At 41.7% G+C, this 1,097,308-nt stretch overlaps 9 protein-coding genes, 3 long non-coding RNA genes, 1 other non-coding gene and 3 pseudogenes across 26 annotated transcripts; 11 read left to right on the top strand and 5 right to left on the bottom strand.

Annotated features, from left to right (window-relative positions):
- Positions 1-18,144: 18,144 nt before the first annotated feature.
- Positions 18,145-18,797, top strand: LOC783641 (large ribosomal subunit protein uL11-like). The gene has a single exon (XM_059878416.1). The coding sequence runs from the start codon at positions 18,235-18,237 to the stop codon at positions 18,730-18,732; it is 498 nt and encodes a 165-aa protein (XP_059734399.1). The 5' UTR covers positions 18,145-18,234; the 3' UTR covers positions 18,733-18,797.
- An 8,912-nt stretch (positions 18,798-27,709) lies between these two features.
- Positions 27,710-38,929, top strand: CHCT1 (CHD1 helical C-terminal domain containing 1). The gene is made up of 6 exons (NM_001075929.2): positions 27,710-27,760; positions 29,890-29,991; positions 30,237-30,412; positions 32,048-32,147; positions 35,175-35,370; positions 38,673-38,929. Exons 1-6 carry the CDS (start codon positions 27,710-27,712, stop codon positions 38,750-38,752), a joined length of 705 nt encoding a protein of 234 aa, NP_001069397.2. The 3' UTR covers positions 38,753-38,929.
- Positions 38,930-51,635: 12,706 nt separating this feature from the next.
- On the bottom strand, positions 51,636-112,090 carry APPBP2 (amyloid beta precursor protein binding protein 2). The gene is made up of 13 exons (XM_002695642.7): positions 111,696-112,090; positions 92,818-92,906; positions 90,457-90,608; positions 86,320-86,443; positions 73,377-73,545; positions 69,351-69,440; positions 66,944-67,011; positions 66,758-66,863; positions 65,765-65,889; positions 62,648-62,733; positions 60,841-61,031; positions 59,377-59,542; positions 51,636-56,600 (listed from the first exon to the last, which is right to left on the bottom strand). The coding sequence occupies exons 1-13, from the start codon at positions 111,831-111,833 to the stop codon at positions 56,347-56,349; spliced, it is 1,758 nt and encodes a 585-aa protein (XP_002695688.2). The 5' UTR covers positions 111,834-112,090; the 3' UTR covers positions 51,636-56,346.
- Positions 112,091-156,878: 44,788 nt separating this feature from the next.
- On the top strand, positions 156,879-170,462 carry LOC132343007 (uncharacterized). Its single transcript, XR_009491640.1, has 2 exons — positions 156,879-157,714; positions 170,098-170,462. It is a non-coding gene; the product is annotated as an uncharacterized lncRNA (long non-coding RNA).
- On the top strand, positions 157,721-170,076 carry LOC132343006 (peroxiredoxin-2-like; annotated as a pseudogene).
- Positions 170,463-200,617: 30,155 nt separating the features above from the next.
- On the top strand, positions 200,618-261,749 carry PPM1D (protein phosphatase, Mg2+/Mn2+ dependent 1D). 2 transcript variants are annotated; one of them, NM_001191444.2, is made up of 6 exons: positions 200,618-201,321; positions 219,866-220,094; positions 228,696-228,820; positions 247,497-247,687; positions 255,418-255,660; positions 259,996-261,472. In NM_001191444.2, the coding sequence occupies exons 1-6, from the start codon at positions 200,850-200,852 to the stop codon at positions 260,551-260,553; spliced, it is 1,818 nt and encodes a 605-aa protein (NP_001178373.1). In that variant the 5' UTR covers positions 200,618-200,849; the 3' UTR covers positions 260,554-261,472. The 2 variants fall into 2 exon arrangements, with proteins under 2 accessions (NP_001178373.1, XP_005220059.1); XM_005220002.5 differs by having other exon boundaries at positions 200,762-201,321; positions 219,869-220,094; positions 259,996-261,749.
- On the top strand, positions 239,430-240,541 carry LOC100295130 (lysosomal-associated transmembrane protein 4B-like; annotated as a pseudogene).
- Positions 261,750-271,528: 9,779 nt separating the features above from the next.
- LOC112442770 (U6 spliceosomal RNA) lies at positions 271,529-271,633 on the top strand. The gene has a single exon (XR_003031065.1). It is a non-coding gene; the product is annotated as a U6 spliceosomal RNA (small nuclear RNA).
- A 2,660-nt stretch (positions 271,634-274,293) lies between these two features.
- BCAS3 (BCAS3 microtubule associated cell migration factor) lies at positions 274,294-860,885 on the top strand. 10 transcript variants are annotated; one of them, XM_024980622.2, is made up of 27 exons: positions 274,723-274,780; positions 276,174-276,261; positions 280,709-280,763; positions 288,985-289,060; positions 302,790-302,896; positions 330,436-330,517; positions 366,268-366,340; positions 409,894-410,001; positions 410,718-410,794; positions 424,643-424,719; positions 428,116-428,199; positions 435,253-435,423; positions 446,575-446,668; positions 473,519-473,652; positions 490,045-490,309; positions 516,843-516,993; positions 528,789-528,833; positions 538,277-538,401; positions 540,415-540,580; positions 543,395-543,495; positions 569,527-569,627; positions 572,037-572,233; positions 578,183-578,280; positions 837,125-837,292; positions 848,453-848,518; positions 856,839-856,927; positions 860,084-860,170. In XM_024980622.2, exons 2-26 carry the CDS (start codon positions 276,191-276,193, stop codon positions 856,898-856,900), a joined length of 2,754 nt encoding a protein of 917 aa, XP_024836390.1. In that variant the 5' UTR covers positions 274,723-274,780; positions 276,174-276,190; the 3' UTR covers positions 856,901-856,927; positions 860,084-860,170. The 10 variants fall into 10 exon arrangements, with proteins under 10 accessions (XP_059734394.1, XP_024836390.1, XP_059734392.1 ...); XM_059878411.1 differs by lacking the exons at positions 274,723-274,780; positions 856,839-856,927 and adding an exon at positions 274,294-274,386 and having other exon boundaries at positions 860,084-860,885; XM_059878409.1 differs by lacking the exon at positions 856,839-856,927 and having other exon boundaries at positions 860,084-860,885.
- LOC112442603 (uncharacterized) lies at positions 562,894-565,560 on the bottom strand. The gene is made up of 2 exons (XR_003030769.2): positions 565,250-565,560; positions 562,894-563,340 (listed from the first exon to the last, which is right to left on the bottom strand). It is a non-coding gene; the product is annotated as an uncharacterized lncRNA (long non-coding RNA).
- Positions 589,208-589,587, bottom strand: LOC107131494 (small nuclear ribonucleoprotein G). The gene has a single exon (XM_015458530.3). It carries the CDS (start codon positions 589,556-589,558, stop codon positions 589,328-589,330), a length of 231 nt encoding a protein of 76 aa, XP_015314016.1. The 5' UTR covers positions 589,559-589,587; the 3' UTR covers positions 589,208-589,327.
- Positions 714,270-728,031, bottom strand: LOC104968994 (uncharacterized). The gene is made up of 3 exons (XR_813100.4): positions 727,663-728,031; positions 727,455-727,561; positions 714,270-717,106 (listed from the first exon to the last, which is right to left on the bottom strand). It is a non-coding gene; the product is annotated as an uncharacterized lncRNA (long non-coding RNA).
- On the bottom strand, positions 846,794-868,365 carry LOC132343005 (uncharacterized). Its single transcript, XM_059878415.1, has 2 exons — positions 868,279-868,365; positions 846,794-856,827 (listed from the first exon to the last, which is right to left on the bottom strand). Exon 2 carries the CDS (start codon positions 851,105-851,107, stop codon positions 850,031-850,033), a length of 1,077 nt encoding a protein of 358 aa, XP_059734398.1. The 5' UTR covers positions 851,108-856,827; positions 868,279-868,365; the 3' UTR covers positions 846,794-850,030.
- Positions 867,962-903,216, top strand: TBX2 (T-box transcription factor 2). 4 transcript variants are annotated; one of them, XR_009491552.1, is made up of 9 exons: positions 867,962-868,634; positions 869,754-870,021; positions 870,995-871,141; positions 872,341-872,417; positions 872,522-872,685; positions 873,113-873,750; positions 876,010-876,408; positions 882,384-882,598; positions 903,141-903,216. XR_009491552.1 is itself a non-coding variant. In XM_059878158.1 (8 exons), the coding sequence occupies exons 1-8, from the start codon at positions 868,240-868,242 to the stop codon at positions 882,504-882,506; spliced, it is 2,211 nt and encodes a 736-aa protein (XP_059734141.1). In that variant the 5' UTR covers positions 867,962-868,239; the 3' UTR covers positions 882,507-883,151.
- Positions 889,465-893,830, top strand: LOC112442589 (gamma-interferon-inducible lysosomal thiol reductase-like; annotated as a pseudogene).
- A 23,522-nt stretch (positions 903,217-926,738) lies between the features above and the next one.
- On the top strand, positions 926,739-953,150 carry TBX4 (T-box transcription factor 4). Its single transcript, NM_001192193.1, has 8 exons — positions 926,739-926,948; positions 927,720-927,814; positions 936,141-936,260; positions 937,811-937,958; positions 948,809-948,961; positions 949,909-949,997; positions 950,124-950,359; positions 952,531-953,150. Exons 1-8 carry the CDS (start codon positions 926,739-926,741, stop codon positions 953,148-953,150), a joined length of 1,671 nt encoding a protein of 556 aa, NP_001179122.1.
- Positions 953,151-1,097,308: the final 144,158 nt, after the last annotated feature.

Raw genomic sequence — 1,097,308 nt, 5'->3', positions numbered from 1 at the left:
ATTGATGCTTTTGAATTGTGGTGCTAGAGAAGACTCTTGAGAATCCCTCGGACTGCAAGGAGATCAAACCAGTCAATCCTAAAGGAAAACATCCCTGAATATTCATTGGAAGGACTGATGCTGAAGCTCCAATACTTCGGCCACCTGATGGGAAGAGCTGACTCACTGGAAGAGACCCTGATGCTGGGAGAGATTTAAGGCAAAAAGAGAAGGGGATGACAGAGGATGAGATAGTTAGATAGCGTCACTGATTCAACAGACATGAATTTGAACAAAATCTGGGAAATAGTGAAGAACAGGGGATCCCAGAGTGCTGCAGTCCATGGGGTTGCAAAGTTGGACACGACTTAGTGACTGAACAACAACAAACAAAAACCTACATCTGAAATCTTGCGCATAATCTACAGTTACACTATGGATTATAAAATAAGATAAAGTATGAAGTTAAGCATGTTGCTACTTTGTGAGTTATTTTTTGTGATAACATTGGTGAGCTTTGCCCGCACATATGCTGAACAATTTGTTCTTTGATAAATTAGCCTTATTTCTCATGGTGAGTATGCTTAGATAACATCTTTCTGTTAGACTCATAGACCAAGGACTTAGTCAATTCATAGGATAGAGCAAGTAAGTCTGGCCATTCTTTTGGGTTCTAGAAAGACTACGGTTAAGTGTAATTATCTTCATTTAGTAATTCATTTATTTAACAAACATTTGTCAAATAACCATTTTGTATAAGAAATCAGGGGTGTGCGATGACACCACCTCAGATTCGTTGTCTGCCCATGAAAGGCTTCCCAGGTTGACACTAGTCTTAGTGCAGTCACCTCAGTTGAGGAACTTCTAAGTTTACAAACTCCATTTTATCATGTTGATCAGTCTCTCACAGACTGGCTTATGTTAATAAAATGACCATGAAACAGAAGACCTTTGTTTCTGACCATGATGGCATAAAAGGGACTGGATTTACCCTTCTGCCATAAACAATTAGGAAACTAAACAAAATATAGAAAACAATTATTTTTAGGCATTGGACAATAGACGGTCCAGAACTGACATCATTGAGAGAAGATGAACAAATGCAGTGAGTTCTACAGTTGCCCTGGCTTTATGCCTAAGGGCACATTCTGGATCATAAATTCTGAACGTGGCAGAACACAGCAATCTCACTGAGTTGAGGAGACAGAGATTGGTGTTCATGGTCCCTGTGGTAGCTGAATGTTGCTAGACAAAATAGCAAAATGAAAGAAGGACTGTATTAAAAGAACTCCAAAAGTCTGCACAGGGCTTTGATTCTTTGCTGGATACGAATGTGGTCCAGAATGATAGAGTTAAATTCCAGGAGAATGAGCATGGAATAATCAAAGAGAGATAACTGAACAATTCCCAGGGCTCATACCCAGCTAGGAAATGTTCTGACCAGTGAGAAAAGAAAGACCTCATTGACTACTCAAGACAGTCAGGAGAGACCTCAGAAATGTCAAACATTACCAATTGATCTGTATTAACTCTATAGTGGGAGGCTTCCCTGGTGGCTCAGAGGTTAAAGCATCTGCCTGCAATGCGGGAGACCTGGGTTAAGCTATACTCTAGACTTGCTATAACAAAACTTTAAAACAAGCTTTCAAAAACATCAAACTAATTTAAAAGTAACCCTAACCCATCTGGTAAAACAGATGCCTGTGGTCTTCAAGGGAAGACTACAAAATTCAGGCACTCAAGAATGTAACATCCTAGCATCTGATAAAAAATGACCGTATGTACCAAGAAGCAGTAAAAATAATAGCCGAACCAGGAGAAAACTCAGTCAACAGAAACTATGATAATTATATTGGGATATTTAAAGGAAAACAGACATAATGAGAAAAGAAATGGAAGATATAAGGATCAAATAAAACTACTAAAGGTGAAAAATATAATATGTGAAAGGAAAAATTCAACATGGCAGCTAGCTTCCCCCAAAGCAAGTGATCAGAGAGAAAAAAAATGGCAGCAAAAAGAAGGCACATGATTTTTATGACCTAGTATATTCCTTTCCTATTTGCAGTAATATGATGTGTTGGTTTAGTCGCTCAGTCGTGTCCGACTCTGCAATCCCATGAACTATAGTCTGCCAGGCTCCTCTGTCCATGGGATTCTCCAGACAAGAATATTGGAATGGGTTGCCATTTCTTCTTCCATGGGATCTTCCCAACCCAGGGCTCAAACCTGCATCTCTTATGTCTCCTGCATTAGCAGGAGGGTTGTTTATTGACTCAGCCACCAGGGAGGTAATAAATTAACACAAAGTTGGTGGCTTAAAACAACACAAAACTTATTCCTATACAGTTCTGTAGTCCAGAGGTCTGACATGACTGTCATCTTGAGGAGACCCAAAAAGCCTTATGCAGAGGTCCAGATAGTGAGAGACTGAAGCCTCCTGCTAGCAACCAGACTAAGTTGCCAAGCATACAAGTGAATCACCTTGGAAGTGAATCCTCCAGCCCCAGTCAAGTCTTCAGACGACACAGCCCTGGCTGATATCTTGACTGCAACTTCATTAGAAACATTAAGCCAGACTCACCAAGCTAACCCTCTAGATTCTCCCCCCACAGAAATTGCGTGAGATAATAAGGATTGTTTTAAGCTATTAAAATTTAAGACAATGTGTTTTCCAGCAGTAGATAATGCAAGAATCTCTTCAACAAATATTACTGGGACAACTGAATAGCCATATGGAAAACAAATAAAACTCTCCCTAAACTGATATAGTCATACAATAGGATACAACTCAGCAATAAAAAGAAATGGACTCTTGATCCATGTGATAATATGAAAGAATCTCAAAAATATTCTGCTGAGCAAAAGAAGCCAGGCATGGAAAGTACATCCTGTATGATTTATTCATGTGAAACTGCAGTAAAGAAAATTGATGATGCTGGAAAGCAGACCAATAGTTGCCTGGGGCTGGGGGTGAGGGCTGAAGGAGGAGGGGGAGTGAAGGTTGGCTGGGAAAGACGAAAGGCAATTTTGGTGTGATGGGAAAGTTCTAAACCTGGGTTGTAGCTCTATAGGTTATAAGTGTGTGTTTGTTGATACTCACTGAACTCTACACTTGAAATGAGTTCACATTATATAAATTGCAGTTATGTAATTATAATTTATATAAAATTTACTTCAATAAAGTTGAATTTTAAACTGAAAAAAAAAAAATCCCATGAAGAATATATATATACCTAAATGGTTAGTGCCTTTATATAGGATAAATTTCTTCCAGGATATATGATAATATTAGTCTCTATTAAGAATTTCCCGGGAAGAGGGACTTCCCTGGTGGTCCAGTGGCTAAGACTCTACCCTTCCGAAGCAGGGGGCCCAGGGTTTAATCTGTGGTCAGGGAACTAGTTCCCATATCCCCAACTAAGAGTTTGCGTGCCGTTAACTAAAACATCTTGCACACCATAATAAAGATCCAAGATCCCACATGCTGCAACTAAGACCCGGCACAGCCAAATAATTAATTAATTTAAAAAAATTTCCTGAGGGACTTCCCTGGCGGTCCAGTGGTTAAGACTTGGTGCTTTCACTGCCAAGGGCCCAGGTTCAGTCTGCTGGTTGGGGAACTAAGATCCCACAAGCCATGTGGTGTGGCCAAAAAGAAAATTTCCCCTTCCAGCATCAAGGAACCTGGGAAACCAAATTAATAATCTGAAGTTTTTTTTCATCAGCAGGTCCCCTTGTTCTTCGTCTCATTATTACTACAACTACACCTTTCTGGGAGTACTTAACTGACGTCTTTCTCTCCCCTTAGACAGTAAAGCTCCCCAGGGGTGGAGACTGGGTCTGTTTAATTCACTTCTGCATTCCCAGAGTCTAGCATAGTGGCTGGCACAGTGTAAGTACTCAATGTGTATCTGATAAATTAACTCCCTACTTCATTCAAGGTACATGCGCTAATCCTATAAACAGCGTCTTGTTTTCTTTCACCCTTTTATCCAACAGGTAGAGAAATTATGCACTCAGATACCTCTGCCAAGGCCTTTATGAGTGTTTCCTCTCCTTTCCCTTTCTCTTCCCACTCCCCTTCCCTATCTCATCTCTCTTCTTCTTCTTTTTTTTTTATTTCAGTTTTTCAGCTGTGCCACACAACATATAGGATCTTAGTTCCTAGAGCAGGGATCGAACCTGTGCCTCCTTCTTGGGAAGCACAGAGTCTTCACTGCTGGACCACCAGAGAAGTCCCCCATCTCTCTTCTACAACTTGCTCACTTCTCTACTTGTAGATGGTACTGGAGTTGCTGCCCTTGGTTTGGGTGGCTGTCCTCCTTAACATTCTTGTTTCTTCTCTCTAATCTGGCTTATCCACTCCAGTCACGCACAATTCTTCCTTTCTCACCATCTTCATAACTTTGCCCACGCTATTCCTTCTGCTGAGAAATCCCAATCCCACTTTGCCAGTCCATCAGATTTGGCCTATAAATTATTTATTTCAGGAAATTATTCCCACCTAACACTTCTCAATCTCTGTGCTCTGCTTCTCACCAGCCCTTTGGATTCAGCCTGAAATACGGGGACTTGTTGCACTTATGGGAATGTCACCCGCTTGTACTATGATGATGGATTTCTATGAAGTTATGATACTTTCCACTAACTATAAATGCCTTCCAAATGGCATGTGCTTGCTTCTTTCCCTTGTATCTGTTTTCCTTTTGAAAAAAAAATAATTTTAGTTATTTATGTATTTACTTTTGGCTGTGCTGGGTCTTCGTTGCTGTGCATGCTTTTCTCTAGTTGCGGCGAGTGGGGACAGCTCTCTAGTTGTGGCGAGTGGGCTTCTCATTGCAGTGACTTCTCTCGTCTTTGCTCCCGGGCCCTAGAGCATGGGCTCAGTTGTTGTGGCACATGGGCTTAGTTGCTCCACCCACGTGGGATCTTCCTGGATCAGAGCAGGAACCCACGTCTCCTCCATTGGCAGATGGATTATTTACCACCGAGCCACCAGGAAAGCTCCTCCGTTTTTTTTTTTTTTCCTCCAATATTTTAATTTTACTTAAAAAAAACTGTTACTGTTTTGAGAATCTTTTTTAAGACCACCAGGGAAGTCCCTGTTTTCCTTTCTTATGCAACTACTCAGGACAGAGTTCTGCACAGAGTTGCAGAATCAATATATTCAGAGTTGCATCTCAATATATTACAGTTGAGCAAATGAAACACCCATCCGTGGGTAATTCATCCCAAGTGCAGGCATGGAAAGGAAGCCAGGTTTGATCCAACTGAAACAGCTTAAGTGAGAATGTCTTTTCTGAGTTTGGGTTCCCAAATGCATCTCTTTTCTGTGGCCTAGGAGAATCCCATTTTTTGTCAATGGGGATAAATAAAGATTCCTTGAAACATACTCTGGTAGGTAGCACAAATAAACCATATAATTTTATTTCCTTAAATAGAAAAACTCTGAACTTAAGGATATAAGATTCCCTGGGTCAGACCAAGGCTATGTAATTCAGATTTTTTATGCTCTTTAAAATGGGGAACTGGTCACTTAAATCCCTTCCTTATTTTATTTTTTAAATATTTATTTATTTATTTAGTAGGCTGAGCCAGGTCTTAGTTGTGGCATGTGGGATCTAGTTCCCTTACCAGGGACCAAACACCAACCTCTTTTATTGCGAGCACAATCTTGGCCCCTGAACCACCAGGGAAGTACTATTTTTATGTATTTATTTTTGGCCTTGCCACACAACTTATGGGATCTTAGTTCCCTGACCAGGGGATGATTCTTTGCCATTCTTACTCCCTTCATTGGAAGTACAGAGTCTTAACCATTGGACTGCCAGAGAGGTCTCGGATTTTTTAAAAATAAACTTTCAACAACAAGAGCCTACTGTATAGCACTGGGAACTATATTCGGTATCCTATTATAAACCATAATGGAAAAGAATATAAAAAATGAATGTATATATATATATATATATATATGCATCACTTCACTGTCCAGCAGAAATTAACACATTGTAAATCAACAATACTTCAATAAATTTTTAAAAATAATTTTTATTTGGAAATACTTTAAGATTTACAGAGAAGTTGCAAAGGTTTTATAAGGAGTAGCTTTATATGCTGCTGCTGCTAAATCGCTTCATTCGTGTCCGACTCTGTGCAACCCATAGATGGCAGCCCACTAGGTTCCTCTATACACTCCTTACTCAAAATCCACCATTGTTAATATCTTATATTATCATGATACATTTGTGAAAGCTAGGAAACAGACATTGTTATATAATTATCTAAACTCAAGGCATTATTTGGATTTCACCAGTTTTTCCATTAAAGCTCAATTTTTGTTTTAGGATCTAACTCAAGAGTACCACGTTATGGTTAGTTATCATGTCTCCTGGTTCTTTCTTTTTTTTAATTTATTTATTTTTGGCTGTGCTGGGTCTTCATTGCTGGGTAGCCCTTCTCTGGTTTTGGAGAGTGGGAGCTACTCTCTAGTTACAGCTTGCAGGCTTCTCGTTGCAGTGGCTTCTCTTGTTGCAGAGTGCAGGCTGTTGGCCACACTGGCTTCGGCAGGCACAGCACATGGGCTCCTGGGTCATAGCACAGGCTCAGTCGCTGCAGCACAAGGGCTTAGTTGCTCTGCAGCACATGACATCTTCCCAGATCAGGATTCAAATCTGTGTCCCCTGCGTTGGCAGGAGGATTCTTTACCACAGAGCCACCAGGGAAGCCCTTCCCTGGTTCTTTCTAACCTGTGACAGTTTCTTGGTCTTTTCTTGATTTTCACAGCCTTGACAGTCTTGAGGAAGACTGGCCAGATACCTTGTAGAATGTCTCCCGATCTTGTTTCGTCTGATGTTTTTCTCATGCTTAGACTGGGATTGTGGGTTTTTTGAAAAATACTGCCGAGTTGAAGTGCCCTTCTCATCATACATCACACCTGGGATATGATGCCACACAGGACGTCACTGAGAGCTTCCCTGATGGCTCAAGTGGTAAAGAATCTGCCTGCAATGCAGAAGATGCAGGAGACTCGGGTTTGATCCCTGGGTTGAAAAGATCCTCTTGAGGAGGAAATGGCAACCCACTCCAGTATTCTTGCCTGGAAAATCCCATGGACAAAGGAGTCTGGTGGGCTACAGTCCATAGTCACAAAGAGTCTGACTCGACTGATCAACCAGGCACATGACATCATTGGCAATACTAACTCTCATCACTGGGTTGATTTAGTGCTGCCAGTCATTTCCTGGTAAGTTACTAACATTCCCTGTTCCTACTTTACTCTTTGGATAGCTTGGATCTTGATGGGTATCAAAATCCATTTTGTGTAAAGAGCAGGGTTATTTAACACTATAATAACCTTACGTTTTATGGATTTACTGAAAATATTCCTAATCCCAGGACTCCAAATCAAAGTCTAACCCTTTGAACTATAGAAAAAAATCAAAATGTATTAATGTCCACTTGTCAAGCAATGAAATATAACACAACTAAATTTTTTAACAAAATTGAATGCAATCTAGTGATAGCTGAGATCTTCCAGCTCCTTAAAATCTAGAGGAAACTGATCTTCAATCTGTAGAGAATAGAAGTCCAAAGTACTTCTCAAAGTTTCTCCAAATTCCCAGGAATTTATGTCACTATGGTGGTACTTCTGATTGATTTATTTCCTTTGAGCCTTATCTTGGTCGTTGCTTTCAGTTGCTAAGTCATGTCTGACTCTTTGCAGCCCCAAGGACTGCAGCATGCCGGGCTCTTTTGTCCTCCACTATCTCTAGCAGTTTGCTCAAATTCATATCCATTGAGTCACTGATGTTATCTAACCACCTCATCTTCTCCCTTCTCCTTTTGCCTGTAATCTCTACCAGCATCAGAGTCTTTTCCAGTGAGTCGGCTCTTCCCATCAGATGGCTAGAGTATTGGAGCTTCAGCTTCAACATCAGTCCTTCCAAAGAATATTCAGGGTTGATTTCCTTTAGGATTGACTGGTTTGATCTCCTTGCTGTCCAAGAACTCTCAACAGTTTCATCCAGCACCACAGTTTGAAAGCATCAATTCTTCAGCACTCAGCCTTCTTTATGGTCCAGCCCTCACATCTGTCGAAGAAGGCAATGGCACCCCACTCCAGTACTCTTGCCTGGAAAATCTTATGGGTGGAGGAGCCTGGTAGGCTGCAGTCCATGGGGTCGATAAGAGTCGGATACGACTGAGCGACTTCCCTTTCACTTTTCACTTTCATGCATTGGAGAAGGAAATGGCAACCCACTCCAGTATTCTTGCCTGGAGAACCCCAGGGACGGGGGAGACTGGTGGGCTGCCGTCTATGGGGTCACACAGAGTCAGACATGACTGAAGCGACTTAGCAGCAGCAGCAGCCTCACATCTGTACATGACTACTGGAAAAACCATAGCTTTGACTATACAGAGCTTTGTGGGCAAAGTGATGTCTCTGTTTTTCAAAATGCTGTCTAGGTTTGTGATATTTTTCCTTCCAAGTAGCAAGCGTCTTTTAATTTCATGGCTGCAGTCACCATCTGCAGTGATTTGGGAGCCAAAGAAAAGAAAATCTGTCACTGCTTCCACTTTTCCTCCTTCTATTTGCCATGAAGTGATGGGACCGGATGCCATGATCTTAGTGTTTTGAATGTTGAGTTTCAAGTCAGCTTTTTCACTCTCAAGAGGCTCTGTAGTTCCTCTTCACTTTCTACCATTACAGTGGTATCATCTGCATATTTGAAGTTGTTGATTTCAGCTTGTTATTCATCCAGCCAGGCATTTGGCATGTTGTACTCTACATAGAAGTAAAATAAACAGGATGACAATATACAGCCTAGTCATACTCCTTTCCCAATTTTGAACAAGTCAATGGATACACATAGGGTTCTAACTGTGGCTTCTTGACCCACATACAAGTTTCTCAGGAGACAGGTAAGGTAGTCTGGTACTCCCATCTCTTTAAGAATTTTCCAGTTTATCACAATCCACACAGTTAGAGACTTTTGCATAGTCAATGAAGCACAAGTACATTTTTTTTTTGCAACTCCTTTGCTTTCTCTATGATCCAACGAATGTTGGCAATTTGATCTCTGGTTCCTCCGCCTCTTCTTGCCTTATCTTGGAGCTATCCCTTTATCTCTCACTGTCAGCAGGGCCCAAAATAAGGAGCTTAGGGACTTCCCTGGAGCTCCAGTGGTTAACACTGCACCATGCCAATGCAGGAGTCATAGGATTGTCCCTGGTCAGGGAACTAAGATCTCACATGCTATGCAGCAAGGCCAAAAGAAACAAATAAATACAAATAAGACAGCCTAGCTTCTTTTTGATTCCTTCATTCAAAGAAACATCTGAGGCTGTTGAGTAGTGTAGATATGAAGGGTTTTAGTGAAGGGTTGCAGCTCATAACTTACAGCTGATGAATACAATCCATATCAATCCTTTTGGCCACCCTTTCCCACTGGAAGTGTAATCTCCATTCATCCCCAGCTTCCAAATCACCCCACATGGACCCAGCTTCTCATCATCTGTTTTGCTGGCTTCTCTCTCTGCAGTGTCCCTTGTTTTCTTCCTCTCCCTTCTGGCATTCTTTTATTTTATTCTATTTATTCATCAATTTATTTTTGGCCACACCATGAGGCTTTTGGGATCTTAGTTTCCTGACCAGGGATTGAACACCAGCAGTGGAAGTGTAGAGTCTTAACCACTGGACTGCCAGGAAATTCCCCAGGTATTCTTTTCTAGAAATTAGATTGATTATATTCTTTGCAGCTGAAGATGGAGAAACTCTATACAGTCAGCAAAAATAAGACCAGGAGCTGACTGTGGCTCAGATCATGAACTCATTGCAAAATTCAGACCTAAGTTGAAGAAAGTAGGGAAAACCATTCAGGTATGACCTATATCAAGTCCCTTGTGATTATACAGTAGACGTGACAGATAGATTCAAGGGATTAGATCTGATAGAGTGCCTGAAGAACTATGGACGGAGGTTCATAACGTTGTACAGGAGGAGGTGATCAAAACCATCCCCAAGAAACAGAAATGCAAAAAGACAAAACGGTTGTCTGAGGAGGCCTTAAAAATAGCTGAGAAAAGAAGAGAAGCTAAAGGCAAAGGAGAAAAGGAAAGAAATACCCATCTAAATGAAGAGTTTCAAAGAATAGCAAGGAAAGATTAAGAAAGCCTTCCTCAGTGATCAATGCAATGAAATAGAGGAAAACAATAGAATGGGAAAGACTAGAGATTTCTTCAAGAAAATTAGAGATACCAAGGGAACATTTCATGCAAAGATGGCACAATAAAGGACAGAAATGGTATGGACCTAACAGAAGCAGAAGATATTAAGAAGAGGTGGCAAGAATACATGGAAGAACTATACAAAAAAGTTACATTACGACCCAGATAACCACGACGGTATGACCACTCACCTAGAGCCAGAGATCCTAGATTGTGAAGTCAAGGAAGCATCACTACGAACAAAGCTAATGGAGGTGATGGAATTCCAGTTGAGCTATTTAAAATCCAACCAGTCCATCGTAATGGAAATCAATCCTGAATATTCATTGGAAAGACTGATGCTGGAGTTGAAGCTCCAACACTCTGGCCACCTGATGGGAAGAGCTGACTCATTTGAAAAGACCCTGATGCTTGAAGAGATTGAAGGCAAAAGAAGAGGGCAGCAGAGCATGAGTTGGTTGGATGGCGTCATCGACTCAATGGACATGAATCTGAGCAAACTCCAGGAGACAGTGAAGGACAGGGGAGCCTGGCATGCTGCAGTTCATGGGGTTGCAAAGAGTCAGATACAACTTAGCAACTGAACCACAACAAGAACCAAATAGAAACAACCAGACATAAAAACCTCCGGGGTAAAGATCATTGTAAAATGTAGGAAAGATAATCAAGAAGTGTGGACTGAGGAAACCAGAAGGGAAAGAGACACGTGTACCCCAATGTTCATCACAGCACTGTTTATAATAGCCAGGACATGGAAGCAACCTAGATGTCCATCAGCAGATGAATGGATAAGAAAGCTGTGGTACATATACACAATGGAGTATTACTCAGCCATTAAAAAGAATACATTTGAATCAGTTCTAATGAGGTGGATGAAACTGGAGCCTATTATACAGAGTGAAGTAAGCCAGAAGGAAAAACACCAATACAGTATACTAACGCATATATATGGAATTTAGAAAGATGGTAACGATAACCCTGTATACGAGACAGCAAAAGAGACACTGATGTATAGAACAGTCTTATGGACTCTGTGGGAGAGGGAGAGGGTGGGAAGATTTGGGAGAATGGCATTGAAACATGTGAAATGTCATGTATGAAACGAGATGCCAGTCCAGGTTCAATGCACGATGCTGGATGCTTGGGGCTGGTGCACTGGGACGACCCAGAGGGATGGTATGGGGAGGGAGGAGGGAGGAGGGTTCAGGATGGGGAACACATGTATACCTGTGGTGGATTCATTTTGATATTTGGCAAAACTAATACAATTATGTAAGGTTTAAAAATAAAATAAAATTAATTAAAAAAAAAAACAACCACACACACACACACACACACACACACACAAAAGAAGTGTGGAGTTTTGAGTATTATTGTTTCCAATATAATTTATTTAATTGTAAGTTAATACTTCTATGTTTACAGAATTAACTTTTTTATTGTGGTAAGACATATATTACACAAAACTTACCACTTTAACCATTTCAAGTATACAATTCAGTGGCATTAAGTATATTCACAATGTTGTATAGCTATCACCATCTATTGCCTGCAATAAACTTTCCCATCAGCCCAAACAGAAATTCTAAATATTCCTTCTTTCTCTCAGATGCTGGTAACTTTTATTTTACTTTCTGTTTTTTTTTTTAATATAAGTAGAATCATACAATATTTGTTGTTTTGTGTCTGACATTTCATTTAGCATAATGCTTTCAAGATTCACACTGTAGCAAGTATAAGAATTTTATTCCTTATAAAATAATGGCATTTGCAGGAACATGGATGGACTTAGAGATTATCATACTAAGCAAAGTAAGGCAGAAAGACAAATACCATACGATATTATTTGAATGTGGAATCTAAACTATGACACAGATGAACTGAGCTATGAGACAAACGAGCACAGATAAAGAACAAATCTGTGCTTGCCAGGGAAGGAAGGATTGGGAGTTTGGAATTAGCAGATGCAAACCATTATACATCAGTTCAGTTCAGTTCAGTTCAATTCTGTCGTGTCCAATTCTTTGTGACCCCATGAACCGTAGCATGCCAGGCCTCCTTGTCCATCACCAACTCCCGGAGTTTATTCAAACCCATGTCCATCGAGTCGGTGATGCCATCCAGCCATCTCATCCTCTGTTGTCCCCTTCTCCTTCTGCCCTCAATCTTTCCCAGCATCAGAGTCTTTACCAATGAGTCAGCTCTTCGCATCAGGTGGCCAAAGTATTGGAGTTTCAACTTCAACATCAGTCCCTCCAATGAACACCCAGGACTGATCTCCTTTAGGATGGACTGGTTCTTCTCCAACATCACAGTTCAAAAGCATCAATTCTTTGGCGCTCAGCTTTCTTCACAATCCAACTTTCACATCCATACATAACCACTGGAAAAACCATAGCCTTGACTAGACGGACCTTTGTTGGCAAAGTAATGTCTCTGCTTTTCAATATGCTATCTAGGTTGGTCATAACTTTCCTTCCAAGGAGTAAGCATCTTTTAATTTCATGGTTGCAATCACAATCTGCAGTGATTTTGGACCCCCCAAAATAAAGTCAGCCACTGTTTCCACTGTTTCCCCATCTATTTGCCATGAAGTGATGGGACCAGATGCATTGATCTTAGTTTTCTGAATGTTGAGCTTTAAGCCAACTTTTTCACTCTCCTCTTTCACTTTCATCAAGAGGCTCTTTAGTTCTTCTTGGCTTTCTGCCATAAGGGCGGTGTCATCTGCATATCTGAGGTTATTGATATTTCTCCTGGCAATCTTGATTCTAGCTTGTGCTTCCTCCAGCTCAGTGTTTCTCATGATATACTCTGCATGTAAGTTAAATAAGCAGGGTGACAATATACAGCCTTGACGTACTCCTTTTCCTATTTGGAACCAGTCTGTTGTTCCATGTCCAGTTCTGACTGTTGCTACCTGACCTGCATATAGGTTTCTCAAGAGGCAGGTCAGGTGGTCTGGTATTCCCATCTCTTTCAGAATTTTCCACAGTTTATTGTGATCCACATAGTCAAAGGCTTTGGCATAGTCAATAAAGCAGAAATAGATGTTTTTCTGGAACTCTCTTGCTTTTTCCATGATCCAGCAGATGTTGGCAATTTGATCTTTGGTTCCTCTGTCTTTTCTAAAACCAGCTTGAACATCTGGAAGTTCACGGTTCACGTATAGCTGAAGCCTGGCTTGGAGAATTTTAAGCATTACTTTACTACCATGAGAGATGAGTGCAATTGTGCGGAAGTTTGAGCACTCTTTGGCATTGCCTTTCTTTGGAACTGGAATGAAAACTGACCTTTTCTAGTCCTGTGGCCACTGCTGAGTTTTCCAGATTTGCTGGCATATTGAGTGCAGCACTTTCACAGCATCATCTTTTAAGATTTGAAATAGCTCAACTGGAATTCCATCACCTCCACTAGCTTTGTTCGTAGTGATGCTTTCTAAGGCCCACTTGACTTCACATTCCAGGATGTCTGGCTCTAGGTGAGTGATCACACCATTGTGATTATCTGGGTCATGAAGATCTTTTTTGTAGTTCTTTGTGTATTCTTGCCACCTCTTCTTAATATACATATACATAGACCATTATACATAGGATGGATAAAACACAAATTCCCACTGTATAGCACAGGGAACTATATTCACTCTCCTGGGATAAACCATAATGGAAAAGAATATGAAAAAAGAATGTGTAGGCCTCAGAGCAACTGAGCCCTTGCACCACAACTGCTGAGCTTGTGTTCTAGAGCCCCAGAAGTCTTCCCCGATGGCTCAGCAGGAAAGACTCCTCCTGAAAAGTTCCATAGAGAAGGCTGGTGGACTATAGTCCAAAGTGTTTTAAAGAGTCATACACAACGGAGCAAGGAAGCTAGGGTCCGGGAACCACAGCTACTAAGCCCATGAGCCCTAGAGCCCATGCTCCACAGGAGAAGCCACTGCAGTGAGAAGCCCACACACTCAAACTACAGAGTTCCCTTCTTTGCCACAACTAGAGAAAAGCTTGTTCAGCAATGAGCACCCAGAGTAGCGAAAAAGAAAAATGAAAAATAAAAAAAAGGATGTATAGATATGTATAATTAAGTACAGCAGAGATTGGGACAATACTGTAAATCAACTATACTTCAATTTAAAAAATAAATGTAAGAAATAATATATATATGTATAACTAAATCACTTTGCTGTAAGCAGAAATTAATGCAACATTGTAAATCAACTATATGTCAATACATTTTAAAACATCCATTCCTATTTATGGCTGAATAAAATTCTATTGTATCTGTCTACCACATTTTCTTTGTCCATTCATCTGTTGATGGACACTTGAGTGTTTCCACCTTGTGGCTATTGATAATAATGCTGCTTTGAGTACAAGTATGTATTTGAGTCCCTGCTATCAATTTCATTTAATGTCTGTGTTGAACAAACGGCTGGCAAAATTCCTGGAAATTTACCGATCGGCTCTGGTGAACCTGTTAAGAGTCTGTCAGAGCTGGTTCTAGAATAATGCTGGAGAGTCCATTATTTAACAAATTGGACCCAGCAAGGGTCAATCTGGGATTCAACTCCAGCATCTTTTGAATGTGCCTGATGATCAGAATAACCTGGGACATCTATTAAAATATTGATTCCCATTCCCTCACGGGAGATTCTGATTCTTAAGCTCCGAGGTAAAGTGTCGTACTCATCAGAATTTGTCTCAGTCTGGAAAACCTGATATGAACCTCTAGTACGATCAAATCTAGTCCTGAAACCAAGCGGTACAAATACAGTACTCTAAAAAAGAGGAGGTAAGAGTAAGTCGTTTGGGGGGAACTTGCTGGAAATTTGGGGGTGTCATTTTTTTCTTTCCAAAAATCCTTCCCAACTCTAATATTCACTGACCACACAATTCTCTCCTGGTCATCTCCCTGAATCCCAACTTAGGAAAGAACAGCTTCCAGAGACAGCCACGTGGAAGTCATCAGGCCCAGCAATTTATTTTCCTTTCTATAAATTTTTAAAAATTAATATTTAAATTTTTGGCTGTGCTGGGTCTTTTTGCTACGCAGGCTCTTCTCTAGCTACAGTGAGCAGGGGCTACTCCAGGTGCGGTGCTCGGCCTTCTCCTTGCGGTGGCTTCTCCTGTTGTTGAGCACGGGCTCCAGAACATGGGCTTCGGTAGTTTCAGCTCTTGGGCTCAATAGTTGTGCCTCAGGGGTTTGGTTGCTTCACGGCATGTGGAATCTTCCTGGAACAGAGATCAAACCATGTGCTGGCAGGCGGATTCTTATCCACTGGGCCCCCAGGGAAGTCCAGGCCCAGGAATTTGACATGACCACAGAAGCCTACATATCATTCAACTGTTTAGAAAATGCTCTGAAGTTCTCAGGGTGCCGCTCTGCAGTGTTATTTTGATGCCCTGATAAGATATTCTTAGAGTACATAAAACCCAAATTAAAACATTGCTACCAAAAAAAAAAAAAAGTGAAATTAATCTAGGGCTCCATTAAATGGAAATCTATAGTAAATATTAGATCAGGGAGCGAAGAAAAAAAATGTACCAAACATTTTTGAGATCTGTTTTTCTGAAAAGAGAGGAGATGGCGAGATGCAGTGATGTGTCTGGGTCTTCCCAGGGATGGAAGGCTTTACACAGGCAGTCTTGTACTGACTGGCTGTCATCCTTATATTACTGTGACAGGCGCTTCCTCCCCACTGCTAAAGTCTGGATGTAGGCCCCTGGCAGGGGACACAGAGTTTCAGCTTTACTGGACTTGGTCAAGCCTTCTGTTTCATCCCTGGCTTCTTGGGTTGGGTCTGGAATTGATTAGTTAGGCCTAAAATGGACTTCCCTGGTGGCTCAGTGGTAAAGAATCTGCCTGAAGTTCAGGAGATGCATGTTCGATCCGTGGGTCAGGAAGATCCCCTGGAGAAGGGAATGGCTACCCATTCCAGTATTCTTGCCTGGAGAATCCCATGGACAGAGGAGCCTGGAGGGCTACAGTCCATGGGATCGCAGAGTCAGACACAACTGAGCAACTAATACTTTCCTTTTTTTTTTAGTCCTAAAAATCCCTTGACTTCTTCCTCCATGCTGTTTCTCTCCAGACCGTGTTTCTAGGATTTCTCAGTATCTATTTGAGTGCTTCCATGAGCTCAGATTTAAAGACCCATCTGAAAAACTACTGCTGAGAAATAGGTCCATACGCTTAGGATAGACCTCTTAGATCACTGGTTCCTAACTTTCTGGGGGCTATAGACTTCTCTGCTTGATGAAGGCTGTGGAGCCTCACATATATTTTACTAGCTAGAATTTCTTTCTTTCTTTTTATATTTATTTATTTGACTGTGCTGGGTCTTAGGTGTGGCTTGCAGGATTTTAGTTGCAGCATGTGAACTCTTAGTTGTAGAATGTGGGCTCTAGTTCCCTGACCAGGGATTAACCCCAGGCCTCCTGCATTGGGAGCATGGAGTCTTAGCCACTGGACCACCAGGGAAGTCCTTCATGAGAGTTTCTAAGGATTTGTTAACTCTTTCTTTGTTAACTCAGTGAATCCATGTCAAGATATTCTTTCGGGGGACTTCCCTGGTAATCTAGAGGCTAAAACCATGGGCTCCCATCAGGGATATCCTACATGCAGCAAGCAAAGAGTTCGCATGCCACAACTAAGATCTGGCACAGCCAAACAAATAAATAAATAAATTTTTTAAGATACTCTTTTGGGCATTAAAATATGCACACTACTATCTATAAAATAGATAACCAACAAGGACCGACTGTATAGCACAGGGAACTATACTCAGTATCTTGTAATATCCTATAATGGAGGAGAATGTAAAAAAAGAATGGATATATGTATATACATATATATGATTAACTGAATCACTCTGCTGTACACATGAAACACACAATATTGTAAACCAACTATATTCCAATAAAATCTAAAAAAGACTGTGTCTTTGGTGGTGACTCAGACCCTGGTAGCCTTGGAGTTCGGATGCTGTGGTCCTCAGCTGGGAACTGTCTCAAGCCTTGCAGACTCAGCACCCAGCTATGACAGGAATTTGAGTGGCCCTCTTTTTCTTGAAGTCTTGATAGAATTCTAATCGGATAATTGGTTATTCAGAGCAAGATCAAGAGGCTTCTTCTGGCAATGCTCAGATGCTCTTGGGCTCTTATCAAAGAGAGGAATAGAGCAGAGTTCTTTGGGGGGAAAAGAAGGCTCTGAGTCACTGTTTAATGCACAGAGATGGGAAAATCTTCAAGTCTTTGAGAGGAAGTGTAGGCAGTAGACGCTCAAGTCATTTTCCATGTCTACTGAATTCACAGCGTAGAGTTTTGTGACCTCTAGCATGTGCTCCTGGGGTGAAGGGGTGGGGGTGGAAAAAGCAGATAGGGTAGGGGGGTCCCTGGAGAAAAAGAACCAGTCATGATTTTCTTGACATAAAAGAAACCAGTTAGGCTTAAGGTATTTTGTCATCTAAGCCTGGCTGCGCTTGCCCTTGATCAGGTCTCAGCAATTAATGATCTTAAAACAGGAGAGGGAAAGCAAGGATAAAGGAAAAGCAGTTAGAAAGATGGTAACAATAACCCTGTGTACGAGACAGCAAAAGAGACACTGATGTATAGAACAGTCTTATGGACTCTGTGGGAGAGGGAGAGGGTGGGAAGATTTGGGAGAATGACATTGTAACATGTAAAATATCATGTAAGAAACGAGTTGCCAGTCCAGGTTCGATGCACGATACTGGATGCTTGGGGCTAGTGCACTGGGATGACCCAGAGGGATGGTATGGGGAGGGAGGAGGGAGGAGGGTTCAGGATGGGGAACACATGTATACCTGTGGTGGATTCATTTTGATGTTTGGCAAAACTAATACAATTATGTAAAGTTTAAAAATAAAATAAAATTAAAAAAAAAATAAAAAAAAAAAAAAAAAAAAAGAAACAATAGCTTGGCTTTCGGCTTTTGGCTCGGGGGAGGCAGAGGTGCAACTTTCTTCGGTCGTCCCGAATCCGGGTTCATCCGACACCAGCCGCCTCCACCATGCCGCCTAAGTTCGACCCCAACGAGATAAAAGTCGTGTACCTGAGGTGCACCGGTGGGGAAGTTGGTGCCACGTCTGCCCTGGCCCCCAAGATCGGCGCTCTGGGTCTGTCTCCAAAAAAGGTTGGTGATGACATCGCCAAGGCAACTGGTGATTGGAAGGGTCTGAGGATTACAGTGAAACTGACCATTCAGAACAGACAAGCCCAGATTGAGGTGGTACCTTCTGCTTCTGCCCTGATCATCAAAGCCCTCAAGGAACCACCAAGGGACAGAAAGAAGCAGAGAAACATTAAGCACAGTGGAAACATTACTTTTGATGAGATCGTCAACATTGCCCGGCAGATGTGGCACCGGTCTCTAGCTAGAGAACTTTCTGGAACCATTAAAGAGATCCTGGGGACCGCCCAGTCTGTGGGCTGCAATGTTGATGGCCGCCACCCTCATGACATCATAGATGATATCAACAGTGGCGCAGTGGAGTGCCCTGCTAGTTAAGAACTGCAAAGGAAAAAGGAAAATAAAGGATCATTTGACAACCAAAAAAAAAAAAAAAGAAACAATAGCTTGGCCTTCCCTGGTGGTCCAGGGGGCTAAGAATCTGCCTGCCAATGCACAGGATACGAGTTCAATTCCTGGTCCAGGAAGATTCCACATGCCTCGGGGCAACTAAGCCCGTGCACCACGACTGAGGCCACATGCCCAGAGCCTGTGCTCTGCAAGAGAAGACCACACATTGCAAAGAAAAGCAGCCCCCTCTCTCTGCAACTGGAGAAAGCCTGTGTGCAGCAACGAAGACCCAGGGCAGCGATAAAGCAGAGTCCTGGTTCCCCCTCAAGGGAACCACAGAACAAGCTGATAATTACCTCTGAGTTCCACAGAATCTAAGGCCCCTACCCAAGTAGAAGTTAGAATGATGATGTTGACCTTAATGATGCTCATGTTGCTGTTGTTTAGTTGCTCAGTCGTGTCCAACTCTTTGAGACCCTATGGACTGCAGCACACCAGGCTTCCCTATCCATCACCATCTCCCAGGGCTTGCTCAAACTCATGTCCATCAAGTCAGAGATGCCATCCAATCATCTCATCCTCTGTTGTCCCCTTCTCCTCCTGTCTTCAATCTTTCCTAGCATCAGGGTCTTTTCCAATGAGTTGGCTCTTCCCATCAGGTGGCGAAAGTATTGGAGCTTCAGTTTCAGCATCAGTCCTTCCAGTGAGTATTCAAGACTGATTTCCTTTAGGATTGACTGGTTTGATCTCCTTGCAGTCCAAGGGCTTCTCAAGAGTCTTTTTCAACACCACAGTTCAAAAACATTGATTCTTCGGTGCTCAGCCTTCTTTATGGTCCAACTGTCACATCCATGCATGACTACTGGAAAAACCATAGCTTTGACTAGATGGACATTTGTCAGCAAAGTAATGTCTCTGCTTTTTAATACACTGCCTAGGTTTGTCATAGCTTTCCTTCCAAGGAGCAAGCATCTTTTAATTTCATGGCTGCAGTCACCAGCTGCAGTGATTTTGGAGTCCAAGAAGTAAAGTCTGCCACTGTTTCCATTGTTTTCCCTTCTATTTGCCATGAAGTGATGGGATCAGATGCCATGATCTTAGTTTTTTGAATGTTAAGTTTTAAGCCAACTTTTTCACTCTCCTCTTTCACTTTCATCAAGAGGATCTTTAGTTCCTCTTCATTTTCTGCCATAAGGGTGGTGTCATCTGCATATCTGAGGTTATTGATATTTCACCCAGTAATCTTGATTCCAGCTTGTGTTTCATCCAGCCCAGCGTTTCTCATGATGTACTCTGCATGTAAGTTAAATAAGCAGGGTGACAATATACAGCCTTGACATACTCTTTTCCCAATGTTGAACCAGTCCATCGTTCCATGTCTGGTTCTAACTGTTAGCTCTTGACCTGCATTCAGGTTTCTCAAGAGGCAGGTAAGGTGGTCTGGTATTCCCACCTCTTTAAGAATTTTCCACAGTTTGCTGTGATCCACACAGTCAAAGGCTTTAGCCTAGTCAATGAAGCAGAAGTAGATGTTTTTTTGGAACTCTCTTGCTTTTCCTATGATCCAGAGGATATTGGCAATTTGATCTCTGGTTCCTCTGCCTTTTCTAAATTCAGCTTGAACATTTGGAAGTTCTCAGTTCCCATACTATTGAAGCCTAACTTGGAGAATTTTGAGCATTACTTTGCTAGTATGTGAAATGAGTGCAATTGTGAGGTAGTTCGAACATTCTTAGGGTTCCCTAGTGGCTCAGTTGGTAAAGAATCTGTGCAATGCAGACCTGGGTCGGGACTGGAGAAGGAAACGACAACCCACTCCAGCATTCTTGCCTGGAGAATTCCATGGACAGAGGAGCCGGAGCTACAGTCCACGGGATCGCAAAGAGCTGGACATGACTGTGTGGCTAACTTTTTTGAACATTTTTGGCATTACCCTTCTTTGGGATTGGAATGAAAACTGCCCTTTTCCAGTCCTGATGTTGCAGGAAGGGGGACCCCTTCCAGGGCCCAAAAGTGGGCTCTTGTCTAACACTTGGAAATGAACTGTCTGAGAAGACACATCTGCTGACAAAGCAAGAGACTTTATTGGGAAGGGGCGCTGGGTGGAAAGCAGGAGGGGAAGGGAACCCAGGAGAACTGCTCTGCCACGTGGCTCGCAGTCTCGGGTTTTATGGTGATGGGATTAGTTTCCGGGTTGTCTTTAGCCAATCATTCTGACTCAGGGTCCTTCCTGGTGGTGCACGCCTTGTTCAGCCAAGATGCATGCCGGAGAGAAGGATTCTGGGAGGTGGTCAGACATGCGGTGTTTCCTTTTGACCTTTCCTGAACTCTTCCAGTTGGTGGCAGCTTATTAGTTCTGTGTTCCTTACCAGGACCTCCTGTCGTAAAACCATAGTAACCATGCAAGTGGTTACTATGGTGCCTGGCCAGGGTGGGCGGTTTCAGTCAGTGTGCTTGCCCTAACACTGTGGCCACTGCTGAGTTTTCCAAATTTGCTGGCATATTGAGTGCAGCACTTTCACAGCATCATCTTTTAGGATTTGAAGTAGCTCAGCTGGAATTCCATCACCTCCACTAGCTTTGTTCGTAGGGATGCTTCCTAAGGCCCACTTGACTTCACACTCCAAGATGTCTGGCTCTAGGTGAGTGGTCACACCATCGTGGTTATCTGGGTCATTAAGATCTTTTTTGTATAGTTGTGTGTATTCTTGCCACCCCTTCTTAATCTCTTCTGCTTCTGTTAAGTCCATACCATTTCTGTTCTTTATTGTGCCCATCTTTGCATAAAATGTTCCCTTGGTATCTCTAATTTTCTTGAAGAGATCTCTAGTTTTTCCCATTCTATTTTTTCATTATGACCCTCCACAACGTCAATCAAGGGAAACACGGACTCTGTCGACCTTTGCCCCAATTCTATGCTGAATTCCTCTCTAACCCCTGATCCATATCATCAAGGAACATGCCAGCCTGCAGAAAGTAAAAGGTGGACAAATTAACATGCTCACTTCTACCCTTCTCCACACCCAGCCCCTCCTGCTTAAAGTATGTGGCACTAAGGATTTTTTAAAATTAAATATTGGAGGAATGACTCTATTGAAAGAGTTGTCCTGCTCCTCATTTTATGCTGACCAATTGGATTTTAAAGAGTGTCTCCCAAAGGCAATGGAGTTTTGCTTTGTCTTAGTTAATGCTGAGCATTGAGCATTCGTGGCTGCTGTTAGATTTAATTGTCTCTTCAGGCTACTTCCTACGGTTTATAATAAAACCATTATGAAAATAGGGCAGTCATCCAGAGTATAGGATTTGCTGGCGGCTGTGGGAGGGAAGAGGAGGGGTAGGGAGCAGGCAGAGACAAACAAGCTTTGGGGTTCTGATACTTACCTCCCCCTTCTGAATTTTAGATATTGTTTGGGGCTGGTGGAGGAATAAATGTACAGATATTCTTTGTTTCTTTGTGTGTGCGTGTTTTCTACCAGTCGTGGTCCATATTCACAACCACTTACCTAAGTTTGAGTTATAATGTGACAATCTTTTGTGTACTTTTTTTTTTGGCCACGCTGTGTAGCACATGAGATTTCATAGTTACCCAACCAGGAATCAAACCTACATCCCCTGCATTGGAAGCACAGAGTCTTAACCAGCAGACTACCAGTGAAGTTCCCACGTTCTATTTTTAAACTTGGCGTTATATTACATTTTTAATGATGTTACTTATTCCTCATGCTGTGCTGTGTGCTGTGTACTCAGTCATGTCCTACTCTTTGCCACTCCATGGACTGTAGTCTGTCTGGCTCCTCCGTCCATGGGATTTTCCAGCCAAGCATACTGGAGCAGGTTGCCATTTCCTCTTCCAGGGGATCATCCCAACCCAGGGATTGAACCTGCACCTCCTACGTCTCCTGCATTGCAGGCAGGTTCTTTACCACGGAACCACTAAGGAAGTTTCCTTATTCCTTATGAGTAGTTTTTAAAAACAAACACAGCTTTCCTTTCTCTCTGACTGCAATTGTAAAGTATATTCATCATTCTTAAAAATGCAGACAATATGCAAAGAAAGTGAAAAATTCCCCTCGATATTTTGAAGTGTATCCTTCAAAACTTTTTTCTATATATACAAATACATACAAAAATGGGATCATACCACCCTGCCAAATTACCCATGACATTTTTCACAGAACCAGAACAAATAATCCTAAAATTTATATGGAATCATAAAAGATCCAAATTGCCAAAGCAATAATGAGGAAAAAGAAGAAAGTAGGAGGCTTAACCCTCCCAGACTTAAGACGATACTACAAAGCTACAGTATCAGAATAGCATGGCATTGGCACAAAAACTGACATGTGGATCAATAGAATAGAATAGAGAAATAAAGCCACACACCTACAGCCAATTAGTCTTCAACAAAGGAGGTAAGAATATACAAATGAAAAAAAAAAAAATTAGTCTTTCTCCAAGTGGTGCTGGGAAAGCTGGAGAGCCACAAGCAAACCAATGAAGTTAGAACACACTCGCACACTGTACACAAAAATAAACTCACACTGGCTTAAAGACTGAAATACAAGACATGACACTGTAAAACCTCTAGAAGAGAATATAAGCAAAACATGCTCTGACATAAATCGTACCAATGTTTTCTTAGATCTGTCTCCCAAGGCAATAGAAATAAAAGCAAAAATAAACAAATGGAACCTAATCAAACTTAGAAGCTTTTGCACAGCAAAGGAAACCATAAAGAAAATGAAAAGACAACCACGAACTGGGAGAAAATATTTGCAAATACTGTGACCAACAAGGGCTTAATGTCCAAAATAAACAAACAGCTCATACAACTCGATAAGAAAACAACAAACAATCAAAAAATGGGCAGACCACCTAAATAGACATTTCTCCAAAGAAGACATACAGATGGCCAACGGGCACATGAAAAGATACTCACATCACTAATTATTATAGAAATGCAAACCAAAATCACAATCAGCTACCACCTCACACTGGTCAGAACGGTCATTATTATTATTTTTTTTAATCTACAAATAAAAAGTGCTGGGGAGGATGTGGAGAAAAGGGAACCCTCCTACACTGTTAGTGGAAATGTAAATCGGTGGAAATGGAAAACAGTATGGAGGTTCCTCAAAAACGAAAAATAGAGTTGCCACATGATTCAGCAATCCAAATCCTGGGCATATATCCAGACAAAAACCATAATTCAAAAAGATACATGCAGCCCTACGTTTGTAGCAGTAGTATTCAGAAAGCCAAGACATGGAAGAACCCAAATGTCAATTGACAGGTGAGTGGTTAAAGAAGATATGCCACACATATATATACAATGGAATACTACTCAGCCATAAAAAGGAAAGAATGCCATTTGGAGCAATATGGATGGACCTAGAAATTATCATACTAAGTGAAGTAAGTCAGAAAAAGTAAGACAAATGCCATATAATATTGCTTATAAGTGGAATCTAAAATATGGCATAGGGGCTTCCCTGGTGGCTCAAGGAAAGAATCCGCCTGCCAATGCAGGAGACATGGGTTCAGTCCCTGATCTGGGAAGATCCCACATGCCACGGAGCCATTAAGCCCATGTGTCACAACTATTGAGCCTGTGCTCTAGAGCCTGAGAGCTGGAAATACTGAGCTCACGTGCTGCAACTCTTGAAGCCTGAGCACCCTAGAGCCCATGCTCCAAAACAAGAAAAGCCACCAAAATGAGAAGCCCGTGTACCACAACTAGAGAGTGGGCCCACTCTCCGCAACTAGAGAAAAGCCTGTGTGCAATAACAAAGATTCAGCAAGCCAAAAAAAAAGAAAAAACTAAGCTAAAAATAGATACAATAAAAAATTTTAAATTTTTAATAATAAATAATACATTTAAATTTTAAATAATAAATAAATTATAAATAATAAAATATGACACAAAGGAACTTATCTACGAAACAGGAATAGACTCACAGACAGAACAGACTTGTTGCCGTCAGAAAGGGGTGGTGGGGGAAGGGTGGCTTAGGGGTTTGGGATTAATAGATGCAAACTATTACACAGAGCATGGTAAATAGGGAGCTATATTCCATATCCTGTGATAAACCATAATGGAAAAGAATGAGAGAAAGAATGTTTATCTATGTATAACTGATCACTTTGCTGTACAGTAAAAATCAGCACAACATTGTAAATCAACTATACATATACCAATAAAATACATTTTAAAATAAATGGGATCATACCATACGTGGTATTTTAGTTTGTTTTCCACATCATTAAATATAGAGTAGTAATCTAAAATTTTAAAAATTTAATTCATATTTAATCTAAATTATTCATATAAATTTAATTTGTATAGTGAAAATCAGTCATATCTTAATAACTGGGCTTCTTCCTCCATGGCTCACATGGCCAAGAATCTGCCAGCAATGCAGGAGACTCGCACTGGATCCCTGAGTGGGGAAGATCCCCAGGAGAAGATCCAGTATTTTTGCCTGGAGAATTCCATGGACAGAGGAGGCTGGCGGGCTATAGTCCATGGAGTCACAGAATCAGACATGTATTTTAATAATCAGTACTATTTTAGTAGTGAAGTATTTTTTAATTGATTTTAACTTTAATATTAGTATAGTATTTTTTAAAGTATTGATGTGCCACAGTTTATTTACCCTTTCCTATCCATGACAGCTGTTTCCAAACTGTTACCACCGTAACTTTCCTCATTTACATCTTCTCTGCTGCTGCTGCTGCTGCTAAGTTGCTCCAGGAGTGTCCGACTCTGTGCGACCCTGTGGACAGCAGCTCCTCTGTCCACAGGATTCTCCAGGCAAGAATACTGGAGTGGGTTGCCATTTCCTTCTCCTATATCTTCTCTCCATAGGGCTAATTCCTCTAAGTAGAATTGGGAAAGAATCTGCCTGCAATTCGGGAGACACAGGCTTGACCCCTGGGTTGGGAAGATCTCCTGGAGAAGGAAATGACAATCCACTCCAGTATTCTTGCCTGGAGAGAATTCCATGGACAGAGGAGCCTGGCAGGTTACAGTCCATGGAGTCTCAAAGAGTCAGACATGACCGAGTGCCTACACTTGCAGAATTTATGGGTCAAAGCAAACGCCTATTTAACATTTTGTAATACATTTTTTTAAACTAATTACCACTCCCAGTAGAAGTGTGCCAAAGAGGTCCTCTCCCCTCACTCTTGCCAATATAATTACCCTTCTTAAAACAGTCGAAAAATAGTCTTGAATTAATGTTCAGAGAACACACCTTCCAGTCTGGAAACAAACCCACCTTGTCCTCTAGGAAAGTCAAAGTGCAGTCGCTCAGTTGCGTCCAACTCTTTGCAACGCCATGGACTGTGGCCCACCAGGCTCCTCTGTCCATGGGATGCTCCAGGCAAAGAATATTGGAGTGGGGTGTCATTTCCTTCTCCAGAGGATCTTCCCGACCCAGGGATCGAGCCTGGGACTCCCTCATTGCAGGCAGATTCTTGACCATCTGAGCCACCCGGAAAGCTTACAACCTCTAGTTAAATATTCCTGTCACTCGCAGGTACCGCCGCCAGATGACGAGAGAGAGGCCTGGGAAGACCGTGCGGCAGCAAGTCAGCAGACGGCGCGCTGACCCCTGCCGTCGAAGGCGGGGGAGAGAGAGGACCAAACCGAGTGGAGAAAACGGGACCTGGGCCCAGAAAACAGGAAGGGACCGGCCAGGAGAGGGTGTCCAGCGATCCAAAGAAGATGCTGGTTAGGTGAGGGGACCGGGGCCGCAAGGTCTTACCACCTCCCTGACCCGCACGGCGAGCTGATGGGGGATGCAAGGGGCCGCGTAAGAGACGAGGGGGCGGCGTAGCCCCGCGCCCTGGAGCGCCTCCAGGACAAGCCGGCTGGAGAGACGCGCGGACCCCACCAGCCCCTTCTACGCCTGCGGCCTGGCTTCCCCCGAGGGCGACGCAGGAGGGAAAAGCCAGGCCAGACGGACTCCTACCCGAACCTCGGCGCTGCCCCTCGTGGCGGCGGACCCAAGGCAAATGACGGGAATTCTGTGCTTCTCGGCTGGTGTTTCAGGAAATGGGATCACGACTGAGATCTGGGGCTTCCCAGTTGTGATCCCGGGGCTTCCCTCGTGGCACTGTCGGTAAAGAATACAGCTGCAATGCAGGAGACGTAAGAGACCTGGGTTCGATCCCTGGGTCAGGAAGATCCCTTGCAGAAGGAAATGGCAACCCACTCCAGTATTCTTGCCTGGAGAATCCCATGGACAAGGAACCTGGCAGACAACAGTCCGTGGGGTCACAAGTATCGGACACGACTGAGAGACTAAACCACCACCACCCCTGGGACCTACCCCGGGGAAGAGGTATGAGGGTTAATTGAGGTAGTACTTGGTGGCTAGTATTTTTGTATACTCCCTAAAAACACCACCACCATCCACTCACCACCCAACACAGTGGGCTTCCTCCCTCCTGGAGGCTACGAATGATGGAAGAGAAGATGCATCCCGGGAGAGCTTGACGATGCTACGTTCTCCCTACATCCTCTACCACATTGTCCCCTGTCCTAAAAGGACGGCTAGGAAACCTCTTCTCGCTCTCCTTTAGGGGGAAGCCCACAGGGTAGCCCACTCTGTAAACGAGGGGGCTTGAATGGTAGGCAGGCAGGAGAATTATTCCTAAAACCTTACCCACGTTCAAAATCGAGAGCACCCGACAGTTCTCTTGGGAGAAGGGGTGCCCGCCCCTCTTGGGCAGCTGTGTGCCCCGACAAAATCCGGGGTGTGCCTGGCCCAAGCTGCTGGCTTGCAGGGCGGGCTCCAGGGCACCCCGAGGAACCCGGGCCGCGTGGGGGAGGGGCGCTGGGCTCTGTGTTGGCCGTTGCCATGGTTTTGCCCGGAGTTCCGAGTGCCACTCCCTGAGTCACCGGGGGCGAGGGGACCCGGGGAGTGCCGCTATGAAGCCCATCAGCGCTCCTGTTGAGATGGAAGCCTCTGATGGGCAGGCGGACGAAAGGGAGGAGCCACTAGAGCAGGTGAAGTGGGGCTGGGGGTGTGAGGGGGGAAGGAAAGGAGGGCCCTGCAGGGGCTGGCTTGGGAAGGCAGAGAAGATAAGTGTCAAGGAAGAAGAGGGGGGGCGGAAATGGTGAGGTTCACCAGTTCGTAAGAGACTGAAAGAACAAGAGAAGGTTAACTCATCCAGACAGATGTTTATCCAGGACATAGATACCTGGCAAGATAATGGGGGTGGGGATTCCTGGCAAGATGATTGTCAGTTATGAAGACTCACAGGCTTGTGTGTGTGTGTGTATGAACATGTGTCATGGTCTGTGTGGTTTGTATGGAGTGTTTGTCCAGTTGACTAGTCAGGGTTCCCTCTGGAGTCTGGAGGAGCCTGTCCTGGAACTTCCTGTGCCCCCTGAACACAGGCAGGACTTTAATGCTCACTTGTGTTTTGACTCCCCCATGAGGCATGCAGAATCTTAGTTCCTTGACCAAGGATTGAACCTGTGTCCCCTGCAGTGGAAACTTGGAGTCTTAACCACTACGCCACCAGGGAAGTCCCTACGCTCCCTTTTCTGGGAGGCTTTTTAAAGGGCAGGTGTAAACCTCATGTCAATCTAATCCTGTGCTCTGACTTCAAGTGTTATTCTGAAGTCACCTCACTGTGATTCATTTTCAACTTCTTTTGCCCCAGCTTGCTGCCAGAAAGTTCCTTCTCATCATCACCATTACTGTCAGCCACTTTCCTGAGTGCCTGTTAGCCTGGCAAGAAGCTAAAGATTAGGGATACAAAGAAGTGGGCCTGGGACTTAGGAACTCAATAAGTGTTTGCTGAATGAGCGAGTAAATAAATGATGATCATTCCCCCAAGGAGTTACTTAAGCGTCTCAGGTACCCTCTGCTCATCTGTAACCAAAAATAAAGAGTTCTAGCCTTACAGAATCTGTGGGAGAATAAAATGAGTTAATGTTGGTACTTCCTTGATGGTCCAGTGGTTAAGAATCCTCCTTGCAAATCAGGGGACATAGGTTCCATCCTCGGTCCAGAAATATCCCACATGCCTCAGAGCAACTAAGCCCCTGAGCCTATGAAGCCTGCAAGCCCTAGAGCCATGCTCCACAGGGGAAGCCATTGCAAGGAGAAGGCTTCATACCACAACAAAGAATGACTCCTGCTTGCCACAACTAAACAAAGCCTACATGCAGCAATGAAGACCCACTATGGTCAAAAAAGTAAATAAATAAAAATTTTTTTTAAAAAAAGAATCCACCCTCCAATGCAGAGGACCCAGGTTCCATCCCTGGTTGGGGAACTAAGATCGCATATGCTGTGAAGTAACTAAGCATGCTCACTGCAACTAGAGAGCCCAAGCTCTGCAACTAGAGAGAAAGCCCACAAGCCACAGTGAAGACCTAGTGCAGTCCTCCCCTCAAAAAAAAAAAGAAGTTAACCATACACAGAAAGAGTTCAGTTCAGTCGCTCAGTTGTGTCCAACTCTTTGCAACCCCATGCACTGCAGCACACCAGGCTTCCCTGTCCATCACCAACTGCCGGAGTCTACCCAAACCCATGTCCATTGAGTCGGTGATGCCATCCAACCATCTCATCCTCTGTCATCCCCTTCTCCTCCTGCCTTCAATCTTTCCCAGCATCAGAGTCTTTACCAATGAGTCAGTTCTTCCCATCAGGTGGCCAAAAAGTTATTGGAGCTTCAGCTTCAGCATGAGTCCTTTTAATAAATATTCAGGACTGATCTCCTTTAGGATGGACTGGTTGGATATCCTTGCAGTCCAAGAGACTCTCTCAAGAGTCTTCTCCATCACCACAGTTCTAAAGCAGCCATTCTTTGGCTCTCAGCTTTCTTTATGATCCAAAACAAAAAGAGTTAGTGTTTGTCAAGTGCTTTGCAAAGTTAGTTAGTATACAGAGCTATAATATTATAAAAGAAATGGATTAGGTGTTCTTGGTTTTCTAAGCAGGAATTCTCAGAGATGGGTTTCCTTTTCCCAGGGCTCACTGGCCCGAGAGCTGGGTCAAAGAGGAGTCACTGGGAAAACGGAGAAGGGCTTTGGCTGGCATCTGGATCAGTGATTGCCCAGCACTGCCTCTCAGGAGCAGTAGCTCTAGGCCCCCAGCTGACTGCTGCCCCTGCCTCCTCCAGGGGACGAATGCACGCAGCTTAGAGAGGCGCTCCAGTACCACCCCAGCCAAAGACTCCCTTGTGCGCCATGCCAAGGGCCTTGACCGGGACACCTTCAAAATTGTGAGTAAGGGGCCAGCCTGGGACCCGTACCCTATTCCCTACAGGTCAGGAGACCTGGGTCAGAAGCTGGCAGGCCTCGGATCCACAGTTCATGGCCCCACTGGACACCCTCTTGGGAAGGAAGTGGCCTTCTCACATAACACTGGGTCGGAAGGGCTGCAGCTGGGCCACCTGCGGGCTATGTGGGGTGTCCAACTTTCTCTTCTTTCTCCTATGGCCCCTCACTTCCCCTGTTGCCTCCTCAGTGTAAAGAATATCTAAGGCCACTGAAGAAGTTCCTGCGTAAGCTGCACCTGCCAAAGGACCTTCCCCAGAAGAAAAAACTGAAGTACATGAAGCAGAGCCTGGTGGTCCTAGGGGACCACATCAACACCTTTCTGCAGCACTACTGCCGAGCCTGGGAAATCAAGCACTGGAAGAAGTAGGACAGCCTCCCTACCCTGACCATGACCCTCTTTCCTAGGCCACTCCCTCCAGAATCGAGGTCGCTCCTTAGTGAAAATCTCCTAGTCCTTCATCTTAGTGTGGAAGGGTCAGGATCCTGGAGTGAGTGTGGTGAAGAGGGGTGGAGAGAACAGCACCCTCTAGTGACTCAGGGCAGCACTGAATGGATAAAGGACTCTCCTCACCCGGGGATAGGAGTTCAGTTCAGTTCGGTTGCTCAGTGGTCTCTTGTCGACCCATGGACAGCAGCACGCCAGGCCTCCCTGTCCATCACCAACTCCTGGAATTTACTCAGACTCATGTACATTGAGTCACTGATGCCATCCAACCATCTCATCCTCTGTCATCCCCTTCTCCTCCCACCTTCAATCTTTCCCAGCATCAGGGTCTTTTCAAAAGAGCCAACTCTTTGCATGAGGTGGCCAAAGTATTGGAGTTTCAGCTTCAGCATCAGTCCTTCCAATAAATATTCAGGACTGATGTCCTTTAGGATGGACTGGTTGGATCTCCTTGCAGTCCAAGGGACTCTCAAGAGTCTTCTCCAACACCATAGTTCAAAAGCATCAATTCTTCAGCTCTCAGCTTTCTTTATGGTCCAACTGTCACATCCATACATGACCACTGGAAAAATCATAGCCTTGACTAGACGGACCTTTGTTGGCAAAGTAATGTCTCTGCTTTTGAATATGCTGTCTAGGTTGGTCATAACTTTCCTTCCAAGGAGAAAGCATCTTTTAATTTCATGGCTGCAGTCACCGTCCACAGTGATTTTGAAGGTGTTAGTTGCTCAGTCATGTCTGACTCTATGTGACCCATTGGCTGTAGCCTTCCAGGCTCCTCTGTCCATGGGATTTTCCAGCCAAGAATACTGGAGTGGATTGCCATTCCCTCCTCCAGGGGATCTTCCAACCCAGGGATCGAACCCAGGTCTCCTGCATTGCAGGCAGATTTTTTACTATCTGAGCCACCAGGGAAGCCCAAACAGTGATTTTGGAGCCCCCAAAAATAAAGTCTGACACTGTTCCCACTGTTTCCCCATCTATTTGCCATGAAGGGATGGGACTGGATGCCAAGATCTTAGTTTTCTGAATGTTGAGCTTTAAGCCAAGTTTTTCACTCTCCTCTTTCACTTTCATCAAAAGGCTCTTTAGTTCTTGGCTTTCTGCCATAAGGGTGGTGTCATCTGCATATCTGAGGTTATTGGTATTTCTCCCGGCAATCTTGATTCCAGCTTGTGCTTCCTCCAGCCCAGCGTTCCTAATGCTGTACTCTGAATAGAAGTTAAATAAGCAGGGTGACAATATACAGGCTTGACATACTCCTTTCCCTGTTTTGAATCGGGGTGGGAGGAGTGGGGGAAAGAACTCTGATAGAATAACTGCTGCGTGCTGTGGGGGCTCATCACCAAATACAGGGGATTCAAGGCCTGGAGAATCCTGCCCTCCAAGCGCCCAACCAAAAATTCAGGGGGCAGGGGTGGTCCAGGACGGGTGGTCCTGGCCGTAAGGCAGGTGTGGCGGGGAGAGGGGCTGGGCTCCTCCCCGCTCAGCCTCGGTCCCGCCTCCTTCGGCCTCGGCCCCGCCCCCTCAGCCTCGGTTCCCCTCCCTTGCAGGATGCTCTGGCGGTTTGTCTCCCTCTTCTCAGAGTTGGAGGCGAAGCAGCTTCGCAAACTCTACAAGTATACCAAGAACAACCAGACCACCAAGTTCCTGGTGAGGCTCCTCCCTGGCCGGCAGAGGGCTGGGTGGCGTGTTCTTGAATTATAGGGGGAGATCTGAGCCTGAAGGGCTGTGTTTTGTTTTTTTTTTTTGGCCACAGCATGTGGCATGAGGGATCTTAGTTAGCTGACCAGGGATGGAATCTGGGCCCCCAGGAGTGAAAGTGCAGAATCCTCAACACTGGACTGGCGGGAAATTTCCTGAAGAGCCCTGTGATAGAACAAGTACTCTTTAGTCCTTCCCATGCTCATTGCCTGAGGAAAACTCCACTGGCTTCGGGGTGGGCACAGAGTGGGCTCAGGAGGCCAGAGACTCAGCTTCACCCTCCACCGCCACACCCTGAGCAGGAGCAGGGACCTTTCTGAGGAGCCGTGGGTGGGGACGACCCAGGCCAGGCAGAGAGGCATAGCCAGCTTGGGGGAGGCTATGGAGACCATTGCAAAAGCCAGAGGATAAATATCCCGGGTAGGCTTTGTCCCAAAACAGTGATTCTCAAACATCTTAGTCTCAGATCACTTCTCCCCTCTTAATTTTTATGGTGCTTAGTTGCTAAGTTGCATCTGACTCTTTGCAACCCCATGGACTGTAGCCTCACAGACTCCTTGGTCCATGGGATTTCCCAGGAAGGAATGCTGGAGTGGGTTGCCATTGCCTTCTCCAGGGGATCTTCCCGATCCATGAATCAAACCTGTGACATTGCTTTCTATTTTTGCAGATCTCTTTAGTGTCTGGCTTAATAGAAGACACTTGGCTTCTCATATCTGCTTTTGCTCAGTCTCTTACGATATAATGATTTGGTACATAAGAAAATCCAGCCTCCTACTGATATATATATATATAATTATTAATAGAAAGGAGAGGAGTATTTTATTAGCATTTTCAGATAAAGGTGAATATTTTTTGACACCAAAACTCAGCAAGTGGCAGTTACTTAACTGCAATGTTGAATCTGAAACCGTATCAACAGATGTTTGTTTATTAGGCTGTTTGTTTTCATTTTATACCACATCACACAGCAGGATCTTAGTTCCCTGACCAGGACTGAACCCATGCTTCCTGCAGAGCAAGTGCAGAGTCCTAACCACTGGACCATCAGGGAATTCCTTCAATGAATGTTTTAAAATAGACTTTTTTTAAAAAAGCAGTTTTAGGTTTATAGAATAATTGGGGGTAAAGCACAGAGTTCCCGTATTTACCCTTTCCTGTTTTCCTTATTGGGGCTTCCCTGGTGCACTGGAGAGGTACATTCGTATCTTTGATGAGCCAATATGGATACACTGTTAATGTCCATGGTTTACATTAAGGTGCATTCCTTGTTTTGTACATTCTGTAGGTTTTGACAAATATACAGTAACATGTATCCACCATTACAGTGGACAAAGGAAGTTTCATTGCCCTAAAGATCCCCAGTGCTCTGCCCATTCATCCCCCCCTTCTCCTCTCAAGGCCCTTGGCAACCACTGATCTTTTTACTGTCTCCATAGTTTTTCCTTTTCTGGACTGTATAATTGGAAGGTATAGTTGGAATCATACAGTATGTAGCCTTTTCAGATTTGTTATCAATGAACTTTTCACACTAGGTTACATTAGAATCCATTGATTTCTCTCCTGCACTCTGAGTGGATCCCACTTTTCAGGCGGTCTGTGAGGTTAGAATATTTCACAGAGCACCCTTTGAGAAGCACTGTCCAAAAGAATAATTACAGGGAACAGTGTTTATGTACTAGGAAACTTTATGTTCCTTCATGTCATTCTTCAAAAGTAACCCTAGGTGGTAATTAGAATTGTTATCCACAGTGTATAGATGAGGGTGCCAGATCTAGGGAGGTGAAGGAACTTGATCCAGACCACGCAGCAAATGGGAAGGACAGAGCTGGGTTCAAACATAATCTCATTCAAAGGAGAGCCCTGCTCTGACCTTATCCTGCCCATTGCTCCAGCTGGGCAGCTATAATGGCATCCTCAGTTGGTAAAGAATCCTCCTGCAGTGGAGGAGACCCCAGTTCAATTCCTGGGTCAGGAAGATCCCCTGGAGAAGGGATAGGCTACCCAATCCAGTATTCTTGGGCTTCCCTTGTGGCTCAGCTGGGAAAGAACTGCCTACAATGCAGGAGACCTGGGTTCAATCTCTGGGTTGGGAAGATCCCCTGGAGAAGAGAAAGGCTACTCACACCAGTATTCTGGCCTGGAGAATTCCATGGACTGTATGGTCTATGGGGTCACAAAGAGTTGGATGTGACTTTCACTTTCTCTGTGGGTCTTTGTTTCATTCTCTGAACATGAATATGGGGATAGATTCAGTGATTCCTTCTAAGAATTTGAGGAGCTGCCATTTTAGTCATTCCTAGATTTCAGCAGCCAAGGAACTTTCAAAAGATGTTTCCAGGCTCTCGATTTTAATTTTGCAAAGGACTTTAAAAAATAAGCACCAGGATTTCCCTGGGGGTCCAGTGGCTAAGACTCTGCCCAGTGCAGAGGAGCCGGGTTCAATCCCTGGTCAGGGAATTACATCCCACATGCAGCAACTAAGAGTTCTCATGCCACAGCTAAAGATCCCACATGCTACAGCTAAAACCCAGCACAGCCACGCATGCCTAGTTGCTTCAGTCGTTTGTGTCTGATTCTTTGCGACCCCATGGACTGCAGTCCGCCAGGCTCCTCCATCCATGGGGTTCTCCAGGCAAGAACACTGGAGTGGGTTGCCATGCCCTCCCCCACCTAGCACAGCCAGATAAATATTTTTTTTAAGTCCCATTGTTTCATTACAAACACATAATATGCTCAAAAACCAGAGGGAGGAGATACTGCAAAGGAAAGAACCACCCAAGAAGACAGAGTTGGCAGCCTGACCTCAAGATCCCCATGATCCCCCCTCTGCCCCCCAACATCTGTGGTCCTCACTCCATCCTGGCTGCCCAAGCGTGAGGTGCAGCCTGGCCGCAGCAGCTTCCTAACACGGGCAGGGCTCGGGCTCTGGCAGGCGGCCCCTCTCTCCTCCTCAACACTCTGGTCCCCTTGCAGATGGCCTTCTGCCCCTTGGACGCCCCGGAGAGCTCCTTGCTGGCTGACCAGGAGGACAGTCTGCCCAAGCTCTGCACTGCCTGGGGGCTCCGCAGCCACCTCAATGGCATGAAGGAGAGGCTGTCCAAGCTGCAGGCCCCAGGCCACCCAGCCCGCCTGCTGAAGGAGCTGAGAGCCAGGGGCCCCCGCAGGAGAGGTATGCCCGGAGGAGTGGCCCATCTGCCCCCCGGGAGCGCCTGACCTGGTCCTCTTCCAGCCATCCCATCTTCTCTTCTGCCCTGCATTTCTCTTTGTCCATTTTCCTTCCCCTTCTCCACTTTTTCTTTTCTCTTTTTTTCCTCCTCTCTTAGGTCATCTCACTGTAGGAAATTTGAAATGTTTGTGCATGCACGCTCAGTCGTGTCTGACCCCATAGACTGTCGCCTGCCAGGCGCCTCTCTCCCTGGGATTTGCCAGATAGGATAAAACAGAAAAGTCACCCATGACCCACAGGCAGGACTAATAATCATATTTAGGTGTGTTTCCTTCCTGTTCCATCTCAGTTTCCCCCTAGAGGTCTCGGGAAATGTGCCTTTTCCAGCTAACAGGTAAACAAAGGCATGCTCCCATACGATCAGAAGCAGAGCCATTTCTAGTGGCCAAGAGCAGAGACTCCCGGGAAGTGGCCGAGCAGCAGGCTGTGCCCTCTTGGTGTTGGGTGGGCCGTGGGTGGAAGGAAGGGGTCACTCCCCCAGGAAGGAGGCCGTCCAGCCAGATGGCCTGGGAACGGCCTTCCCAGTGACCATGGCCCTTGGACGGAGGCTGTGGGCTTAAAGGACAGAGTCTTCAGTGGGGGGTGCCCAGCAAGGCTGGAGTCTGTGAAGGCCCGTTCCGGGCACTAAGGATCAGAGAGAAGTTAGACCTCCTACCTCTCACCCTTCTGGAACTGGCTTCTGAGGCCACGTGTAGCTGTTCTTGCTTATCTCCTGTGGGAGAAAATGAAGGCGCACAGGGAAACCTAGGACCCCAGGGCGTGGTCCTAAACTGGACCCAGGGTGTGTCTCTGAAGGCTGGGCCTTCACACGCTCAGGGCCTTTTCAGCGGCTACAGCTGGCAGAGGGAGCAGGGAAGTGAGGATGGGTCGGTGAAGAGGGCCCATGGCCCTGAGCCCAGATTCGTGCCTGAGCTCTGTGGGGCCCGTGGCCCTGGCGCCTACTGCTTAGATTGAGGAAGTGAAACATACCATGGAATGAAGGGCAGTAGGTATTAAGATGATTTGGATCAGGCAGTCCATGAATCAGATGAGGAAAGTGTGGTTCAGGCTTCGGAGCCAGCATCTCCGTTACCAGGTGCATCGTGTCTCTTAATTTCACCCACCCCTGCAGCACCCAGAAGAGCTGGGCATGACCATCCGCCTTTCACTAATGATCAATCTCAGGTCATAGGGCAAAGGGTAGGTCCGGAGGTTTGGAAGGAGGTAGGTTTGGGACAGGCTTTAGAAAAAGGAAAAAGGAGAGAGACGAGGGAGACAAAGAGGTGGAATGGAGGTCTGTGTGGAGGTGAGACAGTGAGCACACAGGCTGGGCTTAGAGGTGAAGGATGGAGGGAGAGGGATAGAGTGGCAGGGAACAGGGAAAAGCTGCAGATGGCGTGTTAAGTTGGGCTTGAAATTGTGCTTCTTTTTTTAAAGTGTTTTTTATTATTTATTTATTTATTTTATTTATTTATTTTATTTATTTATTTTTTTTAGAGCGGGGTAAAGTGTTTTTTAAAAAACTGCTTCTTTATTTGGGTCTTGGTTTCGGCACTCGGGACCCTCAGTCTTTGTTGCAGCATGCGGGACCTTTAGTTACAGCATGCGAACTCTGTAGAGGCATGTGAGCTGCAAGTGGAATCTAGTTCCCTGACCGGGGATGGAACCCTGGCCTCCGCCACTGGGAGTGCACAGTCCTAGCCACTGGGCCACCAGGGATGCCCCTGAATTATAATTCTTAAAATAACATTTGATTACAAACACAAGCATACCCTAGAAAATTAGATAATACAGATTAACAAAAAATAAGAAAATATAAACATCACATTGTCCACCACTTTCCAGATGCTTTTCATGTATATAAACACCTGTATTAAACCAAAATGAGACCATGCTGAATGCGTGGTTTTGACTTGAACTTGCTTTTTTCAGATAATTATAGAAACCTTCCATGTCAACATCTTCATTGAATTAAATACTCCATTTTCAAATTTTCCCAATAGTCAGATCCCTTTTGCACTTAATTTCCCAAACCATGCATTTCACCTGGTTATGTCTCTTAGGTGAGGTGAAGTCACTCAGTCATGTCCGACTCTTTGCGACCCCACGGACGGTAGCCTACCAGGCTCTTCCATCCATGGGATTTTCCAGGCAAGAATACTGGAGTGGGTTGCCATTTCCTTCTCCAGAGGATCTTCCCGACCCAGGGATCAAACCGAGGTCTCCCGCATTGTAGACAGACGCTTTACCGTCTGAGCCACCAGGGAAAAGTCTCTCTTAACCTGAGTCTCCCTTTTCTTCCACCCCAACATGTTGAAGAGATCAGGCTACTGTTCTGCAGACTGTTCCACCTCCTGCTCTTTTCTTGTTGCTTCCATTTGGCATCTTTGAAGCTTGTTTCTCTCGGAGCAGGATTGTAGGTCAAGGGTCCCATGGATTCGTGTTAAAAACATTTCTGACAGGCATACATTTCAGACGAGGTGCTATTCTTCCTACTGTGTTACATGAGAAAACGCATACTACCAGGTGGGGCCACCAGGACCAGGTGAATCACTGTGTCTATCATGAAATTAAAAGTGACCTGTGCGGGGACTCCCCTGACAGTCCAGTGGTTAAGAATCCACCTTCCAACGCAGGGGCTGCAAGTTAGATCCCTGGTTGGGGAACTAAGATTTCACATGCCTCCAGGCAACTAAACTGTCACACCCATAGAGGGCAACCAAGATCCCACAAACTGCAACGAAGCGACACAGCCAAAAATAAATAAATATTTCTTTTTTAAAAAAGAAAAGATCAGTGAAATCAACACCATCCCCCCAAATAGGACCTTCGTGGTGTTCCTTGGGCACTGTGTTCATGAATCAGTTCTTTACTTTTTTCATGAGTCAGTTCTTAAGTAAAAAGATGGCAATGGTGTTTGCAAACAACCCAGCAGCAAAGTACTGGAAACTGAGGAGTGAATGGAGACAGGAGTGGAGAGGAATCACAGAAGCCGGAGGTCTGTCCTGACTGTACCCCTGGCTTAGACTTTGAGCAGCCCATTTCCTTACTCTGCGCCTGCAGATCCTCAGCTGTAATCCCTCAGCTGTAAACTGGGGTGATTCCATCTCCCTACCCCACAGGGTTTCTGTGAGAAAAGGGTAAGGGACTTAGGTTGAAAGCAAGGTAAGCTTTTGCTGCTCTTCCCACCACAGCCGGCAAATGTTACAGGCTGAGATTCTCTTACTATTTGTGATGTCACTGTCTCCGACCTTCCTCTTTTTCAGGTTCTAAGCTTCCTCAAGAGCCGAAACTCAAGAGAAGGAGGATTAAGGAAGCCCCAGACACTCCAGAGACCTGTCTATAGAAGATCCAGCTGGGGCTGAGGGCCAGCTTGCCCTGGATCCTAGAGCACTTGCACTTGAGGGGAGGGGGATATGAGGGACCAGTTAGGGGGAAGAAGAAGCTGTCTTTATCAAAAGGATGCTCAGTCTTAACTGTGTATAAATGGGACAAGAAAATAAACATCCTTTAGACAGTTCAACTTGGCTAATCATCGTCGTTCATTTTTTAAAAGTCATTTATTTGGTTGCACTGGGGCTTCACTGCTCTCTGCGGGCTCTCTCTAGTTGCAGAGAGCAGGGGAGGTCTCATTCTTTTTTTTTTTTTTATTAAAAATAAATATTTGCCAGCCACCTTCTGAACAGCAAATGGCCTCCATATACACAGGTGAGTAAGAGGCAGTTTCTGTGTCAAGGACCGTCACAGTCTGGGGGAAACACACACACATGTAGACGTTATAACAGGGTAATGCCGGTGTCTGGGGAGGGCCTTAAGGGAGGTGACAGAGGCCTGATATGTGTCTGCCAGGAGAGAGCACAGGTGGGAGGGGAGTGGGCCAGGAGTCAGTCGGAGGGTGACCAGTCTGGTCCCTTCTTAAATCGTCTGCCCTTGATCCTGTGGGAACTTAGAGGGGACAGTGACAAGGGAGATGCCAGGCAGGGGAAGGAGTTGATGTGACGTGGGTATCAGCAAAGTACGAGGAAGTGAGAGAGGGTAGAGTCAGGAGACCAAAGAAGGAACTATATTAATCGTCCCAAGGGACTTACCTGGCTGTCCAGTGGCTAAGATTCCATGCTCCCAATGCAGGGGGCCCAGGTTGGACCCTTGGTTGGGGAACAAGATCCCACGTGCCATAACTAAGAGCTCACATGCTGCCACTAAAGATGCTGCATGCCACATCCAAGACCTGGCTCAGCCACAAAACAATTTTTTTTTTAAAGGCAGCTGCATTTCTCCGGAGAAGGCAATGGCGCCCCACTCTAGTACTCTTGCCTGGAAAATCCCATGGACAGAGGAGCCTGGTGGGCTGCAGTCCATGGGGTCGCTAGGAGTCGGACTCGACTGAGCGACTTCACTTTCACTTTTCACTTTCCTGCATTGGAGAAGGAAATGGCAACCCGCTCCAGTGTTCTTGCCTGGAGAATCCCAGGGACGGGGGAGCCTGGTGGGCTGCCGTCTATGTGGTCGCACAGAGTCGGACACGACTGACTCGACTTAGCAGCAGCAGCAGCAGCACTTCTCTAGGGCATTTTGAATGACTAAAGTAGAACTTCTTTTAAAAAGTCAATAGTCAATATTAACTCGGTACATTTCACATTAGAAATAACAACAGTTTGAAAAAACTGGCCACGCTCCAGGCAGAGCATCTGGCGCCCATGAAGGGTGGAGGGTGGGGTGGGGGTGGGGAACCAGAATAAATGTGTGTGACCCTTTTTCCTCTCCTCCTTCGATTTGTATTCAGGAGTAAATATTATCCAAGGTTTTAAATGGTAAAATGAACATCAGTCTAGACCTGAAGGCCAAGGACAGGAACGCACGAGTGGGGAGGGAGGCAGCCACCCCATCTCTCTGGTCCTCCCACCCCCACCCACTACCTCCCAGAGGTGAGATGAGAGACGTTAAGGCAGGGGCCGGGGGTCAGCCTCATTGGGTGGTCCCCACCAGTCCTGACAAAGCAGGGAGGGTTTGTGAGAGAAGAGCAGCAGGTCGGAGGGTGTCTCAGACAACTGGGGGCTCTCCACTTTGCTCCCAAGCGATGTCACTGACAAGGTCGCAGGGGAAAAGCTGGGTGTTTAGGGAAGAGACCAAAATAAGGAAGTGACCTCTGTGTGTGAGGCAACACTGCCCCCTACAGGAATTCTGGAACCCTACAGCCTTCTCCTGTGCAAAGAGCCGGAGACCAGGAGCCAGTGTGGGAGATGCCTACCAGCCTCGAGGACAATCGGGAAGCCTGCAGGTAAAATGTGCAAGAGGTGAGCTTGGATTTGGAGGCTTTTTTTTTTTTTTTTTTTGCTGCATCAGGTCTTAGTTGTGGCAGGTGGGCTTAATTGCCTTGAGGCGTGTGGGACCTTAGTTGCCTGACCAGGGATTGAACCCACATACGCTGCATTGGAAGGTGGAGTCTTAACCACTGGACCACCAGGGAAGTCCCTTTTTTGGGAGGGGAGGGGAGGCCTCCTAACTCTTTCCTTAAATTCAGTAGGTCTCAGAATTCTAAAAAGACAGATCACAAGACATTGCTCTGCTCAAAATACGCCAATAGCACAGAGGATTTTTAGAGCAGTGAACATACCCTGTGTGATACCAGAGTGCTGGATACATGCCGTCATACATTGGCCCAGACCCATAGGATGTGTGACACCAAGAGCAACCCTAATGTAAACTGTGGACTCTGGGTGATAATTCTCTATCGATGTAAGTCCATCAGTCGTAATCAATAACCGCTCTGGTGGAGGGTGTGGGTGACGGGGGAGGCCGTGCATGTGGAGGAGAGCAGTATGCAGGAAATCTCTGCACCATCTGCTCAGTTTTTCTGTGAACCTAAAACTGCTCTAAAAGTAACAAACAAACATATACAAACCCTCCAACAAACAAACAAAACCCTCCAACAGCTCTTCATCTCCTGCAGATTAAAAGCCAAATTTTTTGCAAGAGCTTGCTGCTGCTGCTGCTGCTGCTAAGTCACTTCAGTCGTGTCCGATTCTGTGCGACCCCATAGACGGCAGCCCACCAGGCTCCCCCGTCCCTGGGATTCTCCAGGCAAGAACACTGGAGCGGGTTGCCATTTCCTTCTCCAATGCAGGAAAGTGAAAAGTGAAAGTGAAGTCGCTCAGTCGTGTCCGACTCTTAGCGACCCCACGGACTGCACCCCACCAGGCTCCTCCATCCATGGGATTTTCCAGGCAAGAGTACTGGCAAAGCCCTACATGATCTATCCCTGTCCATTCTGGGACCTCTTTGCCCTCACCCTTGCTTTCTCATACCAGTCAAGCATACTGCTGGGGACTTCTCTGGTGGTCCAGTGGCTAAGACTTCATGATTCCAGCACAGGGGGCCCACCTCTGGTTTGATCTCTGGTCAGGGAACTGGATCCCAGATGCTGCAACCAAAAATCTCGTGTGCTCCAACTAAGGCCCGGCATAGCCAAATAAAAATAAGATAAAATAATTTAAAGTATACTCCTGCCTCAGCCAAATAAATAAAAAAGATTTAAAGTATACTCCTGTTTCAGGTCCTTTTCACTGGCTATTTCCTCTGTCTGGAACACTCCTTTATTAAAAAATAGCCACTTATTTATTTATTCCACATGCCGCACCTTTAGGCATGTGGATATCTTGGTTCCCAGATCAGACAGGGGATGGAACCCATGCCCCTGGCACTGGGAGCATAAAGTCTCAACCACTGGACCGCCAGGGAAGGCCCCTGTCTGGAATGTTCTTTACCAAAATATCCACTTGGTCATTTCTTCTTTCCCTTGAAATCTTTGTTCAAGTATCACCTCCTGAGGGTAGCCTACCGTAATCCCCTAAAGTCCAACAACCTCTGCACCCCAAATACCCTTTACTGTTTTTATTTTCCTAAAGTACTAATACCTCTCAAATATTACATAATTTAGTTAATGATTATATTTCTTGTTTATTGATGTTCTCCTCCCATTAAAATAGAAGTTCCACAAAGACAGAGCTTTTTGTCTGTTTTGCTCACTGCTGTATCCCAGGACAACAGGCCCGGCACACAGGAGGCACTTAACACACATTTGGGGTTTTTGTCTTTAATTTTTGCTGTATCCAGTGGCATCGGGACCTTAGTTTCTCAGCCAGGGATCAAACCGCTTCCCCTGCATTGGAAGGCAGAGTCTTAACCATTGGACTGCTGGGAAAATCCCTCAACATATTTGTAGAATGAATGATTGGATTCCATGACTCGGGAGATGGCAAAGTGCTTTCTTTGTATCCATCCTCCTTGGATCTTCATGTCAAACTCGTCAGGGAGATTCTGTCGCGTTACGGAGAAGAAAACAGAGGCTTAGGGGCTGCCACAGCTGAGTTGAGAGACAGACTTCCAGGTCTCCTGGCTCCACATCCAATGCTCCTTAGTTTTGACTTTATGATTTTTCCTTCGTGCATGCAGACATTTTTCGTTTTTATAAAGTAAAATTATCAATCTTTCTTAAGTGGTTTCTTTATGACTTTGAAAGATCTTCCTCACTCAGAGAACATTTAAAATTCTATCTTTCGGGCTTTCCTGGTGGTCCAATGTTCTTAACCAATGTTAAAAATTCACCTTGCAATGCAGGAGTCACCGGGTCTACCCCTGGTCTGGGAAGGTACCCCATGCCACAGAGCAACTAAGCCCATGCACCACAATTACTGAGCCTGTGCTCTAGAGCCTATGAGCCGCCACTACCGAAGCCGGAACACCCTAGAGCCTGCTCTCCACAGCAAGAGAAGCCACTGCAATGAGAAGCCTGCTGCCACAGCCAGAGAGTAGCCCCATTTGCCGCATCTAGAGAATAGGCTGAAGGTAGCAACGAAGATCTAATGCAACCAAAAATAAATTTTAAAAATTCTATCTTTCCTTCTTCTAGCACCAAGATTTCAGTTTTTACATTTAAATCTTTGATCTATCTGGAATTTAAAGTTGTGTAATTGGATTCCAATATTTTTTTTTCAGATAGCTAAATGGTTATCCTTGCACAAGTGGGAGTGTATTGATAATATACAATATACAATAAGGATATAATATATAGGGGGAAATACAATAAGGATATAATATATAGGGGAAAAAAACCATTTTCTACACAGTTTTGAAATGTCATCCTTATTATATATTAAGTTCCTGATTTACTTGGGTCTATTTCTGAACTTTTTTTTCTGGGCTATTGATCTGCCTGCTTATGTAGAGTTGGGTTTTACTGAAAAAGGAGAAAAAGACACTACAATAACGAAACTGGATATGATAGGAAAAGAGTATTCAGTTTCTAAAAAGAACCAAATTAAATTTCAAAAATAAAAAATAATCATTGATATTGAAACTCTAATGGTCAAGTTAAACAGGAGACAACATCTGAATTCACAGATCAATCTTAATATCATAAAGCAAAATAACCAGACATTTATGGGCCTCCAGCCTAAGCAGTATGTTGGCAAAAAATTCAAACCTGAATCTGATCAATTTTCTAGATCTAATTACCAGCTCATAAGAAATACAAGGGACTGGGGAGCATATTAAATGATACCATGGGGACAGAATCAGCAAACTTCTTTCAAAAACTTTTTATTATTTATTTGTTTTTGCCTGCGCTGGGTCTTGGTTTCTTTGCTCAGGCTTCCTCTGGTTGCGGGCTTCTCGCTGTGGTGGCTCCTCCTGTTGTGGAGTATAGGTTCTGGACACTCGGGCTCAGTGGTTGTGGCCCTGGGCTTAGCTGCCCTGCGACATGTGGGATCTTCCCGGACCAGGGATCAAACCTGTGTACCCTGAATTGGCCAGGGAAGCCCTCAGCAAACTCTTGACTATGTGAAGATCCACAGAGTAAACAAACCAGTTACTTTAATAAATAAACTTCAAAGGGGGAAAAAAAGAGGGAGAAGAAATCTAAAAATTAAGAGATTGAAGAGATATGACCAAAGGACATAGGAGGACTGTGTTTGCACCTCAATTAGAACAAACCAGTTCTACAAAAACGTTTATGAAACATTCAGGGAAATTGAACGTGGACTGATGATTTGATGATGTAAAGAAATGTTAGTAGTTCTTGAGTTTAGTAATAGTATTTTGGATTTATATATATACATATATATGTGTGTATATATATATATATATATATATAAGTCTTTATGTTTTAGAGATAAACAGTAGAATATTTGTGGATAAAACTATGATTCTGGGATCTGATTTAAAATATCCAGTGGAGTGGTGATCATTTGGTAATGTATAGAAACATCGAATCGCTGCATTGTGTAATAGGAACTAACACAGTGTTGTAGCCCAACTATACTTCAAAACCCAAATAAACTTGTAGAAAAAGAGATCAGACTTGTGGTTATCAGAGGCGGGGCTAGGAGGAAAGAGGAACCAGAGAAAGGTGGTCAAAAGACACAAACTTCCAGTTATCAGATAAACTAAGTATTTGGACTATAACATTCAACATAATTAGTATAATTAACACTGCTGTATATTCCGTATGAAAGTGAAGAGAGTAAATCCTAAGTGTTCTCATTGTAAGGAAAAATTTCTCTTTTTCTTTTACATGAGATAATGGATGTTTACTCATTGTGGCAATCATTTCATGATGTATGTAGGTCAAATATGATTGCTGTTCATCTTAAACTTACACAGTGCGTATTATTTTATCAGTTAATCTCAATAAAACTGAAATAAAATAATTGGGTCACAAGGGCAGAGTGCCTGGTGGCTGAGAGAACAATCATAATGAGACGTATTTATAAACTGGATGAAAGCTGTAAGGGAGTTCCTTATACTAGTCTCTCTACTTTTGCATACTTACAAGTTTCCAAAACAGAAAGTTTCAAAAGATTAGCCAAACCAGTGCCTCTTTCCTAGTTCCAAAAGAGCCATAATTCTTTCGGCTTAAAACAGGATAGTCTTGGGATTTCCCTGGTGGTCCCATGGCTAAGACTCCACGCTCTCAATGTAGGGGGCCTGGGCTTGATCCCTGATCAGGGAATTAGACCCTATATGCCATAACTTAAGGAGAAGGCAATGGCGACCCACTCTAGTACTCTTGCCTGGAAAATCCCATGGGTGGAGGAGCCTGGTAGGCTGCAGTCCGTGGGGTCGCTGAGTCAGACACGAATGAGCCACTTCATTGTCACTTTTCACTTTAATGCATTGAAGAAGGAAATGGCAACCCACTCCAGTGTTCTTGCCTGGAGAATCCCAGGGACGGGGGAGCCTGGTGGGCTGCCGTCTATGGGGTCACGCCGAGTCGGACACGACTGAAGCGACTCAGCAGCAGCAGCAGCAGCCATAACTTAAAAATCCTGCATGCTGCACCTAAGACCCAGTGAAGCCAAATAAATTTATTTTTTAAAAGATATAGAATTAAAACAAGCAAGGTAGTCTTCAGCCTTGATATTTGGTCTAGAAGCTTATTCTACCCAGACCTCTTCCCCAGGATTCACTTTCTGCAAGGAGATGGGATGAAGGTCCAGACTGGAGTTCAAATCAAGTCTTGATTTCTGATAGCTGGTAAGTTTCCAGAGAAGAGAGACAGGAGGCTCAGAGCCTTAGGAGATGGTCCGTAGTAAGAAATGTTCTTCATGCAGACAGAACTGAGTTAGGGACGCTCCTTACCAGCAGGAAGATCCTGACAGTTAAGACCCGAAAAGTCAACCAGTCACAGACCCCCAAATGCATAGCCTTATTACTAATCCAAGAAATGCAAATGAAAAGAATAATTCTGTCTTTGTATCATATTAGTAATAAAAAAAATCATAAAGGCCCCCTGTGGACCTGAATGTGGAAGAAGAAGCATTCTGATACATTACAACCTGAATGGAAACTGATACAACCCAGCAGCACGTGTCAAAATCTGACCCAGCAACTCCACAACTAGGGATTTATCTCTAAGACAAGAATCTAAGATGTGCTCAAAGCTTCATTGTCAAGGATAATATCAGGGAGGAAATTTACAATGGGGAGAAACTGGAAGCAATTTAAATATCCAGTGTGGAGGTTTGAAAATACATCCACAAATACTTGGACTTCCCTGGTGGTCCAGTGGTAAAGAATCTGCCTGGTAATTCAGGGACACAGGTTTGATCCCTGGTCCGGGAAGATCCCACATGCCTCAGTGAGCCACAGATACTGAGCTCGAGAGCCTATGCTCTGCAACTAGAAGTCACTGCAATGAGTAGCCGCTGCTCACCACAAAAAGAGAAAGCCCCCACGCAGTCAACAAAGACCCAAAGCAGCCATAAGTAAACAAACAAAAATACATATACTCACAAATTCTGATATTGCTTCTTTCAGGACAAGGGTTTTAATTCCCCTTCCCTTGTGAGCTGTTCTCGGGGAGGACCAACTTCTAATGAATAGAGTATGGTGAAAATGAGGAGTTATGACTTCCTGGGGTAGGTAGGTCATAAAAGATACTGTGGCTCTTTCTGTTGGAATGATTTGTCCTGGGGTAAGTCAGTGGCCGTGTCAAAAAGACTCACAGCCCCATCAAGTGGCCCACATGAGGACGAACTGAGACCTCTTGCCAACAGCCGTGTATGTGAGCCAGCTTGGAAGCAGATTCTCCAGCAGCACCCAAGTCTAAGGTTGCCATAATTACAGTCTTATGAGGTCCGCTGAGCTAGAACAACTCAGTGAAGCCACTCCTGAACTCCAGTTCCACAAGAGCTGTTAATTAATATTTTTGGTTTATGCCAATTAAGATTTGGTATAACGTGGCACTGTTAACCAAACTTTTAGAAACAAGGGACCGGACTGAAATAAAAAGGTGTGTATTTGGGATTTGTTAGGACTGCAGCCTCAGAGACACAGATTCAAGAAGCACTTGAAATGTCTTCCAATGGCCTACAAAACGGGGGTGGCTTATAAAGGCGAAAACTGCAAGGTTAGTTACATGGGTTGTTTATCATGAATTTTTTATTATATGTATTAATTATATTGGAAAATACTATAAAGTACTTTTTTAATACCTGCCACTCTACTAATAAAGAGGTAACCACATTTAACATATTGGCATATTTGCTCTTTTTTCTGTTTCATTCATGTTTTGTATTGATTTATGTTTTGACCTCCAGCTTTATTTCTGTCATGACCTTTTCCCCATACTATTATATATGGTAAGTGTAGTTTTTAATGACTATGTACGCCACTGGGTGGATGGGCCATAATTTAATGCATCCTCTATTGCTGGAATTATTATCTATTGCTGTATAATGATGACAAACTGAAATTATAATGGAGCAATAGCAGTTCATGTGTGTGTACTAAGTCACTCAGTCGTGTCTGACTCTTTGCGACCCTATGGACTGTAGTCTACCAGGCTTTTCTGTCCATGGGAGTCTCCAAGCAAGAATACTGGCGTGGGTTGCCATGCCCTCTTCCGGGGGATCTTCCTGACTCAGGGATCGAACCCCTGTCTGTTACATCTCCTGCATTGGTAGGCATGTTCTTTACCACTAGCGCCACCTGGGAAGCCCCACTTACAGTTCATGTGTGGAAGTCGCTCAGTTGTGTCCGACTCTTTGCGACCCCATGGACTATACAGTCCATGGAATTCTCCAGGCCAGAATACTGGAGTGGGTAGCCTTTCCCTTCTCCAGGGGATCTTCCCAACTCAGGGATCCAACCCAGGCCTCCCACATTGCAAGCAGATTCCTTACCAGCTGAGCCACAAGGGAAGCCCAAGAATAACTGGAGTGGGTACCCACTCACAGTTCAGGCACACAGAAATGGAGTGGGTGACCACTGAGGATTTGGTCTCAGCCACATCCCTGCATCACTGAAAACCTTGAACTTCCTTTGAACTGTACCAGACCCCAGGTCATTGCCAGCACCTGCTGCTGTAACCCTATGATCTCACGGTCTCCCCTTGTAAATACGCAGCCATTTTGGATCCCAACCGCTTCTAAACAAGCACTCTTACTTCTGTCCAGCTCCACTTCTAATTCTTCATTTTTATCATAAGCACCTTGGCTCCCTGGAACTCTCACCTTCTGATAAGATTTATCTAAAGCAGCTTTTAGTTCTAAAAAGTTAAAGATTTGATTTGTCTGATCAAATACATACTAGGTAAACTTCCTCCTGGTCAAAAAGTGCCGAGGGTGGTTTTTTAAATAACTAGTCTTTTTTTTTTTTTTCCTTTTTCATCTTGTATAGAGATATGTGATGACTCTAATACCAACACAACAGTTGTAGAATGTGGACTGGCAATGGGTCACAGCCACTAACAGAACAGAATAATACTCAAAACTATTTAAGTAGCAGCATGAGTGAAAATAAAGCAGAAATAGATGTTTTCTGGAACTCTCTTGCTTTTTCGATGATCCAGCAGATGTTGGCAATTTGATCTCTGGTTCCTGTGCCTTTTCTAAAACCAACTTGAACATCTGGAAGTTCACGGTTTACATATTGCTGAAGCCTGGCTTGGAGAATTTTGAGCATTACTTTACTAGTGTGTGAGATGAGTGCAATTGTGCGGTAGTTTGAGCATTCTTTGGCATTGCCTTTCTTTGGGATTGGAATAAAGACTGACATTTTCCAGTCCTGTGGCCACTGCTGAGTTTTCCAAATGACTGTGTGGATCACAATAAACTGGAAAATTCTGAGAGAGATGGGAATACCAGACCACCTGACCTGCCTCTTGAGAAACCTATATGCAGGTCAGGAAGCAACAGTTAGAACTGGACATGGAACAATAGACTGGTTCCAAATAGGAAAAGGAGTACGTCAAGGCTGTATATTGTCACCCTGCTTATTTAACTTACATGCAGAGTACATCATGAGAAACGCTGGGCTGGAAGAAACACAAGCTGGAATCAAGATTGCCAGGAGAAATATCAATAACCTCAGATATGCAGATGATACCATCCTTATGGCAGAAAGTGAAGAGGAACTAAAAAGCCTCTTGATGAAAGTGAGAGTAAAAAAGTTGGCTTAAAGCTCAACATTCAGAAAACAAAGATCATGGCATCTGGTCCCATCCCTTCATGGGAAATAGATGGGGAAACAGTGCAAACAGTATCAGGCTATTTTTTGGGGGCTCCAAAATCACTGCAGATGGTGACTGTAGCCATGAAATTAAAAGACGCTTACTCCTTGGAAAAGTTATGACCAACCTAGATAACATATTGAAAAGCAGAGACATTACTTTGCCAACAAAGGTCCGTCTAGTCAAGGCTATGGTTTTTCCTGTGGTCATGTATGGATGTGAGAGTTGGACTGTGAAGAAAGCTGAGTGCCGAAGAATTGATGCTTTTGAACTGTGGTGTTGGAGAAGACTCTTGAGAGTCCCTTGGACTGCAAGGAGATCCAACCAGTCCATTCTAAAGGAGATCAGCCCTGGGTGTTCTTTGGAAGGAATGATGCTAAAGCTGAAAACTCTGGTACTTTGGGCACCTCATGTGAAGAGTTGACTCACTGGAAAAGACTCTGATGCTGGGAGGGATTGGGGGCAGGAGAAGGGACGACAGAGGATGAGATGGCTGGATGGCATTGCTGACAGGATGGATGTTGAGTTTGAGTGAACTCCAGGAGTGGCATCACCAACTGATGGACTTGAGTTTGAGTGAACTCCGGGAGTCGGTGATGGCCAGGGAGGCCTGGCATGCTGCGATTCATGGGGTCGCAAAGAGTCGGATATGACTGAGCGAGTGAATTGAACTGATGAGTGAAAAACCACCTGATTCTGTGCTGAGCAGCAAGTTAAATGCCAATCAATTTTGACATGTTACATCAATGTTCTAATTCACAAATGTATCTCACAAGGCTTATCAATATACTGTCTGGAAGTGTATACTCACACTCTTTTCAAACTTCATATATCATGCCTGACTTAACTGCTTTATGCAGTTATCCAGAAACTTTAAAAAATTATAGTAACTCATAAAATTTACCATTTTAACTATTTGTAAGTGTGGTGTTAATTATGCAACTGATCTCCCGAACACTCTTATCTTGCAAAACTGAAACTCTACACCCATGAAGCAGCCACTCCCCATTTTCCTCCTCCCCAGCCTGACAACTATCATGCAATTTTCTGAGCGTGACTAGCCTAGATACCTCATGTGAATAGAATCATAAACACCATTTACTTGCTTTCCCCTTTGTGACTGGCGTATACAAACACAATGCCCTCAAAGTTCATCCAAATTGTAGCATGAGTCAGAATTTCCTTCCTGTTTAAGGCAGAAGAACATTATGCTGTGTGTATGGACTACCTTTTGTTGCTTTCACCTTTTGGTTATGGTGAGTCATGCTGCTGTGAACACGGGTGTACATACGATCATACAACGGCTTTAACAAAACTTCAAATAAAATGCTGCATAACTAAGCACCAAGTGGCAACTCAAGCTTCCCTTGTCCTTTCAGCCTGATGAGAGTTTATGCAAGAAATGGCATTTCAAACAATAGAAGAGCATGTTCAGTCACGGAGATGGAAAAGGAAATAAATTTAAATTCAGGAACACCAGGGAATTCCCTGGTGGTCCAGTTGTTAGGACTCTGCGCTTTCACTGCTGAAGATGCAGGTTCAATCCCAGGTCAGGGAATTAAGATCTCGAAGCTACATGGCTCGGCCAAAAAAAACCACAAAAACTGGTGATATATGTATCACCAAAGGTGGCAGGTGATGGAAGTCAATGCTGACCATGCCAAATGAAGGTGGGGCTTTGCCTAACATTCATCAGTTTTCTTCATAATCTGGTTTCATTTCCTGTCATTGTTTTCAGTGCTTTAGATTCATGCTGTTTCATGGTGGATTTTTAAAAAGACCTAAGCTGACCCCACCTTTCATACGAGGAAATGAACACAAAGAGGCTTATAATGACACATCTCAAATTCCTACCGTTAAGAGGCAGGGCTAGAACCATAACCCACACCCAGGGTTTTTGCCGCTGACAGACACCCAGCAGAGCTTTTCATCACCCTTCCTCAGCCTTTGTGTGAGCTGAGGGAAAAGAAGGGTGTGATTACTTTTGTAAAGTCCCCAAAGCCCTCTGCATTCATGCAGTGCTTGTGTTTCCAAAGTACTTTCATAAGCACTGTCTTAGGTGCTGTTACCAAGCGTCTCCTCTGCCACACGTCTCACCAGAAAGAGGGCACCGCTGCTCCAGTTCTGGCAGTTTCTCTCTGGAGTCTGTGATGTTTAAACAGTCCCAAGTCCCAACCAAAAGTAAGCACAACTAAACTGGAAACAGATACACTATGAGTGCAGGAACACTGTATTTATTAAGTCAATAATTCATTTTTAGCAATACAAGTACAGAATATATCACAATGCTGGTTACAAACATACTTAGTATGGTATTAATGGTTACAAATAATGGTGGGCACTACAAGTCTGTGGTAAGGGTGATATGAAAGGTTATTCTGACACAATGAAGAATTGTCTTTAAAAAACTCATCAATGACCTTAGATATTTCTATAGAAATTACTGTGGCATTATTAGTGGGGATTTTCATGTAAAGAATGGATAGTGATTTGCTTTTGTTTCCGTAAGAGCTTTTTGAGTCTATTAAACTAAAATCCCCGGTTGCTTAATAAAGTATAAAAATAGTACTGACCTGGTAATATTTAATAAAACATAGCATTCATTCACATCATAAAAGTAGAACTGAAGTGAAAAGTTTTTAGTTACCATGGCAACAGATCTTCCCATCAAAGGAATCTACAGAAATGAGTAATGTTATACAAACGGTACCTGCAGAGTTATTTAGGGATCCAACGCTTGTGCACCACAAACCAAGTTTTCTAGATATCTATATAGAGCATATATTTTTAATCTTAAATTTTACTTTTGAAAGAAAAATGTGCACTTCAACAAACTCACTAAGGCCACTCATGCTATAGATGCCTAGGATTGCAATTAAAGAACAGCAATTATTTTAACAAATCCTCAAGCACACTCCTTCAGGTCACCAACAGGGTAAAACCAGTTTTCTGCCTAAAACATTCCTGAGAGTTGCGGACAACTACTAATGTTCAAGCTGGAGATGAATTAAAATGTCGGATTAAAAAAAAGAAAAAAGGAATTTTCTAGCAAGAACTGAGGTCCTCCAAGAGGTGAAATATATATGCTAATTCTTAGAGCAAAAATAAGTCTTAGAGACGCTTTTACTTATAAATATTTTTCCAGTAGTAACTTTGCCATCCAGAAAAAGAACAGTTTGGAAGTAGCCAGGCTACAGATTCAGGGGGAAAAAAACAGAGTGACAGTTTAGTACAGGTATCCTCCTCTTTCTCAAAGTTCACTTTATCCTACTTTGCTTTTATCAAAGACCTGCATTAGCGCCTGTTTTTACTAACCGAAAACAGATCCAAAACCATCACTTTCACGAAAAAAGGTGAACAGCAAAAATGGCGTTCCACGTGTGTCTGCACACGCGTGGCTGTTGAGGAGGCAGCAGCAGCGAGCAGTGGGAGGGCACCGCCACGCTCCTCTCCTGGAACTGCGTTCGGCACCTCAGCTTCAAGCCGCCACAGCTTTACCTGTGTGAGCTTCTGAGCTTTATCTCAGTGTATTTTGTGCATCGATTGGCAAGATGTGCCCTAAGCTAACTGCCACTCTGCTGTTCACCTGTTTTGGCTTACAGAGGTTTCATGGCAACACTACTTTTGGATAGCGGGGAAAGCCTGCTGTCCCTCCTCCTACGTAGCAAACCATTCTTTGCATCTGTAAAGTATGGCCCAAAGTTTCAGTCATGTTCTAGGCATTGTCTACTGCTCAGCATCCTGTCTGCACTGTCAGGAGCAGCCAAATGGCATGCTATTTATAAGACTGCAGCTGCCTGATCTGGTTTTCTCAAAATTATGAACTCTAACAGGCTAAGAGTGTTACAAAGGTCTTGCCTAATCTTTCATTTTCACAAAACAAAGCACACCTGCAAGGAGGCTATTCCAAAGCAACAGCCAGCTGTTTCTGCTGAACAGAGACAGAGCTTTGATAATGTAAGGGTCCTAATGCTTTGGGCAAAGTCAGCTTTGGCGACCCATAAAAATTATGGTCTAAAAAACCCTCAACTGGCTCTCTGAAACTGAACAAAGGAGTGACTGGCCACCTGTGTGGTACAGGAGTGTTATGGGCTCCCTGATGCACCCAACTTGAGCAGCACCAAACTTTAGGGGAAAAAACCCGAGTACAAGAGAGAACAAAGCCAGGAAAGGACGAGACCAAAGGCCTCTTACTTAATATTACTTAGTTGAACCGCCAGAAAAATCTTTTAAGTTGATCTATGCTTTCTTATACACAACCCCACCATATACAAAAAATTTGTTCAAGCAATTGGTTATTGTGAAGTAAATTTTACTTTCTTTGAGACTGTTTTCCCCTACCCCCATATATCATGATGATATTCACCTCCCTAACTTATCCTAAGCATTCCAACTAAAAGGATAAAACCCACACTTAAAATTATTAGGGTATTATTCTTCATTAGAACCAGAAATAATAGCATATTAAGTTATATCACTATCAGAAACTGGCAATCTCTTTTCTCAATCTAGAGTGTCTGCATTAAGCATATGGATTTACAGAAAACTACATTAAAGCAATGGCAATATGGCAAACTATCAACAATTTTTTTTTTTTTTTTTAAGAAAAACTGGCTGTCATTTAACATCACCCTGTGATCCCTAGGCTTCTAAATATCATGTTGCTTTATCACTGAGTGTGATCTGAGTTCAAACTGAATTAGAGAAGATGAGGCCTTAAGTCATTTGCTGGATTTTATCCTAGGAAACGCTGTATATGCACAAAACCAAAAATACAGATTAAAAAAAAAAAAAAACTTCATATGAAAACATAAGTTTCAAAATATTTATTGAAAAACAATTTACCATGACATTCCTATACCACAAACATACCACAGGACTCTAAATAATCAACAAAAGTATACAAAGCCTATCCTTAAAATCTTTGGAGGTATTAAATATATAGGCCCATGAGGATAGAGCTGAGTAACTTAAAAATGTTAGTCCTTGGTCACACAGACTATTTGGTAATTAATAAAGAGGTGCCTCGGCATTAGATTGCAATTAACCTGGAGGGGGAGGCGCAGGTGTGCCAATGCGCTCTTTTCAATTCAAAATAATTCAGTATGAGGATTAAACCCAGCGTTCGAAATCACACAGCTATCATCTTAAAGACATCTGGGCTTGTTTCATTTCTTCCACCTCCCCTAGAGAATCCCCTCCTGGGAACTTAAAAACGGTGGGATCATAACTAACAAGATGGCAAATAACAGCTTTAAACAAGGTTATATTTGGGAAGGCCAAAAAAGTGTTTAAAACTGAATTGATCTGAAATTTCCAATTACTTCTTCTGCACTCCACGTGGTGGGCAGTCTAGATTTTCCCCCCTCCATCCCAACACGCCTGTTAGACAGAAAACCTAAATTCAGCACACATCCACCCACCCACAGACCACTCCAAGCATTAGCCAGGAGCAACAACTCTTAACAGCCAAGTCATGAACCCCTGAAAATAGGGGGGAAAACCCTGATTCTTAACTATAGAGGCACCAAACAGGCCACTATAATAAGAACTGAGGTAATGGCAACAGACCTTTTTTGTTTCTTGAATTGCTACATGTTACAACTTCTCAAATTTGAATATTACCTCAACATTAAACAACTTGACTGGCTTAAATGAAAAATCAAAACCCAATAAACAGAAAGAGGAGTTAGTGAAATAGATATATCATTAGGGGAAATCTTTACATTTGACTCTTGAATTTCATATAAAATGATCTATTGCTTGCAATTTTTTTTTTATCATAAACATGAAGGATTTCTAAGAATTGCTTATTAGGCGGCATTTGTTTTTCCATTAATCCCCATAAACCAAACACTGACCTAAAATTCCCATCTGGACATGAGCTATTCCATGACTCAGCCAATATACTTGCGAACTGCGTTATTAGGGTAGCATATAAAATGAGAGGGATGGCTGCAGCAGGTATTTACAGACTTGCTTAGGGCATTGCCATCTGTGTGCCTTGACTGAAGATATGCCACTGAAACTGCCAAATTTCCCTCATCTCGTGTCTATTACATGAATACAATTTTTGTATTATCAGTTTTCATAATACATCTAAATGAAATCATTCTATGATAAAAGTAAAGGCAGGGGCTAAAATAATCATCTAAAACCTCTGGTCCAAATAACCCCTTTCTACATTAGGCTGGTCCTTTTCAGATCCTCCTGGTCCTGTTAGCAAAAGCTATCAGAGCATCTTGCCTTTTTGTACCCCAAAAAACACAACAAAACCAAAACAACCAAAGAGTTAAAACTGCTGGTTTATCAGCTTTTCTATTACTTACAGGTCAACACTGGTCCAGTTCAGATGAATCTGACAGTCCTTCCCCCTGGTCATGCAGCCCTGGAGCGGCTGCACCCATTTCTCTAGGTAAGGATGCCCCTCTGCTCTTAGTAGTTGTGTTACCTTTTCTATACTGTGTATAAAGATTTTCCCCATAAAATTTCTTTACAGTACAGTATTGAATACCTCCTCAAGGAAGAATTATATGTTAAAAAGTTGTTAAAATCATCCTTACATAATAAGAATGCAACTCTTTTAAACTCTTAAATAGTTTTATTTAGGGGTTCTTTTTTTCTTTCAGGCTTTCTGCAAAATGAATTACTTTTTTTTTAAAAAAAGAAAACAAAAAATTCCTGTTGTTTGTTCTACGAGGTTGAAAATACGGGCCAGACTACTTATACATGCGGTACATGCTGAATATAACTGAATATATGCTTATTCCTACGGACACTCTGCAAGAAAGGGATCACCCAAATAGGGTCAAAGGACTGGACCAGTGTTTCAATGCAAATTCCAGCCCCCTAAAAAACACGGTTTTGATTTCACAGTATGAATTCCCTGGAATCTGGGAAAAGGTAAGTTAGTGAACTGAGGTCTTCCCTCAGCAGCTCGGTCCCTCGACATTCTGCGCAGTCAGGAAGGACTGCACCACTTCTTCAGTGGACTGAGGGCTGGTGTTGACGTCCTCAAGAGCATCGGTCACGGAATACTGCCGATCTCGTAACCGGTTCCAGTTAGACAGAACATTGTGATACTCAAACACTTTCTCATAATTTCCAATGGAGTTGTAAAGTTTAATGAGACCTCGGTAATCGTATTCCAGTCCACTGTAGCCTTCACCAAAAAGTTTCTTCCCTGAAAGTAAACAGAAAAAAAAGGAAGCTCAAATAATGAAATAACAAGTAGTTTCTACAATACAAGCTTAGTTCTTTAAAATAGGGTGTCTTTGTTTTATTCATTTTAAAAGGAATAGATTCAATTAAAAAAATTTTATTGGAATACCTTTGCTGTACAACATTGTGTTAGTTTCTTGCTATACAGCAAAGTGCATCAGTCATACATACATGCTATGCTACGCTAAGTCACTTCAGTCGTGTCTGACTCTGTGCGACCCCAGAGACGGCAGCTCATCAGGCTCCCCCGTCCCTGGGATTCTCCAGGCAAGAACACTGGAGTGGGTTGCCATGTCCTTCTCCAATGCATGAAAGTGAAAAGGGAAAGTGAAGTCGCTCAGTTGTGTCTGATTCCTAGCAACCCCATGGACTGCAGCCTACCAGGCTCCTCCACCCATGGGATTTTCCAGGCAAGATTACTGGAGTGGGGTGCCATTGCCTTCTCCGATATATATATGTCTCCACCATTTTTTACATTTCCTTCCCATGTAGGTCACCACAGAACATCGATGTGTGTTCTCACTAGTTATCTGTTTTATACTCAGCAGTGTGTTTATATCAGTCCCAAACTCCCAATCATTCCACCCTCCAGTTGAAACAGATTCAATTCTTTTATCAGGGTTTACTGACACAGTCTTACTCATAGCCTACTTCTAAGACTTAAAAAAAAAAAATTCTCTTGTCTAAGGTCATTGGTCTCTCTAGAATAAAATTATAAAATTTCAGTTTGAAGGGAGTTCATGAAGATCTCACAGCTCATTTACAGGGCATACTGTTTCTAAAAAAACAAAGTATCTGGAGTATGCCACCTTTTATGTAAAGTAAAATATTTATGTCTCTGAACACTTATGCCAGAAATATACAGAAGAACGACACTGGTAATCCAGTGGTTAAGAATCCACCTGCCAATGCAGGGAAAACAGGTTCGCTCTCTGGTCTGGGAGGATCCCACATGCCTTGGGGCAACTAAGCCAGTGAGCCACAACCATTCTGCCGAGTCCAAGCTCTAGCGCTGAGAGACGCGACTACCGAGCCCATGTGCCACAACTCCCAAAGCCTGCATGCCGAGAGCCCGTGCTCGGCGACGAGGAGCCCATACACAGCAACAAGACCCAGCACGGTCAAAAGTAAAAAACAAAAACAAAAAACCCAGAAAAAATAGATGAGAAACTAACAAGACCAGTTACTCACAGGAATGACTGGCGAGGAGAAATTAAGGGCAGTCACACATCTGTGAGAAGACCTTTCTGTATAGTTGACTATTTTTTTTTTGGTTATGCCATGTGGCTTGTGGGATCTTAGTTCCCTGACTACGGATCAAACCCAGGCCCTCAGCAGTGACAGTGAGGAGTTTTAACCACTGGACTGCCAGGGAACTCCACAGTTCTAACTTTTCAGAGTATTAATATTTCACAGTCAAATAATTTAGCAGACTAAATAAAAACGGGGGAATGTTACACAAACATAAGCAAATGAACCTAGTTCTCTCGTAAATGAGTAACTTAACTGATAGCAGGTGGCAGGGAGATAAGCAACCTAAGTAAATTCTGAATACAGTATTCTGATTATATACCTTCAGGTTAAGGACAAGATAAAATGTAAATGAATTATTAGGCTCTAAGCAGTAACACTGGTGTTCATAGTACTACGGGTTAACAATTCTAAAACTACTTTACGTGTATTGTAGGGTTAAGCAAGATAATCTATTATGGATAACGAGGAACCTTCACATACACGGATATATGATTTGAGGCAAAGGTAGCACAGCAGAGGGGAAAGACAGTGTTTTGAAAAAATGGTCCTGGTCAACCTGTATATCCATACAGAAGGGAAAAAGGAAGAGGGGAAGAAATTTGATCACTACCTCACAAATTTCCAGAAGATAATCTCCCAAAAGAGTATCTTTTGACTTTGGGGTAGAAAAATATTTCCAAAACACAATTTAAAAAGTGCCAACCATAAAATAAAAGAGCAATAATTACAAATATGTAATTAATATTACATTAAACTTTAAGAATGTTTGTTCTTTGAAAGGCACCATTAAGAAACAAGCAGTAGAGGGACAGTTATCTGCAACACGTTTAACTAACAAAGGGCTTGTTACATCTAAAGTATATAAGGAACTTCCATAAACCAAGAAGAAAGTGACAGACAAATTCAATAAAAACATGGGAAGAGTTTTAACAGGCACAACATTAGATGATGACCACAGTACTTTATTTTGTGATCGGTCTGAACTGAAAACAATTCAAATATCAACTAATAGTAGAATGGATAAATAATGATATACTAATTCAATACAATATTACAAGGCACTGGAAATTAACAAGCAACAGGGATATGAACAACACTGATGTATTTTACAATTGATGTTCACCAAAAGAAACAAAGCATATAAAAAGATACATTGTATTTCATTTATATCAAGTTCTAAAACAGCTCAACTTTGTCTAATTTAAAATCAGGAGAAGGGTGAGGATGGGCTAGAGGTAGTGTTTATACAAATTTTTAAAATAACTATTTTTGCCTTTACTTGACACACTACTGTCATATTTCTTATTACTGGCTTCAATTATCGATAAATAATCTTTAGCAAAATGTTTTAGAAGACTTCTGAGTAGCTCCTGGAGATCCTGAGCAGCTCTAAACTCATTTAAGTCTTAATAATAACACTTCCCTATACAACATGTAAGACATGTTGATCTCTTATCAATTAAAACAATTTTAAAGTAACATACCAATTGCTATAGATCGCAAATAAAGTTTCTCAGCATTTTCATACTGATTCATGTCATAATTATATAAAGAAGCCAGATGTCCCACCGAAAGGGCTACTTCATAATCTTCTTGACCAAGAAGTTGTTCTTTAATCTGAATTGCTTTGATGTGCATTTCTTCAGCTTCCTGAAAAATAATCAAGCTGTATTAACCATTAGATTATACTTTTTACTATGTCAACAACTCTTATCCAATTAGTAACATTCTTCTAAATGCCAAAAACAGTTTATGGATGGCTAAGGTAATCTGATCAGAGAAGACACTACATTGTTCTAAAAGCTGCCTAACAGGAAGCATCACTGGCTTCGGGAAGCTATGCACATAAGCTGACGAAACACTGAAATACACCAAAATGACAAGAGAAAACGTGTCCATGTAATAAAAAGCTATTAGAAGAAATTAATGTCAAAATATTCTAAAATGAAAACTTATTTCAATTTAACACACTTCAAAATTTAATTGAACTGTGTTAAGAAACTCTTTATTAATTTTTACATAGAAGTATATTTTATTATTTCGTTTTTTGGAGTTTTGACAATTTTTATCTCAATAAACAGGTTAACTGAGGAATGTGTAAACTGATTTTCAGATAAAAATGAATGTCTTAGATAGCAACTCTCTTTCCTTTCTTACTGTGACTCTATAAGAATTGATGCTTTTGAACTGTGGTGTTGCAGAAGACTCTTGAGAGTCCCTTGGACTGCAAGGAGATCCAACCAGTCCATCCGAAAGGAGATCAGTCCTGGGTGTTCACTAGAAGGACTGATGCTGAAGCTGAAACTCCAATACTTTGGCCACCTCATGCGAAGAGATGACTCACTGGAAAAGACCCTGATGCTGGGAGGGATTGGGGGCAGGAGGAGAAGGGGCCAACAGAGGATGAGATGGCTGGATGGCATCACCGACTCGATGGACATGAGTTTGAGTGAACTCTGGGAGTTGGTGATGGACAGGGAGGCCTGGCATGCTGCGATTCATGGGGTCACAAAGAGTCGGACATGACTGAGCGACTGAACGGAATCAACAGTAATAAGAATTTATAACCCAAAGTTCTAAAAGGAAACTAAATTCAGTATATTTTTACCACTACAATTATACAATACTTGCATTATCTTACATTTCTTGCACATCTAACTATGTGTCAGGCATTCTAAGTGTTCAATTTAAACTATTAGCTAAGAGCTATGTTTTAAGTCTGATATATATATTTTTCTATGGTTTGTATTTTTGAATTTTATTTATATTTTGACTGTTTTATACTAGCTATTTTCTCAATTCTTATGTGAAATAATGTGGAAGTATAATAAATGTATACTTTATAATTTAAGATTACTGAAGAAGCATTACTTAAGATTTATTATTCACATTGTACTTTATTACCTAAGATTACTTAGACAGAAAAATACAGTAAAATGTGCTCCTACCTTAAATTTTCTCATTGACTGATAAAGTCTTCCAAGGTTTCCATAGTGTTTTGCAGTCTGTACATTAAATTCTCCAAAAGCTTTTTTAGCTAGTTGGAGTGAAGACAGGTGCAAATCATGAGCTTCTTGAAGCAGCCTCTGTTCAGTTTCTTTATTATGACAGTCAATAGCAATCTCCTCTAAAATAAGTGCTGAATAAGAAGGCAAAAAAATCAGTGCACTTTCAAACCATGTATCAAAGCTCATCAGAACATAAACTTTAGAATTGAATTTTATAAATGTTACTTGTATACACTTCTATATGTTTATCGTTTAGAACCATAAACCATATAACATACCAAAGAACTGGTAAAGATGAGCGTATTCCATTTTAATGAAAAAACAAAACAAAACACTTTTGGGGTCATTCTATTTTGCATAGTATAATGGATTTCAAATGTAAGAAAAACAACAGTATACAACAAATTATTTTGCAGAATTACTCTCTATTTTACCAGATCGGTTTGCTTTGCTGACGTAAATTGTTTTTTAAGCAAACAGAAGAAAGACAAGAATGAAAAGGCAAATTTTTTTAAATTGTGAAACTGTGTCAAGGACTACCTAACCACTGTTGAAAACTGTGAAACCACATTTGCAAACTATATAACCTTTAACCAAATAGAAGTAAAAGAACTGGTTTCCTCCTAACTCACTTGACCAGTCAAATCAGATAAGAAGATAATTTAACTTCAAAGTTCTATTTGAGACCCTCAAACTCCATTTAAAGTCTTACAAATATATATTCTTTAACCGGGCAATTTTATTGCTAGGAAAATTGTTCATATGCACAAAAAGTAAGAGATTTAGCTCACTGTAGCATTTTTAAAGAACAAAAGGTTAAAAAAAATGTAGAGGTCCAATAAGACAGGTGCAGTTAAAAACATTAGAAAACTAGAAAAAACATCAGAAAAAAGGATATATACCTACACGTATTGAAATGAGAAAATGTTTGTACTACATCGAGTGAACAAAGCAGATTACAGAACTAAAAAAAAATTATTCACTCATTTCAGTCTTCAAAGAAAGAAAAGCCTAAAAAAAATATTTGCCCACATGTTGATTCTGGATTGATGAGTTTCAAGTAACTTAATTTTTTCTCTTTTAATTCTTGACATCATGTATTACTTGCATGACTTCAAAAATGCAAACCTAAAGGAGAGGTAAAGCCTAGTTCCAGAATTAAGGTAAAAGTTCTTCATCATGCAAGGAATTACCACATGGGTGACCCAATCGTCAGCAAAATCAAAGGCCCTTGGTAAGTGACTGCAGAAGAGTTAAAAAGTAAAGAAGAAAGTGGTATGTGGTGCGAGCCTTGCAACACTAAAGGTAACCTGATATGAAACAGTTTCAGAGTCTTGCACAATAAAGGTGAAGGCGTGTGAAAACCCATCTGCAATGTCACGGTGATTCTTCAATCCTCCCCTCAAAAGAAAGGCATGAATGAATGAAAGGAAAGAGAAAAAGGAGGGAAGAGGCAAGTGGAAGGAAGGAAGAAAGAAGGGTACTCTAGCCTACTAACAATGTTGTATGAGAGAAGCAAACAACTTTTCATTATGAACCACTGGAAATTCTTAGAGACGTGGGCAAATATGTTAAATCAGTGATTGTCTGTTTTAGTAATATACAGTCTAATTCTGAGGAAATCAACAAATATTCCTATTTTAATCAATTTTAAAATGTCAGATAGTAGGCATCTATTATAATTGACAGCTAAAGAAGTCTTAAAATACATCTATCTATCTATAGGAGACTAGATTACAAAGGGTACCTTTCACCCTCTTTGAAGAAGCCAAAAGAAGATGATCTTCAGGTAGGATGTGGGTAATGATACCAATAGCTCTTTCTGCATGAAACCTGCAATACAGAAGATAAATTCTGGCATTTCTTTTATGTTACAAATAATTTAGGCATTAAAACCCCCATAATTTACAACATAATACTGGTAGAATCCCTAAAACTAGCTGTGGTAAAGGACAAGTTTCGCTGTAACATTCCAATCTTTTGTACACTGAGTTTTTTCCCTCCCTTAATTTATTTTTATTTGAAGGATAATTAAATGAACTTTTAAACACCCAGTGGATTCCCATCTATCTCCCTCATAACCAACTGTGAAATTACTATCACAGCCTACAAGGCTTAATACAATATGATCTTTCACTGGGCTACCTCTCTGACCACATCTCCTACCATTATCAGAAGTAATTCCCTCTTTCCCTTCTAGCCACATAGGAATGGCAATTTTCTGAACATGTAAAGCAGTTCTAGCCCAGGATTCTTGCATTTGTTTTATTGTCTCTCTGGAATGGTTGTTCCCTGAATATCCACATGGTTTACCCTCAATGAAGTCTTTCCAGATCAGCCTATACAGAAGACCCTAAAAAAATCTACCATCACTCTCTAAACTCTTAGTTTATTTTATTCTTCTTCACAGCATATATTCTCATCTGACATGTTTGGTTATTGTTTCATGGCTCATCCTGTCAAACAGAAGGCAAGTTATTTGTCTATTTTATCTACCAATTCCTTTCAAACAACTCTACACCTTCTATTCCCATCTTTCTTGGACTGCAAGGAGATCAAACCAGTCAATCCTCAAGGACATCAGTCCTGAATATCACTGGAAGGCCTGATGCTGAAGCTGAAACTCCAATACTGTGGCCACCTGATGTGGAGAACTGACTCATTGGAAAAGACCCCGATGCTGGGAAAGATTGAAGGCAGGAGGAGAAGGGGACGACAGAGGATAAGATGGTTGGATGACATCACCAACTCGATGGACAGGAGTTTGAGTAAACTCCAGGAGTTGGTGATGGACAGGGAGGCCTGGCATGCTGCAGTCCATGGGGTCGCAAAGAGTCGGACATGACTGAGCTACTGAACTGAAGCAATCATCAATTTTCTCAGATCTATCTTCCAATCTGCTGTCTCTTTAGTTGTATCTAATGCTATTTAATTTGTCTACTGAGTTTTAATGTCAATGACTATTTTCTAATTCTAGCTATTATAATTTGTTTTCATAATAAGTGTTTATTAACATAATTCATACCACAATTTAAAGTGTACAACAGAAGGTTTTTAGCATATTTCAGAGTTATGCACCTATCACTATTAATTTCAGAATATTTTCATCCCCCCCAAAAGAAACTTTGTGCCCATTAGCAGTCATTTCATTTTCCTCCAACTCCCCCAACTCTAGGCAACCACCAATTTACTTTCTGTTTCTACAGGCTTGCCTAGTCTAGACATTTCATGCAATGAAATTATATAATATGCGGTCCTCTGTGGCTGGCTTCTTTCACCTGCACAGTGTTTTAAAGATTCGTTCAAGCTGCAGCATGTATCGGTCATTTTATGTTACTGTGTATTTTTGGCTGCTCCAAGCGGCATGTAGGATATTAGTTCCCCAACCAGAAATAACTCATGCTCCCTGTGGTGCAAGTGTAGAGTCTTAACCACTGAACCGCCAGGGAAGTCTCATTTATTTGTATTATTGAAGTATACTTGATTTACTGTGTTGTGTAAGCTTTAGGTATATTGCAAAGTGACTCAGATATACATATAGTTCCCTCAGTTTATTTTTATATCTGCCTTTTTCCCTTAAGTTTCCCTCTAAAGCATTATTGATTCCTTCTTTTATATCAGTGTCAGCAATTTTTTTTTCCTGTACAGGGCCATACAGTAAACATCTCAAGATTATGTGGTACACACTCTGTCCCAACTATTCAACTCTGCTGTTGAAGCATAAAAGCAACCACACACAAAACAGGAGTGCATGAACACTGCCAGGTTCCAATTAACCTTTATTTTGCCTTCAGGCCATAGTTTGCCAACCCATTTATACCCTTAGTCATTTAAGAATCCTTACTTTATAGCATCAACCAAAACATTCTGTTAACTGATATTTTTAGTGTTCTAATCTTGTTCATCATGCCTTCTGACTCACTCACAGAGAAAACGTTCCCTTATTTAAAAACATTTTTTATGGTGAGTTCATCTTAGGTAGAGTTAGGTCTAAGGGAAGTCTGTATGGCTTGGACTGAAGGTTAATTATTACCAAGAGCTTTGTATTTTCTCCTTAAAAGCATCCTAAAAGAAATCAGCAGTCTCAAAGTACTTCTTAATGTTTTCCTCGGTTTGGGGTTTCCTGTATGCATGATGCCCAAATACAAGGGAGAAGTCTATAGCCTATAAATTCCCCCATGAGGCTCGTGTTGTTCAACTGAGAGCTCAGCCTAAGATGGACAATCTTCCACGTCACTCCTCTTGCCAGTGGGCAGTTTTTCCCTGGTCTACCCTTTCCCTGAGGGTGTAGCTTTGATCTTGGCTTCAGTTTTAAGTCACAGCCTCCTGTGGCCTAATGCCTTATCTCTTAAAACCAGGACTGGTATTCAACCAAGGTTACAGAAACTTCTAAGGCCTTCTAAGCCTTACCACCCCAGAACAGTTACACCATGGTTCATGCCTACCCTTTTGGGTTTTAGTCCATTATTGGCCATTGGGGATTTCCTCTCTCTCTTACAAGCTCAGTTATGCATTAAAAAAGATGACTGTCATTCAGTATTTCTGCATGTTATGATCAAGTTTGTACACCACTGTATTAGTCAAGGAAAAATTACTGAAAGAGATACTTAAAAAAAAGACATTTTATATGATGATATAAAAGTCTCAATGTCAAACCACATACGCTCTAAATGAATGGCTTATAAATTGGGATGACTTTAAATGACTTAAAGAACATTTTAGGGATCTTGTTAAAGTTCCAGGAGGACAACTTTAATCCATTAATTTATACATGAAATAGTACTGTGTTAGGGAAAAAGCAAAGCAAAACAAAACAAAATAGCAATAGCATTTAATTCCTCATGAAAAGGAAAGTAGAACTTACAGTGCATTGTCAAATTTCCCAGAGCTATACTGGTGAACATAAGAGGAATACGCCAAGTCTTCATGAGCTGTTGCTACGTGAATATTTTTGCCACCAAACACTGACTGCCGAATGTCAAGGGCTGCCTGAAAGAGTCAAGAAAATAACTGATAATACTGTGAATGCTTAGAAAACACTACCTAGTTAAATTAAGCAGTCTAGTGACCTAAATATATATTTTATATACTCAACCCCATCAGTTTTGGAAAAAAGTTCTGCTGTAGTTAGAGCACATGTATGCTTAGTGGCTTCAGCCGTGTCCGACTCTCTGCGACCCCATGGACCATGGCCTGCTAGGCTCCTCTGTCCATGGGATTCTCCAGGCAAGAATATTGGAGTGGGTTGCCATTTCCTTCTCCAAATTTAGGTCACAACAGGACATAAAAGTCACTCACGGCTTGATTTTCTGAAGAGTAAGTCTGAATTAAAAGGCAATGGCTTACTAATAAAAGTCATTCACATGTCTTAGGAATTACATTAGTGTTTTTTCTCTATATCCTTTTCAGAAATAAACTATAAAATCAGGGATACCTTGTCCAGAGTGATGGCATAACAAATCATGTACCTAAGATTGACTAAGGCCTAAAATAACTGTTATCTACCCTTCTTGCTACTACAAAGGCACTATAATGATTTGTGCTAAAGTAACAACAAAGACATCATCTGGGTAAATTAAAAAATTGAAAACTACTAAATACTGACCCACAACTCCAAACTTTTTCCCTAGATGAGCCTCTTTAATTCCTAAAACAGTAAGTCTTAAGAAGTTTTACTTCTTTAATTCCTAAAGAAGTTAAGTTTTACTTCTGTTATTATTTAGTAAAATAATGGTGTGCCATATATGAGAAGGGGCTCCGAAAAAGTTATTTTTTGAGAGTAGTTTATACACCATAAACAAATTATAGGTCAGCAAGTCAATTTAGGTTGAAAGAAAAAGTGTAACTATTAACATACCTGATAAATTGCAACAGACTGACAGATATTATCTACATTGAGTAAGTAGAACCCATAATCTAGCAGTGTATCAGAATATTTTGGGTGTTTGGATCCAAAATGATCCCTATAAAAAGATACAAAACTATTAGGATATAAAGTAGAGAGAGACAATTTTAAATGGTATTTTTAATAACAATCACGTACCGTGCCAAATACACTGCATGTTTAATTAACTGCTCTGCTTTCTTAAATTCACGTTTTACAACACAAGCCTAAAGATGAAATGAAAAATTGTTAAATAACTCACAAACAGTTAATGAATGTGTTAAAACAAATACGATTTATATATTCAAACTACAATGGTTAAAAAGAAAAAAACATCTTCAAACATAAATAGAATGGATCTATTTGTAATTTCTTTCCTTCCAAGTATTTGAAAATTCCATTATAAACAGATGTGTATATATCCTGAGTAATTATAAAACTTAAAATTTTCAGTCATGCCCAGAACTAAACTGTTATAACAAAGGTATCTTAAAAAGCTCATATATTCCCATTCTTACATGTTATTAAAATAGTGGGGGGGGGAGGGGGTTTGCCTGTATATTTTTGAGATTAATTCTTTGTCAGTTGCTTCATTTGCTATTATTTTCTCCCATTCTGAAGGCTGTATTTTCACCTTGCTTATAGTTTCCTTTGTTGTACAAAAGCTTTTAAGTTTAATTAAGTCCCATTTGTTTATTTTTGGTTTTATTTCCATTACTCTGGGAGGTGGGTCATAGAGGATCCTGCTATGATTTACATCAGAGAGTGTTTTGCCTATGTTTTCCTCTAGGAGCTCTATACTTTCTGTTCTTACATTTAGATCTTTAATCCACTTTGAGTTTATTTTTGTGTGTGGTATTAGGACGTGTTCTAGTTTCATTCTTTTACAAGTGGTCGACCAGTTTTCCCAGGACCACTTGTTAAAGAGATTGTCTTTTCTCCATTGTATATTCTTGCCTCGTTTGTCAAAGATAAGGTGTCCATAGGCGTGTGGATTTATCTCTGGGCTTTCTATTTTGTTCCACTGATCTATATTTCTGTCTTTGTGCCAGTACCATACTGTCTTGATGACTAGCTCTGTAGTCTAGGGGAAAAAAAAAAAAAAAAACTAAATGAAATACATTGCTTAGCTCTACTAAGCAATGTCCTGGGTGTTTTACATGCTCTGCTTCATTTAATGAAAGGAAAACTCTACAAGTAAGGTCTCTTCAAAATTCCCATTTTAAAGAGAATGAAACTGAGGCACAGAGACATTAATGAAGTTAATAGTATTTCAAAGAGGTGCTTTTTGGTGAGCGTATTTATCTATACGTAGAAAACTTCATGGGAAAGGGCATTTTCCATCTAGATTGTTGGGGAACAAACCTGCTTTCAATTCTATCTATTAAAAAATTAAATATGTTATTTACATCTAAAAATAAATAAATAAAATAAAATAGTGGGGGGTGGGGTGGGGGGAGAGGGTTCACCATTATTTCCTAAAGTACTTATTTATATCCCAGTAGCTTAAAACTATCTGGAAGTTTTCCATCTAATAATCTTTAAATGTACAGAATTCCAAGTATTCCTATTACTTCTTAAAATGTTCTGATTCATGGGAAAGTCAGTAGACTTTAAGTATCATTTAAATACAGAAATATAAATCTTGCACATAAATTAAGCTGTTTTTATACTAAATGCATATTCAATGTTTTAAATTAAAAAACATATTACTGTCTCTTCTAGCTCTAATGATTACCTGAATATTTATGCTATTTACTTGCTCTAAAATGACTTAATAAATTTTACAGAAATCTTAAGACTCTTCTAAATCTGTCATTTTAGAAAAATTCCTCTAACTGAAATTTCCGTAAGTAAAACCAGCCAAAGTGGAATATTCAAAATGGAAAAGCTCTGGGAAATACTATATCTGAAAATTATATCAATGCTTTAAAGCTTCAGTTTACTAAAGCAGCAATTTAAAAATATTACTAAATGATTTCAAAGACTTAATTCATTCTGTTTTTTTTACCCAGTAAGAAGAAACACCATGTAAGTATTGCCTATCAGGTCAAGAACAGAAAGCTAGCACACTGTGAGACTGCAATACTGTGACTGAAAGGTTTAATACTAGGATATCCTTTAGCAGAAAAGTGACCGAAGCCCATACAATCATGGCATAAGGAATTCAGGTTGCTGTAAAGGTTTAAGAAGAAGCCAGATTCCTGAAACTGAGCAGAAAAATTTAGAAAATAGATGTTGGTATCCATGAGTATGCAACACTTAATTTTTTAAATAGCAGGTGGTGGCTGTTGCTGTTCAGTCACTCAGTTGTGTCTGATTCTTTGCGACCCCATGGACTACAGCCCACCAGGCTCGTCTGTCCCTGGGATTCTCCAGGCAAGAATACTGGAGTGAGCTGCCATTTCTTTCTTCAAAAGATCTTCCCAGATCAGGGATTAAATCTGTGTCTCCTGCACTGGCAGGCAGAGCCACCAGGGAAGCCCCCAAACAGTAGGTTAATTAACACAAATTTGAAGCTTATTAAACTCTATAATCCATTTAATAATTTTAACATTATATTTACCTTAGAAGCTTGTCTTAAAACATCCACCACGACTTTGACTGGTAAGCTTGTTGTGATTTCTTTCATTGCCTCAATGCACCATTTGTATGCCTAAAAAAATTTACAGAAGAGCAAACCCTGTGATGTATCAAATTGACAGTATTCAATGAAATGCTTAAGAATTTTTCCCGCAAGCTTTCAAGTACCTGAATAAGGAAGACACACAAAATATGTACACTTAAAATTTCCTCTCAGAGGCTGAGTTTTCTTTAAAGTATGCTTGTTACATTTTTCTTTGGATATGTGACACATATTCAGGACATCAGAAGCATGTTCTTTCTGTCCCAGAGCCTCTGCACATACCATTTCCTCTGCCTTACGATACATCCCCCTCCTTCCTCCAACCCCCTAAACCACCTAAGCTGTCCTTCAGGTTTCAGCTCCGGACAAGGTTTCCTGTACTTTCCTCCCCCTACTGTAACACTTCTTTGTGATATTGTTCTACTACAATCGCTTGTGTAGTTGGGTGCTCACTTTGTGCTAGCTATTGTTCTAAGCATTTTATGTGCAGTGATACAGTTAACCAACACAACACCTCTTTGAGACAGTGTCACACAATGTGCTAGGGCCTAGGTATCTAGTAGGGGACAAAAATAGAATGTCGTTCATCCCCTAGTGCTTAGTAGGGTGGAGGGTGGGGAAGCAAAATGAATTATTCTGGATAGTAAGAACTGCTTCAAGGAAACAAAAAGTATTACAAAAGGATCATAAAAATGTGGGGAAAACCACCTGAAAATTAGAAAGTAAACATTTGTTTTCTTCTATAAGCTTCCATCTCTTTCATTCCACCTAAAAGATGTTAACTCTTCAGAAGCAATTTTGATGCAAAAACAAAACAGGAAAAAATAAGCAAAAATGATTTGGGTTAAAAAAACACCTGGTTTGTAAGATACTAAATAAGCTGATTTTGCCCCAGTAAGAATGTAAAATCTGTGGTAAATTGTAATACTGCTTTTAAAATATTTACTGCCCCTCTTTGAGGAAAGATACGGAGAAGGCAGTGGCACCCCACTCCAGTACTCTTGCCTGGAAAATCCCATGGACGGAGGAGCCTGGTAGGCTGCAGTCCATGGGGTCGCTAAGAGTCGGACACAACTGAGCGCCTTCACTTTCACTTTTCACTTTCATGCATTGGAGAAGGAAATGGCAACCCACTCCAGTGTTCTTGCCTGGAGAGTCCCAGGGACCGGGGAGCCTGGTGGGCTGCCATCTATGGGGTCGCATGGAGTAGGGCATGACTGGAGCGACTTGGCAGCAGCAGCAGCAGCAGCTTGAGGAAAGATAAACTTCCCTTTCACATTAAGATTTCCTTTGGCCAAAATATTAATTAAAATATAAGCAGAGTTCATGTGAAATGTGCCATTTCTAGGAGAAAGCTTCAAGAACCAGTAATTCCTTCCCCATACTGTTTTTGCCTTTGCTCCAATGCTGGTAAAGTTCTAGACAGAGGCCGCTCCACAACATGTGGGTTTTGATCAACGTGTAGATATGATGTGAAGCAGAGCCACAGACAGACCAAGACATGAAGCAACATGAGCAAGGAATCAACTGGTGTTATTCCAAGTCAGTGCTGTTTGGAGGTTGGTATTATCTTGGTATATCCTAGACTATATGGACTCAGAGCAGAATATGGTGATAATGCATCAAACTATATCCTCAAGATTTGTGTACTTTTCTGTAGGTATCAATGACAAATTTATAAACTATCAAAATTACACGAGAAACATCTCTAGACTTAAATGTTCCTCATGAATGTGCAGCGAATTCCAAAGATCATGAATAAAATATAGTATGTTGCTGTTGGTTGCTAAGTCGTGAATGATTCTTTTGCAGCCGCATGGATTGTAGCCCATTACGTTCCTCTGTTTATGGTGTTTTCCAGGCAAGAATACTGGGGTAGGTTGCCATTTCCTTCTCCAGTATAACACCCCCCAATTCAAATGTTCAGAAAGAAAAAAACTGTCACTTAAACAGTAACTGCTGGTAAATAAAGTGGAAACTGGTGAATAAAAGATATTTCTGTTCCACTGAATACACTGTTGAGTCTGGACAGAAGAAGATGGGCCTGGAGCTGAGTACAGGAGTAAAAAATGGCAAGACATGATTTACTTTACAGAACAGAAAGAAGGATGCAGGGGAGTATGAGAAACAGAGATGAAAAGAAACAATGAAAGAGCAATCAGAGACGGCCAAGATGAGGGGGGCATATGTGGAGAGATAAAGGATGGTCATGGTGGGGCACCTAAAGAACTTTTTTTTTTTAGCCATGCCTCATGGCTTGCAGGATCTTAGTTCCCTCACCAGGGACTGAACTTGGGTCCTCTGCAGTGGAAATGCCAAAGTTCTAACCACCAGATGCCAGGGAATTCCCAGAAGAACTTTTCAGGCAGGCAAATACCATTGCTGTTTACTTCATTCTCATTTCCATAAAGGCTGTCCACACAAAGGCCTTTTGTGAATGGGGTTCTTTGTTTTTGGTGTGTAAAACAACAGAAAAGGGCCAAATTCTATATCTAGACTGACACGCTTGGGTACAGTTACTGCATAAAAGGGGCAGCAAAACAATTCATCAACAGAACTAATTCAGCAGACACAAGAATTCAGCATCAAAAAGAACCAGAAAAAATATATAAACCTCCTGAGAAAATGCAGACATGCTGATTAGGATTTTAGATTTTAACAAATAAGCTTGATGACTAAAAAAAGTTTCCCCCCAACTTTACTGAAGTATAATTGACAAAAATTGTATATATTTAAATTGTACAAGATTTGATATACATACATACTGTGAAATGAGTATCACAATCAATCTAATTAACACATGCATCACCTCAGTGTTCTCTTTTTTTATGTGTGATGAGCACATTTAAGAGCTATTCTTAGGAAACTTCAAATATACATATAGTATTAACTACAGTCAGCATGCTATAATTAGATCCTCAGCACTTACTCATCTTAGAATGAAATATTAAGCTTTGAAAAATAGTTAATGTAAACGATGAGGCATGCCTCTTAGAACAGCCAAAATCTACAACACTAACATCAAATGCTGGCAAGGGTATGGAGTAACAGGAGTTCTCACTTCTTCCTGGTGGGAACGTATGCTGGTAGAGACAATCTGGCAGTTTCTTAAAAAACTTAACAAACTCTCACCATACACTTCAACAAGTTCAACACTTCCAACATTCTTTGATAATGCCTTCTTTGATAAATATTAAAAGCGGGATGATCCTAGCTTTGGGGTTGTAAACATCACTTTACAGTTATTCTAGAATTCTCTAATTTCACTTCTAATGGTAACTTTCCTTTAAATGTGGAATATATATATATATATATATATATATATATATATATATATATATATATTTACATTGCAGGGCAAAAATTGACATTAGGGCAATTTTAAAATATTAAAGCTAAATGACAGCTATCTGACAGTGCAAAATAATTATGATATTCTTCCATAAATAAAGTAACCTTGTAAAAGAGTTAAGCCCACACAGTTCACTTTTCAACTATGTATTCATTAGCACCAAAGCCTTAATTTAACAGTATAAAGCCAAAATGGAGGCTACTACTTTCTGATAACTCAGAGATAGAAGCAAAACAATGCAATTAAAGTGTAAATAAAATCTAGGTTCCCAATGAAATGAATGCCTTCAATTTATGAGAGTTCACCCAGAGCTACACAACCAATAATAAAGCACCCACTAAAGGTTCATTTAACAGAGCACGCTGTCAAAATAATTTAGGCAGAAGTACATTTAGTCAAATTAAAAACAAACGTAAAATTGTACGTGTGTATGTTTAAAATCCATCTCACAGAATACTCCTTTGCCTATTTAAAGTATTCCATTACAAATGTATATTGCTTTAAGTAAACCCATTATTTGAAAATGAGATTAAGACAGATATGAGGTTATATGATTTATTTTCAGCTTAACAGATACTTACTGGTTATAATGAAATATACTTCAAAACACTCACCTCATCATAGTGACTTTTTGCAAACAGGAGTGCACACAGTTCTCCATAGAGTGCAGCTTTGTTTGCTTGCTGGCCATGTTTTGAGAGTTTATCCATATATGTCTGAGCTAACTTAAACGTTTCTTCACCCAAATGGTATTTGCAGTTTCCATTTCGCACATGAAGCAATCTGCAATTGCACAAATAATATGAGCCTATTTCTGATAGCTATTTTCTGTATGGTAGACTTGGTAACCTCTTACAGATGGCTACATAGCACCCAAATGAGTTAAGGTCACCAGACAGAAGAAACGAGGCACTACTGGAAAACAACTGTCTGGCCCAAGCTGGGACTGACTACACACAGAAAGAAGTGTATGTTCATCCCAGAAAGCTACCGGTGATTAATCTGATCCAATGTTGATTCCTTATCCTCTCTAAATATTGTGTATACTTTGTGCACTTGTCATGTACTACATGTATTACTTAAAACTCTCTTTGTTTCAAATCCCAAAGTAATACAGTTTTATTATAAGAGATCTGGAAAATAATGAAGACAATAAAGATCAACATGAAATCCTATTACCTATCATTACTTTCCATTCTTTTTTCTAGTATATTCTGCAACCCTTTTGTTGCTTTATAAAAATGCTTAATTCAATTATCTTTCTAGTAAGACAAGTTCACTGAAAACTGTGGTACTGCCAGTTCTTTCTTTCATAACCTTTATCCTCTATGATGGAAAAATACAGAATTTTTTACACACAAGTATCTGCAAAACCATGCTGATTATCTAGTGATATGTAAGAGTAGTAAAATGCTTTAGGTCAGACTGAGGTCAAGATAGCAACAGGCTATACATCTGTACGAACCACATATGAGACAGAACACTGTGAGGACCTGACATATATTTAAGAATCTATTATGATGTTGGCTAAAACATTATGTCCATATATCATGCCAATATAATTTTATGAAAATGCTCAGCTCTGAGAGGGAACAAGGTATAAACATCATTTAAAAGAAAACCAAGTGGAAAATAAATAAATGAATGAAAACCAAGTTAAAAAAAAGAGAGAAAGAAAACCAAGTATGGAGAGGTTAGGAAGCATTCTTCAGGAGTATTAAATGAAACCCAGATACTTAATATCTAACTTTTATATCTATTCCAAAAATACTAACATATCAATGACCCAAGATGAGAGAGATGGTAACAATCTTCTGATCTCTAGCTTTCTGTTGTATAGTCAGGAAAAAAGAGAGTAATTTTACTATTGTTTTTTAAAAAGTGAAGTATAGTTGATTTACTATATTGTATTAACATAATTCCCTATGCTATACAGTAAGACCTGTTGTTTATCCATTCTATATACACCAGTTTGCATCTGCCAATCCCAAACTCCCAATTCATCCTTCTCCCTCCCCCAGGCAATCACCAAGCTATTCTAAAAGAGAGTACTTTGGGGGACTTTCCTGGTGGTCCAGTGGTTAAGACTGTGTGTGCTCCCAAGGCAGGGGGCCCAGGTTTGATGCCTGGCCAGGGAACTAGATCCCATATGCTGCAAAGAAAGATCCGACATGCCACAAGTAAGACCCAGAGCAGGCAAAAATAAAAAGAGTAATTCTGAATCATCAGGATTATTCAATAAGGTGGAACATTACACAATGTGCATCCTTCCAACACTCACCGTACAATTAACTGCTTTTAGAAAAGACTAAAACCCTCATATAAAACAACACAGTATATCACTCTAATGGCAGAAAACAAAGAGGAACTAAACAGCCTCTTGATGAAGGTTAAAGAGGAAATAGAAAAAGATGGCTTTAAAACTCAACATTCAAAAAACTAAACCATGGCATTCAGTCCCATCACTTCATGGCAAATAGATGGGGGACAAGTTGAAACAGTGATAGATTTTCTTGTGCTCCAAAATCACTGTGACTATATATAGCCACAAAATTAAAAGATGCTTGCTCCTTGGAAGAAAAGCTATGATAAACCTAGACAGTGTATCAAAAAGCAGAGACGTCACTTTGCTGACAAAGGTCTATATGTATAGTCAAAGCTATGGTTTCCCAGTGGTTGTGTATAGACCGGGGACTTGGACCATAAGGAAAGCTGAGTGCCAAAGAACTGATGCTTTTGAACTGTGATGGTGGAGAAGACTCTTGAGAGTCCCTTAGACTGCAAGGAGATCAAACGAGTCAATCCTAAAGGAAATCAACCCTGAATACTCACTGTTAGGACTGATGCTAAAGCTGAAGCTCCATTACTTTGGCCACCTGATACCAAGAGTCAAATAAGACCCTGATATGGAGAAAGACTGAGAGAAAGAGGAGAAAGGGGTGGCAGAGGATGAGACGGTTAGAAAGCATCAATGACCCAATGGATATGAGTCTGAGCAAACTCTGGGAGATAGTGAAGGACAGGGAGGCCTGACCTGCTGCAGTTCATGGGGTCGCAAAGAGTGATGACTAAACAACTGAACAACAGCAACAAGGTTAATCCAACATTCTGAATGAAGTACCTTCCATGATACCAAATTTCTTTTTTTCCCCCATTTATTTATCTTAGTATTTATTTGGCTGAACAGGTCTGAGTTGCAGTATGTGGGATGTTTACTTGTGGCATGCAGGATTTTTTTTTTCTCTCTTAGCTGTGGTGTGCAGGATCCAGTACCCTGACCAGGGACTGAACCTGGGCCTCCTGTACTGGCAGCATGGAGTCTTACCCACTGATCACCAGGGAAACCCCAAAATTTCAACTTGAAGAAAAAATATATGTAATTATCAGATGAGTTGATTGGATTTATATTTTAAACCAGAAATATAAAAGTAGAAAAAAATATGTTTTGGTATACAGACTTTTCATGCTAAAGTAATACAAAATTAAGAGACACTGTCACTTGACAAATTGCTCATTTAATAACCCAGAGTTTGCAATGATCCCTGCCACAATGAAAAAAAAGTGAAATCTAGTAAAGAGAGAAAGAATTTATGACCATCAGGAGCTTCATTCTAACTATGCAGGCAATATATAATGGGGAAGACAGCCTTTGCAATAAATGGTGTTGAGACAATTAGACAGTAACCCACAAAATAATCAAACTGGACTACCTGCTCACACTATACACAAAACTAAATTCAAAACAGATTAAAGGCCTAAGTGTAAGACCTCAAACCATAAAACTTCTAGAAGAAAACATAGGTAGTAAGCTCTCTAACATCAATCTTAGTAATTTTTTTTTGTCTCCTCAGGCAAGGGAAACAAGAGCAGAAGTAAATACATGGGAACACATAAAACTAAAAAGCTTTTGCACAGCAAGGAAATTATCAAAAACCAGTTCAGATCACCTATGGAATTGGAGAAGATACTTGCAAACAATGTATCTGATAAGGGGTTAATATCCAAAATATACAAAGAATCCACACATCACCAAAACAAAGAACCTGATTAAAAAATGGACAGAAGTTCCTGGGTATTCATCCAAACAAAAACATTAATTAGAAAAGAGGTATGCACCCCTATGCTCACTGCAGCATTATTTACAATAGCCAAAATATAGGCGCTACCGAAGCGCCCATCAATAGATGAATGGATAAAGAAGATGTGGTATATATACACAATAGGGTATTAGTCATAAAAAGGAATGAAACCTTGCCATCTACAATAACATGGATGGACCTAGAGGGTATTATGTTAAGTGAAATGAATCAGAGTGAAAGACAAATACTGAATGACTTCACTTATACTTGCAATCTAAAAAACAAATGAACATTACAAACAGAAACAGAGTTACAGACAGAGAATGAGCAGGTGGTTGCCAGAGGGGAATGGGGTACAGAAAGAAACACGTGAAGAAGGTTGAGAGGTTCAAACTTCTCGCTGCAGGAGTCACAGGTATGTCATTTACAATATGGAGAATATTGTCAATAAGTTTGTAAAATCTCTGTATGGTCACACAATGTAACTATAGACTTATCTGGTGATCATTTTGAGTTATATAGAAATATTGAATCACTATGTTGTGTAACAGGAACTAACAAGAGTATTGTGGATCAATTATACGTTAAAAACAAACCCATGGAAAAAGAGATCAGATTTGCGATTAGCAAAGGGGGGAGGTAGGGGGAGAGGAAGTGGACGAAGGCACACAAAAGTTACTATTTCCAGTCATAAGTATGAGGGATGTTAATTTAATGATAAAAGAACATTACTGTATGTTAAACATATAAAAGTTGTTAAGTGTCAATCCCAAGAATTTTCATCACAAGGAAAAAATTTTTTGTATTTCTTTAATACTGAACCTACATGAGGTAACAGATGCTCCTTAAACTTGTGATAATCACTTCACAATGTATCTAAGTCAAACCACTGTGTTGCACACCATCTTGAATGTATACAGTACTGTATATCAGTTACATCTCAGGACAACTGGAAGGGAAAGAACTTCATTCTAGTGGGGAATGGTGTATTAAGGTAGGCAGACAGACATCAATAAGTAAGACGATAAATGCTATGAAGACGATAAAAAATAGGGTTATATGATCAAAACCTTCTTAAAGGAGGGGCTTAGGGCAGACAGAAGAATTCTCCTCTGTCTGTAGATATAACATCTGAGCTGACACTTAAATTTAAGAGGTAATCATGTGCAGATCTTGGGAAACATGTTCCAAACGAGTGCAAAGGCCCTGAGAAAGGGAAAATAATTCTATCATAAACAAAGAATAGTAAGAAAGCCAACATGCCTGGAATATCATGAATAATGGATTATGTGAAGAGAGATAAAAGTAGAGAAAAGTGAAAGTGAAAGTTGCTCAGTCCTGTCTGATTCTTTGCGACCCCATGGACAATATGGTCCATGGAATTCTCCAGGCCAGAATACTGGAGTGGGTAAGCCTTTCCCTTCTCCAGGGGATATTCCCAACCCAGGGATTGAACCCAGGTCACCCACATTGCAGGCGGATTCTTTACGAGCTGAGCCACAAGGGAAGCCCGAGACTACTGGAATGGGTAGCCTATCCCTTCTCCAGCAGATCTTCCTGATCCAGGAATCGAACCAGGGCCTCCTGCATTGCATACCAACTGAGCTATCAGGGAAGTCCAAAGTAGAGAAAACAAAGATTTTTATAGGGTCTAATTTGACATAGTAAGGCACTCTGGCTGCAAAAGTGAGTGAGATTATTTATGCCGTAGGACAACACAGTCTAATAAAACCAACTGAAATGTTCCATATCTGCTCTACTCAATTTAGTAGCCACACGTGGCTAATGAGTATCTGAAATATGCCCAGTGTGACTTAGGACTGACTTTTAATTCTTAATGTTAAATAGTCACATGTGGTTAATGGTTACCATATTAAATAGTAAAATTTTAGAAAGACAGCTGTGGTTATAGCGTGCAGAATGGATTACAGTAAAGCCAAGACTGGAGGTAAGGCAACCCACAACAGAAGATATTACAACAGTCCAAGAAAAAAAAAAAAAAACCTTGAGAAAAAAGGACTGCTATAAGAAAATACAGATTTGATAGTTATCCAAATAGCTGAACGAGGAAAAAAAATTAAATTTAGAGAATGAAACATGCTCACCAGTCATTTCTACAATACTAGTAACTGCATTTCCAGCAAACTTCACTGTAGGTAGTCTCCCTAAAAGTAAGTTTCTGAAAATTAGTAATTGGAATATGATGGGGGTAGCAAACTAAGTATTTCATGCTAGAAAAAGCACAGCTTGATATTTTCTCCAGTCTCTGCTGATTATCTATTGAAACAAAAGGGCAAACTCAACATATGTAGACTCTTCAGGGTCTGTGTGTTCATCTGGGCTTACAATGAGCAGGATGCAGGATCCAAGAAACTTCTGGTGCAACCAAGGATCTAATTCTATCGCAGTGTTCAGTCTAAGGAAAAGGCAGGCTCTCAAGGTTCTCCAAACGTGGCATAACCATTAAGCACAGTCTTTATTTTAATATTTTTTAAAGATAGATTTTATTTTTTAGAGCCGTTTTAGATTCACAGCAAAACTGAGAAGATAAACAGACTTCCCGTATACCCACAGTCCCACGATATTTTATTTTTATGACAACATAAAATCATAGCTACTTGATTAATAGCTATTATCAAAAGCAACCATTTAATTAATTAAGTTACTCATTGTTTGAAGTGGAAAATATACAAATCTAAAAGCCACACTACTTCCCTGATAGCTCAGTTGGTAAAGAATCTGCTTGCAATGCAGAAGACCCCAGTTCGATCCCTACATCAGGAAGATTCCCCTGGAGAAGGGAAAGGCTACCCACTCCAGTAGTCTAGCCTGGAGAATTCCATGGACAGTATATGGGGTCGCAGAGTCAGACACGACTGAGCGACTTTCACTTCACAACCCCTGGTCAAAGGCCACTAGTTTATAAATATATTTACTATAAGATTGAGCAAGATAACTAGTTTTAGACAGACATGACCAAAGTATGTTAAAAGTAAACGTGAAGGGGGAAAAAAAATTCTCTCCCGCTCATCCAAGTGTATTTTTTAATGAATCATCTTGCATTTCCATAACATTTTCATCACCCCAGACACTCTATAATATACAATAGCTTCCCATTCTCTCTGTATATCCCCCAGCTGCTGGTAACCTCAATCTACCTGTTTCTATAAATTTATCTATTCTAGATATTTAAGTAAAATCATACAGTATTTGTGGTTTTGTATCTGTCATATTTCACTTAGAATATTACTTTCAAAACTCACCTATATTGTAGCATATATCAAAATTGGTTGAATATTATTTTGCTGTATATCCACAACTGACTCTTGAACAATTTGGAGGTTGGGGCACTGACCCTTTAGGGCAGTAAAGAAAAAAAAAAATTCTCATATAAGTTTACAGTCAGGCCTTTGTATCCATGGATTCAACCAACAGTAGACCATGTAGTACTGTATTATGTATGTACTGAAAAATAATCTGTGTATTAAGTGGACACTCAACAGTTCAAACCCACGTTGCTCAAGGGTTCTTTTGTCAGCAGATACTTGAGTCATTTCTACGTTCTGACCAGTGTGAAACATTGTGCAATGATCACTAGCATACAGATATCTGTTTGCATCCCAGTTTTCAATTCTTTGGGATATATATACCTAGGGCTGAAACTGCTGGGTAATATGGTAATTTTTGTGTTCATCTTTTTAAAAAACCACCAAACTATTCCATAGCAGCTGCTCCGTTTTACATTCTCATTAGCAATGCATGAGGATTCTAGTTTTGCCACATTTTTTAAAAAATTATTTTTAAAATTTTCCTTCTGGTCCTGGACTTTTCTGATTTCTGATTCAATCAATTTGCTCTAGATTTCATTAAGAATTTCTATTTTTTTCTTGGGTCAGTTTAGGTAACTCTGTATTTCTAATAAATACCTATCTGGTGTGGTTTTAATTTTAAATGGGGGAGCAAAGCACTGTGAGAGGAGACAGATACTGCTGGTTCCCTAACCAAGGCATTTTCCTCATCTCATGCTTATTGGTAGAACCCTGATTTTGTGAGGCACTGACTCCTTTCTTGTAGGACTCATGAGTAAATCATTAGTTTAAGCCGATCGTTTAAGCCAATCCTAACATAGCGATCCTATTCAGATTGCCAGTGACTGATTCAGAGGTAAACAAATGATCTAGCTCTGCCTAATGAGACACAAGAGGTCAGCTTGGTGGTTTCCAAGAAAGGCTCTTTTGTCATCAGAGATAAAATACAGTCTTTCTTCTGCTGGACAATGCGGAATCTGCATGGGATACCTCAAACCACAGGAGCATTCTTACAACCACTGGAGATTAGAGGAGTGAAAAGATGGGGAAAACCTAGTACCCTGATAACCTCTATGAATTCTGAATTAACCTACTTTGGAGATACTTGACTTTTACATATATTTTTAAAATCAAATTCTTTGTATTTTTACAGTGTACTGCTTACGTGCCTATGCGTGTGCATGCTCAGTCAGGTCTGACTCTCTGTGACCCCATGGACAGTAGCCCGCCAAACTCCTCTGTCCAAGCCATAGAGGGCTGATACCTGGGTTTGTGACCTTTTTGTTTGTGGATTGTACGTTTTATTATCAACATCCTTTTTAATTAACTAATGGGTTTTTTATACTGAATTCTGCTTTTATTGTTGATATTACTGTTTGAGGCTATTTTCTTTAAACAGTATATAGCCGGGTTTCATTTTTTCACCTTCTTGGCAGTCACTGTCTAGAGAGGGGAATTGAGCCCGTTTACATGTACTGTAATGCCACTTGTATTTGATTTTATTTCACATTTTTCATTTATCATACTTAGTTATGTCCTCTATTCTCTTTGCTTGTATCTTGCTTGGACAAGTCTTCAATCGTTCTTACCACTCTACTCTCACTATTCTAATTTGGAATGTCTATCATGTTTTTCCATTAATCAATTTATTAAATACCCCTCCCTAAGCACTGACAATGTTTGAACATTAAATAATGATAGCCATTCATATTCCCTGCACCAAGATGAGACTTTTATAATACTTCCTTATAGTACTACATTTTTCCAAATACATACTTTTAAAATAGGCTATCATATATGCCCAGTATAAAGCAACCTGAACATAATAACATCAGCCTCCACCTTCCATCCAAAAAGGTTTTCTGCCAACTTGAACATACTAAGTTTTAGGGATATATATGATAAAATTTTGAAATCTCTAATATTTAAATCATCTTTATGTTATAAATATTTTAAACCTAAATTAAAATTTTAAAACTTTTCTTCCTTGCAATTTATGAAATGTTACTAAACTGTTCACATGCATCTTAAAACATTTATTTTCATCATCAAACTACTTTTTGAATCACCTAACAGTTTTTCAGAGTAAAACATTTTCACTTGTTTGCAAATCAGCACTTTTGAGCCTGGTATAATGTCACTAGAAATTTTATCCAAAGGCACCATCAACCATTTGCAAAGAATTAAGACCACTGGGCTTTTTCCTTCTGCCTAAGACAAGTGGACATCCATAATTTCTGCAACCAAGTCACTTAATCCATTACATTTCAAAGAAATATTCAAGAAGCCAGTTAATAAAGATACCTAACACAACTATAAGGCTATGATTTCCAGAGTAATTCTTAACGTATTAAATTCCAATACTTTCTTTCTTTCTTTTTGGCTGCATGGGGTCTTCCTTGTTGCTTGCAGGCTTTCTCTAGCTGCGGTGCGCAGGCATCTCACTGCAGTAGCTTCTCTCATTGTGGAGCACGGGCTCCAGAGCACGCAGGCTTCAGGAGTTACAGCACATGGTTTCAGGAGTTCTGACACTTGGGCTTCAGTAGTTGCCTCACATGAACTATAGAGCACAGGCTCTGTAGTTGTGGAGCATGGGCTTAGCTGCCCCAGGGCATGTGGAATCTTCCCAGACTAGGGATCGAACCCATTTCCCCTGCATTGGCAGGCAGATTCTTAACCACCGGACCACCAGGGAAGTTCTTCATTACTTTCTTAAAAAGAAAATTCGGGCAGGTTATCTCTGTGAGTTTCCTGATGCTGGCACAGGCTAAGTTTTCAGGTTAACATTTCTTTCCCAAATAGTATTTTGTTGTTTAAAACAACAGACTTGAAAGAACATCACATAATAAGAGGGGCTTTGTAAGGCAACTCTTCAATTTTCAGGTGGAAAAAGAAAATCATCTTACATTTAGGTGGTAACTGAGAATTTATTTCCTTATTTTAAAAAACACTTATTTCTTTGGCTATCCCAGGTCTTGGCTGAGGCACTCAGATCTTTGATCTTCCTTGTGGTACGCTGGATCTTTCAGTTGCAGCATGTGGGATCTATTTCCCAACCAGGGACTGAACCCACACCTCCTGCACTGGGAGCTTGGAGTCTTAGCCACTGAACCACTAGGGAAATCCCTGTTTTTTCATTTCTATAATTTCCTTTTCATTTCCAGTTTGAAAAAAAAAAATCCTTATATAAGACATATTACAAATTCACAATTTGTTCTTCATGCTCTTTCTACTCCATTATGTCTAGTATATATTACAATGCTCACTATTTATCACGTTTCTACACTATCTTCCCCTACCTTGAGATTTGCTATTACTGAACTTTTGTCTGGTTAGAGAAATTTCTTGACTGTTTTCCTTAGGAAAAAGACATGGAGGTATATTTGGTCTCTATACACTTAAAAATCTGAATTTTATCCTAAATGTTGTATAGTATTTTCAGAGTAATTGAGATACTGCTATTGTCTCCTAGCTTCTAATTTCTACTTATTCTTAGATTTCAAGAAATTCATCTTCCTAGGGCTCAGGGTTCTTTCTTCAATCTAGATTCAAGTCTTTTCCTCTCGGTTTGGCAAGTTCAATTTTTCACTTAAAATCCCCAAAATATACCAAAATAATAACTGTGGTTATTTCTGGGCAGCAGGGTTACAGATCATATTTATTTTCTTCTTCATAGATTTCTGAATGTTTTCGATTTGTTTGGTAATTGACACAGGCATACGCAGAACAAAATTATTAAATAGAAAAATTAAAGTAAAAGAAACTAAGTCGTGTCTTCAAGGAAAAAAACAAAGACTGAGAAATGGTACCAGGTTTGACAAGATGATTCTCCAACATCTGCTCTATACTGCTTTCATTCCACCCCAATTAGAAACTGATTTTGTGCTATTAAATTTAAAAACACACTCTTAGATTAGGCTCAAAACTCCTGGGGCTGGCTAAAGGATTTCATTAGCATCTGTTCTCCAAAACAGAGTTTTCCCAACTCTAAAGCTAAGAATAATTTAATCTTTTTTTCAAACAATACTACTATAATACTAAAAATTTTATGTATGCCTATCATGACCAAGAATTTATCAAGTATAGCTGTGCAGGAGCCAATTTTATTCTGAAATTTCAAATTCTTAAGAACAAGATGTCTAGGTATACAGGCAGTAAGCTAGTGTTATAAACAGTTCTGTTTCTTGGCACAGGCTTTTTTCTACTCATATGTGTTTGTTCTAAAGACAGCCAAAACAGTAACTGAATTAAAGTAACCTATCCAATATTTTCCCCTCTCCTCCTTCCTTAATGTAGACCCATGAGTTCATTTGGAGCAGTAAAATGCACAATTAAAAACGTTCTGCTCCCTAGACGTTATACCGGTTGGAGGATATGCAGAGTCTGTCCCAGCTTTCTAGTTTCGAAGAGAGGTAAGCAAGGAAGACAGGCCTAGGCTTCTAGGAAAACTATTTTTTCTGTCTGAAAAAAAGAACTCAGCTGGCATGAGCCTTTTACCCTTCTCCTTGCCTGTAACATTTACAAACATAATGAGCTACATGCTAAAGTTAATAAAAAACAGGAAAGAGAAGAGGAGCCCTAGTCCTGGGAGAAAACAAAATCTTTTGGTTATATTGATGTAAAATTTATATAAGAGCCTTAAAATCAGACAGACAAGAGAAATGTTAGATATCCAAAAGAAATAAATCTGACTTCATGAGTAAAAAGCAAGCATATATAAGAAAATGTTATACCTGTAGGTCAAAAGACTGCCTGCTATGAAAGAGGAATCTACAATGACATCATACAAAATGGATTTTTAAAATTCTAAGTTAACTAGTTCATACACAAAGAAACATTTAGCTAGCCCCTAAAATCCCATGATATATAGTCAAGTCTCCTATTCCTAGGCAGAAGTGGAGAGGAAAGATGACACAGATTATTTTTTATCAGTACTACAAAGTATAGGCCCAATAACCAATCCCTTTATAGCTTCTGCACACAATTATTATTATTATTATTGGAGCTTCCCTGGTGGCTCAGATGGTAAAGAATCTGCCTGCAATGCTGGAGACTAGAGTTCGATCCCTGGGTCAGGAAGATTCCACTGAAGAAGGGAATGGCTACCCACTCTAGTATTCTTGCCTGGAGAACTCCATGGACAGAAGAACTTGGTGGGCTACAATTATTGGGGTTGCAATTATTACTATAATTTATCATAAAATATCTCTGGGCAATTGTCCTAAGCTTCTAAAATATTATTTATAACTAAGTTTCCACATTATACTTCAGGAAGTTCTGTCTAACACAAGTGAGCCCTGTATAAAACAGTATAATAACCTCAAAAGACTGAACAGAGAGCATTAGTAAATGTTAACATAAATCAACAATGGTTTTATGTAAAAGAACCTATATTCCAGCTCTCAAGAGGTTCAGATTTAATTAACTCATTTCTAAGATACATAAGAAATATCATCACTTATTCAGTAAAAATATAATAAATTCAGTAAATTGACCAGACTCTGGTTAACTTATGATAGAATTTTCATTATTTTTTTAACTTTATTTCAACTTTCCTTTAGTTTTATATATTAAAAAAATTCTTTTAAAGAAATGTCAAATCAAATTGGGGGAGGGGGGCAAGAGAAAACCTACATGAAAACAGCTAAAACTAAATGCTACATGTACAAAAAAAATAAAGATCATAAAAGCACAGAGTCCTTCTGAATTTGCTTGCCTTTAAGTATATCTGTTAAAAAATGAATTTTCAAGAAGTTATTTATAAATAAAATATTAATCAGGTTATGTATGATTCCAGAAATGTAAACAAACATTTGTTTGTTACAAGCAAACAAAAAAACACCGAAGAAAAAAGTATATTTCTTCTCCAAGCATCCAGTGCCTAGTACAGCATTCTATAAATATTTGTTGAATGAATGAACAAACGAGGTCTATGACAAAGAAAAGAGATATATATAACACACAGTCTGGTTCATAATACTTCAATCTAAGCTGTCTGTAGCAAGATAACTCTGTTTTGGAGATGAGAGACAGGAGGCCAGACTAGTGAAACTGACACATGAATGTCATCTCAGAAGGTTGATCAAATGTTGGAGTTCGCTTAGATGAGCTAGAACTAGAAAAGCCACTAACACCATTACAGCATGTAACACAGGACCGCTCCAACTTACCTCACACAACATTCTACTGCACGAAACCAATGAGGCATCTCATCGTGTAGAGTACACAACTGAAGGCAAGACAGAAAAACCTTCTCGGCATCACTGTACCAGCCTGCATCTGAAAGAAAGCCACCTGAGGACAAGAGAAACCAAAATCTTCAGATAATTTAACAATCACCTGAAAGCATGCTTACCATGAACGTTATCTAAAATGGAAAAAACCTGTGTTTTCTAGTCCAAAACAAAGACACCAACTATGAAATTTTAAAGAAACTTTCAAACAAACTAGCGGCATTAGATCCAAGTTGACACCCTGAATAAGGAATCAAGAGTTTTAACCCTCTAAAAATATTCCACTGACATTTTCCAGTTAATTAGCCACTATATTTAGTGATTTTTCTAACATTTTCATCATGCAGGGTTAATGTTAACTTTTCAATCAAATAAACTTCATCTTCTTACAATAAACCACATTACAGAGGACACACAGATAAAAAGAAACAGTAGTGCTAGATCATGTCAATTTTTTTTTTTTTTTTTTTTAGCAAAAAATCAAATTGCTGTCCTTCAACAGTCCTAATGCACTGAGCATCTGGGCATCACTTCCTTGGAATACTGTTCATCTTTTTTGAGGCTCATGACCCCCTCCTAGTGGTTTAATACATTTTTTGATCGTGCCAACTAGTCTTAATAGTGTCAATAGGAGCTGGGTTGAAGAAAAAATATTTTGCTCAGTCTGGTGTTTTATGTTTAATTGTGTGTAATGAAACAAATATTTTAAATGGGGAGAAGTGTGCTTTAGAATATTTCTTCTCCTAAATATGATTATTATTTTAGGGTGCTCACTAAATGACTGGATTAATGAGATTATAATATTCATATTAAGCAATCTCCTACTCATCCTCTCAACATACTGGGCATTGTGCTGGTTATTAGGTTATCATGTTTTTCAGCTTCAAACCAACCCTTCTAGGCTGTCTGATGATACACGGCTAGGACTCTATTATCACATTTCTCCTTTGCCAGTTGGTTCCCTGGTAGTCTCTACCAAAGAAGGCATTAGAGAGAAGGCTGTAAGCCTGCAGGAGTAAGAGACACTCCCCAGTACCTTCCGGTTTCTGTCAGAATGGGCTCTGCTGACAGTGCCCAAAGGTTATGCTTCTTTACTCTGGCAGTGCGATTCATCTCTGTAAGTCAATTCCAGTTGCAGATTTCCAACACTTACAGATCTAGATTCACAGTATCCCATCAAACAACTAGTCACTGAGGTGCCCCTCCTAGAGGTCAAGACTCTAGACCCACGAGCCCTCTTCTCAGAACTCTGAGGCACCCGTACCACTGCAGCAGGATCCCAGCTTTGCGATGACCGGGCGGCTTGTGGGATCTTAAGTTTAAAAACCTTTGAACTGTATACTTTGACTGGGTAAACTGCATGCCCCATGAAGCACATCTCAATAAAGCTGCAATTTTAAAAAAAAGTATACATCACATAGACTTCTGGTATGAAGTTTTTTCACTGTTTCAGTAATTTTAGGATCAAGACTGATAATACAGTTGTTCAATCTGGCTTCTTACAGAGGGCAGATTGGTATGAGTGTAAAGACAACAGAAGAGCTCAGTGAATATTAGCCTTCCTGCCTTTCATCTTCCTTGATACTAAAAATCTCCCACACAGATTTTTACATGACCATCTAGGACTAAATGGATGTCAATATTAACATTCATTAAGATCACAAACAATCTACTGTTAACAGACATTCTTAAGTCATAATTCTGTGTTGCAATTTATAGTCCATGGGACTATCAAAGGATAAATGCTGAAAATTCTTTTCGGAAAAGAATGTTGAATTCCTCCAGCAAACTGTCTATGACCACTACAAAAATTTTGCTCTAATATTGAAGGAAATGATCATGAAAACTTGTTGGTGAAGAATATATGTGGACATGCGAGAGAGAAAGAGACATACACGTTAATGTGAGAAGTTAAAAATGAATGGTAGACATATGTAAAATAGACGACCAGGGCAAGTTTGATGCATGAAGCATTGCATCCAAAGTTGGTGCTCTGCGACAACCCAGAGGGACAGGGTGGGGAGGGAGGTGGGAGGGAGGTTCAGGATGGGGGGGATGACACATGTATACCTGTGGCAGATTCATGTTGATGTATGGCAAAAACCATCACAATATTGTAAAGCAATTATCTTCCAATTAAAATAAATAAATAATTTTTTTAAAAAAGAATGGTAGAATGTGATGATGGGAGAGTCCTGTATCCTGATGGTAATGGTGGTTATATAAATACTTACATGGAATCAACTGCATAGAAAAAGCACACACGACAACTCAAAAATCAAACACTCCAGTTAAAAATGGACAGAGAACCTGAACAGACATTTTTCCAAAAAAGACTTACAGATGACCAACAGACACATGAAAAGATGCTTCTCATCACTAAATATCAGGGAAATGCATATCAAAACCACAATGAGATATCACCCCCTACCTGTCAGGATGGCTATTACCACAGAACAATTAACAAGTATTCACGAGGAGGACCCTCCTGCACTGTTTGTAGGATTGTAAACTGGCACAGCTACTATGGAAAACAGGATGAAGCTTGCTCAAAAAATAACAAATAGAACTGCTATATGATCCAGCAGTCTCACTTCTTAGTATTTACCCAAAAAAAGGCAAAAACACTAATTTAAAAAGATACATGCACCCCAATGTTCACTGCAGCATTATTTATAACAGCCAAGATATGGAAGCAACCTAAATATCCATCAATAGATGAATGGATAAAAATGGTATGAGATACATTTATACACACATAAAGTACTACCCAATCACAATTTTTTTGAAAAGGAGAAATCTTGCAACAACACATAAATCTAAAGGGTATCACGCTAAATGAATTAAGTCAGAGAAAGAAAAATATCATATTATCTCACTTATATGTAGAATCTAAAACCAAAACAAAACGAAAATAGAGTCATAAATACACCCACCAAACAGCTGGTTGCCAGGGAAAGGAGGTGGGGATGGGGTGAAATAGGTGAAGGGGATTAAGAGGTATGAACCTCCAGTGAGAAAATAAATAAGCCACAGGAATGTAACATACAGCCTAAGAAACATGGTCAATATTACTGTAATAACTTTGTATGGGGACGATACTTGTCATGCAATCATTTCATAATGTACACAAATTCCAAATCATTGTGCAGTATGCCTGAAACCAACATAATATTATAGGTCAACTACATTTAAATTAAACACACACACAAATGAGTATATATAAAAACCAATGAATGTTAAATATTGGATTGGTCAGAAAGTTCCTTTGAGTATTTCTGTAAGATGTTACGGAAAAACTCGAACAGACGTTTTGGTTGACCTAATAGGTCTGTAGTCTAGGTAAAACTATTAAACCAGTGTCAATTTCCTGGTTTTGATAGTGTCAGTGAATCCACAATCATTTCAAAATAAATATTTGACAAAAAAGGGTAGCAATAACTTCAATAATAATTGCCTGAAACATATTTACCTATGTAAATAATTTATAAAAGGCATATTAAAATGTTACGCAAAAGTTAAACAATAGTTTTCTGTATGTGTAGCATAAAAATCTTTTTAGAATCCTTTTCCATTTATGTTTTCAATATTCTTGAATATGCCCATGAGGAATGCAGATTTACCCTCATTTTAGAGATGGGAAAACTCAGGTCCCAAAAGAACTTTGCCCCATGTCACAGCTATGAAAGAGGTTGGTAGCAGTTTGACACAGTGGGAAGGTAAGTGGTTGGAATCACAAACCCACAGGGCTCTAAACTTAGCTCCATTACTATGTGACTTGAGCAAGTTACTCAACTTTTCTGAGTCTATTTCCTCATTTGTAAAATGCTATTAATACCATCACATCACTGGAATTTCATGAGGATTTTTTTTGAAACACAGTATTTAAATGCATAGTATAGCCCATAGCACAAAGTTAATGTTCAATGTATCACACCTAGTTCTTCTGATGTTTTTCTCATAACCTCCTTATGTTGACTTTGGGAATGTACTGGGAGAATCCTTTAATGCCAGCAGGTTTAATTCTGAGTCATGTCACAGGACAAAACACTCGTCTATTTCACCATTACCTACCTAAGACAAAGCCGACCTGAATGGCTTTCTCCTTTACTGCAGCATCTGATTCTGCTATGTAAGAGCACCGTCTACTGAATGAGTAGGCTAAGACTGAAGCAACTTTCACACCATGATCCATCAAAGCCTGGAAACAATGATGAAGCAAATGTCTGAAAGAGAAGGAAAAGGTCATTATTGTTATTACAAAGGTAACATATTTTGTCCTTTTTGAAAACACGTGCCTTTTTGAAGTAATAATACCATTATTTTCAAAGATGGGATAAGATAAAACACAGCTTTTTGCCTATGATGCCATAATAATTCTCAGTTAGCCTAATATTTTTTACTCAGTGGATCCAGTGATTCTGTATGTGTACACTGATGACTGGGAAGGATAAAATGAACTTCTAACATCAATTTTAAAAACCAAATTATCTTGTAGTTCAACAATGACCCAATTTAAAAATGGGCACTAGATTTTAATAGAGATTTCCAATGGCCAATAACCACAAGAAAAGATACTCAATATCATTAGTCATTAGGGAAATGCAAATCAACTCACAAATGAGATACCACTTCACACCATCTAAGATGGCTATAATACTACTTAAAAAAAAGTGATGGCAAGGATATGGAAAAATTTGAACCTTCATACATGGGTGTGTGTATGAGTGCTAAGTCATACTAGTTGTATCCGACTCTTGTGACCCTATGGGCTGTAGCCCACCAGGCTCCTCTGTCCATGGGGATTCTCCAGGCAAGAATACTGGAGTGGGTTGCCATGCCCTCCTCCAGGGGATCTTCCCCACCCAGGGATCAAACTTGGTCCTCTTGCATTGGCAGGTGGGTTCTTTACCACTAGCGCCACCGGGGAAGCCCTCATACATGGTAGCAGGGACATAAAATGGTGCAGCCGCCATGGAAAACAATTTAGGGCTTACTCAACCTAGTTACATATGCACACAAGACAACGCTACGTCCACACAAAGGCTTGTCCGTGAGCGCTCACAGCAGCATTATCCGTAACAGCCAAAAAGTAGAACCAACCCACATGTTTACCAACAGATGACTAAATAATCAAAACACAGTACATCCACATGACGGAAAATTATTCATAAAAAGGAATGAAGTACTGAAACAACCACGAATGAATCTTAAAAACATTGTAAGTAAAATTCAGTCACAGAAGAGCATATATTATATGATTCCATTTATACGAAATGTCTAGAATACATACATCCAGAGACAGAAAGTAGATTACGGGTCGGCCAGGGACTAGGGGTAAGGGGAAACAGAGAGTGACTGTTAATGGGTACCACGTTTCTTTTTGGGATGATGAAAATGTTCCAGAATTAGACAGTGGTGATAGTTGCAAAAACTTGTGAAAATACTAAAATCCACTGAATTGTACAATTCAAAATGGTGAGTTTATGGTATGTGACTCATCTCAATAAAAAAAACTGTTTTAAACAAAACTGTAAATAACCAAGTCACTGCTCTGGATAAAGGGGAGGAAAAGTCAAACTACATGCTTTTAGTTTCACAAATACATTAAACACTTACCAAGGGATTTGGACTTGGTGAAAGATAATCTGAGAGATGAAAGAGAGGTAGTCCACTAAATCTTTACAATGGCCATCTTTAGAACTGCACAGAGAAATTCAATTCCAGAAAACTAACCTTTTCTTAAGGGATTTTTTAGGAAAGTTTTCCTATAGCCTTCTTGTCCCAAAATGAAGTTCTCATCTGTTATTTTTCTATAGACTAATTTTAATTAATCAACTAACCAAGAAATTTCTCTTAGGCTAAGTACACAGGCCTCATTCCCAAGGCATCCCTAAACAGTGAAATCATGTGATTTACTTGTTGATTACTGTATTATCCCTTTCTAAAATACAAACTCCATGAGGAAGAGACCTTGAAGAACTTTCTCACTGCTGTAACCAACATCTAAAACAGTATCTGACACATACAGGGATTCTAACAAGTATTTACTTAATTTTTTGAACAAATGAAACAACTTGCCAATGGTCATACTACAGATTATAGAGTATTTTGTCAAACTATATTCTTATTTTCCTAGAAATGTAGGTTAGGAAAAAGAAATGCCACTTAAATTTAGGGAAGAATAAAAGCAAGAACAATCAAAGGCCATGTCACCTACACCTACATATGACTCCTACTACATAACAGCTAGAACATGGAAGATGAATTCATTTTTTGTTTTTTGAACACAGAAAGCAAGGGTGGTATTGATGGTTTCAAAACAAAATGAATGTAGTTAAGGCTACTGAATTGTAAACTTAAAAAATGATCACAATGGTAAAATTCAGAATATGTATAGTATAGTTTACCACAATTGTTACAAAATGAATTTACCTTTTATCCAAAGCTCTCAATACTTTACCAAAAACTTCCAATTCACAAAATTCACTGCCCAATTGACACAAGCGTCCCTGTTGGTATAGCTGAAATTAAAAACAAACAAAAAATAGATCACTGAATAAAATTTAATGCCAATTTCTACTTTAATAATACTTATGAATATAATTTCATGGACTTAATATTTCATGAATTATGAATACTGCTCAAAGTTACAATTACACAGTAATATCAGAAAAGATGCTTATGCTAAGAGAAATGTAATGCCAAACTAACAAATCTGTGTAATTCACATAATAGCTAGATATTAATATTTATAAAAGAGTATCTGGTAAATACTAAGTAACAAAAAGTCCTATATATTGTAATTATCTATTAAACATTAAAACAGTTATAGCCAAGAAACAACTTTTTTCCTTAAAACTGGATAAAGTAAAATTATCAAAATAATAGCAAAGATAATGTTCAGAAGCCAGAACTAGGCACTATGCCCCATTAAAGGCTCTTCAGAACACAAGAATCTCAGATCAGTACTGGGCATGAAACTTCACAAGCAGACTAACAGTACATCATGTCTAAAGCAATCCAGTCTGGCACAATTTCTAATCATGTCACTCATTTATTCCTTTTGCCTGACTTTCTAAAACTTCCATTTAAAACAGTATTTAAATAAATGTATTAAATGTTTATCCCAAATAATATATACACACAGTTAAAAAAAATACTATTGTCCCTCTTTCCCATGCCTCAACTTCACCATATGTTACTCAATTTGTATTTGCTATACAGCGCCTTATGGAAGGCAGAGATTTTGCTCCATCAATTCACTTTTTACATCATAAGCACTTAACACTTAACTCATTTGACAAAAACATGGGTTTCAGAAAGAGGACATACTCCTGAATTCATTTGCCAAATAGACTAGTTAACTTGGCGCAGGGAAAACATACTACAAACTCAGCCAGCAAACTCGGGGATAAATCACTAGTCATGATGGTGGTGGAGAGTGTGTGTGTGTTGGTGGGGGGATGTATGAGGGGGTGTGTGTGTTAGTCGCTCAGTCGTGTCTGACTCTTTGCAACTCCATAGATTGGGGCCCGCCCGGCTCCCCCATCCATGGGAATTTCCAGGCAAGAATACTAGAGTGGGTTGCCATTCCCTTCTCCAGGGGATCTTTCCAACCCAGGGATCAAACCCTGGCCTCCTGCCTTGCAGGCAGACTCTTACTGTCTGAGCCACTAGGGAAGACTGCCTATTAGGTAGATACAGGACTACCATGCAACAATGACCACTTTGCAGGGACTTCCCTGGTGTTCCAGTGGTTGGAATCCTCCTTCCAATGCTGGGGATGAGGTTCGAACCCTGGTCAGGGAACCAAGATCCCACATGCCACAGGGCGACTAAGCCCGCACCACAACTACTGAGCCTGCATGCTCCAGAGCCCATGCTTCCCAGGAGAAGGCCACGTAAAACCACCAAGACTCATCACAGCACACACGTCCCTCCCCCACTGCCCCGAAGACGTCTGTGAACCATCCGTGATGACTGCTGGGGGGGAGAGAGGGTAAGAACTACCTCCCACATGCTCAGGAAGGGGAGGCAGAAATGTTACCTTCACACAGTGGTTGGGTACTCATATTAACCATAAACCTTCATAAGAAAAACTTGCTATTTTTGGACATGATTATGTTTTCTGTGGTAAAAATAAATAATAAAAGAGCTTCTGGGAATGCATATGATAAAATTCACTACCATCACATACATCTTCACGATTAACCAACAAAGGAAAAACTCAGGAAAAATAAAGCTGAGAATCTATAATCAAACCTCTATTTTGGGACTTACCAGTATGATAAATTTCTGATTTGGGACAGAAAAATGCAGTTAACAAAATACATACATATACATACTTCAAAAAGAGTTTAGGACAAAAAAACCTTAGTCTCTTATCAAAATAACCCATTAGTAAACTTAATGCTTAGAATTTCTTTTGTAAAATATAAGAAATTAAAGTTATACCACTTTTTTGCCTTTCACTAGTCAAATAAAACAATTAAACTGTATGTTCTATAAACTATATGTTCTATAACTCATAATATCCCTTTAATTCTGAAAATTTCCTAACAAAAGGTGTTCGAAGGAAAGCCATAAGCTTAGTTACTATTTTAAATATATTAAAAGTATGCCTATTGATAAACACAAGCTTTTTTTTTTTTTTTTAAATCTCTCAGCAGTTCACTTTTTCTAGCTACAAATGGGTCCACATTTAAATTGGGGGTAAAGAATAGTGATTTAACTGTTTCAAATCATCCAATCATCTTTTCATGCACAGCAGCCATACTTCAGTTAAAAAAAAACCAAAACACCTTATCAGGCTTCTCCCCCCAAATGCAAATTTATACATTATATGAACAGGACTTTTGAATACCAATCCAAAATAAACAGCATTTACTGTGCCAGGTACTGTTCTAAGCACTTTTCCTAAGCAACTCATTCTGTCCTTCCACAGATAAGGAAACTGAGGCATATAAAGTTAAATAACTTGCTCAAAATCATACAATTAAGAAGAAGCAGGGTGACAATCTGGCTCCAGGCAGTCTGTCTTTACATCCATGTTCTTCATAACTTACACTATAATACTTTTCAAAGGTATTATATCAGGAAGTAAGAAAGAGTATAAAACAAGCAATTTAAAACATTTTTATAGAAATAATAGAAGACAAATCCCTTCATAGATTCATGTATCTTATAGAGTAGAGCTAAGAAGAAAACTGAGGCTCTAGGTTCTTTGATAATGATTCTTACATCAGATTTTTAAAAATTTGACTTATTTTAGTTCATTACTACATAATGTATTTTAGTATTAAATTCTCTACCCACTGAGTAAGGAGGTTATAGACTAGCAACTACTTTCAGCTATTGATACCTTAAAGAAAATAAGAAAGAACAAATTTATTTTTTAGAAGTATGTAAACTATCTCCCAACAGATATGAAAACAGACAATAAAAATACAACTAAAACAATATTGTACAAGTATGAAGATAGACCAATCAATGGAACAAAATGCAGAGTTCAAAAGCAGATCTTAGTATACATAAAAACTTATGTATACTACTTACTTACTTAACATTTGATAAAGGGAGCATTTTAAAATCATTAAAAGAAAAAAATAGTTAATAAAGAACGCATAAAAATGCAGAAACAAAGTAAGGTACCTCCTGATAGAACAAAAATAAATCCCAGTCTTATCAAAGTTCTAAATATTAATATTAAACAATTAAGTAACATCCATGTTAAAAGTTACCTTGTAACACTGCCCTTCTAAAAGCATTATATACTACAGGTAAAATCATAAAGGAAGAAGAGATATGTGATTTCATAAACACCGAAAATGTCCATGAGTATAAAATACTGTAAACAAAAATTAAAAATATAACAAAAGTAAAATATTAGGAACACACTTATGTAGGATTTAATATCTTGAATACATAAAGAGGTGAAACTCCTGGTGATGTTTCAGAAGCAAGGGCTTTCAGACACTAAACATTTTTTCTATAAAAACTGAGGGCAGCTATTGCAAGGGTAATGCAAGACAGCCTCAAACCCAGAGAACTCTTTGGAAGATAAAGATGGAGATGAAAGCCTTCCTTAGCCTAAGACATTCTGAACTGACATACCTGCTTTCTCAGCCAATCCAAAATTACCAGGCTGAGTGAACAGTTTAGCGTTAATATCAAATAAGCAAACAAAATAATCTAGGCTAATTCCCAACAACAAAAACCTCAGAAAAGTTTAGAAAAAGACATAAAAGAAACAGTCCAAAACTGTGGTCTAAGAATAACTATGAAGTCACAAACACACTCACCCACACATACTCTACGAAACTCATGCATCTCACTCATGTTTGGAACAGTTACCCCTCTCTTTCAGTCACTGAAGAACTGCTGATATTGCGCTTATGGTAGAAGCACCAAGCAGAAGGAAAAAAGAGAGAAGGCAGGATGCAACAGTCCAATAATCCCTGAGCATCTATGGTACAGGATTTGTATTTCACATCTTTTACCGGATTACTGCAAATGTTTCATAAAACTAGTCTTTCCATCAGTCAATCCTAAAGGAAATCAGTCCTGAATATTCATTGGAAGGGCTGATGCTGAAGCTCCAATACTTTGGCCACCTGATGCGAAGACCTGACTCACTGGAAAAGACCCTGATGCTGGGAAAGACTGAAGGCAGGAGAAGGGGACGACAGAGGATGAGACGGTTGGATGGCATCACCAACTCAATGGACACGAGTTTGAGCAAGCTCCGGGATTAGTGGACTGGAGCCCACGGGGTTGCAAAGAGTCAGACATGACTGAGCGACTGAACTGAACTGAGTCTTTCCATTACTGTTCTTGTTCTCCTCTAATCAATGTCCACATAGCAGGCAGAATGAACTTCTGAAAAAGTGAATCATTTCATGCCATTACTGTTTAAAAGCATGCACCTTCAATGCATACGTAATCCAAAATTGTTAATGTGGTCTACGAGTCTTTAAAAGTCATCTAAGCCCTACTAGCTTTCAAACCTCATCTTTCACCATTCTTTCTCCCTGATCCCCTACACATTTCTGCCATACTAACTTTCTTTTATTCCACCTCCTGACTTTTTGTACACAAACCTGCTGCCTGCACACGGAAAACTGATGCCATGATTCTTGATTTGGTTAATTTGTAACCATCCTATTGGTCTCAGCTAACACTTCACTTTTTCCAAGACCTTCCCTTGACTCCCCAAACTAAGTTCTGTTCCCTGTTATATTTGCTCATAACACGTATTTTTCTTCCACAGGTGCACCAAGGCAGGCATACACACATTCACTTAAGTGATAATTTGTTAAACATGTCATTCCATTACATTCTACACTCTGACCACTTTCACCACTATATTCTCAATACCCAACACAATGCCTAGGAACAGACACATATTCAGTATTATCTGAATGCAAAATCCAAACTGGTAGCAATCTGCTCTGGGTAGAACTCAGAATCTTAGAGGAAAAAAACAAACAAAAAATTAAAAACATACTCTCTATCTCTGGAGCTTATCATTTAGAGTATAAAGTATTCAATACTGCTATTCTATAATTTTTTATTGAAATTGCCCAAATTCATCTGATGAACCTGACATTAAGGGAAAAACCCTGATTTGACAGTTATTTACTGTCTCCTCAATCAGACTGTAAGCATCTTAAAGAGACATCTGCTAGGCTCCCGTCCTGTCCTCTACTGTACTGACACACCGTGCCCATACAATAAACTCTGAGAACAAATCTGAATGCAAACTTAATAAACTACAGTGCAGAACATAAGGTGCTAGTATCTGAATGTAAAAATCAAGAACAAATTGTAATAGCTCCTTAAATTTATAGACAAAAATAGGTGTTCCCTAATTTGACATCTGATCTTTTACCAAGTACCTGGTGCATTCATTGTATTAAACTCTCAGCTTACTGAACCTGTTTAACCTTTGTAATTTTCATATCAAAATCAAGATTATTATAGCTAGGAACATTCTACTTACTTTTTAAAATTAACTTCATAAATATCACGAACATTTGTGTAAGGCCGATTGTCCTAGGTTTGGAGAATATAGTGGTGACTATGGTCACCACTGGAATACAAAGACAGTGAGAAGTGTTTTGTGATTTCAGGGACTTCCCTGGTGGTCCAATGATTAAGACTCTACACTTCCACTGCAGGGGGTGCGGGAAGCGTGGGCTCGATCCCTAGCTGGGGAGCTAAGATCCCACGTGTCTTAGTTCCCACATCCCACGCGTCATGTAGTGTGGCCAAAATTAAAAAAAAAAAAAAAAGAACTGTGATTTCAAAAAATTCAGAGGCTGTCAGGTAGGAAAATAAATGATGTTCAGATTATACAACCCAGACAGGCAGTGTTTTAGGAACACAAATAAAATACCCAGACCAATGAAGAAAGCACTTTGGCAGAGGTTTGAAAAGGAATGGGAGTCAAACTTCTGGCAATATGGCAGATAGCACCGACAAACAGAAACTTTGCAGCCTCTTTCCAAACAGAGCAATGCTGGATAAAATATTACAAAACAACTTGGGGATAAGTAGCCGAGTTTGAAATTAAGAGCAGAAACTTCACAGCTGCCCCAAATTAAGGAGACATGAACTCAAGAACAGCTGAAAAGAAAAACAGAATAGTTTTACAGCTCCAAGTGGTTGTGGACCAGAGTGCAATGACCAGATAGATAGGAAGGATTAAGGGCAGCAGATCCTTTTAAGCAAAGGAATCTGGCACTGAACTGACTCACTAAACCCAGGAATAAAAGTCTAGAACATCTCCCACAGCCTTAGCAAAGTCTGCTGTGAAAAACTAAAACCAGCCTAGGACATTTGTAAGTATGCAGTCCAAATTCATACTACCTAGATAATCTACAGCCCCCCAATCCTGAATTTGGCTTTAAAAACTGGTCTGAAACCAGTGAAACCTATGAAGTATTCACAAGCAAAAAGGCTGAAACACCTACAAGGGATGATGAAAATGTTTTAGAGGTCTATCACTGGAATCTCACAACCAAAGGAAACTCTGTAGAGTCTATAGGAAAACGGATCCTGTTTCCTCAAGAAATAAGTTGCAAAGATAAGAAAACAGATGGATAGGGAATCTACAGACCAACAGAGCCTTAAGAGATCTATCAGCCAACACCCAAGGCACAGATCTTACCTGGATTCTGATCCAAACAAACTGTAAAACTATATACATATTTGACACTTAAAAACCAAAAATTTGAATGACTGGCAATTTAATAAAGAATTACTATTAATTTTTCTTTGGTGTTATAATAGTATGATGACAACTAAGATATTTACAGATGAAATTAAATGATGTGCTTCCAAATACTATATGAAAGGGGATTGGAGAAAATAGATTCAGCAGTAAAACTGGCCAAGAATTGGTAACTGTTGAAGCTCAGCGATGGACACATGGAGATCCATTATTCTATTCCAGCTACTTTTGTGTTTAATTTTTCCATAATAAAACGTTTTCTAAAAATAATGCATCCATTACCGCTAAACAAGTAACATCCTTTACCTCTAAGATAAATAAAAGTAGCAATATTTTGTTTTGTTTAACACATGTAAGATACATTTATTCTTGTTCTCTAATCTCAAAGTTCATTTGAAATTTAGCTCTAAATAAATTCACTTTGGAATATAAATTTCCTTATTCTATTTTCACATTACACTGTATATTACATGTAATGTCCTTTACCTGTTGCTTGAGTGCACTGTGATCTCAGATTATACATTCATGGATTAAAGCAAGTACTATAGAAGTATCTTAATATAATGCACATTTAATTAAAAAAGAAATGCTTTCTTCTGGAGGTAAACCAACATTTAAATTTCTTACTTCTTATGGGATTTCCCTGGTGGTCCAGGGGTTAAGAATCCACCTTACAATACAGATGAGGTGGGTTCGATTCCCAGTCAGGGAACTAAGATCCCATGTGCCTCAGAGCAACTAAGTCCATGAGCTACAGCCATTGAGTCCGTGAAGCTCAACGAAAGAGTCCACAGGATACAAAGAAAATCCCACGTGCTGCCACTAAGACCTGATGCAGCCAAGTAAACAAATTTATTATTGCTTTTTATAACATTTTCTCAGCTGCTCCACACTCATTGGTTCCATTATACTTAAAAAAATATATATACAACTGACCAACATATGATTATTTGCATCTTGCAGGGCAAAGTGCTCTGTTTACTGATAAGTGAGCTAAGTAGACATATTCACATTATTTAAAGTACAAGGAATAGTTAACTCTCAAATGGGAACGTAACCCTTTCCTAACTTTAAATATACTGTCCACATATATGATACTAGATTCACCATCCATTAAAAGAGAAATTAAAAGAGTTTTTCCCCCAATCATTCTAAGAATGAACTTACGTCTAGAACCCATATTCTCTAATTCTCTCATTTGGTGGGTCAATGGAACATTTTCAAGATAACATGATTGTGTTAATGGTGGAAGATGCTATCATGATACAAATGGAAAGTCAAAACAAAAGTCTGAAACTGAAAGTGAAGGTCGCTCAGTCGTGTCCAACTCTTTGGGACCCCATGGAATATACAGACCATGGAATCTCCAGGCCAGAATACTGGAGTAGCCTTTCCCTTCTCCAGTGGATCTTCCCAACCCATGGATTGAACCCAGGTCTCCTGCATTGCAGGCGGATTCTTTACCAGCTGAGCCACAAGAGAAGTCCAAGAATCCTGGAGTAGGTAGTCTATCCCTTCTCCAGTGGATCTCTCCAACCCAGGAATCCAACCAGGGTCTCCTGCACTGCAGGCAGATTCTCTACCAACTGAGCAATGAGGGAAGCCCCAAAAGTCTAGTTAGATGAAAAATCTAGCCAACAATGATAACCAGTCATATATAACCAAATAGGTATCAGGGATCTCTGTATGTAGGTTAAGAAGTTTCTTGACTTCTCTTCTTAAAGCATCACTACCAACCTTGGTGAAAATCAGGAGTGTATCCATGAGGCAGTAGAAAGAAGACAGTATGGTTTTAAGAGGGGCTTCCCTGGTAGTTCAGATGGTAAGGAATCTGCCTGCAATGTGGGAGACCCAGGTTCAATCCCTGGGTCGGGAAGATCCACAAATGGCAACCCACTTCAGTATTCTTGCCTGGAGAATCCCATGGACAGAGCAGCCTGGCAGGCTACAGTCCATGGCTATAAGAAAACATTCTGTCTCTATATGAGATGTCATGCCCTGCACTTGAAACACTGTAAATTAACTACACTGCAATTTTTTAAAAATTAGGGGAAAAAAACCCTAAAAACAAAAAACCTCATTCTGTATTCTAGATAGCCAACTTTAAAACATTTGTTTTGGGGACTTCTGTGGTGATTCAGTGGTTAAGACTCCTTCCTTTCACTGCAGGGCAAGGGTTTAATCCCTGATCAGGGAACTAAGGGAACTGAGATCCCATATGCCATGTAGCCAAAAAATAGAAACAAATATTGTTTCCTTTGATTCCAATTCTTGAGTGCTAACATGTTGTATAAAAACAAAGGAATATGCTCTTTTGGAGGAAATTTTTCCTTTCTTAGAATGTGGTTGTAGTCATCCTATTTCAGTTATTAAAAGTTTTGTTTTTTTTTTTAAACAAGATGCAGCTTAAATTTCCCTTTGCATCAAGGTGTGTAAAAAACATTGATGCAGTGCATCACAAAATGAACGTTTGTATTTAATGAGGAAATGCTTTACACTGTACTTTTTGGTGTTTTTTGGAAAAGTTACCTTTAGATCTGAAGCTGTTCATTTTTTTTTTTTTCCCACCTCAGATCAGTCGTTTCCATGCAGAACCTACCAAACCATACACGGTGAACAGAACAGAACCAAACAGAAACAGGCTCAGACATACTACAAAGGAACACACGGGGGGGGGGGGGGGGGGGGGGGCGGCTGGCCAGAGGAGGGAGGGGAGGGGGAGGGGGAACTGTGCAGGGGGGGGGGGGGGCGGGGGTGAGGAGAGAATGAGTGAGTGTCCCTGGCGAGGGAGACATGAAGCTGTTCATTTTTAACAAATAAAATATTACAGGTCTCTCATGATTTATTCTTAGCTAAAAAAAAAAAATATTGTTTCCTTTGATTCCAGCAGAGATGCTTTTTTTTTTTTTTTAAATTAGAAAACATAGAAAGGAACTTATAAAAGAGAAAACCAGGGCTTCCCTGGTGGCTCGGTGGTAAAGAACCTGCATGCCAATACAAGAGATGCAAGATACTCTGGTTCGATCTCTGGGTCGGAAAGATCCCTCAGAGGAAGGCATGGCAACCCATTCCAGTATTCTTGCCTGGAGAATTTCATGGACAGAGGAGCCTGACAGACTCCAGTTCATAGGTCACACCGAGTCAGGCACAACTGAAGCAACTTTGCTCATACGCAGACATAAGCATCCTAGAGCCAGTGCTCTGCAACAAGAGAAGCCACCACAGTAAGAAGCTCTTTGACCTCTTTGATGGCAACTGAGGAGGAACCCCCACTCCCTGCAACTAGAGAAGTCCTACAATCAGCAATGAAGACTCAGTACAGACAAAAATAAATCTTTAAAAAAGTATCAATAGTATCAACTATTCTTTGACTATACCCAAGATAGTTTAATAATGTGGGAGTTTTGTCTGCTGTGGAGGCACGTGGACAAAGGGGAAAATATAATTTAACTTCTTTTATGGTTTTAGTCTATCAACTTCTCTTTGGTTATTTGTACTTTCTTAGTCAGAAAGATCCTCTGTAAGAGGAAATGGCAACCCACTCCAGCATTCTTGCCTGGAGAATCCAATGGACAGAGGACCCTGGTGGGCTACAGTCCACGGGGTTGTACAGAATCAGACACAACTGAAGCAACTCAGCATGCATGCATATAAGCTATGCTACATCTAAAGCGAATGATGCTACAACTTAAAAGACTATCTTCCCCCTTTCCATTGTATCCATGGTTATTTTTACTTTCTCATTCCTAGTTTTGAGAATGTGAGCTTTCTCTCACATTTCTTGATGTGGCTAACTAGTGAATTAATGTGGCCAATTAACTACTTAATTAGTTGACTTATTTTTCTTTTAAACCAATCACCTTGACCTACTTCTTATGTGAAAGTAAAAGTGTTTAGTCGTTCAGTCGAGTCCGACTCTTTGCGAACCCATGGACTACAGCCCACTAGGCTCCTCTGTCCATGGAATTCTCAAGGCAAGAATAGTGGAGTGGGTTGCCATTCCCCTCTCCAGGGGATCTTCCTGACCCAGGGCTTGAACCTGGGTCTCCCACATTGCAGGCAGATTCTTTACCACCTGAGCCATCAGGGAAACCCCTGAAAACAGAAGACCCAAGGATCAAACCCAGGTCTCCTGCATTGCAGGCAGATTCTTTGCTGTGCCATGTGACTTCTTGGTCACACTAATATTTTAGAGTATCGGCTTTTAGGCTATTCCCCTCTTAGTACAACTTCATGTGACAGATAGGTTATTCTTAAAAATTCAATTTTACTTCTTTTATACAATAAAATAAATCATAAAAATTCTAGTATAAAAATATACAGAGAATATATGTACAAAGTTAAAAACAACTACAATTCTTTCCCTTGAATAAATATTACTGAAATTTTGTGTTCCTCTAGGTTTTTTTTCAACATGTACTCAAATGTACACATATATTCGCTCATTTAAAAACAACAAACATGATTGTTATTCATACTACTTTGTGACAAGCTTTTATTCTCCCCGTGTACTCTTTACACCAATATATCCAGCATTCTCATTCTTTCTAAATGATGTACAATCTTCCATTCCTGATTGATGAGCAAACAGTTGTTTTCAATTTTTGCCACCATGAACAATACTGTACTTAACTTTCCTGAACAGAATTTCCTGTACAGTCAACAAGCATTCCTATAGGAAAATTTCATGGTATTGTAGATTAAAGGATAAGAGTTTTTTGAATCATTAAACCATGCTATCTGGCAAGTGAAGAGGAATGGTAATTTTTAAACCTTTTTACTGTATGACATATACACAGATGAGTGCACAACTTATATTTAAAATGTAAAGCTCTAAGAAGTACAAACTATTACGTATAAAATAAGCTACAGGAACATATTGTACAACACAGGGAACACAGCCAATATTTTACAATAATATAAATGGAGTATAACCTTTGAAAATTGTGAATCACTATATTGTATATCTGTAACATATATAATATTGTACATCAATTATACTTCAATAAAAAATACATAATTTTAAAAAGAAAAATAAAAGAATGCAAAGTTCAATAAATTTTCACAAAGTGAACATGCCCAGATACCAACATGCAGATGACATTAACGAAACCGAGCACCATCAGAATCCCAGATATCTCCCTTCGCGCCCTGCACTGTCACTACCCGCCAAGGGCAACCTCTCCAAACTTAAAACACTTTTCATTTTTTAAGCCTGTTTTTGAACCTTATGTAAATGGAACCACACATTATAGATCCACATTTTCCAAGCTGCACCAAAATGCCCTGGGGCACTGCAAGATATTTTAAACTTGAAAGGTACAATATTCAACATTTATATAAAACCATGCCAAATACTAGACTGCTATATTTCTTTCAATGACATCTTATCTTTGTGAAGCAGCATTTTTGGTGGTTGTCATGATAAAAGGAACGTGCAAAACTCATGTAACAGAAAATAAGAATGGTAGTTTCCAATTCAATTTCAAGATCTGAGAAGTTGTACAGTGTCTGACACATACACACATTTCAGTAGTAAGTAATCATGCTTATTTAAGAATGGAGTAAAATACTCTTTCAATTTCTGTTTATTCATTTTTTTTAATGGTTCTTGTGTTTTTAGGACTTAAGTATTATTCAGTTTTTTATATCTAACTACTTAATTAACAGAGCTGTCAGGTATTTCTTTTGACCTAAAGGTGCTGTGAAGGGAGAAAGTTTGGGAGCCTCTGGTATATACTCCTTTGCTGATTTCTTTCACTTAATGTCACCTGTGAGATATATCCATATGGTTTCACAACTGCAATTCATTCATTTTACTGTAAAATATTCCTCTACATGACTATTTCACAATTTATAATTCTCCTACTGATGGCTATTGGGATAGTTTCCATTTTTTTGGTTATTATGAATAGTGTTGCTATGAACCTTACTGTTATAATCGTGAGGAGGAATTACTGGGGTATACGGTGTGTGTATACACGCACACGCACACTTTATAGTAGACAATGTGAGTTTTCCAAAATGGTATATCAATTAACACTTCCACTAACAGTTTATGAGAGTTCTGATTGCTCCATATCCTTACCAACACTTCTTTTTCATTTAGTCATTCTGAAGAGAGTATAGTAGAACAGCAATTTCCCTGAAGACAAAATGAGGTTGAGCATCTTTCCAAAATGTTTCACTGGACCTTTGAATGTCCTCTTTTTGGATGTCTATTGAAATTATTTTCTCATTTAAAAGAATTAGCTATTTCTTGTTTATTTCTAGTCTTTTAGATGCAAGATGAATCTTTTATGAGATAATATGTGCTGCAAATATTTCCTCCCACTCTGTGGCTTCGCTTTTCACTCTTTTAATGGTATCTTTTAATAAACAGATGTTCTTAATCTTAAAATAGGCCAATATACCAAATTACCTTTTACATTTAGCTCATTTTTTGTATCCTATTTAATATATTTTTGCTGACACAGTGAAAACTTTTTCCTAAAACACTGTTTTCCACATTTAGATCAGCAATCCACCAAAAATGGTAATTGTGTATAAGATCATGATCTTTCTCCCTCTACATGGATATCCAACGAACCAACACTATTTATTTGATCTTCCTTTCCCCATTGTACCACTATGTCACCTTTGTCATAAACCAGGTGACAGTACATGTGTCAGTCTGTTACTGGACTGAACTCTTCCACTGGGCTATTTGTCTATTTATATGGCAATCCCATATTATCCTATCTGTTACAGCTCCATATTTGATGGTGTAAGTTCTCCAGATTTCTTCTTCATGATTGACTTGGCTTGACATTGCACTTTAATTTGCATTTCATTTGTTGTTTATTAGCCATTCATATTTTCGTGTTCTGTGAGCTAGCTCTTCAGGTCTTCTGGAAATCAGCTGGTTGTACTTTATATACTGGTGAACATCACATCTTTCTGTATTAGGAAATTCATACCTGACAAATGTCATTTGCATCAATTCAGTTCAGTTCAGTTCCTCAATGTCTGACTCTTTGCGACCCCATGGACTGCAACACGCCAGGCCTCCCTGTCCATGACCAACTACTGGAGCTTGCTCAAACTCATGTCCTTTGAGTCGGTGATGCCATCCAACCATCTCATCCTCTGTCGTCCCCTTCTCCTCCCGCCTTCAATCTTTCCCGGCATCAGGGTCTTTTCAAATGAGTCAGCTCTCCGCATCAGGTGGCCGAAGTATTGCAGTTTCAGCTTCAACATCAGTCCTTCCAATAAACATTCAGGACTGATCTCCTTTAAGATGAACTGGTTGGATCTTCTTGCAGTCCAAGGGACTCTCAAGAGTCTTCTCCAACACCACAGTTCAAAAGCATCAATTCTTCGGCGCTCAGCCTTCTTTATAGTCCAACTCTTACATCTAAACACAACTACTTGAAAACCCATAGCTTTGACTCTAGGACTTTTGTTGGCAAAGTAATGTCTCTGCTTTTTAATATGCTGTCTCTATGCTCATTTGCATAGTCTTTTAAAAAAATGTGCTTTCAATTTCCCCCCTAATTTTTAATGTATTCAACAAAATCCATTTCTTTTTTTCATCCTGGGTTTTGGTTTCATGCTTAGAGAAGCCTTCGCTAAGCCAGGACAGTATTACAGTGTTGGCAAGATGAATAACAGAGGACTTCACATTCTACATTACTCATTTTTGTAACATTTGACACTTTTTAAATTTGTAAATTACTTTAAAAATAATTTCTTTAAAGAAGAATTTCAGTCATTCCCACTGTAAGATACTGACCCAGTAATTTATTTTGGTGCTTTTAAGATATCATTTGCCATATTTAAATCTTTAATTTGCTTGGAATTCATTTTGGTGTAAAGTGTTAAGTAGAGGTCCAACACTCCTCCCAGATAACCAGCTTCCTCCCAACTGTTTAAATACAGCATTGCCCTGTAACTTTAGTACATAAACAAATTCTTATATATGCTTTAGCTTCCATGTAGACTGTCTACTATGTCCTAGAAATCAATTTCCTTCTTTGCTCTTCTTTTTCCAATACTGTATTGTTTTAAAATAAATATGGTCTTCTATCAAGACAGAAATTTGTATCACCTTTGTACAGCTTTACATTAATAAACAGCAACCAAATAAAATGAAAAAAAAATAAAATAAATAAAATAAATATGGTCTTCTAATATACTTGACTATCCTGAATGTTGTACATTTAACATTTTCCTTGGCTCATTTATTCTCAGGTAATTAATTCCTCCATGTAAGCATCATATTTAATAAGTTTCCTATACCTAGTAAAATCCTGAGATTCTGATTCAACTTGCAATAAATTCAAAGCTTAAACTGACATGAGCTGACAAATTTATAACACCTTACCTTTCCATCCATATACAGGGTGTGGCTGCCGATTTATGTTCTTTTATGCCCCACTCCCACTAAAGTTTTTGCTATTTTTTTATTTATCTTTGGCCACACCATAGGGCTTGGAGATTCCCCAACCAGGGATCAAACCTTGGTCCTTGACTGTGAAAGTGCAGAATCCCAACTAATGGATCACCAGAGAATTTCCTGTTCTCAATTTGTTAATCCTAAGAGCTTTCTAATGTGAAAAAACATTAACTCTTTGGTTGTCAAATATGTTGCAAGAAATTTTTTTGCAATTTGTTACCAGCCAATTTAAAAAGATTATGAGAATATTAGTTGAGAGTGAAGATAACTAAGAATAGAAATAAACACAAAAAATGAAGAAAAAATACAATTCTAATACTAAATCAGGAATTCATTCATATGTTTTTTAGCAGAAGACTTAAAATAATAATTTTTAACCCCCAAATTACTAAGTTAAAGACTGAAAACAAAAAATAAAACACATTACTGAGACACTTCACCTGGTCAAAAGTTAACTCTATGGCAAATTCTGTCACTGGAACAGGATACAAAACAGACCATTCAGCAGTTACAATAAAAAGATCACAAACTGCATCTTTGAGGAACCCAGACCTTCACTCTATTTGCTTTTACTTGGTATATAATTTCACAATTCTTTCTATTCGCTTTATCTACTTCTGTTCCCAAATCGTTGAGTGCCCTTAGCAAAACATCGATCTGAGTCAGAGACATTATTCAGTACTGTTTTATTGAACCATCTATATCTTCTGTCAATTTTTTAAAAAACATATACACCTTAGCAGCCATTCCAACTTCTGTTTAGCCTTTCTACATAAAAGCCGCCACTCCTGTCCCTTACTGCCAGCAAGCGATCTTATCCTAATTCCTTACAACCATTCTTCGCAATCTTACTTATGTTATACTTCATGTCTTTACCTCTTTCCATCTGATCTTAGAGGAAGAAGTAGTCTTCCCCAACTCCAATGTAAGACTGGTACCTTAATTTATGGATGGTGAAAGAAGGGGCAAAGCTCATTCAATTAATGTCTCTATTCAGGGTCTCTGCTCCATAACTTATTTTCTGCCTCACTTGTATATTCAACCTCTCACTCTGTTTTGGTGTCTGTCATTCAGACGAGAAGTATATTTTAACATCTTCCATCCTTAAACTTTAACAACTTTCACATTTTACCCTTCTACAGATCATCCCTCTCTCTCCCTTCCCTTCTTAGGAGCAGTCAGCACACCTGCTTCTTCATCTCCTGTTTATTCCATAACCCCATTTTCTAAAGCTGCACCTGAAGCTACCGACAAAAACTAACCGAGTGACAGTGAACTACAGTGAATCAGGATGGGGGAATTTTTGATGCACAAACACTATAATTTTGTCTGTGACTATGCCTATTGATGGAAGTTGGGGCAACTGGAGGGATCTGATTATGGGTTCTCCTTGGAAACTATAAACTGGAGAAAACTGGAAACACTCAACAGTAAGCAAGAAAGCAAGGTAAAGAGAATACTGGGTATGCTGCTGCTGCTAAGTCGCTTCAGTCGTGTCCGACTCTGTGCGACCCCATAGACGGCAGCCCACCAGGCTCCCCCATCCCTGGGATTCTCCAGGCAAAAACACTGGAGTGGGATGCCATTTCCTCCTCCAATGCATGAAAGTGAAAAGTGAAAGTGAAGTTGCTCAGCTGTGTCTGACTCCTAGCAACCCCATGGACTGCAGCCCACCAGGCTCCTCCGTCCATGGGATTTTCCAGGCAAGAGTACTGGAGTGGGGTGCCACTGCTTTCTCCATACTGGATATGAGACCCTGACTAAATTACTTCACTTTCTCACTTATAAAACAAGTTAATACCCTAATTTAGTTTAATTGTGAGGCTTAAAATAACTGTGTAAGAGCACTTACAGTTTCAGGCATATGTTAAATACCTTCCTTTCCACATTCCCAACAGGCAGACAACTAGTAAGGAATAATAAGTGTACCCAAAAGACGCCATATTAAAACTCTGTGGGCTATATGAAACACAAAATGTGGCCAAAAGCACCATCTGTTCATTCACTATTAATAATGCTCAAATGAAAAGCTTCAATTAGAAATGAAAGTTACTAGAAAGATATCCAAGTACTTTGAAGAAATTCAACCAATGAATGTACTTTGATTAAATTTCCAATGATTTTCTCTAAAAAGTGTAAAAGGTTACAACATAGGATTTAATAAAATGGATACAGTTAGCATACACACAAAGTTGCAGTTTCCCAGGCTGGGAAAGAACTCTTAACTCATCCTTCCTGCGAGGAATACATTTTAAATACACAAAACTTCCTTAGACACACACAAAAGCAAATCAATGTATCAAAGGGATCTGGAATAAAGGGAGACTTTTCCTTAACCACCCCCCCCCCCCAAATAATAATATAAATGACCAAAATGAATATTCTCCAAATATCTAGGGGGTAAAAATTGTTAAACTGGTGTAAAGCAGCTGGATTTAGTAGATAGAATGTAGCAAGTCAGCAGCTTTCTGAAAAAATATTCTGGGGTGGAGAAAGCGGGCAATCTTCCCAGTGAAACAACTGCCATAAAACACCATATATATGTAAGAACATACACATCTGTTAAATCTTAGTTTACAATGTTCCAGCCAACTTACAAATCAAGAGGAAGTGTTTAGATCTAAAAAATAAATCATACTTTTACTTCTGGTCAAATTCTGCGTGGGTGGCTACTGGAGACGAGGAGATATCCACGCCGATTCAAGGCAAAGAGGACTGAATAATAAGGCCACTGTTCACATTCAAATGTGGGGGGAGAGGAAAAGGGAGGCTCCGAGTCCATAAAGTTCTCCTCCCTCTCTAAACACTGCAAGACTGTCCACGTCTAAAGACACTTACCCTTGAACCTCCTTGGAGACTGAACTTGGAGGCTTTTTGTTCAGATTTTTGAGGGGGAGCGATTTAGGAATGCTGCAAGATTACAACTTTCAACTACAGGAACATGATTTAAATTCTCAAGTGTTTTTTGTTTTTTTAAAAAGAAAGACTTTCTTCCTTTCAGGTAGTTTATCACCATTCTCGTATTAATAAAACCGCCTATTCAACCGCAAGGGTCAATATAAACAAAAACCACAGCTTCAAAGGATACGCGAATAAGGCACACCATTACTTCCAATAATTCCCCAACTTCCTCCCAATGACCGACGAGAAAGGTGACACGAAGCAAGAAAAGAAAAATACTTGCAAAGGAGGGAGGCGAGAGGAGAAGGCAGAAAGGAGGGGGAAAGAGCAAAACAAAAGTCCAGCTGATGCTGACACTTAATTGGGGAAGAGAGGACAGAAAATATTCCCGAAGTCACAGGCTGGAAGCCAAGGGCTGAGTGGGACAAGGGCGCAATAGAGGAAGTCCAAGCAAAAGAGGCCTACCCCAAAGGGGCCCCGAGGTACGAGGGAACACCAAAAGCCGAGGGGGGAAAGTCTCACTGCGAAGAGGCATCCCATCCATCAAGGCACGAGAGTTTGAGACACAGAAGATAGCAGATGGAGCGTTTCTACACCGGACAGCCCGGCACCGCCCCAGAGGTCTCGGGGCGCCGATCCCACTACGAGGAGTGAGGGGTTAAACGCGGGGGTTCGCGGACGTGGAAGGGGGTGCGGCCCCAGGGGCTGCGGCGGGAAGAGCGGGTCCACGGCCCGTACCTTGTAGTACACGTCGAACTGGATGTTCTCCGGCAAGGAGCGGATGTCGCGGCGAGAGCGGATGTAGTTATCCACCACAGCGGAGATGGCGGTGTTATAGAGAGTCTCTGGGATCCACTCGAGCTCCACGGCCGCCATCTTCCTTCTCTCCGCCTCCTCCGCCTCCTCCGCCTCCTCCTCCCGAAGGCCCCCGCCTCCCTCCGTAGCGAACTCCTCAGCGGCCCCGGAGGATTCCGAGGGGCGGCGGCGGCGGCGGCCACGCGGGCACACGGCAGAAGGGCGCGGCCGCCCTGACTCCTCCCGGCTGAGCTGCGGGCGGCGGGCGCAGACCCTGCGGGGAGAGCTCGCCAGAGAAACGGGGCCAGCCGCGCCGAGGCCTCACATTCCGGGTCTGCGAGCACCCCGGGCTCCGTCCCAGCACCGAGCTCTGCAGGGGCGGGACTGCGCGCGCGCGGCGTCATGACGTCAGCGCACGCCGACACGCCGGAGGGCAGGAATGCGGCAGGCGACTCGGGAAGGAAAAATCCCGCCCACGGGGAACAGAGTTTTTCCATGGGGACCGGGGCTGGGTGGTTGAGGGGGGACTTTTTTTCGCTGGGACGAGTCATGACAGGTTTTTACCAGCTGCTGCCGAGTCTCCAGCTTCATCTCTCCTTTCAGCCAGTCCTTCTTCGGGAGTTCTAGGACCTTTTCGAGGTGCAGGCAAAAGTTTGGATGATAATTATCAGTCCACTGAAGATCGCACGTTCAGAGAATTCACATTGCTCTGGAAATATTCCCTTCGGCTCCGGTTCCTAAATCGAGTTAGGAACCTTCGGCCTAGAACTAGGGATCAGGATGAAAGGGAGACTTGCGTTGTGTAACCATTTGCACTGTTTGAACTTTACTGTTTCTTTTTCCTGATGAAATTTACCGGGAAAAAAAAAAAAAAAAAAAACACACAGAAAACAAAAAGAACCACTTTAGAAAAATCTGGTGGGGCGGTTAGCCTGATTATGGAATTACAAATAGTGGTGAGAGAAAAAGGCTAAGTGGTGGCCGTGATATGACTTACTGGTAAAACAGAAAGGAAGATTTCAACTTTCTCCCGTAGGTCTAGTCCCAGCCTCGGGAGAAATAATTGAGAGTTGTTGTTACAGCGCTCTTCCATCCTCAGCCTGAACATCTGCTAACTTATGTAACTTAATATCCCGTGTCTTAGATTTCAAGAACTTCATGCAACATCTTTCTGCTCTAGTTTAAGGAAATTGTCGTAATTAGTGACACTGTCGGTCTCATAGTCATGCTATAGCAATGTAAAACCTGAAAACAACGATGATAATAATGTGCTGACACTTAAGAGCTAAAAGAATTGGAAGTGGCTCTTCCAGTTCACCTCGGTATGTCAATGTTAAAAGGTTAAATAGTTTGGTAAGAAAGAAGGAAACAAACACACTTAGTCCTCTTCTCAGTCTACACCAGTATTTACTCTGTAATCAATGAACCGAGGAAAGCTGTGGTTGGCCTTAAATAGGGTTACCAGAAGTGGCAAGTAAAAGAATGCAAATACCCAGTTATTTTAATTTCATATCAACAATCAATTCTTACCTTAAGGTGCTAATTCCAGAATTGGAATCCATTTGCAGGCCCTTGTGAACTGGCTGAACAGAGGAGAAAGTGGTAAAACTAGGCCATTTTTGTTGCAGTCTGCCCTCAATTGAAGGAAGAAAGCCTTTCGGTTGTACTCTAGAAAATTAATGAGTCCCAGCAGAGCTGGTATTTGAACTCAATAATTATATAAATGCTGCCTTTCATATTTTGGATGATAGCATAGCATCTGAGTTTTCAATGGTCAAGGTCAGATCATGAAGGTGCTAAAGTGATGCTGATGACCTTGGACTTTATCTTAGAGATGATAGGGAATCCCTAAAAGATTGTAAGGTAGTAAAAGAATCAGATTTGTGTGTCAGCAAGAAGACAGTAATCATCTATGACCAGCAGAGCCAGAAGAAGATCTTGAATCATGCACTCCTGGCTACAGAAGGATAGAATACAGAGGAGGCCTGCTAAGCTGTCATGGCCACCTATACATTTGGGTGGACGAGGTCCTTTGTATCACAAGGTTATCCCCACAGTCCACCAAATCTCCTTTAAGCCTTGACTACTGGTAGCCTCAAATTTGGCAGAAAGCCTTCCACTCTACAGAGCTATATGAAACAGGAACTTGGTCCAAAAATCCTGAGAATTCTAAGAGGCAATACACATTGTAACTTTTTTTTTCTTCTTTGGCTGAGCCCTGCAGGATGTGGACTCTTAATTCCCCAGCCAGGGGTTGAACCCATGCCCTCTGTGTTGGAAGCCCAAAATCTTAACCACTGTACAGCTAGAGAAGACTCTGTAACCCTTTTTAACTTGCAGTATCTCCCTTCATTGAGATGTTGGAGGGGGCGTCCAAGTACCTTGCTTTTGAATCTGATTGGCTTATATCTGCTTCAATAAATGGAGTACAGCAGAAATGATGCTAAGCCAGAAAAGGCCACATAGAGTCTACCTTCTTCTCTGGAATACTCCTGGATTCCTGAGCCAGCTTGTAAAAAGATGAACTACTCTGAGGCAACTGTGCTCTGAGTAAGCCCAAGCCACATGGAGAGGCTACATGTAAGCACTCCTGGTCAACAGTCCCAGCTGAATGCAGCCTTTGAGTCATCCCTGCTCAGGTATCAGTTGTTTCCGTGAAGAAACCTCCACATGATTTGTCAATCCTAAGACGTGAGTTGGGCTTCCCTCATAGCTCAGCTGATAAAGAATCTGCCTGCAATGGAGGAGACCTGGACTCGATTGCTGGCTCAGGAAGATCCCCTGGAGATGGAAATGGCAACCCACTTGAGTATTCTTGCATGGAGATTCCCAGGGACAGAAGAGCCTGGTCGGCTACAGTCCACGGGGTTGCAAGAGTTGGACATAGCTGAGCAACTAAACCACCACCACCAAGACATTTGTGTTACCCTCTGCCTTTCCTGTGGAGAAGGCAATGGCACCCCACTCCAGTACTCTTGCCTGGAAAATCCCATGGACGGAGGAGCCTGGTAGGCTGCAGTCCATGAGGTCGCTAAGAGTCAGACACAACTGAAGCGACTTAGCAGCTGCAGCAGCAGCAGCCTTTCCTGTGGAAAATTCTGAAAGATGTGGGAATACCAGACCACCTGAACTGCCTCTTGAGAAACCTATATGCAGGTTAGGAAGCAACAGTTAGAACTGGACATGGAACAACAGACTGGTTCCAAATAGGAAAAGGAGTACGTCAAGGCTGTATATTGTCACCCTGCTTATTTAACTTATATGCAGAGTACATCATGAGAAACGCTGGGCTGGAAGAAGCACAAGCTGGAGTCAAGATTGCCGGGAGAAATAAAAGTAACCTCAGATATGCAGATGACACCACCCTTATGGCAGAACTAAAGAGCCTCTTGATGAAAGTGAAAGAGGAGAGTGAAAAGTTGGCTTAAAGCTCAACATTCAGAAAACTAAGATCATGGCATCCAGTCCCATCACTTCATGGCAAATAGATGGGGAAACAGTGGAAATAGTGGCTGACTTATTTTTCTGGGCTCCAAAATCACTGCAGATGGTGACTGCAGCCATGAAATTAAAAGATGCTTGCTCCTTGGAAGGAAAGTTATTACCAACCTAGACAGCATATTGAAAAGCAGAGACATTACTTTGCCAACAAAGGTCCGTTTAGTCAAGGATATGGTTTTTCCAGTGGTCATGTATGGATGTGACAGTTGGACTATAAAGAAAGCTGAGTGCCGAAGAATTGATGCTTTTGAACTGTGGTGTTGGAGAAGATTCTTGAGAGTCCCTTGGACTGCAAGGAGATCCAACCAGTCCATCCTAAAGGAGATCAGTCCTGAATGTTTATAGGAAGGACTGATGTTGAAGCTGAAACTGCAATACTTTGGCCACCTGATGCAGAGAGCTGACTCATTTGAAAAGACCCTGATGCTGGGAAAGATTGAAGGCGGGAGGAGAAGGGGACGACAGAGGATGAGATGGTTGGATGGCATCACCGACACAATGGACATGGGTTTGGGTGGACTCCGGGAGTTGGTGATGGACAGGGAGGCCTGGCGTGCTGTGGTTCATGGGGTCTCAAAGAGTCGGACACGACTGAGCGACTGAACTGAACACCCTTTCCAGTCTTTCCAGATGAGGGTCCAAGCATCAGTAAGCTAAGTGAGACAAGTGTCCTTGCTCTGCTCTGAAATCCTGACCCACAGAAACATAATAAGATGGTTCTTCATTTATATCACTAAGGTTGTAGTGGTTATGCCACAGCAGGTCACTGGAACACCCCATTCCAATCCCCTATAGTTCCCAGGAACCCATCACTTAATAGACTTCATAATCAACCTATTCCCTCCCAGAACTATACATTACTAAACATATGAATTCATTCATGAGAATGAGACAATTCATATCCTGTGTTGGACAATTTTCTTAATTTTCTGACAATGGCTATGCTGCTGCTGCTGCTGCTAAGTTGCTTCAGTCATGTCCGACTCCATGCAACCCCATAGACAGCAGCCCACCAGGCTCCCCCATCCCTGGGATTCTCCAGGCAAGAACACTGGAGTGGGTTGCCATTTCCTTCTCCAGTGCAGGAAAGTGAAAAGTGAAAGTGAAGTCACTTAGTCGTGCCCCACTCTTAGCGACCCCATGGACTGGAGCCTACCAGGCTCCTCCGTCCATGGGATTTTCCAGGCAAGAGTACTGGAGTGGGGTGCCATTGCCTTCTCCGATGGCTATGCTACACTGCCTATAAGAGTGAACCACCTAACCGTAGGTATCAGAATGGAGAGAAGGAATTTTTCCTTTTTTTTTTTTAGATTATTTATTTTTGGGTGCGCTGGGTCTTCGTTGCTGCATGCAGGCTTTCTCTGGTTACGGCCAGCAGGGGCAGTCTCCAGTTGCGGTGTGTGGGCTTCTTGTTGCCTTGGCTTAGCATTGCGGAGCACTGCTCTAGGTTCGCAAGTCCAGTAGTTGTGGCTCGTGGGCTCTAGAGCACTGGCTCAGTAGTTGTGGCACATGGGCTTTGTTGCTCCGTGGCGTGTGGTATCTTCCCGGACCAGGCATTGCACCTGTGTCCTCTGCATTGGCAGGTGAATTCTTAAGCACTCAACCACCAGGGAAGCCTGAGATAATGACTCTTGTGCTAAATTTGTAGAGGCTTTTTCAGAGACCTTCAAGTCTTAATTCCACATAGTCAACACCCATCAACCACAGACCAACAATCACATGGCCCTCATAAATAGTCATCAAGACACACCTATGGCATCACACATTACCGAGGCAAAATGACTGGATCCTATAACTTGCAACCACCAAAGAACAGAGCAAGGCTTTCCAACAAGTTATCATCACTTGGGGACACAATGCAGGTAGGAAATTCTGCCCCGTTCTCATCTTTTAGTACCATTACCCGTATCTGCAGAAAACTCAAAAGCTTTTTTCTGTACATGTTCATGGTTACAATCCATCTTGTCTGGACTTCTTTAAATTCATCCTGCTTGCTACATGTGGCTTCTTGTCTCCAAAATTAATCCAAACTGCTACTTGCTAGGATGCTCCCCCAATCTTGTTCTCTACTGTCTTCATTAATATTGACCCTAAGACCAATAGCAAATATAATCTATCATTTGCCAGTCCTTATTTTGAGGAAGCTCCCTTAAAACCTACCCTGCACAAAGTCTACCTACTTACCCTGACAATCAGAAGTAGAGAATCACATGTTGATGTTTGGCAGAAACCTACCCAATATTGTAAAGCAATTATTTTTCAATTAAAAATGAATCAATTTAATTATTAAAAAAATTAAATGTAAAAAGAAAGGAAGTATAGAGTCAGCATAGATGGTCTGAGTGGTTTTGTATTTTGCTGCTAATGCTGGTCCAATACAGAATAAATGTTTAAGGGTCATTCTTGAAAAGACAGGCATATAATCCATAATCACAATACAATGTGAGAAACACTGTGATAGGGTTTCCTTGGGATGTTATAAGAGTAGTAAGGAGATAATGAGTTGATTTTGGATGTAATATCTACATAAAAGTTCTAAAACAGGTCAATTAAAGCATTTTCAGTTGCAGTGAAGTTCATAGGATAATAACAAACAGATTTACTTGAGCAATTATAGGTGAGTTCATTTCACCTTGACACTATACCTCCAATTTCTAGGAAATTTTCTAATTATCAGAATGTTTAACATACATGCAAAAATTTGAAACAGAGTTATGGTTCTTTATCTGAAACAGTAAAAAGTTTAACTTTTTCAATAAGATAGAAAATAGGAACAAAGTAAACTATATGCAAAGTGATATAGTCATGTAACCACCTCATGTAGCCATCTGATATGGGTATTAGCCTACCTAAGTGCATTCCAACCACATCCAACTCCTCACCAAACTGTTTAGTCCAAATATACAAATGATACAGATTTTTAACTTAAGAAGACAAAATATGTGGTGAGATCATCTACTGAGCTTAACAACATACTGAGAGATTGGGTCCAGTTTTGAATTTTTTAAGGATGAGGTTTCTATATTATACACAGGCAGACTTGGGATAGGTTTCAAGACTGGGGGAAAAACCTGATAATTTTTGAAGATAGTCAAGTATGAGAGAGTAAAAAGAGTATATCAAAAGAGAAGAAGAATGTATAATTCAAGAGAAAAGGAAAATTGAAAGATCACAATTATAAACTGCCATGTAATATCCTTTATAATGATATGTTACAATTTAATTATATCATGTGTGGATGCCATCTCCCCAGCAGGCCTGTAAGCTTCTTGAGGACTAGACAATATCGTGTGTTTCAGATACCAAGTCTACTGAAGACAGAGGGTGAGCATTCAGTAATTATATTAATAAATGAATAGGTCTTCCTACTTCTCTTTTGGAGGGAAAAAACACAGAGTTCACTGCTTCCAAAAATTTACTTCCTTTAAACTCATTCTTTGAAAAGCACACACTTTAAAATAGTTAATTTTTCCTTTAAAAAAATGTTGTGAAATATACAAAACATTAAACTTAACTATTTTAACCATTTTAATGTACAATGTCTTGGCAATAAGTACACTAAGATTATTTTGCAACCATCAACATTGTCCATCCAGGACTTTTTTATCCTCTCAAAAACTCTGTACCAATTAAACAATAATCCCCCAATTTCCTCCTCTTCTCAGCCCCTGGTAACTTCTAATCTGCTTTCTGTCTCTATGAGTTCACATATTCTAGATACCTCATATAGGTAGAATCATACAATTTTTGTCCTTTTGTGTCTGGCTTATTTCATTTAGCATGTTTTCAAGGTTCATCCATGTTGTAGCTTGTATCAGAATTCATTTCCTTTTTAAGGTTAAATAACACTCAATTGTATGTATATACCACATTTGTTTATCCATTCATTAGTTCATAGACATCTGGGTTGTTTTCACACTTTGGCAATTATGAATAATGCTATGAACAGAGTATACAAACATCTGTTTGAGTCATTGTTTTCAATTCTTTTGGGTGTATACCTAGGAGTAGAATTGCTGGATCATATGGTAATTCTCCCCTTCATGGATCACTGCCTTGTCGTGGCCCTTGCATAACTCAGTGACGCTATGAGCCATGCTGTACAGAGCCATCCAAGACGGACGGGTCATGGCGGAGAGTTCTGACCAGATGTGGTCCACTGGAGGAGGGAATGGCAAACCACTCCAGGATTCTTGCCACAGAACCCCATGAACAGTATAAAAAGGCAAAAAGATATGACGCCAAAAGATGAGCCCCCCAGGATGGAAGGTGTCCAATAGGCTACTGGGGAGGAGTGGAGGGCGATTAATAGCTCCAGAATGAATGAGGCAGCTGGGCCAAAGCGGAAACGACACTCAGTTGTGGATGTGTCTGGTGGTGAAAGTAAAATCCCATGCTCTAAAGAACAATATTTCATAGGAACCTGGAATGTTAAGTCCACGAATCAAGGTAAATTGGTCGTGGTCAAGCAGGAGATGGCAAGTGTAAACATCGACATTTTAGGAATCAGTGAACTAAAATGGACAGCAATGGGTGAATTTAATTCAGATGACCGTTATATCTACTACTGTGGGCAAGAATCCCTTAGAAGAAATGAGTAGCCCTCATAATCAAGTCCAAAATGCAGTACTTGGGTGCAACCTCAAAAACAACAGAATGATCTCAGTAATATCAAAGGTACATTTCAGCAAGAAGGGGAAGATTAAAGGATGGAAACGGCAAGGACCTAACAGAAGCAGAAGAGATTAAGACATGGTAAGAAAACACAGAAGAACTGTACAAAAAAGATCTTGATGACCTGAAAACCATGATGGTGTGATCACTCACCTAGAGTCAGACATCCTGGAATGTAAAGTCAAATGGGCCTTAGGAAGCATTACTACCAACAAAACTAGTGGAGGTGATGGAATTCCAGCTGAACTACTTAAATCCTAAAAGATGATGCTGTTAAAGTGCTGCACTCAATGTGTCAGCAAATTTGGAAAACCCAGCAGTGGCCATAGGACTGGAAAACGCCAGTTTTCATCCCAATTCCAAAGAAGAGGAGTTCAAAAGAATGTTCAAACTACCGGGCACTTGTGCTCACTTCCCATGCTATTAAGGTTATGCTCAAAATCCTTCAAGCTAGGCTTCAGCAGTACTTGAATTGACAACTTGCAGATGTACAAGCTGGGTTTAGAAAAGGCAGAGGAATCAGAGATCAAATTACCAATATTTGTTAGATCATAGAGAAAGCAAGGGAATTCCAGAAAAACATCTACTTCTGTTCCATTGACTACACAAAAGCCTTTGACTGTGTGTTTCACAACAAACTGTGGACAATTTTTAGAGATGGGAATACCAGACCATCTTACCTGTTTCCTGAGAAACCTACATGCTGGTCAAGAAGCAACAGTTATAACCTTACATGGAACTACTGACTGGTTCCAAATTGGGAAAGGAGTACAAAAAGGCGGTATATTGTCACCCTGCTTATTTAATTTATATGCTAAATGCCAGGCTGGATGAGTTACAGGCTGGAATCAAGATTGATGGGAGAATATCAACAACCTCAGCTATACAGATAAAACCACTCTACTGGCAGAAAGCAAAGAACTAAAGAGCCTCTTGATGAGGGTAAAAGAGGAGAGTGAAAAAGCTGGCTTAAAACTCAACGTTCAAAAAACTAAGATCCTACATCCAGTCCCATCACTTTATGGCAAATATGAGGGGGAAAAGTGGAAGCAGTGACAGATTTTCTCTTCCTGGAGAGATCCCAGAAGCATTGCAGCCATGAAATTAGAAGTTGCTTGCTTCTTGAAAGGAAAGTGATGACAAACCTAGGCAGTGTATTAAAAAGCAGAGGCATTATGTTGCCAGCAAAAGTCCATATAGTCAAAGCTATGGTTTTTCCAGTAGTCATGTATGGATGTGAGAGTTGGACCATAAAGAAAGCTGAGTGCTGAAGAATTGATGCTTTCGAATTGTGATGCTGGAGAAGACTCTTGAGAGTCCCTTGGACAGCAAGGAGATCAAACCAGTCAATTCTAGAGGAAATCAATTCTGCATATTCATTGAAAGGATTGATGCTGAAGCTGAAGCTCCAATATTTTGGCCACCTACCAATGGCACCCCTCTCCAGTACTCTTGCCTGGAAAATCCCATGGATGGAGGAGCCTGGTAGGCTGCTGTCCATGGGGTCGCTAAGGGTCGGACACGACTGAGTGACTTCACTTTCACTTTTCACTTTCATGCATTGGAGAAGGAAATGGCAGCCCACTCCAGTGTTCTTGCCTGGAGAATCCCAGGGACGGGGGAGCCTGGTGGGCTGCCGTCTATGGGGTCGCACAGAGTCGGATACGACTGAAGTGACTTAGCAGCAGCAGCAATGTGAATAGCCCACTCATTGGAAAAGACACTCATGCTGGGAAAGATTGAAGGCAAATGGAGAAGAGGGCAGCAGAGGATGAGATGGTTGGATAGCATCACAGAGTCAATGGACACGAACTTGGGCAAACTCCAGGAGACAGTGAGGGACGCCTGGCATGCTGCAGTCCAAGGGGTCGCAAAGAGTCGAACATGACTTAGCGACTAAACAACAACAACGTGGTAATTCTATTTTAAACAAATATTTATTTATTTGGCTGCTTTTAAGTCTTATTAATAGTGTGTCATGCGCGATCTTTCATTGCAGCGCACAGACTCTCTAGTTGTGGTGCTTGAACTTAGGTGCTCTGCAGCATGTAGGAGCTTAGTTCCCTGATCAGGGATCAAACCTGGATCCCCTGCATTGCTAGGTGAATTCCTAAGCCTGGACCTGCACAAGGGTTCCAATTTCCCCACATCTTCACTCTTGTTATTTTCCACTTTTGATAGTCATCCTAATGAGTGTAGGAACATCTTTATACATATATCTATTTAAATAGGTGAGGAAACATCTATAAATTAAGGTGCAATTTGTAATTTTTTAAGGCTCTAGATATGTATTGCCTAAACACTTTTTCCAACATAACTTTATTGTCTTCAGCTGTATATTTAATACACTGTCTTCTTGAATTGGGCTAGCTGATCACTGTGTTGTGAATTTTTGTGAAATACAAAAATGTTTTAATACCAGTTCACACTCATTGAATATTAAATAGGTAGCTGAAAACTTTCACCACCAAACCCCTGCATGGATCCCAGAGTAAAAATGAAATATTTAAGGGGGCTTCAGTACAGAGGGTCTCCTTTTCTTTTTATTTATTCTTTATTTTTGGCCATGTTGCTCGGCTTGTGGAATCTTCCCTATCAGAGGTCAAACCCAGGCCCTCGGCAGTGGGAGCACAGAACCCTAACTACTGGGTGAGTGCGTGCTCAGTCGCCTTAGTCGTGTCTGACTCTTTGCGACCCCATGGAGTGCAGCCCGCCAGGCTCCTCTGTCCGTGGGATTTTCCAGGCAAGAATACTGGAGCATGTTGCCATGCCCTTCTCCAGGGGATCTTCCCAACCCAGGGATTGAATCCGTGTCTCCTGTGTCTCTTGTACTACAGGCAGATTCTTTACTGTTGAGCCACACCAGGAAAGCCCCCCTAACCACTGGACCACCAGGAAATTTCCCAGAGGGTCTGCATTCATAAGTTGCATCCAGAAAGGGAGTAAGAACACAGAGTAGGAACTGCGGTTTGATAGACCCAGGGAGATGGGTCTTAGAGAACATCACAGGGCACCCCAGCCTGACATGGGAGCAGCATGTTGTCATGCAGTCCCTCAGTCGTGTCCAACTCTTTGTGACCTCTGGGCAACCCAAGAGTTGCTCAGAACAACAGAATGATTCTTTGTACCCAAGAGCCTGGAACAGCCTCCCAGAACTGGCCACTGGCAGCCTGTGACACAAAGGGGTAGACAATTCCACTGTAGCAGAGAGGGCCCATGAAGGAAGAGAGAGAGAAGTCTGAGACCCAAAAGTAGTGATGGGCATGGACTATCTTGCAAAGGCTGATCACTAGCAGGATAAAACAGCTCCAACTGTTTTTTGGTCCTTGGATCACATGACTCAATATTAAAATGCCAAGGGCAGAAAGTCATACTGGCTAACTTGGGTCACGTGTCCAACTTCGGTCAGAGGGGGACAAAGCAATACATATGACTGTTCATCAAGATTACGTCAAGTAGGAAACCAGTAATTATGTGAGAAAGTAGTATCAGATGAAAATACCAAAAGATGAGGTCAGAGATATCTGGCAAGCAAAAACTACAGAAACCAAGTAGATTTACCCTTCAAAGATATAATAAGCTTTGGAAAATGGCAACTTTATTAAGGCATAATTTGTATACAATAGAAGTGAAATATCTTAAGTTGATGACTTTTGACAAAGGTACACATGTATGTAACCACCACTCCCAAAAAGTGTACATTTTCATCTCCCCAGAAGTTCCTTGATGCCCCATTTGCAGTCAGTCCCTCCAACTGTTCCACTCCTGGAACCCATTGATATGATCTTCTCGTACTATTGATTAGTTCTGTTTTAGAATTTCTTATAAATGGAATAATAATCTAATATTTAAAATTTTTCATTTTATTTCTTACTAGCTTAACTATAAGCTTTTTTAAATTACTTTTTTAGTGTTTCCTCTAAGGCTAATATTATTATTTTTTTAAAGATTGATTTATTTATTTGGTGGTGCCAGGTCTTAGTTGCAGCACGCAGGATCTTTCAGCTGTGGCATGTGGGATCTAGTTCCTTGACCAGGGATTGAACCTGGGCCCTCTGCCTTGGGAGTGCAGAGTCTTAGGCCCTGGACCACCAAGGAAGTGCCTAATAATATATATTCTTAACTTATCAATCTATTTAGAGTCAATACTATAGTTCTCCACACTTCCCACTTTGAACTTTCTATTCAGTCCTTATCCCTACTTATCTGACGCTTCCTACTTCACAATGAAGCAACTTTACGATAAAAATTTACCAATAAATTCACCTGCTCTTTTATACTGAATCTGATGTCATATTCTTACCTGGGACACTTATTATAGGCCCATCCTTACATTTATTTTGTTTTGTTTGTAACAGTTATTGTCTTTTAAGCAAATTAAAAAAAAGAAAACAGTCTTTTATATTTTCCTGCTTACTTACAACTCCTGACACTCTTATCTTCCTTCCTGTAGATTTGACTATCTGGAAAGTATTTAATACTCTATTAATTTACGTTCCTGCCAGTAGTAGCAGTGACTTTCCTGTATACAAACTATAGCAAGTTAGGAAATAAAATGGAAAGAAAGATTATAAAACCACAGAAAACATAAACTACTGAATAAAGATTAAGAATAAAGAATAAGAACAGGACTTCCCTGGTGGTACAGTGGTTAAGAATCCATCTGCCAGTGCAGGGGACGTGGGTTCCACCCCTGGTCTGGGAGGATTCCCTGTGTCTGGGAGCAACTAAGTCCATGTGCCACAACTACTAAGCCTATGCTCTTGAGCCTAGGAGGCACAGCTACTGAAGCCTGCAAGCCCGAGCCTGCACTCCGCAGCCAGAGAAGCCACCGCAATTGGGAAACCTGTGCACAGCAGCCAGAGTGTAGCACTCCACTCGCCGCAACTAGAGAAACCCAAGCAAAGCAACGCAGACCCAGCATAACTAAAAAGTAAATTAATAGATTGGTTAATTAGTTTTAAAAAATAATATATTCTTTATTCATTAAAATGTATAACTTACATAACTGTAAAGTTAATAAGAAATATTAATGGCCTATGTCAGAAAAGCCGCAAAACAATAAAGATGCAAAAGAGGCTTTTAATGAAAGGAAGGACATGTTTTATTCCCAGAGAGAAAGATGGTCATGTAGAGATGTGATTTCTACTTTGTTCTCAACAATTCTATGTCATTTTTGTGGTCAATATAACATATATACTGGAATTTACCTTTAAAAAGAATTCATGTATTAATTACTGGTATATCTGATTTTGCTCCAGCAATCAAGTTTTACATTTTCCTTCATATATTCTTATTTTCTTTCTTTTCTCTGTGACTTTGGCTATATAGGTTTTTAAAAAATGTACTGTTATTTTTCCAGCACTGCATTCTATTTCCATACTTCCAGTGGCAAACTTTGTCTTTTATAAAAAAAAAAAAAACAGTTTTTATTTTCTGATTATAAAAGTAAGACATACCCGTGAAAGAAAACTTGGAATAAATAGGAAACTAGGAAAAATTTTACTGTAATTCTACCATGCAGAGATAACCACTGTTAATATCTTTAAACTTGTTTTGTCTTGAAATTACTTTTTTCCCTAAAAGCAAAGCACACTTCCTGTAACAATTTCAAGTAACACAGAGGCACCATAGTTGACATCTTTTATTTTGTCTTGTCCAGTATCTATTCCTTCTTCTTCTGATAACAATACCCTGATTTTGGGGAGGGGACCTATATCTCCCCCACTTTCAGTTCATGTGTTTCAGATGGTACTGACCCAGCCCCTCAGCTCTAAGGGCTGGTACAAGACCCAGGTTTGATCAGAGTGATAATGACCCAGGCAAGCTGACACAAAATAATCCTGCAGCTTTGGTTGAAATTGCATATCGGGAAAAAGAGTTTCTTTTCTACTGTGCCTCACATCTAACAAGCAGAATATGATGACAGAGATGCTATGTGACTTCAAGGGACACAGTTTCTACTCTGCCCTCTCCCTCTTGAGTCAGCCATTCAGGGGGAAGCCAGTCACCGTGTTGTGTGGATACCCAAGCAGCCTTGTGGAAAGGACCCTGAAGAAAGGAACTGAGGCATCAGCCATGTGAGTGAGTCACCTTGGGAAGGAATGCTCCCGCCTCAGTTGAGCTTTCAGAGGACTGTCCCTGCACCTCACCGCTTGGCTGAATCTTCATGTGAGATCCTGAGCTCCCAGCACAGCTCAACTAAGCTGCTCCTGACCCACAGAAACCTTGAGAGATCATAAATATTTATTGTTCTTTTAAGCCATGAAGTTTAAGGGTAATTTGTTATGTGGCAATAGATAACTAATACAAGATTGGTTTAGGAATATAGAGCTAAGCCAGTCAGAATGTGGCATTCCCAGTAAGCTTTATTGATTTAGGAATAGGCAATTTACTAAACTGTCTGAATTAAACCAAAGGGATGGGCTTCCTTTTTTAAAAAACAAAGAAAGAAAAAAGAAAAACAAAACAGCTGGGTAAGCCACTCTCTTCCACTGACCATAGACATGAAAATCCATATTCAGATTGTAGTTGGCAGCCATCTTGTTGTCATAAAAGCCAACTTTAGGATAAATACAATATTTCATGCAAAGATGGGCTCAATAAAGGACAGAAATGGTATGGACCTAACAGAAGCAGAAGATATTAAGAAGAGATGGCAAGAATACACAGAAGAACTGTACAAAAAAAATCTTCACGACCCAGATAATCACGATGGTGTGATCACTCACCTAGAGCCAGACATCTGGAATGTGAAGTCAAGTGGGCCTTAGAAAGCATCACTACGAACAAAGCTAGTGGAGGTGATGGAATTCCAGTTGAGCTATTCCAAATCCTGAAAGATGATGCTGTGAAAGTGCTGCACTCAATATGCCAGCAAATTTGGAAAACTCAGCAGTGGCCACAGGACTGGAAAAGGTCAGTTTTCATTGCAATCCCAAAGAAAGGCAATGCCAAAGAATGCTCAAACTACCGCACAATTGCGCTCATCTCACACACTAGTAAAGTAATGCTCAAAATTCTCCAAGCCAGGCTTCAGCAATATGAACCGTGAACTTCCTGATGTTCAAGCTGGTTTTAGAAAAGGCAGAGGAACCAGAGATCAAATTGCCAACATCCGCTGGATCATGGAAAAAGCAAGAGAGTTCCAGAAAAGCATCTGTTTCTGCTTTATAGACTACGCCAAAGCCTTTGACTGTGTGGTTCACAATAAACTGTGGAAAATTCTGTAAGAGATGGGAATACCAGACCACCTGATCTACCTCTTGAGAAATTTGTATGCAGGTCAGGAAGCAATAGTTAGAACTAGACATGGAACAACAGACTGGTTCCAAATAGGAAAAGGAGTTCGTCAAGGCTGTATATTGTCACCCTGTTTATTTAACTTATATGCAGAGAACATCATGAGAAACGCTGGACTGGAAGAAACATAAGCTGGAATCAAGATTGCTGGGAGAAATAGCAATAACCTCAGATATGCAGATGACACCACCCTTATGGCAGAAAGTGAAGAGGAACTAAAAAGCCTCTTGATGAAAGTGAAAGTGGAGAGTGAAAAAGTTGGCTTAAAGCTCAACATTCAGAAAACGAAGATCATGGCATCTGGTCCCATCACTTCATGGAAAATAGATGGGGAAACAGTGGAAACAGTGTCAGACTTTATTTTTCTGAGCTTCAAAATCACTACAGATGATGACTGCAGCCATGAAATTAAAAGACGCTTACTCCTTGGAAGGAAAGTTATGACCAACCTAGATAGCATATTGAAAAGCAGAGACATTACTTTGCCAACAAAGGTTCGTCTAGTCAAGGCTATGGTTTTTCCTGTGGTCATGTATGGATGTGAGAGTTGGACTGTGAAGAAGGCTGAGCGCCGAAGAATTGATGCTTTTGAAGTGTGGTGTTGGAGAAGACTCTTGAGAGTCCCTTGGACTGCAAAGAGATCCAACCAGTCCATTCTGAAGGAGATCAGCCCTGGGGTTTCTTTGGAAGGAATGATACTAAAGCTGAAACTCCAGTACTTTGGCCACCTCATGCGAAGAGTTGATTCATTGGAAAAGACTCTGATGCTGGGAGGGATTGGGGGCAGGAGGAGAAGGGGACGACAGAGGATGAGATGGCTGGATGGCATCACTGACTCGATGGACGTGAGTCTGAGTGAACTCCGGGAGTTGGTGATGGACAGGGAGGCCTGGTGTGCTGTGATTCATGGGGTCGCAAGGAGTCGGAAATGACTGAGCGACTGATCTGATCTGATCTGATCTGTGGATGGCAAATCAGATAGACCATATAATTTGGGTCTTTGATAAAATTATTGAGCTACAGAAACAAATAACCATAAACTCCACCTTAACTTGATTTCTTTATTTTTAAAATATTTATTTATTTATTTGGTTGCACCGCATCTTAGCCTCGGCAGGCAGGATCTTTGAGCTTCAGTTGCATCATGTGGGCTCTTAGCTGCTGCATGTTAGGATCTAGTGCCCTGACCAGGGATCAAACCTGGGCTCCCTGCATTGGGAGTGCACAGTCTTAGACACTGGGCTATCAAGGAAGTCCCTCCCCCTTAAATTTAGTCTTCCAGTTATATGAGCCCATGCATTTCCTTATCATTTTAGTCATAAAAGCCATCCTTTGGTTAGCACATGCTTTGAAATGAACATCTCCCTTTACTTTCAAGGTTTCTTAGTCATCTTGTTTGAGGTGCCTCCTTAGGTGGTGTTTTTTCTTTTCTCAACCTGTCTTTGCCTTTGGAAGAATTTATTATGTTTGTTTTTATAGTGATTAGTTACATATTTGTTTCTTATTCTGACTCGTGCATTCTATGTATTTTCTTTTATTCTTGAGTAATTTTGAAGTCCTATATCAGAGGTTGCAAATGATATAGCTTTATATCCAACCCACAGATGTGGTTGGGATGTTTGTCTCACAGGGTATTTAACTTTTTTTGAATCTGGAAAATCTGGATTTTTTTATTCAGAAATTGAAATATTTTTCTAGCCACACTTGAACAATCAGGTCTGTAACATGGGGTCCCTAGCCTTATGTGGCAACAATCGTCTGGAACTGAATGGCGGCTGGACCCCCTAGAGGAGGTGTGTCCCCTCTGGTCCGCTAGAGTCCTTATGTTGTGTTCTTTTTCCAAACTGGTGAGCGAATTGCATTTTATATTTATAATCTTTGCTTTTACTATTGTTTTCTTGTGGTAGAATATGCTCCTGTTTGCATGGTGCTGTCAGTTTTATTGAAGACCTAAGGACTGTTGTTATGGACTGAATTGTTTCCCTATCCCCAAAATTCATCTGATGGAGTCTTAACCGCCGCCTCCCCCCACCTCTGAAATGATGGTATTTGGAGATGATGCCTTTGGAGATAATCAGGTTTAGATGAAGTCATGAGATTGGGGCTTTCTTGACGGGATTAGTGTCCTTATAAGAAAAGAAGAAAAAAAAAAGATAGGGACTTCACTGGTGGTCCAGTGGTTAAGACTACATGCTCCTAATGCAGGGGGCCTGGGTTCAATCCCTGGCCAGGGAACTAGGTCCCACACGCCAGAACTAAAGATCCTGCATGCCACAACAAAGACCTGGCACAGCCAAATAAAGTAATTTTTTTAAAAAAGGAGAGATACCCCAGAGCCCTCCCACCTGACTGCAATCCCTGCCTTCTTCACAATATGAGGATACATCAAGAAGACAGCTGTCTACAAGTCAGGAAGACTGCTCTCACAGAACCTGATGATGCTGGCACCCTGATCTCAGACTTCCAGCCTCTAGAACCATAAGGAAATTCATTTCTGTTGTTTAAGCCAACCAGTCTATGGCATTTCGTCATGTCAGCTCAAGCTAACTATAGTATACTGTTTTCAAACAAAAAGAAGTAAGAATGTCTACTTCTATATTACCTCTCTGGCCCCTGTGGACATTTGGGTTTGCAATTTCTGTTTAAATCCTTTTCTGTTTTACTTGTGGTTGCCCACAATCTGTTAAGAATTATGATCTGATCCAATATTTTTATGACCATCAAGATCCGTTATCTATAATTTTGCTGCCCTACCCAGGATAGTTGGAACAAGATTTCATTCCCCACTACCTTATGCCTCCACTTTTATTGTGATTTAGTTCAAGATTGTTATTACTTTGTCTTATTTTGTCTCTTCAGTTTTAAGATCTCTTCTGAAGAATTGGATTAAATTTCAAAATCACTTTATCAATGATGATTTATACTTAACTGTCAGCTTCATTGGTTTTTTGGCTTATCATGGTTTCTAATAAATCATGCTTCCCTTTTATGATGTTTTTATCGTGATTTGTGTTTTATTTTGCTGCAATCCTTCCTCAAGGGAGAAAGAAATCTCTATTGATAGATGGTCTGCACTCCCTCAAAACACGTGTCAGTCACTCTTTCCACCAAGGAAGGCCTCCTGCTCCAAGGCTACATCATCCTGTTGCAGGCTTTACCCTGGGAGGAGAGCCCTGGGCATGGAGCAGGCCCACAAGTGAACACCCTCCCACAGCAAGAAAGTAAGGGAAGTGCCGGAGTCTTGAGGAATTTCACTGATGTGATTTGATTGAGCCCTTTTTTTTTTTTGAAAAATTTTTTCTTTCTCTGTTTGTTGTAGTTGACAAAAATTAGTCGAATTTCAGGCAGTTAATCTGACTGCCAAAGTAAATTGCCATGTCAGAGGGAGCCAGGTATAGCAGTCTAGAATCATGATCCTCTTCCCTTACAATAGCCAATGCTGGACTTCCCTGGTGGTCCAGTGGTTAAAAATCCACCTGCCAATGCAGGAGACACCGGTTCGACCCCTGGTCCCAGAAGATCCCACATGCCGTGGGATCTAAGCCCGTGTGCCACAAATACTGAGCCTGCGTGCCACGGCTCCTGAATGAAGCTCGAGGGGTCCTTAACAAGAGAAGCCACCACAATGAGAGGCCCGTGCACCACAAGTAGAGAAAGCCCCTGCACAACAATGAAGACCCAGGCAGCCAAAAATAAATAAAACAAAAACCAGCTAATGTGCTCCATTGGCACTCTGCATCTACTGTTGAAGATGAGAAAGCATGGAAAGTTATGAGTTTCTTTTACCTTTGGAATACAGAAGAGTCACCAGGATTCACTTGGCATCATCTTTAATTCCTTTCTTTCTCACACCCCACATCCTACCCACTGAGAAATCTCATTGGTCCTGCCTTTAAAATAATTAAAATCTGATCACCTTTTACCATGTCTATTGCAACCACCCCAGTTTAAGCCTCTATCATCTCTCATCTGGATAACTGAGATAGTCTCCTAAAACAATCATACTGCATTCACTCAAAGTAAAAACAAAATTCCTCACATTGGCCACCGTGACTCCATATGATCTGAAGCTCCCTCCACCCCATCTCACCACCATGACCTGATTTCCTACTGTTTTCCTCCTCATTCTATTCCAGCCACAGTGGTCACCTTGCTCTACTGTTCTCTCTTCCTGGAACACTCTTCCCACAAATAATTTCAGTATTAACTCTCTTGCCTTCTTTAAGTCTTCGCTCGAATGATGCCTTTCAAATGAGACTTTCCCTAATCACCCTAAATAATGTTGTAAGTAGCCCTCCAATCCATTTGCTTCTGATCATCTCCATTATCTGCTTAGCACTTAACCATCTTCCAACATACTAGTAATTATTATGTTGATTACCTCTCCTCCTGCTGGAATGTAAGTTATACAAGTGTGGAGATTTTGCCTGTTTTGTTCACGGTTTTATCTCCAATGTCTAGAAGAGTACTCAACACACACAATTAGGTGCTCAATGAATATTTGTTGAATATAATGAGTCATATACATTTAAAAAAATTTATTATTTGTTTTAATCTTTGGCGTACCGAGTGGCATGTGGATCTTATTTCCCAGATCAGGGATCAAACCCAGGCCTTCCGCATTGGAAGTGCAGACTCTTAACCACTGGACCACCAGGGAAGTCCCTATACTTTTTTAGATTAAAATTTTTTTCATGGAACTCTGCTCAATGTTATGTGGCAGCCTGGAGGGGAGGGGAGTTTGGGGGAGATCTGATACATGTATATGCATGGCTGAGTCCCTTCACCATTTACCTGAAACTATCACAACATTAATCAGCTATCCCCCAGTGCAAAATAAAAAGTTTTAAAAATAAATAAAATAAGAATTTTATCATGTGATTTAAAAAAACAGAAAACAAAAACATAATAAATTGCCACTTATACATTATCCAGCTACAATTATTATTGACATTTTGCAATATTGTTGAGTACACTATATTTAGATGTGGCTTATCTTTCAGTAACCTAAAATAAAGACGATATCAGCTAACATTTTTCCCCAAATTAATCTGTGGGAAAGCCTTATTTTTCATTCTAAAATGAGATAATCCTAAACTCTAAAAAATTACTTATATAAGAAATTGCCTCTTCTAATTCATGTTGATGTTTGGCAGAAACCAACACAATACTGAAAACAATTATCCTTCACTTAAAAATAAATGCATTTATTTAAAAAAAAAGTTGCCTCTTTCCAAACCTATCGTGTAACTCAGCTCCAATGGGAATTATTTGAAGAAGAAGATATAAAAGGAGTTCCTCTTTAGTTTCCAGACACAAGCTAAAATTTTTCCTTTTCACAAATCTTGAATCATTTTATCAAGAAGTTGGAGAGATAGGAAGTAGAATATGTGTGATTCATTGACTATCTTAGCCAATTCAGTATCTGCTTTATACTAATTTTTAAACAGTATTTAAAATATTCCTGACTTCTAGTTAAAAAGGTAGCTTGAACAAAAAAAAGGTAGCTTGAAGAACTGTGGTGGGTTGGGTTTTTTTTTTGGTTAAAATGTTCCCCCTTGCCAACACTCCATTACAGCAACAGTAAACTTTTAAAAAAATATATATTTATTTGGTCACCTTGGGTCTTAGTTGCAACGTGTGGGATCTAGTTCCCTGACCAGGGATTGGACCCACATCCCCTGCATTGCAAGGTGCATTCTCAATCACTGGACCACCAGGAAAGTCCCTAAACTTTTTGTTTTTTTTAAGAAGCATAGACTGATAAGAATAAAGAAAACAAGAATGGAGGCAACAGCAACAATGTTTTGGCAACTGGAATGTAGATGAGATGGATGGGTATTATCTGACTTAGTAGATCTAAGAAAGCACAATCTTCAATCAGCAATGGAGAAAATAGAGAATTAATCTGATTTGTGTCAGAGAACTCACAAAAGACTCAGGAATTGTTGGCACCAGATGCCTCTGGAACTGGGGGGAAAGGAGTGGATAAAAACAGGAAGATTGACTGAAAATCTGACTAGGAAATGTTAGGCTCCTATGTGCTCACTTCCACACGTGCTGACAAACAGCTCTGCTGCTTCTTAGAAGCAGAGAATTGAATCTTATTCTTTCCAGAGGGTAAAACACAGGGTGTCTGGTCTAGGGGATACCAGATTCAGTTGAAGGTAGGAGTTTCATGCTAAAAACAGGTTCGATGAGTGAAAAACATTTTATTATAAATGTTCAGATGCTTCTACTACCCACTAGCCTTCTTCTGGTTTCCCAGAATGCTGACAGCCAGGTCTGTACCCTTCATGCAGGAGAAGGGGCTTCTCTAGGGAGTCTGCTTAGCCCAGAAGAACTATAGAGAGCAACATCAATGGAGTTCCCTGGTGGTTCAGTGGCTGAGACTCCACATTCTCAATGCAAGGGACCTGGGTTCGATCCCTGGTCAGGGAACTAGATCCCACATGCTGCAATTACGAGTTTGCATGCTGCCACTAAAGAACCTGTGTGCTGCAACTAAGCCTTGGTGCAGCCAAATAAATACATATTTTTAAAAAGAAAGTGACATCAGGGTTCCTCAGCAAAGGTCAGTAAAGGCCCACAGTGAACAAGTCCCACCTGCAGACAGAGCCTGGTGGCATCTCAATTAAATATGAGCATGCAACCATGCATCTAATATAAAACACAGTAACCAGAGCAAACAGAAAAAGCAACTTGGAGGAAACCTATATATTGAGGGAGGAGAAAACATGCAAAAACTATGTCTCATATCTTCAGATATACTTTATCTGTAAAACAAGAATAAGATGCAGTTTTAAAAGGGACTTTAAATTCTAAACTTTAGAGAGCAATAAGTATAGGCAGCATATTAAAAAGCAGAGACATCACTTTGCTGAAAAAGGTCCGTGTAGTCAAAGCTACGGTTTTTCCAGTAGTCAGATATGGATGTGAGAGTTGGACCATAAAGCAGACTGGATACAGAAGAATTAATGCTTTTGAAAAATGTGGTGTTGGAGAAAACTCTTGAGAGTCCCTTGGACTGCAAGGAGATCAAACCAGCTAATCCTAAAGGAAATCAACACTGACTATTCATTAGAAGGACTGATACGGACGCTGAAGCTCCAATACCCTGGCCACCTAGTAAAGCTGACTCACTGGAAAAGACCCTGATGCTGGGAGAGATTGAAGGCAAAAGGGGAAGGGGGTGGCAGAGGATGAGATGGTTAGATAACATCACTGACTCAATAAACATGAATTTGATCAAACTCTGGGAGATAATGAGGGACAGGGAGGCCTGCTGTGTTGCAATCCATGGGGTCACAAAGAGTTGAACACGACTTGGTGACAGAACATCAACAAACATCTTGGAAATTAAACAGATGATCCCAGAAGTTAAAATCGCAATAGTAGTTTTGGAAGTGAAAATTGAGGAAATCTCCCAGGAAGCTGAAAAAAACTCATAGGAAATAGAAAAGAAAAAAATAGGGAATCAGGCTGAGAGGAATGACATTTTCAAATATTAGGAAGTAGAAAAAAGAGAAGAAAATATAGAGAAAAATAGAGGGGAGAAAATAATCCAGATATAATTTAGGATTGTTTTTCCAAACTATAGGACAGAGTTTCTAGACAAAAAGGGCCTACCAACGGCCTAGAAAAAATGAATGAAAATGAACATCCACCAAGGCTCATCACCATGATATTTTAGAACATCAAGGACAAAGAATAAATCTTTCCAGGAAGATTTTGAAAAACAATCAAAGTGACATCAAACTTATCAACAGCTATACCATTGTGAATATTTTTATTAGTGTATGGTGTCAGAAAATTCCTTTGAGGGAAAATTATTTCCAACATAGAATTCAGTATATCAATTAAGTGTAAAAGTAAAGCAAAAATATTTTCAGACATAGAACATCTCAAAAAAAATTGTTCCTCACTTACCTGTCCTCATAAAACAGCTAAAGAATGGACTCCACCAAAATGAAGGAATAAACCAAGAAAGAGAAAAGAATAGGAAACAGAACTGAAAAATTGAGGAACCAACCAAAACAGAGCTAAAGTAAAGCCTTAGAATGATAGTAATAGTAAAGGCAGAAACCAATGGAACAGTGGCAGAGCCCTAGAGAGGAACCGGTATAGACTAGAGCCCATCAGAAGACTCTGGAAAAGGGACTTCCCTGAGGTTCAGTGGCTGAGACTCCGAGCTCCCAATGCAGGGGGTCCGGGTTCGATCTTCTCAGTCAGGAAACTAGATCCTGCCTACCACTAGATTCCACACACTGCAACTCAAACAGTCCTGCATGCAGCAACTAAGAACCAATGCAGTCAAATACATAAATATTAAAAAAACTTTCCCTCTAGAAAAGATGTCTAAAATAAGGTTAAATTGGAAGAATATTATTGCTAGAATACTACTATTTTTATATGTTTCAAGAGCAGATTTACATAACCAGAGGAAGTTTGGGATTTAATTAATAAATAAGTAGAAAGTTAAATAAACTAAAATCAACAGTATAACCCCACAAAAGGCAAAACATGTAAGAAAAAAAGAGAAATCACAGTGTAATACTAAACTTGAAAAAAATAGCATTTACATGTTGATCTATTGAAATTATAAACTAACTATATGGGAAGGATAAGGAAATGGGAAGGGTACCTAAAGTGAAGTCGCTCAGTCGTGTCCGACTCTTTGCGACCCCATGGACTGTAGCCTACCAGGCTCCTCTGTCCATGGGATTTTCCAGGCAATAGTACTGGAGTGGATTGCCATTTCCTTCCCCAGGGGATCTTCCCAAACCAGGGATTGAACCCGGGTCTGCCACATTGTACACAGACAGCTTACCGTCTGAGCCACCAGGGAAGTCCGGTAGAGATGGTAGACGAGTTAAATCCTGGGACTTACCTGGTGGTCCAGTGGCTAAGACACTGCACTCCCAATGCTGGAGGGCTGGGTTTGATCCCTGGTCAGGGAATTAGATCCCACATGCTGCAACTAAAGATCCTGTGTGCCACAAATGAGGTCTGGTGCAGCCAAATATATAATTTAAAAAAAATATTTGCTGATTTAAAAAAAAGAGTTAAATCCTCATCTTCCATGAAAGGAAGACAATAGATAATGCCTGAATTTGAAAATAAGAAGCACCAGTGTAGGTTATTTTAGAGATAAGGAGATGAATTCCAAAAAGAAAATCATTTCAGAAGGTGAAAATTGGTGGCCAATTGGGAAAATATTTCATAGAAGAGTAGACGGATAACAAGAGCATCAAATTTCCCAATAGGAACACTGTTGTTGGCGAAGTCTTAATTAGTGTATAGACTCGGTACATGACCTAGAGGGAAAAAGTAATTTCCAATCTTAAACAATCTGAGAACAGAAAACTGAAAGGAGGATTGCTGTTTTACATAATAAAACTATAATATAACTATTTGACTCTTAAGAGAATGCATAACTTTAAAAAAACTAATTACAAAACACACAATTCTATTAGGGGTACTAAGTTAAAAATTAAGTAACTCATATGGCTAAATTAGTTGGTGTATTATTATTCTTAAAGGGAAATTAAAAGCCAATCTTTCTCCTTGATAAAGTAACTAACAAATTATTAAGTTAAAACATGAAAATGTTGGCGTTCCCTGGTGGTCCAGTGGTGAAGAATCTGCCTGCCAATGCAGGGAACAGGGGTTTGAACCCTGGTCAGGGAAGATCCCATATGCCATGCTGCAGTTAAACCTGTGAACCACAACGACTGAGCCCATGCATCGCCACTACTGAGCCTGCGTGCCTAGAGCCTGGCTCTGCGACAAGGGAAGCCCAAGCTCTGCAAGGAAAAGACACTCCTGCTCACTGCAACTAGAGAAAGCCTGCATGCAGCAACAAAGACCCAGCACAATCAAAAATAAATCAAGTAATCTAAAAAATAAAATGTTTACTGCTGAATGAATTCAGTGAACTTCTTTGACCCAGTTAATATAACGTTCGTGAAGTAATAACTGAAAAACCTTCAAAAGAGCTGTTGTGTAGTTCCACATTAATTTAGCTTTTCTTTTTTAATATGCCTTCATTACAAGAAAAAACATCTGTCAAGCCTGAGAAAAAGGAATGAACTCTTTGGTCTTCAGGCAATCCCTGCCCCCCTTCTCCTGCCCCCCATGTGCTGAGGCCATGTAAGTGGTTGGAGTTTAGTGGAAGCTGGGAAGGGTTGATAATGTCTGCCTAACCAAAGGTATCTTTTCTACCTGGCTGTCAAGATGTCAGAAAAAAGTAATAAGCATCTTCATGCTTATTACTCTTTTATATGTGGACATGTGGGCCTCCTGTTAAAATGAAAATAGTTTAACTGGGAGTGAATCTACGAAGTCATCATCACCTATTAACAATTTAGTTTCTCTCTTAGCATACTCCTTGCGTTAAAGAACACAGAAATAGGGACTTCCCTGGTGGTCCAGTGGTTAAGACTCCACACTTCTAATGCAGAAGGTTAGAAGTGTGGAGTCATATAATCCCATATGCCTGCCACAGAGCGAGGTACCCCAAAAAAGGATATAGAAATAGTAAGCATCGAACAGGAGAGAAGAATGATCTCAATCAGCACTGTCCGATAGAAACATAGTACCATCGACATATGTTATTATGAAATTTTCCAGTAACAAATAAAAAGAAACAAACCAACAAAGACCTACAGTATAACCCAGGGAACTACACTCAATCTCTTGTAATAATCTATAATGGAAAAAAAATCTAAAAAAGATTTTATGTTTTAGTATTTTGCTGTACACCTAGAACTAACACATTATAAAGCAAATGTATTTCAAGGAAAAAAATTTAAAAAGTAAAAAGAAGTGAGTGAAATTATTTTTAATGTATTTTCTTTAACCCAATACATATATAAATGTTATCATTTCAACATAGAATCAATTAAAAAATTACTAAGGAGATATTTTACATTCTTTATTTTTCTACATCTTTAAAATCCAATGTGTGTTTTACACTTACAGCACATCTCAGTTTGTATTAGACACATCTGAAGTGCTTAAGATGCACCTGTGGCTAATGGCTCTCCTATTAGACCAAGAAGGTTTAAATCAGTGGTTTTCAAAGTGTGGTCCCTGGACCAGCAATATCACCATCACCCTAAAACTTGTTAGAAATAAAAATTCTCAGTCCTTGCCCCAGATCTACTGTATGGGGGCTTCCCTTGTAGCTCAGTGGTAGAGAATCTGCCTGCCAGTGCAGAGACACAGTTTCAATACCTGATTCTGGAGGATCCCATATGCCCTGGAGCAACTAAGCCCCTGCACCAGGACTACCGAGCCTGTGCTCTGGGAGCCGCAACTACGGAACCCCACACACCCTACAGCCTGTGCCACGTAACAGGAGAAGCCTCTGCAATGAGAAACCCTTGCAGCTCACATGACTAGAGAGCAGCCTGAGCAGCAGTGAAGACCCAGCACAGCCAAAATTAAAAATAAATAAATAAATTTTAAAAAGAAAGAAAGAAATGTATAATAGGCTTCAGATTCTTCCACCTCATTAGAACTGATTCAAATGCATTCTTCTTAATAGCTGAGTAATACTCCATTGTGTATACGTACCACAGCTTTCTTATCCATTCGTCTACAATGGACATCTAGGTTGCTTCCATGTCCTGGCTATTGTAAACAGTGCTGTGATGAACACTGGGGTACACAAGTCTCTTTCAGTTGTGGTTTCCTCAGTGTGTATGCCCAGCAGTGGGATTGCTGGGTCGTATGGCAGTTCTGTGTCCACTTTTGTAAGGAATCTCCACACTGTTCTCCATAGTGGCTGTACTGTTTGAATTCCCCCCAACAGTGTAAGAGGGTTCCCTTTTCTCCACACCCTCTCCAACATTTATTGTTTGTAGACTTTTTGATAGCAGCCATTCTGACCGGCATGAGATAGTACCTCATTGTGGTTTTGATTTGCATTTCTCTGATAATGAGTGATGTTGAGCATCTTTTCATGTGTTTGTTAGCCATTTATATGTTTTCTTTGGAGAAATGTCTGTTTAGTTCTTTGGCCCATTTTTTGATTGGGTCATTTATTTTTCTGGTACTGAGCTGCATGAGCTGCTTGTATATTTTTGAGATTAATTCTTTGTCAGTTACTTTGTTTGCTATTATTTCTCTCACTCTGAAGGCTGTCTTTTCACCTTACTTATAGTTTCCTTCATTGTGCCAAAGCTTTTAAGTTTAATTAGGTCCCATTTGTTTATTTTTGCTTTTATTTCCATTACTCCTCTGGGGATCATAGAGGATCTTGCTGTGGTTTATGTCAGTGTGTTTTGCCTATGTTTTCCTCTAGGAGGTTTATAGTTACTGGTTTTACATTTAGATCTTTAATCTATTTTGAGTTTATTTTTGTGTATGGTGTTAGAAAGTGTTCTAGTTTCATTCTTTTACAGATGGATGAAACTGGAGCCTATTGACAGAGTGAAGTAAGTCAGAAAGAAAAACACCAATACAGTATATTAACACACACATATGGAATTTAGAAAGCTGGTAATGACAACCCTATATGTGAGACACCAAAAGAGACACAGAGATAAAGAACAGACTTTTGGACTCTGTGGGAGAAGGCGAGGGTGGGATGATTTGAGAGAATAGCGTTGAAACATGTATATTACCATATGTGAAATAGATCACCAGTCCAAGTTCGATGCATGAAACAGGGCACTCAAAGCCAGTGCACGGGGACAACCCAGAGGGATGGGATGGAGAGGGAGGTGGGGGGTGAGTTCGGGATGGGGGACATGTGTACACCTGTGGCTGATTCATGTCAGTGTATGGCAGAAACCACCACAATATTGTAAAGTAATTAGCCTCCAATTAAAATAAATTAATTTTAAAAAGTAAAAATAACAAGATTTAGCAACAAATGTATAATTTTTCTAAAGTAGTCATCACAGTTGATAAACTCTGGGTACATGTTTAGTTTATTCACATATTTTGCATTCATTGTATATTCATTTTGGTTTAAAATATACTCAATGAAGTTCTTGAGAAGTGAATAATTAAGTCAATAAACAGATATACTCCTATTTATAGAACTAAATAATAAGTGAAACTGTTTTAAATGCTTTCCCTTATTTTTACAAACCAGGTTCTTATTGAAATGCTTATTCAATGATTTATGTACTGAGTTAAATACCACACTAGTCTATTTTATTTTGTAATTAGTTCTTTCAAAATATAGCCTAACCAGAGAGTCATGGATATTTGTTCATTTACCAAAAATCTTATCCTATAATAAATACTACTTATTTTGGCCAAAAAAAAAAAAAAAATGTATGATGGTGTGGGCCCACAATCTGTTTTAACAAGACTTTCAGATGATTCTGAAACATGCTAAATTTGAGAGCTAGCAGTCTAAATCATGGGGAGCTGATAGGAGAATTTTTTCCCTTAACTCTGTTAAATACATAATATGTTCAATGTGGGTCAAATTTTTTAAAGTACAAAAGCATATACAGGGAGAAGCCTCCTTTGCTGCTCCAGCCCAAACCAGCTCTAGAAACAATCAAGATGGTCTGTTTGTAAATAGCCTCCAAAATGACCCTCAGGGATCCCTGCATCCTAGTAGTTACTCCTCTGACATTGTGATATAAGTCTATATTTGGGTTTTCATCCCTAGCCCTTTGGTCAGAGCAATTTTTTGTTTGTTTGTTTTTTTGGAAGTTGCTTTACACTGCCGCATCACTTTCTGCTGTACAGCAAAGTAAGTCAACTATACATATACATACATCCCCCTTTTTTTGGATTTCCTTCCCATTTATGTCACCAGAGAACGCCAAGTAGAGTTCCCCGTGCTATACTGTGGGTTCTCACTATTTGATACATAGTCGTGTATATAACATCAATCCCAGTCTCCCAACCCATCCCACCCACCCCCCTTCCCCTTTGGTATCCATATGTTTGTTCTCTATGTCTGTGTCTTTATTTCCACTTTGCAAATAAGATCATCTTTATCATTTTTCTAGATTCCACATGTATGCATTAATATACAATATTTGTTTTTCTCTTTCTGACTTACTTCACTCTGTGTGACAGTCTCTATGTCCATTCATGTTTCTGCAAATGACACAATTCTGTTCCTTTTTATGGTTGAATAATATTCCATGTATAAATGTACCATATCTTCTTTATCCATTACTCTGTTGGTGGACATTTAGGTTGCTTCCATGTCTTGGCTATTGTAAATAGTGTTGCAATAAACACTGGGGTGCCTGTATCTTTTTGAATTTTCTCAGGGTATATGCCCAGTAGTGGGATTGCTGGGTCATGCGGTGAAAGTGAAAAGTGAAAGTGAAGTTGCTCAGTCCTGTCTGACTCTTTGCGACCCCATGGGCTGTAGCCCACCAGGCTCCTCCAGGCAAGAGTACTGGAGTGGGTTGCCATTTCCTTCTCCAGGAGATCTTCCCAACCCAGGGATCGAACCCAGGTCTCCCTCATTGCAGGCAGACGCTTTAACCTCTGAGCCACCAGGGAAGCCCATCATGGGTGACGTGGTAGTTCTATTTTTAGTTTTTAAGGAACCTCCTTCCTCTTCTTCATAGTGGATGTACCAATATACATTCCCACCAACAGTGTAAGAGGGTTCCTGGACAGAGCTATTAAAACCTTTGTAATTTTCTAAGTGGTAAAGGTGCTAGGAACACCTTTTCTTTTAAAACTTGGTCTTTGACCCTGATTCTTGACACAGAGCTCCTCAATCCCCGAAGGTTGGATGGCAGGAGCATCTTTTGCTCTAACGAGGTGACTCTTGGTCGGATTCAGATGGGAGCTGGTCCCCTTACAGGCTAAGCCATCATTAGAAGCTTGGAACTTCAGACTTTACCTCCTACCTGAGAAGGGGAGATGGACTGGAGATTGAGTTACTAACCAATCATGCCTGTGTGATGAAGCCTCTATAAAAATCATACAACTACAGGGTTCAAGGAGCTTCTGGGGTGGTGAACACACACACGTGCTGGGAAGGAGGCACATCCCAACTCCACAGGGGAGAAACTCCTGCACTCCAGGACCCTTCCAGACCTTCGCCTGTGCACCCCTTCCTCTAGCTGTTCATCTGGGTCCTTTATCATATCCTTTGCGCGTATGCATGCGCTCAGTCATGTCTGATTCTTTGAGACCCCATGGACTGTAGCCCACCAGGCCCCTCTGTCAATGGAATTTTCCAGGCAAGAATACTGGAGCAGGTTGCCACTTCCTGTTCCAGGGGATCTTCCTGACCGAGGGATTGAAGCTGCAACGCCTGAATTGGTAGGTAGATTCTTTACCACTGAGCCTCCAGGGAAGCCCATCATATCCTTTATTATATAATAGCTGGTAAACATAAATAAGTGTCTCCTGCGTTCTGTGAGTTATTCTAGCAAACTGTTAAGCTTGAGGAGAGGGTGATGGGAACCCCAATTTATAACTCGTCAGTCACAAGAAGTGCAGGTGACAGCCTGGGACATGAGATTGGTATGTGGAGTGAGGGCAGTCTTGTGGCATTAAGCCTAACTTATGGTATCTGATATCATCTCTAGGTAGTATTAGAACTGAACTGAATTATCGGACACACAGCTGGTGTTGGCATATTGGTCAATGGGGGAAAACCCCACATACTTGGTGACCAGTTAGAGCGTGAGAGTAAGGGAAAACAGTTCATTTTCCTAAACAACTCCCTTGTATAATCCTCTCTCACATTGGCTCAGGGTTGGTCACACAGACCATAGACTGCTGTAGTAGTGATGGTGTGTCCATTCTGAGGCTAGGGTATAGTAAGAGATGGCAATTGCCTGCTGTCTCTGGTATCAGTCACTGCAAAGGCGGGTGGGAGGGCGGCTACCATGCTGTGAAGACACTCAAGCATTATAGAGAGGTCCACGTCGTCGGGAACCGAGGCCCTCAGCCAAGAGCCTGTAAGAAACTGAGGCCTCCGCTAATAACTGTGTGTGTGAACCACCTTGGCAATGGATTCTCCAACCCCAACAAGTCTTAAAATGACTGCAGCCCCAGCTGACATCTGAATTTCAATATCATGACAGATCCTAAGTCAGAACCACCGAGCGAAGCAGCTTCTGAATTCTTAACCAACACACGCTGTGAAATTACAAATATTTGCTATTTTAAGCCATCAAATTTTGGTATATCTTGCACTGCAGTAATAAATAACTAATCTACCATGTTGTTTAGAAGAATTTTGAGAGTTACTTGAGGTCGGTACAAACAGTAAAACGGCCTAAAGAATCTAAACTGCTGCCTTAAGAATATATTCTTTACGTTAGCTTTTGTATAAACAAAACCAAAAAAACCACAATTATTTCTTAAAGATTTTAAGATTATAAACATAATGAGCCTTTCTTATTACACACACACACACACACACACACAGAGTACAGAATTATGTAAAGTAAATAGGACAACTCCCCCACTTCTATTTCCTTCTTTTTCATGAAATACAGTTTATTTTGAGTATATTCTCATTTTCCCTCCAAACCACCCAAAATCTGTTTCTTTTGCTTGCAATCAGAAGAATTGTAATAGAGTATAAAATATATATACCATAATTTAAGCTGTCTTGTCCTTGGACATTTAAATTACTTCCAGTTTTTATTATTAATAATATTGCAATCAAACATTCCCTACATATCTTTGCCTACCTGTGTATTATCTTTAAGATAAATTCTTAGGGACTTTCCTGGCCATCCAGTGGTTAAGACTCTGTGCTTCTAATGCAGGGGAAGTGAGTTCCATATCTGGCTGGGGAACTAAGATCTCACATGCTTTGCAGTGTGGCAAAAAAAAAAAAATAATAATAATAATAAAAAGTTCTTAGAAATGAAATTGCTGACTGAAAAAGGTATGTTCATATAAATACTTGATGTGCTGTGTGCTCAGACTCTCAGTTGTGTCTGACTCTTTGTAACCCCATGGACTGTAGCCCGCCAGGCTCCTCTGTCCATGGAATTTTCCAAGCAAAAGTACTGGAGTGGATTGCCATTTCCTACTGAAGGGGATCTTCCCGACCCAGGGATCAAACCGGTGTCTCTTGTGTCTCCTACATTGGCAGGTGGAAAAACTTGATAAATACTGCCAAATTTCCTTCAATAAACATCATACCAATGTAAACCTTCATGAATAGTGTTGCTGGGGGCTTTGGATGCTCCTTTCCCACCTCCAACTCCAACTCTGATTAATGAAGAACATACACCAAAAAAAAAAAAAAAAAAAAAAGGCCAAAAGGGAATAGAAGTACAATTGCATAAATGTGGACAAGATCCCAGTGCTCCAATGCTAAGCTGTAATTTTGCTGAGGTCTGAGGCCAAAGTAAAGACTTTTATTGCCAACCTGAATCCAGCCCTTGTGACCCACACACTCTGGCTTTCTTGCAGAGAAAACAGTCAAAAAGTGAAATTCCCTTCCTCTTATAAATTAAAGTTCCAAAAATCTATCCTTCCCAATTTTCACTGGTCCTGATGAATTTGATTTCCAATAGCAGGACCCCTTTCCCACCCAAAAAAGTGAAGTCCCTTTGAAATATCTTTAAAGTGAGAATTATTCCTCGCAGTAATAGTTGAAAGAGATATCCTATTTGATTCATTATGAGGAAATACTTACTAAGAAGTGGTCCTGAAGGGTTTTTTTGTTGTTGTTGAGGAAGAGAATGGAGGTCTTTCTCTCAGAGTTGGTTTGTAAAATAATTGACTGAGGATTGGAAGGGCTCATCTCTGGTTTACTGTTGGTCTGTTAGCTCATTGGATAGATGGGGAAGCAGACACCTGATTTCTGTGCCAGTGGTTATATTAAGCTGTATTTCTTCAGGGAAATAACTAGCAAGATAGGGTGTTAACTGTTAACATGGTTACTGATTATATTTATAAAGTACAAATCTATGGTTTTCAGTTCAGTTGGTCAGTCGTGTCCAACTCTTTGCAACCCCATGGACTATAACACGCCAGGCCTCCCTGTCCATCACCAATTCCCGGAGCTTACTCAAACTCATATCCATCGTGTAGGTGATGCCATCCAACCATCTCATCCTTTGTCGTTCCCTTCTCTTCCTGCCTTCAATCTTTCCCTGATTAAAAACTTCTGATGATTCATCATTGCCCAAATCATAAAGTCTATGCTTCCTAATTTGGCTTTTTAAAGCCCTTCACAGTCCAATCCAGGAGTTTCCCTGATGGCTCAGTCGGTAAAGAATCTCCCTGCAATGCAGGAGACCCGGGTTCAAGTCAGAAAGATCCCCAGGAGAGGGAAATAGCACCCTACTCTAGCATTCTTGCTAGGGAAATCCCGTGGACAGAGGAGCCTGGTGGACTACAGTCCATGGGGTTGCAGACAGGACTTAGTGACTAAACCACCACACCCACGATCTAGTCCAAACCTCCATTTTCATCTCTTTCACTGTTCCTACCTGATCTCCTACCCTGCTCCTCTATTTCTTGAAATCTGGTCTTCAATCATGCCAAAAAATCGGCCACTGCCCAATCAGTCAACGCACAATGAGTCATGCTCCCCATGATTTTTTAAAAATAATTTTCTTTATTCATTAATTATTTTTGGCTGTGCTGGGTCTTCGTTGCTGTGCAGGCTCTTCTGTAGTTGCAGTGAGTGGGGGCCACTCTTCGTTGCAGTGCTCGGACTTCTCACTGTGATCACTTCTCTTGTCGCCGAGCAGAGGTTCTAGGTGAGCGAGTGGGCTTAGCAGTTGTACAGGGTTAGCTGCCTCGATCTTCCTGGATTAGGGATCGAACTCGTGTCTTCTGCGTTGACAGGTGGATTCTTTACCACCGAGCCACCAAGGAAGTCCCTCCTCACGTTCTTCACATGATTTATCAATATTGAGACCAGTTATTTACCCTGAATTAGAATAGATCCTGCCTAGGCTATCAGACAGCTCCAAGTTAAATTTGATGCCAACTCACTGAACTCCCATTAGCCTAATTGTCTTTTCCAATTCTTTGGACCAGATCTCTGTCCTTATATATAAGACTTTACTTTATAATTTTCATTTATTTATTATTTTTGGCCACACCATGCAACATTTGAGACTTTAATTCCCTGAGTAGGGATCAAACTCATGTTTCCTCCAATGGAAGTGTGGAGTCTTAACCATTGGACTACCAGGGAAGGCCCCAGATGTTACATTTTTAAATTACAAAATCAATGGAATATAGAGAAGAAATACAGATTTAGTTTGTTAAAAAGAAATAATGCTGTTATTAAAAAAACAAGTACTTAAATGTATAAACTATACAATTCTCCGTCTTCCCTAATCCCACTCCCTTGATATAGCTGTTGTTAAGCATAATAAATATAACCTTGACTTTTAAAATATTTTATTTGGGTGCCCTGGATCTTAGTTGTGGCATGGGGGATCTAGTTCCCTGACTAGGGATTGAACCCGGGCCCCCTACATAGGGAGCACAGAGTCTTAGCCACTGGACCATCGGGGATTTTTTAATATAAACAACTGATACTCTCATACATTGCTGGTGGGAATATAAATTGGCACAACCATTTTGGAAAACTATTTGGCAGTATCTATCAAAACAATGTACACATAAAAATACAAGAGTTTACTCCTAGGTGTATACCCAACAAAAATGTAGGCTTACATGAAAATATATAAAAGGAACTTGCATAGAACATTATTCATAATAACTCAAAACTAGAGACAACCAAGTTGTAGAACAGATAAATAAATTTTGGTATATCTAGTAAAAATATCATGTAGCAACAGAAATTCGGAGAAGGCAATGGCAACCCACTCCAGTACTCTTGCTTGGAGAATCCCAGGGACAGGGGAGCCTGGTTGGCTGCCCTCTATGGGGTCACACAGAGTCGGATACGACTGAAGTGACTTAGCAGCTTAGCAGCAACAGAAATTAACCAGCTATAGCAACATTCAATATGAATCTTTCTCATAACGATGACCAAAGAAGCCAGACACAAAAGAAAATATGCTATGGTTACACTTACACGAAGTTCAAAACGGGCAAAACTAATGTTCAGCGATAAAAACCAGGATGAAGTTACCTCTAGAGAAGATGCTCGTGACTACAGGGGTGCACGAATGGGCATCTGGGCTGTTAACAGGTGTAACTGCTTTGTAATAATTTATTGAGCCAAACATTGATGCAGTTAAAATATATGTTTTTAATGGCTCCAGAGTCTTCCACTGAGTGGATGTTTACTAATTAACTAGTTTTCTCTATTAATTGGACATTTACGTTGAACTTCAGGTTTTTATTCCTATTATAATGTGGCAATGAACGAGCTTGTGCATGTACTTTTTTCCATTTGTTTAAGTATGTCTGTAAGATACGTTTCTAGTAGAACAAATGATGCTTTAAAAGGAATTCGTTAGGAATTCCCTGATGGTCCAGTGGTTAGGATTCATCTCTTTCCTTGGTCCAGGAGCCCCAAGACACAGCCAAAAAAAAAAGAAGGAATCGTGAAGGTTGATGGGCATTGTTTTATAACTCTGCAATAAAGCTCTACCAATTTGCATTTGTACCAACAGGACGTGATGTCTTAATTTTCATAACCTGGAAATTCACTGGGTAGAATTGGACTTTCAGTTGCTGCTTCTCTAGCATGTGAAAACATTTCTTTCTTTTGTAGAATTTTATTTTTATTCATTTTTTTTACTTTGGCTGCGCTGGGTCTTCCTTGCGGTGTTCGGGCTCAGTATTGCAGAGTTGCCCTGACGCGTGTGGGATCCCTGTTCCCTGACCAGGAACTGAACCTGCATCTCCTGTGTTGGAAGGCGGATTCTTAACCATCTTAACCACTTGGACCATCAGGGAAGTCCCCAAACATTTCTTAATTGTTGTGCTCATTTGTACTTTTATTTTATTTAACTTTTTGGGGGAGGTCAAGCCATTTTATTGAGGGGCTTCCGGGGGAGTTGAAGGGATGGGAGGACCGTGAGCTCTGATGTCCTTCTCCTGGCCAGGATTCCCCAGATTCATAGTCACTGAAAAGCCATTTTCAGTTCTTTTAAATTATTGGTGAAATTGAAAACTTTTCCACGTTAACCATTTGTTAGTCTGTTTGTTTTTCAGCCACACGGTGAGGAATATGGGATCTTAGTTCCCCGACCCGGGATGGAGTCCATGCCTCCTACCGTGGAAGGGAGGAGTCTTAACCACTGGACTGACTGCCAGAGAAGTCCCTGTTTATTATTTTTTATGAGCGGCTTATTTACGTTTTTCTCCTTCTTTTTCCCTTAGGGAGTGCTTTACTTCTAATATATGTGTTCAGAATACTAACCCTTTATCAAGTGGTGGAAATTATTTTTCCTGGTTTGTCATTTGGAGTATGTTTTCATTTATGGAGATTTTTGGCCTTAGGAAAAGTATTTTAAATTTTAATGTGTCCTGTTTTATGTTCTTAATGTTTTCTAGTATCTTGTCAGACTTGAAGTCTAGCAGGCGAGTTTTTCAGAATATGTCTTGTGTTGACCATTGTATATCAGTTTTTCCTGGAACACAGCGTACTCTGGGATGTTCTAGGGGAGGAGATCAAGGTAATAGACAAATTCTGCCCACACATCCTGGGCCAGCCTCCCAGACACTGGTCTGGAGTAAATAAGACAGGCAGTCTAGCTCCTCAAGGCCTTCGTGAATGCCTCTTTGATCCTGGCCTCTGAAGCCTTTGAAATGGATCAAGGCACAACATTCACTTTTTAGTACAACAGCCACATTATATACTACATGAGATGTCTCACCATATTTCCTGCTCAGTCGTATTTTCAAATTTAGTTTATTGACTGACATCACCCAAATAACACCATAAATCATCTATTTTTAAAAACCGCCACATTTGGAATTTAACATAGTGATCCTTCTCTCTTATATTTTAAGAGAAATTGATGTACCCAAAGAAGCACTAAAATCCCCAAATTTCCCCTTTTCCAGTTCTCCTTATTCAAGGCTTTAGTAGGAGAGGTCTCATTCTCAGTCAAGCGCCAGCTTATTGTCAGAATTCTTTCTTGGACAACTGCAGCTCTATCCATCTCTCACTGGACGGCAGTGGTTCAACCCACCTCTATACTTTTCCTGAGTTCTAGAAGAACACGTGAAAATATTTCAGCACAATCCCCTTGTCCACAAAACTTCACCTCCTTATGCAATAGTGATTTTCCATAATCTAATAGCAATCTAAGTCTATAGGCTGGGAGCCAACCATTGGCTGTAGCAGAATTTTTTTTGTTGGGATAAGAGAGTGGAGGCAATAAGAAAGGGGTTCCCTGTTTCAGATTTGTCATGAATCTTATTAGTCCATTCCAAATGTTTAGAGCACACCATCTGTGAAAATAAAACTCAACTGGGAGAAGATCCACAATAAGGAGTCACGACCCTGGGACTTCCCCGGTGGTCCAGTGGTTGAGACTGTGCTTCACTGCAGGGGCAGGGGTTCATTCCTTGGTTGCAGAAACTAAGATCCCGCATGCCCTGGGGTGCAGCAAAAAAAAAAAAAAAAGTCAAGACACTAACCTTCCGATAGCCTGAAAAGAAAAATTTACCTCGCCTGTAAACTTCCAATTCCCAAACAACAGCATTTGAATTACTTTTGTGTCCTTGCAAAAGAAAAAAAAAAAGGAAGGAAGCTTGTCATGGTTATTCCAAAGACTCACATTAGTGGACTAACCTCTTCCAGAGTGAAAGAAACTACGTCACCTCCCACTACAGAAACCAAAGAGGCCAATTCTCCCTGCCCTCTTCCCCTTGCCAGCACTCAGACAAATAAATGCTCCTGCCCTGGAATTTGAGTCTTGTGTATAGTTATGAAAAAACGACGTCAGAATTCACTCACAAGAGGGGTTACGCTGGCAATGCCTTGCCGTGGCAGGGTCAGTAAACACTTCTTGATAAAAGACAGCTGTGGTGACTTCTGCTTCTTAGGCCAGAGTCACCACAGACAACTCAGTTGTCTTGGCCTCTGCTGGTTTTCTGAGCCTGATTCTCCAGAATTGCATTGATTCTGGGAGCCAATCACAAGACTATCTGAAGGAAGTCAAGGATGGAAGGACTTTGTTGGGGGTCCAGTGGCTAAGACTCTGCACTATCCAGTTTATGGGGCCCAGGTCAGGGAAATAAATCCTGCATGCCGCAATGAATACTTGGCACAGCCAAATCAGAAAAAAATTTTTAAAAGAAGGAGGATTGATGCTGAATTGTTAAAAATAGTGACAGAAGGTTTACTGCATCTTCTTTTTGGTTCCTTTGTGTTTATCTCATACATAAAACCTATGAAGTTCCATTTCATCTTTGGGTCCTATATTCCTGGCACAATGCCAAAGAGAGTCTTACGATAAGTCCTCAACTCTCCTTTAGGGATATGATTCCATGTTTTAATAAAAGGCACATCTCTGGGACTTCCCTGGTGGTCTAGTGGTTAAGAATCCACCTGCCAATGCAGGGAACATGGGTTCGATCCCTGTACTGGGAAGATTTCCCCTGCCACAGAGCAACTAAGCCCAAGCAACACAACTCCTGAGCCCGTGCTATAGAGCCCATGAGCCACAACTATTGAAGCCTGAGAGCCCTAGAGCCTGTGCTCCACAACAAGAGAAGTCACCCCAATGAGAAGCCCTCAGTTCGTTTCAGTCGCTCAGTCATGTCTGACTCTTTGTGACCCCATGGACTACAGCACGCCAGGCCTCCCTGTCCAACACCAACTCCCGGAGTTTATTCAAACTCATGTTCATCAAGTCGTTGATGCCATCCAGCCATCTCATCCTCTGTCGTCCCCTTCTCCTCCTGCCTTCAATCTTTCCCAGCATGAGGGTCTTTTCAAATGAGTCAACTCTTCGAATCAGGTGGCCAAAGTATTGCAGTTTCAGCTTCAGCATCAGTCCCTCCAATGAATATTCAGGATTTCCTTTAGGATAGACTGGTTGGATCTCCTTGCAGTCCAAGGGACTCTCAAGAGTCTTCTCCAACACCACAGTTCAAAAGCATCAATTTTTTGGTGCTCAGCTTTCTTTATGGTCCAACTCTCACATCTATACATGACTCCTGGAAAAACCATAGCTTTGACTAGAGGGACCTTTGTCAGCAAAGTAATGTTTCTGCTTTTTAATATGCTATCTAGGTTGGTCATAGCTTTTCTTCCAAGAAGCAGGCGTCTTTTAATTTGGTGACTGCAACCATGAAATTAAAAGACGCTTGCTTCTTGGAAGAACGGTGCTTAGCACTTAATAATTGTTCAATTACAAGCCAGACACCAAAAGCTACATACTGCATGCTTGCCTTTATATATAACTATAGGAAAGGCTTTCCTGGCAGCTCAGATGGTAAAGAGTACCTAAAATGCTGGAGACCTGGATTCAATGCCTGGGTTGGGAAGATCCCCTGGAAAAGGGAATGACAACCCACTTCAGTATTCTTGCTGGAGAATCCCATGGTCAGAGGATCCTGGCGGGCTACAGTCAATGGGGTCTCAAAGAGTTAGACACGACTGAGAGCTTACGCTTTTATATGAGTGAGTGAGTGAAGTCGCTCAGTCGTGTCCGACTCTTTGCAACCCCATGAACTGTAGCCTACCAGGCTCCTCCATCCATGGGATTTTCCAGGCAAGAATACTGGAGTGGGTTGCCATTTAAGGCAAATGTTAAGATATGGTAACAGAAAACAGATCAGTGGGTTTCTGGAGCTGCAGACAGGAGGATTTGCTACACAGGAAGATAAGGGAGCTATTTTGGAGTAGTTAATGGTAATGGTTCCATGGGTATATGCGTGTGTGCCTACTTAGTCAGTCAGCTCTTTCATGACCCCATAGACTGTAGCCCCCAGGCTCCTCTGTCCATGGAATCCTCCAGGCAAGTAGATTGGAGTGGGTAGCCGTTCTCTTCTCTAGGGGACCTTCCCAACCCAGGGATTGAACCCAGGTTCTCCTGCATTGCAGGCAGATTCTTTACTGTCTGAGCCACCAAGGAAACCCTCCATGGGTGTATACATTTGTTTAAAAGCACAGAACTGTGTAGTTAAAATGGGTGTATTTTGGGACTTCTCTGGCAGTCCAGTGTTTTAAGATTCCATGCCTCCAATGCAAGGGGCATGAGTTTGATCCCTGGTCCGAAAACTAAGATCCACATGCTGTGTGGCTAAAATATAAAAATAAAATAAAATGGGTGAACTTTATAGTATATAAATTATACCTTAATAAAGCTGATTTTTTTAAACATTCTAGCACTGAACCTATACTTTTTTCTCTACTTTCAGGCATTAATAAGGTTGAATTGTGTCCTCCCCCCAAAAAATTTGTTGAAGTTCTCTTCAGGATGTGGCCTTACTTGGAAACAAGGTCTTTGTGTTTGTAATCAAATCAAGATAAGGTCATACTGGATTAAAGGGGCTCTAATCCATGGCTGTTATCATAGAAACAAGAAAAGGAAATTTGAACAGAGACATAGACAGGGAAAACATATTCAATAATGGAGGCCAACATTGAGGTTGTGTGTCAAAAAACCCAGAAATGTCAAGGACTGCCACCAACGACCTACTAGGAAGAGGCACGGAAGAAGCCTCCTAGAGCCTTCAAGGAGATGATGGCCCTGTTGATGCCTTGACTACTTCGAGAGAACAAATTTCTCTTGTTTAAAGATATCCAGTTTGGGCTTCCCTGGAGTTTCAGTGGTTAAGAATCAGCCTACCAATGCAGGGGGCACAGGGTTGATCCCTGGTCCTGGAAGCTCTCACATGTGACAGAACAACTAAAGCCCACACACCGCAACTGCTGAGCTCCACGAGCCTAGAGCCTGTTCTTCTCAACATGAGAAGCCACTGCACTGAGAAGCCCGAGCACCGAGAACCACAAGGGAAAGTAGCCCCCACTGGCCACAACTAGAGAAAGCCCTTGCACAGCAGTGAAGACCCAGCACAGCCAAAAGGAAATATGTAATATAAATAATATATAAATAACTTTCAAATAATAAAGATATCCAGTTTGTGGTAATTTGCTACCGTATCCCTAGGAAGCTATTACAGGAACATAGAATTATTTTCATAATTCTGTCTCCTGCCTTGAGGGGCTCTTCTAAGAGGAAGCTGTGAGTCAGTGAGCTTGAGGTCTGAAAACTTCCTCCCGACCTCGCACAGACTCGGTCAGCCTGCTCTCAGCCCAGCGTCCCTCCCGGTCTCACACGCGACCTTCTGTGGGGCTGTCATGTGTGGAGCTGTCTGGCTCCTATTTCATGGGTTTCAACACTTGTGGTTTCCCTCCGCTTCGCATCCTAAGCCCAGCTTCATATACAGCCCAAGCACGCTACTTGTAACACACGCCATCGTATGTGTGATGGGCTATAATACTCCAAACGTTAATGTGTATTTCCTTACCCTCCAGATCATCTTTTTTTTTCTTCTTCTTCCAGAAGAGACTTTTCACAACCTACAATTAGCTCTAAATTTCCCCTGGCTTTCGGGAAATGAGGGTGGAGGATGAGGATATCACTGTGCAAGGTCAGAAACAAAAATCAATACATTTTTTTTGTTTGTTTTTGTTTTTGACTGCGCGGTGTGGCATGCAGGATCTTAGTTCCCTGACCAGGGATTGAACCTGTACCCACTGCAGTGGAGGTGTGGAGCTCTAACCAATGGACCACCAGGAAGTGCCAATACAGGTTTATTCATAAGCTCAAAAGCTACTTCTGTATTGCAAAGCAAAAGAATATTGAGAAAGGTGACGCAAAGTAGAGGACCAGACAGGTGTGTGTTCTAAGTTGCTTCAGCCGTATCCGACTCTTTGCAAGCAGACAGGTGGAGACTGAGAATTTGACACTCTCTCTTCACTCCCACCCCCATGCACAAGACTCTAAACTCCAAACGGGAGAAGGACCAAGTAGCAACAAATCTAAACACACTGTATTTTCAACAGGCATTGAGATCTAATCGGATTTGATTGTTTGCTTCAAAAATTGGCAAGGATGGAGACTTGAGATCAGAAATTGCGATTGAATAGTACTTCTATTTTATACACACCATATGCTTGTATGGAGAAGGCAATGGCAAGCCACTCCAGTACTCTTGCCTAGAAAATCCCATGGACGGAGGAGCCTGATAGGCTGCAGTCCATGGGGCCTCAAAGAGTCGGACACGACTGAGCGACTTCACTTTCACTTTTCACTTTCACACATTGGAGAAGGAAATGGCAACCCACTCCAGTGTTCTGGCCTGGAGAATCCCAGGGACGGGGGAGCCTGGTGGGCTGCGGTCTATGGGGTTGCACAGAGTCGGACACGACTGAAGCGACTTAGCAGCAGTAGCAGCAGCAGCATATGCCTGTAGGGGGCTTCCCAGGGGGCACTAGTGGTAAAGAATCCACCTGGTAATGCAGGAGATCTATGGGTTGGGAAGATCCCCTGGAGGAGAAAATGGCAACGCACTCCAGTATTTTTGCTGGGAGAATCCCATGGACGGAGGAGCTTGGCAGGCTACAGTCCATGGGGCCGAAAAGAGTTGAACACGACTGAGTGTCTGAGCATGACATCTGTAGGTCCCTGGGACTGAGAACCTTTTTTTACTTAGTTAAATTATTTATCATGGGATCACAGTTTCCTGGCTAGGGGTGGAACCCACACCCCCTGCATTGGGAGCACGGGGTCTTAACCACTGGACCACCAGGGAAGTCCCCATGATCACGTTTTTAACTGCTCACTGTCTCACTTACCTAACTCAAGTACCAGCCCTGTTCTTTGTTTGTTGCTTTTATTGATACCTTTCAATGATTTCCTGAACTTTGGGTTTTTCTCTGGGGGAGGATTCAGCTACTTGTGGAATTACTACTTGACCACTCCTCTGCTAAATCTTCTGAGGTCCCAAACATCTCTGGGGTCCCTGAAATAGTAACAGTTGATAGACTGCCTGTTTTCTGAACTATTATATCTGAGTAAGAGGTTCTTCGTATTTCCCTTTCACTGTAAGAGCACAGCCTTTCTTTCTGATAAGCGCCTCTGCTCCCTCTCCTGCTGATGACCTATAGTCTACTCTGCCTACTGCCGATTCTGTACAAAAACCACTTGTTTCTTTGTTTCAAGTTTCCTGTAAGTGACTCTGCCCTCTGCCAGAGGTCCTTCTTCCACCTCTCTCAACCAAATTCATAAAGCTGAGGATTTCAAATGCAGACTTGCTTCCTCTTTTTAAAAATTGTATTTATTTTTGGCTATGCTGGATCTTCGTTGCTGCAGGGGCTACTCTCTAGTTGCGGCCCGCCAGCTTCTCATTGCGATGGCTTCTCTTGTTATGGAGCACGGGCTCTAGCATGCTTGGACTTCAGTAGTTGCGGCACATGGGCTCAATAGATGCAGCTCTCAGACTCTAGGGCACAGGCTCAGGAGCTGTGGCACACGGGCTTAGTTGCGCCTTGACATGTGGGATCTTCCTGGACCAGGGATTGAACCCCTGTCTCCTGCATTGGCACGTGGATTTTTCACCACTGAGCCACCAGGGAAGCCCTTCTCCCACCTTTTTTCAAGAAGCTAAACACACAGTTCCCATGGATTCTTCCTATCCGTTGTGGTTGAACTAACACTGTAGACTTTTAAAATCCACAAATTCAAGGGCTTTTCTAATGACCACTCAGGATTCCTAACCAGCAAAGTATGGGAGGTTGATAGTGCTGTATCAGTCAAATTCCTTTGAATTTATAAACACAGAAAAAGGACTGCTACATGCTCCGGGGAGGAAAGAAAAAAGGAAAGGAACTTGATAAAGTAGCTCAGAAATTGTGGAAATAATAGTAGTCTTTTTTTGTTATTGCCATTTCGACCATTTTCAAGTGTACCTCTCAGTGGCACTTAATTAGTGCCAAATCACAATATTGCCCAATTGTTACCACTATTTCCAAAACTTTTTCATCATCCCAGACAGAAACTCTGAACTCATTGAGCAATTGTTCCCCATTCTCCCAGCCCCTGGTAAACTCTACTCTACTTCCTGTTTTCTACAAATTTGATTAGTCCAGGTACCTCACATAGGTGGAATCATACAATATGTTTTCTTTTGTGGCTGGCTTATTTCACATAGCTTTCAAGGTTCATCCATGCTGTAGTATATATCAGAACTTCATTCCTTTTTAGCTGAATAATATCCCGCAGTTTACATACACCACATTTGTTTATCCATTCATCTTTGGATGCACAATTGGGCTGCTAGATTTTTGGCATTGTGAATAATGCTGCGGTGAACATGGATGTACAAATATCTAAGTCCCTGCTTTCAGCTCTTGTGGTATATACCCAGGATTTGTTGATCATATGTCAATTCTGTGTTTAATTTTTTTGAGAAACCACCATACTGTTCTCCATAAATTCATTTTTAAGTAACATTTCTTTCTTTCTTTTTTAATACTGATTCTTTATGTGATTTAGAAAGTCTTTCTCAAATGTGAGCATATCAGAACACTTAGAATGGATAAAATAATCTTGCCCTTCTCCATTTCTGCAAAAAAATTGGGATTTTGCTAGAGATTGCATTGAATCTGTAGATCCCTTTGAGTAGTACCAACATCTTAAACAATAGTAAGTCTTCCAATCCATTTAACAGGATATCTTTCCTCTGAGTTAGGTCTTTAATTTCATCCAGCTTTGTATATAGTTCTCAGTTTACCAAGTTTTGTACCTCTTTGGTTAAATCTATCTTGAAGTATTTTATTCTTGTCGAGGAGCTATTGTTCTGTGGACTTTTAAGGTTTATTTTCTTAGCAACTTTCAAATATGCAATACAGTATTGATAGGAACAAAGTGGGTGATTAAATGGTTAATCCCAGGACTTGTCTGGTGGTCCAGTGGTTAAGAACCCATCTGCTAATGCAGAGGACATGGGTTCCATCCCTGGTCTGAGAAGATATCACATGCCTCGGGGCAACTAAGCCCATGCACCACGGCTGCTAAAGCCCAAGTGCTCTAGAGCCCCTGCTCTGCAACAAGAGAAGCCACTGCAATGAGAACCTCATCACAACTAGAGTCATCCTGCTTGCTGCAACTGGAGAAAGCCCATGCACAGCAATGAAGACCCAGTGCAGCCAAAAACAAGTAAAAAAAAAAAAAAAAATTAAAGGGGAGAAAGTGTTTGAAAAAATAGTTAATAGAAGAAAAAGTAGAAAAAAATATGGGAGACCCCTGTGAAGTAATGATTACTCAAGAGAGCAGGTTTGCTTAACTACAAAACCAAGCAGGATTGCTTAGCAACAAAACCATGCAACAGAAACACGAGATATGCCCCCAAACAATGAAACAATGGTGGCATGAGACACATATCCTGCCCAGTGAGCTCAGTAAGTTAATAATCCCTAGGACATGCTCTCTGCACACATAAAAAAAACGATAATTTATGGACTTAGTTTGACCGCACAGGGACAAGAAAACTCCCCTGCCCAACCTGGAGAAGGAGCTGATGATGGAAGCACGGTGTCTACTCAAGAAAGACAAAAGAAGTTCTTCTCTCCCTCCCCACTTTTCCTTTGATTATAAAACGGGAGTTCGGTAAGTTCTTGGAGCATGGCATCCCCTCACCCACCTGCTTATAAACCTCACAAGTGTCCTATTCTAATCAGTGATTTTTATAATCATCATTTGCCTCTCGCTGAATTCTTTCTGCACTGAGACATAAAGGACTGAGGTACCAGAGCTCTCTGGGGCCCCCAAAATAACACCAAATGGTTTCACAAATTCTTGACTATAGTCACCATGCTGTGCATCACATCCCCATGACTTCTTTGGAATTGTTTTCTTAATTTCCTTTTCATATTTTTTATAATTGGTATACAGAAATACAACTGATTTTTGTGTGTTTACTTCGTATCTTGCAATTTTACTCAAATTACTTATTAGCTCTAACAGTTTTTTAATGTATTTTTTTAGCATGTTCTACATAGAAGATCATATCATCTGCAAATAGAGGTCATTTTATTTCTTCTTTTCCAATTTGGATACCTTTTATTTCCTTTTCATGCCTACTTGCTCTCCCTATATCGGAAAGAATTGACATTAGAAGAGTCCAGTCACCTCACAGAACTTCTCTTTAGGATACTGCCATAAGGCATCTCTATCCCAAACTATTTTTATGTGTCTGCATTCAAGGTTGCAAATCCTGGGAGACAGAATTGGTACCCACTCCAGTGTTCCTGCCTGGAGAATCCCAGGGACAGGGGAGTCTGGTGGGCTGCCGTCTCTGGGGTCGCACAGAGTCAGACACGACTGAAGCGACTTAGCAGCACCAGCATGACTTTTGGGCCAATGGCCTCATCCTTGCAGGTGAGATGTTGTAAGATTAGCCTTGCTTGGGCCATAGACCTTCTCTCTGCCTAGAGAGTAAGTCTGACACCAGAAGAAAGCAATGGAAGAGATGCCCAGAGGATAAAACCGATAAGTACTTCGGTACTTGAGAGTCCACAAACAAATCACCAATCTGATCTGCAAAGGTTAATCTCTAAGTGTCTGCTTTCTTATCGATTTGCTGGAGATAAGTAAGAAGTCTGATGTTGGTACTTTCCTGTCCATTCAAAGTGGAAGACGATTTCTGTGAGGCAATAAGCAAATTGTCTGTTTTGGATCAAAGCATTATGTGAAATGTCCAAGAGAGAAGGGGGAGCTCTGGTGCCCCGAACCATACAGAACCTGTCTATGATCCTAAGAAAAATCAGGGTCAGCAAATACTTCCTGTACTGAGACCTGGAACCCAGATGCCACTTGAGCTTCTGTAGCTCACCATGGACTGGCAACAGAAATCTCTCTTACTTCCTGACCTTAAGTAATATCTTTCTTGTCTACTTAAAGTATCCTCTAAGGACCTGGTTTCTTAGAAGTGGCATACCCTCTTTGAAACTAGATGTCTTCTTTGTAACTTTGGATCATTCCCCATTTAGGCAAGAGTGAATCTTGCAACATAATTTTATACATATATATGCTATTTTGCAAATGTCCCCTGATGGACAGAACTAGTAAAACAGTTCAGTTCAGTCGCTCAGTCGCTCAGTCGTGTCCAACTCTTTGCAACCCCATGGACTGCAGCACGCCAGGCCTCCCTGTCCATTACCAACTCCCACAGTTTACTCAAACTCATGTCCATTGAGTCGGTGATGCCATCCAGCCATCTCATCCTCTGTTGTCCCCTTCTCCTCCCGCCTTCAATCTTTCCCAACATCAGGGTCTTTTCCAATGAGTCAGTTCTTCGCATCAGATGGCCAAAGTATTGGAGCTTCAGCTTCAGCATCAGTCCCTCCAATGAATATTCAGGACCGATTTCCTTTAGGAAATTAGGATTGACTGGTTGGATCTCCTTGCAGACCAAGGGACTCTCAAGAGTCTTCTCCAACACCACAGTTCAAAAGCATCAATTCTTTGGCACTCAGCTTTCTTTATAGTCCAACTCTCACATCCATACATGACTACTGGAAAATCCATAGCCTTGATTAGACGGACCTTTGTTGGCAAAGTAATGTCTCTGACCAAAACGTCACTTGAGGATAATAGAAAGGACCTGGGGATGAACAAACTCTCCACTTGGGTCTACTCACAAACACAAATCAGCCCTAAAGAGCTTCAGATGACTCCACCATCTTTTCTCTTTGTCTCTTCCGCTCCCCTCCAAGTTAATCACAATACAATCATTAAAAGGAAAGTATTTGTTTTTGCAATTCATCTTGTCCAAGTTCTTGCTTATTGTGATAAGCAAGATATTTGGGGAAAATATATGGAGTAAAGGTTCAGGTGCTGAGCAATGTTGTTGTTGTTTAGTCACTAAGTCGTATCTGACTCTTTTGAGACCCCATGGACTATAGATCACCAGGCTCCTCTGTTCATGGGATTTTCCAAGCATGAATACTGGAGTGGGTTGCCATTTCCTTCATCTCTTCCTGACCCAGAGATGGAACCCGCATCTCCCGCATCGCGGGCAGATTCTTTTACCACTGAGCCAACTGAGAAGCCCCAGGCAACGATGGGAAGTTAGTAGTGGATAAGTTCACTCTCCAGCAGTATAGAACACTCATATCCAACAGGAAAATCAGTAAACCAAAAATCCCATGTATCATGTGAGAATTCAATAGATGCCTTATTATTTACAAAATAATGTAAGTCATCACTTTTTCTCCCCATCCATAATAGTAGTAACTAAAACCTCTGAAAACTTTTTAAACAAAGGTAAGAAGCATTCCATGACCTCTGACATAGAACACTTCTAGACAAGATCCTTCAAATCTTCTCTTGAGAAATATCACAGTAACACTGAAGTCCAGTTTCTGGACTTAGGCGGAAAAATTATCTGAAACTTACGCAAGTACTTGAAACTCCAAATTATATATAATTTGACCTTTACTGAGCCTTATGGCAGAAAGTGAAGAGGAACTAAAAAGCCTCTTGATGAAAGTGAAAGTGGAGAGTGAAAAAGTTGGCTTAAAGCTCAACATTCAGAAAACGAAGATCATGGCATCTGGTCCCATCACTTCATGGGAAATAGATGGGGAAACAGTGGAAACCATGTCAGACTTTATTTTTGCGGGCTCCAAAATCACTGCAGATGGTGGCTGCAGCCATGAAATTAAAAGACGCTTACTCCTTGGAAGGAAAGTTATGACCTACCTAGACAGCATATTCAAAAGCAAAGACATTACTTTGCCAACAAAGGTCCGTCTAGTCAAGGCTATGGTTTTTCCAGTGGTCATGTATGGATGTGAGAGTTAGACTGTGAAGAAAGCTGAGCACCGAAGAATTGATGCTTTTGAACTGTGGTGTTGGAGAAGACTCTTGAGAGTCCCTTGGACTGCAAGGAGATCCAACCAGTCCTTTCTGAAGGAGATCAGCCCTGGGATTTCTTTGGAAGGAATGATGCTAAAGCTGAAACTTCAGTACTTTGGCCACCTCATGCGAAGAGTTGACTCATTGGAAAAGACTCTGATGCTGTGAGGGATTGGGGGCAGGAGGAGAAGGGGACGATAGAGAATGAGATGGCTGGATGGCATCACTGACTTGATGGACGTGAGTCTGAGTGAACTCTGGGAGTTGGTGATGGACAGGGAGACCTGGCGTGCTGCGATTCATGGGGTCGCAAAGAGTCGATGCGACTGAGCAACTGAAATGAACTGAACTGAACTGAGCCATGACAGGACTTCTCCAGTGGCTCAGCCATAATGAATCCACCGGCAATGCAGGAGATGCAGGACACTCGGGTTCAGTCCCTGGGTTGGGAAGATCCCCTGGAAAAGGGCATGGCAACCCACTCCAGTATTCTTGCCTGGAGAATCCTATGGACAGAGGAGCCTGGTGGGCTACAGTCCATGGGGCCACAAAGAGTCGGACACGACTGAAGACACTGAGCACACACGCACAAGCCATTACAGCCCTTTTCTGTTTCTTTCCCCTGTTGCTCTATCCTAGATTTAGGGAAATTGTACATTTTCTCCCTCTCTGCCAGCCAGAAATTTCACATTTGAATTTCAACTAGAGGAAGTGACACAAATAAACACCCATCTCAAGTTGTGTCATCTATAATGGTTTCTTAATTTTTAAGAAATTTTTTAAAAAATTATTCTTTTTGGCCACACCACATGGCATGCAGGATCTTAAGTTTCCTGACCAGGGATCAAACCTGCACTCCTGCAGTGGAAGCACAAGTCTTAATTAACCACTGGACTGATGGGAAAGTCCCAACAATGGTTTCTGATGAAAATTTTAAAAAAATTAGAGGAGGGGACTGTATTTATGCATACATGAACATATTATTGTACATAATTCTCAAATTACTAACTACAACATTAAACTTAAAACTGTAACCAAAAAAAAAAAAAGAGAGAGAGAGAGAAGGAGACTTGCCTGGTGGTCTGGTGGTTAAGAATCTGGCTGCCAATGTAAGGGACATGGGTTCGATCCCTGAACTAGAAGATCCCACATGCCAGGAGGCAACCGAGTCCATGCACTACAACTGCTGAAGCCCAGAGTGCTAGGGCCCTTGTTCCACAAGAGAAGCCCCTCAAGGAGAAGCCAGAGCACCGCAACTAGAGAGTAGCCCCCACCAGCCACAACTGGAGAAATGAAGTAGCAACAAAGACGATGCTCAGCCAAAAATCAAAACGAAGTCAGAGGAGGGGACCTGGCAGACCCTCTGGGTTCTTACAGTGAGTCCCGTGGACCCGTCTCTGCTTTCAGAAGCAGCTGTAGTGGTTAGTTCCGCGTGAGCTCAGGTGTACCTAGCACTGACTGATGAGACAGCCCATGACTCCATATTCTGCCCCAGGACCTTTCCCCATGCCGCAGGAACCTGCCAGACCCATAGACAAAGTGTAGTCTGGAGCAAATTCATCCAAAGGGGAATGCGGGTGGATGCTGATCCAGCCTTCCAGCCTTCAGATGCCCCATTCTGGGAGGCATGCTATAGTTTCTCGGGAGTAGTTTCTCTGGCTAACTGGAGCCCCTGATGCCCACAGCAACCATCTAGATAATGGCTCTTACGTGGCCTCTTCCTTCTCTGTTTCATTCTCCTCAGGCCCTCCTGGGATCATCTTCCAAATAAACTACCTTCACTCAATTCTTTGTCTCAGGCTCTGCTTTCAGATGAACTCAGGAGTCATTATTGGTATTCTCGGTACAGGGACTTAGATATCTTGGCACCTGGTCTCTCTAAGGAACTATGGCTGGGGATGGTTGTGAGTAGGAGAGAAGACCACAGAGAACAGAGACAGATAAAGCAGAGGACTTCCCTGGTGGTCCCCTGGCTGAGACTCCATGTTCCCAACGCAGGGGTCTCCAGTTCGATACCTGGTCAGAGAACTAGATCCCACATGCTGCGACTACGAATTCGCAAGCCACAGTGAAGACTCAGCCACAGTCAAATAAATAAACAAATATTAAAGAAAAAAAGGATGAAGGGGGAGAGAAAAGAATCCATAAGTGGACAAGGCAGAAGAGGGAAGGCTTTGGTGGAATGGGGAAGAGGGTGAATGGAGATCCTGGACCATCCAAAAAGAAGCACCGACCTTCACTCCAGGGAGGAGCCCAAGACGGTGCTGAGGCTATGGTGACATATGGTCTGCCTCCCTGTTGCCCTCCTAATTCTTATTCTGATAGCTCTAATGATTCTGTGAGTCCCCGACAGAGGCAAAAGCATGTAGTCATGGCTATTGCCTCCACTCCAGAGATTATACATGACAAACACGAAAATTCTAAGGACAGAAGGGCGTGCATGGTCCAGGCCCTATGCCCAAGGATCCCTAGTTCATTCCTACTCTTTCCTTAGCCCCTTGTTTCCTTGCTTTTCTTGATACTCCCAGCTGCCCATGGGGCTTGCCCAGTAGCTCAGCGGTAAAGAATTCACCTGCAGTGCAGGAGACCTGGGTTCAGAAGATCCTCTGGAGAAGGGAATGGCTACCCACTCCAGTATTCTTACCAGGAAAATCCCAAGGACAGAGGAGCCCGAAGGGCTACTGTCCATGGGATTGCAAAGAGTTAGACAGGACTAAGCCTCACTTTCATCCTCTAATTTCTCCAGAGGAATAATTCCCCTCTTCTCACACTCCTTAAGAATGAGGTTCTAGATCTTGTTATTCATGCCCTAAGCTTATGAAGAAAAATTAAAGTTCATTAGGTGAACTTTCCTTGCAGTCCAGGGATTAAGCCTCCAAGCTCCCAATGCAGGGGCCAGATTTGATCCCTGGTCAGGGAACTAGATTCCACTTGCTGCAACTAAGAGTTTGCATGCTGAAAAAAAAAAAAAAAAAAGATCCTGTTTGCCACAACTAAGACCTGGTGCGGTCCAATAAAAATTTTTTAAAGTTACTTAGGAACAGGAGGTACCCTTTACCGTGGATATCCTTATGGCTTTCACCCTTTACCAAGGGACTCTTGTGAGAAGGCATGCCTTCAAACTATAGGCAGTTTACCGGGTATCCTTAGCTTTCACTTTTGTTTTGCAAAGAGCCTGAAAGTCAGAAATCAGTGAATAAGACCTTCTCCATTTCCACGTCTCTCCTGTGCAAACCTTGTGCATTCACACAGCCTTTCAGAATCCCTGGAATATGTTAGAGATTTCCAGAGTGCCCCATGATTATCCAGTTCTCCAAGGTATACTCAGATTCCCAGCCTGCCTTTCGCTAACCTCCCCTGAAAGCAGAGCCTCAGGGAGCTGCTATGTTGCCAGTGGAGGGCTATTGTTTTGATAATGCCCTGGGAGCAGGGTTATTTTGTTCTGTTGCACTGAACTCTGAGTCAAATCAAACAGCCACGACTACCTAAGAATAGAGATTTTCCAGGGCGCTCCAAGTTCAGACAAAATATTGACTGTGCTCTGGGGGTGTTGCTTTTCAATGAGCTCCACAAGAGGTCAGTCCTCTCCATCCACTGTGAGACTGCTGGCTTTTTGTGGCTACCACCCACCTGAGCTGGGGAGGGAGGGGATGGAAAGAGTAGCCCATTCACAAATTAAAATACCACTGATCCCATTTTCTAAGCACAGTCCTGTTGTTTCTCTCGGATAGATGATTTTCAGTTTGTTCTGTGGCTTCGGTTAGTTTCTCAATATCTAAAAAGGTTGATGTTAGTTGTTTTGCTGGTATTTTCACTGTTTTTTTTTTGTGGGAGAGTTTGTTCACTGAGGTCCTCTCTGTCATTCTGGAAGCTGATCTCCAGGCAAGCTCATTCCTAAACATGGTTCGTTCTCATGTATCCTCCACCTCTCAGCAGAGTCTTTACTTAGAGTTTGTCCTGCTTCCATCAAACTCAGAGTCAGTTGTGATTTAAACTTATTCTGGTGTGGACTATTCCAGTTATCCTTCAGGTGTACAGTTCTCTTAAATGGAACTTCCAGAAGTCATTGTGTTAGGGGAAGCACACTGATTGAAACCCGCCCACCCTGGCCAGGCACCACGGTAACCATTTGCATGAGTTGTTTTACGACAGGAGATCCTGGTAGGGAACATGGAACTAATAAGCCACCGCCAACCAGAAGAGTTCAGGAAAGGTCAAAAGGAGACACCACATGTCCGACCACCTCCCGGAATCCTCTCTGGCATCCATCTTGGCTGAAAAGGCGTGTACCACCAGGAAGGACTCTGAGTCAGAATGATTGGCTCAAGACAACCCGTAAACTAATCCCATCAACATAAAATCTGAGACTCCAAGCCATGTAGCAGAGCTGTTCTCCTGGGTTCCCTTACTCTGCTGCTCTCCACCTCGATGCTCTTTCCCTATAAAATCTCTTGCTTTGTCAGCACATGCGTCTCCTCAGACAGTTCATTTCTGAGTGTTAGAGAAGAGCCCGGTTTCGGGCCCTGGAAGGGGTCCACTTCCTGTAACAATTGGAACGTATTCATCAGATCATCCAACTTCCCTGGCGATCCAGTGGTTAAGAATCTACCTGTCCAAAAAGAAAAAAAGAATCTGCCTTGCCAATGCAGGAGACACAAGTTTGACCCCTGGTCTGGGAAGATCCCACATGCGAGAAGCAACGAGGCCGGTGTGCTCCAACTACTGAAGCCCAAGTGCCCTAGAGCCCGCACTCAGCAAGAGAGAAGCTACCAGAATGAGAAGCCCGTGTGCTTCAACAAAGAGTAGCCCCTGCCACTAGAGAAAGCCCACGTGCAGCAACAGAGAGGCAGTGAAGCATGCCCCTCCCCCCTTGCTCCCCCGCAATAAAATAAAATAAAATAAACCATCCCACTAGCCTGCTGCGCAGCAGAAGACTGCTTACTGAAACAGCACCCTGGGCAGAAGGTGATAACTTGAGAACTGTTAAGTTCCCTGTACAAGTGTCCTGGCTGGAACAAATCCCAGTAGCTTCTTCCTGTTCTCGTTTTTTACCTGGCTTGTCATCCAGGGTGTGTTCTTGATCCACCATTGCTAACTATGGGGAAGGAAATGCATGGTGGGCTATTTGGGAGGAGGCGCTAATCTCTCCTACTTGGCTCTGGACCTTTCGCCTGGCATTAGTGCAGCCAATCAATAGTATCTTATCTCCAGACGTCTCAGTCCTTCCCCTAAGAATCAGTTCAGATTGTTTCCATGCCATTCATGAGTTTACTACTGGGACATGAACTGTGCCTTTTCAGGATCCCAGTTGATAATCTGACAAAAGTTTTTTGTCTTTAATGAGTTTTTGTTAACCTCCAATGATTGAGTGTGAGTGAAAGAAATATACACCAACTCCTCTATCTCCATGTAATTGATTTAAATAAAGGAATATTAACATCAATGATGAAAATACACGTCATTGATGAAACAAGGGAAGAGAGACATGGATATATACCACAATCATTTCTGCTGGATGATTGTCACCTGGGACTCAATTTAAGACTAAAACCTACACCTTTCATTTCCAAGAGATTAGTGTTGTGTCATGAAAACTGAATAGAGGAAATCCTAGCAGATCCTCACTAATACCCACTAAACAGAGAAATACAGTCTCCTAGAAAAAGCAGTTTGTGTGTATGTGTGTGTTTTTGACAGATGGGGCCATTTCCTACTTGGAATTTCTTTTAATGCTATAGATTAATAGTACCTGTGTATAGTTGAGGAACGAAAAGGAGGCCAGGAAAACAGAAAAACCTGTGGAGAGGTCGTTCCCTGACTGTACATCCCATTAAAGCAAGAAGCTCATCTCAGGGCTGAGAGAAGTTCCCTTATATTTAGGGGCAACTGACCCCATGAGGAAATTCAACTTACAAAACAGCCAGGAAGGAAGCCATACACATGAACATGAAGCAGAAGCAGAACCAAACGAGAGAATAGACACCAAAAACTATTACCTGGAACAGAAATTTGAACAAACAAAAGATAAATGTCTACCCGGAGGAACTTCTAGACAAGACAACCCATGACTCTAACTTCCTCTCAATTCTGTGCAGGAAACTGACATTCCGAACTTAATATTTTAAACCCACATAATGAAGGACTCCAAGAGCAGCCAGGTAAATAGTGAGAGACCCAAGGAAAATAAATGTAGAATATTTATAGTCAATTATCAAATCTTTCTAAATCAGAGATTGGCAAAGTTTTTCTTATAGGGCCAGATGGATAAACATTTTAGGCTTTGTGGGCCAAGAGACACAGTGAGAGCTCTTATTATTTAAAAATATAATCATTAAAATGTAAAAACTATTTTTAACCTGTGGGCCGTTAAAAACAAAATTAGCCACTGGCCAGATATGGCCCATGGGCTGTAGTTTGCTGGTCTAGACTTGTTGATATTGTTTAGTCGCTAAGTTGCATCCGATTCTTTTGTGATCCTATGGACTGCCGCCCACCAGGCTCCTCCGTCTGTGGGATTTTCCCAGGCAAGAATACTGGAGTGGGGGCCCTGCCAAAAGGAGTCTGCCCATCACAGAGTCCATGCACCCACCCTTGCCCACGCAGCTTTAGTCATGGCATCCAGCAACGCGCATATCGGAAAACCCGCCCTGCAATTCCAGGTTCCCCCAGTGGTGGATGGCGCCTTCAAGAAGGTGAAGCTTTCTGAGTATAAAGGAAACTACAGGGCCCGCTTTTTCTCCCATCTGCAATTTACCTTTGTGTGCCCCACGGAGACCATGGCTTTCAGCAACGTGCTGTGGAGTTGCACAAGCTGAACTGAGCGTCTCCGTGGACTCTTAGTTCACTCACCTGGCTTGGATCAACACCCCCCAGAAGAAGGGAGGCTTGGGCCCTGGAACATCCCCCTGCTGGCCCATGTAACCAGAAACTTCTCCCATGATTATGGTCCCAAGGAAGATGAAGGTATTGCCTACAGGGGCCTCTTTATCATTAATGGCAAGGGTGATCCCTAGATCACCCTCAGTGATTTGTCTGTGGGGTGCTCAGTGGATGAGGCTCTGTGGTTGGTCCAGGTCTTACAATTCACAGAGGAGCATGAGGAAGTCTGTCCTGCTGGCTGGATGCCGGCAGTCACACAGTCAAGCCCAGTGTGAACCACAACAAGGGAATCCTTCTCTAAACACAACCAGGCTGGCAGATGGGTGGCAAGCTGGGGCTCTTGGCCACCATCTGTGCCCCTACCTGTGTGTGCCCCTTACTGACCCAGGAAAGGCCAGACCTGCCTCTTTAGACTCGACGGTCCAAGATGGAAGAGGGGCTAAGCCAAAGCCTTCTTAACCTCCTAGCTGAGAGCTAGGTGAATGGTGATCCCCTCTTTGGAGCCCACATAACTGGGAACAGGCCTAGAGGTGATTAATAAAGTATTAGTGCATGCATGTGTGCTAAGTTGCTTCAGTTGTGTCTGACCCTTTGCAACACTATGGACTGTAGCCCACCAGGCTCCTCTGTCCATAGGATTCTCCAGGCAAGAGTACTAGACTGGGCCATTTCCTATTCCTGGGGATTTTCCAACTCATGTCTCCTGCACTGGGAGGCTAATTCTTTACCACTGAACCACTAGGGAAGCCCGATCTAGACTTATCCTCACTCAAATATGAATAATGAGGAAAATCACTGGATCTGTGACTGTTATGAAACACAGCAGAAAAAGATAGACACAGCATATATAGAGAGACAGATATTAGCAAAGATACTTTAGGTCATGTCAGAAATCCAATTTAAACTATCTTCAGGGAAAAAGGATTATTAGCTCAAATAACTGAGCAGCGCTGGTGGGTCAAAAGGGGGAGCAAAGTGATCTTTTTCTTCCATCTCTTTTGTCAGCTTTTCTCTATGATTCAGTCACTTTCAATCTGCAGATGTAAAAGAAATATGTTGGAAATCTGGATTAAGCGAAAGATTCGGGAAAAATAAAAATAAGTAAAACTGACCAATAAATATCTGTATAGATGCATAACATGAAAGTGACTTAAAAACTGACGAAGAGAGAATTCCTAGTGGTCCAGTGGGTAGGACTCCGAGTTTCCACAGCAGGGGGCTTAGTTCCTGGTGGGAGAACTAAGATCCTGCATGCCCCGTGGCACCTCTAAATAAAAGCAAAGAAAAAATAAGTGCCAACATCGAATAGTTAAGGTTGGGGCTGGAATGTTCTGGACTTGTCAGCCAGGCCGCGCCAGCTGCCTGTGTCAAAAAAGCAAAAAAGAAGTTTAAAAACTAGTTTAAAAAAAAAAAAAAGCTAATGAGTAAGCTCTGGGTTTGAGAGGTGGATTTGAGAGGGCTTGAGGTTCGTGGGGGAAGCTTGGAAAGGGAGAGAGAATGGAAGAGGAGGAGAATTGACTAAGGACAAGGAAGGAGGTTCTTGAGTATTGTTCTGGGTGCACAGATCCAGAAATTTGAGGCAGTACTTATTCTTGTAGCATTCCTCATCATTCTCGGTACAGGAGCGGAGAAGACAGCACCGAATTTGTTCTCAAGATGGTGTTGGATGTCAATTCATAGCTGAGTTGGTAAAGAATGTGCCTGCAATGCAGGAGACCCCGGTTCGATTCCTGGGTCGGGAAGATCCCCTGGCAAAGGGATAGGCTACCCACTCCAGTACTCTTGGGCTTCCCTTGTGGCTCAGCTGGTAAAGAATCCACTTGCAATTTGGGAGACCTGGGTTTGATCCCTGGTTTGGAAGATTCCCCTGGAGAAGGGAAAGGCTACCCACTCCAGTATTCTGGCCTGGAGAATTCCATGGACTACAGTCCATGGGGTCTCAAAGAGTCGGACTCGACAGAGCAACTTTCACTTTCACTTTCTGATAGTAAAACAGAGCAGGACCATATGGTCCTTGCTCACCCGATCCCCCCACTGCCACCCACAGTATCTTCTGCCTGACTTTTGCCTGTGAAAAACTTCACAGGTTTAATAAGTTTAATCAGAGAAGTGAGACATACTGAAACAAAGGAAAACAGTCCAAGGAGACTAAATAATAATAATGCAGTCATTAAGCATAATCAAGGACCTTTAATATTTTCTCAAGGGCTATAGATAATATTCTGAGCCATACCCTGTGACTTGTCTTATAGCTGTCTTATAGATACCAAAACACCAGGTGGAGAAGTTAACTACATGATGACCAGACTGTGCCCAGGACTTGAGCTGCCACAATTCTGAGAACTGACTGCAAAGAAATGGAAACAAGTGCACCCCACTGAAGATTAACTGTACCTACAACCACCAAGATGATGCTGATCAGACCACTGATGACCAATTTGAAGATGACTGTTAGAGATGACTGTACTCTTTCTGCCTGTAATCCCCCCCACTCTGTCTATAAAAACCTTCACCCCCTGATTGTCCGGCTGAGGGGGAGTCGGCCTTTGGACAGGGTCAGCCACTCTCCCTCCCAGTTGCCGGCATCTGAAATAAAGTAAACTTTCCTTTCCAGCGACCCGGCCTGTTTACCGGCTTTTGAGTGGCAAGCAGACCTGTATACCCCTCCCCACACCTTTCAGTAACAACAGAAGAAGGAAGGGATGCGGGAAGTGAGAGTGCTCCTCAAGGACTAGTTGAGGTGATAACCAGGGAGGTCAGACTACAGAGCAAGGGAAGTTTGGCAGTAATGGAGCTGATGTGTTGAGAAAAGAAAGATCAAGAACCTACATGTCTCTAGAAATTTACACAACATTGTATATCAACTATATTTCAACAAAATAAAAGAACCCCTATGCCTTTTTTGGGTCGGTCAAACCTCAAAGCTGGCAAAAAAAAAAAGAACCTACAGGACTCTGTATGATCTCAAAACAGTAATAAAAGCTAGGGTTTGGAAGAGGTAGAAATAGAGAATGGTAGGTACACTGAAGTCAAAGATCTCCATTTTGTTTTATTATTATTTTTACTTAACATTTGGCCACACCTTGCAGCTTGCAGGATCTTAGTTCCCCGACCACAGGGTTGAACCAGGGCCCCTAGAAATACAGACTCCTAACCACTGGACTGCCAGCTGCTGCTGCTGCTAAGTTGCTTCAGTCGTGTCCGACTCTGGCGACCCCATGGATTGCAGCCTACCAGGCTTCTCCGTCAATGGGATTCTTCAGGCAAGAACACTGGAGTGGGTTGCCATTTCCTTCTCCAATGCATGAAAAGTGAAAAGTGAAGGTGAAGTCGCTCAGTCGTGTCTGACTCTTAGCGACCCCATGGACTGCAGCCTACCAGGCTCCTCCGTCCATGGGATTTTCCAGGCAACAGTACTGGAGTGGGGTGCCATTGCCTTCTCCCACTGGACTGCCAGGGGATCGCCCAAAGATTTCTAACGGGGAGCAGTTTCTTGCATGGTCATGGGTGAGTCCACTTTCCCTGGAGTGAAACTATATGTCACTTGAGTTGCATAAGTCACTGAAGTGTGGCTCATAACCATGAGATTTCATGTTTCTTTCAAGGGAAGATGAAGTTATCAGGGTGCTGGCAAGGACGGGGGTTAGCAGTAGACAGGAGCCAGGGGCTACAAGCTCTTATAAATGCAGTCTAGAACCATAAACCGGTGGATGAGAAAGAAAAGTGGTGGAGGAATTTTTACCCATCTGAGAGGAGTACTGGTTTGGTAATAATGGAAATGAAAAAAAAAAAAAGCAGAACTCCCTCCAGCCCCTACAATGTATGGATTGTGGGAGATCTTGAGCCACCTAACTTCAAAAGAGTAGTCCCAGAAGTAGGATTTTCAAGATAAAACAAGAAGGGAGGGAGGGAAGATTATAGAGGAGAAAAGAATGTGGAGGAGTTTGTTTATAATGGGAGTAAATATCCAGAAGGCACAGCAGAAAAATATTTTGGGGAAGGGAGCGTGGGAGGATGAGTCAGGAAAGAGAGAATAAAGTGGCATTGGCCCGAAAGTACAGGAGAGGAAAAGAGAAGTATGGGGACCCCCCTGGCAGTCCAGTGGTTAAGTCTTCATCTTCCAGTGCAAGAGGTGTGAGTTCCATCCCTGGCCAGGGAGCTAACATTCCACATGCCTCAGGGCCCAAAAAAGAACCCCCAATATATTACAAAAACAGAAGCAATATTGTAATAAATTCAATAAAGATACTTTTTAAATGGCCCACATCAAAAAAAAAAAAAAAAAGGAAAGAGAGGGAGATACAGAAGTTAAAAGATGAGCTGCCCATATTTGGGATAAAACCCAAGAATGATAAGTGAGTTCAGTTGGCTTATACATGAAACTCTAGTGCCCTGTTCAGGTTCCTCTGATATTCTGAGTATAGCTAATTTCAGATAAGGTCTCAGTGGATTCTGTATCATGACATGCAGGCTGGGGAGCTGGGTAATCGTGTTGGAGCAGGTCTAGTTTGGCTCTATCGCTCAGTAACCTCCAAGCCATTGTGGACAGTACGTGTTCAACGTGTGTTCATTTCTTGTCCAATGAAAGAGGGACTCGGTGTGACCAAAGAAAGTAGATGAAGTCGCCAAAGGACTGAAAAGCCTAGAAGATCTCAGCTATTCTTCCTTCCCTTCCCATTTCAAGAGTCAGAAAACTGGGGGATGGGGTGGGGCTGAGATTCTCCTGCCTCAGAGAACAGGAGGGGCTGAGTGACTATCCTTTCTTTCATCTTGAATTGGATAGGAAGTTATGTCTGTTGAAAGGGAGGTGGGGGAGGAACTTCCCTGGTGGTCCAGTGGCTAGGACCCCATCCTCCCAATGCAGGGACCCCAGGTTCCATCCCTGGTCAGGGAACTAGATCCCCCACATGCCCCAACAAAGATTCTGCATACTGCAACTAAGGATCCTTCATGCCTCATCTAAGACCTGGCACCGCCAAATAAATAAGCAAGTGTTTTAAAAAAGAAAAGGAGGGGGGGAGGAGAGGAAGAATTCTTCATCCTCCGTCCCATGGAACATGTCCCAAAAAAGTCACTCACTGAAATGTCTGTATGAGATTCAAGCTTCTGAAATGAAGGTGGGGAAATCAGTCCACTGACAGATGAGGTGGAGGAAAATGTCTTTCTTTTAAACAGAGACTCTCCCTGGTCTCCCTCACTTCCTACCGTCATCTTCATCAAATTACCCAACAGTTCTGACATATCCTCATTTCACTCCATCTTCTGAATATTTTCTCAGGTCTAATCTCCATGACATGGTCACTGGTCCTTGGGGATTTTATGTTTTTGTACTATATTTGTGAGTTTGTTTCCTCCTGTCTCTTTACTGTTCTTCCCTACTATGTCTTCCCTTGTGGCTCAGCTGGTAAAGAATCTGCCTGCAATACAGGGGACCTGGGTTCAATCCCTGGGTTGGGAAAGATCCCCTGGAGGAGGGAAAGGCTACCCACCCCAGTATTCTGGCCTGAAGAATTCCATGGATTGTACAGTTCATGGGATCCTAAAGAGTCAGACAGGACTGAGCAACGTTCACTTTCACTTTCTTTTTACTATGCTGCAGTAGAAAAAGTGCTGAATAGGATTACCCTTAACTACTCAGAACTGGATGTTAAATAACACCTCAAAAACTGAAGGTACAGCCCTGTTAGGGAGATTGATAGATCCCAAAGTTGGGAAGTGTGTGCGTGTGTTAGTCGTTCACTCAAGGTTCAGTGTATAATACTTTGTTTAGAAATAATATCTTTCCATCTAAAATTTGGGAAATAGGGAAACTTTGTTGACCTCAAGCAAAAAAAAAAAAAAAAAAAATTTTGTTTCCTTTTTTTGGCTCAGATGGTAAAGTGTCTGGCAGGTTCGATCCCTGGTTTGGGAAGATCTCCTGGAGAAGGAAACGGCAACCCACTCCAGTACTCTTGCCTGGAGAATCCCACCGACGGAGGAGCCTGGTAGGCTACAGTCCATGGGGTCACAAAGAGTCGGACACGACTGAGCGACTTCACTTTCACTTTCAGTGGCTTGTAGGATCTTAGTTCCTCAGCCAGAGATGGAACCCAGGCCCTGGCAGTGAAAGTGCCAAGTCCTAAGCACTGGTTCGCTAGGGAATTCCTCACTTCAAACAAAATTTTAACTTCAGATTTTTGTCTGTTAAAGGATGTATTACTATTTACCTTTGCAGAGCTATTATATTAACCCTATAGTATACTAGGGATCTAGCATGAAACAGGCCTTCAACAAATAGTAACCATTATTATGGGCTTCCCAGGTGGCTCAGTGGTTAAGAATCTGCCTGCAGGCTTGGCCCTTTCCAAAGCAGATGCTTCTAGTTACCAGCCACAGGAAAATCTTAGTAAAATCTTAATCTTTCTTCCACTGCACCACATAACTTTCTGGTCAGCTTGTCTGGATGAAGTAATTGAAAAATGTTCCTTTAATCAGTAACAAAATAAATTGACTTTTTGGGTTACGAGAAGGGCTAATTAGAAAGTCATAAGCCTGCACCTAATATTTACAGCTCCTTATCCCATCAAGCTCTCCCTTGCTCTCAGCTGATTTCACTTCTATTTCACTGAGAAGGTATAGGCCAATGGGCAGTAAATTCCTCAGCCTCCTGTGCTGTGCTGTGCCTGGTTGCTCAGGTCATGTCCGACTTTTTACGATCCCATGGACTGTAGCCCACCAGGCTCCTCTGTCCGTGGGGATTCTCCAGGCAAGAATACTGGAGTGGGTTGCCATGCCCTCCTCCAGAGGATCTTCCCAACCCAAGGATTGAACCCAGGTCTCCCTCATGGCAGGCAGATTCTTTACCAGCTGAGCCACCAGGGAATCCCAAGAGTACTTAAGTGGGAGGCCTATCCCTTCTCCAGTGGATCTTTCTAACCTAGGAATTGAACCATGGTCTCTGGCATTGCCAGCAGATTCTTTAGCAGCTGAGCTACCAGGGAAGTGCCCCTCAGCCTCCTACCGCCCCCCAAACCTACAAACTTGTCTGCATTTTCCTTATCTCCTCAATGGTGAAGCTGTCTTGCTTCTGAGGTGATTCTCTTCACTTCCATGCTGAATCGATGGCTCTCAGATATGATCCCTGGACTGGGAGCATCAGCAGCACCTTGGAGTTTATTAGAAATGCAAACTCTTGTGCCCCATTCCAGAAGTACTGAAGCAGAAACTCTGGGAGTGGGTCCCAGAAACCTGTTTCAGCAAGCCCACGAGGTGCTTCTGATGCACCCTTCAGTTTGAGAACCACTGCTCTAAATTCTTCAGAGAAGGCAGTGGCACCCCACTCCAGTACTCTTGCCTGGAAAATCCCATGGACGGAGGAGCCTGGTGGGCTGCAGTCCATGGGGTCGCTAAGAGTTGGGCACGACTGAGCAACTTCACTTTCACTTTTCACTTTCATGCATTGGAGAAGGAAATGGCAACCCACTCCAGTGTTCTTGCCTGGAGAATCCCAGGGACAGGGGAGCCTGGTGGGCTGCCGTCTCTGGGGTCGCACAGAGTTGGACACGACTGAAGCGACTTAGCAGCAGCAGCAGCTCTAAATTCTTGCTATTCAAAGTGGAGCCCATGACGCATCATTGGCATCACCTGGGAGCTTGTTAGACCTGTTGGCTCAATCCCACCGTTGAGTCCAAGATCCCCAGGTGAATAATAAAGTTTGAGAAACACTACTGTAGATAGCATTCTCTTCTCAGCGACCATCCACACTCCCCCTCTCTCTATCACTTTTTACCCTCTTTTGGGTATCTCCTGTCAGCATTTAAAAAAAAATTATTTATATTTATTTATTTATTCTTGGCTGTGTTAGGTCTTCATTGCTGTATGAAGACTTCCTCTAGTCGAAGTGAGTGGGGGCTCCTCTCTAGTTTTGGTACATGTGCTTTTTTTTAAAAAAAAAAAAAACACACTTTTTTTTTTTTTTTGTATTGTGGGTAGAGCTGATTAACAATGTTGGAACAGTTTCGGGTGAATAGTGAAGGAACTCAGCCATATATATACATGTGTCCATTCTCCCCCAGCACCTACCGTTTGGATTACCACAACTGTGGAAAATTCTGAAAGAGATGGGAATACCAGACCCCTGACCTGCCTCTTGAGAAATCTTATGCAGGTCAGGAAGCAACAGTTAGAACTGGACATGTAATAACAGAGTGGTTCCGAATAGGAAAAAGAGTATGTCAAGGCTGTATATTGTCACCCTGCTTATTTAACTTATATGCAGAGTACATCATGTGAAATGCAGGGCTATATGAAGCACAAGCTGGAGTCAAAATTGCCAGGAGAAATAAAAGTAACCTCAGATATGCAGATGACACCACACTTATGGTAGAAAGTCAAGAAAACTAAAGAGCCTCTTGATGAAAGTGAAAGAGGAGAGTGAAAAAGTTGGCTTAAAGCTCAACATTCAGAAAACTAAGATCATGGCATCTGGTCCCATCACTTCATGGCAAATAGATGGGGAAACAGTGGAAACAGTGTCAGACTTTATCTTTTGGGGCTCCAAAATCACTGCAGATGGTGACTGCAGCCAGGAAATTAAAAGATGCTTACTCCTTGGAAGAAAAGCTATGATCAACCTAGACAGTATATTAAAAAGCAGACATTATTTTGCTAACAAACGTCCTATAGTCAAGGCTATGGTTTTTCCAGTAGTTATGTATGGATGTGAGAGTTGGACTATATAGAAAGCTGAGCGCCAAAGAATTGATGCTTTTGAGCTGTGGTGTTGGAGAAGACTCTTGAGAGTCCCTTGGACTGCAAGGAGATCCAACCAGTTCATCCTAAAGGAGATCAATCCTGAATATTCATTGGAAGGACTGATACTGAAACTGAAATGGCAATACTTTGACCACCTGATGCCAAGAACTGACTCATTGGAAAAGACCCTAATGCTGGGGAAGATTGAAGGCAGGAAGAGAAGGGGACGACAGAGGATGAGATGGCTGGATGGCATCACTGACTCGATGGACATGAGTGAGTCTGAGTGAACTCCGGGAGTTGGTGATGGACAGGCAGGCCTGGCGTGCTGCAGTCCATGGAGTCCCAAAGAGTCAGACACGACAGAGCAACGGAAATGAACTGATTCTCCCCAAACTGCTTCTCACTGTGGTGGCTTCTCTTGTTGTGGAGCATGGGCTCTAGGTGCTCAGGCTTCAGTAGTTGCAGCACTCAGGCTCAGTAGTTGTGGCTCTTGGGCTCTAGATTGTAGGTGGTCTCAGTAGTAGTGGCACATGGGCTTAGTTGCCTCGAGGCATGTAGGATCTCCCTGGACCAGGGATTGAACCCTCAACCCCTATACTGGCAGATGGATTCTTATCCACTGTACCATCAGGGAAGTCCCATATTTGTCTTAACATCCTCCTCCTTTGGCAGTGGTAAAGAATCCGCCCATCAGTGCAAGAGATGCAAGAGACTTGGTTTCCATCCCTGGGTCGGGAAGATCCCCTGGAAAAGGAAATGGCAAGCCACTACAGTATTCTTGCCTGGAAAACCCCATGGACAGAGGAGCCTGATGGGCTACAGTCCATGGGGTTGCAAAGAGTTGGACATGACTGACCATAAGAGCATACGGAACACCTGTTTCTCTGACCACTCATTACCAGCCCTCCCATACCCAGGCTGGGTACTTCAGAGATGTGAGTCTACTTGGTCTAAAACAGGGTTCCCAGTCTCAACACTCTTGACACTTTGTTTTTATATTTTTGGCTGTGCCTTGGGGCTTGCGGGATCTCAGTTCCCTGACCAGGGACTGAATCCATGTCACTGGCAGTGGAAGTGCAGAGTCCTAACCACTGGGCCACCATGGAATTCCCCGACACTCTTGACATTTTGGACAGGATAATTCTTTGTTCTGGAGCTTCAGTAGGGGGAGGGGGTGTCCTGTGCATTGCAAGATATTTAGTAGCATCCCTGATCTCTACCCAACTAGCATTAGATGCCAATAGCACCCCTTTATTCCACCTGTGACAACCAGAAATGTCTCGAGACACTGCCCAAAGTCTCCTCAGAGAAAACGGCCTTGTGGTTAAGAACCGCTAATCTAAAAGTAATCTCAGACTTCCTCGGTGTTCTAGTGGTTAAGAATCCACCTGCCAATGCAGAGGACACGGGTTCAGTCAATGGTGCAGGATGAGTCCACATACCCAAGGACAACAAAGATGATAGGCCACAGTTACTGAAACCCATATGACCTAGAACTCTGCAACAGTAGAAGCAACCACAGTGAGAAGCTGAGCACTGCAGCCAGAGAGTAGCCCTTGCTCACCGACACTAGAGAAAGCCCTTGCTCAGCAACGAAGACCTAGTGCAGCCAGAAATAAATAAAAAAATTTTTAATATTTATTTATTTTTTAGGCTACATCAGGTCTTTTGTGGCATGTGAACTCTTAGTTGCGGCCTGTGGTAATCTAGTTCCCTGACCAGGGATCAAACCCGAGCCTCCTGAGTTGGGAACACAGAGTCTTATCCACTGGACCACGAGGGAAGTCCCCAAATATTTTTTAAATGAAAATTTCTAAAAATAAAAGTTAATCTCCTGTAAGCTACTTCATGGAGAAGGAAATGGCACCCCACTCCAGTACTCTTACTTGGAAAATCCCATGGACAGAGGAGCCTGGTAGGCTGCAGTCCATGGGGTCGATAAGAGTCAGACATGACTGAGCGACTTCACTTTCACTTTTCACTTTCATGCATCCGAGAAGGAAATGGCAACCCACTCCAGTGTTCTTGCCTGGAGAATCCCAGGGACAGCGGAGCCTGGTGGGCTGCTGTCTGTGGGGTCGTGAAGAGTTGGACACGACTGAGAGACTTCACTTTCACTTTCACTTTCTTCACTTGAGAAAAAGTTGTGGAAAGTCATTCTTCTTCTCTCACCACACTGGGGAAGCATGCAACGTGGACTTCCTTATAACTCGAAATGAAGAAAGCGAAGGGTCCCACCACATCACTGAATCACCGGATCAACCAGGCCTTATGTCTGTCCTTCCTCTGGATTTAATTTTGAATAATAAACCTTCTAAATGCACTTACTCATCTTGTTGACTCTTGTTTGTCTCCTTCCTTTGTATCTGTTTGTTTTTTTTTGTGTCTCAGTCTGTTCCCTTTAGCGTGACATTCTGTTTGCACTGTTGGTTTGGTTTTCTACTTGTTTCCCAGCAGATACTAACTTTAACTCTTTCTCCACTTTTTTTTTTTAAATGTATTTATTTATTTGGCTATGCTGGATCTTAGTTGCTAAACTCAGAATCTTTGATTTTCATTGTGGCATGCAGGATCATTCGTTGTGGCATGTGAGATCTAGCTCTCTTGCCCAGGGATCAAACCCAGGCCCCCTGCGTTGGGAGCACAGAGTCTTAGCCACTGGACCACAGGAAAGTCCCTCTCCATGTTTTTCAGGAAGGCTAGTTATCTCACCATGGTCACCTGGTTGGGACCAGGCTCCCAACTTCAGGCCTTAACCTGAAACCTCACAGACGACTCTCTGCACACCTGAGGGGCACCTGGAACACAGCAGTCAGAACAGAGGTCTGACTGGGCTCCAGAACGCTTTCACGGCTCCTCAGGCTCACTGGTGCCCTCTGCTGATACTAGGTCAGGAGTCTGCACCGCTCCAACCTAAAACCAATTTTCTCTGGAGTTGTAAGACCTTCACTCGAACCTGTAGAAGTGGGATTGAGAAATAGAAACAGGAAGTCCAAAAATTTTGGGCTCTTGGAATCAAAAGAACGTGTCAGTTCGAAAGGCTTAGACGAACATTTTGGGGATATGTGTTCTTCTCTAGCCACAGTGCCTTGAACAGCCTTAGTCCAAGGTAAGAATTCAATACATATTTGCTGAGTGACTGTGTGCTGATGAGCAAATGAAGGGCTGGTCTGCGGAGAAAGGCATAGTTGACACACTTTATGCTCCTAGAAAGATAAAAAGAACAATTGTCTTGGTTCCTGACAAGTCCCTATTCAAGGTCCTGCCTTCAGATTCCATGAGACACTCCTGTATTTGTATAACAAATCTGTAACTGGGCAAGACCCTAGGGGGTCTTCCCAGGACAGATCCACCACATACCCTCTGCCTGCCTCTTGTCTGTAGAAAACGTCAGCCTTCTAGGTTTTCTCTGAGTTTCAAAGCTTTAATTTAATCAGAGAATTGAGGACTTTCCCAGTGGTGCAGTGGTTAAGAATCTGCCAACCAATGGAGGGGACATCGGTTTGATCCCTGGTCCAGGAAGATTCCACGTGCTGCGGAGCAAATAAGCCTGTGCACCACAATTATTGAAGCCTGCCCACAGCCTGTGCTCTGCAACAAGAAAAACAACCGAAATGAGAAGCCCAGACACCGCCCCCACTCACCAAAACTAGAGAAAGCCCACGCACAGCACCAAAGACCCTGTGCAGCCAGAAATAAATAAATAAAAATAATTTTAAAAAATCAGGGAAGTGAGAAAATGCAGAAAGGAAGGAAAACAAGCAAGGCAAAATAATAGTACTTTAGCCATTAAATGAGTCAAGGACTTTTAGTTCCTCCTCAAGGACTATGGATAATATTCTGAGTCATGTCCTTTGAAGTGTTTTGCAGAGACTGGAACCCCACCCAGTGCAAAAAGTTAACTGTATGCTGCCTACAGGGCTTCCCTGGTAGCTCAGCTGGGAAAGAATCTGCCTCAATTCAGGAGACCCCAGTTCGATTCTTGGCTGGGGAAGATCCCCTGGAAAAGGGATAGGGTTACCTGCTCCAGTATTTATGGGCTTCCCTGCTGGCTCAGACGGTAAAGAATTCCCCCTGCAATGTGGAAGACCTGAGTTCAATCCCTGGGTTGGGAAGATCCTCTGGAGGAGGGCATGGTAACTCACTCCAGTATTCTTGCCTGGAGAATCTCCATGGACAGAGCAGTCTGACGGGCTGCAGCCCATGGGATTCCAAAGAGCTGGACTCGCCTAAGTGACCAAGCACAAGCACATGCTGCCCACAAACATGTAGACCCAAGACAGGTTAGAATCAAGTTGCTCTTTAATATGCTGTCTAGGTTTGTCATAGCTTTTCTTCTAAGGAGCAAGCGTCTTTTAATTTCCTGGCTGCAGTCACTGTCTGAAGTGATTTTAGAGCCTAAGAAAATCTGTCACTGTTTCCACTTTTTCCCCACCTATTTGCCATGATGTGATGGGACTCAATGCCGTGATCTTCGTTTTTTGAATGTTGAGTTTTAAGCCAGCTTAGAGGGTAAGGTTTAGAGGCTTGTGATTACCTTCCCAAGGAAATGAGGCACATCCCCTACTGCATCCGATCCTCAAACAATCTGGAGGAATTCGATTGACTTTCCACAGGCTTAGCTTTGCAAAGAGGATGAGGCACAAAATGAAAGGGCCTCTTGGACACACCCAGTATCTAAGCTCTGAAGTTTCTCCATTAGTTGTTCTCCTCATGTAGCCTGTAGAATCATTCACTTTGTCTCTTTGAGAAATGTTTTTAAATACAGAAAAATATAGAGAGTAATAAAATGAACACCTTGTCCTTACTACCAAGGATTGAAGATTGTTACCATTTTTGTTATACTTTTTTTGTTCTGTTTCAAAGAAGAAAAATATCACAGATGAATTTGATGTCCCTTTACCTCTCATTAGGCATTCCAGAGTGTTATGACCTGTCTCCTCTCCTCCAAAAATATCACTGCCTTGATGTGTTTGTACTTTTTCCGTGCACTTTTTAGATTTTAGACTTTAAATTACCTTATATTTTCTGTATATTACCCAAATTATATTACTTTAGCAATATAAAGTATTGCCTTACATGTGTTCAAATTTGTATAACAATGTGCTATGACCATATCAATTTGTTTTCATTTAACATTATTCATTTTATATCTTGTAACATTAGTTTTGGTCTTCCCAGGTGATGCAATGGTAAAATCTGCCTGCCAATGCAGGAGACACAGAAGACTCCTGGGTTGGGATGATCCCCTGGCATGTGTGTGTGTGTGTGTGATCACTTGTGTCCAGCTCTTTGTGACCCCATGGACTGTAGCCTGTTAAGCTTCTAGGGTAGGAAATGGCAACCCATTCCAATATGGTTGCCTGGAAAATTCCATGGACAGAGGAGCCCCTTGGCAGGCTACAGTTCAGGGGGTTGCAGAGTCAGACGTGACAGAGTGACTGAGCACACACGTGACCTTACTTTTGAGATATATCCATATTGTTACAGTGTACTAGTTAGTGATGCTTTTGGCTGAGAATAGTGTAAAATCCAACCAAGAGTTACTTCCCTGAAGTAACTAGCTCACTTGGTAAAGAATATGCCTGTAATGCAGGAGACCCCAGTTCGATTCCTGGGTCAGGAAGATCCCTTGGAAAAGGGATAGGCTACCCACTCCAGTATTCTTGGGCTTCCCTTGTGGCTCAGCTGGTAAAGAATTCACCTTCAATGCGGGAGACCTGGGTTTGATCCCTGGGTTGGGAAGATCCCCTGGAAAAGGGAAAGGCTACCTACTCCAGTATTCTGGCCTGGAGAATTCCATGGACTGTATAGTCCATGGGGTCCCAAAGAATTGGACACAACTGAGCGACTTTCACTTTAAAAAAAGAGTTACTTAAACAAGGATTTTTTTCCCCCACATAGCAAATACTCTAGAGGTAAAGGGATGTTGGCATTTTTTCCATGGCTCAGTAATGTTAGGACCAGAATCTCTGTATTTCTTTTGGCATTTCCTTTCCTTTCTGATTGTATGCTGGGGGGAAAGGCAGCGCCAACTACATTTGTCTTGAAAATCCCCCAACAAATTTCCATTTATATTTCATTGATCTTTTAAAAAATATTTATTTATTCATCTGACTGTGCCAGGTCTTAGTTGGGGCACGTGGGATCAAGTTCCCTGGCCAGGGGTTGAACCTAGGCCCCCTGCATTGGGAGCATAGAGCCTTAGCTACTGGATCACCAGGGAAGTCCCTGTATTTTCTTAATCTTTATTATCCAAAGATCCAGGTGCAATGGAGTTTGGGAAGGGAGTGTTGAGCTTTTATATCTTCTACAGAGGAGATGGCAAATGGAGACAGGAGTTAGGAATGTTAATAAGTCAGTCAAATAATGTCTGACATACTGTTCCTGAAAGAACATACCTTCCAACTGCTATCACAGTCATATGAGTACACCACATACTCTTATCTATTCCATTTTTGATAAATGTTTTTTATTTTCGCTATTGCAAACAATTGTATAATGAATATTCTTGCATTTGTCTTCTAATTTTGTAAAATCTTTATCACCTTCATCAAACACAAAAGTTGTTTTAATTGCTAAATCATGTCCAACTCTCTGTGACTGCATGGACTGTAGCCCTCCAGGCTCCCCTGTCCATGGGATTTCCTAGGCAAGAATACTGGAGGGGGTTGCCATTTCTTTGTTCAGGGGATCTTTCCGACCCAGGGATCGAACCCATATCTCTTGCACTGGCAAATGGTTTCTTTACTACAAGGCCACCAGGGAAGCACCCCGCCCTACCCCGCCATGAAAACTGGCTCTAATGAATAATATATTTTTGCTTAGCAAGGATTTTGAAACAAAAAGTTCAATATTTAACGTTTTTCCTCCTCTAGCATCACTTTCCTGGGGTATAAACTTGAAGTGAATTTATGAGTTTCTCCTTGGTCTAATAGGAGTTTCTGGGAGTAGAAAGCCAGTAAACATATGAACAATTTCCTGCTACACATAAATCAATAAAGTCTAAGTGTATAAAGACCATAATTTGAATTCGTTCATAAGCAAAGACTAGGATATATCAAAAAGAAACAAAACGAATCAGAAATCTCGGAACAGAACACACGGAATGAAAGCAGCACTGCAACACAGAAGAGCACAGGGCGGTTCAGAGCCCAGCCAACAAGACCAACCACACTGGTTCCGGGCCGTCCCCAGTTCCTTTCAGGAGAGGAACAGGAGATTTCTACTTTTGTCAATGGAGATTCTTCACATTGCAAGTGAAGAAAAATTCAAGAGAAACTGATTTCATTAAAAAGGGAAACTGAAAAGACCATTGGTGGGTCCAGGGATAATCATAATATTATTCAAAGCTCGATGCCACAACTAATACTCAACACAGCCAAAAATAAATAAATATATTTTTTAAAAACCCACAGAGCTCAAATACTGTCGCCAGACCTAGCTCTCAGATCTTCCTCTTAGTGTTAAGCTTCATTTTCAGACTGGTTCCCGTTCAATCCCTGGGAACTAAGATCCCACTTGTCAAGAAGCAATTAAGCCTGGGCGTCGCAACTAGAGAGTCTGTGTGCCACAACAAAAGCTCTCGCAAAGACGGAATAAAGATCCCGAGTTCGGCAACTAAGACCTGACACAGCCAAATAAATAAATATTTAAAAAAGAGTATTGGAAGATATTTCATTTTTATTGTTTACAATAGTTTATTGCAGTAAGTAAGCAGAGTAAGCTATGTTATTCTCATTACAAAGCCAGTCTCAGTCATTTTTTATGAATTCTTTAACTTTGCCACCTCATTTTTCATGAAAGTTCTTTCAAGAATAATTAGACAATAGAAGCTCTTTCCACCACTTAGCACCACTTACCCGATTAATCAGTGCTCTCCTCTGCCTCCAGAGAGGACACGGATGTCCAGACGCCCACTGCACACTGAATCTTTGGGTTAGACTTTGATTCTGCTAGACATTTCTGCTCCCGGGTGTTGAGTCAACGCTGGTTCACAAACCTGTTTGTTCCAGTTGTTCTAGTTTAATTAAATGTTGCATAACATGATGAAGTATGAGTGGAAGAAAAATAAAGTTCTCTCTATTAAAAATTAAATGGAAAGCTTTATTAATAACAAAGGCAAATCAGTTTTTAAAAACTGTTGTAAATTAGGTGTGGGTGAGAGAGACAACTGGAAAAGGTGGATGGTGAGTTGGATAAGTTATAAAACCCAGCAGAATTCTGCATCAAGAGCACTCTGTACCAGTTTTGAAGGTCTTGTTCACTTTAAGGAAGTAAAAACTGAAAGTCATAGGTGATACACTATTGATGTGGTTTATGGCAGAAGGAGGCGTGCTAAACCCCAAACAGTAGACTCATATTCAAAGTAAAGGTCTTGGCCCTACATCAAAAGACTGGCAAGTGAATATATGGGAGTGTAAGTTAAAATGTTTAAAGTACATATGTATTCATGTGGCGAAAGCTACAAATCAAGCAGAGAGGTCAATGAGCAAGAGAAATGGAATTGAATTAGTAAGCAGAATTACTTCTTGTTAGCAGGTAAGAAGTAGATGTTTCAGGAAAGTAAAGAGGATGGAGCTCAGATTATAGGAAAGTAAGGTGAAAAAATAAAACCACTGAGAAAATTTAATCAAGAAGCTTGATAGAAATAAATCACTACTAATGATCATAAGAACTAACATTTATTGAGTGCTTATTGTACACAGGTACTATCCTACCATTTTCTATGCACTATATATATATATAAATTTTTTTTACAGTTCATGAGATAGTACTAAGTAACTTGTGCCAGATTAAACCGCAAGAAAGTGAAACTGATTTTTCTGATAAAGCACATGCTGGAGGGGAAAAGCTCAGGATTTTTCTGATGAGAGAATATTCCAGAAATAAAAATAAAAGGATTAAATCAAAAGCAAATTATAAGTATTAAGTGTTCTTGCTAGTTGACCAATATTCACTAAAAGATACAAGCTTCCTGGACTTGCCTGGTGGCGCAGTGCATAGGAATCCACCTGCCAACATAGGGGACGTGAGTTCCACCCCTGTGCTGGGAAGATTCCACATGCCGTGCAGCAGCTAAGACTGTGCACCACGACTGCTGAGCCCAAGCTCTGGAAGTCGAGAGCTGCAGCTACTGAGCCCACACACCGCAACTACTGAAGCCTGTGTGTCTAGAGCCTGTGCTCCACAACGAGGCGAAGCCACCAAAAGAGAAGCCCGTGCACTGCAGTCAAGAGTAGCCCCTGCTCATGCAACTAGAGAATGCCTGGGTGCAGCAACAAAGACCCAGTGCAACCAGAAATAAAAAAAATAATAAAATAAAAAAAGAAAGGATAGACAAGAAGGTCCTGGTGCATAGCACAGGGAACTATATTCAATATCCTATGATAAGCCATAATGGAAAAGAATATGTGAAGAATATATATATGTGTTACTGAATCACTTTCCTGTAGAGTAGAAATTAACACAACACTGTAAATTAACCATACTTCAATGAAATAATTGTTAAAAATAGCTTACCTTTAAAAATCAACTCTGAACTCCTTTCTAAGTTCACTCAAGTCCCACAGACTGGACAGAAAAAGAAAATCTGGGGGAAAAATTATGATATACCTTACAAGTTCTGCTCAACACAGAGAAGGCAGTGAGTATTCTAAAATGCTCTGTTCCTGCCATAGCTCAGAAACCAACATTATGATATTAGCACCTCTAAATAAATCAATTGCTTAATTTTGCTAGTTTCTATCTTAAAGTGGTCTTCTCTGATTTTGTCTCTAATTATGAAGGGCGCACTATTTGGAGGTTGGAACTTCCAACAGAAGCATAGTAAGCAGTTGTTGTTCAGTCACTCAGTCATGTCTGACTCTTTTCGAGACCGTGGACTGCAGCATGCCTAGCTTCTCTGTCCTTCACCATCTCCCGTAGCTTGCTCAAACTCATGTCCATCGAGTCGGTGATGACATCCAACCATCTCATCCTCTGCTGTCCCCTTCTCCTCCTGCCCTCAGTCTTTCCCAGCATCAGGGTCTTTTCCAATGAGTCAGTTCTTCACATCAGGTGGCCAAAGTATTGGAGTTTCAGCTTCAGCATCAGTCCTTCCAGTGAATATTCAGGGTTGATTTCCTTTAGGATGGACTGTTAACTAAAACTAATAGCACAGTACTTCAAGGGTAAAATAAAATGCATTCCTCAAAGTATTAAATGACTTTTGTTTAACTTTTCAGAAACTGATAAAATGGAAATTTTCATCAAGGAAAAGCAATAATCAATCCAAGAGTAGGCTACATCTCTTTAGAAGAAAAGCCTAAGTGGGTAAGTAAAGCTATCTAAAGTGAAAAGGTATGAATATTCTTTCCACACTAATGACAGCAAAACCAGTTAAGTGCAGAAAACACGACAGATTGAATTTCCATGGCTAATTAAGAACACATACAGGTTTGACACCTTTGGGACTCTGGCAGCCGTGATTCTAATTTCGTGTCTCCTACCAATTTACATTTGCACATGATGAATGAAACAGTGGTAGCCAGATTAGACTGCTTGTTTTGTTAAATGCTGAGTTGCAAAAACAACAGGGTCAGAGTAAAAGCAAGTTTAAGAATTTAACCTCTTGAGACACAGTATCTCATAACTCTAATTACGAAGGGTGACTCTAATAGGTGAGCAATGGGCTATTAGCCACAGGAAGAGACAATAGCAAATTAATTAGTGTTTTATTTTTCTTCTAAGATTAATTCTTACAGTATATGTTTGAAGATTTTGAACTCAGTCATTAAAAGCAAGATATGACTCCCAAGTCAACAAATTAGTAAGAATAGGGAATACCGAAATAGATCCAAGTATATGAAAAACTTGCTGTTTTAATAATGGGAATATCACCAACTGATATATCAAAAAATAAGGTCATTGCACAAAAGACATTGGGAAACATACCTAGTTGAAAGAAATTCAAATCTAATTCATGCCAAAATAATTTCAAATAAATGTGAATGTAAAAACACATTTTAAAACATAAAAATGCTAGAAGAAAGCATGAAATTTTAATCCCATTTAACTGATCTCAAAAGTGAAAAGGACATTTGAAGCACAAACCCACTGGAAATATAAAAAAGAAAAGCTCAAGGTGTTTTAGTATTTTCTATCCCATCTTTTATTCTAGCATTAAAAAAATATTTATTCCTTTACTGTTATGAGCAATGCTTCTGCGAAAATCTTCATATATGTACCTCTTGCAAAGATACTGTATGATGAATTACTAGCAGTGGGACTTCTAGGTCAAAGCATGCTGCTGCTAAATTGCTTCAGTCGTGTCCGACTCTGTGCGATCCCATAGACGGCAGCCCACCAGGCTCCCCCATCCCTGGGATTCTCCAGGCAAGAACACTGGAGAGGGTTGCCATTTCCTTCTCCAAGGCATGAAAGTGAAAAGTGAAAGTGAAGTCGCTCAGTCGTGTCCGACTCTAGCGATCCCATGGACTGCAGCCCACCAGGCTCCTCCGTCCATGAGATTTTCCAGGCAAGAGTACTGGAGTGGGGCGCCATTGCCTTAAATTTCATTTGATATGGACTGAAGCTAGAAATAAACTAAAGGTTTATGAGAGTCTCCACATCTTTCCCACTTCTGATTATCAATCTTAAAAGGATTTTGCCTGTCTGATAGGTAAAAATTTCATTGTTTCTTCTTGCACTTTTACATTGTTTTCCCCTTAACTTAGCTCTTTCATCCACCTGCCATTTTATTTTAGAGTTGGTCTCAGTTAAGGGCTTCACCTTTTCTCCTCTTCAGAGATGGTGAGTTGTCCCAACAAATGGATAGCCAGGTGTCCTAATGTCAGTTCATGAATCATTAGGCCTTTATTCAACTGTTTGAAATGCCACAACCATCATATATTCTCTTCACATATATATATTGATCCTTTTCTGGACTCTCTCTGTGCTATTTTCTCCTGGTCCATTTGCCCTTTCTCTGCCTCTCCCAACTTTATAGAATATTCAGGTACCTTCAGGACAACGAATCATCTTAAGAGTCTTCATTTCCGATAACATGTTGGCTATTCTTATCCATTTTCTCTTTTTGATACATTTTATGTTTATTTTTTAAAACATATTTATTTATTTATGGCTGCACTGGATCTTTGTGGCTGTACTCAGGCTTTCTCTAGTTGCAGCGAGCGAGGGCTACTCTCCAGTTGCAATGCTTGGACTTCTCCTTGTGCTGGCTTCTCTGGTTGCAGAGCACGGACTCTAGAGGGCTTCAGTAGTTGTGGCACATGGGCCTAGCTGCCCTGAGGCAGGTAGAATCTTCCCACACCAGGGACTGAACCCATGTGCCCTGCATTGGCAGGGGGTTCTCAATCGCTGGACCACAAGGAAGTCGCTGGATAAGTTTTAGAATCAACTTGTCAAGTGAAAAAAAATCCAGTTAGAATTTTGATGAAAATTTATAACAAATGTGTAGAATGAATTATAACAAATTAAGTGTCTCATCTAGGAATGTGACATGTTTTTCCACTTATTCAGGGAATTATTTTTTCCTTTGGTAAAGTTTCATTGTTTCCTTCACATAAATTTTACACATTTCTGGCTAAAAGGATGAATTAACCAACTTATATAATGACTTTTTGTTCTAGACTCAGGGGATATAGAAATGAACAAGACAAGTTCTCTGTTCTTCTGGAGCCTGTATTTTAATTGAGAGACATGGTCAACAGACAAACGAATAAAAAAGATGACAAAGAATTTCTCTGCAGAGAATTAGAGTTATATAACAGAGATATAGGGAGGCTAGGGGCTTCCCAGGTGGCACTAGTGGTAAAGAATCCACCTGCCAGTGCAGGAGAAATAAGAGATGCAGATTTGATCCTTGGGTTGGGAAGATCCCCTGGAGGAGGGCATGGCACCCACTCCAGTATTCTTGCCTGGAGAATCCCATGGACAGAGGAGCCTGGTGGGTACAGTCCATAGTGTTGCAGAGAGTCTAACACGACTGAGCAACTTAGCATGCACGCATAGGGAGTCTATTTTAGATAGGATTAGTAAATTGAGATCTGAATAGCAAAAAGAAGCCATCCTTTTGAAGATAGTAGAGGTGGGGGTAGCATTCTAAGGAGATGGAATGCTGCTGCTGCTGCTAAGTCGCTTCAGTCATGTCTGACTCTGTACGATCCCCATAGATGGCAGCTCACCAGGCTCCAGTCATGTCTGATTCTGTACGATCCCCATAGACGGCAGCTCACCAGGCTCCGCTGTCCCTGGGATTCTCCAGGCAAGAACACTGGAGTGGGTTGCCATTTCCTTCTCCAATGCATGAAAGGGAAAAGTGAAAGTGAAGTCACTCAGTCATGTCCAACTCTCCGGGACCCCATGGACTGCAGGCTACCAGGCTCCTCCGTCCATGGGATTTTCCAGGCAAGAGTACTGGAATGGGCTGCCATTGCCTAAGGAGATGGAATAGCTAATGCAAAAAGTCTTAAGGCCCTTAAAAACTTGGCTGTTTCAAGGAACAGAAAGGTCACTGAGGCTGTGAGGGTAGTGGGGAAGGGGGAATTAAATGTTATTAAATGCTCCAAACATTTAGGGACAAAGAAGATCATGTAGACCTTCATAAGGAGTTTGTATTTTATTTTAAATGTGATGGGAAGTCACTGAGTGCAGTGAGTAGGGGAATGACTTGATCTGATTTATGGTTTTGAAAGATCATGATAGTAGCTAGTGGAAAAGGGATTGCAGAGGTGGTTGTGGTTTAGGTGCTAAGTTGTGTCTGACTCTTGAGACTCATGCACTGTAGCCCGCCAGAGTCCTCTGTCCATGGGATTTCTCAGGCAAGAATACTGGAGTGGATTGCCATTTCCTTCTCCAGGGGAACGTTCCTGACCCAGGGATCAAACCCACGTCTCCTGTGTTGCAGGTGGTCTCCTGTGTTGCTGGCGGAGTCTTTATAGCTGAGCCACGTGGGAGGCACTTACAGAGGTCCAAGAGTGAAAGAAATTAGACTTGTGAGAAGAGTGATTCAGGGGCCTAAGTGAGAGGTAATAGTGGCTTAGAATGGAAAGGTAGTGGTAGGCGAAGTGAAAAGTTGTGGGTTTGGTATTGATTTTGAAGATTTAGTCAAATGGATTTGCTGATAAATTAGATAGGAAAGAAGGCTGAATGCTGAAGAACTGATGGTTTTAAATTGTGGTGCTGGACTCTTGAGAGTCCCTCGGACTTCAAGGAGATCAAACCAGGCAACCCTAAAGGAAATCAACCCTAAATAGTCATTGGAAGGACTGATGCTGAAGCTGAAGCTCCAATACTTTGGCCACCTGATGCAAAAATTCGACTCACTGGTAAAGACCCTGATACTGGGAAAGACTGAGGGCAAGAGGAGAAGGGGGCGATAGAGGATGAGATAGATAGTATCACTGACTCAGCGGACGTGAATTTGAGCAAACTCTGGGAGATAGTGAAGGACAAGGGAGCCTGGTGTGCTGCAGTCCACGGGGTTTCAAAGGGTCGAACACAACTTAGCAACTGAACCACAACGAAAAGGACAGAAAATGGAGGAAAGAGAGGAATAAAAAACTCCAGTGTTTTTTGACTTGAACAGCCTGGTGGATGATGATGCTTTTTGATATTGGCAAGACGAGGAGAAGGAGATATGGGGAAGAAATCAAGAGTTTGTTATTGCCATGTTAAAATGAAATGCCCATTAGACACTCATGTGGAACTCTCAAGTGTGCAGATGCATTCAGAATCTGGGATTCAGGGTAAAGTTCAGACTGGAGATACACATTTGGGAGTCATCAGTGAATGGTTTGTAGAACATTGGTCCTGAATGCTGTTGCCTGGGAAGTGTGTACAGGAAAAGAAAAGAGCCTATGACAAAGCCCTGAGTGCTCCCAACAACCAGAAGACTAGCTGGTGTTAAATAAGCAAAGGAAAATGAAAAGGGGGTCCCTTAATGAGGAAGGAAGAAACCTAGTGTGGTCTCTCACAAGCTAAGAGAACCAAGTTTCCAGAAGGAAGCATATTAAGTTTCAAGAAGGAAATAGTGGCTGCACTTGCTGCTTCAGCTGGAACAGAAGTCAGTAAGTTCAGAACAGGCATCATAAGTTTTGGAAACAGAGAAGTCTGGTTATGACATAAAAACAGTCTTAGCATTAGGGGGATGGTTGCTTAACTGGATTGGGTTAAGGAGGAATTATGAGGTAGGAATTGAAAGTAGACTCTAGAAAGAGACAAATCTTTAAAATTTTTTTTAAGAGAGGGAGCAGAAAAATTGGGTAGAATGAGTCAAGGTAGCTTTTGTCATTGTTATTTTTGTTAAAATACAAACCAGAACATATTTGTACAAAGATGGAAATAATTCGGTAAAAAAGGGAAACCAATGAGGTAGTAATCTCGGAGAGACAGCAGTGACTGGTCCTGAAGAGTGATCTCAGCTCCTTGTCCAGGGATTGAACCTGGGTAGCCTGTATAAAGGAGAAGGCACTGGCACCCCACTCCAGTACTCTTGCCTGGAGAATCCCATGGACGGAGGAACCTGGTAGGCTGCAGTCCATGGGGTCACTAAGAGTCCGACAGGACTGAGCGACTTCACTTTCACTTTCCACGTATTGGAGAAGGAATTGGAAACCCACTCCAGTGTTCTTGCTTGGAGAATCCCAGGGAGGGGGGAGCCTGGTGGGCTGCCGTCTATGGGGTCGCACAGAGTCGGACACGACTGATGTGACTTAGCAGCAGCAGCAACCTGTATAAAAACCAGGAATCCTAGCCACCATTCCACCAAGAGCTAGAGGTTAGAGGCAAAGTAGCCCTGGCCCTTTCCCACATTTAAAAGCAAGAATGTTTCAAGGAGGCAAAAACTGTAAAAACAGGAAACTTTATTATTAGAGACACAGCACAGTGTGTGGGAGAGCATACAGAGAAACAGTTTATGTCAGAAACTAGGCAGAAATACACACCCACAGAGAAGTCTAGGCATCTCGAATGAGGAGCCCAGGAAAAAGGTGACTTAAATCACTTACATAATACACTCTTTCTGGGTCTTTGTTTGCACTGGCTAATTATCTTGTTTCTTTCTTCACATGCGACCAGTCCTAGGATCCTCCTCAAGATGAGTGCACAACATTTTTTAAGATGGATCCCATTGCAGAGGCCTATGGGTGCATGTCCACACTTATTGTGGGGTGGAGTCCTCTCCCTTTTCAACCCCCAAGAAAGCCTCCTTGCTCATGTACAGACTAGGAAGTCTTCCTTGACCTCAGGAGTGGGAACCTTATCACGTTAGTAGAGCTCAGCTTTTGTCACTAGCTTTGTCCTTGGAATGTCTGGGTGAGAACAAAGCTTGAATTTTACTCCACTTGACAAACACCAACTGTCCAGCCCAGTTCAGTTCAGTTTAGTCGCTCAGTCCAACTCTTCAGTGTCCAACTCTTTGTGACCCCATGGACTGCAGCATGCCAGGCTTCCCTGTCTATCACCAACTCCCAGGGATTGCTCAAACTCATGTCCATTGGTCGGTGATGACATCCAACCATCTCATCCTTTGCTGTCCCCTTCTCCTCCTGCCCTCAGTCTTTCCCAGCATCAGGGTCTTTTCCAATGAGTCAGTTCTTCACATCAGGTGGCCACAGTATTGGAGTTTCAGCTTCAGCATCAGTCCTTCCAGTGAATATTCAGGACTGATTTCCTTTAGGATGGACTGGTTGGATCTCCTTGCAGTCCAAGGGACTCTCAAGAGTCTTCTCCAACACCACAGTTCAAAAGCATCAGTTCTTCGGTGCTCAGCTTTCTTTACAGTCCAACTCTCACGTCCAAGCATGACTCCTGGAAAAACCAAACCTTTGACTAGATGGACCTTTGTTGGCAAAGTAATATCTCTGCTTTTTAATATGTTGTCTAGTTTTGTCATAGCTTTTCTTCCAAGGAGCAAGCATCTTTTAATTTTGTGGCTGCAGTCACCATCTGCAGTGATTTTGGAGTCCAAGAAAATAAAATCTTTCACTGTTTCTATTGTTTCCCCACCTATTTGTCATGATTTCCCCATCTATTTGCCATCTATTTGTCCAGGCCAGGGGCCCACCTATCTCCTACCTTAGTAAGAGCAAGAAAGGATAATTGGTGGAGCAGAGCTCTTGAGAGGACAGCAAACAGGGACTAGAATACAAATTGAGGTGATGCTTTTAACAGTAACAAGGCCTGTAATGGTAACAAGGAGGATGAGGTATGGAGAAGCCAGGGTGTGGATGGAAAATTTGATGAATATTTTGAAACATAAAGTGGCTGAGAAGTGATAAGGATAATGGAAGAAGGGAAGACAGTGATCCACGAACAAATGAAGGGGGAGTTAACAGGGATAAGCTGGTGACAACATCTTGGTGCAGTGGCAGCTGGCATTACCTTTAAAAGAGTTTGTGTAGTGTTGAGTTAAAAAAATAGTCACAACCCAAAAGTTGACAATTATGTTTTATTTGGTGGGAATTTTTAGGACTTCAAGCCTGGGAGATAGAATTTCAAGTGACCCTGAGAGAACTGCGTTGGGCAGGGGGAGGAGTCAGGTTATATAGAAGTTTGCAACAAAGGGTAGGTAGTCTGAACATCAGAAGTATTTTCATGAATTAAAGAAAACCAGATATCTCAAGTTTGGGAACTTAGCACTTTTCTATGCATGGCAAGATGCAAGAGTCTGGGCTCACTTTTCATATTCATCTCCACTATCTGGGGCCAGTATCATGTTTCTCTTCGGTGCTCACCGTAGGGAGTGGCTGCAGCCTGAAAGCGGCTGGATGGTAGGTGTTGTTCTCCTTCCTGGTTGCCCTGGAAGCCTGGAATTGCTGATGATTTTGACACCCTTGTTTATTGATACAGGAGGAAATACTCCATTTCTCAGTTGAGACTTCCCTCGTGTTCTAGAGGTTAAGAATTCACCTGCCAATGCAGGGGACGGGGGTTCGATTCCGGATCCAGGAAGATCCCACATGCCACGGGGCAACTAAGCCCATGTAACACAACTACTGAGCTGGAGTGCCCCAACTACTTAGCCTATGCTGCAAATACCAAAGCCCACATGCTTAGACTGACTGCAATGAAAAGTGGCTTGGGGGTTTCAAGGAGAAAGGAAGAGAAATGATGAAATGATTTGGGGCAACATGAGAACCTGGTTCAAATATAAGAATACCTATGAGAGGAATAATATTCTCTTGTACTTGAAATGCTGTAAGGGAGGTAGAAATGTTGTAAGGGAGGTGAGAAAAGAGAATTTAAAGACAAAGGAGAAAGGGAAAGATATAAGCATCTGAATGCAGAGTTCCAAAGAAGAGTAAGGAGAGATAAGAAAGCCTTCCTCAGTGATCAGTGCAAAGAAATAGAGGAAAACAATAGAATGGGAAAGACTAGAGATCTCTTCAAGAAATTAGAGATAACAACAGCACATTTCATGCAAAGATGGGCACAGTAAAGGACAGAAACGGTATGGACCTAACAAAAGCAGCAGATACTAAGAAAAGGTGGCAAGAATACACAGAAGAACTATACAAAAAAGATCATCTTGTTGTCATAAAAGCCAACTTTAGGATAAATACAATATTTCATGCAAAGATGGGCTCGATAAAGGACAGAAATGGTATGGACCTAACAGAAGCAGAAGATATTAAGAAGAGGTGGCAAGAATACACAGAAGAACTGTACAAAAAAGATCCTCATGACCAAGATAATCACAATGGTGTGATCACTCACCTAGAACCAGACATCCTGGAATGTGAAGTCAAGTGGGCCTTAGGAAGCATCACTACAAACAAAGCTAGTGGAGAAAAATATGATGCTGTTTAAGTAATGCACTCAATATGCCAGCAAATTTGGAAAACTCAGCAGTGGCCACAGGACTGGAAAAGGTCAGTTTTCATTCCAACCCCAAAGAAAGGCAATGCCGAAGAATATTCAAGCTACTGCACAATTGCACTCATCTCACATGCTAGCAAAGTAATACTCAGAATTCTCCAAGTGAGGCTTCAATAGTACATGAACTGAGAACTTCCAGATGTTCAAGCTGGATTTACAAAAGGCAGAGGAATCAGAGATCAAACTGCCAACATCTGTTGGATCATCAAAAAAGCAAGAGAGTTCCAGAAAAAATCTACTTCTGCTTTATTGACTATGCCAAAGTCTTTCACTGTGTGAATCACAACAAACTGTGGAAAATTCTTAAGGAGATGGGAATACCAGACCACCTGACCTGCCTCTTGAGAAACCTATATGCAGGTCAGGAAGTAACAGTTAGAACTGGACATGGAACAGCAGACTGGTTCCAAATAGGAAAAGGAGTATGTCAAGGCTGTATATTGTCATCCTGCTTATTTAACTTATATGCAGAGTACATACTGCTAAATGCCAGGCTGGATGAAGCACAAGCTGGAATCAAGATTGCTGGGAGAAATATCAATAACCTCAGATATGCAGATAACACCACCCTTATGGCAGAAAGTGAGGAGGAACTGAAGAGCCTCTTGATGAAAGTGAATGAGAAGAGTGAAAAAGTTGGCTTAAAACTTAACATTCAGAAAACTAAGATCATGGCATCTGGTCCCATCACTTCATGGGAAATAGATGGGGAAACAATGGAAACAGTGACAGGCTTTAGTTTTTTGGGCCCCCAAATCACTGCAGATGGTGACTGCAGCCATGAAATTAAAATATGTTTGCCCTTTGAAAGAAAAGCTATGACCAACCTAGACAGCATATTAAAAAGCAGAGACATTACCAACAAACGTCCTATAGTCAAAGGTATGGTTTTTCCAGGAGTCATGTATGGATGTGAGAGTTGGACTGTAAAGAAAGCTGAGCGCTGGAGAATTGATGCTTTTGAACTGGGGTGTTGGAGAAGACTCTTGAGAGTCCCTTGGACTGCAAGGAGATCCAACTAGTCCATCCTAAAGGAAATCAGTCCTGAATATTCATTGGAGGAACTGATGCTGAAGATCCAATACTCTGGCCACCTGATTTGAAGAACTGACTTGTTGGAAAAGACCTTGATGTAGGGAAAGATTGAAGGCGGGAGGAGAAGGGGACAGCAGAGGATGAGATGGTTGGATGGCACCACCAACTAACTCAGTGGACATGAGTCTGGGCAAGCTCGGGGAATTGGTGATGGACAGGGAAGCCTGGCATGCTGCCGTCCACAGGGTCACAAAGAGTCAGACATAACTGAGCAATTGAACTGAACTGAAGGGAGGTTTCTCATGATGTACTCTACATATAAGTTAAATAAGCAGGATGACAATATACAGCCTTGACGTACTCCTTTTCCTATTTGGAACCAGTCTGCTGTTCCATGTCCAGTTCTAACTGTTGCTTCCTGACCTGCATATAGGTTTCTCAAGAGGCAGGTCAGGTGGTCTGGTATTCCCATCTCTTTCAGAATTTTCCACAGTTTATTGTGATCCACACAGTCAAAGGCTTTGGCGTAGTCAATAAAGCTGAAATAGATGTTTTTCTGGAACTCTCTTGCTTTTTCCATGATCCAGCGGATGTTGGCAACTTGATCTCTGGTTCCTCTGCCTTTTCTAAAATCAGCTTGAACATCAGGAAGTTCACGGTTCATGTATTTCTGAAGCCTGGCTTGGAGAATTTTGAGCATTACTTTACTAGCGTGTGAGATGAGTGCAATTGTGCGGTAGTTTGAGCATTCTTTGGCATTGCCTTTCTTTGGGAATGGAATGAAAACTGACCTTTTCCAGTCCTGTGGCCACTGCTGGTTTTCCAAATTTGCTGGCATATTGAGTACAGCACTTTCACAGCATCATCTTTCAGGATTTGAAATAGCTCAACTGGAATTCCATCACCTCCACTAGCTTTGTTTGTAGTGATGCTTCCTAAGGCCCACTTGACTTCACATTCCAGGATGTCTGGTTCTAGGTGAGTGATCACACCATCGTGATTATCTTGGTCGTGAGGATCTTTTTTGTACAGTTCTTCTGTGTATTCTTGCCACCTCTTCTTAATATCTTCTGCTTCTGTTAGGTCCATACCATTTCTGTCCTTTATCGAGCCCATCTTTGCATGAAATGTTCCTTTGGTATCTCTAATTTTCTTGAAGAGACCTCTAGTCTTTCCCATTCTGTTGTTTTCCTCTATTTCTTTGCATTGATCGCTGAGGAAGGCTTTCTTATCTCTTCTTGCTATTCTTTGGAACTCTGCATTCAGATGCTTATATCTTTTCTTTTCTCCTTTGCCATGAGAAACGCTGGGCTGGAAGAAGCACAAGCTGGAATCAAGATTGCTGGGAGAAATATCAATAACCTCAGATATGCAGATAACACCACCCTTATGGCAGAAAGTGAAGAAGAACTAAAGAGTCTCTTGATGAAAGTGAAAGAGGAGAGTGAAAAAGTTGGCTTAAAGCTCAACGTTGAGAAAATGAAGATCATGGCATCCAGTCCCATCACTTCATGGCAAATAGAAGGGGAAACAGTAGAAACAGTGTCAGACTTTATGTTTTTGGGCTCCAAAATCACTGCAGATGGTGACTGCAGCCATGAAATTAAAAGACGCTTACTCCTTGGAAGGAAAGTTATGACCAACCTAGACAGCATATTCAAAAGCAGAGACATTACTTTGCCAACAAAGGTCCGTCTAGTCAAGGCCATGGTTTTTCCAGTGGTCATGTATGGATGTGAGAGTTGGACTATGAAGAAAGCTGAGTGCCGAAGAATTGATGCTTTTGAACTGTGGTGTTGGAGAAGACTCTTGAGAGTCCCTGGACTGCAAGGAGATCCAACCAGTCCATTTTGAAGATCAGCCCTGGGATTTCTTTGGAAGGAATGATGCTAAAGCTGAAACTTCAGTACTTTGGCCACCTCATGTGAAGAGTTGACTCATTGGAAAAGACTCTGATGCTGGGAGGGATTGGGGGCAGGAGGACAAGGGGACGACAGAGGATGAGATGGCTGGATGGCATCGCTGACTCGATGGATGTGAGTCTGAGTGAACTCCGGGAGTTGGTGATGGACAGGGAGACCCGGCGTGCTGCGATTCATGGGTTCGCAAAGAGTCGGACACGACTGGGCGACTGAACTGAACTGAACTGACTGAAGGGAGGTAGTTCTGCTAGGCTATAAACCAGTCTTCCCAGGTGGCTTAGTGGTAAAGAATCTGACTGTTAATGCAGGTGATATAGGTTCAATCTTTGGGTCAGGCAGATCCCCTGGAGTAGGAAATGGCAACTCATTCCAGTGTTCTTGCCTGGAAAATCCCATGGACAGAGGAGCCTGCTGGGTTACAGTCCATTGGGTTGCAAAGAGCTGCACACTACTGAACACACACACACAAACCAGCTTTCTGTTAGAACAGGAAGTTGATGGGAAAATTTAGAGAAGAGGTGAAGTATAGAGGAAATGGGTGATAACAGATGTTGAAATCTAAAGGGTGGAGTGAAATGGTTTAGGATGGTTGGTAAAGAGCAGGTTACTGAATCAGATGAAAAGAAATAGAGAGTAGCATCGAGATGTTAATCAGGGTAATGATAGATGACCCTGAGGCTACCCGGTTGTGACTGAGTAAAAAGGACTGTAGAACAGGAGGGATTATCTTTTTTGTAATCTCTTGGAATGGAAAGGAAGGTGGGTAAGCTGTTTAAGAAGAGTAGTACAGAGCTATACAAGGTGTTCTCAGGTGATGTTACTGAGGATACCGGTCTAGAATAGTTAATATTTCACTCGGGTTTTTTTCATTTATTAATAGCTATGAAATACAGGCTATCATTTCCTTCCAGTGTTATAATTGTCAGGTTTTGATGACAGGATTATGATCATCTTTCAGAACATGCTGGGATTTTTTTCCCGAGTCTTTTTACACTCTGGAACCACCTGGCCTAGTGCATTTTGATGCAGGGTATTATCTTTGAGTACATTTTCAATTTAATTTATCTCGTCGGAGTTGCTACATTTTGAAATGATTTTTATTTATATTTTATTGGTAGGAGGGTTTTTCCTATTTTATGTCTGTGTCACATGTCAAAAAATAAACATTTTCCCCATTCCTAGGATCATTCCACTTGAAAAATCTCCAAGGCTCTACTGGAAAGAACACACAGGAGAGCTGATGGTGAAGCGGTCAAAAACTGACAAAGTGAACTTTAAATTGATTCCCAAGAACGTTTGCTGCTGACAACAGCCAACCTGCCCACTCCAAGGCTTGCTTTATTGCTGTTGAAATCCGTGCAAAGGTTTTAGCTCACAGATTGTAACTTGCTGGGAGAAGACGCGGGAAGGTAACCGAACTGTTGGAGCTCTGTAGCACTGGGCAGTTTTTGTAACCTGTTTTCAAGTGATCCCACCAAAGGAGTAAAATGCTTGCACCCAGGGCTCGTGGGAAAAACTATTTTCAACAAAAGGTGAAAAGATGTTTAAAAAAAAAGTTAAAATGTAAGTCTTTTCAGTCTCCGACGTACGTTAAACGCAACTGGGTAGCCGACCAGATGGAAATCACAAGTTCTTAACACGGGTTAGATTTGCGCTGTCAACTCCCGGTCGGATCCATCCCACCCAAATCCAGCTCGGCGGTGGCAAGCTTTTTTTCCCCCAGCCTGTTCGCAAACCACCTTCCGAAGTGAGGTTTCCCGCCATTTCAGCTCAAGAAATGAAAGATCTCTTCCCGGCAGATTCTCCGGACCCGCCGGAGACCCGAGCCCACACGCCTTTCCCCGCAAGGCAAGCAGCGGCACGCCCTGGGCGGCCGCATGCATCGTGATCCCGGGGACTGAACCAAAAGGTGCCAGCAGACTAACAGAGCGTTTTAGCACCCGCCGAAAAAGCCGGACGGCGAAAACCGCCAGCTGTGGCGAGGCGTAAGCCGGGCGGATCAGGCGCGCCCCCAGCGCCAGCGCGGGTTGGGACGGAGGAGCGCGGCCGTTGCAGGGAGGGGCGAGGCTTGGGGGCGGAGGGCGGGCGCGCGCGCCAACTCGACTCCGGATTGGTCGGCTCCGCAGAGCCGAGTGACGTCAGCCGGCGAGAACGTCGGATTTGTATGGTGGGCACGGGCGGGCGGGGGGAGGCCTACTGCGCAGGCGCAGCGGCTGGTCTCTGTCCGCCCCCGGCTTTCGGGCCCAGCTCTCGCGGACAAGTCCCGACATCGCGCGCGCCCCCCCTACCTCCACCCTCCGGGACCGCCCCCTCCTCCGGCTCGGCCTCGTCGGAGATAAACAATAGTTGGCTGGCGAGCGCCGAGGGTGCCTCCCGCCGCGGGGACTCGGCGGGCCGCGCGGGACCGGCGGGATCGCGGCCAGCCGGCCATGGCGGGGCTGTACTCGCTGGGAGTGAGCGTCTTCTCCGACCAGGGCGGGAGGAAGTACATGGAGGACGTTACTCAGATCGTTGTGGAGCCCGAGCCGGCGGCCGAGGAAGAGCTCTCGTCGCGGCGATCGCCCTCGCGCCCGCCGCCTCCGCCGCGGTCACCGCCGCCCCCGGCCGGCGGCGAAGTGGCGGGGAGAGGCGCCGCGGGGGCCGCCCGGGAGGCTCGCGCCGCGCCGCCCGACGCCGGGGCCTCGCCGGCTCCCGGCCGCTGCTGCCGCCGCCGCTCCTCGGTGGCCTTCTTCGCCGTGTGCGACGGGCACGGCGGGCGGGAGGCGGCGCAGTTCGCCCGCGAGCACCTGTGGGGTTTCATTAAGAAGCAGAGGGGCTTCACGTCGTCCGAGCCGGCGAAGGTGTGCGCCGCCATCCGCAAAGGCTTCCTCGCCTGTCATCTCGCCATGTGGAAGAAGCTGGGTGAGTTCCCCGGCTTGCCGCGGCCTCCCCCCTCCTCTTCTCCGGGCAGTTCGGGGCTTTCTGTCGCGCCGGCCCCGCGAGCCCCCCAACCCGCGGCCACCGAGGGCGCTCGGTGTGTCCATCGACGGGAGGGCAGACTCCAGGGTCTCTCAGCGCACTTTCCAGGATGGGGGGCTCCGGGCAAAGGAAAGTGGCTTTTCGGAAGGAGAGGGTTGTGGTCTCCTTTCAGACATCCCTCGCTTTATTTCCACCCCCCGACCCCGGCCGGGATCGGTGGGGAGGCGTCCCCTCGTCCCTTCGCTACTCCACTCTGATGGCAGCCAGCGGGTAAGCGTGTTTGAAACCTGGCGCCAGATTTTGGCCTAAAGATGCACTGAAGACGTGTTGCTACCCAGGACGCGCGAAGGAAGCGGGAGATGGCGAAAAAAAAAAAAAAGAGTATCTCCTTCGAATCTGTCATAATTTTGCTCTTGAAGGACTTGTTCCTATCGGTGGCCTCCTACCGGCGGTGTCAGGCCTCCAAAATTGACCCCGGGTGGCTGGTAGTTGGAGTAAGCTGTTGGCTATAGTAGAGAGGCTAAAAAGTTATCATCCAGCGACTTAGTCTTGGGAAAGAATTCGGTATGGTGATCATGAAATGTTTCTAGGATCTTTATGCTTGTACGGCTTATGAAAAATAAAAGCGTGGAATGGGTTCTTACCACTTAAACTGGCCCCGTTAGCGGGATGTGTTAAATTCAGTTTAGGGCTTTTCAAAAGCGCACTTTTATTTTTTTTTAGCCCTGTGGTACTTGCCTTAGCTAATTGATGTCAGAGAGTTCTCAACAGTTCCCACGTAAAAGTGCTTGTAAATTGTAGATACCCGTCAAAGTAGGAAGAGATAAGGAATTACTGATGTGCCAAAAGGAATTGGAGACCCTAATTTCTAAAAATTCGATGTAGTTGTAGTTTCATCGAAGCTTTGAATGTGTTCTAAAGCAGCCGATGTTTCTGTACCCAACCTGTGTTATCATACAGAGTTGTAGGTGCTTAGGCATTGCTGTGAATGAATGGCATGAATCTTTTTTAGAGAAAACACAATACCACTTCTGTTACTTAAGAAAGTCCTCTTGTTTAAGGTAGCATAATGTTGCTTTATTTTCAGTAGAGGAACAGAGACATAGAGAAGAGTGTAAAGGTTAATCAAATACAGAACATTTTTAAAAGGTATTGTCATAGAGTTGTGGACTAGCTTCTTTCAAAGTCTGTTTTCTGTTTGCCTGGATTTCTGCCAAGAATTGTTTGATTGACTCATAGAACCTCCAGTCCGCCTGTGGGAGGCTGTTTCATCCAATCCCAGAGGCCCCTATTATGGATTTGTTTTGTTTTTGTGTAGGCAGAGCACAGCTGAAAGCACCAGCAGCATATTCCAGAAATTTGTCATTTCATTGCTTGTAGGGCAAGTGGGAGTGGACAGCAAGACAAGATAGAGGAAAATTAGACACAGAGAACATTTAGAGTCCTGTGTATTTTGGAGCACACTTGGAGCAACATAAATTTGCCATGTGTTTTCACTGAAAGGATAAAATATAAACCCTGTTACTTGAGCATTTTTTAATAAAGCAGAAATCCTGCTGTTAAATGTGAATGTGTATGTCTTTTGACATGTATGTACTTTTTGAACGAAGATTTATACACCAAATGTTAAAGCTTACTTTGTTCCCACAGTTAGCCTTATACTCCACCATCAAAACTTGCAAAAAAAAAAGAGTAGGCTACATAAATGGAAGTCTTGACAGTCTTCCTGTGTGTCAGGCTACAGTAGTGGTTCTCAAACTTTTTGCTCTCAGAACCCTTTGTACTCAAATGATTCAGGGTTCTAAGCAACTTTTGTTTATGTGAGCTACATCAACCATATTTTACTGTATGAGAAGTTAAAACTGAGAAATTTAGGGGCTTCCCTGGTGTTCCAGTGGTTAAGAATCTGCACTGTAGTGCAAGGGACGCCAGTTCCATCCCTGGTCTGGGGAGATCCCCCTTAGTTGCCATGGAACAGCTAAGCCTGGGAGCCATAACTACCTGAGCCCCTGTGCTGCAGCTACTGGAGCCTGGATGCCTAGAGCCCAGGCTCTGCTGCAATGAGAAACCCAAGAACTGCAATGAAGAATAGCTCCCTGTCTCTGCAACTAGAGAAAGCCCACATGCAGCAACAGAGACCCACCGCAGCCAAAAATCAAACAAATACATCTTTAAAAAAAAAAGAGAGAAATTAATGAAATTTAACCTATTAAAAATAAGCTTATTGTGTGTTGACATTTTAAAGTGAAAAATCACTTTTCCCCCTAAAATAAATATTGAAATAAATATTCTAATCTTTTGCCCATTTTTTGTTTCTTTGAGTTTTGAGAGATCTTAATACATTCTGAATACAAGACATTAATTAGATATACAATGCAAAAACATTTTCTCCCAGTCTGCACCTTGTCTTTTCATTATTTTAGCATTGTTTTTTAAAGAGAAAATTTTAATTTCAATTAAATCAAATTTATCAAGTTGCTATATATGGCAGTCTCACACACATATGTAGTAGAAAAAGGGAGGAATAGTTTGTCTTTTCAGATAATTGTGGATATTCCACCCCAAAGTGGTAGTTTCTTAAGATTAGTCAAAGTGGAATCTGAAACATCATCAATAAACTTTTCTATTTTAACAGTAAGAGCCATTGGTTTCTCTTGCACTTTGAATCAGCCTTTTACCCACATGTGTTCTTGTGGCATGTACATGAGTCATTTGGAAAATAATGGTTCACTGAATTATGTAGATCTTCCAAGTATTGATGCATTTCATTATAGAATACCCACATTTGTTACTATCACTGATCACATTGGAGAAGTCTTAAGATTGGGAAGTTACCAAGTTTATTGTCATCACTACCAGGTAGTGGACACATATATTCTAAAATAGGAGATTTGGGGACATCCCTGCTGGTCCAGTGGTTGTGAATCTGCCTTACAATGCAGGGGACTCAAGTTCCATCCCTGGTAGGGGAACTAAGATCCCACTTGCTTCAGAGCAACTAAGCCCACGGGCCTGTAAGTACCAAGCCTGCATGCCACAACTAGAGAGGACATGCCCCGTGAGGAAAGATCCCACGTGACGCAACAAAGATCCCGAGTGTTGCAACTAACGCCCAATGCAGCCAAATAAATACGAGGTTTTAAGCAGCAGTTCTAAGTTTATCACTGGCAACAAATACTGTCAGCTTTTCTTGAAAAACTTCATTTTGAAAAAAATGTATGCCAGATGCCCAAGTCTTTCTTTTTTTTTGGCCGTGCCTTGTGGCTTGCAGCATCTCAGTGTCCTGACCAGGGACACAGCAGTGAAAGGTCACAGACCTGGGACTTCCCTAGTGGTCCAGTGGCTAAGTGCCTTCCCAGTGCACGGGGCCCAGGTTTGATCCCTGATTGGGGAACTAGATTGCACATGCCAAAAACTATGTTCTGGAGACTAAAAAAGATTCCGTATGCTACACTGAAGAGTAAAAATCCCACGTGCTTCTACTAAGACTTGGAGTGAAAGTGTGAAAGTTGCTCAGTGTCCGACTCTTTGCGACCCCATGGACTGTATAGTCCATGAAATTCTCCAGGCCAGGATACTGGAGTGGGTAGCCTTTCCCTTCTCCAGGGGATCTTCCTAACCCAGGGATCGAACCCAGGTCTCCCATATTCCAGGCAGATTCTTTACCAGCTGAACCACAAGGGAAGCCCAAGAATACTTATCAGTCTTTCAAGTAAAAATGATGGTCTGTGAAAATTGTAGCTACTTCTTTCCATCATTCACTCAATCACAAGTGCTTTCCCTCTTCATAGCCATACTATGCAACAGAAGCCTTTTATGCACCTCCCCTCTTATTTTACAGAAGGTTGAAGACATGTATTCGTGGGTGGAGGTTTAATAAAATTAATTTTTATTGCATCATCAAGGACATTCATAAGTTAAACTGGTTTCCCCCCCTTTTTTTTTTTTGCCAACTGAGCCACAAGGGAAGTCTTCCCTTTTCTTTTTTTAAACTGGAAGTGAGTGGTTATGTTTTGCTGACTTTGAGGCACGTGGGGTCTTTAGTTTCCCAATCAGAGATCAAATCCGACCCCCTGCACTGGAAGTGCAGAGTCAACCACTGGACTGCCAGGGAAGTCCCTGGTTATAGTGCATATAGGACCACTAGTCGAAGAAGGCAATGGCACCCCACTCCAGTACTCTTGCCTGGAAAATCACATGGACGGAGGAGCCTGGTGGGCTGCAGTCCATGGGGTCGCAAAGAGTCGGACACGACTGAGCGACTTCACTTTCACTTTCATGCATTGGAGAAGGAAATGGCAACCCACTCCAGTGTTCTTGCCTGGAGAATCCCAGGGACGGGGGAGCCTGGTGGGCTGCTGTCTATGGGGTCGCACAGAGTCGGACACGACTGAAGTGACTTAGCAGCAGCAGCAGGATCCACTAGTTCACTTTGGTACCACTGCCTTGCTTCCTGCTAAGGCAACAGCAGTTTTACTAGCCACTGCTTTTCAACCATCAGTACAGATATCAACACAGTGAAAAGGGCGAATAAACTTAGAAGTATTATGAAAATGGTTTTGATCTGGTGGAATCCCTGTAAAGATGATTCGCAGCATTGTGAGATAACTGCTGTGTTTTGTCTGTTTCTCGGCTAAACCTTGGGGTCTTCGGGAGCAGAGATACTGCCTTACACATCTTATAGTTAATCTTTTAGGGCTGACCATGCAATTCCTTGCCCAAAGTGACTGCTAGTTTAGTTGAATTTCTTTGGGTGTGGTGGTTAAATTGGTGTTTTTACCTTTTTTTTAATTAAAAAATTTCCCCCTTTAAAAATGATAATGTGTTTGCATACGATTTACCATTTTAGCCAGGTTTAGGTGTGTAATTCAGTGGCATTAAGTATATTCATAGGATTGTGCAACAATCACTACTCTACATTTTCAGAACTCATCCATTATCCAAACGGAAATTCAGTACTCATTAAACAGTAATTTCCCATTATCCTCTTCTCCAGCCCTGGTAAGCCTCTATTTTACTTTCAGTTGCTGTTCATCTCTTCTAGCTACCTCATATAAGCAGAACCATACCACATTTGCCCTTTTTGAATTTTATTTCATTTAGCATGATGTCTTTAAGGTTTGTCCAAATTGTAGCATGTGTCAGAATTTTCTTCCTTTTTAAGGCTGAATGATACTCCACTGTATATACACACCACAGTTTATCCATTCATCTGTTGATATTTGGGTTGTTTCCATCTTTTAATGCTGCTATGAACTTGAGTGTAGAAGTGCCTGTTAGATTCTCTGTTTTCAGTTCTTTGGGGTCTAAACCTGGAAGTGGACTGGCTGGGTCATTTGGTAATTCTGTGTTTAACTTTCTGAGGAATCACCAAACTGTCTTCACAGCAGTCGTACTGTTTGACATTGCCACTAGCAGTTCTCCAAGGGTCCTGATATCTCCCTATTCTCGCCACCATTTGATATTTTTCTTTTCTTAAAAAATAATAGCCATACCAGTGGGTGGAGAGGGCTTTCTTATATTTTTAAAGAATGCCTTCTTTGTCTTCCTGCACCACACCCTCTTATATTTTTTGGCCACTTCTGACCTACAACGTCTTGGTTTCTCAATCTGGGATGGATCTCACACCCCCTTCAGCAGAGGGTGGAGTCTTAACCACTGGACCGCCTGTGAAGTCCCCTAAGGCCTTCTTCATTTATTTAATTACCATTAAGGTTGACCTCTCTAGCATTGTTCAAGTGCTTATATACCCTTGCCAAATTTACAAAGGAAAACTTGAATTATCTAAAAATTTTTATATGACTTACTTTTGTCTTGAGGCAGAGGGACTTGATAAATATAGCATAGAGTGAGAGAGAATGTGAATATATCCTTTTTGTTTTCTTTTGGCCATGCCATGTGGCTTGTGGGGTCTTAGTTCTTCAACCAGGGATTGAACCTGGGCCCCCAGCAGTGGGAACCTTGGAGTCCTAATCACTGGACTGCTAGAGAATTCCCAACATATCCTCTTTTTGAAATGTATTTATTTTGGCTGTGCTGGGTCTTGTTGGGGCTCATGGCCTCTGGAGCACACAGACTGAGTAGCACAGGCCTAGTTGCAGTGTGTGGGACTTTAATTCCCCCACCAGGGATTGAACCCAGGCCCCCAGCATTGGGAGCATGGAGTCTTATCCATTGGACTACCAGGGAAGTCCCAACATATTCTTTAAAATTTTTTTTTTCATTTTATTATTACTTCTTGATCTTAAGTTACAGTATATGTCTAATTTATTTATGTTCCTATGTGTGGATTTACTGTTTCTGTGTTATGCTTATGTTCTAAGAAATAATGTTTCAAAGTTTATATGTACTTTTTTGTAGGTTTATTCATTTGAAATAATGTTCTTATTATCCTTTCTAATGCCACTGCAAATGACCTTCAAGAGAATATCACAAAATTAAATGATGGGATGGCTTTTATGATTCAATACTCTCAGAAACTTTTTAAAGCGATGGCACCCCACTCCAGTACTCTTGCCTGGAAAATCCCATGGACAGAGGAGCCTGGTGGGCTGCAGTCCATGGGGTTGCAAAGAGTCAGACACGACTGAGCGACTTCACTTTCACTTTCCACTTTCATGCATTGGAGAAGGAAATGGCAACCCACTCCAGTGTTCTTGCCTGGAGAAACCCAGGGACGGGGGAGCCTGGTGGGCTGCCGTCTATGGGGTCGCACAGAGTTGGACACGACTGAAGCGACTTAGGAGTAGCACTTTGATAGTTCAGAGAAGTTAGTGAACAACATGCAGCTTTTATTCCTTTGAATCATAGTTCATTGACTTACGTTATCAAGAGAACCATTAGAAAGGTAACAACATACACTTGAAATGAATGAAGTGTGATCTCTGATGTGATTACAGGAAATTTGCCACAGTATTTGTAAAGGACGATGAAATATGGGAAGTTTTTTTTTAAATTTGTTCAACTGAAAATCAGAGCATTTACTTAAAAGAATATGGCCAAAGGAATGAATTATGAAGAAACTGGTCTTAACCTAAATTGTTGATTCTGTGTTTGGCAGATAGTTTTCATTATCTTAAATTCAAAGACAGAAACAGAGATGGACAAATGCAGAAGAGGGGCAGAAGGGGTAAAGGGAAACAAGAGAAAGCCAGATAGAACTGGAAAGTGTTTATCGCTCTGTTGTGTCCTACTCTTTTTGACCACATGGACTGTAGCCCACCAGGCTCCTCTGACCATGGCATTCTCCAGGCAAGAATGCTGGAGTGGGTTGCCATTCCCTTCTCTAGGGCATCTTCCAGACCCAGGGATTGAGCCTGGGTCTCCTGTATTGCAGGCAGATTCTTTACCATCTGAGCCACCAGAATCTTCCCCAAATTTGAAGAAAACTTTTTTAAATCATGGAATTTAAGCTTGTTATCATTAGTTTCATATTTTTCAGTTTTTAGTATCAAGGACCTTCGTTGTCTCGCTCATCACATGTGCTGAATGAATTTGCCGTATTTATCAAGTACTGATTTTTTCTATTTTTGTTAATCATTCATTACTTTCCATCAGTATTAGATAATCTCTGCTGCCGCATGTTGTTGCATGTAGTTCATTCCTTTTTTTCCTTCTTGCTGAGTGGTATTCTATTGTCTAGATATACCACAGTTTGTTTATCCATTCACCCATTGATAGGCATTTGGATTGTCCATAGCTTTTACCTCTTATGAATAAAGCTGATGTAAAGCCTTTCTTTACAAGAATGAATGTAGAAAGAAGGATGGAACTAGAAAATTTCATTTGGTAACCATCATAATTGTTGATTCAGCCAAGAAACATCAATAAATACTAAAACTAGTAGGTAAAACTTGGAGGAACAGAATTGCTGTAATGAGTTCCCTAGGGGGCGGTTAGCACACATTGGATGTCTTAAAAACAACATAAATTTATTCTCTCGTGGTTCTGGAGGCCAGAAGTCTGAAATCCAGGTGTCAGTAGGGTTGATCCCCTTTTGGAGGCTCTGAGGGTGAATCTGTTCCATCCTCTCCTCTAGGTTCTGGTGTCTGGCAGCAATTTTTGGCATTTCTTGGCTTGTTCAGTGTCCACTGTCTTGATATCGCCTGTATCTTCTCCCCTTCTGTCTTAAGGACACTTGTCTTTGGGTTTAGGACCCACTCTAATCTGACTGATCGCTTCTTAAGATCTTTAACCTAATTACATTTGCAAAGATCCTTTTCCCAAATTAGGTCACATTCACAGCTTCTGGGTGGGCATATCTTTTATTGGTGTTGGGTGGGGGCACCATTCAATTCACTCCAAAGGATATTTATGTTGTCTCAGATAATCTCCCTGTGAAACATATTAATTACAAAAAGAAAAAGATTATAGGGAGAAACCTGGCAGACACCACCTTAATTGAGTGATTCAAGAGTAGCATCACTTTACATGGGACAAATTGAAATTGTATACTGCCTGCAGGGAGATGATCATATTTCTGTGATCTTCCTGCCAAAAATGCATAATCTGGTTACAAACATGAGGAAACATGAAACAAACCCAAACTGAGAGACATTCTTGAAATGACTGGCCAAGTGTTCCTAAAAAGCATCGAGGAAACACTGAGGTTCCAAGTTGGAAGTGACTAAAGATACATGCTAAGCAAATATAACAAGGGGGTCCTGAATTTTACCTTTTATTATAAAGCATATTGTTAGGCTAGTTGATGAAAATGAGTGAGATCTATGATTAAGTGGTAGTATGCTATCAATGTTAATTTCCTGATTCTGATGGTATAGGAATTAGGGCTTTCCCGGTGCTTATATTGCCATTCTGTTCCTCAAATTTCACCCTCCAGGCAAGGAATCCTCCTGTAATGCAGGAAACGCAGAGACTCGGGTTCGATCCCTGGGTCTGGAAGAATCCTGGAAAAGGAAATGGCAAAACCATTCCAGTATTGTTGCCTGGGAAATTCCATGGACAGAGGAGCCTGGCAGGCTACAGTCCATGGGGTCGCTGAGTTGGACATGACTGATAGACAGGAATTAGATACTATAATAGTATTTGGGAGTGATGGTATATTTTGTTGGTGGTTGACTTTCTACTGGTTCAAGAAAAAAGTTCTTTGGATTTTTCCTGAGGGGGCGGGGAAGTAAACCTGAAGAAGCAGGTGTCCGATCGGAAGAGGATCTAGGTAGCTGTTTCATCAGAGCCCTGCAGTTGGATGCATACCAGATAACCAAGGCTGTGTTTATTTGTTTCAGTAAAGAGGATAAATCAAAACTGCAGCAACATTTGGCATCATCATTTGATTATAATCCCCTGTCATTTTCTAAGAGCTGTCAGACTTTTGCTGTAGTCAAACTATATCAGATCATCCCCTCTGCTCATGCTTTAATGGTGACACAAATCTTTGTGGTTCTTTGGGAGATGTGATAATGCTTTTAACTTGCTGTTTTGGAAGAGAGTGCTATTGGTGGTCTTGCACTTGACCTTTTCAACCATTAATAGACTTTCTGACCAATTACTAAAGAACCATGAGAGGAAGCTGTTAGTTTCTGAGGTTATTTGGGGACCAAAAGCTGTGGGATAGGTTTGGGATTCCAGTGGGTCTCAGGTAGACTGGATTGAAAGTCTTTTTAGAACCTGACCTCCATGGGCCTTAGCTCTTATTTATCAGTGGACTGAGGCTGTATTCTGTAGCTCCAGAATTTTTAACTTAGAGCTGTTGTTCAGTAGTTACTCAATGTTGTGGGCATCTCCTTTACCTCCGTGTTTAGCTGCGTGTGAGAATGGCCACATACTACTTTGAAGATGGTTAACAGTTCTTTAAACTTGGAAGGTTGTTTTGTTTCTTATTTTTTGTTGAAAGACCATTCTGGAGATCCAGTTTTGCTTCTCTCCTGTTGTCAGTGAAGTAACCATACCAGATTTTCTTTGGGTAATTAACTGGTCTCATCTGATCTCCATCATCTCAGGATTTTCCCACCCACAGAAATCAGGAGACCCATTTTCATGGCAGCCTCTTCCCTTAGTATTTCTTGCTCAGAGAGAAAAGTCAGTAAAATGTGTTTAAAAGATTTTGGTGTACCATATATAAAATAGATTAACAGTAAGCATATCTGTATAGCACAGTGAATGCATTCAATGTCTTGTAATAACCAATAGTGTAAAAGAATAAAAAGAATATATAGGAACTTCTTTGGTAGTCCAGTGTCAAAGACTCCAAGCTCCCAGTGCAAGAGGCCTGGTTCGATTCCTGGTCAGGGAAGTAAGACCCTACATGCCACACAGTGTATCCAAAAAGAAAGAAAGAAAAAAAATATAAAAAGAGGTATAACCGAATAATCACTTTGCTGAATACCTGAAACTAATACAATATTGTAAATCAGCTATACTTCAATTAAAAAAAGGTTTTGGTGTTTACTTAATTACTTCTTTAAGTATTGAAGTTGAAGAGAGTCTTTTCAGGTTTTCTTGGGGTGGATAAGTGGGATGCATATTCATACAATAGATTTAGTCTAAGGTCCCTATTTCCCTAAATCTTTGAATTGTTTCCTTTATGTCATTGTGTTTGTTTTCTGGAACTTCCATAATAAAGTACCAAAAATTGGTCGACTTAACAGAAGTCTCTTGTCTTAGAGGTCTGGAGGCCCAAGTGCAAAATCAGGGTTCTGGCTGGGCCGTGCTGTTTCTGTCTTCTGACAGCTCTCAGAGGAAATCCCTTACCTCTTCTAGCTTCATGTTTACCAGGAATTCTTGGCACTCCCTGGCTTGTAGAAGCATCCCTCTAGTCAAACGACTCTTTCCCTTATGTGTTCAACATCTTTTCTCTGTGTGTTTGTCTGTCTCTATGTTCGTATTTCCCCTTTCTGTAAGAACGCTGGATTAGAGCCCGCCCTCACGACACTTTTAACTTGACGGTCTCTGTAAAGACCCTCTTTCCGAGTAAGAGCATGTTCTGAGGTACTGAGTATTAGGATTTCAGCATATCTTTTTTGGAAGGACACAGTCCAGCTCCTTAAGAGTCATGTCAAATTGTTTGTTGTTTCTCAGTCATGGAATCTTAGGCCAGAGTTGGATCTGTGTTTGCAGTTTTATTACCGTAATTCTAAGCTAGTATGCTCACTGTAGACTTTGCACTTACTGTTTATTGATACATTCAGCCCTGTCTCACCACTGGTTACTACCTGGAATATGAACAGGAGACTCAATGTCTTCTACCCCTTATTGGTTCCGTAACTAATTGACATTTTTCTGAGACTTAGTTGCCTGCAGCCTACTCTGTGGTACTGGTTTTGTGTTACTATTCTTTGAAAACAACACAGTGACTCAGTCTACGATGAGGAGGGAAAAGAGCATGGGAGTTTATTAGAACGATGTTAGGCAGCTCACAGAATCAGACTAAAGGCTAAACCAGGTTTCACAGTGGACAGAAGCCGGGATCTCTGGGGCTCTAGGTGATGGGAACTAGTGGATATTCATTGAAAAGTTTTAGTTTCTGGGGTGAATCAGCTCCAAAAGTTGGCTCTATGCCTTTCTATCTAAAGATGCAAATATATGAAACAGTGACACAGGTCATTTGCCTACACCTAGGCCAGGAGCAAGCAGGTTTTCAGTTCCATTCCTAAAGCCTGCATGCAGTGGAGGCTGTGAACTCCAGAACAAAACTGGGATGCTAGTATTAGAAGCGGGAATGTGTGTTAGACACGTGTACTGTATTTTAATACTGTCAGTAAAGGCTAAAGTAAAAGCAACATCAGGGCTTCCCTGGTGCCTCAGTGGTAAAGTGTTTGCCTACCAATGCAGGAGATGTGGGTTTGATCCCTGGTCTGGGAAGATCCCCTGGAGAAGGAAATGGCAACTCACTTCAGTATTTTTGCCCAGGAAATCCCATGGACAGAGGAGCCTGGTGGGCTACAGACCATGGGCTCGCAGAAGTTGGACACGACTTAGTGACTAAACAACGACAAAAGCAACGTAGCCTTTTCCTCCATTCGGATATTTCCTCAGGAAAAAAAAATTCCGAAAGCTGAATTATTTGGTTGAAGAATATGTTTTATCTTTTGATGACTCTTGATACATGTTTTTCAAATTGCTTCCTGAAGGCTTTTACTGTTCTGTACTACTTTGACATTAGAATGCTGTAAAAATTCTTAGTGCAGTGATTAGGACTCTGTTGAATTGCCTGGGTTTAAATCCCAGTTTCTCCATTTACTGCCTGTGTGACCTGAGTATCCTCATCTTTAAAATAGAATCAAGATAGTACCCACCTCGGACTTCCCTGGTGGCACAGTGGATAAAGAATCCGCCTGCCAGTGCGGATCCCTTACTGCCATAAGGGTGGTGGTGTCTGCATATCTGAGGTTATTGATATTTCTCCTGGCAATCTTGATTCCAGCTTGTGCTTCTTCCAGCCCAGCGTTTCTCATGATGTACTTTGCATATAAGTTAAATAAACAGGGTGACAATATACAGCCTTGACATACTCCTTTTCCTATTTGGAACCAGTCTGTTGTTCCATGTCCAGTTCTAACTGTTGCTTCCTGACCTGCATACAGATTTCTCAAGAGGCAGGTCAGGTGGTCTGGTATTCCCATCTCTTTCAGAATTTTCCACAGTTTATTCTGATCCACACAGTCAAAGGCTTTGGCATATGAGTCTCAGGATATATTAATAGATATTAATACATGATAAGTATATAAGTACCCCCAAATTTAAACTTATTATAAAGAACATATACTTTCTATACATGTTTATAATAGCTTTACTTCATCCATAAATTTTACATTTTTGTGTTATAAAATTTATTAGTCTTTGTTTTAATGACTTACGCACATATTCTCAAGGATGCTTAAATCAGAATTCATATACTATCTGATACTGTTTTTAATATCTCCTAGTTTTAAGTCATTTTTGTTTTTTGATTAAAATGTAAAGTAGAAAACAAGAAAGGCTAAGGAAGACATTATAATAGAGGTAGGTTCCTTAATGCATAAAGTCATTGCAGTTTGAATCAGAACCTCCACAGGTTGGAGGTTACTTCTGAAGTTCATGTGGAAAAATACTTCAGAGAATATTGAGAAAGAAAAATAATTGGAGGACACTTAAACTCCCAATTATTAAAAAGCACCATAAATAGATTAGTAGGATGAGTCTAGAAATAGATCTGAGGCAAGATGTAACATATGATAAAAGGTGACATTTCAAATGAAGAGGGAGAGCAGGAATTATTCAGTATTTTTAGATCATTGCAGAATATCTTTCATAATATATTAGTGCTTTTGACAAAAAACGTGATTTAAACATTAACATTTCTTTGATTACCCTTTTTATTTTTAGCTTTTTTCCTCCCTTTTCATCTCATTTTAGGTGCTTTTTGCCAACAGCTGAATTACTTGTATACTGTAGGTAAATTTTGTTTTTCTTAATGTGCTTAAGAACTCTTTTTTCTGGGAGTTCACTTTGTTCTCATTATATTTAGCTGCAGAAAACAATCTTTTCCAGTTTCTTTAAAAAAAAAAAAAAAAAAGGAAAGGTTTTACCTAGAGCCATAAAATAAAGGTCTAAAGAAACATACCATACTCTAGGCTGAGCTTCTAAGGAATGATGTCTGTAACCGAACTGCAAAACTGCATGGTCTATAGAGCTGTCTGCTGGGATCTGTGTTTGCAGAATTGATGCCTTTTTCCTGCTGCTTTTTTTTTCTTTTAACTTAAAAAAACCCCCTGAAATATAGCATGCATACATAAAAGGCCGTAACACATAAATGTACATAATAAATAATCATAAAATGAACACCATCCACTTAAGAAAGAGAACATTGCCTGAACCCCAGTAGGCCCTTCTCATCTCATATTCCTCGCTTCCCCCAAGGGGCAATCAGGATCTTGACTTAGGTGATTATAGTTCTGTAGTGATTTACTTACTTTTCTTAATAGTTTGCCTGTTGCCTGTAAACATGAGAGAGAGAGAGAGAGAGAGAGAGAGAGAGATATATATATATTTTTTTTTTTCCCCCTGAAGAAAAGCATGCTGTATGTATTCTTTTATCTCATACTTCTTGTGAGATTCTGAAGGACATTTGAGTTGCTCATTTTAAGCCCAGATGAAAGTGCTGCTCTGAGCATTCATAGGTATTGTGTGCACATGTGCATTAATTTATAGTGTATACCCAAGGGTAATGAACAGAGTATGCGTATCTTCACCTTTACCATATAATGCCTAGATGTTTTCTAAAGTAGTTGTACCAGTTCATACTCCTACCAGTAGTTGATGATAGAACATGTTATTCCACATTCTTAACTTACTATTGTCAAATTTTATGCAGTCTGATAATTATGTGTGGTATCTTGTTGTGGCTTTTAATTTGTATTTCTCTGATGATTAAAGAAGCCAAACATCTCCGCATGCTTCTTGGCTGTCTGCATGTCCTTGTTTGTCAAAGCCTGTTGAGGCTCTTTATCTGTTTTTCTGTTGAGTAGTCTTATTGATTTGATTTGTGGAGCCTTTTATGTATTCTGGATACTATTCCTTTGACCCATATATGTTACAAATGTATCTTCTTCCATTCTGTGAGTTGTCTTTCACTCTAGTATTTTTTAATGAATAGAAAGTCTTGATGGTAGTACAAGTTCACAATCATTGTATTTCATATGGCTAATCCATTTTTTGTCTTTAGGAAATCCTTCTTTACCTTGAGATCATGAATGTACCTTTTTGTGCATTTTCTGAGCATTTTAACTTTGCATTTCACGTTAGGTCTTTTTTAAAAAATGAGTTTATTTTGGCTTTGCTGGGCCTTCCTTGCCGCACGCAGGCTTTCCCCAGTTGCGGTGAGCAGAGCTGCTCTCTAGTTGCTGTGTGCACGTTCTCACTGCGGTGGCTTCTCTTGTTGCGGAGCACGGGCTCTAGGGCCCGCAGGCTCCGTCGTTGCGGTGCATGGGATTAGTTGCCCTACTCAGTTCCAGGAGCAGGAATTGAACTCGTGTCCCCCGCATTGTTCCACCTGGATGAACCTGGTGCCACTGCGCCACCAGAGAAGTCCCTCATGTTAGGTCTTTAATGTATCTGAATTGATTTTTTGTGTTTGGCATCAGGAACTTAGAGTTACTATTTTTTAAATTTTGTCCCAGTTCCATTTATTGCATGTCTGTCTTTTCTCCACTGTTCATATATCAAGTGTCTAAATATGCATGGATCTGTGCTGACTGTTTTATTTGTTCACGGGTTTTCTACTTTTCCATGAATGTCTTATTAGAGATTTGTTAGCATTGTTCCCAGATATTTCATACCTTTTGCTGTTACTGTGGATGGGATCTTGTTTTTAAAGTTACATTTTGTAATTTTTTCTATTTTACAGAAATAGAATTGATATTTTATATAAGTATTTATATCCATTGACCTTATTGAACTTTATCAATGCCAGTAATCTAGCCACAACTGTTTTCTTTGGGGCTTTTTTTTTTTTTTTTTGCAACTCCACTTGGTGTCTCTCAGGCTGTTTGCTGTTTTCTTAAATACATAATGGTAATAACAACAACTAGTGTTTTTAAAATTTATTTATTTATTTTATTTTTGGCTCTGCTGGGTCTTTGTAGCTGTGCACTTTTTCTCTAGGTGGTGAGTGAGGGCTGCTCATTGCAGTGGTTTCTCTTGTGGCTGAACACAGGCTCTCGGGCTTCAGTAGCTGTGGCTTTGAGTCTTCAGAGCACAGGTTCTGTGGCTTAGTTGCTCTGTGGCCTGTGGGGTCTTCCTGGACCAGGAATTGAACCCGTGTTCTTGCATTAGCAGACAGATTCTTAACTACAGAGCCACCAGAGAAGCCCGCAAACCAATGTTTATTGACTACTCACTGTGTGTCTGGTACTGCTGCAGATGGTTTTACGTGTGTACGTGGCATATGCGCATGAATTTCTAGCTTCGTCAGTATTGGCAGCGGTTCTGGTTTCCCTCAGCAGTTGTTTCCTGTGCTGCAAGAAGTCCTCTGTTGTGAGTGACAGGTCACTCTGGAGGATGGATTCCTGTATCATGTGATGGGCCGGGGAGATGCACTGTAGGGTTCAAGAGATGGCTTTTCGGCATATATAATTTTGGAAAAGAAAAGAACTAGTCAGTCTAGTTATATTAGAGGAGGCTCATGGCTATAAAAGTTGAGTGGCACCTCATCTACTTGGCGGGGGCGGAATTTATCTCTTCTCCCACATCCCCTTTGAGATCCTGTTGTTCCCATCGGCAGACGCACCACTTTCCTTAAAAGAGAGCAGAATTGAAAGAGACACACGTACCCCAGTATTCATGGCAGCACTATTTACAATAGCTGGGACATGGAAGCAACCTAGATGTCCGTTGCCAGATGAATGGATAAGGAAGTTGTGGTACATATACACAATGGAATAGTACTCAGCTGTAAAAAGGAACACATTTGAGTCAGTTCTAATGAGATGGATGAACCTGGAGCCTGTTACACAGAGTGAAGTAAGTCAGAAAAAGGCAAATACTGTATATTAATGCATATATATGGAATTTAGAAAGATGGTACCCATGATCCTACATGCAGGGCAGCAAAGGAGACACAGACACAAAGAACAGACTTTTAGACTCAGTGGGAGAAGGCGAGGGTGGGATAATTTGAGAGAATAGCTCTGAAACATGCACATTACCACATGTAAAATAGATGACCAGTGCAAGTTTGATGCATGAAGCAGGGCACCCAAAGTCAGTGCTCTGGGACAAGCTAGGAGGATAGGGTAGGGTGGGGAGAGAGGTGGGAGGGGAGGTCAGGATGGGGAGGACACATGTATACCTGTGGTTGATTCATGTTGATGCATGGCAGAACCATCACAATATTGTATTTATCCTCCAATTAAAATAAATTAATTAAAAAGAAGAGAAGTATTATAGTTAGTACTGAGGGCTCCCAGGTGGTGCTATTGGTAAAGAATCCACCTGCCAATGCAGGAGACATAAGAGATGGAGGTTCGACGCCTGGATTGGGAAAATCCCCTGGAGGAGGGCACATCAGCTTACTCCAACATTCTTGCCTGGAGAATCCCTGGACAGAGGAGTATGGCAGGCTACAGTCCATAGGGTCAGAAAGAGTTGGACATGGCTGAAGCGACTGGCATGCACGCACTGTAGTTAGTACTGGCATCTTAAGCACTTAAATGTTTCACCTTTTACCATGTGGGGAGTTTAGGCACTCAGTTTAAAACTCCCACAGTTTTAAATGAATCTGCCAAGCTTCCAGCATCCATTCCTTACTTCAGCCTTTGTCACTGCCTCTTTCAACTTTCCTGGAACTCTGTTAACAAGGAATACTGATGTACTGCCTTCTTTACTGACTGCTTTTTCCTCATGTTGAATTAAAAATTTTGCATTCTGATTTTTTTCCCCTCAATACAGTTCCATGTGTTTAAAATTTCAGGAATTCCTCAGATTTCTTATGACCCTTTTCTGTGTTTCATGACTGTGTTTCAGGACTTTTTATTATTTGTAATCTGTCCTTTCAATAGGATTTTGTGGGGAGAATATGTCAGTGTTCAGACTTTGTTTGCTATCTTGAACTGTAATTTGTTCAATGTTATAGAATATTTTATTCTTGTAGCTCAGTCGGTAAAAAAATCTAGCCTGTAGTGCAGGAGACCTGGGTTCAATCCCTGGGTTGGGATGATCCCCTGGAGAAGGAAATGGCAACCCACTCCAGTATCCTTGCTTGGAAAATCCCATGGACAGATGAGTGGTGGGCTGCAGTCCATGGGGTTGCAAAGAGTCAGGCATGACTGAATGACTACACTTCATTTCATAGAATATTTCAGAAGTTTTAAATGATAGTAAGTATAATCAGTATAGGTTTTGGAATTAGATACATGGGATCTTTGCTGCTTAAAATATTTGAGTTATTTTGAGCAACTTTCTTAACCAAAGTTTTGGTTTCTTCATCTGCAAAATTAAAATAATGGAACTGATCTTAGCTTATTGTTAGTGTTATGAGATAATACAGGTAAAGCTCTTAGCACAGGTAAAGCGCTTAGGAAGTGGTATCCAGTAGGTGCTTGGTAAATGTTATTTATTAGGTTATGAATATTCAGCAGAGTTACTTTAAAAACAAATCAAGTGGCTTTTTCTGAAAATCTTTTTGGAGAAAAATTAATATAAACAGATGATAAGCTGCTGCCAGTATCAAACTTTTAACATATCCTTGCTACTAAATGTAGTTAAGACTAAGACTTATGTGGAATTACTAAACCTATGACGTAACATTTTTCTCCTAAGATTGCCTTGATGGTCACAATATAATTGCATTATCTATAAAATTAATTTATTAATGTAAGAATGAAGGGATTAACATAAGTCCTTCTTTAATAGCTTTCAAAATATGTTTCTTAAATATTTTTGTGTGCTAATTCAGATTTTAATATGCTAACTCAACGTAAGTTGCAGTTTTTATTCTGCCACAGTAGTTATGTATACACCTGAAAGTAAAATTTTTTCTTTTCTATTACAGCAGAATGGCCAAAGACTATGACAGGTCTTCCCAGCACGTCAGGGACAACTGCCAGCGTGGTCATCATCCGAGGCTTGAAGATGTATGTTGCTCACGTGGGCGACTCAGGGGTGGTTCTTGGAATTCAGGATGACCCCAAGGATGATTTTATCCGAGCTGTGGAGGTGACACAGGACCATAAGCCAGAACTTCCCAAGGAAAGAGAACGAATTGAAGGACTTGGTGGGAGGTAATGATTGTCCTCTGTCTTTCCTCTCTCGGTTCTATTTAGTCCTTTTCTGCTTTACTTACCAGGTGGACCTACTTCTCCCTTTCAATGAAGTTACAGATTTTTAGCTTGCCTGGTGAAGTATCCATGTATATTTATAATTATTTTATTATTTTGAATTGACTGATTTATTTCTGATAAATGGCTCCAAAAGGAAATAATATCTTAATGGCACTCAAGTAACAAAACATACAGGGATTTATTTAAAGCCTTTTGTATAAACACTAATCAGCATGCCCTTCAGAATCTGGACAAAGCAGCCCTCAGAGTTTCAGAATAGAACAATTTGAATCTATTTTGGGGAATAGAATTTTGTTAGAATTAGCCTTCAGTTTTCCTCTTTGATTTGTAAGTTTCGTACGCGGCAAACCTCTGTGTTATGTTCTCAGTGTGTTTTGAGACAGTTTGTAAACTATGAAGTGAATTTGACTTAAGCATAGTATTTTTATGATACAAACTAAAATGCAAGGTTATTCTAAAAGCAGAGGAAGGAATAACGTAAGAAAATTTAAAAATCATTCCAATACTAATTTTTAAAAAATCAAGGATCTGAGGCAAGTTAACAGAATCCAATGTTTTCTAAGTAATCATTTAACTCAAGTCTAACCATAATATTGTTACTTTTTTCTCCTTTCTTGTTTTTATTAAATAATTTTTTTTTCAGAGAAATAATAAGCTGAAGGAAAGAATTAACATCCTTAAATTACCAAGAGTTCAAAAGATCAGTAAGAGAAGCAGTAAAACCCTGCCAGATTCAGATGGCATAAAGGAGAAGTTTGAAAGACAGAAAAAATTAAAAACAGTAGGAACATTTGAAAAATATTTAACATTGAAGTGAAGTTCTATTTTTTGTTATTGAGTTAGCAATATTTTAATTGTAATGGGTATCCTGTTGCTAGGATTATATATTGGTATGACCTATACAAAATACAACATACCACTAACTTTAAATTTATATAGGCTGAGTAATTTCAGGAATCTCCTCTAAAGAAGGAATATGAAAAAAAAAAGAAGGAATATGAAATGTGGACCAAAATGTCTAAATAGAGTTATTGATTGCAGCAGTGTTTATTGACTGTTAATTCAGCTGAAAATAACTTGAAGGCCCAAAATCTGGAAAATGGTTAATTACATTTAATTATATTCATAACAGTGGATATGATGTGAACAAAATTTTTAAAAATCATGTTATTATGAAAATTTTCAAACATTAAAGTAAAGGTCAGGGAATTCCCTGGTGGTTCAGTAGTTAAGACTCTGCACTTTCACTGCTGAGGGCCTAGGTTCAGTCCCTCCTCAGGGAACTAAGATCCTGCAAATTGCGTGGCATGGCCAGAACAAACAGACAAAAAAGTAGAGGGAGACTAGTATAATGACCTCCAATACATATGAGGAATTTTAAAAAAAATACCATTTTTTTGCCTGTTGCGCTGAGAGATAATTGACGTTATTGTGTAGATTTAAGACGTACTACATGATAGTTTGGTTTAATTATATTGTGAAATATTACCACAGTAGGTTCAACTAATCTCCGTCTTCTCATATAGATACAATTTTTAAAAAGAGAGAAAAAATAAAGGGAAAAAAGTCTTGTGATGAGAACCCTTAGGATTTATTGTCGTAACAACTTTCCTGTGTATTGTATAGCAGTGTTCACTACACTCATCATGTGGTACATTACATCCATAGTACTTACTTATCTTATAACTGGAAATTTGTACCTTTGACCAGTTCCCCCTTTCCCCTGCCAGGAATTTTTAATAATATAGGAGAATGCTTGTTGGTCACAATAAGCAGGATATAAAATTACATTGGTAACTATTTGTCTCCATGGAGATTGTACCAGTTTATACTTCTATCAGCAATATATGTGAATGACCCTGACAACATAATTATAGAACTTGTTGATCATCACCAGTTGTAGGTTAAAAAAAAAGTCATCTTGGTGATGCTTTCATTTGAATTTATCTTGAGAAAAGTTGAATTATTTTTTATTTGTTGAAAAGCCGTATAGACTTCATTTTCTGTGTGTTTTTGTGTATCATCTTTGTTTATTTATGGGGGAGAGTAGTCAGCCTTCTTTTTGTATTAATGTATAGGAGCCATATACATTAGAGAAATTAGACTTATGTATGTGATGAATTTCAGATGTTGTTTTCACAGTTTGTCTTTTGATTCTGCTCCTGGAATTTTTTTTCCATGTGGAAGTTTATTTTAATGTAGTTAAATTTATCAGTGTCTACCATTATGACTTTTGGTTTTTGTGCCATATATATAATTCCTTCACTCTGAGATTGTTATAAAGTCTTCTATATTTTCTTCTTATACAACAGTTATGAATACTTTGGTCTTAGGAACACTTTACATTCTTAAAAATTGAGGCCCTCAAAGAATTTTTTTGTTTATGGGTCAGATGTATTGACAACCATATTAGGAATTAAAATGAAGATGTTTCAAATATTTGTTAATTTATTGAAAAATAACAATATTAAGCTCATTATGTGTTAACAGAAAGAACTTTTTTCTATGAAAAAATAGCTGTTTCCCCAAAACAAACATTTGAGAGGATTGGCACCGTTTTACAATTTTGTAAGTCTCTTTCTTGTCTGGCTTAGTAGGTGACAACTAGATTCTTATATTAGCTTCTGCATTCAAATTGTTGTGATAAGGTATTCTGGTTGCAGTATCTAAAGTAAAATCATATTTTACTTTATATAGGTGGAAAAGATATATAGGTGGAAAAGAGAGACTGTTTTCAAAGCTTTTTCATATTTTGTGGGCATTTTTCTTTGATACTGTTCTAAAATTCACGAAGAGGGAATTTCTTAAAGATTGATAATGTGATGTTTGAAATCTTACCAGTAACTTTTTCATATTCTTTCATTGAGAGCCATTGGTGTATCAGTTAAGAGCCATTGGTTAAATAATATCTTTATCCGTGCATGATCTTTTTAATAGACTTTTATTTTTTGAGCAGTTTTAGATTCATAGCAAAATTGAGCAGAAAGTACAGAAGTCCCTGCCTCCTCTATGTGAATAGTCTCTTCCACTGTCAGCTCTCTTCCCCAGAGTGGGTCATTTGTTATGATTGATGACCCTACATTAACACATCGTTATCACTCAAAGTCAATAGATTACATTTGGGTTGCTTTTGGTGTTGTACATTCTAGGGTTTGACAGATGTGTAATGACAGGTGTCTACCGTTACAGTTTCATACAGAACAGTTTCACTGTCCTGGGAATCCTCTGTGCTCTGCCTCCTTTCCCCTTCCCCTCTTTCTATTCCTGGCAGCCACTGGTCTTTTTATTATCTCCTTAGTTTTACCTTTTCCAGAGTGCCACATAGTTGGAATCATAAAGTATATAGCCCCTGTGCATGATTTTGAAACCTAAGTATTGGTCACTTGTAAAACATTGGTTAGCTGGGTTATGCAGATCATCCAAATATTGACATCTTTTATCATACAATATATCAAGTTCTGTAGCTGTTTAAAAACTCTACTGTATGCACATGGTCTTAGTATTATTAGGAAAATAATTTTTTGACCTTGCAGATCCCCTGAAATTGTCTGGGGGACTTCCAGGGGGGTCCCTGAACCATGTTTCAAGAGCCACTTTTCTAGTATTTGTATGGTTTTGTCATTTACATTTTAATCTTATAGCTCTGGAACTTTAAAGTTGTGTAGTAGGGATTCAAGTTAATATTTTTTTCTAACTGGCTATCAGTAGCCACTTGAACAATTCCACAGCCATTCCTTGCTGATTTGAAGGCTTACCAGGCATAAAACCCTTCTATTAGTGGGAAGATGACCTGGAGTTTATCCTCTTCTAGCAGTCTTTCCCTGGTTAAGATAAGTGTGGAATGTTGACTCTGTTACAAGGCAACATTGCTCGTTGTAGAAGGATCCTTGAATGGAACTGCAGGTGGATAGGAAAGATTGCTATGGACCACAGATTTCCCTTGGAAAGCAGGGACCTTGGCTGCCCTGTGTGCATGCAGCTGGACTTGTGTGGGGATCGGGAAGTCAGGGGCTCTTGAGACACAGATTCCTGTGGCCTACGAAGCTCACTTGTGGTGGCTGGAAGTTGGCTCCTGGATTTCTGTAAGGATCATTGCTGAAGGCGGCACTACTGGAGCTGCAGTTCTGCAGACTGTGTTTCCTGTCCTGTATCCCGCAAAGTCAAGTGAACCTGGTTTCGTGCTATGGTTTATTAGGTCCTGTAAGTGTGAAGTGAAGGTCAGTGTGTATCTGAGACCACTGCTGGTAGTTACGTAAAGTGAGCTTTGCAATCATATTTATTGGGCTGGCCAAAAAAAGTTCCTTCAGGTTTTCCCATACGATGATATGGCAGAACCTGAACAAACTTTGTGGCCCACCCAAATTTGGGCCTTTTCTGGGTATCCTTAAATACCAATACCATACTTTTTTTAAAATCGAGGCTTTAATTATAATTTTTAATATTGGTAGGCCTGATTCCTTTCATTAGTCTTGTAAAAAATCTTTTTCTTTACCATTCTTTATTTTTCTCTATGAATTTTTAATATGTATTTGTATTTAACTTTATTTTTTGAGTTTATGGTTTTTGTGCTGTTACTTAAAATACCATCTGGACAGCTGGACGAACTCTTTGCCATTTGAGAGCAGGTGTCTTTTTGCACAAATTGAGCTATTTTGTTATAAGTTATTTCCTCCTTTCCTTCTGTCCTCACCCTAGGCAACTGGCCAGTGCTCTGTTTTCCCAGCCTTCTGTTGCTTCTCTGTCAGCCCCTGCGTGTCAGGCTGATCCTTTTGTATGCCTTTTAATCACACAGGACAATGGCAGGAAGTGCAAGAGAAACAGCATCTTTTACAGCATTGCTTTGGGTTTTTGCTACTGGGTGTAAAACTTTTAGCCAGTGCTCTTTTTTTGTCATTTGTTCCTCTGTTGGTGTTTATGCTCAGAGACCATAACAACTTTGAATATTACGTGTCAAGAGAGCTCCCAGGAGTGTTATATTGAAAGCAATGTGGGTAGCTACTGTAATTACTTAATGTTAAGCCTGACTTTGGGGCTTCCCTGGTGGCTCAGTGGTAAAGAACGTGCCTACAATGCAGGAGCCACAGGTTTGATCCCTGGGTCTGGAAGATCCCCTGGAGGGAGGGCATGGCAACCTACTCCAGTATTCTTGCCTGGAGAATCCCATGGTCAGAGGAGCCTGGCGGGCTGCAGTCCATAGGGTTGCAGAGTTGGACACGACTGAAGTGACTGAGCATGGCACACATGCAAGCCTTACTTTTTAGGGAGCAGGTTTAGGAAAGAGCTACAGGGCATAAGGTGTGAGGAAGGCAGAATGCTGGTGTCTCTTTTCCCGGAACTCTTGTGTTTCATAGTTTCTTGTGAATGGTATTTTGGTTGGATATTAGCAAAGATTTGGACAGCAACAAACACTTTTTGTCTCTTTTTTTTTTTGGTCACACCACACAGCCTGGGGGATCTTAGATCCTGACCAGGGATAGAACCCAGCCTCCCTGCATTGGAAAAGCAGAGTCTGAACCACTGGACTGCCAGGGGAAGTCCGTGAATGGTAGATGTAGTCTTTACTGTTTGCTTTTTGAGGGTCAGCTTTGAAGAAAGCATAAAATAAAAAGTAACCACCCCCCAACTCGGCCCTCCATCTCCCTAGGGGCTTCCCTCTGGGCGAGGTTCCCTCAGCCCCAGCCCGACCTGCCTGGGCAGGGGATGGAGCCCCTAGCAGCAGGGCCATAGGGATCAGCGCTTCTGTGTCTTTAGGACCAACCTGCTTGCTTTGCGGGGGCGGCAGCGAGTCCCTAGTCTCCTGGGCTGCTCAGGAAGCCCCTTCCCCACGGGAGGCCGAGGTCCTCAAGCAGACCCAGCTGGCCCAGGCCAGGCCCCCAGACCCCAGGCCTCTGGCTTCAGCCCTCCAGCCTCAGCTCCCTAGTAAGTGCCCACTGTGTCCCTGTTCGCACCCCAGGCAGGCCCCAAGGACGCAGACCTGGGGCGGGAGATAGACCCTTCTGGTGAAAGGCTCGCCATTACCCAGCGCTCAGGCGTGCCAGCCAGGTACGGCGGGGCTCCCGTAGGCTTCTGCCCCCCGAGGCCTGCGGGACACCCCTCCCCCGGTGCTGCCTGCCTGCCTCTCCCAGGGAGCCTCAGCCCTGCCCGGGATGCTGCCACGCTGCCTGGGCGGTCCAGCCGGTGCCGCCAGCTCCTGCTCTCTGCCCGGGGCCCTGGCGGCTCCGCCCCCGCCTCCGCCCTCGGACTGAGCGTCGCCTGTTGCCCTCGCCAGGGGAGGTGGCGCGTGGAGGCGCCCAGTTTTGCTGCGGAACACTCACCTGGAACACTCACCTGACCACAGCGGGCCTGCCGCGCTCGCCCCAATAAAAGCAGTTCCAACCTCAAAAAAAAGATAACCGCCTTTGCTGACTCTTATATGACCTGGAACAGTGTTTCTTTCAGTACTACAAAGTAATTCTCAAAAGGGAGAGTAAATGAGCAACTCTCTTGATATTTATCTTCTATGTTAACATTGGCCAAATTTTCTACCATGTTCTTTACTTGTTTCATTCCCCTCCTGTTCTGTCTGGTTATTGTAGCCCCATGTGGCTGTTTGAACTTAAATATAAATAAATTAAAGTTAAATTAAAAATTCAGTTTCTCATTTGCCCTAGCCACATTGACAGAGCTCAGTAGCTGGGCATGGCTGGTGGCTGCTACATGTTCAAATGTGCGGAGTGAATGTTTCCAGCACTGCTGCAAGTCTGTTGGGACAGCGCTGCTCAAGGCGCCTGGCCTGCCCTTGTCTCATGAGGTTTGTTTTATACTTTCGAAAGATGGTTGCAGTTGTTCTCCTTCTGCTATATTCATGTTTTTCTGGACTCAGGGAGATTTTTTTCTCATTTGTATATATTTATGCTTTTGTTCGGAGAAGGCAATGGCACCCCACTCCAGTACTCTTGCCTGCAAAATCCCATGGATGGAGGAGCCTGGTAGGCTGCAGTCCATGGGGTTGCTAAGAGTCAGACACGACTGAGCGACTTCACCTTCACTTTTCACTTTTCATGCATTGGGGAAGGAAATGGCAACCCATTCCAGTGTTCTTGCCTGCAGAATCCCAGGGACGGGGGAGCCTGGTGGGCTGCCACCTATGGGGTCGCACAGAGTCGGACACGACTGAAGCGACTTAGCAGCAGCAGCAGAGCATGCCTTTGTTTCTCTTAGAGCTTTTATTCCATTTGTTATCTCTTCTCTGGTATCTTCATTCCTTTGAAGTTAGAGCAGTAGTAGAAAAGCCATAGATGGAGGGGAACTGGCTGGCTGCTGCTAATGTCCACAGCATTTCTTAGCGACATTCCTGTGGAGATGGTCACCATTGTCTGTCCCATATTCTGTTTAGTTTCTGAGTTCATCACGTTTAGGGGGACAGAGTCATGCTACTCACAGTCAACATAGTAAACTATTGAGACTCAGGTATACATCAGGATGGCATAGTGCTCATTAATAAGGAGAAGAGTAACTGACGAGAAGACCACAGATGATTGTCAGCTGACCTGCCGTACACTAAATGAAATTTCAGACTATAATCAGAGGGTTTCAGTGTACACGTGGGACCTGAGTGTGAAGACTTAATTTGATGACCTTAATGTCATCTATCGTTGAGAGTCAGGAATCCGGTCTTGGGCATGTATCTATCTGTCAGGTAAACCTGTTATCAGACAGGCTAATATTTGTTTCTTGGAAATGCTCTTTCCCCTCTTCCCCTCAACTTTTTTAAACCTTCCAGGGAAACATTTTTTTTCTTTTATTTATTTTTTTAATTCCAGGCAGATTATGGTTAAATTGATTTAAGGGCCAGTTTCCCATTTCGGTCATTCGGGCATAGGTTGAGAGACCATCTCTACTGTGTTTTTAGTATTACTTTTTTGCTGAAATATTTGACCATATTTCAATATGTTGGGCACCCTGGAGTGTACTAACTACTCTGTGTATTAATTACAGATTTCTCTTGCTCCTACACCAAATTTCTAGGAGGGTTTTCTTGTTCTCAAACTCCCAGATCGCTCTCTCTACAGCTGATCTGTTTCCAGGGTCTAATCTCACATTTCTAAATACAGAAATATCTAAATACATAGGTATTTCTAGTGAAGCATTTCTTATTAATTCCTCAGATCAAAAATACTAAAGCGAAAGTTCTGTTTTCAATACCCTTAAATCCTTCAAAAACTATACAACCTTTTTGACTTCTTTTATGTATTTTTCCCTCTTCTTTTATAACCACTTCTTCCTCCCCTCAGTTTTCTAAGTTATCAAATTATCTTGCTTTTATATACATGCTATCTACTCATTTCTATTTCTCTGTGCTCCCTAAATAATCTCCAAATTCTCATCTTAATCTACCCTATTTTGTCTTTGCCTTATGAACAGGAACTTTGATTTATGCATCTTTGTGTCTAAAGCAGATGATAATACAATCTGATTGTAATAGTTATTTAACATGTGAAACTACTTGAGTTGATATAGTGTGATCACTTAGTGTATTTCTGTGAACCTCTTGTCTTTCAGTGTGATGAACAAGTCTGGGGTGAACCGTGTGGTTTGGAAACGGCCTCGGCTCACTCACAATGGACCTGTGAGGAGGAGCACAGTCATTGACCAGATTCCCTTTCTGGCAGTAGCCAGAGCACTTGGTAAGTAGGACTTCGGTTTGGTGAAACCATCTCGGATGTTCTGCAGCATATGGTGGTAAAATAAAAGACAAGACTGAGAATTAAACCCTCATTTGGCACATTCTGAGTGTGTAAATAGATACTGTAGTAAATGATTGAAAACCTAATTGAGAGGAAGGTTAAAGTATGGATTTCAGTGCCATTTGCTCTTTGATCCTGAGTTGTGTTCAATGTTCTGATAGTTTCCATTTCTTTCTAAAGAAGTAAATGTATGCCTAGGTTTGATGTTAGCCTTAAAACTATTTCTAAATGTCCTTTCCTACTTTAGCCCCTCAAATTTCTCTTCAGAGCCTTCAAAGCTCTTTTTTCTTTTCCATTAGCTAGCAGAGTAAATTGTGACAAAATTAACACTTATTTTCTGTTCCATCTTGTTTTGGAAGGAAGGCTAGAGGATTGTAACTATAGAAATATCTTACTTTGGATGTACTAGTTAAGTTTTCTTCTAAAGAGAATTTCTCTTAGAAAACACCATTTTTTTCCTTCTCTCCTTCTTCCTCTAAAGACACTTGAGCACTAACTTGGTTCCGGGTACTGTATTAGGGTTTGGAGTGATGATACAGATACACTCTGCCCTCAGGGAGCAAGAATAAATAGTTGGAGAGATGGGTGATAAAGAAGTAAATCTGTTCTGAACCTAGTATAATATTGCAGGTCAATTATATTTCAGTTTTTTTTAAAGGTAAGCATGTACATTGTAAAAGGTAAGTGTGTACATTGTAAAAGGTAGCTTGTACATTGTAAAAGGTAAGCTTGTACACTGTACTGTAAACAGTGAGAGACTTATTTTTTTGGGCTCCAAAATCACTGCAGATGAAAAATTAAAATATAAAGTTAATAATAATGCCATAAAATTAAAACACGCTTGCTCCATGGAAGAAAAGCTATGACCAACCTGGACAGCATATTAAAAAGCAGAGACATTACTTTGCCAACAAAGGTCTGTCTAGTCAAAGCTATGGTTTTTCCAGTACTCATGTATGGATGTGAGAGTTGGACTGTAAAGAAAGCTGAATGCCAAAGAATTGATGCTCTTGAACTGTGGTGTTGGAGAAGACTCTTGAGAGTCCCTTGGACTGCAAGGAGTTCAAACCAGGCAACCCTAAAGGAAATCAGGCCTGAATATTCATTGGAAGGACTGATGCTGAAGCTGCAAATGCAATACTTTGGCTACCTAACGCGAAGAACTGGCTCATTGGAAAAGACACTGATGCTGGGAAAGACTGAAGGCAGAAGGAGAAGGGAACGACAGAGGATGAGATGGTTGGATGGCATCACCAGCTTGACGGGTATAAGTTTGAATAAACTCTGGGATTTGGTGATGGACAGGGAAGCCTAGCGTGCCGCAGTCCATGGGGTTGCAAAGAGTTGGACGTGACTGAGCGACTGAACTGAACTGATTTGTACATGAAGTAATTACAGATTAGGAAATATGAAAGACAGAAATCACAGGGGTCCTGTGATAAAGAATAATTTAGAAGGGAAAATCTATCTTAGGTAGTGTGATGGAAGTGCTCCTTTTAGGAAGTGTTATTTTAGCTGAGATGTAATGGCTAAGAATCAGATTTTGTGAAGAGCCTGTTGAAGAATATCCTAAGCATGGATCCTGAATTGGGAAAGAGCTTGGCATGTTCTAGGAATTATCAAAAGTTGGGAGTTAATTGAGGCAAATGTAAACATCAGATATTTTTGTTCTAGACTAAGGTTACTGGGAAACATTGAAGGATATTAAGCTAAAGAGTAATATTATCTCATTTGCATTTTTTAAAAGATCATGCTGCTGTTGCTTGTTCATCTTTGGTATTTGATCAAATACATGTAGTCCCAACCTTCATGGACCCTATAATCTAATGGGGAAAATTGATAATGAGCAAACAAATGAGAAAATTCTTTTCAAAAGCATCAAAAAGGAATTAAGCAATATGATATGCCAGTAGTTGGTGGGAGGGATAGGTGGTGGCCAGGAGAAGAGGATGATTAAGGAAGATTCTTTTAAAAAGTGGTGTTTGAATAAGACCTGAAGGAGGAAAAGGGGCTAAGTCAAAGCAAAGGCATAACACTTGCAGAGGCCATTAGGCAATTGGTGGACATTTGATTTGGGAGGAATGGTGGTGGGGGTTGTTCAGCACATATTCTTTTTTCCTACTAAATAATGTCCTGACTCCCTTTTGGGAAACTCTATCTTCCCTACTCTGTGCGGTCTTAGTTTAGACATTCCTGTTCAGGGTCCTTTAGTAAAATATAAATGGTCAGGCATATGACCCCAGCTGGATCAGTTAGAGTCCCTGTTCCATGATTTTGAATTGTGAATCCAGTAAGGATCAAAATTAAAAACCAAGAAACCTGGTTGGTATGAATACGTCCAGGTGATAATTGACCTCCTTTGGCAGTGCTCATTGACGTGATTGGGTTTTCCTGCCTAATTGTTTGGAAGTACCCTAAGTTAACCTGAACTGGAAATTGTCATTTGTTTGCAAAGAACCCTAACGCTGGAAGGAAAGGACTCCTTGTCTTTAGTGAGAGAGAGAAGGTAGGGATTTAAAATGACGGTGGAGATGAGGATGCTTGCCTGATTGAGAAGGGTGGTACAGACTAAGGAAGGAAGTGTGATGAAGACATTATGGGTGGTAGGCAAGGACTAAATTCTGCAAGGCTTTTTAGAGCATGATAAGGAATTTTATTTTAAATGATTTTGGGAAGGGATTGAAGAGTAGGAGAGGAAATAAACCCCAGTGGTTAAGAGGTAGACTGTGGAGCCACAGTTCCTAGGTTTCTAATCCCAGTGTTGTCATTTACTGTACAGACTTGGGAAAATTACTTAATATATTGTGACAGTTTTTTCAGCTGTGAAGTGGGGCCTGCTTCATACTGTTGTGGGTATTGGGTAACTTAACACATGCAAAGTACTTAAAATAGTGCCTGGCACATAGTAAATGCTCTGTAAATGTTAGTTGTTGTTATTATTGTTGTTTACTAAAGTAGGGCAGTGACATGATCGAGTTTGTTTTTAAAGGATCATAATGGCTAAAATTATAGGGTAATAACATTGGAGGCCAGGGTGCCATTTAGGGGGCTTGTAGCAGTTTCTAAGCACTTCACCTATTTTATAGATTTTTGTCTTAGTTACCCAGGCCATTCACTCATAGTATATATGTGATATAATTGACCCAAGGAAAAAACGGGGGAAAGTGATAGTCAGCTTCTCTTTACTCTTCAGGTAGATGGCAGATTTCAAGTTGACTGTTGCCATTTGTAGCATTAGTGAGCTCCCGAGGGCCCGGGAGGCAAGGAATTAATATTACTGAAGAATAGAGAGGGGTTTCATGGGGAACTCAACGTGGACTGAGGGTAAGGTCTTACTGCAGGTTCAAAACTAAGGTGAACTTCGGTTTAGAAAAGCAGATGCTAGTTTATCTGGTGTACGTGAAGTGTGTGTGCCTTGCTTTTCACGTAAGCCTTGAAACCTTACGTGACTACAGAGAGGAGGACAAGGAGCAGGTGAAGGAGCAGCAAAAAGAGCAGAAAAACCAACTGGTGTTCCTGTTTCTAACATTCCTGCTCTGTTCAGGTACAGTGCTGCAGTAATTCAGGTAAGTAGTTCAGCACACACGAATATCTTCCGTAATCTTTATGTTTTTAAGGACAAATTGTTGCATTATTAGACAGTCCATGAGTTAAAATCTGTCTCCATGAAGCTTTCAGACAGGGCAGTGTCTTTACCTTTTCTTTTTGCATAATGACAGTCATTTACCTATTCAGAATTGGCTAGCGTGTTTCTCTAGGCTAATTTCAGACCTTCCATTAGTCTTGTCCTATCCCTCTGGATGTTTCCCTCAATAAACGTGATTCCAGAATTGAGAACACTGTAAGATGTGGTCTGATCAGTTTGAAGTACAGTGGAAATACGTAGTTCCTGCTCCCTGAGCATTGTACTTGTAGTAATGGAGTTTTAGAATTATGACTGCCATTAGCTTTTAGTAATCTTTTCACATTAGTTGGCTTATTAAGCTCAGATCTCTAGATATTTCTCTTATGAACTGCTACTAAGTCAAGTTTCTCCATTACATACTCTGTTGGTTTTTATTGGGATGGTGTAAGGGTGGGGAAATGGCAGAAAGTGAAGAGGAACTAAAGAGCCTCTTGAGGGTGAAGGAGGGGAGTGAAAAAGCTGGCTTAAAATTAAATATTAAAAAAACTAAGATCGTGGCACTCCCCACTCTTTCTTGGGCTCTAAGATCACTGCGGATGGTGACTGCAGCCGTGAAATCAGATGATTGCTTCTTGGCAGGAAAGCTATGACAAAGCTAGACAGTGTGTTGAAAAGCAGAGACATCACTTTGCAGAGAAAGGTTCATATGGTCAACACTGTGGTCTTCCCAGTGGTCACATATGGTTGTGAGAGCTGGACCTTAAAGAAGGAAGAATGCCAAAGAGTTGATGCCTTCAAACTGTGGTGCTCGAGGACTCCTGAAAGTCCCTTGGACAGTAAGGAGATCAAATCAGTCAACTGATTTGATCCTGGGTATTTAGGATCAAATAAATTCAAGGAAATTAATCCTGAATATTCGTTGGGGGGACTGATGCTAAAGCTGAAGCTCCAGTATTTTGGTTATCTGATGTGAATAGCCGACTCACTGGAAAAGTCCCTGATGCTGGGAAAGATTGAGGACTAAGGAAAAGGGGGTGTCAGAGGATGAGATTGCTGGATGGCATCACCGATGCAATGGACACGAAATTGGGCAAACTTCGGGAGATGGTGAGGGACAAAGCAGCCTGGCTTTCTGCAGTGCATCGGGTCACAAAGAGTCGGACATGACTGGGCAGCTGAACAACAGCAAGGGTGCGAGGTGGAGGCTGAACAATACCATTAGATGGTTTTTTTGCAGGATATATTAATCAGTACAAAATTAGTAGATTAGTGTGTAGTTGAAGAGATCTTGAGTGATGTGATTTTTTCCCCCTTAGCTTAGTTTCAACATTTGTTAACTATCTAGAGAAAGAAAGAATGTGTGTAGTTCTCAATTTTGTGTATTATGCATATTCAGAAGTATGTAAGCAACAGAATATTATTAGCATTGTTTAAATACTTTTAGTTGCCAGAGAGAAAAAATAGTAATTAGAGAGTAGAGAAATCAGGCAACACATTGAATGATGAAAATTCCCGTCACTAATAAGGACGTTGTATGCCTCCAGACATGTGATACACACATCCCCTAGGTAGTACCCTGGTCAAGAGTGCATAGCTACAATCTAGATGAAGGAGGCTAAAGAAATGTTCTAAGCAAGTGCTATTCTGGCTTCTCAGCTGCCTATAAAGGATATTATTAGGCCATCTAACAATTCAGAATATGAATGGTAGGTGGTATATTAGGTACATATTATATTAATATAAATTTATGAAGCTGGTAACTGCAGTGTCCTTATTCTTAGAAAATACACTTTGAAGTACTTAGGGATAAAAGACCATTATTTAAAACACCTTTGTTGCAAGGTTACATGCACAGAATCCTTATACATATGTAGATTGAAAACAAGCAAATGGGGCAAAATGTCAGCAGTAATGAATCTAAGATGGGGGTTCTTTGTTATGTTTTTATTTTTATCACTTTATACATTTGAAATGATCTCCAGATGAGATTAAAAAAAATAGACTGGCAGTAATAATATGAAATTCAATAAAAGTAAATAAAAAGTGCTAGGTTTAAGTTCATAATATGCTTTGGGTGATTATCTGCTTTCATAGCATTTCATTTAAGAGACAACTAGGGTTTTTTGTTTTGCTTTCTTTTTCGTTGATTGCTAATGAGCATAAGATAATTCTACAGTGATAAGTGCATGCATACTCAGTCGCTTGGTCATGTACAGTTCTTTGCAACTCCATAGACTGTAGCCTGCCAGGCTTCTCTGTCCATGGGATTTTCCAGGCAGGAAACTGGAGTAGGTTTTCTTTTACTGCCATTTCCTTCCCCAAGGTATCTTCCTGACCCAGGGATCGAACTCATGTTTCCTGCATTGGCAGGAGGATTCTTTACCACTGAGCTACCTGGGAAACCCCTAGGTATAGTTTAGCCATAAAAAATTAGTATAGTCTTAGAATGCTGTAATACAGTAGACTGTCCTACTTAATCAGTTAAGAAACTGCCTTTCCAGATTAGTCAGTCGATCAAGTCTATGTAGGGATTTTGCGTACAGCTTTGTTCAACTTACAAGTGTAAGTTTGGACCTTCCCTGGTGGTCCTGTGATTGAGAATCTGCCTTTCAGTGCAGGGGATGCAGGTTCAATCCCTGGTCAGGGAACTAATCCCTCATGCTGTAGGGCAACTAAGCCTGCGAGTGTGAATAAGACCTGACGCAGCCATAAATATTTTCCCCACTCTTTCCACTGGAATCTGCTGCCACTCTCCTAAACTTAAACAGGATAATTGGGCAGAATACAGCCTGGAATCAAAATACTGAGGACACTTATAGCTGGGTTAGTATTTGTGAAGTTTTGTCATCTAGAAGAGAAATTAACCTGATTTTAAAAAGGTGTTGCGAGTTCCCTGGTGGCCTAGCGGTTAGGATTCTGGGCTTTCACTGCCATGGCCTGGGTTCAGTCCCTGGTTGGGGAACTGACATCCCACAAGCTGTGTGGCTCAGCTAAGGTGGGTAGGGGGTGGGGAGCTTCCATGTACTGAATGTTTCAAAAAACTGAGCATGCAAAAATGAGAGCAACAGGTGAAAATTCTCAAAAAGAAAAAATGTGTGATGAACTATAAAAGAGAGAACCAAATTTTAGCTCAGTAAAACAGAATTACTACAGATGATAAAAAGTAATAAACAGCATTATTTTGTGAACTGTAGTGAGCCTTTCCTTCACTTGAAGTGCTTGGGTGGTTGACATAGATGTCTACATTGGCTCGGAAGCTGGAGAATATAAAACTGGGTTTCTTATAGTTCTGAGAGTGCATGGTAATGTTAAAATAGTTGATCCTTGGTTAGTTTTCCATTGTATTCAAAACAGCTTTTCCAACCAGCTGTTTTTTCACTGTGCATTGTTTTTCGATTTATCCATGTTTATGTGATTCTAGTTCATGCGTTAACTGCTGTACATTCAGTTCCAACATGAAACTATATTTTTTCCCTCTGTGCCCTGATTGGTGGACATTTAGGTTATATGCACACATTTCCTATTATCAAAAATGCTGCAATAAATACCTCCTTGTGTACATCTATGAGATTTATTTAAGGCACATAACTAGAAATGGAATTGTTGGGTTACATTACATTACTCACCAACTTTTAAAATACCATGGCACACAAATAATAAGATAATATCTTAGAATAAACAGGGAAGGCTGCTCAAGGCTGTGGGCAGCTGACCTAGAGGTTCTAGCCACTCAGGACCTACCCTGCTGACCCACGGTCACACTTAAACCATCCACGGCATATCACTTGGAAAGTGCAGTCCAAGATGTATAAAGATATGTATATCTTTAGCATTATTATGTGATGCCAAATTTCTCCCCCAAGTGATTATACCAGGCTATTAAAATCTCACTGTATTAAGAATCTATTGCTGTTTTAACAGAATATTCCCAAACCTAACAGTTCAAAACATTTATCATCTCCCATGGTTTCTGTGGCTTAGGAACCTGGGAATGGCTTAACTAGGTGGTTTTGGCTCAAGGGTCTCTCGGGTGGTTGGAGTCAGAGTGTCAAGTATGACTGTGTTCTGAAAGCTTGAATGGGGTGGGGCATTCACTTCTAGGACAACCTACTCACATGGCTATTGCCAGGAGGCCTCCATTCCTTGCCCAGTGGGCTTCTCTGTAGGGCTGTTTGTTGCGTCTTCATGCCGTGGCAGCCGCCTTACTGGAGCGAGTGATCTGAGAGACAACAGGGTAGCAGCCACGATGTGCTTTTATGATCTAGTGTCAAAAACAAGTGACATCTCTTCACCTCCTCCATATTTTTTTTTTTTGGTTAGCTGTGAGTCACTCAGTCTCTCCTGCCCTTAAGTGGAGGGGAATTAAGCTCTACTTCTTAAAATGTATCAGTATGTGCAAATATTCTAAAACTGCACACAGAGTCCCCGCTTCTTCATGATTGTTTATTCATTCACCAAGTATTTATTAAATGCCTGCTATGTTACAGGTACTGCTCTAGGTTTTGAGGATTCTGCAGTGAACGAAACAGGTGAAGATTTCTTGACCCATGGATCTTACTTTATAGTAGGGGGAAACATGATAAACTAAACTAAATAAGTAGAATATATATTGTATGCAGTGAAAAGTGCTGGCATGAAATATTAAGCAGGAAACATTGTGGGAGGCGGGAGTCATACTTTTAAATGGAATGGTCAGGGGAGGTCTGAGAGATGACGCTGGAGTGAAGAGATGAGGGCCTGGGGGTGACTGGGGCATGAGAATTCAGGCAGAAGGAGCAATAATCCGCAGTGTCCTTTTCATGAGTTTTTTTTTTTAAACTGAAGAACTTGAAGAGTTGCCATTAACCGATGTAGCAAAGACCAGAGCGGATTAGTAGAGGGTGGTCAGGAGTTCAGTTTCAGACAAGTTACATTCAAGGTGCTTATCAGGTATTGAAGCGGTGATACCCATTTGGCTTCTGGTTATGAGAATCAGCTAGTGAGAGCTAGGCTAAAGACATCAGTTTGTGGCTGAATCAAGGGATTGAGTGTAGGCAGAAAAGGGGAGGGGAAGAACAGGGAAAGGTCCAGGGACTGAGCCCTGAGATACTGTCACTGTTCAGAGGTAGGGGCATGAATGGAGGAATGGGGTCAGACAAGACAGAAAGAGCCACAAGTAAAAAACAAGATAGTTTGGGAGAGTGTCCTAAAAACTAAGAGAATAAAGTATTTCAAGAAGGTGAGTATTTCCTTATATGTCAGTTATACCTCAATTTAAAAAAAAATGTATTTACTGTTGAAAGCTCAGGTAAAGCAAAGACTTGAGAGGTGATGTGAGTCATTGGTGACCTTGATAAAGTGGCTTTTGGTTGGATAGTGAGACCACAGTTGTGACTGGAATTGGTTTAAGAAAGAGCGAGAAGAGGCAATTTTGATATAACAAGTTTTAGACACTCTTCTAGGAATTTGGGAAGGAGAGCTAGGGCTCTAGCTGGAGTCAAAACCCAGGAGAGGGTTTGCTACTGTTTTAAAAAGGGAAGAAATAATCAGAGTTTATGGGAAGGATCCACTCACCCGGTGCAAAACACCATGTAGGAGATAAAATACAGTTGTTACAGTGATGTCCTATGACAGTTGCATTAACATAATTTTGTAAACAAATGTATGGAAATAAATGGATTGTTTCATATAAAAAGACATGTGGGAGAGATGATACTGTTTCAGTAATGAAAAACATCAGTTCTGCTTTTTCTCTTGGTTTTATTTTTCTATCCCATATTTTTACCTCAAATACCTTTATTGAGATTTAACTGACATACAGTACTGTATATTAAGTTTAAGGTGTATAGCATTAAAAAGATAATATCCTTTAGATTTGAATATTTAAGCTAAAAGAAATGCTTTGTTATTATCACTTTACCTGTCTTTATTCTGGCACATGGGGGAAAAATATAAAAAATTAAGTTCTAGCTTTTGTTTTTAAAGTTTAACTTGTTGCATGGTAATTCTTATTGGCCCATAGTAAGATTATAGTATTTAGTACCACTCTTATGGTGAATAGTCATTTTTATTCTAGCTTTTTGGGAGAGAAGTTTGCTCATCAAAATTTGTACTGTTGATCAAAATTACTTGAGTGCAAATGTAGCAAAGGTGCCTCCTAGTGTCTCCCTGATGGAATTGCATGTGCGTCTTACAACTCATTGATTCATTGTACAGATATTTGAGCGCAGACACCCTGATGCTGGGAAAGACTGAGGACAGGAGTAGAAGGGGGCAGCAGAGGATGAGTTGGTTGAATAGCGTCACCGACTCAATGGACGTGAGTTTGAGAAAACTCTAGAAGATGGTGAGGGACAGGGAAGCCTGGTGTGCTGCAGTCCATGGGCTTGCAAAGAGTCAGACCTGACTTGGTGACTGAACAAGTATGCCAAACACAGGTCTTTGCCCTCATGGAAGCTTATGGTTTAGAGAAGGGGAGAGGCATTCGTCAAATGATCACAAAAAGAAGAAGGAATATTTTACCTAACTGGAGAGCCACTGAAGTGATGTTTGAACTGAGCTTTGAAGAATTACGAAAAGCTAATAGAGAAAGAAAATGTGTTCTTGGCATAAGAACTGCATTTGTGAACAGCTCTGTGATAGGAGGAGGCCTGGCGAATATAAGGGACTCTGAATAGGGTATGTGGAACAGAGATATGAGAATAAGAGGCATTGATCAAGTGAGAAAACACTGCATTTTTCTAGGCTGTGGTTAAGAGTTATGCACGAGTAAACTACTGCAGAGTTAGGGAAGCAACTAGGTTGTGTGTGTGTGTTTTAATTATGGCAAAAGACCTATAGCAAAATCTACCATTTTAATCATTTTAAGAATTCAGTTCAGTTGAAGTATATTAAGTACATTTAAATTGTTGTGCCAGCAGCCCTCGGAGCTCAGGCTCCGGCCGAGGTTCCAGCTGCGAGCTCTTCGCGGGGAGAGGCGCGGGGCCCGGGGCCAGTGGTAGGCAGACGGGGGCCGGGAAGAGGGAGTGAGGGTAGCCGGGGAGAGAGGGGCCGGCGACAGCCGCGCGGTGCTCAGGACCGACGGCCAAAGCTCCTGCGAACTTGGGCGCAGAGTTGCGCCACTGCACCCGCGGCCCGAGCGATGAAGATGGTGGCCCCCTGGACACGGTTCTCCTCCAACAGCTGCTGCCTCTGCTGCCATGTCCGCACTGGCACCATCCTGCTCGGCGTCTGGTACTTGATCCTCAATGCCGTGGTACTGCTGATTCTGTTGAGCGCCCTGGATGATCCAGATCATTACCACTTTTCAAGTTCTGAACTCGGGGGTGACTTTGAGTTCATGGATGATGCCAACATGTGCATTGCCATCGCGATTTCTGTTCTCATGATCCTTATCTGTGCCATGGCTACGTACGGCGCATACAAGCAACGCGCAGGCTGGATCATCCCATTCTTCTGCTACCAGATCTTTGATTTTGCCCTCAACACCTTGGTTGCGGTCACCGTACTTGTTTATCCAAACTCCATCCAGGAATATATATGACAGCTGCCTCCTGATTTTCCTTACAAAGATGATATCATGTCAGTGAATCCTACCTGTTTGGTCCTCATTATTCTTCTGTTCATCAGCATTATCTTGGCTTTTAAGGGTTACTTGATTAGCTGTGTTTGGAACTGCTACCGATATATCAATGGCAGGAACTCCTCTGATGTCCTGGTTTATGTTACCAGCAACGACACTACAGTGCTGCTACCCCCGTACGATGACGCCACTGTGAACAGCGCCACCAAGGAGCCGCCGCCCCCGTACGTGTCTGCCTGAGCCTGGAAGTCGGGCGGCGCGAGAGCAACAGCCAGACTTGTCATTCATCAGAGCAATAGTTCTTTAATTTTTCTTCTGAGATGAGCTCTCTGAGCTTATTTGTCGCAGAAATGCTACAGTTTAAAATTTTAGATGTTAAGTTGAAACTCTGTAGTTTGAAACCTATGCTTTAGCTGGAGCACCTTGCTAGAGTAGCTGTAGAAATTCTCTCTGTGGGGTGGGGTGGGGTGGGCTCCCCTAGTTTTCCCTTGGCGTTGGAACCACCCGACAACCCGGATGAATCTCGAGTCCGAGACGTCTGTTGTACGTGCTGAGCCCCAGAGTCGAAGACTTTCCAACGCTTCTCTCTTCACTCCCTCTTTCTCTCTTGAACGTGTATAATCAAGTCAAAATTAGACAGTGCTTTCCTTGGCCATTCCAATTTATAGAAGAAACCCTTAGGAGAACAGGAATGTTATTTGTGTAAGGAGTCCATATAAATACATAAAACAAGAATTTCCTTAGATATTTACTTTATGATTTAAAAAAATAAATAAATAAATTGTTGTGCCGCCAGTAGCACCATCCGCCTTGCTAAGTCACTTCAGTCGTGTCCGACTCTGTGCGACCCCATAGACAGCAGCCCACCAGGCTCCCCTGTACCTGGGATTCTCCAGGCAAGAACACTGGAGTGGGTTGCCATTTCCTTCTCCAATGCATGAAAGTGAAAAGTGAAAGTGAAGTCGCTCAGTCGTGTCCGACTCTTAGCGACCCCATGGACTGCAGCCCACCAGGCTCCTCCGTCCATGGGATTTTCCAGGCAAGAGTACTGGATTGGGGTGCCATTGCCTTCTCTAACAATCCGCCTTAAATCTGTGTTTTAAAGAGATGATTTTGGTTGAGTTTTGAGGGTGGATTAGGTGAGACAAAAGTTGCTGGGAGTCTCTTCGTGGGAAGCCACTCAAGGAGTGAGGTGATGCTGAAATTTCCTAGGGGTAAGGGCGTTAGGTGTCCTGCACCCTGCTGGCCACAGTGTGCCTCAGGAGCGAGCAGAGAACACACTGAGCCCCAGAAGAAAGGCCTTGTTCTCCTCGGGTGTCATTCCAGTGCCCCTAGTGAGAGCAAAAGGGAAATGGCCATTGAACAGGCAGCCAGCAACATCTGCCATGATGTATCCCTCCCTTCAATATGTAGAGGAAGAACATTCTGTGCCCATTTAATGGTGTACAAACCCTAGACCAATGATAAAAACACTTAGCTCAATTCTGATTCCTACTCATTTGATCTCAGGTAAAGCCATGGGAAATAATGGAAATAGAGAGCTTATTTTTGGGGGCTCCAGAATCACTGCAGATGGTGACTGCAGCCATAAAATTAAAACACGCTTGTTCCTTGGAAGAAAAGCTATGACCAACCTAGACAGCATATTAAAAAGCAGAGACATTACTTTGCCAACAAAAGTCTGTCTAGTCAAAGCTATGGTTTTTCCAGTAGTCATGAATGGATGTGAGAGTTGGACTATAAAGAAAGCTGAGTGCCAAAGAGTTGATGCTTTTGAACTGTGGAGTTGGAGAAGACTCTTGAAGGACCCTTGGACTGCAAGGAGATCCAACCAGTCCATCCTAAAGGAAATCAGTCCTGAATATTCATTGGAGGGACTGATGCTGAAGCTAAAACTGCAGTACTTTGGCCACCTGATGCGAAGAGCTGACTCATTTGAAAAGACCCTGATGCTGGGAAAGATTGAAGGCGGGAGGAGAAGGGGATGACAGAGGATAAGATGGTTGGATGGCATCACCGACTTGATGGACATGAGTTTGAGTAAGCTTCAGGAGTTGGTGATGGACAGGGAAGCCTGGTGTGCTGCAGTCCACGGGGTCACAAAGAGTCAGACACGACTGAACGACTGAACTGAACTGAAAGCCATGCAGAAGACTTCTCTGGTGGCTCAGGGTAAAGAGTCCACCTGAAGTGCAGGAGGACTCTTTATCTCTATGGACTCCCTAAGTCCATACTGATACAAAAAGATTATAAAGAAGTAGAAGAATGGAAAGCTTTTCTTTAGACAAGATAACTAGGGGCTTGCCTGGTGGTCCTGTGGTTAAGAATCCACCTGCCAGTGCAGGGGACACAGGTTCGATCCCTGGTCCAGGAAGATTCAGCATGTTGCGGAGCACCTAAGCCTGTGTGCCACGACTCCTGAGCCCAGGCTCTAGAGTCTCTGTTCTGCAACAAGAGAAGCCACTGCAGTGAGAAGCCCGAGCACTGCAACTGGAGGCTACACCCACTCGCCACAGCTAGAGAAAGCCTGTGTGCAGCAACGACCCAGTGCAGCCAAAGATACAAAAATAGGGAAAGACAACTAATAAATGTTAGTGTTCTGTCTTCAGTTTACAACTATTACAATAACATGTGATTTGTGCAAGAATCATTAATGGATGCTAAAAGCTGGCGTATTTTGGTAAGGAACAGGATATTTTACACAGTCTCCAACCATCACCCTTCAGATTACTTGGGGATACCTTTACAGCGTTGGTGGACAGCAATTTAACTGAATAATCAAACTCGGCATTGCCAGTGGCACAGACTGACACTGTACCTCCTAACGTGATTAGCTGAGAAAGTGGTATTCCGGCCAAAACCAAATTTAACCTGAATACAAGCCTTTATATCTTGCAGAACACAAAGAAGCAAACAAACAGCAAAACCCTAAATCAAGGGTCATTCTGCAAAACAGCTGGCCTGGAGACTTTTGACAATGGTCTGTTAGTGTCATGAATGACAAAAATCACGAAACCTAGAGAGTTGTTCTGGGTTAAAAACAACTAAAAATATGCCAACTAAATGCAAGGAATGATCCTTGAGTGGATCCTGGACATTAAAAAAGGGGTTGTTGGATTTTCCTGGTGGTCCCGTGGTTCAGAATCTGCCTGCCAATGCATGGGACCCAGGCTCGATCCCTGGTCTGGGAAGATCCCACATGCCGGGGAGCGACTAAGCCTGTGTACCCACAACTGCTGAGCTCCCGTGCTGCAGCCACTGAGGCCCGAGAACTCTAGAGCCCATGCTCTGCAACAAGAGAAGCCACTGCAGTGAGAAGGCCCTGCTTGCTGCAACTAGAGAAGGCAGCGACAAAGACCCAACGCAGCCATAAATGTTTCTTTAAGAAAAAAAAATTATTGCAAAATTCCCTGGTGATCCAGTGGTTAGGACTCAGCACTTTTACTGAGGGGCCCGGGTTTGGTCCTTGGTCAGGACACACAGCGTGGCCAAAGACACTGCAGGACACACAGTGTGGCCAAAAAAGAGAGACATTATTGAGATAATTGTAAAAATTTGAAGATAGGTTTTATATTACACAATTCTGGATCAGCATGCCATTTTCTGACTATGGTTCTATAGAAGAAATATCCTTATGCTCAGATTAAAGAAGAGATACACCATATTGTCGGGTTGGGAAATAGAATATTGTTAAGATGGCATTTCTATCCAAATTGATCTATGGTTCAGGGTTCAGTTCAGTTCAGTCGCTCAGTCGTGTCCTACTCTTTGCGGTCCCATGGACCGCAGCACACCAGGCCTCCCTGTCCATCACCAACTCCTGGAGTCCACCCAAACTCATGTCCATTGAGTCGGTCATGCCATCCAACCATCTCATCCTCTGTCGTCCCCTTTTCCTCCTGCCCTCCATCCAGCATCAGGGTCTTTTCAAATGAGTCAGCTCTTCGCATCAGGTGGCCAAAGTATTGGAGTTTCAGCTTCAGCATCAGTCCTTCCAATGAATATTCAGGACTGATCTCCTTTAGGATGGACTGGTCTAAGGGATTCTCAAGAGTCTTCTCCCAACACCATAGTTCAAAAGCGTTCAATTCTTTGGCGCTCAGCTTTCTTCACAGTCCAACTCTCACATCCATACATGACCACTGGAAAAACCATAGCCTTGACTAGATGGACCTTTGTTGGCAAAGTAATGTCTCTGCTTTTTAATATGCTGTCTAGGTTGGTTCCTTCCAAGGAGTAAGCGTCTTTTAATTTCATGGCTGCAATCACCATCTGCAGTGATTTTGGAGCCCAGAAAAATAAAGTCAGCCACTGTTTCCACATCTATTTGCCATGAAGTGATAGGACCGGATGCCATGATCTTCGTTTTCTGAACGTTGAGCTTTAAGCCAACTTTTTCACTCTCCTCTTTCACTTTCATCAAGAGACTCTTTAGTTCTTCTTCACTTTCTGCCATAAGGGTATTGTCATCTGCGTATCTGAGGTTATTGATATGTAGTCCCATTCAAAACCCAGAGTTTGGGACTTCCCTGGTGATCCAGTGGTTAGGACTTCTTGCTTCCATTCTAGGGGGCACAGGTTTGATCCCTCGTGAGGAAACGGAGATCCCACATGCCAAGTTGTTGGCTCTTTGGTGATGCCAGGCTCCTCTGTGCCTGGGATTCCCAGGCAAGAATACTGGAGTGGATTGCCATTTCCTTCTCCAGGGGATCTTCCCGACCCAGGGATCAAACCCGTGCCTCCTGCTTTGGCAGGCGGATTCTTTACCTGCTGAGCCACTAGGGAAGCCCTTTTTTCATGCTGCGTGGTATGGCCAAAAACAAAAAAAATAATTAAAAAAAGAAACAGTTTCATAAATTTAAGTTAAAAGAAATGTATGTTTCTTCTGGAAATGTACTGAGGTTTAGTCAGAAGAAAAGAGATGAACAGCATATTGGGGACTATGGGAGTTGCAAGCTTGAGAGAACATATTTGGGAGTTGCAAGCTTGAGAGAATGATTTTGTAGAAGGAGTATACATATATACTTGTATATATATCCATAGACATCTCTAGAAGAATACATGAGGACAACAGTTATTCCCTCAGTGTAGAACCAGAAAGCACATGAGTGGGAACAGAGATTTTTGTATCTTTTGGTTTTTGTGCTATGTGAAATAACTTATTTAAAAATATTTTCCAATTTATAAAGATATTATTGTTAGTTTATATATGAGAAATTGTGACCCTTCTTCAAGGTTATATAGTTTGCATTAGATTGAAAGTTGGAATTTCTTTTTTTTAACCTAGATTTTAATTTTAGACATATTAGGGATTCTGCTGTATGTAAATTTATGTTCTTACTTGCAATGGCAATATAAATTCCAAATATTGGGGGAAAACTACTTTTGAAGGCTTTTAACATCACGTATGAACCCTGTAATTCTACTTTAATATTTATCTTAACTGTTTTTCTATCCATGTTCATTTTTATAGTTTCAACCAGGGATTTTTCTTTTACTGGTATAAATTGATGAATGTGTCTTTGTGTGCTGGCCTGGATTATAACTAGCTTTTAGTGGTCATATGTGTTCTCTTTTGTTACTCTGAAGAATGAATTGCCCCTTTCAAGAGGCTGGTTTAGCAGTGAGTTCCTATTTTATATTAGAGTAATTGCTTCAAGCTATTCTTTCCTTCGGCTCTGAGCATAGTTGAAATGGCCAGTATTTCTGATGGGAAGGTATGGTAAAGTTTGAATAAGGAGAGGACAGAGAACTTCCTCTTATTTAGCAAAAGTCAGACCTGCTTAGCAGCGGCAAACACAATTTATCCTCTTGTCTGAAAACTTTTTGCTCTTAATTTAAGGTCTTTGCCCAAAGAATATCACAACAAACAAAAGAGGCAGAAATTTGTTTTCATCTTTCTGTCTCCTCCTTCCTGTTTCGGGGAGCAGAAGAGTTTATATTGTCCTACTTAGTTATCTTGTGTATCACAGAAGGATAGATGGTTTCTATAAATTTTCTTCCTGTTTCTGTTTTATTGATCTGTTGATGACCTGAGTAACTGAAAGTTTTTTTTATGTTGAACATTCTGAGGTCTTCATCCGGTGGATCCGAAAGGCAGAAGTTTTAGGCGTTGTTTTACGTGGAGCTGATCAGGGAGAGGATAATCAGGGAGAGGCTCACTGGAAGAGTGAACTGTTGATCTCCAAAGACTGGTTACAACTTTTTAGCTTCCAAAGATAGGTTAAAAGCATAAAAATGCTCATTTTTATCTCTGCAGTTTTCTTCCAAGTGACTAGCACTCATCCTTTCCGATTTGATGTAGGGGGTTACATCAAATTGTCTTGACCTGGGGGGTTAACAGGTTTTCGGTTAGCCACTAGAACTCCTACTTATAGAGCAAGTTCTCCCCACTTTATCTTTTCTTCACAGTTATCTTAGTTAATCTTGGCCATTTGCTCTTCCCTATACATTTTATTTATTTTTTCTTCTACTTTTCAATGTATTTTTAAAATGTTATTGAAATATAGTTGATTTGCAATGTCATGTTAGTTTCTGCTGTACAGCAAAATGAATCAGTTATACATATATTAGTACATATATCCACTCCTTTTTAGAGTCTTTTCTCATATAGATCATTACAGAGTAGTGCTTCTTTCTCATACAGATCATTACAGAATATGGAGTAGAGTTCCCTGTGCTATACAGTAGTTCCTTCCTATACATTTTTGAATCAGTTCGTCAAATTCTACAAGAATCCTTTTGGGATTTTAGATGGAATTACACTGACGTTATAGGTTATTTTTGGAAGACTTAACATCTTCATGATCTTCCTATCTTTGCTTATAATTTCTTTCTCTGTGTATTTAGATACTGGAATCTAATTGTATAATTTTGTCCATGATAGATTTGCATGCCTTTTGTTAAACTTTTCAGTACCTTGCATTTGGTTCATTGTTGTAAATGGAATTGTTTAAAATTTTATATTTTCTGTTTCTTGCTGTTATATAGAGATACTGCTGACTTTTATTTATTATTTAGCAACCTTGCTAAGTGTTCCTGTTCTGATAATTTATCTAAATTCTTTTTGATTTCCTATGTAGAAATAAAATTATCTGCAAGAAATGATAGTTTTATTTTCTCCTTTCTAATACATATATATGATATATTTTTATTTTCTTACTGTGTTGAGAAGGATCCCTCGTATAGAACTGGAAGAAAAGTGGTGATAAAAGACATGCTTTTATCAGGTTAATAAGAGAGTTAACTTTTAAAATTTCTAGTTTGCTAAGAATTTTTCTTTTTTAAAGTCATGAATGGATTTCGAATGTTATCAAATGCTATTCTGCATCTTGTGAGATGAACATGTAGATTTTCCTCTTTAATCTGTTGATGGGATACTACTCTCTTGGAAATGATGCTTCTGGCTTTTTCTGCCTCCTGCTCCCCAGGTGATTTGTGGAGCTATGATTTCTTCAGTGGCGAGTTTGTGGTGTCACCTGAACCAGACACAAGCGTCCACACTCTTGACCCCCAGAAGCACAAGTATATTATCTTGGGAAGTGATGGGCTTTGGAATATGATCCCACCTCAAGACGCCATCTCCATGTGCCAGGACCAAGAGGAGAAAAAATACCTGATGGTGAGAAGTAACTCAATTCCATATGATCACCTATGCATTGTTCTGGTGCTTTCGTCAGGAGTCTTGAATATGAACTAAGCGTGTTCCCGTGGAGTAGGTCTTTGCATTTGCCCTGGCTGGAGAAGAAAGTAAGGTATAGGTTTCTGCAGCTCATTAGGGGAATGATGGATCCTTGAACTGTTTCCACTTTTTGGCTATTTTGAATGCTGCTGCTATTAACATTCACAGACAAGTTTCTGGACATGTTCTCGGTTCTCTCATATCGACCTGGGAATGGAATTGCTGGGTCACGTGGTGACTCTGTTACCTATACCTATACTTTATATACCTATAAACCTTGAAACAACCGTCAATGAGAAAATCCTTTCCTTTCCTTCATGGCTTGCTTGAAAATTGATCTCTTTATTCTGAGCAGTGACGAAGGAGATTCGGGAAAGTGTGATGTTATTGAAAGCAAGCAAAGAGAGTGTTTTTTGGAGCAGTAGCCAGCAAAGTCAGATTCTACAAAGAAGTAGAGACAGATGGATGAAAACAGGATATTGGGTTTTACAGTTAGGATCTTCTAGTATTAGTGATCTTCAAGGATGCAGAGTTTCAATTGAAGTGATGGGAACATTAGCTGGCAGGTTGGAGTGATGATGAAAGAATATTTTGTGAGCCTGGGAAATAGATGTAGTGAGTGTTCGGCAAGACAAGGGAATTGCCATTGTTACCTTGAAAAGACAGGGTCTTGAAAGCAGTTTTATAGTCTTTACAAGAAAGATTGACAGAATAAGAGAAATAAGAGATAAAGGTCCAAAGCACATGGAAGTAACTGGAAGCAATGGCTCCTTGGAAGAGATGATCTTTTCCTAAGATGAGAGGATCGGTGAAGCTAAATAAGGAGACAGAATAAAAGAACTTGTATTAAATTGCCTGCATTTATTCCCTCAGCTACCATGTTAGGCACTAGGTACACAGGATGCAAAGGTAGATAGAACATGGCCCTTGCTCAGCATTTGCCATATTATTGCAACCAGGATGTATAGGTAGCTATCAGTACCATTTGATTGTGAGTTGTTTTGATGATAAGTGCATGCGTGCATGCTCAGTCATGTCTAACTCTTTGCGACCCCATGGACTGTAACCTGCCAGGATCCTCTTGTGGAATTTCCCAGGCAAGTATCCTGGAGTGGGTTGCCATTTCCTACTCCAGGGGATCTTCCTGACCCAGTGATCAAAGCTGCATCTCTGGCATCTCCTGCGTTGGCAGGCAGATTCTTCACCATCTAACAGTCATGTGTCTATTCAATTCTACAAACTCGGGTCTAGGATGATGCATTTGGTCAGTGATGTTAGATGTAAAACAAAGATTAAATAAAATAAATATTATTTTCTTTGGCTGTGCTCGCTTGCAGGATCTTAGTTCCCTGGCCAGGGAACCTGGACCCTTGATAGTGAAAGCATGCAGTCCTAGCCACTGAACTGCCAGAGAATTCCCATGTCTGTTGGATTTATAATTCTTTTTTTTTTTCTGGCTGTGTCACCTTTTAGTTGCAGCATGCCAGCTCTCTGGTTGTGCCATGCAGGCTCAGTAGTCATGACGCATGGGCTTAGCTGTCCCGTGTCTTGTGCGATCTTAGTTCCCTGACCAGGAATTGAACCCACGTTCCTTGCATTGCAGGGCAGATTCTTAACCACTGGAACTACCAGGGAAGTCTCTGGATTTATAATTCTTTAATGATGAGAGAAAAACATTTCAGTGGCATGATGAGGCCATAAACCAGTTTTATTGGGCTGGAAGAACCTATTCGTAAACACCTAAATGAGTATTTAAAGAGTATCTATAGAACAATATTTAGAACAGGTGTTGAGAACTGAGAGAGAGAGGATAGGAAACTTGAAGATTGCATAAGGAAGTTTCATGGGTGAGACTCGTATTTGAGCAAGTCTTAAAGGTGGAGTTGAATTTACCAGGTTAAGAAATCAAGGGAGGAGAGTGAAGCTTTCCAGACAAAGGAATAGAATGTGTAAAGTCGAAGAGACAAGTCTACAATACATTCAGGTTTCACAAGTAACTTGATGTGATTGGAAAACAAGAAGCAAAAAGGTTTTGAATGGTCTGTTACGAAGTTAGGTCTTTGTAACCAGGTAGTGGAGCACATTGAAAAGCATTTTAGAAAGCATACTCATTGCAGAGTGGAATATAGAATAGAGGGTAGATGATAATGGATGTGAAGATTGTATTTATTAGGATGTGCAGGAAAACCATCTGACCTCTTAATAAAATGAAACCGGCAAAGTTGGCAATGAAAGAGAATGAGTGTCAGCAGTGATTAGTGAAGAATCCTTGCGAGGTGAATTTCAATGAATAGAGTCATATCTATAAGATCTGTCTTCATCTCTCTTTACATGTTGATTTTTACTGCCAGTGTATTTGATTTGATTTTTCTTAATGAGTTTATTAGGCTTCTTCTATGGAGGCTGCTGTTACGTTCTAAATGAAAATTTTTGCAAGCTTGAATCTAAGGCAGCAATGGAAAAACAAAAAGACTACGCTACACACACACAAGCAAAAAAGAAATACATTAAACGATAGGATTGACAGAACTTGGGTTTTAAGAAGGGAGAGTATGACACCCAAATTACTTAGTGATGGCTGGAAGCTGTTATGAAGAAGAAACACATCATTTTATGAGGAGGGATGATTAGTTCATATGTAAGCATGTTGAATAGGAGGTGCCTTTGGTTCATCTAGATAGATATTTTCAGTAGGCAGTTACTGAAAGGCAGTGCCTGGAAATGCTAATTTCAGTGTTAATAGGAGTAAAGTAAAGCCACAACAATTTGTGACCTCACCTAGTGAGACAGTATGGTGGAAGAGAAGGACACAGTATTATGGAGTGGCCCAAGTCAACAGGGGCTTCCCTGATGGCTCAGTTGGTAAAGAATCCACCTGCAATGCAGGTGACCCTGGTTTGACTCCTAGGTCAGGAAGATCTGCTGGAGAAAGGATAGGCTACCTACTCCCAGTATTCTTGGGCTTCCTGTGTGGCTCAGCTGGTAAAGAATCCACCTGCAATGTGGGAGACCTGGGTTCGAGCCTTGGGTTGGGAAGATCTCCTGGAGAAGGGAAACGCTACCCACTCCAGTATTCTGACCTAGAGAATTCCATGGAGTGTATAGTCCTTGGGGTTGCAAAGAGTCAGACACGACTGAGCGACTTTCAAGTCAACAGAATCAGTGAGTTGAGGGAGAGGGCAAGTAAGTTAGTAGAAATGGCTGATATAGATTTCCTTTTGGTGGAGCTTTACTGGGAGGGAAACAGGCACACAGAAGTGAAAGGGAGAGTCCTTCAGCGAGTTCTCAGGGCTCTGGTGTTTGGCGAGTGGTGCAGCGTGCGCGTACACTGGGGGATGTGATAGACTAATGAGTTACAGATTGATGCTGCCTTTGATCAGTTGAGGTACGTATTTTTCATATTAGAAGGGGGCAAGCAGTGTTTTAAAACATCATTACATGCGATGCCTTTCTTAGGAATGCAAGGATGGCTTAACACTAAGATTTTAAAGCAGCTGAGATGAGTTTTTGCAGTTTGCCATCATTAATGTATTGAATACTGTACTATGACCAAGATCAGACAACCCCAAATAAAAATGATTACCTGTTTCCCAAGGAGAGAATGAAAAAAAACCCAGTTCTTTATTCAGTTTGAATATATAAACTTTAGGGGTAGAGCTGACAGTTAAATGACATATGTGTAATATATATTTTAATGAAGTATTTATAGTACTGTAGTAGATTATATATTATTATATAGTATACATTACAGTATGTTAATATTTAATCTTGTAACACATTAATCTATCATATTAAGTAAAATTTTTTTTCTGCTTATAGTTCATGGCACATTTCTTTTTCAAACATTTCTACTCATTTTCATTATTCAGCTCTTTCTGCTGCTACTACTGCTGCTAAGTCGCTTCAGTCGTGTCTGACTCTGTGCGACCCCATAGACGGCAGCCCACCAGGCTTCCCCGTCCCTGGGATTCTCCAGGCAAGAACACTGGAGTGGGTTGCCATTTCCTTCTCCAGTGCATGAAAGTGGAAAGTGAAAGTGAAGTCGCTCAGTCGTGTCCGACTCTTAGCGACCCCATGGACTGCAGCCTACCAGGCTCCCCGTCCATGGGATTTTCCAGGCAAGAGTACTGGAGTGGAGTGCCATTGCCTTCTCTGCAGCTGTTTCTAGAGGTACTTTTAAAACAGGAAACTCTTTTCTGGAGCACATAATTTTTCTTTTCTGTTCTTTGAAACTTAACAGTTATAAATCCATTGTATGATGCTTTTTGGGGGCTTCCCTGGTGGCTCAGTGGTACAGAATGCACCTGCCAATGCAGGAGGTACGGGGTTGATTGCTGGGTCAGGAGGATCCCCTGGAGAAGAAATGGCAACCCACTCCAGTATTCTTGCCTGGGGATATCCCATGGGGCAGAGGAGCCTGGCGGGCTACAGTCCATGCGGTTGCAAAGAGTTGGACACAATTTAGCAACTAAACAACAACATAATGCTATTAGTCTTATTCTAAGCCACATTTATTTGTATAACATGAGATTGTTTAATTTGTTTTTTTCCTTTTTTACTGTTTCTGTTGGTATATCAGTTCAGTCAGTTCAGTTCAGTTGCTCAGTCATGTCCGACTCTTTGTGACCCCATAAACCGCAGCACGCCAGGCCTCCCTGTCCATCGCCAACTCCCGGAGTCCACCCAAACCCATGTCCATCGAGTCAGTGATACCATCCAACCATCTCATCCTGTGTCGTCCCCTTCTTCTCCTACCCTCAATCTTTGTCAGCATCAGGGTCTTTTCAAATGAGTCAGCTCTTCGCATCAGGTGGCCAAAGTATTGGAGTTTCAGCTTCAACATCAGTCCTTCCAATGAACAGCCAGGACTGATCTCCTTTAGAATAGACTAGTTGGATCTCCTTGCAGTCCAAGGGACTCTCAAGAGTCTTTTCCAACACCACAGTTCAAAAGCATCAATTCTTCGGCGCTCAACTTTGTTTATAGTCCAACTCTCACATCCATACACGACCACTGGAAAAACCATATCCTTGACTAGACAGACCTTTGTTGGCAAAGTAATGTCTCTGCTTTTGAATATGCTGTCTAGGTTGGTCATAACTTTCCTTCCAAGGAGTAAGTGTCTTTTGATTTCATGGCTGCAATCACCATCTGCAGTGATTTTGGAGCCCAGAAAAATAAAGTCAGCCACTGTTTCCACTGTTTCCCCATCTGTATGCCATGAAGTGATGGGACTGGATGCCATGATCTTCATTTTCTGAATGTTGAGCTTTAAGCCAGCTTTTTCATTCTCCTCTTTCACTTTCATCAAGAGACTCTTTAGTTCTTCTTCACTTTCTGCCATAAGGGTGGTGTCATCTGCATATTTGAGGTTATTGATATTTCTCCCGGCAATTTTGATTCCAGCTTGTGCTTTCTACAGCCCAGCGTTTCTCATGATGTACTCTGCATATAAGTTAAATAAGCAGGGTAACAATATACAGCCTTGACATACTCTTTTTCCTATTTGGAACCAGTCTCTTATTCCATGTCCAGTTCTAACTGTTGCTTCCTGACCTGCATATTGGTTTCTCAAGAGGCAAGTCAGGTCTGGTATTCCCATCTCTTTCAGAATTTTCCGCAGTTTATTGTGATCCACACAGTCAAAGGCTTTGGCATAGTCTGGAACTCTCTTGCTTTTTTGATGATCCAGCAGATGTTGGCAATTTGATCTCTGGCTCCTCTGCCTTTTCTAAAACCAGCTCGAACATCTGGAAGTTCACAGTTCACATATTGCTGAAGCCTGGCTTGGAGAATTTTGAGCATTACTTTACTAGCGTGTGAGATGAGTGCAATTGTGTGGTAGTTTGAGCATTCTTTGGCATTGCCTTTCTTTGGGACTGGAATGAAAACTGACCTTTTCCAGTCCTGTGGCCACTGCTGAGTTTTCCAAATTTGCTGGCATACTGTTGGTATATATTTGATCTCTATACTATATGGCTTGTATTGCTTTTTTCTTCATGTAAGTGACATTAGCCATTTATGTATGTATGTATGCCTTTGACTGGGTGGATCACAAGAAACTGGAAAATTCTTAAAAGAGATGGGAATACCAGACAACTTTACCTATCTCCTGAGAAACCTATATGCAGGTCAAGAAGCAGTAGTTAGAAATGGACATGGAACAACAGACTGGTTCAAAATTGGTCAAGGAGTACGTCAAGGTTGTATATTGTCACTCTGCTTGTTTAACTTATATGCAGAGTGCATCATGTGACATGCTGGACTGGATGAAGCACAAGCTGGAATTAAGATTGCCAGGAGAAATACCAATAACCTCAGATATGCTTTCACCCTAATGGCAGAAAGTGAAGAGGAACTAAAGAGCTTCTTGGTGAAGGTGAAAAGAGGAGAGGGAAAAGGTGGCTTAAAATTCAACATTCAAGAAACTAAGATCGTGGCATCCGGTTCTACCTCTTTCTGGCAAATAAATGGGGAAAAAATGGAAACAGTGACAGATTTTATTTTCTTGGGCTCCAAAATCACTGCAGACTGTGACTGCAGCCATGAAATTAAAAGATACTTGCTCCTTGGAAGAAAAGTTATGACATACCTAGACAGTGTATTAAAAAGCAGAGACGTCACTTTGACAAGAAAGGTCCATATAGTCAAAGCTATGGGTTTTCCAATAGTCATGTATGGATGTGAGTGTTGGACCATAAAGAAGACTGAGCACCGAAGAATAAATGCTTTCAAACTGTGGTGCTGGAGAAGACTCTGGAGAGTCCCTTGGACAGCACGGAGATCAAACCAGTAAATCCTAAAGAAAATCAACGCTCAATATTCAGTGGAAGGACTTTGATGCTGAAGCTGAAGTTCTTGGCCACCTGAGGCAAAGAGCTGACTCATTGGAAAAGACCCTGATGCTGGGAAAGATTGAGGGCAGGAGGAGAAGGGACTGACAGAAGATGAGGTAGTTGGATGGCATCGTCAACTCAGTGGACATGAGTTTGAGCAAACTCCAAGAGATAGTGAAGGACCTGAAAGCTTGGTGTGCTGCAGTCTGTGGGGTCGCAGAGTTGGACATGTCTGAGCAACTGAACAGCAACAGTGTACACATATATATGTATGTATATATAGCTGAGAACCATTTATATTTCTTTGTCTCTATAGTTGGTTCATGTCCTTTGACATTTTTTTATGTTGGGGTTGTCTTTGATTTGCAGAATCTCTTATTTTAGGAAATTGGCCCTTTGCAGTGTGGGTTTTTTTTTTTTTTTGCCATGTATGATTATTTCATTTGTGAATTATTTATTGTAATACTTCTTAAAATTAATTTTTATTGGCGTATAGTTGTTTATCTGTAATATCTTGATGTTTACTTCCCCCTTTTAGATAATTTCTGTATAACTGTATAACTTTTCTTAAGTAAGGTTACAATGAAGACCAAGTTTCTTGCTCCCCAAAAGATAAAAATACAGATGAAATTTAACCACAGGATAAGGCTTTATTGATTTATTTTTTAATTTAGAGCAATGCTGTCTTAACATAGTTATAGGGATTGTGGATAAGGTTTGAAATTTTAATTATTTATGTAGGCCTTGTTGAACATTATTAATTTGTATTAATTTGATACAACCATAGTGGTAACGGAGTCTGAGTTATCTTCTTTTCTGTTGTTTTAAATACAGGGTGAGCATGGACAGTCTTGTGCCAAAATGCTTGTGAATCGAGCCCTAGGCCGCTGGAGGCAGCGAATGCTTCGAGCAGATAATACTAGTGCCATAGTAATCTGCATCTCTCCGGGAGTGGACAGTCAGGGACATTTCACCAGTGAAGATGAGCTCTATCTGAACCTGACTGATAGCCCTTCCTATAACAGTCAAGAAACCTGCGTGATGACTCCTTCTCCGTGTTCTACACCACCAGTCAAGGTATACAATTCTCTAGTATTTAAGCTGTAATAGATGGAATTTCTCTGATTAGTATTACATGAAAACAGTTTTCAGATTCTTTATAAAATAGGATTTTGGATTTTGTTGTGTAACTTCTTATCAGTACTTCTTATTTAGTGCTTCTTATTTAGTACCCAGAGGTATTAAAGTGCATACTGGATCTCCGTAGAACATCTAATAGACAGTGACTAGATGTGGCCCCTGAAGACTATTAACAGTATTAATATTTGGAACATACTGATTCCCTTCTAATATTATGCATGTTTGTAAGCATTTAAATTAAAAGCTTGTGATGGACTTTCATATGTGGTATTTCATTTGAACCTCATAACCCTGGAAGCTAAATAGTGCAGATAATTAATTCCATTTATAGATAATAAGAGTGAGATATTAAGCAGTTTGAATAAGATACAGAATCAAGGCTGAACTGGACCTTAGGATATCAGCCTTTAGAATTGGCTGTCTATTAACATGAATAAGAAACATCATTCCTGTTTCTTACCCATATTAATATTGAATGAATTTAAGATGTGCTCAGAAATAAGTTTAAATGCTATAGTATTTCCCTTTTTTCTGATTTCATCCCAATTTTTTCCTACTTTTTTCCAATCTTCTGCTAATAATTAGTAATATTGATAACTGCTGTGATATATCTGGCCTTCTGAGAATGTGCTTTCAGAAGAATGACCAGTAAAATGGGAAACACAGTGGAATTTTATGTCATGTATTGAGACAGTTTTTTAAGATGATCAAAGCTACACAGTACAAAGAATTTATTTAATTTTGGGTATTGTGATCCTGTATAGAGTACTTGGAAGTTTTCCATTATTGCTTTCCCATCTTTTACCTCACATATATATGGCAACTTAATTTTCCTTACATGGACTCTTCATTTAGAAATTGACAAATTAATATTTTATGCTTATTTTCCTAAAAAAATTTCTTGTGGAAACTTTCTTTTCTTTGAAAACTCTTGAATAATAATGCAGGTTGAGATCTTTTAAAGTCTCTTCATTCTCTTTTGAGTGTTATGGAGGAGCTTATGTTCATTCCAGAATTCACCAGTTTCTGCATTTGAAAGTATTCATTACTTTTGTGTTCCCTAAAGTGTTCATATTTGTAACTGAATTGTAGGTAGTGTAGAGGTGCCATAGGATGGAGGTAAGAATGAGGGGAGAGAAGATACTGTAATAGGACATTCTTAATGTATGGATTGGCATTAGTAAAATTGTACAGAAATGACACCAAGGAATAGTTTAGAACACTCTTTAAAGATTTACTTTCGGCTATCCCGGGTCTTGGTTGCTGTGCAGGCTTTCTCTAGCTGCAGCGAGCAGGAACTGCTGCTACTCTGCGTTGCAGTGCGCGGGCTTCTCGTCGTGGTGGCTTCTCTTGGTGCAGAGCGCAGGCTCTAGGCACGTGGGCTTCAGTAGTTTCGGCTCATGGACTTAGTTGCCTTGCAGCATGTGGGATCTTACCAGCCCCAGGATGGAACCCTGTCCCCTGCACTGGCAGGCAGGCTCTTAACCACTAGACCACCAGGGAAGCCCTTTAAAACATGTTTTACAATTTTGAAAAATAATGATCTAATAATTATACTAAAGTAAAGATTAGGAGATTTATGTATGGACTAACTTCTGTGTAGGCATGGTTATTTGTTAACCATTTAGCCACACCTAAATATGAAAAAATATTTAGAGCCATTCAGAATAATCACTATTGTAGGCTCTGGCCTAACAAGTAAATAAAGACAGATTTCTGCTCAAGAGATTGTGTTTTGTTTTGTTTCTTTTATCTTAGTTAACCATGGCCACTCATGAGTATCTCTGATTTATTTCATTGTTATAATAATAATCCTGTGTTTAGTAGCATCTAGATAAATATAATGACATTTTGATTGATTTTGAATGGTTTTTAAGACTTACCCATATTTAGATTAGGCACTTGAGACTAGGTTACCTATCTACAGACATGTCAACTTCTGTTTGAATCGTAAGCTAAATCGGTACTCAAATCTTTGTTTTGGGACAAACATACTAGAAATACTTCTGTTTAAGTGATATATTACTATGGCACACCTTTCTTTCTCCATCTTTCTTTAGGGCAAAACTAATTTTAGCTGTTTTTTAAGTAAGCCAAGAGCTCTAGGAAGGAGGAATGAGGAAGAGAGTTCTTTCAGAGGATTAGCACTTAGTATCAATTGCATTCTAGGCACAACTTGTAATTAGCTGTTTACTGTTGGATTGTAAATATATGGAGCTCTCAAAGTGGATCTCTGAAGTGAAACTTTGCAAGTGTGAATTTTTAGGATGTAAGCTCTCAATATCATGTGTTTTATGAACACGTAAGAAGGCTTAGCATACAGGTAGTAATTAATCTGAGATGAGTCTCAGAAGTCTAAGCCGTTGGCTGCTCAAACAGATGCGGTATATTTCCACAGAATGCCAATAGAAAGAGAAGGAAATGGAAAAGTTAAAGGAATAAGTAGGGGAAGAAAAGCCAGTCCACCTGTGGTATCAGAATAATAGTTTGTGAGTTTAAAAGAACACAGCACAACAGAAATTACAATAAATTGTGTTAACTCTAAAATCATCCCATTGTTTTTCTTTTGTAAAGAAATTCCATCTAATGTCTAAACCTCTTTGTACAAGCTAGAGCAGTTATGTTCTATTCGTATAAGTGGCCTGATGAGTATCTTTTTTTCTTGTCCCTAAGTTAGTAATGTGCTTGTTTGGTAGTAGGAAGTCTTCTGTCTACAGAATTTATCTGCTGCCTGGTCTTGTTGCAAATCCTTTTTCTATATTAAAGCAAGATGAACCTTTAGTCAACAATTACTTATGGTGAGGTATAGTTTTCTGTGATCAGTCAGTACATGCTTGTGATCAGGGTAGACATTGGAATCAACCTAATGCAGAGGGGATAAATTCACAGACAGGTTGTCGTTGATATTGCTGAAAGCCACATATGAATGTTCTAGAATAGAGACTGTTCTGTTATCCATGCTCAACACCGGTACTTCGAAATAAGACTGCTGCCCAACATCTAGTCAGTGTTAAAACAGATAAGAATTGGGCTTTCCATAAACCATGCAGTGTAAAATAAATAGATGAACCAGTGACCCCAGAAAGAAAGAAATATACTTAGGTTTTTTTTTTTTTTTTCTTAAGGGTCTTTCCTGATGGTCCAGTGGCTAAGACTTCAGGTTCCCAATGCTGGGGACCTGGGTTCAATCCCTGGTCAGGAGACTAAATTCCACATGCTGCAGCTAAGAGTTTGCATGTCGCAACCATTCTGCATGCTGCAACTCAGACACAGCACAGCCAAACAAATCAATAAAAGCATTTTAGAAAGCATGGCAGTATTCTGTTGGGGGCAGTACTACGTTAGGAATGTCAGAGTTTCTCATCTCTAGCCTCCAGTGGACCTAAAGTTGGTTTATTTTTCTTAGTAAAGCGTGTTCATGTTTATGGTTGAATTGAAATGCTTTTAGATTCCTACAGTTTCCCTTTTTCTTCTTAATTCTAGAAACATTAAAGGAAACATTACTTTTATAAATATGCTTTTTTATAAAGCACTTTTTCAAAAGGTGTTTATTCCTAGGGAATTTTATATCAGAAGGTGACTAGTAATATATCTTTATTTACCATTCTAAATACAAAAGGATTTACTTAGGCTTTTCGGAAAATATTTTATTAAATTTGATTTGACTGAAAGAGGAAAGATTGAGGGAAATGATACACATTTGGGGAAGAGGAAGTATTTATGCTTAAAATTTGCCCTTGAGAAAGTTATTAAAATAGTGATTTTATAAACTATTAAAATAGTGGAAGATTTTTATTTGATAGGAACAATGTCCTCCCATCTCTTGTCTGGAGATGGGAGGAGATTCCGAAAACATTTAGCTTCGGGGCACTGCACCTAAAGCAGTGCACACCGTGCCTCCCAGTGAGGCTTTTAAGCAGCAACCTGCAAGTTCCACGTGACTTTCGTTTGTATCTTTGCATGTTGCCCTAGCCATACTTAGCACAGTCCCATATATCCTACTTTCTCAAATCCCAGAACAGCATCTAGTGTTGAGGAGATGGGTGCAAAGCAACAATCTGAATTTCCATTGTGACAGAATTGCTTTAATGTCACACTTTACATTTTCCACACTACTAAATATTCAGAAATTAAATATAGAAAGTAGGAAATAAACCCCCCAAGTAAACAATTTTGTCATTTATTCTAATGAAACCCTTTCATTTCCCCAATGGTTAAGCTGAATTCTAGGACAAATTATTTCTCACTTGGTCTTACCTTCCTGTTTTTCAGCCCCTGGAGGAGGACCCATGGCCAAGGCTGAACTCCAAGGACCATATACCTGCCCTTATCCGTAGTAATGCCTTCTCAGAGAATTATTTAGAAGTCCCACCTGAGATAGCTCGAGGGAATGTCCAGGCTGCAGTCATATCCTCAAAAGATCCAGAGCCACTAGAAGAAAATTGCACTAAAGCCCTGACTTTAAGGATACACGATTCTTTGAATAATAGCCTGTCCGTTGGCCTGGTGCCTACCAATTCAACAAACACCATCACGGACCAAAAAAATGTGAAGATATCGAGCCCGGGTCAAATGAAAGCCCAGGAAGTTGAAAGAACCCCTCCGGCAAACTTCAAAAGGACATTGGAAGAATCCAACTCCGGCCCTCTAATGAAGAAGCACAGGCGGAATGGTTTAAGTCGTAGTAGTGGTGCTCAGCCTGCAAGCCTCCCCACAACCTCCCAGCGCAAGAACTCTGTTAAACTTACCGTGCGACGCAGACTCAGGGGCCAGAAGAAAATTGGAAATCCTTTACTTCACCAGCACAGAAAAACTGTTTGTGTTTGCTGAAATACGTCTGGAAATTTTTTCCAAACTTCTTAAGAGGGCTCTTTTGAATTTGGTGCCGAAGTTGAACTTTTTTTAAGGGGACAAAATAAAAATAGTATGAATTTGACTTTTTGGAATTCAACAATTTTAGCCTGGCCTTGTACTTGCTTGTATTATAAATGTGAATTTTGTAGATGTTAGGGTGTAAGTTGCTGTAAAATGTGTGTAAATTTGTATCCTTCACACAAACTCAGTCTGTTACTCTGATACACAGTAAATGTAACAACAGGGCTAAAGGTTTAAAAAAAAAAAGAATCTATTAGATTTTAGAAATACATTAAAACTTTTAAAAATGCTTATTAAGAAATTTGTATGTCACTTGTGATGAAAACTACACAACTTTTTAAAGTAAATTATTAAGCAAACTGGAAAAGTGATGTATTTTCATAGTGACCTGTGTCCCACTTAATGTTTCTTAGAGACAGCTAGTGTCTTTTTTAAATTATTTTTTATTTCTAATTTCATAATCCAGAACTAAATTTTTCATAGAAGCCGAAGTGTTGAGCCATGCAAAAGTAGCTGGGTGTTAGTCTCCTTGTCCTAATTAAAATACTATGCAGTATCTCTTATTTCATTCAGTAGCATTTTTTCTAAAACATTAACCATCATATTTGCTCACCAGATCTTTGAAGTAGAAGGAGGTATGTTTGCCTAAAGAGATGCCCTTTTCAATCATCCCAGACATTCAGTGGCATTAATAAGTCTTAAAGTAGTTATATCCTCTTCTCGTGTTTGCATAAAATATGTGAAGTTTTTCTTGCTATTTCAATAATGGATGGTGCTGCTAATTCCCAACATTTCTTAAATTATTTTATATATCGTACAGTTTTCATTGATTATATGGATATGTTTGTTCATCTAATAAATCAGTGAACTGTTACTGATGTTGCTGAATTATTGTTATTGGTTTGTTTTAATGATATATATTAACTTTGTGTTATGCCATGATCAAGCTTTAGAATAACAACTTAAAATGTATGTAATGTTCATTTTTGCACTCTTTAATTTTAACGGAGAGTACATCAACTCAGGCTAAATATACAATAAGAATATGATTAGGTCAGTTATGGTTTATAAGTTATGGTTTGTAAGAATTTGATGAAATATTATGTAGCAATTGAAAGTGAATAAAACTGTATTATTTGAAAAAACTAAAAGGAACTAATACTGAAATACTAAGAGTATGTCGTTTTGGTGTGATGAGTTGCTTTACAAAGAGAACTTTTGAAAATGTATGACTTTAGAATAGGACTCTGAATGAGACCTCGAAGAGTTAACTCATGCATTCAGCACTGACCATGCACCAATGGTAGGCTAGGAACTGTGCACTTGGAAGCATACTAGCTGTAAGAGGATTAATTGAGAACAAGTGCTCCAGGTGAAACATTAATCTTGGCTAGTTTTTTAAGACTAGAGATAGATCCTGGTGGCTCAGACAGTAAAGAGTCTGCCTGCAATGCAGGAGACCCAGGTTCGATCCCTGGGTTGGGAAGATCCCCTGGAGAAGAAAATGGCAACCCACTCCAGTATTCTTGCCTGGAGAATCCGGTAGACAGAGGAGCCTGACAAGCTACAGTCGATGGGGTTGCAAAGAGGTGGGTGTGACTGAGCGACTAACACTTTCAATTTCTTTTTTCAAGACTAGAGTTTGTTTTTCAGATCTTTCCAAGATAATGAAAGCAAGTAGCAAACACTTTTGGACTCACTTTTTTGTGAAAGATTTTTTTCATCTTTATTTTTCAGATCAACTTTTTAATGTAAAAATGTCAGAATTTTTCCTAGATTATATTTTTAGTATAATAGAGTCCAGTTTCATACCATACTAGTAGCTGTCTAATACGGTAAACATTTTTGGTTTGAGATACATAACTGAAAGGTAAAATTAACTTTTTTTTTTTGGTATGTGTTCTAGGGCTGTTTTTAGGCCTGTTCTTTTAAGGAGGTAAAGATGTCATGCAATCGCAAATAATGTTTTAATGTTTCTATTTTTATTAAATTTTATTTGCTTATCACATATAGATCAGAAGTGTAATGCATGATGGAAACTTCATAATGTATAAAATGGGTACATAATGAATACACCCTCACTTTAGTCCTCAGGGTAGCCAACAAGTCTACACAAAGACCTACAGCTTTACATGTATTTTTCTCTTTCATATATATCTTGGAGATTTTTCCATATCAGAACATCACAGAGCCTCCTCATTCTTTAGTATTCTACCCTGGCTATATTATTTAACTATGCTACTACTTAACTGGGTCTTCCCAGGTGGTTCTTGTAATGCAGGAGACGAGAGTCTGACTCCTGGGTCGGGAAGATCCAGTGGAGAAGGAAATGACAACCCACTCCAATATTCTTGTCTCAGAAATACCATGGACAGAGAAGCCAGCAGGCTGCAGTCCATGACTTCACAAGAGTCGGACATGACTTAGAGAGTAAACAACAACTACTACTTAACCATGTCCGCTGAAAGGAAAACAAACACAATTTCTTCTTTTACTGAAGGTGCCAGATGTGTGGGTTTTCCTATACCAAGAAATGCTCCAATATTCTGCAGATGCCAACTGGGTGTCCTACAGTTTATTGTGACACTGTCCATCGGATCCCACAGAGCTCAGTCTCGTAGTGCTGCCTACACTTAAGATACCAATTGCAAGTCCCAGATTGTCACCTACATTTCTCCTTTGTTGTTCAGTCACTAAGTTGCGTCCAGTTCTTTGTGACCCCATGGACTGCAGCATGCCAGGCTTCCCTGTCCTTTGGTATCTCCTGGACTTTGCTCAAACTCACGTCCATTGAGTCGGTGATGCCATCCAACCATCTCATCCTCGTGTCCCCTTCTCCTCCTGCCCTTCATCTTCCCCATCATCAGGGCCTTTTCCAATGAGTCCGTTCTTCTCATCAGGCCAAAGTATTGAAGCTTCACCATGTCTTTCCTATGAATATTCAGGACTGATTTACTTTAGGATTGACTCGTTTGAGCTCCTTGCTGTCCAAGGGACTAAAGAGTCTTCTCAAGCACCGCAGTTCAAAAGCATCATTTCTTCAGTGCGTACCCTTTGTTATGTTCCGACTCACATCCATAATAGCTACTGGAAAAACCATAGCTTTGACTATAAGGGACCTTTGAGGTGGTTGCGGCACAGGTTGCTGCAAGCTCTTCCTGCGCCAGACCCTTAGTGACCTTTGGAACAAGGAGGGTGAGGGTCCTGGCACCTTTCCCCTCGGTGCCAGTTTTCTCGAAGCTTTTGCTAGCCAGGCCTTGTGGCCGCCTCCGTGAAAACCACTCCTGGGTGCAGCCCCATGTGGCCGGCTGTACTGTGCCGCTGGGCCAGACGATGGCCAGGAAGCTGCTGCTGAGGGCCCCTGCTCTCCGTGTCCTCTGCTTTCCAAGCCCCCCAAGCCTGCCCTGCTGCCTGCCAGCCCATGAACACCCGCCACACTGGCTACCGAGTCTTCTCCGTCAGCTCCGTGGCCGCCAGAACTGAGGTAGCCAAGCGTTCTGCTGCTTGCTGCTTGAAAACATACTCAAGAGATGAGTGTTCGTTGGAAAGGAAAAGTTGATTTATTCAGGACGTCAGCAACCTGGGAGAAGGCCGACTAGTGTCTAGTGTCGAAAAGCCAGCTCCAAAGATTCTGCTTGACCATGAAAGTTTTCAAAGGGAGAATCATTTGAGGAGGAAGGGTAAGTGTCTTCCTTATCTTCCCCTGTGCAGGCTTTCTTCTGATTGGTCAATGGTGAGGTAGAAGGTTCCAGGAATCTTGTGCTCAGCCTTAAAATACCATTCTCCACCCAGGTGGGGCCTCATTCCTACTGAAGAACTCAAAGGACGTTGTTATACGCCTTGAGGAGGAGCCACGACCCTGCCCCGCAGCTGCACTATTATTTCTTGACTGTTCCTCCTTTGTTTCTGCTTCCCCTCCCTTCCCTGATAATAAGCACCTGTTTAAATCTGCGGAACTCAGGGAAGGTCAGGAGGCTGAATGAACCCTGTTTCCTACAAACAAGAAATGGGGGACACGGAAAGGAGTGTATCAGAGGGTATGTATCAGGTAGTTATATACGCCCCTTGGGGAGGAACTAGGACTCTCTCATCACTGAACTCTTGTATCTTGACTGCTTTTCCATTGTTCCTGTAGTCCCTTACTTCCTTAAATGTCATGAGTTACTGACACCTGTTCAAGGGCACGCATTGCAGCCAGGCTTAGATTACACAGTGGCTTGGGCCAAAACTGCGTCTCTTCTGTCGAGAAAACCAGGCTTGGTTTTCTTTCTCCAGGGACTCCCTACCCTTTCTGTTCTTCTTTGTATCCTCTCTTTTTTGAGATCTTTTTTTTCCATTCACGTCAAGAGTGTTCATAATTGCTTGCAAGCGCATTTGTGCAATTTTGCTTTAAAGTGTCAGATATGATTCTTTGTCATTTAAGTATTGGCATCTGTTGATTTTTGCATGTGAATTGAGATTTTTCCTGGTTCTTTATATACCACGTGATTTTTAAAAAATCATTGATTTTTGGCTGTGCGGGGTCTTCGTTGCTATGCATGGGCTTTCTCTAGTTGCAGCAAATGGGGGCTACCTTCCTTGTGGTGTGCAGACTTCTCATTGCGGCGGCTTCTCTTGGTGCAGAGCATGAGCACTGGAGCGTGTGGGGCTCAGCAGTTGCTGCATATGGGCTCCGTAGTTGTGGCTCGAAGGCTACAGAGCACAGGCTCAGTAGTTGTGGCACACGGGATCCTGGACCAGGGCTTGAGCTGGTGTCTCCTGCATTGCAAGGTGGACTCCCAACCCCTGGGCCACGGAAATCCCTACCATGTAATTTTGGATTATATCCCAGATGCTTGACTATTATGACACTTTATTTAGCTCTTATGGAGATCATTGATATTTTTGTTTTAGTAGGCAGTCAATCCGGTTAATTCATGCTGTTACAGGAAAGAAAGTGGACATGAGAGAATGGTCACTTGCCACGTCCCAGGCAAGTCCCGAGGATGGCTGCTAAACGTGGGTTCTTGGCTTCATGAGGGAAAGGACTCAAGAGCCAGTCATCGTAGAATGAAAGGTTTATTCAGGGAGACACTCCACAGACAGAAAACGGGCCATCTCAGAAGGTGGGAGGTTGTGAGTTTTTATTAGGGTAATGAGTGAGAGGATTATTCCAACTGTTTTGGGGAAGGGGCAGGGATTTCCAGGAATTGGGCCACTGCCCACTTTTTGGCCCTTTATGGCCAGCCTTGGAACTGTCATGGTGTCTCTGAGCAAGTCATTTAGCTCACTGATGTATTGTGCGTGTGTGTGTGCTCAGTCGATCAGTTGCTCAGTTGTGTCCAACTCTTTGGGACCCCGTGGACTGTAGCCCACCAGGCTCCTCTGTCCATGGTATTTTCCAGGCAAGAATATTGGAGTGCGTTGCCATTTCCTTCTCCAAGAGATCTTCCTGACCCAGGGATCAAACCAGCATCTCTTGTGTCCTGCATTGGCAGGCAGGCTCTTTACCATTAGCACCATCTGGGAAGACCCGCTGATGTATTACAATGAGCATATACTGAGGCTCAAGGTCTAGTGGAAGTCAGGCATCCGCCATCTTGGCCCCACCTTGGCTCTTACTAATCTGTATTGGCTCTTCAATGGCTGTCATTCTCTTAAAGGTTGTACCCTCCCCATTCCTGTCTCAGTGCTGCATATTTTAACACTCCTTCCGTGGGTTGTGGTTTCAGTCTCGATTCATTTTCCAAATCCTTTGCCACTGTGTAATTTTATCTGTCCCTTGTATGTATCACCCAGGGGCTAGTTTGGGACCTGGGCAGTGATCTATCTGCCAGTTTAGTTCTCAGAGTCTTTGATATGCTGATTAGGATAAGATTCATGCCTAAGGTATTCAGTGGAATCACTGTCCAGAGCTGCCCCCTCTCCAGAGTCTCCATGAGCTTTCCCTTTCTTTGGGGGTTCCTCTTTTTCAGGCAGAAAGCTGAGGTTCAGGGACCATGCACTTCTGTCATTGTGCCTGCATTTGGTGTTTAAATGGGTTAACATCTTTGAGTCTTGGTCCTCACGTGTAAAATGCAGAGCAGCATACTACAATGACTGGTATATAGAGCTAAATAAATGTTTCCTAATATTAAATTTTTAGCTTCTCAAAACTGTTACTACAGATTCAGTTTTCACTGATTTAAGCAAACTTTATCCAAGTTTATGTATGTGAAGGGGAAATAAATTATGCCATGGGCATCGAATAAGAGTTGATGAAACTAATTTTTGGTCTTCAATCAATAGTTTTAATTTCTAGTGTCTTTAAGTATAAATGTGTGTGTGTGTGTGTGTGTGTGTGTGTGTGTGTGTTGGTAAGTCATGTCTGACTCTTTTGCGACCCCATGGACTATTGCGTGCTAGGCTCTTTTGTCCATGGAATTTCCCAGGCATGAATACTGGAGTGGGTTGCCATTTCCTTCTCCAGGGGATCATCCCACCCCAGGGATCATCCCACCCCAGGGATCAAACCTGTCTCTCCTGAATTGGCAGGCAAATTCTTTACCACTGAGCCACCTGGAAAGTCCTTAAGTATAAACACCAGCTCCAAATTGTAAGATAAATTGTTGGGGTTCTGACACCTAATTTTTCCTGTTAGTGAATAGAGTCTTAAGGGGAATATAAATGAAACACAAACAATCCCTTCTGTTAAAGAGTTTACATTTTAGCTAAATAGGCAATGCAATTATACATTAATCCTGTAGAAAAGTTACAGAGTAGTACTAATGTGTCAAAGATAAAGGGCAACCATACTTCATGGTTTACCTTATTTTCCTTTGGCTTATTTATTTTTTCAGCCACACCATGTGGCATATGGGACCTTAGTTCTCTGGCCAGGGATCGAATCCATACCCCTGCACTGGAAGCACAGTCTCAACCACTGGACCACCAGAGAAGTCTGTCTTAATTATTAATAGAGCCTCACTTCATGAAGCTTTCCTAGCTAGGATGATAAATTACATGACCGCTTTATAGATAACAGTTTTAAGAGAATGACAAAGTGAAAGAAAATTATCACTGTATTTTCAGAAAGTTGGCTGGGCCTGAGAATGAGCAGAGTGGGCTAAAGAGATCTGTGGGTTAGGCTGAAGGCACCAAGATAATAAAGAAATACTTAGAATTTTGAATAGCAATGTGGGAAATGGTGTTTCAGAAACCACAGTTATCTAGTAATATCCAGGGCAGAAAAATGGCAGGCACTGTTGTAATTAAATAGATATGAAGTGATATAACCTTGGATTATGTCGGTTTTGCAATTCTAAAGTTTCAAATTCTAATTTTTAGAGATTACCACAAACGATAGTGTGCAAAAGTTTCAGCCTAATGAACGCATCAGAGAATGCCCACGGAGTGAATAAGTAATATACTTGTACTCACAATTGGAGGATTTTAGAGAAATATAATGTTATTTTCATTTCATTTACTTTTTAAATTGATTTTTTAATGGGCATGTAATTGTTTTACAGTGTTGTATTAGTTTCTGCCGCACAATAGGAATCAGCTATAAGTATACATATATCCTCTCTGTCTTGAGCCTCCCTCTTACCCTCCCCAGAGAAATGTAATTCTTTTACACATTCATTAATTTTATTTATTTACGTATTATTTTTGGCTGTACTGGGTCTTGGTTGCTGTGCACGGGTTTTCTCTAGTTGTGGCGAGCAGGGGCTACTCCTCTTCGGGGTGCTTTGGCTGCTCATTGAGGTGGCTTCTCTTGTAGCAGAGCACAGGCTCTGGGGTGCGTGGGCTTCCGTAGTTGCGGCACACGACTTAACTGCTCTGTGGAATTTTCCCAGACCAGGGATCAAACCCATGTCCTCTTCATTGGCAGGCAGATTCTTAACCACTGGAACACCAGGGAAGTCCAAAATGTAACTTTTTTAATAGACATTTAATTTTAAAGAGCAGTTTCAGGTTCGCAGCAAAATTAGAGCGGGAAGGTACAGATTTCCCACTTAAGTCCCCTGTTGTTCAGTCGCTCAGTCATGTCCGACTCTTTGTGACCCTGTGGACTGCAGCACGCCAGGCTTTCCTGACCTTCACCAGCTCCTGGAGCTTGCTCAAACTCATGTCCATTGAGTCGGTAATGCCATCCAATCATCTCATCCTCTGTCGCCCCCTTCTCCTCCTGCCTTCAATCTTTTCCAACATCCGGGTCTTTTCAAATGAGTCAGCTCTTCACATCAGGTGGCCAAAGTACTGGAGCTTCAGTTTCAGCATCAGTCCTTCCAATGAATATTCAGGACTGATTTCCTTTAGGATTGACTGGTTGGATCTTCTTGCTGTCCAAGATACTCTCAAGAGTCTTCTCCAATACCACAGTTCAAAAGCATCAATTCTTTGATGCTCAGCTTTCTTTAGGACCGACTCTCACATCCATACATGACTACTGGAAAAACCATAGCTTTCACTGTACGACCTTTGTTGGCAAAGGAATGTCTCTGCTTTTTAACAAGTCCTCCACATACAAATTCTGTTCTCAGGGCGTGTTTGTAGGTCCAGTTTGTTCATAACAACTCAATTAACACAGCTGACTATACAGTACTGTACTGTAGTATGTTTATAATGCTTTTCACAAAAATAATACATATAAAACAAACACAAAAAATAAAGACAACATTTTTAAAGTTACAGTACAGTACCTTGAAAAGCACAGTAGTACCAGCTACATCCCTGCTGCTTTCACACTTGTTTCCAGACCTGCTGGGTGTGAAATAAAGATACCGTATTACTGTATTCTATACAATACTGTGCAGTAAAGTACACAAAAGCACAACCACTTGTAGAGGACGCACGCTCATGACAATGTACACCTGATGCATGAACTAACCTACCTTATTAGACATACAAATGCACGTTTGCATCTCTGAACGTTCACAACTTGCGGGTTGTATGTAGGTGATTTACACTGTACGTCCTGCCTTAACACATGTACAATCACCCTTGCTATCAAAATGCCCAACCAGAGAGAGAAGACTGATGAGCATGATTTTTTTTTAACCTCTGTGTTTTTCCTTTTTTTTTTTTGGCCCCTGCTCCAGGCTTACAAGATCCTAGCTCCCCTGCCAGGGACTGAACCCGAGCCCTTGGCAGCGAAATCGTGGAGTCCTAACCACTGGACTGCCAGGGAATTCCTCCTTTGTTTTTCCTTATACTTGACTGACAATTAAATATTAATGTTCACCATAGTTCTATGTGAAATCAGATTATTTCACCACTGCTTAAATCACATAAGTATTGTCCAAGTGTTTCTGTGGCCAAAACAAGTGAGGCAATGACTCGTTTGAGGCTAAAAAAAGAATTCTAATCCTATCAGACAAAAATAGAGGAGAAAATATTAACTGATCCTGATGTTTGGTTTGCTTATGGATAGTTCCTTGACAAATCTCAAACTTTTGATTCTGGACTGCAGGTCCATGGGATTTTAGTAATCAGTGATTTATTACAATGGGCCATTATAGCAACTGGAAGAAAACAGGACTCTAGCTTGAAGTTACTTTTACACTGAAAATGAGTTTCCCAGCTGGGATTGCTCAATCCAAAGAAGAGACTATTGAAAAGTTTCTCCATGACCCAGTAACCTGAAATGACTCATGAACTAACAATATGTACTAAGCCTTCCACAAGTCATGTTCATTCAAAAAATGATTACCACAGGACTTACCTGATGATTGGGTTGGTTGTGAGTCCGCTTGTTAACGGAGGGGACAGGGCTCAATCCCTGGTTCGGGAATCTTCCACATGTTGTGGGGCAACAAAGCCCATGCGCCACAACTACTGAGCCTGTGTTCTAGAGCCCGAGAGTTGCGACTACTGAAGCCCGAGTGCTTTCGAGTCTGAGCTCCATAACAAGAGAAGCCTGCGTGCCGCAACTAGGGAGCAGGCCCCATTTGCTGCAGCTAGAGAAGGTCCAAGCACAGCGGTGAAGACCCAGCACGGCCAAAAAGTTAAAACATGATCACCACAAATTCTGCTTTCTATTTGAGGCCCATGAGTGAATCGCACACCATCTCTGTGGAGAAAAAAAAATGGAGTAATTAGAAATAGCTGCTTTTTTTGTTGTTGTTTTCTCGGTTTACTGCAGCACTTTTATCTGGCAATGACGCATTGCTGGGGCCTAATGTTCTCACATGACAGTGGAAAACCAAGTCTGTTGTCGTCAAAGAATTGAAAATTGCACACCCAAGCCTTACATAAAAGGATGAATAAATATACAGATGTGAATGCAAACTGTTTTCCAGTTCAAAGCAGATAAGCCACTGTGTTCTGGCAGGAAAGCTTCAATAAGAAAGGAAAGTAGGTCCTAAGGCTTGGAACTTTCTAATCCTGTAAGACGGACAGGAACTAGTTAATTTGTACACATTTCTAACTGGTTCTGATAATTTTATTTTTGTAAAAAATATTTATTTATTCGGCTGTGTTGGGTCTCAGTTGCAGCACACGGGATCCTCATTCCATCATGGAGTGCACAGGGTCTCTAGTTGTGGTTTGCAGACTTAGCTGCCCGGCAGCATGTGGGGGTCTTAGTTCCCCAAACAGGGATCTAACCCACGCCCCCTGCATTGCAATGAGTATTCTTAACCACTTCACCACCAAGGAAGTCCCAAGAATTTAAAATTTATTTACACCTCATAAAAATCCCATGAGGCTGATGCTTGCTTAGGCAACACATACACTCCAAGTGGGAGAAGGCAATGGCACCCCACTCCAGTACTCTTGCCTGGAAAATCCCGTGGACAGAGGAGCCTGGTAGGCTGCTGTCTATGGGGTCGCATAGAGTCGGACACGACTGAGCGACTTCACTTTCACTTTTCACTTTCATGCATTGGAGAAGGAAATGGAACCCACTCCAGTGTTCTTGCCTGGAGAATCCCAGGGACGGGGGAGCCTGGTGGGCTGCTGTCTCTGGGGTTGCACATAGCAGCAGTACACTCCAAGTGGAATGATACAGAGGAGTTTAGCATAGCCCCTGCACAAGGATGACATGCAAATTAATGAAGCATTCCATATTTTTCAGTTATTGAATGTGTGTTTTTGTGTATTCGATGTCTTTGCAAAGATGAAGTAGTATAAAACATGATGTAAAATTGTACCAATTGATATGGAAATAAATAGTACCAGCATTAAACTTTTCAAAGTTTTAAAACTTAAAAAAAATATACTGGGAATTCCCTGGCAATCCAGTGGTTGGGACTCCTTGCTTCCACTGCAGGAGCACAGGTTCAATCCCTGGTCTAGGAACTAAGATCCCACACGCCAAAACAAAACAAAACAAAACACCCAATAAAATAAACAACATACAAAACAAAACACACCTCCTACCAAACCATCACATTACTAAAAAAAATCTTAGGAGGAGCATAATACTCTTTTTACAGTTTACAAAGGAAGAAACCAAGTCACAGAAATTCTCCTTCACTAAAAAATGTATGACTTCAAGAGGGTTCATCAGATCCATAAAATGGCATTCCTCATTTCCTCAAGCCCAAAACACAGGCAGGATCTTTGATTCTCCTTTTCCCTTCTCTTATACATCCAACCCATTATCAAGTTCTTTCAATTCTGTCTTCCAAAATATTCTGAAATTGATTACTTTTCACTCTACTGCTTCATCTCTAGCCCCAGGTCTAGATAGCTCTCCCATGCCTCCTTACTTGACCCATCGCTTCCACTCTTGGCCCCTCCCTAAAGACAGTTTATTGTCTGTTTAGTAGGTATAATGGTCTTTTAGACATGTAAATGTGATCATGACACTTCCTAGCTGGAAGTCTTCCAATAGATTCCCACCCCAGGATAAAACTAAAACTCGTTATAATTCTATACACTATACTGGATTTGGCCACTGCTTACCTTTCCTAACTAGTTTGCTATCATTTTCTACTTAATCTACTTTGGGGTTTTTTGAACACATTTATTTAGCTATGCTAGATCTTAATTGTGGCACTCGAACTCTTAGTTGCAGCCATGTGAACTCTTCGTTGTGGTGTGTGAGATCCAGCTCTCTGACCAGGGGTTAAACCGGGCGCTCCTGCATTGTGAGCACAGTCTTAGCCACTGGACCACCAGAGAAGTCCCAATCCACTCTGTTTAGTCATATTATTTTTCCCATTCAACATTCATTGCTTTCTTAAGGCCTTTGTACCTGTTGTTTGTTTTGTCTAAACTGCTTTTCACTCAGAGCTGCTGAAAACCTGCTTCACTGAAATCTTGGTTCAAATGCCATCTCCTTAGAGGCCTTCCTTTACCACATTACCTAAAATAAGCTGTCTCTTATCTCTATTTATCTGGCTTATTTTTTTCCCCATAGCATTTTACACTATTTGAAGTTCCCTCTTTGTCTGTTTATTTCTGTCTTCCTATCAGAGTGCAAATTCTTTGGTTGAAGAAAGACACATTGGTTGACTTATTTATTGCTGTATCTCCAGAGTCTAGAACATGACTGACACTTAGTAGGTGTTCAGATATTTATTGATTGAATGAGTTTGTGTTTATCATATTTGTCTCCTTGTTTCTTCCATAACTGAAGAGGAATAGTGAAAGAGTTACGGAGTTTAAAAATGCATATACAACAGTTAGACTGAAACGCTTTGTACAAATACTAGTTACTCTACTTGTGATTGTTACCTATTGGTCTCTGGATTTCATCTTTATTCTTTTTTGTGGGTCAGAGACAACATGAGAATAATAATGATTTAATTAACTACCTCTGAATTTTGAACTATCTGTTGTATTCAGGCCTGTTAGGTGTTAAGGGAAATTCAACAATATGAAAGCCTTAAGTCTACTCATGCCTAGGTGGAGTTTAACTTTCTGTGGGAGAAAATAAGACATACCTTAGGGAAATAACCGAAAAAAAAAAAACAAAACATTTTCAGAGACAACAAGTAAGCCAGGGATAGTAAAAGATCAAAAAGAATTCAAAATATTGGGAAAGATTCCTTCCGTATAGGGTTTCATGTAGGAAGCAAATCATAAAAGACTGATGGTGCTGGGCATTTGTGTAGTGAAGAAGATAAATTTCCTCAAAATCTTTCATTAGCCTAATGTTCAAACATTGGGCTGATAAATATCACTTTGGGTGTCCTTTTTTACTGGCACTAATTGAGCGTCATAATCAAATGGGTGGCTTCTTGGCTATATCTATATTTATCTCTCCAGCACCTGATTAACTGCATATTTCCGGTGAGACAGTTTAGCGACTAAACTTTTTCCTTCTCACGGTGCTAAAACCTTTTTAAAATTTTTACTGAGGTTATCAACACCTCTGTTACAAACCCCATGGCTATTAATGATCCATAGTCTCAGGGGACTGTCAGAGGTATTAAACTTGACAGTGCTTATGAAGTGCTTAGGTCTTAAACATAACAATAAATGTTATTATTATAAAAAAAGATGTCACTGACGGAATGACACCAGGGAGATCTCCATCTGTTCCTTACGGGAAATGTAAACAAGTGAGGAAGGAGTCAGGCGTGGTCCACCACCTAGGTCAAACAGACAACATGACAGCCGCACCCTTCATTCAGATCACCACCCCGGCTCGGGAGCCCACCGGGGGAAAACCAGCCTCAGCTCCCGGAAGGTAAACACATCGAAAAAGGCGGGGCAGAAGGCGGGTTCGGAATGGCTGAGTGGCCAGCGAAAAGTGATTGGCAGCTGCCATGTCCACGTGCTTTGAGCTTCGAACCAGCTGTCGCGAGAATTCGATGTAAACACACCCGTCTCGGTGTCGAGTCTGACTGCTAGCCTGCGACGCCCGAGTAAGAGGTACGGGCTTCTGCAGCAGGACGCTTTGTGACTGGGCCACGAAGGCGCTGGGCACAGAGGAAAACAGACGTGTTTGTAATTCCCCGCCACCCGCCTGCGTTCGCAACCGAACCTGACACCTCGGCTTCACTCGAACTCTACATACTGTTTTGTTTTCCCTCGAGCCCCAGCGGATTGGGTCAATTCAGGAGGCGGGCCCGCCTCTTTCCTACTTGCTGGTTGGCGAAGCTGACCCCTGAGGGCGGTGCCCGGCTGCGGCCGGTGTGCTTCTGGGATTGGCTGGAGAGGTAGTTCCGCTGAGGCGTGGTAGGAAGTGGTAACCGTCAATCACGAGGGGGAGACTCCAAACACTGAGCCTTGAGCTGGAGCGCAGCGTTTACCGGCGGGGCGGCCGGTGAGAGGGCTGACGGTGCGGTGTGGCTCGGGGGAGGCTGGGCGAGGACCAGGGCCGGGCAGCGTTGAGGCCAGGGGGTTTGGCTGGCGGGGATTCGGCGAGGAGGGGCTGTGGAGGTCGGAGGGGGAGGGGAGGCAGGGCCAGGGGCCAGAGGGCGGCCGGGGGCAGCGGCGGCTCGGTGTTGGAGGTTAAGTGGGTAGCGCCGTGCTGATGTCTTTCAGGAGAGTGGGGCCTGAGGGGCTGGCGAGGGTCGTTCTCGGGAGACAGGGTCCTTAAGGACAGTTTCTTGGGAGCCTGTGTTTCGAAAAATAAAGGGTGGAATGGAAATGAGAGGGCTGAGAGGCTCGAGGTGAAGGTCCCTTCTGAGGAAGGGGTCCCTGGGCTAGCTGGGGCAGAGGGTCTTTTGCTTGTAGCAGATGGGAATCGTCTGTGGGCGAGATTTCCGTTAAGGTGATAGAATGCCCCTTGCTTAAAAGAGGTGGCTTTAGGTGCTTTCAAGCAAGATTAGCTCCAGGCTATGTGCTGTCTCCTAAGATCTTTCACATTGCTGTCTCTTTTAACCTTAACCAAGTGTGTTCCATGCTTTTAAAACCTCCCAAGTGATTCAGATGCTTGTTAGACATTCAAGAATCAGGATGCAGTGATGGGACTGGAAAGGATAAAGGGCTTCTAATGTCATATAAGTTTTTATTACTTACTTAGACTCTGGTGATTAGGTTACAGTAGCAAAGGGGTTAACATATGATTTTGAAAATCTTGTTGAATTGTGACCATGCAGTCTCTTTTTAAATATATAATTGACATAAAGTATTAGATTAGTTTCAGGTGTACCCATAATGATTGGTATTTGTATATATTGTGAAATGATCACAATAAGACTAGAAAACACCCATTAGGATACATATGTAGTCTTACTCATAGATTACCAAAGATCTTAGTTGGAAGGTGTTACCTCACTGCTCCATTTGGTCTTAAAATACTGTACCTTGTATATTTTTTATTATTCAACATTAGAGTTCAATAAATTCTCTAATTTTGGCTCACAGAGGTAGCACATTTGTTTTTATAAAGTGATCCTCTGCTAGACTTTCCATCCCTTCCTAGTTTATGTTAACGGGAGCTCAGCGGGTCCTACAAGAGTCTTAACTAGTTTTGTGGTTCTGAGGCTTGGTCCAAATAAGAAGACCTCACAGTAGTTTGAAAAGTACTTTTGTCTATTTCTTCCTATTCTGCCCTCTGCCCTTTTGGGTATAAGAGAAATTGCTGGGAAATTTTCCTATATTTTATATATTTTTTGACAATGGATCTCTAGCGAGCAATCATATATCTTTCTTGTTATCCTGAGCAGTAATGACCCTTTTTTTTTTTTTTTGTCTGTTCATTCTGGAAACAGGTTTTCTGAATGAAGAAATGGCTACAGACTCCCCCAGAAGACCCAGTCGTTGTACTGGTGGAGTTGTGGTTCGCCCTCAGGCCGTCACGTAAGCAAATTTCAGATGAACCTGATAGGTGAAAGAAAGATTACTCAGAATAGTAACTAACAATCAGCTTTCTTTCCTGAGCAGTGCTTACTTTTGAAAATCTGTTTAACTTGGCTTTACAGGATGACAGATATTATTGATTGCCAAAGCCAAATAAAAGCAATAATTGGAGGGTCAAGTTGATGTGTTTAGCACATTTATAGAGTACATGAAAAACACATGAGTACTGTTTTTTCAGACCTCAGTTTTAACAATTTGTGGGTCATTAAGTCAGTTTAGTCGATCAGGACCATTTAAAAAATAGAATATAATAGAAAATATAATTGGAGGTTAGTATTGTGTTCTGACAAGCACATAGATGTATTCATTCACATGTATGTGTATGTTTACTATGTGTGTGTGGATGTGCTCAGTTGTGTCCAACTCTTTGTGATCCGGTGGACTGTAACCCACCTGGCTCCTCTGTCCATGGGATTTTCCTGGCAAGAATACTATATTGTGATGTAAAATATATCACTCTAGGTCTCAGTCAGAAAGTTTCAAAGTCAGTGTCAGAATACATTTCTATATTTTAAGCATTTTTTGACAAAGCATATCTGTACTTTCTAGGAGCTTATAATCTAATGTAGTTTAAGATGTATATACTTGTAAGCACTATAATGAATAAAAAAAGATGCCAGCAAAACAGCATGAGAATTTAGAGGGAATATTTTAGGGAAAGTATTTAGTTGGAGTACTTCAGATCTGAAAAGGTTTCATTAAGAAGCTAACATTTATAGCATACTTTAAAAGTAGAATATAATTTGGGCAGTTAGAATCAAGGGCTCATTTTCGGCAAAGGGGATGGAGTGAGCAGATGTGGGAAAGGGAAGCTGTTTTCATAAATGAAATCTTAGGGAACTTGACCTATTTAAAGGAGGTTGGAGTGGACAGTCAAGACCCTTGAATAGCTGGCTAAGGAGATGAAATTTGTTTTCTGTCTTTCAAAAATGTCGTAAGGGAATTGTAGCATTTTGGATTATTTCCCATGGACAGTTTAGCATGTTACATAAAGATTTCCTTCGTAGATTAACAGAAATATGTGCATACTATGATAATTTACCATTAAACTCCCCTTATTTTCCTCTTGTGTTTCCCAGGGCTGTATATTCCTTCACTAACTAAGGACCATGGCGATAGGTTAAGCATATTATTAGCTATGAGTTAGGTACTATTTCAGTCTTCGTTTTACAGGTGAGGAAACCAAAGCAGAGAGATACCAGTTTTCCTTGATAACAGCCAAGAAAGGAAACCTGGATCAAACCCAGGCAGTTTGTGTCCAGAGTCTGTGTGCTTTATGCACTGTTCTATGCTGCCTCACCATATGGTATTCCACATATATTGCTTTCGTTATGCAACATGTAATTTTAGTGTTTTTTTGAAGTTCTTTAATTTATTCAGTGTTCTCTTAACAACTAATGCTTGAGCATCTATTCTGTGCCTAAATATTGACTTATGGATTCTGGAGATAAAAGGTAAATATGAGAGAGGGATTCCTTTCTGTAATAAGAGTTTACATTCCAGTGGGGGACACAGTCCATAAAGTCATCACAGGCTGTGATCAGTGCCCAGTGTGCTCTGATGAAGAGTGACATCGGAGGGTGTGATTTAAGGCTGTCAGGGAGGACCTCTCTGAGGAGGTAACTCTAAGGCTGGAGATCTGAAAGGGAAGAGTTTGAGAAGGAATCCATGGAGAACAAAAGCTGATGTAAAGGTCTTGATTCAAAGAAGAGCTTGGTGTGGTCTAGGAATTGAAGTTGCATGTGACTGAAGCAGGCTAAGGAGAGGGGGAGAAAAATGAGGTTGGAGAGGAAGGCCTAATCAGTTTTTATAGGTATCTAAGGCCCAGGGACGGGGGAGCCTGGTGGGCTGCCGTCTGTGGGGTCGCATAGAGTCGGACATGACTGAAGCGACTTAGCAGCAGCAGCAGCAAGGCATATTGCCTTTTTAAAAAATAGGATTTAGAATAACTCACATTGTTTCCTCTAAATGTGATTTTTCACATTTCTCTAAAATGAAGTTGATTTGGTGTTTTGAATAATTTTTTTTCTCCATTTGCTGATACCCATATATTTCACATTTGAAATATCTTCAGGATCCTTAATACTGGCTTCCATGTGGTTTAGTGGTAAAGAATCTGCCTGCCAATATAGGAGACACAGGAGATGTGGGTTCAATCCCTGGGTTGGGAAGATCCCCTAGAGGAGGGAATGCCACTAAAGTATCCTTGCCTGCAGAAATCCTATGAACAGAGGAGCCTGGTGGCTACAGTCCATGGGATTGCAAAGAGTTGGACACGACAGTGCACGCGTGCACACACATGCAGTATCCTTAATAGTTCTTCACTTTTATGCATTTTGATATTTTCCCATGTCTTACCTATGTCAAGAGTTCTGTGAGGATTTCTTAATAACTCCTAATGCCTGCTGCTGCTGCTAAGTCACTTCAGTCGTGTCCGACTCTGTGCAGCCCCATAGACGGCAGCCCACCAGGCTCCCCTGCCCCTGGGATTCTCCAGGCAAGAACACTGGAGTGGGTTGCCATTTCCTTCTCCAATGCATGAAAGTGAAAAGTGAAGGTGAAGTCGCTCAGTCGTGTCCGACCCTCAGTGACCCCATGGACTGCAGCCTTCCAGGTTTCTCCATCCATGGGATTTTCCAGGCAAGAGTACTGGAGTGGGGTGCCATTGCCTTCTCCGCCTAATGCCTGCACCTGCATCAAAACAGATTCATTTTGCTGTATACAGGTAAGGGATTAGGATTAGGTTCATAACCAATTTAAACAGAAGGTCACTGAATACTGAGTCATCAGCAGTAGTTTTTCTTGCTCTAGGGCATTCTTCTGCTCTGACTTAGGAAGATCCTGCTTTAGTCAAGTCTTCTCTCATCACTCCTTCGGTATGAGTTAAAAGTTGTATCCTTTGGGTTGGCTAAAAAGTTCATTTGGGTTATGGAAAAACCCAAATGAACTTTTTGGCCAATCCAGTATATCACTATAAGAGACCATGTGGCCATAAAAAAGAATGAGATATTTCCATTTTCAGCAGTATTGATGGACCTAAAGATTATCATACTGAGTGAAGTAAGCCAGGCAAAGAAAAACAGATCTATTATAGCACTTACATGTGGAATCTGAAAACAAATACAGATGAACTTATTTATAACTCACAGATGAAGAAAGCAAACTTATGGTTAGCAAAGTGGAAAGAGAACGGGAGGGATAAGTTAAGAGTATGGGATTAACAGATAAACACTATGCTATGCTATGCTAAGTCACTTCAGTCGTGTCCAACTCTGTGCGACCCCATAGACGGCAGCCCACCAGGCTCCCCCGTCCCTGGGATTCCCCAGGCAAGAACACTGGAGTGGGTTGCCATCTCCTTCTCCAGTGCATGAAAGTGAAAAGTGAAAGTGAAGTCGCTCAGTGAAGTCGCTCAGTCGTGTCCAACTCTTAGCGACCCCATGAACTGCAGCCTACCAGGCTCCTCTGTCCATGGGATTTTCCAGGAAAGAGTACTGGAGTGGGGTGCCATTGCCTTCTCTGCAGATATACACTAGTAGACATAAAGTAAAAAATAAGGATTTGCTATTGTTAGCCCAGGGAACTGTATACAATACCTTATAATAACCTATAATGGAAAGAATTGGGAAAACATAGAAAACTGAATCACTTTGCTTTGTACACCTGAAACTTACACAGTATTGTGATTCAACTATGGAGTGAAGTGAAGTGAAAGTCACTCAGTTGTGTCTGACTCTTTGCGACCCCATGGACTATACAGTCCATAGAATTCTCCAGGCCAAAATACTGGAGTGGTAGCCTTTCTCTTCTCCAGGTGATCTTCCCAACCGAGGGATCAAACCCAGGTCTCCCACATTGCAGGTAGATTCTTCACCAGCTGAGCCAGCAGGGAATCTACTCTTTGCGACCCGGTGTTCTGGAATTCTCCAGGCCAGAATACTGGAATGGGTAGTCTTTCCCTTCTCCAGGGTATCTTCCCAACCCAGGAATGGAACCGGGGTCTACTTCAATTTAAAAAAGTGGAGGGGCTTCCCTGGTGATCCAGTGGTTAAGACTCTTTGCTTCCATTGCAAGGGGCACAGATTTGATCTCTGGTCAGGGAACTAAAATCCTGCATGCCATATGGCACAGCCAAAAAAACCCCCCAAAAAACAAAAAACATGACTTTTAAAAAGAGTTAATGTTTGAAAGAAATTTAAAGCTCATTTGCGTTTAAAAACATATTCAGAAAAATTAAGAAAGTAAGTTAGCAGAATTACCAGGTGATGAAAGTTGTTTTTTTCTTTTTTAAGTATTATGAATAACTGTTAGAGCTTGTAGAAAGAGCTTTTCCTTGTTTTATATTTAGCTGTCATGTTAAATTTTCTCCATCTCACCCCTTTTTCAGGGAGCAGTCCTACATGGAAAGTGTCGTGACTTTTCTGCAAGATGTTGTGCCTCAGGTAAGTATCTCTGTGGTTTCGGGAATAGCATGTCTTACTCTTGGCCAGGGAAGTTCTGAAATATTCTGTTCCCTGAGTTTGACACCAGTATCATCAACTTAAGAAAGACTTTTGATGTTTTAGCATTGTGAGCACTGGTAGTGTGGAACTATTCCTGCTGTTACTATTAGATGTGCCTTAGTTTTGTGCTGATGTTGTCATAATTATGTTTCTTTAGGACTTGATTTCCTAAGAGGAATCAAGGTGAGGTACTAGTTGAGAGATGGGGCTTGGGAATGCCTATTTGGGTTCTGTTTCCAAAATCTTCTCTTGTCGTAAATGTTGCCTGTTGAAAGTGAAATAAGCAGTATATGCTTTGCATTTGGTTAACGAGATATTATATTAACCAAATACTGAGTGCAGATCTGTATCACTTTCATATTGAACAGTAGTTTTATGCCAGTTAGAGCTTGTCTTGTTACTCTAGGGCTTCCCTGGTGGCTCAGACGGTAAAGAACCTGCCTGCAGCGTGGGAGACCTGGGTTTGATCCTGGGTCAGGATCCCCTAGAGAAAGGAATGGCTCCCTACTTCAGTATTGTTGCCTGGAGAATTCTGTGCACAGAGGAGGCTGGGGGGCTACAGTCCATGGGGTTGCAAAGAGTTGGACACAACTGAGTGACCAACAGTTTGTTACTCTAAGAGAGTAAGCCCTTTACTGTTCACTAACTGTGAGAATAAAGAATGAGAGTAACTCTCCTGGGATCATCTCTAGTGCACCGTCACCCAGACTTCAATTAACATAGGTAACACTTGGCACACTTGTTAAAAATAATAATTTCCAGCCCCATCTCCAGGTGAGTTTGTCTTAAGGGAATTGAGGCGGCCTCCAGTAACTTGTGTCTCTAGGAACAATCTCAGGTGATTCTTGGGAAACAGTATCTTTGGGAAGTTGCTGGTTAGTGGAGTTCCTAAAGGGGGAGGGTTCTGGTTTTCTCTGGTACTGTCAGTGTTCCGACTGGCATAATATCTGTAATTGTAGTGATGAAAAAGGGCATTCATAAATCCAGTGTCCCAGCTTTAGGAGAAGGTCCTGGAAAAGTCTAAAATCCAGATTTCAATTGTATTACACCAATTGTATTCTTCAAATAAGGGAAAATATTAAGGCATATATGGTCTTCCTTTATTATATTCAGTCAACTTTGATGAAAAAATAGGTCATGATGGCAAGATCTCTGGGGCCTGTAAGGCAAAATAAATGCTTTGTTTTCTTGAGGAGCTTGGTTAAGTAGGGAAGTCAATGGCTTGAAACAGTCAGAGATAGTAGTAACATATCCGTAAGATATCAGAGACAGTAGTAAGATATCAGAGACAGTAGTAAGATATCAGTAAGTGCTGCACCTGGTAGTAACCGGCTGAATATTTAAATGCTCAGGGAATGCACAGCAAAGGAAGAGCGAGAGTCAAGTTCCAAAGGACATTGGAAGTGGGGTCAGTTGAAATGAATGGAAATGTGATGGTGAAGGAAACTGCCCAGCTGGGGATGGTAGGCAGCAGAATTGCTGTGGCTGTAGAGACTCTTGTATAGCCCAGGCTTAGAGAGCGATCAGGGCCAAAATCCAATTTGGTCTTCTATAAAACTGTACCTTTCTCTTAACCCCTGGGCCTTGATATGAGCTAGTTCTAAGGGAGGAGCGTTTGAACATCTTGATAGTCTACCTTCCCATTAGAATGCCCCTTTATAACATTTTTCAAAGGCACCTTTTGCGCTCATGGAAACCCTGCAGAGCAAGCAGTTTTTTGTCAGCTGGAAGAGAGAGGCTGCGATCAGAGGCTTTGAGGGACTCGTTGGAGAGTTTTCTAGAGAAACAAGAATACTGGATTGAGCAATAGATTGAAAATAGGGGGCTGCTAAAACTGATTGGGTTTTAGCCAAGAATGTTATGATGGTGCAAGGTGGAAGATTAACTTAGTTTTTATGAGGATTATACATCAGGAAGGGGATGAGCTATGCAATTGACTGTGAAGATTGGGATCAGAGTTAGGTACCTGTGGAAGTAAAGATGTAGTTATGGATCTAAGAAATAGAATAGTCATTTAAGAAGTTTGCATTGTCTAAGTCATTATTCTAGTGACTGTGGAAAGAAAACAAAAATTCAGGCAGCAGACTTGACTCAACCAGGCGCCACCAGTCGGGTGCTGTGTTAAGTTAAGGGATGCTCAGTGCCTGTCCTAAAGGCTTCATAGTCTAGAGACCTGCCTGGTGGTCCAGTGGCTAAGACACCATGGTTCCAATGCAGGGGGCCTGGGTTCTATCCCTGGTAAGGGAACTAGATTGCACGTGCTGCAACTGAGTTTATATTCTTCACTTAAAGATCCCATATGCCACAATTAAGACCTGGAGCAGCCAAATTAAAAAAAAAGCTTCTTGGTCTTGTGCAGTAGTCAGGCAGACCCTTTTTTTTAAAGGGCCAGAGAAGTTTTACAGCTCATACAGTCTTTGCTGCAACTGCTCAGCACTGCATTTTACATAAAAGAAAGGGTATGGCTGTATTAAAATAGAGCTTGATTTATGAACACAGGTTGTTTAGTCACTAAGTCGTGTCCTACTCTTTGACACCTCATGGACTATAGCCTACCAGGCTTCTCTTTCCATGGGATTTCCCAGGCAAGAAAACTAGAGTGGGGTGAGATTTCCTTCTCCAGTGAACATAGGTGGTAGACCAGATTCGATGACCCATGGTCCCTTTTTTCCACATTTAATCCAGAATAGAATGGGAAAGACTAGAGATCTCTTTAAGAAAATTGGAGTTACCAAGGTAATGTTTCATACAAAGATAGGCCCAGTAAAGGACGAAAATGTCAAGGACCTAACAGAAGCAGAAGATGTTAAGAAAAGGTGCCAAGAATACACAAAAAAACTGTACAAAAAAGGTCTTAATGACCGAGTTAACCGAGTGATGATGTGGTTACTCACCTAGAGCCAGACATCCTGGAGTGTGAAATCAAGTGAGCCTTAGAGTCTTACTACAAACAAAGCTGGTGGAGGTGATAGAATTCTAGCTGAACTATTTCAGATCTTAAAAGATGATGCTGTCAAAGTGAATGCATTCATTATGCCAGCAAATTTGGAAAACTCAGCAGTGGCCATAGGACAGGAAAAGGTCAGTTTTCATTCCAGTCCCGAAGAAAAGCAATGCCAGATAATGTTCAGGTTACCCCACAACTGCACTCATTTCACGGGCTAGCAAGGTAATGCTGAAAATGCTTCAAGTTAGGCTTCAACAGTACGTGAGCCGAGAACTTCCAGATATACAAGCTGGATTTAGAAAAGGCAGAGGAAACAAGATATCAAATTGCCAACATCCGCAGGATCGTAGAAAAAGAAATGGAATTCCAAAAAAAAAAAAATCAACTTCTGCATCATTAACTATGCTAAAGCTTTTGACTGTGTGGATCACAACAAACTGTATAATATTCTTAAAGAGATGGAAATGTTAGACCACCTTACCTGCCTCCTGAGAAACCTGTATGCAAGGACAGGAAGCAACAGTTAGAAGTGGATATGGAACAAAGGACTGGTTCCAGATTGGGAATGGAGTACGTCAAGGCTGTATATTGTCACCCTGCTTATTTAACTTATATGCAGAGTACATCATGTGAAATGCTGGACTGGATGAATCACAAGGTGGAATCAAGATTGCTGGGAGAAATATCAACAACCTCAGATATGCAGATAATACCACTTCAGTGGCAGAAAATGAAGAGGAACTAAGGAGCCTCTTGTTGAAGGTGAAAAAGGAGAGTGAAAAAGCTGGCTTAAAACTCAACATTCAAAAAACAAAAATCATGGCATCCGGTTCCATCGCTTCATGGCAAATAAGTGGGGGATATGTGCAAAAAGAGTCAGATTTCATTTTCTTGGGCTCCAAAATCACTGCAGACAGTGACTGCAGCCACAAAATTAAATGACTCTTACTCCTTGGAAGAATAGCTATGTCAAACCTATACAGTGTTTTAAACAGCTGGAGACATCATTTTGTGGACCAAGGTCTGTCTAGTCAAAGCTATGGTTTTTCCAGTAGTCATGTATGGATGTGAGAGTTGGACCATAAAGAAGACTGAGTGCCGAAGAATTGATGTATTTGAACTGTGGTGCTGGAGAAGACTCTTCAGAGTCCCTTGGATTGCAAGATCAAACCAGTTAATTTAAAGGAAATCAGTCCTAAATATTCATTGTAAGGACTGATGCTGAAGATCCAGTACTTTGGCCATCTAATGCAAAGAGCTGACTCACTGGAAAAGACCCTGATGCTGGGAAAAATTGAGGGCAAGAGGAGAATGGGACAACAGGGAATGAGATGGTTGGATGGCATCACTGACTCGATGGATATGAGTTTGAGGAAACTCTGATAGTGATGGACAGAGAAGCCTGCCTTGCTGCAGTTCATGGGGTTGCAAAGAGTCAGACACAACTTAGCAACTGAACAGCAACAAATCCAGAATCTGCCATTTTGCATTCAGCCACTTGGCAAATGATACATCTTTGCTGAGACATGTTCCAACCCCTGCTTTATCCTGGGAATCACTGAATTCATGGAACCTAAAAATTATTCTCTGGGTTTCCAAATATCCCTAAGAGGGAGAAAATGTGTTGTCAGACTTATATCAGTTTCTTCATCTGTCACAAATAGTGTGAATTCCCACTGTGTTTAACAGATGTCATTATGACTGATAGAAGCCCTAAGCTATGCCCTTTGATTCAATAATTGTACTTAAGAAAACTTACTAAAAAATTCTCAGAAAAAAAAAAGTTACAGCCAAGAACTTTTGAGTGAGAAATTTTGACATTTTTCAGTGTGAAAAATTGTAGCCACAGGACTTCCGTGGTGGTCCAGTGGCTAAGACTCCGTGCTCCCAATGTAGGGGGCCAGGGGCCAGGGTTAGATCCCTGGTCAGGGGACCAGATCCCACATGCTGCAACGAAGACCCAGGGCAGCCAAATCAATCTAAATAAAATTATAGCCTGCCCAAATGTCAGTAATAGTCAAGCAAATTATATGTGGTCTCTGTAGAATAATTTGCTATAATTAAAAGTAATACTTTTGACAAAGAGCATGCAATGGAAGTTATTTTCTCTCCAGTGAAGAAAAAACATACCTACAGTGATTGTTGCTGTATTTTTTTAAATTTAGTAATAACTCTGTGCTTATGAATGTGTATATGTTTTAGAAACCATATAAGGAATAAAAGGAGAAATAACAAGTCCTGTATCAGTAATGGGATAAAACCTTCAAATCTAAATAAGAGAGCAGTGCTGTTGGATCTTGATTGAAGGAGGGCTAAAAATCAGTGCTGGGGGAGAAATTATGTGTCAGTACACTGACCTCCAGTAAGATAGCAGATAAACCTGAATGGGGGCCTTCCCTGGTGGCATAGTGGGTAGGAAGCTGCCTACCAATTCAGGGGACACCAGTTTGATCCCTGGTCTGGGAAGATCCCACATGCAGTGGAGCAACTGAGCCCGTTCACGGCTACTGACGCCTGCACTCTCTAGGGGCCTCCAGCCACAACTAATGAGCCCCTGTACCTAGAGCCTGTGCTCTGCAGTAGGAGAAGCCACCGCAGCGAGAAGCCTGTGTACTGCAACTAGAGAGTAGCTCCACTGTCCACAACTAGAGAAAGCCTGTGTGCAGCAGCGAAGACCCAGTGCAGCCAAATAAAGCAGTGTGTACAGATCAAAAAAAAAAAATCTGAATCGGCACCTGGTGAGTCTATGCTTCACTGACAGACGACTCAAAACATGAATAAAGGATATCATCGAAAGCTGGGAGGCAAAATGACATGATGTCACTTGCCTTCTAGATGCCAGCCTGCAGGAAGGCACGCAATATGCTTCAGTCAACTTCATAGAATTTTCTAAAAAATGCTTAGTAGAGAGCAGTATGTCTGCTGAGGAGAGATGAAAACCTGAAGACGTAGCAGAAGTGTTGCAAGCCTTGTGAAAGTCTTGTTTCTCCCTGAAGGGGAAAGAGAAGAAGTCTTAAGAATCCCAATCCACTGAAAAGCCTCTTTTAACCTTGTTTCATATTGCATGTTGGCCAGAAGTCAAAGGAGAGCATCGTGCAAATGTTGGAGAGGAATTGGGAGAATGTTGATTAAGGAGATGATAAGCTGCCTTAAGGGTTCCCCGGTGGCTCAGCAGTAAAGAATTCGCCTGCAGTGCAGGAGAGGTGGGTCCAATCCCTTGTTCGGGAAGATTCCCTGGAGGAGGAAATGGTAACCTACTCCAGTATTATTGCCTGGAGAATCCTGTGGACAGAGGAACCTGGTGGGCTACAGTTCATAGGGTTGCAATGAAACTGAAGTGACTTAGTGCACATGTGCACACAAGCAGCCTTATGCTAAATGGAAGAAGATTTGGAAATGTATTATTGCTTTACCAGGTTAATGGAGAGCCTCACATAGGGAAAAAGGGGTCGTCCTAAATGCAGTGTGGTATCCTAGGTTGAGTCCTGGAGCAGAGAAAGGACATTAGTGGAAAAACTGCTGAGATCCCAATAACGACTGGGGCTTAATTAGTAGTAAAGCACCCGTGTTAAGTCACTGGTTTTGACAGAGGTACCATGGTAAGGTAAGATTTGGTTAGATTAGATAGTTAATAGTAGGTGAAATTGGTTGACTGGTATATGAGAACTCTCGGTGCTATGTTTAATAATCTAAAATTATTCCCAGGTGAGAACTTTATTTTTAATAGGCAAAGCTTTGTTTTGTTTTTTCTAAAGATTTTTTATTTTTGGCTGCACTGAGGCTTAGTTGCTCCTGCAGCATGTGAAATCTTAGTTTCCCAACCAGGGATTGAACCCGCCTCTCCTGCATTGGAAGGTGGTTTCTCAAACACTGGACACGCAGGGAATTTCCAAGAGTTTTCAAGGATAAGAGAGCAAGACAGAGGAAGAAGAGGAAGAAGATGAGGATGAGATGGTTGAAGATAAAGTAGATGAATTAGTTGGTTCTAGTACAGATTTTCCTTTTCTCTAAGTATAATTGTACCATACATATCTCAGGTTGTTTTTTTTTTTAAACAAAGACAATTGAAATCACACGAATGTGTAAGATAACATTTTCTTTTTGTTTGATAAACCTACTATTAAAATGATCCTGTCTTTTAGTAATATCTTTAGTGGCCATTAACATTGTGTAGTACAGAAAAAGGCTGTAAAGTGACATGGAAATTTAAAGCAAGTCATGTATAACACATTATATATTGGATAGTAGTTTTTGTGAACTTTTGATACAGGTTATGTTAAATAACTTCTGTGAACTGAGTATCACTTTATAACTGAAAATGTTGCAGCTTTCTGTTGACATCCTCAGTGCTTGCAAGTATATACAACCTAGAAAATCTAGATACTTTTAAATAAAAGCATTTACTTTGTGGAGAGATGACTCCCTTTGAATACTGACGGGAGACTTCCCTGGCGCTCCAGTGGTTAGGACTTCACCTTCCAGTGCAGGCGGCGCAGTTTCAATCCCTGGTCAGGGAGGTAAGATTGCACATAACCTCACAACCAAAAAACCAAAAGATAAAACAGAAACAATATTGTAACAAATTCAATAAAAACTTTAAAAATGGTTCAGTGTAAAAAGAATGCTGGTGGATACTGTTGATTCTCTCCCAGTGACTTCACAGCAGTTTATGCTTATCTTCGTGACCCTTATGGGCTTGCAAGAAAGCTTATAGGTTGGGTCTAGAGGCAAAAGAGACTGAAAAAGTAATGTGTTTTTTCCATCCCCAACTCTGGCCCAGCACCCTCCACCTGGAACTGGTGGTTAGTGGAAAGTAATGATCTTGACAATTTTAGGTAGAGTATAATTGCTTGATCCTAAACACTTGGAAACTAAATCAATATATGTGGTGGTTTGGTTTATTTCTTCAGCTTTATTTGTTGACCAGTAAAGGAGATTAGTTTTTTGAGTGTCTTTGAGTTATAGTGACACTTCCAATAGACTCTGATCATTGTATTTTAGGTTTCTGCAGTTCTTAGGCTAAAAACCCTTTTCCGACCAAGAGTATCAGACTCCTAGATAGCTTTCTTTGAAAATAAAAGTATTACAAAATGTGCCAGTTCTCAAGATGTAGGATTGGTGAGGTTGGAGGGGTTCAATTACTCTTTGTTTTGAACATCACTACTATTCGTGCTATAAAACATTTTCATTCAAATATTTCTGTTTACTATACAGGCTTACAGTGGAACACCTCTAACAGAAGAAAAGGAGAAAATAGTCTGGGTCAGATTTGAAAATGCAGATTTAAATGGTATGCTTTTAACTTTTGGTGGGGGGGCATATGAATTAAATGTTTGAGGTTGACCTGATTCCAAAAAGAGAACCCTTACCTTTTGTCAGGTTACTTTCTCTTAAAATGAGTTTTTAAGTTTTCAAAAAACATTTATTTTCAACTATAGAAACTTGATTAGAATTAATATTGTAAGTCTTAGAGTCACTGTACATGTAGTGCCTAGCCTTAAACTTTAAGTCCAAGTAAGATAACAATTTCTTAGAGAAAAAGTTTTTCTAATTCAAGTTTGGTCAGTTGTATGGGATTTATAACAGCACAATAAAAATTAGTGTTGAACTTTTTAGACTTTGAAATATTTTTCTGGACTTCCCTGGTGGTCCAGTGGCTAAGACTCTGTGCTCCCAGTGCAGGGGGCTCGGATTCAATCCTTGGTTGGTGAACTAGATACCACATGCTGCAACTAAGAGTTCGAGTGTCCCAGCTGAGGAGGCTGCATGCTGCAAGCAAGGCTTGGTGGTGGTGCTAGTTTGGTTTAGTTGCTAAGTCGTGTCCGACTCTTGAGACCCCATGGACTGTAGTTCACCAGGCTCTTCTGTCCATGGAATTCTCCTGGCAAGAATACTAGAGTGGGTTGCCATTTCCTTCTCCAAGGCATCTTCCCGGCCCAGGAATTGAACCTGGGCCTCCTGCATTGGCAGGCAGATTTTTTACCGACTGAGCTATGAGGGAAGCCCAGGCTTGGTGTAGCCAAATAAGTAAATAAAAGGGAAATTATTTTTTAAAAACATTATATTCCTGAGCAGAACTTATGCCAGTCCAGGGCCTGTTTGTTCTCAGACACCTTCCTTCCACATCATTGCTCCTTCCTGTTGTCTTCTGGCTGAGTTTGGGAGGTACTGGTAGGAGATTGGAAGGGAGGATGGGAGCAAGGGAGAGTAGTATTCCGTCTCCCTGTCTTTTGGCAGCTACATTTCCTCCGTGCTTCTCTCTTCCCCTGGGCAGCTCCACTTGCCTTTCTGCGGGGTGACCCCAGCACCCTGCTTTCCTCCCTGTCTTCCTAGCTTAGGGGTGGTATTGGCTTCCTGCTGTTGCTAATTCAGTAGGCCACCGTCTGTGGAACCAGTTGTCTGTATTAAGTTCCCAGTTATGAATACACTGACTTGTTTTCATTTCCTAGTTGGACATTGATGGGTACCTTACTCTTGAGTCTTTGTCTCCTCTGGGACGTTTAAGATTCCGCATTTTCCTTTAAAAACTACTGTCCAGAACGCGGGAGGCTGTCACTTCCACAAATCGGTTTCTTTTGGATTTGGATTCTCTGTCAGGTGGTTTGTTTACATGGCAACTTGTTATGCCGTCCGTGCAGAGTAACACATTCGTATGTATAGGTGGTTATTTATGATACATAACCTTTTCCTACAGTATTTCTCTCTGAAAGCGCTTTATATTCAAAATTTCCTTTCTCTTCACGACTGTCAAATTTCCTTGTTGCTAGTGTATTCTTCTGTTTCTTCTTTCCCTTCTTTATTAAGAACTACTTACGTGTTTGTCATCTTTTGTTTCCTGTCACCATTTTCTCATGAATTCAGACTCTCTTCTCTTCTGCAAGTGTATTTGCTTTGTGGATGTCAATGTATTAGAGGACTTTCTTGATTTAATAAGAAAGGAAATGTGGTCATGGTCTTGAAAATATTAGACAATAGCAAAAAATTATAAAGCATATGCAGAATGTTAAAAGTAATTGATCTTTAAAAGGTTTATGTCAGCAGTAAAATGACTTTAAAAAAAATCACATAATTGGGACATTCCTGGCAGTCTAGAGGTTAGGGCTCTGCACTCTCACTGCCTGGGGCCCAGGTTCAATCCTGGGTAAGGGAACTAAAATCTTACAAGTCTCACGGCATGGTCAAAAAAAAAAAAAAATTTCACAAAATTAACTTTAAAAATGTCATCAAAATAATCTTTAGGAAAGTTTTTTTTTTTTTTTTAACAGCAAATAAGAATTGCTGGGGTAATAATGCTTTATAAAGCCTTTGCATTATTGAAGTGCAATGCATTTGCATCTGGAAATGTAAATGGATGCCACTTATTTGGGACTTTCTGTTCTGTTGAACTTATAATGGTTGTCCTTAAGAATATCCTGTATCTTAGTTGATTTATTAAACTTTTAAATTTATACATCTTCATGTTAAATACTTTAGCGTACTCCCATATCCTTTGGTCTCTCCTTTCTATGTCATATTGATAGTGTATGACATTTTGTCCTGGATTTTTATGGATACTCTTTTTACCATCTCTGGCCCTCGGGCTGTGTGTGCATGTGCACACAGGTATGTGTGTGTTTTAAAGCCATAGTAAATATTACCAAGATATTGGATCCTCCTTAACTTCCCCAGTCTCTTACAGCATTTCTTGGATTTGCCTCTTATTTGTGTTCTTTCTTTAGGAATGTTTTATTTAGGTGCTTGTATGGCAGACCTTTTGAGATATTTATGATTGAAAGAAAATTTGGCATGGGAAAGAAAAAGTAGGATTCCCTGGCTGAAAGTGCAGTATCTCTCTGAAAAAGGCCGTGTGTGCATGCTAAGTTGCTTCAGTTATTCCGACTCTTGCAGACTATTTGTACTGGAGCCCTCCAGGCTCCTCTGTCCATGGGCTTCTCCAGGCAAGAATACTGGAGTGGGTTGCCATGCCCTCTTCCAGGGATCTTCCCAACCCACAGTTTGAATGTGGGTTCTTGCGTCTCTGGCGTTTGGCAGGCAGGTTCTTTACCACTAGCTCTGCCACTTTTCCATTACATTAGAGATTCTTGATCAGCCATCCTGCCCTTCCCTGGTTTTGTCTTCCGCAGCTGGGATGTGATTCTTTGATCATTGCCTTTTGTCTGTCATGACATCGTAAGGGAGACAGTGGAGAGGCTGCTTCTGGCCGCCGCCGTAGTAGCTCAGCAGCCTGTTTCTTTGTAGAGCAGTTGGATACCCAGAGATTGTATTAGGTATTTAGGCTTCTCTTTACTAGACTTGGAGTTTTTTCTGGCAAAACAATTTAGAAGTCTTTTACCTGTCCATAGATTTAAGTTATTTTATAATATTAATGAAACTCTATTACCTGTTGATTTAAAACCTGCAGTCTTCAAATTGAACTGTGCTCTGCTGATTCCTTTCTGTTTGTTCCAGCAGGCCTGAGAACTCTGCTTTTCATCATGAAATTATTAAAGGGTGCCATTTGGCCCCTGCCACAGGGTTGCAGCCCGTCTGATTACGGGCTTATCAGAGTTGGGGGTGGAGTAGGTAACAGCTTATAGGAGAGATACTTCTGAGGAATCTGGGTTATTGGGATTCTCTTTTCCTGAATCCTTTTAGCTATCTCCGTTCCTAATCTAGTTTGGTGTCCAGTAGAGACTGCGACTGTTGGAGTTTAATAGGAGGAGGATTAAGGCCCTTTGTGTCATGGTTATTGTTTTGTTTCTGCTTTCAGGGAGTCTCGTTTATACCCAAGATTGTTTTTCTTGAGGCACTCACTGTACTGAAAAAGATAAAAGAAGTAGCCAAAGCAGGTTAATATCCTGACATTTTCTGTCACATTCTCTAAAGGTGAGCATGTAGTGTGAGTCCCAAAACACATCAGGTTTAATCAGCTGGTTTGCTCCAGTATAAGAACTGCCAACTTTCTAGCCTTTGCGGGGGTAATTCTTACTATCCTGAGTTGGTCAGTTCTAATATCAAGTTTTAAGTATCTAATTGATACTTAGATATCAATTTTTCTGTTCAACAGATTTTTTTTCTTAGTTGCATGTGATCAGTTTAAGGGCAAAAAAGGTTTTAATTGTGGTAAAATGTGCTTAACATAACATTTACTTTCTTAACCATTTTTGAGTGTACTGATCTGTAGTTGTAAATACATTCACATTGTTACACAACCAATCTCCAGAGCTGTTTTTATCTTGTAAAACTGAAACTATACCCATTACACAACGACTCTACATTCTCTCCTTCTCACTAACTCCAGGCAACCACCATTCTACTTTGTCTCTGAATTGGAGATACTTAAGCCACCTCATAAGCAGCATCATTCAGTGATATCATCAGTTCAGTTCAGTTGCTCAGTCGTGTCCGACTCTTTGTGACCCCATAAATCACAGCACGCCAGGCCTCCCTGTTCGTCACCAGCTTCCAGAGTTTACTCAGACTCATGTCCATCAAGTCGGTGATGCCATCAGCCATCTAATCCTCTGTCGTCCCCTTCTCCTCCTGACCCCAATTCCTCCCAGCATCAGGGTCTTTTCCAATGAGTCAGCTCTTTACATGAGGTGGCCAAAGTACTGGAGTTTCAGCTTTAGCATCAATCCTTCCAATGAACACCCAGGACTGATCTCCTTTAGAATGGACTGGTTGGATCTCCTTGCAGTCCGAGGGACTCTCAAGAGTCTTCTCCAACACCACAGTTCAAAAGCATCAGTTCTTCAGTGTTCAGCTTTCCTCACAGTCCAACTCTCACATTCATACATGACCACTGGAAAAACCATAGCCTTGATTAGACAGACCTTTGTTGGCAAAACAATATCTCTGCTTTTTAATATGCTGTCTACGTTGGTCATAACTTTCCTTCCAAGGAGTAAGCGTCTTTTAATTTCATGGCTGCAGTCACCATCTGTAGTGATTTTGGAGCTCCAAAAAATAAAGTCTGACACTGTTTCCACTGTTTCCCCATCTATTACCCATGAAGTGATGGGACCAGATGCCATGATGTTAGTTTTCTTAATGTTGAGCTTTAAGCCAACTTTTCACTCTCTTCTTTCACTTTCATCAAGAGGCTTTTTAGTTCCTCTTTACTTTCTGCCATAAGGGTGGTGTCATCTGCATATCTGAGGTTATTGATGTTTCTCCCGGCAATCTTGATTCCAGCTTGTGCTTCTTCCAGCCCAGTATTTCTCATGTGATATCATACATGTGTCTAAATTTCCTTTCTAAGTCTGTGATATTCTGTTTTTTGTTGTTTTTTTTAATCATTTTATCTTTTCATAGGTGATCATTTGGGTTGCTTCCACCCTTTGGCTTTACAAAGAATGCTGCTTTTAGCAGTTATTTTTGCAAATACCTCTTTGAGTCCCTGCTTTCAGTTTCTTTTTGAGTAATACCCATAAGTGGATTTGTTGGCTTATAAGTTCTTTTTAATTTTTTGAGAAACCACCGTACTATTTTCCATATGGTATTCATTTTAAACCTGCTCCCATGGCTGGGAAGCATAGTGGCTTAATCCCTTGAGTCTTTCACTTCTCACTGCTCCTCTCTGGCGCTTATTTCTCTTCTCTGACTTCTCTAATGAGGTTGGAGCAGTGATTGCTCAAAGCTCTCTGTTTATAACTTTATGATCAAAGAGGAAAAAAGAGTCCTTTGGGCAGTCCAGCATGCTCAGTCTGGATTACCTTCCAGTTATGGGAATAGTTGCAGTGGCCAAGGATATGGTACTAGCACTGGCTCAGCTGGTTGTGAGGAGAAGCCTGTCCTTGTGCTTGATGTGGGGGGAGGGTAAGATCAGTAATCAGAAAAGGAGGCGGTATAGAGCAGGAAGCGTGTGAGGCTGCAGAGAGAGCAGGGGCTGTGAGCCTCTGCTGCCCTAGTGTGCCTGGGTCCCCATTTCAGTGGCCTCCTAGACATCTTCACTTAGATATCCCCAAATGCCTCAAACTCTTAATCATTTCCCATCTAACTACGACGCTTCAGTATCTATACTTTAACCTCACTTGCCTTTCAAGAGTCACGAAAAGCAGAGAACTTTTTATACCTTGGAATCTTTGCACAGGGGATCTTCTGGCTGAAATGAGAATTTCAGCCTTAATCCTCATTCAGCTGTTGTGTGCACGTGTGTGCCCTCAGTCACTCAGTCATGTGCAACTCTTTGCGACCCCATGGACTGTAGCCCGCCAGGCTTTTTTGTCCGTGGGATTCTCTAGGCAAGAATTCTGGAGTGGGGTGCCATTCCCTCCTCCAGGGGATCTTCCCAACCCGGGGATCGGATGCACACCACCTGCGTCTCCTGCACTGGCAGGCAGAATCTTCATCGTTGCGCCACCTGGGAAGCCCCTCATTCACCTATTAGCATCTACTAAAAGTGAATTTCCAGTTTTTAGATTGGGTATTGGTAGGATATTGCTGCTATCAACATGCATGTGAAATACAGAAGAAGCTGGTTTGGGAGGAAAATTAATTTTACTTTACACCTTGATTTTTGAGGTGAGCAGAAAATCCAGGATCCGCCTCTCCTCCTCCCAAGTACAAACAGTTTTCCAAGGAGGGAGAGTATACTGAGTGTGCTAATAGGTGAGGTTAACAAATAAGATAGACTGTAAAAAAATTTTATTGAAATATAGTTGATTTACAGAGTTGTGTTAATATCTTCTGTATAGCAAAGTGATTGTTATACATATCTATACATTTTTTTTCATCTTCTTTTCCATGATGGTTTATCACAGGATATCGAATATAGTTCCCTGTGCTATACAGCAGAACCTTGTTGTTTATCCATCCTATATATAATAATTTTATATTATATATAATATTATATATAATATATTTGGCACATCTGCTAGTGCCAAACTCCCAATCCTTCTCTCCTCTACCTCCCTTCTCCTTGGCAGCCACAACTGTGTTCTCAGTGAAGATAGACATGTTGTTGAAGGATGAGTGAATCAAAGGAAAATGTTGTAGTTATCTAAAACCACAGAGGAAATGCTACATATCTCTATAGGAAAAACTGTAAAGTCCATATTTAGGGGAGAAAAAAGAAACCAGTGAAAAAGGTAAAGAGCAGTTTTAGAATAACCAGTGATGGTATGATAAAAGACATAAAGAATGAGGATTACTTAAAGCTGTAGTAGTTCTGAAGAATAACCTAAAGTTTTTACAAAATTAAGAGCTTCACTTAAAAGTAATGAAGTCTGCTCTACCACCATCCAGAGAAAGAAAAAGAGCACAAGTGACTAAGCAGAACCTAAAGTAAGATAAAGGAGATTTTTGTATAATGACCTCAGTGTTTTATATGTGGCATTTGAGGCCTTCTAAAAGTGACAACCTGTGATCAAGGTGGTAGCTGTGGTACAAAGATGACTGAATATCAAGAGTCCTGAGATTGCTCTTCAGCTTTGAGTAAGTTATACCAACCTTGTTCTTTATTTTTGGGTGGGGGGGCTTCCCTGATAGCTCAGTTGGTAAAGAATCTGCCTGCAATGCAGAAGGCCCTGGTTCAATTCCTGGATCAGGAAGATCCTCTGCTTAAGGGATAGGCTACTGCCTCTAGTATTCTTGGGCTTCCCTGGTGGCTCAGCTGGTAAAGAATCTGCCCGCAATGTGGGAGACCTGGGTTTGATCCCTGGGTTGGGAAACTCCCCTGTTCTTTTTAAGTTTTTTTCTTTTAGGCCACACCATATGGCTTGTGGGATGTTTGTTCCCTGACCAGACATTGAACCTGGGCCCTCAGCAGTGAGAGCACAGAGTCGTAGCCGCCATACAACCAGGGATTCCCCGAACTTGTTCTTGTCAGTCATAAAATGAAATCAGCTCCTGCTCTACGTATAAAACAGGATTTTTGTGCATCAGATTAGATAATGTATATATAAATCAATGGAATATTATAAAAGAACATTTAAATGTTAGATGTAAAGAGAATTGGGCTTCCCCCGTGGCTAAGTGGTAAAGAGTCTGCCTGTAGTGCAGGAGATGCAGGTACAGTCCCTGGGTTGGGAAGATCCCCTGGAGAAGGAAATGGTAGACCACTCTAGTATTCTTGCCTAGGAAATTCCCTGGACAGAGGAAGCTGGTAGGCTACAGACCATGGGGTCACAAAGAGTCGGACACGACTGAGTGACTGTTGATGTTCAGTCACTCAGTCATGTCCGACTCTTTGCAATCCCATGGACTGCAGCACACCAGGCTTCCCCGTCCTTCACTATCTCCTGGAGTTTGCTCAAACTCATGCCCATTGAGTTGGTGATGCCATCCAACCATCTCATGCTCTGTCACCCTCTTCTCTTGCCCTCAGTCTTTCCCAGCATCAGGGTCTTTTCCAGTGAGTCGGCTCTTTGCATCAGATGGCCAGAGTATTGGAGCTTCAGCTTCAACATCAGTCCTTCTAATGAATATTCAGGGTTGATTTCCTTTAGGATTGACTGGTTTGATCTCCTTACTGTCCAGGAGACTCTCAGAAGTCTTTGCCAACACCACAGTTCTTTGGTGCTCAGCCTTCTTTATGGTCCAACTCTCACATCTCTACATGACTACTGAAAAAACCATAGCTTTGACTAGATGGACCTTTGTCGGCAAAGTAATTTCTCTGCTTTTTAATACACTACGTTTGTCATAGCTTTCCTTCCAGGGAGCAAGCATCTTTTAATTTCATGCTGCAGTCACTGTTCACATCGATTCGAAGGCCAAGAAAATAGTCTGTCACTGTTTCCATTGTTTCCGCATCTATTTGCCATGAAGTGATGGAACCGGATGCTATGATCATCTTTTGAATGTTGAGTTTTAAGCCCGTATTTTCTCTCTACTCTTTCACGTTCTTCAAGAGGCTCTTTAGTTCCTCTTTGCTTTCTGCCATTAGGGTGGTGTCATCTGCCTATCTGAGGTTACTGATATTTCTCCCGGCTCTCTTGATTTCAGCTTGAGTTTCATCCAGCTCTGCATTTCCCATGATGCACTCTGCGTATAAGTTAAATAAGCAGGGTGACAATATACAGCCTCGTTGTACTCCTTTCCCAAGGTTGAACCAGTCCATTATTGCATGTCCAGTTTTAACTGTTGCTTCTTGACCTGCATACAGCCTTCTCAGGAGGTATGTCAGGTGGTCTGGTATTCCCGTCTCATGAAGAATTTTCCAGTTTGTTGTGACCCACACAGTAAGAGGCTTTAGTGTAGTCAGTGAAGGAGAAGTAGATGTTTTTCCTGGAGTTCCATTTCTTTCTCTATGGTCCTGTGGATATTAACAATTTGATCTCTGGTTCCTCTGCCTATTCTAAATCCAGCTTGTACATCTGGAAGTTCTGGATTCATGTAGTGTTGAAGCCTGGTTTGAAGGATTTTCAGCATTACCTTGATAGCATGTGAAATGAGTAAAATTGTAGGGTAGCTTGAATATTCTTTGGCATTGCCCTTCTTTGGGATTGGAAAGAAACCGACCTTTTCCAGTCCTGTGGCCCCTACTGAGTTTTCCAAATTTGCTGGCATATTGAGTGCAACACTTTAAGAGCATCATCTTTTAGGATTTGAAATAACTCAGCTGGAATTCCATCACCTCCACTAGCTTTGTTTGTAGTAATGCTTCCTAAAGCCCAATGATTTCACGCTCCAGGATGTTTGGCTCTAGGTGAGTTACCACACCATTGTGGTTATCCTGGTCATTAAGACCTTTTTTTTAAAGTTCTTCTGTGTATTCTTACCACTTCTTAATCTCTTCTGCTTCTGTTAGGTCCATACTGTTTCAGTCCTTTACTTTGCCCATCTTTGCAAGAAATGTTCCCTTGGTATCTCTAATTTTCTTGAGATCTCTAGTCTTTCCCATTGCATTTTTTTCCTTTATTTCTTTGTATTACTTGCTTAAGACTGAGGGACTAAACAACAAAAGAGAATTAATTATGCCCTTAGGTTAAATAAGCTTATGATTCTGAATTTTGCTGGATATAGAATCATGTGCTATTAATTTTATGCTAGTGAATTCCTGTCAAAGGAAAATCAGCATAAAAAATAACTGGGACTTCCCTGATGGTCCAGAGCTTAAGACATTGTGCTTCCACTGCAGGGGGCACAGATTTGATATCTGGTTGAGGAACTAAGATCCCCCATGCTATGCCTTGTAGCCAAAAAATAGGAAGAAAAAATTACTGATTTTGAGCTCTGTTCAAGATTTTGATCTTTATATTTGAGCGATGGGAAGTCACTAATGTAGAGGATAGAAGTGAGAAGGTATGCCATTTTTTTTTTTTTTTTTTTTCGGCTGTGCCTCTTAACTTAGGGGATTTTAGTTCCCCAGCCAGGGATCAAACTGTGGGCTGATGGCAATGAGTACAGAATCCTAAGTACTGGACTGCCAGGGAATTCCCCAATATGTATATTTTGAAAAGATCGCTCTGACTCTAATACAGAGTTTGGTGGACAGTGGTGGAGGCAAAAAGTCACTCAGGCTTTTGCAATAGATATTGTAGACAGAGGTGGTGGTGGTGTAAGCAGAGAGCTATTTAGGAAGCTTGCTCATAGATTTATTGCTGGAGGGAAGGAAGAAGGCGGTTCCTGATTTTGCTATCTGGATAGATAATCATGCTGTTCCCCAAAATAGGAAACCCTGGAAGATCATGTTTGGGGAGGAAATCCTGATCTTTAAGTGGAATTTGATCTTCTGTTGAGACATCCAAAACCCATACTGAGGAAGTCACTAGCAGAAAGTAACTGAAGCAATGGTTGGAATGCGGTCACTTAGGGAGGGTTAGTGTAAGAAGAAAAGGGAGTTTAGGAATTTGCTTTGAGTAACTCTAATATTTCAAGAGAAGTTAGAAAAGGATGAGCCAGCGGAGAATATGGTTAGCATTGGTTATAGCTGCTGAATAATCTTAACAAGATGTTCTTAAAAACATATATTGGATTCAACAACTTGGAGGTTACTGATGACTGTAGTAAGTCACCTGGGAGGAGAGTTGGGGCAGAAACACGTTCTGAAACAGGCAGGGATGAATGAGAGATGAAAAGCAGATGCAGTTATAAACGAAGAGTTCAGCTCCTGGAAAGAGAGGAAATAGTGAAGTCAAATACAGGGAGAGGGATATTACTGGTTTATGATTTTAAAAAAACCCTTATTTAGGGACTTGCCTGGTGGTCCCTGGTGGGTTAAGATTCCAGGGTTCCTTTGCAGGGGTTGTAGGTTTGATCCCTATTCAGGAAACTAAGATTTTTCACATGCTGCCTGGAGCAGCCAAAAATACAAAAACAAACCCACCTTATTTATTGTGCAAATATATCATGATAAATAGCACAAAAGTATGGATCACTGAATTTTTACACATTGTAAATCTGTGGAGCCATAACTAAGGTAGAAGATAGAATGTTGCTACCTAATTGCCTAGTGATTCTGAATTTCATATAAAGAGAATCGTTCAGTATGTAGGCTATTAGCTATGTCTACATGTGTCCCCTCTCTCTTGGACCTCCCGCCCACATCTCCCCCCTTTCCACCAACCTTCCCATCCAGGTCATCACGGAGCACCCAGCCCAGCTCCCTGTGGTACACGCAGGTTTCCACTAGCTATTTTACACATGGTAATGTATTTATGGGCTTCACTTGTGGCTCAGCTGATAAAGGATCCGCTTGCAATGCAGGAGACCTGGGTTCCATCCCGGGGTTGGGACGATCCCCTGGAGAAGGGCAAGGCTACCCACTCCAGGATTCTGGCCTGGAGAATCCCATGGACTGTATATGTATAGTCTGTGGGGTTCCAAAGAGTCCTAATCTCCTAATACATCCCACCCTCCCCTTCCCCCTCGCAGAGTAATTTACTTTAGACAAAAGGAAATAGAATTGTGTGTCATAGAGTGGAATGAGAAGAGAGTGAGTGGTACAGATGCATGTAGGTTTTTGGCAATGAAGTTTCTAGATTCCTTGTGCGGTATATGAGACACATTATCTGCTGAGTAAGGAGACATTGGGTGGAGTCAGGGCTTGGAGAACAGTTTAAGAAAGTCATTGAACTTGTAGAAGTTGTTTCAGAAAATTGAGTACATTTGTTGTGCAGTTTTGAAGGCTCAGTTGAGGTTTGTGGAGATAATTTATAGTGGTGACAGTTGTGTCTCTTGTGATTTTCTCTGGGGGTACTTGGTTGCCATGGAATATACTAGGATAGTGGACTGGTTGGGTTCATCTAGGATGGAGGTTTTGCTGGTTGGGTGCCATGCAAAGATCCCACACAAAGGGATAAGAGAATGTAGATGACTGGCAGAAGTTACTGAGATGCCTGATCAAAGACTGTTAAGGCAGGAGGAGAGTAAATATATGAGAGAGGCCTGAAGAGTAGGGAGAAGGCAGGGTTTCAGTGGGTTGGAGGTCTTAATGAAGTCAGAGAGCGAATCACAAAGCAAATAGTTAAGCAAACTTGCTGGAAGATAAGGTTGTGATCTGAGAAGAAAAGTCTTGATTAGTGATTTTTGAGGTGTAATAGTTCTGTTCAGTAAGGATGATAAATGCTTAATATTCACTGGTGTGAACTGGAAAAGTTGAAAGTTGATTAGAAAAGTGCACATAATTCTTTTATAGTGAACTGTATGTCCAGTGTGTTCAGATGTGTCAGGATTTACTATCCCCTGTAAGGAAAGGAACATAATTTTTCTTCCATTGCTAAATTTATACATATTAGAATTCTAGATGGTTACACATCATATTTGTATTTAGTTAATTTTGCTAAATATTTTACTTTGATTTGCTTTTATAGGTGGTTGTATTCTTGGTATTAGTATTTCCTGGGTATCCAGTGAGAGTTTGATTTTTATTTTAAAAAATTTCTTAATTAGAAAAATATTTTTTTAATGTAGCATAATTTTATGACAAGAGTAATCATATTGGCATTGTGCTTCTTGTGCCAACTTACCACAAGCCCTTTAGCTCTTTGCAGAGACCTTTACTCCATCTTTTTTTGGCCCTACCATGTGGCAGGTGGGATCTTAGTTCCCTGACTGGAGATCCAACCCTCACCCCTTGCATGAGAGCACAGAATCTTAACCACTGGACCTCCAGGGAAGTTCCCCCACTCCTCCCCATCTTGCATCTTACTCTACCTTATCCTCTCCCTGTTGTTTCTCAGAGTGTCCAGATACAACTTGTGAACCCACACAGCTTACGTTGTCTGCCTCTGTGGGCACTGCTCCGCTGTCCTTCACCCGGCGCTGGTGTTTCCCCTGGGTACTGCTGTCAGTCTGTCGGGTTCTGTAGTCTGCTCTTCATGTGTGATGGAATGATACTTCGTACTGGTACCCTCCTGAGAGAGTTTGATTTTTAAAACCTACTTGTGCTAAGGTACTATTCCCTGGTGGCTCAGTGGTAAAGAATCCTCCTGCCGATACTGGAGACGCTGGTTCTGTCTCTGATCCAGGAAGATCCCCTGGAGAAGGAAATGGCAGCCCACTCCAGTATTCCTGCCTGGAAAATCCTGTAGACAGAGGATCCAGTTCACATCAGTGAATATTAAGCATTTATCATCCTTACTGAACACAGTAGTCCATGGGGTCACAAAAGAGTCAGACACGACTTAGCAGCAAAACGACCAAAAAAACTACTAGTTTTGTGATTTCAGCTTTTTGTTCACTTTCATTTAAATGTTTTCCAAAACTTCTGAATTTTTAAAGAAAATATTTATTTGGTTGGGTCAGATCATAGTTGTGGCATCCGGGATCTTCATTGAGTCCTGTGGGGCCTTTCATTGCGTCGGACTCTCTACTTGTGGTGCTTGGGCTCAGTAGTTGTGGTGCTCAGGCTTGGTTGCCCCTGCAGCATGTGGGATCTTAGGTCCCTGACCAGGGATTGAACCCGTGTCTCCTGCATTGCAGGGCAGATTGTTAACCACTGGACCACCAGGGAAGTCCCGAAACTTCTGAACTTTTATTGAAAAATAATTGAAGCAATCGTTATGCCAATAGCATTAAAGGAATGTCGTTATTTTTGTTGATTGACATTGTGTCTTTTAAATTTCCTCTTCTGTTATTTAATTCTAATGCAGATACATCAAGGAATCTGGAATTTCATGAAATTCATAGCACAGGGAATGAGCCGCCTTTGCTGATTATGATTGGCTACAGTGATGGAATGCAGGTCTGGAGCATCCCTGTAAGTATGATATGCTGACTCCCTGAAATAGAAAACTTTGCAGCATGCTAGCTGGTGGCCATATTTTCTCTAAGGACTCCTCCATTTATTTTGCAAGCAGTTGCTCAGAGACTGCTTTGTGTGGAACCCCATAGGAGGCCCAAGGAGTAAAGGGCACGTGGGAACTGAACCATGCAGTAAACGGTTTGTAAAGTAGGCTAGCGATTGTGGGGATCACTTTACATGGAAGATCTCACGTCTCATCATGGTAACCCTACGAAGTAGGTATTATTATTCTCTTTTCCTGCAATTTTTACAAAAGCGTAAAGAGGCTAACCCCTGGAGAAGGAAATGGCAGCCCCCTCGAGGGGTTCTTGCCTGGAAAATCCCTTGGACAGAGGAGCGTGGCACGCTACAGTCCGTGGAGTCGCAGAGTTAGCCACAACTTAATGATTAAACAACAACAAAGAAGCTTATAGAAGGCTTAAAAAAATTAGCGATTATTAAAAAAAAAATGTTTTGAGTCAGTTAAAACATCCACGTGGTCCAAAATTCAAGAGGTGTGAGTGGGCAACAAAGCTCCCTACCGCTGCTGTCCTCAGTTTCCCTTATCTTGAGTAGTTTCTAGTTCCCTAGGGTTTCTAGTGTCTTATGTATCCTGATTTTTTAGCAAATAAGAACATATATATTTCTCCCTCCCTGCCGTTCCTTAACAGAAGGGAACATGCTATACAACTGTCTGTACTTTGCTGTTTTTTACTTATGAATTAGTATTCCAAGAGCTTCTCTATGGGTTATATAGCCACATATAATTCTCTTATTTGGACTTTCCTTAATTTACATGACTTGTTTCCAATTATTGGTAACACATGAGTGCACCCTCCCCTCGCCTTTTCTGATATTAGAAACGATGTAATACATGAGCTTGAACTAAGGTCATTTTGTGTCTGTGTATCTGTTAGGATAAATCACAGTTTTGATAAATGTTTTACATTGCTTAACACTGGGCCCAGTTTCCATCTTCAGTCCTCCATGTGCTTCTCTGGGATGACCAACAGTAAATGTACTAGAAGAGGAAGAGGCTTGGTGGGATCACAGCTCAGTGAAGTGTAGTTGGGACTACATACTTTGGCTCATACTTAGTTATATTCTGGTGTTTGGCATGACCTAAATATCATGTCTCTCTTATAGACTGGGGTGGAAGGCCTAGTTGGCAGGTGGAACATCTATTGTGTAGTTTTTTGTTTTTTTTTGCAGTTGGAGACCCGGGGCCAGTATTTGTGCCTTTAATAAACGCATTTACTACATTGTTTGAAGGCTGTTTTGCATGGGTGGTTCAACTAGACTTTTTTTTCTTCCCTTTTTGGTTCTTTTGAGTATTATGGTTACTTCCTAAAAGATTTATAAGCAAATATATATTGCCTCAAATTTAATGAAATGCTAGATGTTCTTGAGTACAGAATTTGGCGTAAGGATTATTGAGTAATGAGTACATTGATCTTCATAATTCTTAAACATTTAAACTAAAAATATTGTTTATTCTTATATTCTGTAAATCACTGATAATGAACTATAGTTCTTATAGTTCCTCTAATCTTATAGGGGGCTTCCCTGGTGACTCAGTTGGTAAAGAATCTGCTTGTAATGCACGAGACCCAGGTTTGATCCCTGGGTTGGGAAGATCCCCTGGAGAAAGGAATGGCAACCTACTTCTGTATTTCTTGCCTGGAGAATTCCATGGACAGAGGAGCCTGGCAGGCTATTTAGTCCATGGGGTTGCAAAGAGTCGGGTACAACTGAGCTAGGAACACTCACATACACATGCACTAATCTTATAATAATTATGTATCATATTATTAAATATTTAGGATTTGAGGCTTTATATTTCTTAAAAATTGGCTTTATTTTGCAGAGATAGAAGAATCCTGTTGGTATGTCATGGATCAAGTGAACTTGTTTTTTTTTGCCTTTGGGGATGTGTAGTTGACATTTTTTCAAAACCTTGCAATGTTGTTTGTAATTGAAGTATCATGCCAAAGGCATAGACAAAAGGACCTAAAATGTAGCAGTGTTTTGTTTATTTGCTTTTTCCTAACAAGAAAAATAATTCTAGGTTGTGTTCAGAGGAGAGGATTTTGTAAATGTAACCTTTTCTTATTAATAAGAGACTATATTTTGATTCTTAAAAATTTTATTTTTTAATGACTGAGTGATTGGAGTATAGTTGCTTTCTAATGCTGTGTTAGTTTCTACTGTACAGCAGAGTGAATCAGCTATATGTATATAAATGTATATGTATCTTCTTTCTGGGATTCCCTTCCCATTTAGGTCACCACCATTTTGATGCTTTACTCTGTTTGATGACGGACTTGAAGGCAAAGAGGAAGCTAGAGCTTTAACAGGGTTGGGCCTTGTGGATTAGGGGTGTTGACCAGACTGAGCACATTCCTTTGGTGGTACTCAGGCTGCCCACTTGGCTTTGGTTATAATTAGAGGTATCGCTTTTAATAGTTGACTTATGTCTAGCTCTGAGTAACTTAAAGGTCTTCCGAGTAATTTTAATTACTTCTTTGAAGTAATTCTTATGCACAGATTGTATTTTGAGAGAACTAAATAATCTTTTCTTCATGGAATTTTCATTAATTGTCAGTTGTTACTATTGTAGTCGTATAGCCCCCCTGAGGACTGGTTCAAGAATTAGGAGGCAGTTTGGAAAAATAAGCTCCTTCTGTTGCACTGATGGAGCTCTTCCTGTGTTCAGAGAGCTTTATATACACATTGTCTCATGTGTTGTATACTGTGAGGGAGAAGTTATCCTATTTTATAGGTGGTAAGGTCACACTACTTAAAGAGGAGGAATTGGAATGCAAACCCAGTTCTGTCTGACTTAACATTCAAAGCCCACTATCTAAGGGCTCTATTTCCTCTCTGCGGTAGCAGAAGATATGCCATGCAAGTGGTATGGCAGCTTAGTGTTAGTTTTCAGGGTAAAAGTTATGGTGTACCTTCATATGTTCATCCTTTATAGACCAGTGTGAGTTACCCATTGCTCTAACTAAACCCTTCTGAAACTTATCACTAGTTAGCCATTCAGTAATCATTTAAGTGTTACCATGTGTAGATGAGGAGCTTATGTTGGTCAGTCTAGAAATAAACCTGGTTCTAAGGGACCTTTGAGACCGTAAAGCATATTTGCTTTTGAGTTAAGTGAGGGTGGGCAGAAAGTCAATCCTTGTCTGAATTTCAGCTCAGGTTTTGCTTCAAGTTTGTGCCCAAGGTTGACTTTATATAATTGTCCCACCTCTGAGTCTCAGATTAAGAAAATAAACATCCTGGCTAAACATTAAAAAAAAAAATTGTTTATGAAGTTCATTGTTGTTGTTCATTCACTAAGTCATGTGTGACTGTTTGTGATCACATGGGCTGTAGCAAGCCAGGCTCCTCTGTCCAATGCTGTCTCCCAGACTTTGCTCAAATTCTTGTCCATTGAGTTAGTGGTGCTTTCTAACCTTCTCTTCCTCCGACACTCTCTTCTTCTTTTGCATTCAGTCTTTCCCAGCATTAGTATCTTTTCCAGTGAGTCAGATCTTTTCCAGTGAATCGGCTCTTTGCATCAGGTGGCCAAAGTATTGGAGATTCTTCTTCAGCAACAGTCCTACCAATGAATATTCAGGGTTGATTTCCTTTAGAATTGACTGGTTTGATCTCCTTTCAGTCCAAGAGACTCTGAAAAGTCTTTTCTCCAGCACAATTCAAAAGCATCAATTCTTTGGTGCTCAGCCTTTTTAATGAAATGCATAAATGCAGTTGAGGCTTAGATGATATCTCAGAATCTAGCTAAGTTGAGTTAGCTCAAAACTGTGCAGAAGTGGTATCTTTATTGCCCAGTCCCTATGACTTTGTGTATGAGATGCCTGCAGGAAAACACTAGTATTCATAGCTTTCCCAAGCTGTCACGCGCCTTCTGTCAACACATCTGATGTAACATGAGAAAGAATGATTATTTATGTTGTTGTTCTGGATAAATAGGTCCCTTTCCTACTCATGCCTAGCAATGCCATTACCTCTTTTTGGTAATGTGAATATCAGTGCTCTTGCTTAAAATTCTTTTTTAAAAAATTTATTTTATTTTCTTTTGGCCATGGTGCGTGGCTTGTGGGATCTTAGTTCCCTAGTCAAGGTTTGAATGTGGCCCTTGGCAGTGAGAGCACAGAGTTCTAACCAGTGGACTGCCAGGGAATTCCTTTAAAATTCTTAAAAAATTAAAAAAAAATTTATATTTTTTATTTGAAGGATAATTGCTTTACAGAATTGTTATTTTCTGTCAAACATTAACATGAATCAGTCATAGGTATACATATGTTCCCTCCCTCTTGAACCTCTCTCCCATCTTACCCTCTAGATTGTTACAGAGCCCTGTTTGAGTTCCCTCAGTCATACAGCAAATTCCCATTAGCTGTCTATTTTACATATGGTAATGTAAGTTAATTAAAAAAATCAGCAGTACATGGACTAAAGACCAAATAGGTTTATGGGATTTATATGAAAAGAAAAAAAACACAAAACACAGTAATTCTGTACTTTTCCTTTAACTCCCATAATTCTTTTAGCTCTTGTTATCTTAGTTATTTATTTTATTTATTTCAGTTATTTTAAAATATCTTGCTTGTATTCTTTATATATATATATATATATATATATATATATTTTCAGCCAGTCTTACACATAGATTGACTGGGTACCCTGAGGTATGAGAACTTAAAAAGTGTTCATTTATTCAACACAAGTCTGTAATAAAGTATGTATTTTGAGCAAAATAGTGTCTTTTAGGAGCTAGTAGAAGAACTGGATTTAAATAAAAATAAAGACAAATTGTAATATGAAGAAAAAAGAGATTATAATAAGGAAGTGGCATGGAAGTAATTAAATTTAGCCACAGTATGATTGGAACAGCAAATAGTAAAGTCAGAGGTTCTGAGGTGGAAATGTTCTTTACTCTATAGTTGGACATTGATTGAGATTTCTTAAGTTTTTTTCTTCTTAAGAATATTGAGATAAATATCTTTATGATTATGTAATTTAGAGATCAATAAAAGGTATACTAAAGCTCTTGGTAGATTTGCCAAATTGCATTCTTATAAAGCCATGCCATTTATACTTGCCTCGTTCATTCATTAATTCATTCACTCAGCAAAGATTTATTGATTGTCTTTTATATGCCAGACCTTGTTCAAGGTGCTGGGAAAACAACAATGAGCTAAACAAAACCATTATCTTATGGAATTTCTATTTTAGGTGGGTGGGTTGAAGAGTGGGGAAGATGATATTAAAACATGTACAATGCTTTGATAATAAATAAACACATACCAAGTGTTATAGTGGGGTGGTTGGTGTTGTTGTGTGTTGCTGTATTATGTAAGGTAGTCTTGGAAAGCCTCTCTCAGTGACTTGCAGAGCAGAAGTGTGGATGAGTAAGTCTTGTGGGCATTTGAGGAAGGGGCGTTTAAAGGCAGTACTCTCTCATATAGGATTCTGTTTCCTATATTTAAAAATAGCAGGGAGACACTTTGGTGGAGCTTGGTGAGCAGGTGAAAAATGCTGGGTGTCTCAGAAGTGCTGGGCTACAGTTTTGCAAGGTAAAACTTACAAAATGAGCTTTGTACCATTGTAAGAACTTCAAAAAGTCTGAATATAGAGCAAAGTTGAACCAATTTTATGGAAAATATGTATACTCACCACCTCGATTATACCATGAAAATTTTTACTGTATTTGCTTAATTTTCTCTCTACCTATAGATCTTATTGGGTGCATTTCAAAGTAAATTGCAAAATCAGCATGGTTCCCCCTAAATACTTTTGCATGGCTTATCATTAAAGTTGAATATTTGATTAGTTTTTAATGTAAAATTTACCCACAGTTAAATACACAAATCTTAATATGTAAACTTCCTGAGCTTGGATAAATACATGGCAGCCCCCATCTCTGTCAAGATATAGACCATGATTATCATTCAAGAAATTTCCCTCGTGGCTGTTTTCCACTTTTCCTCCATCCCATCTGTGAAACAGCCACTATTGTTATCTTATTTTCCACTGTAGATTAGTTTGCCTGTGGATTAGTTTGCCTGTTTTAGTTATGGCACTCAGGCTTAGTTGCTCTGCAGCATGTGGAATCTTCCCAGACCAGGAATTAAACCCATGTCCCTTGTATTCGAAGATGGATTCCTATCCACTGCACCACCATGGAAATCCTCTCATCCTCTTTTGAAGTGCTTAATATCTTAAACAGGTATTGAAAACGTATTCATTACAGTACCTAAAAGATGAGAGTTGTATGAAACAGTGTATTTGAGGTTCAGTAAGTTAAGATTTATTAGGGAAAACCACTAGACCATTCAGGTATGAGCCCTTACGATTATACAGTGGAAGTGACAAATAGACTCAAGGGATTAGATCTGATAGAGTGCCTAAAGAACTATGGACGAAGGTTCGTAACATTGTAGAAGGCAGTGATCAAAACCATCCCCAAGAAGAAGAAATGCAGAAAGGCAAATGGTTGTCTGAGGAATCCTTAAAAGTAGCTGAGAAAAGAAGAGAAGTGAAAGGCAAAGGAGAAAAGGAAAGATATCTCCATCTGAATTTCAAAGAATAGCAAGGAGAGATAAGAAAACCTTCCTAAGTGATTAGTGCAAACAAATAGAGGAAAACAGTAGAATGGGCAAGACTAGAGATCTCTTCAAGAAAATTAGAGATACCAAGGGATCATTTCATGCAAAGATGGACACAGTAAAGGACAGAAACAGTATGAACCTAACAGAAGCAGAAGATATTAAGAAAAGGTGGCAAGAATACACAGAAGAACTGTACAAAAAAGATCTTCATAACCACAGTGGTGTGATCACTTACCTAGAGCCAGCCATCCTGGAATGCAAAGTCAAGTGGGCCTTAGGAAGGATCACTATGAACAAAGCTAGTGGAGGTGATGGAATTCCAGCTGAGCTATTTCAAATCCTAAAAGATGATGCTGTGAAAGTGCTGCACTCAATATGCCAGCAAATTTGGAAAACTCAGCAGTGGCCACAGGGCTGGAAAAGGTCAGTTTTCATTCCACTCCTAAAGAAAGACAATGCCAAAGAATGCTCAAACTGCCGCACAGTTGCACTCGTCTCACATGCTAGTAGAGTAATGCTCAAAATTCTCCAAGCCAGGCTTCAACAGTGTGTGAACCGAGAACTTCCAGATGTTCAATCTGGATTTAGAAAAAGCAGAACCAGAGATCAAATTGCCAACATCCGCTGGATCATCAAAAAAGCAAGAGAATTCCAGAAAAACATCTATTTCTGCTTTATTGACTATGCCAAAGCCTTTGATTGTGTGGATCACAACACAACAAACTGTGCAAAATTCTTTAAGAGAGGGGAATACCAGACCACCTTACCTGCCTCCTGAGAAATCTGTATGCACGTCAAGAAGCAACAGGACTGGACATGGAACAATGGACTGGTTTAAAATTGGGAAAGGCGTACATCAAGGCTATATATTGTCACCGTGCTTATTTAACTCATGTGCAGAGTATATCATGGGAAATGCTGGACTGAGTGAAGCACAAGCTGGAATCAGGATTGTGGGGAGGAATATCAGTAACTTCAGATATGCAGGTGACACCACCCTTACGGCCGAAAGTGAAGAGGAACTAAAGTGCCTTTTGATGAAAGTGAAAGAGGAGAGTGAAAAAGCTGGCTTAAAACTCAACATTCAGAAAACCAAGATCATGGCACCTGGTCCCAACACTTCATGGCAAATAGATGGGGAACAGTGACTGACTTTATTTTCTTGGGCTCCAAAATCACTGCAGATGGTGATTGCAGCCATTAAATTAAAAGACGCTTATTCCTTGGAAGGAAAGTTATGACTAACGTAGACAGCATATTAAAAAGCAGAGACATTACTTTACCAGCAAAGGTCCGTCTAGTCAAAGCTATGGTTTTTCCAGTAGTCATGTATGAATGTGAGAGTTAGACCATAAAGAAAGCTGAGTGCTGAAGAATTGATGCTTTTGACCTGTGGTGTTAGAGAAGACTTTTGAGTCCCTTGGACCACAAGGAGATCCAACCAGTCCATCCTAAAGATCAGTCCTGAATATTCATTGGAAGGACTGATGCTGAAACTGAAACTCCAGTCCCTTTGGCCACCTGATGGGAAGAGCTGACACATTGGAAAAGACCCCGATTCTGGGAAAGACTGAAGGCAGCAGGAGAAGGGGACGACAGAGGATGAGATGGTTGGATGGCATCACTGACTCGATGGACATGAGTTTGAGCGAGCTCTGGGAGTTGGTGATGGACAGGGAAGCCTGGTGTGCTGCAGTCCACGGGGTCGCAAAGATTCGGACACGACTGAGCAATTGAAGTTAAGATTCGGAGTGTTTTCTTGGATGTGCTGCAAAGAAGCAACACTAGGTGTCGCCAACACATTGGGCTAAGAAAAGTCCAGCTGTTCCCTTAAAAGAAAATATTTTCGTTAAAGCTTTTAGTGTGGCTTTTACACTTTTTGTCTTGCCTTTACATTGAAAACTTCAGAGAAAACCTGCAAGGATATATTTGAGGTGAATACCAATTAGCTTATTATTTGTTAGAGGATGGGTGCCACCTTTGCCATGTCAAGAGTGCTAGCCAGGAAACAATTTCTATGGGTTTCATTTGGGAACAATCTAAAGTCAGTGATTTGGGTAACTGGCAAGCAGAGAAAGTTTGAATATGGACCCAAATCAAAAAAGTTGCCTTTGTTGAGAGTAGAGCCTTATTTTGTTTGGTTCAGTCTCTTATTACTGGAAAGAGAAGTAATGGATGGCTCTTTAGTCACTTGGCAGTGGACGATCTTCAGGTGTCACAGAGTGAATGAAAGCAGAAATGAAGAATAGTATTGAAACAACTTGTGGAATTCTGCCAGGCTCCTCTGTCCGTGGGATTTCCCAGGCAAGAATACTGGAGTGGGTTGCTCTTTCCTTCTCCAGGGGATCTTCCCGACCCAGTCATCGAACCCGGGTCTCCTGCATTGCAGGCAGATTCTTTACCATCTGAGCCACCAGAGAAGCCCTAATAAAAGCAGAAGTGAAGAAGAATATTTAAGTAGCTTGTGAAATTCACTCAGATTAGTAGAGGAAAATATTTTCTGTGGAATATGTTTCCTAAGGTATGACTTTAAACAAGTCTATATCTAAAGTTTAGTCTTGCCAGTGTTTAAATAGTGGCTTTCTGTGACCTTTGTTGATTTGAAAAATGAGTTTGAAATTTAGTATTGTAAATCGGAATCTCTTGTTTGAAATATTTTTGATATTTTTCCACTCTGAAATGGAAGCTCTTTGGACACAAGCTGACCAGTGATGTGCGGAAGGCAGCTGTTTTTCTTACGAATTTCACTGACTGTGTTAAATACCATAAGGTGCACAGATCGTCAGTGAGCAGATTGAGTTTTTAATGTGTGTATAACTTTCTGGGCACCACTCAGATTAAGACACAGACCATTTCCAGCCACTCAGTCGTCCCTCGTGCCACTTGCATGTCACTACTGCCTCCTTGTACCTCCAAGTAACCACTATTCTGACTTCTGTCACCAGAGATTAGTGTTTTCTATTCTTGAACTTAAAAAAAAACAGGGTGTGTGTTGGGGGGTGGTCAGAGATAATCCAGTCTACTCTTTTGTGTCTGGCTTCTTTCTCTCAACAGTGTGACTATGAGATTCTTTCATGTTATTATATGTAGCAGTGATTTGCTCTTAATTTTGCTGTATACTATTTTTAGTGTCCTACTCTTTGCAACCCCATGGAAATCCAGGCACCTCTTTCCATGGAATTGTCCAGACAAGAATACTGGAGTGGGTTGCTATTCCCTTCTCCAGGGGATCTTCCTGACCCAAAGATCGAACCCGAATCTCCTACATTGCAGGCAGATTCTTTACCGTCTGAGCCACCGGGGAAGCCCTTCCATTATACAACTGATTAACATTTTTGTTGATTGCACTTTTTGAATATTATGGATAAAGCTGCTCTGGTGTTCTTGTGTGTGTTCCTTGGTGGATATATGCTGCACCCATTTCTCTGGGATGTAGACCTAGGAATGGATTTGCTGTGTCGAAGTGAACGCGTATGTTTAACTTTAGTAGATAACTGCCAATCAGTTTTCCGAAGTGGTTTTACCAGTGTGTACTCCCACCAGCAATTTATGAAAGTTTCACATGCTGCACGTTCTCATTAGCTCTTGGTATTGTCAGTCTTTCTAATTTTAACCATTCCTGTGTATATGGGTTGGTATCTTATTGTGGCTTTAAAGATGCTTTTATTTTGCAATAATTTTTAACTTTCAGAAAATTTTGTACTAATATAAGGAACTCCTGTTACTCATTACCCAGATTTACTAGTGAAGGAGATTTTACTTTTTATTTATCATTCTCTCAATTTTTTCTGTGTGTGCAGATTTTTTTCTGAACCATTTATCAATAGAATTTATGCCCCCCTTCCATAAAAACTTCTGTGTGTATTTCCTGGGAACAAGCACATTATCTTTTATAACCATAGCACTGTTATCAAAACCAGCACCTTTAAATTTGATACAAATAATAATCCAGTCCATTTTATGATTTCATCATTTATCCTGTTAGTCTTCCTTATAAGGTTTTTAAAATTTTCACTTTCTTGCTGTTGTCTTTTGATGAAGGAAATCCAAATCAAATTTTAAGTGGTTTACTCTATTCTTAATGCTTTTTGTATCCTTTATTCTAAGGCTGTGAAAATATTCTGTTATGTTTGCTGCTGCTGCTGCTAAGTCGCTTCAGTCGTGTCCGACTCTGTGCGACCCCATAGACGGAAGCTCACCAGGCTTCCCCATCCCTGGGATTTTCCAGACAAGAACACTGGAGTGGGTTGCCATTTCCTTCTCCAGTGCATGAAAGTGAAAAGTGAAAGTGAAGTCACTCGGTCGTGTCCGACTCTAGCGACCCCATGGACTGCAGCCTACCAGGCTCCTCTGTCCATGGGATTTTCTAGGCAAGAGTACTGGAGTGGGGTGTCATTGCTTTCTCCGTGTTGTCTGCTAGAAGATTGCTGTTACCTTTAGATTTATAATCCTTTTGAAATTTTTGGTATATGGTTTGACACAGGGGTCAAGGCTTTTTTGAATTGAAAAAATTAAAAAATGTAATTGATTTAGCACCATTTCTTGAAAGGACTGACTTCCCAGGTAGCTCAGTGGTAAAGAATTCACCTGCCAATGCAGGAGACTCAGGAGACGTGGGTTCATTTCCTGGGTCAGGAAGATCCCCTGGAGGAGGAAAGGGCAACCCACTGCAGTGTTCTTGCTTGGAGAATCCCATGGACAGAGGAGCCTGGTGGGCTACAGTCAGTGAGGTCACAGAAAGTTGAACATGACTGAGCACGCACGAACTCAGCACTCCTGAAAGGATCATTCTTTGCCCACCAAATATGAGTACGTAATTTTGACCATTTCTATATTTTTGCTTTTATTTTTAGTCTATTTTCAAATTGATTTTTAAAACCTTTGAATTTTGAAAAAATATAGACTCATGGGAAATTGCAGAATATTAGAGTCCTGGGTGCATTTCCCTCAATTTCTCACAGAGGTGACATATAAATTATAGTACCATATCAAAACCAGGAAATAGACATTTACAATGATTAAAATTTTTTTTTATTGTTTGTCTTTTCCAGTTTTATTTAGATTTAGTTGACCTACTACCTTGATCTCTAACACCATGAATTATGGTCATTTTGCCAGTTTTGAACTTTATGTTGATGGATTCATAGTATATGAACTCAATCAGATTTTCATCTACAGATGCAATGATTAATCTTGAGACTAAGTCCCATTTTTTTTTTCCAGTTTGCCATATTTGAATATTCTTCACCTTGGCCTGGGGATTATTTGCAACTTGACAGAGTGCATTGATCACACGGTTTTCTCTTATGCCTTTGCTTTTAATCTACTTTCTTTCCTTTTTAAAAATTCATTTAAGTAGATTTATTATTGTATTTATTTATTTATGACCGTTCTGGTCTTTGTTGCTATGCGGACTTTCCTCTAGTTGCATCAAGCTGGGTTACTCTCTAGTTGCCGTGCAGGGGCTCAGAAGTTGCGGCTCTGGGGGCCTAGAGAGCAGGCTCAGGATCAGGGATTGAACCTGTGTCTCCTGCATTGGCAGATGGATTCTTTACCGCTGAGCCACCAGGGAAGCCCTGTGTTCTTTCTTTATGTATATGTTTCTGGTTTAAAAAGTACTGGTCATCTTCATGTGAACTATCAGAAGTGATAACAGAATTAACAAATGATTGTTTTAAAAGGCTGATACTTTTTAAAATAAATTAATTAAAATGAATTTTAATGCATAACACATAAAAGTAGGAAAATACAAGTTATATATATTTGTGACTCATTTTTGCCGTTATTGGCGTTTTGGACCAGGTGACTCTTTATTATGGAGGGCTGTTCTGTACATTGTAGCATACATAGTCACATCTGTGGCCTCTGTCTACTAAATGCCCAAACCAACTCCCTTAATTATGACAATTAAAGATGTCTCCAGTCATTGTCAGACATCCTCTGATTTAGAACCACAACTCCAGAGAAAATTTTGGTCGAAACTACTGGCTTAGATACATGCAATTTGATGGGAAAAGTTGTTGAGTATAGTTAAGCATACCAAAGATTTATTGTACATGTATATGTGTACACACACACACACACACACACACTTTAGTGAGAATTATGTTTAAAATGGAATTGAAATATTTGTATTTTTAAATATTAAAATTAAGTGCTCTCCATTATAAGCCTGTTCTTTCCCTTAATATTCATTCAGGTTGATTGGTAGTAATCAACTGTGTTCTCATTTTTTTTTCAGATGGGAAGGGTGAGATAATAGAAAATAATAGGTTTCTGGGGACTTTCTTATTGGGTGTACCAGGCGGCATGTGGGATCTGGTTCCCTGACAGGGACCAAACCTGTGCCCCACACGGTAGAAGTATGATGTCTCAACCACCAGACCACCAGAGAATTCCCCTCTGGGGCCTTTAAAAAGGAACTGAACTAGTATTTCTATCTTCTAGATTTTGTTCATAATCAATTTAATGTTTGAATTTTGAACATAGGCCCGAAGGAATGAAGTGAAGAGTTTCTGATTTCATAATTTTTAATTCAGTTTTCCTGTGTGTTTCAGTATTTTCTGGAAATCTTGATTTTACATTAGCAGTTGGGAGAATTCTTTGTATCTCTAGAACTATGATCAGGTTTTCATGGTCTATATCTCTGGTGCCAGGTACATTGTCTGGTAGGATATGTGTGTGTGTATTTACATATATATTTACATATGTATGTGCACATATATATATATGCTCATGTATATATGAGTATATATGTTAATAAGTATGTTTCAAGATTTCAGCCTTTAGCTGGATATTCTAAGTGTGCTAGAGAGTCAGTATCAGAAAGATTCAAAGTCAGTTTTATAATCTTTTGCTGTTTGCTTTCATTCCATTTCCGTTCCCAGTCTATCCCCTTTTCCTAAAATCTCTTTTTAAAAAAGTTAATTAGCAGAACCCTCATCTTTCCCTTCAGCCACACTGGAACTTTAGGTCGATGCCACGTATTAGGATGTATCAGTGTAGCTGAGGGCTGAGCCCTGCCTCGAGGAGATGGTGTTTTACTTGTGTGCTCTGTCACTACATGATTGCCGTCTGTGTCAGTGCTTCCCAAATGGGAGTGATTGTGCCCCCAAGGAAACATTTGTCTGTGTTTGCAGACATTTTTTATTGTCATCATTAGGAGTTGCTACTGGCATCTAGTCAGTAAAAGCCAGAAATGCTGTTAAACATCCTACCGTGTACTGGACAACCTCCCACAGCAAAGATTATTGAGTCCAAAATGTCAGCAGTACTGAGTCTTTGAGATTCATGTCACGATGGGGGTTTGAGCAGAGTGCAGTAGAGCCCTGAGCAGCGTTGGGGTGCTTTGGGGAATTTTGATGCTTGTGCTGCATAGTGAAATTTCATAATACAAATAGTAACAACTATTAAAAAAATCAGAATGTACCACACACATTATTTTAGGCACATTACCCTTTATTGTCTTATTATCCTATCAATTTGACTAGTTGCTATTATTCCCAGTTTACAGAGAAAAAAATTGAAGTTCGTATTTAACCAGCTCAGCTTCTTTGGTAGATAAGAAAAAAAAAAAGTATTTTTCAGAGCAGTTTTAGGTTCATTGCAAAATTGAGCTGAACGTACAGAGTTCCCACATCCTCTTGCCCCCACAAACACATAGCCTCCCTGTTAATGAGCATTGCACATCAGAGCGGTGCCATGTTTGAATTGATGAACCTGTGCTGACCCCACATTGTCATTCACAGTGCGAGGTTTACATCAGGTTTGCTTTCAGTGTTGCACATGCTGCGGGTTTTGACAGATGTGTAATGACACGTCCCCACCATTAGAGCATCACACAGGGTCTCACTGCGCTAAATGCCCTCTGTGCTCTGCCTGTGCCCTGATCTGAACATCTCGTGTGCTCCCTCCTCTGGCAACCACTGGCTTTTTACTGTCCATGTAGTTTTGCCTTTTCCAGAATGTCCTATACTTGAAATCATACAGTATGTAGCCATTTCAGATCAGCTTCTTTCACTTAGTGATACGCGTTTACGCTTCCCTCACATCTTTTCATGGCTGATAGCACATTTGTTTGCAGTGCTGGATGATATTCCACTGTGGGGAGGTACCACAGTTTCTCTATGACATATACCTTTAAAGATTACCACAAAATGTACAGATGTCAAGTCTATAGTTTGATGACTGTGTGTTTTATGTATGTTTATGTAAGTGTGTATATATGTGTTTACACGTGCAAATAAATGGAACTACCAGTGAGAACAAAATGTAGAACGTTTTTCTTACTCAGAAAGTTCCCCAGACAGTATTAACCCCAAGGTAATCACTCTTCTGAGTGTGGATTAGCTTTGCCGCGTTGGACTTCGTGTAAGTCGAGGCACGCAGCATGTGCTGCTACACTTTGTGTCTTGTCTGTTGCACTGTGTCTTTTTAAAAATTCATCCGTGTTGTTACATTTTGTAGTTTGTATTTTTTATTTTTTTCATGACTGTGTTTCATTCTGTGGATTGAATATACTGCAGTTTGTTTAGCTGTTCTTCTTTTGATGGGCATTTGTGTTTCTGGCTTTTGGTTATAGTGAAGAAAGCTCCTATGAACATCATTGTAGATCTGTGACTAATACTCTGTTTTTGAGTACCTACCTAGGAGTAGAATTGCTGGGTCATGGGTTAGGCATGTATTTAACTCTATTAGAAATTCCCTGGAGTTTTCCAAAGAGCCTGTACTGTTATACACTTGACATCTGCAATAGCTAAGGATTCTAGTAGCTCCGTTTCCTGCGCCTTTTGGCACTGTAAGTCATTTTTTATCATCCGGGTAATCTTACAAGTTTGTATGATACCTATTTTACAGAAGAAAAACCTTAGCCTTCTCTTTGATATAATCAGTTTCTCTTTGGCAAAACTATCTCAATCCACAGATTATATCAGTGTAGGTTTACAATGCCAATAAAATATGACACGCTGAGTCTTCTAAAAGTGGAAAAAGGCTATAAGCCAAAATTGGCTTATCTGTAGCGTCGTTTTCTCTCGTTCCTTTTCAATTGGACATGTACTCAGCATGAAATAAAATAACGAGTTAAGGGGAATCCAGTTTGTGTGTCTGAGTGATTATGAAGTGTTTATGACAGCTCCTAGGCTGACACGCTCTGTAATGGTGTTACATTGACTTCTGAACACCTTCTAGTCTGCCTCCAGGCGTGTGTGTCTGTGTAGTCTGAGTGGTTTTACATTAACATCTACCCGGGGTAAGATCTTTTGACTACAGAAGTGTTACTTGCAAATGGAAGATACCATTAGGGCCGCTTCAAAGCTCCGCGATGGTATTTGGACTGGTGGTGCTGAAGTAATGGCTGGGGTTTTGAAGTGTAATGTCTAAATCTGCGTTGCATAACCGGAGGAACGTGTGAGTTTAAACTGCTTTTCTTTGATCTTCCTTTCAAAAATCAGGATAAAGGGGAAAGGTTAAAGTTTCCTTAAGATACTCCTCTCTCTGTGTGTAAAAAAAATTTGGAAGTATGAAAATATGATTACAAGTTCCATTCATTATTTATGTTCTGCGGTTTTCATATTGTTCTTGAAACTCACTTCCTTCTTGCCTCAAGTTTTGTATTTTGAATTTAGTGTTAAGACCAAAATACAGGCTTGGTTGCTGTCTGCTTTATGTGGTTAGCGAGTATCTGTTCTATAAGTTGTTAGTCCTCACAAATATGCATTTTAGGTGGTTTTTGTGGTTTGCATTTTTTTCCTGATGGCATGCAGAGTAGGTTACAAAGATACTGACACTGACATTAACTGAATCATTTGTGGTTAGCTAGGCAAAAAGTAAAACAAAAAACTTGTCCCCTATTTCCTCCTACTTTTAGGAGCTTTCAAAAGAATTACTTTTTTTTACCATTAGGAATACTTTGCTCAAAGTGTGCTATCTTAAGTTTTTGAAATTGTTGGAGAAGAGTTATAGCACATAAAATGACCGGCTGGCAGTGTCTTGTTTGAGGGAAGAAAAAAAAAAAACAACTCGAGTTTAAAAACTGTTTTTGAATACAGTGTTAACAGGAGATTCTGATGCCTCTTTGATCTGGACGTGTTTTCCTTTGTTTCCGTATGTCTAAGATGAAAACATATCATCCGATTGGAGAGAGCTTGCTTTGTAGTCGTGATTGGCACTCATGTAGCTGGGTGCTAGCCTCCTGTTGCTTAGGAACCGAACATGTTAGTGTAAGGTGACACTTCCATCTCCTACCCCTGTCTCTTGTTTTATGTTTTTATTTTTACCCTTTTTCTTTAACTAAAGAAATTTTGTGTGTGTATGTATTTACCTTTCCTCCTCAATTAAAACAAATTATTGTTGTTACTCTGTCAGTTAAAAAGGCTATTGGGAATTCCCTTGCTGTCCATTGGGTAGGACTGTGTGTGTCTGTTGCAGGGGGCATAAGTTTGATCCCTGATCCCTCAAGGGGCGGGGCTTGACCAAAAAAAAAAAAAAGAAAACACACAACAACAATGCAAAAATTGTCATGAACCAATCTTTATTTTAAAGACTTCGTAAGTTCAGTTGTGCTGTTTGTATGTGAGAGAACTAGCAAAGTGATAACTTATATACTTGTTTATTTAAATAGACCAAGTAAGGGCCTTTTGTTGCCTGAGGAACTGAATTCTTTAGTGTAAGACCTTAACGCCTCTTCATTCCTCTTTTCTGTCTCTATTTTTACCTTTCACCTTTGCAAGACCCAGAGGATTCTTAATGGCAACTGGAGACCTAATTCCCATCAGCTGGCTAAGGGGCCATGCTGAAGACCTTTCTCTATATTTTTACCTTTTATCTCTATTTTTTCTCTTTTTTTTTGGGTGAGGGGCTAGGAGCGTATCAGAGAAGTTTAAAATTTATTTGTGGAATCTCCACATTTTCCATATATATTTGAATAAACATTAATAGAGTATTTTCAAAGCAGCTTTCAGTTCAGTTCAGTTCAGTTCAGTTCAGTCGCTCAGTTGTGTCTGACTCTCTGCGACCCCATGAATCGCAGCATGCCAGGTCCCCCTGTCCATCACCAACTCCCAGAGTTCACTCAGACTCACATCCATTGAGTCAGTGATGCCATCCAACCATCTCATCCTCTGTCGTCCCTTTCTCCTCCTGCCCCCAATCCCTCCCAGCATCAGAGTCTTTTCTAATGAGTCAGCTCTTCACATGAGGTGGCCAAAGTACTGGAGTTTCAGCTTTAGCATCATTCCTTCCAAAGAAATCCCAGGGCTGATCTCCTTCAGAATGGACTGGTTGGGTCTCCTTGCAGTCCAAGGGACTCTCAAGAGTCTTCTCCAACACCACAGTTCAAAAGCATCAATTCTTCGGCACTCAGCCTTCTTCACAGTCCAACTCTCACATCCATACATGACCACTGGAAAAACCATAGTCTTGACTAGATGGACCTTTGTTGGCATTAGGTTTACATAAAAGTTGAGGAGAAAGTACAGAGAATTCCCATGTATCCCTCAAACATAACTGCCTCCCCGCCCTGGTTTCCCCTGTTAACATCTTGTATTAATGATGGCAGTGGCTGGCTTACAAGATCTTCGTTCCCAGACCAGGGATTGAACCTGGACCCACAGCAGTGAAAGTGTGGAGTACTAATCACTGAACCACCAGGGAATTCCCGAGGTACTTTTTTTTTAAATTAGTGAACCAATATTGACACTTTATTAACTTAAGTCCATAGTTTACATTTTTCTCCTTAGTGAAAAAATTCTTCTTGATATTACTTTTAACTCTAAGACTGATGAAGCAATGTTTACTTATTAAGGACTTCATTTCAGTTGTGTCTATATGGCTGCTACCTGTGAGACAATTAGAAAAGATTGATGTCTACATTTGTTTATTTAAGTGGGCTGTTTTTACATCATTCTTGGTAAGAAAACCTGTTGCAGGTAAAAAGTTTACATAAACACAGAAAGGTTGGAATGAGTGTGGGATGTTTGCCAGGTGGAGTGGCCCTTGATCTTGAGCAGGAATGTGAAGACCAGTGATGAAACGTGCTGCCCAGAGGAGGTGCTGCTTGTCTCTTAGGCATTGGTCCTTCTCTTGAGAGCTGGAAAGCTTAGGAAGTGTTATACCAGTGGGTTCAAGAATGAGTTATACGCAAATGTGTTTCATGATATGATATTATAACAAATTTCCAGATATTAAATATTAACAACGTTTTGAAAACAAGGGGCAAAGGCAACTTATGTTAAGTACCGTTAAGATTGAACGATGAGGCCAGTATAGACCTAGTTAGTTATTTGTCAGTTCATTCATCCAACCAGTATCTTTCTTTTTCTTTTTAATATTTAGGTATGGGTGTGTAGGGTCTTAGTTGTGGTGTGCGGGTAAGTGTGTGGGCTCTATAGTTGTGGCTCGTGGGCTGTCTAGTTGTCACATGAGAGTTCAGTTGCCCCTTGGCATGTGGAATCTTAGTTCCTCAACCAGGGATCAAACTTCTGCCTCCCCTCCATTGGGAGGTGGATTTTTAACCACTGGACCACCAGGGAAGTTCTGAAAAGCATCTTCTTGATTTAACTCTCTCTGTGTGCCAACCATGTGTTTTACATAACTTATTAGTTCAGTTAGTTCAGTCGTTGAGTAGTGTCCGACTCTTTGGAACCTGCAGTGCTTCATGGACTGCAGCACGCCAGGCCTCCCTGTCCATCACAAACTCCTAGAGTTTACTCAAACTCATGTCCATTGAGTCGGTGATGGCATCCAACCATCTCATCCTCTGTTGTCCCCTTCTCTTCCTGCCTTTAATCTTTTCCTACATCAGGGTCTTTTCAAATGAGTCAGTTCTTTGCATCAGGTGGCCAAAGTATTGGAATCTCAGCTTCAATATTTTATTGATAAATAAAACATTTTATTAATAACTATGAAATTTAGTACCATTACTTTGTTACATAGATATGTTATTACTCTTATTTTAAAACCAAACTCAGATTTAGCCCACTTAAATAGATTATAAACACAATCCAGTTTATTTTCTACTGTAATAAACTGTTGGAATCCTTGATGTTGTTGATGTGATATTTGTAACTGATGGTCTCTCGTGCTGTACTCACTTGGCTTGTTGCCATAGGCCATGGTTTCGGAATAAGAATACAACCTCCGGGGTCCTACCTACTGGGGGCTTTTCAAAGTGCAAGTGTTAGTTGCTCAGTCGTGTCTGACTCTTTGTGACCCCATGGACTGTAGTCCACCAGGCTCCTCTGTCCATGGAATTCTCCAGGCAAGAATACTGGAGTTGGATGCCATTTCCTTTTCCAGGGTGCTTTTAACTCTTTTAGACTTTCTAGCTGGAACCAGAGGCAATGTTTGGAGAATGCAGGTGTGAAAGATATTTTTGACTGGAAGTCAGGATGTGCTTGAGATAAACATGAGGAATTGTATTTCTCATGTCTTTTATGTCTGATGCCTTGGTCTTTTAATTTATATTTCCAGTCTAAAATTGCCCTAATATATGTTATAGCCATTTTGAAAAATAGGTAAATTAATGCCTCTATTTAAGTTTTTTAGAGATTGAAACTTGCTAAAGAAAGAAAAAGAAAAGGACTACTAAACATTATCTTTTGTGTTTGAACTGCTTGAGTTACAGGAGGAAGATACAGTAATTTTTTATGTTTCCTGTCTTTAATAGGGACTGCATTTGCTTTGAGTGTTTGTGTGAATTTTTATAAATCAACATTTTTCCATTTCACTGGCTATCACTTTGTTATAACCCAATCATTTTACCTTATATGGGGAGGAGAGCTTGCTTATTACTGGATTTGAAATTAAAATATGAATTCAATCATGGACCAAAAGCTCTAGTTTTTCCAGAGCTGCTAAAAAGAATCTCATTCATATTTTGTGTTGATTAGCATACATAACACTGGGAATGGAGGGTCCTTCAGGACAGAACTCTTATGTCATGTGCCCTGATAGAGGACCACTATACTAAAGGGGTTTATTTATTTAGATTGAGGCAGCATTGCTTTGCCAGAGAAGACTGATTTATGCCTTTTGCTCACTGCTGCATAATAGAGCGAAATCCATAATTTTTAGAATCAAGCAGCTGTATTGGGCCAGAGACTTTATCAGGCCATTCATGAAATAGTAATATTGAATTTCAATAAGCACATGAAAAGGTGTTCAAGCACCTTCTTTGAAGAAAGTGCAAATTAAAACCACAGTGAGAATCTCACTGAACATCCACCAGAGTGACACCAAGTGTTGGATGTGGAACAGGTAGAGAACTCTCTTATACTGGTAAGTTGTTCAGTTACTGTTTCATTAAAAATCTCCAAAAATGTGCCCATATTCCTAGTACAAAAGCAGTTTCAGTAGTATGTACTCAAATAAACATGTTCCATAAATGCCATGTGCAAGAATATTCATAGCAGTATTCCTTATGATGTTACCATTTTAAAAATGGTAAAATCATGACACTCATACAACTGTACAATGGACATGTGTCATAGATTTTATTTAACTTGTTAATGAGGTGTTAGGCAAGTTATCGCTGGTTCAAAGGAGAATCTGAAGAACAGTATAAGCAGTTAGGAACGCTGAAATGAACCTGTTCAGAAATGTGAACCTAGCTCATATCCTGTTGGGACAAAAGTGTACTGCTTGGGATCTTTTCTATGAGTGGAGTTCAATTGCATCTCTGCTAGACAAAGTTCATTTGCATTTCTGTGGGCAACATCAATTGCCTTACTATCAGTTTTCTACAGCTTAAAGTATTGTCAGATAGCCCAGTCAAGACAAAGGTGCAGGTTCTTACAGAATCAAATAGCCCCAAAGGATCTACTGTACAATTGTTGATAATCCACTGAAAGAACACACAGTAACCTTTTTCCCCTTTGAAAGTTTGTGCAGTTTTTCCAGATACTTTATGAGCCCCAAACTAGAAACAACTTAGACTTCCATCAGCCAGTGGTAGAATGGATAAACTGTAGTAGTTTTATGCAGTGGAAATCTGTGTAGCAACAGAAATAATCATATGCAATAATACAGATGAATTTCACAGGCAGGTGATGTGTAAAAGAAGCCATTCATGAAAGAGTACATACTGTGTGTTTCCATTTACATAAACTTGAACAAGTAAAACTTACGTGTTAGAAAAATCAAGATATTGGTTGTTGTAGTGACCCAAGGATGAAAAGAGCAGATAAAACCAAGGAGGGTCTTAGAATGTAGGAATGGAAAAACCAGACCCTTATTGTCTTTCCCTCCCCCATGTTGTAACTACTAACAGATTTCAGGTCTTCCTGAGCAGTATAACCTATCTCCCCTCCTGTCCCATCAGTTCAGATCAGTCGCTCAGTTGTGTCTGACTCTTGCGACTCTGTGGACTGCAGCACACCAGTCCTCCCTTCCATTGCCAACTCCCAGAGTTTACTCAAACCCATGTCCACTGAGTCAGTGATGCCATCCAGCCATCTCATCCTCTGTCATCCCCTTCTCCTCCTGCCTTCAATCTTTCCCAGCATCAGGGTTTTTTTTTTCAAATGAGTCAGTTCTTCACATCAGGTGGCCAAAGTATTGGAGTTTCAGCTTCAGCATCAGTCCTTCCAATGATATTCAGGACTGATTTCCCTTAGGATGGACTGGTTTGATCTTGCTGTCCAGGGGACTCTCAAGAATCTTCTCCAACACCACAGTTCAAAAGCATCAATTCTTTGGTGCTCAGATTTCCTTATGGTCCAACTTTCACACCCATACATGACTATTGGAGAAACCATAGCCTTGACTAGATGGACCTTTGTTGGCAAAGTAATGTCTCTGCTTTTTAATATGTTCTCTAGGTTGGTCATAATTTTTCTTCCCAGGAGCAAGCGTCTGTTAATTTCATGGCTGCAGTCACCATCTGCAGTGATTTTGGAGCCCAACAAAATAAAGTCTGTCACTGTTTCCACTATTTCCACTGTTTCCCCGTCTATTTCCATGAAGTGATGGGACCAGATGCCATGATCTTAGTTTTCTGAATGTTGAGTTTTAAGCCAACTTTTTCACTTTCCTCTTTCACTTTCATCAAGAGGCTGTTAGTTCTTCTTTGTTTTCTGCCATAATGGGTAGGGAGAAGGTATTTGGCTTACTCTTCCCACACCCAGTATATGTGCTTCATCCAATCAGCAAATGACCCATAAGACCCCTATCTCACTCCTCGTGCCTTGGGTATAAAAGTGGACTAAGGACCCCTGTTCAGGGTCGGTTCTCCCTTGAGCTGGCCTGCTGTTCTAACAGTGTCTCCTACTCTGATAAACTTCATTTCCCTCTCATTCTGTCTCATATCTGGAAATTCTTTTCCATCCTGCGCCCAGACCACGAGAGTTATGGTTGTTGTTGCCTTGGGTTCGTGACTGGGAATGGGTGTGGGGACCTTCTGGGTGTCCGTACTGTTGTTTCTTGATGTCTGTGCTGGTAACAGATGTGTATTAACATTGCAAATTCATTAAGCTGTACATACACCTAAGATTTCTGTATTACTTCTGTGTCTGTTATCTTTCAATAAAGTTTGTTAAGGAGAATCAATGGCAGACCATAGTTCTCCATTTGCAGCGTCTCAAAGGGAAGTCGGACTTCCCTGGTGGCTCAGACGGTAAAGTGCCTGTCTACAATACCTGGGTTCGATCCCTGGATCGGGAAGATCCCCTGGAGAAGGAAATGGCAATCGACTCCAGTATTATTGCCTGGAAAATCCCATGAACAGAGGAGCCTAGTAGGCTACAGTCCATGGGGTCACAAAGAATCGGATACAACTCAGCGACTTCACTTCACTTCACTTCAAAGGGAAGCTGGGGGTGTAAATATGTATTCCTGTCCTGATTCTTTGTCATTGTAAAGCATTATTATTGTCCTCTGTGTTTGATTGACTTCTCTATTTTGTAGTCAGATGTCTTTGAAAAGTCATCAGGATTTCAGAGACAGGTTTGGTTCTGAGGACTAGATGACCTTCGTGTGCTTTTAGGATTCTCTGAAAGCACTTACAAAGCTCCCCCACTACTTTTACAGCCTTTTCTGTGTGTGTGTGATTGTCTTCGGCTGTTATAATTTCCTCTTGCCTTTGATTGAGTTGTGAGATTCTAAACTTGTCCTCCCCTCCACCGCTTTTTGGTTTGGTATGTAATTTGCATATTTTCACCATGCGAAAGCTATTTTCTATGGTTGGAAAAGATTTTTTTCCAACAGTGTGAACAAATCATTCTTTGTTCTCCTTATTGTGCCTCCAAACTGGTACGTCCGGTTTATGCTCCAAACAACAAAAGTCTGTCATCAGAAATTAAAATGCCAGTAAGAACAAAGGCAGAGACCATGAGGAGCTATTGGAGAGGTTTCCTCTCTATTTGCTCCTCTCCCCAAGTTACTGCAGTTGCCAGCAAGTTGGAGCTTTGCTTGGTACACGCCTTGCTGGTAGTTCTCCCCTTGTATTTATTATTAGTGTTGGTTTAAAAGTGAACTTAGAGCCCCTGGTGATTCTTCCCAGGATCAGTTAAAATCCTCATCTGTGAGGATTTTATTCTTTGCTATTTTCAACGAGTTTTTTTTTTTTTTTTTTAAAGAAACCTAAAAATCAATTTGACACTCATTTATTTGAGAGCAATATTGCCAGTGAACATGTTGTTTAAAATGATTAGAGGTAATTGAAAACGGCAGCCAAAGTGGAGCCTGTAAGACCATATCCATTTTCTCTGTGTCCTCCCTAAAATGTGCACATCTTATCTGTATCCAAATGATTAGCACTTTTTCTGTTCTGAAATTGTATTCCAGTGTAGAATTTGCCTATATTATTTGGAGGGTGTTCTCCTCCAAGTGTCATGCTTGACATTTGTGACTCAGGAAACTTTAGAATTCTGCTTCTAACAATTTTGATTTTAACATGTTCATAAATTTCTATCACTATTTTGTAAATTGTGATAGTGCTTTCCCCGCTTCCTTCTCTGATGTTTTAATGAAAGATTCTAGGACCTTAACTTAGGGGCAAGAAGGACGGGGTAATGAATATGAGGATGTATTTTGTAATCAATACTAATGTTTTTTCTTAACCTGTTGCTGTACATTTAAAGAGGGATTTAGAGTAAAAGCTTAGAATAGAATAAGGCATTTCGGTTTGTTTTAAAAGCTGTTATGCTCAAAAGCATGGTATGTTCAGATTTCAAAATGTTTTTATATATCAAAGTAAGCTCTTGGGTATTAAATCCAGTGATAACAAACGTTTATCATATTGTGAATGTGGCAAGACAGGTTTGTTATATTCTTTATTCTTTATTATAATTTAGTATAGCAGCTCAGGTAAATATGTTTAGACTTTTTTTTAAACTTTTTTTTTAAGCTTATTTGATAGAACCAAAAACTAAATGCTAGACTTGTGGCATATGGAAATAATATTTCAGAGCAGTGGATTTTGTGTTAGAATACTATGATTTGTTATAGGTATAATAATCCTTATTTGTGAGAAATGGTTTTCATTACTCTGAATTATAACTTCAATGCAATATCTACGGTATTGTTTTACAGTTTATTTTTCATTTCATTCTTGGTAGAAATAGTATGTATATTGAAGAATATTATTTATCCATTGTCCAACAGCAGTTTATTTTCGAAAAGTAAGTGGCTTGACAGCTTTGGAGATAGCAAGTAATGTACCTGTAATGTAATTGGACTGTGATATACCTTTAGTGATATACCTTTCTATGAAAGTGTTCCTAAAATCAAAGAGGTGATGGTAATTTTTAGATTTCAGAGAATGTGTGATTATTTGATGGGGTGGGAGATTGGACAAAATGACCCTTTAAGGATTTTTCTAAATTTAAAATTCTGTTCTATAAGAATAAAATGTAGATTTAAAAGCTGTAACTCTAATGGCCTTCGTAGTTCATTTAAAAATTTAATGTTTACAGAGGACTTTGTAGAGAGGTAAACTCTTTAGTTTGCTATCCTGAGTTTGTAGCTTTTGTGTGTTTAATTGGTGGTAGGTGGTGCTGTTGTTGCATGGTTAGTGGAAGAGCCTAGCGTTCCTCATAGCTTCTGCTTCCCAAGTGCTATAGAGGGATTTGCCACTGTGGCCAATAAATACATTTTAATTATTTTTATATTATAAATGAATATGATGGCTCTTTGGGCATTACCATAATTTAACATTTATAAGAGACAAAATTATTTACAGTTTGCAGCACTTCAATTCAGGTAGAAGAGAAGCTGAAGATCTAAAAAAAGTATTGATCTAAAAGGCAGCGCTACAGATTTTTTGTCCAATATTGGAAGACTGATAGACCTTTTGTAATATATAAAGTGTTGATATTTTAAATTCCTTGTTTGGCGGGCCTGTTTTTAAAGAAATACTGTCGGTGTGTTTACTTTATGGAATGTTTACCATTTTTACATCTATTGTAAGTTTTTGGGTTTATAGAATGAGTTTTTACAGTATTTGCCATTTTCTTGATCTGATGTAACATATTCCATCAAACAGTTGGCAATTAAGAAAATTTATTGGGAACTACATTACCACTTACAGTACTCTGAAAGACTTTCTTAACTAATTATGATTTAATCTGTGCAGTATTTGAATTAGCAGCAGATTGTCCTTTTGAACTAGTAATTCTGAAAAGCAATTGTTTCCACACCCAACACATATATCAGTATACCTCTTTTCCTTTTGGAGTAATAGACTACCCTTTATATTTGAGGAACAAATCTGATAATGACTCAAAATGAACAGATTCATATAATGTTTGATCTTAGTGTATAATAAAAATGAAATTTAAAGATGCATACATTTTTAATGAATAGAATATTGAAACTAAAAGCATTTTGAGTTTGTTCAGCATCTTTATCATCTCAACTTACAAATGCAAAGAATATAGGCTTAGAGGAAGTAGAGGAAATGTTGGTCAAAAAGTATAAAGGTTCAGTTTTATAAGTTGAGTAAGTCAGGAGACCTAATGTTTAGGCATGGTGACTGTAATTAATTATATTGTATTGAATACTGAAAAAATAGATTTCTTGGCCTTCCTTGGTGGTCCAGTGGTTAAGACTGTGCTTCCACTGCAGGGGGATGTGAGTTCGATCCCTGGTCAGGGAACTAAGATCCTGCATGTCATGCGACATGGCCATAAAAGAAAGAAAAGAAAACTAGATAACTAGATTTCAGTTGCTTTTATCACATACAGAAGGTTACTCTGAGAACGTGACATACATACATATATATATATATACACACACAGGTATATGTATATCAAATCTTCGTGTTGTACACCTAAATGCATACAATATTTACTAAAATATATTTAGAGAAGAAAATAAGTAATAAAGGTTTATAGAGGTTAAATGATTTACTCCAGGAGGTTAACAGCTAGGGTTGCAGAACCGTAACTGGCACCCAGGTCATTCACCCTCCACCTCAGTGTTCTTTGCAACATGTTTTGCTTCTTCTCATACATAGCACATTTGTGAAAGTTACTATAGCATTTAAGTTCTGCTTTTCAGAATGTTAAGAATATTTGTTTTCATACATAGAAAGCTGAATACTAATAAAAATCCTAGCTGCTTTGCTCTAAAATGGAAGGCAGTCATGTAGGAACTGAACAAACTTTAACAAACTTGCGGTTTATTAAAGATAAAAATTATAGGCTTCCGAAACAGACCTTTTATTTTCCTATTCATAAGAAGTGCATGCTCTTAACATTTTCTAAAAATATTTATGATAATTTAACATATCAACATGCTTAATGTGTATGGTCACCATAAGTGTGTGTGTATGTGTATATATTAACATTTGAGACCAAAAATCATGGTAAAAATTTAGGAGATCTTGTTTTTGTATAATAATGTTCTGACCTGTGTTTTCGTTTCCTGTATTTTTTCTGTCTCCTCCTGCAGATCAGTGGGGAAGCACAGGAGCTTTTTTCTGTTCGACATGGCCCAATTCGAGCGGCTAGAATCTTGCCTGCTCCACAGTTTGGTGAGTGTAGCCCTTAAGAAGAAACAAATCATTCAGCAAGAGGTTTCTCTTTTATTGGTCTTGGACAACAGACAGCGAGAATGATAACTAAAGCCTGTTTTCCTCCAAGTGTCCATACCCCTTCCCCTCCTCCCTCCAAGATAAAGTCTTAAGTTCTGTCAGTTGAGATGGAAATAGGTAATCTTAACCAATTCAATATGGCCATTCACTTTCTGCTGTGGTTTTGATTTATCTTCCTCCTCTTTGATCTCCATTTAGTCTCTGACTTTGCTGGCTCGCTCTTGAAGGCCTCTTCTCTCTTGGTTTTCATGGCAGCGCTCATCCCAGATCCCTTCCTTGCTGACTGTGCTGCTTTTGTTATGTTGCTCGTTTAGCTTTCTGCTGTGGGTATTCCCCAAGTCTCTGATGTTCTCAGTGTCTTTGCTCTTCTCAGTTTTACTTACTGCCTTGGGGAGCTTGGTTTTCACCATTATCTGGATTGCAGATGAATCTCTTGTCTGTATTTATAGCGATGGCAGAAGTACAACTTTGGACTTTTGGCCTTGAATTTTTGCTTTAATAATGAATACTTCTTAATGTCGTATGTAAATATTAGGCATTTTTTAATTAAAAAAATCAGATATATGGTTAAACTATATCAGTTGTTCAGAAGCCTAAATAACTCCCAAGTCTAATGATCTACGCTTTGTACAGACTGTCTTTTCTCTTTAATTTGCCAGTGTTCACTCAGTAATGTTTTTTGCATGTGCATTAAAAACAATCATTTTAGTACCATTTGCATACTTAAAAAAGAATATTAAAATATTTAACTTCTGTTATATTTTTAAAGTTTGTACAGAAGTTGGAAATCTTCCTAACACTTTGTACAATTACTTCTCTAAATTGGTGAGAATGGTGTTTATTTAAACTATTGTGTGCCTAAGTATTATTAGAGATTAATTTAATTATGAAATCTGCTTAGTTGAAATGGTAGAGGTAGAGGTAATAAGGCAACAGTGTCCTGCAGTCATGTGGAGGTTTCCCCTTGTTATTGAAGAATGTGGCATTATACAGTTACCAGCGCTGTCTCTGCTTCACACACACTGTTTTTTGTTGCATTTGTGTTTTGGTGAAAGTTTTGACAAAGAAGATTGTTTTTGGAATAGCCAGCTTTCTCTTTGGATGGTTGGAATTAAGAACTTCATTACTAAAGGAGTCTGCTGTGTCTTTGTTTCTTTGGTATGTAATTCACAGGGGCAGATTTTTCTCCTTTGATTTATGAAGTTCTTCTCTTTATATCAACTATTTACTATTTATTAAAAATTTTTTTGGTTGCACTGTGTGGCTTGTGGGATCTAGTTTCATGACCAGGGATAGTATCCAGGCCTCCTGCAGTGGAAGCATGGAGTCCTAACCGCTGGGCCACCAGGGAATTCCCCTATTTATGCCAATTATTAATGTTCAACTTTTCTCAAATGTTTTACTTTGGGCAGAAATACTTCATGGGAGAGTATAAAACTTTAGAAGTTAATATTGCTATTAGGATTTGAGTTTGTTTAATTTACTTTGTCTAATTAAAAGAAAAATTTCTTCATCCACTATAACTTTTTAATACACTTTAATTTTAATATTTAAGATGTAATTTCACAAAGCTAAATGTCTGACTTACACAAAATGTATGTGTTGGTTTTATTATTTAATTTTTTAGATTTGTTTTCATTAAAGCTATACATGCAACTGATCAGATAAATTTTGTAATGGAAAATAAGACTACCTAATTCCTCTCTTTTGCCCATTTTGCTTCTGCACGCATTTTGGTGGAATAAGTCTTTACTAGTTTCTGGAAAAAGAATGTGTGGTGGATCTTGTTTGTCTGAAGATGTCTTTATTCTTTCTTAATTAGTTCTTGATTGTTAATTTGGCTGGATAAGAAATACTTGTAAGTAATGCTACTTCAGAAATTTGAAGGTATTAATCTAGTGTTATGGTTGAAGAATCTTAAGTATTTTGATACCTTTTTCTTTGTAAATGGCTTGTTTATTTCTCTGGGACCTAGTAGAATGTTGGCTTTATTCCCAGTGTTCTGAAATTTTGCAGTGTTGTTTGTTGGTTCATATATTATTCTGGGCCTCTTCAGTGTAGAAGTGCAAGTATATAGTTTTGAGAAAGTTCCTTAAACTACTTTTTCTATGATTTCCTTTCCTAAATTTTCCATGTTCTCTCTGGTACTTGTGTTTGACTGTTATACCCCCAGAGTGATTAATTAAAAAATAATTTCATCCCTGTTCTCTTTGGGATATTGTCTGAATGTGGCTTGCTAACTCTTCTTGAGTAATTCTTTTCTGTTACCCTTTTTTTTTAACTTCACCTTCTCATACCCAACACATTCCTCGCTCTCTCTTTCCCTCTCCTCCTTTCCCTCCCTTTGCTTCTGCCTCTCTCTCTCTCCCTTCCTTTGTCTTTTCTTTTTTCTTCCTCTCTCCTTTCTCCCTCTTTCCCTTTCTCTTTCTTGATGTAATTTGTTTTGCGTGTAAATATTATCAAACAGAATCCAGTGATACATAGAAAGAATTATATGTCAGGACCAAGTAAAAGATATTCCAGGTATACAAGGTTGGTTAACATTTGAGAATCAATCAGTGTATTTCACCATATTAGTAGAATGAAGAAGAAACACAAATAATCATTTCAATAGAAATGGAAAAAATCTTTAGCAAAATTTAATAACTATTTATGATTAAAAAAATGTTTAGCAAATTAGGAATAGAAAGAAACATCAGTATGCTAAAGAAAGTCTATAAAGGATCTACTGTTAATATTACAATCAATAATGATATATTAAATATTTTCCTTTGGAATTTGGGATGGATTTACCATTGAACTTCTATTTACCACTGAACTCAAGTCCTTGCCATTACAATAAGATATGGAAAAGAAAAGATGTAAATATTAGAATGAGAGTTGTAAAATCATCTTTATTCATAGATAATTTAAATGTGTATGTAGAAAATACAAAGAAATCTCCAAATGGTTAGAATTACGAAATCAGTAAGAACTGTTGCACAGCAGAATCATTAGGTCTTTGGTGAACTGATTCCCTTGCAGTGTGTTTTTCCAGCATTATCTTTGGCCATCACCAGTGTTCCCTATCTCCACCTTCCTCTCCACAACAACACTCCTTTGTGATGGTTTTATTGAGCTTCCATTTCCTAGGATGAGCCCTCTTCTTCCTATCAGGTCTCTCATTGTCTACTTCCTCTTCTAGAATACACATGTCCTAACGCTTGAGTTAGGACGTTATTCAGGGTCAGTAGTATGTGTTCCCATAGGATTTACTGTGTTTTTTTTTTAAATTTTAGTTGCTCATTGCCTCTTACTTGTAGGTTTGTAGGCTGTTTTCAAATCTTTAGTACCTAACAGAGTACTTGATACAAGGTGTTAATATATATTTTAATGTTCCTACATAATATAATCTTTTGAAAGTTATTATCTAGAAGAAAAGCAAGTTCCCTTTCTGTAGGTGTTTCTGTGCAGTCTGTCTCCTAACAAAAGTGAGAAACTGAAAGATTTGGATGTTCTTTTACCCCATGCTGCTGCTGCTAAGTCACTTCAGTCGTGTCCGACTCTGTGCGACCCCATAGACGGCAGCCCACCAGGCTCCCCCGTCCCTGGGATTCTCCAGGCAAGAATTCTGGAGTGGGTTGCCATTTCCTCCTCCAATGCATGAAAGTGAAAAGTGAAAGTGAAGTTGCTCAGTCGTGTCCGACTCGTAGCGACCCCATGGACTGCAGCCCACCAGGCTCCTCCGTCCATGGGATTTTCCAGGCAAGAGTACTGGAGTGGGGTGCCATTACCTTCTCCGCTTTTACCCCATAGAAGGTCATTATTATATTTAATTGGCATTTATTCATATCAGCACAGTTTGTGCTTCCCAATTTTTTCATGGTCACTAATAATAATTGATTACTTTCTTAATGAACCTACGCCTGCAGTCTTCCAGGAAGCTATGACCAATCAATTGGTATTTTCATGTCAAATAAAAGCTGTTATTTATTATCTTTCAAATCCATCCTTTTTAGAAATTAATTTCAAGTCAATTCTTATTACTCTCAATGACTCTAGTAGTTTTAAGTAAATCAGTACCTGACTTGTGAAATAAAATATAGCAATATATGTGATTTAATGTGTAAGTTAAAAATTTTAGATAGCTGTGGATATTGTGCTAATGATTATTTCCAAGGAGTGGGATCAGAGGCCACATTTGCCTTAATATGTTTTAAATTTCTTAATTTAGACCATACAATTAATTCTAACCACTTAAAATATTCGTTATAAGAATCAAGGAATGCTGAAATGTAGAAAGTGAAAATTCGTGTGATTCTATGTTATTAGTGATAAACCCCGGTTGCCTTTTTACTTGTTTTTTATTTTATTTTTTATTTATTTATTTTTTTGCCTCTTTACTTCTTTAATTTCTTCACTCAGATACTGAGTGTATATTGATAGCTTACAGTATGCATTTCCTGTTTTTTTTTTCACCCTTGAGCTATTCATACATTCTTGAAATTAACTTGTATTATATACAGTACCTGATTCTAGTTCTTTACATGTATTATATGTATTTGCTTTTGGATGTGTGTGTATGTAGAACAGTTTATATTGTGAACATCTTTCCATTTCAAAAGTTCTTTCAGCATTGCCAAAAATTATGTTATTTCATTGTATGAACATTTATATTAATTTTAAACCTTTGCCCTGTAACATGTTACATTGTTATATACTTGTGTGTATGTGTGTGTGTGTGTGTGTGTGTGTGTGTACATATATATATATATATCGGAGAAGGCAATGGCACCCCACTCCAGTACTCTTGCCTGGAAAATCCCATGGATGGAGGAGCCTGGTAGGCTGCAGTCCATGGGGTTGCTGAGGGTCGGACACAACTGAGTGACTTGACTTTAACTTTTCACTTTCATGCATTGGAGAAGGAAATGGCAACCCACTCCAGTATTCTTGCCTGGAGAATCCCAGGGACGGGGGAGCCTGGTGGGCTGCCGTCTGTGGGGTCACACAGAGTCAGACACGACTGAAGTGACTTAGCAGCATATATATATATATACATTTAAAAAGTATACAAGGAATTATTTTTAGGATAACTCCTAGAAGGATAATTACTAGGTAAAAGAATGTATTCATGTAAAAATTTGACAGATATTGTAAAATTGCTTCTCAAAGGAAGTATGCTGTTTATACATGTGAATTCCCTTTTCCCAGTTCTGTGCTTTATTGGCTATTATGCCTATGTGGTGAAGGAAAATCCTATTCTTTAGCAATTTTTTCTGTCTTTGAGTGCTAGGGAGAGTGGATAGTCCTCATATTTTTGCTGTTTTTTCTAATAATACCATGCTTGTTTTGTACTACTGATTTCAACTCTTTACTAGATTATTAGTGATATATTCTTATGTATGTGTGTCTGTAGATGTCCTGTATTGTTGTTCAGTCACTAAGTTGTGTCTGACTCTTTCCCACCCCATGAATTGCCGCACACCAGACTTCCCTGTCTTTCACTATCTCCAAGAGTTTGCTCAAACTCATGTCCATTGAGTTGATGATGCCATCCAGCCATCTCACCCTCTGTCACCCTCTTCTCCTCTTGTCTTCAGTCTTTCCCAGCATCAGGGTCTTTCTAGTGAGTCAGCCCTTTGCATCACATGGCCAAAATATTGGAGCTTCAGCTTCATTATCAGTCAGTTCAGTCGCTCAGTCATGTCCAACTCTTTGCGACCCCATGGACTGCGGCACGCCGGGCTTCCTTGTTCATCGCCAACTCCTGGAACTTGCTCAAATTCATGTCCATCGAGTCGGTGATGCCATCCTCTGTCGTCCCCTTCTCCTCCTGCCTTCAGTGTCTCCCAGCTTCAGGGTCTTTTCCAGTGAGTCCGTTCTTTGCATCAGGTGGCCGAAGTATTGGAGCTTCAGCTTCAGCATCAGTCCTTCCAATGAATATTCAGGACTGAATATTCCAGTGAATATTCCTTTAGGATGGACTGGTTGGATCTCCTTGAAGTCCAAGGGACTCTTAAGAGTCTTCTCCAACACAGTTAGAAAGTTCAAAAGCATTAATTCTTTGCCGCTGAGCCTTCTTTATGGTCCAGCTCTTACATACATGTCTTTAGTTTCATACAAAGAAAATCTTTGCATATCTTTACTATATCTAATTTTAAATCATGACTCTCTTTGAAAGTTGAAGTTTTTCTTTTTCTATTATATCTTCTTGAATGTTTTTTTTTTGCCAACCTCTGATTTTCATAGCTTTTTTGGGGAAATTTCTCCTTTGTTATATCTTCCTTTAGAATCACAGGTACAGTTGTTTTTAATCATTATATTCTCTTCAGTGCCTTGTGTGATATGTGGAATATCTATAGGTGGTACCCACCAAATGGATTTATGCAGTATTTTGCCAAAGAAAAACGAAAACTCTACTTTAGCATAATGTAGTTTTTAAAATCATTTATCACTGACCAAATGGATAGTGCCATTTTTGACTGTAACAGAGCTTGTAATTCTGTCAGAAATTATATTAGCCTCTTGCTTACGCCGTTTGCTTATCGCTTATGGAGTAGATGACCATTTTGGGTTCTCATCTGAACCAGATTTTTTAGAAATCCATATTGAACCTTATTTATTATCCTTAGGAGTCTAATATACTGGGTGTCTGAATTTTCTTGTTTTAGAGCAAATTCTTATAAACTAGGGCTTTTACTCTGAGAGCAGATGGACTGTGGAGATACGGTTTCCTTAAGTGTCTATGAGCCAAAATCCTGTTTCTCATCTAATACAATGGGTAGACAACTTGGCTTATTCCTTTTAGGTTATTTTATTATTACTTACTGCCAGAAAGTTAACTATTATTTTTTGTTCTGCTATGCATGGAATTCACAGTTCACATCCTAAAATATTAAAAGGTTTTTAAAAAAACCCCAAGGTCCAGTCCATTTTTCCTTACTGGAGTATAAATGCCTAGTATATTTTGAAGCTTATAATATTGTAAACAGCCCACCCATGCAGTCAAAAACACTAATTGTAGCTGCTGTTTTATGATATGAATGGCTGAAGTTATTTTCTAGAGACAGATATGAGCAGAACACCTTTAGAATTGTTAAACTTTTTCTCATTTCCTTTTTTCTTTGCAAATTTTTGAATAGGTTGCACTTTCTATGTGTTGAATTTCATTATTTTCTCAGTGTGCTGGCTACGTGTTTCATCCTTTTCAAACAAGTTTTGTCACAATCAAGGGAGAGCTGTTTGATTTGTTTAGTCATATGAATTCAGAAATTCTGATTAACTTTTCCAGAAGGGTTTGTCATAATTTTTTTTTAAAACTCTAATAACTGTGGTTCAACAAGTAAACCCTGTAAACACACACACTCTCACAGTCTGTTCATCCAAAACACTAGCGCCTTTCCGAAAGTAGGCCAACTGACATTTGCTTACAGTCATCACCAGTATTTTGCAAAGAGGAAACAGGCTTATCGACATTTTAAATGGCCAAACTATGAGATTTAGGGCTTCCCTAATGTTTTCTGCTCTAATTACTTCTCAGTTTGCTTTGTGTATTTTTTTTTTTTTCCATAACACCTAGTCCTTATCACTGGGCCCTTTTGTCACTTGGGATCATGTAGATTTTTACAAAATTTTGCAAAGCCTGTGATTTAGGTGAATCCTAACTTGGGAACATATGTTCTGTTCACTTTAAATTTTTTTAATGTTTTTGGTCAGAAAAACAGTGATTTTAAAAGAGAATGTTTGTTTTAGAAATACTGCTGTTTTAGTTTAAAAATCCTTTTAGTTTTTGGTGATGCCATGGTATTGAGTTAGATAAATTGATCTAAGCGTATTCTCAGTTCACACCTAAATATATGATCCCTATAGTTTGGGACTTTTCCTATGAAGGCTATAGTGAGTAGGAAGTATACTAAAGAGAAAAGAGAGGAAGTAAACGGACAAGTCATATGTATAATATTGCTTTGATACTCTTCAGATACAATTCTAGGTCGATTATAAACATTATCACCACTTTACCGCTGTTTTGCAAGGTGAATACCATTACCCTATTTTATAGGTGAGGAAACTAAGCTCAAAGAGGTAGGTGACTAGCATCAAGATACGTTGCTGTTAAGTGATCCAGCTGGAATTTGAAGTTTCAAGCTCACCCTTAACCATTTAGGCCTCACTGTCTTCCATTATATGATTTTTCCTTTATTATAGGAAAACAGTTTTAGCAAATCCAGGTGTTTCTATGCTATGACTCTGACCGCAGAAATCAAACAATTTTGTATTCATTGAAATTTGTAAAAGTAGCTCTGTTTTTCTGTATTTTCATTCACACTTGAAGCTCTAAAGTATCTTCAATTGTGTTTTCATTATATTTGAAGTCCTTGGTTTTTAGTCTAACAGTGAAGAGCAATGAAGATAGTCAGTATTGGGACCCATATATAGGTAATCTGTTTTCCTACATTAAGTACATTGAAAATTTTAAGCTGTTGGGATGAAGTATATCACAAAGACAGCTGTAATCTATTCAAAGTACGTTCACTCTAAATTAAATCAGCCCTTTAAAAGAAATGTTGGTTCCCTTTACTGGACTTGGTATAAACTATTAAAAGTACATCAGAAGGGTTAGTGACGGATATCTCAAATCAGATAAAAACAAAGGTGTAACATGAAGCAACTAAATTACATGTGAGCTTAGTGATTCTGACCCAAATAAACAGACTTGTAATGGAGATGCTGATCCTTATCAGTACAGTTTAAATGCCTTTTTTTTTTAAACTGTAGAACTATAAAGAAGATTGTAGGTGTTTTAGTGAATTGGACAAATTATGGTCTTGAAAATTGTTTGTTTATCCTTACACATTCCTAGGTGTGAAAATGAAAACTCATAATTTTCTAAATAATAGATATTTTAAAGTAAATCTTTTAAAGGATTTATCTTTATTGACAAATAATTTTCATGCCATGAAACTCATCAATTTTAAGTAGAAAATTTGATGAGTTTTGCCAGATGGATATCGTTATGTAACTATCAAAACACAAAACCTTTTATCACTGTAAGAAGTCCCCCTTTTCACTTCACACCCACTAAAATGGCTATATCCAAAAGAGAGATAATAACAGATATTGGTGGGATGTGGACTAATTGAACCTCTCATACATGGCTTCTGAGAATGTAAGATAGTATAGCCACTGGAAAATAGCTTGACAGTTATTAAACTGTTAAATACAGAGTTGACATATGACCCAGCAATTCCACACCTAGGTGTATAGCCAATAAAAATGAAAACATGTATCTACACAAAAGCTTGTATGTGAATATTTATAGCAGCATTATTCACATTAGCCAAAAAGTAGAAACAATCCAGATGTCTGTCAATTTGTAAATAGAATGTGGTTCTAATGAAATATTATTTGGTCATAAATAATTGAAGTTCTGATAAATACTAAACCTGATGAACCTTGAAAACATTATGCTAATTAAAAAAACACAGCTATAAAAGGCTGTGTGTGCTTAGTGACTTAGCACAAACATAGTAAGTGTCGATTTAACTTTGTAAGAAAATGCTAAATTGGAATTCCAAAGTGGCTATTCTGATTTTCATTCCCACTGGCAGTGTTCCAGTTTTCCTAATGACTAATAATATCAATCATCTTTTCTTGTGATTATTTGCCTTTTTATTGTTTTTATAAAATTGTCTCTCCAAATCTTTTACCCATTTTTAATGGTGTTTTTATTATTGAGGTGTAAGAGTCCTGTATATATTCTAGGTAGAATCCCTCCTTTAGATATGTGTGTGTATATGTATATAAAATATGTACAAAGATGTGTTCCTTCATGTGACTTACCCTAATGGGCTTTGAAAAAGAAAGACTTTACATTTTGGAGCAGCTTTGGGTTCATAGCAAAATTGAGCAGAAGGTACATGTATTTCTCTTATACCTTCCTGACTCTGTACATACTTTTTCTCCCCCGTTATCAACATTCTCTCAGAATACAGGTTTTTCAAAAGTTTTTACCTTTAAATTTTCATTCATTTTTATTTACTAATTTGCTGAATTTGGTGTGTGTGTGTTTTTTTCTTTTACAGGTTGTGATTTTGGTGTTTCTTTTTTCATTCAGGTTTTTTCCTAGGTTTCCTTGTGATTTTTGTCCTTGAACCATGAATTATTTAGAAGGATGTTATTTCCTTTTTAAATTTTGAGAGATTTTCCTGGTACCTTTGTATTATTAATTTCTAATTCAATCCCATTGTTATTAGAAGGCATAGTTTATGTGATTCTGGTCCTTTTAAGTGTTCTGAGATAGGTTTTATGTCCTAGAATATTTTGTCTTGTTCCTTTCTTCTGTATCCTTATGTATTGTCTTTCTGCTTATTCTGTCAGTTACAGGAGTTGGTTGTTGAGATCTTCCACTGTTAGTGAATTCTTGTAATTTTATGAGTTTTTGTGTTATGTGTTTTGCCATTCTGTTATTGGGAGCAAAACATTTAGGATAGTAAAGTCTTCTTTATGTATAGATATGTTTTTTATGAAGTCCCTGATACTATTTCTTGCTCTGAAACAGTCCTGCTTTCTTTTGAGTAGTTTTGGCATGGTATATCTCTTATGGTTGTTTTACTTTTAACCTTTGATTTTCTTTATACCTGAAATGCATTTCTTGTAGGCAGTGTGTAATTTTTATCCAATATTGTATCCTGATTATCATTGTGTTTTAGACCATTTTATTTAATGTGTGTATTATGGGATTTAAATCATAAAATAATTCCATTTTATCTCCTGTGTTGTATATCTTAGCTATGTCTTTTTGTCTTGTTTTATTTTTTAGTGCTTCTTTATGATTTATAGTATTTATCTTTAATTCATCACAGCCTACCTTCAAGTAATATTATACCATTTCACGTATTATAAAAAATCGGAAATACTTAACAATAGCAAAACAAACCCATTTTGATTGAAAAAATGGGCAAAGATTTTGAATAGATGTTTCCCCAAAGAAGATATACAAATGACTTATAAGCACGTGATGCTCAGCATCATCATTGCTGCTGCTGCTGCTGCTAAGTTGTTTCTGTCGTGTCTGACTCTGTGCGACCCCACAGACGGCAGCCCATCAGGTTCCACCGTCCCTGTGATTCTCCAGGCAAGAACACTGGATTGGGTTGCCATTTCCTTCTCCAGTGCATGAAAGTGAAAAGTGAAAATTAAGTCGCTCAGTCATGTCTGACTCTTCGCCACCCCATGGCCTGCAGCCTACCAAGCTCCTCCGTCCATGGGATTTTCCAGGCAAGAGTACTGGAGTGGGGTGCCATTGCCTTCTCTGAGCATCATCATTAGGGAAATGCAAATATAAACCACAAAAAGAGAACACTTCCCATCCATTATATAACACCCATTATAATGGCTAGAATAAAGAAAAGAAAAAAAGCCCCACAGAAAATTAAGTATTGGTGATGATGGAGTTGGAAAAAATTGGAATCCATGTGCTTTGCTAGTGCAGCCACTGTGAAAAGTGGTATGGTGCTTTCTAAAAAATGTGGATTTGTGAAGAATTTTGGGTATGAAGTACTAAAGAAATAAAATACATAGATATATTTGTTTTAATAGACTTTTTTTAAAAAAATTGGGGCTTCCCTGATAGCTCAGTTGGAAAGAATCCATCCGCAATGCGGGAGACCTGGGTTTGATCCCTGGGTTGGGGTGATCCCCTGGGGAAGGGAAAGGCTACCCACTCCAATATTCTGGCCTGGAGAATTCCATGGACTGTATAGTCCGTGGGGTCGCAATAATTAATTGTAACTGGAGGCTAATTACTTTACAGTATTGTGGTGGTTTTTGCCATATGTTGATCTGAATCAGCTACGGGTGCACAGGTGTCCCCTTATCCCGAACTCCCCTCCCTCTTCCCTTCCCATCCCATCCCTCTGGGTTGTCCCAGTGTACCGGCTTTGAGTGCCCTGTTTCATGCATTGAACTTGGACTGGTGATCTATTTCACATATGGTAATATACATGTTTCAATGCTATTCTCTCAAATCATCCCACCCTTACCTTGTCCCACAGAGTCCAAAAGTCTGTTCTTTTGGTCTGTGTCTCTTTTGCCCCTCTTGCATATAGGGTCATCGTTACCATCTTTCTAAATTCAATATATATATGTGTTAATATGCTGCATTGGTGTTCTTCTTTCTGACTTACCTTCGCTCTGTATAATAGGCTCCAGTTTCATCCACCTCATTAGAACTGATTCAAATGTGTTCTTTTTAATAGCTGAGTAATATTCCATTGTGTACACATACCACACTTTCTTATCCATTCATCTGCTGATGGCTATCTAGGTTGCTTCCATGTCCTATCTATTGTAAACAGTGCTGCTGGATGAACATTGGGGTACATGTATCTCTTTCAATTCTGGTTTCCTCAGTGCGTATGCCCAGCAGTGGAATTGCTGGGTCGTGTGAACTGTGGTGTTGGAGAAGACTCTTGAGAGTCCCTTGGACTGCAAGGAGATCCAACCAGTCCATTCTGAAGGAGATCAGCCCTGGGATTTCTTTGGAAGGAATGATGCTAAAGCTGAAACTCCAGTACTTTGGCCACCTCATGCGAAGAGTTGACTCATTGCAAAAGACTCTGATGCTGGCAGGATTGGGGGCAGGAGGAGAAAGAGACGACAGAGGATGAGATGGCTGGATGGCATCACTGACTCGATGAACATGAGTTTGAGTGAACTCCGGGAGATGGTGATGGACAGGGAGGCCTGATGTGCTGCTATTCATGGGGTGGCAAAGAGTCAGACACAACTGAGCAACTGAACTGAATTGAAGGAGTCTCCACACTGTTCTCCATAGTGGCTATACTAATTTGCATTCCTACCCCCAACAGTGTAAGAGAGAGTTCCCTTTTCTCCACACCGTCTCCAGCATTTATTGTTTGTAGACTTTTTGATAGTAGCTGTTCTGACTGGCGTAAAATGGTACCTCATTGTGGTTTTGATTTGCATTTCTCTGATAATGAGTGATTTTGAGCATGTTTTCATGTGTTTATTAGCCATCTGTATGTCTTCTTTGGAGAAATGTCTGGTTAGTTCTTTGGCCTATATTTTGATTGGATCATTTATTTTTCTTGTATTGAGCTGCATAAGCTGTTTGTATATTTTTGAGACTAATTCTTTGTCAGTTACTTCGTTTGCTATTATTTTCTCCCATTCTGAAGGCTGTCTTTTCACCTTGCTTATAGTTTCTTTCATTGTGCAAAAGCTTTTAAGTTTAATTATGTCCCATTTATTTATTTTTGCTTTTATTTCCATTACTCTAGGAGGTGGGTCATAGAGGATCTTGCTGAGATTTATGTCAGAGTGTTTTGCCTGTGTTTTCCTCTAGGAGTTTTACAGTTTCTGGTCTTACATTTTATTTTTTAAGAGCAATTTCAGGCTTACAGAAACACTGAACAGAAAATGTAGAGAATACTCATATATTCTGTGAAATTAGAGTTCCTGTCACTCCACATCCTCACGAGCATTGATGTTGTCAGTGTTTTGCTACCTGTGTTACGATATTTCTTTGTTGAATTTGTTTTCCCTAATAACATGTGATGGGACACTTCTTTTCATATGCTTATTTGCCATCTGTATGTCTTCTTTGATGAGGTATCTGTCAGGTCTTTAGCCCAGGTTGTTTATTTTCTTGTTGAGTTTTAAGAGTTACTTGCATATTTCAGATAACTGTGTGTATGTATATTTCTTCGGTCTTTTTTCCCCTTTTGTGTTTCCGTTACTTTCTATTGCTGCCTCTTCATGTTTACTAATCTTTTTTTTTTTTTTCTGCAGTATCTAATATATTGTTAATCTATCCTAGTATATTTTTCATCTCAGACACTGCATTTTTCATTTTTAGGAGTTGTGTGTGTGTTTATATGCTTCTTTATGGAGAGATCTCCCATGTCTTTTTTTTTTTAACATGTTAGCATTCTCTTTTACCTTCTTGTATAAATGGAGCATGTTTATCATAGCATTTAGATGTCAGTCTATCCTATGGAAAGCTATACTGTGTTTGCAGATTGGAAGAATTAAAATTGTTGAAATGACTGTGCTCCTCAGACCAATCTATAGATTCAGTGCACTCCCTGTGAAAATGTCAATGACATTTTTCACAGAACGAGGACATATAATTTTAAAATTCATATGGAAACACAAAAGACCTTGAATAACCAAAACAATCTTGAGAAAGAATGGAGCTGGAGGTATCACATTTGAGGACTTCAGACTATACTGCAAAGCTTCAGTGATCCAGACAGTGTGGCACTGGCAGAAAAGCAGACAGAAATCAGTGGAACAGAATAAAGAGCCCAGAAAGAAACCCATGCAGTTTTAGTCAGTTAATATACGACACAGGAGGCAAGTGTATACAATGGAGTAGAGACAGTCTGTTCAATAAGTGGCTCTGGAAAAACAGCTACATGTCCAGAGTGAAATTAGAACATTTTCATGTACCATATACAAAAATAAGGTCAAAATGGATTAAAGACCTAAATAGAAGACCAGAAACCATAAATTGTATAATTTTTTTTTTTTTTAATCTGTCTTCTCAAGTAACAGAAATTAAAGCAACAGTAAACAAATGGGACCTAATTAAAGGCTTTTGCACAGCAAAGGAAACAGTGGACGAAATGAAAGACAGTCTACTGAAGGGGAGAAGACGCAGTGATGTGACTGATTCATATCCAAATATATAAACAGCTCATACAAGTCAACATCAAATAAAACAACTCATTTAACAAAATGGGCAGAAGATCTAAATAGACATTTTCCCATAGAAGCTGCACAGATGTCCAACAAATACATGAAAAGATACTCAGCGTTATTAATCATCAGAAATGCAAAACTTCATGCCTCTCAGAATGACTGTCACCATAAAGGCCACAAATAACAAATGTTGGTGAGGATGTGGAGAAAGGGGAACTCTTATACCCTGATGGTGGGAATGTAAATTGTTGGGGCCACATGGAAAATAGTATGGAGGTTCTTCAAAAAACTAACAATAGAACTACTGTATGATCCAACAATTCCACTCCTGTGTGTATATCCAGAAAGAAAAAAAGCTGAGGCATTAATTAAAAAAGAAACATGTACCCTAGTCGCTCAGTTGTGTCCGATTCTTTGGGACTCCATGGACTGCAACATACCAGGCTTCCCTGTCCTTTACTATCTCCCAGAGTTTGCTCAAACTTACGTCCATTGAATTGATGTTGCCATCCAACCATCTCATCCACTGTCATCCCCTTCTCCTCCTGCCCTCAATCATTCCCAGCATCAGAGTCTTTTCCAGTGAGTTGGCTCTTTGCATCAGGTGGCCAAAGTATTGGAGCCTCAGTTTCAGCTTCAGTCCTTCCAATGAATATTCAGGACTGATTTCCTTTAGGATGGACTGGTTTGATCTCCTTGCTCTTCAAGGGACTCTCAAAGAGTCTTCTCCAACACCACAGTTCGAAAGCATCAGTTCTTTGGTGCTCAGCCTTCTTTATGGCCCAACTCTCACATCCATATATGACTATTGGAAAAACCATAGATTTGACTAGACGGACCTTTACCAGCAAATTGATGTCTCTGCTTTTTAATACACTGTCTAGGTTTGTCATAGTTTTTCTTCCAAGGAGCAAGCAAGTTTTACTTTCATGGCTGCAGTCACTGTCTGCAGTGATTTTGGAGAACCCCAAAATAAAGTCTATTTATAGTAGTCAAGATATAGAAGCAATCTAAGTGTCCATCAACAGATGAATGGATAAGGAAGATGTATACACACATACACACACACAGTGAAATTTTGCCATTTGCATGGTTGGACTCGGAGGGTTTTATGCTTAGTGATTTAAGTCAGAAAAATAAGTCATACAGAAATATTGTATGGTGTCACTTATATGTGGAATCTAAAAAATCTAGTACACTAGTAAATGTAACAGAAAAGAAGTGGACTTTCAGAGAACAAACTAGTGGTTACCAGTGGAGAGAAGGAAGGGGAGAGGGGCAAGATAGGGTCGGGGACTAAGAGTTATAAACTGTTAGGTATAAAATAAGCTACAAGGAGATATGAACCACTGTATAAAAATCAGATAACAGGGTCTTACTGAATAGCACAGGGAACTATATTCAGTATCTTGTAAAAGAGTATTTGTAAATGGGATCACAAAAAGTTAGACATATCTGAGCAACTGAACAACAATGTGTATGTGTGTGTGTGTGTGTATATATATATATATATGGATATATAATTGAATCACTTTGCTGTACACCAGAAACTAATATTTCAATTAAAAACAAATAAGCTACAAGGATATATGGTACAGCATGGGCAATATAGCCAATATTTTATAATAACTATAAATGGGGTATAGCTTTTAAAAATCGTGAATTACTGTATTGTGACTCACTATGTTATATCCCTGAAACATATGTTACATTGTAAGTCAGCTGTAGATCATTAAAGAAATGTCAATCTGTTCTGTCAATTGATTGCTTTTCTAATTATGAATCAGCTTTTCTTGCTTTTGCTTGCCTTGAAACATTCCGTTGGATGCCACACTTTGTGAATTTTATGTTGCTCAGGGCTGATATTTTGTATTCCTTTAAATATTTCTGGGCTTGATTCTGAAATATAGTCAAATTACTCAGTTTTTGTTCGGTATGTCCGAAACAGCCTTCAGTCTAAGGCAGGAGTGTGCTAACATTTTCTTAAAGGGTCAGCAAGAAAATATTTTAGGCTTGTGGGGTTTTTATTTGTAAATAAAGAAAATGGGATTGGATTTTATTTGTAGAATAGTTTAAATATTAAGGTATCTTTGGGGAAGTTGAATATCGGATCATTTAAAAGGTGCAAGCATTTTTAGTTATTGTACTTTTAATTGTGCTTTCTTCTCTCTGGTACTAGATGCAGTAGAAAAAGAAAATGATAAAAACATCAAGGGATTCTTTTTTCCTTTTGATTTCATGAATAGGTAAAGGAGGCTTGAACTTTCTCTCTCACCTTACTATTGTCAAGGGATTACGATGATTCTTACCTTTTAGAGAATGACATTTTTTCCCTCTTTGCCTGTGATGCTTTTAATCTTAAAAAACAAGATTATTGGGCCTCAGTTGTTATCATTTGAATATCTTCTTGGCACCTCCTGTTTAACCTAGTTTTCACTAAGATTTTCCCTCTCGTCATTTTTAGTCTGTCAGTTTTTATGTAAATGTATGTTCCCTCTGGGAATATTTTGGAATTTCCATTATTTCACTTGTGAAACATGGAAGGAATCTAATTTGAGGCCAGGTGACTTTATATAGCTTCACAGTTAACAGCAACAACCAGGCACACAGACTAATCAAAACTCTCAAATTTTATAATACAAAAATGGAAAATACAACTGTGTGTGTATGTGTGTATGTGTGCGTGTGTGTGCAAATGAGTGAAAAGCACAAAATTTAGAAGAGGGGCTACCCAGTAGTGGGTGAGTGACAGGGTTTAGGATGTATGAATATGTGTTAGTAAATGGAAACTGTTGGTAATGTTTTACTTCTTATCTTGGGTGATGGGTTAATAGGTATTTATTATATTATTAAAATATAAAAATGAAGTCCAAGCATTTAATGTTAAAATGAACCAAGGGTTGAAAAAGTGAAAGTGTTAGTTGCTCAGCTGTATCCGACTCTTTGTGACTCAGTGGACTGTAGCCCGCCAGGCTCCTCTGTCCATGGAATTCTTTAGGCAGAAATACTGGAGTGAGTTGCCATTCTCTTCTCCAGGGGATCTTTCCTACCCAGGGATCGAACCTGGGTCTCCTGCATTGCAGGCAGATTCTTTACTGTCTGAGCCACAGAGAAGCCCCCCACCAAGGATTGTTAATGGTCTAATTCTTTGTATTTGGGGCTGTAAGTGGAGAGGAGAAAGGTATAAGCAAGAGAAACCATATTTGGTCAGAAGTGGAAATCAGAAATGAGAACTAAAAGTTTGGAGTGAAGAAATAAGAAGGAGGGATGTTTCTCTTTGTATATATTTTGTCTTGAGAGATTGTCTTTTATAAAAATGTATTCTTGAAAGGTGCTAATGTTTTAAAAATTTAACAGTATTAAGTCACTTCTGCATTTGTAAAGTAGTGTATTTATATATGTTTTCTCTAACCAGAATATGACTGTGGCTAACTTCTGTGCTTGGTATTTTTATTCATATTTTGAACAGGCCACTGTAGTATGATTTCAAGTTCATTGTCTATTATATTTTTATACCATAGTTTTATAGTCTTTCAAGTGTAAATGATATTCTCCTTTAAAAATCTTTTTAAAATTGAAGCATAATTGATTTACAGTATTGTGTTAGCTTCTGGTATACAGAAAAGTGATTCAGTTTTATATATGTATATATACATATTCTTTTTGTCAAATTATTTTTCATTATAAAGTGAGTGAGTGAAGTTGCTCAGTCGTGTCTGACTCTGCGACCCCATGGACACCAGGCTCCTCCGTCCATGGGATTTTCTAGGCAAGAGTACTGGAGTGGGTTGCCATTTCCTTCTCCAATATTTTCATTATATTCATTCATATATTCATATATATTCATTCATTATATTCATTCATATATTTCATATATTGTTCATTATAGTTTATTACATAATATTGAATATATTTCTCAGTGCTCTACAGAAGAACCTTATTATTTACCTGTTTTACATATAGCAGTTTGTATCTGCTAATCCCAAATTCCTAATTTATTCCCCATCTCTCTTTCCTCTTTGGTAGTGGTTAAGTTTGTTTTCAGTGTCTGTGAGTCTGTTTTATCTTTTATGTAAGTTCATTTGTATCATTTTTTGTGATTCTACATATAAGTGATATCATATGGTATTTGTCTTTCTCTATCTGACTTTGATTAATATGATAATCTCTAGATCCATGTGGCTGCAAATGGCATTATTTCATTCTTTTTTTATGTCTGAGTAATATTCTGGTGTGTGTGTGTGTGTGTATCACATCTTCTTTTTCCATTCATCTGTTGATGCACATTTAGGTTGGTTCCATGTCTTACCTATTGTAAAATACTGCTGCTATGAACATGGGAGTGTTGGTATCTTTTGAATTATAGTTTTCTCTGAATATGTGCTCAGGAGTAGGATTGCAGAATCATAGGGCAACTCTATTTTTAGTTTTTTGAGGAACCCCCGTACTGTTTTCCGTAGTGTACTTGTCAAATCTTGTGTATGATGTGAGGGAGTATTCTAACTTCATTGATTCACAAGTGGGTGTCCAGCTTTCCCAGTACCCTTGCTGAAGAGATTTGTCTTTTTTCTATTGTATACTCTTATCTCTTTTGTCAAAGATTAATTGATTGTAGGCATCAACAGTACTTTTCTTTATCCTGTCTCACCAGGACAAATGAAGTAAGCTGTAATTTTTTTTTTTTTTTAATTTCACTGAAAAAGTGCCTAAAATGAGCAGTTGTTAAGAGGGTGCCCCATGACCTCCATTCCACCACTGGCAGGATGGAAAAAATGGCTCTAGAATTCTGGTGTCTTCTCCCATCTCCCTTTCTCTCCCTCTCATGCTACATTCAGGGTGTTGCTATGGGAACTTCCTTATATCTTTTATCCTTGCTGACCTTAGTCACCATAAGAAGCCTAAAGAGATATCTCTCATCCTTACAGTCTCTTCCATATATTCAGTTGCCAAACTTTTAGAATCTCTCTATGGATTCCCTTCCCCTTGTAGGCTTTTTGAGGGAGTGCTAAGACCTATCAATGTTGTAATAGGGGAAATCTCATTTAGCACCTAGTTTCAGGCTGGTTGGAAGCCAGACCCCCAGGCAGGATCTTTTAAAGTATAGAAATACATACAGTCCTGTGCATCACATTTGTAATTCCTGCTGGCTTCCAGTCCAGGAGAGCTGTAGTTCCCTGGGTGACAGAAAAATTGAAGCTCTAGACAGTTGTGCAGCTCCTTTCTGGAAGGTCTTTTAGAGCTGTAGTAAGGTCAGAGGAGAAGGTAGGGCTGGTGTCTCCTTGGGAGCACCTCTTAGCTCTGGGTGTGTGGGAAACCCGAAACCTGTCCCTTAGGCCGAAGCTCCAGGCTAAGTAAACGGGGCCTTTTCACAGGCAGACTAGGGTTGAATTTCATTTGACTTTCTATGCAGTGCCCTGGGGGTGGTGGCCTGCCAAGAACTGTCTTTTCAATTGTTATAGTCCCCTAGAGCTCAATAATGTCGGCCTCCTTGTCCAACAGGGCTAGGCAATCAAGGGGGTGGCCCTTGTGTGGATTGCACATGCCTGCTGCCTTTAGCAAGTCAGCTGGAGAGTGTCAGTGGCAGGCTGACCCTCTGGCTTTCCAGAGACAGTGGGAAAATGTCTTGAGTCCACATGCCCCTGGTTTCAGCCGTGCAGCAGGGGGGTGCCTTTCCTGTGTACCCCTGCCAGCTTTGGTCTGGGGGTGGGAGAATGCTGCCCCGCTCACGCGTGTCAGCCTCAGCCAGGGAGTGGCTAAATGTAGCGCCGGAATTTAGCTAGGGAGCAGTAGAATGTTTGTTCTGCTCATCACTCCAACCAGTAAAGAGGGCGTGCTGCAGCCCCCTGAGCTTTCCGGCTTCAGCAGGGCAGTGCTTGCCACCACCTTCCCCTGCCCGACTTAGCAAGGCTGGAGGGAGGGTGCTGCCTCTGATTGAGCCCAGCTCTGCTGGCAGGCTAGCAGGAGAGTGCAGTAACGGTGTCCACCAGCACTCTCCAAGGCGAGATTCTGCTGTTCCCTGTCCCTCCAGCAGTTGCTCTTAGATGAGCAAATGAATCTCCTTCGCATATAGTCTAGGCAGTTTCTAAATTGCTGTTTTTTTTCTTTTCTTGCTTGGTCTTAGTTTGAGTGAGACTGCATGCAGACCCGTTGAAAGGGGAATTTCAGTTTTCATATAGTGCTTTGGGTCCCTTGGATGTCAGCCCCGTTGGTTTTCTAAGCAAGGCGTTTCGGGGGCTTGTCTTTCTAGTGCACATCCCGAGGGTTGGGGTGCCCGATGTGAGGCATCAATCCTACTCCTCCAGGAGGGGCATTCTAGATTGGTGAATCTTCCCTATTGGTGTTGTGGAGCCAGGGGTGGGGTTTTTGCTGAGACCTTGTCTCTGCCCTTTTTTTTTTTAATTAAAAAAATTGGCCACACTATGCAGCGTGTGGTATCTTAGTTTCCCCATCAGGGATTGAACCCTTGGCCCCTGCATTGGAAGTGTGGAGTCTTAACCACAGAAGTTAAGTGTGAAGAAGTGTGGAGACCACCACAGAAGTCCTGAGTCTGTCCTTTTACTTGTCTGGTTGTGGTCTTTTGTTGTGGGGAAGCAGTTCATCTAGTTTTTAGATCATTTCCTGGTGGAAATGATCTTTGTGTAGCTGTAGGTTTGGTATGTCCATGAGAGGAGGTGAATTCAGGATCTTTCCACATGATCTTCTTGGACTCGTTTCCCCTACTTTATTTTCTGTTAGTCAGTTGGAAAAGCCTTTCTCCAGCAGATTATACATACTTTAGACTTTAGTCTTAGTTCATTTGTATTTTCTTGTGTCCATGTTTGATTTTTTTCTTAATTCCTTTATCCTTTCTCTCCAAGGAACCCAAATTCATTTTGACATTCTCCATTGAACCGTTCTTTTCTTCTTCTTTTAAAAAAATATTACTTTATTTTTGGCTGCGCTGTGTCTTCGTTGCAGTGAACAGGGGCATCTCAGGTTTCAGACTTCTCTTCGTGGTGGCTTCTCTTGTTCCTGAGCACGGGTTCTGGCACACATGGGCTTCAGTAGTTGTGACACGTGGGCTCTGTAGTTGAGGTGCCTGGGCTTAGTTGCTCCATAGCATGAGGAATATTCCTAGACCAGGGATTGAACCTATGTCCCTCGCATTGGCAGATGGATTCTTAACCAGGGAAGCACCTCCATTGAACCTTTCTGATCAACCAAGGAAAGGTTATATATCTGAGCTTTTTGGGTGCTTTAAAAGAGAGCTTACTGCCTGTTATTTACTTTGCTTTTTATAATTTCTTACTAGTTTTCTGAGTAGTCTAGAACTTCCTACTCAGAAGAGATGACGTTGTTTATCTGTTTCATCCTTTCAGATGAGGCCCTGTGAGGCTCATAATTACTACTTAATAATTGCCTGCTATGTTTAATTTATGGTTAACAGTTTATTTTACCAGCTTTTAAACATTAGGTCCCACAGAATTCTTTCATTTTAGTCTTACTTTATTATAATAGCTACTATTTTTGATCACTTGCTATGTTCAAGTAAGGTAGAATCTCCAGTTTACAAATGTGGGACTAAAGTTCAGAATTAAGGTCATAAACCTTAAGTCTGTTTGTGTCTGACTTCAAACTGCTCATGTGCAGATTAGTTTTTGTGACTATAAAACACGTTGTCTGGTCTTTGGACATTTGAAATTAAGGCTTAACATATTATGCTAGTTAAATTCCTTAAGTGATTATATATTTATTTTTACATATTGTGTACATAAATATAGATGATTTCTAAACAATTTTAAGATTTTGGTATTATAGTTTTCTTCTTCTATTTTCAATAATTGCCAGAATTAATTTTCAATTACTTGAGCATATTTGTTCAAAACGAAATGTATTCTTTCCTGGTATATAGAGTTTCCATATTTATAAACTATGAGATAATGCCACATCTATGGTTTGAAACTATTTCTGACTTTATTGTTTCTCATTTTATGTTTGACATCCCTAGGTTTTGTTTATCATATGATAAAAATTGTATCATGTAAAGTGTGCTCAAACTTGGGGAGGTTGAATGACATGTGGCTCTGTGGACATAGAAATTGAGTATAATATAAAACATATACTTCATAGAATTGGTATCAGGAAAGTATGTCAACTTCTCACATGTGGTCAGAATTCTGTACAGAATGCAGTCAAGGCTTATAGTAAGCCAAAATTCAAAGAGTGTTTGGCTTATGTTTGGTTTCCAGACTTAAGATCTTTAATCCATTTGACATTATCTTTGTATATAGTATGAGGAAATGTTCTGATTGCATTCTTTTACATGTAGTTGTCCAGTTTTCCAGCACCACTTATTGAAGAGATTGTCTTTTTTCCATTGTATATTCTTGCTTTCTTTGTTGTAGATTAATTAACCATGAAGGCATGGGTTTATTTCTGGGCTCTCTGTTCTCTTTCTCTGTTCTATGTGTCTCTTTTTGTGCCGGTGCCATGCTGTTTTGATTACTGTAGCTTTGTAATATAATCTGAAGTCAGGGAATGATATCTCCCACTTTGTTCTTTTTTCTCAAGATTGTTTTGTCAATTCAGGACCTTTCATGGTCAAATATAAACTTTAGGATTATTTGTTCCAGTCCTGTGAAGAATGTCATGGGTATTTTGATATGGATTACATTAAATCTGTAGATTGTGCTGGGTAGTATGGACATTTTAACAGTATTAATTCTTCCAGTCCATGAACATAGGATATCATCTTTCCATGGCTTTATGTCATTTTCAGTTTCTTTGATCAGTATTTTATAGTTTACAGAGTATAAGTCTTTTCACTTTTTTGGTTAAGCTTATTCCTAGGTATTTTATTCTTTTTGATGTGATTTTAAATGGGATTTTTTTTTTTTTTTTGCTTTCTCTTTTTGATAGTTTAATATTAGTGTATGGAAAAGTAATAACTTTTTAAATGTATTAATCTTGTATCCTGCAACTTTACTGAAGTCATTTTTTGGTTCTAATAGTGTTTTTTTTTTGTGTGTGTGTGGCATCTTTAGGATTTTCTGTATGTAATACCATGCCATTTCAGATAGTGACAGTTTTACTCCTTCCCTTCCAATTTGGATGCCTTTTGTATCTTTTCTTTGATTGCTGTGGCTGGGACTTCCAGTGCTATAAATAGAAGTGGCAAGAGTGGACATCCTTGCCTTGTTGCTGATACTAGAGGGAAGGCTTTCAGCTTTTCACCACTGAGCATGCTGTTAGTTGTGGGCTTGTTGTAAGTGGCCTTTATTATGTTCAGATATGTTGCCTCTGTAACCGGTTTGATGAGAGTTTTTATCATGAATGAATGTTGAATTTTGTCAAATGCTGCATCCCATAGATATTAGAAAGCTGTGTTTCCATTTTCATTTGTCTTGAGCTATTTTCTGATTTCTTCCTCGATTTGTTCATTGACCCATTTTGGTTTTTTAGTAGCACAATGTTTTCATTTTCCCCATTTTTCTTCCTATAACTGCTTTCTAGTTTTATAGTATCGTGGTTGGAGAAACCGCTCAATACAATTCCTATTCTTTTAAGTTTGTTGAGAGTTATTTTTGGCTTAACATATGATCTATCCTGGAGAACATTCCATGTGTACTTGATAAGAATGTGTATTCTGATCTTTTGGGATGGAATGTCCTGTAGATATCTATTAAGATTAATTGGTCTAATGTGTCATTTAAGATCTCTGTTTCCTTCTTGATTTTCTGTTTGGATGATTTGTCCATTGATGTAAGTGAGGTGTTAAAGTCCCCTACTATGAATGCATTATTGTCAGTCTCTCCTTTTGTGTCCATGTTTATATTTGCTTTAAATATTTAAAGTGCATATATTTTAACATGTTATATCCTCTTATATTAATCCTTTTATTATTAAATAATGTTCTTCTTTGTTATTTTTTATAGACTTTGCTTAAAAGTCTATTTTGTCTGATATGAATATTGCTACCACCGCCCTTGTTGTTTCCATTTGCATGAAATTTCTTTTTACTTCTCCTCACTCAATTTGTGCATGTCTTTAGTTCTTTTAAGCAGAATATAGATGAGTCTTGTTTTTTAATCCAGTCCACCTCCCCTGCCCCACAGCTGTGTCTTTTGATTGAAGCATTTATTCCACTGACATTTAGAAGTGTTTGTGCTTATTGCCATTTTGTTCCTTTTATTCTGGTTATTTTTATAGTTCTTCTCTGTACTTCTTTTAGCTTCTTCCATTGTGATTTGATTTTTTTTTTTTTTTAGTGGTATGCTTGTGTTACTTTCTCTCTAGTTTTTGTGTATTTATTTTAGGCTTTTGATTTGTTACTACCATTGGGTTCATAAATTTTGATCTTTAACTCTATCTCCTTGCTTTAAATTGGTAATGATTTAAGTTCTAACACCTAGAAGGTCTACATTTTAACTCCCCTCCCTCACATTTTGTGTTTTTGATACCGTATTTTACATCTTCATGTTAATCCTTTTATTCTAATGCACTGTTGCTGTTGTTCAGTTGCCAAGTTGTGTCTGACTCAGTGACCCCATGGACGTAGCATGCCAGGCTAATACTTACTAGGATGCATATTCCAACTTGTTTCTGCAAAAAACATAAAACTTGCAGAATGGTGAAATGAATATGACAGTCAACTCACGTATACCCTTCCCCTAGACTAACTACTGATATTTTGGTCACATTTTAGATGAAAAAGAGGGAAAAGCCCACCTCTGTTCACCAGTCTAATCAACCATTATTCATGTCTTGCACACAGTTTATTTCCTTTGCTGCTGAACAACTTGCTTATTTGCTTCACTTTCTTAATGTAGGTGTAATTTACGGTAGAGAAGTGCAGAGATTTACCTGTTACAGCTTGAGTTTTGACAAATGCATGCGCTTATGTAACCCATACTTCTATAAAGATATTTCTGTTCCTGCAGAAGGTCCTTACATGCCCTTTCCCGGTCATCCTCACCCCCTCGGAAGCCTCTCTTTTTCCACTTTCACTTTAGAGGAGTCGTTTTCCCTGTTCTTGACAATGTTGCATGTATCAGTACATCTTTTCTTTTTATTACTTAATCGTATTCCATTTTATGACTATATTTTTCATTTTCTATTGAGTTGAATTCATATATTTTGAGCTGTTATGAGTAAAGCTGTTGTGAACTTTGTCATGACATCTTCTTGTGTCATGGAGTTTGAGTCACCATTTGAGTGTGTTGAAATAGGTAAATCAATTAAATGTGTGTAATACGAGGCTCTGTTCAGTTCTTTAAAGAAAAACAAGTCAAAATAAGGAGTGGAAGCATGATAGAGGATGATCTTTTTGATTGGAAAGTATTTTAGCAATGACCTAAAAAAAGTGTGTAAGACAACTATGGAGGTGACTAGAGTATGACTTGGTAGTTCTAAGGAGATAGCTGAAAATGGAGCGTTCCTGAGGCAGAAGTGTCCTTGGCACATTCCAGTGTGGGTTAGCAGGGCAGAGAGTTAGGTCAGAGAGACACCGACACCATGGTAGAGGAGCACGGAAGGAGTTAAGGTTGTGAACAGTATTTTTTTCTTACCAGGAAAGTAGATGAATGGATTCACAATATGACATTTGCTGGCAACAGTAATAACTGCATAAAGTTTATTGAGTTCTTTCTTGTCACAGCACCTTGTTTAGGCCATTCCATTTATTATCTTTTTAAATCCTCACAACAATCCTATGTGAGGTACGGGTACTTATCTCCACTTTGCAGATGAGAGAATTAAAGCACTAAGCGATTAGATACATTAGCCTTTATCAGTAGTTTTATTTATTTTCCAGTGGAGTTCTTCTCAACCATAACTTTCTGGCAGTGATTTTTTCAGTGAGCCAGAGAAACAGAGGAACAAATTCTGGGCTCTTATTCTGGTTCACATGGAGTTTAGTACCACAGCAACTTGGGAAAATGATTTAGCCTCTCAAAGTCTCATTTTACTCCTCTGTCACATGTATGATTTGTGTTTGGTGTTTGTTAAAAGGTCTGGCAAGTCAAATCTGGGAAAGAACATAAAGGGCCTGATCAATCCTTGAAGAGAAATAATGTGACACTATTGTATATTAAGGGATACTTCATATACTGAAGAGTTTAACTTATGGAGGAAGATAACAAAGCCAGGAAGAACTAAAAAATGTTGCTTTAACATTTTAATGTTTTTGTGTCACTGTGGAGTCTAAAATGTATATGCGTGTTTTGGATATTTGAGGCAAACGCAGAGTTGTACTTGGTGATCATGTTTTGATAAAACATATTTAAGGCAATAAGATTTCTGTCCTGTTTTTCTTGTGGTTGGTTGATGGTAGCTGCAACCTGTGTACCTGTTTCCCCGTTTCTCCCTCTTCATCGCATCTTCCATTTTATCTTTGTCGTCTTTGTACTAAAATATTCGTTACATTTTTCTCTTTTAGGTGAGAAGTAAACATGAGAAGTAACCTAGTTCATAATGGAGATTGTTTTATAGCACAAAATAGAACATTGTCTAATAAAATAGAACTTTTTAGTGGGAAAATATCTACCCAAAATCTGAAATTACATACAATAAGACATATTGACTACAACTGAATAGGATCATACTTTTTGCCTAAAATTTATATCTGCAAAATATGACTACAGCTTGAAGTTCACACTGAGAAAATCTGTAAGGAAAATGGGTTTGGACAACCCCATTGACTTAAATATTTTCTGAAAGAATCATTTCGATAAAATAACAAATGGAATGGAAGACTTGGAAACAGCTTAACTGATAAAATGAATTAAATTGTTCAGTGGAATCTTTCTGCAGCAGGCAGTCTCAGTTAAAATTCCTTAGTGCCTACTTAACATACTCTTACGTAAAACTCTCTCTTTTCCAGGTATCATCCTCAACATCACAGAGTAGAGTTAGAATCTTAATATCAGTTGGATGTTGATTTGCCTCTGAATATGCTTTTGGATCCATGCAGAACTGGTTTCTGTTTGGTATCTTGAAATTCTTAAGACTGATTAATGAACTTACACGCTTCAGTTTAAGTGAGTTCACAGTGGTGTGTGTGGTAGGGGGTATCATTTAACATTTTCTGACATGAAAACTGTTGAATTTTGTTGAGGGGGAAGGAGTTTGGTGACTTGGTGGGCAGGCCCATTTTCATTACTTTAATTGTGCGATTTATTAGGATTTTAAGCTTTTTTATAAATGTTTTAGTGTTATAGGACAGAATTAAAAGGATTTAGAATAAAAGGAGTTTAACAAAAGGACTTTGCAACAGGATTGCAATAGTTTTTATATTTGATGGATTTAGCTAACCGCTTTTCATTTCAATCATCGTGCTACATTCTGTTAAATGCTGTAGAACAGGTGTGTGTAACGTCATTCTCTCTATTGTACATGCAAATAAACACAATTTTATATATAAAAAGTTAATCCTCTACAATTTGGAGGATTACATTATGGGAGGGTGATGACTCCATTAGGCATCATGGAGAGTACATGCTATTTATATTGCAAGAAAAATCAGGTTAATAGCTACAGTGTTCATGAGATTGTAGAATTTTTATACCAACACTTTAAAAAATTGTGTTTATTCAAACTGTCCACAACAACATTATTTAAGGCAGAGTTAAGGTTATGTTATATAGTTTTCCAGCTTTGAAAAAAATTCAGTGGACAGTGTGCCTCAAAGAAATTTGAAGGATTTGTTATGACTTGTGTGCTTTTTGTAGACTAGTCTTTCCTATTTCTGGACAGTTTTGCTGGTACAGTGGGTGCTTTTGGCTTTATGTTGTTCTTTAGTGAGGGCCTTATTTTGTAGTGTAAATTTTTTGCTTGGTTACCTTTTCTAAATATCCATGAAGAGTGTAAATCTTTAGTGTCAGGTGACTGACCTGGAGAGCAAATTCGGTAGGACTGTTGTAACTCAGTGTATTTTAGTTGCTCAGTCGTGTCCGACTCTTTGCAACCCCATGGACTGTAGCCTGCCAGGCTCTTCTGTCCATGAAATTCTCCAGGCAAGAATACTGGAGTGGGTGGCCATTTCCTTCTCCATTTGTAACCCAGTAGTTCAGTGGAAACCAATGAGGTTCTTCAATTCAGGTTTGAAAAACACAAAGACAATCAAACCTTTCTTGCCAGTATTATTTGCACTTTAAAGACATGATGTGACACTCATCAAAATTGGTGTGTATAATACCAGGTACAAACCATAAAGACCTTGTCAAAACACCAGGAGGCAGAGGCAAAATAGGTATTGTTAAAGGTGAAGGTGAAAAATGTAGGAGTGAAGAACTGGCCTTGTGTAGCTGAAATTCAGTTACAATTAATTTGAAGCATAAATATCCTGGGCTTTGGACTAGTTAATTTTTAACTTGTACTTCATTTGAAAGTCATATTGTTAATTGTGAAATCTGATTTATTTGTTTAGCAGGGGGAAAAGCACACAATCCATAGTAAATTAATGTTTAGTGAAAATGTAGACACTAATTGTTCTAAGCTTCTCATAATTTAAATTGGTTATGGGGAACTTTATTCATCAATAATGTGTTTATAGTTTTGATCTTTTTAAGGTGTGATAATACAGCTGTGAATGGATCATATAACTTGTCTTAACCTATTTTGTATAATTATTATCACAATTTAAAAGTATATTATGTCAGAGCACAATATAAATGTGTAGCCACATTTAAACCTCATTATTTTTGGAGGGATCCGTTAATGTGGATTATTAACATTTACATTACACTTGGTGTATGCATGCATTCTAAGTCACTTCAGTCGTGTCCAACTCTTTGTGACCCTGTGGACTATATAGCCTGCCAGTCTCCTCTTTCCATGGGATTCTTTAGGCAAGAATACTGGAGTGGGTTGCCATGCCCTTCTCCAGGGGATCTTTCCAACCCAGGGATCAAACCTGCGTCTCCTGTGTCTCTTGTATTGGCAGGGATGTTCTTTACTGCTAGTGCCGCTTGGGAAGCCCCACACTTGGTGTATACCATCTAGCAAAGAAGTGGAACACTGTTAAGAGTGCCTAAGCCCCCTGTTATACCCCTCCTGGAAATTCTCTCCATCCTAAACCCCGAAGAAGACTACTCTATCCTGAAATTGATGATTATGTGTTTTTGTTTTTAGCACTTAAGGTTACTAAATATCTGTCTGTATATCTGCCTAATGACACATAGCCAATAGGCACACACTTGTGCAACCACACAATTTCTTTGTACCTTTTTCAAAACTGTGGTAAAAATCACAAAAGATTTACTGTCTGTAAATCTTTACAAACTTCTTTTTGGTGGGAGGGGTGCAGTGTGACATGCTGAATCTTAGTTCACTGATCAGGAAGTGAACTCATATCCCCTGAAGTGGCAGTGCAGAGCCCTAACTACTGGACTACCAGGGAATTCCTGGTAAACTTAATTATAAAGCTTGGCTGTGTTAAGTACATTCAAAGAACTCCATATCCATTGAACAGCAGCTCTCTATTTCTCCCTCTATCCCTCTATCCCAGGCCCTGGTAATCACATTTTTCTTTCTGTTTCTAGGATTTGACTACTTTTAGTTCAGTTTAGTCGCTCAGTTGTGTCCGACTCTTTGCGACCCCATGGACTGCAGCGTGCCAGGATTCCCTGTCCATCACCAGCTCCTGGAGTTTACCCAAACTCATGTGCATCAAGTTGGTGATGCCATCGAACCATCTCATCCTCTGTCATCCCCTTCTCCTTCTGCCCTTAACCTTTCCCAGCATCAGGGTCTTTTCCAGTGAGTCAGTTCTTCGCATCAGGTGGCCAAAGTTTTGGAGTTTCAGCTTCAGCAACAGTCCTTCCAATTAATATTCAGGATTTTTTTTCCTTTAGGGTGTACTGGTTGGGTCTCCTTGCAGTCCAAGGGACTCTCAAGAGTTTTCTCCAACACCACAGTTCAAAAGCTTTAATTCTTCTGCGCTCAGTTTTCTTTACAGTCCAACTCTCACATCCATCCATGACCACTGGAAAAACCATAGCCTTGATTAGACGGACCTTTGTCAGCAAAGTAATGTCTCTGCTTTTTAATATGCTGTCTAGGTTGGTCATAACTTTCCTTCCAAGGAGCAAGTGTCTTTTAATTTCATGGCTGCAGTTACCATCTGCAGTAACTTTCAGTTCAGTTCATTCGCTCAGTCATGTCCGACTCTTTGCGACCCCATGAATCGCAGCACCCCAGGCCTCCCTGTCCATCACCAACTCCTGGAATTCACTCAGACTCACGTCCATCGAGTCAGTGATGCCATCCAGCCATCTCATCCTCTGTCGTCCCCTTCTCCTCCTGCCCCCAGTCCCTCCCAGCATCAGAGTCTTTTGCAATGAGTCAGCTCTTCGCATGAGGTGGCCAAAGTACTGGAGTTTCAGCTTTAGCATCATTCCTTCCAAAGAAATCCCAGGGCTGATCTCCTTCAGAATGGACTAGTTGGATCTCCTTGCAGTCCAAGGGACTCTGAAGAGTCTTCTCCAACACCACAGTTCAAAAGCATCAATTCTTTGGCGCTCAGCTTTCTTCACAGTCCAACTCTCACATCCATACATGACCACTGGAAAAACCATAGCCTTGACTAGACAGACCTTTGTTGGCAAAATAATGTCTCTACTTTTGAATATGCTATCTAGGTTGGTCATAACTTTCCTTCCAAGGAGTAAGCGTCTTTTAATTTCATGGCTGCAGACACCATCTTCAGTGATTTTGGAGCCCCCAAAAATAAAGTCTGACACTGTTTCCCCATCTATTTCCCATGAAGTGATGGGACCGGATGCCATGATCTTTGTTTTCTGAATGTTGAGCTCTAAGCCAACTTTTTCACTCTCCACTTTCACTTTCATCAAGAGGCTTTTTAGTTCCTCTTCAGTTTCTGCCATAAGGGTGGTGTCATCTGCATATCTGAGGTTATTGATATTTCTCCCAGCAATCTTGCTTCCAGCTTGTGCTTTCTCCAGTCCAGCGTTTCTCATGAAGTCACCATCTGCAGTGACTTTGGAGCTCCCCAAAATCAAGTCAGCCACTGTTTCCACTGTTTCCCCAGAGGGCAGACAGACTGGAACCACAATCACAGAAAACTAGCCAATCTGATCACATGGACCACAGCCTTGTCTAACTCAGTGAAACCAAGCCATGCCGTGTAGGGCCACCCAAGACAAACGGGTCATGGTGGAGAGTTCTGACAAAATGTGGTCCACTGGAGATGGGAATGGCAAACCACTTCAATATTATTGCCTTGAGAACCCCATGAGCAGTATGATCCATCAGATGTTGGCAATTTGATCTCTGGTTCCTCTGCCTTTTCTAAATCCAGCTTGTATATCTAGAATTTCTCAGTTTATGTACTGTTGATATCTAGCTTGAAAGATTTTGTGCATGACTCTGCTAGCATGTGAAATGAGTTGCAATTGTGCTGTAGTTTGAACATTGTTTGGCATTACCCTTTTTTGGGATTGAAATGAAAACTGACCTTTTCCACCACTGTTGTGTCCCTATAGTTTGTCTGCCTTAAACATCCTCTGTGCTCTACTAATTCATGCCTCCCTCCTTTTAAACTCCTGAACACCACCGATATTTTTACTGTCTCAATATTAAAAACTGACTTTTGCCTTTTCCAGAGCCATGCAAGCCTCCCCTGTGTTTTTTCATGGCTTGCTAGCTAATTTTTTTTTTTAAATTCTGAGTCATATTTCATTGTCCAGAGGCACTATATTTTTTTATTTTTAATTTATTTTAAATTGGAGGATTTTACAGTATTTTATTGGTTTCTGTCATATTATCACATGAATGAGCCATAGATACACGTATGTCCCCTCCCTCCTGATCTGCCTCCCACCTTCTCAGTTGTGACAGAGCACAAGATTCGAGCTCCCTGTGTCATACAGCAGATTCTGGAGGTGCTGTAATTTATTTATCCACCCATCTACTGAAGGGCATCTTGATTGTTTCCAAGTTTTGGCAACTTGAACGAAGCTGACGTCCATATCCATGTGCAAGTTTCTGTGTGAGCAAGGTTCTCCGCTCCTTTGGGTAAATACCAAGAAGCATGATTGCTGGATCTTGTAGTAGGAGTATGTTTAGTTTTGTAAGAAACTGTCCACTGTTTTCCAGCGTGACCATACCATTTTGCGTTCCCTCTGGTGATGGTGGCGTCTTCTTGTTATTCCTCCTCCTTGTCAACATCTGGTATTGTTGTTGTTTTACATTTTGGGCAGTGTGATGCTTGTGGAATGGTGTCTTATTGTTTTAATTAATTTGAATTTCCCTGATGACCTGTGACGTAGAGCATTTTTTCATCTGCTTATTGCCCATTTCTATATTTACTTTAAGTGTTGGTTCAGATCTTTTCCTCATTTTTATATTAAAATTTTAAAGATACATTTACTCATTTATGTGGCTGCATTGGAGTTTCGTTGTGGCACGCTGGATCTTCATTGCATCATGCGGCATCATTTGTTGCGGCGCCTTAGTTCCCTGACCAGGCACGTGTTCCCTGCTTTGCAAGGTGGATTCTTAACCATTGGACTACCAGGGAAGTCCCTAGAAATACAGTTGATTTTTATATGTTGATCTTGACTCTAGTAACCTTGTTGAGCTAACTCACGAGCTCTAGGAGTTTTTGTTGTTGTTGATTACTTGGGATTTTAGATGTATCAGTTGTGTTGTCTGCAAAGATGTGTGTGTGTATGTGTGTATCTATAAAAAATCACTCAGTTGAGTCCGACTCTTTGTGACCCCATGAACTGTAGCTCCACAGGCTCCTCTTGTCCATGGGATTTACCAATACTGGAGTGGGTTGCTATTTCCTCCTCCAGGGGATCTTCCTGACCCAGGGATCGAACCCAGGCCTCCTGTAGTGCAGGCACCTTCTTTACCATCTGAGCCACCAGGGAAGCCCTGCAAATTGGGAGTTTTATTTATTCCTTTCTTATCCATATGATTTTCCTCCCCATTCTTTTCTTTTTATCCTTGTTCTTTAATTCTACTTCTTCTTCTTTTTTTTTTTTTTTTTACAGTTATTACTTTTTAAGCTTGTTTTTGGTTGTGCCTGGCCTTTGCTGTGCACGGGGGCTTTCTCTGGCTGCCGTGAGCAGGGGCTGCCCTCTCGTTGCGGTGCGCGGGCGTCTCATCGTGGTGGTTTCTCTCGCTGTGGAGCGCAGGCGCCAGGTGCGCGGGCGTCTCATCGTGGTGGTTTCTCTCGCTGTGGAGCGCAGGCGCCAGGTGCGCGGGCGTCTCATCGTGGTGGTTTCTCTCGCTGTGGAGCGCAGGCGCCAGGTGCGCAGTCTGCTGTGGTTGCAGCATGGGCTCAGTTGTTGCTCCTCTCAGAGTCTAGAGCCTGCGTTCGGTAGTTGTGGCCCGTAGTTGCTTTGTGGCCTGTGGAATCTTCCTGGACCAGGGATCGAACCTGTGTCCCCTGCATTGGCAGGTGGATTCCAGTGTACCACCAGGGAAGTCCCCCTCTTTCTTTTCTGTCTTGTCTAGAACTTCCAGTACCGTGTTGAATAGCTGGCATTCAACTAAATAGTGGTGAGAGTGGAGACCTTGCCTTTTTCTTGACCTTTTCTTGACCTTAGGGGTATGGATTCATGATGTTAGCTGTAGGTTTTTGGATAAATAGTGTAGTATCTAGAGCAATCATTTAAATTTCTGATCCTGTAAACAACCTTTTTTATTTTCCCTGGAGCTTCTATAGAAAATTCTTTTTAGGACTCAGTATCCTGAAATGATGGACATGTGGTTCAGCTATTGAATTCATTTTATTAGACCTACAGGGGGCTTATAGACTCATATTTGTTCTATGAAAAATTTTGAAACAATTCATGGATTCTTTCCTCTATTTTTCTCTGTTCTTTCTTTTTGGAATTCCTGTCTATATGTTGGAACTCTGAGATGGTCCTTTAACAGTTCTCTTGCGTGTGTTTGTGTTCAGTCAGTGGTGTCTCACTCTTTGCAACCCCATGGACTGTAGCCTGCCAGGCTCCTCTCTGGGTAAGAACACTAGAGTGGGTTGCTATTTCCTCCTCCAGGGGATCTTCCTGACCCAGGGATCAAACCTACCTTTCCTGCATCAGCAGGTGGATTCTTTACCATTGAGCCACCTGGGAAGCCTGTTTATGTGTATATAGATTAATGCTGTTTTTCTCTTTTTTTGCGGGTGGGTTTTTTTTTTTTTTTGGATTCTGTTCTCTAGGAAATTTTCTCATATTCTTGCATTGAGTTTTTAAATAATATCTACCATCTTTTTAATTTCCCAGATCTCTCTTTCATTTCTAAGCATCAGTTTTTCTTTGCATTGTTACTTTGTTTCATGCTTAAAATATCTTCTTATATTTTTAAAAGATTATTAATGATAGTTTCAAATTTTTTGTTTTTTTTTTTAGCCACATTTCCAGGTGATTTTACCTATTTATAAGCAGCAAACTAAAAAGTTGATTGCAAGTGATGTATGTTTGCATCCTCTGACTTCATTCAGCGTGCTTTGCTTGTGCTGTTTCTTGGAGCTCTTTACTTGACAGTGTCTTTCATTCATTCTTCATGGTCTGACTGATTTTTATTTTCTAATACATTGCTACTCAGTTTACTAGTCTTTTTTTAGGATTTTACATTGTTGTACATTGAGAATGGCCTGAAATTTTGAGGTTTTTAAAGTTTCTGTTGTGACCTTCCTTTATTTAATTTTGACATCAAAATTATACAACTCTTAGGCAATTAGTTGGTGGAATTGGGGGTGGCTTTCTGATTGCATGGAGAACATGTGTAAAATTGAGGTTGTTGTTGCCAATTATAAAAAAGATTTTAAATGTTGGTTCATTTTAGAAGCAGTTATAGGTTTATTTCTAGCTTTTCTATTTTTTGTTCAATTATATAAATATATTGAATTAAATGAATGTTTTGCTGTCTCTTTAGCCATAAATATTTTGAGAGGATGAAAATAATGGAAATATACAAGAATACTTTTTGAAGTTTTGTTTTACATTTTACTTCATGTTCCTTATCAGGTGCTCAAAAGTGTGACAACTTTGCTGAAAAAAGGCCCCTCCTTGGTGTTTGTAAGAGCACTGGATCTTCTGGGTAAGGAATTAAAAAAAAGTTTTTTGAACCACTATTAAAATTTTGTGTTATTTCAGAGGGGGGAACTTTAATGTCTTCAAGTCTTTGTTTACCATAAGACTATGCTTTTACAGAAGGGATGGGACAGGACTTAATAACATATTTAAGGTTTTTGCCATACAGGCCACTTTATTTTTCTGCTCAACTGTTTTCGCTCAAATGTAGGATGATAGCAGGACATGAAAGAAAGCCAGCAGTATCAGAATTCAGTCATGAAAGAGTAGCATCATTAAGAAAAATACGTTTCATTTTGTTTATTTATTTATTTTTTTAGTATTTATAATGGCCTTCTACAGTGGATTAGAAGTTACTGTTAGGACATCATCATCATCAACTGTTATTAACATTTATATTTTACATTGTTTTGAGGATCTTTTAAAAAAATTTTATTTTATATTGGCGTATAGTTGATTAGCAATGTTGTGTTAGTTTCAAGTGTAGAGCAAAGTGATTCAGTTATACATATACATATATCTTTTCTTTTTCAGATTCTTTTCCCATATAGGTTATTACAGAGTATTGAGTAGAGTTCCTCCTTTGCTATACAGTAGGTCCTTGTTGATTATCTATTTTCTATATAGTAGTGTGTATTCCATCATGCTTTTATAGTTATATTAGAATATCTGTTATGATCCTTAGGTAAGATGCTAATATAAGATATTTTAATATATCTTAATGATAATAAAATGTAGCATAGTGTATATTGTGTATTAGCCAACAATTTATTGTTGCTGTAGCATGTGCCTAACACTGTTCTAAAGGCATTACATGAATTTTCTCTTTTTTTTTCTGTTAGCAATACTTTGAAATAGATACTGTTCTTATTCCTATTTTGTAGTTTAGAAACTACAGGCAGTGAATTCTCACAGTGAAACTGTGGATTCAAACCCAAGCAACCATACTTTTTTTTTTTTTTAATTTTTATTGAATATAGTTGATTTTTAGTGTTTAGTTTCAGATTACAGCAAAGTGAATCAATTATACATCTACATATATCCACTCTTTTTCTAGACTCTTCAAGCAGGCATACTCTTAGTTCCATGCTCATTGCATTTGGGACAGTAAGAGGCTTACTGACTAAGATGATTAATTGTTATTGCTCATGAAGTCAAGTTTTCCCTACTTTCTCTATATATTAAATGAGAACAATATTCTTCATAATAGCTTATGTGATTTAGTTATCACTGTATAATTCCAGTTAGGAATTGTTTTCAACTGCTGGTAAAGTTCCAATGGCCTATGCAAACCCTGGAATTGAATGACTGGGTAGGCAGTACAGGGCCAGTGAAATGTTTCTGCCATGTGTCATTAATGATCTAGATTCTTTCCATTTCTAGCTTTGACATCTTTTAGAATATGACCCTTTCCCCTTATGATCTCAAGAAGGCTACTGTCTTATCAGTTAGTATCTCATCTTGAACTCCTAGCTACAAGGAAATTAGGGATATTACTGTGGTTTTGTTAGTAAGGTAGAGGATCAAAATGAGTATTAGGCTTGGCAACCAGCAGTCCTTGCCATGTGCTTTCAGCTGATAGTGTCTGGGTCATGGATGCAGTGCACAAGGAAAGAACATGCTAATGGTATGGTGTAACATGATTGATCTTGGAGTCTTAATTGTTGCTTTCTGGGGAAATGGTTTGACTCCATGTGTTACAAGGCAATTTTCTTCCAGTGTAAAGTTTTGGGTTGAAGTGAGCAAAAATTTACTGTGTACTCATCACTTTGCTAGGTATGGGATAAGGATACAAAACATGAAAACCTAATTCTGTGTCTCAAAGATTTAAGAATGTTGTTGAAAGCAAAAACATAGCACATAGAAGATGATTATGGGATAATGACATCTGTGTGCGTGTGCATGTGTGCTCCGTCATGCTTGATCCTGTGTGACCACATGGACTGTAACCTTCCAGGCTCCTCTGTCCATGGAATTTTCCAGGCAAGAAAACTGAAGTGGGTTGCCATTTCCTATGCCAGGGAATCTTCCTGCCCAGAAATTGAACCCTCATCTCCTGCACTGGCATGCAGATGCTTTACCACTGCCCCACCTGCAAAGCCCAGTGATGTCTAATTGGAATTCAAAGAAGGTAGAGGTCAGTGTACCTGGATTGATAGGAGAAAGCCTCATGAAGAAGGCACAGCATGTGTTGGACCTAAAGGAATAAGAAAGTTTGGCAGGGTTATAGAAGACTAAGAACTTCCAGAGTAGGTTATAAAGCTGTAGCTGGGGAACAGAAACTGGTAGAAATAGTCTTAGGAAAGATGGAGGTTTGTGACTTACAGTGAAGTTCATCTGCAAGATAGGTAATAACAACCATTTCATTTCTCTAGAACTCAACCAAAGGCTTCCAACAATGTGAAAAGTGTTTATGTTTGAGAGACTGGTAAATATTAAGTCATAGCTGTGGGAATCTGTGGCATTCATGCCTGGAGCTGCTTGAGTCACACTTCACCCCTTCTGTTTCCAACTTGGTTGATTCATGGCCATGACATTCGTGGGGAATGTCATGGACATGCTCAGCAGCATTGTCCATGGAACTTATGGTCACGGGGTTGTGTGGGCCCATGGCTCTTTTAGCCTAAAATCATGATCAGTTAAAGCTTCATGTATGTGCAAAGGAGCCATGAAAGCATCCTATGAAACTAAAACCTGGGAGACTTGAAAATGTCTGACCTCTGCACACAGAGATCCTTTTGGAAAGAATGACAACCTTTATTGACTCAGGGTGGTTGAATGAATTCTCTGTTGAACCTTTGGCTAATCACTAAGCTACATAGACACAGGGGCAGCCCCTGGGAAAGCAGGCTTTAAAATGAAAGCAAGAATTAAAAATAAAATCCAGCAGAGGCATTAATTAGTAACTATATATCGTGGAGCAAAGTAGCTTTCCAGAATTCTTATACCATATTATAAAACATGTCTAATTTCCAACATAAAATTATGACACATGCCAAGAAATAGCAAAGTATGATATGTTGAGAAAGGAAGTAGGTGATAGAAACTGTTGCTGATTGCTTCCAGTGTTAAATTTTAGAGACAAGGCTTTTAAAGCAGCTGTTATACATATGTTCTAAAAACTAAATGAACCGTGTTTATGGAATGAAAGGAAAGCTTGGTAACAATGACTGAACATGTAGAGAATCTCAGTTAGAAATAAGTTATAGAAAAACCAAATGGAAATTCTAGAGTGGAGGAGATAAAAAAAGCTTTCTAGAAGAATACAACACTATATTCAGGTCAGCACATGGATCAGAGACCTGTTATGTTAACAAGAGAGGTGAAAGGGAATTGGGGGGGCTTCCTTGGTGGTACAGTGGTTAAGAATCCATCTGCCAATGCAGGGGACAGGGGTTCAATCCCTGGTCCAGGAGAATCCCACATGCCACAGAGCAGCTAAGCCTGTGCGCCACAACTGCTGAGCCTGCACACTACAACTACTGAACCTACATGCTGCAACTCCTGAAACTTGTACTCCACAACAAGAAAAGCCACCGCAGTGAGAAGCTCCCGTGTGCAATGTAATTTACTAGAGAGTAGCCCCTGCTCTCAGCACCTGGAGAAAGCCCATGCAGCAACAAAGACCCAACACAGCCAAAAATAAATAAATAAATTTTAAAGGGAAAAAGAAAAAGGGAATGGAAACCGTGGAGAAGAGTTGAAGAAGTATCTGTGGTGAAAGAAACCTTCCTTGACTTCACTTTTCCTGATGTTTATTAAACCTCTGCGATTCAGGCACACCCAGTCCTGTTGAAGCCCCACAAAAAGATGTGTTTGTGGAAGATAGTCAACTATTTGCTGAGTTTGGTTTGCAAGTATTGAAAGATTTTCCATTCCTTAGCAACCCTGTTTAACTGTATGATTAAGATTTTTTTTTTTTGCCTCCCTGTGTGGCACGTGTGATCTTACTTCCTTGACTAGGAATTGAACATATACTCCCTACAGTGGGAACGTGAAATCTTAACCACCAGACAACTGGGAAGTCCCAAGGAGATTATTTTTATTTTTACAGGATTCATTTATTGAGGTGTCACTTGAATATATATAGGAGGTGATGAGATTATTTATTGAGAGATGACTCTGATGGTATGTGGGTTATATTAGTCTAATCCAGAGAATTAGAACCAGTGGGAAGAGGGATTATATATATGAGGAGAGAGGAAGAAGGGAATGGGGGTGTTGATTTTGAGAAATTGACTCACATGATTGTGAAGCCTGAACATCCAAAATCTGCAGACTGAGGAAAGAGTTGCAATTTCTAACCCTCTTCCTCCAAGGAAGTCAATTTTTTGAAGATTTTATTAAGACTTCCAACTGATTGGATGAGTCCCATTCAAGTTATGAAGCATCACCTGCTTTACTCAAATTCTGCTAATTTAAATATTATTTTATGTAAAAAAGTATGCTCACAGAAATATCTAGAATAGTATTTGACCAAATCTGATTATTGTGGCCTAGCCAAGTTGACACATTAATCACCACAGGGGCGATGAATATAGTTCTGATTAAAATAACATTTGCCTACTGGAAAAAATCTATTGTAGACACTCACTTCCCCTCTCCCATGTCTGCTCCTTATATTTATTTCATAGTAGGAGAATCATTCTGCAAAGAGATGGCTCTATGTCTGTATCTTTTGCTGGATTGTTTTAAGAATTGTTATTGATAAATGAACGCGAAGATATTTCCTTCTTGGTTTTAAGCATAGCACCTTCTAACTAGCATGGCCCCAAACTATTTGTTTTTTGCTAAATGAATTTTAATAAGTTTTCTGTACAGTCATACTCATCCTTTATTTAAATATTAGTAACACTTTTTTTTTTTTTATGGTTGAGAAAATATCTTAATCTGAGGAACCACATGTCCTGAACCTGGGTGTTGATGTCTTCTTCAAAGGCCTTTGGTGCACAAAATCTTAGGACCCCCTTAACCGCTTGGGACGTACAAGACATGTCTGTTGCCATTCATTTCCATGACAAATGCTTTATTGAGCACAAGGTGCTTTGGACACTTGTCAGTTGCTTATATTCACAATTAATACCACCTAGTAAGTTTATCTTAGGGAAGTTCAGTAAAATTTCCTTTTGATGTATAAATTTTCTTATTTATAAATGTGTATAGCATCACTGACTCAATGGACATGAATGAGTAAACACCAAGAGATAGGGGGAGGACGAAAGAGCCTGGCATGCTGTAGTCCACAGGGTCACAGAGTTGGACGCGACTTAGTGACTGAACAACAATCCCTTTTCAAAGAAAGGGGGGAATTTGCTATGGAAATAATCCTGGTCCTTCCTCATATTTTATCCTTTAGATATTTACACGTTGCAAACTGAGCCCACAATTTTTAATACAGAGTCTTACTACATTCATGACAGTCTTTAAATACCATTTACTTTTGTATTGTATTATAGTAACGTTTTCTTTCTTCATGTTTATATGTCTATGTAGAGGGAGAAGAAGAGGGAGGGAGGAGAGAGAAACACACACACTGTTCCATCATCGTTTCAGATAAGCCATTTAAGGTCTAGGTGGGAGATAATGTGTGTTGCGTTACTGATCCAGGAATTAAGTCAATGTCTTGTGTAATCATTTGAGGGAGGGAGGGGAAGTGTGGACAACATACTAAGGAATGTACACTTTCTTAGGAAATGAAAACGTATTGTATATTACATGCTAACCAGCTCCAGTAATGAAGTTGTTCATGGTTAGGATTTTGTTTGGTATTATGAATAACTGCAAAAGAGTATGATTATTCAGCAGCTGACTTCAGACCTTGAAGAATGTTTAATCCAATATAATATCATCACATTATACACATTGGAGTGGAGATGTGATTTTTACATAGAATCACAGAATGTTAGAAAAAAACTTGAAGATCATATGAGATAAAGAAAGTCTTATCTGGAGACTCATACCATACATACATCTGTTTGGTGGTGGCAAATTCTTGTAACAGTGAGAAAATTTTCCCCAGAAACAGACTCATGTATACAGAGAACAAATTAGTGATTCTAAGAGGGGAGCAGGATGGAAGGAGGGGTATTGAGAGGTACAGACGTTGTAAATAAAATAAATAAGATACAAGGCTGTAATAGACAACACAGAGTATATAGTCCATATTTTATAATAATACCTTTGTATGGTATGTAATCTATAGAAGTACCAAATCTTTGTGTTGTACTCCTGAAACTGACCTTATAAGCCACCTATACTTCAATTAAAAGAGTCAGAAAATGTCTTTATTTCAGTTAGTTAGGAGTCTCTTATCTCTTGTTAAATATGCACTCGATGGCCGTATTTCCAAGATTGAATTTTAATAATTCTAGAAAGATGAAAATTTTGGCAAACCACAGACATCTTAAATTTACCTCGAAAAAAGCAAAATAATTTTAATAGTTGAACAGAAATAAAGACTTGATTTCAAAATTAAGGACTGTTTATCAAATAAAATACACTTAGTTCACAGCATTAATAGTTTCGCATTTTTGCTACAGATTGCTAACAAAGGTCACGTTGGACTGACAGAATTCTGTGAGACTGGTGTTCGCTAGCCAGTGAGCTAAAGCAGCAGTTATTTAGGTGGAGGTTAAGCACAGTTTCACCACCCTGAAGTGTTACTGAAGAGGATTTATTTCAACTTGTGTCTAAAATAAATAAGGGTTATGTTAAATAGAACCAAAAGGGAGGCTGCTTGGGATACTGGGTATCCAGCAGTTCTTTTTGTCGTGAAATGTCACAGAACCCTTACATGTGATGCTAACTATTTTATTTATTTGTTTATTTTCTTATTGGCTGTGCTGTTCTTGGTGTGGTGCATGGGCTGTCGTCGCCATATGCAGGCTTTCTCTGGTGGCAGTGAGCGGGGGGTACCCTTCATTGCGGTGCTCGGGTTTGTCACTGCGGTGCGTCTCTGGTTGCAGAGCATGGTTTCTGGGATGCGCAGACTCAGTAGTTGTGGCACGTGGATTAAGTACAGCCCCATGACGTGGAGTCGTCGTTCCCGGAGCAGGGGTGGAACCTCTGTCACCTGTATTGGCAGGCAGATCCGTAACTGCTGGACCACCAGGGAAGTCCCTAAATATTTTGTTTTAACGTATTTTCTTCCTGCTGTGTTGTGAGATCTGATGGAATCACAGTTTGAGCTGGCATTACTTGTGCAGATCCAAAAAGAGATTTAGGCCATGCTTCCAGTGTTCGATGCTCTATGACCTGGGCTTTTTGAGCTATTCCTTAGCCTTCCTTCAGGCACCCAGTCTTTTCACTTGCTCATCTCTCTGGTCTTTTACATTTCTGTGGGTGTTCTGCATTTTCTTCTAGCTTTCTGCCTGGCTTTTGACTCTCTTTACTGCTTTCAAAGACTGGGCTTTTCCATCTTCGATATACCATTTCTGTGAGACCTGTGTCTCTGGCACAGAGATTTTTCATGAGATGGGCTGTCCGATATCATGGATTGTTCATGGACCTCTTGACTTCTAGTATTATCTTTGGACCATCAGAGCCCTCAGAGCTTGTCCTGTTTATCTGCTTATGGGTGAAACAAAACCTTATGGAAATAAGATGACATTACTGTAACAGGGGAAAGTTTTTTAGTGTATTTATTTTAAAATATAATACCTGAACCATGGATGCCCTTTGGTAGTTTGCTATAAGATCATCTTTATAGACGTTGTATATTTCCTTGCAAGCCTTGAAATTGGTACAAATCTCAAATAGCCCACCAAAATGTTTATATGTAGGTGACCAAACCAAAGGAATCCTGGTTTAAATTTTCAAAGAACTGCCTTTCTTGCTATTACATGATATATGTATTCCCCAAAACTTGTGCTGTTAGGGTCCTGGCAGAAATAGAAGACATATTCCAACTGGGTACTTTGAGGAGAGTTTAAGTAAAGTGAAGAGGGCCTGAGACCCTTTACCGTTTCTCAGCAAGGGGTGAGAGCCATTAGCAGAACCTACAGTGAGAGCCACATCAGGAGGTTACCTGGTGGAAGCCGCTGGTGGAGGCACTCGGTGTATCTGCTCTAACCTGACAGCAGAGCGGCCACCCAATGGCCCCTCTGGCTGAACCCGGCCGGAAGCTGGAGGCTGCGTGCGCTCTGAGGGGTTAGGGAGCCCACTGCTGCAGTCTGTTTGATACAGGCCAGCCAGTCTGAGTGTATTTAGAGGGGACAGCATGCTTATCTTCTGCAAAATTTCACACTAAAACTGAGGTTATGGGGAAAACAGATATGGAGGAAATAATATGCAAAGTAATCAGAGCAATAATCCTGATTAAAATTAAAAAAAAATGTTCATACTGATAAAAAGTTTACTAGTAAATATGGAATTTTACCTTAAAAAGAAGGTGAAGGAGCCTTGGTGGAATAGGGGTATAAGGAAGAGTTGAGACTGTTAAGTTAGAGAGGAAGGAACAAGATAAACAAAGACCAGGGAGGAATAAGCTATAACATTTATTGTTGCCTACGCGCATGGTCAGACTGAGCCACGATGAGCCTGGTTCCTTCTGTATTCAACTGAGCTAATGAACTCTGTGTTCAAAATATACTTTGTGGGGCTCCCCTGATGATCCAGTGGTTAAGTATCCACCTTTCAAGGCAGGGGACACAGGTTCAATCCCTGGTCAGGGAACTAAGATCCTACATGCTGCAGGGCAACTAAGCCTGTGCTCTAGAGCAAGATGAGCCTGCATGCCACATTGAAGGTTCAGCGTGACCAAAATAAAAAAATCATACCCGGAAAACAAACAAAAAACAAAAAATACTTTGTATGCTGTGTTGTAGCATGAAAAACTGATCTTATTTCTGTCACTGAATATTAATTTGCATATTCTAGAGTTTTATATTAAAAGTGGAATCATAAAATACACAAAGTATATTTGTTATACTTAAAAAGTATATTTGTAAGTATATCTGTTACAAAGTATCTTTATTTTGAGATCCATTCATATTGTTGCATTTATCATTTGCTTTTTTTGTCGACTAGTTTCATACTGTATGAATGTACCACAGTTTGGTTCTTAAGTTCACCTGTTGAGGGATATTTTGGTTGTTTCTAGACTTTGGATTTGCAGATAATGCTGCTTTGAACCTAATGTTCAAGTCTTCATATAGACATGTGCTTTCTTTTCTCTTGGTCAAATATCTGCAAGTAGAATGACTGAATCATATGTTAGATGTCTGTTTTTCTAAGTGACTGGTCTCATTTTATACTCCTACCATCAGTGTATGAGGTTTCTAATTCCTTTACTTCCTTACTTGACTTTATCAGACTTTTAAATTTTAGCCACTGTAATATAAATATGTAATGCTTTCTCATTGTAGTTGTAATTTGCACATGTCCTGTTTTTCTATTCTCTCAACCGTCAATTGAATTCAGTCTTCTTTCGTGAGAAATAAAGTGGGACTTCCCTGATGGCTCAGCAGGTGAAGAATCCTCCTGCCATTCAGGAGACACAGGTTCAGTCCCTGGGTCAGGAAGATCCCCTGGAGGAGGAAATGGCAATTCACTCCAGTATTCTTGCCTGAAAAATCCCCATGGAAGGAGCCTGGCAGGCTACAATCCAGAGGTTTGCAAAGAGTTGGACATGACTGAGCAAGCAGTACCTTTTTTATTGTCCTAAGCCAGTATGATTTCTAGTGGTTTGGCACACAGCAGTAGATGCATGAACCGTATTATCTGTTCCTTTGTATACCTAGTGAAAAGGATGATGTAGCAGTGCTTTTAATGACTGTAGTTTCTTGTTTACGGTCACTACTTGTGTGTGTTTTGTAGTATTCTTGGTTTTAGTTTTTATTTTGTCTGAACCAGTTTTTCTCTGTGATAGCTTATGGTGAACCGTGTCAGATTTGTGATCTCCAGAGGAGATAAGTTCACTTTGGGACCAAAGATGCAGCTTCAGTCACTCAGAGTTTCTTGTAGCAAAAGTTTTATTAAAGTGAAAAGGAATAGAGAAAACTTCTGACATAGAGGGGGCAGAGATTGTCCCACTAGTCTTATCAAGGCCTTACATACTTTTTCAGTTGGTTACTAACAGTAGAAAAATCTTACCAGACCCACTCCCACAACATAGATCTTAAGATAACAGGATTAGTCAGAAGGTTTTTGTTAAGAAGGAGAAACATGTCCTCGAGCAAGATATAGGGTTGTTATATAATCATTAGTACAGAGCTTACGGAAAAACACGCAAGCATCTCTGGTCCTGCACACACTCTCATCCCCCTGTGTGTGTGTGCATGCTCAGTCACAGTCCAACTCTTTGCAAACCTGTGGGCGGTAGCCCACCAGACTCCTCTATCCATGGAGTTTTCCAGGCAAGAATACTGGAGTGGGTTGCCATTTCCTCCTCCAGGGGATCTTCTTACCCAGGGATTGAACCTGTGTCTCCTACATGGGCAGGCAGATTCTTTACCACTCACGCCACCTGGGAAGCCCCTCATCGCCCTATTTGACTCATTAGTAACCAAGGGTGTGAGCCAACTGATCTCAGACCTGTTTGTGGCATTTCCCTACTCAGGATGAGACCCCTTTGCTTCTGAGAGCAAATCCTGGGTGGTTTAACTGTGCTCCACCATCGTAAGACTATTGCATTCTCTCCTTGTTTTGCAAGTAATCCCCCTCTGCTCTCCGTCAGCAGAGAAGGCACTTTCTTTGCTTGAACCCATGCCTCCTGCGGTGGAAGCATGGAGTCCTATTCACTGGACCGCAGGAAATTCCCGGCTCTGCCAGTATTGAATCAGGATCTCCTTTTCGTACCCTGCTCCTCTGCCTCAGTCATTTCAGTTAAGTTCAGTCACTCAGTCGTGTCCGACTCTTTGCGACCCCATGAATCACAGCATGCCAGGCCTCCCTGTCCATCACCAACTCCCAGAGTTTACCCAAACTCATGTCCATCAAGTCGGTGATGCTGTCCAGCTATCTCATCCTCTGTCGTCCCCTTCTCCTCCTGCCCCCAATCCCTCCCAGCATCAGAGTCTTTTCCAGTGAGTCAACTCTTCGCATGAGGTGGCCAAAGTACTGGAGTTTCAGCTTCAGCATCAGTCCTTCCAATGAACACCCAGGACTGATCTCTTTTAGGATGGACTGGTTGGATCTCCTTGCAGTCCAAGGGACTCTCAAGAGTTTTCTCCAACACCACAGTTCAAAAGCATCAATTCTTTGGTGCTCAGCTTTCTTGACAGTCCAACTCTCACATCCATACGTGACCCCTGGAAAAACTGTAGCCTTGACTAGACGGACCTTTGTTGGCAAAGTAATGTCTTTGCTTTTTAATATGCTATCTAGGTTGGTCATAACTTTCCTTCCAAGGAGTAAGCGTCTTTTAATTTCATGGCTGCAATCACCATCTGCAGTGGTTTTGGAGCCCCCAGAAATAAAGTCTGACACTGTTTCCCCATCTAGTTCCCATGAAGTGATGGGACCAGCTGCCATGATCTTAGTTTTCTGAATGTTGAGCTTTAAGCCAACTTTTTCACTGTCCTCTTTCACTTTCATCAAGAGGCTTTTTAGTTCCTCTTCACTTTCTGCCATAAGGTAAATATTATTTAAAGTTCTTAGCTTTTCTCTCTCATCCCTCTCATACTTACGCTGTAGTGTGATTTCAGGGTGATTCATTTGCCTTATTTGTTGATAGGTGGTGTTTTTCAAAGACCTTTGGAGATTCAAAGTTAGGTGGTGTTATCAAGTCAAGTCAAGTGTTAGTTGCTCAGTTGTGTCCGACCCTTTGTGACCGCATGGACTGTAGCCCGCCAGGCTCCTCTGTCCGTGGAATTCTCCAGGCAAGAATACTGGAGTGGGTTGCCATTCCCTTCTCCTAGGGATCTTCCTGACCCAGGGATTGAACCTGGGTCTTCTGCATTGCAGGCAGATTCTTTACCATCTGAGCCACCAGAGAAGAAGCCCAGGTGATGTTATATACTTGCACAAATGCGTTTGTAAAAATACTTGGGTGGTATTGTTCTCATCTGCACCTTGCTTTTTCTTGCCTCTTATTAATATATTATGGCATGTTTTATTTAATGGTGAATATTGGTGCTACCTTATTATATATATTATCCTACTTAATGCATATTCCTTAATATGAAATACTAATATACACAGTTTAAAATATTAGTCACAAATGGAAAGAGCTTAAAGCTTTAAATAGGCCATCATATGCTGCCACCAGATCTAAAACTTTCTTCTTTGGCTTTTTAAGATTTTGTGTCAGAGAGCGATGTAATCAGGGAAGAAGAAAGCACTCGTGAAAGGTTTGTTTCCTATACTATCTGATTTGAAACTTGTTGAGAACAGAAATTAGCCACAGATTTTATTTAAAATGGGACCATCTCTCCCTTCATTTAACTACTGCTTGCATTTCCTGTGGCCACGTTGCAAAGAGCTACATCTAATTCTTGTTCTGTGGTTCTACCTGATTTTAATAGAGGTTCTTGGGGAATGCATCCACATCAATTTTTGAACCTTTATTCAGAAAGTAAGTATTGAAATGCTGTCATTACAGTGAATTGGGAACATGGTGATAACTCTTTCTTTGGGATGTGTTTTGAGTGTTACCACTTCTCTTTAGGATTTATGCACCTAAATTATTAGCTGCTTAGATATTCTCTTCATGTACTCTTCAAGCAGATTTGGCTATTGAGCAACTGAAACATGGTTGGTGCCAATGAAAGTGCTGATATTGTGGATATATTACATTAAATGTATTAAAATTGATTTCACTTATTTCTTGTTTTTACTGTGGCTACTAGAAAATTTAAAATTACATAGCTCAATTTGTCTTTCTATTGGACTCTGTTCTCGGCTTCCTAGATGGCTTAGTGGTTAAGAATCCACCTGCAATGCAGGAGATGCAGATTTGATCCCTGGGTCAGGAAGATCCCTTGGAGAAGGAAATGGCATTCCACTCCAGTACTCTTGCCTGGGAAGTCCCGTGGACTGAGGAGTCTAGCGGGCTATAGTCTGTGGCGTTGCAAAAGAATTGGACACAACTTAGCAACTAAACAGCAATAACAAAGTTGTTCTTACCTTGCTTTGGGCTTACAGGTGTACATTTCTGACTACCTCTGAGTGGAAACCATCACGATTTCTTATTACTTGTACAGATCTGTAGCTTAATCAATCCAGAGCTGTTAGCCAGGAAATTTTAGTTCTGACAAGTGACAGAGTTTGACATTATGATATCCTGGATGACAGTGGGCCTTCAGTGGCAGCTTCTGTAGTGCTGATCTAATAGGAACTCTATCTGTAGTGATATTTATGTTTAATGGATCTGATTTTCGTTTTGGGCTCTCTAATAGTCTTTGCGTATGCATTTAGCCTAAGGTTGGTACCCTGTAATATTCACTGATACCCCTGAATCCATGGATAAGTATAGAATAATGGAAAGAACAGAGGATTGGGGTCACACAGACCTAGATATGAATTACTAGACTGAAATTATTCAATAGTTCTCAGTCTCAGTTTCCATAAGTATAAGATGGTGTTCATTTATAACCCCTAGGCTGTGTCTTTGTGAGGATTAAATAAGGCAGTATTTTCAGGTGTTTAGTACAATGTCAGGCCCCTGTTAGATGCACCTCGGATTATTTGGTTAGAAAGATTGTAAGGGCACCCAAGGAAAACTCTTTACTAGGAATTTCTTTTCATATACATATAAAGAAATATATACATAGTATATATTGATGCATAGATTGGAAGTGTTGTCTGTATGACTGTTGGAAGCATGCGGCTGTGCCCAGTTTGTCCAGAATTTGTGCTACAGGTTTGTAGGCTTCATGTCCTAACCCAGTACTGTGTCTTTTAGTATCTCTGATGAACTGAAGCCCTTTATGTTCATTGGAAAATGGTAATTTGTTTATATTCCCCAAGAAAGCCCATGTTACTTATATCTTTATTGAGGTATAATTGAAACATAACAAATGGCACGTATTTAAAGTGTATGTTATGATAAATTTTGACGTATGTGCACACCCATGAAACAGTCGTTCTGGTGGGGGTAATGAGCATGTCCACCACCCACAATGGTTTTCTCATGCCTCTTTATAATGCGCCCCTGCTGCCCCTCCCAGCGCTCAGTAGAAGAAGCACATTTCCACGTATTAAGTCTCTTTGAGTATCCTTGAGATCTTTTTTGAGGGGAGATAACTTTGCTGTCATGTTGTTTAATGTGACTGTTTTATTACGTAGTTCAAAACAAAAGATGGGAACCTTGAATGCAAAGTTGTTTTTTCTTCTGCTCTGTATCTTAAACTAAAGGCCCTTTAAAAGAAACATTTTCACTCTAGAACTGGTTCACAAAACAACTAAAGGGGTTGCAGTTTTCTGTGTAATCATTTCAAAACAACAGTTTTTTCAGCCACCAAAAGGATGCAATCTTGACATATAAATAGAAAACAGATTGAGTTTTTGGCTGCTATTGCTGTACTGGTTTAAATGTTGGTTCAGTCAACTTCAGGCTTAGATTACAAGATTTGTAAATTAAAGGAAAACCAAAAGGAAAAGAACATCTGCATAGATTCTGACTTTGTGGAATTCCGTCCAGGCATGCTTCCTCCTGGTGGAACTGGGCATGTGCACAGTGAACAAGCCTTGAAAAGAGATCACTGTTGTGTTTATCCCAAAGACAAAATTGTTGCTGAAAACTAGGTAATTCATCATGAAGAACCATGTTAGTTTTCAAATCAAGTATTTCACAATTCTGGTGGAAATAGTTTGGTGATGTAGTTGTATGGTATTTAGCCAGAATAAAAATGTTGCTAAATCTCATAGTTCTATTACTTGAATCAAAGTACTGGGAACTGAGAAAGGTAATTTGCTTTAACTAAAACTTAAATATGTTATTGTCAAAGAGTAAGCTAATTAATTGATAATAAATTTACTGCATGCCTCTGTAAGGTGTAAGGAATCCTTGTTTGCTACTACATAAATCATTCCTGTGTGTATGATTTTAAAATGTTTGCTATAGATTACCTATGCTGCTATCTCAAAAAGTGCTTTAATGTTTTTCCCCCCTTTTGTTCTAAGCAGGAATTTTATTCTTTCAAGAAATGTTTATGGGTACTTACATTATGGGTCCCTACTATATTTCAGCAGCTTTTATAGTACAGTAATAATCCAAGGCAGTAGCTTTGAGGTGAGAAGGAGATGAGAGGGGTGGTTTTGGCCCCCAGGAGACACTTGCCAATGCCTGGGGCACTTTTGGATGTCATATCTAAGGACTGGGATGTGCTAGTGTTATGGTAGAGTCCAGGTTGCTGCTAAACATCCTATAGAGTACACATCAACTCCTGACAACAAAGAATTTTCCAGCCTGTAATGTCAATAGGGCTAAGGTTGAGCCACTTGGATCTAAGGAGACAAAAGATCTATATACTGACCGAGCTGACTTTCTGGCAGGGAGAGAGAAACAAATAAATAAAATATATATTATGGTGGCAAGTGATGTGTAAAAAATACTAGAGAACGTGGTTAGAGAGTGTTAGGACAGTGTTCTGTGTTGATGGACATTTGGATAATGTGCTGTTTTGGGCTGTAGCGAACATCGCTGATATGAACATTTGTACATATGTGTGTACAATTTTTGGTGTCTATTTCTAATGTCTGTGGGGTCGCACAGAGTTGGACACGACTGAAGCGACTTAGCAGCAGCAGCAGCAGCAGCAGTGGAATTGCATGGTCATAAGTTATGCTTTGCTTGATATTACCAAGCAGGTTTCTAAAGTGGCTATACCAGTTACCTTCATAAGCCTTCCAGTTGCAGTACTTTGTGTGAGAGCTTGGCCTTGATAGTCTTCATTTTAGCCATCTTGATGAATATGCATTAGCATCTCAGGTGATTTTTGTTTTAATTTTATTGACAGCTATGGAATTTGAATACTTTTATATATATTTTAATCTATTTCAGCATCCTCTGAAGTGCATGACCAAGTTTTAAGCCTGTTTTTCTTTTGTGTTAAGTGACCTTTTTAAACTCATTTGTCAGAGTAGATTTAATACATGCCCTGTCCATGCTTTTAGGATTAGTATATCTTATATTCTGTTTACCTCAAGGTCATGAATTTGACTCCAGAATGCATATGATTATCAATACAGAGGCCCAGGAATAGCCCAGATAGTTTTAAAGAACAATGTTGATAGGGTTACACTACTTGATATTATGAAGCAAGGTGCATTGGCATAAGAGGAGACCGTTAGATTAGTGGACTATCTAGGGAGTCCAGAAACAGATTCACATATTTTTATAATAAAAAATGGCTCTGTAGTACAGAGATGATTTATGTATGGTTTTGGGTCATTTGGGTATTCATATGGAAAATGAAGAAACTTGTTTCCTATCACATATCATGTAAAAATCAACTTAAGATGTATTGTAGGCCTAAAGGTCACAGAAAAAAGGAACAAAATATTTTGAAGATGAAGAAAATACCCTCATGATTTTAAGGTGGGCACATAGTCCCTAAACAGAATATAATAAGTACTCACCATAAAGGAAAGCATTTATATTCTTTTGGTTTCAATATTATATAGAAAATTGCTTCATTATTGGTATATGACTTATATATGATATCCTGTTATGTAAATGCAATGAAAAGCCAGGATTTTATTATTTTATGAACCTTTACTTAATGTCAGTATATGAAGAGGGGATATATGTATAATTATGGCTGATTGGCGTTGTTTAATGGTGGAAACCAACACAACATTGTAAAGCAATTTTCCTCCAATTAAAAAATAAATTTAAAAAAGAAAAAATTAGGATTTGAAATCTTAAGGTTTGCTTTTTCTCCTTTGGTATTCGTTTAAAAATTCTTCTGTTTCTTAATTTATTTTCCTAGTTTAATTCCAATTATAGAATGCCTTTAAATAGATCTTTAATGTTCAAGAAATGTAAATCCAACTGTAATGGTACAAAGCATGATATTGTTCTATACGTCTAGTTGGAAAACTTCCCTCAAAGATGGCAGAAATTCTTGAAGCCATCCATATCATGATGGGGGGCAGGGAAGGATGGACAAATAGGAAGTCCTGAATAGTGTGGGAAAGTAAAATAGTAGAGCAGATGGGTTAATTTTTTTTTTAAGATGTGATAAGATCCTGGATTTATATTCTGTGTTGAGATATTACAGAGGGCCACAATTTTCTTCTTTATTTCAGTTTGTAAAGCTGAATATACCTGTGGATATGGAGGAGCAATATACAAAAACTCCTTTGGACTTACACTCTGCCGAGAAGCTTAAAATTACAGATGACTTGAAGTATTATTTTATGTTTAGAAGCAGATAACTGTTATTTAAAAAATAAATCTGGCCTAAAGGTAGTTGTCACAAACAGTATATTATCCTAGAAGCAAGATATATTTTTTTAAAGTATTTTGAATGTGTTATGTCTTAATGTTAAGTGATTTTGTCTTTGTTAGTAACTTTTGGTATAACAAGTCTTTTTTCTTGGCATTCAAGTAATTTTACTAACATCTTATTTTTCAAACACAGTATCCAAAGGTTAAAACAGTTATTATTATACAATAACTGGCATGTTAATTAGAGCCTCCTGGTGTGGGGGTGGATCAATGTGCTTGTGGATAGGAATGAACAAGAATTTTGAGTGTCCCTTTTGGAGTGTCCTCTTTAAAATTTTTTTTTAAATATATTTTTAAATTTTTTAATTGAAGGATAATTCAGTTCAGTTCAGTCGCTCAGTCATGTCTGACTCTTGCTTTACAGAATTTTGTTCTTTCCTGTCAAACCGCAACACGAATGAGCCATAGGTATATGTACATCCCCTCCCTTTTGAACCTCCCTCCTTAAAGTTTTAAGTGTTTAAATGTGTGATATATTTTGGTTTTATCACTTATTTAAGTGTAACAGTTTTTATTTATCTCTGTGGAAATAATGAAATATAATAAATTTGTGTTAAAGTAACATATATTCCCTTATTAGTCTTCATTTCCCTGAAAAATTTCACTGAACATACTGAACGCATCTGTTGTCAGTTTCGTCCATGCACCTTTTTCAAACAAGGAAATAAAAGTAAAGTTTATGATGACCAGAGAGCTTGAGGAAAACAGCTGCACTGCATACTTCTGTGAGTCACTTGTCCAATGAAGCCGCAGTATAGGAAAAATGATAATGCACCCCTCCACTGTTAAAAACTGCTGCAATGGGGGGACGTTTTAAATTATTAAACACTGTAAACGCCATAACGTTAATTAGAAGAGGAACAAACTCCACAAAGATAAATGTGTTTTCAATATGATTCTTAGGGAGGGTACAGTAGAAACCAGTGAATAGAGAGGAAATTTATTTCTGGCAGGACTCTAGACATGGAACTGTGGCTGAACTTTTTACCCTAATTACCTCCTGCTAATGCCTGCAGCGGTCTGGAATCAAAGTGGTGCTTCAGGCCCTGGAAATTCTCTGATGTGGCAAACGTTTGTTGTGTGAGGAGGGTTTCTTAAGAAAAAGCAGAATATTGTGACAGGATTTTAAAAAAATTTCTCAGTTACCACCCACCTCACTTGTTGCCTACAAAAATAGAGTAATTGTTTGCATCTGTGTGTGCTTTTTTTCCCCTAAGAAATAACTGTTATAAATCAATGTGACATAGATCCAGTGAACTGAGGCTTGCCCGAGGTACGGTCTTTTTTTTTTTTTTTTTTAAGTCTCTCCTTTATTTAAAAATCTAGGTTCAAAATGTAAAGAAGTTTTTTTTTGATAAATGAGAAGAAACATTCTGCCCATTTCTTAGGAGAAGTTAGATATTAAAGTATACTTTTCAAAATAAAGCCTTTTGGAAGTTTATAAACTTTTGGAGCATCCGACTGATGGCTGTTAAACTGCTTAATCCTGGAAGCTGAAATGGGAATTTCCAGTTTCCATTTTTAGCTCAGACCAGAACCTTAGAGATACTTCCCTTTAATTTCTCTGAAGCTTTACTGGGTTCCATTCATCTGTCACCACCTGCTTTTCATCCTTTTCTTTTAAAATCAGTGTAGCTATACTATATATAGGATAAATACTTTGACCTTGTATTTTATGTATTCTGAAAGAATCTAAATTTCAATCAGTCTGCCTTTGTGTCATATGAATGTCTGTGCTAACTTCTGTCTCCTAGTCTTCTTAAATATCTTTTATGTAATTTTTGAAAAATCGAATTGCACTGTTGTTTTATAATGCAAATATACTCATGGTTTCACTTGGGAAGAAATTTATTTTGGCAGTCTTTTATTTAGGTATTGTGTAGATAGCGTTAATTTGTGAAGGTAGTATATTATTAGTTTTCTTGATCCTGGGCAATAAGGACATTTTTATTCTTCATAATGAAATCTAAATCTAAGATTTCTTACAAGGTTAGATCAGAAATTCACATCTTGCTGTGCTTAAGCTGTGGTTACAAATTGCTCCAATATAACCTTAGTATTTTGTATTTTGTATAAGTGCATCTGTGGCCATTCATATAGTAGTTTTCTTTGTGAACTGTGACTAAGGATTGTTCCTCTGAATTACCAGAGTTTCAAAATTATATTACAAATAATTTATTTTCACTTTCTTCCCTATAGGTGTTTATAAAAACTTTTTAATTAGTGGAAGGCAGTTATACATTTCACTTCTAACATATTGTTTCAAATGTATGATTAGCCCCTTTGGGTGTAATGTGTGTATTTCACAGCTTTGGTTTGTTTTGTGATCCCTCTCGACCACTCCTGGTTCTACCTACTTTTATAAGAGCAGTCAAATTAGAAAAACATTTTTCTTCTAACTACTGAAAAAAAAGTAATCTTTCATAGAAATAATGCTGTTCAAAATGGAAAATGACTCTTAATTTTTAACCGTATCTGTATCTTAGGCATTTGGTGGTGTTGCAATTTAGTTTATACTTCACTATAAAATAACTTTGCATGTTATTATAAGTATGTAAAGCATCATCGGTTTATTTTCTAAACCTGATACCATAGGAACAGAAAGGACAATTTGTGGCTTTATCAGGTATTACAAATTGTGACTATTCTTCATAGGTTTCAAACAAACGTACTCTAGTGTACAAATAATGATTTTTTTTGTGTTTTAGTAAGTCAAATTAGAAGAATTGAACAATATAGTTGTGCTCTGAAAGTGTGTGTGTGTGTGTGTGTGTGTGTGTATAGTGTTCTCATTTCAAGTATCTTACATTTTCCAGTTAAACTGCAGTTATATTTATCTGTTGATATGCAAAATGATTTTGTATACACTTTATCATGACAGATGAGCATTTAACAAATTAGCTTGCTTTCTGAGGAAATAAATTCAAGCAAGATTTTGCTTTATTTTGTTGGAGTGTTACTGCTTGTACCTTAAAGAACACACAAATTTTTCTAAGTGTATTTTTCTAGTATTCAAAGTTTCTTTATAATATCATGACTCAAAATTAACTTCTTTCTTTAGGGAACTGTCTTATAATCCATTTCTTAATCATTAAGTAAAATTTTAGTTTTTAAATTACCCTTTTTCCTCTGTTGTTTGGTATCCCTCTGCCAATGATTTACCTTATGTTGTCCATGAAAAGGAAAAAAAATAGATCATAGTAGAATTTAGACTCCCCAAGTTCATGTATCTTCAAAATTTATAAAATAGTAAGCAATTTTTTAACATTTCTGCTGTTATCAAGAAAAACTGATTTTCTTCTACATTGGGATTTACAAAGTAAGATTTTATTTTTTTTTAGTTTTATTGAAGTGTAGCAGATTTACAATGTTGTGTTAGTTTCTGCTGTGCTACACACTTATTCACATGAATATTTCTTTTTCATCATGATATATCACAGATTGTTGAATATAGTTCCCTGCGCTGTATGGCACCTTCTTTATTCATCGTATGTGTAATAGCTTGCATCTGCTAATCCCAAACTCCCAGTCGTTCCCTATTCCATACCCAAAGTAAGATTTTAGTATCCTGAATAATTAATTTAAAAGAATATAGTATAACACTTATACTGTAATTATGACTAATTATAATATTTACTGTGTGGATACCAGACGCAGATTTATTTGTTTTCTGTTTGATTTTTTGGAAACTTGATGCTAGTGAGCCATGTTTACAGCTTTCAGTCTTTGTTTTCTTTGTATCCTGTTTCTGTAAATCATTTCCCTAATCAATTAGTAAATTAATATGATAAATTTAAAACATTAACTATTCAATATTTGAAGTCTTTGCTGTTGATAGAAACGTTTTCCTGTGATCATTCATTGTTGAAAAGGCTTAATGAAAAACCTTCCTCTGTAAATAGATCACATAAGGGTTAAAGGAAATAATACATTACATTATCTTTTAACAATGGCTGGTACTTATCAAATGCACAATAATAAAAATTACAGAGCAGCCACAGCGTGGCACTTTCTTTTAGAAAAGTGAGAGTCAAAAGAAAAGAGTGTTAAGCATTTTCATATCTTCATAAATGGAATTTTACCAAGTATCTCTCTTGAGTTTGTTCAGTAATGCATTGTACTTTCTATGGTTTTGGTATATAAATATATATTTGGACAAACCTATGTTCTGTGGTTTTGGATAAACATGTATACACCATTATAGTATCAAAGAATCGTAGAGCATTGTTAATTGATAGCAAGTAGTTAATATTCTTCTCTTATTCTTAATAGATTCTTTTAACCAGTAGTGTTATGTTCACTGTGCAGTGATAAAGTGTATTTTCTGCCCTTTAGAAGTCTTCTAGTTCTTTTTTTTTTTTTTTTTTCAAGTCTTCTAGTTCTTTTGAGTGAAAGGGCATGTAAGTTCATGAAATGTATAGATGACATTTACTAGATTTGTTTAGTACCTTTGTTTGTATTCCTTCATTAAGAATGTTTTAATATCTCCAAATGATTAAAAAAAATCATGGAAATTATTTTGGCAAAATTAATGGACAGTTCTTTTCCTTATTTGTTAGAGAAATTCATTATATGTTTTACATGTTATTGTCATTGTCCTTGGACTAGTTGGAATTTATTAATATGGCTCATTGTTATTTATAAATATCTCACATGTGTATTATTATGAATTGTCATATATTATTTTTGGGGTTTGAAATGCAGTATTTTCTATGTGTTAAGGTTTTAGTTTTGTAACCTCAGCATTGTAATGTACTACTTCGTGTTAGATCATGTTAGTTCAGTTCAGTCACTCAGTCGTGTCCGACTCTTTGCAACCCCATGAACCGCAGCACGCCAGGCCTCCCTGTCCATCACCAACTCCTGGAGTTCACCCAAACCCATGTCCATTCAGTCGGTGATGCCATCCAACCATCTCATCCTCTGTCATCCCCTTCTCCTCCTGTCCTCAATCTTTCCCAGCATCAGGGTCTTTTCCAGTGAGTCAACTCTTCGCATCAGGTGGCCAAAATATTGGAGTTTCAGCTTCAACATCAGTCCTTCCAATGAACAGCCAGGACTGATCTCCTTTAGGATGGACTGGTTGGCTCTCCTTGCAGTCCAAGGGACTCTGAAGAGTCTTCTCCAACACCACAGTTCAAAAGCATCAATTCTTCGGTGCTCAGCTTTCTTTATAGTCCAAGTCTCACATCCATACATGACCACTGGAAAAACCATAGCCTTGACTAGACGGACCTTTGTTGACAAAGTACTGTCTCTGCTTTTTAATATGCTGACTAGGTTGGTCATAACTTTCCTTCCAAGGAGTAAATGTCTCTTAATTTCATGGCTGCAATCACCATCTGCAGTGATTTTGGAGCACAGAAAAATAAAGTCAGCCGCTGTTTCCACTGTTTCCCCATCTATCTGCCATGAAGTGATGGGACCAGATGCCATGATCTTAGTTTTCTGAGTGCTGAGCTTTAAGGCAAGTTTTTCACTCTCCTCTTTCACTTTCATCAAGAGGCTTTTTAGTTCCTCTTCACTTTCTGCCATAAGGGTGGTGTCATCTGCATATCTGAGGTTATTGATATTTCTCCTGGCAATCTTGATTCCAGCTTGTGCTTCCTCCAGCCCAGCGTTTCTCTTGATGTACTCGCATATAAGTTCAATAAGCAGGGTGACAATATACAGCCTTGACATACTCCTTTTCCTATTTGGAACCAGTCTGTTGTTCCATGTCCAGTTCTAACTCTTGCTTCTTGACCTGCATACAGGTTTCTCAAGAGGCAGGTCAGGTGGTCTGGTATTCCCATCTCTTTCAGAATTTTCCACAGTTTATTGTGATCCACACAGTCAAAGGCTTTGGCATAGTCAATAAAGCAGAAATACATGTTTTTCTGGAACTCTCTTGCTTTTTCCATGATCCAGCGGATGTTGGCAATTTGGTCTCTGGTTCCTCCGCCTTTTCTAAATTCAGCTTGAACATCAGGAAGTTCACGGTTCACGTATTGCTGAAGCCTGGCTTGGAGAATTTTGAGCATTACTTTACTAGCGTGTGAGATGAGTGCAATTGTGAGGTAGTTTGAGCATTCTTTGGCATTGCCTTTCTTTGGGATTGGAATGAAAACTGACTTTTTCCAGTCCTGTGGCCACTGCTGAGTTTTCCAAATTTATCATGTTATATAGAATGGTAATTAGGATATATTTCACCTGTACCTCTTTAGTCTGGTTAAAACCAGTTGAGAGGCTTTAAAATGTTCTGATTTTTAATGATTTTTTTTTGGGGGGGTGGTATATCCTCAGATTTTGAGGTTTGAAGAGATGTTTGCCAGGTTGACAAACTTGTCCCTTGTGTTATTGGGAAAAGAGATCTAATGATCTCTTGGAGATTTGGAAGATTTTGCTCTATTCTTGAACGATTGCACTTTAACTTTCTACCCACTGAAAAATTTTCTTTTCTTAACAGATGTCAGAATATTGAACTATTTAGATTTGGATGGTGTATTAAATAAATAGATGTAATAGAAGTTGAAAAATTAGCTGTTCCAAATATTCATATCTTTGTTTAAAGCTCTTTTATTTCCAGCAGAGTACCATACCTCCTACGTGACTAGAACTTTAATCCAGTTTATTTGTAGTTGCCTTAGATTTTTACCCCTCTGTCTCTAAATTTGCTGCTGTTGCTACTAAGTCGCTTCAGTTGTGTCCGACTCTGTGTGACCCCGTAGACAGGCTCCCCCTACCTGGGATTCTCCAGGCAAGAAAACTGGAGTGGGTTGCCAGTTCCTTCTCCAATGCATGAAAGTGAAAAGCGAAAGTGAAGTCACTCAGTCGTGTCTGACTGTTCGCGACCCCATGGACTGCAGCCTACAAGGCTCCTCTGACCATGGGATTTTCCAGGCAAGAGTACTGGAGTGGGGTGCCATTGCCTTCTCCGGTCTCTAAACTTACCCATACTTCAGTTCAGTTCAGTTCAGTTCAGTCGCTCAGTCGTGTCCAACTCTTTGCGACCCCATGAATCACAGCACGCCAGGCCTCCCTGTCCATCACCAACTCCCGGAGTTCACTCAAACTTACGTCCATCGAGTCGGTGATGCTATCCAGCTATCTTATCCTCTGTCATCCCCTTTTCCTCCTGCCCCCAATCCCTCCCAGCATCAGAGTCTTTTGCAGTGAGTCAGCTCTTCGCATGAGGTGGCCAAAGTACTGAAGTTTCAGCTTTAGCATCATTCCTTCCAAAGAAATCCCAGGGCCGATCTCCTTCAGAATGGACTGGTTGGGTCTCCTTGCAGTCCAAGGGACTCTCAAGAGTCTTCTCCAACACCACAGTTCAAAAACATCAGTTCTTTGGTGCTCAACTTTCTTCACAGTCCAACTCTCACATCCATACATGACCACTGGAAAAACCATAGCCTTGACTAGACGGACCTTTGTTGGCAAAGTAATGTCTGCTTTTCAATATGCTATCTAGGTTGGTCATAACTTTCCTTCCAAGGAGTAAGCGTCTTTTAATTTCATGGCTGCAGTCACCATCTTCAGTGATTTTGGAGCCCCCAAAAATAAAGTCTGACACTCTTTCCACTGTTTCCCCATCTATTTGCCATGAAGTGATGGGACCAGATGCCATGATCTTCGTTTTCTGAATGTTGAGCTTTAAGCCAAGCTTTTCACTCTCCTCTTTCACTTTCATCAAGAGGCTTTTTAGTTCCTCTTCACTTTTCTGCCATAAGGGTGGTGTCATCTGCATATCTGAGGTTATTGATATTTCTCCTGTCAGTCTTGATTCTAGCTTGTTGCTTCTTCAAGCCCAGCGTTTCTCATGATGTACTCTTCATAGAAGTTAAATAAGCAGGGTGACAGTATACAGCCTTAATGTACTCCTTTTCTTATTTGGAACCAGTCTGTTGTTCCATGTCCAGTTCGAACTGTTGCTTCCTGATCTGCATATAGGTTTCTCAAGAGGCAGGTCAGGTGGTCGGGTATTCCCATCTCTTTCAGAATTTTCCACAGTTTATTGTGATAATCAAGTCAAAGGCTTTGGCATACTTAAATACTATAAAATGGGCTTCCTCGGTGACTCAGATGGTACAGAATCTGCCTGCAGTGTGGGAGACCTGGCTTCGATCCCTGGTCAGGAAGATACCCTGGAGAAGGGAATATAAACCCACTCCAGTATTCTTGTTTGCAGAATTCCATGGACAGAGGAGCCTGGCCGAGTATAGTCCATAGTGTCACAAAGAGTCAGATAGTACTGAATGACTAACACACTATATACTATAAAAATACCTACCCATGTGTAATGAGTATTTTATTATTTAATATTTATTTCTTTAGTTGTGATGACTGACATATATTTATTTGTTCTTCCTGGAATATGTTCAGTCTTTTAAAAAATGACTTTTCAATTATGTTTTAAAATACATGAAGCAATATTACAGCTGAAAGGCAAATAGTGAAACAATTAAAGTCAGAGATGAGCAATCCTCTTTTAGCAAATGGTGGACCTAGGAGATAGGAAATCAGTCAGAATATAGAAGACATCAACTTTTAGTACAACATCAATTTGACTCACCTGATATGTGTAGAATACTACATCCGCATACTGTACATAGAACATTGACCAAGACTGATCATATGCTGGATGTTACAGCAAGTCTCAGAGTATTTTTTATAACCACCATGCAATTAAGTTAGAATTCAGTAATAAACATGTGTCTGTAAAACCTGTACAATGTTTAGAAATTAAAAAACGGTCAAACAGAGATCAGGAGAAAATAGAGCAGATTTTGATCTGAAAGAATGAAGAACACAGCATATGTGGACGGGGATATTTATAGCACTAAATGCTCATGTTTGGCATGAAGAAAGGTCTAAACCTTTCACCTTAAGCATCTAAAAAAGAGGAGCAAGTTTACCTAAAATAAGTAGAAGGAAGGAAATGATAAATGGAATTTAATGAAAAGAAATGGACAAACAGCAGAAAATCAGTTAAGTGAAAAACTAGTTTTTTTAAAATACCAGTAAAATTGATAACCTTTTAGTATGACAATCAAGAAAAATAGAACATACAAATTATAAACATCAAGAGTAAACGAAAGGGCATTACTACAGATCTTATGGTATGATAAAGATAATAAGCAGTATTAGGAACAACTTTGGGCTTCCCTGGTGGCTCAGATGATAAAGAATCTCCAGCAGTGCAGGAGACCTTGGTTCAGTTCCTGGGTTGGGAAGATTCCCCTGGAGAAGGGAGTCTACCCATTCCAGTATTTTGGCCTGGAGAATCCCATGGGCAGAAGAGCCTTGGCAGGCTAGAGTCCATGGGGTTTGCAAAGAGTCAAAGACTACTGATCTTGGAAAACTTAACATGAAATGTACAAATGGAAAGTCCTTAGAGAATAGTTATTGGTAAATGAAGACCAGTCAATAGAATAATGTTGCCATGGAGTAGTTCATAATTGCAAATAGGTATTTCAGAATCATTGCTATAAAGAGCACAAAGCAGAAATACAAGAACTTTGGGAAAGCAGGGTGAGATAATATGAGAGACATGACCTATAGGAAGAAACAGAAGGAAAAAGCCTCACAAATTCATCACAGAACTGATAAAAGGAATTACAAAGTAGAGAAGGAAGACTAGATAGAAAGCTGAGTAAAATGAGAGCTTGGGGAAAATGGGAATAAAATTAGAATATTTGTATAGTTCCCAAATAAAGAAAAGTGAAGTAATGCAGTGGAGGAAATGTCAGGCATGAAAATGGTTAATCCCAAAATATATCATTGTAGAGTTCTATATTTCAGGAACTCAGGCTCACCTTATATTTGTCCTCTACTGAGGTGTATACTTAAAAGACCCTGAGAAAAGTCTTCTCCACACTAGAAATGGAGAACTGTGTTACAGGGGTCAGTAAAGATTTTTTTTTTCTGTATAGGAAGCACTCAGAGAACCATATAATTTCTGTGGCAACTACTCAACTTAGCCATAGCAAATAAATAAATGGGTGTGGCTGTATTCTGGTGAAACTAGCAGTGGGGGTTGGATTTGGAATATAAATTTGTTTATCTGTACCACACTCTATAAAGTTTTGAAAATTTTTCCTAAACAAAATTTTAAGTATTGTATTTAGGAATAGTGTTTAGTGGACAAAAATTGTTTAGGCATAAATGAAAAACAGTATCATAAATGTGTAAATTATATAATGTTTACATTGTTTGTATATGGATATATGAACTAATCTGCAGACTTTTTTGTTCCCTGTAACATCTCTTCTGTAGTTTGAATTTTCATTGCACTTTTTTCCACGGTGGTATATTAAACATATTTCCTTGTGTTAAAACTATTTTCTGTCCTTAAAAACAAACCAGTTAATTGTTTTTGAAATCTCCCTGAAGGTAGAATATTTCTAACTAATCTTTGTATTTAATTGCAAACAACAGAAACTTACTTAAAAATATATATATATAGTGTGTTACGTCTTTGCTTCTTATTTAGTGTGTGACCCTATTGAAGAGCATCTGATTCCAAGCCAAATTTTACATTGCCTCCTGTTTTTGTATGGAGACTTACTCCTTCTTGCCTGGGTACCGCCCCATGTAAAAGCATTATTAATACCACTCTCTCAACTTGTAGTAGTGTTGGAAGGTTTAATTATCCAGTGTTTATTCTGAACTTTGCAGAAGAAAAAATGTTGTTATTAACTAGGCTAATCAAAAATTTAGCCTTTAATATGGTTCAGTTTCCATTTACTTGGCTTTTTCTTTTTAATTACTTAATAAATAAATGCCACCAACTGGCTTTTGTTCTTTAGGAGCAGAATAAGAATACAAATAATGTAATACTATCAAAATTTTTCCTCTTATATTTAAAGGATTAGATTCAGTAACACATGTTGAAGGTTGTGCAGCTTTTTCCCATTTAAAAATAAGTGTTTCCATGCTTCTTGCAATTTGTGGTAGATTTAAAATGTCTTTGCTATTTTGTGTTTCACTTATACATGCACATTCTTGGAAAATGTCACTTTTTCAAATACTTTGTTCCGCTTTTCCTAATTTTGGTTCAATCTGTTAAATATAATGAATAAAAACAATAAAAGTTTTTGTAAAGGAAAATGGTATTAATATTTAGAACTTTCAAATCATAAAAGCCATATCTCACATTGCTTTAACGTGATGCTCATTGTATCGCATTATAAAAAAAACTTTTTAAAACATTGTCTAGAGTAAGAGATGGCTATGATTCTAATAATATATATGAATATTAGGAAAAAATATTGTTAAGAAACTTCAAAAGTAGACTCCAAGACTCAAAATTTAAGTATTTTTGATAGAAAATTATAAGTTTAGAGGCTTAATATATATTATTTGTGATTCTTATTTCTGTCAGGCATAAAAAATAGTTTGCACCTAGGTAATATATTATTTTCAGTCGTTTTTAAATTTCAACAATGTAAGTGTTGGATCACCATCATCATTCTTCTGTGCGTTAACTGTATATATATTAAGTGTATATATGTTTATTGTATAATTACTAATTATATAAGTAAAAAGAAGCTCAATTACTCAGCATTATTCTAAGTCTTCACAGAAAGCCCAAGATACCTAGGTCATTCCTCATTTTCTAGATGATATTGACTGAGTATTTGACATTAGAAAAGGGATTATTGATTCTTTATGAAAAGATGTACTTCGATAGGAATGCTTAACTAGGAATACTTAACTACACATACCTAAAACTCTTACTTAATTCCTGTTCTTTGACCAATACATGCTCCTTGCTCCGTTTAATGGTGCATTTAATTAGGCCTCACTGTATTGCTGACTTTTGCCTTAAATAGCAATTGTTGCATTTGAAACAGACTGTCAGAATAGTTCACCATGTTTACAACGTGTATAGCATTATCTGTATATAAAACCAACTGAAAAGGATACCAACAATTGTAGTGTGTTATGGAAGAACATGAGAAATGGAAGCCCACTCAGATTTGGTTCAGAGTAGTTTATAATAGTAAAAATTTATTTACATGTGTGTTAATTTAACATAATTGTCCATATATGACTTAAAGAAATTAGATTGAAAGCTTAAACAGTAAATCATTACTCTAGATTGCTGAAATTTAATATTCAAATAAGTAAGTGAAAAGGCAACTGAATGTTATTTTGAAGTAGTAGTACATCTTTTTACTGTCCCCACACATTTGCCTTTTCTAGAGTGTCATATGGTTGGAACTTCATTCTTTTTAAGGCACCATAATTCTACATTGTATGTGGATACTACAGTTTGTTAATGCACTCATCATTTAAAATGACATATGGGTTGTTTCCACTTTGTGGTTATTATGAACAGTGCTGATATGAATGTTCATATACATGTTTTTGTGTCGACACATGCTTTCATTTCTTGGTATATACCTAGGAGTGGAATTGTTGGGTCATATGGTAATTCTGTCTTCAGCTTTTTGAGGAACCACCAAACCGTGTTTCACAGCAACTGTACCATTTTGTATTCTCACCAGTAATGGACCAGGATTCTCCTTTTTGTGTGTCCTTACAAACACCTCCTCCTTTTCAGTTGTTTTGTTACGACCAACCTAGAGGGTTGTGAAGTAATATCTCATTGTGGTTTTGATCTGCCTTTCACCACTGATCAATGATATTGATAATCTTTTCACATGCTTGGCTGTTTGTATATCTTCTTTGGAGAAACGTCTGTTTGTGTCCTCTGCTCAGTTTGTAATTGAGTTGTTTGTCTTCTAAATGTTGAATAGCAAGAGTTCTCAATACAGTCTGGATACTAGACCCTTATCTGATACACAATTTGCAAATATTTTCTATTTTTTGATTGTTTTTTAATTTGTAAGGCAATGTCTGTGATACACAACAGTTTTAAATAGTAGGATAACGTAATTTTTTCTTTTGTTACTTGTGCTTTTGGTGTCACGAAAATATTGTCAAATATTTTGGAGGTTTACCCTTATATTTTCTTCTTGTATAGTTTTAGCTCTTATACATAGGTCTTTAATACATTTTGAGTTAATTTTTTTTAAGTTAATTTTAATATATGATTTTAAGATAGCAGTACTTCCCTGGTGGTCCAGTGGTTAAGACTTAACGCTTCCAATGCAGAGAAAGTGGGTTTGATCCCTGGTCAGGGAACTAACATCCCATATGCCTCGTGATGCAGCCAAAGTAAATAAGATAGTAGTCCAAATTTTGCATATAAACTTCAGTTTTCCCAGCCCATTTACTAAAGATATTTGGTATTGTTTTGAAAAATTAATTGATCATACATATATGGGTTTATTTTTGGACTCTGAATTTTAGTCCATTGATTTATGTGTCTAATGTCAGTATCACAGTGTTTTGATTAATATAGCTTTGTTGTAATTTTTTTAATCAGATAATGTGAGTTCAATTTTTTTCTTTTTTCTTTTGTTTGGCTTTTTGGGGCCTCTTGCAATTTCGTTTCCTTTTAGGTTGACTTTTCATTTCTGCAAAAGCCATTGGAATGTTGGTAGAGATTGTATTGCTATTGTAACTAGAACTGCTTTCTTTTATTTTGGGTTGGTAATTACTGGTTTATATATGTTGATCTGTACACTGAAATTTTCCTGAATTTATCATTTCTAGTACTATTCTGTGACTTCTTAAGAGTTTTCTATATATAGATCATGTCTGTGAATAGAGTTTTATTTCTTCTACAACTTAGGCGTTTTCAGTTTCTTTTTCTTGCCTAATTGCTTTGGTTAGATCTTTCAATAGAGTGTTGACTATAGGCATCCATTTTTTGTTTCAGATATTAGAGGAAAAACATTCAGTCTTTTGTCCCTGAGTGCAGTGTTTTGCAAGTGCCCTTTATCATATTTGCATCAGATCAGATCAGATCAGATCAGTCGCTGAGTTGTGTCCGACTCTTTGCGACCCCATGAATCGCAGCACGCCAGGCCTCCCTGTCCATCACCAACTCCCGGAGTTTTGACCCTCCCTGTCCATCACCAACTCCCGGATTTCGACCCGGAGTATTCCTAGTTTCCTGTATGTTTTTTATCATGAAAGGGTGTTGAATTTTGGCAGTTGTTTTTTCTGTATCAGTTGAGATGATCATGTTGTTTCTCCCCCTTTCATTCTGTTAATGTGATGTTGACTGTTAAGGGTTTATTATTTAATTCCACATATTTGTGACATGGTGATTGTTTGAAATGCCATGTTTAATGTCACATATTTGTGAATTTCCAGTTTTCCTTTTGCTTTTGATTTGTAACTTCATTCCAGCTTGGTTAGAGAGATTGTTTTCATTGTTTTTAAATTTAGGGAAACTTGTTTTGTGGCTAACATAAAAGAATGTGTATTTTGTCATTATTGGGTGGAGTCTTCTATAGGTTGGTTAAGTTTAGTTGGTGTATATTGTTAAACTTAAGCTGTGTTTATTTTTGTTTGTTTTCATTCTGCAACTCTGATGTGTAATTTCCCTCATCTTATTTTCAAGTTTGGAAATTCTTTCTGAGCCTTTTCTGTTCTTCAGGTGTACTTTGAAACCTTCGGTGCCTTTTTCATTTTAGTTTTTGGGCTTCCCTGGTGGCTTAATGGTAAAGAATTTGCCTGCCAATGCAGGAGATGTAGGTTTGATCCCTGGGTTGGGAAGATCCTTTGGAAAAAGAAATGGCAACCCACTCCAGTATTCTTACCTGGAAAATCCCATGGACAGAGGACCTTGGTGGTCTATAGTTGCAAAAGAGTCAGATGCAACTTAGTGACTAAAGAACAGTAAAGTGTTCTGTTCCATTATTTCTTTGTGATTCCTTTGTCCTAATGTACCAATATCTTATTGATAGTCTTAATTTGTGAATTCATTTTTCTCCTTTATTCTTGGTCTGTGATTTCTTTCAGCTCTTTGAGCTTATTTATGACAATTGATTTAAATTCTTCGTGTAGGTTCTTCAATGTCATTTCCTCACAGTTTATTTTTGTTCTTTGGATGGGCCATACCTTCCTGTTTCTTTGTGCACATTGCAATTCTTTATGTAACAGTGGACATTTTGAATATAGTAATGTGTCAACTTTGAACATCATATTGTGCCCCTTTCCCAGGGTTTGCTCTTTTGCTTTTTGAGGTCGATAGCCGTGCATCGTTTATTGACTTTTTTAAGCACCTTTTGTAAAGACTGTATTTGGGGCAGCCCTTTGAATGTGTCATGATACCACCTACCATTGTGCCTTAGCCTTTACCTCTGGCTTGTGAAGTCAAAAGTCATAGTTCTTTGTTGAGCAAGCATTGACTCTGGTCATATGTGCTATATTCTAGATTCCGCAGCATATCATTCAGTATACACACACACACAAACACATGTGATTTTCATTTCAAGGAATTGGCTTATGTGATTGGGCTTGTAGAAGAAGCAGAGAAGGCTAGCTTGCTGAAAACTATCAGGTAGAGATTGACACTGCATCCTTGAGGATTATGAATTTTTATAAGTCGAATCTCTATGTTCAGTTATTTTAATCTGCTGTCTTTCACTTCATCTTTTATTTGTTTTTTCATTCTGGAAATTTTTCTGAGGTTTTTCCTGTACAGATTCAATTTTCTGAATAAAACTTGCTGCTGCTGCTACTGCTGCTGCTGTCTCTTCAGTCGTGTCCAACTCTGTGTGACACCATAGATGGCAGCCCACCAGGCTCCCCCCGTCCCTGGGATTCTCCAGGCAAGAACACTGGAGTGGGTTGCCATTTCCTTCTCCAAGGCATGAAAGTGAAAAGTGAAAGTGATGTCGCTCAGTCATGTCTGACTCTTTGCGACCCCATGGAGTGCAGCACACCAGGCCTCCCTGTCTATCACCAACTCCCGGAGCTTACTCAAACTCATGTCCATTGAGTCGTTGATGCCATCCAACCATCTCATCCTCTTTCATCCCCTTCTCCTCCCACCTTCAATCTTTCTCAGCATCGGAGTCTTTTCAGATGAGTCAGTTCTTCGCATCAGGTGGCCAAAGTATTGGAATTTCAGCTTCGGCATCAGTCCTTCCAATGAATATTCAGGACTGATTTCCTTTAGGGTGGATTGGTTGGATCTCCTTACAGTCCAAGGAACTCTCAAGAGTCTTTTCCAACAAAACAGTTCAAAAGCATCAATTCTTTGGTGCTTAGCTTTCTTTATAGTCCAACTCTCACATCCATACATGACTACTGGAAAAACCATAGCCTTGACTAGATAGACCTTTGTTGGCAAAGTAATGTCTCTGTTTTTTTAATATGCTGTCTAGGTTGGTCATTGGAGAAGGCAATGGCAACCCACTCCAGTACTCTTGCCTGGAAAATCCCATGGACAGAGGAGCCTGGTAGGCTGCAGTCCATGGGGTCCCGAAGAGTCGGACACGACTGAGCGACTTCACTTTTACTTTTCACTTTCATGCATTGGAGAAGGAAATGGCAACCCACTCCAGTGTTCTTGCCTGGAGAATCCCAGGGACGGGGGAGTCTGTTGGGCTGCCGTCTATGGGGTCACACAGAGTCGGACACGACTGACGCGACTTAGCAGCAGCAGCAGCAGGTTGGTGATACCTTTTCTTCTAAGGAGTAAGGGTCTTTTAATTTCATGGCTATAGTCACCATCTGCAGTGATTTTGGAGCCCAAAAAAATAAAGTCTGTCACTGTTTCCATTGTGGTCAAACAGAAGATGATAAGAGTGAGCATCGACATTTTAGGAATCAGCAAACTAAAATGGACGGGAATGGGTGAATTTAACTTAGATGACCATTATATCTACTACTGTGGGCAAGAGTCCCTTAGAAGAAATGGAGTAGCCATCATAGTCAACAGAAGAGTCTGAAATGCAGTACTTGGATGCAATCTCAAAAATGACAGAATGATCTCTGTTTGTTTCCAAGGCAAACCATTCAGTATCACAGTAATCCAAGTCTATGCCCCAACTAGTAATGCTGAAGAAGCTGAAGTTGAATGATTCTGTGAAGACCTACAAGACCTTCTAGAACTACCACCCAAAAACATGTCCTTTTCAAAATAGGGCACTGGAATGCAGAACTAGGAAGTCATAGATACGTGGCTGCTAATCTGCTAAGTCACTTCAGTCGTGTCTGACTCTGTGTGACCCCATAGACGGCAGCCCAACAGGCTCCCCCGTCCCTGGGATTCTCCAGGCAAGAACACTGGAGTGGGTTGCCATTTCCTTCTCCAGTGCATGAAAGTGGAAAGTGAAAGTGAAGTCACTCAGTCATGTCCGACCCTCAGTGACCCCATGGACTGCTGCCTTCCAGGCTCCTCCATCCATGGGATTTTCCAGGCAAGAGTACTGGAGTGGGGTGCCATTGCCTTCTCCGATAGATACCTGGAGTAACAGGCAAATTTGGCCTTGGAGTACAAAACGAAGTAGGTCAAAGGCTAATAAGAGTTTTGCCAAGAGAATGCACTGGTCATAGCAAATACTCTTTTCCAACAACGCAAGAGAAGACTCTGCACATGGACATCACCAGGTGGTCAAAACTGAAATCAGATTGATTATATTCTTTGCAGCCAAAGATGGAAAAGCTCTATACAGTCAGCAAAAACAAGACCGGGAGCTGACCGTGGCTCAGATCATGAGCTCCTTGTTGCCCAATTCAGACTTAAATTGAAGAAAGTAGGGAAAACCACTAGACCATTCAGGTATGACATAAATCAAACCCCTTACGATTATACAGTGGAAGTGAGAAATAGATTCAAGGGATTAGAGCTGATAGACAGAGTGCCAGAAGAACTATGGAAGGAGGTGACATTGTACAGGAAGCAGTGATCAAGACCATCCCCCCAAAAAAGAAATACAGTGGTTTTCTGAGGAGGGCTTACAAATAGCTGAGAAGAGAAAGGACGTGAAAGGCAAAGGAGAAAAGGAAAGATAGACCCATTTGAATGCAGAGTTCCAAAGAATGGCAAGGAGAGAGAAGAAAGCCTTCCTCAGTGATCAGTGCAAAGAAATAAAGGAAAACAATAGAATGGGAAAGACTAGAGATCTCTTCAAGAAAATTAGATATACCAAGGGATCATTCCATGCAAAGATGGGCACAGTAAAGGACAGAAATAGTATGAACCTAACAGAAGCAGAAGATATTAAGAAGAGGTGGCAAGAATACTCAGAAGAACTATACAAAAAAGATCTTCATGACCCAGATAACCACTATGGTATGATTACTCACCTAGAGCCAGACATCCTGGAATGTGAAATCAAGTGGGCCTTAGGAAGCATCACTACGAACAAAGCTAGTGAAGGTGATGGAATTCCAGTTGAGCTATTTCAAATCCTAAAAGATGATGCTGTGAAAATGCTACACTCAATATGCCAGCAAATTTGGAAGACTCAGGAGTGGTCAAAGGACTAGAAAAGGTCAGTTTTCACTCTAGTCCCCAAGGAAGGCAATACCAAAGAATGTTCAAACAATTGCACAATTGCACTCATCTCATTCACTAGCAAAGTAATGCTCAAAATTCGCCAAGTGAGGCTTCAGTAGTACATGAACCATTAACTGTCAGTAATTCCTAATGCGGCTTCTCATTCCGCAGGCATGGTCCCGGGATGAAGGAATTAACTTCCAGATGTTCAAGCTGGTTTTAGAAAAGGCAGAAGAACCAGAGATCAAATTGCCAGCATCTGTTGGCTCATTGAAAAAGCAAGAGAGTTCCAGAAAAACATCTACTTCTGCTTTATTGACTATGCCAAAGCCTTTGACTGTGTGGATCCCAACAAACTGGAAAATTCTTCAAAAGATGGGAATACCCGACCACCTACTGCCTCTTGAGAAATCTGTATGCAGATCAGGAAGCAACACTTAGAACTGGACATGGAACAACAGACTGGTTCCATGTACAGAAAGGAGTATATGAAGGCTGGATATTGTCACCCTGCTTATTCAACTTATATGCAGAACAAATCATGAGAAATGTTGGGCTGGATGAAGCACAAGCTGGAATTAAGATTGCCAGGAGAAATATCAGTAACCTCAGATATGCAGCTGATACCACTCTTATGGCAGAAAATTAAGAGGAACTAAAGAGCCTCTTGAGGAAAGTGAAAGAGGAGAGTGAAAAAGTTGGCTTAAAACTCAACATTCAGAAAACTAAGATCATGGCATCCAGTCCCATCACTTCATGGCAGATAGGTGGGGAAACAATGGAAATAGTGACAGACTTTGTTTTTTTGGGCTCCAAAATCACTGCAGATGGTGAAATTAAAAGATGGTTACTCCTTGGAAGAAAAGTTATGACCAACCTAGACAGCATGGTAAAAATACTTCACCAACAAAAGTCTGTCTAGTCAAGGCTATGGTTTTTCCAATGGTCATGTATGGATGTGATAGTTGGACTATAAAGAAAGCTGAGCGCCGAAGAATTGATGCTTTTGAACTGTGTTGTTGGAGAATACTGTTGAGAGTCCCTTGGACTGCAAGGAGATCCAACCAGTCCATCCTAAAGGAAATCAGTCCTGAATATTCATTGGAAGGACTGATGCTGAAGCTGAAACTCCAAATGCTTTTGGCCACCTGATGCGAAGAAGTGACCTATTTGAAAGTACCCTGATGCTGGGAAAGATTGAAGTCAGGATGAAAAGGGGACAACAGAGGATGAGATGGTTGGATGGCATCACCAACTTGCTGGACATGAGTTTGAGTAAGCTCTGGGAGTTGGTGATGAACAGGGAAGCCTGGCGTGCTATAGTCCATGAGGTTGCAAAGAGACAGACATGACTGAGTGACTGAACTGAACTGAAAATGTCCTTCAGTGGGTCAAAGGATAAATAAAATGTGGTACATCCAGATCATGAAATATTATTCAGGACTAAAACCAGTACATCTAAAGGAAATCAGTCCTGAATATTCATTGGAAGAACTGATGCTGAAGCTGAAACTCCAATACTTTGGCCACCTGATGCGAAGAACTGACTGACTGGAAATGACCCTGATGCTGGGAAAGATTGAGGACAGGAGGAGATGGGGGGACAGAGGATGATATGGTCGGATGGCATCAGGGACTGAATGGGCATGAGTTTGCGCAAACTCCAGGAAATAGTGGAGAAGAGAGGAGCTTGGTGTGCTGCAGTCCAGGAAGTCCCAAAGAGTCAGTCCTGACATGGTGATTGAGAAGCAACAACCTTTCAATCTTTTGAAATCGTTTCAAAGATTTCAAAGAAAAGAAAGGGGCTGGGGTCCTTTAAGAGCATATTAGTAAGTGAAAGAAGCCAGTTTAAAAAGGTTACGTACTGTATGGTTCCAAGTAAACAACATTCTGGAAAAGACAGAAACAGCAGGACAGTAAGAAGGTGAGTGTTAGGAGAGATGCACAGGAAGACAAAAAACGGTGTTTAGGGCAGTGAGACTGTTACGTATGCTGCTATAACGTTGGATGTATGTCATTGCAAATTTGTCCCAAACCCATACAATGTATAACACCAAGAGTGAACCGTCCTGTGAACTGTGGAGATTGGGTGACTCTGATGTGTCATTATAGGTTGTAGCAAATATCCCACTCTGGTAGGGGAAGTTGGTAATGGAGTAGACTGTGCACGACTGGGAGCAGAGACCACATGGGAAAATCTGTGCTTTCTGTTCAGTTTTGTTGTGAGCCAAAAACTTTTCTAAAACATTAAGCACGTGAAAAAAATTTTAAATCTGATGAGAAAGATTACAGAGAAGTTAAGAAATAATAAAATAAGCCACATATTTAGATGAAAATCCTTAGTCTTTTCCTCTTGGTGTTTATTTTCTGTATATTTTCAGGATTTGCTTTTAAGAAATTCAATTTAGCTATTTTATATTATATAATTGCTTAATTTATCCCTTTCATTTTCAGTAATGGAAGTTTTAAAAATGTATTCTTTCAATAATTGAAGGAAACTCTCTTCACTGAAATGAATTAAATGTGTAAATTCCATACCTTTGGCTCTGAGAGGACTAGGCCCTTGCTAATAAAGGCTTTATAACTTCCTTTTTGTGTATAAGTCATGCGTATAGCAGGTAACAGATTGCTCCAGTGCAAAAAATTTTAATGTATGTCCTGGTTACTCACTGTAAAACAAGTTACTTAGGTAAAGGAAGGGTCAGTTAAGCAGAATTTGCATTCATTTCTATTTTATATTTCATTAAAAGTACTAAATAACTTTATGTTACCCCTGTTGATTATTTATGTGTTGGAAAGGCAGTGGTGCCTGGGCACAGTTTAGAGTCCTTTAACCAATCATTTAATAAGACAAATTACATCATTTCTGCTTTTCTTTCCCACTCTGGTTTTGCTTGCAATAGGTTCAGTTATGTTCTAAATTAGATTCTCTACACTTCTGTGTGAACTTTTTCTCCTTAAGGTATTAATTAGGTTTATCTTAAAGTGAAGTCACAACTTTAGGTTTAAATGTCAGATGCAAACCAATAAAAATGTTAACCCATTTGAGCTCCAGAAATCTAATGAAGACTTCTGTATACAGCATTTGACACTGCGTGGTGCACGTTAGTAATAAAGTGAAAGCTTATTTTCTTACCAGTATATTGTAGCACAACACACGTCCTTTCTGTTATGGGGCTTGCATACTGCTGATGTTATGGAAAGCTTTCTCATCAGCCTACCCATGAGGAAAATTAAGATTGTCTTGCTGTGTCCCAGGGAAATAGTCAAGGCTTTTAAAAAGAGAGAAAATAGAGAACAAAAGGATATGTCAGGCGTGTACGCAACTGTCTTATTGGCAGATAGCGTGACTCCTTTATGAATGTGTGACTTTCTGAAAACTGATTTTAAATGAATTATCTTTTTCTATTAGGCATTGAAGAAGAGGTTTTTTTCCATATATAAATAGAATTTTTAGCTCTACCACGTCTTGTTCACTCAACTCTAAACTGAACCTTCATAGCATTTGTTTTGTCTACTATTGAAGGCTTTCTGCAGGAAGACTCTCAGTTGTGACATTGTATGGATGCCAGCAAAATGATCAGAATTCAAGTTTCTAGTGTACCATGGCTCTAATGAGCTGCTAATTGAAGGTGACAAGCTGTTTTTTCCTTCCCAGTTGGTCTGGCAAAATGTTAAATTTCATTCATTATTAACTCATTGCTTCTCAGCAGAGGACTGGATTAATTAGTTGGGAACATTAAGAAAAGAATTTTTGCCTTGTGTCCGTTTTGGCGTTGGGAGTTTAGGTTTTACAAGATGCTCCCCATCTTCAGTTTTGCCAATTGTGTGCAGTTGTGTAAATCTCTAGCACAATCAAGACCCAGCACCGTTTCTGTCATCCTTTAAGTGGGCACCCATCATGCCGCTTTTCTGTAGCTCCCCTCCTCCTCTGGCTGCTGGCAACCACTGATCGGCCTCCTATTATTAGTTTTACCTTTCTGGCTTTTCACTGAAAGGGACCCATAGAGTATGTAGACTTTTATGTTTGACCTTTTTTCCCCCAAGAACTTGATGATGGTTTTGAAATTCATCTGTGCTGTTAGTTGGATAGTTTGCTCTGTTATTAATATTCTGTTGCTCGAATATATCACAATACATTTAGCCATTCATCTCTTGATCAACATTTAACTGTGCAAAAAAAAAATTATGAATAACAAAGTCCCACAGCATGACTTAGATATGTTTATGTGAAGCTGCCAAACTACTTTTCAAAGTGACTACCTTTTTGCATTCCCAGTGGCAATGTATGAAAGTCTTGCAATCTTGAATTAGCAGTCTTGTAAAATCTTAGTCGTTGTAGTAGTGGTATCCCTTAGTGCTTTTAATTTGTATTTTCCTGATAATTAGTGATACTTAACATTTTTTCAAGCCCTTAGTTACTATATATGTATCTTCCATGGTAAAGTATCTTTTAAAACATTATGGCCAGGGACTTCCTTGGCAATCAAATGGTTGAGACTTCGACCAGGGCATAAAAATCAGAAGCCAGTTGATCCCTGGGTGGGAAAGAGCCCCTGAGGGGGAAAATGGCAACTCACTCCACTGTTCTTGCCTAAGAAATTCCATGGACAAGAGGAGCCTGGCAGACTGTAGTCCATGGGGTCGCAAGCAGTTGGTGCACACGCCTGAGCACCTACACACATTGTTAACTGTACTCACCGTGATGTACGTCACATTCTCAGGACTTATTGATCTTATAACTGCATGTTTGTACCTTTCTACTATCTTCACCTGTTTCATACCTCCCCACCTGACCTGGGCTCTGGCATCTACTAATCTATTCTTTTTTATTAAAATTTTTTAAATTGGATTAAAAAAAAAAAACCTTCATTTGTTTTCTTTGGTCATGCTTCGTGGCATGTGGGATGTAGGTATCAAACCCATACCCCCTGCATTGGAAGCGCAGAGCCTTAACCACGGGACCTCCAGGGAAGCCCCTGTTCTTTTTTCTGTGAGTTGAATTTTTGTTTAAATTCACTATATAAATTATATCATAGAGTATTTTTCTTGTATTTAACCTAGCATAATGCCCTCAACCTATGTTGTTGTCAAGTGGCAGGATTTCCTCTTTTCTTATACATTTAAAGTACCCCAAACTATGTTTTATGAATTTTCATAAAGATTTAAAAATTAGGTTGTTATTGTTGAACAGGAGTGGTAAGAGTAGGTCAGTTCAGTTCAGTCACTCAGTCGTGTCCGACTCTTTGCGACCTCATGCACTGCAGCATGCCAGGCCTCCCTGTCCATCCCCAACTCCTGGAGCTTACTCAAACTCATGTCTGTCAAGTCAGTGATGCTATCCGACCATTTAATCCTCTGTCGTTCCCTTCTCCTGCCTTCAGTCTTTCCCAGCATCAGGGTGTTTTCAAATGAGTCAGTTCTTCACATCAGGTGGCCAAAGTATTGGAGTTCAACTTCAGCATCAGTCCTTCCAATGAATATTCAGGACTGATTTCCTTTAGGATGGACTGGTTGGATCTCCTTGCAGTCCGAGGGACTCTCAAGAGTCTTCTCCAGCATCACAGTTCAAAAGCATCAGTTCTTCGGTGCTCAGCTTTCTTCACAGTCCAACTCTCACATCTATACATGACTACTGAAAAAACCATAGCTTCGATTAGATGGACCTTTATTGGCAAAGTAATGTCTCTCCTTTTTAATATGCTGTCTAGGTTGGTCAAAGCTTTTCTTCCAAGGAGTAAGCGTCTTTTAATTTCATGGCTATAGTCATCATCTGCAGTGATTTTGGAGTCCCCCAAAATAAAAGTCTGTCACGGTTTCCAATGTTTCCCCATCTATTTGCCGTAAAGTGATGGGATCAGATGCCATGATCTTAGTTTTCTGAATGTTGAGCTTTAAGCCAACTTTTTCACTCTCCTCTTTCACTTTCATCAAGAGGCTCTTTAGTTCCTCTTCACTTTCTGCCATAAGGGTAGTGTCATCTGCGTATCTGTGGTTATTGAAGTTAAGAGTAGGTGATTTTGCTTTGTTCCTCATCTTTCAGGAAAGTGTTGATCTTTTACCTGTGGGTTTTTTGTAGATGCCCCTCATCAAGTTGAAGAAGTTCTCTTCTATTCAACAGTCTTTTATTTCTAGGAAGAATCTCATCTAGCTTTGTATTGCTAGATTTGACTTATTGATATTTTGTTGAGAATTCTTGACATATATTCATGAGACATTATAAATGTATATATAGTTTCTTGTGAAGTATTTGTTTATTTTGGGAATCAGGTGTTACGGCCTCATAAAATAAGTTGGTGACTTCTACCTTTAAAAGAATTTATGTAGGATATCTAAACTTGTTTCAAGAACTGGTAAAATTTTCAAATGAAGCCATTTTTAAGAAATTCTTTGTAAGAAATTTTAAGTTATGAGTTCAATTCCTTTGTAGATACTGAATATTCAAATTAGCTGTTTCAAGGAATTAGGTTTAGTTTCATTCATTTTCTTCTTTTGCTTTCCCAAGTTTTATTTCATTGATTTGTTGTTAATTCCTCCATTTCACTTTGATTTGATGTAACTTGCTCTTTTCATACTTTATTAAGGTGGAAACATTGATCTCATCATCTGTTTTAGTGTCTGGAACACACTGTGTTTATAGTTTAAATCTTATTTTGAATGTTTATGTATATTTTAGGATGAGATCTCATTTCTGGTAGATTCTTGATTAGGCTTTAATTGTATCTGTTTAGAAAGGGTCAGCCTATGGTATATACATCCATTCACTTTGGCCTTTTTGTTTTGTTTGCTTTGTTCCTTTTCCTGTAAATGTATTGAAATCTTGCCTTTAGAAATTGAATTATTTGAGATATTCAAATACTTGTATCTTTGATCTCACTTCATAATTGTTTATCCTTAGTTTATAATAGTAGAGGTGATGTTTCATCTAGTGACCTTGATAAATCCATATATTAATTGGTAATCCATAGTAATAATCAGTTTACAAATTAATGCATACATTAATGTGTAGTCTTTTATTATTATCAGGCTTGTCTGTATATATATTGCACTTTGTGTTACTAGGTCTTATACAATCAAGTTCTCAGCAAATAATGGTAGCTTTATTCCTTTCTTGTAGTAATATTTTATGCATAGACCTTCCATACTATATGGGGTACACTGCCATAGTCTTCAAATACTCTTTTCTAATTCCTCATTTTGGGGTGAAACGTTTCAGTATTTCACAATTTTGTTGATTAGTTTTAAGGTTGGTATCCTTAATCAGATTAATGAAATATTTTTTATGAACTGATTTTAATTCTCTCAAATGCTTTACTTCATTTATTGAGATCATCTTATAATTTTCCTGTTCTACAGTATTAATTGAGTGATGTTTCATTATTTGTTTTCATTTGGCATTCCTGAGATAAATTGATTGGAATATATATATATATATATATATATAAGGCAATGGCACCCCACTCCAGTACTCTTGCCTGGAAAATCCCATGGATGGAGGAGCCTGGCAAGCTGCAGTCCATGGGGTCGCTATAGTCGGACACGACTGAGCGACTTCCCTTTCACTTTTCACTTTCATGCATTGGAGAAGGAAATGGCAACCCACTCCAGTGTTCTTGCCTGGAGAATCCCAGGGATGGGGATGCCTGGTGGGCTGCCGTCTATGGGGTCGCACAGTCGGACATGACTGAAGTGACTTAGCAGCAGCAGCAGCATAATTAGTTTGCATGTATTATTAACAAGAAAAGTTACTGGCCTTCCCACCTTTTAAAGCATAATAACTCTTGTCTTTTTTGTTTGTTTGTTTTTGTAGCACAAGTCCACCTTACTGTTGTGTGGATTTATATTCACTTCGTACTGGGGAGATGGTCAAGTCCATTCAGTTTAAAACGCCTATCTATGATCTCCATTGCAACAAAAGGTAAAGCAGTATTTCATGTGTTTCTCGTACAAGATAGCATGTAGCAATACTCTAAAGTAGCTTCATTTTGGATGCAGTTTAGTTTTGAAAACTTGTAACTTTTTCCTAATTATTTCTAAATCTTGGACTTTGGGAAAAATACAAATTCTGATTAATTTTAATATATCCTTAATCAGAAATATCTCATTTATACTGAATAACAGTTGTCTGAGTTTTCTTCCTCCCTCAGTCCTTTCCTTCCTTCTTTCCTCTTTCTTCCTTCCTGTTTTCTCTCCCTCCCTCTCTTCTTTGGCTCTTGTGTTGAGAAATTCCGTAGTCATTTGAAGTGATAGGTTGTATAAATCCATTTTATGTTTAATTCCATGACTTTGAGCCAGCAGTGGAAAAACACTTTTAGTAAATTGCCAGCATTTTTTTGATCTCATACATTCTTAATGAAGATAGGTTCATTTGATTTATAATGAATTAAAATATTATAAAAAAAAAAACAACTTTATTTTGAGGTGTAGTTCTCCTATCACTTTTCTTTCTCTAATCTTGTCTGTATTGGTCATATTAAGGATTTTGGGGTTATATTTTTATATCTAAGAAGCAGATGTTTCTAGCTTATATGTTATAAGATGTGTTTGATTTTTAAAAATTGCTATGGTAGATACTGATTTAACTTATTTTATGATTCAGTTTATAGTTTATGATTTTTTTCCCTCTAATTTTAGGATCCTTGTTGTAGTATTGCAGGAGAAAATTGCTGCCTTTGATAGCTGTACTTTCACGAAAAAATTTTTTGTCACAAGTATGTATCAACTTGATTTATTTCCTATTATATGCCTTTGAGTTTATATTATTTACTTGATAGAATCAACAGACTAATTGGAATCATAGCATCAATATTTCATGCTTCTTCTGTTACTGTATTTCTCTGTTCCTGTGCATGCCTTATTTAGTAATATAATTTTATGGCATATGTGTTCAGCCCACAGCATGTTTTCTTCATGTTATTGTAGACGCTTTGTAGTACACTCAGTTTTTCCTTGTATATTCTCCTTGAGTAGTTGTGACTAATTTAGGTCTGTGTAACTATGTTGTTAAATTATTTAATTAACATAACATACTTGTGGATGTAACTGTATTATCATTCATGAGGGAAATGTGTCAATCTTTCACTCTTTCTTTCCCCGACCTCTCACAACTCTGCCTGGATTTGCAGAAATAAGCCTAGATTCTGGATCCAAATACACATACACACACATATAGACACACACACAGACACACACCCACACATAGGGCAGTCCAGCAGGGTAGAAATTCCAAGGGCTGAGTCTGTAGGAAGTCTGGAGTTAGATTTTTTTCAAAGTACAGTGTAGTGAAGCAACAGTTTTCCCTCGTTTATGTTTTAACGTCTAACACTCACCATCAAAGCTATAGCTGTGTTTTCAGAGACTCTGTTTTGTGTATGCTGCAGAAATAGTTCTTTTGGAATAAAGCTCAATTTTGTTATGTATAGGGAATCCCAGTCATACTACTGCATCTCCTGAAATATCAAAACTGTTTACACACTTACTTATCAGATGTTTATCCGTATATTAAGCCCTGGTAGTAGACATTATTCCTTTCTGATAAGAGCTCATATTCTTGATAATATCTTGTAGTCTGTATGTAATTGCATAGATTATATAATATATACTATACATAACAATACATAATAATTCATTGTAACGTATAGTTTATCATTTTGTAGACTATGAAGAAGAATACAGTATACAACTCATCTCCTTAATCTTGTAGTCATTTCTCTCAGAGATCTACAGAGATAATACTAGAGACTATGTTCATTGAGATATTTTTTGTTTTATGACAAGGTGAAATGTACACCATTTACCAATTTACATTCGTGTTTCTAGCACCTAGGACATTAGTGTAGGCTTTCATTAAATATTTCTTGAATGATGAGTACATTGACCTACTTATTAGTCAGTTATATTGTGCTGATCCGAAATTTACTGATGTCTTAATAATTATTAAATATAGATTCCTAGGAAGGATCTTTTATTGTTTCATCTATAAATTAAAAGCTTTGGGGGAGCATAGCTTTGTTACTAACATCTTCATTCACAAATGCTGTATGCACATAATACAGTAAGCTTTGGATATTACATGGCCTGTCTTAGCATATTAATTCTTTGTTCCTATACAAACCTTATGCATTAACATATTACTTTATAATCATGTCACTCATTGTTAGAATTAAAACAAGTAGAGAAATAGAGGAATCATGTATAAATCTTTCCATCCTTCCAAGTTTGTGGGCTACAGAGGAGTAAGTTGAAATGGAATATGAATATTACAGCCAGCTTAAGATACCAGTTTTTCCTGAGCATTTGTCTTTACATCTTATCAGTAGTTTTCTGTTGTTTATCATTGATTAAAGATACATGTGCTTTGGCTTCTGAAAAGTTAGATATCTCTGTTGTGAGTCCATTTTAATTTTATACTTATGGATAGCTCTTGCTGCCTCAGCTGAGTATTAAATTGGGGAGAACTCTTCAATAATTATTTGTTAAAATAGTTTATTTAAATGACAATGAATGTGTTGAAATTTAAGCCTTATTTAAACACTGTGCCTACTGCGTTTTGTATGTTGAAAGTAATATTACACTTGTCAATAGACTTCAGTTTCCTTCTTTGTAATAAATGTTAGGCTACGAAGTCAGTTGTCACAATGACTAGAGAGAAATTAATATATGTAAGTAAGTTAATAATGGAGAGTTCAGTCAGTTCAGGTCAGTCACTTAGTCATGTCCGACTCTTTGTAATCCCATGGACTGCAGCACGCCAGGCTTCCCTGTCCATTACCAACTCCCGGAACTTGTTCAAACTCATGTCCATTAAGTCGGTGATGCCATCCAACCATCTCATCCTCTCTTGTCCCCTTCTCCTCCTGCCTTCAATCTTTGCCAGCATCAGGCTCTTTTCAAAAGAGTCAGTTCTTTGCATCAGGTGGCCAAGTATTGGAGTTTCAGCTTCAGCATCAGTCCTTCCGATGAATATACTGGTTTCCTTTAGGATGGACTGGTTGGATCTCCTTGCAGTCCAAGGGAGTCTCCAGAGTCTTTTCCAACACCACAGTTCAGCAGCATTCCATATTTATGCTGGTTTTTTTTAGTGGATAAGTAAACTATATAGATTTTTCATTGATTAGTTTAATATCCACTATAGAATTTTAAAAGAAAAAATTAAATTTTATAATAAAGAGATAGTTAAAATAATTAGATTTGTGTGTTTCATAGTTAGATTCAAAGGATAGGCTTTGTAATAATTTTGATACATTAGAATCAGTAGGCTTTTCATAGTACTCTGTTTAATTGGAGAAAATATGCAAAATTTATCAGTTATTTTTAAGCTTAGATGGTCTAATTGAATTTTGCATATAATCATGTACATATAGCCTGTATCTTTAATTGTATATATATAAATATGAGTGAAATTTGTTTCAACTGACATGTGTCTGTTATTTACTAATGAGTGATAGAAATGTATAAGGATTTATAAATAAGATTTAAACAAAATCCTACCTCACTGTACGCTGTAGTTACAGTTTTTTTAAAAAAAAGTTTTGTTTTTGCACATTAATAATATTTGCAGCTTTACTGGGGGAGTGTTTTGCAGTCTGAGATTTTACAGTAGGAGAGTTTGTTTTTGGAATATCCTTATTTGGGTCATCTTACATCAGATACGTAAAGCTCTTGAATCAGTTGGCAGGATCAATATAGAAACTGGCACATTAAAGAAATTCCATATTTTCATGGGGTTTTACTGTGCTTTTTCAATTAAACCATTTATAGTAGAAATAAGAGCAAAAATACCTTTAAGCAGAAAAAGATAAGAGTATAATATGTATTCTTTTTCTTACTTGAAGTTATGCAGTTCTTGCAGAAAGGTGAATTTTTAGTCACTTCTGATTTTCAGAAAGTTTGCATATTTGATAAATGTGGTCATTTAGTGATATGGTAAAATATTGCATTTTATTAAATTACTGAAGTCATAGATTTACCATTTCATTTCCTTTGAGTGTTTTTTTTTTTTTTTCAAAGTTTTATTTCAGGAAATATATACAGTTGTTTAAAGACAGTAGTGTAATGAACCACCATGTACTTATGATCTGGTTTCAATAAGTACTAACTTGTGGACAATCTTTTTCATTTATACCCTTCCCAAATTATTTCAAAACATATCCCTGACATACAATTTAATCTATCATCTATGTTTAAATGACAAGAATTTGCAGAATCGTTACTTCTCTGTTGCCAAATGATCAAGTAACTTGTCGTCTAAACTGAGGTCTTTTGATTTGAACAAAGGCCATAGTTGATTTAACTTTGGTCAACAAGTGTAAACTTGTGCATCCCTTCCAACTGAACTCCCAAGGTTTTTGACATAGATAAACCTTCTTTACCAAAATCCAGTGTCCTTGCTATGTCTTTTATTTCTACAATCCATTTTCATGCTCCTTATTCTACCTTTACTTTGAGTCACTCATGAATCTCAGCTTTTGGAGATGCTTTGTTGCTTTGCTTCCCTGCCTGAAATGGCCTTTTCACTACCATCTGTCTCCGCATAGTGACTTAATCCCATGTGTCTTTCTAGCTCCAGTGTGCATATTAGTTCTTATATGAAGTATTTCTTGATCCCCTTAGTTTAAAGTAGCCTCTCCTCCTAAATCCCTGAAGATAGCAATTCCCAAATCTGACTGCAGAACAGTAGACCTTCAACATGCTGTGTAAATCGGGATGCCCTGGTAAAACAGACTTAGGAAATGCTGCCTTCTGTTGGAGGATACCAGTGGTGATTAACATTTTAATCTGTTTAAATTTATTTACTACATTTCAGTATTTCCCAGATTTATCTGATTAGAGATCTCTTTTGTTACCCAGTACCCTTTGGGAATGCTCTTATAGCATTATCTCTCCCTTAAGACACTTACCTTCTGTCTTATTGTATGTGTTTTCTGTTTACTCCTTCTTTCTTTGACACCCTATAGTAATCTTCTTGAGAACAAAGTTGTGCATCTTGATTTGGTTTAAGAAAATAAGGTCCATCATGCAAGGTAAAATATATCCATTATGTTCTGGCTAACTTAAAAATATTTCTGATGCTTATTTTTGCTCCTTATAATATGAAAACATTTATCACAACTATTTCAAGTTTCGAAGCATCAGTGGTTCTTTTCCAGAATGTTTAGTTAGCCAAAATGGTTGAGAACGTAGTGCAACGCTATCAAAAGTAATCAGATGAGAAGGAAAATTATTCGTAGAAGATCAGTACTCGTCTCTAGAGAAAGTGATACGGGTTTGATCTGGGAATTATAAATTTGGCGAGTATTTAAAGGAATGAATATATGAATGCATAGGTGAATGAGGTTTCTCCGTCTGGTTGGAATAAGGACAAACTTTTTTAAAGTATGAGTTTATTTGAAAATTTATATCTTTGTAATGATCAGCTCTTGAGTCTCTAACCTTAGATATGCAGATGATACCACCTTTATGGCAGAAAGTGAAGACGAACTAAAAAGTCTCTTAATGAAAGTGAAAGAGGAGAGTGAAAAAGTTGGCTTAAAGCTCAACATTCAGAAAACTAAGATCATGGACTCTGGTCCCATCACTTCATGGGAAATAAATGGGGAAACAGTGGAAACAGTGGCTGACTTTATTTTTCTGTGCTCCAAAATCACTGCAGATGGTGATTGCAGCCATGAAATTAAAAGATGCTTGCTCCTTGGAAGGAAAGCTATGACCAACCTAGATAGCATATTCAAAAGCAGAGACATTACTTTGCCAACAAAGGTCCATCTAGTCAAGGCTATGGTTTTTCCAGTGGTCACGTATGGATGTGAGAGTTGGACTGTGAAGAAAGCTGAGTGCCGAAGAATTGATGCTTTTGAACTGTGGTGTTGGAGAAAACTCTTGAGAGTCCCTTGGACTGCAAGGCGATCCAACCAGTCCATTCTGAAGGAGATCAGTCCTGGGTTTTCATTGGAAGGACTGATGCTGAAGCTGAAATTCCAATACTTTGGCCACCTGATGTGAAGCACTGACTCATTGGAAAAAACCCTGAAGCTGGGAAAGATTGAGGGCAGGAGCAGAAGGGGACGACAGAGGATGAGTGGCTGGATGGCATCACTGACTCAGTGGACATGAGTTTGGATAAACTCCAGGAGTTGGTGATAGACAGGGAGGCCTGGCATGCTGCGATTCATGGGGTCGCAAAGAGTCGGACACTACAGCGACTGAACTGAACTGAATGATCAGCTCTTGAGTCTCTCTCCCGTATCTGGAGTATTGCTTCCCCTTTCAGGAATAGGAGCTTCTGTTTTAGAAGCCTTTGTTGTTGTTTTAGTCTCTAAGTTGTGTCTGACTCTTTTGCAACCTCCTGGACTGACAGGCTCCTCTATCTATGGGATTTCCCAGGCAAGAATACCAGAGTAGATTGCCGTTTGCTTCTCCAGGGGATCTTTCGGACCCAGGGATTGAACCCATGTCTCCTGCATTAGCAGGCAGATTCTTTACCACTGAGCCACCTGAGAAGCCCTTATAAGCCTTTAGGAAACACAAAATATCAGTTGATTTTGATAAAAATGAATGGGAGACTGAGATATTATTACTTTCTTAACTTTTATTCTTTTTATTTAATGTTTTTTTAGAATCTTGGTTATATAGTCTAAATGCTTCCCTCTGTATTGCTGGACCACTGAACAAGTATTATTAAAATATTACTTGAACAAGTGTTATTAAACTATTAGTCTCTCTTGTATTCCATGAATTGTTCATGATGGGAAGACAAGATATGGAAGGATCACCAGATTTTTTTAGTGTTGCAGTCAGATGCTTTTTAAGTGGCATGCAGCTTATAAGTAAGTCCTGGTCAAGCAGGGTAGAGGCTCCAGTAGTGAATTTTCAATTATTTCAGATCCATTAGGATTATCACGTCTTCTGTTTGTGAAATGGCGCTCACAGTTTGAAGATGACATGAAGTCTGTTTAGTCGGCTTAGTTGCTCAGATGTGTTCGACTCTTTGCAACCCCATGGACTGTAGCCCACCAGGCTCCTCTGTCCATGGAATTCTCCAGGCAAGAATCTGGAGTGGTAGATTTCTTTAAATCTGAAATGTATGTTAAGTGTTGCAAAGTGGGGTAGTATAAAAGTACAGCTGCCATTTCTTGGTGATAAATGATGGATATAATGTAATAAATTGTGTACTAAAAGCTGCTCGGCAGGTAGATTCTTTACCATCTGAGCCACCAGGGAAGCCCCAACTAGTGTGTCAGAATGCAGAATGCTGCATAACCTGGAAAGAGGGGGTGTGCGAAGGGGCTTTTGGGATTCTGTAATATCCTGTTTCTTTTGAGTACTGCTTATGTGTATGCATATGTTTACTTGGTTGACTTGGGTACTTCTTTATATCGTATTTAAATATGTGTTGTAGTTTATATATAAAAAAAAGACTTCAGAAAGCATCAAAAATGACAAAAGTTTGTGATTTCTTTCCTCACACTCTGATTGCTATTTATTGTAGCATTTCATAACAGATCCCCCCAAACCTTGCATATCGAATACTCTGGCCAGTAGTAGTTATATACCTCATTTCATACTTCCATTAAGAAGTATTGCACTCTTGGTTACATGTTATTTTATTTTACTTGAAAACCCTGTAGACCAGATTTATTCAAGTAATGTTAGGTTTGTAAGATTGATGATATTTGACACATGTTTGTCTGAAGAAATTTGGCTTCTTTTCTTTGAAATGCAACTGTACCTTAAGAAATTCATATCAATATTTTGAGCAGAATTGAGCAAGACTTAATATTTAAAATCAAGAAACAAATGGAGCCATTTTCTGACTTTAAAGAAGTTTGTTTTCCCCCAATTTTTGCAGTTTCCCCTCTCCCCTATTCCTTTAAGCAGACTGAAACTTTTGGCAGGTTGAAAGAAGCATGGTATAGGTTATGTGTATTTCTCCAAATTTGGGTTGTTCATGCCTGTAAGCCAGGGTGTAGGGCCTGGTGGACAGGCGAGCTGACGGGCACACTGAGAATAGCATATTTGGTGCTCCATTTGCCTGTGCCGTGTAGTCCTCTCCCCAACCCCCATTGACTGGTTTCTAGTTTTTAAAGAGCTAGTACTAAAGGCCATGTAGAGCGACACATTCTTAATGAGGATATTGTTTTGTTCATGCAAGCATTTAATTTCTCGAAGGGTTTGAAAAGCTCTTGTGTAATACAATCGTGATTGCCTGAGTTGGGTATGAATACAATGATGAGTCTGTAAAATAAGTAGACACAACTGTGTTCATCAGAGAAAGCATCATGGGGATTTGTGCCAAAGGGTGGAAGGGTCAGCTAAAGAGAGCCGATAAAGAGCTGGAAAGGGAGTGCAGCCAATGTGATGAGAAAGGAGATGCCTGTGTATTTGGCTCAACAGAAAAGGTGGCCTTGAGCAGCTGTCTGATGTGGAAATCCAAAACCCACATATGATTAAGAAAACAAAAGACAAAGACTGATAGATGTCATTAGCAGTCATTTCCAGTGTGCTTAAATTTAAACTCAGATACGAAGTCTCCAGAGAGACCAGAGTATTGTGTAGTAAGTAACTCTTTCCATTGGCTTCTGTTTTTGCTTTGAGGAGTAAAATTTATTCCTTACAATCCTATTGTTATTTCTTAGTGTTACAGTGTATATTCTTCATTTATATTAGTGGTGAATAATAAATAAAGAATGTATTTAAAGGATCTTTAAAATGCAAAATTATTTTTAATTTTGAGAAGAGGAGCCTTTCTTTTTATGCTTCTAAGGAAGCTTGTAACTTCTGTAAGGAGAGTTGGGCAGGTTAATGTGACATCTAAGACCAGTTCAAGTTAAAACGCTATTCTTTTGGGTTCCCATAAATATACGAAAGGCTAGGCTGCCATGATGTTTTTGTAGCCCAGGCAGGTGTGCAGTATGAAGTGGATTCTAAACATGTGTGCCATGAAATAACATGGTTTCCCTATTCTCTGCACATATTAGTAATTTTCACCCATTAAGCCTTTCAATGGCATTACTGTTTTGTATACATAAAAAATAAAGCAAAAATGAAATCAAGTTTTAAATTCAAAGCTCATGGAATCTTAAGAGGGTCATTAATCATCAGTAAGATGGTCAAATAAATCTCTGAAGTGGTATTTCATATTTTATGTCCTAATGTCTTTCTGGAGAGGTTTTTATAGTCCTTTCTGAACTTCATTCAGTGTATGGTCTTTTGTGACTCTGTGTCCTTCACTGAACATAGTAGACTATTACATTTTTAGAGTGGTTTTACATTTGCAGCAAATTGGGCAGATGGCACAGACATTTCCCGTATGCCCCCAGCTCCACACGTGCACAGTCTCCCCCATTGTCAGCGTCCCTCACCAGAGTAGCGTATTTGTTGCACTTGATGAACCTGCGTTGACACAAAATTATCACTCGAGTCCATTGTTTATCTTAGGACACACTCTTGGTGTTGTACGTCACTGGGCTTCGATAAATGTATAATGGCACATATGGTTCCCAGGTGTCCCCAGTGGTAAAGAATCCGCCTGCCAGTGCAGGAGAGACAAGAGATGTGGGTTCAATCTCTGGGCCAGGAAGATCCCTTGGAGGAGGAAAATGGCAACCCCCTCCAGTACTCTTGCCTGGAAAATTCCATGGACAGAGGAGCCTGGCGGGCTATAGTCCATGGGGTTGCAGAGTCAGACACGACTGAACACACATGTGTGCATGCATATTGCTGTATATCCATCATTGTAATATCATGCAGGATATTTTCACTGTCTTAAAAATCTTTTGTGCTCTGCCTGTTCATCGCTGCCCTCCCCAAACCGCACTGGCCCCCCACCCCCAGCAACCATTGGATTTCCTAGAATATCATATAGATGGAATGATAGTATATAGCCTTCTCAGATTGGCTTATTTCATTTAATAATATCAAGTTTCCTCTATGTTGCTACCTAACTTTAGGATTTACTATAAAACTACAGTAATCAAGACAGTGTGGTATTGGCAGAAGGACAGATAAATAGATCAACAGAACAGAATAGAAAGCCCAGAAATAAATATTTGATGAAGGAGCAAAGGTAGCATAATAGAGCAAAGATAGTCTCTTCAGCAGATGGTGCTGAGCAACTGGACATTCATAGGCATGAAACTGAATCTAGACTCAGACTATTCATCCTTCACAATAATTAACTCAAAAAGAATCACAGACCTAAATGTAATAAGCTTAGATGGTAAAGAATCTACCTAAAATACAGGAGACCCGGGTTCAATCCTTGGGTCAGGAAGATCCTCTGGAGAAGGGAGTGGCAACCCATTCCAGTATTCTTGCCTGAGAATCCCATGGACAGAGAGCCTGGCTGGCTGCAGTCAGGTTTGCAATGAGTCGGACATGACTGAGCAGGCTTGCACTAAGAAAGGATTGCCTGTGGTTATGAAGATTTACCACGGTTTTGTTCCAAGCTTTAGCTTTAGTCTTTTATTCATTTCCAGTTTGTATGCAGGGTCCAGTTTCATTTGTTTGCACGTGGATATCCAGTTGGCCCATCATCATTTGTTGAAAGGACTGTTCTTTGCCCATTGACTTGTCTTGGTAGCCGTGTTGAAAGTCAGTTGATCATAAGTGCAGACATCTGTGTTTTTCCAAAAAGGTGTGCAATCTTTTGAGTTGTTCTTTTCAAGGAAAATAAAGCAGGGTATTACAGAGAGTGGTTCAACCCTTTGTATTTCAAAATGAGTTCAGGCCTTCTCTCCACTAGGGCCCCTGTTCTGCCAGAATGCCATGTAAAATTGCCATCAGTCTTTTAGTTATGGAATCATCTTCATGTTAGCGGGGCTTTTCGTGGATCTTACCTTTATTCAAATTTGTAAACTTGAGGTTTTTTAATATCCAGTTCTCTTTTACTTTGTTCACAAACATTGTAAACTTGTTAGAATTAGTCCTAGTATTGTAGAGATTTAGGTGGTGGTGGTTGTTTTCCTTCACTTTGTTTTCAAAGTTTAGCTGGAGGCAGTGGTTAATGTTTAAAGGAGTCATGCTTAGAAAGTTGGGATAGTGCTGAGAGGCTGATGGTCTGCTGATTCTAGCTGTAAAAAGTGTTTTGGAGAGCAGAAAAACTTTGCTTTCATTCCAATACACTCTGATTCTTGAGGTCCACTGGCTTTCTAAAAACATTGACTCAAAAAGTGAAATGAAGAATTGTAAACTACATTTTCCTTAGTATTTTTTAGTATTTGGAAAGCAAATATACTTATTAGGATCTGTTGAGGCAAAACTGTTATCACAATCGAGTTAGATGGTGGCTCAGATGGTAAAGAATCTTCCTGCAATGCAGGAGACCTGGGTTCAATCCCTGAGTTGGGAAGATCCTCTGGAGGAAAGCATGGCAACCCACTCCAGTATTCTTGCCTGGAGAATCCCCATCGACCGAGGAGCCTGGTAGGCTACAGTCTGTGGGGTTGCAAAGAATCGGACTTGACTGAGCAACTAAGCACATGTTGACTTTAAAATTCAAGAGATTATTCACCTCTAATATAATGCCACAATTCACAGGTATTTATTTCCGGTTTTCATTTGGTTCTTTTTTTACATTACATTTTAAAAGGGGAAATTTTCTTATAGACCATGTTTATGCTCTTTTCTCCAGTTCTGAAAGTGTATGTGAAATATGTATATTTGTTGTTCAGTCACTAAGTTGTGTCCAACTCTTTGGCAACCCCATGGACTGTAGCCTGCCAGGCTCCTCTGTCCATGGGACTTTTCAGGCAAGGATACTGGAGTGGGATGCCATTTTCCTCTTCCAGTGGATCTTCCCAACCCAGGGATCGAACCCATGTCTCCTATATTGGCAGGCAGATAAAGTACATTTTGGTATGAATTAGATGGGAGTGTAATAATGAAATCTACTATGTAAATACTGTGCAATATATATGTTAAAGTATGTTGTCTTTGTTTATATTGTATACTAAGTCACTCAGCCATGTCTGAGTCTTTGCAGCCCTTTGGATTGTAGCCCACCAGGCTACTTTGTCCATGGGATTTTTCAGACAAGAATTCTGGAGTGGGTTGCCATTTTCCTCTTCCAGGGGATTTTCCTGACCCAGGGATTGAACCAACATCTCCTGTGTCTCCTGCATTGCAGGTGGGTTGTTTACCCGCTTAGCCGACAGGGAAGTCCTTTTTTCTATGGATACGTCCATAATGTGCATTCAGTGATGATAGTAACATCACAGTTACCCAGAAGCTGATTTTTCGGGAATCCAAAGTTTTCCATACACCATCCTTTAAACTCTGAAATACACAGAAAGAAATTCTTTTAACAGTGAGCAGCAAATGATAAAGCTGGTAGTACCTTGTATTTTTGTATGACATATGGACTTTCTCTTAGGATCATATCTTCTTTATAAGTTCCTCATCTTCTTTAAAAATGAAAACTCAGGAAATTCTCTGGGAGTCTAGTGGTTAGGACTTCATGCTTTCACTGCTAAGGGCCCAGATTCAATCCCTCATCAGGGAATCGAGATCCCATAAGGCGCTCAATGTAGCCAAAAAAAAAAAAAAAAAGAGAGAGAGAGAATAGTAAACTCAAAATTGATGGAGTTGAAGGAGTGGAAATGAAAATTAAAGGGTACCAGAAACAACAGAGACTTGTGATTGTCTAGTGGTTGTGAAAACAACAGCATTATCAGTTCAGAAATTGCTACTCAAAAGTCTTCCTGAATTCAGGGAAGCACGAATGTACAATTAAGGAAGATTTCTGTTAAAAAATGGCTTTAAAATGAACACAGAAAGCCTAACCTAGAGAGTAGGCAAGCACACTATTAGAAAAATTTTCTTCAGTAGATGACTTTTTTTTTTTGCCTATATGCCTGATAAATATTAAGGTTGGTTAATATTTAGGTACATTGTTTATTCAGCATTTTTATTAAGCTGTTTGTCAGGTATTATTTTAGGCAGTAGAGCTTTAGCTGTGAACAAAAGACACAAACGCTTGATCTTTATCAAGTGGGAGGAAGATAGAAAATAAAGCGAAAAGATAGTAAGTATATTACTGAACATATAAACTATTTTTATTTTTGACAGTACTAGTCAAAGTAGTTAATTACTATTCATGCCTTGATGGCTCCCTTCCTCTCAGGATCAGTACTAGACCGAAGCTTTCTGCTGGGGCAGAGATTTTCAGGTGTGCTGTTCATGCTATTCCAATCATGCTGTTGTTTTCCAGTTACGCTCATGTGTTTCGTGCAGTTTGGCTGTTTTTTTGTTTTTTTTGCCATGGTAAGAAAAGTTATTTTTTTATAAAAACCTGTCTCATTATATTAATTCAGATTCCAAATAGAGCCCCAAACTATGAAACGGATAACCTCAGTTTGATCTTCTAGCGCCCAGCATTTTTGGCACCAGGGACTGGTTTCATGGAAGACAATTTTTCCACGAACTGGGGAGAGGGGATGGTTTTAGGATGATTTAAGCACACTGCACTTATTGTGCACTTTATTTCTATTATTATTACATCAGCTCCACCTCCGATCATCAGGCATTAGATCCCGGAGGTTGGGGGCCCTTGCTCTAGTGTACATTTTAGAGAAAAGTGTTTGTGAAATATGAATGAGATACTTGTGGAATGATAGACCTCAGATTCTTTGGGTTAGGCTTTTGGTGTCCTTTGATTCTCCAGTCTCCTTTGAGTAGTCCTTTAAAAGCAGTTCTGTGAGCCACTGAAATATTGTCCTGTGTAGCTGATGGATGAGGACATTCTGCCCAGAGACCTTATTGGCGTAGTCAGGAGGGCAGATGAGAGCCTCAGGGATGACACGTACCACTTACTTGAATGAATTGTGTTGTGTCTTGTTCAGTGGAGTTCAGGAAGATGGCGTTGGTGTTTCCATGGTGTGGGTGTCCACTGTCGGGAATATGGGATTACTTTTTTTTAGGAAAAGAACCGCAAAATAATCCTTTTTACCAGTTTGTTATTGGCTTGGCTGAAAGCAAGAAGAATGAAGTTGGATGCTTAAAGGAAATGCTCAGGATTGTGTAAATTAGTTCCCCAGCATCTGCTCATGCACCCTTTGTGAATTTCTTCTCCCCATTGGCCCCATACCTAACTTACTTCTTCTACCTCCTTCCTTCATATTTATGTCATTTCATTTAAGGTGTACATCTTCCTTTTCTTTGCCCTTAAATTCCAGAGTCAATTGTATCCTTTTCTTTCTTCTTCAGATGATTTTGCTAGACTTTTGAAACTGTAGGGTTATGAACTTTACATGGTTCTTCTTGGCTTCTCTCTCTTATTCTAGGAGTAACTAAAAATGCCCAATTTTTGCAAAAAGCGAATACCAGTTCTTCCCAGATTTGTTTCTTATTGGAACAGAGTCAAAAGCCAAAGGAAACTATCGAGGAGGAAAAAAAAGGAACCTTTTTGAGCTATTACAATAATAGCTAGGTTATGAGAATTTTAAGTGAGATTTGGGGGAAAAAAAGCCCTTGATTTTTCTGGTTTTATGGCATCAAAATGTGATGTACCAACAGAAAGTTTATTAAGAAATGTCTTAACATTGCCCTTTGATAAATTTCAGGCTGCTACCCTTGTCCTGGACCCAACATGAATCCTGTTGCTCTTGGGAGTCGCTGGCTTGCTTATGCAGAAAACAAGGTAAGCAGAGCCCGTGTAGGAATATTTGTTATGGAGCAAGTGTTGAGTTTTCCAAAGGTAATTCACAACTAGTAATGAATGTGTACCTTACTAGTTTGGTTTTGTTTTAATTGGGCACCACAAAATTGTCCAATCAACTGTACCCATGTACTCTCAACTCAGCTTGTCCTCTGAACCATTTCAGAGTAAGTTGCATATATCTCAGTGCCTCCAAAATACTTGTTATCAGCCAATTTAATGTTGATAAATTACTTTTATCTGTTATACTGTCCCTGTTCCAATCTTGTCAATTAACCCTATCTTGTCATTTGTAAAAAGCTTCTTTCCTGTGGTGCAGCCTCAGGTCTAGGATCAGGTATTATATCTTGTAGGAGTGTCCCTTTCTTGCTTTGTCTTTTACAAGATTGGTAACAACCCTCTACCTCTGCCCCTTATTCTTTTTATTTTAATAGAATGATTTTTCTTTTGAGCTTTTTGATGTTTTCTCTTGATTATAACCGGGTTCTGTATTTCTGGCTGGAACAGTGCGCGGGGGTTGTTCTGTAATTCCCACAGCATCACATCTGGAGGTACATGATACACATCTGTTCCTTGTTGGTGATGCTAATTTTGTCAGGGTCTTGTCCAATTTCCATACTGAATAATCACTGTTTTTTTCCTCTTGTTAACCAATAGATAATTTGGAAAGAGCAGGCTTACATCCTACTTTTCATCAAAATCTTAGCCTTACCTAAGCTTAGCACCCATTGATGATTCTTGCGTGAATCAGTCTTTCCTACAAATATTCCAAGTCAATGATTTTCCAGTTCTACTCTACACCAGTAGGTATTTGGCTCTTTATTATAATCAAGAACTTCCCCATCTTTAAAAAAGTCTTACTGTATCTGTATTTTTGATATGGGCTCATGGATTCCTTTTTTTTTCAGTAGTTTTTAATATTTTTCTGTCTGTAATTATTTTGGCTTTCAGATTATCCCAGAGTCAATCAAAAGAGCCTCTTTAGTCTGCTTCTTGTGACATTGTGTTGTGGCTTCATCAAAATTAAAAAAGAAATACTTTTTCCTTGCTCACTATCATAAATCTTTGTACTTGCCCTGTCTCAGGCCTGGAATTCTCTGATTTTACTGGTTCTTTTAAATTGACAGTGATATCAGATACCTAAACTTTGTCCAGTAGACGTACTTACTGTTTCTGGGTTCTTTTTGCTTCTAGACTCTTTCAGTGGACAGAGTTCACAAACATGCATGTTATACACCCAAACATACTTCTATATATACACATAAATAGGCAAATATACATAGATGCATATTTGTGCACCCATGTATTTCCATATATACATAATACATTTTGGAAATGAAGAGTTCACATTGGCATTTCCACAGGATTCTCTCTGTTTGTCCCCCATTTCCTATTTATATGTCCTTTGTTTCAGATAGGAGACTGTGACATCAGCACGTTTTCTTCATCTCTTCAGTTCTGTAATACAAAAAGGAATTGTAGAATTGCTTGCTCACACTGCTACAAAAATCAAACCAACTAAAAAGAGTTCAGGATTTTTTTTGCAATTCTCTCTACTTTATTACTTCCTAAGACTGAAGATATAAGATCAAATACTGTGTTCATAGGTTGAGTTAGTTTGTTCTTTGTCCCTTTTTTTTTGCATTCCTCCATTGTTGTTACATTGTATTATTCAATTATGATTGTGTACCAAATAATACATAGTGTATAAATAATGTATTATTTGGTAGGTAATTGTGTATTTTTTGTTTATATTTTATTTATATGCTTATATATTTTATCATGTGTTTGATATATTTATTTTTTTCTTTCCTAAAAGATAACATTTTATATGTGTGTGTGTGTGTGTGTGTGTGTGTGTGTATAGATATATATGTTCTTTTGTACACTGCTTTTTTCACTCACCAGTATTTCCTAGAATTTAGTCGTGATAAGAGTTTTGCACTACAGAAATTTCTGATTTATCTTTCATTTTGATGTACCTCAGATGCAAATATAATTTTTGCAATGGATCTCAGTTTTAAACAGAGTTCTGACTTAGTTATGTTTATGTAGAAATGCTAACTCGGATTTAGTTGAATTGAAGAGGTAATAGTATGGCTTCTTTTCCTTGATTATTTTAATTAGCTGAGACTGGGAGAAGATGGTAGTGTTTCTAAGATTATGTCTTTCCTTGCATGTCCTGCAGGAGGCAGCAGAGGGATAATTTTTATAATTCTTCAAATGTGTATTTGTGAATGAATGAATGAATGAGTGAGTGGGTGAATGAGGGAGATTCTTTTCATTAGCTAAAATGAGCACCTTTCAGACTCTCTCTTTTCCCATGTGTGGAACTATATTTACCAATTACCTGTGATTTGGGAAATACCTCACCACTCTTGTTTTAAGGGATTGTTTCTTTTTAATGTCAGAGATGAAGAAAATTTTGATTTTAAAATAAAAGAATAAAAGTTCACACATTAGTTTTTATCAGGTGGGTGGTTTTAAATTATCTAAGGCTTTTTGTGTGTGTGTGTTTTGGGAGAGGAAGATTTTGATTTCTATAGGCTTTTAATAATTCATATCACAGTGTGGAGTTATTCTAATAGTCTATTGCCATTTTATTTGAAAACCTTTCGGTATAAAAATATGGCTAATAATTTTTATATTTCGCTTTCTTTTTTTTTTTTTAAGCCTAAATTTGGAGAGTGTAAGGGCAGTGGAGGCTTTAGTCCTGGTTTATTGCTCAACACATGACAGAATCATGCATTGAAACTAGTGATTCATTTTGAAAATTGGCAAGTTACTTATTTACATCAGACACGAATAAGGACATGTCTCTTTCCTTCTGATGTTAAAACTAGTGAGCCCTCTGAAGTGGACAGCTATTATATGTGTCATAGTTGATTTATGCACAATTTCTGCCGCTTTCCCACAAACACAATCGAAAATGGAAATATGGCACACTCTTTTGTCTGTTTTTTAAAGTTTCCTTTTGCTGTCTTTATGTAGGAATTAAAAGGACAAAACCTCCAATTTGCTAGCATGTTAAATATTTAATGTTAGGAAGTTGTGGCTAAGTCCTTTGATTATGTTTCTAAAATTTATTTGTGGAAAGTCTGCCAGATCTCAAATCCTACCATTTCAGTTTATAAATTCTTAAAGACTATTCATTTTGTAATTAAAAATCGTATTTGAGCATGAAACTGCCTGAGTGGCACCGATAGATTATAAAAAGGGGTAAAAGTGTCTCAGCAGGGCTTTTAGCTGTTTGTCGAAAAAGGGCTCATGCAAATATTCCCACCCATCACCACCATTCTATGTGGTAAATAAGCTCTGTCCTAAGAGCCTGTAGAGTTAAACAGTGGAACAGAATGGTCACTCTCTCTCTCTTTGCAGTTGATTCGATGTCATCAGTCCCGTGGTGGAGCCTGTGGAGACAACATTCAGTCTTACACCGCCACAGTCATTAGTGCTGCTAAAGTGAGTAGCCTGCAGTCTCTGGGAGGTTTGATTACGTGGAGTAATTATCCCATTTCTCTCCTGAATTGTATTGAGATTTTCCCTTCCCTGTTCACTCACAAGTGTCGAACAAATTTAGAAAGTAAGTCAGAATTATTTTGTCACCTGAGAATTGGTGCCTAAATGATTAGGTATTTAATCTCTTAAGGTTCCTAAATCACACTTTATTTTCTCTTGTAATGATTTTAAGGTTTGCGTTTGTCCAGTTTAAGATATTTATGTCTGTTTGCTAGGTCGAAGTCTATAATCTAATTACTTTGGAAAGAAGCTTTGCATATTTTAAGTAGTGACTTCTGGATTCTATTTGTGTGTGTGTGTGTGTGTGTGTGATTTGAATCATTCTACCCATACTGACATCCCTTTGCATTTTTGAACATTTATGAATCTTCTTGACACAAAAAGAATATTAGTCATTAAGAAAACTTGAGTGAAGGCCCTGGTGCATTCAAAGACCCTTTCATGTCACAGAGCTGCCCCCTGCATGTTTGTCAAGTGAGTTCTTTTTGTGTATGCGCGAGGGTTCATTTTGATGATGGCTCGTAAACTTTATGCTGATTATAAGGTATCCTTATAATCACCGTTCTTTTGAATTGTGAAGTATACAACAAAACAGTTCTAATAATAGGGATGACATCGTGAATCTGAATGACAGCATGTAATAGAAAGCACAACTATTCAGAAAAGAACAACCGTTTAAAACAAACCACAGGGAGGGAATCAAAGGTCACACTGTTTTATGTAAAACAAATACAGAAATACTTCAAGATTGATCACAAATGCTTCCATGATGGGGTTTGATGAGAGAAGCATTACGTATTTTTCAGTCAAAGGAAAATACTGAATGGCTTTTTGCTTACAGCAGCATATATTAGATTTCAGAATCTTTGTAAGAATGGCTTACTTTTCTCTATTGGGTATGAAAAAGTTATGATGGTTAGCTCAGTGAAGAGAAATCTGAAACAGTAAAGGCAGCGTCGGTGTTATTTAGTTAATTTACAATATACCAATGAGATATAGTTCTCAAGTATTCAATTTCTTTCTGACTTATCTGCGTCACACACTTTGGTCAGGATAGCTCACTGTATTGTTATTCTGAATAATTTTTAGTTGTGTGACCAGCGATAATTTTCCAGCTCTTCTTTGGTATAATTGTGTGTTTGTGTGCCTACTTAAAAGGAAAGTGACCTACTTCATTCAGTAACTGTTTAGCTGTTTATCTGTTAGCTGAAAATAGACTTACTGGAACGAGGCTAGACTTGATGTGCTTTGAAAAAAAGCAAGTCCAAACTCCCTAATTTTCTAAACCACAATATTGTGACCGGTGAGGAACGCACTCATGTCTTCCACACTGAACCTCCACGAAACTGTGCTGATGACAGCTCCTTAATGGGCCATTAGTCACCAGTGCAGTTGGTGTTGATTGCAATTCCTTGTTACCTCTGACAAAAGAGAAGTTTCTGCCATTAACTCCTAAATAAAGTGATTAATGTTTAATTTTTCTTTTAACTACTTTACCCTGATTTTAGTGCTTATTCATGTTCTTGCTTATACATTTATAAAATGAAGGAAAAAAATATAGCCATGAATGCAAAAGTCACTCGTTTCTTGCTAGTCTTAACACGTCCTGTCATATATTGAACCCTGCTCTTTTAACTCATATTTAGCTTAAATTTCATGAAATATTTTAAAAACATTTTTCTTATAGTTATATAATTTTTTTCTGTGCATTTATGGATTCCTGAATTAGATGACATGAATATTTTGAGATTTCTTTGAAAATACTGTTGAATTGTTTTCCTAAAATGTTATCAGATCTGGAATGATTCTTCATTTCACAAAGTGTGGATATTTTATATGGGAAAGATTGGAAAGTTGGGGTGATTTTTCCCCCAAATGTAATTTCTTCTAGTAAGTTACTCAGTATTAGTAACTGTGGGTAAATTAACCTTCTGAGATATAAGCAGTTCTAGTTTTCTGTGGTAAGAACATAAACATTACTGCAATAATTAAGCAGTATAATTTGAAATTTATTATTTTACATTTTCTACATGATAATTCCTGTACTTTGTTGTTTAAGTGGGTATAAAAACTTTACTAAGTAAAACTAAAGATATCTTCAAATCTAGAAACTTTCACCAGAGAATTCTATCTAATGTTTGCAGATGACCAATGGCATAGATAAATAATAAAGATTTACTGTTTAGCACAGGGAACTATATTGAATATCTTATAATAACCTATCATGGAAAATAACCTGAAAAATGTGTATATGTATAACTAAATCACTTTGCTTTACACCTGAAACTAACACAGTCTTGTAAATCAACTATACTTCAGTTAGAAAAAGAATAAACAATGGCAATATTGCAAAGACTCATAGAATAAAAAGGTCAGGTTATGCCTAATCTTGTTTCATAATGCAAGATCACCTTGATGTTGAAACTTAACAAGAGTGTTATGAAAAAGGAAAGCTACAGTCCTGTCTTACTCATTAAATCATTAACATAGATATGAAAAATCCTAAATAAAATATTAGCAGAAAAAAAATTACACAGAGGGGTAATGTGTCACAATTCATTTGGGATAATTCCACAATATAAGACTGGTTTATTACTCAGAATCAGTGGGTCTCATTGCCACATTAACATAATAAAGGAGAAAATGATAAAAATTACCTCAATCTATGTACCAAAAGGGGTTGATGAAATCGAACATGTGTGTATTGATAAAACATTTTAGTAAATACTGATAGTCTTTCGTTCTCATGAATTCAATTTTTGTCAAATTGCCAAACTGTTTAAACACAGTAAACACGCTCTGTTTCTGATCATTCCATTATCTGGCTCCATTTTTGTTGTGTTTTTGTTGTTTACTTTTTCTCTTAGTTCTCATTTATGATGTCTTGACTCTTTGTTTGCTAAAATATATTTAAAAGATCTTTAGAAAAAGTTTTTAGTTTGAGATGATATCAGAGTTCTGTGACGCTCTCAGGCTTGGATCATCTTTATCCAATTTCATGGATTGAAAGTACTTAAATTATTTAAATAGAGGTCACCTGAAATAGCTGTGGGATCCTGATTAGTACAGGTTCACTCTTATTTCTGTTGTGTGTCCCTTTATATTTCACCATGAAGCATGCAGGGAAAGCAGGACATGACAGCCTAGGTCCCACCACAGGTCTGTCAGAAGCACTGCTCAGTCTTAGTTGTTGTTGTTGAGTCACTCAGTCATGTCCGACTCTTGAGAGTCCGTGGACTGTAGCCCGCCAGGCTCCTCTGTCCATGGAATTCTCCTGGCAAGAATACTGGAGTGGGTTGTCATGCCCTCCTCCAAGGGATCTTCCCTACTCAAGGATGGAACTTGCGTCTCTTGTGTCTCCTGCATTGCAGGTGGATTCTTTGGTGCTGAGCCACTGGGGAAGCCCATTATCCAGTGCATTTAGGCCTAACTACCAGCTCACACAGCTGCATTTCCCTGTTCTGTTGGATTTGGACCTGATAACTCATCACTGTTTTGTTAAATATTCAGTACCTTCAAGCAGAGTAAAAAAAAAAAAAGACTCTAGTTTTCCTACTTGTTCTCATTGGTAGGATTGATCTGATTTACCTAGCCTATCATATTGAAAATAGAAAATAAAATTTATTATTATTATTCTTACCATTTGAATAATTTCTAGGTAATATGATATTTGTTGAGCTGTAACATGAAAAAATATTTAAAAGCCGTGGTGTATGTGCTCCTTAAGAAAATACTAAGTCACTTTCTCTGACAAAAGTAGTCATTGATATTTTTCTCTCTGACGACAGCTTCTTAATGTGGCTTCATAGAGGTTATCTCTTTGTTATATAGAAGGGTTAGTTATTAAACTTTTAATTCTTTTTGATGTCTCATATTACAAATGTAAATATAAATTGTATTAATTGTATATGTGCTTGGATTGTTTTCAAGGAAATAATATTTTTTTTCCCTCCCTGGATTTTTAAATAGCACTTAAAATTCATCCTTCCAAATAATTTATTTGACTTTCCTTGTAAAGAATATAATAATAATAAATTCTCTGAGGTCATGTTGAAAGAAAAATTTTAATATTGAAATTGTTCAAATTGGATTATTTTGAAACATTTATTAAATCTTGGTCCATATATTTCTAGTTACCCTGCAACCGTCCTATTTGAGTTTTCTTTTCAATGTGTTTTAAACCCAGCGTGGTGAATTGATTTAATAAAAATGCCTCTGCTTTCTCTGTTATCTGATAACTTCTTAGGACAACTAACAGCTTTTGTGAGAGCAGCACCATTAGCCCTAATGGGTAAGGAGGACAACTGATACGGCCTGAGAAAGGTTAAAGATGACTAGTGACCTTTGGCAAATCTCTGTGCAGTAGAACAGAATCAGTACCATGTTCATTTGAAGTTTTGGTCACAGTAGATTATCTGACACATACATTATAGTCTTAGGTTCAGCACTTTACAGTCCAGATTAGTTCTGTGAGTATTCTTGTAATATTCTTCAGATTGTGAGGACAGTAGTGCTCATTGGTACGTGTGATTCTAACATGGAAACAAACTTCTCCTCAAGGTAAAGGTCCTTACTCATGTGGAAAGCTTTCAGTACCCCTCTTCTACACCCTAAGGCCTTATTTGGAAAGTTAATGAGCTATGAGAGTACTGTCCTGTCACTTACTATACAAAGTACAGATCTGAGGCTGTTAAGTTTGGGCTTTAGATTTCGGTCCACTAATACGGTGCCACCAGTAGGCCTGAGTTTTTTTGGGGAGTGAGAAACATCATTAACTCCTCCTGTAATACTTTATTCACCTTTGACTACGGAACGTACTACTTTGTTTTCCCCCTCTTTCTGGAGTTTTTTTCCCCCAGTTCTCTTGTATTAACTGTTCCCTTTATCTTGTGGTTGCTTTGGGTACATTACTTCCCACTTTCTGTGTGCTCCAGTTATTTTAGTTTTATTCCTTTTCATTGGTATAAGAGCATGAAATAATAAGCTCAAGGGCAAATGGGGAGTATATACAATCCAAGACGTTAAACCTGAAAGGCATTCCTTTGATAAAGGGGATAGCTCTGTTGAAGTGGGAGCATCTCCATTAGCATTAGTGGAGCGAGGCCATCGACCGAGGCATCTCAGAGGTTAATCAGGCTTCCTGGCGGCCTTTGACACCGATACACTGTGCGTCTGGTTTTGTTGGTCCTCTGGAGGCTTTCTGGACAACACTCTAACAGACTTGGTGTAAGTCATTTCTTGTGAATTATTGAAGCAAATGTTTGGCTGCTAATTGAAGAACACCGATGTGTTTTCTAATCACTGCAGTTTGAGTTTTTAGCACTAAACAAAACTGTTACAATTGATTTGTGGCTTTTTCTTGGTTTCAGTCAGCTGTAAGTTATATCATTTTGCTTGAATTCTGCAAATGGCTTTGCTGGTCATTTTATTTAAGTATTTATTAGGAAACACTGTGAGAGTCTTTATTTTTCCTTTTTTCCTTCCCGGTATACATTTGTGTTCTGAATTCATCAAGTGTGAGATCACAAGTAGTATCAGGAAGAGATTACAGGGCATTACTGGATAGTGGTTTGGAGCAAGTCCTGGTTTTGAGTTCTGGCTTTGTTATTGACTGGCTGTTTGAACTGCCATTTTCCCTAACTTCTGTAGCCTCAGTTTTCTCTTCTATAAACCCGAGGTGTTTGAGGTGTTTGAGGAAACCTCTCTACATCTTTGTTAAAGAGCCTTGACCAATTCGAGTTCATAATAAAGGTTCCATGGAATATATTAATAGCTACAGTAAAATATACATATATTATGTGCATTTCCTTTTTGTAAGTTCCATCTTATTGTTGCTTAAATTATATTTAGGCCTTTATAAACAACCTTCTTTGCCTATCATTTGTAAATTAATATTTGATATGCTGTGGAAGCAATATACTTCTTAAAATTTAGATGCAGCATATGTCAGAATATAGGTGCATAATTATTTTAAAAGAGCAAGTCACATTATTGAAGATTAATTTAAAGTATCTTAATAAAAACTTTTCCTCACAATAATGAGGATGTGTCTGTTATATTGTACATAATTTTTGATATGTCCATGTAGACTGGACAGTTTATTTTGGCTTTAATGGTTAGATTTAATGTGTATGAATCATACAGCTTTCTCTTTGTTTTTGCTTTCTTTCCTTTCAGAGAATAAGAAAAACTCCCGTTACTTAACATGATTGTTGGTTAATGGTTATGAGAATAATCAGATGAAATTCACATAAAAGAAAACATACAGATGAGTTAGTTTTTTTATCTATTTGTTTTGAATGAAATGGAACTAAAATTAATTATGAAACATGTCTTTAATTGAAATAATATATTAGAAATATTGCATTAAATTGTTTTCTGTTTCTGGAGAGAAAAGAACCCTTTTAACTAATTTTATGACATTTCATTCATGTAGTAATTGAAGTATCTTAGATGGAGTCTGCATTACCTACATACCAAATCTTGATGTACAGTATTATATAGCATCATGTTATAGATTTAAATGAGAAAGTCGTTTTCACGTATGGATTCTATCTGTAGCTTAGTCTTTTTTATGCTAAAAAGTAGACTGAAAATTAGGTGTATACAGTTAAAAAAAAATAGAATATCACATAGTTCCTATTTCTTAATATTTCACATATTTTAAGTTACATGCACTGAGGAGAGCGAAAAAATATTTTTAATAAAAATAGAATTGTATTCTCATGTGAAACAAACTCTGTAATTATTTACCTATGGCCTAATTCTCACCATGCTGACTTGGGGGTACCTACTGATACCATTTACTCAACCTAGTGCTAATTTTCTAACTAAAATTTAAGATTGTGTAAAAAGTCAGACAATTTCTGTGACAGTGCACTGCTACATATGAGCTTATTAGAAAATAAAGAATTTAATCTGAATTATCAAAACACATATTTCTATTTAGAATCCAAGTATTGATGCAAAATGATACATTTACCTTTCATTGTTTAGACACTGAAAACTGGCTTGACAATGGTTGGGAAAGTGGTGACCCAGCTGACGGGCACGCTCCCTTCAGGTGTGACGGAAGATGATGTTGCCATCCATAGTAATTCACGGCGGAGTCCTCTGGTCCCAGGAATCATCACAGTAATTGACACTGAAACAGTTGGAGAGGGCCAGGTAAGAGTTTGTGATGCCTGTAATGTTCATTTTGTGCAGAGAATGGAGCAATTAAGAATATCATTTGGGATCAAGATCGTACAAAGTGTGTTTGGCCTCAGAGATGTGTTAATTTGGAATTGTAGAAAGTTAAGTTTATTTCAGGTTAGAATTTTGTTTGTTTTTTTTCAAAAAATGATGAGTAATTATTGTACAACAGAGAATATAGCCAATATTTTGTAATAATTATAAATGGCATGCGTGTGTGCTAAGTCGCTTCAGTCATGTCTGTCTCTTTGCAACCCTAGGTAGCCTTCCAGGTTCCTTTGTCCATGGGAGTCTCCAGGCAGGAATATTAGAGTGGGTTGCTATTTTCTTCTCCAGGGGATCTTCCCAACAGAGGACTCTAACCCACGTCTCTTACGTCTCCTGCATTGGCAGGCAGATTCTTTACCACTAGCACCATCGAGGAAGCCCCATAAGTGGCATTATTGTTATTGTTCAGTCACTAAGTCATGTCCTACTTTTTGCAACCCTGTGGACTGTAGCTCACCAGGCTCCTCTGTCCATGGGATTCTCCAGGCAAGAATACTGGAGTGGGTTGCCATTTCCTCCTCTAGGGGATCTTCTGGACCTAGGAATTGTACCCATGTCTCCTGCATTAGCAGGCAGATTCTTTACCGGTGAGCCACTTGGGAAGCCCACTATAATTGGCATAGAACCTTTTAAAAAATGATGTTGCTGTTAGTTGCTAAGTCGTGTCTGACTCTTGTGACCCCATGGACTGTAGCCTGCCTGGCTCCTCTGTCTGTGGAATTTCCTAGGCAAGAATACTGGAGAGGGTTGCCATTTCCTTATCTTGGGGATCTTCCCGACCTAGGGATCAAACTTGCGTCTCCTCCTTGGCAGACAGATTCTCTATCACTGAGCCACCTGGGAAGTAACATGTTAAAACCTGTTATATCAAACCTGAAGTTAAAATTGAGGTTCCTTAGAATTCTCCTGTTATCTCATCAGGACATCTGTTCCATAAATAAATAATTATATATCTCTTTTATACTGTTTAATACTGTTTCTTTTTTTTTAAACGACACTTTGTATAAGCTGAATCAGTCTAATTATAACCAATTACAGTTCCCAGGTGGTGCTAGTGGTAAAGAACCCACCTGCCAATGCAGGAGACCCAAGAGATGTGGGTTCGATCCCTGAGTTGGGAAGTTCTCTTGGAGGAGGGCATGGAACCCACTCCATTATTCTTGCCTGGAGAATTCCATGGACAGGGAAGCCTGACAGGCTACAGTTCACAGTGTGGCAAAAAGTCAGACACAACTGAAGTGACTTAGCATGCGTGCACGTGGTGGTTATAAATGACAATAATGAATTTTATTACAAATTTGATTACCGATACTTCCTGACAAATACAAAAAAAACACAAAATCTCAAAGAGTATATTAGAATACGTAAATGGTAATAACTTATTATATGTTCAGATAAAAAATAGAATATGTTCAGATTAAAAATAGATCTTATATGTTCATATAAAACAGATTTTTACAGTCTAGGTTTAGAAAAATTTAAGAGTGATTATAAACATGGAAAAATACGCTATGCTTCTGTAAGTCTTGCTAGAAATAAACCAGTTTGGTTTTGTTTTTCTCCCCATGCACTCATAAATTATTATCTTTTGAATCATAGTTATGGATTTTAAAATACATTTCTTGAAGGTAATTTTAATGGCTTGTGATCTTTGCTGTAAATACACAATCTAAAATTGATTACTAGAATGAGATAGGAGTAGAGCAAGATTTGGAAATACAAATTATTTCAATTTATATTTATTTAAATATTAAATATAAACATAGAACTTATATTTAATTCTGTTTTCATAACATAATTATGTGATCCATTAGAATATTAATCCTAAATATTGCATTTTTTTTTAGAAATCTGCTTCCAGTATATATGGTTCTGCATCTTGATGAGAGATTACATTTGGCCTGTACTCATATACTAATTCCTGTAGTAAGATCAAGTGGCGTTTCAAAAAAATACAGACTGTGCTGCAGTGAAAAGAAAAAAATCTTTAAAATTCTGGCTATTATTGAATTTGGCTATTATATTTTATTTGAAATATGAATAATATAATTCTCTGCCTTTCCCATCTTAACTTTGTGGTTAACCAGATATGTTACAGGCTTGTATTCCTGTTTAAAAATCTTTTTAATGAAGTGCTAGCAAACTTTTCAGTTGACTGTAATGACTTTTTTTTTTAACGTTGTGTTAATTAGCTCGAGTTGACAGACACATACAGATGTTCTCTTTTTAAATTGGAATTAAATATTTAAACGCTTAGTGTTTTATGAGTGTTAACAAATATTTTCTTTTGTCCTTTGATTCTTAATTAATTCACCTCCAAGGCCACCCACATTTACTAAGTAGTAACAACCCTCCTCAATATTGTCTAGTTTGGCGGGTATACCTAAGTATGTTAAACATCTAGCATTTGTTGACAGACTGATGTGTGGTGATTTAAAAGTTGAAACTGTTATCTCCTATTATTTTTGATGAAATAGAGCTATAACTCATTAATTTATATAATGAGTAAAGAGAATTTAATTTATACAAAAAGCATAGCCTTAGGTCTTGTGTTTTCAAATGTGGTTTGTTCCCCCCCCTCTAGTTCTTTGTTAACTCTTCATAACTTTCAATTGGAATTCTCACATTTGGAATATGGAAATGGATTGTAGATTATATGAAAGTTTATTTTTTCTGTGAGAAGTGCATTGTTAACATTGGAAACAACTGAAGTAGTTCATTAGGAAATAAGAATAATAAAATGTTAGCTTTTAAAAGTTAAAAAATTGAAAGTGTTGCTCAACCTGAGAAATTTTATCTTTTCTATCATTTGTTCAGAGCATAATCTCTTTCCATTCCTACTTATATTCTGAAATTTTGCTTGATTTAAAAATTCTATTAAAAGACAGGAAATAAATGAGAAGTTGCTATGTACATTTTTAAGGAATCATAAGTGTTTTTTTAAAGCAACAAGATTTCTTCAGTATAATACTGCTTTCTTTTATTAACATGAATCTGTTTTTTGTCAAGAAGACATTTTTGTCTCTGATAAATAGTTCAGTTGGAGTACAGAGCTGTTTTTAAGTTATGCTGGATTGTATTAAAAAGACTGCAGTGGTTAATGTCATGGATTTATCACTTTAAGCCCTTTCCCACTGATGTTTGACCTTAACTGTAGTGTTTTTTCCTTGTCCATCTCCATCTTAGGAACTAAAGCTGACATTATGTTCACTTTTGCTATTTAAATCCATTGAGACTTCAGTAAAGATATTTTCATGTTTACAGGGATAGTATATAAAATTTGTTTCACCATCCTTCTGATGGTGAATTGATTAGTATTATTTGATGGTGGCAGGATCACTGTATGGTAACTGCACTAAAGAGGAATAGATTTGGTAGACTGTCCATTTTGTCTATGTTACTTCCATGTTTTGTTTAAAAGCATAAGCAGTATAATTTGCCTTTATAAAGTAACATAATTTAAGTTAGCAGGTGGCAAAGTCTCTAATCAAAGAAAAATACTCCAGAATGATGACATAAATTAGAGCTATTCTTGCCCTGAGTGTAAATACAAGTGTAATTCATAATAATTTAGTCGTTCCTGTGGTGTTTGTCTCTCTTTTTGTTCATATGGTAAAGCCTTATCCACCTTGTATCAATTAAAGTGCTTTGCTTTAATAATATTGAATTGTTACTCACAGGATTTTAGCCTGTTTAGATAGTGAGTGAAAATGAAGTCTTAGGACAACTGATTTGGGATATCTTTGGTATTAGTGTGATATTTTAGGCAAGGTGATGATGCAGTGGAGACAATCTTTTCAAAAGTATCTGGTGGTTGTTATATTTGTGAAGCTCATACAGGGAAGATTCAAAGAAGTCTATATATTTTTAGGAGGTTTTGGTACTCACCAAGATTAATGAGCCCTTTTGCTCTATGGCTTCTGTGTTAGCACCATCAAATAGAGTACTCAATACTAATTGTATTGCAAAGAGAGGGTACAGAGTTATAATACATGAAAGATAAGAGGCTCTTATAAGAGATTGGTTTGACATAGAAAAATGGGCAAGGACAAAATATTTCACAGAAAAAAGTATATACTACTGGTATAAAATCTATAGATTTAACTTGTTATCAGAGAAAGACAAAACTGTACCAAGATACCACTTGTCATCTATCAGTACGAGAGAAATTAAAAATCTTGTGGTATGCTCTACATTTTTAACTTTTAATTTTGAAATAATTGTAGACTCACAGTAAGTTGCAGATATATCCATGTGCTCTTCCCCCAGTTTCCTCCAAGTTCTCCCAAACTGTGACATCTTACATAGCGGTCATAAAATGTCAGAACCAGGTTATTGACAATGACACCTTACTGTTAACTAGGCTTCTGAGCATATTTAGCTCTCACCATTTGTTTTTACCTGCGTTCATTTGTGTGTGTTTTCAGAATATTGAAAGAACTCCTATAGCTGGATAATAAAAAGATAAATAGCCTTATTTTAAAATGAGCAAAGGATTTGAATAGACATCTTTCTGGAAATAATATACCACTGGCCAGTGAGCAGAAATGAGAGCCCTGGCACACTGCTGTGGGGACGTAACACAGTGCAGCTGCTTTGGAAAAGAGTTACCATTTGATTGGGCATTTGTCTCCTAAGAGAACTGCTCTTAGGAGGTATATAACCAAGAAAAATGAAAATACATGTTTGTGTAAAAATTTGTACATGAATGTTTATAGCAGTATTATTCATATAGCTAGAAAATAGGAGCAACCCAGATAAATGTACTTTAACTGGTCAATGGATGGGTAACTAGAACGTGACATACACATACAATGTAATATTATTTAGCAGTAAAAAGAAGTAAAGTATTAATGCGACAAAATGAATGAACCTTGAAAATATTGTGCTTAGTGACAGAAGCCAGTTGCAAAAGAATACATATTTGTATGAGTCTATTTATATGAAATGTCCAGAACAGGCAAATCTATAGAAAGAGAAAGTAGATTGTTTGCCTAGGGCTGGGAGTTTGAAGAAAACAGGGGGTTGCAGAGTGACTGTTAATGGTATGAAGTTTCTTTTAGGTGATAAAAATGTTCTAATTTGATTGTCATAATGGTTGCACAACTCTATGAATATGCCATGTATCCTAAAGCAAATCCTTAGTATATTTAGCAGACTTTCCTGGAGACTGCTCCTGTAAGACTTCCTTTTCTTGTGTTCCTCTCTAACATTTTTGAAAATTGAATGGAAGAATGGAAAAGAGAGATGAGAGAAATAATTTGTAATGCATGTTGCCCCCCACTTGTGGGAAAATATATATAATGTAAAATTTGCCATTTAGCCTTTTTTTAAGTTTACAATTCAGTGGTATTAAGTACATTCACAATGGTGAATAATCATCATTATCATCCATGTCCAGAATTATTCATTATCTGTACCCATTAAATAATATCTCCCCACCCCTCTGTTCTCACAGTCCCTTTTTCCCAGATAATAAGTACATTATGGACAGAAGTTTCAAAAGTAACTATTTGAGGGGGGGGAGGGTTCTAGAAATTGATCAGAAAGCTAAGAAAGAAGTGATAAACATAAATTCACATTTCTCTTATCTACATCTGCCAGGGGCTTGGTGAGTTTGGTAGTTTAAGCAGAGCAGAGTAAGCCATATAAACAAGCAGTTCCCTTTTAGAGGATGGATTTACTTGATTTGGAATAGAAGGTTAAAACCGAAGTCCAATAGTGTTTTCATTAGACTTGGTAGGTGACGAATAGGATAATGTGTGCTCTCGTAGCCCGGGTTTGCAATCTCAGTTTGGGGCCCATTCAAAAAGAATAGAGAGGAAGAACTGAGGACATGTAGAGAGTCTCAGAGACCTCTGGGACAGCAGCAAACACACCAACATATGTATGTATATAATTGGAAGACTGTTTTAGGGAATACGATGTTTCTTAGTTGGTAATTGACAAGACAGGAGTATCTCAAAGGAGTGGGAAAAGAAATGGAGCTATATTGGAGCAAGGAGCTGTAATTTATCAAAATTAAGTCTGAAATTAACCTGTAATCCTGTTTTCTATAAAGCGCCTTACAACCTGTATAGCAAATCACTAAGAAATTGCTCCCCCAAAATCAACAGAAGATAAAAATAGTAAACATTAGGAATAATTGTTTAATACAAAGGAAGAGGATCAGAGCAACAAACACCTGAGACATAAAAGTAAGTGGAAAATGGCAGACCTAAATCCGATTATCTGTGTAATTGTATTAACTATAAATGGACTCCAGTTAAAAGAGAGTGATTGTCCCACCAGAATCACTTTAGATTCAGAAACATAATTGACTGAAGTAAAAGGTTGTAAGAAATGTACCATGCAAACAGTAATGGTAACAGAATTGGAGTGGTTATATTAATATCCGATAAAAGATTTTAAGTCAAGGAATACTGCAGAGAAAAAGAAGGACATTTTATAATGATGAGAGAGTCACTGTAATAGGTAGATAAAATGATAAACACGTGGCAACATAGGGCAACAAACACGAGCCAGATCTGACAGACTGAAAGAAGAGGTTCTAGCCAACATTTATAGTTTGGGATTTAAATACTGTGCTTTCCATAATTGATGGAAAAACTATATAGAAATTTTAAGAGATTGGTAGATTTAACGACTTGATTAGCACTATCAACCAAAATGATCTGAGACTCCCCATCCCCCAACCTACAGACTTCACATTCTTTTCAAGAATATCTGGAATGTTCTCCAAGATAGGCCATATGATTGGCCATAAAGCAAATCTAAAGCATGGAAATCAGTAATAGAATGAAATTATGGTATAAAAGAATCTCAAGCTATATTATTCCTTAATGGGAAAATTATAACTTGAAAAATGGTCCTAAATTAATAACCTTAGTTCTCCATCAAGAGAGTTTAAAAACAGAAAATTGTAATGAAAGTAAGACAAATGAAGTAAATAATAGAAATATGACCAACAGTCAACAAAATAGCAGTGAAATGATCGGGAAAATCAATACTGGTTCTTTGGAAATATTAACAAATTTGATAAATCTGGTGGTATAGCAAATGAGATTGTTTTCTTAGTTCCTTTTTTTTTAAATTAGTGTTTGTTAATATATAGAAAAAAGCTGATTTTTAAAAATTCTTAATTTTTTTTAGATTTTATTTTTTTTAATATAAATTTATTGATTTTAATTGAAGGCTAATTACTTTACAATATTGTATTGGTTTTGCCATAAAATTAAGAGTGTTAATTTTGTATCCTGCAACTTTGTTGAATTTTGTGTGTGTATGTGTGTAATCTAGAGAGGGAGGTTTCTTTAACCATTTGTATGCCTTGTATTTCTTTCCCTTTCTTCCCCCCTCTCTCTTGAGTTGGTTGCTATGACTAGACCTCACAGTACTGTGTTGAACAGTAGTGCTGAGAGAGGACGTCCTTGCCTTTTTAGTAATCTTAGAGGAAAAACTTCCAGTCTTGCCCCATTTTGTATAATGTTAACTGTGGACTCTGTATATGTAACTTATTATATTACTAAACATGGTAATTTCCCAGTATTCCTAGTTTGTTGAGTGATTTGTCATGAAAGTGGTTGAATTTTGTCAGATGCTTTTTCCGCACTGATTGAAATCATCATGTGGTTTTTATTTTTCAGTTTGTTAATGTGGTGTGTATTACATTGATTGATTTTTGTATGTTGAACCATCCTTGCATTCCAAGTATAAACCTCACTTTTCTTGGTGTATAATCCTTTTAATATGTTGAATTTGGTTTGATCCCATTTTCTTTTAGATGATTGCATCATTATTCTTCAGGGATATTGATTTGTGGTTTTCTTTTTGTCTTTTGGTATCAGGGCAATGAGGGCCTCATAGAAATATTTTATAATCCATTTTATGTCTGTGACATCAGTTTTAATGGCTCCTCTTTCATTTCTAATTTTAGCTATTTGAATTTTCTCTCTTGTTTTTGTTAATCTAGTTAAGGGTTTGTCAATTTTGTCTTTTTTTTTTAAGAAAGCAAACTCTTAGGGATAAACTTAACCAAGGAAATGAGAGACTTACACACTAAAAACTATAATAAGTTGTTAAAAGACGTGAAAGGCATCTTTCAGATATAGAAAAGTGGAAAGACATCTCATGCTTGTGGATTTTAAGACTTAATGTTCTTAAAATATCCATAGTACCCAATGTGACATTAAATGCAGTACCTATCAAAGGCTCTATGACATTTTGTGGTAGTAATAGAGAAAAACCATGCATATGGAATCTGAAGGGACCCTGAAAAGCTGAAACAATTTTGGGGTAAAAAACCACTGCTGCTGCTGCTGCTGCTAAGTCGCTTCATTCGTGTCCGACTCTGTGCGACCCCATAGACCGTAGCCCACCAGGCTTCCCCGTCCCTGGGATTCTCCAGGCAAGAACACTGGAGTGGGTTGCCATTTCCTTCTCCAATTCATGAAAGTGAAAAGTGAAACTGAAGTCGCTCAGTTGTGTCCGACTCTACCGACCCCATGGACTGCAGCCTACCAGGCTCCTCTGTCCATGGGATTTTCTAGGCAAAAGTACTGGAGTGGGGTGCCATTGCCTTCTCCGAAAAAAAAAAACACTGCCTCACTTCAAATCATATTACAAAGCAATAATAATTAAGATGATGTGATACTGGCATAAAGATAGATATGTAGACCAATGGAAAAGAGTAGAAAATGTGAAAATGAACCCATGCATATACATCCAAAATATTTTTGACAAGGTTGGAAAAAACTACACAGTGGGGAAACACTGTCAACAAATGAGGTTGGGAAAACTGGATAGCTAATGCAAAAGAATGAAGCTGGGCCCTTACCTTATACCATATATAAAAATGATTTTAGATTCAACCGTGAGACCGGAAACTATTAAACTCCTGCATAAAGACATAGGAGAAAATCTTTAATACACTGAATCAAGCAATAATTTCTTGCATATAATGCCAAAAGCACAGGTAACAACGTAAAAAATAGACCAATGGAACTACATCAAACCTTAAAAGTTCTGTGCCTAAAAGGAAATAACCAGCCATGTGAAAGGGCAACCTATGGGGTGGAAGAAAATCATTGTAAATAATATATCTGATAAGGAGTTAATATATAGTATAAATAAGGAATTTCTACAACTCAACAGTTAAAATTAACAAATGAGCATAGGACTTGAATCAAGATTCTTCTCCAAAGAAGATGTAGGCATGTCTAATAAACATATGAAGAAATGCTCAGAATCACTAATCATTAGTGAATCAAAACCACAGTGAAGTATCATCTCCCGCCTATCAGGTGATGACCACTATCAACAGAACAGAAAATAACTGTTGTCAAACATGGGGAAAAGTTGGCACCCTTGGGAACTTTTGGTGGGAGTACACAATGATAGCGCCATTATGGAAATCAGCATGAAAATTTCTAAAAAAAATTGAAAATAAAGTTACTATGTGATCCAGTCATCCTACTTCTGCCTTTATATGCAAAATAATAGAAAGCAGGATCTTGAAGCGATATTTACACACCCATGTTCATTGTAGCATTATTCATAGTACCCAGGAGGTAGAAGCTATCCAGATGTCCACCACCAGGTAAATGGATAAAGAGAAATGTATACACACACACACACACACACACACACACACACACGCACACGCACACAGTGTAATAACCTTACACAACCTTTAAAAAGAAGGAAATCTTTTCACATGTTACAGTGTTGATAAACTTTGAGGCCATTGTGCTAAGGGAAATAAGCCAGTCACAAAAGTACAAACACTAAATTCTTCCTTTTATTTTGTATTTCTAAAATAGTCAAAGCATAGAAACAAAGTTCAAAGGTGGTCACTAAGGGTGGGAGGAGGGAAAAAGAAGACTTAGTGTTTAGTGGGTATAGAATTTAAGTTTTGCAAGGTGAAAGTGTTCTAGAAATCTGTTAACAATGTGAATATATTTAACGGTACCGAACTGAATACTTAAAAATGGTTATAGTGGTAATAAAAACAAGACCTGTAGACAAAAAATTTGACAATCTGCAGCTTGACTGAATTGCAGGTTCTAGCCAGAACAATAAGGCAAGAAAATTAAAGCATTAAGATAGGAAAAGGATGACAAAAAAGGCATTCCTATAAAATGGATTGTTGTAACAGTTACAGTACTATATAAAAATACTGAATTGTAAACATAAAATAAGTAACTTTTATGTAAATTATACCTCTGTAAAACTCTTTAAGTCTAAAAGAAAAATTAACCTTGCCAGTGTAGGACTACTTCCTGGATTGCTTCAGATAAATTCTTTGAATATCATGATCCAATATTGGTATAGTAGGCGTTCCCTTTGTAACATTAGATATGTAAAGATTTTAATTTCTTGAGCTAATTGCTTGCTTTGCAAAATGAATACATGCTGTTTTAAAACTTTTTTCCCTAGGGATAATTGAATAATACACTCTTAATAGGCAGATTGTATGGAATGTAAATTGTATTTCAGTATGCTTACAAGAAAATGAAGGGGAATGAATTTGACATACCAAACTGCTTGTTCTACTGGTAGTATTTTCAAAGAAGTGTTGTGTCCGTCTAAAAACTAGAGGTTAAAGACCACAGTGTTTGTACTTTAAGTAAAAAATATTTGGTAATTCCCCTAAATATATATATGCCTGTTTGTTTGTATTTAACTTGTTTTGTGTTTTTTTTTTTGCTGTTCTGTTCCAGTCACGGGCAAGAGTTTTTCAGCAGGCCATAATACAATAAGAACTCCTGTTCATATTTTTAGATAAAGCTGTATAGAGCTGATTTTAGGCTTTTCATTTTTTCTGAACTGAAGCTTCAAGAAATCATTGTCATCTGCAGTCAGGTCAACCAGTTGTTTTTAGAGGTTATGTGATTGATTCGCTGGGGGCAATTTACATCTTTTCCCTATTTCTGAAGTGGCATGCCCACCTTGTATTATGAAGAATAATCTTCAAATGTAGCGGAAGCCTGTTACTTGGTCAGGAATGTAGTGGTGTTGTGTCTCTTCAAGGTCAGTAATTGGTTAACTTCCGTTTGCCTCTTCCTTTCTGTACAGGTGCTTGTGAGCGAGGACTCTGACAGTGATGGCATCGTGGCCCATTTCCCTGCTCATGAAAAACCAGTGTGCTGCATGGCTTTTAATACAAGTGGTATGTCCTTCCCCTCACCCTTATTTATATTATGAGTTTTCTATCCAATTTTTTGGAAATAGAAAATATGAAATATATGTGTTAGGGTATATGACCTAAGTAAGTAGTTTTCAGTGATTATTGAATGAATAAATTTATAATACAAATTTAGAAATCCTATAAAGATTAATTTTACTGAGTAAAGTTGTGATTGAGTAGTAAAGATAAATAGTAGATATAGAATAGTACATAAACAGTGCTGTTGAATTACATTTATTTCTGTGTTATAAGGCAAGGACTTTAATATTCAAAACTACTTATGTATGTGAATGGCATTTTCTCTGTAACTGCATGTTCCTTTTAAACAGTACAGTGACAGATGTCATGTTGATTAAACAAGTCTTCCCATTGTATATAATGTATATGTCTTTTGCTAAAATGTTTGAATGTAAGTTACATATGTGATGACATTTTACCAACTACAAATTAAGCATACATTTTCTAAGAGTAAGGCCCTTCTTGTACTTTGTAACCAAATAGTATATTATATGGAGAAGGCCCTGGCAGCCCACTCCAGTACTCTTGCCTGGAAACTCCCATGGATGGAGGAGCCTGGTAGGCTGCAGTCCATGGGGTCGCTAAGAGTCGGACACGACTGAGCAACTTCCCTTTCACTTTTCACTTTCATGCATTGGAGAAGGAAATGGCAACCCACTCCAGTGTTCTTGCCTGGAGAATCCCAGGGATGGTGGAGCCTGGTGGGCTGCTGTCTATCGGGTTGCACAGAGTCGGACACGACTGAAGTGACTTAGCAGCAGCAGTATATTATATTCAGAAAAACAACACATTATATTAGCTAAAATCCAAGTCATAATTTAAAATTTCCCAACTGTCTCAAAAATGAGTTCTCTAACTGATTCAAATCAAGATCTAATTAAAGTTCACTCCTTATGTTTTATGTCTCTTTGTGAGTGAGTGAAGTCGCTCAGTTGTGTCCGCCTCTTTGTGACCCCATGGACAGTAGCCCACCAGGCTCCTCCATCCATGGAATTTTCCAGGCAAGAATACTGGAGTGGGTTGCCATTTCCTTCTCCAGTTTATGTCTCTTTAGCTCTTTTTAATCCAGTTTATAGCTTTCACCTTTTCCCCCCCTTACTTGCAATGTCCAGACTAGTTATCTTGTCCAAATTCTGCGTTTGTCACATATATTTTCCTTATAATAATGTTTTCCTTTTTTTCCTTAAAGGCTTTTAAATACATTCAGGCCTGAAGATGATTTTTTTTCAAACTTCCTACATATTGCTGTCTACATCACTTCATCCTGGCAGGGGATACATTAAATCAGGCTGTCTTGTCATTTATAATACTACGTTTGATCACATGAATAAGTTAGTGACCATCAAATGTCTGTATTTTGAAAATAAATTCTCTTGTGGAGATTAGCAAGTGCAGAGTGTTACTTTGGCCTCATTTCTTGCTTTTTAATTTTTTTATAATTTATTTAATTTTTGGCTGTGCTGAGCCTTCGTTGCTGCACAGGCTTTTCTGTAGTTGCAGAGGGTAGGGGCTGCTCTCTAGCTGTGGTGCACGGGTTTCTCACTGCAGTGGCTTCTCTTGTTGTGGAGTACGGGCTCTAGGACACGTGGACTTCAGTAGTTGCGGTTCCCAGGCTCTAGAACACAGGCTCAATAGTTGTGGTGCACTGGCTTAGTTGCTCCGTGGCACGTGGGATCTTCCCACACCAGGTATCGAACCTATGTCTCCTGCATCGTCAGGTGGATTCTTTACCATGGAACCAGCAGGGAACCCTTGGTCTCATTTCTGAAACAAGTTTTTACTTAATAGTTTTGTTATTATACATTGAAGGCTATAGAATGGTGGTTTTTCTATCATATTTTCAGCATTGATTAACTTCTGTTAACTCTGTTTAAAGAAAGTTTTCTCTCATTAACCAGAAATGAGCCACAGTTTTCCTGGATGTAAAAGGCAGAGTAAATATGTTATACTTCCTCTTTAATTACCAATTTTCGTAGTTAGGAATTGGTTTAATACTTCCAGTGGTGAAAGTTCACTCCTGTGGACTTATTTTAAAAATACTTTGATTATGAATAAAAGATAAAATTGTTCTAATGCTTTCAGAGCTGAAATAGTCTTCATTAGTTTGTGGACTTTTCCTTGCTTGGTGGGTCTGAGGAGACTGCCATATCTTATTCTGCAGAATATTAGTTAAAACTAATGGAAAGACCTATCTTTTTCCTCCTTCTTTTCATCTTTTCAGATCAAGGATGATCATGAGGATAATATAAAGTATTTGAGTAATCTTCCTCCTCTTAATTAGCCATTTTCAATAGAGAGGAAGATTTTGTAGTAATTGTTGATCTGTGGATAGATTTAATTAATGAAGACAGATTTATTTAAATGCTCTGAATGTTGTGGGATTTAAGTTGAATTTGAAGAAACAATCTGGAAGTTATGTCACTTACAGTACTCTTCTTAGAGTAACCACTCTGACTTACTTTTGATAGTCCATCTGTTATGTCAGATCTCCTTTGTGTTAATATGTGTTTCATATGGCCAGAGTTGGGATGCTTCAGACATTTGAAGCTGTAGTTTTTCCTGTCTGTGAATCTCCATTGTTATAAAAACAACTTACATAACTTAAAGGATATTGTAGTTACCTCTGTCATCGTGTAGCAGTTAGTTCTAGAAGACCATAAGTTTCTGTGATTTCATAGTTTTGTTTACATTTGCCACTTGATTTATGTTTTAACTCCCAAATTTATGTTTTAATGGAAAGATTAAAGTTGTTTATGTTTATACTTAAAATTTTATTTTTTTTATTGAGGTATAGTTGATTTACAGTGTGTCAGGTACACAGAAAAATGACTCAGTTGTATAATATATATATTCTCTTTCAGCTTCTAGTGTAGGTCATTACAAGATATTGAATATAATTCCCTGTGCTGTGTAGGTCCTGTACTTTGCTCTGTTCCTAGCATGTTAATTGTATAACTGTATAATTTATCTTGCAGTAATAATTTCTTTAAATATTTTTTTGCTAGCCTGTCTGTCCCAGTTTACATTAGGATTCACTCTTGGTCTTATACATTCAAGGTTTTGACAAATGGATAATGGCATGTATCCACCATTATAAGGGCTTCCCTGGTGGCTCCTTGGTAAAGAAGCTGCCTACCAATGTAGGAGACATGGGTTCGATCCCTGGGTTGGGAAGATAGCCTGGAGAAGGAAATTGCAACCCACCCCAGTACTGGTTCTTACCTGGGAAGTATACGGACAGAGGAGCCTGGTGGGCAGGAGTCCATGGGGTCGCAAAGAGCTGGACATGACTTAGTGACTAAACAATGACAGCAGCAACCCGTCACAGTAGTGCTGTACAGAGTAGTTTGAACAGTCGAACAAAGTCCCTGTTGCTCTGCCTGTTCATTCCTCATTCTCTCAAGTCCTGACAACCACTGATCTTTCTTCTCTTCCCATAGTTTCAGAATGTCATACAGTTGGAATGTTACATAGTTTGCCATTTCACATTGGCTTCTTTCACTTACTAATATGTGTTCAAGTCTCCCATGTCTCTTCATGCCTACATTGCTCATTTCTTTTTAGCATTGAATAATATTCTATTGTATCATACTTTGTTTGTCATCTGTATATATTATTTACTGAGCCATCTGTGTCTTTTGACCATTTTTAAATTGGTTTGTTGGTTTTTTGATTGATGAGTTTTAAGTGTTCTTTGTATGTTTTAGATGACAGTCCTGTATCAGATATGTGTTTTGTAAATATTTTCTCCGAGTCTGTGATTTGTCTTCTCATTCTCTTAAAGTGGTTTTCGAAGATCAAAGTATTTAACTTTAATGAAGTGCAATATCAATTATTTCTTTGATCTTTCCTTTGGTATGTAATGCCTCGACACATGTAAATCGACATTTTATACTGTTGTATCTTTATTTAGTCTCACACCGAATCTTACAATTTCTTGGAAGAAAGAGAATTTTATGAGAATTGTCAACATTTAAAAAAAATTTATTTATTTTGCTGCTCTGTGTGTTTGTTGCTGCGTGTATGCTTTCTTGAGTTGCAGAGAGTGAGGGCTCCCTTGTGGTTGTGGTTGCGGCTTCTCACTGTGATGGCTTCTCTTGTTGAGGAGGACGGGCTCCGGGGCGTGTGGGCTTCAGTAGTGGCTCACGGGCTCTAGGGTAAGACTCGGTAATTGTGGCACACAGGCATAGTTGCCCCTTGGCGTGTGGAGTCTTCCCAGACCAGGGATTAAACCCATGTTCCCTACATTAGCAGGTGAGTTCTTAACCACTGGACCACCAGGGAAGCCTTGATATTTTATGAGTTTTAGGATCTCTTACATTTCTTCTTGAATCTAAAATACAGCTTCTTAACCTGGGTCTGTGAGGTCCACGGAGAATATTTAGAGAGTATGTGAACTTAGGAAAAAAAATCACATCTTTATTTTCTTTAGTGAAAGTGATAAGTGAAAGTGTTAGTCCCTCAGTCATGTCTGACTTTTTGTGACCCTATGGACTGTAGCCCACCAGGCTTCTCTGTCCATGGGATTCTCCAGGCAAGAATACTGGAGTGGGTGGTCATTCCATTCTCTAGGAGATCTTCTTGACCCAGGGATCCAACCCAGGTCTGCTGCACTACAGGCGAAATCTTTACTGTCTAAGCTGCTTAGGGAAGCCCTGTTTTCTTTAACCTTTAATGAAAATTCTTTCACTTATCAATATGTACAATAAACTACTGAAATATTAGCTTTTTTGTGAATTTGTAATATAAATAATGGGTATTTTCATATCTTTTTGATGTTATTTATATAATTCTCTAATTAATGCAACGGTTCAAAATCATGGCAGAGCCTGTATTTTAATGTATTACTATTAATAAAAAATCACATATTCTGCTGCATGTCCATTTTAATAACCCTAAGTATTTTTCCTTTAAAAAATATTATTCTGAGAAAGAGGTTCTTAGGCTTCATCATATTGCTGAAAATTTTCATGGCACTAAAATGTTTATGAGCCCATTTATGCTTTCACTCGTTTCAGCTAAACGCATCGCAAGCTAGACTTCATTCGCAGTGCCTGGTTCAGTCCCTACCCATGGAGTCTGCTGGTGGAATAGGGACTTCCAAAAAAAGGAAAAAGGAAGACAAGTCCTTTGTGGAGCAAGGACAGAATGCTAGGAGATGAATATTAACTTGGTATTTTGCTTTTGGGGAAAGTTCTTCAAAAGAAAGCCAGTTCTAAACAGGAGCCAAAAGATGATTCGGAAATAAGGATTCAGTCCCTAGTAAATAAATAAATATTTGTTGAATGAATGAGGCAAGAAAAATATGGCACGGCTGACACAGATTTTGAAGTAAGGGCTGTGTACAGTGGACTCATCAGTTTATTATGTGGCAGATTAATTTTTCAGTGTGTCATCATTTCTGCTTTGTATCTGTTTAAAAGTTTGAATGAAATGATGGGTTCATAATTCAGCAAGCACTCAGAAAACTGGTTTGCAGGATCTTCTATAGAAGCTGATAGGCACAGATTTCATGCCATTGCTTACAATTCATCTTAATTATTTATTGTTTATTTCTGAGTATTTCTGCTGCTCAGAACATGAATTTTATTGCTTGAGTATGAACAAGTGTATGTATGAAATATTCAATTCTCAATGACTTGAAAGCCTTGATTTTGTCTTAGCTATTCAGTAGCTGAACTGCTTCTCAGCGAAAGGCGTTGGACTCAGCTGTGACTACCTGTTATCCAGCTCCTGTCACTAGGTCACATTTTATTTTGCTTGTTTAATTTCCATATCATATTTCTTGGTTTATTCTAACACTCTCAGACTGAGACATTCATATGTACAAAATATTTGAGTCAAGAGGCTTCTTTGCTGTTTGTAAATACCTTAGTAGTTATTGTTTTTCCCTGTAATTATTTTTGTAACACTTAAATATTTTGGGGAGACCAAATGTATTTTCTATCAAGATTTAAGTTCTCTATAAAGAGTTGTAATGACTGAAGTGACTTAGCACACTCAGCGTGGATGCACAATGGTATCTAACTTAAATCCCATGCCACACACACATTTTTTTTAAAAATTAAATTGGCCCTTTCAAAATATAACTTGTAGATCCTCCAGTAACACCCCAGTTTTTCCTTACATGGATCCAATGTATATTTCAAATTTTATTTATATTCAGCAAGTTTTAACTGGCACTCCAGTAATTCTCTATTTGGTTAAAGATTTTCTCCTTGGGTCTGCATTGTGGCCAATAACAAGAGTAGTACTTGTTGGTACTACTTAGAAAAGTATAGGGAAGTTCACTTAGAAAAGTAAGTGAAACAAAACATACAAGAAAAGTTGATTGCCTGTCTTTTGTTTGTAAATCTGATTTTCTCTAACTAGTTTACCTGTATATATCTCACTGTTAAATATTTTTATTTAGAGAGGCTATCTTTAGATCACAGAGTTACTAAAATGTCCTGGATATCAAAATCCAGGATCAAACCAGGAATGTTGTCCAACTCCTAAGAAATTCTAAAAACAATTTACATGGTGGAAAAACACTGCTAAGGAAATTAAGGAGAAAATGTAGATTGCTTGACTCGGTGGCGTGCAGTTTGGCCTTGTGTGGAACCTGTTCAGAAAAGAAATTAAGGGATACCATTAAAGAGAGTTGTGAAGCTTTTAGTTCAGCAGCTGTATTCAGTTTGTTTTTCAATTTCTCCTTCCCATTCTTGTTTATTAGCTGTGACTCTGAGTCCTGAATTAAAACAAATATTTTAATGGCAACATTTATGATTTGTTTAGAAGTGCCAGAGAGACCTCCTGCTTAGATCAGGGCAGCTTCAGTAGGGGTGGTGTAAGTTTGTTGCTTTCAATTATTTAGATACACAATGAGTAACATTTTCTAGGGAACTTATTTTTTTAATTAATAAGCTTTATCTTTTAGAGCGCTTTTAGGTCCACAGCAAAACTGAATGGAAAGTACAGAGCGCGCGCATATTTCTGCCTTCCCCCTCCGCCCGCATGCCACACCCACACACATACAGTCTCCCACACTATCCACCCTCCACCTGACAGTGATCTTATTCTTACAAGTGATGAACCCATCCTGACACACTATTATCAACCAAAGTCCATAGTTTACATTAGGGCTCACTCTTGGTGGTGTATTTTCTACGAGTTCTGAGAAATGACTATTGACATGTACCTACCATTATAGTGTCATACAGAAAAGTTTCACTGTCCTAAATGTTTCTCATGAAATTTGGGACCTCTCAGTCATTGTTTCTTTGTCTTTTCCCCCCTCTTCTTTCCTTCTGGGACTCCCGTAGACTTACCTCCCACAGATCTCAAAGGCTCTGTTCATTTTTCTTCATTTTTTTTTTTTTTCCTCTCATTCTGGATAATTTCAGGTGATTTTTTCCTGCCATTTAAATTTTCTATTTGGGCCCCTTTATCGAATTTTTCATTTCAATTACTGTACTTTTCAACTCCAGATTTGTGTTTATTTTGATAATGTTATCTGTCTATTGATGTCCCCTACTTGGTGAGACATTCTTCTCAAACTTCCCTTTAATCCTCTAGACATGGTTTCTCTGCATCCTCATTCTCTGCCAGCATTTGGTTGTCTCATCATTTTCTATTTTATGGATCCTCTCTAACATATGTGATGTGGAAATCTTTTTTCCCAGTGAGAAGTTTTTCCTTTTATCTTTTTAATAGGGTCTTTTGCAGAGCAAAATTCTTAGCTTTTTGTCAAATACATTGTAAAAATTTTGTTAGTTGTATTTTTGTGTTCATGTCTAAGAAATGGTCACCAGTCTGGGTGGGGTGCAAGGATTTTCTCCTATGTAATTTTCTAACAGGATGTTAGTTTCACATTTATATTTAAATTTATAATTTAAATATTTTTGTGTTATTTTTAATGTATAATGTATCAGGTTTAGGTCATGGTTGGTCCCTGTTTTTGCTACTTCATCATTTTTTCCAAGATATTATCCTTCTTCCTTTGAATTACTTTTGTACTTTACTAAGTAACACACTTCCGTTGGCTGTTTCTGGTTTCTGTGATGAAGATGACTTCTTTTAACATTTTCTGACTGTCAGCATCTGTATTTTGCCCATAATTTTGAGGACTATTTCAACTAGATTTGATAGTTTAGTTTGATGGTTATTTCTTCTTTCAGCTATTGTCAGCTCTCTTTGTTCACAGCTTTTGGCATTATTAATCTTATCCCTCTTGATTAATTGGGTACAGAGTTGTATTTTTGTGGGGGCAGTGTTCTGATTTGTTACATCAGCTCAAATGGAGCCACTGAAAATTATTTAAAGGGTTACTGAGTTGTCCTTACCCTCACCTGTTTGAACCCTTTTTCTTTCTTCTGTTCTGCTCAATGTGAGAGCAGCTACTTTTAATTGCTTTGTATTGAACTTAGTTTTTAATAGTATTTTTTATAACTTTGATTTGTTTTTTCATCAGTTTCTCATAGAGCAAGAACAACAGCCTCTTTTGATTTTATAAATCCAGCCCAAAAGACTATTTAGTGGTCATTTTAGCATGTAAAATGCTTTCTATGATACGTGGTTTAGACAATAACCTGTGAACATGTATTAGCTCAGGCTGCCAGAAGGCAATACCATTGACTCGGTTGCTTAAATAACAGAAATCTCTTTCCTCACAGTGTTTGAAGCTGGAAGACCAGGATCAAGGTTTGGCTGATGGTTTCTCCTGAGGTGTTTCTTCATCACTAACGAATGGCCACCTTCTTAACGTGTCCTCGCATGGCCTTTCCTTGATGCAAGGGAGCAGGGAGAGAGAGAAAGAAAGCTATCTCTGTGCTGTCTCTTATGAGGACACTAATACTCTCACATCAGGGCTTCACTCATATGACCTCATGTAAACTTAATTACTTCCATAGATACACCACCGCCCCCCCCCCCACACCCACTTCACGTATAGCTCTCACCCCAAACTCCACATATAACCCCAGTAGGTTTCTGGCATTTCATTATAGGAATTTAGGGGCTCTACAGACATTTATTCTATAACCATATGTATGAGAATCATTCAGTTACTCTTGTTTTTAAAAAGTCTTATTTAATTCCAGCCCAATTCTGGGTTATTCTGTTCAGCTATGATTGTTGTATCATGTTCCATGTTTACTTCCATTTTAAGATATTCAAATATTTTATAAGAAATGTTAATGATACAAACATCTTTCAACAACCTTTTTATTAGTGAGTGTATTGTCTAAAAGTATTACAGCATGGCACAAGCTTACCACTTCAACTTGATCAACATGTTTTCTCCCATATTTGGCCATTCTATTATTTTTCAGCTCCTTAAACATGTTACATCATTTTACCTCTGCCTGGAATGTTCATTTCCCTGCCTCTTGTTTATCTCTTAAAAGTGTTATTTGCTCAGTTGTGTCTGACTCTTTGGGTTTGCAAAGGAGCCACTAGGCTCCTCTGTCCATGGGATTTCCCAGGCAAGAATACTGGAGTGGGTAGCCATTCCCTTATCCAGGGCATCTTCCCAACCCAGGGATCCTATCCGGGTTCCCCCCGCATAACAGGTAGTTTCTTTACTGTCTGAGCCACCAAGGAAGCCCTAGTGTCTCTTGAGTCCCATCTTAAGTATCATTTTGGGAAAACTTACCTGACCCTGTGTAAGATATCATGTCCCCCCTTCACCTGGCTACTTAATAGGGCAAGTTACTTAATCTGCTTGGATCACTCCCAGTACTTTCGTTTCCTCATCAATAAAATGAGGGCTGTACTGTCATCTAAAACAATACCTAAAATATAGTGAAACCTTAATAAATATTAACTGTTGTTGTTTTCTTTGTTGTTAACCTCCCTCATCCTAGTTTTTAATTTATTTATACTCATCTAGAGTAACCAGTTCTTAAAATCAGTGATAAAAAACATAACCCAGGAGACCTCCCAGGATGGAAGGAGGCTTTACTAATAGCTTTCCTCCACATCTGTATTGCCCCTAAAGAACAGGTTGGTCTTAGTCCTTATGAGATGTTATGGGAGACCTTTTGTTTATGTCAGTGACCTCTTCCTAGATCCAGAGGTTCAGACCCTCCAGTCTTATGCCATGGCCATTGGACAGTCCCAACAGGATATACGCTTGTGGAGTATGAACAAGGACCCAAAATATTCTAAGGAGTCACCACTGTATGCTCCAGTGACTCAAGTCCTAATTAAAAAGTCTGGAAAGATGGGTCCCCAAAGGCTCAACTCCAGCCCACATGGAAGGGTCCCTACCCTGTAATACTTTCTACCCCCACAGCAGTCAAGGTACCAGGACATGACTCCTGGATTCACTACTCACTAGTCAAGCCGTGGAAGAAAACAAAAGAGGACATTCAATACACCTGTGAGCCCCTGGGAGGTCTCAGATACCTATTCAGGACCAATGAGTGCCATTCTAATGAACACCCTCAAAATCTGGTATCTGGGAATAAGATTTCTCAAGATATCTCTAAAGAGCCAACACAGCTTGGTAGAGATAGTACTCCAAAACAGACAGGAGATAGATCTTCTGATCCCAGAACAAGGAGTGACTTGAGCCATCCTGGTGATGTGAATTTAGAATTGGCTAATAATTCCCCTACTTCCCTGGTGGCTCAGATGGTAAAGCGTCTGCCTGCAATGCGGAAGACCAGGGTTCGATCCCTGAGTCAGGAAGATCCCCTGGAGAAGGAAATGGCAACCCACTCCAGTACTCTTGCCTGGAAAATTCCATGGACGGAGGAGCCTGGTAGGCTACAGTCCATGGGGTTGCAAAGAGTCGGACATGACTGAGCAACTTCACTTCAGAGTATCCTTTCAACATGTTTTCTGTTCAGTTCAGTCATGTTCAACTCTTTGTAACCCCATGAACCGCAGCATGCCAGGCCTCCCTGTCTATCACCAACTCCTGGAGTGCACCCAAACCCATGTCCATTGAGTCGGTGAGGCCATCCAACCATCTCATCCTCTGTCGTCCCCTTCTCCTCCTACCCTCAATCTTTGCCAGCATCAGGATCTTTTCAAATGAGTCAGCTCTTTGCATCAGGTGGCCAAAGGATTGGAGTTTCAGCTTCAAAATCAGTCCTACCAATGCACACCCAGGACTGATTTCCTTTAGGATGGACTGGTTGGATCTCCTTGCAGTCCAAGGGACTCTCAAGAGTCTTCTCCAACACCGCAGTTCAAAAGCATCAGTTCTTCGGCGCTCAGCTTACTTTATAGTCCAACTCTCACATCCATGCATGACCACTGGAAAAACCATAGCCTTGACTAGATGGACCTTTGTTGACAAAGTAATGTCTCTGCTTTTTAATATGTTATCTAGGTTGGTCATAATTTTCCTTCCAAGGAGTAAGCATCTTTTTATTTCATGGCTGCAGTCACCATCTGCAGTGATTTTGGAGCCCAGAAAAATAAAGTCAGCCGCTGTTTCCACTATTTCCCCATCTATTTGCCATGAAGTGATGGGACCGGATGCCATGATCTTCGTCTTCTGATTGTTGAGCTTTAAGCCAACTTTTTGACACTCCTCTCTCACTTTCATCAAGAGGCTCTTTAGTTCTTCTTCACTTTCTGCCATAAGGGTGGTGTCATCTGCATATCTGAGGTTATTGATATTTCTCCCAGCAATCTTGATTCCAGCTTGTGCTTCTTCCAGCCCAGCATTTCTCATGATGTACTCTGCATAGAAGTTAAATAAGCAGGGTGACATATACAGCCTTGACATACTCCTTTTCCTATTTGGAACCCGTCTGTTGTTGCATGTCCAGGTCTAACTGTTGCTTCCTGATCTGCATACAGATTTCTCAAGAGGCAGATCAGGTGGTCTGGTACTCCCATCTCTTTCAGAATTTTCCACAGTTTATTGTGATGCACACAGTCAAAGGCTTTGGCATAGTCAATAAAGCAGAAATAGATGTTTTTCTGGAACTCTCTTGCTTTTTCCATGATCCAGCGGATGGTGGCAACTTGATCTCTGGTTCCTCTGGCTTTTCTAAAACCAGCTTGAACATTTGGAAGTTCACAATTCACGTATTGCTGAATCCTGGCTTGGAGAATTTTGAGCATTACTTTGCTAGCGTGTGAGATGAGTGCATTTGTGTGGTAGTTTGAGCATTCTTTGGCATTGCCTTTTTTGGGATTGGAATGAAAACTGACCTTTTCCATTCCTGTGGCCACTGCTGAGTTTTCCAAATTTGCTGGCATATTGAGTGCAGCACTTTCACAGCATCATCTTTGAGGATTTGAAATAGCTCAACCGGAATTCCATCACTTCCACTAGCTTTGTTCGTAGTGATGCTTTCTAAGGCCCACTTGACTTCACATTCCGGGATGTCTGGCTCTAGGTGAGTGATCACACCATCATGATTATCTGGGTCGTGAAGATATTTTTTGTATAGTTCTTCTGTGTATTCTTGCCACCTCTTCTTAATATCTTCTGCTTCTGTTAGATCCTTACCATTTCTGTCCTTTATTGAGCCCATCTTTGCTTGACATTTTTCCTTGGTATCTCTGATTCTTGAAGAGATCTCTAGTCTTTCCCATTCTGTTGTTTTCCTCTGTTTCTTTGCATTGATGACTGAGGAGGGCTTTCTTATCTCTACTTGCTATTATGCTTTTATTTTGTTCCCAGATATTATTAGCCTGGTAATTTTCACATAGTTGATAGTAAGTGTACATTGAGTAGTTACATTAATTAGTTGTCTTATCTGTCTTTATAATCTGAGAAGTGTTAGTTGCTCAGTGGTGTTTGACTCTTTGGGACCCCATGGATTGTAGCCCACCAGCTTCACTGTCCATGGAATTCTCTAGTTAAGGATACTGGAGTAGGTAACCATTTCCTTTTCCAGGGTATTTTCCCGACCCAGGAATCAAACCTGGGTCCCCTTCGTACAGGCAGATTGTTACTATAGTCTGAGCCACCAGGTACAGGAGGCGGTGACCAAAATCATCTCAAAGGAAAAGAAATGAAAGAAGCCAAAGTCTGAGGAGGCCTTGCAGATAGCTGAGAAAAGAAGAGAACTGAAAGGCAAAGGAGAAAGGGAAAAATATACCCAACTAACTGTATGCAAAGTTCAAGAGAATAGCAAGGAGAGATAAGAAAGCCTTCTTAGGTGAATAGCGCAAGGAAATAGAGGAAAACAATAGAATGGGAAAGACTAGAGATCTCTTCAAGAAAATTTGAGATACCAAGGGAGCATTTCGTGCAAAAATGGGCACAATAAAGGACAGAAATGACAAGGACCTAACAGAAGCTGAAGAGATTAAGAAGAGGTGGCAAGAAGACACAGAAGAACTGTACAACAAGGGTCTTAATCACCTGTATAACCACAATGGTGTGGTCACTCAACTAGTCATCCTGGAGTGTGACGTCAGTTGCGAATTAGGAAGCATTACTATGAACAAACCTAGTGGAGGTGATGGGATTCCAGCTGAGCTATTTAAAATCCTGAAAAATGAGGCTATTAAGTGCTCCACTCAATATGCCAGCAAATTTGGAAAACTCAACAGTGGCTACAGAACTGGAAAAGGTCAGTTTTTATTGCAATCTCAAAGAAGGCTAATGCTGAAGAATGGTCAAACTGCTGTATAATAGCACTCATTTCACATGCTAACAACATAATGCTCAAACTCCTTCAAGCTAGGCTTCAGCAGTATGTGAACTGACAACTTTCGTATGTACAAGCTGGACTTAAAAAAGCAGAGGAACATCCATTGGCTCACCAACATCCAACAGATTATAGAAAAAGCAAGGAATTCCAGAAAAACATCTGCTTCTGTTTCATTGACTACGCTAAAGCCTTTGACTGTATGGATCACAACAAACTGGAAAATTCTTAGATGGGAATACCAGACCACCTTACCTGCCTGCTGAGAAACCTGTATGCAGGTCAAGAAGTAATAGAACCGGATGTGAGACAACCGACTGGCTAAAAATTGAGAAAGGAGTTCATCAAGGCTGTATATTGTCACCCTGCTTATTTAACTTCTATGCAGAGTACATCATGAGAAATGCTGGGCTGATGAAGCACACACTGGAATCAAGATTGCTGGGAGAAATATCAGCAACCTCAGATAAGCAGATGATACGACTCTAGTGGCAGAAAGCAAAGAGGAACTAAAGAACCTCTTGATGAGGTGACAAAGGAGAGTGATAAAGCTGGCTTAAAACTCAACTTTGAGAAAAATAAGATCATGGCATCCAGTCCCATCATTTCACGGCAAATAGATGGGGAAAAAGTAAAAACAGTAGCAGACTTTATTTTCTAGGGCTCCAGAATCACTGCAGATGGTGACTGCAGCCATGAAATTAAAAGACACTTGCTTCTTGGGTGAAAAGCTATGACAAATCTAGACAGTGTATGAAAAAGAGACATCCTTTGCCAACAAAGGTCCATCTAGTCAAAGCTATGGTTTTTCCAGTAGTCATGGATGGATGTGAGAGTTGGCCCATAAGGAAAGCTGAGCATTAAAAAATTGATGCTCTTGAACTGTGGTGTTGGAGAGTCCCTTGGACAGCAAGGAGATCAAGCCAGTCAATCCTAAAGGAAATCAGTCCTAAATATTAATTATAAGAAGTGTTACTGAAGCTGCAATACTTTGGTCACCTGAGGCAAAGAGCTGACTCATTACAAAAGACCTTGATGCTGGGAAAGATTGAGGGCAGGAGGAGAAGGGGGCAATAGAGGATGAGATGGCTGGCTGGCATCACAGACTCAGTGGTTTGAAATTTGAATAAACTGAGTGAGATAGTAAAGGACAGGGAAGTCTGACATGCTGCAATCCATGGGTCGCAAAGAGTCGGACACGACTGAACAAGTGAAGAACAGCATAATCAGGGCCATGATAAGGTATTAATGTAATGTACTTAGTTGTTTGTGAATAAAGCCAACTTTTTCCAATTTCTGATTTGGACAAAAATTGTATCCCTCCCTCAATTGTGGGATTGTTCCATGATGCAAATTATATTAAATGCAGGTGCATATCACACGTGATTAATATTGAAATTAAAAGTATCTTGTGGAAACTACATTTTTGTGACTTGGTACACTAGATGGGAGTATTATTAGTTTCATGATATTTGACATCAAAGAAGATATGTGTTTTTTAATTAATTAGATTAGAAATTAGAAACATAAGGAAGAAATTCTCAGCTCTCTGCAGTGTGGCCTGATGTTTCTCACACAGACCTGTTGTCTTTAATTCAGTAAATAATTGATTTGCTTTCCAGAGGCGTTACTTCTGCCAGCTGAGTAGCCTAGAGCTGTGAAGGGCAACACATCCACGTCTTAAATAATTACCCTTCCTTGGCAGGGAAATTGCTTTTCCATCCATTAATAAGAGGAAAATGAATGTTGGGTCTCTAGTAAAGTAGATTAAACATGAACCCTTCTGAATGCTTGGCTGCATCTTTAACAGACTTGGCATTTTTCTGGTTATTTAAATGCTATATATTGAAAGGTGCTGGTGGTCTTGGGTTAATCATTTAAACAGTTGGATTTTTGTTTGTTTGTTTTTTGCAGTTTTCCCGATTGATCATAGCAAGTGGTCAGAAAAATACCTTGTCTTGATTTTTGTTAACATTTATAATGTCTTCTCAATTTATAGAATTAGGTGGCTTTAGGTTTTTCCTCTCACCTGACAGTTTTAGGTGTCTCAGTGTTAGTCACGTATGCTGTGTCACTAGCAGCGCAAAAGCAGCTTGAAGAGTTTATTGCCTCCTCCCCGACCCTGTCGTGGGGATATTTCCATTAGAAGTCTGTAGTTACTCTCTTGTTTTTTCATCTTGTAAAGTGATATCTTTTACTCACGTAATGAGTTACTCCTTGAAGAATTTGTTGTGTTTGCTCTACATTCATTGTGGCACTGGGCTTATATATGAGAGTCAGAGGGAATTTTTCAGGTGATTTGCCATAAAGTACAGTAGGCAACATGCCCACAGTCATTTTAGGGTCCCACCAAAATGTTTAACTCCTTTATAACGCAAAAATATATATAAAGTTTTAATGGAATGCCTTAATATCCATAATATACGTTTAAACCAGCAACTGTAGTCATAAAATAGTTTTTTCATGGAAGAGGGGGCCAATGAAGGCAAAAATGTCAGGGTATATGAAAGTCCTAATGCAGCCCTGGATTTTGAATGTCCATCAATAAGAAGGAACCCTGCTCCTTTGCTATCACCACTGCCACAGCAAAGGTGCTCAGTTAATACTGAATGAACTAGTAAGAGATGAAGACACTGAATATGTACAGTGGCATCTTTCATGCTAATGAAAGATGTGAATATATACAGTGGCGCAGTTAATACTGAATGAGCTAACGAAAGATGTGAATACAAGCAGTGGCCATAGCAAAGGTACTCAGTTAATGCTGAATGGATTAATGAAAGATGTGAATACGTACAGTGGCATACCTACCATGTAAAAATGTGAGGTAAGTATAAATGCCCATAACACTGCAGCTGCAAGTATTCTATTAGATCCGGTATTAAATTTTGAAAAAGGTAAAAAAGGATGTCTATGACCAAGTAGATACAGGTGAAGTAGCCAAGGCTGAATTGAACTTTTGCTTATCAGGACAGCTTTAAAACGGTTAAGCCTTGACTATCGTTGTCCCTTCTCCTTTCCACTCTGCTCGTATACTCTGGCCCTTCTCCAGCTTCAGGCTTGTTTTAGTTTCCTCGTTCAGATTGGTCTATATTCTTGCCATATATTAAATATATGTATATACGTATTGGAGGCTTCCCTGGTGGCTCAGACGGTAAAGAATCTGCCTGCAATTCAGGATACCGGGGTTTGATTCCTGGGTTGGGAAAATCCTCCGGAGAAGGGAATGGCAACCTACTCCAGTATTCTTGCCTGGAGAATCCCATGGACAGAAGAGCTTGGCGGGCTACAGTCCATGAAGTCACACAGAGTTGGACATGACTGAGTGACTAACACTCTATCTATACATACTTTATATATATATATTTTTTTTAAATAGTTTGAACAGTACTCTGAAAAATTTTCAAGGATAAATATATTTCAAAGAACATATATTAAATTCAATATGATGCGTATTTATGGTGGGAAAAGGATGGCAGTGGGGAATGGATTTAGGAATGGAAGATGAAAAAGAAAACATAGAAACTGCAGTCTACTCAAACTTAATATATATAATCTAAACAAAGTCTTAGCAACAGCATAGAAGAAATAATATTATTATTAAATAAAAAATAGACTAGATTTCCCCCAATCCCATGCCATACCTTTGATTATTTCATGGGAAGATTTTGATTATTCTTGTTATTGTTGTTAGTCTTTCTTTTCAAATCATATCTTTCTGATGGGCTAAGAAAAATATTTGCTACATTTGCAAATATTCCTAAAGTGAAAGTGCTAAGTGATGACCGAGTTTTATCTTCCATCTAATTGTTATGTGTTACATAGTTTCTGATCTCCCCTGCTAGAATTCTGAACTAAATCTGTTGTATTTTCGTGTATGCAAAGTGGAATTCATGAGTAATGGTGCTTTGACCATCAGTTGGCCAGGTTGCACATCTGAGACTTGTAGACCTCTTTCTTGACTCCTTACTACTATGTACTGTCATTTCATATACATCCCTCTGTGACTGCTGTGTTTTTTGATGTCTTTTTTTCTACTTGTGGGGGTAGAGTTTTACCTTTCTAACTGCTCTATTTACCATCTTATCATCTCTTCTTTCACTCTAGATAAAGCCATAAAAATTATCTTGTTCCCTCATCCTTGTTATTGTTTTGGTTCATCTTCATTTTTCTTGAGATGTAATTATATGATACACATTGTGTGTACTGATCTTAAGTGTATAGCTTGGTGAATTTCTACACACACATACACACGTATCCACCTCTGTATACGTTCCATCCAGAAAATTTAAAGGTTCTGTTTTCATGCATCTCTGAAGTACATCAAATGGCATTCCTTTGGAAATTCCTAAATTTCCAAATTTACCTTTCAAATTAAATCTTACAATTTTAATATGTAAAATATGTCTTCTAAGCAGACTGATCTACCAAATTCCTGTTAACCTTCATTCAAATTGTATTTTATTATGAACTTGTGGCAATGACTGTCTGTGACATTAAGTTAGTACTGCTTTTGTGTTTGTGTATTTGTATCTGTATAGGACAATAGCACAGAGAAGGTGATGGCACCCCACTCCAGTACTCTTGCCTGGAAAATCCCATGGACGGAGGAGCCTGATAGGCTGCAGTCCAAGGGGTCTCGAAGAGTAGGACATGACTGAGCAACTTCACTTTCACTTTTCACTTTGATGCATTGGAGAAGGAAATGGCAACCCACTCCAGTGTTCTTGACTGGAGACTCCCAGGGACGGGGGAGCCTGGTCGACCCCCATCTATGGGGTCGCACAGAGTCAGACATGCCTGAAGCGACTTAGCAGCAGCTGCAGCAGCAGGACAATAGCATTGTGTTGGTACATAATAATGTCCCCAAGATAACTACTTTATCTAAAAATTGTACATTTTTGCCATCCTAGTGACCTCTATGTTGTGATGATTATAATATTATATGATAAGAAAAATTGTATATTTAGTTATTAGAGAAAACCACATTTTCATAAAGATATTTTATCACTTTTGTGCTTTGATATCCTATTAGTGTTTTGTGTTAATATTGTTCACTATTAGTTAACTTTATTAAAAGTGAATGTTTAAACCAAAAATAATCAACAGAAGCTTATTCTAAAATTATATGGAGGTTCAAAGGATATAAAGTAAAATAGTCAAATCAATCTTGAAAAAGATGAATAAATTTAAAAAACTGACTCTACTTAAATTTCTGACTTACTTAAATATATACTTTTTAAAATAAGTATTTAGTAATGTAGAAAGGATGGTTTTGGGTAAATACAGTCATAGATGGATGGAATAGAATCCAGGAATTGCTCAAACTCTTATGATGATTTGATTTTTGACCAAAGTGTTAAGTAATTCACTATAGGGATAGCGTGATTTTCTCAACAGATGGTCCTAGAACAACTGGAATATCCATTTGGTGAAAAGTAAACTGGTTTCCTCCAGTAATCATGTATGGATGTGAGAAATGGCCCATGAAGAAGCCTGAGTGCTGAAGAAGTGATGGTTTTTAATTGTGGTGCTGGAGAAGACCCTTGGACAAAAGGAGATCAAATGAGTCAACCCTAAAAGAAATCAACCCTGAATATCATTGGAAGGACTTATGCTGAAGCTGAAACTCCAGAACTTTGGCCACCTGATACGAAGAGCTGACTCATTGGAAACGAGCTTAATACTGGGAATGATTGAGGGCAGGTGGAGAAGAGGGTGGCAGAGGATGAGATGGTTGGATAGCATCACTGACTCAATGGACATGAATTTGAGCAAACCCTGGGAGATGCTGAAGGACTGAGGAGCCTGGTATGCTCCATGGGGTCACGAAGAGTTAGATACAAGTTAGCTACTGAACAACAGCAAAATTTTCCTTAACAGCATAGACAAAAATTTAACTCAAAATCAATCATGCACTTAATTTAAAACCTAATACTATAAACCTTCAAAAAAAAAATGTAAAGATTCTATCATTGTAACCCAGGAGGCATAGAGGACGATTTCTTAGATAGGACACCAAAAAAACAAACCATCATATTGGTCTTCATTACTTGGAAACTTATGGTTAAGCAAATGAACTGGGATATATAAGCCATGAGTATATATCTGATATATATATACATATATATACACACACGTATATATATTTTAATATTTTTATGCTGCTGCTAAGTCACTTCAGTCGTGTCCGACTCGGTGCGACCCCAGAGACGGCAGCCTCCCAGGCTCCCCCGTCCCTGGGATTCTCCAGGCAAGAACACTGGAGTGGGTTGCCATTTCCTTCTCCGATGCATGAAAGTGAAAAGTGAAAGTGAAGTCGCTCAGTCGTATCTGACTCCTAGCAACCCCATGGACTGCAGCCTACCAGGCTCCTCTGTCCATGGGATTTTCCAGGCAAGAGTACTGGAGTGGGGTGCTATTGCCTTCTCTGAATATTTTTATAATATAATTTTAATGTATATAAAATGAAGACAAAACAATTTAAAATACGCAAAGGATTTCAACAGTAAAGTCAAGGAAATATGCAAGTAACTGTTTAGCACCCAGCATCACTGATCACCAAGGAGCATAGCATTTTTAAACCATAAGAAACCCACCAAGTACTCACTGAGGTGATTAAATTTAAGAATATCAGCAACACCAAATGTTGCAAAATTATGGAGTTCATGGGAAAGTAAAATGATAGCGCCGGCTTGAAAAAACATTTTCTCAGTTTCTTATAAAATTAAATGTGCCTCAGCTTAGTTCAGTCACTCAGTCGTGTCTGACTCTTTGCGACCCTATGGACACAGCAGGTTTCCCTGTCCTTTACTATCTCCCAGAGCTTGTTCAAACTCATGTCCATCGAGTTGGTGATGTTATCCAACCATCTCATCCTCTGTTGTCCCCTTCTCCTCCTGCCTTCAGTCTTTCCAGCATCAGGGTCTTTTCTAGTGAGTCAGTTCTTCGCTTCAGGTGGTCAAAGTATTGGAGCTTCAGCGTCAGTCCTTCCAGTGAATATTCAGGGTTGATTTTCTTTAGGATTGACTGGTTTGATCTCCTTGCAGTCCCAGGGACTCTCAAGAGTCTTCTCCAACACCATAGTTCCTCCTCCAGGGGATCTTCCTGACCTAGGAATCAAACCTGCATCTCCTGTGTTGGCAGGCAGATTCTTTACCATTAATTCGACCGTTAATTTGTAATGACAGAAAGTCAATCAGTGGTTGCTGGGGCCAGGTGATGGGGAGGGGATGGACTGCAAATAGAAGAGAATTTTTTCACATGTTCTTTATCTTGGTTATGGCCTTTGGATGTGGCCGTTGGGTATGGCCAAAGATATCTTCAAACGGTAACAATTTCATGTTATGTAAAGTGAAAGGAAGAAAGTAATTATTTAAATAAAGGTGTTCGGATGTTTGCAAAGTACAAACTTTAATAATTTTTAGGTTTTCATCTTTACAGGTGTTGATGAGAAAGTATTAAATTTGCAATGATTAATACTAAAATGTACAGTTATTTATGAGTGATGATAATCTGAATTCCTGTAAAGATTTCCATTTGACCCAACATATCAGTGGTTATGTGTGTTTTTGGAGGAGAGTGTGAATAAGCTGGTAATTTGTCTTCCAGTTCATATGTGTGCATGTGATAAAGAACCATACAATTAGGTAGGTGTTATAAATAGGATATGGCAGAAAAGACATCCCTACTCAAGTTTCCAAGATTTTATAGCATATGCCCAGTAGAGGTTTGCTACTCTTTAATTTTGCCTTTTGGGCTAACCAGCTGACGCCCAGTTGAAAAGACTTATGTTCTTATGAGGCCACAAAAGCCTTAATGTTCAGTCTTCAGCTACCTCAGATTTTGGGGAACGCCATGTACCATCAGCAGCTTTAGTCCCTACCCTCTAATGCTAGCGCTCATCTATCAAACTTAAGGCTGAGAGTGAAGGAAAGGAAGCTTCCAGATAAACATACAGCAGCGCCTAAACAGCTAATCACTCTAGGCTTCCGCTTCCAGGCCCTATAATTAGAAGTCCTTCTTTTCCTTGTATTCCCAGATGACGCAAATGCTTTTTGTGGCTTGGCACCTCATTTGGGGCGTGGGTTTAGTTTATGGCCAGGCTGGAGTCTGGTTTAGTCTTCTGATGCTGCATAAATAGTTCTCAAGCCACAGTCTACTCTGTACAAGTTTTTCCTTTTATGTATATCTGCTTTTTAACTTGTTTTCTAGAAAGAAAAAAAAAAAAAAAAAGCTTGTCATTTCTTCCTGCAGAATGTGTGCAAAAGAGGAAATTATAAATTCAAAGGAAGCATATTATTGGTATAGTACTACACTAGCTGTTTCCTCCTTTCCTCTCTATAAATTTTTTTAAAAATTATTTTAAAGTTTTGTCAAAAAGTTGGACTTATTTCTGAGTTATGTAAGCTGTATTTGCATGAATAAGTGGAAGAAAACGTTTTGAGACAGGATACAGGAAGATAATCAGGATAGATTTTCAATGGCTAATTCTCTTAAAATTTGAAGTTGTTTTGCATGCCAGTTTGAAAAACTAGGAGCATGTTGAAAAGTTTTTATTTGTGATTATCTTTCATTTGCAAAACAATAAGAGTCTTGATTTGGCTAATCGGGACTACTATGTGAATGCTAATTATGAGTAAATCATTGATACGCTAATAAAAGAAAGTGAAGTTTATGTTCGGGAATGAGTAATATATTTGTGCTATAAATACAAGTGCATCACATTTCCTGTCATAATGATGTTTCCTCTGAATTGTTTTTCATGTGCAGAAATGATTTTGTTGTGGGAATGTGGAATGAAAACATAGTAGTAGAATTGTGACAATTCAGACTTCCTATAACTAAGCAAAAAATAGGAGTCAAGACACACTGTCCGCAAAACAGAGCATGTCCAATCTTTGAAATTTATTGTATGAATGACAACAGTATTTATTGACCTCATGCTGATAGCTATGCACAGAATGGGAGGTAATGTTAAATAAATTGCTCTAGATCTCAATAAATGACACGGTTCATCATCTTAAAATGTATTCTCTTGGAAATAGCCAAGATACTGGCATCTAATATGCTATTTTTTAATCAAATATAATGACTGGAGCTGTACCATATGTTAGCCAATAAATAGAAAACTCATATATACTTCACCTTCCCATATAAAGGCCCACTTTATCTTTCCACAGGTGCTTGATATTCTTTCAACAAAGAGATTTTAGGAGTTACAAAATATGATTTTGCTTCTGTTTCTCACAGAAAGCAAATATATTCTGGACAAAATATTAACAAACACACAAACATTTTAATATGTATATTTTAATTTCTGGAAAAACCAGTAAAACCAATAGATAAGTTAAAATTTTGTATTAAAAATAGTGAAATTATCTAAAAAAAGAGAAGGAAGCAAGAGCAGATAAATAAGCAAAAGTAAAAACAAAGGTGAAATTTAAAAGAGATAACCAACAAAGACCTACTGTATTACAGAGACCTCTACTCAATATTCTGTAAAATCCTAAATGGGAAAAGGACTTGAAAAAGAATAGATCCATGTATAACTGAATCACTTTGTTATATACTTGAAACTAACACAGCATTGTTAATCAACTGTACTCCAATACCAAGTAAAATTTTTTAAAAAATCAAGGGGAAAAAAAACACAGGGGTACAATCAGAAAAATAGTAAAAAGTAACAAAATGGTAGATGTAAATCCAACCTTACCCACAAGTTACACTAAATGTGAACGGTCTATAAACACTAATTAAAAGTTTGAGATAGGAATAAAAAAACCCAAACTGAACCCCAGTTATTATCCAAAACAGAGTCATTTTATAATTATATTGACTGTGAAAGTAAAATAATAGAAAAGTATATATCATGCATACATCAATCAAAGCAAAGCTGAAGTAGTGATATTAATACCAGAGAAAGTTGGCTTTAGAATAAGGGAGACACTAAGGTCAAAATGGGACATTATGATAAAAGAGGTGATTCACCAAGAAGTTTTAACAATCCTAAATGTGTATGAACCTAAAAAAATAGGGCTCAAATTTAGGAAGCTTATATAACTGAAAAAAATACCCATAATTATGCTCGGAGATGTTAACTTCTACTCAATAATAGAACACAAAAGTAGGCAAACAAGTAAGGATGTTAAAGATCCAATAAGAGTATCAGTTAACTTAATTGACACTGAGAATACACCAAGTGTTCAGGTGTACATGGAACACTCAACAAGATACGTTGTTCTGAGATATAAAACAAACTTTAATTTCTTATCATAATGGAATTAAATTTGAAATTAGTATGTGAATGATAACTGGAAAATACGCAAACATTTGGAAACTAAACAACATATCTTCCTGACATAGTGATCTAAGCTTCAGCTTTTAAGAAACTTGAAGAAATAGAAAATAAAACTAAAGTAAGGGCAGTGAAGGAAATAGTAATAGAGGGTCATGACAGCAAAAGAAGGAGGATAAATCAGTGAAATGGAAAAGAGAAAACCAGTGACACCATAATGGTTTCTTTGAGAAGCTGTAGCTAGACTGACCATTGAAGAAAGGAAATGGCAACCCACTCCAGTGTTCTTGCCTGGAGAATCCCAGGGACGGGGGAGCCTGGTGGGCCGCCGTCTGTGGGGTCGCACAGAGTCGGACACGACTGAAGCGACTTAGCAGCAGCAGTAGCTAGACTGACCAAGAAAAAAAGAGAAAGGATACAAAATTTCAATATCCTGAATGAAAAAGTGGACATTACTAAAGACCCTACAGACTATTAACTTGAGTTACAGAGAGTAATTCTTCCAAGAAAAAACATTACAATATATTTTCATTATAAAAATTATGTTACATTTTATATTTACAAAATTTAAAGAGAAATTAAATTACTATATCTAAAAGTCTTCACACAAACACAAAAAAGGCCCACATAGTTTCACTGGAAAATTTTACTGGACATTTGTTAAAGTCTAGAAATAAAAGGAACATTATGCAACCATACCAGCTCTACCCTAGTACCAGAAACAGACACACACAGTATTAGAAAAGAAAATTACAAACCAGTATCCCCCAGGAACACATTCACAACAGAAAATAGTAGCTAATTCAGTGCAGCAGCATGTAATAAAGGATTCTGACAAAGTGGCATTTATCCCAGAAATGCAAGATTGTTCCACATTTGATAACCTTTCATTATTAAAATGCACCATACTAATTGACCAAAGAAGAAAAACCACATAATCGTCTCATAGGTGCAGAAAAGCATTAGACAAAATTTGACATCTGTTTATTATTAAAACTCTCAACAAATTAGAAGTAGAAAATAATGTCCTTAAGTTGATACAGAGCATTTACAGGAAATCTACAACTAGCATCATGCTTAAAGATTGAATACTTTCTTCTAAAACATGGAACAAGGCGTGAATATTGCCTCTCGTCATTTTTGTTTACCTCAGCAAAAATAGCAGGTCAAGAGAAAAAACAAGGCATGTAGGTCATGTAGTGTGGAAAGAGAAAAATCAAACTATGTCTATTCACATACTGTAGGTTTAGAAAGAAAATTCCATGTAATCTACATAAAAGCTCCTAGAATTTGTAGAGTGTGTAGGTATGCACACAGTTCGGTTCAGTTGCTCAGTTGTGTCTGACTCTTTGCGACCCGTGGACTGCAGCACACCAGGCCTCCCTGTCCATCACCAACTCCCAGAGCTTACTCATACTCATGTCCATCGAGTCAGTGATGCGGTCTAACCATTTCATCCTCTGTCGTCCCCTTCTTGTCCTGCCTTCAATCTTCCCCAGCATCAGGGTCTTTTCTAGTGAGTCAGTTCTTCGCATCAGGTGGCCAAAGTGTTGGGAGTTTGAGCTTCAGCATCAGTTCTTCCAATGAATATTCAGGACTGATTTCCTTTAGGATAGACTGGTTCAATCTCCTTGTATACAGATATTTATATAAATATCAGTTATATCTCTATATACTGCCAAGGAAAATTTGGTAATTGAAATAGAGTACCAGTGATAGTAACACTAAGAAAATACAATCAATGTGCTAAAAGACAAAAAGGAAGACATATCAAGAAATATGTGATGTTCATAGATCAGATGACTCATTATTGTTAAGATGTTTGTTATCCTAATTATGTAGATATCGAAAAGCTGAATCTGTGTTTGGAAAGACAAAGGAATTGGAATAGCTAAAACAATCTTGGAAAGGTCAGAAAACAAGAGCTTGTTCTGTGTGATTTCCAAGTAATAGTAAGTTAAGAAAGTGTGATATTAGTGAATGATAGACACAGATATCAATGGAACAGAATAGGACTTCCAGAAAAACACCCATCCTAATATGGCCAGTTGATCTTTGGCATGTTGACATTGAATGTAGAATAAAAGATAGATAAAAGAGGATAAAGATTAGCCTCTTCCCATGGCAGATGCATGTTGATGTATGGCAAAACCAATACAATATTGTAAAGTAAAAAAAAAAGATTAGCCTCTTTAAGAAATCCTGCTGAGACAATTGAACATCATTTTCAAAAAAGATAATTTCTAATACCTTACACTTTGTACAAAAATTAACACAAAATTGATGAAAGACCTAAATGTAAAATATAAAACTGTGAAATAGAACAGGAAACCAAAATTTTTGTGACCTTGTGTTAGGTGCATAATTCTTGGCCATGACATCTCATCAAAATTTGCTTTGTGAAAGACAGTAGGGAATTTAAATAAATAGGCTAGAGTGGAGACAAGTTTTAAACTGGTGAATTGAGTAGGGTATTATTAGCTGTAGTAGTACTCAAATTGGAATTTAGAATTCAGGTTTTGAGAAATGGAAAAAGTGAAAGTGGGTTTTAATTCCATGGGGGGAAGTCTTTCACATTCTTTATTATCAGATTTGCTATTTTAAAATGCTTGTGAACTCTGTGATTCCAGCATTGTAAACTTTTCTCTACTAGTTGTATGAGAACATCATAAAACCTTGACATGTAAGTATGTCACTATACTTGAATACTGATGTGACCTTAAGGTTTTGTATTCACACAGGAAAAAAGTCTTGTGTTTTAATTTTTTTTTTAATTGTAGGAAGTTTCTTATATATTTGGTCACTTTTTCCCTTCAATAATATTTTAAAGTATGATGAGTGCCTTGTGAAAATATTTTATCCACATACATAATGGTGTTTGTTTTTACCCTTTTTGGGTGTGTCCTTCAGGAATGCTTCTAGTCACAACAGATACCCTTGGCCATGACTTCCACGTCTTCCAAATTTTGACTCATCCTTGGTCCTCATCACAAAGTGCTGTCCATCATTTATATACTCTTCACAGGGGAGAAACTGAAGCCAAAGTAAGTTGTATATTTTTTCAGAAGGTGTTATTTTTGTGTAATATGACATCTAATCCAGAGGTTATTTGTATCATACTGGAGGTTAACGTTAATGTTGGTGTGTTCATACAGTTTTTTAGACTGGGTCAGATAATTAAGAACTTTATCCTATTTTGACCCAGTTAATAACATAAGCAGTAGGTGAACAATGAACACTGATAAAACAGAAGTTCAATTTATTGTTCTCTTCCTGTCCTAAAACCATTTTTTTGTTTGTTTTCTTCAAGTCCAGTCTATTAGGCATATATTCTGCAATCATGCTGAAGTAGTTATGGGTGAAACGATACTATGTGTCTGGTTTGCTTTTGAATGTTCTGGCAGAACAAAGTAAACTAAGACATAAGTTGAAAACAATATGCAAAATGTTAATAATTGTCAAATCTAGGTGATGTTGATGGTGGTGGTTCATTATAGCAGTCTTTAGATTTAGTGTGTATTAAGAAATTCCTCTACTAGAAAGTAAAAATAAAGCAGTACCTTTCACCAACATTATGCTGTTTTACTCACTTTTACTGTTTTATAGCAGACTTATTGTTCATTTTTGAAAACATTTTCAGCTATTGAGCATTTTCTTATTGAAATGCATTTTAGTTATGGGGTAATATAAAGAATATTGAGTTATATAAAAATATTTTGAAGTTATATAAAGAATATTTTTAAGTTTTTAATTTGAATTACATTGAAATTACATTTTAATGCAGTTAGAATTTGCATCATTAAGTATAGAATTTTTGCATCTAGGAATTATTACATTGTAAAATTATTATTGCTGAGGTATAATAGGCTATATATTGTTTTGTATTAGATTTGTGTTTTCCTGCTTTGCTGTACTCTATTTTGAGATCTAATACTTTTTCAGAAAAATTTTTCTTGTATTTTACGTATAGAAGGTGAAAGTCGCTCAGTTGTGTCTGACTCTTTGTGACTCCATGGAATGTCCATGGAATTCTCCAGGCCAGAATACTGGAATGGGTAGCCTTTCCCTTCTCCAGGGGATCTTCTCAACCGCATTGTGGGCAGATTTTTTACCAGCTGAGCCACAAGGGAAGCCCAAGAACTCTGGAGTGGGTAGCCTATCCCTTCTCCAGGGAATCTTCCCGACCCGGGGAATCAAACCGGGGTCTCCTGCATTGTAGGTGGATTCTTTACCAACTGAGCTATCAGGGAAACCCTTATATAGAACATACTTTCTGACAAGTATTATGGTAATTTTTGACCATTTTCAGTTTTATTTTTGTTATTGCATTAGTTTCGAACTCTAAAGCGATATGTAATTAAAAGTAATAATTGTGGTCTTTTCTTTGTTAATAGTACCCCCTATTTTTAAACTTTGTATCATGCTGTTTTGATTACTTTAGCTTTGCAATATAGTTTGATATTGGGAAGCATGATGCTTCCAACTTTGTACTTCTTGGTCATGATTGCTTTTGTTATTGGGGTCTTTTCTGGTTCCTACAAATTTTAGGACTGTTTTCTAGTTCTGTGAAAATGCCATTTGAATTTTGATAGAGATTGCATCGGAGAAGGCAATGGCACCCCACTCCAGTACTCTTGCCTGGAAAATCCCACGGATGGAGGAGCCTGGTAGGCTGCAGTCCATGGGGTCGCTAAGGGTCGGACACGACTGAGCGACTTCACTTTCACTTTTCACTTACATGCATTGGAGAAAGAAATGGTAACACACTCCAGTATTCTTGCCTGGAGAATCCCAGGGATGGGGGAGCCTGGTGGGCTGCCGTCTATGGGGTCGCACAGAGTTGGACACGACTGAAGTGACTTAGCAGCAGCAGCAGCAGAGATTGCAGTGAATCTGTAGATTGCTTTTGATAGTGTGGATATTTTAACAGTATTGGTTCTTTTAATTCATGAGTATGGAATATTTTTTCATTTATTTGTGTCTTCTTCAGTTTCTTTCATCAGTATCTTATGGTTTTGAGTGCACAGGTCTTTCACTTCCTTGGTTAAATTTTCCTATGTATTTTATTCTTTTTGATGCAATTGCAAATGCTTTCGGCTTTTATGAAAGCGCTTTCAGCTTCTCACCATTGAGTATAATGTTAGGTGTGGGCTTGTCATATATGACCTTTATTATGTTGAAATATATTCCCTCTGTATCTACTTTAATGAGTTTTTATCATGAATGCTTGTTGAATTTTGTCAAGTGCTTTATCTGCATCTATTGGGATGGTCATATGATTTTTATTTTTCATTTTGTTGATGTGGTGTGGATCTCAGCACCTAGATGCAGACTGATTGGGAGCTGAGCCTTCAGACTGCAGCTTTTAAAGTATGCAAATATACTGCTTTCAGGGGAAGACTGGGAGAAGGACATTTTTAGTCTGCTGTCTTTGTGCTGTGGCCTGTGTGGATAGTGGGCTAGGAGAAGTCACTTAAAACTATATAAATATCCCATTCCTCATCAAACTTTTTATTACTTGTTTTATTTACATGTATCATTTGGTTGAATAGATTCTTTGTTAAATGAGTTATATTCATTCAAAAATTATTTTAGTACTCAGAACAGTCCGCATTTGGCCTGTTGGAGCCTATTAGTTTGACATCTATTAGCTTGACATCTTCGACATCTATTAGCTTATAATATGTACATTATTCTTTGACAGTGTGCTTACATTCTGGCACAATGAAGTTGCTTTCTCCTGTTTAATAACCATTTGCTGTTATTGCTTTCGTATGGAAGTTTTCAATTAGATGAGCATTTTAGGTAAAGATTTACTATTTCACTATAAAATGTTCTGCTGGGCACATGTTATTTCTTTGAAAAGATTTTTTTCATTGATGTATAGTTGATGTACAGTATTATATAAGTTGCAGGTATACAGCATAGTGATTCACAGTTTTTGAAGGTTATATTCCATTTATAGTTACCAAAAAATACTGGCCATATTCCCTGTGTTGTACAATAAAGGGCATGTTTTATTTCTTGACATTTTTTAACAAGTAATTTTATTTGTTTATCTTTGGCTGGGTCCTCATTGCTGCGTGGGCTTTTCTCTAGTTGTGGCAAGCAGGGGCTACTCCAGTTGTGGTGTGTGGGCTTCTCATTGCGGTGGCCTCTCCTGCAGAGCACGGGCTCTATGGCACACAGGCTTCAGGAGTTGCTCCACGTGGGCCCAGTAATTGCAGCTGCCGGGCTCAGTAGTTGTGGTGCACGGGTTAGTTGTTCCATGGCTTGTGACATTTTCCAAATCAGAGATCCAAACTGTGTCTCCTGCATTAGCCAGCTGATTCTGTACCACTGAGCCACCAGGGAAGCCCCACATTTTATTTCTTTATTGTTTTTTAATCTGCATCCTATCCTCCCTACTTACTAATATGCTCTACCTCAACTGTAATCTCCAGTAATTTGAACATTTTAAGCACCCACACCTTTTAAAAAATTTATATCCATTTTTGATACCTCTTTTGCATTAACATTATTTGTCATTCAATTTACCTTTATTTCTAACACGGAAACAGAGATCTTGCTTAAGCTTCTTGGGGTCTCTCATCCATAAAACAGTGCGCTGCACATGGACAAATGTTTGTAGGTGCTAATATTTGCTAATGCCAATGCTATTCCTATTTAACAGGTAGGAAAACCAAATAGGCGTTATTAAAATTGTGTTGTTCTATGTCACATCCTATAATTTAGGAGATTGGAAATTTTTAAACCTTAAACATAAAGATCTAAGGAAACACAATTGATAACCATAAAATTAATTTTTATAAGTGTATACTGAAATGATTTTGAAATGATATATAAAATTTAATACTGATGATGAAATCTGTATGGCAAGTAATCTGTCTGTCTTTGAGTATTTTAAAATCATGTCATTCTGGAATCTTCCAAGAACTCTGAGGATACTTTAATCATGCAAGGAAAAAAGGATCAAATATGTGGATCTAATTATGTTGAATTAAGTTGTTTTATGATCTATGACTTGGGATATCCTCTGCATCTGACAGTAATTTTCCTCATAAAGTACATGTGTAGTTAGCAAAATATTCTTAGTTTTCATCAGTAAAGTCATATGTAGTAAAACGTTACGGTATTTAAAAATATACTTCTGTAAAGTCTTACCGAAGCTGACACTAGTAGTTTTTGTACTTAACATGCTAATTTTGATAAATGGTACACTTGCTTTGGAAACCTCTGTGTATTAGAAACATGTTACTTCTACTTTATCAGAGCAATCCTGCAAAATGGTATGATTAATATGTTTAATTCTCAAGGAGAAAAGGACCTGTGTGTGAATGCTCAGTCGTGTCTGACTTTTTGCAATCCCATGAACTGTAGCCTGCCAAGCTCCTCTGTCCATGGGATTTCCCAGACAAGAATACTGGGATGGGTTGCCATTTTCTTCTCCAGGGGATCTTCCCTACCCAGGAATTGAACGCACATCTCTTGTGTCCCCTGGGTTGGCAGGCGGTTTCTTTGCGACGGTCAGTTCAGGAAAAAACAGCCTGGGGTATAGGAAAGGGGAACCCAAATGGAGTCTAGAATCCCTTTGTTGATGAGATATTGGTGAGTCTAGGAAGACCAAGATCATGGAGTTCTCAGGACTGAGTATCAGAGAGATGAAAGCTACAAAGAAAAAACCCTTGAGATCTGCCGAGAAATCTGCAACCATGGGAAGAACCACCGTCATACCAGTAGGAAGAAGTAAAATTACATTAAAGATGACATACAGAAAATCTAATGAATACCACAAAAAGTTAGAACTAATGGGTGATTTTAACAAGACTTCTGGGTACCAAAACCATATACTAGAATCAAACAATTGTCAATTAAAAAAAAATTAAGTTAAAAACAATGAGCATATCACATGTAGGACTGTATTCTAAAACTGTAAAACATCACTGAGAGTAAAGATCTGATTAAATAAAGAGTTAAACCATATTCTTGGGCTGCAGTACATAATATTGTTAGAATATAATTTCTCTCCAAACTGATTTGTATATTCAATGCCATCTCCATTAAAATCCCAGCAGTATTAAACATTTTTGATAAAAAATGAATAAGCTACTTCTCAAATTTATATACAACTGCATAGGAGTTATACTGGGCAAAATAATATTGAAAAAGAAAAAGTTGGAGCATTACCTGGTAATTAGACTTATTAAAGGTATAGTAACAGGCACATTTCCATACATACGGACAATTGATTTTTGACAAAGGTGCAAAATGAAGACAAGTTAGTCTTTTCAACAGTGGTAATGAACTGACTGGGTATTTATGTTAGCCCATGTCTCATCCCATATACAAAAATGAACTCATACTAGACCATAGATTTAAATGTATAAAATCTATGATTGTAAAGCTTTTAGAAGAAAACACAGGAGAGACCCTTTGAGTTAGACTCAAGTTGTCTGGTATCTACACCACATTTTAAGGGAACTCTCAAAAAGTGAATGAGTGGAGGAACTGGCCCTTCCACACAGTGCTGTTGGGAATGTACAGTCGTACGGCGACTCTGGAAAATAGTTTGGCAGTTTCTGAAAATCTGAACATAAGCTTGCCATACCACCCAGCAACTTCAGTTATGGGGAGTCCATAACAGAAAATTCACATTGTATACAAATTTACTGCACATTTCTTTCCTGTGCTTGTCATAACAAATTACCTTAAAATAACAGAACAAAACCAAATGGCCTTAAAATAACAGAAATCTATTTCTCTCATTTCTGGAAGCCCAAAGTCCAAAATCAAGGTGTTGGCGAGGCTGCACTCCCTCTAGAGTTCTAACAGAGAGTCTGTTCTTTGCCTTTGCCGACTTCCGGTGACTAAACATTTCTTTGCTTACGGCTAGATACCACTCCAGTATTTCCCTCTGTGGCCTCATTTCTTCCTCCTCTCCTCTGTGTCTTCTCCTCTTCTTTGTGTCTTTTAAGGGTACATTAAATAATTATTTAGTATCATTAAATGATTCCATTTAATATTAGCACTGATAATCCAGGATAACTTCTGATCTAGATATTAATCATGTATTTTGTCATACAAGGTAATAGTCACTCTTTGTACTATAATGTACTGTATGTAGGTCCCACAGATTAGGATCTGGGTATGTCTTGTTTTGAGCACTGTTTACTTCATTACAGTCCACCCTCTCTGAACCCTCAAATTCAGGATAATTTCACGTGCAAAATACGTTTACCCCATACAAACATCCCTGGAAATCTCAGCACATTACAACATCAGTTCTTAACAGTAAAATCTCTTTAAAATATCATCAGACTCAAAGTTCACATCTCCTCATCAAAATTATCCAAATTAGGTGTAGTTATCACCCTATGTATGATCCATCCTGGAGCAAAATTTGTTTTGATCTGTGTAGGAGAAGGTATAGAGAGAATGAGGCAGAAAAAAATACGTGGAGAAATAAAGATGGGAAACGTTCCAGATTTAGTGAAAGACACATTTTGAATATGACAAAGCTGAAGTTTAAGAATGACATAGTAAACTTTCTGAAAACCAAAGCAAATCTTGAAAGTAGCCAGAGGAAAATAACATATACAGAGAAAAAACATTTTCAAACTGTTGACTTCTTATCAGAAACCATGGAAGTCAGAAGGCAGTGGAATATCTTGTTTAAAGGACTGAAAGAAAAAGGTACTGGTAATAAGAAATTCTCCATCTAGCAAGAGTATCATTTAAGAACGACAAAGTGAACAGTAAACCTCGCAAATCCACACTGTTGTGCAGGGAGAAAGGATAACCAGAGCAAACTTGGACATTTTGGAAGTAATGAAATATCCGAGAAATGATCAATTTCATATTAAAGAGGATTTCCCCCCTTTCTTAATTCATTTAAAATATAAATGTTAACATTTTAAATTTAATGTTAAGATACTTTCTCTATGTAGGAAATTTAAACATTTTCTGGGGCTTATATTGTATACATGTAATACATATGATAGCTATAGCAGAATACCATTGGTGGTTGGGTGGGAACAGGTATATGGAATTATACTGTTCCAAGGTTCATTTGTGCTGTACCTAAAAAGACAAAACTTCATTTAAAATGGAATTCTAAAAAAATGTTTAATTACTTCAAAAGCAATTTTGCTGAAAGGGAAGAACAGAGACACAAGACACAGGATAAACAGAAAACAAAATTAAATAGTACATCAAAATTCAACCATATAAATCATATACTAAATATTAACATATTTCAGCCTAAAGAACTCCAAACTAAAGGGACAAATTACCTACTAAAGATTGTCTTTGAGTCTTTAATATGATGATGGTTAATACATGTTAAAAGGTTTGTCATGCAAATAATAAACATATGAATATTAAAAATTTGACTATTAATATAAACTAAGAAAGAGGTTAAGACAAAAGATATTACCAGCGATATTTCACAATGTTCAAGAGTCAAATTATCAGGAAGATTTAGATGTCTGTGCACCTAAAACTAAGTTTAATAACACTTTCTAAACATTTGATGTGGCTCAGATGGTAAAGAATCTGCCTGCAATGCAGGAGACCTGGGTTTGCTCCCTGAATTGGGAAGATCCCCTGGAGGAGGGCATGGCAACCCACTCCAGTATTCTTGCCTGGAGAAGCCCCATGGACAGAGGAGCCCGGTGGGCTACAGTCCATGGGGTCGCAAAGAGTCATACACGACTGGACAACTAAATACATGAGGAAAAAAGGGCAGATCTCTAAGCAGTCCTGTTAACTATCTTGTCCTGAACAGCTAACCCCCAACACCTGTAGTATATTTATGCTTTTAAGTTGTGACATCTTGTATACTTTGTATGAAGGAAGCAATGGACAGTAGATGGGCAAAGAGGCATAACTGATGAATTTGGATGGAAATCACTATGCAGGGCAAGGCAAAGTGGGTATGATGAGCAGCTTGACTCTAGCTTCCTCACCAGTGGCTCGATTCGCACCTTGGGCCTTAGTGACCCAGATTCTTCTGTTACCAGCCATGATATATTTGTACAGCTCCTCGCCCTAAAAGAGGGACATCTGCAACCTGCCAGTATATAATCTCCTTCATGGCACACCAGACCATTGGCAAGGCCATTGACAGATGCCCACGTTTCAGTATAAGTATAGCACTTCTAGTAATTGTCCTTAGGGGGATTATCTAAAGCAGGTATCCACAAACTTCTTTAAAAAGCCAGAAAGCAAAATAGCTCTGCATTCTATATGTTTTCTGTATTACCTGTCACTGTAGCACAAAAACGTCCATACAGAAATGAATGGGCATCACTGGCCCACAGTTATAGTGACTCCTCAATAAAAGCAGAGGCGACAGCTTTCCATTATCCTGCTGTGCTGATTGATCCTTATGTTTGTCTATCCCAAGTTTTTGTTGGTGCTGTGCAGCTGCTCTGGGCCTGTGGACACCATCACTGTTCATCTTAGCCAAACCATCAGTGAGTCAGGCATTCAAGGGAAACTCTGTGATTCAAGGGCTTATTGAACCACTGGCATTGCTTCAGGCAGTAGAGTAGGTGATAAAGTAGTTGTAAAAACAAGGTGCTCCTGGGGGTGTTCTGGAACACATTCTGGAGTATACCCTTCCCACTTGACTAGCAATCCCTCTTGGAACCTTCCACCACACTCATCATTGGATTGGAATTGACTTGTCCCAGTACGGGTCTGGAAAAACCACAAAGCCTCCATGAGTCAGTTGTTCAGTGACAAGAACCCAGAAGCAGGTTTAGTAGCTGCCATCTAAAAGAGGGAGTGTACTTGGATGCTGGCTCAGGCAGGTGGCGATGTTGTACTGGGATAACACCTCTGCATGCTTTAGCAGCCATTAAGCCTCCACCTTCACTTTTTCCTTGGATTCTGATGTGTCTGTTACATAACATGGGAAGAAACGGAAAGGCTAGTAGGTGAGCCGCTATGGGCTTCCATCTTCATGGCAGAGGATGCCCCCCCGACACATAGAAGCATGTAAGTACAATCAGTTAAGCCATTAATACTCGTTGTTCAGTTCAGTCGCTCAGTTGTGCCCGACTCCTTGCGACCCCATGGACTGCAGCACCGCATGGCCTCCCTGTCCATCACCAACTCCCGGAGTTTACTCAGATTCATGTCCATTGTGTTGGTGATGCCATCCAACCATCTCATCCTCTGTCGTCCCCTTCTCCTCCCTCCTTCAATCCTTCCCAGAATCAGGGTCTTTTCAAATAAGTCAGTTCTTCGTATCAGGTGGCCAAAGTATTGGAGTTGCAGCTTCAGCCTCAGTCCTTCTTCCAATGAACACTCAGGACTGATCTTCTTTAAGGTGGACAGGTTGGATCTCCTTGCAGTCCAAGAGACTCTCAAGAGTCTTCTCCAATACCACAGTGCAAAAGCCTCAGTTCTTTGGTGCTCAGCTTTCTTTATAGTCCAACTCTCACATCCATCCATGACTACTGGAAAAACCATAGCTTTGACTAGACAGACCTTTGTTGGCAAAGTAATGTCTCTGCTTTTTAATATGCTGTCTAGGTTGGTCATAACTTTTCTTCCAAGGACCAAGCATGTTTTAATTTCATGACTGCAGTCACCATCTACAGTGATTCTGGAGCCCCCCAAAAATAAAGTCTGTCACTGTTTTCCCTTCTGTTTGCCTCGAAGTGATGGGAGCAGATGCTATGATCTTAGTTTTCTGAATGTTGATTTTTAAGCCAAGTTTTTCACTCTCCTCTTTCACTTCCATCAAGAGGCTCTTTAGTTCTTCTTTGCTTTCTGCCACAAGGCAGAAACTGCCACTAGTTATACTCATGAACATAAACTATGATAGTACACCCGCCTGTGGCTCAGTGGTGAAGAATCTGCCTGCCAATGCAGGAGACGCGGGTTCAGCCCCTACTTTTGGAAGATCTTCTCGAGAAGGAAATGGTGACCCACTCCAGTGTTCTTGCCTGGAGAATCCCATGGACAGCGGAGTCTGGCGGCCTACAGTCCTTGGGGTCACACAGAGTTGGACACGACTGAGCACGCACACATGCATGCACAAGGTCACTTTAGTTCTCTGAACTGTGCTTAGGCTTTGCTCTAGGATATTTTTTACTTCTATGCGGGTAAGGGCTGTTTCCCCTTACACGAGGACATGGACTAATGTGTTTAAGGTGCACATGCCAGTTTTTCCAGTGACAGCTGCCAGGTCATCTCATTATCCCCTGTCTCTGTGGCCGGGGAGGCTAGCCTGCAGATACTATGGGAGCAGCCAGGAGTGTTAGCCTTTTTTCCTCATTTGGCCAAGCATTCGTGCCAGTTATTTCTGGATGAGCAGCGGTGCTGCTCACCAGTGTCCAGGGAGGATCCAGGCACAGCAGCCCCTTCTTTTCTGTCCCCACTCCTAGCACTGCCTGGTTCACACTGTAGTCCTTGGCTTTTGGGGCCACCCCTCATCCTCGTCTCCACTCAAGTTCAAGCTTCAGCAGGAGTCGGCTCCAGTGGCACTGCTGACACCGTGGTGTTCCCAGGGTGTTACATCCGCATTTTGTTTGTTTGGATTTTTATTGAAATAATCATAGATTCATGTGCGCTTACAAGAAATTGTACTAAGAAATCGATCCCATGTACATTGTACCCAATTAATCCCAGCGCTAGAATTTTGCAAAACTAGAGTATGTGACAACCAATACACTGACATTGGCACCACGCATTGATCTTTTTCAGATTTCACCTGACTTACTTGTGTTCATGTGTGTATATGTGTATGTAAGTGTATATGTTTTAATCATACGTGTCGGCAGTATCCTCCACTGCTGTCAAGATACTGAACGGTCCCCTCATGTTACCCTTTTGTAAGGAACCTGACTTTCACAGTTTTATAAACATTCACCTGAACAATTTACAGTTTGCACTATTACGAATATGTTATGTGAACATAGTTTTCATTTCTCTGGCATAGATGCCCAAGAGTTCAGCGTGCTACTTATTTTAGCTCATTTTCAAATTTTTAGCGCCTAGCAGAGCGCAAGCTTTGAAAAGCTTCCCCTGAATATGTTATTGACTACATAAATGAATCTGAAGAATCGATATGGGGAGGGAGTAGGCAGATGAGTTAGATGCTGTGTATGGATTATCTGTCTTTACCGCATCTCCATTTAAGCAACTTATTCTCACGCCAGCTTATTGCTTTTAACCTTGTTGCTTTGTCAGAGTTAGACCATTTTAAATGAAAGTGTATTTATCAATTTTGAAAGAGAAATCATTGAACTGTTGGGTTGGGAATGTCTATGTGGTTTTTAGTTGCTAAGTTTTGTCCAACTTTTTTGGGACCCCTTGGACTGTAGCTCTCCAAGCTTCTCTGTCTGTGGGATTCTCCAGGCAAGAATACTGGAGTGGGCTGCCATTTCCTTCTCCAGGGGATCTTCCCAACTCAGGGATTGAACCCACATCTCCTGCATTGGCAGGCAGATTCTTTATCACTGAGCCACCAGGGAATCCCATATTAATATATTGTATATTAATTAATGTTATATATTCATTCTTGGGCACATAGCTTATTTTAAATATTTTCCTTCATTTTCATTAAACATAACCTCATCTGATGGCTTGGATCTTGACCAGTTAGCATTTGTGGTATGGGACTTGTCTTTATGGTTTGATTGCCATTCTTAACAGGCTTCTGAAAGACAGTAGGTACTCTGGGATTTGAGATATTTTATCTGAGTACTCTCTGCTTTCAGATTTTCTTTCTTTTTAAAAGGGAGTTGGAAAGGGAATTGGTAATTGAATCTTTAGGCATATTTTTGGCTACAGAAATAAAAACACAGGGTTTATTTTTCTCACCTTACAAGAAGGCTGCTGCTGGTTTTGGTACAGTGTCTCAGTGACTTTCTTTTTCTTGTGATCACTTTGTAATTGCCACTCTACTGGGCATCGTTTCTGAATTCAAAGCAGTAAGATGAATTCACACAGTAAGGACAGCTTCAGTGATGTTAATTCCTTTTATCAGGAAAGTGGATACTTCCCCAGAACACTGCAGCAGCATCCTGCTTTTGTCTGGCTGATCATAACTGTGTCAGCGCCTGCTGTGAGAGGCTGTGGGCAGTGCACTGGAGGCGTCTGTAGTGGTGGCAGGTGAGGCTGTGAAGGCAGGAGTCGGGTGCTCCACGTGCCATCCACTAGTTACATCTGTATAAGCATAAATCAAAGTACCGTGCATTTTCATCATCTCAGAAAGTTTCCTCTGGCCCTTTTCAGTCAATCTACTGCCCCACTCACACCCTAGGAAATCATTGCTTTTACTTAATTTTTTTAAAAAGTATCTTTTACATAATTTCTAAGGTTTGGTATGGGGCTACAGGGCTGCTATTTCTGGTCAGTTTATTAATTTTTCTAGCTCCATGTTAGAGACTTAAGGTCAGTAGCAGAGTCCTTATCTGAGTGTTCAAAAACTGCAGGTTTCTTGCTCGTGTCTCCCCCAAGATCTCCCAACACCTCCTGAATTGTAATTCTGAACGTGGGATCAAAAATCTGTATTTCTTCTAGATAATCTAGGTGCTTCTTAGCACACTAAAGTTAGGGATTTTAGGATGTTAAAATAACCCTAAAATTTTAAACTGCTCTTACTGGTTAATTGAGACCGTGGAGTAAATTGGTGGCATAAATTTAGAGCCTTGTGTGATGCTGATTGTTGTATGTTAGATTCTTAAATGTAATAACACTTAATTCTAATGCTCAAATACTGTTATTTTATATGTAATTTGAATTCAGCCTGTTCTGTGAATGAATATATTCTTGGGGTTTTGTTTTAATAAAATGTTGGACATAATTATTCCATATATGTCTGCTATATTAGACTTTTGTGGCCCCAAATATTGTTTGGGTGAGTAAATCAATGAAATTGATTTAGATTGCTGAAAAAATGCTTGTATAAATTAGAATTACTGAAATACAGCTGTATTAAGTTTTAAGAAAAATTTAGTTTTCTACAGGCCTAATTGGTTTCTCATAGCCAAATTTTTCATCATTACAATAAGAAGCAAGTTTGAGATCTTATAAATATGCCAAATAATGCATTTAAAGAGCAATAAATTATGTAACCCAGTAGAAATTTGCAAAACAATTAAGCACTGTGTATTTCTCATTTATATCTTATTAAGCATGATGACATTTGCTTATTTAAAAGCTCAAAACTGATAATAATGAGTGTCTTAATGAGGGTTCCCCATCTTTCTTATTTTTAACAATATGTGAAAAACCACCCAACTTGTTTGATAACATGGACAGTTATATCATTTTGCATTTTGTGGATAGGCGACTTGTTATCTTCTGTAATTTTATTTAAAGGATTAAACTTTCCCTAGTTTCTTGACTGCTGATGTCTTCAGCAACTCGTCTCTGCTCATTTATGTATCCTGATGTGTCTTTAAGGTCATAGAGCAGAATCACTTCTCTAACTGCAGTTTTCTAAGTAAGCATTTAGTGGGATTCTGTCTTCTTGCCTTGATACTGTTTGTTACCACCACCTCATTGCAGAAGTCTTCTTGAAAGAAGGAAACTTCTTTTCCTTGACCAGACCAAGAAGTTGTCTTGATTATAAGTGTTTTGGAAAAAGGTTTTAGATAACATGGTTTAGTTCCACTGATGATGGAACATAAGTTACTCAATAAGCCTAAAGTTTTTTTATTTATTTGATTCTGGCTTGTGTTAATACGTATGGTACAATACTATTAAATTCGTCTGGTGCTGTGTTTCTTCTCTCTTGCTTCTGCTATTTACCCTTTCCTTTGTCCTGCTGCTTCCTTTTCTTTTGCTTTTCTGTTATTTGTTTAGCTGAAAGTTACTGTAGGCGAAGAAGACAGATGAGGACACTTGAGGAACGACTTTCTATTTGTAATTCTAGACTCGCTGGGAGTTAAATTTCTCAGCATAAAGAATCAGGAGATTCTTTAATTATAACATTAACGTGGCATTTGGGTGTGTCACAGTAATTGAAATGGGTGGGTATGTGGTTCATTTTAGGGTTTATCTGTATTGATCATTTTTGCCTATCAGTCGTCTTGTAATGAAATATTTGTTTGATGTATAAAACTAAAATTTCTTTTTATTTCAAAGGTTCTAGGCTCTTGTACTTTGATGAATACTTATAGCTTTTATTTGTAGGATACTTCTGGAATGTTAGTCAAGATTTTGAGCTGAATTTAGGCTTATCAAAGATTTAATATATTGAAAATTAGCTTCTTGGATTGCTTGGAGAGTTTTACTTGTTCATGTTGTTATAATGTTAGCTAATATTTTTCATATTCATATATATAGAGACACACATGCATTTTTCATGTTAAATCCTACTCATCAGCATCTTTAAATTATCATACTTTTGTTGTCTGGTTTATTTTTTTAAATACTGTTTTACAGTTGTTTTATGTGCTGGAAAATTAGTTTATCATTTAGTCAGTGTAGAAATCTTTCTTATGTACCTATGACTTGCCTGTTTTTCAAGAGACTGTGGTTAAAACAGTATTGAATTTTACTTGGCTATCTTTTTAAAGTATAAACGTAAATAGAGATTTTTGTTTAAATTGTCACCATTAGACTGGTTTCAAGATAAAAGTAATAAATTCAGTTTGTTAATTTGAAAATACTGGAAATTCCATATTAGTGTCTGATAAATGTCATACAATTTAGTGACTGACTTTACCTAGATCAGGTCTGTGGCCAACCAGTTGTTTCTGTAAAAAAGTTCATTTTTTTAATGAACATAACTGCATGCATTGATCTATATATATTTTCTATGGTAACTTTGACCCTGGAAGGGCAGAGTTGAGTAGTTGAAATAGCTGAGAGAGAGTATACGGCCTGCAGTGTTTGCCAACCACTGCAGTACATAAGTTTTTATGTTTTTAAATTGTTATCATGGCCGAAATATTCCACTGTGTATATGTGTGTATCACATCTTTTTTCTCCAGTTCATCTATTGATGGGCATTTGGGTCGTCATTAGAGTGTTTTGAGACATTTTCTCTTCCTACTTCTCTTCAGGGTCCTTTAGCTGCTATGTTTATTGAAGGAACTCCTACCTAACTTTCTTTCAGCTATCCTTATCTCCACTACAAATCCACTCCCCTGCATTTCACTCCCACAGTCATCCTTCAAGAACTGAATGCTCTGTTTCTCTTTGGCTGTGCTGTGCTGCTTGCGGGATCTTAGTTCTCCGCCAGGGATGAAACTCGGACCCACGGCAGGGAAAGTGCTGAGTCTTAACCACTGGACTGCTAGGGAGTTTCTCAGAATTGAAATCTTTACTCCACTCTTTCCTAAATAAAATCCAGACACCACTTGCTCTGACTTTCATGTTGTTTCTGGCATACAGAATTACTTGCCATTCATTTCCATCTTGAAAGTGAAAGTGTTAGTCTCTCAGTTGTATCTGACTCTTTGCGACCCCATGGTCTGCCAGACTCCTCTGTCCATGGAATTCTCCAGACAAGAATACTGGAGTGGGTTGCCATTCCTTTCTCCAAGGGATCTTCCTGAACAAGGGATTGAACTTAGGTTTACCATCTGAGCCACCTGGGAAGAAGCCCCTTCCATCTTATGTCTATGCATTTATATCCAAAGTAGAATATCTTAATATGTCTGAATTAGAATGCCCTTCTTTCCTTTCTTTATAAATATATCCTACTTCAAAACTCATTTCCAGAACCCAGAACTATTCAGATCATGTTTTTTGATGCCACTCCTGATCTGTATCTACCCTCTCGAACATCTCCTTTTTGCCTGTCACAAGCAGAGTTTGTATATTGCTTCTCTTTTGTTACCACCGTGCCTCATATGTAATAGTTATTTCACTTTTACATGTTATATTTTTGTTAATTTCTAATGTCTTTCCTTCCTTGTAGGCTGTGAGCTCAAGGATGATTTTATCTGCCTCTTGTTCCTAGTATTTATTAGCATGTTACTTAGCATATTTGTTGAACAAATGATTAGATTAATAACTTCACCTTGTATACATTGTATAATGTATGTTTTAATTTTTCTCTTCTATACTTTTTGGAAGGCAGATGCCTTTAAAGAAATGAATATTATCCATGTGTATGTATATATATATATATATATATATATATACATTTTTTTTTTTTTTAAATATAGGTTTATAGAGTGAAACCGCCTAGGTCTTATTTTCTGATTTGGCACTCTATACAACAAGAGACAGAATTCCCTTTAGAATATCTAAATCTTATCAAATCCCTGATGTAAAGTTTTGATCACTATTCAGAATGAGTCTAATCTTTAAAATAAGCATTTTGAAAATATAACCTGATCTGAGATAAATTTGATAACCAGGCAACCGTTTCTGTTTATATTTGGAAATATGTGTGTGATATTCTTCATTAAATCTGAATAGTTTCGGTCATTTCTGTGTTTTCCCGTGTTTCATTTTAGGTGCAAGACATATGCTTCAGCCATGACTGTCGCTGGGTTGTGGTCAGTACACTCCGGGGCACTTCCCATGTTTTCCCAATCAACCCTTATGGTGGCCAGCCTTGTGTTCGAACGCATATGTCACCACGAGTCGTGAATCGTATGAGCCGTTTCCAGAAGAGTGCTGGGCTGGAAGAGATTGAACAGGAACTGACGTCTAAGCAAGGAGGTCGCTGTAGCCCTGTTCCAGGTCTATCCAGCAGCCCCTCTGGATCCCCTCTGCACGGTAAACTCAGTTTTCTCTCTCTTCACTGTTCCCAACAGTCCTTCTCCCTTTTACCTTTAGGTATTTTTGAGATCTGGGATAAAATAAACCCATTGTTCTAATCTGTTCATACGAAGACGATCTTGGGTTCATTTGAGGACATTCTTAACATATTAAATCATTTAATAAATTTAAATAATGGTGATGATGATCATTACCATGATATTTTAACTCCCTAACTTTTTAACTGTATAAGGATTACTTGATGCCATGTATATGGAATATGGTGTTCAAGACCGTTTTCATAAATTTAGAGATTGAATTTTTTATCTGTAGATCTTTTCCAGAAAACTCTGGCTTTAACCAAAGTCAGTACTGTAGTTCATTAAGAAATATCTATTGTGAAAAAAAAAAAATATCTATTGTGGGAGGGGGATATTCTTGAGTCATACATATTTTAGAGCAGCATTTGCATTTTATCTTAAAATACACCTCTGTGGGATTTCTGTTAATGTGTTGCACAAAAAGCTCCCCAAATCCCAAAGACACATATAAGTCATTACTTTATTTTAGATAAAATACTTGTATAACCATAATCCTAATCAATCAATAAAACATCAGAACTCCATTTTTGTGCCCCCTTTCCATAAAAGCAAACCATGATTCTGGCTTTAGAGTAATCACTTCCTTTTAAAAAAAGTGAACTATAGCTCACTATTGTTTGTGAGATTAATTCATATATTTCTATGTAGGTTTAATTCATTTATTTCCATTTCTCTTACATATTCCATTTGTATAAATATATTTCTACTTATTTGTTTATTCTTTCTCCAACTGTTGATTTATAGTTTGGTGGTTTCTTGTGGAGTTCTTATGTATAATGAAGATATGAAAATGTTGGTACTTGTTTCGTAGTGCAAATGTGTGCTCATTTTTGTGGAAATACTAGGTTACAACATATGCAAATCTTGACTTTGGTAGAGACTACCAGAGTGGTTGTAGTTATTTTCTTGGACTCCAAAATCACTGAGGATGGTGACTGAAGCCATGAAATTAAAAGATGCTTCCTCCTTGGAAATCTAGCAGAGACATCACTTTGCTGACAAAGGTCTTTATAGTCAAAGCTATGGTTTTTCCAGTAGTCATGCACAGATGTGAGAGTTGGACCATAAAGAAGACTGAGTGCTGAAGAATTGATGCTTTCGAATTGTGGTGCTAGAGAAGACTTTTGAGAGTCCCTTGGACTGCAAGGAGATCAAACCAGTCAATCCTAAAAGAAATCAACCCTGAATACTCATTGGAAGGACTGATACTGAGGCTGAAGCTCCAATACTTTGGCCCCCTGATGGGAAGCGCCAACTCATTGGAAAAGACCCTGATGTTGGGAAAGATTGAAGATAGGAGGAGAAGGGAGTGACAGAGGATGAGATGGTTGGATGGCATCACTGACTCAATGGACACAAGTTTGAGGAAACTCTGGGAGATAGTGAAGGACAGGGCAGCCTGGTGTGTTGTAGTCCATAGGGAGCCTGGTGTGTTGTAGTCCATAGGGTTGCAATGAGTTGGACATGACTTAGCAATTGTACAACAACAACTTCTATCTAGTTCCAAATATATTTTCTTCACTCCAAACAAAAACTGCATATTCTTTAAGAAATTCCTCCCCGCTCTTCTGTGCCCAAGTCCCTAGCAGCCACCAATCTGCTTCCATCTCTATGGATGTACCTGATATGGATATTTCATATAACTGCAGTCATAAAATATGTCACGTTTTGTCTGGCTTCTTTGAGGTACAGCCACTTTGTAGTATGTATCAGCACTTGATTCCTTTTTATGGTTGAATAGTATTCTGTTATGTGAATGTTCCACAGTATTTTATCCATTCATCCATTGATGGATATTTGGGTTGTTTCCACCTTCTAGCTTTTGTGGATAGTGGTACTATGAACATGTGTGTACAAGTACTTGTTTGAGTGTATCTTTATGGTTCTGGATATATCCTTATCCTTATTTGTTTTAGCTCCTGCTTGAACACATGTGCTTTTGTAATACTTAGTCAATTAAAGATACATGTAATAGATAAATTTAGATATATTTTTTCCTTGGAGGAAATTTTAAGATAGACTGAAAAAGTATATTTGTAACTAGAATCCTGGGGAGAAATTCTGCAACTCAGAAAAGTTTGGGCCCTTTGTTGTTTTTAAGATTTTTTTGATGTGGACCATTTTTAAAGTCTTTATTGAATTTGTTACAGCATTGCTTCTGTTTTATGTTGCTTTGGTTTTATGGCCACAAGGCAGGCATGTGGAGATCTTCTCTCCCTGACCAAGGATGGAACCCACAACCCCTGCATTAGGAAGTGGAGTCCTAACTGTTGGACCACCAGGGAAGTCCCAAGTTTGGAATCTTTGTTTTCTACCTAGATGATGTTCTGTGCTTTGGTTCTATTATTTTTTATAAGAACAGTTGTGATTCATTTATATTTAACTAGTGGTCCATGAGGGAGAAGGCACTGGCACCCCACTCCAGTACTCTTGCCTGGGAAATCCCATGGACGGAGGAGCCTGGTCGGCTACAGTCCATGCGGTTGCTAAGAGTCGGACATGACTGAGCGACTTCACTTTCATGCATTGGAGAAGGAAATGGCAACCCACTCCAATATTCTTGCCTGGAGAATCCCAGGGACAGGGGAGCCTGGTGGGCTGCCGTCTATGGGGTCACACAGAGTCGGACACGACTGACGCGACTTAGCAGCAGCAGTGGTCCATGAAAATCTTTTACAGTAAGTCTTGGGTGAAAACAGTCATTAAAAAAGTATTTAGCATGTTTTAAAAAACAGTCATTAAAAAAAGTATTTAGCATGTTTAAAAGGTTTAGAAAGCTTTGAGATATTTATTCATTTTTTCAGCTATTTGCAGGACATTTTACTTCAGAAATGATTCCTTACATTTTTTGTGTAACTTTTGTCACATTGGGTTCCCTGTTGGCTTAGTAGTAAAGTCTGCCAATACAGGAGATGTGGGTTTGATCCTGAGGCAGGAAGATCCCCTGGAGAAGGAAATAGCAACCCACTCCAGTATTCTTGCCTGGGAAATCCCATGGATAGAGGAGTCTGGTGGGCTACAGTCCATGGAGTCACAAAAGAGCTGGACATAACTTTAGCTACTAAACAACAACAATACAACTTTGTTCTGTAATTAGGAGGTGGTATAGACTGAGAGCCAAAAAACTAATGCTTTCAAACTGTGGTACTGGAGAAGACTTCTGAGAGTCCATTGGACAGCAAGGAAATCAAACCAGTCAATCCTAAAGGAAATCAACCCTGAATATTCATTGGAAGGACTGATGGTGAAGCTGAAGCTTCAGCACTTTGGCCACCTGATGTGAAGAGCCAACTCACTGGAAAAGACCCTGATGCTGGGACAGATGGAAGGCAGGAGAAGAGGGCAACAAAGGATGAGATGGTTGGATGGCATCATCGACTCAGTGGACATGAGTCTGAGCAAACTCCAGGAGATAGTGAGGGACAGGGAAGCCAGGTATGCTACAGTCCATGGAGTCACATAGTCAGACACAACTTAGCGACTGAACATTGAACAACATAGGTTCTTCAAGGGGTTTGCTTTTTGTGTTGCATATTTTTCTTAACTTCACTTTTACTGTAAACTTCATGGAGAGAGGTTCAGTGTGCACACTGGGTGGCTAGGTTGACCAGAGAACCAGATGTATTAGTAGAAAAATAGGGAGAGTGTATAGTCTTTCCGTGTGTGCCTTTTCAGAGAGCGTTCTTCTGAGCTCCTCTTTTCTTCCCACTGTTCCTTCTCTAATAAGGTACATATACCAGGTTCTGTGTTAGACTTTAGGCATAAGATGCACCGAAAATTGAGGTCATCTCTGCTCTTGTCTAAGGGGAAAAAGCACATAGTTGAGTGCTGAGCAAGTACCTTTCTGTGTATTTTTGCTGAAGAGTGCGAAGTGCCAACCAGTTAAGGATTTGTCATCTGTAAAAGATTAGACCTTTGAAGAGTAATACTTAAATTCTCTGTCAAAATATATTATTTTCTCTCAGCATTATTGCTTTCACAACTTTCTTAATATTTTTGCATAAAGTTAACAGAAGACATCTCAGAGAGGAGATTATGGGTTATTGGGCGACACAGCTGTTCTTAAATTCCCCTTTGAAAACAAGGAATTCTGGGGACATTTTCCTCCTCATAATGTGTGCTGAAGTTTTATGAAGTTGGAATTTCACCTGCTTACTCTGTCATTTTTTCTCATTTTTAAAGTGCGGACATTCGAGTGCTGGTCATTTTTCTTTATGTTCTTTTTGTACGGTACATGTCAAAACAAAGTGGGCATTGTTGTTGGTTAGTTCTAAAAATGATGTATTTACAGTTTGTGTGGATAAACAATCTGATGCTAGTCAAAAACAATGTAAACTTTTGAACGGGGAGGGATTCATCTTGAAAATGAATCATGCTTTGGCGGTATTACCGTTGTTTGTCTGTGCTCTTTTTAGCAAAGTAAAGGAAACTGTTAAATAACAGTTGATATAGGGATATTTCCTTTTTACTTTCTGGAGGCAATCCAGTTTAAGTTAGGATTATTTTATCTATTTGCCATTTTTTACTGAACAGAGGATGTTTATTTATTTGAAACATAACTCTCTCTAAATATCTCTTTCATTTCTAATCTTGTCGCCTGGACCTTAGTCTTTGTAAGGCATTCTTAAGATCCATGAACGTGGATAGGAAAATATCTCAACTTTAGGTTTATGATCCCGTACCCAAAGTTAAATGTTTTCTTTTACTATGAATATAGACAACACATGCCAGTAATAGCAGTTCTTGTAACACTGTCACCAATAAAAACACAGATGCTTTTGTATCATATACAAAAAATATATTTTGAAGTGTTTTGAATTGTTGATGTATTTTGAAATATGGTTTATGCTCATCATTGCTTGAAAATTTTTATATATTATTAGGTAATATTACTGCTTTTAATATTTATTTACATGTGTTACTATAGCAGAACTTAATTTTTAAAATTAATTGCTAGCTTTACTTCAATATAATAATACAGTTTTCTTTTGTAATTCTGTGTATTGTATCCCACGCATTTGTAAGTATTATTCTGAGAAAGGAACCACAGACTTTTCTGGACTGTTGAAGTAGTCCACGACAGAAATGATTAAGAACCTCTTATCATCATTTCTTACCTCATCTGTTTCAGGAGCCTCTTGCCCTTTTTTTTAACTGTTGGAAGCATTTTCTTTGTTAACCGTAAATACACTCTTCCACTTTCCTACTTTCAGTGTTTCAGTGTTGCACCATGCTTTTGGGATGTTATGGAAGGTTCTATCTTCCTCCCAGCTTCTTGTCCCACCACACCTACATCTCCGTACCCTTCCCTAAAAGGCCACGTATATTCATTTCTTGATGTACTCTTCTCGATATAATTTTTATTCCCTGAATGTTTACTAAAACCCTACTTCATTCTGATCTAGCTAACACTGTCACTTCATCTCTTAAACCTCTTTTAAACATCTCTTGATGTTGTGTCTTCTTTATCAGGCTTGGTATTGACTCTGTGAACATAATTTTATTATATTTTAATGTTATTTGTTCATTGGCATGCCTGTGTCTCCCAGTGAATTAACCTCTATGAAGAGAGGATCTTTTTCTTATTCATATTTGTACCTTGGTGCCTCACTTAGTATTTGGTAAAATGTAGATTCTAAGTCTTCAAATGAAAGTTTTCAAACATCTATCAAGGTTTTCTAATAAAAACAATTCATTACTTGTCAGAATGAAGAACTTTTCATTCATGGTAATGTTGCTTTTCATTTTAACATCTGTAAGATTCTTTCATTTTATTCAAGAACTTTTCATTAATGTTACTATGTTCCTGAGCTCTAAGGATACAGCAGTGAATAAAAGAGGAAAACATCTCTGTTTCCATGGAACTGACTTTCTAGTGGAGTGATGTGTATGATACATAGGATAGATGGTAGGTGGATGGATGGATAAATAGGTAGTTTTATGTGCTATGGAACAAAGTAAAGGAAGGGAAATAGGGTGTACTGGAGAGGACTGCAGTTTGAAATTAGGATGCTTCCGGCAGGTCTTACTGAGAAGATGACATTTGAATAGCGTTGTGATGGAAGTGTGGGAGGAAGTCATGCAGATACCTGCAGAACGTGTTCCAGGCAGAAGAAACAGCCAGTGGAAAACCCCTGAGCTGGGAATGTGTCTGGAGTGTCCCTGGAGAGGCAAGGAGACCCATGTGGCCGAGAAACATCATGCAAGCTGCAGAGTAGAAGATGCGGTCAGAGAGAAAGTGCAGCCAGGTCATGTCAGCCTTTGACTTTTACTCAGAGTGAAATGGGGAAGCTGTGGAGGGTTTTGAGTGACATGGCAAGACTGCAGAATGGAGATGTGTACTGAAAATGCACCGCCTGCCGTCTGGTAAGATTAGAACCCTTTTGAGACGAATGAAGAGGGTATCGCAGAAATCCAGGCGAGGAAAGAGAGAAGTCAGGGTGATCAGTAAGGCTTTTGGCCTGAGCACCTGGAAGGGTGGGACTACTATCACAGGAAATGAGGATCACGGGGGTGAAGCAGGTTTGGGGATAAAGACAGGGTCAGAAGTTTTGGACATGTTTAGTTTAAGAGGGATCTTGACCTAGTGATGCTAGGTAGATAGTTGGTTTTATGAATCTGGAGTTCAGTGGGAAGGAACAGGCTGAGAATAAATGTTGAGAAGGCATAGATAAAGAAAGCCAAAGCAGAAGGAGATCACCTAGTAAATGAATGAATATGAAAAGATGGAGATGTCCCAGGTCTGAGCCCTAGGGCCCTCCAACTTTAAGTAGTAGGTGGCATAGAAAGAAAGCCACACATGAGAAATCTAGAGCCCAAATGAAGACATTTTTTTTTTCTTCTGAGAAAAGAGAGGGAGTGATTAATGTGTTAAATTCTGCCAATAGGACAATTAAGATAAGGACTGAGAAAAAAATAGAATACCATTGCATTTAGTCAAGAGAGGACATGTGGCTTTGATAAGGGCAATTTTGGTGAAGCCATGGGGGCCCGATAGGGGTGGATTTTATTAAGGATGGGAAGAGAGAAATTGGAGGCCAGTATTGACAGGCTTTTCAATGAGCATTGATGGAAAATGGGGAGAAGTTAGAGGGCAAAGCTGGAGTAGGAAATGGCAGCCCACTGCGGTGTTCTTGCCTGGAAAATTCCGTGGATGGGGGAGTCTGGTGGGCTGCAGTCCGTGGGGTCCACAGAGAGTCGGACCTGACTGAGCACGCGTGCACTCACACTAGAGGGCAAAGAGAAGACTGCTTCTGTTTTCTCATAGAAATAGGAAGTGAGTGTGGTTGCAGGTGTTGGGAGCTTCAAGGAGACAGGCAAGTAGTCTTCTGGGAGATGAGGCATTCCCTTTACCAGTTAGGAAGTTTTTGCTGAATGAAGAAACCCTTTCTGCCACTATTATTTATGCTTCAAGCAAATTTAATTACTTGCTTTTGCTTTTCAGCTTCAGTCGGCACCTTGTTTCTGCACCTGAATTGCTTTCTGCTTATTTCTTCAGGTAAATGTTGAATGCATCTTGGCAGCTCAGCTCAGCTCACAGTGTGCTTTCTCCCTCTTAACCTAAAGTGCCTAACTCCAGTATTTGTTTCTTCTGTAAGTTCTTTATCTGGATTTATTGCTTACTGCTTTCTACCTATTATTTTTGATGATCTCCATTATTAACTGTGACTTCCTTCTGGAGTCAGTTGGAGGACCTGCAGTCGGACTTCCTGTGGTGGAAGCTGGGTGACTTTCTGACTCCTTTAATTTAAACACAGTACTTGCTCTACCTGTGCCTTAATTCTCTATCAGTAAAATGGGGATAATAAAATTACCTCCCTTAGAGAGTTACTGTGAGGATCAAAGCACTTTGAATGGTGTCTGGCACATATGAAATAACTTAGGAAAAGATTAGCTGCTGTGATTAGTTTCATTATTAAATTTGTTTATTACTGATGAGGTATATAGGACCTATTCACTATTCATATTTTTGTATAGTACCTTATATGCAGAAAAGAGAGTAAATGAAGAAATCATCCAATAATAAGTGACTGAAATATAATTGTGACCTTATTATGTATAGGATCTTGTAGCATTATTAGACTCAAAATTGATAAGTTGATTTCTGACGTTGTTTCTTAATGTGTCTGAGTCTTTTTGACCCCATGGACTGTAGCATGCCAGGCTTCCCTGTCCTTCACTATCTCCTGGAGTTTGCTTAAATTCGTGTCCATTGAGTCAGTGATGGCATCCAACCATCTCATCCTCTGTCGCCCCCTTCTCCTCCTGCCCTTAATCTTTCCCAGTGTCAGGATCTTTTCCAGTGTTCTTCACATCAGGTGGCCAAAGTATTGGAGCTTCAACTTCAGCATCAGTCCTTCCAATGAATATTTAGGGTTGATTTCCTTTAGTATTGACTGGTTTGATCTTCTTGCTGTCCAAGGGACTCTCAAGAGTCTTCTCTAGCACCACAGTTCGAAAGCATCAATTCTTTGGTGCTCAGCTTTCTTTATGTATGTGATACCATACATTAGGAAATATTGTTGAATAAATTAATCCATCCATTCTCTGGCCTTTGCATTTCTTCATTTTGCAAATTAGTTTTCCAGTTTAGGTTCAAGAATATGGTGGTTACTATATGATAGGGCTTTCAAAAAATTTGGTTTTTTCCTGTTTTTTTTTTTTTTTTCCGTTGCATCAACAGAGAGGTTTTGGATTCACTTCTGTGGTTCTCAGAGGTGTCTCCTTCCCATTAAGTCACAAGTCCTCAAGGGAATCATAGCTTCAGGCATCTGAATTCCAGATTCTGCTGCTTTGAAACGGAATTAGTTGATAAGACTCTGAGTCCTGTAGATGAGGCCTCCAATTGCTTGGACCGAAGTCTCCCTATTTTAATAAAGTGCTTCTCAGTGACTGGCAGCATCACTTTTCTTCCTGGCATCTACACGAGGCATTCTTTGTTTCTGTTGGAAACTCTGTTTATGGCCTTCATTCAGTGGTTTATTGTACTTACTTACTTTTGTTGATCGGTAGTTTTCTTGATGCAGACCACATCACAATTGTAAATACAAAGCAACCACACGTTTCAGCCTTATATAGTTTCATGTCCTGAGGACAATCAGTAATAATGTGATGTTTCTTGACTTCTCTTTCCACATCACTGTTTACTTGTGGATTGAAGTTTCCATTTGTATGTTTTAATTTTTGCCAAGAAAAATCAATCATGTGCACTGTAGCTCTGCTTTAAATTTTATGCCTCATATGACACAGAGTATACATATAGTGTATACATGTTAAATGGATAAAAATCTTCTTTTAGGCTATCATAGTTTAGTACTTTTTTTTTTAACTGGTTGCGTGTACTTTCTTGTAGTTCTGGTGAAGTTTCTAATTTCTTTTTTTAAGTCTATTAGTTTTCCTAGTGAGTTTTTTTTTTCCTCGTAAGTTAGTTGATAATCTTTGTCTTGACATTTCTATGCACAAAAACTATGCATACTTAAAATATTTTCATGTCGCTCCCTCTTATTTCTGAGAGGGCAGACGAGTTCTTTAGGGAAAGTAGATTGAAAAGAGAGGCCTTATAATAAATACTGTCCTGAAAACAAAGTGCTTCTATTTCAGAAGCCCTAGTTGAAGAAACCATCTACTAAATAAAGAGAGCTTGATTTTTTAATGGATTATTTTATAGAGCAGTTATAGGTTCATAGCAAAATTGAGAGGAAGTTTAAGATAAGATAGTTTTGAGAAAAATAAAACCACCTATGGAATATATTTCAAAAACTCTTATCTCTAAATTTTACTTTATATTAAGTGTAATACAATAAAAACCAGTCTATTTGACTATTTTATCTTTTGTCTATATCATTTGTAATATGGCATATTTTTCTCTCTTTTTAATTTTATTCCGTAAAATAAATTCTGGCTAAAGTAGTTATCACTTGAAGCAAAATTGGTACTTTTTATTTTGCTCTTTACTCTTTATGAAATATTTTGTGTTTTCTCTGTATTTTAACTTTGGCACGCCATAGACTGCAGGTTTCACGTTTTGTTTTAAAATGGTTAATGAGACACGCCTCTAGAGGGCGATCTTTTCTAAACTTTCCCATGATTGCAGTCATGGCCGCCCTGGCATGAACCTGGTGTTCTATGGATACTGAAGCCGTCTAAGATTTTGTAATAACTTAGCTTCCTTTTTATTACGTTTTCTATGATTTATTCCTCAAAGTCTTATTACAGAATTGAATTTTTGAAATAAACTGCTGTCATTGATTATCTAGTTTTAGTATCTTATCCAGGTACCTAGCTCCTATGAATGAATTTAGGGAGTTGAATGAAGGCAAATGTTTTAGTTAATCATTGGAGGGAGTGGTGTCTGTGTGTTCTAACAGTTCCTTTCTTTGTTTCTCTATATATTGCTACTCAAGGGTCTGTCTCTGTACTTTATGGGAGCAGTGATTACACTCAACTACTGAGGCATCATTAGGCCCGATGCTTTTCTGCTGACATGTGGAGTTTTATTTTTGTTTACCTATTCAATAAAATTTTTGTACCAAAGCAGTACATACAGTGATATCACAATTTTATAATGCAAAATTGCACTCTCCTGCACCCACTGCTCCCACTCAGAGGCTTCAATTCTTGATAATTTATTTCTTGCTGGTTTTTTTTTTTTTTTTTTTTTGCCCCTTTCTCAAAATCATGTCAGTTGGATAATGGATCTCCTACACTGAACCCCTAACTTCCTTTTCCATTTTCTATCTCTTTGTCTTTTTGCTTTACTTTAAAAGAATATCCCCAACTTTATCTCCTAACCTGCTTATTGCATTTTAATTTCTACAGTATGTTCTTTTTTTTATTTCTACAGTTTTTTAAATTTCTGAAATATGCTTTTAATATCTTTTCTGTGAATGTTTCTTTATTATCTCACTCTTTTCTTATTCTATAGATGTAAAATTGTTTATCTCTTTAAAAGGTAGTTATAATTTTTGATCCATTTCTTTGCTGCTTATAAGAGGATTTGGCTTATCAATTTGCAGGTAAGCTTAGCCTTAGTTTTCCAGTTAGGAAGATAATTAAGTAGGAAAATTCTGATACTCACTGACCAGTGTCTGCAGGAGTGACCCAAGTAAACAGATTTGGAAATTATGAGACTTGGGAGTAGCAGCCATGAGCAGTCTTGAACTTAAGAATCTGAGCAGGAAGTAAAAACCTGACTACTGGCTTGAAGTTTGCAAACTGCAGAAGGGTACAGCGATTGGGTCAGTGCTGTGCCAGGGTTACACAGAAATAGAAACCATAATGGTTTCTGTTGAGAAATAGAAACTATAATAATGGTTCTTAGCATAAAATGACACTGAGAATTTGGAGAAGGATGAGAAAAGGAAGGGGATTTAAGGTTCATTGAAAGAGTTATTAACATTGGATGATGTGTTTTTGCAGGTGAGAATATTGAAGCTAGAATGAAGCACAGGAGTGAAGCTGTTTCCAAATGGATAGAGTGGAGTTAGTGTGGGCATTGCTGCTGTTGGCAGCTTCAGACGAGACAGGCATTCCCTTTTCAGTGCTGAGAACCTTTCCTAGTCAGGAGTTAACAAATGTTCAATAATATTTCACTCCTGTCTAATTTGGAGTGGATTAAAACATGTACACTTTGATAAAATCATGGATGAAAGAAAATGTAAAGCGACAGTGCTGTTAATTGAATATGCTTTCCTGGCAGTAATCCAGCCGATTAAGAAAAAGTGTCTCTGCTAAGGCAGCAGAGTCACAAGGAGTGTGCAGAGCCTTCATCCTCAGGTCCCAGGTAGGGTCAGGCATCACTCTTCTTTGTGATTTTCTCCCTCAAGGACTTTCTATCAAAAGTAGTTTTTAATGTAAACAGGTGAATTCATGGTTTTTGCTTTTGGAGAAACACATTTAGAAGACAAAGACTTGAACTATTTATTAATGTCCGTAGGGTATACTTTGACTTTCTTTTTCTTTTTTGATGGGTGAACAGTTCTCTCTCACACATTGTTGATAATTTAGGCAGCTAAATTGAGTATGGGTTTCCTGTTTTCTTCTTGAGCAGAACATGTAAGCATATTTTAGATAGAATGCTATTTAAGTGTTTTTAAGCTGGAAGTAAAATATATGTGAGTATAAAAGGTTTTATCTTCCCTTCTGTCAAAAATGCTGATTTGGCTCTTTTGCACAGTACTCCCATCTTTGTATGGTTGTTAAAATCTGTTGCTTTTTCCCATCTGAAGGAAATGCATCTTTGACACTTCTCATGACCTGAGTCATGATGCTGAAGTAGAGCCAGAAAATATCCTTAATGGTCATGAGTTAAAAGAAGGAAGGCTTCTATGGAGTGGGGGTAAGGGAGCGAGAAGGAGGTTGGGGGAGCATCTTTGTTACTGCTATTTTGAATTATGTCTTTTTTATTATTAGGAAAGTTGCTTCCAGTGTACTATGATAGTTGTTATTCAGCAGAAAATACTTGGATTTTAAGATTTAGTTTTTCCTTCAGTATACGGTGTTTAACGTACTGGAAAAAGACCAGTTCTGCAAATGTTTTAATTACTTCGAGTCCTCCGAGTCTAAGAACATTACACCTTAAATCTGGCAATTTATTCAGTATTTTATCTTGTTACAGTGTTTGTTTTTATTTCAGTGCCAATTCCCATTCTTCCACATCTTATATGTTCAGTTTAAATAATAGCATTTATTTACTGAATGATGCCGGTAAGTTTCTATAAGCTTTTTCCTTTTTCAGTTAAGTGCTTCTGTTTGCTCTGTTGACATGATACAGAATTCATTGCAAGATATTTAAGTATGAGAGATATGGGCGTAGTATATTTTTAAAAAGCATTTCAATGAGGATTTATTTATACTTTGGAGAACTCATTTAATCCCAAATTTGGTTTAAGTGATGTCAGATTATGGGGTTTTTAGTTCTGGGGATTTTTTTCACTAAGTTTATTAAGAGTCTTCACTTCTAAGCACTTACTCCCAAAACTGCTTAAGCTCACTTCAGAAGACTGGGAAATTTTGAGGTTGCTTAAATTTGTTAGATTTAGGAATAATATGAATCTGAAAGCAAAAGTCCCAAGATCTTTTTCTTTTATCCTTCTTATACAAAGAGTGTGCTTTGTTCCCTGTAGTGTTAAGTATAGTCCGTTTACTGTTTTGATTTTTCATTGTTGAAAGAGTGGTAAACTACAGTCCTAATGTTTAAAATGAATTAATAATTGCTGAAACTTCTAAAATATTAAGAGAACCAGCTCTTACAAATGTTCTTCATCTCAAATCTTAGAATGCTGTAAGAATAATAAACTAAGGTAATGAACTTCCCAATTATGGGGAAAGATTTTAAAAATTCATTTTGTAAATTTGAGTTGGCCCTGGGAACAGATCGTGCCAGAAACAGAGTGGAAAGGAAATGTAGACAAAACACGTTCACACAATGTGTTTAATTGCCTGTCCCCATACACATTTTATCTCTGAAAATTTCTGGAAATATTTCTATTTCCCCACATTTGTATTTTTATGAATGTTGTTTCTAACTCTTGATCTCATCTCCCTTTCTAGGCTTATTTTCACATTCCAAGGCTCCTTGTTCTCAGACAGCTTTAGTATCTTTTAAGAGTAGTGTAGACTGATCTTGTTCTACATATAGTTTTAGCAGCAGCTCCTTTTGACTTTAGTTTTTACATATACATTTTCTAAATTGATTGAGTTTTAGATTTAAGGAAAGAAAAACACATTTACATGAAACAGTGGTGAACACATTAAGGTAATAATTAACTGATGAAAAAGTATTCAGATGGAAAAGGAAACCACCTAGCGAATTGTATATTTGATTATTTATAAATTTATACCTTGATAACTTTAATAATTAGTGCAGTTTTAATTCTCCAGAATATGAAATTTTAATTCTCCTGACATTTAACAAGCACTAGTGGGAAGTTCCATGCAGCTCCTTTGTACGTGATGGGAAGAGTGATGACAGTATCATTAAAAACCTCAATCACCATCTTGCAAAAAAAAATTGGATTCTTGTTTTCAAGTCAGTTTTGTGGGGTATTCTCCTGTTTTTCTACCCTGCTGCCCCTCCCCAAAGTACCTGTAGTTGTGTCTCTTGTGCTGTGTACTTGAAAAAGCAACAAGTGTTTTTGCTTGAAATGCATAAACGTTTTTACAGTATCTTTGCTTCCCCACCTATTTACTCTCCAAAAAGGTTACAGGGAGAGCAAGTCAGTACCTAATCAGAATTGGCCTTGAACACTTCCTATCTTGCACTTTGTCACCAAAGCTGTTTGCTTGTTCTGTTAACAGTCTTTTTAAAAATATGGATGCATTATTCATTTTCTCCTAATTGTGTGTGTTCTGCTCGCCTTGGCTCCTGTGAACAAGCATTGCTTCCGCCCAGTTTGGTATGTGGGTCAGAAGGCGCTGTTTCTCACCAGGGCGCTGCTGTTTCCTCTTCCTACTTGAGTAGATTACAGATTATACTGGAATACGCCTGAGAAAAGGTCAAAAAGGAGGTGAAAGTCCTGGAACTGCAGCTGGGAAGCTTGTCATTCTCATCTAGGAAAGGGGAAAAAAAAAAAAAAGAAAGAAAAAGAGAAATAGACACTCTCATGTCAACCCCAAGCAGCCCACAGTCAGGAAATTCCCATTTGCACAGGATACTTTTTATATATTCGGAAAGGACTTTATTTGGTTTTGATTAAATAATTATCGAGTGTTTAGCTGAGAAAGCTTTAATGTTAAATTAGATGGCAAGCCAGAGCTCAGTAGTGTTTTTAACTTTTCAAAGCCTAGATTTCCAGTGATTGTTTCAAAACAAGCTACCATTGTACTCCCTTTGACAGAGTCAAGAAGTTAGGAGCTTTTCAACTACAGAGTTAACTTGGTTAAACTCATTGGTATATTTTGCATTCTTATCCCTGTCGATTCCACAGCAGGATATTAAAAGCAGACTGGACGTTTTGGTCTTCTGTGGAAAGCCAAAGCACCAAAAAATAAGCCCCATATGAACTTACTGCCAGTTTTTATTTTGGAAAGATGTGATGTTGAGTGTGAACCATTTATCTCCATAAGGTCTTAGAGCAAGGACGCTGTTGGAAGGAGGACAGTCATGGGATGTTCGGTAATAGAGTTCTTCCTGTAGAATTGTCTTCCAGGATTGGCAGCCTGTCACACACACACTCACTGGTTCTCAGTATGCCTCATTACTCCAGTTGCATAGCATGAGAGTTTCAAATATTAGGGGACCAAGGACGCTGATTGGAAGGCTTGTATCCCAGAACAAGAGTGGGTCCTGTGAATGGGTGATGAGAACAGAATTTGAAACTCTTGTCGGAGTCTCATCTTGTGTATGTTTCTGTTGTAAAGTTTCAGAAAAATGGAGTGCCTAAAGGAGATAAGAGTGTATCCCTGGTAAGGGTCGAAAAGTGAGGGGATAATGCAGACCTCCTAAAGCTGTGCCCTCCCCTAGGGCATCATCCACTCTGCCTAGTGTCCTTTTGCTTTTTTCCACGTGAATCTCTGCCATTTTTATATTTATCCCTGCATCCCTAATGACAACAAAAGACAATGCTGCTTTATCCTCCCCCCTCTCCGTTTGGTCCACTTGTTTCCATTGTAGTTCTTAGTTTCTTATACCTTCTGTTCCTAGAATCTTCCTCGGACCGTCATTAGCAATAATCTGTAGCTTGTGCCTCTAGAAACCTGAAACAAGAAGTTTTCTCTTTCTCACTGATGTGATACTGTTTTAAGGTACTTTCTCATCTACAGCTCTGATCCCCTGATTGCATAATGTTATTTTAACTGCTCTTCGTTCACAGCATGGTAGGGTAGGGAAATTTTTTTAAAGGATGAGAAGGAAGCCTGTAATTGCATGTATGTCTTATTTTTCCTCTTCTGGTTTGCATTTAAGAAGAAATACATGTGTACACACAGATACACTGGTATTAACTTTAATATTTAACATAATCTGAGATGGTCAATAATTTCAGCTCTTGCCGGCTTTAGAGATTTCTCGTGGCTGGCAGTTTGCCACATTCACATGTTCTCACATCACTGCATTCAGAAGCTAAGAATACCAACCTGGCAGCTTGTGTAGGGAGGGTAAAGATAAAACAGAAAGGAGTCTAGCTTCGCAGCCACATACCTGGGAGTTGTTGCTGATGTCTTTTCCACAAATGTTCAAGTTTGTCAAAGCCCAGTAAATCTTGGAAAGTTTATTTTCCTTGTAGCATCTGTGTTTTATAATGGGTCTTTTAATTTGTTTTTACTTTGTCTGCAGGGATTTCTTTTGTCCGGAGTTTTCAGACTCTGTCTTTCTTTTTTTTTTCCTGTGGAAGTGAGTCCGTTAATGATGACTGGTTTGGGAATATACCTCTGCGAGGCTGACCTGACAGGCTGCCGCTCCAGCACAGCAACAAAGACCATTGTTATTTTCGGTCTTTACTTTTATCCTCAACTTCATCCATTTTCCCCCTGTGATTTTACAGTGTAGAGTGTGTGGGAAAACATATTTTGGCACCACGCACACATGATAAGGTGGCGTTTTGAAGTTAGCAGCATTTTTTAGTAAACAGAGATCACACCCTGTCCACCTCACACACGGACAGTGGTGCTGTGTACTCGTGAGGAGCCTGAGAGTCCTTTCCCAAAGTACTTGCAGGTATTCTTCATCCAGAAGGCAGAACGGGAGGAAGAAAAGAGCCCACAAGGTTGTTTTCATAATTCCTTTTTCAAAAACGCCAACTTGTACAAGGAAATACAGAAAGTCAGTAGTTAAACCCCAATGTGAACTGTTCTGGCTTAGGACTTTGTAATGTTAAAAACAATAATAACCATTAACAAATAAACAACTGAAAACAGAATATCATTGCTTTAAACATCAAAGGATGTTTTGAACACTCTGATTTTTAAATGATTTTCTGTTCGCGAGTAGAATTCCTGCTTTGAGAAAACCATTTTATTGGAGCTTTGGATTTTTTTCTCTCCCCCAAGAGAACGCCGTCTATCTTGGGGACTGGTAAACCTCTAAAGGATCAAAGCTCTGGTGGATTTGGTTAAAGACCCGAAAGCCTGAAGGCTTATGGAAGTTTATCTATATAGAGTAAGCCCAAAAAACTGGGATGAGAGTTTTAGAAGAGCTTATTTTCTCATGAGATTTTTGGGACTTCCTCTGTTTGGGATGTGCCAGAAATACTGTGAGAATATCCACTCTCATGGCATTTGTCACTTACAGGTCTTATCCCAGCTGGGGTTTGTAAGTAGAATGGTGTGTGAAATATTATATGTATTTTAAAGTTTTGTGACGCCCACTACTAAAGCTGCGGTTAAACAACCTCTACTGTTTTCATTATACTTATATAGTAAAGTATAGTAGAGAATGGTTGGTGAAGGTGACATTTAGAATTGACATAGTGACTCTTCACTGACCTCAGACATTTTGAATTTTAAGGTTACTATTGTATGTGTGCTGAGAAGGTGAAATAAAGAAAGGGGCACTGCTCTCCCTCTCCGTCCAAAGGAAAGCTGAAGCATAGGCTGGAGGGACACACTTAAGCCATGTCCAAGGTTTAGGATACTATGAGTTTCTTCTGCTGAATCTCATTATAGTAAGAAGCCTCAGGCTTAATGAAAAATCCTGGCTGATGTAACCGTAAGGGAGTGGCCGAAGATCTGTTCTTAAAGTTCCCAAACCTATGCTCCTGGTCGAGTCAACCTGAGGCTAAAGCGAGTAGTGAAAGCGATAGATTCCAGCCCCTCGCTATCTTCTGAAGTACTTTGGGTCCCCTCCAAAATTAATTTTTTTTCCTATAGATCATAGGGTTGTATTTTCCTGTACTTCCTGGATATGAGAAAAAATATATTTCCTTCCTTCATTCAGCAAACATCTGTTGAGATGTCAACCATTAGTAAGATGCTGATCCTACTCTGGAGGAGTCCTCAGTTTTTGTGGAGGATAAATCTGGAGGTTTGTTAGATTCTAGCTGCATTTCCCAAGAAAATCCATGACACAAGGAGGTGATAGAATCATCTTTAAATAAAGACTTTGAGCAAGTGAAAGGGGAAGAAAGGATCATTATACTATTTTTGTGTGAACTTTCATTTTAAAATTTGGTATATTTTTATGTATAAATCATTACATGTGAGATGATGAGATTTCTTGTCTATGTGAGTTCCCTCATTTTACTAATTCCTGAATTAATTACTCACACATCTCTCATCCATTATTTTCTAGTTGGAAACTAAAGACGGGAAGATACAAGTTCCTGCCTTTGTACTCAAAATTTGAATATTTTCCATTTAAAACAACAATAATCAAAATATCTCCTTCCTTTTTTTCCTGAGACATTTTTGAGGATGTCTCTCGTGGCATGCTTGCTCGCTTTAAATTCTTTAAAGTCTTTCTATCTTATTATGTTATGAATTTTAGGATTCCTGGGATTTGTTCAGCCAGGCGTAGAATAGGGCCTCATACCAATAAGGCTCCAAAAGTGTGAACTGAAAGAATGAATGTTGAATGAGTCCTTTGCCTGGTGCATTATCTCATCTTGTTAATGTCTTTTTATCCTCAAAGTCCTTAAGTCTGTGTTCTGTATCCATTACCGTGATCATTTCCTGTTAGTATACCCATTGCTTATCCCTTTCCAACAACAACAACAAATCAGATTCTTCGCCTCTTTAGTGAAGCTCCCCTATTGAAGATTGCCATGCTGTGCTTAGTCACTCAGTCATGTCCAACTTTGCGGCCTCATGAACTGTGGCCCACCAGGCTCCTCTGTCCGTGGGGATTCTGCAGGCAAAAATAGCAGAGTGGGTTGCCATGCCCTCCACCAGGGGATCTTCCCAACCCGGGAATCAAACCCAGGTCTCTTCCCAACCCAGGAATCAAACCCAGGTCTCCTGCATTGCAGGCGGATTCTTCACCAACTGAGCCACCAAGGAAGCTCTTTGAAAGGGTAATCTTCAATAGAAGATTACCAGAGTTAGCAGCTTTCTCTCTGAGTATGCCTTTCTGAACCTTGGCATTGTTGAACACATTTTTTTCTTTCATTAAAGCCATTTTAAATAAATTACTTGCCACATAATAAAACATAAGTCAGACACTGCCCCTATTCTTACGAACATAAAATCTACCCAGCTTACTTTACTCTTTCAGATGCACTGGGTTTCAGAGGCTCCATCATGAATACAGACACCAAGAATAAAAGCTCATAAATACTTGGGTGTTGCAAAAGACGGAGAAGGATAGGTGTGGTGTACCTTGAGGTTGTTTTTAAGCTGGTGGGGCAGTGAAGGATTTTAAGTCAACCTAACCTAACGAAACCACAGGATTTGCAGCTTCTCAGTGAAAAGCTTCACTTTCTAGAACTCTCATTGTATCTCTTAAGTTCAGTGTTCTCAAAATCTGTGCTGTTCCCTTGCTGAAGAATTTAGATACCTAAATTTAGCTACTTCCACCTCAATTGAAATATTGCTTCTAAAACTGAAATATATATTCTTCCCATTGCTTTCCATTATAATTCTCTCTCTAGTTAAGAGATTTCGTACTCTTGCTCACATCTGTGGCATCACTTTACAATCTCTGCTCTTCATGTTATCCTTCATCCTCAGAATATTTCTTCTCTCCTGCTCTTACCCATATTTTATCCATCTTTCAAAGCCTAGGTCATGTCCCATGTGCTCCCTGATATCTTCTCCAAATAATTGATCCCATGTGTACTTATCTTTAGTACTAGGCAATTAGCACTTAATTATTCCTGTTTCATGCATATTAGACTGTAAGCTTTGCAACAGCAAAGAATGCAGTCCTTACAGCGTATGGTCTTCGGCTGAGGCACTCAACAAATATTTAACTGTTGTTGTGAAATGTGTGTGTTAAACATAGGCCTTGAATTTCATTAGCTTGTGACATATTTCATGTTGTGGCCTGATTTCAGCTCCGAACAGTATTCAGAGAAATTAAAGGATACTTGCGTAAGTGAGAAGATATCCCATGGTCTTGGCTTGAAAGACTTAATGTGCTCAAGATAGCAACACTCCTATATTGATCAATATAGGATCAATATAGGATCAATATAGGATCAAAGAGTCAGTGCAATCTCTATCAAAATGTGAGCTGGCATTTTTGCAGATAAGGACAAAATATAGGTAGAAGCAGAAAGTTTTGCTGGATATGATGATCCATCAAAAATTTGTAACAGACCACTGACTGTCTTAGAAACAAAAACAACTCAACCTGATTTTACTGTTTTTTCCTATCTTAAGTCCCTGTGAAAACAGTTATTTGCTGTGACAGAGATACTTCACAATACTTATTCTTTCTTGGGAAAAGGTTTCTTGGAACAAGGGTTTTTGGAGTTTTGAAAGTTAAAGTATTATCTTCAGTGAGTTCTGTGTGTCTGTATTTAGGCGAGGATTTATGTAATGGCTATTTTAGAAACCATCCTGATATGGCAGAATTTCAAAGCATTACAGAAACCAGAAAAACAAACACAGGGATCTAAATTTTCTGATTCCATGTGGCTTGTATCTGAAGAGGACGTTACTAATGTTACCCTGACGTCTGCCTTTACATTGCATACTCTTCTCTCTGGGAGATTTGTAGCTTATTTGAATGTTGTAGCAGTAGGCTTACAAGGTGGTGACACCAAATAACATAGAAACAATAAATGCCCAAATGGGTGCTCTGCTCTGCAGTATAGTAAGTTCCCTTCTGATATTCTCGTGTCTTATCGGTGACTATGTATATTTTATTTTTATTTTCAGATAGCAGAACAAATTGGTACAACATATCAGCTCAACAAAATTTAACTCAGTTTGTCTTTAGGCCAGGATATCAGTTGAATGGAAAAATGAGAGATCATGGATCCCGCCTTGCCTCAGACTTAAAGTATCTCAGTATTGAAGTAATAGACATTGCCGGTACTATTTTGAGGATGCTGGTTAAAGAAACAAACAAAAAAAATCGAAATGCGTATTTGTAAGGTTGTAGTAAATGTCAGTTAAACTTCAGAGATTTTGTTTCATTTCCTTTCCTTTGTTTCATTTCATTATTGTTTTAAAACATCGTATTTTCTACCTTGCAATAAAGTTAGCTATATCATATAAATACTATGAATCATAAAGAAATATATATATATATTTCTTTAAGTTGTTTATTTTTGGCTGTGGTGGGTCTTTGTTGCTGCACGGGCTTTTCTCTAGTTGTGGCAAGTGGGGGCTACTCTCTGGTTGCAGTGCGTGGGTTTCTCACTGCAGTGGCTTCTCCTCCTCCTCTTCTTTTCTTCGCAGGCTTCAGTAGTTGTGCCCTGTGGGCTCCAGAGCGCATGATCAATAGTTGTGACACACGGGGCTTAATTGCTCTGTGGTATGTGTGATCTTCCCAAATCAGGGATCAAACCTGTGTGTCCTGCATTGGCAGGCAGATTCTTTCCACTGAGCCTCCAGGGAAGTCTCATTATATTTTTGTAAGAGTAAAATATAAAAATTAAAATGTTTTTAGATTGAATTTTTATAATAAGAATGTACAAAACAAATTCATGAAGTGGAATTTATTTTAAAAAAAATTCCACTTGTTAAAAGATCTGTAAGAGAACAAAAAGACAAGTCAGAACAGGGTAAGAAAATACTTGAAAATCATATCTAATAAAAGGTTTATATCCAGAATATATAAAGAACTTTTAAAATTTGAGAATAAGATCCATAAAGAATTTTTTACATTTTTATAGGCATTTGATTTTCAGCAGGGGTGCCAGGATAGTCCTCTGGGTTGGGAAAGAATATCTTTTCAATAAGTAATGCTGGAACAAGTGGATATTCAGCATTCAAAAGAAGTGAAGTTGAACTTCTACCTCACATGATTTGTAAAAATTAATTCAAAATTAGAGACCTAAATGTTAGAGCTAAAAATATAAAACTCTTTGCAGAAAACATAGCTATAAATCTTTGTATGTTTGGACTGGGCAGTGTTTTTTTTTTGGTATAACAACAAAAGCATAAGCAACTAAGGAAAATATAGATAAATTAGACTTCATCAAAGTTAAAAACTTGTGTGTTTCAAAGCATACCATGAAGAAAGTGAAAAGATGACATAGGAAGGGGAGAAAATATTTATAAACCATGTTTTTGCTAAGGGATTTACATTCTGAGCATATGCTTAACTCTTATTTATGACTGAACAATAAAATGACAACTCAATTTTGGGCAAATGTTTTGAATAGACATTTCTCCAAGAAGGTGTATAAATTAACTAAAATGCACATGAAAAAGATATTTAAAAAACGCACATCAAAACTACAATGAGATACCTCTTCACACCCACTAGGATGGATAAAATAAAAATGATAGACCATAACAAGTGGTGTTGAGGATGTGGAAAATTTGGGGCCCTCATACACTGGTGTAGCCACAGTTTATCAGTTCCTCAAAAGGTTAAATATAGACCTAACTGTTCCACTCCTAGTCATATGAACCCTAGAAAATTGGAAGCCCAAGTCCACATAAATACCTATGTACTAATGTTCATAGAAGCGTTATTCATAGTAGCCTGTTAAAACAACCCAAATATTCGTCAGCTGGTATAAGTGTGGTATATCCATACAGTGCAATATTATTCAGCCATTAAAAGGAATGAACTGTTGACACATGGTACAACATGTGGATAAACACTGAAAACATAATTGAAAAAAGCACTCACAAAAGGCCACACTGTATGGTTCCATTTATATGAATTATCCAGAACAGACAAATCTACAGAAACTGGACAGATTCCTGTATCAAAAGCTGATGGGTAGGGAAAAAGAAGAGTGACCGCTAAGGGTATGGACTTTCTTTTTTGGGTGATGAAAATGTTCTGAAATTAGATAGCGATCCTAGCATCATTCTGTAGAATATACCAAATACCATAGAACTGTATACTTCAAAAGGATCAATCTTCTGGTGTGTGAATTATATTTCAGCAAAAATATTAACCCAGTTTTTTAAACTGGCAAAAGCTTTACATAGGTATTTTACCAAAGAAAATAAATGGATGACAGATAAGTTCATGAACCAAAACAACAGCAACCTGATCAGCCCATATTTGGCCAACACCCATATTTGGCCTGGAGAAGGCAATGGCACCCCACTCCAGTACTCTTGCCTGGAAAATCCCATGGACAGAGGAGCCTGGTGGGCTGCAGTCCATGGGGTCTTGAAGAGTTAGACATGACTGAGTGCCTTCACTTTCACTTTTCACTTTCCTGCATTGGAGAAGGAAATGGCACCCCACTCCAGTGTTCTTGCCTGGAGAATCCCAGGGACGGGGGAGCCTGGTGGGCTGCCGTCTATGGGGTCACACAGAGTCGGACATGACTGAAGCGACTCAGTAGCAGCAGCTGCATATTTGACCAGAATAGCTGAAATCAAAATGAGTGACAACACCAAATTCTACTGTGGATACAGAAGAACTGGAAGTGTCGGATTTTGCTGGTGGGAATGTGAATGGATCATCTCCTTTGTCAAAGTGTTTTGCATTTTCTCATCACCTTAAACATAAAATTATTATCTCCATGTAAACATTCATGTACTATGATCAGCAACTCCATTCCTAGATACATATTTTTAAAAACTTCAGTTCAGTCGTCTCCTACTCTTTGCAACCCCATGGACTGCAGCACGCCAGGCCTCCCTATCCATCATCAACTGCTGGAGTTTACTCAGGCTCATGTCCATTGAGTCACTGATGCCATCCAGTCATTTCATTCTCTGTCGTCCCCTTCTCCTCTCACCTTCAATCTTTCCCAGCATCAGGGTCTTTTCAAACGAGTCTGCTCTTTGCATCACGTGGCCTAAGGATTGGAGTTTCAGCTTCAACATCAGTCCTTCCAATGAACATTCAGGACTGATTTCCTTTAGTATTGACTTGTTTGATCGCCTTGCAGTCTAAGGGACTCTCAAGAGGCTTCTCCAACACCACAGTTCAAAAGCATCAGTTCTTCAGTGCTTAGCTTTCTTTATAGTCCAGCTATCACATCCATCCGTGACTACTGGAAAAACCATAGCCTTGACTAGATGGACCTTTGTTGGTAGAGTAATGTCTCTGCTTTTTAATATGCTGTCTAGATTGGACATAACTTTTCTTCCAAGGACCAAGCGTCTTTTTATTTCATGGCGCAGTCACCATCTGCAGTGATTTTGGAGCTCCCTAAAATAAAGTCTGCCACTGTTTCCACTGTTTCTCCATCTGTTTGCCATGAAGTGATGAGCCCGGATGCCATGGTCTTTGTTTTCTGAATATTGAGCTTTAAGCCAACTTTTTCACTCTCCTCTTTCACTTTCGTCAAGAGGCTCTTTAGTTCTTCTTCACTTTCTGCCATAAGGGTGGTGTCATCTGCGTATCTGAGGTTATTGATATTTCTCCCAGCAATCTTGATTCCAGCTTGTGCTTCATCCAGCCCAGTGTTTCTCATGATGTACTCTGCATGTAAGTTAAATAAGTAGGGTGACAATATACAGCCTTGATGTACTCCTTTTCCTATTTGGAACCTGTCTGTTGTTCCATGTCCAGGTCTAACTGTTGCTTCCTGATCTGCACATAGGTTTCTCAAGAGGCAGGTCAGGTGATCTGGTATTCCCATCTCTTTCAGAATTTTCCACAGTTTATTGTGATGCACACAGTAAAAGGCTTTGGCATAGTCAATAAAGCAGAAATAGATGTTTTTCTGGAACTCTTTTGCTTCTTTGATGATCTAGCAGATGTTGGCAGTTTGATCTCTGTTTCCTCTGCCTTTTTTAAAACCAGCTTGAACATCTGGAAGTTCACAGTTCATGTATTGTTGAAGCCTGGCTTGGAGAATTTTGAGCATTACTTTACTAGTGTGTGAGATGAGTGCAATTGTGCGGTAGTTTGAGCATTCTTTGGCATTGCCTTTCTTAGGGATTGAAATGAAAACTGACCTTTTCCATTCCTGTGGCCACTGCTGAGTTTTCCAGATTTGCTGGCATATTGAGTGCAGCACTTTCACACCATCATCTTTCAGGATTTGAAATAGCTGGAATTCCATCACTTCCACTAGCTTTGTTCTTAGTGCTGCCTCCTAAGGCCCACTTGACTTCACATTCCGGGATGTCTGGCTCTAGGTGATTATCTGGGTCGTGAAGATCTTCTTTGTACAGTTCTTGTGTGTATTCTTGCCACCTCTTCTTAATATCTTCTGCTTCTGTTAGGTCCATACCATTTCTGTCCTTTATTGTGCCCATCTTTGCATGAAATGTTCCCTTGGTATCTCTTATTTTGTTGAAGAGATCTCTAGTCTTTCCCATTCTGTTGTTTCCCTCTATTTCTTTGTGCACTGATCGCTGAGGAAGGCTTTCTTATCTCTCCTTGCTATTCTTTGGAACTCTGCATTCAAATGGGTATATCTTTCCTTTTCTCCTTTGAATGTAATAAAGCTTACATTCATACAAAAACTTGTGCAGAAATGTTTATGGCAGCTTTATTTGTAATAACCAAAGCTGGAAACAAATGTCCTTTTGCCAATGACTGGATAAACAAACTGTGAGTACTTCCATACAATGAGATTATATTCGGAAATAAAAAGGAAGGAATTGATACCTGTAGGAAAATGTAGAGTGATTGAATCTCAGATGCTTACTGACAAGTGAAAGGGGTAAGACTCAGTGTGGTACATCATTTATAGAACATTCTGGAAAATGCAAAGCCATGGAATGGGAGAAAAGGTAAGTACCTAAGAGGAGTTTTGCTTATTGGTGAGATGAGAGTAATGTCTCTCTATGCAGATCAGATTTTATTTCAGTTTGTTTTTCCTGGTTGTTAGTGAGCCATAGTTCTTATTCTTTTTATTTTTTTATATTAACGTGGTCATAAAATAAAGGGTTGATTCATAATTTTTAATTTTATGGTGGGTAGTGGTACATTTTGGGAGGCAGGCAATGTTTTTGCTTGTTGATTTTGATCAGTTTCATCCTGTGTCTCTCATGGTATTCTCTGTGGATATACATCCTTATGTCTCATGTTTCTTCTGCCCTCTGGAGGCTTTGTAGGTTGCCATGGCTGGAATATTCTTCCCCTCTGACTCCCTAGCTTGTTTAAGGAAACGTTCCATGCTTCCTTTAGACTAATTTAGACCTTTTCATTTTTTTTTCTCTTACTATCTTATATTTCTTTGTAACACCACAAGATTCAGTTTTATACCAATTATTTGTATAACCATTTAACATCTATCCAATTCTGTATCCTCCAAGCCTCCATCCTCAAAGACTATAGTCTCTGTTCATAGTCAAGTCATGTTTGGTATTACCAGAGTCCTTTTTTTTCCCCCCTTCCATAGAGTCTTGATTCTTTTAGAATCATGTCTGCCTTTGATAATTTTCTTAAAAGATTAGTGGAGCCAGTGTAAATCCTGTCAGAGAAGGAAACTTCTCTTGGTGATGCTTTTCTTTCTTTTTTCTCTTTATAGGGAAGCTCAACAGCCAAGACTCCTACAATAATTTTGCCAACAACAACCCTGGCAACCCTCGACTCTCTCCTCTTCCCAGCCTGATGGTGTTGATGCCTCTCGCCCAAATCAAGCAGCCAATGACACTTGGTACCATCACCAAACGAACAGGGTAAGGCCTCAGGCTTGATACTTTTTAAATAGCTATTTTAGAGGATTAAATACATAAAAATAAAGCATACTTTTTCTTTGGGTGGTTTTGATTATGTTCTTTATTCCCAGCCCACATGAGGCTTAATGTCAGCTGATTAAGTCCAAAGTATAGAACGTGCGCAAACACGTTCATGCACAAGCATGTACACACACGCTCATAGAGAAAAACAAAGCAGCGACAAGTTGTGGGAACTCGTATTGGCTAATGAAAACCAGATCCATCTCCTCAATCTTGTAGTTCCTGCCTTGTGGCTTTGTCCGAAAGTAGTACAGTTTCATTTTCTTGATTTTGTGGACATGATTTGGATTTATAATGGCCCCCGAATTTTGACTAAGGAGAGAGAACTTAATATGACAACCGTGCTTCTGATACTTTGAAAAAGCATCTATATTGAGGTACCACTTACATATAATAATCTGTTGTCATTGTTGTGCTAGGTGGTAAAGTGCTGACATGAGATACTTTTGTAAGAAGAAATACTCATTCTCAAGGACCAGGCCTTTGAGCTCCAGATTTCACTGTGACACTGAAATTGACCCTCTGACTAGTGGAGTGGTGTTTTCCTATAAAGTGATCCTATTTTGAATGTAGAAATTGAGTTTGTGGTATATTAAGGGGGGAAAAAAAAGAAGCTGGGAAACAGCAAACCTAGCTCCAAAATCTGACATCTTGTGATACAAATCATTTGGCTATATTTTTAAAACTTGATTTCAGCTTTTTAACCCTTCAGTAGTAGCTTAAGTAGAATTTTTCCTTCCCTTTCCTCTTTTAGTTTCTTTATTTTAAAATAAATAAGAGTGACTACGAATAGTAAAGGGGTTACGAACTTAAATTTACAGATAGCTGGCTTTTTTCTTTGGATAATGATACATTTCTGGGATATAGAATCAAACAAAAATGAGACTAAATCTTGAATCATAATCTTAGTATTTTTTCATTCACAGACGTCAGTATATAATTGTAACTTTTTTGGTCTGTCTTTCCTGAATATAAGTGAAAGAACACTCAAAATTGTTCCTCATGATTTTAATTTTATTTCTAAGATGGTGACTAAAGTTCTGTGCCTGAAATTGTGTGATGTTGGAATTTAATTCAAACTATTTGTGGGGAGGATTAGCAAATGAGTTTTCTGGGGGCTTCCCTGGTGGCTCAGATGGTAAAGAATCCACCTGCAGTACAGGAGACCCAAGTTTGATCCCTGGGTTAGGAAGATCCCCTGGAGAAGGGAATGGCTACCCACTCCAATATTCTTGCCTGGAGAATTCCATGGACAGAGAAGCCTGGTGGGCTCGAGGGGGTCTCATAGAGTTGGTCCGTTGGGACTCATAGAGTTGGTTATGACTGAGTGACTAATACGCACTTAGAAAGTGAGTTTACTTTTGCATATATTTGAAACTTTCCATGATAAAGATAAACTCCATCACACGTCTTTTACTCTCTCTCTTGCTATTCTTTCTGTGTGTCCTTAGATGGGTAGAAACTATTTATTATCTAGTCTCTTCCTAAGGTACCATACTGTATGAACTTAGATAACTTTTATGTTTCCTTTTCTTTTTAAAAACTTGATTATAGTTCTTAGATTTTTTAGAGCATGTGTATTATGTTCCTTGTATCCTAGATAATTTAATAATTATTAATGAATTAAGTGATAGGAATTTTAATTGTGTGCTTTGAAATTAATATTAGTTTAAGGTACATGTATCATATTTTTTGCTGGGCTTTTATCTCAGTTCTTAAACCCTTTTATTTTTGCCAAATTTTAAAATTCTTTTTAGCATGTCCTTTCTTATAGTGTTTAGAGAGAAAAATTAATATTTGTCCCATAATGAGTACTTGCCTTTTAATTTCCAAAATTTTGATAGAGATTCATTTAGATTTACTGGGGAAAAAAATGTTATTAAACCCGTAAAAGGAATTCCTGGGGAGGGATGTGGGAGGGAGAATCAGGTTGAAGGGACACATATGCAACCGAGGGTGATTCATGTTGATGTATGGCAAAAACCACCACAATATTGTAAAGAAATTATCTTCCAATTAAGATAAATCAATTATTTTAATAAAAAAGGGAATTGCTGCATGCCCAGATTTTCCAAATGTTAACAGTTTAATGAATTTGCCTTATTTATCTTTTCTCACTCCATACACATGCACTCACATACATACACATCCACCAAAAACTCATTTTATTAGGTTTTTTCTTCCATATGCCTGTTGTCTATAATGAATTCTTTACTTGTGGCAGAGTTTTAGTGCTCCGTAAGTTACCCCATCCACTCTTTTTTTCCCCCTCCCCTCCTACTATTCTTTTTTCCTCTTCCTATTAACACAGATTACCATGACAAAAAACACTTTGATGATAGTATTCATAACTTATGCAGGTCACTGCTAGATTATAAGACCTAATACTCTTAAACCATTTTCTGAAGGGTTTGTTGACTGTATTCAGAAATTGCTATTGTGACATTACTTATAATTCTTTGTTGTTCAGTCTTTTAAGTCATGTCCGACTCTTTGCGACCCCATGGACTGCAGCATGCCAGGCTTCCCTGCCCTTGTCTGTATAATTCTTACAGTACTGTTTGGTCATAGAATTTTCAGAGTGTAGTTTGTGGTTTTACTGTCTCAACACTTAGCATTTTCATTGACATACATGTATTTTGACTAACCAAAAGTAGTACTTGTTTTGGGAGAGTAAGCTAGTCCTTGAATTTCCATTTTTGACATAAGGTGATTTGAAGCACATCCCAAAGCACATCTAATGGTTTGAATCATTAGATTTCTCCCGTTAGAGTTTATGATTTACATTAATTTCATTTTTATTTAATTTTTTTTTTTTTTTTTTTTTACTGTGACCAGTTCTTAAGCCAGAGAAGGCAGTGGCACCCCACTCCAGTACTCTTGCCTGGAGAATCCCAGGGACGGGGGAGCCTGGTGGGCTGCTGTCTATGGGGTCGCACAGAGTCAGACACGACTGAAGTGACTTAGCAGCAGCAGCAATTCTTAAGCTGCAGTTAGCTCACTTGCATTATTTCCATCAAGTTTTATTGTGTTTCCTGAGGATTTTGATTACCACATTAAGGTCACCAGAGTGATGAGCAAATAGTCTTTTAATTTTCCAGGTCATTGTGGAAATCCTAATTTACTCTAACTTTGCTTCAATGAAATGCGTTTTCTAGCATTTAAAAAATAAAGCTTATAGATATATTTGACATTAATTATGTAGAAAGAGAACACAGAGCTGACTCATTTATAGGCATTAAATTCCAATACACCTAATATTATATCTAGTTACAAATGTATATTCCATGTCCTAGATATTTGCCATAATTGCATAAAATAAATATTAAAAAATACATTCTAGCATAGAGATTTCCAAGGATTGCTTAGGATCCTATATTTAAATAACCAAATTTAGATGGAAACCTCAACCCAAACCTTCAGGGGATAGACGTGTGCTTACCACGCTTCACATCTGCCCCCTTATTTATAGAAAGATACATCCCTGAAAGCCTGTGCAGTGTCAGGGACCATCTGTCTTACTCAAAGACATTTGCAAGGCCAGTAGAACTGCAAATGGCAGAAGACAGATGTATTTACACCTTCATGTTCTGTACCTTGAAGCAGCACTGGGAGGAAATAAGGCCTGTTTTGGCAACAGCTGTTGCTCAGCCCAACTGCGGTATACGCTGATGAAGGCGGAAGATGTGCTAGGAATTATTCGGTTTAATAGCCGCTCATTCAAACAAAACCCATTTCTTCCAGTCTAAGACTAGAGGATTGGAAAGGCCTCCATCCTGTTTTTATCATGTGTAAATCAGCATAGGTCTCATCTTTTAAAAGTGAAAGTGGGTGCCAAGGGATCGCTCCTTGTTTTGGAGTGTAAATTTTTTGTAGTAGGAACGAAGCAATAGCTCATAGATGTTTGACTGAATTAATGGATCAAATACGTGATGAAGGGTTTTTTTAAATGCTTTCTATGTAAAAACTTACTAAATAGACAATTTTTCATCAGTATGCTTAATTTTACATACATTAAATCTAAAATTATTGACACATACATCATTTTGTGGGCACAAGCAGGGAACAGGACATTTCAAAAAGTGGTCAGAGAGATTTCCCTGGTAGTCCAGTGGCTAAGACTCCACATTCCCAGTGCAGGGGCCTGGGTTGGATCCCTAGTTAGGGAACTAAATCCCACATGCTGCAACCAAGAGTTCACAACCCACAACTAAAGATCCTGCGTTCTGCAACCAAGATCGAAGATCTCAGATGCCTCAACTAGACCCTGCACAGCCAAATAAATAAACAAATACATTTTTTTAAAGTGGTCTTAGTAATTTCATGGGAATAAAAAATATAGAAATTGGGAATGAAGTTACTTCTTGCCCTTCACTAGCTGACATGTTTAGTGAAGTAACCTGATACGATTTTTTGTCTTTCACTGGTTTTCTTAAATCGAGCAGCTTCCTGCTACTTCCTCTCTCCACCATGTTTGTATGTATTCATTTTTTTGTGAACAGTTTGAGCTAGGTATTAGGAACCTTGGGCCTGACTCTGGAGAGGTAGCCTAGGGAATATAGTGAAAGAATATCATCTTAGGAGTCTGAAGCTCCATCTTCTTATCTTGGTTCTGCTATTTCCAGTGTGCCTACGTGAATTTCGTCATCCGAGGTATATTTGTGTGTATGGATTGTAACCTGTCAGCCTTACAGTGTATGAGTTTCCAACAGGTGCTCTATTAAGTACTTTCTAAGCCTCATTCATTGCTGTTCCCTAGGCCAGTGCTTCACAGGAGCTCCATTTAGGAAACATAGATGATTGTTCTTCTTTAGAAATGGAAGCATTTAATAGCATTTATTTGATTATCTCTAGTTGAAATCTGTAGACCAAATCTGCCATCAGAGTTTGCTAAGTGAATAACTGACATTGGCATACAGTCCTTGAGGAAGGTTTGTTCCTCTTTCTAATTCACTTTGGTCTGCCTTGGCTTATTTAGACACTTTGACCTAAGCCTCAGATCTTATAGGTGAAGTCTGAAGAATTAAATGGGAAAGATTTGGAAAAAGACACCCCGCCACCCCCCCCCCCACCAGTTACAGTGGTGGTGGTTTTTCAGTCACTAAGTTGTGTCCCACACAAAAAGAGTGATGGTCAACTCTGTGACCCAGTGGACTGCAACACGCCAGGCTCCCCTGTCCTTGACTATCTCCCAGAGTTTGCTCAAACTTGTATCCACTGAGTTGGTCATGCTGTTTAACCATCTGATTCTCTGGCGCCCTCTTCTCCTGTTGCGTTCAGTTTTTCCCAGCATCAGGATGTGTTCCAATGAGTTGGCTCTTTGCATCAGGTGGCCAAAGTAATGGAACTTCAGCATCAGTATCAGTCCTTCCAATGAACATTCAGGGTTGATTTCCTTTAGGATTGACTGGTTTGATCTCCTTGTAGTCCAGATGGTAATTCTCCACTTCCTAGTCCTGTCTTATCTATGTATTATTTCTTGATAACTAAGCTATAAATGTTTCATTCCAGATATAAAATAACTAGCAATGTATATTTTCATTAGGATGGATATTTCTACATGTGCAATATACATGCACAGTTTGAGTTTCCAGTTTTTGTACTAAGTCAGTAGAGTACTTAAGCCATTCCATACTTTGTTCCCTTTTACCATAAATCTGTTAATTTTGGGGAGTGGGAATAGGGAGGAGATTACGTCTCCTGTATAATGTATTACAAGTCAGCAAGCATTATTTTCTATGGAAATTTGGAAATCTGTGTGTGCTATTCTAGTCTCTCTTCTGCCACATCTGGCGGAAATTGAACAAGAGAGTTTTTTTCTGATGAAAATCTTGAGCTTGTAGTTTAAATTTGCATGTTGAATATATCTCAGATTAGAAAATTCACCTGGATATTTCAGCTTGAATTTGCCTTCAGAACAATAATTTGAGAGCCAGTAGTGCCATAGGTCTCTTTAGTAGTTAAATTAATGAAAAATTTAGAGTAATACTTGAAAATGATATGAGGACTAACTTGCTTGTATGCACATGGGGAATGTGAGTCCATCAAAGTTACTGTTTAACACGAGGGGGTGTAGGGTGTAGCACAGTCATTGGGGTTCCTGGAATGTGGTGTTAAGACTATATGGCTTTTCTTTACTATTTTACAGATAGTGTTGTACAGCCCTTTCTCTGTTCAGTATGTTTAATATTTATATGGGCTCATTCTTATGTCTGTTAAGTGACAGTGCTTGAATTCTCATAGGACATGATTAGTTGGAAAGTGGAACTTTCAGAATTTTTTGTTTGTTTTTAATTGGAGAATAATTGCTTTACATTGTTGTGTTAGTTTCTGTTGTACAACAGTGTCAATCAGCTATAAGTATACATATATATATGGGGAGATATATCTATCTATCTCCCCTCTCTCTTGAGTCTCCCTTCCACTCCCCCCATCCCACCTGTCTAGGTCGTCACAGAGCACAGAGCACCAAGCTGAGCTCCCTGTGTTGTATAGCAAGTTCCCACTAGTTGTCTCTTTTACACATGGTAGTGTATATGTCACTGCTTCTCTCTCAATTCATCCCACCCTCTCCTTTCTTTGCTGTTTTTTAGATGCCAACTATTCTTTAACTCTGAAGATGGTGAAATCTAATTATTATTACTGCCTTTTAGCAGCAGAGTCAGGTTATAAAGAGTTTTACCATGTTCAAATAAAATCTGATTTTATTTTCCTCTTAACATTTGAACAGTCTTTTTATTAGTCTTATTTTCAACTAGGAAGACCAAAGCTTATGTGGACTGTGTGGCCTTTAAAAAAAATGAATCAGAGTTTAAAGAGTTGCATAGTATTAATGATTTGATATGGGACCTCCCAGGTAGCACTAGTGGTAAAGAAACCCACCTGCCAGTTCCGGGGACATAAAAGACATGGGTTCGATCCCTGGGTTGGGAAGATCCCCTGGAGGAGGGCACAGCAACCCACTCCAGTATTCTTGCCTGGAGACTCCCATGGACAGAGGAGCCTGGCGGGCTACAGTCCATAGGGTCAAAAAGAATTGGACACAATTGAAGTGACTTAGCACGCAGGCACACAGTGATTTGATATATAGCACAATTCTTTCTTGTCTTCTGAGAATCTCCAGAAGAAACACTTTGAGAACCAGTGTCAGTGTCAGTTAATGCTGGACTGGTATTTCTGATTTGTAGTCTCTTGGCCAACCCTGATGTTTTCCAATCAGAATTCAGCTTCAGCAGGACATAATCATGACTAAGTGGATAGTTTTATATGGATTGCTCAGCCTGCTGAAACTTATTAGTGTTTGGAAATATACACATTCTTAACACCTGAATATGATAATTGGAGTTGCATTTGTTAATGCAGACCATTTTAATTCAGCATACACTCTGCCTCACGTGCTGTTTTCCTCCTTCAAACCACCCCTTGTAAAACTACAGCTGCGGGATTTTGGAGGGGAAAGCCATAGGTGAAGACAGCTGGATCATGGACTTGGCCTTTGTGACTTTTTATTTTCATTCTTTCACTACTGAGAAAAGATGAGGCGGGCACATTTCAAAAGAACAGCTGACACTCCCCATACCAAGTCAGTGATCACATCAGTCACTCTAATTCTTTGGTGTTTATGGGTCTTCTTTTCCATGTATGTGGCGGAGATCCCGTTTGTAGGAGCAGCTAAGAAGTGGGTGAGTATAGACTGGGATCATGCCAGAAAGGAGGCCTCACCTGTTTCCCCCTTCCCCTGTCTTCTCCTTGAGCTGGGCCAGTCTCTAGATTCTTCTTTGGCCAAAGAAGGATGACTTCTAATGCATCCAGCTGAATTACACTGTGAACAGTGAGAGCCGTGTTGTGTTTAAGCTTGACCATGCTGCTGTTCACTGCATGCCTGCTCACTGCAGTGTCTAGAGAGTGAGAGTTAACAGTGCGTTTGGGGATTGTGAAGTTGTGGAAATCTTCTTGTTGGTAACATGCTGCTATTGCCTCGGAAGGAGAATCTAGCAGTTTTTTTTTTTTAAGTGTTTAATTTGTTCGGCTAATGTTACTTTTTATACATAAGGAAATTTAAACTTGGTAAAAAGTATTTACTGGTTCTGTAGGTGGGACATAAGCTGGTCTTTTGAACTGTAGAAACTTAAAGTTTCGTTTCATTTTTGTTTATTTGGTTTTGGGGGTCACTCAGAAGCCATTTAAGGCATAAAGGACCAAGATAAAACTTGCAAATTATTTGCAATGAATCAGCATTATTCTGATGTTTGGTTTTTTTTTTTTTTTAACTTTTTATTTTATATCGGAGTATGCTGCTGCTGCTGCTAAGTCGCTTCAGTCGTGTCCGACTCTGTGCAACCCCATAGACGGCAGCCCACCAGGCTCCCCCGTCCCTGGGATTCTCCAGGCAAGAACACTGGAGTGGGTTGCCAATTCTTTCTCCAGTGCATGAGAGTGAAAAGTGAAAGTAAAGTCGCTCAGTCGTGTCCGACTCTTAGCGACCCCATGGACTGCAGCCTACCAGGCTCCTCCGTCCATGGGATTTTCCAGGCAAGAGTACTGAAGTGGGGTGCCATTGCCTTCTCCAATATTGGAGTATAGCTGATTAACAATGTTGTGATAGTTTCAGGTGGACAGCAAAAGCACTTAGCCATACATATACATGTATCGATTTTCCCCCAAACTCCCCTCCCTTCCAGGCTGCCTCTTAACATTGAGCAGGCATAGTTAGGGAGTTTGGGGTGGACCTGTATACACTGCTGTATTTAAAATGGATAACCAGGTTCCAATGGGAACCCTTTATTCTGATATTTGGAATGAGATGGGAGACTTATCCAGCTTCTATACAATGTATGGGAAAGAGCAACTCATGCCCAGACATTCCAGATCACAAAGGCTTCTGTCAGAATTGTTTGGACTGTTTGATTAATTCAGGGGTGTGCCTAACGAAGAAAATGAAAAGAAGTTGGGTAGTATGTGTCAACAATAACTTCTTATTTAGGCAGTATCTTAGGGGCTTCCCTCATCACTCAGTTGGTAAAGAATCCACCTGCAATGCAGGAGACCCCAGTTCGATTCCTGGATCGGGAAGATCCACTGGAGGAGGGATGGGCTACACACTCTGGTATTCTTGGGCTTCCCTTGTGGCTCAGCTGGTAAAGAATCCACCTGCAATGCAGGAGACCCCAGTTCGATTCCTGGATCGGGAAGATCCACTGGAGGAGGGATGGGCTACACACTCTGGTATTCTTGGGCTTCCCTTGTGGCTCAGCTGGTAAAGAATCTGCCTGCAATGCAGCAGACCTGGGTTCGGAAGATCTCTGAGTTAGGAAGATCCCCTGGAGAAGGGAAAGGCTACCCACTCCAGTATTCTGGCCTGGAGAATTCCATGGACTGTATAGTCCGTGGAGTGACAGAGTTGGACACGACTGAGCAACTTTCACTTTCACTTGTGGGCATGTGGAAATGTTTTGAACCTTCCGTTTTCTGATCATTATTTCATGGCATCACAGTGCCACTGAGAGATTGGTGTCTTCACATGGTCACAGTTATTTAAATTGGTGTTGGTCAAAATACAAGATGAGTTCCATTAACATTTTGTTTCTGATGTAATCAGTGAATCATGAAATCAATGGACAGGGGAATCATGGCTAACTTTTTTTTCATTAGTGAAATAGAATATAATAAAATGTCATCTTGCTCCTTGTTCTTCAAACTTAACAACCTTATATTATCTAGGAGCTTGTTAGAAATAGAGAATTGAAGGTCCCACCCAGACCTACCTACCTTGTCATAATATGAATTAATCGTCACTGAAACTAAATCCCAGCATTAATGTCTACAAAACATTGAAATGGAAAAAGTAAAATTGATCACAAACACAACCCCCCACATTCATTAAATTATTTCAGTTTGTTGTGTTCAGGTACATATGAGCTTATACTTTAGTACATTTATCCCTCAGTATCTGAAGGGGATCGGTTCCCACCCCGTACTGAAATCTATGGATGGTCAAGTTCCTTATATGAAATGGCCTAGTATTTGCATAACCTACACACATCTATAGGAGAAGGCAGTGGCACCCCACTCCAGTACTCTTGCCTGGAAAATCCCATGGACGGAGGAGCCTGGTAGGCTGCAGTCCATGGGGTCGCAAAGAGTCGGACACGACTGAGCACCTTCACTTTCACTTTCCACTTTCATGCATTGGAGAAAGAAATGGAAACCCACTCCAGTGTTCTTGCCTGGAGAATCCCAGGGATGGGGGAGCCTGGTGGGCTGCCATCTATGGGATCGCACAGAGTCAGACGTGACTGAAGCGACTTAGTAGCAGCAGTAGCACACACATCTATGCATATACTTTAAGTCTTTTCTAAGTTGTAAATAGTTGCTGGTGCATACCAAGTTTTACCTTTTGGAACTTTCTGGAATTTTTTTTTCTGAATATTTTTGATCTATGGCTGGTTGTGAGTATGGGCCTTCTGGATATGGAGGGCCAACTGCATATTTCCGTGGGTCACAGTCAAAACAATTTTGAAATGCATAGTTTTAGATGTGAGTGGTGAAATCATATCTCTGGTTGTGGTCTTATCATTAACTGTGGGAGAGATTTCTTTGCTTTGCATTTGAATCATCTCTAAAGTTTTCTAATATCTCTGTCTTCCAACTCACAGTTTCTTCTAATATTAATAGTTTCTTGCTTTTTTGTTCTCTTTTTCATATCTTCTGTACTTCAGTCCTCAGAACTGTACTCAGTGTTGTGTGTCCACTTCGCTGGGAGATTGATGCTAATTAGCATGAGTTTTCTGTTTTAATGTTCTTGGCACCAAAGTTGAAGGAGAGAATTACCAAGTTATGCAGTGCTCTTTCTTTCTCAGTTTGTTATGTCTTCCTTCCAAATGTTAGATGCAACAACAGTATTTTGTTCTGGATATAATTAAGTCAGTCTTCTTTTTGTGCAAGTATGCATAGCATGTCTTAAATGCTATGAACAGAATATTAAGAAGAAATATGTGTAACATGGAAGTCTGCCTTTGTATCCCCAGCTATATTTAAAACAAGCAATTGTGGCTTTAGTTTCCTGTATTCCAACCTAGCCCAGTATAGGCCAGATAGAGGAAGCTAACCTCTTCTGTCATTATTAAGAGAAATGCTGATTTCCTGGAATGTGACCCTAAAATGGAAGTAAATCATACCACAGACTTGTATTTAGTGTTAGTTCCTTTGACCAGCAGTATGCAGTACAACTTACTGTAATTAAGCAGCTTAGAAAATACATACTTTCTGTGGCTCTGAGACAACTGGTGAACGGCAACAACGCCTATCAAATTTTTATCGAGTCCTCTTTCACTAGTGTTAAACATTTCGTGTCGCACAACCACACATGTGTTGCTACTGGTTCCACTCTTTTCTCCGTCCAGTTATTCCATTTAATTTGTACTTTGTTTTAAAGGGCCTCTGAAGTAAATTTTATTTTACCTTAGGAACCCTACAGGGGTGCTCCAGAAAAGGGGGAGAAACAGAGCATTTTGAAATCTGTAACCTTATGAAAATGAAGGGACTTGTTACCACACATCCTTCTGTTCAATGGTTATGTCAGACTTGTTAGTATTGACAGCAGAATTGCAAAAGATTACTAATTTTTTTAGCCATTTAATCCATACTCTTTAACAGTGTGATCAACATGTATTTGTTAATATTAAATGAATTTTCCTCTAATATTTTTTGTGCATTTTCCCCCCTTTTCCATGAAGGCCTTATCTGTTTGGAGCGGGGTGTTTTTCCATAAAAGCTCCATGGTGAGTCTCAGTTCGGTCCCGCATGCCTAATTCATTTGCTGTACTCTCCGAAAGTAACTCTGTTTTGTACTTTGTTTTCAATTGCATGGCCTGATCACAGATAGATGCACCGAATTCCTGAGTCATTGGTAGATGTTGGTATTGACGCCTGAAAAGATTCGTTTCCTTGGTTTCATTTCATTTCTTGAAAATTCATATTAAAAAATCATAGAATAATATTTTTAAAAAAAGAAAGGAGAAGAATTCTCTCATAATAATGCTGGTATATAAGACATGGCCAACACCCACATTTAAAGCTTTTAGTATTATAGTGATAGAAGATAGAAACTCCCTATATGACATGCTGAACTTCTGAAGACATGATTTATTTTGAAATATAAATATATTTAAGTTATACTAAAAATACCCTATAAATTTTTACTGCATTTTATTTGGTACGAAAGGCAAAAGAGTCAGTTCTGTTTTGAATAGTTTAGGTAGTTAAGGAGCTACATGGGGAAATTTGGGTTTTACGTACACACTCCTAAATTCCTAAATAACGTATTATTTTGAGTTATTAGCACCTACCCACTATAACTCGTTTACATTCTTATATAAGAGTGCATAAAATATAACTTTGTCAGTCTTAGCATGATGATCATAGAAAAGAAACAGTATATTTCATACTTTCATGCAAAGATGTGCAATAGAATGTGTTTAGAGCTTGGTGTAATATGTTTAACAAGATAGTTAAGAGTCAGAGTTCCAGAATCAGACTGTCTAGGTCTTACGTTCCAGGTCACACACTTACTACCTGTATGATCTTGGGTACTTTTCTAAAGCCAGTCTATATCTTGGTTTCCTTATCTCTGTTAAGAGTTACCAGTAGTACCTACCTTATAGGTTCATTATGAGGATTAAATGAACTAGCGTATAAATTACTTAGAGCAGTGCCTGGCACATAATAAGAGCTCAGTAAATGTTACCTGTCATGCTATGATTTATTTTCTGGTTTAAGGGGGAAATTCCATTTTAGAGAAGAAACTTTTTTAAGTTAGATCATGGTTTTGTTGTTTTGTTTTGGTTCTAGGAATGAGTGAGCCCAAGAGACATTTTGGTTAATTTATATCAATTTTATAAATTTAGTCAGAATACATGTATGTTCAATTCTCATAACTGCTTCTGAGACTTGTTTATACTGTCTTATGGTCCTAGGGAAAAGTCTTACAGTCTTTTTTCCTCTTGGACAAAAAGAAACTTAAATAATTTGACACAAACTAATTTCAGTGTTCATACGCTAATAGGAACATCTGAAAATTTCATTATTGCATTAGAGTAGGGTGATAAATCATCGTAAAGATTTCCTCTTTAGAATGTGGTATCAAAGTTAGTACACAGATTGTGAAACTGTGATAAGCAAATTCAGGGTATACATGAGTAAAAATTCCCTGAAAGTCAATCTTCATTCTTGTGTTAACTAGATTTTCTTCCAAAAACAATAAGATACTTGGATCTTACTGAGGAGCTTGTAGCAAACAGTGGAGTTTTAAATGCCAGATTCAACATATGACAAGTTTTCTTTGTAGACTCAATTTAGAATTGAATTCCATCTCGGGATAAATTTCTCATTTTAAGTACAAAGAAAGGAGTTTTAGTATGTTAATAAAGTTTGAAGTTTTAGCATAGACGTAAAGATGGAATGACAAATGTTGTATGTGAAATAAGAAAAGCCCATGCCTTCAACAGCTTATGTGCTCCTCAAATTTAAGCAAAAGCACTTGTCAACCAGAAATGATTTGAGGTTGAAACAAGATTAAAAGAGCCAGATTAAAGAAAGGGATATATGAAATATAGTAGACTTTTAAATCATTGCCTGTCTTTTAGAAGACTGCTTTGTGGTTTGTTTGATGCCATCGTTAGCTAGCAAGAAACTCGTTTTTAGTCACTTGTACTAGCCTAAAAGATCCTCCTTTAAAATACGTCTCTTTACTGGTGGTGCATGTTTTTCCCATTAAGATCTTAATGAAACCTCAAATTAAGGCAGCAAAATGAATATAAATTTGACAACTTCTTCCATGTTGTTTATAAAAAGCTTCTTTGTTTTAAGAGTTTTTACTATTTTTCCATGTTGTTTAGCATTCAACCTGAGAATGTTTTTATTTACTGTTTTAGAATAAATATTATGTTAAATAAAATTATCTCTTTATTTCATCACGTTTTTAGGACTTTCAGTATAGGGTAGGATTTGTATTTTGGAAGAATATGAAACTTTTATAGTTCCTCTTAAAATGTTATATAAATTTCATACAAATTTTTATTATTTTTCAGTTGAAACATTTATATTTAGCTGAGATTTTGCTTTTGATCAATCATGATTTCTGCTCATTTCTCCACTCTTTGATAAACTGTTTTAATTGTTAAATGCATGTGGCTTCAGATGAGTCAGTTTATAATAATTTCTTTTCCTTTGACAACCAAATAAGCTTGTTAGAAAGTTAACTATGCAGACCAACTTCAACACTTTAGCCATTTTATACATTCTGAAGATTATGTATTTTCTAGGATTTTGGAATTTAAATGATGGTATAAATGATGTAAAAGAATCACACACATGGTACACTTTTTAAATGCAGAAAATTTAAGAGAAATACAGTGAAATTTTAAAAATGAATTTTGCTTTCAATATTACAAATAAGTAACAAGTTGTTATGGAGTTCCTAATCTGCATCTAGTAAACTTTCCTAGTTTTTGAATTTCTTAGTGAAAGAAAAAATATATGCAGAACAGTATAGACAAAAGGTAGTTCATTTGAATATATCTTTATAGTATATAAGGGTAATTTTAAAGAAGAGTTAAAACTTACGTATCAAATTATATTTAAAGTTTTAATTAGTGCCACGTTTTCAATATGTTTATAAATAGTTAATTTAAACTAATCTAGTTATTCTGACACTATTGAAAAAAATATAAATTCATTTTCAGAAGAAAAGATTATATGGAGAGGAGAATCTTATCTGCCGGGTTCAAAGAAAATCTCTGAGACCTTTAAAAAGAATTTGTGATAGAATACTTTTAGATACCTGGTTAGTATCTTTTTAAAAAATACAGTACTTTCATTTTCCTTCTTAGTTTCTATTTTAGAAAATAAAGCTGAGAATGAGGGAAACTTCTAAATTCCTTTTGAAAGGCTAATCACAGTGAGGAATATAAAGAAGAGCTTTTTCTCTTTAACACAAGGTATAACACCACTTGTAATTCTTATATAAATATTGTCTAAGATTTGAACTAAAGTATTGACTGTCCCCTTGTGATTTAGGGAATGAAAGAAATGGTGCTTCTCTCTCAGCTGAGCCCTTTTCCACGCTTGTGTCCTAAACAAGGCTGCAGACCTCATTGTTGCTTTTCATGCCATCCACAGATTCACCACTCATATCCTATTTTACAGAACATAGAAAATTATCCAGATGCACATAATTTTGCTATAATTTTAAAGCCTATATCATTAGAGTCTTGCTTTTTTTTTTTTGGTCTGTCTGTGGTTAGAGTGTAGAGCAAAAAACAAGCGGAGAAATTTAATATGTTTATCTGACTGAATTACATAATACAGAAGGAGCCAATGGGTAACTTCAATAGTCTTTGTAAATATTTTTAAAGATGTCATCATGTTAATGTCCCTAGAACATCTGATGGCATTAAAAATGATTCTCATTCTATGGTTAGATGGTTAGGTCTCCCAGAAGAAATGACGAAATATTAAAATCCTCAGTTTCAATTTAGCACCTTATTTGTTGTTGTTTTTTAATCATATATTTATATTAGTTTTGATTATGTTGTCTCTTAATAAGTTTTGTAAATGTGATGCTTTCTGATATGGTGAAGGTTGAATTCATTCTGTAGTCCATTATGTTTTGCTCACAAGTGAAGGCAAATTTTTCTTTTAATTTTTGACCTTGGAATTATTTATGGCACAGGAGAGTATAGTGCAGGAGTCATTAATGGATAGGAGTCCACCAGCTCTATCAGGATGTTTTGTATTCATTTGTAATGATGACACAATTGAATTTCTGGACCCTCGTATACACATAATTTTTTTTCTATCAACTCATAATTGAGTAAATTAGTTAAACAGTGAGAGGCATTTGTTTTAAACTTGCAAATGTCTTATAATAGAATAAAGGGAGATAGATATTGAGAAGAAAGAAAAGAAGGCTAATATTGGAGTGCTTTTCTAAAATGGTTGGAACACCAATCTATAAATCAGCATGAGTTAGAAGGCTAGCACTTTTCTCTTTTATTCTTTTCACATATGTATCATTTTTCAATATTTTATCTTTCTGCCAACAAAAGGTAATTTTGCAATAGAAATATTCTGGGTCATTGGGAAAAGTTCAATTCTGCTTCCACCCAATATTCCACCTGGTCTTGGTCTTTTAAAATTTTAGGATAAAGGGGAAATTGAATAAATATTAAATTTTCTTCCTTTGGACATTTCATATAGAAAATACTTTATTAATAATAATATTTTCTTTAGATTATGTCTCTTTTCTATTTTTCTGAAAATCTTGTACACATATACTGCACGTATTTAAAATTTCTATTTTGCTTAAATACCATAATCATTCCAAAGGTAGACTGATGATAGGACTAACTTGTTATGACCATGTTCACCAGATATGCTGAGTACCCAATACATTGCCTTGTGTCATGCAGGAGGTGGCAAGTTATTTTCAGGGATAAAAACTTTTAATATTAAACACCAACTTTTACTAATGTGATGTATGAAGGCCCTATCAGAAGAATAAGAAGAAATGATGAAATATAAGAATAAAAATGATAATTTTTTCATAATTTTAAGAATATTTTTAACATAAGGTACTTATTCTCTGCAGGAAATAATGAGTTTATGTAAAATGGTACTATATTGATGCATTTTAGTCGTGTGTTCAGAAACTGAGTTATGTGTAACATTAAAGAAGTCTGAGACTTCAGCTTTTGACATTGAATAATTAGACTGTAAGCCAGTAAACATACAAAATATATATTTGCTTGACTAAAGACTAAATTGATTATTATATTACAAAGGTAGCCAACTGGCCCAGTAGCAACTTTTAAAATCTATTTAGCATACATAGCTTAGATGCACCATAGACTCTCTTAAGAAGTGGCATGCTACTTGTTTTCTGTCTTGTTGCTTCAGTTCAGTCCAGTTCAGTCGCACAGTCATTTCCAACTCTTTGTGACCCCATGGATTGCAGCACGCCTCCCTGTCCATCACCAACTCCCGGAGTTTACTCAAACTCCGGTGTCCATTGAGTCGGTGATGCCATCCAACCATCTCATCTTCTGTCATCCCCTTCTCCTCCCGCCTTCAATCTTTCCCAGCATCAGGGTGTTTTCAAATGAGTCAGTTCTTCACTTCAGGTGGCCAAAGTATTGGAGTGTCAGCTTCAGTCTTGTTGCTTACCACATGATTTAAACAACAAAAACAAAAATAACTCAGGAATTTGCAAAGAACTTTGAATTTGTATATTTTGTACTGTCATTGCTCCTTGATGGTGATTCTAGTAAAAAATAAGTCATACAGTAGAAACACCTTTCAAAAAAATTCTGGAATATTTTTCCCCCTCTCTCCTCAGCCTTCCAGCCTCCAGAAACTAACCAATGGAAGTTAAAAGATGCTATTAATAGTTACAGGAACTTAGAGTTCCCTGATAGCAGTTCAATAACAGAAACAAGGGCTCAGTGGTAAAGAATCCACCTGTCAATGCAGGAGACAGAGGAGACGTGGGTTTGATCCCTGGGTCAGGAAGATCCCCTGGAGGAGGAAATGGCAACCCACCCCAGTATTCTTGCTGGGAAAATCCAAGTCCATGGGGTTGCAAAGAATTGGTCATTACTGAGCACACACACAATGGAAATAAAGACTACGAAGGAACCTCATGAATAGCTGGGAAAAGAGAAACGAAAGCCAGAGGTGAAAGGGAAAGAAATACTGAACTGAATGTAGAGTTCCAGAGAAGAGCAAGGAGAGACAAGAAAGCCTTCTTAAGTGAACAGTGCAAAGAAATAGAGGAAAATGATGGAATGGGAAAGACTAGAGGTCACTTCAAGAAAATTGAAGATACCAAAGGAACAGTTCATGCAAAGATGAGCGCAACAAAAAACGGAAACAGTAAGACCTAACAGAAGCAGAAGAGCTGGCAGGGAGGGATACACAGAAGAACTGTACAAAAAAGGTCTTAATGACCTGGATAACCATGATGGTGTGGTCACTCACATTCTGGAGTGTAATGTCAAGAGGGCCTTAAGAAGCATTACTATGAACAAAGCTGGTGGAGATGATGGAATTCCCGCTGAGCTATTTAAAATCCTAAAAGATGTTGCTGTTAAAGTGCTGCACTCAACATACCAGCAAATTTTGAAAACTCAGCAGTGGCCACAGGTCTGGAAGAAGGTCAGTTTTCATTCCAGTCCCAAAGAAGGCCAATGCCAAAGAATGTTCAAACTACCATATACTTGTGCTCATTTCACATGCTAGCAAGGTAATGCTCAAAATCCTTCAAGATCAGGCTTCTACAGTATGTGAACCGAGAACTTCCAGATGTGTAAGCTGGATTTAGGAAAGGCAGAGGAACCAGAGATCAAATTGCGAACATCGTTGGATCATAGAAAAAGCAAGAGAGTTCAGGAAACATCTACTTCTTCATTGACGACATCAAAGCCTTTGAGTGTGTGGATCACAACAAACTGGGGAAAATTCTTAAAGAGTTGGGAATACCAAACCACCTTACCTGCCTCCTGAAAGGCCTGTATGCAGGTCAAGAAGCAACAGTTAGAACTGGACATGGAACAATGGGCTGGTTCAGAATTGGAAAACTACATCAAGGCTGTACACTGTCACCTTGCTTATTTAACTTACATGCACGTTAAGTACGTCATGCAAAATGCCAGGCTGGATAAATCACAAACTGGAATCAAGATTGCCAGCCTTTGATATGCAGATGATACTACCTGATGGCGGAAAGCGAAGAGGAACTAAAGCTCCGAGGAGCTCAGGTGCTGCTTGGTGAGGGTAAAAGCGGAGAGTGAAAAAGTAGGCTTAAAACTCAGCTTTCAAAAAACTAAGATCAGAGCATTCAGTCCCATCAATTCATGGCAAATAGATGGGGAAAAAGTGGAAGCAGTGACAGATTTTATTTTTTGGGGCTCCAGAATCACTGCAGGTGGTGACTGCAGCCATACTTGCTCCTTGGAGGAAAAGCTATGACAAACCTAGGCAGCGTATTAAAAAGCAGAGGCATCCTTTGCTGACAAAGGTCCATGTAGTTAAAGTTACGGTTTTTCCAGTAATCATGTGTGGATATGAGAGTTAGACCATAAAGAAGGCTGAGCACCAAAGAATTGATGCTTTCAAATTGTGGTGCTGGAAGAGACTCTTGAGAGTCCCTTGGATTGCAGGGAGATCAGATCAGTTAGTCCTAAAGGAAATCAACCCTGAGTACTCATGGAAGGACTGATGCTGAAACTGAAGCTCCAGTATTTTGACTACCTGATGTGAAGAGCTAACTCATTGGAAAAGATCCTGTGCTGGGAAAGATTGAAGGCTAAAGGAGAAAAGGGTGGCAGACCATGAGGTGGTTATGTAGTATCACCAACTCAGTGGACGTGAATTTGAGCAAACTCCAGGAGATAGTGAAGGAGAAGCCTGGTGTGCTGCAGTCCATGGGATCACAAAGAGTTGAACGTGACTGAGCGACTGAATAACAACATTGCAGCTGTGGCACATGCAGCAGAGATATGAAATTGTTGGTAGAAACATTCATTTTATCACAGAATCTTGACACACACACGAAGCTATTGTTTTATGCCCTGTCAGTGGAAGTCTTCGGTGTTTTAGGCATGGATGTGATTTTTATGGGTAATAACTTGGAGTGTTTAGAAAATGTTAATGTTGGAAAGAAGAGGCCTTGTCATATATGACAAGGTGCATTGTATGGATTTTGTCAGAGGCACACACCAAAAGGACCAAGCAGAATGGCTTCTGAGCCAGACATTTTGCTTTCCCTACCAGGAAGACATCAAAACAGAGGGCTCAGGAAATCAGATATGTGAGAGACTATTTCAGGTGTCATAACACTTGGAAACTGAGATTACCGAACTGAAGTCTGATCTTTTAAAAACTTAGTTGAAGACTGTGTGCTATTAAGAGATAATTAGCATTAAGAACTAAGATATGGGAAGGCACTGCCCTGAGCGCTTTCTGCATGTTACAAAATCAGTGGTTCTTAAACCTGAGCGGTTGCCAGAATCTCCTGGAGGGTTTGTTAAAACCAATTGTCAGAGTGGGCCATGGCTTGAAGATTATTTGCATGTCTAAGAACTTCTCAGTGCCAGGGTCCACACTTTGAGAACACATGTAATATGGTAATCCTTATAATAACCCTATGAGGTAGGCATTATGATCTTTCTATTTTATATATTGGTTGTGTGAGGTCAGAGAGGTTAAGTAACTTAAACGAAATTCACACAGGTGCTTTTGCACCTGGGATTCAGATTCATGTTTTTACCTGACCCTCAAAACCCAATCTTTCTCCATCTAACCTTCATTAAAAGACAAAGAGATAAAGGATAATGAGCAAAGGAAAGTAGAAATAATGTCATTTGACATTGGAGACTGTCTAGCAGAGTTTATAAGGTCCCTGGCGAAATTGCTAAGGAACTCTGGGGGCAGACTTTGACATAGAGAAGAGATACAGGATTGAAAGAAGACAATAGGTTGTTATCAGAAGTTGATTGTACTAGAAGCTGATTTGGGGAAAGCAAAGGGGGAAGCTTGTACTTTTTTTACAGTAGTTACGTGAAGTAGCAGAAGTTACTTATTGTATTCTTAAATATTAGAAGAAACAGAACAAAAATAGACCTATCATTTTCACAAATCCATGAAGAAAAAGTACGAAATAGGAAGATCAGTGATTATAACTGCATCAGATCGGTAGATCTCCTCTCCAGATATTGTCTAACCATACATCGCATGCGGCTGCGAGCATTGTCAGGGTTCCATTCTGTATCGTCTCGTGTTTTCATACATGATGTCTCCATTCAACTGTATTGTCAGCCTCACGTTTTATATTTAATATGAAATGATAAGCTATCCTATTATTATGAGAGGTTTATGCTGGTTTTATTGTTCCACTTTGAAATATCCAGGGAAATATTATCCACTTCAAGTAAGTTGACTTGGATTTTGGCAGCACATTCTTCAGAAAGAAATCGGTTCTTCTTGGTCTTTTAAGTTGCTGTTCTGATAATACCCTGAAACTTTGAACTAGTTTTGCTGCCGATCACAGTTCTCCTTAAGGCAAAATGCATGTCTACATGGGGCAGAATTTTAAGGGAAATATGTCATTATCTTGAGGACTGTGATTTCATCTTGGTAATTTTTTTCTATCATTTTATCTTTTAAGCAAAGTTAAACCACCTCCACAAATTTCACCAAGCAAATCAATGGGCGGAGAATTTTGTGTGGCAGCAACGTTTGGGACATCCCGATCATGGTTTGCAAATAATGCAGGTCTGAAAAGAGAAAAAGGTATGTGTTTTTACTGAAGTTAAACTTACCATATGTAATTTGTGTTTCTTGAAGAAAACTCATAGCCGCTCTCTTTGAATAAGCTTCAGCCCAATAATAGAATTTTGCCCCCACTCTGTTAGCATTGTCTTTCCTCAACTACTCAAGTCTCATCCACAGGAAAGGCTGTCCTCTCACTATAAATGTAAAATAAATTGCCCACTGAGTGTTTTTATTTTGTTTTGCTGGTGACAATATACAGGTGCTCTCAAAGTTCTCTAAGTTATTCTCTTAGTTATTCTCTAAGAATAATCAACAACAGCTCTGCCATGTTATAAATTAAGATATAAAAACAGGCTCCCACTCAGAAATAAGGATCATCTTTTATGGTAACCAGTGTCCCTTTGAACTTATATGGTGTTGTTTATTTAAATCCCTTCTTTGACCACCAGAATCAGCTTACAGAAATACCGTATATGATCCCTTATTGTTCTTATGTAGAAAAGAGTGTCTACTTTCCTGGACCAAGTGTTTCATTTTGAAAGTTAAAAATTTCCTCTTATTATTGTGATTCTATTGAAGTAGGTCAGAAACTAAATTGTTAGCGAAGCACTCTTCTGATGAGTTCCACAGGCTGTATTGTTCTTGGCAAAACGGCTCTCCTTGACGCTTAATACTGGCAGTCAGACATCAGCTCTTTCCCTCGTTATCGCCTTTCAGTGGCCTTTCCTTGGAAATAGGATCCCAGACACAGCAGGCTCTTTACCTAAGTGGGGGAGGATACTGTGGAGTAGGCCAGCCTTCCATTTTCTTATCCCATCTTTATTTTTTTTGTTACCTCCTTTGCTTTAATGATGCTATCGAAATGACTTTGTTACTAGGTAAAGCCCTCTGTGAAGCTCCATTTCAAACGCTTCTCCCTTCTGTTCTAATTACCCTTTTAACTTGCTGCTCCTTTGTGTCCCACGGACTGGTCATTAGCCATGTTCTCCAATCAGCTGTAATTGAGTCTTTTGGCAAAGAGATAAGGTGACCTGCCCAGCACTCATGAGGGATTTTATGTGCTCCTAGGTTTACTGTAAAACCCAAGATAGAGGACTAAACCTGTCTTGGTAATGAGGACATGTGTACTTGTTATAAAGTCATTTGATTAGATCCATATTCAGCACCTGACCTCAAAGCATGACTGCTCTTCATTTACTGTGGGGGCCAGTGAGCCCACTGAGAGGAATGAGGGAAGAAGCTTTGAGGGAGGAGGATTTGCTCCTGTTTTTCATTTGTTTGTTTTTTTTAATCCAGAGATTTAAAGGAGAAACTTTTCTGAGAGGGAGTGTGTGAGAAGTTAGGCTGATTTAGGCAGATGGAGTCTCTCATGCAGTTGAGTTGGTACCTCTGATATAACTAAATCTTAGTCCTTCCAGGGTTCCTTTTCTGTCAGTCCTTCCCTCTCTCACCTGGTATTCATTTTGCGTGTTGTGGGACAAATTACTACACTGTAAGCAAATGCAAAAGATTGTATAATATTGTTTCAGCATACTAAAATTTTGAATATATTTATGTCATTCTTGAAATAAATTGCTTAAAGATTTAAAAATATTTTGATAGCAAAGACCTTTTCATGTTCATTATTGTTGTGCTCAGTCGCTAAGTCGTATCCGACTCTTTGAGACTCTATGGACTGTAGCCCACCAGGCTTCTCTGTCCGTGGGATTTGCCTGGCAAGAATACTGGAGTGGGTTGCCATTTCCACTTCCAGGGGATCTTCCTGACCCAGGTATCGAACCTGCATCTCCTGCGTCTCTTGCATTGCAGACCTATTCTTTACCTGCTAAGTCACTGAAGAAGCCCTTCATATTTATTAGCATCTACTATAAGAATAAACTTTAGACAAGGAGCGGGCACCATGTGAAAGTTTCTGCCGCCTTATTTTTGCAGCCAGCCTCAGGAATAGATTGAAGGGTCAGTAACCTGTAAAAATGAAGCTCTTCTTTTATGCCATTATCACATATCCAGCATCTGTTTTTCTGTTTGTAGATCAGTCCAAACAAGTTGTAGTTGAATCCCTCTACATTATTAGCTGCTATGGGACCTTAGTGGAGCACGTGATGGAGCCACGACCACTAAGCACCGCCCCCAAGATCAGTGATGACACCCCACTGGAAATGATGACATCTCCTCGAGCCAGCTGGACTCTGGTTAGGTAGTATCTCTCTTTGTTTTTTATTAAAAAAAAAAACTCAACTTTGTTGAGGTATAAAATATTAAAAGTGTACAATTTGATAAGGTTTGACATATGTATACAGCTGTGAAACATCACCATGATTAACATTATAAACACATTGTTGTTTAGTTGCTAAGTCGTGTCCCACTCTTTGCGATCCCATCGACGGTAGCCCCTCAAGGCTCCTCTGTCCATGGGATTTCCCAGGCAAGAATACTGGAGTGGGTTGCCATTTCCTTCTCTAGGGGATCTTCCCGGCTCAGGGATCAAACCTGTGTCTCCCATATCTTCTGCATTGCAAGCGGATTCTTTTATCCCTATGCCATCTGTGAAGCCCCACATTATGAATATATCCTCACCTCAGATATTTTCTTATGCCTCTTTGTAATCTTTCCTCTTGCCCCCCTTCATTCCTACTTTACCCACTGAGCCCTAGGCAACCACTGGTCTGCTGTCTGTCACTGTAGGTCAGTTTATTAATTTCTAGAATTTTATATAAATAGAATCAGAGCGAATACTCTTTTTGTCTTCTTTCTCCCAGCAAAATTATTTTGATTTATCCCTCTTATTGTCTAGTCAAAGCTATGATTTTTCCAGTAGTCACGTATGGATGTGAGAGTTGGATCATAAGGAAGGCTGAGCGCCAAAGAATTGATGCTTTTGAACTGTGGTGTTGGAAAAGACTCTTGAGAGAGAGTCCCTTGGACTGCAAGGAGATCAAACTAGTCAATCATAAAGAAAATCAACCCTGAATATTCACTGGGAAGACTAATGCTGAAGCTGAAGCTTCATTACTTTGGCTACCTGATGCGAAGAATTGACTCATTGGAAAAGACCCTGATCGCTGGGAAAGATGGACAGCAAGAGAAGAAGGGGGTGACTGAAGATGAGATGGTTGGATGGCATCACAGACTCAACGGACATGAGTTTGAGCAAACTCCGGGAGATAGTGAAGGACAGGGTAGCCTGGCGTGCTGCAGTCCATGGGATCGCAAAGAGTTGGATGCAACTGAGTGACTGAACAACAAATGCCTCTTGTTGCATTTTTTTGATAATTCATTCCTTTTTAAATTGAGATATAATTTATATTTAATGCGTATAATACAATTCAGTCACTTAACATGAATTTTCACCTGGTTTTGCACCCATCACCACAGTCAATTTTTTGAGGGTGATGGGGTCTTCATTGCAGCATGAGGGCTTCTCTTGTGGTGCATGGGCTTGGTTGCCCTGCAGCATGTTGGAGTTTAATTCCTGAACCATGGATAGAACCCACATCCCCTGCATTGGAAGATGGATTCTTAACCACTGGACCACCACAGTCAGTTTTCATCACCCTCCAAAGAAACCCCATATCTGTTAGTAATCACTCCCCTCCAACCATCTTCCTTCAACCCTTCAGCCCTAGGCAATACCAGTTTACCTCGTGTCTTTGGATTTGCCTACTCTGGACATTCATGTAAATGGAATCATACAAAATGTGACCTATTGCTTCTGACTTCCTTCGCTTAGTGCAGTGTTTTTAATGCCCAGCCATGTTAAGCATGTAGCAGAACTTCATTCCTTTTTTTATGGCCAAGTGATTTATATGGATATACCACGCTTTGTTTATCCATTCATCAGTTGATGGACATTGCCACTGTTTAGCTGTCAAGAATTATGCTCCTAAGAATATTAGCCAAGTAAATAAATATTAAAATAATAATAATAAATAAAGTGATTCCCCAAGATAAAATGGCTCATCACTGTAAAAATGCTTATTAAAATCAGAGTCCTCCTTGAAAGTACATAGTCATTAGAACTTTTATAATCTAGTGTAAAGAGGGAGAAATAAGATATAGGACAAAACCCATTCAGTATAGTGTATACTGGTACAGGAGAGACAGAGAAAATTGGTCCTGATGTGTGTGGAAGTATTAGTTGCTCAGTTGTGTCCAGCTCAGAGACCCCATGAACTGTAGCCTCTCTGTCTATGGGATTTCTCACCAAGAATACTGGAGTGGATTGCCATCGCCTGCTCCAGGGGATCTTCCCGACCCAGGGATCGAACCTGTGTTTCCTGCATTATAGGCAGATTCTTTACTGTCTGAGCCATCAGGGAAGCTATGTATGGAAGGAAACAGACAAAAATTCATATGAAAATGATCTCACTCTTTTTGACATTTAAAAATATTCTTGTATTGATTTTTGGCGGCTCCAGCACTCTTTCCTACTACTTGACTGCACTGGATTGATCTGATCAATATCTTATGTGTCAAGCTATTTAGGAGTGGGCAGATCTAATTAAAATTAGTGCACCATCATTGAAATAAGTGGCTTATTTTGGAACTCATGATAATCAGGTCTTTAATAAGCCCACCATTAACTGTGTTTTTTTAACCATTATTTTCTGCTTTATTTTATTTTAAATGTAAATATATTCTAAGAATAGAGGGCGCTAACAATTGTCAGAAACGCTAACAATTGTCAGAAATTAGGTAAAAATTAGTTGTGACATTTGAGTTTCACACTTCCTCTCTGTTCAGTGTTTTGAATGTCTTGTCTATTATGTTGCAGGGTCGTCTGCTATTAAACTAATATTGACTCTATGTAATTTGTATGACTCACTGCCACCTTTTTATTCTTCCTAAGCAGATGGCTTTGTGTTTCAGGTTTCAGCACTCTAACAAGTTCATTTTGATGATTAAAACGATAGTGTGAATTTATATCAGTGTCTATAAGTGGTGACAGTGATAATGATTTATATTCCATCTATTAAGCCTGAATATTAATAATCTTCTGTTATTTCCTTAGAACTCCTCAATGGAATGAATTGCAGCCACCATTTAATGCAAACCACCCTCTGCTCCTCGCTGCAGATGCAGTACAGTATTATCAGTTCCTGCTTGCTGGCTGTGAGTAGTTCTTGATTTTTTCCTTCCATACACTATTTTGAGCTTTCATCTTAAAATGCTGACTTTTAATGCAACCATGCATATTACCAGTGGTACATAGGCCAGAGGCCATAAACAATCTGATGGAGGCAAGGAAGATATTTTAATATGATACATCATAAGCTTTAGCACACATTAATTATGCCTCTGGATGTTCATGTTCCCTGGTCATGACATATACCCTTACTTTTATATAAATTGATAGAGAATATCTGGTGGGTATTCCCCAAAAGTTTTTTTTTAAATAAGGATTCTAGGATATAATAAAGTTTCATAAAATTGGAATCTATTTCTGACATAAAAAGAAGTTACACACTTTTTGCTGTGGAAATTATATTAGCAGGCTTTTTGCTTTGTAGGATTTTTTTGCAACATTGAGGTAGTGATTGCAGCTCCATAAGGATTTTGTTTACTTTTGATCTGGGTTCTGTTTTTACTTAAGGAGAAAAAAGTATGCATTGAACTAGAAATAGCCTTCTTTGTAGGTGAGACTGGAATAGATAATTGAATATTTATTATTCAGCTTACGGTCATAGAATTAAAAATTCTTTACAGTTATAGTGCAATTCTGTAGAATTCACTGAATCCTTAATTTAACTAGATGGCTCTGAGTACTGTATGCTTTTAGGAAGTTTTCTGTAAATCAACACTGACATGTTTTTAATGGAGTTTTATTCTATCAGACTTATTTTCTTGCCTGGTTGTATTATACAGTATGAAGTAAAAAATTTGTAAAACAATTTTATGTTTATAATGTGTGATATGTTATACTGGAAACAGAGAAAGTGTACTGACTTTTGCACTAAAGTTATGAAGCTCCATAACTGTAACAAGTAATTGGCGGTTTCATTTCTATTATATGATTGAATTCACTGATTCTTCCAGCATGTATTTATTGAATGACGTCTCTGTGTCAGTAACTCATGGTTTAAATGAGAGTAGTATGTTCCTTCTGTCCTCAGTGAATTCAGTATCTAATTCAGGAGACAGATGTTTTATCAAAACGTAGAAGAAAGTGAGACAGGTCATCAGTGAAGGGTTATACATGTAATTGTGAAGGCAGTGGCTTAAGTTGCTAAATTGTTTACAGAGGGATGCTGCTGCTGCTAAGTCGCTGCAGTCGTGTCCGATTCTGTGCGACCCCATAGATGGGAGCCCACCAGGCTCCGCCGTCCATGGGATTCCGGTTTTCTGGTTTAAGAAGCAGAGTATATAAAAGTTCTTAGGTTCTAGGTTATCTCAGCATATATTTAACTCTATCATATGACTTGGAAAAAACATATATTGATATATAATGTCAGTGTTTATAAGAACATTTTCCCATACCTCTCTACAGAGGTAAAAATAGTTAATTGTTGAATTAAGTATAGTTGACTATTTCAGCACTAATACCAGTTTTCTTTGTTTAGTTATTTTAAAATATACTTTGTATGTATTTACTTTTGGCTGCCCTGGGTCTGGATTGCTGCAGGCGGGCTTCCCCTGGCTGAGATGAGCAGGGGCTACTCTCTCACAGCCACGTGCAGGTTTCTCGTTGGACTGGCTTCTCTTGTTGCAGAGAACGGGCTCTAGGGCATGCTAGTGCCCTAGGAGTTGTTTCACATGGGCTTAGTTGCCCTGTGGCATATGGGCTCTTCCCAGACCAGGGATTGAACTCGTGTTCCCTGCATTGGCAGGCAGATTCTTTACCACTGGACCACCAGGAAAGTCCTCTTTAGTTATTTTGACAGGTCTGTTATAGTAGACAAATAGTAGCAAGTTCCAAATGTGTAGAAAAAGATACAGGCAAAATTAAAAAGAAAAAAATGCAGCTATCTCTATTCCTTGACTTATTTGTTCCAGTGAGTTAAGCTAACTTTATTTTAACAGCTCTAAACACCTTTGTCCAATTCTTAGAACTACAAAACCCCCCAGCTGCATGACTGAAGAACCACCATTGTAGCCCAAGCTGTCAGTCGTTTTCAAACATTGCAACAACACCATCAGAATTTTACATTAGAAAGAATACACTGGCAGTGTTGTAAGAAGAGGTTCAGGAGTAGGGAAGAGGTGTGGCGGCTACGTGATACTGGAGCAGGATGGGAGGGCATCAGTTAAGGCTTTTACAGAGAAGACAGAATAAACCTGTGAGATGTTGCGCAGTTGGACTAGGACAAAATTAGGCAATTTGAAGTAGTCACTGATGATTGTTTGATTTCTAAATAAAGAACATAATATAATGCATGTCATGTTAGATGTTTTGAATTCCAGATGGACTAGCATAGGAATAAGGATGAAAAGGCCAAGTTTCTAGTTCCAGACCACCTCTCATTAACTTGCTAAGTATAAAGTATCAATAATAATACTTGCTCTATAAACATGTTACTGTGGTCAGTGCAGTGATGCTAAGCATCATTCTGAACCTTTATTTCTTATTTCAGAAATAAATAAGAAATATTTTCAATTAATAGACTTCAAGGACTTAACAATGGAATACCTATTCTGAATCTGTGATCTTGACCTTGCTGCCAGATCTGTTGTCTAAGTGACAGACTTAATATGCATGTCCTATATCTAGGTTACATAATTGTTATGTTTCCTCTTATCTAGTGAAATGTTACTATAGATATAACTTAATTTGTAAAACACCTCAGAGATAGGTAAGTCTGTAATAATTATTATATCACTTCTTTACATTGACAGCAGAGACACAGATTTAGCCTGAATTTTGAAGTCACGTTTTCTTACGTAAAGAAAGACTATTGGACATCCCTGGTGGTCCGGGGGTTAAGAATCTGCCTTGCAATTCAGGGAACATAGGTTTGATTCCTGGTTGGGGAAGTAAGATCCCACATGCCGCGGAGCAACTAAGCCCACAGTACCACAACTACTGAGCCTACACTTCACAGCCGTAGTCTGTGTGCCGCAATGAAAGATCTAGAATGACACGGTGAAGATCCCACCTGCCACAGTGCAGTCAAATAAATTTTTTTTTTTTTTAAATAAAAAGGCTGTTTGATTTAGAGTCCTGGACAAACTAGTATATTTCATGACTGAAGAAATTAAACATTCAAGACATGGACATCTGCATCAGAGGAGTAAAAGCTGAAATATAATTGGTTAAAGCAACGCTAGAGCCGGTTTAGAGAGAATACCTTTACCTGCCCATCTGTTAAGCCCATCTTTATGCAGGTTAGAACCTCCTGAAGAAGACTTTCTTACTACCTTCTTGCCTTCTCTCCATTTCCCTTACTGAAACCATTTGAAAAGATGATATTGAACCTGGCGGCAGGAAGTTTTTGTTTTACTTGACCATGTTGAAAATCTGCAGACTATTGATAATATAGTACTGAAAGTATCTTCAAATATAATCATTTGGAGTAAAACTGTAATGCAAACTTCTCTAGGGTCACCAGCATTTTCATTGGTTGTGTCTGAATCTGTGGATCAAGTGAAGTAGACTTGTACAAACTCCGGAAGTTGTAATAATACTGGACAAAGAATGATGTAAATGGAAATGCAAAAGACACTTTGTCGCAGGGAGAAGAGACTAGGAGAGCAGGATGTTTAGCAAGGAATCCCCACCTCCCCTTCCAGCCCTGTAATCATAACAAGTACACTGCTAGTTGATAAACAGAAGTTCTGCATATGTGGCCTAAGGGTCACTGATGGGCAGGGAAAGGGAAGTGTGCCTGAACTTTAAAGACTTCTTACCTAAATATAGTCAAGTAAGTGAAAACTCCAAATTTTGTATTCTTAACTCTAGTCACATTTACTACCCATACTAATTGAATGGAATTCAATTTTGAGCAATTTTGGTGTATAAATTGACTCATATGAACCTGCCCCTTACAAGGTCACTTTGGAGGTGGAATTTACTTCTTTGTTATTAGGGTGAGCCATAAGAAATTGCTGTTTAGAATAAGCCAAAAAAGTCCTATGGTTTGAGTAGATTGATTAGTTTATGTGTGTAAAGAATATATGCAGATGGTAGTCTCATCTTGCTGTCTAGCTCAGTGAGGGTAAAAGTTAAGAATCTAATATTAAAAAAAAAAGTTCTGCTTGGGTCATAAGAAATCTTAGGAATCGTTTATAAAAGATTACAGTAGTGATGATTAGTGATTTTTGTGGTAACAGTATTTTTTTTTTCCTTCAGAACAAATACATAACTATAGTTACTTTTTCTAAAATAGGCATTTTATTTCAGTGTATACCTTTGCCAAAAACAAAAACGAGACTAGCAGATATCAACCAGCTTTGAATGTGATCCCAAAGTAGATAATACTTTTTCTTTAGTCTGTTTCCGAGCTTCCCAAATTGTAAATTAAAAACAGGGCTTACGGAGTTAAACTGGGGAAGTTTTATTTGGGCAAAAAATAATGTTTCCTCCTTTTCTTTCAGGTGATTTGGCAGCAGCAGTGTTTTTAAGTTGCTGACATTAACTAGCTTTGTTGGGGATAGGTCAGGCTTTGAACTTCTAAGATAATCCATGGGTATGTGAGAAGTTCCTCCCCAAGTTTACTGAGTTTTCTTTGTTAAATGGTAACAAAGGATCATGCAAGGGAAGTATAGCTTTGATACACAGTGAAAATGGTTAAGGCCTGTATATGGGGTTTTTGTTAATTATTTAACTATCTTTCAAATATAATTGACTGTTAACATAAAAATAGTGTGAATGTACTGTGGTCTTTAAAACACATGTGTGTGTGTGACAACAGTAGTATAAAACCCAGGAGAGGGGGAAATGGAACTATACTATTGTAAGGTTTTTATTGTATGTGTGACTTCAACATTATTTGGAGGCAAACTGTGTTGTTAAAGATGTATGATGAAATAAAAAGCAAACCTAAGTGCTGAAAAAGGAAGTAAAATGTTAAGAATAAGCAAGTTGATGTAACCCTAAGCATCATCAGTACTCATGTTAGTTATAAATGGCCTGAATACCGGACAAGTCAGAAATTGTCAAGTTGGGTCAAAAAATAAAACCCAGTTATATGCTGCTTAGGAGAAACCCACTTTTTTTAATCAATATTTTTTTATTGATATATAGTTGATTTTTATTGACATGTATTTGCTGCAGGTCATGGGGTTGCAGAGTCAGATATGACTTAGCAACTGAAGAACTGCAACAGCTGTTGCTTTATAATGTGTTAATTTCTGTTTTACAGCAGAGGGATTTGGTTATATTGATACATATATATACACTCCTTTTTAAAATATTCTTTTTCATTATGATTTATCATCAGATACTCAGTACAGTTCTCGGTGCTCTTGAGTAAGACCTTGGTGTTTACGCATTTATATATAAAAGCTTATATCCGCTAACTCCATTCTGCCTCAATCCCCACTCCCTTGGCAACCACTAGTCTGGGAAAACCCACTTTAAACTCTCACTTGCTGCATTACTATCAGACAAAGTGGAGCACTCCACCAACAACAGTAGTGTGTGCATTCTTTTCCCGTGCACAAGGAGCATTGACAAATACAGACCGTCTTCCGGGCCATAGAACAAGTCTCAATAAATTTCAAAGCTTTCAAGTTATACGAAGTATGTATATTCTGCGACCACGATGGAATTAAATTAGAAATGATTAACAGATCTCTGGAAAAATCTACAAATATATGGAAAGTAAACAGTACACTTCTACATGATACATGGTTCATAGGAGAAATCAAAGGGGAAATTAGGATATTTTTAGCTGAATGAAAATAAAAAGAGAACACACCCCTATCCGAGACTACTATTCAGGGAGAAAAGAATAGTAGGTTGAAGTATAAATACATGCCACAAGTTGGATGATTCTCAAGGGCATCCTGTAGAGAGACAGAGTATGAGGGAGGGTTGAATATGACCATAAAGAATTCAGTAGATCTTTGACGGAACAGTTCTATATCTTGATTGAAGCAGAGATTATACAGATAAACGTGTGTGATAAAACGGAATAGAATTACATTTAAACACCCCCCTCACACTCTCACCACAAAATGAGTGTATGTAAAACTAGTGAAATCTGAATAAGGCCGCTGGGTTGTACCAATGATACTTTCCTGGTTTTGAAACTAGGTGAAGTGTGTGCAAACCTTCGTTGTACTATTTCAGCAACTTGATAGGAATCTATAGTTATTTAAAAATAAAAACTATGGAGAAAAAAGGAAAAGTTTGTGGGATGGCACTAAAGTGGTACTCAGGGTGAAATTGATCAGACTAAATGCACATGTTATAAAACAAAATCAGTGGCGTCCGCTTTCATATTCGGAAACTAGCAAAAGTAGAGCGAATTATAGCACAAGAAAGGAAATAGTAAAGATCAGAGTGGAAAAGTAATTAAATCATAAAATTGTAGCATGGTGTTCTTCTCCTTGGAGATTCTTTGATTTGTGGGATTTTAGTTTTCATCAGATTTGAAAAGTTTAATGCAGTTATATCTTCACATTTTTTTCTCTCATTCCTCTTTGCTCTTTTTCTGACTGCAGTTATATGTATGTTCACCCCTTGATATTTGCTCAGTTAAAAAATTCTCTTTCAGGGAGAGGGTGGGATGATTTGGGAGAATGGCATTGAAACATGTATAATATCATATATGAAACGAGTCGCCAGTCCAGGTTCAATGCACGATACTGGATGCTTGGGGCTGGTGCACTGGGATGATGCAGAGGGATGGTATGAGGAGGGAGGAGGGTTCAGGATGGGGAACACATGTATACCTGTGGCGGATTCATTTTGATATATGGCAAAAACCAGTACAATATTGTAAAGTTAAAAAATAAAAGGTTTAATAGTAAAAAAAAAAATTCTCTTTCCCTCACTCTGTTTGATTTTGTATAGTTTGTGTTTCTGTGTATTTATATATATATTATCATCTCTTCTGCTCTGTCTAGTGTGCTGTTTTATTCAACACATTTGTCATTTCAGATACCATATTTTTCATCCAGTGCCATCTGGATGTTCTTTTATAGCTTTCATTTCTTTCTTCGTCATGTACATGTTTGAACATATAGAACATTTATTTTGTAATAGTTGCTGTAGAATCCTTGTGTGCTCACTCTTTTCACCCTGGTATTGCTGGGGAGTTTTTCTATTGACTGATTTTTTTCTTCTTGGTGTGCCTTCCTGCTTCTTTGTGTACCTAATGATTTTTGATAGGATGCTGGGCAGTTGTAGTTTCACATTACTGAGTAGTGGATTATTCTCTATTCCTAAGAGATACTCAAGCTGTTGTTGGTGGTGTTCAGTCAGTAAGTTGTGTCTGACTGTTTGCAGCCCCATGGACTGCAGCACACCAGGCCTCTCTGTCCCTCACCATCTCCTGGAGTTTGCCCAAGTTCATGTCCATTGAATTGGTGATGCCATCCAACCATCTAATCCTCAGCCGCCCTCTTCTCCTTTTGCCTTCTCAAGTTCCTTGGAATAAATTTTGTTCTTTCTTTGTTTATTTTTAAGCTTTGTTATGGATGGTTCAAAAAATAGCCTTTTGCTTAGGGCTGATTAAAGAAGGAAGAAGTTAATTCTTAGTGGGGATGGAGAGAAGTGGCTGAATTTTGGAGAAATTGAACAAGTTGTATCTGTATGATTTGGGACTATATGAGGTTACTGAAGAAAAGTAGAGAGAAATGGATGACGGGCTTGAACAAAAGGTTCTATCATTCACTGAAACATTAAGAGAAATATATTGCCCTGAATAGGAGAAAGAACTGCTGATTACGGTGTTGCCTCTGTTTTGGTGTATGTAGTATATTTGTTGTTGTTCAGTCACTCAGTGACGTCTGACTCTTTGAGACCCCATGGACTGCAGCATGCCAGGCTTCCCTGTCCTTCACTATCTCTGAGAGCTTGCTCAAACTCACATCCATTGAGTTAGTGATGACATCCAACTATCTCGTCCTCTTCTCCTGCCTTCAGTCTTTCCCAGCATCAAGGTCTTTTCCAGTGAGTTGGCTCTTTGTATCAGCTGGCCAAAGTATTGGAGCTTCAGCCCTAGCATCAGTCCTTCCAATGAATATTCAGGACTGATTTCCTTTAGGATTGACTGGTTTGATCTCCTTGCAGTCCAAGGGACTCTCAAGAGTCTTCTCCAACACCACAGTTTAAAAGCATCAATTCTTTGGCACTCAGACTTCTTTATGGTCCAACTCTCACATCCATACATAACTACTGGAAAAACCATAGCTTTGACTATAAGGACCTTTGTTGGCAAAGTAATGTAGGCTGGTGGTAATATTCAGTAGGTTCTTGGAGATAACTCAGAAACTCCCTCTATGTATACTCCATATGTGTATTTATAGACGAGCTCCTTTCTGAGATTTTTTGGATTATAATCAGTCACTGATGTAAACTTTCTCTGAAATAATTTTATCCTAGAGAGAATTTAGAGGGAAGAGATGAGGTTTCATTATGGTATAGACAGCATAAAATTTAAAAACTCAATGTAAATCACTCAAAAAATCCACCTGAAATGTTACTTTTGAATAGCTGGACTGTCTATTGACATATTGACTTTTAAAAAATGTTGTTTTACTGATCACTTGGACTTCACTAGCACTTTTGTTTAAGTCTTTATGTATAATGAAGTAGATAATACCTAAAGCTAGTGTTGACATTTGTCTTTTACCTAGAACTGTGAAGGGCTTGAAGAACTTTGCTGGTGGCTCAGATGGTAAAGAATCTGCCTGCAGTGCAGGAGTGCCAGGTTTGATCCCGGGGTTGGAAAGATCCCCTGAAGAAAGGAATGGCAGCCCACTTCAATATTATTGCCTGGAGAATGCCATGGAGAGAGGAGCCTGGTGGGCTGCAGTCGATGGGGTTGTAAAGAGTCAGACACGACTGAGCAACTTTAGAACTATGAAAAATGCAAGTAGGCAGCATGTTTAAGGTTAGATTCTAGAGATCTTGATTCTGACCTAAATTTTATCCTGCTGGCCTACCAGCTACAACTGTGAGAGTAAAAATAGGAAATGTTTTTCCTTGTAATAAAATCACACTTTTAGGTTTAGAGTGAAGACATGTTTAGAGTATTTTACTATCTCGTTTTATTGGTTTTACAATACAATGGTGATCTATTTTGAAGATACTGGTAAAAAAAAAGGATGAAAAAAGTACTGGTCTCCTCTACCATGGTCATCATCAGTGCCCTGGAAAAGCAATTAAACGTGCAGTAATTTTCAGAGCCGCTCTCTTCAGAGTGCCACGTTAGATTTAACCTAACATCCTGGATTGCATCGCTGTTGTGGTATGTACCAAGTATGGTAGAGGTACTCAACAATATTTCCTTGCATTGTCCATAATAAATATTTGCCCAAGAGTTGGTAGGGTGGAAGGGGAAAGAAAGAAATGTTTTTCTCCTGTAGAGGAAACTTGTAATGTAGGGCTTATTTATAGAGTATTTATAGTCCATTGTTGGGTCATTGGGTGTGTCATACTACTCTATCTAGGTCTGAATATCTGCAGTACTTAAAACACCACTTCATATTGAATTATATTCGGTGGATTCTCTTATTTATACTTAATTTTATCAACTGACATATGTCCTTCCTTAGAGAAATGATTTTAGTGAAATGGTGTTTTTCTCCAAGAGACATATTATCTGTTTGAGAAATATTGACCTTGAATTTGGCCATATATATGCTGTATAACTTGAGGAACATTATGAAATTCAATACATTTTCTTCCTCAATGAAAATATATAGTTTATCAAAAAGTTCAGTTTACTTTCTTTCCCCTTGTGTTCATGGGATACATGCTTTTTATTGATACCTATATCTTTACATAGATCTTCATACCTGTGGAATAGTTGGTTGGGTTTCTCATTATTTATTGTTGAGAGGTTCTAGCATCAAAAGTCCTTTCTATTACAACATAATGACCTAGACTTCATTTTTAATTAAGTCTTATTATTTCTGTCATTTGCTTTAGTGTTCATCATATGAGAGGGAAAAAGTTCTTATGTCACACCACCATCCTGTTATAATTGTTTTTTAAAATTGGAATGAAACAAAAGAAAAGTTATTACAGAGGGTTGTTTTGTTCTTTTAGATGTCTTTTTTCATTTTACAAAATTATGAGTGTTATTACAACTTAGTGTTCCTTTAAGTTGTTTTATGACTTGCTTTTTTTCCCCAGGTACAGTTGAGTATATTTGTTTCCATTTATGCTGTTAATATTCATTGCCATTGAATTGGCAGATTTGGCTGGGTAGAACATTGCTTCTGATAGATTAAAGAAAAGTAATCTATTGATCATAAAGCCTCTAATCCTGGAGTACCACTGCTTCTGATGTCATTTACTCTGTCCCACCAGAGTTTAGTGTCTCAGATGGTAAAGAATCTGCCTGCAATGCAGGAAACCCGGGTTCAATCCCTGGGTTGGGAAGATCTCCTGGAGAAGGGAATGGCTACCCACTGCAGTATTCTTGCCAGGAGCATTCCATGGACAGAGGAGCCTGGCAGGCTACAGTCCATGCAGTTGCCAAGAGTTGGACATGACTGAGCGACTAACACTTTCACTTTACCAGAGTTTAAGGTTCTTCTGTTCAGATACTGATACCTCTGAATGTGCATTTTGTTAATTGGGTAGTGGGGATGCAAGATGGAGGGTGTGGGGGGATCTGTTTGCCCTTCTCTCCAAAAATAAGGGGCCAAAAGAGAATGGTCTGTATCTGCTCACCTCAGTAATGTAGTGGGTTGATATTGGTGGGAGCTTGTAGTTTGATGCGCCATCACTTCCATCAGGAAGGTTAATTGCTAACAAATGACTAAATGGGAATTTAGGGGGAATGCTACAGCAGTCTGCTGCGTTAGTGGTGATGGGAGTTCTGGCGCCATTTCAGGGTCACTATTTGTATCTGTCTATCAGGGTTAGGATACAGTTGTTTCTCCCAGTTTCAGCCTTCTCTATAGAATTTCTGTCAATTGTTTGACTCCATTAAGTGTGCCGAGGAAATAAAAGCCTGAATGACCAATCCACCAGGGGCTATGGATAGACCCTTTCATTGTCCATACTCGGAGCACTGCATTAGGTCTCATTATCCATTTATAATAAGCGACCTCTGCCCCCTGGGTCATTGAAAAAGATTCAGTGTGCTTTTCTGACACATAGGGCACCTTTCTCAGCAGACACATCGAACAATGGGCCGTCTGGTAGTCTGGAGGACTAGTGTACACGGCAGGTTTTTAAATACACAGCCTTGTGCCGAACCACTCTGCCAGTGTGCTCGCTCATGGTTCATAAATGGGCTAAGGGGAGCCTAAGGTCTGGAATATGAATGCAATATCCTTTCCTCTTTTCTTTCTTTCTCTTCTGTTTTTTAAAAAGTTTAGTTTTAATTGGATGATAATTGCTTTACATGTTGTGCTGGTTTCTGTCATACAACATGAAATTTTTTTTGCCTTGTTTTTCAGTTTTGTGTTCTAGAAAGGATTTGCCTTCATCTCTGCTAGTGCATTTCCTGATAGAGAAATATGGAAAGATTTGGATACAGTGAATGGATAGATTCATCATTTTTGGAAAGTATTTGCCAAACATGCCCATGGAAGTTATCTGTGATACACTGAAAATCTCTCTTCTATTCCCTGCTCTGCCCAAACTGGTAGGGATTGAATATCCCACTAAAAAGTTGGAGAAAGAATTTGATCCTTCCTTCACCTGTCTAACCCAGATTCATTCTATCATATAAATTTGGGCCACCTACTTGAAATCTCTGCTTCTCTTTCTCCAGCCCCCAGTACATAGACAGATGTAGGAAAAAGATGGAGATAACATAGTGACTATTGGATGAAATATATATTTATATCTTATCCAATAATGAAGTAAGAAAACTGTCATGTTCAGAGCATCACACTGTGTGTACTGAAGGCGGTCTTCTAAGAATCTTGACCACTGGTTCCTGTGTGGCCTTAGTACAGTGTCTTGTTAAATACTAAGAGGAATCAGTCGTTTACCTGAAGGATATTGGGATAGGAAAAATAAAAGATTGAGAGTCACTTCTTTACCAGTTCATATGAAGAAACATTATAAAAGTATTTTTAAAGTTTAAGATGCATACATTTCATAAATAAAGCCTTGTTCCTCTCTCAGAAGCTTACTTTGCATTTAGTGTCACGTATGTTGGCTTGATCAATTTTTTAAATGTATGAGACACACAGGCACTCAGAGACACCCAGTTTAGTACAGTGAACTGGCAGCTACACTGTCCAGTCGACCCCAGGTGTCTAGTTGAGCGAAGCAGCTTCCCTATTAAGTGATGAACTGTGCCATGCTTCCTGATGCCCGGACACAGAGGTGTCACCTCTGGAGAGTGACCATTGAGTTCCAGCACAGATTTTTCACTCCACACGAGCTATGGAAAACCATGTAGATGGCAGAGCTCTCTCCATGCCAAGAATTAATATATTAACTGGATTATAGCACCATTTGACAAATTGCTTACTAAATACATCAAAATTGATTGGACATTCTGTATTTGAATTGACAAATGGCTGCATTAGGAGAAGGAGGGAAATCCATTAATTATAGCCGCTCTCATCCATAGGAAATATAATCATATAAATATAGATTTTGTTAAAACAAAAATCTCTACTTCATGGTGGCATTGCTTATGTGTTTACCTGCACCTCTTTGCTGTTAACAGAAGGGCTGCTCTTGGCCACTGCCCTTTAAGTAATAATAAAATAATAATTTCTGCTGCGCTCTATGTGCCAGGCTTTTTTGACTGCATGGTAACTTTTAGTTCTTAGTCCAGAAGAATAGAAAATACAAGAGAAACTAAGCCTTTCTGCTCAGTTCTCAGCTGTACCTCTGTTTGTCTATCTTGCCCTTTGCATTCTCATATTATTTAAGTCAAAAGCTTTACTTTTGCTTTGATGATGTAAAAACCGTGATCATCACTCAACTTCTTTTTAGAAACAAATTTCTTTCTCACAATCTTTCTTACTGAAGGTAACCAACTGAGTGACCAAGGCACAGGGTGGTGGGTGAATGCCCTTGATTGTCCCTTTCCAGTTTGAATCTGTTCTCCTTATTGTTGTCATATGACAGGAAGCTTTCTGCCATGTGATTCTGTGGAAGTCGGTGGAGAGACGAGAAACACTGAACTGCCTTTATGCCGTTAGTTTCTTGCCTTTTCTTCTGTGCTTTCTTTGTATTTTATAACCACATGAAGAGCCTCAGAACTTCCCTTATGTGATGTCAAGTTTGGGTCAGAGCTGAGATTATAAGGAATATTTGGGGGTTAGGCATTCTGTTGCCTTCCAAGGATGTTTTCTAGGTGCCAGTGGTCCTTCTATGGTTATGCCATTTATACCTTTAAGTATGAAACCAAACCAATATTTTCTAAAATGAAATCTTCGAATTCCTCAGGGATATTATAGAGAATGTAAAGTGTGGCCCGAAGTACTTTCTTTTCTCTGGACTTCAGTTTACCTACCATTAACATGGACTTCCCTGGTGGCTCAGACGGTAAAGTGTCTGTCTATGATGTGGGAGACCCGGGTTTGATCCCTGGGTTGGGAAGATCCCTTGGAGAAGGAAATGGCAATCCACTCCAGCACTCTTGCCTGGAAAATCCCATGGACAGAGGAGCCTAGTAGGCTACAGTCCATGGGGTTGCAAAGAGTCGGACACGACTGAGTGACTTCATGTTCACCTTATAAAATTGTTTTTAGATTAAATGAGCGAATTCATCCAAAAAGCTTGACACATTACCTTAGATAGAATAAAAAATAACTATAGATTAGCATTGTGGGTGGCATTTACAGAAATAGTATTTTTGTTCGCCTTTGAGGTCTTTCTTGCCTCTCTGTATTCCAACGGCTTTATGACTGAGATCCTGCCGGGTGGCATAGCTTTATTGTTAACAAACAACAGGAACTTTTCTGGTGGTCCAGTGCTTAAGAATCCACCTGCCATTGCAGGGGACACAGGTTCGATTCCTGGACCTGAAAGATTCCATGTACTGTGGAGCGACTAAGTCCACGAGCCACAACTACTGAGCCTGTGCACCCCAGCGTCTGTGCTCTGCACAAGAGAAGCCACTTTAATGAGAAGTCCATGTGCAGCAATGAAGATTCAGTGCAGCCAAAAGTGAAAATACATAAATCAATTTTAAACAATGACAGTGAAGAGAAAACATTTGTGGTAAATCCTTTCTCTTCTGTTAAGTGGTCATCCTGACTAGTAAGGTTTTAATGTGAGTATTTTCAAGGCTATAAAAAGAACTTTACTTAGTAATTCTAATTTGTTGAAGCAAATTGAAAATTTCTCTTAGACCTGTTTGTTTCAAGCATCTTCAATCCCTTAGTAAATTATGGGAATTGGGATATTTCTTGGTGTCCACTGCATTCTGAAAGGCTTTCCTCTGGAAGTTCTTTCTGATGGTTAGTTGCCTTAAGACTCTGAAACCCAACTTCTGACATGCCAGAAGGACATTTGATTTTCTGAGATTATCATTGAAATCATTGTCCACTATTCTGGTGAGCCTTTTGTTTTTTACTCTGTATTTTTTTGAAGTTTATAATGAACCTGTCTGTGTTCCTATGGCAGGTGAATTTCTTAGAAAAGGAATGAGGGAGAGGGGAAGAAAGAGGAGGGAGGGAATAAAGGAAGGAAGCAAAAGGATGAAAGAAGGGAAAATGGAAGGATGAACTATACAGTTTGTTACACGGCACAGAAATTAAATGTTCTACAGTAAACTAAAGTCAGTATGGGCGATTCTCACGTATATGATGCAGTGAGAAAACAACATAGTCCTGAATATTTCACACATTTCCTTGTCTTGCCATGAAAGAATCAAGATGACTCTTTGTGCATCTGCAGGTCAAAAAATATTTGCTGTTTTTTCCATTCATGAAATAGTCTTAAGAGTTTTTTATTATGGAAATGTTCAAACATACACAGAAGTACAGTGCCTAGTATAATGAATCTACATATTACTCAGCTTGAAGAATTAACAACATTCTGCCACTCTTGTTTCTGATGTTATCTTAAAATTTTATTTATTTATGGCTACACTGGGTTTCATTGCTGCTGTGGACTCTCTCTCATTGTAGCGAGCGGGAGCTACTCTAGTTGCGGTGCCCGGGCTTCTCACTGTGGTGGCTTCTCTTGTTGCAGAGCATGGGTTCTAAAGCGTGAGGGCTTCAGTAACTGTGGCATGTGGGCTCAGTAGTTGTGGTGCATGGGCTTAGTTGCCCCCCAGCATGTGGAATCTAGTTCCCTGACCAGGGATCGAACCCATGTCCCCTACATTGGCAGGTGGGTTCTTAATCACTGTGCCACAAAGGAAGTACAGAAACCTTTTTTGCTGTTGTTGCTTTTTTAATGTATGGTGGATAAAGTATTATGAGAAAGCCACCCACTGTTGTATCTTTTTACCTATGTAATACTTGCATGTATCTGTATGTATGTGTATATATATATATATGTGAAGCTCCAGTACTTTAGCTACTTGATGCAAAGAGCTGACTCATTGGAAAAGCCCCTGATGCTGATAAAAACTGATGGGAAAAGCAGAAGAGGGTGGTGGAGGATGAGATGGACTGACTCCGTGAACGTGAATTTGAGCAAACTCCAGGAGATAGTGAAGGGCAGAGGAGCCTGGCCTGCTGCAGTTCATGGGTCACAAAGAGATGGACGTGACTTAGCTACTGAACAGCAGCAGCAACGCCTGCATGTGTCTAATGACAAAGACTTGACGATAAGGGGTAGCTTATCGTCATTGTGCAGTATAGGAAAGAACAGCCTTCAAAAGTGTTCTCTTGTGTTTGAAAAGGGAGACAACCCTATGGTGCTTGTAGGGTAGTATTTTCTGTTTCATTCTTTCCCCAGTCCTCTTGGTTCTATGGGTTTTCTGATTTATTTAGAGGTAAAAATCTTAATCATTTAATTTCTCTATTTTATGGAACACATCAAGGGTCCTTAATGATTGTTTGAAAAGATTTTAAATTATATTCTAAAGTATAAGTTGAAAATGTTGATGTCTTCCACAACTAAAAGCTTTTAACTCTCCATGCCAAGAGAACTTTGCTCTTCTGCTTAGGCATGGGAAAATGTGCACTTAATTCTTCCTGTTGTATAATGATCTGGTCTTATCAGGAATGTAACTAGATAATAAATAAGGGAAGCATGGAAGAAGCTGCATTAACTCTTTGCAAAAAAAAAAAAAAAATGATTTTTGCCATTTTCCCATTTCCAAACAACTCCCCCGCACCGCCCCATCCCGTCCCCCCCCCGCCCTTTAAAATACTTTAAAAAATTTGTTTGGCTGTGCTGGGTCTTAGTGGCGGCATGCAAACTCTTGTGGCATGTAGGATCTAGTTCCCTGACCAGAGATTGAACCCAGGTCCCCTGCATTGGGAACATGGAATCTTCGCTACCAGACCACCAGGGACGTCCCACAACTACCTCTCCTTTATTTTTGTTTTGTCGGACTTTGTTGTGGAGACTAGACTGAATAGTTAAACTCTTTGCTCTTCAACTGTACCATTGTAGGTGAGATAGAGAACAATACATTTTCAATACTTGGCCTCTTGCCTACTTGTGTACATTGGTTATTGAATGCAGTTTAATAATCCAAACAGTGATTTTTTTTTTTTTTTTACTTTCCAAGACATCAATTCACAATACTTTATAAGCGCTCCCATCTTAGGTCTCTTATAGAGGATATTGTATTTTAGAGTGTTTGAATTGAGAACTGATTATTCCTGAAAGAAATGCGTCTAACGTACAGAGGTAGCTGTGAGAATACAGTTGCCATTATCAAGAGATTACAGCTCATGATTCTGCCCAGAATTAGCACCAGTAAGCAGTTATTTCTCTCAGTAAAAACATACACTACCATGTGTATTTGATTGGATTGTTTATTTGCTAAGTCACATCTGATTGCAATCCTAGGGACTGTAGTCCACCAGCCTCCTCTGTCCATGGGATTTCCCAGGCAAGAATACTGGGGTGGGATACCATTTTCTTCTCCAGGGGATCTTCCTAACCCAGGGATTGAACCCACATCTCCTGCACTGGGGGGCAGATTCTTTATTTACCACTGAGCCACCAGGGAAGCCCGTGTGTACTTGAGTAGTTGCTAAACGCTGATAAACAAAGATGTGTACAGTGAATATGAGAGAAAGAGTGTATAAAACCACTTCCATTTCCCCTTTTAAGGAAAATGTCACAAAACCTAAGGAAATATGGGGGGAAATGCTATAAACTCACCTTTTCGTTTCATGCATTGGGTTTCCATCATTCACTGAAGTGCTTGTGATTTCTCTGTTTTCTCTTCTTGACTTGTTAGGTTGATTTCACTAACCATATTACTTGTATTGTGCTTATTCCCCAACTTTTATAATTATCAAATTTTAAGTTGGTACGTGAAAGTGAAGTCGCTCAGTCGTATCCGACTCTTTGTGACCCCATGGACTGTAGCCTATCAGGCTTCTCCATCCATGGGATTTTCCAGACAAGATTGCTGGAGTGGATTACCATTTCCTTCTCCAGGGGATCTTCCCTACCCAGGGATCGAACCCGCTTTACCATCTGAGCCACCAGGGAAGCCCAAGTTGGTACATAGTATACACAATTTAAATGGTGCCAAGGAATATTTAGGGGAAAATGAGTCATTCCTTCATCCCTTTCTTCCCTGAGGCAACTGTTATGTAAAGGTGAGCTTTGATAAGAATGGTTTTGTTGTTTTTAGACTTATTTTTCTGAGTAGGTTATCTAACCCTTGGCAAGACAAACTTAACTGTAAGCTGCAAGCAAGGTATTATACAGACAGGCTATGTTCCTTTAAAATAGCCAGGGTGGACTTTTCTAGTTATCCTGCTGCTGGCTTAATGTATGTATAATGTGGTTGTACTGTGAGTTGAGTTGCCATAATACACATTAAATTGTGTGTATCTTTCCAGGTGACCTTAATTGCAAATGTTGCAGCCTATTCAGTTCTCAGAAGTGTGCCGGGACAGTTTGAACTTTTCAGTGGAGTAGTTGATCTTGCTGATAGCATGAAGCCATTATGTTTTATTCTATCGGTCCATTTTTATGACATTTAGAGTTACATGGATGAGCAAAACTAAACTGTGAACCCTTCCAGACTCCCCCCAGGTACAGCTTGTCCAGATGCAAAACGGCAGTGGACCGTTATGGTCGCAGGAAGAACCAAACGAAAGCGCCTTAGCTTATGTCTTGTGTGGGAATATTATATGATGCTTTGGGGGCAGCGCAAGGGAGAAGAGCAGGTGAGGCAGAGATGACCCTGTGTCAGTTACCCAATGAAATCTGTTATCTCGTAGGCAATGAGGATACGTCATTTTTCTAATTATATATTGCCTGTGACTGTTCTTCTGGGAATGTGGAATAAAAGGAAAGTGAAACCAGAGACGTACAATGACTGACTGTTAGAAAACTTTAATAATTAATTAGGGAGCATCTGCGGTACCGCAGGGTCAGGGTGCGAGGAAGATCACTGGTCCGTTTAATATATAGCTCGGGTCAAACCTGCTCCCTTTTATATGTGTTGGAGTGCTTCAGCTGTTGTCGCACTGGTACGAGAGATGGCTCATAATGAACAGAGTAGCCAGTAATACATCGTGCTATTGCTAGATTATTCTATGTGTGAAATTCAGCAAATTCCTTTACATATAAGTGGAAACATTTATAAGTTAGAAAACTTCTAGGCTTCCATAGAGATAGTTAGGTGTGTTATTTTTGACCTGAAAGCCTTCTCCTTTTTACAAAATTATTTTTTAAAAGTCCAGAGTTTAATTTTTACCAGTTTGATAGTATGAAAGCATAACCTGTAAAATTTTTCAAGTCTCTGATTACTACTATTTTATATGTGTTTGTTGGCTGTTGTATTTCCTCTTCTGTGAATTGCTTGTTCCTTAGGAAATGCCTTAGTCCGTTTTGCTTTTGGATTACTTGTCTTTGAGCCTTTCTTCTTAAAAGGCAAATATTATTTTCTGAGCTAAGAAACTACCTTTCCAAGCAGAATTTCTTCCTCAGATCCTGAGTGCTTTCTGATCAGAAACAGAGTTTGGTAAAGAGCCTTCTCTTATTGTATGGCTGCTCTATAAATGCTGTTTTTAATAAGTACCGAAAATATATTGAAGTTTGTCCTTGGATGAGGGTTTATCACTGTTGGCCTTTGGGTGAACTTTGAGCCTGAGCTGTTTCATTCAAGGCAGCATGATGTCATTTAACTCACAAATTTCTCTGTTGCTAGAAAAAGGAATGTTGTTCCCCTAAATAACCTGAAGGACTGAATAATACTGGCACAACATTATTCACCTCTCAGGTCTCCACTAAAGACTTCAGCATGGTAAGGGTTTTATTGTTTGCAGAGGATTTGTGGGGATATGTTAAGGAGTAGGGGCAAGCAAAAACTGAGTCTGGTCCTGAATCTGGAGAATACTTTATTCTGCAGCCCACTCAGCTGCCAGTAAGACCCAGCTCACACTCACTTTTCCAAATAAAAACCTTGGGATCCATTTTTGTTTCTTCATATTGAAAGACTCTCTAAGTTTCTTTCTAGTGCTGTTTGTTCAACATATGAACTGATTTTAGGCTTTGCAACAGCAGTTAAAGCTGAAAGTTGCATCTCAGATAAAAAAGTAGATGCCATTTGGGTCAGCCCTGCTCCACACCCCCTTACTTGAGAAGTAGATCTCTCTGATTCCAGTGGCACTGAGCTTCGTTTCAGGAAGTATAGCAGTTTTTTTTTACCATCTCCTAAAGTTGGGAGCTTGGAGTTTCGCTAGCAGCAGAGCCTGTGCTTGATCAGCAGCTGTGTCCTCTGAAGCTTCGAGAATTTATTACTGGGAGTTCAAGAGATGCAGGAAAGACTAGAACAAGAACATAACAGAATCAGATAGATTGTCCCTTCATTGAGTTTATAAATAAGCACGGCTCATTGTGCAGCAGTATGCTTTGTGTTAGTTTTTAGAAAAACGATGCTTATAACCTGTATGTGGTTAGTCTCTTTTAACTTTCAAATGTATTGTCAACTCTTTTTCCTTTCATTGCTTTTAAGGATGAATGGTGCTGAGATCAAATAGTTATTCCTTTCATTTCTTTAATAGAATATCTAGATCCTCTGTCCCCTGTTGTAAACTCGGTAGTTAGGGGATCTAATTTTTTCCTGAGTATCCAAACTGTGGCCAATACACTTGAGAAAAGTAATTACCTGTTCTAATATAAAGTGTATTAATATTAATGATAAAAATGTACTTTCTCTCTTTCAACTGGAAGACTAGATTCATTGCAGATGAACTTAGGTTATTGAGATCTAGCTGTTAGTTTCGGGGTATTCTAAAAAGAATTTGATTTCTTGGAATTGAGGATATACAGTTATTACTTTGGATAAAACAGCCTGAAATTTCAAGAGAGTTCTACCTTTCTTCAGGACTGGTAATAACTCATTCTTGGAAGCTTGACTCAAACCTATGTATCCTAACCTTTAAGTAGTCCATTAATTAATGTTAAAAATGAGATTTCAGAGTATCATTTTAGATATGTTAATACAATGTTTATAACTCTTTTACTATATTTTATGTGGGTAATTTGTAAAAATTCTATGGTCATTGATCCCCTTCCTAACTACTTATGAATTTGAGAATCTATATTATGAATTGACATTTTCTGTTTTCAGACTGAGAATTTTGTTATGGGGCATTCAGCTGTAGGGGTATTTTCAGAGGATCATTCAATGTTTCTGTTCATAATTTTACTTCGGTTGTTCTACTGATTTTGAAATTTTGGGGGGTTTGATTAACGAGACTAACTTGCAAAGGTCAACACTGAAGATTTTTTTTTTTGTTTGCTTTGCACATAAACACGTATAAGTATAAATATATTCATAGGAATACACACATACGTACACATACTCATATATCACTGTAAGACATTAAAATACACTTCGTGGGTTTTTTTTAGCTTTTATTTACTCACGAGAAGCATGATCTGCTTTCCTGAAAACACAATATAAACAAAGTCTAGCTCACAGTTACCTCATAATGATCTGCTCAGCCTGCCCTGGGTTGTTGATCTATATTTATCAAATGCCTGTGTGTACAGGCAGTACTTTTGGAGTTGTATTCTGTAAAAAAAGTTGACAGTGTACCCTTTGTAGTTAGATGGATAGGCTTGTTTTAAATGATTATACTAAAAGTAGGGATAGAGCATAGCAGAAAATTTTATTTCAAAATTCCATATCCCTTTTCCTAACCCAGGATCATTAACTATCTAAGAACAGTGCTGCTTGCTCAGTCGTGTCCGACTCTCTGTGACCCCATGGACTGCACCCCGCCAGGCTTCTCTGTCCATGGGCTTCTCCAGGCAAGAATACTGGAGTCGGTTGCCATTTCCTCCTCCAGGGGATCTTCCCGACCCGCGGATTGAACCTGCGTCTCCTGCATTGGCAGGCAGATTCGTTACCACTGAACCACCTGCGAAACCCCTAAGAATAGTTGGGAAATGTAAACGATACTATTTTTCTTTAGCTAGAAGGTGCTTACGTTGGTCCATTAAACTCAGGCTTGCAACATATGTAACTTCATTTTCTATAAATTCTCTTTAGTCCTCTTTTGTACCTCTGTCCTAACAAATAGGGAAAAATTAATCTCAGTCAATTATAACCTCCTACACAGTTGCATCTAAATTCTGTAGGGCTTACATAGCGCAAAGATATGAGATGGGATTGTTGAAGATATTTTACCTCTATTTTTTCACCACTGAGATGTCCCAGTTCCTTACCAGATTTAATTGTTGGCTGTTGTATTGGTTCACGGGCTTCCCTGATGACTCCAACGGTGAAGAATTTGCCTGCAATGCAGGAGGCTTGGGTTCAATCCTTGGGTCAGGAAGATCCCCTGGAGAATGAAATGGCTATCCACTGCAGTATTCTTGCCTGGAGAATTCCGGGGACATAGGAGCCTGGCAGCCTGCAGTCCGCAGAGTTGCAGAGTCGGACACGCCTGAGCAACTAGTAGCACATTGGTTCATATAGGTCTTTGTAGCATCCGTCCTTGTTTCAAAGCCTTTTCAAAGCCCGACAATTGCCTGGACCTTGTCCATGTTACTCTTGAATGTGTAGTAAATATTCGTCATCACATTCACAGGGGACTTGGAGAGGTTGTCACAGGCTCAGCTGTGAAAACACACTATGTGCACACCTTCTCCACTGCAGAAGAGTAAAACCTCCATGCTGTTTCCCAAGTGGAACTTCCTGCTACTTCCTGAAACTACCCAAGAATGAAATTAGGGTTTTTCACAGTTGTTCATCCCTAAAACTTTCTGACTTTTGTACCCTTCCTTGGGAACCCTCTTTTTTCCCCTTTCTGTCTGTGGGGCTCTTGTTCCAGTTTTTGCATGTCTTTCCTAATAGCTGCTTGGAAACCATGGAAGCTTTGCTCCTAACTGTCATACTTTTAATCTCTCTTTCTTATCCCAGGGTCAGGGTTTTGAATTCCTCTCTTCTTTGTGACTGGGTATGTCATTGTTTCCACCAGCTAGTAATCATGGAGTTTTCTTCCTACCTGGATTGGAGAAAGTTTTAAATGTAAAGAAATGTGAGGGAGAGATAAAGGATATTTACTTTATGTTGAAAAATATTTTTCCACTACACATATTTTTATATTGTGAATCTTCTGAATTCTTCCAAGCATTCTTAATTGAAATACTGTTTTTTAGTGAACATAAAGTATGGTAACTCTTCTCACAATCTCTATTTAGAAATTTAGGATTCAGATTTAATGGTTCATAGATATATGATTGGTATTTTTACCAGTTCCTTTGGGAAACAGGTTGGAGGGGAAGAAGAGGAAGAGTAGAAAGAGATTTTTTTTTCCTCCTTGAGAAACTTTTCACTGTGGGAAATCTCAGACATACACAAAATTACAAACAAATTGTGTCAGTATAATGACTCTCCATGTACCTGTAATTCTCAAAAGTCATCAACTCATGACTGACGTTTTTTTCAGCTATAATCCTCTTCCTCACCATTCTCTGCCATTAGATTATTTTTAAATTTACCCTTCCATACATATCTTTTTTTTTTTTTTGGCTATGCCTTGCAGCTGCAGGTACTTAGTTTCCTGACCAGGAATTGAACCTAGGCCCTCGGTAGTGAAAGCACAGAATCCTAACCACTGGACCACTAGGGAAGTCCCAAGTTTATCCCCATTTTGATGATGAGTGAATAAGTATCCTACCATCCTGGTAGCCTTCATTATTTATTCTAGAATCAAAAGCTCCGTTCATTCATTTATTTATAAAGTGTTTATTCTGCAACAGGTAGTAGGCTGGGCTCAGCACATGTTGGGTATATTACAAACTCTTGGGGGGAAAAATCACATTAGGTACTGGTTAGTAACACAAGGGTATAATTTCTCAACTTCTCTTCCAATTTTTCCAGTTATCTGTCTATCCTAGTTTTATTTTAAAAAAAAGTCCTAAACCATCTGCTGACCCTCCCTCCCTGGCTTCTTGGCCTTCCTGATTCATCTTCCACTCTCAGCTTCCCTCACCGCACCTACCATACTGGCTTTCTGACATGACCGAAACATTTCATGTTCCCACTTCAAAATCTTTGTAATTGATATTTTCTGTAACTCTTTCTTCTCAGATGTACGCATGGCCTATTCATTCACCTCTTTAAAATTTTCTCTGGCCTCAGCTGCGTTCCAAAGAGTGCTGACCTCTAACTATTTGTCCTTAGTTGGCTTCTTGATTAGTCTTTAAGGAGAGGGCAGCTTTGAGGCATACTCTTGCTCTGTTCTATATTAAGAATTTCACCTTTATTTATTAAAATATTACAAGTGGTTGGGAAACACCTAACCTTTTACAAACATAATTACATATCAGTTTTTATTTAAAAGGATGCTTCAACATTGATTATTATGATATTCTTTTCTTCATGATATTCAGAATATAGGGAATTGTTTTGCTTTGGTGGTCACTTGTATTTCGTGCCAGCTGCCAGCCTGCCTCTCAGCTGCAGAACTAGGATTTGAAGAACTAACAGCTAACAGTTTTAACCATTGCAAATCTTATATTTTAATACTATTTATCTCCCTCTGATGAGTGATTGACTGGCTTAAGCGTCATTTCTCCCCTCCCAGCTAGCTAAGATAAGGTTTTGGTGAGTATGTCTTCTTTAAAATCTTGCTCTACGTTCTGCTCTGTCTACCTCACTTAAACCTGTTTTGTTAAGATTTAGTTCTTCAAAATACTTGTTCTGGCAAGAGCGTTGTGAGATTGGCTTGTGAGTTACTCCTTGTGGAAATGTATATCTTTTTCTGGGAATATGCATTAAGAAATATAGATATGTTCATATCCTCTGATTTCAATTTTAGAATTGTAGCCTTTGGAAAATATACATATTGAAGTATAGAAACATATCTCTGGGTGGTAGAAATTCTGAGATTATTTTCTTTCTCTCATTCTTTTCTGTCTCTTCCAGGTTTCTTCAGTAGTCACCATCTTTCCTTCCTCTTTGGTTCTCTTCTTTTTTCTTTTCTCTATTTCCCCTCAGTACTTTATTGCTTTATTTCTCTTAGTATTAAAATGTTTAATGAGGGAGAGAATGTATGAGAAATCTCTGTATTTTCTCTTCCATTTTGTTTTGAACCTAAAATTGTTCTAAAAAATTAAAGTCCTCTTTTATAATAAAAATAAGCAAATAAAAAGTATGAGACTTTAAGTAGAGGAGGCTAAGTAAGTTTTTGTTGGGATAATATTTGTTTCCTAGGAACTCAATAAATGTTTACTGAATCATTTTTTTGCTTTGACTAAGCAAAGATCTGGAGAAGGCAATGGCATCCCACTCTAGTACTCTTGCCTGGAAAATCCCATGGACGGAGGAACTTGGTCGGCTGCAGTCCATGGGATCGCTAAGAGTCAGACACGACTGAGCGACTTCACTTTCACTTTTCACTTTCCTGCACTGGAGAAGGAAATGGCAACCCACTCCAGTGTCCTTGCCTGGAGAATCCCAGGGATGGGGGAGCCTGGTGGGCTGCCGTCTGTGGGGTTGCACAGAGTCAGACACGACTGAAGTGACTTAGCAGCAGCAAGCAAAGATCAGTCACTCAGTCATGTCCAAGTCTTTGTGACCCCATGGACTGTAGCCCTTCAGGCTCCTCTGTCCATGGAGTACTCCAGGCAAGAATACTGGAGTGGGTAGCCATTCCCTTCTCCACGAGATCTCCCTAACCTAGGCATGTTTACTATTAGTAAAGAATCTTCCTGCAATGAAGGAGACCCAGGTTCAATCCCTGGGTCAGGAAGATCTCTTGGAGAAGAGAATGGCTACCCACTCCAGTATTCTTGCCTGGAGGATTCCGTGGACAGACCTGACGTACCAGGACACACCTGAGTGACACTAAGCAGAGGTTCTTCTGTGTATGAGAAGTGGGCTGTTTCTGTTTTAAGCCTGTATCCTATGACCTAAAAATCAGGGAAACTATAGAAGCATTAAAAAAAAAAAAGAAACATTTCTTTTGATGAATCATTGTTTTAGGAACTAAAAGTGCTTTCAAATTTAAAATATTTTAATGCCTTCCATTTATGTGAAACTATTAAGTATACTCTTAAAGAATCTTATATGATACTTGTTTTTAAAACCCCTTCCCAGAGTATAAGAACTGCATCAACTTAATTTCTTTGTTAGGTGGAAGGCATTGAAGTGTCCCGAGGTGTAGCACTTACATTGCACAGGCAATGGAATCGTCACTGCTTCTTATGTACTTATGTTGTTAAGATTCAGTTAAGTGTTTATTTCTTCAACAATGATACATGTCATGATTAGATTCCCACAGATATTTTTTAAGATGTGCTCCTAGTTGGAGATTTTTCTTGCTCCTAAGAAATTTAATCTTTCTTCTTCATTAGTTATTTGAATTGTGTGTTAAATGTCTTATTTTAGCTTATAAATCACCACAGTATCCAGGATGGTTATGCCCATATTCATTTTTTTTTTTTTTTCACAGCATGGATTAAAGTTGTTTAAATACGTTTTCTTTCTCCGTCAGTGGCCCCCCCTGGAAGCCCTGGGCCCATTACTCGGCACGGGTCCTACGACAGTTTAGCTTCTGACCATAGCGGACAGGAAGATGAAGAGTGGCTGTCTCAGGTGAGACTCGGAAACATCGGGTCTATTAAGGTGACAGAAAACAGAGCTCCATTTCTCTCTCTTTATTCTCGAAATTAAAAAAAATTTTTTTTCCTTAGAGGAAAATGGGCAGAATTCGGGTTATTTTTAGGATCATCAAGAATTAATCATCTTTCCATATTAAGAATTTCTCAGAAATACTGCTGCAGGGCTACATATACATATATTTTATACACACATATACATATATGTGTGTGTACATTAGCTTTCATGCAGAGAACATAAAGTACGAATATCTTTCAAACAAGCCATTTATATCCCCCAGAACCCTGGATTTCAGATGGACTGTTTGGATTAAGATAAGAACTGGCCTGGTTAAAATGGTGAAGCCATTCAGCAATCTTCAGGCTTTCTTTTGTGGAGGCAACATTTTCTGAAGACTGGGCCCAGACTTTGATTAGGGAAGTTCTGCCTCCTAATTTGCCCAAGTGCTGGGCTGGCCTTCCTTTCCTAAGCTCTTGTAACATGGCTTCCAAGGGTCTCCAAACCAGTCCTGTAACAGCTTCCACTGACCCTTCCTCCCCCTGCCAGGTGAAGCTGTCTTCATCTCAAGGGCTTTGAAATAAAAGATACTCGGGCAGATTTCAAAATGATGAGATTACAAGTGACTTCATTACAGATGCTGTTATGTCTGTTTCAAGTCTGACATCACTGGGCGAAGTTAATGACCGGGTCTCGGATTACCAAATCCCGCGGCTTTTCAGCAGACAGGTGCCTCCTAGGGGCCCGGGTGCAGTTTCACTGCTTTCTCAGGGAGGAGAGCCCAAACTACTAAAGGGAATCTGGAAACCAGAGAATGAAATTATTTCTAGGTGACAGACATTTCATCACACTGAAAATACTCACAGGAAAAGCTCCTTTAGGTTGCACATGGAGGTGTATCCTTTTTTGAGGATACCACAAACGAAGCTTTTAGAAAAAGGATGCTGGCAGAGAAACCACTGTCCTTCACTTCAACTTTTCAATTAGAAAAAGGGGTAATGTGTGCTGTCAGTGTGAAAGTATACACAATATGTTTGTACCGCACACAACAGGAGGATGAGCTGGAACATCTGGCCATCGCCTCAGTGAAATTGCACAGGCATCTGTTTACCTCTCGGCTCTGTGACACTGATGGTTTTGAGCTTAAAATACACAGCATGCTTTATCTGTGGCCTCATTTATGTTGCTGAATACAACTCCTTGAATGAGAAATCACTGTCCTAAATCTGAGTCGTTTTCTCCCCGTGATTAGCGGGAATGTGGATATTGTTCCAAGACCATGGTGCTTTTGCCCGTTAGGACTTCACAAACACGGAGCTGCACTCCGAGAACCTTTTCAGTTGTGTTTTGTTAAGAATTAATCACCACAATCAGAGAAATGTGATTAAATATAGAAGAACTCAGGGCAACACTAAGGCCCATGGGAAGTCAGTTCTATGAACTGTGTGTATAGACGTGGATGTAGCAATTATAAGACATTGAGAAATAGTGTCTCACCAAAGGTTTGCATATTTAGTCTCTCATTCAAGTCGCTCGTTTATAAAATCACATGTTTATTTTTAGGTTTTACTGCATGTCTTCCTCTCTGCTTTGTCTAATATTGGCAACATTCCCTGCCTCTTCCATAGAGCATGAAATTCATAAGGCATTTTGGTATTACTGTTCTGCAGCATTTAAAATACCTATGTCAACATTCATGGGAGCTGAGGAAACACTGTAGTTAAGAAATGGTATTTTTGAAGACAAATCTAGTTTGAGAGAAAATTTGTAATCCTGTCTTCTTTAAAAGTGAATTTGGGGGAATTTTGAGGGAAGTATAGTAAATATTACAATATTTAATTGTGGAAAGAAACTGGCTGTGAGTGTTAAATTATTTCAGACGTTTTCTTATCCTTGGATAGTTGAAGAACAACTTCGCATTTGTTATGAGCTTAGTCCTCAGTGAAGGAATTACTTTTAATATGTGGATTGACAAGTGTAGTGTTCATTGCATGCCCGCAGAGTGATAAGGACTGTCTAGAATGAGTGAAAAAAGTAGTCCTTAGGCAGCTGATGCTAGGTGTATGAGGCAGGCAACTGGGCCTTTTATATTCGTGTGATTTTTGCGTTGTGTGTGTGTGGGCTGTGTGTGTGTGTTTATACACATACAAACACTAAATGAATTTTTATTATATTATGACAAAAACCAGTAGATGAATGTAGTGAATGTCTATTCAGGCTGCTGTTGTCACAACTTTCTGATTGTGGATGACACCCTCTCCCTCTCCCACTGGGTTAAGATGGGCTTCTTGGAGAATGTGAGCGTTCAGAGATGAGATGGGGGGATCATGAAAGGCTCTCAGAGGGTGGTCATGATACATCTCAATCATGATTTCTGATCTGTTCCAGGTAGAAATTGTAACGCATACCGGACCCCACAGACGTCTGTGGATGGGTCCACAGTTCCAGTTCAAAACCATCCATCCCTCAGGCCAAACCACAGTCATATCATCCAGTTCATCTGTGTTGCAGTCTCATGGTCCAAGTGATACTCCACAGCCCCTTTCAGATTTTGATACAGATGATCTTGACCTCAACAGTCTCAGGTAAGAAATAAGAACTAGAGAGAGATTTGACCAGATTAATATGTTCATTTGTGGTGAACATCTTAGATAATCTTTACATTTCCCCCCTTTACACTGTGTCATGTTGCAGAACACATGTTGTTGCACTGTGACTTGTGATTCATTATTAATCACTGAGGATCTTACGTGAGATCTCATCACCTCCCATAAATATTTGTGTTCTAGATTGTACTTTCCTGGATCGAATATTCAGTGCACTTTTAAAAGCCATCCTATTTTATGTTGCCTTTCTCGTATTTCTGATTATCCTCTCTCTCTGTGTTTTCATCATATATATTCTTTGATCCTCACTTGTAAGAATCATTATACAAAGTTTACAGAGTATGCTTTTTATTTTTAGGTTTTTTTTTTAAACATAATTGAGAACTTTTTGACTTTTGCAACTTAAATTTGCTTAGCAATTTAATTTGTTATACCAAGACTTGACATATCAAGGTACAACAGATGATGAAGGGCCCAGTCTAATGCAATATGATTTCCTTTCTTTGTGTTCTTTTCAGAAAAATTTCTACATTATATGTTTATTTCAATCTAAAATAACCCTCTCACTTTTTTCTTGCATCTCTTTTTTAAAAAATTGTTTGAAAAATGTGTTCCAATCATATGTTGGGAATATGTTTTTATTCTACTTCTTTGTCAACATTAGTCACAAATTTTTATACTGTAAGTATACAAATATATAACCAATTTTTATTCTTTGTTAAGGCAAAAGCTGTTGTAGAGGTGAATTAAGACTAGTTTCTTCTTTCTGTTCAGTTGCTAAGTCGTGTCCAGATCTTTGCGACCCCGTGGACTGCAGCACACCAGACTTCTCTGTCATTCACTATCTCCCGGAGTTTGCTCAAATTCACATCCATTGAGTTGGTGATGCCATCCCACCATCTCATCCTCTTTAAGAACAACTCATGTAGTGCTTCCCGGGAGGCACTAGTGGCGAAGAACCCACTGCCAGTGCAGGAGACATAAGAGACCCAGGCTCGATCCCTGGAAATGTTCCCTGGAGGAGGAAATGGCACCCTCCTCCAGTATTCTTGCCTGGAGAATCCCACGGACAGTGGAGCCTGGTGGGCTGCAGTTTGTAGGGCTGCAGAGAGTCAGACACGACTGAAGCGACTTAGCACACATGCACAGGGAATGAAACATGTCTCCTGTAATACCTTTTCAAGTATTTTAGTTTTCTTTCGCTTTTTATTTCTTCACTTTTTTTTTTTTTTGCTCTTTTGGGTCTATTATATTTTCTTCAGCTTTCTAGAAATAGAACTTTTCTTAAGTTGTGAGGCAACTCGGTGGATGCTGGACCATTTTCCCAGAAAGCAGTTATAAAGTATGATCCATTTTCAGGAAGTCAGGCAGAGTCAGTTCTCAGCTTAGTGATTCAGTGCATATTCATCTGTTTTTGTAGGTTATTCTGTTGCTTAAATAGTAATAAAATGGACCTATAAAACTATGTTTATTCTCTTTACTATTTACAAGATTCTCAGCGACCACCCTCCCTGCCTTTTTTTCTGATGACTGTCACCTGCTGTTCTGATAAGATCCTGTCCTTTTTCTTTAGAGAACATCTCCAGTTCTGTACACCCAGCTCTGTTCCTTTGAATTTGTTAAATTTTTATTTATTTGGCTATGCTGGGTCTTAGTTGCTGCATGCAGGATCTTTATTTGCAGCATACACTTAGCTGTGGCATGTGGGATCTAGTTCCCTGAACAGGGATTGAACCCAGGCCCCCTGCATTGGGAGCGCAGAGTCCCAGGGCTGGCCCTGTTGCTTGGTTGTGGACCTCCTCTAGCTTTCTTCGTTACCCCTTATTTCAGATGCAGGTCTTTGTCTAAGAGCTCTCTAACTTGCTGCTTCCGACAGAGCTTTATTCCTGAAGTCCTTCTAGAATTTTCCTCAGGGACTTTTCCTTTTTCTTATACTACAAAGCTCCTGGTATTTATCTTTAAATTGTTTATATCCTATTTGTTGAGCATGTATAAATACTAGAAACCTTTATATTAGTCCCAGGTTTATAATTTTGTTGTATTTTGCTTGCAGTTTATATTTAAAATTTTGAGCATATGAGCCCTTGGTAAGATCTTAACCCCATTAGAACACAATTTTGATGAAAAATTCAGACTTATCTCACATTATTTCAATTACGTGTCCTGTTTAGTACCATTTCCTGCCCCACATCCAATTAAAAATCCCACTCCTGATATTCTCCTCGTCTCTGGGCGCCATCACTTTATCCTGGCTCCTTACGTCTGGTTCTACAATTCTTTCGGCATCATGGCTGCTGATTTTACTTTCTCCTTTAAATTGTGAAGTCTTGTTTAGATCTTTTGGTGCAACCAGCCCTTCACATCCAGTGCCTTCTGTACCCCAGATCACCGAGAATCAATATGATGCTGCGATAGTCTGCCTTCCTGTATCCTCACCAAAATGGCAACTGTCAGGTGTGCTGTTGGCTGTCATATCCATGAGGGGATCAGGAATGGCTAACCTCAGAGTTGTTTCATCACTCAGTTGTGTCTGAGTCTTTTATGATCCCATGGGCAATAGCCCGCCAATATCGTCTGTCCGTGGGATTTACCAGGCCAGTATACTGGAGTGGGTTGCCATTTCCTTCTCCAGAGGATCGTCCCGACCCAGGGAACGAATCCATGTCTCCTGCATCGGCAGGTGAATTCTTTACCACTGAGGCACCAGGGGAGCCTGGCTAATCTTAGAGCTGCTCCTTACTTGGAATAGGGATTTAACATGTAGAAAAAGGTCAATGAAATATTTATGAATAGACCTGAGAAATAGATAATGTAAAAGAATGAGATATAAAACCTAGTTTTCCATTCAAGGTTAGCTCCTGGGAAATCAACTTCATTTCATTTTTTCATCTAGTTAATTAATACATCCATTGTTTGATACATTTTATATATGTATGTTGTGATCTTTCTGTGTGAGAACATTTAACTTCTACTATTTCAGCAAACTTCAGTATTATCAAAACCGTAGTTACTGTGTGATACATTAGATCCTCACACTTTAATCATGTTATTAAATGATATGTAATGAATATAACATAAAGCGCAGCGTACAGTTCAGTGGTTTTAGTGTAGTCACTATGTTCTGCTGCATCCTCCTAATTCTGGGACATTTTCATCACCCCTACCAGTTTGTTTTTATTTTTGTATTTTTTTTTATGGAAACATTTCAAGCATATATAAAATTTGTAAAATTAAGAAGAATAATAGACTAAACCCCTGTGTATCTGGTGCCTGGTTTCAGTACATCAGTTCTTGGCCAGCCTGCTTTCATCTAGCCCAAAGCACACTCCACCCACAACCCTGGCTGATTCAGAAACTCCAGTGGTATAAATTGAATTAGTAATAGGAAATTTATTAGCCCACATAAGTTATTTAGACTGGGAGGCAGCTTTAATTTGCATGCACTGAGCATATCTAACAGACTAGCTGCTTGTTTTTCATTAAGACCCAGAAAACAGCTCTTCTAGAAACTTGAAGTAAACTCTTCCTGTTTTCTTATTGGCCCACGTTTGCTTAGACCCACTCATTGCAGACCTAATTAATCTCACCATGAGACGATGGGATCACCATAACTGGCTTGGGAAAATAAGCTGATATAGAAGGGCTACTGGGTCGTACACCGCTAGAGCAGTGATCAGTGATTAGCATACCAGCATTTCCAACTTCCAGTGCTAGGTCAAATGCATTTTTCACCTCCCTCCTATTTCTTCCTTTCATACAACAAACACATACACATTCCTACTGTGCTTTCAGTGAGGACCCTTTTTCTACAGTCCGTAATTGAAATGTCAGGCTTCTGTAATGTCTCATGGTGCTTATCAACTTATCTTCATCAATATCCTCTATAAACTCCATGCATAAGCCAAATCATGCTCGTCAAGATGACCTGCATTTATCATGCTTGGCCACAAATCCAGGGGTTTGCTTTTTCTACTTCTGTCTTTAAAGGGATCTTCTTGCTCCTTTGCATATAAATACATCATCCTAACACTGTATAGAGGTCCAATTTCTGTTCCAGCTCCACAAAATCCTCTCACTCTGCTGTGGACCATGCATTCATTCCCTCATTTCCTCTTTTCAAGCTTTTTTTACCTATTTCATTCATTTTCACACTAGTTTTCCTCTGCATCAGTCTTGAATGCTCATGTGCTATACCATGTATCTGCACACAGACTTTGCATTTTGTGTTTTGTTTCTGCTTGTTCCTAGAATACTAGTGACACATAACTAATACTCAACAAATACTTATTGAATGAATGCATTGCCAAAACATACACACTTAGACTATTATGGTAAGTCTTTTTTCCTTTAAGTTGCCTGGGCCTCTCAGCTCTTTGGGCCATACAGAAATCCTTCAGTGAATAGTGCAGAAATACAGCTGGAACTAGACTCTTAGCATTAATAGATTTACCATTCCCAAGCAACTTAAACTCATATGTAGTAAATTGCAATTTTGCTGACATTCTAATTGATTCTTACATGCTAATTAGTGATATTGTGGAGGTAACTCAGTTAGAGTGTAGAGATTTTAGCTAACCCCCTGGCAGCCACATCCCAACACAGCTGTGTTATCCTGTGTTGTTTTTCAGTCGCTAAGTCATATCCGACTCTTCGCGACCCCATGGACTGCAGCATGCCAGGCTCCCCTGTCCTTCACTATCTCCTGAAGTTTGCTCAAACTCATGTCCATTGAGTCGATGATACCATCCAACCATCTCATCCTCTGTCACCCCCTTCTCCTCCTGCCCTCAATCTTTCCCAGCATCAGGGTCTTTTCAAATGAGTCAGTTCTTCACATCAGGTGGTCAAATATTGGAGTTTCAGCTTCAGCATCAGTCCTTCCAATGATATTCAGGACTGATTTCCTTTAGGATGGACTGGTTGGATCTCCTTGCAGACCAAGGGACTCTCAAGAGTCTTCTCCAGGACCACAATTCATAAGCATCAATTCTTTGGCACTCAGCCTTTTTTATGGTTCACCTCTCACATCAGTACATGACTTCTGGAAACACCATAGCTTTGACTGTATGGTCCTTTGTCAGCAAAGTGATGTCTCTCCTTTTTTAATATGCTGTCTAGGTTTGTTATCCTATGCTTGTTGCCATATGTAAAATAATTTTCTTTAAGGATTTTAAGGGAGTGGCTCAAATTTTTGTATCAATTGATATCTTTTAAGGAAGGCAACGATTCTATTCATGAATTTGAAGATTCTTAAAACTCTTCATCTTCCTTTTTTAACCTTTTATTTTGTATTTGAGTGTCACTAAAATATAGTTGTGATAGTTTCAGGTGCACAGCAGAGCGACCCAGTCATATACATTTATCCATTCTCCGCCAAACTCCCCTCCCATCAACTTTGAGCAGTTTCCTGTGCTATACACTAGGTTCTCATTAGTTATCTGCTTTATACATAGTATATATGTTAGCCTCCGTCTCTCAACTCATCCCACTTCTCCTTCCCCACCTTGGTGTCTATATACTTGTTCTCTTCATCTGTTGCTCTACTTCTGCTTTGCAAATAGCTTCCTATGTACCATTTTTCTAGATTCCACGTACACTTTTCAGATGTCCAAGGATTCAGCATAATTTGTTTTGTGTCTTCTCTCGTTCCATTTCATTTGCCCCTTTGTAAATGAATATCCGTTTTTCAACCCCTTAAGCTGTTGAAAACCACACAAAGAGAAGAAGGGGTCCAGAGTGTAGAGAATACTGTGCTTTAAGTCTTTTGCAAGAGCCTTAGGGACTGCAGTTCACCCATTTGCCTTGTTTTAGAGTGAATGGTTCTTTAATGGACTGGGCTATTCCAGCATTGCCGATTTAAGGTCTGTTGTAGCATGGGACAGTTTTGATGCTGGTAACATATGTGAATTAAATTCAATTGCATTGCAGGATCCAGCCAGTCCGCTCTGACCCAGTCAGCATGCCAGGGTCATCCCGTCCAGTGTCTGATCGAAGGGGAATTTCCACCGTGATTGATGCTGCCTCAGGTAGAAGACTGCATACAAAATGTTTAATGGCTTTTTCCCCCATGCCTTTTTAACTTCTTTTCTTGCAAATGTAGATACTGTATATTTCTTGCCATCTTTCTCTTCTCTTGGGGAAGGAGGATGAGGAGGGATGGCTGCATGTGAGCAAGCAAGTGTGCGTGCACATGAGTGTGGCAAGTTGTGTGTGTGTTTATGTATTAAAACAATACTGTGCCTACATTTGTTGCTAAACAATGCCATGCATTTAAATATTGTTAAGGTTGGTGAATGATACCATGGAGTTGGCACTTGATTAAATGTAATGAACACAGTATTGAAGGCTACAGGGTTGATGACTGTTTTGGCCTTTGATCTCTCAAATGTGGAAAAGCAACCTTGACAGAGAACGTAAATACAATATATGGATTCAATTTACTCAACCTGTGGAGTATCAAAGTGCCTGATCTGTGGAAGCAGAGAGTCCAACTGCTATAGCCTAAATGGCTTTATTATTGAAAGCATGAAATTTAGAAATTCATTAACTTAAGTCCGTCTAAAACAGTTATTAACTTCCTATCCTTGGAACCAAGCCACGAATATGTATCCTTGGTACCTGGAAATAGGTCTTTGCCTCTATAGGTGATGGTTGCTAAATTAATATTGTAAAATTGTTTTTGGTCCCATCTGCCAAATAACAGAACTGTTTTCCATGATACATTTTCTCATCTCTAAATGCAGTGATAACAAAAGTAAGGACAGTGATGCTTTCTATATGGCACAGCTGTGGAGCATCTGAAACTTGCATACAGCAGGGTTTCATCAAAAAAAAGTCTCTTACAAGTAGAATTATTAAACACCCGGCATTAGTCAAACAGTTGAGTCAGAGAGGATTTTAATCTATAGCAATTTCAAAATCCCTGGAGACAGCTGATCTGATTGAGGCTTAAACTGTGAAAGAAAATGGAAACAAACACAAAACTGATTTGTGAAGGCCACTTTTAAAAGACCAAAGCTTCTGTTTCTGATTCTGTCTCTGGACGTTTCGAAGTTTGAAAGCTAATGGGTTTTGTACTTTTCCTTGGCTTTCTGAGCTGTTTGTCAGTGGATTGCACTTTGTGTCTGAGCGCACGGTCCACGTTGAGGGCTGTGCTTTCATCCTTAGTGTAAACTTGTATTTTAGAGGACTCATACTTGTTCCTCAGCTTTAGCTTGGCAACCAGGGCTGTCCCCTGGAAACCAGCACAGCAATATCTAAGGTCCCTAGACTTGCACTGCAAGAGATATTGAGATAGGTGACTTAATAAATCTTTTTGATAGTTTCGGTCTGAGAATGCTTAACAGATCCTGTTCATATGGAATTACCATTTACAACTGTGAATCCTGGAAATGATATATTTTAACCTGAAGTGTTTTATTCAAGATTACAGTAGCAGGCTTTGTTGATTGGGGGGTTTGTTTTTTTATATTATTAAACTGCCATATTATTAGAGTCAAGTAACTGGCCGTTGGTTAGATGAAATGCACGTCACTAAAGCAGTTGCCATATGTATTATTAAATGTGCCATATTCAATGCTATAGTCTGGGGAAAGACTGTATATATCATATAGCACTATCTCAACTTTAGCTCTTTATAAAGTTCTCTCATGCCACAGAGAGGAATTTCAATGAACTATTGATTCCATAATTTTGTTTAACTCTGCTGCAAGAAGAGTTTCCTGTTGATGTTTGAGTAAGGAATAGATCGTATGTCTTGATTTATCAACACTTAGGTTTCTATCAGTGAAACACACAGCAGTTTCTCGGATGTTGTTCTCCCAGCTCTGAGCCTCTGCTTGACTTGTCTTTACTTCTTGGTGACTAAGTTCCATTATTTTTCTCAGCCTGTTTTCATTGCAGAAAATCATTAGCCCCTTTCAGAATGACAGCCAGAGCAATGAAATGCGTGTGCTTTCTCTAGCTGAGCTAAAGAACACCATAGATGAGGAATTAGACTTCTGTGAGTTATTTTCCACCTCTCCAATGGTCTGGATCTCTTTCACTGATCACATTTTTTTAAGTGGGCAGATAATATTTTGTTGGCAAAACTTCATCGATTGTGTCTAGTGGGGCCACTATTGTAACAGTGTTACTTTTCTATTGATTTAACAAGATAAACTATAAATGATTTGTTTTTTTTTTTAATTTATTTTATTGAAGTACAGTTGATTTACAATGCAGTGTTAATTTCTGCTACACAGCGAAGCGATTCAGTTGTACGTTTCTTTTTCGTGTTCTTTCCCACCGTGGCTTATCGCGGGATACTGACTGCAGTGCCCTGTGCTGTGCAGTAGGACTTTGTTGTTTATCCATTCTCTATATAATAGTTTGCATCTGCTAATCTCAAACTCTGATTTGGGTTCTTTATGAAAAGAGGTTTATAGGGAAATTCTGTTTTAGATTCTTCTATTAACAAGAGTCTAGTTGCTCCTGAACCAGGAAATACGTCTCTGATTATGACCCATGCCTTGGAGTCAGCTGCTTGTTATGAAGATGCTAATCTGGAGTTTTGATTGCCTTTGCTTAGAGAGGTATGACCAGTGTGGCGCCTCCTCTTATCAGGGTTCCTTGCTTTGTGTCTTACCTTTAAACAATTTATACAACTAAACATATTGTCTTTTTAATTGTTCCTGTGGCAGACTTTGTAGCTATCCCTTTATTTTAGTGACAGCTCTTGCTCTGTCTAAACTAGTGGTGGTGTAATTATTGTTCATCAAATTACTTTTCAAAGGAGTAGAATTTAAAAATACAACTTGATATGACCAGATCTTCTGATGGCTATGACCATCTTCAAAGTGAAAATATTATTTACACCTTGGATCTGTATGTTCTGCTTTCAGTATCTGTGTGTCCCACAGTGTTACTCTACTGAAACAAAAATCAGTGGGACATTGTGCCACTCTTGCTGGCAAATTCTTACAGAGACTCTTGATTAGGTGGTATGTTTGTGCTTCACTCCTTCACACAGAGATGTATTAAACTACAAGTTTTTCACTTAATAACTTAGATGATTTAGGCATAGTGTAAATTCCATACCTTTAGGTACCTGTGAACAAGTTTCTTGCTGTCTCTTTATATATGTATATTTTAGACTCAGCAGATCTATAATTGTTTTATATGTAGATGCTACTTCCCATGTCGTGTTTCCTCTGATATTTGGAGACTGAAAAAAATACTACCCTGCCTCAGATTTCGAAGTTAATTGTCAGAGGTTCCCTTCTTGTCTAAGGAGAATGCCATTCTGGAAATGGACTTCATAGATTTGCCTATACACACAGGCTACCCAGAAAAATGAGATCTGAAGGAACTGCTCCAGTTTTCCTATCCACCTGATTAACATCAGCGTCTGAATCAGACAGTATTTCTAGACAACGCATGTCATGATTACTTCCTGTTTTCCCCTTTGTACTTTTCTTTTGGTTAGGTATCTAAGAATTTCTTGCTTTTGTTTGTCCTTTGTAACCCGTGTCCTTCTGGTAAAGGTGTAGGGCTGAAAGGGCAGGAAGGTAGAAATAGTGTCAGGGTCCTGTTCAAACTTTGTTTCCCACTTGGGTGGCTGCAGTTCTTGTTTCAAGATGTGCAGGCTGCATAACTTGTTGGATAACTTAATAACAGCTCTAATTGCTGGTGAGTCATCCACGCAGAGCCTGGAAAGATCTGGTTCGTCCTAAGTTTGTTTGTCCTCGTTTGTAGTTTTACTATGGAAATTGGTGTTTACCAAGAAAGAACTCAAAGCAACTGAGATTCAAAGACAAACTTATGCCCCACTTGTATGAAGAGCAGACATCTTTGTCAGACTCTACTAAAGTAAACATTTTATAGAGAAAATGTTATTAGAAGTGGTGAGAGCAGCTTGGGTGTACATTCCTGAGCAGTTGACAGGAGGGGAAGGGAAGCTGTGACAGAGCAGTAAAACAAGTTCTTGTTCTTTCCAGCATGCTTTGATACATCAGGTATTGGTGCTACCTCACACACTCCACTAAACAGGGACAGAGTTGCAGATCTGGTATTTGTTGCTGTTCTTGACTCAAGAGAAATGTTCTTTTTTCTGTACAACTGGAGTCATCTAAATGATTTCTAAGGACTTAATTAATTCAGGCTTTCAGCACCCAATTCTTGCAGATATCTAAATAATTTGTTTGCTTGAAGAAAACCCAAACTGGTTTGATTTTATTGATTTTATAATGATCAATTGTGCCTACTTTGTGTATTTGGCATTTTGTGCTGCTGCTGCTAAGTCACTTCAGTCGTGTCCAACTCTGTGCGACCCCACAGATGGCAGCCCACCAGGCTTCCCCGTCCCTGGGATTCTCCAGGCGAGAACACTGGAGTGGGTTGCCATTTCCTTAAAAGAAATTATACCTATTAGAAAAGTATGGTTGGGTAGACAACAAGGATATTATTACAGCAGCCAAATCTCTGCTGGAGAGAGATTCTTATGGAGGCATGGTTTTATCTTACAGAGATTTCTCTGATGCACTGGGGGAACTATATTCCTAAGGGCTATATTTCATGTATCTATAGTTGCCATTCCAATCAGAGGCATACAGACTTTGTTATTGTATCTTAAAGCCATCAGGGGCATAAGAGATGCTGGTGGTAAGAGCAAAGGGATTTATAAGAAACACCGTTCAGTCTACCGTGGTGAGGTCACTTAGCTCCATGATTTTCATAACAGGTGATAGACACCATGGTATTATAGTCATGGTCTTGAACTCTTGCTAAAACCTTCAACAAGTCATGTTTCCTACCTAGCTATTCTTCTCTGCCTCTGTGAAAAGAATGTAAGGGACTTCCCTCGTGGTCCAGTGGTTAAGACTCCCTGTTTCCACTGCCGTGGGCACGGGTTCAATCCCAGATCAGGGAATAAGACCCCACATGCCATGCAGGATGGCCAAAAGACAAAAGGAAAAAAAAAGAATTTTTTTCCCTTTATAAAAATTTGCTGTACCTTTTTGGGCAGGAATATGTTCAAATTATTTCCTAAAATAACTCCCAAATATAAAGGCTATAAAGTTCTTTTGAAATATTGAGCTATTTAGATGATATGGTTTTCATTTAATAGAGTTCCAGATAGTCTTTGTGATTATAAGGTGACGAAAACTCCAGGCATACTTGTACCTTGGGTATTCAAAGCCTTTGTGGAATCAGTAAGAGGATTAGGGATGAGGGTGAAATTAAAAGAAGGCTTAGTCCTGACCTGTGAACAGAGTCCCTTAGAGGGGGAAAAAGGAGGTCAGTAATTTTACTGTGACACTATTTATACTTTGAACAGTAAATATTCAAACTAAGATAATTAAGGTTGGCTTTTTCATTAGAAAAGTGGAAGTCTGTGCCTTATTTCAGCTCTCATCTAGTGAACACCTACTGCCTCTATAGAATCAAAAGTAAATTATAGAGATTAAGAACATAGGGAAAAGAGCTGATTTCCCATCACAAAAGTGCTCAGTCACATCTCTCTCCTCCTGATTTAAATACTCCTTTCATTCTTCTTTCTAATATTTATAGGATGTTAGAAGATGAAATTCAAGTTAACAGTGTGGAAAATTTTAGCTCAGCACAATTAAGGAAAAAATGATTGCCCCACTTGAAGATGAAAAAACTGTAAACAGAAGTAGAAGAAGCTGTTGGGAAAGTTTTTTTCTGATGACACATTGCTTCTTTGAATAAATCTTTGTGTCAGCTGAAAGCTCGCCTTGGCTTTCTCTGTTGCAAGCACCAAGTCCATGACATGCCTTTAAGTCTTTCCTAAGCGTTTGGAGAAGGAATTGATGGAATTCTCCCTACTGTTGATATACCAGGGTACCACATTATTTACATGAGACTTTTGGGCCAAAAGACCCAACTTTTCTTTTTTGTACCGTTATTACTACATCTTTAATACAAGGCTGGACTGTTTATGTAGTCTGTTGCCTGAGACTGTGGTGGCAGAGGGACAATATTGGGGGCAGTATTAGAATTTGTTTAAGTCTGAACCGGGGATTCCATTTGTCTTAGTGACATTAGTGTCAAACTGTTAGTGCCACACTATTTTAAATTGTGTCCAAGAGCCTGAGCGGCTTATGCTTATAGGTGCCATCTATGAACTTAGAAACAAACAAAGGAGCCTCTCTCCACTGACTGTGTAAGCCCAGTGAGCAATTAAAAAGCAGCCCGGGACCTCACCCGGGCAACTAGTCGGAACCAGAGCTTGGGGTATTCCCCTGGATATTGTTGAAAACTGTCAGAGAAAAACTAAAGCAAATAATCAAAGTGGAAATAATTGTTCCTGGGAACAGTTTTGTTTTTGAAGCTTGAGGCAGTGGAAGGAATAGTGACTAGTCACTTACAGATCTTTGGTTCTAGTCTCTGCTCTGCCTGGAACTAGCTCTTTAAGAAATGGCTTCAAAACCCAAGGCTTACTTCTATAAAATGAAGAAAAGAATTGAAGTAGGTTATTTGCAAAGTTCCTTCTAGCTTGAAAAATTGATACGTGTATACTTTAGATCATCTTTGAAGGATTTTTTTTTAATTAGGGTATGGTTTACATATAGCAAAAATGCACATATCTTAATCATACAGCTTGATCAGTTTTTATACCCAGATAATCACCACTCAGATCAAAGTTAGACTATTTCCATCATTTCAGAAAGTTCCTTTATTCCTCCTCCAGTCAAGACTACCTTTGACCCAGACTATGACTTTTATCATCGTAAATTAGCTTTGTTTATATTGAACTTGAAGTAAATAGAATCATTCTGTACATTCTCTTGCATCTGGCTTCTTTTGCTTAATTTAATGTTTTTGAGATTCATTCAAGTATTACAAGTATCGCTAGTTCATTTTTTTACATTGCAGCATAGTTTGAATATAACACAGTTTATGTATCCATTACTCTGTTGTTTTTAGCTTTTGGCATATTATTAATAAGGCTGCTATAAACTTTGCTGTATAAGTCTTTTTTTGACATAGTCAATTCATATCTTCTGGGCATGTACATAGGATTGGAATCGCTGGCTCAGAAGGTAGGCATGTGTTTAGCTTTATTAGGAACTGCCAAGGAAGTATTCCAAAATGACTATACCATTTTTTCATTCTTAACAGCAGTGTGTGAGCCATTCTAGTGAATGTAAACTGTGGTCTTAATTTGCTTTTCTCTGATGAATACTGATACTGGGCACCTTGCATGTACTTACTGGAGATTTGGATATCTTTTGCAATGTATTTGTGAAGTCTTTCATCAGTTTTTATTGGGTCTGTTGTCTGTTGAGTTTCAGGGGTTCTTTACTCTGGATGAGGCTTTTTGTTGGATATTTTGCCAGTATGTCCTTTCAATTCATTGCCTTTTCACTTTCTTATTGGTGTTTTTTGACAAGCAGAAATACATTTTTTCCATTATTTTTACTTTTATGTGTTTCAGTGCTTTTCCTTACTAACTATATGGTTCTGGCTTTTGCATTTAGTCTATGAATCTTTTCAAAATATTTTTTATTATGAGATGAGGCAAGGATCAAGGTTCAGTTTCTTCCAGATAAGTGTGTTCCAGTACTGTTCATCAAAAAGATTTTTCCCCCAATGAATTTTGACGATACTTTTTAAAAAAATCATATTTTTCCTGGATTCTCTATTTTCTTCCATACACACACACACACACTCACCCCTGTCTTTTATACCACTATCATACACTATCTTAATAACTAGCTTTTTAGTAAGTTTTGAAATGTAACAAATTAATGTCTCTACTTTTTCCTTTAGTCATTTCTTGGCTATTCTAGAATATAAAATATAGATTAATGTATGTCTTTACATTTCCATGCACGTACATATGCACACACATACCAGCAGATGGTGTGGTCCATGGACCTCTCTGAAAGTGTCCAATACACTTTCAAGGGGTCAGCGAGTGAAAACTATTTTTATAAATATGAATTCATTTTTTGTCTTTTTTTGCCATCTTGACATTCAGTATAGATGGTGCTGAAGCAGTGGTGTATAAACCTGATGGCCTCTTAGCGTGGTAAAAAGCAGTGGCACCAAGCTATGCTCATAGCAGATGCAATTTGCTCATAGTTTTAAAAAAAAGGATATAATTACTTAAGGCTTTCTTGATACAGTAAACATTATTAATTTTATCAAACTTTAGAAGCTAATGAATTTTATTAGATTTTCATGTTTGTGTACTTTTTAATGTTCTATGTATCATAATTGAATTAATGCACACTAGTTGTCTTGAGGGAGTTGTGTGTTTGTTTTGCACTGAACTAGCAACTGTTTTCATGGAATGCCATTTTACTTAAAAGAAAAACTGAAACTTCGTTCATTCAGACATTGGTATTTGGTACAAATGTTCTCAAAAATGAACAAAGTAAACATGTCATTTCAAAAAAAACAAACTGACAAATATTTACTACCAATCATAAAATTCTAGTCTTCAATTGAAAATTAGAAATTTGGAAACCATGTATCCACCAGTCTGCATAACAGGTCCCATACTTAAACACATTTCTGATGAGATAGGTGGTGATACTACCTAGTATGATATTTTATGTCATAAAATAAGTCAACATTTGGAAGATATGCAGTATTTTCCAAATGACTGGTCTTATAAAATTATGTATGGTAATGGACTCATTTCAAGTGCAAGACAGAACAAAGGATTTTAATACGACAGATTGCAGAAGTTAATTGGTATGGTTTCAGATATCATTGTAACTAGCACGTTAAGTGTTCTATCAGGGAAGAATATCCCCAGAATCTGATAAAACTCAGAATATGAATACACGCAATCCTTTTCCAATTCCATTTCTGACTTACATCAATATATGGAGAAAAAGCATTTGACAAAATCCAACATTCATTCATGATGGACTCGCATCAAAGTGGGTGTAAGAGAAGCATAATAAAGGCCAGTTTTGAGAAACCCTCCAGTTACATCTATTCAGTGGTAAAAAGCTGAAAGTCTTTCCTTTAAAATCAGGAACAAGACAAGGATCCCCACTCACTCTTACCACTTCTATTTAACATAGTATTGGAAGTCTCAGCCACAGACATCAGACAAGAAAAAGAATTAAAAAGCATCCAAGTTGGAAGGGAAGAAATAAAACTGTCACTGTTTGCAGATTACATGATACTATGTATGAAAAAACTTAGTCTCCATCAAAAAACTATAATAAATGAATTCAGTGAAGTTACAGGATACAAGATGAATATACAGAAATATGTTGCTTATTCTATAGACTAATAATGAACTATAGAGAAATTAATGAAACAATTTAGAATGGATTAAAAGTTGTAAAATGCCTAGAAATAAATTTAACCAATGATATGACCATAGTGGTTAATATCCAAAATATATATATAGCGCTTACAACTTAATATAAAAACACAATTTAAAAATGGCAATAATTAGCCTCCAATTAAAATAAGTTAGTTTTTTAAAAAAGAAAAAAAAATGTGCAGAAGACCTGAATAGGCATTTTTCCAAAGAAGACATACAGATAGTCAACAACCACATGAAAAAAAGTTCAGCATTGCTATCAAAGTGTAAGTCACTCAGTCGTGTCCGACTCTTTGCAATCCCATGAACTGTAGCCCGTCAGCCTTCTCAGTCCATGGGATTCGCCAGGCAAGAATACTGGAGTAGGTAGCCATGCCCTTCTCTGGGGATTCCAGACCCAGAGATCGAATCCAGGTCTCCTGCATTGCAGGCAGATTCTTTATTGTCTGAGCCACCAGAAATCAAAGGAGAAATTCAAATCAAAACCACAGTGAGATATCATCTCACAGCTATCAGAAAGGCTATCAATGAAAAATCTAGTCAAAAATAACAAATGTTGGTGATAATGTAGAGAAAAGGGCACCCAAGTAGACTGCTGGTGGGGTTCTGGTTTGGTGCAGCCACTACAAAAATGGTATATATTCCTGAGAAAACTAAGACTAGAACTGATCCAGCGGTTCTACTCCTGAGTATATATCTGAAGAAATGAAAATACTAATTCAAAAAGATACATGAACCTCAATGTTCATAGTAGCATTATTCACAGTAACCAAGATAGAGAAGCAGCCTAATTGCCCATCAGCAGATGAATGGATAAAGAAGATGTAGTATGTATGTACAACGGAACGTGACTCAGCCATAATAAAGAATGAAATTCTGCCATTTGCAGAAATGTAGATGAACCTGGAGAGTATTATGCTTAGTGAAATAAGACAGACAAACACTGTATATTATCACTTATATGTGGAATCAAAAAACAAGGCAAATGAATAAAATAGTGGTTACCATTAAAGAGAGGGAAAGGGAAATGGGCAAGATAGAGGTAGGTGGGTAGATTAAGAGGCACAAACTACTATGGTGAAATACACAACAAGTATATAGCCATTATTTTGTAATAAGTTTAAATAGAGTATAAAATATTGACTCACCATGTTGTATACCTGAAACTAATATAGTATCATAAATCATCTATACTTCAATAAAAATTCATATAATATACCTCAAAAAAAGAAAGCATGACTATCATTATTTGTAACGTTTCAAAATTAAAATTTTAATGGATTAACACAAAAATGTTTTCAATATTGATAGATATTATCACATACAAAAACTCTTTGGATTCCTATCTTTAAGTACACAAAACGGTCTTAATTCCCCCAAACAACCATCATATTTATATAATATATATACATGTATGTATGTATTATATGTGTATATCTATATACATACATACTACAGATTAAATGTATATTCATCTCTACAAAAATTTAGATGAGATTTGAGTCATTTTTCATTGAATCTGTGGGTCACATTTAGCAGATTTGACATCCTAACAATATGGACTCTTTCGATACATGAATCTTGTATAGCTATCCATTTATTTTGATGTTTAGTCGCCAAGTAATGTCCAACTCTTTTTTTTTTTTTTTTGGCTATTAAAAAAGTTTATTTAACAAAAAAAGTAAGAAAATGTACACAACCCAATTTTTCTGGTAGTAAAATGTGGAGAGGGGACACATGGAAGCGTTGATTTCTCTGGTGAACACAGCCATTGTTCATACTCGTTCCAAGGCTTCTAACATGATGATACTATTTCCTCGTATTACCACCATTCCAATATTGTTCTGTTGCCCACTAGTTGCCATCTCCACACATTCATCTATCACAAGATTCATAAAGGGATCAAATCCCCGCAATATTCCTTGGACATGTCTACCACCATTTAATTTCAATGATAACTTCTTGTCCATAAATTTCTTCAACTCGGGAGGGTGTGCTTTGCTCATGTCTACTCCGCGAGCTCAAAGGAGCCTCCACAATGTCCAACTCTTTTGCATCGTCATGGACTGTAGCCCACCAGGCTTCTCTGTTCATGGGATTCCCAGCCAAGAATACTGGAATGGTTTGCCATTTCCTTCTCCAGGGGATCTTTCCAACCCAGGGATCAAACTCGTGTCACCTGCATTGGCAGGTGGATTCTTTACCACTGAGCCTCCAGGGAAGCCTGGTGGTCTTCTTTAATTTCTCCTGATGTTTGTTAACTTTTAATGTAGGAGTCTTACACATATTTTGTAACATTTATTTCAGTCATTTGATGCTTTAATGCTATAATGAATAGCAGGCTTTGTTTTTCAGAATTTTTCCATAGTATATAGTATACAATTTTTGGGGGGGGGGCAGTATATTGAACTAGTATCCAGAATCCGTTATAGATTCATGTATTAATTTTAGTAGATCTGTTTGGATTTTTTGCTCAGCAGTCATGTCATCTACAAATAAAGATGGTTATATTTTTTCCCATCTTTACACCTCATTTCTTTTGCCCCTCATTGTATTCGCTTAGATCTCTAGTATGCTGAGTAGAAGTGATGATATTGAAAGTCTTGTCTTCTACGTAATCTTATAGGGAAGTGTTTAACATTTCACTGTTACATATAATGTTAGATGTAGTTGTTGTTTTAAATGAAAACTTAACATTCCTCTATTGTGTCATTCCTATACTGGAACACCTGAATCCTTATATTGTATTATTCCTACATTGGAATAACAAAAAATGGACAAAATCCATAAAAGAGCCCAACTGACTTTCTAAAATTGAAAAATATAATTTATTAAATAAATAAATTATTGAATGGGCTTAGCAGCTGACTATATGAAGAGGAAGATAGAATCAGAAATTCAAAAACAAGTCAAAACTTACTTAAACTGAAGTGAAGAAAGAAGAAAATGAAATACAACAAAACTCAGTGTGAGAAATGTATGTTGTGGTATTTACCTGCCTAACGTACATGCAGTTGTTAGAGATGGATGGAAAAAAAGCCAGGATAGGGCAAAATAAATAAATGATGGGCTGAATATTTTCTAAAGTTAATTAAAGACATCAACTCCAATTTCAAGGTTAGCTTGCCCCAAGTAGGATAAATACAAAGAAAACCATATCTTGTCATATCAGCACCCTAATAATCCTGAAGTCCACAAATCACAAAGCAATTTTAATTTTCAGCCTACCATATTTCTTTATTTCTTAGGTTCATATTTGGGTGACAGTTTAACATTTTGACAAAGTTAGAATTATTTTTAAGTTTCTTTGACAGTTTGAGATACCTGTCTCCCATTCCTCTATGAGGAATCGTCAGGATGTTTACCATTAGATGGAAGTAAGAAAATGGGGAACTAGTATTTATTTATAAACAGCTACGTGCCTAACAACGTGTTAGATGTTTTCACATGGTTTATCTCATTTAATCATATTTCATTAGGATCACAGATCCATTTCAGAAATATGCAAAGAGTGGGATTTAAGACACCTAGTTCCTGATACTTAGAAATACTTAGAGTGCATTATGGTGACACCTCAGATAAGTCCAAACCTCTTTTTACCCTGCCTGATCAAATATTCATTTCAAAACACTGTATGCTGAAATGAGCCACGTGGGAGTTGAAGAGAATCAACTATTCAGGTGGTGAAAATGTGTGAATGCAGCTGGCAGATGAAGCTCCAGAGTGATGAATTCCCAGCTTGTCCTTATTGCTTCAGGCAACGACTGACAGGCTGACTGGTCATTGGCTTTCCATTTCTGGCACTGATAGGACTGAAAATGCTGAGTGTCACAGATACTTAAAAGCTGTCCCTGTTAGAATGGATACAAACAGTGCTGGAGGGTCCTTCTTGCATAGAGCTGTAATCAATATGGTCTAGAGTTCTTGACCTGAACCTATAATTATCTGGTTGTTGTAAAGGTGGCTTATTGTTACAGAAAATGCTTATATTCAGAACTTTGGGGCTAAGTTGTGAATGGAGCGAAGGAAAATAGAGGCTTTGTCCCTCCTTCTCTCCTTCCTAGTATTTAAGAGGCTATCATAATAACCACAGATCAGGGCATTCTTAAAGGATTAGAACATTGTATCTCTAGGATTTTGGGGTGCTGAAGTTTGAATTTTACCTCTGATGTGAAAGTCATGACTTTAGTGTTTGTAGCTTGTGATTTTTCAAATAACAAAACAGAATTTCTTCTCACTGATTGAAATACTTGGATTAGAAGTGCAACTTAAATCATAACACATTTTAACTTGATCTTTTCCTGCAGCTAAGTGTATGCTGACAAAAAGAAATTGAGTAAGCGGATGTTACAGCATCCATGATCCATGAATGTGAGTTGAAGGTGGTGACACTGATAGCAATTCTTAAGTTACTCTTTGTACCAGTGTATGTAAGTATATTGTGATCAAGATTAATTTGCCATGTGAAAATAGCAATAGTGCAGTTAGGAAAGGACTTAACAGTCAATGTGGATCCTGATTGCTGTCACCACTTGGTTTAAGACACCTCTGATGGGCATTATTGGGGCTTCCTTGGTGGCTCAAGCAGTAAAGAATCTGCCTGCAGTGCTGGAGACCCAGGTTCAATCTCTGGGTCAGGAAGATCCCGTGAGGAAGGAAATGGCTTACCCATTCCAGTATCCTTGCCTGGAAAATTCCATGGACAAGAGGAGCCTGAAGGGCTACAGTCCATGAAGTCGCAGAGTCTGGGTGGGGATGCCTTGAAAAAGAGGGAAAAAGTAATGCTATATAATAGAGGGCTATTTGAAAACAAGGGTTGTCTTTGTATTTCCACATGCTGGGTATTGGTACCTGCCACAGAGCAGATAATCAATATGTGTTGGATTATTGATTTCTGATGAAACATAAGCCTTTAAATATATCACAAAGTATTTAAAACTTAATAATGTTGCTTCTTTGGATTCATTGGAGAGTATATAACTCCATTGCTAACACTAGCAAGTGGGTACTCTTTGTACCCCCTTCTGATGTCTATGTTCAAGGTCAGGAGGGGCGGCCTTGAGGAGACACCCTTGTCCAAGGTAAGGAGCAGCAGCTGCGCTTTGCTGGAGCAGCCGTGAAGAGATACCCCATGTCCAAGGTAAGAGAAACCCAAGTAAGACGGTAGGTGTTGCGAGAGGGCATCAGAGGGCAGACACACTGAAACCATAATCACAGAAAACTGGCCAATCTGATCACATGGACCACACACAGCCTTGTCTAACTCAATGAAACTAAGCCATGCTGTGTGGGGCCACCCAAGACGGATGGGTCATGGTGGAGAGGTCTGACAGAATGTGGTCCACTGGAGAAGGGAATGGCAAACCACTTCAGTATTCTTGCCTTGAGAACCCCATGAACAGTATGAAAAGGCAAAATGATAGGATACTGAAAGAGGAACTCCCCAGGTCAGTAGGTGCCCAATATGCTACTGGAGATCAGTGGAGAAATAACTCCAGGAAGAATGAAGGGATGGAGCCAAAGCAAAAAGAATACCCAGCTGTGGATGTGACTGGTGATAGAAGCAAGGTCCGATGCTGTAAAGAGCAATATTGCATAGGAACCTGGAATGTCAGGTCCATGAATCAAGGCAAATTGGAAGTGGTCAAACAGGAGATGGCAAGAGTGAATGTCAACATTCTAGGAATCAGCGAACTAAAATGGACTGGAATGGGTGAATTTAACTCAGATGACCATTATATCTACTACCGCGGGCAGGAATCCCTTAGAAGAAATGGAGTAGCCATCGTGGTCAACAAGAGTCTGAAATGCAGTACTTGGATGCAATCTCAAAAACGACAGAATGATCTCTGTTCGTTTCCAAGGCAAACCATTCAATATCCTGGTAATCCAAGCCTATGCCCCAACCAGTAATGCTGAAGAAGCTGAAGTTGAATGGTTCTATGAAGACCTACAAGACCTTCTAGAACGAACACCCAGAAAAGATGTCCTTTTCATTGCAGGGGACTGGAATGCAAAAATAAGAAGTTAAGAAACACCTGGAGTAACAGGCAGATTTGGCCTTGGAGTATGGAATGAAGCAGGGCAAAGGCTAATAGAGTTTTGCCAAGGGAACGCACTGGTCATAGCCAACACCCTCTTCCAACAACATAAGAGAAGACTCTACACATGGACATTACCATATGGTCAACACTGAAATCAGATTGATTATATTCTTTACAGCCAAAGATGGAGAAGCTCTATACAGTCAGCAAAAACAAGACCAGGAGCTGACTGGCTCAGATCATGAACTCCTTATTGCCAAATTCAGACTTAAATTGAAGAAAGTAGGGAAAACCACTAGACCATTCAGGTATGACCTAAAGCAAATCCCTTATGATTATACAGTGGAAGTGCGAAATAGATTTAAGGGACTAGATCTGATAGACAGAGTGCCTGATGAACTATGGACGGAGGTTCGTGACATTGTACAGGAGACAGGGATCAAGACCATCCCCTTGGAAAAGAAATGCAAAAAAGCAAAATGGCTGTCTGGGGAGGCCTTACAAATAGCTGTGAAAAGAAGAGAAGCGAAAAGCAAAGGAGAAAAGGAAAGATATAAGCATCTGAATGCAGGGTTCTAAAGAACAGCAAGGAAAGATAAGAAAGCTGCCTTCAGCGATCAATGCAATGAAATGGAGGAAAACAACAGAATGGGAAAGACTAGAGATCTCTTCATGAAAATTAGAGATACCAAGGGAACATTTCATGCAAAGATGGGCTCAATAAAGGATAGAAATGGTATGGACCTAACAGAAGCAGCAGATATTAAAAAGAGGTGGCAAGAATACACAGAAGAACTGTACAAAAAAGAGCTTCACAACCCAGATAATCACAATAGTGTGATCACTCACCTAGAGCCAGACATCCTGGAATATGAAATCAAATGGGCCTTAGAAAGCATCACTATGAACAAAGCTAGAGGAGGTGATGGAATTCCAGTTGAGATATTTCAAATCCTTAAAGATGATGCTGTGAAAGTGCTGCACTCAATATGCTAGCAAATTTGGAAAAGTCATGAGTCGCCACAGGACTGGAAAAGGTCAGTTTTCATTCCAATCCCAAAGAAAGGCAATGCCAAAAAGAATGTTCAAACTACCACACAATTGCACTCATCTCACACGCTAGTAAAGTAATGCTCAAAATTCTGCAATACGTGAACCATGAACTTGCAGATGTTCAAGCTGGTTTTACAAAAGGCAGAAGAACCAGAGATCAAATTGCCAACATCTGCTGGATCATGGAAAAAGCAGGAGAGTTCCAGAAAAACATCTATTTCTGCTTTATTGACTATGCCAAAGCCTTTGACTGTGTGCATCACAATAAACTGTGGAAAATTCTGAAAGAGATGGGAGTACCAGACCACCTGATCTGCCTCTTGAGAAATCTATATGCAGGTCAGGAAGCAATAGTTAGAACTGGACATGGAACAACAGACTGGTTCCAAATAGGAAAAGGAGTATGTCAAGGCTGTATATTGTCACCCTGCTTATTTAACGTCTATGCAGAGTACATCATGAGAAACACGGGCTGGAAGAAGCACAAGCTGGAATCAAGATTGCCAGGAGAAATATCAAAAACCTCAGATATGCAGATGACACTACCCTTATGGCAGAAAGTGAAGAAGAACTAAAACGCCTCTTGATGAAAGTGATAGACGAGAGTGAAAAAGTTGGCTTAAAGCTCAACATTCAGGAAACTAAGATTATGGTATCTGATCCCATTACTTCATGGCAGATAGATGGGGAAACAGTGTCAGAATTTATTTTTTGGGGCTCCAAAATCACTGCGGATGGTGATTGCAGCCATGAAATTAAAAGACGCTTACTCCTTGGAAGGAAAGTTATGACCAACCTAGATAGCATATTAAAAAGCAGAGACATTACTTTGCCAACAAAGGTCTGTCTAGTCAAGGCTATGGTTTTTCCAGTGGTCATGTATGGATGTGAGAGTTGGACTGTGAAGAAAGCTGAGCGCTGAAGAATTGATGCTTTTGAACTGTGGTGTTGGAGAAGACTCTTGAGAGTCCCTTGTACTGCAAGGAGATCCAACCAGTCCTTTCTAAAGGAGATCAGTCCTGGGTGTTCTTTGGAAGAAATGATGCTAAAGCTGAAACTCCAGTACTCTGGCCACCTCATGCGAAGAGTTGTCTCGTTGGAAAAGACCCTGATGATGAGAGGGATTGGGGGCAGGAGGAGAAGGGGACGACAGAGGGTGAGATGGCTGGATGGCATCACTGACTTGATGGACATGAGTTTGAGTGAACTCTGGCAGTTGGTGATGGACAGGGAGGCCTGGCGTGCTGCGATTCATGGGGTCGCAAAGAGTCGGACACGACTGAGTGACTGAACTGAACTAAATGTTGCATCTTTGTGTATATATTACCTCTTTAAACCCAGAAAAGAGAATCTTGACCTAGAATTCTTTGTTTCAGTTGCTATTATGTTTATGATCACTATTCCTTTGTTTGAGCCCTGGGTAAATTGTGTGATCTGTTGGCCTATTTTGTAGAGTGTTTCAAATGATCTTTCATGTCATTTTTTTCTTAAAAAAACAAACAAAAAAATGTTTGTGTAGCACGTTTCCCCTCTTTGATAGCTTTTACATAACCAAATAATAAAGTATAAGGCATTTATGACCTTCAAGTCAGGTTTGCTTTAGTTTTGTTAGACTGGCATGGAAATTTGTGTTTGAAGGTTATGTTTATAAAACATTAGCTGGGCAATTCCTGCATCCCTAGATCTGTTGTCAGGCATGTAAACTTGAAAGTAATGGACTCAACTTTTGTCTTCTGGTCATACTAGGCTAACTTCCACATGTGTTGCTGTGGGGGTATTTGGGACTGTCTTTTTAGTTAGTTCCTCTTGTACATGGGCCCAGGATATTCACATATAGGGATTTGACCTAAATTCCATTAAACCAAAAAGGTTTGTTTTGAGTTGCTACCATTTTGCTAATGCCATTGCAGACTTGTGAGTTGTAGTTGAACCCTCGGCAGTCCTATGAGACATACCATCTTGAGTCTTCAACCTATTTCAATGTTGTTTCTAAGAGTATTGAAGAGACCCTAGTTATTCTGTAAATGCTCGGTGTTGCAATTGTGCAGAATACCGAAAGTTGCACTTGAAACTTGAACTCTCCAGTTAGTCATCCATTACCCTCTTCCTGGGCTCCAAAATCACTGCGGACAGGGACTGCAGCCATGAAATCAGAAGACGACTGCTTCTTGGCAGGAAAGCGACGACAAGCCTACACAGTGTGTTGAAAAGCAGACTTTACTCTACCGACAAAGGTCTGTTTAGTCAAAGCTATGGTCTTCCCAGTGGCCACATCTGGTTGTGAGAGCTGGACCACAGAGAAGGCAGAGCACCAAAGAATTGATGCCGTCGAACTGTGGTGCTGGAGAAAACACCTGAGAGTCCCCTGGACAGCAAGGAGATCAAACCAGTCAATCTTAATGGAGATTAACCCTGAATAGTCTCTGGAAGGCCTCATGCTGAAACTGAACCTCCAGTATTTTGGTCATCTGATGCAAACAGACGACTCATTGGAAAAGTCCCTGATGCTGGGAAAGATCGAAGGCAGAAGGAGAAGAGGGCGAAGGAGTTTGAGATGGCTGGACAGCATCACCGATGTGATGAACATGATCTTGGGCAAACTCCAGGAGACAGTGAGGGACAGTGAGGCCTGTTGTGCTGTAGTCCATGGGGTCGCAGAGAGTCAGACATGACTGGGCAACTGAACCACAACACCACCATACAGTTTTCCAATGAAGAATGTATGATTGGGAAAAGACTCCACCCTTCGGCTTCTTACTACCTAAAGAGGCCACTTAGTGCATCTGTGATAACCGTTTGACATTCCTTGTATCAGGCTGACTTTTCTTATGGCAGAGATTTTTAGTCATGAGTGAATACCTCTAAATAAGAGTTTTTAATATCCACGGTAGGGTCCTAACTCCTGAATCAGAGGGCCTATGCCAGAGAGACCTTGGAAAAATGTTGGTATGGTGCCTGAAACTTTTCATTTGCCGTGAAACATGTTCTTAATTATACTTTTTATTCCAGTCCACCTCACTGATTAAATTAATTACTTTCTCCTCTGTTCTTAAACTTTTACTGTTGTGTTTATCACCTCGTATTAAAGGTAGTTGGGAACCATTTCCCTTTCAAAACCGTGAGCTCATCTTTGAACTCCCCACAGCACCCTGAACGGTTCTGACACATAATAGGCACTCAATAAAGGTTAATGAATTCAACGTTTCAGCATGGAATATTGAAACCAAATTTTTGAAGTTGAGTAGACATAGTAGTTGCCTCCTAGGAGGGGGACTAAGTGCCTGGGTAACAGAAGTGAAAAGACGACTTTAATTTTAATCTTTTAGACTACACTCATGCGTTATCCTTGCAAAACATAAATGAAGCTCTTACCAGCTATCATATTTTTCAGAATTTGGCAGGTTACCGTCGGAAGATATTATTGTTTATTTACTTACACAAATAAACTGAGGTTGCTGCTGCTGCTAAGTAGCTTCAGTCGTGTCCAACTCTGTGCGATCCCATAGACGGCAGCCCACCAGGCTTCCCCGTCCCTGGGATTCTCCAGGCAAGAACACTGGAGTGGGTTGCCATTTCCTTCTCCAATGCATGAAAGTGAAAAGTGAAAGTGAAGTCCCTCAGTCATGTCCGACTCTTAGCAACCCCATGGACTGCAGCCCACCAGGCTCCTCCATCCATGGGATTTTCCAGGCAACAGTACTGGAGTGGGGTGCCATTGCCTTCTCTGAAACTGAGGTTAAATGATGGTTAATAACTTGTATTTTGTTACCTTGTTGGTGATAGAACAAAGATACGACTCTGTGAAACCTTCAGTTTCTCCAGGAGATTGAACACCATCTTGACCACAGTAGCCTACCCCTTTTATTGAAGTCTAGTTGATTAAAAATTTTTTTTTCTTTATTTATTTATGTAATTTTTGACTGTGCTGGGTCTTCATTGCTGCTTACAGGCTTTCTCTCGTTGCAGTGAGCGGGGTGGTTCCCCCTGTGGTGGCTTCTCTTGTTAGGAGCAGCTCTAGGGCACTGGGCTTCGGTGGTTGTGGTGCGTGGGCTTTCATTAAGGCTGGTGGGCTCTAGGGCACAGGCTCAGTAGCTGTGGCACCGGGCTTACTTGCCCCACGGCATGTGGGATCTTAGTTCCCTGACCAGGGATAGAACCCATGTCCCCTGCATTACAAGGTGGTTTCTTAGCCCTTGGATCATGAAGGGAGCCCCAGCACAATAGCCTACCTTGATTTTGTTCATACAATCAGCAAAAGGTATATATCTGACCTAGGAACCATGTTTCTTTATTGGTATACTGTGTACATCTGAGAAGACACAGAATACAGCACCTCCAGACTCTTTGAGTGGCTCATCTATTTTAAGAGGCCATCGGTACAACCTCTTTGATAAGGTTTTGTTGGTTGAAAACAATTGTGCTCATGGTTCACCTAGGTAGCCCTGTAGCTCACAGAGAGACTCTTACCCTTTAAGCAGTAACCATTTATTTTCAGCTAGGAAAGCCACTATCAATCAGATAATGTTTTCTCAAGCTGAAAAAGGCTTTCATTAAAGCATGGTGATTGCCCACAGTCACATTTCTTTACCCATCTAATTGTGGGAAAATGCAAACTAAAGGAACACTGGTGTTTGTAACTCCCAGTCTATTCTACTTTTGCAGGTGAGGGAGAGAGAGGCAAAGGGACTGTATTTCTCCTGGAAATATTGTTAATTGCTTTTTCACAATATAGATTAAAGCATAAAAGAACCCCCCAAAGCTCTGATTCTAAATGGACCTGACACCTTGATCTTCTATCATGGTATAACGTGAGTGGAGATTCCCAATGGACCTTAATACACTACAATATTTATTACTATAAAGCTCTAAGAGGTCTTAGTCACTTTGAAACTTCTAAGAGCTGTTCAAATCCCATACACTGGACTTGTGTTTTCACATGGTAAAGTTTTTCTGATTTGTTTGGTGTAGTGTACTCAGAAGTACCTCCCCCACCCAGTTCTGAATAATCAAATTAGGCTTTTCGATAAACTAAAAAAGTAGTGCTCAGACATGAAAGTATATCTGGGAGAAAAATGTTTTTGCTTTGCTTTGCTTGTCCATTAATATTTAGGGGCTACAGAGTCTTCAGCTGACCCATTTTATGCCTTTGTATTTTTATGTGCAAAAAGGTACTAAGTTTTGCCTGTTGCATTGAGAGGATCAGAATATTGATAAATTGAAAGGTGCTGAGATGATACCTCTATCAGTTCTGCTGTTGATGGTGATATTTTCATTGCAGTGTGCTTTAAAACTATGGTGTCAGGAATCAACAGTGGTTTATTATGGTTTAATTTTAGGAATACTTTTTTGTGTGGGCTGCAGGGAGGCCATGCCACATGGCATGTGGTATCTTCCCGAACCAGGGATCAAACCTGGGCCCTCTGCACTAGGAGCATGGAGTCTTAGCCACTGGAGCACGAGGAAAGTCCCAGTCATAGGGTTTAAAAAATTTTTAAATTACTAAGGAAAACTCTGTAGTAATATTTACATTCACAAAAATAGTAATATGCAAATTAAAAGGTATACTTAGCTGAGACAAAATTATTTTGAGGTTGTGATCATCAAAATTAATGTAAATTAATATAATTTTGAATTATTTGTCTTTACTTATGAAGGAAACCTAACTACTCTATATGAGGAAAGTTATAGAAGTAAAGGGAAATAAATAGGATACTTAGCATCTCTACTTAAATATTGAGTTATTTGTACGCCATTTAATTTCTGTGCTACCTATTAAATTCCATGCATAATGAACAATAGTGGTTTTTGGTAACATTTGATTGCTTAACATACTGTGCTAAGCATTTCACATGCGTTACCTTCTTTATTCTTCATAGAGATCTGCTGAGGTACATGTATTGTTAGAATTTCCCTTTTTGAGAGTAAAGGGGTACAGCCCAGAGAAATTATGGGTACTATACTACTTCCCATTTTGACAGTGCCATCTGAATTTCTTTATTGTGAACATGTTTTGCATAGATCTTTATTAAAATATGTTTTTGGTAAATGCATTTTGGGGATAGACAGTTGTGTAGCAGAAGTGCCTGAACTTAGTGAGCAAATGTGAGTTTGGTGTCATCTCTGTAGCCAGCCAGGTGTATTACCTTCAGGCCCTTTGTCCTTCAGAATTGTTTGGAAATACCTATCTCCTATGATATCAGAGTCAATAGATGTAACATCCGGATGTCTTCTGACCGTGGTTTGAATACATAACAAGGATTCATTAAATATTAGTTCTCTCCTTGTTGCATGCGTAGTCACTCAGTTGTGTCTGACTCTTTGTGACCCCAGGGACTGTAGCCCACCAGGCTCCTCTGTTGGTGGGATTCTCCAGGCAAGAATACCAGAGTGGGTTGCTGTGCCCTCCCCCAGGGGGTCGTCACAACCCAGTGATTGAACCTGAATCTCTTATGTCTCCTGTATTGGCAGGTGCGTTCTTTACCACTAGTGCCGCCTGGGAAGGCCCTAGTTCTCCCTTTGTTTCTTTAATTCAGTAATAGGAGAAGGAAGAAAGATTTTTACTATATCCCAGTGATTTTGTTTTGCTCTTTAGTATTGGATTGGCCAAAAATGTTCGCTGGGGTTTTTCAGAAATACATTTATGTCTATTAGTCATGCTTCCCGTGGAGAATGATTATGCTGTTGTCCTTATTTTATACCCAAGGAGGAAGAGAAATGGTAGATCCCAGCTTGGAGGCCAGGTAGTCTAATTACAGAGCTTGTTTTTTTTTGTTTTTGTTTTTTTTAATTGAAGTTTAGTTGATTTACAAAGAAGCTTGTATTCTTAGCTAATATATAATTTTCTCGAAGGATATCTATAACAATGTATTAGATTAGATTCTGGTATCTCAGGTCTTAACCATAGAAATTATTCGCCCACTCCCTCCTTCTCCCTTATCCAGTTCTCCCGTGTTTAGATTATGACAGTATGACATTATGACAGTATGACATTTCGTGATCTTCAATTGATTCCTGCAGTAAGTTTGTTCAACTAGATGTTCAAAGACTCTTCTGATTCTAAAATCTGTGATCCTGTACTGTATGGCTACATGTGCCTTACGCTGAGGCAGCTCTGACAGTCCTTTAAGGGAAAGGTACTCATCACTGTGGCCTTTTGGGGAACATGGTGACTCAAGTACTGAAGTGAAATGAACCCTTCCAGGGGGGTTTTGTTAGAAATGACAGAACACAAATTAACTGCTCAAGCCTCTTCATCTCCTTAACAAAGAAGAACCGCAAAATAGTTCTGCCCAATTGGATTTGACTGGAGTCGTATTTGTTTTAGTGTGTACATACATTTTGCTCAGCCTACAAAAGCTGAAGAAACAGAGCCATTTTGTTTTCCTGAGGAGCAGTCAGTCTCCTAATTGGATTAGACTGGCTGTTTACATTTGTTTTGGACTCTGTCTTGATATGTCATTGTCTCCCTTTCCCTCTTTTTTCCCCTTCTGTCTCTGTTTCAGTTTATCTTCTTGTTTTGATAATTCTTTTTTTTTTTCCTGTAAGTGAAAATCTCTCCCAGGGATGCTGAATAGGTCATTCTTTTTATAACACTCCTTATATGCACAGAAGAATTTAGCTTGGCTGTAAAACTTGTTCTTGGCATAAGTTTGGCAGATAGTTTTTAGCCTGGGTGAGACTTTTCATTGGGATCATGAAAGTGTTGGGGCGTCACTGCCTTCCACTCTTCCTTCTTCAAGTATGACATTAGTGGTTTTAGCTCTTGTTGACCCTTCTTTTAACCAAAGCTTTATAGCCTATTAGAGCACAGTGTGGATTTTTTTATGATATGTTGGAGGAAAAGAAAAAACCCTCTAAAGTTACAAATGGTTTCATTTACCAAAATGACTATTACTCTTGGAAAGTTTTGCCTTTTCTTTAAAATTTCCAGGAGTTGGGTGGGCTTGCTGTCCTCTGTCCCACTCCACCTCCCCACCCACACATTCATGTTGGCCAAGATGCTGAGAGCTTGAAGCATAATTCCAGGCTTCTAGGAGGTAAATCATTTACCAGGGACTAAGCAAGACAACACTTTCCTGCTATTATTTTAATCTCACATTTCATCATTTATTGGATCAAATAACAAGTCTCATTTACTTAGGATCCATGTCAGCACCTTGAACTCCAAATCATGTATTACATGTCACCTTGTGAGGGATTCTGTGCATTGTTCATCTGTTGTAGTCCTGCTTCATTAAAGGACTTTATTTAAGCATCTTCATTTTTCTCCAGGGTATCTGAGGGCTTCAATGTAATGAAAAATGTTTGCCCTCTTCATAAAAATAATACAAGAAACCAGTGAAGAAACCTAACGATTTCCTGTCCAAAGCAAGCAGTATCCTTCAGTAGGTTATCTTGAACGTAAATTTATATGTAAATGTAGTCATAACTAAGAAGAGGAAAAGTTGTGAATCTTTTATCATCACAGGTTAAATAAAACAAACTTCAGGTAACCTCCTTGGGTTTCCTCCATGCTTTTGGCTCAGCTCTGGTTTATGCTGGAGCCATATCTGCATCTCCACTCTTTCAACCCTCTCTTTTTATGAGACTAAAAAGTAAATTGGGTGCTATTTAAATATTTCCTACTTATGTTTATTGAAAACTACCCTGCCGCAGGGCATAGCACTTTGAAAAACTGCCTTGCACCAGCCTGGTTTTCCAAACCCACATGGTTTACCCAAAAACCTGGACTTTGCTTTCCTCAGACCTTTAATTTCTTTAAACCAAATGATCACACAAAAACTTAGGAGGAGCCTAGTTTCATTTGTGAGGTTTTCAATAAAAGTTAAGTGGAGTGCGGCTAGAAAACCAGACCCTGAAAAGCCATGACTCTGCTGACACTAGAGGAAAAACCTACAGAATTCTTATACTTCCTGCTTTCAGTGTTGGAGAGAAGAGAAAAAACAAGAAAGATAGAAGAGCTTTAGTACTGGTCCACTTTGGGGAAAAGGGGGAATGAGGCAAGTTTGGTTGAGTTCATCTGTTACTTATCTGGTATTTTTTTTTAAGTTTGTCCTATTTCTAGAAATTTTTGAAAATTCAGAAGACTGTGAAAAACAAAATTTAAAAACTAATTTCATTCCATAGATATAATTATTCTTAACATTATGGCATATAACTTCTTAGTGCTTGACCTTTTAAAATTTATATTTTAATATTGACCTAATATTAAATAATATTGAGTAGCTTACCTCATCATCATCATCAGATTTCCTAAAGTTGTTCAGTATTTTCCCAAATATAGATATTTTAATGGTTGTAGTCTCTGAATCATTTGTCTAGCTTCTATCCTTAAAGTTTTCAGTTTCTAATTTTTTTCTACCATAGTAATTAAGAATAAATAAAATTCCCATATATAGATCTTTGGTTTATATGTTTCTAAACATTTAAAGAAGAAATAATATCAATACTTCTCAACTATTCCGAAAAATAGAAGAGGAGGAAACACCTCTAAACTCATTTCATGATGTCAGTATTATCCTAATATCAAAACCAGTCAAGGACACAACAGGAAAAGTAAATCAGGCCAGTATCCCTAATGAACAAGAGGTAAAGATCCTTAACAGAATTTAACAAACCAAATTCAATAATACATTAAAAGGAGCCCCCACCACAATTAACCAGAATTTATTCTAGGGATGCTAGGATGAGTTAGCATCTATAGATTAATCAATATGCTATACCACATTAACAAAATTAAGGATAAAAATCATAGGATCATCTCAATAGATGTATAAAAAGCATTTGACAGAATTCACCATTCATTTATAATAAAAACTCTTATTAAAAGATGTATACAGAAAACATACCTCAACATAATAACTTGTCTGTGTATGATAACTCCATGTATAACACTTGTCCATGTATGACGAGTCCACAGCTAACATCATACTTAGTTGTGGAAAGCTGAAAATTTTTCTTCCAAGATCAGGAAGAAGACAAAGTTGCCCATTCTTGCCATTTTTATTCAGCATAGTATTGGAAGTCCTAGCCAGAGCAATTAGGCAAGACTGCATCAAACTAAAAAATTTCTGTATGGCAGAAGAAACAAAAATAAAAAAGTAGCAGGTATCCTACAGAATGAGAGAAAATATTTGCAAATCATGTATCTGATAGGGGTAATATCCAAAATATATGAAGAAGTCATACAACTCAATAGAGAAAAAAAGTCATTAAAAAAATGGGCAGAGGGTCTGAAGAGACATCACATAGAATACATACAGTTGGCTAATAGGTGCATGAAAATGTGCTCAACACACTAATTATCAGGGAAATGCAAATTAAAAGCACAATGATATACCATCTCATGCCTGTTAGAATGGCTATCATGAAAAAGACAAGAGATACAAGTGTTGGCAAGAGTGTGGAGAAAAGGGAACCCTTGTGTACTGTAAACTGGAATGCCAGACTGTAAACTGGCGCGGCTACCATGGAAAACAGTATGGCGGTTCCTCAAAAAAATTAAAAATAGAACAATCATATGATCTGGCAATATATACTTTTAGAAACACATTAAGTCACAAAGATATCTATGTCTCCACGTTCACTGCAGAATTACTTACAATAGCCAAGACATGGAAACAATCTAAGGGTCCATTGATGGATAAATGGATGAAGGAAATGTCACACACACACATATACACACACACAATGTAATATTCAGACATAAAAAGAAAATTCTGCCACTGATGACAACATCGATAGACCTTGAAGGCATTATGCCAGTCAGATAAACAGAAGTACCATATGATCTTACTTTGTAAGTGGAATCTAAATAAAAATAAAAACTCATACATGCAGATAACAGGCAGTGGTTGCTGGTGGGGGTGATGTAGGCGGAGGGAAATGGATGAAATGGATGAAGGTGGTCAAAAGGTACAAAATTCTCATTTAAAAGTCAATCAGTCCTGGGAACGTAAAGCATGGTGACTGTGGTTAATAATACTGCGTTGTGTATTTGAAAGCTGCTGAGAGAGTAGATCTTATAAGTTCTCATCGTAGGAAAAAATTTGTAACTATTTGTGGTGATGGATGTTTAACTAGACTATTGTGATATTTCCCAGTATAAATGTATATCAAACATGATGTAGTACATCTGAAACTAATATACGTCACGTACAGTTCAGTGGGAAGTTTTTTCCTCTAGTTGTTGTTGTTGAGTTGCTTAGTGGAGTTCTCTTATTCTCAATGATTTTAAGATCATGTACTAGTTTTCCAAATTTTACTTTTCATCTGTGTGTATCTTTATGTCTTACAGTGAATTTCTCATAGACAGCATATAGTCTATGTTTTTGATTCTGTTTGCCAACCTGTCTTTTACTTCATTTTTCTAGACCATTTACATTGAATGTAATTATTTATATATTAGAGCATAAGTCTTCTAATTTTTTATTCTCTATTTGTTCTGTTTTAGTTGTTTGTTTCCTTTCCCTTGACTTCCTGTGGGTTGCCTGACCATTTGATAAAATTCCATTTTGATATATATACGTTTTTATTATGCTACTTTATATAGCTTTATTAGTGGTTGCTATAGGTGTGTTACATTAACCATGTATAATTTATCACGGTTTACTGGTATCATTTTACCAGTTTGAGTGAAGTCTCCTCCCTTTATGTCCCTTTACTCTTCATATTTAAACTGTTGCTGCTGCTTAATCCCTCAGTCATGTCCGACTCTGCAGCCCCATGGACTGTAGCCCGTCAAGCTCCTCTGCCCGTGGAATTTTCTAAGTATGAATCCTGGAGTGGGTTGCCATTTCCTACTCCAGGGGATCTTCCTGACCCAGGAAGCATCAAACCTGCGTCTCCTGTGTCTCCTGCACTGGCAGGCATATTCTTTACCACTAGCACCGCCTGGGAAACCCCTTATTTAAAATATAATTCTCTTAAATCTTTCTTCTGTATACATTTAGAACCACATCTGTGGTTGTTTTTTTGCTTCAACTCTTAAAAATAAAATGTATTTATTTATTTATGGCTGGGCTGGGTCTTTGTTGCTGCACACGTGCTTTCTCTAGTTACAGCGAGTGGAGGCCCAAAAGCTGCATTGTGTGGGCTCCTCGTTGCAGTGGCTTCTCCTGTTGTAGAGCGTGGGCTCTAGGGTACATGAGCTCAGCAGATGCAGCTGTGGACCCGAGAGTGCGGGTTCAGTAATTGTGGCGCACGGGCTTAGTTGCCCTGCGGCATGTGGAATCTTCCCGGAGCAGGGATCGAACTCTTGTCCCCTGTTTTGACAGGCAGATTCTTAACCACTGGACCACAAAGGAAGTCTTACTTCAACTCTTAACCATAGTTTAGAAAATTCAAGAGGAAAAGGACAGCCTATTACATTTACTCACATTTTTGTTCACTGTATTTTTTTCTTCCTTCAGTATTCCAGAGTTCCTTCTTTTACTGTTTTCTTTGTCTTAGCAGAACTTCCTTTAGCTGTCCTTTTAAAGTAAGTCTGCTGGCAACAAGCTCTCCTTGTTGTTGTTCATCTGAGAAAGTCTAGAGAAATATATTTTCTCTGGGTACAGGATTCAGGGTTGACAGTTCTTATCTATCAATACTCAGAAAAGAAAAAGTCAATTTTTTTTCGCCTCCGTGCATTTTTGATGAGAAATCTGCGCTCATTTGAGGTGTTTTTAGGTAAACTGTTGTTTTTTTTTCTGGCTGCCTTTAAGTGTTTTTGTCTTTAGTTTTCAGAAGTCACACTATGACGTGTCTTTTCATGGGTGTCTTTGAGAGTGTTCTATTAGGGGTTCATTCAGCTTTTTTGGTGGCTCAGACGGTAAAGAATCCTCCTGCAATTCACGAGACCCGGGTTCGATCCCTGGGTTGGAAAGATCCCCTGAAAGAAAAGGCTGTACCCACTCCAGTATTCTTGCCTGGAGAATTCAAACCATGGGTAGAGGAGCCTGGTGAGCTACAGTCAATGGGGTTGCAAAGAGTCGGCATGAATGAGCGACTAACACACACAGCTTCTTTAATGTGTAGATTTATGTCTCTTGCAAAATTTGGTTAGTTTTCAATCACTGTTCTTTCAAATACTTTTTCACCCCCATCTTCTTTCCCCTCCTTTTCCGGCGCATTTTTACCCACGTGTTAGGTCGTTTAAAATAATCCCACAGATCCCTGAAATTTTGTTAATTTTTCAGTCTGTTTTCTCTGTGTTGGTCAGATAGGCAATTTCTATTGTTCTTTTACAGTTTGCTGATTTGTTTTTACTGTCCCTCCCTTCTGCTATTGAATCCACCCACTGAACTTCTGATTTTATTGTATTAGATGTTGGAGGTACAGAATTTCCACTTGATTCTTCTTTACATCTTCTTTGCTGAGAGTTTCTCTTTCATTGCTGAAGCTTCTATTTGTTTCTTTTGTTTCTTGGATGGTCTTAAGTGCTCTTTGAGACATTTTTGTCTTGGCATTTTAAAAAAATCTTTCTGAGATCACTTAAATATCTTTGTCATCTTGGTGTTCGTGTCTATTGATTGTCTTTTTTTCATTCAGTTTGATGTCTTCCAGATTCTCGGTATGTCCAGTGATTTTCAATTTGAACCTGGGTATTTTCCCGAGATTTGGATCTTAAACCTGCTTTTGTTCTGTTTTTAAAGATTTCTTTTGATGTGGGCTATTTTAAAACTCTTTGTTGAATTTGTCACAATATTGCTTCTGTTTTATGTTTTGGTTTTTTGGCCGCAAGGCATGTGGGATCTTGGTTCCCAACTAGCAGTCAAACTTGCACCCCCTGCATTGGAAGGCAAAGTCTTAACCACTGGACCTCCAGAGGAGTCCCCAGACCTGTTGTTTTAACTGGCTTTCTTGACACCACTGTGGCAGGGGAAGTTGGCCTTTGCTGGCTTGGGTGGTGGTAGAACCACAGTTTTTCCCTTTGGTGCTTGTCTAGAATAAAGCAGTTATTTTTCTAAAAGTCTCTGCCTTGCAAGGCTGCCCCTTTCCTGTTCCCTTGGCTAGAGATCAGGCTTTTGTTCAGACTTCTTTTATTTTTTTTAACATTTCCATTTGAGTTTTCAGGTTGCCAGCTTCTTCACCTCCAAGTCTGAGATATTTGAGGCATAAAGAAACCCCAAGGATTTCTTTTTGTGTTATTCTTTGTGTCGTGAAGGTCCTAGCCATTCTGCTGCCTTTCTTCAACCCTTCAAAGTCTTATGTTTATTTTGTATATACAGTTGACCCTTGAACAACGTGGGCGTTAGGAGTACTTACCCTCCGCAGAGTTGAAAATCCCTGTCCACAGTTCCCATTCTGCATCCACAGATTCAACTAACGTGGATTGCATAGTGTTATAGTATTTACTGTTGGAAATTAAAAAAATCCTGGTGGAAGTGGACCTGCTTAGTAGAAACATGTGTTTTTCCAGAATCAGCTGTAGTTCATGCCCAGGGTTTTGTGTAGCAGATTGTACAGTATTGTAGTATTTACTGTTGGAGGGGAAAAAAATCCCTAATCAAAAGGATCCACTCCATTCACACTACTGTTACTCAGGGGTCGGCTGTAATTAATATACAAGGGTTTTGGCTTCCCTGGTGGCTCAGTTAGTCAAGAATCCACCTGCAATGTGGGAAACCTGGGTTCGACCCCTGGGTTGAGAAGATCCCCTGGAGAAGGGACCGGCTACCCGCTCCAGTATTCTGGCCTGGAGAATTCCATGACTGTATAGTCCTATGGGGTCGCAAAGAGTTGGACACAACTGAGCGACTTTCACTTTCACTTGGTTGTCCTTAGGTAGAGAAATATACATCTACTCTATTTTCCATTAGTTTGTGCAATTTACTCAAATCTCTCAGGAAAAAACTATATATATGCATATTTCTGTCTGTATGTGAAAATACATTGTACAACCCTGGTTTGGTATCAGGAATCAACAAGCTTTTTCTCTAAAGAGCCAAACAGTAAGTATTTTAGACTTCGAAGGCCATAATATTATGTTAGGTACATTTGAAACTTTCATTTCTTCCTTGCTTCCTTTTACTTTACCAGTATTCTTAGAGCATCATGTTCAGTATTTCACAAGTTTAAAGCCAGACTAGGCATTTTGTGTACATTGAAGTAAGCTAAAATTTTGCCAGTGTAGTTTCTCATTTTGAAACATGTTGCAAAAAACTGGGAGGGAAAAACGTTGAAATATGGACAGCCATAGAATGTGCCTTGACTGAGTATGAGGTGGGCCTTTTGTGAGGAACCTTGAGTCTTGCTAAGTCTGAGCGCAGCTTTGCTTCCCCTCCATCTCTTTTATCTGGCTCCATTCTTTTACAAATAGAATTTGTAGACTAATCTCTTTTCTGCTAACGACCTTACTAGTAAATCTGTAGAAACCTCAAACTTGGGCTTCTCTGGAGCTGGTCTCTACAGAAAGAGGTAAAGATGAGCATGGAGCTCAATAATCTGCTGTGAGTCTCATATGGTAGGTGACGAGTTACTGCCTTCATTTAGTTCCTTTGTGTTCTGAATCTCTTGCAGTTGAAATGTCATCACTCAGGAATAAAGAGTGAAGAGTTCTTACAAAATAAAGAGCCTATGCTTTCTCCAAGTCACTATGTAAATTCTGTCATAAACTGTTGCAAACTAGTACTAAGGACTCCAGAGAGTTATAGAAATGTTCAGTAATATTTACCAATTCAGCACTCGCTTCTCAAGATTCTGGTGCTACAGTTTAGAAATGAATATTATTTGTTTCTAACCTGGCTTTCTTCTTTCTTACTCCATCGTGACATTGCAAAAAAAAAAAAAAGACCGTTTTCAAACTACCTTCCAAAAAGTTGACAGTTCTTGTATTTGTCAATTGCTTTAATACTCTGTATATTTTAAAATGGCTGCTTGGTTGGGAGTCTCTAGACACAACACTTCACACTAAGGAAGGCTGACAGTTAAGTGATGTGGAAGCCATTATCTCACCTTTGTGCTTGCAGGCTGTGGCCTCCTGCCTTTTCCTATGTCATAATAAATAGCATTAGCATTCAGGAACTTTTTAACACCTATTGAGGACAGGGTTTTTCTAATTCCGTATAAGAGAGAATTTTAAAAATGAATCACTAAAAGAACGATGTATCATTCTTACATTGAATTTAGGTTTATAAATATCAAGTAAAATACCAACCAACCAAATTGAACATTACAGTAAAAGACTCATCAACTGTGACCCAGTATGAATTATTGTCTAGTTAGAAGATCTATTGTTGTAATATAATACTGATTGGTGCAGTAAGAGAATATGATCATCTCAATGGTTGCTGAAAGAGTATTTGATAAAACTCAGCATTTATTTATGAGATTTACTCTTTATTTATGAGATTTATGAGATATCTAGTAATAGAAGGGTAAATTCTTTAAATACTAAGGAATAGCTAACTTAAACCAAGCACCAGCATCCTATTCAATGCAGAATACTGTTGGCATTCCTTCTAAAATTATGAAGAAGGCAATCATGCTGTGACCATGATTATTTAATTACTCTAAAAATTCCAGACAATGCAATAATATATAAAGCATTGTGAAGACATATATTTACAAAATCAGAATTTACAGATAATATAATTTTTTATACAATATGATTTTTTTTAGAGAGAGAATTCAAGAACATCAAGTTTTAATGAATTTACTATACTGATCAGAGACTTAAGTAATGTATAAAACATCCATACTCTCTGTGAAAGTGAAAGTTGCTCAGTCATGTCCTACCCTTTGCATCCCCATAGACTGTGTAGTCCATGGAATTCTCCAGGCCAGAATACTGGAGAGGGTAGCTGTTTGCTGCACCAGGGGATCTTCCCAACCCAGGGATCAAACCCAGGTCTCCCACGTTGCAGGCGGATTCTTTACCAGCGGAGCCACCAGGGAAGCCCAACTCTTATCTTTCAGTAAAACAGTAAAAAAAAAAACAATTAGATAATCTAGTTCTTTAAAAAATTTACTCATGATAATACCAAAAAGCGTAAAATACTTAGGAATAACCCTAAGAAGAAATACAGAAAATGTACAAAAAGAGGGGAAAAAGTGAGACTCTTCAGTGTAATATAATTTACACTAATTACCAGTACATGATGTTTCTGAAGAAGGAAATTGAGTATTGTAGAAAATGCAGTTATTCCAAAATTAGTTCAGAACTTTCTTACAATCCCAGTCAAAATCCCAGTAGTTGTTATTTGAGTTTTGACATTATATTTGAAAATACAAACAGGCAGGAATTGCTAAGATAATTTTTTTGTGTGTGAAAATTTTCTAACTTATAGAAAAAGTTTAAATAAATATATAAATAACGTAGCAAGTATGTTCGTGCTGTCACTAGATTCAGCGCTTGCTGATATTGTAATCTCTTGCCACACAAAACTGAACTTTAATTAGAAATGAATCAACCACGAGGCGCATTTTAAAAGCAATATCAGGGCCTTCTGGAGTCCCGTGCTTAAGACTTCAGGCTCCCACTGCAGGGGGTGAGGGTTTGGGCCCTCTTCAGGGACCTAAGATCTCACATGCCATGTGGCGCAGCCAAAACAATTTTTTAAATAAAGCAATATTAGCTATAGACCCATTTCTTTCCTTTAAATTATAACTCCTCAGAAGAATTATCCATCTTTGGTATCATCAATTTCTGTATTTGCATACATGTGTCAGTTCCTGTGGAGAAGGAAATGGCAACCCGCTCCAATGTTGTTGCCTGGAGAATCCCAGGGACGGGGGAGCCTGGTGGGCTGCCGTCTGTGGGGTCGCACAGAGTCGGACACGACTGAAGTGACTTAGCAGCAGCAGCAGTCAGTTCACAAACACACACATACTCTCTCTTCCTTTAATGCCGTATTATACAAAATTTCACATTTATGCAAACACAGAAGGAATAGCATTACAATCCCCCTAACAATCAAATAACATCAGCAAGTAAGAACTTGTGACCAAACTAGTTTCATATCTTACCCCACTACCCCACCAAATTATATTGAAGCAAATTTCACACACTATATTATTTCATCTGTAACTATATCTGCACATATCACCAAAAAATAAACTTTTTTAAAGCAAAGTATTATCACTCCTGAAATAAGTTATCAATAATTCTTTAGTATCAAATTTCCAATTCGTATTAAATTCTCTGATTATCTTGTTTTTAAAAATCCTGTTCCATAAGACCCATATATAGTACAATTGGTTGCTATCTCATAAGATTCTCTTAAAATATAAAGTTCTCTTCCATCTCCTTTTGTCACTTCCTTACAGTTTTTAAAGAAACATTTATCCTGTAGTGTTTATCTTCCCACAAATAGGATTTTGCTGATTGTATCCCTGTAGTGTTCTTTTGTCCCTGAAATTTCCTGTAAATTGTTCATTAGATATAGAAGATTGCTTAGATCAGATTTTATTTTTTGGCAAAAATACTTATTTTTTTATGAGTTTACATTGTTACGGGCACTTGAAAAGGAACATAATCTCCATTTTTAAGATAAAGTTGCATTTATATCAAATTTACCTCATTAATTATGTTTTTGTGTCTTCTGATGCCATATGTGTCCTATCCTAGACTGAGAATGGTGAATTAAAACCTCATGCTACTAATACTTCTCCTTATATTTCTGTAGCTTTGCTATATAATGTCCATGTTACATGACATACAGATAACATATAGACATATGTTAGGGCTTCACCACATATAGATATCCGTAACTGTTAGGGCTTCACCGCAGAACAGAGCATACTAGGTGTCCTTTTGAACATTTTCTAGATTTTTTGCTTTTTTGGTTGTTGTTTAATGCTTTTTGTCTAACTCAGATCGTGACTACTGCTTCTCATTTTGCTATTATAAATGTAAAAGAAGGCAGAACTGCATATTATACTTTTGAGAAACTAGAAGGCAAAAGACCAGAATATAAAGAGCATTTAACCTCTCAGTGATGGGATGTGGGGCATTTTTAACTTTCTTCTTTAAAGTGTTTCCAAAGTTTTCTACAGGGAGTTTGTGCCACTTTTATAAGGCTTAAAAATCTATTATTTTTTTTTTACAAGAAAAAATTTTAAAGAAAGTATGCAAAGGTAGTTTGGTTTTGTTAATGCTCTCAGCCCGTTTTTTGGCCACAGCAGAAATAATGAACTACTGGCAGTATTCAACATTCCCCCTGTTTTAATCACAGCCGAAAGTCAAGCGCATGCCTCTTCCAGTGATGGGTTTGAAGTGGGGAATTATTACATGAGCAAGGAAAATTTCCCAGCATCTCTGATAGAATGGGAGGATAGGGCGTGGAGCAGAGGAGGCCTTCTGAAAATGCGTGTCCCATTCGCTCGGGCTCCTCTTGGTTCTGAGCCAGATAACAAACCCTTTGGTTGAATTTTTCTGTCCAGACACTGGCTTCAGTGAAGGTATACTTAACTTGGAAATATCATTTCAGCTTTTGGCTGGAATAGCTGTTGCAGAGGCGCTTCTTCAGATGTGGAGCCATGAGGGAATTCTCAGAGTACATGCGTTTTCACACATCTGCTAATGCAAGAGCCCCAATGTGAGCATTAGTACTCAGGAATGCAGCGCGGATTTAAGGTGATCGCCCCAGGATTTTGGCAGGTCAGGACAAACATTATCTTGCTCCCATATGTTTTTGTAGGGTCTTGAAAGGGAAATCATATACATTTCCTTAAACTGACATGCTGAATTTTCCCACATACACCAAAGAACCCTCTCAGCAAAAATAAATTAAGGACTGTGTATATATGACATTCATCTATTTAGCATCTGTTGTCAATACAACAATATAAGCTGATGGCTATTGGGAGTCACAGACAGTTTGCATTTATTTTGATTTATGTTTAAATGGCTGATTTCAGAAAACTCGGCCCAATAGATTAAAAAAAAAAATTAGGAAAGATCCCATATTTTGAGTAAGTCTCTTGTAGTTTTTTCTACTTTGCTCTTCCTTAGGTGCAATGTGTTGAACATGAGGCTCGAGTCCCCATTGTCAGGATTTCCCCACTGATAGCTCTGTTGTCCTATATGTACAGCTCCCCCATATATACATATACAGTGTGTACATATACAGTATAAAAAACCACCAAGGAACCCTTGTAAAGCTAAGAAATTCCAATGTAATCATATTGATAACACATCCTATGTACAAAGATCGTATCTGTTTTTTATCGCCCTTGAGCAAACCCAGTCCTGTTTCCTATGGGACTTGACACACGGTAAGCATGCATTAAATGTTGACTAACCCTTTCCCTAAGTCTTTCCATTCTTCGGTCTCTACTCCCTCTAGAGAATGACATATAATCTGCCCAGTAGCTTGGCCCCTTTTCTCAGTGAGTGTATTATTAAAAGTTGAATAAAGTTTGCACCAGTTTCAGCCACGTAATGGCCTCTTGTGCCAAGGATCCTACATTGGTTGGTCCTTATGGGCCTGAAAGCTGATAGGTTTAGTCTTATTTCATTCTGTGTCACAACTAGACCCTCTTGTAGGCTTGAACCTGTTTGAGAAGGTGATAATCCCTAACCACTGTTTGTTTTCATGTTTTGTCTAAGTGTTTGGTTGCTGCAGTGTCTTGTACCGAATCAAATCAGTCCTCTGGTTCTCCTACCTGCTTATCCCACATGATTTTTAAGCTATCAACTTTTATTTGAAAGTAATATCTTGGGACTTCCCTGGTGGTCCAGTGGTTAAGACTTAGCCTTCCAGGGTAGGGGGGTGCAGGTTCAATCCTTGGTCGGGGAGTTAAGATCCCACATGCCTCATAGCCAAAGAACCAGAACATAAAACGGAAGCACAATTGTAGTAAATTCAGTAAAGACTTTAAAAAATGGCTCACATAAAAAAAAAAAAATCTTAAAAAAGTAATAGCTAGGATATATTTCTTCCCCTTCCCCCAACATTTGGAGAGAGGTCACCTATCTTTGACCTCATTTTTTTACTTTTGTTTTATGTTTATTTACTACCAGTTGTTTTCCTATTGGATTATTTAACTGGAAAATGATTTCTATATGGAAGTAAATTCTATTTATGTACTGGGATCCTGTTCCACAAAGGGAAACATGTAGAAGCAGTGTTTTCAATTTAATGTATTAACAAATAATTTTCCTGGCATCTTGATGAACTACTGAGGTCATGTAGCCTTATTTGGCCTGAATTTATCAGTCGGTTCAGGTAGGGATTATGATAATGTATTTTTAAATTTAGTTTGTTGATCATATTCTATCTTAGAATTGCACATATATATATATATATATATATGTATGTTTTAAGATTTTTGTGACTCATAAAAATGTTGGTGTTGTATCAGTTCTTATTTCATTGCATGTTGGCACTTTGACACTGGTTCTTGTATCCATTGTTGGTTTTTAGGGGAAAGTCATGGAAAACTTGCTCTGTTTTTCACTAGTTTTCCTTGGTAACTTATAAAGTTAATTTCATAAAAAATATTCTTCTTCTAAAATTTGGAAGATTTTCAGTCCTTTGAAAAAATGGTTATAGTCAATTTTCCATACATTACTCAGCATTAAAGATCTGCCTGCCAAATGATCCCAGGTGTGGAATTGCAGCAGGTAATTTCCTGAACTGTATGGTACAGATGATTTTCTGTGTCAGAAGATGCTATCAGCTCACCTGGCCTCTAGTGACAGAGAAATCCTTTGTTTATTCATTTAGTAGGCAGATTAACCCTAATGAATCTTAGCTTCCTGGAAATAGATACAGGTGACAATGGCGAAGTGAGGAGTGGGGAGAAGTAAGACAAATTCCCTTTTCTTTCTTCACTTATAAATAATGGTGGCTTTCATTGGAGAGTGTTTTTTAAATGGGCAAGGAATGCAAAATATTTTAATTTAAAAGCAAAATTTAAATAATCAGCCTTTAATTTTTAGTTTTGAACATTTGTATATGTTTATTCTTTTCAGAAGAAATAAAGATTTTCTAATTGTGGCAACAAGTTAAAAATTTTGTGTCTTTCAAGTTATAGTTAAATGAAAATACTCAATGAAACACTTCATGATGGTTTGGGCAGAACAAGTTGTCTGAACAGGAAAATGCAGCTCTAGTATAGTCTTATGTTCAGTTAAAATTTTGTGAATTAAAAAATCATATCATTCATTGGCCTCTCCGAACACAGGGGAGAAAATGTGCACTATGCTGTGTTCATTGCTATAGTCTGTTCATGCTGTTTCAGTTACACACTTGTTTGTTTTCTCAGGAGCAAATGTGAAGGACTAATATAGCCATTAGAAGATTATTCATACAGTTATACTATAATTGTAAAACATTTGTTGAATTAATCTACTTAAAATTCTTTGCTTTGTTATAATTTTTAATAGTATTGGCAGGAATCATTTTTGTGATTATACAATCATGGATATTTGGTGTAATTCTCAGTAACATATGGTACAATGAAATGTTTGTGATTGCAACTCTTAAGTTTTGCTTACTGAAGAAAGGAGTGCTTGACAACATTTTTCTGTGAATGGTTTTGAAGATACATTATTCCCAAGACATGAATGTATAGACACAGATGTGAAAATCTCTTAACGTTCTACTGAACTTTTCCAGATCTTACAGCAGTAATTTATTCTGCACTCTCCAAAGACTCCTCAAATGTCTTCTTTTACATAACTTTATTCATTGGAGGAAAAGTTAAAATTCTTCCCCTCCACACGCTGAATGTTCAAGATAGGCTTTTCATGATGCATTTTGTAGCTGACCATAAAAGCTCTAGAATTTCAAGGGAGAAGTGAAAAAGCAGAGTTTATCTTTCTATGAAGTATTACAATTTATGTTTTTTTTTCTAGCGACAGGCTCGATAGTCTGCTCGAATTGTGTTAGGAAGCATTCTGAATAATCTGAGATACATATGAATCAGAGGCAGTAATAAATTCTGAATGAATCTTTGGTTTTTACTTAAGATTACTTTATCCTTAAAACTAATGTTTCTATAACCTCTGACCGAATACTGAGGATCCAAAGTATTTCCAAGGGTGAGAATTTTTTCTGGCCTCGTGCGAGTAGTTTAATTCATTCCAATTGTGTGGCATGTGATGGAGCACGTCGAGGTATATTTGCAAATCTTAATTTACATACCTCTTTGCCAAAATATGATGGCAGTGCTTTACTGATTTGTCTGTAATATTTATTTTCAAAAACATTGGAAAAAGAGAAAGCAATCTATGTGTGTCATATTATCTTCACAGGAACTACTGCCTATGTTAACTGGATTTTCCTTTCCTTTTACTGAAGAAACCAAAGGACAACAGTCATTATATGATTTTGTATTTTAAGTATTTTCATAATCCAACATAAATTGGCCCACCCAAGGTTTATGTCTGTCTTATAAAGATGTGTTTACATAGTCATTGGGTGAAAGATTGCAGAAGTTGAACCACTAGTTTTGAAAGTTGAGCCAGACCAGGAAAAATCAGGATACAATTTGGCACTTATGGAGACGAAATGATTTCCTTTTTAGCTGCTGATTTCTACTGGGAAATGTATCCTTGGACTGAAAATTGCATCCGGAAAAATGTTTATGTAGTGTTTTTCAAATGACTGATTATTCTTCTAACCTTTAACATGAACTGTGTCTAATTTTGGTCGCTTTTAACTCTTTCATGACTAGGGGATTTTTCTCTTTGTGGGAAATGTTGTTACTCAGAAATATAATTTTGCTGCTTTGAATACAAAAATATCTTCCATGGCAACAGCAACATAAAATGTGTTAAAATTTTGACTTGGGTTATTTTTCTGAGCCTTTAGTACAATGTCTTAAGTCATACACCCTCTATCACAGGCTCTTAAATTTTAGATTGTGTTCCGCCTTTAGGAGTAGTTGTAGGCTGATTGAGTAGCTGCCTTTCCCCTTCTCATTCCACCACCACTTGTACATGAGAAGCAGGAGCTTCTTGAGCTTTTTGTGGATAATATTTTACCCATACAGTCTTCACAAAGATCAGTTCTTGCTCTCCTTTTTTTCTTGTACATTTTGTGACTTTTCTGGCTAAATTATTGTCCATCAGAGGTTACAGGAGTCCCTGCTTCATGCTGTCTCTACTCTTGGACCTTGATTAACTAAAGCTTCATCATCAAATTATTGCAGGTGACCATGACAGGGGAAAGGGGACATCGGAGGGGTCACACTGGTCACTTCTGCTCACAGCTCGTGGGTTAGAACTGTGCTGTCCAATGCACTAGCCACTAGCTGCATTTGGTTATTTAAAGTCAAATTGTGTGCTCCGTCATGTCCAACTCTTTGCGATCCCATGGACAGTAGCCCGCCAGGCCTCCCTGTCCATGAAATATTCCAAACAAGAGTACTGGAGTGGGTTGCCATTTCGTCCTCCAGGGGATCATCCCAATCCATTGATCAAACCCACATCTCTTTTGTCTCCTACATTGGCAGGCGGATTCTTTACCAGCTGAGCCACCAAATTAATGAAAATTAAATAAAATTCGCTATTAAGTTCCTCAGTGGCACTAGCCGCATTTTAAATCTTCTGTACCAGACAACACAAAATGTAGAACATTTCCATTATCACAAAAAGTTCCGAGACTGGTGGATTAGAGTTTTAAGGGGATGGGGAAGTAAAATCCTCTTCTTAGCCCAGAGGTGGGAAAGAAGCAAGTAGTACTAAATTGTGGTAACATCTAACACTGTCAGTAAACCATGTACTTGCAAATATTCCTGATATTCTCTGAATCCATTTTCCCCCCTTGTGTTTTTTTGAGGGTTGGATGAGGTGTGAGGAGGGTGATATAAATATGGCATCATCAACTCAATAGACATGAGTTTTAGCAAACTCTGGGAGACAGTGAAGGACAGGGAAGTCTGGTGTGCTGCAGTCCATGGGGTAGCAAAGAGTTGGCACAACTGAATCCAACATGCATATATATACATACACATATACTGCTTCTAGCTGCATGAAGCTACATTGGAGAAGGACATGGCAACCCCCTCCAGTGTTCTTGCCAGGAGAATCCCAGGGACAGGGGAGCCTGGTGGGCTGCCGTCTGTGGGGTTGCACAGAGTTGGACACGACTGAGCAACTTCACTTTCACTTTTCACTTTCATGCATTGGAGAAGGAAATGGCAACCCACTCCAGTGTTCTTGCCAGGAGAATCCCAGGGATGGTGGAGCCTGGTGGGCTGCCGTCTGTGGGGTCGCACAGAGTTGGACACGACTGAAGCAACTTAGCAGCAGCAGTAGCAGCTGCATGAAACAGACAAGAAGCATGCACTTGAAACTAACATTTTGCCAAGGGGGAGTCTTTATGTTGGATTTCCCTTTGGACAAAGAATCTGTATTACATTTATGTGGCTCTGGAGAAGATACATAAGAAAGAAACACCACACTTCCCATTGAGCTCAGTTAATGTGATTAAAGAATTTGAATGTAATTACCCAAAGTTTGGCTTTTCTTTTAAGGAACCCATTCATTTGAGACACTTGTGTTTTTGTTTTTTTTTTTTTTTTGGATACTGCAAATCTGACGACTAAATCTGGATTTTGAGGGGAAGGCTTCCACCAGGAATAGTGTGAGTCAAGGATGAGTCTATAAAAAGCAGCAGATGTAGCAGGGACAGGCCAAGTAAGATTTTGTTTTGACATGATTTTATCTATGGCTGATGTACGAAGGGGATATTTGGCAGAATGTGCAGAGCTTTGCTCCAGATTTGTCCCTTCTATGATTGGTGTACAAGCTTATTTAAATAAAAGGTATGGCAACAATAAATATGTGTGTGTCTGCTAAGTTGCTTCAGTCATGTCTGACTCTTTGCAACCCCATAGACTGTAGCCTGCCAGGCTCCTCTGTCCATGGGATTCTTCAAGCAAGAATACTGGAGTGGGTTGCCATGCCCTCCTCCAGGGGATCGAACCTGCGACTCCTACCATCTCCTGCATTGACAGGCGGATTCTTTAGCACTAGCACCACCTGGAAAGCCCAACAATAAATATATATTTGAGTAAATAACACTGCAGTTATTTTTGATCACAGTAGTAACAACAAATTTGGAAAAACTTTTTGTACAGAGAAAAATCTTTGTTCAGAGACAAAGTTCTTTTTACCCAGTTAATGGATTAGAATTTGACAAGTAACAAAAAGCCTTTAGTTCTTCTTTATCCTAAACGGTTTGACAGCTGTGTCTAGTCCCCAGAAAGCAAGTAACCAAGCAGAGTTTGTGGCAGAAACTTTTCGCCTTCCTTTTTGGTGTTTCTGCATTATCTTGTCAAACATCTGGAAATCAGCATGTTTGCAGTCATCTCACAGCATGATTTTGCATTTACATCATTGTGCTAGCTGATAGAAGTTTTTTTTTTCTTTTTTTAAGGAAAAAAATCAGCAACTTTTGGTCTGTCACAAGGTCAAGTGATGATTAGTGATGCCGTCTCTCCTAAACACATGTTTAGCTCAGGAAAGTTAAATCAGTTTCCAAAAATTTGGTAACCATTAGAGTACTTCCTAAGTCACTTCCGGATGTCAGACCTAAGGTGGAGGGGGGACAGGGCTATATTGAGTTCCCTGCAGTTTTTTTTTTTTTTTTTTACCAAAGGGACTTAATTTGGCAGCTGATCCAGCCAAGGAAACACTCACGCAATGGCAGAACTAGACAGGAAACACTTCTGAAAGTGCTGTTTTGATAGAGGATCATGAGATCAGGCAAAGAGCTGTGAACTTACATGTAGCCTAGGCCATGTAGCACCAGGCTAGCCACCTGAGGGTATGGAATGAGAAAGGAAATTAAAGGAGGAGAGCCATGGGACTCGCACGCAGCTTTCTTTTCTCCAGAGAGGAATGCTAAGAATTATGAAATTCTTTGAAGTAGAAGGACATAATTAATGAATTTTGTTGTCCTTATTGTTTAGGGGTTTTGGTTAAGCGTTCCACCATCGTTATTCACCTTTACCTTTCTGACGTGATTGTTAGTTCGACTACAGGAGCTTACCTCATCAATTCTAACTACCTTTTTATAGCTCTCAGAAGAGCCGTCTTCCAAGCGAAACACTGTGTTGAGCAGAGGTTGTGCTTTTAGAAGATGGACGTTTTATAATGATAAGTTTTGACAACTTGCTCTGGTCGCCATGTGTCTCCCAGGCCTGCTGGTGGGTGGGTATTTGTCAGGAAGGAGAATATATCTGAGAGGGGCTGCTTTTTAGCAGCCAGACTTGACTTTCGACTTCAAGGCGTTCCTTACAGCACCTCAGTTCCTTACAGAGAAGGAGCTTTGCTCTCTCGGGGGAGGTCTTGTGCAATACAAGGTGCTGATCCTCAGTTCTAGAACCTCTCTCAGCATCTTTCGTTCTCCCGTGTGCTTCTGTATGTTGTGTTCTGCCCATATTTAGGAAACACACCTTGATTAATTTCTTCTGCCGAGCTACTCTTCACGGTCTGTAGAAGCCGTTTTTGTGTGGTGGTGGTGTTTTGTCACTAAGTCGTATCCAACTCTTTTGTGATCCGTGGACTGTAGCCCACCAAGCTCCTCTGTCCATGGGATTTCTCAGGCAAAAATACTAGAGTGGGTTGCCATGTCCTCCTCCAGGGGATCTTCCCAACCCGGGTATTGAACCTGTGTCTCCTGCACTGGCAGGCAGAATCTTTACCACTGAGCCCCCAGGGAAGCCCATTTTTGTGTGTAAAGGCAGACTGATTCATTTCTTACAGTGCAGCATTAAATTATATCTGGCTTCATTGCAACATTTGAAAGAAAAATACAGTCCATATCTGTACTTAACAGATCTGCTGATGCTCTTCTTTAGGCCGTGAGTGATTCTTGGTCTGTTGTTGCTGGTAAAGGCCGTGCTGGATTCCACGGCGTTATCACCCATACTTGGCTTCTGTGGCTGAGGCAGCTGGCACATCCCCCAGAGCATGTGGATGATTTCCTCACAGCATCTGCCCAGTTGTTCTGATCACAAATTTGGTAGACAGCTGAAAGACCCACACTCAACTTGACTAAGTTCATAATGACGGATTCTAAATTTACAGTCAATACTTTTTTATCTAAAGCTCCTTCAGATTCTTAACAGTACTTAATAACAATTGCATCAGTATTCCTCTTTATTCTAACATTCACAGCTCCTTAAAAACCAACAAATAGAATATCTTCCCAGTTAACTATGAGAAACGAATCTGTATGATTTCCTTAGCATTAATGCCAAATGCCAGTTTGTGTGCCTAACGCACAGTGAGGCCAAAAGATACCAAAACAACATCTGAGTTTGGAGCAGAGGAAGATTTACTGCAGGGCCGTGCGAGGAAAATGGGTGGCTAATGCCCCAGAGAACACTGTAGTCCCCAAAGATGTTTCAAGGAATTATTGTTAAAGGCAAGGTGAGGGGGGGTCTGGTTGGTTGCTGCACACTTCTTGGTGTTGGAATCCTTTGTTCTTGCAGCTGTCTTCCTAGGACAGGTCACAATGTTCCTGTAAAACTCCAATAAGACAAATGTTATTCTCTGTTCTTTACCTTTTAAAGTCTATGTGAATGAAAAAATGTTACACCCTTAGAGATCAGAGCCTTGAGAATGGGCTGTCGTATATATTAATATTTCAGACTATAGGCGACATTTTTCACTTCAAGCAAAAGCAATAGATTATAAAGGTTAAAATAAAAGAAACAGATCTAATATGGAGAGAGAGCTGTTCTTTGCTGTTACAATATCATTAATTCTCTCTGTCCCAGAGAATAGTCAGTACAAGCCTTGTCCCCGTCCATCAGAATAACCACAGAACTGATTCTTAATCACCTCTTGCCTGGAGCACTGTGGCGGTGTCCGAATTGGCCCTGAATGTTAGTCCCTCCGGCCATGCCGCCTCTCCCAGTTCACCTTGTGTGTGTGTGTGTGTGTGTGCTCAGTCCTGTCTGACTCTTTGTAACCCCATGGACTGTAGCCTGTGGCTCCTCTGTCCATAAGGTTCTCCAGGCAAGAATACTGGAGTGGGTTGCCACTCCCTTCTCCAGGGGATTTTCCTGACCCAGGGATCCAATCTGGGTCTCCTGTATTGCAGGTAGATTCTTTACTGTCTGAGCCACCAGGGAAGCCCTACATAATGCTGATAGAAACTTATTCCACAATACTGGTTTTATCATGTCATTATTCCCATTTTACAGTATGAAGGCTAGTTTTGTTAATGAAAATTCACAATTCTAGCCATGCTTCTTTATATCCCTTCTGCAAGCACCTGCAGTCTAGTCAGACTGTTCTTTTTTGTTTGGTTGGGCTCCAAGCAGTTCCAATCCTGGCTCCTAAGAGCAGTATCCAGCTGTTTCTCCTGAGGTCTTATGAGAGCTTTTCTTCATAAAGTCAGTGACAAACAAAGTTTCTGGTTTCAAAAGGAAAAGCAGGAGGCTGTTTTATGCAGTTAGATGCAGGAAGCGTTTATGACTTTGATGGATGCTCATTCGTTAGTTATATTTTAATGACATTTGAGTGGAGGAAAACTAGCTCTTTCGGATTGCTATGACTCTGCCTGATAGAGTCGTTGGGGCTCCTCTGTGCTCTGTGTAAGGACAGTATGCATATCTATCAGGCCATGCTGAGATGACATTATCATGCCTTAGCTTTCACATGCAACAAGCAGTAAAATGCCAGCAAAGTTGGAATGGCACCAGATCTCGGCTCCTCGGCAGGCGTTTGCCTTTATTGCTGCACAGCGTCATGCAACAGGCTAGGTGTCACCTGTGATGTCTTTCTGGAGTCCCTGCCCTCCTCAGTTTGTCGTAGGCAGGTGGATATAAAGTAGGTCTTAGGTTTGCCATTAGAAAAGTTAGCATCTATTTTGGAAGCTGTGGGCTCAGCTCTTGACTTGTGAATTTGCATGCCACACCGTGGTCTGATTTTATATCTCAGGAGGGATTTCATATCTAAGCTTGTATCCTAGGGTCCTGGAATTATTTGCCAAATCTGGATCTGTCTTCCTCTGAAAAGTGAATTTTCTCAGTTTTACATCTTGTTAGCTCTTAAGTCCATTTAAGCTCTCAGAAAAGTTGTTTATAGTAATTAAATAATACCTTGTATTGGGTTAGCCAGAAAGTTCTTTTTCTGTAATATCTTATGGAAAAACCCAAATGAAATTTTTGACCAATCCAATGTATATGTTGCAGCAGCCCTATAGTATATTCGGGAAATATATAAACCCCATTTCACAGACAAAGAAATTGAGACTCACAGTGTTCGGTGATTTAACCAAGGAAATCGATTAAGTGGTGGACATAGGGCTGTAGCCCCAACATTTCCTAAGTCATATTCCACTTTTTTGTCTCTGTTAACTGGTGTTTTTTTCAGTATTTGAGTCATGCATGAGATCTGTGGTTGTACAAGGTGTTTGGAATCCTGGTTTCTAGAGGAAACTCTGCTACTTACCAGCTCTGGTGACTTTCAGCAACTGCATTTAATCTTTTTTAAGAGTATTTCTAAGATCCTTTCCAGAGGAAAAATGTAATATGTTCATAATTTATGATTCTACTCCCATTTAAGCAAAATAAAGTCATATTATAGATATTAGAGTTCTCACCAGGAATTTTTTTTATTTCCTAATGACATCTGTGAATTAGGTATGGAAATCATTGAGCTAGGGGTACAGATTCGACTTGTTAATAAGCAAACCCATACATAATCTCCCTTACATTGCTGAAACGAAATTATCTTCTAAACTTTTACAACTAAGTGTGAACAATTTGCGTTTGAGATTTTGAAATAAGTCCTAGGCACTGGAGTCCTCATCCACCTCCACTCATTTATTATTTCCACATTAAGGCCTTTCTTCCTTGAGGCCTGCGAGCCCCCAGGCCTTTTCAGCATCGTGGTCTGCACTTCTCTGTTTTTCTTTCCCTGGGAGTGCTGATTAGTGACTTGCGGTGTGGACTCTGATTTATCGCAGACCAGAGCTGCCCCTTAGGGGCTGAGCAGAAACACTCATGAAGGAGCCCTGATTAAAAAGAGTGGTAATGAAGACAAATGTTTCAGAGGGAGTTGAGAGAAAACCAGTCCTTGGCATTCCCCGTAGCTCCTCTGAGCTTTTGAAAAGGACATAGTGGTAGCCAAAGGAAATATTCCTCCTTTGTTGTTTATTTCTTATGGCACTGGAAACATTTTTCTTTTCCTCCTGGGTGTTCTAATTCTCACTTGTTAACTGCTTTTCATGCCGGGTTGCAATTAACCCCTGGCAGATTCCGCACTGGGTTCCCCTTATAGCCACTCCATTCCCAACGTAGTTTTAATGCTTTGACCTATAGCCATTTTTAAATTCTTCAGATTTGACGCTTTTGCCTAATTTCTTAGATCATTAAATCACACTTCAGGTTTTTTTATCCAGTGCTTTTTACTAAATTTGATGTTGCTGCTGCTAAGTCGCTTCAGTCGTGTCCAACTCTGCGTGACCCCATAGACGGCAGCCCACCAGGCTCCCCCATCCCTGGGATTCTCCAGGCAAGAACACTGGAGTGGGTTGCCATTTCCTTCTCCAGTGCATGCAAGTGAAAAGTGAAAGTGAAGTCGCTCAGTCGTGTCCGACTCTGTGCAACCCCATGGACTGCAGCCCACCAGGCTCCTCCATCCATGGGATTTTCCAGGCAAGAGTACTGGAGTGGGGTGCCATTGCCTTCTCCAATTTGATGTTAGGTACCTATAATCACCTCCGCTTCTTCTTTTTACAAGATAGAATTCCAGTTAGCACAAAGTCCTACTCGCTTGCTAATTTTAATTAAAACTAGATCAAAAGTTCCAAATCTAGGGTTATGTCCATAACTCAAGACACTGTTCCAAAATGACTTGAGTCTAGGTGGAGTTATTGCAAGTAAGTGTCATTGATTGGTCTGGGTCTCTGGTCATCTACCAAATCAGTAATCTTACTCTCCGTGGCCATGTGAGCTGTAATCCACTGCCCTGGTCAAACCCAGCCAAAATTCTATGTCTTTTCAGAAGATCTACAACACTGGAGTTCATATTAAGGATATAGATTGTTTGTGACAGGCTTACACGGTGAGTTTCTGCACTCCATCGACTGGTCAAAATACCATATCCAGAACTAAATTTAGGGAGGGAGAGAGACAAAGTACCCTGGATGCCATGGAGTATTGTGTAAGAGCAAATCAGTACACATGTAGCTGGTTAGTGTGCTGAGTACTTTGTTCAATGCTGAGGAGACAAGGTGGAGAGGAGGAAAGAAAAAGTAGGAGATACAACCAGAGCCCTGTCCCTGTCAATAAGAAGCTCCAGAGCAGATCTACATGGGTTAACAGAAAAATATCAATTCAAGCAAAGTTCAAAAAATGCCACCACCCTGATTTATCTGTCTTTAACTAAAGTTTCTGTTTCCAGAAGTAGGTACTGGTTTCCGATCCAATCAAGTGGATTCCTTTTTGTGGAAAAAGTCTCAGTGTGTTTAGGAACCCGTCAAATATCCAACATTAAAGGAAAAGTTAAGTAACATTCAATCAGATGAACAAAGCTGATAAAAAGAATCCTTAAGAGTGAGAGGAGCCTTTCAGGTTACCCTTATGGCCTTTGTACTTTTGCCTTAAGGCAAAAACGAAAACAAAGAAACAAGAACAACAAATTACAAGCTTCATGTTTCTCAGATACAGGGGCGAATTTGCAGTTATCCTTTTCTCTTGAATTTATGAGATTAAAGATCAGTGTTAAAGAGCACTCATTGACAGAAGCTTTGGGTAGAACCTTTCACACTTAAGATTGTTTCTGTTGAGGTTTGGTCCCTCTGAACTCTTTCCCAGCTATCAAGGCAAGGTCAAGGGCTGAGTCTAGGCTAAATGGTGTCAAGTGCAAGGGCTGTAAGGCAAGGCCAAAAACTGTTGCAGCTTATCTGGCAACAGATGAAGATTTAGGCTGTTGGAGTAATTGCCAAGTTCGTAGGATGGCTTCAGGAGCATGCTTCAGGGTTGTGGAATTCCATACAGATTTAAGCCATCTGACATGACTTCCATGTTAACCACAGAAGAAAGACTCTTTCAGTAATTTCCAAGACTGAACCAAATTCCCCCTCAAGTACTGATGGACTCTTCCTGGTCTTAAATATGGGCGTACTGTTCTTTATTTTTTCTGGCTTCAAACAGGCATATTAAAATTTCATGGATATCTGAATCTTTCTTTGAGTATCTGGGAACACATCAGAGAAACCAGATAGAAAAGAGGGAAAAGGAAATAGGTTATTTCCTTAGCCCTTTGAAGCAAATGAATCGGAAAGGTGCTTTCTGTTACATTCACTGGCCCGCAACTGCTTGGAATCTCCAAAAGCACCATCTTTTGTTCCTGATTGTGTAATCTTTAACAAAGCATTTCACAGACATATTTAGCAGGTTTTCACATACGTATTCCCAAGATGCATGGAGTGGATTTGGAAAAATTGAAGCTTTGGAAGACTTATTAAAATATTTTGAAGTTGTGGTATATACTAATGAAGGAATCACACAAGGAAAGAAAGAGGTAGTTTGCCTGATTTGGAAAATAAATATTTTAAATGGTCTGCCTCAGTCCGGTATGGCCTGTCAGTATGGTTAGATAGGAGTCACATTCAAAACAAATATGGGGCAGCTTACACACATTTCTTCATAAGATGGAAAAAAGAAGTACAATTTCACGGTAGGAAGATTAAAATCAATAATAATAGTGAACATTTATTGATTTTAAAACTATGTGCTGGTCACTGAACTCAGCACCTTACAGCATTATCTTATTTAATCTCCATTTTATAAATTAGGAAATCAAGGTTTTGGCAGAATTAACTGAGCTAATGGGCTGGTGTCACCAAGACTCAAAACCAGGCATGTTCAACTTCAGTCAGTCTATCCACTTGTATGCTATAGAGCTGGATCATGCAATTTCTAGATTCTTTTGGTTCTTGAATTTTTGAAAAGTATTTCAAAATGGGGAGAATTCTGTTGTAGTGAAGCATTTAGACAGAAGCTGAAGTAGTAACAGTAAAATATTCATGTTAATGACACCTAACCTCAGTTAGGGCTTCTCTGGTAGCTCAGGTGATAAAGAATCTGCCTGCAATGCAGGAGATCCTGGTTCGATTCCTGGGTCAGGAAGATCCGCTGGAGAAGGCATAGGCTACCCATTCCAGTATTCTTGGGCTTCCCTGGTGGCTCAGCTGGTAAAGAATCTGCCTGCAATGTGGGAGACCTGGGTTCGACCCCTTGGTTGGGAAGATCCCCTGGAGAAGGGAAAGGCTATCCACTCCAATATTCTGGCCTGGAGAATTCCATGGACTGTATATAGTTCATAGGGTCACAAAGAGTTGGACACTACTGAGCGACTTTTACTTTCAATCTCAGTGAAGCATATATTATATACCAGGCACTATATAATTAAATTACAAACAAATCAGTTAATCCTCAAAACAATCCTTTTGACATATGATTATTGTCCCTAAGAAAAATCATAATTATCCATGAGTCAACCACATCAAAGATGTAAATGACAGTTGTTTAGATTTGAAATGACTTTAGTTAGAATAGTACACCATTGTGGCTATTAAAAATCATAAGAAATTGGAATCAGGAAGAAACAAGTTTTTTAACGAAATATTTCTCCAGATTATATGTTGTATATTTCTCTTACAGTTTTTTAAATAAAACATTTTTAAATTGAGTAAAAGTGATATATTTTCTTCACAATCGAATCTATGTTATCAGATCTCTCTTGAAAATTAAAGGTAAGTGATTTCCAGTAGTTTAAAATTTCTAAGATTTGCCTTGGAATAATATCAGGACTAAGATAGTGAGAACTCCTAACCTGTGTTTCAAGTGCCCTGTGTCATACCTCTCATATTGACACTATGAAGTATTTGGGTTTTTTCCTTCAGTATAACAGATGGTTATAAATGTGGGGTTGTTTCTTAATAGCTGGTACTTTTTTGTCACTTAGCCCTAATTCGCTTATTTCAAGGACATACTCTGTCAGTACTGGGGAGTTAGTTTAAGGATGACTTTGCTGCAGTAATCAGATTACATTAGTGTCAAGTGCCCACTAATTACGAAGAAATTTATATCTGCATTAGGTAAATGTCATTTCACCACAGTAGCCTGAAATGAGCTTTTCATTCCTTTAGTTAGCAAACCACCTCATTGTAAGTATTGCAAACAAGCTGTGGACAAAACTTAGGCCCACATCCATTCGTTCTTTAGCAGGAATGGCTAAAAGATGGTCAGTCCTTCCAGAGATCTCAAGATAAACGTTCTGTTTCGTTTTTTATCGTATAAGCTGACTTGTCACCTCGAAGGCCTGTGTATTCACTCTAGCAGGAGTTGGCAAAACACTGTTACCACCTGCTTGTGTACAGCCCACAGGTAAAAAATGGCTTTCACAGTTTTATTAGTAGGAAAAGGGAGAAGAATATATTATTAACCCAGAAAATTATATAACCTTCAAATTTGAGTGCATAAATAATGTTCTAAAGGAAACCACCTTCATTCATTAGCCACCTTCATTCGTTTATGTATCATCAATGGCTGCTTTCTCCTCGCTGTGCTTACAGAGCTGAGTAGTTGTAACAGAGACCATGTGGCCTAAAGATATTCCTATCTGGCTCATTACAGAAAGTGTGCATTGACCACTGATTAAAAGATCAACTCCAAATTCTTTCCTAGCATGGCATACAAAATCACGATGATCCGGCTCCTGTGTAATCTTCTATTCTCTCATTCTCTCCTGAGCTCTCACCATTCTCAACTCCTGGAATCTTCTTAGATTCCAACAAGCTTTCTGCATATAAGCACTGTTTCCATCCTGTTCCCTCTGCATGAAAGCCCTCCTTTCCATCCTAAGTGCTCCTGGCAGATTTCTGTTTGTCTTCCAATATGTTTTGACTTAAGCATCTTTTTCTCTCTGCAACCCTAGCATCCTCTGCTCAGTTTCCACCTTGCACTCTTTCACCAGACAGTAAGCTTCAAATAGACACTGTCTGTTGTTCATCTTTGTATCCCAACAACAGGTTTCTTAACGTAAATGCTACTGGCATTTTAGACTGGATGATTCTCTATTGTGGGGCTGTCCCACGCACTGTAGGATGTTCAGCGACATCCCCGGCTTTTGATTTTGATAATCAAAAATGTCTCCAAACATTGCCCAGGGTGCAATGTTTGGTGGGCAAACTTGCCCCTGTTTGAGAACCACTACCCTAGAACCTTACGTCGTCACAGCCCTTAAAGGGTGCTGGATAATGTTAAATTATGTATTAGAAGACTTGATGCACATTGATTTATACACTTCAAAAGGATGGTTTGTATAATGTGTCAGGTAAAGCTCGATAAAGCTGTCTTTTTAAAAAGAGATTCAGTTTCCTAATAGCTATTATTAGTGGCATTATTATTGTGAGGGTTGTCTTTTTGTTTTTTTTTGGCTTCTATAGAAGACAGAATAGAATAGTTGCCAGTGCAACTGACTGTGTCACATACTGTGCTAGTTAATGCCAAGTATACGTTATCTTGCTTGGAGAATCCCAGGGACGGGGGAGCCTGGTGGGCTGCCGTCTATGGGGTCGCACAGAGTCAGACACGAGTGAAGTGACTTAGCATAGCATAGCATACGTTATCTTCCTGTTTTTAAAAATTTTTTTTTGATGTGGACCATTTTTAAAGTCTTTATTGAATTTGTTACAGTATTGCTTCTGTTTGTTTTGGGTTTTTTGGCTACCGAGGCATGAGGGATTTTAGCTTCTGGACCAGGGATCAATCCACACCCTCTGCATTGGAATGTGAAGTCTTAACCACTGGACTGCCAGGGAAGTCCCATCTTATCTTCTTTGATACTGATCATGATCCCTTGGGAAGTTGACCTGATTTTTGCTTTTCTTTTTTTGGAACATTCAGATGCACAACGATTCAGTAACTTGCTCAAAAGTCATGAAACTGGTGAACATGTATGAAGGACTACAGGACTCAGCTCTTGTCTGGTTTCAAAACCCATGTTTGAATCACTTGACCATGTTGCGTACACTAGCCAGTTTTTAGCCACAGGAGGTATATCTTCTTGGTTAGGTGAAAATACATGTATCCACTCAAGACAGTATGTTTGTATAGATGTGAGCAGTTTCTAAATAATGGGAGATTATTTTTGTCCAACATGCCAATCACTGAGTTTCTCATAGGTAGGACATCCTGCGTGCTTTATGGACCATGGTGGAGTTTTTGTTTTGTTGTAGTTTTGTTTTCTTTGATTCTGCCAGGGGACCACTTTTTTTTCTTTCTTATCTTTGGATCCAGAGGCAGTGGGAAATCTATCCTGAAACATCATACAGCTTTGATTTTCAGCCTAGAAATAAATAAAAAAAGAAAATTGATTGGTGGCAGTATCAATTTTTTCACTTTGCCTTAAAACAATGGAACTAAAGCAAATATGACCTGTAAGACTGGTCATCCTTAGACTGGAACTGTACAGTAGAACTTTCTGTGATGATGGAAGAGCACTAGATTCTATGCTGACCACGTGTAGCCTTTGAGCACTGGAGATGTGATAAATGTAACTGAGGAACTTAATTTCAGATTTAATTATGATTAATTGAAATTTAAATAGCCATTTGTGTCTAGTGGCTATCAGATTGGACAGCCCAGCTTTAGAAGTCTTTGCTTTGATAAAACCACAAACCTAAGCTTAACCCCAGCAAGTATCTTAGGGGTCAGGGACCCCAGTTTCAGATTGAATAAAGAGAGTCCACTTTTAGATGGAATAATTTACCAGTGTTGAATAATATGGAGAGTATAGGAATATCTACTTTCATGGTACAGTTGAAAAGGCTATTGTTATACTACAGCTGTGTGACTTGCAGAAGGACAAAATTACTGTGTAGGGGATATAATTGGAGTATTACTTCAACATTTATAAACATTTTCTAGTAAGCAGAACTTTATTGTTAATAAATTATCCATCTAGGGGCAATGTTGAGACATTAAGAAATAAAATGGATCGTCTGGTGTATTTGTTTGTTTTAGGTGTTTAAGAATTATTGTTGGAGTAAGAGACTTGCTTTGTTGAAATTCTAGAATTTTTTTTACCATAGTTTTGTTTTTTTGGCTCTTGGTCCAAATGACAGTTATATTTAGGAATACAGCAGGAAACTAATAAAATTTTTCTTCTTTGGGTATATTGCTTTCAGAAGATGCATTGTTTTGGAATACTTTTCATACTCATATTATTTTCATCATGATGTGGTAGTGGTGGTTTAGTCGCTTGGATGTGTCTGACTCTTTGTGACCCAATGGACTGTAGCCCTCAAGGCTCCTCTGTCCATGGGATTTCCCAGACCCAGGTCTCCTGCATTGCAGGCAAATTCTTCATTGACTGCGCCACCAGGAAAGCCCTAATATGATGTTGAGTATAAAAATATTAAGTTGTAATATTTTCATCAGCAATAAATTCATAAAAAGTAGAGGAACACTTTATTTCAAACACCACCCTAAATTAGCTGTAATTTTTGATAAGTTATATTTAGACTCATCTTTTGCTTATGTGTGTTCATTGCATCTATTAAATCTAGGAAAAAAGCAACTCAGTTATAGTGGAGACAGAGATGAGTTTGATTTTTGGACTTTCAAGAGTTATTATTTTCTTTTTTTAACTTTTTATTTTATATTGGAGTATAGTTGATTATGGTGGTACAGTGTTTCAGGTGCACAGAAAAGTGATTGAGTTGTACATACACGTGTATGTATCCTTTTTCAAATTCTTTTCACGTTTGGTCGTTACGTAGTATTGAGCAGAGCTCCCTGTGCTATTCAGTAGGTGCTGTTGGTTATCTGTTTTAAATACAGTAGTGTGTATGTCAATCTCAAGTACCACTTTGGAACTGTAACTGGGAGGTGACAGAAAGTGGTTCGTGGTGTAGGAAGGACTGAAGCCTGCACATGTGCTTTGGCACATGTGTGTTTATAGTACTAATGTTTAGATTTCCCCCGAGGTTGGTTATATTTTGAAAGTACATACAATATGCATTTCTGCTATATTTAAAATGGATAACCAGCATGAGTTATGGTTAGTTTTTTATTTACATCTGTTTTGCCCTACCGCTGGAGTAGGAAATGGCAACCAACTTCCAGTATTCTTGCCTCGGAAATTCTGTGGACAGAGGAACCTGACTGGGCTACAGCCCATGGAGTCACAAAAGAGTTGGACACAGCTAAGCGACTGAGCAGCATGCCCCCACGCACGCATTTGGCCCTAGCACTTACCTCATGTTAATTGCTTGGAGAAGGCAATGGCACCCCACTCCAGTACTCTTGCCTGGAAAATCCCATGGACAGTCCATGGCTGCAGTCCATGGGGTCGCTAAGTGGAAGACTGAGCGACTTCACTTTCACTTTTCACTTTCATACATTGGAGAAGGAAATGGCAACCCACTCCAGTGTTCTTGCCTGGAGAATCCCAGGGAAGGTGGAGCCTGATGGGCTGTCGTCTTTGGGGTCGCACAGAGTCGGACACAACTGAAGCGCCTTAGCAGCATGTTAATTGCTAGTGGTTGAAGTTTTGAAATCTAGATGCATTCTTCACTTGATACTAGCCAAAAGGGCAAGAAACATTAGATATGTTCTCAGATATTGTACATTATTCTCCTTAGAGTTACAGATGACCTAATCTACAAATTTGGAAGACTTAAAAAAAAAAATAAGCTTAAAGATATTTTTTTTTCCTCTTCCCTATTTCCCAACTTGCTCCTTTTAAGGAAGTGTGATGAAATTAAGGATGTCTGTGATCTGGCCAGAAGAGGTTCACAAACACTGTTTCCATGTTTGTGGTTTTGGTGTTTCCTCCTGCACATGTCTTCCTTCTTCAGTTTCTTACTGGGTCAGGAGAGAATTGGCTGCTCTTTTTGGGTAATGTGCGTATATCAGATGGGCTCTGTGGGGGGCTTCGTCTCTAGCAGAAACCATGAAGTCCAAGAGTTGGTGAGCCAGTTAAGAAATTCCCCCTGAAGAATTCCTTGTGTGGACTGCTTATCAGAAAAGATGTAAATGCTATTATTGATGATTTTCTAGATATCAAATATGCAATACAGTTTAGTGTGATTAAAAGTCACCATGCTCCATGCTCTGAGGGGTACAAAAAAAAAAAAGTGAAAAGGGGATGATCTTTAGAAACTTGGAATTCAGGGGATAAAGTTGAACTCTAGTGACCATAGTTCAAGACAGCTCAATTCCTCTTAGAGTACAAAGAAGGGAAAGACGAGCTCTAACTGGGTTGAACAGAGACGGTTGTATGGAGGGAAAAAATGAGCACTTGAGCTAAAATTTGAGGTATAGGTAGAATTCTGATGGATGAAGATTCAGGAAAGGGGCTCCTATTGAGTAGGAACAAAGGCACCAAGGCAGACACGTACTGAGTAGTTTGAGGACAGATTGAAATCTGCTTTGAATATATAGGAAGGGACATATGAAGGGAAGCTTGGAAGCTTCAGCTGTCTAGGGAGGTCAGAACCAGACTGTGAAAGGAAAATGCTGGTGAAAGAGTTGGAATAGAGAGCAAGGAATGAAAAGTTTTTGAGGTGGTGAGTGATACATTTAGGAAGATTATTCTAGCAGCAGGATTAAATAGATGTGGTAAAGACTAAAGAGAAGTAACTCTGTTAAGTGGTTATATCACAGTCAGCCATTTACCTGGTAATCATACCAACAGAGGCTTGGTTTGTTAAACCACATAAAAGTCGCCAATCTTCCCCCTCTTTTTTTTCCCCTGAAAAAATTGCACTCTGGCATTTGGCCATTTTAGCATAACCTTTGTATAACTTTGGAATGCAAAAACACAGAGAGAAAAGCATACACTCAAAAAGTCAGCAGAAAACTTCTAGTTTATGCTTTTTGATTAATAGGTAGAGAGTTCTTACATAAGACGTTGATGTCCATTCTTTTCCTTATTAAATGACTGTATGACATTGGGCACATTACAGATCATAATGTAGTGATTTGATAGTGCATGATTTAAGATACATTTTTGTCCCAATTTGCAAGTGTCCTGACAAATGTTAAGCAAAAAAGCATGCCTCTCCATGCCCTTTGTTCATCTGAGTGATTTTTTTCAAAAGCGTGATTCTGAAATGGTTCGGGCACGAAGCCAAGTGAGAGACCATTGCCGCCGCCGCTGCTTTCCGCTGCGGGTACTGTCACTTAATGGCTTTGCTGAGGTTCACCTAAGCGAAGGTGCTGGGCTGGTTCGTTTAGACAAGGCAGCAAGCGTTCATCCCCCTCAGTCCTGAGTCCTCACCCTGGTGTGTAAATATTACACTCTTCAACCAAGGCTGTTTACACTTGTGTATGAGACATTTGATTTTTAAAGGATCAACAGTTATAAATAGATTGAAGCACCTTTATTTTAGATTAGGAGCTTAAACAGTTACACTGATATACTTAAGTTCTTAAAAGAAGTTTGTTGAGGGTTGTGATTTATAAAAATGGAGTATTTGTACTCCATTGCTTCCTTCACTTTCTCCCTTCTACTTTATACGTAACCTCCTGTCATTATTGATATTTATCACATGTAAGATTCTCTTGCTTAATTCTTTAAAATGAGCTACCATTTATTAGCTATTCTTGGCTAAGCACTCTACACATATTATTTCATTTAATCTTCTCAACAGTTCTTTGAGGGAGTTATTACTATCCCAGTTTTTGAGATGAGGAGGATAGGGACTCAGAGAGATTAAATAACTTGCCCAAAGATACAAAGCAGAGCCAAACTTAAAACCAGATCTGGGACTTTCTTGGTGGTCCTGTGGTTAAGAATCCGCCTTGCAATGCAGGGGACACAAGTTAGATCCTTGGCTGCGAAATGAAAATCCCACATGCCACAGGGCAGCTAAGCCTGTGCACAGCAACTACTGAGCCAGCGTACTCCAGAGCCCGTGTGCCTCGGCAGAAGACCCTGCATGATGCAACAAAGATCTCGCGTGCTGCAACTAAGACGCGATGCAGCCAGATAAATAGATATTAAAACAAAGTCAGATCTGTTCGATTGAAGCTGATGTCTTAACCACTATACTTCCTTGACCACTGTCTTCTTTGGTGCCAGAAGATGATGGGGTCCTAGTTTTGGTAATGGAAGAACACTGGTCCAGAGTGGCTGTTTGCATAAAGGAGCCATAGACTTTTAAGAATGGAAGGGTAGGTGAAGGTCACGAGCCCACACATAAAACAAAAGTCTTGTGTATCTTGAGATATGCTGTCTATTCAGCTAGATTCATGTAGTGCCCTGGGTAGTTAGTGTACTAGTAACAGTGTCCTATGGGAAAAGGGAAAGGTTTATCATAAAAAAAAAAAAAAAAAGATTTTGTGGTGGAGGTGAAGGCAGAAAGAGGCATTCAGTGTGGAATAAAGTACTTGAAGGATCTCTGCTTTTTCATGTGCAGTGTCTGATTTGATGACATCTGGAATTTGTCTCAAAATAATACAGGAGGAGAGAAGTAGATGTGGATGGGGCTGGATTGGCCATGGTTTTGATGGTTGTTGGGTTGTGTGAAGGATGCTTGGGTTTTATTATATTTTTCTGTCTATTTTGGTGTATGTTCAAAATCCTCCATAATAAAATGTTTTAAAAATGTTACTTGAAAGCCCTGTTTTCATGATTTTGTAGTGGTTAGATTATGTATATGTTTTCTTATCCAAAAAGTGTCTCATATGTTTTAGTCAAAAACAGTGTTTTTTCCCTAGCATTCGGTCCCTCTTAGAATCTCCTTCATCTCTTTTTCTGAATATTTGTTAAAAAAAAAAAAAAAAAAAAACAACTTTTTCAGTGCTGAAGGTGAAGTTAACTGTCAGCTGCCTATATGGCTGCAGCATTGGGATAATTTATCTAATTTCTCTTGTGAGTAACTTCTCTTTGACATTATTTTTGAACTCAAAGACTTGCTTGCATTGTTCTTGTTAGTAAAAAAAAAAAAAAAAAAATCGCTAGGATGTACTTAGTAATTGGAGTCAGCTGCACTTAAGACTGTTCAGCCAGACTGTTATTTTAGCCTTCACTAGTAGGGTTTTTAACACCAGTTTGACCTTACTTTGAAACATTCTCAAAATACCATACTTTAATATCAATTTATATACTTTCATACTAAGGCAGGGCAGGGTCCCGGGGGAAAAAAAATAATGAAACTCTGACTTCCCACAAATACAAGAATAAAGGTAGATTTTATTTTTGAAAGAAAAATGGGGAAGACTTTGGGTAAAGTTTTCCTTTGGGTAGGGCATAACGTTTGCAAATGCATTCTAAGTGTACAAGTGACAGAAAGCTCGGACACCTATTATACAGCTCGGATTCCCTTGGCCTCTGTGCCTTACAACTGCTTGAGGATGGAGACTGAATCCTCAGTTTATACCCCCAAGCAAATGCTCTGTGATTTGTTTCTGAGTGCTAAATACTAATTTTCCCAGTTTTTATGGTGGTTATACTTTAGGCAAGGAAAGTGCAAATTTTATAAAATTTGCTGAAAATACCCCCCACGTTTTTGTTCATTCCAGAGGAGGACAGTGTTCTGACTCCTTCTTCCTCTGCCATTGTCCCTCCTTTCTTAGCCTCTGGTTAACTCCCATCTAGTAGAATGTCAGAGGCAGAGTAGACTTGGGAGTGCAGATATTCTGTTTTAACATGCGTGCCTAGGGTTATAGTATTCTCAGGACTTCAGTGCTTTCTCTGAGGCCGCGACTATCAGCAGACCCATATAAGGCAGCTGGACTGCCTCCCCTGTCCTCTGAGCCTCCTGCGCGTATGTCTAGATACCGTGATAGATCCAGTGCCTGTGAAGACCTGGAACATTTCAGACAATAACTCAGACTTGTTTTCTTATGCTATATATAGGAATTGAGCAAGTGTTTTATAATGAAATCTCCCTGCAGGCACTCCACATCTCCTGGTGGAGTGATGCAGAACCCTCAGACACCCAGTAAACAGTCCTTTTCAAGTTTAAAATTCTTTCGGCCGCTTTTTTTCTCTGTTACCTTTCTGAAATATTTGGCCCTATATTTTTCATAAAATAATAAAATCTGTGCGAGATTAAAATTTTCTGATGGTTGATCCTCAGTAGCTAAAAAACAGATTCCGTAACAACGCAACGTTTCTCTGCAGGTTCTGGAGCTTAAGTTCTTGGACTGGTATATTTGTTCTTATTAACCCTTTATTTCCTTGAGTGCTCCAAGTCAACGATTGGAATTGTTTTCAAGTGACTGAGAAAGCTAAAGGTTAAAGATAATATGGTAGTAAGTTGATTTACATCAAAGAATTCATCTAGATTCACGGAAACGATGATGCTGGTGAGATTTCCAGACCAGAATCAGGCCAGCAGAGTACTTTCTCAGTGGCTCTAAACTTGTTTGGCTTACCCCCGCTCAGGTTTAAAAACAGAAGAAAAAAAAAAAAAAACCATAAAAGTGTTTAAATTTTTCTTTCTCTTTCCTTATCAGAAATATTCATTTAGACCATAACAACTGTTAGAACAAGATAACAACTCCAGGCCAGCTGTCAAATGTTTACCATTATCAAAACTCTCCCTGGAGGGAGATGCAACTTTGGCTCGCCTCACCGGCAGTAATTTAATTTTTCCTTCATTCTGACTCGGAAATGGCAGCATTTTTCAAAGCTTCCTCCCACTGATGGCTGAAATTTTCCTTGTGAAATGATTTCCACCAGTCTTGAATCTTTCTTGTTTCTGCCGTCTTCACCTTTGCTGATGGTTCTGCAACTCATCACCAGCTATGCAAACTGACAGTTCACATCCTGGGGCAGCAGCGGGGTCTGGCCTGCAGAAAGGAGCAGCCTGGCCGAATTTACGCTCACAAGATCTCTTAATTCACAAAAGCATTTGCTCTAGTTCCTGTTCTCTGCTGCAGGGGCTACGGAGAGGGAGTGGGGGTGGGGGGCAGGACCACTGGGAGAATGTGCTGAAGAGAAGAGAGGCTCTCTTCACACTCTACTGAGTACACAGACTTTGGAGATGAAAAACAGACGGAGAGAGGCATTTCCAACCATCTTGCTGATCTGTGGGGGGGGTGGGGGGAGTTCACTGAACTGTACAGCATAGCACCAGACCCTCGTGTCATTTAACGTTCCTTCTGAAAATCGCGCTTAAATGTTCAGCACAAATAGCCCTCCCCCTTTGACTGAAGTTGACAAAGAATAGCAAAATTTAAAAGGAAGGAAAAAGCAAAATATTGCCATGAGAATGACCAGACATCCCTTTGCTCGCTCCCAAGAGTTCTGCCGAATAGGAAAGTCCTCTTAACGAGAGTGGACAGGGGAAGTTTTAGGTTTGAGCTGAACTTCATGTACATGACAAATTTCATTTTTTTGTTTTCCTTCTCTCACAAACTTCAACCCGGGCCACTTGTTTGCAGAAACTGCCAAATCTTCCCTGGCTGCTGCTAAGACACTCCTGGAATTTGAGATTGCCTTTTATCTTCTCCCCAGTAGAGACATATTTTTGTCCTTTGCTCTGCAACCCCTCGACTCCTCTACAGAGGACTCACTCCTCGCTGCACAGTGTACCCCAGACAGACAGCTGCTGTGTTCCTGTTCATAGCACAGGATCACTTATGTCCTGTGAACCAGTTTGGGTCTGTCTGAAAATTGCTTGTGAATGCAGATTGTTTATAATGACTGACCTCATCGGCCTTTTCCGACCCACTCCCTCCCCGGCTGTCTGAGACAACCTAATCAAGATGGTGGGTTGTTTTCCTGGCTTTGAGTATGGGACTATAATTAAAGTAAAAATGAGAGAATCCTGCACTAGAGAGGCAGCTTTGAATCCTAAGCTTTGTTCTTCTACTATGTTCTTCAGTTTCTTTCCTTGTAACCCACCCTCTGTGGTTACACCCAGTGAAAGAATGATAACACCGTCAAGTTCCAGATTCAGATCCCACTGATTCGGAATGTGTGAGGATGTGGAATTGAAATTGACCTGTGAACTGTCAAGAAGTAAAGTTTGTTAAGCAAATTGGGATCTTAAATAGTATTTCAGAGAACATTCTCTTACTGAAGAAACAAAAACATGTCAGACACTTGTCCTCGTACAGTTAGTGGTGTCCAGCACTCCTAATTACAGATGTTTCTTTTGTCAAAGAAGATCGAGTAGACGTCTGCATGTGCGTGCATGCTCAGTTGTGTCTGAGTCTTTGCGACCCGATAGGGTGTATCCCACACCAGGCTCCTCTGTCCATGGGATTTTCCAGGCAAGAATACTGGAGTGGGTAGCCATTTCCTCCCCCATGGGATCTTCACCACCTAGGGATCAAAGCCACGCCTCCTGTAGTTCCTATGTTGGCAGGAACTACCAGTGGCTTCTTTTACCACTGAGCCACCTGGGAAGCCCCAACTGACTTCTTCCTCTTAGCAAGTATTCTTCTTAAGTAGCACTCACCTGTTTCCTTGAGACTAGCCATTGCCTGAATTAGAGGTATTTTGATAGTCTCAGCATGCTTTGGGAATACATACTTGAGGAGCTTACAATTTGGTTGGGGATGCAGATACAAATACTAGGGTCATATGTGCTAAATTCCAGAAGAAGCATGATAAGAAAATATGTGCTATAGGAGCTTTAGTCAGCAGAGATATTTAGAAAGTTCTGAAGACAGCACATATACATAAATATGCCATTTTCAAAAAGACCTTCCAAGTATATATAAAAATAAACACAGACGTTTTCAGAAATTATTTCTAGGACTTGATATTTTCTCTACCCCATAAAATGTTCAGCTGATATTTGTCAAACCTCTCACAATTTTGGAGTCAGCGGATTTTATTTGGTGTAGTAGTTCTTTTATTGAGTACTTACTGTGTACCAAATATTGTGTCCCAGACACAGTTCCAAATTCTGTTTTAAGATACTCATGGAGGGTTCAAAAACTCAGATGCTTCAACGGCCAGGTTTAAGCCGCAGGGGCTAATCTATAGCAAATTACCTGCATTTAAGGTTCTGTCGCTAGTCTGCTCCATGTTGCTGTTGCAGAAATGTGGGCTTGGAGTTGCCAGACCTTCCATTTAGTCGAGAGAGACAGGAAATTCACATTTTTATGGATATTTCCTGATTTTTAAAACAGTATGGGCCAAGTAAAAGTTTGTGACTTGTGCCTTATAGACTCAACTCCACTGTTTCCTCACAGCATCCCTGCAAGATATGGATAATCGGTTGTATTTGCCCACTTTCAACACAGCCGATAAGTAGCAAAAGTAGTTTTACCCCAGGTCTGTCTGACTCCAAAAACTGCAGCGTTACTCTGCCCTCTCTTTTCTCCTCTAGATTCTTGGGAATGGTGCTGGGGATAGTTTTGGCAGAAAAGCGCTGTTTGGTTAAAGCCAAACCCTTCATAAAACCATCAGTCCTATAGCCTTGTACTGCAGAACGTCATCTTCCAGAGAACACTGACGTATGGCTTTGGGGGGAGTTAATTATAACATGAAGGTATTGGGTGATTAAATTCCAAACAAAAACTCTATTACCTTTCCTGCAGATTTATTATTTCAACCTCATTCTACTTCTAGAAAAGCTGCACAAATACTCTAACCCGTCTGCAGAGTTCTCTGCTTCACAGAGTGGCAGAAGTATTAGCGGCAGTTTTACAAGGCCTGACCTTACCAGAGACAGAGGAGAAATCCGTGGCTCTCAGGATCTCCGCAATATTCAAGCACTTTTGTTAAAATTCTGACATGAACTTTGTGGCCTGAAGGAGTTAACACACCTCCACAAACCTGCCTTCAACTGGTAAGATCAGGCCCATGATTATTATTATATACAGCTGTAAAAAGCTGGTTACATAGCATAAATTGCATTGAAACACTTAGGCCACAAGATTACTCAAGAAGAATTGTATTGCTTGTTCAGTCATATATTTTGATCTTTATTGCTGGTAGTTTATTCTCCTGAGAGTTGGGGATTAGCCTTGCTTTTAATGTAAAAAGTGTATCTATGAGGGTAAAAATATAAAATGAAAATAGATTTTTAATGGCAACTTTGGTTCTTAGCATTAATTTTACATGCCGTTTTCATTCTGAACTTTTAAACAGTTTGGAGAAACATATGAGAGATTTGTGAACAGGGGCAAGAGAGGGTCAAATGTATCAAATCCTTGGATTCCAGCAAATGTAGGATTTGTGGACGAGCAGAGAAGCACACATGTGTTGGGAATGTAAATTAAAATAAAACCTCACTTTGTGGAGACTTGGGAGAAACGAACACACCACGTTATGGCGAAATGTCTGAGGCGCGTTCGTCTCCTTAATAAATTAACCAAATATTAAAATAAACATTCGTTTTTATCAGTCTGCATTTTTTCCTCTCTGGATGAAAGTGTTTCAGGAAAAATCATAAAAGAATCTATGGTAGCTCAGAGAGGTTAAACTCAACAGTTGTTTTCTTTGAAGTCCCTGGCCATGAGGTTAATTGCCAAAACTGCTTGTGGAAAAGGTGGTAACAATTTAACAAGACTGTACAACTGCAGAGACTTAGATGAATATCAGGTGTTTGCAGATGGTTTTTTTCCTCACAGGAAAGGGGGTGGGGAGGAGAGGAACAGAATGAGAAACAGGGGAAGAGAGAGGCCTGAATGAAGTCCCAGCTAAACAGCCAATAATTCTTTGTTTGCTTAGCCAATCATCCTGTAATTGGCCGGGAGGTTAATAGGACTCTATTGATTGGCCGGGAGGAGTGCTTACTGTGGCTATTTTTACTGTATGCTCCCAGACAGAAGGCTGCAATTACTGGAGCTCTCATTCCCACTTTTTAGGGCCTGATTTATGAAACCCGATCAGGTCGCTCTTGGCAGTTTGTGTTTTAAGTGTTGCCTTCTGGGTCTTTGCTGCTTAGGGGTCAGTGCGCTATTTCTCATCATTTATTGTGGTCATTTGAATAGGTAAGCTTCTTTATGACTTATTGAAGGGGGAATACATTAAAAATAATCACTACCACCCACGTGGACTGAAAAGTGGGAACCACGGGACAAGCTGTGTGATAAAGCCCAACCTGCTCTAGAAAGCGAAAATTCTGCCCCCGGCAGAGAGTTCACTGAAGATCGCAAGATAAAATGCTGCGGTCCTCTCTTTATCTGCCTTCCACTGACAGGTTTCTCAGCTCTCCCTGTTCCTTGGCCTTTCTTGATTACACTTGGATTTGCTTTTGTAGAATTTCTAATAATTGGATTTGGTGGCTGCTGTCTTGGAGCTCAGAAAGCTAAGGCCACGTCCAAAATGCCTCGCACCATCCACTTTGTTTCCAGGGCTCCCGACAGGGCCCTTCCGTCTTAACCCATCCTGACCTGGTCCTGACCCGAGCGTTACTAATAAGGTACTTACCTCATCGTTTCATTTCTCACGTGCTAAACGTGACTATAAATCCTTCCGTTACTCAAGATCCTGGTTTTTCCACCCTCACTCAAACCCTCTTTTGTAGTTCAGCATTCCCTGGGAACGCATCTAAGGGGAGTGAATCTCTGCTGTTGATAAGGCCCTGAGCCACAGATTTCTGCAGAGCCACCTTTACCGCCAGCTGGTCACTGCAGGCTGTGATGACCCCGGTACTACTGCTGCTACTGCTACCTCCTGGTTCTCCTACTTCTTTAATTTTACTGCTGTTATTAAAACAACAACAAAAAAACATATTAAGGACTCCTGCAGATCCTCGCTTTGCTTTGAAAGCTCTCCATCGTTTAGCATCCATGTTTGAACGACCACCCCATTCTGGGCACCCTTGCAAGTACTGCAGATATAGGGTGATGACGATAGACCACAGCTTTCCATCCTGATCTCGCTCCGCCAAACATGGCAAACGTTGCTAACAACACCCAGCAAACTTTCTATAAGACGTGTGACAAGCAGCAACCCCACAGAGTGACCCAGTGCGGGAAGAGCAAGGGTCCTCTATCTGCCTGTGTAGAGCAGCATTATGACAGGAAGCAGAGGCCGTAGCAGAGAATCAGACACGACTTGGTGACTAAACAATGAGAGGCTAGGGTGGGCAGACTAGGTTATCCCCTCCTTGAACTGGGAGGAGATATGAGAGAGGATCAAGGGATCCAGTTCAGAATTTCATGTTTCATTTTATTATGAAGAGTACAAGATCTTGAGATTATCGTTTTTTTTTTTTTTTTTTTTAAAGACCACTAGTATCCCAATACTGTGGGGCTTTCCTGGTGGCTTAATGGTAAAGAATGCAGGAGACACGTGTTCAGTTCCTGGGTTGAGACGATTCCCTGGAGGAGGAAATGGCAACCCACTCCAGTATTCTTGCCTGGGAAATCCCATGGACAGAGGAGCCTGGTGGGCTACAGCCCATGGGGTCGGGAAAGAGTCGGACACGACTTAGTGACTAAAGAACAACACCCATCCTAAGATTGCAGATTCCTGGTCATTTCCCTTTGGGAGGGTAATAGGTGCCCTCGAGCTTGGTGGGTACACCTCCCTGTACGAGGCGGTGAAGGATAGGATTTCCCCACCTGTAGCAGAGGAGCTATCCACAGCCTCCCAGAGATGCTTATTCTGTCACTGAACCACCTGTTACTGAATTTTCTTACTTATGATATCTTGACATTGCAGGAGATAGTGCCTTTCCTTTGTCCTTTAAAAATTTTTTTCTTCTATCATATTACTCTCACAATCTTCTAACCCTCCTGAGTTCGCTAGAGCTCAAAAGAGCCTTGATAGTTTTCTCCCCCGCTTGTCAATTGTCTGTAGAACTCTCTCTGTCTTCCTGTTCCTACTGCAATTAAGAGTGGCCCTTTCCTGTCATGTCCCCTCCTCCACCTCATTACCTCACTTTAGAAGTCTGTTCTGATTAGGATTTCATCTTTTGTGAGTTTTTTCCAACTATTCTATGTTGTTACCATAATGTTATGAGGTGGGAGAGGGTTCATCTGAGTGAGTTCACACAGTGCTCTCAGTGTGACAGTTACTTGTGTGTGTAACTTCTCATAATTGGATTTGGTGGCTGATATTTTAGAGTTAAGGCAACTGAGTCCATGTTCAAGGGAAGCAAAATGTTAGTGTTAAGTATCCCATAGGGTAGTCTGAAACCAATTCCACTAGAGTTTAGGAATATTACTCCTTCCTCTCCCCCTGCTTCATGTCTAGGCAAAATTATATTTTCTCTCCGTTTTCTTGCTATGTTACACTTTTTACTATGACTCTCACAGGGAAAGAGATGACTTAATGTGCTTAAAAGATCTGACCTCACCAGCCCGCCAAACCCCCCCAGCCCCCCACACCATTGTAATGTGACAGCTCTTATTTTCTTAAATTTGGAATTCATAAGAGAAAGTAGCTTGGTACTTTCAGACAGACCACATGTTCTTTATCCTTTGCTTTTACCATAATCCCGAAATCTCAGAGTCCCAGTGAAAGGTCCCTGAAGTGCATTCTCTGCACCTTTAGAATCCTTATACTGGCTTTTCTTTCTTTTCTTTTGGCTAAACTTCACTATTTAACTTCATTATCAACTTTAATATCAGAACTCAGTAGCATTTATAAGATTCTTTAAAACATGGTGATGCCTCAACTCTTATCTTTCCATTTGTGGGTGGAGTCTGCTACTGTTTGTTCCAAAGGAATTAACACACCACCACCAACAGCAAACATTTCAGAACAATCCATGATCTGGCACTCGCCAGTTTACAGATCTCATCATTTAAGTATCCCTTTGCTGGTGATAAAGGAATCATGAGAAAGGAGAATAAACAGATCCATTCTTTTAAAGAATGGAAGCAAGGGCTGAGTAAGTGAGCTTGGTGTTGGTTCCCTGGGACCACGTGGTTCTCGAAGGACCTTTGTCTGTTACACTGCCTGCCTTCTGTTTCGTTTTCTTTTGAGCCAGCCATCTCTTTTGCTGGATAAGCATGTATAAAAAGGGAAGGGAGGGTGGGAAGGAAGGAAAGAAGGTAGGGGAAAAGGGAGGGAGGGAAGGAGAAAAGGTGAGGAAGAAAACCCATGTAGTGAAGCAGAGATTTTTGAGCTGAGTGTTGGGAGCAAACGCAATATTTGGAGATAGAACTATTTATAAAACTTTGGGCACTGACTCAGCCATGACACATTCACCTTTTTGGGAAAACTCAGGGAGATTTTTTGGCAAAACTCTTTCATTTTGTTTTCATAGTTCCGGTGTGAAACTGCCACTACAGGTTTTTTACATTCTTGAGAACAAAAACATGACTATTGGTTAATCACCAGAATATTCATTATTTAATGAATTTAACATAAAAAGGAATAAAATCTATTGTGAATAAAGTTACTGGCTCGAAATATAGTTTTATTTTTAAAATGTAAACTTAAAGTGTTCTTTTGATTAAATGCAACTGTTTCTTTGGCTTTTTTAATTTTTTTGGCTTGGAAAAGGCAAAAGAAATCATTTCAGAAATGTGTTCCTGTCTGGAGTTTTCCTTGAAATTGTCTTTTGAATATAGAAAAGTGACCAGTGTACAACACACAGAATTTGTAATGAGACCTTTCAGGCATCGTGGAAGGTCTCTGCATGGTTCTCTCATGTGAGATGACCTCAACAAACTCAGTTTTGCTATACAATGGAAAAGAAAAAAGCATGAAATACTTACATATCATAAAACTCTTTCTCCACCCTAGAGCATAGATTAAAGAAATTTTAATAGGGAGTAAAAAAATTGATAAGCATAATCTGATATGAATTTCTGTGAATGTTACCAGACGCTAGTAGTAGTAGTAGGTCAACTGAATTGGTATCTTTGTAGGAGAACTTGAACTTAAATGTCGCCTGAGGCTTTGGTGGCATCATCAAGGATGTGTGTTTTATTCTTTGTGATACATTGTTTTTATCAAGAGAAATGAGCATTTGTGTTCAGAAATGGATAATTCACACACCTTGTTTTTCTCTATTTAATCAAACTTAAATTGCAGTTTGAGTGGTGGCAAAAAAAAAAAAAAAGCTCCAGTAAAAAGTGTACTATTTAACTTGAATTTTAATTTAAATTTGTCACCCAGTCCTGAGGTTTTACATCTGTCTAGGGGCACACGCTGCTGGTATTTGTCAATAAGCAAAAGAAAAACACTGGCTTTCAGATAATAGGCATTTGGTGAACTGGCGACAGTCATGCTAGCGAGAATGCTCAAATGACTTCAGCTCTTTCCAGCTTCATTATGTCAGGCTGGCAGATCACATGTGGCATTATGGAAATCAGCAAATGAAAACCATATTGATCAGCACTGAGAACAAATGTAAAAAAGGTGGTCTCGAGGAGGAGCCGAGGCGAAGAATGCTTTCCTGGTCAACCTGATAGGCTCTTGTTAAGGCCTTTTAATCATTTATTAACGTAACCCTCCTTCCCTTTCCACTCAGATTACCTCAGCCACAGAGCATCCTGCTCCATTTATCTTTTAATGTTTCCTTTATTTAATTTATTTTTAAGCTCTAAGTTATACTCTTATTTCAGAATTGAGTTTTACTTTTCATGGGATTGTTTTAAGTGACTTAAATGACTTTTCCCAACAAGCTCACCAGGCATTCAAAGGAAGAAAAAGCCTTTGCTGAGATTCACCTATCAGCAAATAATTTACTTGGTATGCACCACAACCAAGAGCAGAGAGACAGAGACAGTCAGCTAGACACATTTAAAAAAAAAGAGAGTGTGTGCAAAATCTGAGTTGTTCCTAAGCCTGATTCTCTGGTTAAGATTTGAGTCAATGTGCCAGTTTTAAAGTTTTTGTTTTTTGTTTTCTTTTTTTCCCAGAGTTCGGAATTTAGCTTGGTATAATTACTTCAAGCCTAAGACTGAAATCTCAGTCTTCTTTCCTTTCCTTCTCTACCCTGTGACTGAAGTAGGAAGCTGGAGTTGTCATTCATCCTGTTACTTTGGGAGGGAGAATGGGAGTAATACTGGATCTGTGTAAATGAGAGACGGAAATGCACGTCTGGGGTTTGTGGGGGATTCTGTTTGCCTTGAGTTTCCTCACTGAAGACACTTCTTGGGTTTGCAGGCTTTGCTGTTTTCCTAGATCACATTCAAACCTAGGTTTGACCAGCCTGTCTCCTCTCCCCACCTCCTCCCTGCCTCCCTCTCTCCTTCCCTCCAGCCCTGACCTCCCCTGACATTTTTATGTGCAGGTTCATCATTTAGTAAGAAATTTCAAAGGTGTTTTCTTATATGGAACCGTGTTCTTTTGTGGTTGATGAGTAACCTGTGGACGTGATCCTTTGGAATACTAATTGCCATATGACAATAGTTGTTTCTATCCCACTTTGGGGCATAAATCACTCCTAAGCAAGACTGACGCACAAAAGAAACGTGGAATATGGATATAATTTAATGCCCTGAAACTGATGTGTTCAAACCAACTCTGTGATGGACTCTTTTCAAGAGTTATTTAGCTAATTGACAAAACTGAATGTTTTCTGTGTTTTTTTTTCCTTCCAAAGACACCTTTAAAAGAAAAAAATGACCAACAGACCCTTTAACATTAAACAATTGAGGTATCACTTTCCTGTAAATTTAACATTGAATTCTGAGATGGATATTCCTTAAAAATGTGTTTCATCTCTGGGTAATCAGATCACTGAACTTTCTTTTCGTCCTGGACTCCTTGTGTGTAGCCATTTGGGCATCATTCTTTTTATCTTTGCTTTTCTGTGTTTCCTTTACTTGCCTGGGCATTTTGAGGGAGTATCTCTGATTGATTTGGATATCAAAAGATGTGCCATATGTAGACCTAATTTATCTAAATAGAATCAGAAATTTTATTTTATTTTGGTGGTCCCCTGGGACTCCAAAGATCTATTCAATAATGGATTTGAAAAATCCATGTATAAAATCTATTTTATGTTTTCTTCTTGCATACTCATTGATTCCTAAGTGCTTTTCCTCATAGACTCACATTACTGTCCCACGTTCCTCTCTGGGCTCTACATCAAATAGTGGAGGAATTGCAGCAGGACTGCTATCTAGGGAAGAGTTACTCCCCTTGTTTGTTGCAGAAGAGCAGAACATTAAACAGTGAGTGGACTATGCAGAAACCTCTCCCTCTCCGGATCTTTTTTTTTTCCTCTGCCTCCCTCCCTTCCTCTTTTTTTTCCACTGTTCCCTCTCCTTCTCTTCCTCCCTTTCTCTCTCTCCCCATTCCCAATGGGAGTGTTGTTTATAGAGCATTATAATTTATAACTGAAGAGAGTGGATTTAATTTCAGTGGAGAGGCTCGCCAGCAGGGCGCCAGCCTGCAATCATATGAATCAGCAAGCTGCAAACTCTATTGAATGGAAAGTATTATCGCTGGCCACAAACGGACACTGTTTCTCCTAAACAACTCCCTTGGTGCAGGAAGACCTTGTCTTCATTCATCTATTTTACATATCTACTTCTGTTTTAATTTTGCCATTTCCTAAAAGTGTTTTCTCTTTAGATTGCAACTTTTCTCTACCTTATTTCCTGACCCAACATTGGAAATTGCTATTGTATATTTCTGGCTGATTTGATATTTCTTCTATCTCCATCCTTACCATGTATGGCTTTAGTTTTCCCTTCCCATCTCCTTCCTGCATACACGTCTTTTTTGTTTGTTTTAATGGGAGCTGTTAAACATGCAAACAAGACTGTGATAAACCATTAGCATTAATATTGTAAAATGCTAGGCAGTTTCATTCACCTAAAATTTTATTTAATCATGGATATTTTGCTTAAAATTTTATTTAATCATGGCTATTTTGCTTATACTCAGATATTTTTTTCTACATGGAAAGATTTATTTTCTTGTCCTTCAAACATCTGGGAGGTGATATCTTATCCTTAATATGACCCATCAAAGCTCTTGTAATGTTAGTACCTGCACCTTTATGCCAAGTTTTTTTTAAGTGTTTCGGTCATTTTTCAGAGTGCTGGAATATGTGCATGACTTTTTGTGGTTGGTATTTATTTTAATCCAACATCGGCTGCTTTCATGTCATTAGGCTAAATCTCTGACTCATTTTGAAAAATCAAGTTAGACCTACAAGGCTGGTACCTTTTTCAAAAGTATTTTACTGAATTAATGTATTGTAATTGTTGGTAATTTTGGTATTGAATCTTTAGTTGAGATGAAGCAAATTGCATTAATATTGCATCAAATATCAGGCTGTCTTCATCCAGACTTTAGAATAATTTCAACATTCATGTCTTAACAATGAAATTCAAGTTGCACCAATAGCATGATTCTGGTATTTGCTTTAAAGAGAGAGAGGAACAGTCCATGAGTCAGTAAGGAAACTGCTGTAAAGGAATTTTATTTAGACATTTATTTAGAATTTTATTTAGTGGGAAAACCAGACTAGTCCGACTACATTCGTGTAAAATAAAGGTCTTATGTATTTAGAAAATGCTAACAAATGCACAAGTTGCCAAGTACTGGAAATGCTAAAAGCTCAGAAAATTGATATGAAATTCACATGTTCTACTGTCAGAAATGTATTTGTTTTCTTATAGGTATAAAGAAGAGAAATTATTTATATACCAGCTTGCATATTTTCTTGACTCAATATAACACCAACAAATCAAATATATGTACATAATTTTTCTCATTTAAAGGACAAACTTATGAATCCACGTATTCATAAAATTTATCCTTTAAAGCCTGAGAAGAGAGTTATAGTCCTCACTGTCTCAGCTAGGATTTTTTTTTTTTTTTTTTGCCTTTGATTACTCAATAAGAATTACACATAGAAACAGAAAATCAATATGTCTACTTCTGCTTATTTTCAAAATTGAACATTGCTCTGTATTAATTTCAGAGAAGGTATATCTAAGCGTCAGCTGAGAGAGGTTTAGTTTGGTTTAGTTTTAGATTCCTTGTGATAGTTGTCACCTCTAACAGCAATGAACTATCAAAAAAGTGAGATTTCTTATCACTCTGTTTTTATTCCGAGAAGTAGTATGTGAAATGAGGGAGAAAACTGTGGATTGCTGGTGAATGTGTTTCTAACTCCTTTTATTCCTGACTTAAAATCAGTTGGTAAACCTGACTCATGATATGTGGATTTTTATTGAATTAAGATTAGAAAAAGTCCAGGCAGCTCCATAATGAATATCTTTATACAGAGATCTTGCGCATTTTTCAACATCTTCAAGGAGGTGGGAGTGCTACAGTGAAGCGCAAACTTTTGGATAAGGTTGAAATGAGTCAACAACAGTGAAAAGGCCCTTGGCTTCATCCGTTTCTTTTCAGAGTCAGGGAAAGGGAGGGTCTTTGTGTTTTCACTTGAGTCTTGGGTTTGGTTATTCTGTTTTGTTTGTTGTATTTTTACCTAAAAGACACACCCCTCTCTACCTGTAATGTAGTGTAAGGTTCAAGACAAACATGGTATAGTCGTGTTTTATTCTGATTAATTCCTACCTTTAAGAAATTCTGCCATTAGGGCTCTCAAAACCCAGTCCTAGAACAGAAAAGTTCTGTGTGCCTGTATATTACATGCAAAGGATTTGTTTCTGTAAATTAGTGCCCACAGTCAAATTGATTCCTTTGAGAATTTTCTGCAATTGAAGTCCAAGAAGAACAAATGCAGTAGTTATGATTCAAATAAAATATTTATTGACAGTAGATGATCTGTAAATATCTTTGCCCAAAATGCTTATATGCTACTAGAATCAAAAATAGAAATGAAGCTCAGGAAAGTACAGTTCACTGAAAGTTTGTTTTTTATGGTCTAAAGTAGAGTTGTTGTTTGGGTTTGTTTTGTTTTGCACAACTATTGCACGTTATAGTGACCTGACTTCTTAACACATGATCTGATTTCTTGATCAGAAAGCCTTTATAAAGTACGCTGAGTGGATTTTTTTCAGATGTTACTAGGTGACCTTGTAGAAGTCCCTGCTCTGGTCATACAGGAAATATGTGGCATTTACGTAATTGCTGTTCGTTTCCTTGATTGTTCCTATCCAGAGTTTCCATGCGTCGCTTCAGTAAAGTGCGTTCAGGCATCGGGGCGACAGCTCTGTTTCCCCTCCCTGTAACTGCTTCTGGACCGTGTGCTTGGCCGACTTAGCAAAGCGTAGAAGTCAGCTGCATCTGTGTGAGCCAGCTCTGCTTCGACTGGGAGCAGTCGAGAATACCATTTGTTTTCTTTTCTAAATATCACAGAAGTTTTATTTTCCATTCACCGAGGCTTTTTTGTTTTTTCCTGCTTTGGGCTAAGGGTGTACCAATTTTTCTAACATCTATACATACTTCCAAAATGTGAAACAGGTCATGGCCTTCTTACTGATCATAGTGGATAGTGCTGCTGTCTCTCTAGCTGAAACTGTGACCTTGGTTGGGGGACGGGTAAAGGCCCTGCTGGTGGCTGCTTTCCTCACTTTTTGGAGCTTTGATGTATCTCTGCAACTGGTAGAAATGTAGAGGGGTGTTCAGGGAAAGGCAGCTGGCTGGCAGCGTCAGATTAAAATATTTCTGACCCACAAAAGTAACCAAATGCCCATATTTCTTCATTTAACATAATTAATACCTTGTATTTCCAATGACTTTGATAAAGTGGGCTTCCTCCTCCCACACCCTCCCCCTCCCCTGTGTCAACTTTGGGAAGACTGCAAGAGATCTATAGTTAAAACACTCTGTAGATGATGAAGAATAGTGTGTCTTTAAAAAAAAAAAAACGAACATCAAAAGTCTCAATTAGGTTGCTGCCTAGCAGGAAGCTTATAACCACATTAAAATAGAAAAGTTATTTCATTTTTAGTATACTGTATTTCAGCAGCAAGGGTTGCAATCGAAAAGCAATATGAAACACTTTGGTTTGGCTGCCAAGTAAATCCACATTTTGTTATAAATGTGTAATTACAGGAAATATATGAAAAGAAAAGTGTTAAGCATTTCTTATCAAATACTGGAAAAGAGGAGTTTGGTGCCTTTGGAATTTAGGAAAAACCTGGGATGGATTTTGGTCCTGTTACGAGGCCTGCTTGTCGCATTTAATTTAAAGCAGTTCTTCTGTCATTATCCCAGAGCCCAGGGCTTTTCAATACTTTACAAGACAGAGACGGTGCCACCAAATGTGCCTGGGAGTTTAAGCGGTATTTGATCAATCACGTGATTTTATCAGTTACTTTTTCTTTTCTTGCCTTCTGCACCTCAGCATACACATTTTAGAGTGAAAATACAGACGATGTATTTATTTTAAACAATCTGGCAGTGGTTGAGCTAGCCATCTGGAAAGGTGATGTCAGCCCAGGGCAAGGGTGGTTGCTGGTTGAGGGTAGTCATCTGTCCCTTCCCCCGCGACACACGCACGCCAGCCTCCGCAAATCCAGTTTAATGGTGCCTGAGTTGCTGTTTGGTTGGTTGAACTCATTCTCCTCAGCTGACATTTAACTAGTAGTTTGTGCTGGAAGAGTATTACTACTGCTTTCTCTGGCCTTCACAGACACGATGGCTGGACAAAGATGAGCAGCCCTGATCTGCTATGATGGACAGAGTTCAATTATATTACTCCCTCTCAGAAAGGAAAAAAAGCACACATTTAATGCCATAGCTAAATTGGATTCCTTCTACTAAGAAATCCTAAATTTGTGCTTAATAGCCAGATAAATGTAGAGCTGATTTACATTTACAGGCTGATTGTAGATTTGGTTCATTGAATATAAAATTTGGTCGGTATGTAGATGGTTTTACTCCCCCCAATGATATGTATGTATCTGGTCCTGCAGTGTTTTTTTCTTAAGTAAAAATTGAAGACCTCTCTTTGGGAAATATCTTGGGTAAATAAACTTGACAGGGACTGCTATGTGTATAGAGCTGTCGCTCTTACAGGAATATGTATGGTTCAGGAAGATTTTGGTTCTCTCTGGGATGGGAGTAAGTGAGAGTCATTCTGGAGGGAGGGCTTGCGATAGAATTGTGGAAGTGTTTCTGACACCTAGGTGTTTTTGTTTTTTTAATTCCCAACAGAGAGATGTTTCAAATGTATTTGCCTCCACAGAAAGAAAATTTTCTCCTATTACATGGTTCCAGGGAAAGGACAGATATACGTACCATATTTTATTTGGAGATGTCCTGAGAGAATCCCTCACTGCCTTTTTCCATGCTACAGTCTGTTATACAGCAGCAAGACCAAGATGATCCCAGTAATAAACCTTATTGGTATGGTTCACTGATTTTTTTGGACTCTGCATTTATTTCAGCAGACTTCTCTAATAGCATTTTGCAGTTTTCAGCTTTTTGTTGTTGAAAACAAAAATAATAAGTAAACCAGTTTAGGGCTACACTTCTTTCTCTGAAACTGATTCCTGCCTTAGTGCCCTCCTTGAGGGAGGAACTGGCTCTCTAGCCAAGGCAGAGGAGCCACCCCTGGTGAAATGTGAGAGAGGAGAGGGAATTACTTACATGCTTAAGGTCTTATTACTTGAGACATTCAAGAGGGTCAACGTAGTATTCTAATTTTTTCCTTAAAAAAAGTATATACATACATATCTTGTTCAGGTTGTAAAATAGGTCTGTAAGTTTGGTCTTACTCTGTGAATGGTCAGGGCAACGTTTTCTTCACATCAGACAGATTTTGGTTGAACACCTTTTGTGTGGTCCAGTAGTGAATACTTAGAATGTGTTTGCCACCAGAGTAGATGATGGTGTATCTATTAAGAGCGAAACAGTGCAACACACATGATAAATATTATTGAACAGGACATTTCTTCTACACTAAAATGTAGGGGGTCAACGTTTCTCAACTCTCAAGAGTCAGGATAGTTTCTTTTAACACTTGACCCTAAAATATTTTATGTTTGAAGGAATAGCGACAGTACATTTTTCCAATGCAGAGTCACTCAAATTCTTTAGTAGTTTATTATATTAATTTAAAATATTAATTTTAATTAAAATTTATTATTTATTTTTTGCTGCACTGGGTCTTTGTTGCTGCAGGGGCTACATTCTAGGTGCAGTGGTGGGCTTCTCACTGTTGCAGAGCACAGGCTCTAGAATGCACAGGCTTTAGTAGATGTGGCTCATAGGCTTCGTTGTTCTGTAGCATGTGGTGTCTTCCCATAGCAGGGATGGAACCTATGTCCCCTGCATTTATTGGCAAGCAGATTCTTAAACACTGGGCCACCAGGGAAATCCTCTTTAGTGATTTAAAGTTTTCATCCCAGAGTCTTTCTGGAATATAGCTTAAGGAGTGGTCATATTCCATTTATCCAGGAGTCAGAGAAATAAACAAAACTCAAGTAAGCCAAAGACTTAATTGAAGTGATCCTATTTCAGTTAGTCACTGAAATCAATGATAAAGACATGACTGTTTGGGTGGGTGGTTGATGGAAATGTTGATATTGGAAAATTTATAAAACCCTTGAGAGAGAGCAAGCACTCATAGGACCATGGAGTCATGTATAGAGTAATTCTGCAACAGTGGCAAGATATTGAACTGTCTTCTAAATCAGCAAAGAAATATTAAATTATGTCTGATGTAGTTTTTATATTAAACTTGGTTCATAATTTTCTAGGTCCTTATAAGTTAGTATCTTACTGGTATTGTATGATAGCTATGATACCTCTTCATGGGTAAGAATGTTCTCTTAACCCCAGCATGGGATTTCCTGGTTAGACCACTCTGCTGGGCTGTTGTGAGAAGGTGGAACCACAGACCCCACAGGGACATTCAGACTGAAGGACACTGAACCCTAGGTGGTTCTCCATCTGGGTGTCGTCCAGGAAGCAGAGCTCCGCGGGGCCTCCTGGGACAGCACGCGCAGTGACAGTTTCCAGCTGTTCGAATCTAACTCCTCTCAGCACCCTTGCCTCTTAGTTTCTTTGGTTATCCGGTACGTTCCAAAGGAAGCCTTGTTAGGGCCCAGAGTGCTAAGACTTTCCTCTCAGAGGGAGTCCCAGGATCCAAAGGAATTATGGTAAACCCACCTTTGCACCCAGATGCTGTCTAGAATATAGAAACCTTACTGCCCAGCATGGTTTAGCATGACCACACCTACTTCAAGAGTGTCAAGCACTCAACAGGGCATTCGTTGTATGATTTTGTAAAAACCATTCTAAGTTCTAGAGGACTCTTCACTTACATAGTTTACACTTCCTTTTTAAAAATAATTTTTATTGGGATATAGTTTATTTACAGTATTGTGTTGGTTTCAGATGTATAGCAAAGTGATTCAGTTATTCATATACATGTATATCTATTTTTTTCAGATTCTTTTCCGTTATAGGTTATTATAACACTTCCCTGTGCTGTCATGCAGGTCCTTGTTTATCTGTTTTATATTTAGTAGTGTGTCTGTTAATCTCCAGTTCCCAATTGACCCCTTCCCCTCTTTCCCCTTTGGTAACCGTAAGCTTGTTTTCTGTGTCTGTGAGCCTGTTTCTGTTTTGTAAATAAGTTCGTTTGTACCATTTTTTAAGATACCACGCATAAGTGATATCATAAGGTACTTGTCTTTCTCTTTCTGACTTGCTCCCCTTAGTGTGGTCATCCCTAGGTCCGTCCATGTTACTGCTCGATTCTTGAATGGACTCAGGAAGGAGTTGTTATTTTATAATTTATACATGAGCAAAATGAGACTTGGAGATGTTGAGTAATATCAGCACAGTTACCAAGTACTAGAGCTGGAGTCAAAGTAAGGTCCTGTAAATCCAGATACTGCCACCATGGGCCGCGCCTAATTCTTTGTGATGGTAATGATCATTGCTAAAGTAGATAATTGCTGCTTGGACTTAGCAATGAACATAGGAAACCAAGTCTCTTGATAAGTCTTTCCCTGGTGTCTGCTAGTCAGGGAGATGCCCCTGCCCAGTTCCTTTTCATCCTTGGAAAACAAAACACCTTTCCCGGTAGCTTCTTTTGGCGGGTTATGGCTAGATGGCATCACCGATACAGTGGACATGAACTTGGGCAAACTTTGGGAGATGGTGAGGGACAGGAAGGCCTGGTGTGCTGCAGTCCATGGGGTCGCAAAGAGTCAGACACGACTGTGTGACTGAACAACAACAAGCAAAAAGCCTTGAATTCCTTCCTGGCATATTTTTGTCCTATAAAGAAGCTCCTGTAACTGATGGCTTCGTCATTCTTCCTTCCCAATTCCTTCCAGTTAAAAGGCAACTTGTGACGGAGCCTCCAAACACTAGGTGACAGCCCTCTGAGCATTTTCTTAAAGAATCGATTCATTCTATGAAATAGAAATTCATTCTATGAAATAGGCTGGTATTTATTGAATGCTTTCTGTGTCTTTCTGTTCTTAGCAGTCTGGGAGACAAGAAAACTGTGCCTTTCTCGATTCAAGGAGCTATGGTTGGGAAAGATGAGATATAAATGCATTTGAATACTTAAAAGATGACGAAATGCCACAAAGCATTCTATGATCAATTGCACAATTAATGTACAGATAGTAAATGCTTTGAGTTCAGGGAAGAGAGAATCATAATCTTAGAATGTGTAATCCTGCCACCTTAAGAGAAGGTAGAACTCAGCAAGATTAATATATAGGCATAAATTTATACAGCACAATATGGTCATATCTGGACTTCACATTCAGATCTTTTCATGGCCAGTCTCTTGCCAAAACTACCCTCTCTCCCAGACATGTAATCAGTTAGATTTTTGAGAGAAAAATGAAACCTCATCATCAGTATTTTTAAGTTTCTGACATGATACCGTGGGTACCTACCCAGCACTCTGGGCTTCCTGGTTGGCTCAGTGGTAAAGGACCTGCTTGCTAATGCAGAAGATGTAGGTTCAGTCCCTGGATCGGGAAGATCCCCTGGAGAAGGAAATGGCAATCCACTCCAGTATTGTTGCTTGGGAAATTCCCATGGACAGAGGAGCCTGGCAAGCTACAGTCCATGGGGTAACAAAAGAGTCAGACAACTTAGCGACTAAACAACAGCCACAACAAACCCAGCAGTCTTTTGTGTCCTGGACATGAGGTACTAGATACTATGAAAAATGATCCTTAACGGAAGTTCACAATCTACTGGGATAGAAATATGTATAGTTAACTGGACTGTAAGCTAAATGCCACAGAAGAGCCTTCAATGAATATAATGCTGTGGGTGCCCAGTGGTGGAGGGAGAAATTGGGTTTATGAGGACTCGTCTTTCCCTGGTGGCTCAGATGGTAATCTGCCTGCAGTGACCCAGTTTTGATCCCTGGGTCTGGAAGATTCCCTGGAGAAGGGAACAGCCCAGTATTCTTGCCTGGAGAAGTCCATGGACAGGTGAGCCTGGCAGGCTATAGTCCATGCAATCACAAAGAGTTGGACATGACTGAGTGACTAACATCATCCTCATTGGGTTTCTTGTAGGGGGTGTGTTTGAACATATAGCAGTATTTGGACAGCCATTCCATGTAAAGGGAAGTGGCTAGGGTTTGTTTTCTGTTTTTCAGTGTTTTTATAATTAGTTGCTGTTTTCCTTTACTCTTCTCTGTTGCTCTATCTCGTCTGTTTCCCATGTCTGTTTTTCACCATCCTGGCCACTTCTGCATGGGGTTTTACCTTGCTGCTAAAACATACTTTGTGATCTTTGCACCAACTATAGGTTTGTTTTCTTTCCTCTCTGGTATGACACTGCCTGTCTCTTAATTCTAGAAGTAATTTGATTTCCCCAGTGGCTTTTATCATTCATTGGAAACAACTGAAATTTATGCCTATTGACAAAATTCATTATTAGGTTATTTTATTTGGAAGATCAAGCTTGACTCTTCTTTTTTCTGATCTCTCTCTCTGTGTCTTTCTTTCATTTCTCTCACTCTAAGCTTTTTTCTGTCCTTCCACATTTTCTCCCATGTAACTTCTACACTCTGGAAGATCACCTTGATGACCCTTAGACACCACCTCCATATCTGTTTACACCTGTCATGTGGAGCTGTCTTATCCCTTGAGCCTTTTCTCTTTCTTCCTTCTCCTTTGTTTTATGTTTGGCATTTAATTACCATGCTGCAAATGGTTGGACATCGTTTGTGTTTAAAAAATGCAGTCAAATAAAATTTTATTTTGAACAGCAACTTTGAATATAAATAACCCCATGGAGATTAGGTAATACTTTTCTCACCTTACTCAAATATTTATCTCTGCTTTTTCTCCTGCCAAAGTCTAGAATTCCAAAGTGTCTTTCCTCAGTAATTTAATTAGGCCACAAGTTTGAGGCTTAATGATGGATCAAAAAATGTATGATATGCTTGAGAGATCAAGACGGCAAATTGATTACTGTTGCAGCAGAGGTTGGCCAATGTGGGAGAGGGAGCAGGTACTGCCCTGTGCTGCAGGATCTGAGTCAGTGATCAAGGTCAGCCTCAGTTCATTAACTTCTTTTGAGGGCTTATAGTCACTGTAAATATAACTGCTCATACCTTATATTCTAATTACAATATAGTATCGTTTTGCAAAGACTTAGGTTCGCATCAGTAATGTCCTAGGATGTTGAAAGATCCAGAGTAGTGAAAGCTGATTTCTGGTCATTTCTCCTAGTTTCTTAGTGCCCACAAACAGAAAAATCTCACCTCAAGATACTAGTGTGGATAAATATGCTCCCATCCATGGGCACATTAGGCAGGAGCCTGTTCTTTTCTTAACCATCTGAAACCATCATCTATTTTAAGGAGCAATATAAGGGATTCTTATTGTGCTTTGATCTAACACATTATTTAAAATTGGAATATGTTTCATGGTAGTTCTTAAGATCTCATAAACAGGAAATGTGTCTGTTCAACAATTCAAATACCCGGTTTCATTCCTGTGTTTAGACAGTGCCTTGTATTGCTAATAAGCCTGTTTTTAAATGACTTTTAAAGTGTTTTACTTGAAGCAAAATAGTAAATCATTTTAAACTTAACAGATTGTGCGTGTGTGTGTGTGTATGAAATCTAGAATGAAGATAACAGGTGTCCAGTCTTTTACACAGAAGTGTAATGACTTAGTTTGGGGTTTTGCAACTGCTGTGAGAGGATTCTTTTAGTTAAGGATTCCTTAGTATACTTTAGAAAATCTTAACACCAATCTCCATAAATAAACATGAAATCAGAAAAATCAGCATATTTTTTCATTTGTCATGTAGATGTTAAAAACCATCTGAGAAGCAGAAATTGGTGTTGGTGATAAGATCATGAATTGGAGTTTAAGCTAAGGATATTTGTGGACATGGATCATATTTTACTAATTTAATTTAAAGTAGATTTTGTTCAGTTTCTCTCAGTTGATTTTCATAAAGGTGAAATAGTTGGCATTCATTTTCTAAACATTAGTTGGATACACTGCACATGGAATTTTACAAGGCCTGCAGTAAATGCATGTATCAGACATATCCTTCCACCTGAAAAAAAATAAGGTAGACAATTGTACAGTACAGTGGTTTTCAAGGTATTGGGTATCAGGCAGTTACCCTGAGAGATGCAAAACAAACGGAGTCCTACAGTTGTGCTGGCTCATGACCAGGACGCATGGTAACAAGGGAGGGGAAATCCACATAGAGCACAGCAGTCTTCCTCAGTGGAAAAGATGAAGCTGGGAGTTTGGGGAGGCCAAGAAACTTGTATTCACAGAGCTCAGTACCAGAGAACAGAGAGCTGTACAGATAGCTAGCTCTAAAGATCTGCAGAGGACATCCTATAGGCCTTCAGCTGAGTACTGATCAGCACATGAGAAACTACCCAAGACCCAGGAAGGGACCACTTCTAAGGGTTAGAGTGAACATTTACCAGTGCTCTCACAGGACTGGGAATCCTCTGTTTCCAGCGGTAATAGTGGAAAACCTCATAATTTATAGGCAAATGGGGATAATACACAGAAAGTTTTTTCCTCCACAGTGAGGCAAAATTTTCCCTAAACTATTGCAGTTTTGCCTAACAGAACTTAAAAGCATGACATAAGGCACATCATAATTAAATTGCTTTAAGGCAGTGTTAAAAAGTTATAAGGTTTTTATACTGTATGTGAAGTGGTATGATATTCCTTCAAGGTGATCTTTAACGATTAATTAAAAACATATGCTAAATCCACCACTAAAATTACAAGTTATATAGCTAATAACAAATTAGATAGAATGGAATCCTAAAAATATTCAGTTACTCCAAAAGAAGTCAAGGGGAGAATAAAAGGAACCACCCCTGAAAAAAACATATAGACAAATAGTAAATATACAACATCATGGTGGATTTAAATCCAACATACCAAAAGTCATATTAAATATAAATGGCCTAAAGACGCAATTAAAATTAGACAGAAACTGTCAGATTGGATCAAAGGGGAAGATTCAACCATCGTTTGTCTACAAGAAACCCAATTAAAGATACAAATAGGATAAAAGTAAAGGGATGGAAATAATACACCAGTGAAAACTGAAGAAAGCAGGAACTGTTATATTAATAGACAAAATAGACATCAGAAAAATATTATTATAAAATAAGGGGACATTCATAGCATTAAGGGTATTAATTCCTAAAGAGGACATATCCATTCTAAAGGTCTATGTGTCTGATTATAGTTTCAAACCATATGAAATAAAGCTGACTACAAGTAGAATTAGGCAAACACACAATTATAGTTGAAGATTTCCACATCCCTCTCTCAATAATAAAAAGACAAAGAATTGGCAAGGATATAGAAGACTTGAATAACACTATTAACAACTTAATCTTATAGACATTTATTTAAAAACAAAAACAAAAAAAAACAACCACCACCAACAGCAGAACCACCTTTAAAAAAAATGTACATAAAATATTTACTATGATGATTCATATTCTGGGCCATAAAAGAAGCCTCAATAAAGTTAAAAGATTTGAATCCTACAGTTTGTTCTCTGACCACAGTGCAATTACATTAGAAGTCAATACCATGAGATATTTGAAAACAATCCCCAAATATTTGAAAATGAACCCTTCTAAATAAGTCATAGTTTTAAGAAGAAATTTTTTTAAATTATTTTGAATGGAGTAAAAATTAACACACAACATATCAAAGTTTGTGGGATGAATGCTTTAACAGAGTGCTTAGAGGAAAAGTTGTAGCACTAAATACCTAATAAGGAAAGGATTCAGATCAGTGACTTCAGTTCTTACCTTCCACTAGGATAAGGATCAAAGTGGAAATAATAAAAACAACAACAACAAAAGATAGAGAAATCAATTTTTTCTTAGTTTTGATAACAAAAGTATGGTCCATTAAAAAAAAAGCTATAGTTTCTTTGATAACAAAAGTATAGCCTATTAAAGAAAAACTATAGTTTCTTAGTTTTCATAACAAAAGTATGATCCATAAAAGAAAAATTGACAAAGCAGACTTCATCAAAGTCTAGAACATCTGTTCTTCTACTGATACTGTTAATGGAATGCCACACATTAGGGGAAAATATTTTCAATTCACACAACTGATAAAAGGCTTATGTCCAGGTTATGTGAATATATAAAAACTCTTAACTGTATTTGAGACACTACTATTTACTTATCAGATTGTCTAATATTGACCAAAATATTGTCCTTGTCTTGGCAAGGACATAGAGCAACTGAAGCCCTCATATACCATTGCTGGACGTACAGAATTTTACAAACACTTTGGAAAGCAGTTCAGCAGTTTCTTAATTTTATCATATATCAGAATTCAATAACAGCCATATTTGTAGTAGCTAAGAATTGAAAACAACTCAAATGTTCATCTACAAATAAATCTATAAATAAATTGGTATTTATCCATGAAACTGGATACTACTCAGCAATAAAAATGAATTTTCAATAACACGGATAGATCTCAAAATGTCAGTGGAATCTGGCCAAAAAAATATATACTATTTGGTTTCATTTATATAAAATTCTAGGAAATGCTAACAAATCCATGGTAATACAAAGCTAGTGAACGGTTTCCGATATAGAGGTCTGGTGAAGTGAAAAGTAGATTGTCATCTGAGAAAACCTTTGGCAGGGATGGACGCTCATTATCTTGTTTGTGGTGATGGTTTCATAGGTATGTACATATGTCATAACATCAAATTGTTCCCTTTAATCTACACAGTTTATTGTATGTCAATTAAACTGTTAACTTCTAATGACAGTTTATACTTCAGGTTACACTTTCATTCTAAGTTCTATACATTAATTCTATTTTGAGATTTTTGGTTTTGTGTTCAGTTAATCCAGTAGGTCTTTCATCTGAAAGATGAATAATGTGTAGCCATTGTACTTGACTTATTTTTAAACTAATGAATATTTAATGAGGAGACCAACTCTTGATACTGTACTAAACCAATAAAACAAATTTTTATATTACATAAAAACCTGTATAAGTGCTACTAAATGGATAATCTTTTGTCTTATACTTCTGCATCCTAAAATAGAGTAAATATTAGACATTTGTATCTTGGAGTGTTTTACCTTGGACTCTGAAATACAAACTAAAATCCTAAACATTTTTTTTTTAATTACCTCCCAATTTCACAGGTTCTGGCTCTTATATATGTGGTGGGCTATACACACCCAGCCTGCCATCTTATTCCATGGAAGTACTGCTTGGACATTATATTTTGAAATCTGTATTACAAAGTCTTTTATCCTTTTATTAGTTTAGTACTTTAAGCCTTAGACATAAGAAAGAAGACTATCAGTGAAAATCAATTGAAATGTGGTTAGATAAAGATCTGTTGTGCTAGCAGAAGGCTTAGTTGCAGCACAATATGATCAATTAGGGCCCTCCAGCTGCATACAGAGTTTTACCCAGCCAATCACTTTTCACACGTTTCCTCCATTAGCTTGACTAGAGTTCTTTTTCTTTTTTTTTTAAATGTGAATTATGATGAATGAGATTGTTGTTATGAATATAGAGATAGGTCATTACCCTACAGAAACCAGACTGTGCTGGCGTTTAGTGATTAGGCTTTCTGCTCCTGCTATCAATAAAGTATAAATTTATCTGTCTCAAACTATAATTGGGAAGCTGTAGTCATTGTTATCTAATTCATTTAACAACATTATAATCGTAAATTGTTTTTGTTCATCTGGATAATTTACATAACTTTTAAGTTAGTGGTAAGGATGAAGGGATATGATTTATCAAATCGAGGTGGGAGATTTTTCATGACTTCAAATCAAATAAATATCCCTTAGGAATTGGTACCCCTAAATTGAACAACCGGATATATATAGCCATTCCAGATATCAAAAGTAAAAATAATAAATGAAGATGCTGGAGGTTTGCAAAATAATAAGCATTAGCTTATTACAGAAGTCCTATAGTTGTTAAATTCTAGAAATGATGTGACTGTTTTTCCTAGGCTTCAGTTCAGTTCAGTCACTCAGTCATTCCGACTCTTTACGACGACGCCATGGACCAGGCTTCCCTGTTCATCACCAACTCCCTGAGTTTTTCTAGGCTTAGGTTGTGGAATTGGAGGGGAAAAGGAGTTGTTGGGTTTTGTTTTAATGTACTCAAAGACTGAGGTTCAGTACTGGTAAAGTGGATGCGCAGGGCATCCTGCCAAAAAGGTTAGGGACTGCTGTTCTAGAAGATGGATGCCCCTAGGCCTAGAAGAAGTTGGGCTACAAGAAAAGCGGCCGGGATGCCCTGCGCATCCAGCTGCACTGTGGCACAGAGCTGGTGCCCCATGTGTCTTGTAAGGCAAGCCTGAGTTAGATCCCCAGGCTGTGGTAGGTATTCCTGGTAAATACCTCACATAAGCCTGTCTTATGAAAAAAAAAAGAAAAAGAAAAAAAATTAATCCTTAGGACACCTTCCACCTGAGTGGATAGATTAGTGGAGCAGGTCCTGATATAAACCATTGAATTGTAATCAAAATTGGTTTGTTTGTTTTTTTTTTTGCTCTGATGTTTCTTTGTTTTTTCTTATTTTAACTTTTTCCTATTACAGTCTCCTGTTCTCACAGAAAAAGGCCTTTTATGTGTCTGTGTGTGTTAGAAAAAGGCCTTTGGGGAAAAAAAAAACGTCTAGAATATAGTGCTTACAGTACTCAGCCCTCACAGATGTCAGTGCATGTATAGAAAGATCTCATCGTCTGCAGGCGTGAATAACTCTAATGTTACATGGAAAAGCAGGGACTGTTGCCTGACCGACAGATACCAAAGAACACTCCAGTAGAGATGCTGTACTTGGAAGCTTAAAGCAGGCCTGCCTTTGAGGTCCATTGATGAAAAGACCTTTGTGATTTGTGCCATGAGGGTGGGGGAGGAGTGCTCAGTACTAGAAGAGTTAATAAACACCAAGAGCTGTGCTCATCTTGTAGCTTTAGTAAGCTTTAATCTGTAAGCTTGATTACCTCCTAACCCCTCTATCTCTTGCCTCCCCCTTCAAGCACTGTGGGGGCTTTATGGTGGTATTAGTGGCATTTTGCCCAACACTGGCTTTAGGGAAATCATTGTACAAGAAAGAGAATCAGAAAGACTGGCGCTGTCTGCTGTGTGAGGTCATTAACACAAGAATAACCTGACGGGCTCCAGAGGGCAGGGGGGAATGTCTGTACTTACTAGAAATTTGCAGATGGAATGATACAGTCCTTTTCTTGTAGTCCAATTTCTTCTAGGCCTAGGGGCATCCATCTTCCAGAAAAGTGGTCCCCAGCCTTTCTGGCACCAGGGAGTGATTTCATGGAAGACAGTTTTTCCATGGACTGGGGTTGAGGGGGATGGTTTTGGGATGATCCAAGCACATTGCCTTTGGTGTGCCCTATATTATTATTATTACATCAGGTCCATCAGATCATCAGGCGTTAGATCCTGGAGGTTGGGGACCCTTTTTCTACAAAAACCCCCTTTAGATACTTTCAGCAGGATATTCGGTTGTATATCTTGGAGAGGCCTTTGTGTTCGCTGTGATATTTCATAAAAACATGTTTGTAAGCTCTTGCTCTCTGAGATTTTTTTTTTTAAGAGATATATATTAGCATAGAGTTGCTATGTAATTATTTCTCAGTATTAAAGATATTCTAGTGTCTGAGACCAGATTCAGTGCTCTGTGTTTTGCCAAACATCATTAAGTCATTAGTGTAGGGGACTTGTTGTGAAGGACTGATTAAAAGCTCAGAGAAGCCCTTGTACATTTTTATATTAATCCCAAGAGCTTTACAATATTCTCTTTTCTCTTTATAATGAGTGGTTTGAGAGGATGATACATCATTTCATTAAAAATATCTTGGCAGATAAACCAAGACAGAAAATGATTATGGCCATAGATAAGCAATTAAACTATACAGGCAACAAGCTGTGATAAATAAATACTGAGCCCATATTCTGTTAAACTGGAAACCACTGGGTAGAAATAATTTGGCTTAAATGTTGACCCTGTGTTGTCAGAGGATGTGAGAGAATTACTGAATGTTGTCAGTTGCCTCCAAGGTATCCAAGAGCTGATTGTCAGGTACTTGGGTAACAGGTGTGCCTTACAAGTATGAGGAGACAGCTCAGAGGGACTGTTACAGCAAGTGGTGGACCTTGATAGCACATGGGGGCTGATACTTGCTGCCTTTATCAGAGAGCATTAGCCCCTTTCTGTGTGTCTCTGCAGTGGAACAGAAAGCAGCAGTTTACCTTCACAGATGGCATTAACCACAGGAGGCTTTGTTATTCAGGCACATAAATAAAATCGTCCTCGCCATGCTGCACTTGAAAGGAGGAGAAAATAACACAGCCATGTAGAGCCCAGGGATAGAAGATAAGCTCCATGAGGCCAGACTTTCTCTTCTGTCGTTGGATTTCTAGAAGTTGGCAGAAAATTGGCAATTTGATATAAAATTTTATTTAATTAGTTGATATGACTGGTAAGGGACAGAGATGATTAGATCCTGGCCTGAGCCCATGCTTCTGTGGTAAGGCCTGAAACTCTTTAGGCCCACTGGTTGTGCTCAAATGAAGCAGATCAGAACAGAGTATGGATTTGCTATGTTTGTTTGAGAAAGTCTTTATTCCTCCTTCTTTGCTGAAAGACAGCTTCTCCGGTTATAGAATTCTTGGTTGGCAATTCCCCCCCGACCCCCTGACCCCTAATGTTTTGAAGATGTTTATCCTCATTCTCTTCTAGCCTGAAAAGTTTGTGCTGAGAAACCTATGGATGGTCTTGTGGGACTCTCTTGTATACAACTTCTCTGTCTTCTCTTGCTGCTTTTAAAATTCTTTCTTTGTCTCTGACTCTTAACAATTTAATTATCACATGTCTCAGTGTAGCCCTATTTGTGTTCAACCTATTTTGGGTCTTTTGGGCCTTATGGATCTGGGTGTTTATTTCTCCTTCCAGGTTTGGAAAGTCTTCAGCCATTATTGCTGTAAATGTACTTTCTGTCCCTTTCTCTTCTTCTGGAAAAGAAATACTGTGGTGTTTTTTTTTTTTTTCCATTGTGTCCCATAAGTCCCATGTGTGTGCTGAGTTGCTTTAGTCATGTCCCACTCTTTGCAACCACATGGACTATAGCCCGCCAGGCTCCTCTGTCCATGGGATTCTCCAAGCAAGAGTACTGGAGTGGGTTGCCATGGCCTCCTCCATGGGATCTTTCCAACCCAGGGATCAAACCCACATCTCTTTTGTCTCCTGCATTGGTAGGTGGTTCTTTACCAATAGTACCACCTGGGAAGCCCCCGTAAGTCCCATAGACTTTCTTTACTCTTTTTCATTCTTTTTTCTTTTGATCCTTTGACTGGATCATTTCCAATGTCTTATCCTCCAGGTTACTGATTCTGTCTTTTCTGTGGTTGAGTCTGCATTTGAATTTGTCATTTTAATTACTGTATCTTTCTCATCTCTAGGATTTCTGATTTCTGTTTGTTGGTTTTGGTGGTTTCTGTTTCTTTGTAAACCTTTTCATTTTGTTATCTATTGTTTTCCTAATTTCATTTAGTTGTCTGTATATTCTCGAAGCTCACTGAACTTCCTTAACACATTATCAATCAGAGACATAGTAACACCATAGGCATTAGTTTCTGCAAAAAATCCACCCACTGTCTGATTACTATTGACTAGGACTGCTGGCTTGGTTTCCTACCCAAGTGAGGCTGTAGGAGGTTCCCTGGTTGCCTGTGTTCTCTGGTCAGGCTTACTAGATGGTTGGAATTGAATACTATATTCAGTAGCTGACAGGACTATGATTGAGCGTCCCTGCTCTGGCAGGGCAACAAGATGCGACCCAGGCTCATTTTGGAGGGCCTAGAATCAGGCATGAGTGTGCACTGAATTTCCTGATCAAGTGAGGCCACCAGTTTTGCCGTGCAGATGGGGAAAGCCATGGACTGTGCTTCCTTTTCAAGTGCCACCGTAAGCAGGCATTTGGATGGGCTCCACAGCTTCCTGTGTGCTCTGGTTAGATTCTTTGGTTGGCCAGGTTGAAGGCAATATTTAGCAATGGGCAGGGCTGTGAATTAGTTTCTCTGCCCAGGTGTGGTGGGAGCACAGAAGTATGCGTGCTCAGTTGTGTCCAACTCTTTGCAACCCCAGAGACTGTAGCTTGTTAGGCTCCTCTGTCCATGGGATTGTCCAGGCAAGAATACTGGAGCAGGTTGCCATGCCCTCCTCCAGGGTATCTTCCTGACCCAGGGATCTAACCCACATCTCTTGCATCTCCTGCATTGGCAGGCAGATTCTTTACCACTGCTCCCTCTGGGACTGGTGAGAGAAGCAGCTCTAAAGCTGGTAGATCTCTTTATTTGTTGTCTTAACGCAGGCTATCAGTTCTGCCCGCCATTTCTCAGCTCAGGTGTTGCTAGGCTTATGCAACTTGTAGGTTTCTCCTCTCTTTTCTGATCACACAGACTGGGAGACACTCCACAGAGGCATAGTTTCAAAAGGGGACTATGTGTCTCAGTTCCCTTGCTTGTGCAAGATGGGGAGGAGCCCCCACAGTTCAGTTCAGTCGCTCAGTTGTGTCCAACTCTTTGCGACCCCATGGACTGCAGCATGCCAGGCCTCCCTGTCCATCACCAACTCCTGGAGTTTACTCAAACTCATGTCCATCGAATCGGTGATGCCATCCAACCATCTCATCCTCTGTTGTCCCCTTCTCTTCCCACCTTCAGTCTTTCCCAACATCAAGGTCTTTTCCAGTGAGTCAGTTCTTCGCATCAGGTGGCCAAAGTATTGGAGTTTCAGCTTCAGCATCAGTCCTTCCAGTGATATTCAGGACTGATTTCCTTTTGGATTGACTGGTTGGATCTCCTTGAAGTCCAAGGGACTCTCAAGAGTCTTCTCCAACACCACAGTTCAAAAGCATCAATTCTTCGGAATTCAGCTTTCTTTATAGTCCAACTCTCACACCCATACATGACTACTATAAAAAACCATAGCTTTGACTAGATGGACCTTTGTTGGCAAGTAATGTCTCTGCCTTTTAGTATGCTGTCTAGGTTGGTCGTAGCTTTTCTTCCAAGGAGCAAGCATCTTTTAATTCCATGGCTGCACTCACTATCTGCAGTGACTTTGGAGCCCAAGAAAATAAAGTTTCTCACTGTTTCCATTGTTTCCCCGTCTATTTGCCATAAAATGATGGGACCAGATGCCATGATCTTAGTTTTCCAAATGTTGAGTTTTAAGCCAACTTTTTCACTCTCCTCTTCCACTTTAATCAAGAGGCTCTTTAGTTCTTCTTCACTCTCTGCCATAAGGGTGGTATCAGGCCCCACAGGCCTCTCCTAATTTATTTGATGGAAATGTTGTAACCAGAGGCTCACTCTGTTTTTCCCCAGAAAATTTCATTGATTTCATTAATTCATTGTTCATGATGACTTTATAGAATATAAGTACCACAGATAGCAAGAACTGACTCTATTTAGTAAAGAAATCGGGGCTTCCCAAGTGGCATTAGTGATAAAGAACCCACCTGCCAATGCAGGAGACATAAGAGATGCAGGTTTGATCCCTGGGTGGGTAAGATCCCCAGGAGAAGGGTATACCAACCCACTCCGGTACTCTTGCCTGGAGAATCCCATGGACAGATGAGCCTGGCAAGCTATAGTCTATAGGGTCACAAAGAGTAAAGACGTGACTGAAGTGACTTAGCTTGCATGCACAGAATAAAGAAATCATGTGCAAAATATGTAAAGAACTCTTATAACTAAATAATGAGAAAAATAGCTCAAACTATGGGTATTTGAACAGAGACTTCACCAAAGAAGATAAAAAAATGACAAGTATGTGAAAAGATGTTCTGACATTTGTCATTAGGGAAATGATACTGTAACTGTAAGTATGGCTGAGTATTATACTGAGTATTAATGTTAATACTAAGTGTTGATGAGGATGTGGAAAAACTGTGGAACCGTTAAACATTGTTTTTGGAAATGCAAATTGGTATAACCACTTTGTAATATAGTTTGGTAGTTTCTTATAAATTTAAACATATACCTACCTTATGATTCCATCATGCCATTCACATATATTTACCCAAGAGAAATGAAAACATATGTTTATACAAAGACTTGTACTCAAATGTTGTTTATTGCAGCTATATTCATAAGAAACAAAATCTTTAAACAAACCAAATGTTCATCTGTTTATGATGAGAAAAAAATTTGTATTATATCCGTACTTAGCAATAAAAAGAAAGGGGCTACTGACTGATACACATAGCAACATGGACGAATCACAACAGCACTGTGCTGAGTCAGAAGGCACGTTAAACACTATTACTGCATGGTTCTATTTACATAAAATTCTAGAAATGGCAAAAGTAGTGCCAGAGTGCAGATCAGGGGTTGCTGAGGACCCGGAGTTGAAGGAAAGAGACTGACTTCCAAGGGGTGTGAATGGACTTTTTGAAGTGATAGAAATATGTATCTTGATTGTGGTGAGGATCTTATATGCGTTTTAAAAACCGAAATCTCCTGAAAGGCAACACTTAAAATGGGTATGCTTAATTGAAGGTAAATTAATACCCCTGTACAGCTAATTCAAACAACAAAACATCTTACCAAAACCTGTGAGGCCCAGCATAATAAAACTTCTGCCTACCGTTTCAACGTACAGAAACAAAAGTTTTATCGTATCTATATTCCTATGCCTTCAGCGTGACAAAAGCTACTTCTGGAGTTGAATTATCACTGTACAAGCCAGTAATAATTAAAAAAATGCTTTCTTAAAATGGCTAATGGACTAATGGTTTAAATACTTATCCATATTCTAATATGTTCTTCTCATTCATGACCATGCTGTGACCTCTCAAAACAAAAGTTAGAAATCGGAAGTAACTTAACTGACAATTACAGTGGTTGATACACTCCAGTTTAAATAGAAGTGTCCTCGGTTAAAATATGGTTCATTCATCGGTCAAACTGTCCTTATTTCCTTTAATTGAATTAAGATAGACAAATGAGAGATGTGTGCAAGACAGAAAAAAATCCTTTTCACAAATCACTGTTATCCTCCTTCTGAGTGTAAAACGAATCAATTAAAAGCATGTCAAAGCATCTCTCACTCTTGAAGAACTTTAAAGCAGGAAACATTTTATAAAAATAAAAAACTTGAGTGAGAAATTGAGAGAAACTGGTTACTTTCTGCAGTTAAATATAATTTAATTTATGAGTATTGTGCGTTATATTATTTTGTATGCTCTTGTTTGGTTACAAATTATAACTGTGCTAAAAAGCCTTTTTCATTTCATCTTCATGTTGAAAATTCCTAATAATAAGAAAGTACAAAATATAAGAAAGTGTACGATGCAAAACTGTGTGTATACAATTTAGTCTCATCTGTATACTTAACTAAAGAGTATTTCTTTGGGAGAGGTGTGAGGATGGGGTGGAGGATGAAGTATAATTTGTATTTTCCAATTACTTTGAAAAATATAGTTTTCCAGTTCTTTCTACTTGCTTAAATTGTTAAATTGTACTATATATTATATGTGGATTCATACACATTCTATACAATCATTTTAAACCTGTGTATTAAGGCTTATTTTATTAAAATTAGTTATGTGTCCCTACATCTGCCTCTGTTTTCACTGTTTATACACAGGCAAATTTATACTGCTAACTCAGAGCTGGCTTCCCATTTGTAATTCATATCTTTTCAAATTCTTGTATGTTTTTTCCTGCTTTCTGAATTTGTTCGTAGATATGCTCATAATTTTCATTATTTGTTCATTTGAATTTTTGTGTTACTTTTAATATTTCAAAAATTTTAGTAGGTTCAAAATTCAAAACATACAAAAGGGTACGAGAGTGAAAAATCTTTCTCTCCCATAGTCCGTCGATCACCTAATTCCTGTCTTTGGAGGCCAACAATATTATCAGTTTCTTTATCCTTCCAGAAGTGTTTTATACATTATCTATTTGGGTGGAGGGAAAAAAAACGGAAGTAAAACTTAGTTATAAATTGGGTTCAAAATTTCAGAACTGTAAAAGTGTTATCACTTTCCATGTGTTGGTTTTTATAGAATCAACTTGCCAACGTCAATCAAACCTCAGATTTTGTGTTATCAGAACAGATCCGTCCATCACTAAGAGACTGTAAGAACTTAAAATGCTCTGAACACCAGGCTTTTAGAGTTTCCTAAATCTGGACTTTATGTCTGTGACCTGTGTTCTAGGCCAGAATTCTGGAATGTCCGTGAAATGCCTCTTTTACCATTTGTCTTTTAGCATGGACCATGCTAGTTAAAGAGTGTGGATATGAATTATTGAGTAGTGTTGATGATCAACCCATCTACCCATGTGGTTTTCCCCTTCCTGTTATAATCAGTACTTTAAAAAATTTCCTTCTAAAATCCTTAGAGATCAGAATAATAATTTTACCCTCCCTCTTCCATAATAAATAAATAACTAAAAATGTAGAAACACAGGAAACTACAATCTAGAAGAATATTGGCAAACGTTTAGAGTTATTTATTGATGGCTTGCTCATTGGCAGTATAAAGTGTGTGTCACTTGTCATTAGCAGTAACAATTTCAGCACGTTATGTTCTCTTTTTATTTACTCTGGTGGCAACATGTTTCTGAACAGGGCCACTGGCTGTGGGTCAAGAGGTCAGTCTTTGAGGTTAACAGTGGATGGGGTCATTTACTATTAACCTAAGATTAGCAGCTACGTTTTTCCCTCTTTTTTTTTTCATTTTAGCAGATTTCCTCCTATTTGTATAACATGCCAAATTAATCTTGCCCACTTTAGAAGACTTTCTCCTTTCTCATTTGAATTTTTTTTTAAGTTTTATAAAATTAAAAAGAAATTCTCTATCCAGATCTCCTTCTGGCCCCCTTTCCTGGTGCACAGAGCAATGTGAACTTTTTCTAAGATTTAAAAAATCTTATACATTTAATAACACTCATTTCCTCATGTGCAAATACAGCTATTTTTTTAAAAATATTTTTGATGTCTTAGGTCTGTTTCCTGCACGAACCCCCACATATATGCATACCAAAAAATCCAAAACATATGAATCAATACACAGCAGAATTTTAGTATTTCAGGGATGGATTCTTCCCTAAACCATTTTGGCTTTTTGTCTTTTTGCTATTCTTGCTAATAAACAATATCCAACTCTTAAACTAGCAAGTTTTGTTATTGTTGCTTAACTTTCAGGACCTATTTAGTTGGTGCCATATATTTGAAACATTCTTTTTCTCTCTACTCTTCAGCAAAAAGATCACCTCTTATAATATAGTTTTATTAGTCATCATGTAACAAGTGTTCTCTGTGGAATTTCCCCATGAGAATTTCCACATAATTCCTAGTTTACATTCTGATATGAACCACAAGACTGCTCTGGAAGCTAAGTTGATGTTAGGTCTTCTGTAACAAAGTTGTTTCTCTTATGACATTGCTGATTCAATTACCAGTAGGAAAATTTACTTACTTTTAAAAGCCTATTGCTATAGGTGATTCGCTTTCTTTTTCTCTCTAACCTTAGGAGTCAACCTCAGCCTCTGAATAAGTATATAGTGGATACCCTATAGGTACAAGGTGAAGCAAGCAGAGAGAAGTCCTTAATGCAGACCTCTCAGAGTCCTTAAAGCAGTACCAAGCTTTAATGGGTAAAAGAAGGAGAAGAAAGTAATGTACCTACATAGAAAATTACAAGTATATAAAACCTGTGATAAGGAAGAGATGAAAACCAACTGGATTTTTAATCATATTATACTGTGCATGCTGTGCTAAGTTGTTTCAGTCATGTCTGACTCTTTACGACCCCTATGGACTGTAAACTGCCAGGCTCCTCTGTTCATGGAATTCTCTAGGCCAGAATACTGGAGTGGATTGCCATGCCCTCCCCTAGGGGATCTTCCCAACACAGGGATCGAACCTGTGTCTCTTAAGTCTCCTGCCTTGGCAGGCTGATTCTCGACCACTAGCGCCACCTGGAAAGCCCTATATTATACCATAGAGAACAGCAAACTTCAAAGGGTATGATCTTTGTTGCTGAATTCGGTTCCATGCATGGAGTTAGTTGAGGGAGAGAATATTTAAGGAAAGCTTTTTAGAGGTATGACACCCCGGATGAGGAGGTAGCAATCCAGGTAGAGAATATAGTATAAGTGAACGTATAGAGGCAAGAAAATCCATGGTATCTTTCAAGGGCTCATACAGAGGTTCCATAATATAAATTCCTAGGCAGGGAGTTGTGAGAGATGAATCCCGAGCAGTGTGTGTTAGTTAAGGAGTTTGGTCTTCATTTTGTAAGGAATGGACAAGGATTTTAAGCAGAAGATGAGTGATATAGTGAGGCTAGCATTTCAAATACGATTTGGTAGCTGCAGAGAAGGCAGATTTGGAAAAAAGATTAAGACTGGGGTCAGGGAGGGCACTTAGAGTGTTGACCTGAATTAGGGCAGTGGTAAGTGGAAATGAAAGGAGAAGAATGAAGAGAAGTAGGAAAACAAGTTGAGAAGTGTTGAAGAGTAAAAACTGTCAGGCACCATGATTGGATATGAGGCGTGAGGGAGAGGGAGGAGTTTAATATGAATCCCAGGTTTCTGTCTGTGTTGATTGAATGGAAGAGGCTATAAGAGGAGAGCAGTTTAATGGGGAACTTAATACTTTTAATTTTAGGAAGGTTGAAATTGATGTACTTCTGAGGCAGCCAAGGCAGCCCACCTGGCCCTAAGTAAAAATTTGGAAGTTATCAGTGTAGATGAAAGAGAAAGTATAGGCAGTAAGAAAGATGGGGAGGTCAAGAACCTGAAAATCAGCAGAATATTATAGGCCTGCAAAGGATGATTTGTTCAGAAAGGGCTGAGAAAGAATCAAGACTAAAACTCACAAAGTGCAGTGCCACCAAAAGTCATGGAGTGGGTGTGGGGTTTTCAATCAGCAATGCCATTAAATATAGGATTGCGCAATGGTCCTGGATGACAAGGATAGAAATATATATTGAATTTAGCAACTGGCAAATCATGAGAGGTGTTAGCAAGGGCAGTTTGAATACAGCAGTAAACATGAGAGCCACACTGTCACAAACTATGGAGTGAATAAGAATTAACAGGAAGTGAGAAGACAGGACATGGGATGTCTCTTTTTTAATGTCATTTTCAAGGGAACATTTGTTTTTTCCTTTGAAAACCTTAAGTCTATTTATGGTCTGAAGGGAAGAATGCAGGAATGAGGAATCAATCAGAAATGGAAGAGAGATTGGATGCTGACAGAGCAAGATCCCAAACAAGGAGGAGATTGCACTTGATCTTAGCCAGAAGGCTGAGAACAGATCAGGGGGGAGACTGGATTGGAGGTGTTGAAAAGAAGGAAGGAGAGCTCAGATTTGCGTAATAAGAAGAAATAACCCTGGGCAAGTGGGGATATATTTGCATTTGTAGAAAATCAGCTGAGGGATTTAATTCCTTGGCCTCGAGTTCACTCTTGCCTTCCGTACATTTAGGAGTAATTATACCCCCTTCTCTACTTAATTTTTACAGAGATATACATACATAGTCCTGTATCAATAATACCATAACTACAAAAAAAAGAAAATATAGGTTACCCATTAACATATTTCCAGAGATAACACTTTGGTATAACTTTTTGCCTCTCTTGTGTGTATATGGATGCATTTTTAAGGTGACTGTGTAGTATTCCATAACTTATTTAACCAGTCTCATGTTAATGAATCGTTTATCCCTTTGCTTCTCTTTGTTGTGCTATTGTTGGTTTGGTTTTTTACTTTTATAAACAAAGAATTCCTTATACATTTTGGTATATATCTGTTATTGTTTCTTCACAAGCAATTTCTAGAAGTAAAAATGCTGTCTATTGAGTATACATTCTCTTTGGGTTGTTTAATATCTATTGGTCAAATCACTTTTCAGATGGATGTCAGGTTTGCACTGCCATGTAAGAAGTGCTTTCTTTTCACTTTCTTAACACGCTCCTAACTCTCTTTTAACTCTAGTAGTTTGACATCACAGCGTTCACAAGTGTTATCTTTTGCTTTAGGTTTGCATTTCTTTGATGTTTCTCATTTCTTTTGATATTTAAAAGAATGTTTTTAAATATTTTCACTCATTACTTTAGTCATTAAGTATAAGAAATTAGTTATAATAAAAAACTATAAGAAATCATTTGAATATAAGAAATTTACAGCCTGGCTTCAGTATATAAATATCTGTGACATAGGAAAAATAAGGCTGGTTTGGTTTAAGGGAAAATCAAAAGGTGGATACCTTAGAGACTACTAACAAGTTGGTTGTGGGAACTCTTTGAATAAAGATGATGTTACACATCTGTACTTTGATCACAAACTATTGGGAAAATAAAACAGGAAAAATAGAAAAGAAAATTTAGAAAACATGGCAAAGCTAAATAGTAGTAACAATAAAATAATAAATATATTGAAAACTTAAAACTCAATAACAGTTTTAGACTATTTTTGGATGGCGGTTCTTAGAAAACAGCAAAGAGATATTTAAAAAGTGAAATAATAGTTAATAAATAATAGCTAAAAAAATAAGGACTTTAGAAACTCTGGTATATAACTAGTAAGAGTTCCAAAATAAAATAGAGAAAATGACCAAGAAGTGATGCTCACATCTAGAATTTGTAGAATAGATGAGATTTAGTCATCAGATTGAAAGTATAGCTGAGTGTTGAGCAGAGTATACAAACAAATTCATATCTACATACTTTATAGTAAAATTGAAGACCACTGATTTTTAGAAGTTGTCAGAGAGAAAAGATACATTGCCTAAATAGGTATGAAAATTAGATAGGCGGTAGACTTCTATTTGAGCACTTTAGCTGCTAAAGACAATGGAGCAACACACCAAAAGTGTTAAGGAAAAATAACTCTTGAAGTACAATTCTATACCCAGCTAAATTTTCATTTAGTATTTTCACAGGGTAGTAAGGGTTTATTACTGACTTGACTTGTTCTTGCTGGAAAAAAATATCCTTTAAAGATGTACTTCATCATGAAAATGTGAGTGCAGAGTGATGTGCAGTTAACTGTGACTGTTATAATAACAGTACCTTTCATGAAACTTAAATGCCAGACAGTAATGACAAAGAAACTGTGAGGATGTTCAGTGGCAATTAAAGCATACTTAGGACAAATATTGTGATACTGAGTAACTTAGGAATTTTTATATTTGTATATAATATGATAAAAATTAAGGGTAAACCATTAACAGAAATATAATCTATAGCATACAAACGTATAGAGAAAAAATGATTATAAAAACTATCAGTGTCATAATAAGCAAGGGAGAACGGATCTTACAAAATAAGATGGTAGAATGAGCCCCAATACATCAGTGATCAAAATAAATGTAAAACACAGGGATATAATATTAAACTTAAAAATCTAGTCATACTCTGCTTACAAAATAATATGGAGATTGTTCTTTTAGCTTGTACCAATGGCATGAAAATTTTCAGTCAGAATCTACTGTTAGCAATATATGGTTTTATTTTCTTTTCCCCGTTATTACAAATATATTTGCATGAGAGGAAAAAATATCGCCTTATGATTTCACAGATTTTGTCATTAGTTAATCAGAGTTCATAGAAGCTTCAAATATCCCATCAGTTAATTCCCCCAGCACTTGAAATTTTCATTGTGCTAAAGCTGATTGAAATTCTGAGCTGCCTTTAAAGCAATTCCAGACCTCCAGCTTCTGAGGATTTTTTTTAAAAGATACACTAAGTATGTGACGCTTAAATTCATAGGCTATATTTCCTTTTGGATTGTTTTTCAAAGACTGAAAATGCTTATGTCAGGAAATATTTTTTCTTTCCATCTCCCGGCTTCCCTGTTTGTCAACTAGTCTATTCTGACCTCTAAGATGGGGTTCACATTTTAATTACAGTTATGTATGGCAGACTCCATCTGCCATAGCCGGCCAGCCTGCAGGCTTGCAGAGAGAGGGAACATAATACAGGACTTCTTTCTGACAAGCTAGCTGTCTTGCTGTTCTCTCTTTACAATTAGACTCTCAAAATAATGATCTGTTGCAATGACTGAGTGACCTGTAAATTATCAAATATTAGAAGTTTTCAGTTTTTGAAGTGTATCACTTTAAGCATTAACAGTCTACTTCTTTTTAATTAAACTTCTTTATTCTTCACATATACGTTTGTGCTTGTGGACAGAAGGACTTAAGAAAATTTATGAAAGTTGTAAAAATTTGCTGTTTATTCTCTTGTTCCCTTTTAGCTGCAGATGAAAACTGGTTGTTCAGGATGCATTATCCTTAATGGAATATTCACTGCTCCTGTCCCTGTGGGGCCCCTCCCCCACCTGTACTCTCCCTGATAATATTTCTAAACTTTCTAGTTTGCTGTGACTACAGTTATCCACAGATTAAACATAGATTTTTTTTTCTGGTTAGTAATGTGCCTAAGAAATGATCAGGTTGGATCTTTAGGAATGATTGTATATGTATGTCTTAATAATTACCAAAAGCCCAAACTGATTTTTATCTTCTTCTCCTATTAAGGTACAAGGACCTTTTTTTTTTTTTTTTTAATTTATGGACATTAGCATCAGAAGCATTTATACATAGGTTTAAAACTGAAAATATAGCTTTTCTTTTTTAACCTCTCATATAACTATTGCGACCCCTGCCTCTGCAGATCTATCTAGGGCACTTCTCAGATTCATATGTGGATAAGAGAAAACTCATTTGTTGCTGCTGATGCATCCCTGCTATGATGCTAGCCGAAATCTTTGCAGTCTGAATAACTGAAGAGAAGTTGTTCCATAACACAGTGCATCTCAGAATTTATTTTTTCAACTGATACTTCCAGCTCTGGATTCTGTGACATTTGCCCAAAGGGAAACACCGGTCCCTTGGATTACACTGTGCATCCATTGTCTGAACTGTCACAGCAATAGCGCGTAAAGCTGTTTGCATAGCGTGCTAACTCTATCAGGGTCAGTTCCAGTCTGTGGCCGCTAAAAATGAAAACCATGCCCCAGCCGGGACAAGAGCAGGGTCAACAGCTGGCAAAGGATATGGCAATCATTTATATAAATATGCTTTCTCAAGCCCACAAAAACAAAAAACCCCAACCCAACAGCTGGGAAGGGTTGGAAGTAGCCCCAAGGCTGGTTAGTCCCCTTCCAGATGGGGAGGTTAGACTGGGGCTAGCCAGACTGCTCCACATAGACTTCCGATTCGCATTAGAAATAAAAAGAGGAAAGGAAAGGGGAAAGGAAGAAAGGCTACAAGCATGACTGCTCTGTTTTTCACCTAACTTAATCAAATAAGTGAAGACTTTCCGAGACGGAAGGCTTGCATTTATCGGTATTCACGCTCTGTTTTTTCTGTTTATCATAGTGTCTAATACACTTCTTAACTGCTTAAACAGAAAGCATATATGCTCTAAAGTATAGTTTATATATAATGTCATGGTTATTTGTAGACAGATTGAAGAACCGATCTCAGATTTATGTCCTGTTTACATCTTCCAAACACTTATGTAGAACATTCAATGCTAGGGAAGATAATAATTGTGGTGTTGGCCCACTCCCAGAACTTTATCCAAGGGATAGGGTTCATTTTTGTAATTTGATTTACTTTATAATACATCGTTATTGCACATCTAATATATCCAACAGAATAACGAATACCATTTTCCCCGAGTTCATCTTAAGGTTGCATACCATGAGACAAAGTATTATTTTTATAACCTGTTGATGCTACAAGAGGCAAAGGTGGAGAGTATAGGACGTTCAGACTAGTACAGGACTTCCAGAGTGACATAGTGAAATGAAGGGCACCACAATGATGATGAAAAATTTGTCCTCATTATCTAGAAATGGGCAGCCTCCTCCTTAATAATGGAAAGTTCTGCTGACGCCGCATTGAATGGCAAACAGTGTTTTCCTACTCTCCAGCCTTCTATTTGCTTAAGAGAAAGCTTACATAATGAATGCATTTTTTTTAGGTGTAGGATTAGCTCATGATATTGGAATCCATAAAGAGACATAAATTAAGGTCTTTTGCCAAAATTGAGACATTGTCTTAGAGAATGTGCTGGTCTGAGACAGAAGTTAAATAACGTGTTTTCTTTCTTGGAATGGTCAGACTGAAAGAAACGTTTTAGCTTTGCTCATAGAATGTCATATCTAGAAGGAACGTCAGTGAGCCTCTCAGACACCTCTTCTCATCTTACTGCCAGTGTAGTAGAGATGATCACAGCTGGAGGATGGTGGGGACCGCTCAGCAGGTATGCATTTCCCAGATACCTTATACAGAAGACCCTATCCTGAGAAGAACAGTGCTAAGCCAAGCTGGATAAAGACCTGCAGAAGACTTGAATTATCAGCTCTGTTGATCCCAGATTTACCCGGATCTGCTGTGTAATTGTACTTACTTCCCACTTTACTCTGGCTCTGCAGTATCAAAGCAAGTGTCACTCAAGCATCAATATTTTATTAGATATTTTGACAGTTTCTAGATTGTTTTACTCAGATATTTCCTTGGAGAAGTAATAAATGTGTGTGTTGGATGTGTTAGGAGTATGTTAGGAGTCTGTCTTTTCTTTGTCATTCTAGATTTTAAACATTTTGAGGGCAAGAGAGAAAAGAATAAAACTGGGTTTTCTTCACGGTTTTATCCACTGAGTCTTAGACATATAAAAGTACAAGTAGGTGTTTGCTGATATGAACGTAAATAAAATGTAGGAAATGCCGATGTACAAATCATTCAGTCATTTAAATGTTTTCTTCTAAAATGTCTGTAGCCATTTTATGCTAAAAGTGTTTTGGGAGGGAGGCACTATTTATTACCTTACTTTCTATAGTTGATCAGTCATGTTTTGCAGGATAGCGAGTATGGAAAAGGTGTTTTTGACAAATTATCATTGTATTCCTGTCCCTTTGGTTCCATTATCCTGGCCGCTTTTTTTAGTTTCTATGCACTTTTGATTTGAATACACTGTTCGTCTCGAGCATTTTCTTAGCATTTATCTACAAACGTTAAGTACAAAAGCAAGACAGACGTAGAGGTATGCTCTGAATTTAAGAACTGGTGGCTTAATTTCCTGACTCTGAGAGTCTAAATATTTCCTTAGATTGATGCAGATTAGTTTAACTTAATTGGAAGTTTGAAAGGTGCATGTTTCTAAAGCTTTTAAGATAATGATACTTTGAAATCACTGATTCTTCCCTGATGAGTAATGTCTTTAATATATGTTTACAAGGTCCAAAGACTTTTAATGCATTTTACCATACTCTGATGACTAATAATATATAATTGAAACAAACATTTTCTCTATCTTTTAATTCTTAGTTAAAAAAAGTGTCCGGTAGAGGCTGTCCTTCCTGAATTTAGTTAATGCAGTTCCGCATCTTATTTTTATGTTTCTTAAAACTTTTCCTATCCATAATACGATGTGGTCTTGCTAGAGTATAGCCCACCAGGCTCCTCTGTCAATGGAATTTCCCAGGCATGAATACTGGAGTGGGTTGCCATGCCCTTCTCCAGTTGGTTGCCATTTTCCTTCTCTAGGGGATCTTCCAGACCCAGGGATTGAACTCACCTCTCCTTCATCTGCAGGCAGATTCTTTACCACTGAGCTGCCAGGGAAGCCCACAATCACATAATATATATGTGTATTGGTATTCTATTGTATAATACGTGTGCAACCATCCAGTCTTACTCTATCCACGCTGCCGCAGCTACAACCACTTCCTATCAAATATTAAAGGAAACAGAGAGGAAGCCAGTGTGTGGTGTTACATTAATGATAGTATATTGACTGCATTTTTCCTCTCTTAGTTTAAAGGTGAATACTAGCCATCACAACCAAATTTAGGTTGCAGTTAGCACCATTGTTTAGATGTCTGTGTGATTCAGTGTGGTTATCTAATCACATATATTTTTCCTTCTAATTTGTAGTCTGACTGTGCCGTATCAAAGGTTTAGGACAATGATGAACAAGTTAAAAGAAGTACTTTCAGGGTAGACAAATGCTCATTATAAACAGCGAATACAGAGGGTAAAGCTCCTTTCTCCAACAGAGGCAGGTTGATTTTGAATGGATCTCTATAATCTTTGTAAAGGGTATTCATGCCAGTAATCTTGTCCTAAGCATTAGATTCTATCTCTATGGCCTTTCAAAAAGCCCTGTATAGTTAGTTCCCTAATGTACCTGAAAACATCTTTCTAGACTTCCCACCTTACTTCAGGGCCCTAGGGTCATAACCTCTTAACCTTACAGGTTATAGGTCTCTTGCTTTTTGATCTTTCTTGGTTCTTTGGTTTTTGGCTACTTCCTCCACAACATTCAAGCCTTGTTATATAAGGAAATTGGAAACACCAATTTTGGATGAGATAAGAGTTACCCTCTCTTGCAGAATAATGCAAAAGGATGATTTTAAGTAGAAACATACTTGGGCAAAAAAACTTAACAAAACTAACTACAGCATCCTGTCTAAGCCAGTTTGAACTCGAGCCCCTTCATTTCTTGTTGTCCAGAAAAACAAAAAAACAGCAACTTAGAATTGACTGTTGACTTAATAGATAAAATTTTCATTTAGATCACAACACAGCTTTCAGGAGACATCAGAGGGATTCAAAGCAGTTTGAGTGACTAAAAACTAGATTAATAAAAGCAGCTGGTTAACTTATTATTCTTGCTTCACAAGTGGCTCAGTGGTAAAGAATCCGCTTACTAATGCAAGAGATGCAGGTTCGATTCCTGGGTGGGGAAAATGCCCTGGAGGAGGAAATGGCAACCCACTCCAGTACTCTTGCCTGGAGAATCCCATGGTTAGAGGAGCCTGGTGGGCTGCAGTCCATGGGGTCGCAGAGAGTCAGATAGGACTGAGCGTGAGCATGAGTGACAAGTGGCTCGTCAGTATGCTGTTTGACAATAGTAATACCAACATCAGCATGGCACTTACTCTTGACAAAGCATTATCGCATTTATCATTTTATAGCCATATTGATTTAGTGAGAGAGAGAGATTGTCTTCAGCTCACAGTAAAGGAACTTGAGCTTCAGCAAAGGTCCTTGACTTGCCCAAGGCCAGGGAGAAAGTACGTGGCGGAGCTGGCGTGCAGTGTGAACCTCCGGGATCACCGTTCTTTGTGCCCAACCCCCCGTCCCTGTTGGGGAGGTTTTAGGAGTGGAGCAGTTTCTGTTGCTTCTCAACTAGGGTGGTGGTAAGATATCTCCAGTTGTTTGGCCGCCCAGCTGGCTCTCTCATTTTGTTAATATGTTTTTATTATGATATTGCTTTTGTTTCAGCCTGCATTTGAGTTTTATTTCTTTGCCACGCCCACACTGCCAGGTACAATGAGGCCAAATTTTTATTTCTCCAAATGAAGAAACTTCTCTGAGCCTTATAATCGAGTGCTGAAACTCCAAATAGAATTGGAAAATGCAGTTTTTTGATGGGATATGTCTCCGCACCACGGCCTGAGCCCAGTAATATCTCCATGAGTAAGAAAGGAGAGGACAGGAGGGGAGAGGAAGGGAAGGGAAGAGAGGACGGGAGAAGAAGGAAGGAAGGACAGAAGGAGGGAGGAAGAAAGAAACCCTCACATAGGATTCTGAAACCAAGTTAGAAGCTCTGAGTTGATTTTTAACAGGGCAAATGTTTATCTTTGATCCTTAGTATCCTTCACCCACCTACCAGACAGTGCAAAAGAGGTAAAAAATGGTTAAAAAAAAATTATAGATGGATATTCAGTTGTCTTTCAGTCCCATTAAAATGATGAGATCTTGCTTTTGAAAATCAGTAAGCTATATTGTAACTTAAACCTAAAATCAAACAGTGACAGCAGTATTTCTTCTCGAAAGCAGACTACCTGACATGGGCAAGCACCTCCTAGTAGCAAAATCAGAACCAGGAGGCCTGTTAATGATAAGCATATCTCCAACCCGTATTAATCACCTACTTGTCTATCTCACAATAGCACTGAAGTGTGTGTGTGTTTTCTGAATTTATTTTTATTTTATCTGGCTTGCCAGTTGAATAAGGGGGCAAAGAATGTAATGTGGAAACCATCCATTGCCACTGGAGACAGGATCCAAGAGGAATTCCTCAAGCTGAGAACATGAGCTGTGAACAACATGTTTAAATAGCTACATATCCAAAGTTTGAGTCAAGGCCATTTATTTTGGGGGGGACACTCTCTTCTTTGAGGCTTAAAGGAGTCCTTTTGACTCAGTATAACAAATGTGGTGCAGGAGGAGGTGGGAGCCGGGAGACCTATGGCGTTTGCACGAGTTCCAGTTGATGGTGAGAGAGAGTGGTGTGGCTCCATGTATGTGACTTATGGTCCATGTGCAATCTAAAAAAAACAGGAACTTTTAAAGGCTTTTGTGTATACTCCAGTGAAATGAGGGGACAGGTAGGGGGAAGGAAGCTAACATTTTCAGTATTTTTATGTGTTGGATGCCATTCCAGGTATGTTCAGAAGTATCACATTTAGCTCTATCAACACTTTTGGTACTAGTGATTTTTACGGCCGTTTTGCGGAGGAGGAAATGGATGAAATGATTGGCCCAGCCCAACAGAGCTGTCAAGGTTGAGGGCAGGATTTGATCCCAGAGCTGGCTCCAAAGCCTGTACTTTTCCCAGTTGCCTGGAAACATTACTCAAAGCATTCACTAGCCTTCTCAAGCAAGAGTTTCCTCTCCTTCTGATACGCCTTGTTTTTCTGCCCTAGGCTATCTGGGCTAATCACTCCATTAGTTAGAATAAGAATACATTGGGCCGAAAATCTTGTTTGATCTCTGGATGGGCCAAATGAATTTTTTACAAAGCAAAGCTGAGGATTATATAGCATCACCATTGGCCTGCCATTGAGACAAAAGTGTGAGAGATGAGCTGAGAGTGTGCCTGACTCAGTGCCAAGCCAGAAAAACAACTCAACAGCACATGTCCTGTTGCTCTCACCGAGTCTATTTAAAAGGAGTAAAAGTGATGCATCAGTAGTAGAAATAAACAGCCTGAATAACTTATACCAGGTCAGTAGCTTTTCAACAGTAAAGCTGACTCTAATGTATCTGTCTTATTTCAATTTAGATAATCAAGGTACCCAATTTTCTCTAAGCAGTTTATATTTATAGCATCAGCATCATGATGAAGATTTTTTTCATCTTCTATTGTGAATCAGGGTTCATATTAAATTATGTGTAATTGCTGGAGAAGTTTGCTAATGCCTGTGCTTTTTACCTCTTTTTTTCAAAAGGAAATATTTTGGTGCCTCCAAAAGAGGTTTTTGTTTGTTTGTTTACAATTGCAAGACTTCTTTTTTTTTTTTTTCCAAATTAACTTTTAAATGGAAGCACTGTACCTTACTTTGTCCGTCTTTGGTCTCTGTTGGTGGTGATCAGGGGTGCCTGCTTTTTTCTCTGTTCCACCTTCTTTTCATAGCTCGGTTGGTAAAGAATCCACCTGGAATGCAGGAGACCCCGGTTCAATTCCTGGGTCAGGAAGATCTGCTGGAGAAGGAATAGGCTACCCACTCCTGTGTTCTTGGGCTTCCCTGGTGGCTCAGGTTAAAAATCCACACTGCAGTGTGGGAGACTTGGGTTCGATCCCTGGGTTGGGAAGATCCCTCGGAGAAGGGATGGGCTACCCACTCCAGTATTCTAGCCTGGAGAATTCCGTGGACTGTATAGTCCATGGGGTCACAAAGAGTTGGACACGACTAAGCGACTTGCAAGTTCACCTTCTTTTCATTCAGTGTTTGAAAAATAAACATTTCTATCTATCACCATACTTTTCACTTTAAGAATTTTTAAAAACCATTAATAATTATCCTTCCTTTATTTCATAGTTTAAGTGCATAGTATTAGTCTCTGTGTGGGCAGATAGAGTTTGGTGTAGAGAAGGAATAGGCAGTCTTGAAAAGTCATTTTTGGAGACTAAAGATGAATGAAGAGGACTAACTGTCAATCCAGCCAAAAAGAACTTTCTGCCCAGAGCAGTTGAGAAGAGTCCTCCAGACTGTATGTTCCCTTCTCTTTCTCCCTTTATTACTATTCTTATTTTATTTTTGTCTTCCTGACTTCTGGGGGACAACGGGGCACAAAAGAGACAGTTTATGAAGGACTTAACAGTTTCCACATTTTCATCTGTGTAAAATCAGGGAAAGAATAATTAACAGATGTATCACAGAAGAGTTAGGGAGACTAGTGATCAAAAAGGGGCTTGAAAAGAGATTTCGAAATCCATAGAAACTTCCAGCTACATATTTTGCCTCCTGTTTATCTTTGTAAACTTTTTTTTTTTTCCCCCAGGTTGAGTGTGATTCTTTTTTCCCAGCTGGAACTTTCAGCTTTGTCCCTAGGACCAAAGATTCCATCAGTATCACTGCTTTCAGTGTACCAGGGATCCTCACCTTGGCACTCAATAGGGGATAGTCAGCAGCGCCCTTGGCCCCGAGCTAATTAATCGCGGAGCCCTCCAAGCTCTGAAGCCACACGAGGGGAAAGGGCAGAGGATGGAACTGGAGAGATCATGCAAAATGGGGTTCAAGCTGTGAAGCCATGCCGGGCCCCTTCTTTCACAGCTGGGGTTTTGGCTTCGAGTCCCTCGGCTTGTTCAGCATGGTGACCCTGGCTCCTTGTGATTTACTAACTGTTTTACAAACATTTCCTCACTCTGGGAGGTTTGATACACTCTTCATCCTCCTCAGCTCACCAGAGTCACTCAGTGTCTGAGCCAAACCTGCCTTTGTTTACAGCTTTTCCGGAAATTTTCACAGAGGGGGGGAAGAAAAACCCCTCCCTCCTCTTTCAGTGTTTTATTTTTAAGTCAACACTTTCCCCAAGTTTATTTGTGCTAAATCAAGTTCTCCTACAAGGTATTGCTCTATATTCAAATGGGAATTGCTGCACTTCTATAAATAGAAGGAAGGTCATGTGAACGAGCTCAGAAAAATCTAAATATCACATTTTACTGGACCTTTACATTTAGTTCACTATTTTTTGAAGAGAATATTCCATGTTTGGATTTGTCTTTTTTTCCCACATTCATATTAGACGGACCATTATGTGAAACACTGAATTTGGGAAACACTGAGTGGAATCTTTTTTAAACGAAAATACCCATGTTAAAAATAACAAAAATTGTTGTTGCTTCGTCACTGTAACTTTCTTTAAAACAGTTTATAGCCCTTATGTTAAGTATTTCTGGAATATAATTACCTTTGAAAACACAGTACCAGGGCTTTTTTTTTTTTCTTTAAATCTGATTCCTCTTGTATTATTCAGTCTTGACATTGGCTGAGAATGAAACAAATGCCTTGGAACTTATTAAATATCAGGAATAATTGGAAGAGAAAGAGTAATAGGATAAAAAATTAAGAAGTCCAGTTCTATCTGAAATCAAAGGCTAACTTCTGATTCACACTAAGAAGAAGTTAAGTAGCAATTTCTGACAAATACGCAGTGGATTTCTCCCACTCTGTTCACTTTTCCAGTCCACTGTTAAAATGAAGAGAGTTTTAAGACTCTCTTATTATTAACAACAACAACAACAGTGACTGGCTTTGGAACTTTCTGGGAAGTACAAGAAGTGTGATTTTTCTCCTTTCTACCTGTCCCAAAAGGTTGAAAGTAAAAGGGAGTGGGAGTAGTGGGGGAGACATTTCTATCCTCCTTTTCTGTCTTCTAGAGGTAGAGCAGGCAATATATCCTAAGTGGGATACAGTCAGAGAGACCAGTTTCCTGATAAAATGTGTTTCAGGAAGGAAAAATCGTTTTATTTCAACAAATCCAGCTGGACTTCCTGGTGGGCCTCCCACCTTGTCAGCATCAATAATAGCATGTATCTGTTGACCAACAGAAGACCACCAGAATGAGGTATTTCCATTTCTGCGTATGTCTAAGTCTACAGGAAAGATAGCTGTTGAGAGCTAGTGTGGAGGAAATGGCAAACAAACGCCATAGGTGATCCTGTGTGACACTCAGGAACTGTTGCAGACGTCCAGCGCTCAAGACAGTCTCCTCAGCCGTAATGTCATTGACCTTGACATGCTCAGAACAAATTGGTCTTTGTGATTGCTACCACATGCTGTCCGGCTTGCTAACCCCACCACTGGTCTAGAGGGAAGAGGGCAGGAGCAAGGACTGCTCATCGGAGAATGTGCTGCTTTTATATTCTCTAGACCCTTGTTCAGCAGGCTTTTCCCACTCTGCTTCGTCTGAAAATGGCTACTTTAAAGAGGCCTAAGTGGTGGCTCAGAGGTAGAGAATCCGCCTGCAATGCAGGAGACCCGGGTTCAATCCCTGGGTCAGTAAGACCCCCTGGAGAAGGAAATGGCAACCCACTCCAGTATTCTTGCCTGAAAAGTCCCGAGGACAGAGGAGCCTGGCGGGTTACTGTCAATGTGGTTGCAAAGAATCAGAGGCAACTTAGCAACTAGACAACAAAACTTTGTAGGGCCTGTGGAATGGACCTAGTTTTACGCAAGATCTTAATAAATGAATAGTCTTGGTATTCTTAGGGTAGGAACCATGTCAGGAGCAGATGTGATCAGAAAAACAGCCTTTGTGATCAGTTAGGAAGATAATTTTTGCCCCAAAGCCCTTTATGCTATCTGTACCCATCTGATCAGTAGAATCTGAGCTTTTAAAGGAAAAGCAATTACGTGTGTCTCTTTTCCCACCTAATGAGCCAACTGAGACTAGCTTATTCCTGCATTATACTTCTCCTTTACTTCTATAATTTTCTCGTGTATCTGAGGAACATAGATTTTAGCCTAAGTTTTAGAGGACTGTTTGTAGCACTCTAGTTATAGACAATTAATGTTGCGTGAATGAGTGACTCTTGTATGATTCAGAATGTGTGGGATAAGTCATAATCTTGGAAAAAGCCTTACCTAGTGCAATCATCACCTTTGAAAAAGGAACTTAAACCATGCCTTTGAGTTTTAGCTTCAGACTGATCATTAGTTTTTATAATGCTGTCACCTTGACACATATACTGGAGTGACTGCATGCTGGAACAGACAGGGGGCTGGGGGCCTCCTCAGGCCTTCCTGGGGCATCCTATACACAGCCTTCCCTATATTCTGAGTCAGAGCTGTCTAGATGATTCTTGAGTTCTGGGAATAACTTTTTTTTTTTTTTTTTTTACAATAAGTAAGGCATATTTTATTTTGCTTTGTGTGTGTATGTATATCTGTATATATATAAAATCTATAATTTATGCTAGTTTTTTGTGACACTGTAACTATCATATTAACTAAAACTACTTTTTTTATGTTAGAAAATTATGAGGTGGTTTTCCTTTATGAATATAACAATTTTTGCATTGAATCTATCTAGGTCTTTTTTTTTTTTTTTTTTTAGTTTGAAGAATTCAGTATAGATCCAAACTAATTTTGTTTTGAAGGAACAGAGGTATTAGGGGAACAACTGATATGTAAGCTACAAAGGAGTGTGTTTTTCAAGTCTCTTTTTATTTGAAGACATAGTATTAATATTTGTTCTTAGACCTTTTGTAGGTTTCACGCACATAAACTCTGGTATAGTGGCAAAGATAGCAGAGATATCTCTTTTTATTTTTTAATTATTTTATTAAAATTTTTTAATTGAAATGTAGTTGATTTACAATGTTGAGTTTGTTTCAGGTGTGCAGCAAAGTGATTGAGTAATACGTGTGTGTGTATTCTTCTTCAGATCCTCTTCCATTATAGGTTATTATAAGATATTGACTATAGTTCCCTGTATTATACAGTAGGTCCTTGTTGTTAATATTATACATAGGAGTATGTATCTTTCACAGTATGTGTCTGTTAATCCCAAACTCCCAATTTGTTCCTCCCCACCCACCCTCCTCTTTGGTAACCCTAAGTTTGTTTTTTATGTCTGTGAGTCTGTTTCTGTTTGGGAAATAAATTCATTTGTATCATTTTTTTTATCCCACATATAAGTGATACTGTGTGATATTTGTCTTTGTCCGACTTTCTTCACTTAGTATAACTCTAGGTCCATCCCTGTTGCTGCACATGGCATTATTTCGTTCTTCTTGTGGCTGAGTAGTATTCCGTTGTGTATATACATTACATCTTTTGTGTCCACTCATCTGTCAGTGGAGCAGGGATATTTCTTAAACTTCTATCTGCTATATGCATGGAAGCATAGACATTCAGATTTTCTTCCCTGTTCTCATACTACTCTATCTACTGCTGTCCAGTTGGTGTTTTACTCTCACCAATTTCTAACAGATACTGTCTCCCTGTCAGTATGTATTACACTTGTAGATTTGCCTTATTCTTTCATTGTCTGTATATTAATAAGGATGGAAACTATTTCTCAAGGCAGATGTGTGTTAATTCACTTAATCCTCACTATAACTTTAGGATATAAGTATTAATAGATGAAGAAACTGATTTAAAGAAACATTAAAGTCGCACCCAAGATAACAAAGATAGGAAAAGCCAAAGCTAGGGACTCCCTGGTAGTCCAGTGGCTAACATTCTGCATTGTCAGTGCCGAGAGCCGAAGTTCAATCCCTGGTCAGGGAACTGGAGGAGTATGCATGCTGCAACTGAAAACCCTGCATGCCACAACCCAGATTGAAGAAGACCCCACATGCCACAACTAAGACCCAGCACAGCCAAATAAATAAATAAGTTTTTAAAAAATAAGACTAGATTCAAACAAAGGTGTTCTGACTCCTTGGCCTCTGCTCCAGTTCCTTGAGCTCTTTCCAGTAGCATTCTGCTCTATGGAGATGTTATAATCTATTTAACTGCCTCCCTGTAGCAGTTGGTTAAAAATGCTTGCTTCTGCAAGCAAAACTACACTGAACATTTCGGTACACATTTCCTTGTGTACTGAGTAACATTGTAAAAGCACGGATGTAACTGCCCTCTCCAACCACTCCTACCCCACGCAATCCCTGTGTTGCTCCAAAACCCGGGAGAGGAGCTCTGCCCTGTCCCAGAGCTCAAAGAAAGTCAGCTGGCAAAAGGTCCATTTTCCAGAGTTTTCCTGGAGCTGTGAGAATTAAGCTGAGACAGAAATAATGCATATACGTATTTATGTCTTGGCCTCCCTGGTGGCCCAGACGGTAAAGAATCTTACCTGCAATATGAGAAAACCTGGGTTTGATCCCTGGATTAGGAAGATCCCCTGCACGGCAACCCCCTCCAGTATTCTTGCCTGGAGAATCCCCATGGACAGAAGAGCCTGGTGATCTCCAGCCTGTAGGGTTGCAAAGAGTTGGACATGACTGAGCGACTAAGGACATATTTGTGTCTTGTTTGGTGAAAGTGGTGGGGAGGAATAATGGTTTTGGTTTTGCTGAAATTTTATTAGTAACATGGCTGAACACATTGGCTTTGGAAAATTCTCTGTAGGATTCTTACACTTAAGTGGAATCAGAGAAAGAAAAATATTGGTGGTATTATTAATCTCCCTTTTTATATAAGAACATGGATGGAGAAAAAAATCTTGGGAATTAATATTGATCACCTCTTTAAATTATCCTTGAAGTGTATAGTAATGATAATAAGGAGGGCTATTTTAAAAATCTTCTTCAAAAAATATATTTAATGACATATACAGAAACTTATAGAGACTGGGATATTTAGGATCTTGAGTTCAAAGAAATTCCTTTCTGAATCTAGGGTAAAAATAGCCTGTTACCTACAGGTTTTACCTCTTACGTAGTTTATCTTAATAAGTAATTCTTATTTAATATTTTAGAAAATGACGTATAAAAATGTATTGACTTCAACTTATTATTTCAGAATCTCAATTTAAAATGGGGAGGTTTCATGAGCTCTCAGGCTTTCCAGAGGCTGGTAGCTTCCTGTTCGACTCCCCTGCACTTGGTATTTGACTGACTGTATTGCCTATTTACATATATTTGACTTTTCACTGCATTTCATTTCTTCTAAAGTTGAGCTCTCATCTTCCAGGAACAAGAGACTCTTCCTCCTGATGCAGTGCTAAGTCTTGCAAATGCTCTGACTCAGCCTGACTTGAAATCCATAGTTTTGTTTTCTGACAATGCATGTATGCATCCTCAGTCCCTTCAGTCATGTCCGACTCTTTGTGACCACGTGGACTGAAGCCCACCAGGCTCCTCTGTCCATGGGATTCTCCAGGCAAGAATACTGGAGCAGGTTGCTGTGCCCTCCTCTAGGAGATCTTCCCAACCCAGGAATCAAACACAGGTCTCTTACATCTCCTGCACTGGCAGGCAGGTTCTTTACCACTAGCCACAACATTATTAATGATTAATATTGAAGTCCTGAATTTAAAGGAAATGTGATAATAAGTTTCATGGGAGAGCTGAGACAGTAAGTTTTGTGAAAAGTTCCTCGGTTTAGGACATATCTCATCCTCGGCATGAATTTAAGTTGAATCTCACTAGCCCAGCTTCACATGAGAAAGTTCTGAAAACCAAAGGGGGAGAAACACAGCCTCTGGTCATCCTGACTATGAATATCAGAGCCTCCTCTTTTATACATCTGTTAGGTCTGGGCTTCTGGGAAGCAAATAGGTATCCATATTGTTGATGTGCCCTCAGAGGGCCTCAGACACATTTTGTTCCCAAACAGAATTAGAAGGAAAAAGTCTGCTTAGCTGTCTTTTCCTGTTTAAAATACAGCTGCCCCTGAAGCAGAGCCGCACTCAGCTCACCAGTGCTCTCTGCAAACTTGTGGTGCGAGTGTGTGATGTAAGTGGTGTGGAGTGGTTTTGTTGCTAAGGGAAATGCGCTAAAAAAGGAAGGGGAGGGGGTACCATATCTCTTGTATGGCGCGGATCCTTTGGGTATTTAACATACAGTTTCCACAAAGGACACTCAGAATTATACCTCTGGTTCAAAATTGCTTAAATGTTGAAACATATGGTCTCGTGTTCCATTTGTTAGGAAACAACCAGCTGTTCTCAGCCTGCAAAATCCAAGTAAACATCCACTGTGTGGAAGAGTGAGTCTGAAGTGGTTCAGTAAAAACATGAAAGCTGTTTTTGCTGCAGAAGAAGATGGGGGAAAAAAAAAAAAAAAGGGCCACCCCGAAACAACAGCTAGTAAAAAAAAAAAAAAAAAGAAATCCTGTCCTGATAACATGTTTTGCCTGGCTTGGTCGCAGTGGACTAAGGAACAGGAAAGACTCTGGCGGCATTTCAATGAAAGAAAGGTTCATAGCCATCCTTGTTGTCTCCTGATGGTGGAAAATTGTGTGACTGTGTCTCAATGCCAGTGATTATTTTAATAAAACGCAGTTATCTGAATAATTAATTTATTTGGCTACTCCACTGTATCCTCCATTCACAGAGGCCAAAATGTCAAAGATCAAGTAGATTGGGAGAATAGGAAAATTCTCATTATAGAGGCGAAGGGAGGAGGGAGAGGATGAAATATTTGGAATTTCAGCGCCGTGGTTTCTATTTATCCGAAATGTCAAGGGCAGTGTAAAATGTATTTTTAAAATGTGTTTCTGTATGGTTTGTGCCCATTCTTGGCGTGGCTGTGGCTCTACAGAGGCCATTGTTCTTTGAAGAGTATGAGGGGGTGTCTTTGTCCAAAGTGACAAAAAGAAGACTTGGAAGACTGGGCTGCCTTTGTTCCTGTGCGGTGCTGTAAAATTTGGTTTGAAATTAGGACCTCAGGGAAGGACCTTCAATAGAGAGCTTTCATTTCCTGCCAGCATTTTAATCACTCTGGGGTTTAAAGTGGATGGCCGGCCAGCATAATGGCCCTATGTTTAATAGAACAGCTCGTATCTTGAAGGGCCAGTTAAGGGATCTGTCACCCGCCCAAATATTCGTCTTTTCTGTTTCCTGTCCATTTATGAAGATCACCCACCCTTTTAGGTGGCTGCCCTGGACCATTTTGTAGGAGAGCTGCTGCCATTGCTTTTTAAAGAGGCTGAACAGAAAGCCAGTTGAATGTGGTCCAGTCTTCACCCTCTACAGGAAAGGTCTGAGGAGTGCTCTAATTAGACACAGAATCCATCAGGTCTGGGAGCCGATTCCATCAGTTGCAGAGAGAAAGTGTCAGGGTTCCCAAAAGGATAGAATATGAAGAAGTTTAAAATCGAGCCACATCTCATCAAGAATATTGGCACCTGCTGATTTGATGTGTGACTGCCACATCACGTCCATGGAAGTTAATGTCATCCCATCAGGTGGAGGATTCACTCATCCCTTAGAAGCTGAAGTAACCCAGCGGATTTGTTCCTGTTGTGTAATAAGGAAGTTTGTAGCTTTTGTGATGGAGTGGCTTTTTAAGTCCTGAAAGCTCCCTTTAGAGCCATTTAGAGATTTACCTTTATAGTCTATGAGATGCTATCCAGAACTCCTAAAGGAGTGAATATTGGAGTTAAGTCCTGAAAGATGGGGCCAGCATTAAGAAGCAAGTGTCCTGGGATTTCCCTGACGGTCCAGCGGTTAAGACTTAGCCTTCAAATGCAGGGGACGCGGGTTCAATCCCTGGCCAGGGAGCCAAGATCCCCACATGCCTCACGGCCAAAAGAACAAAACAGAAAACAGAACAATATTGTAACAGATTTTTAAAAGACTTTAAAAATGATCCACATCAAAAAAATTTTTTTGAAAAGCAAGTGTTCTGAATTTCTTACCTGATTCATACCTGGTGGCCAGGAAGAATATCGGGGAAAGGCTCATATTCACTAAGATCTCATCTGGGATCTATCGCTGAAATTGCCCTGTGACCAAGTGCTAAGCATCAAATCCTCACAATGTGATAAGAGTACTAGTAAACTACTCAGCAGAGACAGTTTCAGGGGCAGCTATTAAATAGGATCACAAAGTGGTTCCCTAACTCAGAATTAAAACAAACACGAATGGAGAGCGAAAGGAAGGGATTTTTTCAGCTACTAACACACTCTCCCATCTCAGGGAGTCAGGAATTCTGCAAAAGAAACAGGAAATCTACTCTCCATGGGCATTTGCTTCTTTGCAGGTAGGGATAGGTTATAGTAGGGAAATAAAGGCATGTGTAAGCCTCCTTCAGCAACTGAAAGCATCCTCTCTCCAGTCTGTCCCAGGCCAAGCTGGACCCACACCCCTAGAGATGGTGGAAGTGAGCCAGAGTCCTAGCTGCCCACAGCCTTCTCAGAGCCAGGGTCTTGGCCCTGGGTGGAAGAAAGGAGAAAAAACCCTGGGGTGAGAGTGGAGCGTAGTCTTACTCCTTCAGAAGAAATGGAATGACATCAACATTCTCCGCCTTCCCCCTTCGCAATCGCTGGAACCGGCCCCTGGTCCCTTTTCCCCTCTGTCATCTGTAACCATTGCCTGGTTAGTTCATACGATAGCTGATCTGGCCTCCAAGTGACTGTGCTTCCTTGTTGACCATACTTGTGCCCTGACAGACTTTTCAAACAAGAAGGTAAACATCCAGCGATTGTCCTGTCCCTTTGAGAGCCATCCTCTCCCTGGGTCCCTTCTGACCTCTTTTGTCCTGTCTCTAGCCGCAGATTTCTTAGCTGCCCGGCTTGATCCCTTTTGAATTGTCCTCCCTTGGATGAGTAGCTGTTTGAAAGGTGATTTAAAGTGAGTGTTGCTCCGTGTAAGAGCTGTTGGCTGAAAAGAGCGCTATCTTGAAGCAGCAGAGGTGTCTGCATAAGGCAGGCAGGCTCTCCTGAGGTTGGTATTCCAGATGTGCATTGATCTAGGAGGAATTATGCATCATTAGACTCAGGATCTTTTCCTTGCATCCAGGTCATTTCTCCAGCGACAACAGCAAAAAGCCTCTGACATTTCAGCGAGGGAGCCATCACTGTACTTACACCAGGAAATGTTCCTACACAGGAAATGTTTCGACTCAACCACTCAACCAGCTCTTCTGAAGGTCTAGGGTCTGTTTCTTGGGTAAAATTTTTCAGGCATAGATTTGGAGGGAAAGCTGCCCACCAGAGCAGGGCCTTCGCATAAAGTTAGGATCATCAAAGATCTGACTATAATCCTCTTCATTCACTGTAGCAGTTTGTGTGGGTGTATCCACCATGTGGGAACCTCATTTCATTGAAGAATCTGAATATTTTGTAAGGATGTGAAGACTTGCAAACAATCTTTTCTGTAAGGCCGTGAGAGGAACAAAGCAGCTAATGTTAGAAAGAACTGGTACCCTATTGTTTTCTGCCATTTGTAAAACTCAATAGGAATATTCTAGCCTTGACAGATTTATATCCTCAACTTGTTGCTTCTTAAAGTGTATACATATCCTGTTTACAAAAAGCCTACCTGTGAAAGAGGTCTGTTCCATTGGAAGGATATCCTCTTTTGGAGCTCAACTAGTCTAAAAATAAGATGATATATGTACTGTGCTGTGCTTAGTCACTCAGTCGTGTCTGACTCTTTGCAACCCCATGGGCTGTAACCTGCCAGGCTCCTCTGTCCATGGGGAGATTCCAGGCAACAATACTGCAGGGGGTTGCCATGCCCTCCTCCAGGGGATCTTTCCAACGCAGGGATCGAACCCAGGTCTTGCGAATTACAGGCAGATTCTTTACCGTCTGAGCCATCAGGGAAGCCCAGTAATTCTGGAGTGGGTAGCCTATCTCTTCTCCAGGGGATCTTCCCCACCTAGGAATCGAACCAGGGTCTCCTGCATTGCATGTGGGTTCTTTACCAGCTGAGCTACCAGGGAAGCCTGATATATGTACTAACCCCCTAAATTACTTGCTGATAGCAAAGGACTTGTCTACACCTTCAAAGAGCTATCTGAAGTCTGCAAAAGACAAGGCATGGGATAAAGTTTTATATACATATCCTTTCCTCCCTTGAAATCTTTGATGTTAGTACTTGGATCTGAAGTTCTGTGTCTCTATAGGAGGTTTTCTCAGAGGTTAAAGTGTCTGCCTCCAGTGCAGGAGACCCGGGTTTCATCCCTGGATCGGGAAGATCCCCTGGAAAAGGAAATGGCAACCCACTCCAGTATTCTTACCTGGAGAATCCCACCGACGGAGGAGCTTGGTGTGCTACAGTCTATGGGTCACAAAGAGTCGGACATGACTGAGCGACTTCACTTCACTTTACACATATTTTATTTTTATATGTACACCTGAATATATAAAATTATATATAATAATATATTTAAAATAAATATAATAGATATGAGTGTATAAAATGTATGTGTGTATGTGTATGGGCTTCACAGGTGGCTCAGATGGTAAAGAATCTACCTACAATATAGGATCCCCTGGAGAAGGAAATGGTTACCCATTCCAGTATTCTTCCCTGGAGAATCCCTGGACAGAGAAGACTGATGGCCTAAATCTTCAGGGTCGCAAAGAGTCAGACGTGACTGAGTGACTAAGGAAGCAGGCATGCACAATGTCTGTATATGCAAGTCAATGAAAGTGAAAGTATTCGCTCAGTTGCGTCCGACTCTTTGCAACCCCATGGACTGTACCCGCCAGGCCCCTCTGCCCATGGAATTCTCCAGGCAAGAATACTGGAGTGGGTTGCCATGCCCTTCTCCAGGGGATCTTCCCAACCCAGGTCTCCTGCAGTGCAGGCAGATTCTTTACCATCTGAGCTACCTGGGAAGCCTATGCAAGTCAATGGATTTAGCCAAGATAGCTTTATATTTGCCTTGCTTTAAGCAGATACTATTCCAACCTTAATTGTAACCAAGGCGATTATTACGCTCACTGGTGCTAGTTTCCAATTTCCATTTTTCAACCTATCTTAGAAATCACACTAGAAAATGAAGTGGCCTTTGTGGAGGTCCCATTTTGGGGCAGTGACTTTGGTTAGCAGTGTTTCTAAGGGCTTCCTTTGCAAATTTGCCTGTATCTGTATGTTCTTCTGGTCCTTTCCTCCAAAAGCCTTTCCTGAGAGTTATTCCTTTATTTAGTTAATACCTCTTTGATTTTTCTGTGTGCGATTGCTTTTATGTTTTAGAATTGAATCCCCATCAGATAGTTAACTTCTTTGAGGCAGGATCTGTGTCACACTTTTTCTGTGTTCCTCAGAATTTAGCCAATTGTTCAGTGCCTTAGAAAGTGTTAGTTTTCTTCCTTTGTTTAATTCTTATGCATAAAATTTTCATAGGACAAAAGTTAGGCAACATGGGAATTTAAAGCAAAATCATACAGTAACCAAGTGGAAAGGGTTGAGTGAGGCCTTCTGCCAGCCAAATGCCTCCTTAAGTGAAAGGCGGAGAATGATTGTCCAGAGTGGTGGTTTGATTTTTTTTTAATGCAGCTCTCTCTTTCTTAAACATTTTATTTGTTTTATTTTTGGCCGTGCGTCGAGGGCTTTTCTCTAGTTGTGGCGAGCGGGGGCCCTCTCTAGCTGCGGTGTGCAGGCTTCTCATTGCAGTGGCTTCTCTTGTGGAGCGCGGGCTCTGGGACGCACAGGCTTCAGTAACTGTGGCTCCTGGGCTCTAGAGCACAAGCTTAACAGTTGTGGCGCGCAAGCCTAGTCTCTCCACCGCATGTGAGATCTTCTCAGATCAGGGATCGAACTTGTGTCTGCTGCCTCGGCAGGCAGCTTCTTCGCTGCTGAGCCACCGGGGAAGCCCGGTTGCTTGAGTTAAAGTGGGGCCGCAGATACTAACTAACCTCACGGGAGGACTCTGTAGGGCTGGTTTCAAAGAATCGCATTCCAACTAAAGGCATATTTTGTTGGAACTACTTTGAATTAACAGTGACTTTCCTGGAAACTACTGAAAGATAACTATTCAAAAGGGTAGTCTCTGGCTATCAATGAATGTACCATACAGATGCTGAGAAGTATTTAGCAATAACAAGTTATTGGTTTGTTATAACAAGTTATAATAACAAGTTATTTTGTTATTGGTTTCATCTCAGAAAATTTGCCACTTGCATAGTTAATGTGCAGACTTACCCTATAAACGCAACCTACATTTCTCTTACATCCATTAGATAAAATATAAGGAACTAATCAATCAGAATCTCTCTTTTGATAGCCGGAGCAGATAAGCAAGAAATGTAACTAACCAGGATTAATTTCACATATTGTCTATTATTATGATTTTTCTTAATCTGTTTCTTGGCTTGGTCTAATATTTTTCAGTTCAGGGAGCTAGCTTCTTGAGAATAAAAGACCAGGATGTATTTCACTGATGTCTAATTCTTTTAACTCTTTTGAGAAAGAAACAGATGTCTCTTGAAACCCATCAGTTAGAGAAAATATTTCAGGCATCAAAGTACCAGAGAAAAGAACTAACTTAGCTGATTCTCCTTTCTCTGAATGGAGAATCTGGTGGTCTTGGTTTTTATTTGTCTCTATTACTACTTTGGTCTCTTTTCTCCTAACACTTTACCGTTCTCTACCTCAGTTTAGTATTTTGTGAAAGACCTAAACTAGAGACAAGCAGACACTTGAATATGTCTCCTAACTTGTATGCACTGCTCCCTCGCACACAGTGGAAACCAGTGTCCATCATGCTGCAGACTCCAGAATACAGAGGAGTGTATTTGACATATTTTTAAAGCTCCTTAATCTCAAAGTAAATTGTGATTATTTACAAGAAGTGTGAAAGATTAATATTAGTCTTTCCCAATTTCTCTTTCTTTCATATTCACCTCTTCCATTTGCTAACTGTCCCCAGCTCAAGATATCCAGGCTTCATTAGATACGAACACCAGCAACGCTTATGCAGTGATTCTCAACCTTGGCTGCACATTAGAATTCTTTGGGAACCTTTCAAAAACTCCCTCTCTCCAGACTGCACACAGAGCAATTGAGTGTGAAGCACAGACATTAGTATTTTTTAAACTCCCTAGATGATTCCAGTGTAGAGCCAAATTTGAGAACCTGTTTGTTTTTTTAAATTTATTTATTTATTTACTTATCTGGCTACTTCGGGTCTTCGTTGGGACATGCAGGATCTTCACTGCCTCATGTGGGATCTTTTGTTGCGTGGCACTGGACTCTCTAGTGGTGTGTAGACTCAATCGTTGCTGGCTGTAGAGCACTTGGGCTTCAGTAGTTGTGGCATGCAGGCTCTCTAGTTGTGGCACACGGGCTCGAGAGTGTGCAAACTCAGTCATTGCAGCACACAGGCTTACTTGCTCCATGGCTTGTGGGTTCTTAGTTCCCAGACCAGGGATCACACCTGAGTACCCTGCATTACAGGTGGATTCTTAACCCCTGGACCACTAGGGAAGTCCCAGAAAACCTCTGAGTTGAATCTCTTTTGCTTTTACGAGTGTAATCTATAAGTCCATTTTTCTAAATTACGGAAATATATATTTATGTTGGTTCTCCTAGCAATAGATCTCTTATATTTCAGAACATTTTGCTGAGTATCTTGCTGATTGTATACCTGTGGAGGTATAGCATCATTTCATATTAGGCAGCTGATGTGAGTTGTCTATTCCCATTTCCTATAAATAAAGTAAGTCAGTGAGGAGAGAAATTCCTAATGTATCGTGGGATGTCCAGAAATTGAGCGTAGTAGATTTAGAGTGATGTCAATATGTGTTTAATTACAACAGAAGATACTCCTATTGGGATTTCTGTCACTCTTTTGTCTGATTTGCCTTAACTCAGGTTTACAGAGTATTGAGGGAGAAGCTGTTTTCTTCTAGAATTCATCCTACCCTCAACACAAGTTTAAAGTAAAAACAAACAAAAACCTAACTGTTCAGAATGAAAAAATCAAATCAAAACACAGGTAGGATTTAGCCTATGTCATAATGTCAGTAAAGAATCTGCCTGCAATGCAGGAGACCTGGGTTTGATCCCTGGGTTGGGAAGATTCCCTTGGAGAAAGGAATGGCAACCCAGTCCAGTATTCTTGCCTGGAGAATTCCATGGACAGAAGAGCCTAGCGGGCTACAGTCCATGGACTCGCAAGGAGTCGGACACCACTGAGCAGCTAATACTTTCTTTCTATTTTATACAGTATCTATGAACTAGGCAATTCAATAAATACTTGTTGATTTTATATGAAGTAAGATAATTCTCACATAATAGAAAATAATATTAAAAGAATATACATAGGTATAACTGAGTCACTTTGCTGTATAGCAGAAATTAACACAATATTGTAAATCTACCATACTTCAGTAAAAAATGTTTTTAAAGATAATTTTCAAACCCATTCTGCTAAGATAGCAGAATTGAATGTGCGCTTGTTAACAGTGAGTTTGGACATACTTGTGCAGGTTTTCCTTTATCTAAATATCAAGTCCTTAATCTGCATAGTTGTTTGTCTGCCACAGAGAGTTTAAAGTTAGTGCTGGTTTTAAAGTGTCCTCTGCCTTTTGTGAACCCACTCCAATATTCTTGCCTGGAGAATCTCATGGACAGAGGAGCCTGGTGGGCTGCAGTCCAGTGGGTTGCAAAGAGTCGGACACCACCGAAGCGACTTCATATGCACGCACGCACACTGCCTTTTGTGATAGTGAAAAATCTGGATTCCTGAAAAGAATAGATTCTTTTCCCACCTGGATGATCTCCAGTCCTTTCAATGGTTTGGAAGTATTTGGTGAGGATATTGTGAGCGGGGAATCACTGTGGCTTAGTTTGGCTTGCCTTAGAAATGTAAATTATAGGAAATCTTTCATGAAAAAGATAAACAGGAACTGAGAGCAGAAACACTTTTTCTCCCCCCTGTCATGGTTATTTGGAGCGATTGAAGGAATGGACAAATAAATGCAGGGCATATTCCCAGGACCTAGACACCCTTCAGAACCCCTCTCCCTTTTATCTCATGTTAGGTTTTACAGATCTGGTAGCATCAGGCAGATTCCTCTCACTCATTGATTTGCTTGAGAAATCTTTTTCTTGATCATGTAGTGACTCATACTTGCTCTGCTGAAACTCCTTGAAGCCTTATTTTCTCCCTTCCTCAAAATGGTTTTTAAAAAACTGTCTAATGCCAGGCACAAAATAAACTATGCAAGTAAAGTGTCAGACTTCCTCAGAGTAGTCTGGTTACTGGATTTATGGCTCTGCGATGCCTTTGTGTTTTGAATGAACAGTTATAATTGGCCACTGATGATTTAGGTAGACTAGTGACTGCCAGAAATCTTGAGATTAGCAGACCTTTTCCAAGTAGGTCTTCACTTAATATTGCTTTGCTTCTAGCCTGGTTGGGCTTTCGTGGTTTCCAGCCAACTTGACTAAGAACTAAGAAGGTTAAAAGAAGAAATGCTAAGTGTTGGGTCATGAGAAGTTGAATTGAGTGCTTTATCCCTTGTTCCTCTTGGAGCTGGATGCACTGGCTTTCTCAGTCTGGAGTCCCCTTCCTACCTTCTGTTCTCTAGGGTCTGTCCTTTGGGGCTAGAGAAGAGGACCCGAAGACCAGCATGCTCCTGGCTTCAGGTAAATTTCCTGGAAGCATGTTGCTGGCTGTCCCAGGACCCTGCGTGTGAAACTGCAGCGGGTAACTGTGACTGCGTTGTATCACGTGGTGACGCCCCCGCTCTCTCACCGAGAAGTCAGGGCTGAGTTGGCACGGTTGTCTGCGTGAACAACTGTGGATCAAACAGCCTGATGTTTGTTATTAGGCAAGAAAGACATCCAGCTGGTGGGCTGAGCATCCTCATTCCAGACTGCTGTTCGTTCTGTGAGGAAATAGCCACTTACTCACTTCCTATCCCATCACACAACTTTTCAAGCCTCGGTTTACTGTGAGGACTCAACCTGGCTAACCATCGGTCCCAGGCTCCCCAGATCCCGCTTGCATGTGTCGGTGTATTTATCAGCGGTGCTCACTGTTTCACCCTTAAAAGTGCACCAGTATGGATGACAGCCACTCTACTCATCAGCCTATGTTGGCCAAAAGAAAGAGCCACCAAATGGAATGATACGAGGCTGTGTGCTTCTACAACAGAGGGATTCACCTCTCTAACCTGCTGTTATCAACTCAGATCCAAAACAGATAGCTGCTTCTTGATATTTGCTGACAAGGAAAGGTACTCTGGAATTACGATTCTGGTCTCTGTAACTAATACTGTTGTAGGAAATCATAAGCAGGGCAGTGAAGTATGAAACCCAGCAGATTCTGTAGCCTTTTCCATACAATTGGACTCTTCTCATGAGGAACAAACATGGATGGATGTTGATACAGCAAGGTGTCTTTTGAACATACTAAGACCTCTGAGAAAGGAACCTCATCCAGAAATCCCATGTCTTGACTGGTGCCCAGGGGTGCCCGGGAAAGGACCATTCATTCCCGCAATTCCTTTCTGGGCAAATCTCCTAGGGAGTGTTGTAAGTTCAGTAGTTGTGTGTAGCTTCAGGACTTTGGGGCCAGATCTGAACACAAAGGTCTTTTTTTTTCTCCCCAGGGTGGTCCACTAGCTTGGTCTCTGTGTGCCCACATGGAGTGCTGCCCGCTGAGGGAGTTTATGAAATTTTGATGTAGAAATTAGGTTGTTGCTTATCTTGTACCTTCTTGCTCATAGTATTGACAGTACCATTGAATTGCTCGAGGCAGATAGCATCTCAGCGATCGCTGTGCTATTTCAGCTCTCTGCTGCTGACAACATCAGAAGTGTTTTAACAGGGTTTTAATGGGCAGCCTCTGAAGCTCCTTGGAGGGTTGCAAATAGCTGCCGTGAGAAACCCTCTCTGCTGCTCTGGGCTGACATGCCCTCTTTTCTCATCCAGCTGCTGCATGTTCAGATGGCCGCCTTCCTGGTGACAAGCACTTCTTATTTGGGCTGAGCCGTAAGAGGACTTGAATTCCAGAGATGAGATTGTGTAATATAAAAAAGGAAAGGTCTCCTAAGGACGTTTTCTTCCCATCCTGTTGGGGGCAGGAAAAACAAGACGGGTTATGGGGGTTAAGGCGAGAGAGGGGGTCTAACCAGGAATAAGTCTGCCATTCCCAGAACCTTTCAGAGAAAAGTCCTGGTGTGTCGTTAAAACTAAAGTGTTCTCATTTGACGGAGTCATAAGGATCTCTTTGGAGAATGCCGTGCCCAGAGCCCCTGTTTTCTAGCTTTCCCACATTTTAGAATTTTATTTCACAGCTGACAGGCACACCAGGGAAGAAAACACCTTTCCACACATGAAGACAATTTTTGACTATTTCATAATACTTGGATTTTTATGAAATACGTCTCCAGGGTTAAAGCAGAGTGAATTAATACAGTTTCAACTTGGGTTCCATTACTTGATCTTTGAAAATTAAAAAAAAGTGAAAGTTCCATTACTTGATCTTTAGATGCAACACAGTGACTGAACTCCCAACTAGTGACTTAAAACCGCAAATCGTAGGATGAAAGGAGTTGAAAATCCACCTCTCCTAGAATACTTTTAACTAAGACAATGAGGTGAAAAATGATATGACTTTGACTTCCTAGCTGTGGCACCAAAGATGGTCCGTGATTATCTGTGCCCAAGGTCAACAGGGTACCCAAAGGGAACTGGTGATAAAAATGGAAGAAAAATGTGATGGCTGGAATAATAAACTTTTTATTAAAATGCAAGAACCCAGTCTTATCAGGAAGGCACACATCCTACCCCTACCCCACCTCCCACCCCTGAAGAAAATGTCTGTGTTTCATTTAAAAAGTGTGGTTCATCGTAGAATCCCAGTGTTTGGAAGTGTCAGTGCAGACATCAGCAGCTTTGATTGTGTCTCTCCATCAGTTTCCCTTCTGAGGGAGTAGAAACAATAGCTTGCCTGGCTCTTTTTAAAGAAGGTCTAAGAATACTTCCTTCTGGTGTCAGAGAGAGACTGCTTTTACTTCAAGCTCTACCTGCTGAGAATTGGTTTTTATCATTATCACCCTCCACGGATTTTTCAGGCTGCCTGCGAAGAATCTCCTATCAGACACTTAAGGCTATTTCACAGCCTTCTCTTCCCAAACCAGATTGATAGTACTAGGCTGTCATCTGTCCCTCAGAGATTTAAGATTCTTAACTTCTTGTCACCAGCAGAGGCATGACTTTAGCTATTAAGGGATAAATTTGATTATCAAGGTTGGAAGGAAAAAAAAAAGAAGTGCACCTCTGGGACACATTCAGAAATGGATTCCTGGGAAGGCCCAGGCCTGTTTTTCGCTTTCTTACAGCTAGCTACCTTTCCCGAAGCTGCTGCTGGCTATGCTACTATTGGGACTGTTACTCCAACTAAGATCATAAAAATGGCTTTATTACATGTGCCTGTGATTGGGGTCTTCAGCAAGGCACTGAATAAAAAAAACTGCAGGAGGCTACATAATATAAAGGGAAAACCACAAGAATATGGCCTATGGGAGAATGTCATGGCGAAGAGTATAAATTCTAGAGTCAGGGAAAAGCTAATCACATCACTCAACAATGGGTCTACCTCCCTCTGCCTCCTCATTTGTAAAATAAAAATTATAATGAGAATTGTAACCTACTCATATTGTTGGGGATTAAATAAGAAAATGTACAATTATAGCACAGGGCCTGGACACAGTTGCAAGTGTTTGGTTAACAGGGGTTGATGTTACTATTTCTGTTAATAATACACATGCCCGGTACTCAATAAATGTATATATAATCCCTGCATACGTTCAAAGTGCCTAGTTTAGGGAATTTATTAGCGGTCATAATATAGTACAAGCAGATATAGATACAAGTGTAGAGGATATAGAATGGCAGAAGGAATCGGTTAGCCAAGATATGAAAGAATGGTGAGGAACTGTAAATAAATGATAAAAATATTCAGTATAAACCTTTGAGAGAAAGAGCACCCCTAAACTTGTCAAGCTCCAGATTTCAGTTTTGAGAATCTATATTCTCTTTTACAGACTTAAATCAAGATTGGGGGACTTCTCTGGTGGTTCAGTGGCTAAGACTCTGCTCTCCCATGGCTAAGACTCTGCTCTCTCAGTGCAAGGGGTCCAGGTTTGATCCCAGGTCAGGACACCAGATCCCACATGCCCCAACTGCCCTGCAAGTAAAAGATCCCACATGCCACAACTAAGACCCATCACAGGCAAATAAATAAGCATTTAAAAAACAATAATAAAATGAACATTAGGCCTGACTACCTACTGTGGTCTTGGGATGGTTTTTCCTTTCTTTAAGGCTTCATTTTTCTCTAATGTGGCAGAGAATCTTCTGTTTTCCTGATGGCTCAGTGGTAAGGAACTCACTTGCCAAAGCAGGAGACCCAGGTTCGATCCCTGGGTCAGGAAAATCCCCTGGAGAAGGAAATGGCTCCTGACCTCAAATTTTGGAGGTTTACTGAAAAAGAAGAGAGTCATGGCATTCCTATTTTCATAGTTGCTCAACTGTATTTTCTCCGAGGTAAAGATGTGTTTACCTGACAGATCTTTCTGTGAAATTCTGCACTCCTGTCTTACGTGTATAGCTTACCAGTGAGGCAGTGTAGTTAATTTTTTCTGTGTCATGGCTGATTTTGTAAGTTACATCACGTGATCAGCAGTCTTGGTCAAGGTGGGCCGTTGACTGGCCCGCAGATCGGGTTGATTCCTCTGCCCCGCTGGCTTTGGGGTTTGCTTTGAAATTCCCTTTGGCTTCACTCAGCTGCCGTGAGCAAAGACACACGCGGCTCCCTGTGCACGCACCTCCCCTGCTTTCCTCCTTGTGCCCTCCCTGAAAAATGGGGGCTGAAGCTTGTCGGCCGTGTAACCCAAAGCTAGCCCTTCAGGTTTCCCTCCGTGATGATATTACTCCGCCTTGGACTTTTCTCATGTCCTGGTTTGCTGGTCCCAAATTCAGTAGTTTAATCCTCCACATTGGAAGAACACCAGTGCAGTATCTCCCTATCCTTAGTCATAACTGTGGATGGTAATTGTGGAATACATTTCTTACGAATGTGTATTTTTGCTTTCCACACGTGACAGGATTCAGAGCTGTTTTTTTACAAATATTTTTAAATGCTACTTAATAGAGATACCTCTAATCAGGTCCTGGATGGCTGGCAAGCTGCCTCATCCGGTCATCTTGGGTACTGTCTCTCTTCATGTTCATGCATTTCCTTATTTTATATACCACCTGCCAACATCTCGCTAAAAGACGTCTTTAACCATGAGTCATTTTAAAGGGCTACATAGTGTCTTTTCCGGATGTCAAGTTTTTAAAAATCTAAAACCAGCAATTAGGATACACTTGCCAGGAGGAATATCTTGATTTCTTAGAACACAATGTGGAGTAATTTATATTTGCATCTCTGAGAGCCGCTGGCAAGGTGGCCATGTGATGATGAAAGAGCACAGGTATTTTCAGAACAGCTGCTTTCCTAAGTCTGGGTTCTCTGTGGCGTGTAAAGTTGTTGCTACAGATGTCAGCCAGGCACTATGGCTAGAACTCAGTTATAGCCTGATCATGTCTGAAGGATGTCTGCCAAGTATTGCCGTGTGCTAGGATTTGAATAGGAGGAGGTGAGTGAGACTGAAGTCGCCCTGCTTCAATTCCCTTTGGCCTTCTCTAATTGAGGACAGAAAAGCGTTTGCTTTATATCAGTTGGTTAGTCCGTCTTTCCTCCTGTACTTGACTGTACACCTTTTTGAGGATAGAAAGCAGTTTTAGTTTTTATCCTGTATCTTTAAATACTTCAAATACTCATTCATTTGTTAAAGGAACTTTGGAGCACCTATTATGTGATCTCTGGGCTAGGAACCATAGGTGATCTAAATATGCACAAAGCCAAGTTCTTCTTAGCAAGAAGATAGACGAAATACATCTATGACTAAAAAGTAATATGAGAAAAAGAAATCCGTTTCCACTTGAAGTTCAGGAAAGGCTTCGTGGAAGAAGTGTCATGTGAGCTGAGTTTTGTTATATGGAAATAGGAAAAGGGAAATCGTTCCTGGCAGGGAGAACAGTACCCTGAAGACATGTGCAGACAGGGAACGTAGGTGGTCCTGTTTGCCTGCAGGGGACAGGGTGTGACAAAGAAAGGGGGAAGGAGATACCGTCTGGAAAGTAAGTTAGACGGGAGAGTATGGGGTCGTGAATGTTAGTCGGTCAGTTGGCCTTGAATCCTGTTTCCTCAGCTTCTTACCTCTGTGACCTGAAATTCCTTAAACTTTCTGTTCTTCAGTTTCCTGGTGTGCCTAGTATATCTCAAATACCATTTCAAGGCTTAATAGATAAATGAATGATTAATAGATATTTGACAGTCTTTTTTCCCTGCCAAGTCTTGGAAATCTGCTGTGCATTTTGTACTTACGGCACATCCCCATTCAGACTAACCATCTTTCAAGTGCTTGACCGCCACACCTTTGCGGCACAGACTGACGACAGGTGGAATCCTTTCTTCTGCTCTTCTGCCTTTGGTTTTATGAACACAGAGTGAGACGTTTGATTTGAACTCCAAAGCCATGCCATGCTGATAGCCATAGCTACCACCTACAGGTGTTTTTGACATGTCAGAAGTTAATCTGTTCTTAACTGACCATAAGAAATTTGTCAACAGTGATCTAGAATGAAAGCAGTCACTGGTACCAAGTCTGTCCTGGTAGACATGTGAGTTTTGCTCAGGCATTTGTTTAGAGAAATAAGACTCATCTCTCCTTTTCTTCTTTCTTGACCCAGCCTGCCTTTGTTTTCAGGCCTAACAATCTTGGAAGAACACAGATTATGTGCTAAATATAATAGTTACCCTTTTTCACTTAATAAGCGACCATCTGAATTCCCAGCACTGATCTAATTCCACTTGCTTCTGAAGTTTACCTTTTTACACTTGTGTTGGTTTTAGCCAGTGGCCACTGTGTCAAAGGTCATGAACTTGTACACTTCCTCCCCAAAGATTCACTGTATCAGTGTTCAGTTTGTGAAGATCCTTCTGGATTCGTTTATTTAATTTTGCCACCGTTGTTGAATTCATGAAATCATTCAGCTCTTTTTTTCTTCTTTCAACTGGATTGCAAATAAAGGAGGGGAAGGAAAGGAATGGAATTCCTTTCCTCAGCATCTTAATTATCTTAGTTTTAAGTTCTTCTATAAGTGTGTATTTATGAACGTAGTTTTACTAGCTTAAAGCGTCTAATTGAAACCAGATCCTTAAATCTCTCTGGATCAAGGAGTCCTAATAAGCCCTGAGCATCTTATCCCTACAATCCAGAAGCATTTATCTGTGCTTGTGCTTGATGCATATGTAATCAGGTTATTCTCCCAGCTTCATTTTCCACCTCAGACTTTAGCGGGATCTAGTATGGTGGTGAAGGGGATATTTATTCCTATTTCCAGTGGGTACAACCAAGGAAGGGAGGGTGAGAGCTTGAGTATTAGTGATTCTTCGATGGATCTATTTTCTTTACATATGGTATCATGGACACTACCCGTATATTTTCAGCTACAGAACATATGGTTGTCCTTTTGCAAATTAAGGTTCACTTCTTTCTCTATTACATGTTGATTCTGATTTAATTCTTCTTTCATAATTGAGTCTTCTTAAAATAATTTTATTTATTTATTTATTTTTGGCTGTGCTGGGTCTTCGTTGCTGTATGGACTTTTCTCTAGTTGCAGAGAGCGGGGGCTACTCTCTGATTGCAATGCTGGCTTCTCATTGTGGTGGCTTCTCTCGTGGAGCACAGGCTCACTAGTTGTGATGTACAGGCTTAGTTGCTCCACAGCATGTCGGATCTTCCCAGACCAGGGATTGAACCTGTGTCTCCTGCATTGGCAATCAGATTCTTTTCCACTGAGCCACCAGGGGAGCCCCTGATTCTGATTTAATTCTTGTTGTACATTCAAAAATACGGTGTGATTTCTAAAATGCCTGCTGACCACAGTAGTGTTATTCATATGCATTTTAACGTTCTTGCTGTTAGATCCATGATCCTTTCTATAGTGGTGAATTTGAGAAAAATTTGTCCTACAATACCTACTTTTTGGATAACTCCAGCATGTCAGAAAAAAAAGAGGGGGCCATATTTGAAGCATTTAAATTACATTGACACTTTGTCTTTTTGTGCATATTTGGAGAAGAAAGTGTTAATTATTTTAAATGTTTTAACCCTTTGCATGGACATTTTCTCAAGTGGATTCATGCTTGTTTGCTTCTTGAGGACCTTTGAGCTATTATACAACCTAGGCATGTAGTTCTTAATTATTGAATAACTCTCTCTTTTTTTTTCTTTTCATCTATTTTTAATTTTTAATTATGAAATATTCCAAACATATAGAAAAGTACAGAACATAATAGTATCCACGTGGACCCATTGTGCAAATTTTTTAGTATTTGTTCTCACCTTTTTCATGAAAGAAACTAGAGCCTCCTAACTAACTACTGCTACCAGAGGTAATCACTGGCCTCAATTTGATATATATCATTCTATCTATGCATGATTTTATACTTTTTCTATGTTTGCAAGAGTACTGGAGTGGGGTGCCATTACCTTCTCCAATATATGTATATACAATTTAGAAATACTGTGTTTAGAGTTGTTGAATGACTCATTGTTATAAGCATATAGTGTTGTACTGGGTCTTACATCTTAAAGGTTGAGGTTATTTTTAAGTGTCATATTCTTTCCTCAGATGCAAAATAGCTCCAGTACTCATGTGTATTAACTGTGACTTTTATTTATTTTTCTCCCATCAAGACTGACAGCCTTTCTGACCGACAACCAGTCAGTAAGAAACCTCTTACTCACTATGTAATATATGCTAGGTGCACATAGCATTACATTGGAAACTTCATTTAATCTTCACACGACCCTCTGAGCAAGCTCTCACTGTATCCATTTTACAGATGAGGGAACTGAGGCTCAGAGAGACCAAGTTTTTTCTTATTGCTATCAGTGCATCTACTTATACCATCTCTTTCCTTTTAAATAAGAAAGAAAGAAAGAGAAGTCGCTCAGTCATGTCTGACTCTGTGCGATCCCATGGACTGTAGTAGCTTCTCAGTCCATGGGATTTTCCAGGCAAGAGTACTGGAGTGGGTTGCCATTTCCTTCTCCAGGGGATCTTCCTGACCCAGGGATTGAAACCAGGTCTCCTGCATTGCAGGTAGATGCTTTACCCTCTGAGCTGCCAGGGAAGCCTCCTTTTAAATACATTGCTTCTAATTCTGAGGACCAGAAATTCAGGTAACTAGATTATGCATGAAATAGAATATGCTTTCCTCTGGGGAAAGAATGATGAAGACTGGGAGAGGGGTTCCAGGCTGGGCATTTATGAGATGTTGTATGTGGTTGCTAGAGCCCCTTTCATATAGGTTAGAGTTACTCCATGTGAAGCTAATGTTACACTGTTAGCCAGGATGGATATAGACTATCTTTGTTTAGGAGTAGTGGCTGTTGTTGTTCAGTTGCTAAGTCATGTTAGACTCATTGTGACCCCATGGACTGCAGCACACCAGGCTTCCCTATCCTTCACCATCTCCCAGGGTTTGCTAAAACTCATGGCCATTAAGTCAGTGATGCCATCCAACCATGTCATCTTCTATCGTCTCCTTCTACTGCCCTCAATCTTTCCCAGAATCAGAGTCTTTTCTAATGAGTCAACCCTTTGCTTCAGGTTTCCAAAGAACTGGACCTTAAGCTTCAGCATCAGTTCTTCCAGTGAATATTCAGGGTTGATTTCCTTTAGGATTGACTTGTTTGATCTCCTTACAGTCCTGAGGATTTTTCAAGGGTCTTCTCCAATGTCACAGTTTGAAAGCAACAATTCTTTGGCTCGCAGCCTTCTCTATGGTCCAACTTTCACATCTATACATGACTACTGGAAAAACCATAGCTTTGGCTCTATGGACCTTTGTCAGCAAAACGATGTCTCTGCTTTTTAATATGCCATCTAGATTTGTCATAGTTTTTCTTCCAAGGAGCAAGCATCTTTTAATTTCATGGCTGCAATTACCAACCACAGTGATTTTGGAGCCCAAGAAAATAAAGCATGTCACTGTTTCCATTTTTTCCCCATATATTTGTCATGAAGAGACCAGATGTCATGATCTTCGTTTTTTGAATATTGAATTTTAAGCCAGCTTTTTCACTCTCCTCTTTCACCTTCATCAAGAGGCTCTTTAGTTCCTCTTCACTTTCTGTCATTAGGGTGGTGTTATCTGCATATCTGTAGTGGAATGACCTCTATGACTCCTCACAGACTGTTCCAGAGGGGTGCAGATTCCACCACCTAAATCTGGAAAATCTAAGTCAGTGGTTCCTAATATTTTGGGGTCATAGAGCTGAGAAGCTAATGAAATTTGTGAGTCTGCTCCAGAAGAAGTGTGTGGATACTCTCAGACACACGATGTTGTATATGTTTTCAGGGACTTCAGGACTCTCAGAGGTCCATCCCTGGACCCCAGATGAAGATAACTGACTTGGCCTCTGTGGGTGGGTGGTAGTCCCTGCCGCTGTGGAAAGCTAAACATGCCCTGCAGGCCAGAGACGATCATGATGGCAGAGGCACCCTTGGGGCGGGGAGATTTGAAACAGAACAGGGGAGCCCTGTTTGCCCTTGAGGGTTCAAGGTGAGATGTGCAGGTGGACAGTAGCGCCAGTCCTGAATGTGGGGGGAGACCTGGTGTTCTGGTCGCCTGACCGAGAGAAGGACCGGAGGCCGAGAGAGAAGAAAGCAGGCAAAGGTCCCGTGGATTATACGGTCCAGCAGAGCACCTGTGCTGTGTCAGGAAGGCTTCTGCGGCTCTGGGGGAGATTTTCAGAACCTGAAACCTTGGGAAACAGCTTTTGATGCTGTTTCTCTTTGGGGGAGTGTAATTGCGTCACAGTGTGGTGTGAAGTTCTGCTGTACAGTGAAGTGAATCAGCTCTGTGTGTACATATGCAGGCTCTCTCATGCTCAGTCATGTCCGATTCTTTGTGACTCACGGACTGTAGCCCACCAGGCTCCTCTGTCCATGGGATTTCCCAGGCACGAATACTGGAGCGGGTTGCCATTTCCTTCTTCAGGGGATCTTTCTGACCCAGGGATTGAACCGAGGTCTCCTATGTCTCCTGCATTGGCAGGAGAAGTCTTTCCCCCTGAGCCACCTGGGAAGCCCATCGCCTCCCTTTTGGACCTCCTCCCACCCACCCCCACATCCTGCCTGTCTGGGTCATCGCAGAACACCATGTTTATTTTTTCGCTAATGATTTTTTTTCTCTCTTAACTTTGTGTAAAATTTGCACTGAGGTCAGCATAGAAAGAGATTTGCAGATAAATCCTTGAGCCTTTATAAAGAGAAGAACAGCTCGTGCGGTGGTGGTAGCATTACTTTTCCTCTTTCTTGAGAGTGAGCCCCGCTCTCAAGTAGAGAGCAAGGGCTCAGCCACAGGTGTAGACACAGACTCCTTTCCCACCTGGAGGCTGTCCCTTCAGATTTTCAGTCCTAAAGTTTTTCACATCTTGTTCTACTAAGAATGCCTTTTCTTTTACACTCATTTTGCATCATCCCCCTAGGCCAGTAGAATCCAGCAGCAGAAACTTCCTCATTTTGCCAAGAGTGACTCCCATTAATGGGACCAGCCACCTGGCTCTTCAGTGAAGCCTTGAATGGTTTCAGGAGCCCTTTATTATTTTTCTTTGAGATGCTCTTTTAAGCCCTAGTAATATTGAGAAATTATGAAGGAGACTGTAAACAAGTTGAACTCTTTAACCAAAGAAGCTGCCTTTGATAAGAAACCATAATTAATAGTGTATTTTTAAAGGATTTCATCACTCACCTAGAGCCAGACATCCTGGAATGTGAAGTCAAGTGGGCCTTAGGAAGCATCACTACGAACAAAGCTAGTGGAGGTGATGGAATTCCAGTGGAGCTATTTCAAATCCTGAAAGATGATGGTGTGAAAGTGCTGCACTCAATATGCCAGCAAATTTGGAAAACTCAGCAGTGGCCACAGGACTGGAAAAGGTCAGTTTTCATTCTAATCCCAAAGAAAGGCAATGCCAAAGAATGCTCAAACTACCACACGATTGCACTCATCTCACAAGCTAGTGAAGTAATGCTCAAAATTCTCCAAGCCAGGCTTCAGCAATACGTGAACCGTGAACTTCCAGATGTTCAAGCTGGTTTTAGAAAAGGCACAGGAACCAGAGATCAAGTTGCCAACATCCGCTGGATCATGGAAAAAGCAAGAGAGTTCCAGAAAAACATCTATTTCTGCTTTATTGACTATGCCAAAGCCTTTGACTGTATGGCTCACAATAAACTGGAAAATTCTGAAAGAGATGGGAATACCAGACCACCTGACCTGCCTCTTGAGAAACCTATATGCAGGTCAGGAAGGAACAGTTAGAACTGGACATGGAACAACAGACTGGTTCCAAATAGGAAAAGGAGTATGTCAAGGCTGTATATTGTCACCCTGTTTATTTAACTTATATGCAGAGTACATCATGAGAAACGCTGGGCTGGAAGATGCACAAGCTGGAATCAAGATTGCCGGGAGAAATATCAATAACTTCAGATATGCAGATGACACCACCCTTATGGCAGAAAGGGAAGAGGAACTAAAAAGCCTGTTGATGAAAGTGAAAGAGGAGAGTGAAAAAGTTGGCTTAAAGCTCAGCATTCAGAAAACTAAGATCATGGCATCTGGTCCCATCACTTCATGGCAGATAGATGAGGAAACAGTATCAGACTTTATTTTTGGGGGGCTCCAAAATCACTGCAGATGGTGATTGCAGCCATGAAATTCAAAGACACTTACTCCTTGGAAGGAAAGTTATGACCAACCTAGATAGCATATTGAAAAGCAGAGATATTACTTGCCAACAAAGGTCTGTCTAGTCAAGGCTATGGTTTTTCCAGTGGTCATGTATGGATGTGAGAGTTGGACTGTGAAGAAAGCTGAGCGCTGAAGAATTGATGCTTTTGAACTGTGGTGTTGGAGAAGACTCTTGAGAGTCCCTTGGACTGCAAGGAGATCCAACCAGTCCATTCTAAAGGAGATCAGTCCTGGGTTTTCATTGGAAGGACTGATGTTGAAGCTGAAACTCCAATACTTTGGCCACCTCATGCGAAGAGTTGACTCATTGGAAGAGACCCTGATGCTGGGAGGGATTGGGGGCAGGAGGAGACGGGGATGACAGAGCATGAGATGTCTGGGTGGCATCACCGACTCGATGGACATGAGTTTGAGTGAACTCCAGGAGTTGGTGATGGACATGGAGGCCTGGCATGCTGTGATTCATGGGGTTGCAAAGAGTCGGACACGACTGAGTGACTGAACTGAACTGAAAGTATTTCAACACACTAAAGTAACAGGTCCAATAATTACAGTATTTTCCAAAATCATTGGATGTTATCGTAAAGAATGAAAGTTGTCGTCTTTTAAATCATAGGTCGGTCTTCTGTGTCTAAATTCAACAGTGTTTTTCCTCGACAGTCCCAGTCTCAGTTAGTGAACCCCCTTCTTGTGCTTCTAAAACTTTTCCACTGAAGTACCTTGAAGAGCAGGAGAGAGGTGCTTATGTGACCCCCTTGTTCAGTCCTTGGTTCTGGAGCCACAACCTTGACTATTACTGTCTTAAAATTTTTCTTGAAGCTACGGCTTTATCCCAAAATTAGTGTTGATATTTTATTCTCATCCACAATATGTATGTTTGTCTTAACATGTGAGTTATTTGTCAGTTAAATTCCTTCACTTTTTCCCCTAAAATTTTCAAGCAGTACAGCTCTCCCTGGCCCACCACTGGATAACCCTAGAAAATCTGCAATAACACAAACATTGGCAGAGGGTTTTTTTTTAATTTCTTTTCTTCCCATTTTACAGATAAAAAACAGGTTTTGTAAAGTTTAGGCACTCATGCCAAGGTCATTAAGTGGCAAAGCCATTCCTAACCCATGTTAGAAACTTTTTGAGTTCTGAATCTATAATACACAGCCATGCTGAGTGTAAAGGCATCTTATTTTCAAAAGAAGTAAGGAGGTTAGGGTTTTAAAATATTCCGGAAAGTTAGTGACTATGAGTTATTCATGCACAGCATGCTTAGTTTCCCAGATAGCTTGGAAACAATTAATTTTGGATAAGCATGTAGGTTTTATGTAACTGGAGCTACTGGTGGTAATGTTTCATGACTAATGCATTTTGGCAAAAAAAAAAAAAAAGAGTAGGGGGCTAATTCCCTTCAAAAACACTATCTGGCATGGTAAGGAGGGGTTGTTTTCAGATTTGAACAGAGAAACAAAGGCTCTTATGGGAATCTTTGTTGCATTTATGGCACTTGGACAGACCCTTGAATATAACCAGCTTCATGGCCCATGTGCTAGTTCTGCCCTGAAAATCTTGTTTGTGGTGAACAGCTTTAAAAATCTTAAGTCCCTAAGTTTCATCATGAGGATTCAAGACCCAATTTTCTCTTTCTTAAAAGGAAAAAAAGAACCAGAGTGGTGGGAAATTCTTTGTAAGTCCCATTTTATTCTCAGTTGTTGTCTCTCTTCTCCGTTGCTGCTTTGTTGGCATCTTCAGCCCCTGTGAATAAGCATGTTGGAAAAAAAATTATTATTATCATTATTAAAATAACTATTTCCTTTATCATCATTTTAGAGTCATCTATCTCTTTAGCAGACTACAGCAGCTAACCCAAGCTAGTATTGTAAGATACAAAATAATGTTGCTTGCATCAGTTGGGAATTTCATGGAATTTGCTTCTATTTGACTATATTTCCAGATAGAACCATGAGCCTAAGTGTTTATTTTAGGCCTCCAAGAAGTCATTCCTTTGCAATGATCTGTAGCCAGACTGCTCTCCCCTGGGACTAACCTGTATGACTAATTTGAGTAGGAGTGTGATAAACTTAGTCACCACTTAAAAAGAGGCTAAAAATACTTCCTTTTTTATTGTGTGTGTATGTTTTGTTTTGTTTTGTTTTGTTTTGCCTCCATATTATCTAGCAACACAGGGATAATCAGAAGGAGGTGATGAAGATTAGAGCTGATTGGGAAGCTTCTGAAAGCCCAAGAAGCATTTCAGAAGCGTCACACCTTTAAGCCTCAAGGGAGAAGCTTTGACCCCCAGCTTTTACGGTTTTGTTGTAAAATCCGAGCTGCTGAGAACACTATGTAGCTAATGGCTTTAGCAGAAGTGATTTTGCAACTAAAGATGGCCATCCCCCAGATTTGTCTTACTTCATTGTCCAGATCTAAAAATGATTGTTGATTCGACTTACAGTTCCAGTTAAATATTGCTAAAAAGTATTTCTTTTGAGGTTGCAGTCTTTTGATCCAAACGTAGTGAATGGAAGGAGGGCTTCCCTAAAACGTATATTGGAGATGGAGTATATATACTGAGCTGGGGGTTGCAGAGGGGTGCTTGTCTTAACCCTGTTCTCCACTCACGGGGCACCTTGGACACAGCTTTACTGTCCCCTGTTTCTTTAACTTTAAGATGAAAGATTGGACCAGCTCTTTGGTTTTCAAACCTTCTTCTTAAACCCTCCTCCTCAACAGCAGAGCCTTTTTTTTTTCTAGTGAAATTTTTTAACAGCAGAGCCTTTTATTTTCAAGTGAAATCTTTTCAGGACCCCAATACAGAAAACAGATCCAAGTGGAGATATTTTGTTCATGGAGTATACATGGGAAATCCTTCTCTGGCCTCACTTCTGGCCCCAAGACGCTTCTACTTCAATTTTTCTTTAAGCGCTCTTTGGCCTATGCCATTCTAAAATTCTAATTAATGTGAACTGAGCATTATTAATAACAGTGGGGTGTGGTTTTTTTTTTTTTCACACAATACCCACAGCAGGGAAGAAAAACATGGTCTTAAATTTTAGCAGGATAAGTAGGTAAAAGATGTAATTCGTGGATGTTAAAGATGAGTACAGTCTACCATGGAACTGTTTGAATTTGTGGGAATTCACAATCGACTTGCTCTTCTTTCCCTTTGAATGCTTGGAGCAAGAATACAGAGAAGTAGATACATGACAGGCTTCCCAGATAACTCAGGGGTAAAAGAGTCCACCTGCCAATGCAGGAGACACGGGTTTGATCCCTGGGTCAGGAGGATCCCCTAGAGAAGGAAATAGCAACCCACTCCAGTATTCTTGTCTGGAGAATCCCATGGACAGAGGAGCCTGGCAGGCTACAGTCCATGAGGGGGTCACAAAAAAATCGAATATGACTTAGTGACTCAACAACAACAACAGATGCATGATAAGCCTTCAAGCAGTAGACGTCACTTCCTGCCATTTTCCGCCACATCCTAGTGCACAGCCTCCTGTTTCCTCTTCTCTCTCAAATCCTAGGTCACCGCGTAGTTTAGAATTTTGGCCCCAGAAGGAGCTTTTCTTGTGTCCTTGTGTGTGTGTCTCTCTCTCTGGAGCAGGTCTGAAGTACTCTGATTTCTGCCTGTCATCTCAACTAAGACCTTGAAGATTCAATACCGAACTGTTGTATAGGATTAAATTCTGAGCCTTCCAGGGAAACTTTCAGAAAGCGTTCCTTTGCTGTTGTTAATTGTAAAATAAACAGATCTCCCTCTCAGGGATCGGAGTTTCCTTCCCCTTTGGTGGCCTTCCCTCTAGCAATGTAGGAGCTGCGAGGACCAGATTTACACCTACCAGACCAGCTGAGAGCTCCGACATGAGCTTCCAAGTTTACAACATTTCACCCACCCATGTACCAATCATTCCAGCCTTTTCTGAGCCATGGTCTTTCCCTGCCAGCAGTTTTCCCACTGATTGCTAGAACTATACCCTCGAGTCAGGATTTCTTCCCCAAAATTCTCATAGCAAATACCGTCTGGTATTTTCTATCAGCCAGCCTCTGTCCTAAGCACTGTAAAGGCGTCAGCGCATTTGGGCTCTTTGAGAATGGCCAGACCAAGGCCCAAGTGACAGGATAGGTACAGAGTTTCCAGAATCCTTCTTGGCTTGTTAGAGCCAAATGACTTGCAGACAGGCAGGGTGGGCAGGTCCCAAGTAAGCGTCCTTCGGTTAAAATGTGCAATTTGGAGAATTTGGATTTTTTTTTTTAACAAACAAATGAGCCACTTGAGTTACTTAAGTATGAAATGATTGTTTGTCAGGTGAAATTATTATTAATATATTATGTTAAAAATGATTAACAAGGGCTTAATTTCATTCCAAACAGATTGTGTCAAGGCGACTGGGCGCTGCAGAAGTACAGTGAAATATGAGCTTCTTGAGCCTTGAGTAGACGCTGAGCAAGAGAGACCCCAGTTAGTCCTACCCTTTTCTAAACAGCCACAGCCATGAAACTTTCTTGACCTTTTCACCTTTCAACTTTGGTTGAACTTGGAAAGAAGACTTTTGAATTATTAAAAAAAAAAAAGAGAGAGAGAGAGAGAAAAGAGAGAAGAAAAAAGAAAGGCAGGAGTGGGGGGGGTGGGGAAGGTTGGAGGAGGAAGGTTGGGGGAGGCTGTGAAAGAGATGTGGAGACTGGGAGAAAAGGGCTGATTATATGTTAGCGTAACAGTAATACTAGGAAAATAATCCTCCTCTTGTGTATGAGTTTCTGCTACTGGGAGCCACAGGGTAATCAGCTCACATGACATACCCAGAGGCTAATGCTAGCCTGGGCTGTTTTTGAACACATTCAAACAAAGACTGATTATCCAAACAAGAATTTGGACTGCAGCAGTCGGACCAGTTAAATTATAGTTAGTAAAACTTGGCGCCTTATGAGCCTGGAATGTTACAATTGCAGCTGGATCTTCGTTTGTCAGGCATTCTCACTAAACAATAAAAACCAGAGATTTTTATCTCCCCAGGACTCAGTTTAACTCCTTGAAGGCAAAGAGCAAAGTGCCAGCGCTCACAGCTTAGGCTCCTGGCATCGTGCATCTCCCATCCTGCCAGAGTTAAGGAGGCAGCGGCATTTTCGTGGGGGTCTGGAGGAAAGTGAGAGGGTGAAGGCAAGTTGCTCCTTTCCTTAGATCTAGCAGAGAGAGAGAATCGTTGTGACTCCTTTATTCCTCTAATCAACATTTATTAAGTGCTACTGTATGTAAGTATCTCAGCCCTGTGCTAGCTGCTCTGTTCATATACAACTGGCTATAATAGATGGCATAAAATGCTCAGTTGTCAGAAGATAGCAAGATACTATGAGTAATTTAGTGAAGAGGAATGGGGAAGATAAAAAAGGCTGTTTGAAGAAGGTATTATTTGAATGGTAGGCTCGAATCTTTAAAAGTGACTCTAATGGTGATTTTATATGGAGGGAACCACACAGATTAAAGGAGTAGATACAGGAAAGTTGGATAGTGGCTGTGAAGGGAAGTAAGCAAAGGCTGAAAAAGTTAATTGAGGCTAAAAGTAATTTGGGAATGTCAGGCCCAAGAGTGTGGACTTTAAACGTTATCTTTTGTTTTTACCTGTCTTTAATAATTTGCTGTTCAGTTGCTAAGTCGGGTCCTACTCTTTGCGACCCTGTGGACTGTAGCATATCAGGCTTCCCTGAGTTAATGCATATTGAAAGTTTACCTTTTTTTGGATGTTGAGTGCTCATAATAATTTTCTGAGGAAACTGCAATTCAGAGAAACTAGTGACTTACCCAAGATCACACAGCCCATAAGTAGCAGAGTCAAGGTCAAATGCAGATGGACTATAAACCCCCACCGCCACCTCTCAACTTCTTTTCTGTCCCACTCTCTATGCCTTTTAAGTCTGCTGAGTTTATGACCACAGTGCAGAATGGATCAGGCATGTTTTTATATGGAGGCAAGAATAGATTATCACCATTCTGGAGTTAGATGGTTCTCGTGAAAAGTGTCACTTTATGTGGATGATCTTTATATCAGAAGTCAGTATACAGTTACCATAATCATCACTCTCAGTTGGTTTAAGCGTATGGGTTATAATTCCAAGCTCACGTGAACTGGAGTGTTTTTTCTTGACCAGTCCCATCATAATGAGACAGTCTGCTCTCCTAGTTGTGTGTAACAGTGGTTTTACAGTCGTACTGGGCTGACTTCGGCAGTCAAGGTCCTATGCATTTATGATGTTACCTTTTCTAAGAAACATATTTTAATGCCATGAATATATGGCTCCCCGTTCCCTGCCTCCACAGGGCATCTTGACCGTGTTCTTATCCTCTGCTGACCCTGCCACTGTCTTGTTTTCTTTCCTGTCCTCTTTGATATACTCTGTTATTGTAAGCCAGCCTTGTGGCTTCTGGGAGGGGTGATTGGCAGAGTCAGTCAGACACAAGCGCTGAAACGTGTGTCCCAGAGGTGGAAGCCAGATTTCCTCTCCCCGCCCTCAGGCCAACTCCTGTGATGGCTTCGCAGTTAGAAATAGCAAAAATCGAAATGGATATTGCAGATAGTCTGGACTGGCAAATAAGAAATCCAAATGCTTGGATACTTCAGATTTTTAAATTTACTTGTAGATGTTTTTAACAGTGGAAGCAACATAACCTATTTTTGAGTCAGTTTTTTTCTACATACAGAATAGGCTTACTCTTCTTAGGAAAAGATCAGGTGCTGATTTAGTGAATTTATTTTTGAGACGCAAAAGCAAGAGTGAATTAAATGGGTTACCCTCTTTTAGATAATGGGAGTTAATTTGGCACCAACATCCTTATTTAGCTTGGGAGCTGAAACTCCAATACTTGGGCCACCTCATGCGAAGAGTTGACTCATTGGAAAAGACTCTGATGCTGGGAGGGGTTGGGGGCAAGAGAGAAGGGGACAACAGAGGATGAGATGGCTGGATGGCATCACTGACTCGATGGACAGGGAGGCCTGGCGTGCTGCCATTCATGGGGTTGCGAAGAGTTGGACACGATTGAGCGACTGATCTGATCTGATCTGAAAAGGGAATTTGGAGAGGAGATACTAGGATAGTTATATACCCAGGAGGAAAGCCTAGATTTGAAATATTGACAGATTTGAAGGGTGGTTATTCATTTGCTTTATTTTTGTTATTTAATTCAGTTTGCAAGGCCTCTAGTAGATAGCTCTGAAACCTTTGAGAAAACTGTTGAAATTCCAGAGATAAGCTTTCTATAACTTCTGATGCTTCTGGAAATTTGGGTGGCCTAGTGATGAGCAATTCTTCCTTTCTGATGTTAATTATTTGCATTTTTATCAGTGGCTCTAAAATTGATATAAAAAGGGAACTTCGTTTACTTTGGGCAGTCATGTTCCAGGAGTAGCAGAGGACAGCATACTGCAGTTAAGATCTAGATCATGGTAAAAGTATTAAACTTGGCTTAAAGTTTTCCCTACTTAAAATTAAGAACTTAAAGATTTTAATCAAGATAAATTGTCTTAAGGTGCAACTTATTTGGGAGGTGATACTACTTGGAATAGTAAAGACCAGAGGAGAAATTGTGAGTTAATGTTTACTCTTTTATTACTATTTTAATCAAATGGCCTTACAACTTGACCTTTTCAATGTGAATATTTTTTTTTTAAGAACACTCCGGTATGTGAAGGCATAGCTATTGTGTTAAAGTTCACAGGCCTAAAAGTCTTATACTTAAATTTTAAATATGTATATAATAAAAATATTTTGATTGAGATTTTCCATTAGGACAGTTACATTCTCCTTATGACCTACATTTTGGTGTGGCTATTTGGATGTTTGGAAACTGTAAGTAACCGTATTACCTCAAATAATAATAATAGTAGGAGTAGTAGTATTCATAGCAAGAAGAATCATTTATTGAATGCCTACTCTGTGATAGACACTGTATATGCATATTTTCTTACCCTCACAACTGTCCTGCCAGGTAGAATAGTATTTTTAAGAGAACTGTGTCTAAGAAAAGATAAGTGATTGGGACAGGCCTCAAACCCAGGTTTCTCTGATCCCCAAAGTCCATATTCTTTCCGCTACATCATGATGTTTAAAAAGGACCGAATTGCAGCTGATGCTTGTTTAAAACTTACTTGTTTTAGTGCACATCCCCTAAGAAGTTCAAGCCCGATTTTATCTCATTCAGTCGACCACATTCATTTACCTGTGTCACAAGCCCTGGGACTAAATTTTAAATTAAACTCAAACTGAAGAGCATCTTAACTAAAGCCTTCCCCTGAAAGAAGCATTCTTGAAAGGTACCAAGGGTTGTTGTTCTTAAGGCGGTTTTGACGAATCCAAGGGCAAAAATAGGCTAGCCATTTGATTAGATTTCAATATGCCACTCTTACTTGGGAATTTTCCTGTATTTGGGCAGGAGAGGATTCTTGCCATGAGAAACCATCAGCTCCCTCCCCCGCAACTCTCACTCGCTGTCTCTCACCCGCCCTTCGGAAGAAGCCAACACGAAATTGCAGTCCTTTCTTTGGGGGCCTCTCAGTACAACAGACACACTGAATTGGTAGATTTGACCTTGGAGGTTTGACTATTTGGAAATGATTCCAGAAGTCAATGAGGAATTTGCTGTTGCTACTGATTTACAGGTTATGTGTGGAAGCGAGTGGCAGAAGCAGCCTGTTTGACCACTCTGCCTGCACTGCCCTTTGCTCTGCTGTTCTCTGCTTGTCTTGTGTCAAGATTTAATACACACACACACCAGCAACAACAACTTAGCCATCTCTGTGCTAATAACAGAAGAGAAAGTAAATAAGCCCAATAAAACAATAGTTTTAAGGTAAAAACAGCTTAAGCATTATACTTTTCCTCCTACTAATAGTAAACGCATAGGGTTTAAAAAAGGTTTCTTGAATAAATGCTTAATTTGGTAAGAAATCTAAGAGCCTGCATGATAATGCAGTGAGATTCAGTGTATGTCTGTGTTTTAATTAAAGGAGAACGCTTTCCCAGTGACAAGTAAATCTAGAACCAGAATGGTTCTTCTTATTCAAGATTAAGAAGCCAAGAACATGAAGAAGACAGTATAAATATCAGAATTTGACCTAAGAGACTCTTAGATATGTCCTGAATAGCCCTAAGTTGCTATACCTGTTAACACATAAAGACGTTTAAAGTGGTGTTTTAGTAACTTTCATGTCTTTTTGGAATCAGTCCATATTTGGTTAATGTTGCCAGACCCAAGACCCAAGCCCTCCTCCCTTTGTATTTTTGATGCTTTAGCCATGATGAGAATTTTCTCACTGACTTGCCCATCATGCTTAGACCCTTCCTCCAGTTAGAAAGACATAACTGGGGAACTTGCCTGGCAACACAGTGGTTAAACTTCAAGCTTCCACTGCAGGGGGCGTGGGTTCTATCCCTGGTCAGGGAACTAAGATCTCACCTGCCTTATTTTGTGGCCAAAAAGTAAAACAAACAAACAAAAAGTTGGCTCATGTGTATGTTAAGAAAGAGAAAGACATCACCGAACACAAGTCATAGCAAAGAGCAACGGCAGAACCTGGACTTAAAGTCTCATGAGATGAAAAGAGCCTGGGATTCAGAAAGCCAAAGGAAAATTTACCTTCAGAACCTCGCTTCTGCCAGTCAGCCTGCTCCTTCAGAGGTTTATCCCACTTTTTCTGAGCTAATGTTGACGAGAAGGAATAGTTTCGATCTCAGTTCTCCAAAGATTATTGCATCTCTCTCTGTCTTTACAAACTAATCCCTAATCCCAGTTTCTTCCAGACAGATTGAAAACTTTATTTATAATCTCATATAATGGGGTGCATACTATCTCATCATTGGATGTATCAGGATTTATTTTTGCCAATTCTTTAGAAGGTAGTGTCTTTAGAAGACAAAATCAGTTTTCAGCAGGTTAAAAAAAAAACAAAACTAAGGAAAGTCCATTCAGTTTATAGAAGTCACATCAGCAAAGGCATCAGTTTAAAAACAGGGTGACTAGAAGTTAGCAAAATATGTGTCATAAAAGAATAAAAAGGTAAAATTCAGATGATTATTTTCATTTAGTATTAAAACTGCCTGATGCTCACAGACTTCTTTGACTCTACATTTTGCAAAACCGGATATACAGGGACAACATGGTGATTTTTAAGACTTAACTGAAACTCCATTGTATTTGTGGTTTCACAATTTGTCTTCCTAAATGCAGTATAATGAACTAAAATTTTAGACAATATTTAAGCAAATATTATTGATAAATCAATAAAATAATTCATTTTAAAAGATGATACTATTGGATATCAGTCCGTTTTTCTCTGATTTTCTGATCAAAATGTTATATGTCCAAATCAAAGTTATAGAAGTCCTCTGACTACTATTCAGTTGGTTAAGACCGTAGACTAATGTTACAACCATGAGATGTTGGGCTACCATAAAAGCCATTCCTTACGGAGCACCTAAATTTAGTACTTTTAAAAAATGATAGGGAAAGTCTCATTGAAAGAAAAAAAAAAATTAGCAGGAGATTTTTAGGTACCTCTTATTGCCTAGTTGTGAAGGCTGTGAAAGTCATGGGGCCCCTGTTTAGAGTCTAGAGGATCTAGGATCTTCATGGACTCAAAGTAACATCAAAACTGGAAGCCCTCCTCCTCTGACTTGTTTAAAGCTCTGAGGGTTCAAGTGATCTACTCACAATGACTAACAAGGCTGACATTTAGAATCCCAAACACCCAGCTTTGATCTGCCTTGCATGCCAACCAGGGGTTCTTTTCCATCCTAGGAGAACCCTGGACCTACCATGACCCTAACCTGTTCAGAAGTGGCGTTGTAGAGATGGTCAAGTCAGAAATAGGTCTAAAATTGGTTGAAAGTGGTCCCTGAGTCTCTCCCTCCACTCCCAACACATCTAAGGATGTTCTAGGAGCCCCAGCAGTAAGGGGTACACTTAGGGTGTGTGTGTACAATTTTCCAGTATTGTCTTAGTTATTTATTGATATATAACAAATCATCCCCAGGTTAAGTGGTAGAAAACAGGCATTTAATACCTTACAGTTTCTGTGGGTAAGGAATCTGAGAACATCTGGCTGTCTCTAGCTCAGTCATGTCCAACTCTTTGCGACCCCATAAACTATAGCCCACCAGACTCCTCTGACCATGGAATTCTCCAGATAAGAATACTGGAGTGGATAGCCATTCCCTTCTCCAAGGGAATCTTCCCAATCCAGGGATCAAACCTAGGTGCATTGCAGGCGGATTTTTTTTTTTTTAAACCATCTGAGCCACCAGGGAAGCCCTGGGGTTGTGTATCCAATAACATTTTGGACATGGTTCACCTTGCATGGCCTCACTGGAGCTTGCATACCTGAATTACACCAGCCGTTGCACGTTAGCTCTCTTGGTTGGCAAGAACATTTCCTTTTCTTTTTTAAAATGCAAGTCATGCTTTCATTTTAATATAATATCAGCCATTCGGCCTTGACATGATTTAAAATGAATGCGGCTAGTTTCGCCTTTGAGTATGTGTGTGTAGCATAACTTAATTGACAAGCAATCATGACATTCTCTTTGAGGTTGATGTTATCCCATCATTCGGAGGCCCATTTTGGTTAATTTGTTTTTTTCATATAGTTTCTGGTGGGAAAAATGCATTGCTCTGGTACTGAAATTAACTTGATTGAAATATCTTAGACTTTGTCATTTTCCAGTGGCTCCAGAGGTTATTTCCCAAGTGTTTAATTTTTTAAGTACAGTGTATATTAATTTAACTGCTACTTTCTGACATTCATCATTCTGTAGAAAAATTATCAACTGCATGCCTTGAACAGATTTTTATTTACACTCCAAATTCCCACTCTGTGCAGGGTTTATTTAACTTTGAAGGTATCATGTAAATTTGATAAAGATGAGGTTTTTAAAAACGTGTACCGTTTATTGATTTGCTCAATATAATTTTCACATTTTTCTTTATAAAGTATTCTATAATATATCTGCAAAAGGAAACACTTAAAGACTAATGCAATCTACAGGAACTGTTCAATCAGAAATAATGAGTGGAGAGGTCACTTGTCAAGAGCATACTGTTTGAAATACTTACATTTAAGGGTTTCCAGTCTTTGAGGTAACAGAAGTTCTTCCATGAAAAATAGGGACTGCTTTGGGCTTCTGAATTCTGTACAGCATGTCACGATTTTTGCTCCTGGGCTAAAGATAGAAAGTAAAATAAAATGTTCTTTGTCCATTTAGTTATCCTTGACTCCATGAAATTCTCCAAAGTAATTACTGGTGACCACAATACCACCTACCAGCAAGAACAGCATTGACCCTGTGCCAGCTGCCTTATTGCTGACCACAGCTGCTCTTGAGTATAGCAGATGTTTCTCCTTTTGCCTTGCCAGTAAAATTTTATTGAGCAGTTTTGCAAATGGAGAGCAGCATACTCTGCCTGAAGAGCAGCCAGAGATCTTCGCCACCTAGTACAATAAGGTTAGATTTCTCCTCTGGACCAGGAGGCCCCCACTCCTAGGTTCTGTGCAGCCTACCTCTCAGGCCTCGTAAACTGCAGTCCTCTGGGGTTTGCTTCCCTACCCACCCATGTAATTTTCCCAAAGGAAATAATGTTGGAAGAGCAACCACATTTGTGGTTGCATCTTGCTGCTTTAAAAGGCTGTCACATTAGAACTTTGCTCCTACCCGTTGTGGGTTTGCAAAAAGGAGTTAGGGTACTTTGTCGGGATGTTTTGTTAGGATGCTTCTGTGAATTTTTCCACATCTCTTTGGTTTGGATGTTGACTTGGAAATGTCTTTCGAATTAGCTTCTTTTGGAAAGCTTCCTGCCTTCCTGAGCACTTCTTGAATCCTTGCCCTGTGAAGGCAGCCAAGGGAACTTCTGATCCTTCTTTGTACCTGTCATGGATGACACCCAATTTGAGTCTGAAGTCCTTTAAAGTCCTTTAAAATACTTTCAAGTTCTGTATTTTCCTCTGGATGATTTAATACAATTTTTCTCTGTGCTCCTTGTAAAGGAATAGATTTTGGAGTTGAAGCTGACACTCTTTTTTTTTTTTTTTTTAATGGAAATCTAAAGTGCCTTCCCTGTAATGATTCCAGCCTATTTCCCATGAACTTTCAAAGAAATCAACTCATAAAGATTATGGCAATTGAGGATCCAAGCGTCAGATTGTCATGAATTCCCACAGAGCGCTGGGCCTGGGGAGGACAGGTAAGATATAAGATCAGAGGGCAAAGGCTGTATGGTGAGAATTTGCCTGCCCTGTGCTTTCTTAGCAGGAAGGAGCACTGACCTGAATCCCTTAGTGTTCATTCCAGGAGTGTGTCATTGTGGGAATTTATCTAGCCCACTCTGTGGCAGATGACCAATCTGATAGCCTGACTTCAAAGCTCCTAACACATATGATACCAAGACTTCATTGAATATTCTATGTGGTCCTTATTAGGATACCTAGGTCAGGTTGAGTGACTGCTCTTAGATCTCTCCGTCAAGAAGTTTGAAGCACATTTAATGCTTTACACCACTTGGAGTAGTTTAAAGTAGTCATATACTCTCAAAAACTTGTAACAAAACTTGATTCTTCTTTGATCTTAAAAAGAAGAGCTTTTGTAGATTCCTTTTGCTACTTTCTCTGCTACTCCTGTAAAAATTTATTTTTAAAATAAGAACCTTGAAAGCAATATCAGCATTGCTAGACTGGTATTTGGCACAAGGCTCAGGCTTTTTTTCTTTTTTTTTTTTTGATGTTCCCAGAGCAGAGTACTCTTTAAACTAGGATGAGAAAAGTTAATTTTAATCCTCCAAAGGCTTATTTGCTAGCACAAAAGGTCATGAAACACACCCAAAAACTATATTGCTGAGATCTTAAGGAGAGAGACAGACTCCAGGATCCCAACATAGAATCATGTCCCTGGCTGAAGAAACAGTTTGTTTTAGGAGCACCGATTAATTCAAAAACAACTGAACGGAAGGGCTTCCAACCTGTCTCAAGGAGAACTCTTGATTTCACATTGTATCATCTCAGAAGAGAATCCTTTGGAAGCGGTTGTAAAATGGTGGTAGAAGAAGTTATTTCCAAGGATGTTTTTAAGTAGCTGTTCTCTGTCCTGTCTTTTTATAATTATTACCCTTTAATCTGTGATCTGTCTAAAGAGAGAAAGGCCTGCCGTATCTAGCTGATAGACCCCTGGAATACTAAAATGTGATGACCCAGTTTTTCAAAGCTTTCTTTTGAGCTGATTTCTTAGAGTATTAAAATGTCACCTGCCCCAAGGATTAAGAATCCAGAAATTGAATGAGGCAGGCTTGAAGAGGATCAAAAAATAAGGTCCTGAATAACAGCATCCATTGTAGAACTAGAGAGAGCTGTGGAATGGCCTGGCTTTCCCATAAGGAAGGTCGGGTTTGCTTGGTGGGTGTTTTAGGACATTCATGCCCTGGGCCCAGCTGATGGCTTTGCCTCCTGGTTGTCAGCGCGCAGCGAGACCTGAGTAGGCCTAGTTGTTTTCTCCCCCTTAGCCCATATACGAAGTAAAAGACTATTGAAGCGAGGGTAGGAAAGAAAACTCCAATTTAAACTTTCAGTTGTGATAGATTTATAAACAACTGCTCCTTCACATTGTGGATTCTGACTGACATATTATGAAAACAGAGCCTGCTAAGCCATTGCAAGAATTCTCCATGTGTTGTGCAAGTTTTGATGGCAAGGAGACTGAGAGAAAGGCTTGTTTTTCATTAAAAAAAAAAATTGCTTTAGAAGCTAAGGTTGTAACTGAGCACCACTCTGTGCTGTATCAAGCCATAATATCCAGTGAGTCATGAAGACATTAGGGAAACGCTGGAGACAGAGTAAGAAACATTGGAGTTAATGTTTGAGATAAGAAAGATGACTATCTTTGAAAAGAAACTGAAATTAAAGGGCACAGGCTTCCATTTTCAGATAACTAAAGGGAATTCCTCCTAGTGGTGCTTCCTTTATTCAGCAGTGATCATTCTGTGGTGGGTGAAGAGCCAGGCAAAGAACTAGAAGCCGGGTTTCTGAGCTCACGTAGGCCGCGAGACCTCAGGTAAATAACTTGCCCATCCCGGCTTCAGTTCCCCACCTGAAAATGAGTGATGGACCACGTCATCTCTATGAACTGTCTGGTCCAAGCAGTCTCTTTGAATCTGATTTTGGGGACATTACCTTACATTGGATGATCCTGGAAAGTTTTATCAATTGTAGTTGCCGTTGTGGTGCCTCACTGAAGACACTTAATACTTGGACCACTCGGAAGACCCCTGGCAAATTCTTCAGTTTCCTGCTGACCAGTAATCCAGATGGCCAAATGTCCCCACCCCCCAGCCCTGCACCAGGAAGCCCTGAGCTGAGAAAGGTCACTTCATTTCCTGTGAGCCTGTGATTCAGGTTTATATCGTTGGTCCATGAGCTGGGCGCTGTTCAGCCAGCTGGAGGGTGGGACAGTGGGCACCTCAGCCCCTTAGACTCTTGTCAAGTCACCTGGTCTTCCTGGCGTTTGTCAGCTGGTGGAGAGGCCAACCCCTCCGTTAATTTCAGGCCTAATTCTAATGAATTTGGGATTCTTTGCTGAAAAACAGACTGGATCTTGGTATGGCCACGACTCTGCCCTTGAAACCTCTGGGCCGATGACGGATATGTTAGTCTCCTGGGACAAGGCTGTACAGTTGAGAAAAGTAGCAAGGGCATCAGATCTCTGTGGGTCATCTGGCCCCCATAAAAAAGCAAGAGCAACTGGGAAAAGGCTAGACTGCTCGGTTCCCAGCCCTACTGGATTATTAGACAAAGCCATCCACTCCATCTTTGTTTATAGAACTCATTTTCAGGAACAAGTGTTTTATAGTGAGGTGGAGGTTGTTAAGAAGCTATTTATAATGGAAGATCTCAAATATGTGAGCCCCCTATCAAGCTTGATCTAAGGGAACTTTGCATGGTGGCAGTTCAGGAGAAAAAGGGAGAAAAGGATAAGGGGGGAAAAAAACTAATAAAAATAGCTGAGATCACTCAACAGTTATCAAGAAACAGATACTACAGTTTTATAACACTAAGTACTAAAAGTATATGCACTCTTAAAAGGCAATTAAAACGTATGCTCTGAAACTATAAAACATTTTCTTTTCATCTGCAACATAGAGGGCAGATTACAACACATTAATAACGTTTTGTTTAGAGTTCAGTTTCTGATGGTTTCCAAATGTAGTCTGTGTAGATTAACCAGAAGGAGTCCAGTTCCCTTTTTTTAAGAGCGCTTGTAAAGGAAAGCAATGTGGTAAGATTGTTATGAAAAGAGAGTGTATTTAGGAAATAGCACTTAGCAGGGTCTCTCTGAATGGCTGCCAGGTCAGGAAGCTGAAGTGCAAGGCTTGGCCCTTGTTCAGCCCCCCCAGTTCCAGCTCCTTGACCACACAGTACGTCAGGAACATGTCACAGGCCAGCCAGGAAGCCTCGGCCCCGCCCATGGGCCAGCTTGGCACGGCCGCTTTCACATAACCCAGGGCTCCAGAGGGGCCGGAGGCAGGCATTCCAGGGCCACGGGAACATGCAATTTTTTAAAATAGAAATGAAGAACTTTGGGGGAAAAAAAGAGCCTGGGAATCAAACAGTTGCTGAGTCCCTATGGGACATGGTCCCTCATGGAGAATGTCAGAGCTGAAAAGGGCCCGGAAGGTTATCGCTTCCTCTGCCCTTGTCTTATAGACAAGGAAATGGACTTGGCTTAACTGCAGTGGTAGAACCAACACGGCACCCACATGTCCCAGTTCACAGTCAGCTAAACCCACTGGCGTCGCCTCGGTGGGCTAAATCTTCCGTCTTGGGAGCCCCGTCTTTAGCATCCTGCAGTGTTTTCAGGAGCCCTGTGGTCCCTTTTCCTTGGATCTTGGGGATCCAGTGATCATTTGCTCCCTGGTACTCGCCTAACCGCGCTGTGCCTCAGCCTCAGTTTCTTCATCTGCAAAATGGAGACAGATGTCAGGGTTAATTCCTCACAGAGTTGTTACAAGGATCGACTGAATAAACTGTTGTGACATTTCTGGTGCCTGAGCTTGATGATGTTAGCTATTATTATCATTCATAATAGCATTCACTGGCCTTAGCTCTATCACCAGGAAACCGTCACACCCAGGACTGACGGGTTGTGAATACCTCTGGTCTAGTGCATCATGAAGTTCTGCCGTCAGATTTCAGCTGAGGAGCAGAGGTGTAGAAGTGTGTGTATTTGGGGGTATTGGTGGTACATTTCCTACTTGATTATGTGATTTCAGTTGAAAAGGACTCTGGGTATGACTGAGTGATTATATATTATGGTTCAGTCTCCTCAGTCTACCTGTGGAAAAACCAAGGCTCAGAGAGACCAAGTGATTTGCCTTATGCTTTGCTACCCTAACTTCATAGTTGCCTGGAGCCCTTGTCTTATTTATGTATAAAAGGAAAATAGGAGAAAGAGCCTTAGGATAATACCCATAAGACCTCAATCCCTCAGCTTTTCTACTACATTAGGCCCACTGGGACCCTACTAAAACCCCAGTCACAACCGTATTCCTTAGCATAGAAACAACCCTACAAGAAAAATTCGAGAGAGCTAACCCCTTCCTTTGGTACTGCATGCATGCTAAGTCACTTCAGTCATGTCCGACTCTTTGTGACCCCGTGGACTGTAGCCCACCAGGCTCCTCTGTCCATGGGATTCTTCAGGCAAGAATACTGGAGTGGGTTGCCATGCCCTCTTCCAGGGGATCTTCCCAACCCAGGAGTCAAACCTGCATCTCTTAACGTCTCCTGCATTGGCAGGCAGATTCTTTACCATTAACACCATCTGGGAAGCCCCTTTGCTTGACTTAAGGCTCATTGATTTAAAAAGTAAAATTGGTTTCTTAGTTTATGTGTCAGTTGTATTTTCATTGTGCTTTTATCTCTCCTTTGCCCTCGTGTCAGATCAGTTTTCCTGTTTTTCTAAAATGTTTGACCAAGTACTTGGTAAGATTAAAAACTTTAACTACACTGCTTTAAATAGCAGATAAGCAGAGTATTTGATTGCTGGAAAAGTTTTTGCATCCTTACCAACAGCAATACCACAACAACACTGATCATCATTTATCTCGAAACATCAACCATAAATTCATTCCAACTTTCAATAAGAATATTTTAGCTTTTCCCTTTTAAAATGTTAATTAAGCTCTGGGATTGCCTTGGCTGTGTTGAAACACCCCTGTCGTGACATCCCACTCTTTGCTGGTACTTTCCTATCTGGAACTCTTTTTTAGTTTCGTTAATCTCAATTCATTCTGAAAGCACTGAAGCAGCTTTTCTGAGAGCTGTCATCGTCACAGAAGGAGCACAATGACTTATTGAAGTTTCAGATTTTGCTCTGCTTGGAGCTACTGGAGACTGGAACCAATTCCTCATCCTCCTCTCTGCCCCAGATTTGGATGAAAATATCAGAGCTTTCCCTTCTCTGATGGTTGTCAAACATACCCTTCCATCACGTTCCTTGTTTTGCAAAGAGCAAAACTAAATCTCAAGAGATAACTGTTCATCTCAAGGTCACCTGACAAGGTAGGAAGAGAGCCTGGATGAGTGCACCCAAGTTCCTTCCCCTTCGAGCCCACAGAGACCTCCATGACGCCCTCTCTTCGGTTCCACGTTCCATGATGTCTGGAAAACGTCATGGGAAACTGGTGATGACTTCCAGTGGTCAGAGACGTTTGAATACCATCAGCCCCCAGAAGTCTTCCCATCCTTCTCTGAAACTCCAGAGGCCACATCTCGGCACCCAGTGGTGTTAGTAGGCCCGGAATCAGACTCTGATTTGACTTTTGTGCTTTTTGGTACTTGGCTGACTTAAGTGCTGCTGTGGGTATTGAGTGGAGTTTTTCCATCGAATGCTCATTTGGCGAAGACTTTTCTGAATGTTGTTTTGCTTGCCCACGTTGTATGTAGCATTTGGGACTGAAGGTTTCCTGACTGAGCTGCTCACATGAGGAACCTTACCACAGCTTTCTTTTCCCTGAGCTATTCGTAGTAAAGTCCTGGCGATTTGTTTATGTGTTCAGTGAATAACACCTAATAAAATAATAAGTGGATGGTGTTTGGCTTTCAGGAATTTGGGTCCCTTGCTAGTTTTCTTGCCAGGCTATTCTGTGCAACTTTGTTCCTAGACTTTAGGGATGGGAGATGCCACCTAATCTATTTTCCCCTGAAAATTGAGTCTGCTCAAACCGAGAGATTATTTTCTGAAGCTCCCAAGTCACAAGTATATCATATTTATTTTCTGACTTTGATCTTCATTTTTTACAGTTAATAAAATGTTTCCCACCCTTTGTCAACCTCTGCTGGTAGTCATAGGCTAAACGGGCTGATGACTCATTATATAATTGAGGCTTCTTTTTTAACATGAGAGTGCTGTGTTTCCAAGTGCCTTCAAAGTGACCCTGAGCTGGATCAGACAACATGGGTCATTAAGCCTTCCTTTTTCAAGCCACGAGGTAGTTTCTTGTTTTGAAGATTTCTTTAAATGGAATGTCTTTGTGCGTGGAATGCTATGCATTTAAGATTGTTGTTCATGTAATACCTTTAAAACCATTGAGTCAGGGGCCCAGAGAGAGATGAGTAGGAGACCAAGGCGAACAAGAGACAGAGTCACACAAAAATAACCATTACAAAAGGGACCTAAGTGTTTAGTGCTGTTTGTATCCCATCACACAGGAACCCAAAGTAATTTTCTCAGCCTTAACCCCAGCCCTGCAGATGGTGTTGAGCAGCCTACAAGTAAGGGCTGGGCCTTATTACCACGTGTATGCATGTCTCTGAGCGGTTTCTGGGGGTGAACTCAAATTATGTGTAGGTCTTTTCTCTACCAAATCAAGAATGTTGGATTTTTAAAAAATTTTTTCTGTATGCCGTGTAGTTATAGAGCAGCACTTCTACCCACTTTGTGTGTGTTCTAAATAGAAACTTGTGAGACAGATGTTGTCATCCCCATTTTGCCAATAAGACATAGAGAAAGAAACTCATCTGAAGTCACATTGCTATATTATGGGGCAGCCTGGATGGGGAGGGAGCCAGGATGAGAATGGATAGATGTACATGTATGGCTGAGCCCCTTTGCTGTCTGCCTGAAACTATCACAGCATTGTTAATTGGCTATATGCCAATATAAAATAAAAGTTAAAAATAAATAAATAAATAAATATTTAAAAAGAAATCAGTCACATTGCTAATAAAGGCCAGAACCTTGGTCTTCGATCCATGTCCTCAAGTCATTCCTTCAAGAAAACTTTTTTCCACATTACCTTCCTTCAAATGGGACACTTCAGTGGTCCAGGAGAGTCTTTCTATTTCCCCAAATAGCAAATAGTTTGATCCTGTCAAAATATTTTTCCCCTCGAAAACTTGAATGTTGTGTTGCCACCTTCCGATAATAGAAATCCAAGTTCATTAATTTCTTGTGTAAGGTAACACAGTGGTGGTGCTGGTGGTGAGGAACATGAAATTGAGGAGCAATCAAATAATTCAAAAGTATGACTGTTCTGCCACAAACATGGGACCTTCACTTAGCCTGTTTCTTCTTCTGTACACATGTGACTAGCAAACCGCCTCAAAAGGAGAGCCTGTGAATCCAAATGAAACGCCAGCACCTTGCCTCACAGTCAGCACAGTCTCCCTTCCCATTTTCAAACTGAGCTCCCTTTGGTTCAGACTGAGCTCTTCTATCTGACTACCCACTCCTTCCTTAGATACACTGTTTGTACTGAATTTACTTACTTATCTCTCTTAAACATACCTTCTACCTTGCCACCTTCACTGTTTAAAAATCTTTTGGTCTCGCCACAAAGCACGTGGAATCTTAATTCCCTCACCAGGGATCAAACCCACTTCCCCTGCATTAGAAGTGTGAAGTCTCAGCCACCGGACTGCCAGGGAAGTCCCTCCACCGTCATATTTTTGTGCACGCGGTCCAGTTTCTCTGAAAAGCCCTCTTGTCATCAGTGTCCCTTTATACATACTCTCAGAGGAATTCTGTTCATCTTTCCAGGTTTAGATCAAATACCACTCCTCCTTGTAGCCTTTTTGGATACTCACCCGTTCTGCCGTGATTTTCCAACCAGGAGATTTACTACTAATAATTTTAGTGTATTCATCTAATACAACAAGGACTGGTAAACCTACTCTGTGGTTTGTTTGGGAAGCCACGTGTTACTCTGTGAAAGAATCACAGGACACTAGCTAAATATTGACAACTGGCTATCCCATCCCCTTCCAGCATATGGATTTGGATTTGTAATTCCCTCTAGATAAGATTTTGCCATCCCTCCTAATTTTATTAATCCATTCTAAACTGACAGATGTTGCAGCGAGCCTTGAGCTCTTGGGGATTCTTATTTCATTTCTGATTAAAAGATGAGTTTCCTTCTTAAACCCAAGGGTCTAAGTATACAGTGCCCTTCTCTCCTAAACAGCTTATTTGAATGTCAGAAGTAACCTTGTTATTCTCTCTCAGATACTGAAGAAGCTCTCTAGTGGCTGAGCCACTTCTAAAAGGTTTCTTTCTAGCAGGCAGGTGGATGGTATGGATTAGCAGTAGTACCTGATCCTTTGTAGTTGCTTAGTTAGTAGTTCTTTACCACTAAGGGTAAAGAACCTGTCTGCCAGTGCAGGAGACATAAGGGACACAGGTTCGATCCCTGGGTCAGGAACATACCCCAGAGAAGGGAATGTCTACCCACTCCAGTATTCTTGCCTAGAGAATCCCATGAACAGAGGAGCCTGGCAGGCTATGGTTCTTGGAGCCGCACAGAATCAGATATGACTGAAGCGACTTTACTCTTTATTTACTTTGGAAAAGGCCGAGGGCAGTAAGCAGAACTTCAGGACTAATCTGTGTTGATCTCTCTTCTTCTTGAGGGCATGTAGAATTTGAGAACACTAAAATTCAGCCAGATAACAACCCAGAGTTACGGTTGATGTTCCAGTATGCTTTGTGCTTTGTTCTGATGGGAGTCCAGCTGACTTTAAGAGCACAGCAATTGTCAGTTCCTGTCCATGGGGACTGAGGACATCAGTTCATCTGTTCAACTCTGGAGAAGCCGAGGGTGGCCTAACTTGTGGTCCTTTCTTAGGTTCCTGGCTACTGTGTGAACTGCTACTCCAGAAGGCAAGTTGGTCCGAGTAAGAATTGTAATGAAGCCATTTACGTTTCTCCCCATGGGAGCTGGTTCTCTTGTTTATTTCCCTTTCATCAGCCTACCAGCAAGAAGAAGCTCATGTTCTTTCCCAGGGCACCAGCCCTGGGGTGGGCAGCTGTCCATTACTGGCCTGGGACAATCATATTGGAGATCTCCCTGACACCAGACACTTGCTATCACTTCTGCTCTCACATTGGCTGATCCTCCACGTGCTCTTAGGGGCACTTGAGGCCATCTTTTTCCTTAGGAGGTGTCATTCAGTGGCATCTTTACTGTAGATCACTGTGAATTTGCTGTCTATCACTTCGGATTGGCAATAGGTAATATTTACTGAACTGCATGACTTAAGCACTGAGCAGCTTGCTTAACCTTGCACGTCATGAGTCCTCCCAGCCTTTAAGAAAGGTGTCGTTACACCCATTTTGCAGACAGGTATTGGAGACGTTAAGGCACTCAGCCGAGTTAGTAAGTGCTGAAGCCAAGACGTAACTTCAAAGCCCTGTTTTTCCACTCTGTTTACAAAAAGCTCAAAATAAAAGGCCCCTGAAACTCTGAAATCACTGTAGCGTCTCACCATGACCAGTAGTTCCCAGGACCTTAAGGCAGTGATCAGACTGAATGTGTAGAGGCACTGGCCAACTGACCAACAGTGGATGCCCACCATTTTCTAAGAAAATCCAGAGAAGCCCAAGTACATTAGACGCATTCGAATTGAAAAGCTGAAGTGAAAAATTCGTTTTAAGGTCGTCCGTGTGTACTGACACGAGGTCTGTGGAAAATGAGGGAGCCAACATCATGTTTCTGAAATATGCAATTGTACAATGGGAACGTGTTATAAAACGCCCTGCCACTGTTGTCTGCCTTGGGATTTAGAGTCAGAGACATGAAGGCTGACAACTGTCTTCCTGTTGTAGGTCAGAGCTTCAAGGAACTCTGTAATCTTCCCACCAGCTTTCCTCTCTCCTGGAACTCACGGGTAAAATTAGATGCTGGCTGGACTTCAGTAGCTGAGTTTGAAAGCTTTCAGAGGCCCCAGTCAGACAACTTCAGCAGATTGCTTTCTCACAGGACCATTCTGAGAGATGCTTTGCACAGGCTAACATAGTTTGGTAAACTGATGAGCGTCTGACAATTCTGCCGTAAGACACCATTAATAACAATGCCCACAGGAGCAGGGGGAAGAAAATTATCTTTGTGTGGTTAATCTCCTTGGAAACAGGATAAGGCTTTCTCTTTCTCTTATCATGTGGTGCATTTGCCTCTTGATTTTGCTTTACTATATGTATACTGTTAAAGTTTAAAAACAACAACAAGCAAAAAAAAAAACCCCTCTACTTGAGGATTTAGATACTCTCAAGTTGGATTCTTTGAGTATACACATTCTAATCGACTCTAGGAGGTGAACATGGTGAACAGGGTGTGGGGGGAAATCAGAGAATGAGAGCACCCCCAAACCAGCATCACACACATTTATCTAATTGGACACATTTTTTGCCTGGAAGTAATATCAGGAGACTGAGGTGCCCCCGTTCAGAATATAAAGAGCCAGAAGCTAAAACCAGACTGAAAAGGGCCAACCCATTAGGGAAGTACCTCCCTGGGGAGCGGGTGGATAGGGGAAGGAGGTTAGATGGCAGTTATTAAACCCGGAATCAAAAATATGTTCAGAGAGGCTGCTGCATGGGAAAAAATCCTCCTTCCTGGACTCAGCTGGGCAGGAGACAGTGAAGGAGAAGGAGTCCTGCTTATTCTCTGCTGCAGGATGCTACCCCCTGACCCTTTATAAGTCAGCCTTGCTTGATTACTCCTTTTAATTCAAGACTCAAAACAGCTTGTAAAGTTGTTTTTTTTTTTTTTTTTTTTTTATCATTCCTTTCCAGATTGTGTGGGCTACACTGTAGCATGCGTTTTCCTTTGTCCACATCTGTTTTCCAACCTCATTACTCTTCTGTTATTACATTCATTAAAAGAGAGAGAACACGCTGTTTATTTCTGTTTATTTCTTTTCTGCCTGTTTTCCCCCCAGTTTCAAAAGCTAACATGGTAAAAATCATGCAGTGTTTGATGTGATCGTCTCCACAGTTTCTGGAATATGAACTGATGGTGGCTTATGCAGGAATTGGTTGAACCTTATTTTGTAAATAAGCTATACCCAAGCCAAGGCTCACAATTCATGTAAGGCTATTTCACTGTAGGCTGTGGTTGTTGAGGCTTGTCATGTCTTTATTAGAATGTTACATCATATGCTCTGAGGCACATGGTAGTCACATGGCTCTCTTGGCTAATGTGCCTCCTTTAATTTGTATACAGTTACTTATACAAATGGAAGCTGGGAGGCACAGCTTTAGAATTTATGGTGGTTTTACTCAGTGAAGAGAGAGCAAAGAGAAATGAGACAAGGATGCCCATTAATACCGTTTCTATTCAGCATTATTTGGAAGTACTAGTCAATGCAATAAAGTAAGCACAGCATTAAGAAATGTAAGATTTGGAAGGAAAGAGAGATAACTGACCTTATTTGCAGATGATATGATTTGCTACATAGATAATCCAGGAGAATCAGCAAACTATTAGAACTAATAGAAGAGTTCAGCAAGGATGCTGGATACAGAAATTGCTGGTGTTGCTACAGGCCAACAATAACCAATTAAAGAAATGACCCTTTTTACAAATGCAAAGAAGCTAGGAATAATTCTTTTTTTTTTTATTTTATTCTTAAACTTTTCAATATTGTATTGGTTTTGCCAAATATCGAAATGAATCTGCCACAGGTATACATGTGTTCCCCATCCTGAACCCTCCTCCCTCCTCCTTCCTCCCTCCTCCCTCCTCCCTCCCCATACCATCCCTCTGGGTCGTCCCGGTGCACCAGCCCCAAGCATCCAGTATCGTGCATCGAACCTGGACTGGCGACTCGTTTCATACATGATATTATACATGTTTCAATGTCATTCTCCCAAATCTTCCCACCCTCTCCCTCCCCCACAGAGTCCATAAGACTGTTCTATACATCAGTGTCTCTTTTGCTGTCTCGTGCTAGGAATAATTCTTAGAAAACATATGTAGAATGTTTACAGAAAATCCGTAAAAGTAAATTGAAGGGATGAAGAACGTCCCTGGTGACCCAGTGGTTAAAACTTCACCTTTCAATGCAAGGGGAGTGGGTTCGATCCCTGGTCAGAGAGCCAAGATCCCACATGCCTCAAGGTCATAAAAACCAAAGCATAAAACAGAAGCACCATTGTAAGAAATTCTGTAAAGAGTTTAAAAATGGTCCACATCAAAAAAAATCTTAAAAAAAAAAAATTGAAGAGATGAAAGACCTAGATAAATGGATACATGTTCATGGATAAGAAGACTCAGAATATTAAAGGTGTTTATTATCAAATTAATTGAGAAATGAAATTTTAACCAAAATTATAATAGATTTTAAGTCCGTCAAATGATCAAGAAACCAATGGTACACACCAAAGGGTTTGCTGAAGAGAGGCAATAATGGGCTTATTTACAAAAGCCCAGACAGAGCTGTAGGAACAGCCAGTGGTAATTGTGACCCCTGGCAACAAAGCCAATGAGGGAAGATACCCTGACCTGTTTTCCCTCTTGGTCTTCCTTCTCCTGTCATTGACTCTCGGTGGCTGAGTCCAGGATGAAGGGACCCAGTTGATGCTGTTTTTCTGGAGGACAGCCTCATGGAGATGGAGCAAGGTGAGAAGTAGAAAGGGAATCTGAAGAAACAATCAGAATATCCAGCACAGATTTCTTTCCATAAAAATTTTCAAGGTGATCTTGAACTTCATGTGGAAAACCAAAGGGTTGAAATTCTGAAAGAACAATTTTGGAGACCAACAGATCTATTATGATTTTCATTAGATTCTCAATTTCTGTCCTACCAGATATTAAAATATATTTATAAACTGTAATAATTAAGGCAGAATGGTATCGTTAGAGACAGAGTAGAACGGAATCCACATGTGTGTAGCAACTTAAAATATGATAGAGATACCATACAAATCAGTGCTGTAAGATGGACTATTTATTGGTCAATAAATTATGCCAGGAAAAACGGTATAGGAAAAATTTAGTACGTCATGTTTGGATAGCACAAGTTAAAAACTCTGATCACAAGTGTTGCCAAGGATGTTGAAACTCGTACACTGATACTGGAAGTATGAATTGATATAATCATTTTAGAAGGTGATAATTAGACTACATAATATATAGTAAAATTGCATAGATTCTAGAATCAGACTACTTCCCTATCACTGTAAATAGAGATAATAACAGAATCCTTATAAGGTTATCATGAAAATTAAATGACTTAATATATATAAACCACTTAGAATAATGTTTGGCACAGAATAAGCACTGTTTAAGTCTCAGTTATTATCATTATCATTTCTCAGATCCTGCTGTTCCATTCCTAGGTATGTAGTCCAAGGAAAGTTCTGACTTACGTAAAAGAAGACTCACATAATAATGTTCATTGCAGATGAGCAAAAGAATGGATTTTTAAAGAAATCATGGTATGTTCATTATATGGAATAAAAATGAATGAATTGGAGCAACGTAGATAAGTCTGAAAAAAGCATGTTGCGGAGGGACTTCCCTGGTTGTCCAGTGGTTAAGACTCTGTGTTTTCCAATGCAGGGGGCATGGGTTTGATCCCTGTTGGGGAAATAATATCCCGCATGCACATGCCACACAGTTAGACCAAAAACACGTTGAGGAAAAAAACAGATTGTAAGAGTAGTGTGACACTGGGCTAGAAGGAGACATGGGATTGGAATAAAATACACAGAGATTTCATCTGTATCCATAACAGTTTATATCTTTAAAAACGTTTTTAAAACTCTGAATCAAAAAGGAAGAGAAGGCTATATGGTACGTTATTGTCAGGTTTTAAAAATACAAAAGGGCCAGTGCAAAATCCCATGGACAGAGGACCCTGACAGGCTACAGTCCGTGGGATCGCAAAGAGTCAGACACGACTGAAGCAACTTAGCACAGAGAGAGCACGGTAGAATATGGGAGAAAGAAATCACCTTGTAGAGGGATCTAGTCTTTAGAGGCAGACAGCCCAGGGTTCCATTCCACTTTTTTTTTTTAATTAGCTGTCTAACCTCATAGTGCTACTTAACATTTGTTATCTCACTAGGGTATTTTGAGGACTAAATGAGATACTGCATATAACATAGCATAGGACCTGATACATAATATTCAATAATCTATTCTTTTCCCTCTTGTACAAGGAAGAAAAATGTCCAATCAATATTTTCCTTGGACAATACTCTAGACCAAATTTCTGCTTCCGTGGGCCTGGTTTCTATAATCTTTCCTTGGCTTCAGTTCATGTTGACTTTAAGTAAGGATTGCCAAGACATACCCAAACTTAGTGAAACAAGCTCATTTGATAAAGAAATGAACTTCAGGATCTCATTGCATAAAATCATCATTCTTTTTTTTTGTCTTCCATCAAGTGTTCTATTTCCAGTGTTTGGGTATGCACTGCCGTCTTGGGCTTTGTGTAAAAAAGAGCAAATGACCTTGTTCCTTCCCTTTATCCTAAAAAAATATTTAACTATATTTTTGTAATAAGCACATGTGAACTTACACCTTCTCTTGCTAACTGAACTGGAGAATAGTTATTCCCTCCCACCCCATAAAAGATAAGTGTCTTTTTCTTGTGAAAACCAGTGTAGATACTAAACTGTTTCCCTTCCTCATCTCTAATGAATTGCTGTTTGACTATTGTTTTTATAAAGATATGAAATTTGTACGAAAGTCCATGTAGTCAGGGTCAGCTTCTACATGGGGGTAATTTGTCCTTACTGTCATTAAAATGTCTCTGGTTAGACAGACCCTTTTTGACCATTAATAAGCAATTTGATGTTTTTCATATGACCATTTCTGTAACAACCAAGATAGCAAATCAGGGATTATGGTTTGGAGTTAGATCTCATTTTTACTCTAGCATTTGAGTTGTTTAATATGAAATTCAGTGCTAAAAATAGAAGCAGTACAATAGGCAGAGGAGACAGATGGCTTTAAAGAGAGAGAGAGACAAACAGAAAGAAACAGACCTTAGCCCTTTGGGTGGACAAAGAAAATGACTGGTGTGTGAATTTTTAAAGGCGATCTTTCTCGCAGGCTTCTCACAGGAAAACCTGCTGTGAGCAAGGCCATTTAAGGAACGATTTAGGAAAGGAGAATTAGTTTCCAAAGGAAAGTGTGAGAAGCACCTTGAGCTTGAATGATTTAACAACTAAACTAAGACCTGTATCTGAGAAGCTCTATCTAAGGTTGGAGAGATGAAACAAGAGGCCTAGGAAAATTTCCCTGTCCGGTGTCCCCAGGGTTTACTAACGTGACCTTGCATGTAGATGCAGCTTTCTGAAACGGACATACTTAGGAAATCTTCTAAAAGATCTAATTGCTACAACAAGTATGACTCATAATCCTTTGCACCTTCTGTTGTTGTGGAGTCCATCCCATGCCGTGTTAGAAATTTTCTGTCATCTAAGCCTATTTAGTCTATTTTCTCCCACTTTGTAAACACCCTTTTTTCCATAGTTGCAAATGTCTCCACCATTATTTGTTTCAATTTGTAAATTGCAGAAAGTCTAGAATAAACAGCGTCCTCACACACGCACATCCTCCATCGCCGGAGATTAACTCTCTCCGGCCAGAGATGCATTCAAATGGGGACATTCCCTATTTTCTTTATAAAGCCAGAATTCCAAAAGTAAGGTTCTTTTCTTCTTGTCTCCTGTCTACTAGGATAGGAAAGTTAGTTTTTAAATTTCCGTTGGTTGGTAACTTCAAAGAGAATAAGTAGTGATGCCAAGGCTTTTATTTCTTTGGAAGCTTAAATGAGAGATTGACCAGTCCCTGAAAAACATTAAGGGCCCTGACCGACAGCTACCATAGTAGAAATTATCTTAGCCGTTGGTGGGTGAGTGAGTGAGCGAGTGAGCGAATAAATGAGTGAATGCCATGTTGCCAAAACGTATTATCTTTGGCAGGTAACCTGGGCTGCCCACAGGCTTACAGTCTGATTCTGAATTCAAAGAGGAAGGAGGCAGGCAGGTGAAACACGGAATTTTCCAGAGCAGAGCCAGGAAGGGAGGACTGCTTGCCCTGAAACGTGACCACGGGGGTTAAAGACTGCTCCCTTTGCTTCGGTCTCCTCCGTGTCCACAGACCTGTCCGATAGCGTTCTGTGTGTGCTCATAGCTCACTGAAAACCCGGCACCCCCAGCCCCCCCAAAGAACCAGGTCACATCTCTCTTGAATATTTAATATCCTGTCCTACATTTTGTGCCTGGAGAGTAACTGCTGTGACTCACTGGTAGATGTCACTCAGGCCGAAGTCACTCACCAAAGAGTCACTATCTCCAGCTGTCTAGGACCTTGTACACCTTTATTTTTTTTCCATCCCTGCCTCTTCTGCATTTATTCATTCATTCATTCAATACTTTTATTAACTAAAGGGTCTCTTGACCACTCAGTTGAATGAGCCATGAACTCTGTCGTCAAGGCGTATTCCTCATGGGAGGACAGAATTGTACAGTAGCGTCTGTCTGTCCCTCTCCTTTCCTATCACCACCACCACATTTTAAAGTTTTCTTTTGCTTTCCCTTTACCTGATTTAGATGCTTTGTGTGTGTGTGGTTTAAAAAGTATATAAAATACAGTTTTCCATTTTAACCATTAAAAAAATGTTTTACCCTGTTTTCTTCCAGTTTTATTGAGATATAATTAACATACGGCATGTATAAGTTTAAGATGTACAGCCTGATTATCTGACTTATACACATCATGAAATATTCCCACAATAAGTTTAGTAAATATCCATCATCTCACATTGATACAAAATAAAAGAAAAAGAAAATTTCTTTTTTTCTAGTGATGAGAACTCTTAGGATTTACTCTCTTAACAACTTTCATATTTAACATACAGCGGCGTTAATTATGTTTATCGTGGGGTACATTATATCCCTAGTATTTATCTTATAACTGGAAGTTTACACCTTTTGACTACCTCCATCCAATTTCTGCCCCCTCCAATTCAGCTATTTTTAAGTGTATAGTACAATAGTGTTGACTTTATGCATATTGTTGTACGACAGTTCTAGAAATTTTTCATCTTGCGAAACAGTAACTCTTTACTCGTTGAACAGCAGCGCCCCATTTCCCCCTTACTCCCAGCCCCTGGTAATCACATTCTGCTGTTTCTCAGTTTGACTATTTTACACATCTCGTGTAAGTGAAATCATGCAGTATTTATCCTTTAAGTTTTTTAAATTTATTTTTTAACAGATACCTTTTAGAGCAGTTTTGTTGTTCAGTCTCTAAGTCCAACTCTTTGTGATCCCATGGCCTGTAGCGCCCCAGGCTCCTCTGTCCTCCACCGTCTCCCGGAGTTTTCTCCAATTCATGTCCATTGAGTCAGTGTTACTGTCTAACCATCTCATTCTCTGCTGCCCACTTCTTTTTTTGCCTTCAGTCTTTGCCAGCATCAGGGTGTTTTCCAATGAGTCTACTCTTCGAATCCAAGTCGGCCAAAGTATTGGAGCTTCAGCTTCAGCATCAGTCCTTCCAATGAATATTCAGGGTTGATTTCCTTTAGAATGGACTGATTTGATCTCCTTGCAGACCAAAGGACTCTCAAGAGTCTTCTCCAACACCACAGTTCAAAAGCATCAGTTCTTTGGTGCTCAGCCTTCTTTATGATCCAACTCTTAGGTCTGTATATGACTACTGGAAAACCCACAGCTTTGACTGTATGGACTTTTATTGGCAAAGTGATGTCTCTGCTTTTTAATACTGTATCTAAGTTTGTCATAGCTTTACTTCCAAGGAGCAAGAGTCTTTTAAGTTCATGGCTACGGTCACCATCCACAGTGATTTTGGAGTGCAAGAAAATAAAATATGTCACCATTTTCCACTTTGTCCTCTTCTGTTTGCCATGAAGTGATGGGACCAGGCACCATGACCTTAGCTTTTTGAATGTTGAGTTTCAAGCCAGCTTTTTCACTCTCCTCTTTCACTTTCATCAAGAGGCTCTTTAGTTGCTCTTCATCTCCTGCCATCAGAATGGTATCATCTGTATATCTGAGGTTGTTGATATTTTTCCCGGCAATCTTGATTTCAGCTTGTGATTCATCCAGCCTGGCATTTCACATGATGTACTCTACATATAAGTTAAATAAGCAGGGTGACAATATACAGCCTTGACGTACTCCTTTCCCAATTTTGAACCAGTTTGTTGTTCCATGTCTGGTTCTAACTGTTGCTTCTTGACCCTCATACAGGTTTCTCAGGAGGCAGATAAGATGGTCTAGTACTTCCATCTCTTTAAGAGTTTTCCACAGTTTGTTGTACCCACACAAAGGCTTTAGTGTAGCCAGTGAAGCAGAAGTAGATGTAATTCTCTTGCTTTTTCTATGATCCAGTGGTTGTTGGCAATTTGATCTCTGGTTCCTCTGCCTCTTTGAAACCCAGCTTGTACATCTGGAAGTTCTTGGTTCATGTATTGTTGAAGCCTGGCTTGAAAGATTTTTGAGCGTAAGCTTGCTAGCATGTGAAATGAGCACAAATTGTACAGTAGTTTGAGCATTCTTTGGCATTGCCCTTCTTTAGGCTTGGAATGCAAACTGTCCTTTTCAGTGCTGTGGCCACTGCTGAGTTTTCCAGATTTGTTGACATATTGAGTGCAGCACTTTAGCAGCAGCATCCTTTAGGATTTTAAAGAGCTCAACTGGAATTCTATCACCTCCATTGTTCATCATAATGCTTCCTCAGGCCTGTTTGACTTCACACTCCAGGATGTCCGGTTCTAGGTAAGTGACCACACCATCATGGTTATCTGGGTCATTAAGACCTTTCTTGTGTAGTTCTCTGCATTCTTGTCACCTCTTCTTAATCTCTTCTGCTTCTGTTAGGTCCTTATCATTTCTCTCCTTTATCGTGCCCATCCTTGCATGAAATGTTCCCTTGATATCTCCAGTTTTCTTCAAAGATCTCTCCTCTTTCCCATTCTGTTGTTTTCCTCTTTTTTTGCTTTGTTCATTTAAGAAGGCCTTACCTCTCATTGCTATTCCCTGGAACTCTGTATTCAGTTGGGTATATCTTTCCCTTTATCCCTTCCTTTTGCTTCTCTTCTTTCCTTAGCTGTTTGTAAAGCCTCCACGACCACTTTGCCTACTTGCATTTATTTTTTGGGGGAGTGGTTTCGGTCACTGCCCCTCGTACAATGTTGTGAACCTGCACCCACAGTTCTTCAGACACTCTGTCTACAGGGTCTAGTCCCTTGAATCTATTCGTCACTTCCACTGTGTAATCATAAGGGATATGATTTCAGTCATACCTAATAGCCTAGTGGTTTTCCCTTTCTTCAATGGAAGCCTGTATTTTGCAATAACAAGCTCACGATCTCAGTCACAGTCAACTCCAGGTCTTGTTTTTGCTGACTGTATAGAAAGCTTCTCCATCTTTGGCTACAAAAAACATAATCAGTCTGATTTCAGTATTGACCATCTGGTGATGTCCACATGTAGAGTCATCTCTTGGGTTGTTAGAAAACGGTGTTTGCTATGACCAGGGTGTTCTCTTGACAAAACTGTGTTAGCCAGTTAGCTTTTGCCCTTCTTCATCTTATACTCCAAAGCCAAACTTGCCTGTTACTCCAGGTATCTCCTGACTTCTTACTTTTGCATTCCAGTCACCTGTGATGAAAAGGACATCTTTTTTTGGTGTTAGTTCTAGAAGATATTGTAGGTCTTCATAGAACCGGTCATCTTGAGCTTCTTCAGCATCAGTGGTTGGGGCACAGACTTGGATTGCTTTGATATTGAATGGTTTGCCTTGGAAATTAACTGAGATCATTCTGTTGTTTTTGAGATTGCACCCAATCTCAAAAATTGTACTGCATTTCAAAAACTTTTGTTGACTATGAGCACTACTTCATTTCTTCTAAGGGATTCTTGCCTACAGTACTAGATATAATGGTCATCGGAATTAAAATGGGTTGCCATTTCCTTCTCCAGTGGACCAAGTTTTGTCAGAACTTTTCACTATGGCATGTCTGTTTTGGGTGGCCCTGCACAGCTTGGCTCACACTTCATTGAGTTACACAAGCCCCCGCACCATGACAAGGCTGTGATCCATGAAGGGCTTTCTACACAAGGGTAGCAAGCAAATCGAAAATGAAACTAAGAAGCAGTTCCATTTATAATAGCAACAAAAGATTAAAATATTTAGGAATAAATATAACAAAAGAAGTATAAACTTTATACTCTGAAAAATACAAAGTATTAAAAGAAATTACAGAAGACCTAAATAAATGGAAAGACATGTTATGTTATTGATTGGAAGACAATATCATTAAGATGACAGTACTCCCCAAATTGATCTGTGTATTCAACTAAGTCTCTATAAAAATCCCAACTGATTTTGCAGAAGTCAACAAGCTGGTCCTAAAATTCATGTATAAATTTGAGGAATGCAGAATAGTCAAAACAGTTTTGGGAAAAAAAAGAACAAAAGTTATAGGCATCAACTACCCAATTTCAGAATTTACTACTATGTTACAGTAATCAAGACAATCTGCTGCTGCTGCTGCTGCTAAGTCGCTCCAGTCACGTCCGACTCTGTGCGACCCCAGAGACGGCAGCCCACCAGGCTGCCCCGTCCCTGGATTCTCCAGGCAAGAACACTGGAGTGGGTTGCCATTTCCTTCTCCAGTGCATGAAAGTGAAAAGTGAAAGGGAAGTCGCTCAGTCGTGTCTGACCCTCAGCGACCCCATGGACTGCAGCCTACCAGGCTCCTCCATCCATGGGATTTTCCAGGCAAGAGTACTGGAGTGGGGTGCATTGCCTTCTCTGAATCAAGACAGTCTAGTACTGGCATAAAGATAGACATATAGGTCAGTGGAATAGAATTGAGAGTCTAGAAATAGACCCTCATTTATGATCAATTTATTCTCAATAAGGGTACAAAGACAATTGGGGAAAGAATAGTCTTTTTCAACAAATGGTGAAACAGTTAAAAGCCCACATGCAAAAGAATGAAAATTGTACCCGTTCCTTATATTATATACAAAACTTAACTCTAAATGGATCAAAGATTTGACTATAAGAGCTAAGCTATGAAACTCCGAGAAGATGACATTGCTGTAAACCTTTGTGACCTTAGATTAGGCAATGGTTTGTTAGCTATGGTACCAAAAGCAGAAACACAAAGTAGATAAGCTGGATATAATCAAAATTAAAAACTTTTATGCTTCAAAGGACAGTATCACAAAATGAAAAGACAACCCATAGAATAGGAAAAAAAATTTGCAAATCATATACCTGAAAAGGAACTTTTGTCTAGACTATATAAATAAGTATTACAACTCAACAATAAACTTAAACAAGTGGGCAAGGATCTGAATAGACCCATCTCCAAAGAAGATATACTAACGGCTGATAATCATGTGGAAAGATGCTCAACTTTATTAACCATCGGGAAACACCACTCAAAGCCACAGTGAGATACCACTCTGCATGCACTAGCAGGGCTATAATCTCAAAGATTGATGAGGATGTAGAGAAATCGGAACTGCCTTTGGGAATGTAGGATGGTACTGCTGCTTTAGCAGACTCTCTGGCAGGTCCTCACATTTTTAAACGTAGAGTTCCCATATGATCCAGCAGTTTCACACCTAAGTAAAAGAGAATGAAATGAAAGATAATGAAGTGAAGTGAAAACCTGTACACCAATGTTCATGGTAACATTCATTTCAAGTAATAATTAATAATCATTAATAGCCAAGAAATAGAAACAGCTATCAACTGATTAATGAATATACCCAAAGGACTTGAAAGCAGGGATTCAAACAGATGCATTATTCACAGTAGCTGAAAGATGTAACAACCCAACCCTGAACAGATCAATGGATAAACATAACGTAGGATGTCCATACAATGGGACATTATTCAAGCATAAAAAGGAATGAAGCTCTTATCCCTCGCTGTGACACAGATGAACCTTGGAAACATTTGTGACTGAAAGAAGCCAGTCACAAAGGACCGCAGTTTGTTTCATTCCATTTATAGGAAATGTCCAAAATAGGCCAATCTAGAGAGACAGAAAGTAGATTAGTGGTTCCCTGGAACCGGGAGTTGCGAAGTTTAGAAGGCGATGGTTAAGAGCTACAGGATTTCTTTTGGAAATACTTAAACTTGTAAAATAAATGGTTACCCATTCTATGACTATACTAAAAGCTGCTGAATTGTACCCTTTAAAAGGGTGAAATGTATGATAGGTATATTATATCTCAATAAACCTGTTGTTTTTTTTAAAAAGGTGCAACCCTAGAACTGGCCACTCTTCACAGAATAGCAGCTCTTGCTTATTTCTTATCTTTTCCTCAATCAATGATTCCCTTTGTGGGCAGGTTTGTGAGCAGATGGAAAGTTCCATTCCATTCCTTATTGTTTGGATTCTTTTTGAATGACAGCTTTTGCCTAGCCTGTTGGGGCTAAAGGATTCTCTAGGCATTGTTTGTATTTTGCGGATTTTCCCTGCAGCCTTGAGGATATGTCTAACAAAAATGTGTGTCTAATGTTGATGTGAGCCCAATGTCTGTTCACTTGTCCCCATCACTGCCATTGGGATATGTTACAGTTGATCTTAATCCCTTGGAAGATACTGAGTTATTCAGTCCATCCTGGTATAGACCACAAACCATGTTTAAAATAGTGGGCCAAGCCATTGAGACTCCTTGATGAGGTGTCTCTGATCCCTCTACTTGAATTTTTAAAAAAACAGCCCTCCAGGTAACCACAAGCCATGTTGGGCTTGGCTGACTCAGACCAGCTGGATGTCTGAGGTGGTGTGAGTTTTGTTAAACCTCTTCTGAACTCAACTGTTTCTCCCTCTCCCAGTCTCTGTGTTAATTCTTTGTTTAGCTTAACTGCAGAACTCTGAGTACTTTTTTTAGTGAAATGCTCATCCCTGTAATAATACTCTCCCCAGTGTCAGCAGAACTCAAGAAATCCTCTATTTCATTGAAGAGTAGACTTGTAAGGCATCTCAGAGTCCTTGGGAGTCCAAATTCCGTACTCCACCCTTGAACACCATAGACACCCTGAGAAAGCCAAGGTACAGTCTGTGAAAGTCCAGGAGGCCAATGAATATCACAGGATCCAGGGAGTTATGTAAGCAGAATAATTACTTTGTAGCTTTTAATTGGCACAGCTTGGGCATAGAGGAGGAGTCACTGATTTCTCCTTGGAAGAGAGTGTGAGGTAGTTGACCTGGTAGAAAGAACATGTAATTTGGAATCAGGCCATCTAGGCTGGAGTCACAGATCTGCCACTTAGATTTTGCATCTGAACTTCAGTGTACAGACCCATATAACAAAGTACCTTTCTTGGAATGTGGTTGTAAAGATTTAGTGAAATGATGGATATGAAAGCTTCTTATAACTTGAAAGGAAGAGTATATTCAGATGAAAAAAGTGATTTCCAGGAAGTCGCTCAGCTGTGTCCGTCTCTGTGAGCCCATGGACTAATAGAGTCCATGGAATTCTCCAGGCCAAAATACTGGAGTGGGTAGCCTTTCCCTTCTCCAGGGGATCTTCCCAACCCAAGTATCAAACCCAGGTCTCCTGTGTTACAGGCGAGTTCTTTACCAGCTGAGCCACAAGGGAAGCCCAAGAATACTGGAGTGGGTAGCCTATCCCTTCTCCAGTGGATCTTCCAGACCCAGAAATCAAACCAGGGTCTACTACATTGCAGGCAGATTCTTTACCAACTGAGCTACCAGGGAAGCCCTATTCAGATGAAAAGATGGGTACTATTTGTGTGTGTGTGTGTCTGTGCCCAGCAAGATGTGGCCCCTTCAAGTGCATTCTTACGATGGATTAGTGTTTACATGAGCAGTACCAGTGCCGAGGGCTCTGCCAGTTCTTCTCACACATGCCTGCTCATTTGGGCAGCAAAGATAAAGCCATATGGGTATCTCTGGACTTTTAACAGGTCAAAGGCTTTTTCCAGCAAGTCTCAATTCATTGGCCTGCTTTATTCACATGGTATCTCAGCTTTTTGAATAGATATTATATACCATGTGATTACAAAAGACAATTAAGTACAAAATGGTATGTAGTGAGCAGTCTCCCTACACTGTCTTTCAGTGTCTCCCAGAGGTAATCACTGTTACGAGTTTCTGGTGTGTCAACCCAGGGATATTCTGTGCACATACAAACATCCTTTTTTCTTTATGTCAAAGGGACACCCTACAAGGCACACTCTTTTGTCCTTTGGTTTTATCATATGTCAATGTATCTCAGATACATTTGTTAGTATTTATTGTATTTCTTTATTCTTTTTAGAGACTGCATAATTTTCCATTGCAATAATTTACCATCATTTACTTAGGCCCCCTATTGTTGGATGTATAAATGGTTTTCAACCTTTTTTCATTATAAACAAGGCTAAAGTAAATATCCTTTTATATGTTTGAGCATTTGTGTAGATGTACAACTAGTGTAGCTATACAGTTAGTTTCTAGAAGTAAAATTCCCAAGTCATAGGGCATGTGCATTTGGGGTTTTTTTGTGGGGGATTGTTTGTTTGTTCTTTCTTTTAAAAAAATGAAATATAATGGGTATACAGTGTTGTATGACTTTCAGGTGGGTGCGTTTGTAATTTTACTTTCTAAATGCCACATTTTCCATCACAGTTGTAAACTATCTTACATTCCCACTAATAATGTGAGAGTGCTTGCTTTTCTATACATTTTCAAAAAGCATTTGATCAATTTTTTTGAGTTTTGCTAATCAGACAGATTCAATGTAATACTTTGCTGTAATTTTAATTTGCACTTCTCTTAGATAGCCATTGAGCATCTTTTCACATATTTACATTCTATATATATATTATTCTCTGTTCATCATTGCTCACTATTCTTTGGTTTTGGGGATTGGTCTTATTTGGATTGATTTGGAGAAACTTTCTTCATACTAAGCAAATTAGCATTTTGTGTATGTATTATAAATATTTTCCCATCTTGTCAATATCTTTTAATTGTGACACTTTTGCCATATTTTAAGCTTTTATGTATTTAAATTTATCAGTAATTTTTAACAGTTTTGGGGAGTTAGAATAACTTTCTGCACTTCTCTATTAATTAGAAAATTCTCCTATTTTTTTCGTGATAAATCTTCACATTCTTCTGTTACTCCCTTTTTGCAAGAAGGTTGCACACTTAACAGATGCTCAATAAAATTTTCCTAAACAACCATTTCCATTTAGGCTGTTGTGTCTAGTGGCAGAAACATTGAATTTGGATTCAGAATACCTCATTGACTCACTGTAACATATAGATACCAGTTATCTACTGTGTACCTGTCTCTCAGATTTGTGTAAATATCTAATACGATCAAAATGAGGTAATATATGAGCAAGTACTTTTTAAACTGTAAAGGAATCATTTGGGTTGGTTTCTTAGTGAACACATTCATACATGCTTTTGTTATTTTTCTCCTTAATGGGTCTCAGGTTTAAAATAAACTGTGTCTCTAGGAAAAAGCAAACCTCATAAATCTGAAATTTCTTTTATTGCTTCTTTGGGAATATCTTATCAATGTGAAGTCTTTACTAAGCTTCCTAGTTGGAAGCTGACAAAGGAGGGGCAGACTTTGTCTTTAGTGAGAGGTTCTCCCCAGATGTCCAGACTGGTGACTTCTGAGCGTTGGATGGTTGGGGAAAGTGGACAGGGCATTTGGTTAATACACAGAGACAGAGAACCCAGTTCATTGAGGTTGTGCCGAATGAGTTCAAAGGCAAAAAAGTCTTTGCAGAACTAGAGTTGGTTTACTCTTAAATGTGACTTCCTGTGTCAGCAAGGGAAAATTCCCTTGTTTGACCTATGAAGGCTCCAAAGACATATTAAATGCTTAAGTTACAGAAAATTGTGTTTGGATTGGTCCCTGCTAATAAAACAGAAGAGCTGGATCGAATGAAAAAGAAGGAAGCCTGTGAACACAGGGTGCTCTTGCCTAAACCCTTCCCAAAGTTGCTATACTTCAGTTTGAGAAGAATTTAACACTATTATTTTGTGTTCTTTTCCTGGTTTAATGAATTGGACAAATTGTGTTATCCCTTTATCTTCCTAAAATGTGAATTTTAAAAAACATTTTTATTGAGGTAAGTTTTATATACGTATATTTGACTGTTATTTTTCCCTCTTTAAAGCCACTCGTGACTTCTTATCTCTGCATAATACTGTGGTGTTGTGATGTTTTAACACTGGAAGTTGTGGCGGTTATTCCACTTTGCTTTGCTCCTTTGTGTGGTGAAAGCCGTTGGGCCACTGGGATGTTCAGTGATGCTGCCTGGTCCCTTCAGAGATTTTCTCATTTTTTAAGACTAAGGGGACCATCTGTGTTGGAAAAGTACCCATGAATCTAATTGGCTCCTACAGTTGATCCACCAGATTCTTCTTAAGCACCCACTTCATGCCAGGTACTCTCTATTTATTTCACTCTCCTTGTCTGTCCGTATTTGGCAGGAGGCAGAGCTGACAAAGGAATGGCCAAGTGAATTTAGAGGGGGATGTGTACCAAAATGAGATTTAAAAAAATAAGTTGATTTTCTGGTGAGAACTTGAGAACTACAGTTCAGGTTAGAATTTGAACTCCCTCACCTGGGCAGCTTTCATCGTATTTGGTGTTATGAGTTGACCTTGCTGCCTCGGGGCTCCTTGGAATCAGCAATGAAGTCCACAGCCGCATTTCTTTTCTCGCTGAATTTCTTTTTTGCTTTCTCCAGCTGAGCTTTGGACGATGCTGTTTAGGCTTCAACTCTACTGACTTTTTTTTTAAATTAATTTATTTATTTTAATTGGAGGCTAATTACTTTACGGTATTGTAGTGGTTTTTGCCATACATTGACATGAATCAGCCTTGGGTGTACATGTGTTTCCCATCCTGAATTCCCCTCCCAACTCCCTTCCCATCCCATCCTTCAGGGTCATCCCAGTGCACCAGCCCTGAGCACCCTTTTCAATCCGCCTGGGTGTTGATTGGTTCCTGTAAGGCCAGGTAGATGGCTGTAAACACGGAGAGGAGGAACTCTTAGGTGAGCTGTCAGGGCATCTGCTGGGAGAGCCCCCTTGCCCCTGCTCATCATAAAGCGAGTGGATTTGCCCAGGCAGGACAGGGCACAGCACAGTGAGCTCAGAAAGGGTAGCAGATGTTCCCCTAGCACCTGCCTGTAGAATGGATGGTGAGCGATGTTCCCAAGGAGTTGTCACCAGGGCCCTCTCCAGGTCATCTCATCTGTGGGCTTCTGGAAGCCTCATCTGTGGGCTTCTGGAAGCCTTGTTGCCATAAATTCTTGTCCTTAGTCTCTACTCAGACAAAGCTGCTCTGTCATGACCTCGGAGCCTTTTCTGCCCCCTGGTGACTCAGCCAGCTACCCTGAATCTGCCTCCACCAGCAGACCAGGGACCACATGAACCAGAGAAAAGAAAAAAGTATCACCTAAGCGTTGAACTGGGGTCCTTTGCTTTCCCATCCTCCTGGGTCGTGGTTTATCTTGCTAAAGTGCAGAAACAGAGGAGACACTATTACGCTCTTTGGTGCCTGGCAAGGTAGGTGCTAACGCGTGTGTGTTAAAAGAGAGGACCCAGTTACTTAGTCTGGCCCAGAGGAGCCCCCAGGTCTGAATACTTGTCTTTGTTTTCTGCTGATTTCCAACAGGTGTCAGTTACACTTTCTTGGCCCTAAAGTGTGGAACTCTGTGTGTTTGGTTCAGTTTTCCCATAGGCTCTAGACTAGACTGGGGGATTGAACTCAGTGAAAATGTTTACTTCTCTAATTAAGCAGAATTAAGGTCTGGACTCAAAACTGTGGTGGGCTGTGCTCCGCATAATTGAGATGCATGGGCTTTGTATAAATAATGTCTCTCTAATTGGCTTTGATTAAGTGCAAATTAGGATCACACTTCACTCCACTGTGATTTACATTCCTAAGCCCTTTTACTCACTGAAGTAGTGTGGGTGGCCGATAAGGCTGTTTATCCAGGGTACCCAGAGCGCTGGAGCTGGGGATCTGCAGTTTCCAAGGTGAAGAGCCTGCAGCGCCTGCCCCGCCCAGTTCTTCCATTTTTCCTCCCCATTTCCGGTCCCAGCTTTGGGCAAACTGGCTTAATTCTAAAGCTCCACCACTTAATTTTTCATTTTCAAGACCTGGGGAGCTTGTCTTTAAAAAAAAAAAAGTCAAATGACTATTGGAGATTGCCTTATGGAATCTCAGACCTAAAACCCGCGCCTGGCGGGAGCTGTCAGAATATTGTGACACCTTGGTTACTCGTTGACCAGGAATGTTTCATAAAAGAGAACACCTGGTGGGAATTGTCTCCAAAGAGTTCCCAGTGGTGGATGTGAGTCAACAGATGGCTTACAAAGCAGCTTAACCCTGCACACATCTTCCTCTTGGATCACTTTTTTTTTTAATTATGAAAGTATGATAACACCTTTTCCTGGATCCCTTTGCCATAGTCAAAGGGAAGGTCTTTGCCATTTTTCCTTGGTGAGCCTGGATGGGGCATGTGACACACTCCTTCTTACTCATAGATCTACCGAATCTACCTTTGAAAGTCATCACAGGAGGTGGAACAATGGTCTCTGGGGTTTGGCTTGATGTTGGCTCCTACTGCAGGGCGGGTGAAGTCTGGCAGGTACATGAAAGGTCTCTGGTTAGAGCCAGCCTGGCAAGTGGGCACCTGAGAACTGTACCAGGTGTCTTTGACCCTGTAGGCCAATGACAATTGGGCCTAGAAGAGGTTTATCACATTAGCATGCTGCGACTTGGTGCAGGACCAAAAACTAACACAGCGAAATAGGGCCTTTCACACTCAGTGCTAACAGCGGGCCAGGATCTGGAGTGTGCTGCTAAGAGGCGTGATGTGTTAAATGCTCACTTCCCAGCCTGGTGAAAGAGTCACAGAGCGACTCCTTGAGCATGTCACCTTCGGAGAAGGTTGGACTGCAAAGATGTTTGGCATCTAAATGCTGCCCTGGGCTCCCATGAGTGAGAAGGCAGCCTATGTAGACAGGCTATACTCTGGCCCAAACAAAGAAAAGCAGAGAAGGCTTTCTGGGCCCTTTAAACTACACTCATTCATTTATTCATCCAGTAAACATTTGCGGGCCACCTACTGAGCCAGACGCTGGAGATGTGACTAGGAATAAGCTATGGACTCTACCCCACTAGAGCTCTAGCTAGTTGGGGAGCAGATCTGTACAGAACTAAATTACAACCAAATGTGGTATGTCCCGTGGCAGAAATAAGGAAGCATATGGTGGCGGCTGTCGTGGGGGAAATTGTCAGCCATACTGCCTTGGTTCAGAGCAGCTTTGGGCCATGTCCTGTTCCAAGAAAGTACACTTCTTATTCTTTTCACTTGGGTGGGAGCAGCACGTGAATTTCCAAAGGGGGAAAAAAGAAAACCAGTAATAAGAACAACTACTATAAAGAAACCTGAGCACTAAAGATTTGATGCTTTTGAACTGTGGTGTTGGAGAAGACTCTTGAGAGTCCCTTGGCCTTCAAGGAGATCCAACCAGTCCATCCTAAAGGAAATCAGTCCTGAATATTCATTGGAAGCCCTGATGCTGAAGCTGAGACACCAGTACTTTGGCCACCTGATGCAAACTGACTCATTGGAAAAGACTCTGACGCTGGGAAAGATTGAAGGCAGAAGGAGAAGGGGATGACAGAGGATCAGATAGTTGGATGGCATCACCAACTCGATGGATATGAGTTTGAGCAGGCTTCAGGAGTTGGTGATGGACAGGGAAGTCTGGCGTGCTGCAGTCCATGGGGTCGCAAAGAGTTGGACACAACTGAGTGACTAAATTGAAGAACAACTACAATAATTCAGAACATTTTTTCCCAGTATGTGCCATATGCCAGCTAGCATTCTAAAGGCTTTTATTCAATATTTGATTCTCTCTGTTGAATCCTCACAGCAATAGATAAATTATTATTCCCATTTTAAGAGGTGTAAACTGAAGCTTAAGATGAAATCACTTGCCAAAGACAGAAGCTAGGACTTGAACTTGGGTCTAACATCTCTACAACCCTTGACCCCTTTTCATCAAGGTGTTGTGGACCGTGAGTCTGGAGCTTTGGCCTTCAGTCCTGATTTTCCCCCACTGGCTTCGAGCTCTTGATCAAGTTGCTTCCAGTTTCTGCCTCAGTTCCCTCTCTAGCCTCACCGTCAAGGGAGATGCTCAACTAGCTGCTGCTGCTGCTTTTTTTTTTTTAATTAACTAACTAGTTTGGCTGTGCCGGGTCTTAGTTACAGCATGTGAGATCTCTCTGACTAGGGACTCCTAGTCAGTTAGATTCCCTGACTAGAGATTGAACCCTGCTCTGGGAGTTCGGAGTCTTAGCCACCGGACCACCAGGAAGTCCCCCAGGCAGCCTCTTGAATCACAGAAAATTTACGTTGTCTATGGCTAGCGAATGAGGACGGTCTTTTGCAGCTTGCCGTAGCTCCTGTCAGTGGTGAATATTGTGTCCTTGCCTTGCCATCTGCCAACCCTCAAGTAAGGGATATTGATCTTTGTCAGCTGTCTTGACCTGGGTACTTGATTCTAGAAAGCCTTTTAAAGTAGGGCTCTGTCTCTTTCTTTGTCAGGAGTGACCCAGGCAGCAGGGGCCCAAGATTATGTAGTGTAAGAGCTTTTTCCCAGGGCCGTCTCCACTGCAGACTCTCCTGGCTTTAGATCAGCATGGGCTTTCTACTTCAGATCTCCAGTCAGGCCTTGTTGACAAATACAAGGAGGGGGAGGGGAGTTGGGGGGAGAATGGATACATGCATATATATGGCTGAGTCCCTTTGCTATGACCCTGGAAGTATCACAACATTGTCAATTGGCTATACTCTTATATAAAATAAGAAGTTTAAAGACAAAAGGTGTGGTTCAGCCCAAGACCTTGACTTGGGTAAGTTCTGCTGTACAGCTGAAGTTCTCTGAGTGACAGAGACAGGGAACCAAGCCTGAGGCAACCACAGACTATGGCCTCCCAGAAGAGGAGCAAGCTGCAAAAGACCTTTCTTGTTCTCTGGCCATAGACCCTGTGTGTTTTCTGTGATTCAGGAAGCTGCTTGAGGGACTGCTTGGTTGGTCCAGCGGCTAAGACCCTGCACTCCCAATGTAGGGGCTGTGGTTTCGATCCCTAGTCAGGAAGCTAGTCTCCCTTCCTTTGCACCCCTTCGTCCACTTGTTGGAACAGCTCATTTCAACGTTCTTCATGTTGTCTCCCTCCTTCTAATCATACTCTGGAACTTTGACCTTGAGTTCTGTTTCCAAGTACTAAGTGTCACACAGGAGAAGATGCCGCCATAACAGCCGGCTCACAAAGAATGCTGGGATTGCGGTGCGGACATGACCCCCCGAATTCTCATTCACTCCTGAAAAGGAGCTCCTTTTCTAACCTTTTCCAAACATCTTCAGGGTAACCCAGTTTGGTTTTTAAGCTTCTTTTCTTGCCTTGGCTTAGATTCTTAGTATCAGACATCAGTGTTTATCTCCCTGGGCATTACTGCGATATGATATCACTCCATCCTCTGAAAGCAAAAAAAAGAAGAAAAAATGGCTTTACTGCATGTGCTGGCAGCTGGCAGCTAAAGGGTTAAAAGTTTTAGCAGGCAGCCTGGCCAGCAGGAGTTAGTGGTGTGGAGTAAGAGGGACGCCAGGCTGTCTCTAAACTTTTTGGCCCTCCCCAAGCACAGAGATGAAGGAAGAGCCTCTATAAATCACTGGAGATTAGAGACCCTGTTCTTGCCGACTCTCCGGGGTTGCACTGCTTAATGTCAAAGCCTCACGTATTTCTTTAACAGCGCTCCTTTTCTTTATTAAATCCACTTTGAAATAAAAAAAAAAAAAAATGATGATCTTTCCAGTAAGGGGGAGAAGGCTAAAAGGATTTAGAAAGTATCTGCTATGTTACATTACAGAGACTAATAACTGTTTAGGGAGTAAGTAACATTTTTGCACCATCTTAAGCCATAAAAATAAAAAGATGTATAAAGGTCTGTTCCTTAAAAATCAATTTGTTTGAGCATTCATTTTGCCCCGTGTCCTTGCCTTTGGGTTCCTTCTAAGTTGCGAGTACAGAGCCTGGGAATCAGAGGCATGTGTGCTCACAACCCAAAGGTCTGGGAACGCAGTCTTGACGGAATTGTTCAGAAAAGAGGGTATTTCGGGGGGGTGTGTGCGTGTGCGTGTGTGTGTGTGTGTGTGTGAAGGGAGCATGGGAGGGAGTGGTGGAAAACAGTTCTACTTTTATACTTAAAAGAAAAAATGCAAACGTTGACTGCGTTCCATTGAAGGCTGAGACTAAGCTTATCTCCTTCATCTGACTTTAATGAAGACATATTTTAAGCAGCTGCACCCAAGTCAAATGTCATATTTTGGCTCAAAACTTCCACCTTCTGAGTGGGAGGTTTTTCTCAAAACTAAAGAGTTGGTAGTAATTATAAACTAATTGGGGGAGCTCTAGGCAAAAGTCTGATTGTCACAAAACTTATCTTAAAAAACTAATTTATATACGTGAAATAAGAGGCTGTGAGTTGGTAGTCATTAAAGTTGGTGATGAATATTTAGGGTTCATTATACCAATTTCTCTGCTTATATATTTTTTAAAATTTTATAGTAACAAAAAAAATCAGTTTAAATAAAATACTTAGCACTCAGTGTACAGAGAAAAGAATGCTAACCAGAGTGAGCTAAAAGGTTAAGTCACCAATTTCGACATTTTTATGTATACTTTCAGAGAGATCTTAAGATAAAGAGAAGCTGCACGGAGAATTTAGGCGCCTCTAATTTGTTTACTACCCATTAGGGCTTGAAGCCTCTTTCTGTTATTTTCATCTCTAGTCAAATGGCCATTACTTAAATAGAATTATTTCGGGTAGGTAGGATTTCCTCACTAAAAGCCCAACCAAAAGTCTTCCAAATCTTGGGAACAAATGTGATCAGGGGGCTTTTGGGGTTTGCCTAGCACCCACAAGCCAAGTCCATTTTTGTTTTCAGGGCTTCCGTGTTTATTCAGCAAGCATTTTCTGAACAACTGCTACATCCCAGGCCATGATTAAAAAGCTGACTAACCCAGGCTCCCACTCATGAGGTGCTTACAGTCTTAAATGGGAATATAAAAATACAGATCCAGTGTAAAGTAGGTGTGAAACCTTGAAACCCAAGGCCACTTTTAAACGTTGCTGGACTTGACGTGGGAAAGGGAGCCGTGCTTTCTTTCCGAAATTCCCAGGTCACAGCTGGGAGGACGGTGGGGTTTGAGATGAGCAGGGAACCCTCGTTGAGCTGATTCCTAGGTTGGGATGGTGGTGTTTCCATCTGCATTTTGAAGTCTGCAAGGAGTTCACACCTTTCAAATACGGCTCATATTGACCAACCAAGCAACCAACAAAAGGCCCAGCTTATTCTGTACTACTCCTCTTCCAAAAGCTGACTAGTCACAGCTTTGCATTCTGACGAACAGCTTGACGGTGTCACCTCTCCCGGCTCCCGCACACGATGAATTGTGGCTCCTCACTTACGGCAGTGTGGGCTTTCTGCATGCTTTCATGTACTTAGGAGGGTCGCCCAGTTTGAAAGAAGCAGCTCGGGAAATAGCTGGAAGGGGACGCGAGTTCAGGCTCGGTTGCACTGGGGTCGCTGGTGCTCGTGTGAACCCGCGCGTGTACTGGTGTGCCGCTGCAGGTCAGCGCTGGAGCAATTTACACAGAGCTCCACTGTGACCAGAAAAGCAAAGGCATGTAGGGCGAGGAGGAAGAGGGAGGGAGCAGTGCATCTAGTGATCCTGGAACAGTTGCTTGGACCAGCCTTTAGTGTTTTATTAGGAGAGAACAACTCTATAAAAGGAACAAGAGATTCAATCATTACAGAGTGGGGCGACAGCAGGCAGCTGCCAGCGTGACTTTGAAAACCCTTTCAGATCCTACAAGAGTCGCCACATATAACGTGCTGCAGCTGCTGGGATCATTTAGGAGAAATGCAGAACTTGGCACCCACCCACCCCTCCAGGAGATAGGATTCTAGGATCACCCCTGTGTTTTCTTTAGATGGGTTCCAATCCCACCCACCCCCACTTTCCTACTTTGCCTCTGAACCTTCTCAGAGCCGTTCTTAGATTTCTCTCTCTTTTTTTTTTAATCCCCAGGTGGGTCTGCAGGGAATTGAAAGGACAGTTCCTTCGTTTCAAAAGAGATGTGTAGGGGGTGAGGGGGGTCCTGCATGCTTGGGAATTGGGTAGGTGAAGCCAGGGTCGGAGGAGACAGAGGGTCTCTTAATCACACGCCCAGTGTTTGTCCTTGATGAATGAGTTACCATAGCCTTGCAAACTATCCCCTACATGATGTCATGCAAGTAACGAAGGATGTGGATTTCGTTTCTAAAAATTGGCCTTGGGATGTCTGTTTTTCATCAGGGCACACAGAATATTTGCAATGTTGAACCCTTGGTGATTAAAATTCTCCAATTAAATCATAGAAACTTCAGCAATAACCTGTAATCATATGTGCCAGGAAAAAAAATCATTTATGGGGAGTTATTTTTGACAAATGCATTATTTGATATATGTATGAGATTTTTGATAAAGATTTCCCCAAGTATAAACGCCAATTACTGCTAAATTTTGGCAACCAGAAGAGTTTCTGGGAACTCATGTTCTGTGAGCAAGCTCAGGGACCACCAGCATGTTAGCAAAAAAAATATTACTGATGCAATCTTGAAGGAGATGTGATCCATACCTCACTGGGGAACCAGTGGAGAAAAAATGAGGGGATGTGGAGGTGGGCAAAGTTTTCTATTTAGAAAGGATATTAGAAATCCTTTAAGCTGGAAATCTCACAGTTTGAGAAAGTTCCCCTGCCCTTCCAATCTGATAACTTTTTTTATTTCTTATCTTCCCTACCCCAATTTAAAAATCATTCCCACTCTTACTCTGAGATATGCATGTCTCTCAGATATGTTGAAAGTGGAAAGTGTTAGTCGCTCAATTGTGTCTGACTCTTTGCAGCCCCATGGACTGTAGCCCTCCAGGCTCCTCTGTCCATAGGATTCTCCAGGCAAGAATACTGGAGTGGGTCTCCACTTCCTCCTCCAGGGGATCTTCCCAACCTAGGGATCGAACTCCGGTCTCCTGCATTGCAGGCAAATTCTTTACCATCTGAGCTACCAGGGAAGCCCATATGTGTTGAGATGGAGGAAAACAAGAACCACTAATTTAAGCTTCCTGGTATTTTTTTTTTCCAAGTATAGTTGATTTACAATGTTGTGTTAGTTTCTTATGTACAGCAAAGTGATTCAGTTATGTGCATATATATATATATATATATTCTTTTTCAGATTTTTTTCCATTATAGATTATTATAAGATATCAAATATGTTCCCTGTGCTATATAGTAGGACTCTGTTGCTTGTCTATTTTATATAAAGTAGTATATATCTGTTAATCCCAAGCTCCTAATTTATCCTCCTCTCCTGCCCCCTTTCCCCTTTGGTAACTTTAAGTTCTGTGTCTATACTGACTCATTTTTAAAATGAGAAAACTAGGGCTCAGAGAACATCTATAGGAAAAACAGAACAAGGTCTTATTCCATCATAACTCGAACCAGGCGTCTCTAAGATATCGTCACAACCATCATGTAGTTGCCAGGTGACCGGGGATCAGCAATGGTCAAGTAGAAAAGAAAGCCCATGTGCTGTTGAGATGCTGTGAGGAACAGCATGCACTTCAGTTCCATTATGTGCAGCGGGATTTGAGAGGGCTGCTGAAAGTGGCCAACCGATTCTGCTGGGAAGTAACCTTGTTGTGTCTGCCGTCCAAGGAGCTGAGTAATAGGTGACAGCATTTCATCCTTGTATCTTCCAGCCTCCAAAATAAGTGGTTATTAAAAAAGAAAATGTGTAGAAGGGATGCCCAATGACTGTAGTTAAACTCGTAATGGAGTTAACTCACTATGTTTGAAAGGAGGCTGGAGTGGAATAACCCGTGTTTATATTCTGGGCCCGCATGTAGGTAGAAGCGCTGTCGTGTCCCAGTGTTCACTGGTCCTTTGCTTCTATGTTTGAGGGACATGGAACTTCCCACCGGCCCAGGAAGAATCACCCATCCTGAGAATCTTTAAATGTTTGATTAAGCCATACAAGGAGCAGGCAGAGTTATGCTACGCACAGCATGGTATTTAGAATTCCTTTTGTTATTAAAAAATTCCACACTGATAGTATGAGTTCAGGAAGCCTGAGGAGGGATAAGAAATAGAGAGCTTTTGTCTAGTGCTGTTTGAACATACTCCTTCAGGTACTAGTGGGCTTCCCTAGCGGCTCAGACAGTAGAGAATCTGCATGTGATGCAGGAGACCTGGGTTCGATCCCCTGGAGAAGGGAATGGCTACCCTCTCCAGTATTCTCGCCTAGATAATTCCATGGACAGCGAAGTCTGGTGGGCTACAGTCCATGGGGTTGCAAAGAGTCGGACATGACTGAACGACTAACACTTTTACTTTCACTTCAGTTACCAGTGGGTAGATTTTGATTTTCAAAGACCTTGAGTTGACTTTCAGGCCTCGGCTGGGTGGCAGAACTGTCTGGTCCCATTGGTTAACTCTTCTGCTCCATCTCCCCTGTCCCTCTATTTGTCAGATTTCTTTAGACAGTGTTGTCTCTTAAACACAATTGGACAGCTCCATTCCTTACTGCCAGCCTCCAATCCAGTCCCGTTCACTGGAATCTAGCCGACATTTGATAACAACTGGTCTTGGGGATAAGATCAATCTTTTACAACCAGTTTCTCTTGAGACTTCTGATTCGTCTCTTACCCTGAGGTTCTTTGCCCCCTAGGACAATTCTCTCTCCTAGTACCGTGCTAGAAGTAGGGCAGGGCAGTTCAGCATTTAAACCCTCTCACTAATTTAGAAAACCAAGACCGCCTCCACTCTTTAAAGACCAAACCCTTTAATGACATCACTACTCAAGACTGTGGCTGACAGGAAGATCTTGGTGTCACTTTACGGAAGAGACAAGCTGAGAAACCCAGCTTCTAAATAGCCCCTGCTGGGTGATGAAGTCTTGATTGGGGAATGTACTCCCCACCAGAGACTTATCTCTAAACCTTTGGAGGGCACGCTCCCTAATAAGCTGCCTGAGATGAACAATGCGGACAAGGAACTCCCTGTAAGTGAGTCACAGCATCTGGAACGATCATGCTGGATTACCGGGCGGCCTAGCCCGCCACCCCTTCCTCCTTCCCTCAGACTGAATTCTCAAGTCAAGTGGTTTATAAGGAGCAGGTGATGGCGACAGGGAGGTGTTGCTGATGGAGACTTCGGCCAGAGAGCAGTCTGGCTCCCGGAGGGTGGACGGGCTCGAGAACCTCTGTCTCTGAGACTCACAGTGCCCAGCACTGTCCCCAAGGTACAGGGCAGGCAGGAAGAGTCTTTTAGAAGAGGAGCCGCCTCTGTCTCCAGGATCGTGGAGGTGCTGCTTTCCTGAGAGTTTGCTGCCCCCGTGAGCTAAGGCAGTGGCTTCCAGGTGAAGATCCCTTTTTCTAGTTCTTTCTTTGACTACATTGTTGTTGTTGAGTTACTAAGCCATGTGCGATTCTTTTGTGACCCTATGGACTGTAGCCCGCCAGGCTCCTCTGTCCATGGGAAAAATCTGGAGTGGGTTGCTGTTTCCTCCTCCAGGGGATCTTCCTGACCCAGGGATCGAACCTGTATCTCCTGCATTGGCAGGTGAATTCTTTTCCACTGAGCCACCAGGGAAGCCTCTCCATGCTTCTTTATGGTAAAGCCTATTTCTGCTACCACTCAGGTCCAGAGGAGTGTGTTGAGATGTCTGTGGTTCACTTGAAATTTCTGAAAATCGTGACAATTTTACCCAGTTACTTAGATAGCTCCTGCTCTGGCCCAGGGCGTCAGGAAAAGTTTCCCTTTCTTCTCTGAACATGAGCTTTGTTTTCCTGATGATACTCGTAAAATATTTCCCAAAGTATTTCCTAGGGACCCAGAACCTAGATGTGTTATCATCCCTGTATCTGCCTCCACCACTGCTTCCTTCCCCGAATCAGGTTAGGCAGCCACAACCCAGAGGTCATTTGGATATTCCCAGTTCTCCGTGGTTACCTTGAGCTAGACTTAACGGCAGTTTGACAGGGCAGTTGCTGGCAATATCAGTGAAATCACTCACTATGATTTGCTGATTCCTGATGACTCCAAGGCAGGCAGTGGTGTTGTTCCAGGCTTCAGGTCTTCCGTGAAGAGACTGTTCCTTATGATTCCATCTCACTTTTGAAAAGGTGATTCTGACAAAGGTACTGAAGCAGGATGCCTCTTCCCCTGCCGTGATGATGTTACATTTGGCCAAAGTTCTCATTCTCCAGCCTCCATTCCTTCTTTCCCTTGGTAGTTACTACTGTGCTTCTATAGGAAAGAGATGTGTTTCCTAGAGCATCTTCCTACCATTTTGTTTGGTGTATTCATTTACTCAGTAAATTTATTAAGCACCAACTGGGTGCCAGGGGAAACTTCCTGGAAGAATGATTGCTTGAACCAAGTCTTGAAGAACAAGTTGGAATAAGCCAGGCAGCAGTGCAGGGACAGAGTCTTGGACAAGTTGCGTCGACAAGAGTGTCCAGGGCACAAGCTCCGTTTAGTTCAGGAAGGCCAGGCTATTGGGCATAAATGAGAGATGAGGTGAGAGAAATGGAAAGCGGATCTGAGGAGTTTGGGTGTCATGGTAGAGGCTGAAGGCTTTGGGGAGCTTCTGTGGAATTTTAAGCAAGTCAATATGATCAGATATGTTATCTCAGAAAAACCACTTTGACTACAGTGTGGAAAATGGATTCTAGTGGGGTGAGGCTAGATCCAGGAAAACCATCAGGTATAACTGGATTAATCCGAATGATAAGTGAGGAATGCTTGAAGTAAGGTGGGAATTGAGAGGAGGTGCAAAACAGAGAGAGTTCGAGGACTTTATGAGGGTTCATGGCATCTTGCGCCCAGAATGTAATTAAGAGGGAAGAGTCCACAGTGATGCTCTAGGTCTGATTGGGCAACTGAGTAGAAAGCAGTACCATTCATACAGAAGGAGGGTGGGGGTAGAGGAGAGAAAACGCGCCTACTTGGAGTTTAAGGAGCTCAAGAAACAGCCAAGAGAAACAGGGCCAAGCCACACTCCTTGCCTTTCTCTTTCCTGGCTCAGAGCGCCTCACTGCCCTTGACGATTGGCTTGTGTGTGAGTGTGGGGGAGTGGGGCAGCGGGCATGTGGAAACTCTCAACTTCAAGAGAAGTTAGCATAAACCCTCCTGTTGAGATTATGTCCAAAATTTGACCAGATGTTTAAGCAAATTAACAAATGATTAAAGCGGCTTTCGGCAGAGACCTAGACCCCTGTGGGGACAGACAGGGGAGCAGGGCCACAGAGAAAGCCAGGCCCAGGTGTTCTTGCTAGAAAGGTCGGTGAGATGTGGGTCCAGGGATGGGTGGACAGAGCAAACAAGGCCAGCTGCGTCTGACGGAGAGGGTGAAGTAGGCAAATGGCTAGGCTTTCAAAAATGTTTTATTCTACCCCTTGTTAGTAATATATTCCGCTTTTCTCATCCCTCAAAAGGACTGTTTCTAAATAGTCCAGAGAATAATTTCAGAGGTGGATTGGTTGGTGTGTTGCACCAGCATCTGGAGACTGACTTGGGTCCAGCTTCGTCAGCAGCTCACTATGAACATCAAGTCCATCACTCACCCAATCTAGATCTTAGCTTTTGCCTCCGGAAATTCAAGTAACACATCCCAGCTGGTTTCTAGGGTCCCTTCTAGCACTAGCAGCCTGTTTTTGCATCCATTTCTGATTCGAAAAGGCCACACACGTGTTGCTTAGAATGGCAGATTCTCCTCACTCACCAAAGACACAGATCTGGACATCAGCAAAATACTTTAGTCAGTGGTACTTTCCAGCACACTCTGTGCCTGGTGTGTAGCAGGGCTGGAAAATTGCCACAGAGACATTCACCATCGTCCTTAAAACACAGCAGGGGTCATTTAGAATGTCAGGTTTAAAAACCATTTTCCCTGCCTCCCTCTCCCTAAACAACGTCAGCTTTTTAGCTAGCCTTACTGAGAGTCTTCATTCCTTATCGATCCTCAAGTAACAGCAAAATGAAATGAAAAGGACGTTGAGCTCTCCCAAATGTCCTCATCTTTCTGTCCCCGCTAACATCGGCTCTTCTCAGCATCTTCATTCTCTGAGTTGATTCTCCAGTTGAAATCTCCTACCTTGAGAATGATGATGAAAAAGATCATTGATGATTAGTCCCACTGCCTTTCTGAACTACTTGCAAAAGGGAGTCCGATCCAGGCCCCCAAAGGGGATGGCACGCAGGCTGCTTCAGTGCCTGTGTCTTGGGCTGCACCCTCCCACCTTTCCCTGGTGGCTCAGCTGGTAAAGAATCTGCCTGCAATGTGGGAGACCTGGGATTGATCCCTGGGTTGGGATGGTCCCTTGGAAAGGGAACAGCTACCCACTCCAGTATTCTGGCCTGGAGAATTCCATGGACTGGGAGAGTAATGGGACTTGAAGGCTGAGCTTTAAGTCCATGGGTTCACAAAGGGTCAGACACAACTGAGCAACTTTCACTTTCACTCTCACGCCCCTATCAGAACAGAGATTTCAGTGCCCTCAGGTACAAGCTACCTTCCAGGTGAGAGTTGTCACGTGTAATTTGACCCTTACACTGCCAAAGATGAGATTCTGATCAAACCTGGGATAGGTATTTGTATGGATTATTTCATGGCAGTTCCGTAGCATTCTTCAGAGGGTTTGGGTTACTTTCCCAAAGGAATCTCAATACGTGTGCCACTTTGGTAGGGCAGTTAGCATCTCTCGAAATGTTCGCCTCACATTCAGATATCAGAGAGGTTTAGTTCGGTGCCTGTGGTCACACAATAAGCGAGTGATCAGGGAGAATGAGGAACAACTCAGGTGGTAACGAAACTGAAATGTCTGGGCTCTGACACAGCAGTTCAGCCAAAGGATGATCGTCCTGAGACGGGGAATATAGCTAAGCCTTCAAGTCCCATTGCTCTCCCAAGAGAACTGTATTTTCTACTCTCCTGAATTCTATTATGACAGGTTTTTTTAAATGATTTAAAATTTATGTGCATGTATGTGCATGGAAATATGTAGCTGCTCACAGATACGTATATAGAAGATGAAAGAGAAAAATGGACAGCTTATAATTGCAGATATTTTTGTTCATCTGGTATCCAGATGATCTCCCTTGATTCTGACAGTTTTGACAAATCAGTTTATTAAAATTGTAAATGTAACCCAGAGCTGTTTAGTACAGTACTAAGCAGAAGGTGCTTTCTCCTCACGTTATATTTTGCTGTTGCTTTATTAGATGTAAATACGACTTACACTTGAAGGACAAAGCAGCCTGTCTTCTGTGAGAAGGATGTAACTTGCCATGTGTATTTCCAGTTGGTTTCATTGTTCTGAAACCCTAAGGATATTTTTCTAGAGCTTTGACTTCGATCAGGCACAGAGATGCCTGGTCCCTCCCTGTGTCCCCTTCTCCCCTTCAGCTTTCCCATCCCTTCAATCTTAGGTTTCTAAATGGAAAATTCTAGAGAATTCCTTTGCAGTCCAGTGGTTTGGACTCAGCACACTCACTGCCAGGGGCCTGGGTTCGATCCCTCTTGGGGGAACTAAGATCCTGTGTGCAGAGCAGCATGCCCACCGCCCCCCCCCCCAAAAAAAAGAAACTCCTAAGAAAACACTTGCTGTCTAATATCTCAGAAGATTTTGTTCAGGTGATATTTGGGGAAAGAAATCATCAGAAAGCAAGTTTCAGTCTGAGATGTATAAACTCATCGTGCTTAAGGAACAGATTTTCACTATAAACACTTCAGAAAAATGCATGACAGCAAGAAGTCGTGGGGAGACAAGATGGGGAGAGTGAGTGCCTCTTAAACAGAAGAAATGTGCAAAAGTGGAACTCTCTATATGCAGTCACTGAAAACGGAGAAAAGAATTTATGTTTTTTTTTTCTTTTTCCTATCCTGCCACAGAAAGTGCAAGGAGGTTTGGGGTTGTGCAGGGTCTTTGTTGCTGCGTGTGGACTTTCTCTAGTTGTGGCAAGCAAGGGCTTCTCTTTGTTGCCGTGGGCAGGCTTCTCATTGTCTTGGCTTCGCTCGTTACAGAGCACAGGTGTAGGAGAGGGGCCTCTGCAGCTGCAGCACTCAGTGGTGGACTCAGCGGTCGTGGCGCACACCTCACTGCTCTGCAGCATGCGGCCTCTTCCTGAACCCAGGACGGAATGCGTGTCCTCTGTACTGCAGGAGGATTCTTATCCACTGCACCACCAGCAAGGTCCCAGGAAGGTTTTTATCTCATATCTGATTAGCTTCAATTGACAATGTCTGCCACATGCTGACTTTGTTTCGCCATCCTTCCTCTTCCCCAGTCCTTTTAGTCTTTGCCCAGGAGTCATTTGTAAACAAGCACATTTACCTATAACAAGGCATCTAAATCTTCCTGCCATGGACTGTTGGTAACCTGGTAGAGCCTACGGATCCCTTCTCAGAATATTTTTCAATGTATAAAAGATAGAAGAACATAATTATTAAAATATTTTATATGCCTCAGATCAGTCACTCAGTCGTGTCCGACTCTTTGCGACCCCATGAATCGCAGCACGCCAGGCCTCCCTGTCCAACACCAACTCCCAGAGTTCACTGAGACTCACGTCCATCAAGTCAGTGATGCCATCCAGCCATCTCATCCTCTGTCGTCCCCTTCTCCTCCTGCCCCCAATCCCTCCCAGCATCACAGTCTTTTCCAATGAGTCAACTCTTCGCATGAGGTGGCCAAAGTACTGGAGTTTCAGCCTCAGCATCATTCCCTCCAAGAAATCCCAGGGCTGATCTCCTTTAGAATGGACTGATTGGATCTCCTTGCAGTCCAGGGGACTCTCAAGAGTCTTCTCCAACACCACAGTTCAAAAGCATGAATTCTTTGGTGCTCAGCCTTCTTCACAGTCCAACTCTCACATCCATACATGACCACAGGAAAAACCATAGCCTTGACTAGACAGACTTTTGTTGGCAAAGTAATGTCTCTGCTTTTGAATATGCTATCTAGGTTGGTCATAACTTTCCTTCCAAGGAGTAAGCGTCTTTTAATTTCCTGGCTGCAGTCACCGTCTGCAGTGATTTTGGAGCCCAGAAAAATAAAGTCTGACACTGTTTCCACTGTTTCCCCATCTATTTCCCAGGCAGTGATGGGACCGGATGCCACGATCTTCGTTTTCTGAATGTTGAGCTTTAAACCAACTTTTTCACTCTCGACTTTCACCTTCATCAAGAGGCTTTTTAGTTCCTCTTCACTTTCTGCCATAAAGGTTGTGTCATCTGCATATCTGAGGTTATTGATATTTCTCCCGGCAGTCTTGATTCCAGCTTGTGTTTCTTCCAGTCCAGCATGTCTCATGATGTACTCTGCCTATAAGTTAAATAAGCAGGGTGACAATATACAGCCTTGACGTACTCCTTTTCCTATTTGGAACCAGTCTGTCGTTCCATGTCCAGTTCTAACTACACATTTATAATAGGGATTCCCTGGTGGCTCAGATGGTAAAGAGTCTGCCTGCAGAACAGGAGACCCGAGTTCAATCCCTGGGTTAGGAAGATCCCCTGGAGAAGGAAATGGCAACCAATTCCAGTATTCTTGCCTGGAAAATCCCATGGACAGAGGAGCCTGGCGGGCCACAGTCCATAGGGTCACAAAGAGTCAGACTCGACTGAGTGACTTCACTTTCACTTTCTTCTCACATTTATAGTATAGTGATACATACATTTTAGCATATTAAATAACCAAAACTAATTGCTACTATAAAGTCATAATGTGTATACATCAGGGATTAGCAAACCACAGCCCACAGACTGCTTTGTAAATAAAGTTTTATTGTAACACAGCCTTGCTCATTCGTTTACATGTCATCTCTGCCTGCTTTTATGCTGCAGTGGCCGAGTTGAACAGTTGGAGAGAGATCATATTGCCCCCAAAGTGTAAAATATTGGCCCTCTGGTCCTTGACAGAAAAAGTTTTCCAAACCCTGTGTAAATTGCAATAGTAACATGCAATAAAAATGTGATTTCTGTGGATGACAGTCATAGGCACTGCTAGCTACTGTATATTGCCTACATTCATAATTGTTATAAGTGCCAAATTTCAGTTACAGGTTAGTAAAAATATGGCTGGAATTTCTTTTCCATCCAACTCCACAGATCACCTGAATGTTATCCGTGGATTGCTTGGAGACCTGTGGACCCCAGGTTAGTAACCTCTGAATGGGATTACAATTTAAAAGACCTTTCATCAGAAAGAAATAATTCTTTTGCAGTGTGAATAATCTGCTTCTGTACCTCCCTGGGGGTTCAGTGGTTAAGACCCCTCCCTTCCATTGCAGGGGGCGAGGGTTCCATCTTTGGTTGGGGAACTAAGATCCCACATGCCACACAGAGCAGCCAAAAGGAAAAGAAAAATCTGCTCCCTTTCTACCCTTCCCACAGATTTGTGTTATAATTTCATATTTTCATGTAAGGGGAGTTTTAAGGGGTAAATGAAAAAGAAGCCAGACCATCCCTAGAATTAGGTGACTCAGAGCCACCTTGGCCTCTTAGTACCATTCTGCAAAGACCCAGTGTCTTGCCGAGGAAAGGTTATTTCTGTCAGCTCCTGCTGAGAAACATTTGCGATCTCTGCACACCGAGCTCATAGCCCCTGCCCCTCCCACTCACGCCCTGCCAGGAGCGGAGCCCAGAGTCCTCCCCTCCCCTCCTCCGTGGTCCTCCTGCCTCCCTGGTGCACACGTGGACTTTTCCCATCCTGTCAGTGTCACATCAAGACACGCCATGGGATCTGACTTCGCCATTTACATGGCTGTGATGTCTTATGCTCCGGAGATAGCTTCAAGTATTCAGCAATAACTCATGTCCACTTAATGTGAAAATTGGTACCATCTAATAGAATCTTCAACATGCTAACCACACCTTTCCAATAATGAAATGCAAATTCTTCTTCTTTTTTTTTTCCCAGTATGGGCATTTTTAGACTCTTGAGGAATGGAATATCCTCTTTATTATGAATTGAGAAATGGAAATAAAGATGCAGAGTTTTCTGCACGTATTTTAATTTTTTAAATGGAAGTACAGTTGATTTACAGTGTTGTGCTAACTTCTGGTGTCCAGCAGAGCGACACATACACACGCTCTTTTTTTATATTCCCTTCCACTGTGGTTCATCCCAGGAGATTGGACATAAGTCCCTGTGTTCTGCAGCAGGGCCTTGTTTACTCACTCTGATTGTAGTAGTTCTCATCTCCTAACCCCAAACATCCAGTCCGTCCCTCGCCCTCCCCTCGGCAGCCACGAGTCTGTTCTCTGTGAGTCTGTTTTGTTCTGCGGATAGGTTCATTTGTGCTGTATTTTAGATTCAACTTAAAAGCCTTACACTTATTTTAAGTAATTTCTTTACCTAGTCATAAGCTCTCATATTTAATCCTCACAACAGACCCAGAAAGTCCGTGTCATTGTTACTCCCATTTTACTGGGAAGACGACTAAGATATAGAGAGTTTAGGTTGCATTGATAAGTGACAGGATTCCAGAATTCATGTATTTTTTTCCCCCCAACTTTGAGAGAAAAGACAACCTCACTTTATGTGACTCTTCATTTGCGGGATCGGCTGTGGGCCTGGGTGTGTTTTTATCTAAGAGAATTCTGTAGTAGTTCAGACACTGAAAGGCAGTGAAATGGAATAGTTCTGACTATAGACTCAGGGGATCTAGACTGCAGATCGTTTCCCAGGTTTCTCATCTGTACCGTCAGGACTTCAAGAGAGGAGCCCATTTTTCAGGCCCCTTCCAGTGTCCTCTAACCATCTGTGTTCTAGAACATTCAGTGCAAAGGATGTTGAGGAAGCGGAGCTCATGAAGAGCCCCCCAGCCTCCTTTCAAGTGGGCCATTGAAGGCAAAGGTGGGTCTGGTAATGAAACCTCGGAGGTGGTTTCATAAGCACTGCGGCCACCGTCCTGTGTGCTGATGCAGCAAAGCAGGGCTATTATTGATTTTTCAAATAATATCGAAATGTCATCTCATTGGGACAAAATGAAAAGGATATATGGGGACCCAGAGTGCACCCTGCTGCAGGAGGCCTAAAAAAATTAAAAGGAAAAAAATAGCCCCTCATCTATGAGGGCGGGGCGGGGGGTCCGAGCAGTGTAAACAAATGCCCGTGTGCGGGGACGCAGCAGGAGCCTGGAACTTCTGAACTGCCAGAGAAGCATGCAGTGGGTGAGAAGGAACACATGGGCTCCGCTGAGCAATTAGTGCCGTAGGCTGGCTGGAGTTGGAGTTCTGATCCGGCCCTGCTCTGACTGAACCCCGACTCTGCTCAGCTTCCAGGACAATGATTTGAACTGACAGCCTTACCACCTGTTGTTAATTGGACTTTGGTGCTTTCTCCTCCTGCTGTCATTTCTCATTTCTGTCCTTGACTTCTTTTTAGAGGTGTGGGGGCAGTAAGGAGTGACCAGCCCGCAGGAAGCGGGCCCAGGTATGGGACGGCACTCCCCGCCATCCACCGCCTGTCTCTGGCTCCACGTGGATTGAGACAGAATCCATGTGTCCCCGTCCTCTTCTGTCTCATCTGTATCCACCACGTAGCCCAACATGCTGTAGTCTCCTGCTAATGTTTCTGACCTCCTTCTGGACTGGAAGCTCCTGAACAGCGGAGATTGAAGTCACCTCTGTGATCCCAGCACGGAATTCTGTGCCTGGCACTTGATAGATGTTCCATAATACTTGTTGGCTGGCTGGCTGAAGGGTGGCCATCACTTTTCTAGCCTAACCCATCCTATCCATGCTCCACTCTCAACAGTACCACGGCCACTATTTTCCAGTCCATGGCACCACCATCCTTGGTATCAACAGATCTGGAAATAGGGGGTCATCCTCACCACGGCCTCCTCCTCCACACAGAAAAGTCACCTTCCTGCTGATGTTTTCCTCCAAAAGTTCTCTGATGTGGCCTTTCTTCTTTTTATTCCTGTTACTACCGCCTGGGCTACAGCCTCTTTACTGCCATTGTCTGCTCTTCCAGTCTTCACATTGGCTTCCATTTTTCTGTCCTGAGACACCACCCGTCTGGCCTTGTCACTGTCCTGCCTGGAGTTCTTTCTGCTCCTTGTGTGCTCAGCCGTGTCTGACTTTTTGTGACCCCTTGGACTATAGCCCACCAGGCTTCTCTATCCATGCATGGGATTTCCCAGGCAAGAATACTGGAGTCGGTTGCCACGTCCTCCTTCAGGGGATCTTACTGACCCAGGGATTGAACCAGCGACTCTTGTCTCCTGCATTGGCAGGCGGGTTCTTTACCATTGTGTCACCTGGGAATTCTGAGGTCTGTCTGAGGCTTCCTGTTTGCCCTCAGCAGATCTTATCACGGTCTGAAGAAAGCCTCTTCTTGCTCTGGCTTCTGCCTGCCTGCACATCCACAGCTCCGACCACTTCCTGCCTTGAATTCCATGTTTCAGCATCACCCAAATTTTTATGGTTCCCCATGTGAGTCACACTGTTTGCTGCCTAGGAAACTGGCTTTTACCATTCTCAGTCATACTGTGAAACTCGGGGCATGTGTGACTTCCACATCTGATCCTATCTCCCGCTGGAAGGAAGAGAGTAGGGGAGATGGGGAGAATGGATGGGTAGCACACCCGCTGGGCTGTTACAGAACTCTGAAGACCTCAGTGTCTCAGGTACAGGAAGACACTTCCGTGGCATTTGGAACTTCCAGTATGCCTCTTCTAGTTGCTTAACACCCTCAGATCTCACCATTTCCTTCCCAATCCTTTTCTAAAGTTTTTATTCCTATTAGGATCAAAGTGACAGGTATGTGTGACCTTTCTTAGGAGATTGCCTTTTTTATTTTTTTTTTTATTTTTATTTATTTGTCTCAGCCGCTCTGTGTGTTAGCTGTCGCACGTAGGATCTTTGATCTTTGTTGTGGCGTGCAGTATATAGCTCCCCAGCCAGGGACTGAACCTGGCCCCCTGCATTGGGAGCGTGGCGTCTCAGCACTGGGCCGTGAGGGAAGCCCTGGATTGCCACTTTTATAGGGCCCTGCTCCTCTCCAGATGGGATCCTGGCCTTTCAATGAATGAGGAGGCATCTCTTAGGTTTGCCAGATGACCCCAGGAAAATGACAAATCCACTGAACTCTGACCCCACTGCTCAGTTGGGTTAATAACACTTCCCTTACCACTCAGTATAGGGTGAAGAAGGGAGAATGCAGCTGTGTGCCAGTCACTCACCATGAAGGGGGCCACGAGCCAAAAGCAATGCTAAGCCCAACCAGTAAAAAAGCCTGGCATTCTAGAAAGAGTGTGGTCTCTGAAAAATTGACAAGCCTGGGCTGAAATCCATCGTTCTCCACTTTGCAGTATAAAACTGAATGACTTTCTTTAAACCCCTTCCTCGTCTGCATACACACTGAATTGTGGTCAGGATTCAAGGAGTGACATGCTTAGAAGAGTCACCAGCACTTAGGAGGTGATCAAAAGTGAGGACTGCCTTTGTTGTTAGTTTCCCTGTCTCGCTCCCGCCAGAAAGAGGTCACCGTGCAATGAGAATAGCCTAATCCCTGAGGTCTGTATCTGTTCCTCTTGTTTCACCAACCTTGGCCCTGAGGCTTAGCCTTCAAATCCACCTCAGTGGGTGGCTTCTGATTCAGACACCCTCGTATGGGTTTCCAGTTTTCAAACAGTTGGTAAGAACATTATAAAGCCCCAAATCTTGTATGTGGGAAAGCAGTGTGTTTTTTTAAAAAAGGAGGTACAGTTGAGTTCTGGTCCTGGTTTCTTTTCTTGGCAGCTGTGTGATCTTGGGCAGAACTCTCAGAGTCTCTGCATCTAAGCTGTGAAACCCATGAGGCTGACATATAGATGGAACTTCTGTTATTGTGTGTGCTTTTTTAATGTCCTTATGGACATTTACAGGCTTCCCAGGGGGTGCCTTGGCAAAGAACCCACCTGCCAATCCAGGAGATGGGGGGTTCGATTCCTGGGTCGAAAAGATCTCCTGTAGGAGGAAATGGCACCCCGCTCCAGTATTCTTGCCTGGAAAAGCCCATGAACAGAGGAGCCTGGTGGGCTACAGTCCATGAAGTAGCAAAGAGTCAGACACAACTGAGCACGATGAACCCAGTGGACACTTGGCTTTACAGCTGAAGTACTTCGGCACTGTAATAGTGGTTTGGTTATGACTATATAGGAGCCAGACTTCAGGCTTATATATAGTTATTAGAGATGAGCAGGCTTTGCTTTGAGCTTGCCTGGTGGCTCAGTGGTAAAAAAAAAAAATCCACCTGCCAATGCAGGAGACCTGATTTTGATCCCTCAGTTGGGAAGATCCCCTGGAGAAGGAAATGACAACCCACTCCAGTATTCTTGCCTCAGAAATCCCATGGACAGAGGAGCCTGGAGGGCTACAGGTTACAAAGAGTCGGACACCATTTAGCAACTAAACAACAATAGGCTTTGCTTTGTCTTCAGATGAAAGCAAAATTCACCTTGAGAGCCAGAACATAATCAATATTACCAAGTATTCATTTTGAGAGATAATTCAAAAAGCTCTTTTCTTTAAAATAGTTCTTGGAATATAAGCCTGTAGAATCTTCACCTTTCTTATTCATTCCTTAATGGAACTTTGGAGTTTTTCCCCAGGCTTTAGTAGAGTGGTTATTTCTAAGTCTGCTATTTCCTGGCATCAGATCTTTCTAGGAACAGCTCCGAGTCTCTTGGCCATTTTGGCATAAGAGTTTCTGGGCCAGTTTCCTCCGCTTCTGTGATTTTTCTCAAAGGTCCGACAATGTTCATCAGAGAGCCGTTTCTGCTGAGTCTTGGTGGTTTTCCTTCCCCATAAGCCACAGAATTAGAAAGGGAGGGATGAAGCTCAGGACCCCGCCTCCTGTCGGGCGTGGGTTGGCACTTGCTGAATGTTGCTTCTCATCTCGTTTGAAAAGTACATTGCCGTCTACCTCAGCCACGTCATTCCTCTGGGACTGTTCCCAGAAGGAGATTTTTCTGTCAGCTTTTAGTGTGCTTTTTGGAGAACAATCAATACTACCTGTAATTTTTCCCATTTCCCCCTTACTGTTACTAGCATTTACTAGATTTTGATTCGAGTTCTTTGAGAGTAATCTCAGAAAAGAATCTACCCCATCCTTTCTTTCTCTGCCTTGCATGTCCCTGTAAGCTGTAAGCTTATGCTGTAAGCATAAGAAATGTTGAAGCCTCTTTCTTTAGCCTCTAGTCAACATGTGAGTAGCCCTTTTAATTTTTTTCCAGTTTTATAGCAATATAATTGATACCAGCATGTATAAATTTAAGTTGTACAGCATAAAGATTTGATACACATCACATTGCAAAATGATTACCGCAATAAGATTAACATCCACCATCTCACATAGTTACATTTTTTTTTCTTGTGTGAGAGCCTTTAAGGTCTACCTCTCTTAGCAACTTTCAAATATACAATACAGTATTGTTAGCTAGAGTTGTGATGTTGTACTTTCCTAAGTGGCCCCTTTAAACTATTTTCTGTGTTTGGCATCTACCTGTGCGAAATATCCATAATCCCAATCTTAGCACTGAAACATAAACATTACTATGTATAAAATAGATAGCCAGTGGGAATTTGCTGTATGATGCCTGGAGCTCAAATCCAGGGCTCTGTGACAACGCAGAGGGGTGGGAGGTGGGAGGGAGGTTCAAGAGGGTGGGGACGTATGTGTACCTTTGGTTGGTTCAAAATAAATTTAATTAAAAATGAAGATATATAAAAAATAATCCCAGTCTTTCTCAATGGGATTTTGTCCTCTCAATCCACCGAAAAAAGAACATTCAGAGACAAAAGGAATTCTGTAAATCCCAGAAACTGTAGAGAGGGCGCTAACTAATTTCATATCTGAGTGCTCCATGTTGAATTACTGTTTTCCACATAAACAGTGCTCTCTAGAAGGGGTTACATGCCTGACTAAGAACGTAATGGCCAGCTCATTGGGGAGCAACTAAATTAAAAGTATTTAATGAGAACTTATAACTCATTTGTGGGGAGCACCTTCTTTAGGCACTTCTGTATGACCTGTGTAAAATGCACAGCAAAGCATCTGACACAGAGTTACAAATGTAACACTACAGTTCTATGCACATCTCCGAATGAGGTACCTTTATACCACTGGGACTTGCATTTTCCAAGCGCTAATTAAGTGGGGCAGATAAATACCTATTTCACCCCACCGCCTTCCGTTTTATCTGGTGAGCTGCATGTGGGCCTCCTGACAAGGAGGACCTGGGAATGCAGGTCAGAAAGGAGAGCGGCCAGCAGTGGGACGGGTGCAAGTGTGCAAGCCCTGTGAGTGTGGCCAAGCGTGTGGGGACTCCTGGTGTTGTTGTTTATGCCATTTGGCAAATATTTCTCCTCGAGCCATCAGCTAGTTTATAGCATTTCATTTTACAGCCCATCACGATGATAGTAACCAACCCCAGAAAAGCATCAACAAGCCGTTAGAAACCATCCTGCTGGAAGATGGATGTGGCCTCAGAGACCTCCGTTCCACCCGCCACCCATCCCATCCCACCCCCGTTAGCGTCCAGTGGCTTTCTTGAGCCAAAGTCGTTGCCGTGGTTCTTGGGTCATAGGAGGATATTTGGAGGGAGTTTTCTAAACACACACATATAAATGTTGAGAAATAGGACTCAAAAAAGTAGGAGTTATACACAGACCCCAGTGCCTCTCAATGAGTAAGACAAAAGGCAGCGTGATCTATAAATATGGTAAAGTGCCTTCAAATGCTGAGTTTTGGGGGTGGGAGGAGGGGAGGAGAGAGGCAGGGAGCACCGTGTGACACCACGCATGCCGTCTACTCCCTCTGAACACAGCCTCATAAGACATTTTCCATTTTTGAGCAAGGAAACAACAATTACATTTTAAGTTGCATTGGTTAAGAGCAGAAAAATATAACTTGGCAAGAGTTCCCATGCTGGCCTCTTAGAGCGGGTTGGTCTGTAACACCATACTAAGTCTGTTTTCTATCAGTGATTCCTAGCCAGCTTATTAAACAGATTTATACAATGAAAGAATCTAATAACAGAAACATTCACCTCCTTTATTACTTGGCATTATTTATGGTTTGAGTTTTTTTTTCAGCTACTTTTTTATGCACCGGAATCTGGCAACATCGTACTTATAAAGTTTATGTACCAAAGTCTGAGTCGGTTGGGGGAGTATTGTATGTGCCCCCTCCATCCGGTCGTGTAGACTCTTCCAGCAGAGATACCAAGAACCTCTCTGTCCCATCTGCTGAGTGTTTTTAGCATGAAATACTGTTTCCCTTTGGATTTCATTATGCTTGACCTGAACAAGGGGTTAATTTTTTACCCCTAAAAGGAGTAATGTTCCTTTCAGTCCTGGGTCTAGTAATAGGGGGAAAAAGAGAACCTTAGCCCGTGTGTGAATGTTTATAGGGGAATTAGATAGCTCTCCACTGATGTGCAAACATCTCTCAAATTTTTCAAGATGAAGGAGATAGCCAGAGCCTCCTTTTTCCTCCCCATTCATTCTCAGATAATGAGGGATTAGGTAGAGATAGAAATCTTTTGAGGGAACTGGTGTGCGGAGAACCCTGGGGGTACTAAACTTTAGAGCATCACTCCCCACTATCCGCTTTTATAGGTAATGTAGCAGGGAACCACTCACAGGGGCGTCAGTGGACCCGAAGTGGGTGTCAGATGGGCCGTGGTGTAGCCAGCCTGACTTCCTCACTTAACCCTCTGCATCTCAGCTTCATTGTGGCACAAAAGAACATTCTGATAGGTTTGTTTTTCCTGTGAAGAACAAGTCCCATCTCAGATAGGCGTCACCTCCTTTCCCTGAGTGACATCCTTCTTCCCAAGGAAACCCATGTGTGAAGCACATTGAACAAAATCTGGAGCTGGAGAGGTGACCCAGGCGCTTTTTGGATTGTGAAGCAGCTGCTGGGGAAAGTGATGGCCAGTTTCTGGGTTGAGGAGGAAGAACAGGATGACAAGGGGGAGACCAGGAGGTTCCCGTGGGTCTATACACCCTCGTAAGGAGCAGCTCCTGAAGTCAAATGGCAATTTGTAAAAGGAAGCCATGAACACTGGCAAATGAGAGCATCGTGGTTAAAGATGAAGGTATAAAATTAACAGAAAAGCTTAGGCGTAAAGCAGTTTTCCTTATAAAAACTACAGCATTTAGGCTACCACCTTGTGTTTCGTTAATAAGGAAGCCGTGTCCCAGCTGTGTGGTGGGAATTAGTCCTTGCCCTCCATATGTTAATAATAGTAAAAATAAGAATTCAGGGGTTAATGAACATAGTCCTGGCTCTCAGTTATCAGTGCACATTGCCATGGGTTTGCCAGGTGAATGGATCAGAAGAGATCACGTTTCTTCCTTCTCCCAGCTTCCAGGTTTCCAGCCCTTCCTCCCTGTTATACATACATGCATAGGGCCTCCCATCTCTTTGAGCCACTCATCCCATCATATTTGATGGGTGTTCTGAATAATCAGAAATGAGACAATCGAAAGAACTCCCAAATCTCTCTCCAGCCTGCCTGTGAACCGTCTCTTGGAAACCAGTACTTCCCCCAGGGCCCAGTTGACGAGCCAAGCTGTGAACCAAGAATTAGGGGTAGGAGGGACATATCAAGGATCTGAGCTCCACACGCTGCCCTCCTGGAGCTCCCAGTCTTGTTCTCTATAACAAGACCGTTCTGGTGGCAAATGCTGTGAGAGGAAAAGGACTCCCAATTCCGTTGGCCTGTGTGTGTGTTTGGGGGAGGCAGCTGGGAGGAAGGTGGAATGCAGAAGAGGGAAGGCTGTGCTCCACATGGCTTCAGAGGATCTCCCAGGGCATCAGTGGCGGCTCGGTGGGTTAGAACACGGGCACTGGAGCAGTGTTCACTGACTTCAGTTCCCAGCTCTGCCTCTGACTAGCTGTGTCACCTCGGGCAAGTTACTTAACCTCTCTGTGTCTCATCCGTGAAATAGTATACCCACACCTGAGGGTTGTGAGGCTTCAATGAGTTAATATGTGTAGAACACTTAAAATACTGCCTGCCTGCCCACCACACAGAGAACAATGCCTGACAGTAAATGCTGTATATAATAATTAGCTATTATTATTATTATGGCCACATATTTTATGTGAATGTATCTAAATGGAATATATGTGTACCTATCCTTTCTTATTTAAGCTCCTGTTATACAGAGAGCCTAACTTGCTTTCCACGCCAGTATCTATTTATCTTATGACATTGATTTAAAATCAACTTTCCTTTTGAGAAAATTCACGACAACCCCAGAGACTGGAGATTCTAAGTGGTGGCACCTCTCTTAGGCTGGGTCCTCCTTTGCTTGATGGAAGTACATCCTTCAGTGTTCAAATTTGTGAGCTCTATTCAAACTGGCTAGTGAAAAGTTTAGATATTTGTTTTTTAAATCTACATCCAGACATATTATCCACTATTTGAAGGAGTCAGCATGTACTAAATAAATCCCGGGCTGCTTGAAGAATTTGTAGGTAAATTGTTGCTCTTAAATCCCCCTGAAATAGAGGGCAGAAAGGAACTTGGCATCCTATGTTTAAAAGATACATTTTGAAGTTAAGTGTTAGGGTGAATAGGTCACTGCACATCTCAGCCTCCTAAGACTTGTACTGCTCCAAGTTGTTGTGGTTTCTGGGAGTTAGAAATGAAGCAGGGGGATCTTTTGATCTCTTGCTGCTCAGATGTGGGTCCTGGATCATCATTAAGATGTGCCAGCCCCTGCAAGTGTTCCTCCTGATTTACTCCCTAGGAATGATGGATCCAAATCTCAGTCAAGGATCCTACTTTTTAAAAAATCCGTGGTGTATCCATTAGACAAGCCTGTCCAAGGGAATGGAAGGGAGCAAGGAGACCAGTGGTATCAGCCAGGAGATGGGCTGGCCCGTCTAGCAGATGCCAGTTCTCCCACAAGGCAGATACCCTGGGTAATTCACATCTGGTACTGAAGAGGCTGGAGTGTTGCCACACCCCAAAATGACACTGACCTTGGCCATGCTGTTGGGGTAATTGGACTTTCAAGATGAACTCCCTGAACAATCCCACCACTGTGGCTGGCACAAACAGGCTTTTCTTTAGCAGCAGACATTCATGTCTTCTCGCTCCAACTTTTTTTTCTTGAACAAACATATGTATTGTGGCCAATGCAAGGAAAATCCCACTCATCACTTTGTTCTGAGTTGTTTCTGTCCTGGAACAATAGTCCAGTGTAGCCGGGGCCCTTGAAAATCTGGTTTCCATGCCCGGGTCTAGTTTTGTGAATCTCCTTAGAAGACCCCAAGGCCAGGAAAGCCATTGGTATTACCAAAGGCCTCCTACGACTCCCATCCATCTGTGACATCAGTGGCTTTGCATCTGATTGGCTCCTTTTTCTATGGCCAGAGAGTGAGCTTTAGCAAAAGATCCCCAAATCGAAGGGCTTTCTAAGTGCCTGTGTTTCCTCCCACAAGGTGGCCTCTTCCTTACTTCGATGAACATGACCAAGGGCTGTCTTCTTCTCTGAGCACCCACTCCACTCAGTAGAAGGGATATGTCTCCAGGCACTGCAGAGACCCGGGTATCTGAATAAGCACTTTCTAAGGCCAGGTACAAAGTTAGACACTTCACATCTTTAATCCCGTTGTTAGTTTTTCAGTCGTGTCTGACTCTTTGTGACCCCATGGGCTGTAGCCCACAGGCTTCTCTGTTCATGGGATTCTCCAAGCAAGAATACTGCAGGGGTTACCATTCCCTTCTCCAGAGGATGTTCCTGACCCAGGGATTGAACCTGGGTCTTTTGTGTCACAGGCAGATTCTTTACCATCTGAGCCACCAGGAAAGCCGTCAGGCTCCTCAATATCCTTTGAGGTTTTTAATCACAGACTCGATGTGTACTGATTCACAAACGAACTCTGTGTGAGGTGTAGACTATGTCACGATGAACAAATCAGACAGCCTTTGTGCACACGGAGGTTGCTGCTGAAGAGAAGGGAATCCTGTTATTCCCAAAGAAGAGGAAAACAAGCTTCAAAGAAATGGTGGGTTTCTCAGGGCCATGCAGCTGCAAAGGCTGGAGCCCCGATTCAGACGCCGGTCTGACTCCCCAAGACCGTCCTCCTTCCACGGTGCCACACTGCCTTCCTGCAGGAAGCTTAATCTGTGGTTCCACTTAAAATATGAGGAAACATCTGGAATATTAGTTTTCAACCGCATTTCAGACACGGAAAGCGGAGTCTAAGGAATAGCCCAGTTGGCTCCTCACTGAGAGTGGGTAAGAGTAGAGAAGAATTGCTGAGCTCAGGCATTTTGTTACCAGAATAACCCCACAGGAGAGGCCTGGCTGAACTGGGATTTGTGTGGGCCAGACAGTGGAGGGGATTTATTTCCAGAGCTGGAGGATGGGGCTGGGATTCTGGTCCAGCCCCGCAGCCTCCCCTGAGCGCTGCTCGCCCGAGGAGGCGCGGCCCCCGAGGAAGCCTTTCCGGCCTGGGTAGAGCCCGGCAGGGCCGAGGTAGTTAACGAGGAAACAAGAAGCAGCCTTTGGCTACAGGCCTCATGGTTTGGGTTCCAGGGCTCAGGATAAAAATATACAACTGGGAAGACAAGCTCCCAATTAAGTGGAAGAGCTCGCGCAAGAGATGCTTCAGTCCGGAGTCGCCAGTGACCACACGCGGGCCTGCTGTCTCCTCAGACGGCCCCGCGCTCCCCGCCCCATACTTAGTGTTGGCTCCAGGAGTTTGTGGGGGACGTCAGCTGGAGCGCACAGGCCTTGTCTCGTTCCCATTCGAAAGAAAAATCTCTGCATGCCTTCAGCCCCACCATGTATCTTCTTCGGCGTCTGGGGGAGGGCAGGTGGTCAGAACGAGGAGGGTCCTTGGGTTCCAGCCCGTCTGATCCAGCTCCCTGGCATTTTAACGCCAGGTGGAAACTGAGGCCCCGGACTGGGGAAGTGACTTGAGCATAGTGTCTTTGTCCACGAGGTGAGGGGCGAGGAGGAGGTTCAAGTTGAGGTCTTCTGGTGTCCCCTTGTCCACCCTGGCCCCCCCACTCCCGAGTGTCCCAAGCCGGCACAGTGGGCAACCTGCCAGTCCCCCTTCTTTCTCCCCCCACCCGCACAAACATAAGCGTGCTCACCCTCCATTTTTACAGCAAAGGATACTAAGGTGGGGAGTGTGAGCAGTGCCCATAGAACCAACAAGAGCAGATGCCAGAAGGGGAACCACAGGATCGCAACCAGCAGGCCCGGGCCTTCTCCACCTGACCACACTCCCTCTCTAAGAACGTGCTGGGGGAGGGCCAGCCTTGGGCTCCTCTGAGCTCTACGGTCCCTGGCTCCCTCTGGCCACTGACTTTGCCCTCCGCCGCCGCCGCCCGGGACAGCCGTACAACTTAACAGTGACTTTGAGTCTTGCCAAGACAAGCCCAATAGTTAGTTTTCAGACTCCAGTCCTTGCCAAGCCTGAAATAGTAATTGCCTGAAGGATTCCAAGAAGCTGGACTTTATCTGCTGCAGAGACTCAGTAAATCAAAACACAGGTCTTATCTCTCGGTTCTCCCCCTCTCCGTTGTGTGGTCTCCGAAATGAAAAATGTTACCTAATGGCCGAAAACAGCTGGCCTGATGTTTAATTATTTCAACTCACTAACCTGGTATTCCGGGCCAATCAGTCGTACCCAGGGAGTGGGTCGGGCTCCTTCCGGCTCGGGGTTTGTCCAGGTGGCCTTTGTCAGAGCGGTTGATTCCAGCCACCAAAGGGGATTCCGGACCCAAACGCTCTCAGCCATCCCCGCGCGCATCTGGTGTCGGAACTCCCCTTCACCCGTCAGTGGAGCCGTTGGCTTAGAAAATGCCTTTAATCCTCTCCCAAACATTCCAGTGGCCGCCCTTCTGCACCTCCACCCGTGTCAGCCTGCACTCCCTGTTCCGAGGCCCAGGAGAGGCTCCAGAACCGCCTCAGACCGGACCCTCAGCCTGGGGGTCTGTGCTCTCACCTCAGAGCAGAGAAGCCCGTAGGATGGGCAGCACCACATTGCCCGTTAACGGCAGCGCCAGGATGACGGGCCGGGTGCTCCAGCAAGCCTCCCAAAGCCCCACTCTCCAGCCACACCCCTGCTCTCCCCATGTGGGGCCTGGGTTCGGAACAGGCCAAACGGCTAGTTGTTCCCTGACCCCAGTCTTCCACCCCTTTGCCGTTGCTCCCGCCATGATGTCCCCTTCCTCGGCCCCTCACCTTCCTCCTCTTCCTTGCTGTCAGCCAGATGTCACCTGGTCCTCCTCCAAGAGCCGCTTCAGGAAGGTGGGAGGGGGCGTTCAGGACGGAGGGGACATCGGTATACCTGTGGCTGATTCACATTGATGTTTGGCAGAAACCCACACAATATGGCTGAGTAATTATCCTTCAATTAAAAAAATAATAATAAATTGTTTTAAAAAAGAAAAATGAGCCACCTCAAGTGGCAGGACTTTTTGCACAACTTTGTCCCTCACCCCTCAGTAAGCTCAGTGTTTCCCATGGCCAGTATCTTTTTCTTTTTTCTTTTGGCCAAACTGTGCAGCTTGCGGGATCATAGTTCCCCAACCAGGGATCAAACCCCTGCAGTGGAAGGGCAGAGTCTTAAGCACCGGGCTACCAAGGAAATCCCTCCCGTGTCCAGTATCCTAACTCCCCCTCCATCATCTCCCCTTCGGTTCCTCTGTCACTTCTTCATAGGTGGGACTTTTATCTTTCCATTGGGGATGCTCTGGTGCTTTAAGTCCTGTCTGATCTATAGCAGGCACTCAGTAAATATGTGCTGAATGGGAGCCATTTGGGAGAGGAGCCTAGGATATCATTCTCAGAGCAGCAATGATAGGGGCCCAGAGCTGTACATACTGACTGTTTGATCCAAGAAATAAAGGAGGGAGAGAAGGAGGGAAGGAAAAGGAGGAAATAAACAGAAAAGGCAAACTCTTCAGAAAAGAAGTCCAGGCAGTGCGAATGGCATGGCCCTCTTCTCAAACACCTACTCAGGCTCACACGCAACCCTGCATGTGCTGTGCTCAATTCCTCAGGGTAATAGCCAACAATTCCTGCCATTTAGGTTTATTAAATTAACAGTTTCGACTTAAATTATGTTTAGCTCTCTTCCCCTAAGGAATTCTTCATGTATTCGATCGATTGGTGTAAGAAGCGAACTCTGGCCATGGCCAGTCCTTTTCTGGAAGTGCTACAGTGGGAACCAAGATTCCTTTCTCACAACAGGCACTGATGATGCCATCAGACCCTGGAGACTGGTAACACAAGTCCAAGATGACTATCGTATGTGCTCATCTTTCACTGCTTTCTATTCCAAAAAATTTCAGGTTTCTAAAGAGTTATGTCTTCTCTCTGAATTTAACATACGCACATGTATATATTATATCCTGTATTATGTTTAGCTGTCCCCGCCCCCCCACCACCGCCCAGGTGTTTGATCAGTTTGTGCATTTCATTGCTCGGCTTTTAAAGCCTCTGCTCCACGTTTCCCTGCCACCCTCACTAACTCAGGACAAAGCTGATGGACCAGTGAGGGAGAGAACTCTTCTCCAGAACGCACCCCCAGATGCCATATATAATAGGATGTAATAATATGACATAAAGGCAACACTGCCTGGATAACAGGTCCGGCGCTTTCATTCATTCATCTGTGGATGGTGTTATTTTCCTTACCAGCAAATGGCCTTTCTCAAACGCCTGCTTGTTCATGGGCCTGTGCTGAGAATTAGTCCTGATCAACTGGATGGTTCTGGTGTTTGGGCCGTGGACCAGGGAGGTGCCACTCCTGGCATCATGGAGTGATGGGGGTTCTAGGAAACAGCCCCATGCAGATGTCTGGGCTGGTGGGACAGCAGCAGCAGCAGGGGCAGCTGGCAGTGGGGCCTCAGTAGCACTTTGAGAATCCAGCAAGACTCTGCTGAGTTGGGTGGGGAAACAGTGAGTGGCAGAGTGAGACCCAGTCTTGTTCCTGGACAGCTGACCCTGCTCAAGGCAGGGATCCAGTGCACGAATATCCCTGGGACTCTTTCCTTGGGGAGGGGACAGAAGCCTGGAGCAGGCACAGCCTGCCAGGGGGACCTGAGGCCCATCTTCTCCCCTCCACCTACCTGTGGGCAGACTCGGGCCAAGAACCTGGATGAGGTCTGAAGGTGGGAGGAACCAGGTGGAACATGCCAGATTGCCCTGACCAGGATGGCTCTGCAGGCCTGACAAGTCAGACCCAGTGGTGGAGGGACAGCCTGGGCAGTGTTCGTGTTTGGGGCATCTCGGGATGTATGGGACACCAGGGCAGAGACCGCCCCCCTGTGCTGCCAGAGCTCTGTCCTGCTCCTCTCCTCCTCTTCATCCATCATCATACTGGGGACCAGAACACTGGCTGGAAGGGACTAGAATCTGCTAGAAAAAGAATGGACTGTTTCCCTGGTAGGTGGAATCAACCCTTCATTCAAGAGACTCTCTGTGGCTAAAAGTTAGCAAGGGTTCTACAGGTGAATTCTGCCCTTTTCTGAGGCAAGAGTAGAGATTCCAGAATGAACTGACCTTTCTACATTGGAACTTCCCTCCTAAGGCTCCAGGATCTGCAGTGTCCAATCTCTGTTCATTGGTGGCCCCCAAGCAGCAGCTGTCTCCTCTCCTTGTAACAAAAATAACAGTCTTTCTTGACGCCAACCCAGCAGCACCATCTCCCTTTCATATTGTCATCGGCAGCCACACCCTCCACTAAATGGCAAATGTGACTGTTTCTAGCGTTAATGAGAAATGAACAGCTTAATAACATGTTGAACCATGGACAGACAGAAGGTTACTTCCCATATTTCCCCACCCTGCCAGTGAGGCGGCGGCCTTGTGTGGGGTTTCCACAGAGCACTCCTGCCCCGAGGACGTGTGTGCTATTTCCAGTCCAAGTTGTCCACCTGCAACTTCCTGCTAATGTTAGCAGTTTCATCTCCCATCATTAGAGTCCAGCTGGAGTGCCTTTGAAGTTGGTCCCATAATGTTAAATGTTAACTGTCATTTCTCTTGGCCCTCGTTGGAAAGTGCGTTCATTCTGTTGGTACGATAATAGCTATGGCTATATTGGCCATGTTCTAGCTGACCACCTCAGCAATTGCTTTCTCACCCGGAATAGAGAAAGAGCTTTGTACTGTACATCGTGAGCCGTGGGCTTGGACTTGATTCTGCCAGGAAGCCCTGTGACCTTGAGCACGTCCATCCTTTTCTCTGGTTCTCATTGTCCTGCTCTGTGAAATGATGGGTAAGGGCTTCTGCCTCCTGGTCGAGATTCCAGGATCCAGAGCATGCACAGTTGATTGTCCAGTGTTTTGGCCACCTGATGCAAAGAACTGACTCATTGGAAAAGACCCAGATTTGGGGAAGGAGGAGGGCAGGAGGAGAAGGGGGCGACAGAGAATGAGATGGATAGATGGCATCACCAACTCAGTGGACATGAGTGTGAGCGAACTCTGGGAGGTGGTGAAGGACAGGGAAGCCTGGTGTGCTGCAGTTCACGGGGTTGCAAAGAGTCAGACACGACTGAGCGACTGAACAACAGCAACAGTAGTGATTCTCGGCTCCTGCCTCTGCCTCTAGCCTTCTTCCCTCCCCATAGTTCTCCATGTGTGTATCCCAGTAGGAAGCTGTGATCGGGGAATACTAATAACATGGAGAGAACCTGGAGTTGTTCTGACCATTTGAACCTGAAATCCTCAGAGACCTTTTCATTCTAATAAAAAGGCATGATATTGGTGATATGACACCCCCTACATCAAACTCTATCACATTAAGGAAACCTTAGAACTCAGATCTACAGTCTGGCCTGATAATTTACAATTCTTCTGGGATTAGTATGAGGAATAATTATATCTATTTATTTATTCTGCTGTCAGAATGTTGACGCTAGATTTTCATATTGTCTCTGTCACTAGAGTTTATAATTAAATAATATGTCAAATGTATTGATCATATGCTTATAAATTTGCCTGCTATGCCGTAGAGGCCTTTTGTCGTTACAGTGTATCACAAGATTAAATTCAGAAGTTTGCTGGGCCATCCAGATCTGTTTAGGAGATCTCCTTTTTTTTTTCTTTTCTTAATAAACCACAGATTTTTGATGGCTTGTCATTCTGACATTGACTGAAGTAATTTCTTTTTCCTCTCTTGTCTGTACTGTATCTCTGTTTAGTCGTTAGGCAGACTATAAATAGCTATAATTCCATTAAAATGAAAAGTAGTGTGTATCTTTGAAGGTGGATTTCAAATGTCTTTTTCAGACTGAACTCGTAATTTTCAGAAAACATTTTTTTCCCTATGCGTTTATTACGAGAAATTTTCCATAGGAAAAAGTATATTTCTGCTGGTTTTCTAGCCTTCAGTTTTATTCTTCCAGTATAGAAGTAGCAAGTAGACATACGTTTATTCATCAACTACTCTAAGAATATTAGAAATGAGAGCTGGTTCAGCTAAGGTGATGGACTTAAGGTCGTCTTTTAAGATGATAAGTACGTCAGCTGGGAATTGAGAGAGGAGAGGCATTTTTGGATGAGATTGTGAGAACAGATATGGCAGCAAAGGTGTGTTCAGAGCTGTCTTAGAGCACAAGAGGCCAAGGATGGAGGCAGGAAGAATAGGAAAGGAGAGCAGACGGGACAACATCTGAGGCTCACAAGACACACCTCTATCTCTGATGTTTACTATCTAAATACGCTTGTTACACTCGGTTAAATGTTACACTCTTGTTATACCAAAGCTGTCTCTTATTTTATATTTGCCCAAAGAAGAAAAAACCAAGACATTTTCTACGTGATGGGCCAGGAAAAAATAATTGGCCACTTTTGTACATATATACCTTTCCACATGGGCCAAAAGAAACAGCAAAGGAAATAGAAAAGTCTATATAACATGTTTATGGTAGCTACACAGGGAAATTTCAGACATAGTGAACTCAAAAGGGATGAATTGAGGAAATGAATTGTGCCCCGTGACTGATATTTATTGGTCCTTTTTTATATGCTTGACATGGTAGGGTTTTTCCTGGTTTGGGTTTTGTAGTCTTCATACGGACAATATAGTGCTTGGCCTGTGTTACAGATGAGGGCGTTGGGCTGTTCCCGGCGCATGCTCTCACAGCTAGTCTCAAACCTTCAAAGCCTGGGTTTTCCACGCTCCCAGACTAGTGTCTTTACGTTCCTTCTCTCATAGCGACCTCCTTCAGCAAGCCAGTAGAATTTTATGACCTTTTAGGAGATATGTAAAATGCAAGATGACTTACACAATGAACATCTGCTACAGGCCGTACAAAATTTGCATACAAAATTCCAAATTCTTACGGCAACTCTACACAAATAAATATTCTCGTCTTCATTTTTCAGATTAGTATCCAAAGCCTGAAGAGGTGAAGTAAATTGCTCCAGGGTCATGGATAGACTTTGGCAGAGCTCGAACCTGAACTCGGATTGTCATTGTTATTTGTTCAGTCACTAAGTCGTGTTCGACTCCTTGCAACCCTGTGGACGGTTGCCCCAGGTTCTTCAGTTCTCCACTGTCTCCCAGAGTTTGCTCAGATCCATGTCCATTGAGGCAGTGATGCTGTTGACCATCTCATGCTCTCGGGTCACTTTGACTCTAAAACCCGGTTTTGATTTCTGCATCAGTCTCTTCCTAGACAGCTACACTTAGACTGAAAAGATCTGGGTTCCTCACGTGTCCCTGACTCTCCTCCAGGGCACACTGAAGAAAGAAAATATGTGACTACGGGTTCTTTTTTCAGCCCAGTCCTTTTACTTTTCTTAAGTCATAAGAATTCACCTGCCGTAGTGACAGGACCCAGAGGATATAATTAGACGTTTTCTAATATTTGCTTTGGATGTTTCACATGTTTTCTTAATAGGCAAAGAGGATTTCTTCAATCTGCTTGAGACGTGTGTAATAAGCTCTTCAGTCATAATAATAATAATATATCATAGGTGTATAATGCTCTAACATTTACAGAAAGCTGTCAAAGATGTTATCTCAGATGAACCTTAAAGCATGTGGTGATATAGGCAGGGATTATTATTATTAGTTCATTTTAAAGATTAAAAAAGCGTAGAGAATTTAAGATTTTCCCACATTATATGATAGGTAAGTTACAGACTAGAATTTAAGTCTTCTGAATCCTTACATCTAGCCTTTTTTCTTATGAGCTTTAAAGACACAACTAAACATGTGGTATTTCCATTTTCCCTTTTCTGCTTATTTGTTTAAAGTAGACTCTCAGCTTCCTTCTAGCGTCCAGTTTTCTGGATAGATGTGGCATGAAATTAAATGGCCGCACTTCACTAATCCAAGGCAGGACGGAGCAGTAGCAGAAAAAGAAAGATGCTGGTTGTCACTGAGAGATGGACTTAGATGTCTCCTCGCCCAGCTCCTCTCCCTGTTTGAAACATAGCGTGTGTACGTGCCCATCACAGACCCCCAGCCCGTCGACCACCTCCCTTCTCCCCTGGTGACCACAAGTTCATTCGTTGTTTTTGCTGTTGAGTCACTAAATCGTGTCCAACTCTTTGCGACCCCATATAAAATAAACATTTTTTAAAAAGAGTGAGCTCACTTGTGAAGGCGCTTTGCTCATTGTAAAACCCAGGCAAATGCAAGGGACTCCCTCTGAGGGAAAATGCTAGTCTCTGGAAGGTTCTGTTTTAGGAGAGCTGCCAAATCGAGCAGTTTATAGGAGCAGAAAGAAAGGATTCTTTCCTCTCCTCATTCTCGCTGAGGACCAGGACTGCCTCCTGGGGTTACACCCACCCTCCAAGCCTTCGGCCATCCTCTTAAGAGGGAAGTTGTAACTCAGCCACGATTTGGCCGGGACATTTCTGCAGGCCCAAGGCTTGGCCAAGTGCATGGCCTTGCCATGCCTCCCTCCCTGCTTCCCTTTCTCCTCCCTCTCTCTGGCCTCCACTTCATTTCAAACAAGTGAGTTGTGTTGCTTAGCTCTTTAATGAGGTTTTTCCAGCCTCCTGTTTCTTTGTCCTTTGCCATAAAGAACTCCCAGTTACTCAAAGCTGAAAATAAAATTTGGCCAGAAGTAAGCTGAGAATATAGTCTCATTATTGGTGTTGATATTTTTAAGTCTTTCTTTAAAAAAAAAAATGCTCTGGGAGAAAAGGAGGATTTGTCATAGAATGAATATCTGTTTGAGTACTCTAGAGTGAGGACTTTACATCTTTTCCTGAAAACAAGGCGCCTTCCTTTTTTGGGGCGAGGGGAGAGTCTTGGCTATTTTGATGCCTTTTGAAAGCACCACAATTAATTTGATTGAGCTGCTTAGCCGTTGGTTTTTTAAAAAAAAGAAAAAGGATAATGGTCACATGGATTTAACATCACATGGGGAAATTCGCTGTAACCCAGCAGTCTTTTAGACAGCTGATGACCACGGGCCAGATTGTTCATTTCACAAAAGGGAGTCTTTTAAAGATGAGAAGACTTTTGTCTAGAGCCCAAACTTCCCCAGGGGGAAGGACTCATTTATAACCCATTCTGATTATTTTTCCCTCTGAAATCTCACTGGTTAAATATGAATATATGTGGAACCCTCCACTACACATGAAAATAAGTAATGCAGTGAGAATTTGGCGTCAGGGAGTCCTAGCCCTGGGTCCCAGCCTCAGCTCTGACACTCCCTAGAAAGCCATAGAGACACTGGCCCTGAACTGCCTTGCATTTTCCGTTCCTGTAAAATGAAGCAATGAAACAAATCCTTCGTACCTTGGAAGACTGGTGTGGAGGAGAAAGTCAGTTGATAATGTCCAGTGCTTTCAGCAGGATCTTAGGTAATTCCCTGGCAGTCCATTGGTTAAGACGCCATGCTGCGTGGACCCAGGTTTGATCCCTGATGGGGGAACTAAGATCACATAAGCTGCATGGTGTGCCCCCCTCCCCACCAAAAAAAAATCTTAGATGTTCATAAAATTATTCACTTGAGGGTTGTGGAGGGGGTGAGTTTGGGCAGGGACTGGTGAACGCACTCTGCACTTCCTTCCTCCATATGGCTTCTCAGTCAAAAGGTGGGTCGAGGTTTCCTGAGTAGCCCCCTCTTCCCTGTGAGGACCCAGAGACCATTCATCACCACGGTGCAGAATCCCCAGGAAGCAGGCGGGGCCCAGCTGCTGTGCTCCGCTGCTCGTAAGCTATCCAACAGCTCTGCTTTTCCTCGGGCCCCCCAGTCCCCTGTGTGGGTTCGTGGGCTGTCTGTTCCTCCTCTTTCCCAGACTACCTCTCCCCTTCTCATCTGTACGTTCTTCCTGGAGATGATAACTCACTGTCAAGGCTTGGGTGGGAGACAGGATTCGAGCTGCTAGGGTCTGTGAAGTGTTTGGGGGTGCTTTCACCATGCTCACCCCAGCTTCCAGGAGGAATTCTGACACTGCTTCAGCTCGAGCCTCCTTCCTCTGTGTTCCCAGGGCACGGGCATCTGCTAGAGCACTTAGCACATGGGGCCTTCTGTGGCCCTCTCTTCCTGTCAGGACTCCTCCTCTCTTTCTTAAATTTAAGTATCTGTTTATCTGGCTGCGTCAGATCTGAGTTGCGGCACACGTGGGAATCTGTTGTGCACGGACTTCCCCCTAGTTGCAGTGCATGATCTTAGTTGCCCTGGGACATATGGCATCTTAGTTTCCCAACCAGGGATCGAACCCGTGTCCCCTGCATTAGAAGGCAGCTTCTTAAGCCCTGGACCACCAGGGAAGTCCCGAATGTTAGTTGCACAGTTGTGTCCAACTCTTTGTGACCCCATGGACTGTAGTCCGCCAGGCTTCTCTGTCCATGGAATTCTCCAGGCAGGAATACAGGAGTGGGTAGCCATTCCCTTCTCCAGGGGATCTTCCCAACCCAGGCATTAAACCCAGGTCTCCTGCTTTGCAGGCAGATTCTTTACCATCTGAGCCACCAGGGGAGTCTGAAGACTCCTCCCTTATCTCTGTGTCCCCAGTGGCTGACTCCTGCTAAGCACTCAGAAAATGTTTCAATGAGTGAAGGAATGAATGAGAGATGAAGGGAGCCTTGGAATACTCACAGCCCCCAACTTCCTTTACTATACACATTGATGAAACTGAAGCCCACAGCACAGATCCTGTGTGGATTGATCATGTAGAGGAAACTAGCACTGGGATCAAATATGTATGTATAACAAATACATGTATTTATATATTTATGATATATGTAAATAATCTCAGTTCTAATATATCCCAACTCCATATACCACGGGTTCATGAGCACTGTATGTCCTGACTCAGCATTGCCCATGTGTTAAAAAGCAAACTGGAATAGCCCAGAAAGGAAGGCAGCACTGAACAGGAAGGCAGGAACCCAGCTCAGAGTCAGCAGCCTGGCTTCCCGCCCTGCTAGCGACTGACTGTATGATCCTGGCTATGTCACTTCCTCTCCCTCATCTCAGGCGCTTCGTGTAGAAAATAAGGATGTAGATGAGATGACCTCTGAAGTCTCTCCATGTTCAAACGTCTACTATCCTAAGAATTTCTTAAGTTTTTAAAAGTTTGAGCTTCTCGAGAAGAAATTTAAAAACATTTGAAAAATAAGTTAGAGACTGACTGCAAAGGAGGGTTTTTGTTCAAAATTGTTACCTTGAAACTCATTTCCATGGTTTCATGAGCACTTTGCTTGTGCTTTATTTTTTTTATTTTTTTAATTATTTTTAATTGAAGGATGATTGCTTTACAATATTGGTTTGGTTTCTGCCATACCTCAATTAGCCATAGGTACACATATGTCCCCTCCCTCTTGGATCTCTTCCCACCTCCCACCCTTTCCCTCCCCTCTAGGTTGTTACAGAGCCCCAGTTTGAGTTCCCTGAGTCACACAGCAAATTTCCATTGGTTCTCTACTTTACAATATTTGTTTGGCTGTGTCAGGTCTTAGCTTCAGCACGCGGGTTTCATCGCAGCACACAGAACTCTCATTGCGGTGCTCAGGCTCAGAGGCTGGCAGCTTGTGGGTTTAGTTGATCTGCGGCATGTGGGATCTTCCCAGACCAGGGATCAAACCCACGTCCCCTGCATTACAAGGTGAATTCTTAACCCCTGGACTACCAGGGAAATCCCTTGCCTGTGCTTTGGAAGCACCCCATCCCTCTTCCCACCACCCACTGCGTCACTGTTCAGAGACTGAGTGTTTGTGTCTCCGCGGACCACAGCTCAGGACATAGGCTGTAGCTTAGTTGTGTTCAGGGAGGGAGAGAATCCTGCTTTCTGTGCTGTTTGAATAGCGATGACAAGGAACTCTGAGCCATACCTTTTTGTGTCTGTTGGTGCTTCCCCCCAGCCTCCACCCCATCCCACACCTGCCCCAGCAGCGTTGCCCCTCCCCACCCTGCCCTGTTCAGTCCTGGTGTCACTGGGGTGGGAAGGATGACCCTCAGCCTCAGGGCACTGGGCACTGCCCGAGGGCGGTGAGCCATCTCTGGGGAAGACTTGTGTTGGGCTCCCTGTGGGCTTTGCCTAGCAAAGGAGGAGCTTTGACACCAATTCATTCTTGGTCAGTGGCAGGCAGATTTCATGCTGAATTCCACCCCATGGGGCTGTGTCTAATTGGACAAATTTGAACAGCAGGCAGCATAGCCACTGCAGCAAGGAACACTGATATATGGCCCAAGCAAGGGACTAAAATCTTAAAGTGACAGGGGTTCTTTTGCAAAAAGTGTCTGGCTGGATTCCAGGAGTAACAGGCCTGACTGGCGAGAGAGAGAGAGATGGGCCAACTCCCCAAAGCAGGGGCTCTTTCTAGGAGGTGTTTTTGAAAAGAGCGTCTCCATTTCTGCTGGTCTGTGTAGTAGGATAAACAGTGTAGGGTGGTCCCTAGGGACTGTCATCTGGGAACAGTCAGGCTGAGTGCTTCTCCCACGAAAAGACTCACAGTGTCTGATTAAATCTGGCTAAAATAGCCAGTGAGGAGACCTTGACAGAAAAGAATTGAGAAATCGTGTTGTCAAATGTGCCTGAGCACCCGCCATTCATTAGTTCATCATCCATCAAATGGCTCTTCAATGCCGCTGTGTGTGCTGTCAAATGCACTGAGCTTGGACACAATGGGGCTTGTGAAGTCTATGGTCTAGGGAGGGGAAAGAGACATTAATCAAATAGACTCCCAAATAAACATGATTACAAATTGTGTGAAGTCTTACGAAGGAGGCATTCCACGTGGTCGGAGAGCATCTGAAAGAGCTATTTGGGGAGAGTTTTTCCTGAGAAGTCACATTGAGGCTAAGCCCTAGGGGGGGGTGAGTTAAGTCAGCCAAGAGGGCAGGGGTATAAGAGGTGAGGGGAGTGGTCAAGGTGAAAGAGGGCCTGTGTGGATATAGAAAACAAACTCAGGGTTTCCAAGGGAGAAGTGGGGCGGCAGGGATAAGTTGGGAGACTGAAATTGACATATTCACGCTATTATATATTAAATAGATTACTAATGAGGACTTCCTGTATAGCACAGAGAACTCCGCTCAGCACTCTGTAGTGACTTATATGGGAAAAGAATCTAAAAAGAGTGCCTATGTATAACTGAATCACTTTGCTGTACAGCAGAAACTAACACAACAGTATAAATAAACTCCACTCAAATACAAATTAACTTGAAAAAGAAAGAAAGAGGTCCTGTGTGGCTATAACTCGGTGTTCAAGGGAGGAGAGGGCTGAAAATAGCACGAGTAAGGCTATGGGGTCTAGCTGCTCACGGGAAGGATTTGAGTCTCCTCCTAAAAGTGAAAGTGGGAGTCGCTCAGTCGTGTCTGACTCTGCGACCCCATGGCAACAGGAAATATATGTTCATCAGAAAGTGATAGGATCATGTATGAGTTTTGAAAAGATCACGCTGGAAAACCGACTTCTACAGAAGTCCAGTAGGAGGTGATGGGATGGATTAGGCTGGTCTCAGTAACAAAATGAAGCAGGCAGACAGCAGTAATATTTAGGACATACGGTCAGAGGACTTTGTGATCGAATCAGTATGAATGAGAGAAGAAAAGATGTTAAGGCTGCTCCCCAGTTTTCTGACTTATTTTACTCTTTTTACTTCATTCACTATAAGTCGCCAGTCACGTGGAGAAGTCAGCTCCGACTTGAGCTTTTATGGAGATGTCAAGATGTGGACTCCACTTGTGGGGAGTGGAATCTATGGGTCTTCAGCACAGAAGAGATGTTTGGGCTTGGTGTTACTTTGGAGAAGGATGGGGAGAGAGATTGGGAGATGATAAAGGGTGGAAATAGAGGTCTTCTCTCCCTTGAGGCAGCCCCAGATCTATTTGGAGAGGCTGGGAGACATTTACAAATTAATATAATAAATGTAAATATTCATGATTTTGGAGAAGTGCGATGAGACTGTGTTGAGAGTTAGATGACAGCCAAGTGTGCAGGGTGTAGCGATGAGGCAGCGGAGCCCATAGAGAATGAGGGAACTGACCCAGGAACTCAGGTGGAGGCGAGGGCCACAGATCCGTTCACAGCAGTTCGGCAGGAGGCACTGACTCTGCTTCCTGCTTGCAGTGCTTGTTCAGACCCTGGCAGTGGCATGTAAAAGTGGGTCACCCTTTCTGGAAGGCAGTTTGGTGGTAACCATATACATATTAACAGTTCAGTCGTTTTGACCTAGCCATTTATCTTCTAGGAATTTATCCTATAAAAATATCAGTAAAATTACTAAGGTACAGGAAAAAGTGCTGTTGTAATAGCAAAGAAAAACTATTAATAAGTAACACAGCTGTCGATCGATATACGTGTGGGTAGCAGTAAATTTGAGTGTGCACATATCATAGCAATAGCAGGTAGGTATGAAGAAGAACACTGTTAGACTTTACAAAAAGCAGTTGAAAAGCAGTGTGTGTAATACCATTTTATTGCTAGCAAAGAAACCAAAACTATGTTAATAGTAGTTATCTGGAGAAGTTAAAAAAAAGAATTTTCACTTTTATGAGGTTTTATGTATATATATTTTGCAGTAAAAACATGTATGACTTTTCTAGTTGGAAATGAGAGTGAAGATTTTTTATAAGAAGAAGTGAGGGGCCAGGAGTGCCTACTGGGTGGTGATCAGGAAGATCTCTTTACTCCTACTTTCTCTTCCTCGAGGCTCACCTATGTGACTCAGCCACACTTGTTTGTGGATCCTGCAAGATGTTGTTGTCATCGTTTAGTCAAATCCCACTCTTTTGTGACCCCATGAACCGTAGCCCGCCAGGCTCCTCTGTCTGTGGGCTTTCCCAAGCAAGAATTACTGGAGTGGGTTGTCATGCCTTTCTCCAGGGGATCTTCCCAACCCAGGGATCGAACCCACATCTCCTGCATCGGCAGGCAAGTTCTTGGCCACTGAGCCACCAGGGTCCTGCAAGACCATGCTCAAGGGCCAACTCTTCTAGGAGGCTGCTCCCTGTTATCAAGTTCAGAATGTTGGTTTGATGAGCATTTCTTGACAATCTCCTGTAATCAACCATCATTGGGTCCTGGAGATGCCTAGTGGAGAGAGGGAATAAGATACCGTCTCTGCCCTGAAGCAACTTACTGTTGAGGGGCAGAAATTGCCAGGGAAACAAATAAGTGCAGTACAGAATTAGGTCTGGATGCCCTGAGGTCTCTTCCCAGTTGCAAAGCCTTCAGTTCAATGAAGGAAGTTCCTGAAATTTCTAGCTTCTTTTCACAAGTTGGGGGGAATGTCCCGTGAGCAGTATTCATTCCTAAATTGTCCTCGGCTCCCAAAGGCACACCTTAATCGACTAGGCAGCAAGCTGTTCCCCTCAGCAGAAGGTCTTATGGGCGTGGGGGGGTGGGGTAGGTGGCAGACGCATGAATCTGTGGCCAGTTGGCTGAACCGATGACCCTACAGCTTCTCAAAAGTCAGCCCCAAAGAGAGTCCCCCAGCCTGCCTGGTCAGTCATCAGTAACACAAGCTGATGAGTACCCAGAGGACACCTAATATTCCCTTTCTGGACCTCAGTTTCCTCATTTGCAAAATCAGCAGCTGGTGCTGAGCGGTGTCCGATAGCTTTGACCTGCTACAGTCACAGCTGAAACAATTCTGCCATCTCCCCAATGGTCCCTGAAGCCACGGTGCCAGGCACAGAGGAGGTTTTCCACGTGTGTTCGTCTTTGACAGCCTCCTACAAGTGCTGGGTGTGGTAGAGGTGAGAGAAGCCTGTAAGACTTTATCCTGCCTTCCAGGAGCTTCCAGACTTTCTGAAACGCAAGAGAAATATCCATGGAGCAGCAGCAGCCCCTAGAACAACCAGGACAAAGAGGTGGAGATAGTGAAGGCTGGACGTGAGAGGTGGGCTCATTAGGGAGTTTTCAAAGGTTCCTGCTGATAGCCAGAGAAATTGCCTCTTTCTAAAGGTGTTTGACAATCCCACTGGCTTGTTTGGTACCAGAACATCCTATTCTCTGGGTCACTTTCTGACAGCGAACGCTGGAGCTTCTGAAATTTCCTGGGGCTGGGGACAGGTTGGAAAGCGTTGAGCGGCCCCTCCCCTTCTATTCTAGAATGCCCTGACTGCCCACCTTGGCCAAAAGGAACGGTCCAAATAATACAACCCTTCTTACATCCCACTCCTCGAGGAAAACGGAAGGGGATTCCTGTCAAGAAACCCATGAACAAGGAGCACATTTCAGCGCCATGACTGTCATTTCTGCCCCACGTGGGCTTGTCATTTCTGTACAGCCTGTGTTTATTGACCCGAAGCGACTCCCCTTCTGAACCCTCAGCCCATCACCAGGGCCGACAAGAGCTTTATCTGCCCGTAACTTAGCCCACCATGGGCTTGGGTGGTGCCCTTTTTTTTTTGGTTTGTACCAAGCCAGCCGTTTGCATGGACCCTCCTGTGCCGGTCTGCCTCGTTTGCACGTCGGTCAGGCTAATCTTCTCCATATGTGTGTCTGGTTTGGCATGTGCGTCTCGACCTCCCATGAGAGGGTGAGGCTGCCTCAGACAAACGCGGCGAGTTGACGCCCAGCCCGCCGGGCCCTGGAGCTGGGCCACTGGCCGGCTCTCTGAAGAGGGCAGTCCCTGTGAGGCCTCCTCTCTCTGGAAAGGCTCTGTGAAGAGGAACCTAGATGGGCTTCTCTTCGGAGTCAAGTGGGGTGTGAGAAGAAGTGGTTCTTTGAACAGATACTGACTGGTGACCCCCCCGGAGCGGAGTCTCACCAGGACGGCGGGCCTGCAGCATACCGGGCTGCTAGCCGCTCCGTGTGGCGCTCAAGTCGGGAGCCCTCTAGGCCTCGAGCTCCCTGCTCTGACTACCAGCCTCCTCTTCTCAGCTCCCTTCACCGTCCTAGAAATCCACTTCCTTCCCCAGCAGGATGGAACCCTTGACCATTGTGATAGGGCGGGGTTTATGTTTGTGTTGGGTAGAGTTCATGGTTGCAGATTGAAGAAAGGGGAACCATTTGACAGTAGAAGAAGAAACTTCACGTGAAAGGCATGTTACAGTTTTACAAAGTTCTTTCAGAGTCAATACCTTTATTAATCCCTACAGCCACCCTCTGAAGTAGGAATTGTCTCCTCGAACTACAGAGAAGTCTTGTTGCTTGGTAAGAGGCAGGGCCAGGACCAAATCCTGGCCTCTTAACTCCAGATTCAGAGCTCTTTTCTAGAATTCTGTCCTCCCCCAAACTGCAGGCTGCTGCCTAGGGTCTCCTCAAGCCTTTCTGTGTTAGCCTCATCAAGGTGCTTTTACAAGGCTCTTCCTGTCTTCCTGGTGACACCTCAGGCCGATCTCTGCACGTTGGTTGGCATCTGGGTCAGGCGAGAAGCCCATTTAAGCAGAAAGATGAAATCCTTGTGAGAAGAACATGCACAGTCACTGCCCAGGGACCCTCAAAGATTCTGTCAGACACTGCTGCTCTGAGGACAGAAAAAGCTCTATCTTCAGAGGGCTTTGTACATGACCTGTAGTCTTCAGAGGGTACCCATTCTCATCAGGCGACAGTAGTTGTCTATGACCTCAAACCAGACCCTGGTCAAAATGGAGGTATTTTGTGAGCCAAGTAGGCCTGTCAGCCCACACCCTGCTACCCCCAACCCTCACCAATCCCATGCATACCACACCGTCATGCCAGCTCTTACTTCCTCCCCAAGCCCAGGAGCCCCTTTTATGCCCACTAGAATAGCTATTCAACTTTATTGAGTTCCTGAACCTTTCCGGTCCTTGGTTTCCCTGATTGAGATATGAGGTCAGCATGCATGCTCACACTTATCAATGTGTTCCTCTATAAAAATTCAACATGTAAGTTGATGAGTCCTCAAGATTCAGATTCTAGGGCCCCAAAGCCCTAGAGATTCCAAAAGGTAATCGGACACAATCTCACCACCCTTCAGATGCTCATAGTCTAGGCAGACAGATGTGTAAACAGATGATCATGACACAGTGGGAACACGGACAAAGGATTTCTCAGCTCCTGTCAAGGCTGTGTCCACTGAGAGCTGTTGAGGGAAGGCGAACATGGGCATCCTTCCTTGGAAGTCAGGGAAAGGCATGTGGGAGACAAGGATGAGCTGGATGACCTTGGGCACGTTCTGTAGCTTCTCTGAGCCTCAATTTCCTTGTCTATAAAGCAGAATGATAAAGCCCATGTTACAGAGTTTTAGCGTAAGGATAATACAGAGTGTATTCAAGCATCAAGCCAGTGCCTTGCACGCGATAAATCATAGCAGAAGGGCCAGAGAGATTATTGAATTGTCCTTTTTGGAAAGCATGAGTGTCACAGGAATGACTTATTGTAGCAGCAAGTAGTATTCACTAGTGCCCAGTAAACGGCTCACCCGATTCTGGACCTCGGCCTCCAGAATGAAGCTCTGATGGCACCGGCGCTCTGTTACCACGGAAGGTCCTAGGAGGCCAAGGCATTCTCCCTCAGACTCATCACTGCCCGCCTCTTGTAGCCTTGTATCGTTTCCAGCCCATTTCTGCTTCTCAGTAAGTCAACCTAGGCAAACCTTCCTTCAGTCAAGTCTGTTTCCATGAAAACCCTGTAAGTTCAGGGCAGCGGATTCCTCTCAAGTGGGGCGGGGACGTTCCCTCCGGCCTCGTGGCTGAGTCCTGCTTTCCAGGGCTGACTTACCATGTGTCCTCAGTCAAGGCACTTGGCTTTTCGGAACGGTCTCTCCTTCATCCCCTGTCACCCAAATCAGCTGTTTTTGCCCCATGTCTTTAGCATAGTGGGGCTTCCTGGCTCAGCAGTAAAGAATCTGCCTGCCAATGCAGGAGTTGCCGGTTTGATCCCTGGGTCAGGAAGATCTCCTGGAGAGGGAAATGGCAACCCACTCCAGTATTCTTGCCTGGGAAATCCCATGGATGGAGGAGCCTGGCAGGCTGAAGTCCATGGGGTCCCTGAAGAGTCAGGCTTGACTTAGTGACTGAACAACAACTTAGAGTGGTTTTGAGTAGCCCAGAAAAAGTTTGTTCAAGGTTTTTCATGCAATCTTGCAAAAAACCAGAACAAGATATAAGCAGAGCAGACTCTACTCTTCTTTGCTAGTCATTCAACAGAACTTTCCTCACTGCTTCTCTGAACCCCACACTAGGAGAAATGCAGACACAAGGCATAGGGGCCATCTAAGCAGCTGTATCCCTACCAGCAGAGTTCCTATCGCCAAGTAATTAATGTTACACATTGAGGGAAATTTATTTAAATGGTTGTTTTGCTTAATAGACCTCGGTTTTCTCATCTGGAAAGTGGGTATAGTAGTAATAGCTCATATAGTTCTCGTTAAGGATTAAACTGTCTTTAGATGAGTTGCCCAGACGAGGTGCTCAGTGCTTGGTAGTTATTGGTCATCTGCCTTTAGTGCTACCAAATATTTATTGACGGCCTCCTATGGACTAGATAGATCCCCATGATCTGTACTTTTCAAGTTCCCCAGTGGCTCAACAATAAAGAATCTTATCTGCAATGCAGGAGACGCAGGTTCAATCGCTGGGTGGGGAAAATCCCCTGGAGGAGGAAATGGCAACCCACTCCGGTATTCTTGCTGGAGAAAATCCCATGGACAGAGGAGCCTAGAGGGCTGCAGCCCATGGGATTGCCAAGAGTCTGACAGCACACATATGGACTGGACTGTGCAGGGGGCCCTGGGGATACTTTCATGCAGAGACCTAGGCAATTAGGAAGTCATTAGCCCAGTCTAGGAGGGGAAAGACATTAAACAAAGAATCACACAAATAAATATGGAATTACAAATGTCCCTTCTCTTGCCCTTCAGGGACTAAGGCAGATTGCATCAAGACAGTTTTGGGTGGAAGAGAAAGGAGCACAGCGGCTGTGTTTCCAGGCTGCTGAGGCCGGCTGGGTGTGGAAATGAAGGCAAGGCCAGACGCCTTTCCCCTGTTCTCTAAGACTGAGCAGTGCCCACAGGACACAACCCCTGCCATCCTTCAGGGCCGCTGCAGACTCAGAAGCAGCAAGGAGTCTGGGCACCTGTGAGCTGGAGCACATGCCCCCTGTCCCCTGCCCAGGGCTGCTCCTCCTGCAGAGACCGTCTGGCTTCTGAGACACCTTTCTTGTGTTGGGAATTCATGGCCCTTCACAGTGACTAGGAAAAAGGGAGGAAAAAACCAACTCTGGGCTGGATTTTATTCTTAAAAGTCTATAGACTTTAGCCTGGCCCGAGTCTGGGCTGGAGAGTGGGCACCTAAGCGGGCACAGCCTGGCTTGGCAGCCCTGGCGGCCTGCAGACTGAGGGGGGCTCTGGTGGCCCCCGCCTGCCTTCTCCTCAGATGCCGGCCTCGTCGGACTCCCCTGACGCGAGCAAAGCTCCAGAGGTGCTACCCAACGGTGCTGCTCTGGATCGAGGCCTCACTAAACTCTCAGCTCCCTGGTTTGCAAAGCAAACTTCAGCCTTGTACTATTTACCTTGGCAAGTCCGGGACCAGATTGATGATCTGTAAAGTGGATTTGTTATTTGGCTGTTTGCTTTGGCAGCTCTTGAAAGCGCTTTGCTGATTACAGTCCCAGATGTCATTGCATACATTACCCTGCTCTATAACGGGGCTTTGAACACTTTAATTTGAACTACAAATACTATTAAGCTTTTTGCACCTCTCCTGCCTTTCCTTCTCGGATATTAAATATCAGAACAGACAGCCTGCATTCCCTTAGGCTTCTTTCCCATTGTCTTTGTCAGCCTCCTCCCATAGAGAGCTCCCAGCTTTCCTCCTGTTCTCTCTCTGGGGCTTTCTAGAAACCTTGCCTACCTAGTCTCACCCCCAGCCCAGCTCTCCTGCTGGCACTCCTGTCGATTTTTCCCTAATGGGTCATCTGACTTTCTAGTTTCAAGGTGCAGTGTGCTCATTCCAAGCCTGGCTTCCCCGTACTCCCAGTCCTGAGGATTTTGTCCTGATGCTCAGTTCCACTCATCCACAAGGATCTTTTGTTTGTTTCAACATAGTGTGTCTGTGTCTCTGTGTGTGTGTGTGTGTGCGCGCTCAGTCATGAGCGCACACACACACACAAAAGTCCGACTTTTTGTGACCCCCGTGGACTACGGCCCTCCAGGCTCCTCTGTCCATGGAAGTTTCCAGGCAAGAATTTTGGAGTGGGTTGCCATGCCCTCCTCCAGGGGATCTTCCCAACCCGGGAATCGAACCCACATCTCCTGCATTGCGAGCCGCTCCTTTACCGCCGAGCCACCAGGGAAGCCCTGTTTTAGCATGACCGATGGCATTCTTTGGGGAGAGCTAGATTTGGCGCATGAATGTGTTGTGGCTTTTCCCCCAGACACGATGGGGTCTCACCAAAAAGGCCCAGCATCACACAAAAATGACTTTATACCTTCCCGACTCAAGGCCTGGTGTGGCTGGCCGGGCTCCCTTTCTCCTGCTTGCTTCGCAGTCACCTCTCAGGGCAGTGTGGGGAGGAGAGCGGGGGCCGGGTCTTTAAATGGGGCAGTCGCTGCTCCGTGTGTCTTCGGGGTTATTGGTGGAGAGTGCCCGTCTTCCTGGCTAGTGGTGGGGTAGATGACTCCGTGTTCTCCAAGGTAATTGCTTCTTCCTGTTGTAAATAAACCATTAGCTGGGTCCTTGCCTCAGGAAGCAATTTAAGGCCCAGGGGAGGTAGCCAAAGAAGTCAGCCTTCAGCCTCCTGGAAGGGAGGCCCAGTCTACCCCTCGAGCAACAAAGTGCCCGGTCACCGTTCTGCCAAGCTCCCGATGGGCTTCCCTCGGCCTTGGGTTTGCCAAGCTCTGTGTGAACTGCCTCTGTTTTTTGTTTTTTTTTTTTTCCCTCTCCAAAGAAAATCACTATTTCTAGTCCACCTAAACTAAGTATTGGTGGGATTTTTCTTTTTTTTTTTCTTTTGGTAGTGTTATTTTTTTTCTTTTTTCTCTTTTTCTTTCACTCCTTGGAGATCATTTTCTGTCTGCTCCTTCTCCTCTGGCCTTAAAGAAACCCAAGGCTCTTAGTCGAAGCCTTTCAGCATGTCACAGGGCTTTCGAGATGGAAAAAGTCTCTCTGGTTTCAACCATTAGTGGCGTGCCTATGTATATTTTTGTTAAGCATTATATTATCCCTGCAAGGAAGCTGGTTCCCACCTCATTTTATCATCGAGGAGGCCGGGGCTCAGTGGGGGCCTTGTCTGATGACACACAGCCTTGGAAGGGCCAAGGTCTGTGAACAGCTAGATCCTGGATCTGTGTGACTTCAAGCCAGGGCCGTGTGTCTCTCCCCGCTGCTTCCATTCGGTCCCTTCTCCCGTGCAAGCTCTGAGTTCTGGCTTGAAAACCACAGCGTCCCTTCCGTGGTGTAATCACCTCAAAGGTAGGTTGAATGTCATGCTGCATTTTGTATCCCAGTGACTGGTCCCGGACCTTCTTGTGTTTAGATGCCCAATAAATGTTCGTTGGATGGATAACCGTACATCCACTCAAGTGCTTCTGATTTTAAGTGACCGTGTCTTCCCTGTGGCCAGTCTTTAGGTAGGGGGAGGTGGTACTTTCAACTTTGAAATATTTCAGTTGAAGAAGTTAAATTCACTTTGTGAGTTTACTTTAGGAATAGAGATTATGGCAGTATTTTTGGCCACCACTGTCGAATTCTTCTAACCTTTTACTGTAATGAGCAAATCGAGCAGATTAAGGACATACTTAACTGCCAAATGGTGTTCTGAACTGTGCACAGTTACAGGGTGGCTTCCCCCACCCCCACCCCCGCCCCATATATAAAAGATTGTGTGGGTTCTGTGAACTTCTCTGCCTTTTTTTTTTCAGTCCTTCCTGTTTTATTGTGTTTGAAGTATCTCTGTGGTGACCTGTTGGGAGTGGATTCTTCCATATGGAAGTGTTTCTTTAACTTTTTAATCATTTCTTTGGGGAAGTGGAGGGTTAGGGGTAGCAGATGTTTTTCTGGCATTGCTGGCTGAGTGGAGGTAGGGGATTTTGGAACTGTGAGTCAGGCAAAGCCCAGCCTTGAAAGGAGAAGGCCCCTCCCCGGGGTAGGAGGCAGCCCGACGCCACTGGATCTGGAAACTCAGGCCCGTGGGGGAGTAGGTCCCTCTGCCCTCACTCGGACTAGTGCCTTTCCCGTTTCCCAGAAAGAAGGCCTTTTCCCCTGTGACGCTGAGAAAAGTTTGGTGTGTGTGTGTGTTTTCTTCAGTGTCCTAATGCAAATCCTTTTCAGTCCTTAAATGGGAAGCCTGTCTGGTACCCTTACACACACACACACACACACACAGGAAAAATAACAAAATGAACCTTTGATTCTCCTCTTCATGGTAGTCACATCCATCTTCGTATTCAATTTCTTAATAAGGCAGTTTAACATCTTCGTTCCAAAAAGAAAGCTTGCAAAAACCCATCCGATTCTCCCATTCTCTCATGTCCTTTTGGACTCTGTTAGCCAGCCTGTTCAAGAAGCAACACATGACCTCTGGGGAAGGTTGTTCGGTGGAGGTTGCAAAGCTGATGGCTGGCAACCACGTTCTGAAGCTCTCAGCCTAAACACCAAGTCTAACAGTGGCCGCCGCCCTTGGTCTGTTTTACCACCTGTGCCACCAGGGTTCCCTCTCCTTCATCCTCAGGTCACACCAGCAAAGCTGCTGGAGAAAAGGTTTTGCTGCAGTGGATGAGAGCCGAGGTGATGAGCACACAGTGGGAGGGCAAGGGGGAGCTGTAACGGAGGCTTCCCACGCCCTCCAACCCTCCTTTGAGCAGACTGTGGCTTTGCCTGTGAACTTGAGCGTCGTAACATTTAGAGGCTGGAGGGGAGAATAGAGAGACTGAAAAGTAACTGCTGGAAAATGGGAGGGAAACCAGGTGAGCGGCACGGCGCAGCCAAAGGAAGAGCGGGATCGCACACGGCAAACGCACACCTGACCCGCTGAGAAGCGGCCGTGGGATTTAGTAACGGGAAGGTCACCACCCTTGGAGGAAACATTCCAGTGGAGAGGTGGGGGCAACCCCTTGATTGGTGTGGGTTCCAAGAGAGAATAGGAAGGAAGGATATTGTAGACAGCAAGTCCAGACCTCTCTTTGAAGGAGTTTTAAGGGAAGGAGAGAAATGAGGGGCCAGCTAGAGGAGGAGAGAGGGTCCTAAGAGTCTACCTTCTTTGAATGGAAAAACAACTAGCAGCATGATGGCAGGAGGGTTTGGGGTCCAGCTCACACATGGAGGGATTGGTCTTGGCTCAGATGCAGAGGGGTGGGTGGATTCAATTCCCTTTTCATTGCATCCGTTTTCTTAGCAAAGTCAAGAAGTCTTAGCTTCAGCTGAAGGTGAAAAAGTTGGAGAAGGTATCGGAGGTTTGAGGCTAGAGGAGCCATTCCCTTCTCCAGGGGATCTTCCCAGCCCAGGAATTGAACCCAGGCCTTCTGCATTGCACACAGATTCTTTACCAGGTGGTAGAAGTAAACTAGCAGTGAGGTGGTTCAGAAGCTGCGAGGCCAAGTTGTTGGAAGGACCATCTGGGTGACTTTTGATGGGGTTTGTGATGGAGAGCATGATGGTGAAGCCGGGAAATCTCTGAAGGATGAGGGGTGTGGGGGGAGGGGTGGGACGTGGAGGAGGGGGCGAGGCTGTTTAGTCTAATGGCACCAGAGCCAAAGTGGAGCTGCTGTGAAACAGAGAAGAGATGTCTGCCTCTGGGAAGAGCCAGATGATGCTGGCTTCATCCCAGGGGCTGAGGGATGTGGGAGAGAATCAGGAGCAGACTGCTGGATAGGCCAGGTCCTCAGAGGAAAACCTGGCATTTCTCAAATTATATCATCATTTTAGGGGCTTCCCTGGTGGCTCAGTTGTTAAAGAATCTGCCTGCAATGCAGGAGACCCGGGTTTGATCCCTGGGTCTGGAAGATCCCCTGGAGAAGGGCATGGCAACCCACTCCTGTATTCTTGCCTGGAGCATTCCATGGACAGAGGAGTCTGGAGGGTTAATAGTCCATGGGGTCGCAAAGAGTCAGGCACTACTGAGCGACTAACAAACACTTTCTTTTAGAATTTATAGAGAGCATATATACACTTGGAATTTTATTTGATTCTTCCAACAAACCTCACACAGGGAGGGCAGATATTTCACACTTGAGGACACTGACGTGCAGTGCAGTGGCCTTCGCATGACTGTTTGTGCAGTGACACTCTGTCAGCCAGTGATGGGTCCAGGCTTTCTGACTCCATGTCCAGTTCCTTTTCACCACGTGGTTCTCCCTTCCTTCAGGAGGCCAGCAGTCCTTCCACAGAACCCATAAAAACCCACCTGATCCAAAGTCTTGACTGTTCTTCCTGTGCTGTCTCTATAGCCTGAGATTTGGCACCCAGAAAGAGGCTAGGGGAAGTGGTGATCATTTGACCTATACCCTGCCCCCTTGGATCCACCTAGATATTAAGGACCATTCTCCATACCCAAAATATCTTAAACTTAGCTGCCAGCAATGGGACACAAGTTGACAGGCCCCTTCCAGGAATGATTTGAAAGACAATTTCCTATTTCGAAATAACACAGTATTTTAGTTTTAAGGAATTTAGGTGTCCTAAAACATGCTTTTCTAGCAACGATGAACAAAAAATGTTATTGTGAGATAAAGGCAGGCAATTGGCCATGATGGAAATCATGAACTTAGGGTGGTGGTTCATAGCTTGGTTCTTAAAAATGTTTCCTTCTGGCAGCAATGGAGACGCAAACAGAACAGATTTGTGGACACGGTGTGGAGCGAGAGAGTGGGACGCAGTGGGAGAGTAGCATGGAAACATCTACGTTACCATACATAAAACAGGCAGCCAGTGGGGCTGCTGTGTGACACAGGGAGCTCACCCCTGTGCTGGGAGCGGTGGGACGGGTTGGGAGGTGCGAGGGAGGTTCAAGAGGGAGGGGACATAGGTAACCTGTGATTGATTCATGGTGGTGTATGGCCAAAACCAGAACAATATTGTAAAGCAAATATCGTGCATTTAAAAAAAAAAAAGGAAAATGTTTCCTTCTCATTTCTCAGTGAATAGAGCCGTATGGCCACTGAGGAATCTTCCAAACACCAAGTTAACCCACCCCTCCTCCCTTAGCGGGCCAGCCACCCATATAGGCAGAGAGCCCAAGGGGAAGACAGTCTCCAATGTTATCCTCTTAGCAAGCCTGTGTTCAGTTCAGTTCAGTCGCGCAGTCGTGTCTGACTCTTTGTGACCCCATGAACCGCAGCACACCAGGCCTCCCTGTCCATCACCAACTCCCGGAGTTCACCCAGGCTCACGTCCATCAAGTCAGTGATGCCATCTAGTCATCTCATCCTCTGTCGTCCCCTTCTCCTCCTGCCCCCAATCCCTCCCAGCATCAGAATCTTTTCCAGTGAGTCAACTCTTCAAATGAGGTGGCCAAAGTACTGGAGTTTCAGCTTTAACATCATTCCTTCCAAAGAAATCCCAGGGCTGATCTCCTTCAGAATGGACTGGTTGAATCTCCTTGCAGTCCAAGGGACTCTCAAGAGTCTTCTCCAACACCACAGTTCAAAAGCATCAATTCTTCAGCGCTCAGCTGTGTTGGTCACCTTCATTTCAATTTTGAGCATACAATGAACACTGCACTCCAGAAATAAATGCAGTGGAGGGCTACAGGTTCTTATCCATGCAGTGTGTGAAGGGCTTTTTGTTCTAAAGGAGAATGAAAATATTCCTGCATACTCCAGTCAGTAATCAGTTCTGAGCCACCTCACCCTAGTTCCCCAGCTTGTGGGGCCGCTGAGGGTGATTTCTGGAGGGTGGGCACCAAATGCCTCCATCAGTTCCCTCTGCCGTCATGAGCACATTGGCCAAGGCTGTTGCCCCACAGGGTGGGGATGGTAGTGTTTCTAAACATGTCAGCTGGGGCACAAGCTCTTCTGTGGGCATTCTGTTGGAAATGGCACTAGGGTGGCTTCTGAGAAGAGAGAAGTATTGATGTGTGTGCCCTGCTCTCTAATAGTAATGGTCTCAGGCAGACACACTAACTTAGACAGGAGGAGAGACCTGGCTATGGTTTATGGCACAGGGAATGCCTCAGAGTCACCTGGGTTAGGGCTCAGATTAGAGTATAGGGTTAGGGGAGCTTTTCAAAGATAAAGATGCCCAGGCCCCCCAGTCCTAGGCCCCAGAAATTCGGGTTATGATCTGGGATGGGACTTGCACTTCCGTATATTTGAAAAGCTCCCCTGTGGATTCTGATGTATAGACCCCGATGAGAAGTACTATTAGAGGAAGCACATGCAGGGGTTTGTGCCAAACAGCTGGATGGCAAGATAACCAGCAGCCCACAGCCGTTCCTCCACCAGGTCTAAGTGTGATCAAATGTCTCTTCTGACAGTTCCCTTCTCAGCGTTATCCTCCAGGAACTTGTGATTATCCTCAGTCTAAGTCAAAAGCAGCTTAATTCCTCTGAAAACAGTGCCAGTTGGGCATTTTGCCTGGAATGAGACAAGCAAATCTGTGGCAGTGTGCTTTGCTCGATTCAGCTCTGCAGCCTCCATGGGGCACCCTTTCTGCATCACTTCCCCACTTTCTCTTCCTGCCACAGAGTCCAGTGCTTTGTTTGGTGCCTGGTTGGTGAAGTCAGGTTGTTCCAGCTGGTTTGAGTGCCTGGTTGGATGCAGACTTGGATGGAATTGGCCTGGTGAAATGTGGTTGGGAGGAAGGTCCCGGATGGGCTAAGACAGGCAAGGGTCAGTCATAAGATCAAAGAGCAGGAGATGGGGGCCAAGAGCCTGGAGAGCATACTGAAGGTGCAGACCAGACCAGCACCCAACTCCCATCCCAAAGAGCCCTAGGAGAGAGGCTCACTGATACCCGCAAGGAGCTGGAATACATGAACCCTCTACACAGAGGAACCTGCGTTCCCTCATTGGCCTTGGCCAGCAGATCCTCTAGGTCTTAAAGGGCCAACCTCCTACCTGTTTCTTCTGCTTCATCAGAGACACGGGCCTCTTTATCCAAGACCCTGAGCTGAAAGTTGGAGCCATTGCACTGGGAAACCAGGCAGTAGTCAACTCTGGGTCTTCTGGTCTAGACTTGTTCCCTCTTTCAGCGTTATTTTCTCTGGGACTTTCTTTCCCCTTCTCTGCACTGATCTTAGTCTTCCCTTAGCCTCCAAAACCCTTGATTCTCAGGGCTCAGTCTCGAGACGTTGGCATAGGTGGATCCTAGGTTTTGAGGATATGGTAAAGAGCAAGACATGATCTCTACACCCTCGTGGGCTTACATTGTAGAAAGAGAACAGGCAAACCAGCAGTGCCCGTGGAGTGAATGTGATCCCGTGGGTTCAGGGGGCTCTGCTATGGGAGCGCATAGGAGGGGCACCAGACCTGCCCAGTTCTGTTCAAGCTGTCATCGAGGGGAGGACGTGAAGGCCCAGAGGTGAGAGGGAGGAGTCTACCCGAGGAAGTAAAAGAGGTTCATCACGAGTAACACAAGGGGCAAGGGAGAGAGTCGGGGACAAGCCTGGGGGAGCGAGCCGGGCTGGGTCACCAAGGAGCTTGGCCACCGTGGCCAGGAGTTGCGGTAACATGCTAGCCTCTTGTTTGCTACCTTGGACAGGTATTTTCCAAATCCGGGGATGACTCTTCAGTGAATACACACACACACTCACACGCAAATCTCCCAGGAATGATTACTGTTCTGTCCCTCCTCATTCGGAGGCAGCCCCGGGTAATCTGGATTATAAACCACCCACCCCGGGGCAGGGGCTCACTCGCCGGCTGTCATCAGCTTTCCATCCACCTTAGGATGGCACTCAGCCTCACACAGCACCAACGAGCTGACGGAGAATGGAAGTGACAAGGGCAAAATCAAAAACTCCACAGAACGCATTTGGTGGGAGAGGAGAGGCAAGGAGAGCTGCGGACTTGTTCCCAGCCGACACCCCCACTCCCACTTTGTCTGTCCAGAGGAGGCTCTGCTTCCACTCTGCCTGACTGGCTGGCTCGACGATTCTTCAGGGGCCATGTTTTGTGCTTGTCACTCCTGCCCTGGGTCGCTTTTAAGAGGCATGGACTTCTGAATCTTTAAAAGAAAGAACTCAAAAGGAAATCCCAAAGGCAGTGAGTTGGCAGGTCATCTGCTGAGAGTGAGGGAGCGCGTTGTGACAGGATGGAGGAGCTTGAGGAGAGAGGGAAATCCAGGAGGGATCCGACCAGGAACAAATGGGAAAATAAAAAAAAAAATTTTTAAGATTGAGGAGCAGGGAGAGCCTGCCTGATAAATTTGTCATGGTGCCGGTTGACACAAGTCAACTTTCTGCAGCACAGCTCGGCAGTCCAGGAACAGAGAAATTTGATGGTTGGATGGATCATTTCAGATGCCTCTAGCAAAGCAGGAGGGGCGGATAAACCAGGGGAGAGGTGGCAGGGGGCCGGCGACGGTGAAGTATCACCAGGAGGGAGCTAGTGGCCTGAGATATTAGGGAGGGCTTCAGGGACTGTCAGACTCCGTGAGGTTGAAAAGTATTAGTATTTTGTTGCTCAGTCACTCAGTTGTGTCCAACTCGTTTCGAACACATGGACTGCAGCACACCAGGCTTCCCTGTTTTTCACCATCTCCCAGAGTTTGCTCAGACTCATGTCCATTGAGTCAGTGATACCACCCCACCATCTCATCCTCTGTCACCCCCTTCTCCTGCTGCCCTCAGTCTTTCCCAGCATCAGGGTCTTTTCCAGTGAGTCAGCTCTTCTCATCAGGTAACCAAAGTATTGGAGCTTCAGCATCAGTCCTTCCAATGAATATTCAGGGTTGATTTCCTTTAGGATGGACTGGTTGGATCTCCTTGCTGTCCAAGGGACTCTCAAGAGTCTTCTCTAGCACCACAATTCTAAAGCATGAATTCTTAGGCACTCAGCCTTCTTTATGGTCCAGCTCTTACATCTGTCCATGACTAGTGGAAAAGCCATAACTGACTATACGGACCCTTGTTGGCTAAGTGATGTCTCTGCTTTTTAAGACGCTGTCTAGGTTTATCATAGCTTTTCTTCCAAGGAGCAGGTATCTTTTAATTTCATGGCTACAGTCACCGTCTGCAGTAATTTTGGAGCCTGGGAAAATAAACTCTGTCACTGTTTCCATTCTTTCCCCATCTGTTTGCCATGAAGTGATAGGGTTGGCCAAAAAGATCATTCAGATTTTTCTGTAAGATGTTATGGAAAAACCCAAATGAACTTTTTGGCCAACCCAGTAGAAATAAGGAAGTGAACGGAATCAACAGTTAGGAAGTTTCCTGATCAAAATTGTAGGGTCTCTTGCTTCAAACACTGGAAGTGCCAATTGCAAGGATCCAGCTGAATGAATGGCTAGAATGAAGGTGAAGGTCATTGGTGTGCGGAGGTCAGAGAATTGTAAGGCCTCGGGGGTTGTTTTGGTCAGGCGCCTGAGCACCCCGAGTCCTCAGCATTTGGCAGGGCTTGTTGAGACGGTGACGGTGTAGCACCGTGGTCCTCTCTGAAGTCTCGAGATTGATACTTAAGTCTGGTGAGCCCCGTGCCAAGGATGCAGTGCGCTATTCTAGAGACTGTGTGAGCTCTGAGCTTCTCCCCTGGTTGGTCAGATAATTCCTTTGGGAGAGGTGATGTCATTCACAAAGAGCATTTGTATTCCCTTGGTGAAGACAGTACTTCCTTTATTGTCAGATCATTTTAGTATGATTGAAAAATCAGGGAGAAAACTTTTCTTTTTAATGCCCGAAAGGAATACTATATGAGATGTCTCGAATCCTGGCCCTGAGGTCAGCTCCTTGGCCTAATACAGAGTGTCTTTATACCACAGCTTTTTTCTGAAACAGAAGAACTTGGCAGGGTCATTTTGATAATCAGTGGGATTGCTGTCCCTTTAAGCATTAATTGTATCAGGCATGTTCATTTAAGCTTTTGTTGTTCAGTCACTCTGTCGTGTCCTGCTCTATGTCACCCCATGGATTGCAGCACGCCAGGCTTCCCTGTCCTTCACTGTCTCCCACACTTTGCTCGGATTCATGTCTGTTGAGTCGATGATGCCATCCAGCCATCTCATCCTCGGTCACCCCCTTCTCCTCCTTCCCAGCCTCAGGGTTTTTTCCCGTGAGTCAGCTCTTTGCATCAGGTACTATTTTTATTTACTCCTGTTTTACAGATGTATACATTGAACCAGGGGCATTAACTGATTTGCCCAATATTATATTACTAGTACATACCTGAGCCTTTCACCACTTCCCATCCTGCCTTTGTTAGCCTCTGAATACAAAAATAAGACGAAACACATTGCAAAGTTGAAGGAAAGACATGGAAAGAGCTTACTCGACCACAGCCCCATCACTGAAGGTGTGCCTGTGCTGTGGGGACTCAGCTGAGAGACCAGTCCCCAACCACGTGACTCGCCACGTGACTCCAGACAGGCTTCCGGAGGCGCTCGGGCTCGGGTCGAGCCTTGTGTTGCCGCAGGGTGCAGCTTGTTGCATCAGGTAGCCCCTCCTCTCATGTTGGTCTGAGACATGCCAACGTGTTGTTTTCTCCCATGGGTCCTGTTTTGGCCCCTGGCCCCAACCCCCCCTCCCAAACACACACATCTATTCCCCTTTCTGTAAAACTGCTCCTCAAATGTTTGAGTACTAGAATCTCAGCTGTCTGAATCTCTTCTCCAGGTTAAACAACCTCAGTTTCTTCCCTCCCTCTTTCCTGCCTACTGTGGCCCCATGCTGTGCATTTAGGATTGTTGTTGTTGTTTAGTCGCTCAGTTGTGTCTGACTCTTTGCAACCCCATGGACGGCAGCACACCAGGCTTCTCTGTCCATCACCAACTCCTGGAGCTTGCTCAAACTCATGTCCATTGAATTGGTGATGCCATCCAACCATCTCATCCTCTGTTGCCCCCTTGTCCTCCTGCCTGAGTTTAGGATACAGAGATTTTAAAAAAAAAGAAGCAGCAGATGCTGCCCTCCAGAAACTTATACCCTAGTGAGAAAATAGACCAAAAAATATTGTTCTTTTTGTAGGCTGTCACCTTTACCAAATTCCCAGCACTCAGCACAGTGGCTGGACCATAAGTTGAAAGTGTTGGTTGCTCACTAACGCTTGTGTTAATGTCCAACTCTTTGCAACTCCATGGATTCTAGCCTGCCAGGCTTCTCTGCCCATGGAATTCTCCAGGCAAGAATACTGGAGTGGGAAGCCATTCCCTTCTCTACAGGATCTTCCTGACTCAGGGATCGAACCTATTACTCCTGCATCGCAGGCAGATTCTTTACCATCTGTCTCCTGGAGTTTACTCAAACTCATGTCCATAGAGTCAGTGATGCCATCCAACCATCCCATCATTGGTCACCCCCTTCTCCTGCCTTCAGTCTTTCCCAGCATCAGGGTCTTTTCCAAAGAGTCAGTTCTTCCCATCAGGTGGTCAAAGGATTGAAGTTTCAGCTTCAGCATCAGTCCTTGCAATGAATATTCAGGACTGATTTCCTTTAGGATGGACTGGTTGGATCTCCTTGCAGTCTAAGGGACTCTCAAGAGTCTTCTCCAACACCACAGTTCAAAAGCATCAATTCTTCAGCTCAGCTTTCTTTATAGTCCAACTCTCACATCCATACATGACCACAGGAAAAACCATAGCCTTGACTAGAGGGACCTTTGTTGGCAAAGTGACATCCCTGCTTTTTAATATGCTGTCTAGGTTGGTCATAGCTTTTCTTCCAAAGAACAAGCGTCTTTTAATTTCATGGCTGCAGTCACCATCTGCAGTGATTTTGGAGCCAAAAAAATAAAGTCTGTCACTGTTTCCATTGTTTCCCCATCTATTTGCCATGAAGTGATGGGACCGGATGCCATGATCTTAGTTTTCTGAATGTTGAGTTTTAAGCCAACTTTTCACTCTCCTCTTTCACTTTCATCAAGAGGCTCTTTAGCCACCAGGGAAGCCCCAGTAGACCCCCAAAAGGGTCTGCTATGTAAGTGACTGCACGTGGGGCTCTGAGGAAGGGAAGCCCAGGGTGCTGGGGACCTGTTGGAAGACCTAAGTTCACCCGGAAGAGGAGTGCTGGCAGCTCCTCAGCTGATCTGAGTCTTCAGGGTAAACAGGACTTGGCATCCCAGGTGGCGCTAGTGGGAAAGAACCCATCTATGCAGGAGGCATAAGAGACAGGGGTTCGATCCCTGGGTCAGGAAGATTCCCTGGAAGAGTGCATGACAACCCACTCCAGAATTCTTGCCTGGAAAATCCCATGGACAGAGGAGCCTGGAGGGCTCCAGTCCATGGGTCACAAAGAGTCGGACATGACTGAAGCGACTTAGCACTAGCACTAGGGAAGAACAGTCCAGGCAGCAGGAGCAGCAGCTTCCAAGGAACAGGGGGCGGGGGGCCTGGATGGGGGCGGGGGGCCTGGGGTACAGAGTGTGAAGAGCGACCGGGGCCAGTGATGCTGGAGCGATTGGTCTTTATCCCAAGCCTTGGTGAGGCAGATGTTCAGATGTGTATTGTAGACAAAGCGTAGACAAAGTGGCACTAAAAATAATTAAAAGAAGGGAAACTCTACACAGAGGCAGGAAGACCAGTGTCAAGTCATTGACGTTTCCCCATGAGACCTGATGAGAGCCTGAGCTCAGTAGCTGTGGAGCAGGGGACAGATTCAGGAGGGTTTAAGAAAGGAATCTCTTGGTGGTCCAGTGGTTAGGACTTGGCGCTTTCATTGCTGGGGCCCAGGTTCAATCCCCGGTCAGGGAACTAAGATCCCACAAGCCACACAGTGCGGCCAAAAAAATGAATTAACTAACTGGTTTTATAAAAGAGGTTTAAGAAGTAAAACCCAGAGAACTTCCTGGTCAGCTGACTGTGGGGATGGGATGAGGAGGGCTTTGGCTGGGGCCACCAAGAAGACTGTGTGGCATTGATCTGGGGACTAGAGAAGGAAGCCATGTTCCAGAGCAGTAAGGTGATGGATTTGTTTTGGACGTGACTTGGAGGTGCCCAGGGGATGTGTTCGGTCTGACGCAAGTGGCTTTGGAGGCCAGGAGAGAACCGAGTCAGAAGCACCGTTTGGAAGTTGGTCATGTGTCTGTGGTAGTTGTGACTGAGAGCTGATAAGCTCGCCCAGGCACAGTGCACAGAAAAGGAAGAGAAGAGGCTTAACGATGAAACCCTGAAAAAGCACCAACATCTGAAGAGCAGAAGGAGCTGAGCAAGGCCTTGGAGAGGCTTGAGGGGTGGTCGGAGAGGAAGGAGGAAAATCAGAGGAAACAGGGAGAATGCGAGCAGCCTGCAAGGTCCCTTTCGTGCAGTCAGCTTTCCTTTATAGCATCTGAGTTGCCGCATGGCTGTGAGTGAGCTGCCACATGGCTGTGAGTGAGCTACCACGGTCGAGGTGCGGGGCATAGTCACCTGCTTTTTCAGTCTTGAGAGATTCTTAAGGCTAGATTTGAGCCCCGGCTTCTCTAGAGCATTGGTTCCCAAGCTTCCCAGGTAAGAATCAGACCCTCTCCCAGGGTCTCCTAATCTATCTGTTTTCCACTGCATTAGAACATCTTGGAGACAGACCTAAGAATGGGTTTTTTTTTAACAATAAGCACCCTGGGGATTCTTCTTATTAGGGAAGTCTGAGAATGATGTTCCAGGTCAGAGGTTCTTCCATCATATAACATGGGCACTCTTCCTGCTATTTATCAACCATGCCCCCACCCTACACACAGACTCTGACCTAAAGCTCTGAAGAATCCCTGTAGTCAGGAGCTGCTGTGACTGGTGGGACTCCTCAGATGTGTGGAAATGGAAGTGCTAACCCACTGATCTGAAGGAGCATTTGTGAACAACTGTCTGAGGATTCGGGAATCCAGTGGAAATCCTGCATTTAAGACAGATAATTGATCCGCACCACTTCTCTGAAAGCATTTAGACTTGAACACCCTCACTGCCCTCTGGTGTAGACAGTCTGACTGCCGGTTCCACTTTGTGCAATAATGGATCTGAATGTAATCCAGTATTTGAAAAAAAAAAAAACACCATATGTTAAAAAGCTGACCATTAAAGAAGTTTGGAAGAGACACCACATGTAGACAAAGAAGACGTTTTGAAGTTACTGCCATTGCAGGAGCCGACTCTATTCACTTACAGGCTTAGGGACTAACCCTACTCACTGACTCAGCAGTGAGATCCATGAAATATGCTGAATACAGCTATTCTCAGCAATGTATAGATTGTTGGATGTATAGACGATTCTACCATTGTTGTTGTTGAGTCACTAAGTCATGTCTGACTCTTTGTGACCCCATCCTGCCAGGCTCTTCTGTTCATGGGATTCCCCAGGCAAGAATACTGGAATGGGTTGCCATTTCCTTCTCCAGGGGATCTTCCCAACTCAGGGATCAAACCCACATCTCCTGCACCAGGGGAGCCCTGTCCCTACCATAGGTATTTCTTATGAAGCATAGAAGCTGTTTAGAGGGCCTATGCCCTGTGTATAAAGTTATGAATCTATAAAATTCAAACATCATCTTTAATAAGCAACCAAGATAAATAATCTTTCCTAAATGATTGGCCTTGGGATATGATCTTTCCAGCATAAATAGAGATATTGATTATACTTAGATTGATACTGCAGGCAGAATGTGGCTACTGAGTCAAGGGTTCAGGAGTGTCCCTCTAAGGAGCATAGGAACCTCTCCTTTTTGGAGTTATTTTAAAAAGAAAGATTGAAGGGTGATGCTGCCTGGAGGTAGGAGGGTGGCTGAGAAATGCCTTTGGGAGCTCCCTTTCAGACCCATGATACATACATACTTCAGATGGAAAGATAACTAAGCCTTGTCATTTCATCCATTCATTTAATAAACATTTACTGGGCACCTGTTATGTGGCAAGATCTGTGCTGCAGGCTCCTGGCTCTCAGGTATCTCTGGGACATCAGGACAACTACAGGGTGAGCCCGTTTGATCCTGGAGGGCAGCAGCGGGGGATCTTGTGCAACATGAAAGCTATAATAAAGACGTTACGGGTGACTTTCACATTCCTGGTTTAGAAATGAGCGACCCGGCTAAACTATGTGAATGTTCCCACACCACAGGAAGCCACACAGCTCAGACATCCTCCTTATGTCTCAGAGGAGCTGGAGGGAAGTGGTGAAAGCACCAGCCTAAGGCCATCCATCTGACTTCTGAAAGCAGAATCAGTACTTTGCAAGCCGATTACGCATTATTGTCTTGAAGGTTCTGTCTCGTACCTTGTCATTTGAATCTTCACATGATTTTGAAAATTATGACTAACTAGCCATAATAACTAGCATTATTATTCCTCTTTCCCAGCAGAGAAAACTCAGGTGCCCGGAGGTTGAGGGACCTGCACAAAGTCACATACGTATGTGTGTGCTAAGGCGCTTCAGTCAGGTCTGACTCTGTGTGACCCTGTGGGCTGTAGGCGCCTCTGTCCGTGGGATTCTCCAGCCGAGAATACTGAAGTGGGTTGCCGTGCCCTCCTCCAGGAGACCTTCCCGACCCAGGGACTGGACCCTTTGTCTCCTGCATCTCCTGCATCGCAGGAAGATTCTTTACCAGTGAGCCACCAGGGAGGCCCAGAGTCACATAGAGCAGACCAGAGCCAAAGCCTGCACTAGTATCCCACGCTTAACCACATGCTCTTTCTGCCAGCAGAGTTCAGTGACCGTATGACAGTATAACTGCCCAAAGGGTCTGGCCCCCTGCTCTCATCTCACCGTGTTTTTTTCTTTTAGTTTTTTATTTATTAGTAATTTTTTGGCTGTGCCTGGTCTCATTGCTGCAAGTAGGCTTTCTCTAGTTGAGTAGGGGCTACTCTCTCTTTGGGGTGGCTTCTTTATCGAGAACCACGGACTCCAGGGCGCATAAGCATCAGTGGTCGAAGCACGTGGGCTCAGTAGTTGTGGTGCACGGGGCCTAGTTGCTCCCTGGCACGTGGGATCTTCCCCGACCAGGGGTCGAACCAGTGTCCCCTGCATCACAGTGGACTCAACTACTGGACCACCAGGGAAGCCCCTCCCTGTGGTTTTAAAAATAAGATACAAAGCACTCCATGAAGAGAAGAGATTGCAGCTAGATTCAGAGGGTTCAGGTTACTATTGGGCCTTGAAGATAGACACCGCAGGCAGGGGGAGGAGGAGGAGGGCTGGTTCCCCAGTCCATGGGGTACCCCACCATCTTGGCTCTTGAGAACTAGAGAGTCACCCCCCCATTAGGAGATTATCGAGCTCATACCCAAACCTCTTCATTAATGACTTGCCCAAGAGGATGGCGGTGAGTTTGCAAGTTCATTGTATTTCTATAAGAAAGATGGCTTGGTTTTTATTTGTTTACTTTTTTCTTAACAGTCCAAGACACATGAGAAAGCTATTCTGGTAACTTTTCTACCCTAAAGGCACTTCTAAGACTCAGATGAAGCACAGTGAGAAATTAATTTTCCCGTTCAGCTGTTAGCTCTGACTCAAGGGGAGATGACAAGGCCGTGTCTGTCGGACGTGGTGACGTGAGGTCTCCAGCCCCCTCCTAAGGGCTTCTTGGTGCCTTGACTTTCCCCCTGCCACCCTCTCCTTATGATGACCCTGCTGTTCCTCTAATTCACTGTGTACCCTCAGTCCAAAGATGAAAAGATAGGTTTCAACAAACACACTCATTCTGGGCCGACTCTGTAAACCTGCTCCTTGCGTGAATGAAGCAGAAACAAAATATGTCGCTTCCTCCTCGTGGGAGGGGTTGGCGTTGCTTACACAGGGAAGGGGCAGAGGAGGCTCTGCTGGCCTTTGTGAACTCGCTTCTCAACTGGGGAAATGAATAACATCCTGATTGGCCCCAGCGGAGCAGAAGTGGAGGAAAAGGAGGGGGAATCCTGGCCCCAGTCTCCAGCCACAGCATACGAATCGCTTTACCCACAGGCGCCAAACTTGGCACACAGCGCGACCAATGAGCGGAGGGGAAATCATAACCAGATTAACACACTTTGGGGGGCATTTTCACACTTAGTAATGAAGTAGGTATTTTGCAGAGCGTGAGCAGAGCCTCCTTCGCAGGCAAGCAAGAGTTCCCCAGCCTTCTCCTAGAGGCAGGAAGGCCCAAGGGGGATGGACAGAGACAATCCAAGCATCGATCCTACCTGCCAACACACACACGTGCACACGCACACATTCCCACTTGGCTCCTAGACTGAGCACAGCTACTATCCTCTCTGTTTGCTTTAATAGAGGGTTAACCCTGGGCCTTAGAACTTGTGTCAACACTTAACACAAGACTGGAACCAAGGGGAGAGGCCGAAGGACGGGCCGCTGAGGGTGGTCTGGGGGCAGAAGCGTAGGGCGGGGCGGGGGGCAGAAAGGCAAGGGAGACGGCCCTCGGGCATCCGCTGGATGCGAGGGGCCTGGGACAGACCTGCACAACCAAGGCTCTGTCTGCTCCTGCTCCTCCCGGGGCCCGGAACCCGTCCCCTCCCTGGGCCTCGAGGTCTTTGTCTCGAAATGAGTAGCTAGACCCAGACAGGCTCTAGGAATGGCGGGGAGACAGGGCCGGGCCAGTGGGGGATCTCTGTCAGCCTCCCGCTTCACGGTTTGTGCATCCCCTGGGGGCCTGACTTAAACCCCAACGCTGGTTAATTCCTCTCTCGGGTGGGGCCTGAGAGCCTCCATTCCTGACAGGCTTCCTGCTGCCCCTGGTCGGGGGCCCACACTCTGAGTATGGAAGATGTAGAGGCCAGTGGTTCCCCAGTCTCCTCTCTGCCGCCCGCTCAGCTCTCTGCGCTTTCCCTCAGCTGTGAAATGGAGACTAGTAACAGTAGCCTTGCCTTCCTGCCTGGGGGTGTTGTGTGATCAGGGTGGGGAAAGGCCTGTGAAAGCACCTTGTAAAGGGCAAGGCAGTGTGAATGTAAGGGATTATCGTCACCGCGCAGATTTCTCTGCCTCATTGCTCCCTGCAATGGCACCCCACTCCAGTACTCTTGCCTGGAAAATCCCATGGACGGAGGAGCCTGGTGGGCTGCCGTCTATGCGGTCGCACAGAGTCGGACACGACTGAAGCGACTTAGCAGCAGCAGCATTGCTTCCCGCTGTGTGTTCCTGCAGCCGCCCGACTTCTCCCTCTGTCCTCCTTGGTCTCCAGGCCTGGGCTGCTAGTCGTGGTCACTGGCCAGGGCTGAACAAATCCTTGGACATGTCAAGACAGGAAATGACAGTTCCCGGGCACCCCACTGATTCAGATGCAGAACAAGCCCTGAACACACCCTTCTGTGATAAATTCAAGCAATACCAGGCAGAGTTCCACCTCCTCCCCCATGGGCCGCCAGGCCAGGAAATTAGGCCAGAAGTCAAGGACAGGGGACCCCAGCAAAGCCCCAGCCAAGCTTCTGGCAGAGTGGCTCACCGGTCCCCACTTGGATCCGACTTCTGTGCCAGCTACAGGCAGCCCCAGTGATATTTCTGACGTGTCCGGATCTGTTCACGGACGACCTGAATGGGTGGCTCCATAGCCTCCCTGTGAGCAAGAGACCACGGTGACTGAGGCAAGTCCTCGAGCCACCCTGACCCACAGTTTGCTCCTCTGTAAAATGGGGTCACCACTGTCTGTCCTGTCTACAGTACACACTACAGAATGATCTCAGAATCAAAGTGAAATGATTGTGTGAAAATAGGCAATGATTCTGTGAAATTACATGAGGTTTCATTCTTCACGGGAGACTTCCTACTCCCGTGGAGTTGACTCATGGCCCCAGTTGAGAAACATCCCTCCTTTTGTTTCTGCGCTCAGACACCACCCGCCCACAACCCCTTCTCCACTGTGAGTTGTCCACCACCCGTCTCCACCTCGGATGGAAGGCGTCCCCAGCCACCCCAGCTCGGGTGGGTGTCCCGTGTTGTCCAAATAGTGCTTTTCTCATCTTGCTCCTCTAAGGCCCCAAGGCCAAGTCTTCGCTAACAGCTTTGTTGCAAGGGCCTGGCAAGTAGAGATCCTGTCATGTACTATAACTGAGCCCACATCAGAATGGGAGGCCAGGCCCAGAGTTTCATCCCAAGACGCCTGCAGCAGCAAATCTGGTTCACATTTACCCCGTGGAGTGAGGGCTGGTGGATCTTGGTGGCGGAGATTGGTAGACGCTGACCACATATTCCTAATGAAAGTGCCTGTTGCCCGAGCTGGGGGTACCATTTTCAAGGCTGCAGACTTCGGTGACTACCAGAATAACAAAGCAAAAAATGGCCAGGATGTTGAACCAGTCAGCTCCAGGACCCACAGGCACATTCAGGAGCCTCCTGCAGTACAGGGTGGGGGTGGGCAGCTCCCGTCCTCTCCCCTCAGCCTCTGCCCCGCGGCGTGCATATGTGCTTCAGTCGTGTCCCACTTGTTGCAGCCCCACGGACTGTAGCCTGCCAGAGTCCTCTGTTCATGGAATTCTCCAGCCAGGAATGCTGGAGTGGGTTGCCATGCCCTCCCCCAGGGGATCTTCCCGACCCAGGGATCGAACCCGTGTCTCTTATGCCTCCTGCACTGGCAGCGGGTTCTTTACCTCTTCTTCCAAGAGCAGATGGTGGTAGGACCCACTGCACACACCCATCCCTCCCCGGCCTTTGAAAAGCCCTGAGGTTAGCAGGACCCAGGCTTGCAAAGCTGGGCCTCCATCCACCTCAAGCCAGCCCAGGACGCAGAGAAGTCTCGTGTGAGGAAATACAGATCCTCAGGGAGGAGCAAAAATGACCCAAAGGACAAGCCATGCTTGCCTGTGCATTTATCTGAAATCCAGTCTTGATAAATCTGATGGTTTTGAAACATCATCTTTAATTAATAAAAATAGAGGATGTCTTAGCCCCAGGTTCCGACTTCAAAGTTCTCCTCAGTTGAGAGCCTCAAATTTGGCTTCTTTGTGGACCACTGTAATCTCTTTTAAGACAAACACAGGATTTTAGTGGGGTTGTTTCCCCCACCCCCACTACAGCTCATTTTCAAGAACCACTTTAAAATTCTGGAATAGGAAGACAGACTCCACTGAAAATACCCTTCTTGTTCCTGCAGCCACGTTTTTAAAATCAAAATTCAGCCTGGATTTTCATGAGGAAAGTACAGACGTTGGAGGAAGAATCAGAATCCTGACTGTACCTTTGATATTGTCAACTTGGCAAAAAGTTACTTCCCACTGCCTCAGTTTCTTGATCTTTAAAATGGGAATATTAGCACCAACCTCTTAGACTTGTTGGAGCGATGTCTCATCCATGTGAAGTGGCTGATCTCAGACAAAATAGATACTCAACAAATATTTATTCTCTTCCCTTTCCTGATATCTGATCACAAAACTAATTATATGGAGTCAGGACTGTCCTAGAAAACCTAGTTTGCATGCTTTTCTTGAGAGATACAGTGACGTGAAGTTTTTCCGTTCAAGGAGTTGTTAGGTTTCTCAGGATACCGTTGGTCCTGCAGTGTATTCTGAGCCTTGCCATAAGAGTCCCATGACACTAGGCTGTGTGTGAGCTTTCTCTCCACCCTCAGAAGCGACCCAAGCATCCCGAGGGAATATTTTCATTGCTGTCGAGCTGCAAAATGATTCTTCTCTCCCCACCTGGAAGGGGATGAATCTCGACTGTGCCTCATTTAAAGCAGAGGAGGAGAGGGTCTCTGAGATCCTGTCTGGGAAATGCGAGTGTCAGCCTGACTCGGAAAGCTCTGCTGTTGAGGCACCCCCAGGTCTGGTCCGAGTGTGAAGCCAGTGGAAATTCTCCTTCCTGAGATGACTGAACCCTTCTCCCAGACAAAAGGCAGGAGGGCCCTACTCGGTGACCTCTTGATGATGTGTGAGGTGATTGAACCTTCCTTGGCAGACACGAAAGGGTGTCTCCTAGGAAGCTGCGTCCTCTTCATCCAAAGGATTGGGGGGCAGGGCAGGGTGAGAACGAAAGTGACAGGTAGAGGAACTCGATGTAAAAACCAACTCCTTCCAGGGCGCTCCACTGGCCCTCTCTGATCTGATGTATGAAATTGGTACAGAGGTGGAATTGTTTGGCATTTGTCACACGCAGGTTGGTGCACATTCCTGATACGAGTTAATAAGAAACATGCCGGAGGTACACAAGGATGGGTCAACATCGCGTGCAGCCAGCCAGGCCGCTGGGAGAGAAGCCGCGTGTGGGCGGCGGGCTGCAGGCTCAGGTGCCCCCGCAGAGCCAAGCGCAGGGCTCGGGAGCCAGCCCAGCGGGCTTCCCGTCCCGTGCGTTTCTCAGGCTCCCCATCCGGGTCCCAGCACGAGTGCTCCTGCCACGGGCATTGTTTTCTCAGTTTTTTCCTAGTATTTGTGGGCTTGTTTTATGCTGATCATGGAAGTTATAAGAAGCATATAGAAAAGGTGTAAAGTAACAGAAGAGTCCCGTATAACCCAGCTGCCCAGAGGCAACTACGGTTAATAACACTTTACATGAATCATGTAAAGTGGGTTTTTTTTTATGATTTCTTTACATTGTTCAGTAGTACTTACTATATGGTTTTGTTTTACTTTTTAAAATATATTATTTGTTTATAGGCTGCGTTGGGTGTCTGTTGCACGTGGGCTTTCTCTCGTCGCAGCTCCGGGGCTTCTCCTGTTGCAGAGTTCAGACTCCAGAGCATGCAGGCTTCGGTAGAAGCGGCGCTCGGGCTTCGTTGCCCCCAGGGATGTGAGGTCTTAGCTTCCTGACCAGGGATCGAACGCATGTCGCCTGCATTGCTAGGTGGACTGCCAGAGAAGCCCCTGTGTTACTTTTGTAAGAACAATGAATTACAGTTGATCTACAGTGTTTCAGGTGTACAGCAAGGTGATTCAGATATGTGTGTTGTATACTCTTTTTCAGAGTCTTTTCCACTGTAGGTTTTTATAAGATACTGAATAGAGTTCCCTGTGCTCTACAGTAGGTCTTGTTGTCTACGTTTTATTTCTAGTAGTGTGTATCTGTTGATCTCAAATCATTTAGCATCATCTCTTACAGAATTTCTACTATTATAAACATCGTTTTTCAAGACTACCTAGTATTCTTCGGCCACAATGAAACATAGTTTACTAACAAATCCTCTATTTTTAACGTGGCAGTGAGCATCTGTATGCATGAAGGTTGTTGGCATCTTATTTACTTGGGTTAGGTTTATGGCAGTAGCATCCCCAGGTCAGTAGTTCAGCATGTTTTAAAAGGCTCTTTATACATATTGCCACATTGCCCTTTAGATGGTTTCTATCTATCGTGTCCCCATTTTGTTGTTGTTGTTTAGTCAGTAAGTCATATCTGACTCTTTGCAACCCTATGGGCTGTAGCCAGCCAGGCTCCTCTGCCCGTGGGCTTTCCCAAGCAAGAATACTGGAGCGGGTTGCCATTTCCTTTTCCACATGATCGTCCCGACCCAGGGATCGAACCGTGTCTCCTGCATTGGCAGGCAGATTCTTTACCACTGAGCCACCAGGGAAGCCCAGTATTCCCACTAGCAACAGTCTGTCTCAGTTCATCCTTATCCATGTTGACTACAATCCTGTTTATCCATTAAAGAATTTAGGATGATGAAGCATCCTATCCCGACCCTCAGATGAGATCAGAGGATGTGAAGGACCTGACCTTGAAGCTAAGAGGCCACCTGTCCTGCTCTCCTGTGCCCCCTGCAGGCATCCTCAGAGAAGCGGGGACACACAGCCGTGTAGATGCTGTGACTCCCCATCAAAGGCTCTGGCGACCTAATGACATGGATACACTTCGGTTTCATGATGGAGTTGACCAGACTAGGAGCTGATATGGCTGTTTTCCCCTCCCCACCCAGTATCTTCCTCAAGCTGCTTGTCTTCTGGCTTATAAGGGCCCCCACTCACTTTCTAAGCATTTCACAGATCCCACCATCCTTCCAAAGAGCTGCTCACGTAGCTTCCAGGTCGTCCGCTGTGTTGGAGTGGCCCGGTGGCCCTGTGCAGTTACGCAAAGCACTCTTTCATGTACTGTCCACATTTATTTATTTCTGGCCGCACTGGGTCTTCATTGCTCAGGCTTTCTCTCCTGGTGGTATACAGGTTTCTCATCCCAGTGGCTTCTGTTACAGCTCTCAGGCTCTAGAGCACAGGCTCAATAGTGATATTGCTCAGAAGCTTAGTTGCTTCTTGGCATGTGGGATCAACCAGGACCAAGGATCGAACCCGTGTCCCCTACTTTGGCAGGCGGATTCTAACCTCTGGACCACCAGGGAAGGCCTTTCGTGTCCTACCTGGTCAGATGCTCATGACAGCCCTGGAAGGCAGATATTCATTTCCCTGTTTTATAGGTGTATTATTATCCTAAGTCTGCCATAACAGATTACTACAAATTTGGTGAATTAAAACAACAGAAATTTATTCTTTCATATTTCTGGGGCCAGAAGTTCAAAATCAAGGTGTTGGCAGCATTGCACTCCCGCCGAAGTTTCCGTGGGAGAATCCTTCCTTGCTTCTTCCAGGCAAGACTGCTTTACAGGGGTGGTTGTTTGATTAATGGAACTGGTTCACAGAAAATGAGGGCTTCCCTGGTAGCTGAGCTGGTAAAGAATCCACCTGCAATGCAGGAGACCCCAGTTCAATTCCTGGGTTAGGAAGATCTGCTAGAGAAGGGATAGGCTACCCACTTCAGTATTCTGGCCTGGAGAATTCCATGGACTGTATAGTCCATGGGGTCGCAGAGTTGGACACAACTGAGTGACTTTCACTTTTTCACAGAAAATGAAATTTGGTGCCCTTGGATACCCTAGGCACCTCAAACATCATTTCACCATTACTCTGTTAATGCATTACTATGAATTACATTGAAGATATTAGCAGACCCCTTAAATGAGGGTCACTCGTTTATTCTCCATGTGGTAAGTGGGGAAGCTAAGGCCTAGAGTAAGCAGAAAAGCTAATGGGAGAATTCCAGTTACAGCCTGGATGTCTGGATTTGTCGTCTATATTTTAAAGTATTAGTTGTGATCAAACATTGCAGTTGGGCAAGTAGTTGTCAGAATGACTATTTTTTTTTCCTATTCACTAATGTATTTATCTGTTTATTTTAAAGCTTTTTATTTTGTATTGGAGTATAGCAGATTAACAATGTTGTGATAGTTTCAGGTGGACAGCAGAGGGACTCAGCCATACATATACATGTGTCCGTTCTCCCCCAAACTCCCCTCCCCTGCAGACCGCCACACAGCATTGAACAGAGTTCCCTGTGCTATATTGTAGGACCTCGTTGGCCATCCATTTCAAATATAGCATTGAGTACATGTCCATCCCGAGCTTCCTAATCATCCCTTCCCACCTCCCTTACCCACTGGCAACCACAAGTTCCTTCTCCAAGTCTGTGTGTCTGTTTCTGTTTTGTAAATAAGTTCATTTGTATCGTTGCTTTTAACCCCTCTATTTTACGTTACAAAGAAATTCTTGGTATCTCAGTTACTGTTGAACTCCTCTTCCCTGGATCAGGTGCCTTTGACATGTTGGCCCCTCACAGCTGTCCATTCACGGACCTCTGATGAGCAGTGTATAGTCCCTTCCTGCTCGTGGTCCCGAGGGCCCGTGAGGACACGTCTGGACGCACCCCCGGCTTTCAGCATCAGCCTAGGTGTTTCTGTGCTTTGTTGGTACCTTTCCCTTTTCTTCCTAAGTTCACTTCTAAACTGGAGAAGTAGAGCCTTTAGAAATGACTTAACTCCCAAATCTGAGCCTCACAGCCAAATGGATGACTGTGGAACACAGGTAGTACCCGGCCACAAGTTTGGTGAACATTTGATAATCTGAGTCCACAAGATTGCTCTGTACTCCGTCGGTGGATGTGGGTTACAGCTAGCTTGGAAGTGACCTGGAGGATTGAGAGGGACAGGTGGGGTCCTCCTCTGCCCTCAGCCTCCCTTCCCCATGTCTGTTAGCCACGGCATAGCGCATGCTGACATAGTGAAACATGCCTGCGGCCACACCTAATAGCCAGGAAGCTAATATCCGCACCCCATGCTTATGTGAGAGCACCTGTCGTGTAGAGAAAGCACCAGTCTGGAGCTCAGTTTGGAGAGTAGGCTGGGAGACTCTCCAGTAGCTGGTCTCATCATGCCTGGGATCATCTCTGAGTTATCATGGGTGTCATGATCATCACACGCTCTCATCCCAAGGGCTTGTGCCTTGAAGAGCATTGTTTAATGACAAGTTTACTCTTGGTATCAGGCCTCCCCGGTGGCTGGAAATCAGATCAGCAGGGTCTCATGAAAGTCCAAAGCGGAGGCTGAGCCACGGTCTCCTAAACAGCGAGGGTGTGATTAGACAGTATCAGCTCCGAGGACATCCCAGCTCCCCCATGCTGCCTCACCCACTGGTCTTCCCTGCCCCTCGACAGTGGTGCACAAAAGAGCACATGTGCCCCCAGCCTCCCCAGGACCTTGCTGGCTCACCAGCTGTCATTGGCAGGCCTTTAATGGGCGTGTGAAACCCCAGAACCTGACCTGTTTCTCCTCTGGGGAGACAGTGTAACACAGGATGCCCGGTCGGGATGAAGGATTCAGGTGGCTCACCTGTACGAGCGTGACTCTCTGTTACCATTAAGGCAGATTGTTTTGGTTCCTCCAGTTCCCAGAATCTGGGCTCTAAAATAAGTGCACAGAAGACGGTAGGAACTGATATTGCAGCATTTTCTGCTCACTTACTTAGCTTTTTCCTTCCTCTAATTTTAGCTTTTTTTTCTGCCTACCTCCATCTCTCCCCTCACCATGCTGGCCCGAGAGGTATAACCTCTGGGACAATACGCCCAAAGGGTATATTGACTCCAGAGTGACTGTCAAATTTCTCAGATGGTTGTAATCAGTCAATAAACATGTTCTGAGCAAGCGCAATACACAAAGCCCAGTGTTTATTACAGACTTGTGGCTTCTGGAGGAATCCATGCCCTCAAGCAGCTTCTAAACTAGGTTGAAGGGCAGATCGTGTGAATCGTGTCAGGCAGCGTGGGAAAGACGCCATGAAACCGAGCTCATTAACCTGGGAATCTGAGGATGGGCTACAGGGGCATCCGTCAGTACCCCAGAATGGCCTGTATCATTTCCTGTTTGCCAACACACACACTTGGGGGGTGGTAAGTTTATCTCTTTCACCAGCTTCACCCCAACAGGTAAAGAACTTTGTAGACAATCAAACTTTGTGGAAGAGCGCTCCTGATTTCGATTATCATTATAACAAGATTTCGTTGCTCCAATGGGACTTAAACTGAATCTTAGAAATATTCCAGGAAGAGTAGGGTGGGAGGTGGGCCTGATGGAAGGGGCTCCCAGGAAGTATCAGGGAAAACTGTCACTCTCAGGACTGGTGACCTTCAGTTGTCTCACCACTCTCAGTCTCAGTAAAATGCACATCTGTGAAATGGTGATCACAGCTGCTTCCCCGAGCTTTGTGGGCCTTTTTTTTTTTTTTTTTTTGGCTCGCTTTGTATCCCCACCCCTCAGCACAGTGCTTGACTCATATCACAGTGGACACTAATCCATATTTAATGAATGTGTGAGTTCACCAAAATAATCAACGTGAGAGGGCTTGGTAAACAGCAGAGGGTTGCTTCAGCTAAAGATCTGAGTTGCTAAGTATGTGCATTTTGTGCTTTGCAAGCAGCCTGTGCTAAGTGTCTTCTCCCCCTTGAAACTGACCCTTCCCCCCTGTAATGGGGCTCGAAGGGCCAGCCCATCTGATGGAGTGTCTGTGGGCTGGCCAGATGAATGATGGCAGCGTTGACCACGCTGACAAGATATGCAGTTGCTTAAGAGCCCAGAGGTGACCTCACTCTCCCCAGGGCTTGGCCTCTCACCCCAGCGCCTGCTGACGCACACACACACCTGCAGCCCTTCTCTCGCTCCAGGACGAGGAGACCTCGTGAGCTCCTTTGCTGCCCTCATCTGCACTGAAAGGGTGGAAGGATGGGCAGGAAGGGGCATTGCTGAGCCTCTCTGGGACTCCTCCTCACCCACTAAGTACATCCTCTCCATGGCCTCTCAGGACAGTAGAAATGATTGGGTGCTCCTTTGCTGAACACTTGCATGGGTAGGGGATCCCTGGTAGCTCAGCTGGTAAAGAATCTGCCTGCAATGTGGGAGACCTGGGTTGGGAAGATCCTCTGGAGAAGGAAACGGCTTCCCAGTCCAGTATTCTTGCCTGAAAAATTCCATGGACAGAGGCGCCTGGAGGGCTACAGTCCATGGGGTCACAAAGAGTCAGACACGGCTGAGTGACTGATACTTCACTTCCCTTTTGTATCCCCAGCCTCCCACCCGCTGCTTCCTCACAGCGCCCCTGCTGAGAGAGAGCAGACTGGATCTCCTGTCAATTTTTCTTTTCTCCTATGTGCCATTCAACAGACAGGATGGCTCCTCAGCATAATCGTGATTTGTTTGTTGTTCAGTCGCTCAGTCGTGTCTGATTCTTTGTGACCCACCCCATGGACTGCAGCATGTCAGGCCTCCCTGACCTTCACCATCTCCCAGAGTTTGCTCAAACTCATCTCCATTGAGTCGATGATGCTATCCAACCATCTCATCCTCTGTCGTCCCCTTCTCCTCCTGCCCTCAATCTGTCCCAGCATCAGGGTCTTTTCCAGTGAGTTGGCTCTTCCCATCAAGTGGCCAAAGTATTGGAGCTTCAGCTTCAGCATCAGTCCTCCCAATGAATATTCAGGGTCAATTTCCTTTAGGATTGACTGGTTTGATCTCCTTGAAGTCTAAGGGACTCAAGAGTCTTCTCCAGCACCACAGTGTGAAGGAGTCAATTCAAGGTGCTCAGCCTTCTTTATGGTCCAACACTCACATCTGTACATGACTACTGGGAAAACCATAGCTTTGACTAGACGGACCTTTGTCAGCAAAGTGATGTCTCTACTTTTTAATACACTGTCTAGGTTTGTTATAGCTTTAATCATGATACTCTGAGAAACTTGGGCAGGTTGGGAATGGGAAGCATGTTTAAAAGGCCATGGATGAAGGTGACAGGAGTTCCCAGAACAAGTTAAGAAAGACAGGGGTGATTTCTCCCTAGAACAGTTCTCCAGGGCAGATGCAGCTGATAGAATGAGCTAGCTAAGGACCAGCAGCCTGTGTTCCAGATCTGTCACTCGGAGACCCTGAGCCGCCCTGAATCTCTCTGAGCTTTCAGCTCCTCTTCCATATGCTGGAGTGGTGCCTGTCATGCCTCTCAGGATCGTCGTGATAGTCACCATCTATGATGATGCTTCCCATGGTGCAGACTTGTTATTCACATATACACACGCATACCCCTTATGTGCAGAGAGCTCACCATATGCCATTTATCTAACACACACCCTGCAACACCCCTGTGAGACTGTATGGGTTTTCCACTTTTATGGATGAGGAGTCAGAGGCCCAGAAAGATAATTGGCTTGCCCAGAGCCAGTACACACACAGCTCCTCTGTGTTGGAGCCTGTATCTCTGCTTCCATTCTCCACTATAACACTAACTCCTGATCTTTTTCTCCTGTATCCTGTCACTTTGTCCCTTAAAATATTACAGACTCCTCTGGCCTTGACCCTCTGTCACGGCTGTTTTGTTGTCTTCCTGATTTGGCTTCTGATATTCCTCCTGGTCCTGCTCTCAGCTTACCTGCCCTGACTTCCGAACACAGTCCATACAAACCTTAACTGAGCACCTTTCTCAAGGCAGGCACTGTGCTCTTGCAAAGTGAGAAAAGGAGCGATGATTCTCTTTCCTTTCCCTGGCTCTGGGACATCTCTCTCCATTAAAAAAAGAAGAAGAAGCTGCTGCCTCAGCCCTGAGTGCACAGGGCAGAGGAGTGTGCACGTGTATTATTGTTAATCTCCTCTTCTGTAAATTACTAGGCATAGACGTCCCAGGCAGACCCTTCAGGGAAACAGTGGCGCTGTAGCTCTTGATCTTGTCAACTAAGAGTGGGGCAGTGCTGGAGGAGAGCTGGCAGGAACCGCACTTAATCTCTCCCCTCCTTTGACACAGGGCAAAGTGTTACTAGCTCCACTTCAGAAATGGAAAAGGGACATGCACGGACCTGCCTCTCCCCACTTAGTGAGTGGACAGTGGAATCGCCAGTCCGCTGGGTGTCATCAGTCCTTGCGTGTCCTTGGGGACTGGGCACCTTTGAGTCATGGTTGATGCTGATACTGAATGTGGGCTCCAGGGCAGGATGAGCACAGCCCAGGCCTCTTGGGGGGCTGACACTCTGAGCACTCCAGGCCCATCACCTGACCCTGCCCGATGGAGAGAGGATGTGGTGCGGGGCAGGTCCCTGTTCCCAGGTGCCACCCAGCAAGCTGATCCCCAGCAACCCCCGCCCCAGGTGGGCCTCTTCCTGGGGAGATACATTTATAGACGCTGCCCATTCCTCCGGCACCAGGAATCTACCCTCCAACTAGGCAAGAGATAAATCAAAGCCAAACTTGGCTGATGACATTCAGGAGCCAAAAGTGACCCCAGCCACACATAGAAATCCCAGCGGACTGGCCAAGGGCCTTTGTCTGGTCAGGAGAGCCCAGGATTATCTGGCCCTCTTTGCTGATGTATGGAGTCACCGGCTGTCGGAGTGTTTACGAATGGTTATCACCTCGATGCTTGGGCCGTTATCAGAGGCAGGGCCGCCTGCCGGGGCTGGGGCTCGCACCCTCTCTATTACCACCTGTCATTGGCAGAGAGTGTGTGCTGACGCTGCCCAGTCCAGACTGCCGAGGGAAGATAGTTTCTGACGGCTGATCAAAGAGGAGAAGCAAGGCCCGATAAAAAGAGTGTGTGTTGGTGTACTTTTAACTTGGGGAAACATTGGCATTTGCATTTTTTCCCCATCTTCCTGGTGCTGGCAGGAACCATGCCCAATAAATGTGGTGGATTCATTACCTAATCACTGGGGAAAGGGTATGTGCTTAAAGTAACAGAGCATGATTGTAATCTCCTTCCAAGAGAGAGCGGCTGAAATAAGCTTCACAGAAGACTTGCTGTATAATAAAGTCGAATCATTTAAAGGTAGCCTTTGAAGTGATCTTGCATGTAAAGTCTAAGCTTGGCGTTCAGCAGAGCACCGTGTATTCTTTGGAACTGGGGTGCAGCTTCCGATGGAGGAATGGTCTTTGTAGAAGATGCTGTCACCCAGCCCTCCTGCTGCCGCCCCCCCAGATGGTGCCCCAGTGATGCGCATGTCCTGGGGAAGTCTGTGCAGTGGAGGAGAATGAGGTGTAGACCGAACTGTCAGGGCATCCAAGTCCTTGAACCAAACCGGCCCACAAACCTGCTGTTGGATCTTGGGATATAACTTTTCTGAGCTTCAGATGTGAGACGAGGACGTTTGGTACAGATTAGAGGCTATAGTGGCTTTGAAAGCATTGTGTTTTTTTTTTTTAATGTGAACTCGGTAAGCCCTTTTAAAAATGAAGCTTTAGGGGAAGCCCTGTTGCATTAACGGAGTCAAGTAGGGTAGTTTTGCTTGAACCTGGGCAAGAATTCTGCTGCCCTTGACCTCCAGCCTGAAGTAGTCCCTGAGTACTTCAGGGGAACCCTATAGATCCTCTGAAAACAGTTCAAGGAATTCCCTAGCAGTTCAGTGCTTAGGACTCTTTTTTATGTTTTCACTGCTGAGGGCCCAGGTTCGATCCTAGTCAGGGAATAAAGATCTTACAGGCCACTCAATAGGAAAAACGAAAACAGTTCAAAAACTACTAACCCCACATTGTGGAAATCTCCATGCCCTGAGCTGGTGGCATGAGCCGTCTCGTTCTGCCCCGTGCATCCATGTTTCATGGTGTTCCTTCCTCCGGCCTCGGGAAGGGCTGAAACAGGCCCCGGGCGGGGGCGGGGAGGTGGCGGTGGGCCAGCGGCGAGAACAGCCTGCCCTCTCTGCAAGGTGACTCAGGTCGGATGTCCCCGTGTGTGCTGCAGGTACCTTCGACCGGAGCGTGACCCTGCTGGAGGTGTGCGGGAGCTGGCCAGAGGGCTTTGGGCTGCGGCACATGGCCTCCATGGAGCACACCGAGGAGGGCCTGCGGGAGCGGCTGGCCGACGCCATGGCTGAGTCCCCGAGCCGGGACGTGGTGGGACCCGGAACAGGTAAAGGTGGGCTCGCACTCCTAGCCTGACTTGGTCGTGAGCGGCGCCTGTGAGTGTGGGGCTTCTCTGCTGGGAGAGGGTGCGTGTGTTTGTCTTAACCCACCGTGTTTCTCTAGTTAACACTCTGGTTGCCATCCATTCTGGAAGCTCTGGTATTGGGAAACCCAGTGCAGAGGGGAGTTCCTATGGAACCGACCCCTGCTCCATGGGCTGCTGCCTACAGACTTGCTGTGGTTCCGCCACTGTGCTGTACAGGCGGTGCCCTGAAGGACAGCCTTCTCCAGGGAAAGGGACCGCCTTGCCCACTAAGGTTTCAGCAGCCCTTGGGCGACGAACGCTAAGGCAGCGCACCTGCCTCTGCCCTGCTGCAGGCTTTAGAGATTGGCGAGTGTCGGTGGGTCCTGCAAGCCCCGAGGGGCAAGGATGAAGCAGACGGGCTTGGTGTGACCACACCCCACCCCTGCCAGACAGCTCTTTCTTATGCTGCCTTTGGCCGTGGTACTGTTGTCTGCCACTGAGTCCAGCGGCTGGGGACTAGGGCAGTTTCTTGCATCCTTAGATGATTGGGTGAGCCCTGCCCCAGGCAAGCAGCTGTAAGCGCACACACACACACACACACACATATGCACTTAGGAAAGCCATAACCCTTCCATCTCTACAGAATTACAATCCAGCCTGCCTCTCCTTTTTTCAAAAGCTCCTCCTAGACATCTGTGTTGTGAGTGAGGGCTCTAGCTCAGTGTTTATGTCCGAGGAGGACCACCCGACAGGCGTCTTCTCGGTGTTCTGAGGTCACCAGGGGATGGAGCACAGATCCTCAGATCCTGGCTGCAGGTCTTCCTGCTCTTGCCTGCCTGACTCCTCTCAAGCCTGTTGTCCTTCACCGTGAACCGCTCGTCCCCACTCCATGCGCCTCCTTGGAGAGAGGATCCCAGGGAGGAGAAACGGACACGCCTGGACAGGAAGCAGGACCAGCAAGACAGAGTCAAAGCATTTTTGGCAGAACTCAGAATGCCTAACACTATGACGCAGTCCCGATTCCCTGTGGAACCTCTAGGCCTTTTAGATATTTGGGTTTAGCGGTTAGGTTTTCCCTCTCTTCTTTCCCATCCCATTCAGTTCCTCTGTTTCTGTCCTAAGAGGATAGAGACATATTGTCCTCAACTCTATCTCCACAGCATTAGCTTCATGCCTGCCCATAGCGCTCATGTGATAATTGGCAAACGAACAGAATAGCAAGAGAGGGAGTTGGCTAGAGATGGAGAGGTGCCTTATCCAGCCACGGGAGACCGCCGTCTCTGAGGACCAGCCCCGCCTCACCCTGCTCCATGCCTCCTTCTTCCCTGGAAAGGAAGATGCAGGCCTTGGAAGCTGCAACCAATCGTGTTCTAGCCTTGAATCCCACACACACAGGCACACCACCTCTCAGCCCTCCTTGTAAAACCCTCCAACTTGTGAATGGCAGGTCATCACACCATTGTTCTCCCACCTGGACCTGGAGATGAAGAGCAGAGCCATTATCAGGGGACTTGAACCCGTGTGGCTTCCCTGGTGGCTCAGATGGTAAAGGATATGCCCGCAGTGCAGGAGACCTGGGTTTGATCCCTGGGTTGGGAAGATCCCCTGGAAGAGGGAATCACTACCCATTCCAATATTCTTGCCTGGAGAATCCCATGGGCAGAGGAGCCTGGCGGGCTACTGTCCATGGAATCGCAGAGTCAGACACGACTGGGGGACTAACACTTACTAACCCCATTTTGCTCAGAAGCTGGCCGACAGGAAGAAAAGCTTTTCCCTTCATGAGCCTCACTTGCAGCCCAGCTTTCCCCTGTACCCCTGGGGCCCCGTCCAGCACCGCTCACACCAGCAGGGCCAGTGTGACACATGCCCAGGAGCCGCTCTTCCAGGGCCAGAGCGGCTCAGGGTCGGCCCTCCTCCTGGCCGCCTTCCTCCGAAGCCCCGGAGAGCCCGACCGTATCATCCAGCAGACGGGAAGGCGCGCTTAGGCCGGGCTGGGGAACTTCAGCCTGGCACGGACCATTAGCAACCTGAGAGAAGCTGGCAGCAGTTCATCTGCCGGACAGCTGAGGGATTCAGGAGTCTTTGTGGCCTTAAGCGGGTTCATGAAATTAAAAAAAGAGAGAGAGGGAGAGAGGAAATTAAAACTGCCTGACCCACAGGTCAGAAAATAGGAGACGCCCTTTGAGAGCTGAGGGATTTCATTTTCCTCCCCAAACTGTCACCAAATGGGATTCATTTGGTTTACTTTGACGTGTGTGTGTGTGTGTGTGTGTGTGTGTGTGTATTTTATATATATATATATATATAAAACTCTGCCTTGGTTTTTTATTTTTTAAGATTTTTTTATTTTTGATGTGGACCATTTTTTATGTCCTTATTGAATTTGTTATAACACTGCTTCTCTTCTGTATTTTGGTATTTGGCCTTGAGATATGTGGGATCCCAGCTCCCTGACCAGGGATTGAACCCCTCACCCTCTGCGTTAGAACGCGAAGTCTTAACCACTGGACCGCTGGGGAAGTCCCATCTCTGCCTTGATTTTAAAGGTCACTATGTAAAGCAGATATCGTGGAAGTTAACCTGTTCCCCTCTGCCTTTGTTGAGATTCAGTCTTCACATTTCGCAACTCCAGATAAAGTATCAGCCTAGCAGTGCAGCCGTGGGTCCTAGAAAGGGCAGGCTAACACACCCACAGTAGAGTCGGCCTGCTGCCCGGGGATAGCCAGGGAAGTACAGTGTGATGTGGGTGAGAATTTCCTGCAAGTCACCCTTTGCTCAAGGAGCCTCCTGGTCCCTGTCTCTTTCTACAACCTGCTTCTCTGGGTGGAGGATAGGGTGACCCAGGCGTCTACCTCTGTTGGTTACTCTGAGGCGGCAGAGACGATCGGTTCCTGTAATGCCTCCAGCAGGTTCTTTGTTGAGTGTACATCCGGGACAGGTGGCCTCTTTATCAAGGTGTGAATGGCACACGCTTTCATGACCCCTGACGCCGAAGTCCCCTGTATCCATGTTTCACTGTTATACAGATTCAGCCAGTGATGTGCTAGTAAGTGTTTAACAGCCAGCTCTGCAAAGGGAAGCAGGAAAGTCCTGATTTATAGCATTTGGGCATTTCCATAGCATAGAAGCTCCCATTACAGCCAGTTTCAGGCTGTCAACACGATGTCAGTCATCGAGCAGAATTCGTGAAAGTGTAACAGTCAGCCAGCTCCAGCATTCCACTGGTAAGCTGCACCGTAGTGCAAACCAGCTCTCCCCCAAAGGAAAGCAAAGCCTTTCAAAACCTTACTCTTCCAAGAGTGGTATGTGAACCAGCAGCAACATCTCTATCCGGAAACTGATTAGAAATGCAGACTCTCAGGCCCCACCGAACCCTGCTGACTCAGCAGCTGCAGTTGGACAAGATCTCTGTGCATGGGGCTTCCCTGGTAGCTCTGACAGCGAAGTCTGCCTGGAATGCGGGAGACCCGGGTTTGTTCCCTGGTTGGGAAAGATCCCCTGGAGAAGGAAATGGCAACCCACTCCGGTATTCTTGGCTGGAGAATCCCATGGGCAGAGGAACCTGGCGGGCTACAGTCCATGAAGTCACGAAGAGCCAGACACGACTGAGCGACTAACACTTTCACTTTCACCATGCATATAAAAGTCAGAGAAGATCCATTTTAAAACATGGTTAACTCTGAGGCAGGTGTTGGCTCTGTCCTCCAGGTTGGCTGCTGACCAAGTAGTCTATGAATAATTAGATCACATGTGGGATTTGCAAGTCCAGCTCAAAAATAACTGACTAAATTGCTTTCTCTCTAATATCATCACATCTCCCCATTCAGCAAAGCAAAATTTAGGTCAGGCCAACTCTGCCTGTACACTTAGGTGGCTGAAGAAAAGTCGTGAATTATTCAGATGGGTCGGTGCCCCTCTGCCAATGTGCGGTCTCTACTCCCCAGTGAGCCCAGGCAGTCTTTCTGCATTTTTTCCCAATTCTCAGTTTGCACTCGTCTTTCACAGGAGACACCAGTGCCTAGAATGGTGTTTGGCATGTGGCAGATGTGCAGGAACTGCTGGGTGAATGGGATCCTGCACTTAACCTGGATGTTAGCAGCTTTGCTGTAGCCCCTGCTTTACTGCTGTGGCTTCCAGCCTGTTTTCTTTCCCTTACAGAGTCTCCATGTCTCTGGTCCTCTGAGAGTTTGTATTTTATTATTTTCCCCATGTTACTGCTGTTTATTGAGTATGAATTAGTCTGCTCTTTATTCAGTATGGTACCTGGGCTCCATCCATCCACCATCTTGAAATCGGTCTCTTTCCTTCTTGATGGACACTATTTCAGATTACCTGTTCCCCTCAAATCTCTTACCCACCAGCTTGTCTCTCCCACTCAGAAGAGAGTGGTCAGCATTTGAGAAATCCTGTGGCCTCCTGCACCCAGACCCTGAAAACCCCCTTTCCTCCTGTCCAGAGGAGGAGCAGCCCCTGCCCACAGCTGGAGCAGCCACAACGCCCATCCACCCCAGAGTCCCCCCTGAGTACCCATGTTGCCCCAGCCGTGGCCTGGGGAGCCAGGCCCAGTGATGTTGGAGTGAGCTCCCTGTGGTTCCTGCCTCCCCGCACGCCCCTGGTTTCTTCTGCCTCCAGCTAATTCTCCATCCTTTCCCTGAGTTTTGTTCCTCTGTCAGCCTTAAATCCATATCTCAAGGCACTATCTCAATCCTTTCTCCCCTCCCTCCATCCATCCAGGGCCATCTCCTCCACTTCCGTGGCCTCAGTTACTATCCATAAACCGATGATTTCCAAAGTGCCTCCAGGTTGGCTTTCTCTCCTGATCTCCAAGCCCATCATCCAGTCCCCTACCTATGTTTCCATATATCCATACACTGGACTCCTCTGCCTTCAGCTTTGTCCTTCTCCTGGATTCACGGCCTGTCGTGCACGAAGTCCTTCATGACCAGCCACTGCCCTCTCTCCAGGCTCCTGTCCCTGCTCTGGGTGAGCCCCAGTCCCGCTGAACTCCCTGGAGGGTCCCTGAGCACACGTGCTCTGTCTGCCTGCGGGGCCTCTGCACATACTTCTCCTTCGGCCTGGAATGCCGTCTCCCGCGGCCCCCTCCTCTCTCCGTCACTCCCCCTCAAAATAACTTGACTAATTCCCGCTTAGCAGACATTCCTTTCAATATTGCCTTTTCTAGAAAAATAGGATTTTTTTTTTTTCCATAAGCAAAACATTTACTTATCCCAGTCGTTTTGTGTCTGAGGGAAGATATAACCTGGGCTTCCCTGGCGGCTCAGCCATAAAGAATCCTCCTGCCAACGCAGGAAACATAAGAGATGCAAGATGTAAGAGTTCGATCTCTGGGTCTGGAAGATTCCCCTGGAGGAGGGTACGGCAACCCACTCCAGTATCCTCGCTTGGGAAATCCCATGGACAGAGGAGCCTGGCAGGCTGTCTAGTCCATGGGGTCACAAAGAGTCAAACACAACTTAGCAACTAAACAAAAATGGCAAAGATATAACACAAAAAAATTTTCATAAACACCTAGATACATATTAATTTCATTGTCACTTGAGACGTTAACTCTTTCAATCACTATTTAGCTAAGCCTTGTCTTTTTTTTTTTTTTTGGCTTTCTCCCACCTCCAATAGCAGACGCCCTTAGGCCTAATTCACAGGTCCTGATCAGCTGCTTGAAGTATTCCTGACACGTGTCTGTTGCAGGCTGCCTCCCCTGGCTGCTGTTGACTCTTAGGAGCTCACTAAGTCAGCAGTCACGGTCAAGAGCGACCATGTCTTCCCCATGACTGTGGCTTCCCACAGTCCTGGGAACACTGTTTCATTCTCCTGTTTGATCACAGCACTTGGGGTAGGAAAGGCTGCAACTTTTTCTGTCTAGCCTCTCTTTCTTTAAAGTATTTTTTTAATTGAAATATAATTGATTACAATGTTGCTAGTTTCCAGTTACAACAAAGTGATTCAGTTATACATACATATATAGTTTTTTCAGATTCTTTTCCCATGTAAGTTATTACAAAATACTGAGTATAGTTTGGGATTAACATATACACACTGCTGCTGCTGTGCTGCTTAGTCACTTCAGTCGTGTCCGACTCTGTGCGACCCCATAGACGGCAGCCCACCAGGTTCCCCCGTTCCTGGGATTCTCCAGGCAAGAACACTGGAGTGGGTTGCCATTTCCTTCTCCAGTGAATGAAAGGAAAAGTGAAAGTGAAGTTGCTCAGTCATGTCTGACTCTTAGCAACCCCATGGACTGCAGCCTACCAGGCTCCTTTATCCGTGGGATTTTCCAGGCGAGAGTACTGGAGTGGGTTGCCATTGCCTTCTCCTCATATACACACTGCTGCTGCTGCTGCTGCTGCTAAGTCACTTCAGTCGTGTCTGACTCTGTGTGACCCCATAGACGGCAGCCCACCAGGCTCCCCCGTCCCTGGGATTCTCCAGGCAAGAACACTGAAGTGGGTTGCCATTTCCTCCTCCAATGCATGAAAGTGAAAAGTGAAAGTGAAGTTGCTCAGTCATGTCTGACTCTCAGCGACCCCATGGACTGCAGCCTACCAGGCTCCTCCATCCATGGGATTTTCCAGGCGAGAGTACTAGAGTGGGGTGCTGTTGCCTTTTCCTCATATACACACTACTATGTATAAAATAACAAACAAGGACCTACTTTAGCGCATGGAACTGTGTCCAGCATCTCTTTAACTGACTCTTCTAGTCCAGAAGCAATTACTCTTGGGGATCACACTAGGGGCTCAGTCTTTACCTCTTACCTTCCATACACTTAACTTCCTTACTCAAATATACTTTCTCTCAAATATTTCTTAGTCAGAACTTTCAGAAAACAGTAGTATAGGCAAAGCACTCTAGGATTATTTTATTTCATTTTTTTAATGCAGTCTGGACCCGCTAAATTGATTTTACAACACAATCAATGATTTACAAATCAATGATTTTACAACACATTGATGAATTGTAATCTAGTTTGGAAACCAGTGCTCTAGTTTATTCTGCTAAATCCTCTGCGTTTTCCTGAATGTATATTAATTACTCAGCTGAAAAGGCTATGAGATTATTTTCAACTAAAGGTCTTCCAAAGATTTCTGTCAGAAATCTTTACCTCTACTCTTTGAAAAGGCGTAGGGTACTTTGAAAAGTACCTTTTTTCTTTCTTAACGTGGAAAGCACATTTTGAACAGTATGAAGTTTTTAAATGATCACAGGAAGGGTTCAATAAGTGAATTAATAAATATCCACTGACAACCTATGTTTTGCAAAAGATGACTCAAAGCGCTGTGTGTGTGTGTGTGTGTGTGTGCGCGTGCATGCACGCTAATAGCTTTCATTTCAGGACTGAAGGAATTCAGCTCTCAACCAGTGTTAGTTATTGGTACTGGAGTTGACCAGCTAGGCACCCCAAAACACATAACCCAGCACGCTGGCCCCTGCATTCTTCCTCTAGGATTAGCTCTTCCAACGGGCCTGGAACTCCTGCCTGCCTCGCTGCTGAGTCTTGGGGACCTTTTCCTGCTAAGGCAGCAGGAGCCATAATATCCCCTCCCATCACAGGTGCCACGTGATCACATGACCATACTTGCAGGCATGGGGGCTGAATTAATTCTCTTAGCTTTCAAATTTTTTGTTTATTTATGTTTTTTTGGCTGTGCTGGGTCTTCGTTGTTGCACGGGCTTTTCTCTAAAAAGTTGGGGACAGCAGTGGCTACTTTCTGGTTGCAGGGCGTGGCTTCTCACTGCAGCGTCTTCTCTGGTTGCGGAGCATGGGCTCTAGGGTACGTGGGTTCAGTTGTAGCTCAGGGGCTTAGGTGCTTCACAGCACGTGGGATCTTCCCGGATCAGGGATCAAACCCATGTCTTCTGGACTGGGAGGCGGACTCTTCACTGCTGAGCCACCCACAGAGCTCTCTCTTAGCTATTAAACATCCCTACTCTCCGGCAAGCACTGTCGTCCAAGCAACTTGGCCAGTCCTGTAGGTCCTTCTTTGCTTTACCTAGTTGGGCCCTAGATTTTCTCCTCCTTCCGTGTCTTTACAAAATGCTTTCAGGGCCTCCTCTCCACTGCCTCCTCTGGAGACCCGTGCCGTCTCTCTGGGGTTCCCCTTGTAGGCAGGCTCTTTGAGGTGCCCCTGGGCACAGTTCCTGCCCTCAGGGAGAGAAAAAGCTTCCCCTGCCTCCTTTCTTCCCCTCTAAGGCCTGGGAGAGGGAAGCCACGAAGTGTAGTAAGCTTTGGCCTCCTGTTCCTTCACGTCCTGGCCGCTGCCATTCCCCGTGCTGAGCGCTTCGGTCGCCTCGTTTCCTCCTGTTTCTTGTCCTCAAGGCGCCACCTCCCAAACGGCTTTGATGCCTCAGACTCCATGCCACCTGTGCAAACGTCCTGTCACACCACCACGCGGTAGATATCCCCTATTACGATGGACAAAGGAGGAGAAAATGAAAGCTTTGATGTGAAATCATAACTCAGCGCTGTGGGATTAAAAGGAGATGTCCAGGAAGAATTTCCGGTTCTTAATGTCCTATCATCTGAGTCATTTCCACCCATTACTCCTGAGACGGGAGCCCCAGAAAAGGAAATCACCCTCATGTTAGGGCCCGCTCTCCCTGTCAGCCCTCCCGGGCCCACAGCTGACCGCCTGGGACCCTGCCGTCATATTTCAGAGTCTCTTTCGGGCTCCTGCTGGAGAAGGCGATGGCACCCCACTCCAGTACTCTTGCCTGGAAAATCCCATGAATGGAGGAGCCTGGTGGGCTGCAGTCCATGGGGTCGCTAAGAGTCGGACACAACTGAGCGACTTCACTTTCACTTTCACTTTTGGGCTGCCGCACCTTTCCAGCCTCTCCCCGACACCCCCTCCACAGTCACCCTCATTCATAGTTCATGCCAACACCCTCGGCCATCATCCCCAGCACAAGCCCTGCTGACCTGTCTCTGTTCAGGGGCCTGCTGCCCTCGCCCCCTACCAAGTTCCCTTTTTAGACCAGACTCTAATCTCCCCTGTCTCTGAACTTATGCATTGCCTGCGCACGGGACGCTTGGTCCAGGACAGGCCACGCATGCTGCCTTTAACATTAGTGAGCAGCGGCGTATTCCCTTCTCCAACCCACTGGGGTAAGGCTCAGCTCCGGTGGTCCTTCCAGCCCCTACCTCAGCCAGACTGCCCGTCCGGTGTGTCTTAGCCCAATCCCGGATCCTTGGCCTGAATCCAGTTCATCTTTGTTGCCTCTGACCAGCAGCCTTTTCCCTGCCCTGCATCCAGCACTGGGAGCAGAGCCAGGCTGAATCCCCAGTTAATGTTTGCTGAATGACTGGATGGGTCTTGTGGCTCCTGAGAGGTCAATGGAAGCCAGTCAGAGCAATGGGAAAAGGGATTGTGTTTAAAAGACACAATTGTTGGTTCCTGGCCCATTCTAGGTAGGTAGTTTCTCCTGCCCCGCCCCCTCTCCCTCTGCCCCCACCAGCCCCCACACCCCTCTCTTCTTCTCCCCTAAGGCTGTTGAAAGCTCCAGGCAAAGGCAGAGCTATAATGCAGAACTTGGGCTGAGAAGCATCTCTGCTCATTTCTCAGTTGCCCAAAGTCGACTCTGGATTCTTTAACCAGAGCGCACCGATTCCTATCTATAAGGAGGAAGTGCCCCCGTGACCTCACAGGTCCCCCTTCCAGGCATCGCCTCAACAGGGAAGCAGGGATTCCTGTGGGAAATGGACAGGCTTGGACAGAGGGTGGAGAAGAGCCACTGGACCCCCCTGATAAGGGCCCTTCTCTGAAGACATGAACACGGGTAAATGGTTAACAAAAGGGAGGCTTTCTCTCTGTTCCTCCTCTTCTGCCAGGGAATTCACCTTTAACCGTTGACCTTTCTGCAAGGTGTAAGATCTGAACAAAGTTGAACACAGTCATGGATGGTTAAATACCCATCCTTCCCTTCGGCCCCTACCTCTGCCCTTCTGCCTCAGAAGATGGTCTGAGGTGTTTGGACCACCCCCGAGGTGGGATGGCTGGTGAGGGAGGAAAGACAGACACACAATGAACGTTGGAAATGGCCCTCTGACCCCTTAGGAAACCAGAGCCTGAGCTCTTAAAGCAAAAGAGAGGCTGGTACCGAGAAGGCCAAGCCATGCCCATCAGATTGGGTTTAACAGGAGGAGGCGTTTCCGAGCACCCACACCAGAGTCAGCTGTCTACCCTATGACATTGGGTGATTGTTTCCTGCTCACTTCTCTCTGAACCCCACCCCTGCACCCCCCACCCCGCAGCCAGACACCTTCAGGCCCACTCCAGAAGGCATTCTAAGGTGTGTGGGCAGAATCCCCCGCCCCAGGCTTCCCGGACCTCCCCCAGCCCCTCACATGTGTTTTATTTCGTGTAGCCCGATAGCTTGCAATCCCACCCCTCCATGTGCTTAATTGAGTTTGCGGAGAATTGACATCCTGTTGCTTCATTTGTTCAGGATTTGTTTTTCCATTGGGTGCCTGTCCCCGCCCCGGCTAGGGGCCAGGCCTCATCTTCCCGGCCTGTTCCCTTCATCTCCAGTTGGCCAGGACCAGTGTGCACTCTCCACTTTGATGTGTGTGACTGGGGCTGGCCTTAGGGCTCGGTTAGACAGGGGAGCGGGTGGGGCCAGGCCTACCAGGGCCCCCGTCTCCATGCTTGGAGGGACTTGGATTTCATACTTGTTGCCTCCCCAAGCCACTGGGAGCTGAACGTAAGCATATGGTTCATGCTTTGGGGCATGTCAGAAGGCTTCTCTGAGCAGCCCCCTCGCCCTGCCCAGCAGGTTGGAACTTCAGGCCTGCGCTCTCCATTCTTAGAGCCCCAGAGAAGGAAGAAAACCTGAGGGGCTGCCCACGTGCTGGCAGGACCTCCACAGCCTTCCCTGCTTCCATCCCCAGGCAGGAACATCGGCGGGACTGGGAGGAGGAGCAAAGGGGCGAGGACAGACCAGTTTGGGCTGGTGGGAAATAGATGAAGCCCTGCACACGCCGCGCCTCAGAACAGACTGCACAGCTCCCAGTGGTCAGACCAGATTCTGATCTCTTCTCCCCTTGATCTCTCTACCGGCTGCTCCCTGCAGGGTCCGTGTTGCAATCCTCTTTAAAGAAATATTTTATTTTCGATACAGACACAGCCTTTGAAGTAGCAGTAAAAGCCACCACCCCTGAGAGACACATGGTTGTGAAGTGTGTTGGTATGTAACTTCCTGTCTTTGCCTACATGCAGGGCTTCATCCCCTGGTCCTTTTTTGTTCCCCCAGAGGTCACCCCCACCCCTGCACCCCCTGGTGCTCAGGCTTTGGGAGGCATCAGAGCAAGGGCAGGAGGTCGACTCAGACGGGGTACCTTCTGGCTGTGGCCTGGTTTGGGGTGGGGAGTAGCCACTCTTGTTCCCCCAACAAGAGTTTCTTTGAGAACCTCACTCCCCGCCCCCCACTTTTACGATGGAAGTCAAATTTTCGGATTCTGCAGTGCAGAGCAGAGAGGTCACTAGGCTCTAATGCATTTACCATTGACTGCCCCTCTTGTAGTGCGTCTATTAGTGAGTAATTTGATTTGTACCTATTCATTTGCAGTCCCTGCAGGAGCCTGGAGCTGGCCCCTAGTATAATTGGTGCTGTCTCTATTTTTACATCATTAGATTAGCCCCGACTCCTGGCCACTTGTTGTCTGCGCTTGTCTGTCCATTTATACAACCTAATGTAACACAAAATTCATTACTGATCACATTACTTTCAACTCTGAAGCCAGCCTTGTGATAAACATTTGGTTAACCCCTTCCTGCCCACAGGAGCGGGGGAGCTGACAGAACAGATGCACTTCCACTCGACAGGCAAATCAATATCTTAATACAGCAAAGTGGAATTGCATTTCTAGATTTGTTATTCCTCCTGGAGGAGCAAATGGAAAAGCTCGTCTGAGCGAGCTGAATTGAATAATGAATAGAGCCCCGGCACCAGCAGGCAGTCTGAGCGCAGAGCACAAAGGCTAAGGCAGCGTCTGCCCACCTTCTCCTCCGCCGCGGGCGGCGCCACGGCGATTAATTGCGACTCGTGACTATGGGTTCAGGATCCTAGGCCGGGACCCTAACGGGGGCCACAGAGACCTCGACCCCAGCACCAGTGTCTTGGCTAGGCTTGGCCTAGGACGACTGATCCACGAACTGGGTTTATTTCCTTAAAACCTTCACTGATACGAAGGCACCAGACACATGGCCTTGGCGGTCATGCCACCCAGAAATTAAATTAAATCCATTACTAACTGTTAACCATTTGGAACCAGATATACAAAATTCTTCCTATTTAGAGCCAGGTCAGCAATACTGGGGTTGCTGTGTGTGCTGGGCCCATATCCAGGGTGAGCGTTCTTTGGTGTGGAAATGCCTTGTGAGCCTAAAAGTGGTCTTAGAGCTCAGATAGGGGTATCGGTGAGCAACCTGGCCTAGAGTCGTCAAGGGACCTCTCTTGAATCTGGAAGATTCTCGCTTACCCCCACCAGAGTTATCCCCTCCCCAGCCCCCGTTTGTCTCTGGGGAGCATCCACACCCTCTTGAAGTCATTAACTTACAGGATAGATAGTTTCAAAAAGAATAATACCCCGACTTATTTTGTTTAAAAAAAATGTCTCATAAAGCCTATACCACAGTGATTAGAAAAATAGACATAGAGGAAGTAGAATGAACCCATTACCGTGAAAGTCATAAATCCCTAAGTAAAAAGAAGCCGTATACTGAAGGTGCTCAGTTGGGAAGGGAAGCTGGAAAAGGCAAGCCCACCCAGGGGACTGTGCTTGAATTCAGGCAGGGGCCGAACAGGAGGCCAGGAGAGGCACCGACGCCTCGGGTGAGTGGGCCTCCTCGCTGTGGAAGGGGCCGCCCTCCATCCCACCAAGGCCCGGTACCTTGGACCCAGCTGCCCCTTAACCCGTTTGGGGCTCTGACAGGCCAGAGGCAACCAGCAAGCCCCTGTGACGTGGCGGCCCCGGGGGATCCCTTGGGCGGGCTCCTGGGCCTGACTTGGGGCGGCTGCATTGCCCACAGAGGCAGGCCAGAGATGCACTCGCATCCTGCTGTGAGGAGCTACAGAGAGGGGAATCCCTCGGCAGGGTGTCACAAGACCCCGCGCATCCAGACACTGGTGTGTCCCCAGGGTGAGCCTGGGTCCCGCAGCTGTCTTCCCAGGGTGGCTCGCCTCCCCACCCCGATGAAGCCCGCAGGAGCTCTGGCCTCTGCTGTTCCTCCTTGCGGGGAGGGCCCTGGCCCCTTCAGCCCAAGAAAACAGAGCCGAACACAGGCCCTTCCTTGGTGGAGCAGGAGGGATCGGCGGCCGGGAGGAGCGCCGGTCAGCCACTGGAGTGCGAGACAGTGATTTCTTAACCCTGGTGGAAGGGGGAAAGCCACATCTTACCAAACTCTTCCGCTGCGTCGGAGAGAATTTAATTACGTTTGGACATTTGAATGGGAACCAGATGTGGCTCGAGCCCATCAGGCCAGCCACGTTTGGGGAGCAGCGTCTCCCCTGCGGTCTGCAAGCTGCGCTGCGCCATCTCACAGCCCCAGAGAGGGTCTTGAGAAGACCCCACTTGAGGAGGCAGGGCGGGTTGAGGCTGGCTGCCGGACACCTGGTTCTCTGGGACAGTTTCTGAGCTGTGTCCTCCCTGGAGCCGTGCTGAGCCGCCCATTCACGGGGCGCCACGTGCAGGCATGCGCAGAGAAGGCTGTTCCCAGAGCCCAGCCAGGCATCCCTTAGCTCCATGCCCCCCTCCACATCTGTCTCAGGTGCCATTCTGCTGAGGCTCTGCCCCCAGGCCGCACTGCTGGCCTGGGGCTAGAGGGGGCAGTTCGGGCCTTCCTGGGTGAGGACCGCTTCTCCAGGGGCCTCAGAGACGGCACCCCCAGCTCTCTAGCCAGGACCCCACTGCAGTGAGAGTCTCTGCCACGCCCTCGGGGCTTATCCTGCTTCTCGAAGCACCTTCACATCCTCCTCTCTTCAGAGCCTCACACGGCCCATGAGGTTGCCAGGGCAGCCGCTGCCCTCCTGCCTGACAGGTGGTGAAGCGGAGAAGGGGTGTGGGACTTGCCCAGGTCGTTCAGCATGTCTGCGGCAGAGCGGGGTTTAGGGTGAGTTCTCAGCCGCCTCTTCCTCGTAGCCACTGGGAGGGTCAGCTCCAGGGTGCTCCTCCGTCTGGCTGACCTCAAGCACATTTCAGCCAGATTTATCACATCACTCAGAACCGGGGACCATGAGCCAGGTCAGCTCCGCCCTTCCTGGCCCCATGTATAATACGCCATGACCGGACTCACTCTGCCTGGGTCCGGATTTACAGTTAGACTGATGTAGTGGCCCCGAGAGGGTCCCCGCACCCGGGGTGCTGTTGGGTGGCCGGGATGGGGAGTCCTGCCCTCTTCCCCTTAAGCCAAGACTGGAGAGGGCCTGGGTCACGTGGGGTTCCTGGGAGTGGGCCTCTCCCTGCCTGGAGTTGGTGCCGCGTCATGGCTGTGGTGGGAGGGGCCTCAGGGAAAGGCTGCAGCCCCCAGACCCCAGCCCACCTCCTGGGTAACCCCCCATCTAAGGCTGGGCAGGAGCTGCTCTGCCTGGAACTCAGATGCTCTGCTGCTTTCCCCACCCCCAGCACACACGCATGCCCGCATGCACATACACAAGCACACATATGTGGGTGCATGTACACACCCATGCACACACACATGTATGCACATGTACACATACACATACAGGTGCACACGTGTGCACACACATACACACCCAGCTCCAGGTGGAGGATGCCTTTTGAACACTGACCCTTCCTCATTCTTCAGGCCTCCTTCCCCCCCTCTTTTTCCTCTTTGATTATTTCTTCCCCAGCATTCCAGCATGTGCCTCTTGTGTCATCCCCACTGAGCCCACCAGGAGCTCCAGGATCTAGCCTGCCTCTCTGTCCCTGCCTCATGTGTTAATGCCAGACTGGCCTGCTCTCATGAGTAGGGTTTTTCCAGAGGCCTGAGGACCTGTCCTCATGGAGGGAAGGAAGGGGCTGTGTCTTTTCCTCCAGACACAGAGAGGGCTCTCCACCTGATGGTCTCCTTAGTCATCCTTTCCAGGTATTGACCATGACTTTCACCTTCTGGGGAGGGGCCAGTGGATACCCAGCAGGACTAGGGTCTCCCTTAGGCCCCAAGTCTCCCCTGAGGTTATTAGGCACCCATGCGTGGCCCCAGTGGCCGAGGGAAACAGTTCAAGGGACCCAAGGCGAGAGCAGCAAGTATTTGCCCTTAACGTCTGGAGCTGGGGAAGGGGAGGGGCGAGGGGCAAGGCAGACCACGTGACCTTGGCCTCATCCTGTGGTGTTCTGGGTCTCAGTACCTGCGGTACACCAGGAGAAAGAGCTGGGCAGGGAGATAAGAAAGCAGGTTTGCAGAAGCACTTGGGTTGGAAGAGACTCCTGCCAGGAAGGAAGGTGTGTGCCTGCGCACTGGCTACAGGACTCAGGCCGTTGGCACAAGCTCTCAGGGACCCCAGGCTGAGTGTGCGGTGAGAGGACCGAAAGTAGGTGGCCTCAGTGCTCAGACACAGGTGTGAAACCTGGGAGAGTCCTAGGCCATTGTTAGCCATCTTTTCATCCACCTTCATTCCATTGACCAGATCAGGGTTCCCCTTATCTGAACGTGGAAGGGCCTTTTCATCTTCAGCCCCTCAACTGTGGGAAACTGCCCTCCTTCCTTCCACAAGCAAGCCTGGGAGGGGAGCAGAAACCCCTTGCTGGAGGAGAAAGAGGACAACTTCTCAGCCCCACTCAGCCCCCAAGACCTGGTGTGGGTGGAGAAGCGGGTCCCTGGTCGGCTGGCACCTCTGCAGCCTGGTGGGGGCGCCTGAGGGTGGGACCCTGAAGGGCTGGTTGGAGGGGGCAGGAAGAGCCAGGGTGGGTGTGTCCAAGTGGGGAGAAAATCAGGGCCCCCCTGCAGGCTGCCTCCTCTTTAACTGCTGCCCTTTTAACCTCCTGAAAAATGCCTTGGGGCTGAGGCCGGCTCCGCCCACAGTGTGGACAGAGCTGTCCGAGTTTCAGGAAGCGATCTCAGCCAACTCCCCGCTCTTTCTCCCTGAAGAGCCCCCCTCACCTCCCAGAGTGACACTCTGGAAGAGAGGACAGTAGTTTGCAGGCTCAGGGCTGGTGTGAGACAAGCAGCCCAGAGCCACGCCCACCAGGACCAACCCCTCGTTGGCATCCAGATCATCTCTTTGGGTTCTTCCCACACCAGAAGCTGAGCCCTGTGGGAGGCGGCCAGCCACCCCCCAACCCCGCACCTCTGTTTCCATGCCTGTCTGCACAGCTGGTCCCAGGCCCTCGTTGGAAGGCCCCCTGTGGATAATGTCCATTGCTTGGGGCAGAGCCCATTTGGAACCATTTGCTGAGCTCGAAGCCATCCTCTCTGTGGTCCTCTGGTCTCCTCCCTGTATATCCCAGGGGGGCTGCAGGAAAGATGCTGAAGATCTGGGTCAGAGGATCCCTCCTCCTGCCCCCAGCCAAGACCCCTCACCATGGAAGGGAACCCAGATCATTTCTGTTTGCAGACCTCTGAGCTAGGCACTGGGCAGGATAGGGCAGTTTGGCTGGCTGCTCTGTGCTCCGCTTGCACCCACCTCCATCGCTCCCCAGAGGTACCACTGAGCCCAACCCAGGCAGGGGGCTTAACCACAGGTCCTGCTGACAGGGGAGAACTGGGAGGTGCACGCAGGAGGGAAAAATCAATGCACGTCAACAGGGTTGGAAATTTATTTTCCAGCTTGGAAGAGGGTACTTCCAAAGAGGCAAGGCGGGAAATGAAAAGCTGTAAACACATAATCTGCCATCTTCCTCTTCAGGCCATTTCTTGATTAAAAAGAAAGACTCTCCCAGAGTTCCAGTGGGGAAGGGGTGGGGGTGAGGGTCTGGATGGCAGGGACACCTGCTGGGGGAGGGAAGCTGGAGGGCATCCCCAGCAAGGTCTTATGGATAATCACAATCACTAATACGATTGCAGCAATGAGAGTAACTCACATTTGCTGACTGGAAGCTTTAGGCACTTTGTGATGCAGTCTGCATGCATTATTTAATTCTACAAGCGCACTGTGAAACAGACCTTGCTAGCTGCCTGTGCAGGAAACTGAGGCACAGGGGTTGAGGACCTTGCCCCAAGTCTCCCAGGTCACAGGGCCCAGAGCTGGCTCTCTGAACCACTCGCCTCATCTGCCTCCCCAACCTGGGCCTTGAGGCCAAGGGGCGGGGTGGGGGAACGCTCCCTTCTCTCTGCTGGAAGCCTGTGGCCAGTGCTGCCTGAGACTCCGCCCTGAGGCCTCATCCTGCTCCCCGCAGGCTGCCCAGGAGGTTAGCTTGGGAATGGGGTGTGTGGCTGCAGCCAGGACCCAATAAAAGTGCTCTGCTAATCCCTTTAATGAGCAGCATCTCGAGGCCCAGCATGCAGAGCTGGGCTGGCTGGAGCCTCTGAGCATACCAGGAGGGCCCTGCAGCAAACGCTGCTCCTTTTGTGGTAAGAGAAGTGCCAGGGGGCCCTGGGGGCTGAACCAGGGGCCCCAGGGACCCTCCTCCCCAAAGCACAGCACTGTCCTCACTGGTCCCCGAAACAGGCCTCCCTCTGAGTCCAGAGACCAGGGCTCCCCACAACACCTCCACCCACCAGAAACCCAAGGGGCTTCCCTGGGGGCTCTGATTTTCCAGCCACTGCCATCTGGCCTGGAAGAGGCCCGAAGGCCAAGCCCAAGGTAGTGCTTCACTCCGGACCCCCCTGGGTCCCCTGCCTTCCTGGGCGCCCCAGCTCTCCCTGAAACTCACAGAGGCCCTGTGTCCTCAGTGTTCCATGCCTCCCCGGGGATGGGGGAACCAAGACCACAGCGCTTAGGAAAGTGACTGTTGCTTTGGAGAGGCCGCATCCCGGGTGTCCCCAAAAATCCCTGCGTTGCCAGGCGTAGAGTGGCCTTGAGGGAGTGAAGGGTCTATACCCTGGAGAGAGGACAGGCCCCGGGAAGAAGGCCCTCCAGGGTGAAGCAGCTTCAGGGACCAGCACTCCAGAGGGAGGGGCTTCCTCATGCCCCCCACCCCCGTGCCGTCTCCGGGGCTGTGTGTCCCCTTCCCGGCTCATCTTCTGCCTCTCCCCGGGTGCAGCCGGCACTGGCCGCAGCACCCACCCAGAGCTCCCAGGAGCCAGTGTCCACAGCCCCTGCCTTGGCTGAGGGGCCGCAGTCTCCTGCTGAGAGTCGAGGGGCCAGGACAGACCGTCTCCCTCATCTGCACGGCCCACCCCAAGAGGGGGGCAGCGTTTGCGGGCAGCCAGGCTCCTGCCTCCTTCCATTCCCCCTGGGTCTCCCTTGGCATACACACCCAGGGAACCAGGGTTGTTTCTCCCTGACAAGGCCAGCCACCTCTTTGGCCCCCCAAGACCTTTGAAATTTGCCAGGCTCCATATAGAGTGAGGGTGGCGTGAGAGCTGAGCTTTCTCGGTCCTTTGCTTATTTCGTGAGAGCTGAGGCTTCTCCTTTGGACCTGCTGCTCATTCCATTGCCCATTATCTGCTGTGGCTTACCCCGTCCCAGCCCGTGACCTCGAGGGGCAGCTTGGGTGACAGGCCCCATTTTCCAAAAAGAGCCAGCACGAGCGGGTGGACACAGCCAGTGGAGGGGATTGGGACTAGTCAGAGTGATGCCTGGAGTTGTCACGTCTCCATCAGCCCAGTTCTTTCTCGAGGGGTTGTGTTCCCAGAGCCAGTGGCTTCCTGCTCTTCTTTGGTTTAGCTGCCTGCAAAATGGGGAGACCAGCACCTACCTCCCAGGCGCACAGAGGCGCTGGGGAACGTGAGGTCACAGTAAGATTTTCCGTCTGAGTACAGTCCGTTATCTTAGAGGCCTGGAGAGCAGCCTCCGTAAAAGCGGGCTCTATCCCACCAGCCAGAATCCACATACTTGTGTTGAGTGGGGAGAGGTCCCCAGCTTGCTCTCCCTTGCAGCCCTGGCAGGTTTCTGGTGGGCTTTCCTTGCAAGTCCAGTGCAGCTATATGGCTGCCGTTCAGACCCGGGGGTCTTGGAATTGGGGGGAGGAGGGCGGCAGCCCGAGCTGGACCACCGAGTCAGAACACACGGAGGCATCCCTGGAAACCGCAGGCTTTCTCTGTCTCCTGTCCTCTCCTGGGTCCCACCTGCGCGGGCACTGCATGGACCGGCAGGCCCGCCTCTCCCCTCCCCACAGCTGCTCCTCCTGCTCCGGGGACAGACCCTCTCCCCCCACATCGCCCCCTTGACGAAAGGGGTCTCGGCTCTGCCATGACAGTTCCATCTCCGGGGCCCCCAAGACTGGTCCCCAGCCCCCCACACGTGCATGTCACTGCAGAACTCTGCTGCCAGCTTACCCTCCTCCCGGCGTGAGCTCCCCACACCTCCTGGTGCCCTCGCCTCCTGCTTGCCGACATCAGTGTACTCCATCATTGTCCGGATCTTTTCCCAAAAGATTCCTCAATGCTTTTCTTTTCAAAAGGGAAAAAAAAGAAAAAAAAAACAATGCCAACCGCCCAGCGCCCGCGAACAACCCAACAGTAACAAAGCGTGTGTTCGGGATGGAGGAAGGTAAGGCCGCACACTTCCGTTCGCCGCTTGCTCCGAAGGGCTGGGCGGCTGGGTGGCCTGCGGGGGGCCGTGTGTGCACCCCTCCTCCACATCCACGTCTCCTTCACACACTCACACGGTCCTGTCTCAGGGAGCAGAAGAGCAAGGGGTTTGACGGGGGCATGTAGGCAACGGCCCAGGAGCACCTGGGCCCCGGGTTCTTACGCTGGTAGCCAAGCTGCAGAAGCAGTGACCCATCCCCTTCCCTCCGCACTCACTCATTCATTCATCCATTCATTCATTCATTCAAGAACTGCTTTTTGAACACCAACTATTTTGTAGGCTCTGTGGATTGGCACTAGGGAATCAAACACAGAGCCGGCCTCCAAGGGACTCCCCCTACATGGACGGTGACGCACATGTGAGCAGACGATGCCCAGCGTGCTAGGGGGCCCCGGGCAGGAGTCAGTACAGAGCGCGGTGGGGCCTGGCCATGCTACCAGGGCGACAGCACAGGCTTGCGGGAGTACTAAGCTTCAAAGATAAGTAGGTGTCCTGGGGGCCACAGGAGCCTGGGAAGGGCTTTTCCCCGGATGAGCACACACCCAGAGGCCTGGAGCAGCCTCGCAAGGCCCCCAGACTGCCCAAGCTTGTTATCTGGATTCCTCAAATCCACTTTAGTGAGGTGGGGTCTTGGAGAGGAGCAGGTCCCGGAAGGCAGTTTGATAGAGGTGAGGAGTTGAGAGACCTCATCCTCAGAGCCCTTAGGAGACGGTGAAGGTTTTAAGCAGAGGAAAAGCAAGATGCGGTTTGTGCTGCAGGCAGAACGCTCTGGCTTTGGGATGCGGTGGCTTGGAGAGGGGGGCTCGGGGGGTCTGGAGACCAGTAGGGAGCTTTGGGAGTTATCCAGTGGGCAGCAGCCACAGGCAAGGACAGGAGGGATGAGGCCGGGGGAGACACCCAGGACCTGAGTCCAGCAGAGCCTGGTCACCCGGCAGGCAGGGGCCACCTCTGTCTCACCCAAGTCCTCGCTGGTGAAGAGAAAACACGAGCAAGACAGCACAGGCTGTCCCTGGCCCTGGGAGCCCCAAAATCATCTTGAAATATCTGTGGCACCTGTCCCCCCACTCACAGGATGGGGTGCGGGGCGGCCATGCGGACTCGCGGGCTGGGGTCCCTGTGCTGCTGGGGGGTGGCTGCAGGGCAGTGGGGGTCCGCCGCTTGGTCCCAGGCTCTCCGCGCCTCGGCTTCCGGGGCGGTGGGGATGCACCTGCACTTTGCATCAGAAACGCTGGGCCTGCCCCGGGGCTGCTGCCTCTTCTGCCCCTTCGTCCCGGGTTCTCTTTGGGGCCTGGAGTCCGGCAGCCCCTGCCGCCCTGCTGGGACCTCGCCTCCTCTCTCCCTCCCAGCCTGCTGTCGGCGCCCCCTAGCGCCAGGACGGCCGGCGCCGGGGCCGGGGCCTCCGGGCTGCACTCGTGAGAAACCAAGGGGATGGGGAGAGCTTTCCTGGAGTGCGAAGCTTCCGTGTAGAAACCTGGGGGTCTGCTCCCTGCTTTCCTGTCCTGTCCCTTCTGGCACAATGGGCCCCAAATGAGGGGGAGGCTAGAGGCTGAGTGGAGAAGGAGAGAGCCCGCGCGAGGGTCTGGGTTTTCCGGCGGCATCTGGATGACTCGACTTAATCTCAGGGTCAGGCCCAACAGGGCAGCCAGTGCATCTTGGCAGTCAGGGCCCGTCGCCAGGCCTGCAGCCCGTGTCCACAGCCCCCCACCTGCTGAGAGGTTCTGGTCTGCAGGCACACTCTTCCAGCCTGGGCCCCGGACACGGCTGGTGCCTCACACCTCACACTGGAACCGGGAGGCGTCTGAAGGAGGCCAGCACAGATGCCCCCAACCCACTCTGTGGCTGCTGCTGCTGCTGGGCCTCCAGCATGCTTCAGGGGTCACCCACGGGGAGTGGGGGTCAGTGGTTACTTCCTGGCTGGCCGGTGGTGGCTAGCCCAGGAGTGAAGGCCGTGACCCATCCCCTAACCAAAGCCAGCTGTGCTGTGCGTGGAAGGTGGCAGGGGGCCTAGGCACAGGCTGCAGGCACAGGAGACCAGACACGTGTCACGTTTGAGTGCACTTTGTTGTCTCAAATAACCGCTTTGAGAGCCTGGGCTTCCGGGGTGGACAGGCGAGACCCCCTCCCACTCTGTCCCAGGCAGGTGTACCTTGGAGAAGGAGGGACTGTAGGTGCCTCATCTTGGCTTGAGGCTCAGAGTTTGCCAAGGGATATGTGTGCCCACATCTCAGAGCCCACTGTGAGGGAGAGGGGATAGGAACTGACCACTCTCAGAAAGCCAAGAAGTAATTCTTTCTGCCTTGCACTCAGCATGCCAGGAAGTCTGTTCCCAGCCCACCCACCCCAGTACCTGTCTTGGGTCAAGAGATGGCAGGGCAGTTGAGGAAGGTGCCCATAGTGGAAGGAGATGGAGCCAGGTGCCATCTCCAAGATGGTAGCCTGGCTTGCAGACGCCAGGGGAGGGGCTGGGAGCCTCCTGACCTGACTCCCGGGTGGACCCTAAACACGTCCCTTCCAGAGGGGTCCCCAGGACACGTGGGAGCCCAGAGGAAGGGGAAGGGAGGCACTCCAGGCAAGTAGGTCCCTCTCAAAGCAGGCACTCCCCCCTGCAGGGGGAGGGCACAGGAGGGGTCTGGCAGGCAGGTAGATGGTGTGGGTGAGGACCTGTGAGCGAGTGAGTGGCTGAGCCCAGGTCCCTGGTAGGGGAGGCGAGGGGCGGACGGACCAGATGGGGATGCCTTGGTCCTTCCTGCCTCCTGGCTTCTCCCCTCCTGCCAGAACAGGAGCCTCTCACGATGTTGGGAAGCAAGCTGGCTGAGCAAGAGTCTGCACCAGGCCTGGGCACATGCCCCGCAAATGGCAGTGTGGTCCAAATGCATCATCAGGGTGGCCATGCTCCTGGCTAAAGGGGCTCACACGGTGAGGAAGTGACGGGAGCCTGCCGGCCAAGGGGGCTTCTCCCTGGGACCCAGGCTGCCCCCCACCCCCCGCACCGCAGAAGGATATCAGTGGACCCAGACTGGCCTCGCGGCAGGCAGCCGGCCCAGAATGCACACCCCCCGCCTACCCGCTGAGAACGCCCCCTGACCGGGCCTGGCCCTCTGTCCTGTCTTGCAGAACTCCAGCGAGAGGGAAGCATCGAGACTCTGAGTAACAGCTCGGGCTCCACCAGCGGCAGCATCCCGAGGAACTTCGACGGCTACCGGTCTCCGCTGCCCACCAACGAGAGTCAGCCCCTCAGCCTCTTCCCCACCAGCTTCCCATAGGTCCCAGCAGCCTGCTTCGGGCTGGCCGGCCCACTCTCCTGCCGGAGGGAGAGGGAGACGCCCCCCATCCGCTCCTACCCTTCAGACTCCGTTCCTCTTTGAACCCACCACCTTCCCCAAGCTTCATGACAGCCGCCCAGCCTCCCTGGATCGAGAAGAGACCCTTCTCCAAAGCACCTCTGCGCGCGCTGACCTCTGCCCCCGTCGTGGGGCGGGCCGTGGCCGAGACTCTGCAGAAGCTCCGTCCCGCCTCCGTTTGCACATGACGTCCCGCATCGGACCCGCTTTTGTATTTTCTAACCTAGCTCCTGCGGGGTGGTGGGGGGAGGGGGTGGCTAGGGTGGGGAGGGGGGTTGGCTCGGCGGCATCTTGGCCCCGAGCGGCCAGCCCCGACCCAGGCCTGGCTTCGGCACACACTGCCCAGCGTCCCGCTGGTGCTGAACTGAGGCCCGGAGTATTAGGGGAGGAGGAAGGAAGGAGAAGCCCCGCTTCCTCTTTTCTCTCCCCTTCAACTCATGGAAAGGATTTGTCTTTCTTGTCTGTACGCCCTTGTACCCTGATCCTGTACTGTTCAGTGAAGGAAACCGTGGTTTCTGAGGCCCTGTCAAAAAGTGCACGTCTTGTTCAATAAATCACGCTGCAATTGGTGTCCATCCCTGAGTGGCTGGGGTCAGGGTCCTGGGAGCCTGACCATGCGGCCCTGCGCCCAACACCCCCACCTGGACGAGTGCGGGAGTGGGGGAGTCGGGGAGCGGGGAGGAAGGTGGAGGAGGATGTTTAATCCAGAACTTGGGTGGCGTCTGACAAACCCGTCCTCTGACCTTCTTGCCTGTCACCGGAGCCATTGGGTTTTGGAGGGCACCCCGGGCCTCCCTGGCTGTGGCGGCCAGGTCCTTGGAATGTGCTGCTGGGTTGCCGTGGTAAGGAGAGCCTGATGAAGACTATGGCCTTCTCTTTGGGACATGACCTGTCATTACCTCTCTCTTTTTTAAAGCATATATCTCTTTTTTTCTTAATTTTTAAATTTTTCTTTGGCTGCGCCCCGAGGCTTGTGAGATCTGAGTTCCCCAACCAGGGATCAAACCCACACCCCTGGCACTGGAAGCTGGGAGTCTTCTGGACCATCAGGGAAGTCCTGTACCTCTCTTTGCAAACTCAGAAGGTGAAGGATGGCCAGAACCTTGGATGACAGGTTCTGGATGCGGTCCCCTCCCCACTCCCAGTTCTGGACCTAAGGTGACGGGCAGGGGTGGAGCAAAGAGGGCGTGCTGAGGGGGAAGGAAATGGGTGCGAGTCCCCATCCTGCCTCCCCGGAGACCCTGGAGAGGCCTGGGGGGACTGAAGGAAACCACTGAGCCAGGCGTACTTTGGGGTGAAGTTTAATGCAACAGCCACAGAAGAGATGTTCACAAACAGGCAGGCCTTGCCTTCCAGCCGTCCAGCCAGAGCAGGGCAGCCCCGGGGCCCCCGCCCTGCTCACACGCACCCCATCCAGCCTTGGCACCTGAGGACAGATTTAATCTTCAGTGCCCAGCCAGCTGGGCATGCTGGGGGAAGACAGGACCCGAACCACGCTCTGCTCCGAAGGCTGAGTGGCCAGCCCTGCAGAGGGTGGCTGAAGCCAGTCCCTCCTGCCCAGGGACCCACGGGCCGAGGATCACATGCCCGGACAGAAGGAGGCCCAGCCGGCAGGGGCTGATGGCGACCAGCAGCTTTCCCCTTTCTGGTTCAGTTGGACACACTGATACGCCAGGCACAGCCCCACCCCTCCAGAGCCGTGTTTCAGTCAAAAGGGGGCCGGGAGAGAGAGGGGTGCCCCCAGCCTGCCTGTGCCTACTGGCTGGCTCCTTGGGGACGCGTCCAGAGCTCCAGGCAGGATCCAGCTCTCTCACCCACCCTCAGGCACACAGACGCGGGGGCAAAGATGGAGAGCCAGGAGTGCTCCCCAACCACTCAGGGACTGACTGGCAGCCTAGAGTCAGGAGTCCTCCCTGGCTCAGCCTGTTCCCTCCAGGGGGTGCAAAAAACAGCTGTGGCCTCCCTCGGTCAGGGAAAGTGGTGGGTGTAGGGCTGGACTTGCCGGCTGAGCTTGCAGGACAATCTGGTTATTCATCTGCTCGCAGCCAGGGCAACTCTTGGAGTATGTGGGGGAAGGGGCAGGATAAGAGAGGCCAGATAAGCTGGCCCCATGGCGGCTGCCACTGGAGCTAGGGTTATCAGAGAGGCCTTGGGTCTGGCCTCCAGCTAATTGGAGAGGTTATAGACCCTGCCACAGCCTGTAATCAGCTGGAAGTGAGACTGGGCCCCAGGGTGGGGGGCCTTACTGCCCACTGGCCCTGGAGCAGCCAGCCTCCTGTCCTCTAGAGATAACTCCCAGGGCAATCTCTGCCTCACCTCCAGCAGCTCCCCCCGACCCCCCACAGGATGGCATCACCTAGGAGAACATGCATCTAATTATGGCCTGACCAGGTGACCTTGAGGAAGCCATGTGAGCTCCCTGGTTCTTACAGTGCTACCCGCTCAACAGGCAAATTACTATGGACTTTCTCCCAATTTGATGGAGGGGAAAAAAATACCTTCATGGTTTGCACGGAGGCTGATGGGAACTGGGGTGGCAGCTCAAGGAGGCAGGGCACTGTCTGGGACTGACGAGAGCCATGGCCCAGTGGCCCCACGGTAAATTCAGGGGCACCAACCTGTGTCCAACACTAGCGTCAGCTCCTCTGCAAGCAAGCCGGGGCCAGAGCAGGCAGCTGCCAGCCGAGACTGGAAATGGTTGCTCGCTGCTGTTTTTCTGGTTTTCACAGATCAGAGAATCTCTAAACTGAAGGCACCCCCAGAGAGCTGTTCGGTCCTCATTTTGGCAGATGAGAAGCCTGAGCCCTTGTCCCAGGTTAAGAAGTCACACAGCTAATCTGCTGACCCCTGTCTGCTCCCTGCTGCCTCACGTGTCCTGGCCAGTTCCCTTAGGGGGCTCTGTTCTGCGTCGACCTCCCTGTCCTGGGCCCCCACACAGTCCAAGACTCTGGCCCTGTCTCCCCCATTCCCTACCCCTAAGAGCATCCAGCCCTGGCCCCTGACTGGCTTTGAAGCTGCTCCGAAGTCCCTGTGTCATTGAGAAAGCAGCCCCCTCCTGCAGACCTAGAGCTGGAAACTCTAGGGGTAAAAGGGAAGAGCATCTTGGACTATCTTGGATTCGAAGAACCCAGAGCCCAGCCTGAGGGTTGGGGCCCAGGAGTCTCAGTATTGCTTGGCTGCCCGTGCAGGTGTAGGTAGTGGGCCAGCAACGACATCACTAACTTGCTAAGGAAGTGGCCTTGCTCTCTTTTAAGGTCCATGGGTCCCATCTCAGCTCTGCCACCAGTAGCTGTGTGGCCCCCGGTAAATGACTGCCCCTCTGGGCTCATCTGCAAAATGGGGGGACAGGAACATACCCAGCAGAGACAAGCAACATGGTCCAAGATCCAAGAGGAAGCTGCAGGTCAAAAAAGCAAAAGGTTGGTTGGAGGCCTAGAGGCTAATGGGACAGGCCAGGTAGCTCTTTGGAAGGGAGAGGGAAGGGCGGGTGAGGCGACGCTGGAACCCGATTGTCACGAACTGCCCTCAAAGCTGCTCCAGGGAATCCGGCAAAGCGTCTCTGCAGAAAGCGAATGGAAAACCTGGTGAGAGCGCTCAGGCCAGCCCCGCCCCTCTCTCGCAGGTGGGCTGGTCGTGGGGGGCGGGGGGGCGGGGCACGGGGGTCCTTCCTGTGCTTTGCCCCCTCAAGCCACAGAGCAGCGTGGCCTGTTCACTCTGCCACGATCCCGGGCACCCACACCTGAGAACTCACACCTGTGCAGGTCCACCTCACGTTTACCAACCCCTGCGTCCCAAGCGGACCGCTGCGACCCCGGGACCTCGACCCCAGAGCACAGAATAGTTCCGGGAGCTCCCGGGATGATGGAGTCCCCCAAACTCTGGGGAAGTCGCCCAAAGTCCGGCAGGGACGTGTCCTGGGTGTTGGGGCCCTGCGACCTTGCTTGCCCTCGAAAGTGCGGAGCGACCACCCTCGAGGGCCGGGGCTGCCAGCCCGGGCCTCCCGCCAGCCTGGAAGCCCGGGGACAGGACCCCAGGGGCCGTGCTGCTACCGGGCATCCCCAGAACCTGACCGGAAGAAGGGGCCCAGCCGCCAGGCCTCGCGCAAGACCGGCGGAGAAGAGGTCGCGCCTCTCGCGCCCTCCGCCCGGTCCCAGCCACTTGGCCCGACCCTGCGCGGGGTAATTGGGTCGGGAGGGAGGCGACGGGCGGGCGGCGACTCCAGAGAGACTGCGCGCCTGTCAGCCGCAATTTGTCTAAGTGGACGGGACAGGCCGGGCCGCTGCGGGCCGGGGTCATTGAGGCCGCGGCCCCCAGCCTGGGCAGACCAGGGACTGCGGGGGAGCCGGGCCCGGCCACTGAACGGGGCTGGCTGGCGCCAAGGCTCCGGAAGGCGCGGGTCCGGTCGGGGAGACGGGGATGGGAGGCAATGCTGCCCTCCTCTTCCCTCCTTCCTGCGCACACAAGCCAGGGCGAGGATGCACGCGCCCCGCGGCACCTCCGCTGCTGGTCACAGGCGCAGGGCCCCGCGCGTCACCCGCGCTCAGCCCAGGCACACTCCTAAACCACCGCGCACTTGGTACCCGCCTCAGGCCAGCGCCCCGCTACCCGCGGGGACGTGTGTCCCCTCTGCCACAGGCCCGTGCCCCCCAGGCCATCACTCCAGGCGGATCCCCGCCCAGGGACACAGCCCGAGACGCCGGCGGGACCAACCCCGGGAAGACCCCCGCCGCGGCCCCTGACCCCACGGAAGGTTAGGGGCCAGGGACCGACGGCAGCCCGCCCAGGCTCAGGGCCGCGGCCACACCCGGCCCAGGCCGCCCCCGCCGGGTTTCCGGGTTGCGGGAGGCGCAGAGCGTCCGGAGCGCGTGCAACGCTCCGGAGGCCGGAGGCCAGAGGCCAGAGGCCCGCGCCCGCCCGACGCCCGGGCCCTGGACGGCCGGGGAGGGGCGGGGGCGCGGCCGAGCGCGCGTCCCCCGCCCGTCTGCGGGGCTCGACCGATGCGAAGTGACAGGGGCCGGAGCTTTGTTGTGGAGCCTCGGCCGCCTGGCGCCAGCGCTCCCGCCCGCGCCCTCCCCCTCCAGCCCCGGGCAGCTCGCGAGGCGCCCCCCGGGGCCTCTTAAAGAGACACGCACTCTCAGCCCTGGGGACCCCCCGGAGGCGCCTGTTCCCGGGAAGGGGAAGGGGAGGGGAGACCCAGCGGGGGAGGGGCCGAGCGAGAGCTGAACGCCGCACAGCGCAGCTCCAGAGCTGCCTGGGCCTCCGCTTCGCGGGTTTTCGTTGAGCCAAGGATATTCCTCGCTGGAGAGTTTGGCGGGAGGTGTTGGGCGCGGTGGGGGGAATGGGGACGGAAATTCAGACTATTAAGAGTGGCTGTAGCGGGACCTCGTGCTGGTTGCGGGATGGCGGGGCAGGGCAGCTGATGGGGTCCGGGCAGAGAAAGAGCCCGCGGCCGCCAGAGGGCAAGTCCGTGGCCCAGTGGCTGTGGCCAGGTGGGATCGTGGTCCCCCAAAGGCAGCCGCTGCACCGTCGCCGCGCGGTTTCTTGGGCAAACAACCTGGGCCAGCGTGTTTCAAATTCTCTGGGTCTTGGACCCTTTTACCAGGTACAGACCTTCCCCAGGAAAATGTTCAAATCGCACACACTTAGGTGTTCTCCACGCCATTCTTAAGTTTGAAAGTACGCGTACACACACGACTTTGCAAATGCATGCGCGGATTCCCAGGCCAGTGCCCGGATTTCTGGCTACGGAACGCTGGCTGTTATCTGGTCACCCCACCAGCTGCGCAATCCTATCCACACACATCCCTCCCCAGCGGCAACATCTCGCCTAAGATGGAGCCGGCAGGACTTTGCCGGGGCAAAGCAGCAATGTATCTGGCCCGGGCTGCATAGACTGCGCGGCACGGAGTCAAAGATTCGTTCTAGACAGAGAGGAGGCACTAAGAGAGGAGCGACCCAGTGGAGAGTGAGGTCGGGAAGGAAAACCCTCTGGGGGCGGCGCCCTGTGGCGCGCTGTATAGGGATGTAGCAAGATCTCTGGGGTCGGCTCAGGAAAGTAGAAAAAAGGTCGAGGAGGCCAAACCACTCCGGCCGGTCCCCAAACTGCACTGCCCGGGGTGATCAGACTTTACACGCCAGGTCTGCGTGTGCAGCATAAAGATTCCCTGCGACTGGTGTGCGCAGCGCATGGAACTGTGGGTGTGGGCTGTACGCGCCCACCACGCCGGGGCAGAGTCCGCGCCGGCCGAACTAACTTGCATTGGAATCGGGCGTGCGGGCAGGCGTGCCACCCGTGTCCAGTGCGTGGTCCGTCTGGCCCTCCGACCGCCAGGAATCAGGCAGTGTCAGGGCTTGAGACTGATCCGAGGCAGGTGTGTGGCCGCCCGCCTTAAGTTCGACTCCCGCTGAGCACAGAGGGAACTACCACCGTGGGCGCGAGACACACACACACACACATACTGAGGGCGGGAGAAAACCCTGGTCCTGCGGGAGAACAAAGTCTGGCTGCGGGGCGGGGGAAGGGAGGTTCAACTGCAGGTGCGCACAGACACTCAGACCCCCACACTAGCTAGTCGGCACCACGGAACCTGGGAGACGTGAGCTTTCGAGAGCTGGGAACCAATTCCAGGAAAGTGGCCTAGAGAGGATGCCGGTGTAGAGGATGGGGCATGCTTGTGTCTCTGGTACCGGATGCGACGAAAATTCGTTGGGTCAAGAACCTGTGGGCGGGATCCGCCGGCGTCTTGCCGCCCGGTGCCCCGCGGAAGGTGCGCTCACACCTTCCCGGTCCGGAGGACCGGCTCTCCTGGGAGAGCTCCGACTAGCTCGGGGACGCAAACGGATACTGGGCTGAGTCCAGGGCTTTCCCGGAACTCCTGGTTCTTCCAGGGGCTTCCTGTGAGGGGGTCGGCGCGGGCTAGGGGGGTCCCCGCGTTCCCCGAGGAAAGGCCGCGTCCGCCTCCCGCCCCCGCCGGCCCCACCAGGGCTCTGCCACCGCCGCACTCACCGGCTCCCGCCACCTGGGTTCGGCTCCGGGACCTCGGCAGCCGGCACCTCCAGCCTCGCCCGCCCACCGGCCTCTCCTTCCAGCACCTGCTGCCTCCCTTCGGAGTGGAGGGGCCCGGGCGGCGCCGCGGCCGGGAGCGGGATCGGAGGCCAAGCCGGGGCGCGGGCCGGGGCTGCGGGGCTGCCGGGCGTGGGAGAAGGAGGGCGCCCCCTCTCCTCGCGGGGCCATGTCAATGCTTTGCACTTGGGGCGGCTTGCGGCTGGGGGTCCTTCCCCACGGGCCCTGGCGCCCGGGCGCCCCCCGCCTCAGGCCCTTTCGGCGGGTCGGGTCGGCCCGCCGCGCTTTCCAGTCCGGGCGCAGGCAGCCGTGGGCGCTGGCGGTGGGGTGGGGGCCAGGGCAGTGGGAGGGGTCTCGGGGCCCGCTGGCCCGTCATTGGTTAATATTTTATTCTGTTGACATGTTTTCTTACTGCTGAGGCTTCCGACACCTTCTCCCCGGGCCCCCCCTCCCGCTCCGAGCTTGGCCTGAGCTGTCAAAACCCCGCCCCCGGAGACCCACAATTGGTCCAAAAAGCGTAAAATCAGCAATCAAGGGGGGCCTGGCTCGTTAGCGCAGGGGATCCGAGCAGGGCAGGACATGTGAGATAGTCACAGTTTTCCAGAGATCACGACAAGATCTAACCAGTCGCGCGTGGTCCCCGGCGCCGGAGCGGCCCAGCCCAGCCCAGCCCCGCGCAGAGCCCCCGCCGCCCCCGCGCCCAGCGCCCCGCGTCCCTCGCCGTGCGCCGGACGGGGAACCGGGAGGAGCCGCCACCGCGCTTGCCACTCGGGTCGCCCTTCCTCCGTGCGCGCCGCCGCCCGGGCCGGGGGTCCGAGCCGCGCGCCCCCGGCCCTGGCCCCCGGGCGCCTGGGCCGGATGTCCCGATGAGAGAGCCGGCGCTGGCGGCCAGCGCCATGGCTTACCACCCGTTCCACGCGCCACGGCCGGCCGACTTCCCCATGTCCGCCTTCCTGGCGGCGGCGCAGCCCTCCTTCTTCCCGGCTCTCGCGCTGCCGCCCGGCGCTCTGGCCAAGCCGCTGCCCGACCCGGGCTTGGCGGGGGCGGCGGCGGCGGCGGCTGCGGCGGCGGCGGCGGCCGAGGCGGGGCTGCACGTCTCGGCACTCGGCCCGCATCCGCCCGCCGCTCATCTGCGCTCGCTTAAGAGCCTGGAGCCCGAGGACGAGGTGGAGGACGACCCCAAGGTGACGCTGGAGGCCAAGGAGCTGTGGGACCAGTTTCACAAGCTGGGCACCGAGATGGTCATCACCAAGTCCGGGAGGTAGGGCGGCCGGCTGGCCGGAGGGCGCGCGGGTGGGCGGGAGGGGAACCCGACAGCACCGACCAGCGCCGAGCCTACCGCCCGCGGCTCCCAGCTCCCGGCTCCGGCCCCCGAGCCATGCACAGACGATCGAGTTGACTTTTCTCATTTGGCACCGAACGAATTTTTCTTTTTAAAAAAACCCGAATTATCGAAGTCTCCCAAATGAAAACGAAAACGTGCTCCTGCAGAACAGTCCCCCAGCGCTCAGAGTCCCAAAGCCGATGAGGCCCCGCGGTTCGGCCCTGGAGGGTCTCAGCGGTCTCGGCCGCAACTCCTCAGCCCCGAGACCCCTCTCTCCTGCTTCGGAGGCGAGTCTGGCTCGGTGCTCCGCGAAGATGCGACGTCTCCCGCGCTCTCCTCCTACCCAGGAGCCCGGAATGAGACTCTCACCCCCGCTAGGCCCAGCCCGGCCCTCCGGTTCCCGCCGGTCGCGGCCCTTCTCCGCCGCGAGCCGGCCCAGCTGCAACCTGACCCGGCCTGTGAGCCTTGTCCGGGCCGAGGAACCAGGAGCTCCGGAGGCACACGGCTCCGTAGGGCCTGAAGCCGGAAGAAAAGCTACAGTCGCCAACCTCTCAAGCTTCTGGCTCGGACGCGGAGAATCCAGGCCTCGGCTCACTCACCCTCTTCGCCCGAACTTCAGGGTCAGGGTCCTTGTTCCGCTGCTGTAACCCAGTTCCTTCCCCCAAACAAACATCCGACTGCACTTCTGAGAGCTTCGGCCCTAAGTGGATATATTCCCACGAACGAATTTCAGGGAGGTTCATAAGAAGCGGGTATATTTGTAAGGGCCTTGGATTTCTTTCTTGGAGCTCGGCTTTCATCTCAGATGAGGGAGAAAAAAGGGGTCACTAGATCTGAGCATAGGGCTGAGGGCAAGCTTCATCACAGGAGAGGGTCTTGACAGGCAGAAATGGGATCTCCTAGGAATAACCACCACAGGTGGAATCTCCCAGACCTTCCTAAGAGGACAGAGCAAGGGCAACAGAGGAACATGTGTGGCGAAGCTTAAGGTTGGGGGAGAGGGGTCCTCGAGATCCACTGGCTTCCCTGACCTCTCCCTCTTTCACTTTCTCCCAGGAGGATGTTTCCTCCCTTCAAGGTGCGAGTCAGCGGCCTGGACAAGAAGGCCAAATACATCCTGCTGATGGACATTGTGGCCGCTGATGACTGCCGGTATAAATTCCATAACTCGCGCTGGATGGTGGCAGGCAAGGCCGACCCCGAGATGCCCAAACGGATGTACATCCACCCAGACAGCCCGGCCACGGGGGAGCAGTGGATGGCCAAGCCGGTGGCCTTCCACAAGCTGAAGCTGACCAACAACATCTCGGACAAGCACGGCTTCGTGAGTGCAGGCCAAGTGCTGATGGGGGTCGAAGACTGCAAGTAGCACCATGGGTTGGTGGGGAGGAGAGAAGACCCCCGGTTCCCCAGAGGGGAGTGCTCGCAGAACCCCCAGAGTGCCCCTGCCCAGATCACTGCCCTGTGGCCTTTGCCGGCTGGGCCTGGGTGCAGAGGCTCTGCTCTGCAAGCCTGGGGAATGTTGGGGTTCACAGCCACTAAGCTCCAGGCTGCCCACAATCTCACTTTCCAAACTCTCAAAATCTCAGGCCTTCCAAACTCCCTTCTGGAGTCGAGCAGGAGGCAGGTGCAGCTGGGACGGGTTGTGGAGCTGTGGTCTTTGGGGTCTGAGCTTGGAAGACTGGCCCAGGACCTCAGTTGGTTCTCACCCTTCCCCAAGACCCAAGTTCCACCCCCATCCCCAAAGGAGGAGATTTAAAAGGTCAAACAACTCCCCTCCTTACCTTTCCCTCCTCCCTCAGGCAGATGCCTGACCTGGGAGAGGGGATTTTGGGGTTCTCACTGCTTCTGCCTGAGCCAGGGCCCCAGTGAATGGGAAGGGGCAGTTCACCGGGCTAAAGGGACTACCCCATCCCGAGGTAGGGCAGGTCGGTGAGGCCGCAAAGGCCCCAGTCTTCTCTCCCTGGGTTTACTAGGGGCTTAGCCATGACGAGAAAGAGAAGTTAAGAGTGGAATGGTAGCGAGTTTTGTTTTATTTTGGTTTCCAGCTGGGGTAATTTTTTTTTTTAATGAAAAGAGAAACTGTGATAAAGAAAATCGAGGGGGGGGAAGAAAAATTAATATGGGGAGGTAAGGAGCAGAGAAGACAGGAGAAAGCGGGGGAAGGTTTGGGGGTGAGGTGGGAAAGACAGAACGTGAGAGAGACAGAAAAATGGCAGAAGGTCCGGTCCCCAGAGAATAGAAAGGCTCTGGGAGACAGGCTGGGGGCTGTCGGCTGACCCTCGCCCTCCCTGCAGACCATTCTGAACTCCATGCACAAGTACCAACCGCGCTTCCACATCGTGCGAGCCAACGACATCCTGAAGCTGCCCTACAGCACGTTCCGCACCTACGTGTTCCCCGAGACCGACTTCATCGCGGTCACCGCCTACCAGAACGACAAGGTGCGCGGGTCGGGCGGCCTCCGACCCTCCACTCACACCCGCCCACGGCCCCCTGCACGCCCGCCCCCCCCCCCTCCACCCTCACGATCGGCTCCCGGGCCCCCAGCCTCTGTAAGCGCAGCACCCAGCGAAACCCCCCGGGCTCGCTCTTGTAGGCCCGCGACACGTACGCACACGCTCCCCGGGGCGCGCGAACAGCTGGGCGCTCCTTGGGGTGGGGATGTTTACTTAGTAATTAGCAGAGATTCCGGGCCCGCGCTGACATTTTTACGTTTTATTCGTTTATTTCTTGGCTCTTGGATGGGAATTTAAATGAAAAGAGGGCGCCCGAGGCAATCTGCCCAGACTTTCCGGCTGCTGGGAACCCAGGGCCTAGTTTTCCCTCTCCTGGGCGAGCCAGAGGTGGTCGGGGGGGACAGGTGACAGCCACCACCCCTCCCGCCCCCCATCCCTCTCTGGGTCAGTTCAGGCCTGGGACCCCTTGGGATGTGCTTGGAGACGTTTCCTTCAAGGGAAAGGGCTTTTCCTGGCTGCTATCTTTCTACACCCTCTCTGTAGAGAGGCAAGGCAACCCCCTGCTAAGGCCCAAGTCCGTGTGCACCACTCTGGGTTGAAGGACAGTGTCTGAGTGTCCTGCCGGCCGTATTTTTTTCTATCTTTTTTTTTTTTTTTTCCCTGTCATTGTGAACCGATCTGTCCTGGGCCGGTATATGCGTGCACCATTTGGAGTGCCTTGAATCCGTGTGGAGGCGTGTGAATTCGTTTGATTCCCTGGGCACTTGTTTTACATGTGTGTACTTGCGTGTGCGCGGAGCCGTGCCTGTGATTGTCGACATGTGTGTCTGCTGACCTGGGTGCTCAGGTGCCGGGTTCCCTTAACTCGAATGGCCGGGTGGGCCTGCATGCTCGCTTGGACGGATTTCCACTCGGGGTGCACAGCTTTGGGCTTGTGTGTGCAAGTCGAGGGATTATACCTCGAATATATATAGTTTTTGGAGGTCGCTTTCTTCGAGGTCCGCCCGCCGACCTCACCTTGCCTTGTGGCTTGGAGCGGCCCAGCCCAGGCGGGCGGGTACCCAGGGTACCCTCCCCGGGGGCTCTCTTCTGGGGCGAGCAGCCTCTGACCTCCAGGTGCCCCGGGCCAGGCTAGACGAGCCCGCAGCCTGACCTGGCGCCGCCCCCTTGGTTGGTCCCCGCAGATCACGCAGCTTAAGATCGACAACAACCCGTTTGCCAAGGGCTTCCGGGACACCGGGAACGGCCGGCGGGAGAAAAGGTGAGGGTGCGCGGGGCTGCCGGCTGGCGGGTGCCTGGGGGAGCAGGGCGTGGAGGGGCCAGGGGGTGGGCTGCGCTCACACCGCTCCTGCGGCTCATCCCCAGGAAGCAGCTGACGCTGCCGTCGTTGCGCCTGTACGAGGAGCACTGCAAGCCGGAGCGCGACGGCGCGGAGTCGGACGCCTCGTCCTGCGACCCTCCCCCTGCGCGGGAACCGCCACCCTCTCCGGGGACGGCGCCCAGTCCCCTGCGCCTGCACCGGACCAGAGGTGCGGGTGGGGCCGGGAGGAGAAGGGGAGGGTGTCCCCCGGGCGCCGGGTTGGCTCGGTGCTCAGCATCTGGCTAACTGAAGGCCTGGGGGGAGCGTCAGCGGCGAGTCTGGGACAGGCCTCTACCCCAGGCCTCCTCTGAGTGCGGTCCCTGGTGGCCCGCAGATCCTTCTGGGCTCTGAGCCTAGGGCGCTGGCTCTGTGTGACTCTGCGGCAGCAAGGCCTCCTCTGCCGGGTTCACTTTCCTCCTCCCCCGCCCTCCCCGTAAATAAGGGATCTTGGATGGGGTGACCCCTACTACCCCGAGCTTCCAGGAGTTCCTCCGACGTGGCCTCCCCGAGAGCAGACTTGTGCACGTCTCTCCGTCTCGGACTTCGCGCCTGTCTGTCCCCGGGCCGGTAACGCCGCGCATCCTCTCTCCCCGCAGCCGAGGAGAAGTCGTGCGCCGCGGACAGTGACCCGGAGCCCGAGCGGCTGGGCGAGGAACGCGCGGGGCCGGCGCTAGGCCGCAGCCCCGCCCTGGACAGCAGCAGCCCCCCTCGCTTGACCGAACCCGATCGCGCCAGGGAGCGGCGCAGCCCCGAGAGGGGCAAGGAGCCGGCCGAGAGCGGCGGGGACGGCCCGTTCGGCCTGCGGAGCCTAGAGAAGGAGCGCGCCGAAGCCCGGCGGAAGGACGAGGGGCGCAAGGAGGCGAGCGAAGGCAAGGAGCCCGGCCTGGCGCCGCTGGTGGTGCAGACGGACAGCGCGTCCCCGCTGGGCGCCGGACACCTGCCCGGCCTGGCCTTCTCCGGCCACCTGCACGGGCAGCAGTTCTTCGGGCCGCTGGGGGCCGGCCAGCCGCTCTTCTTGCACCCGGGACAGTTCGCCATGGGGCCCGGAGCCTTCTCCGCCATGGGCATGGGCCACCTACTAGCCTCGGTGGCCGGCGGAGGCGGCGGTGGTGGAGGCGGCGGGCCAGGGACCGCCACCGGGCTGGACGCGGGCGGGCTGGGTCCCGCGGGCAGTGCGGCCAGCACCGCCGGGCCCTTCCCATTCCACCTCTCCCAGCACATGCTGGCATCTCAGGTAAGGCCTGTGAGCTGGCAGCAGCATAAGGAAGGAAGGGGAATCCGAGGCGGGCAGAGGTGGAAGGCATAGGGCCTGAAGGCGCTCCGGGCGTCCGCCGGCAAGGACTCCCTCCTGGGGAGATCCGGTGGACCCTCTGAACCACACCTGGCTTCTGGGAGACCAAGACCAGGTCCAGGATTTGGCCAGGAGATTGCTTCTGATTCCTGTGTGACCTTGGGCAAGTCCCTGACCCTCTCTGGGCCTATTTCCTTCCCTCTAACCCCAGAATAGACTGGGACCCATTAGACTCTGTGCCCTGTCAGACTGGGTCTGCCTCCAGCTTTTGTAAGTCCACTTGCCTGGCCTGCCTCAGGACATTTTTCTTGGGAACTACTGTTAGTCCCCGAAAGGCTAAAGTGGCTGGACAAAAAAAGTACGAGAATTTGCAGTGTGTTCTGGATAACCGACCACCAAATTGACCCACCTCCCAGATGTCTCGGGCTCCTTTCAGACCCTCAGGAAGCGACCTGACAAAGGCCGGGGCTTTTTCTTCCCCAACACTGAGTCTCCCAACTCCCCCAGCCACACATCTCAGTCCTTCAGGCCCAGGTCGAAATTCTGAGCTCCCAGGGGAGAGCTTATGAAACTGTGGGCAGCAGCAAAATTAGAAGATCCTAAGGGGAGAGTGGCCTCTTTGGTTGCTTGGATGGAATATTCCCTGTAGAAAGATTTGGAATCTCTACATTCATTTTCTTCCCTCTGAGGTTTCTGGCAAATTGAACCCTTAAGATCTTATCTTAAGGGAAGGAAAATAGGAGTTTAGGTCTGAGAAGGCTCCTTTGGTTCAGAAGCAAATATTTTTAAAGTGGGGGAAGGGATTCTGAAATGAGTTTCAAATACAGCTCAGCGTCAGGGGTGTGTGGAGTGAACGTTGGAGGCACTGGCATCAGTATCTGGGGCTCTGAGCTGGTAAGGAAGCCTCCAGAAAGTGGAGTTCAGAGCCTGGAGGTTTAATTTGCCTGGAGGTTGACTCTGTGTGTATGTGAATGCCTCCTCCCCAGACAAATTCTGGTGACGAGCATGGGCATCGCAGAGGTCACAGGGAAGTCAGGGCTTCTAGTCGCAGCCTGGTTAACAGGTGCAAGGCCAGGGAACAGGCACTCAGCACTCGGGAGGCATCACTAGATATACTGCTAGTGGTTAACCACTCACCTATGGCCATCGTACTGTGCGTGCTAAGTCGCTTCAGTCTCTATGAGACCCTATGGACTGTAGCCAGTCAGGCTCCTCTGTCCATGGGGATTCGCCAGGGAAGAATACTGGAGTGGGTTGCCATGCCCTCCTCCAGGGGATCTTCCTATGGCCATCAGAAAGAGACAAAACCTTGGAGATCTGAAGCCCCCTCCTTCCTCTGAGATGCTAGGTCTGAATGCTCAGTAGGGCTTGACCTTCTCAGGAAGGGTATTTTGTCATCTCTGACTAAGCTACTTCCCTTCCTTCTCCCTGCCTGAGCCAGGCCTGAGGCTCCCTGGAAGCCCAGCTCAGTCAGCTCATGCCCTCCTCCCCATGTCCCCAAGTACTCCGTGGAAGGAACCATGATCTCAAAGGTCAGATAATCCAAAAGTTGGGCCGCAGGCGGTCTTTTGTGCAGGGTTTCCCGGCTACTGGGCTTTCCACAGGCAAAGACTCTGCATTCCTTCTTCAGCTGCCACTAGGGAGCCGCTGGGAGTTCTTTGCATTCAGGCCAGTTTATGAACAGACTGGCATCTGGAGCCTTCTCCTGGCCCGGGCAGGAGACCCCTGAACAGGTGGGCAGAGGGAGGGAGAATATACAAAGCTCCTCCCGTCCTATGTGGCCCCAGCCCTTCGGGGCACCTGTGGATCAAAAGGCAGGGCAGGACACTGTTGGAAGCGAGCAGCGCCTCCCTGCCAACACAGCCAAGTTACCTACTGGCCACCTGGCCCCCGGCTGGCCCTGTTTCTTCCCCCAAGGCCCTTTGCTAGATCAGCCGCCTGTAATGGCCTTCCCTTACTCCTAGAGTAATAGCTGGCACAGAGCTTGGTAGGGCCCGCTCCGAATCATAGCCTTAAGTGGGCATAGGCATAATGGCTCATTACTACCTGCGCTCTTTGGGGAGTAAGGTTATGTGAGCACCTGTCTTCCTGAACAGAGTAGGGCAAGGATTCCCAGTTGTCGCCCGGCCACCAGCACCCAGATCACCCCCAGGAACACCCCAGGCGGGATGCCTAACCCTTGTCTTGTTTTGTTTCTTTCAGGGAATCCCCATGCCCACTTTCGGAGGCCTCTTCCCCTATCCCTACACCTACATGGCGGCCGCTGCAGCGGCGGCCTCGGCTCTGCCAGCCACCAGCGCTGCGGCCGCGGCCGCGGCTGCCGCCGGTTCCCTGTCCCGGAGCCCCTTTCTGGGCAGTGCCCGGCCCCGCCTGCGCTTCAGCCCCTACCAGATCCCGGTCTCCATCCCACCGAGCACTAGCCTCCTCACCACCGGGCTGGCGGCGGAGGGCTCCAAGGCTGCAGGCGGCGGCAACAGCCGGGAGCCCAGCCCGCTGCCGGAGCTGGCCCTCCGCAAAGTGGGGGCCCCGGCCCGCGTGGCCCTGTCGCCCGGCGGCGCGGCCAAAGAGGCGGCCAGTGAACTGCAGAGCATTCAGAGACTGGTGAGTGGGCTGGAGAGCCAGCGAGCCCTCTCCCCCGGCAGGGAGTCACCCAAGTGAGGGGGCCCGCCCTGCTGCTCCGCTGCCGCCGCCGCCACCGCCGCCACCGCGCAGGCCTCCTGGGTTGCCTCCCCTGCTGCTTGGGACGTGTACAGCACAGAATGGGTATTTATTTAAATAAAGGAGAGAAGCGGGCTGCAGCCGGAATGAAACCCTGATCGGCCAGCCGGGGCCTGGGACACTTCCCTGGGCCTCACAAGGAATCCGGAACACAGTCGCTTTGGGGCCGCTGGATTTGGTCCAGGTCTGCTCCGGTGTCAAGGTGTCATCGGCGGGGCCTGTCCCGGTTCCTCCAGCGCTGTGGGGGAGGCCTCGTCCCCGCCTCAGCCCGGGGCTGGCTGTCTGGGGAGCCAGAAGGTGCAGGGGTCAGGGGAGGAAGCCCCAAAGCCCCCTAGCCTGGAGCCCCGGACCGCTGGAGAATCTGGGGTGAGGGGAGCTGAGGTCAGTGAAGATGAAGTCAGTGTAGACTTGAGCTGAGAGGGGCCTGTTCCTTTAGTCCTTCCATTTCTCCCGGACAGGCGCCCCTCCCACCCCTGGGTAAGCAGAGGGAGTGGCATTTCTGTCTTGAGTCCCCAGGGGGCGGGAAAAAAAAAAAGATATTTATGAAATAAATGGTAATTTGTGTAAATAAGCTTTAAGGTTCCCAGAATATGCAAATTGGTATTAATTTATTCAAAGGTGTACATTGCTGTGTACAGAATATTTAGAGATTAACTCATAGCCTATAATTTTTTTCCTTTTACATGAGCATCTATATTGTACAGGGCTGGGGGGTGGGGAGGAGGTACTTGGCTGCGGAGAGGGCCCCCGGCCCCCGGAGAAGCCCCCACCCCGTCAGCCCCTCGGCCCCTGCGCCCGGGCGTTTTTTGCTCGCCCGGCCCGCGGGCTCCACCTCAGGTTTTCACTTTTCGCTCCGGAGCGAGACGAAAACGACAAAAACTCGAGAAAACAATAAAACGCTGCAATGCGAAGTGAACGGCGCAGTGCGCTCTGTGGGCCGCGCGGGGCAGGGGGCGCCGCGAGCGCGTCAGGCGGGACCGGAGGCCGGGACTGCGGGGCGAGCGCCCGGGGCTCGCGGCGGCGGCGGCGCTCCCCCGGGGGCGGCGGGGCGGTGAGCGGAGCCGCGAGGCCGGGCGGCGCCGGCGCGGGCTGCGGGCGGGCGGGGAGGCGCCGCGCCGCCGTGAGCCCTCCGCGCGCGTCCAGCGCCGCCGCCGCCGGGCCGGGGGCCGGGCTCCCTCTGCTGGCCGCTCTCCGCCGTCCGCCGCTCCGCGCCTGGCCTCCCGGCTCCCGGCCCGGGGCGCGCGCCACCGTGGAATTGCATCTCCTTTCGGAGGTTCTGGCTGGGTGGGGCTGATAAGACGGGTGCTCCCTCTCTCCGTCCGGAGGAGGGGTTTGGCCATGGTCCCCCAAATACCGCGAACCTAGAATCCTTTTCCATCCCTCCGTCTCCTGAACCTCAAAAGGACACGTTCTCTCCAATCAGGATTGTTGACCAGAGTGGCAGAGTCTAGACTGAAGGTCCTCCCGTGAAAATCATCTATATCTCTCTCGGGGGTGGGGGACAGTGTATGAAGACTGGGGCTCCCGAGGCTCTTTTTTCCTCCCCCACTTTCTCCCTGTACAATAGTGGGTTCAGCTGGAGGTCGCTCAGGGAGTCGCACTGTGTCAATCGCCGTTAGGCGTCGCTCCCAGTCGCCCGAGTCTGCCGGGACAGCTGCTGCCCCAGGAGGGCGGCCTCTCCACCCCTCCTCACCCAGCCGACAGGTGTCTCCAGCCCCAAATCCTAGCAGTGGAAGGGGCGGGAGACCGGCAAGTTTCCTTCAGACCACCGCGGGGTCTGCCCATCCTCAGCATCACCCCTTCCCAGCTGCTTCCTCTTTCTGAAGCGTGTGAGTGTCCATGATGCCCTGGTTTAGCAGGCAGCTCAACCTGGGCACTTCCGAGGCCGAGAGGCGCTGGCTTCCAGTTCACCAGGGACATCGGGGATGGTGAGATGGAGGAAGGGTGAAGGAGAACTGGCCTCCAGGCTCCCTGGACACCTTCGTGGGCTCATCCATTTGCAAAGAAGAGAATCGTGTCCTCCTCTTCCAGGGAGGGAGCCGGGCCCCAGGCCACGCTGAATTCGGGGGAGGGTGTCGGCCTGTGAACCAGTGCGAGGGCGAAGAAGACTGTCCCGGCTCTGGGAAAGGGTGGGCTCGGGTTTCCCTGCCTCTGACCTTCGGGCGTGCAGGAGGGCAGTTCAGGACCAGGGCGGGGCAGAAAGGCCCCTTTCTCGGCTCAAATAAAACCCTGCGTGAACAGTGTCTATTGGAGGTCTCTAACATTTGAAGAGGGGCGCGTGTGTTTCTTCTGATTTATCACTGTCTAGGGAGAATGGGGAGAAGGAAATGGCAACCCACTCTGGTATTCTTGCCTAGAGAATCCCGTGGACACTTCCACGGGCTGGTGGGCTGCCGTCTATGGGGTCGCACAGAGTCGGACACGGCTGAAGCGACTTAGCATGCAGGCATGCATTGGAGAACGAAATGGCAACCCGCTCCAGTATTCTTGCCTGGAGAATCCCAGGGACAGAGGAGCCTGGTGGGCTGCCGTCTGTGGGGTCGCACAGAGTCGGACACGACTGAAGCGACATAGCAGCAGCAGCAGGGAGAGTGGGGAAGAGGTGCGGAGCGGGCTGCTGGCGCCAGGGGGCAGCACCGAGCTGGCGCCGCGGCCGAGCCCGCGGGGAGACCCGGTTCCCGAGGAGGGTCGTGGTCACGGTCGCGCAGAGCGGCTTGGTGGCGGCCGCCTTCTCGCCGCAGGGCGGCTGCAGCTCCCCGGTGGGATGAAGTGATCCTCCAGGGTCCCAAAGCGCCCCGGGGCCCCGAGCGCAGCCTGGGGAGCCGTTCCCCCGTCACCGCCGGCCCCCACCTCACTGTACCCCCTCCCGGGGTCGCCCTCGCCGCCCTGCGCTGGGTCCCAGCTGCGAGCCTCCTGCGTTCGGCTGCGGAAACCCGCGCGGTCGGGCCTCAGACAAAGGCCAGGCCTCTCTCTGGCCCAATTAAGCCACCCGCCTCCCCGCCTTCATTGTTCCTGGGGTCGCCAATTAGCCCAGGCGCCCCGCGTCCCACCGCTCCGGTGCCCCCAAGGCCTCTTTAACCCTTCAGGGCCTGGCACCGGGGCGGGGGGTGCCCTAGACGGCGTGATCCCCAGCGGACCAGCGAATCTGGGCGTGATGGGCGCTGCTGACCTGATGCGTCGCCGCGGGGCGCTGATCGCTGGCACCGTGGGAGTGTGGGAGGGAGTTGTGCGTGTCGGTGTTGGGGTTAGGAGTGTGATTCACAGGGGAGCTTGGAGACTGTGGGGGAGGGGAGCTCGCCATGAGACCCCTAGCGGCTAGGCAGCAAGGATTGCGTGACCTGTGCTGTGCTTGGTCGTTCAGTCGTGTCCGACTCTTCGTGAACCCTATGAACTGTAGCTCGCCAGGCTCCGCTGTCCATGGGGCTTCTCCAAGCAAAAATACTGGAGTGGGTTGCCATGCTCTCCTCCAGGGGATCTTCCCCACCCAGGGATCCAACCCAGAGTCTGCCACATCGCTGGCGGATTCTTTGCCGTCTGAGCCACCCTGGGAAGCTTAAGGGACTTCGTTTTCTCTTCTGTCAATCCAAGTCTCCCCAGCCCTCAAGTCATTCTCCTATCTTCGGAGGAAATCTTGAGCACCAGTGGCCCGGCCCTCCCCCAACCCCACCCCATGGGTGCAGAAGTGGGACCGGCCTCCCCAGGGTACCCCATGCAGGGCAACCCCTTGGAGCCAGAGGGGCGTTCAGTTTGACGCGCCCCCAGGATACCCCACAGGTGAAAGCCCCAGCTCGAGGCCTTTACCCGCCCTCCTCCCCAAGTCCCAGTAAAAGGGACGGTTCAGGGGACAGTCTCGGTGAAACCGAGGTTTAAACTCTGAGCCTGCCTTCCTTTCCGGCTTTCGGAGGTACCCCCAATCCAATCCCACTCTGTCCTCTCCTTTGCCTCGACGCCAAAGTCCTTAGCACCAGCCCGGCATGTACACGGTCCGGCGAGGGGCCGAGGGCTCTGCGCTCCAGGGCCTGGGCAGCAGAGAGGAGACCGGGGGTCAGGGGCCAAGGGGACGGAGCCTGAACTCCGGGTCCTCTCTGGGCATTGCCCCGCGCGTGCCCTTGGCAGTGCAGCTTGGTCACGCTCGCTGAATACTTTCCAGTCTCTGTCCGGAACGCTCCGGGGACTTTGGTTTGCACCTAGAGCTCCTTTTGTGTTCTCTGGAAGCGCGGCCCCTCTCCCCTTACCCCTCACTCCTTCCTTGAAGCACCTGGTTCCCGGAGCCGACAGCAGCCCCTCTGCCCTGCGCCCCTCTTCCGCAGCTCCCGGCGGAGAACCGACTGTCCGCAGGCCGTGGCAACCCCCTATATGTCCACCAGATGGCGCTCCAGGCCAGGGGCCGAACGGCGGCCGGACAGCCCGCCCCGGGACTGGAGCCTACCTTGGACCCAGAGCCGCGGCAGGATCCGCTCCGAGACTGGGCCGCAGGCCCAGGGGGTGGGCGCAGGCCGCTGAGAGATCGAGGCGCTCCGCGCACCCGAAGGAAACTCCAGACAGAGGAGGCAGACACAAGGATGGGACTGCCCGAGGCTCGGGATGGGGTGAGGGACTTCTTCCCTTTTCCTGGGACCGCCCTGCCGGGCCAATTCCCTGGCCTGCGAAGCCGCATCTGCAAACACCCCCCACGCCCGGCCCGGCCCGGCCGCCCTCCGCGTGCCCGGCGGGCTGGAGCCTTCGCGTTCCCCCTCGGAGCCGGAGGCCGCCGGACGACCGCGTTCCGGGCGTCCCAAAAGCGGAGCTATGGGCTTGGTCTCGTCGCGGGCTGGACGAACTGCTTTGGCGGGTGGGGGGCCCTCGAAGGTGTGGGGTGAAGGGACGGGTCGGACCCAGGGTGCCTCCTGCCCGGAGGTCCCCCGAGGCGCTTTCCCCAGCTCACCTCCCTCCACTCAGTCTCCAAGGTCGAGGGCGGCGGCGGGCAGGATGCACACACCGCCACCACCACCCCCCGCCCGGGAGAACTTTGCAAAGCTTCTCCCCCAGGTCCTGCCCGCGTAGGCCCGGGTGCCAGACGCCTGGGGAGGCTTCAGGTCTGCTTTGTTTCAGTGGGAAGTCGTGCGGACTGAGGAGGGCCCAGGAGTCAGCCTGACAATCTCTCCCTTGGGTTTACAAGCCCCCGAGGTTCTGGGTCAGGTTTGAATAGGGAGGAGGGAGTGTGAGGTCCAAGTTGATTCCAGTGGCAGGGTTGAAAGGTTGATTCCAGATGATGCTTAAGGTCCCCGGAGGAGCTCTGGTCATCTCACTCCCAGAGATGACCTCCCTTCTTATTAACTAAGGGTCCACAGCTAGAAAGCCAGGACACACCTCGCCAGCTTGTTGTGTGACCCCAGCCAGTGTCTTTCCTGCACTCGGCCTCCAGCTCTTTTCCCTTCAACACAGTGTAACCCAGGAGAGGATCGAACCCTGGAAGTTTAGTAGTTCTCTCCATGTCCATCTACCGCTGAAGCTGGGAGGATAGGTATAAGGTCAAGCTCTGACTTGCTATACCTGAATGTCCTCCAATGTCTAATGACCTTAGACAATGTGACTTCCTCCTCTGGGCCCCAAATCCTCCTCCCGAAAATAAATGGTTTGGAGTAAAATCAAATTGGTCTGTGAGCGACCAGGTGATCTTGATCTGCCATTGCCAAGACTCCAACCCCCAGTCGAGGTTTATAGATAAAAGCTGGGACTCCACTTCCGTTTAAGTTTGAGGAACCTAAGCCTGGAGCATGGGTGGGGTCATCCACAGAGGCTGTTGTTGATGAGATTCCTGGGGGTGGGGGCAGGGCTGGTAGCCAGAAAGAATTCACAATTAGGAAATCACATTCCAGGTCCTGAGCACTTCCGGAACCGGCTGGCTCCAGCTGCCTCCAGCATCCTTGTGGGATGTGGTTCCTCCCCCCATCCAAGCCGGATTGCACCTTGGTACAAGCTGCGGCAGAGGCGTAGCTTGATGGAGGGTAGATTGGGCAGCCAGCACCGCGGTTTATTCACTGACTGTGACTTCTTCAAAAGAGACAAGGGGATACTCATGGAGGACATTCAGGTACTCATGTTTAAGGGTGCCTCTCAGACCTGGGATACCCAACTGGGCTAATTCCTTAGCTGGAGGAAGGCTTGGGGTGGGGGGTGGGGAGCAAGCAGTCAAGGCACCTTTGTGTATGGGCTTTCACTGAAAGTGAAGTATTAATCACTCAGTCCTGTCTGACTCTTTGTAACCCCATGGACTGTAGCCCACCAGGACAGAATTCCTCTGTCCATAGAATTCTCCAGACAAGAATACTGGAGTGGGCTGCCATTCCCTTCTCCAGGGAATCTTCCCAATCCAGGAATCAAACCCAGGTCTCCTGCATTGCAGGCGGATTCTTTGCCATCTGAGGCACCAGGGAAGCCCCCTTTTCTTTTTACTATTTTTTTTTTTCATTGGCAGGGTGTTCATGATGAATCCCCATTTCACAGCCGATGACAGTGAGGTTCAGGGAGGTGACGTGACGTGCCCCCAAGCCATCCAGTAAATAAAGAAGAGTTCTTTCACAATCCCACGGGCCTGCTCCTTGGAAATGTTAGCTGATGAAGTGATGATGGGTGAGAGTCAGCCTCGCGGCTGGGAAAGGGCAAAGGGGCCAGGTGCCCTCTTTGGCCCACCAGGCCACGTGTCCATGGGAGAAGCAGCCTGGCTCAGAGCCCAAGACCAGGACATCAGGGGAAGGGTGGCCACCCTGCTTCAAGTCAGCCCAGCAGAGGCACCCCCCCCCCCCCACCCTGCCACCCAAGGGTCAGTGACTTCCTCTGGGTAAAATCGTTGCAGAGGTGACGTCACCCAGCGAGTGCTAAGCTCAGGCACATTTGCTCTCTTCATTGTTGATTTCTGTCCCCTAGAGAACAAGGTATCCTCTGGCCCCACCACACCTTCTCCTCAGCCTGAGGGGAGGAGCTGTGGAAAACCCACCGTGTGCCCATGCTGGGCATGCCTTTTCTTATTTCATTGTCAGCTGGGCAGTGGATATGCTCATCCGCATTTTACAGAGGAGAAAACCAAAGCTTAGACCTGCCCAAGGTTATAGAGCTGCTAAGAAGCAAGTCTCGGGTCATGGCATGGTCTGGAGCCCCAAGAGTTCCTGCCCATCCCACTGGGCACTCGGTCCAGGCCACCCCCCTTTTAATTTAGCCTTGCCCCACTTTGGCGCAGTGATAAAGCATCCACCAGCCACTGCAGGAGATGCAGAAGACGTGGGTTTGATCCCTGCGTCAGGAAGATCCCCTGGAGAATGAAATGGCAACCCACTCCAGTATTCTTGCCTGGAGAATTTCTATGGACAGAGGAAATGGGTAGGCTGCAGTCCGTGGGGCCACATATAGTTGGACACAACTGAGCATGCGCACTCTGTTATACTCACTTTGGGTCTTATTTCCTCCTTGGAGGGGCTGTCCACCCTCCCAGCTTTGGCTTCCCACAACTCTGACGTGACTGTGTCTCCTAGAGTTCTGCTTTCGTACTGCTAGATCAAGTTCTGAGAAACTCTTTAGATCATAGCAAGTCACCCAGTTGGTCACCCTGCCACTCACACACCAACACACACATGCATGCACATACGTGGAGACCCAGATGTAACATGCTAACCGCCCCCCCACGGACACACAAATGTGTACATATATGGACAGTCCTATGTACACAGGCATGCATTTAGCAACCACACACAAACCCATATAGACCTGCACACACACAGAGATGCACAGAGACATACAGAGAAACACTTAGACACACAAATGCCCACAGACACACCTATAGACATATACCTGTCCCTACCTCACACAGACATTTGTGCATGCAAACACATACAGACAAGCCTACACCCCTTGGTGGGGGTGATTTTCCATGGAGAAGGCAGCTCCAGCCTCTCTGAAGTTCTGAGGTTCTCCCCCTGCCCCGCTTTGCTGGTTCCAAGCCCTTTCCCACTCCACCTTTTGGCCTTGCCACATTTCCTCTGGGAAGGGACACATTTGTTTAGGGTCTCTGTTTCCTAGGAGCTTCCCTGGTGGCTCAGATGGTAAAGAATGCAGGAGACCCAGGTTCCATCCCTGGGTCTGGAAGGTCCCCTGGAGAAGGAAATGGCAACCTACTCCAGTATTCTTGCCTGGAGAATTTTCATCAACAGAGGAGCCTGGTGAGCTGCGGTCGGTGGGGCCGCAAAGAGTCAGACATGATTGAGTCGCTAACACACTTCCTATGAGGTCATTGGCTCCTCCAAGGCAGTGCTGGTGCCTGCTTTGCTTATTTCTGGGTCTCCAGACCTAAAACTGCTTAACATGTGGAAGCAGTGCAAGAAACATTTGCTGAATGTGTGACCGAATAAGTGAATGAATGAAATGCCCCCTCCAGAAGCCCATACCTGATCCTTTCAGGCTGTGTGTGCCCGGCCCTGGATGTTCACTTGGAGTCGACTACAGACAGCCCCTGAGGCCCAGTGGGGCCTCCTCTCTCTTCTGAGGAACTGAGGCCTGGGGGAGGGCAGGTATCTTGCCTAAGGACTTGCCTCTTCAGGAGAAGCCTCCAGGCTGCTGTATGGTCTGAACGTTTGTGTCCCCTTAAAACCCATGTTGAAACTTAACTCCCAAAGTGATGATATTAGGAGGTGGAAACTCTGGGAGCTGCTTAGGTTGTAAGGATCAGATTCTCTTGAGTGGGATAGGTGCTGTCATAAAAGATACCCCGTAAATTATATCTCAATAAAGTTTAAAAAGAAAGGAAAGAGACTCTCTTCTCCGCATCTGCGACCCAGAAGAAGGTCCTCATCGGAGCATGCTGGCACCTGGATTTCAGACTTCCAGCCTCCAGGACTGGGAGAAAGAAATATCTGTTGTTTACAAGAAACCCAGTCTGGAGTTTTGTTACAGTAGCCTGAATGGACTATGTACGGCCCTCCCAGCCCTCGTACCCTGCTCTCCAGCCACGCTGGGTGACTCTCTTCCCCAGCGGCTCTGGGGCTCTCTGGCCTCTGGGTCTTTGCTGCCTCTGAACCCCTGCCTTGAGCCAAAAACGTCCGCCATCCCCCAACTCCAGGGCAAGCCCCTCCGCCCAGGACCAGTGGGAGCCTCCCCGCATGTCTGCCCACTGATCTTTCCTGCCTGCAGGACCTTCTTGAAATACAGACCAGATAAAGTCACTTGATGCCCTCCAAAGTCTTCCTGTGCTCTTGGGGTCAAGCCTGGGAGAGGGGCTTATATTAGTCCTGCCTACCCGCCCCCCCTGCCCCAGCCCACCTCTCCCCAGCCCCACCCCGCACACCTCCACCCCACTGTCCACCTACCCAGGTCTGGGGTAACCCTTCTGACCTTGCCTCAGAGACTTCTCACACTTATCCCCTGCCCTCTGCCTGGAATCACTTCCTTCTCCAAGAACCTTCTCCTCGGCCTTCTCCCTTCTGAATGGGTGTCGCTCACATCATTTTACAGTTGGACGTGAGTTTGAGCAAGCTCCACGAGTTGGTGATGGACAGGGAGGCCTGGCATGCTGCGGTCCACGGGGTCGCAGAGGGTCGGACACGACTGAGTGACTGAACTGAACTGATTCAATGAACCTGTGATGTGAGCAAATTAGCTTACTCCTCCCCATCGATTCTTCAAACTGGAGATGATAGTATTTAGGCCCCAGGGTTTTTTGAGGCTGAAGTGAGGGGCTGTTTAGAGCAGCGCTTGGCGCAGTGAACGCTGGTTTCCTGCCCCTCCTGGGGAGGACTTGCCCCTTTGGAGGAGCTTAAGGATGGGACCTGGGGGCCATCTGGGGGCAGGGCAAATTCTCCCCCGGCCTGGGCAGCAGCCAGGGCTGAGCCCACCAGAACTGGGTGACCCCTTCTACCCTGGAGACCAGCTCTGGCCACTGAGACCCTGCCGTCTGGGATGATAGACCACCAAGTCCCTGAGCCAGGGTTACCTGTCCTAGACTTGGATGTCAGGCTAGGGGGTGGGGGGAGGGGGCTGTGTGTTGGAGGGTCTGCGGCTGAGCACAGAGCCCCGACATTTGACCAGGCTGCTACAGAGAAATCCGGAGGGCAGTGAAGCCCACTGATGCCACCTAGTGGGGCCTCCTCTGCCTCCTAAGAGGCCCTCTCTCCTGGGCCTCTCTCACCCCAGGCCCAGACAGGGGTTGTTTGTTGCTGGAGAGTGGGTTGCTGCTGACCTACCTGGACCTGTCTCACTGAGCTGCGTGGTCGGTGAGGCAGTACCCACCTCTCACCACTAGATGGGGACCTAGAGTCATCCCGGCTTGGAGCCTGGGACCGGAACCTCGTCCCTTCAGCTCCAGGTTGGTTTCAGGACAGGGGTTTCCAGCCGACCCCCAGGGTGAGGGGTCCAGGCCTGCCCTCTGTGCCTCCGTCCTGATTTCTGGCTAGTCCTGCTGCCAGGCGATGACACTGAGGAAAGTGAATACAAGCAAGGACCTTGTGCAGCCACAGAGACCTGAGCTGAATTCCCAGCCACACCTCTAGTTCTGTGGCTTTGACCTCTTGAGCCTCAAGTGTCAGGGGTCTCTGACATAGATTCGTCGGCGTATCCTGCAAAGGGCGAGGGAAACGGGGCCACCCTGACGGCGTGCACAGTGACCTCGGGGCTTGCTAAGTTGCTTCAGTTGTGTCTGAGTCTCTGAGGCCTCGTGTCCTTGCACTTTTTCCTCCAAACACCCAGGGTTGTCCAGCCTGCACCCCCTCCCCATCTTTCTGGACAAGTGCCTTGTTTTCCAAGTCCTCCCCATTTTCCCAGATCACTGGTAGAAACTTATTTTTCCCAGGGCTCCCCTGCTGGCAGCTCCCATCAGCACCCGGGGAGCAGACCCTGACCTGGGCCCAGGGCATCGGTTCAGAGGCTCAGAAGTTCCTGCCCACCTCACACAAAGGCATGGTCTCCTCTCACTCCATCAAGCCCCGGGCCAGGGCTGAGGGCTCATTTCCCTTTTCCCCCAATGATGGGCAGGAAAACAGGTTCAGAGGGTCAGCGCAGGCTCCACAAGGGGGAAGAAGTGAAGGACTAGTCCAGTGAAGCAGGTCGTGGAGCTTGGGAGGGTTCCTTTCACATCAGGGGTCTTTTCCTGGGATCAGGTGGCCCTTCTCCAGAGCTCCTCTGTCTGTCCCCCGGAGTGGGAGGGACTGAGTGAGAATCCTCAGCTGTGGAGAAATCTGAACTAACCAGGCCCACAGAGCGCTGTGTCCCTGGTTCTCACCATTTGGGGATCCAGAGGTCTCTTCCCCACAAGGAAAAGATGGAGGCCACAACGGGGTTAATTAGCCTCGCTTTTATGTCGCTTCAACAAATACACACTGAGTGATTTTTTTTTTTAATAATTTTATTTATATTTGACTGTGCTAGATCACCATTGCTGTGGGCGCTTTTCTCTGGCTGCACTGAATAGGAGCTCCTCTCTGGTTGTGGGGCGTGAACTTCTCATTGCAATGGCTTCTCTTGTTGCGGAGCACGGGCTCTAGGGCGCGTGGGCTCAGTCGTGGCTCCCGGGCTCTAGAGCACAGACTCAGTAGTTGTGGCCCAAGGGCTCAGCTGCTCCTTGGAATGTGGGATCTTCCTGGACCGGGGATCGAACCTGTGTTTCCTGCATTGGCAGGCAGATTCTTTACCACTGAACCAGCCCCCTGAGCCCCTGAGCAACTTCTACACTGCTGTGTTCCAGACATCATTCTCCCTCTCTCAGAGGCACTGGTCTCCTTATTTCTTAATGTCTTTAAAAAAAATTGAGATTAAAATTTGCATGCTATAAAATTTATCCTTTTAAAGTATATGGTTCCGTGGTTTTAGTACATTCACAAGGTCGTGCCATCATCACCACTATCCAACTCCAGAACATTTTTATCAACCCCAGAAGAAATCCTGACCCATTAGCAGTCATCACCCCTGACCCTGGCCCTTGGCACCCACTGAGCTCCTTTATGTCCCTATGCATTTGCTTAGTCGGGACATTTTATATAAACGTAACCATACAACATTTGTTTTTCGGTGACTTAGTTTCTTTTACTTATAATATTTTCAAGGCTTATCCATGTTGTCCTTTGCAGAGATCAGCATGTTTATTCCTTTTTAAGTCTGAATAATATTCCATTGCATGGATATACCACATTTTCTTTATCCATTCGTCCATTGATAGACATTTGGGTTGCTTCCACTTGTTGGCTATTATGAATAATACTGCTGTGGACATCACATACACGTCTTTGGGTAGACACATGTTCTCATTTCTCTTGGGTCTATGGCGAGGAGTGGACCTAACTGGCTCAACGGATAACTTTGTTTAACTTTTGGAGGAACTGCTAAAATGTTTTCCAACATGGCTGCACCATTTTCCATTCCCATCAGCAATTCTTTGCCATTTCTTGAACATGCCAGGCACATTCTTCCTCTCTTCCCAATGTCTCTCTTGAGACTGTCCTTGGTCGACCTTTGTGAAGATAGTCACCCACCTTCATCCTCCCCACTGTCTCCCTCCCTTCCTCTGTTTGTTGTCATTTTTAACATCATACACGCTATGAATTTTTAAACTTATTTTATTGACCGTCTCCCCTCACTAGAACGTAAGCTTCATTTTGCTCACAGTTGTCACGTTGTTCCTAGCACAATGCCAGGCACGCAGCATCTGCTCAGTGTTTGTCGAGTAACACCCGAATAAAGAGATGGAGGGCGCTGTGCTGGGCACCCAGGGCAGAACATGGTGGGGGCTGGGGGGTGGGGGCGCCCCGAGTATCGCCAAGGCCCCACGCCTTTCTCCACCTGTCAAACCTGCCGTGGGGGCTCAGCCCAGACTACTCAAGCTCTCACCCTCACCCACCAGGGGTGCAGGGGAACCCAGCCCACCCTCCAAACCAGGCAGGAGGCCGTGCAGTCATTGAAACTGGCCCACCTACCAGATAGCACATGGCTTACAGGCACGGCCATGGTTTACTCAGAGGATCTGAGAGGTGGCAGTTGGAGAGGGCATTCAACTGTGACGTCGGTACCCTCCATCGGCCTTATCTGTCCCCCTCCGGGGGGACACCAGATGTGAGAGCTGCTTGATGGGAAAGGAAGCCAGCCTTTCCCACGCGGGAGCCAGGCACGGACTGTCCCAGCCGCAGAGCCAACCCACTGGGTCTTTTACGGCCTCACCTCAGCCGGCCTCTGGGCGTGTCAGTCAGGAATCCTTCGCTGGCAAGGGACGGAAATCCAGCTGAAGCTGAAGAAAAAGAGCAGTTTGTTGGCTCATGCGGTACCTGGAAGACCAGGCGAGGGGGCGGCCTGCCTTTCAGAACACGGGTGGCCGGGTGCATGGCTGTCCCCGGCTCTCACACTCTTGACCTCCTCTGTCATTTCTTCTTTGGGTTGGGTTGGTGTCATTTTCTCCCACCGCATATGGGCTTCTTTGTGGGACAGGGAGCTTGGCTGTGGGCAACTGTGGTTATAGAAATCCAGTTTTGTGGCCCAAGGGGAGAGGAAATTGTCCCCTGTGCCCCTCAGAACAAGCCAAGGAAATGCTGATTGGCACGTGGGAATCACATACTCACTTGTCTCAAACACACCATTCCCATCCGCCACTGTTATCCATTATGGTTACAGCAGAAAACCAAGCTTGCTGGGCTCTCCCAAAATGCCTGCCTAAGTGCCAGGTACTTGGCAATATTTCTCCGAATCCACACAACTGCTCTGCAGAAAGCTCTTTGGATTCCTGCTGACAGAAGCCCAACTCAAATTAGCTCAAGCCAAACCTGGAATTTATTACTTACATAATTGATAAAAGCAGGAGTGGACTTCAGGCATAGCTGGATCCAGGGAGTCAGATTAGTCCAGGATGTCTCTCATTAGCTCCAGGTCTTAACCTGACTCTCTCCTGTATTGGCTCCACTCTCAGGCACATTCTCCCCACAAAACAGGAAAGACGCCCAAAGCACTCGAGGCCCAGATGGCTTTTACATCACTCCATCCCAGGGGAAGAGAAAGGCCTGGTTCTCTGTGTGTCGAGCAGATCACTTGTGGAGACTCTGACTGGCTCCTTTGAGGGTTCCATATGTACTTAGTGGACAAGGGGAAGGCAACCATAATTGGCCAGATCTGCAAGCAAGAGGATGAGGCTGTGGGAGTTGGTGCCCCAGAACTGTCTGGGGGCAGACAGTTTACATATGGTCAGTTACAGTCACTATTATTCTCCCATTGTACAGATTAGGAAACTGAGTCTTGGAGAGATAAAGTAACTTGCCAGCACTGTATAACTAGAGCCCCAGCTGGGACCTACATCTGTCTGGCCTTCCCAGAACATCACTTTGCCTTCCCTTTTAAAAAATATTTGTTTATTTATGTAGCTGCATCAAGTCTTAGGTACAGCACACAGGATCTTGGTTGCAGCTTGTGGGATCTTTAGTGGCGCCACATGTGGGATTTAGTTTCCTGACCAGGGATGGAACACAGGCCCCTGCAGTGGGAGTGCACAGTCTTAGCCACTGGGTCACCAGGGAAATTCTTCACTCTGCCTCCTTTTATTTATTTATTTTTCTTCTTTTTTCTTTTTGTTACTCTGCCTCCTTCTAAAATGACACTGAAACATCATTTGAAGTAGATTCCTATTGGCAGCCACGTCATTCCCAGCATTTCTTGCAACAGCTGTCACAGAGAAAAGGCTCTGGGAGGAAAAGGGGGCCACACTCTCAGACAGGATCTTTTATAAACCCTGCTCCATGACTGAAAGGGTCTCTGGGGTCATTGACTCCTGTTGCCATACTGAATCAGTCACCCATCACCTGGGCCCTGTTTGGACACTGTCCATGATGCAGAGCTCACCACCTCCCAAGGTAGCAGCTTGTTACAGATTTGAACTGATCTAACAGTTAAAAACTTCACCAATGGTTAGAAACAGGATAGCCTTGACTAACTCCAGATCGTTTTTTCGTCTTCATTCATCTGTAAGGGAAGCTTTTGTTTTATAGGCAGAAGAAGAGAGAGAAAGTTTGGGTAGGGTGGGCCATCCAAATATTTGAAAGTTACCATACAAACCCTTCCCAGGTGGTGCTAGTGGTAAAGAATCTGCCTGTCTATGCAGGAGATGTAAGAGAAGCAGGTTTGATCCCTGGGTCAGGAAGATCCCCTGGAGGAGGAAATGGCAACCCACTCCAGTATTCTTGCCTGGGAAATCCCATGGACAGAGGAGCCTGGTGGGCTACAGTCCACACAGTCACAAAGAGTCGCACATGACTGAGTGACTGAACACACACACACACACACACACACACACACACACACACAACCCCTTCCTCTAACTCTACCTGGTCATCTACCAAGTTTCCTCAGTTAAGGACTGTTCACTGTATATATTATCCTGTCCCTAGAGACAGTATCTGTGGTCTCAAGAGTCCTCTAGAAAAATGTAGGCCTGAGTGGGTGGAGCACAGGCCTCAGGGCCCTCTCTCCTCTTGCACTGGTTTAAACAGAGTCCAAAGTTACTTGGGGCTTCCTTGCCCACTCAGTGGTAAAGAGTCTGCCTGCAATGGAGGAGACCAGTTTCGATCTCTGAGCAGGATAGATCCCCTGGAGAAGGAAATGGCAACTCACTCCAGTATCCTTGCCTGGAAAAACCCATGGACAGAACCTGGTGGGCTACAGTCCACGGGATCACAAAGAGTCAGACACGACTGAGCGACTAAACAACAACAGAAATGTCACTCATTCTTTGGCAGCCACGGAGCAGTATTGGCTCAAGTTGCTTCTATGCCAGATCCCTTCTCCACTCTCCACTATGGACAGGTGACACTGATTTTTTTTTTTAATATCAAAAGTGATGAGTCAACAGTAGTTTTTTCAGAAATGGAGAAATCCATCCTAAAATTCATGTAGAATGTCAAGCAACCCTAAATAGTCCCCTCCCCCCAAAAATTTTTTTAAAGAAGAGCAAAGTTTCAGGTTTCCCAATTTCAAATTATAATACAAACCTACAGTAATCAAAACAGTGTGGTATTGACATATAGACATACAGACCAAAGGAATAGATTGAGAGCCACGAAATAGAGCCTCAAATTTATGGTCAATTGATTTTCCACGAAGGAGCTAAAGCCATTCAGTGGGAAAAAGACAGTCTTTTTAAAAAATGGTGCTAGGAAAAGTGGATATTCACATGCAAAAGAATGGACTTAGACTCTTACTTTATATCATATATGAACTCAAAAATGGATAAAAGACCTATGCTTAAAAGCTAAAACTATCATAGAAGAAATTATACAGGAAAATCTTCATGACTTTAGGCTTAGCAATGGTTTCTTAAACGTGATACTGAAAGCACAAGTGACAGAAAAAAAAATAGATAAGCTTCACAAAATTAAGTATCTCTGTACCTCAAAAAACATTATCAAAAGAGTGAAAGAACAGCAAACAGAATGGAAAATATATTTTCCCACTGGGAAAACTCCCTGAGGGGGCAGCCCCCGGCAAGGCCAGTGAGCTGTAGCTGCAGGCGCCTCCAGAGTCTGACCCCCGCCCCAACCCTGCCCATCAGTGTGAGCTCTACAGTGTGAGCTGTGCTCCGGCTGCTGGTACCTTCCCATAGCAACCGAGAGCTCTTCCCATAGCAACTGATGGTCCAGAAAATCCTCAGTGTCATTTTGGTGGCCTACAGAAATGCTCAGGAACAAAACGTCAGTGGCGTGTGGGAGTTCACGTGTCACCATGGTGAGCAGGAGTGCAGCTTAGCAAGGTGGAGGCCTGCTGGTTGGACCAGCTGGAGAACTCCGTCTTCCTGATCATTGTCTGCATGGAGGAAATGGATGACATGGAGAAAAATCTGAAGCCATGCCGCCTGCAGATCTAAGCTCCCAAGGTGTCCCCGGACTCCATGATGGCATGTGCAACGGGAGATGGTGGCAGGCAGCTGTTATACACCGAAGCCCAGCTCACAGACACTCTGCGGCCTCCCCACGAATACGTGCCCTAGGTTTCTGACAAGGGGAAATCCATAAAGGAGAAGGACCAGCTAGCTCTTCATCTGCTGACTGTATGTGGATGAGATGTCAGATGTCTGCCAACTCATAGCCAACTTTCCCAAGGATGCTTGCTTCAAGTGACAGCTGGTGCCCTGGGAGGGAGCTAATGCAAGAACAAGATCTCACCTGCCCCTAGTTTTCTGATCCTTGACTCAGCAGCCACTGCTTATCATCCAGGTAGTTTCTACATATTCCATGAAACCCACACGCAAAACTCTGCCCTGCCTGAGATCAAGAATCTTGCCCCACTGTGAATGGTGCTACATTAAAAAGAGTTTAATAGACACTTCTAGCTGTTGTGATTTTTTTTAAATGACAAATTTCTGTATATTTTTTTACTTCAGTAGAAAAAGTTGAGCCAGCATGTTTCAAATTCATAAAATACCTTTGATTTGAATTTTTAAAAGGTTCCTCTCCTTTTGAGTGGAATTAAGTGAAGTGCTGGCTGAATTTCAGCCCCCATTTAGTTTCTCAGCTCAAAGGATTCACTTGGGTAGTCAACAGCCCTCACAACCATACATGGCAACCGTGTGCTGGATTTCATATCTAGGTCTCCTTCTGACTGGTCAAAATCATGTTTGGTCCTCATTCTGTTATCGGATGTATTTGCCATCTCCTCCAGTTTGTGACACCTACCAAGCTGATGCTATGTCATTTTCCATATCATTGAGTAAAAAGTCAAACTGGGTGGACTCCTGTGGCTCCTTGGTGGAGACTTCCTGCCAGATTTGTACTGACCTGTTAGTCAGCATTCATTGGGGGTGACTGTCCAACTGCTGTCGGTCCTACTTGTGCCTCTGGGTTGAAGACATACTGTCATTTTGTACCAGCCTCCTTTCTCACTGGTCTTCTCACTTGTCCTCAAAGATTTCATGAGAACTAGAAGAAAGTCTTTACTAAACTCCAGAGAGAGGCTATTTCCTTCATTGTCAGTCTGGACGTCCTATTACAAAAGAACTTCGGCCTGCCTGAATCTTTGAAGGGGGTAGGATACTGCAGGGAAGTTGTTTCCAAACTTGTATCAGAATCACCTAGAGGGTGACGGCTGGGCTCTTCCCAAAGAACATCAGATTCTGGATAGAGCCCCAGCATTCTCATGTCTGGTAAATTCGCAGGTGATGCCAAGGCCACTGGTCCAGGGACCACATTTTGAGAACCACTGATGTATGGGGGGATAAGGGCAAATGTTCTAGAGTCAGGTTGACCTTAACCTGTTTGAACCTCGATTTCTTTGAAATAGAGATAATAATCTTACCTAACAGGGTAACCGTGGGTTAAAAAGGTAATGTATAAGAACACCTTGCTGGAATTTCCCTGGTGGTCCAGTGGTTAAGAATCTGCCTTGCAATGCAGGGGATGCAGGTTCGATCCCTGGTCAGGGAACTAAGATCCCACACGCTGTGGAGCAACTAAGCCTGTGCTCTGCAGTCACTGAGCCCATGTGCCACAACTAGAGAGCCTGTGTGCCACAAGGAAAGATCCTGCTCGATGCAACAAAGATATTACCTGTGGCATCTCAGACCTGACACAGGCATATAAATCAATAACACCTAGCTGCCTAGCACCTAAGTGATAGTGACATTTATATTAATATGCCTTGGTAATGAATCTGTGCTGAGTGCTTTTCTAAACTGCTCGATCCCACGCTGGAGCTGGAGATGGTCAGTTACTGGCCTCAACTTTTCCTGGGTTGGTTTGGGCAATGGGTAGGTTGATGACCTGAAGAAAGTAGATTGATTATCTAAGGAAGAATGGGGAGAAGAGAATAAAGAAAGGAGGTCTGGCTAAACTGGGAGAGGACCCCTCTGCCCCCTTGGCCTCTTAGCTTGTCATTGGCGGTACTGCCAGGATTTTGCTTTTCATAGCCTGTTCCTAAATGCCAGGCCAAGAAAGTGGCTGTCTGGCCCACCCAGACCCCCAGGCAGGGCAAACCTCTTCCCCAGTTGGAAGAGATGCCCAAGGCAGCGCTCAGCTGCTGACCAGCCTCCCCCTGAGCACCCTTATGCTTAACCTCTCTGGGTCTCCTGCCCCACTCTTGAGTTGCGTGTTTCAAAACCGTCATGTTGCCTTAACTTCTCTTCCCAGATTTTGTGTGGGTCTCTTCCCGGCCCTTCTGACTCAGTGGTGGCTCCCAGGCTCAAGGGTTAAAAGCACTCGTGGGCAAAGCCAGCTGGCAGGAGATTCACTCACCACCTCTGTCCCCTTCCCAAGGGGAAGGATCTCCTCCACCTCAACTCCCCCAAGCCCTGAAAGGAGAAAGATGTCTAAGACCTCCAAGAACTTTAGGGGGACACCTGCTGCATCACCTGTAAAGTGCTGCAGTGACTCTCGGGCTGGACAGACTATCTGTCTGCTGTGCAGCTGTGAGCATGCTAATGAAGTGCCTGGTACCACCTGCGGTTTCCTCCTCCATCGGGCTGCTCACATGCCACAGAACAGCCAGGGGCATTAAATGGGAGAATTTGTGTCTAGTGTTCAGGACAGATCTTAGCGTGTAGGAAACTCTTAATAATATTGACTTTAATGGGCTTCCCTTGTGGCTCAGCTGGTAAAGAATCCACCTGCAATGCGGGAGATCTGGGTTCAATCCCTGGGTTGGGAAGATCCCCTGGAAGAGGGAAAGGCTACCCACTCCAGTATTCTGGCCTGGAGAATCCCATGGACCATACAGTCCATGGGGTCACAAAGGGTTGGACACAACTGAGTGACTTTCACTTTCATTTTATTACTATTATTTTATTTAGCTTCTGGGCCAGAGTTATTTAAATTCCTGGTAGTTCACCATTTGCAGTGGGTTAAATTGTGCCCTGAGAAAGAGATGACCAAATCTTATCCCCCAGTACCTGTGAAGGTGATCTTACTTGGATAGGGTCTCTGCAGATGCAATCAATTCAGGATTTCAAGGTGACATCATCCTGGATTTAGGGAGGGTCCTAAAGGAAGGAGGGGTGGGAGAGAAGGGGAGGGAGGAAGCCGGAAGGATCTCCCTTAGAACCTCCAGAGGGAGTGTGGTCCCACACAACCATGATTCCAAACTCCGGTCTGTAGAACCATGAGAGAATCCATGTCTTTTGTTTGAGCCACCAAGTTCGTGCTACATGAATATACTTTTCTTTCTGATTGTCCAGAAACCTTACGCAGACTCACTATCCCCAGAGGGGTCTGTCCACATTTATCTCTCCTCCCAGTGGAAACTCCCATCTCTTAGGGAAATTTACCTTGGTGTTAAGTGGAAAAAAAAATGATAATTTAATTTAAAAGTCTTTCCCTTAGAGCCATTAAAAAATGTTCCCTCACACACCTGCATTCCAAATGAAGCCTTCTTGGTGGACTGTGGTCTGAAGACCTTTGAGGCCCTCTTGGCCTCCTTCGCTGGGCTGGCCCCCTTCCACAGAGGGCACTTCTGCCACAGTGCTGACCACACTGAAAGGTCATGAGAGCCCTCTTTGTCCTGGCTGTCTTAGCCCGTAGTTCAGGCTTGGCACATCACCATCCTAATAAATGTTTATTGACTTAACAGATGAGGGAGGGCTTTTTCTTGTGTCCCTACTCCTGGCTACCTCTACCCCAGTCCTAGAAAATTCCATGAGAAATGAAAACGTATTTCCACACACAGACTTGTACATGAACGTTTATGGACGTTTTATTTACAACAGCCAAATCTGGAAGCAATCTAAATGCCCATCGCCAGGTGACTGAATAAACAAATTATGGTAATATCCATACAATGGAACACTACTCAGCAATAAGGGTGATACATTTACCCATCAGTATGGATGAATCTAAAATCATTAGATTTTAGAGAGAAGCCAGACACAAAAGAATACATACTGTGTGATTCTATTTACATGTAATTACCCAGGATGCTGACAAAAGTCCATCTAGTCAAAGCTATGGTTTTTCCAGTGGTCATATATGGATGTGAGAGTTGGACTATAAAGAAAGCGGAGCACCGAAGAATTGATGCTTTTGAACTGTGGTGTTGGAGAAGACTCTTGAGAGTCCCTTGGACTGCAAGGAGATCAAACCAGTCCATCCTAAAGGAAATCAGTCCTGAATATTCATTGGAAGGACTGATGCTGAAGCGGAAACTCCAATCCTTTGGCCACCTGATGCAAAGAACCGACTTATTGGAAAAGACCCTGATGCTGGGAAAGATTGAAGGTAGGAGGAGAAGGGGATGACAGAGGATGAGATTGTTGAATGGCATCACCAACTCTATGGACATGAGTTTGAGCAAGCTCCAGGAGTTGGTGATAGACAGGGAGGCCTGGTGTGCTGCAGTCCATGGGGTTCCAAGGAATCAGACACAACTGACTGACTGAACTGAACTGATAGAGAACGCAAACTAATCTATAGTGATAGGAAGTTGCCAGGGAAAAGTTTCCTGGAGCCGAAGCAAAAGGGGGACTATCTGCAAAGGGACAAGACAGGACTCTTGGGTATGATGGAATAGTCTTTATCTTGTATTTGTGGTTATATCAATGCTGAACTTGTCAGAACTTGTCACTTGTCAGAACTCATCCAATAGATACTTTAAATGGGTGCCATCTATTGTATGTAAAACTGTATCTCAATGAAGTTGATTAAAAAGAAAATTCTATGAAGTTTGTATCTTAAATACTTCATCCTCTACTCCAATAAAAATAGGACATGGGACTTGCCTGGGAGGAGGTCTATTTGAGAACTTACTTAGTCCACAAAAATGTATTGAACTTCCCTCTGTGTAGGCATCTGGTCGACCCTAGAGATGGAAAGGTCCCATCCTCAGGAGCCCCAGGTGGTACCAGAACTTACCAAGTTCTCAAAGAGAGACAGAAGCTAGATGAAAAGAACATGCCAGGGGCAAAGAATACAAATTTGCCTCCTCGGTGTCACCCAGCTTGCTTGAGGTGCTTGTTGTTGTTCAGATGCTATGTCATGTCCCATTCTTTGCGACCCCATGGACTACAGCCCACCAGGCTCTTCTGTTCATGGGATTTCTCAGGCAAGAATACTGGAGTGGGTTGCCATTTCCTCCTCTAGGGGATCTTCCCCACACAGGGATCAAACATGAGTGTCCTGCTTGGCAGGCAGATTCTTTACTCTGGGTCACCAGGGAAGCCCATGAGGTGCTTGTTACAGATACTAGAAACATCTGGGCTCAGTCCCTGACCTACTGAGTCAGAATTGCTGAAAGAGCCTGGGAATCTTTATTTTCAACAAGTGCCCAGGTAAATCTTCAGATCAGGTAAGTTTAGAGAAAGTGTTTGACTTGATCTCCGTTTCAGGCACAGGTGGGAATGCTGTACATGGCCAAAGGAAAGAACTTTGAATTGGAAGGGAGTACCAGGACTGAAAAAGGTCAGTTTTCTTTCCAATCCCAAAGAAAGGCAATGCCAAAGAATTCTCAAGCTACCGCACAATTGCACTCATCTCACATGCTAGTAAAGTAATGCTCAAAATTCTCCAAGCCAGGCTTCAGCAATACATGAACCGTAAACTTCCAGATGTTCAAGTTGGACTTAGAAAAGGCAGAGGAGCCAGAGATCAAATTGCCAACATCCACTGGATCATTGAAAAAGCAAGAGAGTTCCAGAAAAACATCTATTTCTGCTTTATTGACTATGCCAAAGCTTTGTGTGGATCACAACAAACTGTGGAAAATTCTGAAAGAGAGGGGAATACCAGACCACCTGACCTGCCTCCTGAGAAATCTTTATGCACATCAAGAAGCAACAGTTAGAACCAGACGTGGAACAATGGACTGGTTCCAAATCAGGAAAGGAGTACATCAAGGCTGTATATTGCTTATTTAACTTATATGCAGAGTACATCATGTGAATCACCAGGCTGGATGAGTCACAAGCTGGAATCAAGACTGCTGGGGGAAATATCAATAATGTCAGATATGCAGATGACACCACCCTTATGGCAGAAAGTGAAGAGGAACTGAAGAACCTCCTGATGAAAGTGAAAGAGGAGAGTGAAAAGTTGGCTTAAAACTCAACATTCAAAAAACAAAGTTCATGGCTTCTGGTCCCATCACTTCATGGCAAATAGATGGGGAAACAGTGGAAATAGTGACAGACTTTATTTTTGGGGGCTTCAAAATCACTGCAAATGGTAACTGCAGCCCTGAAATTAAAAGACACTTGCTCCTTAGAAGAAAAGCTATGATGAACCTAGACATCATATTAAAAAGCAGAGACATTACTTTGCCAACAAAGATCTGTCTAGTCAAAGCTATGGTTTTTCCAGTAGGCATGTATGGATGTGAGAGTTGGACCATAAAGAAAGCTGAGTGCCAAAGAACTGATTCTTTTGAACTGTGGTTTTGGAGAATACTCTTGAGAGAGTCCCTTGGGCTGCAAGGAGATCCAACCAGTCCATCCTAAAGGAAATCAGTCCTGAATATTCATTGGAAGGACTGATGCTGAAGCGGAAACTCCAATCCTTTGGCCACCTGATGCAAAGAACTGACTCATTGGAAAAGACCCTGATGCTGGGAAATATTGCAGGTAGGAGGAGAAGGGGATGACAGAGAATGGATGAGATTGTTGAATGGCATCACCAACTCTATGGACATGAGTTTGAGCAAGCTCCGGGAGTTGGTGATGGACAGGGGAGCCTGGTGTGCGGCAATCCATGGGGTCACAAAGAGCTGGACACAGCTGAGCGACTGAACTGAACTGAACTACCCACTCTGCCTCTGGTCAGTGAGAGTCAAAGTTTACCAACATCTTCTTTCCCTCCATCCCCAGACCTCGCCTGTCTGCCAAAAGTACCCCTGTCTGGTTGACTCTCCCCTTATCGGTCCATCCTGGGAAAAGCAAAAAACAGAGCTCTCTACTTCAAGCCCACCATCTTTCAGAAGGGCGAAAGTTTTTTTTGAGACTGCAGTATGGACCAAATATATGTATCTTTTGATGAGACAGTGTCTGCTCCTCTGGCCTGAGAACTCAGTGCTAACCTAGGAAACACACTGCCCACCCTGTTTGTGGTGGGAAGGTGGGTGTGTTGGGGGGATATTCCGTCCTGTGCTCACTTAGGCCACAGAAGACTCACAAGGGCTGTAAGCACCATCTGCTCTGCAAGCTGCCATCCTGCTTTCACGGGCAAAGCCCCTGCTCACCAGGAGGCTGTGTGGTGCATAGACAACATTCAGGAAGGGTCTGTGTCACTGCCAGAGATGCCCCAACGCCTCGGGTCAGCAGCTACACCCTTTCCCAAAACCAGCCGGATTCTTCCACAGGACACTGGAACTTTGGGTCAAGGATAGGAGTTCAGTCTTAGCTGTAAGATGATTGCTGTCCTTTCTTTGAGAACAGGCCACAGAGACCATAGTTTAAAACCCCCAAATTAGGACATCATGCTCTGATAAAAAATTTGTAAATCGCTGATGTGAAAAGTTGCTTTGTTGTCGTTGTTGTTCAGTGGCCAAGTCGTGTTTGACTCCTTGTGACCCCACAGACTGCAGCACACCAGGCCTCCCTCTCCTCCGCTTTCTCCTGGAGTTTGCTCAAATTCACGTCCACTGAGTCGGTGATGCTATCTAAGCATCTCATCCTCTGCCGCCCTCTCCTTTTGCTTTCAATCTTAAAAGTATACAAATCAAGTCACAGTTGGTTACATATTGAATAAATAGGAATATATTTCTGGAAAAGAATGTAATCAAGGCAGACACTATCCTCAGAACCCAGCGGTTGGCTGTTTAGGCCAGTGTTTCTACATGAGGGTGATTTTTGACCTCCCTCCCAAAGGACAGTGGCAATGTTTGGAGATATTTGGGGTTTCCATAACCTGGAGTAGGGATGCAAAAGGCCCCTGGAGAGGGACAGGACACTGCTGAGTGTCCCGCAACCACAGGGCAGTCCCACTACAGGCATTATTTGGCCGCAAACGCCAACAGTGTAGGTTGACAAACCTTGGTCTAGGCCGCCTTGGGCTGCACGTGCGGGCCCCAGGGTGTCCACCCTGCATGGGTGTTTCCTCCTGACTTTGGTCCTGTCTTTGACTGGTGGGGTCCGAGGGGAGAGGCTGGGGGCACCCCAGCGCTCCACTGCTTCCTCTTGTGTTGGCAGAAGCAAGAAGACCACCACCCCTGAGGAGCCGCACAGACACCAAGCCGAGCACAGCAAGAGACGGGAAGGTCTTGGGTCAGCATCTCCCATCACAGGAGAGGGTCCAGGGCAGACTCCCCCTGCAGCCAGGGAGCAGGAAGGGGCCCTGGACTAGGAGCGAGATGCTTGGCTTCTAGCCCTGCCTGACTCTGCCTCTGGCTGGCTCCCTTAACTTCTGTGCCTCGGTTTCCCCTCCTCTGGGCATCAGTTCCTACCCTTGCCCCCCTCACAGGGTTTTGTTGTGGGAGGTACGTGCAGAGGTCGGGGTGACCAAGGTGGTGGCAGGTGGGAGGAGGGTAGCTCTGGGCAGAGGATGGAGCGTGTAAGCCTTGAGCGTGCCAGCCACCTGCTGGGCTGTGCTGGGACAGCCCCGGGGAGGATGGGGAGCGCTCAGCATCATGGTGCGGACAGCTGGCAGTCTTTCCTCTGTGGACTCTGTTGTCTTGCAGCTTTCAGATCAGAGGTGGCAGTGGGGGCAGGGGGTATGGACATTGCAGGAGCCCTACTGGAAACCGAAGTATGCCCAAGCCACTTGTGCTGTAGGAAGTTATCCGGCACACAGGAGCCAGCAGACGGGCTCCAGGTAGCTGGTCCAAAGCAGACCCATCAACCGCATGGCCTTGGAAACGATGAACATATATCCACAGCTGCTGCTTTGAAAGTCCTTGAATTTTTAGTTGCTTGTGAAGTAGTATTGCAACCTTTAGACGCCTTTAAGCATTTCTGTCCATCTTTTTAAGGAGCATTAAATCTACTTATTATTTCTAATTTTTATAGCTAATTATTTCTTCTCTATTGCTGCTGCTGCTGCTGCTAAGTCACATCAGTCGTGTCGGACTCTGTGCGACCCCATAGACGGCAGCCCACCAGGCTCCCCCGTCCCTGGGCTTCTCCAGGCAAGAACACTGGAGTGGGTTGCCATTTCCTTCTCCAATGCCTGAAAATGAAAAGTGAAAGTGAAGTCGCTCAGTCGTGTCCGACTCTTAGCGACCCCATGGATTGCAGCCCACCAGGCTCCTCCATCCATGGGATTTTCCAGGCAAGAGTACTGGAGTGGGGTGCCATTGCCTTCTCCAATTTCTTCTCTATGTTGTCTATATTAGCAAACATTTGAAATAACTGCCATGTCCAACAATATTTATTTATCAAAACAAAATTAATATATAACTACAAGGATTTGTGGGAAAAACTAGATGTCCACACACACACATACACACACACACACACACACACACACACACACACAAAGTCATGAAAAGGTACCATAGCCAAGATTACTGATTAATAAAAATTAGAAAAATTTTATAAGCAGGGCAAAGTTTATCCAAACTCCAAAATTTCTTAAAACGTGTGTGTGTGTGTTTAGAGGAGACAGTGTTATCTAATGATCATACTGGCTGCCCAGAAGTTAGAAAGAGACCTCTATTCGCCCACAGTGTGACCCTTCTGCTGAGTCATCTTCTCTCAACTTTATTTTTTTCATCCGTGGAAGGTGGATGATAATGGTGGGATGTCAAAGGGACCCAGGAGCCAGCTGAAAGAACTCCCTATGGCCAATATGCAAAAAGGTGAGTGACAAAATAAATAACATAGCGTTGGATCATAATCCAAAGTATGACATGAATGTCTGAGAGGTTATACTGATATAACTAAGTGATTGAATAAATAAATAAACTGAGAATGGGGAAATCTACTGTGAAGAATTTCAAATAATGGATGTAAATGCCCCTCCCCCAGTCCTAAAATGTGGGCTGTGCCCAGCGCCTTCCTTCTTCCCGAAAAAGCAGAGAACGTCACAGCTGAAACCTGGCAAACATCACCTCACCCGCGTGATCAAGGTCAGTATCATCAGTGATACATCATCTGGATAACATGTCCCTCTGATAGGATGTGATGAGAAGGGTGCTTCAGAAACCTCTGAGGGTTTCCTCTCTCAAACCCATGATCCCAGTCTAATCACGAGAAACACATGAGAAAAACCCCAATCACGGGGCAGAATCCACATACCTGACCAGCAGTGGCACTAGTTTTAAAGAGCCCCGCCTGCCAATGCAGGAGACGTTGAGATACGGGTTTAATCCCTGGATTGGGAGGGAGGAGGAAGGCATGGCAACCCACTCCAATACTCTTGCCTGGAGAATCCCACAGACAGAGGAGCCTGGAGGGCCACAGTCCATGGGGTCACAAAGAGATCAACTGAGCACCTCACACACAGTCTTTAAAGCTGGCAGGTCACTGAGCACAGGGAAAGCTGGACTGTCTCGGCCAAGAGGAGCCTCAGGAGGGATGATGACTAAATGTGATGTGATATACTGGATGGGATCCCGGAGCAGAAAAAGGACAGGAAGCAAAAAACTAAGGAAATCTGAATCAAGGAAGGCAATGGCACCCCACTCCAGTACTCTTGCCTGGAAAATCCCATGGACGGAGGAGCCTGGTAGGCTGCAGTCCACGGGGTCGCTAAGAGTCCGACACAACTGAGTGACTTCACTTTCACTTTTCACTTTCCTGCATTGGAGAAGGAAATGGCAACCCACTCCAGTGCTCTTGCCTGGAGAAGCCCAGGGACGGGGGAGCCTGGTGGGCTGCCGTCTCTGGGGTCGCACAGAGTCGGACACGACTGAAGTGACTTAGCAGCAGCAGCAGCCTCTATTTGGTTAACAATGTATAATATTCACTCACTAGTTGGGACGAATATACCATATTCATGTGGTGTAAAAGATGCTAACAGTAGGGGAGACTGGAGGTGAGCCATCTGGGATGTCCATCTTTGCAACTTTGTTTTTCTGACCTCACTGGGTGACTTGCAGGATCTCAGTTTCCTGACCAGGGATTGAAGCCGGGTCACGGCAGTGAAAGCCTGGAATCCTAGCCATTAGGCCACCGGGGAACTCCTATTGCAACTTTTCTATAAATCTATTCTGAAATAAAAGTTTATTTTAAAAAGTGGATAACAACGTCTACATTATGCTGATGCACCCACTTAGGGAATTCATAGTTTATGTTTACTTAATGTAATGAGCTAATGGAGATGTGTGCGTGCAAGCTCGGTCAGTCTTGTCTGACTCTTTGCGAGCCCGTGGACTGTAGCCCGCCAGGCTCCTCTGTCCATGGAATTTTTCAGGCAAGAATATTGGAGCAGATAGCCATTTCCTCCTCCAGGGAATCCTTCCAACCCAAGGATTGAATCCTCATCTCTTGTGTTTCCTGTACTAGCAGGCAGATTCTTTATCACTAGAGCCACCTGGGAAGCTGGTATCAAGGATTTAATACACGGGCATACGGTAAGTGTTTAAAGCTAGCTGTTGTTTATCATTATTGTTCTTATTTCTATTTTGGTGATAAAAATAGCAATACATACTCATTATAGAAAAATTTACAGATGAGCCAAAGGAAAACATAACCCACAAAACAACAAAGTAGAACACCCACAACCCTATCTTCCCTGGGGCAACTACTGGCCACACCTTCCCATGTACTCCTGCTGAGATGTAACTAATTTTTTATAAAACTTGGATCACACCACTCATACAATTTGGTAAGTGGTCATGATTAAGTAACATTTCTATTGTTCCCACTCTTTGCTGTTACAAGTAGCCAAGAGCACAAGTAATGAACTAAATATTAATTGGAAAGGGGATAAAACCCTAAAAACATTAAAAAAAAAAAACAAAACCCAGACACCAATGCTTACATGGGCACAAAAGGCACTCAATGGTTCATCAAAATGACCCTCATCTGCAAAGCTGATGACTGACTTTTCTAGGTCTATTTCATTAAAATTTAATACATTAAAAAATTGTTTTTTAGAACGAAAGGAGTGAAGGGAATATGGTAGAATGTTGACAGTGGTTAGCTCTTCTGCTTCCTCTGCAGCCTGCTGTGACTGGCAGATTTCCTGTAAGGCAGATATTTGATTCTAAAGCAGCAGCACCATGAGTGATTGGATCTCATCTTTTTCAACCAAGTGCTATCCTGCCTAAATCCCTGGGTTCACTGATTTTCTTTCAAGTAAATCTATTTACTATGTAGTGTTCTAAATGCTTTCCAAATACTTAATGATCTGATTATATAAATGGGTATTATTTTGCTCATCTTATGTCTTCCCTGGTGGTTCAGACAGTAAAGAATCCACCTGCAATGCAGGAGACCCAGGTTTGATCTCTGGGTCGAGAAGTTCCCCTGAAGAAGGGAATGGCAACTCACTCCAGTATTCTTGCCTGGAGAATTCCAGGGACAGAGGATCCTGGTGGGCTACAGTCCCTGGGGTTGCAAAGAGACACAAGTTAGAGACTAAAACTTTTACTTTCTTTCTTTTTTATTTGCTTATTTTACAGATGAGGAAACTGAGGCCCAGAGAGGCTAAATTACCCAAGGTAATACCCAAGGCGCATGAGTCCAGAGGCCAAACTCTTGACCGCTGCACCCAGGACACCCCAGAACACCTCCAGCCAAACTGCAGAAGCCAACAGCCTGTGCTGTGCTAGCAGAGAGGCGACAATGGCACTCAGTTCAGTTCAGTCACTCAGTCCTGTCCGACTCCTTGGGACCCCATGAATCACAGCACTCCAGGCCTCCCTGTCCATTACCAACTCCCAGACTTCACTCAAACTCATGTCCATCGAGTCAGTGATGCCATCTAACCATCTCATCCTCTGTCGTACCCTTCTCCTCCTGCCCCCAATCCCTCCCAGCATCAGGGTCTTTTCCAACGAGTCAACTCTTCGCATGAGGTGGCCAAAGTATTGGAGTTTCAGCTTCAACATCAGTCCCTCCAATGAACAACCAGGATTGATCTCCTTTAGGATGGACTTGTTGGATCTCCTTGCAGTCCAAGGGACTCTCAAGAGTCTTCTCCAACACCACAGTTCAGAAGCATCAGTTCTTCGACACTCAGCTTTCTTCACAGTCCAACTCTCACAGCCATACGTGACCACTGGGAAAACCATAGCCTTGATTAGACGGACCTTTGTTGGCAAAGTAATATCTCTGCTTTTCAATATGTTATCTAGGTTGGTCATAACTTTCCTTTCAAGGAGTAAGCGTCTTTTAATTTCATGGCTGCAATCACCATCTGCAGTGATTTTGGAGCCCCCAAAAATAAAGTCTGACACTGTTTCCACTGTTTCCCCATCTATTTCCCGAGAAGTGATGGGACCAGATGCCATTATCTTAGTTTTCTGAATGTTGAGCTTTAAGCCAACTTTTTCACTCTCCTCTTTCATTTTCATCAAGAGGCTTTTTAGTTCCTCTTCACTTTCTGCCTTAAGGGTGGTGTCATCTGCATATCTGAGGTTATTGATATTTCTCCCGGCAACCTTGATTCCAGCCTGTGCTTCTTCCAGCCCAGCGTTTCTCATGATGTACTCTGCATATAAGTTAAATGTAAAGCAGGGTGACAATATGCAGCCTTGATGTACTCCTTTTCCTATTTGGAACCAGTCTGTTGTTCCATGTCCAGTTCTAACTGTTGCTTCCTGACCTGCATATAGGTTTCTCAAGAGGCAGGTCAGGTGGTCTGGTATTCCCATCTTTTTCAGAATTTTCCACAGTTTATTGTGATCCACACAGTCAAAGGCTTTGGCATAGTCACTAAAGCAGAAATGGATGTTTTTCTGGAACTTTGGCATTGCCTTTCTTTGGCATTGCCTTTCTTTGGGATTGGAATGAAAACTGACCTTTTCCAGTCCTGTGGCCACTGCTGAGTTTTCCAAATTTGCTGGCATATTGAGTGCAGCACTTTCACACCATCATCTTTCAGGATTTGAAATAGCTCACCTGGAATTCCATCCCCTCCACTAGCTTTGTTCGTAGTGATGCTTTCTAAGGCCCACTTGACTTCACATTCCAGGATGTCTGGCTCTAGGTGAGTGATCACACCATCATGATTATCTGGGTCATGAAGATCTTTTTTGTACAGTTCTTCTGTGTATTTTTGCCACCTTGTCTTAATATCTTCTGCTTCTGTTAGGTCCATACCATTTCTTGATATCTCTAATTTTCTTGAAGAGATCGCTAGTCTTTCCCATTCTGTTGTTTTCCTCTATTTCTTTGCATTGGCTTCTAGATTCCAGGGCCTGGCTTCTAGAAAGCATCGGATTCCAGAAGTCTCCACAGGCCACTTTCTATTTGTGTGACTTTGGGAAGATCTCTTTACTTCCCTGAGCCTCAGTTTCCTTATTTATAAAAAGGGCGTGATGATCCCACTTCCTCTGTTTCTACTCCTCAGGGCTATTGCTGGCTCAGGTATGGAAAGTCTGAAGTGTGCGAATAGGCAGGAAGTCAGAGGAGAGAAGGGGTGCCCAGTGAACAAGATGCAGGCAGGCACCGTGGGAGAGCTGTGTTCAGGGGACTTTGGAGTCTGAGAAGCGGGGTGGGGTGGGGATTTGGAGTCAGTCTTGGAGGCTTTACTGTCTGCTGGTTGAGTCTGGGCGGCAGCCGCAGTGAGATGGAAGGGTGGGTTGTGAAGGAGAGTCTGCTGCAGGGATCCAGGACCATGGCAGGTTGTCTTCAGCTTCTCGGCTGGGCCCTAGGCTCCTTGCTGAGTCTGAGACAGAGTTCCCCAGGACAGGTCCTCTGGGTAGGTGAGGGGTCCAGTGGGGTGTGGGGAACTTACTGGCAAATTTTTGTTAATGTCCACAAGAGAGAAGGATGATACAGGAGGCACCCACTAAATTGCTCTTTCCAGAAGCCCCCGGGAAATCAGAGTACCAGCTTCTCATTTGGTGGCCCCCCCAAACCCAATTCACTGCAGCCAGCTCATCTGAGCCTCCAACAGTCTGGAGGGAGGTCGACTCTTCTCTTCCCTACACTCCATCTGCTCTTCCTAACATCCCCAGTCATTTATTCTCCTCTGTAACACTCTGGCCAGTATCTTACACTATACAGACCTCTTCCTTGCTCCAAAAAAGTTCTTTTTCTGCCAGGACTGCACCCCTTCTTGGCCAAACCTTTAACTGATTCTGTAACAGGAGGGAAGGGGGCAGGGCACAACTTTTGAAAGACTGGCATAGCCCAAGGACACAACATAAACCCATTAGAATCAAATGGGACCAAGTTGGCAGATAAGACCAGGCCTTGATCCTCAATCAGCAAGTGAAATGCCACACCCAGAGGCACCATGACAGTTCCAAGCCACTGTTAAGAGACCAAGGAGTGGGTGGTGGCCCAAATCCTGGAAATCTCTGCCCCTTCCCAAAAATAGTTGGAATATTCATGCCAAGATGGGCTCGATAAAGGACAGAAATGGTATGGACCTAACAGAAGCAGAAAATATTAAGAAGAGGTGGCAAGAATACACAGAAGAACTGTACAAAAAAGAGTTTCACGACCCAGATAATCATGATGGTGTGATCACTCACCTAGAGCCAGACATCCTGGAATGTGAAGTCAAGTGGGCCTTAGAAAGCATCACTACGAACAAAGCTAGTGGAGGTGATGGAATTCCAGGTGAGCTATTTCAAATCCTGGAAGATGATGGTGTGAAAGTGCTGCACTCAATATGCCAGCAAATTTGGAAAACTCAGCAGTGGCCACAGGACTGGAAAAGGTCAGTTTTCATTCCAATCCCAAAGAAAGGCAATGCCAAAGAAAGGCAATGCCAAAGAATGCTCAAACTACTGCACAATTGCACTCATCTCACACGCTAGTAAAGTAATGCTCAACTTTCTCCAAGCCAGGCTTCGGCAATACGTGAACCGTGAACTTCCAGATGTTCAAGCTGGTTTTAGAAAAGGCAGAGGAACCAGAGATCAAATTGCCAACATCTGCTGGATCATGGAAAAAGCAAGAGAGTTCCAGAAAAACATCCATTTCTGCTTTATTGACTATGCCAAAGCCTTTGACTGTGAGGATAACAATAAACTAAGGAAAATTCTGAAAAAGATGGGAATACCAGACCACCTGACCTGCCTCTTGAGAAACCTATATGCAGGTCAGGAAGCAACAGTTAGAACTGGACATGGAACAACAGACTGGTTCCAAATAGGAAAAGGAGTACATCAAGGCTGCATATTGTCACCCTGCTTTACATTTAACTTATATGCAGAGTACATCATGAGAAACGCTGGGCTGGAAAAAGCACAGGCTGGAATCAAGGTTGCCGGGAGAGATATCAATAACCTCAGATATGCAGATGACACCACCCTTAAGGCAGAAAGTGAAGAGGAACGAGGAACTAAAAAAGCCTCTTGATGAAAATGAAAGAGGAGAGTGAAAAAGTTGGCTTAAAGCTCAACATTCAGAAAACTAAGATAATGGCATCTGGTCCCATCACTTCATGGGGAATGGATGGGGAAACAGTGGAAACAGTGTCAGACTTTATTTTTGGGGGCTCCAAAATCACTGCAGATGCTGATTGCAGCCATGAAATTAAAAGACGCTTACTCCTTGGAAGGAAAGTTATGACCAACCTAGATAACATATTGAAAAGCAGAGATATTACTTTGCCAACAAAGGTCCGTCTAATCAAGGCTATGGTTTTCCCAGTGGTCACGTATGGCTGTGAGAGTTGGACTGTGAAGAAAGCTGAGTGCCGAAGAACTGATGCTTTTGAACTGTGGTGTTGGAGAAGACTCTTGAGAGTCCCTTGGACTGCAAGGAGATCCAACAAGTCCATTCTAAAGGAGATCAGCCCTGGGTATTCATTGGAAGGATTGATGCTACAGCTGAAACTCCAATACTTTGGCCACCTCATGCGAAGAGTTGACTCATTGGAAAAGACCCTGATACTGGGAGGGATTGAGGGCACGAGGAGAAGGGTACGACAGAGGATGAGATGGCTGGATGGCATCACTGACTCGATGCACATGAGTTTGAATGAACTCCACAAGATGGTGATGGACAGGGAGGCCTGGCGTGCTGCGATTCATGGGGTCGCAAAGAGTCAGACACAACTGAGGGACTGAACTGAACTGAACTGAATCCTCCCACTCATTAGCATATGAAATTACCCAGCCTATAAAAACTAACCACACCAAATTTCAGGGCTGCACTCGCCGTCTACGATGGTCCACACACCGTCTGTGGACACTGTATCTGAATAAATTTACTTCTTACCTATCACTTTGTCTCTCGCTGAATTCTTTCTGCAATGAGACATCAAGGACCCAAGCTTCATTAGGTCCTGAAAGTAAGTACGTACTGTGGGTTTTGGCTGAGTTTGAGTCCCAGCCACATGGGTTCAAGTCCCAAGCACGGTTTTGGCTGGGTTCAAGTCCCATCCAGTTTCCTATCTTCTTTTCCACACCCTCCAGATTCTCTTCTTGGTCTCCTTCTTTTCTTTTCTTTCTTTTTTCTTTTAAAGAATTCTTGCTTAGTGGTTTTCTCAGCTACAGTGTGAATCCCCACCATGCACTGACGAGTTCTGAATCTTCAGCCCCCCATCCTTCCAACTACAGTCCTGGCACAGCTAAAACTAAACTCATCTCTGCTCACTGCCTCTTCTCTCAATGTCATCACAAACAGATAGGGTTCTGTTTTCGGAGTTGTTGAAATGAACCTGGTTGGCTTAAGCAGAGAGAGGGGATTTATTGGAAGGATGAAGCAACTCATTGACTCGAAGGGAAGGCTCAAAATCCAGGCTCAGAAGTGACCGAGGTAGGAGCAGCTATGGGGAGCTGAACAGTGGGTGCAGGTGAATGGCTCCTTCAGGGCACGAAGACTGGAGAATGTAGAATAGGAATGTTACCTACCATGCTGCCAAGGGCAAAGTGGGGTGGGGAGGGATGGATTGGGAGTTTGAGATGAGCAGATACATGCTATTAATATTTCATATAGAATGGATAAAGAACAAGGTCCTACTGTATATCACAAGGAACTATATTCAATATCCTCTGAGAAACCATAATGGAAAAGACTATGAAAAATCACACACACATACGCACACACACACACACACACACACACACACACACACGGGCTTTTCCAATGCTTCAGTAGTAAAGAACCCACCTGCAATGCAGGAGATGCAGGAGACACGAGTTCAATCTCTGGGTCGGGAAGGATTAAAACCTGTCCTGTGGCTCAGTGGTAAAGAATTCACAGGAGACGTGGGTTTGATCCCTGGTCTAGGACAATCCCCTGGAGAAGGAAATGGCAACCCACTCCAGTATTCCTGCCTGGAAAATCCCCTGAACAGAGGAACCTGGCAGGCTACAGTTCATAGGGTCATAAAGAGTCAGACACAATTGAGGAATCAAGCATACGTGCATACATACACACCATATAACTGAATCATTTTGCTATACAGTAGAAATAAACATGACATTGTAAGACAACTGTACTTCAATTAAATAAAAGAAGAAGAATGTTGCTCACTATGTAGTATTTGTTGAATTTTATTATTATTATTTTTTGCCGTGCCACACAGCATATGGGATCTTAGTTCCTAGACCACGGATCAAACTCGCGCTCCATGCAGTGGAAGGGCAAAGCATTAACCACTGGACTACCAGGGAAGTCCATTTGTTGAATCTTAAATGAACTGTACGGTAAGGAAGCTGAGGTCCAAAGAGGAGGATTCAATTCCTTTGCCTCTGTTCTTTCTGCCTTGATGCTCAAGATTAGAATTCTAGGAAGAGAGCATCTAATGTCTTGGCTGGGGCTGGGCAGAGCTCCTTCACTGAAACTCTTCTCATCCAACTCTACCCAATGACAATGACTCTTTCCTCTACAATGAAACTGGGATTCTGACCCTGAAAAAGGAGAGTCAACTCTTTGGACACAAAATCACAAATGTCTATCATATCCCTACCCAGAGACACCCTAAACTCCAGCCTCTTTCCTACTCCACGTCTTCTAAACATCTTTTGAATAATTTCCCTGCCTTCATAACTGGTATTCCTGTTACCATTCTTCACCCCTAAATCCACCCACCCTACCAGCAGTCACCTTCTAAAACATAAATCTGATCAGTCCAGGTGTGTTTCCTGCTAAAAACCCTTCATGTCTACCCACTGCCCTTCAATAAAGTTTTTTGCCATTGTTTTTGCTTGGGTTTTGGTTTGGGTTTGGGGGAGGGAATTGTGGGGTTTTTCTGGCCTCAATTCAACTTTTATTACCTTCATCATATACAAGGTGTGTAGACAATAGCTTTTTATCAGCTAACTGTATTGAAAAGATAAACACGGTAATAATTTATGTGATCCAAAATGGAGCTTCCTCTCAATAAGAAAAGTTTCAGACCTAGGAAAAGAACAACAATACTGATTTTTAAAATTGTATTTACTTAGAGGAATTCAGATGGTCAACAAAATTGCTGCAACATTTTGTTTTTGCAGTTACAGAGTGGTATTCAGTAACAGAACAACAATTATTTTGTATTAATATAAACTGCATCAAAGACAACTGAAGATGAGAAGACTACCATCCTCATATACAATTAATTTGTGTGCTGCACCAACAAAAGCCTGCTTTATTTTTAAGTACTTTTTATTTTTCACTTATTTATTATTGGCCACAAGACATGTGGAATCTTAGTTCCTTGATCAGGGGTTGAAACTGTGCCCCCTGCAGTGGGAAGTGCAGTCTTAGCCACTGGACCACCAGGAAAGCCCAACAAGAAACTACTTTAAATTTCCATACCAATTTATAACCCTCACACTGTATCAGGTTAGCAGCCATTGCAAATACCACCAGGACAGAGCTAGCTAAAGACACATTTGGCAGTGTAAGTATAGGGGAAAAAAAAAAAGACACTGTACAGTGTAAAAACAAATCTTACCCAGCCTTACATTTTAGTTATTTCTTAAAAAGGAGTTGTGTATGAGGGAGCTAAATGCTTTATGCTGTTTTGTCACTCAGCTGTGTCCAACTCTTTGCGACCCCATGGACTGTAGCCTGCCAGGCTCCTCTGTCCATGGGATTCTCCAGGCAAGAATACTGGATTGTCATTTCCTTCTCCATAAATGCTTTAAAGGCAAGAAAAAAACACAAACTTCAATAGAACCAACTGATTCAACATCATCTTCTTCCTCTTTCTCTTCCTCCCCCTTTTAATCTTCTTTTTCTTGCTTTTTTTTCAGCCTTGATGACTCTCTTTTTTGCTACATCAGCTTCCTTTGGCTCAGTAGACACTAATACCCTGTCCATATTTTTCCTTCAACCTTCTTTTTATAAGGCTGCTTGCTTGTCATCTGCTGCAGTGTTATTCCTCATCTCTCCCAGGTTCTCTGCAACATCACCAATGGATAGGCCCAGATGCTCTCCTTTGAATTTGGGGTCAAACTCAGAATAAAATAAGAAAAAGGCTGAAGGAAGCCTCTTGGGTACCCTTGAACTTTTTTTTTCTGTTTCCCCTTTAAGAGAGATACAGGTTTTCATGTCTCTTTCACAATGGGCCTTATCTGCTTTTGCTATGTCTTCACATTTTTCTTTCTCCTTATAGACATGATCTATTCAAAACTCCAAGAAACTGACTAAAGCATCTGGATGTTTCTTCTTGTGCTTTTCCTTTTTTTTTTTTTTTTTTTCTGTGAATCATTTTTAACGTCTTTATTGAATCTGTTACAACATTAGATCTGTTTTATCTTCTGGTTCTTTTGGCCATGAGTCATGTGGGATCACAGCTCCCCAACCAGGGGTCAAACCTGCACCCCTTGCATCGGACGGCGAATGGTCCTTAACCACTGGACTGCCAGGGACTTCCCTTCTTGTGCAAATTGCTAAGTCTGCACAAAGAATGCATATGATGACAATCTGCCTCTCAGTTTCTTAGGCTCTCCTTGCTCACGTTGAATTATTTTTCCTCAGTGAGGCTGAGTCACTCAGTACCTGTTGAGCTCTCATTTGCGCTGTCTCTGAGGAGCTCAATGTCCTGCAATCACTATCTAGATAGATTAATGAACAGGGTTTACAAGGCTGTTCCCAAACTGTACCTTTCTACGAAGCTTCATTTTCTACCACTGCAGTTATGCTGCTCCTCAAACATGCCCTTTGTGTTTTTGCATTGTGCGTGCTTAGTCACTCAGTTGTGTCCGACTCTTTGAGACCCCACGGACTGTAGCCCAGGGCTTTCCCAGGCAAGAATACTGGAGTGGGTTGCCATTTCCTTCACCAGTGGATCTTCCTAATCCTGGGATTGAAGCAGCGTCTCCTATGTCTCCTGCACTGCAGGTGGATTCTTTACCGACTGAGCCATCAGGAAAGCGCCTGAACCTTTATATTGCTTTGGCCAAAAAGTTTGTTCAGTTTAGTTCAGTCACTCAGTCGTGTCCAACTCTTTGCGACCCCATGAATTGCAGCACGCCAGGGCTCCCCATCCATCACCAACTCCTGGAGTTCATTCAAACTCATGTCCATCGAGTTGGTGATGCCATCCAGCCATCTCATCCTCTGTCGTCCCCTTCTCCTCCTGCCCCCAATCCCTCCCAGCATCAGAGTCTTTTCCAATGAGTCAACTCTTCATATGAGGTGGCCAAAGTATTGGAGTTTCAGCTACAGCATCAGTCCTTCCAAAGAACACCCAGGACTGATCTCCTTTAGAATGTTAGGGTTTTCATAAAGATGGTTAGGAAAAACACGAATAAAGTTTTTTTCTAACTCAATACTTGCCCTTCTGCTCTCCTGGGACTTACTTTTCACATCCTCTACCTCTCAGGATCCTACACATATTCATCTTTCAAAGATGCACTCTGATGTTATCTCCTCATGGACCTCATGGAACAAGGAAGGATGAGTTAGTTATCCCGTTTTGTACTTTCTTCGCATTTAACATGGAAATAGATCATAGCCCTGAGCCCCTTTTATTACTGGGCATCTGTTTACAAGTCTGTCTCTCCCAACAGACTTACAAGTAACCAACCTGATGGAAATACATTTGGAGGGAAATATGACAAATCAGATTGTGTTTTTCATAGTCTAGGCAGTTTCCCACCCCCCAAAAGGCTGGTAACCACCTACTTAGTCCCCTTGCTCTTTGGGAAAATAGGGCTTAGGGAGAGTTAAGTTAAAGAAGAGTAAGGTCTTCTTGTTCCTGGGTTCTTATAGACAAAAAAGAGAGGTGACTCAGAACGTGTGGATTTGGCCTTTGGAGGCTTTTTAGAAGAGACTTCATCAGGAGCAAGCAAGAATTCCTGTTCGAAGTGGCCAAATGGCTAAGCTGACCCCTCAAGAGGTTGCCTCCTGAGAAGGCCTACAAGGAGCAGAGGAACCAGCCAGAGGCTCCAGTGTCTCCAACCATGTACCCAAGGAGCTCAAGGATGTTTGGGGGAGGGAGCCCTTGCTAATTAAGCCTCTACCCTTGAGCGAATGTGAGGCTAATAAGGCGGCCCCATTCCAGGGCACCTCCACACCAAACCAGCCAGTCTGCCTGTTTATTGCCCGTATGGAGATCATTAATGCCTCCTGACACTGGGGTCACTCCTGGGGTCAATCCCTGAGCCCGTTCTGCAAAACAAGGGGAAATGAACTTCCCAGCACATGTGGCTCAGGCTTGGTGGGGAGGGGGGACTCCCGTCACCCCACACCTCCGCTCTGGGAGAGATCAGCACCCCAGCCTGTTGGATCCCCAACACAATCCCTTCCGCCCAGGTTGGGCCCTTGAGAGAGTGGTTGTGGGAAGGGCAAAAGGGACGCCCTGGTCTGGGCTGGGACAACCCCCACCGAGGTGATCCCAAACGACAGACAGACGGACACTAATCCCCTGGCGACGGGCAGGGGTGGTGTCTGGGAGCTGCAGCTGCAGCTCGACAGGGGCCAGGCTCCGGCCGCAGGTGGCGGGAAGGCGCAGGCCCACGGCCACGTGGGCACGAGCTGCAGACCCGGCCCCACCTCCCCGCTTCCACCGCAGTGATTGGGCCCCTTACCCGTCCGGAGTCCAAGATGGCGGACGGGGGCGGGGCTCCTGGCCAAGCAAAGCTGCGATTGGTGAAGCACAGGCCTTTGGAGCTGAAAGACGGCCTCAGTAGCCAGTCAGGGAACTCCTGGCGGGGTTGGTGGGTGCTCAGCCGCTTTTACCTCACACTTAAGCATCTAAGGCCTCACCAATCTGCCTCTCCGAGCCTGGAAGGAGCCAAGGTGGGAACCAGGAACCCCTAGATGGTCCTCCAGGCAGGCCCTTTCCCGTCTGGGGCCTCTTCCTCGGTAATGACCAGAACTGGGAATCAGCCCCTACCGGCCCCGGGAAGAAGTCGAGAAAGCCCCCAACTAGCTTGGAGGAAATCAATAGGATTATGAGGTTAATACCAGAGCAGGCTGAGTGACAGTTACCAAATAAATGATCCCAGGAGGACATAGCTGAGGTTAAATGAGGCCCAATAAATAAAGGAACGTGTTCAAAGGGGAAACTTCAGAAAATGCAGAGACGTGGGGGTCGGGCCTCTGGACGCCTTCCTGCCCTCCCCTTCGAGGGTTTGTTGAATCTAGACGAGCCACGGTCTGGGGCGCTACCTCCCAGGAACGCACAGGCCGGGGTCTGTGCCCTGTTCAGTGCCAGTGTTGGCATGGCTCCTGAGCGCAGGGCTCCTTGGACAGCTCCATCCACCCAGCTTCGGCTGAGGGAATGGAAACTCTTACTATGGAGGTCTGACCAGTTAACAGCCCCAGCGTGCCTCTGACTGCTTAGAAGCAAGAGAATAGACCAAGTGCAGCAAGAGGGGTGAAAGCTTGCGAGCACTTTTATCTATGTGAAATCACTTCGTCCTTTCTACTACCCTGTGAGGTGGCAGTTATTATTCAATTCATTTTACAGATGACGAAACAGAGGCTTAAAGGAGATCACACTCTAGGTCCCTCTGTCAACAGCCTGTTGAGGACATGAATTCAGGTTTTTTTTAAACTTCAAATTTCAAGGGCTGTCTGATAGCCTAAATACTCTTATTCTTGAATTCTGATTTGTTTCAGCCCCTTATTCAGAAAAACCCTTGAGAACCCAAGTTAAAAGCTGGTTGTGGATAATCTATGTTTATGAAGGATGGAAGGGAGAAAGAGAAGCAAAGAAGGGGCAGGGGGGTGGAAAAATTAAATACTTTCTCTGAGTTAGATTTTTTTTTTTTAATCTAACACAACCATAGTGCAGATATACCTTCATCAGACAGATTGTAAAATAAATGTGTTTCAAGGAAGTCTTATTGGGGGAAATGGAAAGAAGCGGCAGTTCAGGAGCATGTAGTGTAAGGGGGAAGAAATTAGCTGATTTTCTGCAGTGAATCTGCCTACTGTTAAGGACTCTGGAACAGGAGATCTAGGTTGCAAAACCCAGATCTGATGATTCATTCTTTATCTCTGTAGTTCCTCCAGTGAGTTTTAGGATGGATCTACCTGTGTTATTGGTGAAACACTGCCTCTGTCCTCAGTCCTGAGGCGGCTCAGAGCAGCCTATCTCACCCAGGTCCAGGATCCAGCCAGTCCAGTTCCCAGTTCCTTCTAACTGGAAGTTTCCTAATTCTCTTTGTGGGAGAAGGCCTGGGAGGCCAGGGTGAGAGGTCAGGTGTGCAGACCTATGCCTGTGGTAAGAGGGGAAGCACCTGCAGCAGCAGCTGCCACCCACTACCCATTCTCCTTGTTCCATCCTCCGATTTCCAGAGTGAGCTCAAGCTCCTGCCCCCACCAGTTGTCCTGAGTTTGATAATCCCAGTGGGATGTTGGCTGGGGAATCTGGAACCAAGAATTGGGGCTACTGGTTAACAAGAAAGACACAGGGGACAGGTAAATTCCCTGCTGCCTCACCCATTCTTTTTTCTCTTACCAAGGATCCCAGGCCTTAGATCATAGCACACACAGAATAACATGGCTGGGAGGAAGTGTGGAGGGATTTTGTTTCCTGGATTGGAATGAGAAGGTATGTGCGTATACACAAGAATACATAAAGACACTAAAATGTGTATTTTTCATTATGAAACACCAAGGACTCACTCGGCACTGAGCTGGGACCTTCACATATATCTCAGGAGTAAGACTGTAAGTAATAGAGAGTCAAACTAACAATGATATAAAGAAATAGGGTTTATTTTTTCTCACATTGCAAGAGCAGGTTTACCTGCTCAGTGATGGCCTCAGGAACCCAGGCTCTTTCTTTTTGCTCTGATATCCTTAGCACATTGATCTTCATCCTTTTTGCCTCAAGGTCTCTAGAGCATGAGAACTCCAAGGATCTCATCCACAGGCGAAAAGAAGACTGTCTTCCTTTTTTTTATCAACAAAGCAAAAAATTCCCCACACCCTATCTCCCCTCCAGTCTTTCCCTTGGGCCTCATTGGCCAACATTGGGTCACATGACCACTCCCAGCTATGAAAGAGACTAGGAGAGCAGGAAATAGGATTTCCACGATTGGCACAACCTTGGCTGTATTCACAGAGATTCTGACTCGGTCTGGGGTGGGGCTTGATGTTGGTATTTATTAAATGCTCCAAAACCTAGGATTTTCTAAAAAATTGTAATTATTTTTCACTACCGTATGGTGCCATCTCAAGTAATCATCTTCAACCAAGCCCACCCTAGGCTCTGAACAAGCCACCTTATCGTATTGACTAGGATTCTCCAGATTATCCTGTAGCCCTGGCTCCCTTTGGGACTGATTATATACGTGATGAATTAGTACATTTTTAGGTTGTTTGTGAATTTGCAGTTAGTAACTGGTTAGCTAAGCAGCTGGCTAACTAATAGAATGCTTAGTTGGCTTTTCCTCTTGTTTATGTGTCTGGCACATAGTAGGTACTTGATAAATATTTCTTTGGGTGGATGAATCCATAAAATGGAGATTAAAAATAGAGTTAATACAGCATCAAATGAGAAAGTAGCTATGGAACCATTTTGTAAATGATAAGACAGTGTACAGATATAAGAATAAACATTTATATGAAAAGCTATTAATACTTTAATGTTTAGGGCCAAGGTGAAGTTTTCCCCCCATTATTCACCAAGGAAATAGTGTTTCCACATTTCTGAAATGGAGAACTACCATTTTGCCCTGTTGGTAGTAAGCCAGAATTTTCTCTCAATTATAGCAACTTCTTCAACACTTAGTGATGGCATATATTCTTTCTCCTTTTTCCTCGACCCTACTTTGCCTTTCTACTTGTATTATTATTTTCTTATTTTGGTTATAAATTACCTCAAGCCTTTTTGAGAAAGAGGTGGGATAAAATACATTTTAAAAATACTTGGGAACTAACCTTTATTATCTACTTACTACATGCCAGGCATTTATATGTACTGACTTACCCAAATCTCACAATTTGCTAGTATGTTGGTGTGCAGTGCATGCTCAGTCACTCAGCTATGTCTGACTCTTTGCAGCCCCATGGACTATAGCCTACAAGATCCTCTGTCCATGCATTTTCCTGGGAAGAATACTGGAGTGGGTTGCCATTTTCTACTCCAGGGGATCCTCCCAACCCAAGGCTCGAACCTGGGTCTCCTGTCTCTTGCCATGGCAGGTAGATTCTTTACTACTGCGCCAGTTGATGTGATTATCCCCTTTTTAATGTAGGTGTCAAGGCACTCACTCGTTCAAGGTCATACAGCTGCTAAATAGTGAGCCAGGACTCAGAGCCAGATTTCAAAACCTTGGACAGTCTGACACCAAACCTGAGACTCTTCCCCTAAGTAACCCAAGGTGGTGTTATAGACACTTGGTTACGATCAGCTTAGCTCAGCTAGTTGAGCAGAGTGTTTGTACTTTGAATTCCTCGCATCTGTCCTGGGAGGGAAAAATTGGTCTTTTTCTTTTCTCCACAGGCCATTTATCAGCAAATACTATACTTCATCAGTTGTAAACTATTCTATTACTCTATGTACCACTAAGAAAAATAAAACTGCTACTTAAACTATGACACACCATTGATGTTAAGATGCATCCTAATTTAAGAGATGTCAAAATGTGAAAAAAAAAATGTGTTTCTTAGAATCAACAAAATAATGTATTCCATTCTAGTAATGGAGAATTTGTGCATATAACCTCTCCCTTTTTCTTCCTCAGTTGCTGGCTGGTTTGCCCCTTCCTTTTAATCACCAAAACCTAGCCTGTCTCTTCCATATCACATTTCTCCACATCATCATGAACTGGTCAATTTTGATTTAGGTTATTTCTCAGGAGTCTCCAGAAAGCCTTGAACTGCTAGGAAATTTCTACTCTATAGCTTCTCTTAAGAGCTACATTAGATGGTCTCCTTATGAACGTCCTCCATGACTGTCAGGAAACTCTTTCCAGGGTCTGGCTTAACTCTGGTCTTCCCATGGTACTGGTGATTGACTGCCCTCCCTGTTCACCATGCCACACAGTAGTTGCTTGGTTAGTCCAAATGCTATTTACCTGCCAGGGATTTCCCTCCAGGCTGTTGGAGAAGACATGGGAGGGGGCTTGGGTGCAGAAGCTGAGGAATGTCATCCAGTTCTCCCTAACACAGGAAACATGACTCCCCAGGCATCTCCTGAAACACCAGGGCCTTCCCTGGCTCTACTCCAGGAGGAGGCACAATTAGAGGAGGATTAAGCTTCTCCACCTCTCTCAGACCTTACTTTCCCTTCCTGGTTTGGGACTCCATGACCAGGGCCTGCTCCATGAGAGAAGTCATGAAGGGAAGATGGGGCAGCAGGCTCTGGTACTGATAGGGGAGAAGGGGATTCTTGGGCAGTGGGCCCACGATGGACCAGCATCACAGGCTCCTGACAAGGGCAGCTGGCTTTTCTTGAGTTGGTGTTCTCCTTCCTGCTATGTGTGCAGGGGGGTGGGGAAAGCCTTGATGCCCCGCTCTCCATCTCCTAGCATTATAAAAGGGACGGAGACATCCAGCAAAGGATTTTCCCTGTCCTGTTCCCATGAATCTGCTTTTGAGGTCAGAATCTGGAAAGGAACAGAGGCTGATTGGAGAGGCTGGAACACCACTGAGGATGCAGCCCATGCTGAGAACTGAGGAGCTTATCTAGGAATTCTACTGACCAAGGACTCAGGGGCCTTTGCACATGAGTGGGCAGGCTGGGCATGGGCTGAGGTCCACATGGGACTGCCTGCCTGCCTGTGCAGCTGTAGGGGCCTGCGGGGAGGCACAGACAGACATGGAGACATGGAGATAAGTGAGACAGAGGCCGGGCAGGGAGGTCTAGGCGGCTGAGGGGCACTCACTTTCGAGACCCAGAGGCCGGCTGGCTCGGTGCGAAGCCGTCTGGGCTTCTTAGACTGGAGCAGGCATTGGGCTTCCTCTTCAGCCCTCCGGGATCTCGGGGAGCTGCTGGCAGAGTCCTGGCCCTCGGCCGCAGTTTCCCCAAGAGGCTCTGCCAAGCGCTGGCACCTCGGAGCCTGGGCCTGGGCTCCGATTCAGGCCGGCGCCGCACCTCCTCGCCGCCGCCGCCGCCGCCGCTGCAGGCCCGGGCCACGGGGCCTCCTCCCCTCCTGGGCGCAGGGCCTGCCCCCACCCGTGACCCCCGCGGCCGACTGCAGCGCCCGCTGCCCGGTGGGCCCGGAAGAGCGCGGGCCGGTGAGCAGCGGGGTCGGTCCCAGACGAGGTCCGGGCCCGGCCGTCGCGACAAGGCCCGGGGCCTGACCCCAGGCGCGAGCGCGGGCCGGCGCGCGGAGGTGTGAGAATGTGTGGCGGGCATGGTCGGGAGCCGCCGTGCGGGCCGGCAGGGCGTGGGTGCGCGGCGGGCACGGCCCCAGGAGCGGGCTCGGACCGCGGCGCGTGCGGGCAGGCGGGCCCGGTGGCCCGCGGCTCCGCGCAGGTCGGCCGTCTGGAAGCGGGCCCCGGCCCCGCTGACCCGGGGTGCGGCGTCCCGGGATGCGGGCCGCGCCGCCGCTCCGGGCCGGCCGACGGGCCGTCCCGGTTGTCGAGCCTCGGGTGGGAGCCGCGCGGCGCGGCCGGGCCGCTCGCCCTCTCTTCCTGCCCCCTCTAATCTAAACCATGCGGGGCTCCCAACCCAGCCCGGGCCGGCCGGCGGGGCCCGAGGGCCGCGGAGAGGGCAGCGGGCCGCGCGCTGGGGGAGCCGGCAGCCCGCTTGGAGCTCGGGGTCCCGGGGCCGCGGAGCCCGGAGACCCCGAGCCCCCTCCCCGGGGGGCGGCGGGCGCGGACTGATTGACAGCGGCGACGTCAGCGCGGGGAGGGGGGCGGCCCCGGAGGGAGGGAGGAGGGGAGGGAGCTGAGGCCCCGAAGTGCAGCCTCGGAGATCAAGGGCCCGCTCCAGAACCGGGATGCGTCCGGCCCCGAGGGCGCGGCGGGCAGCGGGACCCTGACCCAGCGGCCCCAAGTCGGAGTCCCGGCTGACCCGGGCTCCTCGGACCCGGGCTTGCAGTGGACCTCGGGCCGTGGGCACCAGCGCTTGCGGCAGAGCAGTTAGGGTGAGTGAGGGTCCCGGCGTGGGTGAGGGTGAGCAGGGTGTTGCGGGACAGGGGGCCACCCCAAACCAGGGTGAGGCTGCAAGGTGGAGGAAGATGAGCTGGAAAGGGGGCGAGTAACGGGACCGGGGTAAGAACCTCGGGGGCGGTCAGGGCGGCAAGAGGGCGGCGCGAAGTGTTTTCCGATCCGGCTGCCGCCTCGGCCCGACTCCCAGCGGTCGTGGCTCAAGACCTCCTCTCCTCCGAGCAGCCGGGCGAATTGGGTCTGAGGACCCAAGAGCATAGGGAGGACAGCGCCAACGCCAAAGGAACAAGGTTAGGATGAGACAAGCAGAGCGGTGGTCTTGAAATTGGTGTTTGCAGAAGAAGAAAGGCCAGGGTTGAGGGCCCGGTACTTGGCGAATATCGATGTGGAAATGTGCGTGATGAGAACACTGGACTTCAGAGCCTTTGATGCAACAGGGTCGTCAAAATTAAAGCAAGGAGCATCATATATAAATAATGATCCATGATCAAGAATTACCAAAATATAAGCCATTACCCAAAAAGCAGGGCTAAACGGCATAACTAACAGAGTACTCGGGACTTTAAAACCACAATAAAATAATAGTCATTCTCAAAACGAAGTGAAAACTGTAACCCCAAATTTGAAAGAATCATAGACAAAGTGATGGAACAATGTGAGAAGAATGTTGAAATCAATAGTATTAAAATCAATAGCAATAGGATAAGAAAGAGCAATAGTGTCAAAATGATAAAACCGTAGGAAAAAGGTGAACAATGAAAATACTAATATTAGTATTGACAGAATACTATAATTTATTATTGATGCTATAGTGAATTATTAAAATAAATGTTAACCAAAATCTTAAGAGCAATAGTACTATAAATAAAGACAGCAACAAGAATTGCTAGAGTAATATGACAATTTATGACCAAGGTTTTAATAGTCCCAACAACAGTATAAATAATGATAGAGTAATAAGAAGTAGTGTACCAATGTGATGAAAAAGAATCAGAGTATTAAGAGCTACAACAATATGACAAATTATGACAAAGTAACAAGAAGTAATGATGTGATGAAAAATAACTAGCGAATTAAGATCCATAACATTACAAATAATGACAAAGTAAAGAGATATTGTAACAATGTGATGAAGAATACCTGGAGTACTATGAACAATCCTAACAAAACAAGTAACGGTAAAATAACAAAAAGTATTATACGGATGTGAAGAAAATTAATGTGAATATTGAGAACAATAATATTATGTTATGGTAAAAAATTATGGAAACTGTGACCAAGAACAGAGACTGAAGAACCAGCCACGGAAACATTTTAGGGATACAGAGTAAAAATAATAATAGATTAACATGACCTATTGGAAGACTGTATTTAATGATTGCCTAAGTATTAGTAGAATACTAATAGAATTACTAACGTGCCAGGAGGCCCTAGAATGATGTGACAGGAAAGTCATAACAACATATTTGATAATGGTGAATTAACAAATCAAACCAGTACTTTAACCATACAGTATTAAAAATAAAAGCACTAATAACTAGTGTGTGATAGGATAGTTTTAATGTTATTGAACTGGCCAGAATACTACTCTGATAATAAAGATAATTAAAATGCTTAAAATAGTATAAAGTATTAACAATTCCCCCGACACAAGAAAAGTATCACCAGTAATCTAGAAATGGAAAGAAAAATGCTATCCTTAGAAAACGAGACAGCTGAAAAGTGACGGACCCAAGCGCACAGGGCGCGGAGCCGACCGGCCGCGCCCGCAGAGGGCTCTAGGAGCAGGGCGAGCGCCGGCCGCGGCCCTCGGCTGATGCCGGACCTGCTGGTACCCGAGTCCCAGCGCGCCGGGGCTAGGGGTCCGAGCGGACCGAACCTCGGGTCTGCTCGTGCCTGGCGGGAAGACAAGGAAACGAGCGGGGAGCTCCAGGGAAGGCGAATCGTCGGGATGTCGGAATGTGGCTGCGTGGCTGAGAGACAAGGAAGAGGCGAACCTCGAGTTTGGGAAGGAGAGCCCCGCACAGCACTCGTCCCTCGCTGGGACTGCAGCTCAGTGACCGCGGGCCGCGGATATGCTCCGCACGGGGCAGCACCGAGAGAGTGCGGCGCAAGTCGCGGGGCATCGCGTGACAAGTGCCCCGCAGGGGACCTAGCGGCCAGGAGAGCATCTCACCAGGCGGTCCCTCCCGCCCCCGTGGGCCGCCACACCTGGACCAGCTGACCCCGGGGGCCCATCCAGGCTGACCCCAGATATAATCGGAACCAACGCCTTGGGCCAGAGCGCATAACCACCCTCGTTGTGGTGGTGCGGTGTCCCCTTGCGTGGGGTGTCCTGGGTTTCCAGGCTCAGTCCCGCAACTCGCCTGTGGGCCAAGGACCGTGGTGGAGTTGGCTATGCCCCGCGGGCCTGCCTCCTCCGTGCCTGTGGCTCAAGGACCGGCAGGGCTGTCAGCCTTATCTTTATGGACTTTTCCCAGCCCCAACTGGCCCCGGCCCCTTTTTATCTCCTCGGTTGCACTTGGCTTGTTTACTTTGTGAGGCCCTGGGAGCCGATGTCTAGGCCTGAGATGAGGAGGCCAGTGGATGAGAGGCCTGGGCCGTGGAATGCCCAGAGAGATCCTGGGGAGGACAGAAAGAAGGTAGGAGGAGAAAGGGGGAACATTTGGTCACAAAAGAGGCAGCTGGACATTTAGAAAGCCTCCCTAGAGCTTGCCCAGATCCAGATGAAGGGAGAAGAGCTAGGTGGTGGAAAGGAGAAGCAGAGATAATGCAGGGTTGCGCCCATGATAGAGGCAGGACAGGCAGGTCCTTGCAGACTGGGCTCTCATCCTGACATCCCCGGACCAGCTTCCAGAAGGAAGCAGGCACATGAGCAAGAGGGTGAATAGTCCTAGTTGCTTGGGGAAGGGGCAGGACTAGGCTGTGCTGGTGAACTGGGCCCACCCAGCTGGGAGGGGGTCCTTAGCTGGGAGGGGTCTGGGTCCTTTCCCCAAAGCAGAGCCCTTTGTAACTAAAAATGTGAGTGACTGAACCAGCCAGTGTGCACGTGAGGGCACGGCTGGAGTGTCCCTGGCTGAGTTTAGGGCCTGAATCAGAGCGACCCTAGGAAAATGTGGCTCCTTGGGTGACTTCCCAGCTGTGTCTGGGTGTGAGTATGTGTGTGCATGCGTGGGTGGGTGCCGCACAGGTGGCGAGGGGAGTGGGAATGTGCAGGAGGGAAACCCTTTGGTTCAGGAATCATCTACCTGGCTGCAGTCTGAGGGAAGGGGGTGAGCCAGGGCCTGAGAGGCCACTCCATAGGGAGGCCCTCTCTGCTGGTGTGGAGCCCCGGAACATGGGCCCTACCCTCCAGGCCTGACTCTCCTCTCCTCTGGCTCAGAAAGGGTCCTAGCTGCCCTGGGCCAAGAGGGAGCCTGGACCCCAGTGATGAAGGATCAGCCGAAAAAGAACTAGGCTTCAGACTCCACTGGAGCCCAGCAGGAGGAGGGACTCGGGGTGCAGCTGGGGCCATGCCGAGAGGGCGGTCCTTCCCCCAGACCTACTCAACGCACAGCCCCACACCCAGGGGCAGGCAGGACCTTGAACCGCGCACAAACCCTCACAGGTCCAGACCCCCAGACCCGGAGGGAGGAGGAAAGGGTCCTGCCCCCCATGTGTTTTCCCTCCTCCAGCTCAGGAGGGGGCGGGGTCCACGTGCGCCAGGGCCGAACCCCCACCAGGGCCAGGTTCCAGAGGGCTGCGGGGTCCCGGGTGAGTGTGGACCGGGGCATGTGACCCGTGTGTGCTGTGCCCACAGGAGATGCTGCAGGATAAAGGCCTGTCGGAGAGCGAGGAGGCCTTCCGGGCCCCGGGAGCCGCGCTCGGCGAGGCCAGCGCCGCCAGCGCCGCCAACGCTGCCAACGCCCCGGAGCCCGCGCTGGCCGCGCCAGGCCTCAGCGGAGCCGCGCTCGCCAGCCCCCCGGGCCCCGGCGCCGACGTCGCCGTCGCCACTGCCGCCGCCGCCGAGCAGGTAAGGGCCCGGACGGCCGTCGCGTGGAGGTCGGGCGTCGATCTGTCTGCAGGGCCACCAGCGTCTGTCCAACCCGCCCCAGTACGGGCAGGACTGCCGCGCTCCCCCAGGCAGGGCGCCTTCTCTGCCTTTCGTCCTTCCTCCACTTTGCGCCCTCGAGGCTGCTCTGGGACAGGCGACAGGGGGGACCCCGCAGCGCAGCGAGCCCGGGAAAAGGGTCCGGCGCCTCGACCTCGAGAGGACGAGAGGCGAAAGCCTTGGGACCAGGTGGGGAGAGTGGCCCCTGGTCCGGTGGCTGCGGGAATACGTCCAGCTCCGGGGGACGGATGTCACCGTGACCCTGTGCACGCCCTCTGCCTGTGCGGGTCTGCAGGCCGCGTCTGCGGGTCCTGCGCTGTCGGTCGGGGGCAGAGGTGCCCCTCCTGGGTCGGTGTGTCTGCCCGCAAGTCTGGCCCTGTTGGGTAGCGTGTTTATGTTTGTGTAGGAGTGTGTCGTTGACCCAGGCAAGGTCGGTTTGCGTGTCTTCTGTGGGCCCGTCTGTAGGTGCAGCTCCGAAGAAGGGAGATTCACTGATTACATTCACATTTTAAAAAATTCACCAATGGAACAGAACCATTTTGTGAAACGAAATCTGCCAGGACTCCAGGAGCCTGGGCTCCTAGCAGGGCTGGCAGTGTCCTGCTTGGCCCCTTGGGCCTGTGTCCCCCTTTCTGAGGGCTGCGCCTGTAGCCGTGGGCAAGGCCGACATGAGTCCCTCCCTGCCCTCCCTAGACCATCGAGAACATCAAGGTGGGCCTGCATGAGAAGGAGCTCTGGAAGAAGTTCCACGAGGCGGGCACCGAGATGATCATCACCAAGGCTGGCAGGTCAGCGCTGGTTTTCCTTCGGGGTGGGTGACAGACGGGGGCAGTGGGGATCCCCAGGGGCTCTCTTAGCAGCCCCCTAGATCTTTAGCCCAGAGGACAACAACCCAGCCTCCTCCGCCATTCAGGCCTTAGCTCCTGGTCTGCCGGAGCTTCCGAACTGGCCGCGGGCAGCCGGTAGGGAACTGCACCACGGGGAGCGGCGGGGACTGGATGCAGGGGCGGGGCAGTATTATGCAAATAAAATGCAAATTCGGGTCACGCCGCCGGAGGTCCCAGCTCCAGAACTTTTGGGCTCTGGGGGTCTGGGGGTGGGGGTGCGGCTTTGTCCTCCTCCTTTTGGGGACCTGCCCAGTTGCTCAGGGTTGCATTGACTGGGGACTCGGAGATGCCCCTCCACAGATGGAGGAAGGGGACTGGACCATGTTTTCCTATTTCCCTAAATTTTGTGGGGTGGGGTGGTGGGGAGCGTGAACCCCAAGCCTCTCATCTCACGGGTGCCGCTCGGCCGTTGCCGGTCCCCTTCAGCCAAGGAGAAGGCACCGTTTGGCCCTGTGTGTGTGTGTGTGTGTGTGTGTGTGTTGTTCGGGGAGCAGTCCTCGGGTGGCTGCCAGAGAGGGATGATTTATAAAGTGGAAACATCTTTAAAATGCGCTGGTGTGTCTGTGGGAGAGACCTGGGAGGAGAGGGAGAGAGGAGGAAGCCGCGGACCCAGGCAGGATGGAGACATTCGCTGGGGTGGCGCGGCCGGGTAGGGCTGGAACCTCGAGGAGGAGGGCCGTTATCTGGTGAAGGGGGCTTGCTGCAGACCGAACCTGGAGAAAGTTCAGGTTCAGGAGTCCCTCCCCTCTACTCTGCCTCCTCCACCAGCTCACACTCGATTTTGGTCTCCGGGGTACAGTTTAGGTGTGAAAATGTCCCTTTGCCTGGCCGTGGGCCCCTAGCTGAGTTTTCTGAGGAATAAGACGGTGAAGCATCAGGCGCCAGGAATGTGGAATCCAACTTGGGGCTTCCGGTTCCGCTCACCTCCTTCCATCTGTGCAACCCTCCGGCCAGGTATTTTAGGGTCTCTGCTGTCTCCTCATTTCCATCTATAAAATAAGAGGTCTTTGTACAGTTGCCTGTAAAGCCCTAGCACAGCTCCTGGCACATGTAAGCACACGGTAAATCTAGCGAATGCCGTTCATCACAATTAGAGAAATGTCTGGCATTTACTCAGCGTTTTTCTTCTCCTTTTTAGAGAACTTCCGCCGAACCGCTTAGGGAATGATGCGTCAAAGAACATAAAAAGCTGGTGGTTTGCTGTACACAGGGTAGGGGTGCTGGGTCCTTCCAGTCTGCCCACTGACAGGCCTTGCAAAGTTTCTTTTGTTTTGTTGGGGTGGGGGTCTGGGCACTTCCCTGCCCTCTTGCCTAAGTCAGGGAGGTGGTACGGCCATCCAGGGCTTCTATCAGGGGAAGGAACAAGATGTCAGGGCTTGAGTTTGCTGCACTTGGCAATGGGGAGGGAAGATATATTGGGGGACGTGGTGATGAAGGGGGTGCCTCATGGAGCATTCACTGAGGACAGTGGGGGTGTCACAAGCCCTGCCTTATCCTAGCTGTGTGCACTTGGGGTAGTCCCCAAATTTCCTGTGGCTCAGAGGTATTTGTTCAAACCTGCCGTTCTTTCTGAGATTCAAACCAGGGATTTTGTGAGCAGTGCTTGGTAAATTGCTAAGTGGATTATAGGTGTGACTGGGAGAGGTGGTTATTTCTTGTTACTGCTGGGATGTAGGGAAGAAAAAAAGAGAAAGATCCAGAACTTCCATTTTTAGGCTGCAGAAATAACCTTGTCTCTTGAAAATGAATGGCCGGCATGCTCTTTGGGCATGCCTGGCCCCTGCCTTTTTAAACAAAAGGCATTTGTGATTCTCCTCAGTGGGGTTTCCTGCACCTGCATGAGGCCTCCTCCCTCCCTCTCCCAACACACACACACACACACACACACATCCCACATTTCCAGAGGTGACTGGCTTCAGGCAGATATTTGTGCCTGATCCTAATGGAGGCTTAGAGATGGACCTCAGGGAATGATGATAATAATTTTTAAATGGCCGTGATGATGTTGGCCAATTAAGGATCCATCGTAGTCTTTCATTTCTCTGGCAGAAAGTTTTCCTTGCACCAGCCTAGTGCTTAGGAAAGTCACTAGCCTCATCCCCTGCCAGCACGGTTCTCACAGCACCCCCTGCCTAGCTGCCCACTGGCTTCAGAGACCACTTTCACCGCTGGGACCCCTGTGTCCGCCTCCTCCTCCCGCCTCCCACCCACACAGCCTTGGAAGGCAGCTTGCTTTGCTCGGGCTCCTGGCTCCTCCGCGTTCTGTCCAGTGCCTCTCCCTGTTTTCTTCTTTGTGCTCTGTACCATCGGCCTTCCTGGGACACTTCTGTTTCTCGATATCTCTCCTGAACCTTGAATCATACAGTCCTAGACTGCCTGAGCTGGAGAACCAAGAGAAGGTAAACCCGACCCCTGAGAAGGGGAGGCATTTGGCGCTTGCCCATAGAAGCAGAGTTAGGCAGTTAGCAGGTTCTACACAAGCCAAGAAGTGATGCCCCGCCCCCCGAACGAAACCCCAACTTTGAGAAATCCCCTTGGTTGCTTGTTTATGGGGGCCTGCTCAAAGCGGAGTTCTTGTGCTGCCCTAGAGACCCTGGCTGGTTAGGGGCACGACTGCTCTCTGGTTGAAGGAGAGGGGCTGGAGAAAAGGAGCCCGAATGTTCTCAAGCCAGTGTGAGTCCTTAGTTATGCCTTAAGCCCTCGAAGAGCTGACGGCCAAAGGGAAACAGGGTCTCCTTCATCGGACAGTGACTTTAAGTTCTCCGACAACGCGAGAGGGTGAATACCATGCCAGCCACAGTTCAAGACAGCCGATTTCTGAATGCTCACGAAGCCCTGATGTCGAGTGTCAAATGGGGCCAGAGTGTTCTCTAAGCCTCTCAGAAGGCTGAACCCAGAGAGTTTATGCCCTTAACTGCAGAGAGCAGGATCCTCTCTGCTACCTCACATCTCTGCCAAGCTTGATCCATGTGAGAAACTGCCTTTTCTCCCAAACACAGATAAAAGTGAGCTCCACAAAATTTAAATAAAAACCTCCCCAATATGAAAATTTCCTAACCGTCTGACTGCTCTACTCCTAGGTCATGGTTTTGCCACCAGATAAATCTCTACTATCAGCCTTCATAGCCTGTTGAGTTCAATGTTGCTTGTGTTAGTGACAGTGAATTTGTGTTTGAAAAATGAACTACTGATGAGAACTCCTGTTGAACCTGTATTGTTTGTTATTCTGAGGCAAGGATTTGGCCCGGCTTAATCCGGGGCTTCAAAGCCAATTGCCCTCGCTCTGTATACAGAGCGTCAGAGCCCAGTGGCGTGGGTGATAAGAGAAGTAAGGGTTGAAGACACTGGGAAAGTGGGTTGGGGAGAGAGTGCTTTGATCTCTTTCTAAAGTATTTTCTGAAAGCAAAAGTCTATCAGAAGGAAGTGTCTTCAAAAAAAAAAAAAAAAATCTCAGAGAACCAACTGGTCTTCCAAAACAGCATCCATTCCACACACCCTCTTTCCTGCCCCCATCTTAGGGAAAATATTTCTGAAAAATGCTTTGAGTGAAGTAGAAAACTCTGTGCATGTGTGTGTGAGTGTGTGAATGTGTGTGTGTGTGTGTGTTAAGTGGAAATAAATTACATTGCTCTGTCCATTGCTCTCAGAAATCATTTGGATACAAAAGCTTTGGTCTCAGTATTAAATGGCACCCCCTACCTCCCACCCCCAAACTCAGCCTTAGTTGCTGGGCCCCAGCCTGTTCCCAACACACCCAGAATTCTTCTTTAAGACCCTCAGACACTAGGGACAGAAAATAGATGGGGTTTTCTGTGGACCCCCTACCCTTTTCCTAAAGCCCTTTCCTTTCAAACTCTGGCCTCTGTGTGTGTGTACACATCTTTATGATATATACACACATATATAATTTTTAATGTCAATTTTATTGAAGTGGAACATTCCTGCAGAAAAGTGAACAAGTCTTAATTGTACAGCCCTATGGACTTCTACAAACTGAACACACCGGTGTTACCACCACCCGGATAAAGAAGCAGAACATTACTGACCCCCCAGCATCCCTCGTCTGCCCTCCCAGTCACCACTTCTCCCCACCTCAAAAGCCTTCTCCGGGCTTCTCACGCCTTGGGTTTGATTTTGCACCTACATAGCTGCTCCTAGGATTCCTGAGCCCCAGGAAGCTGGGACTGCAGTGGACTTGGAGTTTGGGGTCCCCAGTGATTGGAGAGAATCTGTCCAATCCCCCAGGTCCTCTCTTCCCTGCTACCCCAGCTCCTTGCAGGACTGGTGGGGAGGGAACAGGTCAGCACCTTGAATTTGGCCACCCCCTTGGGCCCAGACCCGGGCACCCCACAGCTCTCTGAGCCCAGATGAAACTTGTTGGCCCCTCTCTCAGCATTGTTTGTATTTACTGGTTCGTTGCCAAAATCCAAATGCCCCAGACCCTTGCCCCGCACCCCGAAAGCCTCCAACACTGAGAAACGTCCAAGGAAGCTTGTTTTTAGCAGTTCATTCTAAAACCATTTCCTAGTATGGTAGATAAGGCTCCAGGCCCGCACCCTTCCACAGCCTGTTTCATGATCAGAGGAGAAACCCCCAGGCTTTCATCTCCTCCCGGCCTGGCAGGACAGGCGGCTTGTTTATCCCCTGGCGGAGCGGTTTCCGCGAGGTCCCCCAGAGTGCCCCAAGGGGGCGGGAACCCAGAGCCGGGAGAGGGGGACCGGCCTCGGAGAGGAGGCCCGCGGTGCACGTGCAAGGGGTGTGGAGGGGCGCAGGGAGCGGGCAGGACAGAAGGCTTGCGGAGCCCGCCTCTGGGTGGCTGCGGGTGCTGGGCACAGGTGAGACAGGGCTTCCCTGCCAGCCAGGTGCCAGGGCTGAGCGCCACACGGGCTGCTCAGAGTCACGTCTCCCCTCCCTGTCCCTCTGAGGGGTTCACTTCCCCCCAAAGGGGTTGGTTTTCAGGTATCTTTTTTCCATCCTAAATCACAGAAGCAGTTCAGAGGGTTTCATCTGTGGTTTCATCTGTTGCAACCGAGAGGACCTGTACAGTACAGGGGGAGTCCAGGGCAAGTCGCGGCTCCCAGGCCAGCCTGGCCCCTGTGGCCTGAGTCCTGCCCTTCTGGGGCACACTCCCATGCCAGGCCTCTGGGCTCCAAGCTCAGCCCCTCTGGAACCAAAGGGCACATGCCATCAGCTGGGGCAGGAGGCTGGCAGGCTGGTGTGCCTCACTTTCTTCCTTAGCCTTTTGCACACAGCAGGCCCTTTATCCTTCTGGAGCCCCTTAGGTGGGGAGATGAGGGGGCCCAGGGTCCCCAGTGCCTGCGTCCTCCATGGTCCAGAAACAGCCACCACACCGGACCCTCAGAGAGATGAAGATACCTGTTTCCACGAAGGCAGGGGTGCTCACTGAGCCCGGGCCTGCTCATCCTGGAGCAGAGGACCTTTGACCTCTTTGCCCTGAAACCACCTACCTCATCCTCCCTTCTGACTTCTGAGGGCTGCTGCCCTCGGAAGAGGGGAAAGGGAGGCAGAGGCTGGGAGACACCTTCCTGCCCTGCCCCAACTCACTCAGAACCTCCTGAAGGCTATTATCAGCTGGGAACCCAGTCCACATCCAGCTTCCAGGAGAGGCCAAATCACAGGACAGCGGCCCCAGGCCTTGAGCAGCTGAGCACAGGCTGCTCCCCTGCCTCCTAAGAAGTACCAGTCATGTTAGCCTGGCCTCCTGAGCTGCTGAGATGAACTGCAGTAGGGAGGGCCTTCCCTGGCGGGCCAGGGGTGAAGACTTCACCTTCCGATGCGGAGGGTATGGGTTTGATGCCTAGTTGAGGACCTGGGATCCCACATGCCTTGGGGCCAAAAAACCACAACATAAAACAGAAACAATATTGTAACAAATTCAATAAAGACATCAAGAAAATGTTTTAAAAAGTGTGGTAGGGAGTAAAAGGGGAAAAATAGGATCTAGTACCCCGCTGCCCCCCGCCACCAACCTAGATTATAAAGACTGTGGCAGTGGCTGCCCACTTTGTGGTCACCGGCCGGGGGGTGGGGGTGTGGGGGGAAGCCGGGGCTGTCCTCTGCTGTTGCCACCTGGAGTGATTGCAGGAGAAACAGGCCAAGTACAGGCCCTGATGCCGGGAGAGCCCCAAGTCACTCGGTGGCTGTTTCTGTAGCCCTTGCAAAATGGTAGCCTGCAGGGGACAGGATTCTTGGCCTTCCCCCAGGGCGTGGGGGGAGCTGAGGCAAGTGCTGCCTCTCTCCCTCCCCTTCAGTCTCAGGCCCACCCGGGGGTGAGGCCGGGCCAGGAACCAGGGGGGTGCAGGCTCCAGCTGCGCCCCCAGGGTTGGGCAAGGGGCTGGTAAGCAGGAGGCAGGGTTGGGTCTCCGAGTCCTCTCGCTCTGCCCATTCTTGGAGAGGGGGTGGGGTGGACATTCGAAAATGCTTTCAGTTGACATCTGAGACAAATTCTTCCACACAGTTTATAAGTCCCTAGACTTGCAGCGAGAACTTCCCTCCTCCCTTCAGGCACGCACACATGCACGCATGCGCACTCCGCCGGGTCCGCAAACTCAAGTGCTCGGGCACACACAGGGTCACGCTGCTCCCGCACCCCGGGCCCCTGGCAAGGCTCTCAAGGGCCCGTCCTTCAGCCAGGGAGGGTGCAGAGGCCAGGGCACCCTCCGCCTCAGGGTCCTGGGCTTGCTGTAGGGTCTGCGGGCTTGGGGGCGGGCCTTGATCCCTTCTAGAAGCCCTGCCCTGTCGAGGTAAGCTGGTTCCACGTTGATGCAATGGAAGACTCTGGTCATCTGTTCGTGAGGCGCTTAGGACAGCTTCTCTCGAGGGTCCCTGTGCTGTCTCTTGGCTTTGTGAAAGCCAGAGGTCCCCTGTTGGCTTTCCCAGAGTGGACCGCCTGGCACTCTACTGGCTCTGGGGATCTGGATCCCAGTTGCCTTGGTTTGTCCTGCTGGATTTGAATCCTGCGTCTCTTGGAGACATCTTTGTAAAAGGTCGGCTAGGAAGCGTGCGAGGTTCTGATGAGGACCGTGAGGAAGTTCCTCGCTGGGGAAGTCCAGGGTCAGGGACCTGGTGACTGGGGGAGGGATAGCCCACAGGTATGTGTACATGTTGCTGTAGGTGTGGGTGCGCTGAGCGGTCCGACGTAGTGGCCCTCTCCAAAACGTCCCCTGAGCCTCAGGGTCCTGGACAGTTTCAGCATGGGCTGCAGGAACTGGAAGACTTTCTTTTTGATGAGTCTGTTTTCATGGAGGTCGGTCATACCACCGGTCTTCAGAGGAAGGAGAGCAGTCAGGGTCAGTGGTAAGAGCCAAAAGTGGACTCGTTCAGTCCACCCAGCAACCTATGAGATGGGTGTATTGACAACGTCCCCACTTTGGAGTGGAGAAGGAAATGGCAACCCACTCCAGTATTCTTGTCTGGAGAACTCCATGGATGAAGGAGCCTGGTGGGCTATAAGCCATAGGGTCACAAAGAGTCAGACATGACTGAGCAATGAACGCTTTCACTTTCTTTCACCACTTTAGAGATAGGGAAACCAAGGTGTAAAACATCCAAGCCAGTTGCCCAAGGCATCGTGGTTTGTCAGTGGTGGGGCCAGGCTGTGGACCGCGGCAGGGTGGTTCTAGAAAACCATGCTCTTCTCCTCAAGGTTCCTGGACTGACCTTCCCTGAGACCCAGTTAGTGTGCACAGGCCCAGACAAGGCATTCACAGGGATAAACACCTCTTCTCCACACACAGCAGGCATCCAGAGACCCCACAGCACTCTCCTGCAAGTTAGTTTGAGGCTGGGGGTTTGTTTCCATAGAGACATGACCCAGAGGTGGCATCTCATGGACCATAAAGGAAGCTGCCAGGGATTCCCAGGTCTTCTGCTCTGGTCCCCTGGAATGACCCCCTGAAACTTCTGTTGTGTATGGATGACAGACAGGAGGGAGATGAAGGCAGCCTGGTTGGTGTTGAAGTCCTGAGCAGGGTCTCTGTGCTTCAGCTGCTCACAGCCACAGTCTGATAACTGCAGGGGCTCAGAGGAGCGGCTTGTGCAGCCCTTTCCTTGTAGGGGAGGTGGGAGGGGCTGGCCAGAGAGGGAAGCGATTTACACAAGGTCACGAAGCTCAGACAGGGGCCAAGATCTCGCCTGCCTGCTCTGTGCCGTCCCTCCCTCCCAGTGCTCTGTCCCCGCCCCTGCCTCACCCCTCGGCTTCCCCCAGGAGGATGTTCCCCAGCTACAAGGTAAAAGTCACGGGCATGAACCCCAAGACCAAGTACATCCTGCTGATCGACATCGTCCCAGCGGATGACCACCGCTACAAGTTCTGTGACAACAAATGGTAAGAACCTGGGACCCTACGTCACCTGCCTTCCCACTCATGCACACTCGTCCCCTGCCTGCCATGTGGTCTGGGGACTCACCAGTTAGTCCCAGTGACTGGCCAGATCCGCAGGCTCAGGCACCGGGCTTGCCGAAGCCACAGGGTTGTCTGCACACCTGCTGCAGATGGGGCGGGGGCTGGGGTGAAAACGAGCCACAGTGTTTGGGTCTCTGATGGATCTCAAGGGTCTGCGCTCTCCCCACGGCTGTGGACACCCGAGGGTGGGTGACTGGGCTGTGGGGTGATGCATGAGCCCCAGCGCTGGGCGGGTTTAGGCTCTGACAGGGCTGTGCTGGAGGTGGGGGTACAGCAGAAGGTAAGAGCCATTTTCCTTGGGGGCCTTGACAGTCCATACTTAGGTCTTGGACTGTGAATCTCTCTCCTGTCTCTCCACCCCCTTGCTCCTGCTTTTTTTTAATTCTTGTATTGTGTTTTTTTTTAAGTAATTTTTATTGGAGTGCAGCTGCTTTACGATGTTGTGTTAGTTTCCACTGTGGAGCAAACTGAGCCAGCCAGACATACACATCTATCCCCTCCCTTTGGACTTCCTTCCCGTTCAGGTCGCCAGAGTACAGTAGAGCTCCCGGTGCCACACAGCATGTTCTCATTCATTATCAGTTTTACGTATAGCACCAGTAGGGTATAGGTGTCACCCCCAATCTCCCAGTTCCTCCCACCCCCACCCACCCCAGGACCCTCCCTCTTAAGCTGCATGTCCACCATCCAGGGAGAGCAGGCAGGTTAAAGGCTGAACCCAAGCTGGGACCCAGTAAATGAAGGCGGTTTTTCCTGGGCCATCCTGTTCATGTTCCCCATCTGCCCCCGGAGCCTAGGACAGCTCCCGAGGAGAAAGAGGGAGGGATGAATGAATCCGCAGCCCAGCATGTGAGTGTGGCTGTGTGGGGTAAGAAGGTCGCAGAACCCGAGCCCAGGAGGCCAGGTTTGGTGGCCGGGTCCTGCCAAGAGCTCAGTTCTGTTCTTTCTCTGGGCTGGTTTAGCACTCAGGGCAGATTCTCCCTGAGCGGACAGCTACCAGCTAACTTCTCACCATTGTTTTGGGGGCAAGCAGTTTGAAAATCGTCTCTGTCGTCTGAGAAGCTACCTCCAAATAATGTTATTTCTAACATGTAAGAAGTGTAAATACAGCCCAGACACGGAAGTGCCTAAATCTCCCCATGACACACTTGTGATTAGCCCCTTCAAATAAACCATCACATTTCTCTACGATTTCCCTTTCTCTCTCTACTGCAGTGAGATACGGGAGGTTCAGGACAGCTGTCCCTCCCAGCACTGTCTCCTCTGCCTCCCCGCCTTTTACCCCCAAAGCCCTAAATGGACTGTGCGGTTGGCACCAGCAGTGATGTGGTTCTGGGGATTTGCTTTTGTGGGGTGGGAGACAGGTTCAGGCCTCTGGGGATTTGCTTTTGTGGGGTGGGAGACAGGAAATCTGGGCCCTCCAAGACCGCAGGACAATCACCAGCCGCGGCTTCTCCACCCTCTGTTGGCAGGATGGTGGCAGGGAAGGCTGAGCCGGCCATGCCTGGACGGCTGTATGTGCACCCGGATTCTCCTGCCACGGGGGCCCACTGGATGCGGCAGCTGGTCTCCTTCCAGAAGCTGAAGCTGACAAACAACCACCTGGACCCCTTCGGGCATGTAAGCAGGGGGCTGCCTGGCCTCAAGTGTGGGTGCTAGGGCAGGGAGGTGGGGTGCTCAGAGGTGCTCATCTGGAGAATCCATTCTCGGGACCCAGTCCCAGGCGGGTTTATGGGCCAGAGCACAGGGTCTGAGTTCCACAGTAAGCATCCTTCCCCTGGCACTTACTGGCTAGGTAACTTGGGGCAAGTTTCTTAGCCTTTTTGCACCTTAGTTTCCTCAGCCAGAACATGGGGATGACCAGGTGAAAATTAAATGAGATTATACATAAGGCATGTGGCGCCTAAGAGGCTCTAAATGAATGTCAACTATGATGGCTTCCCTTTACCGTTGTAATGAATCTGCCTGCAATGTGGGAGACATGGGTTCAATCCCTGGGTCGGGAAGATCCCCTGGAGAAGGGGATGGCCACCCACTCCAGTATTCTTGCCTGGAGAATCTCACAGACAGAGGAGCCTGGTGGGCTATAGCCCATGGGGTCGCAAAGAGTCGAACACATGACTGAGTAACACTTGATGACAATGACGACATGGATGGACCCACATCTCACAAATCTCAGCTTCAGTTTCCCCAAATCTGGCCTTGCTGGGGCCTAAGACCAGGAGATTGTCTTGAGAAAGAGTCATGGATGAGTTCAGAAGCTTCATCCCTGGCGTCTGCCTGGCCCCGCAGCCGCCTGCCCTGGAAAGGCAGGCCTCGCACTGGCTCCTGTGTCAGCCCCTTCCTGGCCTTGCCCAGGGCCTGGCTCTCACAAGAGCAACTCTGAAACCCCAGGGATGCTGCTGCTGACGCCCCGTCCAGGCTGCTGAAGCTCATTCTTTCCCCAGTCTGGCCCTGGCAGGCCCACAAAAAGCTCTTTATGTGGAAATGTTTAGCTCATACGTGTGGCAAACAGAAGCCTGGGGACTCAGTATCATCTGCCAGGGAGCAAGCCTCGCCCCTCTAGGTCACGCATGGTTACCCTGGAGACACAGGGTGGGGTGTTGATGGAGTGGGTGCCATCGGCTCCTGGATGCGGTTGCCCCGGCTGCACACTCATAACATCTGTGCGGGGCATGGTGGGGGAAGCAGGGGTGGGGGGCATGCAGGCACGTGCCTCTTTTACGCCTCAGTTCTGTTTCTGGGGAGCTGTATGCAAATCAGTACTCTGTGAATCATAGCTCCTTATGGAGAATGCCAGCGATGCGTCCTTTCTGGTTGATGGGTGTGTAATTGGCAAGCAGCAGCTGCTGCTGCTGCTAAGTCGCTTCAGTCGTGTCCTACTCTGTGCGACCCTATAGATGGCAGCCCACCAGGCTCCCCCGTCCCTGGGGTTCTCCAGGCAAGAACACTGGAGTGGGTTGCCATTTCCTTCTCCAATGCATGAAAGTGAAAAGTGAAAGTGAAGTCTCTCAGTCGTGCCCGACTCTTCACGACCCCATGGACTGCAGCCCACCAGGCTCCTCCATCCATGGGGTTTTCCAGGCAAGAGTACTGGAGTGGGGTGCCATTGCCTTCTCCATGGCAAGCAGCTCTTGGTTCTAATTTTCTCAGAGTCTGTTCAGTTCTCTTCTGAGTCATCAGCAATCGATAAACCAACAATTAGGAGAATGCTTAGTTAATATGATCAACTCATAACTTGTCTGTTTTGCAAGCAGCATGGGGCTTTCCCACACAGGGCAGGCAGATGCTGTTGGATGTGTGGGCCCCGAGGACATGCGCCCCTGCAGCCTTCCACAGGGGTGTCAACAGGCCGCCCTCCAAGGGGAAGGGTCAGCCAAGCCCCCACCTCTCAGATCACAGGGTCTTTTATGACCAAGGGCCAGAGAGACTGCTGTTCTGGCCAAGACTCTGCTCGTGATCAGCTCCTCTCTGGCCTCCTCTGCTTGGCCAGGCTCTGGGATCAACCTCGAAAGATTAGCGAGGGCCTCCACGGTGGGAGGTGGGGAGCCACATCTCTGCCCACAACTGCACGCACTCACACACTCACACACACAACCCAGGGACCGCCCACTGGGGTGGACAGAGCTGGGCGGGAGGTGGATCCTTGGGTGAGTGACCAGAAATACCCAGGGATCAAAGCTCTGGCGAGAGTTTTAGACACACAGATCGCTCTCATGGTTCCCAGCTGCAGGAATGTCTCTGAGGACCCTTCCACCTCCCTGGACCCCTGCAGAGAGGGCCAGGGGAGGGAGTCAGGTGGTTAAAAAGTGGGGCTTTTTTGGAAGCAGGAGGGTGTGAGCCGGCTTTCGTTGCCCAGCAGTAGGTTTCTCACCCTGGCTTGCTGCTTCAGTGGCTCCTCTGGGGTCCTGAAAGGGTTTGCAGTGGTCTTGAGCAGCCAGTGGGGCTGGCTTGCTGGGCTTGTGATGTTGGGGGTGGCTATACTCGCCACACCAGCCTGGGGCCCTCCTCTCCTTGGCGGGGGGGCTATTCCCTGTACTAACTCAGCTTCCTCCCCGGAGGGTTGGGGTGTTAGAGTATCTTCCTTCTCCCCACCCCCACGTTTTCCCAACACGTGCAGTCTGTTGGTTACTGCACCCTCTGTGAGGCTGGAGGGGCTCATGGAGACAAGGTGCTTGTCTCAGGAGCCGGGAGTAACAAAGCACAGATGGACCCCTGCCTTCTGATGCCTAGGCCTGTGCTCCTTTGGCTTCTCCCCCCATCTTTCAGTACCCAGGGCTCCAGCTGTCAGATCTTCAGCAATCTAGAGCATCACTGGAGAGGTCACAGCCTCTGGCCCTGCAGGGAAGGGCTGTGGAGGATGAGCTAACTTCCTAGACATATCAAGGCAAAGTGGCCCATTTGAGCCTTGGCTTTCTGCCCCTTGGTCTGTGCCAACTGGAGCAGTGAGCTCTCCAAGTCGCCCTTCTTGGCTTCTCGGTGCAGGAACCTGGGAAAAAGCCATCTTGTACTGTGAACCTGCCCCTGACAAGTCCTCCCACACAGCTCACCTCCACGCTTTGCCATTTTTCCTAAAAGCTTCCAAACCTTAAGGAACTTTCTCCAGCCAGGTGGACAGTGGACTCCCCACTCAGGATCTCAGAGACATCGGCAGCTGTCTCCCACGTGCCACCCAGCCACCCAGGAGAAGGGTCCAGGGTCAGGAGCCCCTCAGGACATGTGTTCAGAAAAGATAGGATTGGCTTCTGATTAGAAAACTCCTGTGGGTTTTTGCTGTGAGTCCAGGAAAGCCCTCTGTTCTTGAGGGGTAGAGTCAGGGTGTGACCTTTAGGTTCTGGGCATAAGCCAGCAGCAGGGGTGGAAAGGGTTGGTGGCCTGGGACCAGGCTGCTCCAGGTCAGCTTCGCAGCTGTGGCTCTGCTGGCTAAGAAGACACCTGCCTACCTCCCCTCCTGCTCACTGCCCCCTGTCCCCAGCAGGGTCCTGTGCCAGGTGACCACGGGATGGGAAGAGAAGTTGCTCCGAGCACTTGAGGAGAGCCTTGCTAGGCTGGGGCTTGCATCCTGCAGCAGGAGGTGGAGATGGCTGATACCTGGATCTTGCTTTTCTCCTAATCTGGAGGCAGGGAGGGGATGGCTGCATGGTGTGTGTGTGTGTGTGTGTGTGTGTGTGTGTGTGTGTGTGTGTGTGTGTGTGTGTGTGTGTGTGTGTTTAGGGAGATGGCCATCTTCACCACCTCTGTGTCTTGCTTTTCTCCTAATCTGGAGGCAGGGAGGGGATGGCTGCGTGGGTGTGTGTGGGTGTGTGTGTGTGTGTGTGGGTGTGTGTAGGGAGATGGCCATCTTCACTACCTCCTGTGTCTTGCTTTTCTCCTAATTTGGAGGCAGGGAGGGGATGGCTGCGTGGTGGGTTTGTGTGGATGTTTGTGGGGGTGTGTGTGTGTGTGTGTACAGGGAGACGGCCATCTTCTCCACTTCCTGTGTCTCTGGACTCCCACGTTGCCGAGGAGAAAGGTTAGCTTGTGATTGCTCACATAGTCAGTCTGAGCCTTGCAGAGGCTGAGTTAGCCCCAGACTGCGGACGTGGGCTCCCCGGGCCACAGAATGGCACAAGCACCGTCCCCTCAGTCTGCTTCCTCTGCCAGCCGCGGGCCTCTTAGCCTAGTCAGTTACTCCTGAGCCTTGGGATCCAAGCTCAAATGCCACGGCTTCAGGGAGACAGTTTGGGGCCCCCATTATATGCTCTCAGCGCACCACACACTTTTCCATTCGAGTACTTGCCACAGTTATGATTTTATACTTGTTTGTCAACTCTGTTTTTAAATAGGAAATACATTCATATGATTGAAAAATCAATCAGTGAACAAATGAAAAAGGTCTGCAGTGAGCCATCTCCCTCCACTGGTTCCCCATCCACCTAGTTTCTTCCAGCTCTGGCCACAAGGAACCAGTGTTACTAATTTCTTTTCTGTGTTTCTTTTTGCACATGCAGTCAGAATACAGCGTCTCAGATCCCTTCTTTCTGACACAGAAGGTACCATGTTGTAAACACTTTGCACCTTGCTTTGTAAACCCAGTGTCTCAGAGATCATTTCGTTCATGTAGATCATTTCATCATTCATTCATGCGTCATTCCTTTCACATAGCTGCGTAGAATTTCATCCAACGATTGTTCCGTTAATCATGTAGCCAGTCCTTATTGAAGGAATTCGATGTTTCCCTGTCTTTGCTCTTTCGATTACGCTTGTACATATGTCACTTTATACCTCTGCCAAGTATTCTTTGTGATAAAGTACCTGTTTGAGGGATATATGGATTTGCAATTTGTCACCCTGTCCTGCATTGGCGTCGCAGCGATGTGTCTTCCCACCGTCGCTGTGGCCTCACGAACATGGTGGGAGAGAAAAGTTTTGGATCTTTTCCAGTCTCGTGGCTGAAATACAGATATCAGTTTTAGCTTCAGTTTCTATTTCCTTTATTATGAGTAAGCATAAGCATCTTTATATATATATATATATGTGTATATATATATATCTCTCCTCTTCTGTGAATGTCTGTCCTTATCCTTTCTCATTCTTAGGTTACTTTTTAAAAAATCACCTATCCATTCTAGAAGCTTTTATAAGCTAGAAAGATTTAGCTCCCATCTGTGATGTCGAGTTGCTTATATGTTTTCCGAGTTTGTCACTTGCCTTTTGGTCCTGCCTGGGGTGGTAATCCTACACAGACGTTTTTGATCGACTGTGTCAGTCTTTTCTCTATGGGTTCTGGATTTTGAGTAATTGAAAAGCCCCAATCCATTCCTTACTTATAAGGGATTTTTCTTGTGTTTTCTTATAGTATTTTATGGATTTATTATTACATTTAAACCATTGGCCCCTTTTCAATTTATTCTGGCATTCGATACCAAGTGTGAATCCAACTTTATTTTTTTTTCTAGAGAGCTATCCAGTGGTCCCAACACCAATAACTGACTGGCCCTCTCCCCTCTCTGGTTTAGGACACTCTCTGGTTCTGTACAGTAAATCCCCTCCTGAATCTGTGTCTGTTCCTACGCCAGTGCTTTTACCATTGAGACATCATAATAGGTTTTAGTGTCTGGCAGACTCGGTCCTTCCCCATTGCTCTTCTATTTCAAAGTTTTCTTGGCTGGTCTTGTCTTTTTTTTTTTTTTTTAATGAGCTTTAGAATAAGCTTGCAGTGTTGAGAAAAAAACTTACTGGTGTTTTTGTTAGAATCACTTTAAATTATAAATTTCCTGGGGTGGGGGGGCACTGATCATGATGCCTTTCTCTTCATTGAAGCCTGCCTTTTGTCTTTCAAAAGTGTATTCAAGTGTTTTCTTCGAGAGGCCCTTCCCATTTCCTGTCATCTGTTTGTTACTATCATCAATGCAGTCTTTCATCTGCCACTTTTTCTCACCACTGGATTTTGGATTTTGGATTTTGGATTACCGTGTCAGTTTCCCACTAGACGGTAAACCAGGAGTTTTTTTTTTTTTTCCTGCTGCCAGGCAGTGTGAGTGGCAGTGAGCAGGAGCGAGTGTTACTTCTCTCAGTAACTCAGTAACCTGCCGAAGCGGGGTTTACTTAGAGAAGGCACTTCCTCTGCTGGGAGCTGATGTCCCCACAAAGCATATGCCAGGGGGGACCCAGAACTACTGATCTCTTTCTTTTCCTCCCACATTTGCTGAGCCCTGACGATGTGCCAAGCCTTGCTGGGTGCTTTGGGACACAGACTCCCCACCCAGCTCTGCCCACCCTCCCTGGCCAGGAACAGGTGCAGGTATGAGCTGAGGCTGGGAGATCAATGCTGATGCTGGCTCTGCTCCCATCACTGTCTAAGGCTGAGCAGACACCTGCACCCTCTTGAGCCTCAGCTCCCTGTCTGTTACAGTGGGCCGGAATACTAACACCTGTTAATACTTTGGGGCTTCCCTGGTGGCTCAGTGGCCAAGAATCCGCCTGTTAATTTGGGAGGTGCAAGTTTGATCCCTGGGTCGGGAAGATCCCCTGGAGAAGTAAATGGCAACCCGCTCCAGTTGGTGGGCCTCAGTCCACGGGGTTGCAAAGAGTCGGACATGACTTAACAAATGAACAACAGCAACAACAATTAATACTTTACAGGGATGTTGTAAAGCTTAACTGTGTGCTGTGTGGACAGTCCTCAGCACAGGGCCTGGCACAGAGGCTGTGCTCTGTCCACACTGGCTGGCAGAGAAGGCGCCCCGCCTGCTGCCCTGGGCGTGAGGACTCGGGCCTGCCCAGTCCAGGCCTCTTGAGTCAGCTGACGGGCCGTCCAACTCAGTCCTGGGTTGGGTCTTCTTTGAGCCAATCTCTGGGCCTCTCTGGTCTCAGTTTGGTTTTCTTCTTTTTAAAACTTTTTTGAGCTGCAGATCCTGTCTCTGTCCCAAACCTCTTTGTGGGGCAGGACAGGGTAAGAAGGATGATGGAGAAGGTCATCTCAGAAAGTACAAATGTGAGGCAGGAAACAATCTGGTTTTAATATTTGACGGGCAGACGTTAGCCCCACTTGTTGTGTGGCCAGCATCCAGATACCCTGCGCATTCGAGGTGCGACAGGGTCTGGTAGATCCTCGTCTCCCACCATGATTAGTTGAAACTTATCATTAATGACCGAGCTTGTGGTTGAGAGCAGTTCATGCTCTCTCCAGGGCCGTCTGGAGTCTTCTCGGGATCCAGTCTCCCACCAGCTGTGTGTCCTTGGGCACGTCACGTTCCCACTACTCACCTCCTGTTCCTCATCATACAGATGAGGAGGTGGCACTAGAGTGATCGCTGTGGCCTGCCCTTCCATGCCCTAATGTTCTGTGATTCCAGCGCAAATGAATCTGGGCCTCGTTAAGCTAAGCACGCCATGCTGATCTCTCAAGGAGATGGCTGTTTGGCGCTATCACAATTGTTAAAATAGAACAGGCTTCTGAATTGTAGCCAGAATATAATGAACCCCATCGCTGTAGAGCAGTGATGATGACGGGACCAGCCGTGTAGTGGGGTTTGTTGACGTGGCTGGCCCATTTGGCCCCATGTCCTCTGCAAGAAATATAAATGTGAGACTCTGGCAAAATAGTTTAGTGTGGCGCCCGAGGAACTTCCGAGGAAAGCCAGGTGTGAGTCACCGAGCTGGTTTCCCGTTCTCCCAGGCAGTCAGGGCCGATGCTCCAGCTTGAGTCTGCATTAGTTCAGTGGCTGGAACTTTCTTCCACATACCTGCCCAGGTTCCAGACTGGCAGAATCAGGAAGGGTGTTTGGGACCACGTAGTCGAAGGCCTCACTGTACAGATGGGGACTGCGATGACTGGAGGGCGAGCGCTTGCTCAGGACTGGCAGCTGATGGGCAGAGACCCGCAGACACTTCTGGGCCCCTCTTGGCTTCCCTGTGGCTGGGGTTGGGCTCCCCTAGGAGCCCCACCTTCCTTTGCGAGTCTGGCAGTGGCTCTCTCCCCCAGATTTCTCTGCCCACCTGTCTGGTTCACTCTCCTAGAAGGTGTGTTTGGCAGTGTCTCCACCCTTGTCATTAAGGACCATGTCTGATGGATGGGCTAAGGAGTTTGACCTTTATCTCAAGGGCAAGAGGGAACCATCAAAGGTGGCAATAGGAATAGAAGGGAAGTGGCATGTGAAGTGAAGTGAGGGGTTAGTCTCTCAGGTGTGTCCAACTCTTTGCAACCCCATGCTCCTCTGTCATGGGATTCTCCAGGCAAGAATACTGGAGTGGGTGGCCATTCCCTTCTCCAGGGGATCTTCCCAACCCAGGGATCGAATCCAGGTCTCCTGCATTGCCGGCAGATTCTTTATTGTCTGAACCATCAGGGAATCCCAGAGGCCAAGTATTGAGCCTTAAATATGGCAGGAATGGTGGTTGGTGGTGGTGGTGGGAAAATGGGAGGAAGATGGAGAAGTACAAAGGGCCTTGCCTTCAACCAAGGGCAGTCTTCCTGGATGAACCAGAAGGTTCTGAGCAAGGGAATGAACTGATCTTTGTTTTACAGGTGGAGTCACAGGGCGTGGTCACTGACCAGACCCGGAGGCGGGGGACAGTGAGGGGCCCGGGGGCCTGACGATGCCCAGGGCTCTGACTGCTTAGGTGGCAGAGGTGCAGGGTGGCTGTGGTCCGTCCCAAGTGGTCCTTAGGGATGGCACAGCCTCACTGCTTGGGGACTGCAGCGCCTGCTCTGGGTTCTGTCTGCCTCCTGTGTGTTCTCACCTTGGGCCCCCCATCACCCCCACCCCCCACCCACGGGGGTTGGAATGACTGAGGCTAGCCCTGCATGCCAGGGGCTGGAGCGTGTAAGTGATCACAGAAGGACTATCTGTGCACATGTTCAATCACTACTTTTGCCTGAACCATGCCTTAGAGTTTATCCTATGGGCAAAGAAAGATGAGGGAGGAGGGGACAGGGAGTTTGTGGTTATGGCCCAGGACTTCCTCTTCCCATAACCTGGTCTTGCACTCACTTGTTCCTGCTTTGGAGTAAAGGAGGAGCCTGGAGGTACAAAAGGAATAAAAGATATGGCCCTTTCTCTTGAGGAGTTATAATTTAACTGAAGAGACAAGATGGAACAGGAAGCCGCTGGAAGCAGCACCATAGCTCAGTAGACCATACTGTGGAAAGGAAGCTTCAGAACTGGGAGTTTAGAGCAGGCCTCAGGTAATCTGGGACGACTTCCTGGAAGAGTTGGGCCTAGAAGGTGAGGGAGAATGGGGGCAAAAAGATCAAGACAGCAGAGAGAACTACAGGTGCGGAGGTGCAGAGGCAGGAATCCGGCCTCTAGGTCACCTCCCAGGCACTCAGCTGCTGGGTCTTCTGAGACCTTGGCACCACGCAGGGTGACAGAGGAACCTCTGGGGACTGGGCGGTGTGTCCCCAGCCCCAGCCGCTCTCCCCAGAGCCCCTCCCTGGGCTCCCGGAATGGACAGTCCAGGGAGGCCTCCTGGCTTCAGCCTCATTCTGAGTGTTTCGCCTGGCAGGCCCCGCGTTGGGCAGTGGATTCCCCAGCTGCAGATGGGATCTGGGCTCGGGGGGCTCTGTGTTTGTCCCAGGAGGCTCTGGAGGTTTGTCCCTGAGAGTCGATCAGGGGAGGGGCCAGTGCAGAAGGTGGAAGAGTTCTTGCTGGAGCTGCCCAGCCAGACCCAGAGGCCAGGGCAGGGCAGAGCCCGCAGCCTGGGTGCCGGACCACCCACTCCCTCAGCTGAGCCTCTCCCTGGGCCGCCTTCCTTCCCAGGGGGTGAGGAGGCCAAGCCCCGCCAGAGGAAGCCAGGCTCTGAACCCTCGCTTGGCAACTCAGTCACTCGGGGGTTAAATCTCCCACTAAGCTTCAGCCGCAGGCCGGTCCCTGGGAACCTGGGGGTGGGGAGAGCCAGCCCAAGAGAGGGGCACTTGCTGGTGGAGAGAAAGGAGCTCCGCCAGGGACCAGCCTCGTCCAGCCAGGAGGGGAGCTGAAGGGTTAACAAAAACCCGCGCTGTGCTGATAAAATGCCCCAAATGCCTGTCCTACCTCCAGTGGGGAGGGTGTCTGGCAAATGTCAACGATAAAAAATACATTTTAATGGCACATGATGCTGCCGCTACCGTGGGGCACGGCCGAAGGAAGAGGCTTTGGGGCCAAAACTACCGTGTGCTGGTCCCAGGGCTCCGGGCTGAGTGTCCCGGGCTCTTGGCCTCTCTCCCCAGGCACCCACAAGGGCTGGGGGGATGCCTGGGGCCTCCGGTCTTCCTCCGGCCTTGGTACTGTGAACTTCAGCCCATGACAGCGCTCCCCTGCCCAGGCTGTGGGCTGCCTGGGGTGGGTCTGAAGGCCGGGTGCATCAGGGTGTTCTCAGCCTCCGCTCTGCAAGTCCTCAAGGGACAGGCGCCCGCCCAGACCAGACAGATCAGAGTTCATCTTCCTCGGCGTCCCCCTCCCCCGTCCTGCAGACCCTGGGCTGAGAAGCGGCTTTCACTGCTGACAGTCATGAGAGGAGGGGCTGAGCGCCCACCATAGGGCAGGTCCCACATACGTGGGGAGGGGTGAGCTGGAAGAGGCAGCCCGCAGGGCTGAAGGCTGGGGCTCAGAGAAGCCCAGGTGTTGCCTGGGGTCACACAGTCAGTGGCACCTGGACTTTTGCCTGCATCTCAGTTCTGCCTACTAACACTGTGTCGAGTCACTGGTGGCCTTTAAATGGTTCCATCCCCCATTACTACAGTAAAGGGGCTGTCATCTGGGAGGCCCTGAGACCAGGCATTAGTGCTGAAGCAGACAGGCCAATGGGTGCCCCTGAGGTTAGTTTGGGGCCCAGGGGCCGGGTTCTTCACCCTGGGAGGTATTTGGACCCTTCTGGGCTCAACCCCCTGTGGTCAAACCCTGGAGCCTTGGGCGTTCAGGAGAAGGAAATCCAGCCCCGGGCGGCTGGACAAGGCTGAAGACAAGAGGGTGGGGACCTGGCGCTGACAAAATACCCTTCTCTTCCAGATCATCCTCAACTCCATGCACAAGTACCAGCCGCGGCTGCACATCGTGAAGGCCGACGAGAACAACGCTTTTGGCTCCAAAAACACAGCCTTCTGCACCCACGTGTTCCCAGAGACTTCCTTCATCTCTGTGACCTCCTACCAGAATCACAAGGTACAGTCCCACAACCGCCCCCAGCGCAGACACATTTCTGGGCCACGAGGGAGGCAGGCAGTGAAGCCCCGGTGCAAGATGGGCAGGGCAGTCGCTTCAGGAACCCGCTCAGTCTCCCGCAGAGCCATGAGAAATGAAAGACGTGCGGGGGAAGGAGACGAGGCTCCTGATCCCCAGCACAGGGTAGCTGTCTGTGGTCCATGCTGGGGACAGACAGAGATGGCAACTGGGAACACCGGGAGCGTGGAGCTTGCCTTGTGGCTTCACTGTGGGGCCCTTTTGTTCTGCAGTCTTCTCCCTGGTGGGATTCTGGGCCTGCAGAGAGTAGGGAAGGAGGGTGGGAGAGGAGCCCTTTGTTACTGCCAGCAGCGGGGGAGCAGGTGATTGAGCCATTCAGAAGCCCTTCCCCCCCGGCACGCTCCTGGCACATCCTGGCCCACCTCCTGCCCCGGCCCGACCACCCCAGACTGTCTTCTGATCCCCGAATGGGCTATCCCATTTCCTCCTTGCCTGTGCCCAAGCTGCCCTTCCCTGAAGGCTTCTACACCTGTGTTGGGACTGGTTGGGTGTAGGGGAAAGATTTTAGGCAGAAGAGGGACAAGATTGTCCCTCTTGTGTCAGATTGTGTCAGACTGGCGTTTAGGACAGGCAGGCAGAACCTGATGTGGCAGTTGTGCAGGATGGGGAGATGTGGGTGGGAAGCTGTTACAGGCCCCAGGAGAGAGTGACGAGGGGCTGAATTCAGGAGCACAGGACATAGAATGGGGGTCTGCCGCTAGGAGAACGGGTAAGAGGTGCGGCGAGAACTTCAAGGCCGGGGAGGCTTCTGCAAGATGCCACTTCCCCAGATGCTGCCCGGGGTTCTGAATGTGCCTGTGGTTGGGGTGCGGGGCAGGGCCGGCCCAGGCCTCTCTCCCATGACTCCTCTGTGCCTCCTCTCCTGACAGATCACACAGCTGAAAATTGAGAACAACCCTTTCGCCAAGGGATTCCGGGGCAGTGACGACAGTGACCTGCGTGTGGCCCGGCTGCAGAGGTGGGGGCCGCCCCGCCCAGGGGGGCTGGGGCGGGTGGATGGAGTTCAGGCACATGAATGCGGGGACCCTCAGAGTATCTCCCCTCCCTTCCCGTCTCCGGCTGACTGTCTTTCCCTCACCTCCAGCAAAGAATACCCCGTGATCTCCAAAAGCATCGTGAGGCAGAGGCTCGTCTCCACCCAGCTGTCGTCCAAGCCTGACGTCAGCCCCCTGCACGGAGCTCACCAGGCGCTCCAGCACTACCAGTATGAGAACGGGGCTCACATGCAGTTTGCTGCGGCCGAGCCCCAGGACCTTCCCCTCAACACCTTCCCAGCCCAGAGGGACTCCAGCCTCTTCTACCACTGCCTGAAAAGACGAGGTAGCTCACTCCTGGTCTGGATGCCCCGGAGGGTCGGGATGGGGGTGACGCCCTCCCCACAAACACTCCCCACTGCACATGTGAGCATGCGGCCGTGCATGGATGTGGGTGCGCGTACACACTCACACACACACACACTGGTTGTTGTGGCCTGGGACAGCGAGCGTAAAGCGTTGGGGACCATGGTCAGGCTCAGTGCTTCTTGCTTTGCATGCAGAGAGCTTGTGGCCGGGGTGTCCCCTAGACAAGGATTTTAGGCAGAAGAGGGACAGAGATTGGCATTGAGGACAGGCATGTGGAACCTGCCACGACAGTCGTGTGGGATGGGGTGACGGGGAGTGGGTGAGGAGGACAGAGGCTGTTATAGGCGTCGGGGAGAGAGCGATGAGGGCGGAACTGAGCGCACAGCGGGCGGGGAGCAGAAGCTAGGATCGGAGGGTCTGCTACAAGCAGTCCCCAGTCCCAGCTGTCCCTTGGCAGCCGCTGCTTTGGGCACCTCCTTGGGGTGGGCAGAGGACAGAGTGAGCCAGGCACTGCCTCTGGGCATGGGGGAGGCGGAAGCATCCCAGTCCAGAATTTGTCATTTGTAGACGCGACCTCCACCCTGACCCTGGGAGTCCTGGCCGAGCTTGGAGTCCTGGCCAAGCTCAGTTTCCCCACCCCATCCCATCAGATCTCCAGAGGCTTCTTGAGAGTGGATGGGGGCTGTAGGGGGATGTAGACTGGAGGCCAGGAAAATAGGCCACGGACCTGTCCGTGCGGGCTTCTTTGTGAGGGAGAGGAGTTCGAGCCAAGAACTAGAAATCTGTGCCCTGGTACAAGGATTCAAGTTTGTCCTCTATAAAATACCAATGATTAGTATTACTGTGTCAGAAGTCCTCACAGGACCACTGAAATTCTCTTGGGAATGGGTTTAGGGACTTTGCTTGCTGCGCAGAATGTTCTTTCAGCCCAGCTCCTAGGGACCACCCTGGAAGACTCCTGAGTAGCCACTGCACCAGTCCTATTAGAACTAGTGACCTCAAACAAGGGCTGGCAAACTGTGGCCTTTGGACCAAATCTGGCCTGCAGTCCATTTTTGTTCTATCTGTGAGTCATACGAAATGGTTTTTATATTTCTAAGTAGTTGAAAAAAAAAATCAAAAGAAGACTCTTTCGTGATATATGAACATTCTATGAAATTCAAATTTTGGTATCTATAAATACAGTCTTGTTGGAACACAGCCATACACATTTATTTACCTATTGTCTATGGCCGATTTCCTGTTGAGAATCCCTAGGGAAGATAGAAGGACGGAGGCCAAGACAAGTAACTGGACAAGTGTTCTTAAATTTGTAGAGTGGGCTGCTGCCCAAGTGCTCAGGCCTGGGTTATCCCTGGGTCCCAGGGGTGGATGAGCTCGTCCAGAATCAAGCCTTCTTGCTTGAGGATGTTGAAAGATACACATCCATGGCCTGGGGCACTTAATGTCATCTTTCCCCCCAACAGCGTATATTAGCTTCGCCTTAGAAGTGCAAGTCACCTTTTACTTATTAACAGCTCTATTTCTTAATTGTGTAAACCCTGTTATGTTGGAATCTGCGTAATGACAATCTGATGGGACTTCTTTGAACATACATAGGGTTTACTTCCTCTTCTGAAAGCAACAGGAACGTGCCTGTGAGTAGCTTTGGCTTGCTGAGGCCTTCCTGGGAGCGGAGGATGGAGGCAGAAGCACTGTGGCTTTAATTTTCTGGCTAATTCAGACAGCTTGTAGCCTCTGGGCCTGGTGTGGCCTGGCAGTCGCTTGCACTTTCCTTGGCCAGGGTGGGCCTGGCCTAAGAATGCCAGTGCACATTAAAGCCTCTTACCGTCCCCAAGAGTTAGGGCGGCAAGGGATCAAAGGCATACGCTGCCTGGCTAAACACATCACTCAGTGTCCAGTGATGCGGTGTCCCCCGGTGGCCTTTGAGCGCAGTCCATGATCTGACCACTTCTGGGCTACTGCCACCTTATAAAAGCTGTCACTGATTAAAATGGTCTGGGAGTGCCATTGCAGCGTGGGGCACCCCCCTCCCACCAATGACAAGGATAGGCTGTCCTGGCATCCAGCTGGGGGTCGGGGAGGGGGTGTTCTGGGCCCTGGGCTGGTGGACCTGGCTCTTCCTGAGGTTTCTTTGTCTTCCAGCAGACAGTGCCCGCCACCTGGACTTACCCTGCAAGCGATCTTATCTGGAAGCACCCTCGGCGGTGGGGGAGGACCATTATTTCCGTTCTCCCCCGCCCTACGACCAGCAGATGCTGAGCCCCTCCTACTGCAGCGAGGTGACCCCACGAGAGGCCTGCATGTACTCAGGGTCGGGGCCCGAGATCGCGGGGGTGTCCGGGGTGGACGATTTGCCCCCGCCCCCGCTGAGCTGTAACATGTGGACGTCCGTGTCCCCTTACACGAGCTACAGCGTTCAGACCATGGAGACTGTGCCTTACCAGTCCTTCCCCACGCACTTCACCGCCACCACGATGATGCCCCGGCTGCCCACCATCTCCGCCCAGGGCTCCCAGCCGCCGGGCAACGCCCACTTCAGTGTCTACAATCAACTCTCCCAGTCTCAGGTCCGAGAGCGGGGCCCCAGCGCCTCCTTCCCCAGAGATCGCGCCCTCCCGGGCGCCGTGTGCGAGCGGAAGCCGCCCTCGCCGCACCTGAACGCGGCCAACGAGTTCCTCTACTCGCAGAGCTTCTCCTTGTCCCGGGAAGCCTCCTTACAATACCATTCAGGCATGGGGACCGTGGAGAACTGGACTGACGGATGACTCCCAGGTCCCCTCCGCAGCCCCTGGACCGTGTTAACCCAGTCTTAACCTCTGAGGGTTGGCCTGCTCCCTAACCAAGAAACCCAGCAAGGTATTTCAAAGGGTGGGGTGCAGTGTGCCCCCGGCGCGCCTGTATTTGGAGAGCACCTATCTTCTGACATACAACTGAGGCCCCGACAAAGCAAAAAGAAAAAACACACACTTATCTAAGAAGAGATTTTTGGCTGCAGGATTTGGATCCAGTCTTTTCTGACATCTCTTGACATGCCCTTGGGTGGGATGGGAGTGGAGTGTTCATGTGAGTCACTTAGAGGTTTTTATAATTTTCGATTAACTCAGGGGCCAGGTGGTGAAGTCTCTCTGGCAGGGCAAGTCGGGAGTAGGGGGGTTGGGGGAGGAGGATTCTCCTGACTGGGGAGGTGGGGCTCTCTGCCCATCTTGCAGAGTCCTGGCTCTTGAGAAAGGTGCTGAGCATCTTGTTCAGGGAGGAGGAGGCCCACTTCTTCGGCTTCCGGAGAGTCTGCGAGACTACCTGAGAGGTGGGCTCAGCTAAACCTCCAAGCCCGCTCGGAGAGGAGGGCTGACTGCTCGGTTAGTGGCCTGGAAATTGATCCCTGGAGCTCTGAGGTCTGAGGGACCACTTTTAGAGAGAGAATCATGGGCTAAGCACCAGTTGACAGATATTAAAACCCTGTTTTTTTTCTGAAAATTGTGAAAATGCAACCAATAACATCTCTGGCATCATTCAGGTTTTCTTATAAAGGACAGAGCCCTTCTGCCTTGGTCCCCAGCATACAGCCCTCACTCTGATGCGCCAGACTCTCTTCTCAGGCTCCGTCTGCGTCCTTCAATCGGCTGTTAGGAAATGCACTTGACCTGGTGGTGTCCCCAGGAGACCGTGCTACTCAGCACCTCCAGAGCCTGTTCTGCTCCTAGAAAACCCTCGCCTCTGGCGCCTGGAGCCCAACAGAAATAAAAACGAGAATTGAGAAACCATTCCTTTCTTCCAGTAAATTCAGCCAGTGAGCTCAGAGCAAGGATAACGCTTTTCCAGGAAGGTGGATCCCATGGTCCCGAGCCCAGCTCTTCAGCATTGAATGTCACCAGCCCATCCGTGGGGCTGGTGGGAACTCTGTAATCAAAATTTGGGAAATCACTAAACTCTTTGCATGCTGAATAGCTATTTATATATTATATAAAATAAATAAATAAATAAATAAAATATATAAATATATATATCTCACAAATGCAGGCCACATGTCAAATCCAGCTTTGCTTTTTTTTTTTTTAAACAAACGAATAAACTTAATAAAATGAACGTTGGAGAGGGTATTTGGAAAGACGTCTATTTAAATTTTTATTACACATTTGATGTTAAAAACAGAATGACTTAGATAAAACGTATAAATAAATATATATATATAAACACACACACAGTACAGATTACACTTTATTAGAAGACACATTAGCGAACGGGATATGAAACGTCAAGTGTTTTGTTATATAGCATGGACATTTTATTTTACATATTGGAACATAAAGCCATTTTACAACTGTGAAGTGTGTGGATGCTCTTTACTCCTGACTTGTCATTTCTTGGCTCTGCCACAGTCTCTGCTTCCCCTCTTCCTCATTGAGTTTCTCAAGGGCCAGGGGGAGCCCTTAGTGCCTCTGTGCATTTGTAACCTGGAGCCTCTGAGCTTAGAGGGAAGTAATTTAGGGCCAAGGGAGCAATCGTACCTTTGATCTCACGCTACTCCCCAGATGGTGGGTCAGGATTCCAGAGCCCATGAAAACCCCAGAAGGGCAGGGAGACAGTATACAAGAATCTGTCACCTTTGAGTAGTGGACCCACAACCTTGCAATGTGGGCAAAATATGCTCACAGGTGGGGAGTTCTTGGTGGCATCTGTATGGCTACTTCAGACAAGGAACTGAAGAGCTGGTTGGAGTCAGAGCCTGCAGCTTCCTGGAACAACAGTCAATGTGTGCGCCCATCAACCCCCTGCACCTCACCCCCTAGAGGAGGAATTGAGGCTTGGCAGAGACCGTTGTTTGTCCAGTCCTCTGCCAAATCCTTGAAGTTTGGTCTTAAGATGGGGTAAAAAAAAGGAGACAAAATCCAGTCCAGGTTCACAGTCCTAAATGAGAAGAGAAACTGATGTCCGAAGGTGTATTGGGTCTCCCTCCTAACAACTCCTCACCTCTTTGGCTCCCTACCCTTCCTGGCTCCTTTTCCAAAACTGCTCACTGTCACCCACCATCTCCAGGAGGGAGTCAGGGAAGAGAAGACAAGGGTAAGGGGTACCCTGTAAATCCTTGTCCTCAGCAGGATTAAGATGAAATTTCCTGCTGGGTAGACATCAACCTTGTCTCCTATTTCCCCAGGGTCCTCCCCTGTGGCCTTGGGATTGTTCTCTGGCAGGACTTCTCCCTGCAGAAGGAAGCCAGGCTCCTTCTTCATTTTGCTGCTGTCTTCCCAGGTGGCTCAGTGGTAAAGGATCCACTGGTTAATGTAGGAGATACAGGTTCATTGCCTGGATTGGGAAGGTTCCCTGGAGGAGGAAATGGCAAACCACTCCAGTATTCTTGCCTAAAGAATCCCATGGACAGAGGAGCCTGGCGGGCTACAGTCCATAGGGTCGCAAAGAGTTGGACACACCTGAATGCACACATACACACCCACCTTGTTGGTCACAGAGAAAAACTTCACTGAACTTGGCCCAGAGGACAGGGAAGTGGGGGCTCTTCCTAACACACACCTGCTCTGCTCTTTTCTTTCTGGGTGCAGATGGCATTCTGGAATACTCCACACCTTCTAGAGGGCTGGGAGCTTGATGTGTGTTCCCAGGCTCTCTCCAGACACACAGTTGCCTGAGTTTGAGGTAAAGAAAGCCGCTTCTTAAGAGAGATTTTGTCTTCAGGCAGCCCGCAGCTTCCTACCAGCTTTTCTGGGAAGCATGAGGTCCGTGGACTTCCCCACCTGGGCAGGGCTAGAACAGGGCCTGCAGTGGGATTTGTGGAACTTTCCTGCCCCTTTGAATCAACAAGTCAATAAAAAGGGGGCACATGGGATCCCCTGGAACAAAGGGCACCATTCAGTAGCGCCAACAGGTCATACATCATCAGGCCAGAAACCTGCCACATGAAAAGTGGCTGCTGCGGCGGTGCCCTGCCTGGGAAGGGAAAAAAAAAAGAAAAAAAACGAACGTTCAACTGTGAGCCATAGGCAGGCAGGCTGCCCCCCCAACACCCTGCCCTGCCCCCGGTCAAACTCCCCCCAACTCCCAACAGGGCCCTGCTGTCAGCCCAGGGCCAGGCCCCAGGAGAAACTGGACCAGACTCCCGGCCTCAACTCAGCCATCCAGCTCCCGGCCAACAGCAGAAGAGCCTGGGATCACTGAAGGGAGAATGCAAAGATGAAGCTGGGTCAGGCTGACAAATTGTTAAAAAACCAAACCAACTTGCAGCCTCCGCTGGGCCTCAGGGGGTCAAGAGGCCTCGCCTCTTCCCACTAATGGAGCCTCCTGAAGGAGTAGCAGCCCCAACCATGCAGTGTCTTATCTTACAACATAAAATTAAAACCCACTTAAAAGGCCGGAGGGCATGTTAACATTCCCCCTGCTGTCTAATTGAAGTAGTTCCCAGCGCAAAGGATTTCACTTGAAAGATGTCTGCCTCCAAGCCAGGTTGCTCCTGCTTGGTGACCAGGGGGAGGGAATGGGGAAGGAGAGAGCTTCATTTCAAAGACTAGGCGGGAAAATCTGGGGTCCCGCGGGCCGAACTCCCCCACCCCCCGCACCCCGCCCCGCCTTACAGGCGACAGGTGGCAACAGCAAAGTTTTTTTTAATTTACAAATTCATTAGCAGAGATGTCAGCAGAGGCCAGACTCGTGACAAGAAACCCTGGTAATGATTCAAATATGGCCCCCAGCAAAACCTGGCAGTTCCCGAGGCCCAGAGATCTCTATTGGGTCCGCCCCCCGCCCTCCTATGCAAATACATTACAGGTCTCCAAGGCATACGGAATCAATCACGGACATCCTGTAAAGGTGATGAACTTGCACTGGCCATCCTGAGTAATGGGAACCAGTCAGCCCCAAAGCCGGCTGCGACTGAAAGCCAAGGTGACAGCTATTAAGCAATTGTGTGCAGAACAAAATGGCAAAGGGGCCGGGTAATCAATTCAGTTTCAATGGGCAACCCGAGCCACAGCCGCGTCTGTCGCAGCTGATTAGAGAGGGCCCCGCTGGAGCTTTCAGGGCGAGCCCATCAGAGATCAGAAACAGGCCCGGATGAAAAGGGAAAGAACCGTCTCCTGAGAAGCAGGCGATGAAGGACTCTGTTTTATGTGACTGTGTGCTCCCATCTCTCCTTGAAGAAAGAGTTGGGGGAAGAAAAAAAAAAAGCAAGCAGTTTGGAGATTAGATAGTTTTCTTTTCAGTCATTTATCATGATGAAGGAAAGTAGACAGGGCAGGGGCCAAAAAATCTCCAGTGGGATTTCTGCGAAGTCTCACTAAGAAGGACCAGGTTTATGCTTTGCCGCTCCAGCAGCCCCTGGTTATTACCACAGCCTGACGGGGTCTGCAGAGCGTCCACAGTCCCTCTTCTCTAACAAGAGCAAACAGGCCCCGGTACTCTGAGGATCACAGAAATTCTCCTGCAGAAACCCCAAACCACCAAATTGTATCATTTGAGAAAATTAAAGCCCGAGTTGGAATCATGCAGAGGGCAGGAAAATGGGAAAGATGAGATGAGGTTGTGCAAAGTGCCGGCAGGTTAGGCCCCTGCTGGGCGCCCCTCCCCAGGTACCTGGGTCCCGCGTGGGGCAAGAAGGGCCCTGCTGGGTTTGCCCGCTGTCACCACTGACCCCGGGTTGATGGCGAACCCTGGAAGCCTGCTGGAGAATTCTAGGCTTGTGCTTGGTTCTCTGGTGCAAGGGGTTTAGGGGACTTAGAGCAAGGGCATCTTCGGGCACAGAGGCTGTGAGAGAGACTGGCCATAGGACCGCGGCGGGGACGGGAGAGGCTCATCAGCAGATGGGATGCAGAAGCTGGATGGGGAGGTCGATCTCAGAGCCCAGGGAGAGGAGTGAACCGCTGGGTCAGGAGGGCTCAGGGGTGGGGCAGGGCTGGAGAGGAGGGAGAAAGGGCTGGCTTGGAAAATGAGAGCCGTGGGTGCCCATGATCAGATCATTCTTTTTTTTTTTTAAATTGAAAAATAATTTTATTGGTGTATAATTGCTTTATAGTGTTAGTTGTGTTCATTTCTGCTGTACAACAAAGTGAATCAGCCATGTACGCATATATATCTACTCCCTCTTGAATCTCCCTCCTACCACCTCCACCCATCAGATCGCTCTTAAGTGAAGAAGGACAAATGATTAACAAACTTGAACAAGAAGAACATCCCTAATAATTGAAAATGCAATTTAAAGTGATAATATACTGCTTTTGTCTAACAAGTAAATCAACATTTAAGAAAAGATGTGGGTAGCCTCTTTTAGCCCTTGCTGGCAGGAGAACAGATTGCTATAGTCTTTCTGGAAAAAGCAATTTGGTAGTGTGCACAAAGACTCTAAAAGTGTTCATATCCTAAAGAAAATAACCAGAAATGTGGACAGAGCTTAATGTTCTATAATGTTCATTGTGGTTATTATTTTTAATAGCTCCGAATCGGCAGAGAGTAAATTATGGTTAAGTAAATTATGATATACTCAGATTCTGGAATATGATGTAGTCATTGACCCTGTGTTTACAAAGTGTGTTTAGTGACATGGGGAAATGATTTAAAAACTAAGTGAAAAAAGAGGATTGTAATATAGTGTATGGGCTTCCCAGCTGGTGCGGTGGTGAAGAATCTGCCTGCCAATGCAGGAGACACAAGAGATGCCAGGTCTGTCCCTGGGTTGAGTAGATTCCCTGGAGGAGGAAATGGCAGCCCACTCCAGGATTCTTGCTGGGATAATCCCATGGACAGAGGAGCCTGGTGGGCTACTGTCCATGGGGTCACAAAGAGTCAGACATGATTGAACACTATAGAACAGAATGTAGAATATGATCTCAATAGTACTAGAAAATGAAAAAAATATTGCACAAACTGTAGATCATTAAACAACAATCAACAAGATCAAGAAATATATAAATATATACCTCCATGATATATGGACTTCCCTGGTGGCTCAGACGGTAAAGCATCTGCCTACAACGAGGGAGACCCGGGTTCAATCCCTGGGTCAGGAAGATCTCCTGGAGATGGAGATGGTAACCCACTCCAGTATTCTTGCCTGGAAAATCCCATGGACCGAGAAGCCTGGTAGGCTACAGGCCATGGGGTCGCGAAGAGTTAGACACGACTGAATGACTTCACTTTCACTTTTCCATGCTATATTATGTGAAAAAATTTCTGAGTAATATGTATGGCTTCCCATTTGTGTGAAATATAAAACAAAACCTCTGCGTATGTGTGCACATATGTGTGTGCAACTTCTGTGTGTGGCATGTGAGTCTATATGCTTGTGAGCGATGTGTGAGCCTGTGATACATATTTGTGTGTATATGTGTGTGTGTGTTTGATGGAGCACAGGAACAATTTAGGAAGGATTGTTTTCTGATAGTTTCTTCATACATCTCTGTTTTGTTTGACTTGTTACAATAAGCATGTACTACTTTCAAAATGAAAAGACAGAGAAAAAAGGAAAATGTTAGGGTTATCGAAGTTCCTGAAATAGAAGAGGAAAGAGTGAAAGAAACTGCACCCAAATGCTATGGATGGAAGTCAAGAGGCCTGAGACCGACTTCCAGGCCCTCCCGTCACTTGCTTTCCTCCTGACCCTGGGATCTCCCTCCTAGACACCCCTTCCTCCGTCTAGGCCTTTGACGCTGCTCTTGTGCAAGGTCTGGGGCATTCGCCTTCTCATTTATTCATTCATACATCCATTTTTTTATTGAAGTACAGTTAATTTACAACGTGTCCACTTCAGGTATACAGCAAAGTGATTCAGTTATATCTACACACACACACATACACACACATATATATACTCAGGTGCTCAGTCGCTAAGTCGTCTGACTCTTTTGTGACCCCATGGACTGTAGCCCACCAGGCTCCTCTGTCCATGGGATTTCCCAGGCAAGAGTACTAGAGTAGATTGCCATTCCTTTCTCCAGGGGATATTCCGACATAGGAACAGGCGCTTCAGTCATGTCTCAGCTGATAAAGAATCTGCCTGCAGTGCAGGAGACCTGGGTTCGTTCCCGGGGTTGGGAAGATCCCCTGGAGAAGGGAATGGCTACCCACTCCAGTATTTTGGCCTGGAGAATTCCATGGACTGTATGGTTCATGGAGTCACAAAGAGTTGGACACGACTGAGTGACTTTCACTTTCATATATGTGTATAATGTTCAGATTCTTTTCCATTATAGATTATTATAAGATATCAAATATAGTAACCCGTGCTACACAGTAGGTCCTTATTGTTTATCAGTTTTATATACCAGCTGGTAGGTGGTAAAGAATCTGCCTGCAATGCAGGAGACCCCAGTTTGATTCCTGGGTCAGGAAGATCTTCTAGAGAAGGGATAGGCTACCCATTCCAGTATTCTTGGGCTTCCCTTGTGGCTCAGATGGTAAAGAATGTGTCTGTCATGTGGGAGACCTGGGTTCAACTTCTGGGTTGGGAAGATCCACTGGAAAAGGGAATAGCTACCCACTCCAGTATTCTGGCCTGGAGAATTCCAAGGACAGAGGAGTCTGGTGGGCTATAGTCCATGGGGCCGCAAAGAGTCAGACACTACTGTACAATTTCACTCTCACTTTTCACTCTTCTCACTAACTGCTCTCCCTCAATGATGCTGACTATTTCCACAGCTTCCTTCATCAACAAACACCAATGCATCTCAAGTCTAACCTCACTTCCCTCTCTTGAGTCTGTCTCCTGGATGGTTCTACTTAAGAAATGTTAGGATCTCCGACTCCGCCAGTTCACTCTTGAACCCATTCTCATCCTCCAGGCCTCCCCTCCCCTTCTACTTTTGGGTAAATGGCACCCCCTCAGCTGACTTACCACCTGCCCACCCCAAACACTTGTGGAATTATGTAGATTCTACTTTGTAAAGAGTGCCTGCTGCTGCTGCTAAGTCACTTCAGTCGTGTCCGACTCTGTGTGACCCCATAGACGGCAGCCACCAGGCTCCCCCGTCCCTGGGATTCTCCAGGCAAGAACACTGGAGTGGGTTGCCATCTCCTTCTCCAATGCAGGAAAGTGAAAAGTGAAAGTGAAGTCGCTCAGTCGTGTCCGACTCTTCGCAACCCCATGGACTGCAGGCTACCAGGCTCCTCCATCCATGGAATTTTCCAGGCAACAGTACTGGAGTGGGGTGCCATTGCCTTCTCCGAAAGAGTGCCTACATCCGTGCAATTTTTCTCTCTTCCATTAGGCCTGGCTTGTCTGCCCAGCAGCAAAGCCTTAGGTCTGGGCTGCCAGCTGTGTGAGGCTGCAGAGCCTCGGGCTGTTGTAAAGAGTCCATCTTGGGGTGAAGGCTGTTCAGACACATGGAGTCAGGGAACTGCCCAAGCAGGAGACAGGAGGCTGCTCAAGGAAAGCAATGTTGCCTTCACTGGGGACTCTGCTTGCAGCTCAGAGTGGCTTGAGTCCTCTGCTCCTGGCTACTGTCGTGGGTGAAATGAGAAAGCGGGGCACTCCAGCAGCTCAGGTTCAGGGTCACAGCCCGGCCCCCAGGGTCACAAGCTATCAGAGAACCTCCTGCCTTGACAGGCCAACACCCACTCTGGCTGGCAGCTCTGTCGTCTTATCCAGTTACTTCCTGGGGGCAAATAAGCACCTGTAGTACTAGATCCCAGCCTCCACTCTCTGTTGTCTTTACATCTCTTTCTCCTTTGGGGAATTCCAAACTATCCTCTCCCCTAAACTCTTCTGTGAGACCACTCTGCCTCTGCCAAGAAGGGACTGGCCTTGTTTCTCGCTAAAGAAGAGAAAAACCAAACCAAGGTGAGAAGCCCCCAGACATGGCCTCTTACACAAGCCTCTGAGAGAAGGCGCGTGCCTGGGCAGTGATGGGGCTCCTTAGTCCCCCGTGCCCTCACACCTCGACCTCTGTCCTACGCAGGTGCTGGCGTGAGCAGGGGAGTTGTTCTCACCATCCTGCCTGCACAATCAACTACGGAGCTAGCTTGGCTCCTCACTGTCTTCTGATCGGAAACTTCTCTTTTTCATAGTTGCTTTACAATGCTGTGCTAGTTTCTAATCTGCGTATGTCCATATACTTCCTTCCACTCAGGGCACCTACCGTAGAGCATTAAGTAGAGTTCCCTGTGCTATACAATATGTTCTCATTCGTTGTCTATTTCATTCGTTGTTTCTCTTGTTGTTTAGTCATGTCCAACTCTTTGCAACCCCATGGACTACAGCCTAGCAGGCTCCTCTGTCCATGGGATTTCCCAGGCAGGCATACTGGAGGGGGTGTCATTTCCTTCTCCAGGGGATCTCCCCGACCCAGGAATCAAACCCGCATCGCCTGCATTGGCAGGCAGATTCTTTATACCACTAAGCTACCTGGGAAGCCCTTATCTATTTTATACACAATATCAATAGTGTACACGTGTCAATCCCAATCTCTTAATTCTTCCCACCCCCCTCCACTTTCCCCGTGGTATCAATATATTTGTTCTCTACATCTGTGTCTCTATTCCTGTCTAATTTGAAACTTCTTCAGGCTTGGGTCTAAGGAATTGGGAGACTTCTCTAAATGTGATTTACTGAATAATTTGTGGCACTGAAATTTACAATCGTTTCCACCAACCACAACCCCCCACCCACACTGGGCCATGAACTTGGGTCATCTGTTGCCTCCCAGCTGATAAAGGAAGGGGCTGTCATTGCATTAGGCTTCATCTTCTCCATGAGGCTGGGTCAGCTTGGTCCAAACGAACAGTCAGTAAATAATCCAGATACCTTTAAAACAACTGCTTAAAGTGTTTTGGGCGATGGCCCCAAGCCCCACACGGTGTGGGTGGCAAAGTCAGGGTGATTTCCTTGCTTTCCAACTCCTGGTTACAACAGGCTGTCTTGGGATGACCTAGAAGACAGTCACTTTTTGTTTGGGAGTCGCTTTTCCTTTACACCAAGAATTCCTTGTTAGGGTGCCTGAAGCGAGCGAGGGCTGGGTGTCAAATGACATGGCTCCATTAAGAATGATGGAAACTATGTGAGCTGCTTTTAATAGCATCAAATACAGTGCAGCAGTCTTCCTTTTCCTTAGACCCCACGTGCTGAAGGCCCGGTGCACGTGCTCTGTAGCCCAACTAAAAAGTCAGGGGCTGCCTCTTCTGGGCAGTTGATGGACTGAATTTACTCCAAACACAGCACTGAAGGTTCAGGCATTAAGCTCCAGGCTGTCACACCGAAGACCCTAATGTAATTTTCTAGCCCAAGAAAAGGAGCTTTTGGCTTCTTTCTACATCAGTGTAGATCTGTGAAAAGGGCTAGGGACCTAGCGTGAGGAGATGTTGGTCCTGGAGCCAGTTTAGTCACATGCTGGCTGTGTGACTTGCTCTCTTTCTGAGCCTCCGTTTCCTTTTTCCACACAGCTCCTCATATCCTCTGCAACACTGGAAGTCTGTGATTCCATCAATAATGTCTACAGTCATGAATTTCCTAGTTATACTTAGCACTATGTCTGAATCTATAGTAGGACTCTCCAAAGTAGGGTAACAGAAGGAAATACTACAACTTTTTTCTTTTCTTTTTTATGGAGGGTAGGGTTTATTTTAGGGTAGGCTCAAATATTTTAAAACAATCATGCAACTATTGTATTTTTTAAAAATAAAGTGCTTCTGTTTAAGTCTTCTTAAAATATATTTTTAAGATTTTTTTTGATTAGGATATTTTTTTAAAGTCTCTATTGACTTCCTTTTTTTAAAATTTTTTTTATTTTTAAATTTTACAATATTGTATTAGTTTTGCCAAACATCAAAATGAATCCACCACAGGTATACCCGTGCTCCCCATCCTGAACCCTCCTCCCTCCTCCCTCCCCATACCCTCTAAAGTCTCTATTGAATTTATTATGATATTGCTTCTGTTGTCTGTTTGGATTTTTTGGTCATGAGTCATGTGGGATCTTAGTTCTGCAACCAGGGGTTGAACCTGCACCCTCTGCATTGGAAGGTGAAGGGTTAAACACTGAACCACTAGAGAGGTCCCTAAATTTATTTTTAATTGGAGGATAATTACTTTGCAATGTTGTATTGGTTTTTACTGTACAGCAATGTGAATCAGCTGAACTTCCTTTTCTATTTATTTTAATCTCATTCTTTTTCAAATATCTAATGTCTACATTATTAAGTCATACACACACACACACACACACATATCAGTTCAATTCAGTCGCTCAGTCGTGTCTGACTCTTTGCTACCCCATGAATCTCAGAACGCCAGGCCTCCCTGTCCATCACCAACTCCCGGAGTTCACTCAAACTCACGTCCATCGAGTCGGTGATGCCATCCAGCCATCTCATCCTCTGTTGTCCCCTTCTCCTCCTGTCCCCAATCCCTCCCAGCATCAGGGTCTTTTCCAACAAGTCAACACTTCGCATGAGGTGGCCAAAGTACTGGAGTTTCAGCTTTAGCATCATTCCTTCCAAAGAACACCCAGAGTGATCTCCTTGCAGTCCAAGGGACTCTCAAGAGTCTTCTCCAATGCTTTTAAATAATATAGACTATCTTGGGAGCATGTGCTTTAAGGCTCTTTGCCTTAAGGTAAGATTAAAAATTATGGTGACTACAGGGTGATAGAGGAGTCACCATGAAGCTCTGGTTTGCCTGATCTTCCAGGAATGGTTTATCAGAGCTTTGGAATGAGAGGTACAGGGAGGTAGTGGAGAGAAGGAGCCTGGATAACCACCACTTATTAGATGTTTGCCTCATCTCCCCACCTGTTGATTAGGACCAATGAAGTACTACCTAACTTCCAAGGTTATAGAAAAGATTAAATAAGATAACAACAATAAAAATGTGCATATCAACACATATACGTGGCATCTGAAAAAAATTGGTTTAGACGATCTTATTTACAAAGAAAAATAGAGACACAGACTTAAAGAACAAACCAAGGGGGAAAGGGAGAGTGGGATGAATTGGGAGATTGGGACTGAGATATATACACATTTTTTTTACTTAAAAAAATAACATAACCACATTTATTTAAGAATGTATTCCAATATCATATTATATACTATCGATTCTATATATAAAATAGATAACAATGAGAACCTACTGTATAGCACAGGGAACACTGCTCAATGCTCAGGGTGACCTAAGTGGGATGGAGATCCAAAAAAGAGGGGACATATGTATACGTACAGCAGATTCATTTTGTTGTATGGTAGAGACTATCACAACGTGACTAGCACAACACAACTATACTCCAATAAAATTTTTTTTAGAAAAAGTGTGCTCCCCTTCCCTGACATGGAATGCCAGTCTACACAGATTTCATTTTTGATGCTTAAAAGATGTGAGTTTTTTTTTTTTTTTTCCCTACGAAATTCCTTTTATTGCCTTTCAGGACTTTATTGCTTCTCCTGTCTCACAGTTAAGCCTCCTTTAACAGATGCCAAAGCCGAGATCTAGGCGCAGTTAGGTACACAGTGCCAGGGGAGTGGGAAAGTGATGCTGGGAAAAATCCTGCTGTCTCTCCAGCCCTCGGAGCACCTCACACTCTCAGGGGTTTGGGGCTCATCCAGGATTCAGGACGACACTCCAGGACAGTTAGGAAAGGGTGATCCTGCAAAGGAAAAGCCAGCTATCTTTACCAGTGCCTCCAGGAAGGGATGGGCTGGGTTTTCTGCTGGGTTCTTCCTTCAGAACCCATCACCAAACTCAGTGACACTAGGAATTAACCTATTCCTGAAAGAAAGGCCCAGCTCTGCCACTATTTTGTTGGAGGCCTTGGAAAAATCCCTCAGCCTCTCTTGGCTTCAAGGTCCTCATTTACGAAGAGAGATGGGTCATATCTGTGCTGCCAACCTCCTAGGTTCAGTTCATGGGCCAAATGAGATGTTCTGCGTAAGAATACTTCATAAGAAATGAAAGAGACTGCAATTATGAAGCTTCCTGTTGGTCCAGTGAGTACCAATCCACGCTCATTTTTGCATTTTCTTACGAAAAAAAAATCCACCACTGCTTTTTTTTATATAGGTTAAGGAAGGGGAATGGCTGGCGAGGCACTGAGCAATCTCATCAGCTCTGGGGGTGGATGATTTAGCTTCATCACCTGCCTTATCCTTATCCTTGCCTTGCCTGCATCCTCAGCTTTTGACGAGATCAATTTCCGGCACAGGCAGAAAAGCCTGCGGCTGTGGTCAGGAACAATCAGCCACAGTGCTCCTCTCTCCTTGTTGATCCTTTCATTTCCTCCAGCCGACTCCTGCCGGGGACTGAGTTCTAAGCTTTACGTTATTCTTTTTGGACTAATCGTTTACAACAGCCTCAAGCACCCTGCCCCTCTCTCACTTTTGCTGTCCAGCTACTGCTCTGGATGGCAAGATTGCTAATTGGGGTGTGATCCCAGCCAAAAGGCAAGAGAGATTCAAGAAGCCGGCTCCCTGGACCTTAAATATCCTGCCCACAACTTTACAGCTTAGGCAGCCATGGAGGAAGCATGACTCATACCCGGGAGGTGAGGCTGCAGCTCAGGGAAGGCCTCGGCAATGACATTTTTCACACTTTTAATAAACCGCTGTATTATTAGAACTCACCAAAGCTGAATTTAATGAAAGTCTTAGGCCCTTAGGCCTGAATTTTTCTTTTGTATTGCAAAATGAAACCAACTGGTCCATTCAAATGAACCCCAGCAAATGCATAGACTTTAATTAGGTTTCTTTCATTCTTTTCCTTTTCTTTTTCTCTCCCTTTCGTCACTCTCTCATTTTCAAATGTTGCTGGTGATTACAATCTACTGGAAGAAACGGAATGTACAAGAGGAATAAGAAATAACATATGGGAAACATGCGGATAAGTCACAAATTTCTCTACAGGCTTCTTTAAAGAAAGTTCCTGATGAGTGACACAAACTCGTATGAGGAGCTTTTAAAAAAGAGAATGAAAAGCGGAAAAATACAAGGTCCTCTCGACTGTATCAGAGACATATCTGATTTAAAATTCCATTTTAGGAAAGCTCCTTCCATCAGACCTGCTAAGCATCATTTCATAACAGGTCGTTCTGCACACAATACTGGTGCCCTGCCCCCTCTCCCTCCCAACAAACAATCTCTCCAGAAATAAGACAAGTCCTTTATTTTTCAAATTTTCTGAGGCTGAGCCTTTGGGAACTACCTTGGGGGACGCGGGTAATGAAGCGCGCGGCTGTGCACCTGGCCTTCGACTATTCAGAAGCTTGCGCGGCAGGAAATAGCTCTGCAGCGGCTTCCGTATTTGCAGGACCCGCTGAAAAGACATCTCTTTCCCCCTCACAGCTACGTTCACAAACAAATGTGCTCTCGCCAACCCCCACCCCAAGGGGAGCGTATTTACCCAATTGAGTGGGCCTTCAAATGCCTCCTTGTCCTCTATGGAGCTGGAGACAGCTTCGTGGCCACCTTAGGGAGCACGCCCTTCCAGAAGACTCGTCAGCAGTCCTCCGGGGCCCCACTGAGTTACTGGACTGCAAAGTCCCCCAAGATGTCGGCGAGGGAAACTGTTTGACATGCTCTGCCTTCAGCATCGAGGGCCAGGCGGTGGGAGCGGGACTGGGAAAGACCACCACCCCCACCCCCCCACCCCCCCGCGCAGAACTGGCCTTTGTCTTCGCCAATTCCTCCTTTTGGGGGTCAGGCTCAGCTCCGATTCCTGCAGGGAAGTCCCTGCTTGGCATCAAGGCTGGCCTCAGGCATAAGATCCTAATTATTTGAATGGTATTTGTTTTCATAGCTCGCTCTCTCTCTTTTTTTAAATGTGTCCAGGTCGATGGCATTTTAATGCCTTATTAAACGGGGGTTTTACAGCAGTCTGTCTGTTCAGTCTCTGGGCCCATGGCTGTACTTTGTGTGCACGGATTTTATCTTTCCTGCTGGCAGAAAATATTTTCCGAATTCCCTATAAAAGTTTTCGAGATTTCCTAAGACAAATAGAGCTCCACCAGCTCTAAAATGACCTTGATGCAGTCAGAATTACATTCAGACACATGCTCTCTCCCTTGTTTACACAAAGAACTGAACTTCACTTGTGCTCATTAACTGCCGTTATGAGTGCACCAAATTTGCTCCACAAATGTGCTGCTGTACCTGGGATGGCTCCCCAGAATCCCATCTTTTACTGGTTTCTTCCACCCTCTCAGATGGCCGCCTTGGCTTTGAAGGCGGCCTCAATAAAGCCTGCCCTGGATGAGGGGTTTACATAAGAAGGAGTTTACGCACAGCTGAGGGGGAACGGCCAGCCGTGCAACAGAAACATGGCTGCCGTCAAGACCACAGAACTGCCCAGGAGTGAATCAGCCCAGCCTTTTGTTTCTTTGCCAGGGATTGCTGTTGTTGTTCAGAAGGAAGTTGGATGTAGCAAGTATTGAAATGAGCCACGAGTCTGGCAACTGAGTATTATGCAAAGTACCTAGAATAGACAGGGGTTCAAATCTCCTTTCGGGCACAATTTAGCATATGATCTTGGGCAAACAAAATGGGGGAAATTAGCTATATCTCTATTTGTCTCTCTATTTCTATTCCAGGGTTATTGTGAGGACTGAAATGAAGGGATGTATGTATGCGTGCATACTCAGTCGTGTCTGACTCTTTGCGACCCCATGGACTGTAGCCCACCGGGTTCTTCTGTCCGTGGGGTTTCCCAGGCAAGAATACTGGAGTGGGTTGCCATTTTCTCCTCCAGGGGGTCTTCCCCGACCCAGGGCTCGAACCTGCATTTTTATTGGCAGGGGGATTCTTCACTGCTGAGCTATCAGGTAACCCAAAAGGGATGTATTGGATTGGCCAAAAAGTTTGTTCAAGTACCCTAACGAACTTTCTGGCCAACCCAATATATAAAACGCTGGGTGTCCTGGCTGACTTGAGTGTTTGTGTACAGCCATCACGGCTCTTGTGAGGGGCCTTAGGACTCAGGTAGGCAGAGCGCTATCATTATGGTCACAGCACTCAGGCTTTGTTAAGGGCCCTGAAAGTGGGAGGGGAAGAGAGACCTCAGGGATTGGATGCCCAACTCTGGGCCAAATACAGGGATTAGACACCCAATTCTCTGACAGAAACGCACAATTTAAATCCAGATTTGACTCCAAAGCCTGGCTCCACTATCCAGCTTGGGGAAATGAAATATGGAGAATTATGCCAGCTGCCTGCAACACAACCCAAGCCTGAATCAGCCAGATGGCACTTATTTTGCTCATGTGACATTAAAACCCCTCTTCCAACACTAACTACTTAGTCACCGGGAAAGCTTCCTCTGAATTTCTATTTTGCTGGGTCATTTCTGAGCATTACCCTCTTGGTGGTGTATCACTACAAATGCCACTTTTGACATTTAAGACAAATACTGTGAAGATGAATTAGTAGGGATGCCCAGTCCATTCTGATCATTTCCTGCTTATTCCGTGTCTTCTGGCATTAATCATGTCATAACCAAAGATGAAAGGTTGCTTGATGCCTGCAGTTGGAAAGGACAATAATCAGGGTCATGTTTATGCTTCTATGATTAAAACCCATCATTTATTTAACTAAGACTTTCCACCTTCGTGGAATCAGTGAATACGGTCAATTTTAAGGAGTACATATTTTATTCTTTGAAATTCTATGTGATTCTTTTTCAATTCAGTTTAGTCTTTTGAAAAAATATTGCCTTTTCTGTTTTCTGTTCTCTTCTTTTTATGTATTTAATTATCTTAAACATGCTTTAAAATAATTCTCTAGATGATAATTTTGTTATCTGAGGTTCTTGGGGAGTAAGAGCTAATTCTGCTATTTATTGGGTCTACTGATGTTTCACGAGTGTTTTTTCTTCTGTTGTTTTATAATTTTTTAAGAACTCATCCTAAGCCAATCTTTATCTCCTGTCAGATCCCTTCAGAACATTTTGGGTTTTGCTTTGAAAGATTACCTTTTATGTTGATTTTTCAGCTTGGGTTCTTAAACTATGCAGGAAGAATAAATTCAGACCCTGAAATTGAAAGGAGGGAAAAATTTATCTTGTTCTGGATGAAAATTTTTAGGGTTTTATCTATTCCTAAGTCTCAGTATCAACTTCTCTACTTTCCTGTCCTTATATGTCAGTTCAAAACTCAAGTCCCTCACACTGAAGCAGAGCAAAACTGGAGGACTTACACTATAAGGTAAGAAGAACTGTCCTAAAACTAGGACAATTAAAACAGTATGAGACTGGTACAAAGATTGGTTTCATAGACCAACAGAAGAGAGGCCAGAAACAGACCTATGGGCACATAATACCTGAATGATGAAAAACATGGCATTGCAGTAGAAAATAAAATGGTGCTGTCGATTGGATATCCTCGTAGAACAAAATGATGCTTGACCTGTGACTCACATCATATAGAAAAATAAATTCCAGATGGATTGTGATCAAAATATGAAATAGTAAAATGGAAAGAAAAAAGCAGACATCCCAGTAGATAAATGGGCAAAATTCTTGTACAGGGTCTTTGCGAAAAAAGGATATCCAGATTTCCAGGAAATATATGAAAAAATGCTCAACTTCAGTAGTGATGAGGAAAATGCAAATTATGACCATAATACAGTACTACTGTACTCCCATCAGAATGGCTAAAATGAAAAAGACAAGGAAATTCCCTGGCACTCCAGTGGTTAGGATTGGACACTTTCACTGCTGTGGCCCAGGTTCAATCCCTGGTCAGGGAACTAAGATCCCACAAGCCATGCAGTATGGCCCAAAAAAGCGAAAATATCAACAACACAGCGTTGGTAGGGTTTTCATAGACAGCTGGCGAGAATATAAACTGGCATAACTGCTTTGGAAAAGTATTTGACAGTGTCTACGAAACTGTTTGTCAGTATCCTATAATTACATTTAGTAGGAACATGGGAACATGCCTGATGACCAAGCAGTTCCCCTCTTAGGTGTATACAGAAAAGAAATGTGTGCACGTGCTGATACAAAGGTCTGTACAGAATGTTAACAGTAGCATATTCATTATATCTCAAAAGTGAAAGCAACCCAATGGCATCTGCAGTAGGAAAAATAAACAAACAGTCATATATTCATACACTGGACTACTACACAGCGATGAGTACGGATGAATTACAATTTACTGCAAGATTGTAGATACATCTTACAAAGATAACGTTAAACAAAAAGTCAGACTTAAATGAGTATGTATTTAAGTATGTATTGCTGCTGCTGCTGCTAAGTCGCTTGTCGTATCCAACTCTGTTCGACCCCATAGACAGCAGCCCACCAGGCTCCCCCGTCCCTGGGATTTTCCAGGCAAGAGTACTGGAGTGGGGTGCCATTGCCTTCTCCTAAGTATGTATTAAGTATATGTATATGCAGGGGCTTCATTGGTGGCTCAGATGGTAAAAGATCTCACTGCAATGCGCGAGACCTGTGTTCGATTCCTGAGGCGGGAAGATCCCCTGGAGAAGGAAATGGCAACCCACTCCAGTATTCTTGCCTGGAGAAATCCATGGACAGAGGAGCCTGGCAGGCTACAGTCCATGGGGTCCAAAGAGTCAGACACAACTGAGAGACTAACGTTTTCCCTTTTCAATCATACACATTAGTACATAGATAATGCATTTTCATTATACAAAGTCCAAACAGTCACAGCTAATTTGATGCTGTTGGAAGTTAGGATAGAGGCTTCCCTTGAAGAGGTGGACAGTGATTGGATGGGATACAAGGGAGGTGTCTGGAGTGCCAGTAAAAAAGGGTGGCAATCCACTCCAGTATTCTTGCCTGGAAAATCCCATGGATGGGGCCTGGTAGGCTACCGTCCATGGGGTCACAAAGAGTGAGACACGACTGAGCGACTTCACTTCACTTGGTGGGGTACTAGTTTACATGGGGGTGTTTACTTGTTAAAATACATCAAACTGTACAATTATGATGGTGCAAATTTCTGCTATGCAGGTTACACTTCAAAAAAGTGCTAAAAAAAAGAAAAAAATACAATCCTTAATCAATTAAAAAGAGAAAAAAATTCCAGCCCCTGGGTTAGTAAGATAGATTCCTTACCCCAGGTAGTTCAAGCAACAACTTAAATTTACAACTCACAGTTCTTTGTTCCTCTTACATTTTTTCCTTTTTGAGGATTTTTCTTACTTTCTTGAAAGCTCAGCTGTATACTTAAGTGAAAACTGCTATATATTTCTACTGAGGTGTAGCTGATGAGTAACACTGTATTAGTTTCAGGGGTACAAGTTAATGATTTGATATATGCATACACTGCAAAATGCTCACCACAATAAAGTTTAGTTACTATCCATCACCACATGTAGTTATACACTTTTTTGATGAGAACTTTTAAGATCTATTGTCTTAGCAGAAAGTTGCTACATTTTATCCATTTTGCAAAAGGTTTTTGAACAGAAGCATTTTCAGGTTATCTATGTCATGACATTGTCAAAATCGAAAGTCTTCTATGAAAATATGATCAATTTCAGTAGTCATCAAGGAAATGCAAATGATAGCCACAATACAATATTATTACACCCCTGTTTGTTTGAATTTCCGTAAGCATTTTTACTTCTCACGTGACTCTGTTCTAACTGAAGCAGGGAATCTAGGCTCAGTCAACTGTGAGGTAAAAGACCAGTGATTTAGAAGAGACTTTTTTTCATATATTTAAAAAAAATTTTTTTATTGGAGTATAGTTGATTTACAATATAGTTTTAGTTTCCAGTGTACAGCAAAATAGATCAGCTATACATATATCCACTCTTTTTTAGATTATTCCCATATAGGCCATTATATTGTATAGAGTTCCCTGTGCTATACAGTAGGTTTTTATTATTTATCTATTTTATATATGTGTGTGTGCTCAGTCCCTCAGTAGTACCTGACTCTTTGCGACCTCATGGACGGTAGCCTGCCAGGTTCCTCTGTCCATGGGGTTTCCTAGGCAAGAATACTGGAGTGGGTTGCCATTTCCTACTCCAGGGGCTCTTCCTGACCCAGGGATTGAACCTGCATCTCTTGCATTTCCTGCACAGGCAGGTGGATTCTTTACCACTGCACCACCTGGGGAACCCCATTTTATATATAATAGTATGCATAAATATATATGCATATATATGCACATATATAGTCAAAGCTATGTTTTTTCCAGTAGTCATGTATGGATGTGAGAGTTGGACTATAAAGAAAACTGAGTGCCGAAGAACTGATGCTTTTGAATTGTGATGTTGATGAAGACTTTTGAGAGTCCTTTGGACTGCAAGGAGAAACAACCAGTCAATTCTCAAGGAAATCAGTCCTGAATATTCATTGGAAGGACTGATGCTGAAGCTGAAACTCCAATACTTTGGCCACCTGATGAGAAGAAGTGACTCCCTGGAAATGACCCTGATGCTGGGAAAGATTGAAGGCAGGAGAAGGGGACGACAGAGGATGAGATGGTTGAATGGCATCACTAACTCAATGGACATGAGTTTGAATAAGCTCCAGGAGTTGTTGATGGACAGGGAGGCCTGGTGTACTGCAGTCCATGGGGTTGAAAAGAGTCGGACATGACTGAGCGACTGAACTGAACTGATGCATATGTCAATCCTCATCTTCCAGTTTATCTCTCCCCCATCATCCCCTGGTAACCATAAGTTTGTTTTCTACATCTGTAACTCTATTTCTGTTTTGTAGATAAATTCACTTGTGTCATATTTTAGAATTCCACATAGAAGCAATATCATATGATATTTGTCTTTTTCCATCTGACTTACGTCACTGAGAATGATAATCTTTAGGTTAAGTTAAATGATTCTTCATATATCACCCTGGATTCACATGGATCCCCCACCTCCAGTTTATTGAGAAATAATTAGCATACAGTACACCACTATGTAAGTTGAAGGCACACAGCATGACGGTTCAATTTACATACATTGTGAAATAATTTCCACAATAAGTTCAGCTAACATTCATCTTCTCATATAGTTACAATTAAAATGAAAAGAAAGAAAAAAGAAGAAAGGAAAAACTTTTCTCCTTGTGATGAGCTCTTAGGGTTTACGCTCAGCAAATTTACAGCAGTGTTAGCTCTAGTCATCATGTAATACATTACTTTGTAGTACTTACAACAGGAAATTTGTAACTTTGAGCCACCTTTATCCAAATTCTGCCTCCCCTGACCTCTGCCTCTGATAACCACAAGTCAGTCTGGTCTCTTTTTCTATGAGTTTGTCCCCTCCCCAACCTGATCCGGGGCAACTGGCTAGAGCCAGTGAGGGGTGAGGGTGTTGCCTGGATGCTGGGGAAAAGCAGGCAGTGTGGACTTCCAGGTGGGAGATCAAGAGTTCTACTTAAGGTTTGAGATGTTAGGAAACACCCAGGTCAAGAGGTGGAATGGCAGTCCAACATGTAGATACTGAGCTGGAAGACAAGTCTGAGCCAGAGATTGGGTGGTAAGACCATGAAAGTGAATGGTGTCCTTAGGGCTAGACTGCATGCGTGAAGGACAAGCTATAAATAAATAAATGAATATTTTAAAAATTATTTAAAAAAAAGACTTCAGTGCAGCACATGGTGGATAAAGTTCATCAATTTGGCATAAGAGGAACAAAGTATGCACTTAAGTTTCAAGTGGCCACCAAAACTACCCAACCTTCAATGATTTGCACGGAATACTGTCTTACAAAGCATGCATGGCATGGACTTCCCTGCTCCTCCAGTGGTCAAGACTCTGTGCTTCCCCTGCAGGGTGTGAGGGCCTGATCCAGTGTCAGGGAACCAAGATCCCATATTGTGCTTAACTTTCTAGATTTCAGATGAGAAGCAGAAGAGGGACAGGTCCTGTGGTCCAGGAATGTGTGATGTAACTGGGGGCTCAGAGCTAGCACATATGCAGCAACAGCAGGAGTGTGGGGTATAATTACCTCCCATAGCATGAACCATAAGAAAGGAGTTCCTTGGACTTCCTTCTTCTCCTCTTTCTTTGTTTTTGTTTTTATTATGCATGGCACTGGTGGTAAAGAATACGCCTGCCAATTCAGGAGCCATTAGAGACATGGGTTCAATCCCTGGGTGGAGAAGATCCCTTAGAGGAGGACAAGGCAACCCACTCCAGTATTCTTGCCTGGAGAACCCCATGGAAAGAAGAGCCTGGCAGGCTACAGTCCATAGGGAGGCACAGAGTTGGACATGACTGAAGCGACTCAGCACAAGCATATTTACTTTAATACTTTTCCATTATATTTTCTAAGTGGTTGTATCTGAGAAATAGGAGGGAAACAGTTTTTACTTTGTAAAAAGTACTTTTACTCTCTTGGTTTTAGTTTTTATTTGGTTCTCTTGGTTTTTCTAATTAGACAGTCTTATCATTTGCAAACACTGATCATTTTGTGACCTCTCCCCTCCCTTTCTTCTCTTTATTAATATTTCGTCATTGGATAGAATTTACTTTGACAACCATGATAAGTGGAGAGATAGTAGACCTTCTTGTCTTGACCCTGACATCTATTGAAATCCTCCTAGTGTTTTATCCTTATGTTTTCTTTTCTTTCTTTTTTCCTTATGTTTTCTTTCATTATATATTTGATTACTGCATCTGTTCCCATTTGTTCTAGTCTTTCCAGGAGCATCATGTATCTACTAAGTTCGATATCTGTCATGTTCTCTCTCGTTGTGTTTTCTCTTTTCCTAGAATAATGCTTGACTTCTCTTTTGGCTCAACCAGTGCCCTGTACCCCAGTGATTCCCAAGTCAAGAGATAAATTACTTCTCTTTTGAGGACCAACCTCTGCATCAGTTCAATTCAGTCGCTCAGTTGTGTCCAACTCTTTGCGACCCCATGAATTGCAGCATGCCAGGCCTCCCTGTCCATCACCAACTCCTGGAGTTTACTCAAACTCATGTCCATTGAGTCGGTGATGCCATCCAGCCATCTCATCCTCTGTCGTCCCCTTCTCCTCCTGCCCTCAATCCCTCTCAGCATCAGAGTCTTTTCCAGTGAGTCAACTCTTCATATGAGGTGGCCAAAGTATTGGAGTTTCAGCTTCAGCATCAGTCCTTCCAATGAATACCCAGGACTGATCTCCTTTAGAATGGACTGGTTGGACATCCTTGCAGTCCAAGGGACTCTCAAGAGTCTTCTCCAACACCACAGTTCAAAAGCATCAATTCTTTGGCGCTCAGCTTTCCTCACAGTCCAACTCTCACATCCATACATGACCACTGGAAAAACCATAGCCTTGACTAGACGGACCTTTGTTGGCAAAGTAATGTCTCTGCTTTTTAATATGCTGTCTAGGTTGGTCATAACTTTCCTTCCAAGGAGTAAGTGTCTTTTAATTTCATGGCTGCAATCACCATCTGCAGTGATTTTGGAGCCCCTCAAAATAAAGTCTGACACTGTTTCCACTATTTCCCCATCTATTTCCCATGAAGTGATGGGACCAGATGCCATGATCTTAGTTTTCTGAATGCTGGGCTTTAAGCCAGCTTTTTCACTCTCCTCTTTCACTTTCATCAAGAGGCTTTTTAGTTCCTCTTCACTTTCTGCCATAAGGGTGGCGTCATCTGCATATCTGAGGTTATTGATATTTCTCCCAAAAATCTTGATTCCAGCTCGTGCTTCTTCCAGCCCAGTGTTTCTCATGATGTACTCTGCATATAAGTTAAATAAGCAGGGTGACAATATACAGCCTTGACATACTCCTTTTCCTATTTGGAACCAGTCTGTTGTTCCATGTCCAGTTCTAACTGTTGCTTCCTGACCTGCATATAGGTTTCTCAAGAGGCAGGTCAGGCGGTCTGGTATTCCCATCTCTTTCAGAATTTTCCACAGTTTATGGTGATCCACACAGTCAAAGGCTTTGGCATAGTCAATAAAGCAGAAATAGATGTTTTTCTGGAACTCTCTTGCTTTTTCGATGATCCAGCAGATGTTGGCAATTTGATCTCTGGTTCCTCTGCTTTTGCTAAAACCAGCTTGAACATCTGGAAGTTCATGGTTCATGTACTGCTAAAGCCTGGCTTGGAGAATTTTGAGCATTACTTTACTAGTGTGTGAGATGAGTGCAATTGTGTGGTAGTTTGAGCATTCTTTGGCATTGCCTTTCTTTGGGATTGGAATGAAAACTGACCTATTCCAGTCCTGTGGCCACTGCTGAGTTTCCCAAATTTGCTGGCATATTGAGTGCAGCACTTTCACAGCATCATGTTTCAGGATTTGAAATAAGACTGGGAGCTGACTGTGGCTCAGATCATGAACTCCTTATGCCAAATTCAGACTTAAATTGAAGAAAGTAGGGAAAACCACTGGACCATTCAGGTATGACCTAAATCAAATCCCTTATGATTATACAGTGGAAGTGAGAAATAGATTTAAGGGACTAGATCTGATAGACAGAGTGCCTGATGAACTATGGACAGAGGTTTGTGACATTGTACAGGAGACAGGGATCAAGACCATCCCCCTGGAAAAGAAATGCAAAAAAGCAAAATGGCTGTCTGAAGAGGCCTTACAAATAGCTATGAAAAGAAGAGAAGCGAAAAGCAAAGGAGAAAAGGGAAGATATAAGCATCTGAATGCAGAGTTCCAAAGAATAGCAAGAAGAGATAAGAAAGCTTTCCTCAGAAATCAATGCAAAGAAATAGAGGAAAACAACAGAATGGGAAAGACTAAAGATCTCTTCAAGAAAATCAGAGATACCAAGGGAACATTTCATGCAAAGATGGGCTCGATAAAGGACAGAAATAGTATGGACCTAACAGAAGCAGAAGATAGTAAGAATAGGTGGGAAGAGTACACAGAAGAACTGTACAAAAAAGATCTTCACGACCCAGATAATCACGATGGTGTGATCACTGACCTAGAGCCAGACATCCTGGGAGGTGAAGTCAAGTGGACCTTAGAAAGCATCACTACAAACAAAGCTAGTGGAGGTGATGGAATTCCAGTTGAACATCTGCATAGGTATTGCCATTTGGGTGTTGTTATCTGAGACCAGAATATTTATCTGAATTGTTATCTGATATGATTGTTATGGATATCTAGTGGTAAAGAATCTGCAATAGGGAAGAGCTGGGTTCAATCCTTGGGTTGGGAAGATCTCCTGGAGAAGGGAATGGCAACCCACTCCAGTATTCTTGCCTGGAGAATTCCATGGACAGAGGAGCCTGGCAGGCTACAGTCCATGGGGTTGCAGAGAGTTGCACATGACTGAGTGACTAACACACACACGATACCTAAAGCTTGACATGCTCAAAATTGAACTCTGTGTCCTATGCAGAGGCTGATGACTCACCTAAGCTGGAAAACTTGGAGTAAAGTCATCTCCTTCCTTTTCTTCTCCTTTCCTTTTCACATATAATGGAAATGCAGATGGTTCTGTTAAATAAGGCCAAAAGAGTGAAATAGCAAAATCAGAGCCCCTTGTATGCAAGATGCTATGATGTGTGAAAGATATGGTCCTCACATTTGTAGTGATGTGAAATGATGCTATTTAAAAAACACCTGATTGCAGCCACTTCTACTATAGGGAAGTTGCCAAATAGATTTTCAGGGTACATAACATTCAGTTCAGTTCAGTTCAGTCGCTCAGTCGTGTCCGACTCTCTGCGACCCCATGAATCACAGCACACCAGGCCTCCCTGTCCATTGTTTAGGAAAACACTTTGACGGAACTTTTTGGCCGAGAAAGGATTAGCCTAGATATGCTCAACACAGAGAGAGCTGAGTTTCTCTGTGAAAGAAAGAGAGAAGACTTGAATTTCTATAGAACATCAGAGTGAAAGAGACGGTGTGGGACCACAAGATAGAGACGTCTGGAGATATGAAGAGGGAAAAGAGAGCCTAAGAAGACGGCAAGAAACAGGAACTGAAGAAGGGAAAGTTCCTTTCTCTCTGGGAAAAATTCTCTGTAATGGGGATGGCCTGGGGACTTTGGGACAGGGATGTTCACTTCTGAGTTGTGTGCTGTGCTGTGTTGGTAGCCTGTCTATGTCCCCAGTGAAAGTATGCTATCCATAACAGCTTGGCATAAGTGGTCTGCAGGAAGCCAAGGGTGAGGGCAGTAAAAAGAAGTGAAGCCTTCTCCACATCACTCCCCTTGAGGCAGGGTGGCTGGTAGATGCAATGAGTGGAAGAACAATTCAAGATTTACCCTTGAAATGAACACCCCCTCCCCTTTCTTCAGGATCTCAGAAGAAAGCAATCTTTGAAACAGGGCAGGCAGACACTTAGGCTGCACTTACAATCTAGAAGGGAAGATAACACAAGTAAAATCATAACTATGATAGAAAGCAGTGTAAAATTCATGCCGTCAGAGTGGTATGTACAAAGAACAGAATTGGAAAACAGAAACGTTGAAGATCATCATATCAAAGGAGAGCTTTGATATTAATGAAAGTAGAATGAGATAGAACTATCTGAATATATACAGAATAAAAGCACTGTACATATCAACGATACACAGATTAAATATGCTATGTCTTACTTTAAGCTGTAGCAATGATTTCTGCAAAAGTAAATTTAAGAGCACATGAAAAAAATTTAATTATCTATTTATTTGTGGCTGCGCTGGGTCTTGGTTTCTGCGCGTGGGTTTTCCCTAGTTGTGGCAAGCTGGGGCCACTCTTCATTGCACTGCGCTGGCTTCTCATTGCAGTGGTTTCTCTTGTTTTGGAGCACCGACTCTAGAGCAGAGGCTCAGCAGTTGGGTCGCATGAGCTTTGTTGCCCATGGCACATGGAATCTTCCTGGACCAGGGGTTGAACCCATGTCCCCTACGTTGGTGGAGGTGAACTTTCTTCCACCGGACATTCAGGGATATCCAAGAGCACATTTTGTAAAATAAAATATAACACTCAACATATGTTGATTAAATGAATGAAGAATTTGTTAAAGTAATTCAGAATGGGAAAGTGATGAGTGAACCAGTGCAACTGATCAAGCAGGAAAGATTGTAAAATAAAGGAATGAATGGCTTACAAAAAATATCTGAGATTCTGGGCTGGTACATTTACTAAAAAGAAACTTGACTAAAGAAAAAATGAGCAGCATATATGCTAGGTCAACTCATTACCATGATCACAAATGCTGGTGCCAGCCAGAGCAGGGTCAATTAATGAAAAGATTGACCAAGGAGAAAGGTCTTAGAAAGCTTCCTGAATTTTATGATAAAAAGTAGTAAAGATGGAATTGGAAGCTTTTAACTGGAACACTAATGCAACTGCTTCTGAGTCATTCTGATCATAACTGGAGAGAGAGAGAGAGAGAGAAGACAGACAAAATATGAATGGAAGTCTATGTGGCATTTGTGAGTGAACTTTGAGACTAGTAAAATGAAAATCAGACTGTCCAATTGTACTTTGTTGTAAGTGGTCTTCCCTAAGATTCTGCGCTTATAAAAAAAAAACCGGCGTTTCATTTGATGAATGTATGAAACATGGTGAGTGTGTTGAGTTGGAACGGTTAAGCACATGGTGCTAATATTCCCGAGCATTTAAAAAATAAGAGAAAAATGTCAGAAGTCCCAGCCAACAATTATTTGTCTACTCTAGTTTTAACATAGGCCAAATGTACAGGTGCAAAGCAAGTTTAGGGAGATTTGTGGAGGAAAGGTTTTTGGTCCAAGATCAAAGATGAGCTGAACAGGCTGTCTGCTGTCAAAGGACTAGCCTTCCTAATGTGAAGGTAACACATATTTTTGAGAGCCGTGTGTCATGGAGGCGCTTGACCTGTATCAGCTCACTGGGTCTCACAAGGAAGTGAGGCAAGTACAGTCATCTTTATGTAATAGACAAGAAGACTGAGGGTTTGAGAGCTTACACACGGATAAGGATTGGAACTTGATTTAAATGCCAGGTTTGTTAGCTCCATGTTGCCACATCACCACCAACCCTAAGTAAGGGTAAGGATTCCTTTTTATAATTTCTTACTGACTTAAAACAGAAAAATCTTTCTGAGACTCGGATGGTTGTTTGACACTAAGCAGAATTCCCCCCAAACAGGTGAAAGTTATCAACAAAAGCCAGTACGTTTTTGAGACCCTCTAGAGACAGGCTCCTGCTTTGGAAAAAAAAAAAAGTGTAAAATAAACCGAATCAACTCCAGATCCATCCCAACCAATACTACCCAAGAGGGACTAGCGGAGCTATTTACGAAGGGTGAACTGAATTCCAGCTTGTTTTCCCTCCTATGAGAAGCAATCATGTAAGAAAAGAACAAAGATAGTCATAACAAACTGTATTAAAACTTCCGCTTATCAAAAGTCAGTATAAATAAGTGAAAAGACAAGTCAGTAACATATTTGCAATACATCAGGTGACATAGAAAGAATTTCTCCCAATTAATAAGAAAAAGATAAACAACTGCATAGAAAAACCAGTTCACAGAAGAATAAACATAATTGATGGGTAAATATATCCATCATGTTGAATGAATAAAGTAAATTGTGGAAGAAAGATACAATATGACACCATTTTATGAAGCTCAAAAGATGCTTCACCTCATTGAAAACCAGGGAAATGCAAATTAAAATCAAAAGGGATAACATTTCACATTCAAAACTTGAAATGTCAAAAAAACCCCAAGAATTTAAAGGGATACGGAGTGAGTGGAACAAATACACATTGCTAGAGGTTGTATATAAACATTTGGAAGATAATTTGACATTTTTAGGGGATGTTGAAAATGTGAAAACTTTATGAGCTGCCAGGAATAAATTTCTAGAGAAATTTTCATCATGTTCCCCAAGCTGCAGGTATAATAAGGTTCAAAGCAAGATTGTTTGCAATAGCCAACCATTGGAATCAACCCAAACATCTAAAAGGACAATGGTTAGATATATTTTAGCACCGGCAAACCATGGAATATTATACAACACTGAAAATTAATTTAACCATATATATCAACATGGGTGAATATTGCAAGCATGTTGAATGAATAAATTGTGGAAGAAAGATATGGTATGACACCATTTTTATGAAGCTCAGAAGAAAAAATTGAGAGTATACTTTAGAGATACGTACTCAAATAGCTGAGCCACACGGTAGAGAAAAGTTGAGGAGTAATAAATATGACAACTAGGATATGGTAACCTCCAGGGAAGAGGGAAAAGAATCTGAAACGGGGGAGGAGCATACAGGAGTCATTGGGCGTATGGGTGGGTGGTGTTCTTTTCATAGCCTTGTTTTGAGCACGTGAATGCACGCTAAGTCAGTCGTGTCTGATTCTTTGCAAATCTAAGGACTGTAGCCCACTAGGCTCCTCTGTCCATGGGATCCTCCAGGCAAGAATTCTGGAGTGTTTTGGGTACATCAGCATTTATCTTATTCTTCTTCTGCCTAATACATACTTTATATGTGTTCTGTTAAACGCATAATTTAAAAATATAAAGAAAGTATTAAGGGCTTAGAAACACATTGATTTTAATAGGAATCTCACTAACTTCCCTTCCTTAATCAGTTAGTATTCACCAAACACTTTTGCTTTGCTTTAATGACTCCCTTTGGAATGGAATTTGCAGTGGATAAAAGGATTAGACAGCAGTAGGTAAAATTGTTAACTGTTGGTCGATCTGAAGTTTGCTTTTGACATCTCAAAAGTAAAAGTTAAACTTCAGGTTTCCCTGACCCCTAAACAGTCCCCAGACATCTCAGTGATGCCTCCATTAATGAAGAAGATGTTTCCAAAAAAAATCCCTTTGTTGATAGAAAAACCTGTTTCCAGAGAGAGAAATCATGTTGGCAGCTTGGGATTGGGGCTCAGAGTCATGAATTCCTCCCTTGGTTCCCAAACCAGGCCCCACAGCCAGACCTTCCCTCTCTCTCCCCCTGAGATAAGCCTTGACTCCCCCAGTCTCTCAGAGTGTTTGGGAAGCAGGGCAACCTCCTGCCCAGGGATGGGTGGTCCCGTATGGTGGCTGCCCTGATCCCACCCTGCCCTTCCTCCAACTGTGACATATGGCTCAGTTACTGTCATTCCTCCTCTTCCTTAGCTGCCAAAAATCTCTGCACTAGAGAAGACCAGCCTCATCTTCTTTAGTATTTTTAAAATATTTATTTGGCTGTGTCGGGTCTTAGCTGTGGCATGCGGGAGCCTCCCTGTGTCACGGGGGATCTTTTGTTGTGGCGCACAGACTCTCAAGTTGTGGTGCCTGGGCTCAGTAGTTGTGGCACACGGAAGTAGTTGCTCCATGGCATGCAGGACCCTAGTTCCCTGTCCAGGGATCGAACCCACATCCCCTGCATTTCAAGGCAGACTCTCAACCACTGGACCACCAGGGAAGTCCCTAATATTTATATTTATTTAGTTTTATGTATTTGGCTGCATTGGGTCTTCATTGTGGCATGGAGGATCTTTGGTTGTAGAATTGGGATCTAGTTTATGAATCCGGGATCAAACCCGGGACCTCTGCATTGGGAGTGGAGGAGTCCTAGCCACTGGATCACCAGGGAAATCCCAAGACCAGCCTCTCCTAACTTCTTTCAGATCAAGCTGACTATGACAAGGAGCTGGGCTGCCTGCACATCACAGAGCTGAGTCATCTGATTCAAGCTCTCACAAGTCTCAGAGACCCCTGTCATACCCGTAGAATTATTAACTCCTAGTCACTTGTCTAATTAATCAAACATTGGCGTTTATAACATCACTCTTAGAAGCTTTCTCTTGGGAATTTATTTTCAATTTACCTAATATTTTGAATGTCTTCATAGCTTCAGGGGCCAGTGAGAGGTATTAGGGAAAGAGCAGAATGGGTGGACATTTTTTTTTTAGCATTTATTGACTTATTTTTCTTTGACTGTGCCACATCTTAGATGCAGCATGTGGGATCTTCACTGTGGCATTTGATATCTTTTCTTTTTTCAGTTGCAGCATTCAAACTTAGTTTCGGCATGGGGGATCTAGTTCCCCAGCTAGGGATTGAACCCAGGCCCTCTGCATTGGGACTGTGGAGGCTCAGCCACTAGATCATCAGGGAAGTCCCTGGAAATCTTAAAATGAAGAGGTTAGAAGACTTTTCAGTAATGACGACCCATATACTTTCCTGAGTTACCATTAAGTTTCTCCTGATAAAAGCAGTCTGTTATATGTCATACCCTGATGCTGGGGAAGATTGAGGGCAGGAGGAGAAGGGGGTGACAGAGGATGAGATGTTTGGATGGCATCACTGACCCAATGGACATGAGTTTGAGAAAACTCTGAGAGATGGTGAAGGACAGGGAAGCCTGGCGTGCTGCAGACCATGAGGTCACAAAGAGTCGGACACGACTGAGAGACTGAACAGAAAATATGTCAGACTGTGTTGACATATATTATCTTTTCTGTTTGTACCAAACCTTCAGATCAGATCAGATCAGTCGCTCAGTCATGTCCGACTCCAAGGGAAGTCTAAATTGACATGTAAACACATACCAGTCAAGATCCAATAACCTGTAAAAATTTGAATCAATTGCTGACTGCAACCCCCTACAAAGCTGCTCAGTTGGAAATTCAAATGTCTTTTAGGACAAGAACAGCTCCAGCCCCTGGTGGTGAGGGACAGTGAAGGTCACATGACATTTTGCTCGAAATATGCAATAACCTTAGATTCCACTCACTTCCACTGTCCTTGGGCAGTGTGTGGAGAATCCATATTTCTGGTGTGACAATGTTATCTTCTCAAAAGAGATTTTTCACTTATTTATAGAAGCAGGCTTTTGCTGCATAGAAGACAACAGCTTAGAAACTCCTTTTTCCCAGATGAAGTTTTAGGGGTATTTCTAGAAGTCCCCCAAAGGCCTGAAACTAGAAACATCTTTACTTTTGCGCACACAAGAACAGCTAACAGCTAGGTTGCCAAACTCCAGCCTAGAGTGAATTTTTATGACTTGAGCTGTAAGCCTATGAAATTAGGGGTTTAAAATGGAAATGCTGACACAATCTTTGCATTTCGTAGACGGTTGAGTGCTGGTGGGGGGAAGCGCTATTCTCTTGCCGCTGCTGGCCTCTGCTGTGCTAGGAAACTTCCTGTCCAGCTTTCTTTACTTAGGGGCCTCTTGTTTTCCTCTTAGATCTCTCAAACCTCCCTCTGGCCCAGCTCTGAAAGGCAGCTGAGATGCAGGCCCATCTGGAGATGTTCAGTGTGGGGCCTTGACCGGCTGTAGAGCCCAGCCTGTGGAAGCCTTACATGCTTCAAAGCTCTCTGGTGCCGCCTTAGACTGCTGTCTTCCAGGCCCTCCAAGCCTCAAATCTCCCAAGTGGCCCTGAGTTCAAGCTGTTGTCCTGGGGCCAGCCACTGCCTTCCTGTGAACCCTTCTCTTGATGCAGAAAGGTACTATTCCTGAAGCTTCCAGGGCTCCCTCTGATGCACCAATGGCTTTTGGCTGGTGCTAAGTTTATGTCCTCCCGAAAGAAAACCTCTATCAGAATCTTTTTGCTTCATGGCAGCAAGAGTGAATCCTCATCACCTTATGAGTTCACTGCTTAAAAGACTGATCTTATACTTTTTAAAAGTCTCACTAGGGCTTCCCTGGTGGTTCAGATGGTAAAGAATCTGCCTGCAGTGCGGGAGACCCAGGTTCAATCCCCGGGTTGGGAAGATTCCCTGGAGAAGGGAATGGCTACCCACTCCAGTATTCTTGCCTGGGAAATCTCACGGACAGAGGAGCCTGGTGGGCTATCGCCCATGGGTTACAAAAAATCAGACATGACTGAGTGACTAACACTTTCACTTGGGACTTACTATTGAAAGATAGCATATAGCATCTCTTTATCCCCGAGGACCTCAGAAACTACCTTGGACTGGTGCAATCAAGGCTTAAACGAGGGTGTAAATCTTAAAAAGGAATTAAATCAGTTGTCTAACTTCATTCCTTTTTTCTTTTATACTTTCTCCAATTTTAGTTTTAGTGATTTTCTTGTTCTCAGAGACTGTTTTATAAAACCTTTTGTTTCATGATCAGAATTAAATGAGAGAACAATACAGTAAAACAACACAAAAACAAAGGAAACAGGTAGGAAATGTTGCATAACTCGGTAAGATATCCTTAGATCGCTAATGTTCCCATACCCATGGGCATGAAATATTTAGACAGAACTCTAGTTTGCCACAGCCAGAAAGCGAAGTGTGGTATGACACAGAATATCATTTCTTTTGCACAGTGGAGAAGACTTCTCAAGTTGTTTCAACCTGGAAACTAGTCTCATTCTTAAAAGAAGAAACAGAGAGACAGAGAGCGACAATGCAAACAAGTGGGTGAGAGCAAGAGCTCTCAAAGCTGCGTGAGGTAAGGAGTGGACAGCGGTGGCATGCCTTCTGCAGGGAGCACAGTCATAGGAAATCAGCCTTCACATGTGAGAGCTTTCAGTGGTTCTGCTCGGGAGCAGATGCTGAAGAGCTTTTGCTAGTGCTATGGAAATACAGTTCAAAAGGACTGTAATTAAAGACTAAACTTTAAGCCCCTGCAGACAGAGAAGCTGAAAATTCTCTGTGATTAGTTAAAAGCATTTGGACAGGGTCGAAAAGTAAGAATGCAGCAGGCTTCCCTGGTGGCTCAGCAGTAAAGAATCTGCCTGCAGTGCAGTAAACGCAGGAGATGCAGGTTCGATCCCTGAGTGGGGAAGATCCCCTGAAATAGGGCATGGCGACCCAATCCAGTATTCTTGCCTGGAGAATCCCAGAGGAGCCTGGTGGGCTACAGTCCATACAGTCGCAAAGAGTTGGACATGACTAAGCGACTGAACACACATACACACACGTACTGTGTGTTTAGGACTCCATTATCTGCTATATATATTTATATATATATATATCTATCTTCATTTAATCATTGTAATTCTACCATACAGATTTCATTTTCTCTAAAGTTGATAAATCTGAGGTTCAGCGAAATCAAGTAACTTGCCCAAGGTCATATAACTAACAAGTATGAGAGTCAAACATTCCGATTTGGGTTTCCCAAACTCAGATTCTTTCCCCTGTACAGTTATTTTCTGAAAAGGTTTCTGGATAACCAAGATTTGGGTTACAAAGTGTAAGTCCAAAGTAGGTGATTGTGTATTTTACTCACATAAGGAGTGCAAAACCCTCTTGCAGACCTTGGTAGCTCTTGTTTTACACGTGATTCTAAGTCATGGTTGCCTGATTCCCAAGTCCAGAGCTGATCAGAGAGAAGTGACGGGTTAAAAGAGGAAGAAAGGTTTCTGTAAGCAAGAGCAGTGGTTACAAGGAGAAGAGATAAAAGACATCTTGATGGCAAGACCCCATTAAAAAGCAGAGATAAGATTGGTGCAGCCATTATGGAGAACGGTATGGAGGTTCCTTAAGAAACTAAAAGTAGAGCTACCATATGATCTAGCAATCCCGTTCCTGGGCATATATCCAGAAAAGACAAAATCTCTAATTTGAAAAGATGCATGTACCCCATGGTCATAGCAGCGCTATTGACGATAGCCAAGACATAGAAATAACCTATATGTCCACTGACAGATAAATGGATAAAGAAGATATGCTATATATGCATATATATATGTGTGTGTGTATGACTTATATATAATGGAATATTACTTAACCATGAGAAAGAATTTTAAAAAGCAACATGAAATGACCTAGAGATTATCATGCTAAGTTATGTCAGACAGAAAAACAAATCTCACACGATATCACTTATATGTGGAATCTTTAAAAAATGATGCAAAGGAACTTATTTACAAAGCAGAAATAGACTCACAGATATAGAAAATAAGCTTATGATTACAGAAAGGGAAAGGGGAGGGGTGAGATAAATTAGGAGTTTGGGGTTAACAGATACACATTACTATATGTAAGATAGATAAATAAGAACCTACTGTATAGCACAAGGAACTATATTTAATATCTTAACCTATAGTGGAAAAGAATCTGAAAAAAATATATATATATACATACATATGTATGTATGTGTAACTGAATTGCTTTGCTATACACTTGAAACTAACACAATACTGTAAATCAAAGATACTTCAATTTTTTTTTAAAAAGGAGATACAAGAATAGAAGCATTAATATGAATAAAAGCTTCCCATGAAATGATGACAATACTAAACTGCTGTTGTTTAAACAAAATCTACTATGTGCCAGGCTCTATACTAGATGCAGTGACTTTTAAAACTCAAAGCATTTCCACTTTTATTTGTTCACAATGGGACTCTGCATAAGATATCATTTGCAAAAAGAACTGTGGGGTGAGAATACTTAAAACCACTGCATTATATTACTTAATCCTCAAATCAGCCACTGTTAAGTTTCATTCTACCACTCTCATTTTATAAATGTGAAAGTAGAGCTCAAAAACATCAAGAAATGTGCCCAAGGTCACATAGCTCTGAAGAGCAGGAGCCAGTATTTAAAGGCAGGTTTGCAGACTTTAGAGCCTGTGCTTTTTCCACTGTTAATGCCGCCTCCGCGTTCATAGGCCTGGCTCCGAGTCACAAAAAGAAGATTAACTTATAACCATGTAAAAAGCCAGGGAAATGGCATTGGTTAAACTCATGGAAAAGTGTACTTAAAGGGCAAGCACACAGCTACCTGGAAAACTTAACTCTCTGGAACAGGCTTTACCATACAATCGGGCTTCCCTGGTGGCTCAGCGGTAAGGAAATCCAACGGCCAATGCAGGAGATGCGGGTTCGATCCCTGAGTCAGGAAGATCCCCTGGAGAAGGAAATGGCAACCCAATCCAGTATTCTTGCCTGGGAAATCCCATGGATGGTGGAACCTATCTGGCTACAGTCCATGGGGTCACAAAAGGGTTGGACATGACCTAGCAACTAAACAACAGTAACTATACAATCAGAATCCTTATACTTTTCACAACTTTATCTTTACATTAGTGCAATTTTGTAATTTTCTTGTCTGTCTTTCTAGATCTTATACTGTTCTCTAAATGGTCATTTTGAGAGCATCCACTCCAGGAAGGATTTTATCACAGAAATGATGAGAATGGTATATTTTTCAGTTGGTGTGTGGTTTATCCTGCCTTTGGGGCCATGACTTTATTGAACCACTGTTTGTTACAAACAGATAAATCTAATTTATGGATTGTTATTAATAAAAGCTATTTTTCATGAAAAATAAGCTGGGGGCTGCAGAAGCAGTATCTTTCTCAATGTCTTTCTAATGAGATTGTTGGAGGGAAAAAGACTGTAAATCATCCTTCAAATCCCTAAAGGTTGAAAGGTAAGTAGTAACTAGTCATCTTCAGAACTCATTGGATTTACAAGTTTATCCTTGAATAGGTTCATGACTGAGAGGGAGCCTCATTAATCTTAATCATATCAATCTGAGTACCCAGTAAAGTTAGGTCAGAAATGGCTGCTATCAGAGACAGTCAGGACATACTTCAGACAGGAATGCACTCACTTCTTAGACACACATACCCAGGCCAGATAACAGCCAGGGATTTAGGGGAGATTCGCTGGAGACACAAATAGTCTCAATAACGACAATAGCTGGAGAGAGGATCCCAGAGCCAAACACACAGCTAATAAAACCACTGAGGTGCAGGGTCAGACCACAGTTAACCGCAGACTCATCCAGAACATTACTGGCTCTATTAAAAAAAAAAAAAAGGCAACAGAAGCCTTGTGTGCAACAAGTGGCCAATTTGGGGCTCCGACAGGTAAACTCTGATTGTCACAGTAGACAGAGATGGCTATCTTTAAGGTCAGGAAGGACTGTGCTCTGCTCTCCATTTAGATGTGGGGAGATCAACAGGAGACGGTGAAGGAAACAGGGGAGGAAACGAGAAACCACATCACCGAGATGAACTGTTGCATTTGCTGGAGGATCTAAACTGGAAAAGTTTAGATTGACCTGACCAGACACGTGAAAAAGAAACATCCATCACACCGTGTCATGACTGCAACCAGTCCGGTTAGTGTTTTTTCAGTTCTTTAACCCTGTAACACATGAAACTTGACAGGAAACTTCAGGATAGATATTCCCTCCTCCCTCCATCTCTCCATCTCAAATGGCTTGATCATTTTCTCTGTCTTCCCTTCTAGAGTTTGCAAGCTCCCCATGGGCAAGGACATAGTATTTTTATTCATCTTTGTGTTTCCTACAAAGCCCAGTACAAAACATACAGTAGGCTTTTAATATATCTCTCTGTGGATTTCAACCACTGTCTCCATGCCCCCCAGAAAGCATTCTCCTCTTTCCTCATTGTTATCACAACTAAACCCTTTCCTTCTTGTTCAGAAATGTTTTAAATGTGAAGAAACACAGGACCTGGAACTGACAATGGGAGCCCTTGTGATTTCTTGAAAGATCTCAACACGTTGAGTGAGAACCTATGTTAGGTGACTTGATTTTAGTCAGCCTTGATCTTGGAATTTTTCAAATTCATACCTCACCTCACTTTTCTTTTCTTTTGAGTTTTAAGGGTCATTTTTTTAAACATTTGGAAAAGTTTTATTTGCTGCCTCTTTGTTTGGCCTTGTACTAACAGAAGTGCTCTAATTATAATACCCTCTTTCACTGATGCATTTTTTAAAAGCTTTTTTGAGATATAATTCACACACCATGTAATTCATCTATTTAAAGTGTGCAACTCAATGATTTTTAGTATGTTCACAGAGTTGTTGACTATTACCATAATCAACCCTTGGACATTTTCAACACCCCCAAAAAAGCTCTGTGTCATCTAGCGATCACCCCCTTATAGCTCAGAGACCCTGTCCTTGTTCTGTCGCTATATTGTGTCCAATTCTTTGTGGCTCCATGAACTGCAGCTCACCAGGCTTCCCCGTCCTTCACTATCTCCTGGAGTTTGCTCAAACTCCTGTCTATCGAGTCAGTGATGTCATCTAACCATCTTATCCTCTGTCGTCCCCTTCTCCTTCCACCTTCAATCTTTCCCAGCATCAGGGTCTTTTCCAATAAGTAGGCTCTTCGCATGAGGTGGTCAAAGTATTGGAGCTTCAGCTTCAGAATCAGTCCTTTCAATAAATATTCAGGGTTAATTTCTTTTAGGATGGACTGGTTTGATCTCCTTGCAGTCCAAGGGACTCTCAACAGTCTTCTCCAGACCTTACCCTAGGCAACCACTAATCACTTCCTGTCTATAGATTTGCTTCATATAAATGCAATCAGACAGTCCAAACAGGTTCTAACTGCAGCTTTCCTACTTACCAACAGCATGGACTTTGAAAGTCCATTTTCTTTTTCTGGGATTCAGCTTCCCTATTTGTGTAAAGAGGACCAATTTAGACCAAAAGACTTCTGAGACTATAGGATTGATTTTAAATTCCAGTTGTCTCATTAACTTGACAAAATCCTTTAATTTCTCTGAAGCGTTTCCTTATTTCTAAAATGGGGACAATAACATCTTGATTTGCAGAGTTGTCTTAAGAATAGAAAAAGTGAAAGTGAAGTCGCTCAGTCGTGTCTGACCCTCAGCGACCCCATGGACTGTAGCCTACCAGGCTCCTCTGTCCATGGGATTTTCCAGGCAATAGTACTGGAGTGGGGTGCCATTTCCTTCTCCAGGGAACTTCCCGACCCAGGGATCGAACCCGGGTCTCCCGCATTGTAGACAGACGCTTTACTGTCTGAGCCACCAGGGAAGTCATAAGAATATAATAACATGTGCGTAATTACTGGCACACGGTAAGCTCTCAAAAAATGAGTTTATTTTCTAATAATAGTTACCAATTTCTTTTTCTGTGGCCCATTAGAGAGATTCAGTAAATCCACTCTGAAGCAAATTCCCTGAAGCTGTTCTAGGAGTTCGTTTGGAATCACCTGACTTTCTCAACAGTTCAGGCCCATCAAAACCCAACAGGCTGAGTTCATCTCACACAAAAACTTCTCTGTTTGTCCGTTGCCCTCCCAAACTACTAACTCATGTTAGGATCCCACATGTTTGTGGGCTCAGTCCCTCAGTCATGTCTGACCCTTGACAATCCCATAGGCTATAGCCTGCCAGGCTCCTCTGTCCATGGGATTTCCCAGGCAAGAATACTGGAGTGGGTTACCATTTCCTTCTCCCCACATGTATAATATACTGGAAATGAGCTCTCTCACGGTAGCATCAATCTGAGTCTCAGTGAGAATTTTTTATATAATGATGTTTACTATTTTGTATTTGATTTCTACTTTCCTCCTTGGCCATCACGATGTTTCCTAATTGTTTGCTTTGCATTTTCTAGGTAGAACTTTTCTTATCTAGAGGGTGTTCAGTCAGTTTTTCTAAGATATGGAAAAGAAGCAGCCAAAGAAACCTGGAATTCAGAGAAATATTGGGACACACTAGGTCCTTAAAACTAGCAAAAAAAAAAAAAATCCTCTTACTTTAAAATCTTTGACAGCTAAATTTTTATGAACTTCTTGTCTTTAGTCAATCCTGCTGAGAATGAGGAAAACAAGTAGATTTTGACACTCAGCAGGAAGTAAAATGGAAATTCCTGATCAGACCCTACACAATATGCAGATGGAAAATCTACCATACAATACTATACAATATATGTAAATAAAAAAGCAAAAAAGTGGAAGTGAAAGTTGCTCAGTCATGTCCAATTCTTTGTGACCCCATGGACTGTAGCCCACCATGCTCCTCTGTCCATGAAATTCTCTAGGCAAGAATACTGGAGTGGGTAGCCATTCCCTTCTCCAGGGGATCTTCCTGATCCAGGGATCAAACTCTGGTCTCCTGCATTGCAGGTGGATTCTTTACCATCTGAGCCATCATCAGTTCAGTTCAGCTCAGTGGCTCAGTTGTATACAACTCTTTGCGACCCCATGGACTGCAGCATGCCAGGCCTCCCTGTCCATCACCAACTCCTGGAGTTTACTCAAACTCATGTCCATTGAGTTAGTGATGCCATCCAGTCATCTCATCCTCTGTCTTCCCCTTCTCCCACCTTCAATCTTTTCCAGCATCAGGGTCTTTTCCAATGAGTCAGCTCTTCGCATCAGGTGGCCAAAGTATTGGAATTTCAGCTTCAACATCAGTCCTTCCAACGAACATTCAGGACTGATTTCCTTTAGGATTGCTGGTTGGATCTCCTTGCAGTCCAAGGGACTCTCAAGAGTCTTCTCTAACACCACAGTTCAAAAGCATCAATTATTCAGTGCTTAGCTTTCTTTATAGTCCAATTCTCACATCCATACATGGACTACTGGAAAAACCATAGCCTTGACTAGACGGATCTTTGTTGGCAAAGTAATGTCTCTGCTTTTTAATATTGCTGTCTAGGTTGGTCATAACTTTTCTTCCAAGGAGTAAGCGTCTTTTTATTTCATGGCTGTAGTCACCACCTGCAGTGATTTTGGAGCCCAAAAAATAAAGTCTGCCACTGTCTCCACTGTTTCTCCATCTGTACAAAGCCATCATACAAAGACTAAAATCTGACAGAAGGACTTAGAGCACCAGATTCACAGATCTTATAAATATGGGGTCTGGGATATGAGGCTGGGGGAAGGCCATTGTCCATCTGGTGCTTAAGATTACCGAGCTACTGATAACAGAAAAATCAAGTTTGAATAGTGACTGCAGCTTATACTTCTTGGTTAGAATTCCTGATGTGGGGTAGAAACTCCTGGTGTGAGATACAATAAGTCCCCTATATACGAAAAGTACACAAAAGCACAACCATTTGTACAGGCTGCACACACATGACAATGTACACCAGACACGTGAACTAACCTACGTGATTGGATATGCGAATGCACGTCTGAATCTTTGAAAGTTCACCACTTAAAGGTTTGTATGTAGGGGACTTACTGCCTCAGGGTAGAGAATGAATAGGAGAGTGGTAGGCATTATTCCAGGTGTTTAAAGTATATTTTTCTGTTAACAACTCCAGTATCACAACTATTACAGCTTTGGGCAATACAGGAAAGCAGTCAAGCATAATTGATTTCTGAGAATTTACCAGGAGGCTACCAGGCACCCCATCCCACATCCCAGAGAACAGCAGATTCACTGGAGAAACTGGCAGCGACTGCAAACCTCTCCACTGGACCAGGCCTCCAAACGTGTAGCAGCCACAATGCTTTCCTTGGATCAGCCTCCAAGCTTTTATTAGCTTTTTTCTGTTTTTCTAGGTTAAACCCATTGGAAATTGGATTCTCTTTAAAAAGAAGTCTATTTTGGTAGAGAATACCGAGCATGTGGAATAATCAAGTCAGGTAACCCCTGCAGCTTTGGATCAAGGATCCTCTTCCCTGTGATACCTCCTAGGTAGCCTTTATTTTTTTGTGAAAGTCTAGTCTAAGGAAATTGTATGGAAAAATAAACAAACAATCACAACTTTTGGAAGATTAGAAATGATGTCTGACTGAGCTCTTCAGTGAATCTTGAGGGTTTTCATTTTGTCCTTTTTCGCTTGTTTTAAGTTGACAGGTGTTTCCAGAAAAGCGAGTTATGTTTGTTTAAGGCCAGTTTTGGAAGCCAGTAAAAAGGCTGGACTTTTTGGCTCCCAGATACAGTGTGATTTTGGATTTTTCTCTCTACTACATTAACCACGCATTCCTTAAAGAGTACTTAGAGTCCTGGGGAGGATGTAAAATGTCAACACTGAACTAAGATCACAAAATTCCTGGAATCAGAGCAAACATGTTGTTAAGGATCAAACTGAAGATGTGCAAATCAAAAACAATACTTTAAACATACTCTCAGCTTTTCAGTTTATCCTAAAAAACTCAACTATTGCTCCCAGTGCGGAGTATGGGTGCCTCCCTCCCTCTCTAGGTACTTCTTTGAAGAGCTCAGAGCGCTTTCCAGACATGACTTCATTCACTCCCAGTAAGTAATGGTGCAGGAGAGGGGAGTGAGAGCTGTTCTCTGTATGTTACACAGTGAGGAAATATGACTGAGAAAAGAAATTGCACTAGAGTCGCATAGGCGTATAGGAGAAAAAGTCTGCATGGCTCTCGTGTCCCCTGACTCCCAAAGGCAAAGTCCATAAGATGTAAGAGCCAGGAGAAAACTTAGATCCTGTCTGCTGCAGTGGTTTCCAATCTTTTGTATTTTACACAACCAAATTTCAAAAGCAATTTTAAGGATCAATTATTTAAAAAAAAAAACACAGTGATAGTTGCTCAGTCGTGTCCAACGCTTTGCCACCCATGGGCTGTAGCCCACCAGGATCCTCCATCCATGGGATTCTCCAGGCAAGAATACTGGAGCAGGTTGCCATGCCCTCCTCCAGGAAGGAAGTGGGCCTGCCAGGTAAAATGTGGGACACTTGGTTAAGGTGGGTCCCACTCAATATCTGGGACATACTCATACTAATTATTCATTGCTTATCTGAAATTCAAATGTAACAGAGTATCCCATATTTTTATTTGCTAAATCTAGCAGCCCTAAGAGGAAATGACTTCTAGTGACTTGAAGTAACTGTTGCTTAACGGTAGAATTAGGAGAAATCAGTTTTGACTCCAGTGATACATTTTTTAATACACTCTGCTATCTTGTAATATATCACAGTTTTGCCCTAACCCAACACAATCCATCAACCGTACTAATTACTAACATACTGGTTACTGTTTTCTTTAAATCTCAAAGTTTCTTCTCTGTCTATAGTTTTTGCTTTCAGGACCCTTTACTCTTTAAAAGTTATCGAGAACCCCAAAGACTTCTTATGTATGTAAGTTATATCTATCAGTATTTACAGAACTAGAAACTAAAATTGAGAAAATAATATGTATTTATTAATTGATTTAAAGAAAATGTCATTATATGATAATGTATGTTAATAGAAGTAATTTTTTAAACTATATTTTCCAAAACAAATAAATAAGAAATAGCAGGAAGAGTTGTAATGCTTTATATTTTTTGCAAATCTCTTTAATGTTGGATTTAATAGAAGACGGAGAGATCCTGATACCTCCTTCTGCACTTGATCTGCTGTGAAATGTTTTGGTAGAAGTACATGAAGAGAAGCAGCCATACAGACCCATAGTTGAAAAAGTGTCTTACATAGGATTTGGAAATAGCTGTGGCTATTTCTCTTTGATGCTACCCCCAAAATTGACAAGTAGCAGTTTCTTAAAGGTTAGTTGCCAGGTAGGATCTGCACCCTTATCAGTGAAGTTTTTGTACTCTGTTACACTAAAATCATTGGTCTCTCATGCACTTAGAATGGATCATTTATGCATTTTTTAACATCAATCATTAGCAATTTGGAAAATATTGGTTCACTCGGTTAGGTAGATCTTTCAAATGTTGACACTTTTCATTATACAATACCAAAATATCAACTTCTTAATATCACTATTGATGTAATTTAAAATATCTGAAGTTTTCCAAAATTTGATTCTTTCTTGGAAGCTGGACTTTTATCATGGTTGACAAATACTATATTAATTGTTGAAATAACTAGTTCCTTTTATTCATCATTAAAAATATATCTGCCAAACCTGAGTAATCACAACTTGTCTGTCGGTAATTTTTTCAAGTAAGAACAAGATTCTGTGCAAAAAGCAGCTAGCTCAACTTTCAACTCAAACAGCTGCACAGCACTTTTCCTGGAGACACCACCACACCTTAGTACGCAGAAGTGCTCTATTCTTTTTGTTGTTGTTGTTACATGGACTATTCAAAAAGCCCTGTGCTTAAGAGTTTAGATTTAATAAAAATAATGTTTATCGCTTCATCAAGAATTTCTCAAATGAAACTGGCTGCCTTTATTTGTTGCTTTGTTTTTGTGTGCAGTGGAGAAGAATGCATTGATTGCTACGTGTTATTAATAGCAGTTTTACCTACCATCATTTTGAGCCATCTGCAAATACTTACGTGGTGGAAAAGGCAAATGATGTTTAGTATTGTTAAGAATATAGTTTTGCCCTTGTGGGCCCCCTGAAAGGATCTTGGGAACTCCCAGAGCTGCATCCGAATTGAAGTACACTGCTCTATACTGCCTTTATGCTGACACAGTCACAACCGATAGAAATGCTTAGCAAGGAATGGAAATCCAAAACTCATTAAGAAAGCCAACCCGTTCATGCCAGCACATCACCACAGTACATAACCTGCAGGGAAGGCTCTGGAAGTCCTTCTCTATTAATTATCAAAAGACAGCTGTGGTCTAGAGAAACAGACTGCCATCTCTTCCCAAACACATGTTGCTCCTTGGTCCTGGAGTGTCCTTAGCCCAGCCTAACCCTAACCGTGACATATTCTTCAAGTTTCAGCTGAGCATTATCTTTTTAGGGAAGCTTTCTTGAGTCCCCTAAGACCATATTCCCAAAGCACTGTGCTCATCACCAGGAAAAAGGGTTGTCATGGGGGCAGCAAAAGAAGAACATTATTCCAGACCTTATTTCAGGCATCGTGCAGGATATTTAACATTTAATCCTTACAAATGCTTGTGATAGGGGACTTCACTAGTGAAATAGTGCTTAAGAACCCGCCTGCCAATGCAGGGGACACGGGTTCAATCCCTGTTCTGGGAAGATCCCACGTGCCTTGGAGTAACTAAGTTTATGCGCCACAACTCCCGACTCCAGGCTCATCCCAATGAGAGAAAGCCTGTGAGCAGCAACGAAGACCCAGCGTAACTCAAAAAATATTAAGTAAATAAATAATCTTTTAAAAAGTAAAACAAAACAAAACAAAACACTTGTGGGATAATTCTACAGATGAGGAAACAAAGTTTAGAGAGGCTGAATAATGTAGCTAATAAGAGGAACTGCTGAATCCAAAGCAAATGCTCTTTGTACTTAATCATCAGTTAGATTTCTTACCACCTAGAGAAATTTGATTTAGCTAAAGATTTCTCATCTTCGTATCATTTATGAAGGCGTTTAAATCAATCATCTAGGATTCCTTTTAGCATTAAAATTTTAAAAGAGCATTAAAAGTGTATGAATCTTATATCCTTATAGAGCGAGGAATCATTCATTTGACAATCTGCATAGGGACAACCATTTTTTTTTTTTACATTTTTCTGGAAATCAAAACAGGCAGAAGACTGGGATGGAAATGAAGTAGCGAAGGAGCAGAGGAAGGAAAAGATATAATCAGTGCATGTATGGCAATGATCAGAAGTCTAGAAAAGGCTATTCAAAGTAAAGTCCTACTATTAGAAAAGCAGTAATAATCACACTTTAAAAATCCAAAGACATACTTTTGAAGAAAAACAAGATGGAGAAAATCTTCTCATCCCAAATTGAGATTTATTATAAAAACTATTGTAATCAAGGCATAAAAAGCAAAAACTAGAAAGAAAAAATGGATATATTTGACTGTTTTCGATACTGAAACTTCAGTTTATCAAATGACATACTACAGAGAAGATGAAAAGAGAAGGCACAGGCTAGAAAAGACCCTTGTAATACACAGAACAAACGAAAGTTAAGTGCTCAGGATATATTACAAATCTGTATAAAAAAGACCAATAATCCCCTCTCTCCCCCCCAAAAAAGACAAAAGGCATGAGATTACATTTCACAGAAGATAAAACATGGGTGGCCAACAAAGAAATAAATTAGTAAATCTCACTCAGTGATCAGGGAAATGAGTTTCATACCCATCAGATTAACAAAATTTCCAAGCCTTACAGTGTTAAGTGTTGGCGAGACAGTGAAGCAGAACCTGTTGGTGGGAGTTTAAGTGGTTCAACCACTTTGGCAAAAAAAATTGGCAATAAGTAGAAAAGAGTGAATGTGCATTTACTTTGGGGCTATGTCCTAGAAAAATCCTCATACGTATGCACAAAATATACAAAAAGAATATTCACAGCAGCCATGTTAATACTAGCAAACAATAATAGACTGAATGTCCATTGACAGGAAATGTCTACATAGATTGTGGTTTAACCATCAGTGTAATACCTTACAGCCATGGAAATTAATGAGTCAGAGCCATATGTATCAATGCGGACAAATCTCAGATACAAAATGTTGAAAGAAAAGAGCAAGCTTCATAAGCAAGTAGGACAACATGCATAGAATATTTAAAAAATGGATATTAATCCTAAATATCAGTTAGGGATACATACATATGCAGTAAAAAAATATATACAGAAATGCCTAGAAATGACAAATTCCAGATTCCCTCATCCAGGGGATTGAAAAGAGGATGCAACTAAGGAGATGGGCACACAGAGAACCTCAAATTTATGGCTAATGTTTCATTTCTTAAGTTAGAGCAGAAAGGGGTTTGTTGTATTATTTTCCCCTCAATTTTATACCTGTAACAGTAATTTTTGTAAAAATCCTAAAGCAGATGCCTGAAAAAGTCCTTCTTTTTTTTTTTTAATTTTATTTTATTTTTAAACTTTACATAATTGTATTAGTTTTGCCAAATATCAAAATGAATCCACCACAGGTATACATGTGTTCCCCATCCTGAACCCTCCTCCCTCCACCCTCCCCATACCATCCCTCTGGGTCTTCCCAGTGCACTAGCCCCAAGCATCCAGTATCGTGCATCGATCCTGGACTGGCAACTCGTTTCTTACATGATATTATACATGTTTCAATGCCATTCTCCCAAATCTTCCCACCCTCTCCCTCTCCCACAGAGTCCATAAAACTGTTCTATACATCAGTGTCTCTTTTGCTGTCTTGTACACAGGATTATTGTTACCATCTTTCTAAATTCCATATATATGCGTTAGTATACTGTATTGGTGTTTTTCCTTCTGCCTTACTTCACTCTGTAAAATAGGCTCCAGTTTCATCCACCTCATTAGAACTGATTCAAATGTATTCTTTTTAATGGCTGAGTAAAGGGACTTCCCTGGTGGTCCAGTGGTTAAGAATCCAATTTCACCTGCCAATGCAAGGGGCATGAGTTCGATCCCTGGTCCTGGAAGATCCCACATGCCAAGGAGCAACTAAGCCACTCACCACAGCTACTGAGTCTGCATGCCTCGAGTCTGTGCTCCACAGCAAAAGAAGCCACTTCCGGGAGAAGCCCAGGCACCCCAACTAGAGTAGCCCCCGCTCGCTGCAACCAGAGAAAGCCCCCATGCAGCAACGAAGAGTCAGCACAACCAAAACCAAATCAAACAAAAAACCAAAATACATATATATGTGTGTGTGTGTATATATATATATATATATATTTATGAAGCCAAGAACTTTTAAAAATTATTCAGGGTATAGGTTTTTAACATTAGATTATTTAAAGAATATTTTTAGACAAAATAACACAGAAACCTCATTCTCATTAGTTTCGTTTCACATTATGTGCCTTCTGGATTAAAATACTGCAATGCAGAACTCAGCTTATGTCATTTGAGGTCGGGGGAAGAAAAAATAATGTTACCTGGAAAATAGCACAGGGAAACAGAGCCTAAATGCACAGAGTTTATTTGTTCAGGCTTGTACCAAGGAGTAAGGGAAACATGAAAATACCTTGGTCATAAATTGTCATGTAAAAGACAAAGAGAAACTCTGGAATATTATGAAACTATAAATTACTTCTGCTGAAAGGGTAGAATTTGCAGTATCCCCTTAACCGAGGTTTCACCTCCCCACTTTTGACAGAATAACTCCTGTTCTTTGGAGGAAAACACATGAAATAAATGTAAAACCCGAGAGGGAAATCATCTAATATGTACACCACCTGCCTAATAAAATGAGAATAAATTTGGCTTTTTGGCTAAGTAGATTTGCTTATGTTTTAACTTAGTTAGAGGCACACGCCACCTAAATTACATATATATTTTTATTTCAAAAACCCAGAATGAAGGGACAAAAACTAACTTCATAATGTTAAATGACTTTGCTTTCAGAGCGGGCATCGTGCAACAGAATTCACGCTTATAAAATGAATAGGCCACAATCTGCTCTTAGGTTAATGTGGAACCAGGTCCATTTCTTAGTAATGCTAATAGGATTTCAATAAAGCTGGAGAAAAAAGAAATTGTAAGATTGAAAGAGGTTAATGAGATTCTAAAACATCACTGCTTCGTCTCCAGCTCAGTCCTGAGACCTCAGACCTGTAGTTTAGACACTGACTTTTACTCCACATGGCCAGCGGTTTAGCTCCTGTGCTAATGGCTACAGGTACCAAACAATGACTTCCCAAAAGTAAACATCTCTACTCTTTTAAAACTCTCTCCCAAATCTAGACGGTGACAGACCTCATGAAGAGCTACCTGCAAAATCCTTCCTTTGAAGAAATACACAAATGAGTCTATTCCCCGTTAAAGGATTTGCCAAAAACAAAGGTCCAGGAAGCCACGTAAAAATGATTTGTGAGGCTGCTTGAAGCCTGACTTTTTTTTTTTTAAAACCCTTTCTATGGCCCATTTCAAAAAAAAATGCATCTGCAGGCAACTTGGCTGCTATTTAAGACTGAATGCTGGTCTCAGATGTATATTTGAGGCGTCTATTCAATCTGGAGTTTACTATAGCCAAGATCTAAGCCATAAAAATGGAGTTGGTAATGAAAACATGGAGGACTTTAACTAGAGTCAGAGCCAGACCCCGATCTCGACTCCTCCAGCACCTTTCAGTGATGAGTAGTTACTGCCAAATGGAGGGTGGGGGATTGCCCGTGAGTCCCCTTTCACTGGCGGATGTGACTCTCAGACTAATGGAATACGGCAGTGGCTTGGAGCTCTTGGTTTTTGCAGTTGCCTTGATATGTTATGAAGCTAGAACTTCAAAAACCCACTCTGAGGATGCTGCATTGGCTCTATCCTATTTGTTATATTGGGTGTTAGTAGCACAAATGCATTTTCCAACATTCTACATTCTGTACAGGAGAAAGAATGACTAATATTTGAGTGTCAGAATAGACATCTCTTTCAGATACCAATTAGTAATTATTTTGATTATGGGGTAGAAAAATTACACAAAAATTAATTCAACAAGTACTTACAGTGAATATGATAATAGCTATGATTTTTGAGGACTTACAAGTTAGTCACTGTTTAGCGCTTTTCAGACATCACCTTGTATAATCCTCTCAGCATTCCTGGTGATATGACTATGATCTCTGTGTTATAAAGGAGGAGGCTGAGACCTTGAGAGATTAAGTACAATGATCCAGATTAATGACTAAGTGGCAAATTTGTGATTTGAAGCCAGTTCTAGTCAAACATTAAAACTCTTCTCACTACACTATAATTCTTCTTCAAAGGTGTTTTGTATGTGACCTACTAAAGATGCTATGAGATCAAAACGCTAGGATACGTGAAAACACACCTCATTCCGCTAAAAATGAACTGCAGGGTAGGTACCAAAATGTCTGTTCTGTAGTGGGAATCCTAATATATGAAGCGGTTAGTTATTTAGTCTAACATTACACTGTAAGGAAGAGCTGTGGTCTTGACTTGATCCTTTTGACTTTACTGCTCTAAGAAAGTTATAAAATACTCCTTATATGACTCCTCTTATGCTACTCCTGTGTTTGATCTGACAGTAATAGTTTACAAAACCTGCTTTGTTTCCAAACAAAGTTAAACGGGAAAATCATAATATATTTTTCTTTCCCAAAGTCATGCACAGATAAGTTGGCTAAAAATACAGGGGGAAAAAAAAGTATGAGCTCTTTTTGGAATTAATTCATTGAAAGGACCGTTCCAGTATCTATATCCCTTTCCATCAGCCTTCCCATCTGGAATTTATTTTTTAGGCGCTCATTGCTTCTCACAGGTTCAATGTTACCCATTTCACACCATTTAACTATTGAAAGCACTTGAAATTCCGGACCCTAGAAGCAGAGCCAGTGTATTTCCCTGCGATGTAGCTAATGTGTCAGACTTGTAAAATAGCTCTTAGTGGCGGGCCTCCATTTAGAGAAAGACGGAAACTAGCTTTAAATACTTAGAGCTTTAATATCTAGTCCATTATACTGAAGCAGGGTCTTGTAAAGAGTCAATTATGGGATACTTCTGATTTGATCCACATGCAAGGGAAATCCGCTGCTTTGCCTTTAAATCCCTGTTGTAAGTGTCTTGTTTAAATAATTAGTGACACTTTTTCTTTGATCAAATTGATTCATATTGTTATTCTTCTATACTAATTTAAAACTTAATCCATGTAAAAGTCCAAGGCAGATTTTAATCTCTCATGAAGAAAGGCTTTCCCAAAGAATGTAGTTTTTTTCAGAAAACATTTTAATTTTTTTTAAAACATTGTTAATTGATTGAAAATAAATTAATTTTTCTAGAAGGGAATACGAGAGTCAAGCACAAGCCAAGATGGTAATGTTATTTTTTCGTATGTAGAGTGATGTATTTCATACACACACACACAAACACATAATACTTGCTTAATAGCATGTTTAAGCAACTAATATTACTGAGACTTCTAAAGGCAATCAAATGTAATCTTAGTTTATGGCTTGGGGGCTAAAAAGTTTATGTGTTTTTGCAACACACTGTCAAAGGGTTAATATCCTTAATATTAAACTTTATTCATAATCAAAGAATTGATTAACACGAATAAAAACAAATGCTAGACTTCATTTATTAAATTCATGTTTTTAAAAATTACAATATCCCAGTGTTGGTCAGGGCATTGGGAAACTGCTCCTCTCAGGCACTGCTGGTGGGTATTAAATAGTAGTTTACCAAAAGCCTTGTGGAAATACATAGCAAAGGTCTAGAAAATGCACATTGTATCTGATCCAGCAACAATACTTCCAGCAATTTGGGAATCTAGACTGAGGAAATAAAATCACAAATAAAATCACAATGACAAAATTGTCATAGAGGTATTTCAACACTGAGAAAAATTGGGAGAAATCTCAAAGTACAACAGAAGATTAATTAATTAAATACATTATACTTGAACTCAATGTTGTATTCCTAGCACTTACTGAACAAAGGAAGGAGAATATATCCTTTTAAAAAGGATGTTGCAGTTTAAAAATAAAATAAAACTAAAAAAAAATAAAATAAAATAAAAAGGATGTTGCACACAAACATTTTTATGTTAGCGAAGATGGTCACAATATACAATGCCATTTCTATTTTAAAATGCATGTATATGAATAAACTAATTTGGCAGGCTAGACATCAAAATATTCATAGTGGATATTTCTGGATTACAGGCTAAATTTTATTTTCCTGTTTTCCTCCTCTGACTTCTCTATAATAAACATGCATTGCTTTTATAATAATAGTATCATTTCAAACATTTATGTAAATTTAAAATTTTTATATAAGAAATATAGTCTCACTAAATTTTTAAAAATATGCAAGTAGATAGCATAAATATCAAAAAGTTCTTTCTTTTCATCTCTATTTCCAATTCTACTTCCTCCCTAAGTGGTAACTACTCAATAGTTTTGTGTATCCTTCTTGATTATTTTCTATATATTTATATCTTATCTATGTTTGTTTACATATTTTCATTTTTTGTCTTGTTTATAAATGAGAGCATATTTCACGAATCCATAGAACCCTAGTCTACTTAGCTCCGGGACTATTTATGTTATTTCTCTTTTATTTTGGGCTATTATAAACAATGTTTTGATAAACATCCTCATATATATTTCAACATTCATAGGTGTAAGGAGTTTTCTAGGATAAAAACCAAGAAACTTCAGAGCTGAGAATGGCTGATGAGAACTTAAAATCACTTTCCAAACTCCATTAATTCTCAGTGATTCATACGAGTGTCTCTGTTTACACTCATCAGCAGTAGCGATTACTTCTCTTTTTAAAAGTTTTGGCCAGTCATATGGGCAAAAAAGTGGTCTTTGTTGCTTACATTGGCGTTTTCCTGATTACTGGTGCATTTGAATATCTTTTCGATGATAACCGGTCATTTTTATTTCTTCTGTCGATCGTCATATTTACTCTTGGTTTCTAATTTCTCTAATTGCTTTATAGTGCTCTGTATCTCAAGTGTATCTCACATTACATGAACTTGTAACACATGCTGTACACCTATGAAAATAATCGCAGGTTGCAATTATATTCTCCCTGCAGTTTTTCTTACCTTTTAACAAAAATCGAGGTATAATTTATATACGATAAGTGTAGAGTTCAAAAGTGTTTGTAAATGCTTATGGTTGTGCCATTTTTTTTTAACACTTTGTGTGTTTTCAGTTTCATAGTTTTCATTTACTGTCAATCTATTTTGTGGCTTCTAGATTTTTCATTATGCTCAGGAAGGACTTTCACGGACCAAATTTAAAATATTCATTTCTATTTTTCCTGCTATTTTTATTTTAGCTTTCTAATTAATTTATTTAGTTTTGTTTTTGGCGTGAGATTGTGATATGATTTATTCGTCTATATTGACTGTTAATTACCTCAGTGGTAATTGATAGCCTGAAACACTCGTTTTTATCATAAGCTAAGTTTCTGTACACAAACACGTGTTTTTGAGCTCTGCATTTGTTCTATTAACTGAATTGCTTATTCTTGCATGAGTGTCAGAATGTTTTAATTATCATAGGTTTACAGTATATTTTCATATCTGGTAAGGCAATTCCCCCCTCATTGTTCTGTATCTAACAGTTCTCTTATGGTCTCCTTCAGCTTGCCTTCAGTAAATGAGAATCAGCTTGTCAAGTTCCATGAAAAATACTTATTGGGATTTTGATTGGGATTGCATTAAACTTACAGGCCATTTGAGGAGAACTGACGTCTTTACAATGCTGGGTCTACCAATGCAAGAGCGTGGTGTTTGTCTCCACTGATTCTTCTTTTATGACTTTCATTGAAGTTCTGTATTTTACTCTATACAGGTCATTTGGATTTCTTGTTAGGTTTATCTTGTTAGGTTTATTCCTAGTTTATGTATTACATGTTATTTCTGGGATATGAGAAATCTATTGATTTTTCTATGTTGATCTTTAGTTAGCTACTTTGCTAAATTCTCTTAGTTTTTAGAGCTGTTGATTTTTCTAACCAGACTTTCACATGGTCTGCAAACAATGACACTTATGTCTCTGTTTCCAATATTTTTCTCATTTCTTTTCCTTTTCATATTGCATTGGCTTTCAATTAACATTAAACAGTAGTTGTAGTGGGCATCCTATCTTGTTCTAGATTTTGGAGGAACTGCTAATATATCTCCTGTATATTTCTGATAAACGTCAAGTTAAGGAAGTCACTTTCTATTCCTAATTTACTAAATTTTATATTGTTTTTTGTTTATTTAAGGAGAAATGGTGCTGAATTATATTAAATGTTTCTTTGGAGACTACCTTTTTTCCCTCCATTAATCTGATAATTTACATAATATTAAATTATTTTTGCATTTCTCAGATAAACATTAATTGGACATATTTTTATTTTATTTTTTAATACATCACTGGGTTTGATTTTTGAATATGTTATTTAAAGTTTTGAATCTTTTATAAACGACAGTAGTGTATATTGGAGTACATACTGACCTCTGCTAGATTTGGGTTCAGCCTAGGAGCTGAGTTAGAAAGCTTGAGCTCATTCTCTATATTCTAGAGCATTTTATCCATCAAAAGAAACAGTTTTCTTTAAGGCTTTGTAGAAATCATCTGTAGAAAACTGGGCTTGATGTCTTCTTAGAGGAAGGCTTTTTCACACTTTTAAAATTCCTTTTACTTTTGATATTTAAAATTGTTTATTTTGTGAAGTAGATTTTGCTAAGTTATACTTTTCTAGAAGGTCTTTCATTTATTTTCTTTAAACATGTAAGTTGTTTTTTTTTTTTTTTAATGTGGCCCCTCTGTGAAGTCCTTATTGAATTTGTTATGATATGGCTTCTGTTGTTTTATGTTCTTTCGGCTGAGAGGCATGCATATCTTATCTCCCCAACCCGGGATGGAACCTGACAAAGTCTTAACCACTGGACCCCCAGAAAAGTCCCTCATTTCATTTAGATTTTCAAATTTGGGGTATATAAATACAACTTTATATCTTTTCCAATGAGTTTATTTGTGCTTTCTTTTTTTCTGGGTCAGATTTGCCTAAGCAAATTACTTTTTACTGGTCTTCAAAAACCAACTCCTATCTTTAGTTTCATTGATTTCTAGTTTGATCTTCCTATTAATTTCCACTGTCATCTTGACTAGCTATTTCTTCCTTTTAGGGTTATTTTATGTCCCCCCTCCCTAGTTCTCTGAGTTGAACGCTTACTTTATTCATTTTTAATCTTTATTATTTTATAATAAATGCAGGTAATGCTTGAAAATTTCCTCTAAATATCACTTTGTCTGATTCCACCAGATTTTGATATGTTGTGCTTTTATGGGTTTGCATTTCTAAATAGTTTGTGATTTGATACAATAGCATTTAGGACATCGAATTTTTTTTTTTTTCTGTACAGAGAGGTTTGGGGACATATCTTTAATTATTAATTCCTAATCATCATTTTTTACATTATGGTCAGAGATTTGCAGAACACAGAGAGACTTTTCCATTCTGGTACCTGTTAAAATTTTCTTTGTAATTTAATACATGGCTAAATTCTAAGAATCTTTCATGGATGTTTAAAAAAATAGATGTATTCTTCTTTGTTGGGTATAATATTCTATGTGTATCATTAAAACAGAGATGCTTCAACCAGAGAGCAGAAACAGAATGAGTGGGGGGAAGGCATGAGAACATCTTCCTTACTTTCCTCATTTTACAGTTACAACATCTTTAATTCTTTCTTTCACTATTTCCTCCAGTTGGTTCACTTCTCATTTCTCTGATGGCTCATTTTCTGAGAGTTTTGCTATTTGCCAGAGTGCAAATAAGAACAACAATAAAAAGAGTTTTTTGGTGTGTATTTTAAATCCTCTCTATCTATACTACTTGTGTGTGCACTTGGTCATTTTATTTCTGAGAAAAAGTTGCTAGAATCTCCCACTCTAATTGTGGATTTGTCAATTTCTCCTTGTACTTCTATCAAATTTTGCTTAATATTGTATATTTCAAAGTTATGTTCTCAGTTGATAAAAGTTCAAAAGTCTTATTTCTCCTTGGTGGATTTTCACTTTTTAGATTGAAGCTAATATTTTGTCTGAAATTAATATTCCTATGTCTGCTTTATTTCTGTTAGCATTTACATGAGATACATTGTTCCATTTCTTTCTTTTAAACTTTTCTTTATCATTTTGTAAAATACGCGCGCGCACACACACACACACACACACATATTTAAACAGCATTTAGGAAGATTTGAAAGCCCAATTGAGTGTTTATCCTTTGGTTGGAGAATTTAACCTATTCATATTAATTGTGATTACTGGTATAACTGGACTCAATCCTTATTTTATGTTATTTTATGTTATTTACCTTAACATAAATACCTTATTTTATGTTATTTACTTACTGTGATTTCTTCTTTTTTCTTATTTATTGCCCTTTGTTGGATTGATTTAGTTCTCTATTTTCCTTTTACTGTTTTGAAAGATTATTATTCTACTTTTCTAATAGTTATTTTTACATTTTAAATATTAATTTAAATTTTAAAATATTTTTATCATTTTTCCTATTGGTTAGTTTATATATCAGTACACTTTTTGCCCCCTACCACACTGTCTTCAGTTCAATTCAGTTCAGTTCAGTCACTCATTCGTGTCCGACTCTTTGCAACTCCATAAACCACAGCACGCCAGGCCTCCCTGTCCATCACCAACTCTTGGAGTCCACCAAAACCCATGTCCATTGAGTCGGTGATGCCATCCAACCATCTCATCCTCTGTCATCCCCTTCTCCTCCTGCCCTCAATCTTTCCCAGCATCAGGGTCTTTTCAAATAAGTCAGCTCTTTGCATCAGGTGGCCAAAGGATTAGAGTTTCAGCTTCAGCATCAGTCCTTCCAATGAACACCCAGGAGTGATCTCCTTTAGGATGGACTGGTTGGCTCTCCTTGCAATTCAAGTGACTCTCAAGAGTCTTCTCCAACACCACAGTTCAAAAGCATCAATTCTTCGGTGCTCAGCATTCTTTACAGTCCAACTCTCACACCCATACGTGACCACAGGAAAAACCATAGCCTTGACTAGATGAACCTTTGTTGGCAAAGTAATTTCTCTGTTTTTGAATATGCTGTCTAGGTTGGTCATAACTTTCCTTCCAAGGAGTAAGCGTCTTTTAATTTCATGGCTGCAGTCACCATCTGCAGTGGTTTAAGACCGCACTGTCTTAGCAAGCACTCATTTCTTGCCCTGCACTCTCCTCTTTCCCCTCCTATGGCCCCTGCTGAAATTATCTGGCATTTTAGTTACAGGTTGTTGTTAATTATTTCTAATTGTTCATGAGCATCATTAGACTTACTTAGGTTTTGTTTCTTTGCTGAGCATTTGTTTCTTATATATTTTTTATCCCTATAAATCCTTTTGGGGGAAAACTGGTTGAGTTATATTGTTTAGTAATTCTCTAAAGAGGAAGTTTGTGAGTGATTAACTTCCAAGTCTTAATGTGTCTGAAAATGTCTTAATTTTGCATCTCTCCACCCCCACCTAAATGATACCTTGGCTAGGAATAAGATTTTAGCTTTAAAATAATTTTCCATCTTTAACTTGAGGTATTATTTTATTATCTTTTGGCATCCAGGCTTACTAATGAAACTGACATCTATTCCTTTGTAGATTATTTGTTTTTCTTCTCCTTCTCCTTGGTATTCTGGTATTTCTCTTTGTCCTTGGTATTCTGATGTAGGCTTTTTCTTTCTGAAGGCTTCTATTTTCCTTTAGATCTTGGAAAGTTTCTTCTATTATTTCTTTAATTATTTTCTTCCTTTTATCCTCTCTAATCTCTTTTAGGGATTCTTCAAAATATCTATCTGATGAAAATTTTCTTCATTTAACATATTCCCTTACATTTTACATGACTTTTTAAGAGAGGAAGTAGGCACATAATCAGATCATAATTTTAATCTAGTCTCTCTATGCTTATAAGGTAAAAGTGTTAGTTGCTCAGTCATGTCCGACTCTGCGACTCCATGGACTGTAGCCCACCAGGTTCCTCTGTCCATGGGATTCTCTAGGCAAGAATACTGGACTGGGTTGCAGTTCCCTTCTCTAGGATATCTTCCCAACCCAGGGATCAAACCCAGGTCTCTTGCATTGCAGGCAGATTCTTTACCATCTGAGCCACCAGTTCATGGGGTCCCAAAGAGCTGGATGTGACTAAGCAACTAACACTTTCAATTTCATGCTTATGAAGAGAATTTTTAAATGAATTTCAAATTACATATTTGCATGTGATTGAATTTGGGCTCTGGCTATTTTCTCAAAGAATCTTTTCTACCTTTGGAAGAATGCCTTCAGAGAATCCTATGAAATGTTTTACTCATTGAATCCTATTTATTTATTATGTAATTTTGGTTAATATCGTTCTACATCCTGAGAATCCAAAGTTGAGAAAAGACACACATTTACAGTCTGGCAGAGTTTGTCAACCTTGGCAGGGCTGGCATTTTTGATTGAATAATTCTTTGTTGTGAGAGGTTGTCTTGGGCATTATAGGTTGTTAAGCCATCTCTGTCTCCTAACCAACTAGATGCCAGAAACACTGCCTCTGCCCTGTGTGACAATAAAAATGTCTCCACACATTGCCAAATGCTCCCTCTTCCCCTCAGAACCATTGATCTGCGGGCAAAGTAGCTGATATAATATGGGGAATATGTTAGAGGAAGAATATACACAGTAGAGTATCTGCACAAAGAGGCTAGGAGTATAACTATGCCTGGAGTTCAGGAAATGTTTTTCCAAGCAGTAGAAATTTGGCCTGAGTCTTAAAGAAAAAGCTAGGCATTTGTCAGGCAAACAAGGTGTGAGAGAAGAAAGTAGTATTAGAACAACAGCACATAAAGACAGAACGGTTGGAATAATTAGATGCATTTGAAGAACTCTAAGTAGCTGAGTATATGGTTAGAACATAGATTTGAGGGCTGTGGTGAAGGGAGAAGGAAGCAGTAAAGCTGGTAATATAGTTGGGGACAAGGTTATAAAAGAACTTGTAGGCTATGCTAAGGAAATTTGGGCTTTATTGAGTAGTGATGGAAAACCACTGAAAGTATTAAGCGAGAATATGGCATTTTAGGAAGGTGGTTTTGTAAATATGCAGGGAATGGTTTAGAAGGAGGCAAGACTGGAAATAGGGAGATTAGCATAAAGACAGTTCCAACAGCTAAGTTAAAGGCCTAAACTAGAGCCGTGATGGGAAATGGTGCAAGCCATACACAGGAGATAGAACTGAAAGATACAGTGATTGTTTAGCTATGGAGTGTAAGCAATTGGGAGGAATTAAGGACATTGTCGGGCTTCCTCTGGGTGGCTCAGCAGTAAAGAATTCCCTGCAATGCAGGAACCACAGGAGATGTGGGTTTGATCCCTGGGCTGGGAAGATCCCCTGGAGGAGGGCATGGCAACCTACTCCAGTATTCTTGCCTGGAGAATCCCATGGACAGAGGAGCCTGGCGAGTTACAGTCCATGGTGTCGCAAAGAGTAGGACATGACTGAAGCGACTTAGCATGCTTGCAAACAAGGACAATGCCAGATTTGGGTGAAAAGAAAGGGTATTTGGGGACGTTCTCAGTGAATGGTATCTATGGGCAGAAAATTCAAGTTAAAAAAAAAAAACCCTGAGACAAAAACAAAAACCCCCAAAACCTACCCTCTCCTTCCTCAAGTATCTTGTAGATCCATAGTTCTAAACATAATAGACCATAAGTGAATTGACAGTTTTAAGAAAACCAGAACTGGTAACCCCTAAAACCTCCCCCACCAAATCACTGTTGTCCTTCATCTCAAGAAACTTTAAAGTTTTCTCTAAATAGTTTCTCATGGTCTTTCTATTCCAAAATTTCAAGAAAACTATTTATATATTTTTCAAATATCCCACTATGCAATCAACTCATTTTGACACATCATTTCAGCTGTCACAAAAGACTGTGAAAATTTAAGCCAAGATCAGGCAATGAGGACTCAAATTTTTTCATTTATTAGCGATGTAAAAATAGACACTAGTATCCACAAAATGACTTAAATTCCACAGGCAACAAAAAATGACAAGTAATTCAAGGATGGGAGAATTTTTCAGTATTTCCGTTGGAGAGTTGCAGTGGCGCTTAGTTGAAGTGGCGCTGAGGACCTCTACTGGTGAGAATATGAAATGACTTCAACGCTAGGATCAGACATTCGGAAAAACATCAACCAAGCACGTGCAATCTACAGCCTGCTAAAGTTTCGAAATGGTTTGCAGAGGCACATGGGTATCTGTGTCACTGGAGTCTATGCAGACATGCTTATAACGCAGAATCTAGGTTCCATCTTACCTCCTGGAACTACATCTTCACTTTGACCTTCACTGAGCCTGCCCTACTGCTCTCTTCTGGTCTATAAGTCTGTGCTGGGTCTGATTACTGTTGTTTTCTTTCTTTCTTTCTTTCTTTTTTTTTTTTGAGGCTTACATTTTCCTGAAGCTTTGTCAAGTCACAACTGCAAGCAAATTTAATATTTATACAACTTAAGTCCATTGAATCAAAGAGTTGGAAGTAAACTGTTATCTAATGTCCCCCAGTCTATGCTTAGATCCTTTTAGAAAGGGGAGAGGGTGTTCTCCTTATGTCCATTCCTGCCTCTCAAGAAAAACTCTTCATCTAAAATGGTTAGTGCTTAGAAATGCGAAATGGTCAATAGAAATAGTCCCCTTTACAGATAATTTTTCCTTTACTCAGATGCTGAAACATTGACTGGAAGCATCAGATTCTCCTAAAAGTCTGAAACCAAAAGATGTTTGATTCTGCCAAGCCATTGAGCCTCTGGCGTTCATTTTCCCTCAGGTTTTCTCATAGTTATCTCAGAAGATTTTTAAACATTACAGATAGTTTTTAAAGTGGTGTTTGGTGAAAAGATTTTCTCAAATGCCACAACCTATAGGACTGGGAGAGATTTCTTTTGTGTTTAATATCTGCATGTGTACAGCTTTCCTTTTAGGAAGGCCTTAGTTCCACTATTTCCATGATACTCGTTTAAACTAACACAAGGGCCTCTCCGGGTATTCAGTTCAGTTCAGTTGCTCAGTCATGTTTGACTCTTTGCGACCCCATGGACTGCAGCATGCCAGGCTTCCCTGTCCATCACCAACTCCCAGAGTTTACTCAAACTCACATCCATCAAGTCAGCGATGCCATCCAACCATCTCATCCTCTTTCACCCCCTTCTCCTCTTGCTTTCAATCTTTCCCAGCATCAAGGTCTTTTCCACTGAGTCAGTTCTTTGCATCAGGTGGCCAAAGTATTGGAGCTTTAGCTTCAGCATCAGTTCTTCCAATGAATATTCAGGACTGATTTCCTTGAGGATTGACTGGTTGGATCTCCTTGCAGTCCAAGGCACTCTCAAGAGTCTTTTCCAACATCACAGTTTGAAAGCATCAATTCTTTGGCACTTGGTCTTCTTTATGGTCCAACTCTCACATCCATACGTGACTACTGGAAAAACCATAGCTTTGACTAGACAGACCTTTGTTGGTAAAGTAATGTCTCTGCTTTTTAATACACTGTTTAGGTTTGTCATAGCTTTTCTTCCAAGGAGTGAGCTTCTTTTAATTTCATGGTTGCAGTCACCATCTGCAGTGATTTTGGAGCCCCCCCAAAATAAAGTCTGTCACTGTTTCCATTGTTCCCCATCTATTTACCTTGAAGAGACAGGACTGGATGCCATGATCTTTGTTTTTCAAATGTTGAGTTTTAAGCCAGTTTTTTCACTCTCCTCTTTCACTTTCATCAAGAGGCTCTTTAGTTCCTCTTCGCTTTCTGCCGTAAATGTAATGTCATCTGCATATCTGAGGTTATTGATGTTTCTCCCTGCAATCTTGATTCCAGCTTGTGCTTCATCCAGCCCAGCATTTCACATGATATAAGTTAAATAAATAAGGTGACAATATATACCCTTGATGTTCTCCTTTCCCAATTTGGAACCAGTTGGTATTCCATGTCTGGTTCTAACTTTTGCTTCTTGACCTGCATACAGATTTCTCAGGTGGCAGGTAAGGTGGTCTGGTATTCCCAGCTCTTGAAGAATTTTTCACAGTGTGTTGTGATCCATACAGTCAAAGGCTCTAGTGTAATCAGTGAAGCAGAAATAGATGTTTTTCTGGAATTCTCTTGCTTTTTCTATGATCCAGCAGATGTTGGCAATTTGATCTCTGGTTCCTCTGCCTTTTCTAAATCCAGCTTGAACATCTGGAAGTTCTCAGTTCATGTACTGTTGAAGCCTAGCTTGGAGAATTTTGAGCATTACTTTGCTAGCATGTAAGATGAGTGCAATTGTGCAGTAGTTTGAACATTCTTTGGCATTGTCCTTCTTTGGGACTGGAATAAAAACTGACCTTTTCCAGTCCTGTGGCCACTGCTGAGTTTTCCAAATTTTCTGGCAAATTGAGTGCAGCAGTTTTACAGCATCATCTTTTAGGATTTGAAATAGCTCAGCTGGAATTCCATCACCTCCACTAGCTTTGTTCACAGTGATGCGTCCCAAGGCCCACCTGACTTCGCACTCCAGGATGTCTGGCTCTAGGTGAGTGATCACACCATTGTGATTATCTGGGTCATGAAGCTCTTTTTTGTACAGTTCTTCTGTGTATTCTTGCCACCTCTTCTTAATATCTTCTGCTTCTGTCAGGTCCATACCATCTGTTAGCTCTCCAGGTATAGTTTGGCTTATAACCACCAGACACACTAGGGCTTGAATCTGGGCTCTGCTGTTTATTAGTTCATTACTAAGTAACTGGTTCAAGTTACTTAACCTCTCTGATTCTAAATTTTCTCCTCTGATAAAATGGGAGAAGATAATATTTACCTTGCAGGTTTTATGAGGTTTGAATAAGATAGCATTTACATAAACATGTATCACCTAGACTGGCACAAAATTAGTGTTCAATATTCTAAGTCTCCCTTCTTTTCCTTTCCTTACCTTTATAAACAGCACATTAAGTAATTACTTCAAAGTAAGAATTATCTGTAATATTATTTGCCCATTAAAAATAATGGAATGATGCCATTTGTAGCAATGTGGATAGACCTGGAGATTATCATACTAAGTGAAGTAAATCAGACAAAGACAAATATATCAGTCATATGTAGAATCTAAAAAAAAGGATACAAATGAACTTATTTACAAAACAGAAATAGACTCACAGACTTAGAGAACAAACTTATGGCTCCTGGGGGGGAAGGATGGAGGAGAGATAGATTGGGAGCTTGGGATTGATATATATACACTCTGCTATACTTGATAACCAACAAGGACCTACTGTACAGCACATAGAACTCTGCTTAATATTCTGTAATAATCTATATGGAAAAAGAATTTGAAAATGAATAGATACATGTGTATGTATAACTGAATCACTTTGCTGTAGACCTGAAACTAACACAACATTGTTAATCAATGATACTCCAATATAAAATTTAAAAAATTTAAAGTAAGAGTTATCTGGGCTTCCCCAGTGCCTTGGAGTAGGCAATGGCAACCCACTCCAGTACTCTTGCCTGGAAAATCCCATGGACGGAGGAGCCTGGCAGGCTGCAATCCATGGAGTCGCTGAGGGTCGGACATGACTGAGCGACTTCACTTTCACTTTTCACTTTCATGCATTGGAGAAGGAAATGGCAACCCACTCCAGTGTTCTTGCCTGGAGAATCCCAGGGACGGAGGAGCCTGGTGGGCTGCCGTCTATGGGGTCGCACAGAGTCGGACACGACTGAAGTGACTTAGCAGCAGCCCCAGTGCCTTAGCAGTAAAGAATCTGCCTGTAATGCAGGAGATATGAGTTTGATCCCTGGATCGGGAAGATGCTCTGGAGAAGGAAATGGCAACCCACTCCAGCATTCTTGCCTAGAAAATCCCATGGACGATAGGAGCCTGGCAGGCTATAGTCCACGGGGTCAAAAAAGAGTCAGACACAACTTAGCAACTAAACAACAACAACAACAGCAGCAAAGAATTGTGTTTAAAAATATGCCTATATTTCAGGAAGTAGTCAATTTCACCTGAAAAAAAAAATGCTTAGGTGGGGTCCTTTATCAACAACATTTTAAAAGTGAAATGTGAGTCAAACCAAATTCTTCTTTTCATCAGAGTGTATTTTTGTAGCTAGAAAGGCTCTAAGACAGATATTGATGCTGACCAAAGGAACTAGGTTTTAGAGGGTTTGGTTGTACATATAAGTACCAAAGGCATAATTCAAATTTTGTATAGTGAATTTGATAGAATTACAAAACAGTTCAGTCAGCTCCCATAGTCACATGTGAATGAGGTTTGGTTCAGCAGCTGATGAGAGAAAGACTCTAATGAATGTTCAAAACAAGAGACACTGAAGCTCCAAACATAAAGGGGGCTCACACCACCTCTAATATCATCCAGTCACATTCACAACATGCAACCCGTGTTGTTGACCAGCTTACACAAAGAAAGCTCAACAGCTCCATCCTCACCCTTGAAGAATCAGGGTTAGGTTGCTCTGTCACAGAGGTTTTTGTTACAAGGTACTCTTGCTCCTTGGAAGAAAAACTATGATCAAGCTAAACAGCATATTAAAAAGCAGAGACATTACTTTGCCAACAAAGGTCCATCTAGTCAAAGCTATGGTTTTTCCAGTAGTCATATATGGATGTGAGAGCTGGACTATAAAGAGGGCTGAGCACCAAAGAATTGATGGTTTTGAACTGTGTTGTTGGATAAGACTGTTGAGAGTCCCTCAGACTGCAAGGAGATCCAACCAGTCGATCCTAAAGGAAATCAGTCCTGAATATTCATTGGAAGGACTGATACTGAAGCTGAAACTCCAGTCCTTTGGCCACCTGATGCGAAGAGCTGACTCATTGGAAAAGACCCTGATGCTGGGAAATATTGAAGGCGGGAGGAGAAGGAGACGACAGAGGATAAGATGGTTGGATGGCATTGCTAACTTAATGGATGTGAGTTTGAGTAAACTCCGGGAGCTGGTGATGGACAGGAAGCCTGGCGTGCTGCAATCCACGGGGTCTCAAAGAGTCAGAAATGACTGAGCAAATGAACTGAACTGAACTGATGCCAAACCACATGCAGAGAATTTTGTGCTACAATGCAAACTCAAGGTAGTGCATAGATATATTTTTGTTGTTTTCAGTGCTTCAGGTGAAATATAAAAGTCAATAGCTTCTTTGAAAAATGAAGAGGGAGCAGCAATCTGGCCGAAGGAATAGTGGTTTGGCAATCAGGAGATCAACAATAAACCTTGCTTATGCCACTGCCTCTCCGTGGGCCCTAAGACAAGTCCAGTGCTTCAGTTTCCCCGCCAGAATGCTCTAAATAACAATTCTGGCTTATACCTCAAAGGGAGGATATAATAAGCATAAAATACTTTGTAATCTTCCTTAAGACAGTGTTACATAAATCCCAGTCATTACTACTACTAATAGGCTAGGATGATAGTACCTGCAGGGAGGTAATCATCACCTTGGAGAGCAGAGAGGGAGAGCTATTAATCACCTTAAATCCCTCAAGCTGTGTGTCAAGTCAAGGGCAACTGAGAGATATATGCAGACTATAATATAGTGTTGGTGTCAGAATGATTTTGTATAGGCCTCAAGGCTTCACTGTGAACAGTAGGCTTCTAAGAAAATGATGCGGAATCGCTGTAAGATACGGCCTTGACTGGTTTAACTCTCCTGAGGCTTTAGATCTTAGCAACGGTGTTGTGAGTCCCAGTTAAGCTGAAGTAAATACATGTGCAGGACAGGGCTGTCAACTTTACCAGGAGAAAAGATGCTTACACTAACCAAGGAAACCATTTCCAACCAAGGATTATAAAATGTCTTCCTAAATCCAAACGGTAACTTGTGTCTTTGACTTCCCCTCTGACAATATGGTCACCTACAGATCAAATGTCTAGATTGAGAAGCGTGACTTATTTGCGTAAGGGACTCACTCATTGACCGAGCCCAGAATCCAAAGGTGATTAGTCGACTCAAGAGAGAAGATGAGCACCAGACAACCTTGTTTGTCATTTTGCCGCTTAATCACATAAATCCCTTAACACGAAGTGCATCTGCATGGCAGGAAATTAAACACTGACAAAAATAAAACCAAAGCTCCCAGATCAGTTCGGTCACCTGTTTCACAAAGTAAGTGTGATAAGATTGTCTGTAGACAGTCTTAACATTTGAATATTGGCACACATACCTGAGGATTTATTTTCATAAGCATGGCTGCTTTATCTATAATGTAGTGTGAGCTGTGCCTGCGTGTTAAGTCACTTCGGTTGTGTACGACTCTTTGCAACCCTATGGACTGTAGCCGGCCAGGCTCCTCTGACCGTGGGATTCTCCAGGCAAGAATACTGGAGTGGGCAGCCATACCCTCCTCCAGGGGATCTTCCCAACCCAGGGATCAAATCCCAGTCTCCTGCATTGCAGGTGGATTCTTTACCATGAGCGCCACCTGGGAAGCCCAATCTTTAATGTAGATAAGTATTAAATTCCAGGAAAAAAGCCGACCAGATTCTAATTGAAAATAGAGTATCCTCTAATTGTGGCTACTAATTTTTAAGCAATATATTTCCTATTTCAGAAAGAAACCCATTTCGAGATTTCCTCTAACAGCACCAAAAAGCACTAAAAGCGACTTATGTTTCTACACACACACATTTAACCTGTTTGATTTTGATCCAGATTTTCCTCATGATCCTTACACTGTTCACAAGAATTCTTCAAAGGGAAGACTTGAACTTCTTAAAATCCTAGTACATGAGAGTATTATTTATAGGTATTTATCCAAATGAAAAATATCAATGTAAAAACCATACTTTTTTTTTTCTTAACACATACAGCCACAGTCTTATACCATCATTTGATAACCATTTCTCTATGTTCCATTTATTAGTTTAAACCACAGGTATAAAAACATGTGCAAAGTAGCTAAGTCTTTAAGAGAATCATAGCAAAAAAAAAAAGTGAAGTAGAAAATGCTCTCTTCTGAGGAAAATCTACCATCTACAGGTGGGGTTAATGAAAGGTTTTTGAACACTTAAAAATGATTTAAAATAGAAGATCTTTAAACAGAGTTAACTTGAAGCAGAAATCAGTTTTTTTAAATGGTGCAAATGAGCAGACAATCCGAGATGTTCAAATGCACGAAGCACCTACAGAGCAACTTCCAAGCAAAAGATAAAACTTGGGAAAAGAGCCACAGAGGGTTTCCATGGCTACTGGAGGGAACTGACAAAGAGGACCACAGTGCCTTTCAAAACATACCAAAGTATGGAAGAAAGCATTCCAAGCACAAAATGAGCACTCGACAAGAGCTGCAAAGGAGTCTTTAACCTAATTAAAAGCTTACATTTACAGAACTTCAGAGCACTGCCGTTTCAGCTTAACTTTGCCAAAATAATCAAAGAGAATGAAGCAAAACAAATAGGAGAAAACAAGCTTCCCACTCTGGTTTTGATTTGCTGCCCATTACAGTCGAGCGGTTTGGCCTGCTTGGGCTAGACGGCTTTCAAACGTCTTCCAAATGCCTTATAATGACACCTAATTTTACATTTAACTCTTGGAGGCAAGAGTTGTTTCTCTTGTGATGGTATTTGTTCTATTTGAACTGTTATCAAACTGTTTGTTCTAATCCATTCAAAAAAACCATAATAAGGCTCATCTAGAGGCTTTTCCCAGTTAGGAAGGTGACTGAAAAGATTTAGGTCTTGAGCCTGTCTTTAAATCTTCTAAATGAAAGATGATTTACAATTAAGCTACGAACATGTGAACACTCTCAAGTCTGGAAAGTTTCAGTCTGAATGTAGGTATCCTAAATCAATGCAAAAGACTCTGTCTCACAGAACCAAATTTTGCAAAAATCAGCCTCTGTGCTCAAATCTTGTTAATAAATTATAAAGGGTTCACATACCATGTTTAAGTTCAACTAGTCTCAGCTGAGACACAATCAGTGTTTCTCTATAATGCATCATGAAAAGAATAAAAGGACTTGTATCTAGAGATAAAATGACATACAGTGCTAGAAAATTGTCACACGAAGATCATTTTCCTTAGGAAAAAATGATTTCACGTCTTTTTCTTTATTGGTGTATAGTTGCTTTGCAATGTTGTGTTGTTTCTGCTGTACAGCAAAGTGAATCTGCTATATGTGTATATATATGTTTAGCCGCTAAGTCACGTCTGAATCTTTTGCACCTCCATGGACTGTAGCCTGCCAGGTTCCTCTTCCCTGGGGTTTCACAGGCAAGAATACTACAGTGGGTTGCCATTTCCTTCTCCAGGGGATCTTTCCAACCCAGCAATAGAACCCAGGTCTCCTGCTTTGCAGGAGGATTCTCTGCCACTGAGCCACCAGGGAAGTTCCATATATAAACATATATCCCCTCCTTTTTGGATTTTCTTACCATTTAGGTCACCACAGAGCACTGAGTAGAGTTCCGTGTGCTATACAGCACATTTCTAATAATTTGATTAATCAAAATAGGAGGATAAGATTTGTCAGGCTCTTCAGAAGACTTGTTCAGGTTGCAAATTAGGTCAATCTTAAAAAATTTTAAACAGTTTTGGATTCTTGAGTTTGGAAGCCTCATTAGCAGAAACTCTTGCTCTCCCTTCTTCCTGCCCCCCTGCTCCCCCACCTCTGCCCCTTCTATTCAATTATTGCCCTTGTCCCTTTTCAGAGATCTTACTTCCATTCAACAAGCCGTGTAAATTGTAGAAGGATCATCGTTAGAATCCTGGATTTGGATCTAGGCTATATAACTTTAGGCAAGTTTTTAAATTTTCATTCTCCTTATCTGGAAAACAAGAGAACTAGACCAAGTATCTCTAATAATTCATTCCAGTTTAAAACTCTTGAATTCTTAGCAACAGAGGAGGACCAGGCAATGTTGCCCACATATCACATCACCCAGGGATGTCTGTAGATCTTTGGGTAAATGTTATAAAACTACCCAACTACCTATGTGAATATTGAAGTAGGAACTAAAGGCCTAGAAACTAGGAGATTTGAAAAGCATGATAAAAGCCACTTGAGAGAGAAAATTGCATAGAAAAAGTTATTGTACCTAGTAAAATTTACTTCTCAGGTTGAAAGCAGATAAAGAAAAAGAGAACACAAACCCAGGAAGAAGACTGATCCGAACACTAAGATGTACAAAATTGTGTCCAAAATGACAGTTCCCCAAAATGAGTGAATGGAATATCTCAAAAATGAGGGTGATGCCCTCAAAACTCTTTTTGTCCTAGAGGCAATAGGGGTAGTGGCTAGAACTAGGACTCAGAAGACAGATTCTACTGCAGGTTAGACTCTACCATTTATTAAGAATATGTGACGTATCATTGGCAGATGAATGGATAAGAAAATTGTAGCACATATACACAATGGACTATCACTCAGCTATAAAAAGGAACGCATTTGAGTCAGTTCTAATGAGGTGGATCAATCTACAGCCTATTACACAGAGGGAAGTAAGTCAGAAAGAGAAAGACAAATACTGTTTATTAATGCATATAAATGGGATCTAGAAGATAGTACTGATGATCCTACATGCAGGGCAGCAAAGGAGACACAGACGCAAAGAGCAGACTTTTGAACACAGTCGGGGAGGGAGAGGGTGGGATAGTCAGAGAGAATAGCATTGAAAAATATACATTACCATATGTAAAATAGATAGCCGGTGGGAGTTTGATGTATGATGCAGGGAACCCAAAGGGAGACTTTGGGAGTAGGCTAAAGAGGATATATGTGTATATATGGCTGATTCATGTTGTTGTACAGCAGAAGCTAACACATTTAAAGCAGTTATACTCCAATTTTTAAAGAAAAGAATATGTAACAGAGAAGCCACTGTATCTGTCCAGATATCTTACTCATCTGTAAGAGGAAGGGAAGGACCTTTTAAGGTCCATGCTGTGTGCTTAGTCACTCAGTCCTGTCTGACTCTTTGCGACCCCATGGATTGTAGCCTGCTAGGCTCCTCTGTCTGTGGGGATTCTCCAGACCAGAATATTGGAGAGGGTAGCTGTTCCTTTCTCCAGGGGATCTTCCCAACCCAGGGACTGAAGCCAGGTCTCCCACATTGTAGGCAGATTCTTTACCATCTGGGCCACCAGGGAAGCCCAAGAATACTGGAGTGGGTAGCCTATCCCTTCTCCAGGGAATCTTCCCAACCCAGGAATCGAACTGGGGTCTGCTGCATTGCAGGTGGATTCTTTAGCAGCTGAGCTACCAGGGAAGCCATTTAAGGCCCCTTAGAGATCTTAAATTTTATAATTAGACATGGTTAAACAAAAACAAGGAAGTCAAACCAATCAATTCTAAAGGAAAACAAACCCTGAATATTCATTGGAAGAACTGATGCTGAAGTTGAAGCTCCAGTACTTTGGCTACCTCACGCAAACAGCTGACTCATTGGAAAGGACCCTGATGTTGGGAAAGATTGAGGGCAGGAGGAGAAGGGGGTGACAGAGGATGAGATGGTTGGATGGCATTAGTGACTCAATGGACATGAATTTGAGCATACTCTGGGAGATTGTGAAGGACAGGGAAGCCTGGCGTGCTCCACTCCACAGGGTCACAAAGAGTAGGACACGACTGAGTGACTGAACAACAACAAAAACATTCTTCAGTGAAGTTAGCTAGGAAACTAAGAAATGCCTCAAAAGTTGAGATAATAATAATATCCACTCCATCCATTTTGGAAATTTTAATGAAATAAGAGACTTTTGGACGCTGCAAAATGCTATATAAATAACGGTGGTAGTGGATATTAATATCAGTATTTTAGAAAAATGATGGGTTCACATTGCTGAAAATTTCAGCAATGCCAGAATAGGTAGTGAACACATACTTTCTGAATAAATAAATGGATTCAAAGTAACATGTCCAATCTCATAGTGAGAACAACTGGTGAACAAATTTGCCAGTATAAGAAGGAAAGCCCATCTCTATACCATGGAGAATGTGGACAAGCAGGAAGCCTAGTTCAATAGCAAAGCAGGACAAAATGTTTGGAAGGATGCTCCCTGCTCACCAGAATTTCTACTTTGAAGATTCTTTGGCTTCAAAACATATTGTCAACCATGTGCAAGCCTTTGTGTTAATTTCTTGAACATGGAGAATAGGTGTTCCACAATAAAGAAGGCAATTCCTGCCTTCAAGCAGCTTACAGTTAATTTGGGAGAATGACAAATACAGATTACCTGTATTATAACCTGATAAGTGCCATGATAGAAGCAGTACTAGATTCTACAGAACCATGAGTAGCGGGGGAAGAAATCATTCTGTGGGGAGGAATGGAGGGTGGGAAACAGAGAAGATTCCGTAAGAGATAATATTTAATACTTAGGGAGTTCCCTGATAGTCCAGTGGCTAAGACTGCATTCCCAATTCAGGGAGCCTGGGGTTCGATCCCTGGTCAGGGAACTAGATCCTTCATGCTGCAACTAAAGATCTTGCATGTCATAATGAAGATTGAAAGTCCCAAGTGCCAGAACTAACAGGTGGTGTAGCCAAATTTAAAAATGTGTGTATTCTTCGAAAGATGAACAGGATTTTATTAAGCTAAAAAGGTGAGAAAGGCACTCTAGGCAGACGACTGAAAGTGTCCCAGAGAGGAAATATAAGCAAGAACCAAAATCCAAGAGACAAAAATCGAGTGTGAGTGAGTGACCAAACAATGGTTAAAGTTTTAATTGTGTGAGCCACGTAAGAGAAGTCATCATTTTCACAATCATAATCCATTTTAAAAGGGTACTTTTCTTGAGCAGATTTTTTCATATAATAGTATCATTAGCTCCAAAAAGTGTCAGCATAAATACCTGTGTTTTGCTGGCTATTTTACAAAGGAAATTAAAAAGATAAGAAACGGATCCTTTCAGAGTTTAAATTTAGACTAAAGCAGTTTGGAGGGACATCATAAGGGCTTTGTGTGCATGTGTGTGTGTGTGTGTGTGTGTGTGTGTGAAAAAAGTGATTAAATTTTAATAATCAAAATAGGAGACCTATGTATGCATAAGGGCTTTTTTTTTTTTTTTAAAAGATGTTATGTCTTAATTAAAACTCTAAAATAGGCTTAAAGGCAACATTGCCTATAATAAATTGCACCAATAATTATATAGTTAAAGACACAGACTTAAGGCTTGGACTCTGAGTCTTAAGTCAAATCACGTTTAAGAGCTCTCGTTTCTATTTTTAAACAGCATGAAGCAGGCAATGGGGCTAACTTTCTCACCCTGGCTCCAGCACATATCTGACTTATTTCCATCTTTTCCCAGTGCATTTTTTAGCTCCCTTCCAGAGAGGCGGCATATATTTTACTCACTGTTCTGTCACATCTGACTGCTTGCTAATTAGCCTGGTTGAAATATCTTTCCAAACCTATCTTCACCACTAGTTAATCAACCTGAGTAGTCATTTTTGAGTGCTGCCATGTAAGACATACTCTCTCTGCCACATTCCCAGATCCTACTGGCTTAAGTCCAGAGTTTGGAACTGGAAATTCAATCAGAACCATGCTTTCCTATGGAATTTGACCTTATATTATTTTTAACACGTAGAGTCCAACAGAAACAAACAGCCGTGAGAAGGAACTTCACATGTTAAGCACGTAGCAAGCCGCTAGGTAAACATGCCAATATTACATCAAATATATAACTTCTAAGGACAACATTAACCTGTGGGTCTCTCGTGTAGGAGATTCAGTTAGCATTTCTGCTGTTAGAAGAGATAAGCCTACCCATCTGAGTAATACTAGAGCAGATGGTTTGCTTGTGAGATCCTTTGGAGAAGATGGTTCTGGAGAGAACCCTGGGGTTTTCTTTCAATCCTTTTACATTTCCCATGTTCCACAAAGGTCAAACTACTTTAGTAAAAAGGAAATTAAATGTTAAAAACCAGCACTAACATGAAATCACTCTATTTTGTCACCCAGCTCCACTAAAGTAAGGGTGTTTGGAACTAATATCCTCTATTTCCATTAAGCAGTGGATCCCAATATAGGATTTTTTTTTTAATGTGTCTGTGGCTATTTTATCTGCTACAATTCTTTAGAAGAGGATATAATGCTGATATTTTTTATTTAAGAAGTAACTAATTAGATAATAATGAACTACTTAGATTTCTAAATCACAATAGAATTTTTCATTGATTTCCTGCACTAGTTACAACATATGTGTAAGTAATTTAGTATATATGTGATTCTAAATTTAAACACATGCCTTTTAAGAAGGTAAGCAAGTTATTTAAAGGTGCCAACCCTGAAAGTCCTCATTTGCAATGACAGATATGTTTCACTTCAGAACACTTCCTTTTGGTTCCAAATGGAATAAACCCAGTTTGATTAAAGCGCATTTAATTTCAGATACATACAATGTAAGTGGGAAGATGTATGTGATAAAATTCACCTGTAGGGAGCACACAATGACTGTATTTATAATAACTAACATTTGAGAGGCAGCACAGTGTGGTTTTGATTTGCATTTCTCTGATAATGAGTGATGTTGAGCATCTTTTTATGTGTTTTTTAGCCATCTGTATGTCTTCTCTGGGGCAATGTCTGCTTAGTTCTTTGGCCCATATTTTTAACTGGGTTGTTCATTTTTCTGGTACTGAGTTGCATGAACTGCTTGTATATTTTTGAGATTAATTCTTTGTCAGTTGCTTCATTTGCTATTATTTTCTCCTATTCTGAAGGCTGTCTTTTCACCTTTCTTATAGTTTCCTTCATTGTGCAAAAGATTTTAAATTTAATTAGGTCCCATTTATTTATTTTTGCTTTTATTTCCATTACTCTGGGAGGCGGGTCATAGAGGATCTGGCTGTGATTTATGTCAGAGAGGGTTCTGCTTATGTTTTCCTCTAGGAGTTTTATAGTTTCTGGTCTTATATTTAGATCTTTAATCCATTTTGAGTTTATTTTTGTGTATAGTATTAGAAAGTGCTCTAGTTTCATTCTTTTACAGGTGGTTTACCAGTTTTCCAAGCACCAATTGTTAAAGAGATTGTATTTTCTCCAATGTATATTTTTGCCTCCTTTGTCAAAGATAAGGTGTCCATAGGTGTGTAGATTTATCTCTGGGCTTTTTATTTTGTTCCATTGATCTGTATTTCTGTCTTTGTGCCAGTACCATACTGTCTCGATGACTGTAGCTTTGTAGTATAGTCTGAAGTCAGGCAGGTTGATTCCTCCAGTTCTATTCTTCTTTCTCAAGATTGCTTTGGCTATTCGAGGTGTTTTGTGTTTCTATACAAATTGTGAAATTATTTGTTCTAGTTCTGTGAAAAATACTATTGGTAGCTTGATAGGGATTGCTTTCGGTAGTATACTCATTTTCACTACATTGATTCTTCTGATCCATCAACAAAGACCCATCTAGTCAAGGCTATGGTTTTTCCAGTAGTTATGTATGGATGTGAGAGTTGGACTGTATAGAAAGCTGAGTGCCAAAGAATTGATGCTTTTGAACTGTGGTGTTGGAGAAGACTCTTGAGAGTCCCTTGGACTGCAAGGAGAGCCAACCAGTCCATCCTAAAGGAGATCAGTCCTGGGTGTTCATTGGAAGGAATGATGTTGAAGTTGAAACGCCAATACTTTGGCCACCTGATGCAAAGAGCTGACTCATTTGAAAAGACCCTGATGCTGGGAAAGATTGAGGGCAGGAGAAGGGAACGACAGAGGATGAGATGGTTGGATGGCATCACCAACTCAATGGACATGGGTTTGGGTGGACTCCAGGAGTTGGTGATGAACAGGGAGGCCTGGCATGCTGCAGTTCATGGGGTCTCAAAGAGTTGGACACAACTGAGCGGCTGAACTGAACTGAACTGATCCATGAACATGGTATGTCTCTCCAATTATTTGTGTCATCTTTGATTTCTTTCATCAGTGTTTTATAGTTTTCTACATAAAGGTCTTTTGTTTCTTTAGGCAAATTTATTCCTAAGTATTTTATTCTTTTCATTACAATGGTGAATGGGATTGTTTCCTTAATTTCTCTTTCTGTTGTTTCATTGTTAGTGTATAGGAATGCAAGGGATTTCTCTATATTTTTATATCCTGCAACTTTACTATATTCATTGATTAGCTCTAGTAATTTTCTGGTGGTGTCTTTAGGGTTTTCTATGTAGAGGATCATGTCATCTGCAAATGTAAATGGGTTGAATGCCCCAACCAAAAGACAAAGACTGGCTGAATGGATACAAAACAAGACTCCTATATATGCTGTCTACAAGAGACCCACCTCAGACCAAGGGACACATACAGATTGAAAGTGAAGGGCTGGAAAAAGATATTTCATGCACATGGAGACCAAAATAAAGTAGGAGTAGCAATACTCATATCAAATAAAAATAGACTTTGAAATAAAGACCATGAAGAGAGACAAAGAATGTCTCTACATAGTGATCAAAGGATCAATCCAAGAAGAAGATATAACAATTATAAATATATATGCACCCAACACAGGAATACATAAGGCAAATGCTAACAAGTATGAAAGAGGAAATTAACAGTAACACAATAATAGTAGGAGATTTTAATACCCTACTCACACTTATGGATAGATCAACCAAACAGAAAATTAGAAAGGAAACACAAGCTTTAAATGATACAATGGACCCATTAGACCTAACTGATATCTATAGGACATTTCACCCCAAAACAATGAATTTCACCTTTTTCTCAAGTGCACACAGGATATTCTCCAGGATAAATCACATCCTGAACCATAAATCTAGCCTTGGTAAATTCAAAAGACTTGAAATCATTTCAAGCATATTTTCTGATCACAATGCAGTAAGATTAGATGTCAATTACAGGAAAAAATTTAGCCTCATATGGAGGCTAAACCTCATGCCTCTGAATAACCAACAAATCACAGAAGAAATCAAAAAGGAAATAAAAACATGCATATAAACGAATGAAAATGAAAACATGACAACCTAAACCCATGGGATTCAGCAAAAGCAGTGCTAAGGGGAAGGTTCATAGCAATACAAGCCTACCTCAAGAAACAAGAGAAAAATCAAATAAATAACCTAACTTTACACCTAAAGCAACTAGAAAAAGAAGAAATGAAGAATCTCAAAGTTAGTAGAAGGAAAGAAATCATAAAAATCAGAGCAGAAATAAATGAAAAAGAAACAAAGGAGACTATAGCAAAAATCAACAAAACTAAAACCTGGTTCTTTAAGAAGATAAATGAAATAAACAAACCATTAGCCAGACTCATCAAGAAAAAAAGGGAGAAAAATCAAATCAACAAAATTAGACATGAAGATGGAGAAATCACAACAGACAACACAGAAATACAAAGGATCATAAGAGACTATTATCAGCAACTATATGCCAATAAAATGGACAACTTGGAAGAAATGGACAAATTCTTAGAAAAGTATAACTTTCCAAAACTGAACCAGGAAAAAATAGAAAATCTGAACATACCCATCACATGCACAGAAATCGAAACTGTAATAAAAATCTTCCAACAAACAAAAGCCCAGGACCAGACGGCTTCACAGCTGAATTCTACCAAAAATTTAGAGAAGAGCTAACACATATCCTACTCAAACTCTTCCAGAAAATTGCAGAGGAAGGTTAACTCCCAAACGCATTCTATGAGGCCACCATCACCCTAATACCAAAACCAGACAAAAATTCCACAAAAAAAGAAAACTACAGGCCAATATCACTGATGAACATAGATGCAAAAACCCTCAACAAAATTCTGGCAAACAGAATCCAACAACATATTAAAAAGATCATACATCATGACCAAGTGGGCTTTATCCCAGGGATGCAAGGATTCTTCAATATTTGCAAATCAATCAATGTGATACACCACATTAACAATTTGAAAGATAAAAGCCACATGATTATCTCAATAGATGCAGAGAAAGCCTTTGACAAAATTCAACACCCATTTATGATAAAAACTCTCCAGAAATCAGGCATAGAAGGAACATACCTCAACATAATAAAAGCCATATATGATAAACCCACAGCAAACATTATCCTCAATGGTGAAAAATTGAAAGCATTTCCCCCAAAGTCAGGAACAAGACAAGGGTGCCCACTCTCACCACTACTATTCAACATAGTTTTGGAAGTTTTAGCCACAACAATCAAAGAAGAAAAAGAAATAAAAGGAATCCAGATTGGAAAAGAAGTAAAACTCTCACTGTTTGCAGATGACATGATCCTCTACATAGAAAACCCTAAAGACAACATATGCTTTTTACAAAGCGTAGTCACGGGCACCTCACTTGGTCCCCTGATTAACCTTGCTCATGTGATACAGCACTGTGAAGCTGTTCAAAGTCTGAATTCTGAAATCTGACTGCTTAAGGCTAGAGGTTCAGCTATTCCACTTACTAACTATGCAAAAGGGTTACCTTTCTTTTCTTTTTCTAATACTTATTTATTTTTGGCTGTGTCAGGAGGATTTTGTGTGAGCTTCTCTCTAGCTGTGGCTCCCTGGGCTCCAGAGCGGGTGAGCTCAGTAGTTGCCATGCACAGGCTTAGTTGCCCCCCATGTGGGATCTTAGTTTCCAGACCAGGGATCAAACCAGCATCCCCTGCATTGAAAGGTGGGTTCTTAACCGCTGGACCACCTGGGAAGTCCCCAAATTTCTTTTCTTATGCTTCAGTTCTCTTATGTGTCGAATAGGGATGACGATAGCACCTACCCCACTTTGCACACATGCAAAGTACTTAGAAGAATACCTGTAACATAACAGGTGCTTAATACATGTTAGCAATTATTATCTTCACTTTAAAGATGAAAAAACTGTTACAAAGAGGCAAATAATTAGCCCAAGCAAATTAGCTAAAAAATAGTAAAGCAATATACAAGAAAGAAAATGCCTAATAAACTATTATATAGTTAGATGGTTACACCAGAAAACACACAAATGTATGCATTAAGTTTGGTATTAGGCACTGATGACATAAAAAAGAAGACATATCCTCTCTCCATATGTGTATAAAGGCTTTCAACATACATTAGACCCTGAATAGAGATTTCCAGAGGTTGATATGGGATAATTGAGAAAGGGATTTTCAAGTTCAACCTAAGACCTCAGGAGAAAATGATGCCTGAATTGCAGTCTTAAAAGATGAATAAGAAATCAGACAAGCAAGGACTCACAGAAAGGGCAATCCAGGTAGAGAGAACATAATAAGAAAAAAGGCATCAAAGGCCTGAAATAATAGTATGTGTGTATATGGCACCAAAAAAAGAAAGAAAGTCCAGTATTACTAGAACATAAAAGTCTAGATGGAGAAATGCAGAAGACAGGATGGAGCAATGAGGAGCCAGAAGTCTTACCTGCACATTAAAGAACTTACATTTTATTCTGTCGACAGCAAGGAACTACTGGAGTTTTAAACAAGCATTTGTAGGCAGATCGTTCTGGGTGCAATATGGGTGACCGATTTAGGAGAAGGTAAGAGCAGAGAGAGGCAGGAAATCTATCTTGGAGGCAAGCTAGGATGCAGGTTTGAATTAAAGTATGTGAGGCAGCGATGGAGAGGTTTGGCCTCAGCCTATGTCAATAGGGCTTTGACAAAACATGATGAAAACATTTTGCAGTGTTTTGAGGTGATAACTTCAAAACCTTAATATGTTTTATAGTTTTAAAAATTGTATAGTTTTTTTTTAAAAAAACAACAACAACTTTTCTAATTGCTGACAGTTCGGCCGGCTATTTTTTTGGTGTCACGTATAGTTTTAATCCTGAACATACTATGTTAATGTATGTTAATGTCATTCCCTCAGACTATAAGCCTCTTGAAGAGGCTTATAAATTAAAGACTTATAGTCTTTAACTGCTTCTTAAATTTATCTAACACAGTATATAGTTTAGTCCTAAATATGTAGTAGGAATACTATAAATATTTGATAGTGAACTTGATCATCTAATTATTATTTTATTATTATAATTATTAGTGAAATTCATTATGTTAATATAGTGTGGTCTTATGAAGAAAAGGATAATTCTATCTATATTAAAGCTTAATATCAGTTAATAACAAGACTAATAATAGAAGTTAGTCAATTTATCAAAATAGGAGAGATTCTAAAAGCAGCACATGCTGCTCAATTGTGTCCAACTCTTTGGAACCTCATGGTTCCCGCCCAGGCTCTTCTGTTCATGGAATTTTCCAAATTTTCCAAGCAAGAATACTGGAATGGGTTGCTATTTCCTACTCCATTCTAAAAGTAGAATGGCCAATACTTACTTTCCAAATTACTTTCATGGAGGTTTTCATTTTTATTTTTTTATTATTTTTTTAAACAGAAAGTAATAATGATATCAAGAGATTTCCAGAAAGGAAAGCTACACCTTTAAGAAAAGTTGCTGCAACATATCTGGGAAAGAAAACCTTTTTCAGAAACATGATCAAAGGATTACTGTATTCTATTTAAAAGCAACATGCACACCTGCTGAAATATTAGTTTTCTATTAAATGTTTACATGGTACTAGACTATTTAGTCTTTTTCTTAAGCTCCTCTATAGGATGGAAAGTTGACAAAAGGTTATTTCTTTGTACCTTTTGAAAATTCTTTTGTCTAGAGACTGAAACTTCTTTTGCGCCTTTCTTTTGTTCTATTGTACACACTGGTGGGTTTTAGTATAAGTGACTCACCATTGATGCAACTTGTGAAAAGTTTGGCATAACTGGTAATTAAATGAAGGCATTTTGGAAAACATTGCAACTTTTGTGTTAATGGGTGTAACCCAAAAGATGTCTCTAGCGAATATCTTCTTTTATGTATTATGACTCCACCACATTAAAACCAGATGATAAGTAAACACTAAACACACTTTAAAGTGAAAGGTATTATTAGGCAGAAATCATTGATCTTGTACCTAACATGTTAACAATGACCAAACAATATTACCTATGAGTAAGAGAGTGCTGCATTCTATATAAATTGTAAGTTGTTTGAGCTCATTCAAAAGTATTTTCAACTTGCCTTGAACTTCTTTTCACTGGAAACAATTATTATTAAGAACTATTATCTCTATGAAAACCAACAATGAAATGAAGCAAAAACAAGCTGAAAAGTTCCTTAATGAACTTTTTTTTAAAATAGAGTTGGAAGGCTGTATGTTTTAAAGTTAAAGGAAGTTTCAAGGTTATTCTAGGCTGTTCCTAAATTAACACTGAAATTGACTTCTCAACCTGGTTTTGAAATGTGTTGATATTTAAGACAAGAAGCTGCATGCTAGTTAACATGAGTTTCATTTCAACTGGAAGTTCAAAGAAGAAGCACACTTTGGAAGGTATTACAAAGTTATGGTGACTAATTCTACCTGAGAACTATTAAGTATCTTTGTTTCCTTTTAAGTGTTTCATGCGTGTATTTGTTACTCAAAAGCCAGTTTTTTCTTCCCTATCTTGAGCTCATGGTGGGAAACATTCCCTACCTACCTCCACCAATCTTCTTCTTTTTTGCTTGCACACTCACTGCTGCTGCTAAGTCGTGTCAGTCGTGTCCGACTCTGCGTGACCCCATAGACGGCAGCCCACCAGGCTCCCCTGTCCCTGGGATTCTCCAGGCAAGAACACTGGAGTGGGTTGCCATTTCCTTCTCCAATGCATGAAAGTGAAAAGTGAAAGGGAAGTTGCTCAGTCGTGTCCAAATCCCGTGGACTACAGCCCACCAGGCTCCTCCGCCCATGGGATTTTCCAGGCAAGAGTACTGGAGTGGGGTGCCATTGCCTTCCCCCATGAAAAGAAGCCAGATATAAATATTACAAATGTGCAAGTCATTACTATAAGCACTGAAAATTGAGTGTTTCTACAGGTTCGGATTTAGCTCATTTATCTCCTTTGTGTTTACTTAACCAACCACACCTATGTTGATACAATGATTCACAGAGAAAAATAACTCATATTTAAGCATAATGATCAACAACAAAAAATACCACCCAGGAAAATGCTGTCATTGAGGGGGATCATGAGTTAGCCATGATCCATCCAGAAAGATGCATAAATGAATTGCCAACCTAACGGCTCAGGTGCTGGAGGATACTAACAGGAGATAAACCTCTGGTCCATCTTTGAGTTCTTGTAGCTCACAGTATGAGTACAAAAAGAAGGCAGAATGGGAGGGGGAGGAGAAGCTCAGGGACTTGCACAACACTTCATGTCAGAATAAATATCTTTCCTGAGTCAAAAGAATGATTGCTTTTGTCTCATATACAGTTATGAGAAACAGCCAGACTCAAGTGAGGTGTAGGAGTACCTGAAGGATGTATAAAACCATCAAACACCAAAGTTTACCCATTGATAAAATTAGTTTCTCAAAGCAAATACGGTTGAAGCCTAAGTATTGGTCTGACTATACACTATTGTAAGTTCTGATCTAAAGATACAAACAGACAGAGCCACGTGTATTTGATATTAAATATTGTTATGATCTAGCCCATACTTTTGACCTTATATGGTTATCTGCATAGTTTTATTGCCAAGTTATCTGAATATTTGGAATGTACTGACATTTCTCAGTAATGTTAATTTTTATAAAAACTTGAATTACATATATGGCCAGTGTCCTCCAGAAACTGAAATATAATTAAACAAAATTCTTAGGTACTTGCTGTCCCTTTTAAGTATGCTTAAATACTGTAATTTTCGTTTTAACAGAGAAGTATGTATACCATAGTAAAACTATATTTTTGGACCACAGAATTGTCTTGTATTTCATATATTACCTTGATTCATTAGAATTTTCAGCTAATGAAATAGTTAAACAGGGTTGTATGGAGATAGTGGAACACTCAACAGAGGGACACCAAATTAGGTGACATTTGTGACAATCTTTTAATGTCTCAAAGTTACCTAAGTTTTGTAATATATTTAAAATGTGGAGGGAATTCCCCAACAGTCCAGTGATTAGAATCCTGTGCTCTCACTGACAAGAGCCTGGGTTCAATCCCTGGTCAGGAAACTAAGATCCCACAGGCCACATGATTTAGCCTAAAATAAAATAAAATGTTGAGTGATAAAAGCAAAATGCAGCTGGATAGGTATGATACTTTTCATATAAAGTTTAAGAATCACATCAAACAACACTACGGAATGCTTGCAGATTCAATGTATAAAAAATAAGTGGGATAGGGTCACTTCACATCTGGTTCAGGACAGTGGTTTTCTCTGGAAGCAGGAGGAAGGGAAATGGAATCAAGGAGGGATACAAAAGGAACTTTACCTGTAATATTGTATTTCTTGAGAAGCAAAAATAAAGCTAATCCAGCAAAATACAGTGGATTTTTAGAATCCACTCACTAGTTGATGGATATTTGGGTTGTTTTCACATTTTAGCTATCATGAATAGTGATGCTTTGAAGATTTGTTTACAAAGTTTTGTACGAACACATTTTTTTCAATGCTTGGGTATATACCTAGGAGTAAACTGCTGGATAATATGGTAATGCTATGCCTTTCTGAGGAACCACCAAACTTCTTTCCACTGCAGCTTCACTCTTTTATATCCATGTGAGCAAAGCACAAGATTTCTAATTTCTGCACATCCTTGCCAGCGTGTGGTCCACTGGAGAAGGGAATGGCAAACCACTTCAGTATTCTTGCCTTGAGAATCCCATAAACAACATGAAAAGGCAAAAAGATAGGACACTGAAAGATGAACTCCCCAGGTCAGTAGGTGCCCAGTGTGCTACTGGAGATCAGTGGAGAAATAACTCCAGAAAGAATGAAGGGATGGAGCCAAAGCAAAAATACCCAGTTGTGGATCTGACTGGTGATGGAAGTAAAGTCCAATGCTGTAGAGAGCAATACTGCATAGGAACCTGGAATGTTAGGTCCATGAATCAAGGTAAATTGGAAATGGTCAATCAGGAGATGGCAAGAGTAAACATTGACATTTTAGGAATTGGTGAACTAAAATGGACTGGAATGGGTGAATTTCATTCAGATGACCATTATATCTACTACTGTGGGCAAGAATCCCTTAGAAGAAATGGAATAACCTTCATAGTCAATAAAAGATGTAGTACTTAGATGCAATCTCAAAAATGACAGAGTGATCTCTATTCGTTTCCAAGGCAAACCATTCAATATCACAGTAATCCAAGTCTATGCCCCAACCAGTAATGCTAAAGAAGCTGAAGTTGAATGGTTCAATGAAAAACTACAAGACCTTCTAGAACTAACACCTCAAAAAGATGTCCCTTTCATTATAGGTGACTGGAATGCAAAAGTAGGAAGTCAACAGATACCCGGAGTAACAAGCAAATTTGGCCTTGGTGTACAAAATGAAGCAGGGCAAAGGCTAACAGACTTTTGCCAAGAGAATGCACTGGTCATAGCAAACACCCTCTTCCAACAACACAAGAGAAGACTCTACACATGGACATCACCAGATGGTCAATACAGAAATCAGATTGATTATATTCTTTGCAGCCAACGATGGAGAAGCTCTATATAGTCAGCAAAAACAAGACCAGGAGCTGACTGTGTCTCAGGTCTGAACTCCTTATTGTAAAATTCAGACTTAAATTGAAGAAAGTAGGGAAAACCACTAGATCATTCAGGTTTGACCTTAATCAAATCCCTTATAATTCTACAGTGGAAGTGAAAAATAGATTCAAGGGATTAGATCTGATAGACAGAGTGCCTGAAGAACCATAGACAGAGGTTCATGACATTGTACAGGAGGCAATGATCAAGACCATCTCCAAGAGAAAAAATGCAAAAAGGCAAAATGGTTGCCTGAGGAGGCCATATAAATAGCTGAGAAAAGAAGAGAAATGAAAGGCAAAAGAGAAAACGAAGGATATACCTATTTGAATGCAAAGTTCCAAAGAATAGCAAGAAGAGATAAGAAAGCCTTCCTTAGAGATCAATGCAAAGAAATAGAGGAAAACAACAGAATGGGAAAGACTAGAGATCTCTTCAAGAAAATTAGAGATACCAAGGGAACATTTCATGCAAATATGGGCACAATAAAGGACAGAAATGGTATGGACCTAACAGAAGCAGAAGATATTAAGAAGATGTGGCAAAAAAAGATCTTAATGACCCAGATAACCACGATGGTGTGATCACTCACCTAGAGCCAGACATCCTGGAGTGTGAAGTCAAATGGGCCTTACAAAGCATCACTATGCACAAAGCTAGTGGAGGTGATGAAATTCCAGTTGAGTTATTTCAAATCCTAAAAGATGATGCTCTTAAAGTGTGGCACTAAATATGCCAGCAAATTTGGAAAACTCAGCAATGGCCACAGGACTGGAAAAGATCAGTTTTTATTCCAATACCAGAGAAAGGCAATGCCAAAGAATGTTCAGACTACTGCACAATTCACTTATCTCACACACTAGTAAAGTAATGCTTAAAATTCTCCAAACCAGGCTGCAATAGTACGTGAATCATGAACTTCCAGATGTTCAAGGTGGATTTAGAAAAGGGCAGGATCATCAAAAAAGCAAGAGAGTTCCAGGAAAACATCTACTTCTGCTTTATTGACTATGCCAAAGCCTTTGGCTGTGTAGATTACAAAAAAAAAAAAAAAACCTGGAAATTCTTAAAGAGATGGGATTACCAGACCTGCCTCCTGAGAAATCTGTAGGCAGATCAAGAAGCAACAGTTATAACTGGACATGGAACACCAGGCTGGTTCCAAATTTGGAAAGGAGAATGTCAAGTCTATATACTGTCAGTCTGCTTATTTAACATTTATGCAGAGTGCATCCGACAAAATGTCAGGCTGGATGAAGCACAAGCTGGAATCAAGATGCCAGCAATATCAATTGGAGAGAAATACCAATATCAATTGGGAGAAATATCAATTACCTCAGATATGCAGATGACACCACCATTATGGCAGACAGCGAAGAACTAAAGAGCCTCTTGATGAAAGTGAAAGAGGAGAGTGAAAAGGCTGGCTTAAAACTCAGCATTCAGAAAACGAAGATCATAGCACCTGGTCCCATCACTTCATGACAAATAGATGGGGAAACAATGGAAACAGTGAGAGACTTTATTTTTTTGGGCTCCAAAATCACTGCAGATGGTGACTGCAGCCGTGAAATTAAAAGATGCTTCTTGGAAGAAAAGCTATGACCAACTTTGACAGCATATTTTAAAGCAGAGACATTACTTTGCCAACAAAGGTCCATCTAGTCAAGGCTATGGTTTTACCAGTAGTCATGTATGGATGTGAGAGTTGGACTGTGAAGAAGGCTGAGCGCTGAAGAATTGATGCTTTGGAACTGCGGTGTTGGAGAAGACTCTTGAGAGTCCCTTGGACTGCAAGGAGATCCAACCAGTCAATCCTCAAGGAAATCAGTCCTGAGTATTCATTGCAAGGACTGATGCTGAAGCTGAAACTCCAATACTTTGGCCACTTAATGCAAAGAACTGACTCATTGGAAAAGACCCTGATGCTGGGAAATATTGAAGGTGGGAGGAGAAGGGGACAACAGAGTATGAGATGGCTGGATGGCATCACTGACTCAATGGACATGAGTTTGGGTAAACTCCAGGAGTTGGTGATGGACAGGGAGGCCTGGTGTGCTGTTGTTCAAAGGGTCGCGAAGAGTCGGGCATGACGGAGCGACTGAACTGAACTGAATGACAAATGATATTGAGTATATTTGCACACACTGATTGACCATTGTCTTTTCAAGTCCTTTGCCCATTTTTAAATTGAACTGTGTGTCTTCTGTTGAGTTGTAACAATTTTATACATATTCCAGATAATAGATGCTTATCAGATATATGAGTTGCAGACAACGCTTCCTATGCTTTGGTTGTCTTTTCATGTTCTCATGTCCTTTGATCCAAAAAGTTTTAAATTTTGATGAAGCCCAATTTATCTATTCTTTCTTTTGTTGCCTGCACTTTTGGTGTCATGCCTAAGAATCCATTCTCAAATCCAAGGTCATAGGAATGACATCAAAGTTTTCTCCTAAAGTTATACTGTTTTAGTGCTTACAGCATTTAGGATCCATTATGAGCTAATTTCTGTACCTGCTGTAAAGTAGGAGCCCAACTTTATTCTTTTCCAGTTGTCTTGGAACCGTTTGTTGAAGAGATTAGTCTTTCTTCATTGAATAGTCTTGGCACTTTCGTCAAAAACGAGTTGACTGTGGACACATGGGTTTATCTCTGGAGTCTCAGTTCTATTCCACTCATCTGCATGACTGTTAATGCTACCATGCTTTCTTAAACACGCTATACAGAACAAGTTGTAAATACTTTTGTAATGACATGAGATCATTACTCTTAGTATCCATTATATTCTGTAATAATAGTGCCATTTCAAGGTTCAGCAAAATAAATTGGATGTTTGGCCCCACAGCGAAGTGTCCCAGACTGGTATTTTTTAGTCATTTATGTGTTTTGTGGGGGCTTCCCAAGTGGTGCTAGTGGTAAGAACCCGCCTGCCAATGCAGGAGATGTGGTTTCTACCTCCCCTTTGCTGAGAGCTACCATTTTTGCTATAATCACGATGTCTATCGTAACTTATAATCTCACTTTTCCCTTCCTAATTCACTGTTTGTAACGCCTCTGTGAATTTGGATAACTAAGCTTTATTTATTCAGTAAACATTCTGAGCATCCAGTATTTTAGTTTTTGAGGTTCGGCTAATGACGTTCATACTCTATGGTGAGCATGAACACACTCACAACTTAACTGGTGTATCGACACACAGCTAATCATCAGATAAAATGCTAAGAGCACTAATCCAGGAGACAATAGTATTGTGGGTGTAAATTTAACCCAGGGAGATGGGAGATGATTTCCCAGGGTTGGTAACATTTAAATGTGCTTTGAAGGATGAATTAGATTTTGGCAGACCATATCAGATAGAGAATGATAGAAAGAACATTTTAGGGGAAAAGAATATACTATGTTCAGGGAACAATAAAAAACTCCAGCGTGACTAGAGTCATGGTAAAAGGAAAGGGGATGAGACCGAGAGAGGAGGAGAGACAGAGGAAGAAGAAGAGACAGGTGGAGAAGGGAAGACAGAGGAAGCAAGAGAGACAGGGAGAGGGAGAAAGAGAGGGAAAGGAAGGGTGGGGAGAGAGAGGGAAGGAGAGAAACACATAGCTGGACAAGCCCAGGGCTAAGTGGAAAACCCTGAATACTGTGCTGAGCTCGAACTTTATGATGAAGGCAACTGGAAGGCAGTAAAGGTTTTTGTTTGGATAAATGGTGTGACTAGCTCTGTTTTAGGAAAATGACTTAAGTGGTATGCAGTGTGGTGCTAGTGGTAAAGCTGAGGCAGAGAGAGGAAGTTAATTTTTAATCTCTGTCTGAGATGATGAGCAGTGGGTAATCGAAATAGATTTGTGATTTATGAAAGTAAACCACCTGAGTCAGAGTTCAAGGAACTTTCTTATGGGTAAAGTACATAAGGCAGTTATAGTGTATACACTTTGAGATGCTTAACTTTGGGCTCTTACAAGGAAATAAAGTGACGGAGTTCAAGACATGCTGCCCCTTGACACTGAATATCTTGTGTGCGTGCGTGCTAAGTTGCTCTGACTCTTTGTGATCCTATGGGCTGTAGCCCGCCAGACTCCTCTGTCCACGGGGATTCTCCAGGACAGCCACCTCCAGCAGATCTTCCTGACCCAGGGACTGAACCCATGTCTCTTATGTCTCCTGCATTGGCAGGTGAGTTCTTTACTGCTAGCACCGCAGGGAAGCCCATTGAATATCTTACGTTAAAGGAATTTGAGGTGCAGCAATTCCAGGTGGAACTTTCTGATGTCTCCCTGAAACAGATCATAAGACTCTCACGTGAGAGCCCTACCCACCCTCGCCCACTGCACCACCACCCATACCTGGAGGAGAGGAGCATCCTTATGTCTGAAGACAGAGGGACACCGGGAGGACTCTCACCGAAGAGGCCCTACTAAGTGTCCCTCAGTCTACTACACTCGGCTTATACTCTTTCTGTCCTGTCCCGCTCTCCCATGACTTTCTACTCTTCATCACACTTGACTAAAATCATTCTTAGGGTCATCATTTCCTTACAAAAGCTCCCATATTACATAAAACTCATAAATAAATCTGTCTGCTTTACTCTTGTTAATCTGTCTTTTGTTGCAGGGACCCCAGTCAAAATCTTGGAAGGACAGTGGGGGAAAAGATATTTTTCCTTTCCTACAAAAGCATAAAAAGAACTTGGACTTTAGAGTCACCAAACCACCAACTCTGATTTTACCACTTCCTAGCTTGCTGTGGGCAAGTTCCCAAATGTTTTTAAGTCTTAACATAAAATGTGCTGTGTTTATTATTTGTAGACTTTTGGATCGCAGCCATTCTGACTGGTGTGAAATGGTACCTCATAGTGGTTTTGATTTGCATTTCTCTGATAATGAGTGATGTTGAGCATCTTTTCATGTGTTTGTTAGCCATCTGTATGTCTTTTTTGGAGAAATGTCTATTTAGTTCTTTGGCCCATTTTTTGATTGGGTCGTTTATTTTTCTGGAGTTGAGCTGTAGGAGTTGCTTGTATATTTTTGAGATTAGTTGTTTGTCGGTTGCTTCATTTGCTATTATTTTCTCCCATTCTGAAGGCTGTCTTTTCACCTTGCTAATAGTTTCAAAGGGAACCCTCTTACACTGTTGGTGGGAATGCAAACTAGTACAGCCACTATGGAGAACAGTGTGGAGATTCCTTAAAAAACTGGAAATAGAACTGCCTTATGATCCAGCAATCCCACTGCTGGGCATACACACTGAGAAAACCAGAAGGGAAAGAGACACGTGTACCCCAATGTTCATCGCAGCACTGTTTATAATAGCCAAGACATGGAAGCAACCTAGATGTCCATCAGCAGATGAATGGATAAGAAAGCTGTGGTACATATACATAATGGAGTATTACTCAGCCATTAAAAAGAATACATTTGAATCAGTTCTAATGAGGTGGATGAAACTGGAGCCTATTATACAGAGTGAAGTAAGCCAGAAGGAAAAACATAAATACAGTATACTAACGCATATATATGGAATTTAGAAAGATGGTAACAATAACCCGGTGTACGAGACAGCAAAAGAGACACTGATGTATAGAACAGTCTTATGGACTCTGTGGGAGAGGGAGAGGGTGGGAAGATTTGGGAGAATGGCAATGAAACATGTAAAATATCATGTAGGAAACGAGTTGCCAGTCCAGATTCGATGCATGATGCTGGATGCTTGGGGCTGGTGCACTGGGACGGCCCAGAGGGATGGTATGGGGAGGGAGGAGGGAGGAGGGTTCGGGATGGGGAACACATGTATACCTGTGGCGGATTCATTTTGATATTTGGCAAAACTAATACAATTATGTAAAGTTTAAAAATAAAATAAAATTAGAGGAAAAAAAAAAAAAAAAAGTGCTGTGTTTAGTCGCTTGGTTGTGTCTGACTCTTTGTGACCCCTTGGACTGCAGCCCGCCAGGCTCCTCTGTCCATGGGGACTCTCCAGGTAAGAATGCTAGAGTGGGTTGCCATGCCCTCCTCCAAGTAACATAAAATAGGTACATTAATATTAGTATTATAGAGTTAATGTGAAGCGTTGAGACAGCATGAATGCTATTCAATAAATGTCAGTCTTCTTATTTTCTTTCCTTTCCCAGGTACTTAACTATATTTTTGATGGTTAAGGTTGTCCTGTAAGTGTCCTTGAGATTTAGCATTATTAAAATAGTTTTTAGGTTATAGTAAGGATTGATGAAAAAATAGTGACCCTAGCCCTCTGAACTCAACAAAATTATTTCTAAATTCTGCACTTTAGTATTAGAGCTGCTGCTGCTGCTAAGTCGCTTTAGTCGTGTCTGACTCTGTGCGACCCCAGAGACGGCAGCCCACTAGGCTCCCCCGTCCCTGGGATTCTCCAGGCAAGAACACTGGAGGGGGTTGCCATTTCCTTCTCCAAGTATTAGTACTAGATTATGTTATTTAATGTGCTTATCATGCTCTCTTTGATTTTGCTACCCCTCTGTGTGGAATGCCCTTTCTCCATCCCTTAAAATTGACTAGTCCAGCCTATGAAATGCAACTGAAATATCGTTTCCTTCAAGAAGGCTCTCTTCTCCTTACCCCACGTAAGATTTGCCTTCTCTTTGTTGCCATATTACCACATAAGACAGACAATGTACTAAATGCAATGATAGAGTACACGGTGTTATAATATACTTGTGTGTTAGTCTCTCCCTACAGTCTATGAAAAGGCAAGAACTGTGTATGGTAGACTGTGTCAGTGATTCTACAGTTCTTATCCTGGACCTGGAACATACCAGATATTTAATAAGTATTTATTGAACAAAGAAACCAATTTTTAAAATCACCCATCTACCCATCCCAAGCACTTGCTTACAACTGGTGTCCATTTTTCTGTTTTAAATCTCTCATGTCTTACTTATCAGTCCATCTTTCTCCTCAGAGAAGCAGCTGGAATGGTTCTGAAGAAACTGATCTCAGGGACTTCCCTGGCGGTCCAGTGGGTAAGACTCCATGCTCCCAATGCAGGAGTCCCGGGTTCAATCTTCGGTCAGGGAACTAGATCCCATATGCTACAACTAAAGGGCTTGTATGCAGCAGCTGAGATCCAAGATCCCACATGCCGCAACCACGACCTGGTGCAGCCAAATAAATATTTAAAAAAGAGAAGAAACTGATATGCAAACAAAAAAACCTGTATTGCAGCTTGGCTCCTCCACAATTAGTCATGAAATATGGGCAAATCACTGAATCTCTTTGCCCTTGCTTCCTTATGAACAAAATAAGAATAACTTGGAAGGACTGATACTGAAGCTGAAACTCCCATACTTTGGCCACCTAGAACTGACTCATTGGAAAAGACCCTGATGCTGGGAAAGATTGAAGGCAGGAGGAGAAGGGGACGACAGAGGATGAGATGGTTGGATGGCATCAACGACTCTATGGACATGAGTTTGAGCAAGCTCCGGAAATTGTTGATGGACAGGGAAGCCTGGCTTGCCGCAGCCCATGGGGTCACAAAGAGTCAGACATGACTGAGTGACTGAACTGAACTGAACAGGCTTGTAACAAGGTTTAAATGAAATAAGACACAAAAGAGCCATACATAATATCTGTCACATAGTGAGTTTTTATCATTTACTGGCAACTTCTTATTTGCTGTTGTTAAGAATTTAAGTTAGGGACTTCCCTTGTGGTTCAGTGATTGAGAATCTGCCTTCCAATGCAGGGGATGTGGGTTTGATCCCTGGCTGGGGAGCTAAGATTCCACATGCCTCAGGGCAACTGGACCTGGACACAGCAACTACTGAGCTGCTGAGCTCTGCAACAAGAGAAGCCTGTACATCATAACGCAGACCCAGCACAGCCAAAATAAATAAATAAATTTAAAATAAATAAATAAATTTAAAAGTTTTTTCAAGTTAGAATATAGTTGAAAGTGAAAAAGGACTTTTGGTGAAAAACGTGGTTCTTTCATGCAATTAGCTAGATTATTCTAATCATCCAGAGAACTCTGAAACTGCCTTTGTTTTAGGCTCTGCTATTACCAATAGCACCAGAATGAACCTGTTAACAAAAATAAAACAAAGTTAAACACCTCAGCCTCAAAGTCATTGCCCGTCATAAATAACTTGAAAGTTATTTAAATGAAGATATATTGCCTCTATAATGGGGTGCTATCTATAAATCAGGAAGAAAAACAAACAACTCAAAGACCCATTAATGCGAAAGGCTGACAAATCTGGGTTTTCAAAGGCCCTACCACTGGTATTTTCAGAAGCCCTAATAAAATACATATTCATTGTGTCTGCCAAACCCCACAACTAAAGGAACACGCTTGAAGCTTTGAGAATGAATCTGAATGTGATGAATTCAGAGGTGGATGCTTGTAGAATCAAGGGACGTTTTCACCCTCGACAAAGAACAATTGCAGCTGGTTTTAGCGAATGAACTGCAGGATGTGTTAGTGCAATGCTGCCATCTACAGCCAGAATTTCCCATGTGCTTTGATAAAATATGAAAAAGATCAACTCCAGGCCTGTTCAGTCAAATTCATACACTGTTCCTACACTTCAAATTATATTTTTGGTCACTTCACGAAACAAGTTCATTAGTTCCAAAAAAATGTTTAGCTGAGGTTGCTTCTGATTACCAAAGCAATCTATTTTAGCTTTACTTCAAATTTCATACAAAAGATACATCTACCTCATACGAGTTTTCCTGAATTCCCACAGCATACATGTCTATCAGATAGAATTACTAGGAAAAAAAATCTTTTAAAGAGAATTATGTTCATTATTCTTATGATGAGATGAACTCACTTCTGAGTGAAGTTATAAACCAGCCAGACATAGGCAGATGACTCAGCCCAGGGGGTGCTGATACCAGAATTTTCCAGCACTGCACCTGGATCCCTCTACTTGGGTTCTGCCCTTTCCCTCTTAGTTTTGACAACAAGCAGAGGAAATAAGATGACAGCAGAGAGCTGTCTTTTCTCTAGAGAACAATGCTGCCTCAGTAAGTAGCATCCAACTCAGATATAAATCATATTTATAAAATACAGACTCTTCCCAGAAATAACCAACCAATATTACAAAAATTAAAATCATGCCCACTATTTCCAGTCTCTATTGTTTCCAAGTTTGTTTTTTCTCAGCTAAGTATTCAGTCTCTGCTGTCTTACTTTTTTTTCTGAATATTTCTTATATATCATTATGAGTCAGCTATTTTCCTCAAGCTAATTTTGCTTCTCATAGATCTCAATACTCTCCGAAATACAAAAGAACAAAAATCAACGTTCACAATGTCTCTGAAATACCATAAAAAGAGTTAGTTTATTTGTTCCTTTACAATGTTTCCGTGTACTTCAGGTTAAAGAGTTCAACTAGTTCCTCAAATATGATAAAAGTATCACAGAAAATTTATAGTCATATTAAAAATATTAGTTTTTAATATCTTTCTGAGGGACAAAATTATATATACATTTGATGCTATAGTTTTGATCATCATAAGCAATCACAACTAGACCACTCATTTTTAAAAATTAATTTGTATTGGAATATAGCTGCTTTACAATGCTATGTTACTTTCTGTGGTACAGCTAAGGGAGTCAGCTTGTTGCTTACATATATCCCCTCTTTTTGTGGATTTCCTTCTCACCACAGAACACTGAGGAGAGTTCCCTGGCTGTACAGTGGATTCGCATTAGCTATCTATTTTGCACATAGTATCAATACTGTATATTGATAGTCAGCTCCAGTCTCCCAATTCACGCCTTTGCCGCCTTGATATCCATATGTTTGTTCTCTAGCCTATGTCTCTACTTCTGCTTTGCAAGGAAGATCATCGCCACCATTTTTCAGATCACTCTCTACTCTCATTTGGTGGGTGATAAAAATAAGGCATGTGAGGGTTAAACGACTTATTCAAGGTCATTGCAAGTAATTTGTACAAATTACACCTAAAGAAGAGACTCTTTATCGTTACAACTGCCCTGAGGTCCTAGCAAGAATGTTAGGCCTCTTCTTTTTCACCTCTCTCTCTAGTGAGAGGTTTACTTCAAATTTTCCACAGGTGTCAATTTCTCAAAGTTAACAATGAGAGAATAATTTATGACAACCGACTCAATTCCTAAAGAGATGGACTGGGGAAGAAAAGTGAGATGCTACATTTGAACGTTTATATTGGAGTATTAAAGAGAAAAGGTTTTATCTACATTTACAAAAGTAGTATTGCATTTTTTACAGCCTCAGTATTAACAGTACAAGTTTAAAATGTCATTTGATGCAGTAGCAAGCTATTCAGTTTGTTTATACAATAGTTAAGAAAAGATTACAGTAAGTTTACTGCAAAGGCTTAAGTGAAAAAAATCTAGTTAACTCTTTCATAATTGATTTTATGAAATGTTTAGGATAAAAATATAAATGTCTGTTATTATTTAGCACTTTGAACCACACCAATGCTTTCTCAAAACGTAAGCAGGATTTTGGTTTTATTTTTCATGTCTTGAAAAGACCAGATCGTCCCTCTCTCACATTCAGATGTCCCCCCAACCACCCTCTGGGCCACATGTTTAATCATCCATTAGAATTCTAAGTCAACAGAGGGAGCGAAAAGTTTTAAATGACTTTAAATATTTCAAATACATTGAGAAACATGAATTCTCCTCAGTCTCTTATTCACCTTTCATCATATTGCAAAACCATCAAACACATGCCCTATCAATTTTTCTATATTATGTAAACAAAAGATTTCCAAGTAGGATTTGGTAGATGGTCGATTTCAAATTACATTAAAAATGTGCGCATAACTCAGCAATTATTTCATTAACTCTGAATAGTTTAAATTCTTGCAATTGAACCATGTCTTGAGTGGGAAAAAAAAAAAAAAAAACTGCACGTAATACCAAATCCAATAAACAGAAGCAAGCAATTGGTGTACTGTCCACACACTTTCATTTTGTTTTAAAAACACATTTATGGTGATGGTTTTACAACTCTGTGAATATACTAAAAACCACTGAATTATACACTTTCAAGGGTAAATTTTATGATATGTGAATTATATCTCAGTAAAGCTGTTATTTTTTAAAAGTCTAACTAAGTGTTCTATAAGAAAATCCTGCTAGGAAATAAATGACTTTTTCCTTGTTAGCCTCATATTTAAGAGTGTATAAAAAGTGAAATAAACAAAGTAAATGCTCACTGCAGCCCAGATAAGGGGTTGCTATCTATGAGATGGAATATTTACTGTGCTACAGTCATGATTCCTGAATTATAATCTGAGAGACCTGTGTGAAATTCCACTGAAACCCACCATCACACGATAAAGCGTAGGGCCTCATTTGGCACACTGTGCAGTATACTTATATTTTTAAAGGATTCTTTGTTTTCACTTTCATCTGCTTTTGTTTAACTGACAAAAGGATCAAGCCCAGGTTGTGATGAGATCTCATTATGATATTTCTTTAAAGTAAATTTGGATAGAAACATGAAAGTTACCCCAGTACAGACATAGAGCTGTGAACTCACTAAAAGTTTTTGGAAACAATATTTCAGATGTTCTCCACTTGGAGTTTGGAAGGAGGAATAGTCAGGAGGGTCATTATTTTCTGGAAGAATGGTTTTGATAGCTTCAAAGAATCGTAAGAGTCAGAAAGCACTTTAGAGATAATCTGGTTAAATCCACTGCTTTCCTAGATGGAGAAACAAAGACCCCAAGAGGTTAAGTAATTTGTGCAAGGTCATATAGCAAGTTAGTGAAAGAGTAAAACAGAAAGTGGTTCTCTTGATTCTCTAACCCCAAATTTTCATCCTCTCATTCCCTAAACTACTATCATCTAGGGAAAATTAAAATTTGTTAGGTGTTCCCAGTTTAAAAAAAAAAAAACTTTTATGTAAAATAATCTTATGTACAGTAGGCATTTAAGGAATATTTTAAAATTATGAGTTATTTTCCATTTATTTTTATATTTTGTGCAAAATATACACAAACAGTTTTGTGAGATATTTTGTAATTCATGTCATGATGAAAAAAATTGCACAAGGAGAGATTAGAGGGGTTAAGGAAGGGGCCAGGCAACAGTCACCTCTCTTTCCAAATTCCACTGTGCCTCACAAAAATCCCAAGAGGGTTAAAAAAAAATTAGTCATTTGAATGAACCATGAAAACAAATAATATCACACTCTGCTAGAAAGACTGTGAAGGGAAACAGTCTTTCTGGAAAACAGTTTCACAGTTTCTATCAAAGGCCTTTGAAATTTTTTATAGTTTAAACTAATAAATCTATATCTGGAAACTAATTATATAAATATAAACCATGATCCAGAAACACAGCTTTGCAGAGAAAGGTTCATTGCAGCCTTATTTATCATGAGAAGAAACGACAAACATAGTATTTTCATTTGACAATTGTCATGGTAGCTAATAAAAGAAAATTTAGAATTTAATGTAAAACATGTGATATAGTAAGTTGTAAAAGCAGAATACAAAATTGTATATGCTGTGTATATTTAAAAATATAAAAACTTGTGGATAGAAACATACATTGATTGCCTTTCAGTAGTAAAAATATGGGTGGTTTTGCTTATATTATCCAATTTTTAAATGAAAAATATGTATGGTTTTTATAGTAGAAAACCTTTAATAGGTGCTGTTATTAAAAAACATAAAATGAGCCAACCAATGACAAACCAATTCAAAAAATAAAATTATAATCTGCCTTGGGAATGAAGTATTTATAGGCTTTGGGTTCAGATGACTTTCCAGTACATCGCATTATCCAATACCATCATTTCGCATGTTGTTGCCAAGTGCTTTTTTCTTTACAGAATCACGTACGATTAGTATCTATCATAATAAATAGTTCTTTGAGATTCTAAAGAATACCATTCACTCCAGAGCTTATAAATACATCATTCTTTTGATTTGCGTGGTCAGACCGCACCAATTAAAACCAAACCTCACTTGTCTCCCCAACTTGGTTCAGGTGGAGAGGCTCCTGGCTGCTTCCCTGAGAGGCTTCCTAATTGAAGTCAGTCTCTCTCTTGCTGCACACGGTAAAGTCCTGTTTTCTCTTTGTACTACTGCAGTATCTGCACTCACACAAAGGCACGATGTAATTCCTCATCTCACAGAAATGCACGAGTTAATCCAAGTTGTCACGTAGAGAACCGGAAGAACGGCACTCACTTTCTAGGTAATAGCTACACGTCGAAAAGGACAATCAAACATTGTTTTAAACAAGAAAACAGGTTCTACTGATGTTATTCATTCTAAGAAGAGAATTGGTTAAAGGCGATTTCAGAAGTCCTGAGTCTCCCCTTTAGAAAAACTCCCCCTGTTGCTCACACTTTGGAATAATAAGGCCAGTTAGAAGGCCCTTTTATTTCTCTTGTCAGCGTAATTCACGCCCCAGCGTTTGAAATGAAGAGGATCCTTTCCTGACTAGACCTCAGTGAGGCAAGCTGAAGGCAAACTGACAACGTGGGTTTCTGCTGTCAGAGGCCTGCACGTCCATCAGCAAGACTCCAGATGGCATGTGTTTTCAGTGATCATGTCACTTACCATCAATGTCACGTTAAATCCTTGCAGGAAAAATGGGTTCTTTTCCCATATTCACAAGCAGATGATCTCTGACTTCATCCTCAGGCCTCTCAGGTTGGGAAGAAAACAGAGCAACTGTGTCTCCTGCTGCCTATTAGCGGGAAGACACATGTGCAGAGGAGGGACTCGTCCAAGTGGGAAGGAATGAAGACTCAATCCTTGGCAGTACTTGACTTCGTTCCAGGAGATATTTTCACTTTAGTTTAGGTGGCTCAGTGGTAAAGAATCTGCCTGGCCAATGCAGGGTTCGATCCCTGGGCTGGGAAGATCCCCCTCTGGAGGAGGAAATGGCAACCTGTTCCAGTATTCTTGCCTGGGAAATCCCATGGACAGATGAGCCTGGTGGGCCGTGTCCATGAGGTCGCAGAAAGCTGGACACGACAGAGCATGCAGCATACTTTCTCTACATTCAATTAAACTGTGTTTTGAATTTTGCATTGCTAGTTTCTAAGTGTAAGAATACCATTATCTCTGTTATTAGAACCCTTCTATTATTAAGCAATTTCTCACACTCTTGATTTTTCCCAGGTTCACTCCCATACTTGCCTGCTCAGTACTTCTCCCCTCACCTAGCAGAAGCAACTCAAGGGAGAACAGTTCTATCAACAGAAGGATCTGAGTTTTAGATGCCAGAGAGAAAATTACTGGTGTCATGATATATCCTTCTTGTTTCACAGGTTTGGCATAATATTCAGTAGGAAATCATTCTGGATGAATGCCACTAAAACCCACACCAATACAAGTTGGCTTTTTTAGTATTATTTCAGATCCCTGATGGAGGGGAAAAATGCATGTCTGGGAGCAATCACACTCAAGCATATATCTTCCCCTGATGCAATTTTGTGAATCCAAAGTGATAAAAAGAAGTTGTGACTTTTGACATGACTGAATAAATTCCGAGGTACTGTTTGAATCGATCAGGTTACTTTCCCCCTGAAATAAATCCAGTATGTTTACACTCTTACCATATGTTAAAAGAATGCATTTGAAAATCTCATGATGAGTTAATTTATTTTTTAAAAAGGCAGTGGGTGGAGGGAATTCATATAGAAAATGACACAGTGTTGCCCCAACTTTTTTTTTCCCCCTCCAAATTTCTGATCATTTTTCTAATTTTGAAGATCTGCTCCTGGGGAAGGGCTAGCTTTTACTGAGCCTTGTTTTGGAAAAATCTGACAGGCATGGCTGCACCCTTATTAGATGCTAAAGTAACTGCCTTTGAGTGCAAGGGTAGTATGTTCCATATGTGTGCAGAGTTAACCGAGGAAGCACAACTACCTTCCTTGCTTTCAATCTAACTACTGAAGTAGTTAGGGCATAAGACAAAATTGTGGTATATTAATTCCTCCTGTTCCTAAAGAGTAGCACAACTCTTTGCTCTAAGATCAACTACAGATCTGGCTTCCTCTACTCTGATTCATAGCATTTATTGTCTATTTTGGTAATCATCATTTACAATCTTGAAGACTCGTTAAATGTTGCAGAAGGGTATACCTTACTTTCAAAACAGAGTTAATTTTAAGGGTGTCTTGAACATGCTCTAGTCCCCTCAACCCAGAGTACACCCACTAAAATGATCTCTTTTCTCTTCGTTTTAGAAATCTCAGGGACAACACTAACAAACTTTATAGAATTTTTAGAACCAATTTGTTGGTCTTTGCACAGCACTTCAGAAATAGCACTAAATATTGAGGTGGGTAATTAACCAACTCTTTCTAGCTTGAAACTGTGTAAGTATGGACATGTTGAACTTCTGGATATTTTATTCTTTCTTCCTTTTATCGGCTTAAGCTTAATACTGAACATTCTGATGACTCAATTTGAGTGAAAGAAAAAAAGACATTTTTGGTTTGAATAAGAATTATCTTGCCATTAAATAGCATCGTTTTCTCTCAGTATACAGAATGTTTTTTCATTTTAACACGCCATTTTTTATGCCCTGAATAGAAAGACTGTCAAAGGTAAACACTTGAGCTAATCTCTAGTTAGGAAAGCATTTGATCACTAGTTTTGCTTTACTTTTGAACAAGGACACTCTTTAAGAAGACAACCAGCCGCTCCCAGGGTGGAAAGTGACTATTCATTTCTGTTGTATACACAGTTAAACCTTCTATTATGTATCCTATTAATAAGTATATTTGCTTTTGTAGTGTGTACTGTCTCCTGATCTCTGAGCTCATTACTATTATAATCTTCTCTAAATAAATGACATCTAAGATTCAATCCCCATACATCTGCTGTCAGAGAACACTTCCTTCCATTTTTCTAGTATTCTAGGACCCAAGGATAAGACTGTAAAATTATTTTAAAGCAAACATTAAAGTGGAATGACAATTAGGAGTCAGTTAAAACTCATAAAAAGTTTAAATGCATTTTATGGTCATTTTTTTTCTTGGCAAGTGTGGTGTTTAAACCATAAATAATTCTTAGCTTAAACTACGCTGAAGACAGGAAACCAGAAAATAATTGAAACAATGATTTCAAATCAATAATGAAAGAGAAAAGCTTTGATACTAAAATAAAGTTATTGTTTCATTTAACTTGCTGAATATTCTTAGGTTTAATGCTGTCACTACTATAATATTTTTCTTAGAGTTCATTATGTTTTGTACCCTTAGTTTTAATGCATAATTCTTGGAACGATGAAGGCATTTAATAAATATTTGGCAAATGAGTGAGAGAATGAATGAATGAGTTAATTAATGGCAAATGCACTCTAAATACACACTGCAGTGTATAAGTTTGTATCTCACCGTACCCACTGACGTTCAGTGTACAGATGTATCTGAAACAAAGATCTAGGCGACAAACACAAAGAACCGGAAAACACTTTTAACCTAGACTCCTTGAAACTGATCTTAGACTCTTTTGAGAGTCAGTATTTCAGAGGGAGTTTGGTTGAAGAAGTCATTATGCAAAAGAAGAAAAGCAGAATCCTAGGTGTTTGGCAGGTTCTAAGCTGAAACTCCAGTACTTTGGCCACCTCATGCGAAGAGCTGACTCATTGGAAAAGACCCTGATGCTGGGAGGGATTGGGGGCAGGAGGAGAAGGGGACGACAGAGGATGAGATGGCTGGATGGCATCACTGACTTGATGGACGTGAGTTTGAGTGAACTCCGGGAGTTTGTGATGGACAGGGAGGCCTGGCGTGCTGTGATTCATGGGGTGGCAAAGAGTCGGACACGACTGAGCGACTGAACTGAACTGAAGTAGATTCTTGGGCTTCCTTGGTGGCTCAGTGGTAAAGAATCCGCCTGTCAATGCAAGACACCTGGGTTCAATCACTGGGTCAGGAAGATCTTCTGGAGAAGAAAATGGCAACCCATTCGAGTACTCTTGCATGGGAAATCCCATGGACAGAGGAGCCTGGTGGGCTACAGTCCACGAGTTGCAAGAGTCAGATATGACTTACCAACTAAACAACCACAACCAGGTAGATGTTTAGGTTAAAGTTGGTGAGGTTTATTGCCAACAATTCTCCAGCTTTTGTTTTAAATAACTTCTAATATTATTTCACAAACCTCATTCAGTCCTATACTATATGCAAATAGTACTTCTAAGAAAAGAGTCATATTATTTCCCTAAAGTATATTTGATTTTTAAAGCCATAACCACAGAGGGGAAAGCATGTGGAAACTGATCTTCTTGCAGAGAGGGAACACGTTCAGAGTTTTCATTGAGATCAGGGTCAAGAACACCCCCAGGAGTGTGTTTATTGAGGGCAATACAAAAAATCTTGGCATGTGTTATCAATTTGGGAACAAGTACGTGCATCTAGATCGGCATCAGGCAATTTGTTAGACCCAGAGGCAAGATAGTAAGTGATGTACTAACAAGGCAAAAATAAGAAAACCATTTAAAAAGCACATCATTAGATTCAGAATAAAAACACGACCCGAATAGTTTATACATAAAACACACCACCTTGTGGAATGAAAGATAAATACTTCACTGTGTTCTGCGTATCGTGGATGACGTCATCACTGTGATTACATGAAGAAGGAACTTCTTCACCCCAGATGGTCACCATTCTCTCTCTCGGGTAGCCCTAGGATTCATATGTTAGTGTAATTTTTGTTCAATTCAATTGTACAAAAACACATTGCCTTTTCTCACTGACATGGGTGGATGAGCACACCGTTTTATCTTATTATTCACTTCAGTCTTTGCTAATGTGTTTTCCTATAGGATTTATTCTTTTACTCTAGTCATCACAAGCTTTGCCTAGATAACCAGAACAGACTTTCAGAAACCTCTTTTTTTTTTTTTTTTTGGTTCCTAAGTGGGGTCAGAGATTCTTTTTTTTTAAGGATTATTAAACTCTCAAACATTCAGGCAAAGATACTGCTTTATTTCCTATCTACATTATGAGGCGTGCCCATTAACTAATGCAGAAAGAAAAAAGTGGATAATTTGTTAATATTTGTAGACTCAATTATCTCAACCCTCACTATTCCCATGGAATTTAGAAACCATGTGGTTAATATCTTCATTTTTTAAAATTAGGTGACTTCCCTGGAGGTCCAGTGGTTAAGAATCTGCTTTGCAATGTGGGGACATGGGTTCAATTCCTGCTCCGGGAAGATTCCTTACATTGCTGGGCAACGAAGCCGGAGAACCACAGCTACTGAAGCCTAGTAGCCCATGCTCCTGGAGTCTAGTAGCCCATGCTCCACAAGGAGAGAAGCCACTTTGGTGAGAAGCCCATGTACAACGAAGGCCCAGCACAGCCAAAAATAAAAATAAATAAATAAAACTAAAAAAAAAACACAAAAAGAATGCACCTTCCAATGCAGGGGATGTGGGTTTGATCCCTGGTCAGGGAGCTAAGATCTCACATGCCTCATGGCCAAAAAATCAAAGCATAAAGCAGAAACTATATTGTAATAAATTCAATAAAGACTTTAAAAATGGTCCACATTTTAAAAAAATCTTAAAATAAATTAAAAATTAGAAAACCAAGGGCTAGAAAGGATAAGCAAATCACCCAAATTTACATTATCAATTAATGGATGTGCTAAGCCCAAATCCCTGGCCTTTTATACCGTCTACTCTACTATATGACACAATATTGCTTAGAAGTAGAGTGAAGTTTTAAATGGGCTCTCCAGATGGAAAAATTCATTATGCTTAGCAACTAGACTACTTTATTCAAAAATTATCAATTTCTTGTGGTTTTTCTATTTCATGTCTTAAAAGTAATGCTAACATTTCACTCTGGTGAAAGAAAAGCTAGATTATGTACTTCCTAACTGCAATTAAAAAATATATATATACTTTGAGATTGGGCTTGATGTATATATATTTTTAAAACCAGGAAAATGGAAACACTGCTGATTTTTCCATTAGCTATAAAATCAATAATATATTTCAAGATGAGAAAGCATTGTAGGTTTTTAATCTGTTGCACATACAAATTCTTCCAGATGCTTGACTGATCCATGTTACATAAATTTGATGACAACTGTCTTGCAATTTCTAATTGAAGGAGCTTTAAGTAATTGTGCTAAAGCCATGTTCAGTGTGTGCAGCACTGAAGAAGCCCAGACACACCAGAGAGGGAACTTACACCAGAGCTGTTAATAGAATCCAAATTCTGGTTTTTAAAGCAGCCAGCTGCAATCCACTTGTGATGGAAGAAGAAACAGATGAATTTGATACAAATGATTTATCTGTGAAAGCAGAAACCTGATATTCAAAATTCACACTAGCTGATCTTTTAAAAAAGCAAATACATTTTTGCTTTTGGACAATCACTTGAAATAAGAACAAGAAACTTCAGGACTCTTAAAATATGAAACATAACTTCCCTTGAAAGTTTTTAAAGATGGAATTAGAATACCATTCGTGTCATATCTTTTGTTTTTAAAATCGGGTATAAAATTCAGAAAAAAATGTTTCTTGTATGATCCATAGCTAGTAAACACAATGTTTTACATTCCCAGGTGAGTGTTAAGTATAATATGAATTCAAGTATACCAAGTTTCTTTGGAAGAAAAGGTACATATTTGTTAGTGAGGGGAAAAAAGGATCATATTAAATATCTCTTACTACATTTGACTTTGACTAGCCTATGTCATGGAGAAGGCAATGGCACCCCACTCCAGTACTCTTGCCTGGAAAATCCCATGGACGGAGGAGCCTGGTGGGCTGCAGTCCATGGGGTCGCTGAGGGTCGGACACGACTGAGCGACTTCACTTTCACTTTTCACTTTCATGCATTGGAGAAGGAAATGGCAACCCACTCCAGTGTTTTTGCCTGGAGAATCCCAGGGACGGGGGAGCCTGGTGGGCTGCTGTCTATGGGGTCACACAGAGTCGGACACGACTGAAGTGACTTAGCAGCAGCAGCAGCAGCCTATGTCATCATTAGCTTATTCCTCTTCCTCCTCCTCCTCTTCTTCTCCCCCTTGGTAGATATGGACAACATAAAGCAGTGATTTTTTTTTCTTCATTCATGAGATATTTATTAAAATAATACATTGAGCAGAAAAAAATCAATACAACATACACATGGTTACTGAAAACGATGTTTTTTAGCCATATTTGTTGTTGTTTAGCCAGTAAGTGGTGTCTGACTTTTTTGTGACCCCATGAACTGTAGCCCGCCAGGCTCCTCTTTCCATGGGATTTCCCAGACGAGAATATTGGAGCAGGTTGCTGTTTCCTCCTCCAAGGGATCCTCCCGTGTCTCTTGCGTCTCCTTCCTTGGCAGGCAGGTTCTTTACCACCGAGCCACCAGGGAAGCCAAAAACTGTATACCATCACACCAAAACAAAAAGTATTTTATTTTGGGAAATTGATTCCTAATTTCTGGCAAGTTTTACTTTCAGAAATAAAACCACAAAACAACACAATCTAATTCAATCTTAAAGGCTGGGTTGCTAAGCAAGGAATGTTCTTATTCTCCTAGGAGCTCCTCCTTTACACTGTCAGGTACCTGGGTTCTGCCTTTGGGTGTGATTTGAGCCACCCAGTCATCAACAGTAATGTGTTGTAGTCCTTTTTCTTGAGTTACCTCTTAACAGTGTGACTTCAACTGTGTCCTTTCAGCCACATTCAATTAACTTGGCTTTTAGCAACTCTTTGAGGCATTCTGTTCCCTTCTCCAGGGTATCTTCCCAACCCAGGTCTCCCGCATTGCAGGTGGATTGTTTTTACCAGCAGAGCCACCAGGGAAGCCCTCTCTTTCTCCAGTTTCCATCAACTTTTGGTTAATCGCTGCTCTCATCTGTACATCTTTGTACATCTTGCTAACCACCATCTCCGAGGGTGAGAGCTGTCCCTTCCCAGCTACAAAATGACCCCTGCGCTGACAACCATTACCTGACACACTCCTTGGTTGCCCAGAACAGTGATTTTCAAACTATGAATTTTGGCCCATTTATTAGGTTCTGAACAGAATTTTTTAAAATGAAACAGAAATAGCATCAAAGGTGCACTACAAATAGCGAGGGTAACTACTCTGAGTCTTAAAATGAAATGTATTTATTAATGTGAATCGTGGCTTTTAAAGTCTGAAAGGCCCTGAGTCAGAGTAAGAGAATTATGAAAATCATTGCTAGTTTGCTTCAACACCTTGCACATGTTTCTCTTCTTTGGTTTTCTTAGTAACCCTTGACTCTCTTAGCACTGATTATCACACCCTGGAATTTATTTTTCACACTTAAAGCTTTGCAGGAGGAAAAATGCATATACTAACATATAACTATACTAACATATATATTAGTATTCTAACATATAATGATACTGTATGCTAACAGATAACAAAGGAACATGTAGTTAGACCTCCTTAGAAGTCAACTTATTTTTAGAAAATAACTTAGTAGAAGTCAGGTCATCTAAATATTATTTCTGTGATTGTCATGAGACCTTGTAAAAGTCTGCTGTGACTTAGTTCCCTAGTATATTTGGTAAGAATAATTCCCAATGCTAACCCTTGGAAAATTAATATTAGCAGACTAATACTACTATAGGTTGTTCTGAGCAAGAGTGGGATAAATATATGGATGGAGAGACCTGCTAAAACAGCAATTTCAAGACCTCTATTAATTAGCTTCATTGCATATTCTTTTTGATTGTTCCTTAAAAAATATTTAGGGATTCCCTGGTAGCTCAGCTAGTAGAGAATCTGCCAGCAATGCGGGAGACCTGGGTTCAGTCCCTGGGTTGGGAAGATCCCCTGGAGAAGGGAACCCACTTCAGTATTCTGGCCTGGAGAATTCCATGAATGGTACAGTCCATGGGTCACAAAGAGTCAGACACAACTGAGTTACTTTCACTTCACCAAAAAATATTTGTCTTAGGTAAGATTTTTTTTCACATCTGTAGTCTTCCCATTACAATCCAAGAAGCCATTTGAGAATACAGAACATGATTTAGAAGGTTCAACATTATTTTAAGACCCAGAAAAAGAGCTCCATGAATGGATGTGACTTAAGAGATGCTTATAATAATTAAATCATGATGAAGGACAGGTGAAGAGTTAAAATTTATGAGGAGCTAGAAACAGACTCTTAAAATAAATGCCATGAAATCAATCAGGGATAGAGACAAAAGAGAAACACAAAACCATGGAGTTAAAGTGTACTAGCTTGTTAATAGGTAAAAATAGTTATTTATAGTTTGGTATATATTTGAATGTATCGCTAAATTTTTGACACAAAGTTTTACTATCCTTTTCTAATTTCCTTTGGTTGCATGTTTCCTTGTCTTTGGGGACTAAAGCTTCTTGCAACATAGTTTTTTTTTTTTTTTTTTGCTAATTTTAAGTTAGAAGACAGAGATAATGTGTCATATAATCTACCCAAGACAAATGCTTTTCTCTGAGGGCATCAAGTTAAAAGTGGTAAATAAATTTGGTTCCATCTACATAATGGCATGATCAAGATGGAAATATGACAAAAGTGTTATGACAGTCAATGTATTCTGTGGGAGACCGACCGTAGCAAGGTGAACAAACAAGTTGGAGTCTATGCTTGGACAAGATGTAGATATCAGATTTAGTCATTGGAAATGTCCCATCAACCACCATTCCCATTTCCCATAGAAGACTCAATATCAGGTGGCAAGAAAAATTCCCCACAAAGAAAGATTGATGCATTAGCATTCCATAGGAAGCAAAGATCATGGAAAGTTAGTTTATTTAGGGCAGGTCATATAGGCAGGATCTGAGCCTTAGTAACAACTTTTGCAGAAATGAAGTTAGAAGTTAGGCATAGCTCTTCAAAGACAGTTCCTGAGACCACAATCAGAAAACACTCAACTTTATAGTAAGAAGTTGAGAAAAATATACTCAATAGAAAAATTTTAATACTCGTTTTGAAGAAAGGAGAGTCACCAGAAGACTGAGTCACTGGTGAGAAGATGGGCCACAAAAAGAATTAGAGTGATGGAGGTGGGATTTAAAATGTACCAACTTTGCATATGATGGTAGCCTTAGCTCATTATGTACTTTGAGTAAAGTGGAAAGAACTGGGTCTTTGGAATTCTACAGATCACAGGTTCTCAGTCTAACTCTTCTACTTGCTAGATGTATGATAATGGACAAATTCATCTCTCTTAGCTTTGATTTCTGAAATGAAAAAAAAAATACTTGTATATTAAGGGCCTAATTTAGCATAGTTTCTGGTATGTAGTAGGAGATCTAAGTGAGATCTATTATTTTTGCTTTTAATAGGGAAGATAGATTTATTTCTGTAGTTCTGTTCTTGCCTATGATTTCCCTTGTGACCAATAATACATATTTTTGAGATGTCTGACCAGAGTCTGAAGGCACCATCTGTGGCAGTTGGTCTCACTCATTAGCTTCAATAAACTGAGCCAACCAAATCTCACAGTGGTTGGTACCCTTGAGAGCTATCTTATTTGGCAAAGGATTACCCTATATTTCATAACTTTTTTTTAAGCTGGGAGAGGTACTTAAAGTAGGTGGGCTAAAGCAGCTTTACTTTGCAGTGCTATATGGCCAAATTATAGTGATGATTAATTTGTAATTGCTTTGCTCATTATTAAATGTTCACAATAATGGTGATGATAAGTAACATTGACTTCACATTTCTGGGCTCTATCTACTATATCATGCTCTCCCTGAAGCTCTGAGTAAAACTTATACATAGGTAGAAATTGTGTCTAAAGGAAACAAGAATTATTTAATGAGACAAAACATCCCTGACTGTATACATCTAAATGAGCAGTGCCCCCTGCAAAGTAGTTCCCTTGGGAAGTTATACAAACATTCTAACAATCTTGCCATTGCTCAAAACATTTTTGGAACTTCTCTTCTGGAATTGCCTTAAGACCCAGTTTATGAGCCATACAAAAAAGTCAGACTCATTAATTTATAGTCACACATAATTTTTCACCTCTGATAGTGTTACCCAGCATGATTACCCATCTTGGCTCTGAGTGATTTTGCTAATTCCAAAATAAAATCCATCCTCAAAGGGTAAACATTGACTGTTTGCACTATCTAGGGTATTTAGGAGAATATATCACATTTCTGAAGGCAATTCCAAAAAGAACCCCAGAATTCCAGATACTTGAATAACATCTTCCATGTCACTGGGCTCACTGAGGACAATTCTGCTCTGAATATAAAGTTGTAGCATATTTTTTGACTGTTTCATTCAACAAACATTTATCAAGTGCTATGCTATGCTATGCTAAGTCGCTTCAGTCATGTCCGACTCTGTGTGACCCCATAGACGACAGCCCACCAGGCTCCCCCGTCCCTGGGATTCTCCAGGCAAGAACACTGGAGTGGGTTGCCATTTCCTTCTCCAATGCATAAAAGTGAAAAGTGAAAGTGAAGTCGCTCAGTCGTGTCTGACTCTTAGCGACCCCACGGACAGCAGCCTACCAGGCTTCTCCGTCCATGGGATTTTCCAAGCAAGAGTACTGGAGTGGGGTGCCATTGCCTTCTCCTATCAAGTGCTACCTATTGCCAATTTGTTTACTCCTCCGCTCGCTCAACAAGTATTTATTGAGTATCACTAGGCACTGGATTATGGATCCAGCAGTGAGTAGGACAAATAAGGCCACTACTCTAATAGAAACTTCATTTAGTCAGGGACACAAATATTAAATAAGTAATTACAGTAAAGAGAAGTGTAATGGGAGCATGTTTCAGGAAGATCTAAGCTAGTCTAGGGACAGGGTTAACTCTCCTGAGGAAATGACTTTAAACGTGAGATTTGAAAAATGAGTAGGAGTGTTCCAGGTAGGGGGAATAGCATGTAAAATCTTGAGGGCAAGGAAGCATAATGTTGTAGGAACTGAAAAAAAAAAAATCAGCATGGTTAGACTGTTTGGGTGAATAGCAAGACTACTGGTAGAGGCTGGACCATGCAGAGCCTAATAAGCCATTTTACTAATTCAGTCGTACCCACACTGAAGCGTGAGACTGCAACTTTAGTTGCAGAGTGACAAGCTAAGAAGAGAGACTGGAGGTAGGGAGAGCATTCAGTAGGTTATTACAAAAATTAGGAGAGAATGATGGCAGTAAAGATGAAGAGACATAAACTTGAGAAATACTCAGAAGGTAAAAGGAACAGGACTTGAAGATTCATTGGCTATCACAGATAAGGACAGGAAGAGTTAAGAACAATTATTAGGTTGTTGGTTTGAAAATAAGGGTGTGATGATGCCACTCACTGAGTTGGGGATACTGGAGAATCAGCTCTACTCATTCATTGGGGGAGAAGTGATTAGTCCATTTTGAATATACTATCCTTGAGGTACCAGAGGGGTATCCAAGAAAAGATATTAAGAAGGCAGTTGGGTATATAAGTGTGTGCCTCAAGATGGAGCCTGAACTTGGAATTATAGATTTGTGAGGCATCAGCAACAGGAATGAATCAGATCATTTAAGGCAAGTATACAGTGAAAAGAATACAAAGCTCGGAAAAACCCCTGAGATATTAAGAGCTGGGCAGAAGAAGATATTAAGACCTGCTAAAGAAACTGAGGGGTAAGAAAGAGAGAAAGAAGACCAGGAAAATGTGGTAGCATGGACACCAGAGAAAGCATTAAAAAAAAAAAATACGTATGTCAATAGTGCCAAATATTGCCAAGAGGTCAAGTAAGGTTGGCATGAAATGCATCTGTGGGATTTAAAGAATATAAATTACAGATTATCCAGAATACAGTACAAACTCTTTTAATTAATGTCTTGTGAGTGGGACCTGGGAATTGGTGGTGGTTTAGTCGCTAAGTTGTGTCTGACTCTTACAACCCCGTGGACTGTAGCCTGCAAGGCTCCTCTGTCCAGGGGATTCTCCAGGCAAGAATACTGGAGTGGGTTGTCATTTCCCTCTCCAGGGGATCTTCCTGACCCAGGAATCAAACCTGGGTCTCCAATCAGTCAATAGTTAACTGAAAAAGTGATTAAATTGGGTAATCACAAACAAAATTACTCTTTCACATATTATTTTAATCTAAAACATACAACTGTACATTTATTGGCCAATTTTTTATATAGGGCTTAAACATTATGATTTGTTATTTGAATCTGTGTATTGAAATCAACCTCAGGTTTCTTGCATAACTAATACACATAAATGCATTGTCTGTATTTCCCTGTTTTGGGGAATTATTTAAAGTAAATCAAGAAATTAAAGACACTCATGGAGAGGATTCTGAGAAGACAGTAAAGAAGCACAAGGATTCTGTCTCCCTTTTAAACCAATTACACTTGTAGGATCTGTTTGATGTAACTACTTTGGAACTCTAGACTCTCCTGAAGTCTTGCAATCCCAATGGAAGGTTTAGATGGTAAATTGTGGTTAATCTTGATCAATTTCAGCTCTTAGCACGGTAGTTTTTATCCATCTCCCCACCTCTCAGTTCAGAGACAGATAGCTGTGAGCAGATTCCAGGAACAGCTTGCAATGCAGCTTGCAGGAGCCAAGGTAGCAAAGAGAACTCTGTCCATAAAATATCAGGGATCTGTGCTCTGACTATTGATTACTGGCTCTAAACTCAGAGGTGCAGACCAAGAGATGGGTGCCCATTGTTGCACCTCCCCAATTGTTGCAACCTCCATCCCCTTATCTGAAGTGACCTCAGGGAATTTAAAAGGTTGGTACATTTTTATATTCCCTTCATTTTTCTTTCCCTTTTGGTGAGTGAAGAAAATCAGAAAGTCATCGTGCCTGGCCAGGGAAAAGTACAGGCTCAGAAAAGACCTGAAAAGAACTTAAAGTTTACACCTCGGGTTAATCCTTGGCACAAGACACTAATAATAATAATGATAATAATAATAAACAGAAACAAAACTCTTCAAATTCTTGGGAAATAGGAGAATCTGATTTCCAGAGCTACCACATTATTCAATTCAAATGCCCAGTACTGCCCCTGAAAAAGACATGATAGTGATCTACTAGACAAAACACGGAGAAGGCAATGGCACCCCACTCCAGTACTCTTGCCTGGAAAATCCTGTGGACGGAGGAGCCTGGTAGGCTGCAGTCCATGGGGTCGCTAAGAGTTGGCTACGACTGAGTGACTTCACTTTCGCTTTTCACTTTCATGCATTGGAGAAGGAAATGGCAACCCACTCCAGTATTCTTGCCTGGAGAATCCCAGGGACGGGGGAGCCTGGTGGGCTGCCGTCTATGGGGTCGCACAGAGTCGGACATGACTGAAGTGACTTAGCAGCAGCAGCAGACAAAGACTTTAAGGGACTTTCCTGGAGGTCCAGTGGTTAGGACTCCATACTTCCACTGCAGGGGGCTTAGGTTCAGTCCCTAATTGGGCAACTAAGATCTCACAAGCCATGCAGAGCTGTCCAAAAAATTAAACAAAAAAACCCTCCTTTAAAGATGCTCAAAGAACTAAAGGAAGATGTGGAGAAAGTCAAGAAAACAATGTATCAATAAAATGGAACTATCAATTAAGAAATAGGAAAATCTAGAAAGAGACCAAAAAGAAATTCTGGAACTGAAAAGAACAATGAATGAAATTAAGAATTCATTAGAGGGGTTCAAAGGCAGATTTGAGCCAGCAAAAGAAAAAAAATCAATAAACTTGAAAACAGGACAACGTAAATGATTGAGTTTGAGGAAGAGAAAGAAAAGAGATTGAAGAAAAGTGAAGAGAGTCTAAAGGACTTTGAAACACAATCAAATGGACCAACACACACTTTGTGGGGATCCCTGTAAGAGAAGAGAAAGAAAGGTGTAGAGAGAATATTTGAAAATGATGACTGAAGATTTTCCCAATTTGATAAAAATACATAATTAAAAATAAGCATCCAAGAAGTTCAAGGAACTCTGAAGAGATGAATTCAAAGAGAATCACAACAAGATCCATTATAATTAAACTTTTGATAGACAAATACTAAGAAAGAATCTTGAAAGCAAAAGAGGGAAGTGACTTGTCACATACAAGAGCTTTTCAATAGGATTATCAACAGATTTCTCATTAAATACTTTGTAAGCTGAAAGGTAGTTGGCTGATATATGTAAAGTGCTGAAAGAAAAAACTTAATAAATAAAAGTAAATAACAAAAAAAACCCCAAACAATTCCATTCAAAAACTGGCAAAGAACATGAACAGCCATTTCTTCAAAGAAGATATACAAATTACTATTAACCATGAAAAGAGGCTCAACATCATTAATTATTCAGTTCAGTTCAGTTCAGTTGTTCAGTCATGTCCAACTCTTTGTGACTCCATGGGTTGCAGCACACCAGGCTTTCCTGTCCATCACCAACTCCTGGAGCTTGAGCAAACTCGCATCGATCGAGTCAGTGATGCCATCCAACCATCTCATCCTCTGTCATCCCCTTCTTCTCCTTCTTCAATCATTCCCAGCATCAGGGTCTTTTCCAGTGACTCAGTTCTTCACGTCAGGTGGCCAAAGTATTGGAACTTCAGCTTCAGCCTCAGTCCTTCCACTGACTTCCTTTAGGATTGACTGGTTGGATCTCCTTACCGTCCAAGGGACTCTCAAGAGTTTTCTCCAACACCACAGTTCAAAATCATCAATTCTTCAGCACTCAGCTTTCTTTATGGTCCAACTCTCACATCCATACATGACTACTGGAAAAACCATAGCTTTGACTAGATGGACCTTTGTTGGCAAAGTAATGTCTCTGCTTTTTAATATGCTGTCTAGGTTGGTCATAGCTTTTCTGCCAAAGAGCAAGGGTCTTTTAATTTCATGGCTGCAGTCACCATCTGCAGTGATTTTGGAGCCCAAGAAAATAAAGTCTCTCACTGTTTCCATTGTTTTCCCATCTATTTGCCATGAAGTGATGGGACTGGCAATGGCACCCCACTCCAGTACTCTTGCCTGGAAAATCCCATGAACGGAGGAGCCTGGTAGGCTGCAGACCATGGGGTCGAGAAGAGTCGGACACGACTGAGCGACTTCACTTTCACTTTTCACTTTCATGCATTGGAGAAGGAAATGGCAACCCACTCCAGTGTTCTTGCCTGGAGAATCCCAGGGACGGGGGAGCCTGGTGGGCTGCCGTCTATTGGGTTGCACAGAGTCGGACATGACTGAAGCGACTTAGCAGTAGCAGCAGCAGATGGGACTGGATGCCATGATCTTCGTTTTCTGAATGTTGAGCTTTAAGCCAGCTTTTTCACTCTCCTCTTTAACTTTCATCAAGAGGCTCTTTAGTTCCTCTTCTCTTTCTGCCATAAGGGTGGTGCAATCTGCATATCTGAGGTTATTGATATTTCTCCCAGCAATCTTGATTCCAGCTTGTGCTTCATCCAGCCTGGCATTTGACATGGTGTACTCTGCATATAAATTAAATAAGCAGGGTAACAATATACAGCTTTGACATACTCCTTTCCCAATTTGGAACCAGTCTGTTATTCCATGTCCAGTTCTAACTGTTACTTCTTGACCTGCATACAGATTTCTCATGAGGCACATAAGGTGGTCTTATATTCTAATCTCTTTCAGAATTTTCCACAGTCTGTTGTGATCCACACAGTCAAAGGCTTTAGAGTAGCCAATGAAGAGGAAGCAGATGTTTTTCTGGAACTCTTGCATTTTCTATAATCCAATGGACAATGGCAATTTGATCTCTAGTTCCTCTGCTTTTTCTAAATCCATTAATTATTAGGGAAATGAAAATCAAAACTACCATGAGATACCACCTTGTATCCATTACGATGATTGTTTTGATAAGGACGTAGAGAAAGTGGAACTTCTGTGCACTGTTGGTGGGAATATAAAATGGTATAGTCACTGTGTAAGACAGTTTGATGATTCTTCAAAAAATTATAAATAGGATTACCATGTGATGCAGCAATTACACTTCTGGGTATACCTCAAAGAACTAAAAGTAGTATCTCAAAGAAATTTTGTACACTTGTGCTCATAGCAGATTATTCACAATAGCTAAAACATAGAAACAACCCAAATGTCTATTGACAGATGAATGGATAAGTAAATGTGTTATATGCATACAATGGAATATTATTTGGACTTAAAAGGAATGCAGTTCTAACATGCTACAACATAGATCAGCCTTGAGGACATCATGTCAACTGAAATAAGTCAATCACAAAATGAAAACTGCTGTATGAGTCTACTTACATGAGAGAGTAAGTAGTCAAATTCATAGTTACCAGGGACTGGGGGAGAGGGGGGGTTGGGGAGTTAGTATTTAATGGGTATAGAGTTTCAGTCTTACAAGATGAAAAGAGTTCTGGAGGTGGGTGGTAGCAATGATAGCACAACATTATGAATGCATTTAGCACCATTGACCTCTACACTTAAAAATGGTCAAGATTTCATGCTGTGTGTTGTTCACTATAATAAGAAAAAATCGGGAAAAAAGTGCTTGTTCACAACCTGAGTTCAGAACCCTAAATATGATTTTCCCCAATCTATTTTTGTTCACCTCAATCCAATGAAAAACTTTAATGCCATTTTCCTTTTATGATTTTTCCAAAATATTTGATTTAATTTTCATAGAAACAAGTATCTTCTTTTTCCTATTTATATTTTGTATAATAATAAATGATGGTTTACATAATTACCAACTTCTACAATTATAGTAACAAGTATACCTCGCATAAACAAATTGAATAGACACAATTAATTTTTTTTTTGCCTGCACAGCATGTGGAGTCTTAGTTCCAGGGCCAGGGATTGAAATTGCATCCCTGCATTGGAAGCACTAGACTGCCAGAGATATCTCAATGTAACTGATTCTTGGTAAGCCTACAACAATCTAGTGAGAACAAAAATCCATAAGTTAGTTATGAGAGTTTCTACTGTAGAGCCCAGAGATGATCAGGTGGAAGTTATATTGCAGTGAAGACAGGCTCGATAAAGGACAGAAATGGTATGGACCTAACAGAAGCAGAAGATATTAAGAAGAGGTGGCAAGAATACACAGAACTGTACAAAAAAGATCTTCATGACCAAGATAATCACGATGGTATGATCACTTACCTAGAGCCAGACATCCTGGAATGTGAAGTCAAGTGGGCCTTAGGAAGCAACACTACAAACAAAACTAGTGGAGGTGATGGAATTCCAGTGGAGCTATTTCAAATCCTGAGAGATGATGCTGTGAAAGTGCTGCACTCAATATGCCAGCAAATTTGGAAAACTCAGCAGTGGCCACAGGACAGGAAAAGGTCAGTTTTCATTCCAATCCCAAAGAAAGGCAATGCCAAAGAATGCTCAAACTACCACACAATTGCACTCATCTCACATGCTAGTAAAGTAATGCTCAAAATTCTCCAAGCCAGGCTTCAGCAATACATGAACCGTGAACTTCCAGATGTTCAAGCTGGTTTTAGAAAAGGCAGAGGAACCAGAGATCAAATTGCCAACATCCGCTGGATCATCGAAAAAGCAAGAGAATTCCAGAAAAACATCTATTTCTGCTTTACTGACTATGCCAAAGCCTTTGACTGTGTGGATCACAATAAACTGGAAAATTCTGAAAGAGACAGGAATACCAGACCACCTGACCTGCCTCTTGAGAGACCTATATGCAGGTCAGGAAGCAACAGTTAGAACTGGACATGGAGCAACAGACTGGTTCCAAATAGGAAAAGGAGTACGTCAAGGCTGTATATTGTCACCCTGCTTATTTAACTTATATGCAGATTACATTATGAGAAATGCTGGGCTGGAAGAAGCACAAGCTGGAATCAAGATTTTGGGGAGAAATATCAATAACCTCAGATATGCAGATGACACCACCCTTATGGAAGAAAGTGAAGAGGAACTAAAAAGCCTCTTGATTAAAGTGAAAGAGGAGAGCAAAAAAGTTGGCTTAAAGCTCAACATTCAGAAAACGAAGATCATGGCATCTGGTCCCATCACTTCATGGCAAATAGATGGGGAAACAGTGGAAACAGTGTCAGACTTTATTTTCTTGGGCTCCAAAATCACTGCAGATGCTGATTGCAGCCATGAAATTAAAAGACGCTTACTCCTTGGAAGGAAAGTTATAACCAACCTAGATAGCATATTCAAAAACAGAGACATTTCTTTGCCAACAAAGGTCCGTCTAATCAAGGCTATGGTTTTCCCAGTGGTCATGTATGGATGTGAGAGTTGGACTGTGAAGAGAATTGATGCTTTTGAACTGTGGTGTTGGAGAAGACTCTTGAGAGTCCCTTGGACTGCAAGGAGATCCAGGAGATCAGTCCTGGGCGTTCTTTGGAAGGAATGATGCTAAAGCTGAAACTCCAATAACTTTGGCCACCTCATGTGAAGAGTTGACTCATTGGAAAAGACTCTGATGCTGGGAGGGATTGGGGGCAGGAGGAGAAGGGGATGACAGAGGATGAGATGGCTGGATGGCATCACTGACTCGATGGATGTGAGTTTGGGTGAACTCCGAGAGTTTGTGATGGACAGGGAGGCCTGGCGTGCTGCAGTTCATGGGGTCATAAAGAGTCGGGCATGACTGAGGGACTGAACTGAACTGAACTGAAAAAGGAAATAGGAGTTGAAGGAATGGGAAAATTGAATTAGACTTCTTGTTCAAGAAGTTTGACCTTGAGGGAGAAGAGTGTAGTAACTGAAGACATAATTACAGTTGGTGGATAGATAAAAACATATTATTCTTAAGATAGAAGAGACTTCAGCGAGTTTAAATACTAGAAAGAGTAGCTAAGTATAAAGAAAACAGGGAAGATGATCAGCAAAGGCAGGAATGAAAATCCACTGAACACATAGAATAATTAATCTTGAATAATAGGAAAGGCATCTTTTTGTTGTAATAAGAGAGGAGGAGGAAAAGATGGATATAGGTGCAGGTAGGTTTTAGGTTTGAAGGCATAAAGTTAAAGGAGCTCATATCTGATAACATCCATTTTTTTCCCTGAGAACTTAAAAGAATCATCTACTGAAAATGAGGGGGAATGCAAGACAGTTAAAGGTTTATGGACAATGTAAAATATTTAAAATAAAGTTGTGTAGAAGGGAGGAAAATTGTGACTAAAGAGATACAGTAGGATTGTGACTCAGTGTTGAGGTCCTAGTTGAGACAGGTAAACACTATGTTATATGTTGGGTTAAATAGAGTTGGAATGGAAGGAGGATGCAAAAATAGATAAAACATCATTCCTGTTAACCAAATGGGGAAGAGGGACATATAAACAAACAGCTTTAAAAGAAAAGAATGTATAAACTTTGGTATATTGTGAAACAAATTGGCATATGATTCACATAGTAATGGGAACAAATCTTAAAAACTTCATGTTGAGTGCAAAAGGCATGGCACAAAAAATACATATAGTAAAATTCCATTTCTATAAAGTTCAAGACCAGATTAAACTATATATTTTAAGAGTGCATACACATAAATGTGATAAAATATGAGAAAAGCAAAAGAATGATTACTGTAAGTCAGGTGATGGTTACTTCTGGGAGAAAGGAAACAAGTGTGATCAGGATGGGATATATAGGGGACTTCCCAGGTGCTAGTGATATTCTGTTTCTTGATTTGAATAATGGTATATTTAGTCATAGTTTAATCAAGAAATCAAATCCACTTTGAGTTAGACAGAGGAATTTATTACAGAAATTAGACCATAAGTAATTGTAGGAGAAGCTGGAAAAGTGATGTTCTTCAAGAGGGAGTTGGAGGATGGAAGAGTTTGAAGCCCAGCTCATCCAGCTGTTCAACTGTGATAGCAAAGGAATAGCTAGTGGAGAAGTCTATGAGAAGCTACTGCCTCTGTGAATCTGCAGCCAAACATTTGGTAATCAACCTGGGACTGCTGTTGGGAAGAAGAGCTGCATGAGAAGCAGAGGAGATTGAGGACAAGTTAGAACCAAAGGCCTCCAGAGAGGAATCGATGCTGCTTCACCTCCATCTCCCAAACCTCACACAATATGTTCTTTCAGCCAACTCTAAACCAGAGCCATCCAGGAAAGGGGATTCTGGGAAATACAGTTCCCAGGTTATCAATTTGAAGATAAAATGGTCCAGCTCAGGTGGCTACATGAGTTTCACTTTATAATTATCTGTTCAGTTCAGTTCAGTTTAGTTCAACTCAGTTGCTCCAACTCTTTGAGACCCCATGGACTGCAGCATGTAAGGCCTCCCTGTCCATCACCAACTCCCAGAGCTTGCTCAAACTCATGCCCATCAAGTCAGTGATGCCAGTCAACCATCTCATCCTCTGTCGTCCAGTTCTCCTCCTGCCTTCAATCTTTCCCAGCATCAGGGTCTTTTCAAACAATTCAGTTCTTCACATCAGGTGGCCAAAGAATTGGAATTTCAGCTTCAGCATCAGTCCTTCCAGTGAATATTCAGGACTTATTTCCTTGACGATTGCTGGTTTGATCTCCTTGCCGTCCAAGGGACTCTCAAGAGTCTTCTCTAATACCACAATTCAAAAGCATCAATTCTTCAGCACTCAGGTTTCTTTATGGTCCAACTCTCACATCCATACACGACTACTGGAAAAACCATAGCTTTGATTAGACAGACCTTTGTCGGCAAAACAATGTCTCTACTTTTTAATATGCTGTCTAGGTTGTTCATAGCTTTTCTTTCAAGGAGCAATTATCTGTTATATTAATACATTTATGGTTAAACATCTTTTGGAAGGTATTATAGTTCACAATGGAAAGACCATCAAGTAATCAATCAAGCAAATCAAGGAACAAGAATATCATTTCAGGGACCTCCCTGGTGGTCCAGCAGCTGAGATTCCAGAAAATGCAGGGTCCGGGGTCAGGGAATTAGCTCCCACAAGTTCCAACTAAGAGTTCATATGCCACAACTAAAAAGATACCATAGGCTACAACTGAGACTCAGCACAGCCAACTAAATAATACATAAAATATTTTTTTTTGGTCTTGAATTATATATATATATTTTTTTTAATTTTGTTTTATTTTTAAACTTTACATAATTGTATTAGTTTTGCCAAATATCAAAATGAATCCACCACAGGTATACATGTGTTCCCCATCCTGAACCCTCCTCCCTCCTCCCTCCCCATACCACCCCTCTGGGTCGTCCCAGTGCACTAGCCCCAAGCATCCAGTATCGTGCATCGAACCTGGACTGGCATCTTGTTTCATACATGATATTTTACATGTTTCAATGCTATTCTCCCAAATCTTCCCACCCTCTCCCTCTCCCTCAGAGTCCATAAGACTGTTCTATACATCACTGTCTCTTTTGTTGTCTCGTACACAGGGTTATTGTTACCATCTTTCTAAATTCCATATATATGTGTTAGTATACTGTATTGGTGTTTTTCCTTCTGGCTTACTTCACTCTGTATAATAGGCTCCAGTTTCATCCACCTCATTAGAACTGATTCAAATGTATTCTTTTTAATGGCTGAGTAATACTCCATTGTGTATATGTACCACAGCTTTCTTATCCATTCATCTGCTGATGAACATCTAGGTTGCTTCCATGTTCTGGCTATTATAAACAGTGCTGCGATGAACACTGGGGTACACGTGTCTCTTTCCCTTCTGGTTTCCTCAGTGTGTGTGCCCAGCAGTGGGATTACTGGATCATAAGGCAGTTCTATTTCCAGTTTTTTAAGGAATCTCCACACTGTTCTCCATAGTGGCTGTACTAGTTTGCATTCCCACCAACAGTGTAAGAGGGTTCCCTTTTCTCCACACCCTCTCCAGCATTTATTATTTGTAGACTTTTGGATTGCAGCCATTCTGACTGGTGTGAAATGGTACCTCATAGTGGTTTTGATTTGCATTTCTCTGATAATGAGTGATGTTGAGCATCTTTTCATGTGTTTGTTAGCCATCTGTATGTCTTCTTTGGAGAAATGTCTATTTAGTTCTTTGGCCCATTTTTTGATTGGGTCGTTTATTTTTCTGGAGTTGAGCTGTAGGAGTTGCTTGTATATTTTTGAGATTAGTTGTTTGTCAGTTGCTTCATTTGCTATTATTTTCTCCCATTCTGAAGGCTGTCTTTTCACCTTGCTAATAGTTTCCTTTGATGTGTAGAAGCTTTTAAGGTTAATTAGGTCCCATTTGTTTATTTTTGCTTTTATTTCTAGTATTCTGGGAGGTGGGTCATAGAGGATCCTGCTGTGATGTATGTCAGAGAGTGTTTTGCCTATGTTCTCCTCTAGGAGTTTTATAGTTTCTGGTCTTACGTTTAGATCTTTAATCCATTTTGAGTTTATTTTTGTGTATGGTGTTAGAAAGTGTTCTAGTTTAATTCTTTTACAAGTGGTTGACCAGTTTTCCCAGCACCACTTGTTAAAGAGATTGTCTTTAATCCATTGTATATTCTTGCCTCCTTTGTCAAAGATAAGGTGTCCATATGTGTGTGGATTTATCTCTGGGCTTTCTAATAAAATATTTTTTAAAAGAGTATCATTTCAAATGTTACATATGATGTGTTCCATAGTGGTATCAGAATATTTATAAAAGTGCTATGAAGTTAAAGGCACAACCCTGTCTGACAGTGCCAGGAATGGTTTCGCAGAAAAGAAAATATTTAAAAATAGTAATAAAAAGAATTAGTTACCATTCATTGGCCATTTACAATGCGCTCTTATATCATTTCATATAATTTTCACAACAATCCTATAAGGGAGGCATTATACTTCCCATTTTGCAGATAAAGAAGCTGAGGTAAAGAGAAGTAAATTAACTTGGCCAGTGCCACACGAGCTAACCAGATACAGCACAGTAATTTGAACTCACATCTGGTTCAGCCCAACCACTCTTAACCACTGTACCCTATAATCTTCCATCTGAGTCTTGACAAGTAAACAGAACACGGCAAGCAGAGGGAATGGCATGAGCAAAGAAGAGGCGAGGTCAAAGGGTGTCTTGGCTTGCAGACCACTGAGAAGGTTGGTGCAGCTGACGAATGTCGATGTGGGGAATGGCGAGGGGACAGGCAAAGCTGTAAAATCTGCTAAAGGTTTATTTACGCTATGATAAAGTATTCTGAACTTATCTTTCAGTCAACAGGGACCCACTGGCATTTAATTAGTGGGAAAAATAGCACAAAATATAATTCTGGCAGTAATTACTTAATAGTTACATATCCCTTTGTATATGTGAAGGCATGGTATATTTGGACACTTCTTAACTCTTTACACAGAATTTTTTTTTAATGGCTGCACTGGCTCTTTGTTGCTGTGTGCTGGGGCTATTCTAGCTGTGGTGCACGGGCTTCTCGCAGTAGCTTCTTTTCTTGCAGAGCATGGGCTCTAAGCGCACGGTCTTCAGTAGTTGTGGCTTGCGGGCTTAGTTGCCCTGTGGCATGCGGGATGTTCCTGGACCAGGGATTGAACCTATGTTCCCTGCATTGACAGGCAAATTCTTAAACACTAGACCACCAGGGAAGTCCTATACAGAACTGTTCATCACATTACTTCTTTTGATTCTGACAACTGACCAGCCTATGAGGAATGCAGAATAGGTGTTATTATCCCCATTATACAGATTTTAAAGTTGAGTCTCAGTAAGGTTAAATAATTTGTCCAATATCACTTAGCTAATAAGTAACACTCTGGATGAGAAGCCAGGTTTCTTTGACTCCTTGTTTTCTCTTCTTCCTCCGTTGTATTGCCTAAGTTGACCCAGGCAAATTAGGTCAACAAAATGAATCTCAATCCCCAGGCACTTTCCAGTGAGCTGTAGCCAGATCTAGTGAATTTTCTATTTCCTGTATTCTAAGAGCTGAATCAAGAACGCCAAGAGAAATATCAATAACCTCAGATATGCAGATGACACCACCCTTATGGCAGAAAGTGAAGAACTAAAGAGCCTCTTAATGAAAGTGAAAGAGGAGAGTGAAAAAGCTGGCTTAAGCTCAACATTCAGAAAACTAAGATCATGGCATCCGGTCCCATCACTTCCTGGCAAATAGATGGGAAAACAATGGAAACAGTGAGAGACTTTATTTTCCTGGGCTCCAAAATCACTGCAAATGGTGACTGCAGCCATGAAATTAAAAGACGCTTGCTCCTTGGAAGAAAAGCTATGACCAACCTAGACAGCATATTAAAAAGTAGAGGCATTGCTTTGCCAACAAAGGTCTGTCTAGTCAAAGCTATGGTTTTTCCAGTAGTCATGTATGGATGTGAGAGTTAGAATATAAAGAAAGCTGAGCACTGAAGAATTGATGTTTTGAACTGTGGTTTTGGAGAAAACTCTTGAGAGTCCCTGTACTGCAAGGAGATCCAACCAGTCCATCCTAAAGGAAATCAGTCCTGAATATTCATTGGAAGGACTGATGCTGAAGCTGAAACTCCAATACTTTGTCCACCTGATGAGAATAAGTGACTCCCTGGAAATGACCCTGATGCTGGGAAAGATTGAAGGCAGGAGGAGAACTGGACTACAGAGCGTGAGATGGTTGGATGGCATCACCGACTTGATGGACATGAGTTTGAGCAACTCCGGGAGTTGGTGATGGACAGGGAAGCCTGGCATGATGCAGTCCATGGGATCGCAAAGAGTTGGACACGACTGAGCATCTGAACTAAACTGAAGAGCTCAGAGATGATTGGCATCATCATCTTTTGAGAAATTAAATTTTAGTCATGGAATTTCTATTTGATTTAAAATTATATGACTCAGATATATTTTAATTTAAATATAATGGCAGCAAATTGGTTCATAGTAGGAATATAGTAATTCTGGACAAACATAAATTCTGTGCCTCAAAATCAAACAAAATTTCAGCAAACAAGAGAATGTAAATTAGTCTCAACTGCCAAATGGACACTGTGCCAGGAATTTCAAGAACAGGAAAAAAAATGAAATTGTATTCAACCTGGATGCCAGGGAAAAAATACTTCCAGGGAGTTCTCAGACTCTCCAAGGGAAATCAGTTCCTTTTCCTTAAATCTCCATATCCATATCTTTCATCAACATTGAGAATTTCCTCAATTCTCAAATTCCTGGTTTGGAATTCTTATTTGCTTTATTGAAATTCTTGTCAGTCATTGCTCTGAAATCTCCTCCTTAGTTTATAAAGTCTGAATTTATGAAGGTCCCGAAGATTTTGCTTTCCAAAGTTTGTTGTTGTTGTTTTTCAGTCACTAAGTCATGTCCGACCCTTTGCGACCCCATGAGCTGCATCACGCCAGGCTTCCCTGCCCTTCACTATCTCCCGGAGTTTGCTCAAACTCATATCCATTGAGTCAGTGATGCCAGTTTTTCCCCTTAATGTTACCAGTGAGGAAGAATATCAACAAGGGCTGAACAGAGGTCACCGACATCCAAGGAAATTGCACCTTTACTCTTATCTCTTGCTTGTTGCCATCTGGATCTCTGTCTGAGAAAATGTCACAGTTTCTGTCCTGGTAACTTGTTGGGTCTGTAAAGGGACTACTGATGTGAAGCTTTCTAAGAAGGATTACACTTAAGTTCAGAGTCTCACCAGAAGACAATTTTTCTCAATTTGTCACCCTTCCAAGGACGTTATGAATGCCTCACTTTCTCAGAGGAGCCAGAGCAAAGCAATATGGAAAGATGCCACCTACAGCTTCTGTCCCGTCCAATTTGTATATTGGTTTTTTTAGTGAGTGTAAGTTTGCAATGATGCTAAAGCTGAAACTCCAGTACTTTGGCCACCTCATGCGAAGAGTTGACTCATTGGAAAAGACTCTGATGCTGGGAGGGATTAGGGGCAGGAGGAGAGGTGGACCACAGAGGTTGAGATGGCTGGATGGCATCACCGACTCGATGGACATGAGTTTGAGTGAACTCCGGGAGTTGGTGATGGACAGGGAGGCCTGGCATGCTGTGATTCATGGGGTTGCAAAGAGTCGGACATGACTGAGCGACTGAACTGAACTGAACTGAACTGAAGTTTGCATTCATATTATTTCTCCTTGCCAAACTGCGTAAGTCTGAAAATTTAAAAATAAGGTAATTTTATTTGTTTTATATGTATTTTTATAAATATATGTATATACATTGCTTAAGTCTGAAGATTTAAAAAAAAAACAAAAATTAATATGTGTATATTTATTTTATTTGGATTCTCAAAGGATTCTTCTCCAAATCCATCAAAGATAAATACAGTTTTTTTCCTATGCACTTAAAATGGGGGCTAGGGGACTCCCCTGCTGGTACAGTGGGTAGGAATCTGCCTGCCAATGTAGCAGACATGGGTTTGATTCCTGGTCTGGGAAGATTCCACATGCCTTGGAGTGACTAAGCTCATGAGCCACAGCTGCTGAGCCCATGTGCTGCAACTGCCGAAGCTCACAAGCCTAGAGCCCGGGCTCCATGAATAGAGAAGACACTGCAGTGAGAAGTCCGTGCCCTACAGCAAAGAGTGGCCCCCCCTATCTGCAGTAAAGACCCAACACAGCCAAAAGTAAATAAGTACATAAAATTGAAATATGTATAAATAAAAATATTTTTAAAAATATTGGGGTTAGGTGTCAAAGCATCATGGGATCTAATGTCATTAAAATTGGTGGGTATTTTTTTAACCTATGAAAATTTTCTCTTTCATTATGCTCACTTGATTTGAAAATGTTGGTTTATACTCAGCCAAAAATACTAAGCATTTAAGTATCAAGTATATTGAAGTATGTGATGCTGTCTTCACCAACTATTGGCTCCCATCCATCAGAATTCAAAATGGAAAATGTACCTAATGAAGGTTTATACATAACTGCTGGGAAACCTCTCTGGATTTAATTTTTTTAATTTTAATCCCGTTATTCATTTCATATATGTGGTCTCAAAGAGATCTCCGTAAGTGGCCAGCTTTAACTTACAGACCTATGGGATTTACAGCACTATAAACAGAGGGGCTGGCCCTGGTCTTAAAATGACAGCCTGCTTGGTTACAGGCAGACTATAGTTTGACATTAGCCAAAATTAACAGAGCTGTATATTCTACCTCCTGCTTATTCAACTACCTGAAAGGTAATTTAAACTGCAGCTGATCACATATTCTAGCTGAATTAGGTTTAATTCATTGTTCAATACCAGTTCCTTATGTAGCAATAGATAAATTGTTTAAATGACTTGTCTTCTCTACACATATAAATGGAGATTACTCTCTCGCATCCTGTGATGAAATACTAAATTCCAGCTTTTGTTGCCACCACCCAAGGGCTTAAGGCCTCTTCCTGTGTTCACAGCTTGGGAAGGTAGCTCTGTTTTCTCTTGTACATCTTGTTTCAAATTGTCTATAGCAACACACTCTCAAAATGCTTATCTTCTCTGAATGGGAAAAAATTCTTTACTACTTAGGTGAGATTTATAAGAAGAAAAATAAGTATAGGCTGACATTAGAGTAGGTAAAGTAGCTCCATAATCTAGCTTTTTGTAGCACAGGGACTAAACCTATTAAAAGATCTTACTTCTGGGGACTTCTCATCAGCCACGTAGTCCACTCCTCCAATCAGTGTAATCAGATCCTTTACTGGTCTTGAGAAAGAGATAATATCAGTCCAACCTTTCTTGTTTACAGATAAGAAAGAACTTGGGAGTCAGGCTTTTGGGCTTTGACTTATGCTCATCCCTCTGTAGTTATATATTAAAATCCTACCTATATCTTTAAAAATGATACTTTACATGAATGAAAATATATGTAAAGAACTTAGAACATACAAGGTACTGTAAAAACTTTTAATATAGTTTTATTCTAACTTTTTTGTGAAATCTTCCTTATCCTCATCTCCGTAAGACCCTGAGTTCCTTGGGCTTGATTTCCTCTTTATACTTATATTGAACTTAATTGTTTACTTTTCCCTCTCCCTCACCAGACAGTAAACTATTTGAGGCAAGAACCATGAATTCTCTTTGAATCATCCTCCTCCCCAGTCCTTAGCCCTGACGTAAAACAAATACACTGCCAGTTATTTCTCCAGAAAAAAATGGATTCACTCAGGATCAACAAAGAATTAAATTCAGGGTCTGCAGCTGTGGTAAGTCACCTGCAAGTCTCCACACAGCAAGGAGAGAAGATTTCTTTTAAAGAGGGGAGAGGGAAGTCGGGCAGTCTATAGCAAACGGAGTCCACTGGGTGTTTGAGAGTTTGTAGTGGTTTTTCATTGGCTGAGTTGTGACAGTCTCTCATTCCCTATGCTCTTTCCAGGCAAGAAGAGGTCTTTCTTTCTCCTCTTGGGCTCTGCTATTGTTGTAGGGCATGAGAGCGCCCCCTGTGGCCTCCCTACTCTTTTGTGTGTGTGTGTGTGCGCAAGTAATTATATAGATATAGATATAGATATAGATATAGATATAGATATAGATATAGATATAGATATAGATATAATCAGAGAAGGCAATGGCACCCCACTCCAGTACTCTTGCCTGGAAAATCCCATGGACGGAGGAGCCTGGTGGGCTGCAGTCCATGGGGTTGCTAAGAGTTGGACACGATTGAGCAACTTCGCTTTCACTTTTCACTTTCATGCATTGGAGAGGGAAATGGCAACCCACTCCAGTATTCTTGCCTGGAGAATCCCAGGGACGGGGGAGCCTGGTGGGCTGCCGTCTATGGGGTCGCACAAAGTTGGACACGACTGAAGCGACTTAGCAGCAGTAGCAGCATATGGATATATGGATATATATGAATATATATATATGAAGTATAGTTGACTTATAATACCTGATTCTATTTTAACTGAGATTTCTGTTTATTAAGTTTTACACTAGCATATTACTTTTCAGGCATTACATCTTTAAAGAAGTGTTCACTGATTTAATTGCAATGATGACCTTCAAAAGCAGTGGGAAGTTTTCAGCCACTGTGGGCTTGTTGAAAGTGTTAGTCTCTCAGTCATATCTGATTCTTTGCGATCCCATGGACTGTAGCCCATCAGGGGCCTCTGCCCGTGGGATTTCCCAGGCAAGAATCCTGGAGTGGGTTGCCATTTCCTTCTCCAGGGGATCCTCCCGACCCAGGGATAGAACCCACATCTCCTGCATTGGCAGGTGGATTCTAAACCACTGAACTACCAGGATACTATAATGATGAAAGTGAGAAATGTGGAAGTGTTAGTTGCTCAGTTGTATCCAACTCTTCGTGACACCATGGACTGTAGCCTTGCAGGCTCCTCTGTCTGTGGAATTCTCCAGACAAGAATACTGGAGTGGGTAACCATTTGCTTTTCCAGGGGATCTTCCCGACTCAGGGATCGAACCTGACTCTCCTGCATTGCAGGCATCTGACCCATAGATCTGCCAACAAATACCAATAGATACCACATTAGTTTCTTTATGCAGACAAGTTGGAGTTGCAATAACATTAAGTGAGTGCATGGTCAAATGGCAGGAACCAGGAAAAAGTGATTGCAAAACAATAGCAAAATGCACAAACAACAGGATTAACAATGGGATTAATTTAGACTGGAACTCACTAAAGCAACAGACAGGTTGAGACAAGATTAGGGACAAGGATAGATTTAGGGAAGTGAATAGGGCAAGCTGAAGCATGGTTCAGACCCCATTTACAGGTAGGAAAGAAAAGCTGCAATCTTAAGCATCTGAAATGGCTTCCAAGTGTTGCATCAATACTGTGGGATGAGAGATAAAAAGACTGTAGTCTCATAACTACCAAGGGTAAGTCTTTCATCACTAGTTCTGCCTACAAGATGTTTGTTAAAGGATCTCAGTTTATTAGAGTGGTTCCCATTTACTCGGGTTCATCTTCATGACAGTACCTTCCGTAGTCATGTCCAGATAGTAGTGTCAATTCTTCAAACATGACCAAAGATACAATCATGACTTAGAGACCAATTCTAATTTTCTAAGGCTTCCCAGGTGGTGTAGTTGTAAAGAATCTGCCTGCCAATGCAGGAGATCCAAGAGATGCGAGTTTGATCCCTAGGTCGGGAAGATCCCCTGGATGAGAAAAGAGCAACCCACTCCAGTATTCTTGCCTGGGAAATCCCATGGACAGAGTAGCCTGGAGGGCTATAGTCCATGGTGTTGCAGAGAGTCAGACACGACTGAGCATGCATGCACTCACACTAATTTTCTAACGACTCCAGGAATTTCCATATGGAATTTGTTCTCTAGAACTCCTAAAGCCTGGGCTTTTGACCAAAGTACTAATACTGTTCCCCCATCATGCTCACCAAGTGAAATATCAGATGCATACATTTCTGGATGCTTTTTGGTTGCAAGTAGAAGGTCCCCAAATCTAAAAGTTACCCCTCTCAAAAGAGTACTCCTAAGAAATACTGAATTGTGCAAACCTCAAATTCCACAGCACTGCTTATTTCAATCAGTGAAGGAAGAAGACAAGAGAGGGAGGACATTGTATAGGAAGGAAAGAAATTTAACATTTAGTTTGATGTGGCAGAGAAAATAGGAAAACTGTGTAGGTATAAGGGTCACTAGGAAGCTGAAGTTAATTGTTTTGGAAAATAGGAGAACTAAAGAAAATGTTTTCCAGTCCTTAAGAGTGTTAAAGAGGACAGGTGGTGGTGGTTTAGTTGCTGAGTTTTGTCCAACTCTTTGCCACCCCATGGACTGTAACCCACCAGGCTCCTCTGTCCATGGGATTTCCTAGGCAAGAATGCTGGAGTGGGTTGCCGTTTCCTTCCCCAGGAGATATTCCCAATCCAGGAATCAAACCCAAGTCTTCTGTGTCTCTTGCTTGGCAAGCAGATTCTTTACCACTGAGCCACCTAGGAAGCCTATTAAAGAGGACTATAAGGACCTAAATGGCCTCCAATCATTAATATGCCCTGGGGACTGCAGATATATTCCCAAATTTGCTCATTTTTCCATTTGTAGTAGGGTGCTTCTCACCATTTGTTTTTAAGGGTAGAAAGTCTGCAAAGAGGTCATGTCCTTGGGTGAAGAGGTCTTCTATGTTTCTTTCATTTAGACCCTCTTAATACTTCAAAGAAGATTGTCAAAAAAACAAAATTCAGCTGAGTAAATCTAAAGATCTAATTGGCTTTATTCAACAATTAATTCAGGAGTCAAGCAGCATCGCATCAAGAGACTAGAAGGCACTCAGAGAAATGGTACAAAATGGAAAGCTTTTGTAGAAAGGAGGGTGGAGCAAGGAAGTAATTAGGAAAGAAAGTAAAAGATTATTTGGGGCCAGAGGTCTTCTTTGTGGGAGAACTGGCAAGAGTTTTTATCACCCAGATGGCCTCTTCTTCCTCTTGAGGGGGTGATGGAGAGGGTCCACATGACAGATTAACCTGGTTGATGCTGACCAGAAAATTTCAAACTGATAAAGATTACATTTCTGGGGAAGGTCAAAACTGCAATTACGTTAGGTATTAAATCTAGGTTTGATAACATGAGTTTTAGCACAAGTAACATCATTTTGTGCCCATGGTCTTTCTCTTTAACTGGATTAATCAGACATTCGTGGTTTTTAAGTCTGAGAAAAGGAGTCATCCCCGATATCTCTCTCTCTGTGGTGGATATTTGATTTTTCTTTGGCTAACCCCAATTCAATTTTCCTTTCTAACCACACCTTAATTTTGTGGGTGGGGAGTAGGTATATCCTTCACTAAATTTTGTGCAATTTTGAGGACTGTAAATCAAGATAATGTGCCTTCCCTGTATGAAAGCTGAAGAAGTTCCCAGATGCAATTAATGCTTTCTTCCTCTCTTATTGTCTTATATCAAAAGCCAGGCATATAGCTAATGCTCAGCTGGTTAGAGTGCCTTTTCTGGGACTCTGAGTCACAGGTGGAGTGATACAAAGATAGAAAAATCAGTTAGACTTCTTTCATTCTGGGGCTGGTATCCTGATAAGGCTGTCAATTAGTTCCTCCTGGCACTACGCCATCATTCCTAAACCTACTTCTCTAACCTTTCAATCAATTTCATGAGTTGTCCATAATCCTTATTTTTAAACTTCCCTTTTTGTTTAAGTCAGCCAGAGTTGGTTTTCACATCTTGCAACCAAGAACCATATAACTAGCCATGTGACCCTACAATCCCACTCGGGGCATATGTCTGGAGAAAGCTCTAATTGAAAAGATACATGAACCCCATTGTTCATAGCAGCACTATTGATAATAGCCAAGACATGGAAACAAGGTAAATGTCCACTCAGGTAAGTGGATAAAGAAGATGTGGAGAATATATACAATGGAATACTACTCAGACATAAAGAAGAGTCATGCCATTTGAAACAACATGGATGGAGGTAAAGATCATCATGCTAAGTGAAGTAAATCAGGGAAAGACAAATACCGTATGACATCACTTATATGTAGAGTCTAAAATAAGACACAAACGAACTTAGCTGCAAAACAAAAACATACTCACAGACAGAGAGCATATTTGTGGTTGCCTCTCTTGAGGGGGAGTAGGGAAAGGACGGGTTGGGAGTTTGAGATTAGCAGATACAAACGATTATACATAGAATGGATAAAAAACAAGGTCCTGCTATATAGGAAGCCATGTTCAAAATCCTGTGATGAGCCATAATGGAAAAGAATATAAAACTGATATTTTTGCTGTACACTATTGCTGTATCACTTTGCTGTACAGTCAAAATTAACACAACGTTGTAAGCCAACTATCCTTCAATATAAAAAAGACCACTTAGATAATTTACTGGGAAACCCTCTCTGAATTGCTGTCTGAGCTAAAATTGTGTGGAAAATGAAATTAAGGAAAAAGGGTCACCTTAAAAAAGACTCTAATTCAATATCTCTTTTTCCATTGCTTTATTCATCACTCAGTCCTGTTAATTCTACTACGAAGATGGTTCTACACGCATTTCTATACAGCTATTCTGACATCACCCCTAATCCAACCCACCATCTCTTTTTCCCTTACCCAGTTCACTGCAAGAGCTTTCATGCCTCCACTATGGTCATTCTCAAATCTATTCTTCATATTGCGACAACAGTGATTTTTTTTTTTTTTTTTTTGGCCATGCCGGTGACTTGCAGGACCTTAGTTCCCTGGCCAGGGATTGAACCTGTGACCTTGGCAGTGAACGTGCTGGAGTCCTAGCCACTGGACCACAAGGGAATTCCCCCACAGTGATCTTTTAAAACTCCAATCTGATCATGTTCATCCTCAGTCTAACTTTTCAGCTGTTTCCCTTTTTCCATAGGATAAAATTAATAATCTTTAGGAGAGCTCACCTCTCTTAAAGAGGCCTTTATTATTATTATGACCTTTTATAATCTGGACCCTGATGACCACCAATCTTGTTTTATAGAATTGTTCATGGAACTCCAGCAACTCCGGCTTCCTTTGGTTTCTCAAATACACTAAGCTCTTTATCATCTCAAGAACTTCAAATGTGGGGCTCCCTCAACCTAGACTACTTTCCCTTTCAATGATGTGCCTGGCTGGCCTTTCTTTATCTCCTACTCTAAACTAGTTTTTGCTCTCCTCTTTCAAGGTATTTTGTTCCTTTCTTTCATAGTTGTTACCACAATTTTTATGTCTTTATTTATGCAATCATTTGCCTAATGACTGCTCTCCCCAGTGCCTGTAAGTTTCATGGGGGTAGGAGCCATATCTATTTTTCTCACCAGTGGATCACCAGCACCCAGTGGGGTACCTGACCTGCAGAAGATCTTTAAGAATTATCTTCAGATCCAATGGTTAAATGAATGGATGAGAAACATCACACCACATTGTCTTCTCTTCACCATTATTTCCAACCAAAATCAATAGCTAAATCATTAGTTCCTTTTAATTAATCTCTAAAATATGCCTCTGGGGACTTCCCTGTTGGTCCAGTGGTTAAAAATCTGCCTTGCAATGCAAGGGGCACAGGTTCGATCCTTGGTCAGGGAACTAAGATCCCACATGCCACAGAGCAACTAAGCCTGCACGTGGCAACTACTGAGCCGTCAAGCTCCAGAGCCCACATGCCACGACTAAGACTAGAGGCAGCCAAATAAATAAACATTTAAAATAAAATACAATACGCCTCCCTTATCACTGCTACTGGTTTAGTTCAGGCCGTCATCATTACTTACCTGAGCCTTTGCAATAACTTCCTAACTAGTCTTCTTGTCTCTAGTCTTGTCCCTCCCTAAACTATCTTCTATACTGCAGCCAGAGTGATCTTCCCAAAACACCAACTTATCACATTAACTCTCTACTTACCATCCTTTGATAGCTTCCCATGACCTGCAGGATAAAGACTAAATTTCTCCTACAAAGCCCCATCTGTCTCTAGCTTTATTTCCCAAATGAAGTTATCTATGCAGAGTACATCAAGCAAAATGCTGGGCTGAATGAATCACAAGCTGGAATCAAGATTGTCAGGAGAAATATCAGCCATGTCAGACATGCAGATGATACCACTCTAATAGCAGAAAGTGAGGAGGAACTAAAGAGCCTCTTGATGAAGGCGAACGAGGAGAATGAAAAAGTTGCCCTGAAACTTAGTGAGTTTCAAGGCAACTCACTATTCAAAAACCTAAGATCATGGCATCTGGTTCTATCACTTCATGGCAAATAGAAAGGGAAAGTAGTAGAAGCAGTGACAGATTCTTATTTTCTTGTGCTCCGAAATCACTGTGGACAGTGACTGGGGTCATGGGATTAAAAGATGTTTTCTCCTTGAAAGAAAAGCTACTACAAATCTAGGCAGCATATTAAAAAGCAGAGATATCACCTCTCCAACAAAGATCTGTAAAACAAAGTTATGTGGTTTTTCCAGGAGTCATGTATAGATGTGGGAGTTGGACCATAAAGAAGGCTGAGCAATGAAGAATTAATGCTTTAAAACTGTGGTGATGGAGAAGACTCTTGAGAATCCCTTGGACTGCAAAGAGATCAAACCAGTCAATCCTAAAGGAAATCAATCCCAAATATTCATTGGAAAGTCTGTTGCTGAAGGTGAAGCTCCAGTACTTTGGCCACCTGATGCTAAGAGCCGACTCATTGGAAAAAACCCTGATGCTAGGAAAGATTGAAGACAAAAGGAGAAGGGAGAGGCAGAGAATGAGATGATTAGATAGCATCAGCAACTCAATGGACATAAGTTTGAGCAAACTCTGGGAGATAGTGGAGGACAAAAGAGCCTGGTGTGCTATAGTCCTGAGGTAACAAAGAGTCAGACACAACTTAGTGACTGAACAACAACAAAAAGAATAAACAATCCCACGTTTTGCTGTCCGTCTGAAATGATCACAACATTGTCAATCAGCTATACTGCAATATAAAATTAAAAGTTTTTTCAAAAAGCAATCCCACAGAGAAAACTCTACTTTGATTCCTACCTAACATTTAAGGAAAAAATAATATCAATTCTACACAAACTTCCAGAGAGTGAATAGTAGGTAAAATTTCTCAACTCATTCTATGAGTTCATCACTTGAATATCAAAGACATGAAAAATATCAGAAGAAAAGAAAACTAGACCAAACTAGAAAAGTAAACCAATATGACTAACAAACACAGACATAAAAATTATACATAAAATTTTAGCAAATATAATCAATCAGTATATAAAAAGGATAATACATGATAGTTAAGTTGGATTTCTCCCCGAGTGAAAGGTAGGTTTAATATTCAAAAATAAATCAATATGAATCATTTTATTAACACACAAAAAAAGAACTATATTATCGTCTCACAGACACAGAAAAAGCATTTAACAAAATCCAGCAATTATTCCTGATAAATATGCTCAGCAAATGGAAATAAAACTTTTTCAAGTTATTAAAAGGTATTTACCCAAAAATCTATGTCTAACATCAAATGAAGCAGGGCAAAGGCTAACAGAGTTTTGCCAAGAGAACACACTGGTCATAGCAAACACCCTCTTCCAACAACACAAGAGATGACTCTACACATGGACATCACCAGATGGTCAATACTGAAAACAGACTGATTATATTCTTTGCAGCTGAAGATGGAGAAGCTCTATACAGTCAACAAAAACAAGACCAGGAGCTGACTGTGGCCGAAGTCGTGACTATGGCCGAAGTCGTGACTATGGCCATGAACTCTTTATTGCAAAATTCAGACTTAAATTGAAGAAAGTAGGGAAGACCACTAGGCCATACAAGTATAACCTCAATCAAATCACTAGGATTATACAGTGGATGTGACAAATAGATTCAAGAGATAAAATCTGATAAAACAGAGTGCTTGAAGAACTATGGACAGAGCTTCATAACTTTATACAGGAGGCAGTGATCAAAACCATCCCCAAGAAAAAAAAGAAATGCAAAAAGGCAAAATGGTTGTCTGACGAGGCCTTACAAATAGCTGAGAAAAGAAGAGAAGTGAAAGGAAAGAGACAAGAGGAAAGATATATCCATCTGAATGCAGAGTTCCAAAGACTAGCAAGGAGAGATACGAAAGCCTTCCAAAATGAACAATGCAAAGAAATGGAGGAAAACAATAGACTAGGAAAGACTAGAGCTCTCCTCAAGAAAATTGGAGATACCAAGGGAACATTCCACGCAAAGATGGACAATAAAGGACCGAAACACTGTGGACTAACGGAAGCAGAAGATACTAAGAAGAGGTGGCAAGAATACACAGAAGAACTGTACAAAAAAGATCTTCACGACCCAGATAACCACGATGATGTGATCACTCACCTAGAGCCAGACATCTTGGAATGCAAAGTCAAGCGGGCCTTAGGAAGCATCACTATGAACAAAGCTGGTGGTGTGATGGAATTCCAGCTGAGCTATTTCAAATCCTAAAAGATGATGCTGTGAAAGCGCTGCCCTCAATATGTCAGCAAATTTGGAAAACTCAGCAGTGGCCACAGGACTGGAAAAGGTCAGTTTTCATTCCAATCCCAAACAAGGGCAATGCCAAAGAATGTACAAACTATTGCATAATTGCACTCATTTCACATGCCAGCAAAGTCATGCTCAAAATTCTCCAAGCTAGACTTCAACAGTATGTGAACCGAGAACTTTCAGATGTTCAAGCCGGGTTTAGCAAAGGCAGAGAAACCAGAGATTAAATTGCCAACATCTACTGAATCATAGAAAAACCAAGAGAATTCCAGAGAAACATCTACTTCTGCTTCATTGCGCAAAAGCCTTTGACTGTGTGGATCACAACAAATTGTGGAAAATTCTTCAAAAGATGGGAATACCAGACCACCTTACCTGCCTCCTAAGAAATCTGTATGCAAGTCAAGAAGCAATAGTTAGAACTGGACATGGAACAACAGACTGGTTCCAAATTGGGAAAGGAGTACATCAAGGCTGTATATTGTCACCTTGTTATTTAACTTATATACAGAGTACATCATGAGAAATGCCAGGCTGGATGAAGCACAAGCTGGAATCAAGATTGCCAGGAGATTAATTTTTTTTAATAAAAAAAAAAAAAGATCGCCAGGAGAAATATGAACAACCTCAGATATGCAATGACACCACCTTATTGGCAGGAAGTGAAGAGGAATTAAAGAGCCCCTTGATGAAGGTGAAAGAGGAGTGTGAAAAAGCTGGCTTAACGCTCAACATTCAGAAAACTAAGATCATGGCCTCCGGTCCCATCACTTCATGGCAAATAGATGTGGAAACAGTGACTGACTTTATTTTGGGGGCTCCAAAATCACTGCAGATGGTGATTGCAGCCATGAAATTAAGAGAAGCTTGATCCTTGGAAGAAAAGCTTTGGCAAACTTAGACATCATATTAAAAAGCAGATATTATTTTGCCAACAAAGGTCCATATAGTCAAAGCTATAGCTTTTCCCATAGTCATGAAAAAATGAATGAAGACTGGGGTGTATGTATCCTTTCAGATCATGTTTTCCTCCAGATATATGCCCAGATATGTCCTGTTCTCCATAGCGGCTACCAATTTACATTCCCACCAACAGTGTAGGAGGGTTCCTTTCTCTCCACATCATCTCCAGCATTTATTGTTTGTGGGTTTTTTGATGATAGCCATTCTGGCTGTGTGAGGTGATGTCTCATGGTAGTTTTGATGTGCATTTCTCTGATGATTAATGATGTTGAACATCTTTTTTATGTGCCTTTTGGACATCTATATGTCTTCTTCGGAGAGATGTCTATTTCAGTCTTCTGCCCATTTGTTTATTGGGGTGTTTCTTTTGATGCTGTTAAGCATCACGGGTTGTTTGTAAAGTTTGGAGACTAATCCCTTGTTGGTTACATCATTTTCAAATATTTTCTCCTGATCTGTGGGTTGCCATTTCATTTCGTTTGTTTCCTTCACTGTGCAAAAGCTTTTGAGTTTATGTAGGTCCCATTTGTTTATATTTGCTTTTATTTCCATTATTCTGGGAGATGGATCAAAAAAGATATTGCTACAATTTATATCAGAGTGTTCTGCCTATGATTTCCTTTAGAAGTTTTATAGTGTCTAATTTCACATTTGATACTGAAGCTGAAACTCCAGTACTTTGGCCACCTCATGTGAAGAGTTGACTCATCAGAAAAGACTCTGATGCTGGGAGGGATTGGGGGCAGGAGGAGAAGGGGATGACAGAGGATGAGATGGCTGGATGGCATCACTGACTCAATGGACATGAGTCTCAGTGAACTCCGGGAGTTGGTGATGGACAGGGAGGCCTGGCATGCTGCAATTCATGGGGTCGCAAAGAGTTGGACACGACTGAGTGACTGATCTGATTTGAATTTCACATTTAGGTCTTTAATCCATTTTGAGCTTATTTTTGTGTAAGATGTTAAAGAACGATCTAATTTCATTTTTGTTTACATGTAGCTGTCCAGTTTCCCCAACACCATTTGTTGATGAGATTGTCTTTCCAACATTGTGTATTATTGCCTCCTTTGTCATATATAATTGACCATAAATGCATATGTTTGTTTCTGGGTTTTCTATCCTGTTCCATTGATCTATATTTCTATTTTTGTTCCAATGCCATACTTTTTGATGACTGTTGCTTTGTAGTATAATCTTAAGTCAGGGAGCCTGACGACTCCTGCTCCATTTTCTTTCTCAAGCTTGCTAAGAAACAACCCAATTTTTTAAAATGGACATAAGATTTGACCAGACATTTCATCAAGTAAAATATATAGATATCTGAAAACATATGAAAAGATGCTTACCATCATCAGTCATTAGAGAAATGCAAATTAAAACTGCAATAAAATACTACCACACACATACTAAAATGGCTAAATTTTAAAAAACTAATCATACCAAATATTGGTAAAAATATGGAAAAACTGAAACTTTTAGGCCTTGTTGGGAGGAATGTAAAATGGTATAATGGCTTTGGGAACGTTTAGCAGTTTCTCAAAAAGTGAAATATACACCTACCATGACATTCACTTAGTTGCTTGCTCAGAGAAATGAATGCATATGTCCATGCAAAGACTTGTACATGAGTGGTCACAGTAACTTTATTGGTAATAGCCAGAAACTAGAAATAACCCAAAGTCTATTGCCACGTGAATAAATAAACAAATTTGATTATATTCATATAATGAACACTACTCAGCAATAAAACAGAATGAACTACTGTTACATGCAACAACATTGATGAATCTCAAAATAACTGTGCTAAGTTAAAGAAGCCAAACAAAAAAGGATACATACTCTACGGTTCCATTCATGTGAAAGTCTAGAAAGTTAAAACTAATCTACAGGACAGAAAGTTGATCAGGAACTGTTTGGGGATGGGGGTGAGAGGTGAGGAAGAAAGAGGTGGGGGAAAAGGACTACAAACAGACATGAAACAACTTTTGGGGGTGACAGATATATTCATTATTTTGATCATGCTGATGGTTTCATGGGTCATAAGTATATAAAAACTTGTCAAATTGTATACCTTAAATATGTGCAACTTATCGTATGTTAATTATATCAGTTTTAAATGACTAGAAAGAAAATAAATGGAATAAACTGTAGAAGCACTAGAATAAAATAAAGTATCGTTCATAACCTGGATGAGAAAGACCTTTCTTAGCATGCACTAAAGCTAGAAACTATCAGTCAAAAGATTAACAAAATGTAATTGACCACAAGCTGACATATAACATCAATCACGTTAAAGGATAAACTTCAATATATGATACACAGAGGGTTAATATCATCACTACAAACCTGTTACTAATCAATAAGAAAAAGATAAATACTTAGAAGACTATAAAAATAAATAAAAAGCATGCACTTCCTGGTACTCCACAAATGAAGAAATCTAAAATCATCAATAAATGTGTAAGATGTGCTACTCCATCCCATCTAATTAGCAAATATTAGGAACATGGACTGTACATAGGGCAGTGGAGAGCACCATACAACTGGTGGCAACACTGTAAATTTATATATTGATCAGCATAGCTCTCAGAGAGCAATCTGATGAGCTGTGTAAAACTTGGAAGCATCTAAACACTTAATCCAGTAATTTCAAGTTTTATAAATCTGTTCCAAGAAAATCATTAAACAATACAACATTGTTTATAATAGCCTCAAATTGGACACAACCTAAATGTCAATAGATTCATTAAATAAATTCTGACATGAAAAAACCATAATTCAAAAAAAACATATATATACCCGCATGTTCATTGTAGCCCTACTTTCAGTGGCTAGGATGTGGAAGCAACCTAGCTGACCATCAGGGGATGAGTGAATAAAGAGGTTGTGGTACACAGATGCAATGGAATAGTACTTAGCCATAAAAAGGAATGAATTTGAGTCCATTCTAGTGAGCTGGATTAATCTAGAGTGTGTTATACAGAGTGAAGTAAGTCAGAAAGAGGAAAACAAATGTCACATACTAACACATATATACGGGATCTAGAAAAATGGCAATGATGAAGCTATTTGCAGGGCGGGAATAGAGACGCAGACAGAGAACAGACACAGCGCGGGCAGGAGAGGGTGGGATGAACGAGAGAATAGCACTGAAATATGTATATTATCACGTGTAAAACAGCTAGTAGGAAGGTGCTGTAAAACACAGGGAGTTCAACCCAGTGCTCTGTGACAACCCAGAAAGGTTGGCTGTGTGGGGGTGGGAGGGAGGTTCAACGCGGGGGTCATATATACACTAATGGCTGACTCATGTTGTTGCATGGCAGAAACCAACACAACATTGTAAAGCAATTATCTTCCAAATGAATAAAATAAAAACAAATGAATTGTGGTTTACCTATAGGGACTTAACTACGACCAGAATACTATGTCATCATTAAAAATTATCATCACTACCTACATTGACACGGAAAGATACCCATGATATATGAAGTGAAAACAGCAGCTTGCAAAGTACTATGCAAGTATATTTTTAAAGTATTTGTTCAAATACTTTGAACAAAAGTATTTAAAGTATTTTAAAAGTATTTGTTCAAAAAATATTATAAAAGTATTTTAAAGTATTTGTTCAAAAATATCCTGGAAGGATATACAACAGAGTGTTAACAATAGTTTTCTCTGAAAGCTGAGATTATAGGTAAAATTTACAATCTTGATATTTTTTTATTGCTTGATTTTTACAACAAAAATCTGTTATTTAAAAATGATAATGTATTACTTAAGAGTGTGAAAAATCAGTAAAGTGTTTCCATTTTAGAAAAATTTGTGCTCTAATGTTATTCAATAAGAATTTTATAATAAAATTATGAATAAAATTCACTTCTACCTAGGTTTTTATATGTTCTAATTTGTTCACTGAAAGCTTTTAGAAAGTGTTCCTTCTATCAAAAAATCATGAACAATTTTTTTGAATAGTGACTTTAAAACATTTATAGGCAATTGTTTCTAAGCAAACAGTTTTGAGCAAGAAAAGTACAAGATGTTGGACTTGTATAACCAGTTCTGAGTAAAATACATCTATCATCGCTTTGTGAGATGACTTCCCACTAAACAAACACCTGGGGTAAGAAAATTAATGGATAAACCAATATTGCAAGCCTGGGCTACATTCATATATATTGGATTAGTTTTCATTCACATCATTATTTCTTGTTGAAAAGTATCCTATTTAAATAGTTTAAAAATTCACTTTTCACAATACATTGTCACATTTAAATATACACTGAAAATGCTCTGGGTATTGTTACACAAAAGTTATGAAACTCTGTAATCATTGTTAAAAATAATCATATGTGCTATATATTTACACATGAAAATAAAGCATTATGAAGAATACCAGCTGTTAGAATAATGTGCTTAAAATGAACTATCTTCAAATTTTAAAAATTCACATTAAGAAATGTTGGGAAGATAAAGGCATGATTAAAGATAATGTTAAGTTATATATCAGATATAAATTGCATTACTTCTTTGCAGCAAATTTTATCACTGCTACCTATGACAATTTAAACAAAACAAACAAACAAAAAATTTAAACACATTATAAATCAATCACCCTTATACACACTCTTTTAAGCAAAACACCTACCAGGTATACAAATTAAACATTGGAGAGATTTATTAGCTTATAGACATTCCTAATTATTTGAAAAACTTGTCTTATGTTCAATAGCAACATCATTCAAGAGCACATTTCAGTCTTAGTAGAGGGGATCAAATCATTATAAAAGTGATCATAGAGAGGTTTATTAAAGTAACATTTTAGGGCAAAGCAAGTATTATGGAGTTTATTCTATAGTACACACAATCGTGTTCAGCCTTTGTTACTATCTAGCAAGATTCCTATGCATAGAAGATAAAATAATACAGAAGGTATGTATGCTGGTGCAGGGGCAACAGAGAGGGAAACGGGGTAAGATTTATTACCTTCAATTATTTTTGTTAAAAACTCTCCTCAGGGCACAGGCACATAATATATTGTACTTTCCATTACTTAGTGCAAATGTAAAATATATCTAAAAAACACATTTCATCCTCATAACATATTAAAATAACAAGTAGGATGTCATGACGTTAATTTGACAGATGGACTGTCATTTAGCAATGTTGTACGACATTAGTTAACAGCAAATTAATATCATCATACCCAATTTTTCTTAACATCTAGAAGCTTTCAGATTGGGAAAAGTTCTCTAGTGAGGTATCTTTGATTTGTTTACTAATCTAATAAGACAAAATAGCCAGCTAAAATATGCAAATGTAATCCACATATCATTTTAAAATAGCTTTCAAAAAATTGTAAAACAAATGGTAGAATAATTGAAAAGCTCTGATGTTATCCATCCCTCCCAAATTTATCCTTCACTAAGGTATTGATTTTCTTTTTACAAGTTCACATGTACGTTATGAATTGACTCATAAAAATTTTCAGCATATTGTACTAGGTTTATTATAACCACCCTTACTATATTTTAAGACCAGTGTCTTTTCATCAACACCAGCTGTTAAACAAACTTCAGTGACATAGTAGATTCATGATTAGTCCACAGAAAAGAAAGCAAAAAAGAGTGACATAAATTTCATTTCATTACACGTTGGCATCTAAAACCACATGTTATGCCCCACTGACCACAAATGACTCCTCTATTGTAAAACAGTCTTGATCTGTACAATTCTAGTTAACAACAACATTCACCAAATGGATGTTAATTTTAGTTTAAAGTTTTCATATTGAAAATTTATGTTTTCTGAAATAATGTTAATAGTATTGGAATAAGATGAGGAATTATTTCCTGCAAATGTATCCCCATTGATAATTTAAGTGTTTTTGTGAACACTTTCTGTTAACATTTTTTTCTTGATCTATGCTACAAAGGGGAGGGACAAAAAAGAAAGTAGAACTTGCAGCCTAATATCAGGATTGAATAAAAACATCAACTTAACTCTATCTGGTTCTTGAAGCAGGAACAGGAAAGGTTGCAAAAATGTGGCTTTAAATCTTTAGCAGCTATGTTTTAGAAAAACATAAAATACTGATGTTTTAGCATTAAAATAGATCTGCTTCTCTGTAAAAGGAACTGTGGTAACCATACTCTTTAGAAAAGATGTTATAATCTCCTAATGAACACAAAGAAGACCTGATTTCAGGAATGTTTGTATAAAACTTCAGGAAGGAATTTACATGCTTTTTGTTTAAAACTTGCAAATTCTACCTCCTTGGTGAAGCTAACTGATTCCACACCACTCCCATATAACTTCTATAGTTGTGCTATGTATGCTAATTCAATCCAACTCCCATTGGATTTTACATTCTTTGAAAGCAGAGACCATGTCTTAAACTTCCCCTTCATTCCCTCTATTAGCATAGTGTTGAGTATGTAAGAAATATACTCAGCAAACACTTGATTGTGAAATTCTAGCAATGTTTATCTGTTTTAAAAACTAGATGCATTTGTTAGATATTAAAATTATAATCAGAATATTATTTTCACGATTCTGCATCAAATAAGTTACCAGTTACAATGGATCTTTAAATCTATTTTAAATGTAGATGTAGAAATTTAAAATTTGCAACTCCCACAAGATGGCGCCAGTGGTAAAGAACCCACCTGCCAGGGCAGGAGACATAAGAGAGGAAGTTCCATCCCTAAGGAAGATCCCCTGGAGGAAGGCATGGCAACCCACTCCAGTATTCTTGCCAGAAGAATCCCATGGACAGAGGAGCCTGGCAGGCTACAGTCCATAGTGTCTCAAAGAGTCAGATGCAACTGAAGTGACTTAGCATGCCCACACAAGAAGAGATTTACCCATTGTGATTGATATTAATTTACTGATTATCTTTGCAAGTGAAGTTTCATCAGAACTATCTTTTTAAATATCTCTTTGGGTTTTATCACAATAACTATTTATATTTAATAGTCATTATAATACGGAACTATGATGTAATTAAAACCTATATCTGACCTTTGTCCTTAGTTTTTGGCACAGAGCTTCAAAAACTCTGGAAATTTTCTGAGTGATAGAAACGTCTTTGTTATGCTAAGGAGGTTACTCAAGATGGGGCCCATAAAAGCTTCAGGATGAGGCTAGTCATCAGAAAGACCAAACACATGATTTGAAGGTTTAGATTTGGGGCCAGCCCAATCTTTGGGGAAAGGAGACAGGCTCGAACATTAAATCAATATTCTACGATTTGCTCAATCTTGCCAATGTAGTGAAACTCTCTGGACATCCAGGCCGGGGGGCTTCCTGGTTGGTGAACATACAGATTTACTGGTGGCAAACCCTGACTCCACAGGGTCAATAGCCCTGAACTACAGGCACTTCCAGACTTTTCTCAATGTATCTGGAACTTTTGTTTCATTAATATTTTTGTGAAAGTGTCTTTGTTAACTATACAATGTTAATTCTGCTATTTAAAATAGAATTTACATTAAACCTTAGATTACAAGCATTCTGCTAATTTTTGCTTTGCAATGAAAGATGCACTGCTGTGAAAAAGATAGGATTACAAATTAAGAGAACCCTATATATGAGACTATGCTGAGTTAAAAACCTTTGTAAACATTGGTAAATGCCACATGTTTTAAAGAATTATCAATTTTAGAGACTGATGAGAAACAGATGATGTACACAGCAAAGTTGCCACGAGGGCTAAGTAAAAGTCCTCACCACTATTTTTTGTCAACGCTTAATAGTCAATAGCTCTTCTTAGAGCTAAATTTATTTGCTAAATTTACTAGAAACTAAAGGATGTGGAGAGTTACTTATAAAGAAGAATGCTAAAGATTCAGGGGAACAATGTCAGTTTCTGTATGATACAATGCATTTCACAATTAAAACAATTCATTTGGTGGGAAAATCTGAAAAATATATTTTCCAGCACACCTATCCACTTATCATAGTATGGGAAAATAAGTGGATTTCAATTTGGTGATTTAACCTATAGCTTTAAATCTTTAATAAACAAACTTGAAATTCCAAGCTTTAATAATGAAAACGCCATTCCTGAAATGATGTCAACCCTGGATATGAATCTCTTACCAAAACGATGAAAGCCCCACTTGTAGAGCTGTACTTCTGGTCAGCAGCTGCATTTTTGTTTTAATAAAAGGAGAAAGAGTGCCAGCACACCAATGTGATCCAGGACATGGTTGCTACATAAGCAGTAGGATTAATTGCTTTTCCAGAAAGCCAGAGTAAGCTCTCTTTCCACTGTCCCAACAGGACCAGCTTCCATAAAATGAGTGTAATAAGATAATGTATTACATACGCCACTAACTCCTACCAGCAGTATTCAACTGAACAAAGTTATCCACATTTATATCAATCAATAAAAACTTCATTGCTACACATATTTCAGACATCATATTCTAGCTGTCTTTTAGGTGGAGATAAGGTAGGCTATAAAGAAGCAAAAGTATATTTCTTTACTCCCTGAAGAATCTGTCCTTCTTTCCTCTAACATCTTCCTTAGCTAATAAGATGAAGAAAAAGAAATATGTATCAGGGATTTCAGAAAAATACCTCTACCAATATGAAGGATCTGACTCACAAACATTAGAACTACAGACATTTATTAGGCACCAAAATGGTCATACGAATCATAATTAGTATGATTTCATGATCGGTAAGATTTGGAGACACTTGATTATACCACGGGTAGTCATGAGACAGTACATTTAGGATGTGACGTACCTAGATAACTTGAGGAGGAAGTTATTTCTAAATTTAAGCAAAGCACAGAAGGAAGCACGACAAAGGTCACACTTCAGCCAGAAAAAGAATTCTTTTTCTTCTGGTTCTCCAGTCAGGAGCTTATCCACTAAATCATTTGGATTTCCAGACCACAACCTAAATGTACTTTCTTATGGCTATATATGGGATAATTAAATGACCTTTCCCAAACCCATTAATCATTTTGGAAACTATTGGAGAGTCTAAAACCAATAGATTTGTTTGTTTCATAGGCACAAAAGTTCTGAGACCATTTCTTAAATTCTAGCCTATTTATGAAAATGGCACAATATGTTATATAACTGATAGAAATGGAAGGCTTCCCTTGGAGATTTTTGTTTATTAGTTTGATTTTGTTTTTTTAAATAAAGGAAGGTCTTTCTTTTTAGGAGAGCATATGGATTATTCTCATCTAATAAAATCTAAACCATCCCAAAGAAATGGATGGTATTTGTTGAAACGATGTGAGAATAATTTAGGTATTTTGAGCAAGAAACAACAATAAAATTATGATTAAACTAAAAATTTTAATCTTTCATGCCTTCTTAACATGCATGTATGTATATGTAGCACTAAAAATAGGCAAAAGCAGAAATCTCTACTTTTACTCAGAAGTATTCCATGATAGCTTTAGGAACAATATTATTATTTTCAAAGCAAGCTATTGGCTGCTTAACATGTTTTGACGGTATCAACAAAACATTTTTAAAATTATTAATAGTTTTTTGTTGTTGTAGCCTTTACCTATACTGAGAAAAAACATACAATACTATTATCCTCTATTGTGATGTCTATGATGATTTCCAAATGTTTCTTTGCTATGCAGCAGAGGTATATGATTTCTGATCCAGATGCTTTAAAAAGCAATTCTAACAAAGAAACTTAATCTGAGCAGAACTTGGCACAGATTCTAAAAACCTATAGGATGATGTTTTGGAAGCTGCTCAAACAAAAGTTGAAACAGAAATATGCATCCACAATCATATATCCCTGGATGGTAGCAATAAATGAAGGATAGACTTTTTCCATAAGTGTGGGTGAACAGAAGTTAATGCTTATAAAATACAAAGTACCAAAACAGTATTTGAGATGGATGCTTCTTTTGTTAAAGCCGAAACATCCATTTAATTCACAGGAAAGTATAAATCGAATAAAGAAAGATTATACTTGCCCTTTGGAAAGCTATTCAAGAGCTTTGGTACTCATCTTAAGTAATGAATTATTTCTGTTATACCATGCAACA

This window comes from Bos taurus, chromosome 19 (genome assembly GCF_002263795.3).
Source record: "Bos taurus isolate L1 Dominette 01449 registration number 42190680 breed Hereford chromosome 19, ARS-UCD2.0, whole genome shotgun sequence".
Taxonomy (NCBI): Eukaryota; Metazoa; Chordata; class Mammalia; order Artiodactyla; family Bovidae; genus Bos; species Bos taurus.
This window is presented reverse-complemented; position numbering and strand designations above follow the sequence as displayed.

Coding starts and splice junctions, on each gene's coding strand:
- LOC783641 (XM_059878416.1), top strand. CDS start 18,235: ATGCCGCCTAAGTTCGACCCCAACGAGATAAAAGTCGTGTACCTGAGG.
- CHCT1 (NM_001075929.2), top strand. CDS start 27,710: ATGGAAGCCTCTGATGGGCAGGCGGACGAAAGGGAGGAGCCACTAGAG. Junction 29,992..30,236: donor ACCGGGACACCTTCAAAATT/GTGAGTAAGGGG, acceptor TTGCCTCCTCAG/TGTAAAGAATATCTAAGGCC. Junction 32,148..35,174: donor ACCAGACCACCAAGTTCCTG/GTGAGGCTCCTC, acceptor GTCCCCTTGCAG/ATGGCCTTCTGCCCCTTGGA.
- APPBP2 (XM_002695642.7), bottom strand. CDS start 111,833: ATGGCGGCCGTGGAGCTCGAGTGGATCCCAGAGACTCTCTATAACACC. Junction 65,890..66,757: donor AGTCTGTTGCAATTTATCAG/GTATGTTAATAG, acceptor TGACTCTTTCAG/GCAGCCCTTGACATTCGGCA. Junction 61,032..62,647: donor TTCTTCAAAGAGGGTGAAAG/GTACCCTTTGTA, acceptor CTTCTTATTCAG/CACTTATTTTAGAGGAGATT.
- PPM1D (NM_001191444.2), top strand. CDS start 200,850: ATGGCGGGGCTGTACTCGCTGGGAGTGAGCGTCTTCTCCGACCAGGGC. Junction 201,322..219,865: donor CGCCATGTGGAAGAAGCTGG/GTGAGTTCCCCG, acceptor TTTCTATTACAG/CAGAATGGCCAAAGACTATG. Junction 228,821..247,496: donor GGCAGTAGCCAGAGCACTTG/GTAAGTAGGACT, acceptor CCTGCTCCCCAG/GTGATTTGTGGAGCTATGAT.
- BCAS3 (XM_059878411.1), top strand. CDS start 276,191: ATGGCTACAGACTCCCCCAGAAGACCCAGTCGTTGTACTGGTGGAGTT. Junction 569,628..572,036: donor ATGAAGAGTGGCTGTCTCAG/GTGAGACTCGGA, acceptor GATCTGTTCCAG/GTAGAAATTGTAACGCATAC. Junction 578,281..837,124: donor CGTGATTGATGCTGCCTCAG/GTAGAAGACTGC, acceptor TGTGTGCTGCAG/GTACCTTCGACCGGAGCGTG.
- LOC107131494 (XM_015458530.3), bottom strand. CDS start 589,558: ATGAGCAAAGCACACCCTCCCGAGTTGAAGAAATTTATGGACAAGAAG.
- LOC132343005 (XM_059878415.1), bottom strand. CDS start 851,107: ATGGCACCTGAGACAGATGTGGAGGGGGGCATGGAGCTAAGGGATGCC.
- TBX2 (XM_059878158.1), top strand. CDS start 868,240: ATGAGAGAGCCGGCGCTGGCGGCCAGCGCCATGGCTTACCACCCGTTC. Junction 871,142..872,340: donor CCGCCTACCAGAACGACAAG/GTGCGCGGGTCG, acceptor TGGTCCCCGCAG/ATCACGCAGCTTAAGATCGA. Junction 872,686..873,112: donor GCGCCTGCACCGGACCAGAG/GTGCGGGTGGGG, acceptor CTCTCCCCGCAG/CCGAGGAGAAGTCGTGCGCC.
- TBX4 (NM_001192193.1), top strand. CDS start 926,739: ATGCTGCAGGATAAAGGCCTGTCGGAGAGCGAGGAGGCCTTCCGGGCC. Junction 936,261..937,810: donor AAGTTCTGTGACAACAAATG/GTAAGAACCTGG, acceptor CTCTGTTGGCAG/GATGGTGGCAGGGAAGGCTG. Junction 950,360..952,530: donor CCACTGCCTGAAAAGACGAG/GTAGCTCACTCC, acceptor GTCTTCCAGCAG/ACAGTGCCCGCCACCTGGAC.